Here is a 1116437-nt window from a genome sequence, read left to right as displayed (position 1 = left end):
ACGATGTTACTCTTATTGCTGAGCCCTGGCCCTCACCTTGTGGCTGGGTTAAATCCTTAGCGTAAAGAAACATCACGTGGGCGTTGTTTGTCGAACGTGAGGGCATATTGTGTCCGACAAATTTTTAAAAACTAATCTCTAGTATGATACGAAGTAGTTTATGAAATAATTGCTAAAGTCAGATTTTGACGAAAATGAGCTAAGTGCTGTGTTATGTGGTAGAAAGTACAGTCTTTTGAATGGTATAGTGGTGTATGTTTTTGTGTGCACAGTAGCATAGCTACACCTTGTTTATAATTTCTGCTAACATGAAGTCAGAGAGTTTTTGTTTATAACTAATTTAGTTGTCTCAGTTATGCCTCACTGCAGGTAGTATTACAGAAAGGGAAGTGGACATATATGTAGATGAGTTAAGAGTTGCAATACTGCGAGAAGAATTTGACATTCCCCTGACATATCTGAGTCGAAACAAGGCCATGGTAGTAAATAATATTCCGTCAGAACTATGGATAGCCTTTGGAGGGCCATCCATGACAAAACTCTTCTACCTGCTGTGCTACATGTATGAGACAGACAAAATACTCTCGTTGCAAGATACTAACAGAAATTCTTTACAGAAGAATGAGAAAAATATTAGAAGCCGACCTCAGGAAAGTTCAGTTTGGATTTCAGAGAAATGTGGGACCACACCAGGCCGAAGGACTTGGAAGAGCAGCTGAATCGAATGGACAGTGTCTTGAAAGGAGAATACAAGATGAACATCAACTAAAGCTAAACGAGGATGATGAAGTGTAAACGAATTAAATAAGATGATGTTAAGAGAATTAGATTAGGCAATGAAGCACCGAAAGTAGTCGATAAGTTTTGCTGTTTGCGCAGCGAACTATCTGATGATTTCCAAAGGAGTGAGGATATAAAATGTAGACTGGCTATGCAAAGAAAAGTATTTCTGAGGGATAAAAATTTATTAACTTCAAATATAGACTTAAGTCTTGGAAAGTCTTTACTGAAGGAATTTTTATGGAGTATAACCATGTATGTAAGTGAAACATGCGTGATAAACGGTTTAGACATAAAGAGAATAAAGAGAATACCAGTTTTCAATAAAAGGTGCTACAGAAGAATGTTGTGGTTGGGTAGATCACGTAAATAATGAGGATATACTGAATAGAATTCGAGGGACAAGAAATAAGTTACATCATATGACCAAATGGAGGGATCAGTTGGTAGGACAGGTTCTGAAAAGTCAAAAGATAACCAGTTTACAATACTGGCCATTAAAATGGCTTCTCCACGAAGATGACGTGCTACAGATGTGAAATTAAACCGACAGGAAGAAGATACAGTGATATGCAAATGATTAGCTTTTCAGAGCATTCACACAAAGTTGGCGACACTTACAACGTGCTGACATGACGAAAGTTTCCAACCCATTTCTCATACACAAACAGCAGTTGACCGGCGTTGCCTGGTGAAACGTTGTCGTGATGCCTCGTGTAAGGCGGAGAAATGCGTACCATCAGATTTCCGACTTTGATAAAGGTCGGATCGTAGCCTATCGGAATTGCGGTTTATCGTATCGCGACATTGCTGTTCACGTAGCTCGAGATCCAATGACTGTTAGCAGAATATGGAATCAGTGGGTTCAGGGGGGTAATACGGAACGCGGTATTAGTAGCATCTTATCCACATGGCTGCAACGGATCGTGCAGCCAACAGATATGGACGTTTGTAAGACAATAACCACCTGCACGAACATTTCGACGATGTTTGCAACAGCATGGACTATCAGCTCAGAGACCATGGCTGCGTGTACCCTTGACGCTGCATCACAGACAGGAGCGCCTGCGGTGGCGCACTCTACGTCGAGCCTGGATGCATGAATGGCAAAACGTCATTTTTTCGGATGAATGCAGGTATTGTTTACAGCATCATGACGATCGCATCCGTGTTTGGCGACATCGCGTAAACGCACACTGGAAGCGTGTAGTTGTCATGGCAAGTCTGGCGTATCACCCGGCGTGATGGTATGGGGAGCCATTGGTTACACGCCTCGGTCAGCTCTTATTCGCATTGACGGCACTTTGAACAGTGGACGTTACATTTCAGATGCTTTACGACCCGTGGCTCTATGCTGCATTCGATCCCTGCGAGACCCTACATGTCAGCAGGATAATGCACGACCACATGTTGCAGGTCCTGTACGGCCCTTTCTACATACAAAAAATGTTCGCCTGATACTCTGGCCAGCACATTCTCCAGATCTCTCATCAATTGCATCAATTGAAAATGTCTGGTCAATGGTGGCCGAGCAACTGGCTCGTCACAATACGCCAGTCACTACTCTTGTTGAACTGTGGTGTCGTGTTGAAGATGCATGGGCAGCTGTACCTGTACACGCCATCCAAGCTCTGTTTGGCTCAAAGCCCAGGCGTATCACGGCCCTTATTACGCCTAGAGGTGGTTGTTCTGCGTACTGATTTCTCAGGATCTATACACCCAAAGTGCGTTAAAATGTAATCACATGTCAGTTCTAGTATAATATATTTGTCCAATGAATACCCGTTTATCATCTGCATTTCTTCTTGGTGTAGCAATTTTAATTGCCAGTAGTGTAGTTTTGACGGGAAGTGTGGGGAGTAGAAGTCGTAGAGGAGGAGCAAGTGCTGAATATACTGTAGTAAGCTCATTCAGAAGGATGTAGGGTGCAGTAGTTATTTGGACATGAAGAAGTTTGCGTGTGATATAGTAGAATGGAGAGGTCTTTAAAATGGGTTTTCAGACTTTCTGTTTTAAAACACCTTATTTTTCACTTGGTGTATTTCTTTATTTTTTACAACCGACTGGCAGAATATGTCAGGTGTAGCTTCAAGGATGACGTGTGGGGAATACATATATATTTCAAGTATGGGTAGTTGAAGATCCCAGGTTTTTGCTGAAGGATAGATGTCGTGCATCCAGTGCATTTCAATCTACTGAGCCTATGTCTAGCGTCTTTCCCTTTTTTTCCTTCGTTGTTTAGAGGGGTACTAGGAAAGTCATATGCTACGTAATGAGTTATACATAGCATTCTGTAGTTAGCCGATATGATCTGTTTACAGTGATTGCTTGTCATTAGGCATGACTGCATTGCATGTTCAAGTTCCAGATGAAGGAATATTTCATGTGTAAACAATGACATTGCTTGATCATAGTGTGTATTCCTTGATTTTTTGGTCTATTTCGTCTCTTACACAGTTCAATCGTTCATGTAACTGAATTACAAGGGTTTTACATAGGCTTGTAGCGTGTTCTCGGACAGAAGGTGGAATAAATATAGCTTGTTTCGTTTCTGTGCTTGCAAAATAATATGGTTTAGGTGCTAGAACAATGTAAAATGACTTTTTGTGGGGTCGGCTCTTAAAATCGAGTTGCTTAGCGAAGGTTCCTGCTTATTTGTGAAGGGGCTAACTTGCTCGTTAATTCTGCCGCATATTGGACCGTGACATCAGTATGCTGTGTCATCTGTGTGCAGGGCTGTTCTTTCATTCCTCGACCGATATTGGGTGTGTTCCTTGTGTGTAGCAGTGGAGACGTGGGTCTTCGACGTGGCGTCCCTGCGGCTGGCGTAAAACTTGTCGAATGGTGATCACCGAGTAGGGCTTGTACTTACCTGTTCCCCACGACGTCTGTAATTGACTGCACAGTTTGGCGTGGGAAGTTGAAACGGAACGTTTCAAAGAGCAGCCCAGCAGGGCATAACCTAAGCAACGTGTGTTCACTGTCCACCAGGAAGCGTGCTCCCGTTGCATCTGCCGTGTTGCGTTGAGTCTGTGTCGCTTTGCTGCCAAGTCCTGCAACCGGGTTGCCTTTGCTATGGTTGCTGTTGAATCCTGCTCGTTCTTTTGTTGCTCTATCCCTTGTTTTTTCTTTTTAGTCTGTCTCGATATGTTCCCCTATCATTGAGAGTATGGTAATCTATGAGTTGGCTTTGTCTTTTGGCCTATCAGGTTTAGAAGTCACCTTCATTTCAGCTTGATTCTGTTCTAGAGCGATTGTTTTCAGTTTCACAACCGGGATGAAGAAACGTTGCAATGTGTTTGAAGTAGGTGTCCTGTGAAAGGAGTAATTTATGTTTCTATCTTCTGGCGCCTCTAGTCCCTCGGTTACTTTTCTTCCATTTCAGATTCCTTAATCTTACTTAGAAATGGATGTTAAGCGATGGCATTCAGTTCTGATGCTCTCGTTTCTTCGTGATTTTTGTCGAATTTTGGATACTACCGATGATCGCGAAACTTTTTTTAGCACTTTGCTTAACTATCTTGGAGTCGTCACAAATCGATGACGCTCTCATCTCCTATTTAAGGCTGGCTGTTCGCCGATGGTTATGCTACGGCTCGTTTGAATTTTTTTCCGTAAACTACTGGGATTGTGGGGAATAATTCTTGTGATTCCCTCGCCCATCACTTGGCGTTTTTTTTAACATGATAGCGTGGTGAATGTTTATATTTTACTCCACGTTGACTCCTATTGAGGCTGGGTGTTTTATATCGAAGATTAGAATGCACGTATTTCCGCTTCTACTATGGCCTCGTTGGTTTGATCAAGTTGGTGACAGATATAATTGTGTAGATTGATTTCTCTGCATGGGCATCGGGTGTTTGCTATGACAATAACGCTAACTTCTTCTTCTCTTGCTATGTTTTCAAGGAGTTTGGTTTTCGCTCAGAAACCCAATGTGTTGACAAAGTAGATAGTGACAATACTTTTCTCAGGCTTGTTGCTGGTGCCTCGTGCTGGGTTAGGTTTATGCCTCCTTGTCCGTCTACTTGGCGATATAGATATGGATCCATTTTTGCCAAAGAATGTCGTAGGAACTTTTTACAAATTGTTGTTATTCTTCCACAGTTCTGTTTTTGTAAATGCCTCTTTAAGTAATGTACTTCCCTGTTTAAGAGTAGTACACGGAACAGTGATTTTTAGCATCTGCTACAGTGCCCTCACGAACCTCTAGCTTAACAAATCACAATATTGTCTCACAAACGCAATAACTATAATCTCATACAATTCTGTCTTTCAACACTTTGCTTTTACTTCAAGCCCCATTTCACACTCACAGTTATTTATTATTTTTTTTACTATACCTGTTTAAGCCACTCTAAGCAATCGAACCACAAATAAGCTCAGAAAACCCATTTTCACGTTCATCCACATACTACTTCAGCCATTGGCCTCCTCTTTTGATTATATAGAGATATGAATATCTTTCGTCATGGTATTTAAATTATAAATCATATAGATGTACAAGTTTCACACATATAGAAAATTTAACATATGTTAATTAACACTATATATGACATTCTATTCATATATGGATCATTGCCACAGTAGATGGCACTGCTGAATGAGAATTCCTCTGACCACATGCTGTGTGCTCCTTGTATATAACAGGCTGTGAGCTTCACACAGTGTATCGAAACCAGCTATTTCTATTGCGAGCAAGCTGAGATGGTGTTTGTGTACGGCCAAGCAGATGGAAACGGTCGAGAGGCAGCACGGCTTTACCAAAACAAGTACCCTCACACAAGGCAAGCACATTACTCAACATTTCAAGCCATTTTTGAAGGTTTGTGTGAACATGTATTAATTTGAGATAGACGAACGTGGAGTGTGGTCAGGGCCTGTGCGTACACCAGATCTGGAGGACCATGATCTAATGGCTACTGAGACCAACCATAGCTCAAGCTCCAGTCAAGCAGTCCGTCATTCAGATAGAGGCTGGCATGTGTGAATAGTGGGCCACTTTCCTCGATATTTTGCACGGATTCGTCTCAATAATAGGTGGAACCCACCTAGTCCTCCAGATCTGGTGTACCCACAGTCCGGCGCCTCATAGCATGTACATCTGTCTGAAAGGAGTCACGATCACACAAATGCCCAAAACGGACTTGAAATGTTTTGTGACATGGTTCTTGTCTGTGACAGCACTTGCTTAGGTATAGCTGTGATGCCTCTCGACCGTTTCCATCTTTTTGACCGTGCATCTCTGCTTGTTCCCGACATGACTACCGGACCATATGCTGCCACAGCACCTTGCATCACTCACACATCCTGCTATATACAAAGCACCCAGGGCACATGGTCAGAGAACTTTAATTTTCCAGCTCCATCTACCGTGCTAACGGTTCATTTCTGGGCACATGTTCATAGGAACCTTTTTCCTACATTTCCCATTAGGAAACCGTCCCTGCAGTTTGATGGTTTTACTAATGTCCAAAAGCAACAAACTGCAGCGACAGATTCCTGATGCCGAATGGGGAACAAAAGGTCCTATGAACATGTGTGTAGTGGAATTACTTGTTTGGCAAAGCATATCTATATATTCCAAACAAGTAATCTCAGTGCATTAGAGCACATACACAGAGGCTGCCATTTACATGTAAGCATACAGTTATAAATGAAACACACATTAGGAAATTGAAGTACTGCCTGTACAATATCACATGTAATTACATTTAATGTTGTCATATCAGGTAGATTACATTTTTCTTCCAGGCTTTAATGCAGTATATTGTCAAGACATTAGGAAATTGAAAGTGGAGAAAAATACTGAAGGAGCCTACAGAGAGGATTCTACAACCAGAGACTGTTCATTGTTTCTCCTGGCCAGATTCCTCTCAGCTGCTGAACACAGCTCAACACCTGCAGGGATGCCACTTGGGTTAAACCACGCCAGTACTCTGCTTTTGAGGTCGGGGAGCGTAGTTTCGTTACAGACGAAACAGACGAACAGCACTGGTCCTTGCACCATTGTAGCTAGATGTACGTAATAGACAAACTGCGCTATCCCTTGAGCCTGGTCGAACCCAATTCTAATAATAATACCTATTCCACTTAAGACAACGGCCTTAACTGACATAAAAAGACATTGCTTCTTTGAGGCAAATTTATTGTTACTAACAATTTTGAGTTGCCGCATAGAATACCGAGCACATAGATACATGTATCCAAGCACTCCCAGGCAAACCAAATTGAAAGCCACTGACAGAGAAATACCCACAAGGACTACTATACGACTGTGGATCAGGTAATATTTACTCGTCTTTTCCAAAGCAACAACTGGTTCACATACTATACTCCATGGTATTAACACATACAGCACTTGACGACGGAATAATTTGCTTACTTCAGCAGGTTGTAGGTTGTTAGGAAGCCTGGGATGACGAACACAAGCATACATCTGGTAGCAGAATCAGTTTAGCCAGATACAGCTCAGAAGTGTGAGGGCGCTATCTGTCAACACTGCTGTAGGTAAGTCAGGGACGCCTGCCATACGATACACGACCTCAGAACACAGGATCTGGGTTATGCACGTGATCTGAAAGGACAAGAACATCTTTCCAGGCAAGTTACATAACTGGGGAAGGTACATGTATACTAGGGCAGTCGAAAAGCGGAAAATAATATTTACCAGTGTAAATGATATTTCTAAAGGCTTTAAGCTCTCAATTTTGAAATCCTTATATTTCAAGGTGGCGTTGTTTAAACTGTTTTTCTAGTTCAGTGTTTCTTCCATCAGCTTTTGATACAATATGGTGCCAGAACCAACGTTCGGTAGAAGTGGGTAATAAAACGTCGTACAATCGTCGTAAGGCTTAATGGAGGAGAAATTGCGACACTTCAACAACAGAATAGCTCTGGAAACAGAGCAGATGGCATCTGTAGCGTTCGATTCCAAGCATGATTGATCGTCAGGACTATCGAAATAGCAGCGAGCATCATGCATGGAGCGCATCATACTGAAGGGGACGTCCTGACAAATGCCGAGCGAGTTGACTGCCATCCAGGCCAGTAGGCAGAGGTTGACATTCACCCTCTGTGTGTAGGCCAGGTAGCTGGTCACAGGTATGTGGGGCGACCTCTGCACCATGTCGTCCCACAGCTGCACCCGGCACTGCTCACGCTGCTTAAGGGCATCCACTGGCAGGACCTCCATCGGACACGTGGGGTGGTCCAGGGAGTTCGCCAACAGCTGCACGCAGTCAGTGTCCACGGAGAGTGTAACGTTGCTTCTGTCCTCTAGTTGCCACTCCTCATCTGCAAAAAAAAAAAAAAAAAAAAAAAGAAAAGAGTGACAGCAAGTAGATGGCGCCCATACACTGCAGGTAACTGGATGATAAGATTGGTCGTTGTTTACCTACATTATCCACATTCAGCTACCCAGAATTATGTAGGGCGACATGTCAACACAAACTAAGAGAACTGAGGAACGCCGGCCGGAGTGGCCGACTGCTACGGTCGCAGGTTCGAATCCTGCCACGGTCACGAACTTCCGTGATGTCTTTAGGTTAGTTAGGCTTACGTAGTTCTATGGGACTGATGACCTCAGAAGTCCCATTGTGATCAGAGCCATTGAGCAGTAGTAAAATTTACTGATTTGAAGAGCGCATTCGCCCTCCGTTCCTGGAGGTGGCGCCGCTGTGGCAGTCGCAGCTTTGATGTCTCCCCCTGATGGGAAAAAGGAAAGGTTGCCTGTTCACGTGAATTTAAGGGGCGTTATTAGCTCTGTAGCGGACAGGCGATCATCATAGGCTGCACCAAACACTCCTTCCGCCTCCATGATTTCTACCTCACCATTTATTGCCGTCCGATGCACTTCACTCCTACCTTCAAATTCCTTGGCCCCACACTCGACCGCCACCTCACCTGGACTCCCCATCTCCTTAGCATCCAAAACAAAGCTCACAACCGCCTCCACCTCCTGAAACTCCTGTCTGGCCAGATGAGGGTTCTGCATCCGTCCATCATCCTTCACACCTACATATCCTTGATCTGCCACATCCTCTGCTATGCCAGCTTAGCTTGGATTTCCACCTCTCCCCGGTTCTATAAAGCCCTCCAAACCCTGAAACGCTATGTGCTCCTCCTCGCCTTCATTCCCCCACGCACATTACGACCTCACCCCTTCCCCCACCTTCTCCTTTTCCTTGAACACATCCGAGCACTATATATAGTCTGCCACCTTGATCCCCCTCATCCCATGGTGTCTCCTTTACTCTCCACCCCTAACCAACTGCCACACTTTTACCGTTACGTTCCACCCTCTTTCCATCTCCACACCCTCCATCTCCTTTCCCAACGCAACTTCCATCGTCTACCCCTCTCGAATGAAGAGCTTCACCCTGACATCTACCCTTCCTACCAACTCTAACCATCTTCCTCAGGGCTCCCTCTCCTCCCCCTCCCTCGTCCTGAGCGGCTTCCCCCTCCTACTCCCCCTCCATCTCCTGTGCCTCCTTTCAGTGTCCTGCGCTTCCTCCTGCCCTGTCTCCCCTCTTTACCTCCTGCCCCACATGTCTCCTGCCTCTTTGTGTACCCACTGATGCCCCTCCTGTCTTCATCCCGCCATTTCCCCTGCTGCCCCATGCTCTCCCCTCATTTTCCATCCTCTCTGCCCTTTCCCACGGCAGGTCCCACCTGGTAGTTTTATTCTCCATTGTGTGTGCTCCAAGTGGGTTTTAAGTGTGTTGTTCCAGAGTGTTTTTACTACTGTGGCCGACTTTTAACGTGCATGTCCATTCAGTGTCTTCCTTGAGTTTTGAAGACTCGCCAACTGCTTTTTTTTAACTTTCTGGTGCCTTTTAACTGTTCTCCATGAATGTCTCCATGTTAGTATACTTTTTACCATCATCTTCTCCCATTATTCTGTTTTTAGTTCCCCTTTCTCGCCTTATCTATGTAACATTTTGTTTTTATTTTAAGTTGTCGTGTCACTCGCCTCAAGAGCGGCGGATTGTGCCGCTGACAGCTCTCCGCTGGCCATATGGGGCAGGGGAATGAAATCACAATAGAGAAAAAATCTCTGTAGCGGAGAGTCGGTCAGTTGAGGCGAGTCTAGACAGTTGGTCAGCCGGCTCCGTGTGGGGCAGTCAGTGTCGCCCAGAGTGCCAGTATGTGTTAGGCTACCAGTCTGCTCGAGTTGGCTCAGGCAATGGACATTGGCGGTTGCATCGATCGGTTGGTCGGTCACACACTGAGATACTAGATGACTTGTCCGTCTTGAGCGTCGGCGCATGTGAGGTCGCCATGTGAATCCAATGGGCCGCGCCGTATAGCAAGGGGTAGTTACTTCGCGATCGACACAAGAGCCACAGGAGTCAACCTACGACATCAGTCTGGCCGGGGCGAGATGCGACGCTGTGAGATGGGAGATCATCGCGCCTTCCTGCATCTGTTGAAGTGGCTGGCAGTGGACGGTTCGGGAGAGCGATTTTGGGGTGCTGCACCAGGTCTTCACCAGAAATCGCAGTTATTAGACGCTGAGTGATTAGTGATATATTGTTTCACTTACTTGTCAAATTCTATTTGTGTTGTTGGTCAGTCTCTCGTCCCCAGCTTGCTCGTTTCTCTCTCGCCCGCATTTGTTAGGCAGTTGGTGTTGGTCTGTCTGTCTGTGGGTTTGCCATATGTCATTAGCTGCCTCTGTCATGTTTGTCGGATTCCGAATTCCTGAAATAAGTTTTTATCTGGCCTATCATCTTGAAAGGCGGTATACGTGTAATCTAGAGCATGACTTATAGAGACTTTATGTAAGTATGAAATTCATGGGTTTTATTTAAATAGTCTTTTTTATAAAGTTGCCACCCTTCCACCGTAAGAGCCCTTTTAAAAACAAATTGCACTTTTGGTGGAAAGTAACCCATCCACTGTAAGAGCCCTTTTAAAAACAAATTGCACTTCTGGTGGAAAATAAGCCTTCAACCGTAAGAGCCCTTTTAAAAACAAATTGCACTTTTGGTGGAAAATAATTTCTTAGCGTGAGTGTTTGTACCATTTTCATCCCTCTTACTGGGTGCATATTTGATGTGTTTGTGTGAGTTGTTAAAATTTTTAGTTTAAAGTAATCTGGGGTGTTTCAGATTTGCACCAGTGTAGTTTTTCAGAGGTCAAATAATTTGTCAGCTGACGACCACAAGCAAAAGGAACAATTTGAACAAAATATTATTTTTAAACAATTGAGACAATCAGACCAAATAAAAGAAGGGAGTCATGAAAGGACAGTGCTCCAAGTGTCGACCAGATAAAAGTTCCTACAGCTGCATAAGCGCTGAGACAGGCAGCCAAGAGTTATGCTTACATAACAGGATGGCAGACCGTTTAAACGCCAATCTATCCTCTTACTAAATGCTCCTAACGTGTGACAACCAGTATAATGATGGAATAATTTAAGCAAGAGTGAACTGACAGACTGCACCACGTCTTCAGAATCCAGTGTTTAAAACACAGAAAGGCAGAAGGAGGCACCGTAATTAAGGTAGAGAAAAGACGCCACAGTCCACATCACAATCAAGGAGGCTGTCGAACTGCACATCATGCCGTACTGCATCGGAAAGACGAGGAAAAGTACACTGCCGCAAAAATATGCCAACATCCAGGGCAGGTAACTGGGGCGTTAGCGGCCACTAGGCAGTAAATTACCGCTCCTTGCACTTCACCAAATAATAACACGAAATTGAAAAACTAATAACAGGCAGTAGATGATGGCTAATAGATTCTGCCAACTCGACACACTCCACTTATTGCTGTCCGTCTCAGGGGATCCCTTCAAGCAGCAAAGGACAAACAAATGGCATGATCACAACATAGTGGATGTTACACTACTGGATTAATGTTCACTGAACTCAATGAACTGGGTCCGGTGCACACCGAGGCTGTGGCCCTCGCAACTACAGCCCTTCAATCCGTCAAGGCCTGCGTGCCACCAGTGGTACTGGCATGTTCTCGCGCTGCCAGCCCGCTCTGCAGCTCCTAACCCAGCTGAACTCCGACACACGATACCAAGAAATACTTGAGATCGCTCCTAAGATTGTACCACAACACTCGCTATCGATAAACGCCACTGCTGTCACTCATGGACAGACAAAGCGAGCAAACGTAGTATCGTCAGTGAATGCACTAAGAAAATGTGAAGTCACATTCCGAATACACAACGACAACCAGTCAACGGCACAACCGCGAGCCAGAGCACAGCTCTACACATTATTAAATACATAACGAACTCAAATAAACACATATCAAAGGAATAGAAACAAAAGGTAGGCCAGTAACCTAATGTCTCTGTGCTTTCTAAAGCACAGTAAATATTTAACTAAATTCTCCATGAATAATGTATATCGAATATAAACAAAGACATAGACGAATAAATACATTTATAAGCATGTGCTACCGTTTTTTCGTCTAACTGCCCAGCCTGACACAGTTAATAGTAATTGGCCACTTTGACCTATAACTCATGTACTATTCAAGTTACATGTCTACAATTCATAACAATGTAGGTAAGCACTCATATACCGATCCGCTGGATACGTATTTTTACATCTAAGTACGTCAATATAGAACATTCTGTTTTGACACAACTCTGTGGGGACATCGGACGTGTTGTACAAAGAAATAGGATGCAGGCTGAATCTCGTCTTTCTGATATTTCACTTTTGTCCCTGAACCTAGTGATCCCATCACGCAGATTTCAGAGAAGTGATGGATGAGATTTGTCACCAGTTTGTTTCGCTAGCGCGAGAATGTCGAGGGAGATGGTTTGCACTCATAGCTTTCTAAAGCTACATCGATCGACAAAATTTGAGTAAACCGTTTAGATTTTGGAAATTCGTTGTTGAGTGTGACTTGTATAATTTCCAGTCAGATACTAAATTTTAAACTAACAAAGATATTGAAAATCTGATCACACCAACAGAATCGTCGTGCATATAATGGTAATACACATGTTTCTTTTTAAGATGTCATGATTCATCTGGGTATTATTAATTTCTACAACAGCTGTGAAATTTCTGCCGTTACGGTTTCGCAAAGTCCAACATCTTTGGCACTGTGGGCATACACATCTCCTTCATCAACACAATGTACAGTCCTCACCACAGTGTCAACATGGAGTTCCCAGCCACGCTGTCGGCCTGGACCACCTGTTGGGGCTACCCCTCTGGCCCCGGCTAACGTTTGGCACTACGTGGCCGCCGATGAGCCGTGGCAAACCGAGAGGCGCCCTCACGGCCACGCCAACTGCGAACTTAGACAATTTTCAGGGCGCCACAGCTCGCCTGTTACACCACAGAGTAAGAAAATAAGATGCACTTACAGTCCAGAAAGGGTGTATGTATTACAGGGTATTGGAGTGGGTTGTGAAGTATGATTGCCAAGTTGATGTGGGAAGAGGGAAGTGTTTGGGAAGTACTATGGTGGTCAGGACGCTGGAAGTGGGAACTTCTGTACACTGAAGAAATATAGACGCTATGAATATAGCTGATTGGATGATAAGTGACACCATACTACAATAGAACTAGAAGAAACAGCCAGCTGACGTTTCATTCAAATAGCATACGCAAGGAAAGAGAGTGGGTGTGATATAATGGTATAGGCCCAGCAGAATCCCAGGTGTGCAGAGATTAGGGGAGAAAGTTTAAGGAACTTCAGAAGAGAGGGCAATGTAATCAGCTAGTAGAGATTGCATGTGAGAGGGGGAAGACGATACATAGTGCAAGGTGTAAAGAATGGTAAAATTTTGGGAGTTCTGACATCCGAGCTATATTGGTGGAAGTAAGGCTGAGACAGTCAATGTTTTTGGAAAGACGAAGGAAGAAACAAGATTAAGGGTTAACATCCTGCTGCTAACAGAAGAGACAGAGCATAAGAAATAACTGGGAAGAATGGGGAAACAGGAAGGCGCCGCCCATCCAAAAGGACCATCGTATCATTGACATTAATCTTTTTAGGGACAACACAAACAAAATTTTGATCGAAAATCGAGTTTGAAACCACCAGCGTACCACAACATTGCCTCGTTCAGTGGATCTTTCCAAGTGTAGAGGATGGTTGAATGATGGAATCCTCGCATATGTCCAGTGTGCTGTTTTCTTAATTTGAGCCTGTTGTAGGCTGGGGATGCTTGATTAGTCCAAGGTATGAGAAAGAAAGTGAGAGTCCTCTGCCCATGTACCAGGGAGAACTGGAGGAGCAGGTCTGCAGCCTAAGTGCAATTCCGTATCTTCCTCCATGTAATTGGGCACTGTACTTGCAATGTGAGAGCTGTGATTCTATTTTACCTGTTGAGTGGACATGTCTGTAATGGACGCGGTAATAGCTTAACGTCCACATCTGAGAGACATGTTGTTGTGTGATGCTTTGAATACATTTGCATGAAACAGGCAATGAACAGAATGCATTATTGTTCTAAAGGCAGTACACTTATCTTGAGCTCCTTGTAGATGTGGCTATGTGAGCACATGTGGTATTAATTGGGGTTCAGACACATGAGCTGCTGAAAACAGTTAGCAATTCTGCAGATAATGAACACTGAACGTTTACTGCAGCTGTGACAAGTACGTGTATATTGGTGGCTCTCGACAGTCTGTACACACATGTCCAGTCCTTGCTTGACTGAGTGACGTTACACCGACACTTCCTTCTGAAAGCAGAAGTGCAACTTCATCGCTTGTCTTCACTCATCATGGAAATGTTGATACCCTCATAGACAGAACAGTACTCAGGCTAGACTCTGACAGAACCACACACTGGCAGAGCTGGAAAAAACTTGTCCTTTGTGGTGCCTCGAAACTACAGAAGGAGTGGCTTACTGCTTAGACATTACAGCATCTCTGTGGTGGTCGACTGACGACGATGTAGGTGATTATCGTCGAGACTACATGTGTCTCCTTCAACAGTGCCATAGGCCCACATGCCATGATACACCAAGGAGAGGTAAATTAATGAAGAACACTGACGCAAGGCCTGGTGATGAGAAACTTTATACTTCCATCCCCAGTCCCATTACTGGGTAAATAATACTTTACTATACATGTGGCAAATAGCTAACATTTGGTTCAAGAACCATAAAAGAAGGCTCTATACATGGAAGAAGCCTGGAGATACTGACAGGTTTCTGACAGATTATATAATGGTAAGACAGAGATTTAGGAACCAGGTTTTAAACTGTAAGACATTTCCAGGGCCAGATGTGGACTCTGACCACAATCTATTTGCTATGACCTGTAGATTAAAACTAAAGAAACTGCAAGAAGGTGGGAATTTAACGAGATGGGACCTGGATCAGCTAAAAGAACAAGAGGTTGTACAGAGTTTCAGGGAGAGCATAAGGGAGCAATTGACAGAAATGGGGGAAAGAAATATGGTAGAAGAAGAATGGGTAGCTTTGAGGGATGAAGTAGTGAACGCAGCAGAAGATCAAATAGGTAAAAAGACGAAGACTAGTAGAAATCCTTGGGTAACAAAAGAAATAGTGAATTTAATTTATGAAAGGAGAAAATATAAAAATGCAATAAATGAAGCAGGCGAAAAGGAATACAGACGTCTCAAAAATGAGATCGACAGGAAGTGCAAAACGGCTGAGCAGGGATGGCTGGAGGACAAATGTAAGGATGTAGAGGCTTATCTCACTAGGGGTAAGACAGATACTGCCCACAGGAAAATTAAAGAGTCCTTTGGAGATAAGAGAACCACTTGTATGAACATCAAGAGCTCAGATGGAGACCCAGTTCTAAGAAAAGAAGGGAAAGCGGAAAGGTGGAAGCAGTATATAGAGGGTCCATATGAGGGCGATGTACTTGAGGACAATATTATGGAAATGGAAAAGGATGTAGATGAAGATGAAATGGGAGATACGATTCTGCGTGAAGAGTTTGACAGAGCACTGAAAGACCTGAGTCGAAACAAGGCCCCCAGAGTAGACAACAGTCCATTGGAACTACTGACGGCCTTGGGAGAGCCAGTCCTGACAAAACTCTACCATCTGGTGAGCAAGATGTATCAGACAGGCGAAATACCCTCAGACTTCAAGAAGAATATAATAATTCCAATCCCAAAGAAAGCAGGTGTTGACAGATGTGAAAATTACCGAACTATCAGTTTAATAAGTCACAGCTGCAAAATACTAACGCGAATTCTTTACAGACGAATGGAAAAACTAGTAGAAGCCGACCTCGGGGAAGATCAGTTTGGATTCCGTAGAAATGTTGGATCACGTGAGGCAATACTGTTCCTACGACTTATCTTGGAAGCTAGATTAAGGAACGGCAAACCTACGTTTCTAGCATTTGTAGACTTAGAGAAAGCTTTTGACAGTGTTGATTGGAATACTCTCTCTCAAATTCTGAAGGTAGCAAGCGTAAAATACAGGGAGCGAAAGGTTATTTACAATTTGTACAGAAACCAGATGGCAGTTATATGGGTCGAGGGACATGAAAGAGAAGCAGTGGTTGGGAAGGGAGTGAGACAGGGTTGTAGTCTCTCCCCCATGTTATTCAATCCGTATATTGAGCAAGCAGTGAAGAAAACAAAAGAAAAATTCGGAGTAGGTATTAAAATCCATGGAGAAGAAATAAAAATGTTGAGATTCGCCGATGACATCGTCATTCTGTCAGAGACAGCAAAGGACTGGGAAGAGCAGTTGAATGGAATGGACAGTGTCTTGAAAGGAGGATATAAGATGAACATCAACAAAAGCAAAACGAGGATAGTGTAATGTAGTCGAATAAAGTCTAGTGATGCTGAGGGAATTAGATTAGGAAACGAGACACTTAAAATAGTAAAGGAGTTTTGCTATTTGTGGAGCAAAATAACTGATGATGGTCGAAGTAGAGAGGATATAAAATGTAGACTGGCAATGGCAAGGAAAGCGTTTTTGAAGAAGAGAACTTTGTTAACATCGAGTTTAGATTTAAGTGTCAGGAAGTCAATTTTGAAAATATTTCTATGGAGTGTACCCATGTATGGAAGTGAAACATGGACGATAAATAGTTTGGACAAAAAGAGAATAGAAGCTTTCGAAATGTGGTGCTACAGAAGAATGCTAAGGATTAGATGGGTAGATCACATAACTAATGAGGAAGTATTGAATAGGATTGGGGAGAAGATAAGTTTGTATCACTACTTGACCAGAAGAAGGTATCGGTTGGTAAGACATGTTCTGAGGCATCAAGGGATCACCAATTTAGTATTAGAGAGCAGCGTGGAGGGTAAAAATCGTAGAGGGAGACCAAGAGATGACTACACTAAGCAGATTCAGAAGGATGTAGGTTGCAGTAGGTACTGGGAGATGAAGAAGCTTGCACAAGATAGAGTAGCATGGAGAGCTGCATCAAACCAGTCTCAGGACTGAAGACCACAACAACAACATGTGGCAAGCGTCTTATCGACCATACGCCTGCCCTATGAGTCTCTTCCACTTCTGACTGTCCAATGCGCTGTTTGTCCATTTGCTGTTGGTGTTCATCGTAGTTGTGTCCTCCTGAATGTTATCCCACCATATGATCTTGGGTCTCCCTCTTCCTCTCGTTCCATCTATTGTTCTGCTGAATGCTATTCTAGGTAGTCTACTTACTGTCATTCTTGCTGCATGGCCTGTCCAATTCAACCTTCTCCTCCTGAGCACTTCAACGATGTTACAATGTTTGTACAGCCCTGGTAAATAATGGCAATGGATATTTCTTCCGCCTCCTGGACTCGAACCAGCTTACCTTCGAAACGAGTACCACCACACAGGCGAGTTTATGTGTGGTATGGTGGAAGTTAGGGTTTTTAACTTAACTGATTTGAGGCAGCAGAGGCTACTGCAACAGGTGATGTTATTGAGGTAGGTCCAGAGGGAACGTAAGGATGCTTGGAAGGCTGGCTGGGGATAAAGAGGATGACATCGCCTGCGTCATGGGGCTGACAGAGCAGCTGGAAGGTGCAGTTAAGCTTTGCAGAGGTAATAGGGACGCATTACTTTAGGCAGATGAAGATACGCTGTTGAGTAATATTTATAGTGGTGTGTCACACAAGGAGCTATACTCTAAACACAATTCATTGGGACACCCACTTCTTGGCAGTTGGCAGTTGGCAGTTGGTCTGGAATCTTTCGCCAGTTGAGGTATCATTATAACACTTTTCAATTAAAGGGCACAGGTCCTGTGTATACACATCTGTGGTTCCCATTACCTTCTGCATTCTCATGCCTTTGAGCATTGCTGACTCTTCAGGCCTTTAGGATCAGAAGAAAAGAGTGCCCTGAAACTATGTCCGCTCCTCCACCATCACTGATGATTTTTATTCAAATTTAAGCAGTAGCGAGGTTCGAACTCGGGTCCCAAAACGTTTTGATTAGTATTCAGAGACGTTACCCCTAAATCATAGGTGAACCCTTGATTGACTAGAGCTAGTAGAAAATAAGGTTTTTTTTAAGATGTTGAATATAATTGAGTCATGAGCTGCGTCTCACCTGAATTTCCTCGAATGTGCTGTTTCAGAGTCTTGTGCTGTAAATGCTATATTTAAATCGTTTTGTTGCGTTATGGACAGATATTTTAATTTGGGGGCAAGAGATGTAGTAGTCGTATTTGCGTGATATCGTATGTACTGGATTGTCGAGCAGTCATTAGTTACATTGAGGTTCAATGTGGATATCTTTAAGATATGAGGCACTGACTTTGGCTTCTTTAGGTTGCTTGGCTACGTGGGGTTGTTATGGGCGAGAGAATAATGAAGAGAAGGAATGTTTTTCAATACATTGTTCAGTTTAGGGGAAGTGTGGTGTTGGCTTTGTTCATGTGTGTCACCAGCCCCCTGGTTTTCTGGCCTATAGAATGAAGTGCTGCTGTCATGAGCTCTCACAAGCAGCCAACGGCAACACCACCAGAGTATGTGCTTTGTAGAGTTTAGACTAAAATGGGGTTGTGTTACGTTAATGTCACATGTTCATTAAGGTATGGTTGTGATGTTGAGGTAACATGTGGGTGGTGAAGATCTTGCTGGAGCTGACGGAACAGATATACGGAGGGAATGCCACGCTGCTGTTTTTGTCCTGATGTTGTATGTGGAGAAACAAGGTTGGATATAGATTTCAAGCTAATGTTGTTTGCTGGCTGAAGACTAAGTATGATTGGTTTTTGGAGTAGATGACTAAGATGTTAAAATGGAAGATGAATGGGGCTGTTATCGTTATCTGTTGGACTATGTAGACGTTCAAAGAGACTGATAGTTGTGGAGAACAGTGGTTCTAAACTCGATGTCTTTCATTTTAGGCACGCGACACAAGAAACTGTTGGGATGTTGATGGTGAGGTGTACTGGAAGGTGTGGAAGATTGTTATTCTGAATTCGATATCTTTGATGGTAGGGATGCAATGTATGGAGTTGTTGGAATGAGGATGGTAAGTTTGGTGTAATGAATAATGCCTGTACTTTGCATTTATTAGATCATGCAAGCTGAGGCTGTGTAGATTATGCAGTTGTGCAAGGATTATAGACAGTAATGTCAGAAACTGTGTCCAGCTTGATGCAAAACTCCTTCTTATTCGTTTATTTCTTTATTATCCCAAACTAGTTTCGGCTACAAATATCATCATCATGAGTGGGGTTTTCAAACCTAAAACACGTAGAAAATAGCATGGTTATACAAACACACTAAAACATTATTACGTTTTTACTATTCGTCTTTTGAAATCTAGTTTTCTATGGATATTTTCATACTACCTTATTTATTGTATGTTACAGGATGTTTTAAGCAATTATTGGCGCTGTTTCTGACATGTTCTCTGTGCTCTTTTATTCTTTTATTTTCGTTAAACGCATAACAAGATGTTTTCATCATGGCGGACTCAATTTCTGATATTACTGTTTTCCTATGCAAACACTGACCAAAATGGAAGAGTTCCAAGATAAAATCAAAGATTGTAGATTTGGGCACAATTAGTATAGGTGATTTACGAAGTTCCAGAATGCTGCAGTAGCTTGGGTCAGCAATTTCTGTTAATCAGGGAACGAAAAACCAGTCCAAGTTGCAAATTTTTACTTTTTTCCTTCCTATGAGTCATCAGTATGCGCTGAAACTGTTTATTGCACATTTTTTTACATCTTTTGGAAATGACATTTTCGCCTATTCTGCGACGATGTGAAAATGTGTCTTGCCCCAAAACTACTCATCGAAAGAATAAAAAGTAAAAATTTTCATCTTAGATTGGTTTTTTGTTATACTGATGGGTGTCTTTTTTTTGTTTTTGCAATTGGGATAGGTTAGATGGTTCTTCTATTCAGCACCAGATAGTTGTCACACTGGAAGTATTCTTGACAGCTGTAGGCTTCTGTTAGTGATTTAATTGATTCTACACAATAGCAGTGATAGCACATCAAGGCTCTGTTATTGATGTGACGGTCTATTGTGGGCGAGGATTCGGTGACATTGTGAGAGTTGTTGTGAATAAGGACGGTTTTGGGTATTTGGATGCTGTGATGAGAATTTAATTCCGGCCTGACATCTTCCACTGTCTGTCATGTTCACCAACCTGGTTTACAGCAGTGAAAATGAGTGAAGTCGAAGAGAATGAGGTTTAGTGTTACTGAGGGTGACTGAAACAAGCATTGGCTCCAAAGTGACACATAGGGATGTTTTGCAGGAGAATCGTATGGATATCAGTGTTTGTGCAAATTGTAAAGAACAAATCATTCCTAATAAATAGCTATTAGGTGTTAAGACTTACTAGTACGTTTTCAGACTAGGCCCCAAGGACTTAGGCCTAATGAATTTAGTTGTCCGGCCTGTGTGGCCGAGCGGTTCTAGGCGCTTCAGTCTGGAACCCCACGACCGCTACGGCCGCCGGTTCCAATCCTGCCTCAGACATGGGTGTGTGTGATGTCCTTAGGTTAGTTAGGTTTAAGTATTTCTAAGTTATAGGGGACTGATGACTTCAGAAGTTAAGTCCCATACTGCTCAGAGCCATTTGACCACTTGAATTTAGTGGATGGGTGGGAATGTACAAAATAGTAAGTCATTGGAGAGAGATTTCGAGAAGAAGTGGATGTGGAATGTGTGTACTTGATATTACGAGACATTTCTTTTTTTTTTTTTGTAGTGTGGGAGGTTTATGAAGGATGAGGCTTTTGCTATTTTTTGTGGCTGGGCTGTGATGTGAGGTAATTCATGGGAGAATTTGTGGGAGAGAGTGACGATCAGATGTGTTGACAGAAGTAAGCATTTTTGTCAGTAACCGAAGATTTAGTCCCCTCATGATTCCACAATATTCTAAAAATCTTTCTATCTGTGTATTAACTAAACTAACAATTAGTAAACTAAAACGATGTTTGATGAAAGTGAATATGCTTATACTTTACCGAGCGAGGTGGCGCAGTGGTTAGCACACTGGACTCGGATTCGGGAGGACGACGGTTCACTTCCGCATCCGGCCATCCTGATTTCGGTGTTCCGTGATGTCCCTAAATCGTTTCAGGCTAATGTCGGCATAGTTCCTTTTAAAGGGCATGGCCTACTGTCTTCCCAGTCCTTTCTTATTCCAATGAGACCGATGAGTTTGCTCTTTGGTCTGTTACCCCAGGCAACTCAACCCAACCCCTAGAGAAACTTGAGGAATGACATAACCATGTAACAATCGCAATCATCATGTATCATGTGTAAGCTGAAGCAAATAACGCAGCTAAGGACCAAACCAGCACACCCTGAAGGGAGTGGACTCACCTAGTGAGTTCATGGAACGGTAATTACGACAAATTTTGATGGTGACAGCAACCAGGCACAAATTTACTTTCAGTTCCCTTATTCAAAGGCTACCGTTACCGGTTTCGAACCGTTGTGATTCATCCTCAGACGGTTTACATGCTTTCTTTATGCCATGTTGTGTGTTTTTTACAGGTCGTGTTAGAGTGTTCGTTTTCATAAAATTCGTCCAGCAGATGTAAATCATCTCAGTGAAAAATCTTAAGCGTTTCTTTGTATGTATCAAAACGTGTGGTGCGTGGTAGAAATCATCTCAGTGAAAATTCTTAATTGTTCAGTGAGAACAATTTACGTGTGCAACAACAAGAATGCAGTGGGAATGCATTTACATCTGCAGGACGAATTTTATGAAAACAAACACTCGAAACCGACGTTTCACGGCAGTTAATCTGTAAAAAAAACACCACATGTCATAAAGAAAGCATGTAAACCGTCTGAGGATGATTCAGAAAGATTCGAAACCGGTAACGGTAGCCTTTGAATAAAGGAACTGAAAGTAAATTTGTGCATGGTTGCTGTCCTAACACCATTAACATTTGTCTTCAAACAACATCCACGGTCTCCATGATGTCATCATGTAACAAAATTGCAGTGATTAAGATGGTTAGTCGCTATGTATGCAGCAAGCATCATACCTGGGACGGCTGTCTTCTGTACTCTGTGAGTGGTGAGTGCTTACAACGCAGAAATGCAAAAGCCGACTGGGGCTTTGCTCTTTCAAAACTGCTGGAATCAGTAACGAATGTCCAAAGGAGTTACTAAGCAAGCAAAAGAAAGCGTGACAGGCAATGAGACAGTATAATCATTCATCTTTCTGCAGCAAAGGAAAAAAGAATGGGAAAAAGAAGCCCACGATCGGCGAGCAATCACGCCGCAGTATTGAGCATTGAGACCTGGTCTGTTGAACAAAGAGTCAGGCCAGAGTGTTTACGAAGTGGAGGTGTTGTCGCCAGTCACTCTTAAGACTCCAATTGCATTTTCGTTCGATTGTGGCTCTCGTCAGTCGTTTGAACCCTGTTCGAGGGAACCTTCCTGCAGCATCGCAAGACGACGACGAGGACCAACTCAGGGCTGGACCAAGTGCTCCTGAATGCAGGGACCGACCTAGCAGTGCGGATTCGCAGTCCACACTTCGAGGCTGAGGTGTCGCGGTTCAGCGAGTGCTCCAGTTTTGGACAGCCGTACAATCTTCATAGACATGTGTAGTGTGAGTGTTAAGCCACCTGCCTAAGTGAATGTGGTATGCAGATATAGATTGCAGCTATTACGTAGTGATCACAAGTGTGCCTAAAGCTTATTCCTCAGGCCACCACAAGATATGAATACGTATTACGTTCACTGTTTAACTATAGTGTTCAGAACTAATTATGGCCGTGCGGGATTAGCCGAGCGGTCTCAGGCGCTGTAGTCATGGACTGTGCGGCCGGTCTCGGCGGATGTTCGAGTCCTCCCTCGGGCATGGGTGTGTGCGTTTGTCCTTAGGATAATTTAGTGTATAAGCTTAGGGACTGATGACCTTAGCAGTTATTTACGTCCCATATGATTTCACAAACATTTGAACATTTTTGAACAACTAATTATGCCTGTTTATAACATTTGCTATGACAGAGTATTCCGTTAATGCTGTAGTAGTAATACCACAGACATGACAGTTTCGATATGTAATACTAAATAAGTACTTAAATACAGTCAGTGAGATTTAGCAACAACTGGAATGTGTAGTAACCCCTGTCGACCATCCGAGTTTCTTAATTAGTCAGTTTACTACCAATTAAACCCCTGCAAGTTCGATTGTCTGAAGCGGCCGAGAGCCACACTGGCGGGCACAATTAATTTTCCCGTGGGGAGAGCACAAGTTCGCTGTCCTCCCGTCCTCTAATTTAAATGGAGTTACTCCCTACCGAGGAAGAAGCTATCACGCAGCTACAAAGAGAGAAATGAACGATTACAACTCCTTTCAAATGTGATTCACGACGGATAGGTGGAATGATAGTAAGAGATAAAGTCCAGCAACGAGAATAAAATAATAAATCAAAAGAATTGTTTAGCAGACAAGTGCCATTGTTGAAAATAAAGGCCGGCCGGAGTGGCCGTGTGGTTCTGGGCGCTACAGTCTGGAGACGAGCGACGGCTACGGTCGCTGGTTCGAATCCTGCCTCGGGCATGGATGTGTGTGATGTCCTTAGGTTAGTTAGGTTTAATTAGTTCTAAGTTTTAGGCGACTGATGTCCTCAGAAGTTAAGTCGCATAGTGCTCAGAGCCATTTGAACCATTTTGAAAATAAAGAGTTTCCTCAGTCCTACTACATATCACAGTGTTAACATTCGTAGAAGTAATATTGACAGTCTATTTTGTCCAGTTAACTGTTGAGTTACAAATCCAAATATTATTCGTGACAGAAAATAAGTAAATAAGAACAGTATCATACCAGACACAAATTTGGAACACTACACCAGTTACAGTATTGACAAAAAATTAATTTATCTTGTAACAAAAACCAATGACCGTTTTTAAAACAAGCCTTATACTGGATCTGAAAAAAAAAATCCATGTACAGAAGTTTAGAGCGTGTAGGAAAGTTAAAAATGCAACGCAAGTGTCGCACCCCCACTGATGTTCAGAGACGGTGTTCAACCTGCTGTGCAATGAATACCATTGGCAGACACTCCAGGCAAGCTGGTTGCCTGTTAGGAGGAGGCTGCAGCCGCTGTTGTTGTTGTTGTTGTTGTGGTTTTCAGTCCTGAGACTAGTTTGGTGCAGCTCTCCATGCTACTCCATCCTGTGCAACCTTCTTCATCTCCCAGTACCTACTGCAACGTACATCCTTCTGAATCTGCCTAATGTGTTTATCTCTTGGTCTTCCTCTACGATTTTTACCCTTCACACTGCCCTTCAATACTAAATTGGTGATCTCTTGATGCCCCAGAACATCTCCTACCAAACGGTCCCTTCTTCTGGTCAAGTTGTGCCACAAACTCCTCTTCTCCCCAATTCTATTCAATACTTCCTCATTAGTTATGTGATCTACCCATCTAATCTTTAGCATTCTTCTGTAGCACCACATTTCCAAAGATTCTATCCTTTTCTTATCCAAACTATTTATCGTCCACGTTTCACTTCCATACACGGCTACACTCCATACAAATACTTTCAGAAATGACTTTCTAACTCTTAAATCTATACTGTATGTTAACAAATTTCTCTTCTTCAGAAACGATTTCCTTGCCATTGCCAGTCTACATTTTATATCCACTCTACCCTGACCATCATCAGTTATTTTGCTCCCCTAATAGCAAAACTGCTTTACTACTTTAAGTGTCTCATTTCCTAATCTAATTCCCTCAGCATCACCCGACTTAACTCGACTACGTTCCACTATCCTAGTTTTGCTTTTGTTGATGTTCATCCTATATCCTCCTTTCAAGACACTGTCCATTCCGTTTAACTGCTCTTCCAAGTCCTTTGCTGTCTCTGACAGAATTACAATGTCATCGACGAACGTCAAAGCTTTTATTTCTTCTCCATGGATTTTAATACCTACTCCGAATCTTTCTTTTGTTTCCTTTACTGCTTGCTCTATATACATGTTGAATAACACGGAGAGAGAGTACAACCCTGTCTTACTCCCTTCCCAACCACTGCTTCCCTTTCATGTCCATCGACTCTTATAACTGCCATCTGGTTTCTGTACAAATTGTAATTAGCCCTTCGCTCCCTGTTTTTTACCCCTGCCAACTTTAGAATTTGAAAGAGAGTATTCCAGTCAACATTGTCAAAAGCTTTCTCTAAGTCTACAAATAGTAGAAACGTAGGTTTGCCTTTCCTTAGTCTTACCTATAAGATAAGTTGTAAGGCCAGTATTGCCTCACGTGTTCCAATATTTCTACGGAATCCAAACTGATCTTCCCTGAGGTCGGCTTCTATCAGTTTTTCCATTCGTTTGAAGGATAACGTGCATTATTTACATCAAACAAGGGAATAAAATAGGAAGACCAAGAACAAACAGCTCAAATTAGAAAAGTTGAAATACGTACATGTAATCACTCCTTCGATTCAATCTGTACAGCGAAGAAGCAATGACGGAATTAGAAGAGGGGTCCAGAAGTGTAATTAATATTCATGTTGAAAGGTCAGCAGTGATAAGAATAGCTGATGACATTGCTGCTCTCAGTGACATTGCTGCTCTCAGTGGAAATAAGAGGTAGTTGTAGGACCTGTTGAAGAGGATAAACGCTTTAATAAGCACCCTCTATGAACTGAGAGTAAATCAAAGAAAGACTAAATTAATGAAGTGTAGCAGAAATGATATTAATGTTAGACTTAGCTTCAAAATTGTAGACGAATTGAAAAAATTATGCTACCTTGAGAACAAAGTAACTCATAACGTACAAATTAAAGAGGGCATAAGAAGCAGACAAGAACTTTCAGGGAGGACGTTCCTGGGCAAAAGAAGTCAACTAATACAAAATGTCGGTCTTATTTTGAAGAAGAGTAACTGAGGAAGTATGGAGCGCAGAATTGTATAAAAGTTAATCAAGGACAGTAGGAAAACCGGAACAGAAGAAAATCGAAGCGTTTGAAGTGTGATGCTACAGAAGAATGTTGAAAATTAGATTGACTGATGAGGCAAGAGATGTTGAGATTCTCAGCAGAACCGTGAAGGATGGAAGATACAGAACACGTTCGTAGGAAGATGGGACAGCATTTTGTTCTTATCGTTCTCTCTTGGTTCTTGTGTGAATTGTATATTACCTGTCTTTCACTGAACAGTACTCTTACTTTTCACATATTGCTCAACTTTACGTTACTGGACGCTTTTTCTAGGTCTACAGGTCCTATGAATGTGTCCATTTGATTTTCAAGTTTTGCTTCCCTCATCAATTACAACGTCAGACGTGCTGCTCTCTTGAGCCTTCTGACAGCCAAAATGATCGTCATCTATCGTATCGTCTACTTCCGTTTCCATTCCTCTGCTCATATTCCTGTTGACAATTTCCGTAGATGAGGTGTTATGCTAATTGTGCGATAGGCCTCGCAAGTACCTGCTCATGCCTTCAGGATTGTGTCTAGCGGTATATCGCCATTCTCGTATATTCTAGACGCCAACTTGAATAATTCTTGGTTGACACTTCCACCATTGATTTCGGAAACTGCGAAGGTATGTTAGCTATCGATTCTACGGTAGAATGTTGTGTTAAGCTATGCTTCTTATATGAGATCTCCAGTGTCTTCCATTGCCATTGTCATTTCTTCTTCAAATTCTTTTTTTCTGTTTCCCAAGGTTTCTTTTCCGTTAGCGCCTTATATCTGTGTTTGTTTGTCCAACTTCTGTGATGCCCTTTTCATAGATTTCTATCCCTAATGAAATGGAGTGCCTATGTGGTATTCGTAAGAGTTGTATCTAGAGCCTAAGAGATATTCAGATGCATTTCATGATTGCTCTGCTGTTCAGTGCCCACCTCTTTCCGCATTTATTCTTCCAGAATTCAATTGACATCTCAGGTCATATCTACCCCTGGATATGCCTCACAGTCGAATTTCTGTCTGACCTGTACGTAACCTAAAGCTGGAACTTTCCTGTGCCTCGATCCTTTTCTAAGGATACCTCCTGAAGGGAAGCAAGAGTTTTTAATAGCCGGCGACTGTTACGAGTTAAAACAAAGAGCGACTGAGAGAGAGAAAGGGACTCCCCTCCTTTCCAGTCAGCTCTAAGGCCAAACCTAGTGTGCAATCACAACTGTTTGTACTGTAGCTATAACGTTATGAAATTGCAGTACGTAATAATTTGGTATTTTTGTTATTATGTAATTTGTTAATAGAAAGGGCGTACAAATATGTAAAACTAATGCATCCACAGTTGCAACAGCTGCTGCAAAAATCGATATTTTACACTGTTTTACATCTATGTGAGTTTAGAGATGCCGAGCTACAATTTTTGTTGTATGTGTAGTCTGATATAAAGAATAACATATGGAATATCTGTGATCAACGATAAAAACTTCTACAGTTGCCAAATCTTACAACTGTAGTTGGTTTTATCACTGGTGATGAATATCAACAGTTGTGCATATCACATCAAGGGAAACGTGCGTTCATATCTGTCTCCATTGTTATTGTTGTTGTTGTTGTGTTTGTTGTTGTTGTTGTTAGCAGTAGTAGTATAATTATCACTACTGCGTGTTGCTCGTGTACTACACATGTTGTAACATTGACTCACTGAGATGTCAGGTTATATGTAAGAGAGTGCACGAATGATTTAACCCTTAACTACTCTAGTGAAATACTGTAGTGGGGTCTCGGAGTAACCCAATAAGAAAAACGAAACTGGAATTTAAGGACATTTTATTTAAATTACACTTTTATCACTGAATATTATAAACATTTTTACATATTTTAGATAGGATTACAAACAATTCCGGTACACTGAAAATCTGTGGTTGGGGCAAACATGTTTTGAGCATTTTTCTCACATTATTTTGGTTCTCTTGTCCACATTTCTCGCGCACATGTAGCATCTTGCTTTGCTCATGGGTTCTGGCTCTGAAGATGTTGAGATAAGAGGAGTACCACCAAGTTTAACAACCACGTCTCTCAGTTCACGAGAAAGGGGTCGGACATCTCGGTATTGTATATGGGGCTTTACTAAATCCATTCCAAGCTTTTGTAGCAATTCTCTTCTTTTTAAATCAGTTGTTTCATCAGGTTGTTTGGTGCACTGAACCGAGACAGCAGCATTGACTCCTACTATGTTTAGAATGGCATAAAATACAGACACTGGCCATCTGCGTGTTCGCCGTGATAACGAACAGCTGGCGCACATCTGGTCCGCTGCGTCCACTCCTCCTTTTGTCGCATTGCAATCAGTGATCATTTCAGGTTTTTTTCTGTTGAGTACTAATTTCTGATCGCGATGCATAGATGAAAGCAACACAACAGCTCGACCTTTCCGGGGAACGTAAGAACAAATTGTCTTTCCTTCGTTATGCCCAAAAAATGCATATTCTACTGGTCGCTTTCTGTTTGGTTTGAGTTCTTCTGGGATCTGCGGCTTATTTTGCTTTAGAGTGCCCAAGACAGTCATTTTTTTGGCTTCTAGTTGATCACAGAGTTCAAGTGACATGAACCAATTGTCCACTGTCACATGTCTATTGCTTCCCTCAATTGGTGTTATTAATTTCAAAACATCCTGCGTTGGGATTGATAACGTACTTTTAATGGTCCCTTTTCAAATGGTTCAAATGACTCTGAGCACTATGGGACTTAACATCTGAGGTCATCAGTCTCCTAGAACTTAGAACTACTTAAACCTAACTAACCTAAGGACATCACACACAACCATGACCGAGGCAGGATTGGAATCCTGCGACCGTAGCGGTCGCGCGGGTCCTGACTGTAGCGCCTAGAACCGCTCGGCCACCCTGGCCGGCATTTGTCCCTTTTCCTGTGTAAACAAATGCATTGCTTAAACAGAACGTTCGTGAGTTACAAACTTTGAGGCCGTATTTGGCAGGCTTCTTGGGCATATACATTCGAAATTTGCACCTACGACGAAAGGGTACTAACATTTCATCGATTGTCACGTACGGTCCTGGAGTATAATACTTTTGATATTTGTCTACAAACAGTTCTCACACATCTCTAATAGATGCAAATAGTGTCATCAGCCATCCTAGCATCTCTTGTAGCAGCACAATCCAATCGCAAGCAAGACAAAATGAATAAAAATCTCTGAACGCTCATAGCGGCTCTAAACACATCACCACCAGTTCCATAGTTAGCAAAACGTCCAACAACATTTTCGTGATTGGATGTCATTACTCCAGATAAATGAAGTAGACCCAGAAATGCCCTCAGTTCTATTATATCAAACGGCTTTATGAACGCTGGCTTAGGAGCTCTGTATTTTTTGTTTGACATGTTTCACATGTCCTGTGTCTTGACATTTCTATTGGTGAGTATTAGTTGCTATGAATCTTCACTAATGAACAGTTCCCAAGCAGATAATAGGTCAGTTGAATCAATCGTTTTTGCTTCACGTTTACCACCAGGAAGATGACTAACAATATTGTGAGCACAAGTACGAGTTGTAGGAGGAGCTTCGTTTGACCACTTGTAGCACTGCTTTTTTCCAAAAAAAATATTTGTCAGCTGATGGTCTAATACACACCTCTTCATCTTATTCTGGGGTTGGGATCGTGCAGTGGATCCCGGTACCCTCTGGAGCGCATGTGTATCAGTGGGCCACTCGCTGCACAGATGGCCTAAAAATCCTAAAAATTTAGGAAGAAAATGACTGCAACTTTCTGAATTGTTGCTTTTAGCAAATAAACTATGAACGGGAGTTTTAAAACTTTCTGCGATGTTTTGTGCACATGCATGCTGGATCGCATCACACCTCATAATGATCTTTCAGTTCCGGACCTGTGTACCAGATTCATGCTGAGTATCCTGTGGACGCTCCCAAGACAACAACCGTGTTCAGAGGGCTGCGTGGGCACGCTCCTGGCTTGATGACCACTCAGGATCCCGACACGCCCACCAAACCATCCGATCACAGCCTCATAGGAAATGTCTGGCGCGAGCGTGTGGACAGGTCTCAACGCCCCTGAGATCCGGCGGCTCTACGGGACCTGTTGAGTGACGTCAGCTGAACACGACACAACTGGAGAGACTTGTGGACACTCTTTGTCGGCCAACAGCCCCTCATCAAGGCTAGAGGCGGTGTGGTGTAGTGCTGTGTTAGTATGATCTCTGCTTATCTGACATCGACTGGAAGGTGTCCTCAACGTTCATGTTTGCTATTAGTGACCTCCCAAGTGAACATAACCAACTTGACCCTCTGTTTTAAGGAGAAAAGCGCACACTTCCAAGATCTCAACCCTAACAACTGAACCCTGACCCGTCATAAAAATGGCCATAATTCTGATAATATTCATTTCAGACTCCTTGAATGCACTGCTTTTAAACTTTTTGCACGTGCATGTTGCCTGTCACAAGCTCCACCCCAATGCACGAGTGCAGAGTACCATACAGCGGAGTGACACCCGGAGCCGTTATACTCGCTTGAATTTCAAGGAGTAGGAGGAGGTGTGTGGAGCTGGTCACGTCTGCCCCATGTGTTTCGAAACTTTGTTCTACAAGTGGAACACACGTTATTTAACATGAAAAACAGGTAAGCAATATGAGCAGATTGTATGTCAATGCCATTCACATATATGGACAACACATTTTAACAATCTTGCAGTACTGACACTCTGTAGCAGCTATACCAGGCGATCAAAAAGACAGTATTAAATTTAAAACTTAATAAACCACTGAATAATGTATGTAGAGAGGTAAAAATTGACACACATGCTTGGAATGACATGGGGTTTTATGAGAATAAAAAAAAGTATTGCTAGACTCGTGAAAGATCTCTTGCGCGCGCCGTTTGGTGGTGATCGTGTGCTCAGCCGCCACTTTCGTCATGCTTGGCCTCCCAGGTCCTCAGGTTATAAGCTTTGGGGTTAGCTGAAGTCGCAAGTGTATCGTGATCGACCGACATCTCTATGGATGCTGAAAGAAAACATCCGACGCCAATGCTTCACCATAACTCCACACATGCTTTACAGTGCTGTCCACAACATTATTCCTCGTCTACAGCTATTGTTGTGGAATGATGGTGGACATATTGAGCATTTCCTGTAAAGAACATCATCTTTGCTTTGTCTTACTTTGTTATGTTAATTATTGTTATTCTGATCACATGAATCGGCATCTGTCTGACGTACTTTGAACTGTTGTATTTTTTTTATTCTAATAAAACGGCATGTCATTCGAAGCATCTGTCTCAATTTGTACCTCTCTATCTACATTACTCCGTGATATATTCAGGTTTTCAAATTTATACTGACTTTTCGATCTCCCAATATATGAAACACACACACACATTCATATACACATCTCTGTTACGGACAAAGTGGTATTTGACAATATTACATCTTCAAAGCAAGATTCTTAATCAGTGACTTCATGATTTTACATCTCTTTCCCATTGTACCAATGAAGTTGTTTGACGAAAGTGAATGTGGTGAAAGGGTAGCATCATTGTCATCCTTTCATTAACAAGTATGTAACGGCACCCAACTATTCTTCTCTCCATTTACCAGGTCCTCTATGATTGCTCCAACTAAATCTCAAGGTACAGATAATAGCAGAAAGAAACACTCGTACCGTTTCGTTTGCCTCGTGTAAGAGTTAGTCGAAAAACCACTTGCAACGATGCCAACCAGTCACAATTGTCTCTAGCTTTGACGTTTAAACATTGAAATTTGACCGTCACTATATACTGCTGCCGGAGGTGACACACTATCGCTTGCTGGTTGACCGACTTAATAAACAGGAACGTGTTACTCACTGTACCGTGCAGTAGTTCACGCTCCGACATTGGGCTGCCGTAGCGGGCCGGAGCGTGAGACAATCAAGTGGTACACGGGCGTTAAAAAGCTATGTGTTCAGAAGGTCATAACGGCGTACTGTCGTAATCATTGCCCAAATGTCCGCACGATATCGACAGATAGGGCTGATATCCTGCAAGTGACAGTAAATAACTGTTTCTTTAGTCCAGCGTGATTATTATTTTATCGTAATGTTTTTTATTTCTAAGTACTTTAATTAGGACCCAGTCTTCAGCTGTGGCGCAACTCCGTCATCTTGAATTGAGTAACTTAGACGAGATTTTTTTTTATAGAATTACTTAATGAGCCTGTCGCGCTTTATTTAACAATAACGTACTTCCAAATAAAATACTCACCAATTTTTTTCCAGTTCCTCCCCTTAAAATTAGGTCGATAGTAGTCCTCACATCTCACTCTGCCGACCTTGGCCCTCGTGATGCTCGAAACAGCACGCAGTGACTGGGACACGACATGATGCCTTACACCACCCGTTTGCAGCGTTATCATGTTCCATTCCATTTTCTGCAACCTTTGAAAATAAAACCGTGTTAGCTGATGTAACAGATGGTGTTCTTAAACTTGACTGTATTTTGTAGAACACAAAAGTTAATACCAAACTCAGCTTTCCCTTTGTCCATCTTTTATGTTTCTCATTGATAGAAGTTGCCAGCCCATTAGAGAAGAATCAAGGTGTCAGATGGGTACTCTGGCGTAAATTATGACCGGTATGCGAGTCTGGTGACATATTCTGCTGAACTGATCGTCTCTCATGAAAGACAGGACAAGCACGGAAGACCACTTTTGAAAACATGGATTGGGCGCTCCCCCACATCATGTCCCTCCATCTGTTCCTAGGCAGCACCTCAAGCCCACGTTTTCGCCGGCCGTTGCGACCGAGCAGTTCTAGGGACTTCAGTCTGGAACCGCGCGACCGCCACGGTCGCAGGTTCCAATCCTGCCTCGGGCATCGACGTGTGTGATGTCCTTGCGCTAGTCAGTCAGCTTTAAGTAGTTGTACGGTCTACTGCTCAGAGTCATTTGAATTTGAACCCACGTTTCCAAGATGTAGCCATGTCTCTCTTGTGCCATTTGGATGAGGCTGAATCATGAGTTTTCGTGACAGGGAAGGCTATACTGTGCAACAGTAGTCAGTTGGTCGACTCTGGAACACGCTATTTAGGACTGAATGCTTATTGGACTCTGTCTTAAGAATTACCATCTTGTCATCTTTGGTTGTGTGATTGTGTAAGACGTCGTGGTCTCCTTACCTTCACTGCTTACATATTCCGCCCTCACAATCATATTCCACACATCAAGATGGCTCATTCGAACTCAAACTGGATAACAGAAAGTCAATGTTGTATGAATTCATGTAAATGACATGCTAATAACTAATAAATCGCAAGTGCTCACCGTGGTTGAAATACTCGAGGCTGGCGTACACACACACATTCCAGACACGACGGTCACAGGAGCTTTTAGTTTGGGAGAAGCGGACCACTCACTGGGACGCCAGTCCCTTCAGAGGACGAGCCAGCCTATCTACATAGGACGGTGACCGCCCACAGAGCAGACAGCGTTTGTCCGAGCGAAAGGCAGAACGACTCCGTGTTCGGCTTAAAAGCAAATTCCGCTACACTGTGTGGGAGCGCCCAGCCTACGCATTCTTTACAAACATAGCATACAGTTTAAGAGGTTTTCACAGGGAGACAGCGAACGGCAAACGCCGATGCTACAGATTTCTGAATTCGTCACCCTAAACGAAACGTTATCAACCCGTTTAAGAAGAGCAGTGCTGATTGGCAGACGATATTTCTGACGCCTTGAGCTGAAGGAGTAATGGAAGAGACCGAAAGATATACCCCTTCATGTCTCGCATGGACAGGGGTTGTTCCATTGTCGCTCTTGGAGAGAGAACACATAAAGAGAAAGTGAGCGCTCGTACGTGTACTCAATGAGCAAGGAACAAGTCTCTCCTCAGTACACTGGGAGGGCACCTCTATCGAGAGCGAATCGGAGTGTTTCTCTATATTGAGTCCCTGCGATTAAGCGTAGTTCACTGTGTTGGCCGCCGCACTTATTGTGCGGTTTGAATGGAGAGAGTTATAGTTAAATGCCTGCGAGCGAATATTTTTTTTTGAGTGGTATCGCGGTGGACTGGTTATCTGACCGGTGTACCACGCCAATAGTTAGACTAGGGGCGAATAGGAGTCCTTGACTTCGTCAAGGCGTAGGGAGAGTTTGATTGGCGAAGGTCAATCCAGATACAACGAGAGTTACCTTATTTGTCAGCAGCGAGCGGCGCAGACAGCAGTCATCGCAGCTTACGGTATTGTGCTCTACAGCTCTTGCGAGCCCCATATTTCCTCCACAACAGTACACTTCACTGCATTTCACACGCGACAGCCTCGACTGTACCTAGCAACATTCTAATGTCTATTTACTCAAGTTGAGTAGGCGTGGCTCATCAGCCATTCTGCCAAGTCAATACAATCTTAAACTTTGTATAGAGATTTCATCAGCGAATCCTATCCTTAAGAGGTAACTTCACATTCCGAAAAGAACCCGGAAATAACTTCAACTTATTCTGTTCATAACTAAAGGTCACATTGTGATTTCTCAGAATTTTAGCAAAATATATAATAATTTTAGTTAGTTTCATGTTTTTCGTACACTAATTACCACTACTCCAGTATCCAAGTATCCCACTAGTTACGTAAGAAACTTTGTGAATATTTGTGTCATTCCCTTACAGCGGACGACTCCAGAACATATTTATTGCTGAAAGTTGTTCAGGCATTTCTCTTTAGAACGTTAGGAGCGTCTGTCGGACTTCTGTAGTAGTGTGGGGGTGGAAATTGCATCTTGCAGGAAGCACAGAGTAAAGGGTACATCTCCGATTAATCCGTTGTGCAGAATGACAGAATAGCACCCACACACTCACAATTAGCGCGGACAAAAGTGGACAGAACAGGCAGCCACTGATTGGTATGTGTTGTAGCAATGCCATTAATAGTCAACACGGGCCCTTTGTAGGGCTTATAATATTTATGTATAATCACTACGTGTTACTTATGATTGTGTATAATGTTTATTTGTTATTTATGGCTATTCAAAGCAGAGATCGGGCAGGATAATACGTAAAAAGTTACTACAGGTTAAGTGAACATTTTAGAGACTTTGACACATTAAGCTATTATAATCGGAAGCGGCAGCAGTCGAACAAGGAGGGCGATGACCAGCACTGTTAGCACATGAGCAGTCAATACTCCAGGAACTGCCAGCATACTGAACTGACACACGTGACGTACCTGGCGGTCTCGAGAGGACGTCAGGGCAATGGCCGACTACGCCAGCATTGAGGCAAAACAACGATAGGCCGCTCATGTGCCGACATTGGCCACATGTCTGCCCAGCATGGGAAGCATAGATTAACGACCGAAGGGTCAATTGTCACCCTACAAACTTCGCGACATTGGCGAAGACACCGAAGAAGTACCTCTGACAAACAGGCGTGATGGGGTCCTTCGAGGGGAGAAACAAGAGGCATATAAACGTTGCTAGACGGATGGACTGGTGGTTAGTCAGCGGACATGAGACTTCGCTGCAATGTCTGAACCACTACGTTGCTCGATAGAACGAGATGTCAGCACCACGCCGATGGTTCAATGCAGAAGGTGTCAACCTAAACGTTACTAGAAAGAAGTTCGTGCGGTACTTACCCAGGTGTCTGGTGAGGTTGAAGGGACTGCGGCCTCACCAAATGTGAACCTAGAGGTTGAAGAACTCAGCCAGAAGACGCCCAAACTAGGGGGTTTCTCGTTCCTGTATTGCATACACCTACGTCTTTCTATGATTTGACTGATTCCAAATGAGGCTCAGTGGTATGGTAGTTGTAGGATAACTGTTATCTGCTTCTATTTGAGGTACACAATTTTACATTTAGAAACAATTTAAGAAAGTTGCCAATCTTTACGGCAGTTTCACTCGCGAGTAGCTGCACCTATGTATAAAGTGAGCCAACCGCAAATAACTCTATTGTACAATCCTCTGCAGAATAAATAAAAAATAGCATTATTATTATAAAATTGAGAGCCGTATGTACAGTACTAGCCATTAAAATTGCTACACCAAGAAGAAATGCAGATCATAAACGCGTATTCATTGGACAAATATATTATACTATACTGAAATGTGATAACATTTTCACGCAATTTGGGTGCATAGATACTGAGAAATCAGTACCCAGAACAACCACCTCTGGCCGTAATAACCGCCTTCATACGCCTGGGCATTGAGCCAAACAGAGCTTGGATGGCGTGTACAGGCACAGCTGCCCATGCAGCTTCAACACGATACCACAGTCCATCAAGACTAGTGACTGGCGTATTGTGACGAGACAGTTGCTCGGCCACCATTGATCACACGTTTTCAATTGGTGAGAAATGCGGAGAATGTGCTCGTCACGGCAGCAGTCGAACATTTTGTGCATCCAGAAAGGCCCAGGCGGGACCTGCAACATGCGGTCGTGCATTATCCTGCTGAAATGTAGGGTTTCGCAGGGATCGAATGTGGGGTAGAGCCGCGGGTCGTAACACATCTGAAATGTAACGTCCGCTGTTCAAAGTGCCGTCAGTGCGAACGAGAGGTAACCGAGACGAGTAACCAGTGGCACCCCATACCATCACAGTGGGTGATACGCCAGTATGGCAATGACGAATACACGCTTCCAATGTGCGTTCACCGCGATGTCGCCAAACGCAGATGCGACCATCCTGATGCTGTAAACAGCACTTGGATTCATCCGAAAAAATGACGTATTGCCATTCGTGCACCCAGGTTCGTCGTTGAGTACACCATCGCAGGCGCTCCTGTGTGTGATGCAGCGCCAAGGATAACCGCAGCTACGATCTCTGAGCTGATAGTCCATGCAGCTGCAAACTTCGTCGAACTATTCGTGCAGATGGTTGTTGTCTTGTCAACGTCCCCATCTGTTTGTTGACTCAGGCATAGAGACGTGGCTGCACGATCCGTTACAGCCATGCAGATAAGTTTGCTGTCATCTCGACTGCTAGTGATACGAGGCCGTTGAGATGCTGCACGGAGTTCCGTATTAGCCCCCTGAACAAACCGATTCAATATTCTGCTAACACTCATTGGATCTCGACCAACGCGAGAGCATCAATGACGCGATACGATAATCCGCAATCGCTTTAGGCTACATTCCGACCATTATCAAAGTCGGAAACGTGATGGTACGCATTCTCCTCCTTACAGGAGGCATCGCAGCAACATTTCACCAGGCCACGCCGGTCGACGGCTGTTTGTGTATGAGAAATCGGTTGGAAACATTTCTCATGTCAGCACGTTGTAGGTGTCGCCACCGGCCTTGTGTGAATGCTGTGAAAAGCTAATCATTTGCATATCACGGCATCTTCTTCCTGTCAGTTAACTTTCGCGTCTGTAGCACTTCATCTTCGGACTGCGCGCCTAGAACCGCGAGACCACCGCAGCCGGCAAGGACACGAGGAGAGGAGTCGGTGTACAGTTAGTAGACATGGCATCGAGTCGTGTACATACCCTACTGCAAACCGGCGTCAATGATATGGGTCTGTAGTTCGATGGATTACTGCCGGCCGCGGTGGTCTAGCGGTTCAGGAGCACAGTCCGGAACCATGCGACTGCTACGGTCGCAGGTTCGAATCCTGCCTTGGGCATGGATGTGTGTGATGGCCTGAGGTTAGTTAGGTTTAAGTAGTTCTACGTTCTAGGGGACTGATGTCCTCAGAAGTTAAGTCGCATAGTGCTCAGAGCCATTTGAACCATATCTGCCAATAACCAGACATTAGTGAGACCAAAGGAGGCAGCACGCTACTGCCTTCTGCCGCCGCCTCTTCCGTTGACGCTTTCCACTGAGCAGTAAATGAATGTGCCTTGTGCCGTATGTCTCCCTCGGTCGCTGTCTCTGCATATCGCTATAGGAGTCAGTGGATGGTCTGACGCTGACAGTCAAACATTGAAAGCGGTAACCACGAATAAAACATTTTGCGATCGAGACTGATTGCCTTACTAAAATTGAATTCATATCCCTATTTCCCAACCGTACTATCAAAAAACAATAAAAGTACAGTGCCACTTGAGATGACACCAGCTGTAGCTTGATGTCGTTGTTAGTTGTAAATATTTTCGAAAGTGAGCAATAAACGCCGTCAGTGGCTAAATTAATTACTCTTTCGAAAGAATCAATTATAGAGTAAATACCCTGCCCCACCAGATAAGAGTAAAGCTACACATTACCTGCTACACTACTGGGCGTTAAAATTGCTACACCACGAAGATGAAGTGCTACAGACGCGAAAGTTAACTGACAGGAAGAAGATGCCGTGATATGCAAATGATTAGCTTTTCAGAGCATTCACACAAGGCCGGTGGCGACACCTACAACGTGCTGACATAAGGAAAGTTTCCAACCGATTTCTCATACACAAACAGCAGTCGGATCCTGCCTCGGGCATGGATGTGTGTGATGTCCTTAGGTTAGTTAGGTTTAAGTAGTTCTACGTTCTAGGGGACTGATGACCACAGATGTTAAGTTCCATAGTGCTCAGAGCCATTTGAACCATTTGATGTATTACTCCTACTACCCTTCTTAAACACTGGTGCGAGCTGCGCATTTTCCCAATCTGTAGGTACAGAACTATCGGTGCGCGAGCGGTTTTACATGATTGCTAAGTAGAGAGCGTAATCTGAAAGGAACAATTTGCTTCGCAACCACTAAGGTATCTACTCCTGAGATCAGTAGGGGCATAGAGAACAATTCCGGGGCGAGCGCTAACGGTACTAATGGGGCTGTGTCCGCTCGATATAAAGATCAGAGAACAAGCGACGTGGTACTGGGTCAAAAAGCGAAACAGGGATATGATAATGTAACAAATGGGGATTCACGTGGGAAACACAATGCAAATCAAATGCAGGGGGGAAGATCTCTGGCAAGAACAGTGGGACAAGGAATAAACCGGTCGCAGAACACATGAACTACAGCCAAATATCAGGGAGCGATTGCAATTAAAATATTTCAAACCTTTAAGAGGAATGCTGCACTTTCTTATGGGTCATGGACCCTACCCGGCATACATATCCCGGTTCGAGAAATGGGCTACACCAGCGTGTGGCTGCGGGGCCGCACCAGGCACCCCAGAGCATGTGGTGTATGAGTGCCACCTATTCGACGACGTAGAGCGACAATTACGTCATCACTTTCCCAACCATGACACGTGCCACCTCCTCAGGCATGAGGATCACCACTCAATCTTGAACAAATTGGTAAACCAGACCTCACACAAAGTCGTACAGGAATTCCTAAGGAACAACAATTTTAAAAAATCCACATCGTTACTAGTAGCCAGTGAAAGTGACACGTTAAGAGAGCAGCAGCAACGCTAGTGCGACACAGTGTGAGGTATGCTGCACACTCTTACAATCAAATGGTCAGCAAGTCAACTGACTGTCAGCACGGCGGCCATAACTGCAGCTCCCCCTGATGAGCAAGAGAGCAGAGCTGCGCCGACAGTACAGCACTTGATATTGGACACTGTGCCGCCATCCTATATGAGCCCTCGTTCTGACTACCCGTGCAGCAAAACCCCGAGCAGTGTGGAGGGTGTAGCGTTCTTGGTTCTCATTCTCGCTCATTTAATGGGCAGCCACTTGATGTACAATACGTAATCGGCTACAGTGATCGCAGCTGTAACATTTGTGAGTCATCGTGACGGTTCGCTATCTCTCTTTCAGACACCATTTCCACAAAATAATTCGAGGTCATATGTCACCAATGCTGTTCTGCCCCAGTGTGATAGAGTGCCCGAAAGAGGTGCTACCACAGGAAGCTGGAATGTACCTGGCTAGGTGCGGCGTCCAAAAACAACAGTTAAGTGTAACTCGTCAGGTTTTCCTGGCGAGATCGTGATATGTGGAATAATTGGGTCTACAGCCGGATGTATGTCTCGCTCAGGCACAACATTTCGGCCACGTAAGTCGTTGCCTTCTTCAGGTGCTACCTGACACTGCCGTATTGGAGAATCTTGTCCCGTATTCATGCCCAGAGGGAGCTGGGCGCTCTGTTTGCGCTCCGCGCCCGCATGGCGCTGCTTGTAAGGTGTTGTCTCTTCCCCGGTGCTCTCTCGGACGTCCGCGCCCGGCTTGGTCGCCATCTGTGGCAGCTCTCTGAGGCCCGTCCTGTGTCGAGCGTTCCGTTCGCGGTCCGCGCCCACCTGGTGCTGCTCCTAATGTTTTGGCCCTTCCCTTGCGTTCCAATGGTTGTCCGCCCTCGGCTCGTCCATCAACCTTGGTCGTGGCAGCTCTCTGAGGCCCATCCCGCGTTGGGCGCTCCGTTCGCGGTTCGCGCCCGCCTGGCGCTGCTCCTGAGGTGTTGGCACTTCCCTGGTGCTCCGACGGTCGTTCGCGCCCCGCTCGTCCATCTGTGGTCGTGGCGGCTGTCAGAGGCTCGTCCTACGTCAGGAGTTGCGTTCGCGGTCCGCACCGGTTGGCACTGCTCCAACAGTGTCACAACTTCTTGAGGAGTTTCTTGGTTCCTTCCGCTGGGCCCTGAGAAGCTTTAGAGCCGGACTCCACGCCGAGCTGAGCTGGTAACCGCTGTCTCCGTTTATCAGATTGTCTCTGACCTTGATCTCGATGGCCTCCTTTATGACACTGTCCCAAAATCAGAGCGACACAAATATCTGGCGGTAGACCCAATTATTCCACAGGTGAATAGTGATTTGAAAGGTGAGATGGTGAATGAGACTTATGCACCTCTGCACATAAATCTTTGCAGAACGCTAGGGGAGGGATGGTCTTACGTTGGTGTCAGAGCTGGCAGTGCGGGTATGGATAGGAGACTCCAGGCTGGACGAGACTCAGCTGGACTGTAGGCGGCAGGGCGCTCCAGACGCCACCCTTCGCTGCAGCGGCAGCTGGTGGGAGCCTCTCCTGGTGACTCCAGAGTTCCAGTCCAGCCTGGCCCGCGAACGACGACTCCACATATACCGTGCTCTCATCTCCTGGAGCGCCACACACTTAGCCTGTCTCATCATAGTCTGCCTGCCAAATATTGCGTCAGAGACACAACAACTGCAGCTAGGAAACCTGGAATTCTCATTGAAATAATCCGGCATACCACTCTTTCGCTGGGATGCGCCTCTATTTTCCCCTTAGTTGTCGCCGTGCCTAACTAGGCTATCTCGTCAGGTAAGTAGCAGACGCGCTGCCATTCGTTGTTGTCTACAAGTCTGAGGTAATAGCTGTATTTTTGTTCCTTTGTACTTGTGTGAGAACATTCAACGCCTAAGGAGAAAGGAGGAAATAAATGTAATAGCGAAGTATTCCTCGAACATTGAGATCATTTCAGAAATAATCGATTTAAACTGTCGACCGATATGGTAGTGCGGCTTAGAAACGGTTCCTCGCCCCAAGTGAAGCAGCAATGAAAGCACTGAGTGGCAAAGAGTGGCTCTGCACTAAATAGTGCCGATCTGTTCTCACCTGCCAGTAGGTTTCAAAAAATGGATCTGAGCACTATGGGACTTAACTTCAAAGGTCATGAGTCCCCTAGAACTACTTAAACGTAATCAACCTAAGGACATCACACTAATCCATGCCCAAGGCAGGATTCGAACCTGCGACCGTAGCGGTCGTGCGGTTCCAGACTGTAGCGCCTAGAACTGCTCGGCCACCCCGGCCTGCCCAGTAGGTTTATGGGAGAGCTTCTGGACACCACGAAGGATGAAACCATAACTAGCGAGGGTGATTCAAGTCTTTTTGAGCAAATGCGCGAAAAACCTTTAGTGAGACTTCAGAAATAAGAAAAACAGAAGAAAGAGTAATGTCCCTGTAAAGAAACAGATCCGCTTCGCAGAGAGGCGTCAAGATCATTTTACCTGGGAGACCAACAAATCTCGAAAGCAAGCACTCTGAAAGTTTCGTACCTGCCCCATAAGACTGCTTAATACTGATGACGTGTCTCGCACTCAGTGCTGTAAACGTACAAACAGTGGTTTCCGATGAGACTGCGGTCAGCTACTACTACAAGGTTCGCTCCAAAAAAAATTCACACTATTTTTCTAAAAATAGAGTTTTCATTCTGCATGTGTGAAAGTTTTACAGTGTGTAGGTACATCCTTCGCGCTTGTTTTCAAATGAAGTTCCACCTGTTCCTCTGAGTGGCGCCGTCACAGCATGTCTTCAACATCGCTTCTACAGTTGGCATTCGTCAAAAGCAACGTGCTGTCATAGAATTCCTGTCTGTGAAAAGGAGACATTGGGAAAGATCCACAAGAGGTTGAAAAAGGTGTATATAGATGCAGCTGTCGATTGCAGTACAGTTATTCGGTGGGCAAGCGGGTTACGTGACGAAAGCGGGCACGGCAATATTGAGGATTGTCTTGGCAGCAGCAGGCCTCGTACTCCACACACTCCAGACAATGTGCAGAGCGTTAACATATTGGTGACTGCTGACAGACGCATCACAGTGAACCAATTGTCACGCTACCCTGGGATAGTGGAAGGAAGTGTTTGCAGAATACTGAAAGTGTTGGCGTTAAAAAAGGTTTGTGGCAGGTGGGCTCCTAGAATGTTGACAGTGGCTCACAAAGAAACGAGAACACCGGTATGTTGCGAACTTTTGGAACAGTACAAGAATGGTGGAGATGAATTTCTTGGGAGAATTGTGGCATGTGATGAAACATGGCTCCATCATTTTTCACCAGATACGAAGAGGCAATGCACGGCCACATGTCAGTCAAGAAACCACGGAAGCGATCACAAAACTCGGATGGACAACACTGAAATACCCGCCTTATAGTCCTAAGCTGGCTCCATGTGACTATCATCTCTTTGGGAAACTGAAAGACTCTTCGTGGAACAAGGCTTGGAGTTGATGACTCCCTTGTGCACGCTACGAAACAATGGCCCGAACAGGTTGGTCCAGAATTTTACTGTGCGCGTATACAGGCGCTGGTTCCAAGATGGCGTAAGGCAGCTGCGAGGGATGGAACTTATGTGGAGAAATGAAAATATTAAACTCCCTGGCAGATTAAAACTGTGTGCCGGACCGAGACTCGAACTCGAGACCTTTGCCTTTCGAGGGCAAGAGCTCTACCAACTGAGCTACCAAATCACGACTCACGTCCCGTCCTCACAGCTTTACTTCTGCCAATATCTCGTTTCCTACCTTCCAAACTTTACAGAAGCTCTCCTGAGAACCTTGCAGAACTAGCACTTCTGAAAGAAATGATACTATGGAGACATGGCTTAGCCACAGCCTGGGGGATGTTTCCAGAATGAGATTTTCACTCTGCAGCGGAGTGTGCGCTGATATGAAACTTCCTGGCAGGTTAAAACGGTGTGCCGGACCGCGACTCGAACTCGGGACTTTTGCCTTTCGCGGGCAGGTGCTCTACCAACTGAGCTACCCAAACACGACTCACGCCCTGTAAAGTGAGGAAGGTAGGAGACGAGGTACTGGCAGGAGTGAAGCTGTGAGGACGGGGCGTGAGTCGTGCTTGGGTAGCTCAGTTGGTAGAGCACCTGCCCGCGAAAGGCAAAAGTCCCGAGTTCGTGTCTTGGTCCGGCACACAGCTTTAATCTGCCAGGAAGTTTCATATCAGCGTACACTCCGCTGCAGAGTGAAAACCTCATTATGAAAGTATTGTTCCTAAAGGATGTAATTGCACACTGTAAAACTTTGAAACATGCAGAATAAAAGATGCATTTAGAAAAAAATTGTGTGCAGTTCTTCTGGAGTATCCCTTGTATCAACTGAAAAATCGGGATGCCATTCCAGTGTGCCTATGGTGATTAACCACTGTGAACGTTCGAGTAATACACACCTGATGCCAGAAACGTAATTAACTCGTACGGAGGGAATTCCACAGTCCTGATCCAACGCGGAGACCTCGGCGTAGTCGTGTCTAAGGGCCGAGTGACTCACTTTGGGCGCTCCGTAACCTGCGATGTATTTTTGTATGATGGGTGTTTCTCGTACATTCTAGCACGAGCTCGTCCCTGTCAACTGCGTAGCGATACTTGAAGTTTGCCGTACTCAAATAATGCCACAGTTATGGCCAATGACTGAGGGAGTTTCCCTGACAATTTCTGTAACGAAAAAAAACAACTGCAAGTATCTTTAAGCGAAAGTGTATTTACGCCTTCTCCAGGTACTGCCCGACATGTGTGGCTGGCTGGGGGCAGGGCGGCTGGCTCCCCACGCACTGCACGACTCTCGACGCGGGTCGCTCGCGTTCACCGACTGTGCGAACACACTTCCACCACAGACCGAAACCTGTGCAAGTTAGGAAACTCTTCAAGCCCTGGAAGAAAACTGGTTGTGCAAATTACAAAAACGTGAAACTAAACAACCGCCCTTCGATTCTGCCTCGTGTGAAACTATTTTATCTACACTACTGGTCATTAAAATTCCTACAGCACGAACATGACGTGCTACAGACGCAAAATTTAACCGTCAGGAAGGAGATGCCGTGATGTGCTAATGATTTCAGAGCATTCACACAAGGTTGGCGCCGGTGGCGACACCTACAAGGAGCTGACATGAGGAAAGTTTCCAACCGATTTCTCAAACACAAACAGCAGTTGACCGGCGTTGCCCGGTGAAACGCTGTTTTGATGCCTCGTGTAAGGATGAGAAATGCTTGCCATCACGTTTCCGACTTTGATAAAGGTCGTATTGTAGCCTATCGCGATTGCGATTTACCGCATCGCGACATTGCTGCATGCGTTGGTCCATATCCAATGACTGTTAGCACAGTATGGAATAGGTGGGTTCAGGAGGGTAATACGGAACGCCGTGCTAGGTCCCAACGGCCTCGTATCACTAGCAGTCGAGATGACAGGAATCTTATCCGCAAAGCTGTAGCGAATCGTGCAGCCACGTCTAGTTCCCTGAGTCGACAGATGGGACGTTTGCAAGACAACAACCATCTGCACGAACAGTAAGACGACGTTTGCAACAGCATAGACTATCAGCTCGGAGACCGTGGCTGCGGTTACCCTCGACGCTGCATCACAGACAGGAGCGCCTGCGATGGTGTACTCGACGACGAACCTGGGTGCACGAATAGGAAAAAGTCATTTTTTCGGAAGAATCCAGGTTCTGTTTACAGCATCATGATGGTCGCATTCGTGTTTGGCGACATCGCGGTGAATGCACTTTGGAAGCGTGTATTCGTCATCGACATACTGGCGTATCTCCAGGCGTGATGGTATGGGGTGCCATTGGTCACACGTCTCGGTCACCTCTCGTTCGCATTGCCGGCACTTTGAACAGTGGACGTTACGTTTCACATGTGTTACAACCCGTAGCTGTAACCTTCTTTTGATCCCTGCGAAACCCTACATTTCAGCAGGACAATGCACGACTGCTCGTTGAAGGTCCTGTACGTCCCTTTCTGGATACAGAAAATGTTCGACTGCTACCATGGCCAGCACATTCTCCAGATCTCTCACCAATTGAGAACGTCTCGTCAATGGTGGCGGAGCAACTGGCTCGTCACAACACCCCAGTCACTAATCCTGATGAACTGCGGTATCGTATTGAAGATGCATGGGCAGCTGTACATGTACACGCCATCCAACCTCTGTTGGACTCAATGCCCAAGTGTACGTTATTACGGCCAGAGTTGGTTGTTCTGAGTACTGATTTCTCAGGGTCTGCGCATCCGAATTGCGTGAAAATGTAATCACATGTCTGTTCTAGTATAATATATTTGTCCAATGAATACCCGTTTATCATCTGCAATTCCTCTCGGTGTAGCAATTTTAGTGACCAGTAGTGTAATAAAAGCTGCACGGAGGCGGCCGGACCTGCTCCGCAAGGGGCCTTCCGGCCAATGACTCAAAACGCTCATTTCCATTTCCATTTCAGTCCGTGGAAAAATAGAAATTATACAGCACCTTAGCTCAGCTTTCAAGCAAAATGCAGAAGTACAGAACAGCAACATAAGGAAAAATCGCTATGTTCTTTCCAGGGTAACTGGCTGTATTAACTTCAGCAGTGAGTCTCAACTTGCGTTAGGTGTACGTGATGAACCAGTAGAATCTAACATTCCTAGAATACTCAGAGAGCGTGTGAATTACTCTTCCGCTATAGAGCGGTTGTGAAAGAGCACATGAAAAATACTGCCAATGGTATTGAAAAGAATGTGCTGGACGTTACGTTACACGTGTACCAGGACGAAAGCAATTCAGAAATAGCTAAGACAGATTTTGCGCCTGTGACAGCAGATGAAACTTCTAAATTTCAGTATTTTGTAGTATTTGGCTTTCTGTTATTTACTGAAGAGCCGGTCGAAAGACTTTGGACATTTTTAAGGCAATCGCATAACAATGCTTCCTCCTTGGCTGATTGAGTTAAAGATCTACTCGCCGATGTTGTGTAAGAAAGGAATAGTAAACGTAAAATCTCAAATTTGTAATGGCGCCTGCGACATGCGTGACCATCGTACTGAATTCCAACCAACTGTAAGTAAAGAGCATAATTTCGTGTTTTATGTGCACCGTCATGAGCACCTGATGAACATTCTTGTCCAAGCTACAACTCGAAACAAACAAATAAAACTCTTTTTCAGAACTACTGAAGAAGTAGTAATATCTGTCTGTCATCACCTCGAAAGTGGCTGTTCCATGTGCAACAGTAAATCGAAGAATCCCTCGTGTATCTACCATAAGACGGAACTTTAAGTGGAGACAACTCTTCACAGTTCACGAACATAAAGAGGCCATTCTAGAAATGATAAACACACTGAAGATACCATCAACCAGAAATACAGTAACTAGATGACAATCCCATCAATGTACAGGCACTCATTTGGCAATTTTCTGATAGAAATGAAAACAAAAATTAACTGACTTTTTCTGTAATATCAAAAAAATTTATTTACATGAATTCGTGATAACACTTTTGCAATTGTGAAATGGTCTTACGAAAAAAAATATGCATAATATCCATATGTGTAAGCACAGCTTATTCCCATGTCAAGACCGCGGTTTTGTGAGCGTCTCTATGGACGGATGATGTTTTCGCCTACAGCCATTTGCACTTCGCAGCTGAAAGCTCTACGTGGACTCGGCTAAATAAGTGTCTTAGTACTAAAGAATAAATATATTAGAACGCCATACATGATGCGGCATTTCTACACGCATCTCAGTGTGCATGGCGCGGTACATGCTGATCTATGACCTTACAATGATATGACTACGTAGGTACATTCAGTGGCGTATGTCGGTACTGAGTACAGAATGTGCTGCGAACAGAGGTAGTAGGGAAGAAGCAATAAATTCAAACGTCGTGCATAATGCGACAGTTCGTCGTGCATCTAATTGTTTATGACGGCATATGACCAGAACTATGGTATGAATAACTATGGCAGTTATTACCTCCACAGAAATTGAATGTTCAACAGTAAGGGATATGTGTGGCAAGTTTACTACAGGCCTGGGTGTGGAACATCCATACAGACACATACACATACATACACTCCTGGAAATGGAAAAAAGAACACATTGACACCGGTGTGTCAGACCCACCATACTTGCTCCGGACACTGCGAGAGGGCTGGACAAGCAATGATCACACGCACGGCACAGCGAACACACCAGGAACCGCGGTGTTGGCCGTCGAACGGCGCTAGCTGCGCAGCATTTGTGCACCGCCGCCGTCAGTGTCAGCCAGTTTGCCGTGGCATACGGAGCTCCATCGCAGTCTTTAACACTGGTAGCATGCCGCGACAGCGTGGACGTGAACCGTATGTGCAGTTGACGGACTTTGAGCGAGGGCGTATAGTGGGCAAGCGGGAGGCCGGGTGGACGTACCGCCGAATTGCTCAACACGTGGGGCGTGAGGTCTCCGCAGTACATCGATGTTGTCGCCAGTGGTCGGCGGAAGGTGCACGTGCCCGTCGACCTGGGACTGGACCGCAGCGACGCACGGATGCACGCCAAGACCGTAGGATCCTACGCAGTGCCGTAGGGGACCGCACCGCCACTTCCCAGCAAATTAGGGACACTGTTGCTCCTGGGGTATCGGCGAGGACCATTCGCAACCGTCTCCATGAAGCTGGGCTACGGTCCCGCACACCGTTAGGCCGTCTTCCGCTCACGCCCCAACATCGTGCAGCCCGCCTCCAGTGGTGTCGCGACAGGCGTGAATGGAGGGACGAATGGAGACGTGTCGTCTTCAGCGATGAGAGTCGCTTCTGCCTTGGTGCCAATGATGGTCGTATGCGTGTTTGGCGCCGTGCAGGTGAGCGCCACAATCAGGACTGCATACGACCGAGGCACACAGGGCCAACACCCGGCATCATGGTGTCGGGAGCGATCTCCTACACTGGCCGTATACCTCTGGTGATCGTCGAGGGGACACTGAATAGTGCACGGTACATCCAAACCGTCATCGAACCCATCGTTCTACCATTCCTAGACCGGCAAGGGTACTTGCTGTTCCAACAGGACACTGCATGTCCGCATGTATCCCGTGCCACCCAACGTGCTCTAGAAGGTGTAAGTCAACTACCCTGGCCAGCAAGATCTCCGGATCTGTCCCCCATTGAGCATGTTTGGGACTGGATGAAGCGTCGTCTCACGCGGTCTGCACGTCCAGCACGAACGCTGGTCCAACTGAGGCGCCAGGTGGAAATGGCATGGCAAGCCGTTCCACAGGACTACAACCAGCATCTCTACGATCGTCTCCATGGGAGAATAGCAGCCTGCATTGCTGCGAAAGGTGGATATACACTGTACTAGTGCCGACATTGTGCATGCTCTGTTGCCTGTGTCTACGTGCCTGTGGTTCTGTCAGTGTGATCATGTGATGCATCTGACCCCAGGAATGTGTCAATAAAGTTTCCTCTTCCTGGGACAATAAATTCACGGTGTTCTTATTTCAATTTCCAGGAGTGTATATCCATTTTTGTAATATGTACGGATGCCCTATGTGGGTATCTAGTACAGCCAATTTCAAAAACCTACCACTGATCGCGTGTCAATAAAGCAAGCAGCAGCACAATTTGAAAACGATATTTTGAAAATTAGAGACGATGTTGATGATACTACAGAGTAATCATGGGTTTCAATTCTGCTGCCGCTTGCTGGCGTCTAATTTACTTAATCGGTATTTTTTTGTGTCAGTGAAAAATGAGTGTCCTGAAAAAATCCTTTCTGCTGTTGGGCAGTCCTATCCATTTTTAAAGTAAAGCTAAAAACGTAACCACAAATCTCTTATTCTCAAAATAATTTTCAAGAAATGAAAAACGAAGTAGCCCCTATAAAGTTTTTCATCGAAAATAACCTGCAAGAAGCTTTTGACGACATCATGAATGTGCCGAAATTAGCCCATGAGAACGTGTGGAGCTGAGAGGTGTCGCCGCTCAAACAGTTTGTTAGAAGTACCACAAATGAAGATAGCTGTCTGCTCTTTCCATGCTTGCTTGTAAAAAAAAAAAATTGTTCGGAGGTTTCGAGATTTCGACAACAGAGTCATAGATCCTATATGTCTACAGGCGATTAAACCCCACGAACGTCGTCAGGCATATTGTAATTTTAGAGCTACAGAAATATTTTAAATAATTTAGAAAATTAAATTATTCAAAAAGGTAAGCTGTACAGTGTAGTAAAGGGAGTCAACTTCATTGTGCTTGCGCAACGATCGAAGTTTGTACCTACTTCGTATGTCATTCGCTTTCTCATCGATGTATCGCTGTACGTTAAATAGTTAAGAGCCGTTCGATATCGCTATATTCATTCTGAATTGTTTAGTATTGTAATGTCAGTTTGCGTAATTACGTAAAAGACGTAATTACAGAAAATACGCAAATCCCGCGATTATGACGAGGTGCGACAAAACTTCTGCTTTGATGTGCTTTGGTTTTACGGAATATACTCATTGTATTTGGCAACATGTTACTTCCATCAATTCTCACATATATGGAAAACGTTTTTGGCTTAATTGAGAAATATAAACCACTCCGTCTACCGGCCACAAGTGACCCATCGGGACCATCCGACCGCCGTGTCATCCTCAGAGAAGAATGCGGATAGGAGGGGCGTGGGGTCAGCAAACCGCTCTCCTGCTCTTCACGATGGTATTCTTTAACGAAGCCGCTACTATTCGGTCGAGTAGCTCCTCAATTGGCATCACGAGGCTGAGTGCACCCCGAAAAATAGAAAAATTGTGAGCAAATTTTAAACACATTGTAAATCACGCATTGGACAAGTATGTACAGAAAAAGTAGGTTACGCACGGAAAAGACCCACCGTGGTTTAACAGAATGCTCAGAAAGCAAAGGCAGTTGCGCTCGCGGTACAAGAAACACTGGGAGAATGAGGACAGGCAAAAGTTAGTAGAGATTCGTGCTGCTGTAAAAAGAGCGATGCGTTAAGCATTCAACCACTACCTTAGCAAAAGATCTTACTGAAAACCCAAGGAAATTCTTGTCGCCTAAAATCGGTAAGCGGGTCCAAGGCTTCCATCCAGTCACTGGCTGATCAGTTTGGCCTGTCAACGGAAGACAGCGAAACGAAAGCTGAAATTTTAAATTTAGCATTTGAGAAATCTTTCGCGCATGAGGATCGTACAAACATACCACCGTTTGAGTCTCGTACAGATTCCCGTATGGAGGACATAGTGATAGACATCCCTAGGATTGTGAAGCAGCTGAATGGGTTGAAAATAAATAAATCGCCAGGTCCTGATGGGATTCCAATTCGGTTTTACAGAGAGTACTCTACTGCTTTGGCTCCTTACTTAGCTTGCATTTATCGCGAATCTCTTGCCCAACGTAAAGTCCCAAGCGACTGGAAAAAAGCGCAGGTGACGCCTGTATATAAGAAGGGTAGAAGGACGGATCCTGAAAATTACAGACCAATATCCTTAACATCGGTTTGTTGCAGGATTCTTGAACATATTCTCAGTTCGAATATAATGAATTTCCTTCAGACAGAGAAGTTGCTGTCCATGCATCAGCACGGCTTTAGAAAGCATCGCACCTGCGAAACGCAACTCGCCCTTTTTTCACATGATATCTTGCGAACCATGTATGAAGGGTATCAGAAGGATTCCATATTCTTTAACTTCCGGAAAGCGTTTGACTCGGTGCCCCACTGCAGACTACTAACTAAGGTACGAGCATATGGGATTGGTTCCCAAGTATGGCTCGAAGACTTCTTAAGTAGTAGAACCCAGTACGTTGTCCTCCTTGGTGAGCGTTCATCGGAGGTGAGGGTATCATCTGGAGTGCCCCAGGGAAGTGTGGTAGGTCCGCTGTGTTTTTCTATCTACATGAATGACCTTTTGGGTAGGGTGGATAGCAATGTGCGGCTGTTTGCTGATGATGCTGTGGTGTACGGGGAGGTGTCGTCGATGAGTGACTGTAGGAGGATACAAGATGACTTGGACAGGATTTGTGATTGGTGTAAAGAATGGCAGCTAACTCTAGATACTGTAAATGTAAGTTAATGCAGATGAATAGGAAAAATAATCCGGTAATGTTTGAATACTCCATTAGTAGTGTAGCACTTGACACAGTCACGTCAATCAAATATTTGGGCGTAACATTGCAGAGCGATATGAAGTGGGACAAGCATGTAATGGCAGTTGTGGGGAAGGCGAATAGTCATGTTCGGTTCATTGGTAGAATTTTGGGAAGATGTGGTTCATCTGTAAAGGAGACCGCTCATAAAACACTAATACGACCTATTCTTGAGTACTGCTCGAGCGTTTGGGATCCCTATCAGGTCGGACTGAGGGAAGACGTAGAAGCAATTCAGAGGCGGGCTGCTAGATTGGTTACTGGTAGGTTTGATCATCACGCTAGTGTTACGGAAATGCTTCAGGAACTAGGGTGGGAGTCTCTAGAGGAAAGGAGGCGTTCTTCTCGTGAATCGCCACTGAGCAAATTTATAGAACCAGCATTTGAGGCCGACTGCAGTACAATTTTACTGCCGCCGACTTACATTTCGCGGAAAGACCCCAAAGATAAGATAAGAGAGATTAGGGCTCGTACAGAGGCAGATAGGCAGTCATTTTTCCCTCGCTCTGTTTGGGAGTGGAACAGGGAGAGAAGATGCTAGTTGCGGTAGGAGGTGCCCTCCGTTACGCACCCTGTGGTGGATTGTGCAGTATGTATGTAGATGTAGAACAGCGGAAGGCGGCCTGGAGTGTCACCTATCCAAGTGCCGACCACACCCGACAGCGCTTAACTTCGGTGATCTCACGGGAACCTGTGTTAAGAAAAATGGTTCAAATGGCTCTGAGCACTATGTGACTTAACATCTATGGTCATCAGTCCCCTACAACTTAGAACTACGTAAAATTAACTAACCTAAGGACATCACACAACACCCAGCCATCACGAGGCAGAGAAAATCCCTTACCCCACCGGGAATCTAACCCGGGGACCCGGGCTTGGTAAGCGAGAACGCTACCGCACGACCAGGAGATGCGGGCGGGAACCGGTGTATCCACTGCGGCGAGGCCGTTGCCTTCCATTAAGATATATAGATGGTTAATTTACCGTGGTCCCAAATCGTACATTGTGATATCTTCTCTCTCACGAAAGGGTGTTACAAAGTACATTGCCCGAAAATGTTGAGAACGAATTGCAGTTTGCCCCCTGATAAACTGCCAGGAGATAACACTGCGTCCGTAAGCCAAGCCGCCTGTGAGTGTGTGAAAACTGCACTGTGCACAACGTCTCGTCAATCCGTGCTGCACGAAAGAGAACTTACCGGAATAGTCGCACTAGCTCCACCACATCACACGTTGACTGACACTGAGTTCCGAGACTCTGCCGGAGTCATGAACCTTCCTGATGTGCCTGCAGACGCAGTCCATCACAGAGGTCCCGTTTGCTGCAAGCAGAGCAGCCAGCGTGGCAACTGCGCCCGCCGGATGCATTGTCTGCTGTCGACACCGGGGAGCAAACAGAGGCACTGCGCTTCGCAGGGAGCGCGGGCTCAATATGACGACGAGCGAAGCGGAGGTCCGCCACAGGACGGCTGAACCACCGGAAGCGCGGCGACGCTCCTCTAGACCGGAGCCGTATTCCTGTCTGCCTAGTGGCGACAAACAAAGCTCAACCAGTAAAGCAAAAGTGACATCTGGCCTTCCTCAGGGAAGTGTTGTAGGCGTTCTGGTGTTTCTAATCCGTATAAACGATTTAGGAGGCAATCCGAGCAGCCATTGTTTGCAGATCGTGCTGTCTTCTACCATCTAGCAAAGTCATCAGAAGATCAAAACCCATTGGAAAATGATTTACAGAAGGTATCGATGCAGTACGTAAAGTGGCAGTTACTTCTAAACAACGAAAAGGAGGAACCCAGTTAATTTGTTTTACTCGATGTGTCACACAAATTCAAAGTGCGCCATTTCAGCTAAATGCCAAGGGCTTACAATTAGGGCCAACTTAAATAGGATCGATCAAATGGAAAATCTTGTAGGGAAAGCTGTGTTTTGCTTACAGGACACCTAGAAGATGCAGCAAGTCTAGTAAAGAGACTGTCACGTAGTGGTGATAGAAGCATCCACCGCCGCACACCGCCGGGTGGCATGCTGATTATTTCTGTGGATGTAGATGTACATCTACATCTACATACATCTGGCGTAACTTACGATTGGTGCACGGTGGAAGTTGCCTTGCACCACTGATAGTCATTTACTTTCCTCTTATGCTCGGAAATCAGTGGTGACGAGGGAAAATGTGTGCCGGACTGGAATTCTAACCCATGATCTCCTGCTTACCAGCCATTAGTGTTGATCACTTTACAAAGCGGACCCTGTGTTTATCGCAACTGCGCAGACTGTCTCTGCTGACCCAGTTCCCACCTAGCGCCGCCTGTCCCCAGTGCCTGTCCACGTGCTCCATGCTCACTACTGTCAGGTTGCTGTAGCAGGTGAGAAGTGACTGTGTATCTGCACCCAAGAAGGCGGATTCGCTGCCCATCGAGGCGAATCTGCAAGATGAATGTGTGGTGTCCTCTTCAGCGAGGGTGTACAACTACGTCTGACCTCCTGCAGAAATCTCCACGCAGGAAGTGGAAAGAGACAGAAATTACACTACTGGCCATTAAAATTGCTACACCAAGAAGAAATACAGATTATAAACGGGTATTCATTGGACAAATATATTATACTAGAACTGACATGTGATTACACTTTCACGCAATTTGGGTGCACAGATCCTGAGGAATCCGTACCCAGAACAACCACCTCTGGCAGTAATAACGGACTTCACACGCCTGGGTCTTGAGTCAAATAGAGCGTGGATGTAGTGTACAGGCACAGCTGCCCATGCAGCTTCAACGCGATACCACAGTTCATCAAGAGTAGTGACTGGCGTATTGTGACGAGCCAGTTGCTCGGCCACCATTCACCAGACGTTTTCAGTTGGTGAGAGAACAGGACAAAGTGCTGGCCAGGGCAGCTGTCGATCATTTTCTGTATCCAGAAAGACCCGTACAGGAACAGAATATGCGGTCGTGCATTATCGTGCTGAAATGTAGTGTTTCGCAGGGATCGAATGAAGGGTAGAGCCACGGGTCGTAACACATCTGAAATGTAACGTCCTCTGCTCAAAGTACCGCCAATGTGAACAAGAGGTGACCGAGACGTGTAACCAATGGCACCCCTATACCGTCACGCGGTGTGATACGCAAGTATGGCGATGACGAATACACGCTTCCAATGTGCGTTCACCGCGATGTCGCCAAACACGGATACGACCATCATGATGCTGTAAATGAAACCTGTATTCATTCGACAAAATGACGTTTTCCCACTCATGCATCCAGGTTCGTCATTGAGTACACCAACACAGGCGCTCCTGTCTGTGATGCAGCGCCAAGGGTAACCGCAGCCACGGTCTCCGAGCTGATAGTCCATGCTGCTGCAAACGACGTCGAACTGTTCGTGCAGATGGTTGTTGTCTTGGAAACGTCCCCATCTGTTGACTCAGGCATCTAGACGTGGCTGCACGATCCGTTACAGCCCTGCGGGTAAGATGCCTGTCATCTCGACTGCTAGTGATACGAGGCCGTTGGGATCCAGCATCGCGTGCCGTATCACACATCTCAACCCAATGATTCCATATTCTGCTAACAGTCATTGGATCTCGACCAACGCGACCAGCAATGTCGCGATACGATAAACAGCAATCGCGATAGGCTACAATCCGATCTTTATAGAAGTCGGAAACTTGATGGTACGCATTTGTCAACCTTACACGAGGCATCACAACAACCTTTCACCAGGCAACGCCGGTCAACTGCTGTTTGTGTATGAGGAATCGGTTGGAAATTTTCCTCATGTCAGCATGTTGTAGGTGTCGCCACCGGGCCAACCTTGTGTGAATGCTGTGAAAAGCTAATCATTTGCATATCACAGCATCTCCTTCCTGTCGGTTAAATTTCGCGTCTGTAGCAGGTCATCTTCGTGGTGTAGCAATTTTAATGGCCAGTAGTGTACGTGGCGGTAGATGGGAGTGTGGTGAGCTGAGACACTCCGTGCAGGTTGTAACGGCGCTTCCTTTGTACGCAAAACTGAAAATATAAAGTAGTACCCAAAACTCCATAAAAGTCCCAAAATCTAAGATCCAAATTTCAAGTCCCACTGGAATAGCATCACTTGAATAGCTGCAAGTATACAGAAAGGAAATCCAGTATAAGGTGACTTTACGTTTTAAAAAGGGAATGAAAACCAATAGAATCCATTAGTTTCAAATTACACTATTAGTAGATCGCAAAGTAGTGTACCTATAGATCACGGAATAGAACGAGTGATCTCAAAGAATATTCCTTGTGAGTACTCTTTGAGGACAGTGCGTAATACAAATGAAAAACTCATACATTGTTAATGTGCTGCTTGCGCTCGCTGGTCTTACGTTAAATCAGTAAGTGGCTCGAAACAGCATATCCAGACACTCCGTGATGATGATGGCATTGAAACAGAGGATGACACGCGTAAAGCTGAAATACAAAACACCTTTTTCCAAGGCTGTTTCACAGAGGAAGACCGCACTGCAGTTCCCTCTCTAAATCCTCGCACAAACGAAAAACTGGCTGACATCGAAATAAGGGTCCAAGGAATAGAAAAGCAACTGGAATCACTCAACAGACGAAAGTCCACTGGACCTGACGGGATACCAATTCGTTTCTACACAGAGTACGCGAATGAACTTGCCCGCCTTCTAACAGCCGTGTACCGCAAGTCTCTAGACGAACGGAAGGTTCCAAATGATTGGAAAAGAGCACTGGTAGTCCCAGTCTTCAAAAAGGGTCGTCGAGCAGATGCGCAAAACTATAGACCTATATCTCTGACTTCGATCTGTTGTAGAATTTTAGAACATGTTTTTTGCTCGAGTATCATGTCGTTTTTGGAAACCCAGAATCTACTCTGTAGGAATCAACATGGATTCCGGAAACAGCGGTCATGTGAGACCCAACTCGCTTTATTTGTTCACGAGACCCAGAAAATATTAGATACAGTCTCCCAGGTAGACGCTGTTTTCCTTGACTTCCGGAAGGCGTTCGATACAGTTCCGCACTGTTGCCTGATAAACAAAGTAAGAGCCTACGGAATATCAGACCAGCTGTGTGGCTGGATTGAAGAGTTTTTAGCAAACAGAACACTGCATGTTGTTATCAATGGAGAGACGTCTACAGACGTTAAAGTAACCTCTGGCGTGCCACAGGGGAGTGTTATGGGACCATTGCTTTTCACAATATATATAAATGACCAAGTAGATAGTGTCGGAAGTTCCATGCGGCTTTTCGCGGATGATGCTGTAGTATACAGAGAAGTTGCAGCATTAGAAAAATGTAGCGAAATACAGGAAGATCTGCAGCGGATAGGCACTTGGTACAGGGAGTGGCAACTGACCCTTAACATAGACAAATGTAATGTATTGCGAATACATAGGAAGAAGGATCCTGTATTGTATGATTATATGATAGCGGAACAAACACTGGTAGCAGTTACTTCTGTTAAATATCTGGGAGTATTCGTGCGGAACGATTTGAAGTGGAATGATCATATAAAATTAAATGTTGGTAAGGCGGGTACCAGGCAGAGAGTCATTGAGATAGTCCTTAGAAAATGTAGTCCATCAACAAAGGAGGTGGCTTACAAAACACTCGTTCGACCTATACTTGAGTATTGTTCATCAGTGTGGGATCCGTACCAGATCGGGTTGACGGAGGAGATAGAGAAGGTCCAAAGAAGAGCGGCGCGTTTCGTCACAGGGTTATTTGGTAACCGTGATAGCGTTACGGAGATGTTTAGCAAACTCAAGTGGCAGACTCTGCATGAGAGGCGCTCTGCATCGCGGTGTATCTTGCTCGCCAGGTTTCGAAAGAGTTCGTTTCTGGATGAGGTATCGAATATATTGCTTCCCCCTACTTATACCTCCCGAGGAGATCACGAATGTAAAATTAGAGAGATTCGAGCGCGTACGGAGGCTTTCCGGCAGTCACCATACGCGACTGGAACAGAAAAGGGAGGTAATGACAGTGGCACGTAAAGTGCTCTCCGCCACACACCGTTGGGTGGCTTGCGGAGTATAAATGTAGATGTAGATGTAGATGTGGATCGGGTGGTGTCTCAACGTACTTAGGCGCGATTAGATTGCATTTGTGCATTTTTGGAAATTTTGCGATCTGATAGGAATCATTAAACTTGAAATAGGGAGATGAGCAACCTTTAGTATATCACTACGTAAAGCCAAGAGAGGAAAAGATCCGGACTTGCCTTAAATTGACTATCATATGAGGAAGACTGAACTTACCCCATAGTAATACACTGTTCGCAATTTACCGACATAGGAAGTGAACATTGGCGTTGGATTGTGAGAAAGTACTGAAGTTTCGTTAAAGTAGCAAAAGAAATCTCGATCTTGTTACAACTCTTTTACTGAAATTTACGTAAATAATTCCCCCAGCTTAGGGAAAAGTTACTTTCTTAATACAATGATAGGACATGAATAGTATAGAACAAACCAGCAGAAAGTGGATTTACCGTGTGACATTTCTTGCAACACATTACTAAATGTGTGTCTATGAAATATTTATTTGTGCGACGACATACATTAATAACAGAGCGCAGCATGCATAAATATTCTTTGCCGCGTTACACAGTTATTGTTCCGATCCGAACTATTAAACTTACTTAAAAAAAACTTCAGTGGACAAACTACTGCCGTACATGGGCTGTAGCCATAATTAGTACAAGGATAGCCATGGGTGTACAACTACTTGTAGCTGTGCTTGTACACGTAGTGGAGCATATAATTATTTGAACTGGTCAGTATCATTGATATGCATCCGAAGTGAATACAGTGCAGCAGGACAAAATGGTTCAAATGGCTCTGATCACTATGAGACTTATCATCCGAGGTCATCAGTCCCCTAGACTTAGAACTACTTAAACTTAACTAAGGACATAACACAAATCTATGCCCAAGGCAGGATTCGAACCTGCGACCATAGCAGTCGCGCGGTTCCGGACTGTAGCGCCTAGAATTGCTCGGCCACCGCGGCCGGCGCAGCAGGACAGATTTTTTAAATTGTAATGTTGCACATAAGACAGGATTGGTCGGAGAACGAATTTCATCAACTAACATTTTCAATATATCTTAAGAGGAGCAGTTACAAAGTGCGATGAACACTGTGTCCGGGTAACGCACATGTTAACGCTACCGCCCAGTAAACAGGAGGTCAGAGGTAACTAGGAAGTTGGGCACACATTTATCGCTCGTCACCGCTGGTTCTGCATAAAGCCTAGATGCAACTGACATCAGCGCTCTCTTCCCTATCGTTTCCTTTAATCTCCACCCACCTTCAATGAACATATAGAAATACATATTCCCCACGTACTATCAATGGAACAGCGGCCAATACAATACTGAAAACATTTAGCCTACTTCAATCTTTAGTAATATTTATTTATTTAGCTACAGTTTACGTTCGCTTCCGAAATTGATGTTATGACTCGTTCAAATGGCTCTGAGCACTATGGGACTTAACCGCTGTGGTCATCAGTCCCCTAGAACGTAGAACTACTTAAAGCTAACTAACCTAAGGACATCACACAGATCCATGGCCGAGGCAGGATTCGAACCTGCGACTGTACCGGCCACGCGGATCCAGACTGTAGCGCCTAGAACCGCACGGCCACTTTTGTGTCAAATACAAAAGTCCGACCCACTTACGAGGCTGAGTCAAATGAAAACCTTAAGTATTTTTTTCAAACATTATTTATTGTGCAGAAGTGGTACAGAGCTGTATCACTTTTCATAATAATCTCCACCACGGTCAATGCAAGTCCTCCAGCGCTTACAAAGTGCATAAATTCCTTAAAAAAAAAATTCCTTTGGTTGTCCGCGTAACCACTCATGCACTGCGTGGCGTACCTCTTCATCGAAACGGAACTTCTTTCCTCCCATTGCGTCTTTGAGTGGTCCAAACATATCGAAATCACTTGGGGCAAGTTCTGGGTTGCTCGCTCTCTTCGTTTCCGCTTGGTGGAAGTGAACCCAGGTTTCGTCCGCAGTAACGATTCTTGCAAGGAAGCCATCACCTTCTCGTTCAAAGCACCGACGAAGTTCTTCACAAGGATCAACACGTCGTTCTCTCATTTCAGAAGTCAGCTGCAGTGGCACCCATCCTGCAGACACTTTGTGAAACTGGAGCACATCATGCACAATGTGGTGTGCTGACCCATGACTAATCTGTAAACATGCTGCAATGTCATTCAGTGTCACTCGGCGGTTTTCCTTCACTGTGGCTCCAACTGCTGCAATGTTCTGTGGAGTCACAACTCGTTGTGCCTGACCTGCACGAGGAACATCTTCCACCATTTCCGAACTTCCTACTCCATTCGTAGACTTGCTGCGGTGACAAACATGCATCACCCTAATGAACCGTCATTCGTAGATGAATTTCAATAGGTTTCACAACTTCACCATGCAAAAACGGAATAACAGAACGCTTTTCTTGGGTAGTGCAAGTCGTATGTGGGGCGGCCATTTTTATGCTGATACTGCGACAGTGTGTGTGCATCTGCACTATGCTGCCATCTGCAGGCAATTCTGCAAGTTGTTTCTAGCACGCTTACCAATTTGCAGGATAACGGGGCGAAATTTCGATTTGTTATTACAAATTTAAGGTTTTCATTTGACTCACCATCATACTTGAGAAGCGAGTGTCACGACTGCATGCCAGAGGAGGGCCTGAGGATGGTAGCTGTGTACCGCAACTGGTAGCAGGAAGGCAAAATAAATAAACTGCTGCTACAGACTAAACCAAACATTTTCAGAACATAAATAAGTGTTCATTTTCAGCTTCAGGTACCAGTCCACCACAATATTATTCCAGCTAGGAGTGAGGGCGGTTTGCTGGTCTTGTTGTTAGTAGGCGCATAATCGAGTTAATAGTTTATGTGCAACTGATCTGAAAGCATCGACAGCGCAGTGGGTTTTCCTTAGTCACCACTGCACTTGTTTACTGTAACGTCACTGCACGTTTGCGATTAAATCCAAGTGCAGTAATATCGTGGATGAGTAATATGAAGTTTGTCGTCCATCCTCTGTCGTGTTGAAGTGTTAGGCAACACAAAACTGTACCATAAATCGGCATATATGCCTGTTCTTTCTAGGCAACAGGCCAGTAAGGGACAAACACACCAGCTATGGAATTTTTTTATGTATTGTTTCTACAGCGACTGGAATCAGACACGACCAAGAGACACTGGCAGACTAGCTACGGACGTCGATGGTGACTCGCTGAAAACCACAGAAAGAGAACAACATTGATGGACGAAAAACAAGGACAACACGGCAGAATTACAAGTCCAAGGAGCGAATCAAGTCGAGAGCCTAGAAGTAGCAATACCAGAAATCAAGCAACTCTAAGTACACGGAGCCATTCGAGAGTCATGGATGAGGTCAAGGCCTTTTCTTATGGTTATGACGAAGTGCTACCCACTTGGTGGCTGGACCAACTTTGAGCATGGTTAAAGAGTAAATTTATCTGTATTGCAATCCTCATAAGGGTCTTTATAGTAAGTACGTGAAATTTGAGTTGACAGTTAGTGTTAGACCTCAACAATCGCCTAAGGCACCCACACCCAGTGCCAACGCTCAGGTGCTACTGATATAACATATTCTAAATGACGTCATGTGAGTCATAGGGCTTCTGTTTTGTGAATGAGCTTGCGTGTGTGTTGGACGATGTTTTCATGGATGGCTGGTCTGTTACGCTGTCCACGTAGTGACACCCCAAGAATTGTTCAAAGACATGAATTTTGCAAAATTAAGTTGGTTCTTAAATTATGTGTTGGTCCTCCACCTGGAACTACTATAGAAAACAGCTGGGAGGACTGTTTTCCTGTAAAGGCCAAGTTTCGTATTGACGCTCATCTTTTATCTGGCACGTAGGGGGTGTAGTTGGCACGTGAATTGCGAAATCTTGATCTTTTTATCATGTACATGTTTCAAAGGGGTCTTATTGTTGGATGTGAACCCAAGGTACTGAAATGGTGGTTCCATGGGATTTCCTGATGGTGAAGAATGAGACTGTCTCTCAAATACTGACGGCATTGGCAAAATTCACCGCTGTCATTTTGTTTGCAGTGATAGTAATTGTATTTTTCTTCACCCAGCCTTGTACAATCATGAGTTGACGTTGTAGGTGAAGGATGACCAAACTGACTCTCCAGTAACTAGTCACAAGGTGTTGTCTTCCATGAATTGGGATAGCACCAGCAGGGGTAACAGCGGAATGTCATTGACATGGATGGCAAAGAGTAGTAAAGACAACACAGAACCTTCATGGATGCGGTCTCAAAAATGGCTCTGAGCACTATGACACTTAACTGCTGAGGTCATAAGTCCCCTAGAACTTAGAACTACTTAAACCTAACTAACATAAGGACATCACACACACCCATGCCTGAGGCAGGATTCGAACCTGCGACCAGAGCGGTTGCATGGTTCCAGACTGTAGCGCCTACAACCGCTTGGCCACACTGGCCGATAGGGATGTTCTGTTGCGATTCAGAGGCTACAATGCTGCCCTCGATTTTCACTAGTATATGTCTATTTTTGCCTATGCACAAAAAGCTGTCAATAAATTTGAGGATGTAGTCTGGGAGTAGCCACAAGTTCACCAGTTTGGATAATGATTTGACTTGACAGGTTGGATGATACGTCTCTTCGACGTAAAAAAACTGATGGCGTATAATTGGAGAAATTAATGTCTTACGCAGAGAATTCTGACACCCAGATGAGTTGCATTTCTGCTGGCAGTGGAGGCTGAAATATAAAGTGGCCTGGACATACAACATCGTTGTCGAGGATTCGTTGCCGAATTCTCTCCAATAGAAGCCATTCGAGCCTTTTGGAAATCGTCGAGAGTAACTTATTGCACAGTGGCTTTCCAGGTGTATGGAGTCCTTTTCCCGGATTTGGGATTGGAACCACCCAGGCAATCTTCCATGGGATCGAGAAATATCCCTGCAGCATAAAGTTATTATAGATATGCGTTAAGAGCACAGCTGGCTTTCACAGACAGTATTGTGACCGACAACTCCATCTGGATCTGGGGACCAGTGATTCCCAGGGTGAGTGATGATTTGTCTTTCTCCTCCTGGGGTAGTAACGTCTGGTTCTAGCTGTTGAACTTCGTCTCGGACTGTATGAGCTTGAGCCACAAAGTCGTCACCATCATCCTGGTCTGAAGTGTCTCGAGCCCCATATGTTACTGGAAAAACTTCTGCCTTAGCCAGAGGATCGTAGCATTGATCGTTTGGGTCACAGATGGCTAGTTTCGGTGGTTGACATCGATGTAACGATCAGACAAGGCCCCACTCATTGCAAGAATGAAGTATGAAGGTCTCTATTTTGTCTTCCCACACTATCTGCCTATATTCAATAGCTCAAAAGTGGAATCCATGTGCCAATCTCTTCCTTTCTCTGTGAACTTCAGGGCTGCAATATCTTTTCCACCACATGCGAGCTCTGTTTTTGTGAGACTTGAGGTCCTGCACCAGTGGGGAAAAGTTTTCATACTGACTAAACGTATGAGTCATTCTGACTGATGCCTGCCAAAGTGCTCTCTTGTTCTTGCCAGTCAGGGTTGACATGATATCATCGATGGGTGGCAGGGTTGATACATCTTCAGTTGGTCGAAAATTGTTGTTCAACCAAGAACTGAACTAATGCCAGTTGCTGTGTGGCAGAAGTGGTCTGGTGCCCCACTAATGCACCCACGGACGGAATCCTGGTCGGATTATGTCCTTAACGATGCTGAGCTGGAGACGAGTATTTATATCCTTGAGCATGCCTATGTTGAGGACATCCGGACTGTTGTTATGACTTGCTGATATGTGTGTTGGATCTTCAGGTCCAAGAGCGTTTGTCTCCTAGCTTTCTTCTAAGTCATACAGCCTCTCGGCTTAAGGGTTGTTATGTCAGGAATTCTAGGTATAGTGTTTAACACTAAAGTCTCCACACGGATATTTAAAGCCATTTCCTCAAGGAGAATAAGCAGTGGGAGAAAGAGTTTATGTGTCTTATCTTTTTATTGTTGATGAAAATGACCTTCCCCCACCCTCCACAGCACACTTGGCCATTGGCCATGTGACTGGGTAGAACGCAGGTGTTTGTGCATCAGAAAGGCAATTCCACTTTGTATCTGTCAATGAGATCCTCTAGTTCTGGTTTCTCGTAGCTGACTCCATTGACACTGAGTATGCAACGTGTAAGATTCTTCTTCTATGTCGATCTATGGCCATTCGTGAGAGGCAAATATTTTCATGGTTCCTTCCACCAGGGTGAGAAGTTTGCACGTCATGTCTAGGGCACTTTTAAATTTTTGGAATGTTTCCTTGAGGAAGGCGAAAATGCTCCTTTGTCAGAGAGCAGTAAAGATATGGAAATGCTGGAAAACATTTGTGCTAGTTTCATAAAGTGCGACGTCTCTTGTCAAGCAGGTGTTGTGAAGTTCGTTGCAGTGGTGGCAGCTCTATCGGGCTGTGCAGCAATAGTCCTCTTCTGTAGTGGAGGGTAGTGAAAGTAATGAGTGTGTGAAAGTAATGCTGACAGTTGTTGAATTCAAAAAATCCACGGGTGTACTGCCGGTCCACAGTGTCCAACGGGCACAATATTTCGGCGATCATACATGTCGCTACCATCAGGTGAACTGACGGACTGAGCTCCTGTGAACGTGCCGGTACGGAGATCCGTACGCTATGGCTGCTCAGGGGGAACTGGGTTCGGTCGCGGAGGCGGCCGATTTAAATACCCTCCGCCCGCGGCGCGCTTCCTCCGCCATCCGCGCTCCGCGCCACGGTCGTGCGGTGGAACAGATTGCGACGGCGTCTGAGATGACGTCGGTGTGATGATTCTGTCCGCAGTTGTCGTCACAACTATACGTTTGCTCGATTTACTCTCGATTAACCCAATCGCTGGTTCCCAAGCCTTGCTAAGATTATAGCCACAGTCACGGTTTATGAGGTCGTCATTGGTGAGAATTTCGATGGCCTCTCTAACAACGCTGTCCCAGTATTTCGACGTCTGTACCAGAATCTTCGTGCGTTCATACTCCATAGCGTGATTTTCCGACAAACAATGTTCAGCGATCGCCGACTTGCTTGGATACATCAGTCGAGTATGCCTCTGGTGTTCACGGCAACGATCCTCGACGGTAACCATCGTCTGACCAATATACGACACATTGACACGGAATCTGGTACACACCGGCCTTCCTCAAACCGAGGTTATCTTTGGCGCTCCCCACCAGTGCACGAGTTTTATTCGGAAGGCAAAACACAGTTCCCACCCGGTGTTCCTTCAAAATGCGGGCGATTTTCCCCGAGAGTGCGCCTGTGTATGGAATAAACGCAGTGCCTACCTCCTCCCGCGTGATTTCATCCATCTCCACAGGTTGTGCTGTAGTGGTTGGGTGGAGAGCACGTTGAACTGCCACTTTGAGTACCCATTTTTTCGAAATATAGTTCTCAGATGTTCCAATTCCTGGGATAGACCCTCTGCTTCAGAAATAGCGCGGGCCCTATGTGCTAGAGTTTTAAGTACCCAATTTCTCTGTGAAGGGTGGTGGCAGCTGTCTGCGTGCAAATAGAGATCAGTGTACGTTGTCTTCCGATACACCCCATGACCTAGTGTGCCGTCAGCCCTTCTCTTGACCAAGACGTCAGGGAAAGGTAATTTACCCTCCGTTTCAGTCTCCATAGTGAATTTGATGTTGGGGTGTATGGAGTTTAGATGTGTAAGGAAGTCAAGGAGTTTATCCATACCATGTGGCCAAATGACGAACATGTCGTCCACGTAACGGGAAAAGCAAGTAGGTTTCCATTCGGATGACGACAGGGCTTCCTCCTCGAAGTTCTCAATGTACAAATTCGCTACCACCGGTGAGTGTGGGCTACCCGTGGCGGCTCCCTCCGTTTGTTAGTAGTATTCTCCATTAAAAAGAAAATACGTGGAAGTCAAGACATGCCTAAAGAGTTCAGTGGTCTTCTCGTCAAACTTCTGACTAATCAATTCTAGTGACTCTCTCAGGAGTACCCTCGTAAAAAAGGAAACGACGTGAAAACTCACCATAATATCTGACTCATCCAACCTGAAGCTGTCAAGGCGTTGAACAAAAATCCTTAATTCCGTCATCTCACACGCCGTCGCAATCTGTTCCACCGCGCGACCGTAGCGCGGAGCGCGGACGGCGGATAGAGTGCGCCGCGGGCGGAGGGTATTTCAATCTGCCGCCTCCGCGACCGAACCCAGTTCCCCCTGAGCAGCCATAGCGTACTGATCTCCGTGCCGGCACGTTCACAGGAGCTCAGTCCGTCAGCTCACCTGATGATGGCGACATGTATGATCGCCGAAATATTGTGCCCATTGGACACTGTAGACCGGCAGTACACCCATGGATATTTTGATTATCAAATACGCCGGGAGAAACTCAAGAATCTCGGTGTTTGAATTGTTGCGAGCCTTCTTTTTTCCAGAGAGTTTGTTTGTGCTTCAGCGTCTAACATATGACGAACATTGTAGATTGAGTCACTGGTTGGTCCTGCAGGAAGAGTGACACAATACATTGGTTTGGCCATTAGTTTGTCGGTGGTTTCATCCCTCGACTTGAATTGTTGAAATCCTAGTCCTCAGAGGTCCAGTTCCACCTCTTTTGCTGATATCTCAGCTTGCAGATATTTGATTTCCTGCAAGTCATCTGGTCGTGGCCTATGTGTAAAAAAGCTATTTTTGCTCCCAGAAGAACCAGAGACCACTATCCTAGTTAAAAGGCGACAGTGACTGATACTTTATGTTATCACCTTTATTTATCGTTTTGATCATTGCAGTGTCGTGCTTCCTCAGTTCAGCACTTAACGTCATGTAACGTTCAGTGTACTGGATCCTTACATACATTGAAACTATTCGTAATATGAACAACTATCAACTGTAGAGAGGCATTACAACAATAAAAATTAGTGACCGACCAGGACTCGAAGCCAGATGTCCTGCGTATCGCAAACGGTCGCCTCACCATTTGGTTGGCTTATCGCCAGACATAAACTTTCATGTGTCGTCATCCACGTGTCTACATTCTGTACTTGTGCATCTCTTACGTATATTCTCGTTCAGGCAGGGCACTTTATTTGAACATCGCTTGTCCAGTGTTGGATAGCAAATGCGATATTCCAGTGCCTGTGTTATCCTGAATATGATGCAAAGCACCTTTGGACTTGCATGCAGGCATATTGATGATATATAGAAGTCTGAATCTGATAATGAGTCGTGTACCGATAGCCAAATGATAAGGTGACCCTTCGCAACAAACGGGAAATTCGGGTTCGAGTCCCAGTCTGGCACAATTTTTCATTGTTGTCATTCCACTCTACAGTTGATGGTTGTCCGTATTCAAACTGTGAATACATTTAATGTATTTCATAATGGCTGTAGGCACCACAGTGCCTGTACAGTTCACTGCAACATCGTACCATATGGATTGTGACAGGCAGTATTTTGACAGTTGAAAGGTATGAATCTTTCGAAGGTCCTGGGGCAAATGTTTGAGTGTTCACATTAGACCTGTGTCGATGTCGCTTTCCAGGCAGTCGGACATGTCGGCTACATTGGCCACATGCACAATTCAGTGTAATTTCATTCCCCTTGCCCAGAAGGGCACAGGAGGGCTGTCAACGACGCAGTTGGCCACTCTTCATATGAGAGACAAATACTGATAAAAAAAGATGAAATAAAACATATTAAAAGACGAAAAAAGGAAAACATGGGAACATAAGGAGAGGGATACAATGGCAGGTAAAACATGCATTTACACATAAACTAATTGGGAGAGACAGTTAAAAATATCCACATAAAGATAAAAGCTCATTTGGCGCCGTGTGTAGCACTTCAATAAACCAGAATCAGAAGTACAACATAAAAGCTGTCCACATTATACTAGATAAAAGTTGACCACATTATTGAAAATCCACACCAGAACGACGGCATTATTAAAACCACCGCTCAAGATGAAGCACTCATGACAAAGACTAAAAACTGCTGAGAGTGACATGCCCAGGGAGGGGAGTCTGGAGAGGAGGGAAGAGAGGCGAAAGGAGGGGACCACATGGGAGGGGACCTGGTGAGGGTGGGATGAAAAGAAATGGAGTTGGGTGATGCACAAAGTGGTAGGCAACAGGTGTGCTGGGAGAGGGTGGGGGGAAGCACATCAGGAGGGAGCTCAGAAATAAAGAACAGGTGCACTAGAAAGGGCATTGGAGGGAGGAGAGGAAGGTGGGTTTAGAGTGGATAGCAGGGGTTGATAACAATGCAGAGCTTATCATCTGGGAGGTTTAGGCAAAAGAGGTGGAGGGTGTGGAGATGGAAAGAGGGTGTGATGCAATGGTAAAAGCACAGCAATGGGCAGGGGATAGTGAGGATTGAGGACACTAAGGGATGGGAAGGTTTGTGGATGATGTTCAGGATGGAGATATGTTTGAGGAAAAGGAGAAGATGTGAGAAGGAGATGATGTCACATAGGATTTGTGTGGTGGACAAGAGGTGGATACAGAATATGAGGAGGAGTGCATGGCATTTGAGTATTTGGAGGAATTTATAGAATCTGGGTGGGGTGTAAATCCAGATGACGCTGGCAATGGAAAGGATGGGATGGATAAAGTATTTGTAGGTGTGAGGTATGGTGGAAAGATGCAATCTCTATGTTAGACCACACAGGAGTTTCAAGAGGTGGAGTCTATTGTAGGATGTATGTTGCATCAAAAAGAGACGACAGTCGAGGGTGATGGTAAAGTGTTTCAGGGTAGGATTTAGGTGGATATAATGAGCATAAATGGTAGGGTAAAAATCGTCCGGCCAGAAGGAGGGGATGATACGACCTATGAGAATTTCTGGGTCCTGGAAGGGTTGATATGAAAGAGCCACTGGTTTCAGGAAGTTGTGAACTGATTGAGGTTGGTTTGAATGGTACGTTGGGATCTCTTAGTGGGAGGAAAGAGGGACAGGAAGGAAGTAATATCAGCAAACTGGAGGAGATGAGCAGGCAGGGGAGTTTTGGGCATATCTGCGGTATACAAGAGATAGAGGAGAGGGGAAACGATCGATTCTAGGGGTATGCCTGGACAAAATTTATGGGATTTGGTACTGTGGATAGTGACATAGGAGAGTCGACAGGAGAGGAGGGAAGCAACAAGACGAACGAAATGGATACGAAGAGTGTAGGTCCTGAGTTTAAAGAGGATCCGGGGATGCCAGGCATGGTCACAGGCGTTCAGGAGGTCGATGGAAACGAACATAGTAGAACCATGGGAGTTAAGTTGGAGGGAAAGAAAGTTGGCAAGGTTAAGGAGCTGGTCGTCGGTGGTGAAAGAAGGCCAGAAGGCACAGTGGGTAAGGAAAAGGATGTGTTGATGAATATGGACAGACTTAAAAACCTCACTAAATGTGGAAGTGAGGCAGATTGGATGATAGGAACAGATGTCAGAGGCTCTTCGTTTGGCTTAGGGAACAGCAGGATGTGGAAAGTCTTCCACAAGTTGGGGCAAAGGTCAGTGGATAGGATGACATTTTACAAGGTAGGAAGGACAAAGGACGAAGGGGATTCTTTGAGTTGGGAGAGGTGACACAGTCGTGGCGAGGGGTGGTGCTGTATATGTAGCAGAATATGAGTATGAAGTCGTGTGCTGTAGTGGGAGTGTTTAAATCTGAGGTGGTAACTCATCCAAATAATGGAAACTGGGGGCGAGTAGCAGGACAGATGTATTGGTGCGTTCAAGGACTGTTGGAAAGAGGGAGTAATCAAAGTGAGGATTGTCTTCAGAATGGATAAGATGTTGGAGAGGTGGGAAGCAAAATAATTGTTTGCCCTACTGAGGTTGTCAGGTAAGGAGTAGTCGTCATGGAGAAGGGGGTGATATGGGGTGGGATGACTACCAGTAAGGTGGTTGAAGGCAGACCAGTACTTAGAGGAGTTGACAGGAAGGGTGAAATAGAGTTATCCAAGTTTCTGGCACCAGTCCTGGGGTTTCATTGCTGTTAAGATGTTACATATGTGTCATTGTAATTGCCAGTGGCAGAGTGTATCGTGGTCACGGGTTCAGAGGAAGAAGTGATAGAGCCTGTGGGATTTGAGATAGAATGTGGAGGAAGAGTAGGGCGGTGAGTTTGAATAAGTTTAGTAGGAATGTGGGCCTCTATGGAGTTAGTGATGGTCTTATGGAGAAAGGAAAAAGTGTGGTTGATGTCAGAGGAATGTTGAAAGATAAGTGGGTGGCTTTCGACCTGGGAGACAATGGATTCCCATAGGTATCCCAGTCAGTTTGGCGGTAGTCCTGGATGTACTTCAGGCTGGAGGTGGGCAATGGATTGGGGAGATGGTGAGACGGAATGGGAGGTGGTCGCTACAAAAAATGGTTCAAATGGCTCTGAGCACTATGGGACTCAACTGCTGTGGTTATCAGTCCCCTAGAACTTAGAACTACTTAAACCTAACTAACCTAAGGACATAACACACATCCATGCCCGAGGCAGGATTCGAACCTGCGACCGTAGCAATCGCACGGTTCCGGACTGCGCGCCTAGAACCGCGAGACCACCGCGGCCGGCTGTGGTCGCTACAAATGGGGCTGAGGATATCAGCGGTGATATGACTGAGGAAATTGGGGGAAGTAAGGATGACATCAGAGGTGGAGTCACTTTCAGGACGAGTGTGCTGTTGAAGGGGAACAAGCTTACCTAGGAGGGGAGCAAGGGACTGATGCCGCCACCAAAAGTGGCAGGGTCACAGCTGTGGATGTTGAGGTCTGTGGCAATCACGTAGGTGGAAAAGGTATGGTCGACCTCGGAGATAAATAAATAGAGGAGAGGGGCTCCTGTACATACATAGACAGTGCGACAGGTGATGGTGAGGGAGGGAAAAACGACGTGAGGATGATGTGTTTGGTTGGATCGTCGAGGAGGGGTTGTGGTTGGACAGGGATATACTGTAGGAGTCCAGTAGCTACCCTACCTCGCGCTATGGGAAGAGGATTGTCTGAGTAGTGGAAGTAGGATGAGGTGCTTTTGACAATATTGACTCTAACAAGGGCATTTCAATTATCTGCAACTCGCACGTAAATGAGAAACAAGACTGAAGTTACAACAGTCGAATGAGATGAAGGGAGTGAGGCAGAATTGTAGCCCACCGCCGTGCTACTGAGTATGTACATTAAGCAAAACGTAAAGTAGTGAGGAAATGAAAGCTCAGAGATAAGAAGTAAAATCTTGAATTTTTGCATATGACGCTGTAATTCCGCCAGGGGCACCAAAACTCATTGGACATCAGTTGAACGGGATAGATACTGTAGTAACTTGAAAAAATTTATAAATGATTTTCAACCAAACAAGAAAAGGATAACAGAATGTAACCAAATTAAATCAGGCGTTGCTGAAGCACACCAGAATAACTGACGAAGGAAAAATTGGAGGGGTTGTGAAGTTAACAGTCAGTAGCAAGAAATTAGTTTCTGAAAAAGAGAAAAGCGGTTCTGGAAAGAGAAATAATTAACAGCGAATGGCGCTGCAGAAGACTGCTGAATATTAGATGAGTAGATCGAGTTATTAATGAGGAGGTACTGAATCTCAGTGAGCAAAACAGAAACTTAAGAGTTGAGTTGTCTGAAACAAGGGTTGGGTTTAGAGGCCATACAGAGTCATCGACGAATCTTAGAGTTTCTAAAGGAGGGAATAACTGAAGGTTAAAATTGTAGGAGGTACCAACGCTCGATTGCCGTAAGAAGGCTGAAATGCCTATCATGGCAGGGCTCTACACAGACGAAACAGATGTACCTGGAGGAGAGTTCCATCAGACCAGTCTCCCTGCCACTACTACGCTGTTGGCCACTAGAAAGAGTGTCGGGGAACAGCTCATCTACAAATCTACATCTGCATCAACATGACTCCTCTGTAGTTCACTGTTAATTGGCTGGCAGTGTTAATTGTTTGAGTCATTTGCCACTTTTTGGCTAAATAATTTCGCAATTGGTTTTGCTGTTATCATGTGGAGACACTCTGAGAGGGCTGCTCAAATTGTCTCCTAAATCGTTTATTCAGATTAGGAACTGCACATGAACAATTCCCCTTCGTACTCCAAAAGTCATTTCTGTTTTACTCTACGACTTTCCGTTAGTACGTCCTGTGACCTTTCGGACAGGAAATGACGAATCCAGTAGCACAAGTGTTACTAAACTCAATACGTACACCATATAATTAGAAGCCGATTCTGTGGAATGGCATAAAAAACCTCCTCGAAATCTAGAGAGGAAACAGTTTAAGATTCATTGTCGATAGCACTCATTACTTTGAATGACTAAAGAGCTAGTTGTGTTTCAAAAGAACGATATTTTGCGAATCGGTCTGAATATGTCTCAATAGATCGTTTTCTTCGAGATAATTCATAATATTCGAAACCAGCGTATGTTTCTAGTCTTACTGCAAATCTAAGTCACTGGTATGGGACAGTATCTGAGTGAATTCCTCTTATTTCCTTTCAAAATCAAATGGGTCTAAGAACTATGGGACTTAACATCTGAGGTCATCAGTCCCCTAGAACTTAGAACAACTTAAACATAACTAACGTAAGAGTATCAGACACATCCATGCCCGATACAGGATTCGAACCTGCGACCGTAGTAGCAGCGCGGTTTCGGACAAGTGCCTAGAACCGCTCGGCCACAAGGGCTAGCCTTATTTCCATTCTTGACTGTAGGTGTGATATGTGAAACTATCCATTTCTTAGGTGCGGACATTTGGTTGGCGGTTGTAGATGATTTCTAAATATTGAGATATTATATCAGGGTACTCGTTAGAAGTCCTCATTGGTACACAATTTGGCGGAAAACTTGCCTGTATTAAGTGGTTTAATTTGCTCCTCCACATAGAGGGTATCTGTTATTAATTCGAAATCTGCAACTTTTAGCATATTTAGTAACTTCATTTTAGCGGCGCTTTGGTGAGTAACATTTCAACTGCCATCGTACAGAGAACGTACTAATGGCGTCTTGTCGCTGGTGTATTTTACATTTGACCAAATCTGTTTGGGTTTTCTGCTAGACGTGGAGATCAAGTTCCGTTGTAGGAACTATTGAAAGCATCTCGCATTGACGTCCCCGCCAAATATTGATTTTCTATAAAACATCGCTAATCTTGGTGATACTGCGTCGTTGCAAGTTAGAATGTCCCCTCAGAAAAGTTAATGAATCGCTGAGCTGGTAAACCCCTTACTTTATTTGATTTTCAAACAGGTGAGCAAAACTGAACATACTCAGACATTTCTCTCTTTACTTATTCTGATCATCACTAAACTGACACACAATGTTTGTAGCGCAACGCAATCTGACTTTCAACAATCCCTACAAAAGAATGGCCCTGACTAACAATACCCTATACCTTTCATGAATCACTTACCTCACAAAAATCTTCGTTACTCGAACTACTTCAATACAGTGAGCGCCAATACTGCCAGCTAAATAAAAGATTCTAACTACTGAAGTCACTAACTACTGATAGGCATAGCAAATGAAAGATTTTGATAGAGAACAAACAATGTGTTTACCTTAATAGAGTTCAAAAGTCATTATATATAAATATCAGTTCATGACATCCAGTCTTACAAATTTACTCTCTCTGATGGACACACGTCCAGATCATCCGCTCTCAAAACTCCGCCATCTCTCTCCCCACGTCCACCACTGCTGGCGGCTCACCTCCAACTGCGCAACGCTAGGCGCTGTTAGCAGCCAACTGCCCAACACTGCAGTAGCGAATATTCCAGCAATGAGTCCAGCCAGCTACAGACTGCACACAGCACAGCCAGTGATTTTCATACAGAGCGCTACGTGGCGTTACCAATATAAAAACCTAAACAGCATACTTACAAAGTTCACAATGCTTGTTTTCGTTTGTTCTTCAACAGTGACTTGTTTTGTGCGCCATAGGAGAGTAGTGCCGTCTTTTATCAATACGTTTGATATAAATCTCTCGATCAGAGGGAAACTACGATCGCAGGGACGCGATTTATCGCCACCAAGCGGTACTTGCGTAAGTAGACTATTCCGGATGCTCGCCAGGAATACTCCACGCGTCTACTTGTGTATATGAAAAGTGCGTCATATCCTCGCTGTGAAAGGATACGGTTAGCGGTCAGCTAACATCCCGCCTGTGGTCCGAGCCGCTTCCCGCTTCTGACAGCCCGGCTGTGGGAATTATGACGGCTTAGGGCGTGGGAGGCGAGCGTGCGACACACACCGAATCCATACGGGCCATCCCAAAATTACTGTAGAGACCACAAAGATGTAGAAGAAAGATACGAGGCAGGCAAAGAACTTCCACTAGCTGCAAAAGATAGAAAGCATGCCAGTGATGCTCCGTTGGGCGACAGCAGATCGAGGGGTAATGTATGGGAAATGAAAATTAGGCACGGCAGTTGACAAAAATGGCTAGGGCCTATAAAATTAGTTTCGTCATTTTTTAGTCTTCATAAATGGGCAGCTTTTCGGTTGATTATACATTGCTTTCGGTTGGTAAGACTAGGCCGAAGGCAATTAAATTGAGGCTGAAAAATTAACAATTTGCCGCCATTGAACCATTTTTGACTGGTGCCCAAAAAAGAGGAAGAAAGAAAAAAAAACGGGAGGAAATTTGCTAGTCACTCTATCCATCCCTGTCATGTAAAAATCATAGAGTACCTAATAAAACAGATGCACAAGGGCGCGTTTCTTCCTATACTTTTGGCAGCTTTACCGTATCTTGCAACAATCGCCTCACTTTCTGGAGGATCTGCATCAATCGGAAACGCGGTCATAAACAAGAAAAAAGGCGATAAAGTGCTGTAAGAACAAGAAAGTCATAATTATAAAATGGAGAAGAAAGCTGGACAGGCGCGTCTGATTCAACCGCAGGTGGCGCTGGACTGAAAAAAGAAAAAAAACCGAAGAATATTTAGTGTTGCGCTGTCTAATTTTGACAAAGAAACACTGCATGAGCAGCTAAAAATTGATAATTTTCGGGATGCTTGTATGGTTGATGAACTGTTCGATGACACGAAAAATTTTGTATGTGGCATAGTGAACTTAAGACACTTCTGACCATGTCGGCACCCACTGGATTTGATACTATAAAAAAAACGACATAAAGTACGTTCTTGACTCGTCTGACGGAATTGTGCCTAAACAGCTCGTCAGCTACTTGGGCGAATGCCAGCTGTACTACAACAGCGAGAGGATACAGAATTCTGATGCATTTCTTAGCGGTCATCTGCGTCTGTTCGTCTTGAAAATCGTGTGTGTGCATTACGGGTTAAACGACATTTTAAACCTGCTCATTACGGACTTTGAGCCGAACATCGATGGAGACACAATTGAAGATTCGATCAAAAATCAAAGATTTTCAGGCGTCAACAGACCCAAGGATAAACAATTTAATCCGGTAGTTTCCAAAAGAGTTGATCAGCATTTTTAAGGTGAGTAGGAGATATATCGACTTTAAGGGCAGGCAACTTGCGAATGTAAATGGAGCAGTAGATGCGAAAGATGTGGTGAATAAGCATTATTTGTAGGACGTGTTGTCTAGTCTTGTTACAAAGACCAAATATACGAATATTTCAACGCAGGTTAACAATTATCTCGCGAAAGCAGAGCTAAAAGTTCTTAAGACAGCGTTTAACAAGCGAAACGTAATTTATTACAGCACCATTAAAAGACCACCATAAAAAACTGCACAGCATAAGCACATTCGTTAACTTTGCCAAAAAAAAAAAAAAAAATGTGGGATGTTAGAGGTGAATGTCGAGAATTTAGCTTAACAGCTAGAGTATAAAATCAATAACGAGGCTCTAAGTAGTTACTATACGAAAACGGAGCTGGAGAAGGTATTCTCAGATTATTTCTCAAAGGGGGGTTTGACTCAATATTTGTACAACTTGACCGATCTTGATGAATCAGTGAAAAATCTTAAAAAAGAGCATCGTGTATACGACGGCATCACGGCGCCTCATAACTAAGAGCTGGATAAGACGAAGACGCAGGTCAACTCCATAGAACGTGCGCTCAAAATTTTAGCCTCTGATTTGGATGAAAAGGCTGGTAAAGACGTAGAAATGCTGAAGTCATTGTACTCGAGAAATTAATTTTTTCTCGTACTTAAGGACGGCGACATTTAGTGTTTGAAGTGCAAAATGTACACTGACACACATCATCCTCACAGACAGGCGACCAAAAATGGACGGCAGAGAGTCGAAGGTCTTTGTTCACTCTGAAAAACTAAGAAGAGCAAGTTCGTTAAAAAACTAACTCGGCGAGGGCCTCGAAGATGTGCCAAGTCCTGAAGGACGTGTGGCAGCGGGAGCAGTCTGTAGACCTCATCCTATCCATGAACAAGTGATTGATGAGCTCCATAAGCCAATGATAAAAATTTCTGGAAGAAGACATATAGTCTCTTTTGGGGTTGATGATCTATGGCATGCTGACAGTTGAAATAGACTGGAAAGTTGAAGGGAATGTCGAAGATAAACAGAGGATACAAGTATTCATTGACCGTCATCCCTGGCCCGCTCCTATTAAGGATAAACAGGCAAGAATGTGGCTGATGCTCTCGAAAAAACATTCATCTCTAGGAGGCCAAAACATTTGCTGACACACAATGGGAAAGAATTCTACAAAAATGGTTTTCAGGGGCTGAAGAGGAAATACAGCATCAACCACTATTCAGCCTTCCTAGAATTAACGGCGGCAGTTCTTGATTCAACAGAACATTGAAGGAAAAGATGTGGAAGAACTTTGCTCTTCGAGGAAACTAAAGGAGAGTTGGACACAGAGCAGCCAGAGGGGCTGGTGCAGCCAGAAACGATGCTTCAGCTGATGCTGACTTGGTCTCCAATTTAGTTGATAGACACAACAACACGAGGCATTCGACTATATAAATGGCTCCAAGAGGCGCAGATGAAGAGGCTGTGCCGTTGACACAATAAATTTTCTGGATGCTGAGCCCAATTTTAAAATAGGCGAAAAAGTGAGAACAAGCAGATTGAAAGGAATTTTCGAGAATGGCTACACAACGATCTAGTCAACGGAAAGTTTTGAAATTGCGTCCGTCATCCATTCCAGCCCAATTACATAGAAATTGATGGCCTTAGATGGTGAAGAGATACGAGGAAATTTTTTATAAGCATGAGCTGCAGAAGACAAAATTTCCTGACGTGTACCGCATTGAAAAAAATTTTAGAGCGAAGGGAAATAGGGCATATGTTAAATGGCTAGGCTTCGATAATTCACACAACAGTTAGGTAGATAGAGACGCAGTGTTCGAACACATCTGAAGACAACCTTTACTGCCGCAAGAAAATAAAATTACAGTGTTTTTTTTTTCAATATAAATGGAGCCGACGCCAGGTGAAGCGAACTTAAGAGAGCGTTCAGGGCAGGTGAACTCAAAATTTTGTCAATATTGAAACACTGAGAAGTCGATTGATAATTTTTCTTCACATAAGTACACAAAAGACGGCTATACGCCGATGTGCAAGAAATGCTCGAATGGGCGTCATATACAAAAATACAACGAAAATAGAATTTCTTGTGTCTGCGGAGAAAACGTCGCTAAATATTACCAAAAGGTGCATTTGCACCGAATTCCGAGCGAAGAACATTCGAAAATTCTGCAAGCGATGGCAGAAGCTAAAGCAGTTGCAGGCCTGTGTCCATCTACAAAAAGAAATATAAAATTTGCAAGAAATAAAATATTTCAGCTGTTTATGTTAGTCCAGCATATAGAGACGAACAAATCAGGAAATGTAAAACATGTAGCCTTGCATACATGAAGAATAGGAGCGTGGCACCAGGTGATACAGGACTGAATCCATCAACAAAAAAGTTGAGAATTTGTCAAGAAATTAAAGATTTAAGCCCTTTCTATGTTCAACCACCGCATAGAGACGGACACGACAGCAGATGTAAAAAGTGTACTACAGCATACGTGAAGAATAGGAATACGGAGCCAGCTGAGGTAGATTGAGGTCGTGCTTGTGCAAGATTGAAGTGTGTGATGTCGTCGAAGTTCATGTTGTACAGCTCCTTCATCAGTCCTGAAGCGCTTGAAGACAGCCTTGAACTTCTCTCGATAGCTTTGAAGCTGACACACTCGTTAGTGAACACGTAGCGGAATTTGTTGTAGGGATGCTCTCCTATGTTGTACGTAGCGAGCCTTGACTTCAAAGTGTTTGTCGTTGATCCACCAACTTGAAGATGTGGTCTCTTTGAAGTCTGTCTGTAGTGACGACATAGATGACTTGATTGCTTTCAATTCTTGAAGCTTTGTAGGCAACTTGCCTGAGTCTTTGTTCTTAGACTTCCCTTCGTGAAGCTCCTCCTCTTTGATGTGCAGTCGAGTCTGGAAGTCGTTTGCAAGGTGCTGTGCTTGGAAGTCTCGAAAATTTTCTCGGTGGTCGAATAGTACTTGCGAACTTTGTTGCACTGCCTCGTGCCGAAGGTCATGACTGATTCTATGAACCTTTCGACAGTCAAGAGGATCCACTTCTTCGGCACAATATTATGTGGACTAAGATTTTCTTCTTGTGTCTAGTCATACTCAGCACGAAGGGGATGCTGCTATGTTTGAGAAATCTGACGTAAATTTTTTTGAATCTCTTGAGTTATTCACAGGAGTGAAACGCCAGCTTTAGTCCGCAGAACAGAACAGGTAGTAGTAATTGTGGAAAGGAGCCAAACGGGGGATTTCAGTTACACTCAAACACATATACCTTGATTTATTTGCCCAAACAATACAGCAAAAATTTTTGACCTTAGTTGTCAGCTGAATACGCCACACTGTCTTATGCCTTAAGGGCACAACCACTTAAATTTAGAAACGGCTGAAAGCCATTAACTTAAAATTCACTCAAAACGGAATATTAAGAAGGCAGAAGGCCTCACATAAGTAAGTTTTATAACTTGGCTGAAGGCCCAACAAATCTAACACTTGAAAAGCAAACAAGTTTAACTTAAAGACAGGTGAAGGCCCATGCTATGACTGCAGGTAAAATTAATTTAAAAGACACAAGACTGGATGCGTTATCTTCAATTAGGCTGGAGGCTCCACACAGTCTGATACTTGAAAGACAAGAATTTTAATTTAAAAACGGTTAAGGGACGATTACTTAAAATAACTAAAATAATTTTTAGTAGGCGGAAGCACGAAAAATTTATCTTTAAACAATATTTTACACATGCTGAAGGCCCAAACAATCCAAGATTTAGCATGTGAGGAATTTAGATTTTAAAGCAGCGACAGGCTCATTATTGAAAGACACATCTACACTAAGTTTCCAAAAGGCAGATGGCCGAAAGCTTTATTAAAAGCAATATTTTAAATGAGGCTGAAGGCCCAAACAATGCAAGACTTGACAAGTAAGGAACTTTCAATTTTGAAGATGCTCAAGGTCCGTTACTTAAAACGTGACTGAAGGCATACAAATTCAAACCGTTGGCTATAAGCCATTAAAATACACTATCAAACACCAATAAGAAAAGGCAGTACAGCCAGTGGCGCTCAGAAATTTCCGTTGTCGGTTTGCACTTGAAACTTTCGCTTGGTGGAGAGGAGGGGGGGGGGGGGGAAGAATAGGTAGTCGACCCAACTGTATCTGATCCGCCGCCAACCCAACCACGAGACAGTCAACGGGCCCACCAACAAAATGACTTGCTTCCCATCCGACCAGAGCAGAAGGATCTCCAAAGCCAAAACGTAAGAGGCGTAGCCGCCCACAACCAAGTATGCACAAGTTGTCACAACTACACACACGTGTTGGACAGCGACAACACGGTGAGGAAAGGACACTGCCTGATTTTTACGTCAGCGGCCAGGGCACATAACCGGAATGCTAACAGCCACAAAGCAGAAAATTGCGCTGGTGCACTTGGACTTCAAATAACCAAAATACGGTTAAACTCCACCGGATGGTGGTCGAACACTTGGTGTTGCTCACGGGAATGCCCCCAAAAGCCAACCATGAAAACCAGCGGCGTAATGTGGACAGACTGGCTTTGGTAATTAAATCACCACTCAACTCTGATGTCCTGGGTCGGTGAGCCACGAACTCGGTAGCAACTGGAACAGCTCCCACACACTTCGACACTGTGTAGAGACCGCCAGCGGGCCCAGCCCACTGCGCCGTGTGGAGATTTCCTGGCTGATCCACACCAACCGACCGACTGCCGCACATCGGCTAGCCGCGAACTATAAACACCAAACCAAAGATAGTATGAGGTGCGAATATAGATACACACTGCCGCTGCCACATGCAGAAAGAGGAAGAGCCCGACGTAACCACAGTAAGCGCGGGTAACCAAACGCAGAGTAACAGTCAAGGTTTAAACCAACACAAAAGCAAGGGCCAGCTAAGCTCAAAGAATAATAAGTTCCTCGAGATTTTCGGCCCAATTCCTCGCTGGCAGCCGTCTGATCACCCCACCGGCTGCTGTCAAGTTTAATTCTGAATTTGCAGTGGTGAAATAATTGGATTCTCGCCCACATTGCTCTCTTCAAGCGAGTTGACCACTTCACTGGAGACTGCAAAGTTTTCTGCCGAATGTGCAAGCACTAAATCTCTAGCGCCTGCTCTCTTATAACTGGCTTGTCACGCCATCAGCGTCTGTCAAGTTTTTTGCTGAATTTTCAACCATCAAATAATCGACCTTTGCATCTTCAAGTAAGTTGCTCTCTTCAGGAGAATTGCTTTCAATCAACGTGGAAGGAGAAGGTTCTCGGTTTGGAACGCCATACAAAACCGCAGACATCATTCTCGATGAGGATGTTCTTCTCTTCGTAGAGAGGAACCCAGGTGTCAGCGAACGATTTTCCGACTTTCACGTCGTAGTAGTTCTCTCTGATGAAGTTAAAAATGGAGAGAAGTGGTCCACGAGTTTAATCACTCAAGGCTCTCGCTCCTTCTTCGATCGCAGTGCATGAGCTGCCAGAGACTCGCCCACTCATGATGAGGGTCTTGCCTGCATCTTCTTGAGTCACATCGACAGCGTTGCTTGCATCTTGTCCAGTCGTAGCGACAGCGTTGCTAGAGTCCTGTTCACTCATGGTGACAGAGTTGCTAGAGTAGCTGAGGCAGATTGAGGTCCACATCTATTTTGCACACTAACAAGGTAACCTACCCATCCCAACCCCCACAGTGGATAGGCCACATAACTAATGAGGAAGTATTGAATAGGATTGGGGAGAAGAGAAGTTTGTGGCACAACTTGACAAGAAGAAGTATCGGTTGGTAGGACATGTTCTGAGGCATCAAGGGATCACCAATTTAGTATTGGAGGGCAGCGTGGAGGGTAAAAATCGTAGAGGGAGACCAAGAGATGAATACACCAAGCAGTTTCAGAAGGATGTAGGTTGCGGTAGGTACTGGGAGATGAAGAAGCTTACACAGGATAGAGTAGCATGGACAGCTGCATCAAACCAGTCTCAGGACTGAAGACCACAACAACAACAACAATAGAACACAACAAAACTGAACACAGATCAATCGAGAAAACAGGAAGAAGTTGTGTGGAACTATGGAAATAATTAGCAAAGTATACTGAGTACTCCATGTGCAAGACAGGCAACACCAAGAAGAGTGTGCGCGCAGGAGCGCCGTGGTCCTGTCGTTAGCGTGAGCAGCTACGAGAAGAGAGGTTCTTGGTTCAACCCTTTCATCGGGTGCTAAATTTACTTTCTTTATTTTCTCAAAGTTATGATCTGTCCGTTCGTTCATTGATGTCTCTGTTCACTATAATAAGTTTATTGTCTGTGTTTTGCGAACGCTCCGCAAAACCGTGCGATTAGTAGACGAAAGGGCGTGCCTCTCCAATGGGAACCGAAAACATTTGATCGCAAGGTCATAGGTCATCCGATTCCTCCACAGGAAAACACGTCTGATATATTCTATACGACACTGTTGACGGCATGTGCGTCACATGAGAGGAATATGTTGTCAATCCACCTAACTTGTACACTTGGCGAATGGGTAAAAAGTTCTACTACCTTGCCCGATTTATGTTTTCTTGTGGATGTGATAAACACTCCCAAAAAAGTGATGAAAACGTAGGAGATTGTCACATAAACTGCAACAAATGAATGCAACAGTTTCACAGTCGCACAGTTTTCCCTGTACTCTGTCAAAACATATGTTTTTAACATTTTTAAATTTTTCCGTGTGTTGACCATAAAATCCTGCATATCTCCAAGCAAGTCTGAACATGTCCTGGAATTCTGGAGGGCAAAGTTGATTATGTGTACGTGCCTGAACTTTGACAATTATCTGAGAATAAACTTTTCACTCGAGGGAAGACGTTAGCCAACGACCTCTCGTTCCTCAGCTGCTTACGCTAATCACTGGACCACGGCGCTCCTAAGGTCACACTGTTCTTGATGTTGCCTATCTTTCGCAAGGACTACTCAGTTTGTGTATTTTGCTTATTTTTATCATAGTTTCACATAACTTCTTCCTGTTTCCTCCATCGATCGGTGTTCAGTTTCTCAAGACCTATCCACTGTGCCAACTTATAACTAAATGTGAAGGTTGGGGGGGGGGGGTGGTTCTCTTGTAAATAGTGCCCCACACCACTCAAATTAAATTTTTTTGATTGAATTTTGTTAGCTATAATTATATATAAAAATATTTCGTCATTACTCACGATGATAAGAACAATGTGAGTATTGTAGTTAAAAAAAATTTCTCGTTTTCAATGCTTTGTCAATTGACCAACGGTGCACATCCTTTGCTTTCATTAATACCGATTCTGTGGGGTGTCGTATGCTGTCCCATAGCAGCATGACTGAAACTCCTGTAGGGCGGGAGACTATGATTCTCTGTTGGATGACAGTGGAGTCTTATGGGGTTGGAGCAGGCCCCACAAGAAGGGGCGTCCAAAACTGAAAAATAAGTTCGAAGCCGATTTGTTAACGTCCCACAACCAACACAGCGTGAATATGAGCGTTCTACAAATAAGCGAACTGGTTGCTGATGGGAGATTGTTCAACGCAATTTTTCTGACCCTGCAAAACGTCCGACTTCGTAGGGGCACGTTCATATTCCTGTCCACTCAGCTGCCATTTTCTCTGTCACCAGCCAGCGGTTATGAACGAGTGCCTCTGCCACCAAGTGAGACAGTGTTTGTGGTTACGGCAGTTTACAAATTAGCCAGCAGTGCGCAATGCAGGGCTGCTACGTATCAGATCGATTTCTGTATCGCACCAAAACTATTACAGTTTCTGTACCTTTCGATGTAATAAAAAATTAAGTGCAGTTGTAAGGTGTCAGGCAAATCCAACACCTTCCATGGAAACCCTGACGTGATGAGCAAATCCAGCAGTATGTCACATAGCTCCAAATAAATCGTGACATGAAATTAACCAAAGTAATACGAGTAACGAGTGAGCAAATGAAATACCACAGACTAACACAAGACTGCCTAAATGCATGCCGTACCTTCCCAGCGTGAGACTGACGCCGTTCCGAGGGGAGAAACCAGAAGCCGAGAGCAGAACCGTGTTAAGCTAGAATTCCCTACGATACAGGACGGACTGGACATCCACGTCGCCAGCTCGTTTTAGTGTGAGACTGTTTCGCGTCTCTGTTACGTCAAGGACCACCCCCCCAGCCCATGTTAAAAGCTAGAGCCCTCCAGAAAAACAGTATAGATCTTACGATAAGACAAAAAGGACCACTACCAACCGCAAGTTTTAGTGTGAGACTTTTTCGCGCGTCTGTTACATTAGGACCACCTCCAGCCCATGTTCAAGGATAGAGCCCTCCAGAAGAACAGTATAGATCTCACGATACCGCAAAAGGAACACACCAGCTGCAGGTATTAGCGTGAGACTTTCTCGCGTCTCTGTTACGTTGCAAACTTTAAAAACATTGTCCCACCACGAAAAGTATAACGTTTCTCATTGGATAGACAGGATTATTGTATACGGAGCTTAAGGTTAACATTGAGATCCTGATTGGTCAGATGAAAAACCAACTTCGGTAAATTGTAGTAAGGAGAAGTTAGGGGAGTTGCTTCCGAGATGGCGAGGTGAGTGGAGCTGTGGTGCCCGCCGCTGCCCTGACGCTGCCTAAACACCGACAAGGTAATGAACGCATGCGATGCCGCATTTTTGAGCGCATAAGGCTTCACTCAGAACTGCAGAAGTCTCATCTGTTACACCACCTTTTTGCGTAATACTAGTGTCGATCGTTAATTAAAACTCATGGTGTTCACATTTGCCACTTCAAGAAAAGATCTGAAACGCGAAAATTATTCTTTTATATAGTTATTGAGAAGCCACATCAGCCACTGTAATTTTCGACAAGTTAGATAAGTAATTAAAGATAATTCAGGGTCACTGTAGAACATTTTGATAGCTTTCTCTTCTGTGAAAGTTAAATTAAACCTAGATTATAGATGTGATATGGCATAGGTCATCCTTCGATCGATTGTAGAACTTGGAATCCCATTCAGGCAACGTTCGTTCACATTTTTGTTGAACGCAGTTGGATTTTACCATCCTGTATTAAAACATCTCCTTTTATCAATAGTGCAATTTATAAACAATGTTTTGTGAGTAGAACACAATTTCCAGTGGTAAACGTAACTGCTTTTTCGACGTTATTTTACCAGCTAACTAGAAATAGGAAAGCCTTGAACCCCTTCCACTAAATTTAGTTAGTATTAAGATTCTTTTATAGGGAGTGCAGTGGAGCTGACGCTGAGATCATTTAAAATTTGGTTATATCATCGCTAGTCTCACAGAACTCTTCTGAATTCTGCATGTCATGGCGTCTCCTTACCAGCAACAGGTCCCAGGTTGAATCTAGGTAATTCCCTAAAAAACATGCTCAGAGCGTCGTTGCGCGAAACTGGTGGGGAGACACGATATAGAACAAACAGACACCACCATGAATGTTTAGAAAATGGCGACCATGCCATGATGGTAAAATACCATGATTGAAGGTAGACCACATGCCTCACTAGGTCAGAAAAATATCCTGCTGAACAATTTTCGTAGTAATTTTTTTTTCTAATGTTGTACGTAGTCGAAAACAGTAGTTGTAGCGATAGATAGTAAAAGTGTTCAAGAAAGTGTTCAATAACATTCCAGCAGAGACAACAGCATAATTAAGGTATGAACTGTTATAAATTGTTAGAATTAAGTTTTCTCTCCAATGCAAGCGCACATCGTTGACAAGTTGGTTCTGACCCAACAAGTAACTGAATGGTTTGTCAAGTGGTGTGAACAAAAAGTTTATGAAAACCGTGAGATCGTATGAGCGCATGTTGACGCGAAGGCGGGAGCGTGAATTGCTTTTAAAACAGAAAATAAGGGATTCAGAAAGATTAGCAATGGCAGATCGAGACCTTCATCGAATTGAGGTAGAAACCCAGCATGAAGATGGACAGAGAATAGAGGACAGTAGAACAGACTATGTAGTATCGCGAGAAATAGTACAGATAACGCACCATAACGAGGACAATGTACGTCAAGGCACAGAAAACCTAGGTCAGCATACGACAGGGGAGCAGGAAAGTAGAGAGAGACAGCCGATAAGGATTCTAACTTGCGTCTTGAATACGTAGAACCCATAGTACAAGTAATCAGAGCTCCCTCATCACAGAGTACAAGGAATGCGAGCAGAAATGTGTCACAGCACAGTTCAATGCCATCGGTTGCGAACCAACACTTGGGCGAAAACACAGAGCGTAGGACTTCGGAAAAAAACGCGATAGGACCCACCAATCTGGCAGAATTATTACAACAAATTACGGAAATCGTGACAAGGCAAAATAAAGACATATGAAACCAAATTCAAATTCAGAATGCAGAAACCACGAGACAAATGTGTGAAATTAAAGAACAAAACAAAAAAATTCAGTTACACCTAAGTCATATTGAAGACGAGGCAATAGAATCTCGAGGAGTGATTGGAAACTTAATAACAGGTTACAATCAGTTGAGAACAGACATTGACAAGGTACAAGCGGACGTAAAAACATTCCGTAATGACATTCAGAACGAGATCAAAACATTACGCAACAACACCCACGCAGAAGTCAAGAAATTAGAGAAACAGATAAACAAAATTACTAGACAAGCAGCAGGTACCGTGCGTGAAATTGTTGAAAACAGTGTGTTACACAAACGTATCACAAAAACAGCGTTGAAAAGATATGATAACCGCATAGCCAAAATAGAAGCGCAAGCGAAGGGACAATTTCAGAAATTGCGAACAGAGTTGTTGCATACCATTGAAGAGCGTAGTGAACAGGATCGAACAAGCACTGAGTCTGCAACCACATCCGTATCTGAAACAGCACCGGAAAAACAAGCAATTAACGAAGAGATTACGCATTTGCGATTCCAATCACAGGCGGAAAGTAGCGTATGTGAAATCAGACAGCTTGCACCGCGGTTACGCGAAAGTTACAGTGAAAAATATCCAATGGATCTACCACAACAGGAAAGAACGACGGGAGAAATGATCAGAAACAAAAGTGGCGAAGAATCACAAATTTCATATGGAACTATGACGAAGTACGACAACGATCATTTCTTCACAGTAGGAAAATTTCAACACGTTCGACAAGGAAACTCATTACATCCACGAACTTTTATTGATCAGTTCCGAGTAGGATTACCAGAACACTGGACGCCAGCACACAAATTAGACTTTATATGTGCACACATGTCAGGAACAGTCGCAGAAATCGTGCAAAATGTTGCAGCGACATGCCGATCGTACGAAGATTTCAGAGAGAAGTTTCTCTCACGATATTGGTCCAGCGAAGCACAGAACAGAGTGAAGTACGAATTATTACAGAACCCATATTTTGAAAATTTAGGAGAGAAGAGTCCCGTGATATTTTTCGAATTAATGGCAAAGAAAAATCAATGCTTACATGTACCATACAGTGACGGAGAGTTGAATAAATTATGCGCGATGAAGCTACCATTGAAATACAAGCAATCATTAACAGGTCGCGGAGGCAATGACGTCGAATCACTTAAAGGTATTCTAAGGGAACTAGAGTTCATATTTTCGGAAGATGACGCAAGAAAAAGACGAAGTGCACGTGAAAACGAAAGCAAAATGCAGTGGAATCCACAAGACACAGTACGAAGAAACAATAATTTCGAACCACGTGATAGATTTCAACAAAGAACCGGTTATGGATTTAGAAGAGAATATGGCAATAACTATAATTCACCCAGGAACGGCAACTACTATTACAGAGGAAATAACGACAACTGGAACGGGTAGTGGAGACTCAATAGACCGACAAATTATCAACAAAGAAATCACTATCAACAAGCTGAACAAGAAAAGAGAATACCGATAGAAGAGGTGGAGGTAAGGTCACCAAAGCCCGATAAACGTTCGAATTGACAGCTAAGCGCCCATGCCAAAGAGAATGACGCACCGACCCATGACAATTGCAGCACCTTGAACAGAGAAGTAAAAATCTTATCACGAGAAGAGCAGAAGGAAGAAACAAATCCGCAGGGACCAGATGCAAACGAAGACAAGAAAATAACAATATCGTATTGGGACGAAATTAATTGGGAGAATACTGACGAGGAAGCTGAATTACCAGAGGCATGCACAACGAACGTAGGAGGAAAGGACGAAGTTATGAGTATTGCACAGGTATTTGAGATGGAAACCAGGGAAAGCGAATTCAATGAGGATAATGCACAGTCGACAGAAGTTGTGAATAAATTACGAGTGGGCACACAACCCAATGTATATAATGAAGGAAGTTATGAAGTGATAATTAGAGCATTTAGACGCGATTATGTCACAGTAGCGACGAAGAAGGAGAAGATAGACAAGGATGAGGTGAAAGTAGAGGATGTAGAAGAAAGCGCAAATGAAGGAAGAAATAGAGAAGAGGAAATAAAAGAGGGAGAAGTAGCAGTCGAAGCTTATCCTACAGAAAGTTAGAATTCACAAGGGAAATTCCTAAAAAGGCTCATGTATGATTAAGTGGAGGACTCGTTGATGCAAGAAGAAGAAGAACACAACCAAACCTTTCAAATTCAACCAATTGTGAAGGCCATGGTAAAGCATATCCCAGTCAATATTGGAATTGATAGCGGACGTGAACTGACTGCGACCTCAGAAAATTTATTCATGCAGTGTAATGCCAATGAGGAATTGCCAGTTCGGAAATGACGTTAGATTAAAGTAAGAGGTCCTATTAGAAACAATGCTGCGGAAGTTACGAGACAAACAAGGTTAACTCTTTCGTGCCAAGGTAAAAAGATCGAAGCCAACTTCGTGATTATACCTAAAGTAACTGTAGATTTGATTATAGGTGCAGATTTTTTAAATGAGAGACGAGCGATATTAGATATGGGGAAAGATAGCGTAACATTCGGGAATGTCACACTTCTCTTTGAGCAAAAGCTATAATTAGAAGAAATACCCGTTATAAACAAACAATTTAGAATGACGCGAGATAAAGAGGATGAAGAATGAGAATGGCATGCACAAAAGAAGGAATCGCCTCAACTAACATTAGAAGTCCATAAAGAAATCGATGAAAAATTGGAAGAAGTTCAAGGTATTTTGGAACAAAGTAGAAGAGAATTAGAGGGCATTTTACGAGATAAAGCAGAGGTATTTTTACCTAAGGCTGGCAGTATTAAACACTTTCACTACAAGTTTGAAGATTAATTTTATTACTGGTAAATAATCAACACAATATTTCAAGATTATGTTGCAGATAAGATCGTCAGGAGAAAGAAGAATGAAGAGAGAGGAAGGTGGGAAAAAGATAGTAGTTTCAATAATAACACCAATAGTACCATATATTAAGGTTAAGGGATAAAACATAGATAGTCTAACAGCATGAAATAGTAAAATGCTATACACCACGACACTACACAAAAATAAAAGCTTTTTAAGAAGGCGCAAAACAATGTATGTACTAGACGTGTGTTAGATAATTATAAGTAAAACTTTTTGTAAGAACCATTGTACAAACTCCAGCAAAGAAGAGAAGGAACGACCCACAAGTTGCAATGCGAGAAGTATCAAGAAAGAAAAGGACTAATTAGCAAGGCAGGACGTAATTAGCAAGGCACGAATTCTACAAGTGAGAGAAGGGAAGAACAGAGAGACCAACAGAGGGCCCTTGTAGAGCAGTAAATCAGCCCTCTACATGGAACCCTGCAGACACGCAATGGAACGCGGAACGTCAGAAGTGACGGGGTGCAGGGACACCGGATTTCACCGCTCGAACACCGGGGCGCCCCCCACTCAGCGGAGCGAGCAAAAAAGGGCCCGACGGGACGACTGCTTGGGCAAGCCAGCGCTGGAAAAAAAAAAAAGAGGAGAACTTCAAAGCGACTAGTTATCAATAAATATTTCCATATCCTGCACAGAGAAGAACCAAGAAGCCAGTAAGAAGCAGAGAAAAAAGCAGGAAGAACAGAAGTTGAAGATTCGCAAAATTGACACCAAGAAAGAAGATGGGTGAAGAATAGACGACATACCTTCCCAAATCCCTATCCTATTGTAAACTAGTAGCCTGCGAAGTATTACTACAAAAAAAGACAGCTTTCAGCGACACATAACGATGACTTTCACGTATACAAAGCCAGTATACCACGAGATTCTGCACTCACAGCTCCATTCCATTATGGGACCTCCCCAACAGCAACACACACTTGCAAAGCCAACAAGGAACAACGAACGAAGCTGTACATCAAATACTTGCCCACACCCATCTCGCTCAAGTCCATCACCTTCGTGCAAAAACATTCACCAACCTATTGCTTAAACATTCATAGGATTGTGTGAATGTGTGAAATCAAATTATGAGATGTAGGAATTGTGCGAAAGAAATGTGTGAAAAACTAAATAAGTTAAGCACACCAGACAGGTAATAAACTACAAAATAACAGTCATTGACTATGGACTTAAGTAAAAAATAAACTATCAATAAAAATAAGTCATTAGTTCTGAAATGGACAGTATATAAAGAAACAATATGCCACTTATTTTCTCCTCAAAAAATAAAAGTATAACTATATTTTACTTATTTTCTCCTTATAAAAACAAAGAATAAAAAGTTATCTTGTTGGATGTTTTCCTTTTTATTAACATTTGTACCATTTATTGGGTTAATATCTCAATACTTGTGTATGTATATTTCTTTGTCAAAGCAATTCTTGGAAATAATTCTTATTTGTTAGTGTAGCAATGTTGAAAGGAGTGTCTAGAAACGAAAACATTTTTACTTGCACATGATATTTAGAAAATTTGTTAGGAATAGATTTTACTTAATTACTACATTTATGAAAACAATATTTCTAAGAAAATCGATGTGGAAGACTCCTAACTTCGATAACAAACTACTTAAAAAACAAACTTCACACTTAAATAATGAAAGAAAATAATTAAAAATTGATAATAGAATAAAAATATTCTTCTCTTGTCATTTTTCATTATAATGTGGAAGAATATAAAAGTATAAATTAGTAATTCAAAGTAGCATAGAACAGTATAACGTGGCTGAACAGTGTGCTACAAAATGTAGATAAATTAGAAAATTTTTGACTGACTTAGACAACGATTCAATCATTGCCTAAATTCAGTGCAAAAATTAAGTTCGAAGGGTGGTGATAAGTAAGGTGTCAGGCAAATCCAACACCTTCCATGGAAACCCTGACGTGATAAGCAAATCCAGTAGTATGTCACATAGCTCCAAATAAATCGTGACATTAAATGAACCAAAGTAATATGAGTAACGAGTGAGCAAAGGGAATACCACAGACTAACACAAGAATGCCTAAATGCATGTCGTACCTTCCCAGCGCGAGACCGACGCAGTTCCGAGGGGAGAAACGAGAACAGAAGCTGAGAGCAGAACCGTGTTAAGCTAGAAGGCCCTAAGATAAGGGACGGACTGGACACCCACGTCGCCAGCTACCGCTAAGACTACCACCCGTATGTTTTAGCATTATATTTTTCACGTGTCTGTTACATTAGGACCACCCCCAGCGCATGTTAAAAGATAGAGCCCTCCAGAAGAACAGTATAGATCTCACGATACCGCTAAAAGGACCACACCAGCTGCAGGTTTTAGCGTGAGACTTTTTAGCGTCTCTGTTACGTTGCGAACTTTAAAAACATTGCCCCACCACAAAAGGTATAACGTTTCTCATTGGATAGACAGGATTTTTGTAGGCGGAGCTTAGGGTTAACATTGAGACCCTGATTGGTCAGATGAAAACACAGCCAGATAGTTTTTTTAAACCAACTTCGGTAAACTGTAGTAAGGAGAAGTTAGGGGAGTTGCTTCCGAGATGGCGAGGTGAGCGGAGCTGTGCTGCCCGCCGCTGTCCTGACGCTGCCTAAACACCGACAAGGTAATGAACGCATGCGATGGCGCATTTTTGAGCGCATCAGGCTTCACTCAGAACTGCAGAAGTCTCATCTGTTACATCCCCTTTTTGCGTAATACTAGTGTCGATCGTTAATTAAAACTCATGGTGTTCACATTTGCCACTTGAAGTAAAAATCTGAAACGCGATAATTTTTCTTTTATATAGTTATTGAGAAGCCACATCAGCCACTGTAATTTTCGACAAGTTAGATAAGTAATTAAAGATAATTCAGGGTCACTGTAGACCATTTTGATAGTTGTCTCTTCTGTGAAAGTTAAATTAAACCTAGATTATAGATGTGATATGGCATAGGTCATCCTTCGATCGATTGTAGAACTTGGAATCCCATTCAGGCAACGTTCGTTCACATTTTTGTTGAACGCAGTTGGATTTTACCATCCTGTATTAAAACATCTCCTTTTATCAATAGTGCAGTTTATAAACGATATTTTGTGAGTAGAATAAAATTTCCAATGGTAAACTTATCTGCTTTTCGACGTTATTTTACCAGCTAACTAAAAATAGGAAAGCCTTGAACCCCTTCAACTAAATTTAGTTAGTATTAAGATTCTTTTACATGGAGGGCAGTGGAGTTGACGCTGAGATCATTTAGTATTTGGTTATATCATCGCTAGTCTCACTGAACTCTTCTTAATTCTACATGTCATGTTTGTTCTTGCGTCTCCTTACCAGCAAAAGGTCCCAGGTTCAAACTAGTCAGTTCCCTAAAAAAACACGCTCAGAGCGTCGTTGCGCGAAAGTTGTAGGGAGACACGATATGGAACAATCAGACACCACCGTGAATGTTTAGACTAGTAGCACTGAAGCCACTACATAGTTTTGGCAGAATGTGATTAGCTAGTACAGAAGTGCTAGTACATTTTGTGAATGAACTATTAGGCACTGCGGTGATTAATTGGAGATGCACAGATGTACATTGATTCTTAACATTATCAGGAGAATCGTTGGAGGCAGGTTTCGTGTGCAAATATTATCTATATTATTAAAAGAATTTCTAAATACAACATTGTCAACCTTTCCGACTAATAAATAAGAGAACTTTTGACCTCACATGAAAACAACAACGGGATCGAAATCATGAGTCGCTCAGTGACCATACCGTCACAGCAACGGAAGACGACACAGGAGGCGAAATACAGGGCTACCAATAAGTCATTCACTGGTTTCCAGAGTTCTACATTTTCCGAATATATTTTTGCCTCAGCGAGTTTAGACTGTGCCAGCCACCTCATATTAAAAATGCAGCGCCTTACGAAAATACTGACAAGGCGAGAGGAGAGTTTTCGTGTGTTGTAATGTGCGGGATATTTGACCAAATGTGACAGCTGCGGCCGTGGAGGAGGGTGAGCGAGATTTTTGTACAAAGAAGTAAACAGCAGCGTCAAGCCGCGAACTCTAAATACCGCAGCAAGGTGTGTGGAAGACCGGGCGTCGGCTGGTACACTTCGAACCGTACCGTCTGCAGATCGTGCAACAATTAAAAGCGGAAGATTGCGGCCGGCGCCTTCACATTCGCGCCACAGCGGAGGGAGTACTGTAGTATGAACCTCCATGCTGAACCTCCATGCAGATCTTCAGCGACGAAGCAACCTGGAATTTATCCTAAAAACTTAATCTCCGCAATGTGAGTGTGGGCTACTGAAAATCCTCATGAAATTGCGGCGCATGAACCAGATTCGCCGATGGTTAATGTTTGCTGTGTTGTGTCACAGACAAAGCTGAATGGGCCGTTGACAGTACGCCAAACTCTCACATTGCGGAGATCAATATTTTCAGATAAATGCAAGGTTGCTTCGTTGCTGAATATGAGCGTGCAGACGAAATGTCCATCCTCAACCGGTCCGTGCATAGTGGCGCAAATCTGAAGGCGCCGGCCGCAACCTTCTGATTTTAATAGTTGTGAGAAATGCAAACGGCGCGGTTCGATGTGTGACCGAAGACGCACGGTGTTCCACACACTTTGCTGCGGTGTTTAGAGTTCGCGGCTTGCCCCTGCTGTTGGCTTCTTTGGACCGCGTACAGAAATCTCGTTCACCCCCCTACACGGTTGCAGCTGCCACATTTTGTCAAACATCCCGCATATTACAACACGAGAAAACTCTTCTCTCGCTTTGTCGGCATTTTGGCAGGGCGCTGCATTGTTAATGTGAGGTGGTCAGCACAGTTTAAACACGCTGAGTTTGCTGTTATATTCATGCTCCAATCATATTTCCACAAGCAAGATTTCCGAAAATTTAGAATTCTGGAAACGAGTGAATGATTCATGGCAGCTCTGTTTTTCGCCTTCTGTCGATTGTCTTCCGTTTCTGTGGTAGTATGGTCACTGAGCGACTCAACTCATGGTTTCGATCCACTTGCTGGTTTTACGTAATGCCAAAAATTAGTTCAATTTTTAGTCAGATCGGTTGACAATATTGTATTTACGAATTCTTTGAATAACGTAGGAATATTTTTACAGATATTCTGCCTTCAAGAACACCCCCGACAACGTTTACAAACAAAATACTTCTGTGCCCTTACTATTAATCACAGCAGCGCCTAATATTTCTTTCACAGAACGTGCTTGCACTTTGCCCCTTCCTGAGCACACAGCGTCGACAATGAAGGTACCACCTCTGATGCCAGTACTTACACTGTGTACGTTACTGTCCGGAATCTTTCCGTAAGCAATGAACGATTACGTACGAAAATCGTGAAAATAGCGTACTTGTATCGGACCCACAATACTCCTTTCTGGTACACAACTTACGTACGTATAGTCATGCCCAAAAGTATCCGAACGAATCGAATTGCATTTCGCCTCATTCGCATGCAACCCACATAACGCAGCTGTTTAGCAGGTCCTCTAATAGCCTCTGAGTACAGTCGTTTGACCGTTGAAAATGGTTCCAAGAAGTCACCACTAGGAAACACTGCCCTGTATCGCAGTAACTCAAGATGTAAAGTAATACCACGATAGTACAAATATCAGGGAACTCACTTTTTCAATTGCATGCCACGCGTCCTGTGGATACATTCAGTCGAGACCGTTCATAGCGGCATCACTTTTAACGACTTATTGGCTATAACATCGAAATCTAATGGTTCTATCTAAACCGTACATGAATGCTGTATTTAGGCTATAACACAGGAAACTAATGGTCCCATATAAACCCTATATGAACGCTGTACTTATTAAGTCCCTTAGGACGTCTCTTTTTGCGAGTTACCGAATAAAACTAGGTACTTTTGTTACATTTTCGGACAAATGTATCGGCTGTAAGATCCAATGTTATTCTTTTTTGTTGCTTATTTGGGGAGGTAACTCTTTTCGATTTCTGCAGATTGTTGGTTTCAAATCAGGCGTCACAACGAATAAATCGTCAAATGCTAAGTGAGTACGTACATCTTAGATGCTAAAAGCAAACTAATGTAACAGATTATGTTAAGTAGGGCAGTATATTGTAGTATGTGTGACTGTGCAGAGTATAGTTCAGAATCGCTAACAAGAGATCCATTTTTTGCATTCACATGATACAATTGTATCATGGAGTGAAACTTTTTTTTGATTGATTCAGATACTTCTTTCCCAGGTGTACTTCTTCGCTGAGGTTTATGGGCCAAGTTCGCAGAAGCACTTTTACGTATTCTTGGAGTTGCTTCTGGATGCACCCTACCAGAACTTGTAGCATATTGTGAGTGTTGTATCTTGGCATTGTTACTTCACTGCCTCCCCCCCCCCCCCCCTCCCGGTATCTTCTTTATTTGTATTCTCTTCAATGTCTATACAATTCGACTCGAAATCCCTTAACTCTGATACTTGTTCGTCTATTAGATGTTAAGTGAAAATTTCCACCTCGTTCAGGTCTCTATGACGCAATGTAGAAAATCTTCCTCAAAAGAAACACGTTTGCTCTACTGTGACAAGCTGCTAATAATAATGGTTAGTCTATAAATCAACCATGAAAATGAAACTAAGCAACTAGACATTCAACAATGAGCCATCAAAATTGCATTCTCTGTTGCCAAAAGAAATTTAGACCGAATTAGAATTGCGGTCGCAGGTGGCGCCAACCCAGTGCAAAATATGCCCTTGGGCATTGAAGTTACACATTTTCTCGTTATAATTTCCTATTTTCAGAAGGGATGACGGGCAATGTGTTATGTTAAAATGTGTGGATAAAAGTCATATTACAAGATCGCTAAAACTCCTCTACTGATTACTAGTTTCAGAACATTGACGAGACTTTTTCAGATCTAAAATACAAAAAGGTAGCATAAAAGAGTTCAACTATAGCATAATACGTTTTATGCTTAAAATTCCATTCACACACACAAGTAGTAATATTTATTGGTACGTATCAGCCACCGGGCATTACACAACGCCATAATCTGTTGAGCGGAATCGCTCTTGTTGCTATTCACACTCTGAAAAATTTTATATATCGTGACAAAAATAATGACATGAAGTGCATTTGGTAAGTGGTGTACAGCTTTAACCTCAGCTAGTGCTTGATTTGTAAGAAACAGGTTCCAACACTGTTGTGACCTTCCAGGGTGGTAGTGGGGGGGGGGGGGGGGGGGGGAGGGTGTGTCAGGAGTGTGTTTCTGCAATTGACCTCTTAAGAAGGTATTTTAACGCTTTTCTGCGCATTTCAAAAGTGACAGGACAACATCTTTACTACTAAAAAGATAATGTTCTATCCTACCACATCTCAAAATTTGCAGTATCGATCCTTTTTTTCCCCCAACACCGAGACACCAGTGGGGAGTACCTATGCGTACCCCGTCACAAATCAAGCACTGAACTTGCCGAAAGTGGGTCGTACTGGACTCGCAGTGTGCAACGTCCGCCATACAGGTCCACTGCTCATATTGCTTCTATTGTGTTCGAATGCACAGACTGTACGGAGGTAACTATCACCCAGCCCCTATGTGGATGCGGCTATGGCCCGTCACTCGCAACGCTGCGGGAACCAGGCTGTACTACAGCCGTCAGGGAACTGGCCGCGTATGTAAGGTATATATGTATGTATGTTTTTACTACACGAAAGTGCCGACTGCCAGATGGCGCCGCTAACCATGGAGTATATAAGCTCGATTTACAAAAATCTGCTAACACTATTGACATCAGTTTATGGAGAGGCGGAGTACAGGCGAATTTCACAATTCTATATATTTACTCATTTTGATGTGTAAAGGAATCCCTTAGTGATTTGAAAATGTAGGAGAACATAGGATGTTACTTTACTGACGTCATTTACGTCGCATCAGTTCACCTTGCTACCAGGTGATGGAATGGAAACAAAAGCAAAGTGAGGATTTGTTCAAATAGTCCTCCTACATAAAAACTGACACTTTAGCGTCAGAAAATGAAGTAGGGCAAAGGTTCTACAAATAGTAGACAGCAGAGTTTGACTATAGAAAATTACCTGTTAAGGGCAAGCGTTGGTCAAAGTAAAAACGGCACCAGTCATGGTTGTAGAAGCATGTTTATAGTCTGGCAACCCATTAACAGTCAGTGACCTACAACCGACGTGGCACAGTACAGAGCCGTTCCACATAGAGGTGAGCATACGGCGTAGATAAACATGCCACGTCTGGATGTGTTTTGGCCAGTGTCGTTACATGTGGCCGGGTTGCTCATCCCGTAAGAAGTTAGGGTCAAGGTTCAAGGTTGAGTAAACGTCAACGGATTTGGCGAATGTTCAGAGATTTCCATTTGATAACATTATTTGTTCCACCTTTTTTTCCTGTCAGGCGATTTCTTCTGTCAGTTGTAAGGTGTCCTGCATTCGTCAACACTCTTTCACACCGCATGGAGGTTGCAAACAATACACGTATTTTTGCAAGTTCAAAGAGCGAGGGGTATACTGACAGCCGTTCAGACCACCACTCAAGTGGAATGCCTTGTCTCTGTAGCAGGGGCTCTTGTAAATATTTGTCCACTTCCACCATTGCAGCAGTTCTCGGGTGTGGATTACTCTGCAGCCTGGAAAACACTTCGTCAAATTAGAGCCAGAGACTAGAAATAGATTCAGTGGTTGGAACTGAGATTGTTGCAGTACCAGTGGATGTGTTCGTCACAAATTTCTCACAGTGCCTGATCAGGTTTAATTTCACTTTCTCAGCAGAATTTTCATCAGAAAAACCATGTACTTTGAACCGGAGATTTAATGAAGTTGCTTCTGCGAAAATGGAATTTTCCTCTACATTTCGAAACCGTCATTTTAGGTCCTTAGCTAGCTTTTCGGCCATTTGCTGCACGTCTACATGAATTTCAGTGTTATTAACAAACCTGCAACACCATTTTTTCAACGAGCCACTAAGCAGTATAACTTTAGAAACAGTGACAACATTTTCACTGGACCTTTCCTCCGTGCAGTCTTTGACAACTTTCAACAGGCCACAGGCCTGTGTTACACTTGCAATGTCCTCTGCAGTCAGATTTGGAAGATCAGAGTGATAACTGTCATTAGGGAATTCTTAACCTCGATTGTTCTTCGCAGCATATCATAAGTTGAATTCCATCTTGTAACAGTATCCTGTCTTTGTGTCAGAACTGGCTCTTTTAACTATTCCTGCATTATTTCAGTTTCGTGCAGGCCTGTGAACTTCTTTTAAAAATTTAACAATTTTTTTTTACTTTATTCAGAATGGGTTGAATGTGTGGAAGCCCATTCTGAGCAGTTAAATTGAGTGTGTGTGCAAAGCAGGGGTTGTGTATCCAGGCTGTGAGTCTTATAGCTCCCATAATATTAGCAGCATTGTCAGTAACAACACACACGACTATTTCTTGAATGCCCCATTCCCTTGTGACACGACACAGTTCTTAGGATACTTTTTGTGATGTGTGCCTTTAATGCACTCTAGGAAGGAAGATAACAGCTCCAGGTCTTTAACGTAGTGTGCTGTCACCAACAAATGACTCTTATTTGTGGTTGATGTCCACCCATCAATTGTCAGCACAACCACTTCTTCAGAATTTATTTTGACTCTCACAATTTCTTTCATCATGGTGTACTGTTGTCGTAGTAGTGTATTGGAAATGGTCTTCCGAGCTGGAATTCTGTAAGCACCATTCAGTTTGCCCACAAAACTTTGGAAAAGTTTGCTTCCCACTATGTTGAAGGGCAAATAATCCTTTACAGCGGCCTCCAGAAATGTGAAATCTATCTCCTGATTTCTTCTGTTCGAAAAATACCCCTGTTATTGTGTCTACTGTCTGATAATGAAGTGATACTGTTATTTTCTGGCACCGACTGCTGTTCGCTTCTGACAATTGCTGGTGTTGGTTCCGGATTGTCTGGGTTATTTGTCCAAGAAATATCGGAAGGTGCAGGAGCAGGAGGCGCTAAGCGCCTGATGGACAATGATACTGTTCGGTGCTGCACTCGAACATGACGCCCTAGATTAAATGTATTTCCTCCTTTATATGAAACACAGTTAGAACAACAGCTGCACTTTGCTTTCCCCTCACCTAAATCGGCGAAGTGTAAGTAGGCTGTTTACGTTTTCTTATTGGTAACGCCACGCAGCGCTCTGTATGAAAAATCACTGGCTGTGCTGTGCGCAGTCTGTGGCTAGTTTGCATTGTTGTCTGCCATTGTAGTGTCGGGCAGCGGCAGCTGGATGCTTACAGCGCGTAGCGTTGCGCAGTTGGAGGTGAGCCGCCAGCAGTGGTGGACGTGGGGAGAGAGATGGCGGAGTTTTGAAATTTGTAAGAATTGGTGTCATGAACTGCTATATATATTATGACTAGTGAGGTAAATACATTGTTTGTTCTGTATTAAAATCTTTCATTCGCTAACTATGGCTATCAGTAGATAGTGACTTCAGTAGTTTGAATCTTTTATTTAGCTGTCAGTAGTGGCGCTCGCTGTATTGCAGTAGTTCGAGTAGCGAAGATTTTTGTGAGGTAAGTGATTTGTGAAGCGTATACGTTAATGTTAGTCAGGGCCATTCTTTCGTAGGGATTTTTGAAAGTCAGATTGCGTCGCGCTAAAAACTATTGTGTGTCAGCTTAAGCACAGTCGTGTACAGTTTTTCTAAGGGGACGTTTCAGAAGAAACCTCAAATTTCAGTACTTTTACGCGATCACGAGTTGCTAGCCATTGTATAAGAGTGAACAGACACGAAAACTGGTTTCCGAATAAAATAAAGAGGGATTTTACCTGAAATCGTACCAATGACTACTGGTGACATATTACGTTTTGAATCTGGAGGGTTATTATTCTCAACAAAAGTAAAGTCTATAGGAAAAGTTCTGAACCATTACTTTAACGTAGGTATATAGACTTTTTGACAGTGGTAAACATACTCATTCTATTTTGGATTAAATTTTAAAAAGGAACATAAAATAGCATGGCATTTCATTGGTAGCTCTAGTTTTCAGTCCATGAATGCAACAATTAAGGTTTCACTTGGCAGATAAAGACTTTTTTGTGCGCTTCGTGAGAAAATGTCGAGCAAGATTAAATGTAATACCTTCTTTATATGTGACAGGCTTCTTTGTTTATGTTTTCTGTGTCCCCTTCGACCATGCTCTATTTAAGTTAACTCAGACACTGTAAGAGCGTAAAACGTTGCGTGTTGGTAAAATTATGAAATATTACTAAGCTTTGTTGTACGAGCGAGGTGAAGCGAGTGTAGCCGCAGCTGAGCAACTTCGCCAGGCTTCTGTACTTCATGAATAAACTACTTCATTTGAACGCTTCACGACAAAGAGTGAAATGAGTGAAGTAGTTCACGCGGCTGAACGAGTTGCACCTGTCTCTCCTGCCGGCAGGAAGCTCGACAGAGGCCGGGGCATCCCCGAGCAGCTGACGCAGTGTGGCCACACCTGCGTAAATGTGCTGGCTGTCATGGCGGGGGAGGGGGGATGTGCAGCAGCTATGCTGACGTCACAGCGGGGCGGACAGTGGCCTTGGTGGCGCAGGCATCCTCCGCCGCACACCGCAAAGCTGTCTGACGAGTGGGGATGTAGGTGCTTACTTATTTTTGCAACTCTCCATCACATTGTTAATTTGTCAGTTCTTCATGGCAAGGTTCGGTTTCTTTACCAGATAGTCGATGGATAAGACCAAATAGAACGAACTAGGATTTTCCGGACGACAGCATACAACTACTGTTATTGCAGTACATATCATACACTTCATGTAGCTGATAAGCATTGTTCTGTATTAATATGGAAAGCATTGGTACTTAAAAAACGAGTGTATACACCATATGAGGTTTTACAGGTATAACAATGATTTCTCCTAATGATGCGATTTATCATTTCGGATAGTTTTAGTAAAACTGGTTTGTCGACTAATGAGCTGCATTCTTTTCCTTCTACACAACGTTCACTCCCAAGAGGTGAAGCTCAGACTGAAGGCAGACTCAGAATTTCTGTGCTGGGATTCGACAAAGTGACTTCGCCAGAAGATGATGGGCACGAAACTCATTGAAACGTTGCGACGAGACGACGCCACCACTTGGCTGATAATAACCTGAGGAGAATTCATCGAGTGACCCCTCGGCTTCCGGGATCGCGCCCCACCGCCAGGCCCACTGGACTCAACAGTCTCAGCCAGCTGGAGAGAGCCTTTAATCTCCCCTGCACAGCTGACACAGCTGTATCACTAGACGACAGTGGTAAATGGTAGAATGGCGATGTTGAACAGCTGGGAATTTTTTTTGTCATAGTCTCTTTCATGGTTTCAGACCACTCTTTCTCAATTCTCCTTCGCGCTGCATCTGTCATTTTCTCATTGACGCAAAATTTCCGTTGTACTTGCCTGTTGCACTTTCTCGCTCTTTGGCCAGCTTGTGTCCTAATTCATTCACAGGACTGCAGACTTGTGATCATTCCAAGATGAGGTGCCACTTCCCCTTTCGCAGTTCTCATTTATGCCATTATTTATCTACGATTGCTGTAATTTTTCAAGGAACCCGGCGTAGCTGCACTGTCTGTGCATATTTCTCGTGAGTCGTCCTGAGCTTCTGTGCCTATATCTGGAATAAGCAGCATTTTCTAAAATATATCTTCCAGTTCCTAAAATTATTCTCTGTTCCATGGCTCGAAATGCCTCGATAATGCCCACTTGTAGCTCATACATGGCAACAGTCACAGTTACTTTCATCATTTCCACCGGAATATAGCGATGGATTTGCAGGTATGTGTGCAAACTGAGGAAGTAACTTAATGAACCATGATCGCTGCACCTCAGAACTCTGACGATGCTGAAATGACGGTCGAGTGGAGGATGATCAAACTTTGCTATCAGGACACAAGTACCTGGCCTTTTCCACTACAGACATATTCGTAAGGTACAAAGAACGAAATACAAAATGACTGGCACGTCAAAAAGAGCGAGAGGTAAACTATTTAGTGCTCATTCCACAGTAACAAACGTGAAAAAGTGCTCATAACTCATGAGGTATGCATTTTAGAACTTCGTTTACTGGACCGTTTTTCTCTGATTGCCCTTTATAGAAGTGTCCTTCTTATTCTACTGAACTGGCTAATGCGCTATATTGCAGTATCAGTAGCTTCAGAGACATTTAAGCTTGCCTCTCCATTACTTAGTACTTACGTATTCCACTTTCTTGCATATTGTTTCTTCCTGACTAATGTTTCAAACTTGAGTCTACTCTTCACTACTATTAAATTGTGAGCTGAGTCTATAACTGCTCCTGGGTATGCCTTACAATCCAACTCCTGATTTCGGAACCTCTGCCTGACTGTAATGTAATGTAACTGGAATCCTCCTGTATCTCACGGCCAGCATGTTCTCCAGACATAACCCCTATCGAACATGACTGGGACAGATTGAAAAGGGCTGTTAATGTGCGACATGACCCACCAACCACTCTGAGGGATCTACACCGAATCGCTGTTGAGGAGTGGGACAATCTGGACCAACAGTACCTTGATGAACATGTGGATAGTATGCCACGACGAATACAGGCATGAATCATTGCAAGAGGACGTGCTACTGCGTATTAGAGATACCGTTGTGCATAGCAAATCTAGACCACCACCTCTGAAGGTCTCGCTCTATGGTGGAACAATATGCAATGTGTGGTTTTCATGACCAATACAAAGGGCGGAAATGATGTTTATCTTGATTCTATTCCAGGTTTCTGTACAGGTTCTGGGTCTCTCGGAACCGACGTGATGTAATACATTTTGATGTGTGTATCTGCAAGCAGATAGGATTTGCAAACCTTTTTAGCATCAAAAGCTAAGCATTGTCCTAACAGAATGCCTAAAGGTAGTATTATTGGACCTCCTCTTACAAAGTCAATACTGTCTTCAGTTGGTCATATCTCTGTTTTAAGTATGTGGGTATTTGCAAGTAACTTAAACCCTTCTTAAGCTGTTTTAAATGTGTGTTTATATCGTCGAAATTTTTGGACACTGTACCATACTGGCTCTATTCACTCAATGAGTGAATATATTTACTGTATGTATGATCGATGGTTTGCAGAATAGTATGACGTGTTTATCATGTCTGTAAATATCTTGTATAATATTTGTTTTGCACTGGTGCTCTTTCAATGAAAGACAAATACACATTTAAAATAACTTTGTTTATTAACGTTTTTTCATGCACAAAATAAAAAAAACAATTGTTGACACATTTCTTAATATTCATTCTGTCTTATATCTCTACATTATTCTTTAAATAATTGTTTTTTTTATGCTATAAATTCTGCTTCCATTGTGTTCAATCCCAGAGGAGCAACGACGTATCACCGTTCTCTGTCTGTAAACCAGGCTCTACAGTTTCTATATTTATAGGATTATAGTAGCAGCCCTTGGTGCTGCAAGCATACATATGTTTACATATTGTTCTAAATCATCTTGTATGCAACATTCACTTACATAACATACAACATCGTTTAGTAACGCTTTCACATATACTTGGCACCGTATATGTCTGTTGCAATCCTTAGGGCACTGCATAACCAATACAACTTCACGACACTTTTATACAGGTCGATGATGGTTGCCTTATTGCTACAGATGTTTATGTGAAGAGGAAGTTGAAAAGGAACGTAGTCTGTTGTAATCAACTTCTTAGTGTGCTTCATCGGCTAACAATGCTCGCCCGAACTCATATCTGTAAATTGTGTTTTACATTACGACAGACATCCTCAGTTTCTACTATAACTTCACACCCACGATCTCATGCCAATGCTACATTTACATGTTTTGAACCATAAGCAAACATGTATGTACTGGTAAATAGTAACATTGTGAAATGAACTGATAATATCATAGAGCTGTATGGTTTATATACCTCTCTGCAGCATAGATGACCTCGAAATCCCAAGACTTAATGCAATAACATGCAAAAATTATATAGCACGACGATGGGGCAATTAACACACTTCCTAAGCAGTGCACACATAGTGAAAATGACACTGGGCAACGACTGTCGTCGGTAAGTACTATTTCAGTATCCACAGTCCAGTTCACTTCAGGATACAGAGACCAAGACCATGGGAGAAGCAAAACTGATAAATCATTTGTAATTATTTGAGGGAATTTTGACATACACCTCAGGATCCAGAAGACAGCCTCTGGGTAATTACATATCCTGATGATTAAGCATGCACATAATCGGATCAGCACGTGTGAGGATAGAGAGATCTCTGGAATTAGCATTAGATTTGATCACCACGTGACGTCACAGCAGCGTGCAGGAGATGCAGCTGCCTCAAGCGTGTTGCAACATGTGACCCTGTTTCTGTTATGATAATACAGAGACCATTCCAACTGGAATATTTAGAAAGTGACATTGAATTGTCTGTAAAAAGAACACTCATCCCATGCTTCAGATAAGCAAATCAGCCTTCGCCACTGCTAATCCATTTCAAGATCCACTACTGATGTCTGGGGAGATGGAATCCTGTCTGCATGAATGGGTCCTTGACTAGATGATGGTTGACTATTGATGACGGATTCCACTGAATTTTCCGTAAATGGTTGATAATCAAAGAGAACACAACGAGGTTTTCTGCTGTGCATGATGAGATTTTCCTTGATTTCAAGTGTTGATGTTCTGCCTGTGGAGCACCTCGATGACTGGCTAGCTGAGGATTCTTCAGAATGTTCTTCCGGACCTTTAGGAGAGCTGGTTTCTTAGAGCTGGGGGTGGGATGATGCTGAGAACAGGAAGTCTTAGAGCGATTGTACTCTGAATACATCACATAATACCTGATTCAGTTGGACATCTATCTTCTTAGTATGAGCACTATTGATCCTGGTCGAACAGTAATCTTTAGCAACAGAGCCCCTATGGATATGAAAACACGAGCATTAGCTCCCCATAAGATACCACCAAATGTTTGAAGACTGTTGTTTCTCGTTTTGACTTTAGGTGCTACTTGTAAGTTAAGAGTTCTATCTAGCGTTGTTCCTATGTATTATGGTGTAATGCAGTACAACAAGACTTGGTCTCTGAATCTGTCTTCCGGTGTGCATTCTGACTGTTTTCTGCATATATGTAATGTAGATACAATTATTTTCTGTGGATTTAGGTGGAGCCACTATTTCTTGATGTATATATCTAAGACTTCCATATCAGTGTATAACGAGGTTTCAGCATCATAAACGTTGAGGCTCTGTGCCACCAAGCAAATGTCATCAGCATAAATCAATTTTTTTGAAGACGTTTTGATAAGCGTTGCATGTACAGACCAAAGTGATAGTGGACTGAGAACAGACATTTGAAGTAAACTATCATTTGGTTTAAGTACGCTGCATCTGTCAATGTGAGAATGGATATGAAATGCCCTATTGCTTAGCATGTTGTTAAGTAAGTCCTTAAATTTACGACACAATCGTGAAATTGTAAAGAAGTGCTTCTCGCCAAGCGGTGTCATAAAGAGCTGATAGGGCGAAAAAGGCAGCTACACTTACTAATTTCTGCTCATACTCATTTTCGATATAAGTAACTAGAGAGAGTGTCTCTTCCTTAAATTACTTTCGCTTCTTAAGCTGGGCTAGCGCCTTTATTCTTAACGAAAGGGTTATTTCTTTAATATCTAAAAACAGTGTACTGTTCACATTAACCTGATAGGTACTTTACCATTACTTACACAGTTCCAAAATATGCTATTAGATGATGGCGTTCAAGCCTACAGAATTCATAGCCACATTGTATTTACTATGACTGGCATATCATCATGCAATACTACGTAACTTTGTTTAATTTGGTTAAATCTAAGGCAACTCCCTGTTTATTGTTTCTTTTACAAGCCTCACAATAGTTGATTGGCAACCAGAACGTGTAATGAATAGTAAAGCAATGTGTTTTAGCTATCAAGAAAATTAATAGGTTTCGTAATTAAGTTTTATTGTTTCAGAAAATATATAAGATCACTTATCTGCAACACGTGATAAGTCAGGTCTTAATAACATGCGATTAATGTCAAGATCATTCGTCGACTACTTCAGACTGACTTTGTTACAGAATGTCTGTTTCTGAATTTACAGTCACTGTTGACAGGGGAGAGGTGAAAATGAAAATATTCAAGTTTAGTAGAAGCAGCAATGTGCCTTACCAAACATGTTACTCTTTGAACGGAAATGCACTTAATGATGTAGTGACGCTGTTCATCTTTAATCTGAGGATCTTATTTGGTCTGGACACAGCGTGTAATCCTGGCGGATTGGCGGACGATGTTATTCTTGCAGCTGACTCCTGGCATTCGCCTTATGAGTGGCTTAAAACCTTCCTTTAAAAAACCATCACCTGCGATTGTTTGTCGATCGTTATGGCATTTTGTGTCCTGTTTCATTGTACTGGTAGTCTTTAAGACTAATGCTTAGGAACTAATCTCTAGTATGATACGAAGGGATTTGTAACATAACCGTGTAAGTCAGAGGTAAGTGCCATGTTATATAAAGGAATCTGGAGTCATTCTGAATGGTGTAGTGATCTATGTCTTTGTATAGTCAATAGCATAGCTACATCATATTTAGAATTTCTGCTGTCATGACATTACACAGGTTTTGTTTATTGCTAATGTAGTTATGTCAGATATATATCTTACTGAAGGTAGTATTACAGATAGGGAAGTGGTCATGGATGTAAATGAGGTGGAAGATGTATATGTGCGAGATCAAATTTGACAGTGTTCTGAAATATGTAAGTCGAAACGAGGCCCAGGGAGTAAACAGTCTTCTGCCAGGATTACAGGCAACCTCGGGAGAGACGGCCACGGCGGAGCTCTCCCACCTGTTGTGCCCGGCGTATGAGACAGGCGAAGTACCCACAGACTTTACGAAGAATGTAATGTTATCATTTCTAAAGAAAGCACTTGCTGGTAGGTGTGAAAATTGCTGAACTATCGGTTGCTGCGACTATAATAACAACTTCTTCTTCTCTTACCATGTGTTTAGGGAGTTTGTTTTTAGAGCAGAAACCCAGTGTGTTGACAATGCAGATAGTGGCAATATCTTTCTTAGGCTTGAATGTGAAGGTTAATTCTTGTTTCCTGGTGTCTCAGGCTGGGTTGGGCATAGGCCTCCTTGTCTATCAATATGGCGATATAGACGTGGATCCGTGTTCGCCAATGAACGTAGTAGGAGCTTTTTAGAAACTGCTGTTATTATTTCCCTTCTTTCAAATATCATGTTGGGAAGGGCTGTAGTGAAGACTCAGAGTATGTTTGCCGTTTGATTGTTTTCGTGTCATTCTTGGACGAAGACCGCGATAGTTTCATCAATGCCTTTAATGTTTTCAGTTTTGTTTGCTGAGATAGGCTGTTTTGGTCTTTCTTTGCAACTCTCATCACTATTAACGTTATCAGTGTTGCAGCTCGTGCATTTTGGCGCTTCTTGTTTTGGGTCTATTTTGGAATTAAAAATTCGATGTCCTCGACTCCGTTCTTCACATTTGAATTTATATCGCAGCTTTTCGTGTCTTATTGGAAAGTGTTGCAATATGGACGTTGCTGTTATTGAGGAGATAGTGTTTAAATACAAGTACATTGTGAGGTACACAGTGCATTCTGAAATGGTGATCAAGTAGCTTGTTAGTTGGTTCTTTGTAACTGTAGATGACTGGAAGGAATAGCCGTGAATTTTGATTTAGTTTCCCGGTACCTTTAGGTCCCCATCAGTTTTCTTCGTTTGTTATATCACGGTCAAAATTGGGTATCACAAAGGCGAGCGTGAGTCTGTGTGGTTTCTCTTTTGCTTAGTGTTTGGCGTGCGACGTGATTTCTGTTACTGTTGCTTCAGATCGGCAAGTAACTCAAACTGTTCTCTCGGGTTTCTATATCTGACGGGTGTGTTGTGATGTTGGCAAATTTTTTCGGATTTTTTTGTGAACGACTTGGTGTCCCAGGAAACTGTTTTAGTGCGGGTTATAACGATTTGGCGATTTCTTTGCCACCTTCTTAGTTTGTAGTTTATTGTAGGGTTTGCTAAAGTGCCATAAGTTGTGTTAGATGTGCTTTAATTCCATCTGCATCCAACCAGTTGGAAACCTTGATCTTCGTGAGATGTATTTTGATGAGTGTAAACTTTTTGTAATTGGAGTATCGTGTTTGTGGCGGCTTTGCCTGTTTACTTCGGGTTTCTTGTGTGGGTTTTCGGCTGGTTCGCGTAGCGTTGCGTTCCTGGAGATCTGGTGGAGACAGAGTTCTCTACTTCAGTCTGGTGCGCTGTAAACTGTTGTTGCATATCGGAAACAGGACGATCCATAGTCCCCACGCCCTGCTGAGAACGCTCTCAGTCAGCGTTGAGTTCCGTGCCTTTAGCCTCCCCAGATGCGGGTTGGTCGTCCCTGTCTCAAAGTGTGGCGGTTGTGCAGACTGCTGATCCCAAGTCTGAATCGCTCTGACAATGCTGCACTTGACGACAGTGGCGCGAGTTAGGCATGATGCTCTTTGTAGGGGACATCGTCTGAGTAACACGGGTGCTGCCGAACAACTACGTAGGTGTAACAACAGCTCAAACAGTTTCGGCCGCAGGAATGCATGTCTCCAGGTATATCAGGGGAAATCCCTTAATAGGTATATCGGTTGCAGAAGTTAATGCTTGATACCCCACGAGTGGAAGGGTTGTAACAGGTGATTCCCTGACCACCCATATCTGCTCGCTGGTTCGCCTTTTTGAAGACCACAACGTGACAGCAGCGGCTGAAACAGCAGCAGGGAGTGGCCAGTGGTGGGGTTTGCAGTCCTCTGCTGCTCCTGATTGGCTGAAGGGCCCACGTGTAGAAGGATTTCGTGGAGAGGCTCGGAGCTCGGGGAATCGAAAGCTGGCCGTCGGCGCCCGTGTGGCCGACGTGGCGGATCTTGCCTGGGGGTAAGTAGGTAGCATGAGGGCCGTTAAATCTACTGGCTTTTGATGAGCGATGAGGTTCGATGCTTTCCAGCGGGCCGAGGCTCGGCTGGCGACCACTGTGTCGGACACCTGTGTGGGTGGGTGGCCAAGCGCCCCCAGTGGGCCCCGTGTCGGCTCTGGCCACCACCACCTAAAGGGACGGCCGCGGCGCGCTCTCGTGACGTCACGCAAGGCGGGCCAGGGTCGGCTGGCGCTGCGCTGATAGCACCGAGGCGCGCGGCCTGCAAATCTCCGTCAAACGGTTCCACAGAGTGTGTTGAGCTGCCGGCGGCCCCCTGCGCCAGGCGGGCTGCACCCGGCACCTGCCTCCCTCGTGGCGGTGCGGCCTCTGGTTCCACTGCGTCCAGGACGGAAATCGCGGTTAACACTTCGGGTGCCTGCTAAGTGCGCGATGATGCCTTTAATTTCACAATTCACGAAAATCGCTCCACGTAGCACTATTCATCACAGGATTTTCAGTTGGGCTGGATACTAAATTTACACAGACACTCCTTTACTTTGCTCACTCAGGCTTTATTTGAACAAATGGGAGATCGTCTATTGATTAGGAATCACAAGAATTCCGGCGTACTGTGTCCTTCTAGTGAAGGTACTATGGCACATGTTTTCCACGACTCACAGTATTGGCACAAATTTGTCCTTCCACAGTACTGTTTCTGTAAATGAGCCTTTAAGTAATGTTCTTCCTTGCTCAGCAGTGGCACATGGAACACTAATTTTTAACATCTGCCACAGTACCCTTACAAACCTCTAGCTTAACACATAACCATGTTGTCTCACAAACCCAATAATGCTAAACTCATATAACTCTAGAATGAGATTGAAACAACTGTGCCATTCGACACTTTCCGCTCACTTCCAGCCACATTTCACACAAGTCATGTGTTACTTTATCATTACACCTGTTTCAGCCACTCTATGTAATCGAACCATTAATAAGCTCAACACTTTACACTTTCATGCACACACCACTTCAGTCATTGGCCTCTCTATTTTGATTTTATAAGTATCTGAATGTCTCTTGTCATGGTACTTGAATTACAAATCATGTAAAAGTACATCTTTCACACACATATGGAAAATTTCCTTGTTTCAGACATAATATGTTATATACTAATATCATACATTATACATTAATGAAACCGACAAACTGCAAAGACAGATCCTCGACGGAAAAGGGAGAAAAGACGTCCTACGAACATGTGTCCTGAAAAGCACCATCGGCACGGTAGATAACACTGACGAACGGGAATTCCTCCGACAACGTGCTGCGTTTTCCTTGTATATATCATGCCGTGTGATTGACGCAGCCTATTGTATACACGAAGCATTTCCCAACAATTTTAGTAAGTAGTCTCAGTGCATTAGAATTGGTAGACAGAGGCTACCACTCACAAATAAGCACAGAGTTATAAATGAAGTAGACGTTAGGAAAGAGAATCGGACTGGTTGTACGATATCAGATTTAATGACATATACTATTGTCCATTTTTATTGCTGGGTGTAATGCAGTGCAGTGTGGAGACAGTTATTTGCGAAAAATACTGAAGGAGGCTACAGCGAGGATTCTGAAAAAGGAGACTGCACATTGTTTCTCCTGGCGAGATTCCTTTTGGCTGCTGAACACAGCTCTACACCTGCAGGAATGTTAGTTGGGTTCCACCAAAGAAGTATCCTGTTCTTCAGAATGAGGAGCGTCGTTCGATTGCAAACGAAACAGACGAAGAGCACTGGTCCTTGCAACATCGTAGCTAGATTATATAGTACACAAACTGCGCTATTCCCTGAGCTTGGTGGAACCCAATTCTAATAATAATTCCTATTCCAGTTAAGATAATGGCATTAGCTGACATAAAAAGACATTGCTTCCTTGAGGAAAATTTGTTGTTATCAACAATTTTGAGTTGCCGCATGGAGCACCGAGTACGTAGGTACATGTATCCAACCAGTCCGAGACAAACCAAATTGAATGCCACAGACACTGAAATCCCTGCAAGGACTACTATACGACTGTGGATCAGGTAATATTTACTCGTCTTTTCCAAAGCAACAGCTGCCACACATACTATACTCCACGGTATAAACACATACAGCACCTCACGACAGAACAACTGGCTTACTTCTGCATGTAGTAGCTGGTTAGGAAGCCTGAGATGGCGAACACAAGAATACATGTGGTAGCAGAATGAGTTTAGCCAGATACAGCTGAGAAGTGTGAGGGCGCTATCTACCAGCACTGCTGTAGGTAAGTCAGGAACGCCTGCCATACGATACACGACCTCAGAACACAGTATCTGGATTATACACGTGATCTGAAAGGACAAGAATATCTTTCCAGGCAAGTTACGTAACTGGGGAAGGTAGATGTATACTGCGGCGGTCGAAAAACGGAAAATAATATTTACCAGTATAAATGAGATTTCTAAGGGTTTCAAGCTGTATATTTTGAAATCCTTGTATTTCAAGGTGGCGTTATTTAAACTGTTTTTGTAGTTCAGTGTTTCTTCTGTTAGCTTTTGATACAGTACACTGCTACTACTACGGAATAATCCAAATTGTAAACTAGCGATCGTACAGTTATTGGAAGTCGTAACAGAGGAAAAGTCGCGACACTTTAGCAAGAGAATAGCTCTGGAAACAAAGCAGATGGCGTCTGTAGCGTTTGACTGCAGACATGATTGATCGTCAGGACTACCGAAATAGCATCGAGAGTCGTGCACGGACTGTATCATACTAAACGGGACGTCCTGACAGATGCCGTACGAGTTGACCGCCATCCAGGCCAGCAGGCAGATATTGACGTTCACCCTCTGCGTGTAGGCCAGGTAGCTGGTGACGGGTACGTGGGGCGACCTCTGCACCATGTCGTCCCACAGCTGCTCGCGGCACTGTAAGCGCTGCTTAACGGCTTCCGGCGGCAGGTCTTCCAGCGGACACATGGGGTGGTCCAGGGCGTTCACCACCAGCTGCACGCAGTCAGTGCCCACGGAGAGCGTAGCGTGGCTTCTGTCCTCCAGCTGCCACTCCTCGTCTGCAAGGAAACGACAGCAAGTAGGTGATGCCCGTACACTGCAGGCAGCTGAATCCAAAGCCTTGTCTGGATGAAGAGCCTGGGCGTTGTGTAGCCACATTATCTGGGTTCAGTTACCCAGAACTATGGAAGGCGGCATGTCAACGCAAAGTAAGAGTATTAACAAAAACAGGTATCATTATACTATGCACGTCTACTTCATCTACAACAAGTCCCTGTATCGCCCTTGACATAGTAAAAATGAGGAAGTAAATAGGTTTTATTGATAGTCCTTCACTGAAGATGGCAAAAAAAATGTTATCAGAATTATATTTTTGTTTCAGCACTGCAGTCATTGAGTTCCGAATTCATCTTCTAAAGGGGAGTTTAGTGGCCGATTTGTGGGTGCATGAACATACGCAGATAGGAAAAACTATGTAATGCATGATGAGACCATTTGCCTCAGTCCACCACGTAAAGTAGCCCTGCCTGATTGACATAAATGTCTTATATTTTCAGGCTGTCTCAAAGACAGGCCACGGATGGGAAGAAATAAAAAGTGAGAGGAAACGTGTGTCACCCTCTCTTAATGAGATGAGCAGTCTCCAATAAAAACAATTTGCAAAAGAGCATTTGGACTTTAAGCATCTTCTTCAATAATGCACGACGACACTGAAAAAATATGAATACGAAAGGTTTTCATGTTTGTTACTGAATTATCTGACAATGGTGTGGAGCAACGATTTGTAACCTACCGTATTTCGTTGTGGCGACTTGTGCCATGTCTCGCTCAAGAGTGTTGTTTACTTATAAATGTGCCATATACCACTGTTTTCTCAGGAAAAATATTGTTTTCTTGTCAAAGGAAAGTACCCATTATCAGCGAGAGTTGGAAAGGAATCTACGTCACATTATGTGGGCCATTGTGTGATCAGAATACCTGTTAGGACCACATTCTTTTGAAGCTTACATGAATGGGAACTTCCATTTCTCTGTTCAGCAGAAGTTTTCAGTATCTCAGCTCCATGACAAGGCAATCACGGATCTTGTGTGATTGTAGAAGGAAGCAGCTTGAGTCTCGTTTTGTTGTTCAGATGTGTGGGTTTCTTAATGAACAACTTATTCTCAGTCTGTATTAGGTTCTGCATGTTTGAAGAGAGTTGGTTATCACGAAATCCCAACATTACAACCTCGACAAACTTTTGAAATCGTCATGACAATCTTTTGATCTTACCACGCAAATAACAGAATTTTAAGAATAATAAAGCCTCATGTGGCTCAACGTTGAAAGATTAATGGAAAATTTACACAAGTGTTGAGGATGTCTTTCTAAGCACAATTACTAGAACGATCCGCAATAAAGCAAGGGGGACAGCGAGACACATAGATATCTGAGGAAGGTGTGATCGTCCATACTCCGATCCATTGGATACGTATTTTTTTATATCTTACTACGTCAATATAGAACATACTCTTTTGACATAACTCCATAGGCGTCCTATGCAAAGAAATAGGTTGCAGGCTGAATTTTCGTCTTTGTGATATTTCACTTTCCTCTGTGAACTTAGTGACCCCATCACGCAGCGTAAAAAAAAATGTGATGGAGCATATTTGTCACAAGTTTGTTTCGTTAGCACGAGACTGTCGAGGAAAAACACAACAAAATACAGTAACTGACGATTCTGGAAGTACCTTTACCACAATGAACGATTCACTGTTAATACTCTGTTTGCATACATTCAAAAACACGCAGAAAAATCTAATTACTTCGTCTCACTTGTACCTAGTGTAATGATAATAATTCAGCAATAAATGCAATTAGGACATATATGCCTCGGCTACTGAGTGGATGAATGTGGGATTCCAACTCCACAGACTTGGGATTCAGGCACAGTTCCAGAGATTCCTTCTGTCGCTTATCTCTTCTTTCACCTCTGACATTGACTTATGGAAATCGAAAAGGTTGGAACTGTAGAATTGTTCTGAGACCCAATCATTAACTTTGTCCAGAGTTATTAACAGGGTAAGTTAGTTCAAAAGTAGAAAGACGGCGAGTGACCACAACCTGCAGTAGGAGAATCGCTCGTGAAGCACTGTGGTGGCCATACCAGGCCTCAGCTTGACGACGGCTTTACCTGCTGCACTCTGAGATGTCCTGATGGTCGTTTTCCTCGAGCACTCTTCCTGTTCAGAGTACAAATCAAAGGAGAATGATACTGACATGCTACACATGATCCAATGTATATAGGTCATCGGCGTGTTAAGCGCAAATGTATACCCAGTAAGACCAATAAGTTCTGAAAGATTCTTATACACAGGCACATTCTGTGAAAGGCCGAATGCTCGACTTTGTCGTAAACACTCCATTTCCTTTGTTATTCATTCCACTCCCACCACATTATCGTGTGGTGCGCAAGCTTCGGACAATTTGCTGCTCTTCAGCCTATCGAAGTTAGGCCAGTATAGCTTTTATGGGAGAATGAATAAAATGATAGGTTTCAAAAAAAATCAAGCCATAGCGTCTTTACACAAACACATGTGCATTGAAGCTGATGATGGTGCTATGGTGAAGATAAGGCTCGTGCTTCTGGCCAGTCACTGGCAGTCAGTTCCCAACAACTACTACGACGGTAATACAGTATGATGCAGATGCTAGCCAGAAAGGGTGCATGTATTCAAGGTGTTTGAGTGGGCTGGGAAGTATGATTGACAAATTGATGTGGGTATAGGGAGGTGTGAGGGAGAGATGACACCGGTCAGGAGGCTGGTACTGGGATCATTTACATATTGAAGACGCTTATACGCTAGGATTATAGCTGGTTGGAGGAGTAAGTGTCTACATACTGTTCTGGAACAGGAAGAACCAGCCAGCTGAAGTTCCACTCGAATAGGATACAGAAGTGTGGCAAGTGGAGGGTGGATATTACATGTTGGTATAGGCGGCAAAAATGATACAGAGTGCAAGGTGTTCTAAGACTGTAAGGAATGCTACATTGTTCAGAGTGCTGAGATCCAAGCTATATTGGCGAAAATAACACTGAGGCCACTAAGGCTTTTGGAAAGACGAAGGAAGAAACAAGATCAGGGGTTAACGTCCTCTTGGTGAAACAGCTATTAGAGCATAACCCAGAATTGGGAAGAACAGGGAAGCAGGACAGCTGCGTCCATCCATAGCAACCGTCATGTCTTTCACCTTAAGCTGTGTAGGGACATCGCAGAGAAACTAAATATGGTCGAAAATCAAGTTAGGAGCCAAGAGCTTACCACAGCATCGCCTTGTTCAGTGGGCCTTACCCAAGTACAGAGGATGGCTGAATGATGGAATCCCCACATTGTCGAGTTTCCTGTCTTGTTAATTTGAGTTTGTTGTAAGCTGGGAATGCGTGATTATTCCAAGAAATGAGACAGTGAGAGTCCTCTGCCCATGTCAGCAGAGAGGAATGGAGCAGCAGGTCCGCCAATTTACTGGAGGCGCTTATCTTCCCCACATAATTGGGCACTGTCCTTGCATTGTGAGAGAACTGTGACTCGGAGTTATCTGTTGAGTGTACGTGACTGTAATGGACGCGTTAAGAGCCTAACGTCCACATCTGACACACATGTTGTTATGTCATGCTTTTAATAAATTTACAAGTAGATAAATGAAGCAGTTAATGAACAGGATGCCTTATTATTTGCAAAGCAATACGCTTATCTTTTGCTCCTCGTAGCTGTGGCTGTGAGAGCATGTGTGCTACTAATTGGGCTTGAAATACACAGGAGCTGCTGAAAACACAGAGCATCATTACAATGCAATTCTGCAGATGATGAGCACTGAACGGTTACTACAACAGTGCCAAGTATGTGTCTGTTGTTGGCCCTCGACTCTCTGTACGTGCATGCCTGGCCTGGGCTTGACTGAGTGATGTTACGCCGACACTGCACACTGAAATTCGTCGCTTCTCTGCAGTCGTCATGGAACTGTTGATACCCTCGTAGACAGAAGAGAACTGAGGCTGGACTCTGGCAGAACTCGTACCAGGCACTGGCACACCTGGAAATACTTGTCGCGTGTGGTGGCGCCTCGAAGCTACAGGAGGAGTGGTTTACTACTTCTTTCTCGTAGCTGGTGGCGATGCTGCTTAGGTGTACAGCATGTCTGCGATGGTCGATTGACGACTTGCTGCAGGCGATTATCGTCGACACCACATGTGTCACCTTCAGCAGTGTCACAGGCATCAGTGTATCATGATACACTGAGGGGAGGTAATGTAATGTAGAACACTGACACGAGGTCTGGTGATGAGAAACTTTATGATTCATTTCCCCCTCCCATTATTGGGGAAATACCAGCAATGCAAATTTCTTCCATCACCTGGATTCGAACCAGCTTACGTTTGAAGAGAGTACCACCACACACTCATGTTTATATGTGCCATGGTGGTATTTATTGTAATAATTTCTTGGGTTTTTAACATAAGTGATTTTGATGTAGCAGAGGCTACACCAAGAGGTTGTCGAGGCAGATGGAGATATGTTGTTGAGTAACCTTTACAGTAACAAAAGAAGCATGGTGTGCCAGACAAGGAGATATACAGTAAACATAATTCACTGGGACACCTGTCACTTGCCAGTTTCCTCCCAGAGATTCGAATGTGCGACTATTGCGGAATATTTCGCCAATCGAGGAGACTCCATACCACTTTTCAATTATAGGCCACATGTCCTGTGGACAGACACCAGTGGTTCCCATTGCCTTCTGCATTCTCATGCCTTTGAGCACTGCTCACTCTTCAGGGTTTTACGAGCAGGGGAAAAGAGTGCCTCGAAGCCCTATCCGCCCATCCATCATTACTGACGATTTCTGTTCTAAATTTAAGCAGTAGCAAAGTTCGATCCTGGGTCCCATGACGTTTTGATTAGTATACAAAGACACTACCCTTAAATCATAGGTGAGCCGTGGGATATAAACTTGCATACAGTATGATATCACACAATTTGACTAGAGCTGGTAGGAAGTAAGGTTTCCTTTTTTTTCTTTTTTTCTTTTTTTTTTAAGGCAGTCGAAAGTAATGGAGTCATGAGCAGCCTCTCATAAGAATTTCCTGAAATTATAAGACATTCTGGTCTCCTTCATTGCTTACATATTCCGCCCTCACAATCATATTCTGCAAATCAAGACGCTTTATTCGAGCCCAAACTCGATAAGATAAAGTCAGTATTGTATGAATTCATGTAAACGATATGCAAATAACTAATAAATCGCAAGTGCGCACTGTGGTTGAAGTACTCGAGGCTGGCGTACACACATACATTCCAGACACGACAGTCACAGGAGCTTTTAGCTCGAGAGAGCCAACTGCACCCCAGGAGGCCTGTCCCAAGCTATCTACGTCAGCCAGTGACCGCCTGTAGAGCAGACAAAGTTAGCCCGAGTTAAAGGACGACCCTTTGTTTGGCTTAAAAGCAAATTCCGCTACATAGTGTGGGAGCAGTCAGCCTACGCATTCTTTACACATAGCACACAGTTTCAGAGATTTTCACATGGAGATACTACTGATTTCTGGATTTGTCTCCTTAAACAAAACGTCATTCTCCCGTTTTAGAAGAGCAATGCTGATTGGCAGACATGTACTCAAAGAACGAGGAACAAGTCTCTCCACAGTACTTCACTTGGAGAGCACCTCTGTCGAGAGCGAATCGAAGTGCAACTGTATATTGAGTCCTTGCGATTAAGCGTTGTTCGCTGTGTTGGCCGCCACACTTATTATGCGGTGTGAACGTACTGAGTAATAGTTAAACGCCTGTGAGCGAATTTTTGAGTGGCATCGCAGTGGACTGGTTATCTGACCGGTGTACCACACCAATAGACCAGGGGCGAACAGGAGTCCTTGACTCCATTTGATTGGCGAAGGTCAATCCAGACAGAATGAGAGTTATCTTATTTGTCGGCAGCGAGCGGCGCGGACAGCAGTCATCACAGCTACAGCTCTTGCCACCCCCACATTTCCTCCACAACACTACACTTCACGGCATGTCACACTTGAAAGCCTCGACTGTACCTAGCAACATTCTAACCGATAGTTATTCAAGTTGGGTAGGTGCGACTCTCAGCAATTCTGCCAAGTCAATAACAATCTTTAACTCTGTACAGAAATTTCATTAGCGAAACCTATCCTTAAGATGTAACTTCACGTTCTGAAAAGAACCCGCAAATAACGTGTTTCATCATAACTAAAAGTGCCATTGTGATTTCTCAGAATTTTTGCAGAATAAATAATAAATTTCCTTTTCTTTTATGTTTATCTTACACTAACTAGTACTACTCCAGTACCCAAGTATCCCTCTAGTTACGTAAGACATTTTGTGAATTTTTGTGTAATTACCTTACAGGTATTTATTGTTGAAAGTTTTTTAGGCATTTCTCTTTAGAACGTTAGGAGTGTCCATCTGACTTCTGTAGTGGTGTGGGGTGGAAATTATATCTTGCAGGGGCAAAAGGGTAAACCGTAAATCTCAGATTAATCTGTTGCGCAGAATGACAGAATAGCACTAACCCACACACTCACAAAATGTGTGGATTTATAGTCTTGTAAAAGCTATATTTAATTCGTTTTGTGGCGTTATAGACAGATATTGTAAACTGGGACCAACAGATATGGTGGTCGTATTTGTGTGACATTTTATTTACCAAATTGTCCAGCAGTCATTAGATACAGTGCGTACATCTTTAAGATATGAAGCACTGAGTCTGGCTTGTTGAGGTTGTTTGGTAACGTGTGGTTGTTATGGATGAGAGGAGAATGAATCCTTTTTCAATAGATTGTTCAGTATATGGAAAATGTGGCAGTGTTTTTGTTCATGTGTATCACCAATCCCAGGGTTTCTGATCTGCAGTATGAGGTGTTGGTATCAGGATATCTCACAAGCACCCATTGGCAATACCATCTGCTTGTATGTTGTAGCAATTATCCGTGCTTTTTAGAGTGTAGAGTGGCTGGGACTGTGTTTTGAGACTGTAACAATTTTCATTAAAGTATAGTTGTAGCACTGAGATAACATGTGAGTGATGAGGATCTCTTTGGAGCTGCAGGAACAGGCATATGGATGGAATGCTTTGCTGCTGCTTTGTCTTGATGTTTTATGTGTCGAAACAAGGTTAGGTATAGGTTTTAAGCTGATGTTTTGTTGTGGCTGAAGATTAAGTTGGATTTCTTTTTGGAATAGGTGACTTGGATGTTAAAATGGAAGATGACTGTGGCTGTTATCGTCATCTGTTGGACGATATGTGGACGTTGAAAGAGAGTGAATGTTGTGGAAAACAGTGGCTCTAAAATGGATGTTTTTCATGTTAGGAATGCGACACAAGAAACTGTTGAGATGATGACGATGAGCTCGACTGACGGGGTAGAAAACTGTGGATCTGAACTCAATATCTTTGATGGTGAGGATGCAATGCAAGATGTTGTTGGAATGCGGAATGTAAGTTTAGTGTCGTGAATAATGCGTTTACTTTATATTTATTAGATCATTCGAGTTGAGGCTGTGTAGGTGATGCAATTGTGCTAGGATTGTACATTTGGCATAGTTAACATGGGTGGTTTTCCGAACTTCCAGTATGCTGCAGTAGTTTGGGTCAGCAACGTCTGGTAATCAGTGAACGAAAAACTTTCCAAGGTTCTGTTCATTCGATGAGTTATCTGTCTGCACTGTAAATGTTCATTGCACGATTTTGACATCTACGGAAATGCCATTTTCGACTATGTTATGGTGATTTGAAAATAGGTCTCGGTCCAAAACAAATCATTGAATGAATAAATAATAAAAATTAGCAACTTGGACTGGTCTTGTTTGTAATTGGGAGAGGCCAGGTGGTTCTGCGATGCTGGGTCAGATAGTCGTCACACAGGAAGTATTTTTGACATCTTTAGCTTAGGATTTGCGATTTAGTTGATTTTACACAATGGCAGCGACAACATATCAGGATTCAGTTTCTGATACGTTGGTCTGTTGTGGGCAAACATCTAGTTCTGCTGGACAGTGATGCGTAAAAAAACCGACAGTAAAGCTCCAAGGTTTTAATAGTGGCGAGGGCAACTCTTTCAGACACGGCCGTTGTAGCAGCCTGCTGGATGTCGCAAGCCATCTAAACATCGCCACGTGCTCAGAAGAGATTCGCACCCATTTCGTCTTTTCCTCCTCCCCCCACCCTATCTCGACCGAACTGCCACGATCTCTCCGATCTCGCTGGATTATCATGACAACTTTCCCCTGAAGATATCTTCAATGTCGGGCTTAAAGTTAGCTTCCAGACAAACGGCTAGTTGTCCACAACTCTGTAAGCTCTTGTCGCTGCTCATTCTTTAATACCTTGTCGCTACCCGCGAGGAATAGAAACATCAACTTCAGCTCACACGTTTGTTCTCGGTGTCCATTACAGTTTCAGTCATACTTATAGACTTGCTGCCGAGTGCTGCTGAGTCTAGAAACAGATGGGGTAGGAGTCTGCTTGTTTAGTAACTTGCTAACAATGCGTATTTCCGTTTATGTTGTAAGTAGCCTGTTTAGGTTTTTTTTTATTGGTAACGCCAACGCCACCTAGCGCTCTGTAAGAAAATCACTGGCTGTGCTGTGTGCAGTCTGTGGCTGGTTTGCATTGTTGTCTGCCATTGTAGTGTTGGGCAGCGGCAGCTGGATGCTAACAGCGCGTAGCGTTGCGCAGTTGGAGGTGAGCCGCCAGCAGTGGTGGACGTGGGGAGAGAGATGGCTGAGTTTTGAAATTTGTAAGAATTGGTGTCATGAACTGATATATATATTATGACTATTAAGGTAAATACATTGTTTGTTCTCTATTAAAATCTTTCATTCGCTAACTATGCCTATCAGTAGTTAGTGCCTTCAGTAGTTTAAATCTTTTGTTTAGCTGGCAGTAGTGGTGCTCGCTGTATTGCAGTAGTTCGAGTAACGAAGATTTATTGTGAGGTGAGTGATTTGTGAAAGGTATATGTTAATGTTAGTCGGGGCCATTCTTTTGTAGGGATTATTGAAAGTCAGATTGCGTTGCGCTAAAAACTATTGTGTGTCAGTTTAAGCACAGTCTTGTATAAATTTTTCTAAGGGGGCGTTTCATATGTCGACCCTTAGCTAAGGATACTTCACTGGAATCTTCTGATTTTTTCTTGTAGTTTGTGTAATTAATGTAGATTTTGTTTATTGCTAGGGCATAATTGTAGAGAGAATCTCCTTTGTAGTTGTAGTCTTTCATTGTTGTACAGTATAACAGTTGTAGCATGCATGTAGAGCTGCACCAAGTATTTCGCAGCTGCGCTTGCAATTAACTAGATATTATTTTCTATGTTAATGCATTCTCTTATTTTTGCTCTTCAAATTGTTTTTTTTTCTGTGTTGTGGTGTGAAATATTGTGGCAGTAATGGCGTGTGAAAAACGTAATACTAGACTCCAAAGTAAACTGAGAAATGACAGTGAAGACGAAAGCAGAGTGTTAGCGCCACCGAGTAATGAATTAACTAATGTTCAAAGTAGTAATTTGGTAATTGTACATAGGGAAATGGAGCAGGCTGCAAACAATGGTGCAGACAGTGAAATAAGTAGTGAACAGGGAACAATTATCGATCGATCAGTCGGCAACAGCTCGCCTCAGGATTCCGAAATGACAGGACACATTCTTGCAAATACTGTAGATTAAGGTTTTGCGTCCTCACCGCTTTGTCAAATAGGTGAAGACACATTTTCTGTTTTTCAAACTGCGAATATTGCCGGTTAAAATGCATTGCCGAATAGCACTAAGGAACATGTTTTAGACACCAGTGCATTGTTATTACAATTAATGCAACAAATGGGACAAAAGCTTCAAAAGTTAGACGCAATGGAGCAAAAGCTTCATAAGTTAGACTTAGTGGAACAGCCGCATGAACAAACACGTGAAGATTTAACTACTGATTTACATAAAATCGAATCGAAATGTCAAAAAGTCTGTAATGACGTAAAAACACAAATTTGTGAGCATTTCCAACCTATTTTTTCGCGGCATGAAAATGCATTACAGAATCACGAAGCAGCCATAAAAGAACTGCAAACAATTGTTCATGAAAATCATGAGACCTTGCAAGCTAAAATTGACTCAGTTGCATCTACCTATGCGGTTCATCAACTTGCAAAAACTCAAGAAAACTTAAAGGACACAGTAGATACTCTGAAAATTGGTTCAGAAAGACACATGGAGGACATTAGTTCATTATCAGAGAAAGAAGTTGAACTTTCGGATCAGCTAAATAATTTATCTACGAAGGTAGATGATAATCTGAATGACACAAAACCGGTAGTCTTTAATGACACAGAGCAGTTCAAACAAATTAGGAAATTCAAACAAAGTCAGAATCAAATTAATACGCAACACCAAAGAGAAATCCGGGAAGTACAATATCAGCTGACACAGGTAATACAAGAATTACGTATTTCAGAGGGCACTCGCACTCCAATACGTGAAGAGGGACATAAAAATACGGAACTGCCACAAAATAACAACACAGGGCACTTTGGAGATTATGAAAGAAATTGGCAAGGTACACCGAATTTTGAGATGGAACTGCCGAAACGACGTAACAATGACCGATATGCGACCCGCTGACACGATGATTTTGACTATAAGATGTTCATTACTACACGTAAATTCAAAACATTTAAGAATTCTGGCAACGACATTCATCCACAAGCGTGGCTCCATCAATTCTCTCATTGTTTTCCTCCCAACTGGTCACTAGAGCACAGATTAGAACTTATGTGTGGCTACTTAGAGAATGAACCAGCTGTAAGAATGCGATCAGTCATTCACGATTGCCACAGTGAAGGAGAATTTTACCATGCCTTCATCTCAGCATATTGGTCCCAAGCCACACAAGACCGAGTAAAACATGGCATCATGATGATGAAACATTTCGAACAATCTGAAATTTCCAGTCTTGTGAAATATTTTGAAGACATGTTCCACAAGAATCAGTACCTGTCAAACCCATACAGCCCGTCAGAACTCATCTGCATTTGCTTAATCAAATTGCCTGAACATTTACAGCATATTATTTTGGCAGGCCGTTGTGAAGACGACATTGAAGCTTTTTAGGGACTCTTACAAGAATTAGAAATTGACACTGACAATCGCGGAACGCGAAAACAGGAACACAACAATTACAGGTCACATCCGTCGGAATTCCGCGATGAAAGAAATAATAACTGGACACGACAAGACTATTCTCACAATATAAATTGTGACCAAAACAGACACCACCCGTATGACAACCGTTGGCAGAGTAGTAATAATTACAGGGAAACGTCACCTCTCCGCTGTAGTGACTATCAGAGAGACAATCAGAGAAACAGACAATATGGAAACCAATATAATTATTATCAAGGGAGACAGAATAACTTAAGGCGTAACGGTCCAGTGTGCAGTTACTATTCAGGGAGAAAGTCTCCACCACGTGGCCGACAAGAAATTAATTACAGAAATTACCGACATGACGACAGACGATATGATCGTAACGACAGACCTGAATTGCATCAGAACTGGCGGGATTCAAACAGGGCAGGGCCTTCTCGTCAAGGTGAATTTGTAGATGTTAGGTCTCCTAATCCCAATAACGGCGCGCGCCAACAAAGAGACAGACAATGACTCGCACCGCAGGCAGCCACGTGCGCTGGCTGGCTCAGAGAAAAATAACATAGACGCTAACCTTGAGAAAAATTCCAGTATTCTTTACCGACGCATACCGCATGATAATTGCGTTCAAGTTAACACTGAGCTCTAGGAAAAGTATAGGATTGTACTACATTTCACACATAAATCCGTTTATTGAAAGATAATCTGCTTTTTAACTTTGTCTTTGCCATAAAACATTTCACTTCACATTCTAGTATGCTTTGTCACACAGAGAAACTGTTAACATGCAACAATGTTTTGAAGTTAACTATCCAGTCTAGAACCAAGGGAAGATTTATAACAGAAATTACGAATGCATTGTTATAGTGAACAAACGACACAATGTTGTATTTGTACATTCTTGCTTGTTAGTTGCACGATTATGTAACGACTATCAGGCTTACATACTTAGGACATATACTGGTACTGCTAATGAGATTTTAATGCAACATTTTGGTTTACTTGAAAATACATTGTGGATTTAAAGTACTTTCTGTGAGATACCAGATGACACAGTGGTTAGTTTATGTGACAGCTACACGATTTTATCACGACTCTACTAATGAGTACAATTTACAATGCTGCTTTTGCAGTTTATCTGTTTTATATCTGCACAGTTTTTCTGAATTTTTTGGAAAGTAAAACATGTTTTAGTAGTAACGTTTGTGGTATAGCTACAATGAGACAGCCTTTTCTGTAGCACAACAATACGTACAGTACAGTACTTACTTCATCACGGCAATAACCGTAATAACTAAGATATCTATACGCAAAGCATTTCAATTTCGTTTATCATGAGGTAAGTACATTGACTTCTGCAGAACTTAGCTTTCGGAGGACAATTACTACGAGACTTCCACAGAGATTGTCGTACAGCAAGACGCACATCTAGCGCTACAGGACACGCATTAAACTATTTATTTTTAAACATATTTGAATTAGAAAGAAAGTTTTCCGTGATACATTTCATTCCATTGCTGTAATCTGTAACACCTGAGGATATAATTACATTAATCCTCATGGGGGTACACGCTTACTTTATGTACCATGTGTTTGGCAAGCACAAGGGGCCCTAGCTAATGTGGTATTTGCTTATACAACTTTACATATTAGTAGCATATTTGTCTAACACATAAATTACACAGCTATCTGATCATTTAAATGAGAGACAAACTTTTTGTTTTATTATGTCAGTGACACATGTTTATGTAATTACACAGTTGGATAACTTCACACTTATGAAATTGTATTTGTCTGTACTTTGTGAACTGTACATATTTTTTCAGAACCATTGTGATACTATGAGAGCTTTGAATGATGTATTTGGTATGGGATCACGATTTTTAAAGTACGTTTGAGGTAGATGACACTTTTGACATGAGCAGAGAATTTTTTTAGGTTTTGAAATTGTTGGAGGAAGCTACGACGATTTTGAGAATTGACTGAGGTGTTATGATGTTATTTTTACGACGACGATGTGTATTATGCTGCTGAGGTATGTTTAAGCTGATGCTATATGAGTTATTCGGTTATGCTACGTATCTGTTATGATGAAATATTGAAGAATTGTCGACGAATATGTTTTTGTATAATAAGGTTAGGAATAATGAGTAGTGGTTAGGGACTCTGGTTTGTGAAAAAGGATGTTGGAAACCGAGAATCGTACTTTAAGAGTTATGAAATGTGTGTAAATGCGTGAATGTATTACAATGCCGACGAATATTTTTTGGACACTGTTATATCAATTGGATTTTGTTTCCACAGATTTGTAATGCAAATTCTTTACCTGTGAATTTTTTTGTATAAGACTGTCACTGTAGCTGAAACTGATGACGTAAATATTTCGGTAAGGAAGTTAAATGACCACCTGCACGTAATGCGTCGTGGGCGCCCAGCTGGGCGACAGCCACCAGGAAACAAGCCATTAGTGTGTGCCTTTCAGAGGCACAAGAAAAAAAAAGGGAGGCCATTATCCTCGCTATTGACATTCCTTTGTAGAAAGCATCGCAAAAACGACCCGCTCATTACTTGGAAAAGATACTTATTTACTTCTGCACACCTGATAATGACAAGCGTCTTTCTACGAGAGATGAGAGTATTTGTACTAACTTATGAAATGTCACATGACTATTGAATGATATTTTTATGCTTTGCCTTTCATAGTTGCTTATTTCATTTGATATCTGGTTTCCAGCTGTGTTGCAGCATTGGTTTTATAAAATAAAATTAAATGCATTTGCTAATGTGAACACTTTCTGTCAACAGATCTATTAAATAATTATTTTATGATCCACATTCTTTGAAAAAGGTGCTCTTGGAATGGAAAGAGCAATAAGAAGCGACTAATAACAGTAACTGTATATATAATTTTCTTTTCAAGTACTTGGTAATTGGTTGTAGCATTAGTTTTTGTGGTGCACCACTTTGATTGCATAGACATTAAGATGTGAATAGACATTGTCCTTATCTGCATTGTTGTCTTTAGTGCAACATTTTTTCTGCTTGAGCTTTATCATGTTTAGGTATAAGTTATAGCATTTGCTTCGGCTGTTTGCCATTCATAGTGCTACTGAATGTCACTTTGTATTACTAGGTTAAGCCAATATTATTACTGATTTATTTTTCTTGTTTGCTGCGCATTGCCTTATATTAGTTGTAATATTGCTGCCTGTTTTTGCGTATTTCCATTTTTTTTATTATTACTGTTTGTGTAAATTGTTTTGTGCTGCTGCATTGCCCTGTCCCTTAGTTAAGCATCTGAGCTCAGTAGATTTAAGTTAGCTTAAGAGGGGGTAACCTATATAAGAGAATGAGTTCCAATGAATTTGAAGAAATGGACTGAGAGGTTACATGAGAAAAGTACAGAAAGCAGGTATAGATAGGACTTTTTTGGAAATAATGAAGAACGAAGGGAGATCTCCGAGAAGTAAAGAAAGTTTTGTTTGCAAAATACTGCAGTAAAACAAACCCTGCCCTTTCCTTGTGTTATCCCACTATGTGTTTGTGTACCCTTGTGTATTTATGTTCTTCCTGTCTTTTTATGTTTATCTGATAAGACTTATGTTGCAGAATATGTGAGAAGCAGGGACTGATAGTGTTTGCACGTATGTTAATAATTCAGTTAGGGACTGGATAACAGCACTGCTTGTTGTAAGGACATTTCAAAAACCATTTTTGTGAGTGCACAAGTGGTGGTTATGGACTTGCTATATTATCCGCAAGACTCTTCAATGGTAATTGTGCACCTGCACAGTCAAACAGATGGCTGCTGGCCATCTCTACAAGGACTACAGTGGGTCTACACCTTTGACGACCCATCGATACCATTATTTCTACAAGGACTGCAGTGGGTCTGCACCTCTGGTGGACCAGCAATACCGTAATCTCTACCAGGACTACAATGGGTCTACTCTGTGATGACCTACCTACCAATATTCTTGAAAACTTCGACTGACTCTGCTGTGGGTTTGCTCTGTTGTGGCCCATTACCTGTCTGCATGTCAAGAGTCAGCACTGTCTTTCCGTTGGAAGGACAACTCTACTCCTTCAAGACTGCATGGAAATCCGCTACTTCCGTGTGCATTTTCTTTTACTACTCAGACTTTGAGAAAAACACTGCAATTTTATTTTGATGAATGATCAGGACTGTCTTTATGGACTGTAAGAAAATTTTAGCTTTTGACCAACATTGTATCAATAAGTGTGTACATTTGATATCTTTGTTATAGTAATTATGAAAAATTTTATCAAATCATTATTGGCCACTGCCCAAAACAATTTGTAAAAATTTTTTTGTGGGGAGCATGGGGGCTATGTAAGTATACTGTTTAGGTTTTTTTTTTATTGGTAACGCCAACGCCACGTAGCGCTCTGTAAGAAAATTACTGGCTGTGCTGTGTGCAATCTGTGGCTGGTTTGCATTGTTGTCTGCCATTGTAGTGTTGGGCAGCGGCAGCTGGATGCTAACAGCGCATAGCGTTACGCAGTTGGAGGTGAGCCGGCAGCAGTGGTGGACGTGGGGAGAGAGATGGCGGAGTTTTGAAATTTGTAAGAATTGGTGTCATGAACTGATATATATATTATGACCATTAAGGTAAATACATTGTTTGTTCTCTATTAAAATCTTTCATTCGCTAACTATGCCTATCAGTAGTTAGTGCCTTCAGTAGTTTGAATCTTTTATTTAGATGGCAGTAGTGGTGCTTGCTGTATTGCAGTAGTTCGAGTAACTAAGATTTTTTGTGAGGTAAGTGATTTGTGAAAGGTATAGGTTAATGTTAGTCAGGGCCATTCTTTTGTAGGGATTATTGAAAGTCAGATTGCGTTGCGCTAAAAACTATTGTGTGTCAGTTTAAGCACAGTCGTGTACAATTATTCTAAGGGGACGTTTCATTGTGCCTCTGTTATTTTTATGAGTGTCTGCAGTAAATTATCGGCTGCAGCCGAAATTTTATAAAGGCCGTTCTTCGCAGTATTACAGTTCCTGGTTCTAATATACACATGTTCTTATGACAACTTACTGCTTTTTCTGTTGTAACCCTTTCCGACCACCTTAGTTTCTTAATTAGTCGGTTTACTACCAATTAAAACCCTTCAAGTTCGATTGCCTGAAGCGGTCAAGAGTGACAACGGCAGGCATAAATAATTTTTCCGCTGAGGGAGCACAAGCTTACAGTCCCCCCTTCCTCTCATTTAAATGGAGTTACCCCCTAGCGAACAAAAAGCTATCAGACAGTTACAAAGAAAGAAATGAACGATTACAACACGTTTCGTGTCTGATCCACGATAGATGCATGATCGAGTAAGAGATAAAGTCCAGCAACCAGAATAAAATAATAAATTTAAAGAATATAGTAATTCGAACAAATAGAGTTGTTTGGCAGACAGGTGCGGTTGCTGAAAATACAGTGTTTCTTCAGTCCTACTACAGTTCATAGTATTAATACTTCTAAGGATAATATTAACAGTGTATCTGATACAATTAACTGTTCAGTTACAAATCTAAATATTATTCGTCAAAGAAAATTAGTAAATACGAACAGTATCATGCTAGGATCATAGATGAGAAATGTAGAACACTACACCAGTTACAGTATTGACAAAACATTAGCTTGTCTCTAGCCGTTAAGTTGCAGAAACCATTCGCCATTTTTAAAACAAGACTTAGACTAGGTCTGAAAAAAACTACATGTACAGAATTATAGTGTTTAGAGAAGATAAAAAGGAACACTTTTTTATATGAGGCACGTGTCGCACATGTATGAAGATCTTATCTGCACTGGCGTTCAGAGACGTTGTTCAAACCGCTGTGGTATGGACACTGTTTTTGAGATTTTGCAGGCCTCCTACGGGAGGGAGACGAGTTGTTCAGTGTGCCGGACACTGGCGGACACCCCAGTTGAGGTGGTTGCCTGTTAGGATGAGTCTGCAAACATTATTTGTGAGACATCCACTTATTTCGAGTGTGTTAGCGCCCAGCTGGCACTTCAGTAACGTCTCTAAAACATCACACAGGCTCTGTACGTCGCTGGCGTCGAAACCTTCATGGGACACGAGCAGGTGGAGGGTACACCTGTGACATTTGTGTCACATAAATTTTTTTTCTTTTTAGTGTTCTCTAAACAATCCAAAATTTTGTGTACGTAGTCTATTTTTAGTTCCTGCATAATGAAGAAGTCAGTAATACATCGAAATGAAGTAGTTAGCTCGTCATAGATCCAGACGGAGAGTTGCCGAGGAATCTAAAAACTGACTTTGGAAAGAGCACCAGAGATTATCTTGCGTGGCGTGCAAAATCACGCAAGATCTAAGACTACATATTCAGAAGGATATTTGAATCTCATTCCTCGAACAACTGAACAGTTGTCAGTGCATAACTGTGAAGTGGCCAGGTCCCAGTAATAAACTTACCTACAATCTTGACATGATCTTCGTAGTATGAATCGATGCACTCCGGTGCAACGAACCAGTAGACACGGCTGAAGGCGTACAGATCGTCAGCGAGGCTGAACATTTCCGACGCCTCTGGGTGCCGCTGCTTGCACAGCGCACGGAAGTCGTCGTCAGAGGAGAGGTTCCGCGGCTGATAGCGCAGCAGTCGGTCACTCAACAGCGGCCGTCTGTAGCACACAAGGTGCGAGGTTAAGAGTTAAAAACCTAGCATGTATAGTTTATGCAATAACGTAAAAGTATCCAGGACGTATTTCCACTCACCAGTCGATTAGAAACTTCCTGGTAGATGAGTATTGTGTGCCTGAATGGGACACAAACCTAGAACTTTTTTATTCTTTAAAGGATGCATAGTAACACAGCAAAAAATCGCAAATCCATTGGTCTTTGCAGCATTTTAGCCCATCGAAATTTCATGTTTAGATTTCAGAGCACTTGATTGAGACACCGATTATAACTTTTCCATGCAGATCATCCACTCCGTTCTGTGCTGCTATATCGTTTTAACTGGTTTCAGACACATCAAACAGCAGAACTGCAGCGCTTGGCGCAGAATACCTCTTTTCTTTAAAGAAGAATTTCGTATGCATTGCAAGAGAGTAAACATGTGATATTTATGTTAAGGATATGAATGAGTTGTTCAAATTTGTTATAGATGATTTTAGACGCTGACATGTAGACATGTCTGTCATGAGCTGAAGCAAAATCTTCCACATTACCACTTGAAAATGGCTCAAAAGGTCGAATCTGCAATTGTAAAACAATTTTTAAAGCCAATGGCGAATATGACGTCCTTAAGAAGACAGACATCGAGCTAGGCAGGCACGAACCGAGAGCCGCCGTCGCAGCCTTACTTCGGCCAGTGCCTCACCCGCTGCCTTCCAGCCGTCACAGGAGCTCCCCAGCACGGCTGGCGGGACCAGCGCTCCCGGAGGACGGCCACTGCAGTGCCCGGTGGCCTCGGCAGTTGCTTCCTGGACCAATTCTCACTGTGCAGTGGAGAGTGCACGTCGCGGGTCCGACACACGGCTCTGACCTGCCAGGGAGTTTCCTATGTGCTTCAGGTGGTGTGACACCTGCGATAATTTCCCGCAAATACTGTATGACAGCTGAAAGCAGAACTCCCACAGGAAGAAGAGCCCTATGGACAATCGTGAGTGTACCGCCAAGCAGGTCCACTTATTGTCCGTTTCAGCTAATCCAACGGCTAAGCACAGCGCGATACGATGACTTAAACTATTTCAAATCCGTCTTTGCAAATTCCAAACATGTCTTTTAATTTCACAATAGGTCTTTCGTTTTACTCATGATACCGTTATCAGTTGTGGCACTTTTATAATGTTTCTACTCACATCCGGCAGTGTGCCTACCACCATCCCACACTGCTATGCTTGACGTGCAGAAGTACATGTCTGCTGACGTAAAACTTGACAAAATGACGCTTCACTATTGCATAATTTTTTTTTTTTTTTTTTTTTTTTTTTTTTTTTACTTCGCTCTGAAGCATTCGCTCGGTCTCGCTCCGTGAGTGGTTCTCTCGTTTGGCAGTGAAAATTATCGTATAGAAATTGTTGGCCGTAAAACTTTGTCCTAAGGTCAGTGTTCGGTACATCGATTCGATGCATATGTGTCGGGTAGATGTTGTGATGAGAATGCAGCCCTCAGAATCGGGTATGAGACAATTTTTTCCTGATTAATCTACGACTGCATTCCCCATAGACCGTCAACGATGGAAAGTTTCCATGCGGCCAGATACGATGCAGAACAGTCGGTACTCCCTGTACTTCTTGTAGTATGGTCCTTGGTTATCACCGTTACTTGAAAACGATGTTCTCAGTTAAAGCATGGAGCTGCATCATAATGAGTTCCGTGTGATGTCTGGGTCCCCAGTTTGACCGGAAAGCAGTTCCTCCCATAAGACATGTGGTGCCATGGTGCTAAGGCTCGCAAATCATTTCCACGCTACGTACACCAGCACGCTGTTCTGTTTAGAGGTACAATAACACACCTACTCCACTGACAAGCTGGGACTCAGAATCCGTGCCGCGATAAAATTTATCGTTTGCATGCCACAGATCCAGGCAGTAGATGCATACTGACAATGATCTCAATAATCATTATATTGACATTTTTTTTGGCAAAGAATTTCGGGAAAGGGCTGTGTTTAGCGCAATGGAACCGTTCATTTCATAAGGCACACCAAAGAAAGTATTTATGTGGAGGAAGGAGGTGAACATACAGCCGGTGTGGCCGAGCGGATGTAGGTGCTTCAGTCTGGAACTGAGGAGCTGCTACGGTCGCAGCTTCGAATCCTGCCTCGGGCATGGATTTGTGTGATCTCCTTAGGTTAGTTAGGTTGAAGTAGTTCTAAGTTGTAGGGGACAGATGACCTCAGATGTTGTCCCATAGTGCTCAGAGCCACGTAGTCCCATAGTGCTCAGAGCCATTTGAACCATTTGAGGTGAGCATACAATCTCCACTAAAACAAAAGGAAGAGAAGGCCTAGAAACTTCTGGACAATTTGCCTATGTACTACACAGCAGTAATACTACAATACTGACTGCCATACTAATTTTGGGGGAACGTGCCTTGGTACACGTTCTATTGAGCTCGAACAAACGGGCGACGTGTCTGGAACCGGCGTCAGTGTGTTCAGGCAGAGTTGCACTACGTTGCATTTTGTTTATTTTATGTGCGGCAACAAATTATTATGACAACTACGTACAGCTTACGAAAATGTCTTTACTTGCGATGTTACCGAATTTACAACATGTGGAAAACTTTTCAGTTATAGATGTCTGGTGAACACGTTATGCGAACGAAATCTTAAGATTAAATGACTTTTTATCCACTTCAAGCCGGAACTCTGTCCCAGTTCTCCAACACGTGGCAAGCCCGTAAGCGGCCCACCATGCGTTCCTTACGAGTAACAGGTCGCTAGGTTTGCAATAAACCAGTTATTAATTTTTGTGGTAACCCTACTTATTTCTAACATCACACTGTATAAGACTTATGCTGTGAGAAGACATGATGGTGAACGTCAGAAAACGTCAGTGACACGGTTGTTTGGTGTACGCCTGCAGCTAAATGTTCTCGTACATCAGTCTGAAAACTTGGGTCTACTAAATAGCAATAAAAATGTTTCAATTTTCACTTCTTTTGAGAGGTAGTCCGCAGATAATGTTCTTATTGTCAAAGCGATATAAACTTCTACAGCTCCTCAATTCAGCACTTCGATGGGCTATATACTTCTTTTTTTGCGTCCCAAGCAATATGAATTCTGCCATCAATGGCAAAATGTAGGTAACAGTTAACAGAACTTACTCATCCCGAAGAATGCTACAGATCTCGCTTCAATATTTTCCGGTTGTGAGAAGCACCTCAAGTTTTGTTCACACGAAATCGGAGAACGTTCTATGTTTTGAGCAACATCCCTCACTTTTTTACTCACGTTGAGCACGTTCTCGGTTGGAGTATATTTTCTGACTCGCTTTACTCATGTTGACCTCGAAATGTCCTCCCAAAATTTCCAGTACGAAGTGCATCCTCCGTTTTGCTGACACGCCCCACTACACTTCTCCAGCAGCTCAGCTCTCACCTGGACTCTGCTAGTGGCTCTTCGCCGGCAACCTCCCACCCTTCGTCGTCGTCTTCATTGCTTCACCACTCACAGAGAGCCGTAGTCTGGCAGCTCCTCCGCCACTGCCTCCGTCAAATGCTCCACCACCGTCGCCGCCACCTGCGCCTCCGTCGACTCCCTCTCCAGCAGCGTCGCTGGCTCTGTCGCCAACACCGTCGCCAGCGCCAAACCGCTGCTCGCCCCATCGCCCGCACCACTGCCGGAGCCGGAAGTTCCAACCACATCCACCACCACTGTAGCTTCGTCACCGCCGTCATAAACTACTGCCAATGTCCTTACCTACACACAACTGGGGCCACCTGTTACACCACAAGCTTCCTGCATGCACTCATAAGACCAAACAAAGGAAAGAGAATAGGTAAAACCTCACGTTTCCAAATGAAACCAAGCCAAAAATGATTTCACTAAATTTATGGACATGAAACCAATAACTCCTCTCAACTATCGTCCTTTGTATCTACATCTCCATACATAATCCGCAAGCCAACGTGAGGTGCGTGGCGGAGGGTACCCTGTTCCACAACTAGTCGTTTCCTTTCCTGTTCCGCTCGCTGACAGAGCGAGGGACAGACGCCAGTCTATATGCCTCCTTAGGAGCCGTAATTCCTCGTTTCTTGTCTTCGTGGACCCTACCACAAATGTATGCTGGCGTCATTAGGATCGTTCTGCAGCCAGGTTCTCTACACTTTCTCAGCTGTTTCCTTCGAAGGGAGTATCTTCTTCCCTGCTGAGCTCCAGAAGCATATACGTAACAGTTGCATGCTGATCGAACCTCCGGTAAGAAATCTACCTGCTCCCCCTGAACTGTTTCGATGCCTTCTTTCAATCCGACCTGGTGCAGATCCCAAACACTCGAGCAGTGCTGAACAAGAAGTCGCGCTGGCGTCCTATACGGGGTCTCCCTGACACACGAACCACACTTTTACAAAACTCTTCCAATAAACCCAAGTCGACCGTTCGCCTTCCCTACCAAAATCCTCACACGTTTATTCCATTTCATCTCGCTTCGCAACATTACGCCCAGATATTTAAACCAAGTGACTGTGGCAAGCAGGATACTTGGAATGCCGTATCCGGATATTACAGGTTCGTTTTTGCTACTCATCCGCTTTCTTCTACAGCAAGAGCCACCTGCTATTCATCACACCAACTAGAAATTTTGTCGACGTCGTCTTGTGTTAACCCACAGTCACTCAAATTATTCCATGTGCTCGTTCTTCCTTTAGCAACCCGCAATGAGACACCATGTCAAATGCATTCGAGAAATCTAGAAATATGGAACCAGCCTGTTGCCCTTCATCCATAGCTCTCAGTGCATCATGCGAGAAAAGGAAAGGGTGAGTTTCACAGAAGCGATGCTTACCAAAACCGTGTTGATTTGTGCACATAAGCTCCTTAGTCTGAAGAAAGTTGATTATGTTCGAACTGAGAATATGTTCAAGGATTCTGCAGGAAACAGGTGTTAGGGGTATTGGTGTGCAGTTTTGTGGGTCCGTTCTTTTACATTTCTTATACACTAGAGCCACTTGCACTTTTTCCCATTCGCTTGGTTCTTAGCGCTGATCGCAAAATTCGCGGTAAACGCAAACTAGGTAAGGGGCCAATGCCGTACACTACTCCTTGTAAAACCAAACTGGCAGTCCATCTAGGCATTGCCACTTACTTATTTTCAGCTGTATCAGCTGTTTCTCTACGCCAGGGGTACTCCTTACTATGATTTCCATACGGGACTCAGTGCGATGGTCAAACGACGGCACGTTTGTACCATTCTCCTGCGTGAACGATTTCTTAAACGAGGAATTTTCAACTTCAGCCTTCCATTTGGAATATTCTACCGCCAAAGCAGACTGGTCAACGTGTGGCTGAATAGAAGCGTTAGATCCGCTTAACGATTTTGCAGAGGACCAAAACTTCTTCCGGTAGCTGTTGTATGATCCGTGCACAGATCTTTTCACAGACGCACGAATCTCTACAAATCTTGATGTCCTCATTTGCGCGTTCTTTTTTGAACCGAGAATGTAACAGACTTTCGTTCCTCAGCATTTACCGAATTTTGTTATTAAACCACGATGAGTCTTTTCCGCCCCTGATCCACTTAGTAGGCGCCTACTTTTCCGGATCACGATTTACAGTCTCTGTAAACTTTAGCCATAGTTCCTCTATGGCCATAATTCTGGAATTAAATTTTATTATCTAAATGAGATGCTGACAACTCCATATCAACTCTCCTAGCGTTCTCGACTGATTTAGTGACTTTCGTAACCATAGTCGCTGATAACATCATGATCACTAATCCCCATCTGTATGCTGACGCCATCGATAAGGTCCTGCCTGTTTGTGCTGGCTGCCGAACTAGCTGCTCAGCACAGTTTTCGGAAATCGTGTTCAAACGTCCTTCACAAGACTGTCTGTCTGCACGACCTGCAGTGAATCCATACATGTCCCAGTCTATACTCGGTAGGTTAAGCTCACCGCCAGCTAGTGTCGCGTGATCTGGATATTTATGCAATGCTGACCATTTACCTTCTCTGAATGGCTCCACATGTGTCCCAGCGGAGTCGAGTGGGTGGTAAAAACATCCAACAACTGATACGGTTTCACCTTGTCCTGTTATGTGCGACCACGTAACTTCACTATTGCACTCAAATTCAACCTCAGTAAAGAGAATATTTTTTGTCAACTGCAATGAACACTTCCCCTCCTACGGCGTCGAATACGACTTTCCGATACACATTCCAAGACTAGCTAAATATCTCAGAGTTTTTTTTTTTTTTTTACTTTGCGTCTTAGCCAGCTCTCAATTCAAGAATAATTTGATGCTGAGAACGTTCATGGAGGAGAGTAAATTTGGGAACTATGGTACAAATACTTCGACAGTGCCTGATAAAAGTTTCAAACTAACTTTACTCTGAAAGCTATCTGATTTCCCTAAATGTGTACCAACTGGCGAGTGTTCATGAGAGTACCTCAAACTACTGGCTAGCCTGAAACCCCCATGTGCACTCCACAAGTACTCTGCTCTCCGATTAGCTGCTTCCTTTGTCTAGTGCACCCCTGTCTTAAAATCTACCCATCCCCGATTTTCAGTTCAGCTACCCAACCACTGTTACCTTCATTCCCACTGCCTGACACAATATCTATAGTTTTATCCCGTCACACTATCTGCATGTTTCCGTACACAGTGCACCAGTAACCCACTCACAGTTATGATGACAGATGTGGAGAAGCAAACCACAAAGCCCCACACAATAGACATTGTGGAGTAACAATACCGTTCCTCAGAAACAGCTTCAGTTCGCTACAAATCATGTTCAATCCTCCTGCCTAATACCTTACCCTGAGTGTGTATTTTACCACCCTGACCGTGATCTGTGCTACTGCCTGTCTCTGTCCGAGCCATCCTATAGCACATAATTTCGTTCCTCACACCGACCACTGCCTCTCCACAGCTGTTTACCCACATCAGTTCTCATGATGAACTGAACTGTGGATGTCGGTTGATCATATTCGTTTCAGAAGACCTAGTCCATTTCCCAGACACACTCAGCCCAAAGTGACTCCCCTACCGACCTCTTAAGATACAACTGCAGAAGTCTTTCATCCTATTGATAGTAATCACAGCTGAGTCTAAGTGTCCATCGTATTACATGTTCTCCACCTCCATAGCTATCCCTCAATAAGCCACCTAAAATAATCCAAGAACACCGCCACAAGACCTGGGAGCTTGCCCATTCCCACATAGGAAGCCACCTGGTCACCCTCCATGGTGCCAACATATCTCCTACAGACTCCATTCCACTGCCCCACATGTCAACCACTTGAGAGACTATTCCGCTTTCCTCTCGCTCGCAACCTCCAGTATTTACGCTCTATGCCACGGACTGATTTAAACACACCAACCACAGGACAAAATATAAGAACGATGGCTATCCGCTTCCTGCCCTCTACTGACGTCTTCCCATCTTCCCTCCATCTATTGAGATTAACATGACTTGCGGCCACTTTTCCTCACCAACTGGATGCCAGTATCTGGACCAGAGTCGCTTACTTTCACAACATCCACAAGCGCAGCCTGTCTTAATATACAGTTACATGTAGCACTACTACATGACGCTGACATTACTGCCAGCGCATGACTGTAGTACATTCAGTTTTGTACAGGCATAAAATTTGTAGAGAACCCTTAGTGCGTTGTAAGTAGGCTGTTTAGGTTTTCTTATTGGTAACGCCGCTTAGCGCTCGGTATGAAAAATCACTGGCTGTGCTGTGCGCAGTGTGTGTTTACTTTGCATTGTTGTCTGCCATTGTAGTGTTGAGCAGAGGCAGCTGGATGCTTACAGCGCGTAGCGTTGCTCAGTTGGAGGTGAGCCGCCAGCAGTGGTGGACGTGGGGAGAGAGATGGCGGAGTTTTGAAATTTGTATGAATTGGTGTCATGAACTGCTATATATATTATGACTAGTGAGGTAAATACATTGTTTGTTCTCTATTAAAATCTTTCATTTGCTAACTATGCCTATCAGTAGTTAGTGCCTTCAGTAGTTTGAATCTTTTATTTAGCTGGCAGTAGTGGCGCTCGCTGTATTGCAGTAGCTTGAGTAACGAAGATTTTTGTGAGGTAAACGATTTGTGAAACATATAGGTTAATATTACTCAGGGCTATTCTTTCGTAGGGATTTTTGAAAGTCAGATTGCGTTGCGCTAAAAAATATTGTATGTCAGTTTGAGCACAGTGTTGTATAATTGTTCAAAGGGGACGTTTCAGCGTGAGTCCCTCTCGCACTTGCCCATTCTGTTTTCCTTTCTTCTAGCTACCCTAGCATCAGCCAGTATGTTGTTCTGGAAGGTGAGTGTTTGCCACAGGCATGGGTGCCGTCGGGAGGGTCTGAGGGAAGTGGGACAGAACTGCTCTTGTTCCCTGTACGTGGAGTCCCCAATCCTTTTGGGCCAGACTGAAATAGGTGACAGTGGTCCCACAATAGATTATACTGAGATAGGGGACCAATACTCGAAAGTGCATATTTATTGTGTTAAGGACATGCACAGCATGCACCACCTAACAACAATGTAGCTCATAGCAATGCTTCAAAGCAACGAATGTCAGTCTGAATGAATGTATGTACTGCAATGATGCCTGCAGTTCTTCACACTCTTGGGAAGATCTCGGGTGTCCGTTGTGCACTCGAACAGTAGCAGCTGATAAACGGTGTGCACACCTGACCACCAAACGCACCCTCTGTACACAACTAGGCTCGCAGCACTCAAGCAACGCAGTGGTGCATTAACCTGTGCCCGAAGCACACCACTGACCCTGCTGTCAGCTGTCCATTGCATCAGATGGCTTGTGTCGTGTTCATGTTGAGGTGTGTTGCTGTGTACATTGCACAGTGAGTAATCAAGCACTGTTTCTGCAATGTGTCACTCAAAACGTAACCGATCAGCAGCTACTTGCAGCCTGCATATTCCATTTCGTGCATTTCTGTCACAGCACAATCCCACTCGTTTAATATGCGGAAGTTCTTCTTCTTACGAAAAATAAAGCCGTGAGTGCTGCCTTGCGTCCACGCTTGGTAAGTAATGAGAGTAGTAGCAAGTTGTGAGGGGCATGTGAGGGGCGACACCTACAACGTGCTGAGATGGGGAAAGTTTCCAACCGATTTCTCATACACAAACAGCAGTTGACCTGCGTTGCCTGATGAAAGGTTGTTGTGATGCCTCGTGTAAGGAGGAGAAATGCGCACCATCACGTTTCCGACTTTGATAAAGGCCGGATTGTAGCCTATCGCGATTGCGATTTATCGTATCGTGACAATGCTGCTCGCGTTGGTCGAGATCCAATGACTGTCAGCAGAATATGAAATCGGTGGGTTCAGGAAGGTATACGTGCTGTATCCCAACGGCCTCGTATCACTAGCAGTCGAGATGACAGGCATCTTATCCGCGTGGCTGTAATGGATCGTGCAGCCATGTTCAGATGCGGACGTTTGCAGGACAAGAATCATTTGCACGAACAGTTCGATAACGTTTGCAGCAACATGGACTATCAACTCGGACACCGACGCTGCATCACAAATAGGAGCACTTGCTATGGTGTATTCAACGACGATCCTGGGTGCACGAATGGCAAAACGTCATTTTTTCGGATGACTCGAGGTTCTGTTTACAGCATCATGATTGTCGCATCCGTGTTTGGCGACATCGCGGTGAACGCACATTGGAAGCGTGTATTCGTCATCGCCATACTGGCGTATCACCAGGCGTGATGGTATGTGGTGCCAGTGGTTACACGTCCCGGTCACCTCTTGTTCGCATTGACAGCACTTTGAACACTGCAGGTGTCTTACGACCCGTGGCTCTACTTTCATTCGATCCCTGCGAGATCCTACATATCAGCAGGACATTTCGTGACAGCAAGTTGCAGGTCCTGTACGGGCCTTTCTGGATACAGAAAATGTTCGACTGCTGCCCTTGCCAGCACATTCTCCAGATCTCTCACCAATTGAAAACGTCTGGTCAATGGTGCCCGAGCAACTGGCTCGTCACAATACGCCAGTCACTACTCTTGATTTACTGTGATATCGTGTTCCGGCTGCATGGGCAGCTGTACCTATACACGCCATCAAAGCTCTGTTTGACTCTATGCCCAGACGTATCAAGGCCGTTATTACGGCCATAGTGGTTGTTCTGGGTACTGATTTCTCAGGATCTATGCACCGAAATTCCGTCAAAATGTAATTACTGTCAGTTCTAGAATAATATATTTGTCCAATGAATACCCGTTTATCATCTGCATTTCTTCTTGGTGAAGGAATTTTAATGGCTAGTAGCGTAAGTGATTTTATGGGTTCTACTTCTTCTTTTCTAGGTGTGACCTGGCGTTACTCGCTGTGGGATCTGAACCCAGCAGCTGATAATGATGATCTCTGGGGAACGTCTTCGATTGTTCAGAGGTAGATATCGCTTTTTCTACAGTATTAAATTTTTTTGTTATTTTTGAGATGCTCTACTTTGTAGATGTTCTCAATGCGAATATCGGTGTTTTGACACGACTACCAGCTACTGATTCTTTTGCACCTGTCTTTTCATTTCGATTTGTCCATATTCTTTCAGACACATTCCCCTGCCGACGTCATACACCACCTCTAAAACCCAATGCTGGATATGCCCTTGATGACAAACATCCCCACTGATGATGTGTTGCTGGAATTGTATTCCAGTAATGAAGACAACAACAGTTTTACTTGCAAGTACTCATAATTTATTATTATTATTATACGAGTACGGATTTTTATTTCTCCTTCCTTAGATACTTACCAACTTCGACTCTTTCTCCTTCTTGTGTGCAGAGTTATTAGGAGTTCGACGTGTTGTTGAGGGGAAGAGCATTGTCAAAGTTAGGGGGAGAGCTGTCGTGACATCATGGAGTGAGTCGATACCAGAGTGGTCATACTGAGTCACTTTTCTGAGATGCAGGAAAGGGGGTCCTGTAAGACACTCAGCTGTATGCTATACCTTCATTTATGTTCATAAGATTTTTATCAACTTATTGTGGGGTCCAGTTACATCTCTCTTCAAAAGTGTATATTGCTAACAAAAAGCATGTCCTAATGCCCAGAATGATGATGAGAGGGATTTAAATTAGTTACCATGGTTGCTTCTCACCAGCGATAGAAATTAACCGAAAAATACAGGGCATACAGATACACAACAAACACCAGATGTCCACCGACGTTGTATTTTCTCGTTTATGGCCGAATGTAGGAAAGCTATAAGTAGAAGACAAACATTAACACGCTGTTGGCATATCGACAAAGAAGTCGATCGTAAATTAGGTGGTCCCCTCTTCTTGTCCATATTAGCCGAGAAACATCCACAAAGTGTAGACCTGTTGCTAATCTCTGAAGACGATAAGCAACACAACGTTTGAATATAATGCATGTACCACCTACGTTCCTCTGAAATGAGAACAAACAAGGTGCTAGATGTTTTTTCTGTAGATGTCTCAAGTCGTTTACCAAGCGCATGTATCTCTACAGACACCTGATTGACTGCTAGAGCCAAGAAACAATAGGTGTGGAAATACTTACCAAGGATAAACGGTTCTCGAAGTTTAAGAATACCTCTCACCAACACTTCTGTCCCTTCATCGTTTACGTCGGTTTAGAGCGCCTCCTAGCTCCTGTGGTACAGTGTGAACGTGGTGTCTCTGCCTCCCAAATCACTGTCACGAAATGATGCATACGATATGTGGCCACCCATCAAGTTCTGTGCACTAAAATTAAAACCTTATGTCAAGGGAATAGCGCGAGATGGTTGCTCACTGAGCTTGAAAGTCTTGTACGGGGTGTTTATAACATTTATAGTAAAAACGTCCCCATGACCAACGTGAAGGAGAATGACGCACTGAGCAAGCAGGCAGCTGATCGTTATATCTGGGGACTGTGACTGGACAGAGGTGAGCAAGCTCCCTGTAGAGACTGTTGCCACGTAACGGGGAAGTCCCAGAGTGCAGCTGACAACCCATGTAAGTACTCACTGCCACAGCCCACAGCCATCTTTTCCACAGTTTAAGTGAGCATGATGCCCCCTTTGCAGTTCAGCACTTTGACGAGTCTGGGTAGTAGGATGATAAGATCAGTGTCATTTCTGACACCGTTGACAAATACATGCCGCTTCAAAGAGTATCACACCACTTCCTCAATTCTCAACGCTTCATGCTCACGTCTCTTTAGAAATTTGCTGAACCAACGCGTCCTAACGATATTCTTAGCAAAGGGAGCCACTTATCTGGATGATGTAGAGTTTCAAGAGTTTCAACTTGTGACGGAGATGGGGTCTTTCCATACGAATATCTGGATTCTCTACTAAACGAAGAGGCATTTCCATAATTAATGGAAAGAACGGGCACTTGGTGAACGAACAGCAGGACTTCAGCATCTCTGATTTATCAGAACATGTAAAATGATGAACACCAATGTACATCTGACCACCAACATCTGCGAGAAGTTCTGTAGCATATCACTGAGATTTCGTGGGCTGCCATGTTAAGAAAGACACAAGCCAGCAGCGAATTCTTGACCAACGTTCAGATACATGTCTTCCTGGAACATTCGATTCACGAGTGACTTTGCCAATGTGTGCGCAGGTATGCCAAGGAAAATAACCTGTAAATAATCGAGGGGGAGTACAGGTTGTCTCACGATTTCAGTTTCATCCTTTACCTGGATGTAAACTGTCTCTAAAGGCAAACCATGCAACAAAGTCTCCCTTTTCAAGGGCTCTCATGGATGTCAAAAGGGGAAATCACCAGACTGAGGGAAGATATCAGATATGTGGCTGCTGACGCTGTTGAGGCATATGTCCTAGAGGTAGAGCTGGACTATCCCACAAGTCTGCATGACAAACACGGTGACTTGCACAGCCTGAAAGACTGTCACGTTCAGGGAATTCAACAGGTGCCTCCTCTAGGGCATTGGCGCTGCACCACAAATGCGTATCAGGAGGTTATATACTGAGGTATATACTGCAATTCCAGCTGGAAGCAGGGGTGTCCTATCACGATTACAAGTGGTTCATCGGGGGGGCATAGGTGTGGAAATCTGCTGCACCCAGACTATTTACTGATGTGTCTGGGTGGGCTTATTTGTTAGTAAAAAGGTAAAAATGTGTTCCACTTGACTGGGTGTGTGTGGAATAGTTTGATGAACTGTTTGTCACAGTTCTGAGTGCATATGTGTGTGTGTGTGTGTGTGTGTGTGATCGAGAGAGAGAGAGAGAGAGAGAGAGAGAGAGAGAGAGAGAGAGACAGAGAGAGTATATAGCGTGGGGAACATGTGCAATATGCATCCGTGTAATGAAAGTATTTTATATGTTTATAGTGCGTGTGTGTGTGTGTGTGTGTGTGTGTGTGTGTGTGTGTGTGTGTGTATTGTTTTTGAGCTGCCATTGCTGTTGCTGTTCTAAGTATGTACACGCTGAAAATTTCTCTCTCTCTCTCTCTCTCTCTCTCTCTCTCTCTCTCTCTCTCTGTGTGTGTGTGTGTGTTACTAATAAGTGTTTAATAGACATTGGAAATTAAAAAATTACCTTATGCACAAAAGAATGTGTATATTGTAATGAATCAATTACGAAATAACAAAACTGTTACGTATATCACAAATACGAAAAAAAATGGAAATTAAAAAGCTTGCAGTTGTTTTCACAGTACAGTTGTTGTTCTTTTTCATATTGTTTGAAAGAAATACCTCCTTCATCAGTTTTATATTGATGGCAGGTGCCAGAGAAAAAATATATCCATTTCGAATACAATATTTTAGAAATTTACATGGTCGACTGGTTCTACGCGGGATCGCGATTTATCGCCTCCAATTCGTATTTGCGTAAGTAGAGCTTTGCGGATGTGCGCCAGGAATACTGCACGCGTTTACGTGTGTGTGTGTGTGTCTGTGGGACGTGAGTCACGTCCTCGCTGTGACAGCATGCGGCTAGCGGTCAGCGGGCAGCTAACATCCCGTTTGTGGTCTGAGCCGCTTCCAGTTTCCGACAGCCCGGCTGTGGGCGTCACAACAGCACAGGGCGAGGGAGGCCAGCGAGAATCACTGGCCGAGTCCACACAGTAGGGGGCCCGGCGTACCGACCGACCCAAAATCACTGTAGTGGTGACACGTGGCTGCAGATGGCACTAACCGTTACGTCGATAAGCAATACAGAAAGCGGAAAGTAAAATTCAGCATTTCCCTCGTTGTGCAGGAGCAGTGAATTGGAAGGTGTGCACACTTTTGAATCGGCACTTTCCAAAACGTTGAACCCGTCGTCCTTGCGATGGCGCCACTGCCATCTAGACCTAATCTATGCCGGCCGGTGTGGCCGAGCGGTCCTAAGTGTTTCAGTCTCTAACCATGCGACTGCTACGGTCGCAGGTTCGAATCCTGCCTCTGGCATGGATGTGTGTGATGTCCTTAGGTTAGTTAGGTTTGAGTAGTTCTAAGTTCTAGGGGACTGATGACCTGAGAAGTTAAGTCCCATAGTGCTCAGAGCCATTTCAACAATTCTGAACACACATACATACATATTTATACACAGTATTATGTGAGAGCCCAGTTACCAGGGACTCAGGGTCAAAATCGTAAGCTGCGTCGTTACCTGGGCCACAGCACGCTTTGCTGTACTACTCTGCAGGGCTGTAGTGAAGAACAACGAGAGGAATTATCTCGAGTACGAATACCTCAAGACTGCTGCAGCTGTCTGAAGACTTAAGTTTCATTCAGAAAGCAAAATGTGTCTATAAGTCGAAACTATCTGTACAACACTGGTTCACGGAATACCTTTTCGCAATTACACTTTTACTAATCAGGTGCAGTGTATGATCAACGAGCGTAGCTGCACAACAAATTTAATAAAGAAGTCGTCCTTTAAACATTCTCGCAAGCTGTGAGGTACTATCTCTACAAAATATTGGATACGTATCAGGTAAATTGCCTTTGCTGCAGTGAAATGCATGGATGATGGTAACCAAAACAAGATGTAATGACAGGACATGATACGATGTCGACAGAAACCATTCTTAAAAACGGAACCCGCATCTATCAGTCTTTGAAATTACCATCCAGCAAAAACATTTGTGATATTTATAGGAAAAAGATTTAATCCAACCAGAACGTTTTCAGTTCACTGAAACAGGTACCGCCTAATCCTCTTCTCAAAGGATCCAAAATGAGGCTCACACGATACTTTAGGGACTGGCACGTTGCTACATACGCCACAAAATGTTACACAAAGACACAGATCATACCTCGTCCTTTTGCTTTCCATGTCTACTACTGTCAGAATCCAAACAGTCACAAGTGGCCATTCTGGGTGTTAAGGTTGCGTTTGTTTGGGGAAGGAGACCAGACAGCGAGGTCATCAGTCTCATCGGATTAGGGAAGGATGGGGATGGAAGTCGGCCGTGCCCTAAATCAGAATGCCCGGACACGGGATTGAACCGTCGTCCTCCCGAATGCGAGTCCAGTGTATGTCTTAAGACCACATAGCTTTTATTCTCGGTAGTGGGAAAATCACTGGTGGTAGTGTTCATAAGTCATAGACAGAGAATTCAGACTCGATAATGGTTCGAGTTAGGCCACGAGACACGTGCAGAAAGGCTAACGACTAAGATGAATGCTCTCAGAAAGCAGCATCCGGTTTCACGTTGGTCTGGCACAGGTTTTCATTGGTCTTGGCTCATTCACTAGACATTCCGCTGGTGTCTGTAGTAGCACAGTGCCTTTAACAAAGCCACTCGCTGACGCAACACGCGCTAACTGGTGGACCTTCGTTATCGTTGCGCGTCCTCTGTGGCTGCGGCGGCTGGGACATTGCTGTGCCACACGGAGAGTGCTGGCTGGCAGAGGTGAGCACAGGGGGCCACCACTGGCGTCGAGCCACAAGTGTCAGCTGCGCTATCGTCTTGCCATGGAGTCCTGGGAAATGCCACGTGAATGTTAAGGTGGGAAGAGTTCGAGCAGTTGCAACGAACTGTATAAGTTATGTGGTATGTACACAGGTTCATTACGAGATTTGAAGTTGACGAAGCTCCATGTTGAGAGAAGTAATTTTATAGGCCTTCCATATGGAGCAGAGATTCTTAGGATGAGAAGATGCTGATGGAGACTTGAATTGCCACACTGAGACTCTAGACCACTCTCCACTAAATTCGAAGCTAACATGCTGCTGCTTGTAAAGCAGGATTGGATGCAAACTTACCTGAATCTGTTAAAGAAGTAGCTAGCAAATACAAGAAAAGAAAGATGCAGGCGATTTTCTTCGACCTCGAACCATTCCGAGCTTAGCCTCCCTGTATCATAGCCCCAAAAGTCTCACAGAAGTAGAGGTTGGTTCAGAATTCTTCCAGAACTGGAGAGCCAAATATAGCTACAGTATGAAGCAAGTAAACTGGGAAACACTCTCCAAGAACTGACCAGGCAGTGTGTGTCATTTACTCGCTCCCGGTACGTATAATACAGTTTATAAGAGGACGAAAAAAACTCCACTTACCATACGTTCGAATGCGAGGGGAAGCAACAGCTGTGAGGCGTGCGTCGCACCGAGTGAGAGCAGCTGCGCCAATTCCCGCCAGTAGCTGGAGAGGCGTTCCAGGAAAACAGCCTCCGGGGTCTGCAGCTCTGCACAAGACGGGAGACGACGCGCTGATGAACAAGCCAGTCAATCAGACCTCTGTAGGAAGCACAGCTTTCACTTTCTGCCCCCACAAAGTGTATGGAGGTAGCATTTACCTTTAGAAACTAGATCAATATGCAATGTCAGTAATCGTATGAGCTACATGGACACCTTGACCGGACGTTACAAAGCTCATATTCCAGTGACAAGTTTAAAGAGCACATCAAGCAAAGAGAGAGGAGTACCACCACCTAACGTAGATCCAGTAATAAAAATTAACCTAAGGGTAGAAGTATCAAAACATCTGAAGAAGTGGAATTATACAACTACTTCAAAAATCACCCACACGGCTTGCCCCACGAGAAGACAGATTTAAGAAATAAGAGATCTTGAAATAAATTCTAGCCAGTTTTAAGTGCTAATAATAGAAAGTAACATTAATGAGGATGTATAGTTTCGCTGTTTGACTTTGGCCTACTGACAAGCATAGGACGTAACGATTTGCACAGGATCGTATCTATGCTAGTTTTATAATATGAGTAGTCTTTACGACGTTTCCCGTGAGTTGTATGATATGTATGGAAATGAGGAAAAATTATGTCCACTCATACAGGTTTTTAAAATTAGAGCGTATTTATTTTAACAGAAGTAATAGATCTTAATAATTCAGTAAAAAAATGAGTAAGGTGTTTTGCAAGTGTAGCTCAAAAAGCCATTCTCGGCCTAAACGTTCTAAGGACCATCGAAATGTATGACTACATTTGTACTAGTACACTATCTTACATATTAACATTACATTTTGGAATTACATGGCGATACACATAATGTTCTGTATTTTGTGACAAGTATCCCATCACATGTTTTTATCTCACTTTTTGTACTCCTTTTTCTTTTTATTTGTCCAGTGGATCAATTCATGTACGAAAATTGTTTTGAAGGCGATTTATGCCTTTGTGATGTTAATTTGGTAAAAGGATACACATGTAAAATTATGTATATGATTATTACTGCCATGTTTTTATGAGCAGCCTAGCTACTGTAAGCCTTTGACGATGGATACCATATGTACTATTACGCACTATCACAATAAAGAAATGTCTTATCTTATTTCTTTACATCAAATGCTTGTATCGTAAACAGAATGCCAAATTTTGTTAACAAATGTTAACACGATATTTAGATAGTGTGATATAAAACGTTTACTATGGCATGTACAATCGCTGCTAAGAGCAAAGAAGAAACGACTTGTGAATATGTTCCCCACCAACTGACTCAGTTGTCATATAAACAACATGAACAGTGATTTGAGGGGATTCATTTTAGTGATCAGTAACAATAAATTTGCCTTATGCCAATGCTATGATCGTTGAGCTGATCTAATGTTGATGTACACTCGGTGTTAGGGGACTCAACATACATACAGAGACAACAGTGAGATATACACACGTCATAAGATTCGTAAATTTTCACACCTCCAGAGGCCCAATGCAAGTGATGCACAGTTTTTAGCATTTGTTGTAATGAGTGCCTCATGTATGGGATGATAGTGGCGTTCTATACGTGCCGTCTTCCCTTCACTTTGCGGTTATTGCTGTATACCTGTATAAAGGGCATAGGATCGAAAATGTAGTCGTGAAAACGAATAGTGTTACAGTTAATGGCATATACGACGTCTTTAAGAAAAATATTGCTTTTTTATGCCTGCGCCAGATTTTTCGCATTTAGTTCTTATACGAGCCTATTTTCAGTACAAAAACGACATTGCTGCAGATGGAGAATGATGTGTGTACATGATGTTTGTTCTGTTCCTAACGCTATTTGAATTCCTCAGTGCAATTCGCAAAAGAGAAAGTAGAGAACCGTGCGTTTTCATGACTTTGTAAAAAAAAAAAGAATCTTCGGCATGAGGGACTTGAGAGCAGCGTACCGACACATTACACTGGCATCTGGCTGTAGGTCAACGACTGCAGAATGTATAGCCACGGGTTGGGGTGGAGACAACAGAGTGCTGAAAAGTTCACCAGCCATCACAGAAAGACCGATGTAACCTGGGTTGAGATCTGTGGCTACCACTGACACCACACCACAAGCAGCATAGTGTAGGGCCAGAGTCGGCTGTGGTGTTCAGCGGCGGGAATCAGTTTATCCTGTGACGGTCACGTCGACGCTGCTTTGTCCTCTGCTGGCCTCGTCGACTTCACGGAAAGCCGCGGTCGTCGAGATGCCTACCTCCTCAGCCCACAGAAACCAACAGGAGTTAGGAAGACTCGCGATCAAATCATGTGGAAAGCATATGAATGAGTTCTTAGGAATTTCGAAAATTGTTCAGAAATTGTGGAACCCAATTATTATTAAAACTGGTTCTCCAGATAAACAGTGTCTCTTGAAAATATCATTCACATAGTTTTGTATGTTCAAGGACACATAAGTGCGAGGACATCCGCACAATTACCTGAAGAGCTCTCACACTCAAGTTGCTGACCAGAATATGTATATAAGAGGAAAAGTAGATTGAGGAAGTGCTAGATGACCATCAATTTGGTTTTAGGAAAGATAAAGGCATCAGCGTAGGACTTCTCAGTTGGCCATTGATGATTAAAGCGAGACTTAAGGAAAATCTAGGCATGTCCGTAGGATTTGTAGTCAGATAAATATTGTACAATAATTTAAAATGTTGCAGGATTTCCGAAACTCTAAGGAAAATGGGTGTAACCGCTAGGGAAAGAAGGGTTACGTACAATTTGTACATCAAACAAGAGGATAAAATAGGAAGACCAATAACAAACAGATTAGGTTAGGAAACGTAAAAGACATACATCTAATCGCCCTTAGGATTCAATCTGTATATCGAAGAAGCAATGACGGAATGGGGTTCAGAAATGGAATTAAAATTCATGTTGAAAGTTTATCAGTGACAGGAATAGCTGATGTCATTGCTGATCTCAATGGAAGTCAGAGGTAACAGTAGGAGATGTTGAGTAGAATAAACAATCTAATGGGTAGACTCTATCAATTAAGACTAAACCATAGAAAGATTAAATTATGAGGTCTAGGTCAGAATTGTAGGCGAGGATCAAGACGAACTGAAAGAATTCTGCTACCTTCAGGACAAAGTAGCCGGCTGAAGTGGCCATGCGATTCTAGGCCCAGCAGTCTGGAACTGCGAGACTGCTACGTTCGCAGGTTCGAATCCTGCCTTGGGCATGGATGTGTGTGATGTCCTTAGGTTAGTTAGGTTTAACTAGTTCTAAGTTCTAGGGGTCTAATGACCTCAGAAGTTGAGTCCCATAGTGCTCAGAGCCATTTTAACCAAGGACAAACTCATAATGGAAAAATGAAAGATAACATAAAAATTAGAGACGAACATTCAAAGAGGATGTTCATGGCCAAACGAAGTCAACTAACATCAACTGTCAGTTTTGTAACAACGAAATCAAACAATCATTGATAAAATTATTTAATAGGATAGATAAAACAATCTACTCACGAAGCAGCGTCAGAACACACATAGAAACTGTTGTGATTGGCAAGCTTTCGGAGCCAGTGGCTCCTTCTGCAGGTAAAAGGGTTGAACGGAAGGAAGAAGGGTTAAGGAAAAGGACTGGACAGGTCTAGGAAAAGGGGGGAAAGGGATAGATTTTGGGAAAGTCACCCAGAACCGCGGGTCAGAGGTGACTTACAGTACAAGATGAGAAGGAATGTTGGGGACCGCATCTAGAGAGCTTAAAGGTGGAAGGTAGGGTAATACACAAGACAGAGACTTCTGCTAAAACGTTGATCTCGAGTTAACAAGAGTGTGTCCTCCTACAATAGCCCTGTAACCGGCAAATCATATTCTATTAAAGGGAGAGCCAGATGCGAAAAGATACAAGTCATATACCAGGTGCTACGTAAACACTGTTTAGCCTTCTACATTGACACGACTACCATCAGATTATCAATTAGGATGAATGGGCATAGGCTGAGGGTATACACTGGTAACTCACAATATCCTGCTGCAGAGTATGCTCTAGAACATGACATTCGTGACACCGGCGCCTGTTTCACCACCAGGATTCCTTCTCCCAGACACTAGTTTCTCAGGACTCCGTAGGTGAGAACTAACTCTACAACATGTCCTTGGTTCTCGCCACCCAGCTTCTTATCACTGTAACTACTCTTTGCTTTACTCTGTTTCAGTTTCCTGCATCTTTCATTGTCTTTCCCATCAATTTTTGACCGCCTCATCAAACCTCTGTTATGTACAATGTACTTACCTTCTCACAATAACTTGTGATCAATGTTATAGCAGTAATCTCTGTCGTGTATATCACCTTGCCTTCCACCTTTAGCCTCTTGGGTTTTCACATCTCGTCTGATGCAGTCCCCAACATTTAGTCTTCCCTACTCATGTCGTACAGTAAGTCTCCCCTGGCCCACAGTTATTGGTGACTTTCCCAAAATCTACCCCTTTTCCAAGACCAGTCCAGTCCTTTTCCTTCACTCTTCTTCCTTCCCTTTCAACCCTTCTACCTGAAGAAGGAAGCACTGGCCCGAAAGCTTACCAACCACAGCAGTCTTTTATATGTGTGCCTTGCTGCTGCCGCGTGAGTAGTTTTTTTATCTATCCAAGCAAATGTCGGGTTCTGTTTGAGGACGAGTAACTAAGAGTGTAAGTTTGGAGCACAGTATTCTATGAAAGTGAAACATGGGCAGTGGGAAAACTGGGACAGAAGAGAATCTAAGCATTTGAAATGTGGTGCTAGAGACGAATGTCGAAAATTTGATGGACTGATAAGAGAAGAAATGATGAGGTTCTCAGCAGAATCGGTGAAGAATGGAACATACTGAACACTTTGGTAGGAAGATGGGAGAGCATTTTGTTCTTGGTCATGTAGCCTTTTTGTTTCCTCTCGGTTCTTGTACGTATTGAATGGGTCCTGTAGCCACCATTCATTAGTCTGGTAGCTCATTTTCATTAGCATTTCTCGTTATTTTCCTTGTTTATCTTTACTCATAACTCTCATAGTGGCGTGATTGAATGAATGTGGTTGTGTGTCACGCTGCTATACGGTGGCATAGTCTGCTGCAGAAAGTCTGCGATGGTGATACAGATTCAGCAGCAATTGTACAGAATAGCGAAGTCTCGAAGTGCTCAAGTAGGCAAAGAGGTTTGCGCTACTGCTGAGAAATCCACCTGCGTTAGGTTGGTGGCGGAAATGGTATCCTTGGGTTTTCTGGGCCACACGGAGCGTGGAGGAGGCTGGAGATGAAAAAGGGAGGCAGTCTGCCACCTGTACGGGAAGCGTCCACAGCTGTGCTCCAGTCGAAGAAGGGTGAGTTAGACTGACCGCGTGGCGCGTTCTTACTGGGCGAGGGGAGAGCTGTTAGCTTTTGGTCTCGCTTTCCAACTCTGAAAGTTTGCTTTGCTTTGCCTTGTCGCAGCAAGGAATGCAAAACTTTGGCACATTTTCTTTTAGTAAATTTCTATAGCAGACTTGTATCCAACGGAAGAGTGCCACACAAAGGTGTCGATAAGAAGTGAGCACTCGGTTCTGTATGAATGTCTGTTTTTTCTCTGCCTCGTGATGACTGGGTGTTGTGTGATGTCCTTAGGTTAATTAGGTTTAAGTAGTTCTAAGTTCTAGGGGACTGATGACCATAGATGTTAAGTCCCATAGTGCTCAGAGCCATTTCAACCATTTTGTCTGCTTGCCTTCAGCTGTGCCTGTATAAGTTTTCATTTTTCTAAATATTAATAGCTTTGTCTTCTCGTAAATTTTCGTCCATGGGGAGCCAACCACGTGATTGAACATTAAAGTTTGTTGAGCTACCGTCACCACCAACTGTCCGATCTCGTGTTTGTTTTAGAGAATGTTAACTGTTCATGATTGTGTGATGTGATATTGTTGCAAGTTGCCCACGACACCTAGAAACTGCGTCCCCTCAAACCACGTAGGCAGGCGGGTGTACCGCGAAACGTGTACCGCTTCACGAGTTATTGCGATCAGTTGTCAAGCATCGGCAGTCGTATGAATGATTCAAGCCAATGATTTTAGGTGTAGATTATAACGGTGAATGTATCGATTCCTTTCGTTAATGTTTTAGGAATTAATGTTATCAGAAATTGTGTACATGCCTCACGTCCATATCTCAGGAATAAATGATTTTGTACACAATTTTCTCTTGCATTCCGAGGTTACGTTTTTGCACCTAAGCCACCCACCTGGTAGCTTTCCTGTTAGCACATCCAACGCGTTTCCTTACGCACGGGTCCAGTGATTTGTTTTAAAACAATTTATTTTAAAACAAATTCTTTACATTAAGTCTTACTTTCAGGTGTGTTGCTGGGAGCTGATCTTCTGCACAGTGTTCATGGATGTGCTATTTTATTTAAAACGTTGATTCTTGTGGACAGTGCACGGTAGATACTATTAATTGCATCGCGTTCCCTATGAGCGATATCACCACGTACGTATTTTTATGTGTTTTTGGTCTGTGATCAATTTAATTTATTTTCCGACTCGGCCAAACCTTCGATTAGTTGTATGGTTAGAGTCGGTGGCGACCCTAATCTTCTCACGTTAATTTCACAATCAATAAGCATTTCTATTCCCAATAATAACGTAATAACACGTTGTAACAGGTTACCTTATAGTATCACCAGTCTTTCTTTGCAACATACTCGTATTTTTCTCAATATTTCGAAAATCGTGCAGAATTTTACATTTCCGGATGGTTTTTGTAGGTCTACAGGGCCTATGAATGTGGCAATTTTATTTTCCAAGTTTTGTTTCTCTCATCAGTTACAACGCCCTCTCATGCTACTAGCCTTCTGACAGTTAAAATGATGGTCATCTATCATATCCTCTATTACCTTTACCATTCCTTTGTATATATTGTTCCTGTCGACAAATTCCATAAATGATGTGTTATGCTAGTTGTGCTATAGGGGCCTGCGAGTATCTGCTCATCTTCATGGTTGGGTGTAATGGTATACCACCATTCTCATATATTCTAGGAGCCAACTTCAATAATTCTTGGTTGACACTTTCGCCAATGATTTCGGAAACTCAGAAGGTATGTTACCTATCGCTTCTCCCTTCTACATCTACATCTACATCCATACTCCGCAAGCCACCTGGCGGTGTGTGGCGGAGGGTACCCTGAGTACCTCTATCGGTTCTCCCTTCTATTCCAGTCTCGTATTGTACGTGGAAAGAAGGATTGTCGGTATGCTTCTGTGTGGGCTCTAATCTCTCTGATTTTATCCTCATGGTCTCTTCGCGAGATATACGTAGGAGGGAGCAGTACACTGCTTGACTCTTCGGTGAAAGTATGTTCTCGAAACTTTAACAAAAGCCCGTACCGAGCTACTGAGCGTCTCTCCTGCAGAGTCTTCCACTCGAGTTTATCTATCATCTCCGTAACCCTATCGCGATTACTAAATGATCCTGTAACGAAGCACGCTGCTCTCCGTTAGATCTTCTCTATCTCTTCTATCAACTCTATCTGGTTCGGATCCCACACTGCTGAGCAGCATTCAAGCAGTGGGCGAACAAGCGTACTGTAACCTACTTCCTTTGTCGTCGGATTGCACTTCATTAGGATTCTACCAAAGCTGTGGCTCTTATGTGGGGTCTCCAGTGTCTTCCGTTGTGATTCTCATTTCTTCTTCTGTCAAGTCATCAGACGAGTCCTTCCCCTCGTAGACGGCTTCAGTTCACTCTCTCCACGTACCCGCACCCTCCTCTGCATTTGACAGTGGAATTCTCATTGCACTCTTAAAGCTGATGTCCTCACTTTTAGAGTTGTTCTTCTGAGTATTCTGTACATGTTCTTTTGAATATGCTGTACACTGAATAAGTCTTTCAGACAACCATTTCTTGTTCTGTGTCTTCACATTTTGCAACAGTCACTTCGCATTGGTTTCCCATCTACCCTTACTTACTTCGTGCCCAAGTGAATTATACAGCTGTATCCCTGTGTTCCTCCGAACGTTTTTGTATCTTCTACATTTGCTGATCGATTGCTGTGTTTTTTCTGTTTCCCAATGTTTCTTTTCCGTTAGCTCCTTATATCTATCTTTGTTTGTCCAATTTCTACGATGCCCTTTTTATTGGTGTCCATTCCTGTTCAAATGAACTGCCTGTTTGGTATTCATCCGCGTAATATCTGCTGCCCACGAGAAATTTAAGTGCATTTCGTGATTGCTTTGCACTTTAGTGTCCCACTCCTTTCCGCGTTATGTTCTTCCAGACCATTCTCTTAAACTTCAATCCACTCTTCATCGAAATTCAACTGACATCTGAACTTATATCTGGCCCTAGGTGTGCCACACAATCGAAGAGCAGCATTCTGAAAACGATACATTTCGACTTCTAGACATAGATAACCGGACAATTCTTCCTATAAATACAGAAGTACAAGTATTAACGAGGGCCTCAACAGGGCGTAATCCCACATGGAACTTTCATGTGTCTCGATCCTTTTCGAAGCATACCTCCCGTGGAAAAGCGAGAGTTTTCGGTAGCTACAGACGGTTGAAAGATAAAACAAACAGCGACAGAGGGAGAGAGAAAGGGACTCCCCTCACTTGCCCTCCGCTCCAAGGCCAAACTTCGTGTGCAATCATGACTGTTTGTACTGAAGCCATAATGTTATGTAATTGGAGTTTTGATATTTTTATCATTATGTAATTTGGTAAAAGAAAGGCGAACAAACATGTAAAACTAATCCATCTACAGTTTAAAACAGTTGCTGCAAAAATCGATGTTTTACACTGTTTTACATCTAAGTCAACTTAAAGATGCAGAGCGACAATTTTTGTAGTATGTGTATTCCGATATAAAGCATAACATGTGGAATAGTATGAAACCCCACACATTAATTTCTGCTACAGTTGCAAAATTGTACATCAGCAGTTGATTTTATCACTGGGGATGTGTATCAGCAGTTGTCCCATCAAGAGAAACGTGTGTTCTTATGTGTCTCCATTGTTGTTGTTGTTATTGTTAGCATAGGTAGTATAAATTATCACTACCGCGTGCTGCTCGTGTACTTCACATGTCATAATGTTGACTTACTGAGATGTCAGGTTATATGTAAGAGAATGCGCTAATGCCTTAAGTTTATCAGGTGGAATAAACGCATAAAGAAGTAAATAAATGTGCACTTTAGACTATTTCTAAGGGCACGGGCTCTGTCGTTTCTTGCGACTCTTAGTGTCTGTTCTGCTGGTGTTGGCATCGTATAGTGGATCCCCGTATGCTCTGTAGCGTATGGCATTAAAGGTCTAAAAATTTCGTAAAAGTTACAGTACCTTCATGCAATGTCACTTTTATCGCAACAGCAATGAACGGGATTCTTAAAACGTCACGTGTCAGAGATGTGTGCTGAAGTTTAGTGAGCGAGCAGTCTAGATCGCATCACATCGCATAGTGACTTTTTAATCCGGACCTCTCCGCCACCTCCATGCTGAGTATCCTGGACACGCTCCCAAGACAGCAGCCGTGTTCACAGAGCCGCGCGGACACGCTCCTAGCTGGACGACCACTCAGCCCACATGGCCGCTGAGCCATCCGGTCTCAGCCTCACAGGAAATGTCTGTGGACAGCGGCGGTCTCACCATCCCTGACACCTGCCGGCTCTGCGGGACCTGTTGAGTGACGTCAGCTGAACACGACGCAACTGGAGAGACTCGTGGACTCTCTTTGTCGGGCCCTTGTCGAGGCTACAGGCGGTGTGCTCTACTGCTGTGTTATCATGATCTCTCCTTATCTGACATAGAAGGAAATCTGTCCTCAGCCATCATGTTTATTACTTGTAACCCTCCACATAAACATAACTAAGTCAACCTTGTTTTGTAAGGAGATAAATGTACACTTGCAAGATCTCAAGCCTAGATACCAAACACCCATCCTCTCTTAAAATACATGGCCATACTTAAGATAATACTCATTTTAGACGTCTTGAATGCAGAGTTTTTAGAGTTCTGTAGGTGCAGGTTGCCTGCCGCTGGCTCCGCCCCACAGCAGCTGCCTGATGCGCGAGTGGAGAGTACTGTGCAGCGGGGTGACGTCCAGAGCCCTCATACCCGCTTCACGTCGCAAGTGTGGGAAGACGTGTGTGGAGCCGGTCACGTCTGCCCCACGTGTTTCGAAACTTTGTTCTTCAAGTAGAACACACGTTATTTAACGTGAAAAACTGGTAAGCAATATGAGCAGATAGTATTTCAATGCCATGCGGATTTATGGTCGACATTGTTTAGCAATATTTTAGGACATATTCTGCAGCAGTTTTTTGTAAAACTCACACACACACACACACACACACACACACACACACACACATACACACACACACAGACATATCTCTGTTACGGACAGAGGCAAGGTGAATTCTGGCAATATTACCTCTTCAAAGCAAGCTTCCTAAACAGTCAGTTCGTGATTTTACATCTCTGTCGCATTGTGCCAATGAAGTTGTTTGACGAAAATGATTGTGGTGAAAGGTATCGTCATCATTGTCACCGCCACCCTCTCATAAAGAATAGTCTAACGTCAATCAACTATTCTTCTCTCCATTTAACGGGTCTTCTCTATGACTGCCGCAACTAAATCGCAAGGTACAAACAGTAGCACAAAGAAACGCTCATAGAGTTTCTTTTGGATCGTGTAAGAGCTGGTCGAATAGCCACATACAACGACGCTTACCGGTCACAACTGCCGCGAGCTCTGACGTTTAAACGTGGCAGTTTGACCGTCACTGCATACTGCTCCTGGTGGTGCCACACTGTCGCTTGTCGGTTCACCGGCACTATAAACACGAACCTCCTACTCACTGTGCCGTACAGTAGTTCGAGCTCCGACAATGGGCGACCGCAGCGGAGCGTGCCAGAAGCAAGTGGTACACGGGCGTTAAAAAGCTATGTGGTGAGAAGGTGTTACCTGCGTACAGTCATAATCACGGTCCAAATCCCCGCGCAACATAGACAGCTGGGGCTCACACCTTGCAAGTTTGCGTCTCGTATATGAGACCAGGTTGGCGCCCTTCTCTTGTTAGATGCAATCCGTTGTGATTAGATAACTGTTTCTTTCCTCCAGTGTGATTATTATTTAGCTCTTATGTCTTTATTTCTATGCACTTTAATTAGGACGTAATTTTCAAATGTGGTGCAACTCCATCACCATGTGTTGATTAACTTCGACGAGAGTTTTTATAGAAAATCTAAATGAGCACATTACGCTATATTTAACAATAACAAACTTCCCACTAATATACTCACCAAGTTTATCCACAAACTGAACAGGACGCCACCACTCACAATTCACCATGCCGAACGTGGCTCTTGTGATTTGTCGAACACCATGCACTGACTGGGACAGGATATGATGCCTCAGATCATCTGTTTGCAGCGTTGTCATGTTCCATTTCATGTTGTTCAACCTTTCAAAATAAAATGGAGTCAGCTTATGTGACAGATGATATTCTGAAACGTGACTGTATTTTGTAGACTAGAATAGTGAAAACTAAACTCAACTTGCCCTACTCCAGCTCTTACGTTTCCCATTGATAGAGGTCGCCAGCCCATTAGAGACGAATCGAGGTGTCAGACAGGAATTGTTGCGTTCATTACGGTTCGTATGGGAGTCTGCTAACATATTCTGGACAATTGATCATTTGTGATGAAATACAAGAATTCACATACAAGCAAGCAGCCAGAAATATGACTGGACAAGCACAGCAGACCGCCTTCAAAGGCATGGAGTGGGCACTCCCCCACAACATGGCTCACAGTCTGCTCCTTGGCGCCATAATCATGAGCAGCGCTTCCACTATAATACCACGTTTTCAAGAGGTTGCCATGTCTCTCTTGCGCCATTTGGATGAGGCTGAATCTTGGTCTTTCATGACAAGAAAGACCATACTGCGCTACCTTACTCAGTTGGACTGAATATTTATTGCACTCTGTCTTAGGAATTAGTACAGTGGCATCCTTGATTGTGAGATTAGCAGAGACAAAATTTGGCAGAACATGCAACCCCTAAGTGGGAGCTGTTGTAGCAATGTCATTAATAGTCAACATGGCTCCTTACGTCTTAACTGCATGAGTGCCATTCTCCCATGCTTTAGCACAATACGCGACAGCTCAGTAACAAAGAAAAATTGCAGCTTTGTTTTGTTTGTCTACATTTGCTCCACAGGTTTTTGCAGGAATGTAGTGCAGTTGATTTAGAATAGAAGCAAACGACTTTTACAGGTCTGCGCAGTGGTGCATAAATGACAGTGACAGGAAGAGGAGACACCAAGGTAATTAAGGAAGTAGCTGCAGGAAATTTTGGTCCTATCCAGGGGCCTCTGTATCATGGAGATAGAACCCTGTGGGCTCAGTTCCGCTTGTGATTCGCTGGAGTCTCTATTTGTAAAAGTACCCCCTCTGTTTGGTGTCAACACGGAGGATCGTCGACACAGTCAGTAAGTAGCCAGTTTCACTCGATGAATTTGGTCTCTAGGCGACCTCTACGAACAACAATAAAAAAACAACCTGGGACCTTGTAGTGCGAAGATATTGGCTAAGGGGACACGTGAAACGGAACGTGAATCAGTGGACTGGGCTTGTGTTCACCGGCGAGTACAGGGTTCGAATGTCGATTGGGGATCGTCGTACAGGGCTGTGTTGGTGACCAGGCACTGGTGCAGGTCTCTATCCATGGGTTCTGCTGTGGGGCGGGACGGCTGTATTTTGCCTGCTGTTATGGTAATATCAACAGTAGCAGAAAACAGTATAACGGGAGTAGGATTCTTTAGGAAGTTAGAGCAGAGGGTGTGTTCCAGTGAACAGTTCAGCGATACAGTAACGCTTATCGCAATCGACAGCAAACCAACACCGACAACGATAGATCGGATAGTACATGCCGACGTCGGAAGCTTAAGATGGCAGAAAAAGTATATGAAGGTATTGAAACGGTAATACAGTACGTAACGGGCGATGAAACGTCAATATATATGAGAGACAGGAATGCAGTTGTAGGGGTAAAAGTGGAAGAAATGGTTACTGGAGAATGTGGGGTTGCGTTAGGGAATGAGAGAGAAGAAAGAATAACTCAGTTCTGTAATAAATTTCGGCTAGTAATAGCGAATACTCTTAATCACAAGAGGAGGATGTATAATTGGAGAAGGCTGGGTGATATGGGTAACTACAGTTAGATTACATCATGGTCCGACAGAAATTCCAAAAAGGATATAGTGGATTGTAAGGCATACGCAGGTGCAGATATAGACTCATATCACAATGTAGTAATGATAAACACTACGTTGAAGTTTAAGAGATAAGTCAGAAAGAATCGATACGCAAATGTGTCAGATACAGAAGTACTAAGGAATGACGAGTACTCTTGGAGATCTGCAAGGCTATGGGTACAGCAACAAGGAATAATCCAGTAGGCAGCCCACTTGAAAAGGACTGGTTATCTCTGAAAAGGACAATAATAAAAGTTGGAAAGAAAAACATTGGTACAAAGAAAGTAACTGCAAAGAAACTATGTGAATTAAAATAAATAGCTGAAGTATTTCTTTTATTACCCGTGAAGAAAGAAGGAAGTTCAAAAATGTTCAGGGAAATTCAGGAATACAGAAATGCTAGTCACTGAGAGATGAAATAGACAGGATGTGTAGGAAAGCTAAGACGACATGGCTGCCTGAAGAATGTGCAAAAATCGAAAAAGAAATGATTGTTGGAAGGACGGAGACAGCGCATAAGAAAGTCGAAGCAATCTTGAGTGAAATTGTGAGCAAAGGGTGGTAATATTAAGAGTGCAGTGGGAATTTAACCGTCAAAAAAGGAGGAGGAGGTGGATATATGGAATGAGTACATTGTAGGCCTCCATGAGGAGGGAAGATTTGTCTGATGTGGTAAAAGAAGAAAGAAGAGTCGATTTAGAAGAGATAGGAGTTCCAGTAATAGAATCAGAATTTAAAAGCGCTTTGGAGGACTTAAGATCATATAAGGCACAAGGAGTAGATAACTTGCCATCAGGATTTCTAAAATCATTCGGGGAAACTGGCGGCAAAGCGACTATTCATGTTGGTGTGTAAAATGTATAAGTCGGCCGACATACCATCTAGCTTTCGGAAAAATATCATCCACACAATTCCTAAGACTGCAAGAGCTGACAAGTGCGACAATTATCGAACAGTCTGCTTAATAGCTCATGCATGTAAATTGCTGACAAGAATAATATATTGGAGAATGGAAAAGAAAATTGAGGATGAGTTAAATGACTATCAATTTGTCCTTGGGAAAGGTAAATGCAACAGAGAGGCAATTCCGACGTTGCTGTCCGTGATAGAAGCAAGACTAAAGAACAATAAAGTTACGTTTATAGGATTTGTCGACCTCAAAAAGATGTTGAGCAATGTGAAATGGCGCAAAGTGTGAGAAATTCTGAGACAAACAGGACTAAGCTGTAGAGAGAGACAGGTAATACACAATATGTACAGAAGCCAAGAGGGAACAATAAGAGTGGATGACCTAGAATGAAGTGCTCGGATTAAAAAGGATGTAGGCAGGGATGTAGTGTTTCGCTCGTATTTTCAGTACGTACATGATGGAAATACAAGAAAGGTTCTGGAGTGGGATTAAAATTCAAGTTGAAAAGGCATGAGTGATACGATTCGCTGATGACATTGCTATCCAGAAAGTGAAAGTGAAGAAGAATTACATGATGAGCTGAATGGAATGGACAGTCTAATGAGTACAAAATATGGGTTGAGAATAAAACGAAGAAATACGAAAGGAGTTGGAAGTAGCAGAAATGAGAACAGAGCTGAACATAACATCAGGATTAATTCTCACGAAGTATATCAAATTAAGGAATTCTACTACCTAGGCAGCAAAATAACAAATGACAGATAGAGCAAGGAGGACAGAGAAAGCAGATTAGCACCGGCGAAAAAAGCATTCCTGACCAAGAGAAGTCTATTAGCATCAAAGATGGACCTTCATTTTAGGAAGAATTTTCTGAGAGTGTACGTTTGGAGCAGAACCTTGAACGGTAGTGAAACATGGTCTGTGGGAAAACCGGAAAAGAAGAGAATCAAAGCATTTGAGATGATGTACTACAGGCGAATGCTGAAAATTAAGTCAACTTAAAAAGTATGGAGTGAGGAGGTTCTGCGCAGAATGGAAGAGGAAAGGAATATGTGGAAGGGACACGATGATAGGAAATCTGCTAAGACGTCAAGGAATGAATTCCATGGTAAAAAATTGGGGAGTACATGCAGCAAATAACTGAGGACGTAGGTCGCAAGTGCTGCTCTCACGTAAAGAGGTTGGCATAGGAGGGGAATTTGTAGTGGACCACATCGAACGAATGAGAAGACATATGACTAAAAAAAAAAAAAAAAAAAAAAATAAAGAAATGGAAACGTCTCTAACGTTTCGACTCCAAAGGCTGGAGACATCTTCAGAGGCTAAAAAGGCTCAGGCAGCAGTTTGAAACTCCTATAACCTCTTGTATTAAAACCTGTGGTCTAGGGGTAGCGTCTTTGATTTATAATCAAAACGTCTTCGGTCCCGGGTTCCATTCCGCCACTGGCTAAATTTTGATAAATAATCAGCATTGGCTGCAGACGACTTCCGGCATAAGAAAGTCAGCCCATTCTTCCAACGGCCTTGTCAAAGAGGGCGGAGGAGCGGATGTTCAGGGCAATCTCGTGTCCTACGGGTCGGAAATTGCCCCTAAAGGTGGAAGAATCAGCAGTGATCAACGACATGAGGATGCAGAAGGCAATGGAAACCACTGCATTAAAGACAAGTTACGTGTATCCACAGGACATGTGGCCTGTAGTTGAGGAAGTGTCATGATGATCTCTCCATTGGCAAAAGATTCTGCAATATTCTCCCATTCGATTGTCCGGGAGAGGACTGCCAAGGGGGAGGTTACCATGAGAAAAATATTGATTAATCAACGAAAGGATAATGTTCTACGAGTCGGGGCGTGGAATGTCAGAAGCTTGAACGTGGTAGGGAAACTAGAAAATCTGAAAAGGGAAATGCAAAGGCTCAATCTAGATACAGTAGGGGTCAGTGAAGTGAAGTGGAAGGAAGACAAGGATTTCTGATCAGATGAGTATCGGGTAATATCAACAGCAGCAGAAAATGGTACAACAGGTGTAGGATTCATTATGAATAGGAAGGTAGGGAAGAGGGTGTGTTACTGTGAACAGTTCAGTGACCGGGTTGTTCTAATCAGAATCGACAGGAGACCAACACCAGCAACGACAGTTCAGGTATACATACTGACATCGCAAGCTGAAGATGAACAGATAGAGAAAGTGTATGAAGATATTGAAAGGGTAATGCAGTATGTAAAGGGGGACGAAAATGTAATAGTCATGGGTGACTGAAATGAAGTTGTAGGGGAAGGGGTAGAAGAAAAGGTAACAGGAGAATATGGGCTTGGCACAAGGAATGAAAGAGGAGAAAGACTAATTGAGTTCTGTAACAAGTTTCAGATAGTAATAGCGAATACACTGTTCAAGAATCACAAGAGGAGGAGGTATACTTGGAAAGGGCCGGGAGATACGGGAAGATTTCAATTAGATTACATCATGGTCAGACAGAGATTCCGAAGACAGATACTGGATTGTAAAGCATACCCAGGAGCAGACATAGATCACAATATAGTAGTGATGAAGAGTAGGCTGAAGTTCAAGACGTTAGTCAGGTAGAATCGATACGCAAAGAAGTGGGATACGGAAGTTCTAAGGAATGACGAGATTCGTTTGAAGTTCTCTATAGATACAGCAATAAGGAATAGCGCAGTAGGCAGCGCAGTTGAAGAAGAATAGACCCTCTAAAAAGGGCCATCACAGAAGTTGGGAAGGAAAACATAGGTACAAAGAAGGTAGCTGCGAAGAAACCATGGGTAACAGAAGAAATACTTCAGTTGATTGATGAAAGGAGGAAGTACAAACATGTTCCGGGAAAATCAGGAATATAGAAGTATAAGTCGCTGGGGAATGAAATAAATAGAAAGTGCAGGGAAGCTAAGACGAAATGGATGCAGGAAAAATCGAATGTGGCCAAGACATCGAAAAAGGTATGATTGTCGGAAGGACAGACTCAGCATACAGGAAAGTCAAAACAGCCTTTGTGACATTAAAAGGAACGGTGGTAACATTAAGAGTGCAACGGGAATTCCACTGTTAAATGCAGGGGAGGTAGCAGATAGGTGGAAAGAATACATTGAAAGCCGCTATGAGGGTCAAGATTTGTCTGATGTGATAGAAGAAGAATTAGGGGTCGATTTAGAAGATATAGGGGATCCAGTATTAGAATCGGTATTTAAAAGAGCTTTGGAGGCCTTACGGTCAAGTAAGGCCGAAGGGAGAGATAACATTCCATCAGAATTTCTAAAATCATTAGGGGATGTGACAACAAAACGACTGTTCAGATTGGTGTGTAGAATATATGAGTCTGGCGACATACCATCTGCCTTTCGGAAAAGCAACATCCACACAATTCCGAAGACGGCAAGAGCATCGAAGCTGCTTACAAGAATAATATACAGAAGAATGGAAGAGAAAATTGAGAATGCGCTAGGTGACGATCAGGCACGAGAGAGGCAATTCTGACGTTACGGCTAACAATGGAAGCTAGGCTAAAGAAAAATCAAGACACGTTCATAGGATTTGTCGACCTGGAAAAAGCTTTCGACAATATAGAATGGTGCAAGCAGTTCAAGATTCTGAAAAAAGTAGGGGTAAGCTATAGGGAGAGACGGATCATATACAATATGTACAACAACCAAGAAGGAATAATAAGAGGGGACAATCAAGAACGAAGTGCTCGTATTAAGAAGGGAGTAAGACAAGGCTGTAGCCTTTCGCCCCTATTCTTCAATCTGAACATCGAGGAAGCAATGTTGGAAGTAGAAGAGAGGTTCAGCAGTGGAATTAAAATACAAGGTGAAAGGATATCAATGGTACGATTCGCTGATAACATTGCTAAGTGAAGAAGAATTAAGTGATCTGCTGAACGGAATGAACAGTCTTATGAGTACACAGTATGGTTTGAGAGTAAATCGGAGAAAGACGAAGGTAGTGAGAAGTAGTAGAAATGAGAACAGCGAGAAACTTAACATCAGGAATGATGGTCACGAAGTCAATGAAGTTAAGGAATTCTGCTACCTAGGCAGTAAAATAAACAATGACGGACAGAGCAACGAGGACATCAAAAGCAGACTCGCTATGGCAATAGAGGCATTTGTGGCCAAGAGAAGTCTACTAATATCAAATACCGGCCTTAATTTGAGGAAGAAATTTCTGAGGATGTACGTCTGGAGTACAGCATTGTATGGTAGTGAAACATGGACTGTGGGAAAACCGGAACAGAAGAGAATCGAAGCATTTGAGATGTGGTGCTATAGAAGAATGTTGAAAATTAGGTGGATTGATAAGGTAAGGAATGAGGAGGTTCTACACAGAATCGGAGAGGACAGGAATATGTGGAAAACGCTGATAAGGAGAAGGGACAGGATGGTAGGACATCTGCTAAGGCATGAGGGAATGACTTCCATGATACTAGAGGGAGCTGTAGAGGGCCAAAACTGTAGAGGAAGACAGAGATTGGAATACGTCAAGCAAAAAATTGAGGACGTAGGTTGCAAGTGCTACTCTGAGATGAAGAGGTTAGCACAGAAAGGAATTTGTGTCGGGCCGCATCAAACCAGTCAGTAGACTGATGACCAAAAAAAAAATTAATTAGTAAAGGATCTGAGCTGTTGCACTGCCAGCTGCTGCGGTCTCGCAGTGGCAGAGCGCTCGCCGCCTTCCTCCTCGCACGCCGGCAGCAGAGGCCGGCGCTGCAGCCGGTGAGGCGCTGCGGCTGTCCCCGCCTGCCTCAGCCAGCACAGCACTGCAGCCGGAGCAGTCCCACGTCGAACGGCGGCCTCTAGAGCTCTGTACACTGGCCTCGGTGTTGGGTCATTCGCGTGTGCAAACCGCAGTGACGTCAATACCACAGGCGGTGGACGCCGAAATGCTACGTCCGCGTTGATGATTTGTTCACTTGATTGATCCGTAAACTTGTGTCTCTGATCCTATTGGTGAACGTAATACAGTACTACGGTCGCTAGAAGTGTTCTTTCATGAGAACCAATACCTACCATAGTGCGGTACACAGAACATGCTGAAGTAAAGTGAACACGGCTGCTTGTTAAATCACTGACCTTGAGTCAGTTGAAACAAAGAATAGCAGGTGGCCACTGTGATTTCTTGACAAGGGCAGAGTTTGTAAGCTGTTCAGTTACAGACACGTTTGTTGGACCTACGAGTACGGTGTGGATTACTGATCTGCTCATTTGTGACACAATACAGCTTTCACTGCTCCAAGTTATTCGTTCTTTTGAGAATAAAAGTTGTTCTACAATTTGTTGAGCATTTTTTTCTTATAACACAGCTTTAATATATTTACTGTTAAATGGTGGACGTCTATTAGAACGTTTTTGACCCTGCTGGTTGCAAGCCTCGTCAATGCGATCGCGCGACATGTGTGTGCGACATGTTTACACAGGCGGGTTTTATGTCAGATGTGAAGACACACTTCCGTTGTGGAAACTATTAAAAGCATACCGCATTGAAGCCCTGTAAAATTTTTGCTTTCAGTCAAACATCGCCATTCTTGATGATACTGTCCTTTTTTAAAGTCATTTCCCTCGTTTCTTCTGCAACAGTGGCTGTTTTGTGTGTCAATTGAGAGTAGAGCCGTGTCTTACTAACATGTTTGGTATAAATGAATCGTTGATTTTTATGCCTGAGACGTGGCCACAACAGAAATCACTGTTTCAAACGGGGATAGGCGTCCTGTGCGAAATGTAAGGGGGAGCATCACATTTCTGTCTGTAGTAGTCATACCACAACAGTAAATAATATTGAAACTATGACTTCTACGTACCTACAGGCTGCTCGTGTGAGTATCACAGCACCCACTAGTAAGAGCAAACAGACACGTGCCATCCGGGGCACAGAGTGTCAATCGAGTTTCATTCACCATTCGCTGATCGAATCTCTCCAACTAAGTGCCATTGGAAGCACTACTCTCGAGATAACTACTTTCGAATCCAGTTACAGTTCATCACTCTCAAGGAAGAAGGAGCAGTTTAATATGGTGGGGTGCTCCACTAATTCCCACGTATCAGTAACTGCCTTTGAAAGCACAAATAATTGTTCATAGCAACCAACAGTGCCACAAGATGTAAGAGGTATGGCCTTGAGGGATGGCACACCACTCGAAGATCCTAAAGGAGACACTGAAGATCTACCTATTGAGATCCTGATTGGAGCAGATTATTACTGGAGAATACCAACAGTCTTTGGATATGATCTCAGTGGAAACAGATCTAGCACCACCGTCCACAGAGCAACAGTCAACTTTATTCAGGGCAGCTGCAGTGATATATCTGATAAGTCAGTGCGCCGATATTGGGACCTGGAGACAATCGGGATAACAGGACATCAAGAGCGAGCATTAAAACCCATGGACCACCCTATTTATCAGGAATTCCGAGAATCATACTGTGTGGAATATGGCCGCAGAGTAGTATCTCTGCTTCGAAAGAAGGATATGCCTGTCTCCTGCAACCGCACAACTGCTGAAGCGCGTCTTCGCTCCTTACAAAACAAGCCGCGAGGGGTTGGAGAGCGGAAGGTCATTTACCACGAGACCATGTCGAAACATATTGAGAAGAACCAGATAGAGCTAGCACCCGAGGACTGTACTGCTGGAAACACATTCTACCTGCCACACCACACTGTGAAGAAATGCATCAGTGGAAGTGTGAAGTACAGAATAGTCTTCGATGCATCCTCACATGAGCCAGAGTCTCTATCGCTGAATGATGCCCTCGAAAAGGGACCAAATTTACTTCCGGGTATACTAGTAATCTTACTGCGATTCCGCACACTTCCGGTGGGATTAGTATGTGATGCGGACCAAGCTTTCCTGCAGTTAACGTTGAAAGAAGAAGGCAGAGACCTCATGAGGTTCCTTTGGTATCGTGTTGAGCAAGCTGGAAGTGGTGCCTACATGACCGCAAATGACGTGATTACATATCGCTTCAAACGTTTGCCAGTTGGACTTGCACCAAGCCCATTCCTGTTGTCAGTTGCCATAAGGGAGCTAGCAACACGAAATAGTGAAAAATATCCACAATCTTCAGGACTTGTAAATAAGTCAGTATTCATAGACGATTTTGTAGGGAGTGTTAGAGACAGCGGCACCGCTGCAACTGTTTACCATGAACTGACAGAACTTTTCCAGCAGATAAGTCTTCCATTGTCCAAATGGGCGACTAATTCGAATGATCTGAAGGCAATATGGGATGTCAAAGGCATTGAAGCAAAGACCACAACCCAAGTTTTAGGAATTAATTGGAACACAGAAAATGACTCTATCTGCAGTGACTACGAGAAGATAGCTGAAAATCTAATGGACAAACTGGCTACCATGAGAAATGTTCTTCGAGCAGCTGCTCAGTTTTATGACCTCCTGGGTGTGTTCACTCCTGTTGGGATCGTTTCAAAGATAATTTTTCCAAGACACATGGCTGAGGGGTCTGACACGGGAGGAAGTTTTGCCCACAGACCTTGCATGTCGTTGGCAATCATGGGTATCAAAGCTTCATCACTTATCATCACTACATATTCCTATATGGATAGGGACGTTGGGCACAGGTGGCTCTGCGGAGGTGCATGTATTCTGTGATGCATCTGAAAGAGCCTCCGGCGCTGTTTTGTATATAAGGACATCTACTGAAACTGGATACACTGTGCACCTTGTCTGTAGCAAGAACAGACTGGCCCTTATCAAGAAGGTAACTCTACCCAGGTTGGAGTTACTTGCTGCATTGATCGGATCACGACTCCTCATTTCTTTTGCCAGGAAACAGGATTTGATGCCAACAGAGCTACCTTGTGGAGCGACTCGACAGTCACTTTGGAATGGGTATGGAATGATCCAAACAAATGAAAAACATTTATCTGTAATCGCGTGACAGAGATATTGACATACACCACACCCAGAAAATGGAGGCATTGTCCGGGAAGCCAAAATCCTGCAGATCATCTCACACGGGGACGAACCAAACCTGCTAGCCACTCTTGATATCTGGTGGGGTGGTCCACCATGGCTTTCAGAAGACAAGCAGTTCTAGCCACTGGAAATCTCAGCCCCACCTCCATCAAAGACATAAGAAACAAGCGAGAGCACGTCACTCTGATCACCATCACTGAACCACTGCTGGACATTGCAAGGTTTAGTTCATATTGGCGAGTACTACATATAACGGCCTTTGTATTTCGATTTATCAGCACAACAAGAAACAAAAATAGAATCTCCGGCAGTTTTAGTGCTTTGGAATTACAAAATCCTCGCACCTACTGGATCAGAAGAGTTCAAAAGGAACTATTCACTAGTGAACTGTCTGCGTTGCGTAAGGGAGAACAATTGCCCAAGGAGTCAAAGATTTCTCGATACAATCCCTTTATATCGGATGGTATCCTTCGTCTTGGTGGTAGGCTGCAATGTGCTGCACTGTCACACTCAGAGAAGCAACCAGTTATACTGGATGGACGTCACCATTTCACTGACCTCCTCATCAGACACAAACATGTAAGACTGCATCATCTCGGTGTGCGGATTGTGTTAGGGGAACTGCGAGAAGAATTTTGGATTCTGTGAGGACGACAAGCTGTTCATAGAGTTCTTCACTCTTGCCTACCATGCAAGATAATACACAGTCGCCGGTATGAAGAGATGGAGGCCCCACTACCACTGGACAGAGTTCAGCCTTCAAGAGCATTTGCAGTAACAGGCATCGATTTTGCCAGACCATTATATGTCAAATCTGGACATCAAAAAAACAAAGTCCTACATTGTCCTATTCACATGTGTAACAACACGGCCATTCATATTGAACTTGCAACTGACACGTCCACTGACAGATTTTTGATGGCCGTGCAACGCTTTGCACGACGTAGGAGCCTATCAGTTACTATCTACTCAGACAATGCTACAACATTCCATGCAGCCAACTCAGAACTGGCAGAGATTTTCAAAACCATGCAGCATACTGACGTACAGCTCTACTGTGCCCACCATGGAATCACTTGGAAATTCATACCACCACGTGCGGCTTGGTGGGGAGGCTGGTGGGAACACATGTTAGGCTCAGTCAAGTGCTGCCTGAGGAAAGTTCTTGGTCGCTCCCAGGTGGATGAAGAGAGCTTAAACACCACCTTGATCAGCATAGAAGCCGCAATAAACTCACGACCCATCACTCAACGAGAGAGCGACTCTGCATTGAGGCCAGCCCACTTTCTAAATGGTGGGAAATTACTAACAATTCCATGTGGGGTAGTGTCAGCAACTAGAAAGGACCTTACCAAGGAGTTCCGACTCAGACAAAAGATGGGTGACGACATCTAGCGCAGGTGAAAGACAGTTTACCTCCTGCTGCTAAGACAATATCATGAGGTGAAGGGATACCCTTCAGAAAGGAAACTGAGAATTGGAGACGTTGCTCTGCTCCAAGAAGACAGCAAACCTCGGCACTTGTGGAAGAGAGCTGTGGTAGAAGAAGTGCAGCATGGCAGAGACAGTAAAATACGGTGTATCATCCTCCGCCAGCCAGATGGTATGAGGATCTGTCGACCAGTCCAGCTGGTCATCCCCCTCGAGATGGACCAGCGTGGGGAGGATATCAGGGAATGAAGACTCCTACGCAATCTGTTGGTGTACTGTTAAGTCTGCACATTGTGCTGCCCTCTGCACCGGATATATTTCGACTGTAACTGTAAAATAGATGTATGGGAATAAATGTGTGTGTGAGCAGAAGTTTTACTGTGTCCTTGATTTCATTAGTGTGTAGCAACAGACACTGATTTAATGAGCCTCATTTCTTTTATCCAGATCTGCAATTTTCTGCTTAATATTAGTTTTACATGCTCTGTACACATGCCAGGTACAATAGAGTCTCATCTTAGGAGCACCCATTGTCCTGTTCTATGCAATACTTATGACTCTGCCAAATCAAACATGAATACATTTTGGCAAATTGGTCCAACCTGTGATTGTACGTGCTGTAAAAATATACTTAAAACATCGGCGTCCTTCCTGTTCGAAATCAGAAAAGCATATGGGAATCCTAGCCTGAAATCATCCAGTACTAAGAGAGTGGTCACTTCGAAATCATACCCGTTAAGCCCAGGGGTTCCATCAATACAGATACAGTCTTCTCCGTATTTTCATAACATTTCGCTTTGTGCTCCGTTCATTATCACTAATACGAATTCCTCAATTCTCAATTCTTGATGTTCAGTAGTCGAGTCTTGTGCTTTATAGAATAACACACGCATTCTCACTTTCGTTCATTTCTTTTACCCAAGCTACGACACTGATTGCATAATTTTTACGTCCGAGCGACTTGGAGGAGAGGATATAGCTTGCTGCAATGTTATATAAGTCTTGCTTGGTAGTCAAATGGATTCTCTGCAAGTCTGAATCCTGCAAACTTGTCTGTATGTTATCTAGAGCTTTGTCGTACGGAAGTCCCATTGGAATATCTGTTGTTAAGGTTTCCCTGTCTTTTTGACTCAGGCGCAGGTGTGTTAAATCTTGTTTGTGACCAATGAGGGTAGACACAAAAAGTACTTGGTATGTTCCACCTCCTCTACAGTAACTTTCATCTGTTCAGGGCACTTTCCATTCATTTTGTTGCTGCCTGTCAATTTAAGATGTCTTGTGCCTTTACCTTTGGAGACAAAGTTACCTGACGAATGGCAACCATAATAATGTGTAGAGCTAGTAGATCCATGTGTTTTAATAAACTTTGAATGTGTCATGCGTTCAGGCTCTTCTTTCCACTGTATAAACTCATCTTCATTTGAGAACTGCAGATCTTTGGAATTAAGTTGAATTTGATAAGCAGTTTGTAAATGATCTATCCAGCCCCTTCTTGAACTACTTTGAAATGGGCACAATGTACACTTGAAGAACAACCCCTCCTTCCTGCAAACCATGAATAGTTCGTTGGTGGCGATACAAATTATTTTTTAGAAAAAAATTTTGTCACACACATAGCACTGATAGTGGCAACAGACAGCTCTTGTGGATGGTTTTTGCAAACATGCTGACTGAGATTCTTTCCGTAATTATACACTTGCCGACACACTTTACATTTAAAAGCACTCATTTGACTTACTAACATTAATTGCTGGTTTAATTCAAATACATGGAGCAAATATTGAAGACATGGGGGCCGGCCAGAGTGGCCGAGCGGTTGTAGGTGCTTCAGTCTGTAACTGCCTTGGGCATGGATGTGTGTGATGTCCTTAGGTTAGTTAGGTTTAAGTAGTTCTAAGTTCTAGGGGACTGATGGCCTCGGATGTTAAGTCCCATAATGCTCAGAGCCATTTGAACCATTTTTTAAGACGTGGGTGTAAGTGAGATGAACAGACAGGAATTTGTGTCTGTCTTTCTGACAATTTCAATACAAATGGTGGTAACATCATACTTGCGCAAGATTTCTTGTAGCATAATTCACACAATGTATGTGTCCTCTGAAATATTACGATGTAATATCACAGCTGGAAATGTTAGGTATTTGCCATATCACTGCAGAAGTTGTGTTCTAATGCATGACGATTGGCATAAACATAAGAATGTCCCAATTGGACACTGGTGGTAGATACTCAAGATGTTTTTCATGTTCTTACTACTGCACTTGTGACCTACACAAGCATGTTTTTAAAGATTTGAAAACAACATCATAATTGGTGGAGGTAAAGACAAATAGGTACTTTCAACTCTTAAGATTTATGTCTGTCATTTATAGTAATGTAAGATTGATTGTTCACTGTCATCATGGTAGAAGCAGTATTTCTCCTTAAGTGCCTAATGTAATTATGTTTTTTGTATGTCTACTTGTAATCTGTTTCTGTAATACTTTACTATTCATGACACTTCATTTTGTACTAATGTATCTGCAATTAAATGATTGGTTGTATATTCTCAGAGTACTCAGTAAACTTTTATTTTGTACAAGGTACAATGTATGTATCATGTTGTAATTTCATTGTACTGTTGGTACTGCATGTATGGAATTATTTCGTAATGTAACTATATTGTAAAACTTTTAAATATTAGTGTGGTGTACTATCCAAATAAACAATTGAAATTGTGGCATGTAGTGTAACACAGATAGTGTTTTCAAATATAGTTATCTGAATACTCAAACATAGTTTGCTACATCATTTGTGTGGCCAGTGAGAGAATTTAACCATCTATGATTGAGACTGTAGTTTGCAAAGTGAAAGGAATTCATTTGTGAACTTTGTGATTTTTTAATGACTAACTGTTGACATTACTACACTCCCAAAGATAATGGTATCCTCTTGGAACATCAGATATTGAGTCCCAGGCTAAATGCACCTTGTTCCCCACATTTGGTTTACTCTGTTGTGTTAGTAATTTATAGAAAGTTAATGATTCAATAAAATTATATCACTGAAGAATTTTCATTTTCATTATTGCATTACCTGTCCTACATAATTAAATGCTATTTTCTGTGCTGCATTGTCAAGAAAATATTCATCCTATATGTGTTATGTAACATGAATGTACTGAAGGTCTAAACAAATTGAGCCTCTGAAGTATATCTCATAGGTGGTTCGCAATTTTATCCCCAGCACCTCCCTCCATATCTTTCTACATTTAACAGAAAATCAGCCCTGAGGCTGAGAGTAAGAGTTCTTCTCTATCATTTCAGTCAATAAAGGTCTTCGTGGAAGGTCTTGGAGAGAGCCACTGGTTTGTTGGGAAAGATATGGAAAGAGGTAGTAGATTATCAAAGTTTGATGACTGGCTCAATTGGCAAGAGAGCTACTCTACAAAAACCAGTGTGGTATCTGGATTCAGATTCAGGCTGGATCACACATTTCATGTTTCATTAATGTTTCAAAATAGTACACTCAACTGCACTGTAAAAAATTTCATTTTTGCGGTGTATACATCACAAATGGTTCTAATTGGTGGATCACTTCCCATGAAGCTAGGTCATTGTTGATGTCTAATAGTGGAAAAACTGGGATGTGACTAACAAATGAAGGAATTAGGTCACCATTAATCTCGTTATCTTGTAGTTCCTTGGAATATATTTCGAACCAGTTTCTTGCTTTTTTCTTTTTTTCAATGAAATCCAAGTGCTGCCACCATGTACCTCACTACTGACACTTGCTTGAGTCGAGAACTGGTGAGACCTAACATCATGACAATACACATGATGTGTTGAACAATTAGTTAGGATATTTTAATAACACAGGACATTGAGCCAGAATGGAGTCTGGTTGTTTTTTTCTCGCCAGGGTATATCACCCTTACATGAATCTTTTCTATGTTCTGTGTGTTTACGCATAATCTCTGGGTTTCTTGTTATGCATCGAATAGCCAAGATGGTGACTGCATAAAGATGCAATTAATGAAACTTCTGCGCAGAACACTTTTAAAATAAAAATATTAGGTCTCACACTATAGATAATTGATAGTATTTGAAGTCTTGTGGTGATATACAAAACTTTTCAGAGGATGATAGAATTGCTACATTTTCAGTTGTGATCAGTAACTTCATATCAACAATGATCTGAAGATAGAAATGTAAGCTAACTACTGAGAAATTAATTGTTAACGGTCATGAAATATACTGGGTCTAGTTTTATAATGAGACTGCTAAATTCTTTTCATGGGAGTAAATTTGCATTACTGTGATAAATGTCAATTTCACAGCAAATTCAATTACATAATCACTTTAACTACCTCCAGAATTTCTGTGTCGATTTAATCTTATTATGATCTGAGGTATGTTGGTAGTTGTCTTTGAAGGATTTTGTTGCGAAATGATGTTTGATGAAATGTAGGATGCATAACACTTATACAAGTACACTGCAGCTAGATATATTATGAATTGATATAAATAACATCATGATTTACACTGTTATGCATTATTTTTTTCGGTGTGTCTTGTTTCTGATGTACAACTATATTATGAGTAGTTATATAAATCAGAAATGAAATCAGACATTTTAAATTTAGAGTGAGGGTTTTCAAAATGATACTCAATAAAAATTAATTATGTACAAAGAAAGCTTACATTAAAGTGACATGTTCCACATTATTGCGAAATATCGTATTCATAATCTATGGAACAAGTATTTATGTATGTATGTATAATAGAGATGATACAATAATACTCTTACACAAAATAAAACAGTAATATGTAATACTTATTATGGTTACTTTTCACTCACCACAGTATGTGGTTGGGGGATTTGGATTTAAAAAAAGTTCAGAGAAACAAAATTTAAACAACAACATTTAGTCATTAGATAAACTCTTGTCAAAAGGGGGAATGTAATTGAAAATATAACAGAATAATTTTGCTTTTTAGTACATGTGGAACATATTCTCCAACCTCAGACACCCTCTGAACACACTAAAATCTCCCATGAAAGGTAACGACAGAGGTTCTTTAAGACAAACTTAATGAGATAATCAGACACAAACAAGGGTAGTGTCACTACGTAATCACCAGACGGACGTGAATTATCCATCATCTTTAGAAAAACAATTCTGTTAATCATTTTAATGTAACAATCAAAATTTAGTAACAAATATTTGTAAAAGTTGACCTGTTGAAGGAACTCAAAAATTCTACTTAATCTCTCTAATTATTTTCCTTCAAGCCAGCAGACGTTTCTTTGCTAATCAAAGTTCATGAGGATGAATGTGTGAGTAGCTTGGTGGAACATGGAAGTAATGAAATGCTTTCATAATGCCTAAAGACAGCCAACTGGCTGGCTACTGCTCAGTTACCTATTTTGGGCTCTCCCTCTGTCAGGTCTACTTTATCTGGTGTGTGGGTTCAGATGGGGAAGAAGTTACATATACAAAGGTTGAGAGCCACTTCCCTATGTGCAGTTTCTGTGAAGATGAGCAAGCAGGATGAGAACAGATCTATTGTAGTAGGTTACCCTGTAGCAGTGCTGAAGCAAGTAGCTTGCGTTGCATAGCCTAGAATGATATCTTCAGTCTGTGTGAGACCTTCAGTTTCTCAAACCCTCAACCAGGCGCCACTCCCCTCATACTACTCTGTATGCATAAAAATCTTCTAGCAGGAGAATTATCAGTGAAAACTGAGCAATAACCTCCTAGAGGGTCTCACTGTCAAGGATCATGTGGTGGAAGACACTGTTACATTAAATAGGCATGTACCATCACAGCAACTGCCTATGGTGATGTGATTAAGGGTGCTGTAAAGGCTGATATATGTCATTGACGAAAACAGCCAGCCCGCAATTTACTCTGTGATTGGTACGGTCTTCTCTTCAGTGGAGGCAATTTTCTACCTTCACAGGAGTGTCAATAGGTTCAAAAATGTTCGTTGCAAACAGAGACACAACGATCTTTCCAGCACTATGGGCTTCATTTCCTCTATTTTGTTTCTTCTACCATTTTATTGTGACAGTGAGGCTGCATCGGTTTAGCCAAGCGGTCTAAGGCGCTGCAGTCATGGACTGTGTGGCTGATCCCAGTGGAGGTTTGAGTCCTCCCTCGGGCATGAGCGTGTGTGTTTGTCCTTAGGATAATTTAGGTTAAGTGGTGTGTAAGCTTAGAGACTGCTGACCTTTAGCAGTTAAGTCCCATAAGATTTCACACACATTTTTTTTTTTTGACAGTGGGCAACTGATCTGTGGGGTAGGAAAAGCAGGACTTACAGACGCAAATGTGGAAGCATCGGTGTTGTGTGAGTTGGGGAGTGTTTGGCTTTTGGGTAGCACGCCTACCACTAGAGTTTAACATTGAAACATTTTCTTCCTTAATCTTCCAGTTGCCATGACCACTACTCTTATTTCCTTATGACAAGATCACCGGCAGTTGGAAGATTTTGACTGTTTTTTGAGAGTTGGCTAGTGCATATCTTTCTGTTAATGTAGGCAGTGAAGAGCTGGTAATTATGATGATAAATAATCACTCAGCACTTGCTACGAATACTTTTATTCTTGCAGCATATACACAATGGATGTAGCATAGAGAGCGAACTAAAGAGAATTGATCGGGGAAAGAGACAGTTCTTCTTGCTGCAGGATAGGGCAGCAATATTATTGGGGGTGAGAGCCAGTGGTTCAACATCCCCACACTGGCTTCACCACTGTAACAACATAGACCATAAATGCTTTGATTTGGTGACCTACAATTAATCTCAGAGTCCATTGAATGTGATTCCTTTCATTATTTCTACTTATTACAATCGTTCCCTGCTTGGGAAATAGGGTAACCACTTCTCAGATCTGAGAGGTATCTGAAGTAGTCAATGTGCACCAATGAGGTACGTACTGCCTGCTTCATGTGTGCCTCAACATATTTGCTGTCAGATGTCTTACCCTTGCAGATCATTACCACAAGACCCAAAATTTAAAACATCACATGGAGCTGATGATGAATGCCCTAACCACTGCACACATTACTACCTGTGTTTACATACTGTGGTAAGTAGGAATGCTAAATCATTATAAATGTAACAGTTTTTCCAGGTGTTTATTGTTCCTACTAGTGACTTGAACTGCATCCATGATCCATTGATAAGCTGCTGCATATTTTAAAATCATGTCCATGAGGTCTCTACATATTACCCTTTCTACTAATTGGAGCATAGAAGCCAACCTCACTGTTTCCTTTTCTATAAGTAGTACGCCATTAAACAGGCCCATTATTAAAGTATATTGTCAAAATTCAAATAACGGAAACTCCAGGGAAGGATATCAACAGTGTAGGAAAAGACGCATTGCTGCATACCATAAAGTTTATATGTGAAGTTGCACACAGACACAATTAAAACACACTTAAGCACAAGCTTTTGGCCACAGCCTTCATCAGATAAAGAGAAACACATGATTCATTCACACAAGCAACCACATCTCAGGCACACACGACCGCGACCTATAGCAGCTAGGCCAAAATGGGGGAGTTGGGGAAACCTCCTCAGACGATCCCTCCCTTCTCCCATCATCAAAACCATGTCGTTAGATACTTGAGCTCTGATAGTTTTATCGTAGCTTTCAGATAATTATTTAAGAACTCTGAATAATTATAACTGTTTTTCATGGAACTGACGTATTTAATGACTCATGGGGACTTTATAATAATTGGTGTTATCCGTTTGTTTTGTGAGACATTGATATGATGTAGGTACCTCTGTAAATGTCTTTTCAAAATTCAATTTAAAAATGTTGAGAATTTAGAGATTTTCACATTTACATCAGTTTCTCCACATAATTCATTTCAACTTTGGTTTGCTTGTTATTTTCAAATATCTTCTATTTTTATTTCTGATAGATGTCTTTTGCAAACTTGCAGTTTCGGGGATTTTCCCATGCCAGATTTTACTGTTGTTTTTTGCCAGAAATGGTCTGACAGCCAAAGATATTTTTGAGCTACATCACACTTTTCCCTGGCCACACTGTCAATCAGCAATGGAGTCACTGCAGTAATATTTATTACACCATTAACCAAAAGGGACATGTGAAAACTCTGAACTATATTGATGAGGGTTCTACTTCTTTTGTTTTGATATTTGTGTTTATGTCTCCACAGAGATGTTTGTTTACTTTAGTGTCTAAGTCTTTTAGACCTTCTGTTAATTTATTGAAAAAAGTTCCCACACTGCTACTAGGAATTTGGTACAAACACAATATGATTAATTTTCTGGTTGTATCAAGCCCTGTTAATTGAGTAGCTCATATTTCAAAGTGTTTGTCTTCACTTATTTTAGTAAGTACACACCTTGACTTGAGCCACATTTCTTTTCTTGTTGTTGTGGTCTTCAGTCCTGAGACTGGTTTGATGCAGGCTTCCATGCTACTCTATCCTGTGCAAGCTTCTTCATCTCTCAGTACCCACTGCAACCCACATCCTTCTGAATCTTCTTAGTGTAGTCATCTCTTGGTCTCCCTCTACGATTTTTACCCTCCACGTTGCCCTCCAATACTAACTTGAAGATCCAATGATGCCTCAGAACATGTCCTACTAATCGATCCCTTCTTCTGGTCAAGTTGTGCCACAAACTTCTCTTCTCCCCAATCCTATTCAATACTTCCTCATTAGTTATGTGATCTACCCATCTAATCCTTAGCATTCTTCTGTAGCACCACATTTCGAATGCTTCTATTCTCTTTTCGTCCAAACTATTTATCGTCCATGTTTCACTTCCATACATGGCTACACTCCATACAAATACTTTCAAAAATGACTTCCTGACACTTAAATCTAAACTCGATGTTAACAAAGTTCTCTTCTTCAGAAACGCTTTCCTTGCCATTGCCAGTCTACATTTTATATCTTCTCTACTTCGACCATCACCAGTTATTTTGCTCCCCAAATAGCAAAACTCCTTTACTACTTTAAGTGCCTCATTTCCTAATCTAATTCCTTCAGCATCATCCTACTTAATTCGACTACATTCCATTATCGTTGTTTTGCTTTTGTTGATGTTCATCTTATATCCTCCTTTCAAGACACTATCCATTCTGTTCAACTCCTCTCCCAAGTCCTTTGCTGTCTCTGACAGAATTACGATGTCATCGGCGAACCTCAAAGTTTTTATTTCTTCTCCACAGATTTTAATACCTACTTCATTTTTTTCTTTTGTTTCCTTTACTGCTTGCTCAATATTCAGATTGAATAACATCCGGGAGAGACTACAACCCTATCTCACTCCCTTCCCAACCACTGCTTCCCTTTCATGTCCTTCGACTCTTATAACCGTCCTCTGGTTTCTGTACAAATTGTAAATAGCCTTTCGCTCCCTGTATTTTACCCCTGCCACCTTTAGAATTTGAAAGAGAGTATTCCAATCAACATTGTCAAAAGCTTTCTCTAAGTCTACAAATGCTAGAACATAGGTTTGCCTTTCCTTACTATGTCTTGTAAGATAAGTTGTAAGGTCAGTATTGCCTCACGTGTTCCAACATTTCTACGGAATCCAAACTGATCTTCCCTGAGGTCGGCTTCTACTAGTTTTTCCATTCGTCTTTAAAGAATTCATGTTAGTATTATGCAGCTATGGCTTATTAAACTGATATTTCGGTAATTTTCACATCTGTCAACACCTGGTTTCTTTAAGATTGGAATTATTATATTCTTCTTGAAGTCTGAGGGTATTTCGCCTGTTTCATACATCTTGCTGACCAGATGGTAGATTTTCGTCAGGACTGGCTCTCCCAAGGCCGTTAGTAGTTCCAATGGAATGTTGTCTACTCCGGAGGCCTTGTTTCGACTCAGGTCTTTCAGTGCTCTGTCCAATTCATTACGCAGTATCGTATCTCCCATTTCATCTTCATCTACATCCTCTTCTATTTCCATAATATTGTCCTCAAGAACATCGCCCTTGTATAGACCCTCCATATACTACTTCCACCTTTCTGCTTTCCCTTCTTTGCTGAGAACTGGGTTTCCATCTGAGCTCTTGATGTTCATACAAGTGCTTCTCTTTTCTCCAAAGGTCTCCTTAATTTTCTTGTAGGCAGTATCTATCTTACCCCTAATGAGATAAGCCTCTACATCCTTACATTTGTCGTATAGCGATCCCTGCTTAACCATTTTGGATTTCCAGTCGACCTCATTTTTGAGACGTTTTTATTCCTTTTTGCCTGCTTCATTTACTGCATTTTTACATTTTCTCCTTTCATCAATTAAATTCAATATTTCTTCTGTCACCCAAGGATTTCTACCAGCCCTCGGCTTTTTACCTACTTGATCCTCTGCTGCCTTCACTACTTCATCTCTCAAAGCTATCCATTCTTCTTCTACTGTATTTCTTTCCCCCATACCTGTCAATTTTTCCCTTATGCTCTCCCATCTCCTTAAATTTCCACCATTTTGCAGTTTCTGCAGTTTTAATCTACAGTTCATAACCAATAGATTGTGGTCAGAGTCCACATCTGCCCATGGAAATGTCTTTCAATTTAAAACCAGGTTCCTAAATCTCTGTCTTACCATTATATAATCTATCTGATACCTTTTAGTATCTCCAGGAATCTTCCATGTATACAACCTTCTTTCATGATTCTTAAACCAAGTGATAGCTATGATTAAGTTGTGCTCTGTGCAAAATTCTACTAGGCAGCTTCCTCTTTCATTTCTTAGCCCCAATCCACATTCACCTATTATGTTTCCTCCTCTCCCTTCCCTACACTCGAATTCCAATCACCCATGACTAATAAATTTTCGTCTCCCTTCACTATCTGAATAATTTCTTTTATGTCATCATACATTTCTTCAATTTCTTCGTCATCTGCAGAGCTAGTTGGCATATAAACTTGTACTAATGCAGTATTTGTGGGCTTTCTTATCTATCTTGGCCACAATAATGCGTTCACTATGCTGTTTGTAGTAGCTTATCCGCATTCCTATTTTCCTATTCATTATTAAACCTACTCCTGCATTATTGTTACAAGGTCAGAGCAGTTCAATCATCCAGACTGCCCCTCTTCAGGAACCATACGTTTCTCTGGCCTCTCAACAGATACCCCTCCATTGTGGTTGTACCTATGGTATGGCTATCTGTGTCACTGAGGCACGAAAGCCTCCCCACCAACGGCAAGGTCCATGGTTCATGGGAGGGGGGAAACAATTAATACAAACAGCAATGAAAAAAATGGAAATTGTCAAAGCAAGCAGCAGCAATTCTAAATTAGCACAGCAAATGCAACATTGCAACTAATATAAGGCAATGCACAGCAAACAAGAAAAATAAATCCGCAGCAAAACTAGCTTAACAGAGTAATACAAAGTCAAATTCAGTAACATTATGCCTGGCAAACAGCAGCAGCAAATGCAATAACTTATAACTAAACATGACGAAGCTCAAGCAGAAAAAATATCACAGTAAAAATGGCCATATTTAATACTTATGTCACATCTTAACACTAGGGTGATGCACCACGAGAACTTACGCTAGCAGATAAGTTACCATATCATAAAAAAAGATATTTATACAATTCCTGTGAAGAGAAATGTCTATTTATGTGTCCTCATTTTCTTGGAAGTAGATCATAAATCTATTATTGACCGGATCTGTAGGCATAAAATAACTATATTAGTACATCTATTAAATTTTATTTTAGCCAATGTTGCACTGCACCTAGAAACTATATATTAAACAAAATGAGTAAATAAATTCATAAAGCAAGCCATATGGCATTTCTCTCAACTAGCAAGACAATAGCTGTAAAATATTTCTCATCATATCATTATACATTTTAGTAAATATCATAAATTAACAGCTCCACAGTATAACCATATGTTTTGAAGTTTGAACGTGTCGTATTTGCGATGCTTTCTACAAAGAAATGTCAATAGCCAGAATAATGGCACCTTGTCTTTCTCCATCTGTGCCTCTGAAAGGCACACACTAATGACTTTTTCTCCAGGCAGGTGGCATAGCTAGGCGCCCACGTTGCATTACATGCAGGTCACACAACGTTCTTAATGAAATATTTAAGACAGCAGTTTGCACTACAGTGACAGTCTCATATAAAAATTTCACAGGTCGAGAATTGGTGTTTCAAATCTGTAGAAACAAAATCCTGTAAATTTAACAGTGTCCTAAAAATTTTCGCCAGCATAGTGATACAATCACGCATATACACACATTTCATAACTCTTAAAGTTCGATTCTAGGTTTCCTACATCGTTTTTCACAAACCAGAGTCCCTAACCACTACTCATTATTCCTTGCTTTATTACACATATAAATATTCATAGACACTTATTCAATATTTCATCATAATAAACATGTAGCATAATGAAATTCCTCATATAACATCTGGTTATTGACCATAAACATCCCATAACAGCGTAATACACATCGTCATTATAAGATCACAAAACCTCAGCCAAATCTCAAAATCGTCGTAGCTTCCTCCATTAATTTCAAAACCTAAAAAAAATTCTCTGCTCATGTCAAAAGTATCATCTGACTCAAATGTACTTTAAAAATCATGATCCCATACCAAATAAATCATTCAAAGCTCTCATAGTACCACAATGGTTCTGAAAGGTTTGAACAGTTCACAAAGTACAGACTAAATACGGTTTCATTAGTGTGAAGTTATTCAACTGTGTGATGGCGTAAACATCTCTCACTGATGTAGTAAAAAAAAAAAAATTATCTCTCAGTTAAATGATCAGATAGCTGTGTAATTTATGTGTTAGAGAAATATGGTACCGATGTGTAAAGTTGTATAAGCTAATACCATATTAGCTAGGGCTTCTTGTGCTTGCCACACATATGGTACTCAAAGTAAGTATGCACCCCCTGAGGATTAATGTAATTATACCCTCAGGTGTTACAGATTACAGCAATGGAATGAAATGTATCATGGAAAACTTTCTTTGTAATTCAAAAATCTTGAAAAATAAATGGTTCAAGTAAAAAATTAATCACTCAAATGTGTGTCCTGTAGCGCTAAATGTGCGTCTTCCTGTAAGATAATTCTGTGGAAGTGTCGTAGTTATCGTCCTCCGAAAGCGAAGTTCTGCAGAAGTCAATGTACTTACCTCATGATAAACAAAAGTGAAATGCTTTACGTATAAATATCTTAGTTATTACGCTTATTGCCGTGATGAAGAAAGTACTATTCTGTAACTTATTGTTGTGCTACGGAGAAGGCTGTCTCCTTGTAGCTATACCACAAAAGTTACTACTAAAACATGTTTTCCTTTCCAGAATAATTCAGAAAAACTGTGCGGATATAAAACAGAAACACGGCAAAAGCAACATTGTAAATTGTCACTCATTAGTAGCCTCATGACAAAATCGTGTAGCTGTCAAATAAACTAAATACTAAGTCATCTTTAATGTCACAAAAACTACTTGAAATAAGGAATGTCTTTTCAAGTAACCAAAATGTTGCTTTAAAATCTCATTAGCAGTATATGTTCTAAGTATGTAAGCCTTATAGTCGTTAGTAATCGTGCAACTATCAAGCAAGAATGTACAGACACAGTAACACTGTGTCCTCTGTTCACTATCACAATGCAGTGGTAATTACTGTCTCAATATGTTCTGTAGGTTCTAGACTGGATAGTGAACTTCAAAACATTGTTGCATGATAACAGTTTCAAAGTGTGACAACGCATACTAGTAACGTGAAGTGAAAAGTTTTATTTCACAGACAAAGTTAACAAGCAGATTATCTTTCAATAAACGGTTTTACATGTGAAATGTGGTCTAATCCTTTACTCTTCTTAGTACAGAGAGTTTCAACTTCAATGCAATTATTATGTGGTATGCGTCGGATTCCGTAAGGTCCATTGTAAATCAGAAAGAATTTGTGACTCAAGTGTTTCTACTTATGTGACAATGAATGAGCTTTAATGAGAACTTTCTGACCAATATATAATTTCTTTGCATTTGCTTTACCGTGTAGTCTTCTCCTTTTGTCTGGTGCAGAATTTGTATTTTTAATAGCCAAATCAGTTATGTGTTTGTGTCGAAGTTTACTTGTATTTGGAAAACGTACAAGCTCTCTGATTCTGTTTGGTGGTTCTTCATTCTTCAGTACAAGAATACGTGGTAAAGCAGTGGAGTCATGAGGCATTTCATTCAGCACGTTTTGAAATAAGTGTAAATATCTGTCCCAATGCTGATGCTTTCTGTGACAATAAAGTCTGCAAGGCTTATTGATTTCTTTCATAGTCCGTTCAGATGGGTTACAATGTGGTGAGTACAATGAAATAAAAACGGGTTTGATTTTATGGTTCCGAAGCATTGGTGACCAAACACCAGATCTGAATTGCGGTCCGTTGTCTGGAATAACTTTACTAACGTGTCCAACTTCACGTGAGAAATTTTTAACAAAGGCTTTGGATACAGACCGTCCAGTGGCTTTACGTAACGGAGTGAAAGAAACAAATTTTAAAGTAAGTTCAACAGCGACTAGAACGTACGAAAATACATTCGATGTTCTGACAAGCGGTCCCAAGAGATCAACAGCAGCAAATTCTTTTAATTTAGAAGGAATGATAGGAAACAACGGAGCACGATGTGAGATAGTAGATGGTTTCGCCTTTTGACAAAGTTTACAAATAGAGAAGACTCTTCGAATTCTCTTTTCCATTTTGATAAAATAACAAGTCGTTCGAAGAATATGATAACATTTTCGTGGACCAAAATGTGCATAGCTGAAATGAATGTACCAAATGAGCTTATTAACGAAATCGTCTGGAATGCAAAGTACCCATAGCTTGTCATCAACAGTGCAGCGTTTGAACAGTATGTTGTTTCTAACCAGATAATAATGCCGAATCTGTGTGTGTGTCTTTTCATGCCATTTGCTTTTGATGTCTTTCCAAATCGGATCTTTATCTTGTTCATGGGCAATGTCTTTTAAAGATGTGGTGATGAAGTTTTCAAAGGCGACTTTCTGAATGTAAAGAATACTGAAATTTCTCTCGAGGTTGACTTCTGTGTTACTTTTCTCAAGCCCAGCCGGTGCACGGGACAGTGCGTCCGCAACAATGCTCTCCTTGCCGGGAATGTAGACTATTGTGAAGTGGAATTCTTGCAGAAACAATGCCCAACGTTTTAACCTGTCATGATTTAATTTTGAAGGCATAAGAGATTGTAATGCACGATGATCACTGTATACATCTACGTGCTTGCCAGAAAGAAAGAAGCGGAATTTTTTAAATGCCCAAACGATAGTTAAAGCTTCTAATTCTGTAACTCAATAATTTTTTTCAGATTTTGTTAGCACTCGGCTAGCAAAAGCAATGATTTTTCTGAATAGTAATGTCATTTTCTGTGGCTTCTTGAAATGAATGGGCACCAAGATCGACTTTAGAAGAATCCGTGCTAAGGCAAAAATCTTGTGAGAGATCTGGATGAGCTAGTATTGGCGCGTTAAGTGGCGATTCTTTCAAAGAATTGAATTCCAACTGCGCTTTTTCGTCCCAGTTCCAAATAGTATTTTTTCTAGTGAGAGAACAAAGTTTTGGTGTAACTAGAATTTGCATATTCAGAAGACGACGGTAAAGATTGACGAGACCTAGAAAACTGCGGACTTGCCGTTTTGTGGATGGGGCTGCAATGGCTCTGATTGCTTCTAACTTTTCTGGATCCGCCTGAATGCCTTCAGAAGAAATAATATGTCCCAAAAACCTCACCTTTGACCTACCGAATTCACACTTTTCCAAGTTAACTGTAATTCCAGATTCTGCAAAAATACATAACAAACTGTTGAGGATGCTATTATGTTGTTCCCATGAGGCTTCTGCTATTAGAATATCATCCACATATAAGATGATTTGACGTTTTAAGAAATCAGGAAATATGGAATTTAGCCCAAGAATGAATGCTGCCGAAGAAATGTTCAAATCAAAAGGAAGTTTCCGAAATTGATAACAAAAACGTCGAAACAAAGAAAAGCTGTGTATTTTCTACATTCTGGAATGAAGTTCGATCTGATAAAAGCTGGATCTGAGATCAATAGAGGACAACACTTTTACACCATTAAAATTTTGAAGAAGTTTTTCCAACGTTCTGTTTCAGGAATGATGACAGTATTGATTTGTCTGGAATCTAAGACAAGCCTGATCGATCCATTCTTCTTCTCAAGAACATGTAATGGATTGTTGTATGAGCTTACTGCAGGCTCAATAATTCCCTCGTCAAGCATAGATTGTATTTCTGTTGTAACACGGTCCCTATAATGCGCCGGAATTAAGTATGGTCTAACACAAAATTTAGTATGCTCACGAACACAAAATTGGTATTGAGATCCCTTGATTGTTCCTGTTTTGTGAGTAAAAACTGTGGAATGTGTTTGTAAAATCTCAAAAAGGTCCTGCCTATCCGTGTCATTACAATTCTCAATTGTTTGAATTTTATTCTGAATTAAGTCATTAGTTTCAAATATGCTGTCGATATCATCCCTGTCAGTACTTGCAGAGTGATTGTTAGTGTCTAGTTCCCTAGAATATTCCGAAAGGTTGTATAACAGAAGGTAAAGCCGATTAATTTCCTCGTCATGGTTTAAGAGCCAATCTTGAAATTTCAGAGCTATTGACTTACCTTCTTTCTCTAAACGTATTTCAGCATCGTGAAAGTTTAAGATTGCTTTGTATTCATTGAAAAAGTCTACTCCCAGTATAATTTCCGTCGACAATAATGGAACAATAAGAAACTTAATAGAGAAGCTGTGGCTTTGACAAGAGATTTCTAAGTTAGTTTTTTCCCACAGATTGCACCTTCTGATTTAACCTTACGTAACGGAAGTGTGGGGCAATCGTTCGATTTGTTGCATTTCCTAAAGGCTGTTTCAAAATTACTGAAATGGGACTGCCAGAGTCAAGTATTGCAGTAAATTTTACGACATTTACTGTAATGTGAATCACAGGATATGCAATGTTGTTATCTTTTACGTCGTGTTCCTGGAGTAAGATGACCCTAATGTCTTCCATTTTTACGTAATTACTACCTACAGCAGCTGCGTCGTCAGTTTCATACGTACCTTTTGTGGCTGCGAGCGGTATGACTCATTGCCTATTGTCTCTTTGTTGGCACGCCTCGTTATTGCGATTTGGAGGCCTAAATTCTACAAATTCACCATGTCGTCATGGTGGGATCTACTGAGATCCCATAGTTTCCTTCTTGTCGGTCTTGTGGTGGAGAATTTCTCCCTGAATCGTAACTGCGCGCTGGACCGTTGCGTCTAAAATTATTCTGTCTACCTTGATAATAATTATTTTGGTTCCCATATTGTCTGTTTCTCTGATTGTCTCTGTGATAGTCACTACCGCGGAAAGGTGATCTTTCCCTGTAATTATTACTACTCTGCCAACGTTTGTCATACGGGTGGTGTCTGTTTCGGTCACGATTGACGTTGTAAGAATAGCCTTGTCGTGTATTATTTCTGTCATCGCGGAACTGTGACAGATGTGACCCGTAATTGTTGAGCTCCTGTTTTCGCGTTCCGCGATTGTGAGTGTCAATTTCCAGTTCTTGTGACAGTCCCTGAAAAGCTTCAATGTCGTCTTTGCAACGTCCTGCTAAAATAATGTGTCGTAAATGTTCAGGCAGTTTGATTAAGCAAATGCGGATGAGTTCTGAGGGGCTGTATGGGTTCGACAGGTACTGATTCTTGTGGAACATGTCTTCAAAATATGTCACAAGACTGGAAAATTCAGATTGTCCGAAAAGTTTCATCATTATGATGCCATGTTTTACTCGGTCTTGTGTGGCTTGAGACCAATATGCTAAAAGGAAGGCATGATAAAATTCTCCTTCACTGTGGCAATCGTAAATGACCGATCGCATTCTTACAGCCGGTTCATTCTCTAAATAGCCACACATAAATTCTAATCTGTGTTCTAATGACCAATTGGGAGGAAAACAATGAGAGAATTGATGGAGCCACACTTATGGATCAATATCGTTGCCAGAATTCTTAAATGTTTTGAATTTACGTATAGTAATGAACAGCTTATAGTCAAAATCATCATGTCGGCGAGTCGCATGTCGGTCATTGTTACGTCGTTTCGGCGGTTCCATCTCATAATTCGGTGTACCTTGCCAATTTCTTTCATAATTTTCGAAGTTCCCTGTGTTATTATTTTGTGTCTGTTCCGTATTTCTAAGTCCCTCTTCCCGTATTGGAGCGCGAGTGTCCTCTGAAATACACAATTCTCGTATTACCTGCGTCAGCTGATTTTGTACTTCCCGGATTTCTCTTTGGCGTTGTCTATTAACTTGATTCTGATTTTATTTGAATTTCCTAATTGGTTCGATCTCTTCTGTGTCATTAAAGACTACCGGTTTTGTGTCATTCAGATTATCATCTACCTTCGTAGATAAATTATTTAGCTGATCCGAAAGTTCAACTACTTTCTCTGATAATGAACAGATTTCCTTCATGTGTCATCCTGAACCAATTTTTAGAGTATCTACTGTGTCCTTTACGTTTTCCTGAGTTTTTTTGAGTTGTGTAACCGAATCGGTAGATGCAACTGAGTCAATCTTAGCTTGCAAGGTCTCATGATTTTCATGAACAATAGTTTGCAGTTCTTTTATGGCTGATTCGTGATTCTGTAATGTATTTTCATTCCGAGAAAAAATAGATGGGAAATGCTCACGAATTTGTGTTTTTACATCATTGTAGACTTTTTGACATTTCGATTCGATTTTATGTAACTCAGTAGTTAAACCTTCACGTGTTTGTTCAAGCGTATGTTCCACTGAGTCTAACTTTTGAAGCTTTTGTTCCATTGTGTCTAACTGTTGCACTGTTTGTCTCTGGTGTTGTTCCATTGTCTAACTTTTGACGATTTTTTCCATTGTGTCTAACGTTTGAAGATTTGCTGTGTTTGTCTCTGGTGTTGTTCCATTGTATCTAACTTTTGAAGCTTTTGCTGTGTTTGTCTCTGATTTTGTTCCATTTGTTGCATTAATTGCAATAATAATGTATTAGTGTCTGGAACCTGTTTCCCTATGCTTCTTGGCAGTGCGTTTTCACCGGCAACATTCACATTTTGACAAGCGGAAAATGTGTCTTGAGTCATTTAAGAAAAGTGTGAGGATCCAAAACCTAATTCTACAGTATTTACAATATTGTGTTCTATCATTTCGGATTACTGAGGCGAGCTGTTACCAACAGATCGATCGATAATGCTCCCCTGTTCACTAATTGTTTCACTGCCTACACCATTATTTGCAGCCCACTCCATTTCCCTATGCACAATTACCAAATTACTACTTTGAACATTAGTTAATTCATTACTCGGCGGCGCTAACACACTGCTTTCGTCTTCACTGTCATTTCTCAGTTTACTTTGAAGCCTAGTATTACGTTCCTCACACGCCATTATTGTCACAATATTTGACAGGACAACACAGAAAAGCACAATTTGAAGAGCAAAATAACAAAACACATTAACATAGCATTGAAAGTAATATCTAGTTCATTGCAAGCTCAGCTGCGAAATTCTTGGTGCAAATCTACATTCATGCCACAACCGTTTTACAGTACGACAATGAAAAACTACAACTACAGAGGAAATGCTCTGTACAATTACGTGCTAGCAATAATCAAAGGCTACATTAATTCCACAAATTACAAGAAAAAAATCAGAAGATTCCAGTGAGGTATCCTCGGGTAAGGGTCGACATATGAAACGTCCCCTTAAAAATCTTATACATGACTGTGCTTAAACTGACACAATATTTTTTTAGCGCAACGTAATCTGACTTTCAGTAATCCCTACAAGAGAATGGCCCTGACTAACATTAACCTATACGTTTCACAAATCACTTACCTAACAAAAATCTTCGTTACTCGAACTACTGCAATACAGCGAGCGCCACTACTGCCAGCTAACTAAAAGATTCAAACTACGGAAGGCACTATCTACTGATAGGCATAGTGAGCAAATGAAAGATTTTGATAGAGAACAAACAATGTATTTACCTCAATAGTGTTCAAAAGTCATAACGTATATAGCAGTTCATGACATCCAGTCTCACAAATTTCAAAACTCCGCCATCCCTCTCCCCACATCCACCACTGCTGGCGGCTCACCTCCAACTGCGCAACGCTACGCGCTGTTCACACCCATCTGCCCAACACTACAATGTCGAGTATTACAACAATGCCAACCAGCCACAGACTGCACACAGCACAGCCAGTGATCTTCATACAGAGCGCAACGTCCCGTTACCAGTAAAAAAAACTACACAGCCTACTTACAACATGTATGTCTTTCACTTTTCCTAATCTGAGCTGTTATTGGTCTTCCTATTTTTTACTCTTGTTTGATGTACATATTGCACGTAACCCTTATTTTGCTAGGGGTTACACCCATTTTTATGAGAGTTTCGGAAATCCTGCATTATTTTAAATTATCGTACGATTTTTATCTAACTACAAATCCTATGGACGTTTCTAGATTTTCCTTAAGTCTCGCTTTAATCATCAGTCACCAACCCAGAAGTACTTCTCTGATGCCTTTACCTTTCCTAAAACCAAATTGATCGTAATCTAGCACTTACCCAATATTCTTTTTCCTCTTATACACATATTCTTGTCAGCAACTTGAGTGTGAGAGCTCTTTAGGCAATTCTGCGGATGTCCTCGCACTTATGTGCCCTTGCAACATACTGAACTATGGCCATACACTATGCTGCTTGTGGTGTGGTATCAGTGTTAGCCACAGATCTCAACCCAGGCTACATCGGTCAGTCTGTGATGGCTGGTGAACTTCTCAGAACGTTGTTGTTTCCACCTCAAACCGTGGCTATACATTCTGCAGTCGCCCTACAGCCAGATGCCAGTGTAATGTGTCGGTACGATGCTCTCAAGTCCCTCATGCCGAAAATTTGTTTTTTCTTACAAAATTCCCCGTTCCTTGGACTTCCTCTTTTCCGATTTGCCGCTGAGTAATTCCAATAGCATTAGGAACGAAATAAACATCGTGTACACACATCATTCTCCATCTGTAGCAATGTCTTTGTTGTACTGAAAATAGGCTCGTATAAGAACGAAATGCGAAAAATCTCGCACAGGCATTAAAAAAATTGCAGTATTTTTCTTTAAGACGTCGTATCTGCCATTAACTGTAAAATTATTTGTTTTCACGACATCAGTTTCGATCCTATGCCCTTTATACAGGTATACAGCAATAACCGAAAAGTGAAGGGCAGATGGCACGTATTGAACGCCACTATCATACCATACATGAGGCACTCATATTACAACAAATGCTAAAAACTGTACATCACTTGCATTGGGCCTCTGGAGGTGTCAAAATTTACGAATCTTCTGACATGTGTATATCTCACTGTTGTCTCTGTATATTGAGTCCCCTAACTCCGAGTGTACATCAACATTAGATCAGCTCAAGGATCATAGCATTCGCATAATGTAAATTTATTGTTACTGATGTTAACATCACTAAAACGAATCCCCTCAAATCAATATTCATGTTGTTTACATGACAACTGAGGCGGTAGATGGGGAACATATTCACAAGTCGATTCTTCTTTGTTCTTAGCAGTGATTGTACATGCCACAGTAAACGTTTTATATCAAAGTATCTAAATATCGTGTTTACATTTGTTAACAAAGTTTGGAATTCGGTCTACGATACAAGCATTTGATGTAAAGAAATAAGATAAGACATTTCTTCATTGTGATAGTGTGTAATAGTACATATGGTATCCATCGTCAAAGGCTTACAGTAGCTTGGCTGCTCATAAAAACATGGCAGTAATAATTATATATATATATATTCTTTGTACCATATTAACATCACAAAGGCATAAATCGCCTTCACAACTATTGTACCAGTATAAACGTAGTCATACATTTCCATGGTCCTTAGAACGTTTAGGCCGAGAATGGCTTTTTTAGCTACACTTGCAAAACACCTTATTCAATTTTTTACTGAATTATTAAACTATATTACTTATGTTAAAATAAATACACCCTAAATATAAAAACGTGTATGAATGGACATAATTCTTCCTCATTTCCATACATATCATACAACTCACGGGAAACATCGTAAAGTCTACTCATATTATAAAATCAGCATAGACACGATCTTGTGCAAATCGTTACGTCCTATGCTTGTCAGTAGGTCAAAGTCAAACAGCCAAACTATACATCCTCATTAATGTTACTTTCTATTATTAGCACATAAAACTGACTGGAATTTATTTCAAGATCTCTTATTTCTTAAATCTGTCCTATCGTTTGGCTAGCGGTGTGGGTGATTTTTGAAATAGTTGTATAATTTCACTTCTTCAGATATTTTGATACTTCTACCCTTAGGTTAATTTTTATTACTGGATCTACGTTAGGTGGTGGTACTCCTCTCTCTTTGCTTGATGTGCTCTTTAAATTGTCGCTGGAATATTAGCTGTGTAACGTCCGGTCAAGGTGTCCATGCTGTAACTCATACGATTACTGACATTGCATATTGATCTAGTTTCAAAAGGTAAATTCAACCTGCATACACTCTCTGGGGGCAGAAAGTGAAAGCTGTGCTTCCTACAGAAGTCTGATCCACTGGCTTGTTCATCAGCACGTCGTCTCCCGTCTTGTGCAGAGCTGCAGACCCGTCGGCTGTTTTCCGGGAACGCCTCACCAGCTACTGGCGGGAACGCTTCTCCAGCTACTGGCGGGAATTGGCGCAGCTGCTCTCACTCGGTGCGACGCACGCCTCACAGCTGTTGCTTCCCCTCGCATTCGAACGTACGGTAAGTGGAGTTTTTTTCGTCCTCTTATAAACTGTATTATACGTACAGGTAGCGAGAAAATGACACACACTGCCTGGTCAGTTCTTGGAGAGTGTTTCCCAGTTTACCTGCTTCATACTGTAGCTATATTTGGCTCTCCAGTTCTGGAAGAATTCTGAACTAACCTCTACTTATGTGAGACTTTTGGGGCTATGATACAGGGAGGCTAAGCTCGGAATGGTTCGAGGTCGAAGAAAATCGCCTGCATCTTTCTTTTCTCGTATTTGCTAGCTACTTCTTTAACAGATTCAGATAAGTTTGCATCGAATCCTGCTATACAAGCTGCAGCATGTTAGCTTCGTATTTAGTGGAGAGTGGTCTAGAGTCTCAGTGTGGCAATTCAAGTCTCCATCAGCATCTTCTCTTCCTAAGAACCTCTACTCCATATGGAAGGCCTATAAAATTACTTCTCTCAACATGGAGCTTCGTCAACTTCAAATCTCGTAATGAACCTGTGTACATACCACATAATTTATACAGTTCGTTACAACTGCTCGAACTCTTTCCAGCTTAACATTCACGTGGCATTTCCCAGGACTCCATGACAAGACGATAGCGCAGCTGACACTTGTGGCTCGACGCCAGTGGTGGCCCCCTGTGCTCAACTCTGGCAGCCAGCACTCTCCGTGTGGCACAGCAATGTCCCAGCCGCCGCAGCCACAGAGGACGCGCAACGAAAACGAAGGTCCACCAGTTAGCGCGTGTTGCGTCAGCGAGCGGCTTTGTTAAAGGCACTGTGCTACTACAGACACAAGCGGAATATCTAGTGAATGAGTCAAGACCAATGAAAACCTGTGCGAGACCGACGTGAAACCGGATGCTGCTTTCTGAGAGCATTCATCTTAGTCGTTAGCCTTTCTGCACGTGTCTCGTGGCCTAACTCGAACCATTATCGAGTCTGAATTCTGTGTCTATGATTTATGAACACTACCACCAGAGATTTTCCCACTACCGAGAGGACGACGGTTCAATCCCGTGTACGGCCATTGTGAGTTAGGGCACGGCCGACTTCCATCCCCATCCTTCCCTAATCCGATGAGACTGATGACCTCACTGTCTGGTCTCCTTCCCCAAACAAACCCAACCTTAACACCCAGAATGGCCACTTGTGACTGTTTGGATTCTGACAGTAGTATACATGGAAAGCAACAGGACGAAGTATGATCTGTGTCTTTGTGTAACTTTTTGTGGCGTATGTAGCAACGTGCCAGTCCCTAAAGTATCGTGTGAGCCTCATTTTGGATCCTTTGAGAAGAGAATTAGGCGATACCTGTTTCAATGAACTGAAAACGTTCTGGTTGGATTAAATCTTTTTCCTATAAATACACTCCTGGAAATGGAAAAAAGAACACATTGACACCGGTGTGTCAGACATACCATACTTGCTCCGGACACTGCGAGAGGGCTGTACAAGCAATGATCACACGCATGGCACAGCGGACACACCAGGAACCGCGGTGTTGGCCGTCGAATGGCGCTAGCTGCGCAGCAGTTGTGCACCGCGGCCGTCAGTGTCAGCCAGTTTGCCATGGCATACGGAGCTCCATCGCAGTCTTTAACACTGGTAGCATGCCGCGACAGCGTGGACGTGAACCGTATGTGCAGTTGACGGACTTTGAGCGAGGGCGTATAGTGGGCATGTGGGATGCCGGGTGGACATACCGCCGAATTGCTCAACACGTGGGGCGTGAGGTCTCCACAGTACATCGATGTGTTCGCCAGTGGTCGGCTGAAGGTGCACGTGCCCGTCGACCTGCGACCGGACCGCAGCGAAGCACAGATACACGCCAAGACCGTAGGATCCTACGCAGTGCCTTAGGGGACCGCACCGCCACTTCCCAGCAAATTAGGGACACTGTTGCTCCTGGGGTATCGGCGAAGACCATTCGCAACCCTCTCCATGAAGCTGGGCTACGGTCCCGCACACCGTTAGGCCGTCTTCCACTCACGCCCCAACATTGTGCAGCCCGCCTCCAGTGGTGTCGCGACAGGCGTGAAAGGAGGGACGAATGGAGACGTGTCGTCTTCAGCGATGAGAGTCGCTTCTGCCTTGGTGCCAATGATGGTCGTATGCGTGTTTGGCGCCGTGCAGGTGAGCGCCACAACCAGGACTGCATACGACCGAGATACACAGGGCCAACACCCGGCATCATGGTGTGGGGAGCGATCTCCTACACTGGCCGTACATCTCTGGTGATCGTCGAGGGGACACTGAATAGTGCACGGTACATCCAAACCGTCATCGAACCCATCGTTCTACCATTCCTAGACCGGCAAGGGAACTTGCTGTTCCAACAGGACAATGCACGTCCGCATGTATCCCGTGCCATCCAACGTGCTCTAGAAGGTGTGAGTCAACTACCCTGGCCAGCAAGATCTCCGGATCTGTCCCCCATTGAGCATGTTTGGGACTAGATGAAGCGTCGTCTCACGCGGTCTACACGTCCAGCTCGAACGCTGGTCCAACTGAGGCGCCAGGTGGAAATGGCATGGCAAGCCGTTCCACAGGACTACATCCAGCATCTCTACGATCGTCTCCATGGGAGAATAGCTTCCTGCATTGCTGCGAAAGGTGGATATACACTGTACTAGTGCCGACATTGTGCATGCTCTATTGCCTGTGTCTATGTGCCTGTTGTTCTGTCAGTGTGATCATGTGATGTACAGATACATCACATGATCACACTGACAGGAATGTGTTAATAAAGTTTCCCCTTCCTGGGACAATGAATTCACGGTGTTCTTATTTCAATTTCCAGAAGTGTATTACAGATGTTTTTTCCTGGATGGTAATTTCAAAGATTGATAGTTGCGGGTTCCGCATTTAAGAATGGTTTCTGCCGACATCGTATCATGTCCTGTCATTACATCTTGTTTTGGTTACCATCATCCATGCATTTCACTGCAGCAAAGGCAATTTACCTGATACGTATCCAATATTTAGTAGAGATAGTACCTCACAGCTTGCGAGAGTGTTTAAAGGACGACTTCTTTATAAAATTTGTTGTGCAGCTACGCTTCGTTGATCATACACTGCACCTGCTTAGTAAAAGTGTAATTGCGAAAAGGTATTCAGTGAACCAATGTTGTACAGATAGTTTCGACTCATAGACACACTTTGCTTTCTGAATGAAACTTAAGTCTTGAGACAGCTGCAGCACTCTTGAGGTATTCGTACTCGACATAATTCCTCTCGTTGTTCTTCACTACAGCCCTGCAGAGTAGTACAGCAAAGCGTGCTGTGGCCCAGGTAACGACGCAGCTTACGATTTTGACCCTATGCCCCTGGTAACTGGGCTCTCACATAATACTGTGTCCTAATATGTATCAGAATAGTTCAAATGGCTCTGAGCACTATGGGACTTAACTTCTCAGGTCATCAGTCCCCTAGAACTTAGAACTACTCAAACCTAACTAACCTAAGGACATCATACACATCCATGCCAGAGGCAGGATTCGAACATGCGACCGTAGCAGTCGCGCGGTTCCAGACTGAAGCACTTAGGATCGCTCGGCCACAACGGCCGGCATAGATTAGGTCTAGATGGCAGTGGCGCCATCGCAAGGACGACGGATTCAACGTTTTGGAAAGTGCCGATTCAAAAGTGTGCACACCTTTCAATTCACTGCTCCTGCACAACGAGGGAAATGCTGAATTTTACTTTCCGTTTTCTGTATTGCTTATCGACGTACCGGTTAGTGCCATCTGCAGCCACGTGTCACCACTACAGTAATTTTGGGTCGGCCGGTACGCCGGGCCCCCTACTGTGTGGACTCGGCCAGTGACGCTCGCTGGCCTCCCTCGCCCTGTGCTGTTGTGACGCCCACAGCCGGGCTGTCGGAAACTGGAAGCGGCTCAGACCACAAACGGGATGTTAGCTGCCCGCTGACCGCTAGTCGCATGCTGTCACAGCGAGGACGTGACGCACGTCCCACAGACAAACACACACACACACACTCGTAAACGCGTGCAGTATTCCTGGCGCACATCCGCAAAGCTCTACTTACGCAAATACGAATTGGAGGCAATAAATCGCGATCCCGCGTAGAACCGGTCGACCATGTAAATTTATAAAATATTGTATTCGAAATGGAAGAACAGCAACAGCAACGGCAGCACAAAAACAATACACACACACACACACACGCGCACCATAAACATATAAAATACTTTCATTACACGGATGCATATTGCACATATTCCCCACGAAATATATACTCTGTCTCTCTCTCTCTCTCTCTCTCTCTCTCTCTCGATCACACACACACACACACACACACTCACACACACACACGTATGGACTCAGAACTGTGACAAACAGTTCATCAAACTATTCCACACACACCCAGTCAAGTGGAACACATTTTTACCTTTTTACTAACAAATAAGCCCACCCAGACACATCAGTAAATAGTCTGGGTGCAGCAGACTTCCAAACCTATGCCCCCCGATGAACCACTTGTAATCGTGATAGGACACCCCTGCTTCCAGCTGGAATTGCAGTATATACCTCAGTATATAACCTCCTGATACGCATTTGTGGTGCAGCGCCAATGCCCTAGAGGAGGCACCTGTTGAATTCCCTGAACGTGAAAGTCTTTCAGGCTGTGCAAGTCACCGTGTTTGTGATGCAGACTTGTGTGATTGTCCAAATCTACCTCTAGGAGATATGCCTCAACAGCGTCAGCAGCCACATATCTGATATCTTCCCTCAGTCTGGTGATTTCCCCTTTTGACATCCATGAGAGCCCTTGAAAAGGGAGACTTAGTTGCATATTTTGCCTTTAGAGACAGTTTACGTCCAGGTAAAGGATGAAACTGAAATCGTGAGACAACCTGTACTCCCCCTCGATTATTTACAGGTTATTTGCCTTGGCATACCTGCGCACACATTGGCAAAGTCACTCGTGAATCGAATGTTCCAGGAAGACATGTATCTGAACGTTGGTCAAGAATTCGCTGCTGGCTTGTGTCTTTCTTAACATGGCAGCCCACGAAATCTCAGTGATATGCTACAGAACTTCTCGCAGATGTTGGTGGTCAGATGTACATTGGTGTTCATCATTTTACATGTTCTGATAAATCAGAGATGCTGAAGTCCTGCTGTTCGTTCACCAAGTGCCCGTTCTTTCCATTAATTATGGAAATGCCTCTTCGTTTAGTAGAGAATCCAGATATTCGTATGGAAAGACCCCATCTCCGTCACAAGTTGAAACTCTTGAAACTCTACATCATCGAGATAAGTGGCTCCCTTTGCTAAGAATATCTTTAGGACGCGTTGGTTCAGCAAATTTCTAAAGAGACGTGAGCATGAAGCGTTGAGAATTGAGGAAGTGGTGTGATACTCTTTGAAGCGGCATGTATTTGTCAACGGCGTCAGAAATGACACTGATCTTATCATCCTACTACCCAGACTCGTCAAAGTGCTGAACTGCAAAGGGGGCATCATGCTCACTTAAACTGTGGAAAAGATGGCTGTGGGCTGTGGCAGTGAGTACTTACATGGGTTGTCAGCTGCACTCTGGGACTTCCCCGTTACGTGGCAACAGTCTCTACAGGGAGCTTGCTCACCTCTGTCCAGTCACAGTCCCCAGATATAACGATCAGCTGCCTGCTTGCTCAGTGCGTCATTCTCCTTCACGTTGGTCATGGGGACGTTTTTACTATAAATGTTATAAACACCCCGTACAAGACTTTCAAGCTCAGTGAGCAACCATCTCGCGCTATTCCCTTGACATAAGGTTTTAATTTTAGTGCACAGAACTTGATGGGTGGCCACATATCGTATGCATTATTTCGTGACAGTGATTTGGGAGGCAGAGACACCACGTTCACACTGTACCACAGGAGCTAGGAGGCGCTCTAAACCGACGTAAACGATGAAGGGACAGAAGTGTTGGTGAGAGGTATTCTTAAACTTCGAGAACCGTTTATCCTTGGTAAGTATTTCCACACCTATTGTTTCCTGGCTCTAGCAGTCAATCAGGTGTCTTTAGAGATACATGCGCTTGGTAAACGACTTGAGACATCTACAGAAAAAACATCTAGCACCTTGTTTGTTCTCATTTCAGAGGAACGTAGGTGGTACATGCATTATATCCGAACGTTGTGTTGCTTATCGTCTTCAGAGATTAGCAGCAGGTCTACACTTTGTGGATGTTTCTCGGCTAATATGGACAAGAAGAGGGGACCACCTAATTTACGATCGACTTCTTTGTCGATATGCCAACAGCGTGTTAATGTTTGTCTTCTACTTATAGCTTTCCTACATTCGGCCATAAACGAGAAAATACAACGTCGGTGGACATCTGGTGTTTGTTGTGTATCTGTATGCCCTGTATTTTTCGGTTAATTTCTATCGCTGGTGAGAAGCAACCATGGTAACTAATTTAAATCCCTCTCATCATCATTCTGGGCATTAGGACATGCTTTTTGTTAGCAATATACACATTTGAAGAGAGATGTAACTGGACCCCACAATAAGTTGATAAAAATCTTATGAACATAAATGAAGGTAGAGCATACAGCTGAGTGTCTTATAGGACCCAATTTCCTGCATCTCAGAAAAGTGACTCAGTATGACCACTCTGGTATCGACTCACTCCATGATGTCACGACAGCTCTCCCCCTAATTTTGACAATGCTCTTCCCCTCAACAACACGTCGAACTCCTAATAACTCTGCACACAAGAAGGAGAAAGAGTCGAAGTTGGTAAGTATCTAAGGAAGGAGAAATAAAAATCCGTACTCGTATAATAATAATAATAAATTATGAGTACTTGCAAGTAAAACTGTTGTTGTCTTCATTACTGGAATACAATTCCAGCAACACATCATCAGTGGGGATGTTTGTCATCAAGGGCATATCCAGCATGGGTTTTAGAGGTGGTGTATGACGTCGGCAGGGGAATGTGTCTGAAAGAATATGGACAAATCGAAATGAAAAGACAGGTGCAAAAGAATCAGTAGCTGGTAGTCGTGTGAAAACACCGATATTCGCATTGAGAACATCTACAAAGTAGAGTATCTCAAAAATAACAAAAAAAATTTAATACTGTAGAAAAAGCGATATCTACCTCTGAACAATCGAAGACGTTCCCCAGAGATCATCATTATCAGCTGCTGGGTTCAGATCCCACAGCGAGTAACGCCAGGTCACACCTAGAAAAGAAGAAGTAGAACCCATAAAATCACTTACGCTACTAGCCATTAAAATTCCTACACCAAGAATAAATGCAGATGATAAACGGGTATTCATTGGACAAATATATTATTCTAGAACTGACAGAAATTAAATTTTGACTGAATTTCGGTGCATAGATCCTGAGAAATCAGTACCCAGAACAACCACCTATGGCCGTAATAACGGCCTTGATACGTCTGGGCATAGAGTCAAACAGAGCTTTGATGGCGTGTACAGGTACAGCTGCCCATGTAGCCTGAACACGATATCACAGTTCATCAAGAGTAGTGACGGGCGTATTGTGACAAGCCAGTATCTCGGCCACAATTGACCAGACGTTTTCAGTTGGTGGGAGATCTGGAGAATGCTCTGGCCACGGCAGCAGTCGAACATTTTCTGTATCCAAAAGGCCCGTACAGGACCTGCAACATGCTGTCAGGAATTGTCCTGCTGAAATGTAGGCTTTCGCAGCGATCGAATGAAGGTAGAGCCACGGGTCGTAAGACACCTGCAGTGTTCAAAGTGCCGTCAATGCGAACAAGAGGTGACCGAGACGTGTAACCACTGGCACCACATACCATCACGCCTGGTGATACGCCAGTATGGCGATGACGAATACACGCTTCCAATGTGCGTTCACCGCGATGTCGCCAAACACGGATGCGACAATCATGATGCTGTAAACAGAACCTCGAGTCATCCGAAAAAATGACGTTTTGCCATTCGTGCACCCAGGATCGTCGTTGAATACACCATAGCAAGTGCTCCTATTTGTGATGCAGCGTCGGTGTCCGAGTTGATAGTCCATGTTGCTGCAAACGTTATCGAACTGTTCGTGCAAATGATTCTTGTCTTGCAAACGTCCGCATCTGAACATGGCTGGACGATCAGTTACAGCCATGCGGATAAGATGCCTGTCATCTCGACTGCTAGTGATACGAGGCCGTTGGGATACAGCACGTATACCTTCCTGAACCCACCGATTTCATATTCTGCTGACAGTCATTGGATCTCGACCAACGCGAGCAGCATTGTCACGATACGATAAACCGCAATCGCGATAGGCTACAATCCGGCGTTTATCAAAGTCGGAAACGTGATGGTGCGCATTTCTCCTCCTTACACGAGGCATCACAACAACCTTTCACCAGGCAACGCAGGTCAACTGCTGTTTGTGTATGAGAAATCGGTTCGAAACTTTCCTCATGTGAGCACGTTGTAGGTGTCGCCCCTCACATGCCCCTCACAACTTGCTACTACTCTCATTACTTACCAAGCGTGGACGCAAGGCAGCACTCACGGCTTTATTTTTCGTAAGAAGAAGAACTTCCGCATACTAAACGAGTGGGATTGTGCTGTGACAGAAATGCACGAAATGGAATATGCAGGCTGCAAGTAGCTGCTGATCGGTTACGTTTTGAGTGACACATTGCAGAAACAGTGCTTGATTACTCACTGTGCAATGTACACAGCAACACACCTCAACATGAACACGACACAAGCCATCTGATGCAATGGACAGCTGATAGCAGGGTCAGTGGTGTGCTTCCGGCACAGGTTAATGCACCACTGCGTTGCTTGAGTGCTGCGAGCCTAGTTGTGTACAGAGGGTCCATTTGGTGGTCAGGTGTGTACACCGTTTATCAGCTGCTACTGTTCGGGTGCACAACGGACACCCGAGATCTTTCCAAGAGTGTGAAGAACTGCAGGCATCATTGCAATACATGCATTCATTCAGACTGACAGTCGTTGCTTTGAAGCATTGCTATGACCTACATTGTTGTTAGGTGGTGCATGCTGTGCATGTCCTTAACACAATAAATATGCACTTTCGAATATTGACTCCCTATCTCAGTATAATCTATTGTGGGACCACTGGCACCTGTTTCAGTCTGGCCCAAAAGGATTGGGGACTCCACGTACAGAGATCAAGAGCAGTTCTGTCCCACTTCCCTCAGACCCTCCCGACGGCACCCATGCCTGTGGCAAACACTCACCTTCCAGAACAACATACTGGCTGATGCTAGGGTATCTAGAAGAAAGGAAAACAGAATGGGCAAGTGCGAGAGGGACTCACGCTGAAACGTCCCCTTTGAACAATTATACAAGACTGTGCTCAAACTGACATACAATATTTTTTAGCGCAACGCAATCTGACTTTCAAAAATCCCTACGAAAGAATGGCCCTGACTAATATTAACCTATATGTTTCACAAATCGTTTACCTCACAAAAATCTTCGTTACTCAAGCTACTGCAATACAGCGAGCGCCACTACTGCCAGCTAAATAAAAGATTCAAACTACTGAAGGCACTAACTACTGATAGGCATAGTTAGCAAATGAAAGATTTTAATAGAGAACAAACAATGTATTTACCTCACTAGTCATAATATATATAGCAGTTCATGACACCAATTCTTACAAATTTCAAAACTCCGCCATCTCTCTCCCCACGTCCACCACTGCTGGCGGCTCACCTCCAACTGAGCAACGCTACGCGCTGTAAGCATCCAGCTGCCTCTGCTCAACACTACAATGGCAGACAACAATGCAAACTAAACACACACTGCGCACAGCACAGCCAGTGATTTTTCATACCGAGCGCTAAGCGGCGTTATCAATAAGAAAACCTAAACAGCCTACTTACAACGCACTAAGGATTCTCTACAAATTCCCCATCCTGGGAATCGAGATTCCCAATAATGTTTGCCTGCTATCGAGACTCTGTAACTTTACTGGCAAATAACTGGTCCCAGGAATACCAAGATCGGTTGAGAAATTCTTCGTTATTTCCTCAGCCCAGCCCAAACAAACAAGATCAAGCAAGCAGAGGACTTTAGTTTATGTATGTAGGAAGAGAAGATTGAATAACACATTTCTGTTTACATACTAAATCATGAATACAACATACATTTTATGTTTGGATGCAGTAATGTTCGTATGTTATACTTTCAACAAGTGGTGAATACAATGTATGTCCAAATCGAAAACGACATTTTTATGTGATATAATTAAAAGTTAACAAGTTTCAGATTTTTTGCTTTACTTGTACCGAAACACTTAGTTGTTGCCAAATCTCATGATTCCAAGTCAGTCGACAGCGCCCTACAGGTTACGATTAGTGAGTTTTCGATTATCAAAACACGAGTCATTAACTGCCGCATCTGTTGACTGGAGTCAGTTATAAGATTCCTAACAGAGGGACAGACAAATAGACTGACTGCTAAAAAGCAATAGAAAAAGTATTTTCCAGAGTTATATAGTTACCAATTATGGATTTTAAGATTTTTTCCTTTATTTGCACTGTGAAATCTGGCTATTTCCAAATTGTCACGATTCTAAATCAACAGGGACCACCGTATAGATTTTTGTGAGTGATTTTTCAAGTATGAAATTATGTAATTGGAATGGCCATATCTTTATTGCATTGACTTAGAAGCCTACAATTTGTACAACGCCAAAGGAGCATAGACCTTAATATGTGACATAAATGTGAACTTCGTACCCTAAAATTGTCCAGAAAAAATGAAAAATGATATCACTCGGACAGTCAATACAGTCCTTCAAATGTGCAATATTCGAGACGTGTTCAGATACAGACGACATCGAGTAGGATTTTAACGTATTTGTTAACAATCTGGCCACTCTATTTTCGAAAACCGTTCAAAAGTTTGAATAGAATCTCGTCAGAGTTCCAGCCACGCCATGTGGCTTTACACGTAGGATCTCGAGGCTGCTGGCAGCTCTAGAACATTTCAGTTGGATACATCGTCACGGGAATATACATTCATACATTCAGACGCCTATAATGTCAACTACGAAGAAATATCTGCACCTCTCTTATCTGATGACACAGTTTGAGAAACGTATTTATTTAATAAAACCCCACTACGCATCTGCTGTGCATTAATGTTTTTATGCCTGTACAAAACTGAATGTACTGCAGTCATGCGCTGGCAGTAATGTCAGCGTCATGTAGGAGTGCTACATGTAACTGTATATTAAGACAGGCTGCAGCTTGTGGATGTTGTGAAAGTAATTTGAACTATTTTCTGTGCGTCTCAGGGTAACCACGCAAGTGATCAGCAACTCCACGGTTGGATTAAGGACATGGAACGTGTGAAAGACATGCTGCGCACGAAATTAACCGGATGGGTACAGGACTTGCAATTCGCCAGCAAACAGGTGGAGCACTACGAGGTGGAGGGAGAGAAGGACAGACCAGGGCACTTGATGCTCAGGTATAAACCAGTGCACATTCAAATGTCTGTCGTAGTCACGATGCTTTAGTGGAGTTTATCTCACTTTTATCCATGGAAGTATTCATTAAAGTTATAGAAAACACAGGGTTTAATTAATTCAAAAAAATGGGTCTGAGCACTATGGGACTTAACATCTTAGGTCATCAGTCCCCTAGAACTTAGAACTACTTAAACCTAACTAACCTAAGGAGATCACACAACACCCAGCCATCACGAGGCAAAGAAAAGTCCCTTACCCCGCCGGGAATCGAACCAGGGCGTGAGAAGCGAGAACGCTACCACACGACTACGAGATGCGGGCGCATTTAATTCAGAATGGAGTAAAGAACTAGCACTAATAGACAGTAGTGAAGGACATGGTTACAGAAACTCGTGATTTACAAAGTTTTTTGTCTCCGTTTAGCCTTCGATATTTTGATTCGTATTGTGTCTTAAAATGTGCCACGTATTACGTTACAGACAAGCGGAGAAAACTGACACAATAACTGATGTTGCTGCATTTACTAGAGAAGGTATTGATGGTTACAGATACTTCTGAAGTTTTCATAATTTGTGGAAACAATGATGTGGAACCTGACACGAAAAGTGAGCGTGTCCTCGTATTATTCGCGACCAAAAAAAATCACTTCGGGAGAAATTACGGTAATACCAGGTAGAAGCGACTCTGGTCCAGATACGGCATCCAGTCGGTGAGCAAAAGTGGCCACAAGTCATGTTCATCTCAATAGATGGAGGAAGAATCCAAGCAGCGATGAGGGAAGATGGGAAGACGTCAGTAGAGGGCAGGACGCGGATAGCCATCGTTCTTATATTTTGTCCTGTGGTTGGTGTGTTTAAATCAGTCCGTAGCATAGAGCGTAAATACTGGAGGTTGTGAGCGGGAGGGAAGCGGAATAGTCCCTCAAGTGGTTGACATATGGGGCAGTGGAATGGAGTCTGTAGGAGATATGTTGGCGCCATGGAGGGTGATCAGGTGGCTTCCTATTTGGGAATGGGCAAGCTCCCAGCAGGCACCCCAGGTCTTGTGGCGGTGTTCTCGTATTATTTTAGGTGGCTTATTGCGGGATAGCTATGGAGGTGGAGAACATGGATTACGATGGACACTTAGACTCAGTCGTGATTACTATCAATACGATGAAAGACTTCTGCAGTTATATCTTAAGAGATCGGTAGGGGAGTCACTTTGGGCTGAGTGTGTCTGGGAAATGGACTAGGTCTTCTGAAACGAAGGTGATCAACCGACATCCACAGTTCAGTTCGTCATGAGAACTGATGTGGGTAAACAGATGTGGAGAGGCAGTGGTCGGTGTGAGGAACGAAATTATGTGCTATAGGATGGCTCGGACAGAGACAGGCAGTAGCACAGATCACGGTCAGGGTGGTAAAATACACACTCAGGGTAAGGTATTAGGCAGGAGGATTGAACATGATTTGTAGCCAACTGAAGCTGTTTCTGAGGAACGATATTGTTACTCCACAATGTTTATTGTGTGGGGCTTTGTGGTTTGCTACTCCACATCTGCCATCATAACTGTGAATGGGTTACTGGTGCATTGTGTACGGAAACATGCAGATAGTGTGACGGGATAAAACTATAGATATTGTGTCAGGCAGTGGGAATGAAGGTAACAGTGGTTGGGAAGCTGAACTGAAAATCGGGGATGGGTAGATTTCAAGACAGGGGTGCACTAGACAAAGGAAGCAGTTAATCGGAGAGCAGAGTACTTGTGGAGTGCACGGGGGGGTTTCAGGCTAACCCGTAGTTTGAGGTACTCTCATGAACACTCGCCAGTTGCTACACATTTAGGGAAATCAGATAGCTTTCAGAGTAAAGTTAGTTCGACTCTGAAACTTTTATCAGACACTGTCGAAGTATTTGTACCATAGTTCCCAAATTTACTCTCCTCCATGAACGTTCTCAGCCTCAAATTATTCCTGAATTGAGAGCTGGCTGTTACCGAAAGGGGAAAAAAATAAAGCTCTGAGATATTTAGCGAGTCTTGGAATGTGTATCGGAAAGTCGTATTCGACGCCGTAGGAGGGGAAGTGTTCATTGCAGTTGACAAAAAATATTCTCTTTACTGAGGTTGAATTTGAGTGCAATAGTGAAGTTACGTGGTCGCACATAACAGGACAAGGTGAAACCGTATCAGTTGTTGGATGTTTTTACCACCCACTCGACTCCGCTGGGACACATGTGGAGCCATTCAGAGAAGGTAAATGGTCAGCATTGCATAAATATCCAGATCACGCGACACTAGCTGGCGGTGAGCTTAACCTACCGAGTATAGACTGGGACATGTATGGATTCACTGCAGGTCGTGCAGACAGACAGTCTTGTGAAGGACGTTTGAACACGATTTCCGAAAACTGTGCTGAGCAGCTAGTTCGGCAGCCAGCACAAACAGGCAGGACCTTATCGATGGCGTCAGCATACAGATGGGGATTAGTGATCATGATGTTATCAGCGACTATGGTTACGAAAGTCACTAAATCAGTCGAGAACGCTAGGAGAGTTGATATGGAGTTGTCAGCATCTCACTTAGATAATAAAATACAATCATTTAATTCCAGAATTATGGCCATAGATTAATTATGGCTAATGTTTACAGAGATTGTAAATCGTGATCCGGAAAAGTATGCGCCTACTAAGCGGATCAAGGGCGGAAAAGACTCATCATGCTTTAATAACAAAATTCTGAAAATGCTGAGGAACGAAAGGCTGTTACATTCTCGGTTCAAAAAAGAACTCGCAAATGAGGACAGCAAGATTTGTAGAGATTCGTGCGTCTGTGAAAAGATCTGTGCACGGATCATACAACAGCTACCGGAAGAAGTTTTGGTCCTCTGCAAAATCGTTAAGCGGATCTAACGCTTCTATTCAGCCACACGTTGACCAGTCTGCTTTGGCGGTAGAATATTCCAAAAGAAAGCTGAAGTTAAAAATTCCTCGTTTAAGAAATCGTTCACGCAGGAGAATGGTACAAACGTGCCGTCGTTTGACCATCGCACTGAGTCCCGTATGGAAATCATAGTAAGGAGTACCCCTGGCGTAGAGAAACAGCTGATACAGCTGAAAATAAGTAAGTGGCAATGCCTAGATGGACTGCCAGTTTGGTTTTACAAGGAGTAGTGTACGGCATTGGCCCCTTACCTACTTTGCGTTTACCGCGAATTTTGCGATCAGCGCTAAGAACCAAGCGAATGGGAAAAAGTGCAAGTGGCTCTAGTGTATAAGAAATGTAAAAGAACGGACCCACAAAACTGCACACCAATACCCCTAACACCTGTTTCCTGCAGAATCCTTGAACATATTCTCAGTTCGAACATAATCAACTTTCTTCAGACTAAGGAGCTTATGTGCACAAATCAACACGGTTTTGGTAAACATCGCTTCTGTGAAACTCACCCTTTCCTTTTCTCGCATGATGCACTGAGAGCTATGGATGAAGGGCAACAGGCTGGTTCCATATTTCTAGATTTCTCGAAAGCATTTGACATGGTGTCTCATTGCGGGTTGCTAAAGGAAGAACGAGCACATGGAATAATTTGAGTGACTGTGGGTTAACACAAGACGACGTCGACAAAATTTCTAGTTGGTGTGATGAATAGCAGGTGGCTCTTGCTGTAGAAGAAAGCGGATGAGTAGCAAAAACGAACCCGTAATATCCGGATACGGCATTCCAAGTATCCTGCTTGCCACAGTCACTTGGTTTAAATATCTGGGCGTAATGTTGCGAAGCGAGATGGAATGGAATAAACGTGTGAGGATTTTGGTAGGGAAGGCGAACGGTCGACTTGGGTTTATTGGAAGAGTTTTGTAAAAGTGTGGTTCGTGTGTCAGGGAGACCCCGTATAGGACGCCAGCGCGACTTCTTGTTCAGCACTGCTCGAGTGTTTGGGATCTGCACCAGGTCGGATTGAAAGAAGACATCGAAACAATTCAGGGGGAGCAGGTAGATTTCTTACCGGAGGTTCGATCAGCATGCAACTGTTACGTATATGCTTCTGGAGCTCAGCAGGGAAGATACTCCCTTCGAAGGAAACAACTGAGAAAGTGTAGAGAACCTGGCTGCAGAACGATCCTAATGACGCCAGCATACATTTGTGGTAGGGTCCACGAAGGCAAGATACGAGGAATTACGGCTCCTAAGGAGGCATATAGACTGGCGTCTGTCCCTCGCTCTGTCAGCGAGCGGAACAGGAAAGGAAACGACTAGTTGTGGAACAGGGTACCCTCCGCCACGCACCTCACGTTGGCTTGCGGATTATGTATGGAGATGTAGATACAAAGGACGATAGTTGAGAGGAGTTATTGGTTTCATGTCCATAAATTTAGTGAAATCATTTTTGGCTTGGTTTCATTTGGAATCGTGAGGTTTTACCTATTCTCTTTCCTTTGTTTCGTCTTATGAGTGCATGCAGGAAGCTTGTGGTGTAACAGGTGGCCCCAGTTGTGTGTAGGTAAGGACATTGACAGTAGTTTATGACGGCGGTGACGAAGCTACAGTGGTGGTGGATGTGGTTGGAACTTCCGGCTCCGGCAGTGGTGCGGGCGATGGGGCGAGCAGCGGTTTGGCGCTGGCGACGGTGTTGGCGACAGAGCCAGCGACGCTGCTGGAGAGGGAGTCGACGGAGGCGCAGGTGGCGGCGACGGTGGTGGAGCATTTGACGGAGGCAGTGGCGGAGGAGCTGCCAGACTACGGCTCTCTGTGAGTGGTGAAGCAATGAAGACGACGACGAAGGGTGGGAGGTTGTCGGCGAAGAGCCACTAGCAGAGTCCAGGTGAGAGCTGAGCTGCTGGAGAAGTGTAGTGGGGCGTGTCAGCAAAACGGAGGATGCACTTCGTACTGGAAATTTTGGGAGGACATTTCGAGGTCAACATGAGTAAAGCGAGTCAGAAAATATACTCCAACCGAGAACGTGCTCAACGTGAGTTAAAAAGTGAGGGTTGTTGCTCGAAACATAGAACGTTCTCCGATTTCGTGTGAACAAAACTTGAGGTGCTTCTCACAACCGGAAAATATTGAAGCGAGATCTGTAGCATTCTTCGGGATGAGTAAGTTCTGTTAACTGTTACCTACATTTTGCCATTGATGGCAGAATTCATATTGCTTGGGACGCAAAAAAAGAAGTATATGCCCATCGAAGTGCTGAATTGAGGAGCTGTAGAAGTTTATATCGCTTTGACAATAAGAACATTATCTGCGGACTACCTCTCAAAAGAAGTGAAAATTGAAACATTTTTATTGCTATTTAGTAGACCCAAGTTTTCAGACTGATGTACGAGAACATTTAGCTGCAGGCCTACACCAAACAACCGTGTCACTGACGTTTTCTGACGTTCACCATCATGTCTTCTCACAGCATAAGTCTTATACAGTGTGATGTTAGAAATAAGTAGGGTTACCACAAAAATTAATAACTGGTTTATTGCAAACCTAGCGACCTGTTACTCGTAAGGAACGCATGGTGGGCCGCTTACGAGCTTGCCACGTGTTGGAGAACTGGGACAGAGTTCCGGCTTGAAGTGGATAAAAAGTTATTTAATCTTAAGATTTCGTTCGCATAACGTGTTCACCAGACATCTATAACTGAAAAGTTTTCCACATGTTGTAAATTCGGTAACATCGCAAGTAAAGACATTTTCGTAAGCTGTACGTAGTTGTCATAATAATTTGTTGCCGCACATAAAATAAACAAAATGCAACGTAGTGCAACTCTGCCTGAACACACTGACGCCGGTTCCAGACACGTCGCCCGTTTGTTCGAGCTCAATAGAACGTGTACCAAGGCACGTTCCCCCAAAATGAGTATGGCAGTCAGTATTGTAGTATTACTGCTGTGTAGTACATAGGCAAATTGTCCAGAAGTTTCTAGGCCTTCTCTTCCTTGTGTTTTAGTGGAGATTGTATGCTCACCTCAAATGGTTCAAATGGCTCTGAGCACTATGGGACTACGTGGCTCTGAGCACTATGGGACAACATCTGAGGTCATCTGTCCCCTACAACTTAGAACTACTTCAACCTAACTAACCTAAGGAGATCACACAAATCCATGCCCGAGGCAGGATTCGAAGCTGCGACCGTAGCAGCTCCTCAGTTCCAGACTGAAGCACCTACATCCGCTCGGCCACACCGGCTGTATGTTCACCTCCTTCCTCCACATAAATACTTTCTTTGGTGTGCCTTATGAAATGAACGGTTCCATTGCGCTAAACACAGCCCTTTCCCGAAATTCTTTGCCAAAAAAAATGTCAATATAATGATCATTGAGATCATTGTCAGTATGCATCTACTTCCTGGATCTGTGGCATGCAAACGATAAATTTTATCGCGGCACGAATTCTGAGTCCCAGCTTGTCAGTGGAGTAGGTGTGTTACTGTACCTCTAAACAGAACAGCGTGCTGGTGTACGTAGCGTGGAAATGATTTGCGAGCCTTAGCACCATGGCACCACATGTCTTATGGGAGGAACTGCTTTCCGGTCAAACTGGGGACCCAGACATCACACGGAACTCATTATGATGCAGCTCCATGCTTTAACTGAGAACATCGTTTTCAAGTAACGGTGATAACCAAGGACCATACTACAAGAAGTACAGGGAGTACCGACTGTTCTGCATCGTATGTGGCCGCATGGAAACTTTCCATCGTTGACGGTCTATGGGGAATGCAGTCGTAGATTAATCAGGAAAAAATTGTCTCATACCCGATTCTGAGGGCTGCATTCTCATCACAACATCTACCCGACACATATGCATCGAATCGATGTACCGAACACTGACCTTAGGACAAAGTTTTACGGCCAACAATTTCTATACGATAATTTTCACTGCCAAACGAGAGAACCACTCACCGAGTGAGACCGAGCGAATGCTTCAGAGCGAAGTAAAAAAAAAAAATAAAAAAAATTATGCAATAGTGAAGCGTCATTTTGTCAAGTTTTACGTCAGCAGACATGTACTTCTGCACGTCAAGCATAGCAGTGTGGGATGGTGGTAGGCACACTGCCGGATGTGAGTAGAAACATTATAACAGTGCCACAACTGATAACGGTATCATGAGTAAAACGAAAGACCTATTGTGAAATTAAAAGACATGTTTGGTATTTGCAAAGACGGATTTGAAATAGTTTAAGTCATCGTATCGCGCTGTGCTTAGCCGTTGGATTAGCTGAAACGGACAATAAGTGGCCCTGCTTGGCGGTACACTCACGATTGTCCATAGGGCTCTTCTTCCTGTGGGAGTTCTGCTTTCAGCTGTCATACAGTATTTACGGGAAATTATCGCAGATGTCACACCACCTGAAGCAGATAGGAAACTCCCTGGCAGGTCAGAGCCGTGTGTCGGACCCGCGACGTGCACTCTCCACTGCACAGTGAGAATTGGTCCAGGAAGCAACTGCCGAGGCCACCGGGCACTGCAGTGGCCGTCCTCCGGGAGCGCTGGTCCCGCCAGCCGTGCAGGGGAGCTCCTGTGACGGCTGGAAGGCAGCGGGTGAGGCACTGGCCGAATCAAGGCTGCGACGGCGGCTCTCGGTTCGTGCCTGCCTAGCTCGATGTCTGTCTTTTTAAGGACGTCATATTCGCCATTGACTTTAAAAATTGTTTTACAATTGCAGTTTCGACCTTTTGAGCCATTTTCAAGTGGTAATGTGGAAGATTTTGCTTCAGCTCATGACAGACATGTCTACATGTCAGCGTCTAAAATCATCTATAACAAATTTGAACAACTCATTCATATCCTTAACATAAATATCACATGTTTACTCTCTTGCAATGCATACGAAATTCTTCTTTAAAGAAAAGAGGTATTCTGCGGCAAGCGCTGCAGTTCTGCTGTTTGATGTGTCTGAAACCAGTTAAAACGATATAGCAGCACAGAACGGAGTGGATGATCTGCATGGAAAAGTTATAATCAGTGTCTCACTCAAGTGCTCTGAAATCTAAACATGAAATTTCGATGGGCTAAAATGCTGCAAAGACCAATGGATTTGCGATTTTTTGCTGTGTTACTATGCATCCTTTAAAGAATAAAAAAGTTCTAGGTTTGTGTCCCATTCAGGCACACAATACTCATCTACCAGGAAGTTTCTAATCCACTGGTGAGTGGAAATCCGTCCTGGATACTTTTACGTTATTGCATAAACTATACATGCTAGGTTTTTAACTCTTAACCTCGCACCTTGTGTGCTATAGACGGCCGCTGTTGAGTGACCGACTGCTGCGCTATCAGCCGTGGAACCTCTCCTCTGACGACGACTTCCGTGCGCTGTGCAAGCAGCGGCACCCAGAGGCGTCGGAAATGTTCAGCCTCGCTGACGATCTGTACGCCTTCAGCCGTGTCTACTGGTTCGTTGCACCGGAGTACATCGATTCATACTACGAAGATCATGTCAAGATTGTAGGTAAGTTTATTACTGGGACCTGGCCACTTCACAGTTATGCACTGACAACTGTTCAGTTGTTCGAGGAATGAGATTCAAATATCCTTCTGAATATGTAGTCTTAGATCTTGCGTGATTTTGCACGCCACGCAAGATAATCTCTGGTGCTCTTTCCAAAGTCAGTTTTTAGATTCCTCGGCAACTCTCCGTCTGGATCTATGACGAGCTAACTACTTCATTTCGATGTATTACTGACTTCTTCATTATGCAGGGACTAAAAATAGACTACGTACACAAAATTTTGGATTGTTTAGAGAAGATTAGAAAGAACAAATTTTATGTGACACAAATGTCACAGGTGTACCCTCCACCTGCTCGTGTCCCATGAAGGTTTCGACGCCAGCGACGTACAGAGCCTGTGTGATGTTTTAGAGACGTTACTGAAGTGCCAGCTGGGCGCTAACACACTCGAAATAAGTGGGTGTCTCACAAATAATGTTTGCAGCCTCAGCCTAACAGGCAACCACCTCAACTGGGGTGTCCGTCAGTGTCCGGCACACTGAACAACTCGTCTCCCTCCCGTAGGAGGCCTGCAAAATCTCAAAAACAGTGTCCATACCACAGCGGTTTGAACAACGTCTCTGAACGCCAGTGCAGATAAGATCTTCATACATGTGCGACACGTGCCTCATATAAAAAAGTGTTCCTTTTTATCTTCTCTAAACACTATAATTCTGTACATGTAGTTTTTTTCAGACCTAGTCTAAGTCTTGTTTTAAAAATGGCGAATGGTTTCTGCAACTTAACGGCTAGAGACAAGCTAATGTTTTGTCAATACTGTAACTGGTGTAGTGTTCTACATTTCTCATCTATGATCCTAGCATGATACTGTTCGTATTTACTAATTTTCTTTGACGAATAATATTTAGATTTGTAACTGAACAGTTAATTGTATCAGATACACTGTTAATATTATCCTTAGAAGTATTAATACTATGAACTGTAGTAGGACTGAAGAAACACTGTATTTTCAGCAACCGCACCTGTCTGCCAAACAACTCTATTTGTTCGAATTACTATATTCTTTAAATTTATTATTTTATTCTGGTTGCTGGACTTTATCTCTTACTCGATCATGCATCTATCGTGGATCAGACACGAAACGTGTTGTAATCGTTCATTTCTTTCTTTGTAACTGTCTGATAGCTTTTTGTTCGCTAGGGGGTAACTCCATTTAAATGAGAGGAAGGGGGGACTGTAAGCTTGTGCTCCCTCAGCGGAAAAATTATTTATGCCTGCCGTTGTCACTCTTGACCGCTTCAGGCAATCGAACTTGAAGGGTTTTAATTGGTAGTAAACCGACTAATTAAGAAACTAAGGTGGTCGGAAAGGGTTACAACAGAAAAAGCAGTAAGTTGTCATAAGAACATGTGTATATTAGAACCAGGAACTGTAATACTGCGAAGAACGGCCTTTATAAAATTTCGGCTGCAGCCGATAATTTACTGCAGACACTCATAAAAATAACAGAGGCACAATGAAACGTCCCCTTAGAATAATTGTACACGACTGTGCTTAAACTGACACACAATAGTTTTTAGCGCAACGCAATCTGACTTTCAATAATCCCTACAAAAGAATGGCCCTGACTAACATTAACCTATACCTTTCACAAATCACTTACCTCACAAAAAATCTTAGTTACTCGAACTACTGCAATACAGCAAGCACCACTACTGCCATCTAAATAAAAGATTCAAACTACTGAAGGCACTAACTACTGATAGGCATAGTTAGCGAATGAAAGATTTTAATAGAGAACAAACAATGTATTTACCTTAATGGTCATAATATATATATCAGTTCATGACACCAATTCTTACAAATTTCAAAACTCCGCCATCTCTCTCCCCACGTCCACCACTGCTGCCGGCTCACCTCCAACTGCGTAACGCTATGCGCTGTTAGCATCCAGCTGCCGCTGCCCAACACTACAATGGCAGACAACAATGCAAACCAGCCACAGATTGCACACAGCACAGCCAGTAATTTTCTTACAGAGCGCTACGTGGCGTTGGCGTTACCAATAAAAAAAAAACCTAAACAGTATACTTACATAGCCCCCATGCTCCCCACAAAAAAATTTTTACAAATTGTTTTGGGCAGTGGCCAATAATGATTTGATAAAATTTTTCATAATTACTATAACAAAGATATCAAATGTACACACTTATTGATACAATGTTGGTCAAAAGCTAAAATTTTCTTACAGTCCATAAAGACAGTCCTGATCATTCATCAAAATAAAATTGCAGTGTTTTTCTCAAAGTCTGAGTATTAAAAGAAAATGCACACGGAAGTAGTGGATTTCCATGCAGTCTTGAAGAAGTAGTGTTGTCCTTCCAACGGAAAGACAGTGCTGACTCTTGACATGCAGACAGGTAATGGGCCACAACAGAGCAAACCCACAGCAGAGTCAGTCGAAGTTTTCAAGAATATTGGTAGGTAGGTCATCACAGAGTAGACACATTGTAGTCCTGGTAGAGATTACGGTATTGCTGGTCCATCAGAGGTGCAGACCCACTGCAGTCCTTGTAGAAATAATGGTATCGATGGGTCGTCAAAGGTGTAGACCCACTGTAGTCCTTGTAGAGATGGCCAGCAGCCATCTGTTTGACTGTGCAGGTGCACAATTACCATTGAAGAGTCTTGCGGATAATATAGCAAGTCCATAACCACCACTTGTGCACTCAAAAAAATGGTTTTTGAAATGTCCTTACAACAAGCAATGCTGTTATCCAGTCCCTTACTGAATTATTAACATACGTGCAAACACTATCAGTCCCTGCTTCTCACATATTCTGCAACATAAGTCTTATCAGATAAACATAAAAAGACAGGAAGAACATAAATACACAAGGGTACACAAACACATAGTGGGATAACACAAGGAAAGGGCAGGGTTTGTTTTACTGCAGTATTTTGCAAACAAAACTTTTTTTTCTTCTCGGAGATCTCCCTTCGTTCTTCATTATTTCCAAAAAAGTCCTATCTATACCTGCTTTCTGTACTTTTGTCCTATAACCTCTCAGTCCATTTCTTCAAATTCATTGGAACTCATTCTCTTATATAGGTTACCCCCTCTTAAGCTAACTTAAATCTACTGAGCTCAGATGCTTAACTAAGGGACAGGGCAATGCAGCAGCACAAAACAATTTACACAAACAGTAATAATAAAAAAAATGGAAATACGCAAAAACAGGCAGCAATATTACAACTAATATAAGGCAATGCGCAGAAAACAAGAAAAATAAATCAGTAATAAAATTGGCTTATCCTAGTAATACAAAGTGACATTCAGTAGCACTATGAATGGCAAACAGCCGAAGTAAATGCTATAACTTATACCTAAACATGATAAAGCTCAAGCAGAAAAAATGTTGCACTAAAGACAACAATGCAGATAAGGACAATGTCTATTCACATCTTAATGTCTATACAATCAAAGTGGTGCACCACAAAAACTAATGCTACAACCAATTACCAAGTACTTGAAAAGAAAATTATATATACAGTTACTGTTATTAGTCGCTTCTTATTGCTCTTTCCATTCCAAGAGCACCTTTTTCGAAGAATGTGGATCATAAAATAATTATTTAATAGATCTGTTGACAGAAAGTGTTCACATTAGCAAATGCATTTAATTTTATTTTATAAAACCAATGCTGCAACACAGATGGAAACCAGATATCAAATGAAATAAGCAACTATGAAAGGCAAAGCATAAAAATATCATTCAATAGTCATGTGACATTTCATAAGTTAGTACAAATACTCTCATCTCTTGTAGAAAGACGCTTGTCATTATCAGGTGTGCAGAAGTAAATAAGTATCTTTTCCAAGTAATGAGCGGGTCGTTTTTGCGATGCTTTCTACAAAGGAATGTCAATAGCGAGGATAATGGCCTCCCTTTTTTTTCTTGTGCCTCTGAAAGGCACACACTAATGGCTTGTTTCCTGGTGGCTGTCGCCCAGCTGGGCGCCCACGACGCATTACGTGCAGGTGGTCATTTAACTTCCTTACCGAAATATTTACGTCATCAGTTTCAGCTACAGTGACAGTCTTATACAAAAAAATTCACAGGTCAAGAATTTGCATCACAAATCTGTGGAAACAAAATCCAATTTATATAACAGTGTCCAAAAAATATTCGTCGGCATTGAAATACATTCACGCATTTACACACATTTCATAACTCTTAAAGTACAATTCTCGGTTTCCAACATCCTTTTTCACAAACCAGAGTCCCTAACCACTACTCATTATTCCTAACCTTATTATACAAAAACATATTCCTCGACAATTCTTCAATATTTCATCATAACAGATACGTAGCATAACCGAATAACTCATATAGCATCAGCTTAAACATACCTCAGCAGCATAATACACATCGTCGTCGTAAAAATAACATCATAACACCTCAGTCAATTCTCAAAATCGTCGTAGCTTCCTCCAACAATTTCAAAACCTAAAAAAATTCTCTGCTCATGTCAAAAGTGTCATCTGCCTCAAACGTACTTTAAAAATCGTGATCCCATACCAAATACATCATTCAAAGCTCTCATAGTATCACAATGGTTCTGAAAAAATATGTACAGTTCACAAAGTACAGATAAATACAATTTCATAAGTGTGAAGTTATCCAACTGTGTAATTACGTAAACATGTGTCACTGACATAATAAAACAAAAAGTTTGTCTCTCATTTAAATGATCAGATAGCTGTGTAATTTATGTGTTAGACAAATATGGTACTAATATGTAAAGTTGTATAAGCAAATACCACATTAGCTAGGGCCCCTTGTGCTTGCCAAACACATGGTACATAAAGTAAGCGTGTACCCCCATGAGGATTAATGTAATTATATCCTCAGGTGTTACAGATTACAGCAATGGAATGAAATGTATCACGGAAAACTTTCTTTCTAATTCAAATATGTTTAAAAATAAATAGTTTAATGCATGTCCTGTAGCGCTAGATGTGCGTCTTGCTGTACGACAATCTCTGTGGAAGTCTCGTAGTAATTGTCCTCCGAAAGCTAAGTTCTGCAGAAGTCAATGTACTTACCTCATGATAACGAAATTGAAATGCTTTGCGTATAGATATCTTAGTTATTACGGTTATTGCTGTGATGAAGTAAGTACTGTACTGTACGTATTGTTGTGCTACAGAAAAGGCTGTCTCATTGTAGCTATACCACAAACGTTACTACTAAAACATGTTTTACTTTCCAAAAAAATTCAGAAAAACTGTGCAGATATAAAACAGATAAACTGCAAAAGCAACATTGTAAATTGTACTCATTAGTACAGTCGTGATAAAATCGTGTAGCTGTCACATATACTAACCACTGTGTCATCTGGTATCTCACAGAAAGTACTTTAAATCCAGAATGTATTTTCAAGTAAACCAAAATGTTGCATTAAAATCTCATTAGCAGAACCAGTATATGTCCTAAGTATGTAAGCCTGATAGTCGTTACATAATCGTGCAACTAACAAGCAAGAATGTACAAATACAACATTGTGTCGTTTGTTCACTATAACAATTCATTCGTAATTTCTGTTATAAATCTTCCCTTGGTTCTAGACTGGATAGTTAACTTCAAAACATTGTTGCATGTTAACAGTTTCTCTGTGTGACAAAGCATACTAGAATGTGAAGTGAAATGTTTTATGGCAAAGACAATGTTAAAAAGCAGATTATCTTGCAATAAACGGATTTACGTGTGAAATGTAGTACAATCCTTTACTTTTCCTAGAGCTCAGTGTTAACTTGAACGCAATTATCATGCGGATTGCGTCCGTAAAGAATACTGGAATTTTTCTCAAGGTTAGCGTCTATGTTTTTTTCTCTGAGCCAGCCAGCGCACGTGGCTGCCTGCGGTGCGAGTCATTGTCTGTCTCTTTGTTGGCGCGCGCCGTTATTAGGATTAGGAGACCTAACATCTACAAATTCACCTTGACGAGAAGGCCCTGCCCTGTTTGAATCCCGCCAGTTCTGATGCAATTCAGGTCTGTCGTTACGATCATATCGTCTGTCGTCATGTCGGTAATTTCTGTAATTAATTTCTTGTCGGCCACGTGGTGGAGACTTTCTCCCTGAATAGTAACTGCACACTGGACCGTTACGCCTTAAGTTATTCTGTCTCCCTTGATAATAATTATATTGGTTTCCATATTGTCTGTTTCTCTGATTGTCTCTCTGATAGTCACTACAGCGGAGAGGTGACGTTTCCCTGTAATTATTACTACTCTGCCAACGGTTGTCATACGGGTGGTGTGTGTTTTGGTCACAATTTATATTGTGAGAATAGCCTTGTCGTGTCCAGTTATTATTTCTTTCATCGCGGAATTGCGACGGATATGACCTGTAATTGTTGTGTTCCTGTTTTCGCGTTCCGCGATTGTCAGTGTCAATTTCTAATTCTTGTAAGAGTCCCTGAAAAGCTTCAATGTCGTCTTTACAACGGCCTGCCAAAATAATATGCCGTAAATGTTCAGGCAATTTGATTAAGCAAATGCGGATGAGTTCTGACGGGCTGTATGGGTTTGACAGGTACTGATTCTTGTGGAACATGTCTTCAAAATATTTCACAAGACTGGAAAATTCAGATTGTTCGAAATGTTTCATCATCATGATGCCATGTTTTACTCGGTCTTGTGTGGCTTGGTACCAATATGCTGAGATGAAGGCATGGTAAAATTCTCCTTCACTGTGGCAATCGTGAATGACTGATCGCATTCTTACAGCTGGTTCATTCTCTAAGTAGCCACACATAAGTTCTAATCTGTGCTCTAGTGACCAGTTGGGAGGAAAACAATGAGAGAATTGATGGAGCCACGCTTGTGGATGAATGTCGTTGCCAGAATTCTTAAATGTTTTGAATTTACGTGTAGTAATGAACATCTTATAGTCAAAATCATCGTGTCAGCGGGTCGCATATCGGTCATTGTTACGTCGTTTCGGCAGTTCCATCTCAAAATTCGGTGTACCTTGCCAATTTCTTTCATAATCTCCAAAGTGCCCTGTGTTGTTATTTTGTGGCAGTTCCGTATTTTTATGTCCCTCTTCACGTATTGGAGTGCGAGTGCCCTCTGAAATACGTAATTCTTGTATTACCTGTGTCAGCTGATATTGTACTTCCCGGATTTCTCTTTGGTGTTGCGTATTAATTTGATTCTGACTTTGTTTGAATTTCCTAATTTGTTTGAACTCTTCTGTGTCATTAAAGACTACCGGTTTTGTGTCATTCAGATTATCATCTACCTTCGTAGATAAATTATTTAGCTGATCCGAAAGTTCAACTTCTTTCTCTGATAATGAACTAATGTCCTCCATGTGTCTTTCTGAACCAATTTTCAGAGTATCTACTGTGTCCTTTAAGTTTTCTTGAGTTTTTGCAAGTTGATGAACCGCATAGGTAGATGCAACTGAGTCAATTTTAGCTTGCAAGGTCTCATGATTTTCATGAACAATTGTTTGCAGTTCTTTTATGGCTGCTTCGTGATTCTGTAATGCATTTTCATGCCGCGAAAAAATAGGTTGGAAATGCTCACAAATTTGTGTTTTTACGTCATTACAGACTTTTTGACATTTCGATTCGATTTTATGTAATTCAGTAGTTAAATCTTCACGTGTTTGTTCATGCGTATGTTCCACTGAGTCTAACTTATGAAGCTTTTGCTCCATTGCGTCTAACTTTTGAAGCTTTTGTCCCATTTGTTGCATTAATTGTAATAACAATGCACTGGTGTCTAAAACATGTTCCTTAGTGCTATTCGGCAATGCATTTGAACCGGCAAAATTCGCAGTTTGAAAAACAGAAAATGTGTCTTGACTTATTTGACAAAGCGGTGAGGACGCAAAACCTTAATCTACAGTATTTGCAAGAATGTGTCCTGTCATTTCGGAATCCTGAGGCGAGCTGTTGCCGACTGATCGATCGATAATTGTTCCCTGTTCACTACTTATTTCACTGTCTACACCATTGTTTGAAGCCCGCTCCATTTCCCTATGTACAATTACCAAATTACTACTTTGAACATTAGTTAATTCATTACTCGGTGGCGCTAACACTCTGCTTTCGTCTTCACTGTCATTTCTCAGTTTACTTTGGAGTCTAGTATTACGTTTTTCACACGCCATTACTGCCACAATATTTCACACCACAACACAGAAAAAAAAAAACAATTTGAAGAGCAAAAATAAGAGAATGCATTAACATAGAAAATAATATCGAGTTAATTGCAAGCGCAGCTGCGAAATACTTGGTGCAGCTCTACATGCATGCTACAACTGTTATACTGTACAACAATGAAAGACTACAACTACAAAGGATATTCTCTCTACAATTACGCGCTAGCAATAAACAAAATCTACATTCATTACACAAACTACAAGAAAAAATCAGAAGATTCCAGTGAAGTATCCTTAGCTAAGGGTCGACATATGAAACGCCCCCTTAGAAAAATTTATACAAGACTGTGCTTAAACTGACACACAATAGTTTTTAGCGCAACGCAATCTGACTTTCAATAATCCCTACAAAAGAATGGCCCTGACTAACATTAACCTATACCTTTCACAAATCACTCACCTCACAATAAATCTTCGTTACTCGAACTACTGCAATACAGCGAGCACCACTACTGCCAGCTAAATAAAAGATTTAAACTACTGAAGGCACTAACTACTGATAGGCATAGTTAGCGAATGAAAGATTTTAATAGAGAACAAACAATGTATTTACCTTAATAGTCATAATATATATATCAGTTCATGACCCTAATTCTTACAAATTTCAAAACTCCGCCATCTCTTTCCCCACGTCCACCACTGCTGGCGGCTCACCTCCAACTGCGCAACGCTACGCGCTGTTAGCATCCAGCTGCCGCTGCCCAACACTACAATGGCAGACAACAATGCAAACCAGCCACAGACTGCACACAGCACAGCCAGTGATTTTCTTAGAGAGCGCTACGTGGCGTTGGCGTTACCAATAAAAAAAACCTAAACAGCCTACTTACAACATAAACGGAAATACGCATTGTTAGCAAGTTACTAAACAAGCAGACTCCTACCCCATCTGTTTCTAGACTCAGCAGCACTCGGCAGCAAGTCTATAAGTATGACTGAAACTGTAATGGACACCGAGAACAAACGTGTGAGCTGAAGTTGATGTTTCTATTCCTCGCGGGTAGCGACAAGGTATTAAAGAATGAGCAGCGACAAGAGCTTACAGAGTTGTGGACAACTAGCCGTTTGTCTGGAAGCTAACTTTAAGCCCGACATTGAAGATATCTACAGGGGAAAGTTTTCATGATAATCCAGACAGATCGGAGAGATCGTGGCAGTTCGGTCGAGATAGGGTGGTTGGGGGGCAGGGGGGAGGAAGAGACGAAATGGGTGCGAATCTCTTCTGAGCACGTGGCGATGTTTAGATGGCTTGCGACATCCAGCAGGCTGCTACAACAGCCCTGTCTGAAAGAGTTGCCCTCGCCACTATTAAAACCTTGGAGCTTTACTGTTGGCTTTTTTACGCATCACTGTCCAGCAGAACTAGATGTTTGCCCACAACAGACCAACGTATCAGAAACTGAATCCTGATATGTTGTCGCTGCCATTGTGTAAAATCAACTAAATCTCAAATCCTAGGCTAAAGATGTCAAAAATACTTCCTGTGTGACGACTATCTGACCCGGTATCGCAGAACCACCTGGCCTATCCCAATTACAAACAAGACCACTCCAAGTTGCTAATTTTTATTATTTATTCATTCAATGATTTGTTTTGGACCGATACCCATTTTCAAATCACCATAACATAGTCGAAAATGGCATTTCCGAAGATGTCAAAATCGTGCAATGAACATTTACAGGGCATACAGATAACTCATCGAATGAACAGAACGTTGGAAAGTTTTTCGTTCACTGATTACCAGACGTTGCTGACCCAAACTACTGCAGCATACTGGAAGTTCGGAAAACCACCCATGTTAACTATGCCAAATGTACAATCCTAGCACAATTGCATCACCTACACAGCCTCAACTCGAATGATCTAATAAATATAAAGTAAACGCATTATTCACGACACTAAACTTACATTCCGCATTCCAACAACATCATGCATTGCATCCTCACCATCAAAGATATTGAGTTCAGATCCACAGTTTTCTACCCCGTCAGTCGAGCTCATCGTCATCATCTCAACAGTTTCTTGTGCCGCATCCCTAACATGAAAGACATCCAGTTTAGAGCCACTGTTTTCCACAACATTCACTCTCTTTCAACGTCCACATATCGTCCAACAGATGACGATAACAGCCACAGTCATCTTCCATTTTAACATCCAAGTCACCTATTCCAAAAAGCAATCCAACTTAGTCTTCAGCCACAACAAAACATCAGCTTAAAACCTATACCTAACCTTGTTTCGACACATAAAACATCAAGACAAAGCAGCAGCAAAGCATTCCATCCATATGCCTGTTCCCGCAGCTCCAAAGAGATCCTCATCACTCACATGTTATCTCAGTGCTACAACTATACTTTAATGAAAATTGTTACAGTCTCAAAACACAGTCCCAGCCACTCTACACTCTACAAAGCACGGATAATTGCTACAACATACAAGCAGATGGTATTGCCAATGGGTGCTTGTGAGATATCCTGATACCAGCACCTCATTCTGCAGATCAGAAACCCTGGGATTGGTGATACACATGAACAAAAACACTGCCACATTTTCCATAAACTGAACAATCTATTGAAAAAGGATTCATTCTCCTCTCATCCATAACAACCACACGTTACCAAAAAACCTCAACAAGCCAGACTCAGTGCTTCATATCTTAAAGATGTACGCACTGTATCTAATGGCTGCTCGACAATTCGGTACATAAAATGTCACACAAATACGACCACCATATCTGTTCGTCCCAGTTTACAATATCTGTTTATAACGCCACAAAACGAATTAAATATAGCATTTACAAGACTATAAATCCACACATTTTGTGAGTGTGTGGGTTAGTGCTATTCTGTCATTCTGCGCAACAGATTAATCTGAGATTTACGGTTTACCCTTTTGCCCCTGCAAGATATAATTTCCACCCCACACTACTACAGAAGTCAGATGGACACTCCTAACGTTCTAAAGAGAAATGCCTAAAAAACTTTCAACAATAAATACCTGTAAGGCAATTACACAAAAATTCACAAAATGTCTTACGTAACTAGTGGGATACTTGGGTACTGGAGTAGTACTAGTTAGTGTAAGATAAACATAAAAGAAAAGGAAATTTATTATTTATTCTGCAAAAATTCTGAGAAATCACAATGGCACTTTTAGTTATGATTAAACACGTTATTTGCGGGTTCTTTTCAGAACGTGAAGTTACATCTTAAGGATAGGTTTCGCTAATGAAATTTCTATACAAAGTTTAAGATTGTTACTGACTTGGCAGAATTGCTGAGAGTCGCACCTACCCAACTTGTATAACTATCAGTTAGAATGTTGGTAGGTACAGTCGAGGCTTTCACGTGTGACATGCCGTGAAGGGTAGTGTTGTGGAGGAAATGTGGGGGTGGCAAGAGCTGTAGCTGTGATGACTGCTGTCCGCGCCGCTCGCTGCCGACAAATAAGATAACTCTCGTTCTATCTGGATTGACCTTCGCCAATCAAATGGAGTCAAGGACTCCTGTTCGCCCCTGGTCTATTGGTGTGGTACACCGGTCAGATAACCAGTCCACTGCGATGCCACTCAAAGATTCGCTCACAGGTGTTTAACTATTACTCAGTCCGTTCAAACCGCACAATAAGTGTGGCGGCCAACACAGCGAACATCGCTTAATCGCAAGGACTCAATATACAGTTGCACTTCGATTCGCTCTCGACAGAGGTGCTCTCCCAGTGAAGTACTGAGGAGAGACTCGTTCCTCGCTCTTTGAGTACATGTCTGCCAATCAGCATTGCTCTTCTAAGACGGGAGAATGACGTTTTGTTTAAGGAGACAAATACAGAAATCAGTAGTATCTCCAGGTGAAAATCTCTGAAACTGTGTGCTACGTGTAAAGAATGCGTAGGCTGGCTAATCCCACACAATGTAGCGGAATTTGCTTTTAAGCCAAACACGGGGGCGTCCTTTCACTCGGGCTAACGCTGTCTGCTCTACAGGCGGTCACTGGCTGACGTAGATAGCTTGGGACAGGCCTCCTGGGGTGCAGTTGGCTCTCTCGAGCTAAAAGCTCCTGTGACCGTCGTGTCTGGAATGTATGTGTGTACGTCAGCCTCGAGTATTTCAACCACGGTGCGCACTTGCGATTAATTAGTTATTTGCATATCGTTTACATGAATTCATACAATACTGACTTTATTTTATCGAGTTTGGGCTCGAATAAAGCGTCTTGATTTGCAGAATATGATTGTGAGGGCGGAATATGTAAGCAATGAAGGAGACCAGAATGTCTTATAATTTCAGGAAATTCTTATGAGAGGCTGCTTGTGACCCCATTACTTTCGACTGCCTTAAAAAGAAAAAAAGAAAACATTACTTCCTACCAGCTCTAGTCAAATTGTGTGATATCATACTGTATGCAAGTTTATATCCCACGGCTCACCTATGATTTAAGGGTAGTGTCTTTGTATACTAATCAAAACATCATGGGACCCAGGATCGAACTTTGCTACTGCTTAAATTTAGAACAGAAATCGTCAGTAATGATGGATGGGCAGATAGGGCTTCGAGGCACTCTTTTCCCCTGCTCCTAAAACCCTGAAGAGTCAGCAGTGCTCAAAGGCATGAGAGTGCACAAGGTAATGGGAACCACTGGTGTCTGTCCACAGGACATGTGGCCTATAATTGAAAAGTGATATGTTGTCTCCTCCATTCGCGAAATATTCCGCAATAGTCGCACATTCGAATCTCTGGGAGGAAACTGGCAAGTGACAGGTGTCCCAATGAATTATGTTTACTGTATATCTCCTTGTCTGGCACACCATGCTTCTTTTGTTACTGTAAAGGTAACTCAACAACATATCTCCATCTGCCTCGACAACTTCACCTCTTGGTGTAGCCTCTGCTACATCAAAATCACTTATGTTAAAAACCCAAGGAATTATTACAATAAATACCACCATGGCACGCATAAACATGAGTGTGTGGTGGTACTCTCTTCAAAGGTAAGCTGGTTCGAATCCAGGTGATGGAAGAAATTTGCATTGCTGGTATTTCCCCAGTGATGGGAGGGGGAAATGATTCATAAAGTTTCTCATCACCAGACCTCGTGTCAGTGTTCTACATTACATTACCTCCCCTCAGTGTATCATGATACACTGATGCCTGTGACACTGCTGAAGCTGACACATGTGGTGTCGACGATAATCGCCTGCAGCAAGTCGTCAATCGACCATCGCAGACATGCTGTACACCTAAGCAGCATCGCCACCAGCTACGAGAAAGAAGTAGTAAACCGCTCCTCCTGTAGCTTCGAGGCGCCACCACACGCGACAAGTACTTCCAGGTGTGCCAGTGCCTGCTACGAGTTCTGCCAGAGTCCAGCCTGAGTTCTGTTCTGTCTACGAGGGTATCAACAGTTCCATGACGACTGCAGAGAAGCGACGAATTTCAGAGTGCAGTGTCGGCGTAACGTCACTCAGTCAAGCCCAGGCCGGGCATGCACGTACAGAGAGTCGAGGGCCAACAACAGACACATACTTGGCACAGTTGTACTAACCGTTCAGTGCTCATCATCTGCAGACTTGCACTGTAATGATGCTCTGTGTTTTCAGCAGCTCCTGTGTATTTCAAGCCCAATTAGTAGCACACATGCTCTCACAGCCACAGCTACGAGGAGCAAAAGATAAGCGTATTGCTTTTCAAACAATAAGGCATCCTGTTCATTAACTGCTTCATTTATCTACTTGTAAATTTATTAAAAGCTTGATATAACAACATGTGTGTCAGATGTGGACGTTAGGCTCTTAACGCGTCCATTACAGTCATGTACACTCAACAGATAACTCCGAGTCACAGTTCTCTCACAATGCAAGGACAGTGCCCAATTATGAGGGGAAGATAAGCGCTTGCTGTAAATTGGCGGACCTGCTGCTCCATTCCTCTCTGCTGACATGGGCAGAGGACTCTCACTGTCTCATTTCTTGGAATAATCACGCATTCCCAGCTTACAACAAATTCAAATTAACAAGACAGGAAACTCGACAATGTGGGGATTCCATCATTCAGCCATCCTCTGTACTTGGGTAAGGCCCACTGAACAAGGCGATGCTGTGGTAAGCTCTTGGCTCCTAACTTGATTTTCGACCATATTTAGTTTCTCTGCGATGTCCCTACACAGCTTAAGGTGAATGACATGACGGTTGATATGGATGGACGCAGCTGTCCTGCTTCCCTGTTCTTCCCAATTCTGGGTTATGCTCTAATAGCTGTTTCACCAACAGGACGTTAACCCCTGATCTTGTTTCTTCCTTCGTCTTTCCAAAAGCCTTAGTGGCCTCAGTGTTACTTTCGCCAATATAATCTCAGCACTCTCAACAATTTACCATTCCTTACAGTCTTAGAACACCTTGCACTCTGTATCATATTTGCTGTCTCAGACGCAACCTCTACCAGCTGCTTACATTGCCCTCTCTTATGAAGTTTCTCAGGCTTTGTCACAAACTGTAAACGTTCCTTAAACGTGGGGAACAAAAGCAATTTTTTTCTCGACTTTCCTCTGGATACCTAGACTTCTGGAGCGCCTATACCAACATGTCATATCCACCCTCCACTTCCCACCATTCTGTATCCTATTCAAGCGGAACTTCAGCTGACTTGTTCTTCCTGTTCCAGAACAGTATGTAGACACTTACTCCTCCAACCAGCTATAATCCTAGCGTATAAGCCTCTTCAATATTGAAATGATCCCGCTACCAGCCTCCTGACTGGTGTCATCCCTCCCTCACACCTCCCTATACCCACATCAATTTGTCAATCATACTTCCCAGTTCACTCAAACACCTTCAATACATACACCCTTTCTGGCTGGCATCTGCATCATACTGTATTACCCTCGTAGTAGTTGTTGGGAACTGACTGCCAGTGACTGGCCAGAAGCACGAGCCTTATCTTCACCATAGCACCATCATCAGCTTCAATGCACATGTGTTTGTGTAAAGACGCTATGGCTTGAATTTTTTTGAAACCTATCATTTTATTCATTCTCCCATAAAAGCTATACTGGCCTAACTTCGATAGGCTGAAGAGCAGCGAAGTGTCCGAAGCTTGCGCACCACACGATAATGTGGTGGGAGTGGAATGAATAACAAAGGAAATGGAGTGTTTACGACAAAGTCGAGCATTCGGCCTTTCACAGAATGTGCCTGTGTATAAGAATCTTTCAGAACTTATTGGTCTTACTGGGTATACATTTGCGCTCAACACGCCGATGACCTATATACATTGGATCATGTGTAGCATGTCAGTATCATTCTCCTTTGATTTGTACTCTGAACAGGAAGAGTGCTCGAGGAAAACGACCATCAGGGCATCTCAGAGTGCAGCAGGTAAAGCCGTCGTCAAGCTGAGGCCTGGTAAGGCCACCACAGTGCTTCACGAGCGATTCTCCTACTGCAGGTTGTGGTCACTCGCCGTCTTTCTACTTTTGAACTAACTTACCCTGTTAATAACTGTGGGACAAAGTTAATGATTGGGTCTCCGAACAATTCTACAGTTCCAACCTTTTCGATTTCCATAAGTCAATGTCAGAGGTGAAAGAAGAGATAAGCGACAGAAGGAATCTCGGGAGCTGTGCCTGAATCCCAAGTCTCTGGAGTTGTAATCCCACATTCATCCACTCAGCAGCCGAGGCATATATGTCCCAATTGCATTTATTGCTGAATTATTATCATTACACTAGTTACAAGTGAGACGAAGTAATTAGATTTTTCTGCGTGTTTTTGAATGTATGCAAACAGAGTATTAACAGTGAATCGTTCATTGTGGTAAAGGTACTTGCAGAATCGTCAGTTACTGTATTTTGTTGTGCTTTTCCTCGACAGTCTCGTGCTAACGAAACAAACTTGCGACAAATATGCTCCATCACTTTTTTTTACGCTGCGTGATGGGGTCACTAAGTTCACAGAGGAAAGTGAAATATCACAAAGACGAGAATTCAGCCTGCAACCTATTTCTTTGCACAGGACGCCTATGGAGTTATGTCAAAAGAGTATGTTCTATATTGACGTAGTAAGATATAAAAAAATACGTATCCAATGGATCAGAGTATGGACGATCATACCTTCCTCAGATATCTTTGTGTCTCGCTGTCCCCCTTGCTTTATTGCGGATCGTTCTAGTAATTGTGCTTAGAAAGACGTCCTCAACACTTGTGTAAATTTTCCATTAATCTTTCAACGTTGAGCCACATGAGGCTTTATTATTCTTCAAATTCTGTTATTAGCGTGGTAAGATCAAAAGTTTGTCATGACGATTTCAAAAGTTTGTCGAAGTGGTAATGTTGGGATTTCGTGATAACCATTTTATTGTGGCTTTAAATGCTGCAGAACCTATTACAGACTGAGAATAAGTTGTTCATTAAGAAACCCACACATCTGAACAACAAAACGAGACTCAAGCTGCTTCCTTCTACAACCACACAAGATCCGTGATTGCCTTGTCATAGAGCTGAGATACTGAAAACTTCTGCTGTACAGAGAAATGGAAGTTCCCATTCATGTAACCTTCAAAAGAATGTGGTCCTAACAGGTATTCTGATCACACAATGGCCAACATAATGTGACGTAGGTTCCTTTACAACTCTCGCTGATAATGGGTACTTTCCTTTGACAAGAAAACAATAATTTTCCTGAGAAAACAGTGGTATATGGCACATTTATAAGTAAAGAACACTCTTGAGCGAGACATGGCACAAGTCGCCACAACGAAATACGGTAGGTTACAAATCGTTGCTCCACACCATTGTCAGATAATTCAGTAACAAACATGAAAACCTTTTGTATTCATATTTTTTCAGTGTCGTCGTGCATTGTTGAAGAAGATGCTTAAAGTCCAAATGCTCTTTTGCAAATTGTTTTTATATGAGACTGCTCATCTCATTAAGAGAGGGTGAAACACGTTTCCTCTCACTTTTTATTTCTTCCCATCCGTGGCCTGTCTTTGAGACAGCCTGAAAATATAAGACATTTATGTCAATCAGGCATGGCTACTTTACGTGGTGGACTGAGCCAAATGGTCTCATCATGCGTTACATAGTTTTTCCTATCTGCGTATGTTCATGCACCCACAAATCGGCCACTAAACTCCCCCTTAGAAGATGAATTCGGAACTCAATGACTGCACTGCTGAAACAAAAATATAATTCTGATAAATTTTTTTCTTTGCCATCTTCAGTGAAGGACTATCAATAAAACCTATTTACTTCCTCATTTTTACTATGTCAAGAGCGATACAGGGACTTGTTGTAGATGAAGTAGACGTGCATAGTATAATGATACCTGTCTTTGTTAATACTCTTACTTTGCGTTGACATGCCGCCTTCCATAGTTCTGGGTAACTGAACCCAGATAATGTGGCTAAACAACGGCCAGGCTCTTCATCCAGACAAGACTTCGGATTCAGCTGCCTGCAGTGTACGGGCACCACCTACTTGCTGTCGTTTCCTTGCAGACGAGGAGTGGCAGCTGGAGGACAGAAGCCACGCTACGCTCTCCGTGGGCAATGACTGCGTGCAGCTGTTGGTGAACGCCCTGGACCACCCCACGTGTCCGCTGGAAGACCTGCCGCCGGAAGCCGTTAAGCAGCGCTTACAGTGCCGCGAGCAGCTGTGGGACGACATGGTGCAGAGGTCGCCCCACGTACCCGTCACCAGCTACCTGGCCTACACGCAGAGGGCGAACGTCAACCTATGCCTGCTGGCCTGGATGGCAGTCAACTCGTACGGCATCTGTCAGGACGTCCCGTTTAGTATGATACGGTCCGTGCACGACGCTCGCTGCTATTTCGATAGTCCTGACGATCAATCATGTCTGCAGTCGAACGCTACAGACGCCATCTGCTTTGTTTCCAGAGCTATTCTGTTGCTAAAGTGTCGCGACTTTTCCTCTGTTACGACTTCCAATAACTGTACGATCGCTAGTTTACAATTTGGATTATTCAGTAGTAGTAGCAGTGTACTGTATCAAAAGCTAACAGAAGAAACACTGACCTACAAAAACAGTTTAAATAACGCCACCTTGAAATACAAGGATTTCAAAATATACAGCTTGAAACCCTTAGAAATCTCATTTATACTGGTAAATATTATTTTCCGTTTTTCGACCGCCGCAGTATACATCTACCTTCCCCAGTTACGTAACTTGCCTGGAAAGATATTCTTGTCCTTTCAGATCACGTGTATAATCCAGATACTGTGTTCTGAGGTCGTGTATCGTATGGCAGGCGTTCCTGACTTACCTACAGCAGTGCTGGTAGATAGCGCCCTCACACTTCTCAGCTGTATCTGGCTAAACTCATTCTGCTACCACATGTATTCTTGTGTTCGCCATCTCAGGCTTCCTAACCAGCTACTACATGCAGAAGTAAGCCAGTTGTTCTGTCGTGAGGTGCTGTATGTGTTTATACCGTGGAGTATAGTATGTGTGGCAGCTGTTGCTTTGGAGAAGACGAGTAAATATTACCTGATCCACAGTCGTATAGTAGTCCTTGCAGGGATTTCAGCGTCTGTGGCATTCAATTTGGTTTGTCTCGGACTGGTTGGATACATGTACCTACGTACTCGGTGCTCCATGCGGCAACTCAAAATTGTTGATAACAACAAATTTGCCTCAAAGAAGCAATGTCTTTTTATGTCAGTCAAGGCTGTTATCTTAAGCGGAATAGGTATTCTAATTAGAATTGGGTTCCACCAGGCTCAGGGAATAGCGCAGATAGTTTACTATACACATCTAGCAACGATGGTGCAAGGACCAGTGCTCTTCGTCTGTTTCGTTTGCAATCGAACGACGCTCCCCATTCTGAAGAGCAGGATACTTGTTTGGTGGGACCCAACTAACATTCCTGCAGGTGTAGAGCTGTGTTCAGCAGCCAAAAGGAATCTCGCCAGGAGAAACAATGAACAGTCTCCTTTTTCAGAATCCTCGCTGTAGCCTCCTTCAGTATTTTTCGCAAATAACTGTCTCCACACTGCACTGCATTACACCCAGCAATAAAAATGGACACTAGTAAATGTCATTAAATCTGATATCGTACAGCCAGTCCGATTCTCTTTCCTAACGCCTACTTTGTTTATAACTGTGTGCTTATTTGTGAGTGGTAGCCTCTGTCTACCAATTCTAATGCACTGAGACAACTTACTAAAATTGTTGGGAAATGCTTCGTGTATACAATAGGCTGCGTCAATCACACGGCATGTTATATACAAGGAAAACGCAGCACGTTGTCGGAGGAATTCCCGTTCGTCAGTGTTATCTACCGTGCCGATGGTGCATTTCTGGACACATGTTCGTAGGACGTCTTTTCTCCCTTTTCCGTCAAGGATCTGTCTTTGCAGTTTGTCGGTTTCATTAATGTATAATGTATGATATTAGTATACAACATATTATGTCTGAAACAAGGAAATTTTCCATATGTGCGTGAAAGATGTACTTTTACATGATTTGTAATTCAAGTACCATGACAAGAGACATTCAGATACTTATAAAATCAAAATAGAGTGAAACCTTCCCGTCTAATATTGGATGAACGTTTGCTTGCTGACTGAACGCTGCGTCTCTTAAAATCTTTTAACTGCTGCTCTGTCAAGACTACCTGCTGATTATTACGACGAAACATAAAATGTGTTGTCGCCGTGGCCCTCAGTCGTTACCTGAAATTATTAAGACTGATTCTTACCTTTAATTATTTATACTGGATCGCCATCTGACTGCTACAGCAAACTGTGGAATGAATATACTTACTTCTCTTTAACATAATTATAAGCTGCTGGTGGAGTTTCATAATACTTTGTGACTGGAATTCTTTAAGTTGAAGTTAATTTAGATTTGATAAAAGCTGAAGCTCAGTTTAGACTTTTCTTTTAAAATAACAATAAATTCCGTAAAGCATTTACGTGAATGATTTTGGGATAGAAAATTCTTAATGCATTTAATCTGGTAGAAGTTAACTATATTCTGAGAACGATCTTGACAAACAATTACAAGGGGTATAGTTCTTTACAAAAATTCTTAAAAAGTAGCGTTGCGCTACATACCTAATTTTCCATCAAAATTACATAACTATATTCTGAGAAGGATCTTGACAAACAATTACAAGGGGTATAGTTCTTTACAAAAATTCTTAAAAACTAGCATTGCGCTACATATAGCGAGTGGCTGGCGAGCACACCGCTTCTTTCAAAGTGTTAATTCATACCTCGCTTACAGCGACCTCCTCTCATGTCTCGCTAGCTACGACTGCCTCGTCTCACATCTTACTCGCAACTGCTCGCTTCCAACGCTCAATGCTACAAAAGTGCGGTCTCGCCGCCAACAATGGTTTTTGGTGCAGACAATCCCTGCTACCATTACAGATGTATTACTGCGCGCTGTTTCCCGCTCTTTCTCAATAATACACAATGCAATTTAATTAACAAAACAATTTAAATAAGAAACAGTTCAGATAATTACATGCTAAAACAGTTTAAATACGCCTATTACATAATTACATATGCCGCTACTCGGCTTTCTTAAAATTTTACTACGTTGTTGAGTCATATGGACTCAACATAAGTATAAAATTTGATTATAGAAAATAGTTTGAACAAATTGTATACACAAATGCTGTCATACGAAATGATTTGTCTATCTCTAATAAAGAGAATATGTAAATAGAAAGGGTTTTAGTAGGAATTGTACATCAAGTAAAATTTGGTTCCCTTAAATTTAACAACAAGAATAAGAGTAAATGTGAAAATCAATATACAGATCATATGAAGCAATTGAAAGTTTACATTATGAAACTTTTAATTCAAATTGGCATCTCTTAGTACCACAATTAAGGAAGGTACAAAAGGAATTGGATAGCATGGTCAAAGCACTGGCAACTGTCTGTGAATGCACTCAAAAGTCTGTCCCTTTCCCTCACATAGCACAACACCAGGTTTCGCCATGTGGTTCCATCATCGCCTTGCTCCATAGTTTTAGTGTACCCAAACACTAAGTACGTCGTCGAATAGCCTGAGTTGCCACAGCCACATCAGGATTAAGTTCCATCTCCAATGGTCCATTAAGGTTGGTGGTGTGCATCTTGGTATGCAAACACCTATTGTCGTACATCATACTGTGGTGTGTATCTAGGTATGCAGGCACCAATTGACATACATCGGGCTGTGGTGTGCATCTAGGTATGCAAACACCTCGTCGAGAACATCATTGGTTGAAGTCACGTGTTTCACAATTCACTGATTCTGTGCTCAATAACCATGGGGATGCACAGGAATTAAGGTACGGGTAAAATTGTTTTGGCAATGGGTTCACGGACATTGTTGGTACCATAATTTGACTACCAAATAATTTTCCCTATGACAAAATATGTTGAGTCGTAATTTGTAACAATATGTAGTTTTAATTTAAGAATTCTTCCAGAAAATTATTCCCATATATAAAAGACATAAAAGTTCCTACTTATTCAGTATTTGATAGTATACAGATTTGTTATAGACAAGTACATTATTACTTATTCTGTATTTACATATCTTAGTTTCTTACATCATTAATTACAAATTTTGTTGAGAATGCATTTCTTGACTTACTGTCCTAAAATTTTATCTTCCATTCAGGGGTGTAGTCGTCAGTTATGAGTCGTCAAATGTCAGGTCATAATATACAATAAAATTACTGTCATAAAATTATTTAAAGTATTCTTTTGCAGCTGAAAATTAAGGTAAACATTATTCTGGTTAGACATTGTAATGTGTGGTCCCCATCCATAGTGTTGCAATGTGTCACATGCTAGCAAAATTATTTCTTAACATTATACATTTCTTATATACTAACATAACATACACATTCTTCTTCTGCATCTGTGTCAACTCTCTGCATAACCTGTTATAAACATTCAGCATTAATTAACGTCAGCGCACGGCATGACTTATTATAAAACATTCAGTATTAATTATCGTCAGTGCACAGCATGACTTCAATAAACATCTTCTGGTACTTCTTGTCCGCTCCTGGCATGACCTATAAAACACTTTATCATAATATTAACTGCTGCAAAATCACGTCAGCTCCCGGCATGACCTATAAAATTTCTGTAATGACAATTAGCGTCAGCTACCTGCGTGACCTAAAGATTCACATCCTTATTCTAACTAAAACTACGTTTCATTTTGATGACGTGTGACAACAATGCTGCATTCTGGAATAAAGAGTACATGTTAATGTTACCACTAAAATAATTGATTAATGAACGATCTATATTATCAGTTTAGCTATTGCAAAAATCGACATTTTCTTAAGTAATTATGTCACGTTATAAAAAAAATTTCTTTCATTTATGAGCTCTCAGTGCACAAATTCATACGTCGTGTCGTTGTCTGCATGTTCTCTTTAAGTTAGGAAATGTTTCTCGTGTTTTTATTTGTCTTGGCTGGCGTAGCATCATTAAGTACTGCTGTGTTCTTTAAGGTACGGTGAAATATTAGCGGCCCGCTGCGTGTCGCGGCTTTGTTTGTTACTGAAGCGCGCTGAAACTACCATTGTTGCATACTTACGTGTCACGCCGTCCTTTCGTCAGCTGAAATGCAAAAATTTAAGTCAAGAAATGTTTCACATTGGATACATGATGATTCCCTAATGATTTCTTCTTACGTAGCGTTTCCACATGCACTACATTAGCGTGTGGAATATTACGAACTCTGTAAGGGCCTGCATACAGAAGTTCGAATTTACGGCATCTGTGCTTACCTTTTTTGGAAAGAAAATGAGTGCGAATCAGTACTTTGTCGCCAATCTCGTACTTCTGTAGTCGACTTACCTGCTTCTGTTGTTTCTTCCGCCGATCTGCAGCTCTTTTAGTGTTTGCTAATGCTGTGTCTATTATTTCACAATGTCGAAGCCTACGCGTCTTAGGAAAAGTAATTAGTTCGGTAATTTTGTTCGGTGGGTCTTTATTTGTCAGTATTACGGTTGGTGATAGCATCGTAGATTCATTGGGTATTGCATTTATCACTTCTTGAAACTGTAAAATATATTTATCCCATGTTGTATGTCTTTTATGACAATAAATTCTGCATAACTTCCCGATCTCTTTCATTATTCTTTCTGATGGGTTGGAAGAACTGTGATATCTTGATATGTAAGTAGGTGTTATGTTCTTACTTTCTAACATTTTCTTCCATACGTCTGACCTAAACTGCGGACCGTTATCCGAAATAACCTTCTGTACACGTCCTACTACTGATAGAAAATCTCTTACAAACGCTCTTGATACTGTTCTTGCTGTTGCTTTCCTTAGTGGAGAAAATGTTACAAATTTGGATGTTAGTTCTACAGCTACAAAAATATAACTATAACCATTATTTGTTCTGGGGATTGGACCGAAAAGATCCACTGCTGCCATGTGTCTTAACTTAACCGGTATGATGGGATACAATGGTGGAATGTGTGACACTGTTGATGATTAAGCTTTTTGACATATCTTGCATGATGCTATTACTTTTCTTATGTGTTTTTCCATGTTATTAAAGTGGCAATTTTGTCGCAGAATCAGAAAGCATTTCCTCGCTCCGTAGTGTTCATAACTTAGATGTGTATACCATATCAGTTTATTTACGATCCCTTCCGGAATGCATAAAAACCAATTATTACCGTCTCGGTATGATCGAATAAAGAGTATATTTTGATGTACAGTGTAATGAAGTCTGACTTTAGCGTTACTTCTGTCTTTCCAAAGCGTTACAATCTCTTTCAGTATTTCATCTTTCTGCTGTTCTCTCTCTATATCCTGTAATGCTGCTGATATAAAGTTTTCGAAAGCTACTTGTTTAATATACATAATACTATGGTTGTTGTAGCAAAAGGTATTTTCTTTCTCCATGCGTTTATTATGAATGGACCTCGACAATGCGTCGGCAACAGTATTCTGCGTGCCTGGAATGTGTATAATGGTAAAATCAAACTCTTGTAAGTATAATTTCCAGCGGCTTAATCTATCGTGCGTAAGTTTTGCTGACAATAAAAACTGGATTGGTCAGTGATCGGTATATATTGTTGTATGTCGGCCATATAGAAAATGACGGAATCGCTTAAAAGCGTAAATTACACATAGTGTCTCTAATTCTGTTACAGAATAATTGCGCTCTGCTGGAGAAAGTATCCTGCTTGCAAAAGCAATGTGTTTCACGACTGTCTTATCTTCTTCCTTTATTTCTTGGAAAATATGTACTCCTAGTGCTGTGGTTGAACTATCTGTTGCAACGGAAAAGTTTTGTGTTGGGTCAGGGTGTTATAACAAAGGTGCTTTTAATAATGCTTCTTTCAAGTTCTCGAATTCAGCTTCAACGTCTTCATTCCATGACCAAAGTGTGTTTTTACTTGTAAGCTGGTATAGCAAGGGCGTGTCTAATGCTTTGTAGTGGATAAATTTTCTAAAATAATTGATAAGACCTAAAAAGCTCCGAAGTTCCTTTTTGTTTGTTGGCACGTCGATGTCTTTCAGTGCTTGCAATTTGTCAGGGTCTGGTGCGATACCTGTTTGTGAGATAATGTGCCCTAGAAATTTTATTGACGCTTTACCAAATTCAGATTTACCCAAGTTTATAGTTATACCATTCTGCTCGAATGTATTCAGTAATTGTTGAAGACTATGATTGTGTTGTTCCCAGTTTTCTGCTGCAATTAAAATGTCATCGACATATGTAGCAATTTTGTTTTTCAGATCTTGTGGTAGAATAGTATTCATGCCTCGTATAAAGGCGGCAGACGAAATCGTTAGTCCAAACGGAAATTTACAAAATTGATAGCATTCCCCAAAGCAAAGGAATGCCGTATATTTTCGGCAATTTGGGTGTAGTTGGATTTGCCAAAACCCTGATTTGAGGTCGTGTGTAGTATAAATGGAGGTGCCATGAAATTTTTGCAGTAACTCTTCTAATGTCTGTGGTCGGTCGGTTTCTGTAATGATTATTTTATTAACTTGACGTGAATCTAAAACTAAACGTAGTGATCCATCCTTCTTTTCAACAATGTGTAGTGGATTTATATATTGGCTGGCTGCTGGTTCTATTATTCCTTGATCGATCATTGCTCGTAATTCTTTCTTAACTGCTTCTGTGTGTATGTGTGGGATTGGATAATGCTTTGCTTTGAAAGTCTCGTGTGGTTTCACCTGAAATTCGTACATAAATCCTGTCATTGTTCCTGGAACATTGGCGAAAACTGCTTTGTGTTGTACCAGAATATTTTCAAGTTCTGTGCGTTCTGCGTCGCATTTTGCTACACTATTGTCTACCTTGCGTGTAATTGTCTCGAACATATTGTACTCCTGTTCCTCTACCAAGTCATTATTAAGTGTGTTCGTGTATAGTGCGATATAACAATCGTTATCTTGAGAATCAGTAATAATCTCGATCCTGTGCATATTTTGTTCTTCGGAGGATACTGTGTTTTGAAATCTTATGATCACTTCCCTGTTTTCCTTTTGTAGTGTGAGGTATGACGATTTGAAGTCAATCTTCGCATCGTACTGAACAAGAAAATTTATTCCTAATATCATGTCTGTTGTTAAATTCGGAACTATCCAACAATCACTGTGGAACGTTTCCCCTGCAAAAACAAATGTTAATTGTGTCTGTCTTTTAACTTCAATGCCTTTTCCTGCAAAAGCTCCCTTGACCTTCGTTCTGTTTAAAGGAAATACTGGGTAATCATTATTGCTATTGCATCTGTTAAATGTGTCTTCGTTAATTACGCACATAGGTGAACCTGAATCAATTATCGCTAAAATATTGTGCGACTGTAAATTTATCTCTATTATTGGGTGATATATTGTTTTCTGTAGGATTGGTTTTTCCTGTAACAATGTGTCTCTCACGTCGTCAAATGTAATGGCATTTTCGGTCGTTATGTTTTCTCTGTGTGATTTCATAGTATCGACATTAAGAGATTCATTGCAGGTTTTCTCTAGTCATAATTCTTCCGATATGTGATTTTCAGCTTGGGAGTTTGGTATGTGTTCTATCAACTGTACAGTTCTGCCGTTTTGATTATTAGCAGTGTCTGGTGGATGAAATCTGGTGTCTGGTACATTCATACGGTAACGCAGCTGTTGGGCCCTGTTGTAGTTTCCGTTAAAATTGTCATTGTGGAACGTCCTCGGCGGTCTGTGTTCGCTTTCTTTTCTCCTGTCGTTATAACTGTGACTGTAGGGCAGCCCACCTGCACCCCGTAGAAACGTTTGTTTTTGTTCATTTTGCGGTCGACCCGCGTAATGGCCTTCCCCGGTCGCATTATCTGAGCGATGATTCATATGGAAATTTGACCTATTCGGTTGCGTGTTAAGTCTCGGATTCTGTTGCTGTCCTGAATATAAATTTACCGTGTCAGTATAATGTATTTCATTACTCCTGTTTTCGTTGTCATTTTCGCTGCGAAAGCGTTTACTCGGATTGTTATTACCAAATCGTGTTTGTTCAAAAGTAGCTGAGTTTGTTTGTTTTCCGTTCTGTCGTGAAAAATTTTTGTTAACAAATGCGTAGTCTGCCTGGTGTGCTTCTAATAGTTGTAAGATGTCTCTAAAAGCGGATACATTGTCCTTTTGTTGCCCTGTCAGTAATGACACTTTCAAAGCTCTGGGCAGTTTTGAAATGCAAAGCTGTATTAATGCCGATTGACTGTATGGCTCGTTGAGGTACTGGTTCTGTTCCACCATGTACTCGAAAAATTGTGTGATTGTTGGAAAGGTAGAATTTTCAAAGTTTGGCAAACTAAGTAGCCGATCTTTGATGCTGTTTTGTGTAGTGTCAGACCAATATGCTGATAAAAATGCTTCCTCAAATGCTTCTACGGAAAAACATTGTCTAGCAATTGGTCGCATTCGTCGTGCTGGTTCTCCTTCAAGAAAACTGAGAATAAATTCTAACTTATGTTGTACTGGCCATGATGGTGGAAGTGCTCCCCTGAACTGTTGGATAAAATCCAACGGATGTATTTGCGCCCTGTCGTTTTTAAATGTTTTAAACTTTCTAACTGAAAGAAAATGTTTGTGGTCAAAACTGTCATGTCTGTGTGTGTAAGTGTTGTCGTATTGTCTTGAATATGGATTCGGGTGTCTTTCTTCCTGGGTAAAATCTCTTACTCTCTGAAGTCTACCAACATTATATGTATTATGGATCTGAGGCATTTCGTAACGGTGTGTGTTCTGTTGAAAATGATTATGTGCGGCGGTTTCTTGTGCGTCCGCTATCTCTTGCTGTAGAGAATTTATTTGCTGATGCAATGAATCATTACGCGATTTTAGATCTGTGATAGTTTGTTGTATATTTGTCAATGGCGTGTTATTACTATTAGAGTTCTGTTGCACTGGGACTGGTGCAGTGTCGTCTGATCTCTCGTCATTGTTAGTATCTAAAAGATCTATTCTTGTAGTGAGTTCATTGATCTTTTCTGTCAGTTCGTTTCGTAATTTACGGTTGCTTTTGGTGACTTTCTTAAAATCTGCCTTTAAATTTTCTGTGTCATGGTTAATTTCTATGTGTTCTATTTTGTCAGTTAGTGTCTGAACGTCCTCTGTTAATTTATCTTTAACATTCTGGATTTCAGTGTCTGTAGAAGTTTTCACATCGATTGTCTGTGTTTGGATTTCTGTAAGCCTGTCTTGTATTTGATTATTTGTTTCTTTGACCGTTTCGATTTCTTCCGAGATCGACTGTATGTGATTGTCTACATATGTTTTGCCCTGGGCAAACACTTTCTTTTTGTCGTCCTGACGCTGTTTAGTGATTGTTTGTAGTAATTCTTTTCGTTCTTTATCCTGCGATCGCACCAGTTTACGGTGACGTATCAAACAGTTTTCTGTGTGATTGTTAAAACGTTCATCAATCTGAGCGTTTTGTTTAGCAAAGTTTTCTGTCATTGTTTCCCGTATACTAACTGCAAATGTTGCTTGGTTATCGGATATTTCTTGAATTTTGTCGCGTAATTCTTGTGTTGATTGTGAACATTTTTCAGCGACTGTTTGAATTTCTACTTTGATTTCGTGTTTTAGATTTTGGTACATGTTGTCTAATTTCTGATCTGTGTGTGCGTGTTCTGCCTTAATTTCGTTTTTTAGATCTTGTGACCTTTTTTGTAATTCTTGTGACCCTCTGTTAAAGTTTTGATTCATGTCTTGTCCCATTTGTAGCAAAAATGCCATTATTGGATCCGTTTCGGATTGACTTCTGTGTGTATTTGTATTCGTTGTTAAAGGCTGTAGATCTGTGTTCATTTGAACATCCTCAGATGATTGTGACTGCGTCACGTTTTCCGTAATTTCGGAATTTTGGTCATGAGAACTGTTGGATCTGCTACGCAGGTTGTGTAACTGTGTACCGTTTGAATCTAAATCAGTGCTTAATGGAGTCTCTCTGTCTGACTGCATTGTAGTGGTTTCGTTACTGAAACTGTTATGTCTACTATGCGGAATTTGTGACTGTGTACCGTCTGTTGCATTTAATGCCAAATTATTTTGCACTACCGTTTCATTGTCTGTGGGCATTTCTGAAGTTACTTGTTCGTTAAACGCTTCCATATTGTTACAGTTATTAAATGTCTGTTCACCTAACGTTTCAGAATCAGGGTTTTCACACGTATTATTACTGCCTATTCCAGAAAAGAATCTCTCGTCAGTATTTTGTACAGTTTTATCAGTTTGAGAACGAGTAATTATTCTGCGGGACATTGTCTATAATCATCACACGCAACAAAAGTTTTATCAGTATGAGAACGAGTAATTATTCTACGGGACATTGTCTATAATCATCACACGCAACAAAATATATCACTGTTCAAAGCGGATTCAACACTGAACAAACACTTTTCAACGCCGAATCAATAAAGCAAACAGAATTGCCGATGACCTGTGAATAAAAGTTATACACTTTAGTATATGCGTTGCGCCACTTAACAGTAACTTATTCACACTATTATCAAAGTCAGTATATTCATATCCACAGTAGATTCACTAAAATGTCGTACTGAATGGATATCGCCAAGTGAAACCTTCCCGTCTAATATTGGATGAACGTTTGCTTGCTGACTGAACGCTGCGTCTCTTAAAATCTTTTAACTGCTGCTCTGTCAAGACTACCTGCTGATTATTACGACGAAACATAAAATGTGTTGTCGCCGTGGCCCTCAGTCGTTACCTGAAATTATTAAGACTGATTCTTACCTTTAATTATTTATACTGGATCGCCATCTGACTGCTACAGCAAACTGTGGAATGAATATACTTACTTCTCTTTAACATAATTATAAGCTGCTGGTGGAGTTTCATAATACTTTGTGACTGGAATTCTTTAAGTTGAAGTTAATTTAGATTTGATAAAAGCTGAAGCTCAGTTTAGACTTTTCTTTTAAGATAACAATAAATTCCGTAAAGCATTTACGTGAATGATTTTGGGATAGAAAATTCTTAATGCATTTAATCTGGTAGAAGTTAACTATATTCTGAGAACGATCTTGACAAACAATTACAAGGGGTATAGTTCTTTACAAAAATTCTTAAAAAGTAGCGTTGCGCTACATACCTAATTTTCCATCAAAATTACATAACTATATTCTGAGAAGGATCTTGACAAACAATTACAAGGGGTATAGTTCTTTACAAAAATTCTTAAAAACTAGCATTGCGCTACATATAGCGAGTGGCTGGCGAGCACACCGCTTCTTTCAAAGTGTTAATTCATACCTCGCTTACAGCGACCTCCTCTCATGTCTCGCTAGCTACGACTGCCTCGTCTCACATCTTACTCGCAACTGCTCGCTTCCAACGCTCAATGCTACAAAAGTGCGGTCTCGCCGCCAACAATGGTTTTTGGTGCAGACAATCCCTGCTACCATTACAGATGTATTACTGCGCGCTGTTTCCCGCTCTTTCTCAAAATGTATCTATGCGCGGTTTCCCGCTCTTTCTCAATAATACACAATGCAATTTAATTAACAAAACAATTTAAATAAGAAACAGTTCAGATAATTACATGCTAAAACAGTTTAAATACGCCTATTACATTATTACAAGAGAGGCCAATGACTGAAGTGGTGTGGGCATGAAAGTGTAAATAGGTCTGTTGAGCTTATTAATGGTTCGATTACATAGAGTGGCTGAAACAGGTGTAGTGATAAAGTAACACATGACTTGTGTGAAATGTGGCTGGAAGTGAGCGGAAAGTGTCGAATGGCAGAGTTGTTTCAATCTCATTCTAGAGTTATATGAGTTTAGCATTATTAGGTTTGTGAGACAAGATGGTTATTTGTTAAGCTAGAGGTTTGTAAGGGTACTGTGGCAGATGTTAAAAATTAGTGTTCCATGTGCCACTGCTGAGCAAGGAAGAACATTACTTAAAGGCGCATTTACAGAAACAGTACTGTGGAAGGACAAATTTGTGCCAATACTGTGAGTCGTGGAAAACATGTGCCATAGTACCTTCACTAGAAGGACACAGTACGCCGGAATTCTGGTGATTCCTAATCAATAGACGATCTCCCATTTGTTCAAATAAAGCCTGAGTGAGCAAAGTAAAGGAGTGTCTGTGTGAATTTAGTATCCAGCCCAACTGAAAATCCTGCGATGAATAGCAGTACGTGGAGCGATTTTCGTGAATTGTGAAATTAAAGGCATCATCGCGCACTTAGCAGGCACCCGCAGTGTTAACCGCGATTTCCGTCCTGGACGCAGTGGAACCAGAGGCCGCACCGCCACGAGGGTGGCAGGTGCCGGGTGCAGCCGCCTGGCGCAGGGGGCCGCCGGCAGCTCAACACACTCTGTGTAACCGTTTGACGGAGATTTGCAGGCCGCGCGCCTCGGTGCTGTCAGCGCAGCGCCAGCCGACCCTGGCCCGCCTTGCGTGACGTCACGAGAGCGCGCCGCGGCCGTCCCTTTAGGTGATGGTGGCCAGAGCCGACACGGGGCCCACTGGGGCGCTTGGTTGCCCACCCCCACCCACACAGGTGTCCGACACAGTGGTCGCCAGCCGAGCCTCGGCCCGCTGGAAAGCATCGAACCTCATCGCTCATCAAAAGCCAGTAGATTTAACGGCCCTCATGCTACCTACTTACCCCCAGACAAGATCCGCCACGTCGGCCACACGGGCGCCGACGGCCAGCTTTCGATTCCCCGAGCTCCGAGCCTCTCCACGAAATCCTTCTACACGTGGGCCCTTCAGCCAATCAGGAGCAGCAGAGGACTGCAAGCCCCACCACTGGCCACTCCCTGCTGCTGTTTCAGCCGCTGCTGTCACGTTGTGATCTTCTAAGAGGCGAACCAGCGAGCAGATGTGGGTGGTCAGGGAATCACCTGCTACAACCCTTCCACTCGTGGGTATCAAGCATTAACTTCTGCAACCGATATACCTATTAAGGGCTTTCCCCTGATATACCTGGAGACATGCATTCCCGCAGCCGAAACTGCTTGAGCTGTTGTTACACCTACGTAGTTGTTCGGCAGCACCCGTGTTACTCAGACGATGTCCCCTACAAAGAGCATCATGCCTAACTCGCGCCACTGTCGTCAAGTGCAGCATTGTCAGAGCGATTCAGACTTGGGATCAGCAGTCCGCACAACCGCCACACTTTGAGACAGGGACGACCAACCCGCATCTGGCGAGGCTAAAGGCACGGAACTCAACGCTGACTGAGAGCGTTCTCAGCAGGGCGTGGGGACTATGGATCGTCCTGTTTCCGATATGCAACAACAGTTTACAACGCACCAGACTGAAGTAGAGAACTCTGTCTCCACCAGATCTCCAGAAACGCAACGCTACGCGAACCAGCCAAAACCCACACAACATAACAAAGAGAAAGACTCCTGGCGTACATAAGAAACAAAATCAAACAGTAGGGAAATTCTATAGAACATACGGCACTAACCAAATGGATATGCTACTATTGGCTTGAATGATCTCAATGACCTAATAAGAAGAGAAATCCACCAAATTATGCGCGAGGTATTCACAAGAATTAGGCCCCCATTATAGCAGTCGTTTTTGGAAAAGAAATTCAAACAAGCCATAGCACACCAGTTTCGAACAGCCATCCTTAATAGCACATGAGAGTGCCATTCATTACTGCCGACCTCAAGAACGTTCCTCAAAGTGCTACAAAAACATTCACGGTCATCCATGGCATCCAAAATTAGAAGAAACCGACGACGAAATAATAATCGAAAATCCGAATGCAACCGCTTAACATCCACTACTTTATAACATTGACGAATAAGAAACGGAAAGAAACGTAACGTGCACGCAACGTTTTACGCTCTTGCAGTGTCTGAGTTAACTTAAATAGAGCATGGTCGAAGGGGACAAAGGAAACATAAACAAAGAAGCCTGTCACATATAACGAAGGTATTACATCTAATCTTGCGCGACATATTCTCACGAAGCGCCCAAAAAAGTCTTTATCTGCCAAGTGAAACCTTAATTGTTGCATTCATGGACTGAAAACTAGGGCTACAAATGAAATGCCATGCCATTTTATGTTCCTTTCAAAATGTAATCCAAAATAGAATGAGTATGTTTACCACTGTCAAAAAGTCTATATACCTACGTTAAAGTAATGATTCAGAAATTTTCCTATAGACTTTACTTTTGTTGAGAATAATAACCCATCAGATTCAAAACGTAAACTATCACCTGTAGTCATTGGTACGATTTCAGGTAAAATCCCTCTTTATTTTATTCAGAAACCAGTTTTTGTGTCTGTTCACTCTTATACAATGGCTAGCAATTCGCGATCTCGTAAAAGTAGTGAAATTTGGGGTTTCCTCGCCGATTTAGGTGATGGGAAAGCAAAGTGCAGCTGTTGTTCTAAGTGTGTTTCATATAAAGGAGGAAATACATTTAATCTAGGGCGTCATGTTCGAGTGCCGCATCCAACAGTGTCATTGTCAGTCAGGCGCTTAGCGCCTCCTGCTCCTGCATCTTCCGATATTTCTTGGACAAATAACCCGGACAACCCGGAACCAACACCAGCAATTGTCAGAAGTAAACAGTAGTTGGTGCCAGAAAATAACAGTATCACTTCATTATCAGACAGCAGACTCAATAACACAGGACATTACCTATGTATTTCTCGAAACCTCTTTCGAACAGAAGAAATCAGGAGATAGATTTCACGCTTCTGGAGGCTGCTGTAAAGGATTATTTGCCCTTCAACATAGTGGAAAGAAAACTTTTCCAAAGTTTTGTGGCCAAACTGAATGGTGCTTACAGAATGCCTGCTCGGAAGACCATTTCCAATATACTACTATGACAACAGTACACCATGATGAAAGAAATTGTGAGAGTCAACAAAAATTCTGAAGAAGCGGTTGTGCTGACAATTGATGGGTGGACCTCAACCACAAATAAGGGTTATTTGTTGGTGACGGCACACTACGTTAAAGACCTGGAGCTGACATCTTCCTTCCTAGAGTGCACTAAAGGCACTAAAGGCACTAAAGGCACACGTCAGAAAAACTATCCTAAGAACTGTGTCGTGTCACAAGGGAATGAGGCATTCAAGAAAAAGTCGTGTGTGTTGTTAGTGACAGTGCTGCTAATATAGTGGGAGCTACAAGACTCACAGCTTGGATACACAACACCTGCTTTGCACACACACTCAATTTAATTGCTCAGAATGGGCTTCCACACATTCAACCCGTTCTGAATAAAGTAAAAAAAATTGTTACATTTTTAAAAGAAGTTCACAGGCCTGCACGAAACAGAAATAATGCAGGAACAGTTAAAAGAGCCAGTTCTGACACAAAGACAGGATACTGTTACAAGATGGAATTCAACCTATGATATGCTGCGAAGAACAATCGAGGTTAAGAATTCCCTAATGACAGTTATCACTCTGATCTTCCAAATCTGACTGCAGGGGACATTGCAACTCTAACACAGGCCTGTGGCCTGTTGAAAGTTTTCAAAGACTGCACGGAGGAAAGGTCAAGTGAAAATGTTGTCACTGCTTCTAAAGTTAAACTTCTTAGTCGCTCGTGGAAAACATTGTGTTGTAGGTTTGTTAATAACACTGAAATTCATGTAGACGTGCAGCAAATGGCCGAAAAGCTAGCTAAGGACCTAAAATGTCGGTTTCGAAATGTAGAGGAAAATTCCATCTTTGCAGAAGCAACTTCATTAAATCCCCGGTTCAAAGTACATCGTTTTTCTGATAAATATTCTGCTGAGAAAGTGAAATTAAACCTGATCAGGCACTGTGAGAAATTTGTGACGAACACATCCACTGCTACTACCACAATCTCAGTTCCAACCACTGAATCTATTTCTAGTCTCTGGCTCTAATTTGACTAAGTGTTTTCCAGACTGCAGAGTAATCCTCACCCGAGAACTGCTGCAATGGTGGAAGTGGACAAATATTTACAAGAGCCCCTGCTACAGAGACAAGGCAATCCACTTGAGTGGTGGTCTGAACGGCTGTCAGTATACCCCACGCTCTTTGAACTTGCAAAAATACGTGTATTGTTGCAACCTCCATGCGGTGTGAAAGAGTGTTGACGAAGGCAGGACATCTTACAACTGACACAAGAAACCGCCTGACAGGAAAGAAAGTGGAACGAATAATGTTATCAAACGGAAATCGCTCAACATTCGCCAAATCCGTTGACGTTTACTCATATATATGTATTTTTTTAAATATAATTAGGACAATCCTCAAGTTTAGTGTCATTATTTCAATAATGTGTATGAGATAAACATTGCTACATGAACGATTATCTTTCAAGCTTGGATTCCACGCATGTTTCAGTTCCAGACACAGAAGGTAAGCATTTTATTTTCATGTTGGCTGTGCGTGCTCACACAGCCAGCCTCTTCGTTTGTATCTTTAATATTCATTTATCTGCAAGCGCTGCCAACGGTAGGATATTGTAGACGCGACGTATAACTGCACAAATAGTCACCGGTAAAGATGTCAGCACTGTAGGGAGCAGCTGACGCTGCCTTCCTCTCGCCCCTCACCTCCACAACCCCTCCTAAACCTATCGTTCCCCACAAACAACGCGCGATTCGTCGACAGGCAGTAGAGGGAGGACTGAAGGGAGAATGAGTGACGTAGCGCCGATGTAGTGGGAGAGGGAGAGGGGAAGAGAGTGAGTGAACTAGAAAAAAGTGTGGAGTGTGCTATGTGTGAAGAATTTGAAGTACCAGTTCATTGAAATTGAGTGTTTAGTTCACACTTCACCGGAGTGAATCGTTCATTTGAACGACTCATTCACGAGCTCCCCATCACTAGCCGACAGTCCACTATTTTGCGATGGCGAATTACCTGCCCAGCCGTCAACCGGTAAGAGGCTTCAACCTTGAACCTTGACCCTAACTTGTTACTGGATGAGCAACCCGGCCACATGTAACGACACTGGCCAAAACACATCTAGACGTGGCATGTTGATCTACGCCTACGCTCACCACTATGTGGAACGGCTCTGTACTGTGCCACGTCGGTTGTAGGTCACTGACTCTGTTAATAGGTTGCCAGACTATAAACATGCTTCTACAACTATGACTGGTGCCGTGTTTACTTTGACCAACGCTTGCCCTTAACAGGTAATTTTGTATAGTCAAACTCTGCTGTCTACTATTGGAGAACCTTTGCCCTACTTCGTTTTCTGACGCTAAAGTGTCAGTTTTTTATGTAAGAGGACTATTTGAACAAATCCTCACTTTGCTTTTGTTTCCATTCCATCACCTGGTAGCAAGGTGAACTGATGCGACGTAAATGACGTCAGTAAAGTAACATCCTATGTTCTCCTACATTTTCAAATCACTAAAGAATTCCTTTACACATCAAAATGAGTAAATATATAGAATTGTGAAATTCGCCTGTACTCCACCTCTCCATAAACTGATGTCAATAGTGTTAGCAGATTTTTGTAAATCGAGCTTATATACTCCATGGTTAGCGGCGCCATCTGGCAGTCGGCACTTTCGTGTAGTAAAAACATACATACATATATACCTTACATACGCGGCCAGTTCCCTGACGGCTGTAGTACAGCCTGGTTCCCGCAGCGTTGCGAGTGACGGGCCATAGCCGCATCCACATAGGGGCTGGGTGATAGTTACCTCCGACACAGTCTGTGCATTCGAACACAATAGAAGCAATATGAGCAGTGGACCTGTATGGCGGACGTTGCACACTGCGAGTCCAGTACGACCCACTTTCGGCAAGTTCAGTGCTTGATTTGTGACGGGGTACGCGTAGGTACTCCCCACTGGTGTCTCGGTGTTGGGGGAAAAATAGGATCGATATTGCAAATTTTGAGATGTGGTAGGGTAGAACATTATTTTTTTAGTAGTAAAGATGTTGTCCTTTCACTTTTGAAATGCGCAGAAAAGCGTTAAAATACCTTCTTAAGAGGTCAATTGCAGAAACACACACCTGACACCCCCTCCCCCCCCCCCCCCCCACTACCACCCTGGAAGGTCACAACAGTGTTGGAACCTGTTTCTTACAAATCAAGCACTAGCTGAGGTTAAAGCTGTACACCACTTACCAAATGCACTTATGTCATTATTTTTGTCACGATGTATAAAATTTTTCAGAGTGTGAATAGCAACAAGAGCGATTCCGCTCAACAGATTATGGCGTTGTGTAATGCCCAGTGGCTGATACGTACCAATAAATATTACTACTTGTGTGTGTGAATGGGATTTTAAGCATAAAACGTATTATGCTATAGTTGAACTCTTTTATGCTACCTTTTTGTATTTTAGATCTGAAAAAGTCTCGTCAATGTTCTGAAACTGGTAATCAGTAGAGGAGTTTTAGCGATCTTGTAATATGACTTTTATCCACACATTTTAATATAACACATTGCCCGTCATCCCTTTTGAAAATAGGAAATTATAACGAGAAAATGTGTAACTTTTATGCCCAAGGGCATATTTTGCACTGGGTTGGCGCCACCTGCGACCGCAATTCTAATTCGGTCTAAATTTCTTTTGGAAACAGAGAATGCAATTTTGATGGCTCATTGTTGAATGTCTAGTTGCTTAGTTTCATTTTCATGGTTGATTTATAGACTAACCATTATTATTAGCAGCTTGTCACAGTAGAGCAAACGTGTTTCTTTTGAGGAAGATTTTCTACATTGAGTCATAGAGACCTGAACGAGGCGGAAATTTTCGCTTAACATCTAATAGACGAACAAGTATCAGAGTTAAGGGATTTCGAGTCGAATTGTGTAGACATTGAAGAGAATACAAATAAAGAAGATACCGGGAGGGGGGGGGGGGGGGAGGCAGTGAAGTAACAATGCCCACATACAACACTCACAATATGCTACAAGTTCTGGTAGGGTGCATCCAGAAGCAACTCCAAGAATATGTAAAAGTGCTTCTGCGAACTTGGCCCATAAACCTCAGCGAAGAAGTACACCTGGGAAAGAAGTATCTGAATCAATCAAAAAAATTTTCACTCCTGAAATGGTTAGGAAAATAACTGACGATACAATTGTATCATGTAATGCAAAAAATTGATCTCTCGTTAGCGATTCTGAACTATACTCTGTACATTCATACATACTACAATATACTGTCCTACTTAACATAATCTGTTACATTAGTTTGCTTTTAGCATCTAAGATGTACGTACTCACTTAGCATTTGACGATTTATTCGTTGTGACGCCTGATTTGAAACCAACAATCTGCAGAAATCGAAAAGAGTTACCTCCCCAAATAAGCAACAAAAAAAAAAAAAAACATTGGATCTTACAGCCGATACATTTGTCCGAAAATGTAACAAAAGTATCTAGTTTTATTCGGTAACTCGCAAAAAGAGACGTCCTAAGCGACTTAATAAGTACAGCGTTCATATAGGGTTTAGATGGGACCATTAGATTCCTGTGTTATAGCCTAAATACAGCATTCATGTACGATTTAGATAGAACCATTAGATTTCGATGTTATAGCCAAACAGTCGTTAAAAGTGATGCCGCTATGAACGGTCTCGACTGAATGTACCCACAGGACGTGTGGCATGTAATTGAAAAAGTGAGTTCCCTGATATTTGTATTATCGTGGTATTACTTTACATCTTGAGTTACTGCGATACAGGGCAGTGTTTCCTAGTGGTGACTTCTTGGAACCATTTTCAACGGTCAAACGACTGTACTGAGAGGCTATTAGAGGACCTGCTAAACAGCTGCGTTATGCGGGTTGCATGCGAATCAGGCGAAATGCAATTCGATTCGTTCGGATACTTTTGAGCATGACTATACGTACATAAGTTGTGTACCAGAAAGGAGTATTATGGGTCCGATACAAGTAGGCTATTTTCACAATTTTCGTACGTAATCGTTCATTGCTTACGGAAAGATTCCGGACAGTAACGTACACAGTGTAAGTACTGGCATCAGAGGCGGTACCTTCATTGTCGACGCTGTGTGCTCAGGAAGGGGCAAAGTGCAAGCACGTTCTGTGAAAAGAAATATTAGGCGCTGCTGTGATTAATAGTAAGGGCACAGAAGTATTTTGTTTGTAAACGTTGTCGGGGGTGTTCTTGAAGGCAGAATATCTGTAAAAACATTCCTACGTTATTCAAAGAATTCGAAAATACAATATTGTCAACCGATCTGACTAAAAATTGAACTAATTTTTGGCATTACGTAAAACCAGCAAGTGGATCGAAACCATGAGTTGAGTCGCTCAGTGACCATACTACCACAGAAACGGAAGACAATCGACAGAAAGCGAAAAACAGAGCTGCCATGAATCATTCACTAGTTTCCAGAATTCTAAATTTTCGGAAAACTTGCTTGTGCAAATATGATTGGAGCATGAATATAACAGCAAACTCAGCGTGTTTAAACTGTGCTGACCACCTCACATTAACAATGCAGCGCCTTGCCAAAATGCCGACAAAGCGAGAGAAGAGTTTTCTCGTGTTGTAATATGCGGGATGTTTGACAAAATGTGGCAGCTGCAACCGTGTAGGGGGGTGAACGAGATTTCTGTACGCGGTCCAAAGAAGTCAACAGCAGGCGCAAGCCGCGAACTCTAAACACCGCAGCAAAGTGTGTGGAACACCGTGCGTCTTCAGTCACACATCGAACCGCGCCGTCTGCATTTCTCACAACTATTAAAATCAGAAGGTTGCGGCCGGCGCCTTCAGATTTGCGCCACTATGCACGGACCGGTTGAGGATGGACATTTAGTCTGCACGCTCATATTCAGCAACGAAGCAACCTTGCATTTATCTGAAAATATTGATCTCCGCAATGTGAGAGTTTGGCGTACTGTCAACGGCCCATTCAGCTTTGTCTGTGACACAACACAGCAAACATTAACCATCGGCGAATCTGGTTCATGCGCCGCAATTTCATCAGGATTTTCAGTAGCCCACACTCACATTGCGGAGATTAAGTTTTTAGGTTAAATTCCAGGTTGCTTCGTCGCTGAAGATCAGCATGGAGGTTCAGCATGGAGGTTCATACTACAGCACTCCCTCTGCTGTGGCGCGAATGTGAAGGCGCCGGCCGCAATCTTCCGCTTTTAATTGTTGCACGATCTGCAGACGGTACGGTTCGAAGTGTACCAGCCGACGCCCGGTCTTCCACACACCTTGCTGCGGTATTTAGACTTCGCGGCTTGACGCTGCTGTTTACTTCTTTGTACAAAAATCTCGCTCACCCTCCTCCACGGCCGCAGCTGTCACATTTGGTCAAATATCCCGCACATTACAACACACGAAAACTGTCCTCTCACCTTGTCAGTATTTTCGTAAGGCGCTGCATTTTTAATATGAGGTGGTGGGCACAGTCTAAACTTGCTGAGGCAAAAAATATATTCGGAAAATGTAGAATTCTGGCAACCAGTGAATGACTTAATGGCATTCGTGTATCTCGCTCCTGTGTCGTCTTCCGTTGCTGTGACGGTATGGTCACTGAGCGACTCAACTCATGGTTTCGATCCCGTTGTTGTTTTCATGTGAGGTCAAAAGTTCTCTTAATTATTAGTCGGAAAGGTTGACAATGTTGTATTTACAAATTCTTTTAATAATATAGATAATATTTGCACACGAAACCTGCCTCCAACGATTCTCCTGATAATGTTAAGAATCTAAGTATTTCTGTGCATCTCCAATTAATCACCGCAGCGCCTAATCTTTCAATCACAAAATGTACTAGCACTTCTGTACTAACTAATCACATACTGCCAAAACTATGTAGTGGCTTCAGTGCTACTAGTCTAAACATTCATGCTAGTGTCTGTTTGTTCTATATCGTGTCTTCCTACAACTTTCGCGCAACGACACTCTGAGCGTGTTTTTTTAGGGAATAGACTAGTTTGAACCTGGGACCTGTTGCTGGTAAGGAGACGCCAGAACAAACATGACATGTAGAATTAAGAAGAGTTCAGTGAGACTAGCGATGATATAACCAAATACTAAATGATCTCAGCGTCAGCTCCACTGCCCTCCCTGTAAAAGAATCTTAATACTAACTAAATTTAGCGGAAGGTGTTCAAGGCTTTCCTATTTTTAGTTAGCTGGTAAAATAACGTCGAAAAGCTGATAGGTTTACCATTGGAAATGTTATTCTACTCACAAAACATCGTTTATAAACTGCACTATTGATTTTTGCACTGAATGTAGGCAATGATTGAATCGTTGTCTAAGTCAGTCAAAAATTTTCTAATTTATCTACATTTTGTAGCATACTGTTCAGCCACGTTATTCTGTTCTATGCTAGTTTGAATTACTAATTTATACTTTTATATTCTTCCACATTATAATGAAAAATGACAAGAGAAGAATATTTTTATTCTATTATTAATTTTTAATTATTTTCTTTCATTATTTAAGTGTGAAGTTTGTTTTTTAAGTAGTTTGTTATCGAAAGTTAGGAGTCTTCCACATCGATTTTCTTAGAAATATTGTGTTCATAAATGTAGTAATTAAGTAAAATCTATTCCTAACAAATTTTCTAAATATCATGTGCAAGTAAAAATGTTTTCGTTTCTAGACACTCCTTTCAACATTGCTACACTAACAAATAAGAATTATTTCCAAGAATTGCTTTGACAAAGAAATATACATACACAAGTATTGAGATATTATATTAATAAATGGTACAAATGTTAATCAAAAGGAAAACATCCAACAAGATAATTTTTTATTCTTTGTATTTATAAGGAGAAAATAAATACAATATAGTTATTCTTTTATTTTTTGAGGAGAAAATAAGTGGCATATTGTTTCTTTATATACTGTCCGTTTCAGAACTAATGACTTATTTTTATTGATTGTCTATTTTTTACTTAAGTCCATAGTCAATGACTTTTATTTTGTAGTTTATTAGCTGTCTGGTGTGCTTAACTTATTTAGTTTTTCACACATTTCTTTTGCACAATTCCTACATCACATAATTTGATTTCACACATTCACACAATCCTATGAATGTTTAAGCATGAGGTTGGTGAATGTTTTTGCACAAAGGTGATGGACTTGAGCGAGATGGATGTGGGCAAGTATTTGATGTACAGCTTCGTTCATTGTTTCTTGTTGGCTTTGCAAGTGTGTGTTGCTGTTGGGGAGGTCCCATAATGGAATGGAGCTGTGAGTGCAGAATCTCGTGGTATACTGGCTTTGTATCCGTGAAATTCATCGTTATGTGTCGCTGAAAGCGGTATTTTTGTAGTAATACTTCGCAGACGACTAGTTTACAATAGGATAGGGATTTGGGAAGGTATGTCGTCTACTCTTCACCCATCTTCTTTCTTGGTGTCAATCTTGCGAATCTTCAACTTCTGTTCTTCCTGCTTTTTTCTCTGCTTCTTACTTGCTTCTTGGTTCTTCTCTGTGCAGGATATGGAAATATTTATTGATAACTAGTCGCTTTGAAGTTCTCCTCTTTTTTTTTTGCCAGCGCTGGCTTGCCCAAGCAGTCTTCCCGTCGGGCCCTTTTTTGCTCGCTCCGCTGAGTGGGGGGCGCCCCGGTGTTCGAGCGGTGAAATCCGGTGTCCCTGCACCCCGTCACTTCTGACGTTCTGCGTTCCATTGCGTGTCTGCAGGGTTCTGTGTAGAGGGCTGATTTACTGCTCTAGAAGGGCCCTCTGTTGGTCTCCCTGTTCTTCCCTTCTCTCACTTGTAGAAATCGTGCCTTGCTAATTACGTCCTGCCTTGCTAATTAGTCCTTTTCTTTCTTGATACTTCTTGCATTGCAACTTGTGGGTCATCCCTTCTCTTCTTTGCTGGAGTTTTTACAATGGTTCTTACAAAAAGTTTTACTTATAATCATCTAACACACGTCTAGTACGTACATTGTTTTGCGCGTTCTTAAAAAGCTTAACAAATTTCGGCGCCCTTTCCATGTTACAATTCTAAGATATTTGGATTCTTAACGTCTACTCAAGAATCCTCAAGTTGGTTTTTTTATTTTTGTGTAGTGTCGTGGTGTATAGCATTTTACTATTTCATGCTGTTAGACTATCTACGTTTTATCCCTTCACCTTAATATATGGTACTATTGGTGTTATTATTGTAACTACTTTCTTTTTCCCACCTTCCTCTCCCTTCATTCTTCTTTCTCCTGACGATCTTATATGCAACATAATCTTGAAATATTGTGCTGATTATTTACCAGTAATAAAATTAATCTTCAAACTTGTAGTGAAAGTGTTTAATACTGCCAGCCTTAGGTAAAAATACCTCTGCTTTATCTCGTAAAATACCCTCTAATTCTCTTTTACTTTCTTCCAAAATACCTTGAACTTCTTCCAATTTTTCATCGATTTCTTTATGGACTTCTAACATTAGTTGAGGCGATTCCTTCTTTTGTGCATGCCATTCTCATTCTTCGTCCTCTTTATCTCGCGTCATTCTTAATTGTTTGTTTATAATGGGTATTTCTTCAAATTTTAGCTTTTGCTCAGAGAGAAGTGTGACATTCCCGAATGTTACGCTACCTTTCCCCATATCTAATATCTCTTGTCTCTCATTTAAAAAATCTGCACCTATAATCAAATCTACAGTTACTTTAGGTATAATCACGAAGGTGGCTTCGATCTTTTTACCTTGGCACGAAAGAGTTAACCTTGTTTGTCTCGTAACTTCCGCAGCATTGTTTCTAATAGGACCTCTTACTTTAATCTAACGTCATTTCAGAACTGGCAATTCCTCATTGGCATTACACTGCATGAATAAATTTTCTGAGATCGCAGTCAGTACACGTCCGCTATCAATTACAATATTGACTGGGATATGCTTTACCATGGCCTTCACAATTGGTTGAATTTGAAAGGGTTGGTTCTGTTCTTCTTCTTTTTGCATCAACGAATCCTCCACTGAATCATAAATGAGCCTTTTTAGGAATTTCCTTTGTGAATTCTAACTTTCTGTAGGATAAGCTTCGACTGCTACTTCTCTCTCCTTTATTTCCTCTTCTCTATTTCTTCCTTCATTTACGCTTTCCTCTACATCCTCTACTTTTACCTCATCCTTGTCTATCTTCTCCTTCTTCGTCGCTACTGTGACATAATGGCGTCTAAATGCTCTAATTATTGCTTCATAACTTCCTTCATTATATACGTTGGGTTGTGTGCCCACTCGTAATTTATTCACAACTTCTGTCGACTGTGCATTATCCTCATTGAATTCGCTTTCCCTGGTTTCCATCTCAAATACCTGTGCAATACTCATAACTTCGTCCTTTCCTCCTACATTCGTTGTGCATGCCTCTGGTAATTCAGCTTCCTCGTCAGTATTCTCCCAATTAATTTCGTCCCAATACGATATTGTTATTTTCTTGTCTTCGTTTGCATCTGGTCCCTGCGGATTTGTTTCTTCCTTCTGCTCTTCTCGTGATAAGATTTTTACTTCTCTGTTCAAGGTGCTGCAATTGTCATGGGTCGGTGCGTCATTCTCTTTGGCATGGGCGCTTAGCTGTCAATTCGAACGTTTATCGGGCTTTGGTGACCTTACCTCCACCTCTTCTATCGGTACTCTCTTTTCATGTTCAGCTTGTTGATAGTGATTTCTTTGTTGATAATTTGTCGGTCTATTGAGTCTCCACTACCCGTTCCAGTTGTCGTTATTTCCTCTGTAATAGTAGTTGTCGTTCCTGGGTGAATTATAGTTATTGCCATATTCTCTTCTAAATCCATAACCGGTTCTTTGTTGAAATCTATCACGTGGTTCAAAATTATTGTTTCTTCGTACTGTGTCTTGTGGATTCCACTGCATTTTGCTTTCGTTTTCACGTGCACTTCGTCTTTTTCTTGCGTCATCTTCCGAAAATATGAACTCTAGTTCCCTTAGAATACCTTTAAGTGATTCGACGTCATTGCCTCCGCGACCTGTTAATGATTGCTGGTATTTCAATGGTAGCTTCATCGCGCATAATTTATTCAACTCTCCGTCACTGTATGGTACATGTAAGCATTGATTTTTCTTTGCCATTAATTCGAAAAACATCACGGGACTCTTCTCTCCTGAATTTTCAAAATATGGGTTCTGTAATAAATCGTACTTCACTCTGTTCTGTGCTTCGCTGGACCAATATCGTGAGAGAAACTTCTCTCTGAAATCTTCGTACGATCGGCATGTCGCTGCAACATTTTGCGCGATTTCTGCGACTGTTCCTGACATGTGTGCACATATAAAGTCTAATTTGTGTGCTGGCGTCCAGTGTTCTGGTAATCCTACTCGGAACTGATCAATAAAAGTTCGTGGATGTAATGAGTTTCCTTGTCGAAAGTGTTGAAATTTTCCTACTGTGAGGAAATGATCGTTGTCGTACTTCGTCATAGTTTCATATGAAATTCGTGATACTTCGCCACTTTTGTTTCTGATCATTTCTCCCGTCGTTCTTTCCTGTTGTGGTAGATCCATTGGATATTTTTCACTGTAACTTTCGCGTAACCGCGGTGCAAGCTGTCTGATTTCACATACGCTACTTTCCGCCTGTGATTGGAATCGCAAATGCGTAATCTCTTCGTTAATTGCTTGTTTTTCCGGTGCTGTTACAGATACGGATGTGGTTGCAGACTGTGTGCTTGTTCGATCCTGTTCACTACGCTCTTCAATGGTATGCAACAACTCTGTTCGCAATTTCAGAAATTGTCCCTTCGTTTGCGCTTCTATTTTGGCTATGCGGTTATCATATCTTTTCAACGCTGTTTTTGTGATACGTTTGTGTAACACACTGTTTTCAACAATTTCACGCACTGTACCTGCTGCTTGTCTAGTAATTTCGTTTATCTGTTTCTCTAATTTCTTGACTTCTCCGTGGGTGTTGTTGCGTAATGTTTTGATCTCGTTCTGAATGTCATTACGGAATGTTTTTACGTCCGCTTGTACCTTGTCAATGTCTGTTCTCAACTGATTGTAACCTGTTATTAAGTTTCCTATCACTCCTGGAGATTCTATTGCCTCGTCTTCAATATGACTTAGGTGTAACTGAATTTTTTTGTTTTGTTCTTTAATCTCACACATTTGTCTCGTGGTTTCTGCATTCTGAATTTGAATTTGGTTTGATATGTCTTTATTTTGCCTTGTCACGATTTCCGTAATTTTTTGTAATAATTCTGCCAGATTGGTGGGTCCTATTGCGTTTTTTTCCGAAGTCCTACGCTCTGTGTTTTCGCCCAAGTGTTGGTTCGCAACCGATTGCATTGAACTGTGCTGTGACACATTTCTGCTCGCATTCCTTGTACTCTGTGATGAGGGAGCTCTGATTACTTGTACTATGGGTTCTACGTATTCAAGACGCAAGTTAGAATCCTCATCGGCTGTCTCTCTCTACTTTCCTGCTCCCCTGTCGTATGCTGACCTAGGTTTTCTGTGCCTTGACGTACATTATCCTCGTTATGGTGCGTTATCTGTACTATTTCTCGCGATACTGCATTGTCTGTTCTACTGTCCTCTATTCTCTGTCCATCTTCATGCTGGGTCTCTACCTCAATTCGGTGAAGGTCTCGATCTGCCATTGCTAATCTTTCTGAATCCCTTATTTTCTGTTTTAAAAGCAATTCACGCGAGCGCCTTCGCGTCAACATGCGCTCATACGATCTCACGGTTTTCATAAACTTTTTGTTCACACCACTTGACAAACCATTCAGTTATTTGTTGGGTCAGAACCAACTTGTCAACGATGTATCCGCCACCTGTGCGCTTGCATTGGAGAGAAAACTTAATTCTAACAATTTTTTACAGTTCATACCTTAATTATGCTGTTGTCTCTGCTAGAATGTTATTGAATACTTTCTTGAACAATTTTACTATCTATCTCTGCAGCTACTGTTTTCGACTACGTACAACTTTAGAAAAAAAAATTACTACGAAACTTGTTCAGCAGGATATTTTTCTGACCTAGTTAGGCATGTGGTCTACCTTCAATCATGGTATTTTACCATCATGGCATGGTCGCCATTTTCTAAACATTCATGGTGGTGTCTGTTTGTTCTATATCGTGTCTCCCCACCACTTTCGCGCAACGACGCTCTGAGCATGTTTTTTTAGGGAATTAACTAGATTCAACCTGGGACCTGTTGCTGGTAAGGAGACGCCAGACCACACATGACATGTAGAATTCAGAAGAGTTCAGTGAGACTAGCGATGATATAACCAAATACTAAATGATCTCAGCGTCAGCTCGACTGCACTCCCTGTAAAAGAATCTTAATACTAACTACATTTAGTGGAAGGGGTTCAAGGCTTTCCTATTTTTAGTTAGCTGGTAAAATAACGTCGAAAAGGCAGTTACGTTTACCATAGGAAATTGTGTTCTACTCACAAAACATTGTTTATAAATTGCACTATTGATAAAAGGAGATGTTTTAATACAGGATGAAAAATCCAACTGCGTTCAACAAAAATGTGAACGAACATTGCCTGAATGGGATTCCAAGTTCTACAATCGATCGAAGGATGACCTATGCCATATCACATCTATAATCTAGGTTTAATTTAACTTTCACAGAAGAGAAAACTATCAAAATGGTCTACAGTGAGCCTCAATTATATTTAATTACTTATCTAACTTGTCGTAAATTACAGTGCCTGATGTGGCTTCTCAATAACTATATAAAAGAAAAATTATCGCGTTTCAGATTTTTACTTGATGTGGCAATTGTGAACACCATGAGTTTTAATTAACGATCGACACTAGTATTACGCAAAAAGGGGGTGTAACAGATGAGACTTCTGCAGTTCTGAGTCAAGCCTCATGCGCTCCAAAATGCGGCATCGCACGCGTTCATTACCTTGTCGGTGTTTAGGCAGCGTCAGGGCAGCGGCGGGCACCACAGCTCCACTCACCTCGCCATCTCGGAAGCAACTCCCCTAACTTCTCCTTACTACAATTTACCGAAGTTTGGTTTTCATCTGACCAATCAGGGTCTCAATGTTAACCTTAAGCTCCGCATACAAAAATCCTGTCTATCCAATGAGAAACTTTATACTTTTCGTGGTGGGGCAATGTTTTTAAAGTTTGCAACGTAACGGAGACGCGAAAAAGTCTCACGCTAACACCTGCAGCTGGTGTGTTCCTTTTAGCGGTATCGTGAGATCTATAATGTTCTTCTGGAGGGCTCTATCCTTTAACATGGGCTGGAGGTGGTCCTAATGTAACAGACTCGCGAAAAAGTCTCACGCTAAAACTTGCGGTTGGTAGTGGTCCTTTTTGTGTTATCGTAAGATCTATACTGTTTTTCTGGAGGGCTCTAGCTTTTAACATGGGCTGGGGGGTGGTCCTTGACGTAACAGAGACGCGAAACAGTCTCACACTAAAACGAGCGGGTGGTGTGCCCCAGTGGTTAGCTGGCGACGTGGGTGTCCAGTCCGTCCCTTATGGTAGGGCCTTCTAGCTTAACACTGTTCTGCTCTCGGCTTCTGTTCTCGTTTCTCCCCTCGGAACTGCGTCGGTCTCACGCTGGGAAGGTACGACATGCATTTAGGCATTCTTGTGTTAGTCTGTGGTATTTCATTTCCTCACTCGTTACTCGTATTACTTTGGTTAATTTAATGTCACGATTTATTCGGAGCTATGTGACCTACTGCTGGATTTGCTCATCACGTCAGGGTTTCGATGGAAGGTGTTGGATTTGCCTGACACCTTACAACTGCACTTAATTTTTTATTACATCGAAAGGTACAGAAACTGTAATAGTTTTGGTGCGATACAGAAATCGATCTGATACGTTGCAGGCCTGCATCGCGCATTTCTGGCTAATTTGTATACTGCCGTAACCACAAACACTGTCTCACTTGGTGGCAGAGGCACTCGTTCATAACCGCTGGCTGGTGACAGCGAAAATGGCAGCTGAGTGGACAGGAATATGAACGTGCCCCTACGAAATCGGACGTTTTGCAGCATCAGAAACATTTCGTCGAATAATCTTCCACCAGCAACCAGTTCGATTATTTGTAGAACGCTCATATTCACGCTGTGTTGGTTGTGGGACGTTAACAAATCGGATTCGAATTTATTTTTCAGTTTTGGACGCCCCTTCTTGTGAAGCCTGCTCCAACCCCATAAGACTCCACTGTCATCCAACAGAGAATCATAGTCTCCCGCCCTACAGGAGTTTCAGTCATGCTGCTATGGGACAGCATACGACACCCCACAGAATCGGTATTAATGAAAGCAAAGGATGTCCACCGTTGGTCAATTGACAAAGCATTGAAAACGAGAAATTTTTTTTAACTACAATACTCACATTGTTCTTATCATCGTAATGACGAAATATTTTTATATATAATTATAGCGAACAAAATTCAATCAAAAAAATTGAATTTAGTTATAAGTTGGCACAGTGGATAGGTCTTGAGAAACTGAACACCGATCAATCGAGGAAACAGGAAGAAGTTATGTGGAACTATTAAAAAAATAAGCAAAATACACAAACTGAGTAGTCCATGCGAAAGATAGGCAACATCAAGGACAGTGTGACCTTAGGAGCGCCGTGGTCCAGTGATTAGCGTAAGCAGCTGCGGAACGAGAGGTCGTTGGCTAACGTCTTCCCTCGAGTGAATAGTTTGTTTATTCTCAGATAATTATCAAAGTTCAGGCACTAACACATAATGAACTTTGCTCTCCAGAATTCCAGGACATATTCAGATTTGCTTGGACATATGCAGGATTTTATGGTCTACACACGGAAAAATTTGAAAACGTTAAAAACATACGTTTTGACAGAGTACAGGGAAAACTGTGCGACTGTGAAACTGTTGCATTCATTTGTTGCAGTTTATGTGACAATCTCTTACGTTTTCAACACATTTTTGGGAGTGTTTATCACATCCACAAGAAAACATAAATCGGGCAAGGTAGTAGAATCTTTTTACCCATTCGCCAAGTGTACAAGTTAGGTGGGTTGACAACATATTCCTGTCATGTGACGCACATGCCGTCACCAGTGTCGTATAGAATATATCAGACGTGATTTCCTGTGGAGGAATCGGATGACCTATGACCTTGCGATCAAATGTTTTCGGTTCCCATTGGAGAGGCACGCCCTTTCGTCTACTAATCGCACGGTTTTGCGGTGCGTTCGCAAAACACAGAAACTAAACTTATTATAGTGAACAAAGACATCAATGAACGAACGGACAGATCATAACTTTGAGAAAATAAAGAAAGTAAATTTATCACCCGATGAAAGGGTTGAACCAAGAACCTCTCTTCTCGTAGCTGCTCACGCTAACGACAGGACCACAGCGCTCCTGCGCCCACACTCTCCTTGGTGTTGCCTATCTTGCACATGCAGTACTCAGTATATTTTGCTAATTTTTTCCATAGTTCCACACAACTTCTTTCTGTTTTCTCGATTGATCTGTGTTCAGTTTTGTTGTGTTCTATTGTTGTTGTTGTTGTGGTCTTCAGTCCTGAGACTGGTTTGATGCAGCTGTCCATGCTACTCTATCCTGTGCAAGCTTCTTCATCTCCCAGTACCTACCGCAACCTACATCCTTCTGAATCTGCTTGGTGTATTCATCTCTTGGTCTCCCTCTACGATTTTTACCCTCCACGCTGCCCTCCAATACTAAATTGGTGATCCCTTGATGCCTCAGAACATGTCCTACCAACCGATCCCTTCTTTTTGTCAAGTTGTGCCACAAACTTCTCTTCTCCCCAATCCTATTCAATTATAACTTATAACTAAACCTGAGGGGGTTGGGATGGGGAGGTTCCCTTGTTAGTGTGCAAAATAGATGTGGACCTCAATCTGCCTCAGCTACTCTAGCAACCCTGTCATCATGAGTGAATAGGACTCTAGCAACGCTGTCGCTGCGACTGGACAAGATACAAGCAACGCTGTCGATGTGACTCAAGAAGATGCAGGCAAGACCCTCATCATGAGTGGGCGAGACTATGGCAACGCATGCGCTGCGATCGAAGAAGGAGCGAGAGCCTTGAGTGATGAAAGTCGTGGACCACTTCTCTCCATCTTTAACTTCATCAGATAGAACTACTACGACATGAACGTCGGAAAATCGTTCGCTGACTCCTGGGCTCCTCTCTACGAAGAGAAGAACATCCTCATCGAGAAACATGTTTGTGGTTTTGTAGGGCGTTCCAAACCGAGAACCTTCTCCTTTGAGGTTGACTGAAAGCAATTCGCTTGAAGAGAGCAACTTACTTGAAGATTCAAAGGTCTATTATTTGACTGTCGAAAATTCAGCAAAAAACTTGACAGACGCTGATGGCGTGACGAGCCAGTTGTAAGAGAGCAGGCGCTAGAGATTTAGAGCTTGCACATTCGGCAGAAAACTGCAGTCTCCAGTGAAGTGGTCAACTCGCTTGAAGAGAGCAATGTGAGCGAGAATCCAATTATTTCACCACTGCAAATTCAGAATTAAACTTGACAGCAGCCGGTGGGGTGATCAGACGGCTGCCAGCGAGGAATTGGGCCGAAAATCTCGAGGAACTTATTATTCTTTGAGCTGATCTGGCCCTTGCTTATGTGTTGGTTTAAACCTTGACTGTTACTCTGCGTTTGGTTACCCGCGCTTATTGTGGTTACGTCGTGGCTCTTCCTCTTTCTGCATGTGGCAGCGGCAGTGTGTATCGATATTCGCACCTCATACTATCTTTGGTTTGGTGTTTATAGTTCGCGGCTAGCCGATGTGCGGCAGTAGGTCGGTTGGTGTAGATCAGCCAGGAAATCTCCACGCGGCGCAGTCGAAGAGTGTAGGAGCTGTTCCAGTTGCTACCGAGTTCATGGCTCATCGACCCAGGACATCAGAGTTGAGTGGTGATTCAATTACCAAAGCCAGTCTGTTCACATTATGCCGCTGGTATTCATAGTTGGCTTTTGGGGGTATTCCCGTGAGCAACAGCAAGTGTTCGAGTTGGCGACAGATTGACCACCATCAGGTGGAGTTTAACCGTATTTTGGTTATTTGAAGTCCAAGTGCACCAGCGGAATTTTCTGCTTTGTGGCTGTTAGCATTCCGGTTACGTGCCCTGGCCGCTGACGTAAAAATCAGGCAGTGTCCTTTCCTCACCGTGTTGTCGCTGTCCAACACGTGTGTGTAGTTTTGACAACTTGTGCATACTTGGTTGTGGGCGGCTACGCCTCTTACGTTTTGGCTTTGGAGATCCTTCTGCTCTGGTCGGATGGGAAGCATGTCATCCTGTTGGTGGGCCCGTTGACTGTCTCGTGGTTGGGTTGGCGGCGGATCAGATACAGTTGGGTCGACTACCTATTCTCCCCCCCCCCCCCCCCCCACCTCCTCCAGCAAGCGAAAGTTTCAAGTGCAAACCGACAACGGAAATTTCTGAGCGCCACTGGCTGTACTGCCTTTTCTTATTGGTGTTTGATTGTGTATTTTAATGGCTTATAGCCAATGGTTTGAATTTGTATGCCTTCAGTCACTTTTTAAATAACGGACCTTGAGCATCTTCAAAATTGAAAGTTCCTTACTTGTCAAGTCTTGCATTGTTTGGGCCTTCAGCCTCATTTAAAATATTGCTTTTAATAAAGCTTTGGGCCATCTGCCTTTTGGAAACTTAGTGTAGATGTGTCTTTCAATAATGAGCCTGTCGCTGCTTTAAAATCTAAATTCCTCACATGCTAAATCTTGGATTGTTTGGGCCTTCAGCATGTGTAAAATATTGTTTAAAGATAAATTTTTCGTGCTTCCGCCTACTAAAAATTATTTTAGTTATTTTAAGTAATCGTCCCTTAACCGTTTTTATATTAAGATTCTTGTCTTTCAAGTATCAGACTGTGTGGAGCCTCCAGCCTAATTGAAGATAACGCATCCAGTCTTGTGTCTTTTAAATTAATTTTACCTGCAGTCATAGCATGGGCCTTCAGCCGTCTTTAAGTTAAACTTGTTTGCTTTTCAAGTGTTAGATTTGTTGGGCCTTCAGCCAAGTTATAAAACTTACTTATGTGAGGCCTTCTGCCTTCTTAATATTCTGTTTTGAGTCTGAATTTTAAGTTAATGGCTTTCAGCCGTTTCTAAATTTAAGTGGTTGTGCCCTTAAGGCATATGACAGTGTGGCGTATTCAGCTGACAACTAAGGTCAACAATTTTTGTTGTATTTTTTGGACAAATAAATCAAGGTATATGTGTTTGAGTGTAACTGAAAGCCCCCGTTTGGCTCCTTTCCACAATTACTACTACCTGTTCTGTTCTGCGGACTAAAGCTGGCGTTTCATTCCTGTGAATAACTCAAGAGATTCAAAAAAATTTACGTCAGATCTCTCAAAGATAGCAGCATCCCCTTCGTGCTGAGTATGACTACACACAAGAAGAAAATCTTAGTCCACATAATATTGTGCCGAAGAAGTGGATCCTCTTGACTGTCGAAAAGTTCAAAGAATCAGTCATGACCTTCGGCACGAGGCAGTGCAACAAAGTTCGCAAGTACTATTTGACCACCGAGAAAGTTTTCGAGACTTCCAAGCTCAGCACCTTGCAGACGACTTCCAGACTCGACTGCACATCAAAGAGGAGGAGCTTCAAGAAGGGAAGTCTAAGAACAAAGACTCAGGCAGGTTGCCTACAAAGCTTCAAGAATTAAAAGCAATCAAGTCATCTATGTCGTCACTACAGACAGATTTCAAAGAGACCACATCTTCAAGTTGGTGGATCAACGACAAACACGTTGAAGTCAAGGCTCGCTACGTACAACATAGGAGAGCATCCCTACAATAAATTCCGCTACGTGTTCACTAACGAGTGTGTCAGCTTCAAAGCTATCAAGAGAAGTTCAAGGCTACTAACTTCGTCGAAGAAGTATCCACTTCAATCTTGCACGAGCACGACCTCTATCTACCTCAGCTTGCGCCGTATTCCTATTCTTCACGTATGCTGTAGTACACTTTTTACATATTCTGTCGTGTCCGTCTCTATGCGGTGGTTGAACATAGAAAGGGCTTAAATCTTTAATTTCTTGACAAATTCTAAATTTTTTTGTAGATGGATTCAGCCCTATATCAGCTGGCGCCTCCTTCCTATTCTTCATGTATGCAAGGCTACATGTTTTACGTTTGCTGACTTGTTCGTCTCTATATGCTGGACGAACATAAACAGCTTAAATATTTTATTTCTTGGCAAATTTTACATTTCTTTTTGTAGATGGACGCAGTCCTGCAACTGCTTTAGCTTCTGCCATCGAATGCAGCATTTTCGAATGTTCTTCGCTCGGAATTCGGTGCAAATGCACCTTTTGGTAATATTTAGCGACGTTTTCTCCGCAGACACAAGAAATTGTATTTTCGTTGTATTTTTGTACATGACGCCTATTCGAGCATTTCTTGCACATCGGCGTATAGGCGTCTTTTGTGAACTTATGTGAAGAAAAATTATCAATCGACTTCTCAGAGTTTCAATATTGACAAAATTTTGAGTTCACCTGCCCTGAACGCTCTCTTAAGTTCGCTTCACCTGGCGTCGGCTCCATTTATATTGAAAAAAACACACCATAATTTTATTTTCTTGCGGCAGTAAAAGTTGTCTTCAGATGTGTTCGAACACTGCGTCTCTATCTACCTAATTGATGTGTGAATTATCGAAGCCAAACCATTTAACATATGCCCTATTCCCCTTCGCTCTCAAATTCTTTTCAATGAGGTACACGTCAGGAAATTTTGTCTTCTGCAGCTCATGCTTATAAAAAATTTCCTTGTATCTCTTCACCATCTAAGGCCATCAATTTCTATGTGATTGGGCTGGAATGGATGACGGACGCAATTTCAAATCTTTCCGTTGACTAGATCGTTGTGTAGCCATTCTCGAAAATTCCTTTCAATCTACTTGTTCTCACTTTTTCGCCTATTTTAAATTTGGGCTCAGCATCCAGAAAATTTGATGCGTCAACGGCACAGCCTCTTCATCTGCGCCTGTTGGAGCCATTTTTATAGTCGAATGTCTCGTGCTGTTGTGTCCATCAACTAATTTGGAGACCAAGTCAGCATCAGCTGAAGCATCGTTTCTGGCTGCACCAGCCCCTCTGGCTGCTCTGTGTCCAACTCTACTTTAGTTTCCTCGAAGAGCAAAGTTCTTCCACATCTTTTCCTTCAATGTTCCGTTAAATCAAGAACTGCCGCCGTTAATTCTAGGAAGGGTGAATAGTGGTTGATGCTGTATTTCCTCTTCAGCCCCTGAAAACCATTTTTGTAGAATTCTTTCCCATTGTGTGTCAGCAAATGTTTTGGCCTCCTAGAGATGAAGGTTTTTTCGAGAGCATCAGCCACATTCTTGCCTGTTTATCCTTAATAGGAGCGGGCCAGGGATGACGGTCAATGAATACTTGTATCCTCTGTTTATCTTCGACATTCCCTTCAACTTTCCAGTCTATTTCAACTGTCAGCATGCCATATATCATCAACCCCAAAAGAGACTATATGTCTTCTTCCAGAAATTTTTATCATTGGCTTATGGAGCTCATCAATCACTTGTTCATGGATAGGACGAGGTCTACAGACTGCTCCCGCTGCCACACGTCCTTCAGGACTTGGCACATCTTCGAGGCCCTCGCCGAGTTAGTTTTTTAACGAACTTGCTCTTCTTAGTTTTTCAGAGTGAACAAAGACCTTCGACTCTCTGCCGTCCATTTTTGGTCTCCTGTCTGTGAGGATGACGTGCGTCAGTGTACATTTTGCACATCAAACACTAAATGTCGCCGTCCTTAAGTACGAGATTGGCCCTATGATGATTCTACATTTATGAAGAAGAAAAAATTAATTTCTCGAGGCCAATGACTTCAGCATTTCTACGTCTTTACCGGCCTTTTCATCCAAATGAGAGGCTAAAATTTTGAGCGCACGTTCTATGGAGTTTACCTGCGTCTTCGTCTTATCCAGCTCTTAGTTATGAGGCGCCGTGATGCCGTCGTATACACGATGCCCTTTTTTAAGATGTTTCACTGATTGATCAAGATCGGTCAAGTTGTACAAATATTGAGTCAAACCCCCCCTTTGAGAAATAATCTGAGAATAACTTCTCCAGCTCCTTTTTCGTATAGTAACTACTTAGAGCCTCGTTATTGATTTTATACTCTAGCTGTTAAGCTAAATTTTCGACATTCACCTCTGACATCCCACATTTTTTTTTTGGCAAAGTTAACGAATGTGCATATGCTGTGCAGTTTTTTATCGTGGTCTTTTAATGGTGCTGTAAAAAATTTCGTTTCGCTTGTTAAACGCTGTCTTAAGAACTTTTAGCTCTTCTTTCGCGAGATAATTGTTAACCTGCGTTGAAATATTCGTATATTTGGTCTTTGTAACAAGACTAGACAACACGTCCTACAAATAATGCTTATTCACCACATCTTTCGCATCTACTGCTCCATTTACATTCGCAAGTTGCCTGCCCTTAAAATCGATATACCTCCTACTCACCTTAAAAATGCCGATCAAATCTTTTGGAAACTACCGGATTAAATTGTTTATCCTTGGGTCTGTTGACGCCTGAAAATCTTTGATTTTTGATCGAATCTTCAATTGTGTCTCCATCGATGTTCGGCTCAAAGTCCGTAATGAGCAGGTTTAAAATGTCGTTTAACCCGTAATCCTCACACACGATTTTCAAGACGAACAGACGCAGATGACCGCTAAGAAATGCATCAGAATTCTGTATCCTCTCGCTGTTGTAGTACAGCTGACCTTCGCCCAAGTAGCTGACGAGCTGTTTAGGCACAATTCCGTCAGACGAGTCAAGAACGTACTTTATGTCGTTTTTTTTATAATATCAAATCCAGTGGGTGCCGACATGGTCAGAAGTGTCTTAAGTTCACTATGCCACATACAAAATTTTTCGTCTCAGCGGACAGTTCATTAACCATACAAGCACCCCGAAAATTATCAATCTTTAGCTGCTCATGCAGTGTTTCTTTGTCAAAATTAGACAGCGCATCACTAAATATTCTTCGTTTTTTTTTTTTTTTTTCTTTTTTCAGTCCAGCGCCACCTGCGGTTGAATCAGACGCGCCTGTCCAGCTTTCTTCTCCATTTTATAATTATGACTTTCTTGTTCTTACAACACTTTATCGCCTTTTTTCTTGTTTATGACCGCGTTTCCGATTGATGCAGATCCACCAGAAAGTGAGGCGATTGTTGCAAGATACGGTAAAGCTGCCAAAAGTATAGGAAGAAACCCGCCCTTGTGCATCTGTATTATTAGGTACTCTATGATTTTTTCATGACAGGGATGGATAGAGTGACTAGCAAATTGCCTCCCGTTTTTTTTTTCTTTCTTCCTCTTTTTTGGACACCAGTCACAAATGGTTCAATGGCGGCAAATTGTTAATTTTTCAGCCTCAATTTAATTGCCTTCGGCCTAGTCTTGCCAACCGAAAGCAATGTATAATCAACCGAAAAGCTGAACATTTATGGAGACTAAAAAATGACGAAACTAGTTTTATAGGCCCTAGCCATTTTTGTCAACTGCCATGCCTAATTTTCATTTCCCATACATTACCCCTCGATCTGCTGTCGCCCAACGGAGCATCACTGGCATGCTTTCTATCTTTTGCAGCTAGTGGAAGTTCTTTGCCTGCCTCGTATCCTTCTTCTAAATCTTTGTGGTCTCTACAGTAATTTTGGGATGGCCCGTATGGACTCGGTGTGTGTCGCACGCTCGCCTCCCACGCCCTAAGCCGTCATAATTCCCACAGCCGGGCTGTCAGAAGCGGGAAGCGGCTCGGACCGCAGGCGGGATGTTAGCTGACCGCTAACCATATCCTTTCACAGCGAGGATATGACGCACTTTTCATATACACAAGTAGACGCGTGGAGTATTCCTGGCGAGCTTCCGGAATAGTCTACTTACGCAAGTACCGCTTGGAGGCGATAAATCGCGTCCCTGCGATCGTAGTTTCCCTCTGATCGAGAGATTTATATCAAACGAATTGATAAAAGACGGCACTACTCTCCTATGGCGCACAAAACAGGTCATTGTTGAAGAACAAACGAAAACAAGCATTGTGAACTTTGTAAGTATGCTGTTTAGGTTTTTATATTGGTAACGCCACGTAGCGCTCTGTATGAAAATCACTGGCTGTGCTGTGTGCAGTCTGTAGCTGGCTGGACTCATTGTTGGAATATTCGCTACTGCAGTGTTGGGCAGTTGGCTGCTAACAGCGCGTAGCGTTGCGCAGTTGGACGTGAGCCGCCAGCAGTGGTGGACGTGGGGAGAGAGATGGCGGAGTTTTGAGAGCGGATGATCTGGACGTGTGTCCATCAGAGAGAGTAAATTTGTAAGACTGGATGTCATGAACTGATATATATAATGACTTTTGAACACTATTAAGGTAAACACATTGTTTGTTCTCTATCAAAATCTTTCATTTGCTAACTATGCCTATCAGTAGTTAGTGACTTCAGTAGTTAGAATCTTTTATTTAGCTGGCAGTATTGGCGCTCACTGTATTGAAGTAGTTCGAGTAACGAAGATTTTTGTGAGGTAAGTGATTCATGAAAGGTATAGGGTATTGTTAGTCAGGGCCATTTTTTTGTAGGGATTGTTGAAAGTCAGATTGCGTTGCGCTACAAATATTGTGTGTCAGTTTAGTGATGATCAGAATAAGTAAAGAGAGAAATGTCTGAGTATGTTCAGTTTTGCTCACCTGTTTGAAAATCAAATAACGTAAGGGGTTTACCAGCTCAGCGATTCATTAACTTTTCTGAGGGGACATTCTAACTTGCAACGACGCAGTATCACCAAGATTAGCGATGTTTTATAGAAAATCAAAATTTGGCGGGGACGTCAATGCGAGATGCTTTCAATAGTTCCTACAACGGAACTTGATCTCCACATCTAGCAGAAAACCCAAACAGATTTTGTCAAATATAAAGTACACCAGCGACGAGACGCCATTAGTACGTTGTCTGTACGATGGCAGTTGAAATGTTACTCACCAAAGCACCGCTAAAATGAAGTTACTAAATACGCTAAATGTTGCAGATTTCGAATTAATAACAGATACCCTCTATGTGGAGGAGCAAATTAAACCACTTAATACAGGCAAGTTTTCGGCCAAATTGTGTACCAATGAGGACTCCTAACGAGTACCCTGATATAATATCTCAATATTTAGAAATCATCTACAACCGCCAACCAAATGTTCGCACCTAACAAATGGAAAGTCTCACATATCACACCTACAGTCAAGAATGGAAATAAGGCTAGCCGCTGTGGCCGAGCGGTTCTAGGCACTTGTCTGAAACCGTGCTGCTACTACGGTCGCAGGTTCGAATCCTGTCTCGGTAATGGATGTGTCTGATACTCTTAGGTTACTTATGTTTAAGTTGTTCTAAGTTCTAGGGGACTGATGACCTCATATGTTAAGTCCCATAGTTCTTAGACCCATTTGATTTTGAAAGGAAATAAGAGGAATTCACTCAGATACTGTCCCATACCAGTGACTTAGATTTGCAGTAAGACTAGAAACATACGCTGGTTTCGAATATTATGAATTATCTCGAAGAAAACGATCTATTGAGACATATTCAGACCGATTCGGAAAATATCATTCTTTTGAAACACAACTAGCTCTTTAGTCATTCAAAGTAATGAGTGCTATCGACAATGAATCTTAAACTGTTTCCTCTCTAGATTTCGAGGAGGTTTTTTATGGCATTCCACAGAATCGGCTTCTAATTATATGGTGTACGTATCGAGTTTAGTAACACTTGTGCTGCTGGATTCGTCATTTCCTGTCTGAAAGGTTACAGGACGTACTCACGGAAAGTCGTAGAGTAAAACAGAAATGACTTTGGGAGTACGAAGGGGAATTGTTCATGTGCTGTTCCTAATCTGTATAATAGATTTAGGAGACAATTTGAGCAGCCCTCTCAGAGTGTCTCCACATGATAACAGCAAAACCAATTGCCAAATTATTTAGCCAAAAAGTGGCAAATGACTCAAACAAGTAACTCTGCCAGCCAATTAACAGTGAACTACAGAGGAGTCATGTTGATGCAGATGTAGATTTGTAGATGAGCTGTCCCCCGACACTCTTTCTAGTGGCCAACAGCGTAGTAGTGGCAGGGAGACTGGTCTGATGGAACTCTCCTCCAGGTACATCTGTTTCGTCTGTGTAGAGCCCTGCCATGATAGGCATTTTAGCATTCTTACGGCAATCGAGCGTTGGTACCTCCTACAATTTTAACCTTCAGTAATTCCCTCCTTTAGAAACTCTAAGATTCGTCGATGACTCTGTATGCCCTCTAAACCCAACCCTTGTTTCAGACAACTCAACTCTTAAGTTTCTGTTTTGCTCACTGAGATTCAGTACCTCCTCATTAATAACTCGATCTACTCATCTAATATTCAGCAGTCTTCTGCTGCGCCATTCGCTGTCAATTATTTCTTTTTCCAGAACCGCTTTTCTCTTTTTCAGAAACTCATTTCTTGCTACTGACTGTTAACTTCACAACCCCTCCAATTTTTCCTTCGTCAGTTATTCTGGTGTGCTTCAGCAACGCCTGATTTAATTTGGTTACATTCTGTTATCCTTTTTTTGTTTGGTTGAAAACCATTTATAAATTTTTTCAAGTTACTACAGTATCTATTCCGTTCAACTGATGTCCAATGATTTTTGGTGCCCCTGGCGGAATTACAGCGTCATATGCAAACCTTCAAGATTTTACTTCTTATCTCTGAGCTTTCATTTCCTCACTACTTTACGTTTTGCTTAATGTACATACTCAATAGCACGGTGGTGGGCTACAATTCTGCCTCACTCCCTTCATCTCATTCGACTGTTGTAACTTCAGTCTTGTTTCTCATTTACGTGCGAGTTGCAGATAATGGAAATGCCCTTGTTAGAGTCAATATTGTCAAAAGCACCTCGTCCTATTTCCACTGCTCAGACAATCCTCTTCCCCTAGCGCGAGGTAGGGTAGCTACTGGACTCCTACAGTATATCCCTGTCCAACCACAACCCTTGCTCGATGATCCAACCAAACACATCATCCTCACGTCGTTTTTCCCTCCCTCACCATCACCTGTGGCACTGTCTATGTATGTACAGGAGCCCCTCTATTCTATTTATTCATCTCCGAGGTCGACCATACCTTTTCCACCTACGTGATTGCCACAGACCTCAACATCCACAGCTGTGACCCTGCCACTTTTGGTGGCGGCATCAGTTCCTTGCTCCCCTCCTAGGGAAGCTAGTTCCCCTTCAACAGCACATTCATCCTGAAAGTGACTCCACCTCTGATGTCATCCTTACTTCCCCCAATCTCCTCAGTCATATCACCGCTGATATCCTCAGCCCCATTTGTAGCGACCACCTCCTATTCCGTCTCACCATCTCCCCAATCCATTGCCCACCTCCAGCCTGAAGTACATCCAGGACTACCGCCAAACTGACTGGGATACCTATGGGAATCCATTGTCTCCCAGGTCGAAAGCCACCCACTTATCTTTCAACATTCCTCTGACATCAACCACACTTTTTCCTTTCTCCATAAGACCATCACTAACCCCATGGAGGCCCACATTCCTACTAAACTTATTCAAACTCACCGCCCTACTCTTCCTCCACATGCTATCTCAAATCCCACAGGCTCTGAACCCGTGACCAGGATAAACTCTGCCACTGGCAATTACAATGACACATATGTAACATCTTGACAGCAATGAAACCCCAGGACTGGTACCAGACATGTGGATAACTCTATTTCACCCTTCCTGTCAACTCCTCTAAGTACTGGTCTGCCTTCAACCACCTTACTGGTAGTCATCCCACCCCATATCACCCCCTTCTCCATGACGACTACTCCTTACTTGACAACCTCAGTAGGGCAAACAATTATTTTGCTTCCCACCTCTCCAACATATTATCCATTCAGAAGACAATCCTCACTTTGATTACTCCCTCTTTCCAACAGTCCTTGAACGCACCAATACATCTGTCCTGATACTCGCCCCCAGTTTCCATTATTTGGATGAGTTACCACCTCAGATTTAAACACTCCCACTACAGCACACGACTTCATACTCATATTCTGCTACATATGCAGCACCATCCCTCGCCACGACTGTGTCACCTCTCCCAACTCTAAGAATCCCCTTTGTCCTTTGTGCTTCCTAACTTGTACAATGTCATCCTATCCACTGACCTTTGCCCCAACTTGTGGAAGACTTTCCACATCCTGCTGTTCCCTAAGCCAAACGAAGAGCCTCTGACATCTGTTCCTATCATCCAATCTGCCTCACTTCCACATTTAGTGAGGTTTTTAAGTCTGTCCATATTCATCAACACATCCTTTCCCTTACCCACTATGCCTTCTGGCCTTCTTTCACCACCGACGACCAGCTCCTTAACGTTGCCTATTTTCTTTCCCTCCAACTTAACTCCCATGGTTCTACTATGTTCGTTTCCATCGACCTCCTGAACGCCTGTGACCATGCCTGGCATCCCCAGATCCTCTTTAAACTCAGGACCTACACTCTTCGTATCCATTTCGTTCGTCTTGTTGCTTCCCTCCTCTCCTGTCGACTCTCCTATGTCACTATCCACAGTACTAAATCCCATAAATTTTGACCAGGTATACCCCTAGAATCGATCGATAGACTCCACCTCTTGAAACTCCTGTGTGGTCTAACATAGAGATTGCATCTTTCCACCATACCTCACACCTACAAATACTTTATCCATCCCATCCTTTCCATTGCCAGCGTCATCTGGATTTACACCCCACCCAGATTCTATAAATTCCTCCAAATACTCAAATGCCATGCACTCCTCCTCATATTCTGTATACACCTCTTGTCCACCACACAAATCCTATGTGACATCATCTCCTTCTCACATCTTCTCCTTTTCCTCAAACATATCTCCATCCTGAACATCATCCACAAACCTTCCCATCCCTTAGTGTCCTCAATCCTCACTATCCCCTGCCCATTGCTGTGCTTTTACCATTGCATCACACCCTCTTTCCATCTCCAGACCCTCCACCTCTTTTGCCTAAAGCTCCCAGATGATAAGCTCTGCATTGTTATCAACCCCTCCTATCAACTCTAAACCCACCTTCCTCTCCTCCCTCCAATGCCCTTTCTAGTGCACCCGTTCTTTATTTCTGAGCTCCCTCCTGATGTGCTTCCCCCCACCCTCTCCCAGCACACCTGTTGCCTACCACTTTGTGCATCACCCAACTCCATTTCTTTTCGTCCCATCCTCACCACGTCCCCTCCCATGTGGTCCCCTCCTTTCGCCTCTCTTCCCTCCTCACCAGACTCCCCTCCCTGGGCATGTCCCTCTCAGCAGTTTTTAGTCTTTGTCATGAGTGCTTCATCTTGAGCGGTGGTTTTAATAATGCCGTCGTTCTGGTGTGGATTTTTAATAATGTGGTCAACTTTTATCTAGTATAATGTGGACAGCTTTTATGTTGTACTTCTGATTCTGGTTTATTGAAATGCTACACAGGGCGCCAAATGTGCTTTTATCTTTATGTGGATATTTTTAACTGTCTCTCCCAATTAGTTTCTGTGTAAATGCATGTTTTACCTGCCATTGTATCCCTCTCCTTATGTTCTCATGTTTTCCTTTTTTCGTCTTTTAATATGTTTTACTTCATCTTTTCTTATCAGTATTTGTCTCTCATATGAACAGTGGCCAACTGGGTCGTTGACAGCCCTCCTGTGCCCTTCTGGGCAAGGGGAATGAAATTAAACTGAAGTGTGCACGTGGCCAATGTAGCCGACATGTCCGACTGCCTGGAAAGCGACATCGACACAGGTCTAATGTGAACACCCAAACATTTGCCCCAGGACCTTCGAAAGATTCATACCTTTCAACTGTCAAAATACTGCCTGTCACAATCCATATGGTACGATGTTGCAGTGAATTGTACAGGCACTGTGGTGCCTACAGCCGTTATGAAATACATTAAATGTATTCACAGTTCGAATACGGACAACCATCAACTGTAGAGTGGAATGACAACAATGAAAAATTGTGCCAGACTGGGACTCGAACCCGAATTTCCCGTTTGTTGCGAAGGGTCACCTTATCATTAGGCTATCGGTACACGACTCATTATCAGATTCAGACTTCTATATATCATCAATATGTCTGCATGCAAGTCCAAAGGAGCTTTGCATCATATTCAGGATAACACAGGCACTGGAATATCGCATTTGCTATCCAACACTGGACAAGCGATGTTCAAATAAAGTGCCCTGCCTGAACGAGAATATACGTAAGAGATGCACAAGTACAGAATGTAGACACGTGGATGACGACACATGAAAGTTTGTGTCTGGCGATAAGCCAACCAAATGGTGAGGCGACCGTTTGCGATATGCAGGACATCTGGCTTCGAGTCCTGGTCGGGCACAAATTTTTATTGTTGTAATGCCTCTCTACAGTTGATAGTTGTTCATATTGCGAATAGTTTCAACGTATATAAGGATCCAGTACACTGAACGTTACATGACTTTAAGTGCTGAACTGAGGAAGCACGTCACTGCAATGATCAAAACGATAAATAAAGGTGATAACATAAAGTATCAGTCACTGTCGCCTTTTAACTAGGATAGTGGTCTCTGGTTCTTCCGGGAGCAAAAATAGCTTTTTTACACATAGGCCACGACCAGATGACTTGCAGGTAATCAAATATCTGCAAGCTGAGATATCAGCAAAAGAGGTGGAACTGGACCTCTGAGGACTAGGATTTCAACAATTCAAGTCGAGGGATGAAACCACCAACAAACTAATGGCCAAACCAATGTATTGTGTCACTCTTCCTGCAGGACCAACCGGTGACTCAATGTACAATGTTCGTCATTTGTTAGACGCTGAAGCACAAACAAACTCTCTGGAAAAAAGAAGGCTCGCAACAATTCAAACACCGAGATTCTTGAGTTTCTCCCGGCGTATTTGATAATCAAAATATCCATGGGTGTACTGCCGGTCTACAGTGTCCAATGGGCACAATATTTCGGCGATCATACATGTCGCCATCATCAAGTGAGCTGACGGACTGAGCTCCTGTGAACGTGCCGGCATGGAGATCAGTACGCTATGGCTGCTCAGTGGGAACTGGGTTCGGTCGCGGTGGCGGCCGATTTAAATACCCTCCGTCCGCGGCGCACTCTATTTGCCTCTCACGAATGGCCAAAGATCGACATTGAACAAAAATCTTACACGTTGCATACACAGTGTCAATGGAGTCAGCGACGAGAAACCAGAACTAGAGGATCTCATTGACAGATACAAAGTGGAATTGCCTTTCTGATGCACAAACACCTACGTTCTACCCAGTCACATGGCCAATGGCCAAGTGTGTTGTGGAGGGTGGGGGAAGGTCATTTTCATCAACAAAAAAAAAAGATAAGACACATCAACTCTTTCTCCCACTGCTTATTCTCCTTGAGAAAATGGCGTTAAATATCCGTGTGGAGACTTTAGTGTTAAACACTATGCCTAGAATTCCTGACATAACAACCCTTAAGCCGAGAGGCTGTATGACTTAGAAGAAAGCTAGGAGACAAACGCTCTTGGACCTGAAGATCCAACACACATATCGGCATGTCATAACAACAGTCTGGATGTCCTCAACATAGGCATGCTCAAGGATATAAATACTCGTCTCCAGCTCAACATCGTTAAGGACATCATCCGACCAGGATCCTGTCAGTGGGTGCATTAGTGGGGCACCAGACCACTTCTGCCACACAGCAACTGGCATTAGTTCAGTTCTTGGTTGAACAACAATTTTCGACCAACTGAAGATGTATCAACCCTGCCACCCATAGATGATACCATCTCAACCCTGACTGGCAAGAACAAGAGAGCACTTTGGCAGGCATCAGTCAGAATGACTCATACGTTTAGTCAGTATGAAAACAGGACCTCAAGTCTCACAAAAACAGAGCTCGCATGTGGTGGAAAAGATATTGCAGCCCTGAAGTTCACAGAGAAAGGAAGAGATTGGCACATGGATTCCACTTTTGAGCTATTGAATATAGGCAGATAGTGTGGGAAGACAAAATAGAGACCTTCATACTTCATTCTTGCAGTGAGTGGCGCCTTGTCTGATCGTTACATCGATGTCAACCACCGAAACTAGCCATCTGTGACCCAAACGATCAAGGCTTCGATCCTTTGGCTAAGGCAGAAGTTTTTCCAGTAACATATGAGGCTCGAGACACTTCAGACCAGGATGATGGTGACGACTTTGTGGCTCAAGCTCATACAGTCCGAGACGAAGTTCAACAGCTAGAACCAGACGTTACTACCCCAGGAGGAGAAAGACAAATCATCACTCACCCTGGGAATCACTGGTCCCCAGATCCGGTCACAGTACTGTCTGGGAGAGCCAGCTGTGCTCTTAACGCATATCTATAATAACTTTATGCTGCAGGGATATTTCTCGATCCCATGGAAGATTGCCTGGGTGGTTCCAATCCCAAATCCAGGGAAAGAACTCCATACACCTGGAAAGCCACTGTGCAATCAGTTACTCTCAACGATTTCCAAAAGGCTCGAATGGCTTCTATTGGAGAGAATTCGGCAACGAATCCTCGACAACGATGTTGTATGTCCAGGCCACTTTATATTTCAGCCTCCACTGTCAGCAGAAATGCAACTCATCTCTGTGTCAGAATTCTCTGCGTAAAACATTAATTTCTCCAATTAAACGCCATCAGTTTTTTTACATGGAAAAGACGTACCGTCAAACTTGTCAAGTCAAATCATTATCCAAACTGGTGAACTTGTGGCTACTCCCAGACTACAGCCTCAAATTTATTGACAGCTTTTTGTGCATAGGCAAAAATAGACATATACTAGTGAAAATCGAGGTTAGCATTGTAGCCTCTGAATCGCAACAGAACATCCCTACCGGCCGGTGTGGCCAAGCGGTTCTAGGCGCTACAGTCTGGAACCCTGCAACCGCTCTGGTCGCAGGTTCGAATCCTGCCTCAGGCATGGGTGTGTGTGATGTCCTTATGTTAGTTAGGTTTAAGTAGTTCTAAGTTCTAGGGGACTTATGACCTCAGCAGTTAAGTGCCATAGTGCTCAGAGCCATTTTTGAGACCGCATCGATGAAGGTTCCGTGTTGTCTTTACTACTCTTTGCCATCCATGTCAATGACATTCCGCTGTTACCCCTGCTGGTGCTATCCCAATTCATGGAAGACAACACCTTGTGACTAATTACTGGAGAGTCAGTTTGGTCATCCTTCACCTACAACGTCAACTCATGATTGTACAAGGCTGGGTGAAGAAAAATGCAATTACTATCACTGCAAACAAAACGACAGCGGTGAATTTTGCCCAATGCCGTCAGTATTTGAGAGACAGTCTCATTCTTCACCATCAGGAAATCCCATGGAACAACCATTTGAGTACCTTGGGTTCACATCCAACAATAAGTCCCCTTTGAAACATGTACAGGATAAAAGGATCAAGATTTCACAATTCACGTGCCAACTACACCCCCTACGTGCCAGATAAAAGATGAGCGTCAATACGAAACTTGGCCTTTACAGGAAAACAGTCCTCCCAGCTGTTTTCTATAGCAGTTCCAGGTGGAGGACAAACACATAATTTAAGAACCAACTTAATTTTGCAAAATTCATGTCTTTGAACAATTCTTGGGGTGTCACTACGTGGACAGCGTAACAGACCAGCCATCCATGAAAACATCGTCCAACACACACGCAAGCTCATTCACAAAACAGAAGCCCTATGACTCACATGACGTCATTTAGAATATGTTATATCCGTAGCACCTGAGCGTTGGCACTGGGTGTGGGTGCCTTAGGCGATTGTTGAGGTGTAACACTAACTGTCAACTCAAATTTCACCTACTTACTATAAAGACCCTTATGAGGACTGCAATACAGATAAATTTACTCTTTAACCATTCTCAAAGTTGGTCCAGCCACCAAGTGGGTAGCACTTCGTCATAACCATAAGAAAAGGCCTTGACCTCATCCATGACTCTCGAATGGCTCCGTGTACTTAGAGTTGCTTGATTCCTGGTATTGCTACTTCTAGGCTCTCGACTTGATTCGCTCCTTGGACTTGTAATTCTGCCGTGTTGTCCTTGTTTTTCGTCCATCAATGTTGTTCTCTTTCTGTGGTTTTCAGCGAGTCACCATCAACGTCCGCAGCTAGTCTGCCAGTGTCTCTTGGTCGTGTCTGATTCCAGTCGCTGTAGAAACAATACATAAAAAAATTCCATAGCTGGTGTGTTTGTCCCTTACTGGCCTGTTGCCTAGAAAGAACAGGCATATATGCCATTCATGCCGATTTATGGTACAGTTTCGTGTTGCCTAACACTTCAACACGACAGAGGATGGACGACAAACTTCATATTACTCATCCACGATATTACTGCACTTGGATTTAATCGCAAACGTGCAGTGACGTTACAGTAAACAAGTGCAGTGGTGACTAAGGAAAACCCACTGCACTGTCGATGCTTTCAGATCAGTTGCACATAAACTATTAACTCGATTATGCGCCTACTAACAACAAGACCAGCAAACCGCCCTCAGACCTAGTTGGAATAATATTGTGGTGGACTGGTACGACAAGCTGAAAATGAACACTTATTTATGTTCTGAAAATGTTTGGATTAGTCTGTAGCCGCAGTTTATTTATTTTGCCTCCCTGCTACCTGTTGCGGTACACAGCTACCATCCTCAGGCCTTCCTCTGGCATGCAGTCGTGACACTCGCTTCTCAAGTATGATGGTGAGTCAAATGAAAACCTTAAATTTGTAATAACAAATCGAAATTTCGCCCCGTTATCCTGCAAGTTGGTAAGCATGCTAGAAACAACGTGCAGAATTGCCTGTAGATGGCAGCATAGTGCAGATGCACACACACTGTCGCAGTATCAGCATAAAAATGGCCGCCCCACATACGACTTGCACCACGCAAGAAAAGCGTTCTGTTATTCCGTTTTTGCATGGTGAAGTTGTGAAACCTATTGAAATTCATCTACGAATGACGGTTCATTAGGGTGATGCATGTTTGTCACCGCAGCAAGTCTACGAATGGAGTAGGAAGTTCGGAAATGGTGGGAGATGTTCCTCGTACAGGTCAGGCACAACGAGTTGTGACTCCACAGAACATTGCAGCAGTTGGAGCCACAGTGAAGGAAAACCGCCGAGTGACACTGAATGACATTGCAGCATGTTTACAGATTATTCATGGGTCAGCACACCACATTGTGCATGATGTGCTCCAGTTTCACGAAGTGTCTGCAGGATGGGTGCCACTGCAGCTGACTTCTGAAATGAGAGAACGACGTGTTGATCCTTGTGAAGAACTTCGTCGGTGCTTTGAACGAGAAGGTGATGGCTTCCTTGCAAGAATCGTTACTGCGGACGAAACCTGGGTTCACTTCCACCAAGCGGAAACGAAGAGAGCGAGCAACCCAGAACTTGCCCCAAGTGATTTCGATATGTTTGGACCACTCAGAGACGCAATGGGAGGGAAGAAGTTCCGTTTTGATGAAGAGGTACGCCACGCAGTGCATGAGTGGTTATGCGGACTACCAAAGGAATTTTTTTTTCTAAAGGAATTTATGCACCTTGTAAGCGCTGGAGGACTAGCATTGACCGTGGTGGAGATTATGATGAAAAGTGATACAGCTCTGTACCACTTCTGCACAATAAATAATGTTTGAAAAAAATATTTAAGGTTTTCATTTGACTCAGCCTCGTAAGTGGGTCGGACTTTTGTATTTGACACGTAAGTGGCCGTGCGGTTCTAGGCGCTACAGTCTGTAACCGCGTGGCCGCTAAAGTCGCAGGTTCGAATCCTGCCTCGGTCATGGATCTGTGTGATGTCCTTAGGTTAGTTAGGTTTAAGTAGTTCTACGTTCTAGGGGACTGATGACCACAGCGGTTAAGTCCCATAGTGCTCAGAGCCATTTGAACCAGTCATAACATCAATTTTGGAAGCGAACGTAAACTGTAGCTAAATAAATAAAATATTACTAAAGATTGAAGTAGGCTAAATGTTTTCAGTATTGTATTGGCCGCTGTTCCATTGATAGTACGTGGGGAATATGTATTTCTATATGTTAATTGAAGGTGGGTGGAGGTTAAAGGAAACGATAGGGAAGAGAGCGCTGATGTCAGTTGCATCGAGACTTTATGCAGAACCAGCGGCGACGAGCGAAAAATGTGTGCCCAACTTTGTAGTTACCTCTGACCTCCTGTTTACTGGGCGGTAGCGTTAACAAGTGCGTTACCCGGACACAGTGTTCATCGCACTTTGTAATTGCTCCTCTTAAGATATATTGAAAATGTTAGTTGATGAAATTCGTTCTCCGACCAATCCTGTCTTTTGTGCAACATTACAATTTAAAAAATCTGTCCTGCTGCGCCGGCCGCGGTGGCCGAGCAATTCTAGGCGCTACAGTCCGGAACCGCGCGACTGCTATGGTCGCAGGTCCGAATCCTGCCTTGGGCATAGATGTGTGTTATGTCCTTAGTTAAGTTTAAGTAGTTCAAAGTCTAGGGGACTGATGACCTCGGATGTTAAGTCTCATAGTGATCAGAGCCATTTGAACCATTTTGTCCTGCTGCACTGTATTCACTTCGGATGCATATCAATGATACTGACCAGTTCAAATAATTATATGCTCCCCTACGTGTACAAGCACAGCTACACGTAGTTGTACACCCATGGCTATCCTTGTACTAATTATGGCTACAGCCCATGTACGGCAGTAGTTTGTCCCCTGAAGTTTTTTTTAAGTAAGTTTAATAGTTCGGATCGGAACAATAACTGTGTAACGCGGCAAAGAATATTTATGCATGCTGCGCTCTGTTATTAATGTATGTCGTCGCACAAATAAATATTTCATAGACACACATTTAGTAATGTGTTGCAAGAAATGTCACACGGTAAATCCACTTTCTGCTGGTTTGTTCTATACTATTCATGTCCTATCATTGTATTAAGAAAGTAACTTTTCCCTAAGCTGGGGGAATTATTTACGTAAATTTCAGTAAAAGAGTTGTAACAAGATCGAGATTTCTTTTGCTACTTTAGCGAAACTTCAGTACTTTCTCACAATCCAACGCCAATGTTCACTTCCTATGTCGGTAAATTGCGAACAGTGTATTACTATGGGGTAAAGTTCCGTCTTCCTCATATGATAGTCAATTTAAGGCAAGTCCGGATCTTTTCCTCTCTTGGCTTTACGTAGTGATATACTCAAGGTTGCTCATCTCCCTATTTCAAGTTTAATGATTCCTATCAGATCGCAAAATTTCCAAAAATGCACAAATGCAATCTAATCGCGCCTAAGTACGTTGAGACACCACCCGATCCACATCTACATCTACATTTATACTCCGCAAGCCACCCAACGGTGTGTGGCGGAGGGCACTTTACGTGCCACTGTCATTACCTCCCTTTTCTGTTCCAGTCGCGTATGGTGACTGCCGGAAAGCCTCCGTACGCGCTCGAATCTCTCTAATTTTACATTCGTGATCTCCTCGGGAGGTATAAGTAGGGGGAAGCAATATTTTCGATACCTCATCCAGAGACGCACTCTTTCGAAACCTGGCGAGCAAGATACACCGCGATGCAGAGCGCCTCTCATGCAGAGTCTGCCACTTGAGTTTGCTAAACATCTCCGTAACGCTATCACGGTTACCAAATAACCCTGTGACGAAACGCGCCGCTCTTCTTTGGACCTTCTCTATCTCCTCCGTCAACCCGATATGGTACGGATCCCACACTGATGAGCAATACTCAAGTATAGGTCGAACGAGTGTTTTGTAAGCCACCTCCTTTGTTGATGGACTACATTTTCTAAGGACTATCTCAATGACTCTCTGCCTGGTACCCGGCTTACCAACAGTTAATTTTATATGATCATTCCACTTCAAGTCGTTCCGCACGAATACTCCCAGATATTTAACAGAAGTAACTGCTACCAGTGTTTGTTGCGCTATCACATAATCATACAATAAAGGATACTTCTTCCTATGTATTCGCAATACATTACATTTGTCTATGTTAAGGGTCAGTTGCCACTCCCTGTACCAAGTGCCTATCCGCTACAGATCTTCCTGCATTTCGCTACATTTTTCTAATGCTGCAACTTCTCTGTATACTACAGCATCATCCGCGAAAAGCCGCATGGAACTTTTGACACTATCTACTTGGTCATTTATATATATTGTGAAAAGCAATGGTCCCATAACACTCCCCTGTGGCACGCCAGAGGTTACTTTAACGTCTGTAGACGTCTCTCCATTGATAACAACATGCTGTGTTCTGTTTGCTAAAAACTCTTCAATCCAGCCACACAGCTGGTCTGATATTCCGTAGGCTCTTACTTTGTTTATCAGGCGACAGTGCGGAACTGTATCGAACGCCTTCCGGAAGTCAAGGAAAACAGCATCTACCTGGGAGCCTGTATCTAATATTTTCTGGGTCTCGTGAACAAATAAAGCGAGTTGGGTCTCACATGATCGCTCTTTCCGGAATCCATGTTGATTCCTACAGAGTAGATTCTGGGTTTCCAAAAACGACATGATACTCGAGCAAAAAACATGTTCTAAAATTCTACAACAGATCTAAGTCAGTGATATAGGTCTATAGTTTTGCGCATCTGCTCGACGACCCTTTTTGAAGACTGGGACTACCTGTGCTCTTTTCCAATCATTTGGAACCTTCCGTTCGTCTAGAGACTTGCGGTATACGGCTGTTAGATGGCAGGCAAGTTCATTCGCGTACTCTGCGTGGAAACGAATTGGTATCCCGTCAGGTCCAGTGGACTTTCGTCTGTTGAGTGATTCCAGTTGCTTTTCTATTCCTTGGACACTTATATCGATGTCAGCCATTTTTTCGTTTGTGCGACGATTTAGAGAGGGAACTGCAGTGCGGTCTTCCTCTGTGAAACAGCCTTGGAAAAAGGTGTTTTGTATTTCAGCTTTACGCGTGTCATCCTCTGTTTCAATGCCATCATCATCCCGGAGTGTCTGGATATGCTGTTTCGAGCCACTTACTGATTTAACGTAAGACCAGCGAGCGCAAGCAGCACATTAACAATGTATGAGTTTTTCATATGTATTACGCACTGTCCTCAAAGAGTACTCACAAGGAATATTCTTTGAGATCACTCGTTCTATTCCGTGATCTATAGGTACACTACTTTGCGATCTACTAATATTCTAATTTGAAACTAATGGATTCTATTGGTTTTCATTCCCTTTTTAAAACTTTAAGTCACCTTATACTGGATTTCCTTTTTGTATACTTGCAGCTATTCAAGTGATGCTATTCCCGTGGGACTTGAAATTTGGATCTTAGATTTTGGGACTTTTATGGAGTTTTGGGTACTACTTTATATTTTCAGTTTTGCGTACAAAGAAAGCGCCGTTACAACCTGCACGGAGTGTCTCAGCTCACCACACTCCCATCTACCGCCACGTTCACTACTGGCCATTAAAATTGCTACACCACGAAGATGACCTGCTACAGACGCGAAATTTAACCGACAGGAAGGAGATGCTGTGATATGCAAATGATTAGCTTTTCACAGCATTCACACAAGGTTGTCCCGGTGGCGACACCTACAACATGCTGACATGAGGAAAATTTCCAACCGATTTCTCACACACAAACAGCAGCTGACAGGCGTTGCCTGGTGAAAGGTTGTTGTGATGCCTCGTGTAAGGTTGACAAATGCGTACCATCAATGCTGTTTATCGTATCGCGACATTGCTGGTCGCGTTAGTCGAGATCCAATGACTGTTAGCAGAATATGGAATCGTTGGGTTGAGATGTGTAATACGGCACGCCATGCTGGATCCCAACGGCCTCGTATCACTAGCAGTCGAGATGACAGGCATCTTACACGCAGGGCTGTAACGGATCGTGCAGCCACGTCTAGATGCCTGAGTCAACAGATGGGGACGTTTCCAAGACAACAACCATCTGCACGAACAGTTCGACGGCGTTTGCAGCAGCATGGACTATCAGCTCGGAGACCGTGGCTGCGGTTACCCTTGGCGCTGCATCACAGACAGGAGCGCCTGCGATGGTGTACTCAATGACGAAACTGGATGCATGAGTGGGAAAACGTCATTTTCTCGAATGAATACAGGTTTCATTTACAGCATCATGATGGTTGTATCCATGTTTGGCGACATCGCGGTGAACGCACATTGGAATCGTGTATTTGTCATCGCCATACTGGCGTATCACACCGCGTGACGGTATAGGGGTGCCATTGGTTACACGTCTCGGTCACCTCTTGTTCACATTGGCGGTACTTTGAGCAGAGGACGTTACATTTCAGATGTGTTACGACCCGTGGCTCTACCCTTCATTCGATCCCTGCGAAACCCTACATTTCAGCAAGATAATGCACGACCGCATATTGCTGGTCCTGTACGGGTCTTTCTGGATGCAGAAAATGTTCGACACCTGCCCTGGCCAGCACTTTGTCCTGTTCTCTCACCAACTGAAAACGGCTGGTGAATGGTGGCCGAGCAACTGGCTCGTCACAATACGCCAGTCACTACTGTTGATGAACTGTGGTATCGCGTTCAAGCTGCATGGGCAGCTGTACCTGTACACGACATTCACGCTCTATTTGACTCAAGACCCAGGCGTGTGAAGGCCGTTATTACTGCCAGAGGTGGTTGTTCTGGGTACGGATTCCTCAGGATCTGTGCACCCAAATTGCGTGAAAGTGTAATCACATGTCAGTTCGAGTATAATATATTAGTCCAATGAATACCCGTTTATAATCTGTATTTCTTCTTGGTGTAGCAATTTTAATGGCCAGTAGTGTAATTTCTGTCTCTTTCCACTTCCTGCGTGGAGATTTCTGCAGGAGGTCAGACGTAGTTGTACATCCTCGCTGAAGAGGACACCACACAGTCATCTTGCTGATTCGCCTCGATGGGCAGCGAATCCGCCTTCTTGGGTGCAGATACACAGTCACTTCTCACCTGCTACAGCAACCTGACAGTAGTGAGCATGGAGCACGTGGACAGGCACTGGGGACAGGCGGCGCTAGGTGGGAACTGGGTCAGCAGAGACAGTCTGCGCAGTTGCGATAAACACAGGGTCCGCTTTGTAAAGTGATCAACACTAATGGCTGGTAAGCAGGAGATCATGGGTTAGAATTCCAGTCCGGCACACATTTTCGCTCGTCACCACTGATTTCCGAGCATAAGAGGAAAGTAAATGACTAACAGTGGTGCAAGGCAACTTCCACCGTGCACCAATCGTAAGTTACGCCAGATGTGTGCAGATGTAGATGTACATCTACATCCACAGAAATAATCAGCATGCCACCCGGCGGTGTGCGGCGGTGGATGCTTCTATCACCACTACGTGACAGTCTCTTTACTAGACTTGCTGCATCTTCTAGGTGTCCTATAAGCAAAACACAGTTTTCCCTACAAGATTTTCCATTTGATCGATCCTATTTAAGTTGGCCCTAATTGTAAGCCCTTGGCATTTAGCTGAAATGGCGCACTTTGAATTTCTGTGACACATCAAGTAAAACAAATTAAATGGGTTCCTTCTTTTCGTTGTTTAGAAGTAACTGCCACTTTACGTATTGCATCGATACCTTCTGTAAATCATTTTCCAATGGGTTTTGATCTTCTGATGACTTTGCTAGATGGTAGAAGACAGCACGATCTGCAAACAATGGCTGCTCGGATTGCCTCCTAAATCGTTTATACGGATTAGAAACACCAGAACGCCTAAACACTTCCCTGAGGAAGGCCAGATGTCACTTTTGCTTTACTGGATGAGCTTTGTTTGTCGCCACTAGGCAGACAGGAATACGGCTCCGGTCTAGAGGAGCGTCGCCGCGCTTCCGGTGGTTCAGCCGTCCTGTGGCGGACCTCCGCTTCGCTCGTCGTCATATTGAGCCCGCGCTCACTGCGAAGCGCAGTGCCTCTGTTTGCTCCCCAGTGTCGACAGCAGACAATGCATCCGGCGGGCGCAGTTGCCAAGCTGGCTGCTCTGCTTGCAGCAAACGGGACCTCTGTGATGGACTGCGTCTGCAGGCACATCAAGAAGGTTCATGACTCCAGCGGAGTCTCGGAACTCAGTGTCAGTCAACGTGTGATGTGGTGGAGCTACTGCGACTATTCCGGTAAGTTCTCCTTCGTGCAGCACGGATTGACGAGACGTTGTGCACAGTGCAGTTTTCACACACTCACAGGCGGCTTGGCTTACGGACGCTGTTATCTAGGACGATACGTTTTCTCCCTGGCAGTTTATCAGGGGGCAATGTACTTTGTAACACCCTTTCGTGAGAGAGAAGATATCACAATGTACGATTTGGGACCACGGTAAATTAACCATCTATATATCTTAATTGAAGGCAACGGCCTCGCCGCAGTGGATACACCGGTTCCCGCCCGCATCTCCTGGACTTGCGGTAGCGTTCTCGCTTACCAAGCCCGGGTCCCCGGGTTAGATTCCAGGTGGGGTAAAGGATTTTCTCTGCCTCGTGATGGCTGGGTGTTGTGTGATGTCCTTAGGTTAGTTAAGTTTACGTAGTTCTAAGTTGTAGGGAACTGATGGCCATAGATGTTAAGTCACATAGTGCTCAGAGCCGTTTGAACCATTCTTTTTAACACCGGTTCCCGTGAGATCACCGAAGTTAAGCGCTGTCGGGTGTGGTCGGCACTTGGATAGTTGACACTCCAGGCCGCCTTCCGCTGTTCTACATCTACATACATACTCCGCAATCCACCACAGGGTGCGTGGCGGAGGGTACCTCGTACCGCAACTAGCATCTTCTCTCCCTGTTCCGCTCCCAAACAGAGCGAGGGAAAATTGACTGCCTATCTGCCTCTGTACGAGCCCTAATCTCTCTTACATTTCGCGGAAAGACCCCAAAGATAAGATAAGAGAGATTAGGGCTCGTACAGAGGCAGATAGGCAGTCAATTTTCCCTCGCTCTGTTTGGGAGCGGAACAGGGAGAAGATGCTAGTTGCGGTACGAGGTACCCTCCGCCACGCACCCTGTGGTGGATTGCGGAGTATGTATGTAGATGTAGAACAGCGGAAGGCGGCCTGGAGTGTCAACTATCCAAGTGCCAAGCACGAATCTCTACTAACTTTTGCCTGTCCTCATTCTCCCAGTGTTTCTTGTACCGCGAGGCCAACTGCCTTTGCTTCCTGAGCATTCTGTTAAACCACGGTGAGTCTTTTCCGTGCGTAACCTACTTTTTCTGTACATACTTGTCCAATGCGTGATTTACAATGTGTTTAAAATTTGCTCACAATTCTTCCTTTTTTCGGGGTGCACTCAGCCTCATGATGCCAATTGAGGAGCTACTCGACCGAAAAGTAGCAGCTTCGTTAAGTGCACTTTGGCGGCAGTAAAATTGTACTGCAGTCGGCCTCAAATGTTGGTTCTATAAATTTGCTCAGTGGCGATTCACGAGAAGAACGCCTCCTTTCCTCTAGAGACTCCCACCCTAGTTCCTGAAGCATTTCCGTAACACTAGCTTGATGATCAAACCTACCAGTAACCAATCTAGCAGCCCGCCTCTGAATTGCTTCTACGTCTTCCCTCAGTCCGACCTGATAGGGATCCCAAACGCTCGAGCAGTACTCAAGAATAGGTCGTATTAGTGTTTTATGAGCGGTCTCCTTTACAGATGAACATCATCTTCCCAAAATTCTACCAATGAACCGAACATGACTATTCGCCTTCCCCACAACTGCCATTACATGCTTGTCCCACTTCATATCGCTCTGCAATGTTACGCCCAAATATTTGATTGACGTGACTGTGTCAAGTGCTACACTACTAATGGAGTATTCAAACATTACCGGATTCTTTTTCCTATTCATCTGCATTAATTTACATTTACAGTATCTAGAGTTAGCTGCCATTCTTTACACCAATCACAAATCCTGTCCAAGTCATCTTGTATCCTCCTACAGTCACTCATCGACGACACCTCCCCGTACACCACAGCATCATCAGCAAACAGCCGCACATTGCTATCCACCCTACCCAAAAGATCATTTATGTAAATAGAAAACAACAGCGGACCTACCACACTTCCCTGGGGCACTCCAGATGATACCCTCACCTCCGATGAACGCTCACCAAGGAGGACAACGTACTGGGTTCTACTACTTAAGAAGTCTTCGAGCCATACTTGGGAACCAATCCCATGTGCTCGTTCCATAGTTAGGAGAGTGCAGTGGGGCACCGAGTCAAACGCTTTCCGGAAGTTAAGGAATATGGAATCCTTCTGATAACCTTCATCCATGGTTCGCAAGATATCATGTGAAAAAAGGGCGAGTTGCGTTTCGCAGGTGCGATGCTTTCTAAAGCCGTGCTGATGCAGCAACTTCTCTGTCTCAAGGAAATTCATTATATTCGAACTGAGAATATGTTCAAGAATCCTGCAACAAACCGATGTTAAGGATATTGGTCTGTAATTTTCAGGATCCGTCCTTCTACCCTTCTTATATACAGGCGTCACCTGCGCTTTTTGCAGTCGCTTGGGTCTTTACGTTGGGCAAGAGATTCGCGATAAATGCAAGCTAAGTAAGGAGCCAAAGCAGTAGAGTACTCTCTGTAAAACCGAATTGGAATCCCATCAGGACCTGGCGATTTATTTATTTTCAACCCATTCAGCTGCTTCACAATCCTAGGGATGTCTATCACTATGTCCTCCATCCGGGAATCTGTACGAGACTCAAACGGTGGTATGTTTGTACGATCCTCATGCGAGAAAGATTTCTCAAATGCTAAATTTAAAATTTCAGCTTTCGTTTCGCTGTCTTCCGTTGCCAGGCCAGACTGATCAGCGAGTGACTGGATGGAAGCCTTGGATCCGCTTACCGATTTTACGCGACAAGAATTTCCTTGGGTTTTCAGTAAGATCTTTTGCTAAGGTATGACGGTGGTAGTGGTTGAATGCTTAACGCATCGCTCTTTTTACAGCAGCACGAATCTCTACTAACTTTTGCCTGTCCTCATTCTCCCAGTGTTTCTTGTACCGCGAGGCCAACTGCCTTTGCTTCCTGAGCATTCTGTTAAACCACGGTGAGTCTTTTCCGTGCGTAACCTACTTTTTCTGTACATACTTGTCCAATGCGTGATTTACAATGTGTTTAAAATTTGCTCACAATTCTTCCTTTTTTCGGGGTGCACTCAGCCTCATGATGCCAATTGAGGAGCTACTCGACCGAAAAGTAGCAGCTTCGTTAAAGAATACCATCGTGAAGAGCAGGAGAGCGGTTTGCTAACCCCACGCCCCTCCTATACGCATTCTTCTGTGAGGATGACACGGCGGTCGGATGGTCCCGATGGGTCACTTGTGGCCGGAAGACGGAGTGGTTTATATTTCTTAATTAAGCCAAAAACGTTTTCCATATATGTGAGAATTGATGGAAGTAACATGTTGCCAAATACAATGAGTATATTCTGTAAAACCAAAGCACATCAAAGCAGAAGTTTTGTCGCACCTCGTCATAATCGCGGGATTTGCGTATTTTCTGTAGTTACGTCTTTTACGTAATTACGCAAACTGACATTACAATACTAAACAATTCAGAATGAATATAGCGATATCGAACGGCTCTTAACTATTTAACGTACAGCGATACATCGATGAGAAAGCGAATGACATACGAAATAGGTACAAACTTCGATCGTTGCGCAAGCACAATGAAGTTGACTCCCTTTACTACACTGTACAGCTTACCTTTTTGAATAATTTAATTTTCAAAATTATTTAAAATATTTCTGTAGCTCTAAAATTACAATATGCCTGACGACGTTCGTGGGGTTTAATCGCCTGTAGGCATATAGGATCTATGACTCTGTTGTCGAAATCTCGAAACCTCTGAATTTTTTTTTATTTTTTTTTTACAAGCAAGCATGGAAAGAGCAGACAGCTATCCTCATTTGTGGTACTTCTAACAAGCTGTTTGAGCCGCGACACCTCTCAGCTTCACACGTTCTCATGGGCTAATTTCGGCACATTCATGACGTCGTCAAAAGTTTCTTGCAGGTTATTTTCGATGAAAAATTTTATAGGGGCTACTACGTTTTCATTTCTTGAAAATTATTTTGCGAATAAGAGATTTGTGGTTACGTTTTTAGCTTTACTTTAAAAATGGATAGGACTGCCCAACAGCAGAAAGGATTTTTTCAGGACACTCATTTTTCACTGACACCAAAAAATACCGATTAAGTAAATTAGACGCCAGCAAGCGGCAGCAGAATTGAAACCCATGATTACTCTGTAGTATCATCAACATCGTCTCTAATTTTCAAAATTTCGTTTTCAAATTGTGCTGCTGCTTGCTTTATTGACACGCGATCAGTGGTAGGTTTTTGAAATTGGCTGTACTAGATACCCACATAGGGCATCCGTACATATTACAAAAATGGATATACACTCCTGGAAAATGAAATAAGAACACTGTGAGTTCATTGTCCAGGAAGGGAAACTTTATTGACACATTCCTGGGGTCAGATACATCACATGATAACACTGACAGAACCACAGGCACGTAGACACAGGCAACAGAGCATGCACAATGTCGGCACTAGTACAGTGTATATCCACCATTCGCAGCAACGCAGGCTGCTATTCTCCCATGGAGACGATCGTAGAGATGCTTGATGTAGTCCTGTGGAACGGCTTGCCTTGCCATTTCCACCTGGCGCCTCAGTTGGACCAGCGTTCGTGCTGGACGTGCAGACCGCGTGAGACGACGCTTCATGCAGTCCCAAACATGCTCAATGGGGGACAGATCCGGAGATCTTGCTGGCCAGGTAGTTGACTTACACCTTCTAGAGCACGTTGGGTGGCACGGGATACATGCGGACGTGCAGTGTCCTGTTGGAACAGCAAGTTCCCTTGCCGGTCTAGGAATGGTAGAACGATTCGTTCGATGATGGTTTGGATGTACCATGCACTATTCAGTGTCCCCTCGACGATCACCAGAGGTGTACGGCCAGTGTAGGAGATCGCTCCCCACACCATGATGACGGGTGTTGGTCCTGTGTGCCTCGGTCGTATGCAGTCCTGATTGTGGCGCTCACCTGCACGGCGCCAAACACGCATACGACCATCATTGGCACCAAGGCAGAAGCGACTCTCATCGCTGAAGACGACACGCCTCCATTCGTCCCTCCATTCACGCCTGTCGCGACACCACTGGAGGCTGGCTGCACGATGTTGGGGCGTGAGCGGAAGACGTCCTAACGGTGTGCGGGACCGTAGCCCAGCTTCATGGAGACGGTTGCGAATGGTCCTCGCCGATACCCCGGGAGCAACAGTGTCCCTAATTTGCTGGGAAGTGGCGGTGCGGTCCCCTACGGCACTGCGTAGGATCCTGCGGTCTTGGCGTGCATCCGTGCGTCGCTACGGTCCGGTCCCAGGTCGACGGGCACGTGCACCTTCCGCCGACCACTGGCGACAACATCGATGTACTGCGGAGACCTCACGCCCCACGTGTTGAGCAATTCGGCGGTACGTCCACCCGGTCTCCCGCATGCCCACTATACGCCCTCGCTCAAAGTCCGTCAACTGCACATACTGTTCACGTCCACGCTGTCGTGGCATGCTACCAGTGTTAAAGACTGCGATGGAGCTCCGTATGCCACGGCAAACTGGCTGACACTGACGGCGGCGGTGCACAAATGCTGCGCAGCTAGCGCCATTCGACGGCCAACACCGCGGTTCCTGGTGTGTCCGCTGTGCCGTGCGTGTGATCATTGCTTGTACAGCCCTCTTGCAGTGTCCGGAGCAAGTATGGTGGGTCTGACCCACCGGTGTCAATGTGTTCTTTTTTCCATTTCCAGGAGTGTATGTATGTGTATGTGTCTGTATGGATGTTCCACACCAAGTCCTGTAGCGATTTCAACCAAACTTGCTACACATATCCCTTACTGTTGAACATTCAATTTCTGTGGAGGTAATAACTGCCATATTTATTCATACCATAGTTCTGGTCATATGCCGTCATAAACAATTTGATGCACGACGAACTGTCGCATTATGCACGACGTTTGAATTTATTGCTTCTTCCCTACTACCTCTGTTCGCAGCACATTCTGTACTCAGTACCGACATAAGCCACTGAATGTACCTACGTAGTCATATCATTGTAAGGTCATAGATCAGCATGTACCGCGCCATCAACACTGAGATGTGTGTAGAAATGCCGCATCATGTATGGCGTTCTAATATATTTATTCTTTAGTACTAAGACACTTATTCAGTCGAGTCCACGTAGAGCTTTCAGCTGCGAAGTGCAAATGGCTGTAGGCGAAAACATTATCCGTCCATAGAGACGCTCACAATACCGCGGTCTTGACATGGGAATATGCTGTGCTTACACATATGGATATTATGCATATTTTTTTTTCGTAAGACCATTTCACAATTGCAAAAGTGTTATCACGAATTCATGTAAATAAATTTTTTGATTTACAGAAAAACTCAGTTAATTTTTGTTTTCATTTCTATCAGAAAATTGCCAAATGAGTGAATGTACATTGATGGGATTGTCATCTAGTTACTGTATTTCAGAAAATACCTCTAACCCAAAGGAAAATTTTGGGTGTTGGAGTTTTAACTTTACACCATATGTTTGATTCACAATTTTCGTCTGGTTGATAGTATCTTCAGTGTGTTTATCATTTCTAGAATGGCCTCTATATGTTCGTGAACTGTGAAGAGTTATCTCCACTTAAAGTTCCGTCTTATGGTAGATACACGAGGGATTCTTCGATTTACTGTTGCACATGGAACAGCCACTTTCGAGGTGATGACAGACAGATATTACTAATTCTTCAGTAGTTCTGAAAAAGAGTTTTATTTGTTTGTTTCGAGTTGTAGCTTGGACAAGAATGTTCATCAGGTGCTCATAACAATGCACATAAAACACGAAACTATGCTCTTTTCTTACAGTTGGTTGGAATTCAGTACGATGGTCACGCATGTCGCAGGCGCCATTACAAATTTGAGATTTTACGTTTACTATTCCTTTCTTACACAACATCGGCGAGTACATCTTTAACTCAATCAGCCAAGGAGGAAGCATTGTTATGCGATTGCCTTAAAAATGTCCAAAATCTTTCGACCGGCTCTTCAGTAAATAACAGAAAGCCAAATACTACAAAAGACTGAAATTTAGAAGTTTCATCTGCTGTCACAGGCACAAAATCTGTCTTAGCTATTTCTGAATTGCTTTCGTCCTGGTACACATGTAACGTAACGTCCAGTACATTCTTTTCTATACCATTGGCAGTATTTTTCATGTGCTCTTTCACAACCGCTCTATAGCGGAAGAGTAATTCACACGCTCTCTGAGTATTCTAGGAATGTTAGATTCTACTGATTCATCACGTACACCTAACGCAAGTTGAGACTCACTGCTGAAGTTAATACAGCCAGTTACCCTGGAAAGAACATAGCGATTTTTCCTTATGTTGCTGTTCTGTACTTCTGCATTTTACTTGAAAGCTGAGCTAAGGTGCTGTATAATTTCTATTTTTCCAAGGACTGAAATGGAAATGGAAATGAGCGTTTTGAGTCATTGGCCGGAAGGCCCCTTGCGGAGCAGGTCCGGCCGCCTCCGTGCAGGTTTTATTACACTACTGGTCACTAAAATTGCTACACCGAGAAGAATTGCAGATGATAAACGGGCATTCATTGGACAAATATATTATACTAGAACAGACATGTGATCACATTTTCACGCAATTCGGATGCGCAGACCCTGAGAAATCAGTACTCAGAACAACCAACTCTGGCCGTAATAACGTACACTTGGGCATTGAGTCAAACAGAGGTTGGATGGCGTGTACAGGTACAGCTGCCCATGCACCTTCAATACGATACCGCAGTTCATCTGGATTAGTGACTGGGGTGTTGTGACGAGCCAGTTGCTCCGCCACCGTTGACCAGACGTTCTCAATTGGTGAGAGACCTGGAGAATGTGCTGGCCATGGCAGCAGTCGAACATTTTCTGTATCCAGAAAGGGACGTACAGGACCTTCAACGAGCAGTCGTGCGTTGTCCTGCTGAAATGTAGGGTTTCGCAGGGATCAAAAGAAGGTTAGAGCTACGGGTCGTAACACATCTGAAATGTAACGTCCGCTGTTCTAAGTGCCGTCAATGCGAACAACAGGTGACCGAGACGTGTGACCAATGACACTCCATACCATCAGGCTGGGTGATACGCCAGTATGGCGATGACGAATACACGCTTCCAAAGTGCATTCACCGCGATGTCGCCAAACACGGATGCGACCATCATGATGCTGTAAACAGAACCTGGATTCTTCCGAAAAAATTACTTTTTCCTATTCGTGCACCCAGGTTCGTCGTCGAGTACACCATCGCAGGCGCTCCTGTCTGTGATTGCAGCGTCGAGGGTAACCGCAGCCACGGTCTCCGAGCTGATAGTCTATGCTGCTGCAAACGTCGTCTTACTGTTCGTGCAGATGGTTGTTGTCTTGCAAACGTCCCATCTGTCGACTCAGGGATCTAGACGTGGCTCCACGATTCGCTACAGCCTTGCGGATAAGATTCCTGTATTGTCGACTGCTAGTGATACGAGGCCGTTGGGACCTAGCACGGCGTTCCGTATTACCCTCCTGAACCCACCTATTCCATACTCTGCTAACAGTCATTGGATCTGGACCAACGCATGCAGCAATGTCACGATGCGGTAACTCGCAATCGCGATAGGCTACAATACGACCTTTATCAAAGTCGGAAACGTGATGGCAAGCATTTCTCATCCTTACACGAGGCATCAAAACAGCGTTTCACCAGGCAACGCCGGTCAACTGCTGTTTGTGTTAGAGAAATCGGTTGGAAACTTTCCTCATGTCAGCTCGTTGTAGGTGTCGCCACCGGTGCCAACCTTGTGTGAATGCTCTGAAATCATTAGCACATCACGGCATCTCCTTCCTGACGGTTAAATTTTGCGTCTGTAGCACGTCATTTTCGTGCTGTAGGAATTTTAATGACCAGTAGTGTAGATAAAATAGTTTCACACGAGGCAGAATCGAAGGGCGGTTGTTTAGTTTCACGTATTTGTAATTTGGACAACCAGTTTTCTTCTAGGGCCTGAAGAGTTTCCCAACTTGCACAGGTTTCGGTCTGTGGTGGAAGTGTGTTCGCACAGTCGGTGAACGCGAGCGACCCGCGTCGAGAGTCGTGCAGTGCGTGGGGAGCCAGCCGCCCTGCCCCCAGCCAGCCACACATGTCGGGGAGCACCTGGAGAAGGCGCGCCAGTCGGCTGTAAATACACTTTCGCTTAAAGATACTTGCAGTAGTTTTTTTTTTCGTTACAGAAATTGTCAGGGAAACTCCCTCAGTCATTGGCCATAACTGTGGCATTATTTGAGTACGGGAAACTTCAAGTATCGCTACGCAGTTGACAGGGACGAGCTCGCGCTAGAATATACGACAAACACCCATCATACAAAAATACATCGCAGGTTACGGAGCGCCCAAAGTGGGTCACTCGGCCCTTAGACACGACTACGCCGAGGTCTCCGCGTTTTATCAGGACTGTGGAATTCCCTCCGTACGAGTTAATTACGTTTCTGGCATCAGGTGTGTATTACTCGAACGTTCACAGTGGTTAATCACCATAGGCATACTGGAATGGCATCCCGATTTTTCAGTTGATACAAGCGATACTCCAAAAGAACTGCACACAATTTTTTTCTAAATCCATCTTTTATTCTGCATGTTTCAAAGTTTTACAGTGTGCAATTACATCCCTTAGGAACAATACTTTCATAATGAGGTTTTCACTCTGCAGCGGAGTGTACGCTGATATGAAACTTCCTGGCAGATTAAAGCTCTGTGCCGGACCGAGACACGAACTCGGGACTTTTGCCTTTCGCGGGCATGTGCTCTACCAACTGAGCTACCCAAGCACGACTCACGCCCCGTCCTCACAGCTTTACTCCTGCCAGTACCTCGTCTCCTACCTTCCTCACTTTACAGGGCGTGAGTCGTGTTTGGGTAGCTCAGTTGGTAGAGCACCTGCCCGCGAAAGGCGAAAGTCCCGAGTTCGAGTCGCGGTCCGACACACCGTTTTAACCTGCCAGGAAGTTTCATATCAGCGCACACTCCGCTGCAGAGTGAAAATCTCATTCTGGAAACATCCTCCACGCTGTGGCTAAGCCATGTCTCCATAGTATCATTTCCTTCAGAAGTGCAAGTTCTGCAAAGTTCTCAGGAGAGCTTCTGTAAAGTTTGGAAGGTAGGAGACGAGATATTGGCAGAAGTAAAGCTGTGAGGACGGGACGTGAGTCGTGATTTGGTAGCTCAGTTGGTAGAGCTCTTGCCCGCGAAAGGCAAAGGTCTCGAGTTCGAGTCTCGGTCCGGCACACAGTTTTAATCTGCCAGGGAGTTTAATATTTTCATTTCTCCACATAAATTCCATCCCTCGCAGCTGCCTTACGCCATCTTGGAACCAGCGCCTGTATACCCGCACAGTAAAATTCTGGACCAACCTGTTCGAGCCACTGTTTCGTAGCGTGCACAAGGGAGTCATCATCTCCAAGCCTTGTTCCACGAAGAGTCTTTCGGTTTCCCAAAGAGATGATAGTCACATGGAGCCAGGTTAGGACTATAAGGCGGGTATTTCAGTGTTTTCCATCCGAGTTTTGTGATCGCTTCCGTGGTTTCTTGACTGACATGTGGCCGTGCATTGCCTCTTCGTATCTGGTGAAAAATGATGGAGCCATGTTTCATCACATGCCACAATTCTCCCAAGAAATTCATCTCCACCATTCTGGTACTGTTCCAAAAGTTCGCTACATACCGTTTTTCTCGTTTCTTTGTGAGCCACTGTCAACATTCTAGGAGCCCACCTGGCACAAACCTTTTTTAACGCCAACACTTTCAGTATTCTGCAAACACTTCCTTCCACTATCCCAGGGTAGCGTGACAATTCGTTCACTGTGATGCGTCTGTCAGCAGTCACCAATTCGTTACCTCTCTGCACATTGTCTGGAGTGTGTGCAGTACGAGGCCTGCCGCTGCCAGGACAATCCTCAATATTGCCGTGTCCGCTTTCGTCACGTAACCAGCTTGCCCACCGACTAACTGTACTGCAATCGACAACAGCATCTATATACACCTTTTTCAACATCTTGTGGATCTTTCCCACTGTCTCCTTTTCAAAGACAGGAATTCTATGACAGCACGTTGCTTCTGACGAATGCCAAGTGTAGAAGCGATGTTGAAGACATGCTGTGACGGCGCCACTCAGAGGAACAGGTTGAACTTCATTTGAAAACAAGCGGGAAGGATGTACGTACACACTGTAAAACTTTCACACATGCAGAATGAAACTCTATTTTTAGAAAAATAGTGAGGTTTTTTTTTTGTTTTTGAGTGAACCATGTAGTAGTAGCTGACCGCAGTCTCATCGGAAACCACTGTTTGTACGTTTACAGCACCGAGTGCGAGACACGTCATCAGTATTAAGCAGTCTTATGGGGCAGGTACGAAACTTTCAGAGTGCTTGCTTTCGAGATTTGTTGGTCTCCGAGGTAAAATCATCTTGACGCCCCTCTGCGAAGCGGATCTGTTTCTTTACAGGGACATTACTCTTTCTTCTGTTTTTCTTATTTCTGAAGTCTCCCTGAAGGTTTTTCGCGCATTTGCTCAAGAAGACTTGAATCACCCTCGCCAGTTATGGTTTCATCCTTCGTGGTGTCCAGAAGCTCTCCCGTAAACCTACTGGGCAGGCCGGGGTGGCCGAGCGGTTCTAGGCGCTACAGTCTGGAACCGCACGACCGCTACGGTCGCAGGTTTGAATCCTGCCTCAGGCATGGATGCGTGTGATGTCCTTAGGTTGGTTACGTTTAAGTAGTTCTAATGGACTCATGACCTTAGAAGTTAAGTCCCATAGTGCTTAGATCCATTTTTGAAACCTACTGGCAGGTGAGAACAGATCGGCACTATTTAGTGCAGAGCCACTCTCTGCCACTCAGTGCTTTCATTGCTGCTTCACTTGGGGCGAGGAACCGTTTCTAAGCCGCACAGTTTAAATCGATTATTTCTGAAATGATCTCAATGTTCGAGGAATACTTCGCTATTACATTTATTTCCTCCTTGCTCCTTAGGCGTTGAATGTTCTCACACAAGTACAAAGAAACAAAAATACAGCTATTACCTCAGACTTGTACACAACAACGAATGGCAGCGCGTCTGCTATTTACCTGACGAGATAGCCTAGTTAGGCACGGTGACAACTAAGGGGAAAATAGAGGCGCATCCCAGCGAAAGAGTGGTATGCCGATTATTTCAATGAGAATTCCAGGTTTCCTAGCTGCAGTTGTTGTGTCTCTGACGCAATCTTTGGCAGGCAGACTATGATGAGACAGGCTAAGTGTGTGGCGCTCCAGGAGATGAGAGCACTGTATATGTGGAGTCGTCGTTCGCGGGCCAGGCTGGACTGGAGCTCTGGAGTCACCAGGAGAGGCTCCCACCAGCTGCCGCTGCCGTGGCGTCTGGAGCGCCCTGCCGCCTACAGTCCAGCTGAGTCTCGTCCAGCCTGGAGTCTCCTGTCCATACCCGCACTGCCAGCTCTGACACCAACTTAAGACCATTCCTCCCCTAGCGTTCTGCAAAGATTTATGTGCAGTGGTGCATAAGTCTCATTCACCATCTCACCTTTCAAATCACTATTCACCTGTGGAATAATTGGGTCTACCGCCAGATATTTGTGTCGCTCTGATTTTGGCCCAGTGTCATAAAGGAGGCCATCGAGATGAAGGTCACAGACAATCTGATAAACGGAGACAGCGGTTACCAGCTCAGCTCGGCGTGGAGTCCGGCTCTGAAGCTTCTCAGGGCCCAAGGGAAGGAACCAAGAAACTCCTCAAGAAGTTGTGACACTGTAGGAGCAGCGCCAACCGGTGCGGACCGCGAACGCAACTCCTGACGTAGGACGAGCCTCTGACAGCCGCCACGACCACAGATGGACGAGCGGGGCGCGGACGAGCGTCGGAGCACCAGGGAAGTGCCAACACCTCAGGAGCAGCGCCAGGCAGGCGCGAACCGCGAACGGAGCGCCCAACGCGGGATGGGCCTCAGAGAGCTGCCACGACGAAGGTTGATGGACGATCCGCGCGCGGACAGCCATTGGAACGCAAGGGAAGGGCCAAAACATTAGGAGCAGCACCAGGTGGGCGCGGACCGCGAACGGAACGCTCGACACAGGACGGGCCTCAGAGAGCTGCCACAGATGGCGACCAAGCCGGGCGCGGACGTACGAGGGAGCACCGGGGAAGAGACAACACCTTACAAGCAGCGCCATGCGGGCGCGGACCGCAAACAGAGCGCCCAGCGCCCTCTGGGCATAAATACGGGACAAGATCCTCCAATACGGCAGTGTCAGGTAGCACCTGAAGAAGGTAACGAGTTACGTGGCTGAAATATTGTGCCTGAGTGACACAAACATCCGGCAGTAGACCCAATTATTCCACATATCACGATCTCGCCAGGAAGACCTGAAGAGTCACACTTAACTGCTGTTTTTGGACTCCGCACCTAGCCAGGTACATTCCAGCTTCCTGTGGTAGCACCTCTTTCGGGCACTCTATCACACTGGGGCAGAACAGCATTGGTGACATGTGACCTCGAATTATTTTGTGGAAATTATGTCTGAAAGAGCGCTAGCGAACCGTCACGATGACTCACAAATGTTACAGCTGCGATCACTGTAGCCGATTACGTATTGTACATCAAGTGGCTGCCCATTAAATGAGCGAGAATGAGAACCAAGAATGCTACACCCTCCACGCTGCTCGGGGTTTTGCTGCACGGGTAGTCAGAACGAGGGCTCATATAGGATGGTGGCACAGTGTCCAATATCAAGTGCTGTACTGTCGGCGCAGCTCTGCTCTCTTGCTCATCAGGGGGAGCCGCAGTTATGGCCGCCGTGCTGACAGTCAGTTGACTTGCTGACCATTTGATTGTAAGAGTGTGCAGCACACCTCACACTGTGTCGCGCTAGCGATGCTGCTGCTCTCTTAACGTGTCACTTTCACTGGCAACTAGTAACGATGTGGATTTTTTTAAATCTTTATTGTTCAATATATATTATACATAAACAACCCACCACCTTAAACAGTTAGTGGGTCCTAATTGATGCAATTCAAGTGTTATTACTACAGCTTATTCTATGGTTAGTTCTTCTGCTCACACTAAGGGCACTACTGTTATGTTTAGATTATGTTACATTATTCCTACTTATGCTAATCTACTTCCACCTGCAGCGTTACAGGTGTGCCAGCGTTGTATAAACCCTCATTGTTGGCTGTGTTCACCGAGATAATCCCAGTGAAGATGCCCCTGGCACCAGGCTGGCCCAGAGATGTTGATCGCTGTAGAACTATACTAGTGTTGCTATCCTAGATTATCCTACATCTAACGTAATATTTAACCTAGTGTCGAAATTGGTGATTGTCTGAGTCGGTAAGAAAGGCGCACCCTCCCCCTAATCCCAGACGTGGCGGATTCCAGCCGTGAAGCGGCTCGCGATGTCCACACCTGGGCGGAACGGGACAACTGCACGGATTCAAGTCAGTAGCAATGTGAAGTCTTTATTGTTGTTCCTTAGGAATTCCTGTACGACTTTGTGTGAGGTCTGGTTTGCCAATTTGTTCAAGATTGAGTGGTGATCCTCATGCCTGAGGAGGTGGTACGTGTCATGGTTGGGAAACTGATGACGTAATTGTCGCGCTACGTCGTCGAATAGGTGGCACTCATACACCACATGTTCTGGGGTGCCTGGTGCGGCCCCGCAGTCACACGCTGGTGTAGCCCATTTCCCGAACCGGCATATGTATGTCGGGTAGGGTCCATGACCCATAAGAAAGTGCAGCATTCCTCTTAAAGGTTTGAAATATTTTAATTGCAGTCGCTCCCTGATATTTGGCTGTAGTTCATGTGTTCTGCGACCGGTTTATTCCTTGTCCCACTGTTCTTGCCAGAGCTCTTCCCCCCTGCATTTGATTTAAATTTTGTTACCCACGTGAATCCCCATTTGTTACATTATCATATCCCTGTTTCCCCTTTTGACCCAGTACCACGTCGCTTGTTCTCTGATCTTTATATCGAGCGGACACAGCCCCATAAGTACCGTTAGCGCTCGCCCCAGAGTTGTTCTCTATGCCCCTACCTTAGGGGTTGCGAAGCATATCGTTAATTTCAGATTACGCTCTCTACTTAGCAATCATATACAACCGCTCGCGCACCGATAGTTCTGTACCTGCAGATTGGGAAAATGCGCAGCTCGCACCAGTGTTTAAGAAGGGTAGTAGGAGTAATACATCAAATGGTTCAAATGGCTCTGAGCACTATGGAACTTAACATCTGTGGTCATCAGTCCCCTAGAACGTAGAACTACTTAAAACTAACTAACCTAAGGACATCACACACATCCATGCCCGAGGCAGGATCCGAACCTGCAACTGTAGGAGTCGCGCGATTCCGGAGTGTGCGCCTGAACCGCTAGACCACCGCGGCCGGCAGTAATCCATCGAACTACAGACCCATATCATTGACGTCGGTTTGCAGTAGGGTTTTGGAGCATATACTATATTCAAACATTATGAATCACCTCGTAGGGAACGATGTATTGACACGTAATCAGCATGGTTTCAGAAAACATCGTTCTTGTGCACCTCTTTATTCGCAGGAAGTAATGGCCGCTATCGACAGGGTATCTCAAGTTGATTCCGTATTTCTAGATTTCCGGAAAGCTTTTGACACCGTTCCCTACAAACGACTTCTAATCAAGCTGTGGACCTATGGAGTATCGTCTCAGTTGTGCGACTCGATTCGTGATTTCCTGTCAGGAAGGTCACACTTCGTAGTAATGGACGGCAAATCATCGAGTAAAACTGAAGTGATATCAGGTGTTCCCTAGGGAAGCATCCTGGGACCTGTGCTGTTCCTGATCCATATAAATGACGTGGATGACAATCTGAGCAGTTCTCTTAGGTAGTTTGCAGATGATGCTGCAATTTACCTTCTAGTAAGGTCATCCGAAAACCAGTATCAGTTGCAAAGCGAATTAGAAAAGATTACTGTATGGTGTGGCAGGTGGCAGTTGACGCTAAGTAACGAAAAGTATGAGGTGATCCACATGAGATTCAAAAGAAATCCGTTGGAATTCGCTTACTCGATAAATAGTACAACTCTCAAGGCTGTCAATTCAAATAAGTACCTGGGTGTAAAAATTATGAACAACTTCAGTTGGAAAGACCACACAGATAATATTGTGGGGAAGACGAGCCAAAGGTTGCATTTCATTGGCAGGACACTTAGAAGATGCAACAAGTCCACTAAAGAGGCAGCTTACACTACACTCGTTCGTCCTCTGTTTGAATATTGCTGCGCAGTTTGGGATCCTTACCAGGTGTGATTGACGGAGGACATCGAAAGGGTGCAAAAAAGGGCAGCTCGTTTTGTATTATCACGTAATAGGGAAGAGTGTGTGGCAGATATGATACGAGAGTTGGGATGGGAGTCATTACAGCAAAGACGTTTTTCGTCGCGGCGAGATCTATTTACGAAATTTCAGTCACCAACTTTCTCTTCCGAATGCGAAAATATTTTGTTGAGCCCAACCTACATAGGTAGGAATGATCATCAAAATAAAATACGAGAAATCAGAGCTCGAACAGAAAGGTTTAGGTGTTCGTTTTTCCCGCGCGCTGTTGGGGAGTGGAATGGTAGAGAGATAGTGTGATTGTGAATTCCAGAGTAATCATGTAGATGTAGATGTAGATTTCGCTGCACTCTTCTTACACCAAGGGCAGGCATGACCCTCGTGAGCGTGTGGGCCCAGACTCCTGACCCATAGCCTACGATTGATGTCAAAATGCTATTGTGGTATAATTTTATTAGTTCTGGTGGCAGGAGGACTCGTTTGTGTCCAATCGTTATTAGATTGTTGAGCGTTCCTAATGATTCTTGTGGAACGGTATCGATGTGTGATGTATAATTCCACCTCTCATCGACGACTACAGCAAGGTATCGAGCCTTATGGGGTCGGACAACTCAACAGAAGCTCGTGTGAGTAGTCAGAGTGCCGACCTAGAGGTGACTGCAGGGAGTTTTGCAGGTCGGTTCCGGGTGGCCGTGAGGTGCGGGAACCGGCAGCAGCCGCCCTGCGCGTGGTCAGCTGTGGTTCGCCTGGCAGACCGCATCTGGGACTCTGGAATGTCGCCGCCAGCAGGAGGGGCAGAGGAGGGGGAGGAGTGCGCCGGCGCCCTGGCGCAGCTCCGCCACCTCACGTCGGGACAATGCTGGAGACTCCGCAACAAGCTCCACTGCCGGATCGCCCCCGACTGTACCGACACCTGCTCTTTACCGAGGTATGTACACGACTCGATGCCATGTCTACTAACTGTACACCGACTCCTCTCCTCGTGTCCTTGCCGGCTGCGGTGGTCTCGCGGTTCTAGGCGCGCAGTCCGGAACCGTGCGACTGCTACGGTCGCAGGTTCGAATCCTGCCTTGGGCATGGATGTGTGTGATGTCCTGAGGTTAGTTAGGTTTCAGTAGTTCTAAGTTCTAGGGGACTAATGACCACAGTAGTTGAGTTCCATAGTGCTCAGAGCCATTTGAACCATTTCAACCTCGTGTCCTTAAATTTTTTTCCCAGTGCTGTCACCTACTTTTCCTGTTTTCCGAGACTAACTATCTGCCAATAGCCGGCCGATGTGGCAGTGCGGTTCTAGGCGCTACAGTCTGGAGCCGAGCGACCGCTACGGTCGCAGGTTCGAATCCTGCCCTTGGGCATGGACGTGTGTGATATCCTTAGGTTAGTTAGGTTTCAGTAGTTCTCAGTTCTAGGCGACTGATGTCCTCAGAAGTTAAGTCGCATAGTGCTCAGAGCCATTTGAACCATATCTGCCAATAAGCAGACATTAGTGAGACCAAAGGAGGCAGCACGCTACTGCCTTCTGCCGACGCCTCTTCTGTTGACGCTTTCCACTGAGCAGTAAATGAATGTGCCTTGTGGCGTATGTCTCCCTCGGTCGCTGTCTCTGCATATCGCTATAGGAGTCAGTGGATGGTCTGACGCTGACAGTCAAACATTGAAAGCGGTAACCACCAATAAAACATTTTGCGATCGAGACTGATTGCCTTACTAAAATTGAATTCATATCCCTATTTCCCAACCGTACTATCAAAAAACAATAAAAGTACAGTGCCACTTGAGATGACACCAGCTGTAGCTTGATGTCGTTGTTAGTTGTAAATATGTTCGAAAGTGAGCAATAAACGCCGTCACTGGCTAAATTCATTACTCTTTCGAAAGAATCAATTATAGAGTCAATACCCTGCCCCACCAGATAAGAGTAAAGCTACACATTACCTGCTACACTACTGGGCATTAAAATTGCTACACCACGAAGATGAAGTGCTACAGACGCGAAAGTTAACTGACAGGAAGAAGATGCCGTGATATGCAAATGATTAGCTTTTCAGAGCATTCACACAAGGCCTGTGGCGACACCTACAACGTGCTGACATGAGGAAAGTTTCCTACCGATTTCTCATACACAAACAGCAGTCGACCGGAGTTGCCTGGTGAAATGTTGCTGCGATGCCTCCTGCAAGGAGGAGAATGCGTACCATCACGTTTCCGACTTTGATAATGGTCGGAATGTAGCCTAACACGATTGCGGATTATCGTATCACGTCATTGATGCTCTCGCATTGGTCGAGATCCAATTAGTGTTAGCAGAATATTGAATCGGTTTCTTCAGGAGGCTAATACGGAACTCCGTGCAGCATCTCAACGGCCTCGTATCACTAGCAGTCGAGATGACAGCCAACTTATCTGCATGGCTGTAACAGATCGTGCAGCCACGTCTCGATCCCTGAGTCAACAGATGGGGACGTTTGCAAGACAACAACCATCTGCACGAACAGTTCGACGACGTTTGCAGCAGCATCAACTATCAGCTCGGAGACCATTGCTGCGGCTACCCTTGATGCTGCATCACAGACAGGAGCGCCTGCGATGGTGTACTCGACGATGAACCTGGGTGCACGAATGGCAAAATGTCATTTTTTCGGATGAATCCAAGTGCTGTTTACAGCATCAGGATGGTCGCATCTGCGTTTGGCGACATCGCGGTGAACGCAGATTGGAAGCGTGTATTCGTCATTGCCATACTGGCGTATCACCCACTGTGATGGTATGGGGTGCCACTGGTTACTCGTCTCGGTCACCTCTCGTTCGCACTGACGGCACTTTGAACAGCGGACGTTACATTTCAGATGTGTTACGACCCGCGGCTCTACCCTACATTCGATCCCTGCGAAACCCTACATTTCAGCAGGATAATGCACGACCGCATGTTGCAGGTCCCGCCTGGGCCTTTCTGGATGCACAAAATATTCGACTGCTACCGTGGCGAGCACATTCTCCGCATTTCTCACCAACTGAAAACGTGTGATCAATGGTGGCCGAGCAACTGTCTCGTCGCAATACGCCAGTCACTAGTCTTGATGGACTGTGGTATCGTGTTGAAGCTGCATGGGCAGCTGTGCCTGTACACGCCATCCAAGCTCTGTTTGGCTCAATGCCCAGGCGTATGAAGGCCGTTATTACGGCCAGAGGTGAATGTTCTGGGTACTGATTTCTCAGTATCTATGCACCCAAATTGCGTGAAAATGTAATCACATTTCAGTATAGTATAATATATTTGTCCAATGAATACGCGTTTATGATCTGCATTTCTTCTTGGTGTAGCAATTTTAATGGCCAGTACTGTACATACGGCTCTCAATTTTATAATAATAATGCTATTTTTTATTTATTCTGCAGAGGATTGTACAATACAGTTATTTGCGGTTGGCTCACTTTATACATAGGTGCAGCCACTCGCGAGTGAAACTGCCGTAAAGATTGGCAACTTTCTTTAATTGTTTCTAAATGTAAAATTGTGTACTTCAAATAGAAGCAGATAACAGTTATCCTACAACTACCATACCACTGAGTCTCATTTGGAATCAGTCAAATCATAGAAACACGTAGGTGTATGCAATACAGGAACGAGAAAGCCCCTAGTTTGGGCGTCTTCTGGCTGAGTTCTTCAACCTCTAGGTTCACATTTGGTGAGGCCGCAGTCCCTTCATCCTCACCAGACACCTGGGTAAGTACCGCACGAACTTCTTTCTAGTAACATTTAGGTTGACACCTTCTGCATTGAACCATCAGCGTGGTGCTGGCATCTCGTTCTATCGAGCAACGTAGTGGTTCAGACGTTGCAGCGAAGTCTGATGTCCGCTGACTAACCACCAGGCCATCCGTCTAGCAACGTTTATATGCCTCTTGTTTCTCCCCTCGAAGGACCCCATCACGCCTGTTTGTCAGAGGTACTTCTTCGGTGTCTTCGCCAATGTCGCGAAGTTTCTAGGGTGACAATTGACCCTTCGGTCGTTAATCTATGCTTCCCATGCTGGGCAGACATGTGGCCAATGTCGGCACATGAGCGGCCTATCGTTGTTTTGCCTCAATGCTGGCGTAGTCGGCCATTGCCCTGACGTCCTCTCGAGACCGCCAGCTACGTCACGTGTGTCAGTTCAGTATGCTGGCAGTTCCTGGAGTATTGACTGCTCATGTGCTAACAGTGCTGGTCATCGCCCTCCTTGTTCGACTGCTGCCGCTTCCGATTATAATAGCTTAATGTGTCAAAGTCTCTAAAATGTTCACTTAACCTGTAGTAACTTTTTACGTATTATCCTGCCCGATCTCTGCTTTGAATAGCCATAAATAACACATAAACATTATACACAATCATAAGTAACACGTAGTGATTATACATAAATATTATAAGCCCCACAAAGGGCCCATGTTGACTATTAATGGCATTGCTACAACACATACCAATCAGTGGCTGCCTGTTCTGTCCACTTTTGTCCGCGCTAATTGTGAGCGTGTGGGTGCTATTCTGTCATTCTCCACAACGGATTAATCTGAGATGTACCCTTTACTCTGTGCTTCCTGCAAGATGCAATTTCCACCCCCACACTACTACAGAAGTCCGACAGACGCTCCTAACGTTCTAAAGAGAAATGCCTGAACAACTTTCAGCAATAAATATGTTCTGGAGTCGTCCGCTGTAAGGGAATGACACAAATATTCATTAAGTTTCTTACGTAACTAGTGGGATACTTGGATACTGGAGTAGTGGTAATTAGTGTACGAAAAACATGAAACTAACTAAAATTATTATATATTTTGCTAAAATTCTGAGAAATCACAATGTGACCTTTAGTTATGAACAGAATAAGATGAAGTTATTTCCGGGTTCTTTTCGGAATATGAAGTTACCTCTTAAGGATAGGATTCGCTAGTGAAATTTCTATACAAAGTTTAAGATGGTATTGACTTGGCAGAATGGCTGATGAGCCACGCCTACTCAACTTGAGTAAATAGCCATTAGAATGTTGCTAGGTACAGTCGAGGCTGTCGCGTGTGAAATGCAGTGAAGTGTACTGTTGTGGAGGAAATATGGGGCTCGCAAGAGCTGTAGAGCACAATACCGTAAGCTGCGATGACTGCTGTCTGCGCCGCTCGCTGCTGACAAATAAGGTAACTCTCGTTCTATCTGGATTGACCTTCGCCAATCAAACTCTCCCTACGCCTTGATGAAGTCAAGGACTCCTATTCGCCCCTAGTCTAACTATTGGCGTGGTACACCGGTCAGATAACCAGTCCACCGCGATGCCACTCAAAAAAAAAAAAAAAAAAAAAAAAAAAAAAATTCGCTCGCAGCCATTTAACTATAACTCTGTCCATTCAAACCGCACAGTAAGTGCGGCGGCCAACACAGTGAACTACGCTTAATCGCAGGGACTCAATATAGAGAAACACTCCGATTCGCTCTCGATAGAGGTGCTCTCCAAGTGTACTGAGGAGAGACTTGTTCCTTGCTCATTGAGTACACGTACGAGCGCACACTTTCTCTTTATGTGTTCTCTCTCCAAGAGCGACAATGGAACGACCCCTATCCATGCGAGACATGAAGGGGTATGTCTTTCGGTCTCTTCCATTACTCCTTGAGCTCAAGGCGTTAGAAATATCGTCTGCCAATCAGCACTGCTCTTCTTAAACGGGAGGATGACGTTTCGTTCAAGGTGACGAATTCAGAAATCTGTAGCATCGGCGTTTGCCGTTCGCTGTCTCCCTGTGAAAACCTCTTAAACTGCATGCTATGTTTGTAAAGAATGCGTAGGCTGGGCGCTCCCACACAGTGTAGCGGAATTTGCTTTTAAGCCGAACACGGAGTCGTTCTGCCTTTCGCTCGGACAAACGCTGTCTGCTCTGCGGGCGGTCACCGTCCTATGTAGATAGGCTGGCTCGTCCTCTGAAGGGACTGGCGTCCCTGTGAGTGGTCCGCTTCTCCCAAACTAAAAGCTCCTGTGACCGTCGTGTCTGGAATGTGTGTGTGTACGCCAGCCTCGAGTATTTCAACCACGGTGAGCACTTGCGATTTATTAGTTATTAGCATGTCGTTTACATGAATTCATACAACATTGACGTTCTGTCATCCTGTTTGGGTTCGAATGAGCCGTCTTGATGTGTGGAATATGATTGTGAGGGAGGGATATGTAAGCAATGAAGGTCAGGAGACCACGACGTCTTACACAATCACACAACCAAAGATGTCAAGATGGTAATTCTTAAGACAGAGTCCAATAAGCATTCAGTCCTAAATAGCGTGTTCCAGAGTCGACCAACTGACTACTGTTGCACAGTATAGCCTTCCCTGTCACGAAAACTCATGATTCAGCCTCATCCAAATGGCACAAGAGAGACATGGCTACATCTTGGAAACGTGGGTTAAAATTCAAATGACTCTGAGCAGTAGACCGTACAACTACTTAAAGCTGACTAACTAGCGCAAGGACATCACACACGTCGATGCCCGAGGCAGGATTCGAACCTGCGACCGTGGCGGTCCCGCGGTTCCAGACTGAAGCCCCTAGAACCGCTCGGTCGCAGCGGCCGGCGAAAACGTGGGCTTCAGGTGCTGCCTAGGAACAGATGGAGGGACATGATGTGGGGGAGCGCCCAATCCATGTTTTCAAAAGTGGTCTCCCGTGCTTCTCCTGTCTTAGTTTTGGGTGCGTGCTTGTATGTGAATTCTCACATTTCATGAGAGACGATCAGTTCAGCAGAATATGTCACCAGACTCGCATACCGGTCATAATTTACTCCAGACTACCCATCTGACACCTTGATTCTTCTCTAATGGGCTGGCAACTTCTATCAATGAGAAAGATAAAAGCTGGAGAAAGGGATAGTTGAGTTTGGTATTAACTTTTGTGTCCTACAAAATACAGTCAAGTTTAAGAACACCATCTGTTACATCAGCTAACACGGTTTTATTTTCAAAGGTTGAAGAAAATGGACTGGAACATGATAACGCTGCAAACGGGTGGTATAAGGCATCATGTCGTGTCCCAGTCACTGCGTGCTGTGTCGAGCATCACGAGGGCCATGGTCGGCAGAGTGAGATGTGAGGACTACTATCGACCTAATTTTAAGGGGAGGAACTGGAAAAAAATTGGTGAGTATTTTATTTGGAAGTACGTTATTGTTAAATAAAGCGCGACAGGCTCATTAAGTAATTCTATAAAAAAAAAGTCTCGTCTAAGTTACTCAATACAAGATGACGGAGTTGCGCCACAGCTGAAGACTGGGTCCTAATTAAAGTACATAGAAACAAAAAACATTACGATAAAATAATAATCACGCTGGACTAAAGAAACAGTTATTTACTGTCACTTGCAGGATATCAGCCCTATCTGTCGATATCGTGCGGACATTTGGGCAATGATTACGACAGTACGCCGTTATGACCTTCTGAACACATAGCTTTTTAACGCCCGTGTACCACTTGATTGTCTCACGCTCCGGCCCGCTACGGCAGCCCAATGTCGGAGCGTGAACTACTGCACGGTACAGTGAGTAACACGTTCCTGTTTATTAAGTCGGTAAACCAGCAAGCGATAGTGTGTCACCTCCGGCAGCAGTATATAGTGACGTTCAAATTTCAATGTTTAAACGTCAAAGCTAGAGACAATTGTGACTGGTTGGCATCGTTGCAAGTGCTTTTTCGACTAACTCTTACACTAGGCAAACGAAACGGTACGAGTGTTTCTTTCTGCTATTATCTGTACCTTGAGATTTAGTTGGAGCAATCATAGAGGACCTGGTAAATGGAGAGAAGAATAGTTGGGTGCCGTTACATACTTGTTAATGAAAGGATGACAATGATGCTACCCTTTCACCACATTCACTTTCGTCAAACAACTTCATTGGTACAATGGGAAAGAGATGTAAAATCATGAAGTCACTGATTAAGAATCTTGCTTTGAAGATGTAATATTGTCAAATACCACTTTGTCCGTAACAGAGATGGGTATATGAATGTGTGTGTGTGTGTTTCATATATTCGGTGATCAAAAAGTCAGTATAAATTTGAAAACCGAATAAATCACGGAGTAATGTAGATAGAGAGGTACAAATTGAGACAGATGCTTCGAATGAAATGCGGTTTTATTAGAATAAAAAAAAATACAACAGTTCAAAGTACGTCAGACAGATGGCGATTCATGTGATCAGAATAACAATAATTAACATAACAAAGTAAGACAAAGCAAAGATGATGTTCTTTACAGGAAATGCTCAATATGTCCACCATCATTCCACAACAATAGCTGTAGACGAGGAATAATGTTGTGGACAGCACTGTAAAGCATGTGTGGAGTTATGGTGAAGCATTGGCGATGGATGTTTTCTTTCAGCATCCCTAGAGATGTCGGTCGATCACGATACATTTGCGACTTCAGCTAACCCCAAAGCTAATAACCTGGGGACCTGGGAGGCCAAGCATGACGAAAGTGGCGGCTGAGCACACGATCATCACCAAACGACGCGCGCAAGAGATCTTTCACGAGTCTAGCAATACTTTTTTTTATTCTCATAAAACCCCATGTCATTCCAAGCATGTGTGTCAATTTTTACCTCTCTACATACATTATTCAGTGGTTTATTAAGTTTTCAATTTTATACTGTCTTTTTGATCGCCTGGTATAGCTGCTACAGAGTGTCAGTACTGGAAGATTGTTAAAATGTGTTGTCCATATATGTGAATGGCATTGACATACTATCTGCCCATATTGCTTACCTGTTTTTCATGTTAAATAACGTGTGTTCCACTTGTAGAACAAAGTTTCGAAATACATGGGGCAGACGTGACCAGCTCCACACACCTCCTCCTACTCCTTGAAATTCAAGCGAGTATAACGGCTCCGGGTGTCACTCCGCTGTATGGTACTCTGTACTCGTGCATTGGGGTGGAGCTCGTGACAGGCAACATGCACGTGCAAAAAGTTTAAAGGCAGTGCATTCAAGGAGTCTAAAATGAATATTATCAGAAGTATGGCCATTTTTATGACGGGTCAGGGTTCAGTTGTTAGGGGTGATATCTGGGAAGTGTACGCTTTTCTCCTTAAAACAGAGGGACAAGTTGGTTATGTTCACTTGGGAGGTCACTAATAGCAAACATGAACGTTGAGGGCACCTTTCAGTCGATGTCAGATAAGCAGAGATCATACTAATACAGCACTACACCACACCGCCTCTAGCCTTGATGAGGGGCTGTTGGCCGACAAAGAGTGTCCACAAGTCTCTCCAGTTGTGTCGTGTTCAGCTGACGTCACTCAACAGGTCCCGTAGAGCCGCCGGATCTCAGGGGCGTTGAGACCTCTCCACACGCTCGTGCCAGACATTTCCTATGAGGCTGTGATCGGATGGTTTGGTGGGCGTGTCGGGATCCTGAGTGGTCATCAAGCCAGGAGCGTGCCCACGCAGCCCTCTGAACACGGTGGTTGTCTTGGGAGCGTCCACAGGATACTCAGCATGAATCTGGTACACTGGTCCGGAACTGAAAGATCATTATGAGGTGTGATGCGATCCAGCATGCATGTGCACAAAACATCGCAGAAAGTTTTAAAACTCCCGTTCATAGTTTATTTGCTAAAAGCAACAATTCAGAAAGTTGCAGTCATTTTCTTCCTAAATTTTTAGGATTTTTAGGCCATCTGTACAGCGAGTGGCCCACTAATACACATGCACTCCAGAGGGTACCGGGATCCACTACACGATCCCAACCCCAGAATAAGATGAAGAGGTGTGTATAAGACCTTCAGCTGACAAATATTTTTTTTGGGAAAAAAACAGTGCTACAAGTGGTCAAACGAAGCTCCTGCTACAACTCGTACTTGTGCTCACAATATTGTTAGTCATCTTCCAGGTGGTAAACGTGAAGCAAAAACGATTGATTCAACTGACCTATTATCTGCTTGGGAACTGTTCATTAGTGAAGATTCATAGCAACTAATACTCACCAATAGAAATGTCAAGACACATGACATGTGAAACATGTCAAACAAAAAATACAGAGCTCCTAAGCCAGCGTTCATAAAGCCGTTTGATATAATAGAACTGAGAGCATTTCTGGGTCTGCTTTATTTATCTGGAGTAATGACATCCAATCACGAAAATGTTGTTGGACGTTTTGCTAACTATGGAACTGGTGGTGATGTGTTTAGAGCCGCTATGAGCGTTCAGAGATTTTTATTCATTTTGTCTTGCTTGCGATTCGATTGTGCTGCTACAAGAGATGCTAGGATGGCTGATGACACTATTTGCATCTATTAGAGATGTGTGAGAACTGTTTGTAGACAAATGTCAAAAGTATTATACTCCAGGACCGTACGTGACAATCGATGAAATGTTAGTACCCTTTCGTCGTAGGTGCAAATTTCGAATGTATATGCCCAAGAAGCCTGCCAAATACGGCCTCAGAGTTTGTGACTAACGAACGTTCTGTTTAAGCAATGCATTTGTTTACACAGGAAAAGGGACAAATGCCGGCCAGGGTGGCCGAGCGGTTCTAGGCGCTACAGTCAGGACCCGCGCGACCGCTACGGTCGCAGGTTTCCAATCCTGCCTCGGTCATGGTTGTGTGTGATGTCCTTAGGTTAGTTAGGTTTACGTAGTTCTAAGTTCTAGGAGACTGATGACCTCAGATGTTAAGTCCCATAGTGCTCAGAGTCATTTGAACCATTTGAAAAGGGACAATTAAAAGTACATTATCAATCCCAACGCAGGATGTTTTGAAATTAATAACACCAATTGAGGGAAGCAATAGACATGTGACAGTGGACAATTGGTTCATGTCACTTGAACTCTGTGATCAACTAGAAGCCAAAAAAATGACTGTCTTGGGCACTCTAAAGCAAAATAAGCCGGAGATCCCAGAAGAATTCAAACCAAACAGAAAGCGACTAGTAGAATCTGCATTTTTTGGGCATAACGAAGGAAAGACAATTTGTTCTCACGTTCCCCGGAAAGGTCGAGCTGTTGTGTTGCTTTCATCTATGCATCGCGATCAGAAATTAGTACTCAACAGAAAAAAACCTGAAATGATCACTGATTGCAATGCGACAAAAGGAGGAGTGGACGCAGCGGACCAGATGTGCGCCAACTGTTCGTTATCACGGCGAACACGCAGATGGCCAGTGTCTGTATTTTATGTCATTCTAAACATAGTAGGAGTCAATGCTGCTGTCTCGGTTCAGTGCACCAAACAACCTGATGAAACAACTGATTTAAAAATTAGAGAATTGCTACAAAAGCTTGGAATGGATTTAGTAAAGCCCCATATACAACGCCGAGATGTCCGACCCCTTTCTCGTGAACTGAGAGACGTTGTGGTTAAACTTGGTGGTACTCCTCTTACCTCAACATCTTCAGAGCCAGAACCAATGAGCAAAGCAAGATGCTACATGTGCGCGAGAAATGTGGACAAGAGAACCAAGATAATGTGAGAAAAATGCTCAAAACATGTTTGCCCCAACCACAGATTTTCAGTGTACCAGAATTGTTTGTAATCGTATCTAAAATATGTAAAAATGTTTATAATATTCGGTGATAAAAGTGCAATTTAAAATAAAATGTCCTTAAATTCCAGTTTCGTTTTTCTTATTGGGGTACTCCGAGACCCCACTAGAGTGTTTCACTAGAGTAGTTAAGGGTTAAAACATTCGTGCACTCTCTTACATATAACCTGACATCTCAGTGAGTCAATGTTACAACATGTGTAGTACACGAGCAACACGCAGTAGTGATAATTATACTACTACTGCTAACAACAACAACAACAACAATAACAATGGAGACAGATATGAACGCACGTTTCCCTTGATGGGATATGCACAACTGTTGATATTCATCACCAGTGATAAAACCAACTACAGTTGTAGGATTTTGCAGCTGTAGAAGTTTTTATCGTTGATCACAGAAATTCCATACGTTATGCTTTATATCAGACTACACATACAACAAAAATTGTAGCTCGGCATCTCTAAACTCACATAGATGTAAAACAGTGTAAAATATCGATTTTTGCAGCAGCTGTTGCAACTGTGGATGCATTAGTTTTACATATTTGTAGTACGCCCTTTCTATTAACAAATTACATGATAACAAAAATACCAAAATATTACGTACTGCAATTTCATAACGTTATAGCTACAGTACAAACAGTTGTGATTGCACACTAGGTTTGGCCTTAGAGCTGACTGGAAAGGAGGGGAGTGCCTTTCTCTCTCTCAGTCGCTCTTTGTTTTAACTCGTAACAGTCGCTGGCTATTAAAAACTCTTGCTTCCCCTCAGGAGGTATCCTTAGAAAAGGATCGAGGCACAGGAAAGTTCCAGCTTTAGGTTACGTACAGGTCAGACAGAAATTCGACTGTGAGACATATCCAGGGGTAGATATAACCTGAGATGTCAATTGAATTCTGGAAGAATAAATGCGGAAAGAGGTGGGCACTGAACTGCAGAGCAATCATGAAATGCATCTGAATATCTCTTAGGCTCTAGATACAACTCTTACGAATACCACATAGGCACTCCATTTCATTAGGGATAGAAATCTATGAAAAGGGCATCACAGAAGTTGGACAAACAAACACAGATATAAGGCGCTAACGGAAAAGAAACCTTGGGAAACAGAAAAAAAGAATTTGAAGAAGAAATGACAATGGCAATGGAAGACACTGGAGATCTCATATAAGAAGCATAGCTTAACACAACATTCTAACGTAGAATCGATAGCTAACATACCTTCGCAGTTTCCGAAATCAATGGTGGAAGTGTCAACCAAGAATTATTCAAGTTGGCGTCTAGAATATACGAGAATGGCGATATACCTCTAGACACAATCCTGAAGGCATGAGCAGGTACTTGCGAGTCCTGTCGCACAATTAGCATAACACCTCATCTTCGGAAATTGTGAACAGGAATATGTGCAGAGGAATGGAAACGGAAGTAGACGATACGATAGATGACGATCATTTTGGCTGTCAGAAGGCTCAAGAGAGCAGCACGTCTGACGTTGTAATTGATGAGGGAAGCAAAACTTGAAAATCAAATGGACACATTCATAGGACCTGTAGACTTAGAAAAAGCGTCCAGTAACGTAAAGTTGAGCAATATGTGAAAAGTAAGAGTACTGTTCAGTGAAAGACAGGTAATATACAATACACAAGAACCAAGAGAGAACGATAAGAACAAAATGCTGTCCCATCTTCCTACGAACGTGTTCTGTATGTTCCATCCTTCACGGTTCTGCTGAGAATCTCATCATTTCTTGCCTCATCAGTCAATCTAATTTTCAACATTCTTCTGTAGCACCACACTTCAAACGCTTCGATTTTCTTCTGTTCCGGTTTTCCTACTGTCCTTGTGTGACATAAGTAGCCGTATCTTTTGATTGGAGTAACATAAAAGCTTAAAATTTTGATAGCTCAGAGGGACCATAGACATTAATACATTACATGAATCAGTACTTGATATGTATATCCGTTCTAGCAAGAAGGATACTGAAGAGTCAGATCGACAGACGGACAACTAAGTTATTTTATGAGGGTTCCATTTTCACTGATTGAGACATGGAACCCTAATCATTCAACAGTATTATCTTTTCATCCACCGCAGTTATTTCGGGACATCTTCTGTAATTTGGTTTCTCTGTTAACATCGGGTAGAACAACTGGTACAGTGGGACCGATGATGGCAGCAGTCTGGTCCCTTTAATCCCACAAACCAACCAACTGGGACAGGCTCATTTCTCCCCTCTGAAATTCGTTAGGGCAATAAACGGTGTGCTACATTCCTTCAAATCTGCAATATTCGAGACTTGTTCAGATGTAGACGACATAGTGTTAGATGACGAGCAACAAACGGAAATTTTTGACGAAAGCGAGCAGCCAGGCAATGGAGCAACGCTACAAAATTTTGAGTCAAACTGACATTTCATGTGTTCACAACTGATTCAGATAATTTTTCTGATGTGGAGTGGCTGATGTCTATCAATGTGCTCCTAATCGGTCGCAACATGTGTTCAGGTTCCTCGCAGCATTGCTAACGAGTGAGATTTTGACGGAGTAGTCAACGGTCTGACCGTTCCATTTTCGAAAATCGTTCAAAAGTTTTAATAGAATGTCCTCATAGAGCCATCCAGGCCATGTGGCTCTACACGTTAGAACTCAACGCTGGTGGCAGCCCCAGAACATTTGAGCCGGACACGTCGTCACGAGAGTATGCATTCATTGATTCAGGCGTTTCTAAAGTCAACTACCAAGAAATATCGGTAAGTCTCTTATCTGATGCCATAGTTTGAGAAATGTGTGTATTTAATAAAAGCCCACCGGGCATCTGCTGTGCATTAGTGCTTTAATGCCTGTACACATCTGAATCCACTTCACTCATGCGCTGGCAGTAACTTCAGTGTTATGTAATACTGATACATGTAACTGTAAATTAACAGGCTGTTCTTGTCAGTATTATGTAAGTAATTCGAACGATTTTGTTTGTGTCTTAGGATAACCACACGAGTGATCAGCAACTCCACGGTTGGATTAAGGACGTGGAGCGTATGAAAGACATGCTGCACGTGAAATTAACCGGATTGCTACACGACACGCAATACGCCAGCAAACAGATAGAGCACTACAAGATGGAAGAAGATAAGGACAAGCCCGGGCACTTGATATTGAGGTACCAGTGTACACTCAAACGTTTGTCGATCTCACCATCACCTGTTACTGTTTATTTCATTTTTTGTGCATGGAAGCATTCATTACTGTTATAGAAACTGCTGGGATCATTTAATTCTGGGTGGAATGAAGAACTAGGACTGATAGACAGAAGTGAAGGAGATGGTTACAGAAACTCGTCATTTAAAAAGATTATTGATTCAATTTAGTCTTCGGTCTTTCGGTTCGTATTTTGTCATAAAATGTGCAACGTAATACGCAGCAGGCGAGCGGAGAACACCACCACAATGAAAGGTTTTACAGCTTTGACTAGAGAAAGTATTGATGGTTGCAGGTACTTCCGAAGTTTTCATAATTTGTGATGTGAAACCTGACATGAAAACAGAGTGTGTCTTAACATTATGTGGGACAAAAAACAGATCGTCGCCAAGAGAAATTACGCTAATACCGTGTAGTAGCTACTGTAGACTATGTATTGGCATCCAGTCGGTGAGAAAAATAGGCCACAAGTCATGTTCATCTCAATAGTCGGAGGAAAAATCTAAGCAGCGATGAGGGAAGACGGGGAGATGTCAGCAGAGGGGACGAAGCGGACATTGTTCTTATACGTCGTTCTTATATTTTGCCCTGTGGTTGGTATGTTTGAATCAGTACATGGCATAGTGCGTAAATACTGTCAGTTGCTAGTGAAATGTTGTTGTTGTTGTTGTGGTCTTCAGTCCTGAGACTGGTTTGATGCAGCTCTCCACGCTACTCTATCCTGTACAAGCTTCTTCAACTCCCAGTACCTACTGCAACCTACATCCTTCTGAATCTGCTTAGTGTAGTCATCTCTTGGTCTCACTCTACGATTTTTACCCTCCACGCTGCTCTCTAATACCAAATTCGTGATCCCTTGATGCCTCAGAACATGTCCTACCAACCGATCCCTTCTTCTGGTCAACTTGTGCCACAAACTTCTCTTCTCCCCAATCCTATTCAATAATTTCTCATTAGGTATGTGATCTACCCGTCTGATCTTCAGCATTCTTCTGTAGCACCACATTTCGAAAGCTTCTATTCTCTTCTTGTCCAAACTATTTATCGTCCATGTTTCACTTCCATACATGGCTACACTCCATACAAATATTTTCAGAAATGACTTCCTCACACTTAAATCAATACTCGATGTTAACAAATTTCTCCTCTTCAGAAACGCTTTCCTTGCCATTGCCAGTCTACATTTTATATCCTCTCTACTTCGACCATCATCAGTTATTTTGCTCCCCAAATAGCAAAACTCCTTTACTACTTTAAATGTCTCATGTCCTAATCTAATTCCCTCAACATCACCCGACTTAATTCGAATACATTCCATTATCCTCGTTTTGCTTTTGTTGATGTTCATCTTATATCCTCCTTTCAAGACATTGTCCATTCCATTCAACTGCTCTTCCAAGTCCTTTGCTGTCTTTGACAGAATTACGATGTCATCGGCGAACCTCAACATTTTTATTTCTTCTCCATGGATTTTAATACCTACTCCGAAATTTTCTTTTGTTTCCTTTACTGCTTGCTCAATATACAGATTGAATAACATCGGGGATAGGGTACAACTCTGTCTCACTCCCTTACCAACCACTGCCTCCCTTTCATGCCCCTCGACTCTTACAACTGCCATCTGGTTTCTGTACAAATTGTAAATAACCTTTCGCTCCCTGTATTTTACCCCTGCCACCTTTAGAATTTGAAAGAGAGTATTCTAGTCAACATTGTCAAAAGCTTTCTCTAAGTGTACAAATGCTAGAAACGTAGGTTTGCCTTTCCTTAATCTTTCTTCTAAGATAAGTCGTAAGGTCAGTATTGCCTTACGTGTTCCAGTATTTCTACGGAATCCAAACTGATCTTCCCCGAGGCCGGCTTCTACTAGTTTTTACATTCGTCTGTAAAGAATTCGTGTTAGTAGTTTGCAGCAGTGGCATATTAAACTGATTGTTCGGTAATTTTCACATCTGTCAACACCTGGTTTCTTTGGGATTGGAATTATTATATTCTTCTTGAAGTCTGAGGGTATTTCGCCTGTTTCATACAGGGAAGTGGAATTGTCTCTCAAGTGGTTGACATGTGGGGCTGTAGAAGGGAGTAGTGTAGGAGGTATGTTGGTAGTATGGAAGGTTACAAGTGGCTTCTAATGTATGTACAGGTAGGCTTCCAGTGGCCATCACAGGTCTTGTGGCTGTGTTCTTGGATTATTTTTGGTGGCTAGTTGCGGGATAGCAAAACATGGATTACAATGTACAATTAAACTGAGTCGTGATTGCTATCAACTGGATGAAAGACTTCTGCAGCTATATCTGAAGAGGCTGGCAGATGAGTCAGTTTGCTGTGTTTGGGAAGTGGACTAGGTCGTCCGAAACGAAGGTGATCAACCGACACCCGTAGTTAAGTTCATCATGGGAACTGATATGGATGTACAGGTATGGAGAGGCAATGGCCAGTGTGAGCAGGGAAATTATGTGCTATGGCTCAGACAGAGACAGGCGCCGGCCAGTTTGGCCGTGCGGTTCTAGGCGGTTCTCTGGAACCACAAGACTGCTACGGTCCCAGGTTCGGATCCTGCCTCGGGCATGGATGTGTGTGATGTCCTAAGGTTAGTTAGGTTTAAGTAGTTCTAAGTTCTAGGGGACTGATGACCTCACATGTTAAGTCCCATAGTGCTCAGAGCCATTTGAACAGAGACAGGCTGTAATGCAGGTAACTGTTAGGGTGGTAAAATACATGGTGTGCAGGATGACTGAACATGATTTGTAGCCAACTGGTGCTGTTCTTGAGGAATAGTGTTGTCACTCCACATTGGTTATTGTGCGGCGATTTTTGGTTAGCTACTCCACATCTGTCATCGGCGCTGTGCGTGGGTTGCTGGTTCACTGTGTATGGACACATGCACATGGCGCGAGGGGATAAAATTGTCGATAATCTGTAAGGCAGTAGGCACGAAGGTAGGAGAGGTTGGGGAGGTGAATTAAAAAGTGGAGATGAGTAGGTTGTAAGACAGGCGTGCACTACACAAAGGAAGCTGCGACGCAGGTAGCAGAGTGCTTGTGGAGTGCACATGGGGGATTTTAGGCTATGCAGTAGTCTGAGGTACCTCTCATGAATACTAGACAGTTGGTACACCTATAGGGAAATCAGACCGCTTCCAAAGTAAAGACAGATGGACTGGAAAAAATTTATCAGTAAATTATCGAAGTATTGGTAACAACGTTCCCGAATTTACAGACCTCCAGAGAAGTTCTCAGCCTAAAATTACTCTTGGAACTGAGAGCTGTCTATAACCCGAGGTAAGAAAACTCTGAGATATTTAGCGAGTTTTGGAATCTTTATCGGAAATACAGATTAGTAGCCGTAGGAGGGGAAGATTCATTGCAGCCGATAAAAAAATATTGTCTCTACTGAGGTTTAACTTGTGGATGATAGTTACGTTATCTGGTCGCGCATAACAGGGCTAGAAACATGTTAATTGATGCGTGGTTTTGCCGACCACCTGACTCCCTGAGACATATATAGAGTCATTCAAAAAAGGTTTATAGTCAGCTGTGCATAGATACCCAGATCATGCGACACTAGTTCGTGGCGACTTAAACTTACCAAGTATAGACCGGAACGGTATGTATTCATTGCAGATGGCACAGATAGTCTTTCGAAGTATTTTTGAACACGTTTTCCGAAAACTGTGGTGAGCACATACTTCGGCAGCCAGCAAGTAGTGGAACTGTCTTAGACCTTGTAGCCACAAACAGGCAGGACCTTATCGATGGCGTCAGTACAGAGGTGGGGATTAGTTCAAATGCTTCAAATGGCTCAGAGCACTATGGGACTTAACATCTGAGGTCATCAGTCCCTTAGAACTACTTAAACCTAACTAACCTAAGGACATCACACACATCCATGCCTGAGGCAGGATTGGAACCTGCGACCGTAGCGGTCGCGCAGATCCAGACTGAAGTGCCTAGAACCTCTCGGCCACAAGGCTGGCTGGGGATTCGTGATCGTGACGTTATCATAGCGACACTATGCAATGCATTCGAAATTATTATTTAAAGGAAAGATGTATTCCGCGGCAAGCGCTGCAGTTCTGCTGTTCCATGTGTCTGATTTACAACTGAAACCAGTTAAAAGCAGCTCAGAACGGAGGGAATGATCTGCAAGAAATAGTTAAAACCAGTATCTCACACAAGTGCTCTGAAATCTGGAGATGAAACATCGATGTGCTAAAATAGTAAAATGTCAATGTCTTTGGGTTGGTTTGCTGTGTCTCTGTGCTTCCTTTAAAGAATGTAAACGTTCAAGGTTTGACTCCCAACCAGGCACACAGTTTTAATCTGCCAGGCAGTTTCCGATCCACTGCTGAGTGGAAGTCCATTCTGGATACTTTTACATTCTCGCGCACACTGTACATGGCTGGTTTCTAGCTTTTAACAAGGGGATACGGAATCGCCTATCCCCGCAATGTTAAAATATGCCTGCTGTAGGGAACATTTTCTCACTACTGGAGACAGAGAGATCAAATGTTTACTGAATGTCCTTTGATATGTTATAAGAATACTGAATCAACAGTTTATTGTCAAAGTATTTTCTTACAGAAATATTTTATATTTATCTTTAAGTAAATTATTTCCATCACTTTTTACTAAAAGCCCTAAGGCTTTTGTAAATAAAGCAATTAAAAATCGTTGTTTAAGTGTGTAAAAGAAACCCATGTGACTTAAGTGATAAAAATTCCAGACTTTTGGCTTCACCAGTACCTGAGATAATGTTTCTAGAAGAAGTAAAAAGCAAACTTACGTGAAACGGAGAAAGAAGATTAAAAAATTCCTGATCCATAGTCAATACCCCATGCATAGTCTCCATAATCATCTTCAAGTCTTCTTTTGGCACCCCCCTGCACCTCACTTGTTTTCTTTCACTAACGTCTTGATTATATTGTCAGCATGCCTTTGTGCTGATCTAAAGTCAACAAAGCCCGTATTGTGCAGGAACCAACATGCAAACCCTGCATATTAAATTAAACTAGGCAACGAGGCCAACGTTGGATTCTAGTTTCAGAGAAAGGTTTCCTTGACAGTTTTTGTAGCACACACTGGTTTCAAGAGCTTCGTACAATATACTCGTATCAATGAGTTCAAAAACTTCTTTTCCTATATCAAGTAAATTATATTTCTCTTCCAGATCTCTTAGTTTTTTTATGGGAAGCGCTGTTTTCATTTGGAGTAAGTTCGTTCGGCAAATCAGTAGTAAATGGACTGACATTTTCCAACAGTGATGATCAACAACTGCTTCGCTTTGCTAATGAATCATCATTTCTTTTATTTTGCCAGTTCACACGCGTTTTAAACACTGTTGTTCTAGCACTAGACATATTTCACTGCGAAAAATGAAGCACTAAATATAAAATAACTCGAAAACAACTACTTTCATATACCGTAGCACACTGTTTACAAACAAAGAGTAACTTGAGGAAACCAGAGGGAAACATTTTCGGACAAATAGAGTACAAGGAGTCGCTGGAAAGCGGGATATTTGAATTCATGTCACATAAATGTACTGCCAACAAGTTTATGGTCAGCCATGAGAGACGTGTATAACTAAAGCGCAATACCCGATTCATAAATCTACAAAAATAAAATAGCTGTAATAGTAGTAGAGCTATGTATGATACGACACTTTAAGGATGAAATTTGATGGAATATAATACGTCAATAAAACGAAAATCGATTTTTAACCCAAAATCCGATTCCGTATCCCCCTAAAGAATGTAAACGTTCGAGGTTTGACTCCCAGCCAGGCACACAGTTTTGATCTGCCACACAGTTTCCGAGCTGCTGCTGAGTGGAAATCCATTCTGGTTACTTTTACATTCTCGCACACACTGTACACGTGTGGTTTTTAACTTTTAACCTCGCGGCTTGTGTGTTACAGGCGGCCGCTGTTGAGTGAACGCCTACTGCGCTATCAGCCTTGGAACCTCTCCTTTCACGACTTCAGCGCGTTGTGCAGGGATCGGCAGCCAGAGGCGTCAGAAATGCTGACTCTCGCTGACACACTGTACGCGTTCTATCGTGGCTACTGGTACGCTGCAGCTGCGTACATCGATACATTGTACAAAGATGATTTCAAGACTGTAGGTAAGTCTGATGGCGGGAGCCGGACACTTCATGGTTATGCGCTGCCCACCGCCCAATTATTTGAGGAATGAGGTTCAAATATCATTCTCAATATTTAGCTTTGCATCTTACGTGGTTTTGCATGCCACGCAAGGTAATCACTGGTGCTCTTTCCAAATTCAGTTTTTCGACTGGCTGGCAACTCTCCATGTGGATCTGCTACAAGCTAACAACTTCATTTCGATGTCTTATTGACTCACATAATACTAGGAGTAAAATACACTACGTACACAGAATTTTGGAATGTTTAGAGAAGATTAAAACAAAACAAATTTTATGTGTCACAAATGTCACAGGTGCACCGTCTTCATTCTCGTGGTCCGTGAAAGTTCCGACGCTAGTGATGTTCAGAAACTATGTGATGTTTTAGAGATATTACCAAAGTGTTAGCTGGATGCAAATGATTGTATAACACACTCGAAACAAGTGGATTTTTGACAGATAGTGGTTTTGTAATTATGTCAGACACAGTAAAGGACTTGGAAGAGCAGTTGAACGGACTGGACGGAGTATTGAAAGGAGAATATAATGAACAGCAACAAAATCAAAACGTGGATAATGGAATGTAGTCGAATTAAGTCGGGTGGTGCTGAGGGAATTAGATTAGGAAATGAGACACTTAAAGTAGTAAAGCAGTTTTGCTATTTGGGGAGCAAAATAACTGATGATGATCAGGGTAGAGTGGATATAAAATGTAGACTGGCAATGGCAAGGAAATCGTTTCTGAAGAAGAGAAATTTGTTAACATCCAATATTGATTTAAGAGTTAGGAAGTCATTTCTGAAAGTATTTGTATGGAGTGTAGCCATGTATGGAAGTGAAACGTGGGCGATAAATAGTTTGGATAAGAAAAGGATAGAATCTTTGGAAATTTGGCGCTACAGAAGAATGCTAAAGATTAGATGGGTAGATCACATAACTAATGAGGAAGTATTGAATAGGATTGGGGAGAAGAGGAGTTTGTGGCACAACTTGACCAGAAGAAGGGACCGTTTGGTAGGAGATGTTCTGGGGCATCAAGAGATCACCAATTTAGTACTGAAGGGCAGTGTGAAGGGTAAAAATCGTAGAGGAAGACCAAGAGATAAACACATTAGGCAGATTCAGAAGGATGTAGGTTGCAGTAGGTACTGGGAGATGAAGAAGGTTGCACAGGATGGAGTAGCATGGAGAGCTGCACCAAACTAGTCTCAGGACTGAAAACCACAACAAAAACAACAACAACAGCAGCTGCAGCCTCCTCCTAACAGGCAACCAGCATGCCTGGAGTGTCTGCCAGTGGTATTCATTGCACAGCAGGTTGAACACCGTCTCTGAACATCAGTGGGGGTGCGACACTTGCGTTGCATTTTTACCTTTCCTACACACTCTAAACTTCTGTACATGGATTTTTTTTTTCAGATCCAGTATAAGGCTTGTTTTAAAAACGGTCATTGGTTTTTGTTACAAGATGGCTACAGATAAATTAATTTTTTGTCATTACTGTAATTGGTGTAGTGTTCCAAATTTATGCCTGGTATGATACTGTTCTTATTTACTTATTTTCTGTCACGAATAATATTTGGATTTGTAATTCAACAGTTAACTGGACGAAATAGACTGTTAATATTACTTCTACGAATGTTAACACTGTGATATGTAGTAGGACTGAGGAAACTCTTTATTTTCAAAATGGTTCAAATGGCTCTGAGCACTATGCGACTTAACTTCTGAGGACATCAGTCGCCTAAAACTTAGAACTAATTAAACCTAACTAACGTAAGGACATCACACACATCCATGCCCGAGGCAGGATTCGAACCAGCGACCGTAGCCGTCGCTCGTCTCCAGACTGTAGCGCCCAGAACCACACGGCCACTCCGGCCGGCCTTTATTTTCAACAATGGCACTTGTCTGCTAAACAGTTCTTTTGATTTATTATTTTTTCCTCGTTGCTGGACTCTATCTCTTACTATCATTCCACCTATCCGTCGTGAATCACATTTGAAAGGAGTTGTAATCGTTCATCTCTCTCTTTGTAGCTGCGTGATAGCTTCTTCCTCGGTAGGGAGTAACTCCATTTAAATTAGAGGATGGGAGGACAGCGAACTTGTGTTCTCCCCATGGGAAAATTAATTGTGCCCCATAGTGTGGCTCTCGGCCGCTTCAGGCAATCGAACTTGCAGGGGTTTAATTGGTAGTAAACTGACTAATTAAGAAACTCGGATGGTCGACAGGGGTTACTACACATTCCAGTTGTTGCTAAATCTCACTCAGACTGTATTTAAGTACTTATTTAGTATTACATATCGAAACTGTCATGTCTGTGGTATTACTACTACAGCATTAACGGAATACTCTGTCATAGCAAATGTTATAAACAGTCATAATTAGTTGTTCAAAAAATGTTCAAATGTTTGTGAAATCATATGGGACGTAAATAACTGCTAAGGTCATCAGTCACTAAGCTTATACACTAAATTATCCTAAGGACAAACACACACACCCATGCCCGAGGGAGGACTCGAACATTCGCCGAGACCGGCCGCACAGTCCATGACTACAGCGCCTGAGACCACTCGGCTAATCCCGCACGGCCATAATTAGTTCTGAACACTATAGTTAAACAGTGAACGTAATACGTATTCATATCTTGTGGTAGCCTGAGGAATAAGCTTTAGGCACACTTGTGATCACTACGTAATAGGTGCAATCTATGTCTGCATACCACATTCACTTAGGCAGGTGGCTTAACACTCACACTACACATGTCAATGAAGATTGTACGGCTGTCCAAAACTGGAGCACTCGCTGAACCGCGACACCTCAGCCTCGAAGTGTGGTCTGCGAATCCGCACTGCTAGGTCGGTCCCTGCATTCAGGAGCACTTGGTCCAGCCCTGAGTTGGTCCTCGTCGTCGTCTTGCGATGCTGCAGGAAGGTTCCCTCGAACAGGATCTAAACGACTGACGAGAGCGACAATCGAACGAAAATGCAATTGGAGTCTTAAGAGTGACTGGCGACAACACCTCCACTTCGTAAACACTCTGGTCTGACTCTTTGTTCAACAGACCAGGTCTCAATGGTCAATACTGCGGCGTGATTGCTCGCCGATCGTGGGCTTCTTTTTCCCATTCTTTTTTCCTTTGCTGCAGAAAGATGAATGATTATACTGTCTCATTGCCTGTCACGCTTTCTTTTGCTTGCTTTGTAACTCCTTTGGACATTCATTACTGATTCCAGCAGTTTTGAAAGAGCAAAGTCCCAGTCGGCTTTTGCATTTCTGCGTTGTAAGCACTCACCACTCACAGAGTACAGAAGACAGCCGTCCCAGGTATGATGCTTGCTGCATACATAGCGACTAACCATCTTAATCACTGCAATTTTGTTACATGATGACATCATGGAGACCGTGGATGTTGTTTGAAGACAAATGTTAATGGTGTTAGGACAGCAACCATCCACAAATTTACTTTCAGTTCCTTTATTCAAAGGCTACCGTTACCGGTTTCGAATCGTTCTGAATCATCCTCAGACGGTTTACATGCTTTCTTTATGACATGTGGTGTTTTTTTTTTACAGATTAACTGCCGTGAAACGTCGGTTTCGAGTGTTTGTTTTCATAGAATTCGTCCTGCAGATGTAAATGCATTCCCACTGCATTCTTGTTGTTGCACACGTAAATTGTTCTCATTGAACAATTAAGATTTTTCACTGAGATGATTTCTACCACGCACCACGTGTTTTGATATATACAAAGAGCTCTTTGTATGTATCAAATCATATGGCGCATGGCAGAAATCATCTCAGTGAAAAATCGTAAGTGTTCAGTGAGAACAATTTACGTGTGCAAAAACAAGAACGCAGTGGGAATGCATTTACATCTGCTGGACGAATTTTATAAAAACGAACACTCTAACCCGACCTTTCACGACAATTAATCTGTAAAAAACACAAAACATGGCATAAAGAAAGCATGTAAACCGTCTGAGGATGAATCACAACGGTTCGAAACCGGTGACGGTAGCCTCTGAATAAGGGAACTGAAAGTAAATTTGTGCCTGGTTGCTGTCACCATCAAAATTTTTCGTAATTACTGTTCCATGAACTCACTAGGTGAGTCCACTCCCTTCAGGTTGTGCTGGTTTGGTCCTTAGCTGCGTTATTTGCTTCAGCTTACACATGAAACATGATGATTGCGATTGTTACATGGTTATGTCATTCCTCAAGTTTGTCTAGGGGTTGGGTTGAGTTGTCTGGGGTAACAGACCAAAGAGCAAACTCATCGGTCTCTTCGGAATAAGAAACGACTGGGAAGACAGTAGGCCATGCCCTTTAAAAGGAACTATGCCGACATTAGCCTGAAACGATTTAGGGAAATCACGGAACACCGAAATCAGGATGGCCGGATGCGGAAGTGAACCGTCGTCCTCCCGAATCCGAGTCCAGTGTGCTAACCACTGCGCCACCTCGCTCGGTAAAGTATAAGCATATTCACTTTCATCAAACATCATTTTAGTTTACTAATTGTTAGTTTAGTTAATACACAGATAGAAAGATTTTTTGAATATTGTGGAATCATGAGGGGACTAAATCTTTGGTTACTGACAAAAATGCTTACTTCTGTCAACACATCTGATCGTCACTCTCTCCCACAAATTCTGCCATGAATTACCTCACATCACAGCCCAGCCACAAAAAATAGCAAAAGCCTCATTCTTCATAAAACTCCCACACTACAAAAAAAAAAGAGAAATGTCTCGTAATATCAAGTACACACATTCCACATCCACTTCTTCTCGAAATCTCTCTCCAATGACTTACTATTTTGTACATTCCCACCCATCCACTAAATTCATGTGGTCAAATGGCTCTGAGCAGTATGGGACTTAACTTCTGAAGTCATCAGTCCCCTATAACTTAGAAATACTTAAACCTAACTAACCTAAGGACATCACACACACCCATATCTGAGGCAGGATTCGAACCGGCGGCCGTAGCGGTCGTGGGGTTGCAGACTGATGCGCCTAGAACCGCTCGGCCACACAGGCCGGACCACTAAATTCATTAGGCCTAAGTCCTTCGGGCCTAGTCTGAAAACGTACTAGTAAGTCGTAACACCTAATAGCTATTTATTAGGAATGATTTGTTCTTTACAATTTGCACAAAACCTGATATCCATACGATTCTCCTGCAAAACATCCCTATGTGTCACTTTGGAGCCAATGCTTGTTTCAGTCACCCTCAGTAACATTAAACCTCATTCTCTTCGACTTCACTCATTTTCACTGCTGTCAACCAGGTTGGTGAACATGACAGACAGTGGAAGATGTCAGCAGGAATTAAATTCTCATCACAGCATCCAAATACCCCAAACCGTCGTTATTCACAACAATTCTCACAATGTCACCGAATCCTCGCCCACAATAGAGCGTCACATCAATAACAGAGCCTTGATGTGCTATCACTGCTATTGTGTAGAATCAATTAGATCACAAACAGAAGCCTACAGCTGTCAAGAATACTTCCAGTGTGACAACTATCTGGTGCAGAATAGAAGAACCATCTAACCTATCCCAATTGCAAAAACAAAAAAAAGACACCCATCAGTATAACAAAAAACCAATCGAAGATGAAAATTTTTATTCTTTCGATGAGTAGTTTTGGGGCAAGACACATTTTCACATCGTCGCAGAATAGGCGAAAATGTCATTTCCAAAAGATGTAAAAAAATGTGCAATAAACATTTTCAGCGCATACAGATGACTCATAGGAAGGAAAAAAGTAAAAATTTGCAACTTGGACTGGTTTTTCGTTCACTGATTAACAGAAATTGCTGACCCAAGCTACTGCAGCATTCTGGAACTTCGTAAATCACTTATACTAATTGTGCCCAAATCTACAATCTTTGATTTTATCTTGGAACTCTTCCATTTTGGTCTGTGTTTGCATAGGAAAACAGTAATATCAGAAATTGAGTCCGCCATGATGATTACATCTTGTTATGCGTTTAACGAAAATAAAAGAATAAAAGAGCACAGAGAACATGTCAGAAACAGCGCCAATAATTGCTTAATACATCCTGTAACATACAATAAATAAGGTATTATGAAAATATCCATAGAAAACTATATTTCAAAAGACGAATAGTAAAAACGTAATAATGTTTTAGTGTGTTTGTATAACCATGCTATTTTCTACGTGTTTTAGGTTTGAAAACCCCACTCATGATGATGATATTTTCAGCCGAAACTAGTTTGGGATAATAAAGAAATAAACGAATAACAAGGAGTTTTGCATCAAGCCGGACACAGTTTCTGACATTACTGTCTATAATCCTTGCACAACTGCATAATCTACACAGCCTCAGCTTGCATGATCTAATAAATGCAAAGTACAGGCATTATTCATTACACCAAACTTACCATCCTCATTCCAACAACTCCATACATTGCATCCCTACCATCAAAGATATCGAATTCAGAATAACAATCTTCCACATCTTCCAGTACACCTCACCATCAACATCCCAACAGTTTCTTGTGTCGCATCCCTAACATGAAAGACATCGAGTTTAGAACCACTGTTCTCCACAACAATCAGTCTCTTTGAACGTCTACATATCGTCCAACAGATAACGATAACAGCCCCATTCATCTTCCATTTTAACATCTTAGTCATCTACTCCAGAAACCAATCATACTTAGTCTTCAGCCACCCAATAACATTAGCTTGAAATCTATATCTAACCTTGTTTCTCCACATAACACATCAAGACAAAAACAGCAGCGTGGCATTCCCTCCGTATATCTGTTCCGTCAGCTCCAGCAAGATCTTCACCACCCACATGTTACCTCAACACTACAATCATACCTTAATGAACAGGTTACATTAACGTAACACAACCCCATTTTAGTCTACACTCTACAAAGCACATACTCAGGTGGTGTTGCCATTGATTGCTTGTGAGAGCTCATGACAGCAGCACTTCATTCTATAGGCCAGAAAACCAGGGGGTTGGTGAAACACATGAACAAAGCCAACACCACACTTCCCCTAAACTGAACAATGTATTGAAAAACATTCCTTCTCTTCATTATCCTCTCGCCCATAACACCCCTCCTTGCCAAGCAACCTCAAAAAGCCAAAGTCAGTGCGTCATATATTAAAGATATCCTCATTGAACCTCAATGTAACTAATGACTGCTCGACAATTCAGTACATACGATATCACGCAAATACGACTACTACATCTCTTGCCCCGAAATTAAAATATCTGTCCATAACGCAACAAAACAATTTAAATATAGCATTTACAGCACAAGACTCTGAAACAGCACATTCGAGGAAATTCAGGTGAGACGCAGCTCATGACTCAATTATATTCAACATCTTAAAAAAAAAACCTTATTTTCTACTAGCTCTAGTCAATCAAGGGTTCACCTATGATTTAGGGGTAACGTCTCTGAATACTAATCAAAACGTTTTGGGATCCGAGTTCGAACCTCGCTACTGCTTAAATTTGAATAAAAATAATCAGTGATGGTGGAGGAGCGGACAGAGTTTCAGGGCACTCATTTCTTCTGCTCCTAAAGGCCTGAAGAATCAGCAATGCTCAAAGGCATGAGAATGCAAAAGGTAATGGGAACCAGAGATGTGTATACACAGGGCCTGTGCCCTTTAATTGAAAAGTGTTATAATGACACCTCAACTGGCGAAAGTTTCCAGACCAATTCCCCGTTCGGATCTGTGGGAGGAAACTGCCAAGAAGTGGGTGTCCCAATGAACTGTGTTTAGAGTATAGCTCCTTGTATGACACACCACTATAAATATTACTCAACAGCGTATCTTCATCTGCCTAAAGTAATGCGTCCCTATTACCTCTGCAAAGCTGAACTGCACCTTCCAGCTGCTCTGTCAGCCCCATGACGCAGGCGATGTCATCCTCTTTATCCCCAGCCAGCATTCCAAGCATCCTTATGTTCCCTCTGGACCTACCTCAATAACATCACCTGTGCAGTAGCCTCTGCTGCCTCAAATCAGTTAAGTTAAAAACCCTAACTTCCACCATACCACACATAAACACGCCTATGTGGTGGTACTCGTTTCGAAGGTAAGCTGGTTGGAGTCCAGGAGGCAGAAGAAATATCCATTGCCATTATTTACCACGGCTGTACAAACATTGTAACATCGTTGAAGTGCTCAGGAGGAGAAGGTTGAATTGGACAGGCCATGCAGCAAGAATGACAGTAAGTAGACTACCTAGAATAGCATTCAGCAGAACAATAGATGGAACGAGAGGAAGAGGGAGACATAAGATCATATAGTGGGATAACATTCAGGAGGACACAACTACGATGAACACCAACAGCAAATGGACAAACAGCGCATTGGACAGTCAGAAGTGGAAGAGGCTCATAGGGCAGGCGTATGGTCGATAAGACCCTTGCTACATGTTGTTGTTGTGGTATTCAGTCCTGAGACTGTTTTGATGCAGCTCTCCATGCTACTCTATCTAGTGCAAGCTTCTTCATCTCCTAGTACCTACTGCAACCTACATCCTTCTGAATCTGCTTAGTGTAGTCATCTCTTGGTCTCCCTCTACGATTTTTACCCTCCACGCTGCTCTCTAATACTAAATTGGTGATCCCTTGATGCCTCAGAACATGTCCTACCAACCGATACCTTCTTCTGGTCAAGTTGTGCCACAAAATTCTCTTCTCTCCAGTCCTATTCAATACTTCCTCATTAGTTATGTGATCTACCCACCTACTATTCAAATCTTCAGCATTCTTCTGTAGCACTACATTTCGAAAGCTTCTATTCTCTTCTTGTCCAAACTAGTTATTGTCCATGTTTCACTTCCATACATTGCTACACTCCATACAAATACTTTCAGAAATCACTTCCTCACACTTAAATCAAAATTCGATGTTAACAAATATCTCATCTTCAGAAACGCTTTCCTTGCCATTGCCAGTCTACATTTTATATCCTCTCTACTTCGACCATCATCAGTTATTTTGCTCCCCGAATAGCAAAACTCCTTTACTAATTTAAGTGTCTCATTTCCTAATCTAATTCCCTCAGCATCACTAGACTTTATTCGACTACATTCCATTATCCTCGTTTTGCTTTTGTTGATGTTCATCGTATATCCTCCTTTCAAGACATTGTCCATTCCATTCAACTGCTCTTCCAAGTCCTTTGCTGTCTCGGACAGAATTACGATTTCATCGGCGAACCTCAACATTTTTATTTCTTCTCTATGAATTTTAATACCTACTACGAATTTTTCTTTTGTTTTCTTCACTGCTTGCTCAATATACGGATTGAATAACATGGGGGAGAGACTACAACCCTGTCTCAATCCCTTCCCAATCACTGCTTCTCTCTCATGTCTCTCGACCCATATAACTGCCATTTGGTTTCTGTACAAATTGTAAATAGCCTTTCGCTCCCTGTATTTTACCCCTGCTACTTTCAGAATTTGAAAGAGAGTATTCCAATCAATATTGTCAAAAGCTTTCTCTTAGTCTACAAATTCTAGAAACATAGGTTTGCCGTTCCTTAATCTAGCTTCTAAGATAAGACGTAGGGACAGTATTGCCTCACGTGTTCCAACATTTCTATGGAATCCAAACTGATCTTCCCCGAGGTCGGCTTCTACTAGTTTTTCCATTCGTCTGTAAGGAATTCGCGTTAGTATTTTGCAGCTGTGACTTATTAAACTGATAGTTAGGTAATTTTCACATCTGTCAACACCTGCTTTCTTTGGGATTGGAATTATTATATTCTTCTTGAAGTTTGAGGGTATTTCGCCTGTCTCATACATCTTGCTCACCAGATGGTAGAGTTTTGTCAGGACTGGCTCTCCCAACGCCGTCAGTAGTTCCAATGGAATGTTGTCTACTCTGGGGGCCTTGTTTCGACTCATGTCTTTCAGTGCTCTGTCAAACTCTTCACGCAGTATCGTATCTCCCATTTCATCTTCATCTACGTCCTCTTCCATATCCATAATATTGTCCTCAAGTACATCGCCCTCAAATGGACCCTCTATATACTGCTTCCACCTTTCTGCTTTCCCTTCTTTTCTTAGAACTGGGTCTCCATCTGAGCTCTTGATGTTCATACAAGTGGTTCTCTTATCTCCAAAGGTCTCTTTAATTTTCCTGTAGGCAGTATCTGTCTTACCCCTAGTGAGATAAGCCTCTACATCCTTACATTTGTCCTCCAGCCATCCCTGCTCAGCCGTTTTGCACTTCCTGTCGATCTCATTTTTGAGACGTCTGTATTCCTTTTCGCCTGCTTCATTTATTGCATTTTATATTTTCTCCTTTCATAAATTAAATTCAATATTTCTTTTGTTACCCAAGGATTTCTACTAGCCTTCGTCTTTTTACCTACTTGATCCTCTGCTGCGTTCACTACTTCATCCCTCGAAGCTACCCGTTCTTCTTCTACCGTATTTCTTTCCCCCATTTCTGTCAATTGCTCCCTTATGCTCTCCCTGAAACTCTGTACAACCTCTGGTTCTTTTAGCTGATCCAGGTCCCATCTCCTTAAATTCCCACCTTTTTGCAGTTTCTTTAGTTTTAATCTACAGGTCATAGCAAATAGATTGTGGTCAGAGTCCACATCTGGCCCTGGAAATGTCTTACAGTTTAAAACCTGGTTCCTAAATCTCTGTCTTACCATTATATAATCTGTCTGAAACCTGTCAGTATCTCCAGGCTTCTTCCATGTATACAGCCTTCTTTTATGGTTCTTGAACCAAATGTTAGCTATTTGCCACATGTATAGTAAAGTATTATTTACCCAGTAATGGGACTGGGGATGGAAGTATAAAGTTTCTCACCACCAGGCCTTGCGTCAGTGTTCTTCATTAATTTACCTCTCCTTGGTGTATCATGGCATGTGGGCCTATGGCACTGTTGAAGGAGACACATGTAGTCTCGACGATAATCGCCTACATCATCGTCAGTCGACCACCACAGAGATGCTGTAATGTCTAAGCAGTAAGCCACTCCTTCTGTAGTTTCAAGGCACCACAAAGGACACGTTTTTTCCAGCTCTGCCAGTGTGTGGTTCTGTCAGAGTCTAGCCTGAGTACTGTTCTGTCTACGAGGGTATCAACAGTTCCATGACGAGTGAAGACAAGCTTTCAGAAGGAAGTGTCGGTGTAACGTCACTCAGTCAAGCCAGGACTGGACATGTGTGTACAGACTGTCGAGAGCCACCAATATACACGTACTTGTCACAGCTGCAGTAAACGTTCAGTGTTCATTATCTGCAGAATTGCTAACTGTTTTCAGCAGCTCATGTGTTTGTACCCCAATTAATACCACATGTGCTCACATAGCCACATCTACAAGGAGCTCAAGATAAGTGTACTGCCTTTAGAACAATAATGCATTCTGTTCATTGCCTGTTTCATGCAAATGTATTCAAAGCATCACACAACAACATGTCTCTCAGATGTGGACGTTAAGCTATTACCGCGTCCATTACAGACATGTCCACTCAACAGGTAAAATAGAGTCACAGCTCTCACATTGCAAGTACAGTGCCCAATTACATGGAGGAAGATACGGAATTGCACTTAGGCTGCATACCTGCTCCTCCAGTTCTCCCTGGTACATGGGCAGAGGACTCTCACTTTCATTCTCATACCTTGGACTAATCAAGCATCCCCAGCCTACAACAGGCTCAAATTAAGAAAACAGCACACTGGACATATGCGAGGATTCCATCATTCAGCCATCCTCTGCACTTGGAAATATCCACTGAATGAGGCAATGTTGTGGTACGCTGGTGGTTCCAAACTCGATTTTCGATCAAAATTTAGTTTGTGTTGTCCCTAAAAAGATTAATGTCAATGATACAATGGTCCTTTTGGGTGGGCGGCGCCTTCCTGTTTCCCCATTCTTCCCAGTTATAGCTTATGCTCTGTCTCTTCTGTGAGCAGCACGATGTTAACCCTTAATCTTGTTTCTTCCTTCGTTTTTCCAAAACCATTGACTGTCTCAGCCTTACTTCCACCAATATAGCTCGGATGTCAGAACTCCCAAAATTTTACCATTCTTTACACCTTGCACTATGTATCGTCTTCCCCCTCTCACATGCAATCTCTACTAGCTGATTACATTGCCCTCTCTTCTGAAGTTCCTTAAACTTTCTCCCCTAATCTCTGCACACCTGGGATTCTGCTGGGCCTATACCATCACATCACACCCACCCTCTTTCCTTGCGTATGCTATTTGAATGAAACATCAGCTGGCTGTTTCTTCTAGTTCTATTGTAGTATGGTGTCACTTATCATCCAATCAGCTATATTCTTAGCGTCTATATTTCTTCAGTGTACAGAAGTTCCCACTTCCAGCGTCCTGACCACCAAAGTACTTCCCAAACACTTCCCTCTTCCCACATCAACTTGGCAATCATACTTCACAACCCACTCCAACACCCTGTAATACATACACCCTTTCTGGACTGTAAGTGCATCTTACTTTCTTACTCTGTGATGTAACAGGCGAGCTGTGGCGACCTGAAAATTGTCTAAGTTCGCAGTTGGCGTGGCCGTGAGGGCGCCTCTCGGTTTGCCACGGCTCATCGGCGGCCACGTAGTGCCAAACGTTAGCCGGGGCCAGAGGGGTAGCCCCAACAGGTGGTCCAGGCCGACAGCGTGGCTGGGAACTCCATGTTGACACTGTGGTGAGGACTGTACATTGTGTTGATGAAGGAGATGTGTATGCCCACAGTGCCAAAGATGGTGGTCTTTGCGAAACCATAACGGCAGACATTTCACAGCTGTTGTAGAAATTAATAATACCCAGATGAATCATGACATCTTAAAAAGAAACATGTATATTACCATTATTTGCACGACGATTCTGTTGGTGTAATCAGATTTTCAATATCTTTGTTAGTTTAAAATTTGGTATCTGACTGGAAATTATACAAGTCACACTCAACAACGAATTTCCAAAATCTAAACGGTTTACCCAAATTTTGTCGATCGATGTAGCTTTAGAAAGCTATGAGTGCAAACCATCTCCCTCGACATTCTCGCGCTAGCGAAACAAACTGGTGACAAATCTCATCCATCACTTCTCTGAAATCTGCGTGATGGGATCACTAGGTTCAGGGACAAAAGTGAAATATCAGAAAGACGAGATTCAGCCTGCATCCTATTTCTTTGTACAACACGTCCGATGACCCCACAGAGTTGAGTCAAAACAGAATGTTCTATATTGACGTACTTAGATGTAAAAATACGTATCCAGCGGATCGGTATATGAGTGCAAACCTACATTGTTATGAATTGTAGACATGTAACTTGAATAGTACATGAGTTATAGGCCAAAGTGGCCAATTACTATTAACTGTGTCAGGCTGGGCAGTTAGACAAAAAACGGTAGCACATGCTTATAAATGTATTTATTCGTCTATGTCTTTGTTTATATTCGATATACATTATTCATGGAGAATTTAGTTAAATATTTACTGTGCGTTAGAAAGCACAGAGACATTAGGTTACTGGCCTACCTTTTGTTTCTATTCCTTTGATATGTGTTTATTTGAGTTCGTTATGTATTTAATAATGTGTAGAGCTGTGCTCTGGCTCGCGGTTGTGTCGTTGACTGGTTGTCGTTGTGTATTCGGAATGTGAATTCACATTTTCTTAGTGCATTCACTGACTATACTACGTTTGCTCGCTTTGTCTGTCCATGAGTGACAGCAGTGACGTTTATCGATAGCGAGTGTTGTGGTACAATCTTTGGAGCGATCTCAAGTATTTCTGGGTATCGTGTGTCGGAGTTAAGCTGGGTTGGGAGCTGCAGAGCGGGATGGCAGCGCGAGAACATGCCAGTACCACTGGTGGCACGCAGGCCTTGCCGGATTGAAGGGCTGTAGTTGCGAGGGCCACAGCCTCGTTGTGCACCGGACCCAGTTCATTGAGTTCAGTGAACATTTATCCAGTAGTGTAACATCCACTATGTTGTGATCATGCCATTTGTTTGTCCTTTGCAGCTTGAAGGGATCCCCTGAGACGGACAGCAATAAGTGGAGCGTGTCGAGTTGGCAGAATCTATTAGCCATCATCTACTGCCTGTTATTAGTTTTTCAATTTCGTGTTATTATTTGGTGAAGTGCAAGGAGCGGTAATTTACTGCCTAGTGCCCGCTAACGCCTCAGTTACCTGCCCTGGATGTTGGCATATTTTTGCGGCAGTGTACTTTTTCTCGTCCTTCCGATGCAGTATGGCATGATGTGCAGTTCGACAGCCTCCTTGATTGTGGTGTGGACTGTGGCGTCTTTTCTCTACCTTAATTATGGTGCCTCCTTCTGCCTTTCTGTGTTTTAAACACTGGATTCTGAAGACGTGGTGCAGTCTGTCAGTTCACTCTTGCTTAAATTATTCCATCATTATACTGGTTGTCACACGTTAGGAACATTTAGTAAGAGGATAGATTGGCGTTTAAACGGTCTGCCATCCTGTTATGTAAGCATAACTCTTGGCTGCCTGTCTCAGCGCTTATGCAGCTGTAGGGACTTTTATCTGGTCGACACTTGGAGCACTGTCTTTTCATGACTCCCTTCTTTTATTTGGTCTGATTGTCTCAATTGTTTAAAAATAATATTTTGTTCAAATTATTCCTTTTGCTTGTGGTCGTCAGCTGACAAATAATTTGACCTCTGAAAAACTACACTGGTGCAAATCTGTAACACCCCAGATTACTTTAAACTAAAAATTTTAACAACTCACACAAACACATCAAGTAAGCACCCAGTAAGAGGGATGAAAATGGTGCAAACACTCACACTAGGAAATTATTTTCTACCAAAAGTGCAATTTGTTTTTAAAAGGGCTCTTACAGTTGAAGGCTTATTTTCCACCAAAAGTGAAATTTGTTTTTAAAAGGACTCTTACAGTGGATGGGTTACTTTCCACCAAAAGTGCAATTTGTTTTTAAAAGGGCTCTTACGGTGGAAGGGTGGCAACTTTATAAAAAAGACTATTTAAATAAAACCCATGAATTTCATTCTTACATAAAGTCTCTATAAGTCATGCTCTAGATTACACGTATACCGCCTTTCAAGATGATAGGCCAGATAAAAACTTATTTCAGGAATTCGGAATCCGACAAACATGACAGAGGCAGCTAATGACATATGGCAAACCCACAGACAGACAGACCAACACCAACTGCCTAACAAATGCGGGCGAGAGAGAAACGAGCAAGCTGGGGACGAGAGACTGACAAACAACACAAATAGAATTTGACAAGTAAGTGAAACAATATATCACTAATCACTCAGCGTCTAATAACTGCGATTTCTGGTGAAGACCTGGTGCAGCACCCCAAAATCGCTCTCCCGAACCGTCCACTGCCAGCCACTTCAACAGATGCAGGAAGGTGCGATGATCTCCCATCTCACAGCGTCGCATCTCGCCACGGCCAGACAGATGTCGTAGGTTGACTCCTGTGGCTCTTGTGTCGATCGCGAAGTAACTACCCCTTGCTATACGGCGTGGCCCATTGGACTCACATGGCGACCTCACATGCGCCGACCCTCAAGACGGACAAGTCATCTTGTATCTCAGTGTGCGACCGACCAACTGATCGATGCAACCGCCAATGTCCATTGCCTGAGCCAACTCGAGCAGACTGGTGGCCTAACACATACTGGCACTCTGGGCGACACTGACTGCCCCACACGGAGCCGGCTGACCAACTGTCTAGACTCGCCTCAACTGACCGACTCTCCGCTACAGAGATTTTTTCTCTATTGTGATTTCATTCCCCTGCCCCATATGGGCAGCGGAGGCCTGTCAGCGGCACAATCCGCCGCTCTTCAGGCGAGTGACACGACAACTTAAAATAAGAATAAAATGTTACATAGATAAGGCGAGAAAGGGGAACTAAAAACAGAATAATGGGAGAAGATGGTGGTAAAAAGTAGACTAACATGCAGACATTCATGGAGAACAGTTAAAAGGCAGCAGAAAGTTAAAAAAACGCAGTTGACACTGAATGGACATGCACACGTTAAAAGTCGGCCACATTAGTAAAAACACTCTGGAACAACACACTTAAAACCCACTTGGAGCAACACGATGGAGAATAAAACTACCAGGTGGGACCTGCCGTGGGAAAGGGCAGAGAGGATGGAAAATGAGGCTAGAGCGTGGGGCAGCAGGAGAAACGGCGGGATGAAGACAGGAGGGGCATCAATGGGTACGCAAAGAGGCAAGAGACATGTGGGGCAGGAGATGAAGAGGGGAGACAGGGCAGGAGGGAGTGCTGGACACTGAAAGGAGGCACAGGAGATGGAGGGGTAGTGGGAGGGGGAAGTCGCTCAGGAGGAGGGAGGGGAAGGAGAGGGAGCCCTGAGGAAGATGGTTAGAGTTGGTAGGAAGGGTAGATGTCAGGGTGAAGCTCATCATTCGAGAGGGGTAGACGATGGAAGTTGCGTTGGGAAAGGAGATGGAGGGTGTGGAGATGGAGAGAGGGTGGAACGCAATGGTAAAAGCGTGGCAACTGGTTAGGGGTGGAGAGTAAGGGAGACACCATGGGATGAGGGGGATAAAGGTGGCAGACTATATATAGTGCTCGGATGTGTTCAAGGAAAAGGAGAATGTGGGGGAAGGGGTGAGGTCGTAATGTGCGTAGGGGAATGAAGGCGAGGAGGAGCACATAGCGTTTCAGGGTTTGGAGGGCTTTATAGAACCGGGGAGAGGTGGAAATCCAAGCTAAGCTGGCATAGCAGAGGATGTGGCAGATCAAGGATATGTAGGTGTGAAGGATGGTGGACGGATGCAGAACCCTCATCTGGCCAGACAGGAGTTTCAGGAGGTGGAGGCGGTTGTGAGCTTTATTTTGGATGCTAAGGAGATGGGGAGTCCAGGTGAGGTGGCGGTCGAGTGTGAGGCCAAGGAATTTGAAGGTAGGAGTGAGGTGCATAGGACGGCAATAAATGGTGAGGTAGAAATCATTGAGGCGGAAGGAGTGTTTGGTGCGGCCTATGATGATCGCCTGTCCGCTACAGAGCTAATAGCGCCCCTTAAATTCACGTGAACAGGCAACCTTTCCTTTTTCCCATGAGGGGGAGACATCAAAGCTGCGTCTGCCACAGCGGCGCCACCGCCAAGAACGGAGGGCGAATGCGCTCTTCAAATCAGTAAATTTTACTACTGCTCAATGGCTCTGATCACAATGGGACTTCTGAGGTCATCAGTCCCATAGAACTACGTAAGCCTAACTAACCTAAAGACATCACGGAAGTTCGTGACCGTGGCAGGATTCGAACCTGCGACCGTAGCAGTCGGCCACTCCAGCCGGCGTTCCTCAGTTCTCTTAGTTTGTGTTGACATGTCGCCCTACATAATTCTGGGTAGCTGAATGTGGATAATGTAGGTAAACAACGACCAATCTTATCATACAGAGGGAGCCCTCGGATCCAGTTACCTGCAGTGTATGGGCGCCTTCTACTTGCTGTCACTCTTTTTTTTTTTTTTTTTTGCAGATGAGGAGTGGCAACTACAGGACAGAAGCAACGTTACACTCTCCGTGGACACTGACTGCGTGCAGCTATTGGCGAACTCCCTGGACCACCCCACGTGTCCGCTGGAGGTCCTGCCAGTGGATGCCCTTAAGCAGCGTGAGCAGTGCCGGGTGCAGCTGTGGGACGACATGGTGCAGAGGTCGCCCCACCTACCTGTGACCAGCTACCTGCCCTACACACAGAGGGTGAATGTCAACCTCTGCCTACTGGCCTGGATGGCAGTCAACTCGCTCGGCATTTGTCAGGACGTACCCTTCAGTATGATGCGCTCCATGCATGATGCTCGCTGCTATTTCGATAGTCCTGACGATCAATCATGCTTGGAATCGAACGCTACAGATGCCATCTGCTCTGTTTCCAGAGCTATTCTGTTGTTGAAGTGTCGCAATTTCTCCTCCATTAAGCCTTACGACGATTGTACGACGTTTTATTACCCACTTCTACCGAGCGTTGGTTCTGGCACCATATTGTATCAAAAGCTGACAGAAGAAACACTGAACTACAAAAACAGTTTAAACAACGCCACCTTGAAATATAAGGATTTCAAAATTGAGAGCTTAAAGCCTTTAGAAATCTCATTTATACTGCTAAATATTATTTTTCGCTTTTCGACTGCCCTAGTATACATGAATACTGAAGATAAGGTGGATAGATCACGTAACTAATGAGGAGGTATTGAATAGGATTGGGGAGAAGAGAAGTTTGTGGCACAACTTGACTAGAAGAAGGGATCGGTTGGTAGGACATGTTTTGAGGCACCAAGGGATCACAAATTTAGCATTGGAGGGCAGCGTGGAGGGTAAAAACCGTAGAGGGAGACCGAGCGATGAGTACACTAAGATGATTCAGAAGGATGTAGGTTGCAGTAGGTACTGGGAGATGAAGCAGCTTGCACAGGATAGAGTAGCATGGAGAGCTGCATCAAACCAGTCTCAGAACTGAAGACAACAACAACAACAAGTATACATGTACCTTCCCCAGTTACGTAACTTGCCTGGAAAGATATTCTTGTCCTTTCAGATCACGTGCATAACCCAGATCCTGTGTTCTGAGGTCGTGTATCGTATGGCAGGCGTCCCTGACTAACCTACAGCAGTGTTGACAGATGGCGCCCTCACACTTCTGAGCTGTATCTGGCTGAACTCATTCTGCTACCAAATGTATGCTTGTGTTCGTCATCTCAGGCTTCCTAACAACCTACAACCTGCTGAAGTAAGCAAATTATTCCGTCGTCAAGTGCTGTATGTGTTAATACCGTGGAGTATAGTATGTGTGGCAGTTGTTGCTTTGGAAAAGACGAGTAAATATTACCTGATCCACAGTTGTATAGTAGTCCTTGCTGGTATTTCTCTGTCAGTGGCTTTCAATTTGGTTTGCCTGGGAGTGCTTGGATACATGTATCTATGTGCTCGGTATTCTATGCGGCAACTCAAAATTGTTAGTAACAATAAATTTGCCTCAAAGAAGCAATGTCTTTTTATGTCAGTTAAGGCCGTTGTCTTAAGTGGAATAGGTATTATTATTAGAATTGGGTTCCACCAGGCTCAAGGGATAGAGCAGTTTGTCTATTACGTACATCTAGCTACAATGGTGCAAGGACCAGTGCTGTTCGTCTGTTTCGTCTGTAACGAAACTACGCTCCCCGTCCTCAAAAGCAGAGTACTGGCGTGGTTTAACCCAAGTGGCATCCCTGCAGGTGTAGAGCTGTGTTCAGCAGCTGAGAGGAATCTGGCCAGCAGAAACAATGAACAGTCTCTGGTTGTAGAATCCTCATTGTAGGCTCCTTCAGTATTTTTCTCCACTTTCAATTTCCTAATGTCTTGAGAATATACTGCATTAAAGCCTGGAAGAAAAATGTAATCTACCTGATATGACAACATTAAATGTAATTACATGTGATATTGTACAGGCATTACTTCAATTTCCTAATGCGTGTTTCATTTATAACTGTATGCTTACATGTAAATGGCAGCCTCTGTGTATGTGCTCTAATGCACTGAGATTACTTGTTTGGAATATATATATATATATATATATATATATATATATATATATATATATATATATATATATATATATATATATGCTTTGCCAAACAAGTAATTCCACTAAACACATGTTCATAGGACCTTTTGTTCCCCATTCGGCATCAGGAATCTGTCGCTGCAGTTTGTTGGTTTTGGACATTAATAAAACCATCAAACTGCAGAGACGGTTTCCTAATGGGAAATGTAGGAAAAAGGTTCCTATGAACATGTGCCCAGAAATGAACCGTTAGCACGGTAGATGGAGCTGGAAAATTAAAGTTCTCTGACCATGTGCCCTGGTTGCTTTGTATATAGCAAGATGTGTGAGTGATGCAAGGTGCTGTGGCAGCATATGGTCCGGTAGTCATGTCGGGAACAAGAAGAGATGCACGGTCAAAAAGAGGGAAACGGTCGAGAGGCATCACAGCTATACCTAAGCAAGTGCTGTCACAGACAAGAACCATGTCACAAAACATTTCAAGTCCGTTTTGGGCAATTGGGTGATCGTGACTCCTTTCAGACAGATGTACATGCTATGAGGCGCCGGACTGTGGGTACACCAGATCTGGAGGACTAGGTGGGTTCCACCTATTATTGAGACGAATCCGTGCAAAATATCGAGGAAAGTGGCCCACTATTTACACATGCCAGCCTCTATCTGAATGACGGACTGCTTGACTGGAGCTTGAGCTATGGTTGGTCTCAGTATCCAGTAGATCATGGTTCTCCAGATCTGGTGTACGCACAGGCCCTGACCACACTCCACGTTCGTCTATCTCAAACAATACATGTTCACACAAACCTTCAAAAATGGCTTGAAATGTTGAGTAATGTGCTTGCCTTGTGTGAGGGTACTTGTTTTGGTAAAGCCGTGCTGCCTCTCGACCGTTTCCATCTGCTTGGCCGTACACAAACACCATCTCAGCTTGCTCGCAATAGAAATAGCTGGTTTCGATACACTGTGTGAAGCTCACAACCTGTTATATACAAGGAGCACACAGCATGTGGTCAGAGGAATTCTCATTCAGCAGTGCCATCTACTGTGGCAATGATCCATATATGAATATAATGTCATATGTAGTGTTAATTAACATATGTTAAATTTTCTATATGTGTGAAACTTGTACATCTATATGATTTATAATTTAAATACCATGACGAAAGACATTCATATCTCTATATAATCAAAAGAGGAGGCCAATGGCTGAAGTAGTATGTGGATGAACGTGGAAATGGGTTTTCTGAGCTTATTTGTGGTTCGACTGCTTAGAGTGGCTTAAACAGGTATAGTAAAAAAAAAAAAAATAATAAATAACTGTGAGTGTGAAATGGGGCTTGAAGTAAAAGCAAAGTGTTGAACGACAGAATTGTATGAGATTATAGTTATTGTGTTTGTGAGACAATATTGTGATTTGTTAAGCTAGAGGTTCGTGAGGGCACTGTAGCAGATGCTAAAAATCACTGTTCCGTGTACTACTCTTAAACAGGGAAGTACATTACTTAAAGAGGCATTTATAAAAACAGAACTGTGGAAGAATAACAACAATTTGTAAAAAGTTCCTACGACATTCTTTGGCGAAAATGGATCCATATCTATATCGCCAAGTAGACGGACAAGGAGGCATAAACCTAACCCAGCACGAGGCACCAGGAACAAGCCTGAGAAAAGTCTTGTCACTATCTACTTTGTCAACACATTGGGTTTCTGAGCGAAAACCAAACTCCTTGAAACATAGCAAGAGAAGAAGAAGTTAGCGTTATTGTCATAGCAAACACCCGATGCCCATGCAGAGAAATCAATCTACTCAATTATATCTGTCACCAACTTGATCAAACCAACGAGGCCATAGTAGAAGCGGAAATACGTGCATTCTAATCTTTGATATAAAACACCCATCTGCAATAGGAGTAAAATATAAACATTCACCACGCTATCATGTTAAAAAAAAAAAAAACGCCAAGTGATGGGCGAGGGAATCACAAGAATTATTCCCCACAATCCCAGTAGTTTACGGAAAAAAATTCAAACGAGCCGTAGCATAACCATCGGCGAACAGCCAGCCTTAAATAGCAGATGAGAGTGTCATCGATTTGTGACGACTCCAAGATAGTTAAGCAAAGTGCTAGAAAAAGATTCACGATCATCGGTAGTATCCAAAATTCAACAAAAATCACGAAGAAACGAGAGCATCAGAACTGAATGCCATCGCTTAACATCCATTTCTAAGTAAGATTAAGGAATCTGAAATGGAAGAAAAGTAGCCGAGGGACTAGAGGCGCCAGAAGATAGAAACATAAATTACTCCTTTCACAGGACACCTGCTTCAAACACATTGCAACGTTTCTTCATCCCGGCTGTGAAACTGAAAACAATCGCTCTAAAACAGAATCAAGCTGAAATGAAGGTGACTTCTAAACCTGATAGGCCAAAAGACAAAGCCAACTCATAGATTACCATACTCTCAATGATAGGGGAACATATCGAGACAGACTAACAAAAAATCAAGGAATAGAGCAACACAGTCACACAAGAACGAGCAGGATTCAACAGCAACCATAGCAAAGGCAACCCGGTCGCAGGACTTGGCAGCAAAGCGACACAGACTCAACGCAACACGGCAGATGCCACGGCAGCACGCTTCCTGGTGGACAGCGAACACACGTTGCTTAGGTTATGCCCTGCTGGGCTGCTCTTTGAAATGTTCCGTTTCAACTTCCCACGCCAAACTGTGCAGTCAATTACAGACGTCGTGGGGAACAGGTAAGTACAAGCCCCACTCGGTGATCACCATTCGACAAGTTTTACGCCAGCCGCAGGGACGCCACGTCGAAGACCCACGTCTCCACTGCTACACACAAGGAACACACCCGACATCGGTCGAGGAATGAAAGAACAGCCCCGCACACAGATGACACAGCATACTGATGTCACGGTCCAACATGAGGCAGAATTAGCGATCAGGTCAGCCCCTTCACAAATAAGCAGGAACCTTCGCTAAGCAATTCGATTTTAAGAGCCGACCCCACAAAAAGTCATTTAACATTGTTCTAGCACCTAGACCATATTATTTTGCAAACACAGAAACGAAACAAGCTACATTTATTCCACCTTCTGTCCAAGATCACGCTACAAGCCTATGTAAAACCCTTGTAATTCAGTTACATGAACGATTGAACTGTGTAAGAGACGAAATAGACCAAAAAAATTAAGGAATACACACAATGATCAAGCAATGTTATTGTTTACACATGAAATATTCCTTCATCTGGAACTTGAACATGCAATGCAGTCATGCCTAATGACAAGCAATCACTGTAATCAGATCATATCGGCTGACTACAGAATGTTATGTATAACTCAATACGTAGCATATGACTTTCCTAGTACCCCTCTAAACAACGAAGGAAAAAAAGGGAAAGACGCTAGACATAGGCTCAGTAGATTGAAATGCACTGGATGCACGACATCTATCCTTCAGCAAAAACCTGGGATGTTCAACTACCCATACTTTAAATATATATGTATTCCCCACACGTCATCCTTGAAGCTACACCTGACATATTCTGCCAGTCGGTTGTAAAAAATAAAGAAATACACCAAGTGAAAAATAAGGTGTTTTAAAACAGAAAGTCTGAAAACCCATTTTAAAGACCTCTCCATTCTACTATATCACACGCAAACTTCTTCATGTCCAAATAACTACTGCACCCTACATCCTTCTGAATGAGCTTACTACAGTATATTCAGCACTTGCTCCTCCTCTACGACTTCTACTCCCCACACTTCCCGTCAAAACTACACTACTGGCAATTAAAATTGCTACACCAAGAAGAAATGCAGACGATAAACGGGTATTCATTGGACAAATATATTATACTAGAACTGACATGTGATTACATTTTAACGCAATTTGGGTGTATAGATCCTGAGAAATCAGTACGCAGAACAACCACCTCTAGGCGTAATAACGGCCGTGATACGCCTGGGCTTTGAGCCAAACAGAGCTTGGATGGCGTGTACAGGTACAGCTGCCCATGCATCTTCAACACGATACCACAGTTCAACAAGAGTAGTGACTGGCGTATTGTGACGAGCCAGTTGCTCGGCCACCATTGACCAGACATTTTCAATTGATGCAATTGATGAGAGATCTGGAGAATGTGCTGGCCAGAGTATCAGGCGAACATTTTTTGTATGCAGAAAGGGCCGTACATCTTCGTGGAGAACCCATTTTAATGGCCAGTAGTGTAAACTGGTTATCTTTGACTTTTCAGAACGTGTCCTACCAACTGATCCCTCCATTTGGTCATATGATGTAACTTATTTCTTGTCCCTCGAATTCTATTCAGTATATCCTCATTAGTTACGTGATCTACCCAACCACAACACTCTTCTGTAGCACCTTTTATCGAAAACTGGTATTCTCTTTATTCTCTTTATGTCTAAACCGTTTATCACGCATGTTTCACTTACTTACATGGTTATACTCCATAAAAATTCCTTCAGTAAAGACATTCCAAGACTTAAGTCTATATTTGAAGTTAATAAATTTTTCTCCCTCAGAAATACTTTTCTTTGCATAGCCAGTCTACATTTTATATCCTCACTCCTTTGGAAATCATCAGATAGTTCGCTGCCCAAACTGCAAAACTTATCGACTACTTTCGGTGCTTCATTGCCTAATCTAATTCTCTTAACATCATCTTATTTAATTCGTTTACACTTCATCATCCTCGTTTAGCTTTTGTTGATGTTCATCTTGTATTCTCCTTTCAAGACACTGTCCATTCGATTCAGCTGCTCTTCCAAGTCCTTCGGCCTGGTGTGGTCCCACATTTCTCTGAAATCCAAACTGAACTTTCCTGAGGTCAGCTTCTAATATTTATCTCATTCTTCTGTAAAGAATTTCTGTTAGTATCTTGCAACGAGAGTATTTTGTCTGTCTCATACATGTAGCACAACAGATAGAAGAGTTTTGTCATGGCTGGCCCTCCAAAGGCTATCCATAGTTCTGACGGAATATTATTTACTACCATGGCCTTGTTTCGACTCAGATATGTCAGGTGAATGTCAAATTCTTCTCGCAGTATTGCAACTCTTAACTCATCTACATATATGTTCACTTCCCTTTCTGTAATACTACCTGCAGTGAGGTATAACTGACACAACTAAATTAGTTATAAACAAAAACTCTCTGACTTCATGTTAGCAGAAATTATAAACAAGATGTAGCTATGCTACTGTGCACACAAAAACATACACCACTATACCATTCAAAAGACTGTACTTTCTACCACATAACACAGCACTTAGCTCATTTTCGTCAAAATCTGACTTTAGCAATTATTTCATAAACTACTTCGTATCATCTAGAGATTAGTTTTTAAAAATTTGTCGGACACAATATGCCCTCACGTTCGACAAACAACGCCCACGTGATGTTTCTTTACGCTAAGGATTTAACCCAGCCACAAGGTGAGGGCCAGGGCTCAGCAATAAGAGTAACATCGTCCTCCTGTCCACCAGGATTATGCTCTATGTGCAAAACAAATAAGAGCACAAGATTAAAATAAACGTGACAACACCATTAACACGTTTGGCAAGGCACATGGCTGCTTGTACTAAACTTAAAGGTTTTGATTTTTACCTCTTGCCTGCATGCAGTGACTGGAATTGCGATCAGCAACTTATTAACCGATATTTTTTAACAAAGCCAATTTGAAATAGTCGATGAATGATCGTAATCATAATCACATGTTACTAAGATCTGACTTATCAGGTGATGGAAATTAGCAATCATAGGTATTTATGAAAGATTAAAATTACAATCTCTTAATATTCTTGATCGCAAAACCGCAATGATTTACTATTCATTCCAAGTGTTGATTATGAAACAACCAACATCGGGGCTGTAACAGGAAAAAGAAACAGAAAATTTCCTTAGGTTTAACTGACTTTAAAAATATATAATTACATACGTTATTTCTACGCAATGAAAGTCATGTAGTATAAAGTGCTAATTGGCCACGCACGGTAAATACTGTTTGGCTATGAATTACGCAGGCTTGAACGATATCACCTGACAGCATATTTTGGAACTATATAGGGTGGATCGTGACTGAAAGTGGTGCAACTAAAACATTAATATTTCTTTACGCACTACCCGAATATGTAATAAAAGAATGGGGTTTCCTATTTAAAAACACGCAGTTGATATCCGTTTAACCTATGGCAGCGCCATCTAGCGGGCCAACCATAGTGCGATCGGGTTTCCCCCTTCAAGCTAGACGAGTTTCGTCCTATGTAGTTTTTTTCGTGTGATGCTTATTTTGTGAGATATTTGGCCCAGTCACTATCAATGGACCATCCTGTATAAGTAAATGGAAAGTACCTTGCAGGTCAATGTGAACAGTAAACTGTTTTAAGATATCACAGAAATAAGCGAAATGAAGTAATGAAAATGTACCATGTACGCTAATGAGCCTAATTTTCAATAGACTGTTGGTTACACCAACAAAGTTACAGAGTGCAACTCTGATCGTATAGGGAGAACAAAACACACTCTTGCTTTAAAAATAAAGGCAATAGGCCTGCTTAAAAACCGAAATTAATTTAATGAAGAGATACCCTATCTCATTACTTATATCGGAAATGGGTATGAGCAGAAATTAGTGAGTGCAGCTGCCTTTTTGAGCCCACCAGATGCTTGCGACACTGCTTGGTGAGAAGGATTTCTTTAAGATATCACGAGTGTTATCTCATGTCGTAAAATTAAGGACTTACTTTACAACATTCTAAGCAATAGATAATTTTACATCTACTATGACTAGGGCGAGTGTTATCTCATGTCGTAAAATTAAGGACTTACTTTACAACATTCTAAGCAACAGATAATTTCACATCTACTATGACTAAGGCTGATGCAGGGTACTTAAACTGAATGATGGTTTACTTCAAGTGTTTGCGCTGGGGTTTCACCTTTTCGGTCGGTACGCGCACGGCTTACCAGAACGTCTTCAAGAATATTGATTTATGCTAATGACATTTGCTTGGTGGCCCAGAGCCACAACGTTTCTGATGCTGAAACCTCTTTATGCACTGACAGGGAAGTCTTGGATGTACACTTGAAGAAATAATGGCTACACCTAGATCCTCAGTTTTATCTGCATTATATCTATGCACAAGACAGTCAAATTACATTGCAGATCTCAGGTTCAGAGGCCAAGTCTTGCTGTACTGCTTTACACCATAATACCTAGCTCTTCATTTAAAAGCAGCATCTTTCAAAGTAAAAAAAAAAAAAGAGGCAACAGTCTTTAAATGTTTGGAGGTACTTTATGGAGACATAATGCTCGTGTTTTAATATCCATAGCTTTAAACCTACCATAGGTGATCCGTTACTGATGATTACGTTCGACAAGGATCAATAGTGCTCACACTAAGAAGACAGATGTGCAATTCAATCAGACATTACGAGATGCAATGACTTCCTGTTCTCGGTGTCATCCCACCTCCAGTTGTGAAAAGATCAGCTCTCCTAAAAGTCTGGAAAAACATTCAGAAGAATTCTCACCTACCCATTCATCGAGATTTTGCAAAACCAGAATGCCAACGCTTGAAATCAAAGAAAGCCTCACGATGCACAGCAAAAACCTTGTTGTATGCACTTTCATTGTCAATCATTCATGGAAAATACAGTAAGCGCAGTCATCAGTAGTGAACAAACATCTAGTCGGGGACCCTTTAATGCAGAGAGAAGAATTCGATTTCCCCAGACGTCAGTAGAGGATCATGAACTGGATTAGTACTGGACTAGGCAATACTTTATAAGTATTCTATTTGCCCTAGCCTAGGTCACATGTTGCAACACTCTCTGAGGTGGGTGCATGCCCCACCACCCTCTCATGGTGTCACATGATGATGATCCAGTTGCGTGAATTCAGAGATCTCTTTGTCCTCAAATGTGCTGATTCGATTATCTCCGTGTTTAATCATCACGATTTGCAATTACCCTGGGTCTGTTTCCCTGATCCTGAGATGAATGTCATAACTTGGAGAGATAATTAGGCATGATTTTAACAATTATGCTGCTCCCATGGTCTTGGTCTCTGTATCCTGAGGTGCACCAGACCATGAATATTGAAATAGTACTTACTGATGAGAATCGTTGTACAGTGTACTTCTCATTATGTCTTCACTGCTCAAAATATTTGTAACTGCCCTTCAGTTGTGCTGTATATTTTTTACATGCCACTGCCTTAAGTCTTAGGATTCTGAGGTCATCTGTACTGCGGAGGGATATATAAACCATACAGTCATCTCATATTGTCAGTTCATTTCAGAATGCTACACTTTACCAGTACATACATGTTAACAGCATGCAAATGTAAGATTAGTATATCTTTGTGAATGTGAAGTTATAGTAGAAACTGACAATATTCGTCGTAATGCTAAAAGACAATTTACAGAGATGAGCAAGGAGAGCAATGTAGGTCGAGGAAGCACACTGAGAGGTCGATGAAAAAACACTACGATCCATCTCAACTACCTCCTGACATGAACATCTGTAGCAATATGGCAACTTCTGTATTAAAGTTGTCATCATCATCACTGTGTTTCATTAAAACTTTGAAGTGTTATGAAGCTGTATCCGCTATTAAGTGCAATATGGATTGCAATAGACAATGTCGGTGGCAATTATATGTGAAAGCGTTATTTAACTAAGTTGTAAATTATGTACATGACATGTACCATACAAGATAATTTAGAACAACGCATAAATGTATGTATGCTCGAAGACCGAAGTTTGCTACCATAATTCCTGTAAATATTAGGTTTGTAGAACTTTGTTTACAGATGGAGAACCAAATTATATCGTTGGTCATGTTAGTTTGAACACAATGCAATGCAAGAAGAATTTATAGGGTATAAGAAAACTGTTTGTACAATACTGCAGGGATGTAAGGCAGAATGAATAATCAGATATGTGTCAACAACTTTTTTATTTTTAGTACATAAAAAACGTTAATAAACAAAAATTTTTACAATGTATATTTGTCTTTTATTGCAACAGTGGAGGCAGGAAATAAATATGATGCAGATATTTGCATATATGATAAATAGATCATACTATACTGCAAACACTCAAGCATACATACACACTCACTGAGTGAATATTGTGAGTATGGCAGAGTGTCAATAAGTTTCGACAAAATAAACACACATTTAAAAGAGCATAAAAATGGTTCAAGTTACTTGCAAATACCAAGAGACGTAAAGCAGAGATATGGGCAGATGAAGAGGGTACTGACTTTGCAATTGACGGTTCAGTAGTACTAATTTTACTCTTTCTGAGAGGAGAACGTCTAGTACTGGGTACTGAAAAGTTTACAAATCTGACATGCCTATAGATATAACCTGACAGTTCATGCTCAATGCAGTATTGCACCCTGCTATAGGTGCGGGATACAAAATATTAAAGTCTCCACTTAATGTTATTTAATTTCCTGTAATCTTTCAAACGTTAGAAATGTTTGAGGTGAATGTTGTTGACCAAGACAGTCAACTTGCAACTTTCGTGGAGAAAAAATAAAACTACAATTACATTTGAAAAAAGGTGATGAGGATATGATATAAATGTGGTAAATGCACAGTGTAGAACAACACTTCGGTGTGTAAACAAGTTACATCAACAAAGGCAGGAAGGTGGCTGTGCTGGGGGCAGCTGTATGATGTTAGTGGGAGGTTTGCAGCCATTCTCACCCCAACACCTACGTCACATAGCGCTGGCAGAAGCAGCATGATGCTACCTCAGCTCTGATGTTCAAACTGGGAGGCACTGCCACCTCTTGTCCATGCTGGAGGTGACAATCAGTGCAGACACTGCCACTACAGTTGAGATCCACCAGTGGTGGGTACTGTAGTATCAACAGTAGTTTCATTAACAAAAACCAGTTGCTTGAGATCAGCCAGACCTCAAACCTGAGTTATTCACAGATTTGATGTGCTATGAGAAAAAGAATTGCACAAGATCAAATTAAAAGTGCCCCACCCCCTCATATTTCCGACGCACTTAAACCAGTTTGGAGTCAAAGGATGCCTCAAATTTAAAGAACACTCAGCATCCTTGAATGAAGTGTAAAGCAAGGCTATGCTATGAGTTTGCAATTTCTTCACGTCATGATATGACTGAGAGAGCAGACATACATTTGTAGAGTACAATAAAGTTAATTTTGCAAAGCATCTCAACACTGAATGGTACGAAAATTTTGTTTAGGACCGCATACGAATAAAGTTATCAGTATTCGAAGAAAAAGACTTTGGGAAAGTATAAAATAACTTGCTCGAATTGGACGTTTTTGCGTACATGTATTATCAATGTAATGAGAGTTCTTCATACATAAGACTCCCAGGAGATACTGCGTCAAAATATATGGCTCTTAAAGTTATAAATAAAGATACTGCGTCAAAATATATGGCTGTTAAAGTAATGAATAAAGAGGAATTCTGTTTTGCATAGTGTGGCCTGCGAGAATAATGGGGAGATCCATCCATTGTGTCCTCGTAAATATGTCATGCACGATGTTCCCAATCTTTATAAACGAAAGGCATTGGTTATCCCATGAAAATTTAGGACATCGGTAAATTTGAAGAGCAGAATATGCATATGTCTATTCATATATACACCTTGGATGCAAGCAAGGATAGTGGTGGTAAAATTGCTCATAAAGTTGTTGACTCCCTGCATTTTTTAGAATTTGCCACACAGCGAGAAAATTATGCAGTTTAGCTGATCATCTCTGATGAAAACAATACAAAGCAGCATTATTTTGCTTGTCATCACATCTTATTTCACCACAGCAAAATGAACATCATGGTGTACGGTATATTTACAGTAGATATTTTAGTACATTTGGCAAGTGTGAAAATTTTCCTGAAGAGCAGCATAACTGTGCTCCAAATTGTGTAGACAGGTCTTAATAAATTCAAAGAACTTTAAAATGTTCTCCACAAAGAGTGACTACCATTTGCTGTCTATGCAGACTTGGAATTTCTACTCACACCTGTAATGCAGTCTGGAAAAGATCCCAATATTTCACAAACTGCCATCACAGAACGACAGGTACTCTTTGCAGTGGCATGAACTTTTTGAGAGGTGATGATCTTCATAATATCCCTGTTCATGTACTAGAAAGACCTGAAAGTCATTCATTACATGAGAATGCAGTCAACTGTGGGATAAAACAATTGAAAAAGCTTTTAGGGATCACTGTCATTAAATTATTTAACTATGTGGTGCAGCATACAGCTGGTGTAATCTGAGTTATAAATTTCCCTGGCACATACAATATGAGCAGATAACATGTGCATCTCCTCACTGAAGACTTGAGTGAATTACATATACCTGATGATTCGTTTAATGCTATAGGTAAGAACCTGATAAATATATTTCATTTTCAAAGAGTATAAAGGAAACCATCACATCACAGACAGCATTGTTATCTGACAAACGTATGACATACATCTCAGAATGCAAGGACAAGGCGCCAATCAAATATTGCCAGAGTATCTGGCACACAAATATGGATAGTTACAATTCAAATTATAAAGTAGATTTATTATTATCATGATCAGAAATGCAAATTACAAAGTAAGTGCATGCTCGTGTTTCAAAAATGCATATCAGAATGTTTATGTCATTGTTGTAGTAACTTTACCAGGAATGCATCAGGACACGTGGTAGCTCTCAGAAGGAGACTATTTCAATAAAGGTAAAATCAAGGTACCTAACAATCATTTTTAAAACAAATGACCCCAAATTGAATATATTATAACTCAGTGACTGATGCACCACCTGTCTGTGTGTGTGTGTGTGTGTGTGTGTGTGTGTGTGTGTGTGTTGTGTGTGTGTGTCTGTCTGTGGGCTCGCAGTGGAGCCGATATCAAAGTGTTTGTGAATATGACCATGAAAGGGGCAGAAACCTGTGTCACAGTCTCCTGTGCAGAACCCTTTCAAACTACTCCATCACTCCAAGCCTTCAGTATCCTAACTTGCAACATGTTTATAAACGTAGGCCACAGAAGATACTGATAAAGTCGTTTTGATGTAATTCATGTTCTGGTTTTAGGTTTTGTTCAATAGACCTTTTTATCATTAATGTAAATTTCTATTTCCCCCATCACGTCACGCATCCTTCCCTTGGGCACAATGTGCAGCACCACTGTGTTATGTCCTGTATCTTGCACCATATATCCCCTTTTAGTCATGTGTACAACGAAGGCAGTACCTTGGCAGTATGTGCGCTCCTTAAAGCGAATCGATGATTCCTGTTTGTTGTTTCAGTTGTAACTGCACATACATACGCGCTAAATATCGGCTCCTCTAGCAGTCTTCAGACTGTGTCTGACTAGAAAGCTTCAGTTGCAGCTGCTTCAACTGTCGTTGGAGATGGTTTAGTCAAAAAATATACAGCGAGACTGGTCGAGTATATCTAGATGAACCATGTTCGGCAATTAATCGACAGATTGGCAGTTCTTCATGGTGCAGAACTAGCGGGGAATAAAAATTTTCCACAACAAAAGGTTGGCATAACGCAAACGCTGACGAGCAAATTTAGCGACTTCATCATGAACAATCCTAAGGGGATTCCATACTTGATCAGATTTTTGAACAATCTGCGACACACGGTCTGGACTAGTGAAAAAGATGGGAAGGGCCTAGTAAACACTCTGATCAACAAATTGCCGTTCTAAATGCATCTTCCAGGCTACTCGTACTGTGGCCTGGGAACTAAATTGGATGAGCGACTCGCGCGCGCTGATCCAGGAATCAACCCATAGGGTGAAACATGTAAACGTCACGACATAACATACAGAGACCACAAAGATTTAGAAGAAAGATACGAGGCAGGCAAAGATCTTCCACTAGCTGCGAAAGATAGAAAGCATGGCAGTGATGCTCCGTTAGGCATGGAAGTTGACAAAAATGGCTAGGGCCTATAAAATTTATTTCGTCATTTTTTTAGTCTTCATAAATGGACAGCTTTTCACTTGATTATACATTGCTTTCGGTTGGCACGATGCTGAAAAATTAACAATTTGCTGCCATTGAACCATTTTTGACTGGTGCCCAAAAAAGAGGAAGAAAGGAAAAAAATGGCTGAAATGTGCTCGTCACTCTATCCATCCCTGTCGTGAAAAAATCATAGAGTACCTAACAAAACAGATGCACAAGGGCGGCTTTCTTCCTATACTTTTGGCAGCTTTATCGTATCTTGCAACAATCGCCTCACTTTCTGGTGCATCTGCATCAATCAGAAACGCGGTCATAAACAAGAAAAAAAAGTGCTGTAAGAACATAAAAGTCATGATCATAAAATGGAGAAGAAAGCTGGACAGGCGCGTCTGATTCAACCGCAGGTGGCGCTGGACTGAAAAAAGCAACAACAACAAAAATTTCGAAGAAAAATTTAGTGATGCGCTGTCTAATTTTGACAAACAAACACTGAATGAGCAGCTAAAAATTGATAATTTTCGGGGTGCTTGTATGGTTGATGAACTGTCCGATGAGACGAAAAATTTTGTATGTGGCATAGTGAACCTAAGACACTTCTGACCATGTCGGCACCCACTGGATTTGATACTATAAAAACAACGACATAAAGTACGTTCTTGACTCGTCTGACGGAATTGTGCCTAAACAGCTCGTCAGCTACTTGGGCGAAGGCCAGCTGTACTACAACAGCGAGAGGATACAGAATTCTGATGCATTTCTTAGCGGTCATCTGCGTCTGTTCGTCTGGAAAATCGTGTGTGAGGATTACGGGTTCAACGACATTTTAAACCTGCTCATTACGGACTTTGAGCCGAACATCGATGGAGACACAATTGAAGATTCGATCAAAAATCAAAGATTTTTAGGCGTCAACAGACCCAAGGATAAACAATTTAATCCGGTAGTTTCCAAAAGAGTTGATCAGCATTTTTAAGGTGAGTAGGAGGTATATCGCCTTTAAGGGCAGGCAACTTGCGAATGTTAATGGAGCAGTAGATGCGAAAGATGTGGTGAATAAGCATTATTTTCAGGACGTGTTGTCTAGTCTTGTTACAAAGACCAAATATACGAATATTTCAACGCAGGTCAACAATTATCTCACGAAAGAAGAGCTAAAAGTTCTTAAGACAGCGTTTAACAAGCGAAACGAAATTTTTTACAGCACCATTAAAAGACCACCATAAAAAACTGCACAGCATATGCACATTCGTTAACTTTGCCAAAAAAAATTGGCATGTTAGAGGTGAATGTCGAAAATTTAGCTTAACAGCTAGAGTATAAAATCAATAACGAGGCTCTAAGTAGTTACTATACGAAAAAGTAGCTGGAGAAGGTATTCTCAGATTATTTCTCAAAGGGGGGTTTGACTCAATATTTGTACAACTTGACCGATCTTGATGAATCAGTGAAAAATCTTAAAAAAGGGCATCGTGTATACGACGGCATCACGGCGCCTCATAACTAAGAGCTGGATAAGACGAAGACGCAGGTCAACTTAATAGAACGTGAACTCAAAATTTTAGCCTCTGATTTGGATGAAAAGGCCGGTAAAGACGTATAAATGCTGAAGTCATTGGACTCGAGAAATTAATTTTTTCTTCTTCATAAATGTAGAATCATCATAGGGCCAATCTCGTACTTAAGGACGGCGACATTTAGTGTTTGATGTGCAAAATGTACACTGACACACATCATCCTCACAGACAGACGACCAAAAATGGACGGCAGAGAGTCGAAGGTCTTCGTTCACTCTGAAAAACTAAGAAGAGCAAGTTCGTTAAAAAACTAACTCGGCGAGGGCCTCGAAGATGTGCCAAGTCCTGAAGGACGTGTGGCAGCGGGAGCAGTCTGTAGACCTCGTCCTATCCATGAACAAGTGGTTGATGAGCTCCATAAGCCAATGATAAAAATTTCTGGAAGAAGACATATAGTCTCTTTTGGGGTTCATGATCTATGGCATGCTGACAGTTGAAATAGACTGGAAAGTTGAAGGGAATGTCGAAGATAAAAAGAGGATACAGTATTCATTGACCGTCATACCTGGCCCGCTCCTATTAAGGCTAAAACAGGCAAGAATGTGGCTGATGCTCTCGAGAAAACATTCATCTCTACGAGGCCAAAACATTTGCTGACACACAATGGGAATGAATTCTACAAAAATGGTTTTCAGGGGCTGAAGAGGAAATACCGCATCAACCACTATTCAGCCTTCCTAGAATTAACGGCGGCAGTTCTTGATTCAACAGAACATTGAAGGAAAAGATGTGGAAGAACTTTGCTGTTCGAGCAAACTAAAGGAGAGTTGGACACAGAGCAGCCAGAGGGGCTGGTGCAGCCAGAAACGATACTTCAGCTGATGCTGACTTGGTCTCGAAATTAGTTGATGAACACAACAACACGAGGCATTCGACTATAAAAATGGCTCCAAGAGGCGCAGATGAAGAGGCTGTGCCGTTGACGCAACAAATTTTCTGGATGCTGAGCCCAAAATTTAAAATAGGCTAAAAAGTGAGAACAAGCAGATTGAAAGGAATTTTCGAGAATGGCTACACAACGATCTAGTCAACGGAAAGTTTTGAAATTGCGTCCGTCATCCATTCCAGCCCAGTCACATAGAAATTGATGGCCTTAGATGGTGAAGAGATACGAGGAAATTTTTTATGAGCATGAGCTGCAGAAGACAAAATTTCCTGACGTGTACCTCATTGAAAAGAATTTGAGAGCGAAGGGGAATAGGGCATATGTTAAATGGCTTGGCTTCGATAATTCACACATCAATTAGGTAGATAGAGACGCAGTGTTCGAACATATCTGAAGACAACTTTTACTGCCGCAAGAAAAAAAAATTATGGTGTGTTTTTTTTAATATAAATGGAGCCGACGCCAGGTGAAGCGAACTTAAGAGAGCGTTCAGGGCAGGTGAACTCTAAATTTTGTCAATATTGAAACACTGAGAACTCGATTGATAATTTTTCTTCACATAAGTTCACAAAAGACGCCTATACGCCGATGTGCAAGAAATACTCGAATAGGCGTCATGTACAAAAATACAACGAAAATAGAATTTCTTGTGTCTGCGGAGAAAACGTCGCTAAATATTACCAAAAGGTACATTTGCACCGAATTTCGAGCGAAGAACATTCGAAAATGCTGCAATCGATGGCAGAAGCTAAAGCAGTTGCAGGACTGGGTCCATCTACAAACAGAAATGTAAAATTTGCCAAGAAAAAAAATATTTAATCTGTTTATGTTCGTCCAGCATATAGAGACGAACAAGTCAGCAAACGTAAAATATGTAGCCTTGCATACATGAAGAATAGGAAGGTGGCGCCAGCTGATATAGGGCTCAATCCATCTACAAATAATTTAGAATTTGTCAAGAAATTAAAGATTTAAGCCCTTTCTATGTTCAACCACCGCATAGAGACGGACACGACAGAATATGTAAAAAGTGTACTACAGCATACGTGAAGAATAGGAATACGGCGCCAGCTGAGGTAGATAGAGGTCGTGCTTGTGCAAGATTGAAGTGGATACTTCTTCGACGAAGGTAGTAGCCTTGAACTTCTCTTGATAGCTTTGAAGCTGACACACTCGTTAGTGAACACGTAGCGGAATTTGTTGTAGGGATGCTCTCCTATATTGTACGTAGCGAGCCTTGACTTCAACGTGTTTGTCGTTGATCCACCAACTTGAAGATGTGGTCTCTTTGAAATCTATCTGTAGTGACGACATAGATGACTTGATTGCTTTTAATTCTTGAAGCTTTGTAGGCAACCTGCCTGAGTCTTTGTTCTTAGACTCCCCTTCTTGAAGCTCCTCCTCTTTGATGTGCAGTCGAGTCTGGAAGTCGTCTGCAAGGTGCTGAGCTTGGAAGTCTCGAAAATTTTCTCGGTGGTCAAATAGTACTTGCGAACTTTGTTGCACTGCCTCGTGCCGAAGGTCATGACTGATTCTATGAACTTTTCGACAGTCAAGAGGATCCACTTCTTCGGCACAATATTATGTGGACTAAGATGTTCTTCTTGTGTCTAGTCATACTCAGCACGAAGGGGATGCTGCTATCTTTGAGAAATCTGACGTAAATTTTTTTGAATCTCCTGAGTTATTCACAGGAATGAAACGCCAGCTTTAGTCCGCAGAACAGAACAGGTAGTAGTAATTGTGGAAAGGAGCCAAACGGGGGCTTTCAGTTACACTCAAACACATATACCTTGATTTATTTGTCCAAACAATACAGCAAAAATTTTTGACCTTAGTTGTCAGCTGAATACGCCACATTGTCATATGCCTTAAGGGCACAACCACTTAAATTTAGAAACGGCTGAAAGACATTAACTTAAAATTCAGACTCAAAACAGAATATTAAGAAGGCAGAAGGCCTCACATAAGTAAGTTTTATAACTTGGCTGAAGGCCCTACAAATCTAACACTTGAAAAGCAAACAAGTTTAACTTAAAGACGGCTGAAGGCCCATGCTATGACTGCAGGTAAAATTAATTTAAAAGACACAAGACTGGATGCGTTATCTTCAATTAGGCTGGAGGCTCCACACAGTCTGATACTTGAAAGACAAGAATCTTAATATAAAAACGGTTAAGGGACGATTACTTAAAATAACTAAAATAATTTTTAGTAGGCGGAAGCACGAAAAATTTATCTTTAAACAATAGTTTACACATGCTGAAGGCCCAAACAATCCAAGATTTAGCAAGTGAGGAATTTAGATTTTAAAGCAGCGACAGGCTCATAATTGAAAGACACAACTACACTAAGTTTCCAAAAGGCAGATGGCCCAAAGCTTTATTAAAAGCAATATTTTAAATGAGGCTGAAGGCCCAAACAATGCAAGGCTTGACAAGTAAGGAACTTTCAATTTTGAAGATGCTCAAGGTCCGTTATTTAAAACGTGACTGAAGGCATACAAATTCAAACCATTGGCTATAAGCCATTAAAATACACAATCAAACACCAATAAGAAAAGGCAGTACAGCCAGTGGCGCTCAGAAATTTCCGTTGTCGGTTTGCACTTGAAACTTTCGCTTGGTGGAGAGGGGGTGGAGGGGAAGAATAGGTAGTCGACCCAACTGTATCTCATCCGCCGCCAACCCAACCACGAGGCAATCAACGGGCCCACCAACAAGATGACATGCTTCCCATCCGACCAGAGCAGAAGGATCTCCAAAGCCAAAACGTAAGAGGCGTAGCCGCCCACAACCAAGTATGCACAAGTTGTCACAACTACACACACTTGTTGGACAGCGACAACACGGTGAGGAAAGGACACTGCCTGGTTTTTACGTCAGCGGCCAGGGCACGTAACCGGAATGCTAACAGCCACAAAGCAGAAAATTCCGCTGGTGCACTTGGACTTCAAATAACCAAAATACGGTTAAACTCCACCGGATGGTGGACAATCTGTCGCCAACTCGAACACTTGCTGTTGCTCACGGGAATACCCCCAAAAGCCAACTATGAAAACCAGCGGCATCATGTGAACAGACTGGCTTTGGTAATTGAATCTCCACTCAACTCTGATGTCCTGGGTCGGTGAGCCATGAACTCGGTAGCAACTGGAACAGCTCCCACACTCTTCGACTGCGCCGCGTGGAGATTTCCTGGCTGATCCACACCAACCGACCGACTGCCGCACATCGGCTAGCCGCGAACTATAAACACCAAACCAAAGATAGTATGAGGTGCGAATATCGATACACACTGCCGCTGCCACATGCAGAAAGAGGAAGAGCCACGACGTAACCACAATAAGCGCGGGTAACCAAAAGCAGAGTAACAGTCAAGGTTTAAACCAACACATAAGCAAGGGCCAGATCAGCTCAAAGAATAATACGTTCCTCGAGATTTTCGGCCCAATTCCTCGCTGGCAGCCGTCTGATCACCCCACCGGCTGCTGTCAAGTTTAATTCTGAATTTGCAGTGGTGAAATAATTGGATTCTCCCCACATTGCTCTCTTCAAGCGAGTTGACCACTTCACTGGAGACTGCAAAGTTTTCTGCCGAATGTGCAAGCACTAAATCTCTAGCGCCTGCTCTCTTACAACTGGCTTGTCACGGCATCAGCGTCTGTCAAGTTTTTTGCTGAATTTTCAACAGTCAAATAATCGACCTTTGCATCTTCAAGTAAGTTGCTCTCTTCAAGCGAATTGCTTTCAGTCAAACTCAAAGGAGAGGGTTCTCGGTTTGGAACGCCATACAAAACCACAAACATGTTTCTCGAAGAGGATGTTCTTCTCTTCGTAGAGAGGAGCCCAGGAGTCAGCGAACGATTTTCCGACGTTCATGTCGTAGTAGTTCTCTCTGATGAACTTAAAGATGGAGAGAAGTGGTACACGACTTTCATCACTCAAGGCTCTCGCTCCTTCTTCGATCGCAGCGCATGCGTTGCCATAGTCTCGCCCACTCATGATGTGGGTCTTGCCTGCATCTTCTTGAGTCACATCGACAGCGTTGCTTGCATCTTGTCCAGTCGCAGCGACAGCGTTGCTAGAGTCCTATTCACTCACGGTGACAGGGTTGCTAGAGTAGCTGAGGCAGATTGAGGTCCACATCTATTTTGCACACTAACAAGGGAACCTCCCCAACCCAACCCCCTCAGGTTTAGTTATAAGTTGCCACAGTGGATAGGCCACATATCTAATGAGGAAGTATTGAATAGGATTGGGGAGAAGAGAAGTTTGTGGCACAACTTGACAAAAAGAAGGGATCGGTTGGTAGGACATGTTCTGAGGCATCAAGGGATCACCAATTTAGTATTGGAGGGCAGCGTGGAGGGTAAAAATCGTAGAGGGAGACCAAGAGATGAATACACCAAGCAGATTCAGAAGGATGTAGGTTGCGGTAGGTACTGGGAGATGAAGAAGCTTGCACAGGATAGAGTAGCATGGACAGCTGCATCAAACCAGTCTCAGGACTGAAGGCCACAAAAACAACAACAATAGAACACAAAAAAACTGAACACAGATCAATCGAAAAAACAGGAAGAAGTTGTGTGGAACTATGGAAAAAATTAGCAAAATATACTGAGTACTCCATGTGCAAGATAGGGAACACTAAGGAGAGTGTGCACGTAGAAGCGCCGTGGTCCTGTCGTTAGCGTGAGCAGCTACGAGAAGAGAGGTTCTTGGTTCAACCCTTTCATCGGGTGATAAATTTACTTTCTTTATTTTCTCAAAGTTATGATCCGTCCGTTCGTTCATTGATGTCTTTGTTCACTATAATAAGTTTAGTGTCTGTGTTTTGTGAACGCACCGCAAAACCTTGCGATTAGTAGACGAATGGGCGTGCCTCTCCAATGGGAACCGAAAACATTTGATCGCAAGGTCATAGGTCATCCGATTCCTCCACAGGAAAACACGTCTGATATATTCTATACGACACTGGTGACGGCATGTGCGTCACATGACAGGAATATGTTGTCAACCCACCTAACTTGTACACTTGGCGAATGGGTAAAAAGATTCTACTACCTTGCCCGATTTATGTTTTCTTGTGGATGTGATAAACACTCCCAAAAAAGTGTTGAAAACTTAAGAGATTGTCACATAAACTGCAACAAATTAATGCAACAGTTTCACAGTCGCACAGTTTTCGCTGTACTCTGTCAAAACGTATGTTTTTAACGTTTTCAAATTTTTCCGTGTGTAGACCATAAAATCGTGCATATGTCCAAGCAAATCTGAATATGTCCTGGAATTCTGGAGAGCAAAGTTGATTATGTGTAAGTGCCTGTACTTTGATAATTATCTGAGAATAAACAAACTTTTCACTCGAGGGAAGACGTTAGCCAACGACCTCTCGTTCCGCAGCTGCTTACGCTAATCACTGGACCACGGCGCTCCTAAGGTCACACTGTCCTTGATGTTGCCTGTCTTTCGCATGGACTACTCAGTTTGTGTATTTTTCTTATTTTTTCAATAGTTCCACATAACTTCTTCCTCTTTCCTCGATTGATCGGTGTTCAGTTTCTCAAGACCTATCCACTGTGCCAACTTATAACTAAATCTGAGGTGAGGGGGGGGGGGGGGGGGGTGCGATGGGGAGGTTCTCTTGTAAATAGTGCCCCACACCACTCAAATTAAATTCTTTTGATTGAATTTTGTTAGCTATAATTATATATAAAAATATTTCGTCATTACTCACGATGATAAGAACAATGTGAGTATTGTAGTTAAAAAATTTTTCTCGTTTTCAATGCTTTGTCAATTGACCATCGGTGGACATCCTTTGCTTTCATTAATACCGATTCTTTGGGGTGTCGTATGCTGTCCCATAGCAGTATGACTGAAACTCCTGTAGGGCGGGAGACTATGATTCTCTGTTGGATGACAGTGGAGTCTTATGGGGTTGGAGCAGGCTCCACAAGAAGGGGCGTCCAAAACTGAAAAATAAGTTCGAAGCCGATTTGTTAACGTCCCACAACCAACACAGCGTGAATATGAGCGTTCTACAAATAATCGAACTGGTTGCTGGTGGAAGATTATTCGACGCAATGTTTCTGATGCTGCAAAACGTCCGATTTCGTAGGGGCACGTTCATATTCCTGTCCACTCAGCTGCCATTTTCTCTGTCACCAGCCAGCGGTTATGAACGAGTGCCTCTGGCACCAAGTGAGACAGTGTTTGTGGTTACGGCAGTATACAAATTAGCCAGAAATGCGCGATGCAGGCCTGCAACGTATCAGATCGATTTCTGTATCGCACCTAAACTATTACAGTTTCTGTACCTTTCGATGTAATAAAAAATTAAGTGCCGTTGTAAGGTGTCAGGCAAATCCAACACCTTCCATCAAAACCCTGACGTGATGAGCAAATCCAGCAGTAGGTCACATAGCTCCGAATAAATCGTGACATTAAATTAACCAAAGTAATACGAGTAACGAGTGAGCAAATGAAATACCACAGACTAACACAAGAATGCCTAAATGCATGTCGTACCTTCCCAGCGTGAGACCGACGCAGTCTCGAGGGGAGAAACGAGAACAGAAGCCGAGAGCAGAACAGTGTTAAGCTAGAAGGCCCTACGATAAGGGACAGACTGGACACCCACGTCGCCAGCTAACCACTAGGGCACACCACCCGCTCGTTTTAGTGTGAGACTGTTTCGCGTCTCTGTTACGTCAAGGACCACCACCCAGCCCATGTTAAAAGCTAGAGCCCTCCAGAAAAACAGTATAGATCTTACGATAACACAAAAAGGACCACTACCCACCGCAAGTTTTAGCGTGAGACTTTTTCGCGCGTCTGTTACATTAGGACCACCTCCAGCCCATGTTAAAGGATAGAGCCCTCCAGAAGAACAGTATAGATCTCACGATACCACTAAAAGGAACACACCAGCTGCAGGTATTAGCGTGAGACTTTTTCGCGTCTCTGTTACATTGCAAACTTTAAAAACATTGCCCCCCCACGAAAAGTATAACGTTTCTCATTGGATAGACAGGATTTTTGTATGCGGAGCTTAAGGTTAACATTGAGACCCTGATTGGTCAGATGAAAAACAAACTTCGGTAAATTGTAGTAAGGAGAAGTTAGGCGAGTTGCTTCCGAGATGCGAGGTGAGTGGAGCTGTGGTGTTCGCCGTTGTCCTGACGCTGCCTAAACACCGACAAGGTAATGAACGCATGCGATGGCGCATTTTTTTGAGCGCATAAGGCTTCACTCAGAACTGCAAAAGTCTCATCTGTTACACCCCCTTTTTGCGTAATACTAGTGTTGATCGTTAATTAAAACTCATGGTGTTCACAATTGCCACTTGAAGTAAAAATCTGAAACGCGATAATTTTTCTTTTATATAGTTATTGAGAAGCCACATAAGCCACTGTAATTTACGACAAGTTAGATAAGTAATTAAAGATAATTGAGGGTCACTGTAGACCATTTTGATAGTTTTCTCTTCTGTGAAAGTTAAATTAAACCTAGATTATAGATGTGATATGGCATAGGTCATCCTTCGATCGAGTGTAGAACTTGGAATCCCATTCAGGCAATGATAGTTCACATTTTTGTTGAACGCAATTGGATTTTACCATCCTGTATTAAAACATCTCCTTTTATCAATAGTGCAATTTATAAACAATGTTTTGTGAGTAGAACACAATTTCCAATGGTAAACGTAACTGCTTTTTCGACGTTATTTTGACAGCTAACTAAAAATAGGAAAGCCTTGAACCCCTTCCACTAAATGTAGTTAGTATTAAGATTCTTTTACAGGGAGTGCAGTGGAGCTGACGCGTAGATCATTTAGTATTTGGTTATATCATCGCTAGTCTCACTGAACTCTTCTGAATTCTACATGTCATGTGTGGTCTGGCGTCTCCTTACCAGCAACAGATCCCAGGTTGAATCTAGTTAATTCCCTAAAAAACATGCTCAGAGCGTCGTCGCGCGAAAGTGGTGGGGAGACACGATATAGAACAAACAGACACCACCATGAATGTTTAGAAAATGGCGACCATGCCATGATGGTAAAATATCATGATTGAAGGTAGACCACATGCCTAACTAGGTCAGAAAAATATCCTGCTGAACAATTTTCGTAGTAATTTTTTTTCTAAAGTTGTACGTAGTCGAAAACAGTAGCTGCAGCGATAGATAGTAAAAGTGTTCAAGAAAGTATTCAATAACATTCTAGCAGAGACAACAGCATAATTAAGGTATGAACTGTTAAAAATTGTTAGAATTAAGTTTTCTCTCCAATGCAAGCGCACAGGTGGCGGATACATCGTTGACAAGTTGGTTCTGACCCAACAAATAACTGAATGGTTTGTCAAGTGGTGTGAACAAAAAGTTTATGAAAACCGTGAGATCGTATGAGCGCATGTTCACGCGAAGGCGGGCGCGTGAATTGTTTTTAAAACAGAAAATAAGGGATTCAGAGAGATTAGCAATGGCAGATCGAGACCTTCACCGAATTGAGGTAGAGACCCAGCATGAAGATGGACAGAGAATAGAGGACAGTAGAACAGACAATGCAGTCCCGCGAGAAATAGTACAGATAACGCACCATAACGAGGATAATGTACGTCAAGGCACAGGAAACCTAGGTCAGCATACGACAGGGGAGCAGGAAAGCAGAGAGAGACAGCCGATGAGGATTCTAACTTGCGTCTTGAATACGTAGAACCCATAGTACAAGTAATCAGAGCTCCCTCATCACAGAGTACAAGGAATGCGAGCAGAAATGTGTCACAGCACAGTTCAATGCAATCGGTTGCGAACCAACACTTGGGCGAAAACACAGAGCGTAGGACTTCGGAAAAGAACGCAATAGGACCCACCAATCTGGCAGAATTATTACAACCAATTACGGAAATCGTGACAAGGCAAAATAAAGGCATATCGAACCAAATTCAAATTCAGAATGCAGAAACCACGAGACAAATGTGTGAGATTAAAGAACAAAACAAAACAATTCAGTTACACCTAAGTCATATTGAAGACGAGGCAATAGAATCTCTAGGAGTGATAGGAAACTTAATAACAGGTTACAATCAGTTGAGAACAGACATTGACAAGGTACAAGCGGACGTAAAAACATTCCGTAATGACATTCAGAACGAGATCAAAACGTTACGCAACAACACCCACGGAGAAGTCAAGAAATTAGAGAAACAGATAAACGAAATTACTAGACAAGCAGCAGGTACAGTGCGTGAAATTGTTGAAAACAGTGTGTTACACAAACGTATCACAAAAGCAGCGTTGAAAGGATATGATAACCTCATAGCCAAAATAGAAGCGCAAACGAAGGGACAATTTCTGAAATTGCGAACAGAGTTGTTGCATACCATTGAAGAGCGTAGTGAACAGGATCGAACAAGTACAGGGTCTGCAACCACATCCGTATCTGTAACAGCACCGGAAAAACAAGCAATTAACGAAGAGATTGCACATTTGCGATTCCAATCACAGGCGGAAAGTAGCGTATGTGAAATCAGACAGCTTGCACTGCGGTTACGCGAAAGTTACAGTGAAAAATATCCAATGGATCTACCACAACAGGAAAGAACGACGGGAGAAATGATCAGAAACAAAAGTGGCGAAGAATCACGAATTTCATATGGAACTATGACGAAGTACGACAACGATCATTTCCTCACAGTAGGAAAATTTCAACACTTTCGACAAGGAAACTCATTACATCCACGAACTTTTATTGATCAGTTCCGTGTAGGATTACCAGAACACTGGACGCCAGCACACAAATTAGACTTTACATGTGCACACATGTCAGGAACAGTCGCAGAAATCGTGCAAAATGTTGCACCGACATGCCGATCGTATGAAGATTTCACAGAAAAGTTTCTCTCACGATATTGGTCCAGCGAAGCACAGAACAGAGTGAAGTACGAATTATTACAGAACCCATATTTTGAAAATTCAGGAGAGAAGAGTCCCGTGATATTTTTCGAATTAATGGCAAAGAAAAATCAATGCTTACATGTACCATACAGTGACGGAGAGTTGAATAAATTATGCGCGATGAAGCTACCATTGAAATACCAGCAATCATTAACAGGTCGCGGAGGCAATGACGTCGAATCACTTAAAGGTATTCTAAGGGAACTAGAGTTCATATTTTCGGAAGATGACGCAAGAAAAAGACGAAGTGCACGTGAAAACGAAAGCAAAATGCAGTGGAATCCACAAGACACAGTACGAAGGAACAATAATTTCGAACCACGTGATAGATTTCAACAAAGAACCGGTTATGGATTTAGAAGAGAATATGGCAATAACTATAATTCACCCAGGAACGGCAACTACTATTACAGAGGAAATAACGACAACTGGAACGGGTAGTGGAGACTCAGTAGACCGACAAATTATCAACAAAGAAATCACTATCAACAAGCTGAACAAGAAAAGAGAATACCGATAGAAGAGGTGGAGGTAAGGTCACCAAAGCCCGATAAACGTTCGAATTGACAGCTAAGCGCCCATGCCAAAGAGAATGACGCACCGACCCATGACAATTGCAGCACCTTGAACAGAGAAGTAAAAATCTTATCAGGAGAAGAACAAAAGGAAGAAACAAATCCGCAGGGACCAGATGCAAACGAAGACAAGAAAATAACAATATCGTATTGGGACGAAATTAATTGGGAGAATACTGACGAGGAAGCTGAATTACCAGAGGCATGCACAACGAATGTAGGAGGAAAGGACGAAGTTATGAGTATTGCACAGGTATTTGAGATGGAAACCAGGGAAAGCGAATTCAATGAGGATATTGCACAGTCGACAGAAGTTGTGAATAAATTACGAGTGGGCACACAAACCCAACGTATATAATGAAGGAAGTTATGAAGCTATAATTAGAGCATTTAGACGCGATTATGTCACAGTAGCGACGAAGAAGGAGAAGATAGACAAGGATGAGGTAAAAGTAGAGGATGTAGAAGAAAGCGTAAGTGAAGGAAGAAATAGAGAAGAGGAAATAAAGGAGAGAGAAGTAGCAGTCGAAGCTTATCCTACAGAAAGTTAGAATCCACAAGGGAAATTCCTAAAAAGGCTCATGTACGATTCAGTGGAGGATTCGTTGATGCAAGAAGAAGAAGAACAGAACCAGCCCTTTCAAATTCAACCAGTTGTGAAGGCCATGGTAAAGCATATCCCAGTCAATATTTGAATTGATAGCAGACGTGAACTGACTGCGATCTCAGAAAATTTATTCATGCAGTGTAATGCCAATGAGGAATTGCCAGTTCTGAAATGACGTTAGATTAAAGTAAGAGGTCCAATTAGAAACAATGCTGCGGAAGTTACGAGACAAGCAAGGTTAACTCTTTCGTGCCAAGGTAAAAAGTTCGAAGCCAACTTCGTGATTATACCTAAAGTAACTATAGATTTGATTATAGGTGCAGATTTTTTAAATGAGAGACGAGCGATATTATATATGGTGAAAGGTAGCGTAACATCCGGGAATGTCACACTTCTCTCTGTGCAAAAGCTAAAATTTGAAGAAATACCCATTATAAACAAACAATTAAGAATGACGCGAGATAAAGAGGATGAAGAATGAGAATGGCATGCACAAAAGAAGGAATCGCCTCAACTAACGTTAGAAGTAAATAAAGAAATCGAGATAAAGCAGAGGTATTTTTACCTAAGGCTGGCAGTATTAAACACTTTCACTACAAGTTTGAAGATTAATTTTATTACTTTTAAATAATCAGCACAATACTTCAAGATTATGTTGCATATAAGATCGTCAGAGGAAAGAAGAATGAAGAGAGAGGAAGGTGGGAAAAAGAAAGTAGTTTCAATAATAACACAATAGTACCATAGATTAAGGTGAAGGGATAAAGCGTAGATAGTCTAACAGCATGAAATACTAAAATACTATACATCACGACACTACACAAAAATAAAAAAACCAACTTGAGGATTCTTGAGTAGACGTTAAGAATCCAAATATCTTAGAATTGTAACATGGAAAGGGCGCCGAAATTTGTAAAGCTTTTTAAGAAGGCGCAAAACAATGTACGTACTAGACGTGTGTTTGATGATTATAAGTAAAACTTTTTGTAAGAACCATTGTAAAAACTCCAGCAAAGAAGAGAAGGGACGTCCCACAAGTTGCAATGCGAGAAGTATCAAGAAAGAAAAGGACTAATTAGCAAGGCAGGACGTAATTAGCAAGGCACGATTTCTACAAGTGAGAGAAGGGAAGAACAGAGAGACCAACAGAGGGCCCTTGTAGAGCAGTAAATCAGCCCTCTACACGGAACCCTGCAGACACGCAATGGAACGCGGAACGTCAGAAGTGACGGGGTGCAGGGACACCAGATTTCACCGCTTGAACACCGGGGCGCCCCCCACACAGCGGAGCGAGCAAAAAAGGGCCCGACGGGAAGACTGCTTGGGCAAGCCAGCACTGGCAAAAAAAAAGAGGAGAACTTCAAAGCGACTAGTTATCAATCAATATTTCCATATTCTGCACAGAGAAGAACCAAGAAGCAAGTAAGAAGCAGAGAAAAAAGCAGGAAGAACAGAAGTTGAAGATTCGCAAGATTGACACCAAGAAAGAAGATGGGTGAAGAATAGACGACATACCTTCCCAAATCCCTATCCTATTGTAAACTAGTCGTCTGCGAAGTATTACTACAAAAAAAGACCGCTTTCAGCGACACATAACGATGAATTTCACGCATACAAAGCCAGTATACCACAAGATTCTGCACTCACAGCTCCATTCCATTATGGGACCTCCCCAACAGCAACACACACTTTCAAAGCCAACAAGGAACAACGAACGAAGCTGTACATCAAATACTTGCCCACATCCATCTCGCTCAAGTCCATCACCTTTGTGCAAAAACATTCACCATCCTCATGCTTAAACATTCATAGGATTGTGTGAATGTGTGAAATCAAATTATGTGATGTAGGAATTGTGCAAAAGAAATGTGTGAAAAACTAAAAAAGTTAAGCACACCAGACAGCTAATAAACTACAAAATAAGAGTCATTTACTATGGACTTAAGTAAAAAATAGACAATCAATAAAAATAAGTCATTAGTTCTGAAATGGACAGTATATAAAGAAACAATATGCCACTTATTTTCTCCTCAAAAAATAAAACAATAACTATATTTTACTTATTTTCTCCTTATAAATACAAAGAATAAAAAATTATCTTGTTGGATGTTTTCCTTTTGATTAACATTTGTACCATTTATTAGGATAATATCTCAATACTTGTGTATGTATATTTCTTTGTCAAAGCAATTCTTGGAAATATTCCTTATTTGTTAGTGTAGCAATGTTGAAAGGAGTGTCTAGAAACGAAAACATTTTTACTTGCACATGATATTTAGAAAATTTGTTAGGAATAGATTTTACTTAATTACTACATTTATGAAAACAATATTTCTAAGAAAATCGATGTGGAAGACTCCTAACTTTCGATAACAATCTACTTAAAAAACAAACTTCACACTTAAATAATGAAAGAAAATAATTAAAAATTAATAATAGAATAAAAATATTCTTCTCTTGTCATTTTTCATTATAATGTGGAAGAATATAAAACTATAAATTAGTAATTCAAACTAGCATAGAACAGAATAACGTGGCTGAACAGTATGCTACAAAATGTAGATAAAATAGAAAATTTTTGACTGACTTAGACAACGATTCAACCATTGCCTAATTCAGTGCAAAAATTAAGTTCGAAGGGTGGTGATAAGTAAGGTGTCAGGCATATCCAACACCTTCCATGAAAACCCTGACATGATAAGCAAATCCAGTAGTATGTCACATAGCTCCGAATAAATCGTGACATTAAATTAACCAAAGTAATATGAGTAACGAGTGAGCAAATGGAATACCACAGACTAACACAAGAATGCCTAAATGCATGTCGTACCTTCCCAGCGCGATACCGATGCAGTTCCAAGGGGAGAAACGAGAACAGAAGCTGAGAGCAGAACCGTGTTAAGCTAGAAGGCCCTACGATACGGTACAGACTGGACACCCACGTCGCTAGCCTACCGCTAAGACTACCACCCGTACGTTTATGCATGATACTTTTTCGCGTGTCTGTTACATTAGGACCACCCCCAGCCCATGTTAAAAGATAGAGCCCTCCAGAAGAACAGTATAGATCTCACGATACCGCTAAAAGGACCACACCAGCTGCAGGTTTTAGCGTGAGACTTTTTAGCGTCTCTGTTACGTTGCAAACTTTAAAAAGATTGCCCCACCACGAAAGGTATAACGTTTCTCATTGGATAGACAGGATTTTTGTATGCAGAGCTTAAGGTTAACATTGAGACTCTGATTGGTCAGATGAAAACACAGCCAGATAGTTTTTTTAAACCAACTTCGGTAAACTGTAGTAAGGAGAAGTTAGGGGAGTTGCTTCCGAGATGGCGTGGTGAGCGGAGCTGTGCTGCCCGCCGCTGTCCTGAGGCTACCTAAACACCGACAAGGTAATGACCCCATGCGATGGCGCATTTTTTGAGCGCATAAGGCTTCACTCAGAACTGCAGAAGTCTCATCTGTTACACCCCCTTTTTGCGTAATAGTAGTGTCGATCGTTAATTAAAACTGATGGTGTTCACATTTGCCACTTGAAGTAAAAATCTGAAACGCGATAATTTTTCTTTTATATAGTTATTGAGAAGCCACATCAGCCACTGTAATTACGACAAGTTAGGAAAGTATTTAAAGATAATTGAGGGTCACTGTAGACCATTTTGATAGTTTTCTCTTTTGTGAAACTTAAATTAAACCTTGATTATAGATGTGATATGGCATAGGTCACCCTTCGATTGATTGTAGAACTTGGAAACCCATTCAGTGAATAATCGTTCACATTTTTATTGAATGCAGTTGGTTTTTACCATCCTGTATTAACACATTTCCTTTTATCAATAGTGCAGTTTATAAACGATGTTTTGTGAGTAGAATAAATTTTCCAATGGTAAAGTTATCTGCTTTTCGACGTTATTTTACCAGCTAACTAAAAATAGGAAAGCCTTGAACCCCTTCCGCTAAATTTAGTTAGTATTAAGATTCTTTTACAGGGAGGGCAGTGGAGCTGACGCTGAGATCATTTAGTCTTTGGTTATATCATCGCTAGTCTCACTGAACTCTTCTTAATTCTACATGTCATGTTTGTTCTGGCGTCTCCTTACCAGCAAAAGGTCCCAGGTTCAAACTAGTCAGTTCCCTAAAAAAACACGCTCAGAGCGTCGTTGTGCGAAAGTTGTAGGGAGACACGATATGGAACAATCAGACACCACCGTGAATGTTTAGACTAGTAGCACTGAAGCCACTACATAGTTTTGGCAGTATCTGATTAGTTAGTACAGAAGTGCTAGTACATTTTGTGAATGAAATATTAGGCGCTGCGGTGATTAATTGGAGATGCACAGAAGTACATTGATTCTTAACATTATCAGGAGAATCGTTGGAGGCAGGTTTCGTGTGCAAATATTATCTATATTATTAAAAGAATTTGTAAATACAATATTGTCAACCTTTGCGACTAATAATTAAGAGAACTTCTGACCTCACATGAAAACAACAACGGGATCGAAACCATGAGTTGAGTCGCTCAGTGACCATACCGTCACAGCAACGGAAGACGACACAGGAGCGAGATACACGGCTACCATTAAGTCATTCACTGGTTGCCAGCATTCTACATTTCCCGAATATATTTTTTGCCTCAGCGAGTTTAGACTGTGCCCACCACCTCATATTAAAAATGCAGCGCCTTACGAAAATACTGACAAGGCGAGAGGAGAGTTTTCGTGTGTTGTAATGTGCGGGATATTTGACCAAGTGTGACAGCTGCGGCCGTGGAGGAGGGTGAGAGAGATTTTTGTACAAAGAAGTAAACAGCAGCGTGAAGCCGCGAACTCTAAATACCGCAGCAAGGTGTGTGGAAGACCGGGCGTCGGCTGGTACACTTCGAACCGTACCGGCTGCAGATCGTGCAACAATTAAAAGCGGAAGATTGCGGCCGGCGCCTTCACATTCGCGCCACAGCGGAGGGAGTGCTGTCGTATGAACCTCCATGCTGAACCTCCATGCTGATCTTCAGCGACGAAGCAACCTGGAATTTATCCTAAAAACTTAATCTCCGCAATGTGAGTGTGGGCTACTGAAAATCCTCATGAAATTGCGGCGCATGAACCAGATTCGCCGATGGTTAATGTTTGCTGTGTTGTGTCACAGACAAAGCTGAATGGGCCGTTGACAGTACGCCAAACTCTCACATTGCGGAGATCAATATTTTCAGATAAATGCAAGGTTGCTTCGTTGCTGAATATGAGCGTGCAGACGAAATGTCCATCCTCAACCGGTCCGTGCATAGTGGCGCAAATCTGAAGGCGACGGCCGCAACCTTCTGATTTTAATAGTTGTGAGAAATGCAGACGTCGCGGTTCGATGTGTGACCGAAGGCGCACGGTGTTCCACACACTTTGCTGCGGTGTTTAGAGTTCGCGGCTTCCGCCTGCTGTTGGATTCTTTGGACCGCGTACAGAAATCTCGTTCAACCCCCCCTACACGGTTGCAGCTGCCACATTTTGTCAAACATCCCGCATATTACAACACGAGAAAACTCTTCTCTCGCTTTGTCGGCATTTTGGCAAGGCGCTGCATTGTTAATGTGAGGTGGTCAGCACAGTTTAAACACGCTGAGTTTGCTGTTATATTCATGTTACAATCATATTTGCACAAGCAAGATTTCCGAAAATTTAGAATTCTGGAAACGAGTGAATGATTCATGGCAGCTCTGTTTTTCGCCTTCTGTCGATTGTCTTCCGTTTCTGTGGTAGTATGGTCACTGAGCGACTCAACTCATGGTTTCGATCCACTTGCTGGTTTTACGTAATGCCAAAAATTAGTTCAATTTTTAGTCAGATCGGTTGACAATATTGTATTTACGAATTCTTTGAATAACGTAGGAATATTTTTACAGATATTCTGCCTTCAAGAACACCCCCGACAACGTTTACAAACAAAATTCTTCTGTGCCCTTACTATTAATCACAGCAGCGCCTAATATTTCTTTCACAGAACGTGCTAGCACTTTGCCCCTTCCTGAGCACACAGCGTCGACAATGAAGGTACCTCCTCTGATGCCAGTACTTACACTGTGTACGTTACTGTCCGGAATCTTTCCGTAAGCAATGAACGATTACGTTCGAAAATCGTGAACATAGCCTACTTGTATCGGACCCATAATACTGCTTTCTGGTACACAACTTATGTACGTATAGTCATGCTCAAAAGTATCCGAACGAATCGAATTGCATTTCGCCTGATTCGCATGCAACCCGCATAACGCAGCTGTTTAGCAGGTCCTCTAATAGCCTCTGAGTACAGTCGTTTGACCGTTGAAAATGGTTCCAAGAAGTCACCACTAGGAAACACTGCCCTGTATCGCAGTAACTCAAGATGTAAAGTAATACCACGATAGTACAAATATCAGGGAACTCACTTTTTCAATTACATGCCACACGTCCTGTGGATACATTCAGTCGAGACCGTTCATAGCGGCATCACTTTTAACGACTTATTGGCTATAACATCGAAATCTAATGGTTCTATCTAAACCGTACATGAATGCTGTATTTAGGCTATAACACAGGAATCTAATGGTCCCATATAAACCCTATATGAACGCTGTACTTATTAAGTCCCTTAGGACGTCTCATTTTGCGAGTTACCGAATAAAACTAGGTACTTTTGTTACATTTTCGGACAAATGTATCGGCTGTAAGATCCAATGTTATTTTTTTTTGTTGCTTATTTGGTGAGGTAACTCTTTTCGATTTCTGCAGGCGTCACAACGAATAAATCGTCAAATGCTAAGTGAGGACGTACATCTTAGATGCTAAAAGCAAACTAATGTAACAGATTACGTTAAGTAGGGCAGTATATTGTAGTATGTGTGACTGTAGAGAGTATAGTTCAGAATCGCTAACGAGAGATCCATTTTTTGCATCACTTGATACAATTGTATCGTCAGTTATTTTCCTAACCATTTCAGGAGTGAAAATTTTTTTGATTGATTCAGATACTTCTTTCCCAGGTGTACTTCTTCGCTGAGGTTTATGGGCCAAGTTCGCAGAAGCACTTTCACATATTCTTGGAGGTGCTTCTGGATGCACCCTACCAGAACTTGTAGCATATTGTGAGTGTTGTATGTGGGTATTGTTACTTCAGTGCCTCCCGCCCCCTCCCGGTATCTTCTTTATTTGTATTCTCTTCAATGTCTACACAATTCGACTCGAATTCCCTTAACTCTGATAGTTGTTCGTCTATTAGATAATAAGCGAAAATTTCCGCCTCGTTCAGGTCTCTATGACTCAATGTAGAAAATCTTCCTCAAAAGAAACACGTTTGCTCTACTGTGACAAGCTGCTAATAATAATAGTTAGTCTATAAATCAACCATGAAAATGAAACTAAGCAACTAGACATTCAACAATGAGCCATCAAAATTGCCTTCTCTGTTGCCAAAAGAAATTTAGAGCGAATTAGAATTGCGGTCGCAGGTGGCGCCAACCCAGTGCAAAATATGCCCTTGGGCATAAAAGTTACACATTTTCTCGTTATAATTTCCTATTTTCAAAAGGGATGACGGGCAATGTGTTATGTTAAAATGTGTGGATAAAAGTCATATTACAAGATCGCTAAAACTCCTCTACTGATTACTAGTTTCAGAACATTGACGAGACTTTTTCAGATCTAAAATACAAAAAGGTAGCATAAAAGAGTTCAACTATAGCATAATACGTTTATGCTTAAAATTCCATTCACACACACAAGTAGTAATATTTATTGGTACGTATCAGCCACCGGGCATTACACAGCGCCATAATCTGTTGAGCGGAATCGCTCTTGTTTCTATTCACACTCTGAAAAATTTTATATATCGTGAGAAAAATAATGACATGAAGGGCATTTGGTAAGTGGTGTACAGCTTTAACCTCAGCTAGTGCTTGATTTGTAAGAAACAGGTTCCAACACTGTTGTGACCTTCCAGGGTGGTAGTGGGGGGGGGGGGGGAGGGGGTGTCAGGTGTGTGTTTCTGCAATTGACCTCTTAAGAAGGTATTTTAACGCTTTTCTGCGCATTTCAAAAGTGACAGGACAACATCTTTACTACTAAAAAGATAATGTTCTACCCTACCACATCTCAAAATTTGCAGTATCGATCCTTTTTTCCCCCAACACCGAGACACCAGTGGGGAGTACCTATGCGTACCCCGTCACAAATCAAGCACTGAACTTGCCGAAAGTGGGTCGTACTGGACTCGCAGTGTGCAACGTCCGCCATACAGGTCCACTGCTCATATTGCTTCTGTTGTGTTCGAATGCACAGACTGTGACGGAGGTAACTATCACCCAGCCCCTATGTGGATGCGGCTATGGCCCGTCACTCGCAACGCTGCGGGAACCAGGCTGTACTACAGCCGTCAGGGAACTGGCCGCGTATGTAAGGTATAATATGTATGTATGTTTTTACTACACGAAAGTGCCGACTGCCAGATGGCACCGCTAACCATGGAGTATATAAGCTCGATTTACAAAAATCTGCTAACACTATTGACATCAGTTTATAGAGAGGCGGAGTACAGGCGAATTTCACAATTCTATATATTTACTGATTTTGATGTTTAAAGGAATTCTTTAGTGATTTGAAAATGTAGGAGAACATAGGATGTTACTTTACTGACGTCATTTACGTCGCATCAGTTCACCTTGCTACCAGGTGATGGAATGGAAACAAAAGCAAAGTGAGGATTTGTTGAAATAGTCCTCTTACATAAAAACTGACACTTTAGCGTCAGAAAATGAAGTAGGGCAAAGGTTCTACAAATAGTAGACAGCAGAGTTTGACTATAGAAAATTACCTGTTAAGGGCAAGCGTTGGTCAAAGTAAAAACGGCACCAGTCATAGTTGTAGAAGCATGTTTATAGTCTGGCAACCCATTAACAGTCAGTGACCTACAACCGACGTGGCACAGTACAGAGCCGTTCCACATAGAGGTGAGCATACGGCGTAGATAAACATGCCACGTCTGGATGTGTTTTGGCCAGTGTTGTTAGATGTGGCCGGGTTGCTCATCCCGTAAGAAGTTAGGGTCAAGGTTCAAGGTTGAAGCCTCTTACCGGTTGACGACTGTGCAGGTAATTCGCCATCACGAACTAGTGGACTGTCAGCTAGTGATGTAGAGCTCGTGAATGAGTCGTTCAAATGAACGCTTCACTCCGGTGAAGTGTGAACTAAACACTCAATTTCTATGAAGTGGTACTTCAGATTCTTCACAGATAGCATACTCCACACTTTTTATAGTTCACTCACTCTCTTCCCCTCTCCCTCTCCCACTACATCGGCGCTACGTCACTTATTCTCCCTTTAGTCCTCTCTCTTCTGCCTGTCGACGAATCGCGCGATGTTTTGTGGGGAACGATAGGTATAGGAGGGGTTGGGGAGGTGAGGGGGAGAGGAAGGCAGCGTCAGCTACTCCCTACAGTGCTGACATCTTTACCGGTGACTATTTGTGCAGTTATACGTCGCGTCTACGGGTATCCTACCGTTGGCAGCACTTGCAGATAAATGAATATTAAAGATACAAACGAAGAGGCTGGCTCTGTGAGCACGCACAGCCAACATGAAAATAAAATGCTTACCTTCTGTGTCTGGAACTGAAGCATGTGTGGAATCCACGCTTGAAAGATAATCGTTCATGTAGCAATGTTTATCTCATATACATTATTGAAATAATGACACTAAACTTGAGGATTGTCCTAATTATATTAAAAAAAACATATATATGAGTAAACGTCAACGGATTTGCCGAATGTTCAGAGATTTCCGTTTGATAACATTATTTGTTCCACCTTTTTTTCCTGACAGGCGATTTCTTCTGTCAGTTGTAAGGTGTCCTGCATTCGTCAACACTCTTTCACACCGCATGGAGGTTGCAACAATACACGTATTTTTGCAAGTTCAAAGAGCGAGGGGTATACTGACAGCCGTTCAGACCACCACTCAAGTGGATTGCCTTGTCTCTGTAGCAGGGGCTCTTGTAAATATTTGTCCACTTCCACCATTGCAGCAGTTCTCGGGTGTGGATTACTCTGCAGCCTGGAAAACACTTCGTCAAATTAGAGCCAGAGACTAGAAATACATTCAGTGGTTGGAACTGAGATTGTTGCAGTACCAGTGGATGTATTCGTCACAAATTTCTCACAGTGCCTGATCAGGTTTAATTTTACTAGTCAGCAGAATTTTTATCAGAAAAACCATGTACTTTGAACCGGGGATTTAATGAAGTTGCTTCTGCGAAAATGGAATTTTCCTCTACATTTCGAAACCGTCATTTTAGGTCCTTAGCAACTTTTCGGCCATTTGCTGCACGTCTACATGAATTTCAGTGTTATTAACAAACCTGCAACACCATTTTTTCAACGAGCCACTAAGGAGTATAACTTTAGAAGCAGTGACAACATTTTCACTGGACCTTTCCTCCGTGCAGTCTTTGACAACTTTCAACAGGCCACAGGCCTGTGTTACACTTGAAATGTCCTCTGCAGTCAGATTTGGAAGATCAGAGTGATAACTGTCATTAGGGAATTCTTAACCTCGATTGTTCTTCGCAGCATATCAAAGGTTGAATTCCATCTTGTAACAGTATCCTGTCTTTGTGTCAGAACTGGCTCTTTTAACGGTTCCTGCATTATTTCAGTTTCGTGCAGGCCTGTTAACTTCTTTTAAAAATTTAACAATTTTTTTTACTTTATGCAGAATGGGTTGAATGTGTGGAAGCCCATTCTGAGCAGTTAAATTGAGTGTGTGTGCAAAGCAGGGGTTGTGTATCCAGGCTGTGAGTCTTATAGCTCCCATAATATTAGCAGCATTGTCAGTAACAACACACACGACTTTTTCTTGAATGCCCCATTCCCTTGTGAAACGACACAGTTCTTAGGATAGTTTTTGTGATGTGTGCCTTTAGTGCACTCTAGGAAGGAAGATGCCAGCTCCAGGTCTTTAACGTAGTGTGCTCTCACCAACAAATAACTCTTATTTGTGGTTGATGACCACCCATCAATTGTCAGCACAACCGCTTCTTCAGAATTTATTTTGACTCTCACAATTTCTTTCATCATGGTGTACTGTTGTCGTAGTAGTGTATTGGAAATGGTCTTCCGAGCTGGCACTCTGTAAGCACCATTCAGTTTGCCCACAAAACTTTGGAAAAGTTTGCTTCCCACTATGTTGAAGGGCATATAATCCTTTACAGCGGCCTCCAGAAGTATGAAATCTATCTCCTGATTTCTTGTGTTCGAAACAGGTTTAGAAAAATACCCCTGTTATTGAGTCTACTGTCAGATAATGAAGTGATACTGTTATTTTCTGGCACCGACTGCTGTTCGCTTCTGACAATTGCTGATGTTGGTTCCGGATTGTCCGGGTTATTTGTCCAAGAAATATCGGAAGGTGCAGGAGCAGGAGGCGCTAAGCGCCTGATGGACAATGATACTGTTGGGTGCTGCACTCGAACATGACGCCCTAGATTAAATGTATTTCCCCCTTTATATGAAACACACTTAGAACAACAGCTGCACCTTGCTTTCCCATCACCTAAATCGGCGAAGTGTAAGTAGGCTGTTTACGTTTTCTTATTGGTAACGCCGCTTAGCGCTCGGTATGAAAAATCACTGGCTGTGCTGTGCGCAGTCTGTGGCTAGTTTGCATTGTTGTCTGCCATTGTAGTGTTGGGCAGCGGCAGCTGCATGCTTACGGCGCGTAGCGTTGCGCAGTTGGAGGTGAGCCGCCAGCAGTGGTGGACGTGGGGAGAGAGATGGCGGAGTTTTGAAATTTGTAAGAATTGGTGTCATGAACTGCTATATATATTATGACTAGTGAGGTAAATACATTGTTTGTTCTCTATTAAAATCTTTCATTTGCTAAGTGTGCCCATCAGTAGTTAGTGACTTCAGTAGTTTGAATCTTTTATTTAGCTGGCAGTAGTGGCGCTCGCTGTATTGCAGTAGTTCGAGTAACGAAGATTTTTGTGAGGTAAGTGATTTGTGAAACGTATAGGTTAATGTTAGTCAGGGCCATTCTTTCGTAGGGATGTTTGAAAGTCAGATTGCGTTGCCCTAAAAACTATTGTGTGTCAGTTTAAGCACAGTCGTGTACAGTTTTTCTAAGGGGACGTTTCAGAAGAAACCCCAAATTTCACTACTTTTACGCGATCACGTGTTGCTAGCCATTGTATAAGAGTGAACAGACACAAAAACTGGCTTCCGAATAAAATAAAGAGGGATTTTACCTGAAATCGCACCAATGACTACTGGTGACAGTTTACGTTTTGAATCTGGAGGGTTATTATTCTCAACAAAAGTAAAGTCTATAGGAAAAGTTCTGAATCATTACTTTAACGTAGGTATATAGACTTTTTGACAGTGGTAAACATACTCATTCTATTTTGGATTAAATTTTAAAAGGAACATAAAATAGCATGGCATTTCATTGGTAGCCCTAGTTTTCAGTCCATGAATGCAACAATTAAGGTTTCACTTGGCAGATAAAGACTTTTTTGTGCGCTTCGTGAGAAAATGTCGAGCAAGATTAATTGTAATACCTTCTTTATATGTGACAGGCTTCTTTGTTTATGTTTTCTGTGTCCCCTTCGACCATGCTCTATTTAAGTTAACTGAGGCACTGTAAGAGCGTAAAACGTTGCGTGTTGGTAAAATTATGAAGTATTACTAAGCTTTGTTGTACGAGCGAGGTGAAGCGAGTGTAGCCGCAGCTGAGCAACTTCGTCAGGCTTCTGTACTTCATGAATAAACTACTTCATTTGAAAGCTTCACGACAAAGAGTGAAATGAGTGAAGTAGTTCACGCGGCTGAACGAGTTGCACCCGTCTCTTCTGCCGGCAGGAAGCTCGACAGAGGCCGGGGCTTCCCCGAGCAGCTGACGCAGTGCGGCCACACCTGCGTAAATGTACTGGCTGTCATGGCGGGGGAGGGGGGATGTGCAGCAGCTATGCTGACGTCACAGCGGGGCGGACAGTGGCCTTGGTGTCGCAGGCATCCTCCGCCGCGCACCGCAAAGCTGTCTGACCAGTGGGGATGTAGGTGCTTACTTATTTTTGCAAAACTCTCCATCACATTGTTAATTTGTCAGTTCTTCATGGCAAGGTTCGGTTTCTTTACCAGATAGCCGATGGACAAGACCAAATAGAACGAACTAGGATTTTCCGGACGACAGCATACAACTACTGTTATTGCAGTACATATCATACACTTTATGTAGCTGATAAGCATTGTTCTGTATTAATATGGAAAGCATTGGTACTTAAAAAAGGAGTGTATACACCATATGAGGTTTACAGGTATAACAATGATTTCTCCTAATGATGCGATTTATCATTTCGGATAGTTTTAGTAAAACTGGTTTGTCGACTAGTGAGCTGCATTCTTTTCCTTCTACACAACGTTCACTCCCAAGAGGTGAAGCTCAGACTGAAGGCAGACTCAGAATTTCTGTGCTGGGATTCGACAAAGTGACTTCGCCAGAAGATGATGGGCACGAAACTCATTGAAACGTTGCGACGAGAAGACGCCACCACTTGGCTGATAATAACCCGAGGAGAATTCATCGAGTGACCCCTCGGCTTCCGGGCTCGCGCCCCACCGCCAGGCCCACTGGACTCAACAGTCTCAGCCAGCTGGAGAGAGCCTTTAATCTCCCCTGCACAGCTGACACAGCTGTATCACTAGACGACAGCGGTAAATGGTAGAATGGCGATGTTGAACAGCTGGGAATTTTTTTGTCATAGTCTCTTTCATAGTTTCAGACCACTCTTTCTCACTTCTCCTTCGCGCTGCATCTGTCATTTTCTCATTGACGCAAAATTTCCGCTGTAGTTGCCTGTTGCACTTTCTCGCTCTTTGGCCAGCTTGTGTCCTAATTCATTCACAGGACTGCAGACTTCTGATCATTCCAAGATGAGGTGCCACTTCCCCTTTCGCAGTTCTCATTTATGCCATTATTTATCTATGATTGCTGCAATTTTTCAAGGAACCCGGCGTAGCTGCACTGTCTGTGCATATTTCTCGTGAGTCGTCCTGAGCTTCTGTGCCTATATCTGGAATAAGCAGCATTTTCTAAAATATATCTTCCAGTTCCTAAAATTATTCTCTGTTCCATGGCTCGAAATGCCTCGATAATGCCCACTTGTAGCTCATACATGGCAACAGTCACAGTTACTTTCATCATTTCCACCGGAATATAGCGATGGATTTGCAGGTATGTGTGCAAACTGAGGAAGTAACTTAATGAACCATGATCGCTGCACCTCAGAACTCTGACGATGCTGAAATGACGGTCGAGTGGAGGATGATCAAACTTTGCTATCAGGACACAAGTACCTGGCCTTTTCCACTACAGACATATTCGTAAGGTACAAAGAACGAAATACAAAAGGACTGGCACGTCAAAAAGAGCGAGAGGTAAACTATTTAGTGCTCATTCCACAGTAACAAACGTGAAAAAGTGCTCATAACTCATAAGGTATGCATTTTAGAACTTCGTTTAATGGACCGTTTTTCTCTGATTGCCCTTTATAGAAGTGTCCTTCTTATTCTACTGAACTGGCTAATGCGCTATATTGCAAATTCAGTAGCTTCAGAGGCATTTAAGCTTGCCTCTCCATTACTTAGTACTTACGTATTCCACTTTCTTGCATATTGTTTCTTCCTGACTAATGTTTCAAACTTCAGTCTACTCTTCACTACTATTAAATTGTGAGCTGAGTCTATAACTGCTCCTGGGTATGCCTTACAATCCAACTCCTGATTTCGGAACCTCTGCCTGACTGTAATGTAATGTAACTGGAATCCTCCTGTATCTCACGGCCAGCATGTTCTCCAGACATAACCCCTATCGAACATGACTGGGACAGATTGAAAAGGGCTGTTAATGTGCGACATGACCCACCAACCACTCTGAGGGATCTACACCGAATCGCTGTTGAGGAGTGGGACAATCTGGACCAACAGTACCTTGATGAACTTATGGATAGTATGCCACGACGAATACAGGCATGAATCATTGCAAGAGGACGCGCTACTGCGTATTAGAGATACCGTTGTGCATAGCAAATCTAGACCACTACCTCTGAAGGTCTCGCTCTATGGTGGAACAATATGCAATGTGTGGTTTTCATGACCAATAAAAAGGGCGGAAATGATGTTTATCTTGATTCTATTCCAGGTTTCTGTACAGGTTCTGGGTCTCTCGGAACCGACGTGATGTAATACATTTTGATGTGTGTATCTGCAAGCAGATTGGATTTGCGAACCTTTTTAGCATCAAAAGCTAAGCATTGTCCTAACAGAAAGCCTAAAGGTAGTATTATTGGACCTCCTCTTACAAAGTCAATACCTTCTTCAGTTGGTCATATCTCTGTTTTAAGTATGTGGGTATTTGCAAGTAACTTAAACCCTTCTTAACCTGTTTTAAATGTGTGTTTATATCGTCGAAATTTTTGGACACTGTACCATACTGGCTCTATTCACTCAATGAGTGAATATATTTACTGTATGTATGATCGAGGGTTTGCAGAATAGTATGACGTGTTTATCATGTCTGTAAATATCTTGTATAATATTTGTTTTGCACTGGTGCTCTTTCAATGAAAGACAAATACACATTTAAAATAACTTTGTTTATTAACTTTTTTTTCATGCACAAAATAAAAAAACAATTGTTGACACATTTCTTAATATTCATTCTGTCTTATATCTCTACATTATTCTTTAAATAATTGGTTTTTTTATGCTATAAATTCTGCTTCCATTGTGTTCAATCCCAGAGGAGCAACGACGTATCACCGTTCTCTGTCTGTAAACCAGGCTCTACAGTTTCAATATTTATAGGATTATAGTAGCAGCCCTTGGTGCTGCAAGCATACATATGTTTACATATTGTTCTAAATAATCTTGTATGCAACATTCACTTACATAACATACAACATCGTTTAGTAACGCTTTCACATATACTTGGCACCGTATATGTCAGTTGCAATCCGTAGGGCACTGCATAACCAATACAACCTCACGACACTTTTATACAGGTCGATGATGGTTGCCTTATTGCTACAGATGTTCATGTGAAGAGGAAGTTGAAAAGGAACGTAGTCTGTTGTAATCAACTTCTTAGTGTGCTTCATCGGCTAACAATGCTCGCCCGAACTCATATCTGTAAATTGTGTTTTACATTACGACAGACATCCTCAGTTTCTACTATAACTTCACACCCACGATCTCATGCCAATGCTACATTTACATGTTTTGAACCATAAGCTAACATGTATGTACTGGTAAATAGTAACATTGTGAAATGAACTGATAATATCATAGAGCTGTATGGTTTATATACCTCTCTGCAGCATAGATGACCTCGAAATTCCAAGACTTAATGCAATAACAGGCAAAAATTATATAGCACGACGATGGGGCAATTAACACACTTTCTAAGCAGTGCAGACATAGTGAAAATGACACTGGGCAACGACTGTCGTCGGTAAGTACTATTTCAGTATCCACAGTCCAGTTCACTTCAGGATACAGAGACCAAGACCATGGGAGAAGCATAACTGATAAATCATTTGTAATTATTTGAGGGAATTTTGACATACACCTCAGGATCCAGAAGACAGCCTCTGGGTAATTACATATCCTGATGATTAAGCATGCACATGATCGGATCAGCACGTGTGAGGATAGAGAGATCTCTGGAATTAGCATTAGATTTGATCACCACGTGACGTCACAGCAGCGTGCAGGAGATGCAGCTGCCTCAAGCGTGTTGCAACATGTGACCCTGTTTCTGTTATGATAATACAGAGACCATTCCAACTGGAATATTTAGAAAGTGACATTGAATTGTCTGTAAAAAGAACACTCACCCCATGCTTCAGATAAGCACATCAGCCTTCGCCACTGTTAATCCATTTCAAGATCCACTACTGATGTCTGGGGAGATCGAATCCTGTCTGCATGAATGGGTCCTTGACTAGATGATGGTTGACTATTGATGACGGATTCCACTGAATTTTCCGTAAATGGTTGATAATCAAAGAGAACACAACGAGGTTTTCTGCTGTGCATGATGAGAGTTTCCTTGATTTCTGCCTGTGGAGCACCCGATGACTGGCTAGCTGAGTATTCTTCAGAATGTTCTTCCGGACCTTTAGGAGAGATGGTTTCTTAGAGCTGGGGGTGGGATGATGCTGAGAACAGGAAATCTTAGAGCGATTGTACTCTGAATACATCACATAATACCTGATTCAGTTGGACATCTATCTTCTTAGTATGAGCACTATTGATCCTGGTCCAACAGTAATCTTCAGCAACAGAGCACCTATGGATATGAAAACACGAGCATTAGCTCCCCATAAGATACCACCAAATTTTTGAAGACTCATGTTTCTCGTTTTGACTTTAGGTGCTACTTGTAAGTTAAGAGTTCTATCTAGCGTTGTTCCTATGTATTATGGTGTAATGCAGTACAACGAGACTTGGTCTCTGAATCTGTCTTCCGGTGTGCATTCTGACTGTTTTCTGCATATATGTAATGTAGATACAATTATTTTCTGTGGATTTAGGTGGAGCCACTATTTCTTGATGTATATATCTAAGACTTCCATATCAGTGTATAATGAGGTTTCAGCATCATAAACGTTGAGGCTCTGTGCCACCAAGCAAATGTCATCAGCATAAATCAATTTTTTTGAAGACGTTTTGGTAAGCGTTGCTTGTACAGACCAAAGTGATAGTGGACTGAGAACAGACATTTGAAGTAAACTATCATTTGGTTTAAGTACGCTGCATCTGTCAATGTGAGAACGGATATGAAATGCCCTATTGCTTAGCATGTTGTTAAGTAAGTCCTTAAATTTACGACACAATCGTGAAATTCTAAAGAAGTGCTTCTCGCCAAGCGGTGTCATAAAGAGCTGATAGGGCGAAAAAGGCAGCTACACTTACTAATTTCTGCTCATACTCATTTTCGATATAAGTAACTAGAGAGAGTGTCTCTTCCTTAAATTACTTTCGCTTCCTAAGCTGGGCTAGCGCCATTATTCTTAACAAAAGGGTTATTTCTTTAATATCTAAAAACAGTGTACTGTTCACATTAACCCTATTGGTACTTTACCATTACTTACACAGTTCCAAGATATGCTATTAGATGATGGCGTTCAAGCCTACACAATTCATAGCCACATTGTATTTACCATGACTGGCATATCATCACGCAATACTACGTAACTTTGTTTAATTTGGTTAAATCTAAGGCAACTCCCTGTTTATTGTTTCTTTTACAAGCCTCACAATAGTTGATTGGCAACCAGAACGTGTAATGAATAGTAAAGCAATGTGTTTTAGCTATCAAGAAAATTAATAGGTTTCGTAATTAAGTTTTAATGTTTCAGAAAATATATAAGATCACTTATCTGCAACACGTGATAAGTCAGGTCTTAATAACATGTGATTAATGTCAAGATAATTCGTCGACTACTTCAGACTGACTTTGTTACAGAATGTCTGTTTCTGAATTTACAGTCACTGTTGACAGGGGAGAGGTGAAAATGAAAATATTCAAGTTTAGTAGAAGCAGCAATGTGCCTTACCAAACGTGTTACTCTTTGAACGGAAATGCGCTTAATGATGTAGTGACGCTGTTCATCTTTAATCTGATGATCCTATTTGGTCTGGACACAGCGTGTAATCCTGGCGGATTGGCGGACGATGTTATTCTTGCAGCTGACTCCTGGCATTCGCCTTATGAGTGGCTTGAAACCTTCCTTTAAAAAACCATCACCTGCGATTGTTTGTCGATCGTTATGACATTTTGTGTCCTGTTTCATTGTACTGGTAGTCTTTAAGACTAATGCTTAGGAACTAATCTCTAGTATGACACGAAGGGATTTGTAACATAACCGTGTAAGTCAGAGGTAAGTGCCATGTTATATAGAGGAAACTGGAGTCATTCTGAATGGTGTAGTGATCTATGTCTTTGTATAGTCAATAGCATAGCTACATCATATTTAGAATTTCTGCTGTCATGACATTACATAGGTTTTGTTTATTGCTAATGTAGTTATGTCAGATATATATCTTACTGAAGGTAATATTACAGATAGGGAAGTGGTCATGGATGTAAATGAGGTGAAAGATGTATATGTGCGAGATCAAATTTGACAGTGTTCTGAAATATCTAAGTCGAAACGAGGCCCAGGGAGTAAACAGTCTTCTGCCAGGATTACAGGCAACCTCGGGAGAGACGGCCACGGCGGAGCTCTCCCACCTGTTGTGCCCGGCGTATGAGACAGGCGAAGTACCCACAGACTTTACGAAGAATGTAATGTTATCATTTCCAAAGAAAGCACTTGCTGGTAGGTGTGAAAATTGCTGAACTATCGGTTGCTGCGACTATAATAACAACTTCTTTTTCTCTTACCATGCCTTTAGGGAGTTTGTTTTTAGAGCAGAATCCCAGTGTGTTGACAATGCAGATAGTGGCAATATCTTTCTTAGACTTGAATGTGAAGGTTAATTCTTGTTTCCTGGTGTCTCAGCCTGGGTTGGGCATAGGCCTCCTTGTCTATCAATATGGCGATATAGACGTGGATCCGTGTTCGCCAATGAACGTAGTAGGAGCTTTTTAGAAACTGCTGTTATTATTTCCCTTCTTTCCAATATCATGTTGGGAAGGGCTGTAGTGAAGACTCAGAGTATGTTTGCCGGTTTGATTGTTTTCGTGTCATTCTTGGACGAAGACCGCGATAGTTTCATCAATGCCTTTAATGTTTTCAGTTTTGTTTGCTGAGATAGGCTGTTTTGGTCTTTCTTTGCGACTCTCATCACTATTAACGTTATCAGTGTTACAGCTCGTGCATTTTGGCGCTTCTTGTTTTGGGTCTGTTTTGGAATTAAAAATTCGATGTACTCGACTCTGTTCTTCACATTTGAATTTATATCTCAGCTTTTCGTGTCTTATTGGAAAGTGTTGCAATATGGACGTTGCTGTTATTGAGGAGATAGTGTTTAAATACGAGTACAAGTACCTTGTGAGGTACACAGTGCATTCTGAAATGGTGAACAAGTAGCTTGTTAGTTGGTTCTTTGTAACTGTAGATGACTGGAAGGAATAGCCGTGAATTTTGTGAATTTTGATTTAGTTTCCCGGTACCTTTAGGTCCCCTTCAGTTTCTTCGTTTGTTATATCACGGTCAAAATTGGCTATCACAAAGGCGAGCGTGAGTCTGTGTGGTTTCTCTTTTGCTTAGTGTTTGGCGTGCGACGTGATTTCTGTTACTGTTGTTTCAGATCGGCAAGTAACTGTTCTCTCGGGTTTCGATATCTGACGGGTGTGTTGTGATGTTGTAAAATTTTTTCGGATTTTTTTGTGAACGACTTGGTGTCCCAAGCAACTGTTTTAGTGCGGGTTACAACGATTTGGCGGTTTCTTTGCCACCTTCTTAGTTTATAGTTTATTGTAGGGTTTGCTAAAGTGCCATAAGTTGTGTTAGATGTGCCTTAATTGCATCTGCATCCAACCAGTTGGAAACCTTGCTCTTCGTGAGATGTATATGGATTAGTGTAAACTTTTTGTAATTGGAGTATCGTGTTTGTGTCGGCATTGCCTGTTTACTTCGGGTTTCTTGTGTGAGTCTTCGGCTGGTTCGCGTAGCGTTACGTTCCTGGAGATCTGGTGGAGACAGAGTTCTCTACTTCAGTCTGGTGCGTTGTAAACTATTGTTGCATATCGCAAACAGGACGATCCATAGTCCCCACGCCCTGCTGAGAGCGCTCTCAGTTAGCGTTGAGTTCCGTGCCTTTAGCCTCGCCAGATGTGGGTTGGTCGTCCCTGTCTCAAAGTGTGGCGGTTGTGCAGACTGCTGATCCCAAGTCTGAATCGCTCTGACAATGCTGCACTTGACGACAGTGGCGCGAGTTAGGCATGATGCTCTTTGTAGGGGACATCGTCTGAGTAACACGGGTGCTGCCGAACAACTACGTAGGTGTAACAACAGCTCAAACAGTTTCGGCTGCGGGAATGCATGTCTCCAGGTATATCAGGGGAAAGCCCTTAATAGGTATATCGGTTGCAGAAGTTAATGCTTGATACCCCACGAGTGGAATGGTTGTAACAGGTGATTCCCTGACCACCCATATCTGCTCGCTGGTTCGCCATTTTGAAGACCACAACGTGACAGCAGCGGCTGAAACAGCAGCAGGGAGTGGCCAGTGGTGGGGCTTGCAGTCCTCTGCTGCTCCTGATTGGCTGAAGGGCCCACGTGTAGAAGGATTTCGTGGAGAGGCTCGGAGCTCGAGGAATCGAAAGCTGGCCGTCGGCGCCCGTGTGGCCGACGTGGCGGATCTTGCCTGGGGGTAAGTAGGTAGCATGAGGGCCGTTAAATCTACTGGCTTTTGATGAGCGATGAGGTTCGATGCTTTCCAGCGGGCCGAGGCTCGGCTGGCGACCACTGTGTCGGACACCTGTGTGGGTGGGCGGCCAAGCGCCCCAGTGGGCCCCGTGTCGGCTCTGGCCACCACCACCTAAAGGGACGGCCGCGGCGCGCTCTCGTGACGTCACGCAAGGCGGGCCAGGGTCGGCTTGGCGCTGCGCTGACAGCACCGAGGCGCGCGGCCTGCAAATCTCCGTCAAACGGTTCCACAGAGTGTGTTGAGCTGCCGGCGGCCCCCTGCGCCAGGCGGGCTGCACCCGGCAACTGCCTCCCTTGTGGCGGTGCGGCCTCTGGTTCCACTGCGTCCAGGACGGAAATCGCGGTTAACACTGCGGGTGCCTGCGAAGTGCGCGATGATGCCTTTAATTCCACAATTCACGAAAATCGCTCCACGTAGTACTATTCATCGCAGGATTTTCAGTTGGGCTGGATACTAAATTCACACAGACACTCCTTTACTTTGCTCACTCAGGCTTTATTTGAACAAATGGGAGATCGTCTATTGATTAGGAATCACAAGAATTCCGGCGTACTGTGTCCTTCTAGTGAAGGTACTATGGCACATGTTTTCCACGACTCACAGTATTGGCACAAATTTGTCCTTCCACAGTACTGTTTCTGTAAATGCGCCTTTAAGTAATGTTCTTCCTTGCTCAGCAGTGGCACATGGAACACTAATTTTTAACATCTGCCACAGTACCCTTACAAACCTCTAGCTTAACAAATAACCATCTTCTCTCACAAACCCAATAATGCTAAACTCACATAACTCTAGAATGAGATTGAAACAACTGTGCCATTCGACACTTTCCGCTCACTTCCAGCCACATTTCACACAACAAGTCATGTGTTACTTTATCACTATACCTGTTTCAGCCACTCTATGTAATCGAACCATTAATAAGCTCAACAAACCCATTTACACTTTCATGCACACACCACTTCAGTCATTGGCCTCTCTATTTTGATTTTATAAGTATCTGAATGTCTCTTGTCATGGTACTTGAATTACAAATCATGTAAAAGTACATCTTTCACACACATATGGAAAATTTCCTTGTTTCAGACATAATAAATTATATACTAATATCATACATTATACATTAATGAAACCGACAAACTGCAAAAACAGATCCTCGACGGAAAAGGGAGAAAAGACGTCCTACGAACATGTGTCCTGAAATGCACCATCGGCACGGTAGATAACACTGACGAACGGGAATTCCTCCGACAACGTGCTGCGTTTTCCTTGTATATAACATGCCGTGTGATTGACGCAGCCTATTGTATACAAGAAGCATTTCCCAACAATTTTAGTAAGTAGTCTCAGTGCATTAGAATAGGTAGACAGAGGCTACCACTTACAAATAAGCACACAGTTATAAATGAAGTAGACGTTAGGAAAGAGAATCGGACTGGCTGTACAATATCAGATTTAATGACATTTACTATTGTCCATTTTTATTGCTGGGTGTAATGCAGTGCAGTGTGGAGACAGTTATTTGCGAAAAATACTGAAGGAGGCTACAGCGAGGATTCTGAAAAAGGAGACTGTTCATTGTTTCTCCTGGCGAGATTCCTTTTGGCTGCTGAACACAGCTCTACACCTGCAGGAATGTTAGTTGGGTCCCACCAAACAAGTATCCTGCTCTTCAGTATGGGGAGCGTCGTTCGATTGCAAACGAAACAGACGAAGAGCACTGGTCCTTGCACCATCGTTGCTAGATGTGTATAGTAAACTATCTGCGCTATTCCCTGAGCCTGGTGGAACCCAATTCTAATTAGAATACCTATTCCGCTTAAGATAACAGCCTTGACTGACATAAAAAGACATTGCTTCTTTGAGGCAAATTTGTTGTTATCAACAATTTTGAGTTGCCGCATGGAGCACCGAGTACGTAGGTACATGTATCCAACCAGTCCGAGACAAACCAAATTGAATGCCACAGACACTGAAATCCCTGCAAGGACTACTATACGACTGTGGATCAGGTAATATTTACTCGTCTTTTCCAAAGCAACAGCTGCCACACATACTATACTCCACGGTATAAACACATACAGCTCCTCACGACAGAACAACTGGCTTACTTCTGCATGTAGTAGCTGGTTAGGAAGCCTGAGATGGCGAACACAAGAATACATGTGGTAGCAGAATGAGTTTAGCCAGATACAGCTGAGAAGTGTGAGGGCGCTATCTACCAGCACTGCTGTAGGTAAGTCAGGAACGCCTGCCATACGATACACGACCTCAGAACACAGTATCTGGATTATACACGTGATCTGAAAGGACAAGAATATCTTTCCAGGCAAGTTACGTAACTGGGGAAGGTAGATGTATACTGCGGCGGTCGAAAAACGGAAAATAATATTTACCAGTATAAATGAGATTTCTAAGGGTTTCAAGCTGTATATTTTGAAATCCTTGTATTTCAAGGTGGCGTTATTTAAACTGTTTTTGTAGTTCAGTGTTTCTTCTGTTAGCTTTTGATACAGTACACTGCTACTACTACGTAATAATCCAAATGGTAAACTAGCGATCGTACAGTTATTGGAAGTCGTAACAGAGGAAAAGTCGCGACACTTTAGCAACAGAATAGCTCTGGAAACAAAGCAGATGGCGTCTGTAGCGTTCGAATGCAGACATGATTGATCGTCAGGACCATCGAAATAGCAGCGAGCGTCATGCACGGACTGTATCATACTAAACGGGACGTCCTGACAGATGCCGTACGAGTTGACCGCCATCCAGGCCAGCAGGCAGAGGTTGACGTTCACCCTCTGCGTGTAGGCCAGGTAGCTGGTGACGGGTACGTGGGGCGACCTCTGCACCATGTCGTCCCACAGCTGCTCGCGGCACTGTAAGCGCTGCTTAACGGCTTCCGGCGGCAGGTCTTCCAGCGGACACGTGGGGTGGTCCAGGGCGTTCACCACCAGCTGCACGCAGTCAGTGCCCATGGAGAGCGTAGCGTGGCTTCTGTCCTCCAGCTGCCACTCCTCGTCTGCAAGGAAACGACAGCAAGTAGGTGGTGCCCGTACACTGAAGGCAGCTGAATCCAAAGTCTTGTCTGGATGAAGAGCCTGGGCGTTGTTTAGCCACATTATCTGAGTTCAGTTACCCAGGCGGCATGTCAACGCAAACGCAAAGTAAGATTATTAACAAAGACAGGTATCATTATACTATGCACGTCTACTTCATCTACAACAAGTCCCTGTATCGCTCTTGACATAGTAAAAATGAGGAAGTAAATAGGTTTTATTGATAGTCCTTCACTGAAGATGGCAAAAATATGTTATCAGAATTATATTTTTGTTTCAGCACTGCAGTCATTGAGTTCCGAATTCATCTTCTAAAGGGGAGTTTAGTGGCCGATTTGTGGGTGCATGAACATACGCAGATAGGAAAAACTATGTAACGCATGAAATTTACACAAGTGTTGAGGATGTCTTTCTAAGCACAATTACTAGAACGTTCTGCAATAAAGCAATAAAGCAAGGGGGACAGCGAGACACATAGATATCTGAGGAAGGTGTGATCGTCCATACTCCGATCCATTGGATACGTATTTTTTTATATCTTACTACGTCAATATAGAACATACTCTTTTGACATAACTCCATAGGCGTCCTGTGCAAAGAAATAGGTTGCAGGCTGAATTTTCGTCTTTGTGATATTTCACTTTCCTCTGTGAACTTAGTGACCCCATCACGCAGCGTAAAAAAAAGTGATGGAGCATATTTGTCACAAGTTTGTTTCGTTAGCACGAGACTGTCAAGGAAAAACACAACAAAATACAGTAACTGACGATTCTGCAAGTACCTTTACCACAATGAACGATTTACTGTTAATACTCTGTTTGCATACATTCAAAAACACGCAGAAAAATCTGATTACTTATCTCACTTGTACCTAGTGTAATGACAATAATGCAGCAATAAATGCAATTAGGACATATATGCCTCGGCTGCTGAGTGGATGAATGTGGGATTCCAACTCCACAGACTTGGGATTCAGGCACAGCTCCCGAGATTCCTTCTGTCGCTTATCTCTTCTTTCACCTCTGACATTGACTTATGGGAATCGAAAAGGTTGGAACTGTAGAATTGTTCGGAGACCCAATCATTAACTTTGTCCCACAGTTATTAACAGGGTAAGTTAGTTCAAAAGTAGAAAGACGGCGAGTGACCACAACCTGCAGTAGGAGAATCGCTCGTGAAGCACTGTGGTGGCCATACCAGGCCTCAGGCTGACGACGGCTTTACCTGCTGCACTCTGAGATGCCCTGACGGTCGTTTTCCTCGAGCACTCTTCCTGTTCAGAGTACAAATCAAAGGAGAATGATACTGACATGCTACACATCATCCAATGTATATAGGTCATCGGCGTGTTGAGCGCAAATGTATACCCAGTAAGACCAATAAGTTCTGAAAGTTTCTTATACACAGGCACATTCTGTGAAAGGCCGAATGCTCGACTTTGTCGTAAACACTCCATTTCCTTTGTTATTCATTCCACTCCCACCACATTATCGTGTGGTGCGCAAGCTTCGGACACTTTGCTGCTCTTCAGCCTATCGAAGTTAGGCCAGTATAGCTTTTATGGGAGAATGAATAAAATGATAGGTTTCAAAAAAATTCAAGCCATAGCGTCTTTACACAAACACATGTGCACTGAAGCTGATGATGGTGCTATGGTGAAGATAAGGCTCGTGCTTCTGGCCAGTCACTGGCAGTCAGTTCCCAACAACTACTACGACGGTAATACAGTATGATGCAGATGCTAGCCAGAAAGGGTGTATGTATTCAAGGTGTTTGAGTGGGCTGGGAAGTATGATTGACAAATTGATGTGGGTATAGGGAGGTGTGAGGGAGGGATGACACCGGTCAGGAGGCTGGTACCGGGATCATTTACATATTGAAGACGCTTATACGCTAGGATTATAGCTGGTTGGAGGAGTAAGTGTCTACATACTGTTCTGGAACAGGAAGAACCAGCCAGCTGAAGTTCCGCTCGAATAGGATACAGAAGGGTGGCAAGTGGAGGGTGGATATGACATGTTGGTATAGGCGCACCAGAAGTCTAGGTATCCAGAGGAAAGTCGAGAAAAAAATTGCTTTTGTTCCCCACGTTTATGGAACGTATACAGTTTGTGACAAAGCCTGAGGAACTTCAGAAGAGAGGGCAATGTAAGCAGCTGGTAGAGGTTGCGTGTGAGACAGCAAATATGATACAGAGTGCAAGGTGTTCTAAGACTGTAAGGAATGGTAAATTGTTGAGAGTGCTGAGATTATATTGGCGAAAGTAACGCTGAGGCCACTAAGGCTTTTGGAAAGACGAAGGAAGAAACAAGATCAGGGGTTAACGTCCTGTTGGTGAAACAGCTATTAGAGCATAATCCAGAATTGGGAAGAACAAGGAAGCAGGACAGCTGCGTCCATCCATAGCAACCGTCATGTCATTCACCTTAAGCTGTGTAGGGACACCGCAGAGAAACTAAATATGGTCGAAAATCAAGTTAGGAGCCAAGAGCTTACCACAGCATCGCCTTGTTCAGTGGGCTTTACCCAAGTACAGAGGATGGTTGAATGATGGAATCCCCACATTGTCGAGTTTCCTGTCTTGTTAATTTGAGTTTGTTGTAAGCTGGGAATGCGTGATTATTCCAAGAAATGAGACAGTGAGAGTCCTCTGCCCATGTCAGCAGAGAGGAATGGAGCAGCAGGTCCGCCAATTTACTGCAAGCGCTTATCTTCCCCACATAATTGGGCACTGTCCTTGCATTGTGAGAGAACTGTGACTCGGAGTTATCTGTTGAGTGTACGTGACTGTAATGGACGCGTTAAGAGCCTAACGTCCACATCTGACACACATGTTGTTATGTCATGCTTTTAATAAATTTACAAGTAGATAAATGAAGCAGTTAATGAACAGGATGCCTTATTGTTTGAAAAGCAATACGCTTATCTTTTGCTCCTCGTAGCTGTGGCTGTGAAAGCATGTGTGCTACTAATTGGGCTTGAAATACACAGGAGCTGCTGAAAATACAGAGCATCATTACAGTGCAAGTCTGCAGATGATGAGCACTGAACGGTTACTACAACTGTGCCAAGTATGTGTCTGTTGTTGGCCCTCGACACTCTGTACGTGCATGCCCGGCCTGGGCTTGACTGAGTGACGTTAAGCCGACACTGTACACTGAAATTCGTCGCTTCTCTGCAGTCGTCATGGAACTGTTGATACCCTCGTAGACAGAACAGAACTCAGGCTGGACTCTGGCAGAACTCGTACCAGGCACTGGCACACCTGGAAATACTTGTCGCGTGTGGTGGCGCCTCGAAGCTACAGGAGGAGTGGTTTACTACTTCTTTCTCGTAGCTGGTGGCGATGCTGCTTAGGTGTACAGCATGTCTGTGATGGTCGATTGACGACTTGCTGCAGGCGATTATCGTCGACACCACATGTGTCACCTTCAGCAGTGTCACAGGCATCAGTGTATCATGATACACTGAGAGGAGGTAATGTAATGTAGAACACTGACACGAGATCTGGTGATGAGAAACTTTATGAATCATTTCCCCCTCCCATTACTGGGGAAATACCAGCAATGCAAATTTCTTCCATCACCTGGATTCGAACCAGCTTACCTTTGAAGAGAGCACCACCACACACTCATATTTATGCGTGCCATGGTGGTATTTATTGTAATAATTCCTTGGGTTTTTAACATAAGTGATTTTGATGTAGCAGAGGCTACACCAAGAGGTGAAGTTGTCGAGGCAGATGGAGATATGTTGTTGAGTAACCTTTACAGTAACAAAAGAAGCATGGTGTGCCAGACAAGGAGCTATACAGTAAGCATAATTCATTGGGACACCTGTCACTTGCCAGTTTCCTCCCAGAGATTCGAATGTGGGACTATTGCGGAATATTTCGCCAATGGAGGAGACACCATACCACTTTTCAATTATAGGCCACATGTCCTGTGGACAGACACCAGTGGTTCCCATTACCTTCTGCACTCTCATGCCTTTGAGCACTGCTGACTCTTCAGGGTATTAGGAGCAGGGGAAAAGAGTGCCTCGAAGCCCTATCCGCCCATCCATCATTACTGACGATTTCTGTTCTAAATTTAAGCAGTAGCGAAGTTCGATCCTGGGTCCCATGAGGTTTTGATTAGTATACAAAGACACTACCCTTAAATCATAGGTGAGCCGTGGGATATAAACTTGCATACAGTATGATATCACACAATTTGACTAGAGCTGGTAGGAAGTAAGGTTTTCTTTTTTTTCTTTTTTTTTTAAGGCAGTCGAAAGTAATGGAGTCATGAGCAGCCTCTCATAAGAATTTCCTGAAATTATAAGACATTCTGGTATCCTTCATTGCTTACATATTCCGCCCTCACAATCATATTCTGCAAATCAGGACGCTTTATTCGAGCCCAAACTCGATAAGATAAAGTCAGTATTGTATGAATTCATGTAAACGATATGCAAATAACTAATAAATCGCAAGTGCGCACCGTGGTTGAAATACTCGAGGCTGGGGTACACACATATATTCCAGACACGACGGTCACAGGAGCTTTTAGCTCGAGAGAGCCAACTTCACCCCAGGAGGCCTGTCCCAAGCTATCTACGTCAGCCAGTGACCGCCTGTAGAGCAGACAAAGTTAGCCCGAGTGAAAGGATGACCCCGTGTTTGGCTTAAAAGCAAATTCCGCTACATTGTGTGGGAGCAGCCAGCCTACGCATTCTTTACACATAGCACACAGTTTCAGAGATTTTCACATGGAGATACTACTGATTTCTGGATTTGTCTCCTTAAACAAAACGTCATTCTCCCGTTTTAGAAGAGCAATGCTGATTGGCAGACATGTACTCAAAGAGCGAGGAACAAGTCTCTCCTCAGTACTTCACTGGGAGAGCACCTCTGTCGAGAGCGAATCGAAGTGCAACTGTATATTGAGTTCTTGCGATTAAGCGTTGTTCGCTGTGTTGGCCGCCACACTTATTGTGCGGTGTGAACGGACTGAGTAATAGTTAAACGCCTGTGAGCGAATCTTTGAGTGGCATCGCAGTGGACTGGTTATCTGACCGGTGTACCACACCAATAGACCAGGGACAAACAGGAGTCCTTGACTCCATTTGATTGGCGAAGGTCAATCCAGATAGAACGAGAGTTATCTTATTTGTCGGCAGCGAGCGGCGCGGACAGCAGTCATCACAGCTACAGCTCTTGCCACCCCCACATTTCCTCCACAACACTACCCTTCACGGCATGTCACACGTGAAAGCCTCGACTGTACCTAGCAACATTCTAACTGATAGTTATTCAAGTTGGGTAGGTGCGACTCTCAGCAATTCTGCCAAGTCAATAACAATCTTAAACTTTGTATAGAAATTTCATTAGCGAAACCTATCCTTAAGATGTAACTTCACGTTCTGAAAAGAACCCGCAAATAACGTGTTTAATCATAACTAAAAGTGCCATTGTGATTTCTCAGAATTTTTGCAGAATAAATAATAAATTTCCTTTTCTTTTATGTTTATCTTACACTAACTAGTACTACTCCAGTACCCAAGTATCCCACTAGTTACGTAAGACATTTTGTGAATTTTTGTGTAATTGCCTTACAGGTATTTATTGTTGAAAGTTTTTTAGGCATTTCTCTTTAGAACGTTAGGAGTGTCCATCTGACTTCTGTAGTAGTGTGGGGTGGAAATTATATCTTGCAGGGGCAAAAGGGTAAACCATAAATCTCAGATTAATCTGTTGCGCAGAATGACAGAATAGCACTAACCCACACACTCACAAAATGTGTGGATTTATAGTCTTGTAAATGCTATATTTAATTCGTTTTGTGGCGTTATAGACAGATATTGTAAACTGGGACCAACAGATATGGTGGTCGAATTTGTGTGACATTTTATGTACCGAATTGTCAAGCAGTCATTAGATACAGTGCGTACATCTTTAAGATATGAAGCACTGAGTCTGGCTTGTTGAGGTTGTTTGGTAACGTGTGGTTGTTATGGATGAGAGGAGAATGAATCCTTTTTGAATAGATTGTTCAGTTTATGGAAAATGTGGCAGTGTTTTTGTTCATGTGTATCACCAATCCCAGGGTTTCTGATCTGCAGAATGAGGTGCTGGTATCAGGATATCTCACAAGCACCCATTGGCAATACCATCTGCTTGTATGTTGTAGCAATTATCTGTGCTTTGTAGAGTGTAGAGTGGCTGGGACTGTGTTTTGAGACTGTAACAATTTTCATTAAAGTATAGTTATAGCACTGAGATAACATGTGAGTGATGAGGATCTCTTTGGAGCTGCGGGAACAGGCATATGGATGGAATGCTTTGCTGCTGCTTTGTCTTGATGTTTTATGTGTCGAAACAAGGTTAGGTATAGGTTTTAAGCTGATGTTTTGGTGAGGCTGAAGATTAAGTTGGATTGCTTTTTGGAATAGGTGACTTGGATGTTAAAATGGAAGGTGACTGTGGCTGTTATCGTCATGTGTTGGACGATATGTGGACGTTGAAAGAGAGTGAATGTTGTGGAAAACAGTGGTTCTAAACTGGATGTCTTTCACGTTAGGGATGCGACACAAGAAACTGTTGAGATGATGACGATGAGCTCGACTGACGGGGTAGAAAACTGTGGATCTGAACTCAATATCTTTGATGGTGAGGATGCAATGCATGATGTTGTTGGAATGCGGAATGTAATTTTAGTGTCGTGAATAATGCGTTTACTTTATATTTATTAGATCATTCGAGTTGAGGCTGTGTAGGTGATGCAATTGTGCTAGGATTGTACATTTGGCATAGTTAACATGGGTGGTTTTCTGAACTTCCAGTATGCTACAGTAGTATGGGTCAGCAACGTCTGGTAATCAGTGAACGAAAAACCGTTCCAAGGTTCTGTTCATTCGATGAGTTATCTGTATGCACTGTAAATGTTCATTGCACGATTTTCACATCTTCGGAAATGCCATTTTCGACTATGTTATGGTGATTTGAAAATGGGTCTCGGTCCGAAACAAATCATTGAATGAATAAATAATAAAAATTAGCAACTTGGACTGGTCTTGTTTGTAATTGAGATAGGCCAGGTGGTTCTGCGATACCGGGTCAGTCACACAGGAAGTATTTTTGACATCTTTAGCCTTAGATTTGCGATTTAGTTGATTTTACACAATGGCAGCGACAACATATCAGGATTCAGTTTCTGATACGTTGGTCTGTTGTGGGCAAACATCTAGTTCTGCTGGACAGTGATGCGTAAAAAAGCCGACAGTAAAGCTCCAAGGTTTTAATAGTGGCGAGGGCAACTCTTTCAGACAGGGCTGTTGTAGCAGCCTGCTGGATGTCGCAAGCCATCTAAACATCGCCACGTGCTCAGAAGAGATTCGCACCCATTTCGTCTTTTCCTCCCCCCCGCTCCCCACCCACCCTATCTCGACCGAACAGCCACGATCTCTCCGATCTGTCTGGATTATCATGAAAACTTTCCCCTGAAGATATCTTCAATGTCGGGCTTAAAGTTAGCTTCCAGACAAACGGCTAGTTCTCCACAACTCTGTAAGCTCTTGTCGCTGCTCATTCTTTAATGCATTGTCGCTACCCGCGAGGAATAGAAACATCAACTTCAGCTCACACGTTTGTTCTCGGTGTCCATTACAGTTTCAGTCATACTTATAGACTTGCTGCCGAGTGTAGCTGAGTCTAGAAACAGATGGGGTAGGAGTCTGCTTGTTTAGTAACTTGCTAACAATGCGTATTTCCGTTTATGTTGTAAGTAGGCTGTTTAGGTTTTTTTTTATTGGTAACGCCAACGCCACGTAGCGCTCTCTAAGAAAATCACTGGCTGTGCTGTGTGCAGTCTGTGGCTGGTTTGCATTGTTGTCTGCCATTGTAGTGTTGGGCAGCGGCAGCTGGATGCTAACAGCGCGTAGCGTTGCGCAGTTGGAGGTGAGCCGCCAGCAGTGGTGGACGTGGGGAGAGAGAGGGCGGAGTTTTGAAATTTGTAAGAATTGGTGTCATGAACTGATATATATATTATGACTATTAAGGTAAATACATTGTTTGTTCTCTATTAAAATCTTACATTCGCTAACTATGCCTATCAGTAGTTAGTGCCTTCAGTAGTTTAAATCTTTTGTTTAGCTGGCAGTAGTGGTGCTCGCTGTATTGCAGTAGTTCGAGTAACGAAGATTTATTGTGAAGTGAGTGATTTGTGAAAGGTATAGGTTAATGTTAGTCAGGGCCATTCTTTTGTAGGGATTATTGAAAGTCAGATTGCGTTGCGCTAAAAACTATTGTGTGTCAGTTTAAGCACAGTCGTGTACAATTGTTCTAAGGGGACGTTTCAATGTGCCTCTGTTATTTTTATGAGTGTCTGCAGTAAATTATCGGCTGCAGCCGAAATTTAGTAAAGGCCGTTCTTCGCAGTATTACAGTCCCTGGTTCTAATATACAAATGTTCTTATGACAAATTAGTCCTTTATCTGTTGTAACCCTTTTCGACCACCTTAGTTTCTTAATTAATCGGTTTACTACCAATTAAAACCCTTAAAATTCGATTGCCTGATGCGGTCAAGAGTGACAACGGCAGGCATAATTAATTTTTCCGCTGAGGGAGCACAAGCTCACTGTCCCCCCTTCCTATCATTTAAATGGAGTTACCCCCTAGCGAACAAAAAGCTATCAGACAGTTACAAAGAAAGAAATGAACGATTACAAAACGTTTCGTGTCTGATCCACGATAGATGCATGATCGAGTAAGAGATAAAGTCCAGCAACCAGAATAAAATAATAAATTTACAGAATATAGTAATTCGAACAAATAGAGTTGTTTGGCAGACAGGTGCGGTAGCTGAAATTACAGTGTTTCTTCAATCCTACTACAGTTCATAGTATTAATACTTCTAAGGATAATATTAACAGTGTATCTGATACAATTGACTGTTCAGTTACAAATCGAAATATTAATCGTCAATGAAAATTAGTAAATACGAACAGTATCATGCCAGGATCGTAGATGAGAAATGTAGAACACTACACCAGTTACAGTATTGACAAAACTTTAGCTTGTCTCTTGCCGTTAAGTTGCAGAAACCATTCGCCATTTTTAAAAAGCCTTAGACTAGGTCTGAAAAAAACTACATGTACAGAATTTTAGTGTTTATAGAAGATAAAAAGGAACACTTTTTTCTATGAGGCACGTGTTGCACATGTATGAAAGTCTTATCTGCACTGGTGTTCAGAGACGTTGTTCAAACCGCTGTGGGATGGACACTGTTTTTGAGATGTTGCGGGCCTCCTACGGGAGGGAGACGAGTTGTTCAGTGTGCCGGACACTGGCGGACAGCACAGTTGAGGTGGTTGTCTGTTAGGCTGAGGCTGCAAACATTATTTGTGAGACACCCACTTATTTCGAGTGTGTTAGCGCCCAGCTGGCACTTCAGTAACGTCTCTAAAACATCACACAGGCTCTGTACGTCGCTGGCGTCGAAACGTTCATGGGACACGAGCAGGTGGAGGGTACACCTGTGACATTTGTGTCACATAAAATTTGTTCTTTTTAGTCTTCTCTAAACAATCCAAAATTTTGTGTACGTAGTCTATTTTTAGTCCCTGCATAATGAAGAAGTCAGTAATACATAGAAATCAAGTAGTTAGCTTGTCATACATCCAGACGGAGAGTTGCAGAGGAATCTAAAAACTGACTTTGGAAAGAGCACCAGAGATTATCTTGCGTGGCGTGCAAAATCACGCAAGATCTAAGACTACATATTCAGAAGGATATTTGAATCTCATTCCTCGAACAACTGAACAGTTGTCAGCGCATAACCGTGAAGTGGCCAGGTCCCAGTAATAAACTTACCTACAATCTTGACATGATCTTCGTAGTATGAATCGATGTACTCCGGTGCAACGAACCAGTAGACACGGCTGAAGGCGTACAGATCGTCAGCGAGGCTGAACATTTGCGACGCCTCTGGGTGCCGCTGCTTGCACAGCGCACGGAAGTCGTCGTCAGAGGAGAGGTTCCACGGCTGATAGCGCAGCAGTCGGTTACTCAACAGCGGCCGTCTGTAGCACACAAGGTGCGAGGTTAAGAGTTAAAAACCTAGCATGTATACTTTATGCAATAACGTAAAAGTATCCAGGACGGATTTCCACTCACCAGTGGATTAGAAACTTCCTGGTAGATGAGTATTGTGTGCCTGTATGGGACACAAACCTAGAACTTTTTTTATTCTTTAAAGGATGCATAGTAACACAGCAAACAATCGCAAATCCATTGGTGTTTGCAGAATTTTAGCCCATCGAAATTTCATGTTTAGATTTCAGAGCACTTGAGTGAGACATCGATTATAACTATTCCTTGAAGATCATCAACTGCGTTCTGTGCTCCTATATCGTTTTAACTGGTTTCAGACACATCAAACAGCAGAACTGCAGCGCTTGCCGCAGAATACCTCTTTTCTTTAAAGAAGAATTTCGTATGCATTGCAAAAGAGTAAACATGTCATATTTATGTTAAGGATATGAATGAGTTGTTCAAATTTGTTATAGATGATTTTAGACGCTGACATGTAGACATGTCTGTCATGAGCTGAAGCAAAATCTTCCACATTACCACTTGAAAATGGCTCAAAAGGTCGAAACTGCGATTGTAAAACAATTTTTAAAGTCAATGGCGAATATGTCGTCGTTAAGAAGACAGACATCGAGCTAGGCAGGCACGAACCGAGAGCCGCCGTCGCAGCCTTACCTCGGCCAGTGCCTCACCCGCTGCCTTCCAGCCGTCACAGGAGCTCCCCTGCACGGCTGGCGGGACCAGCGCTCCCGGAGGACGGCCACTGCAGTGCCCGGTGGCCTCGGCAGTTGCTTCCTGGACCAATTCTCACTGTGCAGTGGAGAGTGCACGTCGCGGGTCCGACACACGGCTCTGACCTGCCAGGGAGTTTCCTATCTGCTTTAGGTGGTGTGACATCTGCGATAATTTCCCGTAAAGACTGTATGACAGCTGAAAGCAGAACTCCCACAGGAAGAAGAGCCCTATGGACAATCGTGAGTGTACCGTCAAGCAGGTCCACTTATTGTCCGTTTCAGCTAATCCAACGGCTAAGGACAGCGCGATACGATGGCTTAAACTATTTCAAATCCGTCTTTGCAAATACCAAACATGTATTTTAATTTCACAGTAGGTCTTTCGTTTTACTCATGATACCCTTATCAGTTGTGGCACTTTTATAATGTTTCTGCTCACATCCGGCAGTGTGCCTACCGCCATCTCACACTGCTATGCCTGACGTGCAAAGTACATGTCTGCTGACGTAAAACTTGACAAAATGACGCTTCAGTATTGCATAATTTTTTAATTTTTTTTTTACTTCGCTCTGAAGCATTCGCTCGGTCTCGCTACGTGAGTGGTTCTCTCGTTTGGCAGTGAAAATTATCGTATAGAAATTGTTGGCCGTGAAACTTTGTCCTAAGGTCAGTGTTCGGTACATCGATTCGATGCATATGTGTCGGGTACATGTTGTGATGAGAATGCAGCCCTCAGAATCGGTTATGAGACAATTTTTTCCTGATTAATCTACGACTGCATTCCCCATAGCCCGTCAACGATGGAAAGTTTCCATGCGGCCAGATACGATGCAGAACAGTCCGTACTCCGTGTACTCCTTGTAGTATGGTCCTTGGTTATCACCGTTACTTGAAAACGATGTTCTCAGTTAAAGCATGGAGCTGCATCATAATGAGTTCCGTGTGATGTCTGGGTCCCCAGTTTGACCGGAAAGCAGTTCCTCCCATAAGACATGTGGTGCCATGGTGCTAAGGCTCGCAAATCATTTCCACGCTACGTACACCAGCACGCTGTTCTGTTTAGAGGTACAGTAACACACCTACTCCACTGACAAGCTGGGACTCAGAATCCATGCCGCGATAAAATTTATCGTTTGCATGCCACAGATCCAGGAAGTAGATGCATACTGACAATGATCTCAATAATCATTATATTGACATTTTTTTGGCAAAGAATTTCGGGAAAGGGCTGTGTTTAGCGCAATGGAACCGTTCATTTCATAAGGCACACCAAAGAAAGTATTTAAGTGGAGGAAGGAGGTGAACATACAGCCGGTGTGGCCGAGCGGTTCTAGGCGCTTCAGTCTGGAACTGCGGAGCTGCTACGGTCGCAGCTTCGAATCCTGCCTCGGGCATGGATTTGTGTGATCTCCTTAGGTTAGTTAGGTTGAAGTAGTTCTAAGTTGTAGGGGACAGATGACCTCAGATGTTGTCCCATAGTGCTGAGAGCCATGTAGTCCCATAGTGCTCAGAGCCATTTGAACCATTTGAGGTGAGCATACAATCTCCACTAAAACAAAAGGAAGAGAAGGCCCAGAAACTTCTGGACAACTTGCCTATGTACTACACAGCAGTAATACTACAATACTGACTGCCATTCTCATTTTGTGGGAACGTGCCTTGGGACACAGAGTGGCGAATCCACAGAAGACGCAATCAATACTCGCCACAGAGACGTGGAGTGTCGTTAAGCGAGGCAGACCGCTACCACAGAAGGCAATCGTCGTCAATTAGGGTACAGAGGCAGGGTCAGTGTGCTATAGGCGGCTTTGGCCTGTAGTGCTGGAGCCATTACTAAAGCTATCATGCGAGTCCAGTAATGAAGTGTATTGGAGAAATTTAGAAATGACCGACTGTAAATGGCGATACGTCAACTACAGGAGAGACACGAAATGGGGTGCTGCCTGAACTAGGATGGCGGTACCTAAGCTGCACCACTGCCGGTGGAGCTCTGTGGCTCCCTCCCCTCTTGCATCTCCGGTTTTCGACTTTGTACTGACATCCAACAGAAGGTAAACACGCTGGGTCATATGAATAAACAAGACGACGTTCTCTGGAGAAGATTCTGCGAGCAAAAGAACATTCTATCAGGAAGTTCTTACGAGCCAAACATTCGAAGCCATAATCTCTGATGAGAGTGTTCCTTTTTCTCACTACCTCTGCTCCCTGCTGAGTTGTCGGTGTGTGTGGTCTGCCGTGTCCGGCACACAAAGCACGCGCCGTGTCACATTCCATTGAGCTCGAACAAACGGGCGACATGTCTGGAACCGGCGTCAGTGTGTTCAGGCAGAGTTGCACTACGTTGCATTTTGTTTATTTTATGTGCGGCAACAAATTATTATGACAACTACGTACAGCTTACGAAAATGTCTTTACTTGCGATGTTACCGAATTTACAACATGTTGAAAACTTTTCAGTTATTCGAAAGAAATCTTAAGATTAAATGACTTTTTATCCACTTCAAGCCGGAACTCTGTCCCAGTTCTCCAACACGTGGCAAGCCCGTAAGCGGCCCACCATGCGTTCCTTACGAGTAACAGGTCGCTAGGTTTGCAATAAACCAGTTATTAATTTTTGTGGTAACCCTACTTATTTCTAACATCACACTGTATAAGACTTATGCTGTGAGAAGACATGATGGTGAACGTCAGTGACACGGTTGTTTGGTGTAGGCCTGGAGCTAAATGTTCTCGTACATCAGTCTGAAAACTTGGGTCTACTAAATAGCAATAAAAATGTTTCAATTTTCACTTCTTTTGAGAGGTAGTCCGCAGATAATGTTCTTATTGTCAAAGCGATATAAACTTCTACAGCTCCTCAATTCAGCACTTCGATGGGCTATATACTCCTTTTTTTTTGCGTCCCAAGCAATATGAATTCTGCCATCATTGCCAAAATGTAGGTAACAGTTAACAGAACTTACTCATCCCGAAGAATGCTACAGATCTCGCTTCAATATTTTCCGGTTGCGAGAAGCTCCTCAAGTTTTGTTCACACGAAATCGGAGAACATTCTTTGTCTTAAGCAACATCCGTCACCGTTTTACTCACGTTGAGCACGTTCTCGGTTGGAGTATATTTTCTGACTCGCTTTACTCATGTTGACCTCGAAATGTCCTCCCAAAATTTCCAGTACGACGTGCATCCTCCGTTTTGCTGACTCGCCCCACTACACTTCTCCAGCAGCTCAGCTCTCACCTGGACTCTGCTAGTGGCTCTTCGCCGGCAACCTGCCACCCTTCGTCGTCGTCTTCATTGCTTCACCACTCACAGAGAGCCGTAGTCTGGCAGCTCCTCCGCCACTGCCTCCGTCAAATGCTCCACCACCGTCGCCGCCACCTGCGCCTCCGTCGACTCCCTCTCCAGCAGCGTCGCTGGCTCTGTCGCCAACACCGTCGCCAGCGCCAAACCGCTGCTCGCCCCATCGCCCGCACCACTGCCGGAGCCGGAAGTTCCAACCACATCCACCACCACTGTAGCTTCGTCACCGCCGTCATAAACTACTGTCAATGTCCTTACCTACACACAACTGGGGCCACCTGTTACACCACAAGCTTTATGCATGCACTCATAAGACCAAACAAAGGAAAGAGAATAGGTAAAACCTCACGATTCCAAATGAAACCAAGCCAAAAATGATTTCACTAAATTTATGGACATGAAACCAATAACTCCTCTCAACTATCGTCCTTTGTATCTACGTCTCCATACATAATCCGCAAGCTAACGTGAGGTGCGTGGCGGAGGGTACCCTGTTCCACAACTAGTCGTTTCCTTTCCTGTTCCGCTCGCTGACAGAGCGAGGGACAGACGCCAGTCTATATGCCTCCTTAGGATCCGTAATTCCTCGTATCTTGTTTTCGTGGACCCTACCACAAATGTATGCTGGCGTCATTAGGATCGTTCTGCAGCCAGGTTCTCTACACTTTCTCAGTTGTTTCCTTCGAAGGGAGTGTCTTCTTCCCTGCTGAGCTCCAGAAGCATATACGTAACAGTTGCATGCTGATCGAACCTCTGGTAACAAATCTACCAGCCCCCCCTGAATTGTTTCGATGCCTTCTTTCAATCCGACCTGGTGCAGATCCCAAACACTCAAGCAGTGCTGAACAAGAAGTCGCGCTGGCGTCCTATACGGGGTCTCCCTCACACACGAACCACACTTTCCCAAAACTCTTCCAATAAAACAAAAGTCGACCGTTCGCCTTCCCTACCAAAATCCTCACACGTTTATTCCACTTGATCTCGCTTCGCAACATTACGCCCAGATATTTAAACCAAGTGACTGTGGCAAGCAGGATACTTCGAATGCCGTATCCGGATATTACAGGTTCGTTTTTGCTACTCATCCGCTTTCTTCTACAGCAAGGGCCACCTGCCATTCATCACACCAAGTAGAAATTTTGTCGACGTCATCTTGTGTTAACCCGAAGTCACTCAAATTATTCCATGTGCTCGTTCTTCCTTTGGCACCCCGCAATGAGACACCATGTCAAATGCTTTCGAGAAATCTAGAAATATGGAACCAGCCTGTTGCCCTTCATCCATAGCTCTCAGTGCATCATGCGAGAAAAGGAAAGGGTGAGTTTCACAGAAGCGATGCTTACCAAAACCGTGTTGATTTGTGCACATAAGCTCCTTAGTCTGAAGAAAGTTGATTATGTTCGAACTGAGAATATGTTCAAGGATTCTGCAGGAAACAGGGGTATTGGTGTGCAGTTTTGTGGGTCTGTTCTTTTACCTTTCTTATACACTAGAGTCACTTGCACTTTGTTCCATTCGCTTGGTTCTTAGCGCTGATCGCATGATTCGGGGTAAACGCAAACTAGGTAAGGGGCCAATGCCGTACACTACTCCTTGTAAAACCAAACTGGCAGTCCATCTAGGCATTGCCACTTACTTATTTTCAGCTGTATCAGCTGTTTCTCTACGCCAGGGGTACTCATTACTATGATTTCCATACGGGACCCTGTGCGATGGTCAAAGGACGGCACGTTTGTACTATTCTCCTGCGTGAACGATTTCTTAAACGAGGAATTTTTAACTTCACCCTTCCTTTTGGAATATTCTACCGCCAAAGCAGACTGGTCAACGTGTGGCTGAATAGAAGCATTAGATCCGCTTAACGATTTTGTAGAGTACCAAAACTTCTTCCTGTACTCCGATGGTAGCTGTTGTATGCTCCGTGCACAGATCTTTTCACAGTCGCATGAATCTCTACAAATCTTGGAGTCCTCATTTGCGCGTTCTTTTTGAACCGAGAATGTAACAGCCTTTCGTTCCTCAGCATTTTCCGAATTTTGTTATTAAAGCATGATGAGTCTTTTCCGCCCTTGATCCACTTAGTAGGCGGATCACGATTTACAGTCTCTGTAAACTTTAGCCATAATTCCTCTATGGCCATAATTCTGGAATTAAATTATTGTATTTTATTATCTAAGTGAGACGCTGACAGCTCCACATCAACTCTCCTAGCGTTCTCGACTGATTTAGTGACTTTCGTAACCATAGTCGCTGATAACATCATGATCACTAATCCCCATCTGTATGCTGACGCCATCGATAAGGTCCTGCCTGTTTGTGCTGGCTGCCGAACTAGCTGCTCAGCACAGTTTTCGGAGATCGTGTTCAAACGTCCTTCACAAGACTCTCTGTCAGCACGACCTGCAGTGAATCCATAATGTCCCAGTCTATACTCGGTAGGTTAAGCTCACCGACAGCTAGTGTCGCGTGATCTGGATATTTTTGCAATGCTGACCATTTACCTTCTCTGAATGGCTCCACATGTGTCCCAGCGGAGTCGAGTGGGTGGTAAAAACATCCAACAACTGATACGGTTTCACCTTGTCCTGTTATGTGCGACCATGTAACTTCACTCTTGCACTCGAATTCAACATCAGTAAAGAGAATATTTTTTGTCAACTGCAATGAACACTTCCCCTCCTACGGCGTCGAATACGACTTTCCGATACACATTCCAAGACTCGCTAAATATCAGAGTTTTTTTTGTTTTTTTTTTTTTACTTTGCGTCTTAGCCAGCTCTCAATTCAAGAATAATTTGAGGCTGAAAACGTTCATGGAGGAGAGTAAATTTGGGAACTATGGTACAAATACTTCGACAGTGCCTGATAAAAGTGTCAGAGTCGAACTAACTTTACTCTGAAAGCTATCTGATTTCCCTAAATGTGTACCAACTGGCGAGTGTTCATGAGAGTACCTCAAACTACTGGCTAGCCTGAAACCCCCCACGTGCACTCCACAAGCACTCTGCTCTCTGATTAGCTGCTTCCTTTGTCTAGTGCACCCCTGTCTTGAAATCAACCCATCCCCGATTTTCAGTTCAGCTTCCAAACCACTGTTACCTTCATTCCTACTGCCTGACACAATATCTATAGTTTTATCCCGTCACACTATCTGCATGTTTCCGTACACAATGCACCAGTAACCCACTCACAGTTATGATGACAGATGTGGAGTAGCAAACCACAAAGCCCCACACAATAAACATTGTGGAGTAACAATACCGTTCCTCAGAAACAGCCTTAGTTGGCTACAAATCATGTTCGATCCTCCTGCCTAATATTTTATCCTGAGTGTGTATTTTACCAACCTGACCGTGATCTGTGCTACTGCCTGTCTCTGTCCGAGCCATCCTATAGCACATAATTTCGTTCCTCACACCGACCACTGCCTCTCCACAGCTGTTTACGCACATCAGTTCTCATGATGAACTGAACTGTGGATGTCGGTTGATCACCTTCGTTTCAGAAGACCTAGTCCATTTCCCAGACACACTCAGCCCAAAGTGACTCCCCTACCGACCTCTTAAGATATAACTGCAGAAGTCTTTAATCCTATTGATAGTAATCACGGCTGAGTCTAAGTGTCCATGGTAATCCATGTTCTCCACCTCCATTGCTATCCCTCAATAAGCCACCTAAAATAATCCAAGAACACCGCCACAAGACCTGGGAGCTTGCCCATTTTCACATAGCAAGCCACCTGGTCACCCTCCATTGTGCCAACATATCTCCTACAGACTCCATTCCATTGCCCCATATGTCAACCACTTGAGAGACTATTCCGCTTTCCTCTCGCCCGCAACCTCCAGTATTTACGCTCTATGCTACGGACTGATTTAAACACACCAACCACAGGACAAAATATAAGAACGATGGCTATCCGCTTCCTGCCCTCTACTGACGTCTTCCCATCTTCCCTCATCTCTGCTTAGATTTTTCTTCCATCTATTGAGATGAACATGACTTGTGGCCACTTTTCTTCACCGACTGGATGCCAGTATCTGGACCAGAGTCGCTTCTACGTGGTATTACCGTAATTTCTCCCGAAGTGATTTTTTTGTCCCGAATAATACGAGGACACGCTCACTTTTCGTGTCAGGTTCCACATCATTGTTTCCACGAATTATGAAAACTTCTCAAGTATCTGTAACCATCGATACCTTCTCTAGTAAATGCAGCAACATCAGTTATTGTGTCAGTTTTCTCCGCTGGTCTGTAACGTAATACGTGGCACATTTTAAGACACAATACGAATAAAAATATCGAAGGCTAAACGGAGTCAAAAAGTTTTGTAAATCACGAGTTTCTGTAACCATGTCCTTCACTACTGTATATTAGTGCTAGTTCTTTACTCCATTCTGAATTAAATGCGCCCGCATCTCGTGGTCGTGCGGTAGCGTTCTCGCTTCACACGCCCGGGCTCGATTCCCGTCGGGGTAAGGGATTTTTCTTTGCCTCGTGATGGCTGGGTGTTGTGTGATCTCCTTAGGTTAGTTAGGTTTAAGTAGTTCTAAGTTCTAGGGGACTGATGACCTAAGATGTTAAGCCCCATAGCGATCAGAGCCATTTTTTTAATTAAATGATCCCTGTGTTTTCTATAACTTTAATGAATACTTCCATGGATAAAAGTGAGATAAACTCCAATAAACCATAGTGACTACGACAGACATTTGAGTGTGCACTGGTTTATACCTGAGTATGAAGTGCCCAGGTCTCTCCTTGTCTTCTTCCACCTCGTAGTGCTCCACCTGTTTGCTGGCGAATTGCAAGTCCTGTACCCATCCGATTAATTTCGTGCGCAGCATGTCTTTCACACGTTCCATGTCCTTAATCCAACCGTGGAGTTGCTGATCACTTGCGTGGTTACCCTGAGACGCACAGAAAACAGTTCAAATTACTTTCACAACATCCACAAGCGCAGCCTGTCTTAATATTCAGTTACATGTAGCACTACTACATGACGCTGACATTACTGCCAGCGCATGACTGCAGTACATTCAGTTTTGTACAGGCATAAAAACATTAATGCACAGCAGATGCGTAGTGGGGTTTTATTAAATAAATACGTTTCTCAAACTGTGACATCAGATAAGAGAGGTGCAGATATTTCTTGTTAGTCGACATTACAGGCGTCTGAATGTATGAATGTATACTCCCGTGACGATGTATCCAACTGAAATGTTCTAGAGCTGCTAGCAGCCTCGAGATCCTACGTGTAAAGCCAGATGGTGTGGCTGGAACTCTGACGAGATTCTATTCAAACTTTTGAACGGTTTTCGAAAATAGAATGGCCAGATTGTTGACAAATACGTTAAAATCCTACTCGATGTCGTCTGTATCTGAACACGTCTCGAATATTGCACATTTGAAGGACTGTATTGACTGTCCGAGTGATAAGATCATTTTTCATTTTTTCTGGACAATTTTCGGGTACGAAGTTCACATTTATGTCACATATTAAGATCTATGCTCCTTTGGCGTTGTACAAATTGTAGGCTCCTAAGTCAATGCAATAAAGATATGGTCATTCAAATTACATAATTTCATACTTGAAAAATCACTCACAAAAATCTATACGGTGGTCCCTGTTGATTTAGAATCGTGACAATTTGGAAGAAGCCAGATTTCACAGTGAAAATAAAGGAAAAAATCTTAAAATCCATAATTGGTAACTATATAACTCTGGAAAATACTTTTCGTATTACTTTTTAGCAGTCTGTCTATTTGTCTGTCCATCTGTTAGGAATCTCATAACTGACTCCAGTCAACAGATACGGCAGTTAGTGACTCGTGTTTTGATAATCGAAAACTCACTAATAGTAACGTGTAGGGTGCTCTCCATTGACTTGGAATCATGAGATTTGGCAACAAATAAGTGTTTCGGTACAAGTAAAGCAAAAAATCTGAAACTTGTTAACTTTTAATTATATCAAATAAAAATGTCGTTTTCGATTTGGACATACATTGTATTCATCCCTTGTTGAAAGTATAACATACGAACATTACTGCATCCAAACATAAAATGTATGTTGTATTCATGATTTAGTATGTAAACAGAAATGTGTTATTCAATCTTCTCTTCCTACATACATAAACTAAAGTCCTCTGCTTGCTTGATCTTGTTTGTTTGGGCTGGGCTGAGGAAATAACGTAGAATTTCTCAACCGATCTTGGTATTCGTGGGACCAGTTTCTTGCCAGTAAAGTTACAGAGTCTCGATAGCAGGCAAACATTATTGGGAATCTCGATTCCCAGGATGGGGAATTTGTAGAGAACCCTTAGTGCGTGAGTCCCTCGCGCACTTGCCCATTCTTTTTTCCTTTCTTCTAGCTACCCTAGCATCAGCCAGTATGTTATTCTGGAAGGTGAGTGTTCACCACAGATATGGGTGCCGTAGGGTGAGTCTGAGGGAAGTGGGAGAGAACTGCTCTTGTTCTCTGTACGTGGAGTCCCCAATCTTTTTGGGCCAGACTGAAACAGGTGACAGTGGTCCCACAATAGATTATACTGAGAAAGGGAACCAATACTCGAAAGCGCATATTGATTGTGTTAAGGACATGCACAGCATGCACCACCTAACAACAATGTAGCTCATAGCAATGCTTCAAAGCAACGACTGTCAGTCTGAATGAATGCATGTATTGCAATGATGCCTGCAGTTCTTCACACTCTTGGGAAGATCTCGGGTGTCCGTTGTGCACTCGAACAGTAGCAGCTGATAAACGGTGTACACACCTAACCACCAAACGGACCCTCTGTACACAACTAGGCTCGCAGCACTCAAGCAACGCAGTGGTGCATTAACCTGTGCCGGAAGCACACCACTGACCCTGCTGTCAGCTGTCCATTGCATCAGATGGCTTGTGTCGTGTTCGTGGTGAGGTGTGTTGCTGTGTACATTGCACAGTGAGTAATCAAGCACTGTTTCTGCAATGTGTCACTCAAAACGTAACCGATCAGCAGCTACTTGCAGCCTGCATATTCCATTTCGTGCATTTCTGTCACAGCACAATCCCACTCGTTTAGTATGCGGAAGTTCTTCTTCTTACGAAAATAAGGCGGTGAGTGCTTCCTTGCGTCCACGCTTGGTAAGTAATGAGAGTAGTAGCAAGTTGTGAGGGGCATGTGAGGGGCGACACCTACAACGTGCTGACATGAGGAAAGTTTCCAACCGATTTCTCATACACAAACAGCAGTTGACCGGCGTTGCCTGGTGAAAGGTTGTTGTGATGCCTCGTGTAAGGAGGAGAAATGCGCACCATCACGTTTCCGACTTTGATAAAGGCCGAATTGTAGCCTATTTCGATTGCGGTTGATCGTATCGTGACATTGCTACTCGCGTTGGTCGAGATCCAATGACTGTCAGCACAATATGGAATCGGTGGGTTCAAGAAGGTAATACGGAACGCCGTGCTGTATCCCAACGGCCTCGTATCACTAGCAGTCGAGATGACAGGCATCTTATCCGCATGGCTGTAATGGATCGTGCAGCCATGTTCAGATGCGGACGTTTGCAAGACAACAACCATTTGCACGAACAGATCGACGACGTTTGCAGCAGCACGGACTATCAGCTCGGACACCGTGGCTGCGGTTCCCTTTGGCGCTGCATCACAGACAGCAGCGCCTGCTATGGTGTAGTCAACGACGAACCTGGGTGCACGAATGGAAAAACGTCATTTTTTCGGATGACTCCAGGTTCTGTTTACAGTATCATGATGGTCGCATCCGTGTTTGGCGACATCGTGGTGAACGCACATTGGAAGCGTGTATTCGTCATCGCCATACTGGCGTATCACCAGGCGTGATGGTATGGGGTGCCATTGGTTACACGTCTGGGTCACCTCTTGTTCGCATTGACGGCACTTTGAACAGCGGACGTTACATTGCAGATGTCTTACGACCCGTGGCTCTACCTTCATTCGATCCCTGCCAAAGCCTACATTTCAGCAGGACAATTCCTGACAGCGTGTTGCAGGTCCTTTACGGGCCTTTCTGGATACAGAAAATGTTCGACTGCTGCCCTTGCCAGCACATTCTCCAGATCTCCCACCAACTGAAAACGTCTCGTCAATGGTGGCCGAGAAACTGGCTCGTCACAATACGCCAGTCACTACTCTTGATGAACTGTGATATCGTGTTCAGGCTGCATGTGCAGCTGTACCTATACACGCCATCAAAGCTCTGTTTGACTCTATGCCCAGACGTATCAAGGCCGTTATTACGGCCATAGGTGGTTGTTCTTGGTACTGATTTCTCAGGATCTATGGACCGAAATCAGTTCTAGAATAATATATTTGTCCAATGAATACCCGTTTATCATCTGCATTTCTTCTTGGTGTAGGAATTTTTATGGCTACTAGCGTAAGTGATTCTTATGGGTTCTACTTCCTCTTTCCTAGGTGTGAGCAGGCGTTACTCGCTGTGGGATTTGGACCCAGCAGCTGACAATGATGATGACGATGATGATGATCTCTGGGGAACGTCTTCGATTGTTCAGAGGTAGATATCGCTTTTTCTACAGTATAAATTTTTTTTGTTATTTTTGAGATGCTCTACTTTGTAGATGTTCTCAGTGCGAATATCGGTGTTTTGACACGACCACCAGCTACTAGTTCTTTTGCACCTGTCTTTTCATTTCGGTTTGTCCATATTCTTTCAGACACATTCCCCTGCCGACGTCATACACCACCTCTAGTACGCATTCTGGATATGCCCTTAATGACAAACATGCCCACTGGTGATGAGTTGCTGGAAGTGTATTCCAGTAATGAAGACAACAACAGTTTTACTTGCAAGTACTCATAATTTATTATTATTATTATACGAGTACGGATTTTTATTTCTCCTTCCTTAGATACTTACCAACTTCGACTCTTTCTCCTTGTTGTGTGCAGAGTTATTAGGAGTTCGACGTGTTTTGAGGGGAAGAGCATTGTCAAAGTTAGGGGGAGAGCTGTCGTGACATCATGGAGTGAGTCGATACCAGAGTGGTCATACTGAGTCACTTTTCTGAGATGCAGGAAAGGGGGTCCTGTAAGACACTCAGCTGTATGCTCTACCTTGATTTATGTTCATAAGATTTTTAACAATTTATTGTCTGGTCCAGTTACATCTCTCTTCAAAAGTGTATATTGCTAACAAAAAGCATGTCCTAATGCCCAGAATGATGATGAGAGGGACTGAAATTAATTTCCATGGTTGCTTCTCACCAGCGATAGAAATTAACCGAAAAATACAGGGCATACAGATACACAACAAACACCAGATGTCCACCGGCGTTGTAAATTCTCGTTTATGGCCGAATGTAGGAAAGCCATAAGAAGAATACAAACATTAATGCGCTATGTGGCACATCGACAAAGAAGTCGATCGTAAATTAGGTGGTCCCCTCTTCTTGTCCATTTTAGCCGAGAAACATCCACCAAGTGTAGACCTGCTGCTAATCTCTGAAGATAAGCAACACAACGTTTGGATAAAATGCATGTACCACCTACGTTCCTCTGAAATGAGAACAAACAAGGAGCTAGATGTTTTTGCTGTAGATGTCTCAGGTCGTTTACCAAGCGCATGTATCTCTAAAGACATCTGATTGACTGCTAGAGCCAGGAAACAATAGGTGTGGAAATACTTACCAAGGATAAACGGTTCTCGAAGTTTAAGCATACCTCTCACCAACACTTCTGTCCCTTCGTCGTTTACGTCGGTTTAGAGCGCCTCCTAGCTCCTGTGGTACAGTGTGAACGTGGTGTCTCTGCCTCCCAAATCACTGTCACGAAATGATGCATACGATATGTGGCTACCCATCAAGTTCTGTGCACTAAAATTAAAATCTTATGTAAAGGGAATAGCGCGAGATGGCTTCTCACTGAGCTTGAAAGTCTTGTACGGGGTGTTTTTTAGTACATTTATAGTAAAAACGTCCCTATGACCAACGTGAAGGAGAATGACGAACTGAGCAAGCAGGCAGCTGATCGTTATATCTGGGGACTGTGACTGGACAGAGGTGAGCAAGATCCCTGTAGAGACTGTTGCCACGTAACGGGGAAGTCCCAGAGTGCAGCTGACAACCCATGTAAGTACTCACTGCCACAGCCCACAGCCATCTCTTCCACAGTTTAAGTGAGCATGATGGCCCCTTTATAGTTCAGCACTTTGACGAGTCTGGGTAGTAGGATGATAAGGTCAGTGTCATTGCTGACACCGTTGACAAATACATGCCACTTCAAAGAGGATCACACCACTTCCTCGATTCACAATGCTTCATTCTCACGTCTCTTTAGAAATTTGTTAAACCAACGCGTCCTAAAGATATTCTTAGCAAAGGGAGCCACTTATCTCGATGATGCAGAGTTTCAAGAGTTTCAACTTGTGTCGGAGATCGGGTCTTTCCATACGAATATCTGGATTCTATAGTAAACGAAGCGGCGTTTCCATAATTAATGGAAAGAACGGGCACTTGGTGAACGAACAGCAGGACTTCAGCATCTCTGATTTATCAGAACATGTAAAATGATGAACACCAATGTACATCTGACCGCCAACATCTGCGAGAAGTTCTGTAGCATATGACTGAGATTTCGTGGACTGCCATGTTAAGAAAGACACAAGCCAGCAGCGAATTCTTGACCAACGTTCAGATACATGTCTTCCTGGAACATTCGATTCACGAGTGACTTTGCCAATGTGTGCGCAGGTATGCCAAGGCAAATAACCTGTAAATAATCGATGGGGAGTACAGGTTGTCTGACGATTTCAGTTTCATCCTTTACCTGGATGTAAACTGTCTCTAAAGCAAACCATGCAACAAAGTCTCCCTTTTCAAGGGCTCTCATTGATGTCAAAAGGGGAAATCACCAGACTGTGGGAAGATATCAAATATGTGGCTGCTGACGCTGTTGAGGCATATGTCCTAGAGGTAGAGCTGGACTATCCCACAAGTCTGCATCACAAACACGGTGACTTGCACAGCCTGAAAGACTTTCACGTTCAGGGAATTCAACAGGTGCCTCCTCTAGGGCATTGGCGCTGCACCACAAATGCGTATCAGGAGGTTATATACTGAGGTATATGCTGCAATTCCAGCTGGAAGCAGGGGTGTCCTATCACGATTACAAGTGGTTCATCGGGAGGCATAGGTGTGGAAATCTGCTGCACCCAGACTATTTACTGATGTGTCTGGGTGGGCTTATTTGTTAGTAAAAAGGTAAAAATGTGTTCCACTTGACTGGGTGTGTGTGGAATAGTTTGATGAACTGTTTGTCACAGTTCTGAGTGCATATGTGTGTGTGTGTGTGTGTGTGTGTGTGTGTGTGTGTGTGTGTGTGTGTGTGTGTGTGTGATCGAGAGAGAGAGAGAGAGACAGAGACAGAGTATATATTTCTTGGGGAACATGTGCAATATGCATCCGTGTAATGAAAGTATTCTATATGTTTATGGTGCGTGTGTGTGTGTGTGTGTGTGTGTGTGTGTGTGTATTGTTTTTGAGCTGCCATTGCTGTTGCTGTTCTAAGTATGTACACGCTGAAAATTTCTCTCTCTCTCTCTCTCTCTCTCTCTCTCTCTCTCTCTCTCTGAGTTACTAATAAGTGTTTAATAGACATTGGAAATTAAAAAATTACCTTATGCACAAAAGAATGTGTATATTGTAATGAATCAATTACGAAATAACAAAACTGTTACGTATATCACAAATACGAGAAAAAATGGAAATTAAAAAGCTTGCAGTTGTTTTCACAGTACAGTTGTTGTTCTTTTTCATATTGTTTGAATGAAATACCTCCTTTATCAGTTTTATATTGATGGCAGGTGCCAGAGAAAAAATAAATCCATTTCGAATACAATATTTTTGAAATTTACATGGTCGACCGGTTCTACTCGGGATCGCCATTTATCGCCTCCAATTCGTATTTGCGGATGTGAGCCAGGAATACTGCACGCGTTTACGTGTGTGTGTGTATGTGTCTGTGGGAAATGCGTCACGTCCTCGCTGTGACAGTATTCGGCTAGCGGTCAGCGGGCAGCTAACATCCCGTTTGTGGTCTGAGCTGCTTCCAGTTTCCGACAGCCCGGCTGTGGGCGTCACAACAGCACAGGGCGAGGGAGGCCAGCGAGCGTCACTGGCCGAGTCCACACAGTAGGGGGCCCGGCGTACCGGCCGACCCAAAATCACTGTAGTGGTGACACGTGGCTGCAGATGGCACTAACCGGTACGTCGATAAGCAATACAGAAAACGGAAAGTGAAATTCAGCATTTCCTTCGTTGTGCAGGAGCAGTGAATTGGAAGGTGTGCACACTTTTGAATCGGCACTTTCCAAAACGTTGAATCCGTCGTCCTTGCGATGGCACCACTGCCATCTAAACCTAATCTATGCCGGCCGTTGTGGCCGAGCGGTCCTAAGTGCTTCAGTCTGGAACCGCGTGACTGCTACGGTCGCATGTTCGAGTCCTGCCTCTGGCATGGATGTGTGTGATGTCCTTAGGTTAGTTAGGTTTGAGTAGTTCTAAGTTCTAGGGGACTGATGACCTGAGAAGTTAAGTCCCATAGTGCTCAGAGCCATTTGAACTATTCTGAACACACATACATACATATTTGTACACAGTATTACGTGAGAGCCCAGTTACCAGGTGCATAGGGTCAACATCGTAAGCTGCGTCGTTACCTGGGCCACAGCGTTCTTTGCTGTACTACTCTGCAGGGCTGTAGTGAAGAACAACGAGAGGAATTATGTCGAGTACGAATACCTCAAGACTGCTGCAGTTGTCTGAAGACTTAAGTTTCATTCAGAAAGCAAAATGTGTCTATAAGTCGAAACTATTTGTACAACACTGGTTCACGGAATACCTTTTCGCAATTACACTTTTACTAAGCAGGTGCAGTGTATGATCAACGAAGCGTAGCTGAACAACAAATTTAATAAAGAAGTCGTCCTTTAAACATTCTCGTAAGCTGTGAGGTACTATCTCTACAAAATATTGGATACGTATCAGGTAAATTGCCTTTGCTGCAGTGAAATGCATTGATGATGGTAACCAAAGCAAGATGTAATGACAGGACATGATACGATGTCGCCAGAAACCATCCTTAAATACGGAACCCGCATCTATCAATCTTTGAAATTACCATCCACTAAAAACATTTGTAATATTTATAGGAAAAAGATTTAATCCAACCAGAACGTTTTCAGTTCACCGTCGTCCTCCCGAATGCGAGTCCAGTGTATGTCTTAAGACCACATAGCTTTTATTCTCGGTAGTGGGAAAATCACTGGTGGTAGTGTTCATAAGTCATAGACAGAGAATTCAGACTCGATAATGGTTCGAGTTAGGCCACGAGAGACACGTGCAGAAAGGCTAACGACTAAGATGAATGCTCTCAGAAAGCAGCATCCGGTTTCACGTTGGTCTGGCACAGGTTTTCATTGGCCTTGACGCATTCACTAGATATTCTGCTGGTGTCTGTAGTAACACAGTGCCTTTAACAAAGCCGCTCGCTGACGCAACACGCGCAAACTGGTGGACCTTCGTTATCGTTGCGCGTCCTCTGTAGCTGCGGCGGCTGGGACATTGCTGTGCCACACGGAGAGTGCTGGCTGGCAGAGGTGAGCACAGGGGGCCACCACTGGCGTCGAGCCACAAGTGTCAGCTGCGCTATCGTCTTCTCATGGAGTCCTGGGAAATGCCACGTGAATGTTAAGCTGGGAAGAGTTCGAGCAGTTGTAACGAACTGTATAAATTATGTGGTATGTACACATGTTCATTACGAGATTTGAAGTTGACGAAGCTCCATGTTGAGAGAAGTAATTTTATAGGCCTTCCATATGGAGTAGAGGTTCTTAGGAAGAGAAGATGCTGATGGAGACTTGAATTGCCACACTGAGACTCTAGACCACTCTCCACTAAATACGAAGCTAACATGCTGCAGCTTGTATAGCAGGATTCGATGCAAACTTATCTGAATCTGTTAAAGAAGTAGCTAGCAAATACGAGAAAAGAAAGATGCAGGCGATTTTCTTCGACCTCGAACCATTCCGAGTTTAGCCTCCCTGTATCATAGCCCCAAAAGTCTCACAGAAGTAGAGGTTGGTTCAGAATTCTTCCAGAACTGGAGAGCCAAATATAGCTACAGTTTGAAGCAGGTAAACTGGGAAACACTCTCCAAGAACTGACCAGGCAGTGTGTGTCATTTTCTCGCTCCCTGTACGTATAATACAGTTTATAAGAGGACGAAAAAAACTCCACTTACCGTACGTTCGAATGCGAGGGGAAGCAACAGCTGTGAGGCGTGCGTCGCACCGAGTGAGAGCAGCTGCGCCAATTCCCGCAAGTAGCTGGAGAGGCGTTCCCGGAAAACAGCCGACGGGGTCTGCAGCTCTGCACAAGACGGGAGACGACGCGCTGATGAACAAGCCAGTCGCTCAGACTTCTGTAGGAAGCACAGCTTTCACTTTCTGCCGCCCCAAAGTGTATGGAGGTAGCATTTACCTTTAGAAACTAGATCAATATGCAATGTCAGTAATCGTATGAGCTACATGAACACCTTGACCGGACGTTACAAAGCTCATATTCCAGCGACAAATTTAAAGAGCACATCAAGTAAAGAGAGAGGAGTACCTCCACCTACCGTAGATCCAGTAATAAAAATTAACCTAAGGGTAGAAGTATCAAAACATCTGAAGAAGTGGAATTATACAACTACTTCAAAAATCACCCACACGGCTTGCCCAACGAGAAGACAGATTTAAGAAATAAGAGATCTTTAAATAAATTCTAGCCAGTTTTATGTGCTAATAATAGAAAGTAACATTAATGAGGATGTATAGTTTGGCTGTTTGACTTTGACCTACTGACAAGCATAGGACGTAACGATTTGCACAGGAACGTATCTATGCTGGTTTTATAATATGAGTAGTCTTTACGACGTTTCCCGTGAGTTGTATGATATGTATGGAAATGAGGAAGAATTATGTCCACTCATACAGGTTTTTTATAATTAGAGTGTATTTATTTTAACAGAAGTAATAGATCTTAATAATTCAGTAAAAATATGAGTAAGGTGTTCTGCAAGTGTAGCTGAAAAAGCCATTCTCGGCCTAAACGTTCTAAGGACCATGGAAATGTATGACTACATTTGTACTGGTACACTATCTTGCATATTAACATTACATTTTTGAATTACATGGCGACACACATAATGTTCTGTATTTTGTGACAAGTATCCCATCAAATGTTTTTATCTCACTTTTTGTACTCCTTTTTATTTTTATTTGTCCAGTGGGTCAATTCATCTACGAAAGTTGTTGTGAAGGCGATTTATGCCTTTGTGATGTTAATACGGTACAAAGAATACATATGTAAAATGATATATACACTCCTGGAAATTGAAATAAGAACACCGTGAATTCATTGTCCCAGGAAGGGGAAACTTTATTGACACATTCCTGGGGTCAGATACATCACATGATCACACTGACAGAACCACAGGCACATAGACACAGGCAACAGAGCATGCACAATGTCGGCACTAGTACAGTGTATATCCACCTTTCGCAGCAATGCAGGCTGCTATTCTCCCATGGAGACGATCGTAGAGATGCTGGATGTAGTCCTGTGGAACGGCTTGCCATGCCATTTCCACCTGGCGCCTCAGTTGGACCAGCGTTCGTGCTGGAAGTGCAGACCGCGTGAGACGACGCTACATCCAGTCCCAAACATGCTCAATGGGGGACAGATCCGGAGATCTTGCTGGCCAGGTTAGTTGACTTACACCTTCTCGAGCACGTTGGGTGGCACGGGATACATGCGGACATGCATTGTCCTGTTGGAACAGCAAGTTCCCTTGCCGGTCTAGGAATGGTAGAACGATGGGTTCGATGACGGTTTGGATGTACCGTGCACTATTCAGTGTCCCCTCGACGATCACCAGAGGTGTACGGCCAGTGTAGGAGATCGCTCCCCACACCATGATGCCGGGTGTTGGCCCTGTGTGCCTCGGTCGTATGCAGTCCTGATTGTGGCGCTCACCTGCACGGCGCCAAACACCCATACGACCATCATTGGCACCAAGGCAGAAGCGACTCTCATCGCTGAAGACGACACGTCTCCATTCGTCCCTCCATTCACGCCTGTCGCGACACCACTGGAGGCGGGCTGCACGATGTTGGTGCGTGAGCGGAAGACGGCCTAACGGTGTGCGGGACCGTAGCCCAGCTTCATGGAGACGGTTGCGAATTGTCCTCGCCGATAACCCAGGAGCAACAGTGTCCCTAATTTGCTGGGAAGTGGCGGTGCGGTCCCCTACGGCACTGCGTAGGATCCTACGGTCTTGGCGTGCATCCGTGCGTCGCTGCGGTCCGGTCCCAAGTCGACGGGCACGTGCATCTTCCGCCGACCACTGGCGACAACATCGATGTACTGTAGAGACCTCACGCCCCACGTGTTGAGCAATTCGGCGGTACGTCCACCCGGCCTCCCGCATGCCCACTATACACCCTCGCTCAAAGTCCATCAACTGCACACACGGTTCACGTCCACGCTGTCGCGGCATGCTATCAGTATTAAAGACTGCGATGGAGCTCCGTATGCCACGGCAAACTGGCTGACACTGACGGCGGCGGTGCACAAATGCTGCGCAGCTAGCGCCATTCGACGGCCAACACCGCGGTTCCTGATGTGTCCGCTGTGCCGTGCGTGTGATCATTGCTTGTACAGCCCTCTCGCAGTGTCCGGAGCAAGTATGGTGGGTCTGACACACCGGTGTCAGTGTGTTCTTTTTTCCATTTCCAGGAGTGTATTTATATGGCCATGTTTTTATGAGCAGCCAAGCTACTGTAAGCCTTTGACGATGGATACCATATGTACTGTTACGCACTATCACAATAAAGAAATGTCTTATCTTATTTCTTTACATCAAATGCTTGTATCGTAAACAGAATGCCAAATTTTGTTAACAAATGTTAACACGATATTTAGATACTGTGATATAAAACGTTTACTATGGCTTGTACAATCGGTGCTAAGAGCAAAGAAGAAACGATTTGTGAATATGTTCCCCACCAACTGCCTCAGTTGTCATATAAACAACATGAACAGTGATTTGAGGGGATTCATTTTAGTGATGTTAACATCAGTAACAATAAATTTGCCTTATGCCAATGCTATGATCCTTCAGGTCATCTAATGTTGATGTACACTCGGAGTTAGGAGACTCAACATACAGAGACAACAGTGAGACATACACACGTCAGAAGATTCGTAAATTTTCACACCTCCAGAGGCCCAATGCAAGTGATGTACAGTTTTTAGCATTTGTTGTAATATGAGTGCCTCATGTATGGGATGATAGTGGCGTTCTATACGTGCCGTCTGCCCTTCACTTTTCGGTTATTGCTGTATACCTGTATAAAGGGCATAGGATCGAAATGTAGTCGTGAAAACGAATAGTGTTACAGTTAATGGCAGATACGACGTCTTTAAGAAAAATACTGCTTTTTTATGCGTGTGCCAGATTTTTCGCATTTCGTTCTTATACGAGCCTATTTTCAGTACAAGAAAGACATTGCTGCAGATGGAGAATGATGTGTGTACATGATGTTTGTTCTGTTCCTAACGCTATTTGAATTCCTCAGTGCAATTCGCAAAAGACAAAGTAGAAGAACCGTGCATTTTCATGACTTTGTAAAAAAAAAAAAACGAATCTTCGGCATGAGGGACTTGAGAGCAGCGTACCGACACATTACAGTGGCATCTGGCTGTAGGTCAACGACTGCAGAATGTATAGCCACGGGTTGGGGTGGAGACAACAGAGTGCTGAAAAGTTCACCAGCCATCACAGACAGACCGATGTAACCTGGGTTGAGATCTGTGGCTACCACTGACACCACACCACAAGCAGCATAGTGTAGGGCCAGAGTCGGCTGTGGTGTTCAGCGGCGGGAATCAGTTTATCCTGTGGCGGTCACGTCGACGCTGCTTTGTCCTCTGTTGGCCTCGTCGACTTCACGGAAAGCCGCGGTCGTCGAGATGCCTACCTCCTCAGCCCACAGAAACAAACAGGGGTTACGAAGACTCGCGATCAAATCATGTGGAAGGCATATGAGTGAGTTCTTAGGAATTTCGAAAATTGTTCAGAAATTTTGGAGCCAAATTATTAATCAAACTGGTTCTCCAGATAAACAATCACATAGTTTTGTATGTTCAAGGACACATAAGTGCGAGGACATCCGCACAATTACCTGAAAAGCTCTTACACTCAAGTTGCTGCCCAGAATATGTATATAAGAGGAAAAGTAGATTGAGGAAGTGCTAGATGACCATCAATTTGGTTTTAGGAAAGATAAAGGCATCAGCGTATGACTTCTCAGTTGGCGATTGATGATTAAAGCGAGACTTAAGGAAAATCTAGGCATGTCCGTAGGATTTGTAGTTAGATAAATATTGTACAATAATTTAAAATGTTGCAGGATTTCCAAAACTCTAAGGAAAATGGGTGTAACCTCTAGGGAAAGAAGGGTTACGTACAATTTGTACATCAAACAAGAGGAAAAAATAGGAAGACCAATAACAAACAGATTAGGTTAGGAAAGGTAAAAGACATACATCTAATCGCCCTTAGGATTCAATCTGTATATCGAAGAAGCAATGACGGAATGGGGTTCAGAAATGGAATTAAAATTCATGCTGAAAGTTTATCAGTGACAGGAATAGCTGATGTCATTGCTGTTCTCAATGGAAGTCAGAGGTAACAGTAGGAGATGTTGAGTAGAATAAACAATCTAATGGGTAGACTCTATCAATTAAGACTAAACCATAGAAAGATTAAATTATGAGGTCTAGGTCAGAATTGTAGGCGAGGACCAAGACGAACTGAGAGAATTCTGCTACCTTCAGGACAAAGTAGCCGGCTGAAGTGGCCGTGCGGTTCTAGGGCCAGAAGTCTGGAACTGCGAGACTGCTACGTTCGCAGGTTCGAATCCTGCCTAGGGCATGGATGTGTGTGATGTCCTTAGGTTAGTTAGGTTTAACTAGTTCTAAGTTCTAGTGGTCTAATGACCTCAGAAGTTGAGTCCCATAGTGCTCAGAGCCATTTTAACCAAGGACAAACTCATAATGGAAAAATTAAACATAACATAAAGATTAGAGACGAACATTCAAAGAGGATGTTCATGGCCAAACGAAGTCAATTAACATCAACTGTCAGTTTTGTAACAACGAAATCAAACAATCATTAATCAAATTATTTAATAGGATAGATAAAACAATCTACTCACGAAGCACCGTCAGAACACACATAGGAACTGTTGTGATTGGCAAGCTTTGGGAGCCAGTGGCTCCTTCTGCAGGTAAAATGGTTGAATGGAAGGAAGAAGGGTTAAGAAAAAGGACTGGACAGGTCTAGGAAAAGGAGGGAAAGGGGTAGATTTTGGGAAAGTCACCCAGAACCGCGGGTCAGAGGTGACTTACAGTACAAGATGTTGGGGACCGCATCTAGGGAGCTTAAAGGTGGAAGATAGGGTAATATACAAGACAGAGACTACTGCTAAAACGTTGATCTCGAGTTAACAAGCGTGTGTCCTCCTATAATAGCCCTGTAACTGGCAAAACATATTCTATTAAAGGGAGAGCCAAATGCGAAAAGATACAAGTCATATACCAGCTACTACGTAACACTGTTTAGCCTTCTACATTGACACGACTACCATCAGATTATCAATTAGGATGAATGGGCATAGGCTGAGGGTATACACTGGTAACTCACAATATCCTGCTGCAGAGTATGCTCTAGAACATGACATTCGTGACACCGGCGCCTGTTTCACCAGGATTCCTTCTCCCAGACACTAGTTTCTCACGACTCCGTAGGTGAGAACTAACTCTACAACATGTCCTTGGTTCTCGTCACCCAGCTTCTTATCACTGTAACTACTCTTTGCTTTACTCTGTTTCAGTTTCCTGCATCTTTCATTGTCTTTCCCATCAATTTTTGACCGCCTTATGTCACCTCTGTACAATGTACAATGTACTTACCTTCTCACAATAACTTGTGATCAATGTTTTAGCAGTAATCTCTGTCGTGTATATCACCTTGCCTTCCACCTTTAGCCTCTTGGGTTTTCACATCTCGTCTGATGCAGTCCCCAACATTTAGTCTTCCCTACTCATGTCGTACAGTAAGTCTCCCCTGGCCCACAGTTATTGGTGACTTTCCCAAAATCTACCCCTTTTCCAAGACCAGTCCAGTCCTTTTCCTTCACTCTTCTTCCTTCCCTTTCAACCCTTCTACCTGAAGAAGGAGGCACTGGCCCGAAAGCTTACCAATCACAGCAGTCTTTTATATGTGTGCCTTGCTGCTGCTACGTGAGTAGTTTTTTTTTTATCTATCCAAGCAAATGTCGGGTTCTGTTTGAGGACGAGTAACTAAGAGTGTAAGTTTGGAGCACAGTATTCTATGAAAGTGAAACATGGGCAGTGGGAAAACTGGGACAGAAGAGAATCTAAGCATTTGAAATGTGGTGCTAGAGACGAATGTCGAAAATTTGATGGACTGATAAGAGAAGAAATGATGAGGTTCTCAGCAGAATCGGTGAAGAATGGAACATACTGAACACTTTGGTAGGAAGATGGGAGAGCATTTTGTTCTTGGTCATGTAGCCTTTTTGTTTCCTCTCGGTTCTTGTACGTATTGAATGGGTCCTGTAGCCACCATTCATTAGTCTAGTAGCCCATTTTCACTAGCATTTCTCGTTATTTTCCTTGTTTATCTTTACTCATAACTCTCATAGTGGCGTGATTGAATGAATGTGGTTGTGTGTCACGCTGCTATACGGTAGCATAGTCTGCTGCAGAAAGTCTGCGATGGTGATACAGATTCAGCAGCAATTGTACAGAATAGCGAAGTCTCGAAGTGCTCAAGTAAGCAAAGAGGTTTGCGCTACTGCTGAGAAATCCACCTGCGTTAGGTTGGTGGCGGAAATGGTATCCTTGGGTTTTCTGGGCCACACGGAGCGTGGAGGAGGCTGGAGATGAAAAAGGGAGGCAGTCTGCCGCCTGTCCACAGCTGTGCTCCATTCGAAGAAGGGTCAGTTAGACTGACCGCGTGGCGCGTTCTTACTTGGCGAGGGGAGAGCTGTTAGCTTTTGGTCTCGTTTTCCAACTCTGAAAGTTTGCTTTGCTTTGCCTTGTCGCAGCAAGGAATGCAAAACTTTGGCACATTTTTTCTTTTAGTAAATTTCTATAGCAGACTTGGATCCAACGGAAGAGTGCCACACAAAGGTGTCGATAAGAAGAGAGCACTCGCTTCTGTATGAATGTCTGTTTTTTCTCTGCCTCGTGATGACTGGGTGTTGTGTGATGTCCTTAGGTTAATTAGGTTTAAGTAGTTCTAAGTTCTAGGGGACTGATGACCATAGATGTTAAGTCCCATAGTGCTCAGAGCCATTTCAACCATTTTGTCTGCTTGCATTCAGCTGTGCCTGTATAAGTTTTCATTTTTCTAAGTATTAATAGCTTTGTCTTCTCGTAAATTTTCGTCCATTGGGAGCCAACCACGTGATTGAACATTAAAGTTTGTTGAGCTACCGTCACCACCAACTGTCCGATCTCGTGTTTGTTTTAGAGAATGTTAACTGTTCATGATTGTGTGATGTGATATTGTTGCAAGTTGCCCACGACACCTAGAAACTGCGTCCCCTCAAACCACGTGGGCAGGCGGGTGTACCGCGAAACGTGTACCGCTTCACGAGTTATTGCGATCAGTTGTCAAGCATCGGCAGTTGTATGAATGATTCAAGCCAATGATTTTAGGTGTAGATTATAACGGTGAATGTATCGATTCCTTTCATTAATGTTTTAGGAATTAATGTTATCAGAAATTGTGTACATGCCTCACGTCCTTATCTCAGGAATAAATGATTTTGTACACAATTTTCTCTTGCATTCCGAGGTTACGTTTTTGCACCTAAGCCACCCACTTGGTAGCTTTCCTGTTAGCACATCCAACGCGTTTCCGTACGCACGGGTCCAGTGATTTGTTTTAAAACAATTTATTTTAAAACAAATTCTTTACATTAAGTCTTACTTTCAGGTGTGTTGCTGGGAGCTGATCTTCTGCACAGTGTTCATGGATGTGCTATTTTATTTCAAACGTTGATTCTTGTGGACAGTGCACGGTAGATACTATTAATTGCATTGCATTCCCTATGAGCGATATCACGACGTACGTATTTTTATGTGTTTTTGGTCTGTGATCAAATTAATTTATTTTCCTACTCGGCCAAACCTTCGATTAGTTGTATCGTTAGAGTCGGTGGCGACCCTAATCTTCTCACGTTAATTTCACAATCAATAAGCATTTCCATTCCCAATAATAACGTAATAACACGTAGTAACAGGTTACCTTATTTTATCACCCGTCTTTCTTTGCAACATACTCGTATTTTTCTCAATATTTCGAAAATCGTGCAGAATTTTACATTTCCGGATGCTTTTTGCAGGTCTACAGGGACTATGAATGTTTTGTTTCTCTCATCAGTTACAACGCCCTCTCATGCTACTAGCCTTCTGACAGTTAAAATGATGGTCATCTATCATATCCTCTATCACCTTTTTCCATTCCTCTGTATATATTGTTCCTGTCGACAAATTCCATACATGAGGTGTTATGCTAGTTCTGCTATAGGGGCCTGCGAGTATCTGCTCATCTTCATGGTTGGGTGTAATGGTATACCACCATTCTCATATATTCTAGGAGCCAACTTCAATAATTCTTGGTTGACACTTTCGCCAATGATTTCGGAAACTCAGAAGGTATGTTACCTATCGCTTCTCCCTTCTACATCTACATCTACATCCATACTCCGCAAGCTACCTGGCGGTGTGTGGCGGAGGGTACCCTGAGTACCTCTATCGGTTCTCCCTTCTATTCCAGTCTCGTATTGTACGTGGAAAGAAGGATTGTCGGTATGCTTCTGCGTGGGCTCTAATCTCTCTGATTTTATCCTCATGGTCTCTTCGCGAGATATACGTAGGAGGGAGCAATATACTGCTTGACTCTTCGGTGAAAGTATGTTCTCGAAACTTTAACAAAAGCCCGTACCGAGCTACTGAGCGTCTCTCCTGCAGAGTCTTCCACTCGAGTTTATCTATCATCTCCGTAACGCTTTCGCGATTACTAAATGATCCTGTAACGAAGCGCGCTGCTCTCCGTTGGATCTTCTCTATCTCTTCTATCAACTCTATCTGGTTCGGATCCCACACTGCTGAGCAGCATTCAAGCAGTGGGCGAACAAGCGTACTGTAACCTACTTCCTTTGTCGTCGGATTGCACTTCCTTAGAATTCTTCCAAGGCTGTGTTAAGCTCCGACTCTTATGTGGGATCTCCAGTGTCTTCCGTTGTGATTCTCATCTCTTCTTCTGTCAAGTCATCAGACGAGTCCTTCCCCTCGTAGACGGCTTCAGTTCACTCTCTCCACGTACCCGCACCCTCCTCTGCATTTGACAGTGGAATTCTCATTGCACTCTTAAAGCTGATGTCCTCACTTTTAAAGTTGTTCTTCTGAGTATTCTGTACATGTCCTTTTGAATATTCTGTACACTGAATAAATCTTTCAGACAACCATTTCTTATTCTGTGTCTTCACATTTTGCAACAGTCACTTCGCATTGGTTTCCCATCTACCCTTACTTACTTCGTGCCCAAGTGAATTATACAGCTGTATCCCTGTGTTCCTCCGAACGTTTTTGTATCTTCTACATTTGCTGATCAGTTGCTGTGTTTTTTCTGTTTCCCAATGTTTCTTTTCCGTTAGCTCCTTATATCTATCTCTGTTTGTCCAATTTCTATCATGCCCTTTTTATTGGTGTCCATTCCTGTTCAAATGAACTGCCTGTGTGGTATTCATCCGCGTAATATCTGCAGCCCACGAGAAATTTAAGTGCATTTCGTGGTTGCTTTGCACTTTAGTGTCCCACTCATTTCCGCGTTATGTTCTTCCAGACCATTCTCTTAAACTTCAATCCACTCTTCATCGAAATTCAACTGACATCTGAGCTTATATCTGGCCCTAGGTGTGCCACACAATCGAAGAGCAGGATTCAGAAAACGATAGATTTCGACTTCTAGACATAGATAACCGGACAATTCTTCCCATAAATACAGTACGAGTATTAACGAGGGCCTCAACAGGGCGTAATCCCACATGGAACTTTCATGTGTCTCGATCCTTTTCGAAGCATACCTCCCGTGGAAAAGCGAGAGTTTTCGGTAGCTACAGACGGTTGAAAGATAAAACAAACAGCGGCAGAGGGAGAGAGAAAGGGACTCCCCTCTCTTGCACTCCGCTCCAAGGCCAAACTTCGTGTGCAATCATGACTGTTTGTACTGAAGCCATAATGTTATGTAATTGGAGTTTCGATATTTTTATCATTATGTAATTTGGTAAAAGAAAGGCGAACAAACATGTAAAAGTAATCCATCTACAGTTTAAAACAGTTGCTGCAAAAATCGATGTTTTACACTGTTTTACATCTAAGTCAACTTAAAGATGCAGAGCGACAATTTTTGTAGTATGTGTATTCCGATATAAAGCATAACATGTGGAATAGTATGAAACCCCACACATTAATTTCTGCCATCAGTGATAATACCTGCTACAGTTGCTAAATTGTACATCAGCAGTTGATTTTATCACTGGGGATGTGTATCAGCAGTTGTCCCATCAAGAGAAACGTGTGTTCTTATGTGTCTCCATTGTTGTTGTTGTTATTGTTAGCATAGGTAGTATAAATTATCACTACCGCGTGCTGCTCGTGTACTTCACATGTCATAATGTTGACTTACTGAGATGTCAGGTTATATGTAAGAGAGTGCGCTAATGCCTTAAGTTTATCAGGTGGAATAAACGCATAAAGAAGTAAATAAATGTGCACTTTAGACTATTTCTAAGGGCACGGGCTCTGTCGTTTCTTGCGACTCTTTGTTCTGCTGGTGTTGGCATCGTATAGTGGATCCCCGTATGCTCTGTAGCGTATGGCATTAAAGGTCTAAAAATTTCGTAAAAGTTACAGTAGCTTCATGCAATGTCACTTTTATCGCAACGGCAATGAACGGGACTCTTAAAACGTCACGTGTCAGAGATCTGTGCTGAAGTTTAGTGAGCGAGCAGTCTAGATCGCATCACATCGCATAGTGACTTTTTAATCCGGACCTGTCCGCCACCTCCATGCTGAGTATCCTGGACACGCTCCCAAGACAGCAGCCGTGTTCACAGAGCCGCGCGGACACGCTCCTAGCTGGACGACCACTCAGCCCACATGGCCGCTGAGCCATCCGGTCTCAGCCTCACAGGAAATGTCTGTGGACAGCGGCGGTCTCACCGTCCCTGAGACCTGCCGGCTCTGCGGGACCTGTTGAGTGACGTCAGCTGAACACGACGCAACTGGAGAGACTCGTGGACTCTCTTTGTCGGGCCCTTGTCGAGGCTAGAGGCGGTGTGCTCTACTGCTGTGTTATCATGATCTCTCCTTAACTGACATAGAATGAAATCTGTCCTCAGCCATCATGTTTATTAATTCTAACCCTCCATATAAACATAACTAAGTGAACCTTGTTTTGTAAGGAGAAAAATGTACACTTGCAAGATCTCAAGCCTAGATACCAAACACCCTTCTTCTCTTAAAATACATGGCTATAGTTAAGATAATACTCATTTTAGGCGTCTTGAATGCAGAGTTTTTAGAGTTCTGTAGGTGCAGGTTGCCTGCCGCTGGCTCCGCCCCACAGCAGCTGCCTGATGCGCGAGTGGAGAGTACTGTGCAGCGGGGTGACGTCCAGAGCCCTCATACCCGCTTCACGTCGCAAGTGTGGGAAGACGTGTGTGGAGCCGGTCACGTCTGCCCCACGTGTTTCGAAACTTTGTTCTTCAAGCAGAACACACGTTATTTAACGTGAAAAACTGGTAAGCAATATGAGCAGATAGTATTTCAATGCCATGTGCATATATGGTCGACTATGTTTAGCAATATTTTAGGACATATTCTGGAGCAGTTTTTTGTAAAACTCACACACACACACACACACACACACACACACACACACACACACACACACACACACACACACACAGACAGATCTCTGTTACGGACAGAGGCAAGGCGAATTCTGGCAATATTACCTCTTCAAAGCAAGCTTCCTAAACAGTCAGTTCGTGATTTTACATCTCTGTCGCATTGTGCCAATGAAGTTGTTTGACGAAAATGATTGTGGTGAAATCGTCATCATTGTCACCGCCATCCTCTCATAAAGAATAGTCTAACGTCAATCAACTATTCTTCTCTCCATTTAACGGGTCTTCTCTATGACTGCCTCAACTAAATCGCAAGGTACAAACAGTAGCACAAAGAAACGCTCACAGAGTTTCTTTTGGCTCGTGTAAGAGTTGGTCGAATAGCCACATACAACGACGCTTACCGGTCACAACTGCCGCAAGCTCTGACGTTTAAACGTGGCAGTTTGACCGTCACTGCATACTGCTCCATGTGGTGCCACACTGTCGCTTGTCGGTTCACCGGCACTATAAACACGAACCTCCTACTCACTGTGCCGTACAGTAGTTCGAGCTCCGACAATGGGCGACCGCAGCGGAGCGTGCCAGAAGCAAATGGTACACGGGCGTTAAAAAGCTATGTGGTGAGAAGGTGTTACCTGCGTACAGTCATAATCACGGTCCAAATCCCCGCGCAACATAGACAGCTGGGGCTCACACCTTGCAAGTTTGCGTCTCGTATATGAGACCAGGTATGCGCCCTTCTCTTGTTAGATGCAATCCGTTGTGATTAGATAACTGTTTCTTTACTCCAGTGTGATTATTATTTAGTTCTTATGTCTTTATTTCTATGCACTTTAATTAGGACATAATTTTCAAATGCGGTGCAACTCCATCACCATGTGTTGATTAACTTCGACGAGAGTTTTTATAGAAAATCTAAATGAGCACATTACGCTATATTTAACAATAACAAACTTCCCAGTAATATACTCACCAGGTTTATCCACAAACTGAACAGGACGCCACCACTCACAATTCACCATGCCGACCGTGGCTCTTGTGATTTGTCGAACACCATGCACTGACTGGGACAGGATATGATGCCTCAGATCATCTGTTTGCAGCGTTGTCATGTTCCATTTCATGTTGTTCAACCTTTCAAAATAAAATGGAGTCAGCTTATGTGACAGATGATATTCTGAAACTTGACTGTATTTTGTAGACTAGAATAGTGAAAACTAAACTCAACTTGCCCTACTCCAGCTCTTACGTTTCCCATTGATAGAGGTCGCCAGCCCATTAGAGACGAATCGAGGTGTCAGACAGGAATTGTTGCGTTCATTACGGCTCGTATGGGAGTCTGCTAACATATTCTGGACAATTGATCATTTTTGATGAAATACAAGAATTCACATACAAGCAAGCAGCCAGAAATATGACTGGACAAGCACAGCAGACCGCCTTCAAAGGCATGGAGTGGGCACTCCCCCACAACATGGCTCACCGTCTGCTCCTTGGCGCCATAATCATGAGAAGCGCTTCCACTATAATACCACGTTTTCAAGAGGTTGCCATGTCTCTCTTGTGCCATTTGGATGAGGCTGAATCTTGGTCTTTCATGACAAGAAAGACCATACTGCGCTACCTTACTCAGTCGGACTGAATATTTATTGCACTCTGTCTTAGGAATTAGTACAGTGGCATCCTTGATTGTGAGATTAGCAGAGACAAAATTTGACAGAACATGCAACCCCTAAGTGGGGGCTGTTGTAGCAATGTCATTAATAGTCAACATGGCTCCTTACGTCTTAACTGCATGAGTGTCATTCTCCCATGCTTTAGCACAATACGCGACAGCTCAGCAACAAAGAAAAATTGCAGCATTGTTTTGTTTGTCTACATTTGCTCCACAGGATTTGCAGGAATGTAGTGCAGTTGATTTAGAATAGAAGCAAACGACTTTTACAGGTCCGCGCAGTGGTGCATAAATGACAGTGACAGGAAGAGGAGACACCAAGGTAATTAAGGAACTAGCTGCAGGAAATTTTGGTCCTATCCAGGGGCCTCTGTATCATGGAGGTAGAACTCTGTGGGCTCAGTTCCGCTTGTGTTTCGCTGGGCTCTATTTGTAAAAGTACCCCCTCAGTTTGGTGTCAACACGGAGGATCGTCGACACAGCCAGTATGTAGCCAGTTCCACTCGAAGAATTTGGTCTCTAGGCGACCTCTACGAACAACAATAAAAAAACTACCTGGGACCTTGGAGTGCGAAGATATTGGCTAAGGGGACACGTGAAACGGAACGTGAATCAGTGGACTGGGTTTGTGTTCACCGGCGAGTACAGGTTTCGAATGTCGATTGGGTATCGTCGTACAGGGCTGTGTAGGTGACCAGGCACTGTTGCAGGTCACTATCCATGGGTTCTGCTGTGGGGCGGGACGGTCGTATTTTGCCTGCTGTTATGGTAATATCAACAGTAGCAGAAAACAGTATAACGGGAGTAGGATTCTTTAGGAAGTTAGAGCAGAGAGTGTGTTACAGTGAACAGTTCAGCGATACAGTTACGCTTATCGCAATCGACAGCAAACCAACACCGACAACGATAGATCGGATAGTACATGCCGACGTCGGAAGCTTAAGATGGCAGAAAAAGTATATGAAGGTATTGAAACGGTAATACAGTACGTAACGGGCGATGAAACGTCAATACATATGAGAGACAGGAATGCAGTTGTAGGGGTAAAAGTGGAAGAAATGGTTACAGGAGAATGTGGGGTTGGGTTAGGGAATGAGAGAGAAGAAAGAATAACTCAGTTCTGTAATAAATTTCGGCTAGTAATAGCGAATACTCTTAATCACAAGAGGAGGATGTATAATTGGAGAAGGCTGGGTGATATGGGTAACTACAGTTAGATTACATCATGGTCCGACAGAAATTCCAAAAAGGATATAGTGGATTGTAAGGCATACGCAGGAGCAGATATAGACTTATATCACAATGTAGTAATGATAAACAGTACGTTGAAGTTTAAGAGATAAGTCAGAAAGAATCGATACGCAAATGTGTCAGATACAGAAGTACTAAGGAATGACAAGATACTCTTGGAGATCTGCAAGGCTATGGGTACAGCAACAAGGAATAATCCAGTAGGCAGCCCACTTGAAAAGGAATGGTTATCTCTGAAAAGGACAATAATAAAAGTTGGAAAGAAAAACATTGGTACAAAGAAAGTAACTGCAAAGAAACTATGTGAATTAAAATAAATAATTGAAGTATTTCTTTTATTACCCGTGAAGAAAGAAGGAAATTCAAAAATGTTCAGGGAAATTCAGGAATACAGAAATGCTAGTCACTGAGAGATTAAATAGACAGGATGTGTAGGAAAGCTAAGACGACATGGCTGCCTGAAGAATGTGCAAAAATCGAAAAAGAAATGATTGTTGGAAGGACTGAGACAGCGCATAAGAAAGTCGAAGCAATCTTGAATGAAATTGTGAGCAAAGGGTGGTAATATTAATAGTGCAGTGGGAATTTAACCGTCAAAAAAGGAGGAGGAGGTGGATATATGGAATGAGTACATTGTAGGCCTCCATGAGGAGGGAAGATTTGTCTGATGTGATAGAAGAAGAAAGAAGAGTCGATTTAGAAGAGATAGGAGATGCAGTAATAGAATCAGAATTTAAAAGAGCTTCGGAGGACTTAAGATCATATAAGGCACAAGGAGTAGATGACTTTCCATCAGGATGTCTAAAATCATTGGGGGGAACTGGCGGCAAAGCGACTATTCATGTTGGTGTGTAAAATGTATGAGTCCGCCGACATACCATCTAGCTTTCGGAAAAATATCATCCACACAATTCTTAAGACTGCAAGAGCTGACAAGTGCGACAATTATCGAACAGTGTGCTTAATAGCTCATGCATGTAAATTGCTGACAAGAATAATATATTGGAGAATGGAAAAGAAAATTGAGGGTGAGTTAAACGACTATCAATTTGTCCTTGGGAAAGGTAAATGCAACAGAGAGGCAATTCCGACGTTGCTGTCCGTGATAGAAGCAAGACTAAAGAACAATAAAGTTACGTTTATAGGATTTGTCGACCTCGAAAAGATGTTGAGCAATGTGAAATGGCGCAAAGTGTGAGAAATTCTGAGACAAACAGGGGTAAGCTGTAGAGAGAGACAGGTAATACACAATATGTACAAAAGCCAAGAGGGAACAATAAGAGTGGATGACCTAGAATGAAGTGCTCGGATTAAAAAGGATGTAGGCAGGGATGTAGTGTTTCGCTCGTATTTTCAGTACGTACATGATGGAAATACAAGAAAGGTTCTGGAGTGGGATTAAAATTCAAGTTGAAAAGGCATGAGTGATACGATTCGCTGATGACATTGCTATCCTGAAAGTGAAAGTGAAGAAGAATTACATGATGGGCTGAATGGAATGGACAGTCTAATGAGTACAAAATATGGGTTGAGAATAAAACGAAGAAATACGAAAGGAGTTGGAAGTAGCAGAAATGAGAACAGAGATGAACATAACATCAGGATTAATTCTCACGAAGTATATCAAATTAAGGAATTCTACTACCTAGGCAGCAAAATAACAAATGACAGATAGAGCAAGGAGGACAGAGAAACCAGATTAGCAACGGCGAAAAAAGCATTCCTGACCAAGAGAAGTCTATTAGCATCAAAGATGGACCTTCATTTTAGGAAGAATTTTCTGAGAATGTACGTTTGGAGCAGAACTTTGAATGGTAGTGAAACATGGTCTGTGGGAAAACCGGAAAAGAAGAGAATCAAAGCATTTGAGATGATGTACTACAGGCGAATGCTGAAAATTAAGTCAACTTACAAAGTATGGAATGAGGAGGTTCTGCGCAGAATGGAAGAGGAAAGGAATATGTGGAAGGGACACGATGATAGGACATCTGCTAAGACATCACGGAATGAATTCCATGGTAAAAAATTGGAGAGTACATGCAGCAAATAACTGAGGACGTAGGTCGCAAGTGCTGCTCTCAGGTAAAGAGGTTGGCATAGGAGGGTAATTTGTAGTGGACCACATCGAACGAATGAGAAGACATATGACTAAAAAAAAAAAAATTAAATAAAATAAAGAAATGGAAACGTCTCTAACATTTCGACTCCAAAGGCTGGAGACATCTTCAGAGGCTAAAAAGGCTCAGGCAGCAGTTTGAAACTCCTATAAACTCTTGTATTAAAACCTGTGGTCTAGGGGTAGCGTCTTTGATTCATAATCAAAACGTCTTCGGTCCCGGGTTCGATCCCCGCCACTGGCTAAATTTTGATAAATAATCAGCATTGGCTGCAGAAGACTTCCGGCGTAAGAAGTCAGCCCATTCTTCCAACGGCCTTGTCAAAGAGGGCGGAGGAGCGGATGTTCAGGGCAATCTCGTGTCCTACGGGTCGGAAATTGCCCCTAACGGTGGAAGAATCAGCAGTGATCAACGACATGAGGATGCAGAAGGCAATGGAAACCACTGCATTAAAGACAAGTTACGTGTATCCACAGGACATGTGGCCTGTAGTTGAGGAAGTGTCATGATGATCTCTCCATTGGCAAAAGATTCCGCAATATTCTCCCATTCGATTGTCTGGGAGAGGACTGCCAAGGGGGAGGTTACCATGAGAAAAATATTGATTAATCAACGAAAGTATAATGTTCTACGAGTCGGGGCGTGGAATGTCAGAAGCTTGAACGTGGTAGGGAAACTAGAAATTCTGAAAAGGGAAATGCAAAGGCTCAATCTAGATACAGTAGGGGTCAGTGAAGTGAAGTGGAAGGAAGACAAGGATTTCTGATCAGATGAGTATCGGGTAATATCAACAGCAGCAGAAAATGGTACAACAGGTGTAGGATTCGTTATGAATAGGAAGGTAGGGAAGAGGGTGTGTTACTGTGAACAGTTCAGTGACCGGGTTGTTCTAATCAGAATCGACAGCAGACCAACACCAGCAACGACAGTTCAGGTATACATACTGACATCGCAAGCTGAAGATGAACAGATAGAGAAAGTGTATGAGGATATTGAAAGGGTAATGCAGTATGTAAAGGGGGACGAAAATGTAAGTCATGGGTGACTGAAATGAAGTTGTAGGGGAAGGAGTAGAAGAAAAGGTAACAGGAGAATATGGGCTTGGCACAAGGAATGAAAGAGGAGAAAGACTAATTGAGTTCTGTAACAAGTTTCAGATAGTAATAGCGAATACACTGTTCAAGAATCACAAGAGGAGGAGGTATACTTGGAAAGGGCCGGGAGATACGGGAAGATTTCAATTAGATTACATCATGGTCAAACAGAGATTCCGAAGACAGATACTGGATTGTAAAGCATACCCAGGAGCAGACATAGATCACAATATAGCAGTGATGAAGAGTAGGCTGAAGTTCAAGACGTTAGTCAGGTAGAATCAATACGCAAAGAAGTGGGATACGGAAGTTCTAAGGAATGACGAGATTCGTTTGAAGTTCTCTATAGATACAGCAATAAGGAATAGCGCAGTAGGCAGCGCAGTTGAAGAAGAATAGACCCTCTAAAAAGGGCCATCACAGAAGTTGGGAAGGAAAACATAGGTACAAAGAAGGTAGCTGCGAAGAAACCATGGGTAACAGAAGAAATACTTCAGTTGATTGATGAAAGGAGGAAGTACAAACATGTTCCATGAAAATCAGGAATACAGAAATACAAGTCGCTGAGGAATGAAATAAATAGGAAGTGCAGGAAAGCTAAGACGAAATGGCTGCAGGAAAATGTGAAGACATCGAAAAAGATATGATTGTCGGAAGGACAGTCTCAGCATACAGGAAAGTCAAAACAACCTTTGGTGACATTAAAAGCAACGGTGGTAACATTAAGAGTGCAACGGGAATTCCACTGTTAAATGCAGAGGAGGTAGCAGATAGGTGGAAAGAATACATTGAAAGCCGCTATGAGGGTCAAGATTTGTCTGATGTGATAGAAGAAGAAATAGGGGTCGATTTAGAAGAGATAGGGGATCCAGTATTAGAATCGGTATTTAAAAGAGCTTTGGAGGACTTACGGTCAAATAAGGCAGAAGGGAGAGATAACATTCCATCAGAATTTCTAAAATCATTAGGGGAAGTGGCAACAAAACGACTGTTCAGATTGGTGTGTAGAATATATGAGTCTGGCGAAATACCATCTGACTTTCGGAAAAGCATCATCCACACAATTCCGAAGACGGCAAGAGCATCGAAGCTGCTTACAAGAATAATATACAGAAGAATGGAAGAGAAAATTGAGAATGCGCTAGGTGACGATCAGGCACGAGAGAGGCAATTCTGACGGTAAGGCTAACAATGGAAGTTAGGCTAAAGAAAAATCAAGACACGTTCATAGGATTTGTCGACCTGGAAAAAGCGTTCGACAATATAGAATGGTGCAAGCTGTTCAAGATTCTGAAAAAAGTAGGGGGTAAGCTATAGGGAGAGACGGATCATATACAATATGTACAACAACCAAGAGAGAATAATAAGAGTGGACGATCAAGAACGAAGTGCTCGTATTAAGAAGGGAGTAAGACAAGGCTGTAGCCTTTCGCCCCTATTCTTCAATCTGAACATCGAGGAAGCAATGTTGGAAGTAAAAGAGAGGTTCAGCAGTGGAATTAAAATACAAGGTGAAAGGATATCAATGGTACGATTCGCTGATGACATTGCTAACTTAAGAAGAATTAAGTGATCTGCTGATCGGAATGAACAGTCTAATGAGTACACAGTATGGTTTGAAGGTAAATCGGAGAAAGACGAAGGTAATGAGAAGTAGTAGAAACGAGAACAGCGAGAAACTTAACATCAGGATTGATGGTCACGAAGTCAATGAAGTTAACGAATTCTGCTACCTAGGCAGTAAAATAAACAATGACGGACAGAGCAACGAGGACATCAAAAGCAGACTCGCTATGGCAAAAGAGGCATTTCTGGCCAAGAGAAGTGTACTAATATCAAATACCGGCCTTAATTTGAGGAAGAAATTTCTGAGGATGTACGTCTGGAGTACAGCATTGTATGGTAGTGAAACAAGGACTGTGGGAAAACCGGAACAGAAGAGAATCGAAGCATTTGAGATGTGGTGCTATAGAAGAATGTTGAAAATTAGGACTGATAAGGTAAGGAATGAGGAGGTTCGACACAGAATCGGAGTGGAGAGGAATATGTGGAATACGCTGATAAGGAGAAGGAACAGGATGGTAGGACATCTGCTAAGACATGAGGGAATGACTTCCATGGTACTAGAGGGAGCTGTAGAGGGCCAAAACTGTAGAGGAAGACAGAGATTGGAATACACCAAGCAAATAATTGAGGATGTAGGTTGCAAGCGCTACTCTGAGATGAAGAGGTTAGCACAGGAAAGGAATTCGTGGCGGGCCGCATCAAACCGGTCAGTAGCACGGTAAAAATATGAGTAAACATCTGACGTGCCACTGGTTGGCTGTACGATTGCTATGGCTTCCATAATTTCACTGTTGCTGACGTCTGTCATGTTAGAGATTTTAATTACATATATATAGCAGATGTTGTATAGTATTACTGTAATCTGGTGGTGCAGGGTGTTGATCCTATTATTGCTTCTTTCGAAAAGTAATTAATTTAGCCACTTGCAGTGTTTATTGTTCAATTTTGAACTAATTTACAACTAACAACGATATCGAGCTACAGATGTTGTCATCTCAAACGACGCTGCACTTTCATTGATTGTTGATAATACGGTTGGAAAATAGGTATATAAGTTCAATTTTAGTAAGGCAAGCAGTCTCGATGAAAAGCTTTTATTGTTAGTTACCACTTTCAGTATTTCACTGTCATCATCAGATGATTTACTGTCTGCTGTAGCGATATGCAGGGACAGAGAGCGGAGACAGACGTATGCCACGAGGCACATTCCATTGGCTGCTAGGTGGAAAGTGTCAACAGAAGAGGCGGCGGCAGAAGGTATTAGCGCGCTTCCTCTTTGGGTCTCACAAATTGCCCTTATTGGCAGATAGTATCGCAAAAGAGGAAAAGCAGGTGACAGCATTGAGAATAAATTTAAGGAAAGAATTAGCTGTACGGTTAGTAGTGATGGCTTCGAGTGGCCTACATACCTCGGTACACAGTGATAGTCGATACAGTCGGCAGCGACCCGGCAGTCAAGCTCCTCGACGAGTTCCCAGATTTCGCCCCTCGAGAGGCGGCGGAGCAGCGCCAGGACGCCAGCGCACCCCCCTCCCTCCTGCGCTCCACCTGCAGGTGGCGGCGGCAGTCCGGTGTCCCTGAGGCGGTCTGCCAGGCGCTGCGCAGCTGAGACCGCGGGGGGCGGCTGCTCCAGGTCGGCACACTTTACCAACCTCGGTGACCAATCTGCAAAACCACCTTCACTCACCTCGAGGTCTGCACTCTGACCCACGAGCTTCCATGGACACCTCATATGCACATCAGTACTAGCAGCTACTGAAAGTGAAACTGTAAGAGAGAAACAGCCAACGATAATCGACACGGCGTGAGGTATGCTGCACACTTTTGTAAGCAAACGGTCAGCATTCTCGCCCAACTCATGGGGAGCCACATGGTATACAATACGTAATTGGTTACACTGATCGCAGCTGTTACGTTTCTGAATCCTTGAGACAGCTCGCTTGCGATGTTTTCGACATCCTTTCAACAAAATAATTTAACGTCGCATGTCATCCATGCTGTTCTGCCCCAGGTTGACAAAGCTAGCACCGCTACCACAGGAACGTGCAACGTACCTGGCTAGGCGCAGACAGTAATATTTAAGTGAAAATCACACTTGTCGTTAACTGGTTTGATTGGCGAGATTGGGAATAAGACATTTGGACCCGCGGTCATAGATCTTTGCAGAGCGCCAGAGCAGATACAGTCTTACGTTGGTGTCACAGTCTACCTGCCAAGTACTGCGTCACAGTCAAATAACTGCTGCCCGAAAAGCTGGAATTCCCTATGATGTAATCGGAATACCACTCTCCTCTCGCTTTAATCTCTGGGATCCGCATCTGAGCTGTATTTTCCTCTTAGCTGTAGCAGTGTTTACCCAGGGTATCTCGTTAGGTAAGTAGCATAGGCGCTGCCATTCGTTGTTCTGTACACTTCCGAGGCAGTAGTTGCACTTCTGTCCCTTTGTGCTTGTGTGGGAACGTTCAGCGCTTACGGAGCAGGGAGAAAACAAATGTTGACATCATTTTAGAAATAATCGAACTGAAATAGTCGACCGATGTGCGAGTGTGGTTGACATGCGGTTCCTCGCCACAAATAAAGGAGCAATGAAGGCACTGAGTGGCAGAGAGTGGCTTTGCACTAAAAAGCGCTGATCTGTTCTCACCTGCGAGAAAGTTTACGGCGGAATCTCTGAACACACACAAAATATATTCTGCCTGCTCATTCCCTCACGAGGGACTCAAGTCTTTTTGAGCAAATGCGTGATAAAACCCGCAGTAAGTTACACTGCAAAGTGAAGCAAAAGGAAAGAAGAAACCGTAGGGAGTCCAGCTGAGGCTACCTCGGTGGTGAGCTGACCTCGCCGGCAAACATTGTAAAAGTTTCGTACTGGCCCCATGAGACTGCTAATTCTGATGACGACTCTCGCCGTCGGTGCGGCTACTCGGCTGTAAACATACACACAGTCGCTTCTGATAGGACTGTGGGCAGCTGCTACTGTTAACCGAAAAATCGGGATGCCATTGCGGTATGTCTATGGTAATTAACCACTGTGAACGTTCGAGTAATGCACACCTCATATCAATGAACGTAATTGACTCGTACAGAGGGAAGTCCACGCTCCTGACCCCACACGGAGACCTCCACCTCGTCGTGTCTGAGGGCCGGATGACTCACTTGGCGCTCTCCGTAACCTGCGATGTACAATTGTACGACTCGGTGTATCTCGTATATCCTCGCGAGAGCTTAACCCCGTCAACTGTGTAGCGATACTTGAAGCTCCCATCACTGGAATAATGCCACAGTTACGGCCAATGCCTCAGGGACTTTCCCTGACAATCAATGTAACGAAAGGAAACTTCTCCTTTTGTGATTAAGCGTAAGTGTGTTTACGACCGACTGGCACGCCTCCTCCACGCTCCATCTACTCCCCGACCTGTGTGTCTGGCTGCAGGCAGGGGGGCCTCCCATGCAGCGGGCCACGGCCCCCAAACCCGCACAGGGCGACTCGCGCTGCGGGAATACACACCGCCACAGCCTGGAACCTCCGTAAGTCTGGAAACTCTACAAGTCACAGAAAACAGCTGGTTGTATGTAATGAAACAATCGTCCTTCGACTCTGCCTCGTATGTGATCATATTTTCTGCATGTTTAGTTTTTATCGTGTGATATTTTAACTTGTTCAAATATGCAAGTGTATGTCTGAAAGCATTACCTGGGGACTGATAAGGTTCACTTTCTCTTCTGAACCTCCGTGAGGAAGTTGATGATCGTTCCTTCAGCAGAGACGACCGAGGGCAAAGGTCGCTAGAAATACACTGGCGGAAAAGAAAATCTCAGCACAAAATAAAAATTACTGTAGAGCAATGAGATTGCGGGGGGTATATCTCTCTAGATGACACATCTTATAGCTTCGAAGGTAACTATGAAGTACAAAAGCAGCTGCCTCATGTCGAGGTAAAGCAAAGGTGAAAAAGCGAAAGTAAGGCTTCATGCAGCTCTTTTAATGTAAATGTTAGTAAAAGTAACATTTGGATTTCCTGGTCAACTGCTACCAATAACCCATTTTATTTTCCATGTTTGCTGTAAGCTGCACGTAAAGGCACAAGCTGGACATGCACTTGTATGTCAGATGTGACAGCGTTCGGCGGCCCACATATTGCCAACGATACTAACACAACACTGGGTGATGATGCCAACAGGGGGAGGGACTGGAGCTATCAAATGATGTCGACAGCACGAGACTATGGAGCGTAGCTGAACTGCTTAGTTGACGAGTAACTCACGACAGTGCTACAGTGCAAGTGCTGTTGATACAAAGCAGAGCAATGGCGCCGATAAACAAAGCAAACGTTGGGTTATATCTTCAGTAGCAGTAGCCAAAGTCGAGATTTGATCAGAAAGGAACTCAAGAAATTTCGCAGAGTGTGAAAGAAGTGGCGCATGAGTCAGTGGAATGCGTGGTGTTGCGCGAACAACGTACAAGAGGAGTGCAGTGATGGCGATACGTGGGCGGCACTAGAAAGTTGTACTGAAACAGGTGTGGTGTAGTTGACCGTCGTTGTCGGACAGAGGGCCGCAGCTCCCGTTTCCAGTCAAACGTAGTGAAGGGCAGTCGTTGTCCAGGGAGAGGATACTAAACACAATTACATACCTGAAAAACCGCAGACAGCATAGCAAAAGAACAATTACGATCATATTTTGAGCAAGTCTGCAGAAATATCACCGTTAGTGTGTAAGGAAAACTACAGACATTCAACGGAGGACAAGGCTCACCTGCGCGTTTCTAGGATGCTCGACATACATTACAGAGATTTCAAAAGAAGCAGTGGATGCTTGCATGACGTCAGACAGTTTTACAGAAGTGTGACATGTGAGATAATGAAACTTCGAAGAAAGCGTCAACTTGACGATGCACAGCAAACTACAGGATCGACCGAAATATTTGTAGATGAGATAAGCAAATCTACCCCGTCGTTGAGTAAGGAATTTGTTTTCAACTGCAGCCAATCGGCATTTGAAGAGGAAACGTACATGAACGGGACCCTGGGAATTAAAGGTACCAACACAGATCAATCAAGATCATCTATTACCAATTCGCATTTGTATACGGTTATGCCGACTGATTAACAAGACGGTAAAGTGGCTGGAACGCTATTTATTGCTCTGCTCCCTCTGATTCTTCCTCGTGTGTGTAATTTTGGTAGGGGCAGTAGGGAATATTTACGTCACAGCAAACAAGAGAGGGAGAACAGACGTAAGAGAACTACAGCTATTGTATGATCACTGCTTTTGGAGAATAGCTCGTCAAAATAGGTGTTGTTTTCTTGATTCCTAGGCTGCGCATAGAAATCTTACTCCTAAAGAACAAGCTACCGCTCCTGGAAAGTGTGTGACATAGCAGTTTGTACCACCTGGAACCACCAGATGATTAGTACTTAGAGATGTGTGCGTATGAAACATATTATATCACTACCTGCAGCGACACCTTAAAGGACAGGCTGTTTCGCATTCGGTTGCATGCCATCACTTTCCTTCAGTTCTCGTCACCCTGTTATACCAATGTCATTTCTATACGTATTGCTTAAGAGTGGATACCTAGCTGAGCGCCCTCATAATAAACGTAGTCCTTCACTGTAAGGCAGAAGACGTATTATTTTTAATAGCAGCATATGTAGGCCAAGCCGCCTGTGCGTGTATGATAAGTGGACTGTGTATAACGTCTTATGAATCCGTACAACACGAAAGAGCACTTACTGGGATGGAGACAGTACTGCCACCATAGTAAAACTTCACCGGTACTGGGCGCCGAGCGTTTGCCGATGTTCCAGCAGACGCAATCCAGCATCGAGGAGGTCTCACTTGCTGTAAGCAGAGCTGCCACTGTGGCAATCACGCCCGCCGGCTGCATTGTCCGTTGCTGGCAGTGGGGAGCGAACAGAAGCTGTGCGCTTCGCAGGGAGCGCGCGCTCAATATGACGGCTAGCGCAGCAGAAGTCTGGCGCAGGGCGGCCAAACCACGGGAAGCCCGACGCCTCTCATGCGGATCACCGCCGTATTCCTGTTTGCCTGCTGAGAGTTCGCAAAAGCCGTCGAGTAAAACAAACGTGGTATCTGCCCTTCCGCAGGGAAGTGTTGTAGTCATTGTGCGGTTTCTAATCTACAAAAAGGATTTACGAGGCAATCTGAGCAGCCATTGTTCACCGATGGTGCTGTCTTTTACCATCTAGTAAAGTCATCAGAAGATCAAAGCAATTGGAAAATAATTTAGATAGTGAACCGGTGCGGTGCGTAAAGTGGCAGTTGATTCTAAATAATGAAATGTGTTATGTCATCCACAGGAGAACTAGAAGGAATGCGTTAAATTTCTTTTACTCGATGAGTCACACAAATCGAAAGGGTGCCGTTTCAGCTAAATGCCAAGGTATTACAATTAGGGCTAACTTAAATAGGAACGATCAAATAGAAGATACTGTAGGGAAGAATGTGTTTTGTTTGCAGAACACCTAGACAAAGCGACAAGCCCACTAAAGAGACTGTCACTTAGTGATGCTGGAAGAACCCTCCGCCACACACCGCCAGGTGGCACGCGGATTACTGGCGTAGATGCAGATGTACATCTACAACTCCACACAAGTCGCAATATGGTGCATGGTGGAAGTTTCCTTGCACCATCACTAGTCATTTTCTTTCCTGTTACGCTCGTAAATACACAGAGGGAAAGGCGACTCTCTTTATGCCTCCATCATCATGAGTTTTCTACTATATTAGCAGGTCCTTTGCCTCTCCATTTTCTGCTATCCATTGCCTCCTTCTTAAAGCTGCGGTATGTTGTACCGTCCATTATGTCATCCAGTATCATCCTCGCTTCCTTATCCCTTCTACATAACCTTCTACACATATTTTTACCAGAACGTCATTCATTATTAATATATGCTTCTCTTTATTACATCTAGCAACTGTCTTTATTCTCCCACTCATCTCAATACCTCTTCATTTATTACTCTGTCCATCCAACTTATTCTTTCCATACTCTGCCATGTCAACATCTCAGAAGCCTCCAGCCTTTCTCGCTTTATTCCTCAAAACCCATGTTTCTGGCCTTACAGAAGAACACTCCATACAAAATATTTTATCTTTTCCTCAGTTCTCTGTCCACACTGCTGCAAAAAGCTCCCCTTTTCTTATCAAATGCGTCTTTTACGGTTGCTATCCTTGTTTTCATTTCTGTTGCGCACTTCCAGTCGGTGTCTATCCTTCTTCCAAGATACTTAAAATTAACACCTGTTCTAATATATTTCTGCATGCGGCATAATTTTTATTTCCTTATTTTCTCCTAGTTCCAATATTTTTGTTTTCTTTGTGTTAATTTTCATTCCATAATGGCGTGAATGGTGTCCACTAAATCCTGTAATTGTTTTTCCCCTGTGGCTGGAAGAACCATGTCATCAGCAAACCTCAAACACCCCACTCTTCTTCAATTTCTACGCCCTTGTCATCTAATGTGCATTGGGAGATCATATTTTCCAAGTAGACACTGAAAACGGTAAATGATCGACAGAATCGTTGTCTTACTCCTTATCCTAGTCCGATCCAGTTTGTACTTTCTCCTCACTTTAGCTGAGGCTTTTTGATTAAGATATAACGAGTCTTTTGGTTTCCCAATCCACTTTCTTTTCTCTCATTACAGTCGCCACCTTGTGCCAAGCTACATTGTCGAATGCCTTTTCTAGATCGGTGAAACACATTTAGAGGTCTCTTCCTTTTTCGATAAACCTTTCTCCCAAGATTCGTAGGAGCCCAACTGCATCTCTGGTGTCCATATTCCGTCTAAAGCCAAATTGCTCCTTGCCAAGATTCTCCTCCATTACTTTTTCCAGTCTCTTATTAATTATTCATAACATCGTTTTGGCGGCATGTGAAATGAGGCTGATTGTCCTATGCACACTGCATTTCTTTATTCCTTGTTTTTTTCGGTAATGGAATCATTTGTTTTGTCAGAAAGTCCTAAGGCCAATCACCACTCTCACATATTTTATTCATAACCTCAATATTTCCCTTATTTCATCTTGTTTCAAGCATTTTAATATTTCTCTCGGTATATGTACCTACCGCTTTACCATTTTTCATTGCAGCTATGACAGACACTACTTCTTCCGTTATGATGGTTGGGCCTTCCTTTCTGGTCATCATTTACACTGTTGAGTAATTCAAGTTGCACGTTTCCGGTTTGCGATCTGTCTCATATAGCTAGTTTTAGATACTCATTCTCTAATCGAAGTCGAGCATTCACCTTCTCCGCTGCACCCTTACATGCTCATTTTACTTCACATCACTTTGCCATGTCACACCTAGATATTTCATCGACGTGAATGTCAAGCAATGCGCTGCTAATTCTGTATTCGAATATTTCTACATTTAGATCTAACTATAATTCATCTTATCAACTAGAAATTTTGCTTAAGTCATCTTGTTCCCTGCTACAGTCACTCATCACTTAGACGTTCCTGTACACTACAGCATCATCAGCTCATCCTGTCTGTCAGCTTACGTTCTGCCGCACTCCTGTCGATACCTTTGTCTCACACGAACACTCGCTGTCCACTGCAATGTAAGGGATTCTGCTATTATGAAATTTGCGTTCCACTCCCATATCTAGAAACCTTTTCTGCGTTCACAAAGTGCCGTCAGCAGGGATGGGCCGAAAAACCAAACATACTCGACAATACCTATGTATTTTTTTCAGGAGGGCAAGGAACTACAGCTGGAATGCAGCAGCAAACTACAGAGTATCTTCCAGATTTATGAGACCTGCAGTCTTTCAACTATTTCACACAGAGGTCAGAAGTTCCTCAAGTCGGCAAGTCTCAGTTAAGTTGCAGAAGTGTACTGCTTTTCACCAACACATATACTGTGACTGTTAGTCTATGTAAAAGCGTCAGTGTAGGTCCAGAACCCGACAGTGACTTTGGGATGGCTGTAGAAATAGAAAACTTTCGTCGTGTTTTTGGCATCACAGGACTATCTATGCAGCATGAGGGAGTATACAAAGAAGTAGATGACAACAGAGTGTGGTGCATTACAATCACCAACTGACTTTAAAATGTATGGGAGGAGGGTTTCAACAGTGCATATGTACAGGGAAGCTATGACTGAATCAACTTCAGGGGACATGCGCATTTCAATAAAACATTCGAGTGTGGGGAATTTGGATGATTTATAGTGCATCTTAGCGACTGCTACAGACAGACTGAGGTGCTGGTATCTGAATGTAAGAGGAGCAGTGTATAAATGCATATATTCTCGCTGTACCAGGAGAGCGTATTAGTATCGAGTTCACTGAAGTAGAATTCAGGGGTGGTATGTCTACTAATACATATGTTGAGGCACTTGCTGGACAGAATACTATACAAGCTGAAACCCCCGAACAGTTTCTGCAGAGTTCGTTTCATGGAACCAGAACACACAGCGGGCACGCTCCACACCAGTGAAAGCAGCCATCTTAACTGTGCACAACGCTGGCGCTCCTCGTGGCGGAATGGGCTACTCATGGACTGATGTACTTAAGGTTGTTTTCTGCAGAATCATACATCTACCGATTCTGTAAGTTTCCTCAATACCTTTCTATATAATTCTAAAGTTGCAAATTCCGTTTTAACTCGCCATGTACATCTCTATTTGGATTACATTCATTACAACAAAAGTGGCATCTACTGGATTACCTGGCACAGAGAGAGTCTTTTATAACCTTAAATGGTGAAGTCTTCTGATACGAAAACTTTATTTGCTCAAATTGCAATTGTACAGCGATGACTAGTTTCGGCAAATCTTTGAGGTAGCACTCACCAGCTCTTCATCGTATGCACAAACGACCGCCACTTGGATGCAGGCAGTATCTGATGCCGTCGCTGAAGACCTGGGCTCGCCATTCCTTCTTCGAGGTGAAGGGAGCCCTGGCGGCACCAGTCGATGCTATGGTGTGGGTGGGAGGTAGAAGTGTGGGTGCTCATAGTGTCATTGCTAACAAGTGGCTCGCAACAGTTTGTGTCTGGCCTTACGAGCTCTGTTACCTGTGCTGTGATAGTTGTACGACCTGTCGCCGCTGTCCCTGGAATAAGACGATTCTGGCGCCTGTCAGGGCTGCGGGGACGTGCAGCAGCTCGTCTGCGAGTGTGAGAGTGATCACGTGACCACTGACTGCATCAAAGAGTGGCGCAGCACGTTCAACGTGTGAAGCTGATCTGTGGAAGTACGACAATTTGACCTCTTCCAGATATGCGAATATATGAAATAATTGTGAGGAATGATCGGGGATAGTTTGAGTTTCGTGAAAAGAATATAAGATTTTAGGTTGGTTAACATTACAGAAGATCCTGGTCTGGTAAAAAAGCAAGAGATAGTCAACAGACAGTCAGGCAGAAATTATCTATCTGACTAGTTAGATTCATGGCTGACTATAGAGCAAACATTTGGGCTCCATAACGAAAATATCTGACCCTGATTTGCCGTATGAACATTGTAATGGAAATATTGGTTTTGATTACTTGAAGAGCATTAGTCTCACTTTTCTGTCTCTCATAGGTACTGAATTCGGTGTTCAGTAAGTTTCATCAGGCGAACACCGTCGATACAACATTGCAAAGTTTAAAAGACACTGCGGAACGGCATTTAAGTATGACTGATACTATGTTCCAGAAGGAAAGAAGTGATAGCTGTTCAGATATTTATTCTCAAGAGGGGGTTTATAGGTGAATGCAGTATCACTTTCGCCTCATATCCCTACTGTATTAGTAGGGGAAGTGGCAACAAAACGACTATTCACATTGGTGTGTAGAATATATGAGTCTGGCGACATACCATCTGACTTTCGGAAAAGCATCATCCACACAATTCCGAAGACGGAAAGGGCTGACAAGTGCGAGAATTATCGCACAATCAGCTTAACAGCTCATGCATCGAAGCTGTTTACAAGAATAATATACAGAAGAATGGAAAAGAAAATTGAGAATGCGCTAGGTGACGATCAGTTTGGCTTAAGGAAAAGTAAAGGCACGAGAGAGGCAATTCTGACGTTACGGCTAATAATGGAAGCAAGGCTAAAGAAAAATCAAGACACGTTCATAGGATTTGTCGACCTGGAAAAAGCGTTCGACAATATAAAATGGTGCAAGCTGTTCGAGATTCTGAAAACAGTAGGGGTAAGCTATAGGGAGAGACAGGTCATATACAATATGTACAACAACCAGGAGGGAATAATAAGAGTGGACGATCAAGAACCAAGTGCTCGTATTAAGAAGGGAGTAAGACAAGGCTGTAGCCTTTCGCCCCTACTCTTCAATCTGTACACCGAGGAAGCAATGATGGAAATAAAAGAAAGTTGCAGGAGTGGAATTAAAATACAAGGTGATAGGATATCAATGATACGATTCGCTGATGACATTGCTATCCTGAGTGAAAGTAAAGAAGAATTAAATGATCTGCTGAACGCAATGAACAGTCTAATGAGTACATAGTGTGGTTTAAGTGTAAATCGGAGAAAGACGAGGGTAATGAGAAGTAGTTGAAAAGAGAACAGCGAGAAACTTAACATCTGGATTGATGGTCACGAAGTCAATGAAGTTAAGGATTTCTGCTACCTAGGCAGTAAAATAAACAATGACGGACAGAGCAACGAGGACATCAAAAGCAGACTCGCTATGGCAAAAGAGGCATTTCTGGCCAAGAAAAGTCTTCTAATATCAAATACCGGCCTTAATTTGAGGAAGAAATTTCTGAGGATGTACGTCTGGAGTACAGCATTGTATGGTAGTGAAACATGCACTGTGGGAAAACCGGAACAGAAGAGAATCGAAGCATTTGAGATGTGGTGCTATAGACGAATGTTGAAAATTAGGACTGATAAGGTAAGGAATGAGGAGGTTCGACACAGAATCGGAGTGGAGAGGAATATGTGGAATACGCTGATAAGGAGAAGGGACAGGATGATAGGACATCTGCTAAGGCATGAGGGAATGACTTCCATGGTACTAGAGGGAGCTGTAGAGAGCAAAAACTGTAGAGGAAGACAGAGATTGGAATACGTCAAGCAAATAATCGAGGATGTAGGTTGCAAGTGCTACTCTGAGATGAAGAGGTTAGCACAGGAAAGGAATTTGTGTCGGGCCGCATCAAACCAGTCAGTAGACTGATAACCAAAAAAAAAAAAAAATAGTGAAGGATCTGAGCTGTTGCACTGCCAGCTGCTGCGGTCTCCCAGTGGCAGAGCGCTCGCCGCCTTCCTCCTCGCACGCCGGCAGCAGAGGCCGGCGCTGCAGCCGGTGAGGCGCTGCGGCTGCCCCCGCCTGCCTCAGCCAGCACAGCACTGCAGCCGGAGCAGTCCCACGTCGAACGGCGGCCTCTAGAGCTCTGTACACTGGCCTCGGTGTTGGGTCATTCGCGTGTGCAAACCGCAGTGACGTGAATACCACAGGCGGTGGACGCCGAAATGCTACATCCGCGTTGATGATTTGTTCACTTGATTGATCCGTAAACTTGTGTCTCTGATCCTATTGGTGAACGCAATACAGTACTACGGTCGCTAGAAGTGTTCTTTCATGAGAACCAATACCTACCATAGTGCGGTACACAGAACATGCTGAAGTAAAGTGAACACGGCTGCTTGTTAAATCACTGACCTTGAGTCAGTTGAAACAAAGAATAGCAGGTGGCCACTGTGATTTCTTGACAAGGGCAGTGTTTGTAAGCTGTTCAGTTACAGACACGTTTGCTGGACCTACGAGTACGGTGTGGATTACTGATCTGCTCATTTGTGACACAATATAGCTTTCACTGCTCCAAGTTATTCGTTCTTTTGAGAATAAAAGTTGTTCTACAATGTGTTCAGCATTTTTTTCTTATAACACAGCTTTAATATATTTACTGTTAAATGGTGGACGTCTATTAGAACGTTTTTGACCCTGCTGGTTGCAAGCCTCGTCAATGCGATCGCGCGACATGTGTGTGCGACATGTTTACACAGGCGGGTTTTATGTCAGATGTGAAGACACACTTCCGTTGTGGAAACTATTAAAAGCATACCGCATTGAAGCCCTGTAAAATTTTTGCTTTCAGTCAAACATCGCCATTCTTGATGATACTGTCCTTTTTTAAAGTCATTTCCCTCGTTTCTTCTGCAACAGTGGCTGTTTTGTGTGTCAATTGAGAGTAGAGCCGTGTCTTACTAACATGTTTGGTATAAATGAATCGTTGATTTTTATGCCTGAGACGTGGCCACAACAGAAATCACTGTTTCAAACGGGGATAGGCGTCCTGTGCGAAATGTAAGGGGGAGCATCACATTTCTGTCTGTAGTAGTCATACCACAACAGTAAATAATATTGAAACTATGACTTCTACGTACCTACAGGCTGCTCGTGTGAGTATCACAGCACCCACTAGTAAGAGCAAACAGACACGTGCCATCCGGGGCACAGAGTGTCAATCGAGTTTCATTCACCATTCGCTGATCGAATCTCTCCAACTAAGTGCCATTGGAAGCACTACTCTCGAGATAACTACTTTCGAATCCAGTTACAGTTCATCACTCTCAAGGAAGAAGGAGCAGTTTAATATGGTGGGGTGCTCCACTAATTCCCACGTATCAGTAACTGCCTTTGAAAGCACAAATAATTGTTCACAGCAACCAACAGTGCCACAAGATGTAAGAGGTATGGCCTTGAGGGATGGCACACCACTCGAAGATCCTAAAGGAGACACTGAAGATCTACCTATTGAGATCCTGATTGGAGCAGATTATTACTGGAGAATACCAACAGTCTTTGGATATGATCTCAGTGGAAACAGATCTAGCACCACCGTCCACAGAGCAACAGTCAACTTTATTCAGGGCAGCTGCAGTGATATATCTGATAAGTCAGTGCGCCGATATTGGGACCTGGAGACAATCGGGATAACAGGACATCAAGAGCGAGCATTAAAACCCATGGACCACCCTATTTATCAGGAATTCCGAGAATCATACTGTGTGGAATATGGCCGCAGAGTAGTATCTCTGCTTCGAAAGAAGGATATGCCTGTCTCCTGCAACCGCACAACTGCTGAAGCGCGTCTTCGCTCCTTACAAAACAAGCCGCGAGGGGTTGGAGAGCGGAAGGTCATTTACCACGAGACCATGTCGAAACATATTGAGAAGAACCAGATAGAGCTAGCACCCGAGGACTGTACTGCTGGAAACACATTCTACCTGCCACACCACACTGTGAAGAAATGCATCAGTGGAAGTGTGAAGTACAGAATAGTCTTCGATGCATCCTCACATGAGCCAGAGTCTCTATCGCTGAATGATGCCCTCGAAAAGGGACCAAATTTACTTCCGGGTATACTAGTAATCTTACTGCGATTCCGCACACTTCCGGTGGGATTAGTATGTGATGCGGACCAAGCTTTCCTGCAGTTAACGTTGAAAGAAGAAGGCAGAGACCTCATGAGGTTACTTTGGTATCGTGTTGAGCAAGCTGGAAGTGGTGCCTACATGACCGCAAATGACGTGATTACATATCGCTTCAAACGTTTGCCAGTTGGACTTGCACCAAGCCCATTCCTGTTGTCAGTTGCCATAAGGGAGCTAGCAACACGAAATAGTGAAAAATATCCACAATCTTCAGGACTTGTAAATAAGTCAGTATTCATAGACGATTTTGTAGGGAGTGTTAGAGACAGCGGCACCGCTGCAACTGTTTACCATGAACTGACAGAACTTTTCCAGCAGATAAGTCTTCCATTGTCCAAATGGGCGACTAATTCGAATGATCTGAAGGCAATATGGGATGTCAAAGGCATTGAAGCAAAGACCACAACCCAAGTTTTAGGAATTAATTGGAACACAGAAAATGACTCTATCTGCAGTGACTACGAGAAGATAGCTGAAAATCTAATGGACAAACTGGCTACCATGAGAAATGTTCTTCGAGCAGCTGCTCAGTTTTATGACCTCCTGGGTGTGTTCACTCCTGTTGGGATCGTTTCAAAGATAATTTTTCCAAGACACATGGCTGAGGGGTCTGACACGGGAGGAAGTTTTGCCCACAGACCTTGCATGTCGTTGGCAATCATGGGTATCAAAGCTTCATCACTTATCATCACTACATATTCCTATATGGATAGGGACGTTGGGCACAGGTGGCTCTGCGGAGGTGCATGTATTCTGTGATGCATCTGAAAGAGCCTCCGGCGCTGTTTTGTATATAAGGACATCTACTGAAACTGGATACACTGTGCACCTTGTCTGTAGCAAGAACAGACTGGCCCTTATCAAGAAGGTAACTCTACCCAGGTTGGAGTTACTTGCTGCATTGATCGGATCACGACTCCTCATTTCTTTTGCCAGGAAACAGGATTTGATGCCAACAGAGCTACCTTGTGGAGCGACTCGACAGTCACTTTGGAATGGGTATGGAATGATCCAAACAAATGAAAAACATTTATCTGTAATCGCGTGACAGAGATATTGACATACACCACACCCAGAAAATGGAGGCATTGTCCGGGAAGCCAAAATCCTGCAGATCATCTCACACGGGGATGAACCAAACCTGCTAGCCACTCTTGATATCTGGTGGGGTGGTCCACCATGGCTTTCAGAAGACAAGCAGTTCTAGCCACTGGAAATCTCAGCCCCACCTCCATCAAAGACATAAGAAACAAGCGAGAGCACGTCACTCTGATCACCATCACTGAACCACTGCTGGACATTGCAAGGTTTAGTTCATATTGGCGAGTACTACATATAACGGCCTTTGTATTTCGATTTATCAGCACAACAAGAAACAAAAATAGAATCTCCGGCAGTTTTAGTGCTTTGGAATTACAAAATCCTCGCACCTACTGGATCAGAAGAGTTCAAAAGGAACTATTCACTAGTGAACTGTCTGCGTTGCGTAAGGGAGAACAATTGCCCAAGGAGTCAAAGATTGCTCGATACAATCCCTTTATATCGGATGGTATCCTTCGTCTTGGTGGTAGGCTGCAATGTGCTGCACTGTCACACTCAGAGAAGCAACCAGTTATACTGGATGGACGTCACCATTTCACTGACCTCCTCATCAGACACAAACATGTAAGACTGCATCATCTCGGTGTGCGGATTGTGTTAGGGGAACTGCGAGAAGAATTTTGGATTCTGTGAGGACGACAAGCTGTTCATAGAGTTCTTCACTCTTGCCTACCATGCAAGATAATACACAGTCGCCGGTATGAAGAGATGGAGGCCCCACTACCACTGGACAGAGTTCAGCCTTCAAGAGCATTTGCAGTAACAGGCATCGATTTTGCCAGACCATTATATGTCAAATCTGGACATCAAAAAAACAAAGTCCTACATTGTCCTATTCACATGTGTAACAACACGGCCATTCATATTGAACTTGCAACTGACACGTCCACTGACAGATTTTTGATGGCCGTGCAACGCTTTGCACGACGTAGGAGCCTATCAGTTACTATCTACTCAGACAATGCTACAACATTCCATGCAGCCAACTCAGAACTGGCAGAGATTTTCAAAACCATGCAGCATACTGACGTACAGCTCTACTGTGCCCACCATGGAATCACTTGGAAATTCATACCACCACGTGCGGCTTGGTGGGGAGGCTGGTGGGAACACATGTTAGGCTCAGTCAAGTGCTGCCTGAGGAAAGTTCTTGGTCGCTCCCAGGTGGATGAAGAGAGCTTAAACACCACCTTGATCAGCATAGAAGCCGCAATAAACTCACGACCCATCACTCAACGAGAGAGCGACTCTGCATTGAGGCCAGCCCACTTTCTAAATGGTGGGAAATTACTAACAATTCCATGTGGGGTAGTGTCAGCAACTAGAAAGGACCTTACCAAGGTGTTCCGACTCAGACAAAAGATGGGTGACGACATCTAGCGCAGGTGAAAGACAGTTTACCTCCTGCTGCTAAGACAATATCATGAGGTGAAGGGATACCCTTCACAAAGGAAACTGAGAATTGGAGACGTTGCTCTGCTCCAAGAAGACAGCAAACCTCGGCACTTGTGGAAGAGAGCTGTGGTAGAAGAAGTGCAGCATGGCAGAGACAGTAAAATACGGTGTATCATCCTCCGCCAGCCAGATGGTATGAGGATCTGTCGACCAGTCCAGCTGGTCATCCCCCTCGAGATGGACCAGCGTGGGGAGGATATCAGGGAATGAAGACTCCTACGCAATCTGTTGGTGTACTGTTAAGTCTGCACATTGTGCTGCCCTCTGCACCGGATATATTTCGACTGTAACTGTAAAATAGATGTATGGGAATAAATGTGTGTGTGAGCAGAAGTTTTACTGTGTCCTTGATTTCATTAGTGTGTAGCAACAGACACTGATTTAATGAGCCTCATTTCTTTTATCCAGATCTGCAATTTTCTGCTTAATATTAGTTTTACATGCTCTGTACACATGCCAGGTACAATAGAGTCTCATCTTAGGAGCACCCATTGTCCTGTTCTATGCAATACTTATGACTCTGCCAAATCAAACATGAATACATTTTGGCAAATTGGTCCAACCTGTGATTGTACGTGCTGTAAAAATATACTTAAAACATCGGCGTCCTTCCTGTTCGAAATCAGAAAAGCATATGGGAATCCTAGCCTGAAATCATCCAGTACTAAGAGAGTGGTCACTTCGAAATCATACCCGTTAAGCCCAGGGGTTCCATCAATACAGATACAGTCTTCTCCGTATTTTCATAACATTTCGCTTTGTGCTCCGTTCATTATCACTAATACGAATTCCTCAATTCTCAATTCTTGATGTTCAGTAGTCGAGTCTTGTGCTTTATAGAATAACACACGCATTCTCACTTTCGTTCATTTCTTTTACCCAAGCTACGACACTGATTGCATAATTTTTACGTCCGAGCGACTTGGAGGAGAGGATATAGCTTGCTGCAATGTTATATAAGTCTTGCTTGGTAGTCAAATGGATTCTCTGCAAGTCTGAATCCTGCAAACTTGTCTGTATGTTATCTAGAGCTTTGTCGTACGGAAGTCCCATTGCAATATCTGTTGTTAAGGTTTCCCTGTCTTTTTGACTCAGGCACAGGTGTGTTAAATCTTGTTTGTGACCAATGAGGGTAGACACAAAAAGTACTTGGTATGTTCCACCTCCTCTACAGTAACTTTCATCTGTTCAGGGCACTTTCCATTCATTTTGTTGCTGCCTGTCAATTTAAGATGTCTTGTGCCTTTACCTTTGGAGACAAAGTTACCTGACGAATGGCAACCATAATAATGTGTAGAGCTAGTAGATCCATGTGTTTTAATAAACTTTGAATGTGTCATGCGTTCAGGCTCTTCTTTCCACTGTATAAACTCATTTTCATTTGAGAACTGCAGATCTTTGGAATTAAGTTGAATTTGATAAGCAGTTTGTAAATGATCTATCCAGCCCCTTCTTGAACTACTTTGAAATGGGCACAATGTACACTTGAAGAACAACCCCTCCTTCCTGCAAACCATGAATAGTTCGTTGGTGGCGATACAAATTATTTTTTAGAAAAAAATTTTGTCACACACATAGCACTGATAGTGGCAACAGACAGCTCTTGTGGATGGTTTTTGCAAACATGCTGACTGAGATTCTTTCCGTAATTATACACTTGCCGACACACTTTACATTTAAAAGCACTCATTTGACTTACTAACATTAATTGCTGGTTTAATTCAAATACATGGAGCAAATATTGAAGACATGGGGGCCGGCCAGAGTGGCCGAGCGGTTGTAGGTGCTTCAGTCTGTAACTGCCTTGGGCATGGATGTGTGTGATGTCCTTAGGTTAGTTAGGTTTAAGTAGTTCTAAGTTCTAGGGGACTGATGGCCTCGGATGTTAAGTCCCATAATGCTCAGAGCCATTTGAACCATTTTTGAAGACGTGGGTGTAAGTGAGATGAACAGACAGGAATTTGTGTCTGTCTTTCTGACAATTTCAATACAAATGGTGGTAACATCATACTTGCGCAAGATTTCTTGTAGCATAATTCACACAATGTATGTGTCCTCTGAAATATTACGATGTAATATCACAGCTGGAAATGTTAGGTATTTGCCATATCACTGCAGAAGTTGTGTTCTAATGCATGACGATTGGCATAAACATAAGAATGTCCCAATTGGACACTGGTGGTAGATACTCAAGATGTTTTTCATGTTCTTACTACTGCACTTGTGACCTACACAAGCATGTTTTTAAAGATTTGAAAACAACATCATAATTGGTGGAGGTAAAGACAAATAGGTACTTTCAACTCTTAAGATTTATGTCTGTCATTTATAGTAATGTAAGATTGATTGTTCACTGTCATCATGGTAGAAGCAGTATTTCTCCTTAAGTGCCTAATGTAATTATGTTTTTTGTATGTCTACTTGTAATCTGTTTCTGTAATACTTTACTATTCATGACACTTCATTTTGTACTAATGTATCTGCAATTAAATGATTGGTTGTATATTCTCAGAGTACTCAGTAAACTTTTATTTTGTACAAGGTACAATGTATGTATCATGTTGTAATTTTATTGTACTGTTGGTACTGCATGTATGGAATTATTTCATAATGTAACTATATTGTACAACTTTTAAATATTAGTGTGGTGTACTATCCAAATAAACAATTGAAATTGTGGCATGTAGTGTAACGCAGATAGTGTTTTCAAATATAGTTATCTGAATACTCAAACATAGTTTGCTACATCATTTGTGTGGCCAGTGAGAGAATTTAACCATCTATGATTGAGACTGTAGTTTGCAAAGTGAAAGGAATTCATTTGTGAACTTTGTGATTTTTTAATGACTAACTGTTGACATTACTACACTCCCAAAGATAATGGTATCCTCTTGGAACATCAGATATTGAGTCCCAGGCTAAATGCACCTTGTTCCCCACATTTGGTTTACTCTGTTGTGTTAGTAATTTATAGAAAGTTAATGATTCAATAAAATTATATCACTGAAGAATTTTCATTTTCATTATTGCATTAACTGTCCTACATAATTAAATGCTATTTTCTGTGCTGCATTGTCAAGAAAATATTCATCCTATATGTGTTATGTAACATGAATGTACTGAAGGTCTAAACAAATTGAGCCTCTGAAGTATATCTCATAGGTGGTTCGCAATTTTATCCCCAGCACCTCCCTCCATATCTTTCTACATTTAACAGAAAATCAGCCCTGAGGCTGAGAGTAAGAGTTCTTCTCTATCATTTCAGTCAATAAAGGTCTTCGTGGAAGGTCTTGGAGAGAGCCACTGGTTTGTTGGGAAAGATATGGAAAGAGGTAGTAGATTATCAAAGTTTGATGACTGGCTCAATTGGCAAGAGAGCTACTCTACAAAAACCAGTGTGGTATCTGGATTCAGATTCAGGCTGGATCACACATTTCATGTTTCATTAATGTTTCAAAATAGTACACTCAACTGCACTGTAAAAAATTTCATTTTTGCGGTGTATACGTCACAAATGGTTCTAATTGGTGGATCACTTCCCATGAAGCTAGGTCATTGTTGATGTCTAATAGTGGAAAAACTGGGATGTGACTAACAAATGAAGGAATTAGGTCACCATTAATCTCGTTATCTTGTAGTTCCTTGGAATATATTTCGAACCAGTTTCTTGCTTTTTTCTTTTTTTCAATGAAATCCAAGTGCTGCCACCATGTACCTCACTACTGACACTTGCTTGAGTCGAGAACTGGTGAGACCTAACATCATGACAATACACATGATGTGTTGAACAATTAGTTAGGATATTTTAATAACACAGGACATTGAGCCAGAATGGAGTCTGGTTGTTTTTTTCTCGCCAGGGTATATCACCCTTACATGAATCTTTTCTATGTTCTGTGTGTTTACGCATAATCTCTGGGTTTCTTGTTATGCATCGAATAGCCAAGATGGTGACTGCATAAAGATGCAATTAATGAAACTTCTGCGCAGAACACTTTCAAAATAAAAATATTAGGTCTCACACTATAGATAATTGATAGTATTTGAAGTCTTGTGGTGATATACAAAACTTTTCAGAGGATGATAGAATTGCTACATTTTCAGTTGTGATCAGTAACTTCATATCAACAATGATCTCAAGATAGAAATGTAAGCTAACTACTGAGAAATTAATTGTTAACGGTCATGAAATATACTGGGTCTAGTTTTATAATGAGACAGCTAAATTCTTTTCATGGGAGTAAATTTGCATTACTGTGATAAATGTCAATTTCACAGCAAATTCAATTACATAATCACTTTAACTACCTCCAGAATTTCTGTGTCGATTTAATCTTATTATGATCTGAGGTATGTTGGTAGTTGTCTTTGAAGGATTTTGTTGCGAAATGATGTTTGATGAAATGTAGGATGCATAACACTTATACAAGTACACTGCAGCTAGATATATTATGAATTGATATAAATAACATCATGATTTAAACTGTTATGCATTATTTTTTTCGGTGTGTCTTGTTTCTGATGTACAACTATATTATGAGTAGTTATATAAATCAGAAATGAAATCAGACATTTTAAATTTAGAGTGAGGGTTTTCAAAATGATACTCAATAAAAATTAATTATGTACAAAGAAAGCTTACATTAAAGTGACATGTTCCACATTATTGCGAAATATCGTATTCATAATCTATGGAACAAGTATTTATGTATGTATGTATAATAGAGATGATACAATAATACTCTTACACAAAATAAAACAGTAATATGTAATACTTATTATGGTTACTTTTCACTCACCACAGTATGTGGTTGGGGGATTTGGATTTAAAAAAAGTTCAGAGAAACAAAATTTAAACAACAACATTTAGTCATTAGATAAACTCTTGTCAAAAGGGGGAATGTAATTGAAAATATAACAGAATAATTTTGCTTTTTAGTACATGTGGAACATATTCTCCAACCTCAGACACCCTCTGAACACACTAAAATCTCCCATGAAAGGTAACGACAGAGGTTCTTTAAGACAAACTTAATGAGATAATCAGACACAAACAAGGGTAGTGTCACTACGTAATCACCAGACGGACGTGAATTATCCATCATCTTTAGAAAAACAATTCTGTTAATCATTTTAATGTAACAATCAAAATTTAGTAACAAATATTTGTAAAAGTTGACCTGTTGAAGGAACTCAAAAATTCTACTTAATCTCTCTAATTATTTTCCTTCAAGCCAGCAGACGTTTCTTTGCTAATCAAAGTTCATGAGGATGAATGTGTGAGTAGCTTGGTGGAACATGGAAGTAATGAAATGCTTTCATAATGCCTAAAGACAGCCAACTGGCTGGCTACTGCTCAGTTACCTATTTTGGGCTCTCCCTCTGTCAGGTCTACTTTATCTGGTGTGTGGGTTCAGATGGGGAAGAAGTTACATATACAAAGGTTGAGAGCCACTTCCCTATGTGCAGTTTCTATGAAGATGAGCAAGCAGGATGAGAACAGATCTATTGTAGTAGGTTACCCTGTAGCAGTGCTGAAGCAAGTAGCTTGCGTTGCATAGCCTAGAATGATATCTTCAGTCTGTGTGAGACCTTCAGTTTCTCAAACCCTCAACCAGGCGCCACTCCCCTCATACTACTCTGTATGCATAAAAATCTTCTAGCAGGAGAATTAGTGAAAACTGAGCAATAACCTCCTAGAGGGTCTCACTGTCAAGGATCATGTGGTGGAAGACACTGTTACATTAAATAGGCATGTACCATCACAGCAACTGCCTATGCTGATGTGATTAAGGGTGCTGTAAAGGCTGATATATGTCATTGACGAAAACAGCCAGCCCGCAATTTACTCTGTGATTGGTACGGTCTTCTCTTCAGTGGAGGCAATTTTCTACCTTCACAGGAGTGTCAATAGGTTCAAAAATGTTCGTTGCAAACAGAGACACAACGATCTTTCCAGCACTATGGGCTTCATTTCCTCTATTTTGTTTCTTCTACCATTTTATTGTGACAGTGAGGCTGCATCGGTTTAGCCAAGCGGTCTAAGGCGCTGCAGTCATGGACTGTGTGGCTGATCCCAGTGGAGGTTTGAGTCCTCCCTCGGGCATGAGCGTGTGTGTTTGTCCTTAGGATAATTTAGGTTAAGTGGTGTGTAAGCTTAGAGACTGCTGACCTTTAGCAGTTAAGTCCCATAAGATTTCACACACATTTTTTTTTTTGACAGTGGGCAACTGATCTGTGGGGTAGGAAAAGCAGGACTTACAGACGCAAATGTGGAAGCATCGGTGTTGTGTGAGTTGGGGAGTGTTTGGCTTTTGGGTAGCACGCCTACCACTAGAGTTTAACATTGAAACATTTTCTTCCTTAATCTTCCAGTTGCCATGACCACTACTCTTATTTCCTTATGACAAGATCACCGGCAGTTGGAAGATTTTGACTGTTTTTTGAGAGTTGGCTAGTGCATATCTTTCTGTTAATGTAGGCAGTGAAGAGCTGGTAATTATGATGATAAATAATCACTCAGCACTTGCTACGAATACTTTTATTCTTGCAGCATATACACAATGGATGTAGCATAGAGAGCGAACTAAAGAGAATTGATCGGGGAAAGAGACAGTTCTTCTTGCTGCAGGATAGGGCAGCAATATTATTGGGGGTGAGAGCCAGTGGTTCAACATCCCCACACTGGCTTCACCACTGTAACAACATAGACCATAAATGCTTTGATTTGGTGACCTACAATTAATCTCAGAGTCCATTGAATGTGATTCCTTTCATTATTTCTACTTATTACAATCGTTCCCTGCTTGGGAAATAGGGTAACCACTTCTCAGATCTGAGAGGTATCTGAAGTAGTCAATGTGCACCAATGAGGTACGTACTGCCTGCTTCATGTGTGCCTCAACATATTTGCTGTCAGATGTCTTACCCTTGCAGATCATTACCACAAGACCCAAAATTTAAAACATCACATGGAGCTGATGATGAATGCCCTAACCACTGCACACATTACTACCTGTGTTTACATACTGTGGTAAGTAGGAATGCTAAATCATTATAAATGTAACAGTTTTTCCAGGTGTTTATTGTTCCTACTAGTGACTTGAACTGCATCCATGATCCATTGATAAGCTGCTGCATATTTTAAAATCATGTCCATGAGGTCTCTACATATTACCCTTTCTACTAATTGGAGCATAGAAGCCAACCTCACTGTTTCCTTTTCTATAAGTAGTACGCCATTAAACAGGCCCATTATTAAAGTATATTGTCAAAATTCAAATAACGGAAACTCCAGGGAAGGATATCAACAGTGTAGGAAAAGACGCATTGCTGCATACCATAAAGTTTATATGTGAAGTTGCACACAGACACAATTAAAACACACTTAAGCACAAGCTTTTGGCCACAGCCTTCATCAGATAAAGAGAAACACATGATTCATTCACACAAGCAACCACATCTCAGGCACACACGACCGCGACCTATAGCAGCTAGGCCAAAATGGGGGAGTTGGGGAAACCTCCTCAGACGATCCCTCCCTTCTCCCATCATCAAAACCATGTCGTTAGATACTTGAGCTCTGATAGTTTTATCGTAGCTTTCAGATAATTATTTAAGAACTCTGAATAATTATAACTGTTTTTCATGGAACTGACGTATTTAATGACTCATGGGGACTTTATAATAATTGGTGTTATCCGTTTGTTTTGTGAGACATTGATATGATGTAGGTACCTCTGTAAATGTCTTTTCAAAATTCAATTTAAAAATGTTGAGAATTTAGAGATTTTCACATTTACATCAGTTTCTCCACATAATTCATTTCAACTTTGGTTTGCTTGTTATTTTCAAATATCTTCTATTTTTATTTCTGATAGATGTCTTTTGCAAACTTGCAGTTTCGGGGATTTTCCCATGCCAGATTTTACTGTTGTTTTTTGCCAGAAATGGTCTGACAGGCAAAGATATTTTTGAGCTACATCACACTTTTCCCTGGCCACACTGTCAATCAGCAATGGAGTCACTGCAGTAATATTTATTACACCATTAACCAAAAGGGACATGTGAAAACTCTGAACTATATTGATGAGGGTTCTACTTCTTTTGTTTTGATATTTGTGTTTATGTCTCCACAGAGATGTTTGTTTACTTTAGTGTCTAAGTCTTTTAGACCTTCTGTTAATTTATTGAAAAAAGTTCCCACACTGCTACTAGGAATTTGGTACAAACACAATATGATTAATTTTCTGGTTGTATCAAGCCCTGTTAATTGAGTAGCTCATATTTCAAAGTGTTTGTCTTCACTTATTTTAGTAAGTACACACCTTGACTTGAGCCACATTTCTTTTCTTGTTGTTGTGGTCTTCAGTCCTGAGACTGGTTTGATGCAGCCTTCCCTGCTACTCTATCCTGTGCAAGCTTCTTCATCTCTCAGTACCCACTGCAACCCACATCCTTCTGAATCTTCTTAGTGTAGTCATCTCTTGGTCTCCCTCTACGATTTTTACCCTCCACGTTGCCCTCCAATACTAACTTGAAGATCCAATGATGCCTCAGAACATGTCCTACCAATCGATCCCTTCTTCTGGTCAAGTTGTGCCACAAACTTCTCTTCTCCCCAATCCTATTCAATACTTCCTCATTAGTTATGTGATCTACCCATCTAATCCTTAGCATTCTTCTGTAGCACCACATTTCGAATGCTTCTATTCTCTTTTCGTCCAAACTATTTATCGTCCATGTTTCACTTCCATACATGGCTACACTCCATACAAATACTTTCAAAAATGACTTCCTGACACTTAAATCTAAACTCGATGTTAACAAAGTTCTCTTCTTCAGAAACGCTTTCCTTGCCATTGCCAGTCTACATTTTATATCTTCTCTACTTCGACCATCACCAGTTATTTTGCTCCCCAAATAGCAAAACTCCTTTACTACTTTAAGTGCCTCATTTCCTAATCTAATTCCTTCAGCATCATCCTACTTAATTCGACTACATTCCATTATCGTTGTTTTGCTTTTGTTGATGTTCATCTTATATCCTCCTTTCAAGACACTATCCATTCTGTTCAACTCCTCTCCCAAGTCCTTTGCTGTCTCTGACAGAATTACGATGTCATCGGCGAACCTCAAAGTTTTTATTTCTTCTCCACAGATTTTAATACCTACTTCATTTTTTTCTTTTGTTTCCTTTACTGCTTGCTCAATATTCAGATTGAATAACATTCGGGAGAGACTACAACCCTATCTCACTCCCTTCCCAACCACTGCTTCCCTTTCATGTCCTTCGACTCTTATAACCGTCCTCTGGTTTCTGTACAAATTGTAAATAGCCTTTCGCTCCCTGTATTTTACCCCTGCCACCTTTAGAATTTGAAAGAGAGTATTCCAATCAACATTGTCAAAAGCTTTCTCTAAGTCTACAAATGCTAGAACGTAGGTTTGCCTTTCCTTAATATGTCTTGTAAGATAAGTTGTAAGGTCAGTATTGCCTCACGTGTTCCAACATTTCTACGGAATCCAAACTGATCTTCCCTGAGGTCGGCTTCTACTAGTTTTTCCATTCGTCTTTAAAGAATTCATGTTAGTATTATGCAGCTATGGCTTATTAAACTGATATTTCGGTAATTTTCACATCTGTCAACACCTGGTTTCTTTAAGATTGGAATTATTATATTCTTCTTGAAGTCTGAGGGTATTTCGCCTGTTTCATACATCTTGCTGACCAGATGGTAGATTTTCGTCAGGACTGGCTCTCCCAAGGCCGTCAGTAGTTCCAATGGAATGTTGTCTACTCCGGAGGCCTTGTTTCGACTCAGGTCTTTCAGTGCTCTGTCCAATTCATCACGCAGTATCGTATCTCCCATTTCATCTTCATCTACATCCTCTTCTATTTCCATAATATTGTCCTCAAGAACATCGCCCTTGTATAGACCCTCCATATACTACTTCCACCTTTCTGCTTTCCCTTCTTTGCTGAGAACTGGGTTTCCATCTGAGCTCTTGATGTTCATACAAGTGCTTCTCTTTTCTCCAAAGGTCTCCTTAATTTTCTTGTAGGCAGTATCTATCTTACCCCTAATGAGATAAGCCTCTACATCCTTACATTTGTCGTATAGCGATCCCTGCTTAACCATTTTGGATTTCCAGTCGACCTCATTTTTGAGACGTTTTTATTCCTTTTTGCCTGCTTCATTTACTGCATTTTTACATTTTCTCCTTTCATCAATTAAATTCAATATTTCTTCTGTCACCCAAGGATTTCTACCAGCCCTCGGCTTTTTACCTACTTGATCCTCTGCTGCCTTCACTACTTCATCTCTCAAAGCTATCCATTCTTCTTCTACTGTATTTCTTTCCCCCATACCTGTTAATTTTTCCCTTATGCTCTCCTATCTCCTTAAATTTCCACCATTTTGCAGTTTCTGCAGTTTTAATCTACAGTTCATAACCAATAGATTGTGGTCAGAGTCCACATCTGCCCATGGAAATGTCTTTCAATTTAAAACCAGGTTCCTAAATCTCTGTCTTACCATTATATAATCTATCTGATACCTTTTAGTATCTCCAGGGATCTTCCATGTATACAACCTTCTTTCATGATTCTTAAACCAAGTGATAGCTATGATTAAGTTGTGCTCTGTGCAAAATTCTACTAGGCAGCTTCCTCTTTCATTTCTTAGCCCCAATCCACATTCACCTATTATGTTTCCTCCTCTCCCTTCCCTACACTCGAATTCCAATCACCCATGACTAATAAATTTTCGTCTCCCTTCACTATCTGAATAATTTCTTTTATGTCATCATACATTTCTTCAATTTCTTCGTCATCTGCAGAGCTAGTTGGCATATAAACTTGTACTAATGCAGTATTTGTGGGCTTTCTTATCTATCTTGGCCACAATAATGCGTTCACTATGCTGTTTGTAGTAGCTTATCCGCATTCCTATTTTCCTATTCATTATTAAACCTACTCCTGCATTATTGTTACAAGGTCAGAGCAGTTCAATCATCCAGACTGCCCCTCTTCAGGAACCATACGTTTCTCTGGCCTCTCAACAGATACCCCTCCATTGTGGTTGTACCTATGGTATGGCTATCTGTGTCACTGAGGCACGAAAGCCTCCCCACCAACGGCAAGGTCCATGGTTCATGGGAGGGGGAAACAATTAATACAAACAGCAATGAAAAAAATGGAAATTGTCAAAGCAAGCAGCAGCAATTCTAAATTAGCACAGCAAATGCAACATTGCAACTAATATAAGGCAATGCACAGCAAACAAGAAAAATAAATCCGCAGCAAAACTAGCTTAACAGAGTAATACAAAGTCAAATTCAGTAACGTTATGCCTGGCAAACAGCAGCAGCAAATGCAATAACTTATAACTAAACATGACGAAGCTCAAGCAGAAAAAATATCACAGTAAAAATGGCCATATTTAATACTTATGTCACATCTTAACACTAGGGTGATGCACCACGAGAACTTACGCTAGCAGATAAGTTACCATATCATAAAAAAAGATATTTATACAATTCCTGTGAAGAGAAATGTCTATTTATGTGTCCTCATTTTCTTGGAAGTAGATCATAAATCTATTATTGACCGGATCTGTAGGCATAAAATAACTATATTAGTACATCTATTAAATTTTATTTTAGCCAATGTTGCACTGCACCTAGAAACTATATATTAAACAAAATGAGTAAATAAATACATAAAGCAAGCCATATGGCATTTCTCTCAACTAGCAAGACAATAGCTGTAAAATATTTCTCATCATATCATTATACATTTTAGTAAATATCATAAATTAACAGCTCCACAGTATAACCATATGTTTTGAAGTTTGAACGTGTCGTATTTGCGATGCTTTCTACAAAGAAATGTCAATAGCCAGAATAATGGCACCTTGTTTTTCTCCATCTGTGCCTCTGAAAGGCACACACTAATGACTTTTTCTCCAGGCAGGTGGCATAGCTAGGCGCCCACGTTGCATTACATGCAGGTCACACAACGTTCTTAATGAAATATTTAAGACAGCAGTTTGCACTACAGTGACAGTCTCATATAAAAATTTCACAGGTCGAGAATTGGTGTTTCAAATCTGTAGAAACAAAATCCTGTAAATTTAACAGTGTCCTAAAAATTTTCGCCAGCATAGTGATACAATCACACATATACACACATTTCATAACTCTTAAAGTTCGATTCTAGGTTTCCTACATCGTTTTTCACAAACCAGAGTCCCTAACCACTACTCATTATTCCTTGCTTTATTACACATATAAATATTCATAGACACTTATTCAATATTTCATCATAATAAACATGTAGCATAATGAAATTCCTCATATAACATCTGGTTATTGACCATAAACATCCCATAACAGCGTAATACACATCGTCATTATAAGATCACAAAACCTCAGCCAAATCTCAAAATCGTCGTAGCTTCCTCCATTAATTTCAAAACCTAAAAAAAATTCTCTGCTCATGTCAAAAGTATCATCTGACTCAAATGTACTTTAAAAATCATGATCCCATACCAAATAAATCATTCAAAGCTCTCATAGTACCACAATGGTTCTGAAAGGTTTGAACAGTTCACAAAGTACAGACTAAATACGGTTTCATTAGTGTGAAGTTATTCAACTGTGTGATGGCGTAAACATCTCTCACTGATGTAGTAAAAAAAAAAAAATTATCTCTCAGTAAAATGACCAGATAGCTGTGTAATTTATGTGTTAGAGAAATATGGTACCGATGTGTAAAGTTGTATAAGCTAATACCATATTAGCTAGGGCTTCTTGTGCTTGCCACACATATGGTACTCAAAGTAAGTATGCACCCCCTGAGGATTAATGTAATTATACCCTCAGGTGTTACAGATTACAGCAATGGAATGAAATGTATCATGGAAAACTTTCTTTGTAATTCAAAAATCTTGAAAAATAAATGGTTCAAGTAAAAAATTAATCACTCAAATGTGTGTCCTGTAGCGCTAAATGTGCGTCTTCCTGTAAGATAATTCTGTGGAAGTGTCGTAGTTATCGTCCTCCGAAAGCGAAGTTCTGCAGAAGTCAATGTACTTACCTCATGATAAACAAAAGTGAAATGCTTTACGTATAAATATCTTAGTTATTACGCTTATTGCCGTGATGAAGAAAGTACTATTCTGTAACTTATTGTTGTGCTACGGAGAAGGCTGTCTCCTTGTAGCTATACCACAAAAGTTACTACTAAAACATGTTTTCCTTTCCAGAATAATTCAGAAAAACTGTGCGGATATAAAACAGAAACACGGCAAAAGCAACATTGTAAATTGTCACTCATTAGTAGCCTCATGACAAAATCGTGTAGCTGTCAAATAAACTAAATACTAAGTCATCTTTAATGTCACAAAAACTACTTGAAATAAGGAATGTCTTTTCAAGTAACCAAAATATTGCTTTAAAATCTCATTAGCAGTATATGTTCTAAGTATGTAAGCCTTATAGTCGTTAGTAATCGTGCAACTATCAAGCAAGAATGTACAGACACAGTAACACTGTGTCCTCTGTTCACTATCACAATGCAGTGGTAATTACTGTCTCAATATGTTCTGTAGGTTCTAGACTGGATAGTGAACTTCAAAACATTGTTGCATGATAACAGTTTCAAAGTGTGACAACGCATACTAGTAACGTGAAGTGAAAAGTTTTATTTCACAGACAAAGTTAACAAGCAGATTATCTTTCAATAAACGGTTTTACATGTGAAATGTGGTCTAATCCTTTACTCTTCTTAGTACAGAGAGTTTCAACTTCAATGCAATTATTATGTGGTATGCGTCGGATTCTGTAAGGTCCATTGTAAATCAGAAAGAATTTGTGACTCAAGTGTTTCTACTTATGTGACAATGAATGAGCTTTAATGAGAACTTTCTGACCAATATATAATTTCTTTGCATTTGCTTTACCGTGTAGTCTTCTCCTTTTGTCTGGTGCAGAATTTGTATTTTTAATAGCCAAATCAGTTATGTGTTTGTGTCGAAGTTTACTTGTATTTGGAAAACGTACAAGCTCTCTGATTCTGTTCGGTGGTTCTTCATTCTTCAGTACAAGAATACGTGGTAAAGCAGTGGAGTCATGAGGCATTTCATTCAGCACGTTTTGAAATAAGTGTAAATATCTGTCCCAATGCTGATGCTTTCTGTGACAATAAAGTCTGCAAGGCTTATTGATTTCTTTCATAGTCCGTTCAGATGGGTTACAATGTGGTGAGTACAATGAAATAAAAACGGGTTTGATTTTATGGTTCCGAAGCATTGGTGACCAAACACCAGATCTGAATTGCGGTCCGTTGTCTGGAATAACTTTACTAACGTGTCCAACTTCACGTGAGAAATTTTTAACAAAGGCTTTGGATACAGACCGTCCAGTGGCTTTACGTAACGGAGTGAAAGAAACAAATTTTAAAGTAAGTTCAACAGCGACTAGAACGTACGAAAATACATTCGATGTTCTGACAAGCGGTCCCAAGAGATCAACAGCAGCAAATTCTTTTAATTTAGAAGGAATGATAGGAAACAACGGAGCACGATGTGAGATAGTAGATGGTTTCGCCTTTTGACAAAGTTTACAAATAGAGAAGACTCTTCGAATTCTCTTTTCCATTTTGATAAAATAACAAGTCGTTCGAAGAATATGATAACATTTTCGTGGACCAAAATGTGCATAGCTGAAATGAATGTACCAAATGAGCTTATTAACGAAATCGTCTGGAATGCAAAGTACCCATAGCTTGTCATCAACAGTGCAGCGTTTGAACAGTATGTTGTTTCTAACCAGATAATAATGCCGAATCTGTGTGTGTGTCTTTTCATGCCATTTGCTTTTGATGTCTTTCCAAATCGGATCTTTATCTTGTTCATGGGCAATGTCTTTTAAAGATGTGGTGATGAAGTTTTCTGAATGTAAAGAATACTGAAATTTCTCTCGAGGTTGACTTCTGTGTTACTTTTCTCAAGCCCAGCCGGTGCACGGGACAGTGCGTCCGCAACAATGCTCTCCTTGCCGGGAATGTAGACTATTGTGAAGTGGAATTCTTGCAGAAACAATGCCCAACGTTTTAACCTGTCATGATTTAATTTTGAAGGCATAAGAGATTGTAATGCACGATGATCACTGTATACATCTACGTGCTTGCCAGAAAGAAAGAAGCGGAATTTTTTAAATGCCCAAACGATAGTTAAAGCTTCTAATTCTGTAACTCAATAATTTTTTTCAGATTTTGTTAGCACTCGGCTAGCAAAAGCAATGATTTTTCTGAATAGTAATGTCATTTTCTGTGGCTTCTTGAAATGAATGGGCACCAAGATCGACTTTAGAAGAATCCGTGCTAAGGCAAAAATCTTGTGAGAGATCTGGATGAGCTAGTATTGGCGCGTTAAGTGGCGATTCTTTCAAAGAATTGAATTCCAACTGCGCTTTTTCGTCCCAGTTCCAAATAGTATTTTTTCTAGTGAGAGAACAAAGTTTTGGTGTAACTAGAATTTGCATATTCAGAAGACGACGGTAAAGATTGACGAGACCTAGAAAACTGCGGACTTGCCGTTTTGTGGATGGGGCTGCAATGGCTCTGATTGCTTCTAACTTTTCTGTATCCGCCTGAATGCCTTCAGAAGAAATAATATGTCCCAAAAACCTCACCTTTGACCTACCGAATTCACACTTTTCCAAGTTAACTGTAATTCCAGATTCTGCAAAAATACATAACAAACTGTTGAGGATGCTATTATGTTGTTCCCATGAGGCTTCTGCTATTAGAATATCATCCACATATAAGATGATTTGACGTTTTAAGAAATCAGGAAATATGGAATTTAGCCCAAGAATGAATGCTGCCGAAGAAATGTTCAAATCAAAAGGAAGTTTCCGAAATTGATAACAAAAACGTCGAAACAAAGAAAAGCTGTGTATTTTCTACATTCTGGATGAAGTTCGATCTGATAAAAGCTGGATCTGAGATCAATAGAGGACAACACTTTTACACCATTAAAATTTTGAAGAAGTTTTTCCAACGTTCTGTTTCAGGAATGATGACAGTATTGATTTGTCTGGAATCTAAGACAAGCCTGATCGATCCATTCTTCTTCTCAAGAACATGTAATGGATTGTTGTATGAGCTTACTGCAGGCTCAATAATTCCCTCGTCAAGCATAGATTGTATTTCTGTTGTAACACGGTCCCTATAATGCGCCGGAATTAAGTATGGTCTAACACAAAATTTAGTATGCTCACGAACACAAAATTGGTATTGAGATCCCTTGATTGTTCCTGTTTTGTGAGTAAAAACTGTGGAATGTGTTTGTAAAATCTCAAAAAGGTCCTGCCTATCCGTGTCATTACAATTCTCAATTGTTTGAATTTTATTCTGAATTAAGTCATTAGTTTCAAATATGCTGTCGATATCATCCCTGTCAGTACTTGCAGAGTGATTGTTAGTGTCTAGTTCCCTAGAATATTCCGAAAGGTTGTATAACAGAAGGTAAAGCCGATTAATTTCCTCGTCATGGTTTAAGAGCCAATCTTGAAATTTCAGAGCTATTGACTTACCTTCTTTCTCTAAACTTATTTCAGCATCGTGAAAGTTTAAGATTGCTTTGTATTCATTGAAAAAGTCTACTCCCAGTATAATTTCCGTCGACAATAATGGAACAATAAGAAACTTAATAGAGAAGCTGTGGCTTTGACAAGAGATTTCTAAGTTAGTTTTTTCCCACAGATTGCACCTTCTGATTTAACCTTACGTAACGGAAGTGTGGGGCAATCGTTCGATTTGTTGCATTTCCTAAAGGCTGTTTCAAAATTACTGAAATGGGACTGCCAGAGTCAAGTATTGCAGTAAATTTTACGACATTTACTGTAATGTGAATCACAGGATATGCAATGTTGTTATCTTTTACGTCGTGTTCCTGGAGTAAGATGACCCTAATGTCTTCCATTTTTACGTAATTACTACCTACAGCAGCTGCGTCGTCAGTTTCATACGTACCTTTTGTGGCTGCGAGCGGTATGACTCATTGCCTATTGTCTCTTTGTTGGCACGCCTCGTTATTGCGATTTGGAGGCCTAAATTCTACAAATTCACCATGTCGTCATGGTGGGATCTACTGAGATCCCATAGTTTCCTTCTTGTCGGTCTTGTGGTGGAGAATTTCTCCCTGAATCGTAACTGCGCGCTGGACCGTTGCGTCTAAAATTATTCTGTCTACCTTGATAATAATTATTTTGGTTCCCATATTGTCTGTTTCTCTGATTGTCTCTGTGATAGTCACTACCGCGGAAAGGTGATCTTTCCCTGTAATTATTACTACTCTGCCAACGTTTGTCATACGGGTGGTGTCTGTTTCGGTCACGATTGACGTTGTAAGAATAGCCTTGTCGTGTATTATTTCTGTCATCGCGGAACTGTGACAGATGTGACCCGTAATTGTTGAGCTCCTGTTTTCGCGTTCCGCGATTGTGAGTGTCAATTTCCAGTTCTTGTGACAGTCCCTGAAAAGCTTCAATGTCGTCTTTGCAACGTCCTGCTAAAATAATGTGTCGTAAATGTTCAGGCAGTTTGATTAAGCAAATGCGGATGAGTTCTGAGGGGCTGTATGGGTTCGACAGGTACTGATTCTTGTGGAACATGTCTTCAAAATATGTCACAAGACTGGAAAATTCAGATTGTCCGAAAAGTTTCATCATTATGATGCCATGTTTTACTCGGTCTTGTGTGGCTTGAGACCAATATGCTAAAAGGAAGGCATGATAAAATTCTCCTTCACTGTGGCAATCGTAAATGACCGATCGCATTCTTACAGCCGGTTCATTCTCTAAATAGCCACACATAAATTCTAATCTGTGTTCTAATGACCAATTGGGAGGAAAACAATGAGAGAATTGATGGAGCCACACTTATGGATCAATGTCGTTGCCAGAATTCTTAAATGTTTTGAATTTACGTATAGTAATGAACAGCTTATAGTCAAAATCATCATGTCGGCGAGTCGCTTGTCGGTCATTGTTACGTCGTTTCGGCGGTTCCATCTCATAATTCGGTGTACCTTGCCAATTTCTTTCATAATTTTCGAAGTTCCCTGTGTTATTATTTTGTGTCTGTTCCGTATTTCTAAGTCCCTCTTCCCGTATTGGAGCGCGAGTGTCCTCTGAAATACGCAATTCTTGTATTACCTGCGTCAGCTGATTTTGTACTTCCCGGATTTCTCTTTGGCGTTGTCTATTAACTTGATTCTGATTTTATTTGAATTTCCTAATTGGTTCGATCTCTTCTGTGTCATTAAAGACTACCGGTTTTGTGTCATTCAGATTATCATCTACCTTCGTAGATAAATTATTTAGCTGATCCGAAAGTTCAACTACTTTCTCTGATAATGAACAGATTTCCTTCATGTGTCATCCTGAACCAATTTTTAGATTATCTACTGTGTCCTTTACGTTTTCCTGAGTTTTTTTGAGTTGTGTAACCGAATCGGTAGATGCAACTGAGTCAATCTTAGCTTGCAAGGTCTCATGATTTTCATGAACAATAGTTTGCAGTTCTTTTATGGCTGATTCGTGATTCTGTAATGTATTTTCATTCCGAGAAAAAATAGATGGGAAATGCTCACGAATTTGTGTTTTTACATCATTGTAGACTTTTTGACATTTCGATTCGATTTTATGTAACTCAGTAGTTAAACCTTCACGTGTTTGTTCAAGCGTATGTTCCACTGAGTCTAACTTTTGAAGCTTTTGTTCCATTGTGTCTAACTGTTGCACTGTTTGTCTCTGGTGTTGTTCCATTGTCTAACTTTTGACGATTTTTTCCATTGTGTCTAACGTTTGAAGATTTGCTGTGTTTGTCTCTGGTGTTGTTCCATTGTATCTAACTTTTGAAGCTTTTGCTGTGTTTGTCTCTGATTTTGTTCCATTTGTTGCATTAATTGCAATAATAATGTATTAGTGTCTGGAACCTGTTTCCCTATGCTTTTTGGCAGTGCGTTTTCACCGGCAACATTCACATTTTGACAAGCGGAAAATGTGTCTTGAGTCATTTAAGAAAAGTGTGAGGATCCAAAACCTAATTCTACAGTATTTACAATATTGTGTTCTATCATTTCGGATTACTGAGGCGAGCTGTTACCAACAGATCGATCGATAATGCTCCCCTGTTCACTAATTGTTTCACTGCCTACACCATTATTTGCAGCCCACTCCATTTCCCTATGCACAATTACCAAATTACTACTTTGAACATTAGTTAATTCATTACTCGGCGGCGCTAACACACTGCTTTCGTCTTCACTGTCATTTCTCAGTTTACTTTGAAGCCTAGTATTACGTTCCTCACACGCCATTATTGTCACAATATTTGACAGGACAACACAGAAAAGCACAATTTGAAGAGCAAAATAACAAAACACATTAACATAGCATTGAAAGTAATATCTAGTTCATTGCAAGCTCAGCTGCGAAATTCTTGGTGCAAATCTACATTCATGCCACAACCGTTTTACAGTACAACAATGAAAAACTACAACTACAGAGGAAATGCTCTGTACAATTACGTGCTAGCAATAATCAAAGGCTACATTAATTCCACAAATTACAAGAAAAAAATCAGAAGATTCCAGTGAGGTATCCTCGGGTAAGGGTCGACATATGAAACGTCCCCTTAAAAATCTTATACATGACTGTGCTTAAACTGACACAATATTTTTTTAGCGCAACGTAATCTGACTTTCAGTAATCCCTACAAGAGAATGGCCCTGACTGACATTAACCTATACGTTTCACAAATCACTTACCTAACAAAAATCTTCGTTACTCGAACTACTGCAATACAGCGAGCGCCACTACTGCCAGCTAACTAAAAGATTCAAACTACGGAAGGCACTATCTACTGATAGGCATAGTGAGCAAATGAAAGATTTTGATAGAGAACAAACAATGTATTTACCTCAATAGTGTTCAAAAGTCATAACGTATATAGCAGTTCATGACATCCAGTCTCCCAAATTTCAAAACTCCGCCATCCCTCTCCCCACATCCACCACTGCTGGCGGCTCACCTCCAACTGCGCAACGCTACGCGCTGTTCACACCCATCTGCCCAACACTACAATGTCGAGTATTACAACAATGCCAACCAGCCACAGACTGCACACAGCACAGCCAGTGATCTTCATACAGAGCGTAGTAAAAAAAACTACACAGCCTACTTACAACATGTATGTCTTTCACTTTTCCTAATCTGAGCTGTTATTGGTCTTCCTATTTTTTACTCTTGTTTGATGTACATATTGCACGTAACCCTTATTTTGCTAGGGGTTACACCCATTTTTATGAGAGTTTCGGAAATCCTGCATTATTTTAAATTATCGTACGATTTTTATCTAACTACAAATCCTATGGACGTTTCTAGATTTTCCTTAAGTCTCGCTTTAATCATCAGTCACCAACCCAGAAGTACTTCTCTGATGCCTTTACCTTTCCTAAAACCAAATTGATCGTAATCTAGCACTTACCCAATATTCTTTTTCCTCTTATACACATATTCTTGTCAGCAACTTGAGTGTGAGAGCTCTTTAGGCAATTCTGCGGATGTCCTCGCACTTATGTGCCCTTGCAACATACTGAACTATGGCCATACACTATGCTGCTTGTGGTGTGGTATCAGTGTTAGCCACAGATCTCAACCCAGGCTACATCGGTCAGTCTGTGATGGCTGGTGAACTTCTCAGAACGTTGTTGTTTCCACCTCAAACCGTGGCTATACATTCTGCAGTCGCCCTACAGCCAGATGCCAGTGTAATGTGTCGGTACGATGCTCTCAAGTCCCTCATGCCGAAAATTTGTTTTTTCTTACAAAATTCCCCGTTCCTTGGACTTCCTCTTTTCCGATTTGCCGCTGAGTAATTCCAATAGCATTAGGAACGAAATAAACATCGTGTACACACATCATTCTCCATCTGTAGCAATGTCTTTGTTGTACTGAAAATAGGCTCGTATAAGAACGAAATGCGAAAAATCTCGCACAGGCATTAAAAAAATTGCAGTATTTTTCTTTAAGACGTCGTATCTGCCATTAACTGTAAAATTATTTGTTTTCACGACATCAGTTTCGATCCTATGCCCTTTATACAGGTATACAGCAATAACCGAAAAGTGAAGGGCAGATGGCACGTATTGAACGCCACTATCATACCATACATGAGGCACTCATATTACAACAAATGCTAAAAACTGTACATCACTTGCATTGGGCCTCTGGAGGTGTCAAAATTTACGAATCTTCTGACATGTGTATATCTCACTGTTGTCTCTGTATATTGAGTCCCCTAACTCCGAGTGTACATCAACATTAGATCAGCTCAAGGATCATAGCATTCGCATAATGTAAATTTATTGTTACTGATGTTAACATCACTAAAACGAATCCCCTCAAATCAATGTTCATGTTGTTTACATGACAACTGAGGCGGTAGATGGGGAACATATTCACAAGTCGATTCTTCTTTGTTCTTAGCAGTGATTGTACATGCCACAGTAAACGTTTTATATCAAAGTATCTAAATATGGTGTTTACATTTGTTAACAAAGTTTGGAATTCGGTCTACGATACAAGCATTTGATGTAAAGAAATAAGATAAGACATTTCTTCATTGTGATAGTGTGTAATAGTACATATGGTATCCATCGTCAAAGGCTTACAGTAGCTTGGCTGCTCATAAAAACATGGCAGTAATAATTATATATATATATATATATATATATATATATATATATATATATATATATATATATATATCATTTTACATATATATTCTTTGTACCATATTAACATCACAAAGGCATAAATCGCCTTCACAACTATTGTACCAGTACAAACGTAGTCATACATTTCCATGGTCCTTAGAACGTTTAGGCCGAGAATGGCTTTTTTAGCTACACTTGCAAAACACCTTATTCAATTTTTTACTGAATTATTAAACTATATTACTTATGTTAAAATAAATACACCCTAAATATAAAAACGTGTATGAATGGACATAATTCTTCCTCATTTCCATACATATCATACAACTCACGGGAAACATCGTAAAGTCTACTCATATTATAAAATCAGCATAGACACGATCTTGTGCAAATCGTTACGTCCTATGCTTGTCAGTAGGTCAAAGTCAAACAGCCAAACTATACATCCTCATTAATGTTACTTTCTATTATTAGCACATAAAACTGACTGGAATTTATTTCAAGATCTCTTATTTCTTAAATCTGTCCTATCGTTTGGCTAGCGGTGTGGGTGATTTTTGAAATAGTTGTATAATTTCACTTCTTCAGATATTTTGATACTTCTACCCTTAGGTTAATTTTTATTACTGGATCTACGTTAGGTGGTGGTACTCCTCTCTCTTTGCTTGATGTGCTCTTTAAATTGTCGCTGGAATATTAGCTGTGTAACGTCCGGTCAAGGTGTCCATGCTGTAACTCATACGATTACTGACATTGCATATTGATCTAGTTTCAAAAGGTAAATTCAACCTGCATACACTCTCTGGGGGCAGAAAGTGAAAGCTGTGCTTCCTACAGAAGTCTGATCCACTGGCTTGTTGATCAGCACGTCGTCTCCCGTCTTGTGCAGAGCTGCAGACCCCGTCGGCTGTTTTCCGGGAACGCCTCTCCAGCTACTGGCGGGAACGCTTCTCCAGCTACTGGCGGGAATTGGCGCAGCTGCTCTCACTCGGTGCGACGCACGCCTCACAGCTGTTGCTTCCCCTCGCATTCGAACGTACGGTAAGTGGAGTTTTTTTCGTCCTCTTATAAACTGTATTATACGTACAGGTAGCGAGAAAATGACACACACTGCCTGGTCAGTTCTTGGAGAGTGTTTCCCAGTTTACCTGCTTCATACTGTAGCTATATTTGGCTCTCCAGTTCTGGAAGAATTCTGAACTAACCTCTACTTATGTGAGACTTTTGGGGCTATGATACAGGGAGGCTAAGCTCGGAATGGTTCGAGGTCGAAGAAAATCGCCTGCATCTTTCTTTTCTCGTATTTGCTAGCTACTTCTTTAACAGATTCAGATAAGTTTGCATCGAATCCTGCTATACAAGCTGCAGCATGTTAGCTTCGTATTTAGTGGAGAGTGGTCTAGAGTCTCAGTGTGGCAATTCAAGTCTCCATCAGCATCTTCTCTTCCTAAGAACCTCTACTCCATATGGAAGGCCTATAAAATTACTTCTCTCAACATGGAGCTTCGTCAACTTCAAATCTCGTAATGAACCTGTGTACATACCACATAATTTATACAGTTCGTTACAACAGCTCGAACTCTTTCCAGCTTAACATTCACGTGGCATTTCCCAGGACTCCATGACAAGACGATAGCGCAGCTGACACTTGTGGCTCGACGCCAGTGGTGGCCCCCTGTGCTCAACTCTGGCAGCCAGCACTCTCCGTGTGGCACAGCAATGTCCCAGCCGCCGCAGCCACAGAGGACGCGCAACGAAAACGAAGGTCCACCAGTTAGCGCGTGTTGCGTCAGCGAGCGGCTTTGTTAAAGGCACTGTGCTACTACAGACACAAGCGGAATATCTAGTGAATGAGTCAAGACCAATGAAAACCTGTGCGAGACCGACGTGAAACCGGATGCTGCTTTCTGAGAGCATTCATCTTAGTCGTTAGCCTTTCTGCACGTGTCTCGTGGCCTAACTCGAACCATTATCGAGTCTGAATTCTGTGTCTATGATTTATGAACACTACCACCAGAGATTTTCCCACTACCGAGAGGACGACGGTTCAATCCCGTGTCCGGCCATTGTGAGTTAGGGCACGGCCGACTTCCATCCCCATCCTTCCCTAATCCGATGAGACTGATGACCTCACTGTCTGGTCTCCTTCCCCAAACAAACCCAACCTTAACACCCAGAATGGCCACTTGTGACTGTTTGGATTCTGACAGTAGTATACATGGAAAGCAACAGGACGAAGTATGATCTGTGTCTTTGTGTAACTTTTTGTGGCGTATGTAGCAACGTGCCAGTCCCTAAAGTATCGTGTGAGCCTCATTTTGGATCCTTTGAGAAGAGAATTAGGCGATACCTGTTTCAATGAACTGAAAACGTTCTGGTTGGATTAAATCTTTTTCCTATAAATACACTCCTGGAAATGGAAAAAAGAACACATTGACACCGGTGTGTCAGACATACCATACTTGCTCCGGACACTGCGAGAGGGCTGTACAAGCAATGATCACACGCATGGCACAGCGGACACACCAGGAACCGCGGTGTTGGCCGTCGAATGGCGCTAGCTGCGCAGCAGTTGTGCACCGCGGCCGTCAGTGTCAGCCAGTTTGCCGTGGCATACGGAGCTCCATCGCAGTCTTTAACACTGGTAGCATGCCGCGACAGCGTGGACGTGAACCGTATGTGCAGTTGACGGACTTTGAGCGAGGGCGTATAGTGGGCATGTGGGATGCCGGGTGGACATACCGCCGAATTGCTCAACACGTGGGGCGTGAGGTCTCCACAGTACATCGATGTGTTCGCCAGTGGTCGGCTGAAGGTGCACGTGCCCGTCGACCTGCGACCGGACCGCAGCGAAGCACGGATACACGCCAAGACCGTAGGATCCTACGCAGTGCCTTAGGGGACCGCACCGCCACTTCCCAGCAAATTAGGGACACTGTTGCTCCTGGGGTATCGGCGAAGACCATTCGCAACCCTCTCCATGAAGCTGGGCTACGGTCCCGCACACCGTTAGGCCGTCTTCCACTCACGCCCCAACATTGTGCAGCCCGCCTCCAGTGGTGTCGCGACAGGCGTGAAAGGAGGGACGAATGGAGACGTGTCGTCTTCAGCGATGAGAGTCGCTTCTGCCTTGGTGCCAATGATGGTCGTATGCGTGTTTGGCGCCGTGCAGGTGAGCGCCACAATCAGGACTGCATACGACCGAGACACACAGGGCCAACACCCGGCATCATGGTGTGGGGAGCGATCTCCTACACTGGCCGTACATCTCTGGTGATCGTCGAGGGGACACTGAATAGTGCACGGTACATCCAAACCGTCATCGAACCCATCGTTCTACCATTCCTAGACCGGCAAGGGAACTTGCTGTTCCAACAGGACAATGCACGTCCGCATGTATCCCGTGCCATCCAACGTGCTCTAGAAGGTGTGAGTCAACAACCCTGGCCAGCAAGATCTCCGGATCTGTCCCCCATTGAGCATGTTTGGGACTAGATGAAGCGTCGTCTCACGCGGTCTACACGTCCAGCTCGAACGCTGGTCCAACTGAGGCGCCAGGTGGAAATGGCATGGCAAGCCGTTCCACAGGACTACATCCAGCATCTCTACGATCGTCTCCATGGGAGAATAGCTTCCTGCATTGCTGCGAAAGGTGGATATACACTGTACTAGTGCCGACATTGTGCATGCTCTATTGCCTGTGTCTATGTGCCTGTTGTTCTGTCAGTGTGATCATGTGATGTACAGATACATCACATGATCACACTGACAGGAATGTGTTAATAAAGTTTCCCCTTCCTGGGACAATGAATTCACGGTGTTCTTATTTCAATTTCCAGAAGTGTATTACAGATGTTTTTTCCTGGATGGTAATTTCAAAGATTGATAGTTGCGGGTTCCGCATTTAAGAATGGTTTCTGCCGACATCGTATCATGTCCTGTCATTACATCTTGTTTTGGTTACCATCATCCATGCATTTCACTGCAGCAAAGGCAATTTACCTGATACGTATCCAATATTTAGTAGAGATAGTACCTCACAGCTTGCGAGAGTGTTTAAAGGACGACTTCTTTATAAAATTTGTTGTGCAGCTACGCTTCGTTGATCATACACTGCACCTGCTTAGTAAAAGTGTAATTGCGAAAAGGTATTCAGTGAACCAATGTTGTACAGATAGTTTCGACTCATAGACACACTTTGCTTTCTGAATGAAACTTAAGTCTTGAGACAGCTGCAGCACTCTTGAGGTATTCGTACTCGACATAATTCCTCTCGTTGTTCTTCACTACAGCCCTGCAGAGTAGTACAGCAAAGCGTGCTGTGGCCCAGGTAACGACGCAGCTTACGATTTTGACCCTATGCCCCTGGTAACTGGGCTCTCACATAATACTGTGTCCTAATATGTATCAGAATAGTTCAAATGGCTCTGAGCACTATGGGACTTAACTTCTCAGGTCATCAGTCCCCTAGAACTTAGAACTACTCAAACCTAACTAACCTAAGGACATCATACACATCCATGCCAGAGGCAGGATTCGAACATGCGACCGTAGCAGTCGCGCGGTTCCAGACTGAAGCACTTAGGATCGCTCGGCCACAACGGCCGGCATAGATTAGGTCTAGATGGCAGTGGCGCCATCGCAAGGACGACGGATTCAACGTTTTGGAAAGTGCCGATTCAAAAGTGTGCACACCTTTCAATTCACTGCTCCTGCACAACGAGGGAAATGCTGAATTTTACTTTCCGTTTTCTGTATTGCTTATCGACGTACCGGTTAGTGCCATCTGCAGCCACGTGTCACCACTACAGTAATTTTGGGTCGGCCGGTACGCCGGGCCCCCTACTGTGTGGACTCGGCCTGTGACGCTCGCTGGCCTCCCTCGCCCTGTGCTGTTGTGACGCCCACAGCCGGGCTGTCGGAAACTGGAAGCAGCTCAGACCACAAACGGGATGTTAGCTGCCCGCTGACCGCTAGTCGCATGCTGTCACAGCGAGGACGTGACGCACGTCCCACAGACAAACACACACACTCACACACGTAAACGCGTGCAGTATTCCTGGCGCACATCCGCAAAGCTCTACTTACGCAAATACGAATTGGAGGCAATAAATCGCGATCCCGCGTAGAACCGGTCGACCATGTAAATTTATAAAATATTGTATTCGAAATGGAAGAACAGCAACAGCAACGGCAGCACAAAAACAATACACACACACACACACACGCGCACCATAAACATATAAAATACTTTCATTACACGGATGCATATTGCACATATTCCCCACGAAATATATACTCTGTCTCTCTCTCTCTCTCTCTCTCTCTCTCTCTCTCGATCACACACACACACACACACACTCACACACACACACATATGGACTCAGAACTGTGACAAACAGTTCATCAAACTATTCCACACACACCCAGTCAAGTGGAACACATTTTTACCTTTTTACTAACAAATAAGCCCACCCAGACACATCAGTAAATAGTCTGGGTGCAGCAGACTTCCAAACCTATGCCCCCCGATGAACCACTTGTAATCGTGATAGGACACCCCTGCTTCCAGCTGGAATTGCAGTATATACCTCAGTATATAACCTCCTGATACGCATTTGTGGTGCAGCGCCAATGCCCTAGAGGAGGCACCTGTTGAATTCCCTGAACGTGAAAGTCTTTCAGGCTGTGCAAGTCACCGTGTTTGTGATGCAGACTTGTGTGATTGTCCAAATCTACCTCTAGGAGATATGCCTCAACAGCGTCAGCAGCCACATATCTGATATCTTCCCTCAGTCTGGTGATTTCCCCTTTTGACATCCATGAGAGCCCTTGAAAAGGGAGACTTAGTTGCATATTTTGCCTTTAGAGACAGTTTACGTCCAGGTAAAGGATGAAACTGAAATCGTGAGACAACCTGTACTCCCCCTCGATTATTTACAGGTTATTTGCCTTGGCATACCTGCGCACACATTGGCAAAGTCACTCGTGAATCGAATGTTCCAGGAAGACATGTATCTGAACGTTGGTGAAGAATTCGCTGCTGGCTTGTGTCTTTCTTAACATGGCAGCCCACGAAATCTCAGTGATATGCTACAGAACTTCTCGCAGATGTTGGTGGTCAGATGTACATTGGTGTTCATCATTTTACATGTTCTGATAAATCAGAGATGCTGAAGTCCTGCTGTTCGTTCACCAAGTGCCCGTTCTTTCCATTAATTATGGAAATGCCTCTTCGTTTAGTAGAGAATCCAGATATTCGTATGGAAAGACCCCATCTCCGTCACAAGTTGAAACTCTTGAAACTCTACATCATCGAGATAAGTGGCTCCCTTTGCTAAGAATATCTTTAGGACGCGTTGGTTCAGCAAATTTCTAAAGAGACGTGAGCATGAAGCGTTGAGAATTGAGGAAGTGGTGTGATACTCTTTGAAGCGGCATGTATTTGTCAACGGCGTCAGAAATGACACTGATCTTATCATCCTACTACCCAGACTCGTCAAAGTGCTGAACTGCAAAGGGGGCATCATGCTCACTTAAACTGTGGAAAAGATGGCTGTGGGCTGTGGCAGTGAGTACTTACATGGGTTGTCAGCTGCACTCTGGGACTTCCCCGTTACGTGGCAACAGTCTCTACAGGGAGCTTGCTCACCTCTGTCCAGTCACAGTCCCCAGATATAACGATCAGCTGCCTGCTTGCTCAGTGCGTCATTCTCCTTCACGTTGGTCATGGGGACGTTTTTACTATAAATGTTATAAACACCCCGTACAAGACTTTCAAGCTCAGTGAGCAACCATCTCGCGCTATTCCCTTGACATAAGGTTTTAATTTTAGTGCACAGAACTTGATGGGTGGCCACATATCGTATGCATTATTTCGTGACAGTGATTTGGGAGGCAGAGACACCACGTTCACACTGTACCACAGGAGCTAGGAGGCGCTCTAAACCGACGTAAACGATGAAGGGACAGAAGTGTTGGTGAGAGGTATTCTTAAACTTCGAGAACCGTTTATCCTTGGTAAGTATTTCCACACCTATTGTTTCCTGGCTCTAGCAGTCAATCAGGGGTCTTTAGAGATACATGCGCTTGGTAAACGACTTGAGACATCTACAGAAAAAACATCTAGCACCTTGTTTGTTCTCATTTCAGAGGAACGTAGGTGGTACATGCATTATATCCAAACGTTGTGTTGCTTATCGTCTTCAGAGATTAGCAGCAGGTCTACACTTTGTGGATGTTTCTCGGCTAATATGGACAAGAAGAGGGGACCACCTAATTTACGATCGACTTCTTTGTCGATATGCCAACAGCGTGTTAATGTTTGTCTTCTACTTATAGCTTTCCTACATTCGGCCATAAACGAGAAAATACAACGTCGGTGGACATCTGGTGTTTGTTGTGTATCTGTATGCCCTGTATTTTTCGGTTAATTTCTATCGCTGGTGAGAAGCAACCATGGTAACTAATTTAAATCCCTCTCATCATCATTCTGGGCATTAGGACATGCTTTTTGTTAGCAATATACACTTTTGAAGAGAGATGTAACTGGACCCCACAATAAGTTGATAAAAATCTTATGAACATAAATGAAGGTAGAGCATACAGCTGAGTGTCTTATAGGACCCAATTTCCTGCATCTCAGAAAAGTGACTCAGTATGACCACTCTGGTATCGACTCACTCCATGATGTCACGACAGCTCTCCCCCTAACTTTGACAATGCTCTTCCCCTCAACAACACGTCGAACTCCTAATAACTCTGCACACAAGAAGGAGAAAGAGTCGAAGTTGGTAAGTATCTAAGGAAGGAGAAATAAAAATCCGTACTCGTATAATAATAATAATAAATTATGAGTACTTGCAAGTAAAACTGTTGTTGTCTTCATTACTGGAATACAATTCCAGCAACACATCATCAGTGGGGATGTTTGTCATCAAGGGCATATCCAGCATGGGTTTTAGAGGTGGTGTATGACGTCGGCAGGGGAATGTGTCTGAAAGAATATGGACAAATCGAAATGAAAAGACAGGTGCAAAAGAATCAGTAGCTGGTAGTCGTGTGAAAACACCGATATTCGCATTGAGAACATCTACAAAGTAGAGTATCTCAAAAATAACAAAAAAAATTTAATACTGTAGAAAAAGCGATATCTACCTCTGAACAATCGAAGACGTTCCCCAGAGATCATCATTATCAGCTGCTGGGTTCAGATCCCACAGCGAGTAACGCCAGGTCACACCTAGAAAAGAAGAAGTAGAACCCATAAAATCACTTACGCTACTAGCCATTAAAATTCCTACACCAAGAATAAATGCAGATGATAAACGGGTATTTATTGGACAAATATATTATTCTAGAACTGACAGAAATTACATTTTGACGGAATTTCGGTGCATAGATCCTGAGAAATCAGTACCCAGAACAACCACCTATGGCCGTAATAACGGCCTTGATACGTCTGGGCATAGAGTCAAACAGAGCTTTGATGGCGTGTACAGGTACAGCTGCCCATGTAGCCTGAACACGATATCACAGTTCATCAAGAGTAGTGACTGGCGTATTGTGACAAGCCAGTATCTCGGCCACAATTGACCAGACGTTTTCAGTTGGTGGGAGATCTGGAGAATGCACTGGCCACGGCAGCAGTCGAACATTTTCTGTATCCAAAAGGCCCGTACAGGACCTGCAACATGCTGTCAGGAATTGTCCTGCTGAAATGTAGGCTTTCGCAGCGATCGAATGAAGGTAGAGCCACGGGTCGTAAGACACCTGCAGTGTTCAAAGTGCCGTCAATGCGAACAAGAGGTGACCGAGACGTGTAACCACTGGCACCACATACCATCACGCCTGGTGATACGCCAGTATGGCGATGACGAATACACGCTTCCAATGTGCGTTCACCGCGATGTCGCCAAACACGGATGCGACAATCATGATGCTGTAAACAGAACCTCGAGTCATCCGAAAAAATGACGTTTTGCCATTCGTGCACCCAGGATCGTCGTTGAATACACCATAGCAAGTGCTCCTATTTGTGATGCAGCGTCGGTGTCCGAGTTGATAGTCCATGTTGCTGCAAACGTTATCGAACTGTTCGTGCAAATGATTCTTGTCTTGCAAACGTCCGCATCTGAACATGGCTGGACGATCAGTTACAGCCATGCGGATAAGATGCCTGTCATCTCGACTGCTAGTGATACGAGGCCGTTGGGATACAGCACGTATACCTTCCTGAACCCACCGATTTCATATTCTGCTGACAGTCATTGGATCTCGACCAACGCGAGCAGCATTGTCACGATACGATAAACCGCAATCGCGATAGGCTACAATCCGGCGTTTATCAAAGTCGGAAACGTGATGGTGCGCATTTCTCCTCCTTACACGAGGCATCACAACAACCTTTCACCAGGCAACGCAGGTCAACTGCTGTTTGTGTATGAGAAATCGGTTCGAAACTTTCCTCATGTGAGCACGTTGTAGGTGTCGCCCCTCACATGCCCCTCACAACTTGCTACTACTCTCATTACTTACCAAGCGTGGACGCAAGGCAGCACTCACGGCTTTATTTTTCGTAAGAAGAAGAACTTCCGCATACTAAACGAGTGGGATTGTGCTGTGACAGAAATGCACGAAATGGAATATGCAGGCTGCAAGTAGCTGCTGATCGGTTACGTTTTGAGTGACACATTGCAGAAACAGTGCTTGATTACTCACTGTGCAATGTACACAGCAACACACCTCAACATGAACACGACACAAGCCATCTGATGCAATGGACAGCTGATAGCAGGGTCAGTGGTGTGCTTCCGGCACAGGTTAATGCACCACTGCGTTGCTTGAGTGCTGCGAGCCTAGTTGTGTACAGAGGGTCCGTTTGGTGGTCAGGTGTGTACACCGTTTATCAGCTGCTACTGTTCGGGTGCACAACGGACACCCGAGATCTTTCCAAGAGTGTGAAGAACTGCAGGCATCATTGCAATACATGCATTCATTCAGACTGACAGTCGTTGCTTTGAAGCATTGCTATGACCTACATTGTTGTTAGGTGGTGCATGCTGTGCATGTCCTTAACACAATAAATATGCACTTTCGAATATTGACTCCCTATCTCAGTATAATCTATTGTGGGACCACTGGCACCTGTTTCAGTCTGGCCCAAAAGGATTGGGGACTCCACGTACAGAGATCAAGAGCAGTTCTGTCCCACTTCCCTCAGACCCTCCCGACGGCACCCATGCCTGTGGCAAACACTCACCTTCCAGAACAACATACTGGCTGATGCTAGGGTAGCTAGAAGAAAGGAAAACAGAATGGGCAAGTGCGAGAGGGACTCACGCTGAAACGTCCCCTTTGAACAATTATACAAGACTGTGCTCAAACTGACATACAATATTTTTTAGCGCAACGCAATCTGACTTTCAAAAATCCCTACGAAAGAATGGCCCTGACTAATATTAACCTATATGTTTCACAAATCGTTTACCTCACAAAAATCTTCGTTACTCAAGCTACTGCAATACAGCGAGCGCCACTACTGCCAGCTAAATAAAAGATTCAAACTACTGAAGGCACTAACTACTGATAGGCATAGTTAGCAAATGAAAGATTTTAATAGAGAACAAACAATGTATTTACCTCACTAGTCATAATATATATAGCAGTTCAGGACACCAATTCTTACAAATTTCAAAACTCCGCCATCTCTCTCCCCACGTCCACCACTGCTGGCGGCTCACCTCCAACTGAGCAACGCTACGCGCTGTAAGCATCCAGCTGCCTCTGCTCAACACTACAATGGCAGACAACAATGCAAACTAAACACACACTGCGCACAGCACAGCCAGTGATTTTTCATACCGAGCGCTAAGCGGCGTTACCAATAAGAAAACCTAAACAGCCTACTTACAACGCACTAAGGATTCTCTACAAATTCCCCATCCTGGGAATCGAGATTCCCAATAATGTTTGCCTGCTATCGAGACTCTGTAACTTTACTGGCAAATAACTGGTCCCAGGAATACCAAGATCGGTTGAGAAATTCTTCGTTATTTCCTCAGCCCAGCCCAAAGAAACAAGATCAAGCAAGCAGAGGACTTTAGTTTATGTATGTAGGAAGAGAAGATTGAATAACACATTTCTGTTTACATACTAAATCATGAATACAACATACATTTTATGTTTGGATGCAGTAATGTTCGTATGTTATACTTTCAACAAGTGGTGAATACAATGTATGTCCAAATCGAAAACGACATTTTTATGTGATATAATTAAAAGTTAACAAGTTTCAGATTTTTTGCTTTACTTGTACCGAAACACTTAGTTGTTGCCAAATCTCATGATTCCAAGTCAGTCGACAGCACCCTACAGGTTACGATTAGTGAGTTTTCGATTATCAAAACACGAGTCATTAACTGCCGCATCTGTTGACTGGAGTCAGTTATAAGATTCCTAACAGAGGGACAGACAAATAGACTGACTGCTAAAAAGCAATAGAAAAAGTATTTTCCAGAGTTATATAGTTACCAATTATGGATTTTAAGATTTTTTCCTTTATTTGCACTGTGAAATCTGGCTATTTCCAAATTGTCACGATTCTAAATCAACAGGGACCACCGTATAGATTTTTGTGAGTGATTTTTCAAGTATGAAATTATGTAATTGGAATGGCCATACCTTTATTGCATTGACTTAGAAGCCTACAATTTGTACAACGCCAAAGGAGCATAGACCTTAATATGTGACATAAATGTGAACTTCGTACCCTAAAATTGTCCAGAAAAAATGAAAAATGATATCACTCGGACAGTCAATACAGTCCTTCAAATGTGCAATATTCGAGACGTGTTCAGATACAGACGACATCGAGTAGGATTTTAACGTATTTGTTAACAATCTGGCCACTCTATTTTCGAAAACCGTTCAAAAGTTTGAATAGAATGTCGTCAGAGTTCCAGCCACGCCATGTGGCTTTACACGTAGGATCTCGAGGCTGCTGGCAGCTCTAGAACATTTCAGTTGGATACATCGTCACGGGAATATACATTCATACATTCAGACGCCTATAATGTCAACTACGGAGAAATATCTGCACCTCTCTTATCTGATGACACAGTTTGAGAAACGTATTTATTTAATAAAACCCCACTACGCATCTGCTGTGCATTAATGTTTTTATGCCTGTACAAAACTGAATGTACTGCAGTCATGCGCTGGCAGTAATGTCAGCGTCATGTAGGAGTGCTACATGTAACTGTATATTAAGACAGGCTGCAGCTTGTGGATGTTGTGAAAGTAATTTGAACTATTTTCTGTGCGTCTCAGGGTAACCACGCAAGTGATCAGCAACTCCACGGTTGGATTAAGGACATGGAACGTGTGAAAGACATGCTGCGCACGAAATTAACCGGATGGGTACAGGACTTGCAATTCGCCAGCAAACAGGTGGAGCACTACGAGGTGGAGGGAGAGAAGGACAGACCAGGGCACTTGATGCTCAGGTATAAACCAGTGCACACTCAAATGTCTGTCGTAGTCACGATGCTTTAGTGGAGTTTATCTCACTTTTATCCATGGAAGTATTCATTAAAGTTATAGAAAACACAGGGTTTAATTAATTCAAAAAAATGGGTCTGAGCACTACGGGACTTAACATCTTAGGTCATCAGTCCCCTAGAACTTAGAACTACTTAAACCTAACTAACCTAAGGAGATCACACAACACCCAGCCATCACGAGGCAAAGAAAAATCCCTTACCAGGCAGTGGGAATGAAGGTAACAGGGGTAGGGAAGCTGAACTGAAAATCGGGGATGGGTAGATTTCAAGACAGGGGTGCACTAGACAAAGGAAGCAGTTAATCGGAGAGCAGAGTACTTGTGGAGTGCACGGGGGGGTTTCAGGCTAACCCGTAGTTTGAGGTACTCTCATGAACACTCGCCAGTTGCTACACATTTAGGGAAATCAGATAGCTTTCAGAGTAAAGTTAGTTCGACTCTGAAACTTTTATCAGACACTGTCGAAGTATTTGTACCATAGTTCCCAAATTTACTCTCCTCCATGAACGTTCTCAGCCTCAAATTATTCCTGAATTGAGAGCTGGCTGTTACCGAAAGGGGAAAAAAATAAAGCTCTGAGATATTTAGCGAGTCTTGGAATGTGTATCGGAAAGTCGTATTCGACGCCGTAGGAGGGGAAGTGTTCATTGCAGTTGACAAAAAATATTCTCTTTACTGAGGTTGAATTTTAGTGCAATAGTGAAGTTACGTGGTCGCACATAACAGGACAAGGTGAAACCGTATCAGTTGTTGGATGTTTTTACCACCCACTCGACTCCGCTGGGACACATGTGGAGCCATTCAGAGAAGGTAAATGGTCAGCATTGCATAAATATCCAGATCACGCGACACTAGCTGGCGGTGAGCTTAACCTACCGAGTATAGACTGGGACATGTATGGATTCACTGCAGGTCGTGCAGACAGACAGTCTTGTGAAGGACGTTTGAACACGATTTCCGAAAACTGTGCTGAGCAGCTAGTTCGGCAGCCAGCACAAACAGGCAGGACCTTATCGATGGCGTCAGCATACAGATGGGGATTAGTGATCATGATGTTATCAGCGACTATGGTTACGAAAGTCACTAAATCAGTCGAGAACGCTAGGAGAGTTGATATGGAGTTGTCAGCATCTCACTTAGATAATAAAATACAATCATTTAATTCCAGAATTATGGCCATAGATTAATTATGGCTAATGTTTACAGAGATTGTAAATCGTGATCCGGAAAAGTATGCGCCTACTAAGCGGATCAAGGGCGGAAAAGACTCATCATGCTTTAATAACAAAATTCTGAAAATGCTGAGGAACGAAAGGCTGTTACATTCTCGGTTCAAAAAAGAACTCGCAAATGAGGACAGCAAGATTTGTAGAGATTCGTGCGTCTGTGAAAAGATCTGTGCACGGATCATACAACAGCTACCGGAAGAAGTTTTGGTCCTCTGCAAAATCGTTAAGCGGATCTAACGCTTCTATTCAGCCACACGTTGACCAGTCTGCTTTGGCGGTAGAATATTCCAAAAGAAAGCTGAAGTTAAAAATTCCTCGTTTAAGAAATCGTTCACGCAGGAGAATGGTACAAACGTGCCGTCGTTTGACCATCGCACTGAGTCCCGTATGGAAATCATAGTAAGGAGTACTCCTGGCGTAGAGAAACAGCTGATACAGCTGAAAATAAGTAAGTGGCAATGCGTAGATGGACTGCCAGTTTGGTTTTACAAGGAGTAGTGTACGGCATTGGCCCCTTACCTACTTTGCGTTTACCGCGAATTTTGCGATCAGCGCTAAGAACCAAGCGAATGGGAAAAAGTGCAAGTGGCTCTAGTGTATAAGAAATGTAAAAGAACGGACCCACAAAACTGCACACCAATACCCCTAACACCTGTTTCCTGCAGAATCCTTGAACATATTCTCAGTTCGAACATAATCAACTTTCTTCAGACTAAGGAGCTTATGTGCACAAATCAACACGGTTTTGGTAAACATCGCTTCTGTGAAACTCACCCTTTTCTTTTCTCGCATGATGCACTGAGAGCTATGGATGAAGGGCAACAGGCTGGTTCCATATTTCTAGATTTCTCGAAAGCATTTGACATGGTGTCTCATTGCGGGTTGCTAAAGGAAGAACGAGCACATGGAATAATTTGAGTGACTGCGGGTTAACACAAGACGACGTCGACAAAATTTCTAGTTGGTGTGATGAATAGCAGGTGGCTCTTGCTGTAGAAGAAAGCGGATGAGTAGCAAAAACGAACCCGTAATATCCGGATACGGCATTCCAAGTATCCTGCTTGCCACAGTCACTTGGTTTAAATATCTGGGCGTAATGTTGCGAAGCGAGATGGAATGGAATAAACGTGTGAGGATTTTGGTAGGGAAGGCGAACGGTCGACTTGGGTTTATTGGAAGAGTTTTGTAAAAGTGTGGTTCGTGTGTCAGGGAGACCCCGTATAGGACGCCAGCGCGACTTCTTGTTCAGCACTGCTCGAGTGTTTGGGATCTGCACCAGGTCGGATTGAAAGAAGACATCGAAACAATTCAGGGGGAGCAGGTAGATTTCTTACCGGAGGTTCGATCAGCATGCAACTGTTACGTATATGCTTCTGGAGCTCAGCAGGGAAGATACTCCCTTCGAAGGAAACAACTGAGAAAGTGTAGAGAACCTGGCTGCAGAACGATCCTAATGACGCCAGCATACATTTGTGGTAGGGTCCACGAAGGCAAGATACGAGGAATTACGGCTCCTAAGGAGGCATATAGACTGGCGTCTGTCCCTCGCTCTGTCAGCGAGCGGAACAGGAAAGGAAACGACTAGTTGTGGAACAGGGTACCCTCCGCCACGCACCTCACGTTGGCTTGCGGATTATGTATGGAGATGTAGATACAAAGGACGATAGTTGAGAGGAGTTATTGGTTTCATGTCCATAAATTTAGTGAAATCATTTTTGGCTTGGTTTCATTTGGAATCGTGAGGTTTTACCTATTCTCTTTCCTTTGTTTCGTCTTATGAGTGCATGCAGGAAGCTTGTGGTGTAACAGGTGGCCCCAGTTGTGTGTAGGTAAGGACATTGACAGTAGTTTATGACGGCGGTGACGAAGCTACAGTGGTGGTGGATGTGGTTGGAACTTCCGGCTCCGGCAGTGGTGCGGGCGATGGGGCGAGCAGCGGTTTGGCGCTGGCGACGGTGTTGGCGACAGAGCCAGCGACGCTGCTGGAGAGGGAGTCGACGGAGGCGCAGGTGGCGGCGACGGTGGTGGAGCATTTGACGGAGGCAGTGGCGGAGGAGCTGCCAGACTACGGCTCTCTGTGAGTGGTGAAGCAATGAAGACGACGACGAAGGGTGGGAGGTTGTCGGCGAAGAGCCACTAGCAGAGTCCAGGTGAGAGCTGAGCTGCTGGAGAAGTGTAGTGGGGCGTGTCAGCAAAACGGAGGATGCACTTCGTACTGGAAATTTTGGGAGGACATTTCGAGGTCAACATGAGTAAAGCGAGTCAGAAAATATACTCCAACCGAGAACGTGCTCAACGTGAGTTAAAAAGTGAGGGTTGTTGCTCAAAACATAGAACGTTCTCCGATTTCGTGTGAACAAAACTTGAGGTGCTTCTCACAACCGGAAAATATTGAAGCGAGATCTGTAGCATTCTTCGGGATGAGTAAGTTCTGTTAACTGTTACCTACATTTTGCCATTGATGGCAGAATTCATATTGCTTGGGACGCAAAAAAAGAAGTATATGCCCATCGAAGTGCTGAATTGAGGAGCTGTAGAAGTTTATATCGCTTTGACAATAAGAACATTATCTGCGGACTACCTCTCAAAAGAAGTGAAAATTGAAACATTTTTATTGCTATTTAGTAGACCCAAGTTTTCAGACTGATGTACGAGAACATTTAGCTGCAGGCCTACACCAAACAACCGTGTCACTGACGTTTTCTGACGTTCACCATCATGTCTTCTCACAGCATAAGTCTTATACAGTGTGATGTTAGAAATAAGTAGGGTTACCACAAAAATTAATAACTGGTTTATTGCAAACCTAGCGACCTGTTACTCGTAAGGAACGCATGGTGGGCCGCTTACGAGCTTGCCACGTGTTGGAGAACTGGGACAGAGTTCCGGCTTGAAGTGGATAAAAAGTTATTTAATCTTAAGATTTCGTTCGCATAACGTGTTCACCAGACATCTATAACTGAAAAGTTTTTTACATGTTGTAAATTCGGTAACATCGCAAGTAAAGACATTTTCGTAAGCTGTACGTAGTTGTCATAACAATTTGTTGCCGCACATAAAATAAACAAAATGCAACGTAGTGCAACTCTGCCTGAACACACTGACGCCGGTTCCAGACACGTCGCCCGTTTGTTCGAGCTCAATAGAACGTGTACCAAGGCACGTTCCCCCAAAATGAGTATGGCAGTCAGTATTGTAGTATTACTGCTGTGTAGTACATAGGCAAATTGTCCAGAAGTTTCTAGGCCTTCTCTTCCTTGTGTTTTAGTGGAGATTGTATGCTCACCTCAAATGGTTCAAATGGCTCTGAGCACTATGGGACTACGTGGCTCTGAGCACTATGGGACAACATCTGAGGTCATCTGTCCCCTACAACTTAGAACTACTTCAACCTAACTAACCTAAGGAGATCACACAAATCCATGCCCGAGGCAGGATTCGAAGCTGCGACCGTAGCAGCTCCTCAGTTCCAGACTGAAGCACCTACATCCGCTCGGCCACACCGGCTGTATGTTCACCTCCTTCCTCCACATAAATACTTTCTTTGGTGTGCCTTATGAAATGAACGGTTCCATTGCGCTAAACACAGCCCTTTCCCGAAATTCTTTGCCAAAAAAAATGTCAATATAATGATCATTGAGATCATTGTCAGTATGCATCTACTTCCTGGATCTGTGGCATGCAAACGATAAATTTTATCGCGGCACGAATTCTGAGTCCCAGCTTGTCAGTGGAGTAGGTGTGTTACTGTACCTCTAAACAGAACAGCGTGCTGGTGTACGTAGCGTGGAAATGATTTGCGAGCCTTAGCACCATGGCACCACATGTCTTATGGGAGGAACTGCTTTCCGGTCAAACTGGGGACCCAGACATCACACGGAACTCATTATGATGCAGCTCCATGCTTTAACTGAGAACATCGTTTTCAAGTAACGGTGATAACCAAGGACCATACTACAAGAAGTACAGGGAGTACCGACTGTTCTGCATCGTATCTGGCCGCATGGAAACTTTCCATCGTTGACGGTCTATGGGGAATGCAGTCGTAGATTAATCAGGAAAAAATTGTCTCATACCCGATTCTGAGGGCTGCATTCTCATCACAACATCTACCCGACACATATGCATCGAATCGATGTACCGAACACTGACCTTAGGACAAAGTTTTACGGCCAACAATTTCTATACGATAATTTTCACTGCCAAACGAGAGAACCACTCACCGAGTGAGACCGAGCGAATGCTTCAGAGCGAAGTAAAAAAAAAAATAAAAAAAATTATGCAATAGTGAAGCGTCATTTTGTCAAGTTTTACGTCAGCAGACATGTACTTCTGCACGTCAAGCATAGCAGTGTGGGATGGTGGTAGGCACACTGCCGGATGTGAGTAGAAACATTATAACAGTGCCACAACTGATAACGGTATCATGAGTAAAACGAAAGACCTATTGTGAAATTAAAAGACATGTTTGGTATTTGCAAAGACGGATTTGAAATAGTTTAAGTCATCGTATCGCGCTGTGCTTAGCCGTTGGATTAGCTGAAACGGACAATAAGTGGCCCTGCTTGGCGGTACACTCACGATTGTCCATAGGGCTCTTCTTCCTGTGGGAGTTCTGCTTTCAGCTGTCATACAGTATTTACGGGAAATTATCGCAGATGTCACACCACCTGAAGCAGATAGGAAACTCCCTGGCAGGTCAGAGCCGTGTGTCGGACCCGCGACGTGCACTCTCCACTGCACAGTGAGAATTGGTCCAGGAAGCAACTGCCGAGGCCACCGGGCACTGCAGTGGCCGTCCTCCGGGAGCGCTGGTCCCGCCAGCCGTGCAGGGGAGCTCCTGTGACGGCTGGAAGGCAGCGGGTGAGGCACTGGCCGAATCAAGGCTGCGACGGCGGCTCTCGGTTCGTGCCTGCCTAGCTCGATGTCTGTCTTTTTAAGGACGTCATATTCGCCATTGACTTTAAAAATTGTTTTACAATTGCAGTTTCGACCTTTTGAGCCATTTTCAAGTGGTAATGTGGAAGATTTTGCTTCAGCTCATGACAGACATGTCTACATGTCAGCGTCTAAAATCATCTATAACAAATTTGAACAACTCATTCATATCCTTAACATAAATATCACATGTTTACTCTCTTGCAATGCATACGAAATTCTTCTTTAAAGAAAAGAGGTATTCTGCGGCAAGCGCTGCAGTTCTGCTGTTTGATGTGTCTGAAACCAGTTAAAACGATATAGCAGCACAGAACGGAGTGGATGATCTGCATGGAAAAGTTATAATCAGTGTCTCACTCAAGTGCTCTGAAATCTAAACATGAAATTTCGATGGGCTAAAATGCTGCAAAGACCAATGGATTTGCGATTTTTTGCTGTGTTACTATGCATCCTTTAAAGAATAAAAAAGTTCTAGGTTTGTGTCCCATTCAGGCACACAATACTCATCTACCAGGAAGTTTCTAATCCACTGGTGAGTGGAAATCCGTCCTGGATACTTTTACGTTATTGCATAAACTATACATGCTAGGTTTTTAACTCTTAACCTCGCACCTTGTGTGCTACAGACGGCCGCTGTTGAGTGACCGACTGCTGCGCTATCAGCCGTGGAACCTCTCCTCTGACGACGACTTCCGTGCGCTGTGCAAGCAGCGGCACCCAGAGGCGTCGGAAATGTTCAGCCTCGCTGACGATCTGTACGCCTTCAGCCGTGTCTACTGGTTCGTTGCACCGGAGTACATCGATTCATACTACGAAGATCATGTCAAGATTGTAGGTAAGTTTATTACTGGGACCTGGCCACTTCACAGTTATGCACTGACAACTGTTCAGTTGTTCGAGGAATGAGATTCAAATATCCTTCTGAATATGTAGTCTTAGATCTTGCGTGATTTTGCACGCCACGCAAGATAATCTCTGGTGCTCTTTCCAAAGTCAGTTTTTAGATTCCTCGGCAACTCTCCGTCTGGATCTATGACGAGCTAACTACTTCATTTCGATGTATTACTGACTTCTTCATTATGCAGGAACTAAAAATAGACTACGTACACAAAATTTTGGATTGTTTAGAGAAGACTAAAAAGAAAAAAATTTTTTGTGACACAAATGTCACAGGTGTACCCTCCACCTGCTCGTGTCCCATGAAGGTTTCGACGCCAGCGACGTACTGAGCCTGTGTGATGTTTTAGAGACGTTACTGAAGTGCCAGCTGGGCGCTAACACACTCGAAATAAGTGGGTGTCTCACAAATAATGTTTGCAGCCTCAGCCTAACAGGCAACCACCTCAACTGGTATGTCCGCCAGTGTCCGGCACACTGAACAACTCGTCTCCCTCCCGTAGGAGGCCTGCAAAATCTCAAAAACAGTGTCCATACCACAGCGGTTTGAACAACGTCTCTGAACACCAGTGCAGATAAGACTTTCATACATGTGCAACACGTGCCTCATATAAAAAAGTGTTCCTTTTTATCTTCTATAAACACTAAAATTCTGTACATGTAGTTTTTTTCAGACCTAGTCTAAGGCTTATTTTAAAAATGGCGAATGGTTTCTGCAAATTAACGGGTAGAGACAAGCTAAAGTTTTGTCAATACTGTAACTGGTGTAGTGTTCTACATTTCTCATCTATGATCCTGGCATGATACTGTTCGTATTTACTAATTTTCTTTGACGAATAATATTTCGATTTGTAACTGAACAGTTAATTGTATCAGATACACTGTTAATATTATCCTTAGAAGTATTAATACTATGAACTGTAGTAGGACTGAAGAAACACTGTATTTTCAGCTATCGCACCTGTCTGCCAAACAACTCTATTTGTTCGAATTACCATATTCTTTAAATTTATTATTTTATTCTCGTTGCTGGACTTTATCTCTTACTCGATCATCTATCTATCGTGGATCAGACACGAAACGTGTTGTAATCGTTCATTTCTTTCTTTGTAACTGTCTGATAGCTTTTTGTTCGCTAGGGGGTAACTCCATTCAAATGAGAGGAAGGGGGGACAGTGAGCTTGTGCTCCCTCAGCGGAAAAATTATTTATGCCTGCCGTTGTCACTCTTGACCGCTTCAGGCAATCGAACTTGAAGGGTTTTAATTGGTAGTAAACCGATTAATTAAGAAACTAAGGTGGTCGGAAAGGGTTACAACAGAAAAAGCAGTAAGTTGTCATAAGAACATTTGTATATTAGAACCAGGAACTGTAATACTGCGAAGAACGACCTTTATAAAATTTCGGCTGCAGCCGATAATTTACTGCAGACACTCATAAAAATAACAGAGGCACAATGAAACGTCCCCTTAGAATAATTGTACACGACTGTGCTTAAACTGACACACAATAGTTTTTAGCGCAACGCAATCTGACTTTCAATAATCCCTACAAAAGAATGGCCCTGACTAACATTAACCTATACCTTTCACAAATCACTTACCTCACAAAAAATCTTAGTTACTCGAACTACTGCAATACAGCAAGCACCACTACTGCCAGCTAAATAAAAGATTCAAACTACTGAAGGCACTAACTACTGATAGGCATAGTTAGCGAATGAAAGATTTTAATAGAGAAGAAACAATGTATTTACCTTAATGGTCATAATATATATATCAGTTCATGACACCAATTCTTACAAATTTCAAAACTCCGCCATCTCTCTCCCCACGTCCTCCACTGCTGCCGGCTCACCTCCAACTGCGTAACGCTATGCGCTGTTAGCATCCAGCTGCCGCTGCCCAACACTACAATGGCAGACAACAATGCAAACCAGCCACAGATTGCACACAGCACAGCCAGTAATTTTCTTACAGAGCGCTACGTGGCGTTGGCGTTACCAATAAAAAAAAAACCTAAACAGTATACTTACATAGCCCCCATGCTCCCCACAAAAAAATTTTTACAAATTGTTTTGGGCAGTGGCCAATAATGATTTGATAAAATTTTTCATAATTACTATAACAAAGATATCAAATGTACACACTTATTGATACAATGTTGGTCAAAAGCTAAAATTTTCTTACAGTCCATAAAGACAGTCCTGATCATTCATCAAAATAAAATTGCAGTGTTTTTCTCAAAGTCTGAGTATTAAAAGAAAATGCACACGGAAGTAGTGGATTTCCATGCAGTCTTGAAGAAGTAGTGTTGTCCTTCCAACGGAAAGACAGTGCTGACTCTTGACATGCAGACAGGTAATGGGCCACAACAGAGCAAACCCACAGCAGAGTCAGTCGAAGTTTTCAAGAATATTGGTAGGTAGGTCATCACAGAGTAGACACATTGTAGTCCTGGTAGAGATTACGGTATTGCTGGTCCATCAGAGGTGCAGACCCACTGCAGTCCTTGTAGAAATAATGGTATCGATGGGTCGTCAAAGGTGTAGACCCACTGTAGTCCTTGTAGAGATGGCCAGCAGCCATCTGTTTGACTGTGCAGGTGCACAATTACCATTGAAGAGTCTTGCGGATAATATAGCAAGTCCATAACCACCACTTGTGCACTCAAAAAAATGGTTTTTGAAATGTCCTTACAACAAGCAATGCTGTTATCCAGTCCCTTACTGAATTATTAACATACGTGCAAACACTATCAGTCCCTGCTTCTCACATATTCTGCAACATAAGTCTTATCAGATAAACATAAAAAGACAGGAAGAACATAAATACACAAGGGTACACAAACACATAGTGCGATAACACAAGGAAAGGGCAGGGTTTGTTTTACTGCAGTATTTTGCAAACAAAACTTTTTTTTCTTCTCGGCGATCTCCCTTCGTTCTTCATTATTTCCAAAAAAGTCCTATCTATACCTGCTTTCTGTACTTTTGTCATATAACCTCTCAGTCCATTTCTTCAAATTCATTGGAACTCATTCTCTTATATAGGTTACCCCCTCTTAAGCTAACTTAAATCTACTGAACTCAGATGCTTAACTAAGGGACAGGGCAATGCAGCAGCACAAAACAATTTACACAAACAGTAATAATAAAAAAAATGGAAATACGCAAAAACAGGCAGCAATATTACAACTAATATAAGGCAATGCGCAGAAAACAAGAAAAATAAATCAGTAATAAAATTGGCTTATCCTAGTAATACAAAGTGACATTCAGTAGCACTATGAATGGCAAACAGCCGAAGTAAATGCTATAACTTATACCTAAACATGATAAAGCTCAAGCAGAAAAAATGTTGCACTAAAGACAACAATGCAGATAAGGACAATGTCTATTCACATCTTAATGTCTATACAATCAAAGTGGTGCACCACAAAAACTAATGCTACAACCAATTACCAAGTACTTGAAAAGAAAATTATATATACAGTTACTGTTATTAGTCGCTTCTTATTGCTCTTTCCATTCCAAGAGCACCTTTTTCGAAGAATGTGGATCATAAAATAATTATTTAATAGATCTGTTGACAGAAAGTGTTCACATTAGCAAATGCATTTAATTTTATTTTATAAAACCAATGCTGCAACACAGATGGAAACCAGATATCAAATGAAATAAGCAACTATGAAAGGCAAAGCATAAAAATATCATTCAATAGTCATGTGACATTTCATAAGTTAGTACAAATACTCTCATCTCTTGTAGAAAGACGCTTGTCATTATCAGGTGTGCAGAAGTAAATAAGTATCTTTTCCAAGTAATGAGCGGGTCGTTTTTGCGATGCTTTCTACAAAGGAATGTCAATAGCGAGGATAATGGCCTCCCTTTTTTTTCTTGTGCCTCTGAAAGGCACACACTAATGGCTTGTTTCCTGGTGGCTGTCGCCCAGCTGGGCGCCCACGACGCATTACGTGCAGGTGGTCATTTAACTTCCTTACCGAAATATTTACGTCATCAGTTTCAGCTACAGTGACAGTCTTATACAAAAAAATTCACAGGTCAAGAATTTGCATCACAAATCTGTGGAAACAAAATCCAATTGATATAACAGTGTCCAAAAAATATTCGTCGGCATTGAAATACATTCACGCATTTACACACATTTCATAACTCTTAAAGTACAATTCTCGGTTTCCAACATCCTTTTTCACAAACCAGAGTCCCTAACCGCTACTCATTATTCCTAACCTTATTATACAAAAACATATTCCTCGACAATTCTTCAATATTTCATCATAACAGATACGTAGCATAACTGAATAACTCATATAGCATCAGCTTAAACATACCTCAGCAGCATAATACACATCGTCGTCGTAAAAATAACATCATAACACCTCAGTCAATTCTCAAAATCGTCGTAGCTTCCTCCAACAATTTCAAAACCTAAAAAAATTCTCTGCTCATGTCAAAAGTGTCATCTACCTCAAACGTACTTTAAAAATCGTGATCCCATACCAAATACATCATTCAAAGCTCTCATAGTATCACAATGGTTCTGAAAAAATATGTACAGTTCACAAAGTACAGATAAATACAATTTCATAAGTGTGAAGTTATCCAACTGTGTAATTACGTAAACATGTGTCACTGACATAATAAAACAAAAAGTTTGTCTCTCATTTAAATGATCAGATAGCTGTGTAATTTATGTGTTAGACAAATATGGTACTAATATGTAAAGTTGTATAAGCAAATACCACATTAGCTAGGGCCCCTTGTGCTTGCCAAACACATGGTACATAAAGTAAGTGTGTACCCCCATGAGGATTAATGTAATTATATCCTCAGGTGTTACAGATTACAGCAATGGAATGAAATGTATCACGGAAAACTTTCTTTCTAATTCAAATATGTTTAAAAATAAATAGTTTAATGCATGTCCTGTAGCGCTAGATGTGCGTCTTGCTGTACGACAATCTCTGTGGAAGTCTCGTAGTAATTGTCCTCCGAAAGCTAAGTTCTGCAGAAGTCAATGTACTTACCTCATGATAACGAAATTGAAATGCTTTGCGTATAGATATCTTAGTTATTACGGTTATTGCTGTGATGAAGTAAGTACTGTACTGTACGTATTGTTGTGCTACAGAAAAGGCTGTCTCATTGTAGCTATACCACAAACGTTACTACTAAAACATGTTTTACTTTCCAAAAAAATTCAGAAAAACTGTGCAGATATAAAACAGATAAACTGCAAAAGCAACATTGTAAATTGTACTCATTAGTACAGTCGTGATAAAATCGTGTAGCTGTCACATAAACTAACCACTGTGTCATCTGGTATCTCACAGAAAGTACTTTAAATCCAGAATGTATTTTCAAGTAAACCAAAATGTTGCATTAAAATCTCATTAGCAGAACCAGTATATGTCCTAAGTATGTAAGCCTGATAGTCGTTACATAATCGTGCAACTAACAAGCAAGAATGTACAAATACAACATTGTGTCGTTTGTTCACTATAACAATTCATTCGTAATTTCTGTTATAAATCTTCCCTTGGTTCTAGACTGGATAGTTAACTTCAAAACATTGTTGCATGTTAACAGTTTCTCTGTGTGACAAAGCATACTAGAATGTGAAGTGAAATGTTTTATGGCAAAGACAAAGTTAAAAAGCAGATTATCTTGCAATAAACGGATTTACGTGTGAAATGTAGTACAATCCTTTACTTTTCCTAGAGCTCAGTGTTAACTTGAACGCAATTATCATGCGGATTGCGTCCGTAAAGAATACTGGAATTTTTCTCAAGGTTAGCGTCTATGTTATTTTTCTCTGAGCCAGCCAGCGCACGTGGCTGCCTGCGGTGCGAGTCATTGTCTGTCTCTTTGTTGGCGCGCGCCGTTATTGGGATTAGGAGACCTAACATCTACAAATTCACCTTGACGAGAAGGCCCTGCCCTGTTTGAATCCCGCCAGTTCTGATGCAATTCAGGTCTGTCGTTACGATCATATCGTCTGTCGTCATGTCGGTAATTTCTGTAATTAATTTCTTGTCGGCCACGTGGTGGAGACTTTCTCCCTGAATAGTAACTGCACACTGGACCGTTACGCCTTAAGTTATTCTGTCTCCCTTGATAATAATTATATTGGTTTCCATATTGTCTGTTTCTCTGATTGTCTCTCTGATAGTCACTACAGCGGAGAGGTGACGTTTCCCTGTAATTATTACTACTCTGCCAACGGTTGTCATACGGGTGGTGTCTGTTTTGGTCACAATTTATATTGTGAGAATAGCCTTGTCGTGTCCAGTTATTATTTCTTTCATCGCGGAATTGCGACGGATATGACCTGTAATTGTTGTGTTCCTGTTTTCGCGTTCCGCGATTGTCAGTGTCAATTTCTAATTCTTGTAAGAGTCCCTGAAAAGCTTCAATGTCGTCTTCACAACGGCCTGCCAAAATAATATGCCGTAAATGTTCAGGCAATTTGATTAAGCAAATGCGGATGAGTTCTGACGGGCTGTATGGGTTTGACAGGTACTGATTCTTGTGGAACATGTCTTCAAAATATTTCACAAGACTGGAAAATTCAGATTGTTCGAAATGTTTCATCATCATGATGCCATGTTTTACTCGGTCTTGTGTGGCTTGGTACCAATATGCTGAGATGAAGGCATGGTAAAATTCTCCTTCACTGTGGCAATCGTGAATGACTGATCGCATTCTTACAGCTGGTTCATTCTCTAAGTAGCCACACATAAGTTCTAATCTGTGCTCTAGTGACCAGTTGGGAGGAAAACAATGAGAGAATTGATGGAGCCACGCTTGTGGATGAATGTCGTTGCCAGAATTCTTAAATGTTTTGAATTTACGTGTAGTAATGAACATCTTATAGTCAAAATCATCGTGTCAGCGGGTCGCATATCGGTCATTGTTACGTCGTTTCGGCAGTTCCATCTCAAAATTCGGTGTACCTTGCCAATTTCTTTCATAATCTCCAAAGTGCCCTGTGTTGTTATTTTGTGGCAGTTCCGTATTTTTATGTCCCTCTTCACGTATTGGAGTGCGAGTGCCCTCTGAAATACGTAATTCTTGTATTACCTGTGTCAGCTGATATTGTACTTCCCGGATTTCTCTTTGGTGTTGCGTATTAATTTGATTCTGACTTTGTTTGAATTTCCTAATTTGTTTGAACTCTTCTGTGTCATTAAAGACTACCGGTTTTGTGTCATTCAGATTATCATCTACCTTCGTAGATAAATTATTTAGCTGATCCGAAAGTTCAACTTCTTTCTCTGATAATGAACTAATGTCCTCCATGTGTCTTTCTGAACCAATTTTCAGAGTATCTACTGTGTCCTTTAAGTTTTCTTGAGTTTTTGCAAGTTGATGAACCGCATAGGTAGATGCAACTGAGTCAATTTTAGCTTGCAAGGTCTCATGATTTTCATGAACAATTGTTTGCAGTTCTTTTATGGCTGCTTCGTGATTCTGTAATGCATTTTCATGCCGCGAAAAAATAGGTTGGAAATGCTCACAAATTTGTGTTTTTACGTCATTACAGACTTTTTGACATTTCGATTCGATTTTATGTAATTCAGTAGTTAAATCTTCACGTGTTTGTTCATGCGTATGTTCCACTGAGTCTAACTTATGAAGCTTTTGCTCCATTGCGTCTAACTTTTGAAGCTTTTGTCCCATTTGTTGCATTAATTGTAATAACAATGCACTGGTGTCTAAAACATGTTCCTTAGTGCTATTCGGCAATGCATTTGAACCGGCAAAATTCGCAGTTTGAAAAACAGAAAATGTGTCTTGACTTATTTGACAAAGCGGTGAGGACGCAAAACCTTAATCTACAGTATTTGCAAGAATGTGTCCTGTCATTTCGGAATCCTGAGGCGAGCTGTTGCCGACTGATCGATCGATAATTGTTCCCTGTTCACTACTTATTTCACTGTCTACACCATTGTTTGCAGCCCGCTCCATTTCCCTATGTACAATTACCAAATTACTACTTTGAACATTAGTTAATTCATTACTCGGTGGCGCTAACACTCTGCTTTCGACTTCACTGTCATTTCTCAGTTTACTTTGGAGTCTAGTATTACGTTTTTCACACGCCATTACTGCCACAATATTTCACACCACAACACAGAAAAAAAAAACAATTTGAAGAGCAAAAATAAGAGAATGCATTAACATAGAAAATAATATCGAGTTAATTGCAAGCGCAGCTGCGAAATACTTGGTGCAGCTCTACATGCATGCTACAACTGTTATACTGTACAACAATGAAAGACTACAACTACAAAGGAGATTCTCTCTACAATTACGCGCTAGCAATAAACAAAATCTACATTCATTACACAAACTACAAGAAAAAATCGGAAGATTCCAGTGAAGTATCCTTACCTAAGGGTCGACATATGAAACGCCCCCTTACAAAAATTTATACAAGACTGTGCTTAAACTGACACACAATAGTTTTTAGCGCAACGCAATCTGACTTTCAATAATCCCTACAAAAGAATGGCCCTGACTAACATTAACCTATACCTTTCACAAATCACTCACCTCACAATAAATCTTCGTTACTCGAACTACTGCAATACAGCGAGCACCACTACTGCCAGCTAAATAAAAGATTTAAACTACTGAAGGCACTAACTACTGATAGGCATAGTTAGCGAATGAAAGATTTTAATAGAGAACAAACAATGTATTTACCTTAATAGTCATAATATATATATCAGTTCATGACCCTAATTCTTACAAATTTCAAAACTCCGCCATCTCTTTCCCCACGTCCACCACTGCTGGCGGCTCACCTCCAACTGCGCAACGCTACGCGCTGTTAGCATCCAGCTGCCGCTGCCCAACACTACAATGGCAGACAACAATGCAAACCAGCCACAGACTGCACACAGCACAGCCAGTGATTTTCTTAGAGAGCGCTACGTGGCGTTGGCGTTACCAATAAAAAAAACCTAAACAGCCTACTTACAACATAAACGGAAATACGCATTGTTAGCAAGTTACTAAACAAGCAGACTCCTACCCCATCTGTTTCTAGACTCAGCAGCACTCGGCAGCAAGTCTATAAGTATGACTGAAACTGTAATGGACACCGAGAACAAACGTGTGAGCTGAAGTTGATGTTTCTATTCCTCGCGGGTAGCGACAAGGTATTAAAGAATGAGCAGCGACAAGAGCTTACAGAGTTGTGGACAACTAGCCGTTTGTCTGGAAGCTAACTTTAAGCCCGACATTGAAGATATCTTCAGGGGAAAGTTTTCATGATAATCCAGACAGATCGGAGAGATCGTGGCAGTTCGGTCGAGATAGGGTGGGTGGGGGGCAGGGGGGAGGAAAAGACGAAATGGGTGCGAATCTCTTCTGAGCACGTGGCGATGTTTAGATGGCTTGCGACATCCAGCAGGCTGCTACAACAGCCCTGTCTGAAAGAGTTGCCCTCGCCACTATTAAAACCTTGGAGCTTTACTGTCGGCTTTTTTACGCATCACTGTCCAGCAGAACTAGATGTTTGCCCACAACAGACCAACGTATCAGAAACTGAATCCTGATATGTTGTCGCTGCCAATGTGTAAAATCAACTAAATCTCAAATCCTAGGCTAAAGATGTCAAAAATACTTCCTGTGTGACGACTATCTGACCCGGTATCGCAGAACCACCTGGCCTATCCCAATTACAAACAAGACCACTCCAAGTTGCTAATTTTTATTATTTATTCATTCAATGATTTGTTTTGGACCGATACCCATTTTCAAATCACCATAACATAGTCGAAAATGGCATTTCCGAAGATGTCAAAATCGTGCAATGAACATTTACAGGGCATACAGATAACTCATCGAATGAACAGAACCTTGGAAAGTTTTTCGTTCACTGATTACCAGACGTTGCTGACCCAAACTACTGCAGCATACTGGAAGTTCGGAAAACCACCCATGTTAACTATGCCAAATGTACAATCCTAGCACAATTGCATCACCTACACAGCCTCAACTCGAATGATCTAATAAATATAAAGTAAACGCATTATTCACGACACTAAACTTACATTCCGCATTCCAACAACATCATGCATTGCATCCTCACCATCAAAGATATTGAGTTCAGATCCACAGTTTTCTACCCCGTCAGTCGAGCTCATCGTCATCATCTCAACAGTTTCTTGTGCCGCATCCCTAACATGAAAGACATCCAGTTTAGAGCCACTGTTTTCCACAACATTCACTCTCTTTCAACGTCCACATATCGTCCAACAGATGACGATAACAGCCACAGTCATCTTCCATTTTAACATCCAAGTCACCTATTCCAAAAAGCAATCCAACTTAATCTTCAGCCACAACAAAACATCAGCTTAAAACCTATACCTAACCTTGTTTCGACACATAAAACATCAAGACAAAGCAGCAGCAAAGCATTCCATCCATATGCCTGTTCCCGCAGCTCCAAAGAGATCCTCATCACTCACATGTTATCTCAGTGCTACAACTATACTTTAATGAAAATTGTTACAGTCTCAAAACACAGTCCCAGCCACTCTACACTCTACAAAGCACGGATAATTGCTACAACATACAAGCAGATGGTATTGCCAATGGGTGCTTGTGAGATATCCTGATACCAGCACCTCATTCTGCAGATCAGAAACCCTGGGATTGGTGATACACATGAACAAAAACACTGCCACATTTTCCATAAACTGAACAATCTATTGAAAAAGGATTCATTCTCCTCTCATCCATAACAACCACACGTTACCAAAAAACCTCAACAAGCCAGACTCAGTGCTTCATATCTTAAAGATGTACGCACTGTATCTAATGGCTGCTCGACAATTCGGTACATAAAATGTCACACAAATACGACCACCATATCTGTTCGTCCCAGTTTACAATATCTGTTTATAACGCCACAAAACGAATTAAATATAGCATTTACAAGACTATAAATCCACACATTTTGTGAGTGTGTGGGTTAGTGCTATTCTGTCATTCTGCGCAACAGATTAATCTGAGATTTACGGTTTACCCTTTTGCCCCTGCAAGATATAATTTCCACCCCACACTACTACAGAAGTCAGATGGACACTCCTAACGTTCTAAAGAGAAATGCCTAAAAAACTTTCAACAATAAATACCTGTAAGGCAATTACACAAAAATTCACAAAATGTCTTACGTAACTAGTGGGATACTTGGGTACTGGAGTAGTACTAGTTAGTGTAAGATAAACATAAAAGAAAAGGAAATTTATTATTTATTCTGCAAAAATTCAGAGAAATCACAATGGCACTTTTAGTTATGATTAAACACGTTATTTGCGGGTTCTTTTCAGAACGTGAAGTTACATCTTAAGGATAGGTTTCGCTAATGAAATTTCTATACAAAGTTTAAGATTGTTATTGACTTGGCAGAATTGCTGAGAGTCGCACCTACCCAACTTGTATAACTATCAGTTAGAATGTTGGTAGGTACAGTCGAGGCTTTCACGTGTGACATGCCGTGAAGGGTAGTGTTGTGGAGGAAATGTGGGGGTGGCAAGAGCTGTAGCTGTGATGACTGCTGTCCGCGCCGCTCGCTGCCGACAAATAAGATAACTCTCGTTCTATCTGGATTGACCTTCGCCAATCAAATGGAGTCAAGGACTCCTGTTCGCCCCTGGTCTATTGGTGTGGTACACCGGTCAGATAACCAGTCCACTGCGATGCCACTCAAAGATTCGCTCACAGGTGTTTAACTATTACTCAGTCCGTTCAAACCGCACAATAAGTGTGGCGGCCAACACAGCGAACATCGCTTAATCGCAAGGACTCAATATACAGTTGCACTTCGATTCGCTCTCGACAGAGGTGCTCTCCCAGTGAAGTACTGAGGAGAGACTCGTTCCTCGCTCTTTGAGTACATGTCTGCCAATCAGCATTGCTCTTCTAAGACGGGAGAATGACGTTTTGTTTAAGGAGACAAATACAGAAATCAGTAGTATCTCCAGGTGAAAATCTCTGAAACTGTGTGCTATGTGTAAAGAATGCGTACGCTGGCTAATCCCACACAATGTAGCGGAATTTGCTTTTAAGCCAAACACGGGGGCGTCCTTTCACTCGGGCTAACGCTGTCTGCTCTACAGGCGGTCACTGGCTGACGTAGATAGCTTGGGACAGGCCTCCTGGGGTGCAGTTGGCTCTCTCGAGCTAAAAGCTCCTGTGACTGTCGTGTCTGGAATGTATGTGTGTACGTCAGCCTCGAGTATTTCAACCACGGTGCGCACTTGCGATTAATTAGTTATTTGCATATCGTTTACATGAATTCATACAATACTGACTTTATTTTATCGAGTTTGGGCTCGAATATAGCGTCTTGATTTGCAGAATATGATTGTGAGGGCGGAATATGTAAGCAATGAAGGAGACCAGAATGTCTTATAATTTCAGGAAATTCTTATGAGAGGCTGCTTGTGACCCCATTACTTTCGACTGCCTTAAAAAGAAAAAAAGAAAACATTACTTCCTACCAGCTCTAGTCAAATTGTGTGATATCATACTGTATGCAAGTTTATATCCCACGGCTCACCTATGATTTAAGGGTAGTGTCTTTGTATACTAATCAAAACATCATGGGACCCAGGATCGAACTTTGCTACTGCTTAAATTTAGAACAGAAATCGTCAGTAATGATGGATGGGCAGATAGGGCTTCGAGGCACTCTTTTCCCCTGCTCCTAAAACCCTGAAGAGTCAGCAGTGCTCAAAGGCATGAGAGTGCACAAGGTAATGGGAACCACTCGTGTCTGTCCACAGGACATGTGGCCTATAATTGAAAAGTGATATGTTGTCTCCTCCATTCGCGAAATATTCCGCAATAGTCGCACATTCGAATCTCTGGGAGGAAACTGGCAAGTGACAGGTGTCCCAATGAATTATGTTTACTGTATATCTCCTTGTCTGGCACACCATGCTTCTTTTGTTACTGTAAAGGTAACTCAACAACATATCTCCATCTGCCTCGACAACTTCACCTCTTGGTGTAGCCTCTGCTACATCAAAATCACTTATGTTAAAAACCCAAGGAATTATTACAATAAATACCACCATGGCACGCATAAACATGAGTGTGTGGTGGTACTCTCTTCAAAGGTAAGCTGGTTCGAATCCAGGTGATGGAAGAAATTTGCATTGCTGGTATTTCCCCAGTGATGGGAGGGGGAAATGATTCATAAAGTTTCTCATCACCAGACCTCGTGTCAGTGTTCTACATTACATTACCTCCCCTCAGTGTATCATGATACACTGATGCCTGTGACACTGCTGAAGCTGACACATGTGGTGTCGACGATAATCGCCTGCAGCAAGTCGTCAATCGACCATCGCAGACATGCTGTACACCTAAGCAGCATCGCCACCAGCTACGAGAAAGAAGTAGTAAACCGCTCCTCCTGTAGCTTCGAGGCGCCACCACACGCGACAAGTACTTCCAGGTGTGCCAGTGCCTGCTACGAGTTCTGCCAGAGTCCAGCCTGAGTTCTGTTCTGTCTACGAGGGTATCAACAGTTCCATGACGACTGCAGAGAAGCGACGAATTTCAGAGTGCAGTGTCGGCGTAACGTCACTCAGTCAAGCCCAGGCCGGGCATGCATGTACAGAGAGTCGAGGGCCAACAACAGACACATACTTGGCACAGTTGTAGTAACCGTTCAGTGCTCATCATCTGCAGACTTGCACTGTAATGATGCTCTGTGTTTTCAGCAGCTCCTGTGTATTTCAAGCCCAATTAGTAGCACACATGCTCTCACAGCCACAGCTACGAGGAGCAAAAGATAAGCGTATTGCTTTTCAAACAATAAGGCATCCTGTTCATTAACTGCTTCATTTATCTACTTGTAAATTTATTAAAAGCGTGATATAACAACATGTGTGTCAGATGTGGACGTTAGGCTCTTAACGCGTCCATTACAGTCATGTACACTCAACAGATAACTCCGAGTCACAGTTCTCTCACAATGCAAGGACAGTGCCCAATTATGTGGGGAAGATAAGCGCTTGCAGTAAATTGGCGGACCTGCTGCTCCATTCCTCTCTGCTGACATGGGCAGAGGACTCTCACTGTCTCATTTCTTGGAATAATCACGCATTCCCAGCTTACAACAAATTCAAATTAACAAGACAGGAAACTCGACAATGTGGGGATTCCATCATTCAGCCATCCTCTGTACTTGGGTAAGGCCCACTGAACAAGGCGATGCTGTGGTAAGCTCTTGGCTCCTAACTTGATTTTCGACCATATTTAGTTTCTCTGCGATGTCCCTACACAGCTTAAGGTGAATGACATGACGGTTGATATGGATGGACGCAGCTGTCCTGCTTCCCTGTTCTTCCCAATTCTGGGTTATGCTCTAATCGCTGTTTCACCAACAGGACGTTAACCCCTGATCTTGTTTCTTCCTTCGTCTTTCCAAAAGCCTTAGTGGCCTCAGTGTTACTTTCGCCAATATAATCTCAGCACTCTCAACAATTTACCATTCCTTACAGTCTTAGAACACCTTGCACTCTGTATCATATTTGCTGTCTCAGACGCAACCTCTACCAGCTGCTTACATTGCCCTCTCTTATGAAGTTTCTCAGGCTTTGTCACAAACTGTAAACGTTCCTTAAACGTGGGGAACAAAAGCAATTTTTTTCTCGACTTTCCTCTGGATACCTAGACTTCTGGAGCGCCTATACCAACATGTCATATCCACCCTCCACTTCCCACCATTCTGTATCCTATTCAAGCGGAACTTCAGCTGACTTGTTCTTCCTGTTCCAGAACAGTATGTAGACACTTACTCCTCCAACCAGCTATAATCCTAGCGTATAAGCCTCTTCAATATTGAAATGATCCCGCTACCAGCCTCCTGACTGGTGTCATCCCTCCCTCACACCTCCCTATACCCACATCAATTTGTCAATCATACTTCCCAGTTCACTCAAACACCTTCAATACATACACCCTTTCTGGCTGGCATCTGCATCATACTGTATTACCCTCGTAGTAGTTGTTGGGAACTGACTGCCAGTGACTGGCCAGAAGCACGAGCCTTATCTTCACCATAGCACCATCATCAGCTTCAATGCACATGTGTTTGTGTAAAGACGCTATGGCTTGAATTTTTTTGAAACCTATCATTTTATTCATTCTCCCATAAAAGCTATACTGGCCTAACTTCGATAGGCTGAAGAGCAGCGAAGTGTCCGAAGCTTGCGCACCACACGATAATGTGGTGGGAGTGGAATGAATAACAAAGGAAATGGAGTGTTTACGACAAAGTCGAGCATTCGGCCTTTCACAGAATGTGCCTGTGTATAAGAATCTTTCAGAACTTATTGGTCTTACTGGGTATACATTTGCGCTCAACACGCCGATGACCTATATACATTGGATCATGTGTAGCATGTCAGTATCATTCTCCTTTGATTTGTACTCTGAACAGGAAGAGTGCTCGAGGAAAACGACCATCAGGGCATCTCAGAGTGCAGCAGGTAAAGCCGTCGTCAAGCTGAGGCCTGGTAAGGCCACCACAGTGCTTCACGAGCGATTCTCCTACTGCAGGTTGTGGTCACTCGCCGTCTTTCTACTTTTGAACTAACTTACCCTGTTAATAACTGTGGGACAAAGTTAATGATTGGGTCTCCGAACAATTCTACAGTTCCAACATTTCGTTATAACCATTTTATTGTGGCTTTAAATGCTGCAGAACCTAATACAGACTGAGAATAAGTTGTTCATTAAGAAACCCACACATCTGAACAACAAAACGAGACTCAAGCTGCTTCCTTCTACAATCACACAAGATCCGTGATTGCCTTGTCATGGAGCTGAGATACTGAAAACTTCTGCTGAACAGAGAAATGGAAGTTCCCATTCATGTAAGCTTCAAAAGAATGTGGTCCTAACAGGTATTCTGATCACACAATGGCCCACATAATGTGACGTAGATTCCTTGCCAACTCTCGCTGATAATGGGTACTTTCCTTTTACAAGAAAACAATATTTTTCCTGAGAAAACAGTGGTATATGGCACATTTATAAGTAAACAACACTCTTGAGCGAGACATGGCACAAGTCGCCACAACGAAATACGGTAGGTTACTAATCGTTGCTCCACACCATTGTCAGATAATTCAGTAACAAACATGAAAACCTTACGTATTCATATTTTTTCAGTGTCGTCGTGCATTGTTGAAGAAGATGCTTAAAGTCCAAATGCTCTTTTGCAAATTGTTTTTATTGGAGACTGCTCATCTCATTAAGAGAGGGTGACACACGTTTCCTCTCACTTTTTATTTCTTCCCATCCGTGGCCTGTCTTTGAGACAGCCTGAAAATATAAGACATTTATGTCAATCAGGCAGGGCTACTTTACGTGGTGGACTGAGCCAAATGGTCTCATCATGCGTTACATAGTTTTTCCTATCTGCGTATGTTCATGCACCCACAAATCGGCCACTAAACTCCCCTTTAGAAGATGAATTCGGAACTCAATTACTGCAGTGCTGAAACAAAATATAGTTCTGATAACATTTTTTTTTGCCATTTTCAGTGAAGGACTATCAATAAAACCTATTTACTTCCTCATTTTTACTATGTCAAGAGCGATACAGGGACTTGTTGTAGATGAAGTAGACGTGCATAGTATAATGATACCTGTCTTTGTTAATACTCTTACTTTGCGTTGACATGCCGCCTTCCATAGTTCTGGGTAACTGAACCCAGATAATGTGGCTACACAACGCCCAGGCTCTTCATCCAGACAAGGCTTTGGATTCAGCTGCCTGCAGTGTACGGGCACCACCTACTTGCTGTCGTTTCCTTGCAGACGAGGAGTGGCAGCTGGAGGACAGAAGCCACGCTACGCTCTCCGTAGGCACTGACTGCGTGCAGCTGTTGGTGAACGCCCTGGACCACCCCACGTGTCCGCTGGAAGACCTGCCGCCGGAAGCCGTTAAGCAGCGCTTACAGTGCCGCGAGTAGCTGTGGGACGACATGGTGCAGAGGTCGCCCCACGTACCCGTCACCAGCTACCTGGCCTACACGCAGAGGGCGAACGTCAACCTCTGCCTGCTGGCCTGGATGGCGGTCAACTCGTACGGCATCTGTCAGGACGTCCCGTTTAGTATGATACAGTCCGTGCACGACGCTCGATGCTATTTCGATAGTCCTCACGATCAATCATGTCTGCAGTCGAACGCTACAGACGCCATCTGCTTTGTTTCCAGAGCTATTCTGTTGCTAAAGTGTCGCGAGTTTTCCTCGGTTAGGACTTCCAATAACTGTATGATCGCTACTTTACCATTTGGATTATTCCGTAGTAGTAGCAGTGTACTGTATCAAAAGCTAACAGAAGAAACACTGAACTACAAAAACAGTTTAAATAACGCCACCTTGAAATACAAGGATTTCAAAATATACAGCTTGAAACCCTTAGAAATCTCATTTATACTGGTAAATATTATTTTCCGTTTTTCGACCGCCGCAGTATACATCTACCTTCCCCAGTTACGTAACTTGCCTGGAAAGATATTCTTGTCCTTTCAGATCACGTGTATAATCCAGATACTGTGTTCTGAGGTCGTGTATCGTATGGCAGGCGTTCCTGACTTACCTACAGCAGTGCTGGTAGATAGCGCCCTCACACTTCTCAGCTGTATCTGGCTAAACTCATTCTGCTACCACATGTATTCTTGTGTTCGCCATCTCAGGCTTCCTAACCAGCTACTACATGCAGAAGTAAGCCAGTTGTTCTGTCGTGAGGTGCTGTATGTGTTTATACCGTGGAGTATAGTGTGTGTGGCAGCTGTTGCTTTGGAAAAGACGAGTAAATATTACCTGATCCACAGTCGTACAGTAGTCCTTGCAGGGATTTCAGTGTCTGTGGCATTCAATTTGGTTTGTCTCGGACTGGTTGGATACATGTACCTACGTACTCGGTGCTCCATGCGGCAACTCAAAATTGTTGATAACAACAAATTTGCCTCAAAGAAGCAATGTCTTTTTATGTCAGTCAAGGCTGTTATCTTAAGCGGAATAGGTATTCTAATTAGAATTGGGTTCCACCAGGCTCAGGGAATAGCGCAGATAGTTTACTATACACATCTAGCAACGATGGTGCAAGGACCAGTGCTCTTCGTCTGTTTCGTTTGCAATCGAACGACGCTCCCCATACTGAAGAGCAGGATACTTGTTTGGTGGGACCCAACTAACATTCCTGCAGGTGTAGAGCTGTGTTCAGCAGCCACAAGGAATCTCGCCAGGAGAAACAATGAACAGTCTCCTTTTTCAGAATCCTCGCTGTAGCCTCCTTCAGTATTTTTCGCAAATAACTGTCTCCACACTGCACTGCATTACACCCAGCAATAAAAATGGACAATAGTAAATGTCATTAAATCTGATATCGTACAGCCAGTCCGATTCTCTTTCCTAACGTCTACTTCATTTATAACTGTGTGCTTATTTGTGAGTGGTAGCCTCTGTCTACCAATTCTAATGCACTGAGACTACTTACTAAAATTGTTGGGAAATGCTTCGTGTATACAATAGGCTGCGTCAATCACACGGCATGTTATATACAAGGAAAACGCAGCACGTTGTCGGATGAATTCCCGTTCGTCAGTGTTATCTACCGTGCCGATGGTGCATTTCAGGACACATGTTCGTAGGACGTCTTTTCTCCCTTTTCCGTCGAGGATCTGTCTTTGCAGTTTGTCGGTTTCATTAATGTATAATGTATGATATTAGTATATAACATATTATGTCTGAAACAAGGAAATTTTCCATATGTGTGTGAAAGATGTACTTTTACATGATTTGTAATTCAAGTACCATGACAAGAGACATTCAGATACTTATAAAATCAAAATAGAGAGGCCAATGACTGAAGTGGTGTGTGCATGAAAGTGTAAATGGGTTTGTTAAGCTTATTAATGGTTCGATTACATAGAGTGGCTGAAACAGGTGTAGTGATAAAGTAACACATGACTTGTTGTGTGAAATGTGGCTGGAAGTGAGCGGAAAGTGTCGAATGGCACAGTTGTTTCAATCTCATTCTAGAGTTATATGAGTTTAGCATTATTGGGTTTGTGAGACAGGATGGGTATTTGTTAAGCTAGAGGTTTGTAAGGGTACTGTGGCAATTGTTAAAAATTAGTGTTCCATGTGCCACTGCTGAGCAAGGAAGAACATTACTTAAAGGGGCATTTACAGAAACAGTACTGTGGAAGGACAAACTTGTGCCAATACTGTGAGTCGTGGAAAACGTGTGCCATAGTACCTTCACTAGAAGGACACAGTACGCCGGAATTCTTGTGATTCCTGATCAATAGACGATCTCCCATTTGTTCAAATAAAGCCTGAGTGAGCAAAGTAAAGGAGTGTCTGTGTGAATTTAGTATCCAGCCCAACTGAAAATCCTGTGATGAATAGTACTACGTGGAGCGATTTTCGTGAATTGTGGAATTAAAGGCATCATCGCGCACTTAGCAGGCACCCGCAGTGTTAACCGCGATTTCCGTCCTGGACGCAGTGGAACCATAGGCCGCACCGCCACGAGGGAGGCAGGTGCCGGGTTCAGCCCGCCTGGCGCAGGGGGCCGCCGGCAGCTCAACACACTCTGTGGAACCGTTTGACGGAGATTTGCAGGCCGCGCGCCTCGGTGCTGTCAGCGCAGCGCCAGCCGACCCTGGCCCACCTTGCGGACGTCACGAGATCGCGCCGCGGCCGTCCCTTTAGGTGGTGGTGGCCAGAGCCGACACGGGGCCCACTGGGGCGCTTGGCCGCCCACCCACACAGGTGTCCGACACAGTGGTCGCCAGCCGAGCCTCGGCCCGCTGGAAAGCATCGAACCTCATCGATCATCAAAAGCCAGTAGATTTAACGGCCCTCATGCTACATACTTACCCCCAGGCAAGATCCGCCACGTCGGCCACACGGGCGCCGACAGCCAGCTTTCGATTCCCCGAGCTCCGAGCCTCTCCACGAAATCCTTCTACACGTGGGCCCTTCAGCCAATCAGGAGCAGCAGAGGACTGCAAGCCCCACCACTGGCCACTCCCTGCTGCTGTTTCAGCCGCTGCTGTCACGTTGTGGTCTTCAAAAAGGCGAACCAGCGAGCAGATATGGGTGGTCAGGGAATATCATGTTACAACCCTTCCACTCGTGGGGTATCAAGCATTAACTTCTGCAACCGATATACCTATTAAGGGCTTTCCCCTGATATACCTGGAGACATGCATTCCTGCAGCCGAAACTGTTTGAGCTGTTGTTACACCTACGTAGTTGTTCGGCAGCACCCGTGTTACTCAGACGATGTCCCCTACAAAGAGCATCATGCCTAACTCGAGCCACTGTCGTCAAGTGCAGCATTGTCAGAGCGATTCAGACTTGGGATCACCAGTCTGCACAACCGCCACACTTTGAGACAGGGACGACCAACCTGCATCTGGCGAGGCTAAAGGCACGGAACTCAACGCTGACTGAGAGCGTTCTCAGCAGGGCGTGGGGACTATGGATCGTCCTGTTTCCAATATACAACAACAGTTTACAACGCACCAGACTGAAGTAGAGATCTCTGTCTCCACCAGATCTCCAGAAACGCAACGCTACCCGAACCAGCCGAAAACCCACACAATAAACCCGAAGTAAACAGGCAAAGCCGCCACAAACACGATACTCCAATTACAAAAAGTTTACACTCATCCAAATACATCTCACGAAGAACAAGGTTTCCAACTGGTTGGATGCAGATGGAATTAAAGCACATCTAACACAACTTATGGCACTTTAGCAAACCCTACAATAAACTATAAACTAAGAAGGTGGCAAAGAAACCGCCAAATCGTTGTAACCCGAACTAAAACAGTTGCTTGGGACACCAAGTCGTTCACAAAAAAATCCTAAAAAATTGCCAACATCACAACACACCCATCAGATATCGAAACCCGAGAGAACAGTTTGAGTTACTTGCCGATCTGAAGCAACAGTAACAGAAATCACGTCGCACGCCAAACACTAAGCAAAAGAGAAACCACACAGACTCACGCTCGCCTTTGTGATAGCCTATTTTGACCGTGATATAACAAACGAAGAAACTGAAGGGGACCTAAAGGTACCGGGAAACTAAATCAAAATTCACGGCTATTCCTTCCAGTCATCTACAATTACAAAGAACCAACTAACAAGCTACTTGATCACCATTTCAGAATGCACTATGTACCTCACAAGGTACTTGTATTTAAACACTATCTCCTCAATAACAGCAACGACCATATTGCAACACTTTCCAATAAGACACGAAAAGCTGCGATATAAATTCAAATGTGAAGAACGGAGTCGAGGACATCGAATTTTTAATTCCAAAATAGACCCAAAACAAGAAGCGCCAAAATGCACAAGCTGCAACACTGATAAGGTTAATAGTGATGAGAGTTGCAAAGAAAGACCAAAACAGCCTATCTCAGCAAACAAAACTGAAAACATTAAACGCACTGATGAAACTATCGCGGTCTTTGTCCAAGAATGACACGAAAACAATCAAACGGAAAACATACTCTGAGTCTTCACTACAGCCCTTCCCAACATGATATTTGAAAGAAGGGAAATAATAACAGCAGTTTCTAAAAAGCTCCTACTACGTTCATTGGCGAACACGGATCCACGTCTATATCGCCATATTGATAGACAAGGAGGCCTATGCCCAACCCAGCCTGAGACACCAGGAAACAAGAATTAACCTTCACATTCAAGTCTAAGAAAGATATTGCCACTATCTGCATTGTCAACACACTGGGTTTCTGCTCTAAAAACAAACTCCCTAAAGGCATGGTAAGAGAAAAAGAAGTTGTTATTATAGTCGCAGCAACCGATAGTTCAGCAATTTTCACACCTACCAGCAAGTGCTTTCTTTGGAAATGATAACATTACATTCTTCGTAAAGTCTGTGGGTACTTCGCCTGTCTCATAAGCCGGGCACAACAGGTGGGAGAGCTCCGCCGTGGCCGTCTCTCCCGAGGTTGCCTGTAATCCTGGCAGAAGACTGTTTACTCCCTGGGCCTCGTTTCGACTCAGATATTTCAGAACACTGTCAAATTTGATCTCGCACATATACATCTTCCACCTCATTTACATCCATGACCACTTCCCTATCTGTAATATTACCTTCAGTAAGATATATATCTGACATAACTACATTAGCAATAAACAAAACCTATGTAATATCATGACAGCAGAAATTCTAAATATGATGTAGCTATGCTATTGACTATACAAAGACATAGATCATACACCATTCAGAAAGACTCCAGTTTCCCTTATATAACATGGCACTTACCTCTGACTTACACGGTTATGTTACAAATCCCTTCGTATCATACTAGAGATTAGTTCCTAAGCATTAGTCTTAAAGACTACCAGTACAATGAAACAGGACACAAAATGCCATAACGATCGACAAACAATCGCAGGTGATGGTTTTTTAAAGGAAGGTTTTAAGCCACTCATAAGGCGAATGCCAGGAGTCAGCTGCAAGAATAACATCGTCCGCCAATCCGCCAGGATTACACGCTGTGTCCAGACCAAATAAGATCCTCAGATTAAAGATGAACAGCGTCACTACATCATTAAGCGCATTTCCGTTCAAAGAGTAACACGTTTGGTAAGGCACATTGCTGCTTCTACTAAACTTGAATATTTTAATTTTCACCTCTCCCCTGTCAACAGAGACTGAAAATTCAGAAACAAACATTCTGTAACAAAGTCAGTCTGAAGTAGTCGACGAATGATCTTGACATTAATCACATGTTATTAAGACCTGACTTATCACGTATTGCAGATAAGTGATCTTATATATTTTCTGAAACATTTAAACTTAATTACGAAACCTATTAAATTTCTTGATAGCTAAAACACATTGCTCTACTATTCATTACACGTTCTGGTTGCCAATCAACTATTGTGAGGCTTGTAAAAGAAACAATAAACAGGGAGTTGCCTTAGATTTAACCAAATTAAACAAAGTTACGTAGTATTGCGTGATGATATGCCAGTCATGGTAAATACAATGTGGCTATGAATTGTGTAGGCTTGAACGCCATCATCTAATAGCATATCTTGGAACTGTGTAAGTAATGGTAAAGTACCTATCGGGTTAATGTGAACAGTACACTGTTTTTAGATATTAAAGAAATAACCCTTTAGTTAAGAATAAAGGCGCTAGCCCAGCTTAAGAAGCGAAAGTAATTTAAGGAAGAGACACTCTCTCTAGTTACTTATATCGAAAATGAGTATGAGCAGAAATTAGTAAGTGTAGCTGCCTTTTTCGCCCTATCAGCTCTTTATGACACCGCTTGGCGAGAAGCACTTCTTTAGAATTTCACGATTGTGTCGTAAATTTAAGGACTTACTTAACAACGTGCTAAGCAATAGGGCATTTCATATCCATTCTCACATTGACAGACGCAGCGTACTTAAACCAAATGATAGTTTACTTCAAATGTCTGTTCTCAGTCCACTATCACTTTGGTCTGTACATGCAACGCTTACCAAAACGTCTTCAAAAAATTGATTTATGCTGATGACATTTGCTTGGTGGCACAGAGCCTCAACGTTTATGATGCTGAAACCTCATTATACACTGATATGGAAGTCTTAGATATATACATCAAGAAATAGTGGCTCCACCTAAATCCACAGAAAATAATTGTATCTACATTACATATATGCAGAAAACAGTCAGAATGCACACCGGAAGACAGATTCAGAGACCAAGTCTCGTTGTACTGCATTACACCATAATACATAGGAACAACGCTAGATAGAAGTCTTAACTTACAAGTAGCACCTAAAGTCAAAACGAGAAACAAGAGTCTTCAAAAATTTGGTGGTATCTTATGGGGAGCTAATGCTCGTGTTTTCATATCTATAGGTGCTCTGTTGCTGAAGATTACTGTTCGACCAGGATCAATAGTGCTCATACTAAGAAGATAGATGTCCAACTGAATCAGGTATTATGTGATGTATTCAGAGTACAATCGCTTTAAGACTTCCTGTTCTCAGCATCATCCCACCCCCAGCTCTAAGAAACCAGCTCTCCTAAAGGTCCGGAAGAACATTCTGAAGAACTCTCAGCTAGCCAGTCATCGAGGTGCTCCACAGGCAGAACATCAACACTTGAAATCAAGGAAACTCTCATCATGCACAGCAGGAAACCTCGTTGTGTTCTCTTTGATTATCAACCATTTACGGAAAATTCAGTGGAATCCGTCATCAATAGTCAACCATCATCTAGTCAAGGACCCATTCATGCAGACAGGATTCCATCTCCCCAGACATCAGTAGTGGATCTTGAAATGGATTAGCAGTGGCGAAGGCTGATGTGCTTATCTGAAGCATGGGGTGACTGTTGTTTTTACAGACAATTCAATGTCACTTTCTAAATATTCCAGTTGGAATGGTCTCTGTATTATCATAACAGAAACAGGGTCACATGTTGCAACACGCTTGAGGCAGCTGCATCTCCTGCACGCTGCTGTGACGTCACGTGGTGATCAAATCTAATGCTAATTCCAGAGATCTCTCTATCCTCACACGTGCTGATCCGATTATGTGCATGCTTAATCATCAGGATATGTAATTACCCAGAGGCTGTCTTCTGGATCCTGAGGTGTATGTCAAAATTCCCTCAAATAATTACAAATGATTTATCAGTTATATTTCTCCCATGGTCTTGGTCTCTGTATCCTGAAGTGAACTGGACTGTGGATAATGAAATAGTACTTACCGACGACAGTCGTTGCCCAATGTCATTTTCACTATGTCTGCACTGCTTAGAATGTGTGTTAATTGCCCCATCGTCGTGCTATATAATTTTTGCATGTTATTGCATTAAGTCTTGGGATTTCGAGGTCATCTATGCCGCAGAGAGGTATATAAACCATACAGCTCTATGATATTATCAGTTCATTTCACAATGTTACTATTTACCAGTACATACATGTTAGCTTATGGTTCAAAACATGTAAATGTAGCATTGGCATGAGATCGTGGGTGTGAAGTTATAGTAGAAACTGAGGATGTCTGTCGTAATATAAAACACAATTTACAGATATGAGTTCGGGCGAGCATTGTTAGCCGATGAAGCACACTAAGAAGTTGATTACAACAGACTACGTTCCTTTTCAACTTCCTCTTCACATGAACATCTGTAGCAATAAGGCAGCCATCATCGACCTGTATAAAAGTGTCGTGAAGTTGTATTGGTTATGCAGTGCCCTTCGGATTGCAACAGACATATACGGTGCCAAGTACATGTGAAAGCGTTACTAAACGATGTTGTATGTTATGTAAGTGAATGTTGCATGCAAGATGATTTAGAACAATATGTAAACATATGTATGCTTGCAGCACCAAGGGCTGCTACTATAATCCAATAAATATTGAAACTGTAGAGCCTGGTTTACAGACAGAGAACGGTGATACGTCGTTGCTCCTCTGGGATTGAACACAATGGAAGCAGAATTTATAGCATAAAAAAAACCAATTATTTAAAGAATAATGTAGAGATATAAGACAGAATGAATATTAAGAAATGTGTCAACAATTGTTTTTTTTATTTTGTGCATGAAAAAAACGTTAATAAACAAAGTTATTTTAAATGTGTATTTGTCTTTCATTGAAAGAGCACCAGTGCATAACAAATATTATACAAGATATTTACAGACATGATAAACACGTCATACTATTCTGCAAACCCTCATTGAGTGAATAGAGCCAGTATGGTACAGTGTCCAAAAATTTCGACGATATAAACACACATTTAAAACAGCTTAAGAAGGGTTTAAGTTACTTGCAAATACCCACATACTTAAAACAGAGATATGACCAACTGAAGACGATATTGACTTTGTAAGAGGAGGTCCAATAATACTACCTTTAGGCTTTCTGTTAGGACAATGCTTAGCTTTTGCTGCTAAAAAGGTTCGCAAATCCTATCTGCTTGCAGATACACACATCAAAATGTATTACATCACGTCGGTTCCGAGAGACCCAGAACCTGTACAGAAACCTGGAATAGAATCAAGATAAACATCATTTCCGCCCTTTTTATTGGTCATGAAAACCACACATTGCATATTGTTCCACCATAGAGCGAGACCTTCAGAGGTGGTGGTCTAGATTTGCTATGCACAACGGTATCTCTAATACGCAGTAGCACGTCTTCTTCCAATGATTCATGCCTGTATTCGTCGTGGCATACTATCCACAAGTTCATCAAGGTACTGTTGGTCCAGATTGTCCCACTCCTCAACAGCGATTCGGTGTAGATCCCTCAGAGTGGTTGGTGGGTCATGTCGCACATTAACAGCCCTTTTCAATCTGTCCCAGTCATGTTCGATATGGGTTATGTCTGGAGAACATGCTGGCCATGAGATACAGGAGGATTCCAGTTACATTACATTACAGTCAGACAGAGGTTCCGAAATCAGGAGTTGGATTGTAAGGCATACCCAGGAGCAGTTATAGAATCAGCTCACAATTTAATAGTAGTGAAGAGTAGACTGAAGTTTGAAACATTAGTCAGGAAGAAACAATATGCAAGAAAGTGGAATACGTAAGTACTAAGTAATGGAGAGGCAAGCTTAAATGTCTCTGAAGCTACTGATACTGCAATATAGCGCATTAGCCAGTTCAGTAGAATAAGAAGGACACTTCTATAAAGGGCAATCAGAGAAAAACGGTCCAGTAAACGAAGTTCTAAAATGCATACCTTATGAGTTATGAGCACTTTTTCACGTTTGTTACTGTGGAATGAGCACTAAATAGTTTACCTCTCGCTCTTTTTGACGTGCCAGTCCTTTTGTATTTCGTTCTTTGTACCTTACGAATATGTCTGTAGTGGAAAAGGCCAGGTACTTGTGTCCTGATAGCAAAGTTTGATCATCCTCCACTCGACCGTCATTTCAGCATCGTCAGAGTTCTGAGGTGCAGCCATCATGGTTCATTAAGTTACTTCCTCAGTTTGCACACATACCTGCAAGTCCATCGCTATATTCCGGTGGAAATGATGAAAGTAACTGTGACTGTTGCCATGTATGAGCTACAAGTGGGCATTATCGAGGCATTTCGAGCCATGGAACAGAGAATAATTTTAGGAACTGGAAGATATATTTTAGAAAATGCTGCTTATTCCAGATATAGGCACAGAAGCTCAGGACGACTCACGAGAAATATGCACAGACAGTGCAGCTACTCCGGGTTCCTTGAAAAATTACAGCAATCGTAGATAAATAATGGCATAAATGAGAACTGCGAAAGGGGAAGTGGCACCTCATCTTCAATGAGTTTCGTGCCCATCATCTTCTGGCGAAGTCACTTTGTCGAATCCCAGCACAGAAATTCAGAGTCTGCCTTCAGTCTGAGCTTCACCTCTTGGGAGTGAACGTTGTGTAGAAGGAAAAGAATGCAGCTCATTAGTCGACAAACCAGTTTTACTAAAACTATCCCAAATGATAAATCGCATCATTAGGAGAAATCATTGTCATACCTGTAAACCTCATATGGTGTATACACTCGTTTTTTAAGTACCAATGCTTTCCATATGAATACAGAACAATGCTTATCAGCTACATGAAGTGTATGATATGTACTGCAATAACAGTAGTTGTATGCTGTCGTCCGGAAAATCCTAGTTCGTTCTATTTGGTCTTGTCCATCGCCTATCTGGTAAAGAAACCGAACCTTGCCATGAAGAACTGACAAATTAACAATGTGATGGAGAGTTTTGCAAAAATAAGTAAGCACCTACATCCCCACTCGTGAGACAGCTTTGCGGTGTGCGGCGGAGGATGCCTGCGACACCAAGGCCACTGTCCGCCCCGCTGTGACGTCAGCATAGCTGCTGCACATCCCCCCTCCTACCGCCATGACAGCCAGTACATTTACGCAGGTGTGGCCGCACTGCGTCAGCTGCTCTGGGAAGCCCCGGCCTCTGTCGAGCTTCCTGCCGGCAGAAGAGACGGGTGCAACTCGTTCAGCTGCGTGAACTACTTCACTCATCTCACTCTTTGTCGTGAAGCGTTCAAATGAAGTAGTTTATTCATGACGTACAGAAGCCTGGCGAAGTTGCTCAGCTGCGGCTACACTCGCTTCACCTCGCTCGTACAACAAAGCTTTGTAATACTTCATAATTTTACCAACACGCAACGTTTTACGCTCTTACAGTGTCTGAGTTAACTTAAATAGAGCATGGTCGAAGGGGACACAGAAAACATAATCAAAGAAGCCTGTCACATATAAAGAAGGTATTACATTTAATCTTGCTCGACAAAAAAGTCTTTATCTGCCAAGTGAAACCTTAATTGTTGCATTCATGGACTGAAAACTAGGGCTACCAATGAAATGCCATGCTATTTTATGTTCCTTTTAAAATTTAATCCAAAATACAATGAGTATGTTTACCACTGTCAAAAAGTCTATATACCTACGTTAAGGTAATGATTCAGAACTTTTCCTATAGACTTTACTTTTGTTGAGAATAATAACCCTCCAGATTCAAAACGTAAACTGTCACCTGTAGTCATTGGTACGATTTCAGGTAAAACCCCTCTTTATTTTATTCGGAAACCAGTTTTTGTGTCTGTTCACTCTTATACAATGGCTAGCAACTCGTGATCGCGTAAAAGTAGTGAAATCTGGGGTTTCTGCTGAAACGTCCCCTTAGAAAAACTGTACACGACTGTGCTTAAGCTGACACACAATATTTTTTAGCGCAACGCAATCTGACTTTCAAAAATCCCTACGAAAGAATGGCCGTGACTAACATTAACCTATACCTTTCACAAATCACTTACCTCACAAAAATCTTCGCTACTCGAACTACTGCAATACAGCGAGCGCCACTACTGCCAGCTAAATAACAGATTCAAACTACTGAAGTCACTAACTACTGATAGGCAAACTTAGCAAATGAAAGATTTTAATAGAGAACAAACAATGTATTTACCTCACTAGTCATAATATATATAGCAGTTCATGACACCAATTCTTACAAATTTCAAAACTCCGCCATCTCTCTCCCCACGTCCACCACTGCTGGCGGCTCACCTCCAACTGCGCAACGCTACGCGCTGTAAGCATCCAGCTGCCGCTGCCCGACACTACAATGGCAGACAACAATGCAAACTAGCCACAGACTGCGCACAGCACAGCCAGTGATTTTTCATACAGAGCGCTACGTGGCGTTACCAATAAGAAAACGTAAACAGCCTACTTACACTTCGCCGACTTAGGTGATGGGAAAGCAAAGTGCAGCTGTTGTTCTAAGTGTGTTTCATACAAAGGAGGAAATACATTTAATCTAGGGCGTCATGTTCTAGTGCAGCACCCAACAGTATCATTGTCCATCAGGCGCTTAGCGCCTCCTGCTCCTGCACCTTTCGATATTTCGTGGACAAATAACCCGGACAATCCGGAACCAACACCAGCAATTGTCAGAAGCGAACAGCAGTTGATGCCAGAAAATAACAGTATCACTTCATTATCAGACAGTAGACTCAATAACAGGGGTATTTTTCGAAACCTGTTTCGAACAGAAGAAATCAGGAGATAGATTTCACACTTCTGGAGGCCGCTGTAAAGGATTATTTGCCCTTCAACATAGTGGGAAGCTAACTTTTCCAAAGTTTTGTGGGCAAACTGAATGGTGCTTACAGAATGCCAGCTCGGAAGACCATTTCCAATACACTACTACGACAACAGTACACCATGATGAAAGAAATTGTGAGAGTCAAAATAAATTCTGAAGAAGCGGTTGTCCTGACAATTGATGGGTGGACATCAACCTCAAATAAGAGCCATTTGTTGGTGACAGCACACTACGTTAAAGACCTGGAGCTGGCATCTTCCTTCCTAGAGTGCACTAAAGGCACACATCACAAAAACTATCCTAACAACTGTGTCGTGTCACAAGGGAATGGGGCATTCAAGAAAAAGTCATGTGTGTTGTTACTGACAATGCTGCTAATATTATGGGAGCTATAAGACTCACAGCCTGGATACACAACCCCTCCTTTGCACACACACTCAATTTAACTGCTCAGAATGGGCTTCCACACATTCAACCCATTCTGAATAAAGTAAAGAAAAATTGTTAAATTTTTAAAAGAAGTTCACAGGCCTGCATGAAACTGAAATATTGCAGAAACTGTTAAAAGAGCCACTTCTGACACAAAGACAGGATACTGTTACAAGATGGAATTCAACCTATGATATGCTGCGAAGAACAATCGAGGTTAAGAATTCCCTAATGACAGTTATCACTCTGATCTTCCAAATCTGACTGCAGAGGACATTGCAAGTGTAACACAGGCCTGTGGCCTGTTGAAAGTTGTCAAAGACTGCACGGAGGAAAGGTCCAGTGAACATGTTGTCACTGCTTCTAAAGTTATACTACTTAGTGGCTCGTTGAAAAAATGGTGTTGCAGGTTTGTTAATAACACTGAAATTCATGTAGACGTGCAGCACATGGCCTAAAAGCTAGCTAAGGACCTAAAATGACGGTTTCGAAATGTAGAGGAAAATTCCATTTTCGCAGAAGCGACTTCATTAAATCCCCGGTTCAAAGTACATGGTTTTTCTGATAAAAATTCTGCTGACTAGTGAAATTAAACCTGATCAGGCACTGTGAGAAATTTGTGACGAACACATCCACTGGTACTGCAACAATCTCAGTTCCAACCACTGAATCTATTTCTAGTCTCTGGCTCTAATTTGACGAAGTGTTTTCCAGGCTGCAGAGTAATCCACACCCGAGAACTGCTGCAATGGTGGAAGTGGACAAATATTTACAAGAGCCCCTGCTACAGAGACAAGGCAATCCATTTGAGTGGTGGTCTGAACGGCTGTAGGTATACCCCTCACTCTTTGAACTTGCAAAAAAAAACGTGTATTGTTGCAACCTCCATGCGGTGTGAAAGAGTGTTGACGAATGCAGGACACCTTACAACTGACAGAAGAAATCGCCTGACAGGAAAAAAAGGTGGAACAAATAATGTTATCAAACGGAAATCTCTGAACATTCGCCAAATCCGTTGACATTTACTCATATATATGTTTTTTTTAATATAATTAGGGCAATCCTCAAGTTTAGTGTCATTATTTCAATAATGTGTATGAGATAAACATTGCTACATGAACGATTATCTTTCAAGCGTGGATTCCACGCATGCTTCAGTTCCAGACACAGAAGGTAAGCATTTTATTTTCATGTTGGCTGTGCGTGCTCACACAGCCAGCCTCTTCGTTTGTGTCTTTAATATTCATTTATCTGCAAATGCTGCCAACGGTAGGATACCCGTAGACGCGACGTATAACTGCACAAATAGTCACTGGTAAAGATGTCAGCACTGTAGGGAGCAGCTGACGCTGCCTTCCTCTCGCCCCTCACCTCCCCAACCCCTCCTAAACCTATCGTTCCCCACAAATAACGCGCGATTCGTCGACAGGCAGTAGAGGGAGGACTGAAGGGAGAATGAGTGACGTAGCGCCGATGTAGTGGGAGAGGGAGAGGGGAAGAGAGTGAGTGAACTAGAAAAATGTGTGGAGTGTGCTATCTGTGAAGAATTTGAAGTACCAGTTCATTGAAATTGAGTGGTTAGTTCACACTTCACCGGAGTGAAGTGTTCATTTGAACGACTCATTCACGAGCTCCCCGTCACTAGCCGACAGTCCACTATTTTGCGATGGCGAATTACCTGCCCAGTCGTCAACCGGTTAGAGGCTTCAACCTTGAACCTTGACCCTAACTTCTTACTGGACGAGCAACCCGGCCACATGTAACGACACTGGCCAAAACACAGCTAGACGTGGCATGTTGATCTACGCCTACGCTCACGGCTCTGTACTGTGCCACGTCGGTTGTAGGTCACTGACTCTGTTAATAGGTTGCCAGACTATCAACATGCTTCTACAACTATGACTGGTGCCGTTTTGACTTTGACCAACGCTTGCCCTTAACAGGTAATTTTGCATAGTCAAACTCTGCTGTCTACTATTTGTAGAACCTTTGCCCTACTTCATTTTCTGACGCTAAAGTGCCAGTTTTTTATGTAAGAGGACTATTTGAACAAATCCTCACTTTGCTTTTGTTTCCATTCCATCACCTGGTAGGAAGGTGAACTGATGCGACGTAAATGACGTCAGTAAAGTAACATCCTAGGTTCTCCTACATTTTCAAATCACTAAAGAATTCCTTTACACATCAAAATGAGTAAATATATAGAATTGTGAAATTCGCCTGTACTCCGCCTCTCCATAAACTGATGTCAATAGTGTTAGCAGATTTTTGTAAATCGAGTTTATATACTCCATGGTTAGCGGCGCCATCTGGCAGTCGGCACTTTCGTGTAGTAAACACATACATACATATATCCCTTACATACGCGGCCAGTTCCCTGACGGCTGTAGTACAGCCTGGTTCCCGCAGCGTTGCGAGTGACGGGCCATAGCCGCATCCACATAGGGGCTGGGTGATGGTTACCTCCGTCACAGTCTGTGCGTTCGAACACAATAGAAGCAATATGAGCAGTGGACCTGTATGGCGGACGTTGCACACTGCGAGTCAGTACGACCCACTTTCGGCAAGTTCAGTGCTTGATTTATGACGGGGTACGCATAGGTACTCCCCACTGGTGTCTCGGTGTTGGGGGAGAAAAAGGATCGATACTGCAAATTTTGAGATGTGGTAGGGTAGAACATTATCTTTTTAGTAGTAAAGATGTTGTCCTGTCACTTTTGAAATGCGCAGAAAAGCGTTAAAATACCTTCTTAAGAGGTCAATTGCAGAAACACACTCCTGACACCCCCCCCCCCCCCCCACTACCACCCTGGAAGGTCACAACAGTGTTGGAACCTGTTTCTTACAAATCAAGCACTAGCTGAGGTTAAAGCTGTACACCACTTACCAAATGCACTTCATGTCATTATTTTTGTCACGATATATAAAATTTTTCAGAGTGTGAATAGCAACAAGAGCGATTCCGCTCAACAGATTATGGAGTTGTGTAATGCCCGGTGGCTGATACGTACCAATAAATATTACTACTTGTGTGTGTGAATGGAATTTTAAGCATAAAACGTATTATGCTATAGTTGAACTCTTTTATGCTACCTTTTTGTATTTTAGATCTGAAATAGTCTCGTCAATGTTCTGAAACTAGTAATCAGTAGAGGAGTTTTAGCGATCTTGTAATATGACTTTTATCCACACATTTTAACATAACACATTTCCCGTCATCCCTTTTGAAAATAGGAAATTATAACGAGAAAATGTGTAACTTTTATGCCCAAGGGCATATTTTGCACTGGGTTGGCGCCACCTGCGACCGCAATTCTAATTCGGTCTAAATTTCTTTTGGCAACAGAGAATGCAATTTTGATGGCTCGTTGTTGAATGTCTAGTTGCTTAGTTTCATTTTCATGGTTGATTTATAGACTAACCATTAATATTAGCAGGTTGTCACAGTAGAGCAAACGTGTTTCTTTTGAGGAAGATTTTCTACATTGAGTCATAGAGACCTGAACGAGGTGGAAATTTTCGCTTAACATCTAATAGACGAACAAGTATCAGAGTTAAGGGATTTCGAGTCGAATTGCATAGACATTGAAGAGAATACAAATAAAGAAGATACCGGGGGGGGGGGGGGAGGCAGTGAAGTAACAATGCCCACATACAACACTCACAATATGTTACAAGTTCTGGTAGGGTGCATCCAGAAGCAACTCCGAGAATATGTAAAAGTGCTTCTGCGAACTTGGTCCATAAACCTCAGCGAAGAAGTAGACCTGGGAAAGAAGTATCTGAATCAATCAAAAAAATTTTCACTCCTGAAATGGTTAGGAAAATAACTGACGATACAATTGTATCATGTGAATGCAAAAAAATGGATCTCTCGTTAGCGATTATGAACTATACTCTGTACAGTCACACATACTACAATATACTGTCCTACTTAACGTAATCTGTTACATTAGTTTGCTTTTAGCATCTAAGATGTACGTACTCACTTAGCATTTGACGATTTATTCGTTGTGACGCCTGATTTGAAACCAACAATCTGCAGAAATCGAAAAGAGTTACCTCCCCAAATAAGCAACAAAAAAAAAATAATAACATTGGATCTTACAGCCGATACATTTGTCCGAAAATGTAACAAAAGTACCTAGTTTTATTCGGTAACTCGCAAAAAGAGACGTCCTAAGGGACTTAATAAGTACAGCGTTCATATAGGGTTTATATGGGACCATTAGATTCCTGTGTTATAGCCTAAATACAGCATTCATGTACGGTGTAGATAGAACCATTAGATTTCGATGTTATAGCCAATAAGTCGTTTAAAGTGATGCCGCTATGAACGGTCTCGACTGAATGTATCCACAGGACGTGTGGCATGTAATTGAAAAAGTGAGTTCCCTGATATTTGTACTATCGTGGTATTACTTTACATCTTGAGTTACTGCAATACAGGGCAGTGTTTCCTAGTGGTGACTTCTTGGAACCGTTTTCAACGGTCAAACGACTTTACTGAGAGGCTATTAGAGGACCTGCTAAACAGCTGCGTTATGCGGGTTGCATGCGAATCAGGCGAAATGTAATTCGATTCGTTCGGATACTTTTGAGCATGACTATACGTACATAAGTTGTGTATGAGAAAGGAGTATTATGGGTCCGATACAAGTAGGCTATTTTCACGATTTTCGTACGTAATAGTTCATTGCTTACGGAAAGATTCCGGACAGTAACGTACACAGTGTAAGTACTGGCATCAGAGGCGGTACCTTCATTGTCGACGCTGTGTGCTCAGGAAGGGGCAAAGTGCAAGCACGTTCTGTGAAAGAAATATTAGGCGCTGCTGTGATTAATAATAAGGGCACAGAAGTATATTGTTTGTAAACGTTGTCGGGGGTGTTCTTGAAGGCAGAATATCTGTAAAAATATTCCTACGTTATTCAAAGAATTCGTAAATACAATATTGTCAACCGATCTGACTAAAAATTGAACTAATTTTTGGCATTACGTAAAACCAGCAAGTGGATCGAAACCATGAGTTGAGTCGCTCAGTGACCATACTACCACAGAAACGGAAGACAATCGACAGAAGGCGAAAAACAGAGCTGCCGTGAATCATTCACTCGTTTCCAGAATTCTAAATTTTCGGGAATCTAGCTTGTGCAAATATGATTGGAGCATGAATATAACAGCAAACTCAGCGTGTTTAAACTGTGCTGACCACCTCACATTAACAATGCAGCGCCTTGCCAAAATGCCGACAAAGCGAGAGAACAGTTTTCTCGTGTTGTAATATGCGGGATGTTTGACAAAATGTGGCAGCTGCAACCGTGTAGGGGGGTGAACGAGATTTCTGTACGCGGTCCAAAGAAGTCAACAGCAGGCGCCAGCCGCGAACTCTAAACACCGCAGCAAAGTGTGTGGAACACCGTGCGTCTACGGTCACACATCGAACCGCGCCGTCAGCATTTCTCACAACTATTAAAATCAGAAGGTTGCGGCCGTCGCCTTCAGATTTGCGCCACTATGCACGGACCGGTTGAGGATGGACATTTCGTCTGCACGCTCATATTCAGCAACGAAGCAACCTTGCATTTATCTGAAAATATTGATCTCCGCAATGTGAGAGTTTGGCGTACTGTCAACGGCCCATTCAGCTTTGTCTGTGACACAACACAGCAAACATTAACCATCGGCGAATCTGGTTCATGGGCCGCAATTTCATGAGGATTTTCAGTAGCCCACACTCACATTGCGGAGATTAAGTTTTTAGGATAAATTCCAGGTTGCTTCGTCGCTGAAGATCAGCATGGAGGTTCAGCATAGAGGTTCATACGACAGCACTCCCTCCGCTGTGGCGCGAATGTGAAGACGCCGGCCGCAATCTTCCGCTTTTAATTGTTGCACGATCTGCAGACGGTACGGTTCGAAGTGTACCAGCCGACGCCCGGTCTTCCACACACCTTGCTGGGGTATTTAGAGTTCGCGGCTTGACGCTGCTGTTTACTTCTTTGTACAAAAATCTCGCTCACCCTCCTCCACGGCCGCAGCTGTCACATTTGGTCAAATATCCCGCACATTACAACACACGAAAACCCTCCTCTCGCCTTATCAGTATTTTCGTAAGGCGCTGCATTTTTAATATGAGGTGGTGGGCACAGTCTAAACTCGCTGAGACAAAAAATATATTCGGAAAATGTAGAATTCTGGCAACCAGTGAATGACTTAATGGTAGCCGTGTATCTCGCTCCTGTGTCGTCTTCCGTTGCTGTGACGGTATGGTCACTGAGCGACTCAACTCATGGTTTCGATCCCGTTGTTGTTTTCATGTGAGATCAAAAGTTCTCTTAATTATTAGTCGGAAAGGTTGACAATATTGTATTTACAAATTCTTTTAATAATATAGATAATATTTGCACACGAAACCTGCCGCCAACAATTCTCCTGATAATGTTAAGTATCAATGTACTTCTGTGCATCTCCAATTAATCACCGCAGCGCCTAATATTTCATTCACAAAATGTACTAGCACTTCTGTACTAACTAATCAGATACTGCCAAAACTATGTAGTGGCTTCAGTGCTACTAGTCTAAACATTCACGGTGGTGTCTGATTGTTCCATATCGTGTCTCCCTACAACTTTCGCGCAACGACGCTCTGAGCGGTTTTTTTTAGGGAACTGACTAGTTTGGACCTGGGACCTTTTGCTGGTAAGGATACGCCAGAACAAACATGACATGTAGAATTAAGAAGAGTTCAGTGAGACTAGCGATGATATAACCAAATACTAAATGACCTCAGCGTCAGCTCCACTGCCCTCCCTGTAAAAGAATCTTAATACTAACTAAATTTAGCGGAAGGTGTTCCAGGCTTTCCTATTTTTAGTTAGCTGGTAAAATAACGTCGAAAAGCACATAAGTTTACCATTGGAAATTTTATTCTACTCACAAAACATCGTTTATAAACTGCACTATTGATAAAAGGAAATGTGTTAATACAGGATGGTAAAAACCAACTGCATTCAACAAAAATGTGAACGAATATTCCCTGAATGGGTTTCCAAGTTCTACAATCAATCGAAGGGTGACCTATGCCATATCACATCTATAATCTAGGTTTAATTTAAGTTTCACAAAAGAGAAAACTATCAACGTGGTCTACAGTGACCCTCAATGATCTTTAAATACTTACCTAACTTGTCGTAAATTACAGTGGCTGATGTCGCTTCTCAATAACTAAATAAAAGAAAAATTATCACGTTTCAGATTTTTACTTCAAGTGGCAAATGTGAACACCATGAGTTTTAATTAACGATCGACACTACTATTACGCAAAAAGGGGGTGTAACAGATGAGACTTCTGCAGTTCTGAGTGAAGCCTTACGCGCTCAAAAAATGCGCCATCGCATGCGTTCATTACCTTGTCGGTGTTTAGGCAGCCTCAGGACAGCGGCGGGCAGCACAGCTCCGCTCACCACGCCATCTCGGAAGCAACTCCCCTAACTTCTCCTTACTACAGTTTACCGAAGTTGGTTTAAAAAAACTATCTGGCTGTGTTTTCATCTGACCAATCAGGGTCTCAATGTTAACCTTAAGCTCTGCATACAAAAATCCTGTCTATCCAATGAGAAACGTTATACCTTTCGTGGTGGGGCAATGTTTTTAAAGTTTGCAACGTAACAGAGACGCTAAAAAGTCTCACGCTAAAACCTGCAGCTGGTGTGGTCCTTTTAGCGGTATCGTGAGATCTATACTGTTCTTCTGGAGGGCTCTATCTTTCAACATGGGCTGGGGGTGGTCCTAATGTAACAGACACGCGAAATAGTATCATGCTAAAACGTACGGGTGGTAGTCTTAGCAGTAGGCTGGCGACGTGGGTGTCCAGTCCGTCCCGAATCGTAGGGCCTTCTAGCTTAACACGTTTCTGCTCTCAGCTTCTGTTCTCGTTTTTCCCCTCGGAACTGCGTCGGTCTCGCGCTGGGAAGGTACGACATGCATTTAGGCATTCTTGTGTTAGTCTGTGGTATTCCATTTGCTCACTCGTTACTCATATTACTTGGGTTCACTTAATGTCACGATTTATTTGGAGCTATGTGACATACTACTGGATTTGCTTATAATGTCAGGGTTTCCATGGAAGGTGTTGGATTTGCCTGACACCTTACTTATCACCACCCTTCGAAGTTAATTTTTGCACTGAATTTAGGCAATGATTGAATCGTTGACTAAGTCAGTCCAAAATTTTCTAATTTATCTACATTTTGTAGCATACTGTTCAGCCACGTTATTCTGTTCTATGCTAGTTTGAATTACTAATTTATACTTTTATATTGTTCCACATTATAATTAAAAATTGACAAGAGAAGAATATTTTTATTCTATTATTAATTTTTAATTATTTTCTTTCATTATTTAAGTGTGAAGTTTGTTTTTTAAGAAGTTTGTTATCGAAAGTTAGGAGTCTTCCACATCGATTTTCTTAGAAATATTGTTTTCATAAATGTAGTAATTAAGTGAAATCTATTCCTAACAAATTTTCTAAATATCATGTGCAAGTAAAAATGTTTTCGTTTCTAGACACTCATTTCAACATTGCTACACTAACAAATAAGAATTATTTCCAAGAATTGCTTTGACAAAGAAATATACACACACAAGTATTGAGATATTATCCTAATAAATGGTACAAATGTTAATCAAAAGGAAAACATCCAACAAGATAACTTTTTATTCTTTGTTTTTATAAGGAGAAAATAAGTAAAATATAGTTATTCTTTTATTTTTTGAGGAGAAAATAAGTGGCATATTGTTTCTTTATATATTGTCCATTTCAGAACTAATGACTTATTTTTATTGATTGTCTATTTTTTACTTAAGTGCATAGTCAATGACTTTTATTTTGTAGTTTATTAGCTGTCTGGTGTGCTTAACTTATTTAGTTTTTCACACATTTCTTTTGCACAATTCCTACATCACATAATTTGATTTCACACATTCACACAATCCTATGATTGTTTAAGCATGAGGTTGGTGAATGTTTTTGCACGAAGGTGATGGACTTGAGCGAGATGGGTGTGGGCAAGTATTTGATGTACAGCTTCGTTCGTTGTTCCTTGTTGGCTTTGCAAGTGTGTGTTGCTGTTGAGGAGGTCCCATAATGGAATGGAGCTGTGAATGCAGAATCTCGTGGTATACTGGCTTTGTATGCGTGAAAGTCATCGACATGTGTCGTTGAAAGCGGTCTTTTTTTGTAGTAATACTTCGCAGACGACTAGTTTACAATAGGATAGGGATTTGGGAAGGTATGTCGTCTATTCTTCACCCATCTTCTTTCTTGGTGTCAATCTTGCGAATCTTCAACTTCTGTTCTTCCTGCTTTTTTCTCTGCTTCTTACTTGCTTCTTGGTTCTTCTCTGTGCAGGATATGGAAATATTTATTGATAACTAGTCGCTTTGAAGTTCTCCTCTTGTTTATTTTGCCAGCGTTGGCTTGCCCAAGCAGTCTTCCCGTCGGGCCCTTTTTTGCTCGCTCCGCTGAGTGGGGGGAGCCCCGGTGTTCGAGCGGTGAAATCCGGTGTCCCTGCACCCCGTCACTTCTGACGTTCCGCGTTCCGTTGTGTGTCTGCAGGGTTCCGTGTAGAGGGCTGATTTACTGCTCTACAAGGGCCCTCTGTTGGTCTCTCTGTCCTTCCCTTCTCTCACTTGTAGAAATCGTGCCTTGCTAATTACGTCCTGCCTTGCTAATTAGTCCTTTTCTTTCTTGATACTTCTCGCATTGCTACTTGTGGGTCGTCCCTTCTCTTCTTTGCTGGAGTTTTTACAGTTATTTTACCAGCTAACTAAAAATAGGAAATCCTTGAACCCCTTCCACTAAATTTAGTTAGTATTAAGTTCCTTTTACAGGGAGTGCAGTGGAGCTGACGCTGAGATCATTTAGTATTTGGTTATATCATCGCTAGTCTCACTGAACTCTTCTGAATTATACATGTCATGGCGTCTCCTTACCAGCAACAGGTCCCAGGTTGAATCTAGTTAATTCCCTAAGAAACATGCTCAGAGCGTCGTTGCGCGAAAGTGGTGGGGAGACACGATATAGAACAAACAGACACCACCATGAATGTTTAGAAAATGGCGACCATGCCATGATGGTAAAATACCATGATTGAAGGTAGACCACATGCCTCACTAGGTCAGAAAAATATCCTGCTGAACAATTTTCGTAGTAATTTTTTTTTCTAAAGTTGTACGCAGTAGTCGAAAACAGTAGTTGCAGCGTTAGATAGTAAAAGTGTTCAAGAAAGTATTCAATAACATTCTAGCAGAGACAACAGCATAATTAAGGTATGAACTGTTAAAAATCATTAGAATTAAGTTTTCTCTCCAATGCAAGCGCACAGGTGGCGGATACATCGTTGACAAGTTGGTTCTGACCCAACAAGTAACTGAATGGTTTGTCAAGTGGTGTGAACAAAAAGTTTATGAAAACCGTGAGATCGTATGAGCGCATGTTGACGCGAAGGCGGGCGCGTGAATTGCTTTTAAAACAGAAAATAAGGGATTCAGAAAGATTAGCAATGGCAGATCGAGACCTTCTCCGAATTGAGGTAGAGACCCAGCATGAAGATGGACAGAGAATAGAGGACAGTAGAACAGACAATGCAGTATCGCGAGAAATAGTACAGATAACGCAACATAACGAGGATAATGTACGTCAAGGCACAGAAAACCTAGGTCAGCATACGACAGCGGAGGAGGAAAGTAGAGAGAGACAGCCGATGAGGATTCTAACTTGCATCTTGAATACGTAGAACCCATAGTACAAGTAATCAGAGCTCCCTCATCACAGAGTACAAGGAATGCGAGCAGAAATGTGTCACAGCACAGTTCAATGCAATCGGTTGCGAACCAACACTTGGGCGAAAACACAGAGCGTAGGACGTCGGAAAAAAACGCAATAGGACCCACTGATCTGGCAGAATTAGTACAACAAATTACGGAAATCGTGACAAGGCAAAATAAAGGCATATCGAACCAAATTCAAATTCAGAATGCAGAATGCAGAAACCACGAGACAAATGAGTGAGATTAAAGAACAAAACAAAAAAATTCAGTTACACCTAAGTCATATTGAAGACGAGGCAATAGAATCTCGAGGAGTGATAGGAAACTTAATAACAGGTTACAATCAGTTGAGAACAGACATTGACAAGGTACAAGCGGACGTAAAAACATTCCGTAATGACATCCAGAACGAGATCAAAACATTACGCAACAACACCCACGGAGAAGTCAAGAAATTAGAGAAACAGATAAACGAAATTACTAGACAAGCAGCAGGTACAGTGCGTGAAATTGTTGAAAACAGTGTGTTACACAAACGTATCACAAAAACAGCGTTGAAAAGATATGATAACCGCATAGCCAAAATAGAAGCGCAAACGAAGGGACAATTTCAGAAATTGCGAACAGAGTTGTTGCATACCATTGAAGAGCGTAGTGAACAGGATCGAACAAGCACAGAGTCTGCAACCACATCCGTATCTGTAACAGCACCGGAAAAACAAGCAATTAACGAAGAGATTACGCATTTGCGATTCCAATCACAGGCGGAAAGTAGCGTATGTGAAATCAGACAGCTTGCACCGCGGTTACGCGAAAGTTAGAGTGAAAAATATCCAATGGATCTACCACAACAGGAAAGAACGACGGGAGAAATGATCAGAAACAAAAGTGGCGAAGAACCACGAATTTCATATGGAACTATGACGAAGTACGACAACGATGATTTCCTCACAGTAGGAAAATGTCAACACTTTCGACAAGGAAACTCATTACATCCACGAACTTTTATTGATCAATTCCGAGTAGGATTACCAGAACACTGGACGCCAGCACACAAATTAGACTTTATATGTGCACACATGTCAGGAACAGTCGCAGAAATCGTGCAAAATGTTGCAGCGACATGCCGATCGTACGAAGATTTCTGAGAGAAGTTTCTCTCACGATATTGGTCCAGCGAAGCACAGAACAGAGTGAAGTACGAAGTATTACAGAACCCATATTTTGAAAATTCAGGAAAGAAGAGTCCCGTGATATTTTTCGAATTAATGGCAAAGAAAAATCAATGCTTACATGTACCATACAGTGACGGAGAGTTGAATAAATTATGCGCGATGAAGCTACCATTGAAATACCAGCAATCATTAATAGGTCGCGGAGGCAATGACGTCGAAGCACTTAAAGGTATTCTAAGGGAACTAGAGTTCATATTTTCGGAAGATGACGCAAGAAAAAGACGAAGCACACGTGAAAACGATAGCAAAATGCAGTGGAATCCACAAGACACAGTACGGAGAAACAATAATTTCGAACCACGTGATAGATTTCAACAAAGAACCGGTTATGGATTTAGAAGAGAATATGGCAATAACTATAATTCACCCAGGAACGGCAACTACTATTACAGAGGAAATAACGACAACTGGAACGGGTAGGGGAGACTCAATAGACCGACAAATTATCAACAAAGAAATCACTATCAACAAGCTGAACAAGAAAAGAGAATACCGATAGAAGAGGTGGAGGTAAGGTCACCAAAGCCCGATAAACGTTCGAATTGACAGCTAAGCGCCCATGCCAAAGAGAATGACGCACCGACCCATGACAATTGCAGCACCTTGAACAGAGAAGTAAAAATCTTATCACGAGAAGAGCAGAAGGAAGAAACAAATCCGCAGGGACCAGATGCAAACGAAGACAAGAAAATAACAATATCGTATTGGGACGAAATTAATTGGGAGAATACTGACGAGGAAGCTGAATTACCAGAGGCATGCACAACGAATGTAGGAGGAAAGGACGAAGTTATGAGTATTGCACAGGTATTTGAAATGGAAACCAGGGAAAGCGAATTCAATGAGGATAATGCACAGTCGACAGAAGTTGTGAATAAATTACGAGTGGGCACACAACCCAACGTATATAATGAAGGAAGTTATGAAGCGATAATTAGAGCATTTAGACGCGATTATGTCACAGTAGCGACGAAGAAGGAGAAGATAGACAAGGATGAGGTAAAAGTAGAGGATGTAGAAGAAAGCGTAAATGAAGGAAGAAATAGAGAAGAGGAAATAAAGGAGAGAGAAGTAGCAGTCGAAGCTTATCCTACAGAAAGTTAGAATTCACAAGGGAAATTCCTAAAACGGCTCATGTATGATTCAGTAGAGGATTCGTTGATGCGAGAAGAAGAAGTACAGAACCAACCCTTTCAAATTCAACCAATTGTGAAGGACATGGTAAAGCATATCCCAGTCAATATTGGAATTGATAGCGGATGTGAACTGACTGCGATCTCAGAAAATTTATTCATGCAGTGTAATGCCAATGAGGAATTGCCAGTTCTGAAATGACGTTAGATTAAAGTAAGAGGTCCTATTAGAAACAATGCTGCGGAAGTTACGAGACAAACAAGGTTAACTCTTTCGTGCCTAGGTAAAAAGATCGAAGCCAACTTCGTGATTATATCTAAAGTAACTGTAGATTTGATTATAGGTGCAGATTTTTTAAATGAGAGACGAGCGATATTACATATGGGGAAAGGTAGCGTAACATTTGGGAATGTCACACTTCCCTTTGAGCAAAAGCTAAAATTTGAAGAAATACCCTTTATAAACAAACAATTAAGAATGACGCGAGATAAAGAGGATGAAGAATGAGAATAGCATGCACAAAAGAAGGAATCGCCTCAACTAACGTTAGAAGTCCATAAAGAAATCGATGAAAAATTGGAAGAAGTTCAAAGTATTTTGGAACAAAGTAAAAGAGAATTAGAGGGTATTTTACGAGATAAAGGAGAGGTATTTTTACCTAAGGCTGGCAGTATTAAACACTTTCACTACAACTTTGAAGATTAATTTTATTACTGGTAAATATTCAGCACGATATTTCAAGATTATGTTGCATATAAGATCGTCAGGAGAAAGAATAATGAAGAGAGAGAAAGGTGGGAAAAAGAAAGTAGTTTCAATAATAACACCAATAGTACCATATATTAAGGTGAAGGGATAAAACGTAGATAGTCTAACAGCATGAAATAGTAAAATGCTATACACCATGACACTACACAAAAATAAAAAAACCAACTTGAGGAATCTTGAGTAGACGTTAAGAATCCAAATATCTTAGAATAGTAACATGGAAAGGGCGCCAAAATTTGTAAAGCTTTTTAAGAAGGCCCAAAACAATGTATGTACTAGACGTGTGTTAGATGATTATAAGTAAAACTTTTTGTAAGAACCATTGTAAAAACTCCAGCAAAGAGGAAAAGGGACGACCCACAAGTTGCAATGCGAGAAGTATCAAGAAAGAAAAGGACTAATTAGCAAGGCAGGACGTAATTAGCAAGGCACGATTTCTACAAGTGAGAGAAGGGAAGAACAGAGAGACCAACAGTGGGACCTTGTGGAGCAGTAAATCAGCCCTCTACACGGAACCCTGCAGACACGCAATGGAACGCGGAACGTCAGAAGTGACGGGTGCAGGGACACCGGATTTCACCGCTCGAACAACGGGGCGCCCCCCAATCAGCGGAGCGAGCAAAAAAGGGCCCGACGGGAAGACTGCTTGGGCAAGCCACTGCTGGCAAAAAAAAAGAGGAGAACTTCAAAGCGACTAGTTATCAATAAATATTTCCATATCCTGCACAGAGAAGAACCAAGAAGCAAGTAAGAAGCAGAGAAAAAAGCAGGAAGAACAGAAGTTGAAGATTCGCAAGATTGACACCAAGAAAAAAGATGGGTGAAGAGTAGACGACATACCTTCCCAAATCCCTATCCTATTGTAAACTAGTCGTCTGCGAAGTATTACAACAAAAAAAGACCGCTTTCAGCGACACATAACGATGAATTTCACGCATACAAAGCCAGTATACCACGAGATTCTGCACTCACAGCTCCATTCCATTATGGGACCTCCCAACAGCAACACATACTTTCAAAGCCAACAAGGAACAACGAACGAAGCTGTACATCAAATACTTGCCCACATTCATCTCGCTCAAGTCCATCACCTTTGTGCAAAAACATTCACCAACCTCATGCTTAAACAATCATAGGATTGTGTGAATGTGTGAAATCAAATTATGTGATGTAGGAATTGTGCAAAAGAAATGTGTGAAAAACTAAATAAGTTAAGCACACCAGACAGCTAATAAACTACAAAATAAAAGTCATTGACTATGGACTTAAGTAAAAAATAGACAATCAATAAAAATAAGTCATTAGTTCTGAAACGGACAGTATATAAAGAAACAATATGCAACTTATTTTCTCCTCAAAAAATAAAAGAATAACTATATTTTACTTATTTTCTCCTTATAAATAAAAAGAATAAAAAATTATCTTGTTGGATGTTTTCCTTTTGATTAACATTTTTACCATTTATTAGGATAATATCTCAATACTTGTGTATGTATATTTCTTTATAAAAGCAATTCTTGGAAATAATTCTTATTTGTTAGTGTAGCAATGTCGAAAGGAGTGTCTAGAAACGAAAACATTTTTACTTGCACATGATATTTAGAAAATTTGTTAGGAATAGATTTTACTTAATTACTACATTTATGAAAACAATATTTCTAAGAAAATCGATGTGGAAGACTCCTAACTTTCGATAACAAACTTCTTAAAAAACAAACTTCACACTTAAATAATGAAAGAAAATAATTAAAAATTAATAATAGAATAAAAATATTCTTCTCTTGTCATTTTTCATTATAATGTGGAAGAATATAAAAGTATAAATTAGTAATTCAAACTAGCATAGAACAGAATAACGTGGCTGAACAGTATGCTACAAAATGTAGATAAATTAGAAAATTTTTGACTGACTTAGACAACGATTCAATCATTGCCTAAATTCAGTGCAAAAATTAAGTTCGAAGGGTGGTGATAAGTAAGGTGTCAGGCAAATCCAACACCTTCCATGAAAACCCTGACATGATAAGCAAATGCAGTAGTATGTCACATAGCTCCGAATAAATCGTGACATTAAATTAACCAAAGTAATATGAGTAACGAGTGAGCAAATGGAATACCACAGACTAACATAAGAATGCCTAAATGCATGTCGTACCTTCCCAGCGCGAGACCGATGCAGTTCCGAGGGGAGAAACGAGAACAGAAGCTGAGAGCAGAACCGTGTTAAGCTAGAAGGCCCTATGATACGGTACGGACTGGACACCCACGTCGCCAGCCTAAGACTACCACCCGTACGTTTTAGCATGATACTTTTTCGCGTGTCTGTTACATTAGGACCACCCCCAGCCCATGTTAAAAGAGAGAGCCCTCCAGATGAACAGTATAGATCTCACGATACCGCTAAAAGGACCACACCAGCTGCAGGTTTTAGCGTGAGACTTTTTAGCGTCTCTGTTACGTTGCAAACTTTAAAAACATTGCCCCACCACGAAAGGTATAACGTTTCTCATTGGATAGACAGGATTTTTGTATGCAGAGCTTAAGGTTAACATTGAGACCCTGATTGGTCAGATGACAACACAGCCAGATAGTTTTTTTAAACCAACTTCGGTAAACTGTAGTAAGGAGAAGTTAGGGGAGTTGCTTCCGAGATGGCGTGGTGAGCGGAGCTGTGCTGCCCGCCCCTGTCCTGACGCTGCCTAAACACTGACACGGTAATGAACGCATGCGATGGCGCAATTTTTGAGCGCATAAGGCTTCACTCAAAACTGCAGAAGTCTCATCTGTTACACCCCCTTTTTGCGTAATACTAGTGTCGATCGTTAATTAAAACTCATGGTGTTCTCATTTGCCACTTGAAGTAAAAATCTGAAACGCGATAATTTTTCTTTTACATAGTTATTAAGAAGCCACATCAGCCACTGTAATTTACGACAAGTTAGGTAAGTATTTAAAGATAATTGAGGGTCACTGTAGACCATGTTGATAGTTTTCTCTTTTGTGGAACTTAAATTAAACCTAGATTATAGATGTGTTATGGCATAGGTCATCCTTCGATTGATTGTAGAACTTGGAAACCCATTCAGGGAATATTCTTTCACATTTTTGTTGAATGCAGTTGGTTTTTACCATCCTGTATTAAAACATTTCATATTATCAATAGTGCAGTTTATAAACGATGTTTTGTGAGTAGAATAAAATTTCCAATGGTAAACTTATCTGCTTTTCGACGTTATTTTACCAGCTAACTAAAAATAGGAAAGCCTTGAACCCCTTCCGCTAAATTTAGTTAGTATTAAGATTCTTTTACAGGGAGGGCAGTGGAGCTGACGCTGAGATCATTTAGTATTTGGTTATATCATCGCTAGTCTCACTGAACTCTTCTTAATTCTACATGTCATGTTTGTTCTGGCGTCTCCTTACCAGCAAAAGGTCCCACGTTCAAACTAGTCAGTTCCCTAAAAAAACACGCTCAGAGCGTCGTTGCGCGAAAGTTGTTGGGAGACACGATATGGAACAATCAGACACCACCGTGAATGTTTAGACTAGTAGCACTGAAGCCACTACATAGTTTTGGCAGTATGTGATTAGTTAGTACAGAAGTGCTAGTACATTTTGTGCATGAAAGATTAGGCGCTGCGGTGATTAATTGGAGATGCACAGAAGTACTTAGATTCTTAACATTATCAGGAGAATCGTTGGAGGCAGGTTTCGTGTGCAAATATTATCTATATTATTAAAAGAATTTCTAAATACAATATTGTCAACCCTTCCGACTAATAATTAAGAGAACTTTTGACCTCACATGAAAACAACAACGGGATCGAAACCATGAGTTGAGTCGCTCAGTGACCATACCGTCACAGCAACGGAAGACGACACAGGAGCGAGATACACGGCTACCATTAAGTCATTCACTGGTTGCCAGAATTCTACATTTTCCGAATATATTTTTTGCCTCAGCGAGTTTAGACTGTGCCAACCACCTCATATTAACAATGCAGCGCCTTACGAAAATACTGACAAGGCGAGAGAAGAGTTCTCGTGTGTTGTAATGTGCGGGATATTTGACCAAGTGTGACAGCTGCGGCCGTGGAGGAGGGTGAGCGAGATTTTTGTACAAAGAAGTAAACAGCAGCGTGAAGCCGCGAACTCTAAATACCGCAGCAAGGTGTGTGGAAGACCGGGCGTCGGCTGGTACACTTCGAACCGTACCGTCTGCAGATCGTGCAACAATTAAAAGCGGAAGATTGCGGCCGGCGCCTTCACATTCGCGCCACAGCGGAGGGAGTGCTGTCGTATGAATCTCCATGCTCAACCTCCATGCTGATCTTCAGCGACGAAGCAACCTGGAATTTATCCTAAAAACTTTATCTCCGCAATGTGAGTGTGGGCTACTGCAAATCCTCATGAAATTGGGCGCATGAACCAGATTCGCCGATGGTTAATGTTTGCTGTGTTGTGGCACAGACAAAGCTGAATGGGCCGTTGACAGTACGCCAAACTCTCACATTGCGGAGATCAATATTTTCAGATAAATGCAAGGTTGCTTCGTTGCTGAATATGAGCGTGCAGACGAAATGTCCATCCTCAACCGGTCCGTGCATAGTGGCGCAAATCTGAAGGCGCCGGCCGCAACCTTCTGAGTTTAATAGTCGTGAGAAATGCAGACGGCGCGGTTCGATGTGTGACCGAAGACGCACGGTGTTCCACACACTTTGCTGCGGTGTTTAGAGTCCGCGGCTTGCGCCTGCTGTTGACTTCTTTGGACCGCGTACAGAAATCTCGTTCACCCCCCTACACGGTTGCAGCTGCGACATTTTGTCAAACATCCCGCATATTACAACACAAGAAAACTCTTCTCTCGCTTTGTCGGCATTTTGGCAAGGCGCTGCATTGTTAATGTGAGGTGGTCAGCACAGTTTAAACACGCTGAGTTTGCTGTTATATTCATGCTCCAATCATATTTGCACAAGCGAGATTTCCGAAAATTTAGAATTCTGGAAGCGAGTGAATGATTCATGGCAGCTCTGTTTTTCGCCTTCTGTCGATTGTCTTCCGTTTCTGTGGTAGTATGGTCACTGAGCGACTCAACTCATGGTTTCGATCCACTTGCTGGTTTTACGTAATGCCAAAAATTAGTTCAATTTTTAGTCAGATAGGTTGACAATATTGTATTTACGAATTCTTGGAATAACGTAGGAATATTTTTACAGATATTTTGCCTTCAAGAACACCCCCGACAACGTTTACAAACAAAATACTTCTGTGCCCTTACTATTAATCACAGCAGCGCCTAATATTTCTTTCACAGAACGTGCTTGCACTTTGCCCCTTCCTGAGCACACAGCGTCGACAATGAAGGTACCGCCTCTGATGCCAGTACTTACACTGTTTACGTTACTATCCGGAATCTTTCCGTAAGCAATGAACGATTACGTACGAAAATCGTGAAAATAGCCTACTTGTATCGGACCCATAATACTCCTTTCTGGTACACAACTTATGTACGTATAGTCATGCTCAAAAGTATCCGAAAGAATCGAATTGCATAACGCCTGATTCGCATGCAACCCGCATAACGCAGCTGTTTAGCAGGTCCTCTAATAGCCTCTCAGTAAAGTCGTTTGACCGTTGAAAACGGTTCCAAAAAGTCACCACTAGGAAACACTGCCCTGTATCGCAGTAACTCAAGATGTAAAGTAATACCACGGTAGTACAAATATCAGGGAACTCACTTTTTCAATTACATGCCACACGTCCTGTGGATACATTCAGTCGATACCGTTCATAGAGGCATCACTTTTAACGACTTATTGGCTATAACATCGAAATCTAATGGTTCTATCTAAACCGTACATGAATGCTGTATTTAGGCTATAACACAGGAATCTAATCGTCACATATAAACCCTATATGAACGCTGTACTTATTAAGTCCCTTAGGACGTCTCTTTTTGCGAGTTACCGAATAAATCTAGGTACTTTTGTTACATTTTCGGACAAATGTATCGGCTGTAAGATCCAATGTTATTTTTTTTGTTGCTTATTTGGGGAGGTAACTCTTTTCGATTTCTGCAGATTGTTGGTTTCAAATCAGGCGTCACAACGAATAAATCGTCAAATGCTAAGTGAGTACGTACATCTTAGATGCTAAAAGCAAACTAATGTAACAGATTACGTTAAGTAGGGCAGTATATTGTAGTATGTGTGACTGTACAGAGTATAGTTCAGAATCGCTAACGAGAGATCCATTTTTTGCATTCACATGATACAATTGTATCGTCAGTTATTTTCCTAACCATTTCAGGAGTGAATTTTTTTTGATTGATTCAGATACTTCTTTCCCAGGTGTACTTCTTCCCTGAGGTTTATGGGCCAAGTTCGCAGAAGCACTTTTACATATTCTTGGAGTTGCTTCTGGATGCACCCTACCAGAACTTGTAGCATATTGTGAGTGTTGTATGTGGGCATTGTTACTTCACTGCCTCCCCCCCCCCCCCCCCGGTATCTTCTTTATTTGTATTCTCTTCAATGTCTATACAATTCGACTCGAAATCCCTTAACTCTGATACTTGTTCGTCTATTAGATGTTAAGTGAAAATTTCCACCTCGTTCAGGTCTCTATGACTCAATGTAGAAAATCTTCCTCAAAAGAAACACGTTTGCTCTACTGTGACAAGCTGCTGATAATAATGGTTAGTCTATAAATCAACCATGAAAATGAAACTAAGCAACTAGACATTCAACAATGAGCCATCAAAATTGCATTCTCTGTTGCCAAAAGAAATTTAGACCAAATTAGAATTGCGGTCGCAGGTGGCGCCAACCCAGTGCAAAATATGCCCTTGGGCATAAAAGTTACGCATTTTCTCGTTATAATTTCCTATTTTCAAAAGGGATGACGGGAAATGTGTTATGTTAAAATGTGTGGATAAAAGTCATATTACAAGATCGCTAAAACTCCTCTACTGATTACTAGTTTCAAAACATTGACGAGACTTTTTCAGATCTAAAATACAAAAAGGTAGCATAAAAGAGTTCAACTACAGCATAATACGTTTTAGGCTTAAAATTCCATTCACACACACAAGTAGTAATATTTATTGGTACGTATCAGCCACCGGGCATTACACAACGCCATAATCTGTTGAGCGGAATCGCTCTTGTTGCTATTCACACTCTGAAAAATTTTATATATCGTGACAAAAATAATGACATGAAGTGCATTTGGTAAGTGGTGTGCAGCTTTAACCTCAGCTAGTGCTTGATTTGTAAGAAACAGGTTCCAACACTGTTGTGACCTTCCAGGGTGGTAGTGGGGGGGGGGGAGGGTGTGTTACGTGTGTGTTTCTGCAATTGACCTCTTAAGAAGGTATTTTATCGCTTTTCTGCGCATTTCAAAAGTGACAGGACAACATCTTTACTACTAAAAAGATAATGTTCTACCCTACCACATCTCAAAATTTGCAGTATCGATCCTTTTTTTCCCCCAACACCGAGACACCAGTGGGGAGTACCTATGCGTACCCTGTCACAAATCAAGCACTGAACTTGCCGAAAGTGGGTCGTACTGGACTCGCAGTGTGCAACGTCCGCCATACAGGTCCACTGCTCACATTGCTTCTATTGTGTTCGAATGCACAGAATGTGTCGGAGGTAACTATCACCCAGCCCCTATGTGGATGCGGCTATGGCCCGTCACTCGCAACGCTGCGGGAACCAGGCTGTACTACAGCCGTCAGGGATCTGGCCGCGTATGTAAGGTATATATGTATGTATGTTTTTACTACACGAAAGTGCCGACTGCCAGATGGCGCCGCTAACCATGGAGTACATAAGCTCGATTTACAAAAATCTGCTAACACTATTGACATCAGTTTATGGAGAGACGGAGTACAGGCGAATTTCACGATTCTATATATTTACTCATTTTGATGTGTAAAGGAATTCTTTAGTGATTTGAAAATGTAGGAGAACCTAGGATGTTACTTTACTGACGTCATTCACGTCTCATCAGATCACCTTGCTACCAGGTGATGGAATGGAAACAAAAGCAAAGTGAGGATCTGTTCAAATAGTCCTCTTACATAAAAACTGACACTTTAGCGTCAGAAAATGAAGTAGGGCAAAGGTTCTACAAATAGTAGACAGCAGAGTTTGACTATAGAAAATTACCTGTTAAGGGCAAGCGTTGGTCAAAGTAAAAACGGCACCAGTCATAGTTGTAGAAGCATGTTTATAGTCTGGCAACCCATTAACAGTCAGTGACCTACAACCGACGTGGCACAGTACAGAGCCGTTCCACATAGAGGTGAGCATACGGCGTAGATAAACATGCCACGTCTGGATGTGTTTTGGCCAGTGTCGTTAGATGTGGCCGGGTTGCTCATCCCGTAAGAAGTTAGGGTCAAGGTTCAAGGTTGAAGCCTCTTACCGGTTGACGACTGGGCAGGTAATTCGCCATCGCAAACTAGTGGACTGTCAGCTAGTGATGGGGAGCTCGTGAATGAGTCGTTCAAATGAACGCTTCACTCCGGTGAAGTGTGAACTAAACACTCAATTTCAATGAACTGGTACTTCAAATTCTCCACAGATAGCATACTCCACACTTTTTTATAGTTCACTGACTCTCTTCCCCTCTCCCTCTCCCACTACATCGGCGCTACGTCACTCATTCTCCCTTTAGTCCTCTGTCTTCTGCCTGTCGACGAATCGCGCGATGTTTTGTGGGGAACGATAGGTTTAGGAGGGGTTGGGGAGGTGAGAGGCGAGAGGAAGGCAGCGTCAGGTACTCCCTACAGTGCTGACATCTTTACCGGTGACTATTTGTGCAGTTATACGTCGTGTCTACGGGTATCCTACCGTTGGCAGCACTTGCAGATAAATGAATATTAAAGATACAAACAAAGAGGCTGGCTGTGTGAGCACGCACAGCCAACATGAAAATAAAATGGTTACCTTCTGTGTCTGGAACTGAAGCATGCGTGGAATCCACGCTTGAAAGATAATCGTTCATGTAGCAATGTTTATCTCATACATGTTATTGAAATAATGACACTAATCTTGAGGATTGTCCTAATTATATTAAAAAAAACATATATATGAGTAAACGTCAACGGATTTGGCGAATGTTCAGAGATTTTCGTTTGATAACATTACTTGTTCCACCTTTTTTTCCTGTCAGGCGGTTTCTTCTGTCAGTTGTAAGGTGTCCTGCATTCGTCAACACTCTTTCACACCGCATGGAGGTTGCAACAATACACGTATTTTTGCAAGTTCAAAGAGCGAGGGGTTTACTGACAGCCGTTCAGACCACCACTCAAGTGGATTGCCTTGTCTCTGTAGCAGGGGATCTTGTAAATATTTGTCCACTTCCACCATTGCAGCAGTTCTCGGGTGTGGATTACTCTGCAGCCTGGAAAACACTTCGTCAAATTAGAGCCAGAGACTAGAAATAGATTCAGTGGTTGGAACTGAGATTGTTGCAGTACCAGTGGATGTGTTCGTCACAAATTTCTCACAGTGCCTGATCAGGTTTAATTTCACTAGTTAGCAGAATTTTTATCAGAAAAACCATGTACTTCGAACCGGGGATTTAATGAAGTTGCTTCTGCGAAAATGGAATTTTCCTCTACATTTCGAAACCGTCATTTTAGGTCCTTAGCTAGCTTTTCGGCCATTTGCTGCACGTCTACATGAATTTCAGTGTTATTAACAAACCTGCAACACCATTTTTTCAACGAGCCACTAAGGAGTATATCTTTACAAGCAGTGACAACATTTTCACTGGACCTTTCCTCCGTGCAGTCTTTGACAACTTTCAACAGGCCGCAGGCCTGTGTTACACTTGCAATGACCTCTGCAGTCAGATTTGGAAGATCAGAGTGATAACTGTCATTAGGGAATTCTTAACCTCGATTGTTCTTCGCAGCATATCATAGGTTGAATTCCATCTTGTAACAGTATCCTGTCTTTGTGTCAGAAGTGGCTCTTTTAACAGTTTCTGCAATATTTCAGTTTCATGCAGGCCTGTGAACTTCTTTTAAAAATTTAACAATTTTTCTTTACTTTATTCAGAATGGGTTGAATGTGTGGAAGCCCATTCTGAGCAGTTAAATTGAGTGTGTGTGCAAAGGAGGGGTTGTGTATCCAGGCTGTGAGTCTTATAGCTCCCATAATATTAGCAGCATTGTCAGTAACAACACACACGACTTTTTCTTGAATGCCCCATTCCCTTGTGACACGACACAGTTGTTAGGATAGTTTTTGTGATGTGTGCCTTTAGTGCACTCTAGGAAGGAAGATGCCAGCTCCAGGTCTTTAACGTAGTGTGCTGTCACCAACAAATGGCTCTTATTTGAGGTTGATGTCCACCCATCAATTGTCAGGACAACCGCTTCTTCAGAATTTATTTTGACTCTCACAATTTCTTTCATCATGGTGTACTGTTGTCGTAGTAGTGTATTGGAAATGGTCTTCCGAGCTGGCATTCTGTAAGCACCATTCAGTTTGCCCACAAAACTTTGGGAAAGTTTGCTTCCCACTATGTTGAAGGGCAAATAATCCTTTACAGCGGCCTCCAGAAGTGTGAAATCTATCTCCTGATTTCTTCTGTTCGAAACAGGTTTCGAAAAATACCCCTGTTATTGAGTCTACTGTCTGATAATGAAGTGATACTGTTATTTTCTGGCACCGACTGCTGTTCGCTTCTGACAATTGCTGGTGTTGGTTCCGGATTGTCCGGGTTATTTGTCCACGAAATATCGAAAGGTGCAGGAGCAGGAGGCGCTAAGCGCCTGATGGACAATGATACTGTTGGGTGCTGCACTAGAACATGACGCCCTAGATTAAATGTATTTCCTCCTTTGTATGAAACACACTTAGAACAACAGCTGCACTTTGCTTTCCCATCACCTAAGTCGGCGAAGTGTAAGTAGGCTGTTTACGTTTTCTTATTGGTAACGCCACGTAGCGCTCTGTATGAAAAATCACTGGCTGTGCTGTGCGCAGTCTGTGGCTAGTTTGCATTGTTGTCTGCCATTGTAGAGTCGGGCAGCGGCAGGTGGATGCTTGCAGCGCGTAGCGTTGCGCAGTTGGAGGTGAGCCGCCAGCAGTGGTGGACGTGGGGAGAGAGATGGCGGAGTTTTGAAATTCGTAAGAATTGGTGTCATGAACTGCTATATATATTATGACTAGTGAGGTAAATACATTGTTTGTTCTCTGTTAAAATCTTTCATTTGCTAAGTGTGCCTATCAGTAGTTAGTGACTTCAGTAGTTTGAATCTTTTATTTAGCTGGCAGTAGTGGCGCTCGCTGTATTGCAGTAGTTCGAGTAACGAAGATTTTTGTGAGGTAAGTGATTTGTGAAAGGTATAGGTTAATGTTAGTCAGGGCCATTATTTCGTAGGGATTTTTGAAAGTCAGATTGCGTTGCGCTAAAAACTATTGTGTGTCAGCTTAAGCACAGTCGTGTACAGTTTTTCTATGGGGACGTTTCAGAAGAAACCCCAAATTTCACTACTTTTACGCGATCACAAGTTGCTAGCCATTGTATAAGAGTGAACAGACACAAAAACTGGTTTCCGAATAAAATAAAGAGGGATTTTACCTGAAATCGTACCAATGACTACAGGTGACAGTTTACGTTTTGAATCTGGAGGGTTATTATTCTCAACAAAAGTAAAGTCTATAGGAAAAGTTCTGAATCATTACTTTAACGTAGGTATATAGACTTTTTGACAGTGGTAAACATACTCATTCTATTTTGGATTAAATTTTAAAAGGAACATACAATAGCATGGCATTTCATTGGTAGCCCTAGTTTTCAGTCCATGAATGCAACAATTAAGGTTTCACTTGGCAGATAAAGACTTTTTGTGCGCTTCGTGAGAAAATATCGAGCAAGATTAAATGTAATACCTTCTTTATATGTGACAGGCTTCTTTGTTTATGTTTTCTGTGTCCCCTTCGACCATGCTCTATTTAAGTTAACTCAGACACTGTAAGAGCGTAAAACATTGCGTGTTGGTAAAATTATGAAGTATTACTAAGCTTTGTTGTACGAGCGAGGTGAAGCGAGTGTAGCCGCAGCTGAGCAACTTCGCCAGGCTTCTGTACTTCATGAATAAACTACTTCATTTGAACGCTTCACGACAAAGAGTGAAATGAGTGAAGTAGTTCACGCGGCTGAACGAGTTGCACCCGTCTCTTCTGCCGGCAGGAAGCTCGGCAGAGGCCGGGGCTTCCCCGAGCAGCTGACGCAGTGCGGCCACACCTGCGTAAATGTACTGGCTGTCATGGCGGGGGAGGGGGGATGTGCAGCAGCTATGCTGACGTCACAGCGGGGCGGACAGTGGCCTTGGTGTCGCAGGCATCCTCAGCTGCACACCACAAAGCTGTCTGACGAGTGGGGATGTAGGTGCTTACTTATTTTTGCAAAACTCTCCATCACATTGTTAATTTGTCAGTTCTTCATGGCATGGTTCGGTTTCTTTACCAGATAGGTGATGGACAAGACCAAATAGAACGAACTAGGATTTTCCGGACGACAGCATACAACTACTGTTATTGCAGTACATATCATACACTTCATGTAGCTGATAAGCATTGTTCTGTATTCATATGGAAAGCATTGGTACTTAAAAAACGAGTGTATACACCATATTTGGTTTACAGGTATAACAATGATTTCTCCTAATGATGCGATTTATCGTTTCGGATAGTTTTAGTAAAACTGGTTCGTCGACTAATGAGCTGCATTCTTTTCCTTCTACACAACGTTCACTCCCAAGAGGTGAAGCTCAGACTGAAGGCAGACTCAGAATTTCTGTGCTGGGATTCGACAAAGTGACTTCGCCAGAAGATGATGGGCATGAAACTCATTGAAACGTTGCGACGAGACGACGCCACCACTTGGCTGATAATAACCCAAGGAGAATTCATCGAGTGACCCCTCGGCTTCCGGGCTCGCGCCCCACCGCCAGGCCCACTGGACTCAACAGTCTCAGCCAGCTGGAGAGAGCCTTTAATCTCCCCTGCACAGCTGACACAGCTGTATCACTAGACGACAGTGGTAAATGGTAGAATGGCGATGTTGAACAGCTGGGAATTCTTTTTGTCATAGTCTCTTTCATAGTTTCAGACCACTCTTTCTCACTTCTCCTTCGCGCTGCATCTGTCATTTTCTCATTGACGCAAAATTTCCGCTGTAGTTGCCTGTTGCACTTTCTCGCTCTTTGGCCAGCTTGTGTCCTAATTCATTCACAGGAGTGCAGACTTCTGATCATTCCAAGATGAGGTGCCACTTCCCCTTTCACAGTTCTCATTTATGCCATTATTTATCTACGATTGCTGTAATTTTTCAAGGAACCCGGCGTAGCTGCACTGTCTGTGCCTATATCTGGAATAAGCAGCATTTTCTAAAATATATCTTCCGGTTCCTAAAATTATTCTCTGTTCCATGGCTCGAAATGCCTCGATAATGCCCACTTGTAGCTCATACATGGCAACAGTCACAGTTACTTTCATCATTTCCACCGGAATATAGCGATGGATTTGCAGGTATGTGTGCAAACTGAGGAAGTAACTTAATGAACCATGATCGCTGCACCTCAGAACTCTGACGATGCTGAAATGACGGACGAGTGGAGGATGATCAAACTTTGCTATCAGGACACAAGTACCTGGCCTTTTCCACTACAGACATATTCGTAAGGTACAAAGAACGAAATACAAAAGGACTGGCACGTCAAAAAGAGCGAGAGGTAAACTATTTAGTGCTCATTCCACAGTAACAAACGTGAAAAAGTGCTCATAACTCATAAGGTATGCATTTTAGAACTTCGTTTACTGGACCGTTTTTCTCTGATTGCCCTTTATAGAAGTGTCCTTCTTATTCTACTGAACTGGCTAATGAGCTATATTGCAGTATCAGTAGTTTCAGAGACATTTAAGCTTGCCTCTCCATTACTTAGTACTTAAGTATTCCACTTTCTTGCATATTGTGTCTTCCTGACTAATGTTTCAAACTTGAGTCTACTCTTCACTACTATTAAATTGTGAGCTGACTCTATAACTGCTCCTGGGTATGCCTTACAATCCAACTCCTGATTTCGGAACCTCTGCCTGACTGTAATGTAATGTAACTGGAATCCTCCTGTATCTCACGGCCAGCATGTTCTCCAGACATAACCCCTATCGAACATGACTGGGACAGATTGAAAATGGCTGTTAATGTGCGACATGACCCACCAACCACTGTGAGGGATCTACACCGAATCGCTGTTGAGGAGTGGGACAATCTGGACCAACAGTACCTTGATGAACTTGTGGATAGTATGCCACGACGAATACAGGCATGAATCATTGCAAGAGGACGTGCTACTGCGTATTAGAGATACCGTTGTGCATAGCAAATCTAGACCACCACCTCTGAAGGTCTCGCTCTATGGTGGAACAATATACAATGCGTGGTTTTCATGACCAATAAAAAGGGCGGAAATGATGTTTATCTTGATTCTATTCCAGGTTTCTGTACAGGTTCTGGGTCTCTCGGAACCGACGTGATGTAATACATTTTGATGTGTGTATCTGCAAGCAGATAGGATTTGCAAACCTTTTTAGCATCAAAAGCTAAGCATTGTCCTAACAGAAAGCCTAAAGGTAGTATTATTGGACCTCCTCTTACAAAGTCAATACCGTCTTCAGTTGGTCATATCCCTGTTTTAAGTATGTGGGTATTTGCAAGTAACTTAAACCCTTCTTAAGCTGTTTTAAATGTGTGTTTATATCGTCGAAATTTTTGGACACTGTACCATACTGGCTCTATTCACTCAATGAGTGAATATATTTACTGTATGTGTGATCGAGGGTTTGCAGAATAGTATGACGTGTTTATCATGTCTGTAAATATCTTGTATAATATTTGTTTTGCACTGGTGCTCTTTCAATGAAAGACAAATACACATTTAAAATAACTTTGTTTATTAACGTTTTTTTCATGCACAAAATAAAAAAACAATTGTTGACACATTTCTTAATATTCATTCTGTCTTATACCTCTACATTATTCTTTAAATAATTGTTTTTTTATGCTATAAATTCTGCTTCCATTGTGTTCAATCCCAGAGGAGCAACGACGTATCACCGTTCTCTGTCTGTAAACCAGGCTCTACAGTTTCAATATTTATAGGATTATAGTAGCAGCCCTTGGTGCTGCAAGCATACATATGTTTACATATTGTTCTAAATCATCTTGTATGCAACATTCACTTACATTACATACAACATCGTTTAGTAACGCTTTCACATATACTTGGCACCGTATATGTCTGTTGCAATCCGTAGGGCACTGCATAACCAATACAACTTCACGACACTTTTATACAGGTCGATGATGGTTGCCTTATTGCTACAGATGTTTATGTGAAGAGGAAGTTGAAAAGGAACGTAGTCTGTTGTAATCAACTTCTTAGTGTGCTTCATCGGCTAACAATGCTCGCCCGAACTCATATCTGTAAATTGTGTTTTACATTACGACAGACATCCTCAGTTTCTACTATAACTTCACACCCACGATCTCATGCCAATGCTACATTTACATGTTTTGAACCATATGCAAACATATATGTACTGGTAAATAGTAACATTGTGAAATGAACTGATAATATCATAGAGCTGTATGGTTTATATACCTCTCTGCAGCATAGATGACCTCGAAATCCCAAGACTTAATGCAATAACATGCAAAAATTATATAGCACGACGATGGGGCATTTAACACATTTTCTAAGCAGTGCACACATAGTGAAAATGACACTGGGCAACGACTGTCGTCGGTAAGTACTATTTCAGTATCCCCAGTCCAGTTCACTTCAGGATACAGAGACCAAGACCATGGGAGAAGCATAACTGAGAAATCATTTGTAATTATTTGAGGGAATTTTGACATACACCTCAGGATCCAGAAGACAGCCTCTAGGTAATTACATATCCTGATGATTAAGCATGCACATAATCGGATCAGCACGTGTGAGGATAGAGAGATCTCTGGAATTAGCATTAGATTTGATCACCACGTGACGTCACAGCAGCGTGCAGGAGATGCAGCTGCCTCAAGCGTGTTGCAACATGTGACCCTGTTTCTGTTATGATAACACAGAGACCATTCCAACTGGAATATTTAGAAAGTGACATTGAATTGTCTGTAAAAAGAACACTCATCCCATGCTTCAGATAAGCACATCAGTCTTCGCCACTGCTAATCCATTTCAAGATCCACTACTGATGTCTGGGGAGATGGAATCCTGTCTGCATGAATGGGTCCTTGACTAGATGATGGTTGACTATTGATGACGGATTCCACTGAATTTTCCGTAAATGGTTGATAATCAAAGAGAACACAACGAGGTTTTCTGCTGTGCATGATGAGAGTTTCCTTGATTTCAAGTGTTGATGTTCTGCCTATGGAGCACCTCGATGACTGGCTAGCTGAGGATTCTTCAGAATGTTCTTCCGGACCTTCAGGAGAGCTGGTTTCCTAGAGCTGGGGGTGGGATGATGCTGAGAACAGGAAGTCTTAGAGCGATTGTACTCTGAATACATCACATAATACCTGATTCAGTTGGACATCTATCTTCTTAGTATGAGCGCTATTGATCCTGGTCGAACAGTAATCTTCAGCAACAGAGCACCTATGGATATGAAAACACGAGCATTAGCTCCCCATAAGATACCACCAAATTTTTTAAGACTGTTGTTTCTCGTTTTGACTTTAGGTGCTACTTGTAAGTTAAGACTTCTATCTAGCGTTGTTCCTATGTATTATGGTGTAATGCAGTACAACGAGACTTGGTCTCTGAATCTGTCTTCCGGTGTGCATTCTGACTGTTTTCTGCATATATGTAATGTAGATACAATTATTTTCTGTGGATTTAGGTGGAGCCACTATTTCTTGATGTATATATCTAAGACTTCCATATCAGTATATAATGTGGTTTCAGCATCATAAACGTTGAGGCTCTGTGCCACCAAGCAAATGTCATCAGCATAAATCAATTTTTTTGAAGACGTTTTGGTAAGCGTTGCATGTACAGACCAAAGTGATAGTGGACTGAGAACAGACATTTGAAGTAAACTATCATTTGGTTTAAGTACGCTGCATCTGTCAATGTGAGAATGGATATGAAATGCCCTATTGCTTAGCATGTTGTTAAGTAAGTCCTTAAATTTACGACACAATCGTGAAATTCTAAAGAAGTGCTTCTTGCCAAGCGGTGTCATAAAGAGCTGATAGGGCGAAAAAGGCAGCTACACTTACTAATTTCTGCTCATATGCATTTTTGATATAAGTAACTAGAGAGAGTGTCTCTTCCTTAAATTACTTTCGCTTCTTAAGCTGGGCTTGCGCCTTTATTCTTAACGAAAGGGTTATTTCTTTAATATCTAAAAACAGTGTACTGTTCACATTAACCTGATAGGTACTTTACCATTACTTACACAGTTCCAAGATATGCTATTAGATGATGGCGTTCAAGCCTACACAATTCATAGCCACATTGTATTTACCATGACTGGCATATCATCACGCAATACTACGTAACTTTGTTTAATTTGGTTAAATCTAAGGCAACTCCCTGTTTATTGTTTCTTTTACAAGCCTCACAATAGTTGATTGGCAACCAGAACGTGTAATGAATAGTAAAGCAATGTGTTTTAGCTATCAAGGAAATTAATAGGTTTCATAATTAAGTTTTAATGTTTCAGAAAATATATAAGATCACTTATCTGCAACACGTGATAAGTCAGCTCTTAATAACATGTGATTAATGTCAAGATCATTCGTCGACTGCTTCAGACTGACTTTTTTACAGAATGTCTGTTTCTGAATTTACAGTCACTGTTGACAGGGGAAAGTTGAAAATGAAAATATTCAAGTTTAGTAGAAGCAGCAATGTGCCTTACCAAACGTGTTACTCTTTGAACGGAAATGCGCTTAATGATGTAGTGACGCTGTTCATCTTTAATCTGAGGATCTTATTTGGTCTGGACACAGCGTGTAATCCTGGCAGATTGGCAGACGATGTTATTCTTGCAGCTGACTCCTGGCATTCGCCTTATGAGTGGCTTAAAACCTTCCTTTAAAAAACCATCACCTGCGATTGTTTGTCGATCGTTATGGCATTTTGTGTCCTGTTTCATTGTACTGGTAGTCTTTAAGACTAATGCTTAGGAACTAATCTCTAGTATGATACGAAGGGATTTGTAACATAACCGTGTAAGTCAGAGGTAAGTGCCATGTTATATAAAGGAAACTGGAGTCATTCTGAATGGTGTAGTGATCTATGTCTTTGTATAGTCAATAGCATAGCTACATCATATTTAGAATTTCTGCTGTCATGACATTACATAGGTTTTGTTTATTGCTAATGTAGTTATGTCAGATATATATCTTACTGAAGGTAATATTACAGATAGGGAAGTGGTCATGGATGTAAATGAGGAGGAAGATGTATATGTGCGAGATCAAATTTGACAGTGTTCTGAAATATCTAAGTCGAAACGAGGCCCAGGGAGTAAACAGTCTTCTGCCAGGATTACAGGCAATCTCGGGAGAGACGGCCACGGCGGAGCTCTCCCACCTGTTGTGCCCGGCGTATGAGACAGGCAAAGTACCCACAGACTTTACGAAGAATGTAATGTTATCATTTCCAAAGAAAGCACTTGCTGGTAGGTGTGAAAATTGCTGAACTATCGGTTGCTGCGACTATAATAACAACTTCTTTTTCTCTTACCATGCCATTAGGGAGTTTGTTTTTAGAGCAGAAACCCAGTGTGCTGACAATGCAGATAGTGGCAATATCTTTCTTAGGCTTGAATGTGAAGGTTAATTCTTGTTTCCTGGTGTCTCAGGCTGGGTTGGGCATAGGCCTCCTTGTCTATCAATATGGCGATATAGACGTGGATCCGTGTTCGCCAAAGAACGTAGTAGGAGCTTTTTAGAAACTGCTGTTATTATTTCCCTTCTTTCAAATATCATGTGTGGAAGGGCTGTAGTGAAGACTCAGAGTATGTTTGCCGTTTGATTGTTTTCGTGTCATTCTTGGACGAAGACCGCGATAGTTTCATCAATGCCTTTAACGTTTTCAGTTTTGTTTGCTGAGATAGGCTGTTTTGGTCTTTCTTTGCAACTCTCATCAGTATTAACGTTATCAGTGTTGCAGCTCGTGCATTTTGGCGCTTCTTGTTTTGGGTCTATTTTGGAATTAAAAATTCGATGTCCTCGACTCCGTTCTTCACATTTGAATTTATATCGCAGCTTTTCGTGTCTTATTGGAAAGTGTTGCAATATGGACGTTGCTGTTATTGAGGAGATAGTGTTTAAATACGAGTACAAGTACCTTGTGAGGTACACAGTGCATTCTGAAATGGTGAACAAATAGCTTGTTAGTTGGTTCTTTGTAACTGTAGATGACTGGAAAGAATAGCCGTGAATTTTGATTTAGTTTCCCGGTACCTTTAGGTCCCCTTTAGTTTCTTCGTTTGTTATATCACGGTCAAAATTGGCTATCTCAAAGGCGAGCGTGAGTCTGTGTGGTTTCTCTTTTGCTTAGTGTTTGGCGTGCGACGTGATTTCTGTTACTCTTGTTTCAGATCGGCAAGTAACTGTTCTCTCGGGTTTCGATATCTGACGGGTGTGTTGTGATGTTGGCAAATTTTTTCGGATTTTTTTGTGAACGACTTGGTGTCCCAAGCAACTGTTTTAGTGCGGGTTACAACGATTTGGCGGTTTCTTTGCCATCTTCTTAGTTTATAGTTTATTGTAGGGTTTGCTAAAGTGCCATAAGTTGTGTTAGATGTGCTTTAATTGCATCTGCATCCAACCAGTTGGAAACCTTGTTCTTCGTGAGATGTATATGGATTAGTGTAAACTTTTTGTAATTGGAGTATCGTGTTTGTGTCGGCTTTGCCTGTTTACTTCGGGTTTCTTGTGTGAGTCTTCGGCTGGTTCGCGTAGCGTTACGTTCCTGGAGATCTGGTGGAGACAGAGTTCTCTACTTCAGTCTGGTGCGTTGTAAACTGTTGTTGCATATCGCAAACAGGACGATCCATAGTCCCCACGCCTTGCTGAGAGCGCTCTCAGTTAGTGTTGATTTCCGTGCCTTCAGCCTCGCCAGATGCGGGTTGGTCGTCCCTGTCTCAAAGTGTGGTGGTTGTGCAGACTGCTGATCCCAAGTCTGAATCGCTCTGACAATGCTGCACTTGACGACAGTGGCGCGAGTTAGGCATGATGCTCTTTGTAGGGGACATCGTCTGAGTAACACGGGTGCTGCCGAACAACTACGTAGGTGTAACAACAGCTCAAACAGTTTCGGCTGCGGGAATGCATGTCTCCAGGTATATCAGGGGAAAGCCCTTAATAGGTATATCGGTTGCAGAAGTTAATGCTTGATACCCCACGAGTGGAAGGGTTGTAACAGGTGATTCCCTGACCACCCATATCTGGTCGCTGGTTCGCCTTTTTGAAGACCACAACGTGACAGTAGCGGCTGAAACAGCAGCAGGGAGTGGCCAGTGGTGGGGCTTGCAGTCCTCTGCTGCTCCTGATTGGCTGAAGGGCCCACGTGTAGAAGGATTTCGTGGAGAGGCTCGGAGCTCGGGGAATCGAAAGCTGGCCGTCGACGCCCGTGTGGCCGACGTGGCGGATCTTGCCTGGGGGTAAGTAGGTAGCATGAGGGTCGTTAAATCTACTGGCTTTTGATGAGCGATGAGATTCGATGCTTTCCAGCGGGCCGAGGCTCGGCTGGCGACCACTGTGTCGGACACCTGTGTGGGTGGGCGGCCAAGCGCCCCAGTGGGCCCCGTGTCGGCTCTGGCCACCACCACCTAAAGGGACGTCCGCGGCGCGCTCTCGTGACGTCACGCAAGGCGGGCCAGGGTCGGCTTGGCGCTGCGCTGACAGCACCGAGGCGCGCGGCCTGCAAATCTCCGTCAAACGGTTCCACAGAGTGTGTTGAGCTGCCGGCGGCCCCCTGCGCCAGGCGGGCTGCACCCGGCACCTGCCTCCCTCGTGGCGGTGCGGCCTCTGCTTCCACTGCGTCCAGGACGGAAATCGCGGTTAACACTGCGGGTGCCTGCTAAGTGCGCGATGATGCCTTTAATTCCACAATTCACGAAAATCGCTCCACGTAGTACTATTCATCACAGGATTTTCAGTTGGGCTGGATACTAAATTCACACAGACACTCCTTTACTTTGCTCGCTCAGGCTTTATTTGAACAAATGGGAGATCGTCTATTGATTAGGAATCACAAGAATTCCGGCGTACTGTGTCCTTCTAGTGAAGGTACTATGGCACATGTTTTCCACGACTCACAGTATTGGCACAAATTTGTCCTTCCACAGTACTGTTTCTGTAAATGCGCCTTTAAGTAATGTTCTTCCTTGCTCAGCAGTGGCACATGGAACACTAATTTTTAACATCTGCCACAGTACCCTTACAAACCTCTAGCTTAACAAATAACCATCTTGTCTCACAAACCCAATAATGCTAAACTCATATAACTCTAGAATGAGATTGAAACAACTGTGCCATTCGACACTTTCCGCTCACTTCCAGCCACATTTCACACAACAAGTCATGTGTTACTTTATCACTACACCTGTTTCAGCCACTGTATGTAATCGAACCATTAATAAGCTCAACAAACCCATTTACACTTTCATGCACACACCACTTCAGTCATTGGCCTCTCTATTTTGATTTTATAAGTATCTGAATGTCTCTTGTCATGGTACTTGAATTACAAATCATGTAAAAGTACATCTTTCACACACATATGGAAAATTTCCTTGTTTCAGACATAATAAATTATATACTAATATCATACATTATACATTAATGAAACCGACAAACTGCAAAGACAGATCCTCGACGGAAAAGGGAGAAAAGACGTCCTACGAACATGTGTCCTGAAATGCACCATCGGCACGGTAGATAACACTGACGAACGGGAATTCATCCGACAACGTGCTGCGTTTTCCTTGTATATAACATGCCGTGTGATTGACGCAGCCTATTGTATACACGAAGCATTTCCCAACAATTTTAGTAAGTAGTCTCAGTGCATTAGAATTGGTAGACAGAGGCTACCACTCACAAATAAGCACACAGTTATAAATGAAGTAGACGTTAGGAAAGAGAATCGGACTGGCTGTACGATATCAGATTTAATGACATTTACTATTGTCCATTTTTATTGCTGGGTGTAATGCAGTGCAGTGTGGAGACAGTTATTTGCGAAAAATACTGAAGGAGGCTACAGCGAGGATTCTGAAAAAAGAGACTGTTCATTGTTTCTCCTGGCGAGATTCCTTTTGGCTGCTGAACACAGCTCTACACCTGCAGGAATGTTAGTTGGGTCCCACCAAACAAGTATCCTGCTCTTCAGTACCGTGAGCGTCGTTCGATTGCAAACGAAACAGACGAAGAGCACTGGTCCTTGCACCATCGTTGCTAGATGTGTATAGTAAACTATCTGCGCTATTCCCTGAGCCTGGTGGAACCCAATTCTAATTAGAATACCTATTCCGCTTAAGATAACAGCCTTGACTGACATAAAAAGACATTGCTTCTTTGAGGCAAATTTGTTGTTATCAACAATTTTGAGTTGCCGCATGGAGCACCGAGTACGTAGGTACATGTATCCAACCAGTCCGAGACAAACCAAATTGAATGCCACAGACACTGAAATCCCTGCAAGGACTACTATACGACTGTGGATCAGGTAATATTTACTCGTCTTTTCCAAAGCAACAGCTGCCACACATACTATACTCCACGGTATAAAAACATACAGCACCTCACGACAGAACAACTGGCTTACTTCTGCATGTAGTAGCTGGTTAGGAAGCCTGAGATGGCGAACACAAGAATACATGTGGTAGCAGAATGAGTTTAGCCAGATACAGCTGAGAAGTGTGAGGGCGCTATCTACCAGCACTGCTGTAGGTAAGTCAGGAACGCCTGCCATACGATACACGACCTCAGAACACAGTATCTGGATTATACACGTGATCTGAAAGGACAAGAATATCTTTCCAGGCAAGTTACGTAACTGGGGAAGGTAGATGTATACTGCGGCGGTCGAAAAACGGAAAATAATATTTACCCGTATAAATGAGATTTCTAAGGGTTTCAAGCTGTATATTTTGAAATCCTTGTATTTCAAGGTGGCGTTATTTAAACTGTTTTTGTAGTTCAGTGTTTCTTCTGTTAGCTTTTGATACAGTACACTGCTACTACTACGTAATAATCCAAATGGTAAACTAGCGATCGTACAGTTATTGGAAGTCGTAACAGAGGAAAAGTCGCGACACTTTAGCAACAGAATAGCTCTGGAAACAAAGCAGATGGCGTCTGTAGCGTTTGACTGCAGACATGATTGATCGTGAGGACTATCGAAATAGCATCGAGCGTCGTGCACGGACTGTATCATACTAAACGGGACGTCCTGACAGATGCCGTACGAGTTGACCGCCATCCAGGCCAGCAGGCAGAGGTTGACGTTCACCCTCTGCGTGTAGGCCAGGTAGCTGGTGACGGGTACGTGGGGCGACCTCTGCACCATGTCGTCCCACAGCTGCTCGCGGCACTGTAAGCGCTGCTTAACGGCTTCCGGCGGCAGGTCTTCCAGCGGACACGTGGGGTGGTCCAGGGCGTTCACCCCCAGCTGCACGCAGTCAGTGCCTACGGAGAGCGTAGCGTGGCTTCTGTCCTCTAGCTGCCACTCCTCGTCTGCAAGGAAACGACAGCAAGTAGGTGGTGCCCGTACACTGCAGGCAGCTGAATCCAAAGCCTTGTCTGGATGAAGAGCCTGGGCGTTGTGTAGCCACATTATCTGGGTTCAGTTACCCAGAACTATGGAAGGCGGCATGTCAACGCAAAGTAAGAGTATTAACAAAAACAGGTATCATTATACTATGCACGTCTACTTCATCTACAACAAGTCCCTGTATCGCTCTTGACATAGTAAAAATGAGGAAGTAAATAGGGTTTATTGATAGTCCTTCACTGAAGATGGCAAAAAAAATGTTATCAGAATTATATTTTTGTTTCAGCTCTGCAGTCATTGAGTTCCGAATTCATCTTCTAAAGGGGAGTTTAGTGGCCGATTTGTGGGTGCATGAACATACGCAGATAGGAAAAACTATGTAACGTATGATGAGACCATTTGCCTCAGTCCACCACGTAAAGTAGCCCTGCCTGATTGACACAAATGTCTTATATTTTGAGGCTGTCTCAAAGACAGGCCACGGATGGGAAGAAATAAAAAGTGAGAGGAAACGTGTGTCACCCTCTCTTAATGAGATGAGCAGTCTCCCATAAAAACAATTTGCAAAAGAGCATTTGGACTTTAAGCATCTTCTTCAACAATGCACGACGACACTGAAAAAATATGAATACGAAAGGTTTTCATGTTTGTTACTGAATTATCTGACAATGGTGTGGAGCAACGATTTGTAACCTACCGTATTTCGTTGTGGCGACTTGTGCCATGTCTCGCTCAAGAGTGTTGTTTACTTATAAATGTGCCATATACCACTGTTTTCTCAGGAAACATATTGTTTTCTTGTCAAAGGAAAGTACCCATTATCAGCGAGAGTTTGAAAGGAACCTATGTCACATTATGTGGGCCATTGTGTGATCAGAATACCTGTTAGGACCACATTCTTTTGAAGCTTACATGAATGGGAACTTCCATTTCTCTGTACAGCAGAAGTTTTCAGTATCTCAGCTCCATGACAAGGCAATCACGGATCTTGTGTGATTGTAGAAGGAAGCAGCTTGAGTCTCGTTTTGTTGTTCAGATGTGTGGGTTTCTTAATGAACAACTTATTCTCAGTCTGTATTAGGTTCTGCAGCATTTAAAGCCACAATAAAATGGTTATAACGAAATCCCAACATTACAACCTCGACATACTTTTGAAATCGTCATGACAAACTTTTGATCTTACCACGCAAATAACAGAATTTTAAGAATAATAAAGCCTCATGTGGCTCAACGTTGAAAGATTAATGGAAAATTTACACAAGTGTTGAGGATGTCTTTCTAAGCACAATTACTAGAACGATCCGCAATAAAGCAAGGGGGACAGCGAGACACATAGATATCTGAGGAAGGTGTGATCGTCCATACTCCGATCCATTGGATACGTATTTTTTTATATCTAACTACGTCAATATAGAAGGTACTCTTTTGACATAAATCCATAGGCGTCCTGTGCAAAGAAATAGGTTGCAGGCTGAATATTCGTCTTTGTGATGTTTCACTTTCCTTTGTGAACTTAGTGACCCCATCACGCAGTGTAAAAAAAAAGTGATGGAGCATATTTGTCACAAGTTTGTTTCGTTAGCACGAGACTGTCGAGGAAAAGCACAACAAAATACAGTAACTGACGATTCTGCAAGTACCTTTACCACAATGAACGATTTACTGTTAATACTCTGTTTGCATACATTTAAAATCACGCAGAAAAATCTAATTACTTCGTCTCACTTGTACCTAGTGTAATGATAATAATTCAGCAATAAATGCAATTGGGACATATATGCCTCGGCTGCTGAGTGGATGAATGTGGGATTACAACTCCAGAGACTTGGGATTCAGGCACAGCTCCCGAGATTCCTTCTGTCGCTTATCTCTTCTTTCACCTCTGACATTGACTTATGGAAATCGAAAAGGTTGGAACTGTAGAATTGTTCGGAGACCCAATAATTAACTTTGTCCCACAGTTATTAACAGGGTAAGTTAGTTCAAAAGTAGAAAGACGGCGAGTGACCACAACCTGCAGTAGGAGAATCGCTCGTGAAGCACTGTGGTGGCCTTACCAGGCCTCAGCTTGACGACGGCTTCACCTGCTGCACTCTGAGATGTCCTGATGGTCGTTTTCCTCGAGCACTCTTCCTGTTCAGAGTACAAATCAAAGGAGAATGATACTGACATGCTACACATGATCCAATGTATATAGGTCATCGGCGTGTTGAGCGCAAATGTATACCCAGTAAGACCAATAAGTTCTGAAAGATTCTTATACACAGGCACATTCTGTGAAAGGCCGAATGCTCGACTTTGTCGTAAACACTCCATTTCCTTTGTTATTCATTCCACTCCCACCACATTATCGTGTGGTGCGCAAGCTTCGGACACTTCGCTGCTCTTCAGCCTATCGAAGTTAGGCCAGTATAGCTTTTATGGGAGAATGAATAAAATGATAGGTTTCAAAAAAATTCAAGCCATAGCGTCTTTACACAAACACATGTGCATTGAAGCTGATGATGGTGCTATGGTGAAGATAAGGCTCGTGCTTCTGGCCAGTCACTGGCAGTCAGTTCCCAACAACTACTACGACTGTAATACAGTATGATGCAGATGCTAGCCAGAAAGGGTGTATGTATTCAAGGTGTTTGACTGAGCTGGGAAGTATGATTGACAAATTGATGTGGGTATAGAGAGGTGTGAGGGAGGGATGACACCGGTCAGGAGGCTGGTACCGGGATCATTTACATATTGAAGACGCTTATACGCTAGGATTATAGCTGGTTGGAGGAGTAAGTGTCTACATACTGTTCTGGAACAGGAAGAACCAGCCAGCTGAAGTTCCGCTCGAATAGGATACAGAAGGGTGGCAAGTGGAGGGTGGATATGACATGTTGGTATAGGCGCACCAGAAGTCTAGGTATCCAGAGGAAAGTCGAGAAAAAATTGCTTTTGTTCCCCACGTTTAAGGAACGTATACAGTTTGTGACAAAGCCTGAGGAACTTCAGAAGAGAGGGCAATGTAAGCACCTGGTAGAGGTTGCGTCTGAGACAGCAAATATGATACAGAGTGCAAGGTGTTCTAAGACTGTAAGGAATGGTAAATTGTTGAGACTGCTGAGATCCGAGCTATATTTTCGAAAGTAACAATGAGACCACTAAGGCTTTTGGAAAGACGAAGGAAGAAACAAGATCAGGGGTTAACGTCCTGTTGGTGAAACAGCTATTAGAGCATAACCCAGAATTGGGAAGAACAGGGAAGCAGGACAGCTGCGTCCATCCATAGCAACCATCATGTCATTCACCTTAAGCTGTGTAGGGACATCGCAGAGAAACTAAATATGGTCGAAAATCAAGTTAGGAGCCAAGAGCTTACCACAGCATCGCCTTGTTCAGTGGGCTTTACCCAAGTACAGAGGATGGCTGAATGAAGGAATCCCCACATTGTCGAGTTTCCTGTCTTGTTAATTTGAGTTTGTTGTAAGCTGGGAATGCGTGATTATTCCAAGAAATGAGACAGTGAGAGTCCTCTGCCCATGTCAGCAGAGAGGAATGGAGCAGCAGGTCCGCCAATTTACTGCAAGCGCTTATCTTCCCCACTTAATTGGGCACTGTCCTTGCATTGTGAGAGAACTGTGACTCGAGGTTATCTGTTGAGTGTACGTGACTGTAATGGACGCGTTAAGAGCCTAACGTCCACATCTGACACACATGTTGTTATGTCATGCTTCTAATAAATTTACAAGTAGATAAATGAAGCAGTTAATGAACAGGATGCCTTATTGTTTGAAAAGCAATACGCTTATCTTTTGCTCCTCGTAGCTGTGGCTGTGAGAGCATGTGTGCTACTATTAGGGCTTGAAATACACAGGAGCAGCTGAAAACACAGAGCATCATTACAGTGCAAGTCTGCAGATGATGAGCACTGAACGGTTACTACAACTGTGCCAAGTATGTGTCTGTTGTTGGCCCTCGACTCTCTGTACATGCATGCCCGGCCTGGGCTTGACTGAGTGACGTTACGCCGACACTGCACACTGAAATTCGTCGCTTCTCTGCAGTCGTCATGGAACTGTTGATACCCTCGTAGACAGGACAGAACTCAGGCTGGACTCTGGCAGAACTCGTACCAGGCACTGGCACACCTGGAAATACTTGTCGCGTGTGGTGGCGACTCGAAACTACAGGAGGAGTGGTTTGCTACTTCTTTCTCGTAGCCGGTGGCGATGCTGCTTAGGTGTACAGCATGTCTGTGATGGTCGATTGACGACTTGCTGCAGGCGATTATCGTCGACACCACATGTGTCACCTTCAGCAGTGTCACAGGCATCAGTGTATCATGATACACTGAGGGGAGGTAATGTAATGTAGAACACTGACACGAGGTCTGGTGATGAGAAACTTTATGAATCATTTCCCCCTCCCATTACTGGGGAAATACCAGCAATGCAAATTTCTTCCAGCACCTGGATTCGAACCAGCTTACCTTTGAAGAGAGTACCACCACACACTCATATTTATGCGTGCCATGGTGGTATTTATTGTAATAATTCCTTGGGTTTTTAACATAAGTGATTTAGATGTAGCAGAGGCTACACCAAGAGGTGAAGTTGTCGAGGCAGATGGAGATATGTTGTTGAGTAACCTTTACAGTAACTAAAGAAGCATGGTGTGCCAGACAAGGAGCTATACAGTAAGCGTAATTCATTGGGACACCTGTCACTTGCCAGTTTCCTCCCAGAGATTCGAATGTGCGACTATTGCGGAATATTTCGCCAATGGAGGAGACACCATACCACTTTTCAATTATAGGCCACATGTCCTGTGGACAGACACCAGTTGTTCCCATTACCTTCTACACTCTCATGCCTTTGAGCACTGCTGACTCTTCAGGGTTTTAGGAGCAGGGGAAAAGAGTGCCTCGAAGCCCTATCCGCCCATCCATCATTACTGACGATTTCTGTTCTAAATTTAAGCAGTAGCGAAGTTCGATCCTGGGTCCCATGACGTTTTGATTAGTATACAAAGATACTACCCTTAAATCATAGGTGAGCCGTGGGATATAAACTTGCATACAGTATGATATCACACAATTTGACTAGAGCTGGTAGGAAGTAATGTTTTCTTTTTTTCTTTTTAAGGCAGTCGAAAGTAATGGGGTCACAAGCAGCCTCTCATAAGAATTTCCTGAAATTATAAGACATTCTGGTCTCCTTCATTGCTTACATATTCCGCCCTCACAATCATATTCTGCAAATCGGGACGGTTTATTCGAGCCCAAAGTCGATAAGATAAAGTCAGGATTGTATGAATTCATGTAAACGATATGCAAATAACTAATAAATCGCAAGTGCGCACCGTGGTTGAAATACTCGAGGCTGGCGTACACATATATATTCCAGACACGACGGTCACAGGAGCTTTTAGCTCGAGAGAGCCAACTTCACCCCAGGAGGCCTGTCCCAAGCTATCTACGTCAGCCAGTGACCGCCTGTAGAGCAGACAGCGTTAGCCCGAGTGGAAGGACGACCCCGTGTTTGGCTTAAAAGCAAATTCCGCTACATTGTGTGGGAGCAGCCAGCCTACGCATTCTTTACACATAGCACACAGTTTCAGAGATTTTCACATGGAGATACTACTGATTTATGGATTTGTCTCCTTAAACAAAACGTCATTCTCCCGTTTTAGACGAGCAATGCTGATTGGCAGACATGTACTCAAAGAGCGAGGAACAAGTCTCTCCTCAGTACTTCACTGGGAGAGCACCTCTGTCGAGAGCGAATCGAAGTGCAACTGTATATTGAGTCCTTGCGATTAAGCGTTGTTCGCTGTGTTGGCCGCCACACTTATTGTGCGGTGTGAACGGACTGAGTAATAGTTAAACGCCTGTGAGTGAATCTTTGAGTGGCATCGCAGTGGACTGGTTATCTGACCGGTGTACCACACCAATAGACCAGGGACGAACAGGAGTCCTTGACTCCATTTGATTGGCGAAGGTCAATCCAGATAGAACGAGAGTTATCTTATTTGTCGGCAGCGAGCGGCGCGGACAGCAGTCATCACAGCTACAGCTCTTGCCACCCCCACGTTTCCTCCACAACACTACCCTTCACGGCATGTCACACGTGAAAGCCTCGACTGTACCTAGCAACATTCTAACCGATAGTTATTCAAGTTGGGTAGGTGCGACTCTCAGCAATTCTGCCAAGTCAATAACAATCTTAAACTTTGTATAGAAATTTCATTAGCGAAACCTATCCTTAAGATGTAACTTCACGTTCTGAAAACAACCCGCAAATAACGTGTTTAATCATAACTAAAAGTGCCATTGTGATTTCTCAGAATTTTTGCAGAATAAATAATAAATTTCCTTTTCTTTTGTGTTTATCTTACACTAACTAGTACTACTCCAGTACCCAAGTATCCCACTAGTTATGTAAGACATTTTGTGAATGTTTGTGTAATTGCCTTACAGGTATTTATTGTTGAAAGTTTTTTAGGCATTTCTCTTTAGAACGTTAGGAGTGTCCATCTGACTTCTGTAGTAGTGTGGGGTGGAAATTATATCTTGCAGGGGCAAAAGGGTAAACCGTAAATTTCAGATTAATCTGTTGCGCAGAATGACAGAATAGCACTAACCCACACACTCACAAAATGTGTGGATTTATAGTCTTGTAAATGCTATATTTAATTCGTTTTGTGGCGTTATAGACAGATATTGTAAACTGGGACGAACAGATATGGTGGTCGTATTTGTGTGACATTTTATGTACCGAATTGTCGAGCAGTCATTAGATACAGTGCGTACATCTTTAAGATATGAATCACTGAGTCTGGCTTGTTGAGGTTGTTTGGTAACGTGTGATTGTTATGGATGAGAGGAGAATGAATCCTTTTTGAATAGATTGTTCAGTTTATGGAAAATGTGGCAGTGTTTTTGTTCATGTGTATCACCAATCCCAGGGTTTCTGATCTGCAGAATGAGGTGCTGGTATCAGGATATCTCACAAGCACCCATTGGCAATACCATCTGCTTGTATGTTGTAGCAATTATCTGTGCTTTGTAGAGTGTAGAGTGGCTGGGACTGTGTTTTGAGACTGTAACAATTTTCATTAAAGTATAGTTGTAGCACTGAGATAACATGTGAGTGATGGAGATCTCGTTGAAGCTGCGAGAACAGACATATGGATGGAATGCTATGCTGCTGCTTTTTCTTTATGTTTTATGTGGCGAAACAAGGTTAGGTATATGTTTTAAGCTGATGTTTTGGTGTGGCTGAAGATTAAGGTGGATTTCTTTTTGGAATAGGTGACTTGGATGTTAAAATGGAAGGTGACTGTGGCTGTTATCGTCATCTGTTGGACGATATGTGGACGTTGAAAGAGAGTGAATGTTGTGGCAAACAGTGGCTCTAAACTGGATGTCTCTCATGTTAGGGATGCGACACAAGAAACTGTTGAGATGATGACGATGAGCTCGACTGACGGGGTAGAAAACTGTGGATCTGAACTCAATATCTTTGATGGTGAGGATGCAATGCATGATGTTGTTGGAATGCGGAATGTAAGTTTAGTGTCATGAATAATGCGTATACTTTATATTTATTAGATCATTCGAGTTGAGGCTGTGTAGGTGATGCAATTGTGCTAGGATTGTACATTTGGCATAGTTAACATGGGTGGTTTTCCGAACTTCCAGTATGCTGCAGTAGTTTGGGTCAGCAACGTCTGGAAATCAGTGAAAGAAAAACCGTTCCAAGGTTCTGTTCATTCGATGAGTTGTCTGTATGCACTGTAAATGTTCATTGCACGATTTTGACATCTTCGGAAATGCCATTTTCGACTATGTTATGGTGATTTGAAAATGGGTCTCGGTCCGAAACAAATCATTGAATGAATAAATAATAAAAATTAGCAACTTGGACTGGTCTTGTTTGTAATTGGGATAGGCCAGGTGGTTCTGCGATACCGGGTCAGATAGTCGTCACACAGGAAGTATTTTTGACATCTTTAGCCTTGGATTTGCGATTTAGTTGATTTTACACAATGGCAGCGACAACATATCAGGATTCAGTTTCTGATACGTTGGTCTGTTGTGGGCAAACATCTAGTTCTGCTGGACAGTGATGCGTAAAAAAGCCGACAGTAAAGCTCCAAGGTTTTAATAGTGGCGAGGGCAACTCTTTCAGACAGGGCTGTTGTAGCAGCCTGCTGGATGTCGCAAGCCATCTAAACATCGCCACGTGCTCAGAAGAGATTCGCACCCATTTCGTCTTTTCCTCCCCCCTGCCCCCCACCCACCCTATCTCGACCGAACTGCCACGATCTCTCCGATCTGTCTGGATTATCATGAAAACTTTCCCCTGAAGATATCTTCAATGTCGGGCTTAAAGTTAGCTTCCAGACAAACGGCTAGTTGTCCACAACTCTGTAAGCTCTTGTCGCTGCTCATTCTTTAATACCTTGTCGCTACCCGCGAGGAATAGAAACATCAACTTCAGCTCACACGTTTGTTCTCGGTGTCCATTACAGTTTCAGTCATACTTATAGACTTGCTGCCGAGTGCTGCTGAGTCTAGAAACAGATGGGGTAGGAGTCTGCTTGTTTAGTAACTTGCTAACAATGCGTATTTCCGTTTATGTTGTAAGTAGGCTGTTTAGGTTTTTTTTATTGGTAACGCCAACGCCACGTAGCGCTCTCTAAGAAAATCACTGGCTGTGCTGTGTGCAGTCTGTGGCTGGTTTGCATTGTTGTCTGCCATTGTAGTGTTGGGCAGCGGCAGCTGGATGCTAACAGCGCGTAGCGTTGCGCAGTTGGAGGTGAGCCGCCAGCAGTGGTGGACGTGGGGAAAGAGATGGCGGAGTTTTGAAATTTGTAAGAATTAGGGTCATGAACTGATATATATATTATGACTATTAAGGTAAATACATTGTTTGTTCTCTATTAAAATCTTTCATTCGCTAACTATGCCTATCAGTAGTTAGTGCCTTCAGTAGTTTAAATCTTTTGTTTAGCTGGCAGTAGTGGTGCTCGCTGTATTGCAGTAGTTCGAGTAACGAAGATTTATTGTGAGGTGAGTGATTTGTGAAAGGTATAGGTTAATGTTAGTCAGGGCCATTCTTTTGTAGGGATTATTGAAAGTCAGATTGCGTTGCGCTAAAAACTATTGTGTGTCAGTTTGAGCACAGTCTTGTATAAATTTTTCTAAGGGGACGTTTCATATGTCGACACTTAGCTAAGGATACTTCACTGGAATCTTCTGATTTTTTCTTGTAGTTTGTGTAATTAATGTAGATTTTGTTTATTGCTAGTGCGTAATTGTAGAGAGAATCTCCTTTGTAGTTGTAGTCTTTCATTGTTGTTCAGTACAACAGTTGTAGCATGCATGTAGAGCTGCACCAAGTATTTCGCAGCTGTGCTTGCAATTAACTAGATATTATTTTCTATGTTAATGTATTCTCTTATTTTTGCTCTTCAAATTGTTTTTTTTTTTCTGTGTTGTCGTGTGAATTTTTGTGACAATAATGGCGTGTGTAAAACGTAATACTAGGCTCCAAAGTAAACTGAGAAATGTCAGTGAAGACGAAAGCAGTGTGTTAGCGCCACCGAGTAATGAATTAACTAATGTTCAAAGTAGTAATTTGGTAATTGTACATAGGGAAATGGAGCGGGCTGCAAACAATGGTGTAGACAGTGAAATAAGTAGTGAGCAGGGAACAATTATCGATCGATCAGTCGTCAACAGCTCGCCTCAGGATTCCGAAATGACAGGACACATTCTTGCAAATACTGTAGATTAAGGTTTTGCGTCCTCACCGCTTTGTCAAATAAGTCAAGACACATTTTCTGTTTTTCAAACTGCGAATATTGCCGGTTCAAATGCATTGCCGAATAGCACTAAGGAACATGTTTTAGACACCAATGCATTGTTATTACAATTAATGCAACAAATGGGACAAAAGCTTCAAAAGTTAGACACAATGGAACAAAATCTTCAAAAGTTAGACACAATGGAACAAACTCAGAGACAAACACAGCAAAAGCTTCTAAAGTTAGACACAATGGAACAAAATCTTCAAAAGTTAGACACAATGGAACAAAATCAGAGACAAACACTGCAAAAGTTAGAAGCAATGGAGCAAAAGCTTCATAAGTAAGACTCAGTGGAACATACGCATGAACAAACACGTGAAGATTTACTACTGAATTACATAAAATCGAATCTAAATGTCAAAAAGTCTGTAATGACGTAAAAACACAAATTTGTGAGCATTTCCAACCTATTTGTTCGCGGCATGAAAATGCACTACAGAATCACGAAGCAGCCACGACATTGAAGCTTTTCAGGGACTCTTACAAGAATTAGAAATTGACACTGACAATCGCGGAACGCGAAAACAGGAACACAACAATTACAGGTCACATCCGTCGCAATTCCGCGATGAAAGAAATAATAACTGGACACGACAAGGCTATTCTTACAATTTAAATTGTGACCAAAACAGACACCACCCGTATGACAACCGTTGGCAGAGTAGTAATAATTACAGGGAAAGGTCACCTCTCTGCGGTAGTGACTATCACAGAGACAATCAGAGAAACAGACAATATGGAAACCAATATAATTATTATCAAGGGAGACAGAATAACTTAAGACGCAACGGTCCAGTGCGCAGTTACTATTCAGGGAGAAAGTCTCCACCACATGGCCGACAAGAAATTAATTGCAGAAATTACCGACATGACGACAGACGATATGATCGTAACGACGGACCTGAATTGCATCAGAACTGGCGGGATTCCAACAGGGCAGGGCCTTCTCGTCAAGGTGAATTTGTAGATGTTAGGTCTCCTAACCCCAATAACGGCGCGCGCCAACAAAGAGACAGACAATAACTCGCACCGCAGGCAGCCACGTGCGCTGGCTGGCTCAGAGAAAAATAACATAGACGCTAACCTTGAGAAAAATTCCAGTATTCTTTACCGACGCATACCGCATGATAATTGCGTTCAAGTTAACACTGAGCTCTAGGAAAAGTAAAGGATTGTACTACATTTCACACGTAAATCCGTTTATTGAAAGATAATCTGCTTTTTAACTTTGCCTTTGCCATAAAACATTTCACTTCACATTCTAGTATGCTTTGTCACACAGAGAAACTGTTAACATGCAACAATGTTTTGAAGTTAACTATCCAGTCTAGAACCTAGAGAAGATTTATAACAGAAATTACGAATGCATTGTTATAGTGAACAGACGACACAATGTTGTATTTGTACATTCTTGCTTGTTAGTTGCACGATTATGTAACGACTGTCAGACTTACATACTTAGGACATATACTGGTACTGCTAATGAGATTTTAATGCAACATTTTGGTTTACTTGAAAATACATTCTGGATTTAAAGTACTTTCTGTGAGATACAAAATGACACAGTGGTTAGTTTATGTGACAGCTACACGATTTTATCACGACGCTACTAATGAGTGACAATTAATAATGTTGAATTTGCAGATTATCTGTTTTATATCTGCAGAGTTTTTCTGATTTTTTCTGGAATGTAAAACATGTTTTAGTAGTAACGTTTGTGGTATAGCTACAATGAGACAGCCTTTTGTGTAGCACAACAATACGTACAGTACAGTACTTACTTCATCACGGCAATAGGCGTAATAACTAAGATATCTATACGCAAAGCATTTCAATTACATTTATCATGAGGGAAGTACATTGACTTCTGCAGAACTTAGCTTTCGGAGGACAATAACTACGACACTTCCACAGAGATTGTCGTACCGCAAGACGCACATCTAGCACTACAGGACACGCATTAAACTATTTATTTTCAACATATTTGAATTACAAAGAAAGTTTTCCGTGATACATTTCATTCCATTGCCGTAATCTGTAACACCTGAGGATATAATTACATTAATCCTCATGGGGGTACACGCTTACTTTATGTACCATGTGTTTGGCAAGCACAAGGAGCCCTAGCTAATGTGGTATTTGCTTATACAACTTTACATATTAGTAGCATATTTGTCTAACACATAAATTACACAGCTATCTGATCATGTAAATGAGAGACAAACTTTTTTTTTTATTTTGTCAGTGACACATGTTTACGTAATTACACAGTTGGATAACTTCACACTAATGAAATTGTATTTGTCTGTACTTTGTGAACTGTACATATTTTTTCAGAACCATTGTGATACTATGAGAGCTTTGAATGATGTGTTTAGTATGGGATCACGATTTTTAAAGTACGTTTGAGGTAGATGACACTTTTGACATGAGCAGAGAATTTTTTTAGGTTTTGAAATTGTTGGAGGAAGCTATGACGATTTTGAGAATTGACTGAGGTGTTATGATGTTATTTTTACGACGACGATGTGTATTATGCTGCTGAGGTGTGGTATAGCTGATGCTATATGAGTTATTCGGTTATGCTATGTATCTGTTATGATGAAATATTGAAGAATTGTCGACGAATATGTTTTTGTGTAATAAGGTTAGGAATAATGAGTAGTGGTTAGGGACTCTGGTTTGTGAAAAAGGATGTTGGAAACCGAGACTCGTACTTTAAGAGTTATGAAATGTGTGTAAATGCGTGAATGTATTACAATGCCGACGAATATTTTTTGGACTCTGTTATATCAATTGGATTTTGTTTCCACAGATTTGTAATGCAAATTCTTGACCTGTGAATTTTTTTGTATGAGACTGTCACTGACGCTGAAACTGATGTCGTAAATATTTCGGTAAGGAAGTTAAATGACCACCTGCACGTAATGCGTCGTGGGCGCCCAGCTGGGCGACAGCTACCAGAAAACAAGCCATTAGTGTGTGCCTTTCAGAGGCACAAGAAAAAAAAGGGAGGCCATTATCCTCGCTATTGACATTCCTTTGTAGAAAGCATCGCAAAAACGACCCGCTCATTACGTGGAAAAGATACTTATTTACTTCTGCACACCTGATAATGACAAGCGTCTTTCTACGAGAGTTGAGAGTATTTGTACTAACTTATGAAATGTCACATGACTATTGAATGATATTTTTATGCTTTGCCTTTCATAGTTGCTTATTTCATTTGATATCTGGTTTCCAGCTGTGTTGCAGCATTGGTTTTATAAAATAAAATTAAATGCATTTGCTTTCTGTCAACAGATCTATTAAATAATTATTTTATGATCCACATTCTTCGAAAAAGGAGCTCTTGGAATGGAAAGAGCAATAAGAAGCGACTAATAACAGTAACTGTATATATATAATTTTCTATTCAAGTACTTGGTAATTGGTTGTAGCATTAGTTTTTGTGGTGCACCACTTTGATTGCATAGACATTAAGATGTGAATAGACATTGTCCTTATCTGCATTGTTGTCTTTAGTGCAACATTTTTTCTGCTTGAGCTTTATCATGTTTAGGTATAAGTTATAGCATTTGCTGTGGCTGTTTGCCATTCATAGTGCTACTGAATGTCACTTTGTATTACTAGGTTAAGCCAATTTTATTACTGATTTATTTTTCTTGTTTGCTGCGCATTGCCTTATATTAGTTGTAATATTGCTGTCTGTTTTTGCGTATTTCCATTTTTTTTATTATTACTGTTTGTGTAAATTGTTTTGTGCCGCCACATTGCCCTGTCCCTTAGTTAAGCATCTGAGCTCAGTAGATTTAAGTTAGCTTAAGAGGGGGTAACCTATATAAGAGAATGAGTTCCAATGAATTTGAAGTAATGGACTGAGAGGTTATATGAGAAAAGTACAGAAAGCAGGTATAGATAGGACATTTTTGGAAATAATGAAGAACGAAGGGAGATCGCCGAGAAGTAAAGAAAGTTTTGTTTGCAAAATACTGCAGTAAAACAAACCCTGCCCTTTCCTTGTGTTATCCCACTATGTGTTTGTGTACCCTTGTGAATTTATGTTCTTCCTGTCTTTTTATGTTTATCTGATAAGACTTATGTTGCAGAATATGTGAGAAGCAGGGACTGATAGTGTTTGCACATGTGTTAATAATTCAGTAAGGGACTGGATAACAGCATTGCTGGTTGTAAGGACATTTCAAAAACCATTTTTGTGAGTGCACAAGTGGTGGTTATGGACTTGCTATATTATCCGCAAGACTCTTCAATGGTGATTGTGCACCTGCACAGTCAAACAGATGGCTGCTGGCCATCTCTACAAGGACTACAGTGGGTCTACACCTTTGACGACCCACCGATACCATTATTTCTACAAGGACTGCAGTGGGTCTGCACCTCTGGTGGACCACCAATACCGTAATCTCTAGCAGGACTACAATGGGTCTACTCTGTGATGACCTACCTACCAATATTCTTGAAAACTTCGACTGACTCTGCTGTGGGTTTGCTCTGTTGTGGCCCATTACCTGTCTGCATGTCAAGAGTCAGCACTGTCTTTCCGTTGGAAGGACAACACTACTCCTTCAAGACTGCATGGAAATCCGCTACTTCCATGTGCATTTTCTTTTACTACTCAGACTTTGAGAAAAACACTGCAATTTTATTTTGATGAATGATCAGGACTGTCTTTATGGACTGTGAGAAAATTTTAGCTTTTGACCAACATTGTATCAATAAGTGTGTACATTTGATATCTTTGTTATAGTAATTATGAAAAATTTTATCAAATCATCATTGGCCACTGCCCATAACAATTTGTAAAAATTTTTTGTGGGGAGCATGGGGCCTATGTAAGTAGGCTGTTTAGGTTTTTTTTTTATTGGTAACGCCGCCGCCACGTAGCGCTCTGTAAGAAACTCACTGGCTGTGCTGTGTGCAATCTGTGGCTGGTTTGCATTGTTGTCTGCCATTGTAGAGTCGGGCAGCGGCAGGTGGATGCTTACAGCGCATAGCGTTGCGCAGTTGGAGGTGAGCCGCCAGCAGTGGTGGACGTGGGGAGAGAGATGGCGGAGTTTTGAAATTTGTAAGAATTGGTGTCATGAACTGATATATATATATATTATGACTATTAAGGTAAATACATTGTTTGTTCTCTATTAAAATCTTTCATTCGCTAACTATGCCTATCAGTAGTTAGTGCCTTCAGTAGTTTGAATCTTTTATTTAGCTGGTAGTAGTGGTGCTTGCTGTATTGCAGTAGTTCGAGTAATGAAGATTTTTTGTGAGGTAAATGATTTGTGAAAGGTATAGGTTAATGTTAGTCAGGGCCATTCTTTTGTAGGGATTATTGAAAGTCAGATTGCGTTGCGCAAATAACTATTGTGTGTCAGTTTAAGCACAGTCGTGTACAATTGTTCTAAGGGGACGTTTCAATGTGCCTCTGTTATTTTTAAGAGTGTCTGCAGTAAATTATCGGCTGCAGCCGAAATTTTGTAAAGGCCCTTCTTCGCGGTATTACAGTCCCTGGTTCTAATATACGCATGTTCTTATGACAACTTACTCCTTTATCTGTTGTAACCCTTTTCGACCACCTTAGTTTCTTAATTAGTCGGTTTACTACCAATTAAAACCCTTCAAGTTCGATTGCCTGAAGCGGTCAGGAGTGACAACGGCAGGCATAAATAATTTTTCCGCTGAGGGAGCACAAGCTCACTGTCCCCCCTTCCTCTCATTTGAATGGAGTTACCCCCTAGCGAACAAAAAGCTATCAGACAGTTACAAAGAAAGAAATGAACGATTACAAAACGTTTCGTGTCTGATCCACGATAGATGCATGATCGAGTAAGAGATAAAGTCCAGAAACCAGAATAAAATAATAAATTTAAAGAATATAGTAATTCGAACAAATAGAGTTGTTTGGCAGACAGGTGCGGTAGCTGAAAATACAGTGTTTCTTCAGTCCTACTAGAGTTCATAGTATTAATACTTCTAAGGATAATATTAACAGTGTATCTGATACAATTGACTGTTCAGTTACAAATCGAAATATTATTCGTCAAAGAAAATTAGTAAATTCGAACAGTATCATGCCAGGATCATAGATAAGAACTGTAGAACACTACACCAGTTACAGTATTGACAAAACTTTAGCTTGTCTCTAGCCGTTAAGTTGCAGAAACCATTCGCCATTTTTAAAAAGCCTTAGACTAGGTCTGAAACAAACTACATGTACAGAATTTTAGTGTTTATAGAAGATAAAAAGGAACACTTTTTTATATGAGGCACGTGTTGCACATGTATGAAAGTCTTATCTGCACTGGCGTTCAGAGACTTTGTTCAAACCGCTGTGGGATGGACACTGTTTTTGAGATGTTGCGGGCCTCCTACGGGAGGGAGACAAGTTGTTCAGTGTGCCGGACACTGGCGGACACCCCAGTTGAGGTGGTTGCCTGTTAGGCTGAGGCTGCAAACATTATTTGTGAGACACCCACTTATTTCGAGTGTGTTAGTGCCCAGCTGGCACTTCAGTAACGTCTCTAGAACATCACACAGGCTCTGTACGTCGCTGGCGTCGAAACCTTCATGGGACACGAGCAGGTGGAGGGTACACCTGTGACATTTGTGTCACATAAAATTTGTTCTTTTTAGTCTTCTCTAAACAATCCAAAATTTTGTGTACGTAGTCTATTTTTAGTCCCTGCATAATGAAGAAGTCAGTAATACATAGAAATCAAGTAGTTAGCTTGTCATACATCCAGACGGAGAGTTGCAGAGGAATCTAAAAACTGACTTTTGAAAGAGCACCAGAGATTATCTTGCGTGGCGTGCAAAATCACGCAAGATCTAAGACTACATATTCAGAAGGATATTTGAATCTCATTCCTCGAACAACTGAACAGTTGTCAGCGCATAACCGTGAAGTGGCCAGGTCCCAGTAATAAACTTACCTACAATCTTGACATAATCTTCGTACTATGAACCGATGTACTCCGCTGCAGCGAACCAGTAGACACGGCTGAAGGCGTACAGATCGTCAGCGAGGCTGAACATTTCCGACGCCTCTGGGTGCCGCTGCTTGCACAGCGCACGGAAGTCGTCGTCAGAGGAGAGGATCCACGGCTGATAGCGCAGCAGGCGGTCACTCAACAGCGGCCGTCTGTAGCACACAAGGTGCGAGGTTAAGAGTTAAAAACCTAGCATGTATACTTTATGCAATAACATAAAAGTATCCAGGACGGATTTCCACTCACCAGTGGATTAGAAACTTCCTGGCAGATGAGTACTGTGTGACTGAATGGGACACAAACCTAGATCTTTTTTATTCTTTAAAGGATGCATAGTAACACAGCAAACAATCGCAAATCCATTGGTCTTTGCAGCTTTTTAGCGCATTGAGATTTCATCTTTAGATTTAAGAGCACTTGAGTGTGACACCGATTATAACTATTTCTTGCAGATCATCCACTGCGTTCTGTGCTGCTATATCGTTTTAACTGGTTTCAGACACATCAAACATCAGAATTTCAGCGCTTGCCGGAGAATACCTCTTTTCTTTAAAGAAGAATTTCGTATGCATTGCAAGAGAGTAAACATGTGATATTTATGTTAAGGATATGAATGAGTTGTTCAAATTTGTTATAGATGATTTTAGACGCTGACATGTAGACATGTCTGTCATGAGCTGAAGCAAAATCTTCCACATTACCACTTGAAAATGGCTCAAAAGGTCGAATCTGCAATTGTAAAACAATTTTTAAAATCAATGGCGAATATGACGTCCTTAAGAAGACAGACATCGAGCTAGGCAGGCACGAACCGAGAGCCGCCGTCGCAGCCTTACTTCGGCCAGTGCCTCACCCGCTGCCTTCCAGCCGTCACAGGAGCTCCCCTGCACGGCTGGCGGGACCAGCGCTCCCGGAGGACGGCCACTGCAGTGCCCGGTGGCCTCGGCAGTTGCTTCCTGGACCAAATCTCACTGTGCAGTGGAGAGTGCACGTCGCGGGTCCGACACACGGCTCTGACCTGCCAGCGAGTTTCCTATGTGCTTTAGGTGGTGTGACATCTGCGATAATTTCCCGTAAAGACTGTATGACAGCTGAAAGCACAACTCCCACAGGAAGAAGAGCCCTATGGACAATTGTGAGTGTACCGTCAAGCAATGAGACACCGTGTCAAATGCTTTCGAGAAATCTAGAAATATGGACCCTGCCTGTTGCCCTTCATCCATAGCTCTCAGTGCATCATGCGAGAAAAGGGTGAGTTTCACAGAAGCGATGCTTACCAAAACCGTGTTGATTTGTGCACATAAGCTCCTTAGTCTGAAGAAAGTTGATTATGTTCGAACTGAGAATATGTTCAAGGATTCTGCAGGAAACAGGTGTTAGGGGTATTGGTGTGCAATTTTGTGGGTCCGTTCTTTTACATTTCTTATACACTAGAGCCACTTGCACTTTGTTCCATTCGCTTAGTTCTTAGCACTGATCGCTAGATTCGCGGTAAACGCAAACTAGGTAAGGGGCCAATGCCGTACACTACTCCTTGTAAAACCAAACTGGCAGTCCATCTAGGCATTGCCACTTACTTATTTTCAGCTGTTTCAGCTGTTTCTCTACGCCAGAGGTAATCATTACTAAGATTTCCATACGGGACTCTGTGCGATGGTCAAAGAACGGCACGTTTGTACTATTCTCCTGCGTGAACGATTTCTTAAACGAGGAATTTTTAACTTCGCCCTTCCTTTTGGAATATTCTACCGCCAAAGCAGACTGGTCAACGTGTGGCTGAATAGAAGCGTTAGATCCGCTTAACGATTTTGTAGAGTACCAAAACTTCTTCTGGTACTCCGATGGTAGCTGTTGTATGCTCCGTGCACAGATATTTTCACAGTCGCCCGAATCTCTACAAATCTTGCAGTCCTCATTTGCGCGTTCTTTTTGAACCTAGAATGTAACAGCCTTTCGTTCCTCAGCATTTTCCGAATTTTGTTATTAAAGCATGATGAGCCTTTTCCGCCCTTGATCCACTTAGTAGGCGGATCACGATTTACAGTGTCTGTAAACTTTAGCCATAATTCCTCTATGGCCATAATTCTGAAATTAAATGATTCTATTTTATTATCTAAGTGAGACGCTGACAGCTCCATATCAACTCTCCTAGCGTTCTCGACTGATTTAGTGACTTTCGTAACCATAGTCGCTGATAACATCATGATCACTAATCCCCATCTGTATGCCGACGCCATCGATAAGGTCCTGCCTGTTTGTGCTGGCTGCCGAACTAGCTGCTCAGCACAGTTTTCGGAAATCGTGTTCAAACGTCCTTCACAAGACTGTCTGTCTGCACGACCTGCAGTGAATCCATACATGTCACAGTCTATACTCTGTAGGTTAAGCTCACCGCCAGCTAGTGTCGCGTGATCTGGATATTTATGCAATGCTGACCATTTACCTTCTCTGAATGGCTCCACACGTGTCCCAGCGGAGTCGAGTGGGTGGTAAAAACATTCAACAACTGATACGGTTTCACCTTGTCGTGTTATGTGCGACCACGTAACTTCACTATTGCACTCAAATTCAACCTCAGTAGAGAGAATATTTTTTGTCAACTGCAATGAACACTTCTCCTCCTACGGCCTCGAATACGACTTTCCGATACACATTCCAAGACTAGCTAAATATCTCAGAGGTTTTTTTTTTACTTTGCGTCTTAGCCAGCTCTCAATTCAAGAATAATTTGAGGCTGAGAACGTTCATGGAGGAGAGTAAATTTGGGAACTATGGTACAAATACTTCGACAGTGCCTGATAAAAGTTTCAGAGTCGAACTAACCTTACTCTGAAAGCTATCAGATTTCCCTAAATGTGTACCAACTGGCGAGTGTTCATGAGAGTACCTCAAACTACTGGCTAGCCTGAAACCCCCATGTGCACTCCACAAGTACTCTGCTCTCCGATTAGCTGCTTCCTTTGTCTAGTGCACCCCTGTCTTGAAATCTACCCATCCCCGATTTTCTGTTCAGCTTCCCAACCACTGTTACCTTCATTCCCACTGCCTGACACAATATCTATAGTTTTATCCCGTCACACTATCTGCATGTTTCCGTACACAGTGCACCAGTAACCCACTCACAGTTATGATGACAGATGTGGAGAAGCAAACCACAAAGCCCCACACAATAAACATTGTGGAGCAACAATACCGTTCCTCAGAAACAGCTCCAGTTGGCTACAAATCATGTTCAATCCTCCTGCCTAATACTTTATCCTGAGTGTGTATTTTACCAACCTGACCGTGATCTGTGCTACTGCCTGTCTCTGTCCGAGCCATCCTATAGCACATAATTTCGTTCCTCACACCGACCACTGCCTCTCCACAGCTGTTTACCCACATCAGTTCTCATGATGAACTGAACTGTGGATGTCGGTTGATCACCTTCGTTTCAGAAGACCTAGTCCATTTCCCAGACACACTCAGCCCAAAATGACTCCCCTACCGACCTCTTAAGAAATAACTGCAGAAGTCTTTCATCCTATTGATAGTAATCACGGCTGAGTCTAAGTGTACATCGTAATACATGTTCTCCTCCTCCATAGCTATCCAGCAATAAGCCACCTAAAATAATCCAAGAACACCGCCACAAGACCTGCGAGCTTGCCCATTTTCACATAGGAAGCCACCTGGTCACCCTCCATAGTGCCAACATATCTCCTACAGACTCCATTCCATTGCCCCATATGTCAACCACTTGAGAGACTATTCCGCTTTCCTCTCGCCCGCAACCTCCAGTATTTACGCTCTATGCTACGGACTGATTTAAACACACCAACCACAGGACAAAATATAAGAACGATGGCTATCCGCTTCCTGCCCTCTACTGACGTCTTCCCATCTTCCATCATCGCTGCTTAGATTTTTCTTCCATCTATTGAGATGAACATGACTTGTGGCCACTTTTCTTCACCGACTGGATGCCAGTATCTGGACCAGAGTCGCTTCTACGTGGTATTACCGTAATATTTCCCGAAGTGATTTTTTTTTGTCGCGAATAATACGAGGACACGCTCACTTTTCGTGTCAGGTTCCACATCATTGTTTCCACAAATTATGAAAACTTCAAAAGTATCTGTAACCATCAATACCTTCTCTAGTAAATGCAGCAACATCAGTTATTGTGTCAGTTTTCTCCGCTTGTCTGTAACGTAATACGTGGCACATTTTAAGACACAATACGAATCAAAATATCGAAGGCTAAACGGAGACAAAAAGCTTTGTAAATCACGAGTTTCTGTAACCATGTCCTTCACTACTGTCTATTAGTGCTAGTTCTTTACTCCATTCTGAATTAAATGCGCCCGCATCTCGTAGTCGTGCGGTAGCGTTCTCGCTTCCCACGCCCGGGTTCGATTCCCGGTGGGGAAAGGGACTTTTCTTTGCCTCGTGATGGCTGGGTGTTGTGTGATCTCCTTAGGTTAGTTAGGTTTAAGTAGTTCTAAGTTCTAGGGGACTGATGACCTAATATGTTAAGTCCCATAGTGCTCAGAGCCATTTCTTTAATTATATGATCCCTGTATTTTCTATAACTTTAATGAATACTTCCATGGATAAAAGTGAGATAAACTCCACTAAAGCATAGTGACTACGACAGACATTTGAGTGTGCACTGGTTTATACCTGAGTATCAAGTGCCCTGGTCTGTCCTTCTCTCCCTCCACCTCGTAGTGCTCCACCTGTTTGCTGGCGAATTGCAAGTCCTGTACCCATCCGGTTAATTTCGTGCGCAGCATGTCTTTCACACGTTCCATGTCCTTAATCCAACCGTGGAGTTGCTGATCACTTGCGTGGTTACCCTGAGACACACAGAAAATAGTTCAAATTACTTTCACAACATCCACAAGCGGCAGCCTGTCTTAATATACAGTTACATGTAGCACTACTACATGCCGCTGACATTACTGCCAGCGCATTACTGCAGTACATTCAGTTTTGTACAGGCATAAAAACATTAATGCACAGCAGATGCGTAGTGGGGTTTTATTAAATAAATACGTTTCTCAAACTGTGACATCAGATAAGAGAGGTGCAGATATTTCTTGGTAGTCGACATTACAGGCGTCTGAATGTATGAATGTATACTCCCGTAACGATGTATCCAACTGAAATGTTCTAGAGCTGCCAGCAGCCTCGAGATCCTACGTGTAAAGCCACATGGTGTGGCTGGAACTCTGACGAGATTCTATTCTAACTTTTGAAGGTTTTTCGAAAATAGAATGACCAGATTGTTGACAAATACGTTAAAATCCTACTCGATGTCGTCTGTATCTGAACACGTCTCGAATATTGCACATTTGAAGGACTGTATTGACTGTCCGAGTGATAAGATCATTTTTCATTTTTTCTGGACAATTTTCGGGTACGAAGTTTACATTTATGTCACATATTAAGATCTACGCTCCTTTGGCGTTGTACAAATTCTAGGCTTCTAAGTCAATGCAATGAAGATATGGGCATTCAAATTACATATTTTCATACTTGAAAAGTCACTCACAAAAATCTATAAGGTAGTCCCTGTTGATTTAGAATGATGACAATTTGGAAGAAGCCAGATTTCACAGTGCAAATAAAGGAAAAAATCTTAAAATCCATAATTGGTAACTGTATAACTCTGGAAAATACTTTTCGTATTACTTTTTATCAGTCTGTCTATTTGTCTGTCCATCTGTTAGGAATCTTTTTCTCTGGATCAGTTCTGGGTATCATGTTCAAATTATGTCACATACAAAGGTATATGGACCCTTGGCGGCGTAAAAACCGTAAGCTTATAACTGACTCCAGTCAACAGATACGGCCGTGTATGCCTCGTGTTTTCATAATCGAAAACTCACCCATCGAAACCTATAGGGTGCTCTCCATTGACTTGGAATCATGAGATTTGGCAACAACTAAGTTTTTCGGTACAAGTAAAGCAAAATATCTGAAACTTGTTAGCTTTTAATTAAAGATGTCGTTTTCGATTTGGACGTACATTGTATTCATCACCTGTTGAAAGTATAACGTACGAACAATACTGCATTCAAACATAAAATGTATGTTGTATTCATGATTTAATATGTAAACAGAAATGTGTTATTAAATCTTCTCTTCCTACATACACAAACTAAAGTCCTCTGCTTGCTTGATCTCGTTTGTTTGGGCTGGGCTGAGGAAATAACGTAGAATTTCTCAACCGATCTTGGTATTCCTGGGAGCAGTTTTTTGCCAGTAAAGTTACAAGGTCTCGATAGCAGGCAAAAATTATTGGGAATCTCGATTCCCAGGATGGGGAGTTTGTACAGAACCCTCAGTGCGTGAGTCCCTCTCGCACTTGCCTATTCTGTTTCCCTTTCTTCTATCTACCCTAGCATCACCCAGTATGTTGTTCTGAAAGGTGAGTGTTCACCACAGATATGGGTGCCGTAGGGAGAGTCTGAGGGAAGTGGGACAGAACTGCTCTTGTTCTCTGTACGTGGAGTCCCCAATCCTTTTGGGCCAGACTGAAAGAGGTGACAGTGGTCCCACAATAGATTATACTGAGATAGGGGACCAATACTCGAAAGCGCATATTGATTGTGTTAAGGACATGCACAGCATGCACCACCTAACAACAATGTAGCTCATAGCAATGCTTCAAAGCAACGACTGTCAGTCTGAATGAATTCATGTATTGCAGTGATGCCTGCAGTTCTTCACACTCTTGGGAAGATCTCGGGTGTCCGTTGTGCACTCGAACAGTAGCAGCTGATAAACGGTGTGCACACCTAACCACCAAACGGACCCTCTGTACACAACTAGGCTCGCAGCACTCAAGCATCGCAGTGGCGCATTAACCTGTGCCGGAAGCATACCACTGACCAAGCTGTCAGCTGTCCATTGCATCAGATGGCTTGTGTCGAGTTCATGGTGAGGTGTGTTGCTGTGTACATTGCACAATAAGTAATCAGGCACTGGGACAAACGGATTTTGAGCCCTATGTCTGCTTGTGTCAATCCAGTATCGTTCACTGCGATGTAGTGTCTAACTTCATACCGTTTGTATTGTTTGTGGATGAGGCCTCATTCATGCGTGATGTTGTTTTCAAAAGCCATACAGGCAGATCTAGAATGAGGACAACACCCACGCCACCCATATCGGAGACCAACAGCAAAGATTCTCAGTCAAGTTATTTTAGGGCATTATGCAAGATCATTCCATTTTGATGTTAATGTTTGCAAGCACCTGAAGAATATTCACACTCATTGTAGGACTGGAAAAGGGGGGGGGGGTTCCTCTCTGATGGCCATTGCGATCGCTGGATCTTACAACCCTAGACTTCACTTCCTGAGGTTATGCCAAGATGTAGGTGTACGAAACACCTGTAGGTACAGCTGAAGACCTGCTTGCCAGGGTCCAGTCTGCCTGTTTCCTGGTACAACATTGTTGCTCACAGGCGAGGCTTCCATGACGAGTGCGGCCGCTTCATGTTTAAAGATGATTAAAGATTCAGCTGTTGCCACACACATCGACTCAGTCTGTGTTTGACAAGTTTCTACACAGTTGTCACTTCTGCTCAAAAAAATGGTTCAAATGGCTCTGAGCACTATGGGACTCAACTGCTGTGGTCATTAGTCCCCTAGAACTTAGAACTACTTAAACCTAACTAACCTAAGGACATCACACCGATCCACGCCCGAGGCTGGATTCGAACCTGCGGCCGTAGCAGTCGCACGGTTCCGGACTGCGCGCCTAGAACCTCGAGACCACCGTGGCCGGCGTCACTTCTGCGTAGCTGCTCAGAACAATGAAGTGTGACATGTCTTGGAAGACACTGTCGCAGTAGCCACCACGATACAGGAATGACCTATACGGGTATGGTGACATCACTCCGAAACTGTGATCGCAGAGAGAGCGTCATGCACGTCAAAGGTCGTGAGGTGGTGGTATGAATGTTCGATATTTTCAAGAACATTGCCATCCTGAATTTGGAATCATTCAACTGTACGTCAGTCAGACACCTTAGGCAAGTGTACGGTGGTGGAGAGAAAAACGGATTTACTTGTGTGGCAGATATGTGCAAATATTATTTTCTTAATAAAATTTTTGTACTTATTTAGATACTCCGAGCTCATTTTTTACAGTTCTTTTAACAGCTATGTTTCTTTACCAGTTGACATCTACACACTTTTTGGAGAACTGTCGGGATGATTTCCCAAGTTTCAGCAATGTGTCACTCAAAACGTGACCGATCAGCAGCTACTTGCAGCCAGCGTATTCCATTTCGTGCATTTCTGTCACACCACAATCCCACTCGTTTAATATGTGGAACTTCTTCTTCTTACGCGTGTGTGCTACCTTGCGTCCACGTTTGGTAAGTAATGAGAGTAGTAGCAAGTTGTGAGGGGCATGTGAGGGGCGACACCTACAACGTGCTGAGATGAGGAAAGTTTCCAACCGATTTCTCATACACACACAGCAGTTGACCGGCGTTGCCTGGTGAAAGGTTTTGTGTTGCCTCGTGTAAGGAGGAGAAATGCGCACCATCACGTTTCCGACTTTGATAAAGGTCAGGTTGTAGCCTATCGCGGTTGCGGTTTATCGTATTGCGACATTGCTGCTCGCGTTGGTCGAGATCCAATGACTGTCAGAAGAATATGGAATCGGTGGGTTCAGGAAGGTAATACGGAACGCCGTGCTGTATCCCAACGGCCTCGTATCACTAGCAGTCGAGATGACAGGCATCTTATCCGCATGGCTGTAACGGATCGTCCAGCCATGTTCAGATGCGGACGTTTGCCAGACAACAACAATCTGCACAAACAGGTCTATAACGTTTGCAGCAGCATGGACTATCAGCTCGGACACCGTGGTTGCGGTTACCCTTGACGCCGGATCACAAACAGGAGCGCTTGCTATGGTGTATTCAACGACGAACCTGGGTGCACGAATGGCAAAACGTCATTTTTTCGGATGACTCCAGGTTCTGTTTACAGCATCATGATGGTCGCATCCGTGTTTGGCGACATCGCGGTGAACGCACATTGGAAGCGTGTATTCGTCATCGCCATACTGGCGTATAACCAGGCGTGATGGTATGGGGTGCCATTGGTTACACGTCTGGGTCACCTCTTGCTCGCATTGACGGCACTTTGAACAGTGGACGTTAAATTGCAGATGTCTTACGACCCGTGGCTCTACTTTCATTCGATCCATGCGAGATCCTACATTTCAGCAGGACAATTCGTGACAGCATGTTGCAGGTCCTGTACGGGCCTTTCTGGATACAGAAAATGTTCGACTGCTGCCCTTGCCAGCACATTCTCCAGATCTCTCACCAATTGAAAACGTCTGGTCAATGGTGCCCGAGCAACTGGCTCGTCACAATACACCAGTCACTACTCTTGATTTACTGTGATATCGTGTTCTGGCTGCATGGGCAGCTGTACCTATACACGCCATCAAAGCTCTGTTTGACTCTATGCCCAGACGTATCAAGGCCGTTATTACGGCCATAGGTGGTTGTTCTGGGTACTGATTTCTCAGGATCTATGCACCGAAATTCCGTCAAAATGTAATCACTGTCAGTTCTAGAATAATACATTTGTCCAATGAACACCCGTTTATCATCTGCATTTCTTCTTGGTGTAGGAATTTTAATGGCTAGTAGCGTAAGTGATTCTTACGGGTTCTACTTCTTCTTTTCTAGGTGTGAGCAGGCGTTACTCGCTGTGGGATCTGAACCCAGCAGCTGATAATGATGGTCTCTGGGGGACGTCTTCGATTGTTCAGAGGTAGATATCGCTTTTTGTACAGTATTAAATGTTTTTGTTATTTTTGAGATGCTCTACTTTGTAGATGTTCTCAGTGCGAATATCGGTGTTTTGACACGACCACCAGCTACTAGTTCTTTTGCACCTGTCTTTTCATTTCGGTTTGTCCATATTCTTTCAGACACATTCTCCTGCCGACGTCATACACCACCTCTAGTACCCATGCTGGATATGCCCTTAATGACAAACATGCCCACTGATGATGTGTTGCTGGAAGTGTATTCCAGTAATGAAGACAACAACAGTTTTACTTGCAAGTACTCAGAATTTATTATTATTATTATACGAGTACGGATTTTTATTTCTCCTTCCTTAGATACTTACCAACTTCGACTCTTTCTCCTTCTTGTGTGCAGAGTTATTAGGAGTTCGACGTGTTTTGAGGGGAAGAGCATTGTCAAAGTTAGGGGGAGAGCTGTCGTGACATCATGGACTGAGTCGATACCAGAGTGGTCATACTGAGTCACTTTTCTGAGATGCAGGAAAGGGGGTCCTGTAAGACACTCAGCTGTATGCTCTACCTTGGTTTGTGTTCATAAGATTTTGATCAACTTATTGTGGGGTCCAGTTACATCTCTCTTCAAATGTGTATATTGCTAACAAAAAGCATGTCCTAATGCCCAGAATCATGATCAGAGGAATTTAAATTGATTTCCATGGTTGCTTCTCACTAGCGATAGAAATTAACTGAAAAATACAGGGCATACAGATACAAAACGAACACCAGATGTCTACTGACGTTCTAATTTCTCGTTTATGGCCGAATGTAGGAAAGCCATAAGAAGAAGACTAACATTAACACGCTGTTGGCATATCGACAAAGAAGTCGAGAGTAAATTAGGTGGTCCCCTCTTCTTGTCCATATTAGCCGAGAAACATCCACAAAGTGTAGACCTGCTGCTAATCTCTAAAGACGATAAGCAACACAACGTTTGGATAAAATGCATGTACCACCTACGTTCCTCTGAAATGAAAACAAACAAGGTGCTAGACGTTTTTGCTGTAGATGTCTCAAGTCGTTTACCAAGAGCATGTAACTCTAAAGACACCTGATTGACTGCTAGAGCCAGGAAACAATAGGTGTGGAAATACTTACCAAGGATAAACGGTTCTCGAAGTTTCAGAATGCCTCTCACCAACACTTCTGTCCCTTCATCCCTTACATCGGTTTAGAGCGCCTCCTAGCTGCTGTGGTACAGTGTGAACATGGTGTCTCTGCCTCCAAAATCACTGTCACGAAATGATGCATACGATATGTGGCCACCCATCAAGTTCTGTGCACTAAAATTAAAATCTTATGTCAAGGGAATAGCGCGAGATGATTGCTCACTGAGCTTGAAAGTCTTGTACGGGGTGTTTATTACATATATAGTAAAAACGTCCATTTCACCAACGTGAAGGAGAATGACGCACTGAGCAAGCAGGCAGCTGATCGTTATATCTGGGGACTGTGACTGGACAGAGGTGAGCAAGCTCCCTGTAGAGACTGTTGCCACGTAACGGGGAAGTCCCAGAGTGCAGCTGACAACCCATGTAAGTACTCACTGCCACAGCCCACAGCCATGATGCCCCCTTTGCAGTTCAGCACTTTGACGAGTCTGAGTAGTAGGATGATAAGATCAGTGTCATTGCTGACACTGTTGACAAATACATGCCGCTTCAAAGAGGATCACACCACTTCCTCGAATCACAACGCTTCATGCTCACGTCTCTTTAGAAATTTGCCGAACCAACGCGTCCTAAAGATATTCTTAGTATAGGGAGCCACTTATCTCGATGATGTAGAGTTTCAAGAGTTTCAACTTGCGACGGAGAAGGGGTCTTTCCATACGAATATCTGGATTCTCTACTAAACGAAGAGGCATTTCCATAATTAATGGAAAGAACGGGCACTTGGTGAATGAACAGCAGGACTTCGGCATCTCTGATTTATCAGAACATGTAAAATGATGAACACCAATGTACATCTGACCGCCAACATCTGCGAGAAGTTCTGTAGCATATGGCTGAGATTTCGTGGGCTGCCATGTTAAGAAAGACACAAGCCGGCAGCGAATTCTTCACCAACTTTGAGATACATGTCTTCCTGGAACATGCGATTCACGAGTGACTTTGCCAACGTGTGCGCAGGTATGCCAAGGCAAATAACCTGTAAATAATCGAGGGGGAGTAAAGGTTGTCTGACGATTTCAGTTTCATCCTTTACCTGGATGTAAACTGTCTCTAAAGGCAAACCATACAACAAAGTCTCCCTTTTCAAGGGCTCTCATGGATGTCCAAAGGGGAAATCACCAGACTGAGGGAAGATATCAAATATGTGGCTGCTGACGCTGTTGAGGCATATGTCCTAGAGGTAGAGCTGGACTATCCCACAAATCTGCATGACAAACACGGTGACTTGCACAGCCTGAAAGACTTTCACGTTCAGGGAATTCAACAGGTGCCTCCTCTAGGGCATTGGCGCTGCACCACAAATGCGTATCAGGAGGTTATATACTGAGGTATATGCTGCAATTCCAGCTGTAAGCAGGGGTGTCCTATCACGATTACAAGTGGTTCATCGGGGGGGCATAGGTGTGGAAATCTGCTGCACCCAGACTATTTACTGATGTGTCTGGGTGGGCTTATTTGTCAGTAAAAAGGAAAAATGTGTTCCACTTGACTGGGTGTGTGTAGAATAGTTTGATGAACTGTTTGTCACAGTTCTGACTCCATGTTTGAGATTATGAATGTTTGATTGCACACTGCTTGCGTTCATGTGTTTGAGAGAGAGTGTGTGTGTGTGTGTGTGTGTGTGTGTGTATTGTTTTTGAGCTGCCATTGCTGTTGCTGTTCTAAGTATGTACACGCTGAAAATTTCTCTCTCTCTCTCTCTCTCTCTCTCTGTGTGTGTTACTAATAAGTGTTTAATAGACATTGGAAATTAAAAAATTACCTTATGCACAAAAGAATGTGTAAATTGTAATGAATCAATTACGAAATAACAAAACTGTTACGTATATCACAAATACGAAAAAAAATGGAAATTAAAAAGCTTGCAGTTGTTTTCACAGTACAGTTGTTGTTCTTTTACATATTGTTTGAATGAAATACCTCCTTTATCAGTTTTATATTGATGGCAGGTGCCAGAGAAAAAATAAATCCATGTCGAATACAACATTTTTCAAATTTACATGGTCGACCGGTTCTACGCGGGATCGCGATTTATCGCCTCCAATTCGTATTTGCGTAAGTAGAGCTTTGCGGTCAGCGGGCAGCTAACATCCCGTTTGTGGTCTGGGCCGCTTCCAGTTTCCGACAGCCCGGCTGTGGGCGGCACAACAGCACAGGGCGAGAGAGGCCAGCGAGCGCCACTGGCCGAGTCCACACAGTAGGGGGCCCGGCGTACCGGCCGACCCAAAATCACTGTAGTCGTGACACGTGGCTGCAGATGGCACTAACCGGTACGTCGATAAGCAGTACAGAAAACGGAAAGTAAAATTCAGCATTACCCTCGTTGTGCAGGAGCAGTGAATTGGAAGGTGTGCACACTTTTGAATCGGCACTTTCCAAAACGTTGAACCCGTCGTCCTTGCGATGGCGCCACTGCCATCTAGACCTAATCTATGCCGGCCGGTGTGGCCGAGCGGTCCTAAGTGCTTCAGTCTCTAACCGCGCGACTGCTACGGTCGCAGGTTCGAATCCTGCCTCTGGCATGGATGTGTGTGATGTCCTTAGGTTAGTTAGGTTTGAGTAGTTCTAAGTTCTAGGGGACTGATGACCTGAGAAGTTAAGTCCCATAGTGCTCAGAGCCATTTGAAATATTCTGAACACACATACATAAATATTTGTACACAGTATTATGTGAGAGCCCAGTTACCAGGGACACAGGGTCAAAATCGTAAGCTGCGTCGTTACCTGGGCCACAGCACGCTTTGCTGTACTACTCTGCAGGGCTGTAGTGAAGAACAACGAGAGGAATTATCTCGAGTACGAATACCTCAAGACTGCTGCAGCTGTCTGAAGACTTAAGTTTCATTCAGAAAGCAAAGTGTGTCTATAAGTCGAAACTATCTGTACAACATTGCTTCACGGAAAACCTTTTCGCAATTACACTTTAATAAGCAGGTGCAGTGTATAATCAATGAAGCGTAGCTACACAAGAAATGTAATAAAGAAGTCGTCCTTTAAACATTCTCGTAAGCTGTGAGTTACTATCTCTACAAAATATTTGATACGTATCAGGTAAATTGCCTTTGCTGCAGTGAAATGCATGGATGATGGTAACCAAAACAAGATGTAATGACAGGACATGATACGATGTCGGCAGAAACCATTCTTAAATACGGAACCCGCATCTATCAATCTTTGAAATTACCATCCACTAAAAACATTTGTAATATTTATAGGAAAAAGATTTAATCCAACCAGAACGTTTTCAGTTCACTGAAACAGGTATCGCCTAATTCTCTTCTCAAAGGATCCAAAATGAGGCTCACACGATTCTTTAGGGACTGGCACGTTGCTACATACGCCACAAAAAGTTACTCAAATACACAGAACATACCTCGTCCTTTTGCTTTCCATGTCTACTACTGTCAGAATCCAAACAGTCACAAGTGGCCATTCTAATAGTTAAGGTTGGGTTTGTTTGTTGAAGGAGACCAGACAGCGAGGTCATCAGTCTCATCGGATTTGGGAAGGATGGCGATGGAAGTCGGCCGTGCCCTAAATCAGAATGCCCGGACACGGGATTGAACCGTCGTCCTCCCGAATGCGAGTCCAGTGTATGTCTTAAGACCACATAGCTTTTATTCTCGGTACTGGGAAAATCACTGGTGTTAGTGTTCATAAATCATAGACAGAGAATTCAGACTCGATAATGGTTCGAGTTAGGCCACGAGAGACACGTGCAGAAAGGCTAACGACTAAGATGAATGCTCTTAGAAAGCAGCATCCGGTTTCACGTTGGTCTCGCACAGGTTTTCATTGGCCTTGACGCATTCACTAGACATTTCGCTTGTGTCTGTAGTAGCACAGTGCCTTTAACAAAGCCACTCGCTGACGCAACACGCGCTAACAGGTGGACCTTCGTTATCGTTGTGCGTCCTCTGTGGCTGCGGCGGCTGGGACATTGCTGTGCCACACGGAGAGTGCTGGCTGGCAGAGGTAAGCACAGGGGGCCACCACTGGCGTCGAGCCACGAGTGTCAGCTGCGCTATCGTCTTGTCATGGAGTCCTGGGAAATGCCACGTGAATGTTAAGGTGGAAAGAGTTCGAGCAGTTGCAACGAACTTTATAAGTTATGTGGTATGTACACAGGTTCATTACGGGATTTGAAGTTGACGAAGCTCCATGTTGAGAGAAGTAATTTTATTGGCCTTCCATATGGAGTAGAGGTTCTTAGGAAGAGAAGATGCTGATGGAGACTTGAATTGCCACACTGAGACTCTAGACCACTCTCCACTAAATACGAAGCTAACATGCTGCAGCTTGTATAGCAGGATTCGATGCAAACTTATCTGAATCTGTTAAAGAAGTAGCTAGCAAATACGAGAAAAGAAATATGCAGGCGATTTTCTTCGACCTCGAACCATTCCGAGCTTAGCCTCCCTGTATCATAGCCCCAAAAGGCTCACAGAAGTAGAGGTTGGTTCAGAATTCTTCCAGAACTGGAGAGCTCTAGATAGCTACAGTATGAAGCAGGTAAACTGGGAAACACTCTCCCAGAACTGACGAGATCGTGCGTGTCATTTTCTCGCTCCCTGTACGTATAATACAGTTTATAAGAGGACGAAAAAACTCCACTTACCATACGTTCGAATGCGAGGGGAAGCAACAGCTGTGAGGCGTGCGTCGCACCGAGTGAGAGCAGCTGCGCCAATTCCCGCCAGTAGCTGGAGAGGCGTTCCCGGAAAATAGCCGCCTGGGCCTGCAGTTCTGCACAAGACGGGAGACGACGCGCTGATGAACAAGCCAGTCAATCAGACCTCTGTAGGAAGCACAGCTTTCACTTTCTGTCCCCTGAGAGTGTATGCAGGTTGCATTTACCTTTTGAAACTAGATCAGTATGCAATGTCAGTAATCGTATGAGTTACAGCATGGACACCTTGACCGGACGTTACACAGCTCATATTCCAGCGACAAATTTAAAGAGCACATCAAGCAAAGAGAGAGTAGTACCACCACCTAACGTAGACCCAGTAATAAAAATTATCCTAAGGGTAGAAGTATCATAACATCTGAAGAAGTGGAATTATACAACTATTTCAAAAATCACCCACATGGCTTGCCAAACGATAAGACAGATTTAAGAAAGAAAAGATCTTGAAATAAATTCCAGTCAGTTTTATGTGCTAATAATAGAAAGTAAAATTAATGAGACTGTATAGTTTGGCTATTTGACTTTGATCTACTGCCAAGCATAGGACGTAACGATTTGCACAGGATCGTGTCTATGCTGGTTTTATAATATGAGTAGTCTTTACGACGTTTCCCGTGAGTTGTATGATATGTATGGAAATGAGGAAGAATTATGTCCACTCATACACATTTCTATATTTAGGGTGTATTTATTTTAACATGAGTAATATAGTTTAATAATTCAGTAAAAAATTGAATAAGGTGTTTTGCAAGTGTAGCTAAAAAAGCCATTCTCTGCCTAAACGTTCTAAGGACCATGGAAATGTATGACTACATTTGTAATGGTACAGTACCTAACATATTAACAGTACATTTTTCAATTACATGGTGATACACATAATGTTCTGTAATTTGTGACAAGTATCCCATCACATGTTTTTATCTCTCATTTTTGTACACCTTTTTCTTTTTATTTGTCCAGTGGATCAATTCATGTACGAAAGTTGTTGTGAAGGCGATTTATGCCTTTGTGATGTTAATATGGTACAATGAATACATATGTAAAATGATATATGGTTATTGTACTATTACGCACTATCACAATAAAGAAATGTCTTATCTTATTTCTTTACATCAAATGCTTGTATCGTAAACAGAATGCCAAATTTTGTTAACAAATGTAAACACGATATTTAGATACTCTGATATAAAACGTTTACTGTGGCATGTACAGTCACTGCTAAGAACAAAGAAGAATCGACTTGTGAATATGTTCCCCACCTACCGCCTCAGTTGTCTTGTAAACGACATGAACAGTAATTTGAGGGGATTCATTTTAGTGATGTTAACATCAGTAACAATAAATTTACCTTATGCCAATGCTATGATCCTTGAGCTGATCTAATGTTGATGTACACTCGGAGTTAGGGGACTCAACATACAGAGACAAGAGTGAGATATGCACACGTCAGAAGATTGGTAAATTTTCACACCTCCAGAGGCCAAATGCAAGTGATGTACAGTTTTTAGCATTTGTTGTAATATGAGTGCCTCATGTATGGGATGACAGTGGCGTTCTATACGTTCCATCTGCCCTTCACTTTTCGGTTATTGCTGTATACCTGTATAAAGGGCATAGGATCGAAACTGTAGTGATGAAAACAACTAATTTTACAGTTAATGACTGATACAACGTCTTAAAGAAAAATACTGCAATTTTTTTAATGCCTGTGCGAGATTTTTCGCATTTCGTTCTTATACGAGCCTATTTTCAGTACAAAAAAAGACATTGCTACAGATGGAGAATGATGTGTGTACACGATGTTTATTGCGTTCCTAATGCTATTGGAATTGCTCAGCGGCAAATCGCTAAAGAGAAAGTCCAAGGAACGTGCATTTTTGTAAGAAAAAACAAATCTTCGGCACGAGGGACTTGAGAGCATCGTACCGACAAATTACACTGGAATCTGGCTGTAGGGCGACTGCAGAATGTAGAGCCACGCTTTGAGGTGGAGACAACAACGTGCTGAGAAGTTCACCAGCCATCACAGACAGACCGATGTAGCCTGGGTTGAGATCTGTGGCTAACACTGATACCACACCACAAGCAGCATAATGTATGACCATAGTTCTGTATGTTGCAAAGGCACATAAGTGCGAGGACATCCGCACAATTGCCTAAAGAGCTCTCACACTCAAGTTGCTGACAAGAATATGTGTATAAGAGGAAAAAGAATATTGGGAAAGTGATAGATTACGATCAATTTGGTTTTAGGAAAGGTAAAGGCATCAGAGAAGTACTTCTGGGTTGGTGACTGATGATTAAAGCGAGACTTAAGGAAAATCTAGAAACGTCCATAGGATTTGTAGTTAGATAAAAATCGTACGATAATTTAAAATAATGCAGGATTTCCGAAACTCTCATAAAAATGGGTGTAACCCCTAGCAAAATAAGGGTTACGTGCAATATGTACATCAAACAAGAGGAAAAAATAGGAAGACCAATAACAGCTCAGATTAGGAAAAGTCAAAGACATACATGTTGTAAGTAGGCTGTGTAGTTTTTTTACTGGTAACGCCACGTTGCGCTCTGTATGAAGATCACTGTGCTGTGTGCAATCTGTGGCTAGTTGGCATTGTTGTAATACTCGCCATTGTAGTGTTGGGCAGATGGGTGTGAACAGCGCGTAGCGTTGCGCAGTTGGAGGTGAGCCGCCAGCAGTGGTGGATGTGGGGAGAGAGATGGCGGAGTTTTGAAATTTATAAGACTCGATGTCATGAACTGCTATATACATTATGACTTTTGAACACTATTGAGGTAAATACATTGTTTGTTCTCTATCAAAATCTTTCATTTGCTAACTATGCCTATCAGTAGATAGTGCCTTCCGTAGTTTGAATCTTTTAGTTAGCTGGCAGTAGTGGCGCTCGCTGTATTGCAGTAGTTCGAGTAACGAAGATTTTTGTTAGGTAAGTGATTTGTGAAACGTATAGGTTAATGTTAGTCAGGGCCATTCTCTTGTAGGGATTACTGAAAGTCAGATTACGTTGCGCTAAAAAAATATTGTGTCAGTTTAAGCACAGTCATGTATAAGATTTTTAAGGGGACGTTTCAAATATCGACCCTTAACCGAGGATACCTCACTGGAATCTTCTGATTTTTTTCTTGTAATTTATGTAATTAATGTAGCCTTTGATTATTGCTAGCACGTAATTGTACAGAGCATTTCCTCTGTAGTTGTAGTTTTTCATTGTTGTACTGTAAAACGGTTGTGGCATGAATGTAGATTTGCACCAAGAATTTCGCAGCTGCGCTTGCAATGAAATAGATATTATTTTCAATGCTATGTTAATGTGTTTTGTTATTTTGCTCTTCAAATTGTGCTTTTCTGTGTTGTCGTGTGAAATATTGTGACAATAATGGCGTGTGAAGAACGTAATACTAGGCTTCAAAGTAAACAGAGAAATGACAGTGAAGACGAAAGCAAAGTGTTAGCGCCGCCGAGTAATGAATTAACTAATGTTCAAAGTAGTAATTTGGTAATTGTGCATAGGGAAATGGAGTGGGCTGCTAATAATGGTGTAGGCAGTGAAAGAATTAGTGAACAGGGGAGCATTATCGATCGATCTGTTGGCAACAGCTCGCCTCAGTAATCCGAAATGACAGAACACAATATTGTAAATACTGTAGATTTAGGTTTTGGATCCTCGCACTTTTCTCAAATGAGTCAAGACACATTTTATGCTTGTCAAAATGTGAATGTTGCCGGTGAAAATGCACTGCCAAAAAGCATAGAGAAACAGGTTCCAGACACTAATACATTATTCTTGCAATTAATGCGACAAATGGAACAAAATCAGAGACAAACACAGCAAAAGCTTCAAAAGTTAGACACAATGGAACAACACCAGAGACAAACACAGCAAATCTTCAAACGTTATACACAATGGAAAAAATCGTCAAAAGTTAGACACAATGGAGCAACACCAGAGACAAACATAGCAGCAGGTAGACACAATGGAACAAAAGATTCAAAAGTTAGACTCAGTGGAACATACGCTTGAACAAACACTTGAAGATTTAAGTACTGAGTTACATAAAATCGAATCGAAATATCAAAAAGTCTGCAATGATGTAAAAACACAAATTTGTGAGCATTTCCCAGCTATTTTTTCGCGGAATGAAAATACATTACAGAATCACGAATTAGCCATAAAAGAACTGCAAACTATTGTTCATGAAAATCATGAGACCTTGCAAGCTAAGATTGACTCAGTTGCATCTACCGATTCGGTTACACAACTTACAAAAACTCAGGAAAACTTCAAGGACACAGTAGATACTCTAAAAATGGGTTCAGGAAGACACATGAAGGAAATCAGTTCATTATCAGAGAAAGTAGTAGAACTTTCGGATCAGCTAAGTAATTTATCTACGAAGGTAGATGATAATCTGAATGACACAAAACCGGTAGTCTTTAATGACACAGAAGAGTTCGAACCAATTAGGAAATTCAAACACAATCAGAATCAAGTTAATAGACAACACCAAAGAGAAAGCCGGGAAGTACAAAATCAGCTGACGCAGGTAATACAAGAATTGCGTATTTCAGAGTATACTCGCGCTCCAACATGGGAAGAGGGACTTAGAAATACGGAACAACCACAAAATAATAACACAGGGCACTTCGAAAATTATGAAAGAAATTGGCAAGGTACACCGAATTTTGAGATGGAACCGCCGAAACGACGTAACAATGACCGACATGCGACTCGCCGACATGATGATTTTGACTATAAGCTGTTCATTACTACACGTAAATTCAAAACATTTCAGAATTCTGGCAACGACATTGATCCACAAGTGTGGCTCCATCAATTCTCTCATTGTTTTCCTCCCAATTGGTCATTAGAACACAGATTAGAATTTATGTGTGGCTACTTAGAGAATGAACCAGCTGTAAGAATGCGATCGGTCATTCACGATTGTCACAGTGAAGGAGAATTTTACTATGCCTTCCTCTCAGCATATTGGTCTCAAGCCACACAAGACCGAGTAAAACATGGCATCATGATGATGAAACATTTCGAACAATCTGAATTTTCCAGTCTTGTGAAATATTTTGAAGACATGTTGCACAAGAATCAGTACCTGTCAAACCCATACAGCCCATCAGAACTCATCCGCATTTGCTTAATCAAACTGCCTGAACATTTACGACACATTATTTTAGCAGGACTTTGCAAAGACGACATTGAAGCTTTTCAGGGACTGTTACAAGAACTGGAATTTGACACTCACAATCGCGGAACGCGAAAACAGGAGCCCAAAAATTACGGGTCACATCTGTCATAATTCCGCGATGACAGAAATAATTCACGACAAGGCTATTCTTACAACGTCAATCGTGACCAAAACAGACACCACCCGTGTGACAACCGTTGGCAGAGTAGTAATATTTACAGGGAAAGATCACCTCTCCGCGGTAGTGACTATCACAGAGACAATCAGAGAAACAGACAATATGGGAATCAAAATAATTATTATCAAGGTGGACAGAATAATTTTAGACACCACGGTCCAGCGCGCAGTTACGATTCAGGGAGAAATGCTCCACCACATGACCGACAAGAAGGAAACTATGGAATCTACTGATATGACGACATGGTGAATTTGTAGAAGTTAGGTCTCCAAATCCTAATAACGAGGCGTGCCAACAAAGAGACAATAGGCAATGACTCATACCGCTGGCAGCCACAAAAGGTACGTATGAAACTGACGACGCAGCTGCTGTAGGTAGTAATTACGTAAAAATGGCAGACATAAGGGTCATCTTACTCCCGGAACACGACGTAAAAGATAACAACGTTGCATATCCTGTGATTCACATTACAGTAAATGACGTAAAATTTACTGCAATACTTGGCTCTGGCAGTCCCATTTCAGTAATTTTGAAACAGCCTTTAGGAAATGCAACAAACCGAACGATTGCCCCACACTTCCGTTACGTAAGATTAAATTACAAGGTGCAATCTTTGGGAAAAACCAACTTAGATTTCTCTTGTCAAAGTCACAACTTCTCTATTAACTTTCTTATTGTTCCATTATTGTCGACGGAAATTATACTGGGAGTAGACTTTTTCAATGAATACAAAGCAATCTTAAACTTTCACGATGCTGAAATAAGTTTAGAGAAAGAAGGTAAGTCAATAGCTTTGAAATTTCAAGATTGGCTCTTAAACCATGACGAGGAAATTAATCGGCTTTACCTTCTGTTAGACAACAGTTCGGAATATTCTAGGGAACTAGACACTAACAATCACTCTGCAAGTACTGACAGGGATGATATCGACAGCATATTTGAAACTAATGAGTTAATTCAGAATAAAATTCAAACAATTGAGAATTGTAATGACACCGAGAGGCAGGACCTTTTTGAGATTTTACTAACACATTCCACAGTTTTTACTCACAAAACAGGAACAATCAAGGGATTTCAATACCAATTTTGTGTTCTTGAGCATACTAAATTTTGTGTTAGACCATACTTAATTCCGGCGCATTATAGGGACCGTGTTACAACAGAAATACAATCTATGCTTGACGAGGGAATTATTGAGCCTGCAGTAAGCTCATACAGCAATCCGTTACATGTTGTTGAAAAGAAAAATGGATCGATCAGGCTTGTCTTAGATTCGAGACAAATCAATACTATCATCATTCCTGAAACAGAACGTTGGAAAAACTTCTTCAAAATTTTAATGGTGTAAAAGTGTTGTTTCTATTGATCTCAGATCCAGCTTTTATCAGATCGAACTTCATCGAGAATGTAGAAAATACACAGCTTTTCTTTGTTTCGACGTTTGTTATCAATTTCGGAAACTTCCTTTTGGTTTGACATTTCTTCGGCAGCATTCATTCGCGGGCTAAGTTCCATATTTCCTGATTTCTTAAAACGTCACATCACCTTATATGTGGATGATATTCTAATAGCAGAAGCCTCATGGGAACAACATTATAGCTTCCTCAACAGTTTGTTATGTATTTTTGCCGAATCTGTAATTACAGTTAACTTGGAAAAGTGTGATTTCGGTAGGTCAAAGGTGAGGTTTTTGGGACATATTATTTCTTCTGAAGGCATTCAGCCGGAACCAGAAAAGTTAGAAGCAATCAGATCCATTGCAGCCCCATCCACAAAACGGCAAGTCCGCAGTTTTCTAGGTCTCGTCAATTTTTACCGTCGTCTTCTGAATATGCAATTTCTAGTTACACCAAAACTTTGTTCTCTCACCAGAAAAAATACTATTTGGAACTGGGACGAAAAAGCACAGTTGGAATTCAATTCTTTGAAAGAATCGCCACTTAACGCGCCAATACTAGCTCATCCAGATCTCTCACAAGATTTTTGCCTTTGCACTGATTCTTCTAAAGTCGATCATGGTGCCCATTTATTTGAAGAAGACACAGAAAATGACATTACTGTTCAGAAAACCATTGCTTTTGCTAGCCGAGTGCTAACAAAATCTGAAAAAAATTATTCCGTTACGGAATTAGAAGCTTTAGCTATCGTTTGGGCATTTAAAAAATTCCGCTTCTTTCTTTCTGGCAAGCACGTAGATGTATACAGTGATCATCGTGCATTACAATTTCTTATGCCTTCAAAATTAAATCATGACAGGTTAAAACGTTGGGCATTGTTTCTGCAAGAATTCCACTTCCCAATAGTCTACATTCCCGGCAAGGGGAACATTGTTGCGGACGCACTGTCACGCGCACCTGCTGGGCGTGAGAAAAGTAACACAGAAGGCAACCTCGAGAAAAATTTCAGTATTCTTTACATTCAGAAAGTCGCCTTTGAAAACTTAATCATCACATCTTTAAAGGACATTGCTCATGAACAAGATCCGATTTGGAAAGACATCAAAAGTAAATGGCATGAAAAGACACACACACAGATTCGGCATTATTATCTGGTTAGAAACAAGATACTGTTCAAACGCTGCACTGTTGATGACAAGCTATGGGAACTTTGCATTCCAGACGATTTCGTTAATAAGCTCATTTGGTACATTCATTTCAGGTATGCACATTTTGGTCCACGAAAATGTTATCATATTCTTCGAACGACTTGTTATTTTATCAATATGGAAAAGAGAATTCGAAGAGTCTTGTCTATTTGTAAACTTTGTCAAAAGGCGAAACCATCTACTGTCTCGCATCGTGCTCCATTGTTTCCTATAAATCCTTCTAAATTAAAAGAATTTTCTGCTGTTGATCTCTTGGGACCGCTTGTCAGAACATCTAATGGATTTTCGTACGTTCTAGTCGCTGTTGAATTTACTTTAAAATTTGTTTCTTTCACTCCGTTACGTAAAGCCACTGGACGGTATGTATCCAACGCCTTTGTTAAAAATTTCCCACGTGAAGTTGGACACGTTAGTAAAGTCATTTCAGACAACGGACCGCAATTCAGATCTGGTGTTTGGTCACTAAAAGATTAAGGAAGAAAATGTTTCAATGTCAAACTCTAGTGGTAGGCGTGCTACCCAAAAGCCAAACACTCCCCAACTCACACAACACCGATGCTTCCACATTTGCGTCCGTAAGTCCTGCTTTTCCTACCCCACAGATCAGTTGCCCACTGTCAAAAAAAAAAAAAAAAATAAAAAATAAAAAATGTGTGAAATCTTATGGGACTTAACTGCTAAAGGTCAGCAGTCTCTAAACTTACACACCACTTAACCTAAATTATCCTAAAGACAAACACACACGCTCATGCCCGAGGGATGACTCAAACCTCCACCGGGATCAGCCACACAGTCCATGACTGTAGCGCCTTAGACCGCTTGGCTAAACCGATGCAGCCTCACTGTCACAATAAAATGGTAGAAGAAACAAAATAGAGGAAATGAAGCCCATAGTGCTGGATAGATCGTTGTGTCTCTGTTTGCAACGAACATTTTTGAACCTATTGACACTTCTGTGAAGGTAGAAAATTGCCTCCACTGAAGAGAAGACCGTACCAATCACAGAGTAAATTGCGGGCTGGCTGTTTTCGTCAATGACATATATCAGCCTTTACAGCACCATTAATCACATCAGCATAGGCAGTTGCTGTGATGGTACATGCCTATTTAATGCAACAGTGTCTTCCACCACATGATCCTTGACAGTGAGACCCTCTAGGAGGTTATTGCTCAGTTTTCACTGATAATTCTCCTGCTAGAAGATTTTTATGCATACAGAGTAGTATGAGGGGAGTGGCGCCTGGTTGAGGGTTTGAGAAACTGAAGGTCTCACACAGACTGAAGATATCATTCTATGCTATGCAATGCAAGCTACTTGCTTCAGCACTGCTACAGGGTCACCTACTACCATAGATCTGTTCTCATCCTGCTTGCTCATCTTGACAGAAACTGCACATAGGGAAGTGGCTCTCAACCTTTGTATATGTAACTTCTTCCCCATCTGAACCCACACACCAGATAAAGTAGACCTGACAGAGGGAGAGCCCAAAATAGGTAACTGAGCAGTAGCCAGCCAGTTGGCTGTCTTTAGGCATTATGAAACCATTTCATTACTTCCATGTTCCACCAAGCTACTCACACATTCATCCTCATGAACTTTGATTAGCAAAGAAACGTCTGCTGGCTTGAAGGAAAATAATTAGAGAGATTAAGTAGAATTTTTGAGTTCCTTCAACAGGTCAACTTTTACAAATATTTGTTACTAAATTTTGATTGTTACATTAAAATGATTAACAGATGATGGATAATTCATGTCAGTCTCGTGATTACGTAGTGACACTACCCTTGTTTGTGTCTGATTATCTCATTAAGTTTGTCTTAAAGACCCTCTGTCGTTACCTTTCATGGGAGATTTTAGTGTGTTCAGAGGGTGAGGTTGGCCAAATATGTTCCACATGTACTAAAAAGCAAAATTATTCTGTTATATTTTCAATTACATTCCCCCTTTTGACAAGAGTTTATCTAATGACTAAATGTTGTTGTTTAAATTTTGTTTCTCTGAACTTTTTTTAAATCCAAATCCCCCAACCACATATTGTGGTGGGCGAAAAGTAACCATAATAAGTATTACATATTACTGTTTTATTTTGTGTAAGAGTATTATTGTATCATCTCTATTATACATACATACATAAATACTTGTTCCATAGATTATGAATACGATATTTAGCAATAATGTGGAACATGTCACGTTAATGTAAGCTTTCTTTGTACATAATTATTTTTTATTGAGTATTATTTTGAAAACCCTCACTCTAAATTTAAAATGTCAGATTTCATTTCTGATTTATATAACTACTCATAATATAGTTGTACATCAGAAACAAGACACACCGAAAAAAAACAATGCATAACAGTGTAAATCATGATGTTATTTACATCAATTCATAATATATCTAGCTGCAGTGTACTTGTATAAGTGTTATGCATCCTACATTTCATCAAACATCATTTCGCAACAAAATCCTACAAAGACAACTACCAACATACCTCAGATCATAATAAGATTAAATCGACACAGAAATTCTGGAGGTAGTTAAAGTGATTATGTAATTGAATTTGCTGTGATATTGACATTTATCACAGTAATGCAAATTTACTCCCATGAAAAGAATTTAGCAGTCTCATTATAACACTAAATCCAGTATATTTCATGACCGTTAACAATTAATTTCTCAGTAGTTAGCTTACATTTCTATCTTGAGATCATTCTTGATATGAAGTTACTGATCACAACTGAAAAAGTAGCTATTCTATCATCCTCTGAAAAGTTTTGTATATCACCACAAGACTTCAAATACTATCAATTATCTATAGTGTGAGACCTAATATTTTTATTTTAAAAGTGTTCTGCGCAGAAGTTTCATTAATTGCATCTTTATGCAGTCACCATCTTGGCTATTCGATGCATGACAAGAAACCCAGAGATTATGCGTAAACACACAGAACATAGAAAAGATTCATGTAAGGGTGATGTACCCTGGCGAGAAAAAAAGGACCAGACTCCATTCTGACTCAATGTCCTGTGTTATTAAAATATCATGACTAATTGTTCAACACATCATTTGTATTTTCATGATGTTAGGTGTTACCAGTTCTCAACTCAAGCAAGTGTCAGTAGTGAGGTACATGGTGGCAGCACTTGGATTTCATTGAAAAAAAGAAAAAAGCAAGAAACTGGTTCGAAATATATTCCAAGGAACTACAAGATAACGAGATTAATGGTGACCTAATTCCTTCATTTGTTAGTCACATCCCAGTTTTTCCACTATTAGACATCAACAATGACCTAGCTTCATGGGAAGTGATCCACCAATTAGAACCATTTGTGATGTATACACCGCAAAAATTAAATTTTCTACAGTGCAGTTGAGTGTACTATTTTGAAACATTAATGAAACATGAAATGTGTGAACCAGCCTGAATCTGAATCCAGATACCTCACTGATTTTTGTAGAGTAGCTCTCTTGCCAATTGAGCCAGTCATCAAACTTTGATAATCTATTACCTCTTTCCATATCTTTCCCAACAAACCAGTGGCTCTCTCCAAGACCTTCCACGAAGACCTTTATTGACTGAAATGATAGAGAAGAACTCTTACTCTCAGCCTCAGGGCTGATTTTCTGTTAAATGTAGAAAGATATGGAGGGAGGTGCTGGGGATAAAATTGCGAACCACCTATGAGATATGCTTCAGAGGCTCAATTTGTTTAGACCTTCAGTACATTCATGTTACATAACACATTTAGGATGAATATTTTCTTGACAATGCAGCACAGAAAATAGCATTTAATTATGTAGGACAGGTAATGCAATAATGAAAATGAAAATTCTTCAGTGATATAATTTTATTGAATCATTAACTTTCTATAAATTACTAACACAACAGAGTAAACCAAATGTGGGGAACAAGGTGCATTTAGCCTGGGACTCAATATCTGATGTTCCAAGAGGATACCATTATCTTTGGGAGTGTAGTAATGTCAACAGTTAGTCATTAAAAAATCACAAAGGTCACAAATGAATTCCTTTCACTTTGCAAACTACAGTCTCAATCATAGATGGTTAAATTCTCTCACTGGCCACACAAATGATGTAGCAAACTATGTTTGAATATTCAGATAACTATATTTGAAAACGCTATCTGTGTTACACTACATGCCACAATTTCAATTGTTTATTTGGATAGTACACCACACTAATATTTAAAAGTTGTACAATATAGTTACATTATGAAATAATTCCATACATGCAGTACCAACAGTACAATGAAATTACAACATGATACATACATTGTACCTTGTACAAAATAAAAGTTTACTGAGTACTCTGAGAATATACAACCAATCATTTAATTGCAGATACATTAGTACAAAATGAAGTGTCATGAATAGTAAAGTATTACAGAAACAGATTACAAGTAGACATACAAAAAACATAATTACATTAGGCACTTAAGGAGAAATACTGCTTCTACCATGATGACAGTGAACAATCAATCTTACATTACTATAAATGACAGACATAAATCTTAAGAGTTGAAAGTACCTATTTGTCTTTACCTCCACCAATTATGATGTTGTTTTCAAATCTTTAAAAACATGCTTGTGTAGGTCACAAGTGCAGTAGTAAGAACATGGGAAACATCTTGAGTATCTACTACCAGTGTCCAATTGGGACATTCTTATGTTTATGCCAATCGCCATGCATTAGAACACAACTTCTGCAGTGATATGGGAAATACCTAACATTTCCAGCTGTGTTATATTACATCGTAATATTTCAGAGGACACATACATTGTGTGAATTATGCTACAAGAAATCTTGCGCAAGTATGATGTTACCACCATTTGTATTGAAATTGTCAGAAAGACAGACACAAATTCCTGTCTGCTCATCTCACTTACACCCACGCCTTCAAAAATGGTTCAAATGGTTCTGAGCATTATGGGACTTAACATCTGAGGCCATCAGTCCCCTACAACTTAGAACTACTTAAACCTAACTAACCTAAGGACATCACACACATCCATGCCCAAGGCAGTTACAGACTGAAGCACCTACAACCGCTCGGCCACTCTGGCCGGCGCCCATGTCTTCAATATTTGCTCCATGTATTTGGATTAAACCAGCAATTAATGGTAGTAAGTCAAATGAGTGCTTTTAAATGTAAAGTGTGTCAGCAAGTGTATAATTACGGAAAGAATCTCAGTCAGCATGTTTGCAAAAACCATCCACAAGAGCTGTCTGTTGCCACTATCAGTGCTATGTGTGTGACAAAATTTTTTTCTAAAAAATAATTTGTATCGCCACCAACGAACTATTCATGGTTTGCAGGAAGGAGGGGTTGTTCTTCAAGTGTACATTGTGCCCATTTCAAAGTAGTTCAAGAAGGGGCTGGATAGATCATTTACAAACTACTTATCAAATTCAACTTAATTCCAAAGAACTGCAGTTCTCAAATGAAGATGAGTTTTTACAGTGGAAAGAAGAACCTGAACGCATGACACATTCAAAGTTTATTAAAACACATGGATCTACTAGCTCTACACATTATTATGGTTGCCATTGGTCAGGTAATTTTGTCTCCAAAGGTAAAGGCACAAGACATCTTAAATTGACAGGCAGAAACAAAATGAATGGAAAGTGCCCTGAACAGATGAAAGTAACTGTAGAGGAGGTGGAACATACCAAGTATATTTTGTGTCTACCCTCGTTGGTCACAAACAAGATTTAACGCACCTGCCCCTGAGTCAAAAAGACAGGGAAACCATAACAACAGATATTCCAATGGGACTTCCGTATGACAAAGCTCTAGATAACATACAGACAAGTTTGCAGGATTCAGACTTGCAGAGAATCCATTTGACTACCAAGCAAGAATTATATAACATTGCAGCAAGCTATATCCTCTCCTCCAAGTCGGTCGGACGTAAAAATTATGCAATCAGTGTCGTAGCTTGGGTAAAAGAAATGAACGAAAGTGAGAATCCGTGTGTTATTCTATAGAGCACAAGACTCGACTACTGAACATCAAGAATTGAGGATTGATGAATTCGTATTAGTGATAATGAACGGAGCACAAAGCGAAATGTTATGAAAATACGGAGAAGACTGTATCTGTATTGATGGAACCCCTGGGCTTAACGGGTATGATTTCGAAGTGACCACTCTCTTAGTACTGGATGATCTCAGGCAAGGATTCCCATATCCTTTTCTGATTTCGAACAGGAAGGACGCCGATGTTTTAAGTATATTTTTAGAGCACGTACAATCACAGGTTGGACCAATTTGCCCCAATGTATTCATGTTTGATTTGGCAGAGTCATACAGTATTGCATAGAACAGGACAATGGGTGCTCCTAAGATGAGACTCTATTGTACCTGGCATGTGTACAGAGCATGTAAAACTAATATCAAGCAGAAAATTGCAGATCTGGATAAAAGAAATGAGGTGTAGCGGCTCATTAAACCAGTGTCTGTTGCTACACACTAATGAAATCAAGGACACAGTAAAACTTCTGCTCACACACACATTTATTCCCATACATCTATTTTACAGTTACAGTCGAAATATATCCGGTGCAGAGGGCAGCACAATGTGCAGACTTAACAGTACACCAACAGATTGCGTAGGAGTCTTCATTCCCTGATATCCTCCCCACGCTGGTCCATCTCGAGGGGGATGACCAGCTGGACTGGTCGACAGATCCTCATACCATCTGGCTGGCGGAGGATGATACACCGTATTTTACTGTCTCTGCCATGCTGCACTTCTTCTACCACAGCTCTCTTCCACAAGTGCCGAGGTTTGCTTTCTTCTTGGAGCAGAGCAACGTCTCCAATTCTCAGTTTCCTTTGTGAAGGGTATCCCTTCACCTCATGATATTGTCTTAGCAGCAGGAGGTATTCTGTCTTCCACCTGCGCTAGATGTCGTCACCCATCTTTTGTCTGAGTCGGAACTCCTTGGTAAGGTCCTTTCTAGTTGCTGGCACTACCCCACATGGAATTGTTAGTAATTTCCCACCATTTAGAAAGTGGGCTGGCCTCAATGCAGAGTCGCTCTCTCGTTGAGTGATGGGTCGTGAGTTTATTGCGGCTTCTATGCTGATCTAGGTGGTGTTTAAGCTCTCTTCATCCACCTGGGAGCGACCAAGAACTTTCCTCAGGCAGCACTTGACTGAGCCTAACATGTGTTCCCACCAGCCTCCCCACCAAGCCGCACGTGGTGGTATGAATTTCCAAGTGATTCCATGGTGGGCACAGTAGAGCTGTACGTCAGTATGCTGCATGGTATTGAAAAGCTCTGCCAGTTCTGAGTTGGCTGCATGGAATGTTGTAGCATTGTCTGAGTAGATAGTAACTGATAGGCTCCTACATCGTGCAAAGCGTTGCACGGCCATCAAAAATCTGTCAGTGGACGTGTCAGTTGCAAGTTCAATATGAATGGCCGTGTTGTTACACATGTGAATAGGACAATGTAGGACTTTGTTTTTTTGATGTCCAGATTTGACATATAGTGGTCTGGCAAAATCGATGCCTGTTACTGCAAATGCTCTTGAAGGCTGAACTCTGTCCAGTGGTAGTGGGGCCCCCATCTCTTCATACCGGCGACTGTGTATTATCTTGCATGGTAGGCAAGAGTGAAGAACTCTATGAACAGCTTGTCGTCCTCACAGAATCCAAAATTCTTCTCGCAGTTCCCCTAACACAATCCGCACACCGAGATGATGCAGTCTTACATGTTTGTGTCTGATGAGGAGGTCAGTGAAATGGTGACGTCCATCCAGTATAACTGGTTGCTTCTCTGAGTGTGACAGTGCTGCACATTGCAGCCTACCACCAAGACGAAGGATACCATCCGATATAAAGGGATTGTATCGAGCAATCTTTGACTCCTTGGGCAATTGTTCTCCCTTACGCAACGCAGACAGTTCACTAGTGAATAGTTCCTCTTGAACTCTTCTGATCCAGTAGGTGCGAGGATTTTGTAATTCCAAAGCACTAAAACTGCCGGAGATTCTATTTTTGTTTCTTGTTGTGCTGATAAATCGAAATACAAAGGCCGTTATATGCAGTACTCGCCAATATGAACTAAACCTTGCAATGTCCAGCAGTGGTTCAGTGATGGTGATCAGAGTGACGTGCTCTCGCTTGTTTCTTATGTCTTTGATGGAGGTGGGGCTGAAATTTCCAGTGGCTAGAACTGCTTGTCTTCTGAAAGCCATGGTGGACCATCCCACCAGATATCAAGAGTGGCTAGCAGGTTTGGTTCATCCCCGTGTGAGATGATCTGCAGGATTTTGGCTTCCCAGACAATGCCTCCATTTTCTGGGTGTGGTGTATGTAAATATCTCTGTCACGCGATTACAGATAAATGTTTTTCATTTGTTTGGATCATTCCGTACCCATTCCAAAGTGACTGTCGAGTCGCTCCACAAGGTAGCTCTGTTGGCATCAAATCCTGTTTCCTGGCAAAAGAAATGAGGAGTCGTGATCCGATCAATGCAGCAAGTAACTCCAACCTGGGTAGAGTTACCTTCTTGATAAGGGCCAGTCTGTTCTTGCTACAGACAAGGTGCACAGTGTATCCAGTTTCAGTAGATGTCCTTATATACAAAACAGCGCCGTAGGCTCTTTCAGATGCATCACAGAATACATGCACCTCCGCAGAGCCACTTGTGCCCAACGTCCCTATCCATATAGGAATATGTAGTGATGATAAGTGATGAAGCTTTTATACCCATGATTGCCAACGACATGCAAGATCTGTGGGCATAACTTCCTCCCGTGTCAGACCCCTCAGCCATGTGTCTTGGAAAATTATCTTTGAAACGATCCCAACAGGAGTGAACACACCGAGGAGGTCATAAAACTGAGCAGCTGCTCGAAGAACATTTCTCATGGTAGCCAGTTTGTCCATTAGATTTTCAGCTATCTTCTCGTAGTCACTGCAGATAGAGTCATTTTCTGTGTTCCAATTAATTCCTAAAACTTGGGTTGTGGTCTTTGCTTCAATGCCTTTGACATCCCATATTGCCTTCAGATCATTCGAATTAGTCGCCCATTTGGACAATGGAAGACTTATCTGCTGGAAAAGTTCTGTCAGTTCATGGTAAACAGTTGCAGCGGTGCCGCTGTCTCTAACACTCCCTACAAAATCGTCTATGAATACTGACTTATTTACAAGTCCTGAAGATTGTGGATATTTTTAACTATTTCGTGTTGCTAGCTCCCTTATGGCAACTGACAACAGGAATGGGCTTGGTGCAAGTCCAACTGGCAAACGTTTGAAGCAATATGTAATCACGTCATTTGCGGTCATGTAGGCACCACTTCCAGCTTGCTCAACACGATACCAAAGGAACCTCATGAGGTCTCTGCCTTCTTCTTTCAACGTTAACTGCAGGAAAGCTTGGTCCGCATCACATACTAATCCCACCGGAAGTGTGCGGAATCGCAGTAAGATTACTAGTATACCCGGAAGTAAATTTGGTCCCTTTTCGAGGGCATCATTCAGCGATAGAGACTCTGGCTCATGTGAGGATGCATCGAAGACTATTCTGTACTTCACACTTCCACTGATGCATTTCTTCACAGTGTGGTGTGGCAGATAGAATGTGTTTCCAGCAGTACAGTCCTCGGGTGCTAGCTCTATCTGGTTCTTCTCAATATATTTCGACATGGTCTCGTGGTAAATGACCTTCCGCTCTCCAACCCCTCGCGGCTTGTTTTGTAAGGAGCGAAGACGCGCTTCAGCAGTTTTGCGGTTGTAGGAGACAGGCATATCCTTCTTTCGAAGCAGAGATACTACTCTGCGGCCATATTCCACACAGTATGATTCTCGGAATTCCTGATAAATAGGGTGGTCCATGGGTTTTAATGCTCGCTCTAGATGTCCTGTTATCCCGATTGTCTCCAGGTCCCAATATCGGCGCACTGACTTATCAGATATATCACTGCAGCTGCCCTGAATAAAGTTGACAGTTGCTCTGTTGACGGTGGTGCTAGATCTGTTTCCACTGAGATCATATCCAAAGACTGTTGGTACTCTCCAGTAATAATCTGCTCCAATCAGGATCTCAATAGGTAGATCTTCAGTGTCTCCTTTAGGATCTTCGAGTGGTGTGCCATCCCTCAAGGCCATATCTCTTACATCTTGTGGCACTGTTGGTTGCTGTGAACAATTATTTGTGCTTTCAAAGGCTGTTACTGATACGTGGGAATTAGTGGAGCACCCCACCATATTAAACTGCACCTTCTTCCTTGAGAGTGATGAACTGTAACTGGATTCGAAAGTAGTTATCTCGAGAGTAGTGCTTCCAATGGCACTTAGTTGGAGAGATTCGATCAGCGAATGGTGAATGAAACTCGATTGACACTCTGTGCCCCGGATGGCACGTGTCTGTTTGCTCTTACTAGTGGGTGCTGTGATACTTACACGAGCAGCCTGTAGGTACGTAGAAGTCATAGTTTCAATTTTATTTACTGTTGTGGTATGACTACTACAGACTGAAATGTGATGCTCCCCGTTACATTTCGCACAGGACGCCTATCCCCGTTTGAAACAGTGATTTCTGTTGTGGCCACGTCTCAGGCATAAAAATCAACGATTCATTTATACCAAACATGTTAGTAAGACACGGCTCTACTCTCAATTGACACACAAAACAGCCACTGTTGCAGAAGAAACGAGGGAAATGACTTTAAAAAAGGACAGTATCATCAAGAATGGCGATGTATTACTGAAAGTCAAAATTTTGCAGTGCTTCAATGCGGTATGCTTTTAATAGTTTCCACAACGGAAGTGTGTCTTCACATCTGACATAAAACCCGCCTGTGTAAACATGTCGCCCACACATGATGCACGATCGCATTGACGAGGCTTGCAACCGGCAGGGTCAAAAACGTACTAATAGACGTCCACCATTTAACAGTAAATATATTAAAGCTGTGTTATAAGACAAAAATGCTCAACACATTGTAGAACAACTTTTATTCTCAAAAGAACGAATAACTTGGAGCAGTGAAAGCTGTATTGTGTCACAAGTCAGTAATCCACACCGTAATCGTAGGTCCAGCAAACGTGTCTGTAACTGAACAGCTTACAAACACTGCCCTTGTCAAGAAATCACAGTGGCCACCTGCTATTCTTTGTTTCAACTGACTCAAGGTCAGTGATTTAACAAGCAGCCGTGTTCACTTTACTCCAGCATGTTCTGTGTACCGCACTATGGTAGGTATTGGTTCTCATGAAAGAACACTTCTAGCGACCGTAGTACTGTATTACGTTCACCAATAGGATCAGAGACACAAGTTTACGGATCAATCAAGTGAACAAATCATCAACGCGGATGTAGCATTTCGGCGTCCACCGCCTGTGGTATTCACGTCACTGCGGTTTGCACACGCGAATGACCCAACACCGAGGCCAGTGTACAGAGCTCTAGAGGCCGCCGTTCGACGTGGGACTGCTCCGGCTGCAGTGCTGTGCTGGCTGAGGAAGGCGGGGGCAGCCGCAGCGCCTCACCGGCTGCAGCGCCGGCCTCTGCTGCCGGCGTGCGAGGAGGAAGGCGGCGAGCGCTCTGCCACTGCGAGACCGCAGCGGCTGGCAGTGGAACAGCTCAGATCCTTTACTAATTAATTTTTTTTTTTTGTCATCAGTCTACTGACTGGTTTGATGCGGCCCGCCACAAATTCCTTTCCTGTGCTAACCTCTTCATCTCAGAGTAGCACTTGCAACCTACATCCTCGATTATTTGCTTGACGTATTCCAATCTCTGTCTTCCTCTACAGTTTTTGCCCTCTACAGCTCCCTATAGTACCATGGAAGTCATTCCCTCATGTCTTAGCAGATGTCCTATCAACCTGTCCCTTCTCCTTATCATTGTTTTCCACATATTCCTTTCCTCTCCGATTCTGCGTTGATCCTCCTCATTCCTTATCTTATCAGTCCACCTAATTTTCAACATTCGTCTATAGCACCACATCTGAAATGCTTCTATTCTCTTCTGTTCCGGTTTTCCCACAGTCCATGTTTCACTACCATACAATGCTGTACTCCAGACGTACATCCTCAGAAATTTCTTCCTCAAATTAAGGCCGGTATTTGATATTAGAAGACTTCTCGTGGCCAAAAATGCCTTTTTTTTTGCCATAGCGAGTCTGCTTTTGATGTCCTCCTTGCTACGTCCGTCATTGTTTATTTTACTGCCTAGGTAGCAGAAATCCTTAACTTCATTGACTTCGTGACCATCAATCCAGATGTTAAGTTTCTCGCTGTTCTCTTTTCAACTACTTCTCATTACCCTCGTCTTTCTCCGATTTACACTTAAACCACACTATGTACTCATTAGACTGTTCATTGCGTTCAGCAGATCATTTAATTCTTCTTTACTTTCACTCAGGATAGCAATGTCATCAGCGAATCGTATCATTGATATCCTATCACCTTGTATTTTAATTCCACTCCTGCACCTTTCTTTTATTTCCATCATTGCTTCCTCGGTGTACAGATTGAAGAGTAGGGGCGAAAGGCTACAGCCTTGTCTTACTCCCTTCTTAATACGAGCACTTGGTTCTTGATCGTCCACTCTTATTATTCCCTCCTGGTTGTTGTACATATTGTATATGACCTGTCTCTCCCTATAGCTTACCCCTACTGTTTTCAGAATCTTGAACAGCTTGCACCATTTTATATTGTCGAACGCTTTTTCCAGGTCGACAAATCCTATGAACGTGTCTTGATTTTTCTTTAGCCTTGCTTCCATTATTAGCCGTAACGTCAGAATTGCCTCTCTCGTGCCTTTACTTTTCCTTAAGCCAAACTGATCGTCACCTAGCGCATTCTCAATTTTCTTTTCCATTCTTCTGTATATTATTCTTGTAAACAGCTTCGATGCATGAGCTGTTAAGCTGATTGTGCGATAATTCTCGCACTTGTCAGCCCTTTCCGTCTTCGGAATTGTGTGGATGATGCTTTTCCGAAAGTCAGATGGTATGTCGCCAGACTCATATATTCTACACACCAATGTGAATAGTCGTTTTGTTGCCACTTCCCCTACTAATACAGTAGGGATATGAGGCGAAAGTGATGCTGCATTCACCTATAAACCCCCTCTTGAGAATAAATATCTGAACAGCTATCACTCCTTTCCTTCTGGAACATAGTATCAGTCATACTTAAATGCCGTTCCGCCGCGTCTTTTAAACTTTGCAATGTTGTATCGACGGTGTTCTCTTGATGAAACTTACTGGACACCGAATTCAGTACCTATGAGAGACAGAAAAGTGAGACTAATGCTCTTCAAGTAATCAAAACCAATATTTCCATTACAATGTTCATACGGCAAATCTGGGTCAGATATTTTCTTTATGGAGCCCAAATGTTTGCTCTATAGTCAGCCATGAATCTAACTAGTCAGATAGATAATTTCTGCCTGTCTGTCTGTTGACTATCTCTTGCTTTTTTATCAGACCAGGATCTTCTGTAATGTTAACCAACCAAAAATCTTATATTCTTTTCACGAAACTCAAATTATCCCCGATCATTCCTCACAATTATTTCATATATTCGCATATCTGGAAGAGTTCAAATTGTCGTACTTCCACAGATCAGCTTCACACGTTGAACGTGCTGCGCCACTCTTTGATGCAGTCAGTGGTCACGTGATCACTCTCACACTCGCAGACGAGCTGCTGCACGTCCCCGCAGCCCTGACCGGCGCCAGAATCGTCTTATTCCAGGGACAGCGGCGACAGGTCGTACAACTATCACAGCACAGGTAACAGAGCTCGTAAGGCCAGACACAAACTGTTGCGAGCCACTTGTTAGCAATGACACTATGAGCACCCACACTTCTACCTGTTAAATGCTGTTAAACCTGCCCTTTTGCTTTTCTTGTAACAGGAAGGTGGGGTGTTGTTCCAAGAGGACAATGCTCGCCCACTCGCCAACAACTGCTCACCGAGCTCGACGGCCCTGTAAGACGTGTGGCAACTTCGCTGGCTGGCGCGACCTCCGGACTCCCGTCGGGCAGGTATGGCGTATGATGGGATGGCGAGTGGCAGGTGCGACGCGTCAAGCGAGGTCTCCTACACAAGCGCGTGACATCGCGTATCCCAGGGCCGTATTCGCCACCCATACTATCGACTCGATGACAGAGTCAGCGCCTGTGTTGCCGCCCGTAGTGGCTACGCCACTTGCTAATATGGATGTCTCACGTTGGGTCGATGACTTTCGTCCAAACCGCGTGTGCTATTCATGTATATCTGTTACCACTTCATGTACTCCATATGCAGTGTTGCAACAATAAAGCTTGAGTCACCTATTTACCTCCAAAAGCATTATTTTTTTCTGGCAGTGTATTAGCAACCGTGAGTCGCAACATTTGCAGACAATAATCCTATACTGTGAAATCATCAGCGTCCATCTCCTACCTAGTCCACGCTTGCCATACACATTAAATCACGACTAACTTGTAGTTAAAATAGATAACTTGTAGGCTTCTTCTAGTTCTACTACTGATGTGGCGACAATGGTTTGCAACTCATACAGAATGTGGGGTTACAAGCTCAGACGTCTCGCGCTTGTAGGCGCGCAGTCCGGAACCATGCGACTGCTACGGTCGCAGGTTCAAATCCTGCCTCGGGCATGGATGTGTGTCATGTCTTTAGGTTAGTTAGGTTTAAGTACTTCTAAGTTCTAGGGGACTAATGACCACAGCAGTTGAGTCCCATAGTGCTCAGAGCCATTTGAACCATTTTTTGATCTTTATTGGGCGAGAACAGTGTCGAGGAGGGGAATGTAGGGGGATTGGAGTGGGGAGGGAAGGGTGAGTGGGCGGGAAGACGACACACGGATATGTGTCTGCTGTGATATGACACCGGAGAACAAGTACTGACAGATCCTGAGGCGGCGATTTCGCTCCGAGTCCACTGAGCTCCTATGATACAGTGCCTCACTGCAGTCTCTTAACGGATGAACGCAGAAAAGGTTTCTAGATATGGGAGTGGAACGCAAATTTCATAATAGCAGAATCCCTTACATTGCAGTGGACAGCGAGTGTTTGTGTGAGACAAAGGCATCGACAGGAGTGCGGCACAAGGTAATCTGACGGACAGGATGAGCTGATGATGCTGTAGTGTACAGGAACGTCTAAGTGATGAGTGACTGTAGGGGGGAACAAGGTGACTTAAGCAAAATTTCTTGTTGATAAGATGAATTATAGTTAGATCTAAATGTAGAAATATTCGAATACAGAATTAGCAGCGCATTGCTTGACATTCACGTCGATGAAATATCTAGGTGTGACATGGCAAAGTGATGTGAAGTGAAATGAGCATGTAAGGGTGCAGCGGAAAGGGTGAATGCTCGACTTCGATTAGAGAATTTTGGGAAAGAACGGTTCATTTGTAGAAGACAGAATATAGGACACAAGTACAACCCGTTCTTGAGCACTGTTTGAGTGTCTTGGATCCGCGCAAGGTCTTATTAAGGCAAGACGTCGAAGCAATTTGACTGTGCAGCCAGAGTTGTTACCTCCAGGATCGAACAACAAGCTAGTGTTATGGAGGTGGTTTGTGAACGAAAATAAGAGCCCCTGAAGCTAATATGATATTATTTCTGGGAAAATTATAAAGGAAATTTAGAGAACCAACATTAGAAGCTGAGTGCAGAACGATTTCACTGGCGCCAACGTTCATTTCGCTTAAGGAGAACTAACAGAGAACTTTCGGTGTCTGTGGAGTCATTGTGAAGAAGTGGGATCTAGAGAAGATACGATCCAACAAAGAACAAATTACAGAAATGCTCTCACTTGAGTTTCTAAACACATTAAAAGACAAAGAACCACCTCATAATGTCAACGAGTACTGGAATATGCTCAAAGAAGAAATCATTAAAGCAGGACAGCAAAATATAGGAGTTGTAAAAGGGAAAAGAAACGATAGGTCACGCAAGAAATGATTTCCAACGTGGAGGAGAGACGAAAATTTAAAAACAAGAACACTGAAGATGCAAGAAAGTTGTACCCAAGGTTAAATAATGAACTGCAAAGAGAAACAGAGCAGGCTAGGAAAAAATGGCTAAGGAGAATGTAATCCAATCGAAGAACTGGACAGGAAGGGAAGATGCGACTTACTGAACAACAAAGACTACGACATGGGATTAGAACAGAGCAGGCAGTGCTACTATGGAAAGTTTGAGTAAAGACGAAGAGCTAGTGTACGAAGGTCGTGACGATGTCCTCCAGAGACAGGAAGAGTATCTAAAACAAGCTCTATGAGACTGATCGCAAAATGATGACCAGAAAGGAAGGCCCAACCATCATAACGGAAGAAGTAGTGTCTGTCATAGCTGCAATGAAAAATGGTAAAGCGGTAGGTACATATACCGGGAGAAATATTAAAATGCTTGAAACAAGATGAAATAAGGGAAATATTGAGATTATGAATAAAATATGTGACAGTGTTAAGTGGCCTGAGGACTTTCTGAGAAAACTAATGATTCCATTACCGAAAGAAATAAGGAATAAAGAAATGCAGTGAGCACGGGACAATCAGCCTCATTTCACATGCAGCCAAAACGATGTTAAGAATAATTAATAAGAGACTGGAAAAAGTAATGGAGGAGAATCTTGGCGAGGAGGAATTTGGCTTTAGACGGAATATGGACACCAGAGATGCAGTGGGACTCCTACGAATCTTGGGAGAAAGGTTTATCGAAAAAGGAAGAGACCTCTAAATGTGCTTCACCGATCTAGAAAAGGCATTTGACAATGTGGCTTGGCACAAGGTGGCGACTGTAATGAGAGAAAAGTGAGTGGATTGGGAAAGTAAAAGACTCGTTATATCTTAATCAAAAAGCCTCAGTTAAAGTGAGAGGAGAAAGTACAAACTGGATCGGATTAGGAAAATGAGTAAGACAACAATGCTGTCGATCACCTACCGTTTTCAACGTCTACTTGGAAAATACGATCTCCCAATGCACATTAGATGACAAGGGCGTAGAAATTGAAGAAGAGTGGGGTGTTTGAGGTTTGCTGATGGCATGGTTCGTCCAGCCACAGGGGAAAAACAATTACAGGATTTAGTGGACACCATTCACGCCATTATGGAATGAAAATTAACACAAAGAAAACAAAAATATTGGAACTAGGAGAAAATAAGGAAATAAAAATTATGCCGCATGGAGAAATATATTAGAAAAGGTGTTAATTTTAAGTATCTTGGAAGAAGGATAGACACCGACTGGAAGTGCGCAACAGAAATGAAAACAAGGATAGCAATCGTAAAAGACGCATTTGATAAGAAAAGGAGAGCTTTCTGCAGCAGTGTGGACAGAGAACTGAGGAAAAGATAAAATATTTTGTATGGAGTGTTCTTCTGTAAGGCCAGAAACATGGGTTTTGAGGAATAAAGCGAGAAAGGCTGGAGGCTTCTGAGATGTTGACATGGCGGAGTATGGAAAGAATAAGTTGCATGGACAGAGTAATAAATGAAGAGGTATTGAGATGAGTGGGAGAATAAAGACAGTTGCTAGATGTAATAAAGAGAAGCATATATTAATAAAGAATGACGTTCTGGTAAAAATATGTGTAGAAGGTTATGTAGAAGGGATAAGGAAGCGAGGAAGGAGGACACTTGAGATACTGGATGACATAATGGACGGTACAACATACCGCAGCTGTAAGAAGGAGGCAATGGATCGCAGAAAATGGAGAGGCAAAGGACCTGCTAATATAGTAGAAAACTGATGATGATGGAGGCATAAAGAGAGTCGCTTTTCCCTCTGTGTATTTACGAGCGTAACAGGAAAGAAAATGACTAGTGATGGTGCAAGGAAACTTCCACCATGCACCATATTTCGACTTGTGTGGAGTTGTAGATGTACATCTGCATCTACGCCAGTAATCCGCGTGCCACCTGGCGGTGTGTGGCGGAGGGTTCTTCCAGCATCACTAAGTGACAGTCTCTTTAGTGGGCTTGTCGCTTTGTCTAGGTGTTCTGCAAACAAAACACAGTCTTCCCTACAGTATCTTCTATTTGATCGTTCCTATTTAAGTTAGCCCTAATTGTAATACCTTGGCATTTAGCTGAAACGGCACCCTTTCGATTTGTGTGACTCATCGAGTAAAAGAAATTTAACGCATTCCTTCTAGTTCTCCTGTGGATGACATAACACATTTCATTATTTAGAATCAACTGCCACTTTACGCACCGCACCGGTTCACTCTCTAAATTATTTTCCAATTGCTTTGATCTTCTGATGACTTTACTAGATGGTAAAAGACAGCACCATCGGCGAACAATGGCTGCTCAGATTGCCTCGTAAATCCTTTTTGTAGATTAGAAACCGCACAATGACTACAACACTTCCCTGCGGAAGGGCAGATACCACGTTTGTTTTACTCGACGACTTTTGCGAACTCTCAGCAGGCAAACAGGAATACGGCGGTGATCCGCACGAGAGGCGTCGGGCTTCCCGTGGTTTGGCCGCCCTGCGCCAGACTTCCGCTGCGCTCGCCGTCATATTGAGCGCGCGCTCCCTGCGAAGCGCACAGCTTCTGTTCGCTCCCCACTGCCAGCAGCGGACAATGCAGCCGGCGGGCGTGATTGCCACAGTGGCAGCTCTGCTTACAGCAAGTGAGACCTCCTCGATGCTGGATTGCGTCTGCTGGAACATCGGCAAACGCTCGGCGCCCAGTAACGGTGAATTTTTTCTACAGTGGCAGTACTGTCTCCATCCTGGTAAGTGCTCTTTTGTGCTGTACGGATTCATAAGACGTTATGCACAGTCCACTTATCAAACACGCACAGGCAGCTTGGCTTACATATGCTGATATTAAAAATTATACGTCTTCTGCCTTACAGTGAAGGACTACGTTTATTATGAGGGCGCTCAGCTAGGTATCCACTCTTAAGCAATACGTATAGAAATGACATTGGTATAACAGGGTGACGAGAACTGAAGGAAAGTGATGGCATGCAACCGAATGCGACACAGTCTGTCCTTTAAGGCGATTCTGCAGGTAGTGATATAATATGTTTCATACGCACACATCTCTAAGTACTATTCATGTGGTGGTTCCAGGTGGTACAAACTGCTATCTCACACACTTTCCAGAAGCGGTATCTTGTTCTTTAGGAGTAAGATTTATATGCGCAGCCTAGGAATCAAGAAAACAACACCTATTTTGACGAGCTATTTTCCAAAAGCAGTGATCATACAATAGCTGTAGTTCTCTTACGTCTGTTCTCCCTCTCTTGTTTGCTGTGACGTAAATAGTCCCTACTGCCCCTGCCAAAATTACACACACGAGGAAGAATCAGAGGGCGCAGAGCAATAAATAGCGTTCCAGCCACTTTACCGTCTTGTTAATCAGTCGGCATAACTGTATACGAATGCGAATTGATAATAGATGATCTTGATTGATCTGTCTTGGTACCTTTAATTCCCAGGGTCCCGTTCATGTACGTTTCCTCTTCAAATGCCGATTGGCTGCAGTTGAAAACAAATTCCTTACTCAACGACGGGGTAGATTTGCTTATCTCATCTACAAATATTTCGGTCGATCCTGTAGTTTGCTGTGCATCGTCAAGTTGACGCTTTCTTCGAAGTTTCATTATCTCACATGTTACACTTCTGTAAAACCGTCTGACGTCATGCAAGCATCCAATGCTTCTTTTGAAATCTCTGTAATGTATGTCGAGCATCCTAGAAACGCGCAGGTGAGCCTTGTCCTCCGTTGGATGTCTGTAGTTTTCCTTACACACTAACGGTGATATTTCTGCAGACTTGCTCAAAATATGATCGTAATTGTTCTTTTGCTATGCTGTCTGCGGTTTTTCAAGTATGTAATTGTGTTTAGTATCCTCTCCCTGGACAACGACTGCCCTTCACTACGTTTGACTGGAAACGGGAGCTGCGGCCCTCTGTCCGACAACGACGGTCAACTACACCACACCTGTTTCAGTACAACTTTCTAGTGCCGCCCACGTATCGCCATCACTGCACTCCTCTTGTACGTTGTTCGCGCAACACCACGCATTCCACTGATTCATGCGCCACTTCTTTCACACTCTGCGAAATTTCTTGAGTTCCTTTCTGATCAAATCTCGACTTTGGCTACTGCTACTGAAGATATAAATCAACTTTTGCTTTGTTTATCGGCGCCATTGCTCTGCTTTTTATCAACAGCACTTGCACTGTAGCAATGTCGTGAGTTACTCGTCAACTACGCAGTTCAGCTACGCTCCATAGCCTCGTGCTGTCGACATCATTTGATAGCTCCAGTCCCTCCCCCTGTTGGCATCATCACCCAGTGTTGTGTTAGTATCGTTGGCAATATGTGGGCCGCCGAACGCTGTCACATCTGACATACAAGTACATGTCCAGCTTGTGCCTTTACGTGCAGCTTACAGCAAACATGGAAAATAAAGTGGGTTATTGGTAGCAGTTGACCAGGAAATCCAAATGTTACTTTTACTTACATTTACATTAAAAGAGCTGCAGGATGCCTTACTTCCGCTTTTTCCCTTTGCATTACCTCGACATGAGGCAGCGGCTTTTGTACTTCATAGTTACCTTCGAAGCTATAAGATGTGTCATATAGAGAGATGTACCCCCCGCAATCTCATTGCTCTACAGTAATTTTTATTTTGTGCTGAGATTTTCTTTTCCGCCAGTGTATTTCTAGCGACCTTTGCCCTCGGTCGTCTCTGCTGAAGGAACGATCATCAACTTACTCACGGAGGTTCAGAAGAGAAAGTGAACCTTATAAGTCCCCAGGTAATGCTTTCAGACATACACTTGCATATTTGAACAAGTTAAAATATCACACGATAAAAACTAAAGATGCAGAAAATATGATCACATACGAGGCAGAGTCGAAGGACGATTGTTTCATTACATACAACCAGCAGTTTTCTGTGACTTGTAGAGTTTCCAGACTTACGGAGGTTCCAGGCTGTGGCGGTGTGTGTTCCCGCAGCGCGAGTCGCCCTGTGTGGGTTTGGGGGCCGTGGCCCGCTGCATGGGAGGCCCCCCTGCCTGCAGCCAGACACACAGGTCGGCGAGTAGGTGGAGCGTGGAGGAGGCGTGCCAGTAGATCGTAAACACACTTATCACAAAAGGAGTAGTTTCCTTTCGTTACAGTGATTGTCAGGGAAAGTCCCTGAGGCATTGGCCGTAACTGTGGCATTATTCCAGTGATGGAAGCTTCAAGTATCGCTACACAGTTGACGGGGTTAAGCTCTCGCGAGGATATACGAGATACACCGAGTCGTACAATTGTACATCGCAGGTTACGGAGAGCGCCAAGTGAATCATCCGGCCCTCAGACACGACGAGGTGGAGGTCTCCGTGTGGGGTCAGGAGTGTGGACTTCCCTCTGTACGAGTCAATTACATTCATTGATATCAGGTGTGCATTACTCGAACGTTCACAGTGATTAATTACCATAGACATACCGCAATGGCATCCCGATTTTTCGGTTAACAGTAGCAGCTGCCCACAGTCCTATCAGAAGCGACTGTGTGTATGTTTACAGCCCAGTAGCCGCACCGACGGCGAGAGACGTCATCAGAATTAGCAGTCTCATTGGGCCAGTACGAAACTTTTACAATGTTTACCGGCGAGGTCAGCTCACCACCGAGGTAGCCTCAGCTGGACTCCCTACGCTTTCTTCTTTCCTTTTGCTTCATGTTGCAGTGTAACTCACTGCGAGTTTTATCACGCATTTGCTCAAAAAGACTTGAGTCCCTCGTGAGGGAATGAGCAGGCAGAATATATTTTGTGTGTGTTCAGAGATTCCGCCGTAAACTTTTTGGCAGGTGAGAACAGATCAGCGCTTTTTAGTGCAAAGCCACTCTCTGCCACTCAGTGCCTTCATTGCAGCTTTATTTGTGGCGAGGAACCGCATGTCAACCACACTCGCGCATCGGTCGACAATTTCAGTTCGATTATTTCTAAAATGGTCTCAACATTTGTTTTCTCCCTGCTCCGTAAGCGCTGAACGTTCCCACACAAGCACAAAGGGACAGAAGTGCAACTACTGCCTCGGAAGTGTACAGAACAACGAATGGCAGCGCCTATGCTACTTACCTAACGAGATACCCTGGGTAAACACTGCTACAGCTAAGAGGAAAATACAGCTGAGATGCGGATCCCAGAGATTAAAGCGAGAGGAGAGTGGTATTCCGATTACATCATTGGGAATTCCAGCTTTTCTGGCTGCAGTTATTTAACTGTGACGCAGTACTTGGGAGGTAGACTGTGATGAGACAGGTTAAGTGTGCGGCGCTCCAGGAGATGAGAGTACAGAATGCCTGGGGTTGTCATTCACGGCCCAACCTGGACTGGAGATCTGAAGTCACTAGTAAGGGCTGCCGCCTGCAGCCCAGCTGCCTCTCGGCCAGCCTGGAGTCTCCTCTCCAGCCCCGCACTGCCAGCTCTGACACCAACGTAAGACTGTATCTGCTCTGACGATCTGCAAAGATCTATGACTGCGGGTCCAAATGTCTTATTCCCAATCTTGCCAATCAAACAAGTTAACGACAAGTGTGATTTTCACTTAAATATTACTGTCTGCGCCTAGCCAGGTACGTCGCACGTTCCTGTGGTAGCGGTGCTAGCTCTGTCAACCTGGGGCAGAACAGCATGGATGACATGCGACGTTAAACTGTTTTGTTGAAAGGATGTCGAAAATATCGCAAGCGAGCTGTCTCAAGGATTTAGAAATGTAACAGCTGCGATCAGTGTAACCAATTACGTATTGTATACCATGTGGCTCCCCATGAGTTGGGCGAGAATGCAACGTGGCATTCTCCGCTCAGCTCAGGGCCTCGATGCACGGATCGTCCACACCGATGCTGCAGTCACAACTTCGGCTCATACGGAATGACGGCACAGTGTCCAGTGTTGTAGTGTCGGCGCAGCTCTTCCCGCTTTCTCGTGAAGGGGAGCCGCAGTAACTGCCGCCATGCTAACAGTCAGCTGACTTGCTGACCGTTTGCTTACAAAAGTGTGCAGCACACCTCACGCCGTGTCGATTATCGTTGGCTGTTTCTCTCTTACAGTTTCACTTTCAGTAGCTGCTAGTACTGATGTGCATATGAGGTGTCCATGGAAGGTCGTGAGTCAGAGTGCAGACCTCGAGGTGAGTGAAGGGGGTTTTGCAGATTGGCCACCGACGTTGGTAAAGTGTGCCAGCCTGGAGCAGCCGCCCCCCGCGGTCTCAGCTGCGCAGCGCCTGGAAGACCGCCTCAGGGACACCGGACTGCCGCCGCCACCTCCACGTGGAGCGCAGGAGGGAGGGGGGTGCGCTGGCGTTCTGGCACTGCTCCGCCGCCTCTCGTGGCGCGAAGCCATGGAAGTCATGAAAGAGCTTGACTGCCGGGTCGCTGCCGACTGTATCGACTATCACTGTGTACCGAGGTATGTAGGCCACTCGAAGCCATTACTAAAACTGAAATTATAAACCTATTTTCCAACCGTATTATCAAAAATCAATAAAAGTACAGGGTCGTTTGAGATGACAACAGCTGTAGCTCGATATCGTTGTTAGTTGTAAATTAGTTCAAAATTGAACAATAAACACTGCAAGTGGCTAAATTAATTACTTTTCGAAAGAAGCAATAATAGGATCAACACCCTGCACCACCAGATTACAGTAATGCTATACAACATCTGCTGTATATATGTAATTAAAATCTCTAACATGGCAGACGTCAGCAACAGTGAAATTATGGAAGCCATAGGAATCGTACAGCCAACCAGTGGCACGTCAGATGTTTACTCATATTTTTACCGTGCTACTGACAGGTTTGATGTGGCCCGCCACGAATTCCTTTCCTGTGCTAACCTCTTCATCTCAGAGTAGCACTTGAAACCTACATCCTCAATTATTTGCTTGGTGTATTCCAATCTCTGTCTTCCTCTACAGTTTTGGCCCTCTACAGCTCCCTCTAGTACCATGGAAGTCATTCCCTCATGTCTTAGCAGATGTCCTACCATCCTGTCCCTTCTCCTTATCAGCGTTTTCCACATATTCCTGTCCTCTCCGATTCTGTGTAGAACCTCCTCAGTCCTTAACTTATCAATCCACCTAATTTTCAACATTCTTCTATAGCACCACATCTCAAATGCTTCGATTCTCTGATGTTCCGGTTTTCCCACAGTCCTTGTTTCACTACCATATAATGCTGTACTCCAGACGTACATCCTCAGAAATTTCTTCCTCAAATTAAGGCCGGTATTTGATATTAGTAGACTTCTCTTGGCCAGAAATGCCTCTTTTGCCATAGCGAGTCTGCTTTTGATGTCCTCGTTGCTCTGTCCGTCATTGTTTATTTTACTGCCTAGGTAGCAGAATTCGTTAACTTCATTGACTTCGTGACCATCAATCCTGATGTTAAGTTTCTCGCTGTTCTCATTTCTACTACTTCTCATTACCTTCGTCTTTCTCCGATTTACCATCAAACCAAACTGTGTACTCATTAGACTGTTCATTCCGATCAGCAGATCATTTAATTCTTCTTCACTTTCACTCAGGATAGCAATGTCATCAGCGAATCGTACCATTGATATCCTTTCATCTTGTATTTTAATTCCACTGCTGAACCTCTCTTTTACTTCCAACATTGCTTCCTCGTTGTTCAGATTGAAGAATAGTGGCGAAAGGCTACAGCCTTGTCTTACTCCCTTCTTAATACGAGCACTTCGTTCTTGATTGTCCACTCTTATTATTCCTTCTTGGTTGTTGTACATCTTGTATATGATCCGTCTCTCCCTATAGCTTACCCCTACTTTTTTCAGAATCTTGAACAGCTTGCACCATTCTATATTGTCGAACGCTTTTTCCAGGTCGACAAATCCTATGAACGTGTCTTGATTTTTCTTTAGCCTTGCTTCCATTGTTAGCCGTAACCTCAGAATTGCCTCTCTCGTGCCTGATCGTCACCTAGCGCATTCTCAATTTTCTCTTCCATTCTTCTGTATATTATTCTTGTAAGCAGCTTCGATGCTCTTGCCGTCTTCGGAATTGTGTGGATGATGCTTTTCCGAAAGTCAGATGGTATGTCGCCAGACTCATATATTCTACACACCAATCTGAACAGTCGTTTTGTTGACACTTCCCCTAATGATTTTAGAAATTCTCATGGAATGTTATCTCTCCCTTCTGCCTTATTTGACCGTAAGTCCTCCAAAGGTCTTTTAAATACCGATTCTAATACTGGATCCCCTATCTCTTCTAAATCGACCCCTAATTCTTCTTCTATCACATCAGACAAATCTTGACCCTCATAGCGGCTTTCAATGTATTCTTTCCACCTATTTGCTACCTCCTCTGCATTTAACAGTGGAATTCCCGTTGCACTCTTAATGTTACCACCGTTGCTTTTAGTGTCACCAAAGGTTGTTTTGACTTTCCTATATGCCGAGTCTGTCCTTCCGACAATCATATCTTTTTCGATGTCTTCACATTTTTCCTGCAGCCATTTCGTCTTAGCTTTTCTGCACTTCCTATTTATTTCATTCCTCAGCTACTTGTATATCTGTATTCCTGATTTTCACGGAACATGTTTGTACTTCCTCCTTTCATCAATCAACTCAATTATTTCTTCTGTTACCCATTGTTTCTTCGCAGCTACTTTCTTTGTACCTATGTTTTCCTTCCCAACTTCTGTGATGGCCCGTTTTAGAGACGTTGGTTCCTCTTCAACTGAGTTGCCTTCTGCGCTATTCCTTATTGCTGTATCTATAGCGTTAGAGAACTTCAGACGTATCTCGTCATTCCTTAGAACTTCCGTATCCCACTTCTTAGCGTATTGATTCTTCCTGACTAATGTCTTGAACTTCAGCCTACTCTTCATCACTACCAAATTGTGATCTGAGTCTATATCTGCTCCTGGGTACGCCTTACAATCCAGTATCTGATTTCGGAATCTCTGTCTGACCATGATGTAATCTAATTGAAATCATCCCGTATCTCCCGGCCTTTTCCAAGTATACCTCCTCCTCTTGTGATTTTTGAACAGGGTATTCGCTATTACTAGATGAAACTTGTTACAGAACTTAATTAGTCTTTCTCCTCTTTCATTCGTTGTCCCAAGCCCATATTCAGATGTAACCTTTTCTTCTACTCCTTCCCCTATAACTGCATTCCAGTCGCCCATGACTATTACATTTTCGTCCCCCTTTACATACTGCATTACCCTTTCAATATCCTCATACACTTTCTCTATCTGTTCATCTTCAGCTTGCGACGTCGGCATGTATACCTGAACTATCGTTGTCGGTGTTGGTCTGCTGTAGATTCTGATTAGAACAAACCGGACACTGAACTGTTCACAGTAACACACCCTCTGCCCTACCTTCCTATTCATAACGAATCCTACACCTGTTATACCATTTTCTGCTGCTGTAGATATTACCCGATACTCATCTGACCAGAAATCCTTGTCTTCCTTCCACTTCACTTCACTGACCCCTACTGTATCTAGATTGAGCCTGGCATTTCCATTTTCAGATTTTCTACTTTCCCTACCACGTTCAAGCTTCTGAAATTCCTCGCCCCGACTCGTAGAACATTATCCTTTCGTTGATTATTCAATCTTTTTCTCATGGTAACCTCCCACTTGGCAGTCCCCTCCCGGAGATCCGAATGGGAGACTATTCCGGAATGTTTTGCCAATGGAGAGATCATCATGACACTTCTTCAACTACAGGTCACATGTCCTGTGGATACACGTTACGCGTCTTTATATCTGTTTAAACCTAGGTAAGGAGTCGAATAAAATTGTGAATTACAATTAGCCGGTGCATGATTCCCATTCTTTCCATACATCATTAACTTATAGTAAGACAGTCACATTCAAGCCAACTTTTGCTTCAAGGATCATGAAATTTCATCACGGTATTACCGCATCTAGCCTCAAAGAGTTCGTCACCTCGGCGGGGAAAACAGTTCCGAAAGTTTCTTCAGATACCCAGCATCTGCCCGAGGCCTCCCACTGATGCATCAGATCCCGCAGAGTTAGCAGTGTGTGGCGATGTCGGCTGCCACGTCCCAGCTGCTGTTCCAGACAGTACCGTACAACGCATGCGGCTCTGAGACCGGGTTGTCTAGTGGTCGCCTCGAGGTGCTGTAGGGCGCCTGAGTGTTCGTGAAACCGGGAGTGAATGCATGCAGCCGTGGGAACACGACTGTGTGTGTCATCTTCTACAACGCAAGTGTCCAGAGAATAGAGCAACACTTCGTCACCAAGAATGTTGAAATAAACGTGCTGGTTCAGGTTCACACTGACCGTAGTGACTGAATCCAAGTCGCGGTGATAGAAACACCCCCAAGACACCATGGAACCACGAGTCGCTTGAACTGCATCCTCTATAGGCCGTCGGTCCCATCGCCACCTCCATAATTGCACAACTGGCGAAATCGCGCGACTTGTCTGACGCACCTCCACGCAGCCACTGTCTCCGTCTCTGTGTGGTTCGGCCCACTCAAGACGTGCAGCTGTGTGTGTCTGTGTGAGCGACGGCCGCCTTCCGAACGATTGCTAGGCAGCTGGTTCAGATGGAGTTGCTTTGCCAGGTATTGGCAATTTGCGTCCGGTTTGAAACCGATCGCCAGCCACTTGGAGTGACACTCGTCAACAGCCCTATCGGCTAGGAGCTTTTTACGCCAATGCCTCACATCACTACGAGTGGTTCACCATTCGTTGCAGATACTTGGACAGTCCACGTTGATAGACCAACAGATCGTGTAACTTTACTAGTTTCTGCCACTTCTCGACTTCTCCACGTCGACGCAGGTGACCGCCCTGACCTCACGCCAGCTACTGGCACGTACACACCGCGATTGTCACCTCATCATCACTACTGACGTCATCGGTGGAGCGTCTCGTGACCGCCTGGTTTATCAACTGCACCACGGCATCCAGCCCTCCAAAGCGACATCTGTGCTCAATTAAGTGGAGGCATAGCATTTCGTCAAGCTTTCCAGAAGCTCTGCCTTTTGTACACTTTTAGCCAACACTTAATTCGTCTATGATAAGCATCAGGTGGGAAATAGCTTTGTAGTTGGTGACCTCAAGCACACATTGATCGTTTTTAATTTCACTCATAAATGGTGTACCATAATCGGTGGATTACTTTCTTTCTACAAAAGACATACCGTTTTACGATCACCACTGCTGTTAGAGGCATATGTGTACTGTTCACTGAACATATACCAACTTCCAATTTTAGTTCCTCATTTGCACATAAAGCCATTTTAATATCATAAAGGAAAACTTTCGTGATGTTCTGCAACGACTATTTACATAATCACGGACTAGGATTCATGTTCTTGCGCTGAGATGTTATGGGTTGTGATTAAATTCGTAACGTCTGCACAACATTGGGAAAATATTTCCATTGTGATATTTTCATGCTCTGTCGAGCATCGAACGATAATTCATTTACTTAGTTTCATTTTCTGTCAAATGTTATTATATCTCTGTCATACACACATTAAAAAAAGTTTTCCATCACCCCAGTTCCCAGTACTCCAGAAGATAGACGTTGATTGCCGATATTGTATCACAGTTACAGTCCCTTCGACTGTTCAGAGATGTCAGTAAACCCGCCCAAAGACGTAAACACCGGTGCGTGAGCAGCGCCTATTAGACGGAGTGGGTCCGACAGTTCCTGTCATTCCACCAGGAAGGAGGTACACGGCTGGTGTTGTCTGTAGCTCAGCCGTGCCTAGACGGTCAACGCCGTGGTCCCATCGCGTCCGCATTGTTACTCTGTGCCAGGAAGCGCTCTGGACAGCAGGAGCGTCCACGCGTGTTGGAGTGAACCAAAGCGATGTTGTTCGCACATGGAGGAGATACAGAGAGACGGGAAGTGCAAATCACATGCCTCGCTCAGGCCGCCCAAGTGCTACTACCACTTCGGTGGAAAACCGCTACCTACGGATTATGGCTAGGAGAAACCCTGACCGCAACGCCACTATGTTGAATAACGCTTTTCGTGCAGCCACAGGACGTCCTGTTACAACTGAAACTGTGCGCAATCGGCTGCATAGTGCGCAACTTCACTCCCGACGTCCGTGGCGAAGTCCGTCTTTGGAACCACGACACCGTGCAGCGCGGTACGTGACCCACCAACCAATCTGCGGGATCTGCGCAGATTTGCCGTTGAGGAGTGAGACAATCTGGACCAACAGTGCCTTGAAGAACTTGTGGGAAGCACGCCACGACGAATACAGGCATGTATCAGTACCAGAGGACGTGCTACTGGGCATTAGAGGACCATCACCTCTGAAGGTCTCTCTGTGGAACAACGCGCAACGTGTGGTTTTCTTGACCAATAGAAAGGGCCGAAATCATGTTTATGTTGATATCTATTCCAATTTTCTGTACAGGTTCCGGAATTCTCGGAACCGACGTGAAACAATCTATTTTTTGATGTGTGTATTAAGTAGTGGAATACATCTCAACATACCCATCTCTTACTAAGCGAGGTAATAAGATTGCTGAAAGGTCGACCTGTCACATTCAAAAGGGTAATTAGATTAGGAAGGAAGACTCTAAAGCAGTAGATGGGTTGTCCTATTCAGGCAGCAACATAATTGTTTGCAGCCGAAGTAGACAGGACATTAAATACAGACTGGCTAGGGCTTGGAAAACATCTCTGCAAAAGAGTAATTGTTTTGCTTTTTAACATAAATTTGACCTTTAGGCTGACTTTCGTAAGGTTCTTGTCACGAGTGTAGTCTTGTATGGAAGTGAAACATAGATGGTAAGCAGCTGACACAAGCAGAGGATATGAGATACTGAGATGTAGTGCTAGAGCAAACTGCTGAAGAATAGGTGTTTACATGGTTTAATTAAAGAAGATACTGAATCGAATTAGAGACCGTAAAAAATATGCCACAACTTGACTGAAAGAAGGTATCAGTTGACAGAACACCTCCTGGGACGTCAGCGAATCGTCCGTTTGGTGATGGACAAGTAGTGTAGGGAGAAAAACTTGTAGAGGGGCACCGAGTCATGAGTGCAGTAAACAGGTTCAGATGAATGCACGCTGCAGTAGTGTTTTGGAAGTGGAGGGGCTCGCACAGGATAGTGTAGCATTTACAGTGGCATGAAACCGGTCTTAGAACTAACAATGGCAACAACAAATAACTACGACAATTGTTATGATAACAGAAATAACGTTATTTCTCACTAATCTGAAATCACAGTCTTGCTGACAGATGGAAACTGTGTGTCAGGCTGGCACTCAAACCCAGTCCTTCTCCTTTTGCGGACGCTTCTCACACTAACAGTAGTATCGAGATATGAACAACAATGTGGGCATTGTCGGTCCGCCTTGATGCAAAATATTTTTGATGTTCATTTATTTATTTATTCATTACACATGTTAGTTTCAGAGGCAAATATCGCCATCGATGTACACCTTGCAGAAAATAGCACAGTTATAAAACGGTATAAAACGTTATTACATGTCTACTGTTTGTTTCTTAAATATTGTTTTGTGTGAGTACTTTAATAATACCTTATTTATTATACATTACAGCGTGGTTTTAAGATTGTTGTTGGTGTTTGGGGCATATTTTCTGTGTTTTTCTGTTGCCGTTTTTCTCAACATAAATCATGTCATTTGCAACTACGTGAGCGGCTATTAGTAAACAAATACGAAAACGTGAACTTACGTATGTCAGCGTTATGCAGTCGGGATTGCGGCAGTGTTGTGGATACAGTTTTAGTGTGTACTAGGTTGTTACATAGTTTCTCGTGTACTCATGTTCGCTGGATGGCTTGCAGCTAGTTCTATACACTGAAAATTATAACCGCCGCACTTCTTCCATAATGCATAACGTTACGCCAACTTGCCTCTGGCGTGTCTCGTGAGAAACGTATCACACGTTGCAAGAAGGTCATGAAAATTTAAGCGCGAGTTCTGACGACTTCCGTTCCTCTTTTATGTGTCTGTATGTGATGGGTGAGTGGTTCTTTTCCAAGTGTGTGCTTTCTGTTGTGTGTCGTGCGTCAGTTCTCTCAGAGCTGTAAAGATTGTGTCGTTGAAAAGTGTTCTTTCTTCGTTTATTACGTTTTTCTCTTCCACTATTGCCTTTTGTATGTAATAATTTTCTTTTGTTGTTGTTGGTATAAGCAGAAAAAGTTCTGGGATAGAGTAATACTACCAACCTAAGTGATGATCCAACACAAAGATATCAAAGGAACCAAGAGACATTCATAAAAAGCATTACACGTACCCTCACACAGAAGCAGACAAAAAAGTACAAAGGAATCCTAAAGCTCCACTCTTAACAGGATTGCAAATGTCCACAAACTTCTCATTCTAATCAGGCCAGCGGTGGACTACAGAGAGACACATGTACGCATTCCTAGAGAAAACATACACATATCCAAACAACAGAAGCTTCAAAACGCCAGAAGACGTAATAGAGAAAATTAAGAACATTCCCCCAACAGCAAAACTTGTATCTTCTGACATTACATCCATGTACACACACATACACACAGAAGAAATTATAAAGACTATAGAACAACAGATAAAGTACAATAAATTCGCAGAAATAAAAATAAATGAAATCTCATCCATTCTTAGTCTAATCACTGAACAAAACTACTTCACTTTCAGCAACAACTTCTGTTTTCAAACAGAGGGGCTAACCATTGGATATCCCCTCAGTGGGAAATTAGTAGGCATATTCTTGTATCGTATAGAGAACACAATATTCAACAACTTTATAAAACAAGATGGTACCGATACGAGGATGACATAATTGGCTTATAGATGAAACACAAAACAGTTGAAGAGCTACACAGTAACGTCAACACAGTACTACCTCAGTCCCACTTCACAAAGGAAAGAGAAAAAAACAATAATCTAAATTTCTTGAATCTTACAGTTACAAGAAACAAGCACCTACATTATTTTTCCATCTTCAGAAGACCCACATCACCAACCACTGCTACCCATATCTCATCCAACCACCATACATTCAGTAAATATGCCAGCTTTGCACTCATGCTCCACAGCATAAACAGAACACGTCTTAAACTGAAGTGTACACACAGGCACTAAATACAATCACACACAGCCGGCTGGAGTGGCCAAGCGATTCTAGCCGCTACAGTCTGGAACCACGCGACCGCTACGGTAGCAGGTTCGAATCCTGGATCGGGCATGGATGTGTGTGATGTACTTAGATTAGTTAGGTTTATGTAGTTCTAAGTTCTAGGCGACTGATGACCACAGCAGTTAAGTCCCATAGTGCTCAGAGCCATTTGAACCATTTATAATCAAACAAAGTGCTGTGGAAAATGACTACAAAACAGATATCATAAACAAGCTCAACAGCAAGGTAAATATGAAACATAAAAATAGTGGCGACCCATTCAAAAGCACAAGCAAATAATCTGAAAACCCACAGGCCAAACACACAGACAACACAGCAGACCACATCACTTCAGGAAACGGAAACATATGGTACACCCTGACATACAGTAATAAAATATCACATAGAACTGGAAACATCTAGAAAAAGCAAGGGATCCCAATAAAATTCTAAACAAACCACATAGTTCATGAAAGGCTGAGACCAGACAAAAGAATCTCAGAAAAATTCAGCATGCTGGAATAAACCAGCTCACAATTAACTGCTATCAGGCCTAACCCATAGGAGAAACAATCAAAACTATCCGAACGAAGTACACAGACTCCTAAAAAGAGACAGCACACATTCCACTTTCGAAAGACATCCAACGAATAAAAACTGTACCTCTACTAATATCGAAAGTGATCTGCACATAACAGAATGCACACACACGCAAAAAGACGTAACCGAAGAAGAGAAGAAGTCAGAACTTCCGCTACAATTTTCATAGCGTCCTTGTAACATGCGATACATTTCTCGCGACACATGCTAATGGCAAGATGGCGTAATGCTTTGGATTATGAACGAAGTGCGAAACTTACGTTTTTCTGTGTGTAAAATTAGCTGCAAGCCTTGCCGCGACCGTAAGACACGAGAAACTATGTAACAAACGAGTGCACATCAAAACTGTATCCACAACACTACGGCAATCCCAACTGTATAACGCTGACATACATAAGTTTATGTTTTTGTATTTGTTTAGTAATGGCCGCTCATACAGTTGCAGATGACATAAACTATGCTGCGAAAAACGGCAACAGACGCACACAGAAAATATGCCCCAAACACCAACAACAATCTTAAAACCAAGCCGTACTGTATAATAAATAAGGTATTATGAAAGTACTCACGGAAAGCAGTATTTATAAAACAAACAGTACACATTTAATAATGTTTTACAGTGTTTTATAACTATGCTATTCTCTGCATGTTTTAGATATAAAGATCCCATGACCCATTAGTGATGGCGACATTTGTCGCTGAAACTAGATTTGGGAATAAATAACTAAACAACAAAATCGTTTTGCTTCCAGAAGGACTCACAGTTCCCTTTTTTGTATCCAAACACCATCTGGAAGAGTTCCAAATAAAATTATTCTATGGAGACATGACTCACGACTTGTACTCACAGCTTCAGTTCTGACGTTTTCTTTTCTCCGGCATCTCGTTTTCGGAATGATAAGATGTCAGCCACGGCATTTTGGTATGCATGTTCCTGTCTTGGAAGAGGCGTACGAAGAGCTGGAAAGAACACAGGGCGACAGGTAACTCCTACGGATAGCTAAAGCAAGAGATAAGGCGACCGAGGACGTAACACCAGTGAGGCCGATAAAGGATAAATCAGGTGTAGTATTATACGACCTTGAGAAAATCTTGAGTAGTAGGTGGGAGTACTTTCAAAGGCTATTGAATGAGAAAAATGTATGAGAGAAGTATGAGTAGGGAGATATAAATGAAAGAATGACCCAAAGTATAAGTAGGAAAGAAGTCCAACATGCGATGAAGAAAATGAAAAATGGGAGGCCCTAGGAGCTGACTAAATCTCAATAGAAGCATGGAGAAGTCTGGAAGAACAGGGTACTGATATTCTCTGGGATCTAATGCAGAAGATCTGGAAAGGAGAAAGAACGCCACATGTGTGGAGAAGCCGTATGCCTCTATATAAGGGCAATTATACAGGGATAAAAGTGATGTCCCACACAATGAAGATCTTGGAAAGGATATTTGAGAACAAGGTGCGTCTAGAAACTGACGTATGTAAAGAACAGTTTGGATTTATGCCGGGAAGAGGAAAAACCAACAAAGGATGCGAAAAATCTATATATTAACCTGCAATGAGAACAACTGATGATCAAGTAATTTAAATACCTAGGCTCTTAAATGAAAAGTAATGGAGGACTGGAGGTATAAATACAGCTGAGGATGAATAGTTATGGATGAACTGGAGGAAACTGAGCTGAGTACTATGTGATAAGAAGGTTAGCTGCAGAATGAAAGGAAAGTTTTACAAGTCTGTGGTGAGGCCTGCGATGCTGTATAGTGCAAAAACTTGCCCAATTACAAAAGTCCAAGAGAAAAAGATGGGAGTGGATGAAATGAGAATGATGAGGTGGATGAGTGGGGTGACACGAAAGGATAGACTAAGGAAAGTGTACACCGGGGGAACAGTGAAAGTGGAGCCCATAGGGAAGAAGATCCAAGAAAGTAGGCTGAAATGGTATTTACACGTGCAGAGAAGAGGGGAGTACTTCTATGGATCATCACAGCTCCCGTAATCTCCATATTTCTGCCATCTGCTTTCCACAGTTCGACAACATTAGTGTGGCTTGCTTGCGTAATCCCAAAGATCCCAGTAATGCCATATTTTCATTCTAGAAACATCCCCCAGGCTGTGGATAAGCCATGTCTCAGCAATATCCTTTCTTCCAGGACTGCAAGGTTCGCAGGAGAGCTTCTGTGAAGTTTGGAAGGTGCGAGACGAGATACTGGCAGAAGTAAAGCAGTGAGGACGGGGCGCAAGTCGTGTTTTGGTAGTTCAGTTGGTAGAGCACTTGCCCGCGAAAGGCAAAGGTCGCGAGTTCGAGTTTTAATATGCCAGAAAGTTTCATATCAGCGCACACTCCGCTGTAGAGTGAAAATTTGATTCTAGAAAGAATATATTGTTGCACGGGGAAACATATAATTTTAGAATTGTACATTCCCATTCGAAACGTTCTCAGAAAGATGCATGCGTTAATACCACGTGCTGTTGCTGATGTCCGTGTCTGCTATTTCCTATTTCCAGTTTGGCTGGTATCTCGGTATTGCAGATGACGTGCAGCGAAATGAACAACGGCATGTGCTACTATGGTTTACATGTCGGTAATTCATGACTCTTCATGGCTAGTATGCAATATGATTGATTAGATTAGATTGGATTAATACTTGTTCCATAGATCATGAATACGACACTCCATAATGATGTGGAACATGTTATTTTAATGAAAGATTTTTTTACATACCGGTATTCAATTTCTATACAACAATTTTTTACCCTCTCTCTCATTCTCCTTTATTTTTTATTTCTCTCTCTCTCTCTCTCTCTCTCTCTCTCTCTCTCTCTCTCTCTCTCTCTCACACACACACACACACACACACACATTCTTTTTTATTTTTATTTGTTTGGTGTGCTCGACTATCAGCGAGGCACGAAGACGTCCGTGAATGAGTTACGTTCGAATACAGTTACGAAAGAAATATAAAACTATGAGAGTTACTGATTTATGATGCTTAGTTTGCAGTCAGTTCTGAATATTATTAGTAACTACGTTCCAGTCCCTAAACCTGTTTACAGAAATGCGAATCAGACGCATTACGTATTCCAGGCCGTCGCAGCCGCGTCTTTGAAAGGCCATCTGTGGTCACTTCCCAGCCCGCTCGCTGTAGGATCACATCGGTTCGTCTTCTTGCTGCTAGTACTGTAACTGAGGTTTGGCAACAAGGCAAGGTATATTTGGCAACTCTGTGATCGACGAGTTACTTCCTGGTGTACACGGAATTAAGCCTCAAAGTTCACTTGATTTTTCCTGTCATTTCCATTGAATAATCTGAGTTATTGTCGCTTCAGGTACAACAAAAGATTGTAAATTTACGGTTTTCAGCCCAGGAAAGTCGTTTCGTTGTGTAGATCTCAATTAAACTCGTACTTTAAATAGCGGTTTATTTGTTATGGACTCTGCTGGCCTCGTAAGACAAATTTGCAACACATACGTCTTGGCTAGCTCTGTGGTGACGTGCTGACATCTGAGAAAGCGTCTGTTATTATTGGCGGTTCCAGTCTCGCTGAATGTAACACTTTTATCCCTTCTGTGAAAGATCTACAATCAGTAAGATCAAACATCGATAAGTAAATCGCAAGAAAATACTTTCGGCTCATAGTGCAATGGTGAAAAACTTACAACGCTGCACAACAGGTAACGCCTCGTTCCGCTGCTGACAAACAAATGTTGGGTTTCTACGAACACATAACTTTATTCATGAAGTGCCACATTTGCATACCTTTTGAGTATGACACAGCATACCAAATAAACACAGACCCAATCGAAATCTAAGTGAGTACTATTTTACTAATTCGTGCCGATAGAGGCACGCTTGTGTACAGATACTCAGTTTTATCAAAACAGACTTTCGTCGTAAGGTTATCGTGGGTAGTTTTATTTCATTTCTTTTAATACAGTGGACAATTTTCGTAACGTTTCTTTTAGTGTTGAAAAAACAATACTATGTGGACCTGTGGTCTAAGAAGCCGGCACGGTAGCTCAGCGTGTTCGGTCAGAGGGTTAGCAGCTCTCTGTAATAAAAAAACTAAGTTAATCGATCGACAACGAACTTGAACGGATGTCTTACGACGTCCGCTCCGAGCAGATCCAACGAACAAATGTCAACAAAATGAGATTAAAAAAAAGGGGGGGGGGGGTAGCGTCGTTGATTCAGAATCAAAATATCTTCGGTCCCGGGTTCGATCCCCGCCACTGGCTAAATTTTGACAAATAATCAACATTGGCGGCCGCAGATTTCCGGAATAAGAAGGCAGCCTCATTCTGCCAACGGCCTTGTCAAAGAGAGCAGAGGAGCGGATAAAGGTTCTGGGCAATCTCTTGTCCTAGGGGTGGGAAATTGCCCCTAAAGGTGGAGGAATCAGCAATGATCAACGACATGAGGATGCAGAAGGCAATGGAAACCACTGCATTAAAGACACGTTACGTGTATCCACAGGACATGTGGCCTGTAGTTGAAGAAGTGTCATGATGATCACTCCATTGGCAAAAGATTCCGGAATAGTCCCCCATTCGGATCTCCGGGAGGCGACTGCCAAGGGGGAGGTTACCATGAGAAAAAGATTGAATAATCAACGAAAGGATTACGTTCTACGAGTCGGGGCGTGGAATGTCAAAAGCTTGAACGTGGTAGGGAAACTGGAAAATCTGAAAAGGGAAATGCAAAGGCTCAATCTAGATATAGTAGGGGTCAGTGAAGTGAAGTGAAAGGAAGACAAGGATTTCTGTTCAGATGAGTATCGGGTAATATCAACAGCAGCAGAAAATGGTACAACGGTGTAGGATTCGTTATGAATAGGAAGGTAGGGAAGAGGGTGTGTTACTGTGAACAGTTCAGTGACCCGGTTGTTCTAATCAGAATCGACAGCAGACCAACACCGACAACGATAGTTCAGGTATACATGCCGACGTCGCAAGCTGAAGATGAACAGATAGAGAAAGTGTATGAGGATATTGAAAGGGTAATGCAGTATGTAAAGGGAGACGAAAATGAAATAGCCATGGGCGCCTGGAATGCAGTTGTAGGGAAAGGAGTAGAAGAAAAGGTTACAGGAGATAATGGGCTTGGCACAAGGAATGAAAGAGGAGAAAGACTAATTGAGTTCTGTAACAAGCTTCAGCTAGTAATAGCGAATACCCTGTTCAAGAATCACAAGAGGTGGAGGTATACTTGGAAGAGGCCGGGAGATACGGGATGATTTCAATTAGATTACATCATGGTCAGAAAGAGATTCCAAAATGAGATACTGGATTGTAAAGCGGACCCAGGAGCAGACATAGACTCAGATCACAATTTGGTAGTGATGAAGAGTAGGCTGAAGTTCAAGACATTAGTCTGGAAGAATCAATATTCAAAGAAGTGGGATACGGAAGATCTAAGGAATGACGAGATACGTTTGAAGTTCTCTAACGCTATAGATACAGGAATAACGAATAGAGCAGTAGGCAGTACAGTTGAAGAAGAATAGACATCTCTAAAAAGGGTCCTCACAGATGTTGGGAAGGAAAACATAGGTACAAAGAAGGTTGCTGCGAAGAAACCATGGGTAACAGAAGAAATACCTCAGTTGATTGATGAAAGGAGGAAATACAGACATGTTCCGGGAAAATCAGGAATACAGAAATACAAGTCGCTGAAGAATGAAATGAATAGAAAGTGCAGGGAAGCTAAGACGAAATAGCTGCAGGAAAAATGTGAAGACATCGAAAAAGATATGATTGTCGGAAGGACAGACTCAGCATGCAGGAAAGTCAAAACAACCTTTGGTGACATTAAAAGGAACGGTGGTAACATTAAGAGTGCAACGGGAATGCCACTGTTAAATGCAGAGAAGAGAGCAGATAGGTGGAAAGAATACATTGAAAGCCTCTATGAGGGTGAAGATTTGTCTGATGTGATAGAAGAAGAAACAGGAGTCTATTTGGAAGAGATAGGGGATCCAGCATTAGAATCGGAATTTAAAAGAGCTTTGGAGGACTTTCGGTCAAATAAGGCAGAAGGGATAGATAACATTCCATTAGAATTTCGAAAAGCATTAGCGGAAGTGGCAACAAAACGACTATTCACGTTGGTGTGTAGAGTATATGAGTCTGGCGACATACCATCTGACTTTCGCAAAAGCATCATCCACACAATTCGGAAGATGGCAAGACCTGACAAGTGTGATAATTATCGCACAATCAGCTTAACGGCTCATGCATCGAAGCTGCTTACAAGAATAATATACACAAGAATGGAAAAGAAAATTGAGAATGCGCTAGGTGACGATCAGTTTGGCTTTAGGAAAAGTAAAGGCACGAAGAGGCAATTCTGACGTTACGGCTAATAATGGAAGCAAGGCTAAAGAAAAATCAAGGCACCTTCATAGGATTTGTGGACCTGGAAAAAGCGTTCGACAATATAAAATCATGCAAGCTGTTCATGATTCTGAAAAAAGTAGGGGTAAGCTATAGGGAGAGACGGGTCATATACAATATGTACAACAACCAAGAGGGAATAATAACAGTGGACGATCAAGAACGAAGTGCTCGTATTAAGAAGGGAGTAAGACAAGGCTGTAGCCTTTCACCCCTACTCTTCAATCTGTACATCGAGGAAGCAATGATGGAAATAAAAGAAAGATTCAGCAGTGGAATTAAAACACAAAGTGAAAGGATATCAATGATACGATTCGCTGATGACATTGCTATCCTGAGTGAAAGTGAAGAAGAATTAAATGATCTGCTGAACGGAATGAACAGTCTAATGAGTACACAGTATGGTTTGAGAGTAAATCGGAGAAAGACGAAGGTAATGAGAAGTAGTAGAAATGAGAACAGCGAGAAACTTAACATCAGGATTGATGGTCACGAAGTCAATGAAGTTAAGGACGGAGCAAGGAGGACATCAAATGCAGACTCGCTATGGCAAAAAAAGCATTTCTGACCAAGAGAAGTCTTCTAATATCAAATACCGGCCTTAATTTGAAGAAGAAATTTCTGAGGGTGTACGTCTAGAGTACAGCATTGTATGGTAGTGAAACATGGACTGTGGGAAAACCGGAACAGAAGAGAATCGAAGCATTTGAGATGTTGTGCTATAGACGAATGTTGAAAATTATGTGGACTGATAAGGTAAGGAATGAGGAGGTTCTACGCAGAATCGGAGAGGAAAGGAATATGTGGAAAACACTGATAAGGAGAAGGGACAGGATGATAGGACATCTGCTAAGACATGGGGGAATGACTTCCATGGTACTAGAAGGAGCTGTAGAGGGCAAAAACTGTAGAGGAAGACAGAGATTGGAATACGTCAAGCAAAAAATTGGGGACGTAGGTTGCAAGTGCTACTCTGAGATGAAGAGGTTAGCACAGAAAAGGAATTCGTGGCGGCCGCATCAAACCAGTCCGTAGACTGATGACCAAAAAATAAAAAAAATAAAAAAAAAAATAAAAAAAACCCTGAGGGAGAAATTGACCATGAACTGTATATGCGAATTTTCTGATGTGATATATAACAGTCTGACATTGCACATGCACTTTATTGATTTCGAGCATGTAGAAAACTTGTTCTGAGTTAAAGCCGTCAAACAAGGTTTGATGAAGAATAAAATGCCACTACCAGACGACAGCTAATGTAGAAAATACTTTTCTGACTATTTTGGCACGATGCGCTCTCCCCATACATAATACAAAGGTTCGAGATGCATCTGCTGCCTGGCCGTCTATTAAACCTGAAAAGATCAAAATGTCCCAGAAGTTAGCCCTTTTTCCACATGCGGCTATTTTGTGTTGAGAACTGAAGGTAATTACGTTCAAAGTTCCATTAAATTGGTAACGTCAACAGACATCAGAATTGAGTTGTAAAAATGTAGCAGTGAATGAAATGGAACTCGTGACATCTTATCTATAGTGCGTGACACTTATTGTAACGCTAGTAGCTGTCATCTACCTACAGCACCTCGAGTAGTCAATAATAGTTCCTCCAGAACTTCGGCATTCCACAGTGCTGTGAGATAAAGCATATGGCCGGATCTAGACTTCTGAGAGACAGACAGTTACAGCTTTTTATTTGCACTGCACGACGTTTTCAACAAACAGATAGGGCAGTAGAGTAGCTCAAGTGGAAAGGAACACTTCCTCTTTAAATTTCTGCATCCTATACTGTTGGCAGTTCTGTGTAGGTGGCAGTTACGAGATTTTATTTCGGTGATTACAAAATAGAGTCGAATGTATGCACTGGGCAGCCGAGGCAGCTAGTTCATGGCGATTCACTCAACCAAGTAAATGAAAGTACTGAACATGCAGCAAACCACTACAGAGAGTTTGTGTGTCAGAATTATCATCCACTGTGGCGAAACGGCATTACGAGAGAAAAACGAGGCACAGAGAAGGTGCTTTGGTGGTCGGTTGGATTGATGGGCTCCTGTGATGATGGTCTGGGTTCGATTCCAACTTCTGCCCATGATTTTTAATAAAGAGACACAGGTTGTATTCTGACTACGCCAAGTGAAGAAGGTATAATGGCATTGTGGTCTGAAATTCACATTAAATATGATATTCCTTCTCTACCAAGTAGTCGTTAGGTTGCACCACAATAAAGTCAGGAGTGGTGAAATGAGGGAACTCTGTCACCAGTGACCTCTGTTATACTAGTTATCTATTTATAGTGACGAAACAAACGCTATGTAGGGTCACAGGACCCTTATCCCATCTTTTATTTGAGCTTCTGTATGTCGATAAAATTGGATCTGAACTTGGAACGCAACTCAGACCGCCCTTAACGCGGAATTTGATCCCTTCGTGACAATACAGCTCGACCACAATTTGTTGTTTGCTCAAAACTGCAGATTTCTCAACACCTCCACGTATTGCGGATGAATGGGTTCGAATGCTGGCCCGGAACTTAGGTTTTCATTATGTATTATCAAGCTCCAGCATGAGAACAACTATCTGCTGATGGATAATAATTTTGATTTTTAATGCATTTTCATTCGTTGTCAACACCAACGATATCTGAAATTTTTTACTCCCAGTGAGACACAGAACTGTTTGAGAGATCACTCTAAGTTGAAGGAGGTTATTCTGAGCTGCTGGTGGAGAAACAGTCTGTAGCTGACGTCTCTTTGGGTGTAGTCCACAACGATATGTGTGGGTTTCGATTCCCAGTCAGCACTGAACTCTTCGTCATATTATTTCTTATCGATACATGCTCACATGTCGCTGCTGATGTAACAAACCCATATTTAACGTTCGTATTCCCTAATAAATAAAAGCGAAAGGTTCCAGGTTGGAGTCCTGGGAAGGAAAAAATTAATGTTTCGTCTAGTCATTTCACTTAAAACATCTTGCTACTGGCGAGAAAATCCCGTATGTCACAGGTGATGGTGCTTCGATAACAATCCCATTAGGTTCTGGGTTCGAATCCCTGTCCAACACAAAGCTGTACATCACGGCATTTCAAGTAAGTTACTTGTGAAGAAGCAATATTTAACATCTCTCGTATTTCGTTAACAGGGACAATAGATGCTGGGTAGGAATTCGCGTCCGTTAGAAATGTTTACGTTATGTAATTTAAAGTTGATATTGGCTAACTGATAATTTCTAAAATCGAGGTATATCACTCTCTGTATGCCTAGTCAGGAATAACTGTTAGTTTCCGTCAGTCACGAAATCTTAGTGTGCGTGACCTGGGTTTGAATCCAAATGCAGAACGAGACGGTTCGTCGCGTCATTTGAACTTCATACATATTCTTAACTAGCTGCTCGTGAATAACTTAAATTTTTAATATCATTTTCTGTAAATAACAAGTACGGTATGTTACTTTGAAGAGGGAATCATGAATGCGACGACTTACTACGTGCGTTACCTACCTGACGTAATAATTAGAGTGGTAACATTTCAGGTATGTCATTTATTGTAATAAATGTGAGCTTACTAGCCTTATCTGTGCTAAGGTGTTCCCTGATATTTGTAGTATCGTGGTATTACTTTACATCTTGAATTATTGCGGTACAGAGCCGAGTTTTCTCGTGGTGACTTGTGGAGCCATTTTCAATAGTCAAACGACTGTACCAAGGAGCGATTAGAGGACCTGCTAGACAGCTGCGTTATGTGAGTTGCATGCGAATCAGGCGAAATGCAATTCAGGTCGTTCGGATACTTTTGAGAACGACTGTACATGTACATGGATTCTCTGCAGATCACACTTAAGTGCCTGGCGGAGGTTTCATCGAATGACCTTCACAACCATTCTCGATTATTCCAATACCGAACAGTGCGAGGAAGAAACGAATGCCTAAACCTTTCCCAGATAGTTCCCGTTTCCCTTATTTTATTACGACGATCTTTTCTCCCTAAGTCTGTGTTAGCAAAATATTTTCGCATTCGAAGGAGAAAGTTGGTGACTGAAATTTCGTGATGTGATTCTGCCGCAACGAAAAACGCCTTTTTTTATATCCACCACAAATTCTGTATGAGGTTAGTAACACTGTTTCCACTATTTCCGTGTAATACAGAAAGTGCAGCTCTTCTTTGAACTTTCTCAATGTACTCCATTAACCCTATCCGGTGAGGATCCCACACTGTGCAGCGGTACCCCAAAAGAGGGCATACAAGCGTAGCGTAGGCAGTCTTTTTAGTAGATCTGTTGCATTTTCTGAATATTCTGCTAATGAATCGCAGTCTTTGGGTTGCCTCCCCCTCAACATAATGTGTTCTTCCCAATTTAAGGGGCTCGTAATTATAATTCCTAGGTTTTTAGTTGAATTTGCGGGCTTTAGATTTAGTGATTTATAGTGTAACCGAAGTTTAACAGATTCCTTTTAGCACTCATATGGAGGACTCCATTATCTAATGCCAATTGCCACTTTCCAAAATATACAGATATGTTTTCTAAATCGTTTTGCATTTTTTGATCTCAGATTGCTCCTCAGATTGTTATAAAATCATTTATACAGATAAGGAACGGCAGTGGGCCTATAACACTACATTGGGGAACGCCAGAAATCACTTCTGTTTCACTCGATGACTTTCTGTCAGCTATTAGGAACTGTGACCTCTAACAGGATATCAAGAACCCAGTTAGCTAACTGAGAAGATATTCCATAAGCACCGAATTTCAGTACAAGCCGCTCGTATGATAAAGTGTCAAAGGCCTTTTCGAAATCCTTGTCGAAAGCACTCAACACTTCATGCTTCACAAGAATTATGTTTTCTTAATCCGAGTTTACTGTGTGTTAATAGACCATTTTCTTCGAGGTAATTCATAGTCCTCGCACGCAATATATGTTCCAAAATCCTACTGGATATCGACATTAATAATATGGGCCTGTAAATTAATGGATTACTCCTTCTACCCTTCTTGAATATTTGTGTAACCTGTGCAGTTTTCCAATCTTTTCGTACGGATCTTTCGTCCAGGGGACGGTTGTATATGGTTGTTGGAGCTGTTGCATCAGGAAACATAATTCGTATACACTGTGAACTGGAAGACTTGTTGTGATTTAAGTTGCTTCACAACTCGGAGGATATCTGCCTCTAGATTACTCATGTGGAGAACTGCTCTTGATCGGATTCTGGAATATGCAGAAAGATTTTAAAGATTTGATCGACAATGAAAGAGCAAAAAAAACACGAATGTAGACAGACGAGATTCCTTGTTTTGTACATCAAAAAGCACTTTGTGCTAAATTTGCAGGCCTCTGGCACATGGTGAAATTGTAAGGACGCATAGTATAATTGCTGGAGTCACACACATCTTCCGTTTTCAGGTGCAACGGTTTTCAGTGAAACTGAACGATTCCTACGGAGACTTCATATCCTACTGCAAAGTATGTAGGTTATGTCGAGAGACATACCTGGAGCTAGCGTTTTTTGACGGAAAAACTAATGCAGGAACGAAAACGGAGACATGTGCAATCTAGTGCAGATTTCACATTTTAACTGGACTTGACTGCACACTGCCCACAGTAATGCACTGCAAGCTAACTTTTTCCTCATTTGATGGGGATGCATGTAAAAAGAAAATCGTGTTTCTGGAACGGACACATTCTGACAAAGACAGTCGAGTTCCCTAAAATCACCGGTGTTAAAGCAAATACGGAGTTTGAAGAATACGTTGTGGCTTAGAAAGAATTACAACGGTAGTTTTATAAAGTTTTTGAGATTTTTAAAAGTTTGTTTACATTAGCGCTTCGCTGCGTATTAATACAGGTTACGTAACATCAGTGCTCTTGTGCCAAGTTATCCTCTTCCTCTGTGTAAATTTTTCTGTCAAAACATGTCTAGCAAATGTGATGTTTGCTATAGAAATCTGAAGGCGGGGGTGTGAAGACTGTGTAGGTTATGATTTTATTGGGGTGAATGTAGCGCCGAGGAAACTGGGTAGATAAAGACGCTCCTCCATGGCAACGTATGTTATCTAGAAAGGACAGAAAAGTTGCTGAACATGAGGCAAAAATTTGTGCCCTTAAGGCTGAATTAGAAAATGTGGACTTGGAAATATGTAGGCTAAGGGAAGAAACAGGGACGGGGTGCTGGGGAAAGGTAGAAGCAAAAAGGGAAACTGTTGAAAAAACTTCGAAATTCAGTTAGTAAATCAGTTTGGCTTGCTATCAGAAGTAGTGGAGGAAGGGCCTCGTCCACATGTAGTTGAATGTATTTTGAAGCAGAATATTAGCTTCAAGAGAAGAAGACATGTAGGGATCAAATCAGAATAGGAAGAGAAGATTATTGCTTCTACTTAACATTCAAGGCAAGGAGCTTCAGGACGAATTAGGTGCAGCTTACCAGATCACAAGTTTTGTGAAAACAAATGCCAGGGAGATCAGGTAAATACAGTTGGGGCAGCCTGCGGTATGAATCCAAGCTGTACTATTGCGAGAGACTTGGATGAAATAGGAACATGAACTGGACACACAAATGTGGTGTTTGCGGAGGTCTTTCGGCGCCATGTTCGGTCCTGGGTAAACACTGCTGAAAGGCGTGTTATCACTCTGGCTTTCTATCTGAAATAGTGGAGGAACGGGATGTTCCAGATACCCCCAAAACCTCACATATGCGATGTTCCTGTTGACACTGCTGGTACGTGAGGACACACTACGCATGGCCTGCAGGTAAATTGGAAGGGGAAAGATAAGTTAGCTTCCCTATTAGCAGATACTTTAAGGGGGAGCCTCAGTCACACGAGGGTGGCCCCTGTCGTTAATGGGACAAGGTAGACAGGTCTTTTATGTTAAGGTCATAGTCCAAACAGGCAAAACTAAAAAAAAATAGAATGAAAGAAGCTCCATGTACAGTAAATAGGGATAAGCTAAGGGTAGTATCAACTTACTTCATCAGAATATCAGGGGAATAAAAAATAAAGTAGATGATCTGTTAGTAGTTGTAGATGACCTCACAAATAACAATGAGATTGATATACTTTGTCTGAACACCATGTAACTGTGGTGATGGATAGTGTCAGTATAAATTAGTATAATTTAGCCTCTTACACTTCCAGATATAGCATGGATAAAGGAGTGGTTGCCGTTTACGAAAAACAAGGATATAAATACAAAACTGGAGAAGTAAGCAAATTCAGCATTGATCGGCACTTTCAAGTTTGTGCATATAAACTACAGCTAGATAATGTAGTGCTGATGCTAGCAACAGTGTACAGGTCCCTATTAGGAGATTGGGAGCTACTCATAAAAAAGTTTGACTACCTATTACGCTGTCTATCAGACAACAACAGGAAGTTATTAATCTGTGATGATTTCTATGTAAACTTTCTAACCAGTTCAGATGGGAAAAGTGTGTTATTAATTACATATAGAATCAGCTATCAATTTCCCTACACATATAGCTCAAGACAGTAGCGCCCTAATAGATTATGTATTTGTGCAGCAAGAGGGTGTGAAACTAACAAATGCATAACTTTCTAAATTAACATATAAACATGGGATTATCACCCCTTAATGATGTACAACCGATTAAATTACAAAACACAGCAAGGTGTACAGTTCAGAAACCATGAGATAAATCTGTAAGGTTGCTCAACCCAGTGTTTATTGAGCACTTCAGAGAAAATGTAAGAAATGTTAATTGGGAGATGTATATAATGAGCCAAATGCACTTGTGCCCAGGCATGGCACGTGAGCTGATGTCTTGGCCACCCCTTCTCTAAAGATTTCTCCTATTTCTACACTCCTCATTTCTTTCGTGATTCCTACAAACATTAACATATGTACTCGTACTGATAAATAATTAAAATACAACCTACTGGTCAATTTTGATGAATGGGTATTAGGCCACGTTCCATAGCGTATTTCGGTGCCAAAGACTTCGTCCCCTAAATTTGGAGGCTTCACCAGAGACACTACCAGAGGGAATAAGCACTGAGACAACAGCACCTTAACTAAACGTGAAAAGAAACCTATCGGAGATTTCAATTTTTATGTATGCTAGAGCTTCCAGCAGATAAGGGCAACGCTACAATGCTAATGATATAACGAACCTACTGCACTGTAACTGGCGTTGTATAACAACCAGGAAGGCACAGGGAGTTCAAAAGCAATCCTCCAACAGCAATACTTTGGGAAATGCATCAGCTAGTGAAAGAGTCTTCGATTTCTCCCACAGACTATAAATGTCTTTTTAAATCAGATCTGGTCCCACCAAGATTGTGTGGTGCACCAAAAATTCACAAACGCATCATTCCATTAATACCAGTTGTTAGCGCTACGGACTGTTCAACAAGCGTGGCTGCCAGGCACTTAGCCAGTCTTCTACAGTCCTCTGTAGCAAAAAAGACATATAAAAGGTTTAGTTCATTTATGCAAAAAATAGAATCCTTCATGCTAAGCCCATCACATATTAGCCTTACTAGAAGAAGGGATCAGTTGGCAGGACATTTTCTGAGGCATCAAGGGATCACCAGTTTAGTATTGGAGGGCTGTGAGGAGGGTAAAAATCGTAGAGGGGGCACGATGTCACATATAGAAATTACACTCTTAGGCGAAAAAAATGAACTATCTGAAAGATCCAGAAACTAATAGATGTTCTGTACATGAACAGACAAACAAGTGGATGACTTATTCGAGAGAGAAGCTTCACAGATTAAGAAAGTCAGTAATGCGTCCTTATGTAAGCAATGCATCCTGATGTAAGCAATTTTTCAGCTTTGCGTTGATTGAAAACCTTGTTGGATGTCTCCCTGAGGAACATCATGCCATATTTTGTCCAAATGGTGCGCTAGATCCTCAGAATCTCGACCTGGTTGGAGGACCCTGCCTATTTGCTCCAATTATTCTCAATTGGAAAGAGGTCTGGCAAACTTATTGGTCAATGTAGTCCATACTGGCCTTACATATCAACAAGGTAATGCCCGCCCACACTCAGAACGAGAGTTTCTATTGCTCGCCAAACATACCTTGACTAGGAAGGGCTCCAAACCTCTCCCCAACTGACAACGTTTGGGGCGGACTGGGTAAGGCCCTCGAACCATCTCGAGGTTTTCATGACTTAACCTGCCAGCTGGACATGATTTCGAACAATGTCCTTCAGGAGCAAATTCAACTGCTCTGCCAATAAATGCGAAGCCGAATAACTGCTTGCAGAAGGACTAGAGGCGGACCAAAGCGTTATTAACTTGGCTCAGTTTGTGAGGCTCTGGAATAAATCATCCAGTTTTCTGAAACTGTATTCATTAGAACATTATGGGAAACACACTCAAGAAAGTTACAACGGAGTTCTATATGTAAAACTGGAAGGAACAGCGCATCAGCCCAACAAGAAAAGTCACTATCGTTGGTTTTGTTATATTGATGATACTCATACTTCGTTATGTAGCCTAATGGACAAAAAGAACACAGAATTTCTAAACTTTCCGAATGATATTAGTTATAATATAGAATCCAGTATAGAAAAAGAGGAAGAAGTTGAAATATTTTAAAATGTACGGCTACTTAGAAAATCCACAGATGTTAGGCACAGAATGTCTGCAAAAACCTCAATCACACATGTGGATACATTCACAAAAATTCAAGTCATTGTCCCAAACTGAAAAGAGCAGTAATGAGAACATTGGTGGGCCTGACTTAAATAATGTGTCACCAGAGTAGTTGGAGGAACTCTCCGACAATTTAAACACAACTTTCAGAAGAAATGATTAATCTGAGAAAGAGATAAATAGGGCAATAAGTCCATAAAGGTATGGAGCTTCTCATGAAGAAGAAACAAAGATTTACTCCCATTCGTAAAAGCAGTCATGGTTCACATGATCAGAGTACGAGGAATACAATTGATGCAGTGTTTATACCAATTACGAAGGAGCGTGAATGTTTTGAACACTGTAAAGAATGTACGGCCAACACTTGCCACAGGGGGAATATATAAATTGTCTTACACACACAGTCAAGCACAGATGTGTAGTACAAACAGAAGTACTCATTTCTTGCTTAAGGAACAGAAGAGCAGTTGTCATCTGCGAAATAGCAATAAATCGGCAGTTGCAGAACATCCACTCGGACGAGGGAAACTAAAAATTCGTCTCTGCAGTAGAGAACCTATATTACTGTGCTTGAATTTACAGAGAGGGCATTCAAATTCCAAAGCACGAAAGCAACTTTAACGGAAAGAAGAATGAGAGAAATTAGACTAGTTGCTGAATACAGAAACCAGCGCCAAGTTTTCCTCAGCAGAAGCTCGACAACACACGCACTCGTGACTCTGCGCTCTTAAGCAGCCGTCTGATGACATCACAGCCCAACTGTGGCAGGGATCCGAACAAACAGTTCATCTTGTAGAGTTTTTTTGGTCATCAGTCTCCAGACTGGTTTGATGCGGTCCGCCACGAATTCCTTTCCTGTGCCAACCTCTTCATCTCAGAGTAGCACTTGCAACCTACGTCCTCAATTATTTGCTTGGTGTATTCCAATCTCTATCTTCCTCTACAGTTTTTGCCCTCTACAGCTCCTTCTAGTACCATGGAAGTCATTCCTTCACGTCTTAGCTGATGTCCTATCATCCTGTCCCTTCTCCTTTTCAGTGTTTTCCACATATTACTTTCCTCTCCGATTCTGTGTAGAACCTCCTCATTCCTTACCTTATCAGTCCACCTAATTTTCAACATTCGTCTATAGCACAACATCTCAAATGCTTCGATTCTCTTCTGTTCCGGTTTTCCCACAGTCCATGTTTCACTACCATACAATGCTGTACTCCAGACGTACACCCTCAGACATTTCTTCCTCAAATTAAGGCCGGTATTTGATATTAGTAGACTTCTCTTGGCCAGAAATGCCTCTTTTGCCATAGCGAGTCTGCTTTTGATGTCCTCGTTGCTCTGTCCGTCATTGGTTATTTTACTGCCTAGGTAGCAGAATTCCTTAACTTCATTGACTTTGTGACCATCAATCCTGATGTTAAGTTTCTCGCTGTTCTCATTTCTACTACTTCTCATTACATTCGTCTTTCTCCGATTTACTCTCAAACCATACTGTGTACTCATTACACTGTCCATTCCGTTAAGCAGATCATTTAATTCTTCTTCACTTTCACTCAGGATAGCAATGTCATCAGCGAATCGTATCATTGATATCCTATCACCTTGTATTTTAATTCCACTGCTGAACCTCTCTTTTATTTCCATCATTGCTTCCTCGATGTACAGATTGAAGAGTAGGGGCGAAAGGCTACTGCCTTGTCTTACTCCCTTCTTAATACGAGCACTTCGTTCTTGATCGTCCACTCTTATTATTCCCTCCTGGTTGTTGTACATATTGTATATGACCCGTCTCTCCCTATAGCTTACCCCTACTTTTTTCAAAATCTTGAACAGCTTGCACCATTTTATATTGTCGAACGCTTTTTCCAGGTCGACAAATCCTATGAAGGTGCCTTGATTTTTCTTTAGCCTTGCTTCTATTATTAGCCGTAACGTCAGAATTGCCTCTTCGTGCCTTTACTTTTCCTAAAGCCAAACTGATCGTCACCTAGCGCATTCTCAATTTTCTTTTCCATTCTTGTGTATATTATTCTTGTAAGCAGCTTCGATGCATGAGCTATTACGCTGATTGTGCGATAATTCTCGCACTTCTCATCTCTTGCCGTCTTCGGAATTGTGTGGATGATGCTTTTCCGAAAGTCAGATGGTATGTCGCCAGACTCATATATTCTACACACCAACGTGAATTTAGAAATTCTGATGGAATGTTATCTATCCCTTCTGCCTTATTTGACCGTAAGTCCTCCAAAGCTCTTTTAAATTCCGATTCTAATGCGGGACCCCCTATCTCTTCTAAATCGACTCCTGTTTCGTCTTCTATCACATCAGACAAATCTTCAACCTCATAGAGGCTTTCAATGTATTCTTTCCACCTATCTGCTCTCTCCTCTGCATTTAACAGTGGAATTCCTGTTGCACTCTTAATGTTACCACCGTTCCTTTTAATGTCACCAAAGGCTGTTTTGACTTTCCTGTATGCTGAGTCTGTCCTTCCGACAATCATATCTTTTTCGATGTCTTCGCATTTTTCCTGCAGCCATTTCGTCTTAGCTTCCCTGCACTTTCTATTTATTTCATTCCTTAGCGACTTATATTTCTGTATTCCTGATTTTCCCGGAACATGTTTGTACTTCCTCCTTTCATCAATCAACTGAAGTATTTCTTCTGTTACCCATGGTTTCTTCGCAGCTACCTTCTTTGTACCTGTGTTTTCCCTCCCAACTTCTGTGATGGCCCTTTTTAGAGGGTCTATTCTTCTTCAACTGCGCTGCCTAATGCGCTATTCCTTATTGCTGTATCTATAGCGTTAGAGAACTTCAAACGTATCTCGTCATTCCTTAGAACTTCCGTATCCCTCTTCTTTGCGTATTGATTCTTCCTGACTAATGTCTTGAACTTCAGCCTACTCTTCATCACTACTATATTGTGATCTATGTCTGCTCCTGGGTATGCTTTACAATCCAGTATCTGACTTCGGAATCTCTGTCTGACCATGATGTAATCTAATTGAAATCTTCCCGTATTTGCCGGCCTTTTCCAAGTATACCTCCCCTCATGTGATTCTTGAACAGTATATTCGCTATTACTAGCTGAAGCTTGTTACAGAACTCAATTAGTCTTTCTCCTCTTTCATTCCTTGTGCCAAGCCCATATTCTCCTGTTACCTTTTCTTCTACTCCTTCCCCTACAACTTCATTCCAGTCACCCATGACTATTACATTTTCGTCCCCCTTTACATACTGCATTACCCTTTCAATATCCTCATACACTTTCTCTATCTGTTCATCTTCAGCTTGCGATGTCAGTATGTATACCTGAACTGTCGTTGTTGGTGTTGGTCTGCTACCGATTCTGATTAGAACAACCCAGTCACTGAACTGTTCACAGTAACACACCCTCTTCCCTACCTTCCTATTCATAACGAATCCTACACCTGTTGTACCATTTTCTGCTGCTGTTGATATTACCCGATACTCATCTGATCAGAAATCCTTGTCTTCCTTCCACTTCACTTCACTGACCCCTACTGTATCTAGATTGAGCATTTGCATTTCCCTTTTCAGATTTTCTAGTTTCCCTACCACGTTCAAGCTTCTGACATTCCACGCCCCGACTCGTAGAACATTATCCTTTCGTTGATTAATCAATATTTTTCTCATGGTAACCTCCCCCTTGGCAGTTCTCTCCCGGAGACCCGAATGGGGGAATTTTGCGGAATGTTTTGCCAATGGAGAGATCATCATGACACTTCCTCAACTACAGGCCACATGTACTGTCGATACACGTAACTTGTCTTTAATGCAGTTGTTTCCATTGCCTTCTGCATCTTCATGTCGTTGATCACTGCTGATTCTTCCACCTTTAGGGGCAATTTCCGACCCGTAGGACACTAGATTGCCCTGAACATCGGCTCCTCCGCCCACTTTGACAAGGCCGTTGGCAGAATGGGCTGACTTCTTATGCCGGAAGTCTTCTGCAGCCAATGCTGATTATTTATCAAAATTTATGAATCAAAGACGCTACCCCTAGACCACAGGTTTCAATACAAGAGTTTATATGAGTTTCAAACTGCTGCCTGAGCCTTTTTATCCTCTGAAGATGTCTCCAGCATTTGGAGGCGAAATGTTAGAGACGTTTCCATTTCTTTATTTTTTTATTTTACTTTTTTTTTTTTTTTGTTGAGTCATATGTCTTCTCATTCGTTCGATGTGGTCCACTACAAATTCCCCACCTATGCCAACCTCTTTACCTGAGAGCAGCACTTGCGACCTACGTCCTCAGTTATTTGCTGGATGTACTCTCCAATTTTTTACCATGGAATTCATTCCGTGATGTCTTAGCAGATGTCCTATCATCGTGTCCCTTCCACATATTCCTTTCCTCTTCCATTCTGCGCAGAACCTCCTCATTCCATACTTTGTAAGTTGACTTAATTTTCAGCATTCGCCTGTAGTACATCATCTCAAATGCTTTGATTCTCTACTTTTCCGGTTTTTCCACAGACCATGTTTCACTACCATTCAAGGTTCTGCTCCAAACGCACATTCTCAGAAAATTCATCCTAAAATTAAGGTCTATCTTTGATGCTAATAAACTTCTCTTGGTCAGGAATGCTTTTTTCGCCGGTGCTATTCTGCTTTCGCTGTCCTCCTTGCTCTATCTGTCATTTGTTATTTTGCTGCCTAGGTAGTAGAATTCCTTAATTTGATATACTTCGTGAGAATTAATCCTGATGTTATGTTCATCTCTGTTCTCATTTCTGCTACTTCCAACTCCTTTCGTATTTCTTCGTTTTATTCTCAACCCATATTTTGTACTCATTAGACTGTCCATTCCATTCAGCCCATCATGTAATTCTTCTTCACTTTCACTTTCAGGATAGCAATGTCATCAGCGAATCGTATCACTCATGCCCTTTCAACTTGAATTTTAATCCCACTCCAGAACCTTTCTTGTATTTCCATCATGTACGTACTGAAAATACGAGCGAAACACTACATCCCTGCCTACATCCTCTTTAATCCGAGCACTTCATTCTAGGTCATCCACTCTTATTGTTCCCTCTTGGCTTTTGTACATATTGTGTATTACCTGTCTCTCTCTACAGCTTACCCCTGTTTGTCTCATAATTTCTCACACTTTGCGCCATTTCACATTGCTCAACATCTTTTCGAGGTCGACAAATCCTATAAACGTAACTTTATTGTTCTTTAGTCTTGCTTCTATCACGGACAGCAACGTCGGAATTGCCTCTCTGTTGCATTTGCCTTTCCCAAGGACAAATTGATAGTCATTTAACTCACCCTCAATTTTCTTTTCCATTCTCCAATATATTATTCTTGTCAGCAATTTACATGCATGAGCTATTAAGCAGACTGTTCGATAATTGTCGCACTTGTCAGCTCTTGCAGTCTTAGGAATTGTGTGGATGATATTTTTCCGAAAGCTAGATGGTATGTCGGCGGACTCATACATTTTACACACCAACATGAATAGTCGCTTTGTCGTCAGTTCCCCCCAATGATTTTAGACATCCTGATGGAAAGTTATCTACTCCTTGTGCCTTATTTGATCTTAAGTCCTCCAAACCTCTTTTAAATTCTGATTCTATTACCTGATCTCCTATCTCTTCTAAATCGACTCTTCTTTCTTCTTTTATCACATCAGACAAATCTTCCCTCCTCATGGAGGCCTTCAATGTACTCATTCCATATATCCACCTCCTCCTCCTTTTTTGACGGTTAAATTCCCACTGCACTCTTAATATTACCACCCTTTGCTAACAATTTCACTCAAGATTGCTTCGACTTTCTTATGCGCTGGCTCAGTCTTTCCAACAATCGTTTCTTTTTCGATTTTTGCACATTCTTCAGGCAGCCATTTCGTCTTAGCTTTCCTACACATCCTGTCTATTTCATCCCTCAGTGACTAGCATTTCTGTATTCCTGAATTTCCCTGAACATTTTTGAACTTCCTTCTTTCATCACGGGTAATAAAAGAAATACTTCAGTTATTTATTTCAATTCACATAGTTTCTTTGCAGTTACTTTCTTTGTACCAATGTTTTTCTTTCCAACTTTTATTATTGTCCTTTTCAGAGATAACCATTCCTCTTCAAGTGGGCTGCCTACTCGATTATTCCTTGCAGATATAGCCTTGCAGATCTCCAAGAGTATCTCGTCATTCCTTAGTACTTCTGTATCTGACACATTTGAGTATCGATTCTTTCTGACTTATCTCTTAAACTTCAACGTAGTGTTTATCATTACTACATTGTGATATGAGTCTATATCTGCTCCTGCGTATGCCTTACAATCCACTGTATCATTTTGGAATTTCTGTCGGAACATTATGTAATCTAACTGTAGTTACCCATATCACCCAGCCTTTTCCAATTATACGTCCTCCTCTTGTGATTAAGAGTATTTGCTATTACTAGCCGAAATTTATTACAGAACTGAGTTATTCTTTCTTCTCTCTCATTCCCTAACGCAACCCCACATTCTCCAGTAACCATTTCTTCCACTTTTACCCCTACAACTGCATTCCTGTTTCTCATATGTATTGACGTTTCATCGCCCGTTACGTACTGTATTACCCTTTCAATACCTTCATATACTTTTTCTGCCATCTTAAGCTTCCGACGTCGGCATGTACTATCCGATCTATCGTTGTCGGTGTTGGTTTGCTGTCGATTGCGATAAGCGTAACTGTATCGCTGAACTGTTCACTGGAACACACCCTCTGCTCTAACTTCCTAAAGAATCCTACTCCCGTTATACTGTTTTCTGCTACTGTTGATATCACCATAACAGCAGGCAAAATACGACCGTCCCGCCCCACAGCAGAACCCATGGATAGAGACCTGCAACAGTGCCTGGTCACCTACACAGCCCTGTACGACGATACCCAATCGACATTCGAAACCTGTACTCGCCGATGAACACAAGCCCAGTCCACTGATTCACGTTCCGTTTCACGTGTCCCCTTAGCCAATATCTTCGCACTACAAGGTCCCAGGTAGTTTTTTTATTGTTGTTCGTAGAGGTCGCCTAGAGACCAAATTCTTCGCGTGGAACTGGCTACTTACTGACTGTGTCGACGATCCTCCGTGTTGACACCAAACAGAGGGGGTACTTTTACAAATAGAGACTCCAGCGAATCACAAGCGGAACTGAGCCCACAGGGTTCTATCTCCATGATACAGAGGCCCCTGGATAGGACCAAAATTTCCTGCAGCTACTTCCTTAATTACCTTGGTGTCTCCTCTTCCTGTCACTGTCATTTATGCACCACTGCGCGGACCTGTAAAGGTCGTTTGCTTCTATTCTAAATCAACTGCACTACATTCCTGCAAAAACCTGTGGAGCAAATGTAGACAAACAAAACAATGCTGCAATTTTTCTTTGTTACTGAGCTGTCGTGTATTGTGCTAAAGCATGGGAGAATGGCACTCATGCAGTTAAGACGTAAGGAGCCATGTTGACTATTAATGACATTGCTACAACAGCCCCCACTTAGGGGTTGCATGTTATGTCAAATTTTGTCTCTGCTAATCTCACAATCAAGGATGCCACTGTACTAATTCCTAAGACAGAGTGCAATAAATATTCAGTCCAACTGAGTAAGGTAGCGCAGTATGGTCTTTCTTGTCATGAAATACCAAGATTCAGCCTCATCCAAATGGCACAAGAGAGACATGGCAACCTCTTGAAAACGTGGTATTATAGTGGAAGCGCTGCTCATGATTATGGCGCCAAGGAGCAGACGGTGAGCCATGTTGTGGGGGAGTGCCCACTCCATGCCTTTGAAGGTGGTCTGCTGTGCTTGTCCAGTCATATTTCTGGCTGCTAGCTTGTATGTGAATTCTTGTATTTCTTGTTTTTCTATATAATTCTTGTGAATTCTTGTATGATCAATTGTCCAGAATATGTTAGCAGACTCCCATACGAGCCGTAATGTACGCAACAATTCCTGTCTGACACCTCGATTCGTCTCTAATGGGCTGGCGACCTCTATCAATGGGAAACGTAAGAGCTGCAGTAGGGCAAGTTGAGTTTAGTTTTCACTATTCTAGTCTACAAAATACAGTCAAGTTTCAGAATATCATCTGTCACATAAGCTGACTCCATTTTATTTTGAAAGGTTGAACAACATGAAATGGAACATGACAACGCTGCAAACAGATGATCTGAGGCCTCATATCCTGTCCCAGTCAGTGCATGGTGTTCGACAAATCACAAGAGCCACGGTCGGCAGGGTGAGATGTCAGAGGTCGCGTCATGTTCAGTCTGAGTGGAGGAATAAACCTGGTGAGTATATTATTTGGAAGTTCGTTATTGTTAAATAAAGAGTAATGTGATCATTTAGGTATTCTATAAATACTCTCGTCGAAGTTAATGAACACGTCATGATGGAGTTGCGCCACATTTGAAAACTCTGTCCTAATGGAAGTGCATAGAAATAAAAACATAAGAACTAAATATTAATCACACTGGAGAAAAGAAACAGTTATCTAATCACAATCGATTGCATCTAACAAGAGAAGGGCGCCAACCTGGTCTCATATACGAGACGCAAACTTGCAAGGTGTGAGCCCCAGCTGTCTATGTTGCGCGGGGATTTGGACCGTGATTATGACTGTACGCAGGTAACACCTTCTCACCACATAGCTTTTTAACGCCCGTGTGCCACTTGCTTCTGGCACGCTCTGCTGCGGTCGCCCATTGTCGGAGCTCGAACTACTGTACGGCACAGTGAGTAGGAGGTTCGTGTTTATAGCGCCGGTGAACCGACAAGCGACAGTGTGGCACCACCAGGAGCAGTATGCAGTGACGGTCAAACTGCCACGTTTAAACGTCATTGACACAATGCGACAGAGATGTAAAATCACGAACTGACTGTTTAGGAAGCTTGCTTTGAAGAGGTAATATTGTCAGAATTCACCTTGTCTCTGTGCGTGACTGAGATCTCTCTCTCTCTTTGTGTGTGTGTGTGTGTGTGTGTGTGTGTGTGTGCGCGTGTGTTTTATAAAAAAACTGCTGCAGAATATGTCCTAAAATATTGCTAAACAATGTCGACCATATATGCGCATGGCATTGAAATACTATCTGCCCATATTGCTTACCAGTTTTTCACGTTAAATAACGTGTGTTCTACTTGAAGAACAAAGTTTCGAAACACGGGGGGTAGACGTGACCGGCTCCACACTTGCGACGTGAAGCGGGTATGAGGGCTCTGGACGTCACCCCGCTGCACAGTACTCTCCACTCGCGCATCAGGCAGCTGCTGTGGGGCGGAGCCAGCGGCAGGCAACCTGCACCTACAGAACTCTAAAAACTCTGCATTCAAGACGCCTAAAATGAGTATTATCTTAAGTATGGCCATGTATTTTAAGAGAGGATGGGTGTTTGGTATCTAGGGTTGAGATCTTGCAGGTGTACATTTTTCTCCTTACAAAACAAGGTTGACTTAGTTATGTTTATGTGGAGGGTTACAAGTAATAAACATGATGGCTGAGGACAGATTTCATTCTATGTCAGATAAGGAGAGATCATGATAACACAGCAGTAGAGCACACCGCCTCTAGCCTCGACAAGGGCCCGACAAAGAGAGTCCACGAGTCTCTCCAGTTGCGTCGTGTTCAGTTGACGTCACTCAACAGGTCCCGCAGAGCCGGCAGGTCTCAGGGACGGTGAGACCGCCGCTGTCCACAGACATTTCCTGTGAGGCTGAGACCGGATGGCTCAGCGGTCATGTGGGCTGAGTGGTCGTCCAGCTAGGAGCGTGTCCGCGCGGCTCTGTGAACACGGCTGCTGTCTTGGGAGCGTGTCCAGGATACTCAGCATGGAGGTGGCGGAGAGGTCCGGATTAAAAAGTCACTATGCGATGTGATGCGATCTAGACTGCTCGCTCACTAAACTTCAGCACACATCTCTGACACGTGACGTTTTAAGACTCCCGTTCATTGCCGTTGCGATAAAAGTGACATTGCATGAAGGTACTGTAACTTTTACGAAATTTTTAGACGTTTAATGCCATACGCTACAGAGCATACGGGGATCCACTATACGATGCCAAACCCAGCAGAACAGACACTAAGAGTCCCAAGAAACGACAGAGCCCGTGTCCTTAGAAATAGTCTAAAGTGCGTTATAGAAAGTGGCGGACTTTGGCACATTCTGCACATTTATTTACTTCTTTATGCGTTTATTCCACCTGATAAACTTAAGGCATTAGCGCACTCTCTTACATATAACCTGACATCTCAGTAAGTCAACATTATGACATGTGAAGTACACGAGCAGCACGCGGTAGTGATAATTTATACTACCTATGCTAACAATAACAACAGCAACAATGGAGACACATAAGAACACACGTTTCTCTTGATGGGACAACTGCTGATACACATCCCCAGTGATAAAATCAACTGCTGATGTACAATTTTGCAACTGTAGCAGGTATTATCACTGATGGCAGAAATTAACGTATTGGGGTTTCATACTATTCCACATGTTATGCTTTATATCGGAATACACATACTACAAAAATTGTCGCTCTGCATCTTTAAGTTGACTTAGATATAAAACAGTGTAAAACATCGATTTTTGCAGCAACTGTTTTAAACTGTAGATGCATTACTTTTGCATGTTTGTTCGCCTTTCTTTTACCAAATTACGTAGTGATAAAAATATCGAAACTCCAATTACATAACATTATGGCTTCAGTACAAACAGTCATGATTGCACACGAAGTTTGGCCTTGGAGCGGAGTGCAAGAGAGGGGAGTCCCTTTCTCTCTCCCTCTGTCGCTGTTTGTTTTATCTTTCAACCGTCTGTAGCTACCGAAAACTCTCGCTTTTCCACGGGAAGTATGCTTCGAAAAGGATCGAGACACATGAAAGTTCCATGTGGGATTACGCCCTGTTGAGGCCCTCGTTAATACTCGTACTTCTGTATTTATGGGAAGAATTGTCCGGTTATCTATGTCTAGAAGTCGAAATCTATCGTTTTCTCAATCCTGCTCTTCGATTGTGTGGCACACCTAGGGCCAGATATAAGCTCAGATGTCAGTTGAATTTCAATGAAGAGTGGATTGAAGTTTAAGAGAATGGTCTGGAAGAACATAACGCGGAAAGGAGTGGGACACTAAAGTGCAAAGCAATCACGAAATGCACTTAAATTTCTCGTGGGCAGCAGATATTACGCGGATGAATACCACACAGGCAGTTCATTTGAACAGGAATGGACACCAATGAAAAGGGCATCATAGAAATTGGACAAACAAAGATAGATATAAGGAGCTAACGGAAAAGAAACATTGGGAAACAGAAAAAACACAGCAATTGATCAGCAAATGTAGAAGATACAAAAACGTTCGGAGGAACACAGGGATACAGCTGTATAATTCACTTGGGCACGAAGTAAGTAAGGGTAGATGGGAAACCAATGCGAAGTGACTGTTGCAAAATGTGAAGACACAGAATAAGAAATGGTTGCCTGAAAGTTTTATTCAGTGTACAGAATATTCTAAAGAACATGTACAGAATACTCAGAAGAACAACTTTAAAAGTGAGGACATCAGCTTTAAGAGTGCAATGAGAATTCCACTGACAAATGCAGAGGAGGGAGCGGGTACGTGGAGAGAGTGAACTGAGGCCGTCTACGAGGGGAAGGACTCGTCTGATGACTTGACAGAAGAAGAAATGAGAATCACAACGGAAGACACTGGCGGTCCCACATAAGAGTCAGAGCTTAACACAGCTTTGGAAGAATCCTAAGGAAGTGCAATCCGACGACAAAGGAAGTAGGTTACAGTACGCTTGTTCGCCCACTGCTCGAATACTGCTCAGCAGTGTGGGATCCGAACCAGATAGAGTTGATAGAAGAGATAGAGAAGATCCAACGGAGAGCAGCGCGCTTCGTTACAGGATCATTTAGTAATCGCGAAAGCGTTACGGAGATGATAGATAAACTCGAGTGGAAGACTCTGCAGGAGAGACGCTCAGTAGCTCGGTACGGGTTTTTGTTAAAGTTTCGAGAACATACATTCACCGAAGAGTCAAGCAGTATATTGCTCCCTCCTACGTATATCTCGCGAAGAGACCATGAGGATAAAATCAGAGAGATTAGAGCCCACACAGAAGCATACCGACAATCCTTCTTTCCACGTACAATACGAGACTGGAATAGAAGGGAGAACCGATAGATGTACTCAGGGTACCCTCCGCCACACACCGCCAGGTGGCTTGCGGAGTATGGATGTAGATGTAGATGTAGAAGGGAGAAGCGATAGGTAACATACCTTCTGAGTTTCCGAAATCATTGGCGAAAGTGTCAACCAAGAATTATTGAAGTTGGCTCCTAGAATATATGAGAATGGTGGTATACCATTACACCCAACCATGAAGATGAGCAGATACTCTCAGGCCCCTATAGCACAACTAGCATAACACATCATGTATGGAATTTGTCGACAGGAACAATATATACAGAGGAATGGAAAAGGTAATAGAGGATATGATAGATGACCATCATTTTAACTGTCAGAAGGCTAGTAGCATGAGAGGGCGTTGTAACTGATGAGAGAAACAAAGCTTGGAAAATAAAATTGCCACATTCATAGGCCCTGTAGACATACAAAAAGCATCCGGAAATGTAAAATTCTGCACGATTTTCGAAATATTGAGAAAAATACGAGTATGTTGCAAAGAAAGACTGGTGATACTATAAGGTAACCTGTTACTACGTGTTATTACGTTATTATTGGGAATGGAAATGCTTATTGATTGTGATATTAACGTGAGAAGATTAGGGTCTCCACCGACTCTAACCATACAACTAATCGAAGGTTTGGCCGAGTCGGAAAATAAATTAATTTGATCACAGACCAAAAACACATAAAAATACGTACGTCGTGATATCGCTCATAGGGAATGCGATGCAATTAATAGTATCTACCGTGCACTGTCCACGAGAATCAACGTTTTAAAATAAAATAGCACATCCATGAACACTGTGCAGAAGATCAGCTCCCACCAACACACCTGAAAGTAAGACTTAATGTAAAGAATTTGTTTTAAAATAAATTGTTTTAAAACAAATCACTGGACCCGTGCGTAAGGAAACGCGTTGGATGTGCTAACAGGAAAGCTACCAGGTGGGTGGCTTAGGTGCAAAAACGTAACGTCGGAATGCAAGAGAAAATTGTGTATAAAATCATTTATTCCTAAGATATGGATGTGAGGCATGTACACAATTTCTGATAACATTAATTGCTAAAACATTAACGAAAAGCATCGATACATTCACCGTTATAATCTACACCTAAAATCATTGGCTTGAATCATTCATACAACTGCCGATGCTTGACAACTGATCACAATAACTCGTGAAGCGGTACACGTTTCGCGGTACACCCGCCTGCCCACGTGGTTTGAGGGGACGCAGTTTCTAGGTATCGTGGCCAATTTGCAACAATATCACATCACACAGTCATGAACAGATAACATTCTCTAAAACAAACACGAGATCGGACGGTATCCCAACAAACTCTAATGTTCAACCATGTGGTTGGCTCCCCATGGACGAAAATTTACGAGAAGACAAAGCTATTAATATTTAGAAAAATGAAAACTTATACAGGCACAGCTGAAGGCAAGCACACAAAATGGTTGAAATGGCTCTGAGCACTATGGGACTTAACATCTATGGTCATCAGTCCCCTAGAACTTAGAACTACTTAAACCTAATTAACCCAGTCATCACGAGGCAGAAAAAAAACATTCATACAGAAGCGAGTGCTCACTTCTTATCGACACCTTTGTGTGGCACTCTTCCGGTGGATCCAAGTCTGCTATAGAAATTTACTAAAAGAAAAATGTGCCAAAGTTTTGCATTCCTTGCTGCGACAAGGCAAAGCAAAGCAAACTCTCAGAGTCGAAAAGCGAGACCAAAAGCTAACAGCTCTCCCCTCGCCAAGTAAGAACGCGCCACGCGGTCAGTCTAACTCACCCTTCTTCGACTGGAGCACAGCTGTGGACGTTTCCCGTACAGGCGGCAGACTGCCTCCCTTTTTCATCTCCAGCCTCCTCCACGCTCCGTGTGGCCCAGAAAACCCAAGGATGCCATTCCCGCCACCAACCTAACGCAGGTGGATTTCTCAGCAATAGCGCAAACCTCTTTGCCTACTTGAGCACTTCGAGACTTCGCTATTCTGTACAATTGCTGCTGAATCTGTATCACCATCGCAGACTTTCTGCAGCAGACTATGCCACCGTATAGCAGCGTGACACACAACCACATTCATTGAATCACGCCACTATGAGAGTTATGAGTAAAGATAAACAAGGAAAATAACGAGAAATGCTAGTGAAAATGGGCTACCAGACTAATGAATGGTGGCTACAGGACCCATTCAATACGTACAAGAACCGAAACAAAAAGGCTACATGACCAAGAACAAAATGCTCTCCCATCTTCCTACCAAAGTGTTCAGTATGTTCCATTCTTCACCGATTCTGCTGAGAACCTCATACTTTCTTCTCTTATCAGTCCATCAAATTTTCGACATTCGTCTCTAGCACCACATTTCAAATGCTTAGATTCTCTTCTGTCCCAGTTTTCCCACTGCCCATGTTTCACTTTCATAGAATACTGTGCTCCAAACTTACACTCTTAGTTACTCGTCCTCAAACAGAACCCGACATTTGCTTGGATAGATAAAAAAACTACTCACGCGGCAGCAGCAAGGCACACATATAAAAGACTGCTGTGATTGGTAAGCTTTCGGGCCAGTGTCTCCTTCTTCAGGTAGAAGAGTTGAAAGGGAAGGAAGAAGAGTGAAGGAAAAGGACTGGACTGGTCTTGGAAAAGGGGTAGATTTTGGGAAAGTCACCAATAACTGTGGGCCACGGGAGACTTACTGTACGAGATGAGAAGGGAAGACTAAATGTTGGGGACTGCATCAGACGAGATGTGAAAACCCAAGAGGCTAAAGGTGGAAGGCAAGGTGATATACACGACAGAGATTACTGCAAAAACATTGATCACAAGTTATTGTGAGAAGGTAAGAACATTGTACATAACAGAGGTGGAATGAGGCGGTCAAAAATTGATGGGAAAGACAATGAAAGATGCAGGAAACTGAAACAGAGTAAAGCAAAGAATAATTACAGTGATAAGAAGCTGGGTGGTGAGAACCAAGGACATGTTGTAGAGTTAGTTCTCACCTACGGAGTCCTGAGAAACTAGTGTCTGGGAGAAGGAATCCTGGTGGTGAATCAGGCGCCGGTGTCACGAATGTCATGTTCTAGAGCATACTCTGCAGCAGGATATTGTGAGTTACCAGTGTATACCCTCAGCCTATGCCCATTCATCCTAATTGATAATCTGATGGTAGTCGTGTCAATGTAGAAGGCTAAACAGTGTTTACGTAGTAGCTGGTATATGACTTGTATCTTTTCCCATCTGGCTCTCCCTTTAATAGAATAGGTTTTGCCAGTTACAGGGCTATTATAGGAGGACACACTCTTGTTAACTCGAGATCAACGTTTTAGCAGTAGTCTCTGTCTTGTATATTACCCTACCTTCCACCTTTAAGCTCCCTAGATGCGGTCCCCAACATTCCTTCTCATCTTGTACTGTAACTCACCTCTGACCCGCGGTTCTGGGTGACTTTCCCAAAATCTACCCCTTTCTCCCCTTTTCCTAGACCTGTCCAGTCCTTTTCCTTAACCCTTCTTCCTTCCGTTCAACCCTTTTACCTGCAGAAGGAGCCACTGGCTCCGAAAGCTTGCCAATCACAACAGTTTCTATGTGTGTTCTGACGCTGCTTCGTGAGTAGATTGTTTTATCTATCCTATTAAATAAATTTATCAATGATTGTTTGATTTCGTTGTTACAAAACTGACAGTTGATGTTAGTTGACTTCGTTTGGCCATGAACATCCTCTTTGAATGTTCGTCTCTAATCTTTATGTTATCTTTCATTTTTCCATTATGTGTTTGTCCTTGGTTAAAATGGTTCTGAGCACTATGGGACTCAATTTCTGAGGTCTTTAGACCCCTAGAACTTAGAACTAGTTAAACCTAACTAACCTAAGGACATCACACACATCCATGCACAAGGCAGGATTCGAACCTGCGAACGTAGCAGTCTCGCTGTTCCAGACTGCTGGGCCTAGAACCGCACGGCCACTTCAGCCGGCTACTTTGTCCTGAAGGTAACAGAATTCTTTCAGTTCGTCTTGATCCTCGCCTACAATTTTGACCTAGACCTCATAATTTAATCTTTCTATGGTTTAGTCTTAATTGATAGAGTCTACCCATTAGATTGTTTATTCTACTCAACATCTCCTAGTGTTACCTCTGACTTCCATTGAGAACAGCAATGACATCAGCTATTCCTGTCACTGATAAACTTGCAACATGAATTTTAATTCCATTTCTGAACCCCATTCCGTCATTGCTTCTTCGATATACATATTGAATCCTAAGGGCGATTAGATGTATGTCTTTTACCTTTCCTAACCTAATCTGTTTGTTATTGGTCTTCCTATTTTTTCCTCTTGTTTGATGTACAAATTGTACGTAACCCTTCTTTCCCTAGAGGTTACACCCATTTTCCTTAGAGTTTCGGAAATCCTGCAACATTTTAAATTATTGTACAATATTTATCTAACTACAAATCCTACGGACATGCCTAGATTTTCCTTAAGTCTCGCTTTAATCATCAATCGCCAACTGAGAAGTCATACGCTGATGCCTTTATCTTTCCTAAAACCAAATTGATGGTCATCTAGCACTTCCTCAATCTACTTTTCGTCTTATATACATATTCTGGTCAGCAACTTGAGTGTGAGAGCTCTTCAGGTAATTGTGCGGATGTCCTCGCACTTATGTGTCCTTGAACATACAAAACTATGTGAATGATATTTTCAAGAGACACTGATTGTTTATCTGGAGAACCAGTTTGAATAATAATTTGGCTCCAAAATTTCTGAACAATTTTCGAAATTCCTAAGAACTCATTTATATGCCTTCCACATGATTTGATCGCGAGTCTTCCTAACCCCAGTTTGTTTCTGTGGGCTGAGGAGGTAGGCATCTCGACGACCACGACTTTCCGTGAAGTCGACGAGGCCAACAGAGGACAAAGCAGCGTCGACGTGACCGCCACAGGATAAACTGATTCCCGCCGCTGAACACCACAGCCGACTCTGGCCCTACACTATGCTGCTTGTGGTGTGGTGTCAGTGGTAGCCACAGATCTCAACCCTGGTTACATCGGTCTGTCTGTGATGGCTGGTGAACTTTTCAGCACTCTGTTGTCTCCACCCCAACCCGTGGCTATACGTTCTGCAGTCGTTGACCTACAGCCAGATGCCAGTGTAATGTGTCGGTACGCTGCTCTGAAGTCACTCATGCCGAAGATTCGTTTTTTTTTTTTTTTTTTTTTTTTTTTTACAAAGTCATGATAACGCACGGTTCTCTACTTTGTCTTTTGCGAATTGCACTGAGGAATTCAAATAGCGTTAGGAGCAGAACAAACATCATGTACACACATCATTCTCCATCTGCAGCAATGTCTTTTTTGTACTCAAAATAGGCTCGTATAAGAACGAAATGCGAAAAATCTGGCACAGGCATAAAAAAGCAGTATTTTTCTTAACGATGTCGTATCTGCCATTTACTGTAACACTATTCGTTTTCACGACTACATTGTCGATCCTATGCACTATATACAGGTATACAGCAATAACCGAAAAGTGAAGGGCAGACGGCACGTATAGAACGCCACTATCATCCCATACATGAGGCACTCATATTACAACAAATGCTAAAAACTGTACATCACTTGCATTGGGCCTCTGGAGGTGTGAAAATTTACGAATCTTCTGACGTGTGTATATCTCACTGTTGTCTCTGTATGTTGAGTCCCCTAACTCCGAGTGTACATCAACATTAGATCAGCTCAACAATCATAGCATTGGCATAAGGCAAATTTATTGTTACTGATGTTAACATCACTAAAATGAATCCCCTCAAATCACTGTTCATGTTGTTTATATGACAACTGAGGCAGTTGGTAGGGAACATATTCACATGTCGTTTCTTCTTTGCTCTTAGCAGCGATTGTACATGCCACAGTAAACGTTTTATATCACAGTATCTAAATATCGTGTTAACATTTGTTAACAAAATTTGGTATTCTGTTTACGATACAAGCATTTGATGTAAAGAAATAAGAGAAGACATTTCTTTATTGTGATGGTGCATAATAGTACATATGGTATCCATCGTCAAAGGCTTACAGTAGCTAGGCTGCTCATAAAAACATGGCAGTAATAATCATATACATAATTTTACATGTGTATCCTTTTACCAAATTAACAACACAAAGGCATAAATCGCCTTCAAAACAACTTTCGTACATGAATTGAACCACTGGACAAATAAAAAGAAAAAGGAGTACAAAAAGTGAGATAAAAACATGTGATGGGATACTTGTCACAAAATACAGAACATTATGTGTATCGCCATGTAATTCCAGAATGTAATGTTAATATGTAAGATAGTGTACCAGTACAAATGTAGTCATACATTTCCATGGTCCTTAGAACGTTTAGGCCGAGAATGGCTTTTTCAGCTACACTTGCAAAACACCTTACTCATTTTTTTACTGAATTATTAAGATCTATTACTTCTGTTAAAATAAATACACTCTAATTATAAAAACCTGTATGAGTGGACATAATTCTTCCTCATTTCCATACATATCATACAACTCACGGGAAACGTCGTAAAGACTACTCATATTATAAAACCAGCATAGACACGATCCTGTGCAAATCGTTACGTCCTATGCTTGTCAGTAGGTCAAAGTCAAACAGCCAAACTATACATCCTCATTAATGTTACTTTCTATTATTAGCACATAAAACTGGCTAGAATTTATTTCAAGATCTCTTATTTCTTAAATCTGTCTTCTCGTTGGGCAAGCCGTGTGGGTGATTTTTGAAGTAGTTGTATAATTCCACTTTTTCAGATGTTTTTATACTTCTACCCGTAGGTTAATTTTTATTACTGGATCTACGTTAGGTGATGGTACTCCTCTCTCTTTGCTTGATGTGCTCTTTAAACTTGTCGCTGGAATATGAGCTTTGTAACGTCCGGTCAAGTTGTCCATGTAGCTCATACGATTACTGACATTGCATATTGATCTAGTTTCTAAAGGTAAATGCTACCTCCATACACTTTGTGGGGGCAGAAAGTGAAAGCTGTGCTTCCTACAGAAGTCTGATCGACTTTCTTGTTCATCAGCGCGTCGTCTCCCGTCTTGTGCAGAACTGCAGGCCCAGGCGGCTATTTTCCGGGAACGCCTCTCCAGCTACTGGCGGGAATTGGCGCAGCTGCTCTCACTCGGTGCGACGCACGCCTCACAGCTGTTGCTTCCCCTCGCATTCGAACGTATGGTAAGTGGAGTTTTTTCGTCCTCTTATAAACTGTATTATACGTACAGGGAGCGAGAAAATGACACACACTGCCTGGTCAGTTCTTGGAGAGTGTTTCCCAGTTTACCTGCTTCATACTGTAGCTATCTAGAGCTCTCCAGTTCTGGAAGAATTCTGAACCAACCTATACTTCTGTGAGCCTTCTGGGGCTATGGTACTGGTAGGCTAAGCTCGGAATGGTTAGAGATCGAAGAAAATGGCCTGCATCTTTCTTTTCTCGCATTTGCTAGCTACTTCTTTAACAGATTCAGGTAAGTTTGCATCCAATACTTCTTCACAAGCTGCAGCATGTTAGCTTCGAATTTAGTGGAGAGTGGTCTAGAGTCTCAGTGTGGCAATTCAAGTCTCCATCAGCATCTTCTCTTCCTAAGAATCTCTGCTCCATATGGAAGGCCTATAAAATTACTTCTCTCAACATGGAGCTTCGTCAACTTCAAATCTCGTAATGAACCTGTGTACATACCACATAACTTATACAGTTCGTTGCAACTGCTCGAACTCTTCCCAGCTTAAAATTCACGTGGCATTTCCCAGGACTCCATGACAAGACGAAAGCGCAGCTGACACTTGTGGCTCGACGCCAGTGGTGGCCCCCTGTGCTCACCTCTGCCAGCCAGCACTCTCCGTGTGGCACAGCAATGTCCCAGCCGCCGCAGCCACAGAGGACGCGCAACGATAACGAAGGTCCACCAGTTAGCGCGTGTTGCGTCAGCGATCGGCTTTGTTAAAGGCACTGTGCTACTACAGACACCAGCGGAATATCTAGTGAATGCGTCAAGGCCAATGAAAACCTGTGCCAGACCAACGTGAAACCGGATGCTGCTTTCTGAGAGTATTCATCTTAGTCGTTAGCCTTTCTGCACGTGTCTCTCGTGGCCTAACTCGAACCATTATCGAGTCTGAATTCTCTGTCTATGATTTATGAACACTACCACCAGTGATTTTCCCACTACCGAGAATAAAAGCTATGTGGTCTTAAGACATACACTGGACTCGCATTCGGGAGGACGACGGTTCAATCCCGTGTCCGGGCATTCTGATTTAGGGCACGTCAGACTTCCTTCCCCATCCTTCCCAAATCCGATGAGACTGATGACCTCGCTGTCTGGTCTCCTTCCCCAAACAAACCCAACCTTAACACATAGAATGGCCACTTGTGACTGTTTGGAATCTGGCAGAAGTAGACATGAAAAGCAAAAGGACGAGGTATGATCTGTGTCTTTGTGTAACATTTTGTGGCGTATGTAGAACGTGCCAGTCCATAAGGTATCGTGTGAGGCTAATTTTGGATCCTTTGAGAAGAGAATTAGGCGATACCTGTTTCAGTGAACTGAAAACGTTCTGGTTGGATTAAATCTTTTTCCTATAAATATCACAAATGTTTTTACTGGATGGTAATTTCAAAGATTGATAGATGCGGGTTCCGTATTTAAGAATGGTTTCTGCCGACATCGTATCATGTCCTGTCATTACATCTTGTTTTGGTTACCATCATCCATGCATTTCACTGCAGCAAAGGCAATTTACCTGATACGTATCCAATATTTTGTAGAGATAGTACCTCACAGCTTGCGAGAATGTTTAAAGGACGACTTCTTTATTAAATTTGTTGTGCAGCTACGCTTCGTTGATCATACACTGCACCTGCTTAGTAAAAGTGTAATTGCGAAAAGGTATTCCGTGAACCAGTGTTGTACAGATAGTTTCGACTTATAGACACACTTTGCTTTCTGAATGAAACTTAAGTCTTCAGACAGCTGCAGCAGTCTTGAGGTATTCGTACTCGAGATAATTCCTCTCGTTGTTCTTCACTACAGCCCTGCAGAGTAGTACAGCAAAGCGTGCTGTGGCCCAGGTAACGACGCAGCTTACGATTTTGACCCTGTGTCCCTGGTAACTGGGCTCTCACATAATACTGTGTACAAATATGTATGTATGTGTGTTCAGAATAGTTGAAATGGCTCTGAGCACTATGGGACTTAACTTCTCAGGTCATCAGTCCCCTAGAACTTAGAACTACTCAAACCTAACTAACCTAAGGACATCACACACATCCATGCCAGAGGCAGGATTCGAACCTGCGACCGTAGCAGTCGCGCGGTTCCAGACTGAAGCACTTAGGACCGCTCGGCCACACCGGCCGGCATAGATTAGGTCTAGATGGCAGTGGCGCCATCGCAAGGACGACGGGTTCAACGTTTTGGAAAGAGCCGACTCAAAAGTGTGCACACCTTCCAATTCACTGCTCCTGCACAACGAGGGAAATGCTGAATTTTACTTTCCGCTTTCTGTATTGCTTATCGACGTACCGGTTAGTGCCATCTGCAGCCACGTGTCACCACTACAGTGATTTTGGGTCGGCCGGTACGCTGGGCCCCCTACTGTGTGGACTCGGCCAGTGACGCTCGCTGGCCTCCCTCGCCCTGTGCTGTTGTGACGCCCACAGCCGGGCTGTCGGAAACTGGAAGCGGCTCAGACCACAAACGGGATGTTAGCTGCCCGCTGCCCGCTAGTCGCATGCTGTCACAGCGAGGACGAGACGCACGTCCCACAGACACACACACACACACACGTAAACGCGTGCAGTATTCCTGGCGCACATCCGCAAAGCTCTACTTACGCAAATACGAATTGGAGGCGATAAATCGCGATCCCGCGTAGAACCGGTCGACCATGTAAATTTCTAAAATATTGTATTCGAAATGGATTTATTTTTTCTCTGGCACCTGCCATCAATATAAAACTGATAAAGGAGGTATTTCATTCAAACAATATGAAAAAGAACAACAACTGTACTGTGAAAACAACTGCAAGCTTTTTAATTTCCATTTTTTCTCGCATTTGTGATATACGTAACAGTTTTGTTATTTCTTAATTGATTCATTACAATATACACATTCTTTTGTGCATAAGGTAATTTTTTAATTTCCAATGTCTATTAAACTCTTATTAGTAACTCAGAGAGAGAGAGAGAGAGAGAGAGAGAGAGAGAGAGAGAGAGAGAGAAATTTTCAGCGTGTACATACTTAGGACAGCAACAGCAATGGCAGCTCAAAAACAATACACACACACACACACACACACACACACACACACTCTCTCTCTCTCTCTCTCTCTCTCTCTCTCTCTCAAATACATGAACGCAAGCAGTGTGCAATCAAACATTCATAATCTCAAACAAGGAGTCAGAAATGTGACAAACAGTTCATCAAACTATCCCACACACACCCAGTCAAGTGGAACATATTTTTCCTTTTTACTAACAAATAAGCCCACCCAGACACATCAGTTAATAGTTTGGGTGCAGCAGATTTCCACACATATGCCCCCCGATGAACCACTTGTAATCGTGATAGGACACCCCTGCTTCCAGCTGGAATTGCAGCATATACCTCAGTATATAACCTCCTGATACGCATTTGTGGTGCAGCGCCAGAGGAGGCACCTGTTGAATTCCCTGAACGTGAAAGTCTTTCAGGCTGTGCAAGTCACCGTGTTTGTCATGCAGACTTGTGGGATAGTCCATCTCTACCTCTAGGACATATGCCTCAACAGCGTCAGCAGCCACATATTTGATATCTTCCCTCAGTCTGGTGATTTCCCCTTTGGACATCCATGAGAGCCCTTGCAAAGGGTGAATTTGTTGCACGGTTTGCCTTTAGAGGCAGTTTACATCCAGGTAAAGGATGAAACTGAAATCGTGAGACAACCTGTACTCCCCCTCGATTATTTACAGGTTATTTGCCTTGGCATACCTGCGCACACATTGGCAAAGTCACTCGTGAATCGAATGTTCCAGGAAGACATGTACCTCAACGTTGGTCAAGAATTCGCAGCTGGCTTGTGTCTTTCTTAACATGGCAGCCCACGAAATCTCAGTCATATGCTACAGAACTTCTCGCAGATGTTGGCGGTCAGATGTACATTGGTGTTCATCATTTTACATGTTCTGATAAATCAGAGGTGCTGAAGTCCTGCTGTTCGTTCACCAAGTGCCCGTTCTTTCCATTAATTATGGAAATGCCTCTTCCTTTACTAGAGAATCCAGATATTCGTATGGAAAGACCCCATCTCCGTCACAAGTTGAAACTCTTGAAACTCTACATCATCGAGATAAGTGGCTCCCTTTGCTAAGAATATCTTTAGGACGCGTTGGTACGGCAAATTTCTAAAGAGACGTGAGCATGAAGCGTTGAGAATTGAGGAAGTGCTGTGATACTCTTTGAAGCGGCATGTATTTGACAACGGTGTCAGAAATGACACTGATCTTATCATCCTACTACCCAGACAAGTGCTGAACTGCAAAGGGGGCATCATGGCTGTGGGCTGTGGGAGTGAGTACTTACACGGGTTGTCAGCTGCACTCTGGGACTTCCCCGTTACGTGGCAACAGTCTCTACAGAGAGCTTGCTCACCTCTGTCCAGTCAGTCCCCAGATATAACGATCAGCTGCCTGCTTGCTCAGTGCGTCATTCTCCTTCACGTTGGTCATGGGGACGTTTTTACTATATATGTAATAAACACCCCATACAAGACTTTCAAGCTCAGTGAGCAGCCATCTCGCGCTATTCCCTTGACATAAGATTTTAATTTTAGTGCCCAGAACTTGATGGGTAGCCACATATCGTATGCATCATTTCGTGACAGTGATTTGGGAGGCAGAGACACCACGTTCACACTGTACCACAGGAGCAAGGAGGCGCTCTAAACCGACATAAACGACGAAGGGACAGAAGTGTTGGTGAGAGGTATTCTTAAACTTCGAGAACCGTTTATCCTTGGTAATTATTTCCACACCTATTGTTTCCTGGCTCTAGCAGTCAATCAGGTGTCTTTAGAGATACATGCTCTTGGTAAACGACTTGAGACATCTACAGCAAAAACATCTGTATAGCACCTTGTTTGTTTTCATTTCAGAGGAACGTAGGTGGTACATGCATTTTATCCAAACGTTGTGTTGCTTATCGTCTTCAGAGATTAGCAGCAGGTCTACACTTTGTGGATGTTTCTCGGCTAATATGGACAAGAAGAGGGGACCACCTAATTTACGATCGACTTCTTTGTCGATATGCCAACAGCGTGTTAATGTTAGTCTTCTTCTTATGGCTTTCCTACATTCGGCCATAAACGAGAAATTAGAACGTCAGTAGACATCTGGTGTTTGTTTTGTATCTGTATGCCCTGTATTTTTCGGTTAATTTCTATCGCTAGTGAGAAGCAACCATGGAAATCAATTTAAATTCCTCTCATCATGATTCTGGGCATTAGGACATGCTTTTTTGTTAGCAATATACACATTTGAAGAGAGATGTAACTGGACCCCACAATAAGTTGATCAAAATCTTATGAACATAAATCAAGGTAGAGCATACAGCTGAGTGTCTTACAGGACCCCCTTTCCTGCATCTCAGAAAAGTGACTCAGTATGACCACTCTGGTATCGACTCACTCCATGATGTCACGACAGCTCTCCCCCTAACTTTGACAATGCTCTTCCCCTCAAAACACATCGAACTCCTAATACCTCTGCACACAACAAGGAGAAAGAGTCGACGTTGATAAGTATCTAAGGAAGGAGAAATAAAAATCCGTACTCGTATAATAATAATAATAATAAATTCTGAGTACTTACAAGTAAAACTGTTGTTGTCTTCATTACTGGAATACACTTCCAGCAACACATCACCAGTGGGCATGTTTGTCATTAAGGGCATATCCAGCATGGGTACTAGAGGTGGTGTATGACGTCGGCAGGGGAATGTGTCTGAAAGAATATGGACAAACCGAAATGAAAAGACAGGTGCAAAAGAACTAGTAGCTGGTGGTCGTGTCAAAACACCGATATTCGCACTGAGAACATCTACAAAGTAGAGCATCTCAAAAATAACCAAAAAATTTAATACTGTAGAAAAAGCGATATCTACCTCTGAACAATCGAAGACGTTCCCCAGAGACCATCATTATCAGCTGCTGGGTTCAGATCCCACAGCGAGTAACGCCTGCTCACACCTAGAAAAGAAGAAGTAGAACCCATAAGAATCACTTACGCTACTAGCCATTAAAATTCCTACACCAAGAAGAAATGCAGATGATAAACGGGTATTCATTGGACAAATATATTATTCTAGAACTGACAGTGATTACATTTTGACGGAATTTCGGTGCATAGATCCTGAGAAATCAGTACCCAGAACAACCACTATGGCCGTAATAACGGCCTTGATACGTCTGGGCATAGAGTCAAACAGAGCTTTGATGGCGTGTATAGGTACAGCTGCCCATGCAGCCGGAACACGATATCACAGTAAATCAAGAGTAGTGACTGGCGTATTGTGACGAGCCAGTTGCTCGGGCACCATTGACCAGACATTTTCAATTGGTGAGAGATCTGGAGAATGTCCTGGCAAGGGCAGCAGTCGAACATTTTCTGTATCCAGAAAGGCCCGTACAGGACCTGCAACATGCTGTCACGAATTGTCCTGCTGAAATGTAGGATCTCGCAGGGATCGAATGAAAGTAGAGCCACGGGTCGTAAGACATCTGCAATTTAACGTCCACTGTTCAAAGTGCCGTCAATGCGAGCAAGAGGTGACCCAGACGTGTAACCAATGGCACCCCATACTATCACGCCTGGTTATACGCCAGTATGGCGATGACGAATACAAGCTTCCAATGTGCGTTCACCGCGATGTCGCCAAACACGGATGCGACCATCATGATGCTGTAAACAGAACCTGGAGTCATCCGAAAAAATGACGTTTTGCCATTAGTGCACCCAGGTTCGTCGTTGAATACACCATAGAAAGCGCTCCTGTTTGTGATCCAGCGTCAAGGGTAACCGCAGCCATGGTGTCCGAGCTGATAGTCCATGCTGCTGCAAACGTTATAGACCTGTTCGTGCAGATGGTTGTTGTCTGGCAAACGTCCGCATCTGAACATGGTGGACGATCCGTTACAGCCATGCGGATAAGATGCCTGTCATCTCTACTGCTAGTGATACGAGGTCGTTGGGATACAGCACGGCGTTTCGTATTACCTTCCTGAACCCACCGATTCCATATTCTGCTGACAGTCATTGGATCTCGACCAACGCGAGCAGCAATGTCGCAATACGATAAACCGCAACCGCGATAGGCTACAACCGGACCTTTATCAAAGTCGGAAACGTGATGGTGCGCATTTCTCCTCCTTACACGAGGCAACACAACAACCTTTCACCAGGCAACGCCGGTCAACTGCTGTGTGTGTATGAGAAATCGGTTGGAAACTTTCCTCATGTCAGCACGTTGTAGGTGTCGCCCCTCACATGCCCCTCACAACTTGCTACTACTCTCATTACTTACCAAACGTGGACGCAAGGTAGCACACACGGCTTTGTTTCGCGTAAGAAGAAGAAGTTCCACATATTAAACGAGTGGGATTGTGGTGTGTCAGAAATGCACGAAATGGAATACGCTGGCTGCAAGTAGCTGCTGATCGGTCACGTTTTGAGTGACACATTGCTGAAACTTGGGAAATCATCCCGACAGTTCTCCAAAAAGAGAGTAGACGTCACATGGTAAATAAACATAGTTGTTAAAAGAACTGTAAAAAATGAGCTCGGAGTATCTAAATAAGTACAAAAATTTTATTAAGAAAATAATATTTGCACATATCTGCCACACAAGTAAATCCGTTTTTCTCTCCACCACCGTACACTTGCCTAAGGTGTCTGACTGATGTACAGTTGAATGATTCCAAATTCAGGATGGCAGTGTTCTTGAAAATATCGAACATTCATACCACCACCTCACGACCTTTGACGTGCATGACCCTCTCTCTGCGATCACAGTTTCGGAGTGATGTCACCATATCCTTATAGGTCATTCCTGTATCGTGGCGGCTACTGCGACAGTGTCTTCCAAGACATGTCACACTTCATTGTTCTGAGCAGCTACGCAGAAGTGACGCCGGCCACAGTGGTCTCGAGGTTCTAGGCGCGCAGTCCGGAACCGTGCGACTGCTACGGTCGCAGGTTCGAATCCAGCCTCGGGCGTGGATGGGTGTGATGTCCTTAGGTTAGTTAGGTTTAAGTAGTTCTAAGTTCTAGGGGACTAATGACCACAGCAGTTGAGTCCCATAGTGCTCAGAGCCATTTGAACCATTTTTTTGAGCAGAAGTGACAACTGTGTAGAAACTTGTCAAACACAGACTGAGTCGATGTGTGTGGCAACAGCTGCATCTTTAATCATCTTGAAACATGAAGCGGCCGCACTCGTCATGGAAGCCTCGCCTGTGAGCAACAATGTTGTACCAGGAAACAGGCAGACTGGACCCTGGCAAGCAGGTCTTCAGCTGTACCTACAGGTGTTTCGTACACCTACATCTTGGCATAACCTCAGGAAGTGAAGTCTAGGGTTGTAAGATCCAGCGATCGCAATGGCCATCAGAGAGGAACCCCCCCCCCCCCCCCTTTTCCAGTCCTACAATGAGTGTGAATATTCTTCAGGTGCTTGCAAACATTAACATCAAAATGGAATGATCTTGCATAATGCCCTAAAATACCTTGACTGAGAATCTTTGCTGTTGGTCTCTGATATGGGTGGCGTGGGTGTTGTCCTCATTCTAGATCTGCCTGTATGGCTTTTGAAAACAACATCACGCATGAATGAGGCCTCATCCACAAACAATTCAAACTGTATGAAGTTAGACACTACATCGCAGTGAACGATACTGGATTGACACAAGCAGACATAGGGCTCAAAATCCGTTTGTCCCAGTGCTTGATTACTTATTGTGCAATGTACACAGCAACACACCTCACCATGAACTCGACGCAAGCCATCTGATGCAATGGACAGCTGACAGCAGGGTCAGTGGTGTGCTTCCGGCACAGGTTAATGCGCCACTGCGATGCTTGAGTGCTGCGAGCCTAGTTGTGTATAGAGGGTCCGTTTGGTGGTTAGGAGTGCACACCGTTTATCAGCTGCTACTGTTCGAGTGCACAACGGACTCCCGAGATCTTCCCAAGAATGTGAAGAACTGCAGGCATCATTGCAATACATGCATTCATTCAGACTGACAGTCGTTGCTTTGAAGCATTGCTATAAGCTACATTGTTGTTAGGTGGTGCATGCTGTGCATGTCCTTAACACAATCAATATGCGCTTTCGAGTATTGGTCCCCTATCTCAGTATAATCTATTGTGGGACCACTGGCACCTGTTTCAGTCTGGCCCAAAAGGATTGGGGACTCCACGTACAGAGAACAAGAGCAGTTCTGTCCCACTTCCCTCAGACCCTCCCGACGGCACCCATATCTGTGGTGAACACTCACCTTCCACAACAACATACTGGCTGATGCTAGGGTAGATAGAAGAAAGGGAAACAGAATGGGCAAGTGCGAGAGGGACTCACGCACTGAGGGTTCTGTACAAACTCCCCATCCTGGGAATCGAGATTCCCAATAATTTTTGCCTGCTATCGAGACTCTGTAACTTTACTGGCAAGAAACTGGTCCCACGAATACCAAGATCGGTTGAGAAATTCTACGTTATTTCCTCAGCCCAGCCAAAACAAACAAGATCAAGCAAGCAGAGGACTTTAGTTTATGTATGTAGGAAGAGAAGATTGAATAACACATTTCTGTTTACATACTAAATCATGAATACAACATACATTTTATGTTTCGATGCAGTAATGTTCGTATGTTATACTTTCAACAAGTGATGAATACAATGTATGTCCAAATCGAAAACGACATTTTTATGTGATATAATTAAAAGTTAACAAGTTTGAGACTTTTTGCTTTACTTGTACCGAAACACTTAGTTGTTGCCAAATCTCATGATTCCAAGTCAGTCGACAGCACCCTACAGGTTACGATTAGTGAGTTTTCGATTATCAAAACACGAGTCATTAACTGCCGTATCTGTTGACTGGAGTCAGTTATGAGATTCCTAACAGATGGACAGACAAATAGACTGACTGCTAAAAAGTAATAGAAAAAGTATTTTCCAGAGTTATATAGTTACCAATTATGGATTTTAAGATTTTTTTCCTTTATTTGCACTGTGAAATCTGGCTTCTTCCAAATTGTCACGATTCTAAATCAACAGGGACCACCGTATAGATTTTTGTGAGTGATTTTTCAAGTATAAAATTATGTAATTTGAATGGCCATATCTTTATTGCATTCACTTAGAAGCCTACAATTTGTACAACGCCAAAGGAGCACAGACTTTAATATGTGACATAAATGTGAACTTCGTACCCGAAAATTGTCCAGAAAAAATGAAAAATGATCTTATCACTCTCACAGTCAATACAGTCCTTCAAGTGTGCAATATTAGAGACGTGTTCAGATACAGACGACATCGAGTAGGATTTTAACGTATTTGTCAACAATCTGGCCATTCAATTTTCGAAAACCGTTCAAAAGTTTGAATAGAATCTCGTCAGAGTTCCAGCCACGCCATGTGGCTTTACACGTAGGATCTCGACGCTGCTGGCAGCTCTAGAACATTTCAGTTGGATACATCGTCACGGGAGTATACATTCATACATTCAGACGCCTGTAATGTCGACTAACAAGAAATATCTGCACCTCTCTTATCTGATGTCACAGTTTGAGAAACGTATTTATTTAATAAAACCCCACTACGCATCTGCTGTGCATTAATGTTTTTATGCCTGTACAAAACTGAATGTACTGCAGTCATGCGCTGGCAGTAATGTCAGCGTCATGTAGTAGTGCTACATGTATCTGTATATTAAGACAGGCTGCCGCTTGTGGATGTTGTGAAAGTAATTTGAACTACTTTCTGTGCGTCTCAGGGTAACCACGCAAGTGATCAGCAACTCCACGGTTGGATTAAGGACATAGAACGTGTGAAAGACATGCTGCGCACGAAATTAACCGGATGGGTACAGGACTTGCAATTCGCCAGCAAACAGGTGGAGCACTACGAGGTGGAAGGAGAGAAGAACAGACCAGGGCACTTGATACTCAGGTATAAACCAGTGCACACTCAAATGTCTGTCGTAGTCACTATGCTTTAGTGGAGTTTACCTCACTGCTATCCATGGAAGTATTCATTAAAGTTATAGAAAACACAGGGATCATTTAATTAAAGAAATGGCTCTGAGCACTATGGGACTTAACATCTTAGGTCATCAGTCCCCTAGAACTTAGAACTACTTAAACCTAACTAACCTAAGGAGATCACACAACACCCAGCCATCACGAGGCAAAGAAAAATCCCTACCCAGCCGGGAATCGAACCCGGGCGTGGGAAGCGAGAACGCTACCGCACGACCACGAGATGCGGGCGCATTTAATTCAGAATGGAGTAAAGAACTAGCACTAATAGACAGTAGTGAAGGACATGGTTACAGAAACTCGTGATTTAGAAAAATTTTTTACTCCGTTTAGGCTTCGATATTTTTATTCGTATTGTGTCTTAAAATGTGCCACGTATTACGCTACAGACCAGCGGAGAAAACTGACACGATAACTGATGTTGCTGCATTTACTAGAGAAGGTATCGATGGTTACAGATACTTGTGAAGTTTTCATAATTTGTGGAAACAATGATGTAGAACCTGACACGAAAAGTGAGCGTGTCATCGTATTATTCGGGACAAAAAAAAATCACTTCGGAGAAATTACGGTAATACCACGTAGAAGCGACTCTGGTCCAGATACTGGCATCCAGTCGGTGAGGAAAAGTGGCCACAAGTCATGTTCATCTCAATAGATGGAGGGAAGATGGGAAGACGTCAGCAGAGGGCAGGAAGCGGATAGCCATCGTTCTTATATTTTGTCCTGTGGTTGGTGTGTTTAAATCAGTCCGTAGCATAGAGCGTAAATACTTTAGGTTGCGAGCGGGAGGAAAGCGGAATAGTCTCTCAAGTGGTTGACATATGGGGCAGTGGAATGGAGTCTGTAGGAGATATGTTGGCACCATGGAGGGTGACCAGGTGGCTTCCTATGTGGGAATGGGCAAGCTCCCAGCAGGCACCCCAGGTCTTGTGGCGGTGTTCTCGGATTATTTTAGGTGGCTTATTAAGGGATAGCTATGGAGGTGGAGAACATGGATTACGATGGACAGACTCAGTCGTGATTACTATCAATAGGATGAAAGACTTCAGCAGTTATATCTTAAGAGGTCGGTAGGGGAGTCACTTTGGGCTCAGTGTGTCTGGGAAATGGACTAGGTCTTCTGAAACGAATATGATCAACCGACATCCACAGTTAAGTTCATAATGAGAACTGATGTGGGTAAACAGCTGTGGAGAGGCAGTGGTCGGTGTGAGGAACGAAATTATGTGCTATAGGATGGCTCGGACAGAGACAGGCAGTAGCACAGATCACGGTCAGGGTGGTAAAATACACACTCAGGGTAAGGTATTAGGCAGGAGGATTGAACATGATTTGTAGCCAACTGAAGCTGTTTCTGAGGAACGATATTGTTACTCCACAATGTTTATTGTGTGGGGCTTTGTGGTTTGCTACTCCACATCTGTCATCATAACTGTGAGTGGGTTACTGGTGCATTGTGTACGGAAACATGCAGATAGTGTGACGGGATAAAACTATAGATATTGTGTCAGGCAGTGGGAATGAAGGTAACAGTGGTTGGGAAGCTGAACTGAAAATCGGGGGTGGGTAGATTTCAAGACGGGGGTGCACTAGACAAAGGAAGCAGCTAATCGGAGAGCAGAGTACTTGTGGAGTGCACATGGGGGTTTCAGGCTAGCCAGTAGTTTGAGGTACTCTCATGAACACTCGCCAGTTGGTACACATTTAGGGAAATCAGATAGCTTTCAGAGTAAAGTTAGTTCGACTCTGAAACTTTTATCAGGCACTGTCGAAGTATTTGTACCATAGTTCCCAAATTTACTCTCCTCCATGAACGTTCTCAGCCTCAAATTATTCTTGAATTGAGAGCTGGCTAAGACGCAAAGTAAAAAAAAAAAAAAAACCTCTGAGATATTTAGCGAGTCTCGGAATGTGTATCGGAAAGTCGTATTCGACGCCGTAGGAGGGGAAGTGTTCATTGCAGTTGACAAAAATATTCTCTTTACTGAGGTTGAATTTGAGTGCAATAGTGAAGTTACGTGGTCGCACATAACAGGACAAGTTGTTGGACGTTTTTACCACCCACTCGACTCCGCTGGGACACATGTGGAGCCATTCAGAGAAGGTAAATGGTCAGCATTGCATAAATATCCAGATCACGCGACACTAGCTGGCGGTGAGCTTAACCTACCGAGTATAGACTGGGACATGTATGGATTCCCTGCAGGTCGTGCAGACAGACAGTCTTGTGAAGAACGTTTGAACACGATTTCCGAAAACTGTGCTGAGCAGCTAGTTCGGCAGCCAGCACAAATAGGCAGGACCTTATCGATGGCGTCAGCATACAGATGGGGATTAGTGATCATGATGTTATCAGCGACTATGGTTACGAAAGTCACTAAATCAGTCGAGAACGCTAGGAGAGTTGATATGGAGTTGTCAGCATCTCACTTAGATAATAAAATACAATCATTTAATTCCAGAATCATGGCCATAGAGGAATTATGGCTAAAGTTTACAGAGACTGTAAATGGTGATCCGCCTACTAAGTGGATCAAGGGCGGAAAAGACTCATCATGCTTTAATAACCAAATTCGGAAAATGCTGAGGAGCGAAAGGCTGTTACATTCTCGGTTCAAAAAGAACGCGCAAATGAGGACTGCAAGATTTGTAGAGATTCGTGCGACTGTGAAAAGATCTGTGCACGGAGCATACAACAGCTACCATCGGAGTACCGGAAGAAGTTTTGGTACTCTACAAAATCGTTAAGCGGATCTAAGTCTTCTATTCAGGCACATGTTGACCAGTCTGCTTTTGCGGTAGAATATTCCAAAAGGAATCGCGAAGTTAACAATTCCTCGTTTAAGAAATCGTTCACGCAGGAGAATAGTACAAACGTGCCGTCCTTTGACCATCGCACAGAGTCCCGTATGGAAATCATAGTAAGGAGTACCCCTGGCGTAGAGAAACAGCTGAAACAGCTGAAAATAAGTAAGTGGCAATGCCTAGATGGACTGCCAGTTTGGTTTTACAAGGAGTAGTGTACGGCATTGGCCCCTTACCTAGTTTGCGTTTACCGCGAATCTAGCGATCAGTGCTAAGAACCAAGCGAATGGGAAAAAGTGTAAGTGACTCTAGTGTATAAGAAAGGTAAAAGAACGGACCCACAAAATTGCACACCAATACCCCTAACACCTGTTTCCTGCAGAATCCTTGAACATATTCTCAGTTGGAACATAATCAACTTTCTTCAGACTAAGGAGCTTATGTGCACAAATCAACACGGTTTTGGTAAGCATCGCTTCTGTGAAACTCACCTTTTCCTTTTCTCGCATGATGCACTGAGAGCTATGGATGAAGGGCAACAGGCAGGGTCCATATTTCTAGATTTCTCGAAAGTATTTGACACGGTGTCTCATTGCGGGGTGCTAAAGGAAGAACGAGCACATGGAATAATTTGAGTGACTGCAGGTTGACACAAAATGACGTCGACAAAATTTATAGTTGGTGTGATGAATGGCAGGTGGCTCTTGCTGTAGAAGAAAGCGGATGAGTAACAAAAACGAACCTGTAATATCCGAATACGGCATTCGAAGTATCCTGCTTGCCACAGTCACTTGGTTTAAATATCTTGGCGTAATGTTGCGAAGCGAGATGAAATGGAATAAACGTGTGAGGATTCTGGTAGGGAAGGCGAACGGTCGACTTGGGTTTATTGGGAGAGTTTTGTAAAAGTGTGGTTCGTGTGTGGGAGAGCCCGTATAGGACGCCAGCGCGACTTCTTGTTCAGCACTGCTCGAGTGTTTGGGATCTGCACCAGGTCGGATTGAAAGAAGGCATCGAAACAATTCAGGGGGAGCAGGTAGATTTGTTACCGGAGGTTCGATCAGCATGCAACTGTTACGTATATGCTTCTGGAGCTCAGCAGGGAAGAAGACACTCCCTTCGAAGGAAACAACTGAGAAAGTGTAGAGAACCTGGCTGCAGAACGATCCTAATGACGCCAGCATACATTTTCGGTAGGGTCCACGAAGACAAGATACGAGGAATTACGGCTCCTAAGGAGGCATATAGACTGGCGTCTGTCCCTCGCTCTGTCAGCGAGCGGAACAGGAAAGGAAACGACTAGTTGTGGAACAGGGTACCCTCCGCCACGCACCTCACGGCGGCTTGCGGATTATATATGCAGATGTAGATACAAAGGACGATAGTTGAGAGGAGTTATTGGTTTCATGTCCATAAATTTAGTGAAATCATTTTTGGCTTGGTTTCATTTGGAATCGTGAGGTTTTACCTATTCTCTTTCCTTTGTTTGGTCTTATGAGTGCATGCATGAAGCTTGTGGTGTAACAGGTGGCCCCAGTTGTGTGTAGGTAAGGACATTGACAGTAGTTTATGACGGCGGTGACGAAGCTACAGTGGTGGTGGAAGTGGTTGGAACTTCCGGCTCCGGCAGTGGTGCGGGCGATGGGGCGAGCAGCGGTTTGGCGCTGGCGACGGTGTTGGCGACAGAGCCAGCGGCGCAGCTGGAGAGGGAGTCGACGGAGGCGCAGGTGGCGGCGACGGTGGTGGAGCATTTGACGGAGGCAGTGGCGGAGGAGCTGCCAGACTATGGCTCTCTGTGAGTGGTGAAGCAATGAAGACGACGACGAAGGGTGGGAGGTTGCCGGCGAAGAGCCACTAGCAGAGTCCACGTGAGAGCTGAGCTGCTGGAGAAGTGTAGTGGGGCGTGTCAGCAAAACGGAGGATGCACTTCGTACTGGAAATTTTGGGAGGACATTTCGAGGTCAACATGAGTAAAGCGAGTCAGAAAATATACTCCAACCGAGAACGTGCTCAACGTGAGTAAAAAGGTGAGGGATGTTGCTCAAAATAAAGAACATTCTCCGATTTAGTGTGAACAAAACTTGAGGAGCTTCTCACAACCGGAAAATATTGAAGCGAGATCTGTAGCATTCTTCGGGCTGAGTAAGTTCTGTTAACTGTTACCTACATTTTGGCAATGATGGCAGAATTCATATTGCTTGGGACGCAAAAAAAGAAGTATATAGCCCATCGAAGTGCTGAATTGAGGAGCTGTAGAAGTTTATATCGCTTTGACAATAACAACATTATCTGCGGACTACCTCTCAAAAGAAGTGAAAATTGAAACATTTTTATTGCTATTTAGTAGACCCAAGTTTTCAGACTGATGTACGAGAACATTTAGCTGCAGGCCTACACCAAACAACCGTGTCACTGACGTTTTCTGACGTTCACCGTCATGCCTTCTCACAGCATAAGTCTTATACAGTGTGATGTTAGAAATAAGTAGGCTTTCCACAAAAATTAATAACTGGTTTATTGCAAACCTAGCGACCTGTTACTCGTAAGGAACGCATGGTGGGCCGCTTACGGGCTTGTTGCCACGTGTTGGAGAACTGGGACAGAGTTTCGGCTTGAAGTGGATAAAAAGTCATTTAATCTTAAGATTTCGTTCGCATAATGTGTTTACCAGACATCTATAACTGAAAAGTTTTCCACATGTTGTAAATTCGGTAACATCGCAAGTAAAGACATTTTCGTAAGCTGTACGTAGTTGTCATAATAATTTGTTACCGCACATGAAATAAACAAAATGCAACGTAGTGAAACTCTGCCTGAACACACTGACGCCGGTTCCAGACATGTCGCCCGTTTGTTCGAGCTCAATGGAACGTGACACTGCGCGTGCTTTGTGTGCCGGACACGGCAGACCACACACACCGACAACTCAGCAGGGAGCAGAGGTAGTGAGAAAAAGGAACACTCTCATCAGAGATTATGGCTTCGAATGTTTGGCTCGTAAGAACTTCCTGATAGAATGTTCTTTTGCTCGCAGAATCTTCTCCAGAGAACGTCGTCTTGTTTATTCATATGACCCAGCGTGTTTACCTTCTGTGGGATGTCAGTACAAAGTCGAAAACCGGAGATGCAAGAGGGGAGGGAGCCACAGAGCTCCACCGGCAGTGGTGCAGCTTAGGTACCGCCCTCCTAGTTCAGGCAGCACACCATTTCGTGTCTCTCCTGTAGTTGACGTATCGCCATTTACAGTCGGTCATTTCTAAATTTCTCCAATCCACTTCATTACTGGACTCGCATGATAGCTTTAATAATGGCTCCAGCACTACAGGCCAAAGCCGCCTATAGCACACTGACCCTGCCTCTGTACCCTAATTGACGACGATTGCCTTCCGTGGTAGCGGTCTGCCTCGCTTAACGACACTCCACGTCTCTGTGGCGGGTATTGATTGCGTCTTCTGTGGATTCGCCATTCTGTGTGCAAAGGCACGTTCCCCCAAAATGAGTATGGCAGTCAGTATTGTAGTATTACTGCTGTGTAGTACATAGGCAAGTTGTCCAGAAGTTTCTAGGCCTTCTCTTCCTTTTGTTTTAGTAGAGATTGTATGCTCACCTCATATGGTTCAAATGGCTCTGAGCACTATGGGACTACATGGCTCTGAGCACTATGGGACAACATCTGAGGTCATCTGTCCCCTACAACTTAGAACTACTTCAACCTAACTAACCTAAGGAGATCACACAAATCCATGCCCGGGGCATGGTTCGAAGCTGCGACCGTAGCAGCTCCGCAGTTCCAGACTGAAGCGCCTAGAACCGCTCGGCCACACCAGCTCTATGTTCACCTCCTTCCTCCACTTAAATACTTTCTTTGGTTGTCTTATGAAATGAACGGTTCCATTGCGTTAAACACAGCCCTTTCCCGAAATTCTTTGCCAAAAAAATGTCAGTATAATGATTATTGAGATCATTGTCAGTATGCATCTACTTCCTGGATCTGTGGCATGCAAACGATAAATTTTCTCGCGGCACGGATTCTGAGTCCCAGCTTGTCAGTGGAGTAGGTGTGTTACTGTACCTCTAAACAGAACAGCGTGCTGGTGTACGTAGCGTGGAAATGATTTGCGAGCCTTAGCACCATGGCACCACATGTCTTATGGGAGGAATTGCTTTCCGGTCAAACTGGGGACCCAGACATCACACGGAACTCATTATGATGCAGCTCCATGCTTTAACTGAGAACATCGTTTACAAGTAACGGTGATAACCAAGGACCATACTACAAGAAGTACAGGGAGTACCGACTGTTCTGCATCGTATCTGGCCGCATGGAAACTTTCCATCGTTGACGGGCTATGGGGAATGCAGTCGTAGATTAATCAGGAAAAAATTGTCTCATACCCGATTCTGAGGGCTGCATTCTCATCACAACATGTACCCGACACATATGCATCGAATCGATGTACCGAACACTGACGTTAGGACAAAATTTTACGGCCAACAATTTCTATACGATAATTTTCACTGCCAAACGAGAGAACGACTCACGGAGCGAGACCGAGCGAATGCTTCAGAGCGAAGTAAAAAAAAAAAAAATAAAAATAAAAATAAATAAAATAAAATAAAATAAAATAAAATAAAAAATAAAAATAAAAATAAAAAAATTATGCAATAGTGAAGCGTCATTTTGTCAAGTTTTACGTCAGCAGACATGTACTTCTGCACGTCAAGGATAGCAGTGTGAGATGGTGGTAGGCACACTGCCGGATGTGAGCAGAAACACTATAAAAGTGCCACAAGTGATAAGGGTATCATGAGTAAAACGAAAGACCTATTGTGAAATTCAAAGACATGTTTGGTATTTGCAAAGACGGATTTGAAATAGTTTAAGTCATCGTATCGCGCTGTGCTTAGCCGTTGGATTAGCTGAAACGGACAATAAGTGGACCTGCTTGACGGAACACTCACAATTGTCCATAGGGCTCTTCTTCCTGTGGGAGTTCTGCTTTCAGCTGTCATACAGTCTTTACGGGAAATTATGGCAGATGTCACACCACCTAAAGCAGATTGGACACTCCCAGGCAGGTCAGAGCCGTGTGTCGGACCCGCGACGTGCACTCCACTGCAGAGTGAGATTTGGTCCAGGAAGTAACTGCCGAGGCCACCGGGCACTGCAGTGGCCGTCCTCCGGGAGCGCTGGTCCCGCCAGCCGTGCAGGGGAGCTCCTGTGACGGCTGGAAGGCAGCGGGTGAGGCACTGGCCGAAGTAAGGCTGCGACGGCGGCTCTCGGTTCGTGCCTGCCTAGCTCGATGTCTGTCTTCTTAAGGACGTCATATTCGCCATTGACTTTAAAAATTGTTTTACAATTGCAGTTTCGACCTTTTGAGCCATTTTCCAGTGGAAATGTGGAAGATTTTGCTTCAGCTCATGACAGACATGTCTACATGTCAGCGTCTAAAATCATCTATAACAAATTTCAACAACTCATTCATATCCTTAACATAAATATCACATGTTCACTCTCTTGCAATGCATACGAAATTCTTCTTTAAAGAAAAGAGGTATTCTGCGGCAAGCGCTGCAGTTCTGCTGTTTGATGTGTCTGAAACCAGTTAAAACGATATAGGAACACAGAACGCAGTTGATGATCTTCAAGGAATAGTTATAATCGATGTCTCACTCAAGTGCTCTGAAATCTAAACATGAAATTTCGATGGGCTAAAATGCTGCAAACACCAATGGATTTGCGATTTTTTGCTGTGTTACTATGCATCCTTTAAAGAATAAAAAAAGTTCTAGGTTTGTGTCCCATACAGGCACACAATACTCATCTACCAGGAAGTTTCTAATCCACTGGTGAGTGGAAATCCGTCCTCGATACTTTTACGTTATTGCATAAAGTATACATGCTAGGTTTTTAACTCTTAACCTCGCACCTTGTGTGCTACAGACGGCCGCTGTTGAGTAACCGACTGCTGCGCTATCAGCCGTGGAACCTCTCCTCTGACGACGACTTCCGTGCGCTGTGCAAGCAGCGGCACCCAGAGGCGTCGCAAATGTTCAGCCTCGCTGACGATCTGTACGCCTTCAGCCGTGTCTACTGGTTCGCTGCAGCGGAGTACATCGATTCATACTACGAAGATCATGTCAAGTTTGTAGGTAAGTTTATTACTGGGACCCGGCCACTTCACGGTTATGCGCTAACAACTGTTCAGTTGTTCGAGGAATGAGATTCAAATATCCTTCTGAATATGTAGTCTTAGGTCTTGCGTGATTTTGCACGCCACGCAAGATAATCTCTGGTGCTCTTTCCAAAGTCAGTTATTAGATTCCTCGGCAACTCTCCGTCTGGATGTATGACAAGCTAACTACTTGATTTCTATGTATTACTGACTTCTTCATTATGCAGGGACTAAAAATAGACTACGTTCACAAAATTTTGGATTATTTAGAAAAGACTAAAAAGAACAAATTTTATGTGACACAAATGTCACAGGTGTACCCTCCACCTGCTCGTGTCCCATGAACGTTTCGACGCCAGCGACGTACAGAGCCTGTGTGATGTTTTAGAGACGTTACTGAAGTGCCAGCTGGGCGCTAACACACTCGAAATAAGTGGGTGTCTCACAAATAATGTTTGCAGCCTCAGCCTAACAGACAACCACCTCAACTGGGCTGTCCGCCAGTGTCCGGCACACTGAACAACTCGTCTCCCTCCCGTAGGAGGCCCGCAACATCTCAAAAACAGTGTCCATCCCACAGCGGTTTGAACAACGTCTCTGAACGCCAGTGCAGATAAGATCTTCATACATGTGCGACACGTGCCTCATATAAAAAAGTGTTCCTTTTTATCTTCTATAAATACTATAATTCTGTACATGTAGTTTTTTTCAGACCTAGTCTAAGGCTTGTTTTAAAAATGGCGAATGGTTTCTGCAACTTAATGGCTAGAGACAAGCTAATGTTTTGTCAATACTGTAACTGGTGTAGTGTTCTACATTTCTCATCTATGATCCTAGCATGATACTGTTCGTATTTACTAATTTTCTTTGACGAATAATATTTCGATTTGTAACTGAACAGTTAATTGTATCAGATACACTGTTAATATTATCCTTAGAAGTATTAATACTATGAACTGTAGTAGGACTGAAGAAACACTGTATTTTCAGCTATCGCATCTGTCTGCCAAACAACTCTATTTGTTCGAATTACTATATTCTTTAAATTTATTATTTTATTCTCGTTGCTGTACTTTCTCTTACTCGATCATCTATCTAACGTGGATCAGTAACGAAACGTTTTGTAATCGTTCATATCTTTCTTTGTAACTGTCTGATAGCTTTTTGTTCGCTAGGGGGTAACTCCATTTAAATGAGAGGAAGGGGGGACAGTGAGCTTGTGCTCCCTCAGCGGAAAAATTATTTATGCCTGCCGTTGTCACTCTTGACCGCTTCAGGCAATCGAACTTGAAGGGTTTTAATTAGTATTAAACCGATTAATTAAGAAACTAAGGTGGCCGAAAAGGGTTACAACAGATAAAGGAGTAAGTTGTCATAAGAACATGCGTATATTAGAACCAGGGACTGTAATACTGCGAAGAACGGCCTTTACAAAATTTCGGCTGCAGCCGATAATTTACTGCAGACACTCATAAAAATAACAGAGGCACAATGAAACGTCCCCTTAGAATAATTGTACACGACTGTGCTTAAACTGACACACAATAGTTTTTTGCGCAACGCAATCTGACTTTCAATAATCCCTACAAAAGAATGGCCCTGACTAACATTAACCTATACCTTTCACAAATCACTTACCTCACAAAACATCTTCATTACTCGAACTACTGCAATACAGCAAGCACCACTACTACCAGCTAAATAAAAGATTCAAACTACTGAAGGCACTAACTACTGATAGGCATAGTTAGCGAATGAAAGATTTTAATGGAGAACAAACAATGTATTTACCTTAATAGTCATAATATATATATCAGTTCATGACACCAATTCTTACAAATTTCAAAACTCCGCCATCTTTCTCCCCACGTCCACTCATCTCCAACTGCGCAACGCTATGCGCTGTTAGCATCCAGCTGCCGCTGCCCAACACTACAGTGGCAGACAACAATGCAAACCAGCCACAGATTGCACACAGCACAGCCAGTGATTTTCTTACAGAGCGCTACGTGGCGTTGGCGTTACCAATAAAAAAAAACCTAAACAGCATACTTACATAGCCCCCATGCTCCCCACAAAAAATTTTTACAAATTGTTTTGGGCAGTGGCCAATAATGATTTGATAAAATTTTTCATAATTACTATAACAAAAATATGAAATGTACACACTTATTGATACAATGTTGGTCAAAAGCTAAAATTTTCTCACAGTCCATAAAGACACTCCTGATCATTCACCAAAATAAAATTGCAGTGTTTTTCTCAAAGTCTGAGTAGTAAAAGAAAATGCACATGGAAGTAGTGGATTTCCATGCAGTCTTGAAGAAGTAGTGTTGTCCTTCCAACGGAAAGACAGTGCTGACTCTTGACATGCAGACAGGTAATGGGCCACAACAGAGCAAACCCACAGCAGAGTCAGTCGAAGTTTTCAAGAATATTGGTAGGTAGGTCATCACAGAGTAGACCCATTGTAGTCCTGGTAGAGATTACGGTATTGGTGGTCCACCAGAGGTGCAGACCCACTGCAGTCCTTATAGAAATAATGGTATCGGTGGGTCGTCAAAGGTGTAGACCCACTGTAGTCCTTGTAGAGATGGCCAGCAGCCATCTGTTTGACTGTGCAGGTGCACAATCACCATTGAAGAGTCTTGCGGATAATATAGCAAGTCCATAACCACCACTTGTGCACTCACAAAAATGGTTTTTGAAATGTCCTTACAACCAGCAATGCTGTTATCCAGTCCCTTACTGAATTATTAACACACGTGCAAACACTATCAGTCCCTGCTTCACACATATTCTGCAACATAAGTCTTATCAGATAAACATAAAAAGACAGGAAGAACATAAATACACAAGGGTACACAAACACATAGTGGGATAACACAAGGAAAGGGCAAGGTTTGTTTTACTGCAGTATTTTGCAAACAAAACTTTCTTTACTTCTCAGAGATCTCCCTTCGTTCTTCATTATTTCCAAAAAAGTCCTATCTATACCTGCTTTCTGTACTTTTCTTATATAACCTCTCAGTCCATTTCTTCAAATTCGTTGGAACTCATTCTCTTATATAGGTTACCTCCTCTTAAGCTAACTTAAGTCTACTGAGCTCAGATGCTTAACTAAGGGACAGGGCAATGCAGCAGCACAAAACAATTTACACAAACAGTAATAATAAAAAAATGGAAATACGCAAAAACAGGCAGCAATTTTACAACTAATATAAGGCAATGCGCAGCAAACAAGAAAAATAAATCAGTAATAAAATTGGCTTAACCTAGTAATACAAAGTGACATTCAGTAGCACTATGAATGGCAAACAGCCGCAGCAAATGCTATAACTTATACCTAAACATGATAAAGCTGAAGCAGAAAAAATGTTGCACTAAAGACAACAATGCAGATAAGGACAATGTCTATTCACATCTTAATGTCTATGCAATCAAAGTGGTGCACCACAAAAACTAATGCTACAACCAATTACCAAGTACTTGAAAAGAAAATTATATATACAGTTAGTGTTATTAGTCGCTTCTTATTGCTCTTTCCATTCCAAGAGTTCCTTTTTCGAAGAATGTGGATCATAAAATAATTATTTCATAGATCTGTTGACAGAAAGTGTTCACATTAGCAAATGCATTTAATTTTATTTTATAAAACCAACGCTGCAACACAGCTAGAAACCAGATATCAAATGAAATAAGCAACTATGAAAGGCAAAGCATAAAAATATCATTCAATAGTCATGTGACATTTCATAAGTTACTACAAATACTCTCAACTCTCGTAGAAAGACGCTTGTCATTATCAGATGTGCAGAAGTAAACAAGTATCTTTTCCAAGTAATGAGCGGGTCGTTTTTGCGATGCTTTCTACAAAGGAATGTCAATAGTGAGGATAATGGCCTCCCTTTTTTTTCTTGTGCCTCTGAAAGGCACACACTAACGGCTTGTTTCCTGGTGGCTGTCGCCCAGCTGGGCGCCTACGACGCATCTGTGGAAACAAAATCCAATTGATATAACAGTGTCCAAAAAATATTCGTTGGCATTGAAATACATTCACACATTTACACACATTTCATAACTCTTAAAGTACAATTCTCGGTTTCCAACATCCTTTTTCACAAACCAGAGTCCCTAACCACTACTCATTATTCCTAACCTTATTACACAAAAACATATTCGTCGACAATTCTTCAATATTTCATCATAACAGATACGTAGCATAACCGAATAACTCATATAGCATCAGCTTAAACATACCTCAGCAGCATAATAAACATCGTCGTCGTAAAAATAACATCACAACACCTCATTCAATTCTCAAAATCGTCGTAGCTTCCTCCAACAATTTCAAAACCTAAAATAATTCTCTGCTCATGTCAAAAGTGTCATACCTCAAACGTACTTTAAAAATCGTGATCCCATACCAAATACATCATTCAAAGCTCTCATAGTATCACAATGGTTCTGAAAAAATATGTACAGTTCACAAAGTACAGACAAATACAGTTTCATAAGTGTGAAGTTATCCAACTGTGTAATTACGTAAACATGTGTCACTGACATAATAACAAAAAAGTTTGTCTCTCATTTAAATGATCAGATAGCTGTGTAATTTATGTGTTAGACAAATATGCTACTAATATGTAAAGTTGTATAAGCAAATACCACATTAGCTAGGGCTCCTTTTGCTTGCCAAACACATGGTACATAAAGTAAGCGTGTACCCCCATGAGGATTAATGTAATTATATCCTCAGGTGTTACAGATTACAGCAATGGAATGAAATGTATCACGGAAAACTTTCTTTGTAATTCAAATATGTTGAAAAATAAATAGTTTAATGCGTGTCCTGTAGCGCTAGATGTGCGTCTTGCTGTACGACAATCTCTGTGGAAGTGTCGTAGTTATTGTCCCCCGAAAGCTAAGTTATGCAGAAGTCAATGTACTTACCTCATGATAAACGAAATAGAAATGCTTTGCGTATAGATATCTTAGTTATTACGCCTATTGCCGTGATGAAGTAAGTACTGTACTATAACGTATTGTTGTGCTACAGAAAAGGCTGACTCATTGTAGCTATACCACAAACGTTACTACTAAAACATGTTTTACTTTCCAGAAAAATTCAGAAAAACTGTGCAGATATAAAACAGATAATCTGCAAATTCAACATTATTGTCACTCATTAGTAGCGTCGTGATAAAATCGTGTAGCTGTCACATAAACTAACCACTGTGTCATCTGGTATCTCACAGAAAGTACTTTAAATCCAGAATGTATTTTCAAGTAAACCCAAATGTTGCATTAAAATCTCATTAGCAGTACCAGTATATGTCCTAAGTATGTAAGCCTGATAGTCGTTACATAATTGTGCAACTAACAAGCAAGAATGTACAAATACAGCACTGTGTCGTCTGTTCACTATAACAATGCATTCGTAATTTCTATTACAAATCTTCCCTAGGTTCTAGACTGGATAGTTAACTTCAAAACATTGTTGCATGTTAACAGTTTCTCTGTGTGACAAAGCATACTAGAATGTGAAGTGAAATGTTTTATGGCAAAGACAAAGTTAAAAAGCAGATTATCTTTCAATAAACGGATTTGCGTGTGAAATGTAGTACAATCCTTTACTTTTCCTAGAGCTCAGTGTTAACTTGAACGCAATTATCATGCGGTATGCGTCGGTAAAGAATACTGGAATTTTTCTCAAGGTTAGCGTTTATGTTATTTTTCTCTGAGCCAGCCAGCGCACATGGCTGCCTGCGGTGCGAGTCATTGTCTGTCTCTTTGTTGGCGCGCGCCGTTATTGGGATTAGGAGACCTAACATCTACAAATTCACCTTGACGAGAAGGCCCTGCTCTGTTTGAATCCCGCCAGTTCTGATGCAATTCAGGTCTGTCGTTACGATCATATCGTCTGTCGTCATGTCGGTCATTTCTGTAATTAATTTCTTGTCGGCCACATGGTGGAGACTTTCTCCCTGAATAGTAACTGCGCGCTGGACCGTTGCGTCTTAAGTTATTCTGTCTCCCTTGATAATAATTATATTGGTTTCCATATTGTCTGTTTCTCTGATTGTCTCTGTGATAGTCACTACCGCAGAGAGGTGATCTTTCCCTGTAATTATTACTACTCTGCCAACGGTTGTCATACGGGTGGTGTCTGTTTTGGTCACAATTTATATTGTGAGAATAGCCTTGTCGTGTCCAGTTATTATTTCTTTCATCGCAGAATTGCGACGGATGTGACCTGTAATTGTTGTGTTCCTGTTTTCGCGTTCCGCGATTGTCAGTGTCAATTTCTAATTCTTGTAAGAGTCCCTGAAAAGCTTCAATGTCGTCTTCACAACGGCCTGCCAAAATAATATGCCGTAAATATTCAGGCAATTTGATTAAGCAAATGCGGATGAGTTCTGACGGGCTGTATGGGTTTGACAGGTACTGATTCTTGTGCAACATGTCGTCAAAATATTTCACAAGACTGGAAAATTCAGATTGTTCGAAATGTTTCATCATCATGATGCCATGTTTTACTCGGTCTTGTGTGGCTTGGGACCAATATGCTGAGAGGAAGGCATGGTAAAATTCTCCTTCACTGTGGTAATCGTGAATCACCGATCGCATTCTTACAGCTGGTTCATTCTTTAAGTAGCCACACATAAATTCTAATCTGTGCTCTAGTGACCAGTTGGGAGGAAAACAATGAGAGAATTGATGGAGCCACGCTTGTGGATGAATGTCGTTGCCAGATTTCTGAAATGTTTTGAATTTACGTGTAGTAATGAACTGCTTATAGTCAAAATCATAGTGTCGGCGCGTCGCATATCGGTCATTGTTACGTCGTTTCGGCGGTTCCATCTCAAAATTCGGTGTACCTTGCCAATTTCTTTCATAATCTCCAAAGTTCCCTGTGTTGTTATTTTGTGGCAGTTCCGTATTTTTATGTCCCTCTTCCCGTAGTGGAGTGCGAGTGTCCTCTGAAATACGTAATTCTTGTATTACCTGTGTCAGCTGATCTTGTACTTCCCGGATTTCTCTTTGGTGTTGCGTATTAATTTGATTCTGATTTTGTTTGAATTTCCTAATTTGTTCGAACTCTTCTGTGTCATTAAAGACTACCGGTTTTGTGTCATTCAGATTATCATCTACCTTCGTAGATAAATTATTTAGCTGACCCGAAAGTTCAACTTCTTTCTCTGATAATGAACTAATGTCCTCCATGTGTCTTTCTGAACCAATTTTCAGAGTATCTGCTGTGTCCTTTAAGTTTTCTTGAGTTTTTGCAAGTTGCGTCACTGCAAAGGTAGATACAACTGAGTCAATTTTAGCTTGCAAGGTCTCATGATTTTCATGAACAATTGTTTGCAGTTCTTTTATGGCTGCTTCATGATTCTGTAATGCATTTTCATGCTGCGAAAAAATAGGTTGGAAATGCTCACCAATTTGTGTTTTTACGTCATTACAGACTTTTTGACATTTCGATTCGATTTTATGTAATTCAGTAGTTAAATCTTCACGAGTTTGTTCATGCGTATGTTCCACTGAGTCTAACTTATGAAGCTTTTGCTCAACTGCGTCTAACTTTTGCTGTGTTTGTCTCTGATTTTGTTCCATTGTGTCTAACTTTTGAAGATTTTGTTCCATTGTGCCTAACTTTAGAAGCTTTTGCTGTGTTTGTCTCTGAGTTTGTTCCATTGTGTCTAACTTTTGAAGATTTTGTTCCATTGTGTCTAACTTTTGAAGCTTTTGTCCCATTTGTTGCATTAATTGTAATAACAATGCACTGGTGTCTAAAACATGTTCCTTGGTGCTATTCGGCAATGCATTTGAACCGGCAATATTCGCAGTTTGAAAAACAGAAAATGTGTGTTGACCTATTTGAGAAAGCGGTGAGGACGCAAAACCTTAATCTACAGTATTTGCAAGAATGTGTCCTGTCATTTCGGAATCCTGAGGCGAGCTGTTGCCGACTGATCGATCGATAATTGTTCCCTGTTCACTACTTATTTCACTGTCTACACCATTGTTTGCAGCCCGCTCCATTTCCCTATGTAAATTACCAAATTACTACTTTGAACATTAGTTAATTCATTACTCGGTGGCGCTAACACTATGCTTTCGTCTTCACTGTCATTTCTCAGTTTACTTTGGAGTCTAGTATTACGTTTTTCACACGCCATTACTGCCACAATATTTCACACCACAACACAGAAAAAAAAAAACAATTTGAAGAGCAAAAATAAGAGAATGCATTAACATAGAAAATAATATCTAGTGAATTGCAAGCGCAGCTGCGAAATACTTGGTGCAGCTCTACATGCATGCTACAACTGTTGTACTGTACCACAATGAAAGACTACAACTACAAAGGAGATTCTCTCTATGATTACGCGCTAGCAATAAACAAAGGCTACACTAACTACACAAACTACAAGAAAAAATCCGAAGATTCCAGTGAGGTATCCTTGGCTAAGGGTCGACATATGAAACGTCCCCTTAGAAAAATTTATTACACGACTATGCTTAAACTGACACATAATATTTTTAGCGCAACGCAATCTGAATTTCAATAATCCCTACAAAAGAATGGCGCTGACTAACATTAACTTATTCCTTTCACAAATCACTTACCTCACAAAAAATCTTTGTTACTCGAACTAACGCACTAACTACTGATAGGCATAGTTAGCGAATGAAAGATTTTAATAGAGAACAAACAATGTATTTAGCTTAATAGTCATAATATATATATCAGTTCATGACACCAATTCTTACAAATTTCAAAACTCCGCCATCTCTCTCCCCACGTCCACCACTGCTGGCGGCTCACCTCCAACTGCGCAACGCTACGCGCTGTTAGCATCCACCTGCCGCTGCCCAACACTACAATGGCAGACAACAATGCAAACCATCCACAGACTGCAGACAGCACAGCCAGTGATTTTCTTAGAGAGCGCTACGTGGCGTTGGCGTTACCAATAAAAAAACCTAAACAGCCTACTTACAACATAAACGGAAATACGCATTGTTAGCAAGTTACTAAACAAGCAGACTCCTACCCCATCTGTTTCTAGACTCAGCAACACTCGGCAGCAAGTCTATAAGTATGACTGAAACTGTAATGGACACCGAGAACAAACGTGTGAGCTGAAGTCGATGTTTCTATTCCTCGCGGGTAGCGACAAGGTATTAAAGAATGAGCAGCGACAAGAGCTTACAGAGTTGTGGACAACTAGCCGTTTGTCTGGAAGCTAACTTTAAGCCCGACATTGAAGATATCTTCAGGGGAAAGTTTTCATAATAATCCAGACAGATCGGAGAGATCGTGGCAGTTCGGTCGAGATAGGGTGGGGGGAGGAGGAAAAGACGAAATGGGTGCGAATCTCTTCTGAGCACGTGGCGATGTTTAGATGGCTTGCGACATCCAGCAGGCTGCTACAACAGCCCTGTCTGAAAGAGTTGCCCTCGCCACTATTAAAACCTTGGAGCTTTACTGTCGGCTTTTTTACGCATCACTGTCCAGCAGAACTAGATGTTTGCCCACAACAGACCAATGTATCAGAAACTGAGTCCTGATATGTTGTCGCTGCCATTGTGTAAAATCAACTAAATCGCAAATCCAAGGCTAAAGATGTCAAAAATACTTCCTGTGTGACGACTATCTGACCCGGTATTGCAGAACCACTCTCCTATCCCAATTACAAACAAGACCAGTCCAAGTTGCTAATTTTTATTATTTATTCATTCAATGATTTGTTTTGGACCGAGACCCATTTTCAAATCACCATAACATAGTCGAAAATGGCATTTCCGAAGATGTCAAAATCGTGCAATGAACATTTACATTGCATACAGATAACTCATCGAATGAACAGAACCTTGGAACGGTTTTTCGTTCACTGATTTCCAGACGTTGCTGACCCAAACTACTGCAGCATACTGGAAGTTCGGAAAAACCACCCATGTTAACTATGCCAAATGTACAATCCTAGCACAATTGCATCACCTACACAGCCTCAACTCGAATGATCTAATAAATATAAAGTAAACGCATTATTCACGACACTAAACTTACATTCCGCATTCCAACAACATCATGCATTGCATCCTCACCATCAAAGATATTGAGTTCAGATCCACAGTTTTCTACCCCGTCAGTCGAGCTCATCGTCATCATCTCAACAGTTTCTTGTGTCGCATCCCTAACATGAGAGACATCCAGTTTAGAGCCACTGTTTTCCACAACATTCACTCTCTTTCAACGTCCACATATCGTCCAACAGATGACGATAACAGCCACAGTCACCTTCCATTTTAACATCCAAGTCACCTATTCCAAAAAGCAATCCAACTTAATCTTCAGCCACACCAAAACATCAGCTTAAAACCTATACCTAACCTTGTTTCGACACATAAAACATCAAGACAAAGCAGCAGCAAAGCATTCCATCCATATGCCTGTTCCCGCAGCTCCAAAGAGATCCTCATCACTCACATGTTATCTCAGTGCTACAACTATACTTTAATGAAAATTGTTACAGTCTCAAAACACAGTCCCAGCCACTCTACACTCTACAAAGCACAGATAATTGCTACAACATACAAGCAGATGGTATTGCCAATGGGTGCATGTGAGATATCCTGATACCAGCACCTCATTCTGCAGATCAGAAACCCTGGGATTGGTGATACACATGAACGAAAACACAATTCGGTACATAAAATGTCACACAAATACGACCACCATATCTTTTGGTCCCAGTTTACAATATCTGTCTATTACGCCACAAAACGAATTAAATATAGCATTTACAAGACTATAAAGCCACACATTTTGTGAGTGTGTGGGTTAGTGCTATTCTGTCATTCTGCGCAACAGATTAATCTGAGATGTACCCTTGACCCTTTGGCCCTTGCAAGATATAATTTCCACCCCACACTACTACAGAACACTACTACAGACACTCCTAACGTTCTAAAGAGAAATGCCTAAAATCTTTCAACACTAAATACCTGTAAGGTAATTACACAAAAATTCACAAAATGTCTTACGTAACTAGTGGGATACTTGGGTGCTGGAGTAGTACTAGTTAGTGTAAGAAAAAACATAAAAGAAAAGGAAATTTATTATTTATTTTGCAAAAATTCTGAGAAATCACAATGGCACTTTTAGTTATGAATTGAACACGTTATTTGCGGGTTCTTTTCAGAACGTGAAGTTACCTCTTAAAGACAGGTTTCGCTAATGAAATTTCTATACAAAGTTTAAGATTGTTATTGTCTTGGCAGAATTGCTGAGAGTCGCACCTACTCAACTTGAATAACTATCGGTTTGAATGTTGCTAGGTACAGTCGAGGCTGTCACATGTAACATGCCGTGAAGGGTACTGTTGTGGAGGAAATGTGGGGTCGCAAGAGCTGTAGCTGTGATGACTGCTGTCCGCGCCGCTGGCTGCCGACAAATGAGATAACTCTCGTTCTATCTGGATTGACCTTCGCCAATCAAACGGAGTCAAGGACTCCTGTTCGCCCCTGGTCTATTGGTGTGGTACACCGGTCAGATAACCAGTCCACTGCGATGCCACTCAAAAATTAGCTCACAGGAGTTTAACTATTACTCAGTCCTTTCACACCTCACAATAAGTGTGGCCGCCAACACAGCGAACAACGCTTAATCGCAAGGACTCAATATACAGTTGCACTTCGATTCGCTCTCGACAGAGGTGCTCTCCCAGTGAAGTACTGAGGAGAGACTTGTTCCTCGCTCTTTGAGTACATGTCTGCCTATCAGCATTGCTCTTCTAAAACGGGAGAATGACGTTTTGTTTAAGGCGACCAATCCGGAAATCTGTAGTATCTCCATGTGAAAATCTCTGAAACTGTGTGCTACGTGTAAAGAATGCGTAGGCTGGCCGCTCCCACACAATGTAGAGGAATTTGCTTTTAAGCCAAACACGGGGTCGTCCTTTCACTCGGGCTAACGCTGTCTGCTCTACAGGCGGTCACTGGCTGTCGTAGATAGCTTGGGAGAGGCCTCCTGGGGTGCAGTTGGATCTCTCGAGCTAAAAGCTCCTGTGACCGTCGTGTCTGGAATGTATGTGTGTACGCCAGCCTCGAGTATTTCAACCACGGTGCGCACTTGCTATTTATTAGTTATTTGCATATTGTTTACATGAATTCATACAATACTGACTTTATCTTATCGAGTTTGGGCTCGAATGAAGCGTCTTGATTTGCAGAATATGATTGTGAGGGCCGAATATGTAAGCAATGAAGGAGACCAGGACGTCTTATAATTTCAGGAAATGCTTATGAGAGGCTGCTCATGACTCCATTACTTTCAACCTCCTTAAAATAAAAAAAAACCTTACTTCCTACCAGCTCTAGTCAAATTGTGTGATATCATACTGTATGCAAGTTTATATCCCACGGCTCACCTGTGATTTAAGGGTAGTGACTTTGTATACTAATCAAAACGTCATGGGATCCAGGATCGAACTTCGCTACTGCTTAAATTTCGAACAGATATCGTCAGTAATGATAGATGGGCGGATAGGGCTTCGAGGCACTCTTTTCCCCTGCTCCTAAAACCCTGAAGAGTCGGCAGTGCTCAAAGGCATGAGAGTGCAGAAGGTATTGGGAACCACTGGCGTCTGTCCACAGGACATGTGGCCAATAATTGAAAAGTGGTATGGTGTCTCCTCCATTGGCGAAATATTCCGCAATAGTCGCACATTCGAATCTCTGGGAGGAAACTGGCAAGTGACAGGTGTCCCAATGAATTACGCTTACTGTATAGCTCCTTGTCTGGCACACCATGCTTCTTTTGTTACTGTAAAGGTTACTCAACAACATATCTCCATCTGCCTCGACAACTTCACCTCTTGGTGTAGCCTCTGCTACATCAAAATCACTTATGTTAAAAACCCAAGGAATTATTACAATAAATACCATCATGGCACGCATAAATATGAGTGTGTGGTGGTACTCTCTTCAAAGGTAAGCTGGTTCGAATCCAGGTGATGGAAGAAATTTGCATTGCTGGTATTTCCCCAGTAATGGGAGGGGGAAATGATTCATAAAGTTTCTCATCACCAGACCTCGTGTCAGTGTTCTACATTACATTACCTCCCCTCAGTGTATCATGATACACTGATGCCTGTGACACTGCTGAAGGTGACACATGTGGTGTCGACGATAATCACCTGCAGCAAGTCGTCAATCGACCATCGCAAACATGCTGTACACCTAAGCAGTATCGCCACCGGCTACGAGAAAGAAGTAGTAAACCGCTCCTCCTGTAGCTTCGAGTCGCCACCACACGCGACAAGTATTTCCAGGTGTGCCAGTGCCTGGTACGAGTTCTGCCAGAGTCCAGCCTGAGTTCTGTTCTGTCTACGAGGGTATCAACAGTTCCATGACGACTGCAGAGAAGCGACGAATTTCAGAGTGCAGTGTCGGCATAACGTCACTCAGTCAAGCCCAGGCCGGGCATGCACGTACAGAGAGTCGAGGGCCAACAACAGACACATACTTGGCACAGTTGTAGTAACCGTTCAGTGCTCATCATCTGCAGACTTGCACTGTAATGATGCTCTGTGTTTTCAGCAGATCCTGTGTATTTCAAGCCCAATTAGTAGCACACATGCTCTCACAGCCACAGCTACGAGGAGCAAAAGATAAGCGTATTGCTTTTCAAACAATAAGGCATCCTGTTCATTAACTGCTTCATTTGTCTAGTTGTAAATTTATTAAAAGCGTGATATAACAACATGTGTGTCAGATGTGGACGTTAGGCTCTTAACGCGTCCATTACAGTCATGTACACTCAACAGATAACTCCGAGTCACAGTTCTCTCACAATGCAAGGACAGTGCCCAATTATGTGGGGAAGATAAGCGCTTGCAGTAAATTGGCGGACCTGCTGCTCCATTCCTCTCTGCTGACATGGGCAGAGGACTCTCACTGTCTCATTTCTTGGAATAATCACGCATTCCCAGCTTACAACAAACTCAAATTAAGAAGACAGGAAACTCGACAATGTGGGGATTCCATCATTCAGCCATCCTCTGTACTTGGGTAAGGCCCACTGAACAAGGCGATGCTGTGGTAAGCTCTTGGCTCCTAACTTGATTTACGACCATATTTAGTTTCTCTGCGATGTCCCTACACAGCTTAAGGTGAGTGACATGACGGTTGCTATGGATGGACGCAGCTGTCCTGCTTCCCTGTTCTTCCGAATTCTGGGTTATGCTCTAATAGCTGTTTCACCAACAGGACGTTAACCCCTGATCTTGTTTCTTCCTTCGTCTTTCCAAAAGCCTTAGTGGCCTCAGTGTTACTTTCGCCAATATAATCTCAGCACTCTCAACGATTTACCATTCCTTACAGTCTTAGAACACCTTGCTCTCTGTATCATATTTGCTGTCTCAGACGCAACCTCTACCAGCTGCTTACATTGCCCTCTCTTCTGAAGTTCCTCAGGCTTTGTCACAAACTGTATACGTTCCTTAAACGTTGGGAAAAAATGCAATTTTTTTCTCGACTTTCCTCTGGATACCTAGACTTCTGGTGCGCCTATACCAACATGTCATATCCACCCTCCACTTGCCATCCTTCTGTATCCTATTCGAGCGGAACTTCAGCTGGCTGGTTCTTCCTGTTCCAGAACAGTATGTAGACACTTATTCCTCCAACCAGCTATAATCCTAGCGTATAGGCCTCTTCAATATGTAAATGATCCCGCTACCAGCCTCCTGACCGGTGTCATCCCTCCCTCACACCTCCCTATACCCACATCAATTTGTCAATCATACTTCCCAGCCCACTCAAACACCTTGAATACATACACCCTTTCTGGCTGGCATCTGCATCATATTGTATTACCGTCGTAGTCGTTGTTGGGAACTGACTGCCAGTGACTGGCCAGAAGCACGAGCCTTATCTTCACCATAGCACCATCATCAGCTTCAATGCACATGTGTTTGTGTAAAGACGCTATGGCTTGAATTTTTTTGAAACCTATCATTTTATTCATTCTCCCATAAAAGCTATACTGGCCTAACTTCGATAGGCTGAAGAGCAGCAAAGTGTCCAAAGCTTGCGCACCACACGATAATGTGGTGGGAGTGGAATGAATAACAAAGGAAATGGAGTGTTTACGACAAAGTCGAGCAGTCGGCCTTTCACAGAATGTGCCTGTGTATAAGAATCTTTCAGAACTTATTGGTCTTACTGGGTATACATTTGCGCTCAACACGCCGATGACCTATATACACTGGATGATGTGTAGCATGTCAGTATCATTCTCCTTTGATTTGTACTCTGAACAGGAAGAGTGCTCGAGGAAAACGACCATCAGGGCATCTCAGAGTGCAGCAGGTAAAGCCGTCGTCAAGCTGAGGCCTGGTAAGGCCACCACAGTGCTTCACGATCGATTCTCCTACTGCAGGTTGTGGTCACTCGCCGTCTTTCTACTTTTGAACTAACTTACCCTGTTAATAACTGTGGGACAAAGTTAATGATTGGGTCTCCGAACAATTCTACAGTTCCAATGTTTTCGATTTCCATAAATCAATGTCAAATGTGAAAGAAGAGATAAGCGACAGAAGGAATCTCGGGAGCTGTGCCTGAATCCCAAGTCTCCGGAGTTGTAATCCCACATTCATCCACTCAGCAGCCGAGGCATATAAGTCCCAATTGCATTTATTGCTGAATTCTTATCATTACACTAGGTACAAGTGAGACGAAGTAATTAGATTTTTCTGCGTGATTTTAAATGTATGCAAACAGAGTATTAACAGTAAATCGTTCATTGTGGTAAAGGTACTTGCAGAATCGTCAGTTACTGTATTTTGTTGTGCTTTTCCTCGACAGTCTCGTGCTAACGAAACAAACTTGTGACAAATATGCTCCATCACTTTTTTTTACGCTGCGTGATGGGGTCACTAAGTTCACAGAGGAAAGTGAAATATCACAAAGACGAGAATTCAGCCTGCAACCTATTTCTTTGCACAGGACGCCTATGGAGTTATGTCAAAAGAGTATGTTCTATATTGACGTAGTAAGATATAAAAAAATACGTATCCAATGGATCGGAGTATGGGCGATCACACCTTCCTCAGATACCTATGTGTCTCGCTGTCCCCCTTGCTTTATTGCGGATCGTTCTAGTAATTGTGCTTAGAAAGACATCCTCAACACTTGTGTCAATTTTTCATTAATCTTTCAACGTTGAGCCACATGAGGCTTTATTATTCTTCAAATTCTGTTATTTGCGTGGTAAGATCGAAAGTTTGTCATGACGATTTCAAAAGTTTGTCGAAGTTGTAATGTTGGGATTTCGTTATAACCATTTTATTGTGGCTTTAAATGCTGCAGAACCTAATACAGACTCAGAATAAGTTGTTCATTAAGAAACCCACACATCTGAACAACAAAACGAGACTCAAGCTGCTTCCTTCTACAATCACACAAGATCCGTGATTGCCTTGTCATGGAGCTGAGATACTGAAAACTTCTGCTGTACAGAGAAATGGAAGTTCCCATTCATGTAAGCTTCAAAAGAATGTGGTCCTAACAGGTATTCTGATCACACAATGGCCCACATAATGTGACGTAGATTCCTTTCCAACTCTCGCTGATAATGGGTACTTTCCTTTGACAAGAAAACAATATTTTTCCTGAGAAAACAGTGGTATATGGCACATTTATAAGTAAACAACACTCTTGAGCGAGACATGGCACAAGTCGCCACAACGAAATACGGTAGGTTACAAATCGTTGCTCCACACCATTGTCAGATAATTCAGTAACAAACATGAAAACCTTTCGTATTCATATTTTTCAGTGTCGTCGTGCATTGTTGAAGAAGATGCTTAAAGTCCAAATGCTCTTTTGCAAATTGTTTTTATTGGAGACTGCTCATCTCATTAAGAGAGGATGACACACGTTTCCTCTCACTTTTTATTTCTTCCCATCCGTGGCCTGTCTTTGAGACAGCCTGAAAATATAAGACATTTATGTCAATCAGGCAGGGCTACTTTACGTGGTGGACTGAGGCAAATGGTCTCATCATGCGTTACATAGTTTTTCCTATCTGCGTATGTTCATGCACCCACAAATCGGCCACTAAACTACCCTTTAGAAGATGAATTCGGAACTCAATGACTGCAGTGCTGAAACAAAAATATAATTCTGATAACATTTTTTTTGCCATCTTCAGTGAAGGACTATCAATAAAACCTATTTACTTCCTCATTTTTACTATGTCAAGAACGATACAGGGACTTGTAGATGAAGTAGACGTGCATAGTATAATGATACCTGTTTTTGTTAATACTCTTACTTTGCGTTGACATGCCGGCTTCCATAGTTCTGGGTAACTGAACCCAGATAATGTGGCTACACAACCCCCAGGCTCTTCATCCAGACAAGGCTTTGGATTCAGCTGCCTGCAGTGTACGGGCACCACCTACTTGCTGTCGTTTCCTTGCAGACGAGGAGTGGCAGCTAGAGGACAGAAGCCACTCTACGCTCTCCGTGGGCACTGACTGCGTGCAGCTGGTGGTGAACGCCCTGGACCACCCCACGTGTCCGCTGGAAGACCTGCCGCCGGAAGCCGTTAAGCAGCGCTTACAGTGCCGCGACCAGCTGTGGGACGACACTGTGCAGAGGTCGCCCCACGTACCCGTCACCAGCTACCTGGCCTACACGCAGAGGGTGAACGTCAACCTCTGCCTGCTGGCCTGGATGGTGGTCAACTCGTACGGCATCTGTCAGGACGTCCCGTTTAGTATGATACAGTCCGTGCACGACGCTCGATGCTATTTCGATAGTCCTGACGATCAATCATGTCTGCAGTCAAACGCTACAGACGCCATCTGCTTTGTTTCCAGAGCTATTCTGTTGCTAAAGTGTCGCGACTTTTCCTCTGTTACGACTTCCAATAACTGTTCAATCGCTAGTTTACCATTTGGATTATTACGTAGTAGTAGCAGTGTACTGTATCAAAAGCTGACAGAAGAAACACTGAACTACAAAAACAGTTTAAATAACGCCACCTTGAAATACAAGGATTTCAAAATATACAGCTTGAAACCCTTAGAAATCTCATTTATACTGGTAAATATTATTTTCCGTTTTTCGACCGCCGCAGTATACATCTACCTTCCCCAGTTACGTAACTTGCCGGGAAAGATATTCTTGTCCTTTCAGATCACGTGTATAATCCAGATACTGTGTTCTGAGGTCGTGTATCGTATGGCAGGGGTTCCTGACTTACCTACAGCAGTGATGGTAGATAGCGCCCTCACACTTCTCAGCTGTATCTGGCTAAACTCATTCTGCTACCACATGTATTCTTGTGTTCGCCATCTCAGGCTTCCTAACCAGCTACTACATGCAGAAGTAAGCCAGTTGTTCTGTCGTGAGGTGCTGTATGTGTTTATACCGTGGAGTATAGTATGTGTGGCAGCTGTTGCTTTGGAAAAGACGAGTAAATATTACCTGATCCACAGTCGTATAGTAGTCCTTGCAGGGATTTCAGTGTCTGTGGCATTCAATTTGGTTTGTCTCGGACTGGTTGGATACATGTACCTACGTACTCGGTGCTCCATGCGGCAACTCAAAATTGTTGATAACAACAAATTTTCCTCAAAGAAGCAATGTCTTTTTATGTCAGTCAAGGCTGTTATCTTAAGCGGAATAGGTATTCTAATTAGAATTGGGTTCCACCAGGCTCAGGGAATAGCGCAGATAGTTTACTATACACATCTAGCAACGATGGTGCAAGGACCAGTGCTCTTCGTCTGTTTCGTTTGCAATCGAACGACGCTCCCCATACTGAAGAGCAGGATACTTGTTTGGTGGGACCCAACTAACATTCCTGCAGGTGTAGAGCTGTGTTCAGCAGCCACAAGGAATCTCGCCAGGAGAAACAATGAACAGTCTCCTTTTTCAGAATCCTCGCTGTAGCCTCCTTCAGTATTTTTCGCAAATAACTGTCTCCACACTGCACTGCATTACACCCAGCAATAAAAATGGACAATAGTAAATGTCATTAAATCTGATATCGTACAGCCAGTCCGATTCTCTTTCCTAACGTCTACTTCATTTATAACTGTGTGCTTATTTGTGAGTGGTAGCCTCTGTCTACCAATTCTAATGCACTGAGACTACTTACTAAAATTGTTGGGAAATGCTTCATGTATACCATAGGCTGCGTCAATCACACGGCTTGTTATATACAAGGAAAACGCAGCACGTTGTCGGAGGAATTCCCGTTCGTCAGTGTTATCTACCGTGCCGATGGTGCATTTCAGGACACATGTTCGTAGGACGTCTTTTCTCCCTTTTCCGTCGAGGATCTGTCTTTGCAGTTTGTCGGTTTCATTAATGTATAATGTATGATATTAGTATATAATTTATTATGTCTGAAACAAGGAAATTTTCCATATGTGTGTGAAAGATGTACTTTTACATGATTTGTAATTCAAGTACCATGACAAGAGACATTCAGATACTTATAAAATCAAAATAGAGAGGCCAATGACTGAAGTGGTGTGTGCATGAAAGTGTAAATGGGTTTGTTGAGCTTATTAATGGTTCGATTACATAGAGTGGCTGAAACAGGTGTAGTGATAAAGTAACACATGACTTGTTGTGTGAAATGTGGCTGGAAGTGAGCGGAAAGTGTCGAATGGCACAGTTGTTTCAATCTCATTCTAGAGTTATATGACTTTAGCATTATTGGGTTTGTGAGACAAGATGGTTATTTGTTAAGCTAGAGGTTTGTAAGGGTACTGTGGCAGATGTTAAAAATTAGTGTTCCATGTGCCACTGCTGAGCAAGGAAGAACATTACTTAAAGGCGCATTTACAGAAACAGTACTGTGGAAGGACAAATTTGTGCCAATACTGTGAGTCGTGGAAAACATGTGCCATAGTACCTTCACTAGAAGGACACAGTACGCCGAAATTCTTGTGATTCCTAATCAATAGACGATCTCCCATTTGTTCAAATAAAGCCTGAGTGAGCAAAGTAAAGGAGTGTCTGTGTGAATTTAGTATCCAGCCCAACTGAAAATCCTGTGATGAATAGTACTACGTGGAGCGATTTTCGTGAATTGTGGAATTAAAGGCATCATCGCGCACTTAGCAGGCACCCGCAGTGTTAACCGCGATTTCCGACCTGGACGCAGTGGAAGCAGAGATCGCACCGCCACGAGGGAGGCAGGTGCCGGGTGCAGCCCGCCTGGCGCAGGGGGCCGCCGGCAGCTCAACACACTCTGTGGAACCGTTTGACGGAGATCTGCAGGCCGCTCGCCTCGGTGCTGTCAGCGCAGCGCCAGCCGACCCTGGCCCGCCTTGCGAGACGTCACGAGAGCGCGCCGCGGCCGTCCCTTTAGGTGGTGGTGGCCAGAGCCGACACGGGGCCCACTGGGGGCGCTTGGCCGCCCACCCACCCAGGTGTCCGACACAGTGGTCGCCAGCCGAGCCTCGGCCCGCTGGAAAGCATCGAACCTCATCGCTCATCAAAAGCCAGTAGATGTAACGGCCCTCATGCTACCTACTTACCCCCAGGCAAGATCCGCCACGTCGGCCACATGGGCGCCGACGGCCAGCTTTCGATTCCCCGAGCTCCGAGCCTCTCCACGAAATCCCTCTACACGTGGGCCCTTCAGCCAATCAGGAGCAGCAGAGGACTGCAAGCCCCACCACTGGCCACTCCCTGCAGCTGTTTCAGCCGCTGCTGTCACGTTGTGGTCTTCAAAAAGGCGAACCAGCGAGCAGATATGGGTGGTCAGGGAATCACCTGTTACAACCCTTCCACTCGTGGGGTATCAAGCATTAACTTCTGCAACCGATATACCTATTAAGGGCTTTCCCCTGATATACCTGGAGACATGCATTCCCGCAGCCGAAACTGTTAGAGCTGTTGTTAGACCTACGTAGTTGTTCAGCAGCACCCGTGTTACTCAGACGATGTCCCCTACAAAGAGCATCATGCCTAACTCGCGCCACTGTCGTCAAGTGCAGCATTGTCAGAGCGATTCAGACTTGGGATCAGCAGTCTGCACAACCGCCACACTTTGAGACAGGGACGACCAACCCGCATCTGGCGAGGCTAAAGGCACGGAACTCAACGCTGACTGAGAGCGCTCTCAGCAGGGCGTGTGGACTATGGATCGTCCTGTTTCCGATATGCAACAACAGTTTACAACGCACCAGACTGAAGTAGAGAACTCTGTCTCCACCAGATCTCCAGGAACGTAACGCTACGCGAACCAGCCGAAGACTCACACAAGAAACCCGAAGTAAACAGGCAAAGCCGACACGAACACGATACTCCAATTACAAAAAGTTTACACTAATCCATATACATCTCACGAAGAACAAGGTTTCCAACTGGTTGGATGCAGATGCAATTAAAGCACATCTAATACAACTTATGGCACTTTAGCAAACCCTACAATAAACTATAAACTAAGAAGGTGGCAAAGAAACCGCCAAATCGTTGTAACCCGCACTGAAACAGTTGCCTGGGACACCAAGTCGTTCACAAAAAAATCCGAAAAACTTTGCCAACATCACAACACACCCATCAGATATCGAAACCCGAGAGAACAGTTTGAGTTACTTGCCGATCTGAAGCAACAGTAACAGAAATCACGTCGCACGCCAAACACTAAGCAAAAGAGAAACCACACAGACTCACGCTCGCCTTTGTGATAGCCAATTTTGACCGTGATATAACAAACGAAGAAACTGAAGGGGACCTAATGGTACCGGGAAACTAAATCAAAATTCACGGCTATTCCTTCCAGTCATCTACAGTTACAAAGAACCAACTAACAAGCTACTTGTTCACCATTTCAGAATGCACTGTGTACCTCACAAGGTACTTGTACTCGTATTTAAACACTATCTCCTCAATAACAGCAACGTCCATATTGCAACACTTTCCAATAAGACACGAAAAGCTGCGATATAAATTCAAATGTGAAGAACGGAGTCGAGGACATCGAATTTTTAATTCCAAAATAGACCCAAAACAAGAAGCGTCAAAATGCACGAGCTGCAACACTGATAACGTTAATAATGATGACAGTTGCAAAGAAAGACCAAAACAGCCTATCTCATTAAACAAAACTGAAAACATTAAAGGCATTGATGAAACTATAGCGGTCTTCGTCCAAGAATGACACGAAAACAATCAAACGGCAAACATACTGTGAGTCTTCACTACAGCCCTTCCCCACATGATATTTGAAAGAAGGGAAATAATAACAGCAGTTTCTAAAAAGCTCCTACTACGTTCATTGGCGAACACGGATCCACGTCTATATCGCCATATTGATAGACAAGGAGGCCTATGCCCAACCCAGCCTGAGACTCCAGGAAACAAGAATTAACCTTCACATTCAAGCCTAAGAAAGATATTGCCACTATCTGCATTGTCAACACACTGGGTTTCTGCTCTAAAAACAAACTCCCTAAAGGCATGGTAAGAGAAAAAGAAGTTGTTATTATAGTCGCAGCAACCGATAGTTCAGCAATTTTCACACCTACCAGCAAGTGCTTTCTTTGGAAATGATAACATTACATTCTTCGTAAAGTCTGTGGGTACTTCGCCTGTCTCATACGCCGGCACAACAGGTGGGAGAGCTACGCCGTGGCCGTCTCTCCCGAGGTTGCCTGTAATCCTGGCAGAAGACTGTTTACTCCCTGAGCCTCGTTTCGACTTAGATATTTCAGAACACTGTCAAATTTCATCTCGCACATATACATCTTCCACCTCATTTACATCCATGACCACTTCCCTATCTGTAATATTACCTTCAGTAAGATATATATCTGACATTACTACATTAGCAATAAACAAAACCTATGTAATGTCATGACAGCAGAAATTCTAAATATGATGTAGCTATGCTATTGACTACACGAAGACATAGATCACTACACCATTCAGAATGACTCCAGTTTCCTTTATATAACATGGCACTTACCTCTGACTTACACGGTTATGTTACAAATCCCTTCGTATCATACTAGAGATTAGTTCCTAAGCATTAGTCTTAAAGACTACCAGTACAATGAAACAGGACACAAAATGCCATAACGATCGACAAACAATCGCAAGTGATGGGTTTTTAAAGGAAGGTTTTAAGCCACTCATAAGGCGAATGCCAGGAGTCAGCTGCAAGAATAACATCGTCCGCCAATCCGCCAGGATTACACGCTGTGTCCAGACCAAATAAAATCCTCCGATTAAAGATGAACAGCGTCACTACATCATTAAGCGCATTTCCGTTCAAAGAGTAACACGTTTGGTAAGGCACATTGCTGCTTCTAGTAAACTTGAATATTTTCATTTTCACCTCTCCCCTGTCAACAGTGACTGTAAATTCAGAAACAGACATTCTGTAACAAAGTCAGTCTGAAGTAGTCGACGAATGATCTTGACATTAATCACATGTTATTAAGACCTGACTTATCACGTGTTGCAGATAAGTGATCTTATATATTTTCTGAAACATTAAAACTTAATTACGAAACCTATTAATTTTCTTGATAGCTAAAACACATTCCTTTACTATTCATTACACGTTCTGGTTGCCAATCAAACATTGTGAGGCTTGTAAAAGAAACAATAAACAGGTAATTGCCTTAGATTTAACCAAATTAAACAAAGTTATGTAGTATTGCGTGATGATATGCCAGTCATGGTAAATACAATGTGGCTATGAATTGTGTAGGCTTGAACGCTATCATCTAATAGCATATCTTGGAACTGTGTAAGTAATGGTAAAGTACCTATCGGGTTAATGTGAACAGTACACTGTTTTTAGATATTAAAGAAATAACCCTTTCGTTAAGAATAAAGGCGCTAGCCCAGCTTAAGAAGCGAAAGTAATTTAAGGAAGAGACACTCTCTCTAGTTACTTATATCGAAAATGAGTATGAGCAGAAATTAGTAAGTGTAGCTGCCTTTTTCGCCCTATCAGCTCTTTATGACACCGCTTGGCGAGAAGCACTTCTTTAGAATTTCACGATTGTGTCGTAAATTTAAGGACTTACTTAACAACATGCTAAGCAATAGGGCATTTCATATCCATTCTCACATTGACAGATGCAGCGTACTTAAACCAAATGATAGTTTACTTCAAATGTCTGTTCTCAGTCCACTATCACTTTGGTCTGTACATGCAACGCTTATCAAAACGTCTTCAAAAAAATTGATTTATGCTGATGACATTTGCTTGGTGGCACAGAGCCTCAACGTTTATGATGCTGAAACCTCATTATACACTGATATGGAAGTCTTAGATATATACATCAAGAAATAGTGGCTCCACCTAAATCCACAGAAAATAATTGTATCTACATTACATACATGCAGAAAACAGTCAGAATGCACACAGGAAGACAGATTCAGAGACCAAGTCTCGTTGTACTGCATTACACCATAATACATAGGAACAACGCTAGATAGAACTCTTAACTTACAAGTAGCACCTAAAGTCAAAACGAGAAACAACAGTCTTCAAAAATTTGGTGGTATCTTATGGGGAGCTAATGCTCGTGTTTTCATATCCATAGGTGCTCTGTTGCTGAAGATTACTGTTCGACCAGGATCAATAGTGCTCATACTAAGAAGATAGATGTCCAACTGAATCAGGTATTATGTGATGTATTCAGAGTACAATCGCTCTAAGACTTCCTGTTCTCAGTATCATCCCACCCCCAGCTCTAAGAAACCAACTCTCCTAAAGGTCCGGAAGAACATTCTGAAGAATCCTCAGCTAGCCAGTCATCGAGGTGCTCCACAGGCAGAACATCAACACTTGAAATCAAGGAAACTCTCATCATGCACAGCAGAAAACCTCGTTGTGTTCTCTTTGATTATCAACCATTTACGGAAAATTCAGTGGAATCCGTCATCAATAGTCAACCATCATCTAGTCAAGGACCCATTCATGCAGACAGGATTCCATCTCCCCAGACATCAGTAGTGGATCTTGAAATGGATTAGCAGTGGCGAAGGCTGATGTGCTTATCTGAAGCATGGGATGAGTGTTCTTTTTACAGACAATTCAATGTCACTTTCTAAATATTCCAGTTGGAATGGTCTCTGTATTATCATAACAGGGTCACATGTTGCAACACGCTTGAGGCAGCTGCATCTCCTGCACGCTGCTGTGACGTCACGTGGTGATCAAATCTAATGCTAATTCCAGAGATCTCTCTATCCTCACACGTGCTGATCCGATTATGTGCATGCTTAATTATCAGGATATGTAATTACCCAGAGGCTGTCTTCTGGATCCTGAGGTGTATGTCAAAAGTCCCTCAAATAATTACAAATGATTTATCAGTTATGCTTCTCCCATGGTCTTGGTCACTGTATCCTGAAGTGAACTGGACTGTGGATACTGAAATAGTACTTACGGACGACAGTCGTTGCCCAGTGTCATTTTCACTATGTGTGCACTGCTTAGAAAGTGTGTTAATTGCCCCATCATCGTGCTATATAATTTTTGCATGTTATTGCATTAAGTCTTGGGATTTCGAGGTCATCTATGCTGCAGAGAGGTATATAAACCATACAGCTCTATGATATTATCAGTTCATTTCACAATGTTACTATTTACCAGTACATACATGTTTGCTTATGGTTCAAAACATGTAAATGTAGCATTGGCATGAGATCGTGGGTGTGAAGTTATAGTAGAAACTGAGGATGTCTGTCGTAATGTAAAACACAATTTACAGATATGAGTTCGGGCGAGCATTGTTAGCCGATGAAGCACACTAAGAAGTTGATTACAACAGACTACGTTCCTTTTCAACTTCCTCTTCACATGAACATCTGTAGCAATAAGGCAACCATCATCGACCTGTATAAAAGTGTCGTGAAGTTGTATTGGTTATGCAGTGCCCTACGGATTGCAACAGACATATACGGTGCCAAGTATATCTGAAAGCGTTACTAAACGATGTTGTATGTTATGTAAGTGAATGTTGCATACAAAATGATTTAGAACAATATGTAAACATATGTATGCTTGCAGCACCAAGGGCTGCTACTATAATCCTATAAATATTCAAACTGTAGAGCCTGGTTTACAGACAGAGAACGGTGATACGTCGTTGCTCCTCTGGGATTGAACACAATGGAAGCAGTATTTATAACATCAAAAAACAATTATTTAAAGAATAATGTAGAGATATAAGACAGAATGAATATTAAGAAATGTGTCAACAATTGTTTTTTTATTTTGTGCATGAAAAAAACGTTATAAACAAAGTTATTTTAAATGTGTATTTGTCTTTCATTGAAAGACCACCAGTGCAAAACAAATATTATACAAGATATTTACAGACATGATAAACACGTCATACTATTCTGCAAACCCTCGATCATACATACAGTAAATATATTCACTCATTGAGTGAATAGAGCCAGTATGGTACAGTGTCCAAAAATTTCGACGATATAAACACACATTTAAAACAGCTTAAGAAGGGTTTAAGTTACTTGCAAATACCCACATACTTAAAAAAGAGATATAACCAACTGAAGACGGTATTGACTTTGTAAGAGGAGGTCCAATAATACTACCTTTAGGCTTTCTGTTAGGACAATGCTTAGCTTTTGATGCTAAAAAGGTTTGCAAATCCTATCTGCTTGCAGATACACACATCAAAATGTATTACATCACGTCGGTTCCGAGAGATCCAGAACCTGTACAGAAACCTGGAATAGAATCAAGATAAACATCATTTCCGCCTTTTTATTGGTCATGAAAACCACACATTGCATATTGTTCCACCATAGAGCGAGACCTTCAGAGGTGGTGGTCTAGATTTGCTATGCACAACGGTATCTCTAATACGCAGTAGCACGACCTCTTGCAATGATTCATGCCTGTATTCGTCGTGGCATATTATCCACAAGTTCATCAAGGTACTGTTGGTACAGATTGTCCCACTCCTCAACAGCGATTCGGTGTAGATCCCTCAGAGTGGTTGGTGGGTCATGTCGCACGTTAACAGCCCTTTTCAATCTGTCCCAGTTATGTTCGATAGGGGTTATGTCTGGAGAACATGCTGGCCGTGAGATACAGGAGGATTCCAGTTACATTACATTACAGTCAGGCAGAGGTTCCGAAATCAGGAGTTGGATTGTAAGGCATACCCAGGAGCAGTTATAGACTCAGCTCACAATTTAATAGCAGTGAAGAGTAGACTCAAGTTTGAAACATTAGTCAGGAAGAAACAATATGCAAGAAAGTGGAATACGTAAGTACTAAGTAATGGAGAGGCAAGCTTAAATGTCTCTAAAGCTACTGATACTGCAATATAGCGCATTAGCCAGTTCAGTAGAATAAGAAGGACACTTCTATAAAGGGCAATCAGAGAAAAACGGTCCAGTAAACGAAGTTCTAAAATGCATACCTTATGAGTTATGAGCACTTTTTCACGTTTGTTACTGTGGAATGAGCACTAAATAGTTTACCTCTCGCTCTTTTTGACGTGCCAGTCCTTTTGTATTTCGTTCTTTGTACCTTACGAATATGTCTGTAGTGGAAAAGGCCAGGTACTTGTGTCCTGATAGCAAAGTTTGATCATCCTCCACTCGACCGTCATTTCAGCATCCCCAGAGTTCTGAGGTGCAGCGATCATGGTTCATTAAGTTACTTCCTCAGTTTGCACACATACCTGCAAATCCATCGCTATATTCCGGTGGAAATGATGAAAGTAACTGTGACTGTTGCCATGTATGAGCTACAAGTGGGCATTATCGAGGCATTTCGAGCCATGGAACAGAGAATAATTTTAGGAACTGGAAGATATATTTTAGAAAATGCTGCTTATTCCAGATATAGGCACAGAAGCTCAGGACGACTCACGAGAAATATGCACAGACAGTGCAGCTACGCCGGGTTCCTTGAAAAATTACAGCAATCGTAGATAAATAATGGCATAAATGAGAACTGCGAAAGGGGAAGTGGCACCTCATCTTGGAATGATCAGAAGTCTGCAGTCCTGTGAATGAATTAGGACACAAGCTGGCCAAAGAGCGAGAAAGTGCAACAGGCAACTACAGCGGAAATTTTGCGTCAATGAGAAAATGACAGATGCAGCGCGAAGGAGAAGTGAGAAAGAGTGGTCTGAAACCATGAAAGAGACTATGACAAAAAAAAATTCCCAGCTGTTCAACATCGCCATTCTACCATTTACCACTGTCGTCTAGTGATACAGCTGTGTCAGCTGTGCAGGGGAGATTAAAGGCTCTCTCCAGCTGGCTGAGACTGTTGAGTCCAGTGGGCCTGGCGGTGGGGCGCGAGCCCGGAAGCCGAGGGGTCACTCGATGAATTCTCCTCGGGTTATTATCAGCCAAGTGGTGGCGTCGTCTCGTCGCAACGTTTCAATGAGTTTCGTGCCCATCATCGTCTGGCGAAGTCACTTTGTCGAATCCCAGCACAGAAATTCTGAGTCTGCCTTCAGTCTGAGCTTCACCTCTTGGGAGTGAACGTTGTGTAGAAGGAAAAGAATGCAGCTCATTAGTCGACAAACCAGTTTTACTAAAACTATCCGAAATGATAAATCGCATCATTAGGAGAAATCATTGTTATACCTGTAAACCTCATATGGTGTATACACTCGTTTTTTAAGTACCAATGCTTTCCATATGAATACAGAACAACACTTATCAGCTACATGAAGTGTATGATATGTACCGCAATAACAGAAGTTGTATGCTGTCGTCCGGAAAATCCTAGTTCGTTCTATTTGGTCTTGTCCATCGCCTACCTGGTAAAGAAACCGAACCTTGCCATGAAGAACTGACAAATTAACAATGTTATGGAGAGTTTTACAAAAATAAGTAACCACCTACATCCCCACTCGTCAGACAGCTTTGCGGTGTGCGGCGGAGGATGCCTGCGACACCAAGGCCACTGTCCGCCCCGCTGTGACGTCAGCATAGCTGCTGCACATCCCCCCTCCCCCGCCATGACAGCCAGTACATTTACGCAGGTGTGGCTGCACTGTGTCAGCTGCTCGGGGAAGTCCCGGCCTCTGTCGAGCTTCCTGCCGGCAGAAGAGACGGGTGCAACTCGTTCAGCCGTGTGAACTACTTCACTCATTTCACTCTTTGTCGTGAAGCGTTCAAATGAAGTAGTTTATTCATGAATTACAGAAGCCTGGCGAAGTTGCTCAGCTGCGGCTACACTCGCTTCACCTCGCTCGTACAACAAAGCTTAGTAATACTTCATAATTTTACCAACACGCAACGTTTTACGCTCTTACAGTGTCTGAGTTAACTTAAATAGAGCATGGTCGAAGGGGACACAGAAAACATAAACAAAGAAGCCTGTCACATATAAAGAAGGTATTACATTTAATCTTGCTCGACATTTTCTCACGAAGCGCACAAAAAAGTCTTTATCTTCCAAGTGAAACCTTAATTGTTGCAGTCATGGACTGAAAACTAGGGCTACCAATGAAATGCCATGCTATTTTATGTTCCTTTTAAAATTTAATCCAAAATAGAATGAGTATGTTTACCACTGTCAAAAAGTCTATATACCTACGTTAAAGTAGTGATTCAGAACTTTTCCTACAGACTTTACTTTTGTTGAGAATAATAACCCTCCAGATTCAAAACGTAAACTGTCACCTGTAGTCATTGGTACGATTTCAGGTAAAATCCCTCTTTATTTTATTCGGAAACCAGTTTTTGTGTCTGTTCACTCTTATACCATGGCTAGCAACTCGTGATCGCGTAAAAGTAGTGAAATTTGGGGTTTCTTCTGAAACGTCCCCTTACAAAAACTGTACACGACTGTGCTTAAGCTGACACACAATAGTTTTTAGCGCAACGCAATCTGACTTTCAAAAATCCCTACGAAAGAATGGCCCTAACTAACATTAACCTATACGTTTCACAAATCACTTACCTCACAAAAATCTTCGTTACTCGAACTACTGCAATACAGCGAGCGCCACTACTGCCAGCTAAATAAAAGATTCAAACTACTGAAGTCATTAACTACTGATAGGCACACTTAGCAAATGAAAGATTTTAATAGAGAACAAACAATGTATTTACCTCACTAGTCATAATATATATAGCAGTTCATGACACCAATTCTTACAAATTTCAAAACTCCGCCATCTCTCTCCCCACGTCCACCACTGCTGGCGGCTCACCTCCAACTGCGCAACGCTACGCGCTGTAAGCATCCAGCTGCCGCTGCCCAACACTACAATGGCAGACAACAATGCAAACTAGCCACAGACTGCGCACAGCACAGCCAGTGATTTTTCATACAGAGCGCTACGTGGCGCTACCAATAAGAAAACGTAAACAGCCTACTTACACTTCGCCGATTTAGGTGATGGGAAAGCAAAGTGCAGCTGTTGTTCTAAGTGTGTTTCATATAAAGGAGGAAATACATTTAATCTAGGGCGTCATGTTCGAGTGCAGCACCCAACAGTATCATTGTCCATCAGGCGCTTAGCGCCTCCTGCTCCTGCACCTTCCGATATTTCTGGGACAAATAACCCGGACAATCCGGAACCAACACCAGCAATTGTCAGAAGCGAACAGCAGTCGGTGCCAGAAAATAACAGTATCACTTCATTATCAGACAGTAGACTCAATAACAGGGGTATTTTTCCAAACCTGTTTCGAACATAAGAAATCAGGAGGTAGATTTCACACTTCTAGAGGCCGATGTAAAGGATTATTTGCCCTTCAACATAGTGGGAAGCAAACTTTTCCAAAGTTTTGTGAGCAAACTGAATGGTGCTTACAGAATGCCAGCTAGGAAGACCATTTCCAATACACTACTACGACAACAGTACACCATGATGAAAGAAATTGTGAGAGTCAAAATAAATTCTGAAGAAGCGGTTGTGCTGACAATTGATGGGTGGACAGCAACCACAAATAAGAGTTATTTGTTGGTGACAGCACACTACGTTAAAGACCTGGAGCTGGCATCTTCCTTCCTAGAGTGCACTAAAGGCACACATCACAAAAACTATCCTAAGAACTGTGTCGTGTCACAAGGGAATGGGGCATTCAAGAAAAAGTCGTGTGTGTTGTTACTGGCAATGCTGCTAATATTATGGGAGCTATAAGACTCACAGCCTGGATACACAACCCCTGCTTTGCACACACACTCAATTTAACTGATCAGAATGGGCTTCCACACATTCAACCCATTCTGAATAAAGTAAAAAAAAAATTGTTAAATTTTTAAAAGAAGTTCACAGGCCTGCACGAAACTGAAATAATGCAGGAACCGTTAAAAGAGCCAGTTCTGACACAAAGACAGGATACTGTTACAAGATGGAATTCAACTTATGATATGCTGCTAAGAACAATCGAGGTTAAGAATTCCCTAATGACAGTTATCACTCTGATCTTCCAAATGTGACTGCAGAGGACATTGCAAGTGTAACACAGGCCTGTGGCCTGTTGAAAGTTGTCAAAGACTGCACGGAGGAAAGGTCCAGTGAAAATGTTGTCACTGCTTCTAAAGTTATACTCCTTAGTGGCTCGTTGAAAAAATGGTGTTGCAGGTTTGTTAATAACACTAAAATTCATGTAGACGTGCAGCAAATGGCCGAAAAGCTAGCTAAGGACCTAAAATGACGGTTTCGAAATGTAGAGGAAAATTCCATTTTCGCAGAAGCAACTTCATTAAATCCCCGGTTCAAAGTACATGGTTTTTCTGATAAAAATTCTGCTGACTAGTGAAATTAAACCTGATCAGGCACTGTGAGAAATTTGTGACGAACACATCCACTGGTACTGCAACAATCTCAGTTCCAACCACTGAATCTATTTCTAGTCTCTGGCTCTAATTTGACTAAGTGTTTTCCAGGCTGCAGAGTAATCCACATCCGAGAACTGCTGCAATGGTGGAAGTGGACAAATATTTACAAGAGCCCCTGCTACAGAGACAAGGCAATCCACTTGAGTGGTGGTCTGAACGGCTGTCAGTATATCCCTCGCTCTTTGAACTTGCAAAAATACGTGTATTGTTGCAACCTCCATGCGGTGTGAAAGAGTGTTGACGAATGCAGGACACCTTACAACTGACAGAAGAAATCGCCTGACAGGAAAAAAAGGTGGAACAAATAATGTTATCAAACGGAAATCTCTGAACATTCGCCAAATCCGTTGACGTTTACTCATATATATGTTTTTTTTAAATATAATTAGGACAATCCTCAAGTTTAGTGCCATTATTTCAATAATGTGTATGAGATAAACATTGCTACATGAACGATTGTCTTTCAAGCGTGGATTCCACGCATGCTTCAGTTCCAGACACAGAAGGTAAGCATTTTATTTTCATGTTGGCTGTGCGTGCTCTTCGTTTGTATCTTTAATATTCATTTATCTGCAAGCGCTGCCAACGGTAGGATACCCGTAGACACGACGTATATCTGCACAAATAGTCACCGGTAAAGATGTCAGCACTGTAGGGAGTAGCTGACGCTGCCTTCCTCTAGCCCCTCACCTCCCCAACCCCTCCTAAACCTATCGTTCACCACAAAACATCGCGCGATTCGTCGACAGGCAGAAGAGAGAGGACTAAAGGGAGAATGAGTGACGTAGCGCCGATGTAGTGGGAGAGGGAGAGGGGAAGAGAGTGAGTGAACTATAAAAAAGTGTGGAGTGTGCTATCTGTGAAGAATATGAAGTACCAGTTCATTGAAATTGAGTGTTTAGTTCACACTTCACCGGAGTGAAGCGTTCATTTGAACGACTCATTCACAAGCTCCCCATCACTAGCTGACAGTCCACTAGTTTGCGATGGTGAATTACCTGCCCAGACGTCAACCGGTAAGAGGCTTCAACCTTGAACCTTGACCCTAACTTCTTACAGGATGAGCAACCCGGCCACATCTAACGACACTGGCCAAAACACATCCAGACGTGGCATGTTTATCTACGCCGTATGCTCACCTCTATGTGGAACGGCTCTGTACTGTGCCACGTCGGTTGTAGGTCACTGACTGTTAATGGGTTGCCAGACTATAAACATGCTTCTACAACTATGACTGGTGCCGTTTTTACTTTGACCAACGCTTGCCCTTAACAGGTAATTTTGTATAGTCAAACTCTGCTGTCTACTATTTGTAGAACCTTTGCCCTACTTCATTTTCTGACGCTAAAGTGTCAGTTTTTATGTAAGAGGACTATTTGAACAAATCCTCACTTTGCTTTTGTTTCCATTCCATCACCTGTTAGCAAGGTGAACTGATGCGACGTAAATGACGTCAGTAAAGTAACATCCTAGGTTCTCCTACATTTTCAAATCACTAAAGAATTCCTTTACACATCAAAATGAGTAAATATATAGAATTGTGAAGTTCGCCTGTACTCCGCCTCTCCATAAACTGATGTCAATAGTGTTAGCAGATTTTTGTAAATCGAGCTTATATACTCCATGGTTAGCGGCGCCATCTGGCAGTCGGCACTTTCGTGTAGTAAAAACATACATACATATATACCTTACATACGCGGCCAGTTCCCTGACGGCTGTAGTACAGCCTGGTTCCCGCAGCGTTGCGAGTGACGGGCCATAGCCGCATCCACATAGGGGCTGGGTGATAGTTATCTCCGTCACAGTCTGTGCATTCGAACACAATAGAAGCAATATGAGCAGTGGACCTGTATGGCGGACGTTGCACACTGCGAGTCCAGTACGACCCACTTTCGGCAAGTTCAGTGCTTGATTTGTGACGGGGTACGCATAGGTACTCCCCACTGGTGTCTCGGTGTTGGGGGAAAAAAAGGATCGATACTGCAAATTTTGAGATGTGGTAGGGTAGAACATTATCTTTTAGTAGTAAAGATGTTGTCCTGTCACTTTTGAAATGCGCAGAAAATCGTTAAAATACCTTCTTAAGAGGTCAATTGCAGAAACACACACCTGACAGCCCCTCCCCCCCCCCCCCCCCACTACCACCCTGGAAGGTCACAACAGTGTTGGAACCTGTTTCTTACAAATCAAGCACTAGCTGATGTTAAAGCTGTACACCACTTACCAAATGCACTTCATGTCATTATTTTTGTCACGATATATAAAATTTTTCAGAGTGTAAATAGCAACAAAAAAAAAATAACATTGGATCTTACAGCCGATACATTTGTCCGAAAATGTAACAAAAGTACCTAGTTTTATTCGGTAACTCGCAAAAAGAGACGTCCTAAGGGACTTAATAAGTACAGCGTTCATATAGGGTTTAGATGGGACCATTAGATTCCTGTGTTATAGCCTAAATACAGCATTCATGTACGGTTTAGATAGAACCATTAGATTTCGATGTTATAGCCAATAAGTCGTTAAAAGTGATGCCGCTATGAACGGTCTCGACTGAATGTATCCACAGGACGTGTGGCATGTAATTGAAAAAGTGAGTTCCCTGATATTTGTACTATCGTGGTATTACTTTGCATCTTGAGTTACTGCGATACAGGGCAGTGTTTCCTAGTTGTGACTTCTTGGAACCGTTTTCAACGGTCAAACGACTTTACTGAGAGGCTATTAGAGGACCTGCTAAACAGCTGCGTTATGCGGGTTGCATGCGAATCAGGCGAAATGCAATTCGATTCGTTCGGATACTTTTGAGCATGACTATACGTACATAAGTTGTGTACCAGAAAGGAGTATTATGGGTCCGATACAAGTAGGCTATTTTCACGATTTTCGTACGTAATCGTTCATTGCTTACGGAAAGATTCCGGACAGTAACGTACACAGTGTAAGTACTGGCATCAGCGGCCGTACCTTCGTTGTCGACGCTGTGTGCTCAGGATGGGGCAAAGTGCAAACACGTTCTGTGAAAGAAATATTAGGCGCTGCTGTGATTAATAGTAAGGGCACAGAAGTACTTTGTTTGTAAACGTTGTCGGGGTGTTCTTGAAGGCAGAATATCTGTAAAAATATTCCTACGTTATTCAAAGAATTCGTAAATACAATATTGTCAACCGATCTGACTAAAAATTGAACTAATTTTTGGCATTACGTAAAACCAGCAAGTGGATCGAAACCATGAGTTGAGTCGCTCAGTGACCATACTACCACAGAAACGGAAGACAATCGACAGAAGGCGAAAAACAGAGCTGCCGTGAATCATTCACTCGCTTCCAGAATTCTAAATTTTCGGAAATCTCGCTTGTGCAAATATGATTGGAGCATGAATATGACAGCAAACTCAGCGTGTTTAAACTGTGCTGACCACCTCACATTAACAATGCAGCGCCTTGCCAAAATGCCGACAAAGCGAGAGAACAATTTTCTCGTGTTGTAATATGCGGGATGTTTGACAAAATGTGGCAGCTGCAACCGTGTAGGGGGGTGAACGAGATTTCTGTACGCGGTCCAAAGAAGTCAACAGCAGGCGCAAGCCGCGAACTCTAAACACCGCAGCAAAGTGTGTGGAACACCGTGCGTCTTCGGTCACACATCGAACCGCGCCGTCTGCATTTCTCACGACTATTAAACTCAGAAGGTTGCGGCCGGCGCCTTCAGATTTGCGCCACTATGCACGGACCTGTTGAGGATGGACATTTCGTCTGCACGCTCATATTCAGCAACGAAGCAACCTTGCATTTATCTGAAAATATTGATCTCCGCAATGTGAGAGTTTGGCGTACTGTCAACGGCCCATTCAGCTTTGTCTGTGACACAACACAGCAAACATTAACCATCGGCGAATCTGGTTCATGCGCCGCAATTTCATGAGGATTTTCAGTAGCCCACACTCACATTGCGGAGATTAAGTTTTTAGGATAAATTCCATGTTGCTTCGTCGCTGAAGATCAGCATGGAGGTTCAGCATGGAGGTTCATACTACAGTACTCCCTCCGCTGTGGCGCGAATCTGAAGGCGCCGGCCGCAATCTTCCGCTTTTAATTGTTGCACGATCTGCAGACGGTACGGTTCGAAGTGTACCAGCCGACGCCCGGTCTTCCACACACCTTGCTGCGGTATTTAGAGTTCGCGGCTTAACGCTGCTGTTTACTTCTTTGTACAAAAATCTCGCTCACCCTCCTCCACGGCCGCAGCTGTCACATTTGGTCAAATATCCCGCACATTACAACACACGAAAACTCTCCTCTCGCCTTGTCAGTATTTTCGTATAAGGCGCTGCATTGTTAATATGAGGTGGTTGGCACAGTCTAAACTTGCTGAGGCAAAAAATATATTCGGAAAATGTAGAATTCTGGCAACCAGTGAATGACTTAATGCTAGCCGTGTATCTCGCTCCTGTGTCCTCTTCCGTTGCTGTGATGGTATGGTCACTGAGCGACTCAACTCATGGTTTCGATCCCGTTGTTGTTTTCATGTGAGGTCAAAAGTTCTCTTAATTATTAGTCGGAAAGGTTGACAATATTGTATTTACAAATTCTTTTAATAATATAGATAATATTTGCACACGAAACCTGCCTCCAACGATTCTCCTGATAATGTTAAGAATCTAAGTACTTCTGTGCATCTCCAATTAATCACTGCAGTGCCTAATCTTTCATTCACAAAATGTACTAGCACTTCTGTACTAACTAATCAGATACTGCCAAAACTATGTAGTGGCTTCAGTGCTACTAGTCTAAACATTCACGGTGGTGTCTGATCGTTCCATATCGTGTCTCCCTACAACTTTCGCGCAACGACGCACTGAGCGTGTTTTTTTAGGGAACTGACTAGTTTGAACCTGGGACCTTTTGCTGGTAAGGAGACGCCAGAACAAACATGACATGTAGAATTAAGAAGAGTTCAGTGAGACTAGCGATGATATAACCAAATACTAAATGACCTCAGCGTCAGCTCCACTGCCCTCCCTGTAAAAGAATCTTAATACTAACTAAATTTAGCGGAAGGTGTTCCAGGCATTCCTATTTTTAGTTAGCTGGTAAAATAACGTCGAAAAGCAGATAACTTTACCATTGGAAATTTTATTCTACTCACAAAACATCGTTTATAAACTGCACTATTGATAATATGAAATGTTTTAATACAGGATGCTAAAAACCAACTGCATTCAACAAAAATGTGAACGAATATTCCCTGAATGGGTTTCCAAGTTCTACAATCAATCGAAGGGTGACCTATGCCATATCACATCTATAATCTAGGTTTAATTTAAGTTTCACAAAAGAGAAAACTATCAAAATGGTCTACAGTGACCCTCAATTATCTTTAAATACTTACCTAACTTGTTGTAAATTACAGTGGCTGATGTGGCTTCTCAATAACTATATAAAAGAAAAATTATCGCGTTTCAGATTTTTACTTCAAGTGGCAAATGTGAACACCATGAGTTTTAATTAATGATCGACACTACTATTACGCAAAAAGGGGGTGTAACAGATGAGACTTCTGAAGTTCTGAGTGAAGCCTTATGCGCTCAAAAAATGCGCCATCGCATGCGTTCATTACCTTGTCGGTGTTTAGGCAGCGTCAGGACAGCGGCGGGCAGCACAGCTCCGCTCACCACGCCATCTCGGAAGCAACTTCCCTAACTTCTCCTTACTACAGTTTACCGAAGTTAGTTTAAAAAAGCTATCTGGCTGAGTTTCCATCTGACCAATCAGGGTCTCAATGTTAACCTTAAGCTCTGCATACAAAAATCCTGTCTATCCAATGAGAAACGTTATACCTTTCATGGTGGGGCAATGTTTTTAAAGTTTGCAACGTAACAGAGACGCTAAAAAGTCTCACGCTAAAACCTGCAGCTGGTGTGGTCCTTTTAGCGGTATCGTGAGATCTATACTGTTCTTCTGGAGGGCTCTATCTTTTAACATGGGCTGGGGGTGGTCCTAATGTAACAGACACGCAAAAAAGTATCATGCTAAAACGTACGGGTGGTAGTCTTAGCGGTAGGCTGGCGACGTGGGTGTCCAGTCCGTACCGTATCGTAGGGCCTTCTAGCTTAACACGGTTCTGCTCTCAGCTTCTGTTCTCGTTTCTCCCCTCGGAACTGCATCGGTCTCGCGCTGTGAAGGTACGACATGCATTTAGGCATTCTTGTGTTAGTCTGTGGTATTCCATTTGCTCACTCGTTACTTATATTACTTTGGTTAATTTAATGTCACGATTTATTCGGAGCTATGTGACATACTACTGGATTTGCTTATCATGTCAGGGTTTTCATTGAAGGTGTTGGATTTGCCTGACACCTTACTTATCACCACCCTTCGAACTTAATTTTTGCACTGAATTTAGGCAATGATTGAATCGTTGTCTAAGTCAGTCAAAAATTTTCTAATTTATCTACATTTTGTAGCAAACTGTTCAGCCACGTTATTCTGTTCTATGCTAGTTTGAATTACTAATTTATATTTTTATATTCTTCCACATTATAATGAAAAATGACAAGAGAAGAATATTTTTATTCTATTATTAATTTTTAATTACTTTCTTTCATTATTTAAGTGTGAAGTTTGTTTTTTAAGAAGTTTGTTATCGAAAGTTAGGAGTCTTCCACATCGATTTTCTTAGAAATATTGTTTTCGTAAATGTAGTAATTAACTAATATCTATTCCTAACAAATTTTCTAAATATCATGTGCAAGTAAAAATGTTTTCGTTTCTAGACACTCCTTTCAACATTGCTACACTAACAAATAAGGATTATTTCCAAGAATTGCTTTGACAAAGAAATATACATACACAAGTATTGAGATATTATCCTAATAAATGGTACAAATGTTAATCAAAAGGAAAACATCCAACAAGATAATTTTTTATTCTTTGTATTTATAAGGAGAAAATAAGTAAAATATAGTTATTCTTTTATTTTTTGAGGGGAAAATAAGTGGCATATTGTTTCTTTATATACTGTCCATTTCAGAACTAATGACTTATTTTTATTGATTGTCTATTTTTTACTTAAGTCCATAGTCAATGACTTTTATTTTGTAGTTTATTAGCTGTCTGGTGTGCTTAACTTATTTAGTTTTTCACACATTTCTTTTGCACAATTCCTACATCACATAATTTGATTTCACACATTCACACAATCCTATGAATGTTTAAGCATGAAGTTGGTGAATGTTTTTGCACGAAGGTGATGGACTTGAGCGAGATGGATGTGGGCAAGTATTTGATGTACAGCTTCGTTCGTTGTTCCTTGTTGGCTTTGAAAGTGTGTGTTGCTGTTGGGGAGGTCCCATAATGGAATGGAGCTGTGAGTGTAGAATCTCGTGGTATACTGGCTTTGTATGCGTGAAATTCATCGTTATGTGTCGCTGAAAGCGGTCTTTTTTTGTAGTAATACTTCGCAGACGTCTAGTTTACAATAGGATAGGGATTTGGGAAGGTATGTCGTCTATTCTTCACCCATCTTCTTTCTTGGTGTCAATCTTGCGAATCTTCAACTTCTGTTCTTCCTGCTTTTTTCTCTGCTTCTTACTTGCTTCTTGGTTCTTCTCTGTGCAGAATATGGAAATACTGATTGATAACTAGTCGCTTTGAAGTTCTCCTCTTTTTTTTTTGCCAGCGCTCGCTTGCCCAAGCAGTCTTCCTGTCGGGCCCTTTTTTGCTCGCTCCGCTGTGTGGGGGGCGCCCCGGTGTTCGAGCGGTGAAATCCGGTGTCCCTGCACCCTGTCACTTCTGACGTTCCGCGTTCCATTGCGTGTCTGCAGGGTTCCATGCAGTGGGCTGATTTACTGCTCTACAAGGGCCCTCTCTTGGTCTCTCTGTTCTTCCCTTCTCTCACTTGTAGAAATCGTGCCTTGCTAATTACGTCCTGCCTTGCTAATTAGTCCTTTTCTTTCTTGATACTTCTCGCATTGCAACTTGTGGGTCGTCCCTTCTCTTCTTTGCTGGAGTTTTTACAATGGCTCTTACAAAAAGTTTTACTTATAATCATGTAACATATACGTCTAGTATGTACATTGTTTTGCGCCTTCTTAGAAAGCTTTACAAATTTCGGCGCCCTTTCCATGTTACAATTCTAAGATATTTGGATTCTTAACATCTACTCAAGAATCCTCAAGTTGGTTTTTTTTATTTTTGTGTAGTGTCGTGGTGTATAGCATTTTACTATTTCATGCTGTTAGACTATCTACGTTTTATCCCTTCACCTTAATGTATGGTACTATTGGTGTTATTATTGAAACTACTTTCTTTTTCCCACCTTCCTCTCTCTTCATTCTTCTTTCTCCTGACGATCTTATATGCAACATAATCTTGAAATATTGTGCTGATTATTTACCAGTAATAAAATTAATCTTCAAACTTGTAGTGAAAGTGTTTAATACTGCCAGCCTTATCTCGTAAAATACCCTCTAATTCTCTTTTACTTTGTTCCAAAATACCTTGAACTTCTTCCAATTTTTCATCGATTTCTATATGGACTTCTAACGTTAGTAGAGGCGATTGATTCTTTTGTGCATGCCATTTTCATTCTTCATCCTCTTTATCTCGCGTCATTCTTAATTGTTTGTTTATAATGGGTATTTCTTCAAATTTTAGCTTTTGCACAGAGAGAAGTGTGACATTCCCGAATGTTACGCTACCTTTCACCATATCTAATATCGCTCGTCTCTCATTTAAAAAATCTGCACCTATAATCAAATCTACAGTTACTTTAGGTATAATCACGAAGTTGGCTTCGATCTTTTTACCTTGGCACAAAAGAGTTAACCTTGTTTGTCTCGTAACTTCCGCAGCATTGTTTCTAATAGGACCTCTTACTTTAATCTAACGTCATTTCAGAACTGGCAATTCCTCATTGGCATTACACTGCATGAATAAATTTTCTGAGATCGCAGTCAGTTCACGTCTGCTATCAATTCCAATATTGACTGGGATATGCTTTACCATGGCCTTCACAATTGGTTGAATTTGAAAGGGTTGGTTCTGTTCTTCTTCTTCTTGCATCAACGAATCCTCCACTGAATCATACATGAGCCTTTTTAGGAATTTCCCTTGTGAATTCTAACTTTCTGTGGGATAAGCTTCTACTGCTACTTCTCTCTCCTTTATTTCCTCTTCTCTATTTCTTCCTTCATTTACGCTTTCTTCTACATCCTCTACTTTTACCTCATCCTTGTCTATCTTTTCCTTCTTCGTCGCTACTGTGACATAATCGCGTCTAAATGCTCTAATTATCGCTTCATATCTTCCTTCATTATATACGTTGTGTTGTGTGCCCACTCGTAATTTATTCACAACTTCTGTCGACTGTGCATTATCCTCATTGAATTCGCTTTCCCTGGTTTCCATCTCATATACCTGTGCAATACTCATAACTTCGTCCTTTCCTCCTACATTCGTTGGGCATGCCTCTGGTAATTCAGCTTCCTCGTCAGTATTCTCCCAATTAATTTCGTCCCAATACGATATTGTTATTTTCTTGTCTTCGTTTGCATCTGGTCCCTGCGGATTTGTTTCTTCCTTCTGTTCTTCTCGTGATAAGATTTTTACTTCTCTGTTCAAGGTGCTGCAATTGTCATGGGTCGGTGCGTCATTCTCTTTGGCATGGGCGCTTAGCTGTCAATTCGAACGTTTATCGGGCTTTGGTGACCTTACCTCCACCTCTTCTATCGGTATTCTCTTTTCTTGTTCAGCTTGTTGATAGTGATTTCTTTGTTGATAATTTGTCGGTCTATTGAGTCTCCACTACCCGTTCCAGTTGTCGTTATTTCCTCTGTAATAGTAGTTGCCGTTCCTGGGTGAATTATAGTTATTGCCATATTCTCTTCTAAATCCATAACCGGTTCTTTGTTGAAATCTATCACGTGGTTCGAAATTATTGTTTCTTCGTACTGTGTCTTGTGGATTCCACTGCATTTTGCTATCGTTTTCACGTGCGCTACGTCTTTTTCTTGCGTCATCTTCCGAAAATATGAACTCTAGTTCCCTTAGAATACCTTTAAGTGCTTCGACGTCATTGCCTCCGCGACCTATTAATGATTGCTGGTATTTCAATGGTAGCTTCATCGCGCATAATTTATTCAACTCTCCGTCACTGTATGGTACATGTAAGCATTGATTTTTCTTTGCCATTAATTCGGAAAATATCACGGGACTCTTCTCTCCTGAATTTTCAAAATATGGGTTCTGTAATAATTCGTACTTCACTCTGTTCTGTGCTTCGCTGGACCAATATCGTGAGAGAAACTTCTCTCTGAAATCTTCGTACGATCGGCATGTCGCTGCAACATTTTGCACGATTTCTGCGACTGTTCCTGACATGTGTGCACATATAAAGTCTAATTTGTGTGCTGGCGTCCAGTGTTCTGGTAATCCTACTCGGAACTGTTCAATAAAAGTTCGTGGATGTAATGAGTTTCCTTGTCGAAAGTGTTGAAATTTTCCTACTGTGAGGAAATGATCGTTGTCGTACTTCGTCATAGTTCCATATGAAATTTGTGATTCTTCGCCACTTTTGTTTCTGATCATTTCTCCCGTCGTACTTTCCTGTTGTGGTAGATCCATTGCATATTTTTCACTGTAACTTCCGCGTAACCGCTGTGCAAGCTGTCTGATTTCACATACGCTACTTTCCGCCTGTGATTGGAATCGCAAATGCTTAATCTCTTCGTTAATTGCTTGTTTTTCCGGTGCTGTTAGAGATACGGATGTGGTTGCAGACTCTGTGCTTGTTCGATCCTGTTCACTACGCTCTTCAATGGTATGCAACAACTCTGTTCGCAATTTCTGAAATTGTCCCTTCGTTTGCGCTTCTATTTTGGCTATGCGGTTATCATATCTTTTCAACGCTGCTTTTGATACGTTTGTGTAACACACTGTTTTCAACAATTTCACGCACTGAACCTGCTGCTTGTCTAGTAATTTCGTTTATCTGTTTCTCTAATTTCTTGAGTTCTCCGTGGGTGTTGTTGCGTAATGTTTTGATCTCGTTCTGAATCTCATTACGGAATGATTTTACGTCCGCTTGTACCTTGTCAATGTCTGTTCTCAACTGATTGTAACCTGTTATTAAGTTTCCTATCACTCCTCGAGATTCTATTGCCTCGTCTTCAATATGACTTAGGTGTAACTGAATTTTTTTGTTTTGTTCTTTAATCTCACACATTTGTCTCGTGGTTTCTGCATTCTGAATTTGAATTTGGTTTGATATGTCTTTATTTTGCCTTGTCACGATTTCCGTAATTTGTTGTAATAATTCCGCCAGATTGGTGGGTCCTATTGCGTTTTTTTCCGAAGTCCTACGCTCTGTGTTTTCGCCCAAGTGTTGGTTAGCAACCGATTGCATTGAACTGTGCTGTGACACATTTCTGCTCGCATTCCTTGTACTCTGTGATGAGGGAGCTCTGATTACTTGTACTATGGGTTCTACGTATTCAAGACGCAAGTTAGAATCCTCATCGGCTGTCTCACTCTACTTTCCTGCTCCCCTGTCGTATGCTGACCTAGGTTTTCTGTGCCTTGACGTACATTATCCTCGTTATGGTGCGTTATCTGTACTATTTCTCGCGATACTGCATTGTCTGTTCTACTGTCCTCTATTCTCTGTCCATCTTCGTGCTGGGTCTCTATCTCAATTCGGTGAAGGTCTCGATCTGCCATTGCTAATCTTTCCGAATCCCTTATTTTCTGTTTTAAAAGCAATTCACGAGCCCGCCTTCGCGTCAACATACTCTCATACGAACTCACGGTTTTCATAAACTTTTTGTTCACACCACTTGACAAACCATTCAGTTATTTGTTGGGTCAGAACCAACTTGCCAACGATGTATCCGACACCTGTGCGCTTGCATTGGAGAGAAAACTTAATTCTAACAATTTTTTACAGTTCATACCTTAATTATGCTGTTGTCTCTGCTACAATGTTATTGAATACTTTCTTGAACACTTTTACTATCTATCGCTGCAGCTACTGTTTTCGACTACGTACAACTTTAGAAAAAAAAATTACTACGAAATTGTTCAGCAGGATATTTTTCTGACCTAGTTAGGCATGTGGTCTACCTTCAATCATGGTATTTTACCATCATGGCATGGTCGCCATTTTCTAAACATTCATGGTGGTGTCTGTTTGTTCTATATCGTGCCTACCCACCACTATTGATAAAAGGAGATGTTTTAATACAGGATGGTAAAATCCAACTGCGTTCAACAAAAATGTGAACGAACATTTCCTGAATGGGATTCCAAGTTCTACAATCGATCGAAGGATGACCTATGCCATATCACATCTATAATCTAGGTTTAATTTAACTTTCACAGAAGAGAAAACTATCAAAATGGTCTACAGTGACCCTCAATTATCTTTAATTACTTATCTAACTTGTCGTAAATTACAGTGGCTGATTTGGCTTCTCAATAACCATATAAAAGAAAAATTATCGCGTTTCAGATTTTTACTTCAAGTGGCAATTGTGAACACCATGAGCTTTAATTAACGATCAACACTAGTATTACGCAAAAAGGGGGTGTAACAGATGAGACTTCTGCAGTTCTGGGTGAAGCCTTATGCGCTCCAAAATGCGGCATCGCATGCGTTCATTACCTTGTCGGTGTTTAGGCAGCGTCAGGGCAGCGGCGGGCACCACAGCTCCACTCACTTCGCCATCTCGGAAGCAACTCCCCTAACTTCTCCTTACTACAATTTACCGAAGTTGGTTTTTCATCTGACCAATCAGGGTCTCAATGTTAACCTTAAGCTCCGCATACAAAAATCCTGTCTATCCGATGAGAAACTTTATACTTTTCGTGGTGGGGCGAAGTTTTTAAAGTTTGCAACGTAACAGAGACGCGAAAAAGTCTCACGCTAATACCTGCAGCTGGTGTGTTCCTTTTAGCGGTGTCGTGAGATCTATACTGTTCTTCTGGAGGGCTCTATCCTTTAACATGGGCTGGAGGTGGTCCTAATGTAACAGACGCGCGAAAAAGTCTCACGCTAAAACTTGCGGTTGGTAGTGGTCCTTTTTGTGTTATCGTAAGATGTATACTGTTTTTCTGGAGGGCTCTAGCTTTTAACATGGGCTGGGGGGTGGTCCTTGACGTAACAGAGACGCGAAACAGTCTCACACTAAAACGAGCGGGTGGTGTGCCCTAGTGGCTAGCTGGCGACGTGGGTGTCCAGTCGTCCCTTATGGTAGGGCCTTCTAGCTTAACACTGTTCTGCTCTCGGCTTTTGTTCTCCTTTCTCCCCTCGGAACTGCGTCAGTCTCACGCTGGGAAGGTACGACATGCATTTAGGCATTCTTGTGTTAGTCTGTGGTATTTCATTTCCTCACTCGCTACTCGTATTACTTTGGTTAATTTAATGTCACGATTTATTCGGAGCTATGTGACCTACTGCTGGATTTGCTCATCACGTCAGGGTTTCGATGGAAGGTGTTGGATTTTCTTGACACCTTACAACTGCACTTAATTTTTTATTACATCGAAAGGTACAGAAACTGTAATAGTTTTGGTGCGATACAGAAATCGATCTGATACGTTGCAGGCCTGCATCGCGCATTTCTGGCTAATTTGTATACTGCCGTAACCACAAGCACTGTCTCACTTGGTGGCAGAGGCACTCGTTCATAACCGCTGGCTGGTGACAGAGAAAATGGTCAGCTGAGTGGACAGGAATATGAACGTGCCCCTACGAAATCGGACGTTTTGCAGCATCAGAAACATTGCGTCGAATAATCTTCCACCAGCAACCAGTTCGATTATTTGTAGAACGCTCATATTCACGCTGTGTTGGTTGTGGGTCGTTAACAAATCGGCTTCGAACTTATTTTTCAGTTTTGGACGCCCCTTCGTGTGGAGCCTGCTCCAACCCCATAAGACTCCACTGTCATCCAACAGAGAATCATAGTCTCCCGCCATACAGGAGTTTCAGTCATGCTGCTATGGGACAGCATACGACACCCCACAGAATCGGTATTAATGAAAGCAAAGGATGTCCACCGTTGGTCAATTGACAAAGCATTGAAAACGAGAAAAAAATTTTAACTACAATACTCACATTGTTCTTATCATCGTGAGTAATGACGAAATATTTTTATATATAATTATAGCGAACAAAATTCAATCAAAAAAATTAAATTTGAGTGGTGTGGGGCACTATTTACAAGAGAACCTCCCCATCGCACCCCCCCCCCCCCCCCCCCCACCCTCAGAATTAGTTATAAGTTGGCACAGTGGATAGGTCTTGAGAAACTGAACACCGATCAATCGAGGAAACTGGAAGAAGTTACGTGGAACTATGAAAAAAATAAGCAAAATACATAAAGTGAGTAGTCCATGCGAAAGATAGGCAACATCAAGGACAGTGTGACCTTAGGAGCGCCGTGGTCCAGTGATTAGCGTAAGCAGCTGCGGAACGAGAGGTCGTTGGCTAACGTCTTCCCTCGAGTGAAAAGTTTGTTTATTCTCAGACAATTATCAAAGTTCAGGCACTTACACATAATCAACTTTGCTCTTCAGAATTCCAAGACATATTCAGATTTGCTTGGACATATGCAGGATTTTATGGTCTACACACGGAAAAATTTGAAAACGTTAAAAACATACTTTTTGACAGAGTACAGGGAAAACTGTGCGACTGTGAAACTGTTGCATTCATTTGTTGCAGTTTATGTGACAATCTCTTACGTTTTCAACACTTTTTTGGGAGTGTTTATCACATCCACAAGAAAACATAAATCGGGCAAGGTAGTAGAATCTTTTTACCCATTCGCCAAGTGTACAAGTTAGGTGGGTTGACAACATATTCCTGTCATGTGACGCACATGCCGTCACCAGTGTCGTATAGAATATATCAGACGTGTTTTCCTGTGGAGGAATCGGATGACCTATGACCTTGCGATCAAATGTTTTCGGTTCCCATTGGAGAGGCACGCCCTTTCGTCTACTAATCGCACGGTTTTGCGGTGCGTTCGCAAAACACAGACATTAAACTTATTATAGTGAACAAAGACATCAATAAACGAACGGACAGATCATAACTTTGAGAAAATAAAGAAAGTAAATTTATCACCCGATGAAAGGGTTGAACCAAGAACCTCTCTTCTCGTAGCTGCTCACACTAACGACAGGACCACGGCGCTCCTGCGCGCACACTCCCCTTGGTGTTGCCTATCTTGCACATGGAGTACTCAGTATATTTTGCTATTTTTTTCCATAGTTCCACACAACTTCTTCCTGTTTTCTCGATTGATCTGTGTTCAGTTTTGTTGTGTTCTATTGTTGTTGTTTTGTGGTCTTCAGTCCTGAGACTGGTTTGATGCAGCTGTCCATGCTACTCTATCCTGTGCAAGCTTCTTCATCTCCCAGTACCTACTGCAACCTACATCCTTCTGAATCTGCTTGGTGTATTCATCTCTTGGTCTCCCTCTACGATTTTTACCCTCCGCTCTGCCCTCCAATACTAAATTGGTGATCCCTTGATGCCTCAGAACATGTCCTACAAACCGATCCCTTCTTCTTGTCAAGTTGTGCCACAAACTTCTCTTCTCCCCAATCCTATTCAATACTTCCTCATTAGATATGTGGCCTATCCACTGTGGCAACTTATAACTAAACCTGAGGGGGTTGGGATGGGGAGGTTCCCTTGTTAGTGTGCAAAATAGATGTGGACCTCAATCTGCCTCAGCTACTCTAGCAACCCTGTCACCATGAGTGAATAGGACTCTAGCAACGCTGTCGCTGCGACTGGACAAGATGCAAGCAACGCTGTCGATGTGACTCAAGAAGATGCAGGCAAGATCCTCATCATGAGTGGGCGAGACTATGGCAACGCATGCGCTGCGATCGAAGAAGGAGCGAGACCCTTGAGTGATGAAAGTCGTGGACCACTTCTCTCCATCTTTAACTTCATCAGAGAGAACTACTACGACATGAACGTCGGAAAATCGTTCGCTGACTCCTGGGCTCCTCTCTACGAAGAGAAGAACATCCTCATCGAGAAACATGTTTGTGGTTTTGTATGGCGTTCCAAACCGAGAACCCTCTCCTTTGAGGTTGACTGAAAGCAATTCGCATGAAGGGACCAACTTACTTGAAGATGCAAAGGTCGATTATTTGACTGTCGAAAATTCAGCAAAAAACTTGACAGACGCTGATGGCGTGACGAGCCAGTTGTAAGACAGCAGGCGCTAGAGATTTAGAGCTTGCACATTCGGCCGAAAACTGCAGTCTCCAGTGAAGTGGTCAACTCGCTTGAAGAGAGCAATGTGGGCGAGAATCCAATTATTTCACCACTGCAAATTCAGAATTAAACTTGACAGAAGCCGGTGGGGTGATCAGACGACTGCCAGCGAGGAATTGGGCCGAAAATCTCGAGGAACTTATTATTCTTTTAGCTGATCTGGCCCTTGCTTATGTGTTGGTTTAAACCTTGACTGTTACTCTGCATTTGGTTACGCGCGCTTATTGTGGTTACGTCGTGGCTCTTCCTCTTTCTGCATGTGGCAGCGGCAGTGTGTATCGATATTCGCACCTCATACTATCTTTGGTTTGGTGTTTATAGTTCGCGGCTAGCCGATGTGCGGCAGTCGGTCGGTTGGTGTGGATCAGCCAGGAAATCTCCACACGACGCAGTGGGCTGGGACCGCTGGCGGTCTCTACACAGTGTCGAAGTGTGTGGGAGCTGTTCCAGTTGATACAGAGTTCGTGGCTCACCGACCTAGTACATCAGAGTTGAGTGGAGATTCAATTACCAAAGACAGTCTGTTCACATTACGCCGCTGGTTTTCATGGTTGGCTTTTGGGGGTATTCCCGTGAGCAACAGCAAGTGTTCGAGTTGGCGACAGATTGACCACCATCCGGTGGAGTTTAACCGTATTTTGGTTATTTGAAGTCCAAGTGCACCAGCGGAATTTTCTGCTTTGTGGCTGTTAGCATTCCGGTTAGGTGCCCTGGCCGCTGACGTAAAAATCAGGCAGTGTCCTTTCCTCACCGTGTTGTCGCTGTCCAACAAGTGTGTGTAGTTTTGACAACTTGTGCATACTTGGTTGTGGGCGGCTACGCCTCTTACATTTTGGCTTTGGAGATCCTTCTGCTCTGGTCGGATGGGAAGCATGTCATCTTGTTGTTGGGCCTGTTGACTGTCTCGTGGTTGGGTTGGCGGCGGATCAGATACAGTTGGGTCGACTACCTATTCTCCCCCCCCCCCCCCCCCCTCTCCACCAAGCGAAAGTTTCAAGTGCAAACCGACAACGGAAATTTCTGAGCGCCACTGGCTGTACTGCCTTTTCTTATTGGTGTTTGATTGTGTATTTTAATGGCTTATAGCCAATGGTTTGAATTTGTATGCCTTCAGTCACGTTTTAAATAACGGACCTTGAGCATCTTCAAAATTGAAAGTTCCTTACTTGTCAAGTCTTGCATTGTTTGGACCTTCAGCCACATTTAAAATATTGCTTTTAATAAAGCTTTGGGCCATCTGCCTTTTGGAAACTTAGCGTAGTTGTGTCTTTCAATAATGAGCCTGTCGCTGCTTTAAAATCTAAATTCCTCACATGCTAAATCTTGGATTGTTTGGGCCTTCAGCATGTGTAAAATATTGTTTAAAGATAAATTTTTCGTGCTTCCGCCTACTAAAAATTATTTTAGTTATGTAATCGTCCCTTAACCGTTTTTATATTAAGATTCTTGTCTTTCAAGTATCAGACTGTGTGGAGCCTCCAGCCTAATTGAAGATAACGCATCCAGTCTTGTGTCTTTTAAATTAATTTTACCTGCAGTCATAGCATGGGCCTTCAGCCGTCTTTAAGTTAAACTTGTTTGCTTTTCAAGTGTTAGATTTGTTGGGCCTTCAGCCAAGTTATAAAACTTACTTATGTGAGGCCTTCTGCCTTCTTAGTATTCTGTTTTGAGTCTGAATTTTAAGTTAATGGCTTTCAGCCGTTTCTAAATTTAAGTGGTTGTGCCCTTAAGGCATATGACAGTGTGGCGTATTCAGCTGACAACTAAGGTCAAAAATTTTTGCTGTATTGTTTGGACAAATAAATCAAGGTATATGTGTTTGAGTGTAACTGAAAGCCCCCGTTTGGCTCCTATCCACAATTACTACTACCTGTTCTGTTCTGCGGACTAAAGTTAGCGTTTCATTCCTGTGAATAACTCAAGAGATTCAAAAAAAATTACGTCAGATTTCTCAAAGATAGCAGCATCCCCTTCGTGCTGAGTATGACTAGACACAAGAAGAAAATCTTAGTCCACATAATATTGTGCCGAAGAAGTGGATCCTCTTGACTGTCGAAAAGTTCATAGAATCAGTCATGACCTTCGGCACGAGGCAGTGCAACAAAGTTCGCAAGTACTATTTGACCACCGAGAAAATTTTCGAGACTTCCAAGCTCAGCACCTTACAAACGACTTCCAGACTCGACTGCACATCAAAGAGGAGGAGCTTCAAGAAGGGAAGTCTAAGAACAAAGACTCAGGCAGGTTGCCTACAAAGCTTCAAGAATTAAAAGCAATCAAGTCATCTATGTCGTCACTACAGACAGATTTCAAAGAGACCACATCTTCAAGTTGGTGGATCAACGACAAACACGTTGAAGTCAAGGCTCGCTACGTACAACATAGGAGAGCATCCCTACAACAAATTCCGCTACGTGTCAGCTTCAAAGCTATCAAGAGAAGTTCAAGGCTGTCTTCAAGCGCTTCAGGACTGAAGAAGAGAAGGAGCTGTACAACATGAACTTCGACGACATCACACACTACCTTCGTCCAAGAAGTATCCACTTCAATCTTGCACAAACACGACCTCTATCTACCTCAGCTGGCGCCGTATTCCTATTCTTCACGTAAGCTGTAGTACACTTTTTACATATTCTGTCGTGTCCGTCTCTATGCGGTAGTTGAACATAGAAAGGGCTTAAATCTTTAATTTCTTGACAAATTCTAAATTTTTTTGTAGATGGATTCAGCCCTATATCAGCTGGCGCCACCTTTCTATTCTTCATGTATGCAAGGCTACATGTTTTACGTTTGCTGACTTGTTCGTCTCTATATGCTGGACGAACATAAACAGCTTAAATATTTTATTTCTTGGCAAATTTTACATTTCTTTTTGTAGATGGACGCAGTCCTGCAACTGCTTTAGCTTCTGCCATCGATTGCAGCATTCGAATGTTCTTCGCTCGGAATTCGGTGCAAATGTACCTTTTGGTAATATTTAGCGACGTTTTCTCCGCAGACACAAGAAATTCTATTTTCGTTGTATTTTTGTACATGACGCCTATTCGAGCATTTCTTGCACATCGGCGTATAGGCGTATTTTGTGAACTTATGTGAAGAAAAATTATCAATCGACTTCTCAGTGTTTCAATATTGACAAAATTTTGAGTTCACCTGCCCTGAACGCTCTCTTACTCTCTTATGTTCGCTTCACCTGGAGTCGGCTCCATTTATATTGAAAAAAACACACCATAATTTTATTTTCTTGCGGCAGTAAAAGTTGTCTTCAGATATGTTCGAACACTGCGTCTCTATCTACCTAATTGATGTGTGAATTATCGAAGCCAAGCCATTTAACATATGCCCTATTCCCCTTCGCTCTCAAATTCTTTTCAATGAGGTACACGTCAGGAAATTTTGTCTTCTGCAGCTCATGCTCATAAAAAATTTCCTCGTATCTCTTCACCATCTAAGGCCATCAATTTCTATGTGATTGGGCTGGAATGGATGACGGACGCAATTTCAAAACTTTCCGTTGACTAGATCGTTGTGTAGCCATTCTCGAAAATTCCTTTCAATCAACTTGTTCTCACTTTTTCGCCTATTTTAAATTTGGGCTCAGCATCCAGAAAATTTGTTGCGTCAACAGCACAGCCTCTTCATCTGCGCCTCTTGGAGCCATTTTTATAGTCGAATGCCTCGTGTTGTTGTGTTCATCAACTAATTTGGAGACCAAGTCAGCATCAGCTGAAGCATCGTTGCTGGCTGCACCAGCCCCTCTGGCTGCTCTGTGTCCAACTCTCCTTTAGTTTCCTCGAAGAGCAAACTTCTTCCACATCTTTTCCTTCAATGTTCTGTTGAATCAAGAACTGCCGCCGTTAATTCTAGGAAGGCTGAATAGTGGTTGATGCTGTATTTCCTCTTCAGCCCCTGAAAACCATTTTTGCAGAATTCTTTCCGATTGTGTGTCTGCAAATGTTTTGGCCTCGTAGAGATGAATGTTTTCTCGAGAGCATCAGCCACATTCTTGCCTGTTTTATCCTTAATAGGAGCGGGCCAGGGATGACGGTCAATGAATACTTGTATCCTCTTTTCATCTTCGACATTCCCTTCAACTTTCCAGTCTATTTCAACTGTCAGCATGCCATAGATCATCAACCCCAAAAGAGACTATATGTCGTCTTCCAGAAATTTTTATCATTGGCTTATGGAGCTCATCAATCACTTCTTCATGGATAGGACGAGGTCTACAGCCTGCTCCCGCTGCCACACGTCCTTCAGGACTTGGCACATCTTCGAGGCCCTCGCTGAGTTAGTTTTTTAACGAACTTGCTCTTCTTAGTTTTTCAGAGTGAACAAAGACCTTCGACTCTCTGCCGTCTATTTTTGGTCGCCTGTCTGTGAGGATGAGAGGATGATGTGTGTCAGTGTACATTTTGCACATCAAACACTAAATGTCGCCGTCCTTAAGTACGAGATTGGCCCTGTGATGATTCTACATTTATGAAGAAGAAAAAATTAATTTCTCGAGTCCAATGACTTCAGCATTTCTACGTTTTTACGGGCCTTTTCATCCAAATCAGAGGCTAAAATTTTGAGCGCACGTTCTATGGAGTTGACCTGCGTCTTCGTCTTATCCAGCTCTTAGTTATGAGGCGCCGTGATGCCGTCGTAAACACGATGCCCTTTTTTAAGATTTTTCACTGATTGATCAAGATCGGTCAAGTTGTACAAATATTGAGTCAAACCCCCCTTTGAGAAATAATCTGAGAATACCTTCTCCAGCTCCTTTTTCGTATAGTAACTACTTAGAGCCTCGTTATTGATTTTATACTCTAGCTGTTAAGGTAAATTTTCGACATTCACATGCCACATTTTTTTGGCAAAGTTAACGAATGTGCATATGCTGTGCAGTTTTTTATTGTGGTCTTTTAATGGTGCTGTAAAAAATTTCGTCTCGCTTGTTAAACGCTGTCTTAAGAACTTTTAGCTCTTCTTTCGTGAGATAATTGTTGACCTGCGTTGAAATATTCGTATATTTGGTCTTTGTAACAAGACTAGACAACACGTCCTGCAAATAATGCTTATTCACCACATCTTTCGCATCTACTGCTCCATTTACATTCGCAAGTTGCCTGCCCTTAAAGGCGATATACCTCCTACTCACCTTAAAAATGCTGATCAACTCTTTTGGAAACTACCGGATTAAATTGTTTATCCTTGGGTCTGTTGACGCCTGAAAATCTTTGATTTTTGATCGAATCTTCAATTGTGTCTCCATCGATGTTCGGCTCAAAGTCCGTAATGAGCAGTTTTAAAATGTCGTTGAACCCGTAATCCTCACACACCATTTTCAAGATGAACAGACGCAGAATACCTGTAAGAAATGCATCAGTATTCTGTATCCTCTCGCTGTTGTAGTACAGCTGGCCTTCGCCCAAGTAGCTGACGAGCTGTTTAGGCACAATTCCGTCAGACGAGTCAAGAACGTACTTTATGTCGTTGTTTTTATAGTATCAAATCCAGTGGGTGCCGACATGGTCAGAAGTGTCTTAAGTTCACTATGCCACATACAAAATTTTTCGTCTCATCGGACAGTTCATCAACCATACAAGCACCCCGAAAATTATCAATCTTTAGCTGCTCATGCAGTGTTTCTTTGTCAAAATTAGACAGCGCATCACTAAATTTTTCTTCGAAATTTTTGTTGTTGTTGCTTTTTTCAGTCCAGCGCCACCTGCGGTTGAATCAGACGCGCCTGTCCAGCTTTCTTCTCCATTTTATAATCATGACATTTTTGTTCTTACAGCACTTTTTTTCTTGTTTATGACCGCGTTTCCGATTGATGCAGATGCGCCAGAAAGTGAGGCGATTGTTGCAACATACGATAAAGCTGCCAAAAGTATAGGAAGAAAGCCGCCCTTGTGCATCTGTTTTGTTAGGTACTCTATGATTTTTTCACGACAGGGATGGATAGAGTGACGAGCAAATTTCCTCCATTTTTTTTCTTTCTTCCTCTTTTTTGGGCACCAGTCAAAAATGGTTTAATTGCGGCAAATTGTTAATTTTTCAGCATCGTGCCAACCGAAAGCAATGTATAATCAACTGAAAAGCTGTCCATTTATGAAGACTATAAAAATGACGAAATAAATTTTATAGGCCCTAGCCATTTTTGTCAACTTCCATGCCTAATTTTCCTTTCCCATACATTACCCCTCGAACTGCTGTCGCCCAACGGAGCATCACTGGCATGCTTTCTATCTTTCGCAGCTAGTGGAAGATCTTTGAATGCCTCGTATCTTTCTTCTAAATCTTTGTGGTCTCTGTATGTTATGTCTTGACGTTTACATGTTTCACCCTATGGGTTGATTCCTGGATCAGCGCGCGCGAGTCGCTCATCCATTTTAGTTCCCAGGCCACAGTACGAGTATCCTGGAAGATGCATTTAGAACGGCAATTTGTTGATCAGAGTGTTTACTAGGCCCTTCCCATCTTTTTCACTAGTCCAGACCGTGTGTCAAAGATTGTTCAAAAATCTGATCAAGTATGGAATCCCCTTAAGATTGTTCATGATGAAGTCGCTAAATTTGCTCGTCAGCATTTGCGTTATGCCAACCTTTCGTTGTGGAAAATTTTTATTCCCCGCTAGTTCTGCACCATGAAGAACTGCCAATCTGTCGATTAATTGCCGAACATGGTTCATCTAGATATACTCGACCAGTCTCGCTGTATATTTTTTGACTAAACCTTCTCCAACGACAGTTGAAGCAGCTGCAACTTAAGCTTTTTAGTCAGACACAGTCTGAAGACTGCTAGAGGAGCAGATATTTAGCGCGTATGTATGTGCAGTTACAACTGAAACAACAAACAGGAATCATCGATTCGCTTTAAGGAGCGCACATACTGCCAAGGTACTGCCTTCGTTGTACACATGACTAAAAGGGGATATATGGTGCAAGATACAGGACATAGCACTGTGGTGCTGCACATTGTGCCCAAGGGAAGGATGCGTGACTTGATGGGGGAAATAGAAATTTACATTAATGATAAAAAGGTCTATTGAACAAAACCTAAAACAAGAACATGAATTACATCAAAACTACTTTATCAGTAACTTCTGTGGCCTACGTTTATAAACATGTTGCAAGTTAGGATACTGAAGGCTTGGAGTGATGGAGTAGTTTGAAAGGGTTCTGCACAGGAGACTGTGACACAGGTTTCTGCCCCTTTCATGGTCATATTCACAAACACTTTGATATCGGCTCCACTGCGCGCCCACAGACAGACACACACACACAACACACACACACACACACACACACACACACACACACACAGACAGGTGGTGCATCAGTCACTGAGTTATAATATATTCAATTTGGGGTCATTTGTTTTAAAAATGATTGTTAGGTACCTTGATTTTACCTTTATTGAAATAGTCTCCTTCTGAGAGCTACCATGTGTCCTGATGCATTCCTGGTAAAGTTACTACAACACTGACATAAACATTCTGATATGCATTTTTGAAACACGAGCATGCACTTACTTTGTAATTTGCATTTCTGATCATGATAATAATAAATCTACTTTATAATTTGAATTGTAACTATCCATATTTGTGTGCCAGATACTCTGGCAATATTTGATTGGCGCCTCGTCCTTGCATTCTGAGATGTATGTCATACGTTTGTCAGATAACAATGCTGTCTGTGATGTGATGGTTTCCTTTATACTCTTTGAAAATGAAATATATTTATCAGGTTCTTACCTATAGCATTAAACGAATCATCAGGTATATGTAATTCACTCAAGTCTTCAGTGAGGAGATGCACATGTTATCTGCTCATATTGTATGTGCCAGGGAAATTTATAACTCAGATTACACCAGCTGTATGCTGCACCACATAGTTAAATAATTTAATGACAATGATCCCTAAAAGCTTTTTCAATTGTTTTATCCCACAGTTGACTGCATTCTCATGTAATGAATGACTTTCAGGTCTTTCTATTACATGAACAGGGATATTATGAAGATCATCAGCTCTCAAAAAGTTCATGCCACTGCCAAGAGTACCTGTCGTTCTGTGATGGCAGTTTGTGAAATATTGGGATCTTTTCCAGACTGCACTACAGGTGTGAGTAGAAATTCCAAGTCTGCATAGACAGCAAATGGTAGTCACTCTTTGTGGAGAACATTTTAAAGTTCTTTGAATTTATTAAGACCTGTCTACACAATTTGGAGCACAGTTATGCTGCTCTTCAGGAAAATTTTCACACTTGCCAAATGTACTAAAATATCTACTGTAAATATACCGTACACCATGATGTTCATTTTGCTGTGGTGAAATAAGATGTGATGACAAGCAAAATAATGTTGCTTTGTATTGTTTTCATCAGAGATGATCAGCTAAACTGCATAATTTTCTCGCTGTGTGGCAAATTGTAAAAAATGCAGGGAGTCAACAACTTTATGAGCAATTTTACCACCACTATCCTTGCATGCATCCAAGGTGTATATATGAATAGACATATGCATATTCTGCTCTTCAAATTTACCGATGTCCTAAATTTTCATGGGATAACCAATGCCTTTCGTTTATAAAGATTGGGAACATCGTACATGACATATTTACGAGGACACAATGGATGGATCTCCCCATTATTCTCGCAGGCCACACTATGCAAAACAGAATTCCTCTTTATTCATTACTTTAACAGCCATATATTTTGACGCAGTATCTTTATTTATAACTTTAAGAGCCATATATTTTGACGCAGTATCTCCTGGGAGTCTTATGTATGAAGAACTCTCATTACATTGATAATAGAGGTACGCAAAAACGTCCAATTCCAGCAAGTTATTTTATACTTTCCCAAAGTCTTTTTCTTCGAATTCTGATAACTTTATTCGTATGCGGTCCTAAACAAAATTATCGTACCATTCAGTGTTGAGATGCTTTGCAAAATTAACTTTATTCTACTCTACAAATGTATGTCTGCTCTCTCAGTCATATCATGACGTGAAGAAATTGCAAACTCATAGCATAGCCTTGCTTTACACTTCATTCAAGGATGCTGAGTGTTCTTTAAATTTGAGGCATCCTTTGGCTCCAAACTGGTTTAAGTGCGTCGGAAATATGAGGGGGTGGGGCACTTTTAATTTGAGCTTGTGCAATTCTTTTTCTCATAGCACATCAAATCTGTGAATAACTCAGGTTTGAGGTCTGGCTTATCTCAAGCAACTGGTTTTTGTTAATGGAACTACTGTTGATATTACAGTACCCGCCACTGGTGGATCTCAACTGTAGTGGCAGTGTCTGCACTGATTGTCACTTCCAGCATGGGCAAGAGGTGGCAGTGCCTCCCAGTTTGAACATCAGAGCTAAGGTGGCATCATGCTGCTTCTGCCAGCGCTATGTGACGTAGGTGTTGGGGTGAGAATGGCTGCAAACCTCCCACTAACATCATACAGCTGCCCCCAGCACAGCCACCTCCCTGCCTTGTTGATGTAACGTGATTACACACCGAAGTGTTGTTCTACACTGCGCATATACCACATTTATATCATATCCTCATCACCTATTTTAAAATGTAGTTGTAGTCTTATTTTTTCTCCACGAAAGTTGCAAGTTGACTGTCTTGGTCAACAACTTTCACCTCAAACATTTCTAACGTTTGAAAGGTTACAGGAAATTAAGTAACATTAAGTGGAGCCTTTAATATTTTGTATCCAGTACCTATAGCAGGGTGCAATACTGCATTGAGCATGAACTGTCAGGTTATATCTACAGGCATGTCAGATTTGTAAACTTTTCAGTATCCAGTACTAGACGTTCTCCTCTCAGAAAGAGTAAAATTAGTACTACTGAACCGTCAATTGCAAAGTCAGTACCCTCTTCATCTGCCCATATCTCTGCTTTACGTCTCTTGGTATTTGCAAGTAACTTGAACCATTTTTATGCTCTTTTAAATGTGTGTTTATTTTGTCGAAACTTATCGACACTCTGCCATACTCACAATATTCACTCAGTGAGTGTGTATGTATGCTTGAGTGTTTGCAGTATAGTATGATCTATTTATCATATATGCAAATATCTGCATCATATTTATTTCCTGCTTCCGCTGTTGCAATAAAAGACAAATATACATTGTAAAAATTTTTGTTTATTAACGTTTTTTATGTACTAAAAATAAAAAAGTTGTTGACACATAACTGATTATTCATTCTGTCTTACATCCCTGCAGTATTGTACAAACAGTTTTCTTATACCCTATAAATTCTTCTTGCATTGCATTGTGTTCAAACTAACATGCCCAACGATATATTTTGGTTCTCCATCGGTAAACAAAGTTCTACAGACCTAATATTTACAGGAATTATGGTAGCAAACTTCGGTACTTCAAGCATACATACATTTATGCGTTGTTCTAAATTATCTTGTATGGTACATGTCATGTACCTAATTTACAACTTAGTTAAATAACGCTTTCACATATAGTTGCCACCGACATTGTCTATTTCAATCCATATTGCACTTTATAGCGGATACAGCTTCATAACACTTCAAAGTTTTAATTAAACACAGTGATGATGATGACAACTTTAATACAGGTGTTGCCATATTGCTACAGATGTTCATTTCAGGAGGTAGTTGAGATGGATCGTAGTGTTTTTTCATCGACCTCTCAGTGTGCTTCCTCGACCTACATTGCTCTCCTTGCTCATCTCTGTAAATTGTCTTTTAGCATTACGACGAATGTTGTCAGTTTCTACTATAACTTCACATTCACAAAGATATACTAATCTTACATTTGCATGCTGTTAACATGTATGTACTGGTAAAGTGTAGCATTCTGAAATGAACTGACAATATGAGATGACTGTATGGTTTATATATCCCTCCGCAGTATAGATGACCTCAGAATCCTAAGACTTAAGGCAGTGGCATGTAAAAAATATACAGCACAACTGAAGGGCAGTTACAAATATTTTGAGCAGTGAAGACATAATGAGAAGTACACTGTACAACGATTCTCATCATTAAGTACTATTTCAATATTCATGGTCCGGTGCACCTCAGGATACAGAGACCAAGACCATGGGAGCAGCATAATTGTTAAAATCATGCCTAATTATCTCTCGAAGTTATGACATTCATCTCAGGATCAGGGTAATTGCAAATCGTGATGATTAAACACGGAGATAATCGAATCAACACATTTGAGGACAAAGAGATCTCTGAATTTACGCAACTGGATCATCATCATGTGACACCATGAGGGGGTGGTGGGGCATGCACCCACCTCAGAGAGTGTTGCAACATGTGACCTAGGCTAGGGCAAATAGAATACTTATAAAGTGACCCTTAATTGTGTGTTAAAAAGCACTGACCCACTGACCCACTGCTTTAGATAAGCACATCTGCCTAGTCCAGTACTAATCCAGTTCATGATCCTCTACTGACGTCTGGGGAAATCGAATTCTTCTCTCTGCATGAAAGGGTCCCTGACTAGATGTTTGTTCACTACTGATGACTGCGCTTACTGTATTTTCCAAGAATGAGCATACAACAAGGTTTTTGCTGTGCACCGTGAGGCTTTCTTTGATTTCAAGCGTTGGCATTCTGGTTTTGCAAAATCTCGATGAATGGGTAGGTGAAAATTCTTCTGAATGTTTTTCCAGACTTTTAGGAGAGCTGATCATTTCACAACTGGAGATGGGATGACACCGAGAACAGGAAGTCATTGCATCTCGTAATGTCTGATTGAATTGCACATCTGTCTTCTTAGTGTGAGCACTATTGATCCTTGTCGAACGTAATCATCAGTAACGGATCACCTACGGTAGGTTTAAAGCTATGGATATTAAAACACGAGCATTATGTCTCCATAAAGTACCACCAAACATTTAAATCCTGTTGCCTCTTATTGTTTACTTTGAAAGATGCTACTTTTAAATTAAGAGCTAGGTATTATGGTGTAATGCAGTACAGCAACACTTGGCCTCTGAACCTGAGATCTGCAATGTAATGTGACTTTCTTGTGCATAGATATAATGCAGATAAAACTGAGGATCTAGGTGGAGCCATTATTTCTTCAAGTGTACATCCAAGACTTCCCTGTCAGTGCATAAAGAGGTTTCAGCATCAGAAACGTTGTGGCTCTGGGCCACCAAGCAAATGTCATTAGCATAAATCAATATTCTTGAAGACGTTCTGGTAAGCCGTGCGCGTACCGACCGAAAAGGTGAAACCCTAGCGCAGACACTTGAAGTAAACCATCATTCAGTTTAAGTACCCTGCATCAGCCTTAGTCATAGTAGATGTGAAATTATCTATTGCTTAGAATGTTGTAAAGTAAGTCCTTAATTTTACGACATGAGATAACACTCGCCTTAGTCATAGTAGATGTGAAATTATCTATTGCTTAGAATGTTGTAAAGTAAGTCCTTAATTTTACGACATGAGATAACACTCGTGATATCTTAAAGAAATCCTTCTCACCAAGCAGTGTCGCAAGCATCTGGTGGGCTCAAAAAGGCAGCTGCACTCACTAATTTCTGCTTATACCCATTTTCGATATAAGTAATGAGAGAGGGTATCTCTTCATTAAATTAATTTCGGTTTTTAAGCTGGCCTATTGCCTTTATTTTTAAAGCAAGAGTGTGTTTTGTTCTCCCTATACGATCAGAGTTGCACTCTGTAACTTTGTTGGTGTAACCAACAGACTATTGAAAATTAGGCTCATTAGCGTACATGGTACAGTTTCATTACTTCATTTCGCTTATTTCTGTGATATCTTAAAACAGTTTACTGTTCACATTGACCTGCAAGGTACTTTCCATTTACTTATACAGGATGGTCCATTGATAGTGACTGGGCCAAATATCTCACGAAATAAGCATCACACGAAAAAACTACAGAGGACGAAACTCGTCTAGCTTGAAGGGGGAAACCCGATCGCACTATGGTTGGCCCGCTAGATGGCGCGGCCATAGGTTAAATGGATATCAACTGCGTGTTTTTAAATAGGAAACCCCATTCTTTTATTACATATTCGGGTAGTGCGTAAAGAAATATTAATGTTTTAGTTGCACCACTTTCAGTCACGATCCACCCTATATAGTTCCAAAATATGCTGTCAGGTGATGTCGTTCAAGCCTGCGTAATTCGTAGTCAAACAGTATTTACCGCGCGTGGCCAATTAGCACTTTATACTACATGACTTTCATTGCGTAGAAATAACGTATGTAATTATATATTTTTAAAGTCAGTTAAACCTAAGGAAATTTTCTGTTTCTTTTTCCTGTTACAGCACCGATGTTGGTTGTTTCATAATCAACACTTGGAATGAATAGTAAATCATTGCGGTTTTGCGATCAAGAATATTAAGAGATTGTAATTTTAATCTTTCATAAATACCTATGATTGCTAATTTCCATCACCTGATAAGTCAGATCTTAGTAACATGTGATTATGATTACGATCATTCATCGACTATTTCAAATTGGCTTTGTTAAAAAATATCGGTTAATAAGTTGCTGATCGCAATTCCAGTCACTGCATGCAGGCAAGAGGTAAAAATCAATACCTTTAAGTTTAGTACAAGCAGCCATGTGCCTTGCCAAACGTGTTAATGGTGTTGTCACGTTTATTTTAATCTTGTGCTCTTATTTGTTTTGCACATAGAGCATAATCCTGGTGGACAGGAGGACGATGTTACTCTTATTGCTGAGCCCTGGCCCTCACCTTGTGGCTGGGTTAAATCCTTAGCGTAAAGAAACATCACGTGGGCGTTGTTTGTCGAACGTGAGGGCATATTGTGTCCGACAAATTTTTAAAAACTAATCTCTAGTATGATACGAAGTAGTTTATGAAATAATTGCTAAAGTCAGATTTTGACGAAAATGAGCTAAGTGCTGTGTTATGTGGTAGAAAGTACAGTCTTTTGAATGGTATAGTGGTGTATGTTTTTGTGTGCACAGTAGCATAGCTACATCTTGTTTATAATTTCTGCTAACATGAAGTCAGAGAGTTTTTGTTTATAACTAATTTAGTTGTGTCAGTTATGCCTCACTGCAGGTAGTATTACAGAAAGGGAAGTGGACATATATGTAGATGAGTTAAGAGTTGCAATACTGCGAGAAGAATTTGACATTCCCCTGACATATCTGAGTCGAAACAAGGCCCTGGTAGTAAATAATATTCCGTCAGAACTATGGATAGCCTTTGGAGGGCCAGCCATGACAAAACTCTTCTATCTGTTGTGCTACATGTATGAGACAGACAAAATACTCTCGTTGCAAGATACTACCAGAAATTCTTTACAGAAGAATGAGAAAAATATTAGAAGCTGACCTCAGGAAAGTTCAGTTTTGATTTCAGAGAAATGTGGGACCACACCAGGCCGAAGGACTTGGAAGAGCAGCTGAATCGAATGGACAGTGTCTTGAAAGGAGAATACAAGATGAACATTAACAAAAGCTAAACGAGGATGATGAAGCGTAAACGAATTAAATAAGATGATGTTAAGAGAATTAGATTAGGCAATGAAGCACCGAAAGTAGTCGATAAGTTTTGCAGTTTGGGCAGCGAACTATCTGATGATTTCCCAATGAGTGAGGATATAAAATGTAGACTGGCTATGGAAAGGAAAGTATTTCTGAGGGATAAAAATTTAGTAACTTCAAATATAGACTTAAGTCTTGGAAAGTCTTTACTGAAGGAATTTTTATGGAGTATAACCATGTATGTAAGTGAAACATGCGTGATAAACGGTTTAGACATAAAGAGAATAAAGAGAATACCAGTTTTCGATAAAAGGTGCTACAGAAGAATGTTGTGGTTGGGTAGATCACGTAACTAATGAGGATATACTGAATAGAATTCGAGGGACAAGAAATAAGTTACATCATATGACCAAATGGAGGGATCAGTTGGTAGGACACGTTCTGAAAAGTCAAAAGATAACCAGTTCACACTACTGGCCATTAAAATGGCTTCTCCACGAAGATGACGTGCTACAGATGTGAAATTAAACCGACAGGAAGAAGATACAGTGATATGCAAATGATTAGCTTTTCAGAGCATTCACACAAAGTTGGCGACACTTACAACGTGCTGACATGACGAAAGTTTCCAACCCATTTCTCATACACAAACAGCAGTTGACCGGCGTTGCCTGGTGAAACGTTGTCGTGATACCTCGTGTAAGGAGGAGAAATGCAACCATCACGTTTCCGACTTTGATAAAGGTCGGATCGTAGCCTATCGCAACTGCGGTTTATCGTATCGCGACATTGCTGTTCACGTAGGTCGAGATCCAATGACTGTTAGCAGAATATGGAATCGGTGGGTTCAGGGGGGTAATACGGAACGCGGTATCAGTAGCATCTTATCCACATGGCTGCAACGGATCTTGCAGCCAACAGATATGGACGTTTGTAAGACAATAACCATCTGCACGAACATTTCGACGATGTTTGCAACAGCATGGACTATCAGCTCAGAGACCATGGCTGCGTGTACCCTTGACGCTGCATCACAGACAGGAGCGCCTGTGGTGGCGCACTCTACGACGAGCCTGGGTGCATGAATGGCAAAACGTCATTTTATCGGATGAATGTAGGTATTGTTTACAGTATCATGACGATCGCATCCGTGTTTGGCGACATCGCGTAAACGCACATTGGAAGCGTGTAGTTGTCATGGCAAGTCTGGCGTATCACCCGGCGTAATGGTATGGGGAGCCATTGGTTACACGTCTCGGTCAGCTCTTATTCGCATTGACGGCACTTTGAACAGTGGACGTTACATTTCAGATGCTTTACCACCCGTGGCTCTACGCTGCATTCGATCCCTGCGAGACCCTACATGTCAGCAGGATAATGCACGACCACATGTTGCAGGTCCTGTACGGCCATTTCTACATACAAAAAATGTTCGACTGATACTCTGGCCAGCACATTCTCCAGGTCTCTCATCAATTGCATCAATTGAAAATGTCTGGTCAATTGTGGCCGAGCAACTGGCTCGTGACAATACGCCAGTCACTACTCTTGTTGAACTGTGGTATCGTGTTGAAGCTGCATGGGCAGCTGTACCTGTACACGCCATCCAAGCTCTGTTTGACTCAAAGCCCAGGCGTATCACGGCCGTTATTACGCCTAGAGGAGGTTGTTCTGCGTACTGATTTCTCAGGATCTATACACCCAAATTGTGTTAAAATGTAATCACATGTCAGTTCTAGTATAATATATTTCTCCAATGAATACCGTTTATCATCTGCATTTCTTCTTGGTGTAGAAATTTTAATTGCCAGTAGTGTAGTTTTGACGGGAAGTGTGGGGAGTAGAAGTCGTGGAGGCGGAGCAAGTGCTGAATATACTGTAGTAAGCTCATTCAGAAGGATGTAGGGTGCAGTAGTTATTTGGACATGAAGAAGTTTGCGTGTGATATAGTAGAATGGAGAGGTCTTTAAAATGGATTTTCAGACTTTCTGTTTTAAAACACCTTATTTTTCACTTGGTGTATTTCTTTATTTTTTACAACCGACTGGCAGAATATGTCAGATGTAGCTTCAAGCATGACGTGTGGGGAATACATATATATTTCAAGTATGGGTAGTTGAAGATCCCAGGTTTTTGCTGAAGGATAGATGTCGTGCATCCAGTGCTTTTCAATCTACTGAGCCTATGTCTAGCGTCTTTCCCTTTTTCTCCTTCGTTGTTTAGAGGGGTACTAGGAAAGTCATATGCTACGTAATGAGTTATACATAGCATTCTGTAGTTAGCCGATATGATCTGTCTACAGTGATTGCTTGTCATTAGGCATGACTGCATTGCATGTTCAAGTTCCAGATGAAGGAATATTTCATGTGTAAACAATGACATTGCTTGATCATAGTGTGTATTCCTTGATTTTTTGGTCTATTTCGTTTCTTACACAGTTCAATCGTTCATGTAACTGAATAACAAGGGTTTTACATAGGCTTGTAGAGTGATCTTGGACAGAAGGTGGAATAAATGTAGCTTGTTTCGTTTCTGTGTTTGCAAAATAATATGGTCTAGGTGCTAGAACAATGTTAAATGACTTTTTGTGGGGTCGGCTTTTAAAATCGAATTGCTTAGCGAAGGTTCCTGCTTATTTGTGAAGGGGCTGACCTGATCGCTAATTCTGCCTCATGTTGGACCGTGACATCAGTATGCTGTGTCATCTGTGTGCGGGGCTGTTCTTTCATTCCTCGACCGATGTCGGGTGTGTTCCTTGTGTGTAGCAGTGGAGACGTGGCTCTTCGACGTGGCGTCTTGTCGAATGGTCATCACCGAGTAGTGCTTGTACTTACCTGTTCCCCACGACGTCTGTAATTGACTGCACAGTTTGGCGTGGGAAGTTGAAACGGAACGTTTCAAAGAGCAGCCCAGCAGGGCATAACCTAAGCAACGTGCGTTCGCTGTCCACCAGGAAGCGTGCTGCCGTTGCATCTGCAGTGTTGCGTTGAGTCTGTGTCGCTTTGCTGCCAAGTCCTGCGACCGGGTTGCCTGTGCTATGGTTGCTGTTGAATCCTGCTCGTTCTTGTGTTGCTCTATCCCTTGTTTTTTTCTTTTTAGTCTGTCTCGATATGTTCCCCAATCATTGAGAGTATGGTAATCTATGAGTTGGGTTTGTCTTTTGGCCTATCAGGTTTACAAGTCACCTTCATTTCAGCTTGATTCTGTTTTAGAGCGACTGTTTTCAGTTTCACAGCCGGGATGAAGAAACGTTGCAATGTGTTTGAAGTAGGTGTCCTGTGAAAGGAGTAATTTATGTTTCTATCTTCTGGCGCCTCTAGTCCCTCGGCTACTTTTGTTCCATTTCAGATTCCTTAATCTTACTTAGAAATGGATGTTAAGCGATGGCATTCAGTTCTGATGCTCTCGTTTCTTCGTGATTTTTGTCGAATTTTGGATACTACCGATGATCGTGAATCTTTTTCTAGCACTTTGCTTAACTATCTTGGAGTCGTCTCAAATCGATGACGCTCTCATCTGCTATTTAAGACTGGCTGTTCGCCGATGGTTATGCTACGGCTCGTTTGATTTTTTTTCCGTAAGCTACTGGGATTGTGGGGAATAATTCTTGTGATTCCCTCGCCCATCATGATAGCGTGCTGAATGTTTATATTTTACTGCACGTTGACTCTTATTGCAGCTGGGTGTTTTATATCAAAGATTCGAATGCACGTATTTCAGCTTCTACTATGACCTCGTTGGTCTGATCAAGTTGGTGACAGATATAATTGTGTAGATTGATTTCTCTGCATGGTCATCGGGTGTTTGCTATGACAATAACGCTAACTTCTTCTTCCCTTGCTATGTTTTCAAGGAGTTTGGTTTTCGCTCAGAAACCCAATGTGTTGACAAAGTAGATAGTGACAATACTTTTCTCAGGCTTCTTCCTGGTGCCTCGTGCTGGGTTAGGTTTATGCCTCCTTGTCCGTCTACTTGGCGATATAGATATGGATCCATTTTCGCCAAAGAATGTCGTAGGAACTTTTTACAAATTGTTGTTATTCTTCCACAGTTCTGTTTTTATAAATGCCTCTTTAAGTAATGTACTTCCCTGTTTAACAGTAGTACACGGAACAGTGATTTTTAGCATCTGCTACAGTGCCCTCACGAACCTCTAGCTTAACAAATCACAATATTGTCTCACAAACGCAATAACTATAATCTCATACAATTTTGTCTTTCAACACTTTGTTTTTACTTCAAGCCCCATTTCACACTCACAGTTATTTATTATTTTTTTTACTATACCTGTTTAGCCACTCTAAGCAATCGAACCACAAATAAGCTCAGAAAACCCATTTTCACGTTCATCCACATACTACTTCAGCCATTGGCCTCTTCTTTTGATTATATAGAGATATGAATGTCTTTCGTCATGGTATTTAAATTATAAATCATATAGATGTACAAGTTTCACATATATAGAAAATTTAACATATGTTAATTAACACTATATATAACATTATATTCATATATGGATCATTGCCACAGTAGATGGCACTGCTGAATGAGAATTCCTCTGACCACATGCTGTGTGCTCCTTGTATATAACAGGCTGTGAGCTTCACACAGTGTATCGAAACCAGCTATTTCTATTGCGAGCAAGCTGAGATGGTGTTTGTGTACGGCCAAGCAGATGGAAACGGTCGAGAGGCAGCACGGCTTTACCAAAACAAGTACCCTCACACAAGGCAAGCACATTACTCAACATTTCAAGCCATTTTTGAAGGTTTGTGTGAACATGTATTGTTTGAGATAGACGAACGTGGAGTGTGGTCAGGGCCTGTACGTACACCAGATCTGGAGGACCATGTTCTACTGGATACTGAGACCAACCATAGCTCAAGCTCCTGTCAAGCAGTCCGTCATTCAGATAGAGGCTGGCATGTGTGAATAGTGGGCCACTTTCCTCGATATTTTGCACGGATTCGTCTCAATAATAGGTGGAACCCACCTAGTCCTCCAGATCTGGTGTACCCACAGTCCGGCGCCTCATAGCATGTACATCTGTCTGAAAGGAGTCACGATCACACAAATGCCCAAAACGGACTTGAAATGTTTTGTGACATGGTTCTTGTCTGTGACAGCACTTGCTTAGGTATAGCTGTGATGCCTCTCGACCGTTTCCATCTTTTTGACCGTGCATCTCTGCTTGTTCCAGACATGACTACCGGACCATATGCTGCCACAGCACCTTGCATCACTCACACATCCTGCTATATACAAAGCACCCAGGGCACATGGTCAGAGAACTTTAATTTTCCAGCTCCATCTACCGTGCTAACGGTTCATTTCTGGGCACATGTTCATAAGAACCTTTTTCCTACATTTCCCATTAGGAAACCGTCCCTGCAGTTTGATGGTTTTATTAATGTCCAAAATCAACAAACTGCAGCGACAGATTCCTGATGCCGAATGGGGAACAAAAGGTCCTATGAACATGTGTGTAGTGGAATTACTTGTTTGGCAAAGCATATATATATATATATATATATATATATATATATATATATATATTCCAAACAAGTAATCTCAGTGCATTAGAGCACATACACAGAGGCTGCCATTTACATGTAAGAATACAGTTATAAATGAAACACACATTAGGAAATTGAAGTACTGCCTGTACAATATCACATGTAATTACATTTAATGTTGTCATATCAGCTAGATTACATTTTTCTTCCAGGCTTTAATGCAGTATATTGTCAAGACATTAGGAAATTGAAAGTGGAGAAAAATACTGAAGGAGCCTACTGAGAGGATTCTACAACCAGAGACTGTTCATTGTTTCTCCTGGCCAGATTCCTCTCAGCTGCTGAACACAGCTCAACACCTGCAGGGATGCCACTTGGGTTATACCACGCCAGTACTCTGCTTTTGGGGACGGGGAGCGTAGTTTCGTTACAGACGAAACAGACGAACAGCACTGGTCCTTGCACCATTGTAGCTAGATGTACGTAATAGACAAACTGCGCTATCCCTTGAGCCTGGTGGAACCCAATTCTAATAATAATACCTATTCCACTTAAGACAACGGCCTTAACTGCATAAAAAGACATTGCTTCTTTGAGGCAAATTTATTGTTACTAACAATTTTGAGTTGCCGCATAGAATACTGAGCACATAGATACATGTATCCAAGCACTCCCAGGCAAACCAAATTGAAAGCCACTGACAGAGAAATACCCACAAGGACTACTATACGACTGTGGATCAGGTAATATTTACTCGTCTTTTCCAAAGCAACAACTGCCACACATACTATACTCCACGGTATTAACACATACAGCACTTGACGACGGAATAATTTGCTTACTTCAGCAGGCTGTAGGTTGTTAGGAAGCCTGAGATGACGAACACAAGCATACATCTGGTAGCAGAATGAGTTTAGCCAGATACAGCTCAGAAGTGTGAGGGCGCTATCTGTCAACACTGCTGTAGGTAAGTCAGGGACGCCTGCCATACGATACATGACCTCAGAACACGGGATCTGGGTTATGCACGTGATCTGAAAGGACAAGAATATCTTTCCAGGCAAGTTACGTAACTGGGGAAGGTACATGTATACTAGGGCAGTCGAAAAGCGGAAAATAATATTTACCAGTATAAATGAGATTTCTAAAGGCTTTAAGCTCTCAATTTTGAAATCCTTTCACTTCAAGGTGGCGTTGTTTAAACTGTTTTTGTAGTTCAGTGTTTCTTCTGTCAGCTTTTGATACAATATGGTGCCAGAACCAACGCTCGGTAGAAGTGGGTAATAAAACGTCGTACAATCGTCATAAGGCTTAATGGAGGAGAAATTGCGACACTTCAACAACAGAATAGCTCTGGAAACAGAGCAGATGGCATCTGTAGCGTTCGATTCCAAGCATGATTGACCGTCAGGACTATCGAAATAGCAGCGAGCATCATGCATGGAGCGCATCATACTGAAGGGGACGTCCTGACAAATACCGAGCGAGTTGACTGCCATCCAGGCCAGTAGGCAGAGGTTGACATTCACCCTCTGTGTGTAGGCCAAGTAGCTGGTCACAGGTATGTGGGGCGACCTCTGCACCATGTCGTCCCACAGCTGCACCCGGCACTGCTCACGCTGCTTAAGGGCATCCACTGGCAGGACCTCCAACGGACACGTGGGGTGGTCCAGGGAGTTCGCCAACAGCTGCACGCAGTCAGTGTCCACGGAGAGAGTAACTGCTTCTGTCCTCTAGTTGCCACTCCTCATCTGCAAAAAAAAAAAAAAAAAATAGTGGCAGCAAGTAGATGGCGCCCATACACTGCAGGTAACTGGATCCGAGGGCTCCCTCTGGATGATAAGATTGGCCGTTGTTTACCTACATTATCCACATTCAGCTACCCAGAATTATGTAGGGCGACATGTCAACACAAACTAAGAGAACTGAGGAACGCCGGCCGGAGTGGCCGACTGCTACGGTCGCAGGTTCGAATCCTGCCACGGTCACGAACTTCCGTGATGTCTTTAGGTTAGTTAGGCTTACGTAGTTCTATGGGACTGATGACCTCAGAAGCCATATTGTGATCAGAGCCATTGAGCAGTAGTAAAATTTACTGATTTGAAGAGCGCATTCGCCCTCCGTTCCTGGCGGTGGCGCCGCTGTGGCAGTCACAGATTTGATGTCTCCCCCTGATGGGAAAAAGGAAAGGTTGCCTGTTCACGTGAATTTAAGGGGCGCTATTAGCTCTGCAGCAGACAGGCGATCATCATAGGCTGCACCAAACACTCCTTCCGCCTCCATGATTTCTACCTCACCAGTTATTGCCGTCCTATGCACCTCACTCCTACCTTCAAATTCCTTGGCCTCACACTCGACCGCCACCTCACCTGGACTCCCCATCTCCTTAGCATCCAAAACAAAGCTCACAACCGCCTCCACCTCCTGAAACTCCTGTCTGGCCAGATGAGGGTTCTGCATCCGTCCACCATCCTTCACACATACATATCCTTGATCTGCCACATCCTCTGCTATGCCAGCTTAGCTTGGATATCCACCTCTCCCCGGTTCTATAAAGCCCTCCAACCCTGAAACGCTATGTGCTCCTCCTCGCCTTCATTCCCCCACGCACATTACGACCTTCCCCCACCTTCTCCTTTTCCTTGAACACATCCGAGCACTATATATAGTCTGCCACCTTGATCCCCCTCATCCCATTGTGTCTCCCTTACTCTCCACCCCTAACCAGTTGCCACGCTTTTACCGTTGCGTTCCACCCTCTCTCCATCTCCACACCCTCCATCTCCTTTCCCAACGCAACTTCCATCGTCTACCCCTATCGAATGATGAGCTTCACCCTGACATCTACCCTTCCTACCAACTCTAACCATCTTCCTCAGGGCTCCCTCTCCTTCCCCTCCCTCCTCCTGAGCGGCTTCCCCCTCCTACTCCCCCTCCATCTCCTGTGCCTCCTTTCAGTGTCATGCGCTCCCTCCTGCCCTGTCTCCCCTCTTCATCTCCTGACCCACATGTCTCCTGCCTCTTTGTGTACCCACTGATGCCCCTCCTGTCTTCATCCCTCCGTTTCTCCTGCTGCCCCATGCTCTCCCCTCATTTTCCATCCTCTCTGCCCTTTCCCACGGCAGGTCCCACCTGGTAGTTTTATTCTCCATTGTGTGTGCTCCGAGTGGGTTTTAAGTGTGTTGTTCCAGAGTGTTTTTAGTACTGTGGCCGACTTTTAACGTGTCCACGTCCATTCAGTGTCTTCTCTGAGTTTTGAACACTCGCCAACTGCGTTTTTTTAACTTTCTGGTGCCTTTTAACTGTTCTCCATGAATGTCTCCATGTCAGTCTACTTTTTACCACCATCTTCTCCCATTATTCTGTTTTTAGTTCCCCTTCCTCGCCTTATCTATGTTACATTTTATTCTTATTTTAAGTTGTCGTGTCACTCGCCTGAAGAGCGGCGGATTGTGCCGCTGATAGCCCTCCGCTGCCCATATGGGGCAGGGGAATGAAATCACAATAGAGAAAAAATCTCTGTAGCGGAGAGTCGGTCAGTTGAGGCGAGTCTAGACAGTTGGTCAGCCAGCTCCGTGTGGGGCAGTCAGTGTCGCCCAGAGTGCTAGTATGTGTTAGGCCACCAGTCTGCTCGAGTTGGCTCAGGCAATGGGCATTGGCGGTTGCATCGATCGGTTGGTCGGTCGCACACTGAGATACAAGATGACTTGTCCGTCTTGAGCGTCGGCGCATGTGAGGTCGCCATGCGAGTCCAATGGGCCGCGCCGTATAGCAAGGGGTAGTTACTTCGCGATCGACACAAGAGCCACAGGAGTCAACCTACGACATCAGTCTGGCCGGGGCGAGATGCGACGCTGTGAGATGGGAGATCATCACACCTTCCTGCATCTGTTGAAGTGGCTGGCAGTGGACGGTTCGGGAGAGCGATTTTGGGGTGCTGCACCAGGTCTTCACCAGAAATCGCAGTTATTAGACGCTGAGTGATTAGTGATATATTGTTTCACTTACTTGTCAAATTCTATTTGTGTTGTGGGTCAAACTCTCGTCCCCAGCTTGCTCGTTTCTCTCTCGCCCGCATTTGTTAGGCAGTTGGTGTTGGTCTGTCTGTCTGTGGGTTTGCCATATGTCATTAGCTGCCTCTGTCATGTTTGTCGGATTCCGAATTCCTGAAATAAGTTTTTATCTGGCCTATCATATTGAAAGGCGGTATATGTGTAATCTAGAGCATGACTTATAGAGACTTTATGTAAGTATGAAATTCATGGGTTTTATTTAAATAGTCTTTTTTATAAAGTTGCCACCCTTCCACCGTAAGAGCCCTTTTAAAAACAAATTGCACTTTTGGTGGAAAGTAACCCATCCACTGTAAGAGTCCTTTTAAAAACAAATTGCACTTTTGGTGGAAAATAAGCCTTCAACCGTAAGAGCCCTTTTAAAAACAAATTGCACTTTTGGTGGAAAATAATTTCCTAGTGTGAGTGTTTGTACCATTTTCATCCCTCTTACTGGGTGCATACTTGATGTGTTTGTGTGAGTTGTTAAAATTTTTAGTTTAAAGTAATCTGGGGTGTTGCAGATTTCCACCAGTGTAGTTTTTCAGAGGTCAAATTATTTGTCAGCTGACGACCACAAGCAAAAGGAATAATTTGAACAAAATATTATTTTTAAACAATTGAGACAAGCAGACCAAATAAAAGAAGGGAGTCATGAAAAGACAGTGCTCCAAGTGTCGACCAGATAAAAGTCCCTACAGCTGCATAAGCGCTGAGACAGGCAGCCAAGAGTTATGCTTACATAACAGGATGGCAGACCGTTTAAACGCCAATCTATCCTCTTACTAAATGCTCCTAACGTGTGACAACCAGTATAATGATGGAATAATTTAAGCAAGAGTGAACTGACAGACTGCACCACATCTTCAGAATCCAGTGTTTAAAACACAGAAAGGCAGAAGGAGGCACCATAATTAAGGTAGAGAAAAGACGCCACAGTCCACACCACAATCAAGGAGGCTGTCGAACTGCACATCATGCAGTACTGCATCGGAAGGACGAGGAAAAGTACACTGCTGCAAAAATATGCCAACATCCAGGGCAGGTAACTGGGGCGTTAGCGGCCACTAGGCAGTAAATTACCGCTCCTTGCACTTCACCAAATAATAACACGAAATTGAAAAACTAATAACAAGCAGTAGATGATGGCTAATAGATTCTGCCAACTCGACACGCTCCACTTATTGCTGTCCGTCTCAGGGGATCCCTTCAAGCAGCAAAGGACAAACAAATGGCATGATCACAACATAGTGGATGTTACACTACTGGATTAATGTTCACTGAACTCAATGAACTGGGTCCGGTGCACAACGAGGCTGTGGCCCTCGCAACTACAGCCCTTCAATCCGGCAAGGCCTGCGTGCCACCAGTGGTACTGGCATGTTCTCGCGCTGCCAGCCCGCTCTGCAGCTCCTAACCCAGCTGAACTCCGACACACGATACCCAGAAATACTTGAGATCGCTCCAAAGATTGTATCACAACACTCGCTATCGATAAACGCCACTGCTGTCACTCATGGACAGACAAAGCGAGCAAACGTAGTATCGTCAGTGAATGCACTAAGAAAATGTGAAGTCACATTCCGAATACACAACGACAACCAGTCAACGGCACAACCGCGAGCCAGAGCACGGCTCTACACATTATTAAATACATAACGAACTCAAATAAACACATATCAAAGGAATAAAAACAAAAGGTAGGCCAGTAACCTATTGTCTCTGTGCTTTCTAAAGCACAGTAAATATTTAACTAAATTCTTTATGAATAATGTATATCGAATATAAACAAAGACATAGACGAATAAATACATTTATAAGCATGTGCTACCGTTTTTTCGTCTAACTGCCCAGCCTGACACAGTTAATAGTAATTGGCCACTTTGACCTATAACTCATGTACTATTCAAGTTACATGTCTACAATTCATAACAATGTAGGTTTGCACTCATATACCGATCCGCTGGATACGTATTTTTACATCTAAGTACGTCAATATAGAACATTCTGTTTTGACACAACTCTGTGGGGACATCGGACGTGTTGTACAAAGAAATAGGATGCAGGCTGAATCTCGTCTTTCTGATATTTCACTTTTGTCCCTGAACCTAGTGATCCCATCACGCAGATTTCAGAGAAGTTATGGATGAGATTTGTCACCAGTTTGTTTCGCTAGCGCGAGAATGTCGAGGAAGATGGTTTGCACTCATAGCTTTCTAAAGCTACATCGATCGACAAAATTTGGGTAAACCGTTTAGATTTTGGAAATTCGTTGTTGAGTGTGACTTGTATAATTTCCAGTCAGATACTAAATTTTAAACTAACAAAGATATTGAAAATCTGATTACACCAACAGAATCGTCGTGCAAATAAAGGTAATATACATGTTTCTTTTTAAGGTTTCATGATTCATCTGGGTACTATTAATTTCTACAACAGCTGTGAAATGTCTGCCATTATGGTTTCGCAAAGTCTACCATCTTTGGCACTGTGGGCATACACATCTCCTTCATCAACACAATGTACAGTCCTCACCACAGTGTCAACATGGAGTTCCCAGCCACGCTGTCGGCCTGGACCACCTGTTGGGGATACCCCTCTCGCCCCGGCTAACGTTTGGCACTGAGTGGCCGCCGATGAGCCGTGGCAAACCGAGAGGCGCCCTCACGGCCACGCCAACTGAGAACTTAGACAATTTTCAGGTCGCCACAGCTCGCCTGTTACATCACAGAGTAAGAAAATAAGATGCACTTACAGTACAGAAAGGGCGTATGTATTACAAGGTGTTGGAGTGGGTTGTGAAGTATGATTGACAAGTTGATGTGGGAAGAGGGAAGTGTTTGGGAAGTACTATGGTGGTCAGGACGCTGGAAGTGGGAACTTCTGTACACTGAAGAAATATAGACGCTAAGAATATAGCTGATTGGATGATAAGTGACACCATACTACAATAGAACTAGAAGAAACAGCCAGCTGATGTTTCATTCAAATAGCATACGCAAGGAAAGAGGGTGGGTGTGATGTGATGGTATAGGCCCAGCAGAATCCCAGGTGTGCAGAGATTAGGGGAGAAAGTTTAAGGAACTTCAGAAGAGAGGGCAATGTAATCAGCTGGTAGAGATTGTATGTGAGAGGGGGGAAGACGATACATAGTGCAAGGTGTAAAGAATGGTAAAATTTTGGGAGTTCTGACATCCGAGCTATATTGGTGGAAGTAAGGCTGAGACAGTCAATGGTTTTGGAAAAACGAAGGAAGAAACAAGATTAAGGGTTAACATCCTGCTGCTGACAGAAGAGACAGAGCATAAGCTATAACTGGGAAGAATGGGGAAACAGGAAAGCGCCGCCCATCCAAAAGGACCATCGTATCATTGACATTAATCTTTTTAGGGACAACACAAACTAAATTTTGATCGAAAATCGAGTTTGGAACCACCAGCGTACCACAACATTGCCTCGTTCAGTGGATCTTTCCAAGTGCAGAGGATGGTTGAATGATGGAATCCTCGCATATGTCCAGTGTGCTGTTTTCTTAATTTGAGCCTGTTGTAGGCTGGGGATGCTTCATTAGTCCAAGGTATGAGAAAGAAAGTGAGAGTCCTCTGCCCATGTACCAAGGAGAACTGGAGGAGCAGGTCTGCAGCCTAAGTGCAATTCCGCATCTTCCTCCATGTAATTGGGCACTGTACTTGCAATGTGAGAGCTGTGACTCTATTTTACCTGTTGAGTGGACATGTCTGTAATGGACGTGTCAATAGCTTAATGTCCACATCTGACAGACATGTTGTTGTGTGATGCTTTGAATACATTTGCATGAAACAGTCAATGAACAGAATGCATTATTGTTCTAAAGGCAGTACACTTATCTTGAGCTCCTTGTAGATGTGGCTATGTGAGCACATGTGGTATTAATTGGGGTTCAAACACATGAGCTGCTGAAAACAGTTAGCAGTTCTGCAGATAATGAACACTGAACGTTTACTGCAGCTGTGACAAGTACGTGTATATAGGTGGCTCTCGACAGTCTGTACACACATGTCCAGTCCTGGCTTGACTGAGTGACGTTACACCGACACTTCCTTCTGAAAGCAGAAGTGCAACTTCATCGCTTGTCTTCACTCGTCATGGAACTGTTGATACCCTCGTAGACAGAACAGTACTCAGGCTAGACTCTGACAGAACCACACACTGGCAGAGCTGGAAAAAACTTGTCCTTTGTGGTGCCTCGAAACTACAGAAGGAGTGGCTTACTGCTTAGACATTACAGCATCTCTGTGGTGGTCGACTGACGATGATGTAGGTGATTATCGTGGAGACTACATGTGTCTCCTTCAACAGTGCCATAGGCCCACATGCCATGATACACCAAGGAGAGGTAAATTAATGAAGAACACTGACGCAAGGCCTTGTGATGAGAAACTTTATACTTCCATCCCCAGTCCCATTACTGGGTAAATAATACTTTACTATACATGTGGCAAATAGCTAACATTTGGTTCAAGAACCATAAAAGAAGGCTGTATACATGGAAGAAGCCGGGAGATACTGACAGGTTTCAGACAGATTATATAATGGTAAGACAGAGATTTAGGAACCAGGTTTTAAACTGTAAGACATTTCCAGGGCCAGATGTGGACTCTGACCACAATCTATTTGCTATGACCTGTAGATTAATACTAAAGAAACTGCAAAAAGGTGGGAATTTAAGGAGATGGGACCTGGATCAGCTAAAAGAACCAGAGGTTGTACAGAGTTTCAGGGAGAGCATAAGGGAGCAATTGACAGAAATGGGGGAAAGAAATACGGTAGAAGAAGAATGGGTAGCTTTGAGGGATGAAGTAGTGAACGCAGCAGAGGATCAAGTAGGTTAAAAGACGAAGGCTAGTAGAAATCCTTGGGTAACAAAAGAAATATTGAATTTAATTTATGAAAGGAGAAAATATAAAAATGCAATAAATGAAGCAGGCGAAAAGGAATACAGACGCCTCAAAAATGAGATCGACAGGAAGTGCAAAACGGCTGAGCAGGGATGGCTGGAGGACAAATGTAAGGATGTAGAGGCTTATCTGACTAGGGGTAAGACAGATACTGCCTACAGGAAAATTAAAGAGACCTTTGGAGATAAGAGAACCACTTATATGAACATCAAGAGCTCAGATGGAGACCCAGTACTAAGAAAAGAAGGGAAAGCAGAAAGGTGGAAGCAGTATATAGAGGGTCCATTTGAGGGCGATGTACTTGAGGACAATATTATGGATATGGAAGAGGATGTAGATGAAGATGAAATGGGAGATACGATACTGCGTGAAGAGTTTGACAGAGCACTGAAAGACATGAGTCGAAACAAGGCCCCCAGAGTAGACAACATTCCATTGGAACTACTGACGGCCTTGGGAGAGCCAGTCCTGACAAAACTCTACCATCTGGTGAGCAAGATGTATGAGACAGGAGACATATCCTCAGACTTCAAGAAGAATATAATAATTCCAACCCCAAAGAAAGCAGGTGTTGACAGATGTGAAAATTACCGAACTATCAGTTTAATAAGTCACAGCCGCAAAATACTAACGCGAATTCCTTACAGACGAATGGAAGAACTAGTAGAAGCCGACTTCGGGGAAGATCAGTTTGGATTCCGTAGAAATGTTGGAACACGTGAGGCAATACTGTCCCTATGTCTTATCTTAGAAGCTAGATTAAGGAGTGGCAAACCTACGTTTCTAGCATTTGTAGAATAAGAGAAAGCTTTTGACAATGTTGATTGGAATACTCTCTTTCAAATTCTGAAGGTAGCAGGGGTAAAATACAGGGAGCGAAAGGCTATTTACAATTTGTACAGAAACCAGATGGCAGTTATATGGGTCGAGAGACATGAAAGAGAAGCAGTGGTTGGGAAGGGATTTAGACAGGGTTGTAGTCTCTCCCCCATGTTATTCAATCTGTATATTGAGCAAACAGTGAAGAAAACAAAAGAAAAATTCGGAGTAGGTAGTAAAATTCATGGAGAAGAAATAAAAATGTTGAGGTTCGCCGATGACATCGTAATTCAGTCAGAGACAGCAAAGGACTGGGAAGAGCAGTTGAATGGAATGGACAGTGTCTTGAAAGGAGGATATAAGATGCACATCAACAAAAGCAAAACGAGGATAATGGAATGTAGTCGAAGAAAGTCTAGTGATGCTGAGGGAATTAGATTAGGAAATGAGACACTTAGAGTAGTAAAGGAGTTTTGCTATTTGGGGAGCAAAATAACTGATGATGGTCGAAGTAGAGAGGATATAAAATGTAGACTGGCAATGGCAAGGAAAGCGTTTCTGAAGAAGAGATATTTGTTAACATCGAATATTGATATAAGTGTGAGGAAGTGATTTCTGAAAGTATTTGTATGGAGTGTAGCAATGTATGGAAGTGAAACATGGACGATAACTAGTTTGGACAAGAAGAGAATAGAAGCTTTCGAAATGTGGTGCTACAGAAGAACGCTGAAGATTAGAAGAGTAGGTGGGTAGATCACATAACTAATGAGGAAGTATTGAATAGGATTGGGGAGAAGAGAAGTTTGTGGCACAACTTGACCAGAAGAAGGTATCGGTTGGTAGGACATGTTTTGAGGCATCAAGGGATCACCAATTTAGCATTAGAGAGCAGCGTAGAGGGTAAAAATCGTAGAGGGAGACCAAGAGATGACTACACTAAGCAGATTCAGAAGGATGTAGGTTGCAGTAGGTACTGAGAGATGAAGAGGCTTGCACAAGATTGAGTAGCATGGAGAGCTGCATCAAACCAGTCTCAGGACTGAATACCACAACAACAACATGTGGCAAGGGTCTTATCGACCATACGCCTGCCCTATGAGCCTCTTCCACTTCTGACTGTCCAATGCGCTGTTTGTCCATTTGCTGTTGGTGTTCATCGTAGTTGTGTCCTCCTGAATGTTATCCCACCATATGATCTTGGGTCTCCCTCTTCCTCTCGTTCCATCTATTGTTCTGCTGAATGCTATTCTAGGTAATCTACTTACTGTCATTCTTGCTGCATGGCCTGTCCAATTCAACCTTCTCCTCCTGAGTACTTCAACGGTGTTACAATGTTTGTACAGCCCTGGTAAATAATGGCAATGGATATTTCTTCTGCCTCCTGGACTCCAACCAGCTTACCTTCGAAACGAGTACCACCACATAGGCGTGTTTATGTGTGGTATGGTGGAAGTTAGGGTTTTTAACTTAACTGATTTGAGGCAGCAGAGGCTACTGCAACAGGTGATGTTATTGAGGTAGGTCCAGAGGGAACATAAGGATGCTTGGAAGGCTGGCTGGGGATAAAGAGGATGACATCGCCTGCGTCATGGGGCTGACAGAGCAGCTGGAAGGTGCAGTTAAGCTTTGCAGAGGTAATAGGGACGCATTACTTTAGGCAGATGAAGATACGCTGTTGAGTAATATTTATAGTGGTGTGTCACACAAGGAGCTATACTCTAAACACAATTCATTGGGACACCCACTTCTTGGCAGTTTCCTCCCACAGATCCGAACGGGGAATTGGTCTGGAATCTTTCGCCAGTTGAGGTGTCATTATAACACTTTTCAATTAAAGGGCACAGGTCCTGTGTATACACATCTGTGGTTCCCATTACCTTCTGCATTCTCATGCCTTTGAGCATTGCTGACTCTTCAGGCCTTTAGGAGCAGAAGAAAAGAGTGCCCTGAAACTCTGTCCGCTCCTCCACCATCACTGATGATTTTTATTCAAATTTAAGCAGTAGCGAGGATCGAACTCGGGTCCCAAAACGTTTTGATTAGTATTCAGAGACGTTACCCCTAAATCATAGGTGAACCCTTGATTGACTAGAGCTAGTAGAAAATAAGGTTTTTTTTGAAGATGTTGAATATAATTGAGTCATGAGCTGCGTCTCATCTGAATTTCCTCGAATGTGCTGTTTCAGAGTCTTGTGCTGTAAATGCTATATTTAAATCGTTTTGTTGCGTTATGGACAGATATTTTAATTTGGGGGCAAGAGATGTAGTAGTCGTATTTGCGTGATATCGTATGTACTGAATTGTCGAGCAGTCATTAGTTACATTGAGGTTCAATGAGGATATCTTTAAGATATGAGGCACTGACTTTGGCTTTTTGAGGTTGCTTGGCAACGTGGGGTTGTTATGGGCGAGAGGATAATGAAGAGAAGAAATGTTTTTCAATACATTGTTCCGTTTAGAGGAAGTGTGGTGTTGGCTTTGTTCATGTGTGTCACCAACCCCCTGGTTTTCTGGCCTATAGAATGAAGTGCTGCTGTCATGAGCTCTCACAAGCAGCCAATGGCAACACCACCTGAGTATGTGCTTTGTAGAGTGTAGACTAAAATGGGGTTGTGTTACGTTAATGTAACATGTTCATTAAGGTATGATTGTAGTGTTGAGGTAACATGTGGGTGGTGAAGATCTTGCTGGAGCTGACGGAAGAGATATACGGAGGGAATGCCACGCTGCTGTTTTTGTCTTGATGTGTTATGTGGAGAAACAAGGTTAGATATAGATTTCAAGCTAATGTTATTGGGTGGCTGAAGACTAAGTATGATTGATTTTTGGAGTAGATGACTAAGATGTTAAAATGGAAGATGAATGGGGCTGTTATCGTTATCTGTTGGACTATGTAGACGTTCAAAGAGACTGATTGTTGTGGAGAACAGTGGTTCTAAACTCGATGTCTTTCATGTTAGGGATGCGACACAAGAAACTGTTGGGATGTTGATGGTGAGGTGTACTGGAAGGTGTGGAAGACTGTTATTCTGAATTCGATATCTTTGATGGTAGGGATGCAATGTATGGAGTTGTTGGAATGAGGATGGTAAGTTTGGTGTAATGAATAATGCCTGTACTTTGCATTTATTAGATCATGCAAGCTGAGGCTGTGTAGATTATGCAGTTGTGCAAGGATTATAGACAGTAATGTCAGAAACTGTGTCCGGCTTGATGCAAAACTACTTGTTATTCGTTTATTTCTTTATTATCCCAAACTAGTTTCGCCTGCAAATATCATCATCATGAGTGGGGTTTTCAAACCTAAAACACGTAGAAAATAGCATGGTTATACAAACACACTAAAACATTATTACGTTTTTACTATTCGTCTTTTGAAATATAGTTTTCTATGGATATTTTCATACTACCTTATTTATTGTATGTTACAGGATGTTTTAAGCAATTATTGGCGCTGTTTCTGACATGTTCTCTGTGCTCTTTTATTCTTTTATTTTCGTTAAACGCATAACAAGATGTTTTCATCATGGCGGACTCAATTTCTGATATTACTGTTTTCCTATGCAAACACAGACCAAAATGGAAGAGTTCCAAGATAAAATCAAAGATTGTAGATTTGGGCACAATTAGTATAGGTGATTTACGAAGTTCCAGAATGCTGCAGTAGCTTGGGTCAGCAATTTCTGTTAATCAGTGAACGAAAACCAGTCCAAGTTGCAAATTTTTACTTTTTTCCTTCCTATGAGTCGTCTGTATGCGCTGAAAATGTTTATTGCTCATTTTTTTACGTCTTTTGGAAATGACATTTTCGCCTATTCTGCGACGATGTGAAAATGTGTCTTGCCCCAAAACTACTCATCGAAAGAATAAAAAGTAAAAATTTTCATCTTCGATTGGTTTTTTGTTATACTGATGGGTGTCTTTTTTTGTTTTTGCAATTGGGATAGGTTAGATGGTTCTTCTATTCTGCACCAGATAGTTGTCACACTGGAAGTATTCTTGACAGCTGTAGGCTTCTGTTTGTGATTTAATTGATTCTACACAATAGCAGTGATAGCACATCAAGGCTCTGTTATTGATGTGACGGTCTATTGTGGGCGAGGATTCGGTGACATTGTGAGAATTGTTGTGAATAAGGACGGTTTTGGGTATTTGGATGCTGTGATGAGAATTTAATTCCTGCCTGACATCTTCCACTGTCTGTCATGTTCACCAACCTGGTTGACCGCAGTGAAAATGAGTGAAGTCGAAGAGAATGAGGTTTAGAGTTACTGAGGGTGACTGAAACAAGCATTGGCTCCAAAGTGACACATAGGGATGTTTTGCAGGAGAATCGTATGGATATTAGGGTTTGTGCAAATTGTAAAGAAAACAAATCATTCCTAATAAATAGCTACTAGGTGTTACGACTTACTAGTACGTTTTCAGACTAGGCCCCAAGGACTTAGGCCTAATGAATTTAGTTGTCCGGCCTGTGTGGCCGAGCGGTTCTAGGCGCTTCAGTCTGGAACCCCACGACCGCTACGGCCGCCGGTTTGAATCCTGCCTCAGACATGGGTGTGTGTGATGTCCTTAGGTTAGTTAGTTTAAGTATTTCTAAGTTATAGGGGACTGATGACTTCAGAAGTTAAGTCCCATACTGCTCAGAGCCATTTGACCACTTGAATTTAGTGGATGGGTGGGAATGTACAAAATAGTAAGTCATTGTAGAGAGATTTCGAGAAGAAGTGGATGTGGAATGTGTGTACTTGATATTACGAGACATTTCTCTTTTTTTTTTGTAGTGTGGGAGGTTTATGAAGGATGAGGCTTTTGCTATTTTTTGTGGCTGGGCTGTGATGTGAGGTAATTCATGGGAGAATTTGTGGGAGAGAGTGACGATCAGATGTGTTGCCAGAAGTAAGCATTTTTGTCAGTAACCAAAGATTTAGTCCCCTCATGATTCCACAATATTCAAAAAATCTTTCTATCTGTGTATTAACTAAACTAACAATTAGTAAACTAAAATGATGTTTTATGAAAGTGAATATGCTTATACTTTACCGAGCTAGGTGGCGCAGTGGTTAGCACACTGGACTCGGATTCGGGAGGACGACGGTTCACTTCCGCATCCGGCCATCCTGATTTTGGTGTTCCGTGATTTCCCTAAGTCGTTTCAGGCTAATGTCGGCATAGTTCCTTTTAAAGGGCATGGCCTACTGTCTTCCCAGTCCTTTCTTATTCCGATGAGACCGATGAGTTTGCTCTTTGGTCTGTTACCCCACACAACTCAACCCAACCCCTAGAGAAACTTGAGGAATGACATAACCATGTAACAATCGCAATCATCATGTTTCATGTGTAAGCTGAAGCAAATAACGCAGCTAAGGACCAAACCAGCACACCCTGAAGGGAGTGGACTCACCTAGTGAGTTCATGGAATAGTAATTACGACAAATTTTGATGGTGACAGCAACCAGGCACAAATTTACTTTCAGTTCCCTTATTCAAAGGCTACCGTTACCGGTTTCGAACCGTTGTGATTCATCCTCAGACGGTTTACATGCTTTCTTTATGCCATGTTGTGTGTTTTTTACAGATTAACTGTCGAGAAATGTCGGGTTAGAGTGTTCGTATTCATAAAATTCGTCCAGCAGATGTAAATGCATTCCCACTGCGTTCTTGTTTTTGCACACGTAAATTGTTCTCACTGAACACTTACGATTTTTCACTGAGATGATTTCTGCCATGCGCAATATGATTTGATACATACAAAGAGCTCTTTGTATGTATCAAAACACGTGGTGCGTGGTAGAAATCATCTCAGTGAAAATTCTTAATTGTTCAGTGAGAACAATTACGTGTGCAACAACAAGAATGCAGTGGGAATGCATTTACATCTGCAGGACGAATTTTTATGAAAACAAACACTCGAAACCGACGTTTCACGGCAGTTAATCTGTAAAAAAAAACACCACATGTCATAAAGAAAGCATGTAAACCGTCTGAGGATGATTCAGAACGATTCGAAACCGGTAACGGTAGCCTTTGAATAAAGGAACTGAAAGTAAATTTGTGCATGGTTGCTGTCCTAACACCATTAACATTTGTCTTCAAACAACATCCACGGTCTCCATGATGTCATCATGTAACAAAATTGCAGTGATTAAGATGGTTAGTCGCTATGTATGCAGCAAGCATCATACCTGGGACGGCTGTCTTCTGTACTCTGTGAGTGGTGAGTGCTTACAACGCAGAAATGCAAAAGCCGACTCTTTCCAAACTGCTGTAATCAGTAACGAATGTCCAAAGGAGTTACTAAGCAAGCAAAAGAAAGCGTGACAGGCAATGAGACAGTATAATCATTCATCTTTCTGCAGCAAAGGAAAAAAAATGGGTTAAAAAGCCCACGATCGGCGAGCAATCACGCCGCAGTATTGAGCATTGAGACCTGGTCTGTTGAACAAAGAGTCAGGCCAGAGTGTTTACGAAGTGGAGGTGTTGTCGCCAGTCACTCTTAAGACTCCAATTGCATTTTCGTTCGATTGTCGCTCTCGTCAGTCGTTTGAACCCTGTTCGAGGGAACCTTCCTGCAGCATCGCAAGACGACGACGAGGACCAACTCAGGGCTGGACCAAATGCTCCTGAATGCAGGGACCGACCTAGCAGTGCGGATTCGCAGTCCACACTTCGAGGCTGAGGTGTTGAGGTTCAGCGAGTGCTCCAGTTTTGGACAGCCGTACAATCTTCATAGACATGTGTAGTGTGAGTGTTAAGCCACCTGCCTAAGTGAATGTGGTATGCAGATATAGATTGCAGCTATTACGTAGTGATCACAAGTGTGCCTAAAGCTTATTCCTCAGGCTACCACAAGATATGAATACGTATTACGTTCACTGTTTAACTATAGTGTTCAGAACTAATTATGGCCGTGCGGGATTAGCCGAGCGGTCTAAGGCGCTGTAGTCATGGACTGTGCGGCCGGTCTCGGCGGATGTTCGAGTCCTCCCTCGGGCATGGGTGTGTGTGTTTGTCCTTAGGATAATTTAGTGTATAAGCTTAGGGACTGATGACCTTAGCAGTTATTTACGTCCCATATGATTTCACAAACATTTGAACATTTTTTGAACAACTAATTATGCCTGTTTATAACATTTGCTATGACAGAGTATTCCGTTAATGCTGTAGTAGTAATACCACAGACATGACAGTTTCGATATGTAATACTAAATAAGTACTTAAATACAGTCTGAGTGAGATTTAGCAACAACTGGAATCTGTAGTAACCCCTGTCGACCATCCGAATTTCTTAATTAGTCAGTTTACTACCAATTAAACCCCTGCAAGTTCGATTGCCTGAAGCGGCCGAGAGCCACACTGGTGGGCACAATTAATTTTCCCGTGGGGAGAGCACAAGTTCGCTGTCCTCCCGTCCTCTAATTTAAATGGAGTTACTCCCTACCGAGGAAGAAGCTATCACGCAGCTACAAAGAGAGAAATGAACGATTACAACTCCTTTCAAATGTGATTCACGACGGATAGGTGGAATGATAGTAAGAGATAAAGTCCAGCAACGAGAATAAAATAATAAATCAAAAGAATTGTTTAGCAGACAAGTGCCATTGTTGAAAATAAAGGCCGGCCGGAGTGGCCGTGCGGTTCTGGGCGCCACAGTCTGGAGACGAGCGACGGCTACGGTCGCTGGTTCGAATTCTGCCTCGGGCATGGATGTGTGTGATGTCCTTAGGTTAGTTAGGTTTAATTAGTTCTAAGTTCTAGGCGACTGATGTCCTCAGAAGTTAAGTCGCATAGTGCTCAGAGCCATTTGAACCATTTTGAAAATAAAGAGTTTCCTCAGTCCTACTACATATCACAGTGTTAACATTCGTAGAAGTAATATTAACAGTCTATTTCGTCCAGTTAACTGTTGAGTTACAAATCCAAATATTATTCGTGACAGAAAATAAGTAAATAAGAACAGTATCATACCAGGCATAAATTTGGAACACTACACCAGTTACAGTATTGACAAAAAATTAATTTATCTGTAGCCATCTTGCAACAAAAACCAATGACCGTTTTTAAAACAAACCTTATAATGGATCTGAAAAAAAATCCATGTACAGAAGTTTAGAGTGTGTAGGAAAGGTAAAAATGCAACGCAAGTGTCGCACCCCCACTGATGTTCAGAGATGGTGTTCAACCTGCTGTGCAATGAATACCACTGGCAGACACTCCAGGCATGCTGGTTGCCTGTTAGGAGGAGGCTGCAGCCGCTGTTGTTGTTGTTGTTGTGGTTTTCAGTCCTGAGACTAGTTTGGTGCAGCTCTCCATGCTACTCCATCCTGTGCAACCTTCTTCATCTCCCAGTACCTACTGCAACCTACAACCTTCTGAATCTGCCTAATGTGTTTATCTCTTGGTCTTCCTCTACGATTTTTACCCTTCACACTGCCCTTCAGTAATAATTGATGTTCTCTTGATGCCCCAGAACATCTCCTACCAAACGGTCCCTTCTTCTGGTCAAGTTGTGCCACAAACTCCTCTTCTCCCCAATCCTATTCAATACTTCCTCATTAGTTATGTGATCTACCCATCTAATCTTTAGCATTCTTCTGTAGCACCACATTTCCAAAGATTCTATCCTTTTCTTATCTAAACTATTTATCGTCCACGTTTCACTTCCATACATGGCTACACTCCATACAAATACTTTCAGAAATGACTTTCTAACTCTCAAATCTATACTGGATGTTAACAAATTTCTCTTCTTCAGAAACGATTTCCTTGCCATTGCCAGTCTACATTTTATATCCACTCTACCCTGACCATCATCAGTTATTTTGCTCCCAAATAGCAAAACTGCTTTATTACTTTAAGTGTCTCATTTCCTTATCTAATTCCCTCAGCACCACCCGACTTAATTCGACTACATTCCATTATCGATTTTGTTGCTGTTCATTATATTCTCCTTTCAAGACTCCGTCCATTCCGTTCAACTGCTCTTCCAAGTCCTTTACTGTGTCTGACATAATTACAAAACCACTATCTGTCCAAAATCCACTTGTTTCGAGTGTGTTATACAATCATTTGCATCCAGCTAACACTTTGGTAATATCTCTAAAACATCACATAGTTTCTGAACATCACTAGCGTCGGAACTTTCACGGACCACAAGAATGAAGACGGTGCACCTGTGACATTTGTGACACATGAAATTTGTTTTGTTTTAATCTTCTCTAAAAATTCCAAAATTCTGTGTGCGTAGCCTTTTTTACTCCTAGTATTATGTGAGTCAATAAGACATCGAAATGAAGTTGTTAGCTTGTAGCAGATCCACATGGTTAGGTTGCCAGCCAGTCGAAAAACTGAATTTGGAAAGAGCACCAGTGATTACCTTGCGTGGCATGCAAAACCACGTAAAATGCAAAGCTAAATATTGAGAATGGTATTTGAACCTCATTCCTCAAATAATTGGGCGGTGGGCAGCGCATAACCATGAAGTGGCCGGCTCCCGCCATCAGACTTACCTACAGTCTTGAAATCATCTTTGTACAATGTATCGATGTACGCAGCTGCAGCGTACCAGTAGCCACGATAGAGGGCGTACAGTGTGTCAGCGAGAGTCAGCATTTCTGACGCCTCTGGCTGCCGATCCCTGCACAACGCGCTGAAGTCGTGAAAGGAGAGGTTCCACGGCTGATAGCGCAGTAGGCGTTCACTCAACAGCGGCCGCCTGTAACACACAAGCCGCGAGGTTAAAAGTTAAAAACCACACGTGTACAGTGTGTGCGAGAATGTAAAAGTAACCAGAATGGATTTCCACTCAGCAGCAGCTCGGAAACTGCGTGGCAGATCAAAACTGTGTGCCTGGCTGGGAGTCAAACCTTGAACGTTTACATTCTTTAAAGGAAGCACAGAGACACAGCAAACCAACCCAAAGACATTGACATTTTAGTATTTTAGCACATCGATGTTTCATCTCCAGATTTCAGAGCACTTGTCTGAGATACTGGTTTTAACTATTTCTTGCAGATCATTCCCTCCGTTCTGAGCTGCTTTTAACTGGTTTCAGTTGTAAATCAGACACATGGATCAGCAGAACTGCAGCGCTTGCCGCGGAATACGTCTTTCCTTTAAATAATAATTTCGAATGCAATGCATAGTGTCGCTATGATAACGTCACGATCACGAATCCCCAGCCAGCCTTGTGGCCGAGAGGTTCTAGCCACTTCAGTCTGGATCTGCGCGACCGCTACGGTCGCAGGTTCCAATCCTGCCTCAGGCATGGATGTGTGTGATGTCCTTAGGTTAGTTAGGTTTAAGTAGTTCTAAGGGACTGATGACCTCAGATGTTAAGTCCCATAGTGCTCTGAGCCATTTGAAGCATTTGAACTAATCCCCACCTCTGTACTGACGCCATCGATAAGGTCCTGCCTGTTTGTGGCTACAAGGTCTACGATAGTTCCACTACTTGCTGGCTGCCGAAGTATGTGTTCACCACAGTTTTCGGAAAACGTGTTCAAAAATACTTCGAAAGACTATCTGTGCCATCTGCAATGAATCCATACCGTTCCGGTCTATACTTGGTAAGTTTAAGTCGCCACCAACTAGTGTCGCATGATCTGGGTATCTACGCACAGCTGACTATAAACCTTTTTTGAATGACTCTATATATGTCTCAGGGAGTCAGGTGGTCGGCAAAACCATCCATCAAATAACATATTTCTAGCCCTGTTATGCGCGACCAGATAACGTCACTATCATCCACAAATTCAACCTCAGTAGAGACAATATTTTTTTATCAGCTGCAATGAATCTTCCCCTCCTACGGCTTCTAATCTGTATTTCCGATAAAGATTCCAAAACTCGCTAAATATCTCAGAGTTTTTTTACCTCGGGTTATAGGCAGCTCTCAGTTCCAAGAGTAATTTTAGGCTGAGAACTTCTCTGGAGGTCTGTAAATTCGGGAACGTTGTTACCAATACTTCGATAATTTACTGATAAATTTTTTCCAGTCCATCTGTCTTTACTTTGGAAGCGGTCTGATTTCCCTATAGGTGTACCAACTGTCTAGTGTTCATGAGAGGTACCTCAGACTACTGCATAGCCTAAAATCCCCCATGTGCACTCCAAAGGCACTCTGCTACCTGCGTCGCAGCTTCCTTTGTGTAGTGCACGCCTGTCTTACAACCTACTCATCTCCACTTTTTAATTCACCTCCCCAACCTCTCCTACCTTCGTGCCTACTGCCTTACAGATTATCGACAATTTTATCCCTTCGCGCCATGTGCATGTGTCCATACACAGTGAACCAGCAACCCACGCACAGCGCCGATGATAGATGTGGAGTAGCGAACCAAAAATCGCCGCACAATAACCAATGTGGAGTGACAATACTATTCCTCAAAAACAGCACCAGTTGGCTACAAATCATGTTCAGTCATCCTGCTGACCATGTATTTTACCACCCTAACAGTTACCTGCATTACTGCCTGTCTCTGTTCAAATGGCTCTGAGCACTATGGGACTTAACATGTGAGGTCATCAGTCCCCTAGAACGTAGAACTACTTAAACCTAACTAACCTTAGGACATCACACACATCCATGCCCGAGGCAGGATCCGAACCTGGGACCGTAGCAGGCTCGTGGTTCCAGAGAACCGCCTAGAACCGCACGGCCACACTGGCCGGCGCCTGTCTCTGTCTGAGCCATAGCACATAACTTCCCTGCTCACACTGGCCATTGCCTCTCCATACCTGTACATCCACATCAGTTCCCATGATGAACTTAACTACGGGTGTCGGTTGATCACCTTCGTTTCGGACGACCTAGTCCACTTCACATACACACCCATCCGAAACTGATTCATCTGCCAGCCTCTTCAGATATAGCTGCAGAAGTCTTTCATCCAGTTTATAGCAATTACGACTCAGTTTAATTGTACACTGTAATCCATGTTTTGCTATCCCGCAACTAGCCACCAAAAATAATCCAAGAACACTGCCACAAGACCTGTGATGGCCACTGGAAGCCTACCTGTACCTACATTAGAAGCCACTTGTAACCTTCCATACTACCAACATACCTCCTACACTACTCCCTTCTACAGCCCCACATGTCAACCACTTCAGAGACAATTCCTCTTCCCTGTATGGAACAAGCGAAATACCCTCAGACTTCAAGAAGAATATAATAATTCCAATCCCAAAGAAACCAGGTGTTGACAAATGTGAAAATTACCGAACAATCAGTTTAATATGCCACTGCTGCAAACTACTAACACGAATTCTTTACAGACGAATGGAAAAACTAGTAGAAGCCGGCCTAGGGAAAGATCAGTTTGGATTCCGTAGAAATACTGGAACACGTGAGGCAATACTGACCTTACGACTTATCATAAAAGAAAGATTAAGGAAAGGCAAACCTACGTTTCTAGCATTTGTAGACTTAGAGAAAGCTTTTCACAATGTTGACTAGAATACTCTATTTCAAATTCTAAAGGTGGCAGGGGTAGAATACAGGGAGCGAAAGGTTATTTACAATTTGTACAGAAACCAGATGGCAGTTATAAGAGTAGAGGGGCAAGAAAGGGAGGCAGTGGTTGGTAAGGGAGTGAGACAGAGTTGTAGCCTATCCCCGATGTTATTCAATGTGTATATTGAGCAATCAGTAAAGGAAACAAAAGAAAATTTCGTAGTAGGTATTAAAATCCATGGAGAAGAAATAAAAATGTTGAGGTTCGCCGATGATATCGTAATTCTGTCAAAGACAGCAAAGGACTTGGAAGAGCAGTTGAATGGAATGGACAACGTCTTGAAAGGAGGATATAAGATGAACATCAACAAAAGCAAAACGAGGATAATGGAATGTATTCGAATTAAGTCGGGTGATGTTGAGGGAATTAGATTAGGACATGAGACATTTAAAGTAGTAAAGGAGTTTTGCTATTTTGGGAGCAAAATAACTGATGATGGTCGAAGTAGAGAGGATATAAAAGGTAGACTGGTAATGTCAAGGAAAGCGTTTGTGAAGAGGAGAAATTTGTTAACATCGAGTATTGATTTAAGTGTGAGGAAGTCATTTCTGAAAATATTTGTATGGAATGTAGCCATATATGGAAGTGAAACATGGACGATAAATAGTTTGGACAAGAAGAGAATAGAAGCTTTCGTAATGTGGTGCTAGAGAAGAATGTTGAAGATCAGATGGGTAGATCACATAACTAATGAGAAATTATTGAATAGGATTGGGGAGAAGAGAAGTTTGTGGCACAAGTTGACCAGAAGAACGGATCGGTTGGTAGGACATGTTCTGAGGCATCAAGGGATCACGAATTTGGTATTGGAGGGCAGTGTGGAGGGTAAAAATCGTAGAGATGACTACACTAAGCAGATTCAGAAGGATGTAGGTTGCAGTAGGTACTGGGAGATGAAGAAGCTTGTACAGGATAGAGTAGCCTGGAGAGCTGCATCAAACCAGTCTCAGGACTGAAGACCACAACAACAACAACAACATTTCACTATCAACTGACAGTATTACGCACTATGCCATGTACTGATTCAAACATACCAACCACAGCGCAGAATATAAGAACCTCTTATAAGAACAATGTCCGCTTCGTCCCCTCTGCTGACATCTCCCCATCTTCCCTCATCGCTGCTTAGATTTTTCCTCCGACTATTGAGATGAACGTGACTTGTGGCCTCTTTTTCTCATCGACTGGATGCCAATACGTAGTCTACAGTAGCTACTACACGGTATTAGCGTAATTTCTCTTGGCGACGATCTGTTTTTTGTCCCACATAATGTTAAGACACACTCTGTTTCCATGTCAGGTTTCACATCACAAATTATGAAAACTTCGGAAGTACCTGCAACCATCAATACTTTCTCTAGTCAAAGCTGTAAAACCATTCATTGTGCTGGTGTTCTCCACTCGCCTGCTGCATATTACGTTGCACATTTTATGAAAAAATACGAACCGAAAGACCGAAGGCTAAATGGAATCAATAATCTTTGTAAATGACGAGTTTCTGTAACCATCTCCTTCACTTCTGTCTATCAGTGCTAGTTCTTCATTCCACCCAGAATTAAATGATCCCAGCAGTTTCTATACCAGTAATGAATGATTCCATGCACAAAAAATGAAATAAACAGTAACAGGTCATGGTGAGATCGACAAACATTTGAGTGTACACTGGTACCTCAATATCAAGTGCCCGGGCCTGTCCTTATCTTCTTCCACCTTATAGTGCTCTATCTGTTTGCTGGCGTATTGCGTGTCGTGTAGCAGTCCGGTTAATTTCATGTGCAGCATGTCTTTCATACGCTCCACGTCCTTAATCCAACCGTGGAGTTGCTGATCACTCGTGTGGTTATCCTAAGACACAAACAAAATCATTCGAATTACTTACATAATACTGACAAGAACAGCCTGTTAATTTACAGTTACATGTATCAGTATTACATAACACTGAAGTTACTGCCAGCGCATGAGTGAAGTGGATTCAGATGTGTACAGGCATTAAAGCACTAATGCACAGCAGATGCCCGGTGGGCTTTTATTAAATACACACATTTCTCAAACTATGGCATCAGATAAGAGACTTACTGATATTTCTTGGTAGTTGACTTTAGAAACGCCTGAATCAATGCATGCATACTCTCGTGACGACGTGTCCGGCTCAAATGTTCTGGGGCTGCCACCAGCGTTGAGTTCTAACATGTAGAGCCACATGGCCTGGATGGCTCTATGAGGACATTCTATTAAAACTTTTGAACGATTTTCGAAAATGGAATGGTCAGACCGTTGACTACTCCGTCAAAATCTCACTCGTTAGCAATGCTGCGAGGAACCTGAACACATGTTGCGACCGATTACGAGCACATTGATAGACATCAGCCACTCCACATCAGAAGAATTATCTGAATCAGTTGTGAACACATGAAATGTCAGTTTGACTCAAAATTTTGTAGCGTTGCTCCATTGCCTGGCTGCTCGCTTTCGTCAAAAATTTCCGTTTGTTGCTCGTCATCTAACACTATGTCGTATACATCTGAACAAGTCTCGAATATTGCAGAATTGAGGGAATGTAGCACACCGTTTATTGCCCTAACGAATTTCAGAGGGGAGAAATGAGCCTGTCCCAGTTGGTTGGTTTGTGGGATTAAAGGGACCAGACTGCTGCGATCATCGGTCCCACTGTCCCAGTTGTTCTAGCCGATGTTAACAGAGAAACCAAATTACAGAAGATGTCTCGAAATAACTGCGGTGGATGAAAAGAGAATACTGTTGAATGATTAGGGTTCCATGTCTCAATCAGTGAAAATGGAACCCTCATAAAATAACTTAGTTGTCCGTCTGTCGATCTGACTCTTCAGTATCCTTCTTGCTAGAACGGGTATACATATCAAGTACTGATTCATGTAATGTATTAATGTCTATGGTCCCTTTGAGCTATCCAAAATTTTAAGCTTTTATGTTACTCCAATCAAAAGATACGGCTACTTAAGTCACACACATTGATACTCGAAAACTCACTCGTCAAACCCTAAGAGGTTATTTGTGTTGGTGTAGAATCGGGAAATTTGGTAGGAAGTGATGTTTTACAGTACAAGTAAAGTCTGAACAATTGTATCGAAGTGTATAAACTATCTGATGTGTATACAGGTTATGGTTCAAATGAGTCTGAGCACTATGGGACTTAACATCTGTGGTCATCAGTGCCCTAGAGCTGAGAACTACTTAAACCTGACTAATCTAAGGACATCACACACATCCATGCCCGAGGGAGGATTCGAACCTGCGACCGCAGCGGTCACGCGGTTCCAGACTGAAGCGCCTAGAACCGCACGGCCACCCCGGCCGGCGTATACAGATTAATTAGGAAAATCGAAGTCGACGTTTCTCCATGTTGAGGAGAAGTAATTTTATACGGCCAGATGTCAATTTACGCAATTCCCATGGATGCCAATTGTTACTATGGCATAAATTATAGCCTACCGTAGAATACTTACAGATTAGTACTGAACCAACATCAACGAACTTTGACTTGTCTGAAATAAATGCGCTTTGAATTATGACTGTTATCAATGTGGATGAGAAAGACTAATAACCTAATCTTCTTCAACTTCTGCTCATGGTCTTCCTATAAAACCACATCGTCCTGCTTAATGTATGATTTTTGTGTCACCTGCTGTTGGCTCTTGGCGAAGTATCCTTATGGTATTTTCCATGAAAGAATCCAGATCAGTGCGAAAAACTGTATTTATCTACCACCTTATTAAACACTGACAAACTGCTTATTTGCTTCTGTCTCGGGTTCTTCGGCCGACGTTCGTGTGATGATTTTGCTGACGTTTCGCCAGCACGAGTGGCTGGCATTGTCAAAGCTTCACCCTCCATTGCCGGAGGTGAACTGGAGCCGGGCTCGCGGCCGCAGACTATATGTACCTTGCGCGCCTACGTCCGAGGGCTTCTCCGCGGTCATTTCCGCGGTCATTTCCGGTGCGTTTCTCCTCTTGCTACCTGCTACGGTCGTTCTCTGCAGTACGGGAAGCCAGGAGCCGTTTACCTTAAGGCTTTCTTCTTTCTTGTTGAAGCTGTTCCCGTGTTTGTGTATTTCTACAGCTTCTCTGTACAAGCGGGTGTGATAGTGCTTCTCTACAGCCAGAACTTCCGTGTCGGTGAATTTTATTACATGTACCTGGTCGGTCTCACTCAGTGCGTGTTCTGCCACGGCCGATTTTTCCACCTGTCCCAACCTGCAATGTCGCTTATGTTCTTTGATCCTGGTGTTGATTGATCTTCCAGTCATTCCGACATAAACTTTCCCGCATGTGCATGGTAAGCGGTATATTCCTGACATTGCAAGTGGGTCCCTTTTATCCTTTGCCGATCTAAGACATTCTTTGATCTTCCTTGTCGGTTTGAAAATTGTCTTTACGCCGTGCTTGTGTAATATACGGCCGATTCTGTCCGTCACTCTGGGAATGTATGGCAGAAAGGCCGTACCCGACATTTCTTTTTCTGGTTTCTTACTTCGCCGGTGGTTTGGCTCTGTTACACTTCTAATATCATTTGTGGAGTACCCATTGCTCCTCAGAACACTTTCCAGGTGTTGCATTTCGCGTTTAAGGTGCTGCGGCTCACATATTCGTGCTGCTCGCGTTACGAGCGTCTGAATCATGCCTCTTTTCTGGCTCGGGTGGTGGTTTGACAGTTTGTGCAGATATCGGTCCGTGTGCGTCGGTTTTCGGTACACGCTATGTCCCAGGTTTTGGCCATCCCTTGTGACCAGCACATCTAGAAATGGTAGTTTTTTGTCCTTTTCCACTTCCATGGTAAATTTTATGTTGGCGTGGAGGTTGTTCAAGTGTCTTAGGAAGTCACCGAGCTGTTCTTCACCATGGCTCCACACGACGAAAGTATCATCGACGTACCTGTACCACACCTTAGGTTTACAAGTCGCCGAGTCCAGTGCCTGTGCTTCGAAATGTTCCATGAAGAAGTTGGCCACCACTGGACTAAGAGGACTACCCATGGCAACGCCTTCCAGCTGTTCGTAGAAATTGCCATTCCACGTGAAATAGCTCGTGGTGAGACAGGCATGGAAGAGCTTCATGATGTCTTGCGGGAAAATGGAACCGATGTGCTCCAGAGCGTCACTGAGTGGCACTTTCGTAAACAAAGAAACAATATCAAAGCTGACCAGGATGTCGTTTGGTGCAAGTTTTAGTTTCTTCAGCTTCTCGATGAAATGTCCTGAGTCCTTTACGTACGTGTCGGTCTTCCCCACGTGCGGCTGGAGCAGAGAGGCCAAGTGTTTTGCCAGTTTATATGTCGGTGAGCCAGGAGCGCTAACAATCGGTCTTAATGGAACGTTGTTCTTATGGATCTTAGGTAATCCATATAGGCGAGGAGGTAGGGCTTCTGTGTTGCGCAGGTATCTCTGTATGTCCTCCGGAACAGAAGATGCCTTGATTAACCGATTCGTATTCCGTGTGATACGCTGCGTCGGATCTGCGCTTAGTTTTCGGTACGTCGTCGGATCTAATAGGTCTCGGATCTTTTGTTCATAATCTTCGGTCTTCATTACGACGGTCGCATTCCCCTTATCGGCAGGCAGTACCAATATACTCTTGTCAGCGTTAAGATTCTTAATAGCTTGTACTTCTTCTTTCTTCAGATTGCATGCTGGTGGTTTAGCTCGGCGCAGTATCCTGGCTGTTTCAGTGCGTATTTCCTCTGCCCTTTCACAAGGAAGGGTCCGAATGGCCGCTTCGGTGTTAGCAATGATGTCCTCCACAGGTATAGTTCTTGGGATGACAGCGAAATTCCCTCCTTTTTGAAGAACGGATACTTCCTCTTCGGTCAATTGTCGTTCAGTGAGGTTGACCACAGTGCGTGACATGTCGGGAATCGCCTTGTCAGTCTTCTTCCGGAATCCTTCAAACTTTTTCTTCTGTCGCTCTGAAGGCGCTCGAGTTCATTCTGCATGCTCCTGTAAGTGATGCTGTCGATCTTGTCCCAGTCGTCTCGATGCATTCCGCTACTTAGTTGGTAGAACATGTCCAAAAGTTCCTGATCCGTTTTTGCCAAGTTTCTCCGTATTGTGTGAATTCGCTCACGAAGAAAAGCTCGTTCCATTCTGTTGTAGATACGATGAGCTTGGGCGGTGGTGAATAGGCGCTTACATTTCAAGAACTTCGGTGTAGCATCTTCATCTCTGCACCGCGAAAGGAAGGCGAGAGAGGACATCAATCGCGCTTTCTACTTCCGTTGTTGGTCAAGGCGTCGGTACAATCTGCAAATTTCCTCCCCGTAGAGGCGCAATACAAAATTGTTAAGACTTTCGTGGCCACGTCAGCAAAATCATCACACGAACGTCGGCCGAAGAACCCGAGACAGAAGCAAATAAGCAGTTTGTCAAAAGTTTGAAGGATTCCGGAAGAAGACTGACAAGGCGATTCCCGACATGTCACGCACTGTGGTCAACCTCACTGAACGACAATTGACCGAAGAGGAAGTATCCGTTCTTCAAAAAGGAGGGAATTTCGCTGTCATCCCAAGAACTATACCTGTGGAGGACATCATTGCTAACACCGAAGCGGCCATTCGGACCCTTCCTTGTGAAAGGGCAGAGGAAATACGCACTGAAACAGCCAGGATACTGCGCCGAGCTAAACCACCAGCATGCAATCTGAAGAAAGAAGAAGTACAAGCTATTAAGAATCTTAACGCTGACAAGAGTATATTGGTACTGCCTGCCGATAAGGGGAATGCGACCGTCGTAATGAAGACCGAAGATTATGAACAAAAGATCCGAGACCTATTAGATCCGACGACGTACCGAAAACTAAGCGCAGATCCGACGCAGCGTATCACACGGAATACGAATCGGTTAATCAAGGCATCTTCTGTTCCGGAGGACATACAGAGATACCTGCGCAACACAGAAGCCCTGCCACCTCGCCTATATGGATTACCTAAGATCCATAAGAACAACGTTCCATTAAGACCGATTGTTAGCGCTCCTGGCTCACCGACATATAAACTGGCAAAACACTTGGCCTCTCTGCTCCAGCCGCACGTGGGGAAGACCGACACGTACGTAAAGGACTCAGGACATTTCATCGAGAAGCTGAAGAAACTAAAACTTGCACCAAACGACATCCTGGTCAGCTTTGATATTGTTTCTTTGTTTACGAAAGTGCCACTCAGTGACGCTCTGGAGCACATCGGTTCCATTTTCCCGCAAGACATCATGAAGCTCTTCCATGCCTGTCTCACCACGAGCTATTTCACGTGGAATGGCAATTTCTACGAACAGCTGGAAGGCGTTGCCATGGGTAGTCCTCTTAGTCCAGTGGTGGCCAACTTCTTCATGGAACATTTCGAAGCACAGGCACTGGACTCGGCGACTTGTAAACCTAAGGTGTGGTACAGGTACGTCGATGATACTTTCGTCGTGTGGAGCCATGGTGAAGAACAGCTCGGTGACTTCCTAAGACACTTGAACAACCTCCACGCCAACATAAAATTTACCATGGAAGTGGAAAAGGACAAAAAACTACCATTTCTAGATGTGCTGGTCACAAGGGATGGCCAAAACCTGGGACATAGCGTGTACCGAAAACCGACGCACACGGACCGATATCTGCACAAACTGTCAAACCACCACCCGAGCCAGAAAAGAGGCATGATTCAGACGCTCGTAACGCGAGCAGCACGAATATGTGAGCCGCAGCACCTTAAACGCGAAATGCAACACCTGGAAAGTGTTCTGAGGAGCAATGGGTACTCCACAAATGATATTAGAAGTGTAACAGAGCCAAACCACCGGCGAAGTAAGAAACCAGAAAAAGAAATGTCGGGTACGGCCTTTCTGCCATACATTCCCAGAGTGACGGACAGAATCGGCCGTATATTACACAAGCACGGCGTAAAGACAATTTTCAAACCGACAAGGAAGATCAAAGAATGTCTTAGATCGGCAAAGGATAAAAGGGACCCACTTGCAATGTCAGGAATATACCGCTTACCATGCACATGCGGGAAAGTTTATGTCGGAATGACTGGAAGATCAATCAACACCAGGATCAAAGAACATAAGCGACATTGCAGGTTGGGACAGGTGGAAAAATCGGCCGTGGCAGAACACGCACTGAGTGAGACCGACCAGGTACATGTAATAAAATTCACCGACACGGAAGTTCTGGCTGTAGAGAAGCACTATCACACCCGCTTGTACAGAGAAGCTGTAGAAATACACAAACACGGGAACAGCTTCAACAAGAAAGAAGAAAGCCTTAAGGTAAACGGCTCCTGGCTTCCCGTACTGCAGAGAACGACCGTAGCAGGTAGCAAGAGGAGAAACGCACCGGAAATGACCGCGGAAATGACCGCGGAGAAGCCCTCGGACGTTGGCGCGCAAGGTACATATAGTCTGCGGCCGCGAGCCCGGCTCCAGTTCACCTCCGGCAATGGAGGGTGAAGCTTTGACAATGCCAGCCACTCGTGCTGGCGAAACGTCAGCAAAATCATCACACGAACGTCGGCCGAAGAACCCGAGACAGAAGCAAATAAGCAGTTTGTCAACAAGTGGCCACGAAAGTCTTAACAATTTTATTAAACACTGCTATTTGCTGACTATGTCATCTCCAACCCCTACCTTCCTGCTTCCATTAGGAGTACAATTCCAAAGAAGTGAAGATGCCGGTGACATAAAACGCCAGACAATAGATTCTAGACCAGTATCTACTAAATATGAAGCTAAGAAGCTTATGCTTTTAAACCAGGATCTGGTGCAAAATTTCCTAGATCAGAAGCAGCTAACAAGTACCGAAAAAGGAAGATATAGACGATTTTCGTCGCTGTCCCCAACCATTCCGGGCTTAGCTTGCCTGTGTCATAGCCCCACAAAGTTCACAGAAGTAGAGGTCGGTTCAGAATTCTGGCAGAGGGTTGTCTTTAGAACTGGAGAACCAAAGACAGTTTGAGAGTGAACCAGATAAACTGGGAAGCAGACTACGAGAATTGACCGGGCTGTATATGTCATTATGTCACCTATCGTACATATAACACAGTTTATAAGAGGAGGAAAAAACTCCACTTACCATACGTTCGAAGGCGAGGGGAACCAATAGCTGCGAGGAGTGCGTCGCACTGAGTGACAGCAGCTGCGCCACGTCTCGCCAGTAGTTGGAGAGGCGTTCCCGGAGAACCGCCGCCTGGACCTGCAGTTCTGCACAAGACGGGGCACGACATACTAGTGAACAAGCCCGTGGATCAGATTTCTGCAGACACACAGCTTTCGCCTTCTGCCCTCACAGAGTGTATGCAAGTAGCGTTTACACTTTGAAACTAGATCAATATACACTGTCAGTAATCGTAAGAGTTACAGCTTGGACACCGAGGACAGATGTTACAAAGATCCAGGGCAGGAGGAGCACCATCACCTAACATACACTTCTGGCCATTAAAATTGCTACACCAAGAAGAAATGCTGATGATAAACGGGTATTCATTGGACAGATATAGTATACTACAACTGACATGTGTTTACATGTTCACACAATTTCGATGCATGGATCCTGAGAAATCAGTACCCTGAACAGCACACCTCTGGCCATAATAACGGCCTTGATACGCCTGGGCGTTGAGTCAGACAGAGCTTGAATGGCGTGTACAGGTACAGCTGCCCACGCAGCTTCAACACGATACCACAGTTCATGAAGAGTAGTGACTGGCGTATTGTGATGAGACAGTTGCTAAGCCACCATTGACCAGACGTTTTCGATTGGTGAGAGATCTGGAGAATGTGCTGGCCAGGGCAGCAGTCGAACATTTTCTGTATCCAGAAAGGCCCAGGCGGGACCTGCAACATGCGGTCGTGCATTATCCTGCTGAAATGTAGGATTTCGCAGGGATCGAATGTAGGGTAGAGCCGCGGGTTGTAACATATCAGAAATGTAATGTCCACTGTACAAAGTGCCGTCAATGCGAACAAGAGGTGACCGAGACGAGTAACCAGTGGCACCCCATACCATCGTGCCGTGTGATACGCCAGTATGGCGATGACGAATACACGCTTCAAATGTCCGTTCCCCGCGATGTCGCCAAACACGGATGTGACCATCGTGATGCTGTAAACAGAACCTGGCTTCATCCGAAAAAATGACGTATTGCCATTCGTGCACCCAGGTTCGTCGTTGAGTACACCATCGCAGGCGCTCCTGTGTGTGATGCAGCGCCAAGGATAACCGCAGCTACGATCTCTGAGCTGATAGTCCATGCAGCTGCAAACTTCGTCGAACTATTCGTGCAGATGGTTGTTGTCTTGTCAACGTCCCCATCTGTTTGTTGACTCAGGCATAGAGACGTGGCTGCACGATCCGTTAAAGTTATGCAGATAAGATGCCTGTCATCTCGACCGCTAGTGATACGAAGCTTTGGGATCCAGCACGGCGTTCCTTATTACCCTCCTGAACCCACAGATTCCATATTCTGCTAACAGTCATTTGATCTCTACGAACGCGAGCAGCAATGTCACGATATGGAAAACCGCAATCGCGATAGGCTACAATCCGACCATTATCGAAGTAGGAAACGTGTTGGTACACATTTCTTCTCCTTACACGAGGCATCTCAGCAACATTTCACCAGGCAACGCCAGTCAACTGCTTTTTGTGTCTGAGAAATCGGTTGGAAACTTTCCTCATGTCAGCACGCTGTAGGTGTCGCCACAATCGCCAACCTTGTGTGAATGCTCTGAAAAGGTAATCATTTGCATATCACGACATCTTCTTCCTGTCGGTTAAATTTCGCGTCTGTAGCACTTCATCTTCGTGGTGTATCAATTTTAATGGCCAGTGGTGTACATGCAGTCATACATATTCTTGATAAATTGGCTAAGGGTAGAAGTACCAGACTACTCGAAGAAATGGAAATATAAAGCTACTTCAAAAATCACCTACACGACTTTCTCAGCAATGAGACAGATTTAAGAATTAAGTGCTATTGAGATGATTTCCAGTCAGTTTTATGTGTTAATAACAGTAGGCAACATAAATAAGGATGTGTGTTTAGCCTTTTTGACGTTGACTTACTCACTAACATTGGAAGTAAAGATTTCAGCAGAACCATGTTTACACTGATTTTATAATATGAGTTGTCCTTTTGAGTTTTCGCCTGAGTTGTTTGATTTGTATGAAAACGAGGAAGATTCATGTCCACTCAAACACGTTTTTATATTTAGGATGCCTTTATTTTAACATAAGTAATATAGTTTAGTAATTCAGTTAAAATTGTTTGAGGTTTTTGGAAATGTAGCTGAGAAAGCCCTCCTCCCCCTAAACATTCTAAGGACCATGGAGATCTATGACCACAATTGTACTATCATGATATCTTACATATTAATGGTACATTTTACAGTTTGATGGTGCAAGTAATGTTCTGTATTTTTTGGGTGGTATCCCATCACACACTTTTATCTCACTTCATTGTACTTCTTTTATTTTATTTGTCTGTCTATCAATTCATGTACATAAAAACATGGCAGTGATTATTACTGCCTTTTTTTATGAACATCCAGGTGACTGTAAGTCTTTGAGGGTAGATACCATATGTGGTATTACACCCTATCTTAATAAACAAATTTTTGTATCTTATTTCCTTATGTCATATGACTGTATCATAATACAGAATGCCAAACTCTGTTAACGAATGTAAACATGATATTGACATACTCTGATATAAACGTTTACTGTGGGATGAACAATCACTGATGAGAGCAAAGAAAAACTACCTGTGAATATATTCCTCCACCAACTGCCTCAGTTGCCATGTAAACAATGTACATGAACAGTGATTTGATGAGATTCATGTTAATGATGTTAACATCGGTAACAATAAGTCTACCTAATGCCATTTCTGTGATCCTTACGCTCGTTTAATGCTGATGTACTCTCAGAGTTAAAATACTCAACATGCAGACACAACGATGAGGCATATACACGTCAGAATTCGTACATTTTGACATCTACTGAGGCACAATGAACGGTATGCGAGTCTGGTGACATATTCTGCTGAACTGATCGTCTCTCATGAAAGACAGGACAAGCACGGAAGACCACTTTTGAAAACATGGATTGGGCGCTCCCCCACATCATGTCCCTCCATCTGTTCCTAGGCAGCACCTCAAGCCCACGTTTTCGCCGGCCGCTGCGACCGAGCAGTTCTAGGGGCTTCAGTCTGGAACCGCGCGACCGCCACGGTCGCAGGTTCGAATCCTGCCTCGGGCATCGACGTGTGTGATGTCCTTGCGCTAGTTAGTCAGCTTTAAGTAGTTGTATGGTCTACTGCTCAGAGTCATTTGAATTTGAACCCACGTTTCCAAGATGTAGCCATGTCTCCCTTGTGCCATTTGGATGAGGCTGAATCTTGAGTTTTCGTGACAGGGAAGGCTATACTGTGCAACAGTAGTCAGTTGGTCGACTCTGGAACACGCTATTTAGGACTGAATGCTTATTGGACTCTGTCTTAAGAATTACCATCTTGACATCTTTGGTTGTGTGATTGTGTAAGACGTCGTGGTCTCCTGACCTTCACTGCTTACATATTCCGCCCTCACAATCATATTCCACACATCAAGATGGCTCATTCGAACCCAAACTGGATAACAGAAAGTCAATGTTGTATGAATTCATGTAAACGACATGCTAATAACTAATAAATCGCAAGTGCTCACCGTGGTTGAAATACTCGAGGCTGGCGTACACACACACATTCCAGACACAACGGTCACAGGAGCTTTTAGTTTGGGAGAAGCGGACCACTCACTGGGACGCCAGTCCCTTCAGAGGACGAGCCAGATTATCTACATAGGACGGTGACCGCCCACAGAGCAGACAGCGTTTGTCCGAGCGAAAGGCAGAACGACTCCGTGTTCGGCTTAAAAGCAAATTCCGCTACACTGTGTGGGAGCGCCCAGCCTACGCATTCTTTACAAACATAGCATGCAGTTTAAGAGGTTTTCACAGGGAGACAGCGAACGGCAAACGCCGATGCTACAGATTTCTGAATTCGTCACCTTAAACGAAACGTTATCCTCCCGTTTAAGAAGAGCAGTGCTGATTGGCAGACGATATTTCTGACGCCTTGAGCTGAAGGAGTAATGGAAGGGACCGAAAGATATACCCCTTCATGTCTCGCATGGACAGGGGTTGTTCCATTGTCGCTCTTGGAGAGAGAACACATAAAGAGAAAGTGAGCGCTCGTACGTGTACTCAATGAGCAAGGAACAAGTCTCTCCTCAGTACACTGGGAGGGCACCTCTATCGAGAGCGAATCGGAGTGTTTCTCTATATTGAGTCCCTGCGATTAAGCGTAGTTCACTGTGTTGGCCGCCGCACTTATTGTGCGGTTTGAATGGACAGAGTTATAGTTAAATGCCTGCGAGCGAATTTTTTTTTGAGTGGTATCGCGGTGGACTGGTTATCTGACCGGTGTACCACGCCAATAGTTAGACTAGGGGCGAATAGGAGTCCTTGACTTCATCAAGGCGTAGGGAGAGTTTGATTGGCGAAGGTCAATCCAGATACAACGAGAGTTACCTTATTTGTCAGCAGCGAGCGGCGCAGACAGCAGACATCGCAGCTTACGGTATTGTGCGCTACAGCTCTTGCGAGCCCCATATTTCCTCCACAACAGTACACTTCACTGCATTTCACACGCGACAGCCTCGACTGTACCTAGCAACATTCTAATGTCTATTTACTCAAGTTGAGTAGGCGTGGCTCATCAGCCATTCTGCCAAGTCAATACAATCTTAAACTTTGTATAGAGATTTCATCAGCGAATCCTATCCTTAAGAGGTAACTTCACATTCCGAAAAGAACCCGGAAATAACTTCAACTTATTCTGTTCATAACTAAAGGTCACATTGTGATTTCTCAGAATTTTAGCAAAATATATAATAATTTTAGTTAGTTTCATGTTTTTCGTACACTAATTACCACTACTCCAGTATCCAAGTATCCCACTAGTTACGTAAGAAACTTTGTGAATATTTGTGTCATTCCCTTACAGCGGACGACTCCAGAACATATTTATTGCTGAAAGTTGTTCAGGCATTTCTCTTTAGAACGTTAGGAGCGTCTGTCGGACTTCTGTAGTAGTGTGGGGGTGGAAATTGCATCTTGCAGGAAGCACAGAGTAAAGGGTACATCTCAGATTAATCCGTTGTGCAGAATGACAGAATAGCACCCACACGCTCACAATTAGCGCGGACAAAAGTGGACAGAACAGGCAGCCACTGATTGGTATGTGTTGTAGCAATGCCATTAATAGTCAACATGGGCCCTTTGTAGGGCTTATAATATTTATGTATAATCACTACGTGTTACTTATGATTGTGTATAATGTTTATGTGTTATTTACGGCTATTCAAAGCAGAGATCGGGCAGGATAATACGTAAAAAGTTACTACAGGTTAAGTGAACATTTTAGAGACTTTGACACATTAAGCTATTATAATCGGAAGCGGCAGCAGTCGAACAAGGAGGGCGATGACCAGCACTGTTAGCACATGAGCAGTCAATACTCCAGGAACTGCCAGCATACTGAACTGACACACGTGACGTACCTGGCGGTCTCGAGAGGACGTCAGGGCAATGGCCGACTACGCCAGCATTGAGGCAAAACAACGATAGGCCGCTCATGTGCCGACATTGGCCACATGTCTGCCCAACATGGGAAGCATAGATTAACGACCGAAGGGTCAATTGTCACCCTAGAAACTTCGCGACATTGGCGAAGACACCGAAGAAGTACCTCTGACAAACAGGCGTGATGGGGTCCTTCGAGGGGAGAAACAAGAGGCATATAAACGTTGCTAGACGGATGGACTGGTGGTTAGTCAGCAGACATCAGACTTCGCTGCAACGTCTGAACCACTACGTTGCTCGATAGAATGAGATGCCAGCACCACGCCGATGGTTCAATGCAGAAGGTGTCAACCTAAACGTTACTAGAAAGAAGTTCGTGCGGTACTTACCCAGGTGTCTGGTGAGGATGAAGGGACTGCGGCCTCACCAGATGTGAACCTAGAGGTTGAAGAACTCAGCCAGAAGACGCCCAAACTAGGGGGTTTCTCGTTCCTGTATTGCATACACCTACGTCTTTCTATGATTTGACTGATTCCAAATGAGGCTCAGTGGTATGGTAGTTGTAGGATAACTGTTATCTGCTTCTATTTGAAGTACACAATTTTACATTTAGAAACAATTAAAGAAAGTTGCCAATCTTTACGGCAGTTTCACTCGCGAGTGGCTGCACCTATGTATAAAGTGAGCCAACCGCAAATAACTGTATTGTACAATCCTCTGCAGAATAAATAAAAAATAGCATTATTATTATAAAATTGAGAGCCGTATGTACAGTACTGGCCATTAAAATTGCTACACCAAGAAGAAATGCAGATCATAAACGCTTATTCATTGGACAAATATATTATATTATACTGAAATGTGATTACATTTTCACGCAATTTGGGTGCATAGATACTGAGAAATCAGTACCCAGAACATTCACCTCTGGCCGTAATAACGGCCTTCATACGCCTGGGCATTGAGCCAAACAGAGCTTGGATGGCGTGTACAGGCACAGCTGCCCATGCAGCTTCAACACGATACCACAGTCCATCAAGACTAGTGACTAGCGTATTGCGACGAGACAGTTGCTCGGCCACCATTGATCACACTTTTCAGTTGGTGAGAAATGCGGAGAATGTGCTCGCCACGGCAGCAGTCGAATATTTTGTGCATCCAGAAAGGCCCAGGCGGGACCTGCAACATGCGGTCGTGCATTATCCTGCTGAAATGTAGGGTTTCGCAGGGATCGACTGTACGGTAGAGCCGCGGGTCGTAACACATCTGAAATGTAACGTCCGCTGTTCAAAGTGCCGTCAGTGCGAACGAGAGGTGACCGAGACGAGTAACCAGTGGCACCCCATACCATCACAGTGGGTGATACGCCAGTATGGCAATGACGAATACACGCTTCCAATCTGCGTTCACCGCGATGTCGCCAAACGCAGATGCGACCATCCTGATGCTGTAAACAGCACTTGGATTCATCCGAAAAAATGACATTTTGCCATTCGTGCACCCAGGTTCATCGTCGAGTACACCATCGCAGGCGCTCCTGTCTGTGATGCAGCATCAATGGTAGCCGCAGCAATGGTCTCCGAGCTGATAGTTGATGCTGCTGCAAACGTCGTCGAACTGTTCGTGCAGATGGTTGTTGTCTTGCAAATGTCCCCATCTGTTGACTCAGGGATCGAGACGTGGCTGCACGATCCGTTACAGCCATGCAGATAAGTTGGCTGTCATCTCGACTGCTAGTGATACGAGGCCGTTGAGATGCTGCACGGAGTTCCGTATTAGCCTCCTGAACAAACCGATTCAATATTCTGCTAACACTCATTGGATCTCGACCAACGCGACAGCATCAAAGACGCGATACGATAATCCGCAATCGCGTTAGGCTACATTCCGACCATTATCAAAGTCGGAAACGAGATGGTACGCATTCTCCTCCTTACAGGAGGCATCGCAGCGACATTTCACCAGGCAACGCCGGTCGACTGCTGCTTGTGTATGAGAAATCGGTTGGAAACTTTCCTCATGTCAGCACGTTGTAGGTGTCGCCACCGGCCTTGTGTGAATGCTCTGAAAAGCTAATCATTTGCATATCACGGCATCTTCTTCCTGTCAGTTATCTTTCGCGTCTGTAGCACATCTTCGTGGTGTAGCAATTTTAACGCCCAGTAGTGTAGCAGGTAATGTGTAGCTTTACTCTTATCTGGTGGGGCAGGGTATTGACTCTATAATCGATTCTTTCGAAAGAGTAATGAATTTAGCCAGTGACGGCGTTTATTGCTCACTTTCGAACATATTTACAACTAACAACGACATCAAGCTACAGCTGGTGTCATCTCAAGTGGCACTGTACTTTTGTTGTTTTTTGATAGTACGGTTGGGAAATAGGGATTTGAGTTCAATTTTAGTATGGCAATCAGTCTCGATCGCAAAATGTTTTATTGGTGGTTACCGCTTTCAATGTTTGACTGTCAGCGTCAGACCATCCACTGACTCCTATAGCGATATGCAGAGACAGCGACCGAGGGAGACATACGCCACAAGGCACATTCATTTACTGCTCAGTGGAAAGCGTCAACAGAAGAGGCGGCGGCAGAAGGCAGTAGCGTGCTGCCTCCTTTGGTCTCACTAATGTCTGCTTATTGGCAGATATGGTTCAAATGGCTCTGAGCACTATGCGACTTAACTTCTGAGGATATCAGTCGCCTAGAACTGAGAACTACTGAAACCTAACTAACCTAAGGATATCACACACATCCATGCCCAAGGTAGGATTCGAACCTGCGACCGTAGCGGTCGCTCGGCTGCAGACTGTAGCGCCTAGAACCGCACGGCCACATCGGCCGGCTATTGGCAGATAGTCTCGGAAAACAGAAAAAGTAGGTGACAGCACTGGGAAAAAAATTTAAGGAGACGAAGTTCAAATGGTTCAAATGGCTCTGAGCACTATGGAACTCAACTACTGTGGTCATTAGTCCCCTAGAACTTAGAACTACTTAAACCTAACTAACCTCAGGACATCACACACATCCATGCCCAAGGCAGGATTCGAACCTGCGACCGTAGCAGTCGCACGGTTCCGGACTGCGCGCCTAGAACCGCGAGACCACCGCAGTCGGCAAGGACACGAGGAGAGGAGTCGGTGTACAGCTAGTAGACATGGCATCGAGTCGTGTACATACCTCGGTAAAGAGCAGAAGTCGGTAGAGTCGGCGGCGATCCGGCAGTGGAGCTTGTTGCAGAGTCTCCAGCATTGTCCCGACGTGAGGTGGCGGAGCTGCGCCAGGGCGCCGGCGCACTCCTCCCCCTCCTCTGCCCCTCCTGCTGGCGGCGACATTCCGGAGTCCCAGATGCGGTCTGCCAGGCGAACCACAGCTGACCACGCGCAGGGCGGCTGCTGCCGGTTCCCGCACCTCACGGCCACCCGGACCCGACCTGCAAAACTCCCTCCAGTCACCTCTAGGTCGGCACTCTGACTACTCACACGAGCTTCTGTTGAGTTGTCCGACCCCATAAGGCTCGATACCTTGCAGTAGTCGTCGATGAGAGGTGGAATTATACATCACACATCGATACCGTTCCACAAGGATCATTAGGAACGCTCAACAGTCTAATAACGATTGGACACAAACGAGTCCTCCTGCCACCAGAACTAATAAAATTATACCTCAATAGCATTTTGACATCAATCGTAGGCTATGGGTCAGGAGTCTGGGCCCACACGCTCACGAGGGTCATGCCTGCCATGGCTGTAAGAAGAGTGGAGCGAAATCTACATTTACATCTACATGATTACTCTGGAATTCACATTTAAGTGCTTGACAGAGGTTTCATCGAACCACAATCACACTATCTCTCTACCATTCCACTCCAGCGCGCGGGAAAAACGAACACCTAAACCTTTCTGTTCGAGCTCTGATTTCTCGTATTTTATTTTGATGATCATTCCTACCTATGTAGGTTTGGCTCAACAAAATATTTTCGCATTCGGAAGAGAAAGTTGGTGACTGAAATTTCGTAAATAGATCTCGCCGCGACGAAAAACGTCTTTGCTGTAATGACTCCCATCCCAACTCTCGTATCATATCTGCCACACTCTCTTCCCTATTACGTGATAATACAAAACGAGCTGCCCTTTTTTGCACCCTTTCGATGTCCTCCGTCAATCACACCTGGCGCAGCAATATTCAAACTGCGCAGCAATATTCAAACAGAGGACGAACGAGTGTAGTGTAAGCTGCCTCTTTAGTGGACTTGTTGCATCTTCTAAGTGTCCTGCCAATGAAATGCAACCTTTGGCTCGTCTTCCCCACACTATTATCTGTGTGGTCTTTCCAACTGAAGTTGTTTATAATTTTTACACCCAGGTACTTATTTGAATTGACAGCCTTGAGAGTTGTACTATTTATCGAGTAATCGAATTCCAACGGATTTCTTTTGGATCTCATGTGGATCACCTCACACTTTTCGTTATTTAGCGTCAACTGCCACCTGCCACACCATACAGTCATCTTTTCTAATTCGCTTTGCAACTGATACTGGTCTTCGGATGACCTTACTAGAGGGTAAATTGCAGCATCATCTGCAAACAACCTAAGAGAACTGCTCAGATTGTAATCCACGTCATTTATAGAGATCAGGAACAGCAGAGGTCCCAGGATGCTTCCCTAGGGAACACCTGACATCACTTCAGTTTTACTCGATGACTTGCCGTCCATTACTACGAAGTGTGACCTTCCTGACAGGAAGTCACGAATCCAGTCGCACAACTAAGATGATACCCCATAGGTCCGCAGCTTGATTAGAAGTCGCTTGTGGGGAACGGTGTCAAAAGCTTTCCGGAAATCTAGAAATACGGAATCAACTTGAGATACCCTGTCGATAGCGGCCATTACTTACTGCGAATAAAGGGCTGCACAAGAACGATGTTTTCTGAAACCATGCTGATTACGTGTCAATAGATCGTTCCCTACGAGGTGATTCATAGTGTTTGAATATAGTATATGCTCCAAAACCCTACTGCAAACCGACGTCAATGATATGGGTCTGTAGTTCGATGGATTACTGCCGGCCGCGGTGGTCTAGCGGTTCAGCGCACAGTCCGGAACCGCGCGACTCCTACGGTCGCAGGTTCGAATCCTGCCTCGGGCATGGATGTGTGTGATGTCCTTAGGTTAGTTAGGTTTAAGTAGTTCTACGTTCTAGGGGACTGATGACCACAGATGTTAAGTTCCATAGTGCTCAGAGCCATTTGAACCATTTGATGTATTACTCCTACTACCCTTCTTAAACATTGGTGCGAGCTGCGCATTTTCCCAATCTGCAGGTACAGAACTATCGGTGCGCGAGCGGTTGTATGTAATTGCTAAGTAGAGAGCATAATCTGAAAGAAACGATTTGTAACGCAACCCCTAAGGTATCTACTCCTGAGAGCAGTAGGGGCATAGAGAACAACTCTGGGGCGAGCGCTAACGGTACTAATGGGGCTGTGTCGCTCGATATAAAGATCAGAGAACAAGCGACGTGGTACTGGGTCAAAAAGGGAAACAGGGATAAGACAATGTAACAAATGGGGATTCACTTGGGAAACAAAATGGAAATCAAATGCAGGGGGAAGAGCTATGGCAAGAACAGTGGGACAAGGAATAAACCGGTCGCAGAACACATGAACTACAGCCAAATATCAGTGAGCGACTGCAATTAAAAAATTTCAAACCTTTAAGAGGAATGCTGCACTTTCTTATGGGTCATGGACCCTACCCGGCATACATATGCTGGTTCGGGAAATGGGCTACACCAGCATGTGGCTGCGGGGCCGCACCAGGCACCCCAGAACATGTGGTGTATGAGTGCCACCTATTCGACGACGTAGCGCGTCATCAGTTTCCCAAACATGACACATACCACCTCCTCAGGCATGAGGATCACCACTCAATCTTGAACAATTTGGCAAACCAGACCTCACACAAAGTCGTACAGGAATTCCTAAGGAACAACAATTAAGACTTCACATTGCTACTGACTTGAATCCGTGCAGTTGTCCTGTTCCACCCAGGTGTGGACATGGCCAGCCGCTTCACGGCTGGAATCCGCCACGTCTGGGATTAGGGGGAGGGTGCGCCTTTCTTACCAACTCAGACAATCACCAAATTTGACACTAGGTTAAATATTAGGTTAGATGTAGGATAAGCTAGGATAGCAACACTAGTATAGTTCTACAGCGATCAACAACTCTGGGCCAACCTGGTGCCAGGGGCATCTTCACTTGGATTAGCTCGGTGAATACGGCCAACAATGAGGGTTTATACAACGCTGGCACACCTGTAACGCTGCAGGTGGAAGTAGATTAGCATAAGTAGGAATAATGTAACATAATCTAAACATAACAGTAGTGCCCTTAGTGTGAGCAGAAGAACTAACCATAGAATAAGCTGTAGTAATAACACTTGAATTGCATCAATTAGGACCCACTAATTGTTTAAGGTGGTGGGTTGTTTATGTATCATATATATTGAAGAATAAAGATTTTAAAAAATTCACATCGTTACTAGGAGCCTGTGAAAGTGACACGTTAAGAGAGCAGCAGCAACGCTAGCGCGACACAGTGTGAGGTGTGCTGCACACTCTTACAATGAAATGGTCAGCAAGTCAACTGACTGTCAGCACGGCGGCCATAACTGTGGCTCCCCCTGATGAGCAGGAGAGCAGAGCTGCGCCGACAGTACAGCACTTGATATTGGACACTGTGCCGCCATCCTATATGAGCCCTCGTTCTGACTACCCATGCAGCAAAACCCCGAGCAGCGTGGAGGGTGTAGCATTCTTGGTTCTCATTCTCGCTCATTTAATGGGCAGCCACTTGATGTACAATACGTAATCGGCTACAGTGATCGCAGCTGTAACATTTGTGAGTCATCGTGACGGTTCGCTAGCGCTCTTTCAGACATAATTTCCACAAAATAATTCGAGGTCACATGTCACCAATGCTGTTCTGCCCCAGTGTGATAGAGTGCCCGAAAGAGGTGCTACCACAGGAAGCTGGAATGTACCTGGCTAGGTGCGGCGTCCGAAAACAACAGTTAAGTGTAAGTGAGGTCGTGATATGTGGAATAATTGGGTCTACTGCCGGATGTTTGTGTCGCTCAGGCACAATATTTCGGCCACGTAACTCGTTGCCTTCTTCAGGTGCTACGTGACACTGCCATATTGGAGGATCTTGTCCCGTATTTATGCCCAGAGGGCGCTGGGCGCTCTGTTTGCGGTCCGCGCCCGCATGGCTGTGCTTGTAAGGTGATGTCTCTTCCACGGTGCTCTCTCGGACGTCCGCGCCCGGCTTGGTCGCCATCTGTGGCAGCTCTCTGAGGCCCGTCCTGTGTCGAGCGTTCCGTTCGCGGTCCGCGCCCACCTGGTGCTGCTCCTAATGTTTTGGCCCTTCCCTTGCGTTCCGATGATTGTCCGCGCTCGGCTCGTCCATCAACCTTGGTCGTGGCAGCTCTCTGAGGCCCATCCCGCGTTGGGCGCTCCGTTCGCGGTTCGCGCCCGCCTGGCGCTGCTCCTGAGGTGTTGGCACTTCCCTGGTGCTCCGACGCTCGTCCGCGCCCTGCTCGTCCATCTGTGGTCGTGGCGGCTGTCAGAGGCTCCTCCTACGTCAGGAGTTGCGTTCGCGGTCCGCACCGGTTGGCGCTGCTCCTACGGTGTCACAACTTCTTGAAGAGTTTCTTGGTTCCTTCCGCTGGGCCCTGAGAAGCTTCAGAGCCGGACTCCACGCCGAGCTGAGTTGGTAACCGCTGTCTCCGTTTATCAGATTGTCTGTGACCTTCATCTCGATGGCCTCCTTTATGACACTGTCCCAAAATCAGAGCGACACAAATATCTGGCAGTAGACCCAATTATTCCACAGGTGAATAGTGATTTGATTGGTGAGATGGGGAATGAGACTTACGCACCACTGCACATAAATCTTTGCAGAACGCTAGGGGAGGGATGGGCTTACGTTGGTGTCAGAGCTGGCAGTGCGGGTATGGACAGGAGGCTCCAGGCTGGACGAGACTCAGCTGGACTGTAGGCGGCAGGGCGCTCCAGACGCCACCCCGCGCTGCAGCGGCAGCTGGTGGGAGCCTCTCCTGGTGACTCCAGAGCTCCAGTCCAGCCTGGCCCACGAACGACGACTCCACATATACCGTGCTCTCATCTCCTGGAGCGCCACACACTTAGCCTGCCTCATCATAGTCTGCCTGCCAAAGAGTCAGAGACACAACAACTGCAGCTAGGAAACCTGGAATTCTCATTGAAATAATCGGCATACCACTCTTTCGCTGGGATGCGCCTCTATTTTCCCCTTAGTTGTCACCGTGCCTAACTAGGCTATCTCGTCAGGTAAGTAGCAGACTCGCTGCCATTCGTTGTTGTGTACAAGTCTGAGGTAATAGCTGTATTTTTGTTCCTTTGTACTTGTGTGAGAACATTCAACGCCTAAGGAGCAAGGAGGAAATAAATGTAATAGCGAAGTATTCCTCGAACATTGAGATCATTTCAGAAATAATCGATTTAAACTGTCGACCGATATGGTAGTGCGGCTTAGAAACGGTTCCTCGCCCCAAGTGAAGCAGCAATGAAAGCACTGAGTGGCAGAGAGTGGCTCTGCACTAAATAGTACCGATCTGTTCTCACCTGCCAGTAGGTTTCAAAAAATGGATCTGAGCACTATGGGACTTAACTTCTAAGGTCATGAGTCCCCTAGAATTACTTAAACGTAACCAACCTAAGGACATCACACGCATCCATGCCCGAGGCAGGATTCGAACCTGCGACCGTAGCGGTCGTGCGGTTCCAGACTGTAGCACCTAGAACCGCTCGGCCACCCCCGCCTGCCCATTATGTTTACGGGAGAGCTTCTGGACAGCACGAAGGATGAAACCATAACTGGCGAGGGTGATTCAAGTCTTCTTGAGCAAATGCGCGAAAAACCTTCAGTGAGACTTCAGAAATAAGAAAAACAGAAGAAAGAGTAATGTCCCTGTAAAGAAACAGATCCGCTTCGCAGAGGGGCGTCAAGATGATTTTACCTCGGAGACCAACAAATCTCGAAAGCAAGCACTCTGAAAGTTTCGTACCTGCCCCATAAGACTGCTTAATACTGATGACGTGTCTCGCACTCGGTGCTGTAAACGTACAAACAGTGGTTTCCGATGAGACTGCGGTCAGCTACTACTACAAGGTTCACTCAAAAAAAAAATGCACACTATTTATCTAAAAATAGAGTTTTCATTCTGCATGTGTGAAAGTTTTACAGTGTGTAGGTACATCCTTCCCGCTTGTTTTCAAATGAAGTTCAACCTGTTCCCCTGAGTGGCGCCGTCACAGCATGTCTTCAACATCGCTTCTACACTTGGCATTCGTCAGATGCAACGTGCTGTCATAGAATTCCTGTCTTGGAAAAGGAGACAGTGGGAAAGATCCAAAAGAGGTTGAAAAAGGTGTATATAGATGCTGCTGTCGATTGCAGTACAGTTAGTCGGTGGGCAAGCGGGTTACGTGACGAAAGCGTGCACGGCAATATTGAGGATTGTCCTGGCAGCGGCAGGCCTCGTACTGCACACACTCCAGACAATGTGCAGAGAGTTAACATATTGGTGACTGCTGACAGACGCATCACAGTGAACGAATTGTCACGCTACCCTGGGATAGTGGAAGGAAGTGTTTGCAGAATACTGAAAGTGTTGGCGTTAAAAAAGGTTTGTGCCAGGTGGGCTCCTAGAATGTTGACAGTGGCTCACAAAGAAACGAGAAAAACGGTATGTAGCGAACTTTTGGAACAGTACAAGAATGGTGGAGATGAATTTCTTGGGAGAATTGTGGCATGTGATGAAACATGGCTCCATCATTTTTCACCAGATACGAAGAGGCAATGCACGGCCACATGTCAGTCAAGAAACCACGGAAGCGATCACAAAACTCGGATGGAAAACACTGAAATACCCGCCTTATAGTCGTAACCTGGCTCCATGTGACTATCATCTCTTTGGGATACTGAAAGACTCTTCGTGGAACAAGGCTTGGAGATGATGACTCCCTTGTGCACGCTACGAAACAGTGGCTCGAACAGGTTGGTCCAGAATTTTACTGTGCGAGTATACAGGCGCTGGTTCCAAGATGGCGTAAGGCAGCTGCGAGGGATGGAATTTATGTGGAGAAATGAAAATATTAAACTCCCTGCCAGATTAAAACTGTGTGCCGGACCGAGACTCGAACTCGAGACCTTTGCCTTTCGCGGGCAAGAGCTCTACCAACTGAGCTACCAAATCACGACTCACGTCCCCTCCTCACAGCTTTACTTCTGCCAATATCTCGTCTCCTACCTTCCAAACTTTACAGAAGCTCTCCTGAGAACTTTGCAGAACTTGCACTTCTGAAGGAAATGATACTATGGAGACATGGCTTAGCCACAGCCTGGAGGATGTTTCCAGAATGAGATTTTCACTCTGCAGCGGAGTGTGCGCTGATATGAAACTTCCATGCAGGTTAAAACGGTGTGTCGGACCGCGACTCGAACTCGGGACTTTCGCCTTTCGCGGGCAGGTGCTCTACCAACTGAGCTACCCAAACACGACTCACGCCCTGTAAAGTGAGGAAGGTAGGAGACGAGGTACTGGCAGGAGTAAAGCTGTGAGGACGGGGCGTGAGTCGTGCTTGGGTAGCTCAGTTGGTAGAGCACATGCCCGCGAAAGGCAAAAGTCCCGAGTTCGTGTCTCGGTCCGGCACACAGCTTTTATCTGCCAGGAAGTTTCATATCAGCGTACACTCCGCTGCAGAGTGAAAACCTCATTATGAAAGTATTGTTCCTAAGGGATGTAATTGCACACTGTAAAACTTTGAAACATGCAGAATAAAAGATGGATTTAGAAAAAAATTGTGTGCAGTTCTTTTGGAGTATCCCTTGTATCAACTGAAAAATCGGGATGCCATTCCATTATGCCTATGGTGATTAACCACTGTGAACGTTCGAGTAATACACACCTGATGCCAGAAACGTAATTAACTCGTACGGAGGGAATTCCACAGTCCTGATCCAACGAGAAGACCTCGGCGTAGTCGTGTCTAAGGGCCGAGTGACCCACTTTGGGCGCTCCGTAACCTGCGATGTATTTTTGTATGATGGGTGTTTGTCATACATTCTAGCGCGAGCTCGTCCCTGTCAACTGCGTAGCGATACTTGCAGTTTCCCGTACTCAAATTATGCCACAGTTATGGCCAATGACTGAGGGAGTTTCCCTGACAATTTCTGTAACGAAAAAAAAAAACTACTGCAAGTATCTTTAAGCGAAAGTGTATTTACAGCCGACTGGCGCGCCTTCTCCAGGTGCTCCCCGACATGTGTGGCTGGCTGGGGGCAGGGCGGCTGGCTGCCCACGCACTGCACGACTCTCGACGCGGGTCGCTCGCGTTCACCGACTGTGCGAACACACTTCCACCACAGAGCGAAACCTGTGCAAGTTGGGAAACTCTTCAGGCCCTGGAAGAAAACTGGTTGTGCAAATTACAAATACGTGAAACTAAACAACCGCCCTTCGATTCTGCCTCGTGTGAAACTATTTTATCTACACTACTGGTCATTAAAATTCCTACAGCACGAAAATGACGTGCTACAGACGCAAAATTTAACCGTCAGGAAGGAGATGCCGTGATGTGCTAATGATTTCAGAGCATTCACACAAGGTTGGCGCCGGTGGCGACACCTACAACGAGCTGGAGTGAGGAAAGTTTCCAACCGATTTCTCGTACAAAAACAGCTGTTGACCGGCGTTGCCTGGTGAAACGCTGTTTTGATGCCTCGTGTAAGGATGAGAAATGCTTACCATCACGTTTCCGACTTTGATAAAGGTCGTATTGTAGCCTATCGCGATTGCGATTTACCGCATCGTGACATTGCTGCATGCGTTGGTCCAGATCCAATGACTGTTAGCAGAGTATGGAATAGGTGGGTTCAGGAGGGTAATACGGAACGCCGTGCTAGGTCCCGACGGTCTCGTATCGCTAGCAGTCGAGATGACAGGAATCTTATCCGCAAGGCTGTAGCGAATCGTGCAGCCACGTCTAGATCCCTGAGTCGACAGATGGGACGTTTGCAAGACAACAACCATCTGCACGAACAGTAAGACGACGTTTGCAGCAGCATAGACTATCAGCTCGGAGACCGTGCCTGCGGTTACCCTCGACGCTGCATCACAGACAGGAGCGCCTGCGATGGTGTACTCGACGACGAACCTGGGTGCACTAATAGCAAAAAGTCATTTTTTCGGAAGAATCCAGGTTCTGTTTACAGCATCATGATGGTCGCATCCGTGTTTGGCGACATCGCGGTGAATGCACTTTGGAAGCGTGTATTCGTCATCGCCATACTGGCGTATCACCAGGCGTGATGGTATGGAGTGCCATTGGTCACACGTCTCGGTCACCTCTCGTTCGCATTGCCGGCACTTTGAACAGTGGACGTTACGTTTCAGATGTGTTACCACCCGTAGCTGTAACCTTCTTTTGATCCCTGCGAAACCGTACATTTCAGCAGGACAATGCACGACTGCTCGTTGAAGGTCCTGTACGTCCCTTTCTGGATACAGAAAATGTTCGACTGCTGCCATGGCCAGCACATTCTCCAGGTCTCTCACCAATTGAGAACGTCTGGTCAATGGTGGCGGATCAACTGGCTCGTCACAACACCCCAGTCACTAATCCTGATGAACTGCGGTATCGTATTGAAGGTGCATGGGCAGCTGTACCTGTACACGCCATCCAACCTCTGTTTGACTCAATGCCCAAGTGTACGTTATTACGGCCAGAGTTGGTTGTTCTGAGTACTGATTTCTCAGGGTCTGCGCATCCGAATTGCGTGAAAATGTAATCACATGTCTGTTCTAGTATAATATATTTGTCCAATGAATGCCCGTTTATCATCTGCAATTCTTCTCGGTGTAGCAATTTTAGTGACCAGTAGTGTAATAAAACCTGCACGGAGGCGGCCGGACCTGCTTCGCAAGGGGCCTTCCGGCCAATGACTCAAAACGCTCATTTCCATTTCCATTTCAGTCCTTGGAAAAATAGAAATTAAACAGCACCTTAGCTCAGCTTTCAAGCAAAATGCAGAAGTACAGAACAGCAACATAAGGAAAAATCGCTATGTTCTTTCCAGGGTAACTGGCTGTATTAACTTCAGCAGTGAGTCTCAACTTGCGTTAGGTGTACGTGATGAACCAGTAGAATCTAACATTCCTAGAATACTCAGAGAGCGTGTGAATTACTCCTCCGCTATAGAGCGGTTGTGAAAGAGCACATGAAAAATACTGCCAATGGTATAGAAAAGAATGTGCTGGACGTTACGTTACACGTGTACCAGGACGAAAGCAATTCAGAAATAGCTAAGACAGATTTTGTGCCTGTGACAGCAGATGAAACTTCTTTATTTCAGTCTTTTGTAGTATTTAGCTTTCTGTTATTTACTGAAGAGCCGGCCGAAAGATTTTGGACATTTTTAAGGCAATCGCATAACAATGCTTTCTCCTTGGCTGATTGAGTTAAAGATGTACTCGCCGATGTTGTGTAAGAAAGGAATAGTAAACGTAAAATCTCAAATTTGTAATGGCGCCTGCGACATGCGTGACCATCGTACTGAATTCCAACCAACTGTAAGAAAAGAGCATAATGTCGTGTTTTATGTGCATTGTTATGAGCACCTGATGAACATTCTTGTCCAAGCTACAACTCGAAACAAACAAATAAAACTCTTTTTCAGAACTACTTAAGAAGTAGTAATATCTGTCTGTCATCACCTCGAAAGTGGCTGTTCCATGTGCAACAGTAAATCGAAGAATCCCTCGTGTATCTACCATAAGACGGAACTTTAAGTGGAGATAACTCTTCACAGTTCACGAACATAAAGAGGCCATTCTAGAAATGATAAACACACTGAAGATACCATCAACCAGACGAAAATTGTGAATCAAACATATGGTGTAAAGTTAAAACTCCAACACCCAAAATTTTCCTTTGGGTTAGAGGTATTTTCTGAAATACAGAAACTAGATGACAATCCCATCAATGTACAGGCACTCATTTGGCAATTTTCTGATAGAAATGAAAACAAAAATTAACTGAGTTTTTCTGTAATATCAAAAAAATTTATTTACATGAATTCGTGATAACACTTTTGGAATTGTGAAATGGTCTTACGAAAAAAAATATGCATAATATCCATATGTGTAAGCATAGCTTATTCCCATGTGAAGACCGCGGTTTTGTGAGCGTCTCTATGGACGGATAATGTTTTCGCCTACAGCCATTTGCACTTCGCAGCTGAAAGCTCTACGTGGACTCGACTGAATAAGTGTCTTAGTACTAAAGAATAAATATATTAGAACGCCATACATGATGCGGCATTTCTACACGCATCTCAGTGTGCATGGCGCGGTACATGCTGATCTATGACCTTACAATGATATGACTACGTAGGTACATTCAGTGGCGTATGTCGGTACTGAGTACACAATGTGCTGCGAACAGAGGTAGTAGGGAAGAAGCAATTAATTCAAACGTCGTGCATAATGCGACAGTTCGTCGTGCATCTAATTGTTTATGACGGCATATGACCAGAACTATGGTATGAATAACTATGGCAGTTATTACCTCCACAGAAATTGAATGTTCAACAGTAAGGGATATGTGTATCAAGTTTGGTTGAAATCGCTACAGGACTGGGTGTGGAACATCCATACAGACACATACACATACATACACTCCTAGAAATGGAAAAAAGAACACATTGACACCGGTGTGTCAGACCCACCATACTTGCTCCGGACACTGCGAGAGGGCTGTACAAGCAATGATCACACGCACGGCACAGCGGACACACCAGGAACCGCGGTGTTGGCCGTCGAATGGCGCTAGCTGCGCAGCATTTGTGCACCGCCGCCGTCAGTGTCAGCCAGTTTGCCGTGGCATACGAAGCTCCATCGCAGTCTTTAACACTGGTAGCATGCCACGACAGCGTGGACGTGAACAATATGTGCAGTTGACGGACTTTGAGCGAGGGCGTATAGTGGGCATGCGGGAGGCCGGGTGGACGTACCGAAGAATTGCTCACCACGTGGGGCGTGAGGTCTCCGCAGTACATCGATGTTGTCGCCAGTGGTCGGCGGAAGGTGCACGTGCCCGTCGACCTGGGACCGGACCACAGCGACGCACGGATGCACGCCAAGACCGTAGGATCCTACGCAGTGCCGTAGGGAACCGCACCGCCACTTCCCAGCAAATTAGGGACACTGTTGCTCCCGGGGTATCGGCGAGGACCATTCGCAACCGTCTCCATGAAGCTGGGCTACGGTCCAACACACCGTTAGGCCGTCTTCCGTTCACGCCCCAACATCGTGCAGCCCGCCTCCAGTGGTGTCGCGACAGGCGTGAATGGAGGGACGAATGGAGACGTGTCGTCTTCAGCGATGAGAGTCGCTTCTGCCTTGGTGCCAATGATGGTCGTATGCGTGTTTAGCGCCGTGCAGGTGAGTGCCACCATCAGGACTGCATACGACCGAGGCACACAGGGCCAACACCCGGCATCATGGTGTGGGGAGCGATCTCCTACACTGGCAGTACACCTCTGGTGATCGTCGAGGGGACACTGAATAGTGCACGGTACATCCAAACCGTTATCGAACCCATCGTTCTACCATTCCTAGACCGGCAAGGGAACTTGCTGTTCCAATAGGACACTGCACGTCTGCATGTATCCCGTGCCACCCAACGTGCTCTAGAAGGTGTAAGTCAACTACCTGGCCAGCAAGATCTCCGGATCTGTCCCCCATTGAGCATGTTTGGGACTGGATGAAGCGTCGTCTCACGCGGTCTGCACGTGCAGCACGAACGCTGGTCCAACTGAGGCGCCAGGTGGAAATGGCATGGCAAGCCGTTCCACAGGACTACATCCAGCATCTCTACGATCGTCTCCATGGTAGAATAGCAGCCTGCATTGCTGCAAAAGGTGGATATACACTGTACTAGTGCCGACATTGTGCATGCTCTGTTGCCTGTGTTTACGTGCCTGTGGTTCTGTCAGTGTGATCATGTGATGTATCTGACCCCAGGAATGTGTCAATAAAGTTTCCTCTTCCTGGGACAATGAATTCACGGTGTTCTTATTTCAATTTCCAGGAGTGTATATCCATTTCTGTAATATGTACGGATGCCCTATGTGGGTATCTAGTACAGCCAATTTCAAAAACCTACCACTGATCGCGTGTCAATAAAGCAAGCAGCAGCACAAATTGAAAACGATATTTTGAAAATTAGAGACGATGTTGATGATACTACAGAGTAATCATGGGTTTCAATACTGCTGCCGCTTGCTGGCGTCTAATTTACTTAATCGGTATTTTTTGTGTGAAAAACGAGTGTCCTGAAAAAATCCTTTCTGCTGTTGGGCAGTCCTATCCTTTTTTAAAGTAAAGCTAAAAACGTAACCACAAATCTCTTATTCTCAAAATAATTTTCAAGAAATGAAAAACGAAGTAGCCCCTATAAAGTTTTTCATCGAAAATAACCTGCAAGAAACTTTTGACGACGTCATGAATGTGCCGAAATTAGCCCATGAGAACGTGTGAAGCTGAGAGGTGTCGCGGCTCAAACAGTTTGTTTGAAGTACCACAAATGAAGATAGCTGTCTGCTCTTTCCATGCTTGCTTGTAAAAAAAAAAAAATTGTTCAGAGGTTTCGAGATTCCGACAACAGAGTCATAGATCCTATATGTCTACAGGCGATTAAACCCCACGAACGTCGTCAGGCATATTGTAATCTTGGAGCTACAGAAATATTTTAAATAATTTATAAAATTAAATTACTCAAAAAGGTAAGCTCTACAGTGTAGTAAAGAGAGTCAACTTCATTGTGCTTGCGCAACGATCGAAGTTTGTACCTACTTCGTATGTCATTCGCTTTCTCATCGATGTATCGCTGTACGTTAAATAGTTAAGAGCCGTTCGATATCACTATATTCATTCTGATTTGTTTAGTATTGTGATGTCAGTTTGCGTAATTATGTAAAAGACGTAACTACAGAAAATACGCAAATCCCGCGATTATGACGAGGTGCGACAGAACTTCTGCTTTGATGTTTTTTTTTTGGGTTTACAGAATATACTCATTGTATTTGGCAACATGTTACTTCCATTAATTCTCACATATATGGAAAACGTTTTTGGCTTAATTAAGAAATATAAACCACTCCGTCTACCGGCCACAAGTGGCCCATCGGGACCATCCGACCGCCGTGTCATCGTCAGAGGAGAATGCGGATAGGAGGGGCGTGGGGTCAGCAAACCGCTCTCCTGCTCTTCACGATGGTATTCTTCAACGAAGCCGCTACTATTCGGTCGAGTAGCTCCTCAATTGGCATCACGAGGCTGAGTGCACCCCGAAAAATGGAAGAATTGTGAGCAAATTTTAAACACATTGTAAATCACGCATTGGACAAGTATGTACAGAAAAAGTAGGTTACGCACGGAAAAGACCCACTGTGGTTTAATAGAATGTTCAGGAAGCAAAGGCAGTTGCGCTCGTGGTACAAGAAAGACTGGGAGAATGAGGACAGGCAAAAGTTAGTAGAGATTCGTGCTGCTGGAAAAAGAGCGATGCGTTAAGTATTCAACCACTACCACCGTCATACCTTAGCAAAAGATCTTACTGAAAACCCAAGGAAATTCTTGTCGCGTAAAATCGGTAAGCGGGTCCAAGGCTTCCATCCAGTCACTCACTGATCAGTCTGGCCTGGCAACGGAAGACAGCGAAACGAAAGTTGAAATTTTAAATTTAGCATTTTGAAATCTTTCTCGCATGAGGATCGTACAAACATACCACCGTTTGAGTCTCGTACAGATTCCCGTATAGAGGACATAGTGATAGACATCCCTAGGATTGTGAAGCAGCTGAATGGGTTGAAAATAAATAAATCGCCAGGTCCTGATGGGATTCCAATTCGGTTTTACAGAGAGTACTCTACTGCTTTGGCTCCTTACTTAGCTTGCATTTATCGCGAATCTCTTGCCCAACGTAAAGTCCCAAGCGACTGGAAAAAAGCGCAGGTGACGCCTGTATATAAGAAGGGTAGAAGGACGGATCCTGAAAATTACAGACCAATATCCTTAACATCGGTTTGTTGCAGGATTCTTGAACATATTCTCAGTTCGAATATAATGAATTTCCTTGAGACAGAGAAGTTGCTGTCCATGCAGCACGGCTTCAGAAAGCATCGCACCTGCAAAACGCTACTCGCCCTTTTTTCACATGATATCTTGCGAACCATGGATGAAGGTTATCAGAAGGATTCCATATTCCTTAACTTCCGGAAAGCGTTTGACTCGGTGCCCCACTGCAGACTCCTAACTAAGGTACGAGCATATGGGATTGGTTCCGAAGTATGTGAGTGGCTTGAAGACTTCTTAAGTAATAGAACCCAGTACGTTGTCCTCCATGGTGAGTGTTCATCGGAGGTGAGGGAATCATCTGTAGTGCCCCAGGGAAGTGTTGTAGGTCCGCTGTTGTTTTCTATCTACATGAATAATCTTTTGGGTAGGATGGATAGCAATGTGCGGCTGTTTGCTGATGATGCTGTGGTGTACAGGGAGGTGTCTTCGATGAGTGACTGTAGGAGGATACAAGATGACTTGGACAGGATTTGTGATTGGTGTAAAGAATGGCAGCTAACTCTAGATACTGTAAATGTAAATTAATGCAGATGAATAGGAAAAAGAATCCGGTAATGTTTGAATACTCCATTAGTAGTGTAGCACTTGACACAGTCACGTCAATCAAATATTTGGGCGTAACATTGCAGAGCGATATGAAGTGGGACAAGCATGTAATTGCAGTTGTGGAGAAGGCGGATAGTCGTGTTCGGTTCATTGGTAGAATTTTGGGAAGATGTGGTTCATCTGTAAAGGAGACCGCTCATAAAACACTAATACGACCTATTCTTGAGTACTGCTCGAGCGTTTGGGATCCCTATCAGGTCGGACTGAGGGAAGACGTAGAAGCAATTCAGAGGCGGGCTGCTAGATTGGTTACTGGTAGGTTTGATCATCACGCGAGTGTTACGGAAATGCTTCAAGAAATAGGGTGGGAGTCTCTAGAGGAAAGGAGGCGTTCTTCTCGTGAATCGCCACTGAGCAAATTTATAGAACCAGCATTTGAGGCCGACTGCAGTACAATTTTACTGCCGCCAACTTACATTTCGCGGAAAGACCCCAAAGATAAGATAAGAGAGATTAGGGCTCGTACAGAGGCAGATAGGCAGTCATTTATCCCTCGCTTTGTTTGGGAGTGGAACAGGGAGAGAAGATGCTAGTTGCGGTACGAGGTACCCTCCGCCACGCACCCTGTGGTGGATTGTGGATTATGTATGTAGATGTAGAACAGCGGAAGGCGGCCTGGAGTGTCACCTATCCAAGTGCCGACCACACCCGACAGCGCTTAACTTCGGTGATCTCACGGGAACTGGTGTTAAAAAAAATGGTTCAAATGCATCTGAGCACTATGTGACTTAACATCTATGGTCATCAGTCCCCTACAACTTAGAACTACGTAAACTTAACTAACCTAAGGACATCACACAACACCCAGCCATCACGAGGAAGAGAAAATCCCTTACCCCACCGGGAATCTAACCCGGGGACCCGGGCTTGGTAAGCGAGAACGCTACCGCAAGTCCAGGAGATGCGGGCGGGAACCGGTGTATCCACTGCGGCGAGGCCGTTGCATTCAATTAAGATATATAGATGGTTAATTTACCGTGGTCCCAAATCGTACAATGTGATATCTTTTCTCTCACGAAAGGGTGTTAGAAAGTACATTGCCCGAAAATGTTGAGAACGAATTGCTGTTTGCCCCCTGATAAACTGCCAGGGAGAAAACGTATCGTCCTAGATAACAGCGTCCGTAAGCCAAGCCGCCTGTGAGTGTGTGAAAACTGCACTGTGCACAACGTCTCGTCAATCCGTGCTGCACGAAGGAGAACTTACCGGAATAGTCGCAGTAGCTCCACCACATCACAAGTTGACTGACACTGAGTTCCGAGACTCTGCCGGAGTCATGAACCTTCTTGATGTGCCTGCAGACGCAGTCCATCACAGAGGTCCCGTTTGCTGCAAGCAGAGCAGCCAGCGTGGCAACTGCGCCCGCCGGATGCATTGTCTGCTGTCGACACCGGGGAGCAAACAGAGGCACTGCGCTTCGCAGGGAGCGCGGGCTCAATATGACGACGAGCGAAGCGGAGGTCCGCCACAGGACGGCTGAACCACCGGAAGCGCGGCGACGCTCCTCTAGACCGGAGCCGTATTCCTGTCTGCCTAGTGGCAACAAACAAAGCTCATCCAGTAAAGCAAAAGTGACATCTGGCCTTCCTCAGGGAAGTGTTGTAGGCGTTCTGGTGTTTCTAATCCGTATAAACGATTTAGGAGGCAATCTGAGCAGCCATTGTTTGCAGATCGTGCTGTCTTCTACCATCTAGCAAAGTCATCACAAGATCAAAACCTATTGTAAAATGATTTACAGAAGGTATCGATGCATACGTAAAGTGGCAGTTACTTCTAAACAACGAAAAGAAGGAACCCATTTAATTTGTTTTACTTGATGTGTCACACAAATTCAAAGTGCGCCATTTCAGCTAAATGCCAAGGGCTTACAATTAGGGCCAACTTAAATAGGATCGATCAAATGGAAAATCTTGTAGGGAAAGCTGTGTTTTGCTTATCGGACACCTAGAAGATGCAGCAAGTCTAGTAAAGAGACTGTCACGTAGTGGTGATAGAATCATCCACCGCCGCACACCGCCGGGTGGCATGCTGATTATTTCTGTAGATGTAGATGTACATCTACATCTACATACATCTGGCGTAACTTACGATTGGTGCACGGTGGAAGTTGCCTTGCACCACTGATAGTCATTTACTTTCCTCTTATGCTCGGAAATCAGTGGTGACGAGCGAAAATGTGTGCCGGACTGGAATTCTAACCCATGATCTCCTGCTTACCAGCCATTAGTGTTGATCACTTTACAAAGCGGACCCTGTGTTTATCGCAACTGCGCAGACTGTCTCTGCTGACCCAGTTCCCACCTAGCGCCGCCTGTCCCCAGTGCCTGTCCACGTGCTCCATGCTCACTACTGTCAGGTTGCTGTAGCAGGTGAGAAGTGACTGTGTAACTACACCCAAGAAGGCGAATTCGCTGCCCATCGAGGCGAATCAGCAAGATGAATGTGTGGTGTGCTCTTCAGCGAGGATGTACAACTACGTTTGACCTCCTGCAGAAATCTCCACGCAGGAAGTCGAAAGAAACAGAAATTACACTACTGGCCATTAAAACTGCTACACCAAGAAGAAATACAGATTATAAACGGGTATTCATTGGACAAATATATTATACTAGAACTGACATGTGATTACACTTTCACGCAATTTGGGTGCACAGATCCTGAGGAATCCGTACCCAGAACAACCACCTCTGGCAGTAATAACGGCCTTCACACGCCTGGGTCTTGAGTCAAATAGAGCGTGGATGGTGTGTACAGGTACAGCTGCCCATGCAGCTTAAACGCGATACCACAGTTCATCAACAGTAGTGACTGGCGTATTGTGACGAGCCAGATGCTCGGCCACCATTCACCAGACGTTTTCAGTTGGTGAGAGAACAGGACAAAGTGCTGGCCAGGGCAGGTGGCGAACATTTTCTGTATCCAGAAAGACCCGTACAGGACCAGCAATATGCGGTCGTGCATTATCGTGCTGAAATGTAGGGTTTCGCAGGGATCGAATGAAGGGTAGAGCCACGGGTCGTAACACGTCTGAAATGTAACGTCCTCTGCTCAAAGTACCGCCAATGTGAACAAGAGGTGACCGAGACGTGTAACCAATGGCACCCCTATACCGTCACGCGGTGTGATACGCCAGTATGGCGATGACGAATACACGATTCCAATGTGCGTTCACCGCGATGTCGCCAAACACGGATACGACCATCATGATGCTGTAAATGAAACCTGTATTCATTCGACAAAATGACGTTTTCCCACTCATGCATCCAGGTTCGTCATTGAGTACACCATCGCAGGCGCTCCTGTTGTGATGCAGCGCCAAGGGTAACCGCAGCCACGGTCTCCGAGCTGATAGTCCATGCTGCCGTTGACGCAACAAATTTTCTGAATGCTGAGCCCAAATTTAAAATAGGCGAAAAAGTGAGAACAAGCAGATTGAAAGGAATTTTTGAGAATGGCTACACAACGATCTAGTCAACGGAAGGTTTTGAAATTGCGTCCGTCATCCATTCCAGCCCAATCACATAGAAATTGATGGCCTTAGATGGTGAAGAGATACGAGGAAATTTTTTATAAGCATGAGCTGCAGAAGACAAAATTTCCTGACGTGTACCGCATTGAAAAAAATTTGAGAGCGAAGGGAAATAGGGCATATGTTAAATGGCTAGGCTTCGATATTTCACACAACAGTTAGGTAGATAGAGACGCAGTGTTTGAACACATCTGAAGACAACTTTTACTGCCGCAAGAAAATAAAATTATGCTGTGTTTTTTTTGAATATAAATGGAGCCGACGCCAGGTGAAGCGAACTTAAGAGAGCGTTCAGGGCAGGTGAACTAAAAATTTTGTCAATATTGAAACACTGAGAAGTGTTCACATAAGTTCACAAAAGACGGCTATACGCCAATGTGCAAGAAATGCTCGAATAGGCGTCATATACAAAAATACAACGAAAATAGAATTTCTTGTGTCTGCAGAGAAAACGTCGCTAAATATTACCAAAAGGTGCATTTGCACCGAATTCCGAGTGAAGAACATTCGAAAATGCTGCAGTTGATGACAGAAGCTAAAGCAGTTGCAGGCCTGTGTCCATATACAAAAAGAAATGTAAATTTTGCCAAGAAATAAAATATTTAAGCTTTTTATGTTCTTCCAGCATATAGAGACGAACAAATCAGCAAATGTAAAACATGTAGCCTTGCATACATGAAGAATAGGAGGGTGGCACCAGGTGATACAGGGCTGAATCCATCAACAAAAAAATTTAGAATTTGTCAAGAAATTAAAGATTTAAGCCCTTTCTATGTTCAACCACCGCATAGAGACGGACACGACAGCAGATGTAAAAAGTGTACTACAGCATACGTGAAGAATAGGAATACGGCGCCAGCTGAGGTAGATTGAGGTCGTGCTTGTGCAAGATTGAAGTGGATACTTCCTCGACGAAGGTAGTGTGTGATGTCGTGGAAGTTCATGTTGTACAGTTCCTTCTCTTCTTCAGTCCTGAAGCACTTGAAGACAGGCTTGAACTTCTCTCGATAGCATTGAAGCTGACACACTCGTTAGTGAACACGTAGCGGAATTTGTTGTGGGGATGCTCTCCTATATTGTACGTAGCGAGCCTTGACTTCAACGTGTTTGTCGTTGATCCACCAACTTGAAGATGTGGTCTCTTTGAAATCTGTCTGTAGTGACGACATAGATGACTTGATTGCTTTTAATTCTTGAAGCTTTGTAGGCAACCTGCGTGAGTCTTTGTTCTTAGACCTCCCTTCTTGAAGCTCCTCCTCTTTGATGTGGAGTCGAGTCTGGTGCTGCGCTTGGAAGTCTCGAAAATTTTCTCGGTGGTCAAATAGTACTTGCGAACTTTGTTGCACTGCCTCGTGCCGAAGGTCATGACTGATTCTATGAACTTTTCGACAGTCAAGAGGATCCACTTCTTCGGCACAATATTATGTGGACTAAGATTTTCTTCTTGTGTGTAGTCATACTCAGCACGAAGGGGATGCTGCTATCTTTGAGAAATGTGACGTAAATTTTTTTCCATCTCTTGAGTTATTCACAGGAATGAAACGCCAGCTTTAGTCTGCAGAACAGAACAGGTAGTAGTAATTGTGGAAAGGAGCCAAACGGGGGCTTTCAGTTACACTCAAACACATATACCTTGATTTATTTGTCCAAACAATACAGCAAAAATTTTTGACCTTAGTTGTCAGCTGAATACGCCACACTGTCATATGCCTTAAGGGCACAACCACTTAAATTTAGATACCACTGAAAGCCATTAACTTAAAATTCACTCAAAACAGAATATTAAGAAGGCAGAAGGCCTCACATAAGTAAGTTTTATAACTTGGCTGAAGGCCCAACAAATCTAACACTTGAAAAGCAAACAAGTTTAACTTAAAGACGGCTAAAGGCCCATGCTATGACTGCAGGTAAAATTAATTTAAAAGGCACAAAACTGGATGAGTTATCTTCAATTAGGCTGGAGGCTCCACACAGTCTGATACTTGAAAGATAAGAATTTTAATTTAAAAACGGTTAATGGACGATTATTTAAAATAACTAAAATAATTTTTAGTAGGCGGAAGCACGAAAAATTTATCTTTAAACAATATTTTACACATGCTGAAGGCCCAAAGAATCCAAGATTCCGCAAGTGAGGAATTTGGATTTTAAAGCAGCGACAGGCTCATTATTGAAAGACACAACAAGTTTCCAAAAGGCAGATAGCCCAAAGCTTTATTAAAAGCAATATTTTAAATGAGGCTGAAGGCCCAAACAATGCAAGACTTGACAAGTAAGGAACTTTCAATTTTGAAGATGCTCAAGGTCCGTTATTTAAAACGTGACTGAAGGCATACAAATTCAAACCATTGGCTATAAGCCATTAAAATATACAGCCAGTGGCGCTCAGAAATTTCCGTTGTCGGTTTGCACTTGAAACTTTCGCTTGGTGGAGAGGGGGGGGGGGGGGGAAGAATAGGTAGTCGACCCAACTGTATCTGATCCGCCGCCAACCCAACCACGAGACAGTCAACGGGCCCACCAACAAGATGACATGCTTCCCATCCGACCAGAGCAGAAGGATCTCCAAAGCCAAAACGTAAGAGGCGTAGCCTCCCACAACCAAGTATGCACAAGTTGTCAAAACTACACACACGTGTTGGACAGCGACAACACGGTGAGGAAAGGACACTGCCTGGTTTTTACGTCAGCGGCCAGGGCACGTAACCGGAATGCTAACAGCCACAAAGCAGAAAATTCCGCTGGTGCACTTGGATTTCAAATATCCAAAATACAGTTAAACTCCACCGGATGGTGCTCAATCTGTCGCCAACTCGAACACTTGCTGTTGCTCACGGGAATACCCCAAAAAGCCAACTATGAAAACCAGCGGCATAATGTGAACAGACTGGCTTTGGTAATTGAATCTCCACTCAACTCTGATGTCCTGGGTCGGTGAACCATGAACTTCGGCTAACCGCGAACTATAAACACCAAACCAAAGATAGTATGAGGTGCGAATATCGATACACACTGCCGCTGCCACATGCAGAAAGAGGAAGAGCCACGACGTAACCACAATAAGCGCTGGTAACCAAACGCAGAGTAACAGTCAAGGTTTAAACCAACACATAAGCCAGGGCCAGCTCAGCTCAAAGAATAATAAGTTCCTCTAGATTTTCGGCCCAATTCCTTGCTGGCAGCCTTCTGATCACCCCAGCGGCTGCTGTCAAGTTTTATTCTGAATTTGCAGTGTTTTCATAATTGGATTCTCGTCCACATTGCTCTCTTCAAGCGAGTTGAACACTTCATTGGAGACTGCAAAGTTTTCTGCCTAATGTGCAAGCTCTAAATCTCTAACGCCTGCTCTCTTACAACTGGCTTGTCACGCCATCAGCGTCTGTCACGTTTTTTGCTGATTTTTCAACGGTCAAATAATCGACCTTTGCATCTTCAAGTAAGTGGCTCTCTTCAGGCGAATTGCTTTTAGTCAACCTCAAAGGAGAAGGTTCTCTGTTTGGAATGCCATACAAAACCGAAAACATGTTTCTCAATGAGGATGTTCTTATCCTCGTAGAGAGGAACCCAGGTGTCAGCGAACGATTTTCCGACGTTCATGTCGTAGTAGTTCTCTCTGATGAAGTTAAAGATGGAGAGAAGTGGTCCACAAGTTCCATCACTCAAGGCTCTCGCTGCTTCTTCGATCGCAGCGCATGCGTTGCCAGAGTCTCGCCCACTCATGATGAGGGTCTTGCCTGCATCTTCTTGAGTCACATCGACAGCGTTGCTTGTATCTTGTCCAATCGCAGCGACAGCGTTGCTAGAGTCCTGTTCACTCATGGTGACAGGGTTGCTAGAGTCGCGGAGGCAGATTGAGGTCCACATCTATTTTGCACACTAACAAGGTAACCTACCCATCCCAACCCCCACAGTGGATAGGCCACATAACTAATGAGGAAGTATTGAATAGGATTGGGGAGAAGTGAAGTTTGTGGCACAACTTGACAAGAAGAAGGGATCGGTTGGTAGGATATGTTCTGAGGCATCAAGGGATCACCAATTTAGTACTGGACGGCAGCGTGAAGGGTAAAAATCGTAGAGGGAGACCAAGAGATGAATACACCAAGCAGATGCAGAAGGAAGTAGGTTGAGGTAGGTACTGGGAGATCAAGAAGCTTGCACAGGATAGAGTAGCATGGAGAGCTGCATCAAACCAGTCTCATGACTGAAGACCACAACAACAACAGTGGATAGGCCTTGGAACACTGAACACAGACCAATCGAGAAAACAGGAAGAAGTTGTGTGGAACTATGAAAAAAATAAGCAAAATATACAAACTGAGTACTCCATGTGCAAGATAGGCAACACCAAGAAGAGTGTGAGCGCAGGAGCGCCGTGGTCCTGTCGTTAGCGTGAGCAGCTGCGTGAAGAGAGGTTCTACCCTTTCATCGGGTGATAAATTTCCTTTCTTTATTTTCTCAAAGTTATGATCTGTCCGTTCGTTCATTGATGTCTCTGTTCACTATAATAAGTTTAGTGTCTGTGTTTTGCGAACGCACCGCAAAACCGTGCGATTAGTAGACGAAAGGGCGTGCCTCTCCAATGGGAACTGAAAACATTTGATAGCAAGGTCATAGGTCATCCGATTCCCCCACAGGAAAACACGTCTGATATATTCTATACGACACTGGTGACGGCATGTGCGTCACATGACAGGAATATGTTGTCAACCCACCTAACTTGTACACTTGGCGAATGGGTAAAAAGATTCTACTACCTTGCGCGATTTATGTTTTCTTGTGGATGTGATAAACACTCCCAAAAAAGTGTTGAAAACGTAAGAGATTGTCACATAAACTGCAACAAATGAATGCAACAGTTTCACAGTCGCACAGTTTTCCCTGTTCTCTGCCAAAACATATGTTTTTAACGTTTTCAAATTTTTCCGCGTGTACACCATAAAATATGGCACATGTCCTAGCAAATCTGAACATGTCCTGGAATTCTGGAGAGCAAAGTTGATTATGTGTAAGTGCCTGAACTTTGATAATTATCTGAAAATAAACAAACTTTTCACTCGAGGGAAGACGTTAGCCAACGACCTCTCGTTCCGCAGCTGCTTACGCAAATCACTGAACCACGGCGCTCCTAAGGTCACACTGTCCTTGATGTTGCCTATCTTTCGCATGGACTACTCAGTTTTTGTATTTTGCTTATTTTTTTCATAGTTCAACATACCTTCTTCCAGTTTCCTCGATTGATCGGTGTTCAGTTTCTCAAGACCTATCCACTGTGCCAACTTATAACTAAATCTGAGGGTGGGGGGAGGGGGGGGGGGTGATGGGGAGGTTCTCTTGTAAATAGTGCCCCACACCACTCAAATTTAATTTTGTTTGATTGAATTCTGTTCGCTATAATTATATATAAAAATATTTCGTCATTACTCACAATGATAAGAACAATGTGAGTATTGTAGTTAAAAACTTTGTCTCGTTTTCAATGCTTTGTCAATTGACCAACGGTGCACATCCTTTGCTTTCATTAATACCGATTCTGTGGGGTGTCGTACGTTGTCCCATAGTAGCATGACTGATGCTCCTGTAGGGCGGGAGACTATGATTCTCTGTTGGATGACAGTGGAGTCTTATGGGGTTGGAGCAGGCTCCACAAGAAGGGGCGTCCAAAACAGAAAAATAAGTTCGAAGGCGATTTGTTAACGCCCCACAACCAGCACAGCGTGAATACAAGCGTTCTACAAATAAGCGAACTGGTTGCTGGTGGAAGATTGTTCAACGCAATGTTTCTGACGCTGCAAAACGTCCGACTTCGTAGGGGCACGTTCATATTCCTGTCCACTCAGCTGCCATTTTCTCTGTCACCAGCCAGCGGTTATGAACGAGTGCCTCTGCCACCAAGTGAGACAGTGTTTGTGGTTACGGCAGTATACAAATTAGCCAGAAATGCGCGATGCAAGCCTGCAACGTATCAGATCGATTTCTGTATCGCACCAAAACTATTACAGTTTCTGTACCTTTCGATGTAATAAAAAATTAAGTGTAGTTGTAAGGTGTCAGGCAAATCCAACACCTTCCATAAAAAGCCTGACGTGATGAGCAAATCCAGTAGTATGTCACATAGCTCCGAATAAATCGTGACAATAAATTAACCAAAGTAATACGAGTAACGAGTGAGCAAATGGAATACCACAGACTAACACAAGAATGCCTCAATGCAGGTCGTACCTTCCCAGCGTGGCACCGACGCAGTTTCAAGGGGAGAAACGAGAACATAAGCCGAGAGCAGAACCGTGTTAAGCTAGAAGGCCCTACAATAAGGGACGGACTGGACACCCACGTCGGCAGCTAACCACTCTGGCCACACAACCCAGTCGTTTTAGCGTGAGACTGTTTCACGTCTCTGTTACGTTGCAAACTTTAAAAACATTGCCCCAACACGAAAAGTATAACGTTTCACATTGGATAGACTGAATCTTTGTAGGCGGAGCTTAAGGTTAACATTCAGACCCTGATTGGTCAGATGAAAACACAGCCAGATAGTTTTTTTTAACCAACTTCGGTAAATTGTAGTAAGGAGAAGTTAGGAGAGTTGCTTCCGAGATGGCGAGGTGAGCAGAGCTGTGCTACCCGCCGCTGCCCTGACGCTGCCTAAACACCGACAAGGTAATGAACGCACGCGATGCCGCATTTTTGAGCGCATAAGGCTTCACTCATAACTGCAGAAGTCTCATCTGTTACACCCTCTTTTTGCGTAATACTAGTGTCGATCGTTAATTAAAACTCATGGTGTTCACATTTGCCACTTGAAGAACAGATCTGAAACGCGATGATGTCTCTGTTATATAGTTATTGAGAAGCCACATCAGCCACTGTAATTTACGACAAGTTAGATAAGTAATTAGAGATAATTGAGGGTCACTGTAGACCATTTTGATAGTTTGCTCCTTTGTGAAACTTAATTTAAACCTAGATTATAGATGTGATATGGCATAGGTCACCCTTCGATAGATTGTAGAACTTGGAAACCCATTCAGGGAATATTCGTTCACATTTTTGTTGAACGCAGTTGGTTCTCACCATTCTGTATTAAAACATTTCCTTTTATCAATAATGCAATTTATAAACAATGTTTTGTGAGTAGAATGAAATTTCCAATGGTAAACTTAACTGCTTTTTCGACGTTATTTTACCAGCTAACTACAAATAGGAAAGTAAACAGTCTTCTGCCAGGATTACAGGCAGCCTCGGGAGAGACGGCCACGGCGGAGCTCTCCCACCTGTTGTGCCCGGCGTATGAGACAGGCGAAGTACCCACAGACTTTACGAAGAATGTAATGTTATCATTTCCAAAGAAAGCACTTGCTGGTAGGTGTGAAAATTGCTGAACTATGTGTTGCTGCGACTATAATAACAACTTCTTTTTCTCTTACCATGCCTTTAGGGAGTTTGTTTTTAGAGCAGAAACCCAGTGTGTTGACAATGCAGATCTTTCTTAGACTTGAATGTGAAGGTTTATTCTTGTTTCCTGGTGTCTCAAGCTGGGTTGGGCATAGGCCTCCTTGTCTATCAATATGGCGATATAGACGTGGATCCGTGTTCGCCAATGAACGTAGTAGGAGCTTTTTAGAAACTACTGTTATTATTTCCCTTCTTTCAAATATCATGTTTGGAAGGGCTGTAGTGAAGACTCAGAGTATGTTTTCCGTTTGATTGTTTTCGTGTCATTCTTGGACGAAGACCGCGATAGTTTCATCAGTGCCTTTAATGTTTTCAGTTTTGTTTGCTTAGATAGGCTGTTTTGGTCTTTCTTTGCAACTCTCATCCCTATTAACGTTATCAGTGTTGCAGCTCGTGCATTTTGGCGCTTCTTGTTTTGGGTCTGTTTTGGAATTAAAAATTCGATGTCATCTACTCCGTTCTTCACATTTGAATTTATATCGCAGCTTTTCGTGTCTTATTCGAAAGTGTTGCAATATGGACGTTGCTGTTATTGAGGAGATAGTGTTTAAATACAAGTACCTTGTGAGGTACACAGTGCATTCTGAAATGGTGATCAAGTAGCTTGTTAGTTGGTTCTTTGTAACTGTAGGTGACTGGAAGGAAAAGCCGTGAATTTTGATTTAGTTTCCCGGTACCTTTAGGTCCCCTTCAGTTTCTTCGTTTGTTATATCACGGTCAAAATAAGCTATCACAAAGGCGAGCGTGAGTCTGTGTGGTTTCTCTTTTGCTTAGTGTTTGGCGTGCGACGTGATTTCTGTTACTGTTGCTTCAGATCGGCAAGTAACTCAAACTGTTCTCTCGTGTTTCGATATCTGATGGGTGTGTTGTGATGTTGGCATTTTTTCGGATTTTTTTTGTGAACGACTTGGTGTCCCAGGCAACTGTTTTAGTGCGGGTTACAACGATTTGGCGGTTTCTTTGCCACCTTCTTAGTTTATAGTTTATTGTAGGGTTTGCTAAAGTGATAAGTTGTGTTAGATGTGCTTTAATTCCATCTGCATCCAACCAGTTGGAAACCTTGTTCTTCGTGAGATGTATTTGGATGAGTGAAAACTTTTTATAATTGGAGTATCGTGTATGTGGCGGCTTTGCCTGTTTACTTCGGGTTTCTTGTGTGGGTTTTCGGCTGGTTCGCGTAGCGTTGCGTTCCTGGAGATCTGGTGGAGACAGAGTTCTCTACTTCAGTCTGGTGCGCTGTAAACTGTTGTTGCATATCGGAAACAGGACGATCCATAGTCCCCACGCCCTGCTGAGAACGCTCTCAGTCAGCGTTGAGTTCCGTGCCTTTAGCCTCCCCAGATGCGGGTTGGTCGTCCCTGTCTCAAAGTGTGGCGGTTGTGCAGACTGCTGACCCCAAGTCTGAATCGCTCTGACAATGCTGCACTTGACGACAGTGGCGCGAGTTAGGCATGATGCTCTTTGTAGGGGACATCGTCTGAGTAACACGGGTGCTGCCAAACAACTACGTAGGTGTAACAACAGCTCAAACAGTTTCGGCTGCGGGAATGCATGCCTCCAGGTATATCAGGGGAAAGCCCTTAATAGGTATATCGGTTGCAGAAGTTAATGCTTGATACCCCACGAGTGGAAGGGTTGTAACAGGTGATTCACTGACCACCCATATCTGCTCGCTGGTTCGCCTTTTTGAAGACCACAACGTGACAGCAGCGGCTGAAACAGCAGCAGGGAGTGGCCAGTGGTGGGGCTTGCAGTCCTCTGCTGCTCCTGATTGGCTGACGGGCCCACGTGTAGAAGGATTTCGTGGAGAGGCTCGGAGCTCGGGGAATCGAAAGCTGGCCGTCGGCGCCCGTGTGGCCGACGTGGCGGATCTTGCCTGGGGGTAAGTAGGTAGCATGAGGGCCGTTAAATCTACTGGCTTGTAATGAGCGATGAGGTTCGATGCTTTCCAGCGGGCCGAGGCTCGGCTGGCGACCACTGTGTCGGACACCTGTGTGGGTGGGCGGCCAAGCGCCCCAGTGGGCCCCGTGTCGGCTCTGACCACCACCACCTAAAGGGACGGCCGCGGCGCGCTCTCGTGACGTCACGGAAGGCGGGCCAGGGTCGGCTTGGCGCTGCGCTGACAGCACCGAGGCGCGCGGCCTGCAAATCTCCGTCAAACGGTTTCACAGAGTGTGTTGAGCTGCCGGCGGCCCCCTGCGCCAGGCGGGCTGCACCCGGCACCTGCCTCCCTCGTGGCGGTGCGGCCTCTGGTTCCACTGCGTCCAGGACGGAAATCGCGGTTAACACTGCGGGTGCCTGCTAAGTGCGCGATGATGCCTTTAATTTCACAATTCACGAAAATCACTCCACGTAGTACTATTCATCAGAGGATTTTCAGTTGGGCTGGATATTAAATTCACACAGTCACTCCTTTACTTTGCTCACTCAGGCTTTATTTGAATAAATGGGAGATCTTCTATTGATTAGGAATCACAAGAATTCCGGCGTACTGTGTCCTTCTAGTGAAGGTACTATGGCACATGTTTTCCACGACTCACAGTATTGGCACAAATTTGTCCTTCCACAGTACTGTTTCTGTAAATGCGCCTTTAAGTAATGTTCTTCCTTGCTCAGCAGTGGCACATGGAACACAAATTTTTAACATCTGCCACAGTACCCTTACAAACCTCTAGCTCAACAAATAACCATCTTGTCTCACAAACCCAATAATGCTAAACTCATATAACTCTAGAATGAGATTGAAACAACTCTGCCATTCGACACTATGCGCTCACTTCCAGCCACATTTCACACAACAACTCATGTGTTACTTTATCACTATACCTGTTTGAGCCACTCTGTGTAATCGAACCACTAATAAGCTCAACAAACCCATTTACACTTTCAGTCATTGCCCTCTCTATTTTGATTTTATAAGTATCTGACTGTCTCTTGTCATGGTACTTGAATTACAAGTCATGTAAAAGTACATCTTTCACACACATATGGAAAATTTCCTTGTTTCAGACATAATACGTTATATACTAATGTCATACATTATACATTAATAAAACCGACAAACTGCAAAGACAGATCCTCAACGGAAAACGGAGAAAAGACGTCCTACGAACATGTGTCCTGAAATGCACCATCGGCACGGTAGATGACACTGACGAACGGGAATTCCTCCGACAATGTGCTGCGTTTTCCTTGTATATAACATGCCGTGTGATTGACGCAGCTTATTGTATACACGAAGCATTTCCCAACAATTTTAGTAAGTAGTCTCAGTGCATTAGAATAGGTAGACAGAGGCTACCACTCACAAATAAGCACACAGTTATAAATGAAGTAGACGTTAGGAAAGAGAATCGTACTGGCTGTACGATATCAGATTTAATGACATTTAATACTGTCCATTTTTATTGCTGGGTTTAATGCAGTGCAGTGTGGAGACAGTTATTTGCGAAAAATACTGAAGGAGGCTACAGCGAGGATTCTGAAAAAGGAGACTGCTCATTGTTTCTCCTAGCGAGATTCCTTTTGGCTGCTGAACACAGCTCTACACCTGCAGGAATGTTAGTTGGGTTCCTCCAAAGAAGTATCCTGTTCTTCAGAATGGGGAGCGTCGTTCGATTGCAAACGAAACAGACGAAGAGCACTGGTCCTTGCAACATCGTAGCTAGATGTATATAGTACACAAACTGCGCTATTCCCTGAGCTTGGTGGAACCCATTTCTAATAATAATTCCTATTCCAGTTAAGATAATGGCATTAACTGACATAAAAAGACATTGCTTCTTTGAGGCAAATTTGTTGTTATCAACAATTTTGAGTTGCCGCATGGAGCACCGAGTACGTAGGTACATGTATCCAACCAGTCCAAGACAAACCAAATTGAATGCCACAGACACTGAAATCCCTGCAAGGACTACTATACGACTGTGGATCAGATAATATTTACTCGTCTTTTCCAAAGCAACAGCTGCCACACATACTATACTCCACGGTATAAACACATACAGCACCTCACGACAGAACAACTGGCTTACTTCTGCATGTAGTAGCTGATTAGAAAGCCTGAGATGGCGAACACAAGAATACATGTGGTAGCAGAATGAGTTTAGCCAGATACAGCTGAGAAGTGTGAGGGCGCTATCTACCAGCACTGCTGTAGGTAAGTCGGGAACGCCTGCCATACGATACACGACCTCAGAACACAGTATCTGGATTATACACGTGATCTGAAAGGACAAGAATATCTTTCCAGGCAAGTTGCGTAACTGGGGAAGGTAAATGTATACTCCGGCGGTCGAAAAACGGAAAATAATATTTACGAGTATAAATGAAATTTCTAAGGGTTTCAAGCTGTCTGTTTTGAGATCCTTGTATTTCAAGGTGGCGTTATTTAAACTGTTTTTGTAGTTCTGTGTTTCTTCTGTTAGCTTTTGATACAGTACACTGCTACTACTACGGAATAATCCAAATTGTAAACTAGCGATCGTACAGTTATTGGAAGTCGTAACAGAGGAAAAGTCGCGACACTTTAGCAACAGAATAGCTCTAGAACAAAGCAGATGGCGTCTGTAGCGTTCGACTGCAGACATGATTGATCGTCAGGACTATCGAAATAGCATCGAGCGTCGTGCACGGACTGTATCATACTACACGGGACGTCCTGACAGATGCCGTACGAGTTGACCGCCATCCAGGCCAGCAGGCAGAGGTTGACGTTCACCCTCTGCGTGTAGGCCAGGTAGCTGGTGACGGGTACGTGGGGCGACCTCTGCACCATGTCGTCCCACAGCTGCTCGCGGCACTGTAAGCGCTGTTAACGGCTTCCGGTGGCAGGTCTTCCAGCGGACACGTGGGGTGGTCAAGGGCGTTCACCAACAGCTGCACGCAGTCAGTGCCCACGGAGAGCGTAGCGTGGCTTCTGTCCTCCAGCTGCCACTCCTCGTCTGCAAGGAAACGAGAGCAAGTAGGTGGTGCCCGTACACTGCAGGCAGCTGAATCCAAAGTCTTGTCTGGATGAAGAGCCTGGCCGTTGTTTAGCCACATTATCTGGGTTCAGGTACCCAGAACTATGGAAGGCGGCATGTCAACGCAAAGTAAGAGTATTAACAAAGACAGGTATCATTATACGATGCACGTCTGCTTCATCTACAACAAGTCCCTGTATCGCTCTTGACATAGTAAAAATGAGGAAGTAAATGGGTTTGATTGATAGTCCTGCACTGAAGATGGCAAAAAAAATATCAGAATTATATTTTTGTTTCAGCACTGCAGTCATTGAGTTCCGAATTCATCTTCTAAAGGCGAGTATAGTGGCCGATTTGTGGGTGCATGAACATACGCAGATAGTAACTCAGCTCCATGACAAGGCAATCACGGATCTTGTGTGGCTGTAGAAGGAAGCAGCTTGAGTCTCGTTTTGTTGTTCAGATGTGTGGGTTTCTTAATGAACAACTTATTCTCAGTCTGTATTAGGTTCTGCAGCATTTAAAGCCACAATAAAATGGTTATCACGAAATCCCAACATTACAACCTCGACAAACTTTTGAAATCGTCATGACAATCTTTTGATCTTACCACGCAAATAACAGAATTTGAAGAATAATAAAGCCTCATGTGGCTCAACGTTGAAAGATTAATGGAAAATTTACACAAGTGTTGAGGATGTCTTTCTAAGCACAATTACTAGAACGATCCGCAATAAAGCAAGGGGGACAGCGAGACACATAGATATCTGAGGAAGGTGTGATCGTCCATACTCCGATCCATTGGATACGTATTTTTTTATATCTTACTACGTCAATATAGAACATACTCTTTTGACAAAACTCCATAGGCGTCCTGTGCAAAGAAATAGGTTGCAGGCTGAATTTTCGTCTTTGTGATATTTCACTTTCCTCTGTGAACTTAGTGAATGTGGGATTTCAACTCCACAGACTTGGGATTCAGACACAGCTCCCGAGATTCCTTCTGTCGCTTATCTCTTCTTTCACCTCTGACATTGACTTATGGAAATCGAAAAGGTTGCAACTGTAGAATTGTTCGGAGACCCAATCATTAACTTTGTCCCACAGTTATTAACAGGGTAAGTTAGTTCAAAAGTAGAAAGACGGCGAGTGACCACAACCTGCAGCAGGAGAATCGCTCGTGAAGCACTGTGGTGGCCATACCAGGCCTCAGCCTGACGACGGCTTTACCTGCTGCACTCTGAGATGCCCTGATGGTCGCTTTCCTCGAGCACTCTTCCTGTTCAGAGTACAAATCAAAGGAGAATGATACTGACATGCTACACATCATCCAATGTATATAGGTCATCGGCGTGTTGAGCGCAAATGTATACCCAGTAAGACCAATAAGTTCTGAGAGATTCTTATACACAGGCACATTCTGTGAAAGGCCGAATGCTCGACTTTGTCGTAAACACTCCATTTCCTTTGTTACTCATTCCACTCCCACCACATTATCGTGTGGTGCGCAAGCTTCGGACACTTTGCTGCTCTTCAGGCTATCGAAGTTAGGCCAGTATAGCTTTTATGGGAGAATGAATAAAATGATAGGTTTCAAAAAAATTCAAGCCATAGCGTCTGTACACAAACACATGTGCATTGAAACTGATGATGGTGCTATGGTGAAGATAAGGCTCGTGCTTCTGGCCAGTCACTGGCAGTCAGTTCCCAACAACTACTACGAGGGTAATACAGTATGATGCAGATGCCAGCCAGAAAGGGTGTATGTATTCAAGGTGTTTGAGTGGGCTGGGAAGTATGATTGACAAATTGATGTGGGTATAGGGAGGTGTGAGGGAGGGATGACACCGGTCAGGAGGCTGGTAGCGGGATCATTTACATATTGAAGAGGCTTATACGCTAGGATTATAGCTGGTTGGAGGAGTAAGTGTCTACATACTGTTCTGGAACAGGAAGAACCAGCCAGCTAAAGTTCCGCTCGAATTGGATACAGAAGGGTGGTAAGTGGAGAGCGGATATGACATGTTTGTATAGGCGCACCAGAAGTCTAGGTATCCAGAGGAAAGTCGAGAAAAAAATTCCTTTTCTTCCCCACGTTTAAGGAACGTATACAGTTTGTGACAAAGCCTGAGAGGGCAATGCAAGCAGCTAATAGAGGTTGCGTCTGAGACAGCAAATATGATACAGATTGCAAGGTGTTCTAAGACTGTAAGGAATGCTAAATTTTTGAGAGTGCTGAGATTATATTGGCGAAAGTAACACTGAGGCCACTAAGGCTTTTGGAAAGACGAAGGAAGAAACAAGATCAGGGGTTAACGTCCTGTTGGTGAAACAGCTATTAGAGCATAACCCAGAATTGGGAAGAACAGGGAAGCAGGACAGCTGCGTCCATCCATAGCAACCGTCATGTCATTCACCTTAAGCTGTGTAGGGACATCGCAGAGAAACTAAATATGGTCGAAAATCAAGTTAGGAGCCAAGAACTTACCACAGCATCGCCTTGTTCAGTGTGCTTTACCCAAGTACAGAGGATGGCTGAATGATGGAATCCCCACATTGTCGAGTTTCCTGTCTTGTTAATTTGAGTTTGTTGTAAGCTGGGAATGCGTGATTATTCCAAGAAATGAGACAGTGAGAGTCCTCTGCCCATGTCAGCAGAGAGGAATGGAGCAGCAGGTCCGCCAATTTACTGCAAGCGCTTATCTTCCCCACATAATTGGGCACTGTCCTTGCATTCTGAGAGAACTGTGACTCGGAGTGTACGTGACTGTAATGGACGCGTTAAGAGCCTAACGTCCACATCTGACACACATGTTGTTATGTCATGCTTTTAATAAATTTACAAGTAGATAAATGAAGCAGTTAATGAACAGGATGCCTTATTGTTTGAAAAGCAATACGCTTATCTTTTGCTCCTCGTAGCTGTGGCTGTGAGAGCATGTGTGCTACTAATTGGGCTTGAAATACCCAGGAGCTGCTGAAAACACAGAGCATCATTACAGTGCAAGTCTGCAGATGATGAGCACTGAACGGTTACTACAACTGTGCCAAGTATGTGTCTGTTGTTGGCCCTCGACTCTCTGTACGTGCATGCCCGGCCTGGGCTTGACTGAGTGACGTTACGCCGACACTGCACACTGAAATTCGTCGCTTCTCTGCAGTCGTCATGGAACTGTTGATACCCTCGTAGACAGAACAGAACTCAGGCTGGACTCTGGCAGAACTCGTACCAGGCACTGGCACACCTGGAAATACTTGTCGCGCGTGGTGGCGCCTCGAAGCTACAGGAGGAGTAGTTTACTACTCCTTTCTCGTAGCCGGTGGCGATGCTGCTTAGGTGTACAGCATGTCTGTGATGGTCGATTGACGACTTGCTGCAGGCGATTATCGTCGACACCACATGTGTCACCTTCAGCAATGTCACAGGCATCAGTGTATCATGATACACTGAGGGGAGGTAATGTAATGTAGAACACTGACACGAGGTCTGGTGATGAGAAACTTTATGAATCATTTCCCCCTCCCATTACTGGGGAAATACCAGCAATGCAAATTTCTTACATCGCCTGGATTCGAGCCAGCTTACGTTTGAAGAGAGTACCACCACACACTCATATTTATGCGTGCCATGGTGGTATTTATTGTAATAATTCCTTGGGTTTTTAACATAAGTGATTTTGATGTAGCAGAGGCTACACCAAGAGGTGAAGTTGTCGAGGCAGATGGAGATATGTTGTTGAGTAACCTTTACAGTAACAAAAGAAGCATGGTGTGCCAGACAAGGAGCTATACAGTAAGCGTAATTCATTGGGACACCTGTCACTTGCCAGTTTCCTCCCAGAGATTCGAATGTGCGACTATTGCGCAATATTTCGCAAATGGAGGAGACACCATACCTCTTTTCAATTATAGGCCACATGTCCTGTGGACAGACACCAGTGGTTCCCATTACCTTCTGCACTCTCATGCCTTTGAGCACTGCTGACTTTTCAAGGTTTTAGGAGCAGGGGAAAAGAGTGCCTCGAAGCCCTATCCGCCCATCCATCATTACTGACGATTTCCGTTCTAAATTTAAGCAGTAGCGAAGTTCGATCCTGGGTCCCATGACGTTTTGATAAGGTATACAAAGACACTACCCTTAAATCATAGGTGAGCCGTGGGATATAAACTTGCATACAGTATGATATCACACAATTTGACTAGAGCTGGTAGGAAATAAGAGTTTTTTTTTTTTTTTTTTTTTTTTTAAAGGAGGTCGTAATGGAGTCATGATTAGCCTCTCGTAAGAATTTCCTGAAATTATAAGACATTCTGGTCTCCTTCATTGCTTACATATTCCGCCCTCACAATCATATTCTGCAAATCAAGACGCTTTATTCGAGCCCAAACTCGATAAGATAAAGTCAGTATTGTATGAATTCATGTAAACGATATGCAAATAACTAATAAATCGCAAGTGCGCACCGTGGTTGAAATACTCGAGGCTGGCGTACACACATACATTCAAGACACGACGGTCACAGGAGCTTTTAGCTCGAGAGAGCCAACTTCACCCCAGGAGGCCTGTCCCAAGCTATCTACGTCAGCCAGTGACCGCCTGTAGAGCAGACAGCGTTAGCCCGAGTGAAAGGACGACCCCGTGTTTGGCTTAAAAGCAAATTCCGCTACATTGTGTGGGAGCAGCCAGCCTACGCATTCTTTACACATAGCACACAGTTTCAGAGATTTTCACATGGAGATACTACTGATTTCTGGATTAGTCTCCTTAAACAAAACGTCATTCTCCCGTTTTAGAAGAGCAATGCTGATTGGCAGACATGTACTCAAAGAGCGAGGAACAAGTCTCTCCTCAGTACTTCACTGGGAGAGCACCTCTGTCGAGATCGAATCGAAGTGCAACTGTATATTGAGTCCTTGCGATTAAGCGTTGTTCGCTGTGTTGGCCGCCACACTTATTGTGCGGTGTGAACGGACTGAGTAATAGTTAAACGCCTGTGAGCGAATCTTTGAGTGGCATCGCAGTGGACTGGTTATCTGACCGGTGTACCACACCAATAGACCAGGGGCGAACAGGAGTCCTTGACTCCAATTGATTGGCGAAGGTCAATCCAGATAGAACGAGAGTTATCTTATTTGTCGGCAGCGAGCGGAGCGGACAGCAGTCATCACAGCTACAGCTCTTGCCACCCCCACATTTCCTCCACAACACTACCCTTCACGGCATGTCACACATGAAAGCCTCGACTGTACCTAGCAACATTCTAACTGATAGTTATTCAAGTTGGGTAGGTGCGACTCTCAGCAATTCTGCCAAGTCAATAACAATCTTAAACTTTGTATAGAAATTTCATTAGCGAAACCTATCCTTAAGATGTAACTTCACGTTCTGAAAAGAACCCGCAAATAACGTGTTTAATCATAACTAAAAGTGCCATTGTGATTTCTCAGAATTTTTGCAGAATAAATAATAAATTTCCTTTTCTTTTATGTTTATCTTACACTAACTAGTACTACTCCAGTACCCAAGTATCCCACTAGTTACGTAAGACATTTTGTGAATTTTTGTGTAATTGCCTTACAGGTATTTATTGTTGAAAGTTTTTTAGGCATTTCTCTTTAGAACGTTAGGAGTGTCCATCTGACTTCTGTAGTAGTGTGGGGTGGAAATTATATCTTGCAGGGGCAAAAGGGTAAACCATAAATCTCAGATTAATCTGTTGCGCAGAATGACAGAATAGCACTAACCCACACACTCACAAAATGTGTGCATTTATAGTCTTGTAAATGCTATATTTAATTCGTTTTGTGGCGTTATAGACAGATATTGTAAACTGGGATCAACAGATATGGTGGTCGAATTTGTGTGACATTTTATGTACCGAATTGTCAAGCAGTCATTAGATACAGTGCGCACATCTTTAAGATATGAAGCACTGAGTCTGGCTTGTTGAGGTTGTTTGGTAACGTGTGGTTGTTATGGATGAGAGGAGAATGAATCCTTTTTGAATAGATTGTTCAGTTTATGGAAAATGTGGCAGTGTTTTTGTTCATGTGTATCACCAATCCCAGGGTTTCTGATCTGCAGAATGAGGTGCTGGTATCAGGATATCTCACAAGTACCCATTGGCAATACCATCTGCTTGTATGTTGTAGCAATTATCTGTGCTTTGTAGAGTGTAGAGTGGCTGTGACTGTGTTTTGAGACTGTAACAATTTTCATTAAAGTATAGTTATAGCACTGAGATAACATGTGAGTGATGAGGATCACTTTGGAGCTGCGGGAACAGGCATATGGATGGAATGCTTTGCTGCTGCTTTGTCTTGATGTTTTATGTGTCGAAACAAGGTTAGGTATAGGTTTTAAGCTGATGTTTTGGTGAGGCTGAAGATTAAGTTGGATTGCTTTTTGGAATAGGTGACTTGGATGTTAAAATGGAAGGTGACTGTGGCTGTTATCGTCATGTGTTGGACGATATGTGGACGTTGAAAGAGAGTGAATGTTGTGGAAAACAGTGGTTCTAAACTGGATGTCTTTCACGTTAGGGATGCGACACAAGAAACTGTTGAGATGATGACGATGAGCTCGACTGACGGGGTAGAAAACTGTGGATCTGAACTCAATATCTTTGATGGTGAGGATGCAATGCATGATGTTGTTGGAATGCGGAATGTAACTTTAGTGTCGTGAATAATGCGTTTACTTTATATTTATTAGATCAATCGAGTTGAGGCTGTGTAGGTGATGCAATTGTGCTAGGATTGTACATTTGGCATAGTTAACATGGGTGGTTTTCTGAACTTCCAGTATGCTACAGTAGTTTGGGTCAGCAACGTCTGGTAATCAGTGAACGAAAAACCGTTCCAAGGTTCTGTTCATTCGATGAGTTATCTGTATGCACTGTAAATGTTCATTGCACGATTTTCACATCTTCGGAAATGCCATTTTCGACTATGTTATGGTGATTTGAAAATGGGTCTCGGTCCGAAACAAATCATTGAATGAATAAATAATAAAAATTAGCAACTTGGACTGGTCTTGTTTGTAATTGAGATAGGCCAGGTGGTTCTGCGATACCGGGTCAGATAGTCGTCACACAGGAAGTATTTTTGACATCTTTAGCCTTAGATTTGCGATTTAGTTGATTTTACACAATGGCAGCGACAACATATCAGGATTCAGTTTCTGATACGTTGGTCTGTTGTGGGCAAACATCTAGTTCTGCTGGACAGTGATGTGTAAAAAAGCCGACAGTAAAGTTCCAAGGTTTTAATAGTGGCGAGGGCAACTCTTTCAGACAGGGCTGTTGTAGCAGCCTGCTGGATGTCGCAAGCCATCTAAACATCGCATCGTGCTCAGAAGAGATTCGCACCCATTTCCTCTTTTCCTCCCCCCCGCTCGCCACCCACCCTATCTCGACCGAACTGCCACGATCTCTCCGATCTGTCTGGATTATCATGAAAACTTTCCCCTGAAGATATCTTCAATGTCGGGCTTAAAGTTAGCTTCCAGACAAACGGCTAGTTGTCCACAACTCTGTAAGCTCTTGTCGCTGCTCATTCTTTAATGCCTTGTCGCTACCCGCGAGGAATAGAAACATCAACTTCAGCTCACACGTTTGTTCTCGGTGTCCATTACAGTTTCAGTCATACTTATAGACTTGCTGCCGAGTGTAGCTGAGTCTAGAAACAGATGGGGTAGGAGTCTGCTTGTTTAGTAACTTGCTAACAATGCGTATTTCCGTTTATGTTGTAAGTAGGCTGTTTAGGTTTTTTTTTTTTATTGGTAACGCCAACGCCACGTAGCGCTCTCTAAGAAAATCACTGGCTGTGCTGTGTGCAGTCTGTGGCTGGTTTGCATTGTTGTCTGCCATTGTAGTGTTGGGCAGCGGCAGCTGGATGCTAACAGCGCGTAGCGTTGCGCAGTTGGAGGTGAGCCCCAGCAGTGGTGGACGTGCGGAGAGAGATGGCGGAGTTTTGAAATTTGTAAGAATTGGTGTCATGAACTGATATATATATTATGACTATTAAGGTAAATACATTGTTTGTTCTCTATTAAAATCTTTCATTCGCTAACTATGCCTATCAGTAGTTAGTGCCTTCAGTAGTTTAAATCTTTTGTTTAGCTGGCAGTAGTGGTGCTCGCTGTATTGCAGTAATTCGAGTAACGAAGATTTATTGTGAGGTGAGTGATTTGTGAAAGGTATAGGTTAATGTTAGTCAGGGCCATTCTTTTGTAGGGATTATTGAAAGTCAGATTGCGTTGCGCTAAAAACTATTGTGTGTCAGTTTAAGCACAGTCTTGTATAAATTTTTCTAAGGGGACGTTTCATATGTCGACCCTTAGCTAAGGATACTTCACTGGAATCTTCTGATTTTTTCTTGTAGTTTGTGTAATTAATGTAGATTTTGTTTATTGCTAGCGCATAATTGTAGAGAGAATCTCCTTTGTAGTTGTAGTCTTTCATTGTTGTACAGTATAACAGTTGTAGCATGCATGTAGAGCTGCACCAAGTATTTCGCAGCTGCGTTTGCAATTAACTAGATATTATTTTCTATGTTAATGCATTCTCTTATTTTGGCTCTTCAAATTGTTTTTTTTTTCTGTGTTGTGGTGTGAAATATTGTGGCAGTAATGGCGTCTGAAAAACGTAATACTAGACTGCAAAGTAAACTGAGAAATGACAGTGAAGACGAAAGCAGAGTGTTAACGCCACCGAGTAATGAATTAACTAATGTTCAAAGTAGTAATTTGGTAATTGTACATAGGGAAATGGAGCGGGCTGCAAACAATGGTGTAGACAGTGAAATAAGTAGTGCACAGGGAACAATTATCGATCGATCAGTCGGAAACAGCTCGCCTCAGGATTCCGAAATGACAGGACACATTCTTGCAAATACTGTAGATTAAGGTTTTGCGTCCTCACCGCTTTGTCAAATAAGTCAAAACACATTTTCTGTTTTTCAAACTGCGAATATTGCCGGTTCAAATGCATTGCCGAATAGCACTAAGGAACATGTTTTAGACACCAATGCATTGTTATTACAATTAATGCAACAAACGGGACAAAAGCTTCAAAAGTTAGACACAATGGAACAAAATCTTCAAAAGTTAGACACAATGGAACAAACTCAGAGACAAACACAGCAAAAGCTTCTAAAGTTAGACACAATGGAACAAAATCTTCAAAAGTTAGACACAATGGAACAAAATCAGAGACAAACACTGCAAAAGTTAGACGCAGTGGAGCAAAAGCTTCATAAGTTAGACTCAGTGGAACATACGCATGAACAAACACGTGAAGATTTAACTACTGAATTACATTAAATCGAATCTAAATGTCAAAAAGTCTGTAATGACGTAAAAACACAAATTTGTGAGCATTTCCAACCTATTTTTACGCGGCATGAAAATGCACTACAGAATCACGAAGCAGCCACGACATTGAAGCTTTTCAGGGACTCTTACAAGAATTAGAAATTGACACTGACAATCGCGGTACGCGAAAACAGGATCACAACAATTACAGGTCACATCCGTCGCAATTCCGTGATGAAAGAAATAATAACTGGACACGACAAGGCTATTCTCACAATATAAATTGTGACCAAAACAGACACCACCCGTATGACAACCGTTGGCAGAGTAGTAATAATTACAGGGAAAGGTCACCTCTCTGTGGTAGTGACTATCACAGAGACAATCAGAGAAATAGACAATATGGAAACCAATATAATTATTATCAAGGGAGACAGAATGACTTAAGACGCAACGGTCCAGTGCGCAGTTACTATTCAGGGAGAAAGTCTCCACCACGTGGCCGACAAGAAATTAATTACAGAAATTACCGACATGACGACAGACGATATGATCGTAACGACGGACCTGAATTGCATCAGAACTGCCGGGATTCAAACTGGGCAGGGCCTTCTCGTCAAGGTGAATTTGTAGATGTTAGGTCTCCTAATCCCAATAACGGCGCGAGCCAACAAAGAGACAGACAATGACTCGCACTGCAGGCAGCCACGTACGCTGGCTGGCTCAGAGAAAAATAACATAGACGCTAACCTTGAGAAAAATTCCAGTATTCTTTACCGACTCATACCGCATGATAATTGCGTTCAAGTTAACACTGAGCTCTAGGAAAAGTAAAGGATTGTACTACATTTCACACGCAAATCCGTTTATTGAAAGATAATCTGCTTTTTAACTTTGTCTTTGCCATAAAACATTTCACTTCACATTCTAGTATGCTTTGTCACACAGAGAAACTGTTAACATGCAACAATGTCCTGAAGTTAACTATCCAGTCTAGAACCTAGGGAAGATTTATAACAGAAATTACGAATGCATTGTTATAGTGAACAGACGACACAATGTTGTATTTGTACATTCTTGCTTGTTAGTTGCACGATTATGTAACGACTATCAGGCTTACATACTTAGGACATATACTGGTACTGCTGATGAGATTTTAATGCAACATTTTGGTTTACTTGAAAATACATTCTGGATTTAAAGTACTTTCTGTGAGATACCAGATGACACAGTGGTTAGTTTATGTGACAGCTACACGATTTTATCACGACGCTACTAATGAGTGATAATTAATAATGTTGAATTTGCAGATTATCTATTTTATATCTGCATAGTTTTTCTGAATTTTTCTGGAAAGTAAAACATGTTTTAGTAGTAACGTTTGTGGTATAGCTACAATGAGACAGCCTTTTGTGTAGCACAACAATACGTACAGTACATTACTTACTTCACCACGGCAATAGGCGTAATAACTAAGATATCTATATGCAAAGCATTTCAATTTCTTTTATCATGAGGTAAGTACATTGACTTCTGCAGAACTTAGCTTTCGGAGGACAATTACTACGAGACTTCCACAGAGATTGTCGTACAGCAAGACGCACATCTAGCGCTACAGGACACACATTAAACTATTTATTTTTCAACATATTTGAATTACAAAGAAAGTTTTCCGTGATACATTTCATTCCATTGCTGTAATCTGTAACACCTGAGGATATAATTACATTAATCCTCATGGGGGTAGACGCTTACTTTATGTACCATGTGTTTGGCAAGCACAAGGAGCCCTAGCTAATGTGGTATTTGCTTATACAACTTTACATATTAGTAGCATATTTGTCTAACACATAAATTACACAGCTATCTGATCATTTAAATGAGAGACAAACTTTTTTTTTATTATGTCAGTGACACATGTTTACGTAATTACACAGTTGGTTAACTTCACACTTATGAAATTGTATTTGTCTGTACTTTGTGAACTGTACATATTTTTTCAGAACCATTGTGATACTATGAGAGCTTTGAATGATGTATTTGGTATGGGATCGCGATTTTTAAAGTACGTTTAAGGTAGATGACACTTTTGACATGACCAGAGAATTTTTTTAGGTTTTGAAATTGTTGGAGGAAGCTACGACGATTTTGAGAATTGACTGAGGTGTTATGATGTTATTTTTACGACGACGATGTGTATTATTTATTTATTTATTTATTTATTTATTTATGCATTTATTTTACCTGGCAAGATTAGGGCCTTCAGGCCCTCTCTTACACCTAACCAGGCATACTCAGATTGAACGAGTTACAGTTTCTACTTAACATTAAGGACATATAGCCTATTATGCTGTATTGATGTTAAAGAAAAAAATAGATATTATAACAGTAGTACAATGATAATTATAACAATAAAAATTAATTATAACAATCAATAATAATAGTAATAATAATAATAATAGTAATAGTAATGATAATAATAATAATAATGACTATGTATATGAAAGTAAACATACTTTTCTTTTCTGAATGTCAGTCACATTGTTAGTTGGGAATTTTCTCGTTATGTTCTTGCAGCTTGTGAGTTATTCTCATCGAGCAGAGACATAAGACGATAGAATGGGGTGAAAGAGATATATAAGAGGTAGATAGGTTAGAGGAAGAGAAATAGAACGGTAAAATTCGAAGCTGTGATGGAGAGGAGAAAGAAAGAGATGGGAGGGGCACAAGAATGGTGGCTATACCATCCCTGATATGTATGTTTTGAGTTCCCTCTTGAATGTTGAGTAGTTCTGGATAAGACGCAGATCACAGGGGAGCGCGTTCCATAGTCGTATGGCTGAGATGGAGAATGATACGGAGAAAGATTTTGTGTTATGTAAAGGTACAGCCAAGATGATAGACGTATCCGATCTGGTGTTGCGATTGTGGAATGATGATAGGTGTTTAATGTGAGAAGATAAGTATTGGGGGCACCAGTGGCTAAGAAATCGATGAAGTAAGCACATCGTGTAGAGATCGCGTGCCTTATGTGGGCGTATCCAACATAGCTGGGAGTATGAAGGACTGATATGATCATACAACCGAATATTGCACACGTATCTAACGCAAGCATTCATCACTAGCTCGAGGCATCTAGAATTTTCACTATTTGTTCCGTGTTGAACTACATCGCAGTAGTATAGATTAGGCAAGACTAGTGTTTGGATTAATTTTTGTTTAACATGGGTTGGAAATATTTTTCTAAATTTTTGAATTGCATGTAGGGAGGAGAGCGATTTCCGGCAAGCTGTGACTGTTTGTTCTTCCCAGTTTAGGTGTTCATCCAAGATTATTCCAAGGTCTTTTACTGTTTTTTGGTATGGTAGTTGGGTACCATTGAGGAGTATTTTAGGGACTGTTTCGCGAAAGTACCGGCTGATTAACTTTGGATGAGATATAAGTATGACCTGGGATTTATTGGGGTTTAGTTTCAGACCTAGGTTCTGTGCCCATCGAGAAACAGAGCAAAGATCTGCGTTCATACTCGCTACTGCGCCAGCAATGTTCTTGGGGCTTGCACTTATGTACAGTTGGATGTCGTCGGCATAAAGATGGTAGTTGCAGGAGTGAATCACTGAAGAAATATCATTAATGTACAGTGAGAAGAGTAGTGGACCAAGGACGGAGCCTTGGGGAACTCCAGAGCGCACGCTTTTCAATGATGACTTTTCCGACCCACAAATGACTTGTTGATTTCTGTTTTTGAGGTAGCTGTCGAACCATTGTATTGCGCTGTTTGAGAAATTCAGCTGTTTCATTTTAATTAGTAATATATCGAAGTCAACTGTGTCAAAAGCCTTGCTAAAGTCAAGCAGTGTTAGGATAGTAGCTTCACGTCTGTCCATAGCATGTTTAATGTCATCAGTTACTTTGATTAGTGCGGTTGCTGTACTATGGTGCTTTCGAAAGCCTGACTGATATTCGTCATGGATGTTATGAGTTTTGAGGTAATCCTTCAGTTGTTCATGGACGATGTGCTCTAGGGCTTTAGAAATTGCAGGTAGTATGCTGATCGGCCTGTAGTCACCTGGCGACTTAGGGTTGTCAGTCTTGGGTATAGGCTTAATTAAACTTTGCTTCCACTCAGTAGGATATGTACTACTGACAAGAGACAGGTTGAAGATGTCTGTGATAACTGGAATAATAGTGTCTACGACGTTCTTAATCATGCCATTGCTCACTCCATCACTTGCTACTGCCTCGGAAGAGATTCTCATAATTGCCTTGTGTACTGTGCCGGTAGTGACATGTTTTAGGAAAAACTTGTCTCTCGAGAGATTGATATCTTGAGGCTGGTAATTTGTCGCTGCGTGGCAGTTTGCAGCTGTTGAGAAGAAATCGTTTAATTCTTCTGCAGACGCTTGATAAACAGCGTCAGATCTTCGCTTCCCTATACCGAAACTGCGCAGCTTTTTCCACAGTGCAGCAGGTTTTGATATGCCGCATACGACAGAGCGGGCATGTCTGATTTTGGCATTCCTCACGCTTTGCTTGGTTCTGTTTCGGAGTTTCCTATAAGCTTCGTACGCCTCGGGAGTTGGGTTACGCTTGAAGGCCCTATGTGCAGCATCACGTTTATTCATTAACTGACGTAATGCAGTGGTGAGCCACGGAGCGGGAGCTCTCTTTACCTTAACAGTGCGTTGAGGAGCATGTTTATCATACAGTGCAATAATTTTGCGACATAATTGCCGAATTTTTTCGTCTAAAGTCGGTTCATCGTTTATATCATGCCAAGGGATGTCTGAGCAATCCTTTTGAAGAGCGTCATGGTTAACATTTTTTAAGTTTCTGTAGGTTACCAGGTGAGATTTTTCTTTGGTAGTATGCATTGAGTAATTTAAAAATATCACGTCATGAGCAGAGAGTCCCGGAGCGGATGTCTGATTGGCGCGGATTATTTTATCTGGTCGCTTTGTTGCTATTATATCTATGATTGTGTGGCTGTGTGGCGTGTGATGAGTTGGGTCCAGCGGTGTTAAACTCATATCATTGGAGTGGAACAGTCGCCTTAGTTTTTCGGCAGAGGGAGATTTTAACTGTAAGTCGATGTTTGTGTCGCCCATAATGATTATGTGTTCGTACTGTGTCACGAGTGAGGACAGGGCAGACTGAAAGGAGGACATGGCACCGACGTTTGGAGGTTTATAGATTACTCCAATTAGCAGTTTCTGATTTGATGTATTTATTTCGAAAAACAAGAACTCTGCTTCTCCTTCGCCCTTTGCATCCGATGTGCATAGCACAGTAGGTGTCAGATCAGAGCGAACATAGGCACCCACACCACCCCCGCGTCGTGTTTCACGATCTGCCCTTAGGAGAGAGTAACCAGCGATTCGGATAGCGTCGGAAGAAATGTTTGGTTTCAACCAAGTTTCCGAGACGAGGATAATGTGGAACAGCGATTGGCAGAACAGGTCACAGAACTCGTCGAAGTGAGCCGTTAGCGACTGCGCGTTCGCGTGGGCCACAAAGAGCCCGCCGCCGGAACCGGTCCGTCCCATTGTGGCCGCCTGTAGGACCGAGCGCGCTCCGTTTACCTGCTGGCCGGAAGAGGGACAAAAGCTGGATTTCGCGGGGCAAGACATATTTACAGGTGTGTCCAAGGTCGTGACTGACTCAAGCGTCTGTGGACTAAAGGTGAAAAACACGCTGGAAGTATCGAAGAAGGGAGTGAAAAGAAAGATGTAAAGTGGCATTAGTAGTTACGAAAAAGATAGTAGTAGTAGTAGTGGTAGTGGCGAAGATGGAAATAACAGATATATTTAGAAGAAAGATACGAGGCAGGCAAAGAACTTCCACTAGCTGCAAAATATAGAAAGCATGCCAGTGATGCTCCGTTGGGCGACAGCAGATCGACGGGTAATGTATGGGAAATGAAAATTAGGCATGGCAGTTGACAAAAATGCAGTTGACAAAAATGGCTAGGGCCTATAAAATTTGTTTCGTCATTTTTTTAGTCTTCATAAATGGGCAGCTTTTCGGTTGATTATACATTGCTTTCGGTTGGCAAGACTAGGCCGAAGGCTATTAAATTGAGGCTGAAAAATTAACAATTTGCCGCCATTGAACCATTTTTGACTGGTGTCCAAAAAAGAGGAAGAAAGAAAAAAAAAACAGGAGGAAATTTGCTAGTCACTCTATCCATCCCTGTCATGAAAAAATCATAGAGTACCTAATAAAACAGATGCACAAGGGCGCGTTTCTTCCTATACTTTTGGCAGCTTTACCGTATCTTGCAACAATCGCCTCACTTTCTGGTGGATCTGCATCAATCGGAAACGCGGTCATAAACAAGAAAAAAGGCGATAAAGTGCTGTAAGAACAAGAAATTCATAATTATAAAATGGAGAAGAAAGCTGGACAGGCGCGTCTGATTCAACCGCAGGTGGCGCTGGACTGAAAAAAGAAAAAAAAACCGCAGAATATTTAGTGATCCGCTGTCTAATTTTGACAAAGAAACACTGCCTGAGCAGCTAAAAATTGATCATTTTCGGAGTGTTTTTATGGTTGATGAACTGTCCGATGAGACGAAAAATTTTGTATGTGGCATAGTGAACTTAAGACACTTCTGACCATGTCGGCACCCACTGGATTTGATACTATAAAAACAACGACATAAAGTACGTTCTTGACTCTTCTGACGGAATTGTGCCTAAACAGCTCGTCAGCTACTTGGGCGAAGGCCAGCTGTACTACAACAGCGAGAGGATACAGAATTCTGATGCATTTCTTAGCGGTCATCTGTGTCTGTTCGTCTTGAAAATCGTGTGTGAGGATTACGGGTTAAACGACATTTTAAACCTGCTCATTACGGACTTTGAGCCGAACATCGATGGAGACACAATTGAAGATTCGATCAAAAATCAAAGATTTTCAGGCGTCAACAGACCCAAGGATAAACAATTTAATCCGGTAGTTTCCAAAAGAGTTGATCAGCATTTTTAAGGTGAGTAGGAGATATATCGACTTTAAGGGCAGGCAACTTGCGAATGTAAATGGAGCAGTAGATGCGAAAGATGTGGTGAATAAGCATTATTTGTAGGACGTGTTGTCTAGTCTTGTTACAAAGACCAAATATACGAATATTTCAACGCAGGTTAACAATTATCTCGCGAAAGCAGAGCTAAAAGTTCTTAAGACAGCGTTTAACAAGCGAAACGAAATTTATTACAGCACCATTAAAAGACCACCATAAAAAACTGCACAGCATAAGCACATTCGTTAACTTTGCCAAAAAAAAAAAAATGTGGGATGTTAGAGGTGAATGTCGAGAATTTAGCTTAACAGCTAGAGTATAAAATCAATAACGAGGCTCTAAGTAGTTACTATACGAAAACGGAGCTGGAGAAGGTATTCTCAGATTATTTCTCAAAGGGGGGTATGACTCAATATTTGTACAACTTGACCGATCTTGATGAATCAGTGAAAAATCTTAAAAAAGAGCATGGTGTATACGACGGCATCACGGCGCCTCATAACTAAGAGCTGGATAAGAGGAAGACGCAGGTCAACTCCATAGAACGTGCGCTCAAAATTTTAGCCTCTGATTTGGATGAAAAGGCCGGTAAAGACGTAGAAATGCTGAAGTCATTGGACTCGAGAAATTAATTTTTTCTTCTTCATAAATGTAGAATCATCATAGGGCCAATCTCGTACTTAAGGACGGCGACATTTAGTGTTTGAAGTGCAAAATGTACACAGACACATCATCCTCACAGACAGGCGACCAAAAATGGACGGCAGAGAGTCGAAGGTCTTTGTTCACTCTGAAAAACTAAGAAGAGCAAGTTCGTTAAAAAACTAACTCGGCGAGGGCCTCGAAGATGTCCCAAGTCCTGAAGGACGTGTGGCAGCGGGAGCAGTCTGTAGACCTCGTCCTATCCATGAACAAGTGATTGATGAGCTCCATAAGCCAATGATAAAAATTTCTGGAAGAAGACATATAGTCTCTTTTGGGGTTGATGATCTATGGCATGCTGACAGTTGAAATAGACTGGAAAGTTGAAGGGAATGTCGAAGATAAACAGAGGATACAAGTATTCATTGACCGTCATCCCTGGCCCGCTCCTATTAAGGATAAACAGGCAAGAATGTGGCTGATGCTCTCGAAAAAACCTTCATCTCTAGGAGGCCAAAACATTTGCTGACACACAATGGGAAAGAATTCTACAAAAATGGTTTTCAGGGGCTGAAGATGAAATACAGCATCAACCACTATTCAGCCTTCCTAGAATTAACGGCGGCAGTTCTTGATTCAACAGAACATTGAAGGAAAAGATGTGGAAGAACTTTGCTCTTCGAGGAAACTAAAGGAGAGTTGGACACAGAGCAGCCAGAGGGGCTGGTGCAGCCAGAAACGATGCTTCAGCTGATGCTGACTTGGTCTCCAAATTAGTTGATAGACACAACAACACGAGGCATTCGACTATATAAATGACTCCAAGAGGCGCAGATGAAGAGGCTGTGCCGTTGACACAATAAATTTTCTGGATGCTGAGCCCAAATTTAAAATAGGCGAAAAAGTGAGAACAAGCAGATTGAAAGGAATTTTCGAGAATGGCTACACAACGATCTAGTCAACGGAAAGTTTTGAAATTGCGTCCGTCATCCATTCCAGCCCAATCACATAGATATTGATGGCCTTAGATGGTGAAGAGATACGAGGAAATTTTTTATAAGCATGAGCTGCAGAAGACAAAATTTCCTGACGTGTACCGCATTGAAAAAAATTTTAGAGCGAAGGGAAATAGGGCATATGTTAAATGGCTAGGCTTCGATAATTCACACAACAATTAGGTAGATAGAGACGCAGTGTTCGAACACATCTGAAGACAACTTTTACTGCCGCAAGAAAATAAAATTACAGTGTTTTTTTTTTTTCAATATAAATGGAGCCGACGCCAGGTGAAGCGAACTTAAGAGAGCGTTCAGGGCAGGTGAACTCAAAATTTTGTCAATATTGAAACACTGAGAAGTCGATTGATAATTTTTCTTCACATAAGTACACAAAAGACGGCTATACGCCGATGTGCAAGAAATGCTCGAATGGGCGTCATATACAAAAATACAACGAAAATAGAATTTCTTGTGTCTGCGGAGAAAACGTCGCTAAATATTACCAAAAGGTGCATTTGCACCGAATTCCGAGCGAAGAACATTCGAAAATTCTGCAAGCGATGGCAGAAGCTAAAGCAGTTGCAGGCCTGTGTCCATCTACAAAAAGAAATATAAAATTTGCCAAGAAATAAAATATTTAAGCTGTTTATGTTCGTCCAGCATATAGAGACGAACAAATCAGGAAATGAAAAACATGTAGACTTGCATACATGAAGAATAGGAGGGTGGCACCAGCTGATACAGGACTGAATCCATCAACAAATAATTTAGAATTTGTCAAGAAATTAAAGATTTAAGCCCTTTCTATGTTCAACCACCGCATAGAGACGGACACGACAGCAGATGTAAAAAGTGTACTACAGCATACGTGAAGAATAGGAATACGGAGCCAGCTGAGGTAGATTGAGGTCGTGCTTGTGCAAGATTGAAGTGTGTGATGTTGTCGAAGTTCATGTTGTACCGCTCCTTCTTCAGTCCTGAAGCGCTTGAAGACAGAATTGAACTTCTCTCGATAGCTTTGAAGCTGACACACTCGTTAGTGAACACGTAGCGGAATTTGTTGTGGGGATGCTCTCCTATGTTGTACGTAGCGAGCCTTGACTTCAAAGTGTTTGTCGTTGATCCACCAACTTGAAGATGTGGTCCCTTTGAAGTCTGTCTGTAGTGACGACATAGATGACTTGATTGCTTTCAATTCTTGAAGCTTTGTAGGCAACTTGCCTGAGTCTTTGTTCTTAGACTTCCCTTCGTGAAGCTCCTCCTCTTTGATGTGCAGTCGAGTCTGGAAGTCGTTTGCAAGGTGCTGTGCTTGGAAGTCTCGAAAATTTTCTCGGTGGTCAAATAGTACTTGCGAACTTTGTTGCACTGCCTCGTGCCGAAGGTCATGACTGATTCTATGAACCTTTCGACAGTCAAGAGGATCCATTTCTTCGGCACAATATTATGTGGACTAAGATTTTCTTCTTGTGTCTAGTTATACTCAGCACGAAGGGGATGCTGCTATCTTTGAGAAATCTGACGTAAATTTTTTTGAATCTCTTGAGTTATTCACAGGAATGAAACGCCAGCTTTAGTCCGCAGAACAGAACAGGTAGTAGTAATTGTGGAAAGGAGCCAAACGGGGGCTTTCAGTTACACTCAAACACATATACCTTGATTTATTTGCCCAAACAATACAGCAAAAATTTTTGACCTTAGTTGTCAGCTGAATACGCCACACTGTCTTATGCCTTAAGGGCAAAACCACTTAAATTTAGAAACGGCTGAAAGCCATTAACTTAAAATTCACTCAAAACGGAATATTAAGAAGGCAGAAGGCCTCACATAAGTAAGTTTTATAACTTGGCTGAAGGCCCAACAAATCTAACACTTGAAAAGCAAACAAGTTTAACTTAAAGACAGGTGAAGGCCCATGCTATGACTGCAGGTAAAATTAATTAAAAAGACACAAGACTGGATGCGTTATCTTCAATTAGGCTGGAGGGTCCACACAGTCTGATACTTGAAAGACAAGAATTTTAATTTAAAAACGGTTAAGGGACGATTACTTAAAATAACTAAAATAATTTTTAGTAGGCGGAAGCACGAAAAATTTATCTTTAAACAATATTTTACACATGCTGAAGGCCCAAACAATCCAAGATTTAGCATGTGAGGAATTTAGATTTTAAAGCAGCGATAGGCTCATTATTGAAAGACACATCTACACTAAGTTTCCAAAAGGCAGATGGCCCAAAGCTTTATTAAAAGCAATATTTTACATGAGGCTGAAGGCCCAAACAATGCAAGACTTGACAAGTAAGGAACTTTCAATTTTGAAGATGCTCAAGGTCCGTTACAAAAAACGTGACTGAAGGCATACAAATTCAAACCGTTGGCTATAAGCCATTAAAATACACAATCAAACACCAATAAGAAAAGGCAGTACAGCCAGTGGCGCTCAGAAATTTCCGTTGCCGGTTTGCACTTGAAACTTTCGCTTGGTGGAGAGGGGGGGGGGGGGGGGGGGGAAGAATAGGTAGTCGACCCAACTGTATCTGATCCGCTGCCAACCCAACCACGAGACAGTCAACGGGCCCACCAACAAGATGACATGCTTCCCATCCGACCAGAGCAGAAGGATCTCCAAAGCCAAAACGTAAGAGTCGTAGCCGCCCACAACCAAGTATGCACAAATTGTCAAAACTACACACACGTGTTGGACAGCGACAACACGGTGAGGAAAGGACACTGCCTGATTTTTACGTCAGCGGCCAGGGCACGTAACCAGAATGCTAACAGCCACAAAGCAGAAAATTCCGCTTGTGCACTTGGACTTCAAATAACCAAAATACGGTTAATCTGTCGCCAACTCGAACACTTGCTGTTGCTCACGGGAATACCCCCAAAAGCCAACTATGAAAACCAACGGCATAATGTGAACAGACTGGCTTTGGTAATTGAATCTCCACTCAACTCTGATGTCCTAGGTCGGTGAGCCATGAACTCGGTAGCAACTGGAACAGCTCCCACACTCTCCGACTGCGCCGCGTGGAGATTTCCTGGCTGATCTACACCAACCGACCGACTGCCGCACATCGGCTAGCCGCGAACTATAAACACCAAACCAAAGATAGTATGAGGTGCGAATATCGATACACACTGCCGCTGCCACATGCGGAAAGAGGAAGAGCCACGACGTAACCACAATAAGCACGGGTAACCAAATGCAGAGTAACAGTCAAGGTTTAAACCAACACATAAGCAAGGGCCAGATCAGCTAAAAGAATAATAATTTCCTCGAGATTTTCGGCCCAATTCCTCGCTGGCAGCCGTCTGATCACCCCTCCGGCTGCTGTCAAGTTTAATTCTGAATTTGCAGTGGTGAACTAATTGGATTCTCGCCCACATTGCCCTCTTCAAGCGAGTTGACCACTTCACTGGAGACTGCAGTTTTCTGCCGAATGTGCAAGCTCTAAATCTCTAGCGCCTGATCTCTTACAACTTGCTCGTCACGCCATCAGCGTCTGTAAGTTTTTTGCTGAATTTTCGACAGTCAAATAATCGACCTTCGCATCTTCAAGTAAGTTGCTCCCTTCAAGCGAATTGCTTTCAGTCAACCTCAAAGGAGAGGGTTCTCGGTTTGGAACGCCCTACAAAACCACAAACATGTTTCTCGATGAGGATGTTCTTCTCTTCGTAGAGAGGAGCCCAGGAGTCAGCGAACGATTTTCCGACGTTCATGTCGTAGTAGTTCTCTCTGATGAAGTTAAAGATGGAGAGAAGTGGTCCACGACTTTCATCACTCAAGGCTCTCGCTCCTTCTTCGATCGCAGCGCATGCGTTGCCATAGTCTCGCCCACTCATGATGAGGGTCTTGCCTGCATCTTCTTGAATCACATCGACAGCGTTGCTTGCATCTTGTCCAGTCGCAGCGACAGCGTTGCTAGAGTCCAGTTCACTCATGTTGACAGGTTTGCTAGAGTAGCTGAGGCAGATTGAGGTCCACATCTATTTTGCACACTAACAAGGGAACCTCCCCATCCCAACCCCCTCAGGTTTAGTTATAAGTCGCCACAGTGGATAGGCCACATATCTAATGAGGAAGTATTGAATAGGATTGGGGAGAAGAGAAGTTTGTGGCACAAATTGACAAGAAGAGGGGATCGGTTGGTAGGACATGTTCTGAGGCATCAAGGGATCACCAATTTAGTAGTGGAGGGCAGCGTGGAGGGTAAAAATCGTAGAGGGAGACCAAGAGATGAATACAACAAGCAGGTTCAGAAGGATGTAGGTTGCAGTAGGTACTGGGAGATCAAGAAGCTTGCACAGGATAGAGTAGCATGGACAGCTGCATCAAACCAGTCTCAGGACTGAAGACCACAAAAACAACAACAATAGAACACAACAAAACTGGACACAGATCAATCGAAAAAACAGGAAGAAGTTGTGTGGAACTATGGAAAAAATTAGCAAAATATACTGAGTACTCCATGTGCAAGATAGGCAACACCAAGGAGAGTGTGCGCGCAGGAGCGCCGTGGTCCTGTCGTTAGCGTGAGCAGCTGCGAGAAGAGAGGTTCTTGGTTCAACCCTTTCATCGGGTGATAAATTTACTTTCTTTATTTTCTCAAAGTTATGATCTGTCCGTTCGTTCATTGATGTCTTTGTTCACTATAATAAGTTTAGTGTCTGTGTTTTGCGAACGCACCGCAAAACCGTGCGATTAGTAGACGAAAGGGCGTGCTTCTCCAATGGGAACCGAAAACATTTGATCGCAAGGTCATAGGTCATCCGATTCCTCCACAGGAAAACACGTCTGATATATTCTATACGACACTGGTGACGGCATGTGCGTCACATGACAGGAATATGTTGTCAACCCACCTAACTTGTACACTTGGCGAATGGTTAAAAAGATTCTACTACCTTGCCCGATTTATGTTTTCTTGTGGATGTGATAAACACTCCCAAAAAAGTGTTGAAAACGTAAGAGATTGTCACATAAACTGCAACAAATGAATGCAACAGTTTCACAGTCGCACAGTTTTCCCTGTACTCTGTCAAAACGTATGTTTTTAACGTTTTCAAATTTTTCCGTGTGTAGACCATAAAATCCTGCATATGTCCAAGCAAATCTGAATATGTCCTGGAATTCTGGAGAGCAAAGTTGATTATGTGTAAGTGCCTGAACTTTGATAATTATCTGAGAATAAACAAACTTTTCACTCGAGGGAAGACGTTAGCCAACGACCTCTCGTTCCGCAGCTGCTTACGCAAATCACTGAACCACGGCGCTCCTAAGGTCACACTGTCCTTGATGTTGCCTATCTTTCGCATGGACTACTCAGTTTGTGTATTTTGCTTATTTTTTTCATAGTTCCACATACCTTCTTCCAGTTTCCTCGATTGATCGGTGTTCAGTTTCTCAAGACCTATCCACTGTGCCAACTTATAACTAAATCTGAGGGTGGGGGGGGGGGGGGGGGGGGTGTGATGGGGAGGTTCTCTTGTAAATAGTGCCCCAAACAATCAAATTTAATTTTTTTTTGATTGAATTTTGTTCACTATAATTATATATAAAAATATTTCGTCATTACTCACGATGATAAGAACAATGTGAGTATTGTAGTTAAAAAATTTTTCTCGTTTTCAATGCTTTGTCAATTGACCAACGGTGCACATCCTTTGCTTTCATTAATACCGATTCTGTGGGGTGTCGTATGCTGTCCCATAGTAGCATGACTGATACTCCTGTAGGGCGGGAGACTATGATTCTCTGTTGGATGACAGTGGAGTCTTATGGGGTTGGAGCAGGCTCCACAAGAAGGGGCGTCCAAAACTGAAAAATAAGTTCGAAGCCGATTTGTTAACGTCCCACAACCAACACAGCGTGAATATGAGCGTTCTACAAATAATCGAACTGGTTGCTGGTGGAAGATTATTCGACGCAATGTTTCTGATGCTGCAAAACGTCCGATTTCGTAGGGGCACGTTCATATTCCTGTCCACTCAGCTGCCATTTTCTCTGTCACCAGCCAGCGGTTATGAACGAGTGCCTCTGCCACCAAGTGAGACAGTGTTTGTGGTTACGGCAGTATACAAATTAGCCAGAAATGCGCGATGCAGGCCTGCAACGTATCAGATCGATTTCTGTATCGCACCAAAACTATTACAGTTTCTGTACCTTTCGATGTAATAAAAAATTAAGTGCAGTTGTAAGGTGTCAGGCAAATCCAACACCTTCCATCGAAACCCTGACGTGATGAGCAAATCCAGCAGTAGGTCACATAGCTCCGAATAAATCGTGACATTAAATTAACCAAACTAATACGAGTAATGAGTGAGCAAATGAAATACCACAGACTAACACAAGAATGCCAAAATGCATGTCGTACCTTCCCAGTGTGAGACCAACGCAGTTCCGAGGGGAGAAACGAGAACAGAAGCCGAGAGCAGAACAGTGTTAAGCTAGAAGGCCCTACCATAAGGGACGGACTGGACACCCACGTCGCCAGCTAACCACAAGGGCACACCACCCGCTCGATTTAGTGTGAGACTGTTTCGCGTCTCTGTTACGTAAAGGACCACCCCCCAGCCCATGTTAAAAGCTAGAGCCCTCCAGAAAAACAGTATAGATCTTACGATAACACAAAAAGGACCACTACCAACCGCAAGTTTTAGCGTGAGACTTTTTCGCGCGTCTGTTACATTAGGACCACCTCCAGCCCATGTTAAAGGATACAGCCCTCCAGAAGAACAGTATAGATCTCACGATACCGCTAAAAGGAACTCACCAGCTGCAGGTATTAGCGTGAGACTTTTTCGCGTCTCTGTTACGTTGCAAACCTTAAAAACATTGCCCCACCACGAAAAGTATAACGTTTGTCATTGGATAGACTGGATTTTTGTATGCGGAGCTTAAGGTTAACATTGAGACCCTGATTGGTCAGATGAAAAACCAACTTCGATAATTTGTAGTAAGGAGAAGTTAGAGGAGTTGCTTCCGAGATGGCGAGGTGAGTGGAGCTGTGGTGCCCGCCGCTGCCCTGACGCTGCCTAAACACCGACAAGGTAATGAACGCATGCGATGCCGCATTTTGGAGTGCATAAGGCTTCACTCAGAACTGCAGAAGTCTCATCTGCTACACCCCCTTTTTGCGTAATACTAGTGTCGATCGTTAATTAAAACTCATGGTGTTCACAATTGCCACTTGAAGTAAAAATCTGAAACGCGATAATTTTTCTTTTATATAGTTATTGAGAAGCCACATCAGCCACTGTAATTTACGACAAGTTAGATAAGTAATTAAAGATAATTGAGGGTCACTGTAGACCATTTTGATAGTTTTCTCTTCTGTGAAAGTTAAATTAAACCTAGATTATAGATGTGATATGGCATAGGTCATCCTTCGATCGATTGTAGAACTTGGAATCCCATTCAGGCAATGTTCGTTCACATTTTTGTTGAACGCAGTTGTATTTTACCATCCTGTATTAAAACATCTCCTTTTATCAATAGTGCAATTCATAAACAATGTTTTGTGAGTAGAATACAATTTCCAATGGTATACGTAACTGCTTTTTTGACGTTATTTTACCAGCTAACTAAAAATAGGAAAGCCTTGAACCCCTTCCACTAAATGTAGTTAGTATTAAGATTCTTTTACAAGGAGTGCAGTCGAGCTGACGCTGAGATCATTTAGTATTTGGTTATATCATCGCTAGTCTCACTGAACTCTTCTTAATTCTACATGTCATGTGTGGTCTGGCGTCTCCTTACCAGCAACACGTCCCAGGTTGAATCTAGTTAATTCCCTAAAAAACATGCTCAGAGCGTCGTTGCGCGAAAGTGGTGGGGAGACACGATATAGAACAAACAGACACCACCATGAATGTTTAGAAAATGACGACCATGCCATGATGGTAAAATACCATGATTGAATGCAGACTACATGCCTAACTAGGTCAGAAAAATATCCTGCTGAACAATTTCGTAGTATTTCTTTTTCAAAAGTTGTTCGTAGTCGAAAACAGTAGCTGCAGCGATAGATAGTAAAAGTTTTCAAGAAAGTATTCAATAACATTCTAGCACAGACAACAGCATAATTAGGGTATGAACTGTTAAAAATTGTTATAATTAAGTTTTCTCTCCAATGCAAGCGCACAGGTGGCGGATACATCGTTGACAAGTTGGTTCTGACCCAACAAATAACTGAATGGTTTGTCAAGTGGTGTGAACAAAAAGTTTATGAAAACCGTGAGATCGTATGAGCGCATGTTGACGCGTAGGCGGGTCGTGAATTGCTTTTAAAACAGAAAATAAGGGATTCAGAAAGAGTAGCAATGGCAGATCGAGACCTTCACCGAATTTAGGTAGAGACCCAGCATGAAGATGGACAGAGAATAGAGGACAGTAGAACAGACAATGCAGTATCGCGAGAAATAGTACAGATAACGCACCATAACGAGGATAATGTACGTCAAGGCACAGAAAACCTAGGTCAGCATACGACAGGGGAGCAGGAAAGTAGAGAGAGACAGCCGATGAGGATTCTAACTTGCGTCTTGAATACGTAGAACCCATAGTACAAGTAATCAGAGCTCCCTCATCACAGAGTACAAGGAATGCGAACAGAAATGAGTCACAGCACAGTTCAATGCAATCGGTTGCGAACCAACACTTGGGCGAAAACACAGAGCGTAGGACTTGGGAAAAAAAGGCAATAGGACCCACCAATCTGGCAGAATCATTACAACAAATTACGGAAATCGCGACAAGGCAAAATAAAGACATATCAAACCAAATTCAAATTCAGAATGCAGAAACCACGAGACAAATGTGTGAGATTAAAGAACAAAACAAAAAAATTCTGTTACACCTATGTCATATTGAAGACGAGGCAATAGAATCTCGAGGAGTGATAGGAAACTTAATAACAGGTTACAATCAGTTGAGAACAGACATTGACAAGGTACAAGCGGACGTACAAACATTTCGTAATGACATTCAGAACGAGATCAAAACATTACGCAACAACACCCACGGAGAAGTCAAGAAATTAGAGAAACAGATAAACGAAATTACTAGTCAAGCAGCAGGTACAGTGCGTGAAATTGTTGAAAACAGTGTGTTACACAAACGTATCACAAAAGCAGCGTTGAAAAGATATGGTAACCGCATAGCCAAAATAGAAGCGCAAACGAAGGGACAATTTCAGAAATTGCGAACAGAGTTGTTGCATACCATTGAAGAGCGTAGTGAACAGGATCGAACAAGCACAGAGTCTGCAACCACATCCGTATCTGTAACAGCACCGGAAAAACAAGCAATTAACGAAGAGATTACGCATTTGCGATTCCAATCACAGGCGGAAAGTAGCGTATGTGAAATCAGACAGCTTGCACCGCGGTAACGCGAAAGTTACAGTGAAAAATATCCAATGGATCTACCACAACAGGAAAGAACGACGGGAGAAATGATCAGAAACAAAAGTGGCGAAGAATCACAAATTTCATATGGAACTATGACGAAGTACGACAACGATCATTTCTTCACAGTAGGAAAATTTCAACACGTTCGACAAGGAAACTCATTACATCCACGAACTTTTATTGATCAGTTCCGAGTAGGATTACCAGAACACTGGCCGCCAGCACACAAATTAGACTTTATATGTACACACATGTCAGGAACAGTCGCAGAAATCGTGCAAAATGTTGCAGCGACATGCCGATCGTACGAAGATTTCAGAGAGAAGTTTCTCTCACGATATTGGTCCAGCGAAGCACAGAACAGAGTGAAGTACGAATTATTACAGAACCCATATTTTGAAAATTCAGGAGAGAAGAGTCCCGTGATATTTTTCGAATTAATGGCAAAGAAAAATCAATGCTTACATGTACCATACAGTGACGGAGAGTTGAATAAATTATGCGCGATGAAGCTACCATTGAAATACCAGCAATCATTAACAGGTCGCGGAAGCAATGACGTCGAATCACTTAAAGGTATTCTAAGGGAACTAGAGTTCATATTTTCGGAAGATGACGCAAGAAAAAGACGAAGTGCACGTGAAAACGAAAGCAAAATGCAGTGGAATCCACAAGACACAGTACGAAGAAACAATGATTTCGAACCACGTGATAGATTTCAACAAAGAACCGGTTATGGATTTAGAAGAGAATATGGCAATAACTATAATTCACCCAGGAACGGCAACTACTATTACAGAGGAAATAACGACAACTGGAACGGGTAGTGGAGACTCAATAGACCGACAAATTATCAACAAAGAAATCACTATCAACAAGCTGAACAAGAAAAGAGAATACCGATAGAAGAGGTGGAGGTAAGGTCACCAAAGCCCGATAAACGTTCGAATTGACAGCTAAGCGCCCATGCCAAAGAGAATGACGCACCGACCCATGACAATTGCAGCACCTTGAACAGAGAAGTAAAAATCTTATCACGAGAAGAACAGAAGGAAGAAACAAATCCGCAGGGACCAGATGCAAACGAAGACAAGAAAATAACAATATCGTATTGGGACGAAATTAATTGGGAGAATACTGACGAGGAAGCTGAATTACCAGAGGCATGCACAACGAATGTAGGACGAAAGGACGAAGTTATGAGTATTGCACAGGTATTTTAGATGGAAACCAGGGAAAGCGAATTCAATGAGGATAATGCACAGTCGACAGAAGTTGTGAAGAAATTACGAGTGGGCACACAACCCAACGTATATAATGAAGGAAGTTATGAAGCGATAATTAGAGCATTTAGACGCGATTATGTCACAGTAGCGACGAAGAAGGAGAAGATAGACAAGGATGAGGTAAAAGTAGAGGATGTAGAAGAAAGCGTAAATGAAGGAAGAAATAGAGAAGAGGAAATAAAGGAGAGAGAAGTAGCAGTCGAAGCTTATCCTACAGAAAGTTAGAATTCACAAGGGAAATTCCTAAAAAGGCTCATGTATGATTCAGTGGAGGATTCGTTGATGCAAGAAGAAGAAGAACAGAACCAACCCTTTCAAATTCAACCAATTGTGAAGGCCATGGTAAAGCATATCCCAGTCAATATTGGAATTGATAGCGGACGTGAACTGACTGCGATCTCAGAAAACTTATTCATGCAGTGTAATGCCAATGAGGAATTGCCAGTTCTGAAATGACGGTAGATTAAAGTAAGAGGTCCTATTAGAAACAATGCTGCGGAAGTTACGAGACAAACAAGGTTAACTCTTTCGTGCCAAGGTAAAAAGATCGAAGCCAACTTCGTGATTATACCTAAAGTAACAGTAGATTTGATTATAGGTGCAGATTTTTTAAATGAGAGACGAGCGATATTAGATATGGGGAAAGGTAGCATAACATTCGGGAATGTCACACTTCTCTCTGAGAAAAAGCTAAAATTTGAAGAAATACCCATTATAAACAAACAATTAAGAATGACGCGAGATAAAGAGGATGAAGAATGAGAATGGCATGCACAAAAGAAGGAATCGCCTCAACTAACATTAGAAGTCCATAAAGAAATCGATGAAAAATTGGAAGAAGTTCAAGGTATTTTGGAACAAAGTAAAAGAGAATTAGAGGGTATTTTACGAGATAAAGCAGAGGTATTTTTACCTAAGGCTGGCAGTATTAAACACTTTCACTACAAGTTTGAAGATTAATTTTATTACTGGTAAATAATCAGCACAATATTTCAAGATTATGTTGCATATAAGATCGTCAGGAGAAAGAAGAATGAAGAGAGAGGAAGGTGGGAAAAAGAAAGTAGTTTCAATAATAACACCAATAGTACCATATATTAAGGTGAAGGGATAAAACGTAGATAGTCTAACAGCATGAAATAGTAAAATGCTATACACCACGACACTACACAAAAATAAAAAAACCAACTTGAGGATTCTTGAGTAGACGTTAAGAATCCAAATATCTTAGAATTGTAACATGGAAAGGGCGCCGAAATTTGTAAAGCTTTTTAAGAAGGCGCAAAACAATGTATGTACTAGACGTGTGTTAGATGATTATAAGTAAAACATTTTGTAAGAACCATTGTAAAAAGTCCAGCAAAGAAGAGAAGGGACGACCCACAAGTTGCAATGCGAGAAGTATCAAGAAAGAAAAGGACTAATTAGCAAGGCAGGATGTAATTAGCAAGGCACGATTTCTACAAGTGAGAGAAGGGAAGAACAGAGAGACCAACAGAGGGCCCTTGTAGAGTAGTAAATCAGCCCTCTACACGGAACCCTGCAGACACGCAATGGAACGCAGAACGTCAGAAGTGACGGGTGCAGGGACACCGGATTTCACCGCTCGAACACCGGGGCGCCCCCCACTCAGCGGAGCGAGCAAAAAAGGGCCCGACGGGAAGACTGCTTGGGCAAGCCAGCGCTGGCAAAAAAAAGAGGAGAGCTTCAAAGCGACTAGTTATCAATAAATATTTCCATATCCTGCACAGAGAAGAACCAAGAAGCAAGTAAGACGCAGAGAAAAAAGCAGGAAGAACAGAAGTTGAAGATTCGCAAGATTGACACCAAGAAAGAAGATGGGTGAAGAGTAGACGACATACCTTCCCAAATCCCTATCCTATTGTAAACTAGTCGTCTGCGAAGTATTACTACAAAAAAAGACCGCTTTCAGCGACACATAACGATGAATTTCACGCATACAAAGCCAGTATACCACGAGATTCTGCACTCACAGCTCCATTCCATTATGGGACCTCCCCAACAGCAACACACACTTTCAAAGCCAACAAGGAACAACGAACGAAGCTGTACATCAAATACTTGCTCACATGCATCTCGCTCAAGTCCATCACTTTCGTGCAAAAACATTCACCAACCTCATGCTTAAACATTCATAGGATTGTGTGAATGTGTGAAATCAAATTATGTGATGTAGGAATTGTGCAAAAGAAATGTGTGGAAAACTAAATAAGTTAAGAACACCAGACAGCTAATAAAGTACAAAATAAAAGTCATTGACTATGGACTTAAGTAAAAAATAGGCAATCAATAAAAATAAGTCATTAGTTCTGAAATGGACAGTATATAAAGAAACAATATGCCACTTATATTCTCCTCAAAAAATAAAAGAATAACTATATTTTACTTATTTTCTCCTTATAAATACAAAGAACAAAAAATTATCTTGTTGGATGTTTTCCTTTTGATTAACATTTGTACCATTTATTAGGATAATATCTCAATACTTGTGTATGTATATTTCTTTGTCAAAGCAATTCTTGGAAATAATTCTTATTTGTTAGTGTAGCAATGTTGAGAGGAGTGTCTAGAAACGAAAACATTTTTACTTGCACATGATATTTAGAAAATTTGTTAGGAATAGATTTTACTTAATTACTACATTTATGAAAACAATATTTCTAAGAAAATCGATGTGGAAGACTCCTAACTTTCGATAACAAACTTCTTAAAAAACAAACTTCACACTTAAATAATGAAAGAAAAGAATTAAAAATTAATAATAGAATAAAAATATTCTTCTCTTGTCATTTTTCATTATAATGTGGAAGAATATAAAAGTATAAATTAGTAATTCAAACTAGCATAGAACAGAATAACGTGGCTGAGCAGTATGCTACAAAATGTAGATAAATTAAAAAAGTTTTCACTGACTTAGACAACGATTCAACCATTGCCTTAATTCAGTGCAAAAATTAAGTTCGAAGGGTGGTGATAAGTAAGGTGTCAGGCAAATCCAACACCTTCCATGAAAACCCTGACATGATAAGCAAATCCAGTAGTATGTCACATAGCTCCGAATAAATCGTGACATTAAATTAACCAAAGTAATATGAGTAACGAGTGAGCAAATGCTATACCACAGACAAACACAAGAATGCCTAAATGCATGTCGTACCTTCCCAGCGCGAGACCGATGCAGTTCCAAGGGGAGAAACGAGTACAGAAGCTGAGAGCAGAACAGTGTTAAGCTAGAAGGCCCTACGATACGGTACGGACTGGACACCCACGTCGCCAGCCTACCGCTAAGACTACCACCCGTACGTTTTAGCATGATACTTTTTCGCGTGTCTGTTACATTAGGACCACCCCCAGCACATGTTAAAAGATAGAGCCCTCCAGAAGAACAGTATAGATCTCATGATACCGCTAAAAGGACCACACCAGCTGCAGGTTTTAGCGTGAGACTTTTTAGCGTCTCTGTTATGTTGCAAACTTTAAAAACATTGCCCCACCACGAAAGGTATAACGTTTCTCATTGGATAGACAGGATTTTTGTATGCAGAGCTTAAGGTTAACATTGAGACCCTGATTGGTCAGATGAAAACACAGCCAGATAGTTTTTTTAAACCAACTTCGGTAAACTGTAGTAAGGAGAAGTTAGGGGAGTTGCTTCCGAGATGGCGTGGTGAGCGGAGCTGTGCTGCCCGCCGCTGTCCTGAGGCTGCCTAAACACTGACAAGGTAATGAACGTATGCGATGGCGCATTTTTTGAGCGCATAAGGCATCACTCAGAACTGCAGAAGTCATCTGTTACACCCCCTTTTTGCGTAATAGTAGTGTCGATCCTTAATTAAAACTCATGGTGTTCACATTTGCCACTTGAAGTAAAAATCTGAAACGCGATAATTTTTCTTTTATATAGTTATTGAGAAGCCACATCAGCCACTGTAATTTACGACAAGTTAGGTAAGTATTTAAAGATAATTGAGGGTCACTGTAGACCATTTTGATAGTTTTCTCTTTTGTGAAACTTAAATTAAACCTAGATTATAGATGTGATATGGCATAGGTCATCCTTCGATTGATTGTAGAACTTGGAAACCCATTCAGGGAATATTCGTTCACATTTTTGTTGAATGCAGTTGGCTTTTACCATCCTGTATTAACACATTTCCTTTTATCAATAGTGCAGTTTATAAACGATGTTTTGTGAGTAGAATAAAATTTCCAATGGTAAACTTATCTGCTTTTCGACGTTATTTTACCAGCTAACTAAAAATAGGAAAGCCTTGAACCCCTTCCACTAAATGTAGTTAGTATTAAGATTCTTTTACAGGGAGGGCAGTGGAGCTGACGCTGAGATCATTTAGTATTTGGTTATATCATCGCTAGTCTCACTGAACTCTTCTTAATTCTACATGTCATGTTTGTTCTGGCGTCTCCTTACCAGCAAAAGGTCCCAGGTTCAAACTAGTCAGTTCCCTAAAAAAACACGCTCAGTGCGTCGTTGCGCGAAAGTTGTAGGGAGACACGATATGGAACGATCAGACACCACCGTGAATGTTTAGACTAGTAGCACTGAAGCCACTACATAGTTTTGGCAGTATCTGATTAGTTAGTACAGAAGTGCTAGTACATTTTGTGAATGAAAGATTAGGCACTGCAGTGATTAATTGGAGATGCACAGAAGTACTTAGATTCTTAACATTATCAGGAGAATCGTTGGAGGCAGGTTTCGTGTGCAAATATTATCTATATTATTAAAAGAATTTGTAAATACAACATTGTCAACCTTTCCGACTAATAATTAAGAGAACTTTTGACCTCACATGAAAACAACAACGGGATCTAAACCATGAGTTGAGTCGCTCAGTGACCATACCGTCACAGCAACGGAAGACGACACAGGAGCGACATACACGGTTACCATTAAGTCATTCACTGGTTTCCAGAGTTCTACATTTTCCGAATATATTTTTTGCCTCAGCGAGTTTAGATTGTGCCCACCACCTCATATTAAAAATGCAGCGCCTTACGAAAATACTGACAAGGTTAGAGGAGAGTTTTCGTGTGTTGTAATGTGCGGGATATTTGACCAAATGTGACAGCTGCGGCCGTGGAGGAGGGTGAGCGAGATTTTTGTACAAAGAAGTAAACAGCAGCGTCAAGCCGCGAACTCTAAATACTGCGACGGAGCTCCGTATGCCACGGCAAACTGGCTGACACTGACGGCGGCGGTGCACAAATGCTGCGCAGCTAGCGCCATTCGACGGACAACACCGCGGTTCCTGGTGCGTCCGCTGTGCCGTGCGTGTGATCATTGCTTTTACAGCCCTCTCGCAGTGTGCAGTATTGTGGGTCTGACACACCGGTGTCAATGTGTTCTTTTTTCCATTTCCAGGAGTGTGTATATGTATGTATGTTTTTACTACACGAAAGTGCCGACTTCCAGATGGTGCCGCTAACCATGGAGTACATAAGATCGATTTACAAAAATCTGCTAACACTATTGACATCAGTTTATGGAGAGGCGGAGTACAGGCGAATTTCACAATTCTATATATTTACTCATTTTGATGTGTAAAGGAATCCTTTAGTTATTTGAAAATGTAGGAGAACATAGGATGTTACTTTACTGACGTCATTTACGTCGCATCAGTTCACCTTGCTACCAGGTGATGGAATGGAAACAAAAGCAAAGTGAGGATTTGTTCAAATAGTCCTCTTACATAAAAACTGACACTTTAGCGTCAGAAAATGAAGTAGGGCAAAGGTTCTACAAATAGTAGACAGCAAAGTTTGACTATAGAAAATTACCTGTTAAGGGCAAGCGTTGGTCAAAGTAAAAACGGCACCAGTCATAGTTGCAGAAGCATGTTTATAGTCTGGCAACCTATTAACAGTCAGTGACCTACAACCGACGTGGCACAGTACAGAGCCGTTCCACATAGAGGTGAGCATACGGCGTAGATAAACATGCCACGTCTGGATGCGTTTTGGCCAGTGTCGTTAGATGTGGCCGGGTTGCTCATCCCGTAAGAAGTTAGGGTCAAGGTTCAAGGTTGAAGCCTCTTACCGGTTGACGACTGGGCAGGTAATTCGCCATCGCAAACTAGTGGACTGTCAGCTAGTGATGGGGAGCTGGTGAATGAGTCATTCAAATGAACGCTTCACTCAGGTGAAGTGTGAACTAAACACTCAATTTCAATGAACTGGTACTTCAAATTCTTCACAGATAGCACACTCCACACTTTTTTATAGTTCACTCACTCTCTTCCCCTCTCCCTCTCCCACTACATCGGCGCTACGTCACTCATTCTCCCTTTAGTCCTCACTCTTCTGCCTGTAGACGAATAGCGCGATGTTTTGTGGGGAACGATAGGTTTAGGAGGGGTTGTGGAGGTGAGGGGCGAGAGGAAGGCAGCGTCAGCTGCTCCCTACAGTGCTGACATCCTTACCGGTGACTATTTGTGGAGTTATACGTCGCGTCTACGGGTATCCTACCGTTGGCAGCGCTTGCAGATAAATGAATATTAAAGATACAAACGAAGAGGCTGGCTGTGTGAGCACGCAGAGCCAACATGAAAATAAAATGCTTACCTTCTGTGTCTGGAACTGAAGCATGCGTGGAATCCACGCTTGAAAGATAATCGTTCATGTAGCAATGTTTATCTCATACACATTATTGAAATAATGACACTAAACTTGAGGATTGTCCTAATTATATTAAAAAAAACATATATATGAGTAAACGTCAACGGATTTGGCGAATGTTCAGAGATTTCCGTTTGATAACATTATTTGTTCCACATTTTTTTCCTGTCAGGCGATTTCTTCTGTCAGTTGTAAGGTGTCCTGCATTCGTCAACACTCTTCCACACAGCATGGAGGTTGCAACAATACATGTATTTTTGCAAGTTCAAAGAGCGAGGGGTATACTGACAGCCGTTCAGACCACCACTCAAGTGGATTGCCTTGTCTCTGTAGCAGGGGCTCTTGTAAATATTTGTCCACTTCCACCATTGCAGCAGTTCTCGGGTGTGGATTACTCTGCAGCCTGGAAAACACTTCGTCAAATTAGAGCCAGAGACTAGAAATAGATTCAGTGGTTGGAACTGAGATTGTTGCAGTACCAGTGGATGTGTTCGTCACAAATTTCTCACAGTGCCTGATCAGGTTTAATTTCACTAGTCAGCAGAATTATTATCAGAAAAACTATGTACTTTGAACCGGGGATTTAATGAAGTTGCTTCTGCGAAAATGGAATTTTCCTCTACATTTCGAAACCATCATTTTAGGTCCTTAGCTAGCTTTTCGGCCATTTGCTGCACGTCTACATGAATTTCAGTGTTATTAACAAACCTGCAACACCATTTTTTAAACGAGCCACTAACGAGTATAACTTTAGAAGCAGTGACAACATTTTCACTGGACCTTTCCTCCGTGCAGTCTCTGACAACTTTCAACAGGCCACAGGCCTGTGTTACACTTGCAATGTCCTTTGCAGTCAGATTTGGAAGATCAGAGTGATAACTGTCATTAGGGAATTCTTAACCTCGATTGTTCTTCGCAGCATATCGTAAGTTGAATTCCATCTTGTAACAGTATCCTGTCTTTGTGTCAGAACTGGCTCTTTTAACGGTTCCTGCATTATTTCAGTTTCGTGCAGGCCTGTGAACTTCTTTTAAAAATTTAACAATTTTTTTTTTTACTTTGTTCAGAATGGGTTGAATGTGTGGAAGCCCATTCTGAGCAGTTAAATTGAGTGTGTGTGCAAAGCAGGGGTTGTGTATCCAGACTGTGAGTCTTATAGCTCCCATAATATTAGCAGCATTGTCAGTAACAACACACACGACTTTTTCTTGAATGCCCCATTCCCTTGTGACACGACACAGTTCTTAGGATAGCTTTTGTGATGTGTGCCTTTAGTGCACTCTAGGAAGGAAGATACCAGCTCCAGGTCTTTAACGCAGTGTGGTGTCACCAACAAATAACTCTTATTTGTGGTTGCTGTCCACCCATCAATTGTCAGCACAACCGCTTCTTCAGAAATTATTTTGACTCTCACAATTTCTTTCATCATGGTGTACTGTTGTCGTAGTAGTGTATTGGAAATGGTCTTCCGAGCTGGCATTCTGTAAGCACCATTCAGTTTGCCCACAAAACTTTGGAAAAGTTTGCTTCCCACTATGTTGAAGGGCAAATAATCCTTTACAGCAGCCTCCAGAAGTGTGAAATCTATCTCCTGATTTCTTCTGTTCGAAACAGGTTTCGAAAAATACCCCTGTTATTGAGTCTACTGTCTGATAATGAAGTGATACTGTTATTTTCTGGCACCGACTGCTGTTCGCTTCTGACAATTGGTGGTGTTGGTTCCGGATTGTCCGGGTTATTTGTCCAAGAAATATCGGAAGGTGCAGGAGCAGGAGGCGCTAAGCGCCTGATGGACAATGATACTGTTGTGTGCTGCACTCGAACATGTCGCCCTAGATTAAATGTATTTCCTCCTTTATATGAAACACACTTAGAACAACAGCTGCACTTTGCTTTCCCATCACCTAAATCGGCGAAGTGTAAGTAGGCTGTTTACGTTTTCTTATTGGTAACGCCACGTAGCGCTCTGTATGAAAAATCACTGGCTGTGCTGTGCGCAGTCTGTGGCTAGTTTGCATTGTTGTCTGCCATTGTAGTGTCGGGCAGCGGCAGCTGGATGCTTACAGCGCGTAGCTTTGCGCAGTTGGAGGTGAGCCGCCAGCAGTGGTGGACGTGGGGAGAGAGATGGCGGAGTTTTGAAATTTGTAAGAATTGGTGTCATGAACTGCTATATATATTATGACTAGTGAGGTAAATACATTGTTTGTTCTCTATTAAAATCTTTCATTTGCTAAGTGTGCCTATCAGTAGTTAGTGTCCTCAGTAGTTTGTATCTTTTATTTAGCTGGCAGTAGTGGCGCTCGCTGTATTGCAGTAGTTCGAGTAACGAAGATTTTTGTGAGGTAAGTGATTTGTGAAACGTATAGGTTAATGTTAGTCAGGGCCATTTTTGAAAGTCAGATTGCGTTGCCCTAAAAACTATTGTGTGTCAGTTTAAGCACAGTCGTGTACAGTTTTTCTAAGGGGACGTTTCAGAAGAAACCCCAAATTTCACTACTTTTACGCGATCACGAGTTGCTAGCTATTGTATAAGAGTGAACAGACACAAAAACTGGTTTCCGAATAAAATAAAGAGGGATTTTACCTGAAATCGTACCAATGAATACAGGTGACAGTTTACGTTTTGAATCTCGAGGGTTATTATTCTCAACAAAAGTAAAGTCTATAGGAAAAGTTCTGAATCATTACTTTAACGTAGGTATATAGACTTTTTGACAGTGGTAAACATACTCATTCTATTTTGGATTAAATTTTAAAAGGAACATAAAATAGCATGGCATTTCATTGGTAGCCCTAGTTTTCAGTCCATGAATGCAACAATTAAGGTTTCACTTGGCAGATAAAGACTTTTTTGTGCGCTTCGTGAGAAAATGTCGAGCAAGATTAAATGTAATACCTTCTTTATATGTGACAGGCTCCTTTGTTTATGTTTTCTTTGTCCCCTTCGACCATGCTCTATTTAAGTTAACTCAAACACTGTAAGAGCGTAAAACCTTGCGTGTTAGTAAAATTATGAAGTATTACTAAGCTTTGTTGTACGAGCGAAGTGAAGCGAGTGTAGCCGCAGCTGAGCAACTTCGCCAGGCTTCTGTACTTCATGAATAAACTACTTCATTTGAACGCTTCACGACAAAGAGTGAAATGAGTGAAGTAGTTCACGCAGCTGAACGAGTTGCACCCGTCTCTTCTGCCGGCAGGAAGCTCGACAGAGGCCGGGGATTCCCCGAGCAGCTGACGCAGTGCGGCCACACCTGCGTAAATGTACTGGCTGTCATGGCGGGGGAGGGGGGATGTGCAGCAGCTATGCTGACGTCACAGCGGGGCGGACAGTGGCCTTGGTGTCGCAGGCATCCTCCGCCGCACACCGCAAAGCTGTCTGACGAGTGGGGATGTAGGTGCTTACTTATTTTTGCAAAACTCTCCATCACATTGTTAATTTGTCAGTTCTTCATGGCAAGGTTCGGTTCTTTACCAGATAGGCGATGGACAAGACCAAATAGAACGAACTAGGATTTTCCGGACGACAGCATACAACTACTGTTATTGCAGTACATATCATACACTTCATGTAGCTGATAAGCATTGTTCTGTATTAATATGGAAAGCATTGGTACTTAAAAAACGAGTGTATACACCATATGAGGTTTACAGGTATAACAATGATTTCTCCTAATGATGCGATTTATCATTTGGGATAGTTTTAGTAAAACTGGTTTGTCGACTAATGAGCTGCATTCTTTTCCTTCTACACAACGTTCACTCCCAAGAGGTTAAGCTCAGACTGAAGGCAGACTCAGAATTTCTGTGCTGGGAATCGACAAAGTGACTTTGCCAGAAGATGATGGGCACGAAACTCATTGAAACGTTGCGACGAGACGACGCCACCACTTGGCCGATAATAACCCGAGGAGAATTCATCGAGTGACCCCTCGGCTTCCGGGCTCGCGCCCCACCGCCAGGCCCACTGGACTCAACAGTCTCAGCCAGCTGGAGAGAGCCTTTAATCTCCCCTGCACAGCTGACACAGCTGTATCACTAGACGACAGTGGTAAATGGTAGAATGGCGATGTTGAACAGCTGGGAATTTTTTTTTTGTCATAGTCTCTTTCATGGTTTCAGACCACTCTTTCTCAATTCTCCTTCGCGCTGCATCTGGCATTTTCTCATTGACGCAAAATTTCCGCTGTAGGTGCCTGTTGCACTTTCTCGCTCTTTGGCCAGCTTGTGTCCTAATTCATTCACAGGACTGCAGACTGCTGATCATCCCAAGATGAGGTGCCACTTCCCCTTTCGCAGTTCTCATTTATGCCATTATTTATCTACGATTGCTGTGATTTTTCAAGGAACTCGGCGTAGCTGCACTGTCTGTGCATATTTCTCGTGAGTCCTCCTGAGCTTCTGTGCCTATATCTGGAATAAGCAGCATTTTCTAAAATATATCTTACAGTTCCTAAAATTATTCTCTGTTCCATGGCTCGAAATGCCTCGATAATGCCCACTTGTAGCTCATACATGGCAACAGTCACAGTTACTTTCATCATTTCCACCGGAATATAGCGATGGATTTGCAGGTATGTGTGCAAACTGAGAAAGTAACTTAATGAACCATGATCGCTGCACCTCAGAACTCTGACGATGCATCTGTCAATGTGAGAATGGATATGAAATGCCCTATTGCTTAGCATGTTGTTAAGTAAGTCCTTAAATTTACGACACAATCGTGAAATTCTAAAGAAGTGCTTCTCGCCAAGCGGTGTCATAAAGAGCTGATAGGGCGAAAAAGGCAGCTACACTTACTAATTTCTGCTCATACTCATTTTCGATATAAGTAACAAGAGAGAGTGTCTCTTCCTTAAATTACTTTCGCTTCTTAAGCTGGGCTAGCGCCTTTATTCTTAACGAAAATGTGTTATTTCTTTAATATCTAAAAACTGTGTCCTGTTCACATTAACCCGATAGGTACTTTACCATTACTTACACAGTTCCAAGATATGCTATTAGATGATGGCGTTCAAGCCTACAGAATTCATAGCCACATTGTATTTACCATGACTGGCATATCATCACGCAATACTACGCAACTTTGTTTAATTTGGTTAAATCTAAGGCAACTCCCTGTTTATTGTTTCTTTTACAAGCCTCACAGTAGTTGATTGGCAACCAGAACGTGTAATGAATAGTAAAGCAATGTGTTTTAGCTATCAAGAAAATTAATAGGTTTCGTAATTAAGTTTTAATGTTTCAGAAAATATATAAGATCACTTATCTGCCACACGTGATAAGTCAGGTCTTAATAACATGTGATTAATGTCAAGATCATTCGTCGATTACTTCAGACTGACTTTGTTACAGAATGTCTGTTTCTGAATTTACAGTCACTGTTGACAGGGGAGAGGTGAAAATGAAAATATTCAAGTTTAGTAGAAGCAGCAATGTGCCTTACCAAACGTGTTACTCTTTGAACGGAAATGCGCTTAATGATGTAGTGACGCTGTTCATCTTTAATCTGTGGATCTTATTTGGTCTGGACACAGCGTGTAATCCTGGCGGATTGGCGGACGATGTTATTCTTGCAGCTGACTCCTGGCATTCGCCTTATGAGTGGCTTAAAACCTTCCTTTAAAAAACCATCACCTGCGATTGTTTGTCGATCGTTATGGCATTTTGTGTCCTGTTTCATTGTACTGGTAGTCTTTAAGACTAATGCTTAGGAACTAATCTCTAGTATGATACGAAGGGATTTGTAACATAACCGTGTAAGTCAGAGGTAAGTGCCATGTCATATAAAGGAAACTGGAGTCATTCTGAATGGTGTAGTGATCTATGTCTTTGTATAGTCAATATCATAGCTACATCATATTTAGAATTTCTGCTGTCATGACATTACATAGGTTTTGTTTATTGCTAATGTAGTTATGTCAGTTATATATCTTACTGAAGGTAATATTACAGATAGGGAAGTGGTCATGGATGTAAATGAGGTGGAAGATGTATATGTGCGAGATCAAATTTGACAGTGTTCTGAAATATCTAAGTCGAAACGAGGCCCAGGGAGTAAACAGTCTTCTGCCAGGATTACAGGCAACCTCGGGAGAGACGGCCACGGCGGAGCTCTCCCACCTGTTGTGCCCGGCGTATGAGACAGGCGAAGTACCCACAGACTTTACGAAGAATGTAATGTTATCATTTCCAAAGAAAGCACTTGCTGGTAGGTGTGAAAATTGCTGAACTATCGGTTGCTGCGACTATAATAACAACTTCTTTTTCTCTTACCATGCCTTTAGGGAGTTTGTTTTTAGAGCAGAAACCCAGTGTGTTGACAATGCAGATAGTGGCAATATCTTTCTTAGGCTTGAATGTGAAGGTTAATTCTTGTTTCCTGGTGTCTCAGGCTGGGTTGGGCATAGGCCTCCTTGTCTATCAATATGGCGATATAGACGTGGATCCGTGTTCGCCAATGAACGTAGTAGGAGCTTTTTAGAAACTGCTGTTATTATTTCCCTTCTTTCAAATATCATGTGGGGAAGGGCTGTAGTGAAGACTCAGAGTATGTTTGCCGTTTGATTGTTTTCGTGTCATTCTTGGACGAAGACCGCGATAGTTTCATCAATGCCTTTAATGTTTTCAGTTTTGTTTGCTGAGATAGGCTGTTTTGGTCTTTCTTTGCAACTCTCATCACTATTAACGTTATCAGTGTTGCAGCTCGTGCATTTTGGCGCTTCTTGTTTTGGGTCTGTTTTGGAATTAAAAATTCGATGTCCTCGACTCCGTTCTTCACATTTGAATTTATATCGCAGCTTTTCGTGTCTTATTGGAAAGTGTTGCAATATGGACGTTGCTGTTATTGAGGAGATAGTGTTTAAATACAAGTACCTTGTGAGGTACACAGTGCATTCTGAAATGGTGATCAAGTAGCTTGTTAGTTGGTTCTTTGTAACTGTAGATGACTGGAAGGAATAGCCGTGAATTTTGATTTAGTTTCCCGGTACCTTTAGGTCCCCTTCAGTTTCTTCGTTTGTTATATCACGGTCAAAATAGGCTATCACAAAGGCGAGCGTGAGTCTGTGTGGTTTCTCTTTTGCTTAGTGTTTGGCGTGCGACGTGATTTCTGTTACTGTTGCTTCAGATCGGCAAGTAACTCAAACTGTTCTCTCGGGTTTCGATATCTGATGGGTGTGTTGTCATGTTGGCAATTTTTTTCGGATTTTTTTTTGTGAACGACTTGGTGTCCCAGGCAACTGTTTTAGTGCGGGTTACAACGATTTGGCGGTTTCTTTGCCACCTTATTAGTTTATAGTTTATTGTAGGGTTTGCTAAAGTGCCATAAGTTGTGTTAGATGTGCTTTAATTCCATCTGCACCCAACCAGTTGGAAACCTTGTTCTTCGTGAGATGTATTTGGATGAGTGTAAACTTTTTGTAATTGGAGTATCGTGTTTGTGGCGGCTTTGCCTGTTTACTTCGGGTTTCTTGTGTGGGTTTTCGGCTGGTTCGCGTAGCGTTGCGTTTCTGGAGATCTGGTGGAGACAGAGTTCTCTACTTCAGTCTGGTGCGCTGTAAACTGTTGTTGCATATCCATAGTCCCCACGCCCTGCTGAGAACGCTCTCAGTCAGCGTTGAGTTCCGTGCCTTTAGCCTCGCCAGATGCGGGTTGGTCGTCCCTGTCTCAAAGTGTGGTGGTTGTGCAGACTGCTGATCCCAAGTCTGAATCGCTCTGACAATGATGCACTTGACGACAGTGGCGCGAGTTAGGCATGATGCTCTTTGTAGGGGACATCGTCTGAGTAACACGGGTGCTGCCGAACAACTACGTAGGTGTAACAACAGCTCAAACAGTTTCGGCTGCGGGAATGCATGTCTCCAGGTATATCAGGGGAAAGCCCTTAATAGGTATATCGGTTGCAGAAGTTAATGCTTGATACCCCACGAATGGAAGGGTTGTAACAGGTGATTCCCTGACCACCCATATCTTCTCGCTGGTTCGCCTTTTTGAAGACCACAACGTGACAGCAGCGGCTGAAACAGCAGCAGGGAGTGGCCAGTGGTGGGGCTTGCAGTCCTCTGCTGCTCCTGATTGGCTGAAGGGCCCACGTGTAGAAGGATTTCGTGGAGAGGCTCGGAGCTCGGGGAATCGAAAGCTGGCCGTCGGCGCCCGTGTGGCCGACGTGGCGGATCTTGCCTGCGGGTAAGTAGTTAGCATGAGGGTCGTTAAATCTACTGGCTTTTGATGAGCGATGAGGTTCGATGCTTTCCAGCGGGCCGAGGCTCGGCTGGCGACCACTGTGTCGGACACCTGTGTGGGTGGGCGGCCAAGCGCCCCCAGTGGGCCCCGTGTCGGCTCTGGCCACCACCACCTAAAGGGACGGCCGCAGCGCGCTCTCGTGACGTCACGCAAGGCGGGACAGGGTCGGCTGGCGCTGCGCTGACAGCACCGAGACGCGCGGCCTGCAAATCTCCGTCAAACGGTTCCACAGAGTGTGTTGAGCTGCCGGCGGCCCCCTGCGCCAGGCGGGCTGCACCCGGCACCTGCCTCCCTCGTGGCGGTGCGGCCTCTGGTTCCACTGCGTCCAGGACGGAATCGCGGTTAACACTGCGGGTGTCTGCTAAGTGCACGGTGATGCCTTTAATTTCACAATTCACGAAAATCGCTCCACGTAGTACTATTTATCACAGGAATTTCAGTTGGGCTGGATACTAAATTCACACAGACACTCCTTTACTTTGCTCACTCAGGCTTTATTTGAACAAATGGGAGATCATCTATTGATTACGAATCACAAGAATTCCGGCGTACTGTGTCCTTCTAGTGAAGGTACTATGGCACATGTTTTCCACGACTCACAGTATTGCCACAAATTTGTCCTTCCACAGTACTGTTTCTGTAAATGCGCCTTTAAGTAATGTTCTTCCTTGCTAAGCAGTGGCACATGGAACACTAATTTTTAACATCTGCCACAGTACCCTTACAAACCTCTAGCTTAACAAATAACCATCTTGTCTCACAAACCCTATAATGCTAAACTCATATAACTCTAGAATGAGATTGAAACAGCTCTGCCATTCGACACTTTCCGCTCACTTCCAGCCACATTTCACACAACAAGTCATGTGTTACTTTATCACTACACCTGTTTCAGCCACTCCATGCAATCGAACCATTAATAAGCTCAACAAACCCATTTACACTTTCATGCACACACCACTTCAGTCATTAGCCTCTCTATTTTGATTTTATAAGTATATGAATGTCTCTTGTCATGGTACTTGAATTACAAATCATGTAAAAGTACATCTTTCACACACATATGGAAAATTTCCTTGTTTCAGACATAATATGTTATATACTAATATCATACATTATACATTAATGAAACCGACAAACTGCAAAGACAGATCCTCGACGGAAAAGGGAGAAAAGACGTCCTACGAACATGTGTCCTGAAATGCACCATCGGCACGGTAGATAACACTGACGAACGGAAATTCCTCCGACAACGAGCTGCGTTTTCCTTGTATATAACATGCCGTGTGATTGACGCAGCTTATTGTATACACGAAGCATTTCCCAACAATTTTAGTAAGTAGTCTCAGTGCATTAGAATAGGTAGACAGAGGCTACCACTCACAAATAAGCACACAGTTATAAATGAAGTAGATGTTAGGAAAGAGAATCGGACTGGCTGTACGATATGAGATTTAATGACATTTACTATTGTCCATTTTTATTGCTGGGTGTAATGCAGTGCAGTGTGGAGACAGTTATTTGCGAAAAATACTGAAGGAGGCTACAGCGAGGATTCTGAAAAAGGAGACTGCTCATTGTTTCTCCTGGCGAGATTCCTTTTGGCTGCTGAACACAGCTCTACACCTGCAGGAATGTTAGTTGGGTTCCGCCAAAGAAGTATCCTGTTCTTCAGAATGGGGAGCGTCGTTCGATTGCAAACGAAACAGACGAAGAGCACTGGTCCTTGCAACATCGTAGCTAGATGTATATAGTACACAAACTGCGCTACTCCCTGAGCTTGGTGGAACCCAATTCTAATTAGAATACCTATTCCGCTTAAGATAACAGCCTTGACTGACATAAAAAGACATTGCTTCTTTGAGGCAAATTTGTTGTTATCAACAATTTTGAGTTGCTGCATGGAGCACCGAGTACGTAGGTACATGTATCCAACCAGTCCGAGACAAACCAAATTGAATGCCACAGACACTGAAATCCCTGCAAGGACTACTATACGACTGTGGATCAGGTAATATTTACTCGTCTTTTCCAAAGCAACAGCTGCCACACACACTATACTCCACGGTATAAACACATACAGCACCTCACGACAGAACAACTGGCTTACTTCAGCATGTAGTAGCTGGTTAGGAAGCCTGAGATGGCGAACACAAGAATACATGTGGTAGCAGAATGAGTTTAGCCAGATACAGCTGAGAAGTGTGAGGGCGCTATCTACCAGCACTGCTGTAGGTAAGTCAGGAACGCCTTCCATACGATACACGACCTCAGAACACAGTATCTGGATTATACACGTGATCTGAAAGGACAAGAATATCTTTCCAGGCAAGTTACGTAACTGGGGAAGGTAGATGTATACTACGGCGGTCGAAAAACGGAAAATAATATTTACCAGTATAAATGAGATTTCTAAGGGTTTCAAGCTGTATATTTTGAAATCCTTGTATTTCAAGGTGGCGTTATTTAAACTGTTTTTGTAGTTCAGTGTTTCTTCTGTTAGCTTTTGATACAGTACACTGCTACTACTACGGAATAATCCAAATGGTAAACTAGTGATCGTACAGTTATTGGAAGTCGTAACAGAGGAAAAGTCGCGACACTTTAGCAACAGAATAGCTCTGGAAACAAAGCAGATGGCGTCTGTAGCGTTCGACTGCAGACATGATTGATCGTCAGGACTATCGAAATAGCATCGAGCGTCGTGCACGGACTGTAACATACTAAACGGGACGTCCTGACAGATGCCGTACGAGTTGACTGCCATCCAGGCCAGCAGGCATAGGTTGACGTTCGCCCTCTGCGTGTAGGCCAGGTAGCTGGTGACGGGTACGTGGGGCGACCTCTGCACCATGTCGTCCCACAGCTGCTCGCGGCACTGTAAGAGCTGCTTAACGGCTTCCGGCGGCAGGTCTTCCAGCGGACACGTGGGGTGGTCCTGGGCGTTCACCAACAGCTGCACGCAGTCAGTGCCCACGGAGAGCGTAGCGTGGCTTCTGTCCTCCAGCTGCCACTCCTCGTCTGCAAGGAAACGAGAGCAAGTAGGTGGTGCCCGTACACTGCAGGCAGCTGAATCCAAAGCCTTGTCTGGATGAAGAGCCTGGGCGTTGTGTAGCCACATTATCTGGGTTCAGAGGAAACGTGTGTCACCCTCTCTTAATGAGATGAGCAGTCTCCAATAAAAACAATTTGCAAAAGAGCATTTGGACTTTAAGCTTGACGACGGCTTTACCTGCTGCACTCTGAGATGCCCTGATGGTCGTTTTCCTCGAGCACTCTTCCTGTTCAGAGTACAAATCAAAGGAGAATGATAGTGACATGCTACACATCATTCAAGCCATAGCGTCTTTACACAAACACATGTGCATTGAAGCTGATGATGGTGCTATGGTGAACATAAGGCTCGTGCTTCTGGCCAGTCACTGGCTGTCAGTTCCCAACAACTACTACGAGGGTAATACAGTATGATGCAGATGCCAGCCAGAAAGGGTGTATGTATTCAAGGTGTTTGAGTGGGCTGGGAAGTATGATTGACAAATCGATGTGGGTATAGGGAGGTGTGAGGGAGGGATGACACCGGTCAGGAGGCTGGTAGCGGGATCATTTACATATTGAAGACGCTTATACGCTAGGATTATAGCTGGTTGGAGGAGTAAGTGTCTACATACTGTTCTGGAACAGGTAGAACCAGCCAGCTGAAGTTCCGCTCGAATAGGATACAGAAGGGTGGCAAGTGGAGGGTGGATATGACATGTTGGTATAGGCGCGCCAGAAGTCTAGGTATCCAGAGGAAAGTCGAGAAAAAAATTGCTTTTGTTCCCCACGTTTTAGGAACGTATACAGTTTGTGACAAAGCCTGAGGAACTTCAGAAGAGAGGGCAATGTAAGCAGCTGGTAGAGGTTGCGTCTGAGACAGCAAATATGATACAGAGTGCAAGGTGTTCTAAAACTGTAAGGAATGGTAAATTGTTGAGAGTGCTGAGATTATATTGGCGAAAGTAACACTGAGGCCACTAAGGCTTTTGGAAAGACGAATGAAGAAACAAGATCAGGGGTTAACGTCCTGTTGGTGAAACAGCTATTAGAGCATAACCCAGAATTGGGAAGAACAGGGAAGCAGGACAGCTGCGTCCATCCATAGCAACCGTCATGTCATTCACCTTAAGCTGTGTAGGGACATCGCAGAGAAACTAAATATGGTCGAAAATCAAGTTAGGAGCCAAGAGCTTACCACAGCATCGCCTTGTTCAGTGGGCTTTACCCAAGTACAGAGGATGGCTGAATGATGGAATCCCCACATTGTCGAGTTTCCTGTCTTGTTAATTTGAGTATGTTGTAAGCTGGGATTGCGTGATTATTCCAAGAAATGAGACAGTGAGAGTCCTCTGCCCATGTCAGCAGAGAGGAATGGAGCAGCAGGTCCGCCAATTTACTGCAAGCGCTTATCTTCCCCACATAATTGGGCACTGTCCTTGCATTGTGAGAGAACTGTGACTCGGAGTTATCTGTTGAGTGTACGTGACTGTAAGGGACGCGTTAAGAGCCTAACGTCTACATCTGACACACATGTTGTTATGTCATGCTTTTAATAAATTTACAAGTAGATAAATGAAACAGTTAATGAACAGGATGCCTTATTGCACCCCAGGAGGCCGGTCCCAAGCTATCTACGTCATCCAGTGACCGCTTGTAGAGCAGACAGAGTTAGGCCCGAGTGAAAGGACGACCCCATGTTCGGCTTAAAAGCAAATTCCGCTACATTGCGTGGCAGCGGCCAGCCTACTCATCTTTACACATAGCACGCAGTTTCAGAGATTTTCACAGAGAGACAGCAAACGCCAAACACCGATACTACAGAATTCCGGATTGGTCGCCTTAAACAAAACGTCATTCTCCCGTTTTAGAAGAGCAATGCTGAATGGCAGACATGTACTCAAAGAGCGAGGAACAAGTTTCTCCTCAGTACTTCACTGGGAGAGCACCTCTGTCGAGAGCGAATCGAAGTGCAACTGTATATTGAGTCCTTGCGATTAAGCATAGTTCACTGTGTTGGCCGCCACACTTATTGTGCGGTGTGAACGGACAGTGTTATAGTTAAACGCCTGTGAGCGAATTTTTAGTGGCATCGTGGTGGACTGGTTATCTGACCGGTGTACCACACCAACAGTCTAGGGGCGAACAGGAGTCCTTGACTTCATGGCGTAGGGAGAGTTTGGTTGGCGAAGGTCAATCCAGATAGAACGAGAGTTATCTCATTTGTAGGCAGCGATTGGTGCGGACAGCAGTCATCACAGCTACAGCTCTTGCGACCCCCACATTTCCTCCACAACCGTACCCTTCACAGCATGTCACACGTGACAGCCTCGACTGTACCTAGCAACATTCCAACCGATAGTTATCCAAATTGAGTAGGTGCGGATTTCAGCAATTCTGCCAAGTCAATAATAATCCTAAACTTTGTATAGAAATTTCATTAGCGAAACCTATCCTTAAGAGGTAACTTCACGTTCTGAAAAGAACCCGCAAATAACGTGTTCAATTCATAACTAAAAGTGCTATTGAGATTTCTCAGAATTTTTGCAAAATAAATAATAAGTTTCGTTCCTTTTATGTTTTTCTTACACTAACTAGTACTACTCCAGTACCCAAGTATCCCACTAGTTACATAAGACATTTTGTGAATTTTTGTCTAATTTCCTTACAGTGAACGTCTCCAGAAGGTATTTATTGCTGAAAGTTTTTCAGGCATTTCTCTTTGGAACGTTAGGAGTGTCCATCTGACTTCTGTAGTAGTGTGGGGAGGATATTGCGTCTTGCAGGGGCTAAAGGGTAAAGGGTACATCTCAGATTAATCTGTTGCGCAGAATGACAGAATAGCACCAACCCACACGCTCACAAAATGTGTGGCTTTATAGTCTCTTTTTGTAAATGCTATATTTAATTCGTTTTGTGGCGTTATAGACAGATATTGTAAACTGGGATCAACAGATATGGTGGTCGAATTTGTGTGACATTTTATGTACCGAATTGTCAAGCAGTCATTAGATACAGTGCGCACATCTTTAAGATATGAAGCACTGAGTCTGGCTTGTTGAGGTTGTTTGGTAACGTGTGGTTGTTATGGATGAGAGGAGAATGAATCCTTTTTCAATAGATTGTTCAGTTTATGGAAAATGGGGCAGTGTTTTTGTTCATGTGTATCACCAATCCCAGGGTTTCTGATCTGCAGAATGAGGTGCGGGTATCAGGATATCTCACAAGCACTCATTGGCAAATACCATCTGCTTGTATGTTGTTGCAATTATCTGTGCTTTGTAGAGTGTAGAGTGGCTGGGACTGTGTTTTGAGACTGTAACAATTTTCATTAAAGTATAGTTGTAGCACTGAGATAACATGTGAGTGATGGAGATCTCGTTGAAGCTGCGGGAACAGACATATGGGTGGAATGCTATGCTGCTGCTTTTTCTTTATATTTTATGTGGCGAAACAAGGTTAGGTATAGGTTTTAAGCTGATGTTTTGGTGTGGCTGAAGATTGAGTTGGATTGCTTTTTGGAAAAGGTGACTTGGATGTTAAAATGGAAGGTGACTGTGGCTGTTATCGTCATCTGTTGGACGATATGTGGACGTTGAAAGAGAGTGAATGTTGTGGAAAACAGTGGTTCTAAACTGGATGTCTCTCATGTTAGGGATGCGACACAAGAAACTGTTGAGATGATGACGGTGAGCTCGACTGACGGGGTAGAAAACTGTGGATCTGAACTCAAAATCTTTGATGGTGAGGATGCAATGCATGATGTTGTTGGAATGCGGAATGTAAGTTTAGTGTCGTGAATACTTTATATTTATTAGATCATTCGAGTTGAGGCTGTGTAGGTGATGCAATTGTGCTAGGATTGTACGTTTGGCATAGTTAACATGAGTGGTTTTCCGAACTTCCAGTATGCTGAAGTAGTTTGGGTCAGCAACATCTGGAAATCAGTGAACGAAAAACCGTTCCAAGGTTCTGTTCATTCGATGAGTTATCTGTATGCAATGTAAATATTCATTGCACGATTTTGACATCTTCGGAAATGCCATTTTCGACTATGTTATGGTGATTTGAAAATGGGTCTCGGTCCGAAACAAACCATCGAATGAATAAAACATAAAAATTAGCAACTTTGACTGGTCTTCTTTGTAATTGGGATAGGCCAGGTGTTCTGCGATACTGGGTCAGATAGTCGTCACACAGGAAGTATTTTTGACATCTTTAGCCTTGGATTTGGGATTTAGTTGATTTTACCCAATGGCAGCGACAACATATCAGGACTCAGTTCCTGATACGTTAGTCTGTTGTGGGCAAACATCTAGTTCTGCTGGACAGTGATGCGTAAAAAAGCCGATAGTAAAGCTCCAAGGTTTTAATAGTGGAGAGGGCAACTCTTTCAGACACGGCCGTTACAGCAGCCTGCTGGATGTCGCAAGCCATCTAAACATCGCCACGTGCTCAGAAGAGATTCGCACCCATTTCGTCTTTTCCTCCTCCCCCCACCCTATCTCGACCGAACTGCCACGATCTCTCCGATCTCGCTCGATTACCATGACAACTTTCCCCTGAAGATATCTTCAATGTCGGGCTTAAAGTTAGCTTCCAGACAAACGGATAGTTGTCCACAACTCTGTAAGCTCTTGTCGCTGCTCATTCTTTAATACCTTGTCGCTACCCGCGAGGATTAGAAACATCAACTTCAGCTCACACGTTTGTTCTCGGTGTCCATTACAGTTTCAGTCATACATATAGACTTGCTGCCGAGTGCCGCTGAGTCTAGAAACAGATGGGGTAGGAGTTGCTTGTTTAGTAACTTGCTAACAATGCGTATTTCCGTTTATGTTCCACTATTACTTTTATGAGTGTCTGCAGTAAGTTATCGGCTGCAGACGAAATTTTGTAAAGGCCGTTCTTCGCAGTATTACAGTCCCTGGTTCTAATATACGCATGTTCTTATGACAACTTACTCCTTTATCTGTTGTAACCCTTTTCGACCACCTTAGTTTCTTAATTAGGCGGTTTACTACCAAATAAAACCCTTCAAGTTCGATTGCCTGAAGCGGTCAAGAGTGACAACGGCAGGCATAAATAATTTTTCAGCTGAGGGAGCACAAGCTCACAGTCCCCCCTTCCTCTCATTTAAATGGAGTTACCCCTAGCGAACAAATAGCTATCAGACAGTTAAAAAAAAAGAAATGAACGATTACAACACGTTTCGTGTCTGATCCACGATAGATGCATGATCGAGTAAGAGATAAAGTCCAGCAACGAGAATAAAATAATAAATTTGAAGAATGTAGTAATTCGAACAAATAGAGTTGTTTGGCAGACAGGTGCGGTAGCTGAAAATACAGTGTTTCTTCAGTCCTACTACAGTTCATAGTATTAATACTTCTAAGGATAATATTAACAGTGTATCTGATACAATTGACTGTTCAGTTACAAATCGAAATATTATTCGTCAAAGAAAATTAGTAAATTCGAACAGTATCATGCCAGGATCATAGATGAGAAATGTAGAACACTACCCCAGTTACAGTATTGACAAAACTTTAGCTTGTCTCTAGCAGAAACCATTCGCCATTTTTAAAAATCCTTAGACTAGGTCTGAAAAAAACTACATGTAAAGAATTATAGTGTTTATAGAAGATAAAAAGGAACACTTTTTTATATGAGGCACGTGTTGCGCATGTATGACAGTCTTATCTGCACTGGTGTTCAGAGACGTTGTTCAAACCGCTGTGGGATGGACACTGTTTTTGAGATGTTGCGGGCCTCCTACGGGAGGGAGACGAGTTGTTCAGTGTGCCGGACACTGGCGGACACCCCAGTTGAGGTGGTTGCCTGTTAGGCTGAGCCTGCAAACATTATTTGTGAGACACCCACTTACTTCGAGTGTGTTAGCGCCCAGCTGGCACTTCAGTAACGTCTCTAAAACATCACACAGGCTCTGTACGTCGCTGGCGTCGAAACCTTCATGGGACACGAGCAGGTGGAGGGTACACCTGTGACATTTGTGTCACATAAAATTTGTTCTTTTTAGTCTTCTCTAAACAATCCAAAATTTTGTATACGTAGGCTATTTTTACTCCCTGCATAATGAAGAAGTCAGTAATACATAGAAATCAAGTAATTAGCTTGTCATATATCCAGACGGACAGTTGCCTAGGAATCTAAAAACTGACTTTGGAAAGAGCACCAGAGATTATCTTGCGTGGCGTGCAAAATCACGCAAGATCTAAGACTACATATTCAGAAGGATATTTGAATCTCATTCCTCGAACAACTGAACAGTTGTCAGTGCATAACCGTGAAGTGGCCGGGTCCCAGTAATAAACTTACCTACAATCTTGACATGATCTTCGTAGTATGAATCGATGTACTCCGCTGCAGCGAACCAGTAGATACGGCTGAAGGCGTACAGATCGTCAGCGAGGCTGAACATTTGCGACGCCTCTGGGTGCCGCTGCTTGCAGAGCGCACGGAAGTCGTCGTCAGAGGAGAGGTTCCACGGCTGATAACGCAGCAGTCGGTCACTCAACAGCGGCCGTCTGTAGCACACAAGGTGCGAGGTTAAGAGTTAAAAACCTAGCATGTATAGTTTATGCAATAACGTAAAAGTATCCAGGACGGATTTCCACTCTCCAGTGGATTAGAAACTTCCTGGCAGATGAGTACTGTGTGACTGAATGGGACACAAACCTAGATCTTTTTTATTCTTTAAAGGATGCATAGTAACACAGCAAACAATCGCAAATCCATTGGTCTTTGAAGCTTTTTAGCGCATTGAGATTTCATCTTTAGATTTCAGAGCACTTGAGTGTGACACCGATTATAACTATTTCTTGCAGATCATCCACTGCGTTCTGTGCTGCTATATCGTTTTAACTGGTTTCAGACACATCAAACAGCAGAACTGCAGCGCTTGCCGCAGAATACCTCTATTCTTTAAAGAAGAATTTCGTATGCATTGCAACAGAGTGAACGTGTGATATTTATGTTAAGGATATGAATGAGTTGTTCAAATTTGTTATAGATGATTTTAGACGCTGACATGTAGACATGTCTGTCATTAGCTGAAGCAAAATCTTCCACATTACCACTTGAAAATGGGTCAAAAGGTCGAAACTACAATTGTAAAACAATTTTTAAAGTCAATGGCGAATATGACGTCCTTAAGAAGACAGACATCGAGCTAGGCAGGCACGAACCGAGAGCCGCCGTCGCAGCCTTACTTCGGCCTTCCAGCCGTCACAGGAGCTCCCCTGCACGGCTGGCGGGACCAGCGCTCCCGGAGGACGGCCACTGCAGTGCCCGGTGGCCTCGGCAGTTGCTTCCTGGACCAATTCTCACTGTGCAGTGGAGAGTGCACGTCGCGGGTCCGACACACGGCTCTGACCTGCCAGGGAGTTTCATATGTGCTTTAGGTGGTGTGACATCTGCGATAATTTCCCTTAAAGACTTTATGACAGCTGAAAGCAGAACTCCCACAGGAAGAAGAGCCCTATGGACAATCGTGAGTGTACCGTCAAGCAGGTCCCTTATTGTCCGTTTCAGCTAATCCAACGGCTAAGGACAGCGCGATACGATGGCTTAAACTAATTCAAATCCGTCTTTGCAAATACCAAACATGTCTTTTAATTTCACAATAGGTATTTCGTTTTACTCATGATACCCTTATCAGTTGTGGCACTTTTATAATGTTTCTGCTCACATCCGGCAGTGTGCCTACCACCATCTCACACTGCTATGCTTCACGTGCAGAAGTACATGTCTGCTGACGTAAAACTTGACAAAATGACGCTTCACTATTGCATAATTTTTTTTTACTTGGCTCTGAAGCATTCGCTCGGTCTCGCTTCGTGAGCGGTTCTCTCGTTTAGCAGTGAAAATTATCGTATACAAATTGTTGGCAGTAAAACTTTGTCCTAAGGTCAGTGTTCGGTACATCGATTCGATGCATAAGTGTCGGGTACATGTTGTGATGAGAATGCAGCACTCAGAATCGGGTATGAGAGAATTTTTTCCTGATTAATCTACGACTGCATTCCTCATAGCCCGTCAACGATGGAAAGTTTCCATGCTGCCAGATACGATGCAGAACAGTCCGTACTCCGTGTACTTCTTGTAGTATGGTCCTTGGTTATCACCGTTACTTGTAAACGATGTTCTCAGTTAAAGCATGGAGCTGCATCATAATGAGTTCCGTGTGATGTCTGTGTCCCCAGTTTGACCGGAAAGCAGTTCCTCCCATAAGACATGTGGTGCCATGGTGCTAAGGCTCGCAAATCATTTCCAAGCTACCTACACCAGCACGCTGTTCTGTTTAGAGGTACAGTAACACACCTACTCCACTGACAAGCTGGGCCTCAGAATCCGTGCCGCGATAAAATTTATCGTTTCCATGCCACAGATCCAGGAAGTAGATGCATACTGACAATGATCTCAATAATCATTATATTATTTTTTTGGCAAAGAATTTCGGGAAAGGGCTGTGTTTAACGCAATGGAACCGTTCATTTCATAAGGCAACCAAAGAAAGTATTTAAGTGGAGGAAGGAGTTGAACATACAGCCGGTGTGGCCGAGCGGTTCTAGGCGCTTCAGTCTGGAACTGCGGAGCTGCTACGGTCGCAGCTTCGAATCCTGCCTCGGGCATGGATTTGTGTGATCTCCTTAGGTTAGTTAGGTTGAAGTAGTTCTAAGTTGTAGGGGACAGATGACCTCAGATGTTGTCCCACAGTGCTCAGAGCCATGTAGTCCCATAGTGCTCAGAGCCATTTGAACCATTTGAGGTGAGCATACAATCTCCACTAAAACAAAAGGAAGAGAAGGCCTAGAAACTTTTGGACAACTTGCCTATGTACTACACAGCAGTAATACTACAATACTGACTGCCATACTCATTTTGGGGGAACGTGCATTGGCACACAGAGTGGCGAATCCACAGAAGACGCAATCAATACTCGCCACAGAGACGTGGAGTGTCGTTAAGCGAGGCAGACCGCTACCACGGAAGGCAATCGTCGTCAATTAGGGTACAGAGGCAGGGTCAGTGTGCTATAGGCGGCTTTGGCCTGTAGAGCTGGAGCCATTACTAAAGCTATCATGCGAGTCCAGTAATGAAGTGGATTGGAGAAATTTAGAAATGACCGACTGTAAATAGCCATACGTCAACTACAGGAGAGACACGAAATGTTGAGCTGCCTGAACTAGGAGGGCGGTACCTCAGCTGCACCACTGCCGATGGAGCTCTGTGGCTCCCTCCCCTCTTGCATCTCCGGTTTTCGACTTTGTACTGACATCCAACAGAAGGTAAACACGCTGGGTCATATGAATAAACAAGACGACGTTCTCTGGAAAAGACTCTGCGAGCAAAAGAACATTCTATCAGGAAGTTCTTACGAGCCAAACATTCGAAGCCATAATCTCTGATGAGAGTGTTCCTTTTTCTCACTACCTCTGCTCCCTGCTGAGTTGTCGGTGTATGTGGTCTGCCGTGTCCGGCACACAAAGCACGCGCCGTGTCACGTTCCATTGAGCTCGAACAAACGGGCGACATGTCTGGAACCGGCGTCTGTGTGATCAGGCAGAGTTGCACTACGTTGCATTTTGTTTATTTTATGTGCTTCAACAAATTATTATGACAACTACGTACAGCTTACGAAAATGTCTTTACTAGCGATGTTACCGAATTTACAACATGTGGAAACTTTTCAGTTATAGATGTCTGGTGAACACATTATGCGAACGAAATCTTAAGATTAAATGACCTTTTATCCACTTCAAGCCGGAACTCTGTCCCAGTTCTCCAACACGTGGCAAGCTCGTAAGCGGCCCACCATGCGTTCCTTACGAGTAACAGGTCGCTATGTTTGCAATAAACCAGTTAATAATTTTTGTGGTAACCCTACTTATTTCAAACATCACACTGTATAAGACTTATGCTGTGAGAAGACATGATGGTGAACGTCAGAAAACGTCAGTGACACGGTTGTTTGGTGTAGGCCTGCAGCTAAATGTTCTCGTACATCAGTCTGAAAACTTGGGTCTACTAAATAGCAATAAAAATGTTTCAATTTTCACTTCTTTTGAGAGGTAGTCCGCAGATAATGTTCTTATTGTCAAAGCGATATAAACTTCTACAGCTCCTCAATTCAGCACTTCGATGGGCATATACTTCTTTTTTTGCGTCCCAAGCAATATGAATTCTGCCATCATTGCCAAAATGTAGGTAACAGTTAACAGAACTTACTCATCCCGAAGAATGCTACAGATCTCGCTTCAATATTTTCCGGTTGCGAGAATCTCCTCAAGTTTAGTTCACACGAAATTGGAGAACATTCTTTGTCTTAAGCAACATCCCTCACCTTTTTACTCACGTTGAGCACGTTCTCGGTTGGAGTATATTTTCTGACTCGCTTTACTCATGTTGACCTCGAAATGTCCTCCCAAAATTTCCAGTACGAAGTGCATCCTCCGTTTTGCTGACACGCCCCACTACACTTCTCCAGCAGCTCAGCTCTCACCTGGACTCTGCTAGTGGGTACCCTTCGTCGTCGTCTTCATTGCTTCACCACTCACAGAGAGCCGTAGTCTGGCAGCTCCTCCGCCACTGCCTCCGTCAAATGCTCCACCACCGTCGCCGCCACCTGCGCCTCCGTCGACTCCCTCTCCAGCAGCGCCGCTGGCTCTGTCGCCAACACTACTCCTTGTAAAACCAAACTGGCAGTCCATCTAGGCATTGCCACTTACTTATTTTCAGCAGTTTCAGCTGTTTCTCTACGCCAGGGGTACTCATTAGTATGATTTCCATACGGGACTCTGTGCGATGGTCAAACGACGGCACGTTTGTACCATTCTCCTGCGTGAACGATTTCTTAAACGAGGAATTTTTAACTTCAGCCTTCCTTTTGGAATATTCTACCACCAAAGCAGACTGGTCAACGTGTGGCTGAATAGAAGCGTTAGATCCGTTTAACGATTTTGTAGAGTACCAAAACTTCTTCCGGTAGCTGTTGTATGATCCGTGCACAGATCTCTTCACAGACGCACGAATCTCTACAAATCTTGCTGTCCTCATTTGCCAGTTCTTTTTTGAACCGAGAATGTAAGAGCCTTTCGTTCCTCAGCATTTTCCGAATTTTGTTATTAAACCACGATGAGTCTTTTCCGCCCCTGATCCGCTTAGTAGGCGCATACTTTTCCGGATCACGATTTACAGTCTCTGTAAACTTTAGCCATAATTCCTCTATGGCCATAATTCTGGAATTAAATGATTGTATTTTATTATCTAAGTGAGACGCTGACAACTGCATATCAACTCTCCTAGCGTTCTCGACTGATTTAGTGACTTTCGTAACCATAGTCGCTGATAACTTCATGATCACTAATCCCCATCTGTATGCTGACGCCATCGATAAGGTCCTGCCTGTTTGTGCTGGCTGCCGAACTAGCTGCTCAGCACAGTTTTCGGAAATCGTGTTCAAACGTCCTTCACAAGACTGTCAGTTTTCTCCGCTTGTCTGTAACGTAATACGTAGCACATTTTAAGACACAATACGAATCAAAATATCGAAGGCTAAACAGAGACAAAAAACTTTGTAAATCACGAGTTTCTCTATCCATGTCCTTCACTACTGTCTATTAATGCTAGTTCTTTACTCCAATCCGAATTAAATGCGCCCGCATCTCGTAGTCGTGCGGTAGCGTTCTCGCTTCCCACGCCCGGGTTCGATTCCCGGCGGGGTAAGGGATTTTTCTTTGCCTCGTGATGGCTGGGTGTTGTGTGATCTCCTTAGGTTAGTTAGGTTTAAGTAGTTCTAAGTTCTAGGGGACTGATGACCTAAGATGTTAAGTCCCATAGTGCTCAGACCCATTTTTTTGGATTAAATAAACCCTGTGTTTTCTGTAACTTCAATGAATACTTCCATGGATAAAAGTGAGATAAACTCCACTAAAGCATAGTGACTACGAGAGACATTTGAGTGTGCACTGGTTTATACCTGAGTATCAAGTGCCCTGGTCTGTCCTTCTCTCCCTCCACCTCGTAGTGCTCCATCTGTTTGCTGGCGAATTGCAAGTCCTGTACCCATCCGGTTAATTTCGTGCGCAGCATGTCTTTCACACGTTCCATGTCCTTAATCCAACCGTGGAGTTGCTGATCACTTGCGTGGTTACCCTGAGACGCACAGAAAATAGTTCAAATTACTTTCACAACATCCACAAGCGCAGCCTGTCTTAATATACAGTTACATGTAGCACTACTACATGACGCTGACATTACTGCCAGCGCATGACTGCAGTACATTCAGTTTTGTACAGGCATAAAAACATTAATGCACAGCAGATGCGTAGTGGGGTTTTATTAAATAAATACGTTTCTCAAACTGTGACATCAGATAAGAGAGGTGCAGATATTTCTTGGTAGTCGACATTACAGGCGTCTGAATGTATGAATGTATACTCCCGTGACGATGTATCCAACTGCAATGTTCTAGAGCTGCGAGCAGCCTCGAGATCCTACGTGTAAAGCCACATGGCGTGGCTGGAACTCTGACGAGATTCTATTCAAACTTTTGAACGGTTTTCGAAAATAGAATGGCCAGATTGTTGACAAATACGTTAAAATCCTACTCGATGTCGTCTGTATCTGAACACGTCTCGAATATTGCACATTTGAAGGACTGTATTGACTGTCCGAGTGATAAGATCATTTATAATTTTTTCTGGACAATTTTCGGGTACGAAGTTCACATTTATGTCACATATTAAGGTCTATGCTCCTTTGGCGTTGTACAAATTGTAGGCTTCTAAGTCAATGCAATAAAGATATGGCCATTAAAATTACATAATTTGATACTTGAAAAATCACTCACAAAAATCTATACGGTGGTCCCTGTTGATTTAGAATCGTGACAATTTGGAAGAAGCCAGATTTCACAGTGCAAATAAAGGAAAAAATCTTAAAATCCATAATTGGTAACTGTATAACTCTGGAAAATACTTTTCGTATTACTTTTTATCAGTCTGTCTATTTGTCTGTCCATCTGTTAGGAATCTCATAACTGACTCCAGTCAACAGATACGGCAGTTAGTGACTCGTGTTTTGATAATCGAAAACTCACTAATCGTAACCTGTAGGGTGCTGTCGACTGACTTGGAATCATGAGATTTGGCAACAACTAAGTGTTTCGGTACAAGTAAAGCAAAAAACTTTTAATTATATCAAATAAAAATGTCGTTTTCGATTTGGACATACATTGTATTCATCACTTGTTGAAAGTATAACATACGAACATTACTGCATCCAAACATAAAATGTATGTTGTATTCATGATTTAGTATGTAAACAGAAATGTGTTATTCAATCTTCATCAGTTTTATATTGATGGCAGGTGCCAGAGAAAAAATATATCCATTTCGAATACAATATTTTGGAAATTTACATGGTCGACCGGTTCTACGCGGGATCGCGATTTATCGCCTCCAATTCGTATTTGCGTAAGTAGAGCTTTCTGGATGTGCGCCAGGAATACTGCACGCGTTTACGTGTGTGTGTGTGTGTCTGTGGGACGTGCGTCACGTCCTCGCTGTGACAGCATGCGGCTAGCGGTCAGCGGGCAGCTAACATCCCGTTTGTGGTAAAACGGAAAGTAAAATTCAGCATTTCCCTCGTTGTGCAGGAGCAGTGAATTGGAAGGTGTGCACATTTTTCAATCGGCACTTTCCAAAACGTTGAACCCGTCGTCCTTGCGATGGCGCCACTGCCATCTAGACCTAATCTATGCCGGCCGGTGTGGCCGAGCGGTCCTAAGTGCTTCAGTCTCTAACCATGCGACTGCTACGGTCGCAGGTTCGAATCCTGCCTCTGGCATGGATGTGTGTGATGTCCTTAGGTTAGTTAGGTTTGAGTAGTTCTAAGTTCTAGGGGACTGATGACCTGAGAAGTTAAGTCCCATAGTGCTCAGAGCCATTTGAACTATTCTGAACACACATACATACATATTTGTACACAGTATTATGTGAGAGCCCAGTTACCAGGGACACAGGGTCAAAATCGTAAGCTGCGTCGTTACCTGGGCCACAGCACGCTTTGCTGTACTATTCTGCAGGGCTGTAGTGAAGAACAACGAGAGGAATTATCTCGAGTACGAATACCTCAAGACTGCTGCAGCTGTCTGAAGACTTAAGTTTCATTCAGAAAGCAAAATGTGTCTATAAGTCGAAACTATCTGTACAACACTGGTTCACGGAATACCTTTTCGCAATAACACTTTTACTAAGCAGGTGCAGTGTATGATCAACGAAGCGTAGCTGCACAACAAATTTAATAAAGAAGTCGTCCTTTAAACATTCTCGCAAGCTGTGAGGTACTATCTCTACAAAATATTGGATACGTATCAGGTAAATTGCCTTTGCTGCAGTGAAATGCATGGATGATGGTAACCAAAACAAGATGTAATGACAGGACATGATACGATGTCGGCAGAAACCATTCTTAAAAACGGAACCCGCATCTAACAATCATTGAAATTACCATCCAGCAAAAACATTTGTGATATTTATAGGAAAAAGATTTAATCCAACCAGAACGTTTTCAGTTCACTGAAACAGGTACCGCCTAATCCTCTTCTCAAAGGATCCAAAATGAGGCTCACACGATACTTTAGGGACTGGCACGTTGCTACATACGCCACAAAATGTTACACAAAGACACAGATCATACCTCGTCCTTTTGCTTTCCATGTCTACTACTGTCAGAATCCAAACAGTCACAAGTGGCCATTCTGGGTGTTAAGGTTGCGTTTGTTTGGGGAAGGAGACCAGACTGCGAGGTCATCAGTCTCATCGGATTAGGGAAGGATGGGGAAGGAAGTCGGCCGTGCCCTAAATCAGAATGCCCGGACACGGGATTGAACCGCCGTCCTCCCGAATGCGAGTCCAGTGTATGTCTTAAGACCACATAGCTTTTATTCTCGGTAGTGGGAAAATCACTGGTGGTAGTGTTCATAAATCATAGACAGAGAATTCAGACTCGATAATGGTTCGAGTTAGGCCACGAGAGACACGTGCAGAAAGGCTAACGACTAAGATGAATGCTCTCAGAAAGCAGCATCCGGTTTCACGTTGGTCTGGCACAGGTTTTCATTGGCCTTGACGCATTCACTAGATATTCCGCTGGTGTCTGTAGTAGCACAGTGCCTTTAACAAAGCCACTCACTGACGCAACACGCGCTAACTGGTGGACCTTCGTTATCGTTGCGCGTCCTCTGTGGCTGCAGCGGCTGGGACATTGCTGTGCCACACGGAGAGTGCTGGCTGGCAGAGGTGAGCACAGGGGGCCACCACTGGCGTCGAGCTACAAGTGTCAGCTGCGCTATCGTCTTGTCATGGAGTCCTGGGAAATGCCACGTGAATGTTAAGGTGGGAAGAGTTCGAGCAGTTGCAACGAACTGTATAAGTTATGTGGTATGTACACAGGTTCATTACGAGATTTGAAGTTGACGAAGCTCCATGTTGAGAGAAATAATTTTATAGGCCTTCCATATGGAGCAGAGATTCTTAGGAAGAGAAGATGCTGATGGAGACTTGAATTGCCACACTGAGACTCTAGACCACTCTCCACTAAATTAGAAGCTAACATGCTGCAGCTTGTAAAGCAGTATTGCATGCAAACTTACCTGAATCTGTTAAAGAAGTAGCTAGCAAATGCGAGAAAAGAAAGATGCAGGCCATTTTCTTCGATCTCTAACCATTCCGAGCTTAGCCTACCAGTACCATAGCCCCATTAGGCTCACGGAAGTAGAGGTTGGTTCAGAATTCTTCCAGAACTGGAGAGCTCTAGATAGCTACAGTATGAAGCAGGTAAACTGGGAAACACTCTCCCAGAACTGACGAGATCGTGCGTGTCATTTTCTCGCTCCCTGTACGTATAATACAGTTTATAAGAGGACGAAAAAACTCCACTTACCATACGTTCGAATGCGAGGGGAAGCAACAGCTGTGAGGCGTGCGTCGCACCGAGTGAGAGCAGCTGCGCCAATTCCCGCCAGTAGCTGGAGAGGCGTTCCCGGAAAATAGCCGCCTGGGCCTGCAGTTCTGCACAAGACGGGAGACGACGCGCTGATGAACAAGCCAGTCAATCAGAGCTCTGTAGGAAGCACAGCTTTCACTTTCTGCCCCCACAAAGTGTATGGAGGTAGCATTTACCTTTAGAAACTAGATCAATATGCAATGTCAGTAATGGTATGAGCTACATGGACACCTTGACCGGACGTTACAAAGCTCACATTCCAGCGACAAGTTTAAAGAGCACATCAAGCAAAGAGAGAGGAGTACCACCACCTAACGTAGATCCAGTAATAAAAATTAACCTAAGGGTAGAAGTATCAAAACATCTGAAGAAGTGGAATTATACAACTACTTCAAAAATCACCCACACGGCTTGCCCCACGAGAAGACAGATTTAAGAAATAAGAGATCTTGAAATAAATTCTAGCCAGTTTTAAGTGCTAATAATAGAAAGTAACATTAATGAGGATGTATAGTTTGGCTGTTTGACTTTGGCCTACTGACAAGCATAGGACGTAACGATTTGCACAGGATCGTATCTATGCTAGTTTTATAATATGAGTAGTCTTTACGACGTTTCCCGTGAGTTGTATGATATGTATGGAAATGAGGAAGAATTATGTCCACTCATACAGGTTTTTATAATTAGAGTGTATTTATTTTAACAGAAGTAATAGATCTTAATAAATCAGTAAAAATATGAGTAAGGTGTTTTGCAAGTGTAGCTGAAAAAGCCATTCTCGGCCTAAACGTTCTAAGGACCATGGAAATGTATGACTACATTTGTACTGGTACACTATCTTACATATTAACATTACATTTTTGAATTACATGGCGATACACATAATGTTCTGTATTTTGTGTCAAGTATCCCATCACATGTTTTTATCTCACTTTTTGTACTCCTTTTTCTTTTTATTTGTCCAGTGGATCAATTCATCTACGAAAGTTGTTGTGAAGGCGATTTATGCTTTTGTGATGTTAATACGGTACAAAGAATACATATGTAAAATGATATATATTTATATGGCCATGTTTTTACGAGCAGCCAAGCTACTGTAAGCCTTTGACGATGGATACCATATGTACTGTTACGCACTATCACAATAAAGAAATGTCTTATCTTATTTCTTTACATCAAATGCTTGTATCGTAAACAGAATGCCAAATTTTGTTAACAAATGTTAACACTATATTTAGATACTGTGATATAAAACGTTTTCTGTGGCATGTACAATCGCTGCTAAGAGCAAAGAAGAAACGATTTGTGAATATGTTCCCCACCAACTGCCTCAGTAGTCATATAAACAACATGAACAGTGATTTGAGGGGATTCATTTTAGTGATGTTAACATCAGTAACAATAAATTTACCTTATGCCAATGCTATGATCCTTGAGCTGATCTAATGTTGATGTACACTCGGAGTTAGGGGACTCAACATACAGAGACAACAGTGAGATATACACACGTCACAAGATTCGTAAATTTTCACACCTCCAGAGGCCCAATGCAAGTGATGTACAGTTTTTAGCATTTGTTGTAATATGAGTGCCTCATGTATGGGATGATAGTGGCGTTCTATACGTGCCGTCTGCCCTTCACTTTTCGGTTATTGCTGTATACCTGTATAAAGGGCATAGGATCGAAAATGTAGTCGTGAAAACGAATAGTGTTACAGTTAATGGCAGATACGACGTCTTTAAGAAAAATACTGTTTTTTATGCCTGTGCCAGATTTTTCGCATTTCGTTCTTATACGAGCCTATTTTCAGTACAAAAAAGGCATTGCTGCAGATGGAGAATGATGTGTGTACATGACGTTTGTTCTGTTCGTAACGCTATTTGAATTCCTCAGTGCAATTCGCAATAGACAAAGTAGAGAACCGTGCGTTTTCATGACTTTGTAAAAAAAAAAAAAAAAAAAAAAAACGAATCTTCGGCATGAGGGACTTGAGAGCAGCGTACCGACACATTACACTGGCATCTGGCTGTAGGTCAACGACTGCAGAATGTATAGCCACGGGTTGGGGTGGAGACAACAGAGTGCTGAAAAGTTCACCAGCCATCACAGACAGACCGATGTAACCTGGGTTGAGATCTGTGGCTACCACTGACACCACACCACAAGCAGCATAGTGTAGGGCCAGAGTCGGCTGTGGTGTTCAGCGGCGGGAATCAGTTTATCCTGTGGCGGTCACGTCGACGCTGCTTTGTCCTCTGTTGGCCTCGTCGACTTCACGGAAAGCCGCGGTCGTCGAGATGCCTACCTCCTCAGCCCACAGAAACCAACAGGGGTTAGGAAGACTCGCGATCAAATCATGTGGAAGGCATATGAATGAGTTCTTAGGAATTTCGAAAATTGTTCAGAAATTTTGGAGCCAAATTATTATTCAAACTGGTTCTCCAGATAAACAGTGTCTCTTGAAAATATCATTCACATAGTTTTGTATGTTCAAGGACACATAAGTGCGAGGACATCCGCACAATTACCTGAAGAGCTCTCACACTCAAGTTGCTCACAAGAATGTGTATATAAGAGGAAGAGTAGATTGAGGAAGTGCTAGATGACCATCAATTTGGTTTTAGGAAAGATAAAGGCATCAGCGTAGGACTTCTCAGTTGGCGATTGATGATTAAAGCGAGACTTAAGGAAAATCTAGGCATGTCCGTAGGATTTGTAGTCAGATAAATATTGTACAATAATTTAAAATGTTGCATTATTTCCGAAACTCTAAGGAAAATGGGTGTAACCTCTAGGGAAAGAAGGGTTACGTACAATTTGTACATCAAACAAGAGGAAAAAATAGGAAGACCAATAACAAACAGATTAGGTTAGGAAAGGTAAAAGACATACATCTAATCGCCCTTAGGATTCAATCTGTATATCGAAGAAGCAATGACGGAATGGGGTTCAGAAATGGAATTAAAATCCATGTTGAAACTTTATCAGTGACAGGAATAGCTGATGTCATTGCTGTTCTCAATGGAAGTCAGAGGTAACAGTAGGAGATGGTGAGTAGAATAAATAATCTAATGGGTAGACTCTATCAATTAAGATTAAACCATAGAAAGATTAAATTATGAGGTCTAGGTCAGAATTGTAGGCGAGGATCAAGACGAACTGAAAGAATTCTGCTACCTTCAGGACAAAGTAGCTGGCTGAAGTGGCCGTGCGGTTCTAGGCCCAGAAGTCTGGAACAGCGAGACTGCTACGTTCGCAGGTTCGAATCCTGCCTTGGGCATGGATGTGTGTGATGTCCTTAGGTTAGTTAGGTTTAACTAGTTCTAAGTTCTAGGGGTCTAATGACCTCAGAAGTTGAGTCCCATAGTGCTGAGACCCATTTTAACCAAGGACAAACTCATAATGGAAAAATGAAAGATAACATAAAGATTAGAGACGAACATTCAAAGAGGATGTTCATGGCCAAACGAAGTCAACTAACATCAACTGTCAGTTTTGTAACAACGAAATCAAACAATCATTGATAAAATTATTTAATAGGACAGATAAAACAATCTACTCACGAAGCAGCGTCAGAACACTCATAGAAACTGTTGTGATTGGCAAGCTTTCGGAGCCAGTGGCTCCTTCTGCAGGTAAAGGGGTTGAACGGAAGGAAGAAGGGTTAAGGAAAAGGACTGGACAGGTCTAGGAAAAGGGGGGAAAGGGGTAGTTTTTGGGAAAGTCACCCAGAACCGCGGGTCAGAGGTGACTTACAGTACAAGATGAGAAGGAATGTTGGGGACCCCATCTAGGGAGCTTAAAGGTGGAAGATAGGGTAATATACAAGACAGAGACTACTGCTAAAACGTTGATCTCGAGTTAACTAGAGTGTGTCCTCCTATAATAGCCCTGTAACTGGCAAAACATATTCTATTAAAGGGTGAGCCAGATGGGAAAAGATACAAGTCATATACCAGCTACTACGTAAACACTGTTTAGCCTTCTACATTGACACGACTACCATCAGATTATCAATTAGGATGAATGGGCATAGGCTGAGGGTATACACTGGTAACTCACAATATCCTGCTGCAGAGTATGCTCTAGAACATGACATTCGTGACACCGGCGCCTGTTTCACCACCAGGATTCCTTCTCCCAGACACTAGTTTCTCAGGACTCCGTAGGTGAGAACTAACTCTACAACATGTCCTTGGTTCTCGCCACCCAGCTTCTTATCACTGTAACTACTCTTTGCTTTACTCTGTTTCAGTTTCCTGCATCTTTCATTGTCTTTCCCATCAATTTTTGACCGCCTCATCCCACCTCTGTTATGTACAATGTACTTACCTTCTCACAATAACTTGTGATCAATGTTTTAGCAGTAATCTCTGTCGTGTATATCACCTTGCCTTCCACCTTTAGCCTCTTGGGTTTTCACATCTCGTCTGATGCAGTCCCCAACATTTAGTCTTCCCTACTCATCTCGTACAGTAAGTCTCCCCTGGCCCACAGTTATTGGTGACTTTCCCAAAATCTACCCCTTTTCCAAGACCAGTCCAGTCCTTTTCCTTCACTCTTCTTCCTTCCCTTTCAACCCTTCTACCGGAAGAAGGAGGCACTGGCCCGAAAGCTTACCAATCACAGCAGTCTTTTATATGTGTGCCTTGCTGCTGCTGCGTGAGTAGTTTTTTTATCTATCCAAGCAAATGTCCGGTTCTGTTTGAGGACGAGTAACTAAGAGTGTAAGTTTGGAGCACAGTATTCTATGAAAGTGAAACACGGGCAGTGGGAAAACTGGGACAGAATAGAATCTAAGCATTTGAAATGTGGTGCTAGAGACGAATGTCGAAAATTTGATGGACTGATAAGAGAAGAAAGTATGAGGTTCTCAGCAGAATCGGTGAAGAATGGAACATACTGAACACTTTGGTAGGAAGGTGGGAGAGCATTTTGTTCTTGGTCATGTAGCCTTTTTGTTTCCTCTCGGTTCTTGTACGTATTGAATGGGTCCTGTAGCCACCATTCATTAGTCTGGTAGCCCATTTTCACTAGCATTTCTCGTTATTTTCCTTGTTTATCTTTACTCATAACTCTCATAGTGGCGTGATTCAATGAATGTGGTTGTGTGTCACGCTGCTATAAGGTGGCATAGTCTGCTGCAGAAAGTCTGCGATGGTGATACAGATTCAGCAGCAATTGTACAGAATAGCGAAGTCTCGAAGTGCTCAAGTAGGCAAAGAGGTTTGCGCTACTGCTGAGAAATCCACCTGCGTTAGGTTGGTGGCGGATATGGCATCCTTGGGTTTTCTGGGCCACACGGAGCGTGGAGGAGGCTGGAGATGAAAAAGGGAGGCAGTCTGCCGCCTGTACGGGAAACGTCCACAGCTGTGCTCCAGTCCAAGAAGGGTGAGTTAGACTGACCGCGTGGCGCGTTCTTACTTGGCGAGGGGAGAGCTGTTAGCTTTTGGTCTCGCTTTTCAACTCTGAATGTTTGCTTTGCTTTGCATTGTCGCAGCAAGGAATGCAAAACTTTGGCACATTTTTCTTTTAGTAAATTTCTATAGCAGACTTGGATCCACCGGAAGAGTGCCACACAAAGGTGTCGATAAGAAGTGAGCACTCGCTTCTGTATGAATGTTTTTTCTCTGCCTCGTGATGACTGGGTTAATTAGGTTTAAGTAGTTCTAAGTTCTAGGGGACTGATGACCATAGATGTTAAGTCCCATAGTGCTCAGAGCCATTTCAACCATTTTGTGTGCTTGACTTCAGCTGTGCCTGTATAAGTTTTCATTTTTCTAAATATTAATAGCTTTGTCTTCTCGTAAATTTTCGTCCATGGGGAGCCAACCACATGGTTGAACATTAGAGTTTGTTTGGCTACCGTCACCACCAACTCTCCGATCTCGTGTTTGTTTTAGAGAATGTTAACTGTTCATGACTGTGTGATGTGATATTGTTGCAAGTTGGCCACGATACCTAGAAACTGCGTCCCCTCAAACCACGTGGGCAGGCGGGTGTACCGCGAAACGTGTACTGCTTCACGAGTTATTGCGATCAGTTGTCAAGCATCGGCAGTTGTATGAATGATTCAAGCCAATGATTTTAGGTGTAGATTATAACGGTGTATGTATCGATGCTTTTCGTTAATGTTTTAGGAATTAATGTTATCAGAAATTGTGTACATGCCTCACATCCATATCTTAGGAATAAATGATTTTATACACAATTTTCTCTTGCATTCCGAGGTTACGTTTTTGCACCTAAGCCACCCACCTGGTAGCTTTCCTGTTAGCACATCCAACGCGTTTCCTTACGCACGGGTCCAGTGATTTGTTTTAAAACAATTTATTTTAAAACAAATTATTTACATTAAGTCTTACTTTCAGGTGTGTTGCTGGGAGCTGATCTTCTGCACAGTGTTCATGGATGTGCTATTTTATTTTAAAACGTTGATTCTCGTGGACAGTGCACGGCAGATACTATTAATTGCATCGCATTCCCTATGAGCGATATCACGACGTACGTATTTTTATGTGTTTTTGGTCTGTGATCAAATTAATTTATTTTCCGACTCGGCCAAACCTTCGATTAGTTGTATGGTTAGAGTCGGTGGCGACCCTAATCTTCTCACGTTAATTTCACAATCAATAAGCATTTCCATTCCCAATAATAACGTAATAACACGTAGTAACAGGTTACCTTATTTTATCACCCGTCTTTCTTTGCAACATACTCGTATTTTTCTCAATATTTCGAAAATCGTGCAGAATTTTACATTTCTGGATGCTTTTTGCAGGTCTACAGGGCCTATGAATGTGGCAATTTTATTTTCCAAGTTTTGTTTCTCTCATCAGTTACAACGCCCTCTCATGCTACTAGCCTTCTGACAGTTAAGATGATGGTCATCTATCATATCCTCTATTACCTTTTCCATTCCTCTGTATATATTGTTCCTGTCGACAAATTCCATAAATGAGGTGTTATGCTAGTTCTGCTATAGGGGCCTGCGAGTATCTGCTCATCTTCATGGTTGGGTGTAATGGTATACCACCATTCTCATATATTCTAGGAGCCAACTTCAATAATTCTTGGTTGACACTTTCGCCAATGATTTCGGAAACTCAGAAGGTATGTTACCTATCGCTTCTCCCTTCTACTTCTACATCTACATCCATACTCCGCAAGCCACCTGGCGGTGTGTGGCGGAGGGTACCCTGAGTACCTCTATCGGTTCTCCCTTCTATTCCAGTCTCGTATTGTACGTGGAAAGAAGGATTGTCGGTATGCTTCTGTGTGGGCTCTAATCTCTCTGATTTTATCTCTTCGCGAGATATACGTAGGAGGGAGCAATATACTGCTTCACTCTTCGGTGAAAGTATGTTCTCGAAACTTTAACAAAAGCCCGTACCGAGTTTATCTATCATCTCCGTAACCCTATCGCGATTACTAAATGATCCTGTAACGAAGCGCGCTGCTCTCCGTTAGATCTTCTCTATCCCTTCTATCAACTCTATCTGGTTCGGATCCCACACTGCTGAGCAGTATTCGAGCAGTGGGTGAACAAGCGTACTGTAACCTACTTCCTTTGTCGTCGGATTGCACTTCCTTAGGATTCTTCCAAGGCTGTGTTAAGCTCTGGCTCTTATGTGGGATCTCCAGTGTCTTCCGTTGTGATTCTCATTTCTTCTTCTGTCAAGTCATCAGACGAGTCCTTCCCCTCGTAGACGGCTTCAGTTCACTCTCTCCACGTACCCGCACCCTCCTCTGCATTTGACAGTGGAATTCTCATTGCACTCTTAAAGCTGATGTCCTCACTTTTAAAGTTGTTCTTCTGAGTATTCTGTACATGTCGTTTTGAATATTCTGTACACTGAATAAATCTTTCAGACAACCATTTCTTATTCTGTGTCTTCACATTTTGCAACAGTCACTTCGCATTGGTTTCCCATCTACCCTTACTTACTTCGTGCCCAAGTGAATTATACAGCTGTATCCCTGTGTTCCTCCGAACGTTTTTGTATCTTCTACATTTGCTGATCAATTGCTGTGTTTTTTCCGTTTCCTAATGTTTCTTTTCCGTTAGCTCCTTATATCTATCTTTGTTTCTCCAATTTCTATGATGCCCTTTTTATTGGTGTCCATTCCTGTTCAAATGAACTGCCTGTGTGGTATTCATCCGCGTAATATCTGCTGCCCACGAGAAATTTAAGTGCATTTCGTGATTGCTTTGCACTTTAGTGTCCCACTTCTTTCCGCGTTATGTTCTTCCAGACCATTCTCTTAAACTTCAATCCACTCTTCATCGAAATTCAACTGACATCTGAGCTTACATCTGGCCCTAGGTGTGCCACACAATCGAAGAGCACGATTGAGAAAACGATAGATTTCGACTTCTAGACATAGATAACCGGACAATTCTTCCCATAAATACAGAAGTACGAGTATTAACGAGGGCCTCAACAGGGCGTAATCCCACATGGAACTTTCATGTGTCTCGATCCTTTTCGAAGCATACCTCCCGTGGAAAAGCGAGAGTTTTCGGTAGCTACAGACGGTTGAAAGATAAAACAAACAGCGACAGAGGGAGAGAGAAAGGGACTCCCCTCTCTTGCACTCCGCTCCAAGGCCAAACTTCGTGTGCAATCATGACTGTTTGTTCTGAAGCCATAATGTTATTTAATTGGAGTTTTGATATTTTTATCATTATGTAATTTGGTAAAAGAAAGGCGAACAAACATGTAAAAGTAATCCATCTACAGTTTAAAACAGTTGCTGCAAAAATCGATGTTTTACACTGTTTTACATCTAAGGCAACTTAAAGATGCTGAGCGACAATTTTTGTAGTATGTGTATTCCGATATAAAGCATAACATGTGGAATAGTATGAAACCCCACACATTAATTTCTGCCATCAGTGATAATACCTGCTACAGTTGCAAAATTGTACATCAGCAGTTGATTTTATCACTGGGGATGTGTATCAGCAGTTGTGCATGTCCCATCAAGAGAAACGTGTGGTCTTATGGGTCTCCATTGTTGTTGTTGTTATTGTTAGCATAGGTAGTATAAATTATCACTACCGCGTGCTGCTCGTGTACTTCACATGTCATAATGTTGACTTACTGAGATGTCAGGTTATATGTAAGAGAGTGCACTAATGCCTTAAGTTTATCAGGTGGAATAAACGCATAAAGAAGTAAATAAATGTGCAGAATGTGCCAAATTCCGCCACTTTCTATAACGCACTTTAGACTATTTCTAAGGACACGGGCTCTGTCGTTTCTTGCGACTCTTAGTGTCTGTTCTGCTGGGGTTGGCATCGTATAGTGGATCCCCGTATGCTCTGTAGCGTATGGCATTAAAGGTCTAAAAATTTCGTAAAAGTTACAGTACCTTCATGCAATGTCACTTTTATCGCAACGGCAATGAACGGGACATATTTTAGGACATATTCTGCAGCAGTTTTTGTAAAACTCACACACACACACACACACACACAGATCTCTGTTACGGACAGAGGCAAGGTGAATTCTGGCAATATTACCTCTTCAAAGCAAGCTTCCTAAACAGTCACTTCGTGATTTTACATCTCTGTCGCATTGTGCCAATGAAGTTGTTTGAAGAAAATGATTGTGGTGAAAGGTATCGTCATCATTGTCACCGCCATCCTCTCATAAAGAATAGTCTAACGTCAATCAACTATTCTTCTCTCCATTTAACGGGTCTTCTCTATGACTGCCGCTACTAAATCGCAAGGTACAAACAGTAGCACAAAGAAACGCTCATAGAGTTTCTTTTGGCTCGTGTAAGAGCTGGTCGAATAGCCACATACAACGACGCTTACCGGTCACAACTGCCGCGAGCTCTGACGTTTAAACGTGGCAGTTTGACCGTCACTGCATACTGCTCCCTGTGGTGCCACACTGTCGCTTGTCGGTTCACCGGCACTATAAACACGAACCTCCTACTCACTGTGCCGTACAGTAGTTCGAGCTCCGACAATGGGCGACCGCAGCGGAGCGTGCCAGAAGCAAGTGGTACAAGGGCGTTAAAAAGCTATGTGGTGAGAAGGTGTTACCTGCGTACAGTCATAATCACGGTCCAAATCCCCGCGCAACATAGACAGCTGGGGCTCACACCTTGCAAGTTTGCGTCTCGTATATGAGACCAGGTTGGCGCCCTTCTCTTGTTAGATGCAATCGGTTGTGATTAGATAACTGTTTCTTTTCTCCAGTGTGATTATTATTTAGTTCTTATGTCTTTATTTCTATGCATTTTAATTAGGACATAATTTTCAAATGCGGTGCAACTCCATCACCATGTGTTGATTAACTTCGACGAGAGTTTTTATAGAAAATCTAAATGAGCACATTACGCTATATTTAACAATAACAAACTTCCCAGTAATATACTCACCAGGTTTATCCACAAACTGAACAGGACGCCACCACTCACAATTCACCATGCTGACCGTGACTCTTGTGATTTGTCGAACAGCATGCACTGACTGGGACAGGATATGATGCCTCAGATCATCTGTTTGCAGCGTTGTCATGTTCCATTTCATGTTGTTCAACCTTTCAAAATAAAATGGAGTCAGCTTATGTGACAGATGATATTCTGAAACTTGACTGTATTTTGTAGACTAGAATAGTGAAAACTAAACTCAACTTGCCCTACTCCAGCTCTTACGTTTCCCATTGATAGAGGTCGCCAGCCCATTAGAGACGAATCGAGGTGTCAGACAGGAATTGTTGCGTACATTACGGCTCGTATGGGAGTCTGCTAACATATTCTGGACAATTGATCATTTCTGATGAAATACAAGAATTCACATACAAGCAAGCAGCCAGAAATATGACTGGACAAGCACAGCAGACCGCCTTCAAAGGCATGGAGTGGGCACTCCCCCACAACATGGCTCACCGTCTGCTCCTTGGCGCCATAATCATGAGCAGCGCTTCCACTATAATACCACGTTTTCAAGAGGTTGCCATGTCTCTCTTGTGCCATTTGGATAAGGCTGAATCTTGGTCTTTCATGGCAAGAAAGACCATAATGCGCTACCTTACTCAGTTGGACTGAATATTTATTGCACTCTGTCTTAGGAATTAGTACAGTGGAATCCTTGATTGTGAGATTAGCAGAGACAAAATTTGACAGAACATGCAACCCCTAAGTGGGGGCTGTTGTAGCAATGTCATTAATAGTCAACATGGCTCCTTACGTCTTAACTGCATGAGTGCCATTCTCCCATGCTTTAGCACAATACGCGACAGCTCAGCAACAAAGGAAAATTGCAGCTTCGTTTTGTTTGTCTACATTTGCTCCACAGGTTTTTGCAGGAATGTAGTGCAGTTGATTTAGAATAGAAGCAAACGGCTTTTACAGGTCCGCGCAGTGGTGCATAAATGACAGTGACAGGAAGAGGAGACATCAAGGTAATTAAGGAAGTAGCTGAAGGAAATTTTGGTCCTATCCAGGGGCCTCTGTATCATGGAGATAGAACCCTGTGGGCTCATTTCCGCTTGTGATTCGCTGGTCTCTATTTGTGAAAGTACCCCCTCTGTTTGGCGTCAACTCGGAGGATCGTCGACACAGTCAGTAAGTAGCCAGTTCCACTCGAAGAATTTGGTCTCTAGGCGACCTCTACGAACAACAATAAAAAAACTACCTGGGACCTTGGAGTGCGAAGATATTGGCTAAGGGGACACGTGAAACGGAACGTGAATCAGTGGACTGGGCTTGTGTTCACCGGCGAGTACAGGTTTCGAAAGTCGATTGGGGATCGTCGTACAGGGCTGTGTAGGTGACCAGGCACTGTTGCAGGTCACTATCCATGGGTTCTGCTGTGGGGCGGGACGGTCGTATTTTGCCTGCTGTTATGGTAATATCAACAGTAGCAGAAAACAATATAACGGGAGTAGGATTCTTTAGGAAGTTAGAGCAGAGAGTGTGTTCCAGTGAACAGTTCAGCGATACAGTTACGCTTATCGCAATCGACAGCAAACCAACACCGACAACGATAGATCGGATAGTACATGCCGACGTCGGAAGCTTAAGATGGCAGAAAAAGTATATGAAGGTATTGAAACGGTAATACAGTACGTAACGGGCGATGAAACGTCAATACATATGAGAGACAGGAATGCAGTTGTAGGGGTAAAAGTGGAAGAAATGGTTACTGGAGAATGTGGGGTTGCGTTAGGGAATGAGAGAGAAGAAAGAATAACTCAGTTCTGTAATAAATTTCGGCTAGTAATAGCGAATACTCTTAATCACAAGAGGAGGATGTATAATTGGAGAAGGCTGGGTGATATGGGTAACTACAGTTAGATTACATAATGTTCCGACAGAAATTCCAAAATGATATAGTGGATTGTAAGGCATACGCAGGAGCAGATATAGACTTATATCACAATGTAGTAATGATAAACAGTACGTTGAAGTTTAAGAGATAAGTCAGAAAGAATCGATACGCAAATGTGTCAGATACAGAAGTACTAAGGAATGACGAGATACTCTTGGAGATCTGCAAGGCTATGGGTACAGCAACAAGGAATAATCCAGTAGGCAGCCCACTTGAAGAGGAATGGTTATCTCTGAAAAGGACAATAATAAAAGTTGGAAAGAAAAACATTGGTACAAAGAAAGTAACTGCAAAGAAACTATGTGAATTAAAATAAATAACTGAAGTATTTCTTTTATTACCCGTCATGAAAGAAGGAAGTTCAAAAATGTTCAGGGAAATTCAGGAATACAGAAATGCTAGTCACTGAGAGATGAAATAGACAGGATGTGTAGGAAAACTAAGACGACATGGCTGCCTGAAGAATGTGCAAAAATCGAAAAAGAAATGATTGTTGGAAGGACTGAGACAGCGCATAAGAAAGTCGAAGCAATCTTGAGTGAAATTGTGAGCAAAGGGTGGTAATATTAAGAGTGCAGTGGGAATTTAACCGTCAAAAAGGAGGAGGTGGTGGATATATGGAATGAGTACATTGTAGGCCTCCATGAGGAGGGAAGATTTGTCTGATGTGATAGAAGAAGAAAGAAGAGTCGATTTAGAAGAGTTAGGAGATCCAGTAATAGAATCAGAATTTAAAAGAGCTTTGGAGGACTTAAGAGCATATAAGGCACAAGGAGTAGATAACTTTCCATCAGGATGTCTAAAATCATTGGGGGGAACTGGCGGCAAAGCGACTATTCATGTTGGTGTGTAAAATGTATGAGTCCGCCGACATACCATCTAGCTTTCGGAAAAATATCATCCACACAATTCTTAAGACTGCAAGAGCTGACAAGTGCGACAATTATCGAACAGTGTGCTTAATAGCTCATGCATGTAAATTGCTGACAAGAATAATATATTGGAGAATGGAAAAGAAAATTGAGGATGAGTTAAATGACTATCAATTTGTCCTTGGGAAAGGTAAATGCAACAGAGAGGCAATTCCGACTTTGCTGTCCGTGATAGAAGCAAGAGAAAAGAACAATAAAGTTACGTTTATAGGATTTGTCGACCTCAAAAAGATGTTGAGCAAATGTGAAATGGCGCAAAGTGTGAGAAATTCTGAGACAAACAGGGGTAAGCTGTAGAGAGAGACAGGTAATACACAATATGTACAAAAGCCAAGAGGGAACAATAAGAGTGGATGACCTAGAATGAAGTGCTCGGATTAAAAAGGATGTAGGCAGGGATGTGGTGTTTCGCTCGTATTTTCAGTACGTACATGATGGAAATACAAGACAGGTTCTGGAGTGGGATTAAAATTCAAGTTGAAAAGGCATGAGTGATACGATTCGCTGATGACAATGCTATCCTGAAAGTGAAAGTGAAGAAGAATTACATGATGGGCTGAATGGAATGGACAGTCTAATGAGTACAAAATATGGGTTGAGAATAAAACGAAGAAATACGAAAGGAGTTGAAAGGAGCAGAAATGAGAACAGAGATGAACATAACATCAGGATTAATTCTCACGAAGTATATCAAATTAAGGTATTCTACTACCTAGGCAGCAAAATAACAAATGACAGATAGAGCAAGGAGGACAGAGAAAGCAGATTAGCACCGGCGAAAAAAGCATTCCTGACCAAGAGAAGTCTATTAGCATCAAAGATGGACCTTCATTTTAGGAAGAATTTTCTGAGAATGTACGTTTGGAGCAGAACCTTGAATGGTAGTGAAACATGGTCTGTGGGAAAACCGGAAAAGAAGAGAATCAAAGCATTTGAGATGATGTACTACAGGCGAATGCTGAAAATTAAGTCAACTTACAAAGTATGGAATGAGGAGGTTCTGCGCAGAATGGAAGAGGAAAGGAATATGTGGAAGGGACACGATGATAGGACATCTGCTAAGACATCACGGAATGAATTCCATGGTAAAAAATTGGAGAGTACATGCAGCAAATAACTGAGGACGTAGGTCGCAAGTGCTGCTCTCAGGTAAAGAGGTTGGCATAGGAGGGGAATTTGTAGTGGACCACATCGAACGAATGGGAAGACATATGACTAAAAATAAAATAAAATAAAATAAAGAAATGGAAACGTCTCTAACGTTTCGCCTACAAAGGCTGGAGACATCTTCAGAGGCTAAAAAGGCTCAGGCAGCAGTTTGAAACTCCTATAAACTCTTGTATTAAAACCTGTGGTCTAGGGGTAGCGTCTTTGATTCATAATCAAAACGTCTTCGGTCCCGGGTTCGATCCCCGCCACTGGCTAAATTTTGATAAATAATCAGCATTGGCTGCAGAAGACTTCCGGCATAAGAAGTCAGCCCATTCTTGCAACGGCCTTGTCAAAGAGGGCGGAGGAGCGGATGTTCAGGGCAATCTCGTGTCCTACGGGTCGGAAATTCCCCCTAAAGATGGAAGAATCAGCAGTGATCAACGACATGATGATGCAGAAGGCAATGGAAACCACTGCATTAAAGACAAGTTACGTGTATCCACAGGACATGTGGCGTGTAGTTGAGGAAGTGTCATGATGATCTCTCCATTGGCAAAAGATTCCGCAATATTCTCCCATTCGATTGTCCGGGAGAGGACTGCCAAGGGGGAGGTTACCATGAGAAAAATATTGATTAATCAACAAAAGGATAATGTTCTACAAGTCGGGGCGTGGAATGTCAGAAGCTTGAACGTGGTAGGGAAACTAGAATATCTGAAAAGGGAAATGCAAAGGCTCAATCTAGATACAGTAGGGGTCAGTGAAGTGAAGTGGAAGGAAGACAAGGATATCTGATCAGATGAGTATCGGGTAATATCAACAGCAGCAGAAAATGGTACAACAGGTGTAGGATTCGTTATGAATAGGAAGGTAGGGAAGAGGGTGTGTTACTGTGAACAGTTCAGTGACCGGGTTGTTCTAATGAGAATCGACAGCAGACCAACACCAGCAACGACAGTTCAGGTATACATACTGACATCGCAAGCTGAAGATGAACAGATAGAGAAAGTGTATGAGGATATTGAAAGGGTAATGCAGTATGTAAAGGGGGACGAAAATGTAAGTCATGGGTGACTGAAATGAAGTTGTATGGGAAGGAGTAGAAGAAAAGGTAACAGGAGAATATGGGCTTGGCACAAGGAATGAAAGAGGAGAAAGACTAATTGAGTTCTGTAACAAGTTTCAGATAGTAATAGCGAATACACTGTTCAAGAATCACAAGAGGAGGAGGTATACTTGGAAAGGGCCGGGAGATACGGGAAGATTTCAATTAGATTACATCATGGTCAGACAGAGATTCCGAAGACAGATACTGGATTGTAAAGCATACCCAGGAGCAGACATAGATCACAATATAGTAGTGATGAAGAGTAGGCTGAAGTTCAAGACGTTAGTCAGGTAGAATCAATACGCAAAGAAGTGGGATACGGAAGTTCTAAGGAATGACGAGATACGTTTGAAGTTCTCTAACGCTATAGATACAGCAATAAGGAATAGCGCAGTAGGCAGCGCAGTTGAAGAAGAATAGACCCTCTAAAAAGGGCCATCACAGAAGTTGGGAAGGAAAACATAGGTACAAAGAAGGTAGCTGCGAAGAAACCATGGGTAACAGAAGAAATACTTCAGTTGATTGATGAAAGGAGGAAGTACAAACATGTTCCGGGAAAATCAGGAATATAGAAATATAAGTCGCTGGGAAATGAAATAAATAGAAAGTGCAGGGAAGCTAAGACGAAATGGATGCAGGAAAAATGCGATGACATCGAAAAAGGTATGATTGTCGGAAGGACAGACTCAGCATACAGGAAAGTCAAAACAGCCTTTGGTGACATTAAAAGGAACGGTGGTAACATTAAGAGTGCAACGGGAATTCCACTGCTAAATGCAGAGGAGAGAGCAGATAGGTGGAAAGAATACATTGAAAGCCTCTATGAGGGTGATGATTTGTCTGATGCGATAGAAGACGAAACAGGAGTCGATTTAGAAGAGATAGGGGATCCAGCATTAGAATCGGAATTTAAAAGAGCTTTGGAGGACTTACGGTCAAATAAGGCAGAAGGGATAGATAACATTCCATCGGAATTTCTAAATTCACGTTGGTGTGTAGAGTATATAAGTCTGGCGACATACCATCTGACTTTCGGAAAAGTATCATCCACACAATTCCGAAGACGGCAAGAGATGAGAAGTGCGAGAATTATCGCACAATCAGCTTAACAGCTCATGCATCGAAGCTGCTTACAAGAATAATATACAGAAGAATGGAAAAGAAAATTGAGAATGCGCTAGGTGACGATCAGTTTGCCTTTAGAAAAAGTAAAGGCAAGAAGAGGCAATTCTGACGTTACGGCTAATAATGGAAGCAAGGCTAAAGAAAAATCAAGACACATTCATAGGATTTGTCGACCTGGAAAAATTGTGCAAGCTGTTCAAGATTCTGAAAAAAGTAGGGGTAAGCTATAGGGAGAGACGGGTCATATAGAATATGTACAACAACCAGGAGGGAATAAGACAAGGCTGTAGCCTTTCGCCCCTACTCTTCAATCTGTACATCGAGGAAGCAAAGAGAGGAAATAAAAGAAAGGTTCAGCAGTGGAATTAAAATACAAGGTGAAATGATATCAATGATACGATTCGTTGATGACATTGCTATCCTGAGTGAATGTGAAGAAGAACTAAATGATCTGCTGAACGGAATGAACAGTCTAATGAGTACACAGTATGGGTTGTGAGTAAATCGGAGAAAGACGAAGGTAATGAGAAGTAGTAGAAATGAGAACAGCGAGAAACTTAACATCTGGATTGATGATCACAAAGTCAATGAAGTTAACGAATTCTGCTACCCAGGCAATAATATAACCAATGACGGACGGAGCAAGGAGGACATCAGAAGCAGACTCGCTATGGCACAAAAGGCATTTCTGGCCAAGAGAAGTCTTCTAATATCAAATACCGGCGTTAATTTGAGGAAGAAATTTCTGAGGATGTACGTCTGGAGTACAGCATTGTATGGTAGTGAAACATGGACTGTGGGAAAACTGGAACAGAAGAGAATCGAAGCATTTGAGATGTGGTGCGATAGACGAATGTTGAAAATTAGGTGGACTGATAAGGTAAGGAATGAGGAAGTTCTACGCAGAATCGGAGAGGAAAGGAATATGTAGAAAACACTGATAATGAGAAGGGACAGGATGATAGGACATCAGCTAAGACGTGAGGGAATGACTTCCATGGTACTAGAGGGAGCTGTAGAGGGCTAAAGCTGTAGAGGAAGACAGAGATTGGAATACACCAAGCAAATAATTGAGGGCGTAGGTTGCAAGTGCTACTCTGAGATGAAGAGGTTGCCACAGGAAAGGAATTCGTGGCGGACCGCATCTAACCAGTCTGTAGACTGATGACCAAAAAACTCTACAAGCTGAACTGTTTGTTCGGATCCCTGCCACAGTTGGGCTGTGATGTCATCAGACGGCTGCTTAAGAGCGCAGAGTCACGAGTGTGTGTGTTGTCGAGCTTCTGCTGAGGAAAACGTGGCGCTGGTTTCTGTATTCAGCAACTAGTCTAATTTCTCTCATTCTTCTTTCCGTTAAAGTTGCTTTCGTGCTTTGGAATTTGAATGCCCTCTCTGTAAATTCAAGCACAGTAATATAGGTTCTGTACTGCAGAGACGAATTTTTAGTTTCCCTGGTCCGAGTGGATGTTCTGCAACTGCCGATTTATTGCGATTTCGCAGATGACAACTGCTCTTCTGTTCCTTAAGCAAGAAATGAGTACTTCTGTTTGTACTACACATCTGTGCTTGACTGGGTGTGTAAGACAATTTATATATTCCTCCTGTGGCAAGTGCTGGCCGTACATTCTTTACAGTGTTCAAAACATTCACGCTCCTTCGTAATTGGTATAAACACTGCATCAATACTATGTATTCCTCGTACTCTGATCATGTTAACCATGACTGCTTTTACGAATGGGAGTAAATCTTTGTTTCTTCTTCATGAGAAGCTCCATACCTTTATGGACTTATTGCCCTATTTATCTCTTTCTCAGATTAATCATTTCTTCTGAAAGTTGTGTTTAAATTGTCGGAGCGTTCCTCCAACTACTCTGGTGACACATTATTTAATCCAGGCACACCAATGTTCTCATTACTGCTCTTTTCAGTTTGAGACAATGACTTGAATTTTTGTGAATGTATCCACATGTGTGAGTAAGGTTTTTGCAGACATTCTGTGCCTAACATCTGTGGATTTTCTAAGTAGCCGTACATTTTAAAATATTTCAACTTCTTCCTCTTTTTCTATACTGGATTCTATATTATAACTAATACCATTCGGAAAGTTTAGAAATTCTGTGTTCTTATTGTCCATTAGGCTACATAACGAAGTATGAGTATCATCAATATAACAAAACCAACGATAGTGACTTTTCTTGTTGGGCTGATGAGCTGTTCCTTCCAGTTTTACATATTGAACTCCGTTGTAACTTTCCTGAGTGTGTTTCCCATAATGTTCTAATGAATACAGTTTCAGAAAACTGGATGATTTATTCCAGAGCCTCACAAACTGAGCCAAGTTAATAACGCTTTGGTCCGCCTCTAGTCCTTCTGCAAGCAGTTATTCGGCTTCGCATTTATTGGCAGAGCCGTTGAATTTCCTCCCGAAGGACATTGTTCGAAATCATGTCCAGCTGGCAGGTTAAGTCATGAAAACCTCGAGATGGTTCGAAGGCCTTACCCAGTCCGCCCCAAACGTTGTCAGTTGGGGAGAGGTTTGGAGCCCTTCCTAGTCAAGGTATGTTTGGCGAGCAATAGAAACTCTCGTTCTGAGTGTGGGCGGGCATTACCTTGTTGATATGTAAGGCCAGTATGGCCTACATTGGCCAATAAGTTTGCCAGACCTCTTTCCAATTGCTAATAATTGGAGCAAATAGGCAGGGTCTTCCAACCAGGTCGAGATTCTGAGGATCTAGGGCACCATTTGGACAAAATATGGCATTATGTTCCTCAGGGAGACATCCAACAACTTTTTCAATCAACGCAAAGCTGAAAAATTGCTTACATCAGGATGCATTGCTTACATAAGGACGCATTACTGACTTTCTTAATCTGTGAAGCTTCTCTCTCGAATAAGTCATCCACTTGTTTGTCTGTTCATGTACAGAACATCTATTAGTTCCTGGATCTTTCAGATAGTTCATTTTTTTCGCCTAAGAGTGTAATTTCTATATGTGACATCGTGCCCCCTCTACGATTTTTACCCTCCTGACTGCCCTCCAATACTAAACTGGTGATCCCTTGATGCCTCAGAAAAGGTCCTGCCAGCTGATCCCTTCTTCTAGTAAGGCTAATATGTGATGGGCTCAGCATGAAGGATTCTATTTTTTGCATAAATGAACTAAACCTTTTATATGTCTTTTTTGCTACAGAGGACTGTAGAAGACCGTCTAAGTGCTTGGCAGCCACGCTTGTCGCACAATCCATAGCGCTAACAACTGGTATTAATGGAATGATGCGTTTGTGAATATTTGGTACACCACACAATCTTGGTGGGACCAGATCTGATTTAAAAAGACATTTATAGTCTGTGGGAGAAATCGAAGACTCTTTCACTAGCTGATGCATTTCCCAAAGTATTGCTGTTGGAGGATTGCTTTTGAACTCCCTGTGCCTTCCTGGTTGTTATACAACGCCAGTTTGAGTGCAGTAGGTTCGTTATTTCATTAGCATTGTAGCGTTATACTGCAGTAAGTTCGTTATTTCATTAGCATTGTAGCGTTGCCGTTATCTGCTGGAAGCTCTAGCATACATAAAAATTGAAATTTCGGATAGGTTTCTTTTCACGTTTAGTTAAGGTGTTGTTGTCTCAGTGCTTATTGCCTCTGGTAGTGTCTCTGGTGAAGCCTCCAAATTCAGGGGACGAAGTCTTTGGTACCGAAATACGCTATGGAACGTGGCCTAATACCCATTAATCAAAATTGACCAGTAGGTTGTATTTTAATTAATCAGTACGAGTACATATGTTAATGTTTGTAGGAATCACGAAAGAAATGAGGAGTGTAGAAATAGGAGAAATCTTTAGAGAAGGGGTGGCCAAGACATCAGCTCACGTGCCATGCCTGGGCACAAGTGCATTTGGCTCATTATATACATCTCCCAATTAACATTTCTTACATTTTCTCTGAAGTGCTCAATAAACACTGGGTTGAGCAACCTTACAGATTTATCTCATGGTTTCTGAACTGTACACCTTGCTGTGTTTTCTAATTTAATCGGTTGTACATCATTAAGGGGTGATAATCCCATGTTTATGTGTTAATTTAGAAAGTTATGCATTTGTTAGTTTCACACCCTCTTGCTGCACAAATACATAATCTATTAGAGCGCTACTGTCTTGAGCTATATGTGTAGGGAAATTGATAGCTGATTCTATATGTAATTAATAACACACTTTTCCCATATGAGCTGGTTAGAAAGTTTACATAGAAATCATCACAGATTAATAACTTCCTGTTGTTGTCTGATAGACAGCGTAATAGGTAGTAAAACTTTTTTATGAGTAGCTCCCAGTCTCCTAATAGGGACCTGTACACTGTTCCTAGCATCAGCACTACATTATCTAGCTGTAGTTTATATGCACAAACTTGAAAGTGCTGATCAATGCTGAATTTGCTTACTTCTCCAGTTTTGTATTTATATCCTTGTTTTTTGTAAACGGCCACCACTCCTTTATCCATGCTATATCTGGAAGTGTAAGAGGCTAAATTATACTAATTTATACTGACACTATCCATCACCACAGTTACATGGTGTTCAGACAAAGTATATCAATCTCATTGTTATTTGTGAGGTCATCTACACCTACTAACAGATCATCTATTTTATTTTTTATTCCCCTGATATTCTGATGAAGTAAGTTGATACTACCCTTAGCTTATCCCTATTTACTGCACATGGAGCTTCTTTTATTCTATTTTTTTAGTTTTGCCTGTTTGGACTATGACCTTAACATAAAAAACGTGTCTACCTTGTCCCATTAATCACAGGGGCCACCCTCGTGTGACTGAGGCTCCCCCTTAAAGTATCTGCTAATAGGGAAGCTAACTTATCTTTCCCCTTCCTATTTAGCTGCAGGCCATGCGTAGTGTGTCCTCACGTACCAGCAGTGTCAACAGGAACATCGCATATGTGAGGTTTTGGGGGTATCTGGAACATCCCGTTCCTCCACTACTTCAGATAGAAAGCCAGAGTGATTAGAAGCCTTTCAGCAGTGTTTACCCAGGACCGAACATGGCGCTGAAAGACCTCCACAAACACCACATTTGTGTGTCCAGTTCATGTTCCTATTTCATCCAAGTCTCTCGCAATAGTACAGCTTGGATTCATACTGCAGGCTGCCCCAACTGTAATTACCTGATCTCCCTAGCATTTGTTTTCACAAAACTTGTGATCTGGTAAGCTGCACCTAATTCGTCCTGAAGCTCCTTGCCTTGAATGTTAAGTAGAAGCAATAATCTTCTCTTCCTATTCTGATTTGATCCCTACATGTCTTCTTCTCTTGAAGCTAATATTCTGCTTCAAAATACATTCTACTACATGTGGACGAGGCCCTTTCTCCACTACTTCTGATAGCAAGCCAAACTGATTTACTAACTGAATTTCGAAGTTTTTTCAATAGTTTCCCTTTTTGCTTCTACCTTTCCCCAGCACCCCGTCCCTGTTTCTTCCCTTAGCCTACATTATTCCAAGTCCACATTTTCTAATTCAGCCTTAAGGGCACAAATTTTTGCCTCATGTTCAGCAACTTTTCTGTCCTTTCTAGATAACATACGTTGCCATGGAGGAGCGTCTTTATCTACCCAGTTTCCTCGGCGCTACATTCACCGCAATAAAATCATAACCTACACAGTCTTCACACCCCCCGCCTTCAGATTTCTACAGCAAACATCACATTTGCTAGACATGTTTTGACAGAAAAATTTACACAAAGGAAGAGGATAACTTGGCACAAGAGCACTGATGTTACGTAACCTGTATTAATACGCAGCGAAGCGCTAATGTAAACAAACTTTTAAAAATCTCAAAAACTTTATAAAACTACCGTTGTAATTCTTTCTAAGCCACAACGTATTCTCCAAACTCCGTATTTGCTTTAACACCGGTGATTTTAGGGAACTCGACTGTCTTTGTCAGAATGTGTCCGTTCCAGAAACACGATTTTCTTTTTAAATGCATCCCCATCAAATGAGGAAGAAGTTAGCTTGCAGTGCATTACTGTGGGCAGTGTGCAGTCAAGTCCAGTTAAAATGTGAAATCTGCACTAGATTGCACATGTCTCCGTTTTCGTTCCTGCATTACTTTTTCCGTCAGAAAATTAAACGCTAGCTCCAGGTATGTCTCTCGACATAACCTACATACAATGCAGTACGATATGAAGTCTCCGTACGAATCGTTCAGTTTCACTGAAAACCGTTGCACCTGAAAACGGAAGATGCGTGTGACTTCAGCAATTATACTATGCGTCCTTACAATTTCACCATGTGCCAGAGGCCTGCAAATTTAGCACAAAGTGCTTTTTGATGTACAAAACAAGGAATCTCGTCTGTATACATTCGTGTTTTTTTGCTCTTTCAGTGTCGATCAAATCTTTAAAATCTTTCTGCATATTCCAGAATCCGAATCAAGAACAGTTCTCCACATGAGGAATCTAGAGGCAGATATCCTCCGAGTTGTGAAGCAACTTAAATCACAACAAGTCTTCCAGTTCACAGTGTATACGAATTACGTTTCCTGATGCAACAGCTCCAACAAACATATGCAACCGTCCCCTGGACGAAAGATCCGTACGAAAAGATTGGAAAACTGCACAGGTTACACAAATATTCAAGAAGGGTAGAAGGAGTAATCCAGTAATTTACAGGCCCATATTATTAACGTCGATATCCAGTAGGATTTTGGAACATATATTGCGTGCGAGGACTATGAATTACCTCGAAGAAAATGGTCTATTAACACACAGTAAACTCGGATTAAGAAAACATAATTCTTGTGAAGCATGAAGTGTTGAGTGCTTTCGACAAGGATTTCGAAAAGGCCTTTGACACTTTATCATACGAGCGGCTTGTACTGAAATTCGGTGCTTATGGAATATCTTCTCAGTTAGCTAACTGGGTTCTTGATATCCTGTTAGAGATGTCACAGTTCCTAATAGCTGACAGAAAGTCATCGAGTGAAACAGAAGTGATTTCTGGCGTTCCCCAATGTAGTGTTATAGGCCCACTGCCGTTCCTTATCTGTATAAATGATTTTATAACAATCTGAGGAGCAATCTGAGATCAAAAAATGCAAAACGATTTAGAAAACATATCTGTATATTTTGGAAAGTGGCAATCGGCATTAGATAATGAAGTCCTCCATATGAGTGCTAAAAGGAATCTGTTAAACTTCGGTTACACTATAAATCACTAAATCTAAAGCCCGCAAATTCAACTAAAAACCTAGGAATTATAATTACGAGCCCCTTAAATTGGGAAGAACACATTATGTTGAGGGGGAGGCAACCCAAAGACTGCGAGTCATTAGCAGAATATTCAGAAAATGCAACAGATCTACTAAATAGACTGCCTACGCTACGCTTGTATGCCCTCTTTTGGGGTACCGCTGCACAGTATGGGATCCTCACCGCATAGGGTTAATGGAGTACATTGAGAAAGTTCAAAGAAGAGCTGCACTTTCTGTATTACACCGAAATAGTGGAAACAGTGTTACTAACCTCATACAGAATTTGTGGTGGATATAAAAAAGGCGTTTTTCGTTGCGGCAGAATCATATCACGAAATTTCAGTCACCAACTTTCTCCTTCGAATGCGAAAATGTTTTGCTAACACAGACTTAGGGAGAAAAGACCGTCGTAATAAAATAAGGGAAACGGGAGCTATCTGGGAAAGGTTTAGGCATTCGTATTTTCCTCGCACTGTTCGATATTGGAATAATCGAGAATGGTTGTGAAGGTCATTCGATGAACCCTCCGCCAGGCACTTAAGTGTGATCTGCAGAGAATCCATGTACATGTACAGTCGTTCTCAAAAGTATCCGAACGACCTGAATTGCATTTCGCCTGATTCGCAGGGATTCGAACCCAGAACCTAATGGGATTGTTATCGAAGCACCATCAACTGTGACATACGGGATTTTCTCGGCAGTAGCAAGATGTTTTAAGTGAAATGACTAGACGAAACATTAATTTTTTCCTTCCCAGGACTCCAACCTGGAACCTTTCGCTTTTATTTATTAGGGAATACGAACGTTAAATATGGGTTTGTTACATCAGCAGTGACATGTGAGCATGTATGAATAAGAAATAATATGACGAAGAGTTCAGTGCTGACTGGGAATCGAAACCCACACATATCGTTGTTGACTACACCCTAAGAGACGTCAGCTACTGACTGTTTCTCCACCAGCAGCTCAGAATAACCTCCTTCAACTTAGAGTGATCTCTCAAACAGTTCTCTGTCTCACTGGGAGTAAAAAATTTCAGATATCTTTAGTGTTGACAACGAATGAAAATGCATTAAAAATCAAAATTATTATCCATCAGCAGATAGGTGTTCTCATGCTGGAGCTTGATAATACATAATGAAAACCTAAGTTCCGGGCCAGCATTCGAACCCATTCATCCGCAATACGTGGAGGTGTTGAGGAATCTGCAGTTTTGAGCAAACAACAAATTGTGGTCGAGCTATATTGTCACGAATTGATCAAATTCCGCGTTAAGGGCGGTCTGAGTTGCATTCCAAGTTCAGATCCAATTTTATCGACATACAGAAGCTCAAATAAAAGATGGAATAAGGGTCCTGTGACCCTACATAGCGTTTGTTTCGTCACTATAAATAGGTAACTAGTATAACAGAAGTCACTGGTGACAGAGTTCCCACATTTCACCACTCCTGACTTTATTGTGGTGCAACCTAACGACTACTTGGTAGAGAAGGAATATCATGTTTAATGTGAATTTCAGACCACAATGCCATTATACCTTCTTCACTTGGCGTAGTCAGAATACAACCTGTGTCTCCTTATTGAAAATCATGGGCAGAAGTTGGAATCGAACCCAGACCATCATCACAGGAGCCCATCATCAATCTAACACACCACCAAAGCACCTTCTCTGTGCCTCGTTTTTCTCTCGTAATGCCGTTTCGCCACAGTGGATGATAATTCTGACACACAGACTCCCTGTAGTGGTTTGCTGCATGTTCAGTACTTTCATTTACTTGGTTGACTGAATCGCCATGAACTAGCTGCCTCGGCTGCCCAGTGCATACATTCGACTCTATTTTGTAATCACCGAAATAAAATCTCGTAACTGCCACCTACACAGAACTGCCAACAGTATAGGATGCAGAAATTTAAAGAGGAAGTGTTCCTTTCCACTTGAGCTACTCTACTGCCCTATCTGTTTGTTGAAAACGTCGTGCAGTGCAAATAAAAAGCTGTAACTGTCTGTCTCTCAGAAGTCTAGATCCGGCCATATGCTTTATCTCACAGCACTGTGGAATGCCGAAGTTCTGGAGGAACTATTATTGACTTCTCGAGGTGCTGTAGGTAGATGACAGCTACTAGCGTTACAATAAGTGTCACGCACTATAGATAAGATGTCACGAGTTCCATTTCATTCACTGCTACATTTTTACAACACAATTCTGCTGTCTGTTGACGTTACCCATTTAATGGAACTTTGAACGTAATTACCTTCACTTCTCAACACAAAATAGCCGCATGTGGAAAAAGGGCTAACTTCTGGGACATTTTGATCTTTTCAGGTTTAATAGACGGCCAGGCAGCAGATGCATCTCGAACCTTTGTATTATGTATGGGGAGAGCGCATCGTGCCAAAATAGTCAGAAAAGTATTTTCTACATTAGCTGTCGTCTGGTAGTGGCATTTTATTCTTCATCAAACCTTGTTTGACGGCTTTAACTCAGAACAAGTTTTCTACATGCTCGAAATCAATAAAGTGCATGTGCAATGTCAGACTGTTACAGATCACATCAGAAAATTCGCAATTATAGTTCATGGTTAAGGTTAATTTCTCCCTCATGGTTTTTTTTTTTTGTCATCAGTCTAAGAACTGGTTTGATTTTGATGCGGCCGCCACGAATTCCTTTCCTGTGCTAACTTCTTCATTTCAGAGTAGCACTTGCAACCTACGTCCTCAATTTTTTGCTTGACGTATTCCAATCTCTGTCTTCCTCTACAGTTTTTGCCCTCTAGAGCTCCCTCTAGTGCCATGGAAGTCATTCCCTCATATCTTGGCAGATGTCCTATCATCCTGTCCTTTCTCCTTATCAGTGTTTTCCCCATATTCCTTTCCTCTCCGATTCTGCGTAGAACCTCCTCATTCCTTACCTTATCAGTCCACCAAATTTTCAACATAGCACCACATCTCAGATCCTTCGATTCTCTTCTGTTCCGATTTTCCCACAGTCCATGTTTCACTACCATACAATGCTGTACTCCAGACGTACACCCTCAGAAATTTCTTCCTCAAATTAAGGCCGGTATTTGATATTAGAAGACTTCTCTTGGCCAGAAATGCCTTTTTTGCCATAGCGAGTCTGCTTTTGATGTCCTCCTTGCTCCGTCCGTAACTTCATTGACTTCGTGACCATCAATCCAGATGTTAAGTTTCTCGCTGTTCTCTTTTCAACTCCTTCTCATTACTTTCCTCTTTCTCCGATTTACACTCAAATCATACTGTGTACTCATTAGACTGTTCATTACGTTCAGCAGATCATTTAATTCTTCTTCACTTTCACTCATGATAGCAATGTCATCAGCGAATCGTATCATTGATATCCTTTCACCTTGTGTTTTAATTCCACTGCTGAACCTTTCTTTTATTTCCATCATTGCTTCCTCGATGTACAGATTGAAGAGTAGGGGCGAAAGGCTACAGCCTTGTCTTACTCCCTTCTTAATACGAACACTTCGTTCTTGATCGTCCACTGTTATTATTCCCTCTTGGTTGTTGTACATATTGTATATGACCCGTCTGTCCCTATAGCTTACCCCTACTTTTTTCAGAATCTTGAACAGCTTGCATGATTTTATATTGTCGAACGCTTTTTCCAGGTCGACAAATCCTATGAACGTGTCTTGATTTTTCTTTAGCCTTGCTTCCATTATTAGCCGTAATGTCAGAATTGCCTCTAGCGTGCCTTTACTTTTCCTAAAGCCAAACTGATCGTCACCTAGTGAATTCTCAATTTTCTTTACAATTCTTCTGTATATTATTCTTGTAAGCAGCTTCGATGCATAAGCCGTTAAGCTGATTGTGCGATAATTCTCGCACTTGTCAGGTCTTGCCGTCTTCCGAATTGTGTGGATGATGCTTTTGCGAAAGTCAGATGGTATGTCGCCAGACTTATATACTCTACACACCAACGTGAATAGTCGTTTTGTTGCCACTTCCGCTAATGCTTTTAGAAATTCTGATCGAATGTTATCTATCCCTTCTGTCTTATTTCACCGTAAGTACTCCAGAGCTCTTTTAAATTCCGATTCTAATGCTAAATCCCCTATCTCTTCTAAATAGACTCCTGTTTCTTCTTCTATCACATCAGACAAATCTTCACCCTCATACAGGCTTTCAATGTATTCTTTCAACCTATATACTCTCTTCTCTGCATTTAACAGTGGAATTCCCGTTGCACTCTTAATGTTACCACCGTTGCTTTTAATGTGACCAAAGGTTGTTTTGACTTTCCTGTATGCTGAGTCTGTCCTTCCGACAATCATATCTTTTTCGATGTCTTCACATTTCTCCTGCAACCATTTCGTCTTAGCTTTCCTGCACTTCCTATTTATTTCATTCCTCAGCTACTTGTATTTCTGTATTCCTGATTTTCCCGGAACATGTTTGTACTTCCTCCTTTCATCAATCAACTGAAGTATTTCTTCTGTTACCCATTGTTTCTTCGCAGCAACCTTCTTTGTACCTATGTTTTCCTTCCCAACATCGTGAGGACCCTTATAAGAGGTGTCCATTCTTCTTCAACTGTACTGCCTACTGCGCTATTCCTTATTGCTGTACCTATAGCGTTAGAGAACTTCAAACGTATCTCGTCATTCCTTAGAACTTCCGTATCCCACTTCTTGTCTTGAACTTCAGCCTACTCTTCATTACTACCAAATTGTGATCAGAGTCTATAGCTGCTCCTGGGTACGCTTTACAATCCCGTATCTCATTTTGGAATCTCTGTCTGACCATGATGTAATCTAATTGAAATCTTCCCGTATCTCCCGGCCTTTTCCAAGTATACCTCCTCCTCTTGTGATACTTGAACAGGGTATTCGCTATTACTAGCTTAAACTTGTTAAAGAACTCAATTAGTCTTTCTCCTCTTTCATTCCTTGTGCCAAGCCCATTATCTCTTGTAACCTTTTCTTCTACTCCTTCCCCTACAATTGCATTCCAGTCGCCCATGACTATTACATTTTCGTCCCCCTTTACATACTGCATTACCCTTTCAATATCCTCATACACTTTCTCTATCTGTTCATCTTCAGCTTGCGACGTCGGCATGTATACCTGAACTATCGTTGTCGGTGTTGGTCTGCTGTCGATTCTGATTAGAACAACCCGGTCACTGAACTGTTCACAGTAACACACCCTCTGGCCTACCTTCCTATTCATAACGAATCCTACACCGTTGTACCATTTTCTGTTGTTGTTGATATTACCCGATACTCATCTGACCAAAAATCCTTGTCTTCCTTCCACTTCACTTCACTGACCCCTACTATATCTAGATTGAGCCTTTGTATTTCCCTTTTCAGATATTCTAGTTTCCCTACCACGTTCAAGCTTCTGACATTCCACGCCCTGACACGTAGAACGTTATCCTTTCGTTGATTATTCAATCTTTTTCTCATGGTAACCTCCCCCTTGGCAGTCGACTCCCCGAGATCCGAATGGGGGACTATTCCGGAATCTTTTGCCAATGGAGAGATCATCATGACACTTCAACTACAGGCCACATGTCCTGTGGATACACGTAACTTGTCTTTAATGCAGTGGTTTCCATTGCCTTCTGCATCCTTATGTCGTTGATCATTGCTGATTCCTCCACCTTTAGGGGCAATTTCCCACCCCTAGGACAAGAGATTGCCCAGAACCTTTATCCGTTCCTCCGCCCTCTTTGACAAGGCCGTTGGCAGAATAAGGCTGCCTTCTTATTCCGGAAGTCTGCGGCCGACAATGTTGATTATTTATCAAAATTTAGCCAGTGGCGGGGATCGAACCCGGGACCGAAGATGTTTTGATTATGAATCAAGGACGCTACCCCCCCTTTTTTTAATCTCATTTTGTTGACATTTGTTCGTTGGATCTGCTCGGGGCGGACGTCGTAAGACATCCGTTCAAGTTCGTTGTCGATCGATTAACTTAGTTTTTTTATTACAGAGAGCTGCTAACCCTCTGACCGAACACGCTGAGCTACCGTGCCGGCTTCTTAGACCACAGGTACCACATAGTATTGTTGTTTCAACCTTAAAAGAAACGTTACGAAAATTGTCCACTGTATTAAAAGAAATGAAATTTAACTACCGACGATAACCTTGCGACGAAAGTCTGTTTTGATAAAACTGAGTATCTGTACACAAGCGTGCCTCTATCGGCACGAATTAGTAAAATAGTACTCACTTAGATTTCGATTGGGTATGTGTTTATTTGGTATGCTGTGTCATACTCGAAAGGTATGCAAATGTGGCACTTCATGAATAAAGTTAAGTGTTCGTAGAAACCCAACATTTGTTTGTCAGCAGCGGAACGAGGCGTTACCTGTTGTGCAGCATTGTAAGTTTTTCACCATTGCACTATGAGCCGAAAGTATTTTCTTGCGATTTACTTATCGATGTTTGATCTGACTGATTGTAGATCTTTCACAGAAGGGATAAAAGTGTTACATTCAGCGAGACTGGAACCGCGAATCATAACAGACGCTTTCTCAGATGTCAGCACGTCACCACAGAGCTAGCCAAGACGTATGTGTTGCAAATTTGTCTTGCGAGACCAGCAGAGTCCATAACAAATAAACCGCTATTTAAAGTACTAGTTTAATTGAAATCTACACACGAAACGACTTTCCTGGGCTGAAGTCCGTAAATTTACAATCTTTTGTTGTACCTGAAGCGACAATAACTCAGATTATTCAATGGAAATGACAGGAAAAATCAAGTGAACTTTGAGGCTTAATTCCGTGTACACCAGGAAGTAACTCGTCGATCACAGAGTTGCCAAATATACCTTGCCTTGTTGCCAAACCTCAGTTACAGTACTAGCAGCAAGAAGACGAACCGATGTGATCCTACAGCGGGCTGGGAAGTGACCACAGATGGCTTTTCAAAGACGCGGCTGCGACGGCCTGGAATACGTAATGCGTCTGATTCGCATTTCTGTAAACAGGTTTAGGGACTGGAACGTAGTTACTAATAATATTCAGAACTGACTGCAAACTAAGCATCATAAATCAGTAACTCTCATAGTTTTATATTTCTTTCGTAACTGTACTCGAACGTAACTCATTCACGGACGTCTTCGTGCCTCGCTGATAGTCGAGCACACCAAACAAATAAAAATAAAAAAGAATGTGTGTGTGTGTGTGTGTGTGTGTGTGTGAGAGAGAGAGAGAGAGAGAGAGAGAGGGTAAAAAATTGTTGTATAGAAATTAAATACCGGTATGGAAAAAAATCTTTCATTAAAATAACATGTTCCACATCATTATGGAGTGTCGTATTCATGATCTATGGAACAAGTATTAATCCAATCTAATCTAATCAATCATATTGCATACTAGCCATGAAGAGTCATGAATTACCGACATGTAAACCATAGTAGCACATGCCGTTGTTCATTTCGCTGCACGTCATCTGCAATACCGAGATACCAGCCCAACTGGAAATAGCAGACACGGACATCAGCAACAGCACGTGGTATTAACGCATACATCTTTCTGAGAACGTTTCGAATGGAAATGTACAATTCTAAAATTATACGTTTCCCCGTGTAACAATATATTCTTTCTAGAATCAAATTTTCACTCTACAGCGGAGTGTGCGCTGATATGAAACTTTCTGGCATATTAAAACTCGAACTCGCGACCTTTGCCTTTCGCGGGCAAGTGCTCTACCAACTGAACTACCAAAGCACGACTTGCGCCCCGTCCTCACTGCTTTACTTCTGCCAGTATCTCGTCTCGTACCTTCCAAACTTCACAGAAGCTCTCCTGCGAACCTTGCAAAACTAGCAGTCCTGGAAGAAAGGATATTGCTGAGACATGGCTTACCCACAGCCTGGGGGATGTTTCTAGAATGAAATTTTCACTCTACAGCCGAGTGTGCGCTGATATGAAACTTCCTGGCAGAGTAAAACTGTGTGCCGGACCGAGACTCGAACTCGGGACTTTCGCCTTTCGCGGTCAAGTGCTCTATCAACTTTTTTTCTTTTTTTTATGAAGAGGAAAAGAAAATTTTTCGCACCCACCGACGCGCGAACCCATGACCTCCCATATCCTATTCCCGCGCGCCAACTACTTTTATTTTTTATTTTTTCTGTTTTAGGAAGGTCACAGGGCGTGGTACACGCCCCACTAGCAGTGGAGTCTCTTCACGGCACTGCCGGTGCGTAGAGGCACAAACCCCTGCCACCCCTTATTTCATGTTCCCTGTTGGGTCATAGCACTAAGTGTGCAGAAATCTTGACACAAAATTCCCATTCTCCGATGTAAGAAAGACAAAGAAACCTCTTCTCTGAGTAGAAACTAATCACTGCCAAAAACTTCACAATTCTTCTTGAATCACACAAATACTTTGCAAGTCGAACACGAGGAATTCTGAACAAAATGTTTTGATAAAACTCTTCCTTTAACACAGAAGTAAATAATAATAATAACACAAGTGACTTTTAATTTTCTTGTGTTCGTTCTCGTTCAAGGTGTTTTAGTGGTTGCACACATTTACCTGACACCCATTCTTTCAAAAATGATCTTCAGCATGTTGCCGTAGTGCTTCTTGTGGTTGCGATACGTGCTTATTTCTGCGTATTCACACTTCATGTAAACGCGGAATTCTAACTCGTTGTCTGACCCAAGCTTGTCAAAAAAAAAAAAAAAAAAAAAAGGCTCTGAGCGCTATGGGACTTAACTACTGTGGTCATCAGTCCCCTACAACTTAGAACTACTTAAACCTAACTAACCTAAGGACATGACACACATCCATGCCCGAGGCAGGATTCGAACCTGCGACCGTAGCAGTCCCGCGGTTCCAGACTGCAGCGCTAGAACCGCACGACCACAGTCTGCGACACGAAGTGTCCGAGGTTCGGATCCCAAAGAGGAACACAATTCAGACGATGACCGTGAACAGTCGCTCCGCACAGTTAATATTTTTATTAGGAAAGAGAAATAGGAAAATGGAATCAATTATGCGATAATGTAGTCATAAAAACGAAAAGAAAGGATATTGTAAAAATATTTCCTGGGTCAGAAAGTTTATCCAGAAAGGTCATAAGTGAAATGGACAGTACTTAGCCTGGAAACGATTGACGAAATATTAAGTACACACACTTCTGTACTCAGTCTAAGAAAGAATGTGTATAGTATTCAAGAGAAAGGGATGCTAAAAACAACACAGAAGATGAACTAATGGCATTACTGGGATTGCCTTACATCTTTGGGATTACGCAAGCAAGCCACACTAATGTTGTCGAACTGTGGAAAGCCGATGGCAGAAATACGGAGATTACGGGAGCTGTGATGAGCTATAGAAGTCCTCGGTCGCCTTATCTCTTGCTTTAGCTATCCGTAGGAGTTACCTGTCACCCTGTGTTCTTTCCAGCTCTTCGTACGCCTCTTCCAAGACAGGAACATGCATACCAAAATGCCGTGGCTGACATCTTATCATTCCGAAAACGAGGTGCCGGAGAAAAGAAAACGTCAAAACTGAAGCTGTGAGTACAAGTCCTGAGTCATGTCTCCATAGAATAATTTTATTTGGAACTCTTCCAGATGGTATTTGGATACAAAAAAGGGAACAAATGTCGCCATCATTAATGGGTCATGGGATCTTTATATCTAAAACATGCAGAGAATAGCATAGTTATAAAACACTGTAAAACATTATTAAATGTGTACTGTTTGTTTTATAAATACTGCTTTCCGTGAGTACTTTCATAATACCTTATTTATTATACAGTACGGCTTGGTTTTAAGATTGTTGTTGGTGTTTGGGGCATATTTTCTGTGTGCGTCTGTTGCCGTTTTTCGCAGCATAGTTTATGTCATCTGCAACTGTATGAGCGGCCATTTCTAAACAAATACAAGAATATTAACTTATGTATGTCAGCGTTATACAGTTCGGATTGCCGTAGTGTTGTGGATACAGTTTTGATGTGCACTCGGTTGTTACATAGTTTCTCGTGTCTTACGGTCACGGCAAGGCTTGCAGCTAATTTTACACACAGAAAAACGTAAGTTTCGCACTTCGTTCATAATCCAAAGCATTACGCCATCTTGCCGTTAGCATGTGTCGCGAGAAATGTATGGCATGTTACAAGGACGCTATGAAAATTGTAGCCGAAGTTCTGACTTCTTCTCTTCTTCGGTTACGTCTTTTTGCGTGTGTGTGCATTCTGTTATGTGCAGATCACTTTCGATATTAGTAGAGGTACAGTTTTTATTCGTTGGATGTCTTGCGAAAGTGGAATGTGTTCTGTCTCTTTTTAGCACTCTGTGTACTTCGTTCGGATAGTTTTGATTGTTTCTCCTATGGGTTAGGCCTGATAGCAGTTAATTGTGAGCTGGTTTATTCCAGCATGCTGAATTTTTCTGAGATTCTTTTGTCTGGTCTCAGCCTTTCATGAACTATGTGGTTTGTTTAGAATTTTATTGGGATCCCCTGCTTTTTCAAGATGTTTCCAGTTCTATGTGATATTTTATTACTGTATGTCAGGGTGTACCATATGTTTCCATTTCCTGAAGTGATGTGGTCTGCTGTGTTGTCTGTGTGTTTGGCCTGTGGGTTTTCAGATTATTTGCTTGTGCTTTTGAATGGGTCGCCACTATTTTTATGTTTCATATTTACCTTGCTGTTGAGCTTGTTTATGATATCAGTTTTGTAGTCATTTTCAACAGCACATTGTTTGATTATAAGTGGTTCAAATGGCTCTGAGCACTATGGGACTTAACTGCTGTGGTCACCAGTCGCCTAGAACTTAGAACTACGTAAACGTAACTAACCTAAGTGCATCACACACATCCATGCCCGATGCAGGATTCAAACATGCTACCGTAGCGGTCGCGTGGTTCCAGACTGTAGCGGCTAGAATCGCTTGGCCACTCCGGCCGGCTGTGTGTGATTATATTTAGTGCCTGTGTGTACACTTCAGTTTAAGACGTGTTCTGTTTATCCTGTGGAGCATGGGTGCAAAGCCGGCATATTTACTGAATGTATGGTGGTTGGATGTGATATGGGTAGCAGTGGTTGGTGATGTGGGTCTTCTGAAGATGGAAAAATAATGTAGGTGCTTGTTTCTTGTAACTGTAAGATTCAAGAAATTTAGATTATTGTTTTTTTCTCTTTCCTTTGTGAAGTGGGACTGAGGTAGTACTGTGTTGATGTTACTGTGTAGCACTTCAACTGTTTTGTGTTTCATCTATAAGACAATTATGTCATCCTCGTATCGGTACCATCTTGTTTTATAAAGTTGTTGAATATTGTGTTCTCTATACGATCCAAGAATATGCCTACTAATTTCCCACTGAGGGGATATCCCATGGTTAGCCCCTCTGTTTGAAGACAGAAGTTGTTGCTGAAAGTGAAGTAGTTTTGTTCAGTGATTAGACTAAGAATGGATGAGATTTCATTTATTTTTATTTCTGCGAATTTATTGTACTTTAGCTGTTGTTCTATAGTCTATATAATTTCTTCTGTGTGTATGTGTGTGTACATGGATGTAATGTCAGAAGATACAAGTTTTGCTGTTGGGGGAATGTTCTTAATTTTCTCTATTACGTCTTCTGGCGTTTTGAAGCTTCTGTTGTTTGGGTACGTATATTTTTTCTCTAGAAATGCGTACATGTGTCTCTCTGTAGTCCACCGCTGGCCTGATTAGAATGAGAAGTTTGTGGACCTTTGCAAGCCTGTTAAGAGTGAAGCTTTAGGATTCCTTTGTATTTTTTTGTCTGCTTCTGTGTGAGGGTACGTGTAATGCTTTTTTTGAATGTCTCTGGGTTCCTTTGATACCTTTGTGTTGGATCATCACTTAGGTTGGTAGTATTACTCTATCCCAGAACTTTTTCTGTTGATACCAACAACAACAGAAGAAAATTATTACATACAAAAGGCAATAGTGGAAGAGAAAAACGTAATAAACGAAGAAAGAACACTTTTCAACGACACAATCTTCACAGCTCTGAGAGAACTGACGCACGACACACAACAGAAAGCACACACTTGGAAAAGAACCACTCACCCATCACATACAGACACATAAAAGAGGAACGGAAGTCGTCAGAACTCGCGCTTAAATTTTCATGACCTTCTTGCAACGTGTGATACGTTTCTCACGAGACACGCCAGAGGCAAGTTGGCGTAACGTTATGCATTATGGAAGAAGTGCGGCGGTTATAATTTTCAGTGTATAGAACTAGCTGCAAGCCATCCAGCGAACATGAGTACACGAGAAACTATGTAACAACCTAGTACACACAAAAACTGTATCCACAACACTACCGCAATCCCGACTGCATAACGCTGACACACGTAAGTTCTCGTTTTCGTATTTGTTTACTAATAGCCGCTCACGTAGTTGCAAATGACATGATTTATGTTGAGAAAAACGGCAACAGAAAAACACAGAAAATATGCCCCAAACACCAACAACAATCTTAAAACCACGCTGTAATGTATAATAAATAAGGTATTATTAAAGTACTCACAGAAAACAATATTTAAGAAACAAACAGTAGACATGTAATAACGTTTTATACCGTTTTATAACTGTGCTATTTTCTGCAAGGTGTACATTGATGGCGATATTTGTCTCTGAAACTGACATGGGTAATGAATAAATAAATAAATGAACAACAAAAATATTTTGCATCAAGGCGGACCGTCAATGCCCACATTGTTGTTCATATCTCGATACTACAGTTGGTGTGAGAAGCATCCGCAAAAGGAGAAGGACTGGGTTTGAGTGCGAGCCTGACACACAGTTTCCATGTGTCAGCAAGACTGAGATTTCAGATTAGTGAGAAATAACGTTATTTCTGTTATCATAACAATTGTCGTAGTTATTTGTCGTTGCCATTGTTAGTTCGAAGACCGGTTTGATGCCGCTCTCCATGCTACACTATCCTGTGCGAGCCCCTCCACTTCCAAAACACTACTGCAGCGTGCATTCATCTGAACCTGTTTACTGCACTCATGTCTCGGTGTCCCTCTACAAGTTTTTCTCCCTACACTACTTGTCCATCACCAAACGGACGATTCGCTGACGTCCCAGGAGGTGTTCTGTCAACTGATACCTTCTTTCAGTCAAGTTGTGGCATATTTTTTACGGTCTCTAATTCGATTCAGTATCTTCTTTAATTAAAGCATCTAAACACCTATTCTTCAGCAGTTTGCTCTAGCACTACATCTCAGTATCTCATATCCTCTGCTTGTGTCAGCTGCTTACCATCCATGTTTCACTTACAAACAAGACTACACTCGTGACAAGAACCTTAACAAAGTCAGCCTAAACGTCAAATTTACGTTAAAAAGCAAAACAATTACTCTTTTGCAGAGATGTTTTCCAAGCCCTAGCCAGTCTGTATTTTATGTCCTGTCTACTTCGGCTGCAAACAATTATGTTGCTGCCTGAATAGGACAACCCATCTACTGCTTTAGAGTCTTATTTCCTAATCTAATTACCCTTTTGAATGTGACAGGTCAACCTTTCAGCAATCTTATTACCTCGCTTAGTAAGAGATGGGTATGTTGAGATGTATTCCACTACTTAATACACACATCAAAAAATAGATTGTTTCACGTTGGTTCTGAAAATTCCGGAACCTGTACAGAAAATTGGAATAGATATCAACATAAACATGATTTCGGCCCTTTCTATTGGTCAAGAAAACCACACGTTGCGCGTTGTTCCACAGAGAGACCTTCAGAGGTGATGGTCCTCTAATGCCCAGTAGCACGTCCTCTGGTACTGATACATGCCTGTATTCGTCGTGGCGTGCTTCCCACAAGTTCTTCAAGGCACTGTTGGTCCAGATTGTCTCACTCCTCAACGGCAAATCGGCGCAGATCCCGCAGATTGGTTGGTGGGTCACGTACCGCGCTGCACTGTGTCGTGGTTCCAAAGACGGACTTCGCCACGGACGTCGGGAGTGAAGTTGCGCACTATGCAGCCGATTGCGCACAGTTTCAGTTGTAACAGGACGTCCTGTGGCTGCACGAAAAGCGTTATTCAGCATAGTGGCGTTGCGGTCAGGGTTTCTCCGAGCCATAATCCGTAGGTAGCGGTTTTCCACCGAAGTGGTAGTAGCACTTGGGCGGCCTGAGCGAGGCATGTGATTTGCACTTCCCGTCTCTCTGTATCTCCTCCATGTGCGAACAACATCGCTTTGGTTCACTCCAACACGCCTGGACGCTCCTGCTGTCCAGAGCCCTTCCTGGCACAGAGTAACAATGCGGACGCGATGGGACCACGGCGTTGACCGTCTAGGCACGGCTGAGCTACAGACAACACCAGCCGTGTACCTCCTTCCTGGTGGAATGACAGGAACTGTCGGACGAACTCCGTCTAATAGGCGCTGCTCATGCACCGTTGTTTACGTCTTTGGGCGGGTTTACTGACATCTCTGAACAGTCGAAGGGACTGTAACTGTGATACAATATCGACAATCAACGTCTATCTTCAGGAGTACTGGGAACTGGGGTAATGGAAAACTTTTTTTGATATGTGTATGACGGAGATATAATAACATTTGACAGAAAATGAAACTAAGTACATGAATTATCGTTCGATGCTCGACAGAGCATGAAAATATCACAATGGAAATATTTTCCCAATGTTGTGCAGACGTTACGAATTTAATCACAACCCATAACATCTCAGCACAAGAACATGAATCCTAGTCCGTGATTATGTAAGTAGTCGTTGCAGAACATCACGAAAGTTTTCCTTTATGATATTAAAATGGCATTATGTGCAAATGAGGAACTAAGATTGGAAGTTGGTATATGTTCAGTGAACAGTACACATATGCCTCTAACAGCAGTGGTGATCGTAAAACGGTATGTCTTCTGTAGAAAGAAAGTAATCCACCGATTATGGTACACCATTTATGAGTAAAATTAAAAACGAACAATGTGTGCTTGAGGTCACAAACTACAAAGCTATTTCCCACCTGATGCTTATCATAGACAAATTAAGTGTTGGCTAAAAGTGTACAAAAGGCAGAGCTTCTGGAAAGCATGACGAAATGCTATGCCTCCACTTTATTGAGCACACAGGTCGCTTTGGAGGGCTGGATGACGTGGTGCAGGGGACAAAACAAGGCCGTCACGTGACGCTCCACCGATGACGTCAGTAGTGATGATGAGGTGACAATCGCGGTGTGTACGTGCCAGTAGCTGGCGTGAGGTCAGGGCGGTCACCTGCGTCGACGTGGAGAAGTCGAGAAGTGGCAGAAACTGGTAAAGTTACACGATCTGTTGGTCTATCAACGTGGACTGTCCAAGTATCTGCAACGAATGGTGAACCACTCGTAGTGATGTGAGGCATTGGCGTAAAAAGCTCCTAGCCGATAGGGCTGTTGACGAGTGTCACTCCAAGTGGCTGGCGATCGGTTTCAAACCGGACGCAAATTGCCAATGCCTGGCAAAGCAGCTCCATCTGAACCAGCTGCCTAGCAATCGTTCGGAAGGCGGCCGTCGCTCACACAGACACACACACAGCTGTGCGTCTTGAGTGGGCCGAACCACACAGAGACGGAGACAGTGGCTGCGTGGAGGTGCGTCAGACAAGTCGCGCGATTTCGCCTGTTGTGCAATTATGGAGGTGGCGATGGGACCGACGGCCTATAGAGGATGCAGTTCAAGCGACTGGTGGTTCCATGGTGTCTTGGGGGTGTTTCTATCACCGCGACTTGGATTCAGTCACTACAGTCAGTGTGAACCTGAACCAGCACGTTTATTTCAACATTCTTGGTGACGAAGTGTTGCCCTATTCTCTGGACACTTGCGATGTAGAAGATGACACACACAGTCGTGTTCCCACGGCTACGTGCATACACTCCCGGTTTCACGAACACTCAGGCGCCCTACAGCACCTAGAGGCGACCACTAGACAACCCGGTCTCAGAGCCGCATGCGTTGTACGGTACTGTCTGGAACAGCAGCTGGGACGTGGCAGCCGACATCGCCACACACTGCTAACTCTGCGGGATCTGATGCATCAGTGGGAGGCCTCGGGCAGATGCTGGGTATCTGAAGAAACTTTCGGAACTGTTTTCCCCGCCGAGGTGACGAACTCTTCGAGGCTAGATGCGGTAATACCGTGATGAAATTTCATGATGCTTGAAGCAAAAGTTGGCTTGAATGTGACTGTCTTACTATAAGTTAATGATGTATGGAAAGAATGGGAATCATGCACCAGCTAATTGTACCTCACAGTTTTATTCGACTCCTTACCTAGGTTTAAACAGATATAAAGACGAGTAACGTGTATCCACAGGACATGTGACCTGTAGTTGAAGAAGTGTCATTGGCAAAACATTTCGGAATAGTCCCCCATTCGGATCTCCGGGAGGGGACTGCCAAGTGGGAGGTTACCATGAGAAAAAGATTGAATAATCAACGAAAGGATAATGTTCTACGAGTCGGGGCGTGGAATTTCAGAAGCTTGAACGTGGTAGGGAAAGTAGTAAATCTGAAAAGGGAAATGCAAAGGCTCAATCTAGATACAGTAGGGGTCAGTGAAGTGAAGTGGAAGGAAGACAAGGATTTTTGGTCAGATGAGTATCAGGTAATATCAACAGCAGCAGAAAATGGTATAACAGGTGTAGGATTCGTTATGTATAGGAAGGTAGGGCTGAGGGTGTGTTACTGTGAACAGTTCAGTGACCGGTTTGTTCTAATCAGAAACTACAGCAGACCAACACCGACAACGATAGTTCAGGTATACATGCCGATGTCGCAAGCTGAAGATGAACAGATAGAGAAAGTGTATGAGGATATTGAAAGGGTAATGCAGTATGTAAAGGGGGACGATAATGTAATAGTCATGGGCGACTGGAATGCAATTGTAGGGGAAGGAGTAGAAGAAAAGGTTACAGGAGATAATGGGCTTGGCACAAGGAATGAAAGAGGAGAAAGACTAATTGAGTTCCGTAACAAGTTTCAGCTAGTAATAGCGAATACCCTTTTCAAGAATCACAAGAGGAGGAGGTATACTTGGAAAAGGCCGGGAGATACGGGAAGATTTCAATTAGATTACATTATGGTCAGACAGAGATTGCGAAATCAGATACTGGATTGTGTCGTACCCAGGAGCAGATATAGACTCAGATCACAGTAATGATGAAGAGAAGGCTGAAGTTCAAGACGTTAGTCAGGAAGAATCAATACGCTAAGAAGTGGGATACGGAAGTTCTAAGGAATGACGAGATACGTCTGAAGTTCTCTAACGCTATAGATACAGCAATAAGGAATAGCGCAGAAGGCAACACAGTTGAAGAGGAACCAACGTCTCTAAAACGGGCCATCACAGAAGTTGGGAAGGAAAACATAGGTACAAAGAAAGTAGCTGCGAAGAAACAATGGGTAACAGAAGAAATAATTGAGTTGATTGATGAAAGGAGGAAGTACAAACATGTTCCATGAAAATCAGGAATACCGAAATACAAGTAGGTGAGGAATGAAATAAATAGGAAGTGCAGGAAAGCTAAGACGAAATGGCTGCAGGAAAAATGTGAAGACATCGAAAAAGATATGATTGTCGGAAGGACAGACTCAGCATACAGGAAAGTCAAAACAACCTTTGGTGACATTAAAAGCAACGGTGGTAACATTAAGAGTGCAACGGGAATTACACTGTTAAATGCAGAGGAGATAGCAAATAGGTGGAAAGAATACATTGAAAGCCGCTATGAGGGTCAAGATTTGTCTGATGTGATAGAAGAAGAAATAGGGGTCGATTTAGAAGAGATAGGGGATCCAGTATTAGAATCGGTATTTAAAAGAGCTTTGGAGGATTTACGGTCAAATACGGCAGAAGGGAGAGATAACATTCCATCAGAATTTCTAAAATCATTAGGGGAAGTGTCAACAAAACGACTGTTCAGATTGGTGTGTATAATATATGAGTCTGGCGAAATACCATCTGACTTTCGGAAAAGCATCATCCACACAATTCCGAAGACGGCAAGAGCATCGAAGCTGCTTACAAGAATAATATACAGAAGAATGGAAGAGAAAATTGAGAATGCGCTAGGTGACGATCAGGCACGAGAGAGGCAATTCTGAGGTTACGGCTAACATTGGAAGCTAGGCTAAAGAAAAATCAAGACATTTTCATAGGATTTGTCGACCTGGAAAAAGCGTTCGACAATATAGAATGGTGCAAGCTGTTCAAGATTCTGAAAAAAGTAGGGGTAAGCTATAGGGAGAGACGGATCATATACAATATGTACAACAACCAAGAGGGAATAATAAGAGTGGAAAATCAAGAACGAAGTGCTCGTATTTAGAAGGGAGTAAGACAAGGCTGTAGCCTTTCGCCCCTATTCTTCAATCTGAACATCGAGGAAGCAATGTTGGAAGTAAAAGAGAGGTTCAGCAGTGGAATTAAAATACAAGGTGAAAGGATATCAGTGGTACGATTCGCTGATGACATTGCTAAGCGAAGAAGAATTAAGTGATCTGCTGAACGGAATGAACAGTCTAATGAGTACACAGTATGGTTTGAGAGTAAATCGGAGAAAGACGAAGGTAATGAGAAGTAGTAGAAATGAGAACAGCGAGAAACTTAACATCAGGATTGATGGTCACGAAGTCAATGAAGTTAAGGAATTCTGCTACCTAGGCAGTAAAATAAACAATGACGGACAGAGCAACGAGGACATCAAAAGCAGACTCGCTATGGCAAAAGAGGCATTTCTGGCCAAGAGAAGTCTTCTAATATCAAATACCGGCCTTAATTTGAGGAAGAAATTTCTGAGGATGTACGTCTGGAGTACAGCATTATATGGTAGTGAAACAAGGACTGTGGGAAAACCGGAACAGAAGAGAATCGAAGCATTTGAGATGTGGTGCTATAGACGAATGTTGAAAATTAGGTGGACTGATAAGGTAAGGAATGAGGAGGTTCTACACAGAATCGGAGAGGACAGGAATATGTGGAAAACGCTGATAAGGAGAAGGGACAGGATGGTAGGACATCTGCTAAGACATGAGGGAATGACTTCCATGGTACTAGAGGGAGCTGTAGAGGGCCAAAACTGTAGAGGAAGACAGAGATTGGAATACACCAAGCAAATAATTGAGGATGTAGGTTGCAAGTGCTACTCTGAGATGAAGAGGTTAGTACAGGAAAGGAATTCGTGGCGGGCCGCATCAAGGCAAGTCAGTAGCAAGGTAAAAATATGAGTAAACATCTGACGTGCCACTGTTTGGCTGTACGATTCCTATGGCTTCCATAATTTCACTGTTGCTGACGTCTGCCATGTTAGAGATTTTAATTACATATATACAGCAGATGTTGTATAGTATTACTGTAATCTGGTGGTGCAGGGTGTTGATTCTATTATTGCTTCTTTCGAAAAGTAATTAATTTAGCCACTTGCAGTGTTTATTGTTCAATTTTGAACTAATTTACAACTATCAACGATATCGAGCTACAGCTGTTGTCATCTCAAACGACGCTGTACTTTTATTGATTTTTGATAATATGGTTGGAAAATAGGTTTATAATTTCAGTTTTAGTAATGCAAGCAGGCTCGATCAAAAGCTTTTATTGTTAGTTACCGCTTTCAGTATTTGACTGTCATCATCAGATGATCTACTGTCTGCTGTAGCGATATGCAGAGACAGAGAGTGGAGAGAGACGTATGCCACGACTGCTAGGTGGAAAGTGTCAACAGAAGAGGCGGCGGCAGAAGGTATTAGCGCGCTTCCTCTTTGGGTCTCATAAATTACCCTTATTGGCAGATAGTTAGTATCGCAAAAGAGGAAAAGCAGGTGACAGCATTGAGAATAAATTTAAGGAAAGAATTATCTGTACGGTTAGTAGTAATGGATTCGAGTGGCCTACATACCTCGGTACACAGTGGTTGTCGATACAGTCGGCAGCGACCCGGCAGTCAAGCTCCTCGACGAGTTCCCAGATTTCGACCCACGAGAGGCGGCGGAGCTGCGCCAGGGCGCCGGCGCACCCCTCTCCCTCCTGCGCTCCACGTGGAGGTGGCGGCGGCAGTCCGGTGTCCCTGAGGCGGTCTGCCAGGCGCTGCGCAGCTGAGACCGCGGGGGGCGGCTGCTCCAGGCTGCCACACTTTACCAACCTCGGTGACCAATCTGCAAAACCCCCTTCACTCACCTCGAGGTCTGCACTCTGACTCACGAGCTTCCATGGACACCTCATATGCACATCAGTACTAGCAGCTACTGAAAGTGAAACTGTAAGAGAGAAACAGCCAACGATAATCGACACGGCGTGAGGTGTGCTGCACACTTTTACAAGCAAACGGTCAGCAAGTCAGCTGACTGTCAGCATGGCGGCAGTTACTGCAGCTCCCCTTCACGAGGAAGCGGGAAGAGCTGCGCCGACACTACAACACTGGACACTGTGCCGTCATTCTGTATGAGCCGAAGTTCTGACTGCAGCATCGGTGTGGACGATCCGTGCATCGAGGCCCTGAGCTGAGCGGAGAATGCCACATTGCATTCTCGCCCAACTCATGGGGAGCCACTTGGTATACAATACGTAATTGGTTACACTGATCGCAGCTGTTACATTTCTGAATCCTTGAGACAGCTCGCTTGCGGTATTTTCGACATCCTTTCAACAAAATAATTTATCGTCGCATGTCAGCCATGCTGTTCTGCCCCAGATTGACAGAGCTAGCACCGCTACCACAGGAACGTGCGACGTACCTGGCTAGGCGCAGACAGTAATATTTAAGTGAAAATCACACTTGTCGTTAACTAGTTTGATTGGCGAGATTGGGAATAAGACATTTGGACCCGCAATCATAGATCTTTGCAGAGCGCCAGAGCAGATACAGTCTTACGTTGGTGTCAGAGCTGGCAGTGCGGGGCTGGAGAGGAGACTCCAGGCTGGCCGAGAGGCATCTGTGCTGCAGGCGGCAGGGCGCTCCAGACGCAGCCCTATGCTGGAGCGGCCGCCTGTGGGAGCATTTCTTGGTGCCTTCAGATCTCCAGTCCAGGCTGGGCCGTGAATGACGACCCCAGGCATTCTGTACTCTCATCTCTTGGAGCGGCACACACTTAGCCTGTCTCATCACAGTCTACCTGCCAAGTACTGCGTCACAGTCAAATAACTGCAGCCAGAAAAGCTGGAATTCCCTATGATGCAATCGGAATACCACTCTCCTCTCGCTTTAATCTCTGGGATCCGCATCTGAGCTGTATTTTCCTCTTAGCTGTAGCAGTGTTTACCCAGGGTATCTCGTTAGGTAAGTAGCATAGGCGCTGCCATTCGTTGTTCTGTACACTTCCGAGGCAGTAGTTGCACTTCTGTCCCTTTGTGCTTGTGTGGGAACGTTCAGCGCTTACGGAGCAGGGAGAAAACAAATGTTGAGATCATTTTAGAAATAATCGAACTGAAATTGTCGACCGATGCGCGAGTGTGGTTGACATGCGGTTCCTCGCCACAAATAAAGCAGCAATGAGGGCACTGAGTGGCAGAGAGTGGCTTTGCACTAAAAAGCGCTGATCTGTTCTCACCTGCCACAAAGTTTACGGCGGAATCTCTGAACACACACAAAAGATATTCTGCCTGCTCATTCCCTCACGAGGGACTCAAGTCTTTTTGAGCAAATGCGTGATAAAACTCGCAGTGAGTTACACTGCAACATGAAGCAAAAGGAAAGAAGAAAGCGTAGGAAGTCCAGCTGAGGCTACCTCGGTGGTGAGCTGACCTCGCCGGTAAACATTGTAAAAGTTTCGTACTGGCCCAATGAGACTGCTAATTCTTATGACGTCTCTCGCCGTCGGTGCGGCTACTGGGCTGTAAACATACAAACAGTCGCTTCTGATAGGACTGTGGGCAGCTGCTACTGTTAACCGAAAAATCGGGATGCCATTGCGGTATGTCTATGGTAATTAACCATTGTGAACGTTCGAGTAATGCACACCTGATATCAATGAACGTATTTGACTCGTACAGAGGGAAGTCCACGCTCCTGACCCCACACGGAGACCTCCACCTCGTCGTGTCTGAGGGCCGGATGACTCACTTGGCGCTCTCCGTAACCTGCGATGTACAATTGTACGACTCGGTGTATCTCATGTATCCTCGCGAGAGCTCAACCCCGTCAACTGTGTAGCGAAACTTGAAGCTTCCATCACTGGAATAATGCCACAGTTACGGCCAGAGCCTCAGGGACTTTCCGTGACAATCACTGTAACGAAAGGAAACTACTCCTTTTGTGATTAAGCGTAAGTGTGTTTACGACCGACTGGCACGCCTCCTCCACGCTCCACCTACTCCCCGACCTGTGTGTCTGGCTGCAGGCAGGGGGGCCTCCCATGCAGCGGGCCACGGCCCCCAAACCCGCACAGGGCGACTCGCGCTGCGGGAACACACACCGCCACAGCCTGGAACCTCCGTAAGTCTGGAAACTCTACAAGTCACAGAAAACAGCTGGTTGTATGTAATGAAACAATCGTCCTTCGACTCTGCCTCGTATGTGATCATATTTTCTGCATCTTTAGTTTTTATCGTGTGATATTTTAACTTGTTCAAATATGCAAGTGTATGTCTGAAAGCATTACCTGGGGACTGATAAGGTTCACTTTCTCTTCTGAACCTCCGTGAGGAAGTTGATGATCGTTCCTTCCGCAGAGACGAGCGAGGGCAAAGGTCGCTAGAAATACACTGGCGGAAAAGAAAATCTCAGCACAAAATAAAAATTACTGTAGAGCAATGAGATTGCGGGGGGAACATCTCTCTAGATGACACATCTTATAGCTTCGAAGGTAACTATGAAGTACAAAAGCCGCTGCCTCATGTCGAGGTAAAGCAAAGGTGAAAAAGCGGAAGTAAGGCATCCTGCAGCTCTTTTAATGTAAATGTAAGTAAAAGTAACATTTGGATTTCCTGGTCAACTGCTACCAATAACCCATTTTATTTTCCATGTTTGCTGTAAGCTGCACGTAAAGGCACAAGCTGGACATGCACTTGTATGTCAGATGTGACAGCGTTCGGCGGCCCACATATTGCCAACAATGCTAACACAACACTGGGTGATGATGCCGACAGGGGGAGGGACTGGAGCTATCAAATGATGTCGACAGCACGAGGCTATGGAGCGTAGCTGAACTGCTTAGTTGACGAGTAACTCACGACAGTGCTACAGTGCAAGTGCTGTTGATACAAAGCAGAGCAATGTCGCCGATAAACAAAGCAAACGTTGGGTTATATCTTCAGTAGCAGTAGCCAAAGTGGAGATTTGATCAGAAAGGAACTCAAGAAATTTCGCAGAGTGTGAAAGAAGTGGCGCATGAGTCAGTGAAATGCGTGGTGTTGCGCGAACAACGTACAAGAGGAGTGCAGTGATGGCGATACGTGGGCGGCACTAGAAAGTTGTACTGAAACAGGTGTGGTGTAGTTGACCGTCGTTGTCGGACAGAGGGCCGCAGCTCCCGTTTCCAGTCAAACGTAGTGAAGGGCAGTCGTTGTCCAGGGAGAGGATACTAAACACAATTACATACTTGAAAAACCGCAGACAGCACAGCAAAAGAACAATTACGATCATATTTTGAGCAAGTCTGCAGAAATATCACCGTTAGTGTGTAAGGAAAACTACAGACATTCAGCGGAGGACAAGGCTCACCTGCGCGTTTCTAGGATGCTCGACATACATTACAGAGATTTCAAAAGAAGCAGTGGATGCTTGCATGACGTCAGACAGTTTTACAGAAGTGTGACATGTGAGATAACGAAACTTCGAAGAAAGCGTCAACTTGACGATGCACAGCAAACTACAGGATCGACCGAAATATTTGTAGATGAGATAAGCAAATTCACCCCGTCGTTGAGTAAGGAATTTGTTTTCAACTGCAGCCAATCGGCATTTGAAGAGGAAACGTACATGAACGGGACCCTGGGAATTAAAGGTACCAACACAGATCAATCAAGATCATCTATTACCAATTCGCATTCGTATACAGTTATGCCGACTGATTAACAAGACAGTAAAGTGGCTGGAACGCTATTTATTGCTCTGCGCCCTCTGATTCTTCCTCGAGTGTATAACGTCTTATGAATCCGTACAGCACGAAAGAGCACTTACTGGGATGGAGACAGTACTGCCACCATAGTAAATATTCACCGGTACTGGGCGCCGAGCGTTTGCCGATGTTCCAGCAGACGCAATCACGTATCGAGGAGGTCTCACTTGCTGTAAGCAGAGCTGCCACTGTGGCAATCACGCCCGCCGGCTGCATTGTCCGTTGCTGGCAGTGGGGAGCGAACAGAAGCTGTGCGCTTCGCAGGGAGCGCGCGCTCAATATGACGGCGAGCGCAGCGGAAGTCTGGCGCAGGGCGGCCAAACCACGGGAAGCCCGACGCCTCTCATGCGGATCACCGCCGTATTCCTGTTTGCCTGCTGAGAGTTCGCAAAAGCCGTCGAGTAAAACAAACGTGGTATCTGCCCTTCCGCAGGGAAGTGTTGTAGTCATTGCGCTGTTTCTAATCTACAAAAAGGATTTACGAGGCAATCTGAGCAGCCATTGTTCGCCGATGGTGCTGTCTTTTACCATAAAGTCATCAGAAGATCAAAGCAATTGGAAAATAATTTAGAGAGTGAACCGGTGTGGTGCGTAAAGTGGCAGTTGATTCTAAATAATGAAATGTGTTATGTCATCCACAGGAGAACTAGAAGGAATGCGTTAAATTTATTTTACTCTATGAGTCACACAAATCGAAAGGGTGCCGTTTCATCTAAATGCCAAGGTATTACAATTAGGGCTAACTTAAATAGGAACGATCAAATAGAAGATACTGTAGGGAAGACTGTGTTTTGTTTGCAGAACACCTGGACAAACCGAGAAGCCCAGTAAAGAGACTGTCACTTAGTGATGCTGGAAGAACCCTCCGCCACACACCGCCAGGTGACACGCGGATTACTGGCGTAGATGCAGATGTACATCTACAACTCCACACAAATCGCAATATGGTGCATAGTTGAAGTTTCCTTCACCATCACTAGTCATTTTCTTTCCTGTTACGCTCGTAAATACAGGAAAAGCGACTCTCTTTATGCCTCCATCATCATCAATTTTCTACTATATTAGCAGGTCCTTTGCCTCTCCATTTTCTGCGATCCATTGCCTCCTTCTTACAGCTGCGGTATGTTGTACCATCCATGATGTCATCCAGTATCTGAAGTGTCCTCCTTTCTCGCTTCCTTATCCCTTCTACATAACCTTCTACACATATTTTTACCAGAACGTCATTCTTTATTAATATATGCTTCTCTTTATTACATCTAGCAACTGACTTTATTCTCCCACTCATCTCAATACCTCTTCATGTATTACTCTGTCCATCCAACTTATTCTTTCCATACTCCGCCATGTCCACATCTCAGAAGCCTCCAGCCTTTCTCGCTTTATTCCTCAAAACCCATGTTTCAGGCCTTACAGAAGAACACTCCATACAAAATATTTTATCTTTTCCTCAGTTCTCTGTCCACACTGCTGCAGAAAGCTCTCCTTTTCTTATCAAATGCGTTTTTTACGATTGCTATCCTTGTTTTCATTTCTGTTGCGCACTTCCAGTGGGTGTCTATCCTCCTTCCAAGATACTTAAAATTTAGCACCTGTTCTAATATTTCTCCATCCGGTATAATTTTTATTTCCTTATTTTCTCCTAGTGCCAATATTTTTGTTTTCTTTGTGTTAATTTTCATTGAATAATGGCGTCAATGTTGTCCACTAAATCCTGTAATTGTTTTTCCCCCGTGGCTGGAAGAACCATGTCATCAACAAACCCCAACACCCTACTCTTCTTCAATTTCTACGCCCTTCTCATCTAATGTGCATTGGGAGATCATATTTTCCAAGTAGACATTGAAAACAGTAGGTGATCGACAGCATCGTTGTCTTACTCCTTTTCCTAGTCCGATCCCGTTTGTACTTTCTCCTCTCACTTTAACTGTGGCTTTTTGATTAAGATATAACAAGTCTTTTGGTTTCCCAATCCACTCTCTTTTCTCTCAATACAGTCGCCACCTTGTGCCAAGCCACATTGTCAAATGCCTTTTCTAGATCGGTGAAGCACATTTAGAGGTCTCTTCCTTTTTCGATAAACCTTTCTCCCAAGATTCGTAGGAGTCCCACTGCATCTCTGGTGTCCATATTCCGTCTAAAGCCAAATTGCTCCTCGCCAAGATTCTCCTCCATTACTTTTTCCAGTCTCTTATTAATTATTCTTAACATCGTTTAGGCTGCATGTGAAATGAGGCTGATTGTCCCGTGCTCACTGCATTTCTTTATTCCTTTTTTTTCGGTAATGGAATCATTTGTTTTGCCAGAAAATCCTAAGGCCATTCACCACTGTCACATACTTTATTCATAACCTCAATATTTCCCTTATTTCATCTTGTTTCAAGCATTTTAATATTTCTCCCGGTATATGTACCTACCGCTTTACCATTTTTCATTGCAGCTATGACACACACTACTTCTTCCGTTATGATGGTTAGGCCTTCCTTTCTGGTCATCATTTACACTGTTGAGTAATTCAAGTTGCACGTTTCCGGTTTGCGATCAGTCTCATACAGCTAGTTTTAGATACTCTTCCTGTCTCTGGAGGACATCGTCACGACCATCGTACACTAGCTCTTCGTCTTTACTCAAACTTTCCATAGTAGCACTGCCTGCTCTGTTCTAATCCCATGTCGTAGTCTTTGTTGTTCAGTAAGTCGCATCTTCCCTTCCTGTCCAGTTCTTCGATTGCATTACATTCCCCTTAGCCATTTGTTCCTAGCCTGCTCTGTTCCTCTTTGCAGTTCATTATTTAACCTTGGGTACAACTTTCTTGCATCTTCAGTGTTCTTGTTTTTAAATTTTCGTCTCTCCTCCACGTTGGAAATCATTTCTTGTGTTACCTATCGTTTCTTTTCCCATTTACATATCCTATATTTTGCTGTCGTGCTTTAATGATTTCTTCTTTCAGCATATTACAGTACTCGTTGACATTATCAGGTGGTTCTTTGTCTTTTAATGTGTTTAGAAAGTCAAGTGAGAGCATTTCTGTAATTTGTTCTTTGTTGGATCGTATCTTCTCTAGATCCCACTTCTTCACAATGACTCCACAGACACCCAAAGTTCTCTGTTAGTTCTCCTTAAGCGAAATGGACGTTGACGCCAGTGAAATCGTTCTGCACTCAGCTTCTAATGTCGGTTCTCTAAATATAATTTTCCCAGAAATAATATCATATTAGCTTCAGGGGCTCCTATTTTCGTTCACAAACCAGCTCCTATTTTCGTTCACAAACCACCTCCATAACACTAGCTTGGTGTTCGATGCTGGAGGTAACAACTCTGGCTGCACAGTCAAATTGCTTCGACGTCTTGCCTTAATAAGACCTTGCGGATCCAAAACACTCAAACAGTGCTCAAGAACGGGTTGTACTTGTGTCCTACATTCTGTCATCTACAAATGAACCGTTCTTTCCCAAAATTCTCTAATCGAAGTCGAGCATTCACCTTTACCGCTGCACCCTTACATGCTCATTTCACTTCACATCACTTTGCCATGTCACACCTAGATATTTCATCGACGTGAATGTCAAGCAATGCGCTGCTAAATCTGTATTCGAATATTTCTACATTTAGATGTAACTATAATTCATCTTATCAACTAAAAATTTTGCTTAAGTCATCTTGTTCCCTCCTACAGTCACTCATCACTTAGACGTTCCTGTACACTACAGCATCATCAGCTCATCCTGTCTGTCAGATTACGTTCTGCCGCACTCCTGTCGATACCTTTGTCTCACATGAACACTCGCTGTCCACTGCAATGTAAGGGATTCTGCTATTATGAAATTTGCGTTCCACTCCCATATCTAGAAACCTTTTCTGCGTTCATCCGTTAAGAGACTGCAGTGAGGCACTGTATCATAGGAGCTCAGTGGACTCGGAGCGAAATCGCCGCCTCAGGATCTGTCAGTACTTGTTCTCCGGTGTCATATCACAGCAGACACATATCCGTATGTCGTCTTCCCGCCCACTCACCCTTCCCTCCCCACTCCAATCCCCCTACATTCCCCTCCTCGACACTGTTCTCGCCCAATAAAGATCATTTCAGGTCTGTATAAAGTAGTGAAAAGAACGTCACAAAGTGCCGTCAGCAGGGATGGGCCGAAAAACCAAACATACTCGACAATACCTATGTTTTTTTTTCAGGAGGGCAAGGAACTACAGCTGGAATGCAGCAGCAAACTACAGAGTATCATGGACTGATGTACTTAAGGTTGTTTTCTGCAGAATCATACATCTGCTGATTCTGTAAGTTATCTCAATACCTTTCTATATAATTCTAAGGTTGGAAATTCCATTTTGACTCGCCATGTACAGCTCTATTTGGATTATATTCATTACAACAAAAGTGGCATCTACTGGATTACCTGGCACAGAGAGAGTCTTTTATAACCTTAAATGGTGAAGTCTTCTGATACGAAAACTTTATTTGCTCAAATTGCAATTGTACAATGATGACTAGTTTCGGCAAATTTGAACTGCCATTTCCTAAATATTCCTCCTTAATACATATTAATTATAAACTAGATGTCTGAGCTTGTAACCCCATATCCTGTATGAGTTGCAAACCATTGTCGCCACATCAGTAGTAGAACTAGAACAAGCCTATAAGTTATCTATTTTAACTACAAGTTACTCGTGATTTAATGTGTATGGCGAGCGTGGACTAGGTAGGAGATGATTTCACAGTATAGGATTATTGTCTGCAAAAGTTGCGACTCATGGTTGCTAATACACTGCCAGAAAAAAATGATGCTTTTGGAGGTTAATAGGTGACTCAAGCTTTATTGTTGCAGCACTGCATATGGAGTACATGAAGTGGTACTCGTAACAGATACACATGAATAGCACACGCGGTTTGGACGAAAGGCATCGACCCAACGTGAGACATCCATATTAGCAAGTGGCGTAGCCACTACGGGCGGCAACACAGGCGCTGACTCTGTCATCGAGTCGATAGTATGGGTGGCGAATACGGCCCTGGGATACGCGATGTCACGCGGTTGTGTAGGAGACCTCGCTTGACACGTCGCACCTGTCACTCGCCATCCCATCATACGCCACACCTGCCCGACGGGAGTCCAGAGGTCGCGCCAGCCAGCGAAGTTGCCACACGTCTTACAGGGCCGTCGAGCTCGGTGAGCAGTTGTTGGCGAGTGGGCGAGCATTGTCCTCTTGGAACAACACCCCATTTTCCTGTTACAAGAAAAGCAAAAGGGCAGGTTTAACAACATTTAGCAGGTAGAAGTGTGGGTGCTCATAGTGCCATTGCTAATAAGTGGCTCGCAACAGTTTGTGTGTCTGGCCTTACGAGCTCTGTTACCTGTGCTGTGATAGTTGTACGACCTGTCGCCACTGTCCCTGGAATAAGACGATTCTGGCGCCGGTCAGGGCTGCGGGGACGTGCAGCAGCTCGTCTGCGAGTGTGAGAGTGATCACGTGACCACTGACTGCATCAGAGAGTGGCGCAGCACGTTCAACGTGTGAAGCTGATCTGTGGAAGTACGGCAATTTGACCGCTTCCAGATATGCGAATATATGAAATAATTGTGAGGAATGATCGGGGATAATTTGAGTTTCGTGATAAGAATATAAGATTTTTGGTTGGTTAACATTACAGAAGAACAGCGAGAAACTTAACATCTGGATTGATGGTCACGAAGTCAATGAAGTAAAGGAATTGTGCTACCTAGGCAGTAAAATAACCAATGACGGACGGAGCAAGGAGGATATCAAAACCAGACTCGCTATGGCAAAAAAAGGCATTTCTGGCCAAGAGACGTCTTCTAATATCAAATACCGTCCTTAATTTCAGGAAGAAATTTCTGAGGATGTACGTCTGGAGTACAGCATTGTATGGTATTGAAACATGGACTGTGGGAAAACCGGAACAGAAGAGAATAGAAGCATTTGAGATGTGGTGCTATAGACGAATGTTGAAAATTAGGTTGACTGATAAGGTAAGGAATGAGGAGGTTCTACGCAGAATCGGAGAGGAAAGGAATATGTGGAAAACACTGATAATGAGAAGGGACAGGATGATAGGACATCTGCTAAGGCATGAGGGAATGACTTCCATGGTACTAGAGGGAGCTGTAGAGAGCAAAAACTGTAGAGGAAGACAGAGATTGGAATACGTCAAGAAAATAATTGAGGACGTAGGTTGCAAGTGCTACTCTGAGATGAAGAGGTTAGCACAGGAAAGGAATTTGTGTCGGGCCGCATCAAACCAGTCAGTAGACTGATAACCAAAAAAAAAAAAAATAGTGAAGGATCTGAGCTGTTGCACTGCCAGCCGCTGCGGTCTCGCAGTGGCAGAGCGCTCGCCGCCTTCCCCCTCGCACGCCGGCAGCAGAGGCCGGCGCTGCAGCCGGTGAGGCGCTGCGGCTGCCCCCGCCTGCCTCTGCCAGCACAGCACTGCAGCCGGAGCAGTCCCACGTCGAACGGCGGCCTCTAGAGCTCTGTACACTGGCCTCGGTGTTGGGTCATTCGCGTGTGCAAACCGCAGTGACGTGAATACCACAGGCGGTGGACGCCGAAATGCTACATCCGCGTTGATGATTTGTTCACTTGATTGATCCGTAAACTTGTGTCTCTGATCCTATTGGTGAACGTAATACAGTACTACGGTCGCTAGAAGTGTTCTTTCATGAGAACCAATACCTACCATAGTGCGGTACACAGAACATGCTCAAGTAAAGTGAACACGGCTGCTTGTTAAATCACTGACCTTGAGTCAGTTGAAACAAAGAATAGCAGGTGGCCATTGTGATTTCTTGACAAGGGCAGTGTTTGTAAGCTGTTCAGTTACAGACACGTTTGCTGGACCTACGAGTACGGTGTGGATTACTGATCTGCTCATTTGTGACACAATACAGCTTTCACTGCTCCAAGTTATTCGTTCTTTTGAGAATAAAAGTTGTTCTACAATGTGTTGAGCATTTTTGTCTTATAACACAGCTTTAATATATTTACTGTTAAATGGTGGACGTCTATTAGAACGTTTTTGACCCTGCTGGTTGCAAGCCTCGTCAATGCGATCGCGCGACATGTGTGTGCGACATGTTTACACAGGCGGGTTTTATGTCAGATGTGAAGACACACTTCCGTTGTGGAAACTATTAGAAGCATACCGCATTGAATCCCTGCAAAATTTTGACTTTCAGTAATACATCGCCATTCTTGATGATACTGTCCTCTTTAAAGTCATTTCTCTCGTTTCTTCTTCAACAGTGGCTGTTTTGTGTGCCAATTGAGAGTAGAGCCGTGTCTTACTAATATGTTTGGTATAAATCTGTCCATTAGTGGGAAGCTACTATCGCAGGATCGCGATTTCTCGCCTCCAAGTCGTATTTGCGTAAGTGGAGCTTTGCGGATATGCGCCAGGAATACTACGCGCTTTTACGTGTGTGTGTGTGTGTGTGTGTGTGTGTGTGTGTGTGTGTGTGTGTGTGTGTGTCGTGGAAGTGCGTCATGTCCTCACTGTGACAGCATGCGGTTAGCGGTCAGCGGTCAGCTAACATCCCGTTTGCGGTCTGAGCCGCTTCGCGCTTCCGACAGCATCCTTGAACGCACTCTCGCGACAGAAAGCAAAATCACCAACTCACCATGGCAGAAGCAGAAGCTACGAACTTGGGAGACTGCGCCGGAAGCGGACGACCTTGCGATCGGCTGCGACGCGTTTCGTCAGCCAAATAAACGCTTTCGATGGTTCTACAGCTGCAGAAGAAGTAGAACACCTCCAGGAACGCCTACAGGAAACATTAGAAGAGTTGACCCGACTCAATGATACAATACAGGACTTGCAAGATGACTCTGAATACGAAGCCGACACTATGACTTCTACGTACCTACAGGCTGCTCGTGTGAGTATCACAGCACCCACTAGTAAGAGCTAACAGACACGTGCCATCCGGGGCACAGAGTGTCAATCGAGTTTCATTCACCATTCGCTGATCGAATCTCTCCAACTAAGTGCCATTGGAAGCACTACTCTCGAGATAACTACTTTCGAATCCAGTTACAGTTCATCACTCTCAAGGAAGAAGGTGCAGTAATATGGTGTGGTGCTCCACTAATTCCCACGTATCAGTAACAGCCTTTGAAAGCACAAATAATTTTTCACAGCAACCAACAGTGCCACAAGATGTAAGAGATATGGCCTTGAGGGATGGCACACCACTCGAAGATCCTAAAGGAGACACTGAAGATCTACCTATTGAGATCCTGATTGGAGTAGATTATTACTGGAGAATACCAACAGTCTTTGGATATGATCTCAGTGGAAACAGATCTAGCACCACCGTCAACAGAGCAACTGTCAACTTTATTCAGGGCAGCTGCAGTGATATATCTGATAAGTCAGTGCGCCGATATTGGTACCTGGAGACAATCGGGATAACAGGACATCAAGAGCGAGCATTAAAACCCATGGACCACCCTATTTATCAGGAATTCCGAGAATCATACTGTGTGGAATATGGCCGCAGAGTAGTATCTCTGCTTCGAAAGAAGGATATGCCTGTCTCCTGCAACCGCACAACTGCTGAAGCGCGTTTTCGCTCCTTACAAAACAAGCCGCGAGGGATTGGAGAGCGGAAGGTCATTTACCACGAGACCATGTCGAAATATATTGAGAATAACCAGATAAAGCTAGCACCCGAGGACTGTACTGCTGGAAACACATTCTACCTGCCACACCACACTGTGCAGAAATGCATCAGTGGAAGTGTGAAGTACAGAATAGTCTTCGATGCATCCTCACATGAGCCAGAGTCTCTATCGCTGAATGATGCCCTCGAAAAGGGACCAAATTTACTTCCGGGTATACTAGTAATCTTACTGCGATTCCGCACACATCCGGTGGGATTAGTGTGTGATGCGGACCAAGCTTTCCTGCAGTTAACGTTGAAAGAAGAAGACAGAGACCTCATGAGGTTCCTTTGGTATCGTGTTGAGCAAGCTGGAAGTGGTGCCTACATGACCGCAAATGACGTGATTACATATCGCTTCAAACGTTTGCCAGTTGGACTTGCACCAAGCCCATTCCTGTTGTCGGCTGCCATAAGGGAGCTAGCAACACGAAATAGTGAAAAATATCCACAATGTTCAGGACTTGTAAATAAGTCAGTATTCATGGACGATTTTGTAGGGAGTGTTAGAGACAGCGACACCGCTGCCACTGTTTACCATGAACTGACAGAACTTTTCCAGCAGATAAGTCTTCCATTGTCCAAATGGGCGACTAATTCGAATGATCTGAAGGCAATATGGGATGTCAAAGGCATTGAAGCAAAGACCACAACCCAAGTTTTAGGAATTAATTGGAACACAGAATATGACTCTATCTGCAGTGACTACGAGAAGATAGCTGAAAATCTAATGGACAAACTGGCTACCATGAGAAATGTTCTTCGAGCAGCGGCTCAGTTTTATGACCTCCTGGGTGTGTTCAGTTCTGTTGGGATCGTTTCAAAGATAATTTTCCAAGACACATGGCTGAGGTGTCTGACACGGGAGGAAGTTTTGCCCACAGATCTTGCATGTCGTTGGCAATCGTGGGTATCAAAGCTTCATCACTTATCATCACTATATATTCCTATATGGATAGGGACGTTGGGCACAGGTGGCTCTGCGGAGGTGCATGTATTCTGTGATGCATCTGAAAGAGCCTACGGCGCTGTTTTGTATATAAGGACATCTACTGAAACTGGATACACTGTGCACCTTGTCTGTAGCAAGAACAGACTGGCCCTTATCAAGAAGGTAACTCTACCCAGGTTGGAGTTACTTGCTGCATTGATCGGATCACGACTCCTCATTTCTTTTGCCAGGAAACAGGGTTTGATGCCAACAGAGCTACCTTGTGGAGCGACTCGACAGTCACTTTGGAATGTGTACGGAATGATCCAACCAAATGAAAAACATTTATCTCTAATCGCGTGAAAGTGATATCGACATACACCACACCCAGCCAATGGAGGCATTGTCCGGGAAGCCAAAATCCTGCAGATCATCGCACACCGGGACGAACCAAACCTGCTAGCCACTCTTGATACCTGGTGGGGTGGTCCACCATGGCTTTCAGAAGACAAGCAGTTCTAGCCACTGGAAATCTCAGCCCCACCTCCATCAAAGACATAAGAAACAAGCGAGAGCACGTCACTCTGATTACCATCACTGAACCACTGCTGGACATTGCAAGGTTTAGTTCATATTGGCGAATACTGCATATAACGGCCTTTGCATTTCGATTTATCAGCACAACAAGAAACAAAAATAGAATCTCCGGCAGTTTTAGTGCTTTGGAATTACAAAATGCCCGCACCTACTGGATCAGAAGAGTTCAAGAGGAACTATTCACTAGTGAACTGTCTGCGTTGCGTAAGGGAGAACAATTGCCCAAGGAGTCAAAGATTGCTCGATACAATCCCTTTATAGCAGATGGTAGGCTGCAATGTGCTGCACTGTCACACTCAGAGAAGCAACCAGTTATACTGGATGGACGTCACCATTTCACTGACCTCCTCATCAGACACAAACATGTAAGACTGCATCATCTCGGTGTGCGGATTGTGTTAGGGGAACTGCGAGAAGAATTTTGGATTCTGTGAGGACGACAAGCTGTTCATAGAGTTCTTCACTCTTGCCTACCATGCAAGATAATACAAAGTCGCCGGTATGAAGAGATGGAGGCCCCACTACCACTGGACAGAGTTCAGCCTTCAAGAGCATTTGCAGTAACAGGCATCGATTTTGCCAGACCATTATATGTCAAATCTGGACATCAAAAAAACAAAGTCCTACATTGTCCTATTCACATGTGTAACAACACGGCCATTCATATTGAACTTGCAACTGACACGTCCACTGACAGATTTTTGATGGCCGTGCAACGCTTTGCACGACGTAGGAGCCTATCAGTTACTATCTACTCAGACAATGCTACAACATTCCATGCAGCCAACTCAGAACTGGCAGAGCTTTTCAAAACCATGCAGCATACTGACGTACAGCTCTACTGTGCCCACCATGGAAACACTTGGAAATTCATACCAGCACGTGCGGCTTGGTGGGGAGGCTGGTGGGAACACATGTTAGGCTCAGTCAAGTGCTGCCTGAGGAAAGTTCTTGGTCGCTCCCAGGTGGATGAAGAGAGCTTAAACAACACCTTGATCAGCATAGAAGCCGCAATAAACTCACGACCCATCACTCAACGAGAGAGCGACTCTGCATTGAGGCCAGCCCACTTTCTAAATGGTGGGAAATTAGTAACAATTCCACGTGGGGCAGAACCAGCAACTAGAAAGGACCTTACCAAGGAGTTCCGACTCAGACAAAAGATGGGTGACGACATCTAGCGCAGGTGGAAGACAGAATACCTCCTGCTGCTAAGACAATATCATGAGGTGAAGGGATACCCTTCACAAAGGGAACATAGAATTGGAGACGTTGCTCTGCTCCAAGACGACAGCAAACCTCGGCACTTGTGGAAGAGAGCTGTAGTAGAAGAAGTGCAGCATGGCAGAGACAGTAAAATACGGTGTATCATCCTCCGCCAGCCAAATGGTATGCGGATCTGTCGACCAGTCCAGCTGGTCATCCCCCTCGAGATGGACCAGCGTGGGGAGGATATCAGGGAATGAAGACTCCTACGCAATCTGTTGGTGTACTGTTAAGTCTGCACATTGTGCTGCCCTCTGCACCGGATATATTTCGACTGTAACTGTAAAATAGATGTATGGGAATAAATGTGTGTGTGAGCAGAAGTTTTACTGTGTCCTTGATTTCATTAGTGTGTAGCAACAGACACTGATTTAATGAGCCGATACACCTCATTCCTTTAATCCAGATCTGCAATTTTCTGCTTGATATTAGTTTTACATGCTCTGTACACATGCCAGGTACAATAGAGTCTCATCTTAGGAGCACCCATTGTCCTGTTCTATGCAATACTGTATGACTCTGCCAAATCAAACATGAATACATTGGGGCAAATTGGTCCAACCTGTGATTGTACGTGCTGTAAAAATATACTTAAAACATCGGCGTCCTTCCTGTTCGAAATCAGAAAAGGATATGGGAATCCTTGCCTGAGATCATCCAGTACTAAGAGAGTGGTCACTTCGAAATCATACCCGTTAAGCCCAGGGGTTCCATCAATACAGATACAGTATTCTCCGTATTTTCATAACATTTCGCTTTGTGCTCCGTTCATTATCACTAATACGAATTCCTCAATCCTCAATTCTTGATGTTCAGTAGTCGAGTCTTGTGCTTTATAGAATAACACACGGATTCTCACTTTCGTTCATTTCTTTTACCCAAGCTACGACACTGATTGCATAATTTTTACGTCTCAGCGACTTGGAGGACAGGATATAGCTTGCTGCAATGTTATATAAGTGTTGCTTGGTAGTCAAATGGATTCTCTGCAAGTCTGAATCCTGCAAACGTGTCTGTATGTTATCTAGAGTTTTGTCATACGGAAGTCCCATTGGAATATCTGTTGTTAAGGTCTCCCTGTCTTTTTGACTCAGGGGCAGGTGCGTTAAATCTTGTTTGTGACCAATGAGGGTAGACACAAAATGTACTTGGTATGTTCCACCTCCTCTACAGTTACTTTCATCTGTTCAGGGCACTTTCCATTCATTTTGTTGCTGCCTGTCAATTTAAGATGTCTTGTGCCTTTGCCTTTGGAGACAAAGTTACCTGACCAATGGCAACCATAATAATGTGTAGAGCTAGTAGATCCATGTGTTTTAATAAACTTTGAATGTGTCATGCGTTCAGGCTCTTCTTTCCACTGTAAAAACTCATCTGCATTTGAGAACTGCAGATCTTTGGAATTAAGTTGAATTTGATAAGCAGTTTGTAAATGATCTATCCAGCCCCTTCTTGAACTACTTTGAAATGGGCACAATGTACACTTGAAGAACAACCCCTCCTTCCTGCAAACCATGAATAGTTCGTTGGTGGCGATACAAATTATTTTTAAGAAAAAATTTTTGTCACACATAGCACTGATGGTGGCAACAGACAGCTCTTGTGGATGGTTTTTGCAAACATGCTGACTGAGATTCTTTCCGTAATTATACACTTGCCGACACACTTTACATTTAAAAGCACTAATTTTACTTACTACCATTAATTGCTGGTTTAATTCAAATACATGGAGCAAATATTGAAGACATGGGCTCCGGCCAGAGTGGCCGAGCGGTTGTAGGTGCTTCAGTCTGTAACTGCCTTGGGCATGGATGTGTGTGATGTCCTTAGGTTAGTTAGGTTTAAGTAGTTCTAAGTTCTAGGGGACTGATGGCCTCAGATATTAAGTCCCATTATGCTCAGAGCCATTTGAACCATTTTTGAAGACGTGGGTGTAAGTGAGATGAACAGACGGGAATTTGTGTCTGTGTTTCTGACAATTTCAATACAAATGGTGGTAACATCATACTTGTGCAAGATTTCTTGTAGCATAATTCACACAATGTATGTGTCCTCTGAAACATTACGATGTAATATAACACAGCTGGAAATGTTAGGTATTTCCCATATCACTGCAGAAGTTGTGTTCTAATGCATGACGATTGGCATAAACATAAGAATGTCCCAATTGGACACTGGTGGTAGATACTCTAGATGTTTTCCATGTTCTTACTACTGCACTTGTGACCTACACAAGCATGTTTTTAAAGATTTGAAAACAACATCATAATTGATGGAGGTAAAGACAAATAGGTACTTTCAACTCTTAGTATTTATGTCTGTCATTTATAGTAATGTAAGATTGATTGTTCACTGTCATCATGGTAGAAGCAGTATTTCTCCTTAAGTGCCTAATGTAATTACGTTTTTTGGATGTCTACTTGTAATCTTTTTCTGTAATACTTTACTATTCATGACACTTCATTTTGTACTAATGTATCTGCAATTAAATGATTGGTTGTATATTGTCAGAGTACTCAGTAAACTTTTATTTTGTACAAGGTACAATGTATGTATCATGTCGTAATTTCATTGTACTGTTGGTACTGCATGTATGGAATTATTTCATAATGTAACTATATTGTACAACTTTTAAATGTTAGTGTGGTGTACTATCCAAATAAACAATTGAAATCGTGGCATGTAGTGTAACACAGATTGTGTTTTCAAATATAGTTATCTGAATATTCAAACATAGTTTGCTACATCATTTGTGTGGCCAGTGAGAGAATTTAACCATCTATCATTGAGACAGTACTTTGCAAAGTGAAAGGAATTCATTTGTGACCTTTGTGATTTTTTTCATGACTAACTGTTGACATTACTACACTCCCAAAGATAATGGCATCCTCTTGGAACATCAGATATTGAGTCCCAGGCTAAATGCACCTTGTTCCCCACATTTGGTTTACTCTGTTCTGTTAGTAATTTGTAGAAAGTTAATGATTCAATAAAATTATATCACTGAAGAATTTTCATTTTCATTATTGCATTACCTGTCCTACATAATTAAATGCTATTTTCTGTGCTGCATTGTCAAGAAAATATTCATCCTAAATTTGTTATGTAACATGAATGTACTGAAGGTCTAAACAAATTGAGCCTCTGAAGCATATCTCATAGGTGGTTCGCAATTTTATCCCCAGCACCTCCCTCCATATCTTTCTACATTTTAACAGAAAATCAGCCCTGAGGCTGAGAGTAAGAGTTTTTCTCTATCATTTCAGTCAATAAAGGTCTTCGTGGAAGGTCTTGGAGAGAGCCATTGGTTTGTTGGGAAAGATATGGAAAGAGGTAGTAGATTATCAAAGTTTGATGACTGGCTCAATTTGCAAGAGAGCTACTCTACAAAAACCAGTGTGGTGTCTGGATTCAGATTCAGGCTGGTTCACACATTTCATGTTTCATTAATGTTTCAAAATAGTACACTCAACTGCACTGTAAAAAATTTCATTTTTGCGGTGTATACATAACAAATGGTTCTAATTGGTGGATCACTTCCCATGAAGCTAGGTCATTGTTGATGTCTAATAGTGGAAAAACTGGGATGTGACTAACAAATGAAGGAATTAGGTCAGCATTAATCTCGTTATCTTGTAGTTCCTTGGAATATATTTCGAACCAGTTTCTTGCTTTTTTCTTTTTTTCAATGAAATCCAAGTGCTGCCACCATGTGCCACAGTACTGACACTTGCTTGAGTTGAGAACTGGTGACACCTAACATCATGACAATACACATGATGTGTTGAACAATTAGTCAGGATATTTTAATAACACAGGACATTGAGCCAGAATGGAGTCTGGTCCTTTTTTTCTCGCCAGGGTATATCACCCTTACATGAATGTTTTCTATGTTCTGTGTGTTTACGCATAATCTCTGGGTTTCTTGTTATGCATCGAATAGCCAAGATGGTGACAGCATAAAGATGCAATTAATGAAACTTCTGCACAGAACACTTTTAAAATAAAAATATTAGGTCTCACACTATAGATAATTGATAGTATTTGAAGTCTTGTGGTGATATACAAAACTTTTCAGAGGATGATAGAATAGCTACATTTTCAGTTGTGATCAGTAACTTCATATCAAGAATGATCTCAAGATAGACATGTAAGCTAACTAATGAGAAATTAATTGTTAACAGTCATGAAATATACTGGATATAGTGTCATAATGAGACTGCTAAATTCTTTTCATGGGAGTAAATTTGCATTACTGTGATAAATGTCAATTTCACAGCAAATTCAATTACATAATCACTTTAACTACCTCCAGAATTTCTGTGTCGATTTAATCTTATTATGATCTGAGGTATGTTGGTAGTTGTCTTTGTAGGATTTCGTTGCGAAATGATGTTTGATGAAATGTAGGATGCATAACACTTATACAAGTACACTGCAGCTAGATATATTATGAATTGATATAAATAACATCATGATTTACACTGTTATGCATTGTTTTTTTCGGTGTGTCTTGTTTATGATGTACAACTATATTATGAGTAGTTATATAAATCAGAAATGAAATCAGACATTTTAAATTTAGAGTGAGGGTTTTCAAAATAATACTGAATAAAAAATAATTATGTACAAAGAAAGCTTACATTAAAGTGACATGTTCCACATTATTTCGAAATATCGTATTCATAATCTATGGAACAAGTATTTATGTATGTATGTATAATAGAGATGATACAATAATACTCTTACACAAAATAAAACAGTAATATGTAATACTTATTATGGTTACTTTTCACCCACCACAATATGTGGTTGGGGGATTTGGATTTAAAAAAAGTTCAGAGAAACAAAATTTAAACAACAACATTTAGTCATTAGATAAACTCTTGTCAAAAGGGGGAATGTAATTGAATATATAACAGAATAATTTTGCTTTTTAGTACATGTGGAACATATTTGGCCAACCTCAGACACCCTCTGAACACACTAAAATCTCCCATGAAATGTAGCGACAGAGGGCCTTTAAGACAAACTTAATGAGGTAATCAGACACAAACAAGTGTAGTGTCACTACGTAATCACCAGACTGACGTGAATTATCCATCATCGTTAGAAAAACAATTCTGTTAATCATTTTAATGTAACAATCAAAAATTAGTAACAAATATTTGTAAAAGTTGACCTGTTGAAGGAACTCAAAAATTCTACTTAATCTCTCTAATTATTTTCCTTCAAGCCAGCAGACGTTTCTTTGCTAATCAAAGTTCATGAGGATGAATGTGTGAGTAGCTTGGTGGAACATGGAAGTAATGAAATGCTTTCATAATGCCTAAAGACAGCCAACTGGCTGGCTACAGCTCAGTTACCTATTTTGGGCTCTCCCTCTGTCAGGTCTACTTTATCTGGTGTGTGGGTTCAGATGGGGAAGAAGTTACATATACAAACGATGAGAGCCACTTCCCTATGTACAGTTTCTGTCAAGATGAGCAAGCAGGATGAGAACAGATCTATGGTAGTAGGTGACCCTGTAGCAGTGCTGAAGCAAGTAGCTTGCATTGCATAGCATAGAATGATATCTTCAGTCTGTGTGAGACCTTCAGTTTCTCAAACCCTCAACCAGGCGCCACTCCCCTCATACTACTCTGTATGCATAAAAATCTTCTAGCAGGAGAATTATCAGTGAAAACTGAGCAATAACTTCCTAGAGGGTCTCACTGTCAAGGATCATGTGGTGGAAGACACTGTTACTTTAAATAGGCATGTACCATCACAGCAACTGCCTATGCTGATGTGATTAATGGTGCTGTAAAGGTTGATATATGTCATTGACGAAAACAGCCAGCCCGCAATTTACTCTGTGATTGGTACGGTCTTCTCTTCAGTGGAGGCAATTTTCTACCTTCACAGGAGTGTCAATAGGTTCAAAAATGTTCGTTGCAAACAAAGACACAACGATCTTTCCAGCACTATGGGCTTCATTTCCTCTATTTTGTTTCTTCTACCATTTTATTGTGACAGTGAGGCTGTATCGGTTTAGCCAAGCGGTCTAAGGCGCTGCAGTCATGGACTGTGTGGCTGATCCCAGTGGAGGTTTGAGTCCTCCCTCGGGCATGAGCGTGTGTGTTTGTCCTTAGGATAATTTAGGTTAAGTGGTGTGTAAGCTTAGAGACTGCTGACCTTTAGCAGTTAAGTCCCATAAGATTTCACACACATTTTTTTTTGACAGTGGGCAACTGATCTGTGGGGTAGGAAAAGCAGGACTTACAGACGCAAATGTGGAAGCATCGGTGTTGTGTGAGTTGGGGAGTGTTTGGCTTTTGGGTAGCACGCCTACCACTAGAGTTTGACATTGAAACATTTTCTTCCTTAATCTTCCAGTTGCCATGACCACTACTCTTATTTCCTTATGACAAGATCACTGGCAGTTGGAGGATTTTGACTGTTTTTTGAGAGTTGGCTAGTGCGTATGTTTCTGTTAATGTAGGCAGTGAAGAGCTGGTAATTATGATGATAAATAATCACTCAGCACTTGCTACGAATACTTTTATTCTTGCAGCATATACACAATGGATGTAGCATAGAGAGCGAACTAAAGAGAATTGATCGGGGAAAGAGACAGTTCTTCTTGCTGCAGTATAGTGCAGCAATATTATTGGGGGTGAGAGCCAGTGGTTCAACATCCCCACACTGGATTCACCACTGTAACAGCATAGACCATAAATGCTTTGATTTGGTGACCTACAATTAATCTCAGAGTCCATTGAATGTGATTCCTTTCATTATTTCTACTTATTACAATCGTTCCCTGCTTGGGAAATAGGGTAACCACTTCTCAGATCTGAGAGGTATCTGAAGTAGTCAATGTGCACCAATGAGGTACGTACTGCCTGCTTCATGTGTGCCTCAACATATTTGCTGTCAGATGTCTTACCCTTGCAGATCATTACCACAAGACCCAAAATTTAAAACATCACATGGAGCTGATGATGAATGCCCTAACCACTGCACACATTACTACCTGTGTTTACATACTGTGGTAAGTAGGAATGCTAAATAATAATAAATGTAACAGTTTTTCCAGGTGTTTGTTGTTCCTACTAGTGACTTGAACTGCATCCATGATCCATTGATAAGCTGCTGCATATTTTAAAATCATGTCCATGAGGTCTCTACATATTACCCTTTCTATTATTTGGAGCATAGAAGCCAACCTCACTGTTTCCTTTTCTATAAGTAATACGCCATTAAACAGGCCCATTATTAAAGTATATTGTCAAAATTCAAATAACGGAAACTCCAGGGAAGGATATCAACAGCGTAGGAAAAGACGCATTGCTGCATACCATAAAGCTTATATGTTAAGTTGCACACAGACACAATTAAAACACACTTAAGCACAAGCTTTCGGCGACAGCCTTCATCAGATAAAGAGAAACACATGATTCATTCACACAAGCAACCACATCTCAGGCACACACGACCGCGACCTATAGCAGCTCGGCCAAGATGGGGGAGTTGGGGTAACCTCCTCAGACGATCCCTCCCTTCTCCCATCATCAAAACCATGTCGTTAGATACTTGAGCTCTGAAGTATATTGATGAGGGTTTTACTTGTTTTGTTTTGATATTTGTGTTTATGTCTCCATAGAGATGTTTGTTTACTTTAGTGTCTAAGTCTTTTAGAACTTCTGTTAATTTATTGAAAAAAGTTCCCACACTGCTACTAGGAATTTGATACACACAAAATATGATTAATTTTTGGTTGTATCAAGCCCTGTTAATTGAGTAGCTCATATTTCAAAGTGTTTGTCTTCACTTGTTGTAGGAAGTACACACCTTGACTTGAGCCACATTTCTTTTCTTGTTGTTCTGGTCTTCAGTCCTGAGACTGGTTTGATGCAGCCTTCCATGCTACTCTATCCTGTGCAAGCTTCTTCATCTCTCAGTACCCACTGCAACCCACATCCTTCTGAATCTGCTTATTGTAGTCATCTCTTGGTCTCCCTCTACGATTTTTACCCTCCACGTTGCCTTCCAATACTAACTTGCAGATCCAATGGTGCCTCAGAACATGTCCTACCAATCGATCCCTTCTTCTGGTCAAGTTGTGCCACAAACTTCTCTTCTCCCCAATCCTATTCAATACTTCCTCATTAGTTATGTGATCTACCCATCTAATCCTTAGCATTCTTCTGTAGCACCACATTTCGAATGCTTCTATTCTCTTTTTGTCCAAACTATTTATCGTCCATGTTTCACTTCCATACATGGGTACACTCCATAGAAATACTTTCAAAAATGACTTCCTGACACTTAAATCTAAACTCGATGTTAACAAAGTTCTCTTCTTCAAAAACGCTTTCCTTGCCATTGCCAGTCTACATTTTATATCTTCTCTACTTCGACCATCACCAGTTATTTTGCTCCCCAAATAGCAAAACTCCTTTACTACTTTAAGTGCCTCATTTCCTAATCTAATTCCTTCAGCATCATCCTACTTAATTCGACTACATTCCATTATCGTCGTTTTGCTTTTGTTGATGATCATCTTATATCCTCCTTTCAAGACACTATCCATTCTGTTCAACTGCTCTCCCAAGTCCTTTGCTGTCTCTGACAGAATTACGATGTCATCGGCGAACCTCAAAGTTTTTATTTCTTCTCCACAGATTTTAATACCTACTTCAATGTTTTCTTTTGTTTCCTTTACTGCTTGCTCAATATTCAGATTGAATAACATTCGGGAGAGACTACAACCCTATCTCACTCCCTTCAAAACCACTGCTTCCCTTTCATGTTCTTCGACTCTTATAACTGTCGTCTGGTTTCTGTACAAATTGTAAATAGCCTTTCGCTCCCTGTATTTTACCCCTGCCACGTTTACAATTTGAAAGAGAGTATTCCAATCAACATTGTGAAGAGCTTTCTCTAAGTCTACAAATGCTAGAAACGTAGGTTTGCCTTTCCTTAATATGTCTTGTAAGATAAGTTGTAAGGTCAGTATTGCCTCACGTGTTCCAGCATTTCTACGGAATCCAAACTGATCTTCCCTGTGGTCGGCTTCTACTAGTTTTTCCATTCGTCTTTAAAGAATTCATGTTAGTATTTTGCAGCTATGGCTTATTAAACTGATATTTCGGTAATTTTCACATATGTCAACACCTGGTTTCCTTAAGATTGGAATTATTAGATTCTTCTTGAAGTCTGAGGGTATTTCGTCTGTTTCATACATCTTGCTCACCAGATGGTAGATTTTCGTCAGGACTGGCTCTCCCAAGGCCGTCAGTAGTTCCAATGGAATGTTGTCTACTCCGGAGGCCTTGTTTCGACTCAGGTCTTTCAGTGCTCTGTCCAATTCTTCATGCAGTATCGTATCTCCCATTTCATCTTCATCTACATCCTCTTCTATTTCCATAATATTGTCCTCAAGAACATCGCCCTTGTATAGACCCTCCATATACTACTTCCACCTTTCTGCTTTCCGTTCTTTGCTGAGAACTGGGTTTCCATCTGAGCTCTTGATGTTCATACAAGTGCTTCTATTTTCTCCAAGGTCTCCTTAATTTTCTTGTAGGCAGTATCTATCTTACCCCTAATGAGATAAGCCTCTACATCCTTACATTTGTCATATAGCCATCCCTGCTTAACCATTTTGCATTTCCAGTCGATCTCATTTTTGAGACGTTTGTATTCCTTTCTGCCTGCTTCATTTACTGCATTTTTACATTTTCTCCTTTCATCAATTACATTCAATATTTCTTCTGTCACCCAAGGATTTCTACCAGCCCTCGGCTTTTTACCTACTTGATCCTCTGCTGCCTTCACTACTTCATCCCTCAAAGCTATCCATTCTTCTTCTACTGTATTTCTTTCCCCCATACCTGTCAATTTTTCTTTTATGCTCTCCCATCTCCTTAAACTTCCACCATTTTGCAGTTTCTTCAGTTTTAATCTACAGTTCATAACCAATAGATTGTGGTCAGAGTCCACATCTGCCCATGGAAATGTCTTACAATTTAAAACCTGGTTCTTAAATCTCTGTCTTACCATTATATAATCTATCTGATACCTTTTAGTATCTCCAGGAATCTTCCATGTATACAACCTTCTTTCATGATTCTTAAACGAAGTGATAGCTATGATTAAGTTGTGCTCTGTGCAAAATTCTACTAGGCAGCTTCCTCTTTCATTTCTTAGCCCCAATCCACATTCACCTATTATGTTTCCTCCTCTCCCTTCCCTACACTCGAATTCCAGTCACCCATGACTAATAAATTTTCGTCTCCCTTCACTATCTGAATAATTTCTTTTATTTCATCATACATTTCTTCAATTTCTTCGTCATCTGCAGAGCTAGTTGGCATATAAACTTGTACTAATGCAGTATTTGTGGGCTTTCTTATCTATCTTGGCCACAATAATCCGTTCACTATTCTGTTTGTAGTAGCTTACCCGCATTCCTATTTTCCTATTCATTATTAAACCTACTCCTGCATTATTGTTACAAGGTCAGATCAGTTCAATCATCCAGACTGCCCCTCTTCAGGAACCATACGTTTGTCTGGCCTCTCAACAGATATGCCTCCATTGTGGTTGTACCTATGGTACGGCTATCTGTATCACTGAGGCACAAAAGCCTCCCCACCAACTTCAAGGTCCATGGTTTATGGGAGGGGGGAAACAATTAATACAAACAGCAATGAAAAAAATGAAAATTGTCAAAGCAAGCAGCAGCAAATCTAAATTAGCACAGCAAATGCAACATTGCAACTAATATAAGGCAATGCACAGCAAACAAGAAAAATAAATCCGCAGCAAAACTAGCTTAACAGAGTAATACAAAGTCAAACTCAGTAACATTATACCTGGCAAACAGCAGCAGCAAATGCAATAACTTATAACTAAACATGACGAAGCACAAGCAGAAAAAATATCACAGTAAAAATGGCCATATTTAATACTTATGTCACATCTTAACACTAGGGTGATGCACCACGGGAACTTACGCTAGCAGATAAGTTACCAAATCATAAAAAAAGGTATTTATACAATTCCTGTGAAGAGAAAGTCTATTTATGTGTCCTCGTTTTCTTGGAAGTAGATCATAAATCTATTATTGACTGGATCTGTAGGCATAAAATAACTATATTAGTACATCTATTAAATTTTATTTTAGCCAATGTTGCAGTGCACCTAGAAACTATATATTAAACAAAATGAGTAAATAAATACATAAAGCAAGCCATATGGCATTTCTCTCAACTAGCAAGACAATAGCTGTAAAATGTTTCTCATCATATCATTATACATTTTAGTAAATATCATAAATTAAGAGCTCCACAGTATAATCATATGTTTTGAAATTTGAACGTGTCGTATTTCCGATGCTTTCTACAAAGAAATGTCAATAGCCAGAATAAAGGCATCTTTTTTTTTCTCCATCTGTGCCTCTGAAAGGCACACACTAATGACTTTTTCTCCAGGCAGGTGGCATAGCTAGGCGCCCACGTTGCATTACATGCAGGTCACACAACGTTCTTAATGAAATATTTAAGACAGCAGTTTGCACTACAATGACAGTTTCATATAAAAATTTCACAGGTCGAGAATTGGTGTTTCAAATCTGTAGAGACAAAATCCTGTTAATTTTACTGTCCAAAAAATTTTCGCCAGCATAGTGATACATTCACACATATACACACATTTCATAACTCTTAAAGTTCGATTCTAGGTTTCCAACATCCTTTTTCACAAACCAGAGTCCCTAACCACTACTCATTATTCCTTGCTTTATTACAAATATAAATATTCATAGACACTTATTCAATATTTCATCATAATAAACATGTAGCATAATGAAATTCCTCATATAACATCAGGTTATTGACCATAAACATCCCGTAACAGCGTAATACACATCGTCATCATAACATCACAAAACCTCAGGCAAATCTCAAAATCGTCGTAGCTTCCTCCATTAATTTCAAAACCTAAAAAAAATTCTCTGCTCATGTCAAAAGTATCATCTGACTCAAATGTACCTTAAAAATCATGATCCCATACCAAATACATCATTCAAAGCTCTCATAGTACCACAATGGTTCTGAAAGATTTGAACAGTTCACAAGGTACAGACTAAATACGGTTTCATTAGTGTGAAGTTATTCAACTGTGTGATGGCGTAAACATCTGTCACTGTAAAAAAAAAATATCTCTCAGTTAAATGATCAGATAGCTGTGTAATTTATGTGTTAGAGAAATATGGTACCGATGTGTAAAGTTGTATAAGCTAATACCATATTAGCTAGGGCTTCTTGTGCTTGCCACACACATGGTACACAAAATAAGTATGCACCCCCTGAGGATTAATGTAATTATACCCTCAGTTGTTACAGATTACAGCAATGGAATGAAATGTATCATGGAAAACTTTCTTTGTAATTCAAAAATCTTGAAAAATTAATGGTTCAAGTACAAAATTAATCACTCAAATGTGTGTCCTGTAGCGCTAAATGTGCGTCTTCCTGTAAGATAATTCTGTGGAAGTGTCGTAGTTATCGTCCTCCGAAAGCTAAGTTCTGCAGAAGTCAACGTACTTACCTCATGATAAACAAAAGTGAAATGCTTTGCGTATAAATATCTTAGTTATTACGCTTATTGCCGTGATGAAGAAAGCACTATGCTGTAACTTATTGTTGTGCTACAGAAAAGGCTGTCTCCTTGTAGCTATACCACAACAGTTACAACTAAAGCATGTTTTCCTTTCCAGAATAATTCAGAAAATCTGTGCGGATATAAAACAGAAACACCGCAAAAGCAACATTGTAAATTGTCACTCATTAGTAGCCTCATGATAAAATCGTGTAGCTGTCAAATAAACTAAATACTAAGTCATCTTTAATGTCACAAAAACTACTTGAAATAAGGAATGTCTTTTCAAGTAAACCAAAATGTTGCTTTAAAATCTCATTAGCAGTATATGTTCTAAGTATGTAAGCCTTATAGTCGTTAGTAATCGTGCAACTATCAAGCAAGAATGTACAGACACAGTAACACTGTGTCCTCTGTTCACTATCACAATGCAGTGGTAATTACTGTCTAAATATGTTCTGTAGGTTCTAGACTGGATAGTGAACTTCAAAACATTGTTGCATGACAACAGTTTCTCAGTGTGACAACGCATACTAGTAACGTGAAGTGAAAAGTTTTATTTCACAGACAAAGTTATCAAGCAGATTATCTTTCAATAAACGGTTCTACATGTGAAATTTGGTCTAATCCTTTACTCTTCCTAGTACGGAGAGTTTCAACTTCAATGCAATTATCATGTGGTATGCGTCGGATTCTGTAAGGTCCATTGTAAATCAGAAAGAATATGTGACTCAAGTGTTTCTACTTATGTGACAATGAATGAGCTTTAATGAGAACTTTCTGACCAATATATAATTTCTTTGCATTTGCTTTACCGTGTAGTCTTCTCCTTTTGTCTGCTGCAGAATTTGTATTTTTAATAGCCAAATCAGTTATGTCTTTGTGTCGAAGTTTATTTGTATTTGGAAAACGTACAAGCTCTCTGATTCTGTTCGGTGGTTCTTCATTCTTCAGTACAAGAATACGTGGTAAAGCAGTGGAGTCATGAGGCATTTCATTCAGCACGTTTTGAAATAAGTGTAAATATCTGTCCCAATGCTGATGCTTTCTGTGACAATAAAGTCTGCAAGGCTTATTGATTTCTTTCATAGTCCGTTCAGACGGGTTACAATGTGGTGAGTACAATGAAATAAAAACGGGTTTGATTTTATGGTTCCGAAGCATTGGTGACCAAACACCAGATCTGAATTGCGGTCCGTTGTCTGGAATAACTTTACTAACGTGTCCAACTTCACGTGAGAAATTTTTAACAAAGGCTTTGGATACAGACCGTCCAGTGGCTTTACGTAACGGAGTGAAAGAAACAAATTTTAAAGTAAGTTCAACAGCGACTAGAACGTACGAAAATACATTCGATGTTCTGACAAGCGGTCCCAAGAGATCAACAGCAGCAAATTCTTTTAATTTAGAAGGAATGATAGGAAACAACGGAGCACGATGTGAGATAGTAGATGGTTTCGCCTTTTGACAAAGTTTACAAATAGACAAGACTCTTCGAATTCTCTTTTCCATATTGATAAAATAACAAGTCGTTCGAAGAATATGATAACATTTTCGTGGACCAAAATGTGCATAGCTGAAATGAATGTACCAAATGAGCTTATTAACGAATGGAATGCAAAGTACCCATAGCTTGTCATCAACAGTGCAGCGTTTGAACAGTATGTTGTTTCTAACCAGATAATAATGCCGAATCTGTGTGTGTGTCTTTTCATGCCATTTACTTTTGATGTCTTTCCAAATCGGATTTTTATCTTGTTCATGGGCAATGTCCTTTAAAGATGTGGTGATGAAGTTTTCAAAGGCGACTTTCTGAATGTAAAGAATACTGAAATTTCTCTCGAGGTTGCCTTCTGTGTTACTTTTCTCAAGCCCAGCCGGTGCACGGAACAGTGCGTCCGCAACAATGTTCTCCTTGCCGGAAATGTAGAATATTGTGAAGTGGAATTCTTGCAGAAACAATGCCCAACGTTTTAACCTGTCATGATTTAATTTTGAAGGCATAAGAAACTGTAATGCACGATGATCACCGTATACATCTACGTGCTTGCCAGAAAGAAGGAAGCGGAATTTTTTAAATGCCCAAACGATAGCTAAAGCTTCTAATTCCGTAACGGAATAATTTTTTTCAGATTTTGTTAGCATTCGGCTAGCAAAAGCAATGGTTTTATGAACAGTAATGTCATTTTCTGTGGCTTCTTGAAATAAATGGGCACCAAGATAGACTTTAGAAGAATCCGTGCTAAGGCAAAAATCTTGTGAGAGATCTGGATGAGCTAGTATTGGCGCGTTAAGTGGCGATTCTTTCAAAGAATTGAATTCCAACGGTGCTTTTTCGTCCCAGTTCCAAATAGTATTTTTTCTAGTGAGAGAACAAAGTTTTGGTGTAACTAGAATTTGCATATTCAGAAGACGACGGTAAAAATTGACGAGACCTAGAAAACTGCGGACTTGCCGTTTTGTGGATGGGGCTGCAATGGCTCTGATTGCTTCTAACTTTTCTGGTTCCGGCTGAATGCCTTCAGAAGAAATAATATGTCCCAAAAACCTCACCTTTGACCTACCGAATTCACACTTTTCCAAGTTAACTGTAATTCCAGATTCTGCAAAAATACATAACAAACTGTTGAGGATGCTATTATGTTGTTCCCATGAGGCTTCTGCTATTAGAATATCATCCACATATAAGATGATTTGACGTTTTAAGAAATCAGGAAATATGGAATTTAGCCCGCGAATGAATGTTGCCGAAGAAATGTTCAAACCAAAAGGAAGTTTCCGAAATTGATAACAAAAACGTCGAAACAAAGAAAAGCTGTGTATTTTCTACATTCTGGATGAAGTTCGATCTGATAAAAGCTGGATCTGAGATCAATAGAAGACAACACTTTTACACCATTAAAATTTTGAAGAAGTTTTTCCAACGTTCTGTTTCAGGAATGATGATAGTATTGATTTGTCTCAAATCTAAGACAAGCCTGATCGATCCATTTTTCTTCTCAACAACATGTAATGGATTGCTGTATGAGCTTACTGCAGGCTCAATAATTCCCTCGTCAAGCATAGATTGTATTTCTGTTGTAACACGGTCCCTATAATGCGCCGGAATTAAGTATGGTCTAACACAAAATTTAGTATGCTCACGAACACAAAATTGGTATTGAAATCCCTTGATTGTTCCTGTTTTGTGAGTAAAAACTGTGGAATGTGTTAGTAAAATCTCTAAAAGGTCCTGCCTCTCGGTGTCATTACAATTCTCAATTGTTTGAATTTTATTCTGAATTAACTCATTAGTTTCAAATATGCTGTCGATATCATCCCTGTCAGTACTTGCAGAGTGATTGTTAGTGTCTAGTTCCCTAGAATATTCCGAACTGTTGTCTAACAGTAGGTAAAGCCGATTAATTTCCTCGTCATGGTTTAAGAGCCAATCTTGAAATTTCAAAGCTATTGACTTACCTTCTTTCTCTAAACTTATTTCAGCATCGTGAAAGTTTAAGATTGCTTTGTATTCATTGAAAAAGTCTACTCCCAGTATAATTTCCGTCGACAATAATGGAACAATAAGAAACTTAATAGAGAAGTTGTGACTTTGACAAGAGAAATCTAAGTTGGTTTTTCCCAAAGATTGCACCTTGTAATTTAATCTTACGTAACGGAAGTGTGGCCAATCGTTCGGTTTGTTGCATTTCCTAAAGGCTGTTTCAAAATTACTGAAATGGGACTGCCAGAGCCAAGTATTGCAGTAAATTTTACGTCATTTACTGTAATGTGAATCACAGGATATGCAACGTTGTTATCTTTTACGTCGTGTTCCTGGAGTAAGATGACCCTTATGTCTTCCATTTTTACGTAATTACTACCTACAGCAGCTGCGTCGTCAGTCTCATACGTACCTTTTGTGGCTGCCAGCGGTATGAGTCAATGCCTATTGTCTCTTTGTTGGCACGCCTCGTTATTAGGATTTGGAGACCTAACTTCTACAAATTCACCATGTCGTCATGTCAGTAGATTCCATAGTTTCCTTCTTGTCGGTCATGTGGTGGAGCATTTCTCCCTGAATCGTAACTGCACGCTGGACCGTGGTGTCTAAAATTATTCTGTCTACCTTGATAATAATTATTTTGATTCCCATATTGTCTGTTTCTCTGATTGTCTCTGTGATAGTCACTACCGCGGAGAGGTGATCTTTCCCTGTAAATATTACTACTCTGCCAACGGTTGTCACACGGGTGGTGTCTGTTTTGGTCACGATTGACGTTGTAAGAATAGCCTTGTCGTGAATTATTTCTGTTATCGCGGAATTATGACAGATGTGACCCGTAATTGTTGGGCTCCTGTTTTCGCGTTCCGCGATTGTGAGTGTCAATTTCCAGTTCTTGTAACAGTCCCTGAAAAGCTTCAATGTCGTCTTTGCAACGGCATGCCAAAATAATGTGTCGTAAATGTTCAGGCAGTTTGATTAAGCAAATGCGGATGAGTTCTGATGGGCTGTATGGGTTTGACAGGTACTGATTCTTGTGCAAAATGTCTTCAAAATATTTCACAAGACTGGAAAATTCAGATTGTTCGAAATGTTTCATCATCATGATGCCATGTTTTACTCGGTCTTGTGTGGCTTGAGATCAATATGCTGAGAGGAAGGCATGGTAAAATTCTCCTTCACTGTGACAATCGTGAATGACCGATCGCATTCTTACAGCTGGTTCATTCTCTAAGTAGCCACACATAAATTCTAATCTGTGTTCTAATGACCAATTGGGAGGAAAACAATGAGAGAATTGATGGAGCCACACTTTTGGATCAATGTCGTTGCCAGAATTCTTAAATGTTTTGAATTTACGTGTAGTAATGAACAGCTTATAGTCAAAATCATCATGTCGGCGAGTCGCATGTCGGTCATTGTTACGTCGTTTCGGCGGTTTCATCTCAAAATTCGGTGTACCTTGCCAATTTCTTTCATAATTTTCGAAGTGCCCTGTGTTATTATTTTGTGGCTGTTCTCCCTCTTCCCGTATTGGAGCGCGAGTGTCCTCTGAAATAAGCAATTCTTGTATTACCTGCGTCAGCTGATTTTGTACTTCCCGGATTTCTGTTTGGTGTTGTCTATTAACTTGATTCTGATTGTGTTTGAATTTCCTAATTGGTTCGAACTCTTCTGTGTCATTAAAGACTACCGGTTTTGTGTCATTCAGATTATCATCTACCTTCGTAGATAAATTATTTAGCTGATCCGAAAGTTCTACTACTTTCTCTGATAATGAACTGATTTCCTTCATGTGTCTTCCTGAACCCATTTTTAGAGTATCTACTGTGTCCTTGAAGTTTTCCTGAGTTTTTGTAAGTTGTGTAACCGAATCGGTAGATGCAACTGAGTCAATCTTAGCTTGCAAGGTCTCATGATTTTCATAAACAATAGTTTGCAGTTCTTTTATGGCTGATTCGTGATTCTGTAATGTATTTTCATTCCGCGAAAAAATAGCTGGGAAATGCTCACAAATTTGTGTTTTTACATCATTGCAGACTTTTTGACATTTCGATTCGATTTTATGTAACTCAGTACTTAAATCTTCAAGTGTTTGTTCAAGCGTATGTTCCACTGAGTCTAACTTTTGAATCTTTTGTTCCATTGTGTCTAACTGCTGCTATGTTTGTCTCTGGTGTTGCTCCATTGTGTCTAACTTTTGACGATTTTTTCCATTGTGTATAACGTTTGAAGATTTGCTGTGTTTGTCTCTGGTGTTGTTCCATTGTGTCTAACTTTTGAAGCTTTTGCTGTGTTTGTCTCTGATTTTGTTCCATTTGTTGCATTAATTGCAAGAATAATGTATTAGTGTCTGGAACCTGTTTCTCTATGATTTTTGGCAGTGCATTTTCACCGGCAACATTCACATTTTGACAAGCATAAAATGTGTCTTGACTCATTTGAGAAAAGTGCGAGGATCCAAAACCTAAATCTACAGTATTTACAATATTGTGTTCTGTCATTTCGGATTACTGAGGCGAGCTGTTGCCAACAGATCGATCGATAATGCTCCCCTGTTCACTAATTCTTTCACTGCCTACACCATTATTAGCAGCCCACTCCATTTCCCTATGCACAATTACCAAATTACTACTTTGAACATTAGTTAATTCATTACTCGGCGGCGCTAACACACTGCTTTCGTCTTCACTGTCATTTCTCTGTTTACTTTGAAGCCTAGTATTACGTTCTTCACACGCCATTATTCTCACAATATTTCACACGACAACACAGAAAAGCACAATTTGAAGAGCAAAATAACAAAACACATTAACATAGCATTGAAAATAATATCTATTTCATTGCAAGCGCAGCTGCGAAATTCTTGGTGCAAATCTACATTCATGCCACAACCGTTTTACAGTACAACAATGAAAAACTACAACTACAGAGGAAATGCTCTGTACAATTACGTGCTAGCAATAATCAAAGGCTACATTAATTACATAAATTACAAGAAAAAAATCAGAAGATTCCAGTGAGGTATCCTCGGTTAAGGGTCGATATTTGAAACGTCCCCTTAAAAATCTTATACATGACTGTGCTTAAACTGACACACAATATTTTTTTAGCGCAACGTAATCTGACTTTCAGTAATCCCTACAAGAGAATGGCCCTGACTAACATTAACCTATACGTTTCACAAATCACATACCTAACAAAAATCTTCGTTACTCGAACTACTGCAATACAGCGAGCGCCACTACTGCCAGCTAACTAAAAGATTCAAACTACGGAAGGCACTATCTACTGATAGGCATAGTTAGCAAATGAAAGATTTTGATAGAGAACAAACAATGTATTTACCTCAATAGTGTTCAAAAGTCATAATGTATATAGCAGTTCATGACATCCAGTCTTATAAATTTCAAAACTCCGCCATCTCTCTCCCCACATCCACCACTGCTGGCGGCTCACCTCCAACTGCGCAACGCTACGCGCTGTTCACACCCATCTGCCCAACACTACAATGGCGAGTATTACAACAATGCCAACTAGCCACAGATTGCACACAGCACAGCCAGTGATCTTCATACAGAGCGCAACGTGGCGTTACCAGTAAAAAAACTACACAGCCTACTTACAACATGTATGTCTTTGACTTTTCCTAATCTGAGCTGTTATTGGTCTTCCTATTTTTTCCTCTTGTTTGATGTACATATTGCACGTAACCCTTATTTTGCTAGGGGTTACACCCATTTTTATGAGAGTTTCGGAAATCCTGCATTATTTTAAATTATCGTACGATTTTTATCTAACTACAAATCCTATGGACGTTTCTAGATTTTCCTTAAGTCTCGCTTTAATCATCAGTCACCAACCCAGAAGTACTTCTCTGATGCCTTTACCTTTCCTAAAACCAAATTGATCGTAATCTAGCACTTACCCAATATCCTTTTTCCTCTTATACACATATTCTTGTCAGCAACTTGAGTGTGAGAGCTCTTTAGGCAATTGTGCGGATGTCCTCGCACTTATGTGCCCTTGCAACATACAGAACTATGGCCATACACTATGCTGCTTGTGGTGTGGTATCAGTGGTAGCCACAGATCTCAACCCAGGTTACATCGGTCTGTCCGTGATGGCTGGTGAACTTCTCAGCACGTTGTTGTCTCCACCTCAAACCGTGGCTATACTCGTACATTCTGCAGTCGTCCTACAGCCAGAGGCCAGTGTAATGTGTCGGTACGATGCTCTCAAGTCCCTCGTGCCGAAGATTTGTTTTTTCTTACAAAAATGCACGTTCCTTAGACTTTCTCTTTTGCGATTTGCCGCTAAGCAAATCCAATAGCATTAGGAACGCAATAAACATCGTGTACACACATCATTCTCCATCTGTAGCAATGTCTTTTTTGTACTGAAAATAGGCTCGTATAAGAACGAAATGCGAAAAATCTGGCACAGGCATAAAAAAGCAGTATTTTTCTTAAAGACGTCGTATCTGCCATTAACTGTAACACTATTCGTTTTCACGACTACATTTTCGATCCTATGCCCTTTATACAGGTATACAGCAATAACCGAAAAGTGAAGGGCAGATGGCACGTATAGAACGCCACTGTCATCCCATACATGAGGCACTCATATTACAACAAATGCTAAAAACTGTACATCACTTGCATTTGGCCTCTGGAGGTGTGAAAATTTACCAATCTTCTGACGTGTGCATATCTCACTGTTGTCTCTGTATGTTGAGTCCCCTAACTCTGAGTGTACATCAACATTAGATCAGCTCAAGGATCATAGCATTGGCATAAGGTAAATTTATTGTTACTGATGTTAACATCACTAAAATGAATCCCCTCAAATTACTGTTCATGTCGTTTACAAGACAACTGAGGCGGTAGGTGGGGAACATATTCACAAGTCGATTCTTCTTTGTTCTTAGCAGTGACTGTACATGCCACAGTAAACGTTTTATATCAGAGTATCTAAATATCGTGTTTACATTTGTTAACAAAATTTGGCATTCTGTTTACGATACAAGCATTTGATGTAAAGAAATAAGATAAGACATTTCTTTATTGTGATAGTGTGTAATAGTACAATAACCATATATATATATATATCATTTTACATATGTATTCATTGTACCATATTAACATCACAAAGGCATAAATCGCCTTCACAACAACTTTCGTACATGAATTGATCATCTGGACAAATAAAAAGAAAAAGGTGTACAAAAATGAGAGATAAAAACATGTGATGGGATACTTGGCACAAATTACAGAACATTATGTGTATCACCATGTAATTGAAAAATGTACTGTTAATATGTTAGGTACTGTACCATTACAAACGTAGTCATACATTTCCATGGTCCTTAGAACGTTTAGGCAGAGAATGGCTTTTTTAGCTACACTTGCAAAACACCTTATTCAATTTTTTACTGAATTATTAAACTATATTACTCATGTTAAAATAAATACACCCTAAATATAGAAATGTGTATGAGTGGACATAATTCTTCCTCATTTCCATACCTATCATACAACTCACGGGAAACGTCGTAAAGACTACTCATATTATAAAACCAGCATAGACACGATCCTGTGCAAATCGTTACGTCCTATGCTTGGCAGTAGGTCAAAGTCAAATAGCCAAACTATACAGTCTCATTAATTTTACTTTCTATTATTAGCACATAAAACTGACTGGAATTTATTTCAAGATCTTTTATTTCTTAAATCTGTCTTATCGTTTGACAAGCCATGTGGGTGATTTTTGAAATAGTTGTATAATTCCACTTCTTCAGATGTTATGATACTTCTACCCTTAGGATAATTTTTATTACTGGGTCTACGTTAGGTGGTGGTACTCCTCTCTCTTTGCTTGATGTGCTCTTTAAATTTGTCGCTGGAATATGAGCTGTGTAACGTCCGGTCAAGGTGTCCATGCTGTAACTCATACGATTACTGACATTGCATACTGATCTAGTTTCAAAAGGTAAATGCAACCTGCATACACTCTCTGGGGACATAAAGTGAAAGCTGTGCTTCCTACAGAAGTCTGATCCAGTGGCTTGTTCATCAGCGCGTCGTCTCCCGTCTTCTGCAGAGCTGCAGACCCCGGAGGCTGTTTTCCTGGAACGCCTCTCCAGCTACTGGCGGGAATTGGCGCAGCTGCTCTCACTCGGTGCGACGCACGCCTCACAGCTGTTGCTTCCCCTCGCATTCGAACGTATGGTAAGTGGAGTTTTTTCGTCCTCTTATAAACTGTATTATACGTACAGGGAGCGAGAAAATGACACGCACGATCTCGTCAGTTCTGGGAGAGTGTTTCCCAGTTTACCTGCTTCATACTGTAGCTATCTAGAGCTCTCCAGTTCTGGAAGAATTCTGAACCAACCTCTACTTCTGTGAGCCTTTTGGGGCTATGATACAGGGAGGCTAAGCTCGGAATGGTTCGAGGTCGAAGAAAATCGCCTGCATCTTTCTTTTCTTGTATTTGCTAGCTACTTCTTTAACAGATTCAGATAAGTTTGCATCGAATCCTGCTATACAAGCTGCAGCATGTTAGCTTCGTATTTAGTGGAGAGTGGTGTAGAGTCTCCGTGTGGCAATTCAAGTCTCCATCAGCATCTTCTCTTCCTAAGAACCTCTACTCCATGTGGAAGGCCAATAAAATTACTTCTCTCAACATGGAGCTTCGTCAACGTCAAATCTCGTAATGAACCTGTGTACATACCACGTAACTTATACAGTTCGTTGTAACTGCTCGAACTCTTTCCACCTTAACATTCACGTGGCATTTCCCAGGACTCCATGACAAGACGATAGCGCAGCTGACACTTGTGGCTCGACGCCAGTGGTGGCCCCCTGTGCTCACCTCTGCCAGCCAGCACTCTCCGTGTGGCACAGCAATGTCCCAGCCGCCGCAGCCACAGAGGACGCACAACGATAACGAAGGTCCACCAGTTAGCGCGTGTTGCGTCAGCGAGTGGCTTTGTTAAAGGCACTGTGCTACTACAGACACAAGCGGAATGTCTAGTGAATGCGTCAAGGCCAATGAAAACCTGTGCGAGACCAACGTGAAACCGGATGCTGCTTTCTGAGAGCATTCATCTTAGTCGTTAGCCTTTCTGCACGTGTCTCTCGTGGCCTAACTCGAACCATTATCGTGTCTGAATTCTCTGTCTATGATTTATGAACACTACCACCAGTGATTTTCCCAGTACCGAGAATAAAAGCTATGTGGTCTTAAGACATACACTGGACTCGCATTCGGGAGGACGACGGTTCAATCCCGTGTCCGGGCATTCTGATTTAGGGCACGGCCGACTTCCATCCCCATCCTTCCCTAATCCGATGAGACTGATGACCTCGCTGTCTGGTCTCCTTCCCCAAACAAACCCAACCTTAACTATTAGAATGGCCACTTGTGACTGTTTGGATTCTGACAGTAGTAGACATGGAAAGCAAAAGGACGAGGTATGATCTGTGTATTTGTGTAACATTTTGTGGCGTATGTAGCAACGTGCCAGTCCCTAAAGAATCGTGTGAGCCTCATTTTGGATCCTTTGAGAAGAGAATTAGGCGATACCTGTTTCAGTGAACTGAAAACGTTCTGGTTGGATTAAATCTTTTTCCTATATATATTACAAATGTTTTTAGTGGATGGTAATTTCAAAGATTGATAGATGCGGGTTCCGTATTTAAGAATGGTTTCTGCTGACATCGTATCATGTCCTGTCATTACATCTTGTTTTGGTTACCATCATCCATGCATTTCACTGCAGCAAAGGCAATTTACCTGATACGTATCAAATATTTTGTAGAGATAGTACCTCACAGCTTACGAGAATGTTTAAAGGACGACTTCTTTATTACATGTCTTGTGTAGCTACGCTTCATTGATTATACACTGCACTTGCTTAGTAAAAGTGTAATTGCGAAAAGGTATTCCGTGAAGCAATGTTGTACAGATAGTTTCGACTTATAGACACACTTTGCTTTCTGAATGAAACTTAAGTCTTCAGACAGCTGCAGCAGTCTTGAGGTATTCGTACTAGAGATAATTCCTCTCGTTGTTCTTCACTACAGCCCTGCAGAGTAGTACAGCAAAGCGTGCTGTGGCTCAGGTAACGACGCAGCTTACGATTTTGACCCTGTGTCCCTGGTAACTGGGCTCTCACATAATACTGTGTACAAATATGTATGTATGTGTGTTCAGAATAGTTCAAATGGCTCTGAGCACTATGGGACTTAACTTCTCAGGTCATCAGTCCCCTAGAACTTAGAACTACTCAAACCCAACTAACCTAAGGACATCACACACATCCATGCCAGAGGCAGGATTCGAACCTGTGACCGTAGCAGTCGCGCGGTTAGAGACTGAAGCACTTGGACCGCTCGGCCACAGCGGCCGGCATAGATTAGGTCTAGATGGCAGTGGCGCCATCGCAAGGACGACGTATTCAACGTTTTGGAAAATGTCGATTCAAAAGTGTGCACACCTTCCAATTCACTGCTCCTGCACAACGAGGGAAATGCTGAATTTTACTTTTCGTTTTACCACAAACGGGATGTTAGCTGCCCGCTGACCGCTAGCCGCATGCTGTCACAGCGAGGACGTGACGCACGTCCCACAGACACACACACACACACACACACACACACACACACGTAAACGCGTGCAGTATTCCTGGCGCACATCCGCAAAGCTCTGCTTACGCAAATACGAATTGGAGGTGATAAATCGCGATCCCGCGTAGAACCGGTCGACCATGTAAATTTGAAAAATATTGTATTCGACATGGATTTATTTTTTCTCTGGCACCTGCCATCAATATAAAACTGATAAAGGAGGTATTTCATTCAAACAATATGAAAAAGAACAACAACTGTACTGTGAAAACAACTGCAAGCTTTTTAACTTCCATTTTTCTTCGTATTTGTGATATACGTAAGAGTTTTGTTATTTCGTAATTGATTCATTACAATATACACATTCTTTTGTGCATAAGGTAATTTTTTAATTTCCAATGTCTATTAAACACTTATTAGTAACACACACACACACAGAGAGAGAGAGAGAGAGAGAGAGAGAGAAATTTTCAGAGTGTACATACTTAGAACAGCAACAGCAATGGCAGCTCAAAAACAATACACACACACACACACACACACACACACACACACACACACACACACTCTCAAACACATGAACGCAAGCAGTGTGCAATCAAACATTCATAATCTCAAACATGGAGTCAGAACTGTGACAAACAGTTCATCAAACTATTCCACACACACCCAGTCAAGTGGAACACATTTTTACCTTTTTACTAACAAATAAGCCCACCCAGACACATCAGTAAATAGTCTGGGTGCAGCAGATTTCCACACCTATGCCTCCCGATGAACCACTTGTAATCGTGATAGGACACCCCTGCTTCCAGCTGGAATTGCAGTATATACCTCAGTATATAACCTCCTGATACGCATTTGTGGTGCAGCGCCAATGCCCTAGAGGAGGCACCTGTTGATTTCCCTGAACGTGAAAGTCTTTCAGGCTGTGCAAGTCACCGTGTTTGTCATGCAGACTTGTGGGATAGTCCAGCTCTACCTCTAGGACATATGCCTCAACAGCGTCAGCAGCCACATATTTGATATCTTCCCTCAGTCTGGTGATTTCCCCTTTTGACATCCATGAGGGCCCTTGAAAAGGGAGACTTTGTTGCATGGTTTGCCTTTAGAGACAGTTTACATCCAGGTAAAGGATGAAACTGAAATCGTGAGACAACCTGTACTCCCCCTCGATTATTTACAGGTTATTTGCCTTGGCATACCTGCGCACACGTTGGCAAAGTCACTCGTGAATCGAGTGTTCCAGGAAGACATGTATCTGAACGTTGGTCAAGAATTCGCTGCTGGCTTGTATCTTTCTTAACATGGCAGTCCACGAAATCTCAGTCATATGCTACAGAACTTCTCGCAGATGTTGGCGGTCAGATGTACATTGGTGTTCATCATTTTACATGTTCTGATAAATCAGAGATGCTGAAGTCCTGCTGTTCGTTCACCAAGTGCCCGTTCTTTCCACTAATTATGGAAATGCCTCTTCGTTTACTAGAGAATCCAGATATTCGTATGGAAAGACCCCATCTCCGTCACAAGTTGAAACTCTTGAAACTCTACATCATCGAGATAAGTGGCTCCCTTTGCTAAGAATATCTTTAGGACGCGTTGGTTCAGCAAATTTCTAAAGAGACGTGAGCATGAAGCGTTGTGAATCGAGGAAGTGGTGTGATCCTCTTTGAAGCGGCATGTATTTGTCAACGGTGTCATCAATTACACTGACCTTATCATCCTACTACCCAGACTCGTCAAAGTGCTGAACTGTAAAGGGGGCATCATGCTCACTTAAATTGTGGAGAAGATGGTTGTGGGCTGTGTGGCATGGGTTGTCAGCTGCACTCTGGGACTTCCCCGTTACGTGGCAACAGTCTCTACAGGGAGCTTGCTCACCTCTGTCCAGTCACAGTCCCCAGATATAACGATCAGCTGCCTGCTTGCTCAGTGCGTCATTCTCCTTCACGTTGGTGAAATGGACGTTTTTAGTATATATATGTAATAATCACCCCGTACAAGACTTTGAAGCTCAGTGAGCAGCCATCTCGAGCTATTCCCTTGACATAAGATTTTAATTTTAGTGCACAGAACTTGCCACATATCGTATGCATCATTTCGTGACAGTGATTTGGGAGGCAGAGACACCACGTTCACACTGTACCACAGCAACTAGGAGGCGTTCTATACCGACGTAAGAGACGAAGGGACAGAAGTGTTGGTGAGAGGTATTCTTAAACTTCGAGAACCGTTTATCCTTGGTAAGTATTTCCACACCTATTGTTTCCTGGCTCTAGCAGTCAATCAGGTGTCTTTAGAGATACATGCTCTTGGTAAACGACTTGAGACATCTACAGCAAAAACATCTAGCACCTTGTTTGTTTTCATTTCAGAGGAACGTAGTTGGTACATGCATTTTATCCAAACTTTGTGTTGCTTATCGTCTTCAGAGATTAGCAGCAGGTCTACACTTTGTGGATGTTTCTCGGCTAATATGGACAAGAAGAGGGGACCACCTAATTTACGATCGACTTCTTTGTCGATGTGCGACACAGCGTATTAATGTTTGTCTTCTTCTTATAGCTTTCCTACATTCGGCCATAAACGAGAAATTACAACGTCGGTGGACATCTGGTGTTTGTTGTGTATCTGTATGCCCTGTATTTTTCGGTTAATTTCTATCGCTGGTGAGAAGCAACCATGGAAACCAATTTAAATTCCTCTCATCTTGATTCTTGGCATTAGGACATGCTTTTTGTTAGCAATATACACTTTTGAAGAGAGATGTAACTGGACCCCACAATAAGTTGATCAAAATCAAGGTACAGCATACAGCTGAGTGTCTTACAGGACCCCCTTTCCTGCATCTCAGAAAAGTGACTCAGTATGACCACTCTGGTATCGACTCACTCCATGATGTCACGACAGCTCTCCCCCTAACTTTGACAATGCTCTTCCCCTCAAAACACGTCGAACTCCTAATAACTCTGCACACAAAAAGGAGAAAGAGTCGCAGTTGATAAGTATCTAAGGAAGGAGAAATAAAAATCCGTACTCGTATAATAATAATAATAATAAATTCTGAGTACTTACAAGTAAAACTGTTGTTGTCTTCATTACTGGAATACACTTCCAGCAACTCATCACCAGTGGGCATGTTTGTCATTAAGGGCATATCCAGCATGGGTACTAGACGTGGTGTATGACGTCGGCAGGGGAATGTGTCTGAAAGAATATGGACAAACCGAAACGAAAAGACAGGTGCAAAAGAACTAGTAGCTGGTGGTCGTGTAAAAACACCGATATTCACATTGAGAACATCTACAAGGTAGAGCAACTCAAAAATAACAAAAAAAATTAATACTGTAGAAAAAGCGATATCTACCTCTGAACAATCGAAGACATTCCCCATACATCATCATCGTCATCATCATTGTCAGCTGCTGGGTCCAAATCCCACAGCGAGTAACGCCTGCTCACACCTAGGAAAGAAGAAGTAGAACCCATAAGAATCACTTACGCTACTAGCCATTAAAATTCCTACACCAAGAAGAAATGCAGATGATAAACGGGTATTCATTGCACAAATATATTATTCTAGAACTGATTTCGGTCCATAGATCCTGAGCAATCAGTACCAAGAACAACCACCTATGGCCGTAATAACGGCCTTGATACGTCTGGGCATAGAGTCAAACAGAGCTTTGATGGCGTGTATAGGTACAGCTGCGCATGCAGCCTGAACACGATATCACAGTTCATCAAGAGTAGTGACTGGCGTATTGTGACGAGCCCGTTTCTCGGCCACCATTGACCAGACGTTTTCAGTTGGTGGGAGATCTGGAGAATGTCCTGGCAAGGGCAGCAGTCGAACATTTTCTGTATCCAGAAAGGCCCGTAAAGGACCTGCAACATGCTGTCAGGAATTGTCCTGCTGAAATGTAGGCTTTGGCAGGGATCGAATGAAGGTAGAGCCAGGGGTCGTAAGACATCTGCAATGTAACGTCCGCTGTTCAAAGTGCCGTCAATGCGAACAAGAGGTGACCCAGACGTGTAACCAATGGCACCCCATACCATCACGCCTGGTGATACGCCAGTATGGCGATGACGAATACACGCTTCCAATGTGCGTTCACCACGATGTCGCCAAACACGGATGCGACCATCACGATACTGTAAACAGAACCTGGAGTCATCCGAAAAAATGACGTTTTTCCATTCGTGCACCCAGGTTCGTCGTTGACTACACCATAGCAGGCGCTGCTGTCTGTGATGCAGCGCCAAAGGGAACCGCAGCCACGGTGTCCGAGCTGATAGTCCGTGCTGCTGCAAACGTCGTCGATCTGTTCGTGCAAATGGTTGTTGTCTTGCAAACGTCCGCATCTGAACATGGCTGCACGATCCATTACAGCCATGCAGATAAGATGCCTGTCATCTCGACTGCTAGTGATACGAGGCCGTTGGGATACAGCACGGCGTTCCGTATTACCTTCCTGAACCCACCGATTCCATATTCTGCTGACAGACCAACACGAGCAGCAATGTCTACATGACTACTCTGCAATTCACATTTAAGTGCTTGAAAGAGGGTTCATCGAACCACAATCATACTATCTCTCTACTATTCCACTCCCGAAGAGCGAGCGGGAAAAACGAACACCTGAACCTTTCTGTTCGAGCTCTGATTTCTCTTATTTTATTTTGATGATCATTCCTTCCTATGTAGGTTGGGCTCAACAAAATATTTTCGCATTCGGAAGAGAAAGTTGGTGACTGAAATTTCGTAAAGAGATCTCGCCGCGACGAAAAACGTGTATGCTGTAATGACTTCCATCCCAACTCGTGTATCATATCTGCCACACTCTCTCCCCTATAACGCGATAATACGAAACGAGCTGCGCTTTTTTGCACCCTTTCGATGTCCTCCGTCAATCCCACCTGGTAAGGATCCCACACCGCGCAGCAATATTCTAACAGAGGACGAACGAGTGTAGTGCAAGTTGTCTCTTTAGTGGACTTGTTGCATCTTCTAAGTGTCCTGCCAATGAAACGCAACCTTTGGCTCGCCTTCCCGACAATATTATCTATGTGGTCCTTCCAACTGAAGTTGTTCGTAATTTTAACACCCAGGTACTTAGTTGAATTGACAGCCTTGAGAATTGTACTATTTATCGAATAATCGATTTCCAACGGATTTCTTTTGGAACTCATGTGGGTCATCTCACACTTTTCGTTATTTAGCGTCAACTGCCACCTGACACCAAACAGCAATCTTTTCTAAATCGCTTTGCAGCTGATACTGGTCTTCGGATGACCTTACTAGACGGTAAATTACAGCATCATCTGCGAACAGTCTAAGAGAACTGCTCAGATTGTCACCCAGGTCATTTATATAGATCAGGAACAGTAGAGGCCCCAGGACGCTTCCCTGTGGAACACCTGATATCACTTCAGTTTTACTCGATGATTTGCCGTCTATTACTACGAACTGCGACCTTCCTGACAGGAAATCACGAATCCAGTCGCACAACTGAGACGATACCCCATAGCTCCGCAGCTTGATTAGAAGTCGCTTGTGAGGAACGGTGTCAAAAGCTTTCCGGAAATCTAGAAATACGGAATCAGCTTGAGATCCCCTGTCGATAGCGGCCATTACTTCGTGAGAATAAAGAGCTAGCTGCGTTGCACAAGAGCGATGTTTTCTGAAGCCATGCTGATTACGTGTCAATAGATCGTTCCCTTCGAGGTGATTCATAATGTTTGAATACAGTATATGCTCCAAAACCCTACTGCAAACCAACGTCAATGATATAGGTCTGTAGTTAAATGGATTACTCCTACTACCCTTCTTGAACACTGGTGCGACCTGCGCAGATTTCCAATCTGTAGGTACAGATCTATCGGTGAGCGAGCGGTTGTACATGAGTGCTAAGTAGGGAGCTATAGTATCAGCGTAATCTGAAAGGAACCTAATCGGTATACAATCTGGACCTGAAGACTTGCCCGTATCAAGCGATTTGAGTTGCTTCGCAACCCCTAAGGTATCTACTTCTAAGAAACTCATGCTAGCAGATGTTCGTGTTTCATTCTGGAATATTCCATTCGTCTTCCCTGGTGAAGGAATTTCGGAAAACTGCGTGCAATAACTCCGCTTTAGCGGCACAGTCGTCGATAACAGTATCATCGGCACTGCGCAGTGAAAGTATTGACTGCGTCTTGCCGCTTGTGTACTTCACATACGACCAGAATTTCTTCGGATTTTCTACCAAATTTCGAGACAATGTTTCGTTGTGGAACCTATTAAAGGCATCTCGCATCGAAGTACGTGCCAAATTTCGCGCGTCTGTAAATTTTAGCCCATTTTCAGGATTTCGCGTTCTTCGGAACTTCGCATGCTTTTTCCGTTGCCTCTGCAACAGCGTTCGGACCTTTTTTGTGTACCACGGGGGATCCGTTCCATCTCTTACCAATTTATGAGGTATGAATATCTCAATTGCTGTTGCTACTATATCTTTGAAATTGATCCACATCTCGTCTACATTCGCATAGTCAGTTCGGAAGGAATGGAAATTGTCTTTTAGGAAGGCTTCTAGTGGCACTTTATCCGCTTTTTTAAGTAAAATTATTTTGCGTTTGTTTCTGATGGATTTGGAAGAAATGGTATTGAGCCTAGCTACAATGACCTTGTGATCACTAATCCCAGTATCAGTCATGATGCTCTCTATCAGCTCTGGATTGTTTGTGGCCAAGAGGTCAAGTGTGTTTTCGCAACCATTTACAATTCGCGTGGGTTCGTGGACTAACTGCTCGAAATAATTTTCGGACAATCTCGGAAGACGTTTTCTTTCTACCACCGGTTTTGAACAAGTATTTTTGCCAACATACCGAGGGTAGGTTGAAGTCCCCACCAACTATAACCGTATGAGTGGGGTATTTATTTAATACCACACTCAAACTTTCTCTGAACTGTTCCGCAACTGTATCATCGGAGTCTGGGGGTCGGTTGAAGGAGCCAATTATTAACTTAATTAGGCTGTTAAGTATAACCTCCACCCACACCAATTCGCACGGAGTATCTACTTCGACTTCACTACAAGATAAACCACTACTGACAGACACAAACTCTCCATCACCAATTCTGCCTAATCTATCTTTCCTGAACACCGTCTGAGACTTCGTAAAAATTTCTGCAGAACCTATTTCAGGCTTTAGCCAGCTTTCTGTACCTATAACGATATCAGCTTCTGTGCTGTCGCAATACGATAAACCGCAATCGCGATAGGCTACAACCGGACCTTTATCAAAGTCGGAAACGTGATGGTGCGCATTTCTCCTCCTTACAAGAGGCAACACAACAACTTTTCACCAGGCAACGCCGGTCAACTGCTGTGTGTGTATGAGAAATCGGTTGGAAACTTTCCTCATGTCAGCACGTTGTAGGTGTCGCCCCTCGCATGCATTGACGCAAGGCAGCACACATGGCTTTATTTCTCGTCAGAAGAAGAACTCGCAGATATTAAATGAGTGCGATTGTGATGTGACAGAAATGCACGAAATGGAATATGCAGGCTGCAAATAGCTGCTGATCGGTTAGGTTTTGTGTGACACCTTGCAGAAACAGTGCTTGATTACTTATTGTGCAATGTACACAGCAACACACCTCACCATGAACTCGACACAAGCCATCTGATGCAATGGACAGTTGACAGCAGGGTCAGTGGTGTGCTTCCAGCACAGGTTAATGCGCCACTGCGATGCTTGAGTGCTGCGAGCCTAGTTGTGTACAGTAGGTCCGTTTGGTGGTCAGGTGTGTACACCGTTTATCAGCCAGCTGCTACTGTTCGAGTGCACAACGGACACCCGAGATCTTTCCAAGAGTGTGAAGAACTGCAGGCATCATTGCAATACATGCATTCGTTCAGACTGACAGTCGTATGTCCAAATCGAAAACGACATTTTTATTTGATATAATTAAAAGTTAACAAGTTTCAGATTTTTTGCTTTACTTGTACCGAAACACTTAGTTGTTGCCAAATCTCATGATTCAAAGTCAGTCGACAGCACCCTACAGGTTACGATTAGTGAGTTTTCGATTATCAAAACACGAGTCATTAACTGCCGTATCTGTTGACTGGAGTCAGTTATGAGATTCCTAACAGATGGACAGACAAATAGACTGACTGCTAAAAAGTAATAGAAAAAGTATTTTCCAGAGTTATATAGTTACCAATTATGGATTTTCAGATTTTTTCCTTTATTTGCACTGTGAAATCTGGCTCCTTCCAAATTGTTACGATTCTAAATCAACAGGGACCACCGTATAGATTTTCGTGAGTGATTTTTCAAGTATGAAATCATGTAATTGGAATGGCCATATCTTTATTGCATTGACTTAGAAGCCTTCAATTTGTACAACGCCAAAGGAGCATAGACTTTAATATGTGACATAAATGTGAACTTCGTACCCGAAAATTGTCCAGAAAAAATGAAAAATGATCTTAATACTCGGACAGTCAATACAGTCCATCAAATGTGCAATATTCGAGACGTGTTCAGATACAGACGACATCGAGTAGGATTTTAACGTATTTGTCAACAATCTGGCCATTCTATTTTCGAAAACCGTTCAAAAGTTTGAACAGAATCTCGTTAGAGTTCCAGCCACACCATGTGGCTTTACACGTAGGATCTCGAGGCTGCTGGCAGCTCTAGAACATTTCAGTTGGATACATCGTCACGGGAGTATACATTCATACATTCAGACGCCTGTAATGTCGACTACCAAGAAATATCTGCACCTCTCTTATCTGATGTCACAGTTTGAGAAACGTATTTATTAAATAAAACCCCACTACGCATCTGCTGTGCATTAATGTTTTTATGCCTGTACAAAACTGAATGTACTGCAGTCATGCGCTGGCAGTAATGTCAGCGTCATGTAGTAGTGCTACATGTAACTGTATATTAAGACAGGCTGCGCTTGTGGATGTTGTGAAAGTAATTTGAACTATTTTCTGTGGGTCTCAGGGTAACCACGCAAGTGATCAGCTACTCCACGGTTGGATTAAGGACATGGAACGTGTGAAAGACATGCTGCGCACGAAATTAACCGGATGGTTACAGGACTTGCAATTCGCCAGCAAACAGGTGGAGCACTACGAGGTGGGAGGAGAGAAGGACAGACCAGGGCACTTGATACTCAGGTATAAACCAGTGCACACTCAAATGTCTGTCGTAGTCACTATGCTTTAGTTGAGTTTATCTCACTTTTATCCATGGAAGTATTCATTAAAGTTATAGAAAACACAGGGTTTATTTCATTCAAAAAAATGGGTCTGAGCACTATGGGACTTAACATCTTAGGTCATCAGTCCCCTAGAACTTAGAACTACTTAAACCTAACTAACCTAAGGAGATCACACAACACCCAGCCATCACGAGGCAAAGAAAAGTCCCGGGAATCGAACCCGGGCGTGAGAAGCGAGAACGCTACCGCACGACTACGAGATGCGGGCGCATTTAATTCAGAATGGAGTAAAGAACTTGCACTAATAGACAGTAGTGAAGGACATGGTTACAGAAACTCGTGATTTACAAAGTTTTTTGTCTCCGTTTAGCCTTCGATATTTTGATTCGTATTGTGTCTTAAAATGTGCCACGTATTACGTTACAGACAAGCGGAGAAAACTGACACAATAACTGATGTTGCTGCATTTACTAGAGAAGGTATTGATGGTTACAGATACTTCTGAAGTTTTCATAATTTGTGGAAACAATGATGTGGAATCTGACACGAAAAGTGAGGGTGTCCTCGTATTATTCGCGACCAAAAAAAAAAAAAAATCACTTCGGGAGAAATTACGGTAATACCAGGTAGAAGCGACTCTGGTCCAGTACGGTATCCAGTCGGTGAGCAAAAGTGGACACAAGTCATGTTCATCTCAATAGATGGAGGAAAAATCTAAGCAGCGATGAGGGAAGATGGGAAGACGTCATTAGAGGGCAGGAAGCGGATAGCCATCGTTCTTATATTTTGTCCTGTGGTTGGAGTGTTTATATCAGTCCGTAGCATAGAGCGTAAATACTGGAGGTTGCGAGCGGGAGGAAAGCGGAATAGTCTCTCAAGTGGTTGACATATGGGGCAGTGGAATGGAGTCTGTAGGAGATATGTTGGCACCATGGAGGGTGACCAGGTGGCTTCCTATGTGGGAATGGGCAAGCTCCCAGGTCTTGTGGCGGTGTTCTCGGATTATTTTAGGTGGCTTATTGCGGGATAGCTATGGAGGTGGAGAACATGGATTACGATGGACACTTAGACTCAGCCGTGATTACTATCAATAGGATGAAAGGCTTCTGCAGTTATATCTTAAGAGGTCGGTAGGGGAGTCACTTTGGGCTGAGTGTGTCTAGGAAATGGACTAGGTCTTCTGAAACGAATATGATCAACCGACATCCACAGTTCAGTTCATCATGAGAACTGATGTGGGTAAACAGCTGTGGAGAGGCAGTGGTCGGTGTGAGGAACGAAATTATGTGCTATAGGATGGCTCGGACAGAGACAGGCAGTAGCACAGATCACGGTCAGGGTGGTAAAATACACACTCAGGGTAAGGTATTAGGCAGGAGGATTGAACATGATTTGTAGCCAACTGAAGCTGTTTCTGAGGAACGGTATTGTTACTCCACAATGTTTATTGTGTGGGGCTTTGTGGTTTGCTACTCCACATCTGTCATCATAACTGTGAGTGGGTTACTGGTGCATTGTGTACGGAAACATGCAGATAGTGTGACGGGATAAAACTATAGATATTGTGTCAGTCAGTGGGAATGAAGGTAACAGTGGTTGGGAAGCTGAACTGAAAATCGGGGATGGGTAGATTTCAAGACAGGGGTGCACTAGACAAAGGAAGCAGCTAATTGGAGAGCAGAGTACTTGTGGAGTGCACATGGCGGTTTCAGGCTAGCCAGTAGTTTGAGGTACTCTCATGAACACTCGCCAGTTGGTACACACTTAGGGAAATCAGATAGCTTTCAGAGTAAAGTTAGTTCGACTCTGAAACTTTTATCAGGCACTGTCGAAGTATTTGTACCATAGTTCCCAAATTTACTCTCCACCATGAACGTTCTCAGTCTCAAATTATTCTTGAATTGAGAGCTGGCTAATACCCAAAGTAAAAGAAAAAAAAAGTCTGAGATATTTAGCGAGTCTTGGAATGTGTATCGGAAAGTGGTATTCGATGCCGTAGGAGGAGAAGTTGACAAAAAATATTCTCTCTACTGAGGTTGAATTTGAGTGCAATAGTGAAGTTACGTGGTCGCCCATAGCAGGACAAGGTGAAACCGTATCAGTGGTTGGATGTGTTTACCACCCTCTGGACTCCGCTGGGACACATGTGGAGCCATTCAGAGAAGGTAAATGGTCAGCATTGCATAAATATCCAGATCACGCGACACTAGCTGGCGGTGAGCTTAACCTACAGAGTATAGACTGGGACATGTATGGATTCACTGCAGGTCGTGCAGACAGACAGTCTTGTGAAGGACGTTTGAACACGATTTCCGAAAACTGTGCTGAGCAGCTAGTTCGGCAGCCAGCACAAACAGGCAGGACCTTATCGATGGCGTCGGCATACAGATGGGGATTAGTGATCATGATGTTATCAGCGACTATGGTTACGAAAGTCACTAAATCAGTCGAGAACGCTAGGAGAGTTGATATGGAGCTGTCAGCGTCTCACTTAGATAATAAAATAGAATCATTTAATTCCAGAATTATGGCCATAGAGGAATTATGGCTAAAGTTTACACAGACTGTAAATCGTGATCCGCCTACTAAGCGGATCATGGGCCGAAAAGACTCATCATGCTTTAATAACAAAATTCGTAAAATGCTGAGGAACGAAAGGCTGTTACATTCTAGGTTCAAAAAGAACGCGCAAATGAGGACTGCAAGATTTGTAGAGATTTGTGCGTCTGTGAAAAGATCTGTGCACGGAGCATACAACAGCTACCATCGGAGTACCGGAAGAAGTTTTGGTACTCTACAAAATCGTTAAGCGGATCTAACGCTTCTATTCAGCCACACGTTGACCAGTCTGCTTTGGCGGTAGAATATTCCAAAAGGAAGGGCGAAGTTAAAAATTCCTCGTTTAAGAAATCGTTCACGCAGGAGAATAGTACAAACGTGCCGTTCTTTGACCATCGCACAGAGTCCCGTATGGAAATCATAGTAATGATTAACTCTGGCGTAGAGAAACAGCTGAAACAGCTGAAAATAAGTAAGTGGCAATACCTAGATGTACTGCCAGTTTGGTTTTACAAGGAGTAGTGTACGGCATTGGCCCCTTACCTAGTTTGCGTTTACCGCGAATCTAGCGATCAGTGCTAAGAACCAAGCGAATGGAACAAAGTGCAAGTGGCTCTAGTGTATAAGAAATGTAAAAGAACGGACCCACAAAATTGCACACCAATACCCCTAACACCTGTTTCCTGCAGAATCCTTGAACATATTCTCAGTTCGAACATAATCAACTTTCTTCAGACTAAGGAGCTTATGTGCACAAATCAACACGGTTTTGGTAAGCATCGCTTCTGTGAAACTCACCCTTTCCTTTTCTCGCATGATGCACTGAGAGCTATGGATGAAGGGCAACAGGCAGGTTCCATACGTATATGCTTCTGGAGCTCAGCAGGGAAGAAGACACTCCCTTCGAAGGAAACAACTGAGAAAGTGTAGAGAACCTGGCTGCAGGTTCACTCAAATGGTTCAAATGGCTCTGAGCACTATGGGACTACATGGCTCTGAGCACTATGGGACAACATCTGAGGTCATATGTCCCCTACAACTTAGAACTACTTCAACCTAACTAACCTAAGGAGATCACACAAATCCATGCCCGGGGCAGGATTCGAGGCTGCGACCGTAGCAGCTCCGCAGTTCCAGACTGAAGCGCCTAGAACCGCTCGGCCACACCGGCTCTATGTTCACCTCCTTCCTCCACTTAAATACTTTCTTTGGTTGCCTTATGAAATGAACGCTTCCATTGCGTTAAACACAGCCCTTTCCCGAAATTCTTTGCCAAAAAAATGTCAGTATAATGATTATTGAGATCATTGTCAATATGCATCTACTTCCTGGATCTGTGGCATGCAAACGATAAATTTTCTCGCGGCACGGATTCTGAGTCCCAGCTTGTCAGTGGAGTAGGTGTGTTACTGTACCTCTAAACAGAACAGCGTGCTGGTGTACGTAGCGTGGAAATGATTTGCGAGCCTTAGCACCATGGCACCACATGTCTTATGGGAGGAACTGCTTTCCGGTCAAACTGGGGACCCAGACATCACACGGAACTCATTATGATGCAGCTCCATGCTTTAACTGAGAACATCGTTTTCAAGTAACGGTGATAACCAAGTACCATACTACAAGAAGTACACGGAGTACGGACTGTTCTGCATTGTATCTGGCAGCATGGAAACTTTCCATCGTTGACGGTCAGATAACCAGTCCACTGCGATGCCACTCAAAGATTCGCTCACAGGCGTTTAACTATTACTCAGTCCGTTCACACTGCACAATAAGTGTGGCGGCCAACACAGCGAACAACGCTTAATCGCAAGGACTCAATATACAGTTGCACTTCGATTCGCTCTCGACAGAGTTGCTCTCCCAGTGAAGTACTGAGGAGAGACTTGTTCCTCGCTCTTTGAGTACATGTCTGCCAATCAGCATTGCTCTTCTAAAACGGGAGAATGACGTTTTGTTTAAGGAGACAAATCCATAAATCAGTAGTATCTCCATGTGAAAATCTCTGAAACTGTGTGCTATGTGTAAAGAATGCGTAGGCTGGCTGCTCCCACACAATGTAGCTGAATTTGCTTTTAAGCCAAACACGGGGTCGTCCTTTCACTCGGGCTAACGCTGTCTGCTCTACAGGCGGTGACTGGCTGACGTAGATAGCTTGGGACAGGCCTCCTGGGGTGAAGTTGGCTCTCTCGAGCTAAAAGCTCCTGTGACCGTCGTGTCTGGAATGTATATGTGTACGCCAGCCTCGAGTATTTCAATCACAGTGCGCACTTGCGATTTATTAGTTATTTGCATATCGTTTACATGAATTCATACAATACTGACTTTATCTTATCGACTTTGGGCTCGAATAAAGCGTCCTTATTTGCTGAATATGATTGTGAGGGCTGAATATGTAAGCAATGAAGGAGACCAGAATGTCTTATAATTTCAGGAAATTCTTATGAGAGGCTGCTCATGACTCCATTACTTTCGACTGCCTTAAAAAAAGAAGAAAAAAAGAAAACCTTACTTCCTACCAGCTCTAGTCAAATTGTGTGATATCATACTGTATGCAAGTTTATATCCCACGGCTCACCTATGATTTAAGGGTAGTGTCTTTGTATACTAATCAAATCGTCATAGGACCCAGGATCGAACTTCGCTACTGCTTAAATTTAGAACAGAAATCGTCAGTAATGATGGATGGGCGGATAGCGCTTCGAGGCACTCTTTTCCCCTGCTCCTAAAACCCTGAAGAGTCAGCAGTGCTCAAAGGCTTGAGAGTGCAGAAGGTAATGGGAACAACTGGTGTCTGTCCACAGGACATGTGGCCTATAATTGAAAAGTGGTATGGTGTCTCCTCCATTGGCGAAATATTCCGCAATAGTCGCACATTCTAATCTCTGGGAGGAAACTGGCAAGTGACAGGTGTCCCAATGAATTACGCTTACTGTATAGCTCCTTGTCTGGCACACCATGCTTCTTTTGTTACTGTAAAGGTTACTCAACAACATATCTCCATCTGCCTCGACAACTTCACCTCTTGGTGTAGCCTCTGCTACATCAAAATCACTTATGTTAAAAACCCAAGGAATTATTACAGTAAATACCACCATGGCACGCATAAATATGAGTGTGTGGTGGTAATCTCTTCAAAGGTAAGCTGGTTCGAATCCAGGTGATGGAAGAAATTTGCATTGCTGGTATTTCCCCAGTAATGGGAGGGGGAAATGAATCATAAAGTTTCTCATCTCCAGACCTCGTGTCAGTGTTCTACATTACATTACCTCCCCTCAGTGTATCATGATACACTGATGCCTGTGACACTGCTGAAGGTGACACATGTGGTGTCGACGATAATCGCCTGCAGCAAGTCGTCAATCGACCATCACAGACATGCTGTACACCTAAGCAGCATCGCCACCGGCTACGAGAAAGAAGTAGTAAACCACTCCTCCTGTAGCTTCGAGGCGCCACCTCACGCGACAAGTATTTCCAGGTGTGCCAGTGCCTGGTACGTGTTCTGCCAGAGTCCAGCCTGAGTTCTGTTCTGTCTACGAGGGTATCAACAGTTCCATGACGACTGCAGAGAAGCGACGAATTTCAGTGTGCAGTGTCGGCGTATCGTCACTCAGTCAAGCCCAGGCCGGGCATGCATGTACAGAGAGTCGAGGGCCAACAACAGACACATACTTGGCACAGTTGTAGTAACCGTTCAGTGCTCATCATCTGCAGACTTGCACTGTAATGATGCTCTGTGTTTTCAGCTGCTCCTGTGTATTTCAAGCCCAAATAGTAGCACACATGCTCTCACAGCCACAGCTACGAGCAGCAAAAGATAAGCGTATTGCTTTTCAAACAATAAGGCATCCTGTTCATTAACTTCTTCATTTATCTACTTGTAAATTTCTTAAAAGCATGACATAACAACATGTGTGTCAGATGTGGACGTTAGGCTCTTAACGCGTCCATTACTGTCACGTACACTCAACAGATAACTCCGAGTCACAGTTCTCTCACAATGCAAGGACTGTGCCCAATTATGTGGGGAAGATAAGCGCTTGCAGTAAATTGGCGGACCTGCTGCTCCATTCCTCTCTGCTGACATGGGCAGAGGACTCTCACTGTCTCATTTCTTGGAATAATCACGCATTCCCAGCTTACAACAAACTCAAATTAACAAGACAGGAAACTCGACAATGTGGGGATTCCATCATTCAGCCATCCTCTGTACTTGGGTAAAGCACACTGAACAAGGCGATGCTGTGGTAAGCTCTTGGCTCCTAACTTGATTTTCGACCATATTTAGTTTCTCTGCGATGTCCCTACACAGCTTAAGGTGAATGACATGACGGTTGCTATGGATGGACGCAGCTGTCCTGCTTCCCTGTTCTTCCCAATTCTGGGTTATGCTCTAATAGCTGTTTCACCAACAGGACGTTAACCCCTGATCTTGTTTCTTCCTTCGTCTTTCCAAAAGCCTTAGTGGCCTCAGTGTTACTTTCGCCAATATAATCTCAGCACTCTCAAAAATTTAGCATTCCTTACAGTCTTAGAACACCTTGCAATCTGTATCATATTTGCTGTCTCAGACGCAACCTCTATTAGCTGCTTGCATTGCCCTCTCAGGCTTTGTCACAAACTGTATACGTTCCTTAAACGTGGGGAAGAAAAGGAATTTTTTTCTCGACTTTCCTCTGGATACCTAGACTTCTGGTGCGCCTATACAAACATGTCATTTCCGCTCTCCACTTACCACCCTTCTGTATCCTATTCGAGCGGAACTTTAGCTGGCTGGTTCTTCCTGTTCGAGAACAGTATGTAGACACTTACTCCTCCAACCAGCTATAATCCTAGCGTATAAGCCTCTTCAGTATGTAAATGATCCCGCTTCAAGCCTCCTGACCAGTGTAATCCCTCCCTCACTCCTCCCTATACCCACATCAACTTGTCAATCATACTTCCCAGCCCACTCCAACACCTTGAATACATACACCCTTTCTGGCTGGCACCTGCACCATACTGTATTACCCTCGTAGTAGTTGTTGGGAACTGACTGCCAGTGACTTGCCAGAAGCACGAGCCTTATGTTCACCATAGCACCATCATCAGCTTCAATGCACATGTGTTTATGTAGAGACGCTGTGGCTTTTATTTTTTTGAAACCTATCATGTTATTCATTCTCCCATGAAAGCTATTTACTTCCTCATTTTTACTATGTCAAGAGCGATACAGGGACTTGTTGTAGATGAAGGAGATGTGCATAGTATAATGATACCTGTCTTTGTTAATACTCTTACTTTGCGTTGACATGCCGCCTGGGTAACTGAACCCAGATAATGTGGCTAAACAACGCCCAGGCTCTTCATCCAGACAAGACTTTGGATTCAGCTGCCTGCAGTGTACGGTCACCACCTACTTGCTGTCGTTTCCTTGCAGACGAGGAGTGGCAGCTGGAGGACAGAAGCCACGCTACGCTCTCCGTGGGCACTGACTGCGTGAGGCTGTTGGAGAACGCCCTTGACCACCCCACGTGTCCGCTGGAAGACCTGCCGCCGGAAGCCGTTAACAGCGCTTACAGTGCCGCGAGCAGCTGTGGGACGACATGGTGCAGAGGTCGCCCCACGTACCCGTCACCAGCTACCTGGCCTACACGCAGAGGGTGAACGTCAACCTCTGCCTGCTGGCCTGGATGGCGGTCAACTAGTACGGCATCTGTCAGGACGTCCCGTGTAGTATGATACAGTCCGTGCACGACGCTCCATGCTATTTCGATAGTCCTGACGATCAATCATGTCTGCAGTCGAACGCTACAGACGCCATCTGCTTTGTTCTAGAGCTATTCTGTTGCTAAAGTGTCGCGACTTTTCCTCTGTTACGACTTCCAATAACTGTACGATCGCTAGTTTACAATTTGGATTATTCCGTAGTAGTAGCAGTGTACTGTATCAAAAGCTAACAGAAGAAACACAGAACTACAAAAACAGTTTAAATAACGCCACCTTGAAATACAAGGATCTCAAAACAGACAGCTTGAAGCCCTTAGAAATTTCATTTATACTCGTAAATATTATTTTCCGTTTTTCGACCGCAGGAGTATACATTTACCTTCCCCAGTTACGCAACTTGCCTGGAAAGATATTCTTGTCCTTTCAGATCACGTGTATAATCCAGATACTGTGTTCTGAGGTCGTGTATCGTATGGCAGGCGTTCCTGACTTACCTACAGCAGTGCTGGTAGATAGCGCCCTCACACTTCTCAGCTGTATCTGGCTAAACTCATTCTGCTACCACATGTATTCTTGTGTTCGCCATCTCAGGCTTCCTAATCAGCTACTACATGCAGAAGTAAGCCAGTTGTTCTGTCGTGAGGTGCTGTATGTGTTTATACCGTGGAGTATAGTATGTGTGGCAGCTGTTGCTTTGGAAAAGACGAGTAAATATTATCTGATCCACAGTCGTATAGTAGTCCTTGCAGGAATTTCAGTGTCTGTGGCATTCAATTTGGTTTGTCTTGGACTGGTTGGATACATGTACCTACGTACTCGGTGCTCCATGCGGCAACTCAAAATTGTTGATAACAACAAATTTGCCTCAAAGAAGCAATGTCTTTTTATGTCAGTTAATGCCATTATCTTAACTGGAATAGGAATTATTATTAGAATTGGGTTCCACCAAGCTCAGGGAATAGCGCAGTTTGTGTACTATATACATCTAGCTACGATGTTGCAAGGACCAGTGCTCTTCGTCTGTTTCGTTTGCAATCGAACGACTCTCCCCATTCTGAAGAACAGGATACTTCTTTGGAGGAACCCAACTAACATTCCTGCAGGTGTAGAGCTGTTTTCAGCAGCCAAAAGGAATCTCGCTAGGAGAAACAATGAACAGTCTCCTTTTTCAGAATCCTCGCTGTAGCCTCCTTCAGTATTTTTCGCAAATAACTGTCTCCACACTGCACTGCATTAAACCCAGCAATAAAAATGGACAGTATTAAATGTCATTAAATCTGATATCGTACAGCCAGTACGATTCTCTTTCCTAACGTCTACTTCATTTATAACTGTGTGCTTATTTGTGAGTGGTAGCCTCTGTCTACCTATTCTAATGCACTGAGACTACTTACTAAAATTGTTGGGAAATGCTTCGTGTATACAATAAGCTGCGTCAATCACACGGCATGTTATATACAAGGAAAACGCAGCACATTGTCGGAGGAATTCCCGTTCGTCAGTGTCATCTACCGTGCCGATGGTGCATTTCTGGACACATGTTCGTAGGACGTCTTTTCTCCGTTTTCCGTTGAGGATCTGTCTTTGCAGTTTGTCGGTTTTATTAATGTATAATGTATGACATTAGTATATAACGTATTATGTCTGAAACAAGGAAATTTTCCATATGTGTGTGAAAGATGTACTTTTACATGACTTGTAATTCAAGTACCATGACAAGATACAGTCAGATACTTATAAAATAAAAATAGAGAGGGCAATGACTGAAAGTGTAAATGGGTTTGTTGAGCTTATTAGTGGTTCGATTACACAGAGTGGCTCAAACAGGTATAGTGATAAAGTAACACATGAGTTGTTGTGTGAAATGTGGCTGGAAGTGAGCGCATAGTGTCGAATGGCAGGGTTGTTTCAATCTCATTCTAGAGTTATATGAGTTTAGCATTATTGGGTTTGTGAGACAAGATGGTTATTTGTTGAGCTAGAGGTTTGTAAGGGTACTGTGGCAGATGTTAAAAATTTGTGTTCCATGTGCCACTGCTGAGCAAGGAAGAACATTACTTAAAGGCGCATTTACAGAAACAGTACTGTGGAAGGACAAATTTGTGCCAATACTGTGAGTCGTGGAAAACATGTGCCATAGTACCTTCACTAGAAGGACACAGTACGCCGGAATTCTTGTGATTCCTAATCAATAGAAGATCTCCCATTTATTCAAATAAAGCCTGAGTGAGCAAAGTAAAGGAGTGACTGTGTGAATTTAATATCCAGCCCAACTGAAAATCCTCTGATGAATAGTACTACGTGGAGTGATTTTCGTGAATTGTGGAATTAAAGGCATCACCGCGCACTCAGCAGGCACCCGCAGTGTTAACCACGATTTCCGTCCTGGACGCAGTGGAACCAGAGGCCGCACCGCCACGAGGGAGGCAGGTGCCGGGTGCAGCCCGCCTGGCGCAGGGGGCCGCCGGCAGCTCAACACACTCTGTGGAACCGTTTGACGGAGATTTGCAGGCCGCGCGCCTCGGTGCTGTCAGCGCAGCGCCAGCCGACCCTGGCCCGCCTTGCGTGACGTCACGAGAGCGCGCCGCGGCCGTCCCTTTAGGTGGTGGTGGCCAGAGCCGACACGGGGCCCACTGGGGGCGCTTGGCCGCCCACCCACACAGGTGTCCGACACAGTGGTCGCCAGCCGAGCCTCGGCCCGCTGGAAAGCATCGAACCTCATCGCTCATCAAAAGCCAGTAGATTTAACGGCCCTCATGCTACCTACTTACCCCCAGGCAAGATCCGCCACGTCGGCCACACGGGCGCCGACGGCCAGCTTTCGATTCCCCGAGCTCCGAGCCTCTCCACGAAATCCTTCTACACGTGGGCCCGTCAGCCAATCAGGAGCAGTAGAGGACTGCAAGCCCCACCACTGGCCACTCCCTGCTGCTGTTTCAGCCGCTGCTGTCACGTTGTGGTCTTCAAAAAGGCGAACCAGCGAGCAGATATGGGTGGTCAGGGAATCACCTGTTACAACCCTTCCACTCGTGGGGTATCAAGCATTAACTTCTGCAACCGATATACCTATTAAGGGCTTTCCCCTGATATACCTGGAGGCATGCATTCCCGCAGCCGAAACTGTTTGAGCTGTTGTTACAACTACGTAGTTGTTTGGCAGCACCCGTGTTACTCAGACGATGTCCCCTACAAAGAGCATCATGCCTAACTCGCGCCAATGTCGTCAAGTGCACCATTGTCAGAGCGATTCAGACTTGGGATCAGCAGTCTGCACAACCGCCACACTTTGAGACAGGGACGACCAACCCGCATCTGGGGAGGCTAAAGGCACGGAACTCAACGCTGACTGAGAGCGTTCTCAGCAGGGCGTGGGGACTATGGATCGTCCTGTTTCCGATATGCAACAACAGTTTACAGCGCACCAGACTGAAGTAGAGAACTCTGTCTCCGCCAGATCTCCAGGAACGCAACGCTACGCGAACCAGCCGAAAACCCACACAAGAAACCCGAAGTAAACAGGCAAAGCCGCCACATACACGATACTCCAATTACAAAAAGTTTATACTCATCCAAATACATCTCACGAAGAACAAGGTTTCCAACTGGTTGGATGCAGATGGAATTAAAGCACATCTAACACAACTTATAACTTTAGCAAACCCTACAATAAACTATAAACTAAGAAGGTGGCAAAGAAACCGCCAAATCTTTGTAACCCGCACTAAAACAGTTGCCTGGGACACCAAGTCGTTCACAAAAAAATCCGAAAAAAATGCCAACATCACAACACACCCATCAGATATCGAAACACGAGAGAACAGTTTGAGTTACTTGCCGATCTGAAGCAACAGTAACAGAAATCACGTCGCATGCCAAACACTAAGCAAAAGAGAAACCACACAGACTCACGCTCGCCTTTGTGATAGCTTATTTTGGCCGTGATATAACAAACGAAGAAACTGAAGGGGACCTAAAGGTACCGGGAAACTAAATCAAAATTCACGGCTTTTCCTTCCAGTCACCTACAGTTACAAAGAACCAACTAACAAGCTACTTGATCACCATTTCAGAATGCACTGTGTACCTCACAAGGTACTTGTATTTAAACACTATCTCCTCAATAACAGCAACGTCCATATTGCAACACTTTCGAATAAGACACGAAAAGCTGCGATATAAATTCAAATGTGAAGAACGGAGTCGAGGACATCGAATTTTTAATTCCAAAACAGACCCAAAACAAGAAGCGCCAAAATGCACGAGCTGCAACCCTGATAACGTTAATAGGGATGAGAGTTGCAAAGAAAGACCAAAACAGCCTATCTAAGCAAACAAAACTGAAAACATTAAAGGCACTGATGAAACTATCGCGGTCTTCGTCCAAGAATGACACGAAAACAATCAAACGGAAAACATACTCTGAGTCTTCACTACAGCCCTTCCAAACATGATATTTGAAAGAAGGGAAATAATAACAGTAGTTTCTAAAAAGCTCCTACTACGTTCATTGGCGAACACGGATCCACGTCTATATCGCCATATTGATAGACAAGGAGGCCTATGCCCAACCCAGCTTGAGACACCAGGAAACAAGAATTAACCTTCACATTCAAGTCTAAGAGAGATCTGCATTGTCAACACACTGGGTTTCTGCTCTAAAAACAAACTCCCTAAAGGCATGGTAAGAGAAAAAGAAGTTGTTATTATAGTCGCAGCAACCGATAGTTCAGCAATTTTCACACCTACCAGCAAGTGCTTTCTTTGGAAATGATAACATTACATTCTTCGTAAAGTCTGTGGGTACTTCGCCTGTCTCATACGCCGGGCACAACAGGTGGGAGAGCTCCGCCGTGGCCGTCTCTCCCGAGGCTGCCTGTAATCCTGGCAGAAGACTGTTTACTTTCCTATTTGTAGTTAGCTGGTAAAATAACGTCGAAAAAGCAGTTAAGTTTACCATTGGAAATTTCATTCTACTCACAAAACATTGTTTATAAATTGCATTACTGATAAAAGGAAATGTTTTAATACAGAATGGTGAGAACCAACTGCGTTCAACAAAAATGTGAACGAATATTCCCTGAATGGGTTTCCAAGTTCTACAATCTATCGAAGGGTGACCTATGCCATATCACATCTATAATCTAGGTTTAAATTAAGTTTCACAAAGGAGCAAACTATCAAAATGGTCTACAGTGACCCTCAATTATCTCTAATTACTTATCTAACTTGTCGTAAATTACAGTGGCTGATGTGGCTTCTCAATAACTATATAACAGAGACATCATCGCGTTTCAGATCTGTTCTTCAAGTGGCAAATGTGAACACCATGAGTTTTAATTAACGATCGACACTAGTATTACGCAAAAAGAGGGTGTAACAGATGAGACTTCTGCAGTTATGAGTGAAGCCTTATGCGCTCAAAAATGCGGCATCGCGTGCGTTCATTACCTTGTCGGTGTTTAGGCAGCGTCAGGGCAGCGGCGGGTAGCACAGCTCTGCTCACCTCGCCATCTCGGAAGCAACTCTCCTAACTTCTCCTTACTACAATTTACCGAAGTTGGTTAAAAAAAAACTATCTGGCTGTGTTTTCATCTGACCAATCAGGGTCTGAATGTTAACCTTAAGCTCCGCCTACAAAGATTCAGTCTATCCAATGTGAAACGTTATACTTTTCGTGTTGGGGCAATGTTTTTAAAGTTTGCAACGTAACAGAGACGTGAAACAGTCTCACGCTAAAACGACTGGGTTGTGTGGCCAGAGTGGTTAGCTGCCGACGTGGGTGTCCAGTCCGTCCCTTATTGTAGGGCCTTCTAGCTTAACACGGTTCTGCTCTCGGCTTATGTTCTCGTTTCTCCCCTTGAAACTGCGTCGGTGCCACGCTGGGAAGGTATGACCTGCATTTAGGCATTCTTCTGTTAGTCTGTGGTATTCCATTTGCTCACTCGTTACTCGTATTACTTTGGTTAATTTATTGTCACGATTTATTCGGAGCTATGTGACATACTACTGGATTTGCTCATCACGTCAGGCTTTTTATGGAAGGTGTTGGATTTGCCTGACACCTTACAACTACACTTAATTTTTTATTACATCGAAAGGTACAGAAACTGTAATAGTTTTGGTGCGATACAGAAATCGATCTGATACGTTGCAGGCCTGCATCACGCATTTCTAGCTAATTTGTAAACTGCCGTAACCACAAACACTGTTTCACTTGGTGGCAGAGGCACTCGTTCATAACCGCTGGCTGGTGACAGAGAAAATGGCAGCTGAGTGGACAGGAATATGAACGTGCCCCTACGAAGTCGGACGTTTTGCAGCGTCAGAAACATTGCGTTGAACAATCTTTCACCAGCAACCAGTTCGCTTATTTGTAGAACGCTTGTATTCACGCTGTGCTGGTTGTGGGGCGTTAACAAATCGCCTTCGAACTTATTTTTCTGTTTTGGACGCCCCTTCTTGTGGAGCCTGCTCCAACCCCATAAGACTCCACTGTCATCCAACAGAGAATCATAGTCTCCCGCCCTACAGGAGTTTCAGTCATGCTGCTATGGGACAGCATACGACACCCCACAGAATCGGTATTAATGAAAGCAAAGGATGTGCACCGTTGGTCAATTGACAAAGCATTGAAAACGAGACAAAGTTTTTAACTACAATACTCACATTGTTCTTATCATTGTGAGTAATGACGAAATATTTTTATATATAATTATAGCGAACAGAATTCAATCAAACAAAATTAGATTAGAGTGGTGTGGGGCACTATTTACAAGAGAACCTCCCCATCGCACCCCCCCCCCCCCCCCACCTCAGATTTAGTTATAAGTTGGCACAGTGGATAGGTCTTGAGAAACTGAACACCGATCAATCGAGGAAACAGGAAGAAGTTATGTGGAACTATGGAAAAAATAAGAAAAATACACAAACTGAGTAGTCCATGCGAAACATAGGCAACATCAAGGACAGTGTGACCTTAGGAGCGCCGTGGTCCAGTGATTAGCGTAAGCAGATGCGGAACGAGAGGTCGTTGGCTAACGTCTTCCCTGGAGTGAAAAGTTTGTTTATTTTCAGATAATTATCAAAGTTCAGGCACTTACACATAATCAACTTTGCTCTCCAGAATTCCAGGACATGTTCAGATTTGCTTGGACATGTGCCATATTTTATGGTGTACACGCGGAAAAATTTGAAAACGTTAAAAACATATGTTTTGGCAGAGAACAGGGAAAACTGTGCGACTGTGAAACTGTTGCATTCATTTGTTGCAGTTTATGTGACAATCTCTTACGTTTTCAACACTTTTTTGGGAGTGTTTATCACATCCACAAGAAAACATAAATCGGGCAAGGTAGTAGAATCTTTTTACCCATTTGCCAAGTGTACAAGTTAGGTGGGTTGACAACATATTCCTGTCATGTGACGCACATGCCGTCACCAGTGTCGTATAGAATATATCAGACGTGTTTTCCTGTGGGGGAATCGGATGACCTATGACCTTGCTATCAAATGTTTTCAGTTCCCATTGGAGAGGCACGCCCTTTCGTCTACTAATCGCACGGTTTTGCGGTGCGTTCGCAAAACACAGACACTAAACTTATTATAGTGAACAGAGACATCAATGAACGAACGGACAGATCATAACTTTGAGAAAATAAAGAAAGGAAATTCATCACCCGATGAAAGGGTAGAACCTCTCTTCACGCAGCTGCTCACGCTAACGACAGGACCACGGCGCTCCTGCGCTCACACTCTTCTTGGTGTTGCCTATCTTGCACATGGAGTACTCAGTTTGTATATTTTGCTTATTTTTTTCATAGTTCCACACAACTTCTTCCTGTTTTCTCGATTGGTCTGTGTTCAGTTTTCCAAGGCCTATCCACTGTTGTTGTTGTGGTCTTCAGTCATGAGACTGGTTTGATGCAGCTCTCCATGCTACTCTATCCTGTGCAAGCTTCTTGATCTCCCAGTACCTACCACAACCTACGTCCTTCTGCATCTGCTTGGTGTATTCATCTCTTGGTCTCCCTCTACGATTTTTACCCTTCACGCTGCCGTCCAGTACTAAATTGGTGATCCCTTGATGCCTCAGAACATATCCTACCAACCGATCCCTTCTTCTTGTCAAGTTGTGCCACAAACTTCACTTCTCCCCAATCCTATTCAATACTTCCTCATTAGTTATGTGGCCTATCCACTGTGGGGGTTGGGATGGGTAGGTTACCTTGTTAGTGTGCAAAATAGGTGTGGACCTCAATCTGCCTCCGCGACTCTAGCAACCCTGTCACCATGAGTGAACAGGACTCTAGCAACGCTGTCGCTGCGATTGGACAAGATACAAGCAACGCTGTCGATGTGACTCAAGAAGATGCAGGCAAGACCCTCATCATGAGTGGGCGAGACTCTGGCAACGCATGCGCTGCGATAGAAGAAGCAGCGAGAGCCTTGAGTGATGGAACTTGTGGACCACTTCTCTCCATCTTTAACTTCATCAGAGAGAACTACTACGACATGAACGTCGGAAAATCGTTCGCTGACACCTGGGTTCCTCTCTACGAGGAGAAGAACATCCTCATCGAGAAACATGTTTTCGGTTTTGTATGGCATTCCAAACAGAGAACCTTCTCCTTTGAGGTTGACTAAAAGCAATTCGCCTGAAGAGAGCCACTTACTTGAAGATGCAAAGGTCGATTATTTGACCGTTGAAAAATCAGCAAAAAACGTGACAGACGCTGATGGCGTGACAAGCCAGTTGTAAGAGAGCAGGCGCTAGAGATTTAGAGCTTGCACATTCGGCAGAAAACTTTGCAGTCTCCAATGAAGTGTTCAACTCGCTTGAAGAGAGCAATGTGGACGAGAATCCAATTATTTCAACATTGCAAATTCAGAATAAAACTTGACAGCAGCCGCTGGGGTGATCAGAAGGCTGCCAGCAAGGAATTGGGCCGAAAATCTAGAGGAACTTATTATTCTTTGAACTGAGCTGGCCCTGGCTTATGTGTTGGTTTAAACCTTGACTGTTACTCTGCGTTTGGTTACCAGCGCTTATTGTGGTTACGTCGTGGCTCTTCCTCTTTCTCCATGTGGCAGCGGCAGTGTGTATCGATATTCGCACCTCATACTATCTTTGGTTTGGTGTTTATAGTTCGCGGCTAGCCGAAGTTCATGGTTCACCGACCCAGGACATCAGAGTTGAGTGGAGATTCAATTACCAAAGCCAGTCTGTTCACATTATGCCGCTGGTTTTCATAGTTGGCTTTTTGGGGTATTCCCGTGAGCAACAGCAAGTGTTCGAGTTGGCGACAGATTGAGCACCATCCGGTGGAGTTTAACTGTATTTTGGATATTTGAAATCCAAGTGCGCCAGCGGAATTTTCTGCTTTGTGGCTGTTAGCATTCCGGTTACGTGCCCTGGCCGCTGACGTAAAAACCAGGCAGTGTCCTTTCCTCACCGTGTTGTCGCTGTCCAACACGTGTGTGTAGTTTTGACAACTTGTGCATACTTGGTTGTGGGAGGCTACGCCTCTTACGTTTTGGCTTTGGAGATCCTTCTGCTCTGGTCGGATGGGAAGCATGTCATCTTGTTGGTGGGCCCGTTGACTGTCTCGTGGTTGGGTTGGCGGCGGATCAGATACAGTTGGGTCGACTACCTATTCTTCCCCCCCCCCCCCCCCCCCCCCCACCAAGCGAAAGTTTCAAGTGCAAACCGACAACGGAAATTTCTGAGCGCCACTGGCTGTACTGGCTTTTCTTATTGGTGTTTGATTGTATATTTTAATGGCTTATAGCCAATGGTTTGAATTTGTATGCCTTCAGTCACGTTTTAAATAACGGACCTTGAGCATCTTCAAAATTGAAAGTTCCTTACTTGTCAAGTCTTATATTGTTTGGGCCTTCAGCCTCATTTAAAATATTGCTTTTAATAAAGCTTTGGGCTATCTGCCTTTTGGAAACTTGTTGTGTCTTTCAATAATGAGCCTGTCGCTGCTTTAAAATCCAAATTCCTCACTTGCTGAATCTTGGATTCTTTGGGCCTTCAGCATGTGTAAAATATTGCTTAAACATAAATTTTTCGTGCTTCCGCCTACTAAAAATTATTTTAGTTATTTTAAATAATCGTCCATTAACCGTTTTTAAATTAAAATTCTTATCTTTCAAGTATCAGACTGTGTGGAGCCTCCAGCCTAATTGAAGATAACTCATCCAGTTTTGTGCCTTTTAAATTAATTTTACCTGCAGTCATAGCATGGGCCTTCAGCCGTCTTTAAGTTAAACTTGTTTGCTTTTCAAGTGTTAGATTTGTTGGGCCTTCAGCCAAGTTATAAAACTTACTTATGTGAGGCCTTCTGCCTTCTTAATATTCTGTTTTGAGTGAATTTTAAGTTAATGGATTTCAGCGGTTTCTAAATTTAAGTGGTTGTGTCCTTAAGGCATATGACAGTGTGGCGTATTCAGCTAACAACTATGGTCAAAAATTTTTGCTGCATTGTTTGGACAAATAAATCAAGGTATATGTGTTTGAGTGTAACTGAAAGCCCCCGTTTGGCTCCTTTCCACAATTACTACTACCTGTTCTGTTCTGCAGACTAAAGCTGGCGTTTCATTCCTGTGAATAACTCAAGAGATTCAAAAAAATTTACGTCACATTTCTCAAAGATAGCAGCATCCCCTTCGTGCTGAGTATGACTACACACAAGAAGAAAATCTTAGTCCACATAATATTGTGCCGAAGAAGTGGATCCTCTTGACTGTCGAAAAGTTCATAGAATCAGTCATGACCTTCGGCACGAGGCAGTGCAACAAAGTTCGCAAGTACTATTTGACCACCGAGAAAATTTTCGAGACTTCCAAGCGCAGCACCAGACTCGACTCCACATCAAAGAGGAGGAGCTTCAAGAAGGGAGGTCTAAGAACAAAGACTCACGCAGGTTGCCTACAAAGCTTCAAGAATTAAAAGCAATCAAGTCATCTATGTCATCACTACAGACAGATTTCAAAGAGACCACATCTTCAAGTTGGTGGATCAACGACAAACACGTTGAAGTCAAGGCTCGCTACGTACAATATAGGAGAGCATCCCCACAACAAATTCCGCTACGTGTTCACTAACGAGTGTGTCAGCTTCAATGCTATCGAGAGAAGTTCAAGCCTGTCTTCAAGTGCTTCAGGACTGAAGAAGAGAAGGAACTGTACAACATGAACTTCCACGACATCACACACTACCTTCGTCGAAGAAGTATCCACTTCAATCTTGCACAAGCACGACCTCAATCTACCTCAGCTGGCGCCGTATTCCTATTCTTCACGTATGCTGTAGTACACTTTTTACATCTGCTGTCGTGTCCGTCTCTATGCGGTGGTTGAACATAGAAAGGGCTTAAATCTTTAATTTCTTGACAAATTCTAAATTTTTTTGTTGATGGATTCAGCCCTGTATCACCTGGTGCCACCCTCCTATTCTTCATGTATGCAAGGCTACTTGTTTTACATTTGCTGATTTGTTCGTCTCTATATGCTGGAAGAACATAAAAAGCTTAAATATTTTATTTCTTGGCAAATTTTACATTTCTTTTTGTATATGGACACAGGCCTGCAACTGCTTTAGCTTCTGTCATCAACTGCAGCATTTTCGAATGTTCTTCACTCGGAATTCGGTGCAAATGCACCTTTTGGTAATATTTAGCGACGTTTTCTCTGCAGACACAAGAAATTCTATTTTCGTTGTATTTTTGTACATGACGCCTATTCGAGCATTTCTTGCACATTGGCGTATAGCCGTCTTTTGTGAACTTATGTGAAGAAAAATTATCAATCGACTTCTCAGTGTTTCAATATTGACAAAATTTTGAGTTCACCTGCCCTGAACGCTCTCTTAAGTTCGCTTCACCTGGCGTCGGCTCCATTTATATTGAAAAAAACACAGCATAATTTTATTTTCTTGCGGCAGTAAAAGTTGTCTTCAGATGTGTTCAAACACTGCGTCTCTATCTACCTAACTGTTGTGTGAAATATCGAAGCCTAGCCATTTAACATATGCCCTATTTCCCTTCACTCTCAAATTTTTTTCAATGCGGTACACGTCAGGAAATTTTGTCTTCTGCAGCTCATGCTTATAAAAAATTTCCTCGTATCTCTTCACCATCTAAGGCCATCATTTTCTATGTGATTGGGCTGGAATGGATGACGGACGCAATTTCAAAACCTTCCGTTGACTAGATCGTTGTGTAGCCATTCTCAAAAATTCCTTTCAATCTGCTTGTTCTCACTTTTTCGCCTATTTTAAATTTGGGCTCAGCATCCAGAAAATTTGTTGCGTCAACGGCAGCATGGACTATCAGCTCGGAGACCGTGGCTGCGGTTACCCTTGGCGCTGCATCACAACAGGAGCGCCTGCGATGGTGTACTCAATGACGAACCTGGATGCATGAGTGGGAAAACGTCATTTTGTCGATTGAATACAGGTTTCATTTACAGCATCATGATGGTCGTATCCGTGTCTGGCGACATCGCGGTGAACGCACATTGGAATCGTGTATTCGTCATCGCCATACTGGCGTATCACACCGCGTGACGGTATAGGGGTGCCATTGGTTACACGTCTCGGTCACCTCTTGTTCACATTGGCGGTACTTTGAGCAGAGGACGTTACATTTCAGACGTGTTACGACCCGTGGCTCTACCCTTCATTCGATCCCTGCGAAACCCTACATTTCAGCACGATAATGCACGACCGCATATTGCTGGTCCTGTACGGGTCTTTCTGGATACAGAAAATGTTCGACACCTGCCCTGGCCAGCACTTTGTCCTGTTCTCTCACCAACTGAAAACGTCTGGTGAATGGTGGCCGAGCATCTGGCTCGTCACAATACGCCAGTCACTACTGTTGATGAACTGTGGTATCGCGTTTAAGCTGCATGGGCAGCTGTACCTGTACACACCATCCACGCTCTATTTGACTCAAGACCCAGGCGTGTGAAGGCCGTTATTACTGCCAGAGGTGGTTTTTCTGGGTACAGATTCCTCAGGATCTGTGCACCCAAATTGCGTGAAAGTGTAATCACATGTCAGTTCTAGTATAATATATTTGTCCAATGAATACCCGTTTATAATCTGTATTTCTTCTTGGTGTAGCAGTTTTAATGGCCAGTAGTGTAATTTCTGTTTCTTTCGACTTCCTGCGTGGAGATTTCTGCAGGAGGTCAAACGTAGTTGTACATCCTCGCTGAAGAGCACACCACACATTCATCTTGCTGATTCGCCTCGATGGGCAGCGAATTCGCCTTCTTGGGTGTAGATACACAGTCACTTCTCACCTGCTACAGCAACCTGACAGTAGTGAGCATGGAGCACGTGGACAGGCACTGGGGACAGGCGGCGCTAGGTGGGAACTGGGTCAGCAGAGACAGTCTGCGCAGTTGCGATAAACACAGGGTCCGCTTTGTAAAGTGATCAACACTAATGGCTGGTAAGCAGGAGATCATGGGTTAGAATTCCAGTCCGGCACACATTTTCGCTCGTCACCACTGATTTCCGAGCATAAGAGGAAAGTAAATGACTATCAGTGGTGCAAGGCAACTTCCACCGTGCACCAATCGTAAGTTACGCCAGATGTATGTAGATGTAGATGTACATCTACATCTACAGAAATAATCAGCATGCCACCCGGCGGTGTGCGGCGGTGGATGATTCTATCACCACTACGTGACAATCTCTTTACTAGACTTGCTGCATCTTCTAGGTGTCCGATAAGCAAAACACAGCTTTCCCTACAAGATTTTCCATTTGATCGATCCTATTTAAGTTGGCCCTAATTGTAAGCCCTTGGCATTTAGCTGAAATGGCGCACTTTGAATTTGTGTGACACATCAAGTAAAACAAATTAAATGGGTTCCTTCTTTTCGTTGTTTAGAAGTAACTGCCACTTTACGTATGCATCGATACCTTCTGTAAATCATTTTCCAATGGGTTTTGATCTTGTGATGACTTTGCTAGATGGTAGAAGACAGCACGATCTGCAAACAATGGCTGCTCAGATTGCCTCCTAAATCGTTTATACGGATTAGAAACACCAGAACGCCTACAACACTTCCCTGAGGAAGGCCAGATGTCACTTTTGCTTTACTGGATGAGCTTTGTTTGTTGCCACTAGGCAGACAGGAATACGGCTCCGGTCTAGAGGAGCGTCGCCGCGCTTCCGGTGGTTCAGCCGTCCTGTGGCGGACCTCCGCTTCGCTCGTCGTCATATTGAGCCCGCGCTCCCTGCGAAGCGCAGTGCCTCTGTTTGCTCCCCGGTGTCGACAGCAGACAATGCATCCGGCGGGCGCAGTTGCCACGCTGGCTGCTCTGCTTGCAGCAAACGGGACCTCTGTGATGGACTGCGTCTGCAGGCACATCAAGAAGGTTCATGACTCCGGCAGAGTCTCGGAACTCAGTGTCAGTCAACTTGTGATGTGGTGGAGCTACTGCGACTATTCCGGTAAGTTCTCCTTCGTGCAGCACGGATTGACGAGACGTTGTGCACAGTGCAGTTTTCACACACTCACAGGCGGCTTGGCTTACGGACGCTGTTATCTAGGACGATACGTTTTCTCCCTGGCAGTTTATCAGGGGGCAAACAGCAATTCGTTCTCAACATTTTCGGGCAATGTACTTTCTAACACCCTTTCGTGAGAGAGAAGATATCACAATGTACGATTTGGGACCACGGTAAATTAACCATCTATATATCTTAATTGAAGGCAACGGCCTCGCCGCAGTGGATACACCGGTTCCCGCCCGCATCTCCTGGACTTGCGGTAGCGTTCTCGCTTACCAAGCCCGGGTCCCCGGGTTAGATTCCCGGTGGGGTAAGGGATTTTCTCTGCCTCGTGATGGCTGGGTGTTGTGAGATGTCCTTAGGTTAGTTAAGTTTACGTAGTTCTAAGTTGTAGGGGACTGATGACCATAGATGTTAAGTCACATAGTGCTCAGAGGCATTTGAACCATTTTTTTTAACACCGGTTCCCGTGAGATCACCGAAGTTAAGCGCTGTCGGGTGTGGTCGACACTTGGATAGGTGACACTCCAGGCCGCCTTCCGCTGTTCTACATCTACATACATAATCCACCACCACAGGGTGCGTGGCGGAGGGTACCTCGTACCGCAACTAGCATCTTCTCTCCCTGTTCCACTCCCAAACAGAGCGAGGGATAAATGACTGCCTATCTGCCTCTGTACGAGCCCTAATCTCTCTTATCTTATCTTTGGGGTCTTTCCGCGAAATGTAAGTTGGCGGCAGTAAAATTGTACTGCAGTCGGCCTCAAATGCTGGTTCTATAAATTTGCTCAGTGGCGATTCACGAGAAGAACGCCTCCTTTCCTCTAGAGACTCCCACCCTATTTCTTGAAGCATTTCCGTAACACTCGCGTGATGATCAAACCTACCAGTAACCAATCTAGCAGCCCGCCTCTGAATTGCTTCTACGTCTTCCCTCAGTCCGACCTGATAGGGATCCCAAACGCTCGAGCAGTACTCAAGAATAGGTCGTATTAGTGTTTTATGAGCGGTCTCCTTTACAGATGAACCACATCTTCCCAAAATTCTACCAATGAACCGAACATGACTATCCGCCTTCTCCACAACTGCAATTACATGCTTGTCCCACTTCATATCGCTCTGCAATGTTACGCCCAAATATTTGATTGACGTGACTGTGTCAAGTGCTACACTACTAATGGAATATTCAAACATTACCGGATTCTTTTTCCTATTCATCTGCATTAATTTACATTTACAGTATCTAGAGTTAGCTGCCATTCTTTACACCAATCACAAATCCTGTCCAAGTCATCTTGTATCCTCCTACAGTCACTCATCGACGACACCTCCCTGTACACCACAGCATCATCAGCAAACAGCCGCACATTGCTATCCACCCTACCCAAAAGATCATTCATGTAGATAGAAAACAACAGCGGACCTACAACACTTCCCTGGGGCACTCCAGATGATTCCCTCACCTCCGATGAACACTCACCATGGAGGACAACGTACTGGGTTCTATTACTTAAGAAGTCTTCAAGCCACTCACATACTTCGGAACCAATCCCATATGCTCGTACCTTAGTTAGGAGTCTGCAGTGGGGCACCGAGGCAAACGGTTTCCGGAAGTTAAGGAATATGGAATCCTTCTGATAACCTTCATCCATGGTTCGCAAGATATCATGTGAAAAAAGGGCGAGTTGCGTTTTGCAGGTGCGATGCTTTCTGAAGCCGTGCTGATGCATGGACAGCAACTTCTCTGTCTCAAGGAAATTCATTATATTCGAACTGAGAATATGTTCAAGAATCCTGCAACAAACCGATGTTAAGGATATTGGTCTGTAATTTTCAGGATCCATCCTTCTACCCTTCTTATATACAGGCGTCACCTGCGCTTTTTTCCAGTCGCTTGGGACTTTACGTTGGGCAAGAGATTCGCGATAAATGCAAGCTAAGTAAGGAGCCAAAGCAGTAGAGTACTCTCTGTAAAACCGAATTGGAATCCCATCAGGACCTGGCGATTTATTTATTTTCAACCCATTCACCTGCTTCACAATCCTAGGGATGTCTATCACTATGTCCTCCATACGGGAATCTGTACGAGACTCAAACGACGGTATGTTTGTACGATCCTCATGCGAGAAAGATTTCAAAATGCTAAATTTAAAATTTCAACTTTCGTGTCGCTGTCTTCCGTTGCCATGCCAGACTGATTAGTGAGTGACTGGATGGAAGCCTTGGACCCGCTTACCGATTTTACGCGACAAGAATTTCCTTGGGTTTTCAGTAAGATCTTTTGCTAAGGTATGACGGTGGTAGTGGTTGAATACTTAACGCATCGCTCGTTTTCCAGCAGCACGAATCTCTACTAACTTTTGCCTGTCCTCATTCTCCCAGTCTTTCTTGTACCGCGAGCGCAACTGCCTTTGCTTCCTGAGCATTCTAATAAACCACAGTGGGTCTTTTCCGTGCGTAACCTACTTTTTCTGTACATACTTGTCCAATGCGTGATTTACAATGTGTTTAAAATTTGCTCACAATTCTTCCATTTTTCGGGGTGCACTCAGCCTCGTGATGCCAATTGAGGAGCTACTCGACCGAATAGTAGCGCCTTCGTTGAAGAATACCATCGTGACGAGCAGGAGAGCGGTTTGCTGACCCCACGCCCCTCCTATCCGCATTCTCCTCTGACGATGACACGGCGGTCGGATGGTCCCGATGGGCCACTTGTGGCCGGTAGACGGAGTGGTTTATATTTCTTAATTAAGCCAAAAACGTTTTCCATATATGTGAGAATTAATGGAAGTAACATGTTGCCAAATACAATGAGTATATTCTGTAAACCCAAAAAAAAAACAACATCAAAGCAGAAGTTCTGTCGCACCTCGTCATAATCGCAGGATTTGCGTATTTTCTGTAGTTACGTCTTTTACATAATTACGCAAACTGACATCACAATACTAAACAAATCAGAATGAATATAGTGATATCGAACGGCTCTTAACTATTTAACGTACAGCGATACATCGATGAGAAAGCGAATGACATACGAAGTAGGTACAAACTTCGATCGTTGCGCAAGCACAATGAAGTTGACTCTCTTTACTACACTGTAGAGCTTACCTTCTTGAGTAATTTAATTTTATAAATTATTAAAAATATTTCTGTAGCTCTAAGATTACAATATGCCTGACGACGTTCGTGGGGTTTAATCGCCTGTAGACATATAGGATCTATGACTCTGTTGTCGGAATCTCGAAACCTCTGAACAATTTTTTTTTTTTTTTTACAAGCAAGCATGGAAAGAGCAGACAGCTATCTTCATTTGTGGTACTTCAAACAAACTGTTTGAGCCGCGACACCTCTCAGCTTCACACGTTCTCATGGGCTAATTTCGGCACATTCATGACGTCGTCAAAAGTTTCTTGCAGGTTATTTTCGATGAAAAACTTTATCGGGGCTACTTCGTTTTTCATTTCTTGAAAATTATTTTGAGAATAAGAGATTTGTGGTTACGTTTTTAGCTTTACTTTAAAAAAGGATAGGACTGCCCAACAGCAGAAAGGATTTTTTCAGGACACTCGTTTTTCACTGACACAAAAAATACCGATTAAGTAAATTAGACGCCAGCAAGCGGCAGCAGAATTGAAACCCATGATTACTCTGTAGTATCATCAACATCGTCTCTAATTTTCAAAATATCGTTTTCAAATTGTGCTGCTGCTTGCTTTATTGACACGCGATCAGTGGTAGGTTTTTGAAATTGGCTGTACTAGATACCCACATAGGGCATCCGTACATATTACAGAAATGGATATACACTCCTGGAAATTGAAATAAGAACACCGTGAATTCATTGTCCCAGGAAGAGGAAACTTTATTGACACATTCCTGGGGTCAGATACATCACATGATCACACTGACAGAACCACAGGCACGTAAACACAGGCAACAGAGCATGCACAATGTCGGCACTAGTACAGTGTATATCCACCTTTTGCAGCAATGCAGGCTGCTATTCTCCCATGGAGACGATCGTAGAGATGCTGGATGTAGTCCTGTGGAACGGCTTGCCATGCCATTTCCACCTGGCGCCTCAGTTGGACCAGCGTTCGTGCTGGACGTGCAGACCGCGTGAGACGACGCTTCATCCTGTCCCAAACATGCTCAATGGGGGACAGATCCGGAGATCTTGCTGGACAGGGTAGTTGACTTACACTTTCTAGAGCACGTGAGTGGCACGGGATACATGCGGACGTGCATTGTCCTGTTGGAACAGCAAGTTCCCTTGCCGGTCTAGGAATGGTAGAACGATGGGTTCGATGACGGTTTGGATGTACCGTGCACTATTCAGTGTCCCCTCGACGATCACCAGAGGTGTACTGCCAGTGTAGGAGATCGCTCCCCACACCATGATGCCGGGTGTTGGCCCTGTGTGCCTCGGTCGTATGCAGTCCTGATGGTGGCACTCACCTGCACGGCGCCAAACACGCATACGACCATCATTGGCACCAAGGCAGAAGCGACTCTCATCGCTGAAGACGACACGTCTCCATTCGTCCCTCCATTCACGCCTGTCGCGACACCACTGGAGGCGGGCTGCACGATGTTGGGGCGTGAACGGAAGACGGCCTAACGGTGTGTTGGACCGTAGCCCAGCTTCATGGAGACGGTTGCGAATGGTCCTCGCCGATACCCCGGGAGCAACAGTGTCCCTAATTTGCTGGGAAGTGGCGGTGCGGTTCCCTACGGCACTGCGTAGGATCCTACGGTCTTGGCGTGCATCCGTGCGTCGCTGTGGTCCGGTCCCAGGTCGACGGGCACGTGCACCTTCCGCCGACCACTGGCGACAACATCGATGTACTGCGGAGACCTCACGCCCCACGTGGTGAGCAATTCTTCGGTACGTCCACCCGGCCTCCCGCATGCCCACTATACGCCCTCGCTCAAAGTCCGTCAACTGCACATATTGTTCACGTCCACGCTGTCGTGGCATGCTACCAGTGTTAAAGACTGCGATGGAGCTTCGTATGCCACGGCAAACTGGCTGCCACTGACGGCGGCGGTGCACAAATGCTGCGCAGCTAGCGCCATTCGACGGCCAACACCGCGGTTCCTGGTGTGTCCGCTGTGCCGTGCGTGTGATCATTGCTTGTACAGCCCTCTCGCAGTGTCCGGAGCAAGTATGGTGGGTCTGACACACCGGTGTCAATGTGTTCTTTTTTCCATTTCTAGGAGTGTATGTATGTGTATGTGTCTGTATGGATGTTCCACACCCAGTCCTGTAGCGATTTCAACCAAACTTGATACACATATCCCTTACTGTTGAACATTCAATTTCTGTTGAGGTAATAACTGCCATAGTTATTCATACCATAGTTCTGGTCATATGCCGTCATAAACAATTAGATGCACGACGAACTGTCGCATTATGCACGACGTTTGAATTTATTGCTTCTTCCCTACTACCTCTGTTCGCAGCACATTCTGTACTCAGTACCGACATACGCCACTGAATGTACCTTCGTAGTCATATCATTGTAAGGTCATAGATCAGCATGTACCGCGCCATGCACACTGAGATGCGTGTAGAAATGCCGCATCATGTATGGCGTTCTAATATATTTATTCTTTAGTACTAAGACACTTATTCAGTCGAGTCCACGTAGAGCTTTCAGCTGCGAAGTGCAAATGGCTGTAGGCGAAAACATTATCCGTCCATAGAGACGCTCACAAAACCGCGGTCTTCACATGGGAATAAGCTATGCTTACACATATGGATATTATGCATATTTTTTTTCGTAAGACCATTTCACAATTCCAAAAGTGTTATCACGAATTCATGTAAATAAATTTTTTTGATATTACAGAAAAACTCAGTTAATTTTTGTTTTCATTTCTATCAGAAAATTGCCAAATGAGTGCCTGTACATTGATGGGATTGTCATCTAGTTTCTGTATTTCAGAAAATACCTCTAACCCAAAGGAAAATTTTGGGTGTTGGAGTTTTAACTTTACACCATATGTTTGATTCACAATTTTCGTCTGGTTGATGGTATCTTCAGTGTGTTTATCATTTCTAGAATGGCCTCTTTATGTTCGTGAACTGTGAAGAGTTATCTCCACTTAAAGTTCCGTCTTATGGTAGATACACGAGGGATTCTTCGATTTACCCATGCACATGGAACAGCCACTTTCGAGGTGATGACAGACAGATATTACTACTTCTTAAGTAGTTCTGAAAAAGAGTTTTATTTGTTTGTTTCGAGTTGTAGCTTGGACAAGAATGTTCATCAGGTGCTCATAACAATGCACATAAAACACGACATTATGCTCTTTTCTTACAGTTGGTTGGAATTCAGTACGATGGTCACGCATGTCGCAGGCGCCATTACAAATTTGAGATTTTACGTTTACTATTCCTTTCTTACACAACATCGGCGAGTACGTCTTTAACTCAATCAGCCAAGGAGAAAGCATTGTTATGCGATTGCCTTAAAAATGTCCAAAATCTTTCGGCCGGCTCTTCAGTAAATAACAGAAAGCTAAATACTACAAAAGACTGAAATTTAGAAGTTTCATCTGCTGTCACAGGCACAAAATCTGTCTTAGCTATTTCTGAATTGCTTTCGTCCTGGTACACGTGTAACGTAACGTCCAGCACGTTCTTTTCTATACCATTGGCAGTATTTTTCATGTGCTCTTTCACAACCGCTCTATAGCGGAAGAGTAATTCACACGCTCTCTGAGTATTCTAGGAATGTTAGATTCTACTGGTTCATCACGTACACCTAACGCAAGTTGAGACTCACTGCTGAAGTTAATACAGCCAGTTACCCTGGAAAGAACATAGCGATTTTTCCTTATGTTGCTGTTCTGTACTTCTGCATTTTGCTTGAAAGCTGAGCTAAGGTGCTGTTTAATTTCTATTTTTCCAAGGACTGAAATGGAAATGGAAATGAGCGTTTTGAGTCATTGGCCGGAAGGCCCCTTGCGAAGCAGGTCCGGCCGCCTCCGTGCAGGTTTTATTACACTACTGGTCACTAAAATTGCTACACCGAGAAGAATTGCAGATGATAAACGGGCATTCATTGGACAAATATATTATACTAGAACAGACATGTGATTACATTTTCACGCAATTCGGATGCGCAGACCCTGAGAAATCAGTACTCAGAACAACCAACTCTGGCCGTAATAACGTACACTTGGGCATTGAGTCAAACAGAGGTTGGATGGCGTGTACAGGTACAGCTGCCCATGCACCTTCAATACGATACCGCAGTTCATCAGGATTAGTGACTGGGGTGTTGTGACGAGCCAGTTGATCCGCCACCATTGACCAGACGTTCTCAATTGGTGAGAGACCTGGAGAATGTGCTGGCCATGGCAGCAGTCGAACATTTTCTGTATCCAGAAAGGGACGTACAGGACCTTCAACGAGCAGTCGTGCATTGTCCTGCTGAAATGTACGGTTTCGCAGGGATCAAAAGAAGGTTACAGCTACGGGTGGTAACACATCTGAAACGTAACGTCCACTGTTCAAAGTGCCGGCAATGCGAACGAGAGGTGACCGAGACGTGTGACCAATGGCACCCCATACCATCACGCCTGGTGATACGCCAGTATGGCGATGACGAATACACGCTTCCAAAGTGCATTCACCGCGATGTCGCCAAACACGGATGCGACCATCATGATGCTGTAAACAGAACCTGGATTCTTCCGAAAAAATGACTTTTTGCTATTAGTGCACCCAGGTTCGTCGTCGAGTACACCATCGCAGGCGCTTCTGTCTGTGATGGAGCGTCGAGGGTAACCGCAGCCACGGTCTCCGAGCTGATAGTCTATGCTGCTGCAAACGTCGTCTTACTGTTCGTGCAGATGGTTGTTGTCTTGCAAACGTCCCATCTGTCGACTCAGGGATCTAGACGTGGCTGCACGATTCGCTACAGCCTTGCGGATAAGATTCCTGTCATCTCGACTGCTAGCGATACGAGACCGTCGGGACCTAGCACCGTGTTCCGTATTACCCTCCTGAACCCACCTATTCCATACTCTGCTAACAGTCATTGGATCTGGACCAACGCATGCAGCAATGTCGCGATGCGGTAAATCGCAATCGCGATAGGCTACAATACGACCTTTATCAAAGTCGGAAACGTGATGGTAAGCATTTCTCATCCTTACACGAGGCATCAAAACAGCGTTTCACCAGGCAACGCCGGTCAACAGCTGTTTGTGTACGAGAAATCGGTTGGAAACTTTCCTCATTCCAGCTCGTTGTAGGTGTCGCCACCGGCGCCAACCTTGTGTGAATGCTCTGAAATCATTAGCACATCACGGCATCTCCTTCCTGACGGTTAAATTTTGCGTCTGTAGCACGTCATTTTCGTGCTGTAGGAATTTTAATGACCAGTAGTGTAGATAAAATAGTTTCACACGAGGCAGAATCGAAGGGCGGTTGTTTAGTTTCACGTATTTGTAATTTGCACAACCAGTTTTCTTCTAGGGCCTGAAGAGTTTCCCAACTTGTACAGGTTTCGGTCTGTGGTGGAAGTGTGTTCGCACAGTCGGTGAACGCGAGCGACCCGCGTCGAGAGTCGTGCAGTGCGTGGGGAGCCAGCCGCCCTGCCCCCAGCCAGCCACACATGTCGGGCAGTACCTGGAGAAGGCGCGCCAGTCGGCTGTAAATACACTTTCGCTTAAAGATACTTGCAGTAGTTTTTTTTTTTTTTTTTCGTTACAGAAATTGTCAGGGAAACTCCCTCAGTCATTGGCCATAACTGTGGCATAATTTAAGTACGGGAAACTGCAAGTATCGCTACGCAGTTGACAGGGACGAGCTCGCGCTAGAATGTACGACAAACACCCATCATACAAAAATACATCGCAGGTTACGGAGCGCCCAAAGTGGGTCACTCGGCCCTTAGACACGACTACGCCGAGGTCTCCGCGTTGGATCAGGACTGTGGAATTCCCTCCGTACGAGTTAATTACGTTTCTGGCATCAGGTGTGTATTACTCGAACGTTCACAGTGGTTAATCACCATAGGCATAATGGAATGGCATCCCGATTTTTCAGTTGATACAAGGGATACTCCAAAAGAACTGCACACAATTTTTTTCTAAATCCATCTTTTATTCTGCATGTTTCAAAGTTTTACAGTGTGCAATTACATCCTTTAGGAACAATACTTTCATAATGAGGTTTTCACTCTGCAGCGGAGTGTACGCTGATATGAAACTTCCTGGCAGATTAAAGCTGTGTGCCGGACCGAGACACGAACTCGGGACTTTTGCCTTTCGCGGGCATGTGCTCTACCAACTGAGCTACCCAAGCACGACTCACACCCCGTCCTCACAGCTTTACTCCTGCCAGTACCTCGTCTCCTACCTTCCTCACTTTACAGGGCGTGAGTCGTGTTTGGGTAGCTCAGTTGGTAGAGCACCTGCCCGCGAAAGGCGAAGGTCCCGAGTTCGAGTCGCGGTCCGACACACCGTTTTAACCTGCCAGGAAGTTTCATATCAGCGCACACTCCGCTGCAGAGTGAAAATCTCATTCTGGAAACCTCCTCCAGGCTGTGGCTAAGCCATGTCTCCATAGTATCATTTCCTTCAGAAGTGCAAGTTCTGCAAAGTTCTCAGGAGAGCTTCTGTAAAGTTTGGAAGGTAGGAGACGAGATATTGGCAGAAGTAAAGCTGTGAGGACGGGACGTGAGTCGTGATTTGGTAGCTCAGTTGGTAGAGCTCTTGCCCGCGAAAGGCAAAGGTCTCGAGTTCGAGTCTCGGTCCAGCACACAGTTTTAATCTGGCAGGGAGTTTAATATTTTCATTTCTCCATATAAATTCCATCCCTCGCAGCTGCCTTACGCCATCTTGGAACCAGCGCCTGTATACCCGCACAGTAAAATTCTGGACCAACCTGTTCGAGCCACTGTTTCGTAGCGTGCACAAGGGAGTCATCATCTCCAAGCCTTGTTCCACGAAGAGTCTTTCAGTTTCCCAAAGAGATGATAGTCACATGGAGCCAGGTTAGGACTATAAGCCCGATATTTCAGTGTTGTCCATCCGAGTTTTGTGATCGCTTCCGTGGTTTCTTGACTGACATGTGGCCGTGCATTGCTTCTTCGTATCTGGTGAAAAATGATGGAGCCATGTTTCATCACATGCCACAATTCTCCCAAGAAATTCATCTCCACCATTCTTGTACTGTTCCAAAAGTTCGCTACATACCGTTTTTCTCGTTTCTTTGTGAGCCACTGTCAACATTGTAGGAGCCCACCTGGCACAAACCTTTTTTAACGCCAACACTTTCAGTATTCTGCAAACACTTCCTTCCACTATCCCAGGGTAGCGTGACAATTCGTTCACTGTGATGCGTCTGTCAGCCGTCACCAATTCGTTACCTCTCTGCACATTGTCTGGAGTGTGTGCAGTACGAGGCCTGCCGCTGCCAGGACAATCCTCAATATTGCCGTGCCCGCTTTCGTCACGTAACCCGCTTGCCCACCGACTAACTGTACTGCAATCGACAGCAGCATCTATATACACCTTTTTCAACCTCTTGTGGATCTTTCCCACTGTCTCCTTTTCAAAGAAAGGAATTCTATGACAGCACGTTGCTTCTGACGAATGCCAAGTGTAGAAGCGATGTTGAAGACATGCTGTGACGGCGCCACTCAGAGGAACAGGTTGAACTTCATTTGAAAACAAGCGGGAAGGATGTACCTACACACTGTAAAACTTTCACACATGCAGAATGAAAACTCTATTTTTAGAAAAATAGTGTGCATTTTTTTTTGGAGTGAACCTTGTAGTAGTAGCTGACCGCAGTCTCATCGGAAACCACTGTTTGTACGTTTACAGCACCGAGTGCGAGACACGTCATCAGTATTAAGCAGTCTTATGGGGCAGGTACGAAACTTTCAGAGTGCTTGCTTTCGAGATTTGTTGGTCTCTGAGGTAAAATCATCTTGACGCCCCTCTGCGAAGCGGATCTGTTTCTTTACAGGGACATTACGCTTTCTTCTGTTTTTCTTATTTCTGAAGTCCCACTGAAGGTTTTTCGCGCATTTGCTCAAGAAGACTTGAATCACCCTCGCTAGTTATGATTTCATCCTTCGTGGTGTCCAGAAGCTCTCCAATAAACCTACTGGGCAGGCCGGGGTGGCCGAGCGGTTCTAGGCGCTACAGTCTGGAATCGCACGACCGCTACGGTCGCAGGTTCGAATCCTGCCTCGGGCATGGGTGTGTGTGATGTTCTTAGGTTGGTTACGTTTAAGCAGTTCTAGGGGACTCACGACCTTAGAAGTTAAGTCCCATAGTGCTCAGATCCATTTTTTGAAACCTACTGGCAGGTGAGAACAGATCGGCACTATTTAGTGCAGAGCCACTCTCTGCCACTCAGTGCTTTCATTGCTGTTTCAATTGGGGCGAGGAACCGTTTCTAAGCCGCACTACCATATCGGTCGACAGTTTAAATCGATTAGTTCTGAAATGATCTCAATGTTCGAGGAATACTTCGCTATTATATTTATTTCCACCTTGCTCCTTAGGCGTTGAATGTTCTCACACAAGTACAAAGGAACAAAAATACAGCTATTACCTCAGACTTGTACACAACAACGAATGGCAGCGCGTCTGCTACTTACCTGACGAGATAGCCTAGTTAGACACGGTGACAACTAAGGGGAAAATAGAGGCGCATCCCAGCGAAAGAGTGGTATGCCGAGTATTTCAATGAGAATTCCAGGTTTCCTAGCTGCAGTTGTTGTGTCTCTGACGCAATCTTTGGCAGGCAGACTATGATGAGACAGGCTAAGTGTGTGGCGCTCCAGGAGATGAGAGCACGGTATATGTGGAGTCGTCGTCACCAGGAGAGGCTCCCACCAGCTGCCGCTGCCGTGGCGTCTGGAGCGCCCTGCCGCCTACAGTCCAGCTGAGTCTCGTCGAGCCTGGAGTCTCCTGTCCATACCCGCACTGCCAGCTCTAACACCAACGTAAGACCATCCCTCCCCTAGCGTTCTGCAAAGATTTATGTGCAGTGGTGCATAAGTCTCATTCACCATCTCACCTTTCAAATCACTATTCACCTGTGGAATGATTGGGTCTACCGCCAGATATTTGTGTCGCTCTGATTTTGGGACAGTGTCATAAAGAAGGCCATCGAGATGAAGGTCACAGACAATCTGATAAACGGAGACAGCGGTTACCAGCTCAGCTCGGCGTGGAGTCCGGCTCTGAAGCTTCTCAGGGCCCAGCGGAAGGAACCAAGAAACTCCTCAAGAAGTTGTGACACTGTAGGAGCAGCGCCAACCGGCGCGGACCGCGAACGCAACTCCTGACGTAGGACGAGCATCTGACAGCCGCCACGACCACAGATGGACGAGCCGAGCGCGGACAACCATTGGAACGCAAGGGAAGGGCCAAAACATTAGGAACAGCACCAGGTGGGCGCGGACCGCGAACGGAACGCTGGACACAGGACGGGCCTCAGAGAGCTGCCACAGATGGCGACCAAGCCGGGCGCGGACGTCCGAGGGAGCACCGGGGAAGAGACAACACCTTACAAGCAGCGCCATGCGCGCGCGGACCGCAAACAGAGGGCCCAGCGCCCTCTGGGCATAAATACGGGACAAGATCCTCCAATACGGCAGTGTCAGGTAGCACCTGAGGAAGGCAACGAGTTACGTGGCCGAAATATTGTGCCTGAGCGACACAAACATCCGGCTGTAGACCCAATTATTCCACATATCACGATCTCCGCAGGAAAACCTGAAGAGTTACACTTAACTGTTGTTTTTGGACGCCGCACCTAGCCAGGTACATTCCAGCTTCCTGTGGTAGCACCTCTTTCGGGCACTCTATCACACTGGGGCAGAACAGCATTGGTGACATTTGACCTCGAATTATTTTGTGGAAATGATGTCTGAAAGAGCGCTAACGAACCGTCACGATGACTCACAAATGTTACAGCTGCGATCACTGTAGCCGATTACGTATTTTACATCAAGTGGGTGCCCATTAAATGAGCGAGAATGAGAACCAAGAATGCTACACCCTCCACGCTGCTCGGGGTTTTGCTGCACGGGTAGTCAGAACGAGGGCTCATATAGGATGGCGGCACAGTGTCCAATATCAAGTGCTGTACTGTCGGCGCAGCTCTGCTCTCTTGCTCATCAGGGGGAGCCGCAGTTATGGCCGCCGTGCTGACAGTCAGTTGACTTACTGACCATTTGATTGTAAGAGTGTGCAGCACACCTCACACTGTGTCGCGCTAGCGTTGCTGCTGCTCTCTTAACGTGTCACTTTCACTGGCTACTAGTAACGATGTGGATTTTTTAAAATCTTTATTCTTCAATATATATGATACATAATCAACCCACCACCTTAAACAATTAGTGGGTCCTAATTGATGCAATTCAAGTGTTATTACTACAGCTTATTCTATGGTTAGTTCTTCTGCTCACACAAAGGGCACTACTGTTATGTTTAGATTATGTTACATTATTCCTACTTATGCTAATCTACTTCCACCTGCAGCGTTACAGGTGTGCCAGCGTTGTATAAACCCTCATTGTTGGCCGTGTTCACCGAGCTAATCCAAGTGAAGATGCCCCTGGCACCAGGTTGGCCCAGAGTTGTTGATCGCTGTAGAACTATACTAGTGTTTCTATCCTAGCTTATCCTACATCTAACCTAATATTTAACCTAGTGTCAAATTTGGAGATTGTCTGAGTCGGTAAGAAAGGCGCACCCTCCCCCTAATCCCAGACGTGGCGGATTCCAGCCGGGAAATGGCTCGCCATGTCCACACCTGGGCGGAACGGGACAACTGCACGGATTCAAGTCAGTAGCAATGTGAAGTCTTAATTGTTGTTCCTTAGGAATTCCTGTACGACTTTGTGTGAGGTCTGGTTTGCCAATTATTTCAAGATTGAGTGGTGATCCTCATGCCTGAGGAGGTGGTACGTGTCATGGTTGGGAAACTGATGACGTAATTGTCGCGCTACGTCGTCGAATAGGTGGCACTCATACACCACATGTTCTGGGGTTCCTGGTGCGGCCCCGCAGCCACACGCTGGTGTAGCCCATTTCCCGAACCGGGATATGTATGCCGGGTAGGGTCCGTGACCCATAAGAAAGTGCAGCATTCCTCTTAAAGGTTTGAAATATTTTAATTGCAGTCGCTCACTGATATTTGGCTGTAGTTCATGTGTTCTACGAACAGTTTATTCCTTGTCCCACTGTTCTTGCCAGAGCTCTTCCCCCTGCATTTGATTTCCATTGTTTCCCATGTGAATCCCCATTTGTTACATTATCATATCCCTGTTTCACTTTTTGACCCAGTACCACGTCGCTTGTTCTCTGATCTTTATATCGAGCGGACACAGCCCCATTAGTACCGTTAGTGCTCGCCCCGGAGTTGTTCTCTATGCCCCTACTGATCTCAGGAGTAGATACCTTAGGGGTTGCAAAGCAAATCGTTCCTTTCAGATTACGCTCTCTACTTAGGAATCATGTAAAACCGCTCGCGCACCGATAGTTCTGTACCTGCAGATTGGGAAAATGCGCAGCTCGCACCAGTGTTTAAGAAGGGTAGTAGGAGTAATACATCAAATGGTTCAAATGGCTCTGAGCACTATGGAACTTAACATCTGTGGTCATCAGTCCCCTAGAACGTAGAACTACTTAAAGCTAACTAACCTAAGGACATCACACACATCCATGCCCGAGGCAGGATTCGAACCTGCGACCGTAGGAGTCGCGCGGTTCCGGACTGTGCGCCTGAACCGCTAGACCACCGCGGCCGGCAGTAATCCATCGAACTACAGACCCATATCATTGACGTCGGTTTGCAGTAGGGTTTTGCAGCATATACTATATTCCAACATTATGAATCACCTCGTAGGGAACGATCTATTGACACGTAATCAGCATGGTTTCAGAAAACATCGTTCTTGTGCAGCTCTTTATTCGCAGGAAGTAATGGCCGCTATCGACAGGGGATCTCAAGTTGATTCCGTATTTCTAGATTTCCGGAAAGCTTTTGACACCGTTCCCCACAAGCGACTTCTAATCAAGCTGCGGACCTATGGGGTATCGTCTCAGTTGTGCGACTGGATTCGTGATTTCCTGTCAGGAAGGTCACACTTCGTAGTAATGGACGGCAAATCATCGAGTAAAACTCAAGTGATATCAGGTGTTCCCTAGGGAAGCATCCTGGGTCCTCTGCTGTTCCTGATCTATATAAATGACGTGGATGACAATCTGAGCAGTTCTCTTAGGTTGTTTGCAGATGATGCTGCAATTTACCGTCTAGTAAGGTCATCCGAAGACCAGTATCAGTTGCAAAGCGAATTAGAAAAGATTACTGTATGGTGTGGCAGGTGGCAGTTGACGCTAAATAACGAAAAGTGTGAGGTGATCCACATGAGATCCGAAAGAGATCCGTTGGAATTCGATTACTCGATAAATAGTACAACTCTCAAGGCTGTCAATTCAAATAAGTACCTGGGTGTAAAAATTATGAACAACTTCAGTTGGAAAGACCACACAGATAATATTGTGGGGAAGACGAGCCAAAGGTTGCATTTCATTGGCAGGACACTTAGAAGATGCAACAAGTCCACTAAAGAGGCAGCTTACACTACACTCGTTCGTCCTCTGTTTGAATATTGCTGCGCAGTGTGGGATCCTTACCAGGTGTGATTGACGGAGGACATCGAAAGGGTGCAAAAAAGGGCAGCTCGTTTTGTATTATCACGTAATAGGGAAGAGAGTGTGGCAGATATGATAAGAGAGTTGGGATGGGAGTCATTACAGCAAAGACGTTTTTCGTCGCGGCGAGATCTATTTACGAAATTTCAGTCACCAACTTTCTCTTCCGAATGCGAAAATATTTTGTTGGGGCCAACCTACATAGGTAGGAATGATCATCAAAATAAAATACGAGAAATCAGAGCTCGAACAGAAAGGTTTAGGTGTTCGTTTTTCCCGCGCGCTGTTGGGTAGTGGAATGGTAGAGAGATAGTGTGATTGTGGTTCGATGAAACCTCTGTCAAGCACTTAAATGTGAATTCCAGAGTAATCATGTAGATGTAGATGTAGATTTCGCTGCACTCTTCTTACAGCAAGGGCAGGCATGACCCTCGTGAGCGTGTGGGCCCAGACTCCTGACCCATAGCCTACGATTGATGTCAAAATGCTATTGTGGTATAATTTTATTAGTTCTGGTGGCAGGAGGACTCGTTTGTGTCCAATCGTTATTAGATTGTTGAGCGTTCCTTATGATTCTTGTGGAACGGTATCGATGTGTGATGTATAATTCCACCTCTCATCGACGACTACTGCAAGGTATCGAGCCTTATGGGGTCGGACAACTCAACAGAAGCTCGTGTGAGTAGTCAGAGTGCCGACCTAGAGGTGACTGCAGGGAGTTTTGCAGGTCGGTTCCGGGTGGCCGTGAGGTGCGGGAACCGGCAGCAGCCGCCCTGCGCGTGGTCAGCTGTAGTTCGCCTGGCAGACCGCATCTGGGACTCCGGAATGTCGCCGCCAGCAGGAGGGGCAGAGGAGGGGGAGGAGTGCGCCGGCGCCCTGGCGCAGCTCCGCCACCTCACGTCGGAACAATGCTGGAGACTCCGCAACAAGCTCCACTGCCGGATCGCCGCCGACTCTACCGACACCTGCTCTTTACCGAGGTATGTACACGACTCGATGCCATGTCTACTAACTGTACACCGACTCCTCTACTCGTGTCCTTGCCGGCTGCGGTGGTCTCGCGGTTCTAGACGCGCAGTCCGGAACCGTGCGACTGCTACGGTCGCAGGTTCGAATCCTGCCTTGGGCATGGATGTGTGTGATGTCCTGAGGTTAGTTAGGTTTAAGTATTTCTCAGTTCTAGGCGACTGATGTCCTCAGAAGTTAAGTCGCATAGTGCTCAGAGCCATTTGAACCATATCTGCCAATAAGCAGATAATAGTGAGACCAAAGGAGGCAGCACGCTAATACCTTCTGCGGCCGCCTCTTCTGTTGACGCTTTCCACTGAGCAGTAAATGAATGTGCCTTGTGCCGTATGTCTCCCTCGGTCGCTGTCTCTGCATATCGCTATAGGAGTCAGTGGATGGTCTGACGCTGACATTCAAACATTGAAAGCGGTAACCACCAATAAAACATTTTGCGATCGAGACTGATTGCCTTACTAAAGTTGAATTCATATCCCTATTTCCCAACCGTACTATCAAAAAACAATAAAAGTACAGTGCCACTTGAGATGACACCAGCTGTAGCTTGATGTCGTTGTTAGTTGTAAATATGTTCGAAAGTGAGCAATAAACGCCGTCAGTGGCTAAATTAATTACTCTTTCGAAAGAATCAATTATAGAGTCAATACCCTGCCCCACCAGATAAGAGTAAAGCTACACATTACCTGCTACACTACTGGGCATTAAAATTGCTACACCACGAAGATGAAGTGCTACAGACGCGAAAGTTAACTGACAGGAAGAAGATGCCGTGATATGCAAATGATTAGCTTTTCAGAGCATTCACACAAGGCCGGTGGCGACACCTACAACGTGCTGACATGAGGAAAGTTTCCAACCGATTTCTCATACACAAACAGCAGTCGACCGGCGTTGCCTGGTGAAATGTTGCTGCGATGCCTCCTGTAAGGAGGAGAATGCGTACCATCACGTTTCCGACTTTGATAATGGTCGGAATGTAGACTAACGAGATTGCGGATTATCGTAACGCGTCTTTGATGCTCTCGCGTTGGTCGAGATCCAATGAGTGTTAGCAGAATATTGAATCGGTTTGTTCAGGAGGCTAATACGGAACTCCGTGCAGCATCTCAACGGCCTCGTATCACTAGCAGTCGAGATGACAGCAAACTTATCTGCATGGCTGTAACGGATCGTGCAGCCACGTCTCGATCCCTGAGTCAACTGATGGGGACGTTTGCAAGACAACAACCATCTGCACGAACAGTTCGACGACGTTTGCAGCAGCATCAACTATCAGCTCGGAGACCATTGCTGTGGCTACCCTTGATGCTGCATCACAGACAGGAGCGCCTGCGATGGTGTACTCGAAGACGAACCTGGGTGCACGAATGGCAAAATGTCATTTTTTCGGATGAATCCAAGATCTGTTTACAGCATCAGGATGGTCGCATCTGCGTTTGGCGACATCGCGGTGAACGCACATTGGAAGCGTGTATTCGTCATTGCCATAGTGGCGTATCACCCACTGTGATGGTATGGGGTGCCACTGGTTACTCGTCTCGGTCACCTCTCGTTCGCACTGACGGCACTTTGAACAGCGGACGGTACATTTCAGATGTGTTACGACCCGCGGCTCTACCCTTCATTCGATCCCTGCGAAACCCTACATTTCAGCAGGATAATGCACGACCGCATGTTGCAGGTCCTGTCTGGGCCTTTCTGGATGCACAAAATGTTCGACTGCTGCCATGGCGAGCACATTCTCCGCATTTCTCACCAATTCAAAACGTGTTATCAATGGTGGTCGAGCAACTGTCTCGTAACAATATGCCAGTCACTAGTCTTGATGAACTGTGGTATCGTGTTTAAGCTGCATGGGCAGCTGTGCCTGTACACGCCATCCAAGCTCTGTTTGGCTCAATGCCCAGGCGTATGAAGGCCGTTATTACGGCCAGAGGTGGATGTTCTGGGTACTGATTTCTCAGTATCTATGCACCCAAATTGCGTGAAAATGTAATCACATTTCAGTATAGTATAATATATTTGTCCAATGAATACGCGTTTATGATCTGCATTTCTTCTTGGTATAGCAATTTTAATGGCCAGTACTGTACATACGGTTCTCAATTTTATAATAATAATGCTATTTTTTTTTTATTCTGCAGAGGATTGTACAATACAGTTATTTGCGGTTGGCTCACTTTATACATACGTGCAGCTACTCGCGAGTGAAACTGCCGTAAAGATTGGCAACTTTCTTAAATTGTTTCTAAATGTAAAATTGTGTACTTCAAATAGAAGCAGATAACAGTTATCCTACAACTACCATACCACTGAGCCTCACTTGGAATCAGTCAAATCATAGAAATACGTAGGTGTATGCAATACAGGAACGAGAAATCCCCTAGTTTGGGCGTCTTCTGGCTGAGTTCTTCAACCTCTAGGTTCACATTTGGTGAGGCCGCAGTCCCTTCATCCTCACCAGACAACTGGGTAAGTACCGCACGAACTTCTTTCTAGTAACGTTTAGGTTGACAGCTTCTGCATAGAACCATCGGCGTGGTGCTGACATCTCGTTCTATCGAGCAACGTAGTGGTTCAGACTTTGCAGCGAAGTCTGATGTCCGCTGACTAACCACCAGTCCATCCGTCTAGCAACGTTTATAAGCCTCTTGTTTCTCCCCTCGAAGGACCCCATCACGCATGTTTGTCAGAGGTACTTCTTCGGTGTCTTCGCCAATGTCGCGAAGTTTCTAGGGTGACAATTGTCCCTTCGGTCGTTAATCTATGCTTCCCATGTTGGGCAGACATGTGGCCAATGTCGGCACATGAGCGGCCTATCGTTGTTTTGCCTCAATGCTGGCGCAGTCGGCCATTGCCCTGACGTCCTCTCGAGACCGCCAGGTACGTCACGTGTGTCAGTTCAGTATGCTGGCAGTTCCTGGAGTATTGACTGCTCATGTGCTAACAGTGCTGGTCATCGCCCTCCTTGTTCGACTGCTGCCGCTTCCGATTATAATAGCTTAATGTGTCAAAGTCTCTAAAATGTTCACTTAACCTGTAGTAAGTTTTTACGTATGATCCTGCCCGATCTCTGCTTTGAATAACCATAAATAACACATAAACATTATACACAATCATAAGTAACACGTAATGATTATACATAAATATTATAAGCCCTACAAAGGGCCCGTGTTGACTATTAATGGCATTGCTACAACACATACCAATCAGTGGCTGCCTGTTCTGTCCAATTTTGTCCGTGCTAATTGTGAGCGTGTGGGTGCTATTCTGTCATTCTGCACAACGGATTAATCTGAGATGTACCCTTTACTCTGTGCTTCCTGCAAGATGCAATTTCCACCCCCACACTACTACAGAAGTCCGACAGACGCTCCTAACGTTCTAAAGAGAAATGCCTGAACAACTTTCAGCAATAAATATGTTCTGGAGTCGTCCGCTGCAAGGGAATTACACAAATATTCACAAAGTTTCTTACGTAACTAGTGGGATACTTGGATACTGAAGTAGTGGTAGTTAGTGTACGAAAAACATGAAACTAACTAAAATTATTATATATTTTGCTATTATTATATATTTCCGGGTTCTTTTCGGAATGTGAAGTTACCTCTTAAGGATAGGATTCGCTAGTGAAATTTCTATACAAAGTTTAAGATTGTATTGACTTGGCAGAATGGCTGATGAGCCACGCCTACTCAACTTGAGTAAATAGCCATTAGAATGTTGCTAGGTACAGTCGAGGCTGTCGCGTGTGAAATGCAGTGAAGTGTACTGTTGTGGAGGAAATATGGGGCTCGCAAGAGCTGTAGCGCACAATACCGTAAGCTGCGTTGACTGCTGTCTGCGCCGCTCGCTGCTGACAAATAAGGTAACTCTCGTTCTATCTGGATTGACCTTCGCCAATCAAACTCTCCCTACGCCGTGATGAAGTCAAGGACTCCTATTCGCCCCTAGTCTAACTATTGGCGTGGTACACCGGTCAGATAACCAGTCCACCGCGATGCCACTCAAAAAAAAAAAAAAAAAAAAAAAAAAAAAAAAAAAAAAAAAAAAAAATCGCTCGCAGTCATTTAACTATAACTCTGTCCATTCAAACCGCACAATAAGTGCGGCGGCCAACACAGTGAACTACGCTTAATCGCAGGGACTCAATATAGAGAAACACTCCGATTCGCTCTCGATAGAGGTGCTCTCCAAGTGTACTGAGGAGAGACTTGTTCCTTGCTCATTGAGTTCACGTACGAGCGCACACTTTCTCTTTATGTGTTCTCTCTCCAAGAGCGACAATGGAACAACCCCTATCCATGCGAGACATGAAGGGGTATATCTTTCGGTCTCTTCCATTACTCCTTCAGCTCAAGGCGTTAGAAATATCGTCTGCCAATCAGCACTGCTCTTCTTAAACGGGAGGATGACGTTTCGTTTAAGGTGACGAATTCAGAAATCTGTAGCATCGGCGTTTGCCGTTCGCTGTCTCCCTGTGAAAAATTCTTAAACTGCATGCTATGTTTGTAAAGAATGCGTAGGCTGGGCGCTCCCACACAGTGTAGCGGAATTTGCTTTTAAGCCGAACACGGAGTCGTTCTGCCTTTCGCTCGGACAAACGCTGTCTGCTCTGTGGGCGGTCACCGTCCTATGTAGATAGGCTGGCTCGTCCTCTGAAGGGACTGGCGTCCCAGTGAGCGGCCGGCGAAAACGTGGGCTTGAGGTGCTGCCTAGGAACAGATGGAGGGACATGATGTGGGGGAGCGCCCAATCCATGTTTTCAAAAGTGGTCTTCCGTGCTTCTCCTGTCTTTCATGAGAGACGATCAGTTCAGCAGAATATGTCACCAGACTCGCATACCGGTTATAATTTACGCCAGAGTACCCATCTGACACCTTGATTCTTCTCTAATGGGCTGGCAACTTCTATCAATGAGAAACATAAAAGCTGGAGAAAGGGAAAGTTGAGTTTCGTATTAACTTTTGTGTTCTACAAAATACAGTCAAGTTTAAGAACACCATCTGTTACATCAGCTAACACGGTTTTATTTTCAAAGGTTGAAGAAAATGGAATGGAACATGATAACGCTGCAAACGGGTGGTATAAGGCATCATGTCGTGTCCCAGTCACTGCGTGCTGTTTCGAGCATCACGAGGGCCATGGTCGGCAGAGTGAGATGTGAGGACTACTATCGACCTATTTGTAAGGGGAGGAACTGAAAAAAAATTGGTGAGTATTTTATTTGGAAGTACGTTATTGTTAAATAAAGCGCGACAGGCTCATTAAGTAATTCTATTAAAAAAAATCTCGTCTAAGTTACTCAATACAAGATGACGGAGTTGCGCCACAGCTGAAGACTGGGTTCTAATTAAAGTACATAGAAATAAAAAACATTACGATAAAATAATAATCACGCTGGACTAAAGAAACAGTTATTTACTGTCACTTGCAGAATATCAGCCCTATCTGTCGATATCGTGCGGACATTTGGGCAATGATTATGACAGTACGCAGTTGTGACCTTCTGAACACATAGCTTTTTAACGCCCGTGTACCACTTGATTGTCTCACGCTCCGGCCCGCTACCGCAGCCCAATGTCGGAGCGTGAACTACTGCACTGTACAGTGAGTAACACGTTCCTGTTTATTAAGTCGGTCAACCAGCAAGCGATAGTGTGTCATCTCCGGCAGCAGTATATAGTGACGGTCAAATTTCAATGTTTAAACGTCAAAGCTAGAGACAATTGTGACTGGTTGACATCGTTGCAAGTGGTTTTTCGACTAACACTTACACGAGGCAAACGAAACGGTACGAGTGTTTCTTTCTGCTATTATCTGTACCTTGAGATTTAGTTGGAGCAATCATAGAGGACCTGGTAAATGGAGAGAAGAATAGTTGGGTGCCGTTACATACTTGTTAATGAAAGGATGACAATGATGCTACCCTTTCACCACATTCACTTTCGTCAAACAACTTCATTGGTACAATGGGAAAGAGATGTAAAATCATGAAGTCACTGATTAAGAATCTTGCTTTGAAGATGTAATATTGTCAAATACCACTTTGTCCGTAACAGAGATGTGTATATTAATGTGTGTGTGTGTTTCATATATTGGGAGATCAAAAAGTCAGTATAAATTTGAAAACCTGAATATATCACGGAGTAATGTAGATAGAGAGGTACAAATTGAGACAGATGCTTCGAATGACATGCGGTTTTATTAGAATAAAAAAATACAACAGTTCAAAGTATGTCAGACAGATGGCGCTTCATGTGATCAGAATAACAATAATTAACATAACAAAGTAAGACAAAGCAAAGATGATGTTCTTTACAGGAAATGCTCAATATGTCCACCATCATTCCACAACAATAGCTGTAGACGAGGAATAATATTGTGGACAGCACTGTAAAGCATGTGTGGAGTTATGGTGAAGCATTGGCGTCGGATGTTTTCTTTCAGCATCCATAGAGATGTCGGTCGATCACGATACACTTGCGACTTCAGCTAACCCCAAAGCTAATAACCTGAGGACCTGGGAGGCCAAGCATGACGAAAGTGGTGGCTGAGCACACGATCACCACCAAACGGCGCGCGCAAGAGATCTTTCACGAGTCTAGCAATACTTTTTTTTATTCTCATAAAACCCCATGTCATTCCAAGCATGTGTGTCAATTTTTACCTCTCTATATACATTATTCAGTGGTTTATTAAGTTTTCAATTTTATACTGTCTTTTTGATCGCCTGGTATAGCTGCTACAGAGTGTCAGTACTGCAAGATTGTTAAAATGTGTTGTCCATATATGTGAATGGCATTGACATACTATCTGCTCATATTGCTTACCTGTTTTTCATGTTAAATAACGTGTGTTCCACTTGTAGAACAAAGTTTCGAAACACATGGGGCAGACGTGACCAGCTCCACACACCTCCTCCTACTCCTTGAATATCAAGCGAGTATAACGGCTCCGGGTGTCACTCCGCTGTATGGTACTCTGCACTCGTGCATTGGGGTGGAGCTTGTGACAGGCAACATGCACGTGCAAAAAGTTTAAAAGCATTGCATTCAAGGACTCTAAAATGAATATTATCAGAAGTATTGCCATTTTTATGAGGGGTCAGGGTTCAGTTGTTAGGGTTGAGATCTTGGAAGTGTGCGCTTTTCTCCTTAAAACAGAGGGTCAAGTTGGTTATGTTCACTTGGGAGGTCACTAATAGCAAACATGAACGTTGAGGACACCTTCCAGTCGATGTCAGATAAGCAGAGATCATACTAACACAGCACTACACCACACCGCCTCTAGCCTTGATGAGGGGCTGTTGGCCGACAAAGAGTGTCCACAAGTCTCTCCAGTTGTGTAGTGTTCAGCTGACGTCACTCAACAGGTCCCGTAGAGCCGCCGGATCTCAGGGGCGTTGAGACCTCTCCACACGCTCGTGCCAGACATTTCCTATGAGGCTGTGATCGGATGGTTTGGTGGGCGTGTCGGGATCCTGAGTGGTCATCAAGCCAGGAGCGTGCCCACACAGCCCTCTGAACACGGTTGTTGTCTTGGGAGCGTCCACAGGATACTCAGCATGAATCTGGTACACAGGTCCGGAACTGAAAGATCATTATGAGGTGTGATGCGATCCAGCATGCATGTGCACAAAACATTGCAGAAAGTTTTAAAACTCCCGTTCATAGTTTATTTGCTAAAAGCAACAATTCAGAAAGTTGCAGTCATTTTCTTCCTAAATTTTTAGGATTTTTAGGCCATCTGTACAGCGAGTGGCCCACTAATACACATGCACTCCAGAGGGTACCGGGATCCACTACACGATCCCAACCCCAGAATAAGATGAAGAGGTGTGTATTAGACCTTCAGCTGACAAATATTTTTTTTTTTGGAAAAAAGCAGTGCTGCAAGTGGTCAAACGAAGATCCTCCTACAACTCGTACTTGTGCTCACAATATTGTTAGTCATCTTCCAGGTGGTAAACGTGAAGCAAAAACGATTGATTCAACTGACCTATTGTCTGCTTGGGAACTGTTCATTAGTGAAGATTCATAGCAACTAATACTCACCAATAGAAATGTCAAGACACATGACATGTGAAACATGTCAAACAAAAAATACAGAGCTCCTAAGCCAGCGTTCATAAAGCCGTTTGATATAATAGAACTGAGAGCATTTCAGGGTCTGCTTTATTTACCTGGAGTAATGACATCCAATCACGAAAATGTTGTTGGACGTTTTGCTAACTATGGAACTGGTGGTGATGTGTTTAGAGCCGCTATGAGCGTTCAGAGATTTTTATTCATTTTGTCTTGCTTGCGATTCGATTGTGCTGCTACAAGAGATGCTAGGATGGCTGATGACACTATTTGCATCTATTAGAGATGTGTGAGAACTGTTTGTACACAAATGTCAAAAGTATTATACTCCAGGACCGTATGTGACAATCGATGAAATGTTAGTACCCTTTCGTCGTAGGTGCAAATTTCGAATGTATATGCCCAAGAAGCCTGCCAAATACGGCCTCAAAGTTTGTGACTCACGAACGTTCTGTTTAAGCAATGCATTTGTTTACACAGGGAAAGGGACAAATGCCGGCCAGGGTGGCCGAGCGGTTCTAGGCGCTACAGTCAGGACCCGCGCGACCGCTACGGTCGCAGGTTTCCAATCCTGCCTCGGTCATGGTTGTGTGTGATGTCCTTAGGTTAGTTAGGTTTAAGTAGTTCTAAGTTCTAGGAGACTGATGACCTCAGATGTTAAGTCCCATAGTGGTCAGAGTCATTTGAACCATTTGAAAAGGGACAATTAAAAGTACGTTATCAATCCCAACGCAGGATGTTTTGAAATTAATAACACCAATTGAGGGAAGCAATAGACATGTGACAGTGGACAATTGGTTCATGTCACTTGAACTCTGTGATCAACTAGAAGCCAAGAAAAATGACTGTCTTAGGGACTCTAAAGCAAACTAAACCGCAGATCCCAGAAGAACTCAAACCAAACAGAAAGCGACCAGTAGAATATGCATTTTTTGGGCATAACGAAGGAAAGACAATTTGTTCTTACGTTCCCCGGAAAGGTCGAGCTGTTGTGTTGCTTTCATCTATGCATCGCGATCAGAAATTAGTACTCAACAGAAAAAACCTGAAATGATCACTGATTGCAATGCGACAAAAGGAGGAGCGGACGCAGCGGACCAGATGTGCGCCAACTGTTCGTTATCACGGCGAACACGCAGATGGCCAGTGTCTGTATTTTATGCCATTCTAAACATAGTAGGAGTCAATGCTGCTGTCTCGGTTCAGTGCACCAAACAACCTGATGAAACAACTGATTTAAAAAGAAGAGAATTGCTACAAAAGCTTGGAATGGATTTAGTAAAGCCCCATATACAATACCGAGATGTCCGACCCCTTTCTCGTGAACTGAGAGACGTGGTTGTTAAACTTGGTGGTACTCCTCTTATCTCAACATCTTCAGAGCCAGAACCCATGAGCAAAGCAAGATGCTACATGTGCGCGAGAAATGTGGACAAGAGAACCAAAATAATGTGAGAAAAATGCTCAAAACATGTTTGCCCCAACCACAGATTTTCAGTGTACCGGAATTGTTTGTAATCGTATCTAAAATATGTAAAAATGTTTATAATATTCAGTGATAAAAGTGCAATTTAAAATAAAATGTCCTTAAATTCCAGTTTCGTTTTTCTTTTTGGGTTACTCCGAGACCCCACTACAGTATTTCGCTAGAGTAGTTAAGGGTTAAATCATTCGTGCACTCTCTTACATATAACCTGACATCTCAGTGAGTCAATGTTACAACATGTGTAGTACACGAGCAACACGCAGTAGTGATAATTATACTACTACTGCTAACAACAACAACAACAACAACAATAACAATGGAGACAGATATGAACGCACGTTTCCCTTGGTGTGATATGCACAACTGTTGATATTCATCACCAGTGATAAAACCAACTACAGTTGTAAGATTTGGCAACTGTAGAAGTTTTTATCGTTGATCACAGATATTCCATATGTTATTCTTTATATCAGACTACACATACAACAAAAATTGTAGTTCGGCATCTCTAAACTCACATAGATGTAAAACAGTGTAAAATATCGATTTTTGCAGCAGCTGTTGCAACTGTGGATGCATTAGTTTTACATATTTGTACGCCCTTTCTATTAACAAATTACATAATAACAAAAATACCAAAATATTACGTACTGCAATTTCATAACGTTATAGCTACAGTACAAACAGTTGTGATTGCACACTAGGTTTGGCCTTAGAGCTGACTGGAAAGGAGGGGAGTTCCTTTCTCTCTCTCAGTCGCTCTTTGTTTTAACTCCTAACAGTCGCCGGCTATTAAAAACTCTTGCTTCCCCTCAGGAGGTATCCTTAGAAAAGGATCGAGGCACAGGAAAGTTCCAGCTTTAGGTTACGTACAGGTCAGACAGAAATTCGACTGTGAGGCATATCCAGGGGCAGATATAACCTGAGATGTCAAATGAATTCTGGAAGAATAAATGCGGAAAAAGGTGGGCACTGAACTGCAGAGCAATCATGAAATGCATCTGAATATCTCTTAAGCTCTAGATACAACTCTTACGAATACCACATAGGCACTCCATTTCATTAGGGATAGTAAACTATGAAAAGGGCATCACAGAAGTTGGACAAACAAACACAGATATAAGTCGCTAACGGAAAAGAAACCTTGGGAAACAGAAAAAAATAATGTGAAGAAGAAATGACAATGGCAATGGAAGACACTGGAGATCTCATATTAGAAGCATAGCTTAACACAACATTCTAACGTAGAATCGATAGCTAACATACCTTCGCAGTTTCCGAAATCAATGGTGGAAGTGTCAACCAAGAATTATTCAAGTTGGCGTCTAGAATATACGAGAATGGCGATATACCGCTAGACACAATCCTGAAGGCATGAGCAGGTACTTGCGAGGCCTATCGCACAATTAGCATAACACCTCATCTACGGAAATTGTCAATAGGAATATGTGCAGAGGAATGGAAACGGAAGTAGACGATACGATAGATGACGATCATTTTGGCTGTCAGAAGGCTCAAGAGAGCAGCACGTCTGACGTAGTAATTGATGAGGGAAGCAAAACTTGAAAATCAAATGGACACATTCATAGGACCTGCAGACTTAGAAAAAGCGTCCAGTAACGTAAAGTTGAGCAATATGTGAAAAGTAAGAGTACTGTTCAGTGAAAGACAGGTAATATACAATACACACAAGAACCAAGAGAGAACGATAAGAACAAAATGCTGTCCCATCTTCCTACGAACGTGTTCTGTATGTTCCATCCTTCACGGTTCTGCTGAGAATCTCATCATTTCTTGCCTCATCAGTCAATCTAATTTTCAACATTCTTCTGTAGCACCACACTTCAAACGCTTCGATTTTCTTCTGTTCCGGTTTTCCTACTGTCCTAGATTAACTTTTATACAATTCTGCGCTCCATACTTCCTCAGTTACTCGTCTTCAAAATAAGACCGACATTTTGTATTAGTTGACTTCTTTTGCCCAGGAACGTCCTCCCTGAATGTTCTTGTCTTCTTCTTATGCCCTCTTTAATTTGTACGTTATGAGTTACTTTGTTCTCAAGGTAGTATAATTTTTTCAATTCGTCTACAATTTTGGGAAGCTAAGTCTAACATTAATATCATTTCTGCTACACTTCATTAATTTAGTCTTTCTTTGGTTTACTCTCAGTTCATAGAGGGTGCTCATTAAAGCGTTTATCCTCTTCAACAGGTCCTACAACTACCTCTTATTTCCACTGAGAGCAGCAATGTCACTGAGAGCAGCAATGTCATCAGCTACTCTTATCACTGGTGACCTTTCAACATGAATATTAATTACACTTCTGGACCCCTCTTCTAATTCCGTCATTGCTTCTTCGCTGTACAGATTGAATCGAAGGAGTGATTACATGTACGTATTTCACCTTTTCTAATTTGAGCTGTTTGTTCTTGGTCTTCCTATTTTATTCCCTTGTTTGATGTAAATAATGCACGTTATCCTTCAAACGAATGGAAAAACTGATAGAAGCCGACGTCAGGGAAGATCAGTTTGGATTCCGTAGAAATATTGGAACACGTGAGGCAATACTGGCCTTACAACTTATCTTAGAGGTAAGACTAAGGAAAGGCAAACCTACGTTTCTAGTATTTGTAGACTTAGAGAAAGCTTTTGACAATGATGACTGGAATACTCTCTTTCAAATTCTAAAGGTGGCAGGGGTAAAATACAGGGAGCGAAGGGCTAATTACAATTTGTACAGAAACCAGATGGCATTATAAGGGTCGAGGGACATGAAAGGGAAGCAGTCGTTGGGAAGGGAGTAAGACAGGGTTGTACTCTCTCTCCGTGTTATTCAACATGTATATAGAGCAAGCAGTAAAGGAAACAAAAGAAAGATTCGGAGTAGGTATTAAAATCCATGGAGAAGAAATAAAAGCTTTGACGTTCGTCGATGACATTGTAATTCTATCAGAGACAGCAAAGGAAATGGAAGAGCAGTTAAATGGAATGGACAGTGTCTTGAAAGGAGGATATAAGATGAACATCAACAAAAGCAAAACAAGGACAGTGGAACGTAGTCGAGTTAAGTCGGGTGATGCTGAGGGAATTAGATTAGGAAATGAGAAAGTAGTAAATGAATTATGCTATTTGGGGAGCAAAATAACTGATGACGGTCGAAGTAGAGAGGATATAAAATGTATACTGGCAAAGGCAAGGAAAGCGTTTCTGAAGAGGAAAAATTTGTTAACATCGAGTATAGATTTAAATGTCAGGAAGTTGTTTCTGAAAGTATTTGTATGGAGTGTAGCCATGTATGGAAGTGAAACATGCACGATAAATAATTTGGACAAGAAGGGAATAGAGACCTTCTAAATGTGGTGCTACAGAAGAATGCTGAAGATTAGATGGGTACAACACATAACTAATGAGGAGGTGTTGAATAGAACTGGGGAGATGAGGAGTTTGTGGCACAACGTGACGAGAAGAAGGAATCGGTTGGTGGGACATGTTCTGAGGCATCGAGGGATCACCAATTTAGTACTGGAGGGCAGCGTGGAGCGTAGAAATGGTAGAGGGAGACCAAGAGATGAATACACTAAGCAGATTAAGAAGGATGTAGGTTACAGTAGTTGCTCATAGATGAAGAAGCGTGCAAAGGATAGAGTAGCACAGACAGCTGCATCGAACCAGTCTCAGGACTGAACAACAACAACAACAACCCTTATTTCCCTATAGGCTGCCTCCATTTTCCTGAGAGTTTCGGAAATCTTGCACCATTTTATATTATCGTACGATTTCTATATATTTACAAATCCTACGACAATGTCTAGATTTTAATCATCAATCGCCAACTCAGAGGCCCTTCTCTGATGCCTTTACCTTTCTAAAACCAAATTGATCGTCATCCAGCAATTCCTTAATTTTCTTTTTCTTCTTATATATACAGAGGGAGTCACCTAACATTACCGCTGGATATATTTCGTAAACCACATCAAATACTGACGAATCGTTTCCACAGACCGAACGTGAGGATAGGGGCTAGTGTAATTGGTTAATACAAACCATAAAAAAATTCATGGAAGTATGTTTTTTAACACAAACCTAGGTTTTTTTAAATGGAACCCCGTTAGGTTTGTTATCACATCTGAACATATAAACAAATACGTAATCAGTGCCGTTTGTGGCATTGTAAAAAGTTAATTACATCCGAAGGTATTGTAACCTAAAGTTGACGCTTGAGTACCACTCCTCTGCTGTTCGATCGTGTGTATCGGAGAGCACCGAATTACGTAGGGATCCAAAGGGAACGGTGATGGACCTTAGGTACAGAAGAGACTGGAACAGCACATTACGTGCACATGCTAACACCTTCTTTCACCAACGCACATGTACATTACCATGAGGGGTGAGGTACACGTACACACGTGGTTTCCGTTTTCAATTACGGAGTGGAATAGAGTGTGTCCCGACATGTCACGCCAATGTTCAATGTGGTGGCCATCATTTGCTGCACACCATTGCAATCTTTGGCGTAATGAACGTCGTACACGAAGCAGTACACATGGTGTAATGTCGCCGCAGGCTGCCACAATACGTTGTTTCATATCCTCTGGGGTTGTAGGAACATCACGGCCCACATTCTCCTTTAACGTAGCCCACAGAAAGAAGTCCAGAGGTGTAAGATAAGGAGAAACACGGTCGTCATCGTAAACATGTCCCTGCAGATGCTGCTCGCCGACCGTGGCCCGTGTTTCTTACAACACGCAATTGAACGTCGGAGGTTTCAAGCGTCAACTTTAGGTTACAATATCTCAATATCTCCGGATGTAATTAACATTTTACAATGCGACAAACGACACTGATTACGTATTTGTTTATATGTTCAGATGTGCTAACAAAACTAACTTGGTTCCATTTGAAAAAAACAACGTAGGTTTGTGTTAAAAAACATACTTCCGTGCATTTTTTTATGGTTTTTATTAACCAATTACACTAGCCCCTCTCCTCACGTTCGGTCTGTGGAATCGATTCGTCAGTGTTTGATGTGGTTTACGAAATATATCCAGCGGTAACGTTAGATGACTCACCCTGTATGCTCTTGTCAGCAATTTGAGTGTGAGAACTCTTAGGGTAATCGCGCGGTTGTTCTCACACTTATCTGTCATTGCAACATTCAAAATAGTGCGAGTGGCTTTTTCTTGAGATTCTGATTGTATATCTCCAGAACCACACAGTCCACAAACCAGCTGGGATAATAGCTTCGATTCAAATCTCTCAACAATTTTCGAAATTCCACATGATTTGCTCGCTGGTCTTGCCAAGCTATGTTTGTGTTTATGGGCTGGAGTGGCAGGCATGTCGATGTCCGGTGTTTGCCGCGGTCTCCGACCACTGACGACAAAGCAGTGTCTACCTGACAAAAGCAACATCCGCCGCCGAACACCACAGAACGCCACTCAGTGTCCCAGCTGACTCTGGCTCTGCACTATGCTGCCTGTGGTGTGGTGTCAGTGGTAACCACAGATCTCATCCCAAATTCGGTGATCTTTTCACCACTCTGTTGTCTCGACCCCAACCCGTCGCTTCATGTTCTGCAGCTGTTGCCCTACTGCGAAATGTTAGTGCAATGTGTCGGTACGATGCTCTCAAGTCCCTCATGGCGAAGATTCGATCTTTTACAATGTATTAAGGATCCCCATAAACTCAACGTTCGTGTTCTTTGGACATTTTCTTTTTTGATGTGCTCCTGAATAACTCCAGTAGCTTTAAACACACACGGTAACCATCGTGTACTCACATCCTTTTCCATATGTAGGTATATCTCTTCTGTATTGAAAAAGCTAAATTCGAAATCATTGCACAGGCATAAAAGTAGTGCAGTATGATTTTCTTTAAAAGACAACATAGCTGAAATTAACTAAACATTATTTATTTCCAGAACTGCAATTTTGATCTTGTGTCCATTGTATAGTGCTTTACAGCAAAAGCTGAAAATAAGGGACATATAGCGTGTATAGAATGGCACTATCATGCCATCCATACTGCAGTTACACCAAGAAGTGCTAGAAGCAACACATGTCTTACATTGTGCCTCAGTAGATGCCAAATGTACGAATTCTGACGTGTATATGCCTCATCGTTGTGTCTGCATGTTGAGTATTTTAACTCTGAGAGTACATCAGCATTAAACGAGCGTAAGGATCACAGAAATGGCATTAGGTAGATTTATTGTTACCGATGTTAACATCATTAACATGAATCTCATCAAATCACTGTTCATGTACATTGTTTACATGGCAACTGAGGCAGTTGGTGGAGGAATATATTCACAGGTAGTTTTTCTTTGCTCTCATCAGTGATTGTTCACCTCACAGTAAACGTTTATATCAGAGTATCTCAATATCATGTTTACATTCGTTAACAGAGTTTGGCATTCTGTATTATGATACAGTCATATGACATAAGGGAATAAGATACAAAAATTTGTTTATTAAGATAGGGTGTAATACCACATATGGTATCTACCCTCAAAGACTTACAGTCACTTGGATTCTCATAAAAACATGGCAGTAATAATCACTGCCATGTTTTTATGTACATGAATTGATAGACAGACAAATAAAATAAAAGAAGTACAATGAAGTGAGATAAAAGTGTGTGATGGTATACCACCCACAAAATACAGAACATTGCTTGTACCATCAAACTGTAAAACGTACCATTAATATGTAAGGTATCATGCCAGTACAATTGTGGTCATAGATCTCCATGGTCCTTAGAATGTTTAGGGGGGAGGGCTTTCTCAGCTACATTTCCAAAAACCTCAAACAATTTTTACTGAATTACTAAACTATATTACTTATGTTAAAATAAAGGCATTATAAATATAAAAACGTGTATGAGTGGACATGAATCTTCCTCGTTCTCATACAAATCAAACAACTCAGGCGAAAACTCATAAGGACAACTCATATTATAAAATCAGTGTAAACATGGTTCTGCTGAAATCTTTACTTCCAGTGTTAGTGAGTAAGTCAACGTCAAAAAGGCTAAATACACATCCTCATTTATGTTGCCTACTGTTATTAACACATAAAACTGACTGGAAATTATCTCAATAGCACTTAATTCTTAAATCTGTCTCATTGCTGAGAAAGTCGTGTAGGTGATTTTTGAAATAGCTGTATATTTCCATTTCTTCGAGTAGGCTGGTACTTCTACCCTTAGCCAATTTATCAAGAATATGTATGACTGCATGTACACCACTGGCCATTAAAATTGATACACCACGAAGATGAAGTGCTACAGACGCAAAATTTAACCGACAGGAAGAAGATGTCGTATATGCAAATGATTACCTTTTCAGAGCATTCACACAAGGTTGGCGATTGTGGCGACACCTACAACGTGCTGACATGAGGAAAGTTTCCAACCGATTTCTCAGACACAAAAAGCAGTTGACTGGCGTTGCCTGGTGAAATGTTGCTGAGATGCCTCGTGTAAGGAGAAGAAATGTGTACCAACACGTTTCCTACTTCGATAATGGTCGGATTGTAGCCTATCGCGATTGCGGTTTTCCATATCGCGACATTGCTGCTCGCGTTGGTAGAGATCAAATGACTGTTAGCAGAATATGGAATCTGTGGGTTCAGGAGGGTAATAAGGAACGCCGTGCTGGATCCCAAAGCTTCGTATCACTAGCGATCGAGATGACAGGCATCTTAACCGCATAACTGTAACGGATCGTGCAGCCACGTCTCGATGCCTGAGTCAACAAACAGATGGGGACGTTTACAAGACAACAACCATCTGCACGAATAGTTCGACGAAGTTTGCAGCTGCATGGACTATCAGCTCAGAGATCGTGGCTGCGGTTATCCTTGGCGCTGCATCACACACAGGAGCGCCTGCGATGGTGTACTCAACGACGAACCTGGGTGCACGAATGGCAATACGTCATTTTTTCGGATGAAGCCAGGTTCTGTTTACAACATCACGATGGTCACATCCGTGTTTGGCGACATCGCGATGAACGGACATTGGAAGCGTGTATTCGTCATCGCCATACTGGCGTATCACACGGCATGATGGTATGGGGTGCCACTGGTTACTCGTCTCGGTCACCTCTTGTTCGCATTGACGGCACTTTGTACAGTGGACATTACATTTCTGATATGTTACAACCCGCGGCTCTACCCTACATTCGATCCCTGCGAAATCCTACATTTCAGCAGGATAATGCACGACCGCATGTTGCAGGTCCCGCCTGGGCCTTTCTGGAGACAGAAAATGTTCGACTGCTGCCCTGGCCAGCAGATTCTCCAGATCTCTCAGCAATGGAAAACGTCTGGTCAATGGTGGCTTAGCAACTGTCTCATCACAATACACCAGTCACTACTCTTCATGAACTGTGGTATCGTGTTGAAGCTGCGTGGGCAGCTGTACTTGTACACGCCATCCAAGCTCTGTCTGACTCAACACCCAGGTGTATCAAGGCCGTTATTATGGCCAGAGGTGGCTGTTCTGCGTACTGATTTCTCAGGATCCATACATCGAAATTGTGTGAACATGTAAACGCATGTCAGTTGTAGTATAATATATCTGTCCAATGAATACCCGTTTATCATCAGCATTTCTTCTTGCTGTAGCAATTTTAATGGCCAGAAGTGTATGTTAGGTGATGGTGCTCCTCCTGCCCTGGAACTTTGTAACATCTGTCCTCGGTGTCCAAGCTGTAACTCTTACCATTACTGACATTGTATATTGATCTAGTTTCAAAGTGTAAACGCTACTTGCATACACTCTGAGAAGGCAGAAGGCGAAAGCTGTGTGTCTGCAGAAATCTGATCCACTGGCTTGTTCACTAGTATGTCGTCCCCGGTCTTGTGCAGAACTGCAGGTCCAGGCGGCGGTTCTCCGGGAACGCCTCTCCAACTACTGGCGAGACGTGGCGCAGCTGCTGTCACTCAGTGCGACGCACTCCTCGCAACTGTTGGTTCCCCTCGCCTTCGAACGTATGGTAAGTGGAGTTTTTTCCTCCTCTTATAAACTGTGTTATATGTACGATAGGTGACCTAATGACATATACAGCCCGGTCAATTCTCGTAGTCTGCTTCCCAGTTTATCTGGTTCACACTAAAACTGTCTTTGCCTCTCCAGTTCTAAAGATAACCCTCTGCCAGAATTCTGAACCGACCTCTACTTCTGTGAACTTTGTGGGGCTATGACACGGGCAAGCTAAGCCCGGAATGGTTGAGGACAGCGACGAAAATCGTCTATATCTTCCTTTTTCGGTACTTGTTAGCTGCTTCTGATCTAGGAAATTTTGCACCAGATCCTAGTTTAAAGGCATAAGCTTCTTAGCTTCATATTTAGTAGAGACTGGTCTAGAATCTATTGTCTGGCGTTTTATGTCACCGGCATCTTCACTTCTTCGGAATTGTACTCCTAATGGAAGCAGGAAGGTATGGGTTGGAAATGACATAGTCAGCAAATAGGAGTGTTTAATAAGGTAGTAGATAAATACAGTTTTTCGCACTGATCTGGATTCTTTCATGGAAAATACCATAAGGATACTTCGCCAAGAGCCAACAGCAGGTGACACAAAAATGATACATTAAGCAGACGATGTGGTTTTATAGGAAGACCATGAGCAGAAGTTGAAGAAGATTAGGTTATTGTATTTCTCATCCACATTGATAACAGTCATAATTCAAAGCGCATTTATTTCAGACAAGTCAAAGTTCGTTGATGTTGGTTCAGTACTACTCTGTAAGTATTCTGCGGTAGGCTATAATTTATGCCATAGTAACAATTGGCATCCATAGGAATTGCGTAAATTGACATCTGGCCGTATAAAATTACTTGTCCTCAACATGGAGAATCGTCGACTTCGATTTTCCTAATTAACATGTATACGCCGGCCGGGGTGGCCGTGCGGTTCTAGGCGCTTCAGTCTGGAACCGCGTGACCGCTACGGTCGCAGGTTCGAATCCTCCCTCGGGGATGGATGTGTGTGATGTCCTTAGATTAGTCAGGTTTAAGTAGTTCTCAGCTCTAGGGCACTGATGACCACAGATGTTAAGTCCCATAGTGCTCAGAGTCATTTGAACCATAACCTGTATACACATCAGATAATTTATACACTTCGATACAATTGTTCAGACCTTACTTGTACTGTAAAACATTACTTCCTACAAATTTCCCGATTCTAGACCAACAGAAATAACCTTTTAGGGTTTGACGAGTGAGTTTTCGAGTATCAATGTGTGTGACTGAAGTAGCCGTATCTTTTGATTGGAGTAACATAAAAGCTTAAAATTTTGGATAGCTCAAAGGGACCATAGACATTAATACATTACATGAATCAGTACTATATATGTATACCCGTTCTAGCAAGAAGGATACTGAAGAGTCAGATCGACAGATGGGCAACTAAGTTATTTTATGAGGGTTCCATTTTCAGTGATTGAGACATGGAACCCTAATCATTCAACAGTATTCTCTTTTCATCCACCGCAGTTATTTCGAGACATCTTCTGTAATTTGGTTTCTCTGTTAACATCGGCTAGAACAACTGGGACAGTGGGACCGATGATCGCAGCAGTCTGGTCCCTTTAATCCCACAAACCAACCAACTGGGACAGGCTCATTTCTCCCCTCTGAAATTCGTTAGGGCAATAAACGGTGTGCTACGTTCCTTCAAAACTGCAATATTCGAGACTTGTTCAGATGTATACGACATAGTGTTAGATGACGAGCAACAAACGGAAATTTTTGACGAAAGCGAGCAGCCAGGCAATGGAGCAACGCTACAAAATTTTGAGTCAAACTGACATTCTCATGTGTTCACAACTGATTCAGATAATTTTTCTGATGTGGAGTGGCTGATGTCTATCAATGGGCTCGTAATCGGTCGCAACATGTGTTCAGGTTCCTCGCAGCATTGCTAACGAGTGAGATTTTGACGGAGTAGTCAACGGTCTGACCATTCCATTTTCGAAAATCGTTCAAAAGCTTTAATAGAATGTCCTCATAGAGCCATCCAGGCCATGTGGCTCTACACGTTAGAACTCAACGCTGGTGGCAGCCCCAGGACATTTCAGCCGGACACGTCGTCACGAGAGTATGCATTCATTGATTCAGGCGTTTCTAAAGTCAACTACCAAGAAATATCTGTAAGTCTCTTATCTGATGCCATAGTTTGAGAAATGTGTGTATTTAATAAAAGCCCACCGGGCATCTGCTGTGCATTAGTGCTTTGATGCCTGTACACATCTGAATCCACTTCACTCATGCACTGGCAGTAACTTCAGTGTTATGTAATACTGATACATGTAACTGTAAATTAACAGGCTGTTCTTGTCAGTATTATGTAAGTAATACGAACGATTTTGTTTGTGTCTTAGGATAACCACACGAGTGATCAGCAACTTCACGGTTGGATTAAGGACGTGGAGCGTATGAAAGACATGCTGCACATGAAATTAACCGGATTGCTACACGACAGGCAATACGCCAGCAAACAGATAGAGCACTACAAGATGGAAGAAGATAAGGACAGGCCCGGGCACTTGATATTGAGGTACCAGTGGACACTCAAATGTTTGTCGATCTCACCATGACCTGTTACTGTTTATTTCATTTTTTGTGCATGGAAGCATTCATTACTGTTATAGAAACTGCTGGGATCATTTAATTCTGGGTGGAATGAAGAACTAGGACTGATAGACAGAAGTGAAGGAGATGGTTACAGAAACTCGTCATTTACAAAGATTATTGATTCAATTTAGTCTTCGGTCTTTCGGTTCGTATTTTGTCATAAAATGTGCAACGTAATACGCAGCAGGCGAGCGGAGAACACCAGCACAATGAATGGTTTTACAGCTTTGACTAGAGAAAGTATTGATGGTTGGAGGTACTTCCGAAGTTTTCATAATTTGTGATGTGAAACCTGATATGAAAACAGAGTGTGTCTTAACATTATGTGGGACAAAAAACAGATCTTCGCCAAGAGAAATTACGCTAATACCGTGTAGTAGCTACTGTAGACTATGTATTGGCATCCAGTCTGTGAGAAAAAGAGGCCACAAGTCATGTTCATCTCAATAGTCGGAGGAAAAATCTAAGCAGCGATGAGGGAAGATGGGGAGATGTCAGCAGAGGGGACGAAGCGGACATTGTTCTTATACGTCGTTCTTATATTTTGCCCTGTGGTTGGTATGTTTGAATCAGTACATGGCATAGTGCGTAAATACTGTCAGTTACTAGTGAAATGTTGTTGTTGTTGTTGTGGTCTTCAGTCCTGAGACTGGTTTGATGCAGCTCTCCACGCTACTCTATCCTGTACAAGCTTCTTCATCTCCCAGTACCTACTGCAACCTACATCCTTCTGAATCTGCTTAGTGTAGTCATCTCTTGGTCTCCCTCTACGATACGATTTTTACCCTCCACACTGCCCTCCAATACCAAATTCGTGATCCCTTGATGCCTCAGAACATGTCCTACCAACCGATCCCTTCTTCTGGTCAACTTGTGCCACAAACTTCTCTTCTCCCCAATCCTATTCAATAATTTCTCATTAGTTATGTGATCTACCCATCTGATCTTCAGCATTCTTCTGTAGCAGGGAAATTATGTGCTATGGCTCAGACAGAGACAGGCGCCGGCCAGTGTGGCCGTGCGGTTCTAGGAGGTTCTCTGGAACCACGAGCCTGCTACGGTCCCAGGTTCGAATCCTGCCTCGGGCATGGATGTGTGTGATGTCCTAAGGTTAGTTAGGTTTAAGTAGTTCTAAGTTCTAGGGGACTGATGACCTCACATGTTAAGTCCCTTAGTGCTCAGAGCCATTTGAACAGAGACAGGCAGTAATGCAGGTAACTGTTAGGGTGGTAAAATACATGGTCTGCAGGATGACTGAACATGATTTGTAGCCAACTGGTGCTGTTTTTGAGGAATAGTGTTGTCACTCCACATTGGTTATTGTGCGGCGATTTTTGGTTCGCTACTCCACATCTGTCATCGGCGCTGTGCGTGGGTTGCTGGTTCACTGTGTATGGACACATGCACATGGCGCGAAGGGATAAAATTGTCGATAATATGTAAGGCAGTAGGCACGAAGGTAGGAGAGGTTGGGTAGGTGAATTAAAAAGTGGAGATGAGTAGGTTGTAAGACAGGCGTGAACTACACAAAGGAAGCTGCGACACAGGTAGCAGAGTGCTTGTGGAATGCACATGGGGGATTTTAGTCTATGCAGTAGTCTGAGGTACCTCTCATGAACACTAGACAGTTGGTACACCTATAGGGAAATCAGACCGCTTCCAAAGTAAAGACAGATGGACTGGAAAAAATTTATCAGTAAATTATCGAAGTATTGGTAACAACGTTCCCGAATTTACAGACCTCCAGAGAAGTTCTCAGCCTTAAATTACTCTTGGAACTGAGAGCTGTCTATAACCCGAGGTAAAAAAACTCTGAGATATTTAGCGAGTTTTGGAATCTTTATCGGAAATACAGATTAGAAGCCGTAGGAGGGGAAGATTCATTGCAGCTGATAAAAAAAATATTGTCTCTACTGAGGTTGAATCTGTGGATGATAGTGACGTTATCTGGTCGCGCATAACAGGGCTAGAAATATGTTATTTGATGGATGGTTTTGCCGACCACCTGACTCCCTGAGACATATATAGAGTCATTCAAAAAAGGTTTATAGTCAGCTGTGCATAGACACCCAGATCATGCGACACTAGTTGGTGGCGACTTAAACTTACCAAGTATAGACCGGAACGGTATGGATTCATTGCAGATGGCACAGATAGTCTTTCGAAGTATTTTTGAACACGTTTTCCGAAAACTGTGGTGAGCACATACTTCGGCAGCCAGCAAGTAGTGGAACTATCTTAGACCTTGTAGCCACAAACAGGCAGGACCTTATCGATGGCGTCAGTACAGAGGTGGGGATTAGTTCAAATGCTTCAAATGGCTCAGAGCACTATGGGACTTAACATCTGAAGTCATCAGTCCCTTAGAACTACTTAAACCTAACTAACCTAAGGATATCACACACATCCATGCCTGAGGCAGGATTGGAACCTGCGACCGTAGCGGTCGCGCAGATCCAGACTGAAGTGCATAGAACCTCTCGGCCACAAGGCCGGCTGGGGATTCGTGATCGTGACGTTATCATAGCGACACTGTGCAATGCATTCGAAATTATTATTTAAAGGAAAGACGTATTCCGCGGCAAGCGCTGCAGTTCTGCTGTTCCATGTGTCTGATTTACAACTGAAACCAGTTAAAAGCAGCTCAGAACGGAGGGAATGATCTGCAAGAAATAGTTAAAACCAGTATCTCACACAAGTGCTCTGAAATCTTGAGATGAAACATCGATGTGCTAAAATACTAAAATGTCAATGTCTTTGGGTTGGTTTGCTGTGTCTCTGTGCTTCCTTTAAAGAATGTAAACGTTCAAGGTTTGACTCCCAGCCAGGCACACAGTTTTGATCTGCCACGCAGTTTCCGAGCTACTGCTGAGTGGAAATCCATTCTGGTTACTTTTACATTCTCGCACACACTGTACACGTGTGGTTTTTAACTTTTAACCTCGCGGCTTGTGTGTTACAGGCGGCCGCTGTTGAGTGAACGCCTACTGCGCTATCAGCGGTGGAACCTCTCCTTTCACGACTTCAGCGCGTTGTGCAGGGATCGGCAGCCAGAGGCGTCAGAAATGCTGACTCTCGCTGACACACTGTACGCCTTCTATCGTGGCTAATGGTACGCTGCAGCTGCGTACATCGATACATTGTACAAAGATGATTTCAAGACTCTAGGTAAGTCTGATGGCGGGAGCCGGCCACTTCATGTTTATGCGCTGCCCACCGCCCAATTATTTGAGGAATGTGGTTCAAATACCATTCTCAATATTTAGCTTTGCATGCCACGCAAGGTAATCACTGCTGCTCTTTCCAAATTCAGTTTTTCGATTGGCTGGCAACTCTCCATGTGGATCTGCTACAAGCTAACAACTTCATTTCGATGTCTTATTGACTCACATAATACTAGGAGCAAAAAGACTACGTACACAGAATTTTGGAATGTTTAGAGAAGATTAAAACAAAAAAAAAATTTATGTGTCACAAATATCACAGGTGCACCGTCTTCATTCTCGTTGTCCTTGAAAGTTCCGACGCTAGTGATGTTCAGAAACTATGTGATGTTTTAGAGATATTACCAAAGTGTTAGCTGGATGCAAATGATTGTATAACACACTCGAAACAAGTGGATTTTTGACAGATAGTGGTTTTGTAATTATGTCAGACACAGTAAAGGACTAGGAAGAGCAGTTGAACGGAATGGTCGGAGTCTTGAAAGGAGAATATAATGAACAGCAACAAAATCAAAACGTGGATAATGGAATGTATTCGAATTAAGTCGGGTGGTGCTGAGGGAATTAGATTAGGAAATGAGACACTTAAAGTAGTAAAGCAGTTTTGCTGTTTGGGGAGCAAAATAACTGATGATGGTCGGGGTAGAGTGGATATAAAATGTGGACTGGCAATGGCAAGGAAATCGTTTCTGAAGAAGAGAAATTTGTTAACATCCAGTATAGATTTAAGAGTTAGAAAGTCATTTCTGAAAGTATTTGCATGGAGTGTAGCCATGTATGGAAGTGAAACGTGGACGATAAATAGTTTGGATAAAAAAAGGATAGAATCTTGGGAAATGTGGTGCTACAGAAGAATGCTACAGATTAGATGGGTAGATCACATAACTAATGAGGAAGTATTGAATAGGATTGGGGAGAAGAGGAGTTTGTGGCACAACTTGACCAGAAGAAGGGGCCGTTTGGTAGGAGATGTTCTGGGGCATCAAGAGATCACCAATTTAGTACTGAAGGGCAGTGTGAAGGGTAAAAATCGTAGAGGAAGACCAAGAGACAAACACATTAGGCAGATTCAGAAGGATGTAGGTTGCAGTAGGTACTGGGAGATGAAGAAGGTTGCACAGGATGGAGTAGCATGGAGAGCTGCACCAAACTAGTCTCAGGACTGAAAACCACAACAACAACAACAACAACAGCGGCTGCAGCCTCCTCCTAACAGGCAACCAGCATGCCTGGAGTGTCTGCCAGTGGTATTCATTGCACAGCAGGTTGAACACCGTCTCTGAACATCAGTGGGGGTGCGACACTTGCATTGCATTTTTACCTTTGCTACACGCTCTAAACTTCTGTACATGGATTTTTTTTTCAGATCCAGTATAAGGCTTGTTTTGAAAACGGTCATTGGTTTTTGTTACAAGATGACTACAGATAAATTAATTTTTTGTCAATACTGTAACTGGTGTAGTGTTCCAAATTTATGCCTGGTATGATACTGTTCTTATTTACTTATTTTCTGTCACGAATAATATTTGGATTTGTAACTCAACAGTTAACTGGACGAAATAGACTGTTAATATTACTTCTACGAATGTTAACACTGTGATATGTAGTAGGACTGAGGAAACTCTTTATTTTCAAAATGGTTCAAATGGCTCTGAGCACTATGCGACTTAACTTCTGAGGACATCAGTCACCTAGAACTTAGAACTAATTAAACCTAACTAACCTAAGGACATCACACACATCCATGCCCGAGGCAGGATTCGAACCAGCGACCGTAGCCGTCGCTCGTCTCCAGACTGTAGCGCCCAGAACCGCACGGCCACTCCGGCCGGCCTTTATTTTCAACAATGGCACTTGTCTGCTAAACAATTCTTTTGATTTATTATTTTATTCTCGTTGCTGGACTTTATCTCTTACTACCATGCCACCTATCCGTCGTGAATCACATTTGAAAGGAGTTGTAATCGTTCATTTCTCTCTTTGTATCTGCGTGATAGCTTCTTCCTCGGTAGGGAGTAACTCCATTTAAATTAGAGGACGGGAGGACAGCGAACTTGTGCTCTCCCCACGGGAAAATTAATTGTGCCCGCCAGTGTGGCTCTCGGCCGCTTCAGGCAATCGAACTTGCAGTGGTTTAATTGGTAGTAAACTGACTAATTAAGAAACTCGGATGGTCGACAGGGGTTACTACACATTCCAGTTGTTGCTAAATCTCACTCAGACTGTATTTAAGTACTTATTTAGTATTACATATCGAAACTGTCATGTCTGTGGTATTACTACTACAGCATTAACGGAATACTCTGTCATAGCAAATGTTATAAACAGGCATAATTAGTTGTTCAAAAATGTTCAAATGTTTGTGAAATCATATGGGACGTAAATAACTGCTAAGGTCATCAGTCCCTAAGCTTATACACTAAAATATCCTAAGGACAAACACACACACCCATGCCCGAGGGAGGACTCGAACATCCGCCGAGACCGGCCGCACAGTCCATGACTACAGCGCCTGAGACCGCTCGGCTAATCCCGCACGGCCATAATTAGTTCTGAACACTATAGTTAATCAGTGAACGTAATACGTATTCATATCTTGTGGTAGCCTGAGGAATAAGCTTTAGGCACACTTGTGATCACTACGTAATAGCTGCAATCTATATCTGCATACCACATTCACTTAGGCAGGTGGCTTAACACTCACACTACACATGTCAATGAAGATTGTACGGCTGTCCAAAACTGGAGCACTCGCTGAACCGCGACACCTCAGCCTCGAATTGTGGACTGCGAATCCGCACTGCTAGGTCGGTCCCTGCATTCAGGAGCACTTGGTCCAGCCCTGAGTTGGTCCTCGTCGTCGTCTTGCGATGCTGCAGGAAGGCTCCCTCGAACAGGGTTCAAACGACTGATGAGAGCCACAATCGAACGAAAATGCAATTGGAGTCTTAAGAGTGACTGGCGACAACACCTCCACTTCGTAAACACTCTGGCCTGACTCTTTGTTCAACAGACCAGGTCTCAATGCTCAATACTGCGGCGTGATTGCTCGCCGATCGTGGGCTTTTTAACCCATTTTTTTCCTTTGCTGCAGAAAGATGAATGATTATACTGTCTCATTGCCTGTCACGCTTTCTTTTGCTTGCTTAGTAACTCCTTTGGACATTCGTTACTGATTCCAGCAGTTTTGAAAGAGCAAAGTCCCAGTCGGCTTTTGCATTTCTGCGTTGTAAGCACTCACCACTCACAGAGTACAGAAGACAGCCGTCCCAGGTATGATGCTTGCTGCATACATAGCGACTAACCATCTTAATCACTGCAATTTTGTTACATGATGACATCATGGAGACCGTGGATGTTGTTTGAAGACAAATGTTAATGGTGTTAGGACAGCAACCATGCACAAATTTACTTTCAGTTCCTTTATTCAAAGGCTACCGTTACCGGTTTCGAATCGTTCTGAATCATCCTCAGACGGTTTACATGCTTTCTTTATGACATGTGGTGTTTTTTTTTACAGATTAACTGCCGTGAAACGTCGGTTTCGAGTGTTTGTTTTCATAAAATTCGTCCTGCAGATGTAAATGCATTCCCACTGCATTCTTGTTGTTGCACACGTAAATTGTTCTCACTGAACAATTAAGAATTTTCACTGAGATGATTTCTACCACGCACCACACGTTTTGATACATACAAAGCAGCGCTTAAGATTTTTCACTGAGATGATTTCTACCACGCACCACACGTTTTGATACATACAAACAGCTCTTTGTATGTATCAAATCATATGGCGCATGGCAGAAATCATCTCAGTGAAAAATCATAAGTGTTCAGTGAGAACAATTTACGTGTGCAGAAACAAGAACGCAGTGGGAATGCATTTACATCTGCTGGACGAATTTTATGAAAACAAACACTCTAAACCGACCTTTCACGACAATTAATCTGTAAAAAACACACAACATGGCATAAAGAAAGCATGTAAACCGTTTGAGGATGAATCACAACGGTTCGAAACCGGTAACGGTAGCCTTTGAATAAGGGAACTGGAAGTAAATTTGTGCCTGGTTGCTGTCACCATCAAAATTTGTCGTAATTACTGTTCCATGAACTCACTAGGTGAGTCCACTCCCTTCAGGGTGTGCTGGTTTGGTCCTTAGCTGCGTTATTTGCTTCAGCTTACACATGAAACATGATGATTGCGATTGTTACATGGTTATGTCATTCCTCAAGTTTGTCTAGGGGTTGGGTTGAGTTGTCTGGGGTAACAGACCAAAGAGCAAACTCATCGGTCTCATCGGAATAAGAAAGGACTGGGAAGACAGTAGGCCATGCCCTTTAAAAGGAACTATGCCGGCATTAGCCTGAAACGATTTAGGGGAATCACGGAACACCGAAATCAGGATGGCCGGATGCGGAAATGAACCGTCGTCCTCCCGAATCCGAGTCCAGTGTGCTAACCACTGCGCCACCTCGCTCGGTAAAGTATAAGCATATTCACTTTCATCAAACATCATTTTAGTTTACTAATTGTTAGTTTAGTTAATACACAGATAGAAAGATTTTTTGAATATTGTGGAATCATGAGGGACTAAATCTTTGGTTACTGACAAAAATGCTTACTTCTGTCAACACATCTGATCGTCACTCTCTCCCACAAATTCTCCCATGAATTACCTCACATCACAGCCCAGCCACAAAAAATAGCAAAAGCCTCATCCTTCATAAACCTCCCACACTACAAAAAAAAAGAAGAGAAATGTCTCCTAATATCAAGTACACACAATCCACATCCACTTCTTCTCGAAATCTCTCTCCAATGACTTACTATTTTGTACATTCACACCCATCCACTAAATTCAAGTGGTCAAATGGCTCTGAGCAGTATGGGACTTAACTTCTGAAGTCATCAGTCCCCTATAACTTAGAAATACTTAAACCTAACTAACCTAAGGACATCACACACACCCATGTCTGAGGCAGGATTCGAACCGGCGGCCGTAGCGGTCGTGGGGTTCCAGACTGAAGCGCCTAGAACAGCTCGGCCACACAGGCCGGACCACTAAATTCATTAGGCCTAAGTCCTTGGGGCCTAGTCCGAAAACGTACTAGTAAGTCGTAGCACCTAATAGCTATTTATTAGGAATGATTTGTTCTTTACAATTTGCACAAACCCTGATATCCATACGATTCTCCTGCAAAACATCCCTATGTGTCACTTTGGAGCCAATACTTGTTTCAGTCACCCTCAGTAACATTAAACCTCATTCTCTTCGACTTCACTCATTTTCACTGCTGTCAACCAGGTTGGTGAACATGACAGACAGCGGAAGATGTCAGCAGGAATTAAATTCTCATCACAGCATCCAAATACCAAAAACCGTCCTTATTCACAACAATTCTCACAATGTCACCGAATCCTCGCCCACAATAGACCGTCACATCAATAACAGAGCCTTGATGTGCTATCACTGCTATTGTGTAGAATCAATTAAATCACAAACAGAAGCCTACAGCTGTCAAGAATACTTCCAGTGTGACAACTATCTGGTGCAGAATAGAAGAACCATCTAACCTATCCCAATTGCAAAAACAAAAAAAGACACCCATCAGTATAACAAAAAACCAATCGAAGATGAAAATTTTTACTTTTTATTCTTTCGATGAGTAGTTTTGGGGCAAGACACATTTTCACATCGTCGCAGAATAGGCGAAAATGTCATTTCCAAAAGATGTAAAAAATGTGCAATAAACATTTTCAGCGCATACAGATGACTCATAGGAAGGGAAAAAGTAAAAATTTCCAACTTGGACTGGTTTTTTGTTCCCTGATTAACAGAAATTGCTGACCTAAGCTACTGCAGCATTCTGGAACTTCGTAAATCACCTATACTAATTGTGCCCAAATCTACAATATTTGATTTTATCTTGGAACTCTTCCATTTTGGTCTGTGTTTGCATAGGAAAACAGTAATATGAGAAATTGAGTCCGCCATGATGAAAACATCTTGTTATGCGTTTAACGAAAATAAAAGAATAAAAGAGCACAGAGAACATGTCAGAAACAGCGCCAATAATTTCTTAAAACATCCTGTAACATACAATAAATAAGATAGTATGCAAATATCCATAGGAAACTATATTTCAAAAGACGAATAGTAAAAACGTAATGATGTTTTAGTGTGTTTGTATAACCATGCTATTTTCTACGTTTTTAGGTTTGAAAACCCCACTCATGATGATGATATTTGCAGCCGAAACTAGTTTGGGATAATAAAGAAATAAACGAATAACAAGGAGTTTTGCATCAAGCCGGACACAGTTTCTGACATTACTGTCTATAATCCTTGCACAACTGCATAATCTACACAGCCTCAGCTGGCATGATCTAATAAATGCAAAGTACAGGCATTATTCATTACACCAAACTTACCATCCTCATTCCAACAACTCCATACATTGCATCCCTAGCATCAAAGATATCGAATTCAGAATAACAATCTTCCACACCTTCCAGTACACCTCACCATCAACATCCCAACAGTTTCTTGTGTCGCATCCCTAACATGAAAGACATCGAGTTTAGAACCACTGTTCTCCACAACAATCAGTCTCTTCGAACGTCTACATAACGTCCAACAGATAACGATAACAGCCCCATTCATCTTCCATTTTAACATCTTAGTCATCTACTCCAGAAACCAATCATACTTAGTCTTCAGCCACCCAATAACATTAGCTTGAAATCTATATCTAACCGTGTTTCTCCACATAACACATCAAGACAAAAACAGCAGCGTGGCATTCCCTCCGTATATCTGTTCCGTCAGCTCCAGCAAGATCTTCACCAACCACATGTTACCTCAACACTACAATCATACCTTAATGAACATGTTACATTAACGTAACACAACCCCATTTTAGTCTACACTCTACAAAGCACATACTCTGGTGGTGTTGCCATTGGCTGCTTGTGAGAGCTCATGACAGCAGAACTTCATTGTATAGGCCAGAAAACCAGGGGGTTGGTGAAACACATGAACAAAGCCAACACCACACTTCCCCTAAACTGAACAATGTATTGAAAAACATTCCTTCTCTTCATTATCCTCTCGCCCATAACAACCCCACGTTGCCAATCAACCTCAAAAAGCCAAAGTCAGTGCCTCATATCTTAAAGATATCCTCATTGAACCTCAATGTAACTAATGACTGCTTGACAAATCAGTACATACGATATCACGCAAATACGACTACTACATCTCTTGCCCCCAAATTAAAATATCTGTCCATAACGCAACAAAACGATTTAAATATAGCATTTACAGCACAAGACTCTGAAACAGCACATTCGAGGAAATTCAGATGAGACGCAGCTCATGACTCAATTATATTCAACATCTTAAAAAAAACCTTATTTTCTACTAGCTCTAGTCAATCAAGGGTTCAACTATGATTTAGGGGTAACGTCTCTGAATACTAATCAAAACGTTTGGGACCCGAGATCGAACCTCGATACTGCTTAAATTTGAATAAAAATCATCAGTGATGGTGGAGGAGAGGACAGAGTTTAAGGGCACTCTTTTCTTCTGCTCCTAAAGGCCTGAAGAGTCAGCAATGTTCAAAGGCATGAGCAAGCAGAAGGTAATGGGAACCACAGATGTGTATACACGGGACCTGTGCCCTTTAATTGAAAAGTGTTATGATGACACCTCAACTGGCGAAAGATTCCAGACCAATTCCCCATTCGGATCTGTGGGAGGAAACTGCCAAGAAGTGGGTGTCCCAATGAATTGTGTTTAGAGTATAGCTCCTTGTGTGACACACCACTACAAATATTACTCAACAGCGTATCTTCATCTGCCTAAAGTAATGGGTCCCTATTACCTCTGCAAAGCTTAACTGCACCTTCCAGCTTCTCTGTCAGCCCCATGACGCAGGCGATGTCATCCTCTTTATCCCCAGCCAGCCTTCCAAGCATCCTTATGTTCCCTCTGGACCTACCTCAATAACATCACCTGTTGCAGTAGCCTCTGCTGCCTCAAATCAGTTAAGCTAAAAACCCTAACTTCCACCATACCACACATAAACACGCCTATGTGGTGGTACTCGTTTCGAAGATAAGCTGGTTGGACTCCAGGAGGCAGAAGAAATATCCATTGCCATTATTTACCTGGGCTGTACAAACATTGTAACATCGTTGAAGTGCTCAGGAGGAGAAGGTTGAATTGGACAGGCCATGCAGCAAGAATGACAGTAAGTAGACTACCTAGAATACCATTCAGCAGAACAATAGATGGAACGAGAAGAAGAGGGAGACCAAAAATCATATGGTGGGATAACATTCAGGAGGACACAACTACAATGAACACCAACAGCAAATGGACAAACCGCGGATTGGACAGTCAGAAGTGGAAGAGGCTCATAGGGCAGGCGTATGGTCGATAAGACCCTTGCCACATGTTGTTGTTGTGGTATTCAGTCCTGAGACTGGTTTGATGCAGCTCTCCATGCTACTCTATCTAGTGCAAGCTTCTTCATCTCCCAGTACCTACTGCAACCTACATCCTTCTGAATCTGCTTAGTGTAGTCATCTCTTGGTCTCCCTCTACGATTTTTACCCTCCACGCTGCTCCCTAATACTAAATTGGTGATCCCTTGATGCCTCAGAACATGTCCTACCAACCGATACCTTCTTCTGGTCAAGTTGTGCCACAAAATTCTCTTCTCTCCAGTCCTATTCAATACTTCCTCATTAGTTATGTGATCTACCCACCTACTCTTCTAATTTTCAGCATTCTTCTGTAGCACCACATTTCGAAAGCTTCTATTCTCTTCTTGTCCAAACTATTTATCGTCCATGTTTCACTTCCATACATGGCTACACTCCATACAAATATTTTCAGAAATGACTTCCTGATACATAAATCTATATTCGATGTTAACAAATTTCTCCTCTTCAGAAACGCTTTCCTTGACATTGCCAGTCTACATTTTATATCCTCTCTACTTCGACCATCATCAGTTATTTTGCTCCCCAAATAGCAAAACTCCTTTACTACTTTAAATGTCTCATGTCCTAATCTAATTCCCTCAACATCACCCGACGTAATTCGAATACATTCCATTATCCTCGTTTAGCTTTTGTTGATGTTCATCTTATATCCTCCTTTCAAGACATTGTCCATTCCATTCAACTGCTCTTCCAAGTCCTTTCCTGTCTTTGACAGAATTACGTTGTCATCGGCGAACCTCAACATTTTAATTTCTTCTCCATGGATTTTAATACCTACTCCGAAATTTTCTTTTGTTTCCTTTACTGCTTGCTCAATATACGGATTGAATAACATGGAGGAGAGACTACAACCCTGTCTCAATCCCTTCCCAACCACTGCTTCTCTTTCATGTCTCTCGACCCATATAACTGCCATCTTCTTTCTATACAAATTGTAAATAACCTTTCGCTCCCTGTATTTTACCCCTGCCACCTTTAGAATTTGAAAGAGAGTATTCTAGTCAACATTGTCAAAAGCTTTCTCTAAGTCTACAAATGCTAGAAACGTAGGTTTGCCGTTCCTTAATCTAGCTTCTAAGATAAGACGTAGGGACAGTATTGCCTCACGTGTTCCAACATTTCTACGGAATCCAAACTGATCTTCCCCGAGGTCGGCTTCTACTAGTTTTTCCATTCGTCTGTAAGGAATTCGCGTTAGTATTTTGCAGCTGTGACTTATTAAACTGATAGTTCGGTAATTTTCACATCTGTCAACACCTGCTTTCTTTGGGATTGGAATTATTATATTCTTCTTGAAGTCTGAGGGTATTTCGCCTGTCTCATACATCTTGCTCACCAGATGGTAGAGTTTTGTCAGGACTGGCTCTCCCAAGGCCGTCAGTAGTTCCAATGGAATGTTGTCTACTCTGGGGGCCTTGTTTCGACTCAGGTCTTTCAGTGCTCTGTCAAACTCTTCACGCGGTATCGTATCTCCCATTTCATTTTCATCTACATCCTCTTCCATATCCATAATATTGTCCTCAAGTACATCGCCCTCATAAGGACCCTGTATATGCTGCTTCCACCTTTCTGCTTTCCCTTCTTTTCTTAGAACTGGGTCTCCATCTGAGCTCTTGATGTTCATACAAGTGGTTCTCTTATCTCCAAAGGTCTCTTTAATTTTCCTGTAGGCAGTATCTGTCTTACCCCTAGTGAGATAAGCTTCTACATCCTTACGTTTGTCCTCCAGCCATCCCTGCTCAGCCGTTTTGCACTTCCTGTCGATCTCATTTTTGAGACGTCTGTATTCCTTTTCGCCTGCTTCATTTATTGCATTTTTATATTTTCTCCTTTCATAAATTAAATTCAATATTTCTTTTGTTACCCAAGGATTTCTAGTAGCCTTCTTCTTTTTACCTACTTGATCCTCTGCTGCGTTCACTACTTCATCCCTCAAAGCTACCCATTCTTCTTCTACCGTATTTCTTTCCCCCATTCCTGTCAATTGCTCCCTTATTCTCTCTCTGAAACTCTCTACAACCTCTGGTTCTTTTAGCTGATCCAGGTCCCATCTCCTTAAATTCCCACCTTTTTGCAGTTTCTTTAGTTTTAATCTACAGGTCATAGCAAATAGATTGTGGTCAGAGTCCACATCTGGCCCTGTAAATGTCTTACAGTTTAAAACCTGGTTCCTAAATCTCTGTCTTACCATTATATAATCTGTCTGAAACCTGTCAGTATCTCCAGGCTTCTTCCATGTATACAGCCTTCTTTTATGGTTCTTGAACCAAATGTTAGCTATTTGCCACATGTATAGTAAAGTATTATTTACCCAGTAATGGGACTGGGGATGGAAGTATAAAGTTTCTCATCACCAGGTCTTGCGTCAGTGTTCTTCATTAATTTACCTCTCCTTGGTGTATCATGGCATGTGGTCCTATGGCACTGTTGAAGGAGACACATGTAGTCTCGACGATAATCGCCTACATCATCGTCAGTCGACCACCACAGAGATGCTGTAATGTCTAAGCAGTAAGCCACTCCTTCTGTAGTTTCGAGGCACCACAAAGGACAAGTTTTTTCCAGCTCTGCCAGTGTGTGGTTCTGTCAGAGTCTAGCCTGAGTACTGTTCTGTCTACGAGGGTATCAACAGTTCCATGACGAGTGAAGACAAGCGATGAAGTTGCACTTCTGCTTTCAGAAGGAAGTGTCGATGTAACGTCACTCAGTCAAGCCAGGACTGGACATGTGTGTACAGACTGTCGAGGGCCACCAATATACACGTACTTGTCACAGCTGCAGTAAACGTTCAGTGTTCATTATCTGCAGAATTGCTAACTGTTTTCAGCAGCTCATGTGTTTGAACCCCAATTAATACCACATGTGCTCACATAGCCACATCTACAAGGAGCTCAAGATAAGTGTACTGCCTTTAGAACAATAATGCATTCTGTTCATTGACTGTTTCATGCAAATGTATTCAAAGCATCACACAACAACATGTCTGTCAGATGTGGACGTTAAGCTATTAATGCGTCCATTACAGACATGTCCACTCAACAGGTAAAATAGAGTCACAGCTCTCACATTGCAAGTACAGTGCCCAATTACATGGAGGAAGATACGGAATTGCACTTAGGCTGCAGACCTGCTCCTCCAGTTCTCCCTGGTACATGGGCAGAGGACTCTCACTTTCTCTCTCATACCTTGGAGTAATGAAGCATCCCCAGCCTACAACAGGCTCAAATTAAGAAAACAGCACACTGGGCATATGCAAGGATTCCATCATTCAACCATCCTCTGCACTTGGAAAGATCGACAGAACGAGGCAATGTTGTGGTACGCTGGTGGTTCCAAACTCGATTTTCGATCAAAATTTAGTTTGTGTTGTCCCTAAAAAGATTAATGTCAATGATACGATGGTCCTTTTGGATGGGCGGCGCCTTCCTGTTTCCCCATTCTTCCCAGTTATAGCTTATGCTCTGTCTCTTCTGTCAGCAGCAGGCTGTTAACCCTTAATCTTGTTTCTTCCTTCGTTTTTCCAAAACCATTGACTGTCTCAGCCTTACCTCCACCAATATAGCTTGGATATCAGAACTCCCAAAATTTTACCATTCTTTACACCTTGCACTATGTATCGTCTTCCCCCTCTCACATACAATCTCTACCAGCTGATTACATTGCCCTCTCTTCTGAAGTTCCTTAAACTTTCTCCCCTAATCTCTGCACACCTGGGATTCTGCTGGGCCTATACCATCATATCACACCCACCCTCTTTCCTTGCGTATGCTATTTGAATGAAACATCAGCTGGCTGTTTCTTCTAGTTCTATTGTAGTATGGTGTCACTTATCATCCAATCAGCTATATTCTTAGCGTCTATATTTCTTCAGTGTACAGAAGTTCCCACTTCCAGCGTCCTGACCACCATAGTACTTCCCAAACACTTCCCTCTTCCCACATCAACTTGGCAATCATACTTCACAACCCACTCCAATACCCTGTAATACATACGCCCTTTCTGGACTGTAAGTGCATCTTATTTTCTTACTCTGTGATGTAACAGGCGAGCTGTGGCGACCTGAAAATTGTCTAAGTTCGCAGTTGGCGTGGCCGTGAGGGCGCCTCTCGGTTTGCCACGGCTCATCGGCGGCCACGTAGTGCCAAACGTTAGCCGGGGCCAGAGGGGTAGCCCCAACAGGTGGTCCAGGCCGACAGCGTGGCTCGGAACTCCATGTTGACACTGTGGTGAGGACTGTACATTGTGTTGATGAAGGAGATGTGTATGCCCACAGTGCCAAAGATGGTGGACTTTGCGAAACCATAATGGCAGACATTTCACAGCTGTTGTAGAAATTAATAATACCCAGATGAATCATGACATCTTAAAAAGAAACATGTATATTACCATTATTTGCACGACGATTCTGTTGGTGTAATCAGATTTTCAATACCTTTGTTACTTTAAAATTTAGTATCTGACTGGAAATTATACAAGTCACACTCAACAACGAATTTCCAAAATCTAAACGATTTACCCAAATTTTGTCGATCGATGTAGCTTTAGAAAGCTATGAGTGCAAACCATCTCCCTCGACATTCTCGCGCTAGCGAAACAAACTGGTGACAAATCTCATCCATCACTTCTCTGAAATCTGAGTGATGGGATCACTAGGTTCAGGGACAAAAGTGAAATATCAGAAAGACGAGATTCAGCCTGCATCCTATTTCTTTGTACAACACGTCCGATGTCCCCACCGAGTTGTGTCAAAATAGAATGTTCTATATTGACGTACTTAGATGTAAAAATACGTATCCAGCGGATCGGTATATGAGTGCAAACCTACATTGTTATGAATTGTAGACATGTAACTTGAATAGTACATGAGTTATAGGTCAAAGTGGCCAATTACTATTAACTGTGTCAGGCTGGGCAGTTAGACGAAAAAACGGTAGCACATGCTTATAAATGTATTTATTCGTCTATACCTTTGTTTATATTCGATATACATTATTCATGGAGAATTTAGTTAAAAATTTACTGTGCTTTAGAAAGCACAGAGACATTAGGTTACTGGCCTACCTTTTGTTTCTATTCCTATGATATGTGTTTATTTGAGTTCGTTATGTATTTAATAATGTGTAGAGCTGTGCTCTGGCTCGCGGTTGTGCCGTTGACTGGTTGTCGTTGTGTATTCGGAATGTGACTTCACATTTTCTTAGTGGCACGCAGGCCTTGCCGGATTGAGGGGCTGTATTTGCGAGGGCCACAGCCTCGTTGTGCACCGGACCCAGTTCATTGAGTTCAGTGAACATTAATCCAGTAGTGTAACATCCACTATGTTGTGATCATGCCATTTGTTTGTCCTTTGCTGCTTGAAGGGATCCTCTGAGACGGACAGCAATAAGTGGAGCGTGTCGAGTTGGCAGAATCTATTAGCCATCATCTACTGCCTGTTATTAGGTTTTCAATTTCGTGTTATTATTTGGTGAAGTGCAAGGAGCGGTAATTTACTGCCTAGTGGCCGCTAACGCCCCAGTTACCTGCCCTGGATGTTGGCATATTTTTGCGGCAGTGTACATTTCCTCGTCCTTCCGATGCAGTACGGCATGATGTGCAGTTCGACAGCCTCCTTGATTGTGGTGTGGACTGTGGCGTCTTTTCTCTACCTTAATTATGGTGCCTCCTTCTGCCTTTCTGTGTTTTAAACACTGGATTCTGAAGACGTGGTGCAGTCTGTCAGTTCACTCTTGCCTAAATTATTCCATCATTATACTGGTTGTCACACGTTAGGAGCATTTAGTAAGACGATAGATTGGCGTTTAAACGGTCTGCCATCCTGTTATGTAAGCATAACTCTTGGCTGCCTGTCTCAGCGCTTATGCAGCTGTAGGTAATTTTATCTGGTCGACACTTGGAGCACTGTCTTTTCATGACTCCCTTCTTCTATTTGGTCTGATTGTCTCAATTGTTTAAAAATAATATTTTGTTCAAATTATTCCTTTTGCTTGTGGTCGTCAGCTGACAAATATTTTGACCTCTGAAAAACTACACTGGTGCAAATCTGCAACACCCCAGATTACTTTAACCTAAAAATTTTAACAACTCACACAAACACATCAAGTATGCACCCAGTAAGGGGGATGAAAATGGTACAAACACTCACACTAAGAAATTATTTTCTACCAAAAGTGCAATTTGTTTTTAAAAGGGCTCTTACAGTTGAAGGCTTATTTTCCACCAAAAGTGCAATTTGTTTTTAAAAGGGCTCTTACAGTGGATGGGTTACTTTCCACCAAAAGTGCAATTTGTTTTTAAAAGGGCTCTTACGGTGGAAGGGTGGCAACTTTATAAAAAAGACTATTTAAATAAAAGCCATGAATTTCATACTTACATAAAGTCTCTATAAGTCATGCTCTAGATTACACGTATACCGCCTTTCAAGATGATAGGCCAGATAAAAACTTATTTCAGGAATTCGGAATCCGACAAACATGACAGAGGCAGCTAATGGCATATGGCAAACCCACAGACAGACAGACCAACACCAACTGCCTAACAAATGCGGGCGAGAGAGAAACGAGCAAGCTGGGGACGAGAGACTGACCAACAACACAAATAGAATTTGACAAGTAAGTGAAACAATATATCACTAATCACTCAGCGTCTAATAACTGCGATTTCTGGTGAAGACCTGGTGCAGCACCCCAAAATCGCTCTCCGAAACCGTCCACTGCCAGCCACTTCAGCAGATGCAGGAAGGCGTGATGATCTCCCATCTCACAGCGTCGCATTTCGCCCCGGCCAGACTGATGTCGTAGGTTGACTCCTGTGGCTCTTCTGTCGATCGCAAAGTAACTACCCCTTGCTATACGGCGCGGCCCATTGGACTCACATGGCGACCTCACATGCGCCGACGCTCAAGATGGACAAGTCATCTTTTATCTCAGTGTGCGACCGACCAACCGATCGATGCAACCGCCAATGCCCATTGCCTGAGCCAACTCGATCAGACTGGTGGCCTAACACATACTAGCACTCTGGGCGACACTGACTGCCCCACACGGAGCCGGCTGACCAACTGTCTAGACTCGCCTCAACTGACCGACTCTCTGCTACACAGATTTTTTCTCTATTGTGATTTCATTCCCCTGCCCCATATGGGCAGCGGAGGGCTATCAGCGGCACAATCCGCCACTCTTCAGGCGAGTGACACGAAACTTAAAATAAGAATAAAATGTAACATAGATAAGGCGAGAAAGGGGAACTAAAAACAGAATAATGGGAGAAGATGGTGGTAAAAAGTAGACTAACATGGAGACATTCATGGAGAACAGTTAAAAGGCACCAGAAAGTTAAAAAAACGCAGTTGGCGAGTGTTCAAAACTCAGAGAAGACACTGAATGGACGTGCACACGTTAAAAGTCGGCCACAGTAGTAAAAACACTCTGGAACAACACACTTAAAACCCACTTGGAGCACACACAATGGAGAATAAAACTACCAGGTGGGACCAGCCGTGGGAAAGGGCAGACAGGATGGAAAATGAGGGGAGAGCATGGGGCAGCAGGAGAAACGGCGGGATGAAGACAGGAGGGGCATCAGTGGGTACACAAAGAAGCAGGAGACATGTGGGGCAGGAGGTGAAGAGGGGAGACAGGGCAGGAGGGAGCGCAGGACACTGAAAGGAGGCACAGGAGATGGAGGGGGAGGGGGAAGCCGCTCAGGAGGAGGGAGGGGAGGAGAGGGATGGTTAGAGTTGGTAGGAAGGGTAGATGTCAGGGTGAAGCTCATCATTCGATAGGCATAGACGATGGAAGTTGCGTTGGGAAAGGAGATGGAGGGTGTGGAGATGGAGAGAGGGTGGAACGCAACGGTAAAAGCGTGGAAACTGGTTAGGGGTGGAGAGTAAGGGAGACACCATGGGATGAGGGGGATCAAGGTGGCAGACTATATATAGTGCTCGGATGTGTTCAAGGAAAAGGAGAAGGTGGGGGAAGGGGTGAGGTCGTAATATGCGTGGGGGAATGAAGGCGAGGAGGAGCACATAGCGTTTCATTGTTTGGAGGGCTTTATAGAACCGGGGAGAGGTGGAAATCCAAGCTAACCTGGCATAGCAGAGGATGTGGCAGATCAAGGATATGTAGGTGTGAAGGATGGTGGACGGATGCAGAACCCTCATCTGGCCAGACAGTTGTTTCAGGAGGTGGAGGCGGTTGTGAGCTTTGTTTTGGATGCTAAGGAGATGGGGAGTCCAGGTGAGGTGGCGGTCGAGTGTGAGGCCAAGGAATTTGAAGGTAGGAGTGAGGTGCATAGGACGGCAATAAATGGTGAGATAGAAATCATGGAGGCGGAAGGAGTGTTTGGTGCGCCCTATGATGATCGCCTATCCGCTACAGAGCTAATAGTGCCCCTTAAATTCACGTGAACAGGCAACCTTTCCTTTTTCCCATCAGGGGGAGACATCAAAGCTGCGACTGCCACAGCGGCGCCACCGCTAGGAACGGAGGGCGAATGCGCTCTTCAAATCAGTAAATTTTACTACTGCTCAATGGCTCTGATCACAATGGGACTTCTGAGGTCATCAGTCCCATAGAACTACGTAAGCCTAACTAACCTAAAGACATCACGGAAGTTCGTGACCATGGCAGGATTCGAACCTGCGACCGTAGCAGTCGGCCATTCCGGCCAGCGTTCCTCAGTTCTCTTAGTTTGTGTTGACATGTCGCCCTACATAATTCTGGGTAGCTGAATGTGGATAATGTAAGTAAACAACGACCAATCTTATCATCCAGAGGGAGCCCTCGGATCCAGTTACCTGCATTGTATGTGCGCCATCTACTTGCTGTCACTCTTTTTTTTTTTTTTAGATGAGGAGTGGCAAGTAGAGGACAGAAGCAACGTTACTCTCTCCGTGGTCACTGACTGCGTGCAGCTGTTGGCGAACTTCCTGGACCACCCCACGTGTCCGCTGGAGGTCCTGCCAGTGGATGCCCTTAAGCAGCGTGAGCAGTGCCGGGTGCAGCTGTGGGACGACATGGTGCAGAGGTCGCCCCACATACCTGTGACCAGCTACCTGGCCTACACACAGAGGGTGAATGTCAACCTCTGCCTACTGGCCTGGATGGCAGTCAACTCGCTCGGCATTTGTCAGGACGTCCCCTTCAGTATGATGCGCTCCATGCATGATGCTCGCTGCTATTTCGATAGTCCTGACGAACAATCATGCTTGGAATCGAACGCTACAGATGCCATCTGCTCTGTTTCCAGAGCTATTCTGTTGTTGAAGTGTCGCAATTTCTCCTCCATTAAGCCTTACGACGATTGTACGACGTTTTATTACCCACTTCTACCGAGCGTTGGTTCTGGCACCATATTGTATCAAAAGCTGACAGAAGAAACACTGAACTACAAAAACAGTTTAAACAACGCCACCTTGAAGTATAAGGATTTCAAAATTGAGAGCTTAAAGCCTTTAGAAATCTCATTTATACTGGTAAATATTATTTTCCGCTTTTCGACTGCCCTAGTATACATGTACCTTCCCCAGTTACGTAACTTGCCTGGAAAGATATTCTTGTCCTTTCAGATCACGTGCATAACCCAGATCCTGTGTTCTGAGGTCGTGTATCGTATGGCAGCCGTCCCTGACTTACCTACAGCAGTGTTGACAGATAGCGCCCTCACACTTCTGAGCTGTATCTGGCTAAACTCATTCTGCTACCAGATGTATGCTTGTGTTCGTCATCTCAGGCTTCCTAACAACCTACAACCTGCTGAAGTAAGCAAATTATTCCGTCGTCAAGTGCTGTATGTGTTAATACCGTGGAGTATAGTATGTGCGGCAGTTGTTGCTTTGGAAAAGACGAGTAAATATTACCTGATCCACAGTCGTATAGTAGTCCTTGTGGGTATTTCTCTGTCAGTGGCTTTCAATTTGGTTTGCCTGGGAGTCCTTGGATACATGTATCTATGTGCTCGGTATTCTATGCGGCAACTCAAAATTGTTAGTAACAATAAATTTGCCTCAAAGAAGCAATGTCTTTTTATGTCAGTTAAGGCCGTTGTCTTAAGTGGAATAGGTATTATTATTAGAATTGGGCTCCACTAGGCTCAAGGGATAGCGCAGTTTGTCTATTACGTACATCTAGCTACAATGGTGAAAGGACCAGTGCTGTTCGTCTGTTTCGTCTGTAACGAAACTACGCTCCCCGTCCTCAAAAGCAGAGTACTGGCGTGGTTTAACCCAAGTGGCATCCCTGCAGGTGTAGAGCTGTGTTCAGCAGCTGAGAGGAATCTGGCCAGGAGAAACAATGAACAGTCTCTGGTTGTAGAATCCTCTCTGTAGGCTCCTTCAGCATTTTTCTCCACTTTCAATTTCCTAATGTCTTGACAATATACTGCATTAAAGCCTGGAAGAAAAATGTAATCTACCTGATATGACAACATTAAATGTAATTACATGTGATATTGTACAGGCAGTACTTCAATTTCCTAATGCGTGTTTCATTTATAACTGTATGCTTACATGTAAATGGCAGCCTCTGTGTATGTGCTCTAATGGACTAAGATTACTTGTTTGGAATATATATATATATATGCTTTGCCAAACAAGTAATTCCACTACACACATGTTCATAGGACCTTTTGTTCCCCATTCGGCATCAGGAATTTGTCGCTCCAGTTTGTTGGTTTTGGACATTAATAAAACCATCAAACTGCAGGGACGGTTTCCTAATGGGAAATGTAGGAAAAAGGTTCCTATGAACATGTGCCCAGAAATGAACCGTTAGCACGGTAGATGGAGCTGGAAAATTAAAGTTCTCTGACCACGTGCCCTGGGTGCGTTGTATATAGCAGGATGTGTGAGTGATGCAAGGTGCTGTGGCAGCATATGGTCCGGTAGTCATGTCGGGAACAAGCAGAGATGCACGGTCAAAAAGATGGAAACGGTCGAGAGGCATCACAGCTATACCTAAGCAAGTGCTGTCACAGACAAGAACCACGTCACAAAACATTTCAAGTCCGTTTTGGGCATTTTTGTGATCGTGACTCCTTTCAGACAGATGTACATGCTATGAGGCGCCGGACTGTGGGTACACCAGATCTGGAGGACTAGGTGGGTTCCACCTATTATTGAGACGAATCCGTGCAAAATATCGAGGAAAGTGGCCCACTATTCACACATGCTAGCCTTTATCTGAATGACGGACTGCTTGACTGGAGCTTGAGCTATGGTTGGTCTCAGTATCCAGTAGAACATGGTCCTCCAGATCTGGTGTACGCACAGGCCCTGACCACACTCCACGTTCGTCTATCTCAAACAATACATGTTCACACAAACCTTAAAAAATGGCTTGAAATGTTGAGTAATGTGCTTGCCTTGTGTGAGGGTACTTGTTTTGGTAAAGCCGTGCTGCCTCTCGACTGTTTCCATCTGCTTGGCCGTACACAAACACCATCTCAGCTTGCTTGCAATAGAAATAGCTGGTTTCGATACACTGTGTGAAGCACACAGCCTGTTATATACAAGGAGCACACAGCATGTGGTCAGAGGAATTCTCATTCAGCAGTGCCATCTACTGTGGCAATGATCCATATATGAATATAATGTCATATATAGTGTTAATTAACATATGTTAAATTTTCTATATGTGTGAAACTTGTACATCTATATGATTTATAATTTAAATACCATGACGAAAGACATTCATATCTCTATATAATCAAAAGAGGAGGCCAATGGCTGAAGTAGTATGTGGATGAACGTGGAAATGGGTTTTCTGAGCTTATTTGTGGTTCGATTGCTTAGAGTGGCTAAAACAGGTATAGTAAAAAAAATAATAAATAACTGTGAGTGTGAAATGGGGCTTGAAGTAAAAGCAAAGTGTTGAACGACAGAATTGTATGAGATTATAGTTATTGCGTTTGTGAGACAATATTGTGATTTGTTAAGCTAGAGGTTCGTGAGGGCACTGTAGCAGATGCTAAAAATCACTGTTCCGTGTACTACTCTTAAACAGGGAACTACATTACTTAAAGAGGCATTTATAAAAACAGAACTGTGGAAGAATAACAACAATTTGTAAAAAGTTCCTACGACATTCTTTGGCGAAAATGGATCCATATCTATATCGCCAAGTAGACGGACAAGGAGGCATAAACCTAACCCAGCACGAGGCACCAGGAACAAGCCTGAGAAAAGTATTGTCACTATCTACTTTGTCAACACATTGGGTTTCTGAGCGAAAACCAAACTCCTTGAAAACATAGCAAGAGAAGAAGAAGTTAGCGTTATTGTCATAGCAAACACCCGATGCCCATGCAGAGAAATCAATCTACACAATTATATCTGTCACCAACTTGATCAAACCAACGAGGCCATAGTAGAAGGGGAAATACGTGCATTCTAATCTTTGATATAAAACACCCAGCTGCAATAGGAGTCAACGTGGAGTAAAATATAAACATTCACCACGCTATCATGTTAAAAAAAAAACGCCAAGTGATGGGCGAGGGAATCACAAGAATTATTCCCCACAATCCCAGTAGTTTATGGAAAAAAATTCAAACGAGCCGTAGCATAACCGTCGGCGAACAGCCAGCCTTAAATAGCAGATGAGAGTGTCATCGATTTGTGACGACTCCAAGATAGTTAAGCAAAGTGCTAGAAAAAGATTCACGATCATCGGTAGTATCCAAAATTCGACAAAAATCACGAAGAAACGAGAGCATCAGAACTGAATGCCATCGCTTAACATCCATTTCTAAGTAAGATTAAGGAATCTGAAATGGAAGAAAAGTAGCCGTAGGACTGGAGGCGCCAGGAGATAGAAACATAAATTACTCCTTTCACAGGACACCTACTTCAAACACATTGCAACGTTTCTTCATCCCGGCTGTGAAACTGAAAACAATCGCTCTAAAACAGAATCAAGCTGAAATGAAGGTGACTTCTAAACCTGATAGGCCAAAAGACAAACCCAACTCATAGATTACCATACTCTCAATGATAGGGGAACATATCGAGACAGACTAAAAAAAAACAAGGGATAGAGCAACACAATCACACAAGAACGAGTAGGATTCAACAGTAACCATAGCACAGGCAACCCGGTCGCAGGACTTGGCAGCAAAGCGACACATACTCAACGCAACACTGCAGATGCAACGGCAGCATGCTTCCTGGTGGACAGCGAACGCACGTTGCTTAGGTTATGCCCTGCTGGGCTGCTCTTTGAAACGTTCCGTTTCAACTTCCCACGCCAAACTGTGCAGTCAATTACATACGTCATGGGGAACAGGTAAGTACAAGCCCTACTCGGTGATCTCCATTCGACAAGTTTGACGCCATCCGCAGGGACGCCAAGTCGAAGACCCACGTCTCCACTGCTACACACAAGGAACACACCCGACATCGGTCGAGGAATGAAAGAACAGCCCCGCACACAGATGACACAGCATACTGATGTCACGGTCCAACATGAGGCAGAATTAGCGATCAGGTCAGCCCCTTCACAAATAAGCAGGAACCTTCGCTAAGCAATTCGATTTTAAGAGCCGACCCCACAAAAAGTCATTTAACATTGTTCTAGCACCTAGACCATATTATTTTGCAAACACAGAAACGAAACAAGCTATATTTATTCCACCTTCTGTCCAAGATCACGCTACAAGCCTATGTAAAACCCTTGTAATTCAGTTACATGAACGATTGAACTGTGTAAGAAACGAAATAGACCAAAAAATCAAGGAATACACACAATGATCAAGCAATGTCATTGTCTAAACATGAAATATTCCTTCATCTGGAACTTGAAAATGCAATGCAGTCATGCCTAATGACAAGCAATCACTGTAAACAGATCATATCGGCTAACTACAGAATGCTATGTATAACTCATTACGTAGCATATGACTTTCCTAGTACCCCTCTAAACAACGAAGGAGAAAAAGGGAAAGACGCTAGACATAGGCTCAGTAGATTGAAATGCACTGGATGCACGACATCTATCCTTCAGCACAAACCTGGTATCTTCAACTACCCATACTTGAAATATATATGTATTCCCCACACGTCATCCTTGAAGCTACATCTGACATATTCTGCCAGTCGGTTGTAAAAAGTAAAGAAATACACCAAGTGAAAAATAAGGTGTTTTAAAACAGAAAGTCTGAAAACCCATTTTAAAGACCTCTCCATTCTACTATATCACACGCAAAATTCTTCATGTCCAAATAACTACTGCACCATACATCATTCTGAATGAGCTTACTACAGTATATTCAGCACTTGCTCCGCCTCTACGACTTCTACTCCCCACACTTCCCGTCAAAACTACAGTACTGGCATTTAAAATTGCTACACCAAGAAGAAATGCAGATGATAAACGGGTATTCATTGGACAAATATATTATACTAGAACTGACATGTGATTACATTTTAACACAATTTGGGTGTATAGATCCTGAGAAATCAGTACGCAGAACAACCACCTCTAGGCGTAATAACGGCCGTGATACGCCTGAACCCTGAACCCACCGATTCCATATTCTGCTAACAGTCATTGGATCTCGACCTACGTGAACAGCAATGTCGCGATACGATAAACCGCTGTTCCGATAGGCTACGATCCGACCTTTATCAAAGTCGGAAACGTGATGGTACGCATTTCTCCTCCTTACACGAGGTATCACGACAACGTTTCACCAGGCAACGCCGGTCAACTGCTGTTTGTGTATGAGAAATGGGTTGGAAACTTTCGTCATGTCAGCACGTTGTAAGTGTCGCCAACTTTGTGTGAATGCTCTGAAAAGCTAATCATTTGCATATCACTGTATCTTCTTCCTGTCTGTTTAATTTCACATCTGTAGCACGTCATCTTCGTGGAGAAGCCATTTTAATGGCCAGTAGTGTAAACTGGTTATCTTTTGACTTTTCAGAACGTGTCCTACCAACTGATCCCTCCATTTGGTCATATGATGTAACTTATTTCTTGTCCCTCGAATTCTATTCAGTATATCCTCATTAGTTACGTGATCTACCCAACCACAACATTCTTCTGTAGCACCTTTTATCGAAAACTGGTATTCTCTTTATTCTCTTTATGTCTAAACCGTTTATCACGCATGTTTCACTTACATACATGGTTATACTCCAGAAAAATTCCTTCAGTAAAGACTTTCCAAGACTTAAGTCTATATTTGAAGTTAATAAATTTTTCTCCCTCAGAAATACTTTTCTTTCCATAGCCAGTCTACATTTTATATCCTTACCCCTTGGGAAATCATCAGATAGTTCGCTGCCGAAACTGCAAAACTTATCGACTACTTTCGGTGCTTCATTGCCTAATCTAATTCTCTTAACATCATCTTATTTAATTCGTTTACGCTTCATCATCCTCGTTTAGCTTTTGTTGATGTTCATCTTGTATTCTCCTTTCAAGACACTGTCCATTCGATTCAGCTGTTCTTCCAAGTCCTTCGGCCTGGTGTGGTCCCATATTTCTCTGAAATCCAAACTGAACTTTCCTGAGGTCAGCTTCTAATATTTTTCTCATTCTTCTGTAAAGAATTTCTGTTAGTATCTTGCAACGAGAGTATTTTGTCTGTCTCATACATGTAGCACAACAGATAGAAGAGTTTTGTCATGGCTGGCCCTCCAAAGGCTATCCATAGTTCTGACGGAATATTATTTACTACCATGGCCTTGTTTCGACTCAGATATGTCAGGGGAATGTCAAATTCTTCTCGCAGTATTGCAACTCTTAACTCATCTACATATATGTCCACTTCCCTTTCTGTAATACAACCTGCAGTGAGGCATAACTGACACAACTAAATTAGTTATAAACAAAAACTCTCTGACTTCATGTTAGCAGAAATTATAAACAAGATGTAGCTATGCTACTGTGCACACAAAAACATACACCACTATACCATTCAAAAGACTATACTTTCTACCACATATCACAGCACTTAGCTCATTTTCGTCAAAATCTGACTTTAGCAATTATTTCATAAACTGCTTCGTATCATACTAGAGATTAGTTTTTAAAAATTTGTCGGACACAATATGCCCTCACGTTCGACAAACAACGCCCACGTGATGTTTCTTTACACTAAGGATTTAACCCAGCCACAAGGTGAGGGCCAGGGCTCAGCAATAAGAGTAACATCGTCCTCCTGTCCACGAGGATTATGCTCTATGTGCAAAACAAATAAGAGCACAAGATTAAAATAAACGTGACAACACCATTAACACGTTTGGCAAGGCACATGGCTGCTTGTACTAAACTTAAAGGTATTGATTTTTACCTCTTGCCTGCATGCAGTGACTGGAATTGCGATCAGCAACTTATTAACCGATATTTTTTAACAAAGCCAATTTGAAATAGTCTATGAATGATCGTAATCATAATCACATGTTCCTAAGATCTGACTTATCGGGCGATGGAAATTAGCAATCATAGGTATTTATGAAAGATTAAAATTACAATCTCTTAATATTCTTGATCGCAAAACCGCAATGATTTACTATTCATTCCAAGTGTTGATTATGAAACAACCAACATCGGGGCTGTAGCAGGAAAAAGAAACAGAAAATTTCCTTAGGTTTAACTGACTTTAAAAATATATAATTACATACGTTATTTCTACGCAATGAAAGTCATGTAGTATAAAGTGCTAATTGGCCACGGACGGTAAATACTGTTTGGCTATGAATTACGCAGGCTTGAACGACATCACCTGACAGCATATTTTGGAACTATATAGGGTGGATCGTGACTGAAAGTGGTGCAACTAAAACATTAATATTTCTTTACGCACTACCCGAATATGTAATAAAAGAATGGGGTTTCCTATTTAAAAACACGCAGTTGATATCCGTTTAACCTATGGCAGCGCCATCTAGCGGGCCAACCATAGTGCGATCGGGTTTCCCCCTTCAAGCTAGACGAGTTTCGTCCTCTGTAGTTTTTTCGTGTGATGCTTATTTCGTGAGATATTTGGCCCAGTCACTATCAATGGACCATCCTGTATAAGTAAATGGAAAGTACCTTGCAGGTCAATGTGAACAGTAAACTGTTTTAAGATATCACAGAAATAAGCGAAATGAAGTAATGAAAATGCACCATGTACGCTAATGAGCCTAATTTTCAATAGACTGTTGGTTACACCAACAAAGTTACAGAGTGCAACTCTGATCGTATAGGGAGAACAAAACACACTCTTGCTTTAAAAATAAAGGCAATAGGCCAGCTTAAAAACCGAAATTAATTTAATGAAGAGATACCCTCTCTCATTACTTATATCGAAAATGGGTATGAGCAGAAATTAGTGAGTGCAGCTGCCTTTTTGAGCCCACCAGATGCTTGCGACACTGCTTGGTGAGAAGGATTTCTTTAAGATATCACGAGTGTTATCTCATGTCGTAAAATTAAGGACTTACTTTACAACATTCTGTTTCCCCGATTCCTGAGATGAATGTCATAACTTCGAGAGATAATTAGGCATGATTTTAACAATTATGCTGCTCCCATGGTCTTGGTCTCTGTATCCTGAGGTGCACCGGACCATGAATATTGAAATAGTACTTACTGATGAGAATCGTTGTACAGTGTACTTCTCATTATGTCTTCACTGCTCAAAAAATTTGTAACTGCCCTTCAGTTGTGCTGTATATTTTTTACATGCCACTGCCTTTAGTCTTAGGATTCTGAGGTCATCTATACTGCGGAGGGATATATAAACCATACAGTCATCTCATATTGTCAGTTCATTTCAGAATGCTACACTTTACCAGTACATACATGTTAACAGCATGCAAATGTAAGATTAGTATATCTTTGTGAATGTAAAGTTATAGTAGAAACTGACAATATTCGTCGTAATGCTAAAAGACAATTTACAGAGATGAGCAAGGAGAGCAATGTAGGTCGAGGAAGCACACTGAGAGGTCGATGAAAAAACACTACGATCCATCTCAACTACCTCCTGACATGAACATCTGTAGCAATATGGCAACTTCTGTATTAAAGTTGTCATCATCATCACTGTGTTTAATTAAAACTTTGAAGTGTTATGAAGCTGTATCCGCTATAAAGTGCAATATGGATTGCAATAGACAATGTCGGTGGCAACTATATGTGAAAGCGTTATTTAACTAAGTTGTAAATTATGTACATGACATGTACCATACAAGATAATTTAGAACAACGCATAAATGTATGTATGCTTGAAGTACCGAAGTTTGCTACCATAATTCCTGTAAATATTAGGTCTGTAGAACTTTGTTTACAGATGGAGAACCAAAATATATCGTTGGTCATGTTAGTTTGAACACAATGCAATGCAAGAAGAATTTATAGGGTATAAGAAAACTGTTTGTACAATACTGCAGGGATGTAAGACAGAATGAATAATCAGATATGTGTCAACAACTTTTTTCTTTTATTACATAAAAAACGTTAATAAACCAAAATTTTTACAATGTATATTTGTCTTTTATTGCAACAGCGGACGCAGGAAATAAATATGATGCAGATATTTGCATATATGATAAATAGATCATACTATACTGCAAACACTCAAGCATACATACACACTCACTGAGTGAATATTGTGAGTATGGCAGAGTGTCAATAAGTTTCGACAAAATAAACACACATTTAAAAGAGCATAAAAATGGTTCAAGTTACTTGCAAATACCAAGAGACGTAAAGCAGAGATATGGGCAGATGAAGAGGGTACTGACTTTGCAATTGATGGTTCAGTAGTACTAATTTTACTCTTTCTAAGAGGAGAACATCTAGTACTGTATACTGAAAAGTTTACAAATCTGACATGCCTGTAGATATAACCTGACAATTCATGCTCAATGCAGTATTGCACCCTGCTATAGGTGCGGGATACAAAATATTAAAGGCTCCACTTAATGTTATTTAATTTCCTGTAACCTTTCAAACGTTAGAAATGTTTGAGGTGAATGTTGTTGACCAAGACAGTCAACTTGCAACTTTTCGTGGAGAAAAAATAAAACTACAACTACATTTGAAAAAAGGTGATGAGGATATGATATAAATGTGGTATATGCACAGTGTAGAACAACACTTCGGTGTGTAAACACGTTACATCAACAAAGGCAGGGAGGTGGCTGTGCTGGGGGCAGCTGTATGATGTTAGTGGGAGGTTTGCAGCCATTCTCACCCCAACACCTACGTCACATAGCGCTGGCAGAAGCAGCATGATGCCACCTCAGCTCTGATGTTCAAACTGGGAGGCACTGCCACCTCTTGCCCATGCTGGAGGTGACAATCAGTGCAGACACTGCCACTACAGTTGAGATCCACCAGTGGCGGGTACGGTAGTATCAACAGTAGTTCCATTAACAAAAACCAGTTGCTTGAGATCAGCCAGACCTCAAACCTGAGTTATTCACAGATTTGATGTGCTATGAGAAAAAGAATTTCACAAGCTCAAATTAAAAGTGCCCCACCCCCTCATATTTCCGACGCACTTAAACCAGTTTGGAGCCAAAGGATGCCTCAAATTTAAAGAACACTCAGCATCCTTGAATGAAGTGTAAAGCAAGGCTATGCTATGAGTTTGCAATTTCTTCACGTCATGATATGACTGAGAGAGCAGTCATACATTTGTAGAGTAGAATAAAGTTAATTTTGCAAAGCATCTCAATACTGAATGGTACGACAATTTTGTTTAGGACCGCATACGAATAAAGTTATCAGAATTGGAAGAAAAAGACTTTGGGAAAGTATAAAATAACTTGCTGGAATTGGACGTTTTTGCGTACATCTATTATCAATGTAATGAGAGTTCTTCATACATAAGACTCCCAGGAGATACTGCGTCAAAATATATGGCTCTTAAAGTTATAAATAAAGATACTGCGTCAAAATATATGGCTGTTAAAGTAATGAATAAAGAGGAATTCTGTTTTGCATAGTGTGGCCTGCGAGAATAATGGGGAGATCCATCCATTGTGTCCTCGTAAATATGTCATGTACGATGTTCCCAATCTTTATAAACGAAAGGCATTGGTTATCCCATGAAAATTTAGGACATCGGTAAATTTGAAGAGCAGAATATGCATATGTCTATTCATATATACACCTCGGATGCATGCAAGGATAGTGGTGGTAACATTGCTCATAAAGTTGTTGACTCCCTGCATTTTTTAGAATTTGCCACACAGCGAGAAAATTATGCAGTTTAGCTGATCATCTCTGATGAAAACAATACAAAGCAACATTATTTTGCTTGTCATCACATCTTATTTCACCACAGCAAAATGAACATCATGGTGTACGGTATATTTACAGTAGATATTTTAGTACATTTGGCAAGTGTGAAAATTTTCCTGAAGAGCAGCATAACTGTGCTCCAAATTGTGTAGACAGGTCGTAATAAATTCAAAGAACTTTAAAATGTTCTCCACAAAGAGTGACTACCATTTGCTGTCTATGCACACTTGGAATTTCTACTCACACCTGTAATGCAGTCTGGAAAAGATCCCAATATTTCACAAACTGCCATCACAGAACGACAGGTACTCTTTGCAGTGGCATGAACTTTTTGAGAGCTGATGATCTTCATAATATCCCTGTTCATGTAATAGAAAGACCTGAAAGTCATTCATTACATGAGAATGCAGTCAACTGTGGGATAAAACAATTGAAAAAGCTTTTAGGGATCACTGTCATTAAATTATTTAACTATGTGGTGCAGCATACAGCTGGTGTAATCTGAGTTATAAATTTCCCTGGCACATACAATACGAGCAGATAACATGTGCATCTCCTCACTGAAGACTTGAGTGAATTACATATACCTGATGATTCCTTTAATGCTATAGGTAGGAAGCTGATAAATATATTTCTTTTTCAAAGAGTATAAAGGAAACCATCACATCACAGACAGCATTGTTATCTGACAAACGTATGACATACATCTCAGAATGCAAGGACGATGCGCCAATCAAATATTGCCCGAGTATCTGGCACACAAATATGGATAGTTACAATTCAAATTATAAAGTAGATTTATTATTATCATGATCAGATATGCAAATTACAAAGTAAGTGCATGCTCGTGTTTCAAAAATGCATATCAGAATGTTTATGTCAATGTTGTAGTAACTTTACCAGGAATGCATCAGGACACATGGTAGCTCTCTGAAGGAGACTATTTCAATAAAGGTAAAATCAAGGTACCTAACAATCATTTTTAAAACAAATGACCCCAAATTGAATATATTATAACTCAGTGACTGATGCACCACCTGTCTGTGTGTGTGTGTGTGTGTGTGTGTGTGTGTGTGTGTGTGTGTGTGTGTGTGTGTGTGTGTGTGTTGTGTGTGTGTGTGTCTGTCTGTGGGCGCGCAGTGGAGCCGATATCAAAGTGTTTGTGAATATGACCATGAAAGGGGCAGAAACCTGTGTCACAGTCTCCTGTGCAGAACCCTTTCAAACTACTCCATCACTCCAAGCCTTCAGTATCCTAACTTGCAACATGTTTATTAACGTAGGCCACAGAAGATTCTGATAAAGTAGTTTTGATGTAATTCATGTTCTTGTTTTAGGTTTTGTTCAATAGACCTTTTTATCATTAATGTAAATTTCTATTTCCCCCATCAAGTCACGCATCCTTCCCTTGGGCACAATGTGCAGCACCACAGTGCTATGTCCTGTATCTTGCACCATATATCCCCTTTTAGTCATGTGTACAACGAAGGCAGTACCTTGGCAGTATGTGCGCTCCTTAAAGCGAATCGATGATTCTTGTTGTTTCAGTTGTAACTGCACATACATACGCGCTAAATATCGGCTCCTCTAGCAGTCTTCAGACTGTGTCTGACTAAAAAGCTTCAGTTGCAGCTGCTTCAACTGTCGTTGGAGAAGGTTTAGTCAAAAAATATACAGCGAGACTGGTCGAGTATATCTAGATGAACCATGTTCGGCAATTAATCGACAGATTGGCAGTTCTTCATGGTGCAGAACTAGCGGGGAATAAAAATTTTCCACAACGAAAGGTTGGCATAACGCAAATGCTGACGAGCAAATTTAGCGACTTCATCTTGAACAATCCTAAGGGGATTCCATACTTGATCAGATTTTTGAACAATCTTTGACACACGGTCTGGACTAGTGAAAAAGATGGCAAGGGCCTAGTAAACACTCTGATCAACAAATTGCCGTTCTAAATGCATCTTCCAGGATACTCGTACTGTGGCCTGGGAACTAAATTGGATGAGCGACTCGCGCGCGTTGATCCAGGAATCAACCCATAGGGTGAAACATGTAAACGTCAAGACATAACATACAGAGACCACAAAGATTTAGAAGAAAGATACGAGGCATTCAAAGATCTTCCACTAGCTGCGAAAGATAGAAAGCATGCCAGTGATGCTCCGTTGGGCGACAGCAGTTCGAGGGGTAATGTATGGGAAAGGAAAATTAGGCATGGAAGTTGACAAAAATGGCTAGGGCCTATAAAATTTATTTCGTCATTTTTATAGTCTTCATAAATGGACAGCTTTTCAGTTGATTATACATTGCTTTCGGTTGGCACGATGCTGAAAAATTAACAATTTGCCGCAATTGAACCATTTTTGACTGGTGCCCAAAAAAGAGGAAGAAAGAAAAAAAATGGAGGAAATTTGCTCGTCACTCTATCCATCCCTGTCGTGAAAAAATCATAGAGTACCTAACAAAACAGATGCACAAGGGCGGCTTTCTTCCTATACTTTTGGCAGCTTTATCGTATGTTGCAACAATCGCCTCACTTTCTGGTGCATCTGCATCAATCGGAAACGCGGTCATAAACAAGAAAAAAAGTGCTGTAAGAACAAAAATGTCATGATTATAAAATGGAGAAGAAAGCTGGACAGGCGCGTCTGATTCAACCGCAGGTGGCGCTGGACTGAAAAAAGCAACAACAACAAAAATTTCGAAGAAAAATTTAGTGATGCGCTGTCTAATTTTGACAAAGAAACACTGCATGAGCAGCTAAAGATTGATAATTTTCGGGGTGCTTGTATGGTTGATGAACTGTCCGATGAGACGAAAAATTTTGTATGTGGCATAGTGAACCTAAGACACTTCTGACCATGTCGGCACCCACTGGATTTGATACTATAAAAACAACGACATAAAGTACGTTCTTGACTCGTCTGACGGAATTGTGCCTAAACAGCTCGTCAGCTACTTGGGCGAAGGCCAGCTGTACTACAACAGCGAGAGGATACAGAATACTGATGCATTTCTTACAGGTATTCTGCGTCTGTTCATCTTGAAAATGGTGTGTGAGGATTACGGGTTCAACGACATTTTAAAACTGCTCATTACGGACTTTGAGCCGAACATCGATGGAGACACAATTGAAGATTCGATCAAAAATCAAAGATTTTCAGGCGTCAACAGACCCAAGGATAAACAATTTAATCCGGTAGTTTCCAAAGGAGTTGATCAGCATTTTTAAGGTGAGTAGGAGGTATATCGCCTTTAAGGGCAGGCAACTTGCGAATGTAAATGGAGCAGTAGATGCGAAAGATGTGGTGAATAAGCATTATTTGCAGGACGTGTTGTCTAGTCTTGTTACAAAGACCAAATATACGAATATTTCAACGCAGGTCAACAATTATCTCACGAAAGAAGAGCTAAAAGTTCTTAAGACAGCGTTTAACAAGCGAGACGAAATTTTTTACAGCACCATTAAAAGACCACAATAAAAAACTGCACAGCATATGCACATTCGTTAACTTTGCCAAAAAAAATGTGGCATGTTAGAGGTGAATGTCGAAAATTTACCTTAACAGCTAGAGTATAAAATCAATAACGAGGCTCTAAGTAGTTACTATACGAAAAAGGAGCTGGAGAAGGTATTCTCAGATTATTTCTCAAAGGGGGGTTTGACTCAATATTTGTACAACTTGACCGATCTTGATCAATCAGTGAAAAATCTTAAAAAAGGGCATCGTGTATACGACGGCATCACGGCGCCTCATAACTAAGAGCTGGATAAGACGAAGACGCAGGTCAACTCCATAGAACGTGCGCTCAAAATTTTAGCCTCTGATTTGGATGAAAAGGCCCGTAAAAACGTAGAAATGCTGAAGTCATTGGACTCGAGAAATTAATTTTTTCTTCTTCATAAATGTAGAATCATCACAGGGCCAATCTCGTACTTAAGGACGGCGACATTTAGTGTTTGATGTGCAAAATGTACACTGACACACATCATCCTCTCATCCTCACAGACAGGCGACCAAAAATAGACGGCAGAGAGTCGAAGGTCTTTGTTCACTCTGAAAAACTAAGAAGAGCAAGTTCGTTAAAAAACTAACTCAGCGAGGGCCTCGAAGATGTGCCAAGTCCTGAAGGACGTGTGGCAGCGGGAGCAGTCTGTAGACCTCGTCCTATCCATGAAGAAGTGATTGATGAGCTCCATAAGCCAATGATAAAAATTTCTGGAAGACGACATATAGTCTCTTTTGGGGTTGATGATCTATGGCATGCTGACGGTTGAAATAGACTGGAAAGTTGAAGGGAATGTCGAAGATGAAAAGAGGATACAAGTATTCATTGACCGTCATCCCTGGCCCGCTCCTATTAAGGATAAAACAGGCAAGAATGTGGCTGATGCTCTCGAGAAAACATTCATCTCTACGAGGCCAAAACATTTGCAGACACACAATCGGAAAGAATTCTACAAAAATGGTTTTCAGGGGCTGAAGAGGAAATACAGCATCAACCACTATTCAGCCTTCCTAGAATTAACGGCGGCAGTTCTTGATTCAACAGAACATTGAAGGAAAAGATGTGGAAGAAGTTTGCTCTTCGAGGAAACTAAAGGAGAGTTGGACACAGAGCAGCCAGAGGGGCTGGTGCAGCCAGCAACGATGCTTTAGCTGATGCTGACTTGGTCTCCAAATTAGTTGATGAACACAACAACACGAGGCATTCGACTATAGAAATGGCTCCAAGAGGGGCAGATGAAGAGGCTGTGCCGTTGACGCAACAAATTTTCTGGATGCTGAGCCCAAATTTAAAATAGGCGAAAAAGTGAGAACAAGCAGATTGAAAGGAATTTTCGAGAATGGCTACACAACGATCTAGTCAACGGAAAGTTTTGAAATTGCGTCCGTCATCCATTCCAGCCCAATCACATAGAAATTGATGGCCTTAGATGGTGAAGAGATAGGAGGAAATTTTTTATGAGCATGAGCTGCAGAAGACAAAATTTCCTGACGTGTACCTCATTGAAAAGAATTTGAGAGCGAAGGGGAATAGGGCATATGTTAAATGGCTTGGCTTCGATAATTCACACATCAATTAGGTAGATAGAGACGCAGTGTTCGAACATATCTGAAGACAACTTTTACTGCCGCAAGAAAATAAAATTATGGTGTGTTTTTTTCAATATAAATGGAGCCGACTCCAGGTGAAGCGAACATAAGAGAGTAAGAGAGCGTTCAGGGCAGGTGAACTCAAAATTTTGTCAATATTGAAACACTGAGAAGTCGATTGATAATTTTTCTTCACATAAGTTCACAAAATACGCCTATACGCCGATGTGCAAGAAATGCTCGAATAGGCGTCATGTACAAAAATACAACGAAAATAGAATTTCTTGTGTCTGCGGAGAAAACGTCGCTAAATATTACCAAAAGGTGCATTTGCACCGAATTCCGAGCGAAGAACATTCGAATGCTGCAATCGATGGCAGAAGCTAAAGCAGTTGCAGGACTGCGTCCATCTACAAAAAGAAATGTAAAATTTGCCAAGAAATAAAATATTTAAGCTGTTTATGTTCGTCCAGCATATAGAGACGAACAAGTCAGCAAACGTAAAACATGTAGCCTTGCATACATGAAGAATAGAAAGGTGACGCCAGCTGATATAGGGCTGAATCCATCTACAAAAAAATTTAGAATTTGTCAAGAAATTAAAGATTTAAGCCCTTTCTATGTTCAACTACCGCATAGAGACGGACACGACAGAATATGTAAAAAGTGTACTACAGCATACGTGAAGAATAGGAAGACGGCGCCAGCTGAGGTAGATAGAGGTCGTGTTTGTGCAAGATTGAAGTGGATACTTCTTGGACGAAGGTAGTGTGTGATGTCGTCGAAGTTCATGTTGTACAGCTCCTTCTCTTCTTCAGTCCTGAAGCGCTTGAAGACAGCCTTGAACTTCTCTTGATAGCTTTGAAGCTGACACACTCGTTAGTGAACACGTAGCGGAATTTGTTGTAGGGATGCTCTCCTATGTTGTACGTAGCGAGCCTTGACTTCAACGTGTTTGTCGTTGATCCACCAACTTGAAGATGTGGTCTCTTTGAAATCTGTCTGTAGTGACGACATAGATGACTTGATTGCTTTTAATTCTTGAAGCTTTGTAGGCAACCTGCCTGAGTCTTTGTTCTTAGACTTCCCTTCTTGAAGCTCCTCCTCTTTGATGTGCAGTCGAGTCTGGAAGTCGTTTGTAAGGTGCTGAGCTTGGAAGTCTCGAAAATTTTCTCGGTGGTCAAATAGTACTTGCGAACTTTGTTGCACTGCCTCGTGCCGAAGGTCATGACTGATTCTATGAACTTTTCGACAGTCAAGAGGATCCACTTCTTCGGCACAATATTATGTGGACTAAGATTTTCTTCTTGTGTCTAGTCATACTCAGCACGAAGGGGATGCTGCTATCTTTGAGAAATCTGACGTAAATTTTTTTTGAATCTCTTGAGTTATTCACAGGAATGAAACGCTAACTTTAGTCCGCAGAACAGAACAGGTAGTAGTAATTGTGGATAGGAGCCAAACGGGGGCTTTCAGTTACACTCAAACACATATACCTTGATTTATTTGTCCAAACAATACAGCAAAAATTTTTGACCTTAGTTGTCAGCTGAATACGCCACACTGTCATATGCCTTAAGGGCACAACCACTTAAATTTAGAAACGGCTGAAAGCCATTAACTTAAAATTCAGACTCAAAACAGAATACTAAGAAGGCAGAAGGCCTCACATAAGTAAGTTTTATAACTTGGCTGAAGGCCCAACAAATCTAACACTTGAAAAGCAAACAAGTTTAACTTAAAGACGGCTGAAGGCCCATGCTATGACTGCAGGTAAAATTAATTTAAAAGACACAAGACTGGATGCGTTATCTTCAATTAGGCTGGAGGCTCCACACAGTCTGATACTTGAAAGACAAGAATCTTAATATAAAAACGGTTAAGGGACGATTACATAACTAAAATAATTTTTAGTAGGCGGAAGCACGAAAAATTTATCTTTAAACAATATTTTACACATGCTGAAGGCCCAAACAATCCAAGATTTAGCATGTGAGGAATTTAGATTTTAAAGCAGCGACAGGCTCATTATTGAAAGACACAACTACGCTAAGTTTCCAAAAGGCAGATGGCCCAAAGCTTTATTAAAAGCAATATTTTAAATGAGGCTGAAGGCCCAAACAATGCAAGACTTGACAAGTAAGGAACTTTCAATTTTGAAGATGCTCAAGGTCCGTTATTTAAAACGTGACTGAAGGCATACAAATTCAAACCATTGGCTATAAGCCATTAAAATACACAATCAAACACCAATAAGAAAAGGCAGTACAGCCAGTGGCGCTCAGAAATTTCCGTTGTCGGTTTGCACTTGAAACTTTCGCTTGGTGGAGAGGGGGGGGGGGGGGAGAATAGGTAGTCGACCCAACTGTATCTGATCCGCCGCCAACCCAACCACGAGACAATCAACAGGCCCAACAACAAGATGACATGCTTCCCATCCGACCAGAGCAGAAGGATCTCCAAAGCCAAAACGTAAGAGGCGTAGCCGCCCACAACCAAGTATGCACAAGTTGTCAAAACTACACACACGTGTTGGACAGCGACAACACGGTGAGGAAAGGACACTGCCTGATTTTTACGTCAGCGGCCAGGGCACGTAACCGGAATGCTAACAGCCACAAAGCAGAAAATTCCGCTGGTGCACTTGGACTTCAAATAACCAAAATACGGTTAAACTCCACCGGATGGTGGTCAATCTGTCGCCAACTCGAACACTTGCTGTTGCTCACGGGAATACCCCCAAAAGCCAACTATGAAAACCAGCGGCATAATGTGAACAGACTGGCTTTGGTAATTGAATCTCCACTCAACTCTGATGTCCTGGGTCGGTGAGCCATGAACTCGGTAGCAACTGGAACAGCTCCCACACACTTCGGCACTGTGTAGAGACCGCCAGCGGGCCCAGCCCACTGCGTCGTGTGGAGATTTCCTGTCTGATCCACACCAACCGACCGACTGCCGCACATCGGCTAGCCGCGAACTATAAACACCAAACCAAAGATAGTATGAGGTGCGAATATCGATACACACTGCCGCTGCAACATGCAGAAAGAGGAAGAGCCACGACGTAACCACAATAAGCGCGGGTAACCAAACGCAGAGTAACAGTCAAGGTTTAAACCAACACAAAAGCAAGGGCCAGATCAGCTCAAAGAATAATAACTTCCTCGAGATTTTCGGCCCAATTCCTCGCTGGCAGTCGTCTGATCACCCCACCGGCTGCTGTCAAGTTTAATTCTGAATTTGCAGTGGTGAAATAATTGGATTCTCGCCCACATTGCTCTCTTCAAGCGAGTTGACCACTTCACTGGAGACTGCAAAGTTTTCTGCCGAATCTGCAAGCTCTAAATCTCTAGCGCCTGCTCTCTTACAACTGGCTCGTCACGCCATCAGCGTCTGTCATGTTTTTTGCTGAATTTTCAACAGTCAAATAATCGACCTTTACATCTTCAAGTAAGTTGCTCTCTTCAAGCGAATTGCTTTCAGTCAACCTGAAAGGAGAGGGTTCTCGGTTTGGAACGCCATACAAAACCACAAACATGTTTCTCGATGAGGATGTTCTTCTCTTCGTAGAGAGGAACCCAGGTGTCAGCGAACGATTTTCCGACGTTCATGTCGTAGTAGTTCTCTCTGATGAAGTTAAAGATGGAGAGAAGTGGTCCACAAGTTCCATCACTCAAGGCTCTCGCTGCTTCTTCGATCGCAGAGCATGCGTTGCCAGAGTCTCGCCCACTCATGATGAGGGTCTTGCCTGCATCTTCTTGAGTCACATCGACAGCGTTGCTTGTATCTTGTCCAATCGCAGCGACAGCGTTGCTAGAGTCCTGTTCACTCATGGTGACAGGGTTGCTAGAGTAGCTGAGGCAGATTGAGGTCCACATCTATTTTGCACACTAACAAGGGAACCTACCCATCCCAACCCCCTCAGTTGATAGGCCACATAACTAATGAGGAAGTATGGAATAGGATTGGGGAGAAGAGAAGTTTGTGGCACAACTTGACAAGAAGAAGGGATCGGTTGGTAGGATATGTTCTGAGGCATCAAGCGATCACCAATTTAGTATTGGACGGCAGTGTGAAGGGTAAAAATCGTAGAGGGAGACCAAGAGATGAATACACCAAGCAGATTCAGAAGGATGTAGGTTGCGGTAGGTACTGGGAGATCAAAAAGCTTGCACAGGATAGAGTACCATGGAGAGCTGCATCAAACCAGTCTCATGACTGAAGACCACAACAACAACAGTGGATAGGCCTTGGAAAACTGAACACAGATCAATCGAGAAAACAGGAAGAAGTTGTGTGGAACTATGGAAATAATTAGCAAAATATACTGAGTACTCCATGTGCAAGATAGGCAACACCAAGGAGAGTGTGCGCACAGCAGCGCCGTGGTCCCGTCGTTAGCGTGAGCAGCTGCAAGAAGTGAGGTTCTTGGTTCAACCCTTTCATCGGGTGATAAATTTCCTTTCTTTATTTTCTCAAAGCTATGATCTGTCCGTTCGTTCATTGATGTCTCTGTTCACTGTAATAAGTTTAGTGTCTGTGTTTTGCGACCGCACCGCAAAACCGTGCGATTACTAGACGAAAGGGCGTGCCTCTGCAATGGGAACCGAAAACATTTGATAGCAAGGTCACAGGTCATCCGATTCCTCCACAGGAAAACACGTCTGATATATTCTATACGACACTGGTGACGGCATGTGCGTCACATGACAGGAATATGTTGTCAACCCACCTAACTTGTACACTTGGCGAATGGGTAAAAAGATTCTACTACCTTGCCCGATTTATGTTTTCTTGTGGATGTGATAAACACTCCCAAAAAAGTGATGAAAACGTAAGAGACTGTCACATAAACTGCAACAAATAAATGCAACAGTTTCACAGTCGCACAGTTTTCCCTGTTCTCTATCAAAACATATGTTTTAACGTTTTCAAATTTTTCTGTGTGTAGACCATAAAATCTGGCATATGTCCAAGCAAATCTGAACATGTCCTGGAATTCTGCAGAGCAAAGTTGATTATGTGTAACTGCCTGAACTTTGATAATTATCTGAAAATAAACAAACTTTTGACTGGAGGGGAGACGTTAGCCAACGACCTCTCGTTCCGCATCTGCTTACGCTAATCACTGGACCACGGCGCTCCTAAGGTCACACTGTCCTTGATGTTGCCTATGTTTCGCATGGACTACTCAGTTTGTGTATTTTTCTTATTTTTTCCATAGTTCCACATAACTTCTTCCTGTTTCCTCGATTGATCGGTGTTCAGTTTCTCAAGACCTATCCACTGTGGCAACTTATAACTAAATCTGAGGTGGGGTGGTTGTGGGGGGGGGGGGGGGGGGTGCGATGGGGAGGTTCTCTTGTAAATAGTGCCCCACACCACTCAAATTAAATTTTTTTGATTGAATTTTGTTCGCTATGATTATATATAAAAATATTTCGTCATTACTCACGATGATAAGAACAATGTGAGTATTGTAGTTAAAAATTTTTTCTCGTTTTCAATGCTTTGTCAATTGACCAACGGTGGACATCCTTTGCTTTCATTAATACCGATTCTGTGGGGTGTCGTATGCTGTCCCATAGCAGCATGACTGAAACTCCTGTAGGGCGGGAGACTATGATTCTCTGTTGGATGACAGTGGAGTCTTATGGGGTTGGAGCAGGCTTCACAAGAAGGGGCGTCCAAAACTGAAAAATAAATTCGAATCCGATTTGTTAACGTCCCACAACCAACACAGCGTGAATATGAGCGTTCTACAAATAATCGAACTGGTTGCTGGTGGAAGATTATTCGACGCAATGTTTCTGATGCTGCAAAACGTCCGACTTCGTAGGGGCACGTTCATATTCCTGTCCACTCAGCTGCCATTTTCTCTGTCACCAGCCAGCGGTTATGAACGAGTGCCTCTGCCACCAAGTGAGACAGTGTTTGTGGTTACGGCAGTTTACAAATTAGCCAGCAGTGCGCAATGCAGGGCTGCTACGTATCAGATCGATTTCTGTATCGCACCAAAACTATTACAGTTTCTGTACCTTTCGATGTAATAAAAAATTAAGTGCAGTTGTAAGGTGTCAGGCAAATCCAACACCTTCCATCGAAACCCTGACGTGATGAGCAAATCCAGCAGTGGTGGACGTGGGGAGAGAGATGGCGGAGTTTTGAAATTTGTAAGAATTGGTGTCATGAACTGCTATATATATTATGACTAGTGAGGTAAATACATTGTTTGTTCTCTATTAAAATCTTTCATTTGCTAACTATGCCTATCAGTAGTTAGTGCCTTCAGTAGTTTGAATCTTTTATTTAGCTGGCAGTAGTGGCGCTCGCTGTATTGCAGTAGTTCGAGTAACGAAGATTTTTGTGAGGTAAGTGATTTGTGAAACGTATAGGTTAATGTTAGTCAGGGCCATTCTTTCGTAGGGATTTTTGAAAGTCAGATTGCGTTGCGCTAAAAACTATTGTGTGTCAGCTTAAGCACAGTCGTGTACAGCTTTTCTAAGGGGACGTTTCAGAAGAAACCCCAAATTTCACTACTTTTACGCGATCACGAGTTGCTAGCCATTGTATAAGACTGAACAGACACAAAAACTGGTTTCCGAATAAAATAAAGAGGGATTTTACCTGAAATCGTACCAATGACTACAGGTGACAGTTTACGTTTTGAATCTGGAGGGTTATTATTCTCAACAAAAGTAAAGTCTATAAGAAAAGTTCTGAATCATTACTTTAACGTAGGTATATAGACATTTTGACTGTGGTAAACAAACTCATTCTATTTTGGATTAAATTTTCTAAAATATATCTTCCAGTTCCTAAAATTATTCTCTGTTCCATGGCTCGAAATGCCTCGATAATGCCCACTTGTAGCTCATACATGGCAACAGTCACAGTTACTTTCATCATTTCCACCGGAATATAGCGATGGATTTGCAGGTATGTGTGCAAACTGAGGAAGTAACTTAATGAAGCATCATCGCTGCACCTCAGAACTCTGACGATGCTGAAATGACGGTCGAGTGGAGGATGATCAAACTTTGCTATCAGGACACAAGTACCTGGCCTTTTCCACTACAGACATATTCGTAAGGTACAAAGAACGAAATACAAAAGGACTGGCACGTCAAAAAGAGCGAGAGGTAAACTATTTAGTGCTCATTCCACAGTAACAAACGTGAAAAAGTACTCATAACTCATAAGGTATGCATTTTAGAACTTCGTTTACTGGACCGTTTTTCTCTGATTGCCCTTTATAGAAGTGTCCTTCTTATTCTACTGAACTGGCTAATGCGCTATATTGCAGTATCAGTAGCTTCAGAGACATTTAAGCTTGCCTCTCCATTACTTAGTACTTACGTATTCCACTTTCTTGCATATTGTTTCTTCCTGACTAATGTTTCAAACTTGAGTCTACTCTTCACTACTATTAAATTGTGAGCTGAGTCTATAAATGCTCCTGGGTATGCCTCACAATCCAACTCCTGATTTCGGAACCTCTGCCTGACTGTAATGTAATGTAACTGGAATCCTCCTGTATCTCACGGCCAGCATGTTCTCCAGACATAACCCCTATCGAACATGACTGGGACACATTGAAAAGGGCTGTTAAGGTGCGACATGACCCACCAACCACTCTGAGGGATCTACACCGAATCGCTGTTGAGGAGTGGGACAATCTGGACCAACAGTACCTTGATGAACTTGTGGATAGTATGCCACGACGAATACAGGCATGAATCATTGCAAGAGGACGTGCTACTGCGTATTAGAGATACCGTTGTGCATAGCAAATCTAGACCACCACCTCTGAAGGTCTCGCTCTATGGTGGAGCAATATGCAATGTGTGGTTTTCATGACCAATAAAAAGGGCGGAAATGATGTTTATCTTAATTCTATTCCAGGTTTCTGTACAGGTTCTGGGTCTCTCGGAACCGACGTGATGTAATACATTTTGATGTGTGTATCTGCAAGCAGATAGGCTTTTCAAACCTTTTTAGCATCAAAAGCTAAGCATTGTCCTAACAGAAAGCCTAAAGGTAGTATTATTGGACCTCCTCTTACAAAGTCAATATCGTCTTCAGTTGGTCATATCTCTGTTTTAAGTATGTGGGTATTTGCAAGTAACTTAAACCCTTCTTAAGCTGTTTTAAATGTGTGTTTATATCGTCGAAATTTTTGGACACTGTACTATACTGGCTCTGTTCACTCAATGAGTGAATATATTTACTGTATGTATGATCGAGGGTTTGCAGAATAGTCTGATGTCTTTATCATGTCTGTAAATATCTTGTATAATATTTGTTTTGCACTGGTGCTCTTTCAATGAAAGACAAATACACATTTAAAATAACTTTGTTTATTAACGTTTTTTCATGCAAAAAATAAAAAAAACAATTGTTGACACATTTCTGAATATTCATTCTGTCTTATACCTCTACATTACTCTTTAAATAATTGTTTTTTTTTGCTATAAATTCTGCTTCCATTGTGTTCAATCCCAGAAGAGCAACGACGTATCACCGCTCTCTGTCTGTAAACCAGGCTCTACAGTTTCAATATTTATAGGATTATAGTAGCAGCCCTTGGTGCTGCAAGCATACATATGTTTACATATTGTTCTAAATCATCTTGTATGCAACATTCACTTACATAACATACAACATCGTTTAGTAACGCTTTCACATATACTTGGCACCGTATATGTCTGTTGCAATCCGTAGGGCACTGCACAACAAATACAACTTCACGACACTTTTATACAGGTCGATGATGGTTGCCTTATTGCTACAGATGTTCATGTGAAGAGGAAGTTGAAAAGGAACGTAGTCTGTTGTAATCAACTTCTTAGTGTGCTTCAGCGGCTAACAATGCTCGCCCGAACTCATATCTGTAAATTGTGTTTTACATTACGACAGACATCCTCAGTTTCTACTATAACTTCACACCCACGATCTCATGCCAATGCTACATTTACATGTTTTGAACCATAAGCTAACATGTATGTACTGGTAAATAGTAACATTGTGAAATGAACTGATAATATCATAGAACTGTATGGTTTATATACCTCTCTGCAGCATAGATGACCTCAAAATCCCAAGACTTAATGCAATAACATGCAAAAATTATATAGCACAACGATGGGGCAATTAACACACTTTCTAAGCAGTGCAGACATAGTGAAAATGACACTGGGCAACGACTGTCGTCGGTAAGTACTATTTCAGTATCCACAGTCCAGTTCACTTCAGGATACAGAGACCAAGACCATGAGAGAAGCATAACTGATAAATCATTTGTAATTATTTGAGGGAATTTTGACATACACCTCAGGATCCAGAAGACAGCCTCTGGGTAATTACATATCCTGATGATTAAGCATGCACATAATCGGATCAGCACGTGTGAGGATAGAGAGATCTCTGGAATTAGCATTAGATTTGATCACCACGTGACGTCACAGCAGCGTGCAGCTGCCTCAAGCGTGTTGCAACATGTGACCCTGTTTCTGTTATGATAATATAGAGACCATTCCAACTGGAATATTTAGAAAGTGACATTGAATTGTCTGTAAAAAGAACACTCACCCCATGCTTCAGATAAGCACATCAGCCTTCGCCACTGCTAATCCATTTCAAGATCCACTACTGATGTCTGGGGAGATCGAATCTTGTCTGCATGAATGGGTCCTTGACTAGATGATGGTTGACTATTGATGACGGATTCCACTGAATTTTCCGCAAATGGTTGATAATCAAAGAGAACACAACGAGGTTTTCTGCTGTGCATGATGAGAGTTTCCTTGATTTCATGTGTTGATGTTCTGCCTGTGGAGCACCTCGATGACTGGCTAGCTGAGGATTCTTCAGAATGTTCTTCCGGACCTTTAGGAGAGCTGGTTTCTTAGAGCTGGGGGTGGGATGATGCTGAGAACAGGAAGTCTTAGAGCGATTGTACTCTGAATACATCACATAATACCTGATTCAGTTGGACATCTATCTTCTTAGTATGAGCACTATTGATCCTGGTCGAACAGTAATCTTCAGCAACAGAGCCCCTATGGATATGAAAACACGAGCATTAGCTCCCCATAAGATACCACCAAATTTTTGAAGACTGCTGTTTCTCGTTTTGACTTTAGGTGCTACTTGTAAGTTAAGAGTTCTATCTAGCGTTGTTCCTATGTATTATGGTGTAATGCACTACAACGAGACTTGGTCTCTGAATCTGTCTTCCGGTGTGCATTCTGACTGTTTTCTGCATATATGTAATGTAGATACAATTATTTTCTGTGGATTTAGGTGGAGCCACTATTTCTTGATGTATATATCTAAGACTTCCATATCAGTGTATAATGAGGTGTCAGGATCATAAACGTTGAGGCTCTGTGCCACCAAGCAAATGTCATCAGCATAAATCAATTTTTTTGAAGACGTTTTGGTAAGCGTTGCATGTACAGACCAAAGTGATAGTGGACTGAGAACAGACATTTGAAGTAAACTACCATTTGGTTTAAGTACGCTGCATCTGTCAATGTGAGAATGGATATGAAATGCCCTATTGCTTAGCATGTTGTTAAGTAAGTCCTTAAATTTACGACACAATCGTGAAATTCTAAAGCAGTGCTTCTCGCCAAGCGGTGTCATAAAGAGCTGATAGGGCGAAAAAGGCAGCTACACTTACTAATTTCTGCTCATACTCATTTTCGATATAAGTAACTAGAGAGAGTGTCTCTTCCTTAAATTACTTTCGCTTCTTAAGCTGGGCTAGCGCCTTTATTCTTAACGAAAGGGTTATTTCTTTAATATCTAAAAACAGTGTACTGATCACATTAACCCGATAGGTACTTTACCATTACTTACACAGTTTCAAGATATGCTATTAGATAATGGCGTTCAAGCCTACACAATTCATAGCCACATTGTATTTACCATGACTGGCATATCATCACGCAATACTACGTAACTTTGTTTAATTTGGTTAAATCTAAGGCAACTCCCTGTTTATTGTTTCTTTTACAAGCCTCACAATAGTTGATTGGCAACCAGAACGTGTAATGAATAGTAAAGCAATGTGTTTTAGCTATCAAGAAAATTAATAGGTTTCATGATTAAGTTTTAATGTTTCAGAAAATATATAAGATCACTTATCTGCAACACGTGATAAGTCAGCTCTTAATAACATGTGATTAATGTCAAGATCATTCGTCGACTACTTCAGACTGACTTTGTTACAGAATGTCTGTTTCTGAATTTGCAGTCACTGTTGACAGGGGAGAGGTGAAAATGAAAATATTCAAGTTTAGTAGAAGAAGCAATGTGCCTTACCAAACGCGTTACTCTTTGAATGGAAATGCGCTTAATGATGTAGTGACGCTGTTCATCTTTAATCGGAGGATCTTATTTGGTCTGGACACAGCGTGTAATCCTGGCGGATTGGCGGACGATGTTATTCTTGCAGCTGACTCCTGGCATTCGCCTTATGAGTGGCTTAAAACCTTCCTTGAAAAACCCATCACCTGCGATTGTTTGTCGATCGTTATGGCATTTTGTGTCCTGTTTCATTGTACTGGTAGTCTTTAAGACTAATGCTTAGGAACTAATCTCAAGTATGATACGAAGGGATTTGTAACATAACCGTGTAAGTCAGAGGTAAGTGCCATGTTATATAAAGGAAACTGGAGTCATTCTGAATGGTGTGGTGATCTATGTCTTTGTGTAGTCAATAGCATAGCTACATCATATTTAGAATTTCTGATGTCATGACATTACATAGGTTTTGTTTATTGCTAATGTAGTTATGTCAGATATATATCTTACTGAAGGTAATATTACAGATAGGGAAGTGGTCATGGATGTAAATGAGGTGGAAGATGTATATGTGCGAGATCAAATTTGACAGTGTTCTGAAATATCTAAGTCGAAACGAGGCCCTGGGAGTAAACAGTCTTCTGCCAGGATTACAGGCAACCTCGGGAGAGACGGCCACGGCGGAGCTCTCCCACCTCTTGTGCCCGGCGTATGAGACAGGCGAAGTACCCACAGACTTTACGAAGAATGTAATGTTATCATTTCCAAAGAAAGCACTTGCTGGTAGGTGTGAAAATTGCTGAACTATCGGTTGCTGCGACTATAATAACAACTTCTTTTTCTCTTACCATGCCTTTAGGGAGTTTGTTTTTAGAGCAGAATCCCAGTGTGTTGACAATGCAGATAGTGGCAATATCTTTCTTAGGCTTGAATGTGAAGGTTAATTCTTGTTTCCTGGTGTCTCAGGCTGGGTTGGGCATAGGCCTCCTTGTCTATCAATATGGCGATATAGACGTGGATCAGTGTTCGCCAATGAACGTAGTAGGAGCTTTTTAGAAACTGCTGTTATTATTTCCCTTCTTTCAAATATCATGTTGGGAAGGGCTGTAGTGAAGACTCAGAGTATGTTTCCCGTTTGATTGTTTTCGTGTCATTCTTGGACGAAGACCGCGATAGTTTCATTAATGCCTTTAATGTTTTCAGTTTTGTTTCCTGAGATAGGCTGGTTTGGTCTTTCTTTGCAACTCTCATCACTATTAACGTTATCAGTGTTGCAGCTCGTGCATTTTGGCGCTTCTTGTTTTGGGTCTATTTTGGAATTAAAAATTCGATGTCCTCGACTCCGTTCTTCACATTTGAATTTATATCGCAGCTTTTCGTGTCTTATTGGAAAGTGTTGCAATATGGACGTTGCTGTTATTGAGGAGATAGTGTTTAAATACAAGTACCTTGTGAGGTACACAGTGCATTCTGAAATGGTGATCAAGTAGCTTGTTAGTTGGTTCTTTGTAACTGTAGATGACTGGAAGGAATAGCCGTGAATTTTGATTTAGTTTCCCGGTACCTTTAGGTCCCCTTCAGTTTCTTCGTTTGTTATATCACGGTCAAAATTGGTTATCACAAAGGCGAGCGTGAGTCTGTGTGGTTTCTCGTTTGCTTAGTGTTTGGCGTGCGACGTGATTTCTGTTACTGTTGCTTCAGATCGACAAGTAACTCAAACTGTTCTCTCGGGTTTCGATATCTGATGGGTGTGTTGTGATGTTGGCAATTTTTATCGGATTTTTTGTGAACGACTTGGTGTCCCAGCAACTGTTTTAGTGCGGGTTACAACGATTTGGTGGTTTCTTTGCCACCTTCTTAGTTTATAGTTTATTGTAGGGTTTGCTAAAGTGCCATAAGTTGTGTTAGATGTGCTTTAATTCCATCTGCATCCAATCAGTTGGAAACCTTGTCCTTCGTGAGATGTATTTGGATGAGTATAAACTTTTTGTAATTGGAGTATTGTGTTTGTGGCGGCTTTGCCTGTTTACTTCGGGTTTCTTGTGTGGGTTTTCGGCTGGTTCGCGTAGCGTTGCGTTTCTGGAGATCTGGTGGAGACAGAGTTCTCTACTTCAGTCTGGTGCGCTGTAAACTGTTGTTGCATATCCATAGTCCCCACGCCCTGCTGAGAACGCTCTCAGTCAGCGTTGAGTTCCGTGCCTTTAGCCTCGCCAGATGCGGGTTGGTCGTCCCTGTCTCAAAGTGTGGCGGTTGTGCAGACTGCTGATCCCAAGTCTGAATCGCTCTGACAATGCTGCACTTGACGACAGTGGCGCGAGTTAGGCATGATGCTCTTTGTAGGGGACATCGTCTGAGTAACACGGGTGCTGCCGAACAACTACGTAGGTGTAACAACAGCTCAAACTGTTTCGGCTGCGGGAATGCATGTCTCCAGGTATATCAGGGGAAAGCCCCTAATAAGTATATCGGTTGCAGAAGTTAATGCTTGATACCCCACGAGTGGAAGGGTTGTAACAGGTGATTCCCTGACCACCCATATCTGCTCGCTAGTTCGCCTTTTTGAAGACCACATCGTGACAGCAGCGGCTGAAACAGCAGCAGGGAGTGGCCAGTGGTAGGGCTTGCAGTCCTCTGCTGCTCCTGATTGACTGAAGGGCCCAAGTGTAGAAGGATTTCGTGGAGAGGCTCGGAGCTCGAGGAATCGAAAGCTGGCCGTCGGCGCCCGTGTGGCCGACGTGGCGGATCTTGTCTGGGGGTAAGTAGGTAGCATGAGGGCCGTTAAATCCACAGTACTGTTTCTGTAAATGCGCCTTTAAGTAATGTTTTTCCTTGCTCAGCAGTGGCACATGGAACACTAATTTTTAACCCTTACAAACCTCTAGCTTAACAAATAACCATGTTGTCTCACAAACCCAATAATGCTAAACTCATATAACTCTAGAATGAGATTGAAACAACTGTGCCATTCGACACTTTCCGCTCACTTCCAACCACACTTCACACAACAAGTCATGTGTTACTTTATCACTACACCTGTTTCAGCCACTCTATGTAATCGAACCATTAATAAGCTCAACAAACCCATTTACACTTTCATGCACACACCACTTCAGTCATTGGCCTCTCTATTTTGATTTTATAAGTATCTGAATGTCTCTTGTCATGGTACTTGAATAACAAATCATGTAAAAGTACATCTTTCACACACATATGGAAAATTTCCTTGTTTCAGACATAATAAATTATATACTAATATCATACATTATACATTAATGAAACCGACAAACTGCAAAGACAGATCCTCGACGGAAAAGGGAGAAAAGACGTCCTACGAACATGTGTCCTGAAATGCACCATCGGCACGGTAGATAACACTGACGAACGGGAATTCCTCCAACAACGTGCTGCGTTTTCCTTGTGTATAACATGCCGTGTGATTGACGCAGCCTATTGTATACACGAAGCATTTCCCAACTATTTTAGTAAGTAGTCTCAGTGCATTAGAATTGGTAGACAGAGGCTACCACTCACAAATAAGCACACAGTTATAAATGAAGTAGACGTTAGGAAAGAGAATCGGACTGGCTGTACGATATCAGATTTAATGACATTTACTATTGTCCATTTTTATTGCTGGGTGTAATGCAGTGCAGTGTGGAGACAGTTATTTGCGAAAAATACTGAAGGAGGCTACAGCGAGGATTCTGAAAAAGGAGACTGTTCATTGTTTCTCCTGGCGAGATTCCTTTTGGCTGCTGAACACAGCTCTACACCTGCAGGAATGTTAGTTGGGTCCCACCAAACAAGTATCCTGCTCTTCAGTATGGGGAGCGTCGTTCGATTGCAAACGAAACAGACGAAGAGCACTGGTCCTTGCACCATCGTTGCTAGATGTGTATAGTAAACTATCTGCGCTATTCCCTGAGCCTGGTGGAACCCAATTCTAATTAGAATACCTATTCCGCTTAAGATAACAGCCTTGACTGACATAAAAAGACATTGCTTCTTTGAGGCAAATTTGTTGTTATCAACAATTTTGAGTTGCCGCATGGAGCAACGAGTACGTAGGTACATGTATCCAACCAGTCCGAGACAAACCAAATTGAATGCCACAGACACTGAAATCCCTGCAAGGACTACTATACGACTGTGGATCAGGTAGTATTTACTCGTCTTTTCCAAAGCAACAGCTGCCACACATACTATACTCCACGGTATAAACACATACAGTACCTCACGACAGAAGAACTGGCTTACTTCAGCATGTAGTAGCTGGTTAGGAAGCCTGAGATGGCGAACACAAGAATACATGTGGTAGCAGAATGAGTTTAGCCAGATACAGCTGAGAAGTGTGAGGGCGCTATCTACCAGCACTGCTGTAGGTAAGTCAGGAACGCCTGCCATACGATACACGACCTCAGAACACAGTATCTGGATTATACACGTGATCTGAAAGGACAAGAATATCTTTCCAGGCAAGTTACGTAACTGGGGAAGGTAGATGTATACTACGGCGGTCGAAAAACGGAAAATAATATTTACCAGTATAAATGAGATTTCCAAGGGTTTCAAGCTGTATATTTTGAAATCCTTGTATTTCAAGGTGGCGTTATTTAAACTGTTTTTGTAGTTTAGTGTTTCTTCTGTTAGCTTTTGATACAGTACATTGCTACTACTACGGAATAATCCAAATTGTAAACTAGTGATCGTACAGTTATTGGAAGTCGTAACAGAGGAAAAGTCGCGACACTTAAGCAACAGAATAGCTCTGGAAACAAAGCAGATGGCGTCTGTAGCGTTCGACTGCAGACATGATTGATCGTGAGGACTATCGAAATAGCATCGAGCGTCGTGCACGGACTGTATCATACTAAACGGGACGTCCTGACAGATGCCGTACGAGTTGACCGCCATCCAGGCCAGCAGGCAGAGGTTGACGTTCGCCCTCTGCGTGTAGGCCAGGTAGCTGGTGACGGGTACGTGGGGCGACCTCTGCACCATGTCGTCCCACAGCTGCTCGCGGCACTGTAAGCGCTGCTTAACGGCTTCCGGCGGCAGGTCTTCCAGCGGACACGTGGGGTGGTCCAGGGCGTTCACCAACAGCTGCACACAGTCAGTGCCCACGGAGAGCGTAGCGTGGCTTCTGTCCTCCAGCTGCCACTCCTCGTCTGCAAGGAATCGACAGCAAGTAGGTGGTGCCCGTACACTGCAGGCAGCTGAATCCAAAGTCTTGTCTCGATGAAGAGCCTGGGCGTTGTTTAGCCACATTATCTGGGTTCAGTTACCCAGGCGGCATGTCAACGCAAAGTAAGATTATTAACAAAGACAGGTATCATTATACTATGCACATCTACTTCATCTACAACAAGTCCCTGTATCGCTCTTGACATAGTAAAAATGAGGAAGTAAATAGGTTTTATTGATAGTCCTTCACTGAAGATGGCAAAAAAAATGTTATCAGAATTATAGTTTTGTTTCAGCACTGCAGTCACTGAGTTCCGAATTCATCTTCTAAAGGGGAGTTTAGTGGCCGATTTGTGGGTGCATGAACATACGCAGATAGGAAAACTATGTAACGCATGATGAGACCATTTGCCTCAGTCCACCACGTAAAGTAACCATGCCTGATTGACATAAATGTCTTATATTTTCAGGCTGTCTCAAAGACAGGCAACGGATGGGAAGAAATAAAAAGTGAGAGAAAAAACGTGTGTCACCCTCTCTTAATGAGATGAGCAGTCTCCAATAACAACAATTGGCAAAAGAGCATATGGACTTTAAGCATCTTCTTCAACAATGCACGACGACACTGAAAAAATATGAATACAAAAGGTTTTCATGTGTGTTACTGAATTATCTGACAATGGTGTGGAGCAACGATTTGTAACCTACCGTATTTCGTTGTGGCGACTTGTGCCATGTCTCGCTCAAGAGTGTTGTTTACTTATAAACGTGCCATATACCACTGTTTTCTCAGGAAAAATATTGTTTTCTTGTCAAAGGAAAGTACCCATTATCAGCGAGAGTTGGAAAGGAACCTACGTCACATTATGTGGGCCATTGTGTGATCAGAATACCTGTTAGGACCACATTCTTTTGAAGCTTACATGAATGGGAACTTCCATTTCTCTGTACAGCAGAAGTTTTCAGTATCTCAGCTCCATGACAAGGCAATCACGGATCTTGTATGGTTGTAGAAGGAAGCAGCTTGAGTCTCGTTTTGTTGTTCAGATGTGTGGGTTTCTTAATGAACAACTTATTCTCAGTCTGTATTACGTTCTGCAGCATTTAAAGCCACAATAAAATGGTTATCACGAAATCCCAACATTACAACCTCGACAAACTTTTGAAATCGTCATGAAAAACTTTTGATCTTACCACGCAAATAACAGAATTTGAAGAATAATAAAGCCTCATGTGGCTCAACGTTGAAAGATAAATGGAAAATTTACACAAGTGTTGAGGATGTCTTTCTAAGCACAATTACTAGAACGATCCGCAATAAAGCAAGGGGGACAACGAGACACATAGATTTCTGAGGACGGTGTGATCGTCCATACTCCGATCCATTGGATACGTATTTTTTTATATCTTACTACGTCAATATAGAACATACTCTTTTGACATAACTCCATAGGCGTCCTGTGCAAAGAAATAGGTTGCAGGCTGAATTCTCGTCTTCGTGATATTTCACTTTCCTCTGTGAACTTAGTGACCCCATCACGCAGCGTAAAAAAAAAAGTGATGGAGCATATTTGTCACAAGTTTGTTTCGTTAGCACGAGACTGTCGAGGAAAAGCACAACAAAATACAGTAACTGACGATTCTGCAAGTACCTTTACCACAATGAACGATTTACTGTTAATACTCTGTTTGCATACATTCAAAAACACGCAGAAAAATCTAATTACTTCGTCTCACTTGTAACTAGTGTAATGATAATAATGCAGCAATAAATGCAATTAGGACATATATGCCTCGGCTGCTGAGTGGATGAATGTGGGATTCCAACTCCACAGACTTGGGATTCAGGCACAGCTCCCGAGATTCCTTCTGTCGCTTATCTCTTCTTTCACCTCTGACATTGACTTATGGAAATCGAAAAGGTTGGAACTGTAGAATTGTTCGGAGACCCAATCATTAACTTTGTGCCACAGTTATTAACAGGGTAAGTTAGTTCAAAAGTAGAAAGACGGCGAGTGACCACAACCTGCAGTAGGAGAATCGCTCGTGAAGCACTGTGGTGGCCATACCAGGCCTCAGCCTGACGACGGCTTTACCTGCTGCACTCTGAGATGCCCTGATGGTCGTTTTCCTCGAGCACTCTTCCTGTTCAGAGTACAAATCAAAGGAGAATGATACTGACATGCTACACATCATCCAATGTATATAGGTCATCGGCGTTTGAGCGCAAATGTATACCCAGTAAGACCAATAAGTTCTGAAAGATTCTTATACACAGGCACATTCTGTGAAAGGCCGAACGCTCGACTTTGTCGTAAACACTCCATTTCCTTTGTTATTCATTCCACTCCCACCACATTATCGTGTGGTGCGCAAGCTTCGGACACTTTGCTGCTCTTCAGCCTATCGAAGTTAGGCCAGTATAGCTTTAATGGGAGAATGAATAAAATGGTAGGTTTCAAAAAAATTCAAGCTATAGCGTCTGTACACAAACACATGTGCATTGAAGCTGATGATGGTGCTATGGTGAAGATAAGGCTCGTGCTTCTGGCCAGTCACTGGCAGTCAGTTCCCAACAACTACTACGAGGGTAATACAGTATGATGCAGCCAGAAAGGGTGTATGTATTGAAGGTGTTTGAGTGAACTGGGAAGTATGATTGACAAATTGATGTGGGTATAGGGAGGTGTGAGGGAGGGATGACACCAGTCAGGAGGCTGGTAGCGGGATCATTTCAATATTGAAGAGGCTTATACGCTAGGATTATAGCTGGTTGGAGGAGTAAGTGTCTACATACTGTTCTGGAACAGGAAGAACCAGCCAGCTGAAGTTCCGCTCGAATAGGATACAGAAGGGTGGCAAGTGGAGGGTGGATATGACATGTTGGTATAGGCGCACCAGAAGTCTAGGTATCCAGAGGAAAGTCGAGAAAAAAATTGCTTTTGTTCCCCACGTTTAAGGAAGGTATACAGTTTGTGACAAAGCCTGAGGAACTTCAGAAGAGAGGGCAATGTAAGCAGCTGGTAGAGGTTGCGTCTGAGACAGCAAATATGATACAGAGGGCAAGTTGTTCTAAGACTGTAAGGAATGGTAAATTGTTGAGAGTGCTGAGATTATATTGGCGAAAGTAACACTGAGGCCACTAAGGCTTTTGGAAAGACGAAGGAAGAAACAAGATCAGGGGTTAACGTCCTGTTGGTGAAACAGCTATTAGAGCATAACCCAGAATTGGGAAGAACAGGGAAGCAGGACAGCTGCGTCCATCCATAGCAACCGTCATGTCATTCACCTTAAGCTGTGTAGGGACATCGCAGAGAAACTAAATATGGTCGAAAATCAAGTTAGGAGCCAAGAGCTTACCAAAGCATCGCCTTGTTCAGTGGGCTTTACCCAAGTACAGAGGATGGCTGAATGATGGAATCCCCACATTGTCGAGTTTCCTGTCTTCTTAATTTGAGTTTGTTGTAAGCTGGGAATGCGTGATTATTCCAAGAAATGAGACAGTGAGAATCCTCTGCCCATGTCAGCAGAGAGGAATGGAGCAGCAGGTCCGCCAGTTTACTGGAAGCGCTTATCTTCCCCACATAATTGGGCACTGTCCTTGCGTTGTGAGAGAAGTGTGACTCGGAGTTATCTGTTGAGTGTACGTGACTGTGATGGACGCGTTAAGAGCCTAACGTCTACATCTGACACACATGTTGTTATGTCATGCTTTTAATAAATTTACAAGTAGATAAATGAAGCAGTTAATGAACAGGATGCCTTATTGTTTGAAATGCAATACGCTTATCTTTTGCTCCTCGTAGCTGTGGCTGTGAGAGCATGTGTGCTACTAATTGGGCTTGAAATACACAGGAGCTGCTGAAAACACAGAGCATCATTACAGTGCAAGTCTGCAGGTGATGAGCACTGAACGGTTAGTACAACTGTGCCAAGTATGTGTCTGTTGTTGGCCCTCGACTCTCTGTACGTGCATGCCCGGCCTGGGCTTGACTGAGTGACGTTACGCCGACACTGCACTCTGAAATTCGTCGCTTCTCTGCAGTCGTCATGGAACTGTTGATACCCTCGTAGACAGAACAGAACTCAGGCTGGACTCTGGCAGAACTCGTACCAGGCACTGGCACACCTGGAAATACTTGTCGCGTGTGGTGGCGCCTCGAAGCTACAGGAGGAGTGGTTTACTACTTCTTTCTCGTAGCCGGTGGCGATGCTGCTTAGGTGTACAGCATGTCTGCGATGGTCGATTGACGACTTGCTGCAGGCGATTATCGTCGACACCACATGTGTCAGCTTCAGCAGTGTCACAGGCATCAGTGTATCATGATACACTGAGGGGAGGTAATGTAATGTAGAACACTGACACAAGGTCTGGTGATGAGAAACTTTATGAATCATTTCCCCCTCCCATTACTGGGGAAATACCAGCAATGCAAATTTCTTCCATCACCTGGATTCGAACCAGCTTACCTTTGAAGAGAGTACCACCACACACTCATGTTTATGCGTGCCATGGTGGTATTTATTGTAATAATTCCTTGGGTTTTTAACATAAGTGATTTTGATGTAGCAGAGGCTACACCAAGAGGTGAAGTTGTCGAGGCAGATTGAGATATGTTGTTGAGTAACCTTTACAGTAACAAAAGAAGCATGGTGTGCCACACAAGGAGATATACAGTAAACATAATTCATTGGGACACCTGTCACTTGCCAGTTTCCTCCCAGAGATTCGAATGTGCGACTATTGCGGAATATTTCACCAATGGAGGAGACACCATACCACTTTTCAATTATAGGCCACATGTCCTGTGGACAGACACCAGTGGTTCCCATTACCTTCTGCACTCTCATGCCTTTGAGCACTGCTGACTCTTCAGGGTTTTAGGAGCAGGGGAAAAGAGTGCCTCGAAACCCTATCCGCCCATCCATCATTACTGACGATTTATGTTCTAAATTTAAGCAGTAGCAAAGTTCGATCCTGGGTCCCATGACGTTTTGATTAGTATACAAAGACACTACCCTTAAATCATAGGTGAGCTGTGGGATATAAACTTGCACACTGTATGATATCACACAATTTGACTAGAGCTGGTAGGAAGTAAGGTTTTCTTTTTTTTCTTTTTTTTAAGGCGGTCGAAAGTAATGGAGTCATGAGCAGCTTCTCATAAGAATTTCCTGAAATTATAAGACATTCTGGTCTCCTTCATTGCTTACATATTCCGCCCTCACAATCATATTCTGCAAATCAAGACACTTTATTCGAGCCCAAGCTCGATAAGATAAAGTCAGTATTGTATGAATTCATGTAAACGATATGCAAATAACTAATAAATCGCAAGTGCGCACTGTGGTTGAAATACTCGAGGCTGGCGTACACACATACATTCCAGACACGACGGTCACAGGAGCTTTTAGCTCGAGAGAGCCAACTGCTCCCCAGGAGGCCTGTCCCAAACTATCTACGTCAGCCAGTGACCGCCTGTAGAGTAGACAGCAACTTGGACTGGTCTTGTTTGTAATTGGGATAGGCCAGGTGGTTCTGCGATACTGGGTACGATAGTCGTCACACAGGAAGTATTTTTGTTATCTTTAGCCTTGGATTTGGGATTTAGTTGATTTTACACAATGTCAGTGACAACATATCAGGACTCAGTTCCTGATACGTTGGTATGTTGTGCGCAAACATCTAGTTCTGCTGGACAGTGATGCTTAAGAAAGCCGACAGTAAAGCTCCAAGGTTTTAATAGTGGCGAGGCAACTCTTTCAGACACGGCCGTTGTAGCAGACTGCTGGATGTCGCAAGCCATCTAAACATCGCCACGTGCTCAGAAGAGATTCGCACCCATTTCGTCTTTTCCTCCTCCCCCCACCCTATCTCGACCGAACTGCCACGATCTCTCCGATCTCGCTCGATTATCATGACAACTTTCCCCTGAAGATATCTTCAATGTCGGGCTTAAAGTTAGCTTCCAGACAAACGGATAGTTGTCCACAACTCTGTAAGCTCTTGTCGCTGCTCATTCTTTAATACCTTGTCGCTACCCGCGAGGAATAGAAACATCAACTTCAGCTCACACGTTTGTTCTCGGTGTCCATTACAGTTTCAGTCATACATACAGACTTGCTGCCGAGTGCCGCTGAGTCTAGAAACAGATGGGGTAGGAGTTGCTTCTTTAGTAACTTGCTAACAATGCGTATTTCCGTTTATGTGCCACTATTATTTTTATGAGTGTCTGCAGTAAGTTATCGGCTGCAGACGAAATTTTGTGAAGGCCGTTCTTCGCAGTATTACAGTCCCTGGTTCTAATATACGCATGTTCTTATGACAACTTACTCCTTTATCTGTTGTAACCCTTTTCGGCCACCTTAGTTTCTTAATTAATCGGTTTAATACCAATTAAAACTCTTCAAGTTCGATTGCCTGAAGCGGTCAAGAGTGACAACGGCAGGCATAAATAATTTTTCCGCTGAGGGAGCACAAGCTCACTGTCCCCCCTTCATTTAAATGGAGTTACCCCCTAGCGAACAAAAAGCTATCAGACAGTTACAAAGAAAGAAATGAACGATTACAACACGTTTCGTGTCTGATCCACGATAGATGCATGATCGAGTAAGAGATAAAGTCCAGCAACGAGAATAAAATAATAAATTTAAAGAATATAGTAATTCGAACAAATAGAGTTGTTTGGCAGACAGGTGCGGTAGCTGAAAATACAGTGTTTCTTCAGTCCTACTACAGTTCATAGTATTAATACTTCTAAGGATAATATTAACAGTGTATCTGATACAATTGACTGTTCAGTTACAAATCGAAATATTATTCGTCAAAGAAAATTAGTAAATTCGAACAGTATCATGCCAGGATCATAGATGAGAAATGTAGAACACTACACCAGTTACAGTATTGACAAAACATTAGCTTGTCTCTAGCCGTTAAGTTGCAGAAACCATTCGCCATTTTTAAAACAAACCTTAGACTAGGTCTGAAAAAAACTACATGTACAGAATTTTAGTGTTTATAGAAGATAAAAAGGAACACTTTTTTATATGAGGCACGTGTTGCACA

The 1116437-nt window shown here is 42.7% G+C and overlaps 1 protein-coding gene across 1 annotated transcript; it reads right to left on the bottom strand.

Annotated features, from left to right (window-relative positions):
- Positions 1–423498: 423498 nt before the first annotated feature.
- On the bottom strand, positions 423499–945713 carry LOC126295038 (uncharacterized). Its single transcript, XM_049987288.1, has 4 exons — positions 945391–945713; positions 437058–437218; positions 424267–424394; positions 423499–423747 (listed from the first exon to the last, which is right to left on the bottom strand). Exons 1-4 carry the CDS (start codon positions 945711–945713, stop codon positions 423499–423501), a joined length of 861 nt encoding a protein of 286 aa, XP_049843245.1.
- Positions 945714–1116437: the final 170724 nt, after the last annotated feature.

The sequence above is a fragment of the Schistocerca gregaria genome, chromosome 11 (assembly GCF_023897955.1).
Source record: "Schistocerca gregaria isolate iqSchGreg1 chromosome 11, iqSchGreg1.2, whole genome shotgun sequence".
Classification (NCBI taxonomy): domain Eukaryota; kingdom Metazoa; phylum Arthropoda; class Insecta; order Orthoptera; family Acrididae; genus Schistocerca; species Schistocerca gregaria.
Note: the sequence above shows the minus strand (reverse complement) of the source record. Positions and strands in the feature narration are given on the sequence as shown.

Coding starts and splice junctions, on each gene's coding strand:
- LOC126295038 (XM_049987288.1), bottom strand. CDS start 945,713: ATGAGGTGTCCATGGAAGCTCGTGAGTCAGAGTGCAGACCTCGAGGTG. Junction 437,219..945,390: donor GACAACCACTGTGTACCGAG/GTATGTAGGCCA, acceptor TTATTTTGAAAG/GTTGAACAACATGAAATGGA. Junction 423,748..424,266: donor CCCTCGCATTCGAACGTACG/GTAAGTGGAGTT, acceptor TAATTTATACAG/TTCGTTACAACTGCTCGAAC.